Raw genomic sequence first — 1,116,975 nt, 5'->3', positions numbered from 1 at the left:
CACACATGCTAGTCAAGCACTCTACCTCTGAGCTGCATTACCAGCCTTAGATTATTGTGATTATTTTTGTTCTCTGTCAACAACAAATGTACTTATGGAATCTGTTGTATATATCTTAAAAGAAGTCTACTTGACACTTATTCTAAGGTACAATACTTTCACTTTTTAGACATTTAAGATAGGTTTAAGAATGATCATTTTATGTTTATAAAATATCAAGTAATTTAAATTAAAAAATTTTATTAAAATAATTTTATTGTAAATTTTTTGCAAACTCTTTTTCAACTTTTTATTATGATGAAATGCATATAATATTTACCATTTATTTTTTAAATATACAGTTTTATGATGTTAAATACATTCATAATTATTATACATACATCACCACCACCCATCTCCAGAATTCTTTTCATCTTATAAAATGGAATTCTATATTCAGTAAACAACTCTCCATTCTGTTCCCCTAGTCCCTAGCAATCACCATTCTACTCTCTATCTCTAAGAACCAGTCTAAGTAAAATCACAGTATTTATCTTTCACTTTCTGCCTTAATTTACTTAGCGTGTTGTAGCTTGGGTCAGAATTCCCTTCCTTTATAGAGTTGAATAATATTCCCATTATATACCACATTTTGCTTATCCGTTCATCACTCAATAGACATTGGATTGCTTCTGTTTCAGTTATTATGAATAAGGTGCTGTGAACATTAATAAATGAATGTTTCTGAAGCCCTGTTGAGTCATTCTTACAAGTTAATTGAACCCAAGGAGGGAGTTATAAGAACAATAATTTATAGCAGGTTGCTCAATAGCACAGATTATGATGTGTGCTTGTGATTGACATCTGGAATGAGGGGCAATCATGTGTGACTGAGCCATCAACCTAGGGGATCTGACTCCATCTCAGGTAGATAGTTGCAAATTTGAGTTCAATTATCAGTCACCCTGTTGGTGTCTGCTGCAGAATTGATTGCTTGCTTGATGCGTGGAGAGAAATTTCCACATATCTTGGTGAACAGATGTGAAGTATTCTGTGTTCTATTGAGTTATGAGCAAAAACTACATTTTTTGATCTTATACTGGTATAGTCTCCTTAGCAGTTACATATCTATTCAGATTTTCTTTTTTATCATGGTTTAATCTGCATAGGTTTTATTTCTCTTCCTAGACATAATCCACTAAATCCACTTCCTCTAGGTTATCCAATTTGTTGACATACAGTTATTAATAATACCCCCTTATGATTCTTTTTATTTCTGTAAAAACAATACTAATGTTCCAATTTTCATTTCTCACTTAGTAATTTGAGTGTTATTTTTATTTTGTGTTCATCATGTTTGAGTTTTCTCAATTTTGTTGATCTTCAAAGAATCAACTGTGGTTTTCTCTATCATTTTTCTTTTCTCTATTTGTTGATCTGTATTCTAATCTTTATTATTTCCTTTTATTGTTAGCTTTGAATAGTTTGTTTCAGTTTCTTAATTTGCAAAGCAAGTTGTTGAATTAAGATCTTTCTTGTTTTTTCATGTAAGCATTTATACATATAAATTTCCTTATAAAGGTTTGTTTTCACTGTATCCCAAGAGTTTTATAATGTATTTTCCTTTTCACTTGTCCTTAAGTTTTTCTAATTTCCTTTGTGATTTCTTGGAGTCTTTGATTTTTTAAGAGCATATTTAATTTCCAAGTATTTGTAAATTTTCCCATTTTAATTCTGTTCTTGATTTCTAACTTCATGCTGTTGTTGTTGGAGAAGGTATTTTGTCCTACCTTATCTTTTAAAGTCCATTGACAATTTGTGTCCTAATATATGATTTTACCTAAAAAACTATTCCATGTGCACTTGAAAAGAGAGTGTATTCTGGTGTTGCTGGATGGAGTGTTATGTACCTGCCTTTTAGATCAGTTTGTAATGCTAAGTCTCCATTGCCTTATGCCATGAAGTTGTACTATCTATTATGGAGAGTTGGGGTATTAAAGTCTCCAACTCTTATTGTAGAACTGTTTCTCCCTTCAATTCTGTTATTTTTTGCTTTATTTGCTAATCTTTTTTGGTGTGTAAATGTTTGTCACTGTCATATCTTGTTATATTTAACTTTTAATATATAATGTACTTCTTTGTCTTTTAAGCATATTTGGCTAAAGTCCATCTTGTCTAGTATTAGTAGAGCCACCTTGCTCTCTTTTGGTTTCCATGAAAGACTTTTTTCTCTTTTCATTTTTATTCTTTAGGTATGCACTGTTCAAAGGCAGAGACTCTGAAAAAAAAACATATATTGTTAAGTGATTTATCATTATGCAAATGTTATAGAGTATACTTATATACTTATGTAAATTAAGATTGCTATGTCATCATCGCTCATATCAGCTTATGAGATCACTGTCACACATGTGATTCATCACTCACCAAAATATTGTTATCACATGCTTGACTGCATTTGTGTTTTGTATCTAAAATGGGTCTCTGGTAGACAACATATAGGTGGATTGTTGTTGTTGTTGTTTTTTAATCCGTTCTGTCAATCTTTGTCTTTAGATTGCAGAGCTTAATTTCATTTAAATTTAAAATAATTAGGAATAGTTTCTGACTGTTTACTATTTGTTTTCTATATTGCCTTATATATTTTTGGGTGGGAGGGTTGTACTGGGAATTGAAGACCAAAGTGGTTTACCACTGAGCTACATCCTTGGTTTTTTAATTTATTTTTTATTCTGAGACAGAGATTGATTACATCACTGAGACTGGCCTCAAACTTGGGTCCTCCTACCTCAGCCTCTCAAATGGCTGACATTACAAGGTATGTGCCACCATTCCCAGCTGCCTCAGAGATCTGTTGTCTTTCACTTTCAGCAGTACTGTCTTTGTGTTTATTTGACTTCTTGTAGTGAAACATTTAAATCCCTATCACATTCTTTTTTGTATATATTCAATCATTAATTTCTTTGTGGCTATAATGAGGATTACATTTACCATTCTAAAATTATAACACTATCATTTATAAGAGCTTAACTTCAATACCCTATACTTTACAACTTCAAAACTTGGTTCCCACATTATTTTGTTGTTGATGTCACAAAATTACATTTTTATCCATGGTATGACCAAAATATCCAAAAAAAAATGTAAAAAAGGAAAAGTCAGAAGGTTGTTTTAAAATTGTTGATATCACAAAATTACACTTTAATACAAGACATGACCAAAATATCTACAAAAAGAAAAAGTTGGAAACTTATTTTAAAATTGATGATGATGGTCTCCTGTCATAATTCCAAATGACTAAATGAAGCTCACTAGTAATTCCTGCTTGAAGAGCCTCGCATGTTGGCGCTTGCTTATAACCCCAGCAACTGGACTGAGGCAAGAGGATGGCAAGTTGGAGGCCAGCCTCAGCAACTCAGCAAGACCCTGTATCAAAATAAAAATAGAAAGGACTGGGGAGGTAGCTTAGTTATAATGTGACCCTGAGACAATCTCCAGCACCCCCTTCCCCCCAACAAAAAACAGAAGAAGAAAAACGGAATTTCTGCTTGGAAACTAATACATGGATTCTGTCTGTTTTGACTTTAAAAATACAATAGTATTTGAAAATAGCAGAGAATATTTCACTGATATCTCACACATAGATTATATTCAGTTTAGATTTAAAAGTTCCAAAAACTAGATAAATTCATGCATAAATTACAGTGTATTATACTAATAAATTGCCCAGAATTTCTGCAATTCACTGGTTTTGCTGAAAAAAATTCATGGCAGCAAGTGTTAATATTTTAATTCTATAATAACTAAAAGAAAATAATTCTTATATTAAATTACCTTTCAAATACAGGCTGTAATTATTAGCTATGTGAAGTTCCCCCCTAGTTCCAATGCTTTTTGGGAAATTAATGGCCTCAGTGTGAGGGATCTAGTGGGGGAAAAACAAATATATTAGAATGACTATGCTTGCCAAGTATTTTGAATTTTTGCAAAAATGTATTTGTTTAAAGAAATTACTTAGCTGAGCAAGTGGTATCCAGGAGGTGTTGAAAATGTGTATATGACTTCCTGAAAATTAAGTAGCATGGCAGAAACTATAAATCTCAATAATACCTGTGTACCCCATACATTTCTCAGCCTTCTTTGCAGTTATGTTAGTTATATGACTAGGTTCTGGTGAGGGGAATATGGACAAATGTATGCAATCCTCACTGATTGGCTGAAGAAATTCCCACAGAGGCCCTAAATACTATATATCTCAGCTCTAAGTCAGGAAAAATAACCATGCATTTTAGTCCAAGAGAGAGAATTTAATATCAGGACACTAATTACACAGATGTATAATCTTTGAAGCTGAGGAAGCAAAAAGTGAATTTAGTTATTAAATGATAATTGTAGGAAATAACTATTACTCCTAGGGCCAGGTATATTAGAGAGTTTACTAAATGGCCTCTAAAACCCTTACCTCCAGGTATTCACGTCCTGTGCAATACCCTACTGTTTAGTATGGACTAGACCTAATGAAGCTTCTAGTGATTAAAACCAAGAAGATATAATTAGATGTCAGTTTCCATATTATGATATTAAAAAACCTGTGGCTTCTCTTGTGGCACGTTCTCTTTCATTCTCTATTGGATTACTCAGCCTGGGGAAAGTTGGTTGTGTTAAGAAGCAGTCTGGTATGAAGAAATGGTCACATCAAAAGGAACTAAAGACTACTAACAAGCATATGAGAAAACTTGGAAGCTAATTTCTCTTTCCTCCTGTCAGGACTTCAGATTACACCACAGTCCCCATCAACAGTTTGTATGCAACCTCACAAAAGACTTAAGTCAGAGGCACTCAGCTGACTGACACTCAGAAACTGAAATAATAAATTTGACTTTAAGGTATCAAGTTTGGGGTCATTTGGTTTGCAGCAATAATAGCAAATGTGCTAGGGAAACAAAAAGGAAAAAATGGGTTACAAAACCAAGGAACTCAAATAATAACCATATATAATTTGATCAGCCTTTTGAGAAAGGGCTATATGTTATAGTTATTCATAAAGGTGCCATGGACTTTCTCTCAATTATAGGTAATATGTACAAACTTACGAACATACCAGAACAACTTGAGAAAAGTGTATTACTCATGAAGGGACACCTGGGGCAGAAAGAACAGGAGTAAGCAGGCCTTTACTGACTTGAGTGAGGTATAGGGAGTTGACTAGGCCCTCAGAGTGGCTAGGGAGTGGAACTGAGGGACAGTTCCTAAGCATGGGTTGGGAGTTTGCAAAATTTGAATTTTCTAATGATTTGGAGGGAGGAGGCATACATGCACTCTCTTTTTCTTTTGGTGTGTGTGTGTGTGTGTGTGTGTGTGTGTGTATGCAGGCATGGTAGGAATTGAACCCAGGGGAGTCTTACCACCAAGCTACAAACCCAGTCCTTTTCATTTATTTGTTTTGAGACAGGGTCTTGCTAAATTGCTGAATGTCTTGGCTAAATTGCTGAAGCTGGCCTCAAACTTGAGATTTTCCTACGTCAGTCTCCCAAGTCATTAGGATTTCAGGCATGTGCCTTTGCATCCAGTCACACATGGGATATCTTATCAACATAATCAGATGTGTAGCCAAATGGGAAGGAAGAAGCGAAGCTAAAAAGAAGACAGACGTCACATCAAAAACTGAAGCCAAACTCTTCTTCTACTTGTAACTCAGGAGCTCAGAGGAGAAAAACAAAAGACAAATGAATATCTAACTGTTGCTGCTCAAACTGTACTGACAGGAAAATGGAAGTCCTCTGTGTCTTCCAACTGCTGAGATACCTTTAGTGATACCTATTATCAGAAATTAACAAGTTTCTCAGAAATGCTCTCCTGTCCTACAGATGTTCACCTAGCATTACAAAAGACATTATGGAAGGGTAGATTTGAAACAGTCAATGAACATATAACAAGCATATCCCTTGCCTTTGTTATTTAAGCACCTGTACATATATCTATTCATATTATGAACTTCTATAGCAATAGTCTCTTACTTGTGTATTTATTCAAGCAACAACAACAATAAAAAGAAAAAATACTCTCACATTGCTAGTTAGGATCTGGAATGTTTCCCATAGACCTTTATGTTAAAGGCTTAGTCCCCAGCTTGACCTCAGTAGAAAGTGGTGAAACTTTAAGAGGTGGGGCCATCAGGAAATATTTAGGTCACTGGGAGCACATCTTCAAAGAGAATTGTGGGATTCCAGTCTCTGTCTCCATATCTTTTTTTCTTTTACTTTCCCATCATGAGGTCTGGCTCTCTCCCATGTTCTGCCATGATGTGCTGCCATGGGCTCAAAGCAATAGAGTCAACCAATCATAGACTGAAACCTCTTTTTAGTCTCAACTCCCTTATCTAAACCATAACAAGGATAGAAGGGAAACACTATGAGTAAAGTTTCGAAGGTCATTGTTTCTATTACTAGTCAAAAGAAAATTTTTAAATTTTTTTTTAGTTGTAGTAGGACACAATACCTTTATTTTATTTATTTTTTTAATGTGGTGCTGAGGATCAAACCCAGCGCCTCTCACATGCTAGGCAAGCTCTCTACTGCTGAGCCCCAATCCCAGCCCCCAAAAGAAAATTGATTATAATTTCTTCCATTGTCTATTGTATGTTTTTTGATCTCAGTCATTGCTTCTGCTGGTCAGTTATTGAAGATGATTTAAATCTTTATTCCTGAAGGACCTGATGACTCAGTCATTCTATCTTGTTTGGGCTTCTGTAGTTATCCATTAATTTTTAATATTAAATATTTACATGTTAAAGGTAACCCAGAGAATCCACTGATTTCCAAACATAGTCCTCAACATGCTTATAGTATAGCAATAACCTAATTTCTCCCTGATAACCAAGATCTCTTCAACCAATAAACTATCTACTTCCCTGACAGTTAATTTATGAAACATTAACAAAAAGCTCAAAATGGTCGGGTGGCAATCTCAAATTCCAATTCAAAGGGATAGCAATTTTGTCACCTGGTGAGAACTTGCCCTGGTTCCTTGGGAACTGAGATCACTAAATCAGCAGAGTCCAAAGTTTCAGTGATGGACAAGAAACTTTTTAAAATGGACAATTAGATGTAATAGTAACAGAAACCACTCATGTTTCTGTCATTTGATTCTCACAGTCATAAATTCTGGCTTTGGGAAAAACAGCATGCTATGTGTTCAAAACGTACTTTAAGCTATAAAAGAACATCCCAGTCACTGACATATGTTGGAAGACCAGCGAATGCCCTTCTGCCACACTTCTTTTGCTGTTAAAGTGTTGGATGATTTAGCTATTCTGGGTCTCTTATTTTTCCAGATGAATTTCATGATTGCTTTTTCTATCTCTATTGAGGAATGTCATTGGAATTTTTATCAAAATTGCATTGAATCTGTATAGTGCTTTTGGAAGTATGGTCCTTTTGATAATATTAATTCTTCCTATCTAAGAGAAAAGCAGATCTTTCTGTCTTCTAAGGTCTTCTTTGATTTGTTTCTTTAGGGTTCTGTAATTTTCATTATATAAATCTTTCACCTCTTTTGTTGATTCCCAAGTGTTTAAGCAGGTAGCATCACTATACCAGACCTTCAACTGTACTACATAGCAATAGTAACAAAAACATCATGGTATTGGCACCAAAACAGACTGGCAAAACAATGGTACACAATAGAGGACACAGAGACTAACCCACAAAACTACAATTATATTAGACAAAGGTGCCAAGAACATACATCGGAGAAAAGATAGCCTCTTCAACAAATGGTGCTGGAAAAACTGGAAATGCATATGCCACAAAATGAAATTAAACCCCTGTCTCTCACCATGCACAAAACTCAACTAAAAGTGGATCAAGGACTTAGGACTATAACCAGAGACCCTGCGTCTAGTAGAAGAAAAAGTAGGCCCTAATCTCCGTCATGTGGGATTAGGCCCCAACTTCCTTGATAAGACACCTGTTGCACAAGAATTAGAATCAATAAATGGAATGGACTCAAACTAAAAAATTTCTTCTCAGCAAAAGAAACAATCTGTGAGGTGAATAGAGAGCTTACATCTTGGGAGCAAATCTTTACCCCTCACACATCAGAGCACTAATCACTAGGGTATATAAAGAACTCAAAAAGCTAGACACCAAAAAAACAAATAACCCAATCAATAAATGGGCCAAGGACCTAAAGAGACACTTCTCAAAAGATGATATACAAACACATGAAAAAATGTTCATCATCACTAGCAATTAGAGAAATGCAAATCAAAACCACTCTAAGATTTCATCTCACTGCAGTCACAATGGCAGTAATTATGCATACAAATAACAATAAGTGTTGGCGAGGATGTGGGGGAAAAGGTACATTCATACACTGCTGGTGGGACTGCAAATTGGTGCAGCCAATATGGAAAGCAGTATGGAGATTTCTTGGAAAATTGAGAATGGAACCACCATTTGACCCAGCTATCCCTCTCTTTGGTCTATACCCAAAAGACTTAAAAACAGCATACTATAGGGACACAGCTACATCAATATTTATAGCAGCATAATTCACAATAGCTAAATTGTAGAACCAACCTAGATGCCCTTCAGTAGATGAATGGATAAAGAAAATGTGGTATATATACATAATGGAATATTATTCTGCAATAAGAAAGAATAAAATCATGGCATTTACAGGTAAATGGATGGAGTTAGAGAAGATAATACTAAGCGAAGTTAGCCAATCCCAAAAAAACAAATGCCAAATGTTTTCTTTGATATAAGGAGGCTGATTCATAGTGGAGTAGGGAGAGGGAGCATGGGAGGAACAGATGAACTCTAGACAGGGCAAAGGGGTGGGAGAGGAAGGGAGGGAGCATGGGATTATAAATGATGGTTGAATGTGATGATCATTACTATCCAAAGTACATGTATGAAGACACAAATTGGTGTGAATATACTATGTATACAACCAGAGGTATGAAAAATTGTGCTCTATATATGTAATAATAATTGTAATGCATTCTGCTGTTATATATAAATTATAAATAAATAGATAGATAGATAGATAGATAGATAGGTAAATAAAAAATAAATAAAGTGTTGAATGAGACTTCAAATGGCAAAGTGAAGTTTTGAATAGGAGCATCAGTGGTGGTGTTGGACAAAACATTGTTGGCAGGTAAAGCAAATCCAAATCTAGAATAAATATGCATTCCTGTGAGATCAAATCTGATGCTCCTTCATCGACAAGCCTCTAAGTGAAGAAGCTCTCTGTCCATGAGTTCTTAGCAGAGAGGCACTAGGACAGCTGCTGAATCTACAAGATTTGCTTTGGACTCTGTGTTTGGGGAATAAACATTTACTGCAATAAGCCATGGAGATTTGGGGTTGTTTGTGTTAGTAGTTTCTTCAACTATTCTGTTGAATCCAAGCAAGAAATTTTTCTTCAACAAGAAAATTTTAAAGATCTATAAAAAAAATCTTACTTAACAATCATGCATAACTATTTTCCTTTAACATATCATATTTAAAAATGCATATTTCTATATATGATATACTAATTGAACTATCTTGATTTATTTATCTTTTGTTTTTTTTATTTTATTCTTTTATTTTTTATTTATCTTGATTTATAAATTATTTTCTATGTCTGAAATAATGAGGATGAATTTCAAATTTTCTTACTACCATTATTGCCAGTAACACTTATATATTTAAATTTTTTAACAGTTAAAGTGTTTCTCCTTTTCTGTCTAAAATTCATGTTTTATTTTTTAAATTAGAAAACTATAAGTGAAATCAAGATTTTATTTATTCAAAAAATTAAGACAAGTGTTCTTGCCTCCAATTTCTCCTTTTATGCATAGTATAATTTTCTTCTTTCCATGTCATTTTCTCATCTTCCTAAGTTGTTTATTTACAAAAAGGATGAATGTATGATTGCCAGTTTTCTTATTCATCATGTTATGAAATCTTTAAAATATGATAACATTTCAAAAATGCATTTTTTACAAGAATTACAGATAGATGACTAGATATAAGGTGGAAAAATACTTAAAATTTATTTTCCCTCTGCATTAATATACCAAATCAACCAGAAAAAACATATTAAGTAGTATGTGAAGCCAAGCCCTATTTTGGATGGATGGCTTAACGTGAGTATCCATAAGGAGTTTTTCATACTAAAATGTGTCTCGAATCACAATAGCAAAACATTCCTAATTATGATTTAAATTCCATTGAGACATAGAAATAAGACAGCTGTCTAATGATTAAGAAAAAAGATTACTACTTGTGTTTGCTTGCCATCATTATAACAAAATACCTGAGAAAATCAATTTAGAGAAGAAAAGATTGATCTTGGCTCAAGGTTTCAAAGCTTTCAGACATGGTTAGTTGGTTTCATTGATTCTGGGCACATGGTAAGGCAAAACTTCATGAGATAAAGGAGGAAGAAAAAGAGAGAGAGAGATAAGAATATACCCTTCAAGGGCATGTGCCAATGACCTACTCCTGACACTGGGCCACACCTCCTAAAGTTTTCATGCCTCTCAGTAGTGCCACAACCTGGGGACTAAATCTTTAAGATATTGGCCCTTTGGAGATATTTCAGATCTTGTCTCTTATATTATTAGGGTATAGAATGGTTTCAATGACAAGAAGTCTAATACAAAGACAAAATAACTCTTATCAGACATTAAATAAATTTTCTTCTTTCTTCATTTAGTATATATATTTGAGGTTTTCTCAACTTGTCACCTTTAGGATTTTCTCTAAGATTTCACCTATTGATATAACTTTCTTTTTTTTTTTTTTGATATAACTTTCATCTGTTCCATCCTAGCATTACATTCTGTGCAATGGACATCTGTTAACATTTATTTTCCTCTGCCATGCCTTCTCGCCTTTAGGGAAATGGTCTTCCACATTTCATATCAATCTGATCATATTATCACCAGAGGAGTTCCCAGAGAAGTGATCTCCACTCAGGATAGGTGGAGTATGCCATGGTGGAAAAGAAATTCAGCATGTGTCAGTCAGAGACATAGACAAATTTATTTAAGAAAACAGATAATTAAGATATTTAAGAAAGACAGGTGTCTTTTGGAGTCCAGTAAAAAATATACATTCAAGGGGAAAATTCAGTTTATATCAAGGGAGAGAGATGTCTTTTGGGATAAAATGGGAAATACACATTCAAGGGAGAATGCTAGTTATCTTGAAAGTGAGAAGTTTTTGAGGTAAAACAAGTAATACACAAAGGCGAATGTGGACCACCTCCAGAGGACAGACAGTGACTCCTTGGTGTGGGGTGTTACTATTCATAGAGGGACAGCTGACTAGAGGAGGAGTCAGAGTAGAGTTACACAATTTGACACCAACTTTTCCAAGACCTAGCACATTGCCTTCATGTTACATTTTTCAGGCGAGGGGCAAGGTTGCAGGTCAAGGTCATAGGCTAAGAACATGGGTTGGGTTGTTCACCAATGGTTGCTTTGCCTTTCAAAGGTTCATATACCATGAACATTTCCTGCATTCCAAAGAATCATGGGAGCTTTTCTTTGGAGATTCAGTCTAACTTTTTCTGTATCTCCAATTCCTATCTCAAGACCATCTAAAAAAGGGTTTTACTTCTAGTACCATTCTTAGGGCAGAGAGTTTCAAGTATCTGTAAAGCTGTACAAGTTCTAGACCCAGAAAGCTGACTGCCAGCTTTCTCATTTTATGGAGCGATTTCTGTGGAGAACTGTTGGTCCATCTTTTGTCACTCTGATTAAAATACCTGACAAGAATGACTTAAAGGAGGAAATATTTATTTTGACTCAAGGTTTCAGAGGTTCAGTCCATAATCAGCCAGCTCCATTGCTCTGGGCCCAAGGTAAGGCAGACTACCATTGTGAAAGGGCCTAGTGGAGGGAAGCTAATCAACTCCTGACACCCAGGAGGCAGAGAGAGAGAGAGAGAGAGAGAGAGAGAGAGAGAGAGAGAGAGAGGCCGGGAAGATTCCCAAGGGCACACCCACAGTGACCCACTTTTCCAGCCATTTCACATCCATCTTCAGTTACCACCCAGTATAGTAGATCCTTCAAATTATCAATTCATCAAATGTATTAATCTACTGATTAGGTTACAGCTCTCATTTTGCCTCTAAACATACCTGCATTGACAAAGGGGTTTTTCAGGGAGACCTCATATCCAAATCATTATAGGAGCTGAGTCATGGCATAGTGTTCTGATGACATTTTATTAGCCCTCATTGGGCCCACTATCTTAACCTCCTACACAGGTGAGTCATATGTGTCCTATTTTTCTTAAGCTAAAAAAAAATGAGAAATTCAGAAGAATCTCTCTTGCAACCAAGTCTTAAAATTAAAACCTTCAGTTGTCTCTGACTACTTATGTCACCATGTCTTTTAAATTATATCTTAGAATATTTTAAAGTAAAATGGAGGCAAACCAAAAATCAATGTAGCAATCAACAAAAGAAAAAGTTTTTCACAGCATTGTCAAAAAAAAAAGAAGGAAAGAAAGAAAAGAAACCTAGATGAAGAAGTACTTTCATTAGTTCCAGAATATGAAAAGGTGGGGTCAAATCATTGTTAGGTATAAGAGACCAATGTTGAGTATATTCACTACTACTGGGCTCTCATCACTTCTAGGCCCTCAGCTCTGATTCTAATTCAGTGCCACATAGTTTAGTCTATAGCCTTTCTCTCTGTCCATCCACTCTAGCATGCCTATCTGGTTTGGGTGCAACATTCCCAGCCTATTTCCTCTTAGCCCTCTACCCTGTTGACTATGGCTCTACCAACCCCTTAGATGAAATTAAAAGGCCAAATAGGACTGGATTGGGGAGGAGTTGTCCTTGTTATGGAGAAAAGTCTGGGAGGGCTTCACAGTGGATTCTCTTTCTTTCTCATTAGCAATTCCATGTGGAATCTTCCTCAGATTCGTCCTGCACCATGCTGGTGCTGATGGTGTTACAGAGTCCTAGACCAGAGGCCTATTTTGGAGGATACAATAAATCTGGTCTGGCTACTCATCCCAAAAACCAAACAGGAAAGGAACATTCATCAGTTTAACCAGCATAACTACACGGGAAGACAAGGGGACCCATGCCTTTAGCCTTGACATTGAGGGGCTAAAAATGAGGTTTGGTAGAAAGAGGACTAAATAAGGGCAGGGGTGGTGGTGGGGTGGGGTGGGGTCTGCATAGTCAGAAGGATTGAACAGCTGTCAAAGCAGGTGGTTTAGGTCAGGGGTGGACTGGTGGATCTTTATCTTAGATTTTGTTGGGTGGGTGCTGGTCAGGATAAGAAAGTTCCTCTTGCCTAGACTATAGTTTTGACTCTTATCACAGGATATTTATCAGGTCTCTTATCACTGGAATTCCATAGATTACAGAGGAAAATGACTCAAAAAAAAGTCAGAAAGGCAAGATAGAGTCAAAATGGAGTTAGGTCAATCACTGGGTCCTCCTTCTTAAGTCCTTGTTACAATGGGTTTCCTGAGTAAGAGACCTAAGAATGTGTGCGGCTTCTCCTATAACAGCAACTCTTGGAAGCTCTTCATTCTCATTCCAGTATGCACTAAAGCCTACAACAATTCATCAGAAATATTGTTTAGTTCTGGGGGTGTAGCTTGGTGGTAGAGTACTTCCCTAGTATGTGCAAGGCCTTGAGTTAGAACCTCAAAACCACAAAAGAAGGAAAGAGAGGAAAGAAAGAAGGAAGAAAGAGAGAAAGGAAAGAAAGAAGGAAGAAAGAAAGGGTATACCCCCCTCCCCACACACACACACACATTCTGGCTCCTGCTCCAGGGAAAATGATGATAGTTGTATTATCTCTCAGAATATACTTCACTGAATGGATTACAGTGTGGTCATTTGCCCTGTTTCTTCTTCCAGTTTCTCAGATGGGTCTAAACTCCCAAATCACTTTTTTTTATTTGCTATTGGTGTTTGTTTCTTCCTAATTAAAAAAAAATCCTAAAATTAAAGATATGATTATAAAACTAATGCTTTTTTATTGAAGGTATTTTAAAATACATAAACAAAAAGAAAAATCAAAACCAGCTACAAATCTGATATGGGCATAAAACAATAGACACATTTTTATGTCTGCCCTTTCAGAAGTTTTTCAAAATATTAGTTCACTTACCAATGTCATGGGAGAAGGTGTGTCTCTGGAGAAATGTCTGAATAATTCTGGAGAGAAGGGGGAATAGGACTAGCAGGATCCTTGGTTTATGTGACAGAAAAGAATTTCTACATTCAGGCCATTCAGAGGCATAAATGGAGTTTTATTTAGGAAAACAGATACACATTCAAGGAAGAATGAGAACAATTCAAGAGAGATGCCTTTTGGGGAAAAGCAGGGAATACACATTTAAGAGAGAATACAGGCCATCTCCAAAGTGCGAGATGCGATTTGGGGATTTCTGGCTTTTCTTTTAAAAGAAACTTAGTGAGTAGTGGAAATGGGAACTGTGTAGGAATAATATCAATCTGATAATATCAAGATGGTTTATGGCAGTCTGCTCAGCATCAAAATAATTTCCTCATTATATTATATCTCACTTTACCTAAACTATTTATTGGGGGTTAAATCTACAGTGCATAGGTAGATTTAGAGATTTACCAGGAATCAGGAGTAATAGGCATGGGAATGAGACTGGTTTGCAGTGACATACCTGGAAAAACTTACAGAACTTCTGAATTTAAATTTTATTTGCTCATCCTTTCTACCAATTTCTATTTCTTCTATCCTTCCTCATAGAGTATAGAGTGATGCTTCCAGCTTTCCATTGGCCTGGGAAAATGCAAAAAAAGTCTACTTGGAGCAGATGCTTATGACCCCTGCCCATTCAGTTGCACGTATTGGTCCTACAGGCTGAGCCTGAGAGCATTACCCTGAGATCTTGGGCATGGTGCTCTCTGAAACTATGTGTTGGAAACTATGTCAAGAGGGCAACAGCACAGGGCAGATATGCTTCATTATGAGAAGGACAATGTTTGTAGAACCAGTTTAAGTGTAGCAATGGGGACAATGGCAAACATGCTATGGAGTCTCTTAGGTGAATGGTCACACTTTCCATTTCTTTTTCTTTCTGGATCCTTTGGAGAGTACATGAAGGGAGGGAAGCTTTAAAGGAGCTCCTAAACTTTGTGATAATGCATGAGTACTGGAACCCTCAGCAACTAATTAAAATGAAAAGTTTTGCTGTCAGTTGTTCTAAGATTAAATGGGCCACATTTCTGGCTGGATGCTTTTCTGTTTTTGATATTTGTAAAGGCTTCTAAAAAGTAAATCCATGCCTAGATTAATAAAAGAAAACTTTTATAATAAATTATTGAAAAAGCTTAAAAATTATAAATAGTGGAGAAGATCTCATAGCCTAGAATTTCAGTTTTTGTTTCTATACTTAGGGCAAAGAGAAGTGATAAAAGGGGAGGACACAGACACAAATATGCTTATGAGTTACTTCACTGGTCAACTCCCAAAGGGGACCTTTATGAGATAGTGTACGGCATACCTCATACTTGATGGATGAGGAAGCTGCAGTATTTTTCATCAACACCTGTCTGTGATTAGTTGAAAGCTACTTCTGTGGGAGGTCACTCCCTGGTCCTTCTAGACTACTGTATGCATAGGTTAAGAACATGCCTGTGGAACTTGGGATGAAGCTCAGTGATATAATACTTGCCTAGCATGTCCAAGTCCCTAGGTTCAACCCCTAGCACTGCAAAACATGTCTATAACTAGAGAAAACCAGATATTGCAAGAACTTGATGCAAGAATCATCAAGGTAAAATGAAAAGCTGAATATCTGCAGAGGAGATATAACTGGGGAACCAATAGCATCTGCTGAACATGAGATATACAGTTTTCCAGCCCAAGTTCTACTACACAGGTCTGAATGGGAGGTTGGACATTGGCTTATTTATAAATAAAGTGCTTCCATTTGGTTTTGTTACTTTGTTTATAAGTGTCTTGCTTGGAAAGGCTTATTGCCAGCTCTGTGCCTGGATAAAGACTGTTTTCAAGTACATGGGTAGACAGCAAGATTTCCCCAGATAATTGCCTTAATAAGGAGAACTTCACTCTGAAAGTGAAAGTTTTTAGTTTAATTTGTTCCTGGGCAGCATGTCCTTGTTCCCTCTTTCAATCCTAAACATCTCTGAGTCTGTTGTAGAGGTCTTGAATTACCTCAGGTTGCTGTATGCATTTCTCTTAGGACCCAACATTGTAACTGGTTGTCCATCATTCACAATTTTCCCTTTCGGAGAGCCTATTTTCTGGCTTTATCTTGGAGGCCAAAGTTCAGCTGCTTTAATTAAATTAAATTAACTATGTAGTGTGTCAGGTAATGATCAGTTATATAAGAAAATAAAGCAGGGTAAGAAGGAATGTTAGTCTCACTAATTCAGAAACCCAACACACTCATGTATGGCCAACATCAACATTTTCCTCATGGTTCCACTTGTTTCTGAAAGCCAATCTCAACAGGAGCTAAGATTTCTGGTCCTCATTGCCAGGTTCTGTTTCAGAAATGCCTGCCAACAGAAAGAGGAAGATGGGAAAAAGGAAAAAAGGCACCACTTTGGTGTTCTCCCCCGGAACCCTGAATTATTTAGATTGCAAGTCAGGCTACTATAGCAAAAGGCCTAAGAAGCTTCAACAAGATAGAAGTTTATTCCTTACCCATGTAAGTAGGCAGTCTTTGTTATGCAATCACCTCTGTCATGTTCAATTTATGGCTTGGTTGTCTACATATTACTTAGGGAAGATACTGCAATGATGGATTCTTATTTGGAGGAGGCAATAGCCCCTTACTAGGCAGGTTTGCCCCAGTCAGTTCTATTTAGCCCCCTTAGTCCCTCATACACATATGCAGGACAGACAAAGAAGGCACATTGCCAACAGTTACATAAGTGGGCACATGCTCGCAAGCAAATAAGCTTTATGAATACATAAGCCAAATTAGGGTGTTCATGACCATGGCTACAGGCTAAAAGTACAGCCCACAGGAAGCCTTGGTAAGGGAGCTGAACTATAGTAATTTGGGCCTGCCCAACCATCCATCCCTTTAAATTCCTTGCCATCCACCCATTTGAAGTCTTCAACAATGATCACTCAGTAAGGAAGGCAGAGCCTTGCATGCACAGCCATAACAACAATATAAGCTGCAACAACATACAACCAAAAGACAAATCCCATCACCTAAGATTACTAAAAACCATTGCCAGTTTCACTCCATATTGAGGTGGGCAATAAAATTCTTTTGTAGCCATGTACAATTATCCAAGGACATAGTTTGGCTTTACTATGATAGTCCTGCAGCAGAACTCACAAGCACTTCAGTACATATCCAGCAGGCAGAGGTGTTTGCTACTCTGGTGTAGGTGTGTGTCCAGTCCCAATGGTATGAGTGAGGACAGACCTATGAACCAAAGAATTGAGAAATTACAGCACTACAATAGGTAAATCACATCTGTTCAGGAGAATACATGCCAGTTTTTAGTCCTAGGAAAGTACAGTAGTCCTGGATGGTGATACCAAATTTGTACAGCTTGGTTTTGTACTTCAACAGGTGTGGTGTGCACCAACACTGGGCTTACTCATTCTTGGTCAAAGGGAAATAACAAATGCTCTGTAAAATCTGTGTCCCATCTGCAGGAGCCCAGCCTTGGACTCACATGTACTCAGGGGGGCCATTCATTAATCACCCATGTGTCACAAGGAAATCAATTCTAAACATATTCCCCCATGGGGATAATGGAGCTACTCAAAATTCAGGGGCCTTTACTGTTTAGGGCCATATCCAATCCATAATTTGCCCCCAATTCAGTGCAGTAGAAGCAGGTAAAAGGACATCCCCTTACCTCCCAAACCCAGATTTAAGTATAACATTCTCTGTCGTCACCTGAACCTGTACTGGTGCTGTTGTATGTTACAATAAAGCCTCCACAGGAGCTGGTCCCCCTTGTCAAGGACACTCATTCAGAGCCCTGGAAAATGCCCAACCTTCCATAGAAGGTGAGTTGACTGCAGTCCCAAGTCCTTGCTTAAGCAGGCCATTATTTATCTGTACCATGACTGCACCCTGTGGGTGGTATGGGATGTGCAGCTTCCATTAAATCTGTAACTGAGCTGCCTATTGCTGCATGTCTTGACTGTGAAATGGGTACCTTGATCACTTTAAATTGCAATGGGCTGGCCATACCAGGCCATCAACTCCATTAGGACATGAATCATAGTACACCAATTCCCTTGACAACCTGGCTAGGCAAACAATAAGCCTTTAGCCATATTCACTGCCATCAAAGCAAACATGGTCCCTTCTGACCTTGGTAAAGGGCCAATGTAGTCAACCTGCCATCCTGTCAAGGGGAAGCACCCATGAATCCATTACCTGGCCATCTGTGGCTCCAAGGTGTCAGGGGTACGGATACTTCTGAGTGCAAACCACACGTGCCTGGCAGGGCTCTACCAGGGCATGCTACATTAATGAGAGACTTCATTTTTTGACTACGTTTCACATAGTTTTTTCATCCGTATGTCATAGAGAGCAGTGCAGTTAAGCCACCAGGTCAGTGGGAGGCATCTGCTCTAACCACAGCACCTTCGCCAAAGCATCTGGTTCTTCATTTCTGAGGATAGTCAGGGGGCATGGCCAGTAACATGTCCCAAAATCACCTGTTCCTGGTGGCTTAGCTCCCAGAGCTCTTGTCACAGAATTTCCCCCCAATACACTGGACAACTCTTGTACATATCACTATGGAGAATATTTGCTATCACTATTTAGCTTAGCTTACTGGCTATTTTGTCTTATATTGGTATCAAACCAGACAGTGCCTATCTCAGATGCCATACCCACCACCATCAACACAGGCTGGAGTCACTAGTGTAATGAGCACTGTACAGTAAAGATGCCTTACCTCCAAAGTTTTGGCTTGTTTCTTGTTCATCTATATAGGTAACAGGCCCTAGCACCTCCTGAAGTCTCTTGGCCCTGCTGGCACGCAGTGCACTTGGGCTCTCTTGGCCCCTGTTGGCTCCTAGTACATTTGGGCTCTTTCTTGGTACCTGAAGACTCTTACCACACTTGATCTCTCTTGGCCCCTGCTAACTGTTAGCACATCTAAGTCATAGATTTTCAGGATAAATAACATGTCGTACATGGGATGTTTTGTCTCTGTTGGTTCTCGACACCCCTAAATACCACAGGCATAGCAACAAAGTGGTCAGGGACTCTCTTGGTCTCTGTCCAAATTATTTTCCCAAGTCCACCAACTCTACTTGACAAGTGGAATGTGGTGAGCTTGGTTACCTGGTCCAGCCCTGCCAGGGCTGTCCACCAAAGCCATCAGTTGCTGCTATTTCATTTTGTGCATTATGACTGGGCAGGTTTGCTGGTGTTAATCTTTCTCCTCTTCTTTGAACTCCATCAGCATGATAGGGGAGGCTGAGGAGTGTTTTCAAGGTATAGAGATCCAGTGACTGTACCCTGAATTTCAAGTCCTCTTACTTATCTTGCAACTCTCTCATCTTGGTAGCTTCTCATACATCTGCATCCGTTTCTGCTCTCAGAACTATAAGGAGCACCCTTTCCATGGCCCCAGCAGCTGAGTGTGCAATTCCTCAGATCCTTTCTCCATCTGGTTTGCACCACCACGGCAATCTTTGTCCTTGGCCACAGGCTGGCACCTGGGATCTGCCACTGTGTTCCCAGTCCACCCCAGCAGGTCTATTCTGTTCATAGTCTTCTCTATGCTCATGAGAATGCATCCATTTTATCCCAACTCTCCACAGGAGTCCATGCTAATAGGACTATTGAAACAAATGCACTACATGCTGCTTGGTGGTCACAGGTCTCCCCTGTCAGCTGGGGTTGAGGCACCTCTCACCCACTTGAGATCCTGTTGACTATGCCAATTGTCAGAATAGAGGCTCAGACCCTAGAAAACAGATTCAGGATCCTGGCAGGTGAATGAAGATGCGAGGTGAAATTGGGATAGTATATATTCTTTATTCAGAGGTGGCAATAGCCCCTAGCCAGCCCCAGTTTATTTATGACTTTGAGTACATACCCTGAATCAGGGTGTTCATGACCTTGGCTATATACAAAAAATGTAGCTTGCAAGAAGCCTCAGTGAGACAGCCTAACTACAGTCATTTGGGGCCTGCCCAACAAGAACTTATGCCCCACTTTAAGTTTTAAATTCAATGCTCATAATAGTTCATGGTCCTTGTGGGGTTTTGTTTGTTTGTTTGTTTGTTTTATTTAACCCAGGAACACCTTACCACTGAGCTATATCCCCACCCCTTTTTGTTTTGAGACAGGATCTTGCTAAGTTGCTGAGGGCCTTGCTATGTGGCCAAGACTGGCCTTGAACTTGGAATCCCCCTGTCTCAGCCTCCTAAATTGTTGGGATTATGGGTGTACAGAACTATGCCTGGATAGTTTTTTGTTTTGTTTTGTTTTGTTTTACATTAGCCAAAGTCTTGTGATGTGGCTACCCTTAATTATAATTCAGAGACTGTAATTTTTATTACTGGAATACATGTGGCTACTTTTCACTATATTACATTTAAAAATAAAATGGATAGAAACAGACAACTAGAAATCAGTTATAGATGTCAACAGAGCCAGAGGCTTTACCACTGAATTATTTGAAATAATTGTTTAAGACCTGGAGTGTAAAGTACAGGAATGTGTAAAATATGTACAATGGCAGGTAGGCCACTATGTTCCTTATGTTATCTCTTTATATCTGTGGTGGACATTAGGAGAAATAATACATAAAAATATCTTGATGATTTCAAAAGTGGCAATCTTCCATATTGTAGCTCTTTGAAATTTAGGAAATTTCTACTAACAATCATACATGTCCACATATTTGCAGGAGGCTTTGCATATAATCATGGATACCAAAAAGAATAATTTCTTTTTGCTTTCTTTCTGTCTTTCAAATCTTGAGCAAGTTTGCCTTGTTAGAATATAATCACTTCAGAAAGTGATTAAAAGGGAATTTGGGAAATATTGTTTGTGGTGTTTCTAGCTCTAGCAATGGGAGAAAGAGAATAGAGAAGAGGTGCAAATGTTTGTTGACTAAGAAATAAAAAAAAAGAAAGCAAATAAAAAACGATAACTAGCACATTGCCAATGAACAAAGGGATTTAGGAAAAGGAAGAAAAGTGCCTACAACATCAAATAATATAGAGGTAAAATATGAACTAGAAGGTGGTCACTAAAATTATGAACTAGAAGGGTTACTGGAAATAATATTTCCCCAAATTATTATATTTAAAAATTACATATGGACTCTTATTTCAATGCTAACATGAAAATGAGAAATGCAAAAGCAGAGGTCACTCTTTCAAGATAAGGATAGAAATAAGTATAAAAAGAGAAAGAAAAGGAGTGGGAAGAAAAAGGAAGACATGATGAAGGATCAAGATAAGAAATTTTAAGACGATAGAGACTCATTCATGTTTCAGGCATAGAGGAAATATAAGCAGGAATAGAAAACCTGATGTTATCAGTGAAAGGACACAATTAGTGTAGCAAATTGTAGGAGAAAATGCATATATGTAATAATCAGCTTACAAGCAGCAGGATAACCTGGAAGAGTAGGAATGTCAAATCCTTAGAGAATTAGAAGCTTGGAGGAAAGAGATGAACATGAGAGAAATTGTAGATAACCTTGAAGCTCTGGAAAGGAAATAGTATTTAAGGAATTTACATACAAATGTATGTTTTACTCAATGAAAATAAGATCAAAATTATCTGCTTATCAAATTATCACAGAACAAAATGAATGATTCCTAGCACTGGTAAGGGTATTTTATTTTTATTATTTTTATTTTTTTAATAATTTTTTTATTGTTGGTTGTTCAAAACATTACATAGTTCTTGATATATTATATTTCACACTTTGATTCAAGTGGGTTATGAACTCCCATTTTTACCCCATATACAGATTGCAGAATCACATCAGTTACACATCCATTGATTTACATATTGCCATACTAGTGTCTGTTGTGTTCTGCTGCCTTTCCTATCCTCTACTATCCCCCCTCCCCTCCCTTCCCCTCCCCTCTTCTCTCTCTACCCCCTCTACTGTCATTCATTTCTCCCCCTTGTATTATTTTTCCCTTTCCCCTCACTTCCTCTTGTATGTACTTTTGTATAACCCTGAGGGTCTCCTTCCATTTCCATGCAATTTCCTTTCTCTCTCCCTTTCCCTCCCACCTCTCATCCCTATTTAATGTTAATCTTCTCCTGCTCTTCGACCCTACTCTGTTCTTAGTTACTCTCCTTATATCAAAGAAGACATTTGGCATTTGTTTTTTAGGGATTGGCTAGCTTCACTTAGCAAAATCTGCTCTAATGCCATCCATTTCCCTGCAAATTCTATGATTTTGTCATTTTTTAATGCAGAGTAATACTCCATTGTGTATAAATGCCACATTTTTTTTTTATCCATTTGTCTATTGAAGGGCATCTGGGTTGGTTCCACAGTCTTGCTATTGTGAATTGTGCTGCTATGAACATCGATGTAGCAGTGTCCCTGTAGCATGCTCTTTTTAGGTCTTTAGGGAATAGACCGAGAAGGGGAATAGCTGGGTCAAATGGTGGCTCCATTCCCAGCTTTCCAAGAAATCTCCATACTGCTTTCCAAATTGGCTGCGCCAATTTGCAGTCCACCAGCAATGTACAAGTGTACCCTTTTCCCCACATCCTCTCCAGCACTTGTTGTTGTTTGACTTCATAATGGCTGTCAATCTTACTGGAGTGAGATGGTATCTTAGGGTGGTTTTGATTTGCATTTCTCTGACTGCTAGAGATGGTGAGCATTTTTTTCATGTACTTGTTGATTGACTGTATGTCCTCCTCTGAGAAGTGTCTGTTCAGGTCCTTGGCCCATTTGTTGATTGGGTTGTTTGTTATCTTATTGTCTAATTTTTTGAGTTCTTTGTATACTCTGGATATTAGGGCTCTATCTGAAGTGTGAGGAGTAAAAATTTGTTCCCAGGATGTAGGCTCCCTATTTACCTCTCTTATTGTTTCTTTTGCTGAGAAAAAACTTTTTAGTTTGAGTAAGTCCCATTTGTTGATTCTAGTTATTAACTTTTGTGCTATGGGTGTCCTATTGAGGAATTTGGAGCCCGACCCCACCGTATGTAGATCGTAACCAACTTTTTCTTCTATCAGACGGCGTGTCTCTGATTTGATATCAAGCTCCTTGATCCATTTTGAATTCACTTTTGTGCATGGCGAGAGAAAGGGATTCAGTTTCATTTTGTTGCATATGGATTTCCAGTTTTCCCAGCACCATTTGTTGAAGATGCTATCCTTCCTCCACTGCATGCTTTTAGCCCGGTAAGGGTACTTTAAAAACTGGAATCTTAACATACTATTGTTGGGAATATACATTATTTATTTATTTTTTCTGATAATAATACAGCAATTTGGATCAAGAATCTTATGTAACTTCTCTACAACTGGGCCTCTCTCAGTCTCTACTCTTGCTCTGAACCTACACTGAAGGTATTTGTAGCATAATCTTGCTAAGCCCAAACCCAAGGAATCTAATTACAAAAGCATTGGATGAATCCATAAGTAACAAAGTAAGTACTAATGAGGATTTGAGAATCACAGTTTAAAAACTTCCTAAAAATTTTCTGGTTTGGAGAAGGCATGAGGAGATCCTATACGAATCTTTTAATGCTCTTTGGTTTTGTTACATATCTTATGAATATATAAATATGAATGAAAGGAAAGTCTGAGTGGTCATATACTGTTTATTTATACTTCCTCATAAAATTCTTGAAGACTTTAGCTCTACCAACTTCAAAATATAATCATCAGCCTAGGTCACAGTCTTCTGTCTAGGTTAGTAGGCAGGTTTTCCAGACCATTATGATTTCTGGAAATACCTGGATGACATACATTGTAGATACAGGAACTGGTCTGAGAATTTCTCCATGACTACCAGACCATCTATAGCTCCACTCATAGGACAAATGTGGGTAAGGGAGACTTAAAACAACAACAACAAACATCATTAATAACATTGAATGTTTTGTGCTCATTAAGAACTATTCTAACACTTTACATGTGTTAGTTCACTTATTTTTAAAAATAGCCCCATATTTATTAATATCATCTGTACTTTACAGATGACAAAAACTGATCCACAGAGAAATTAATTAACTTACCCAAAGCTATGCTCTTAGGAAACACTGGAGAATGCTTTAAAAGAAAAGGGAAATTTTATTATAGAAATTAAAACACACAAAAGAAAGTGTATATTGAAGCCCTACATATCATTTACTCTACTTCAAAGACTGTCAAATTCCCACTGCTTTGTTTTATGCATGTCCTTCTACCATTAGCTTTTTCCTTTCTTTCCTTCACTTCTTTACCCTTTCTTTTCCTTTTTCCTTTTTTTTTATCTTTTTCCTTTATGCTTTCCCTCCCTCCCTTCTTTTTCCTTGTCTAGGTATTTCAAAGACAATCTCAAGAATTACATTCTTTCCCAGTTGGAATTCAGCACAGATCATTTGTCACTGGTGCATTCACCTTTTATGAGCTGTGAGCATTGGCTAACTTAGCTCCATCCTCCTTTAAAGAATTGCCATTGGCAAAATGGGAGTTGCTTCCTTTAGGAGTCTGTGTCTTTCATTAACATCCACCTACCCACCAATATGGGAGAAAGTCCTTGAAAGACCTAATGACTGCCTGGCAAATAAATTAAAAACTTTCTCCAGAACTTCCTTGGGCATCAGATGGAAGCTAGTTCTCATCCAGGAGCACATTTTTACTTCGCCATTTCCCAGTGGTTTATCTTGCTCTCTTCCAAGTACTTACTCAATAAAGATTTGGACGCAGATCTTTGCTCCAGGCTCTGCTTCTAACATGAGCTATGACAATTAGTGAAAACAGTTGTCCTGAGACGCAGATGCTGTGTCTGATTTTCTGCAACTGGAGTGCTCACAGCTGAATAGCAAAGGGAACCCCATCGGGGATGGGAGATTAAGTATTTTTATAGTAATGTTATTGTTAATACTTTCACCTGTGATAAACTGGGATGATAGAATGAGATGTACCAGCTGGTATACTATCTCAGGAATTTTAGAAGTATGGGATAAATAACTTGCCTGGACACTAGAATTGGATGGCTATTATGGAGTGCCATTTATGTATTGAAGAGAGAGAACGTGACAGACTGAAATCTATTAATCAACAACTGAAAACTAATTACAGGAGTCTCAGTGTTTTCTTGGTGGCTTTTAAAGAAACCACTCATAGGCAGCCAGAGGATGGACAAAACTGAAAATTAAACCTAAGGCTTAATTTTAAGAACTTCAGAGAAGGCTGATTCATGTCTTATGTGGATTTCCTACATCAAATTCAGGATTTTGACAAAGAAGTAGGACCCTGATAGTTGTCATCTAGATAGATGCAGTAGAAATATTTGAATGACCCAAATTTCCTTGAGCTCTCTTGGTTGCCTAAGTGCTTAGTGCTTATTGCATGATAGAGATTTTGGTATGCTTAAAGGTTGTACAGAGGTGTAAAATGAGACCTAATTGCATCTACTGTGCCAGCTGTAGTATCATCCTACAGAAGATTAAAAGAGTTCCTAACTTACATAATTTCCAATCCCATAAGGAGAGGAGGATCAGGTACAACAGGCATTCATTGAATGGACAACAATCTATATTGGTGGTCAGTGTTATGGTGATTCTCCTCTCTGTCTTGTGTTTCTCCTGTTCTCAATACAAATTTGGATAATGTGGGCATATCACAATACAATAAATTGGTTCATTCGATTTATTGCATAATGTAATTTGTACTTGATAAGGAAGAAATGGTAAGTACTTCAGATGCCTTGCTAAGACATGCACTCTCAACAGATGAGAGATAAGCCCTATAATGTTTCAGGGACCAGATACTTCATTGAAGTTTTTAGCATAGTATGGGGTGGGCTAGGGAATCTGTTCCAAAATAAAGAATAAGCTATCATATGGCTTACCAATAAGAAAGAAATGCAAAGCTTTATCAATTCATTTGAGCTTTAGAAGTTAACATATTCTTTACCTATACTATTTCACCCACATGGTTAGTTGGATGCTGGGAAGGCTATTAACTTTGAGTGTAAACTCAGAGAAAGAAAGAGCTTATAGCATGTCTTAGCTATGGTATAAGAATAGATCTACTTGGACCAGCATACCCAAAAGTATTAGAGAAAGACATTCTTTGTAAACTGTGTCAGACATAAAAAGAAGGGTCAAAGTGTAGACTTCTGGAGCTGGCAGTTTATTTGCTCTTAGTTCAAGATTCGTGTATTTGCCTGCCCTCCAGTAATGGATCTGAGCCCTTTAAATATCATCTTTTGGAAGTCAGCACTGAAGTGCTATCAGTTGAAAGCATTGGTGAGACACTGCAAAGACCAAATGTGCTCCTGTTTCCATGCCTGTTGGGTTTCCATGCACTCCTGTAGTGCACCTAGCTTCCCCTGTGCTACTGTAGTATGTGAGGCTTTCTCTAGCTCCAAGTTCTTGTAGCACGTTGCTTCGTCAGTACCCAGCTTCTTCTGGGAACATTGGTTATCATCACTCAGTGGCCAACAGCTTCCCTAGTTCCCTTGTTTAGAGGGTTTGTAATGAATTACCTCCAAAAAAGACACCTTTCCATTCTGTGTATTTAGTAACTAAGTCCTCTGACTTTGACTCCTGTGTCTCATGTTGGCTGCCAGCATTTAAAAATCTTTTTTGGGCTAACTTGTTAACTTGTAAAGAAGAAAAAAATGTCACAACCTCATTACTTCCTGGCATAAGGCATAGATCTCATCTCTGGGTGGAAAGTGAGAGTTCCCTGGGTGCTTGATCTCAACCCTAGTGATAATTAAGGATGCTTCTTCTATATATTTGTCATTCTTAAAGTATTATAACAAATTACTTATTAATAGCCAATCTCTTGTTACTCTAATCCCCTATGTTGTTAATTCTTTATATTAAACATTTTTATTCAAATTATTCTATTATTTTTCTTTTGATAGATACAAATTAGCAAATAAAAGTAGTACACCATTCAAAAAATAGCTCCTAGCATATTAATTGTAATCAGCTTTTCATCACTGTGACCAGAAGACCTGACAAGAACAATTTTAGAGAAAGAAAATTTTATTTGGGACTCATGGTTTCAGAGACCTCTGCTTCTAGACAGTTGACTCTATTGCTCTAACCTAAGGTGTGGTAGAACATCATGGTGGAAGAGTGTGATGAAAGAAAGCAGCTCAGAACGTGGCAGCAGAAAGCAGAAAGCTCTGCTTAACAAGGACAAAATGTATAGCTGAAAGGCAGGCCCCCAGGGACCCACCTCCTCTAGTCACTTAAGGTTACCATCTAGTTAATCCCTATCAGGAAACTAATGCACTGATTAGGTTAAGACTCATATAACCCAATCATTTCATCTCTAAACTTTCTTGCTTTATCCTGCACATGAGTTTTGAGGGACACCAAGTATCTATCTAAACCATAAAATTACTGAACTCAGAAACTGAACTTCTGACCTGAGAATACCAATGGCCATGTAGTAAAAATTGTCTATCCTAAGCTGTGTCAGATCCATCAAGTCATAAAATTGGACATGTCCAGTAGTGTTCAAATATGTCCAGAGAGCATAACTAAATTATAAGAAAGATGGATTAGTCCTTCATCTCAATGCAACTGTTACATTGACAATTCTCCTCTGGCTTCTTGGGAAGGGATTCTTCATTACCAGCTGAAGGAAGAAGAAAATTTGAACTTGATCCAAGCTTGGATTGGCTTGATATACAGTTTAAAGGGAAAATGAACTGCTGTTTTTACTACATTCCCTGTTTAGCCATTGCCCTCATGGACACTGGTGAGAAAAATCCTCCCAGTGAGCAAAGCATTAGAAAGTTCATCTGGTCATATGCTTTGTGTAGAGAAAATAAATGGGTCTACGTTAAGCCTCCTCATGGACTCTCATGCGGTGGTAAGTGGTCCAGCTATTAGGTCAGAAATCTAGAAGAGGTTAAGATTGGAAAGTTGGGACCCAGTAGGTCTCGGAGAGATGCATGTGTTTAAACCTAAGGGAGGGAGCACTCAGTGTACGAATATTTGTATTGCACACTAGCAGGTGCATTTATATGCCATTTCTCATTAAAGCCCACCAGATCATTGATACCGTAGAATCTCTAACATTTTGAATGCACTGATTTTGTAAGCATGTTATTAATAAATAAACTCCTCTACACCAACATTTTTGCAAAAACTATGTATGACATTTGCAATAATCTGGCAGTAAATGCAGGCTTCATTAGATTCAGCTTTGTTTTTTCTCTTTTTTGTAGAAATAATGAACCAAAGGAAGTATATGATATGTGCCTTCTATTGCACTCAACAGGAAGAAAATAGTATGATTGTCACATTTTATTTAGGTTAAGACTGATTGAGTATTATCATCCACCCATTAAATATTTTTTCATCAATCTTTCATGTAATAGTTTTAGCATTTATCATTTCATTATGTGTTATAAAGTGATAATGTTCCAGTTTTAATATTCTTCCTGAATTTTCTATTCATCATGTCTATAAAGAAGAAATGTCATCATTTCTTTGAGTATTCTGACATATAGTGTGAACAAGAAAAGCAAAACAAATATTTGCTTTTTTATTATTGTAGTAATGAGTTCCTATCTTAGCAACTATCAAAGCTGACCATTTTTTAAAATCATATATATAACTGTATATATATATATATATATATATATATATATATCTTGATCTATGACAGTTGTTATTTATTATTTATTAATTTATTTATTACTTTGTTCCATGTTTGGAAAATGTACTGTTAGAAACAAGCAAATCATAAATTTGTGAATTATTTTACTAAATTATTTAAATCTATTGCTTTGAAAAAATTTGTTTTCTAATGATATAATTATTTATTTGCTTTATTCAGTTATAGGTATGTACATATATAACATGTGAGAGTTTTAAAATAACAATATGAATATACCAAATACCTACACAATGACAGTAACGCCAGTACTAACAACAGTACCACTGAATTTCAGCCTTTTGTTTTTTTTGAATTTGTTTCCCTTAGGATCCAAGTACATAGAGTTAAAATATTGTGTTTTAAAATTATTTGAAATAACTGTTGTACTGGCAGTTATAACAACTGAATATATACTGAAATTAATTTATTTCAACTCATTTTAATTTTTGTCATGATTTGTTCTGATATCTTATTGTTGAAAACTATGTATGGCATTTACATGATTCCGAAATTAAAAACAGCTTCCACCCCTGGGCTATCTTGGTGGTTCTCTCCTTTGTTATAAAGAAAAATTTGTATTTTTTTCCTCATTCTGGATCTTCCATTCTTTTGGATTTAAACCCAGATAGTTGAATCTATGATCTTAACAAAATGTTACACTGAAACCTTCCTTAAGAATTACCAAACCTTTTTTTTTTTAATTGAGGAAGGGTGTAGTTGAAAATTACATGTATTTATAGTTATATCTTTAAGATATAAACTTAGAACATATTTCAAGGCTCTCCACAAGTCCCACCCCACCTCCATCCCTGCACCCTCCAAATTCAAAGCCACCAGGCAACAGCTAAAAGCCTCTTTTAGGGATTTTTTGTGTTCCAAAAGCTTATAGCCTTAACCGAGATGCCTGCTTTATAGTTTCATAGCACTCAAGCTTTGCAGAAATTCTTTTGAAGTTTGCATTTATAAGCTTTGTGTACTAGCCTCTGTAAATTTCCATGTGACCTGCCTGAACTTCTTGGAGACAGAGTATGAACAAACATTACAAGCTTTTTGTGAAAAAGAATGTAGGTTCCATATAAAAGGTTTCCCCTAAATCCTATTATATCCCTCTAACCATTCCTGTTCATCCTCACCATGTTTCACTACCCCTGGTTCTATCCTCTTTCTCCCCTTTCCCACTTTTTTTTCCTACTTCTCCCAGGGTCTCTAACTCTAGGTTTCTCTAAAAGTCCCCTAAATTCACATGGCCTACTCTGCATAATAAAAGCCTGAGAACTGGTGGGATAGCTTTAGATAACAAAAGCACCACAGCCAGGGTTTTTAGCCACAGTCTGACCAACTTTTGTTATTTATAAATGCTGGTGGGGAGTCCTTAGTTTATTGGTTACACTTCAAGTTTTTCATGACCTTTGACCTAAAAACTCCTCTCTGGGGAATCCAGCCTAATGGAATAATTCAAACTGATAGGATGAATTATGCTAAAAACCATACATTGGAATAATAATCATAAAAGTTTATTATTACCCAAGGGTCTAACAATAGGAAGCTGGTTAAATGATGGTACATATTTATATTACACCATTAGGAATTAGTTACATTATGCCATAAAGATGGCATAGCATCTGAAATATTTTAAGATATGCTGTTAAGTGATTAAGTATTTAAAAAAACTGAAAATAACAAAAGCATTAATAGTGTTAACAATGGCAATCTATGTATTTTTCTACTTTTTACAAATAAGAATATATTACTTTTAACAATACACAGGCACACATACACTAACCAAAGGAATGTGACATTGAGCTAGATGCTCAAGGTCTCTGTGACTGTAAAGAGATTGAATGGAAGGACATAATCTACAGCAGAAAAAAAATGAGGCTTGTGGAGTGTTACGGTTTGAAGATGTAAGCTTCAGAGAATAAAAGGCAGACAAACTCAAGATCTGGACCCGATAATGAGAGAATTCAGCTTACACCTTGACACCTCCTGGCCCTGTGGTAGCTGGAACATAAAAGAAAACAGAGCACAAACTGGAGAAAGTGGCAGTGAAATTAGAGTTTTCGATGGAAAATCAAATTTACATTAATGTTGCTCTAAAATTTTATTCATCCAAGAATTTTGCCATTTCTACTTTCTGCATATATTATTGTTTCCTGTTGTTTTTTTTAATTAGGCTTTACCATCTTCTTCTCTTTGTTTTCTTCAAAACACTTCTTTCAAGTTTAACCTATATGACAATATGTGTGCAAACATGACTGTGATGCTTAAAATATTACTATAAAAATTTAATACTTATCAATAAATACCCTGAAATCATCTTTGAGAAACATTATTTTAAACAAGAACAAAGAGAAATTTTCTATGAAGGGATTGAATATGCAGGGGGGATAATCTATTTCACAGTGGAATAAGGCCCCAGAGAGAAAAGAAGAAAGGGTTTAGAGGATGGTCAACATCAAGAAGATGGAAGATAGCTTGGAATAGATGAAGTAAACTGTCAAATGAGAGAAAATGCCAGAAGAGTCTGCACTTCAGGTAGATAAGAAGCACAAATTCAATTAGATCATCTCTAAGCATTCAACTTTGCTTATCTTGAACACTCATAGGTCTGATATAGGGATCTGGGACCCTGCAGAAATTAAGTCCTTAGAGCACATTGGGAAATGACTTTGTGGCCCAATTGTATGTTGAGTCCAGGAGGTAACTGAGCCCTAAGTGAGGTAAAATTCCACCCTGGTTCAGAAGGCACAGACTCCTTCAAATTTTCTCCTTAGAGATCAGCAAAACTCTCCATTATTTCATAACATAGCTAGTGTCAATTTTTACTTGTCTTCAAAAAACATGCAGCTAATTTTGAAAGGGAGAGAAGAAGAAGGTCATAACTACCTCCATGATTCACCAAAGGTGGTGAAGGTTTTTGGATTTCTCTATCCTGAGGTGCTATTTTACACAGGTACATGAAAGATAGGAGGAAGGAGGAGGAAGAAAATGAAGAAAACTCTCTATATTAGGTAAAAATGGTTTCTAAAATCATTAATAAGATTTTTAGATCCCCTATCATAAGGGAACAAGCAATTTAATTGGCATACCCCCATAGTCCCTCAGCTTGAAAGGATTAAAAAACATCATGAATGTTGATAACTCACTGAAAAAAAAAAAAGAGGAATGTGAAATTGTCTCTGTCTAAAGCTCTCAATAAATATTTTCAGGAATGCCAGTACTGTTCAAATCACTTCCATACCTGTCAGGGTACCAATTTGTTCTTTACTATAACTTCAACATGAATTTCTCAGTGTGAGTGACTCAAATATTCTCATGTCTCTGGTCATCACCACTTGGGCTCCTTCTAATATAGATTTTTCTCTCTTAAATGGCTCACATTTATCCCTGAATATTGCACTGAGTCCCTGTGTGCTTTGGGCTCAGGACACAGTCATTCTCCTCTGATTGGTAAATTGGCCCAAGCCACTGTATTGTAACTGGGCCACATAATTTCTTGACTTTTCTCAAGGCTGTGAAATTTTTATCACCCATCTGCATCTCAATGTCTTGGAAAGGGTGAGTCAGCCTATCCTCACTTTAACAGGCTTTGGAACATTACTACTTTTCTCTTATTTTTAACACCCTCTCCTTTGACTTTCCTCCTGCAAGGCTCAGGACTAATTCCTGGAACACTTGTTTTCCATTCGTTCAATCGTTAGGTCGACTAACAAATAATTATTTATTGAACCTCTTTTTTTTCTCTGAGTCAATTTGTCTTTTAGGCACTGAACAGACACCAGTCAACAAGATAGACAAGTTCCTTGCTTTGATGGTTCTTACATTTCTTTAAGCAAATAAATAATAAACAAAAGATACTAGGACCTGTAAATTGTTAATAAAGCAGCTATTATAATAATCTCATTGCCTTTTTATCTATTTGATTTTAATTTAAAAGTTAGTAATAATTTTTAGATATAGATGGACACCATACTTTTATTTTATTCATTTATTTTTATGTGGTGCTGAGGATCCAACCAAGTGACTCACATGTGCGAGGCAAACTCTCTACCACTGAATCACAACCCCAGCCCCAAATACTCATCTTAATATGTATGAGAGACTGAAATAGGTGAGAATAGACGTGTCCCTCCACTTTGACCATGTTGGGACTGGGCTTTTCTTCTTCATGTTTCTATTTATGGCCAAACAGGCCCTTTTCTTGGCAATGGAGGTCTACTTCCCCAAAAAGTTATTCTGAAGACAATGTTTTCAAGATCTTTCTTTTTTAGCTCTCTGTGTTGTGACATTATCCACAGGTCCTAGTATTTCCACTGCTGACCCATACAATATATTTATAAATTTAATTTGCACAGTTCTGTTAATGTTATTTGGCCCTCCTGTCTGAGGCCGAGCTTCTCCCCTCTCTGCAGCTCCTCTTTTTGGTTCTGGTTTAAAATTTCTTCTTTTGAATGGAGATCCATTGAGATGCTTTTCCTGACCAGCACCTTTTGAAAGCATATTCTTAAACCAGAAAGGAGTATTATGGCCCAATTATTGTTATAGTGTCTCCATTTTCCACTGAAGCAATTATATCCTTATTGAATATTTATCTCTGTGAAGAATATCTGTTATCTGCATCAAATAATTTTAAGGTACATACTAAGCAGCACTGGTTATTGTGCTAGACCGACTAGGTTCAAATTTCATTTCTACCATTTACCAAATGTATAAATTTGGATGGAAAAAAAAAACAAGGTGATTTTTCAACCTTACTTCCCTCACCTATAAAATGAGATATACAAGCCCTGAGAAATAATGAGCTTTCTTCCTGTTCCCATTCCAAGTAGAGAAGAATTCCTGGGTAAGATGAAAGAGAAGTAAATGAGTTGAGAATAGGCAGGAGAATAGACATGCCCTGCTTTCTGGGCAAAAACCCACAAGAGAGTATTCATGTTGTATGTCTGAGCATTTGTGCCCCTGACTTTACATAGGTAGTAAACTTCACCCATAGTAACAAAGACAAGTGCATACTATCCGGGACCCTTGGCAAGGCAGAGAAACAGGAGGGTATGATTTGACCTGAGAAGTCAAGTAGATAGCATTGAGACCTTGTGGCGACATCTGGATGAATACTGTCCTGAATATTTGATTGAAGATGACTTTGGCTTTCCTCACACCCTTCTTGCTTTAACCAACACTTGAGTATCCATTCTTTGAAAGGAAGACTGCCTCATTTTGGGTTTAGGATTTGTCACTTACTGGTTCTGTGATCTTAGGCAAGTGATGGATTCCTTTTGTGCCTCATTTAAAATAGGAATACAGCCAGGCGTAGTGTGGCACACACCTGTAATCCCAGTGGCTCTGGAAGCGGAGGCAGGAGGATCCAAGGAAGTTCAAAATCAGCCTCAGCAATTTAGTGATCTGCTAAGTGACTCAGTGAGACCCCGTCTCCAAATAAAATACAAAATAGGGCTGGGGATGTGGTTCAGAGGTTGAGTGCCCCCTGGAAATCAACCTCCTCTACTCCCACCCCCCATAGGAATACAAATGTTTCTCAATTTACAATGGGGTCATGTCCTGATAAATTCTGTGTTAGCTGATGGTGCATTTAATACATCTAACCTATGGAACATCGTAGCTCAGCTTAGCCTACCTTAAATATGCTCAAAGGACTTAACATTAATTAGCCTGTAGGCAAAATCATCTGACATAAATCCTATTTTATAATAAAGTGTTGGATATCTTAAAATTTATTGAACATAGAGTACTATATCAGTTAGTTACCCTGTGACTGCATAGCTGGTATTGGTTTTTTTTTTTTTTGCTGCTGCTGCCCAGGCTCTCAAGAGAGCATCATAGCACATATTGATATCGGGAAAAGTTCAAAATACAAATATTTGAGGTATAATTTCTACTGAATGCATATCATTTTTGTACCACTATGAAGCTGAAAATTCATAAGCCAAATGATGGTATGTCAAGAACCATCTGTTATCATATTCCCTACTTCAAATAGTGGCTATGTGGCTTAAAAGTTAATATACCTGAAGTGCTTAGATGTGGCTGGAATAAAATAAACAACACATACATGTTAAGTACTGTGTTGGGGGCTCCTGAGGTCATTCTCAGGACTCAAAGGAGTTGTTCCTCTTACCGTTATAATTTATTAAGTAAAAGGCAAGAGATAAAAATCATCAAAGGGAAATGTTCATAGAGTGAAATCTGGGAGAAACTAAGGGCAATCTTCGACAGATCCTCTCCCAGGAGAGTAGGGTGAGAATTATTCTCTTAGAAATAATATATTGCCTTACATATCAAATGCTGCAAACTTGGGGAACTCTCCAGAACCTCAGTATCCACTGTTGGGATCAGACATGTAGGCATTCAGTGACTGTGACTCACCTCAGATACTGCAACTCCAATAACCCAGATCGAACATATGTTTTTACCATAAGCTACATTTTTATCATAAACTATCCAAACAATTAATGTCTTGGCCAGTGTCAGATATATTCATTCATATATATACATGAAATCATATATGTCAACTTGTTGCTGAAAGCTTGGTTCTTATGATACCGCCGGTTATCAGCGATGAATTCAGTTTCCTCAAATGTTGAAGTTTGAACATTAGAGAAGTGGCCAAGGCAAGCATAGAAAGCAGGTTTTATTTAAAAAAATAGTAAAACAGACTTCTTCCAGGAAGGAGAAGGCGGTTATAGCTTGGTATCCCAAGAAGTGAGAGCATCCTGCCCCTTTTATATATTTTAGACTTTCTTTGTTCTCCTGCCCTCTTGCCTCTTATCTCTCTCCTTCCTGCTTATGTGACTAGGCCCAGAAGGTGCCAGTGGAATGGCCAAAAGATGTGAAGCAGATGGGCTGGAAGGGTCAAGGTGCAGTGATCAGTGCAGGAAGAGAGCAGCAGCCCAGGAGGCATTAATTAGCAGCTCCCTGTCTGTTCAGGGGGTGCCTTATTAACAACCTTCTGGGAGGGGCAATAAAGGCATGTAATCTTGGTAATCAAAGGGCTCTGGAGGCATTAACATTCCCAGTTTCAAACTTCCTAGACCCAAATCAGCCTCCATTTTTTGCATCTGAGCCAATTACCTATATACACTGACTGCCTGGCTTTAATTTTTGCTTCACTTGTTCCTGATGACAGTCCAATAATAAGGACATGGTTTTTGAGAAAAATGAAAAAGAAGGTATTGCTTTGCTAGCAAAGGAGAAACGCAGGGGATTCCTGTCCCAAAGGCTGTGATTCTGTCCATCAGCTGGAACAGGGGGCTTTTAAAGAGGTGACTCAAAGGCTACATACATTCCATGTGTGTTCTCTGTTGGAGTTGTAATTCACTTGTTAATTTGGGGGAGAGGCATTTCTGAGATCTTCTCGTACATCCCCTAAATCTGGATTACTTTGTTCCTATGGTGGGTGTATACACAGGGATAGATAGCTTTGCTTAGGATGGGGAAGAAAAGTAATCCTGTTTCTCCTGAGATTAGGGAGGGGGAGAGTTTAGGGAGGAACAGAGAGAAAGGAGAAGAAAGAAACACGTCCATTTTAAAAATAAGTAGCAGTGGCAGAGCAGCAAGGGTTATATTCAAAACATAAAGTGGACCTCTGTTACACACAAGAAAACGAAGAGGAATCTCTCAAGGGGTCAGAGCTCATCTATCAGGAGTTGACCAGGGGTCAGTCCTGGAGATGTTTTTGGGTTAAGAACATTGCAGAGCTACAAATTTCATTCATGCATCCGATTTCCTGCTCAGTTATTGTTATTAATATCATTATTGTTGCCACAGTGCTAGCTGGGACTTAGTCTATACCTCGAGGAAAGGGGAAGTCTCCAAGTAGTTATTATAAAATTCTTGTCACTCAAGTGGCAGAAATTATAAAACATATATACAATTAGAAAAAAAAATACTTACAGGTTGATGAATAATTAACTGCTATATAAAGTATCATAGTTTTTTAAATGTGAGCTGTTACAAAAACCATTATTAATGATATTCAGAACACATTACTCTGCTTTTTAAAAACATCTAAGATACAGAATCTTCAGGAAAACTTCCAGTAACAGTGTTTATATATTACAAATTACTCCATCTCATACTGGGAAAAGGGACAAGAGAATTTTCCTTTGTGGATGCTCAGCTTTCTCTGGCCTGAGGGTTTTTGGGCATAATATTTCATCTCTTTCAGTTCTTTCTTTACCTTATTCTGTTAGAATGGTAGATTGTTCCTTGAATTTCAGATCTTGGCTTTAGGGAAAATTTCCTTGACTATCCTCATCATAATCCTCTCTTCCTCTATCCTGTGTGATACCATTTATCATCATTTGTACTTGTATACTTATTTGATTGTCATCCCTCTTCCAACAGAGTTAAGATCCATGAGGCCAGAGAGTCCATTCTTTTTCTCCTCTCTCAATACTCAGTGCTTAGCACAGTACCAGGTAAGATACTCAATAACTCTGTTCATATTTATAAAATAGGATAGAAGGAGTAGTTCCAGGCCATTGCATTAATGTGAATTTGTATATCTGTCCACTTTTTAAAATCATAGAAAAGAAAGACTAGTTTAGCAAATTCACCTACTCTACATTATCAATACATTCAAGAGAGAAGTAACAGAAAACAAAATAGGATGACAGTTGGAGTTTAGAAATTCTGTTAAACTGCAATTGAACAGATATAAAAGGTAGAGTTTTCCTACATAAAATACAGCAATTCAATTGCCAATGATGTAGGAGCAATGCCTGAATTTGAAATACAATAAATAAAGTCTTAAGGTTATTATGTTGCTTGAAAGTGTAATATATTTGTATAAGGAGGAATTTTCAAGCTAGCATAATTTTACTATCAACTGGGATATCTATTAGAATGTTTAAATTAACAATTTTCATCAAGGTATTACATATTAAGTAAGGATTAAAGAAAAAATTAGTCTATGGATAGAAAATTAGGTAAATTATTGGTGTTTTTTCCTCTATAGCTCTTAGATTTGTTTATTTTATTTTATTGTAGTTATAGATGGACAAAATGCTTTTATTTTATTTGATTATTTTTATGTGGTGCTGAGGATTGAACCCAGAGCCTCACACATGCAAGGCAAGCACTCTGCCACTGAGTTACAGTTGCAGCCCTCATTGTTTATTTTTTTAGCAAATATTGGTGAAAACTATTAGTGGTATATTAATTTGTACTTAAAATTTCTTTTTTTTTATTTTATTTTATTTTTTTTATTGTTGGTTGTTCAAAACATTACATAGTTCTTGATATATCATCTTTCACACTTTGCTTCAAGTGGGTTATGAACTCCCATTTTTAGCCCATATACAGATTGCAGAATCACATCAATTACACATCCATTGATTTACATATTGCCATACTAGTGACTGTCATGTTCTGCTACCTTTCCTATCCTCTACTATCCCCCCTCCCCTCCCCTCCCCACCCCTCTTCTCTCTCTACCCCCTCTATTGACCTTCATTTCTCCCCCTTGTATTATTTTTCCCTTTCCCCTCATTTCCTCTTGTATGTTCTTTTGTATAACCCTGAGGGTCTCCTTCCATTTCCATGCAATTTCCCTTTTCTCTACCTTTCCCTCCCACCTCTCATCCCTGTTTAATGTTAATCTTCTTCTCATGCTCTTCGTCCCTACTCTGTTCTTAGTTACTCTCCTTATATCAAAGGAGACATTTGGCATTTGCTTTTTAGGGATTGGCTAGCTTCACTTAGCATAATCTGCTCTAGTGCCATCCATTTCCCTGCAAATTCTATGATTTTGTCATTTTTTAATGCAGAGTAATACTCCATTGTGTATAAATGCCACATTTTTTTAATCCATTCGTCTATTGAAGGGCATCTGGGTTGGTTCCAAAGTCTTGCTATTGTGAATTGAGCTGCTATGAACATCGATGTAGCAGTGTCCCTGTAGCATGCTCTTTTTAGGTCTTTAGGGAATAGACCGAGAAGGGGAATAGCTGGGTCAAATGGTGGCTCCATTCCCAGCTTTCCAAGAAATCTCCATACTGCTTTCCAAATTGGCTGCACCAATTTGCAGTCCCACCAGCAATGTACAAGTGTACCCTTTTCCCCACATCCTCGCCAGCACTTGTTGTTGTTTGACTTCATAATGGCTGCCAATCTTACTGGAGTGAGATGGTATCTTAGGGTGGTTTTGATTTGCATTTCTCTGACTGCTAGAGATGGTGAGCATTTTTTCATGTACTTGTTGATTGATTGTATGTCCTCCTCTGAGAAGTGTCATCTCAAAATCCTAGAAAAAGAAGAGCAAAACAACAGCAAAAGAAGTAGAAGGCAAGAAATAATTAAAATCAGAGCTGAAATTAATGAAATCGAAACAAAAGAAACAATTGAAAAAATTGACAAAACTAAAAGTTGGTTCTTTGAAAAAATAAACAAAATGGACAGACCCTTAGCCATGCTAGCGAAGAGAAGAAGAGAGAGAACTCAAATTACTAGCATACGGGATGAAAAAGGCAATATCACAACAGACACTTCAGAAATACAGAAGATAATCAAAAATTATTTTGAATCCTTATACTCCAATAAATTAGAAGATAGTGAAGGCATCGATAAATTTCTGAAGTCATATGATCTGCCCAGATTGAGTCAGGAGGATATAGACAACCTAAACAGACCAATATCAATTGAGGAAATAGAAGAAACCATCAAAAGACTACCAACTAAGAAAAGCCCAGGACCGGATGGGTATACAGCAGAATTTTACAAAACCTTTAAAGAGGAACTAATACCAATACTTTTCAAGCTCCTTCAGGAAATAGAAAAAGAGGGAGAACTTCCAAATTCATTCTACGAGGCCAACATCACCCTGATACCTAAACCAGACAAAGACACTTCAAAGAAAGAAAACTACAGACCAATATCTCTAATGAACCTAGATGCAAAAATCCTCAATAAAATTCTGGTGAATCAGATACAAAAACATATCAAAAAAATTGTGCACCATGATCAAGTAGGATTCATCCCTGGGATGCAAGGCTGGTTCAATATACGGAAATCAATAAATGTTATTCACCACATCAATAGACTTAAAAATAAGAACCATATGATCATCTCGATAGATGCGGAAAAAGCATTCGACAAAGTACAGCATCCCTTTATGTTCAAAACTCTAGAAAAACTAGGGATAACAGGAACATACCTCAATATTGTAAAAGCAATCTATGCTAAGCCTCAGGCTAGCATCATTCTGAATGGAGAAAAACTGAAGGCATTCCCTCTAAAATCTGGAACAAGACAGGGATGCCCTCTCTCACCACTTCTGTTCAACATAGTTCTCGAAACACTGGCCACAGCAATTAGACAGACGAAAGAAATTAAAGGCATAAAAATAGGAAAAGAAGAACTTAAATTATCACTATTTGCAGATGATATGATTCTATACCTAGCAGACCCAAAAGGCTCTACAAAGAAACTATTAGAGCTAATAAATGAATTCAGCAAAGTGGCAGGATATAAAATCAACACGCATAAATCAAAGGCATTCCTGTATATCAGCGACAAATCCTCTGAAATGGAAATGAGGACAACCACTCCATTCACAATATCCTCAAAAAAAAATAAAATACTTGGGAATAAACCTAACAAAAGAGGTGAAAGACTTATACAATGAAAACTACAGAACCCTAAAGAGAGAAATAGAAGAAGATCTTAGAAGATGGAAAAATATACCCTGTTCATGGATAGGCAGAACTAACATCATCAAAATGGCGATATTACCAAAAGTTCCCTATAGGTTTAATGCAATGCCAATCAAAATCCCAAAGGCATTTCTTGTAGAAATAGAGAAAGCAATCATGAAATTCATATGGAAAAACAAAAGACCCAGAATAGCAAAAACAATGCTAAGCAGGAAGTGTGAATCAGGCGGTATAGCGATACCAGACTTCAAACTATACTACAGAGCAATAGTAACAAAAACAGCATGGTACTGGTACCAAAACAGGCGGGTGGACCAATGGTACAGAATAGAGGACACAGAAACCAATCCACAAAACTACAACTACCTTATATTTGATAAAGGGGCTAAAAGCATGCAATGGAGGAAGGATAGCATCTTCAACAAATGGTGCTGGGAAAACTGGAAATCCATATGCAACAAAATGAAACTGAATCCCTTTCTCTCGCCATGCACAAAAGTGAATTCAAAATGGATCAAGGAGCTTGATATCAAATCAGAGACACGCCGTCTGATAGAAGAAAAAGTTGGCTACGATCTACATACTGTGGGGTCGGGCTCCAAATTCCTCAATCGGACACCCATAGCACAAAAGTTAATAACTAGAATCAACAAATGGGACTTACTCAAACTAAAAAGTTTTTTCTCAGCTAAAGAAACAATAAGAGAGGTAAATAGAGAACCTACATCCTGGGAACAAATCTTTACTCCTCACACTTCAGACAGAGCCCTAATATCCAGAGTATACAAAGAACTCAAAAAATTAGACAATAAGATAACTAACAACCCAATCAACAAATGGGCCAAGGACCTGTACTTAAAATTTCTATTTATTCTTTCTTTGATATGTTAAATTACTGCTTGTGATATAATCATGATATAAAGCACAAGACATTACCAGGAGTTCCTGTGATTTTTAGATAATAAGAAAGAAACTTTTCAATTGAAATGTATTTACAGTGAGGCCTTTTTTCATTCTCTGTTCTCTTTATGAGAACAAAGCACTGAATAGCAATTGCAGCCCCAGGTCACATCAGCAACACCTACCTTAGATTGGAGCTCTGTAGTCACAATCCTGGGAAAATAAGAAAGAAGCAATCTGAGCTTATCTTTAGAAGTCAAGGATAAATACATCTTTTGCATAACAATTTTATTTTACTTGAAAATTGTAACATTAAAACTCTGAAATGATTTTTTAATGGGAAAAAATATGATGTGTTAGATCTCAATTTAAGAGAATCAAAGAATGTATTTAGGGGAAAAACATGTTAACTAAGCAACCAAGGCACATTAATATAAACAACACTAAAATGTTTAAAGGTAAATATAGTTTTTATCTAAATTCAATAAACTGAGGTTTATTGTACCTACCAAAGGAGGGAAAGAAAACTTGATAAGATTTTAAAGAAGAGTGTAAAGGAATCATTCTTTTGTAGATGAATACTTCTATATTTGTTGTGTTTTTGTAATTGTTAAAAACCATTTCTTTGTTTTTTAAAGGGTTATAGCTATTGCATAAAACTCCACTTAAGAGTAAAATTATTGATCAATCAAACAATTTTAGGACCAAGAGATTTAAGAAAGAGAGAGTCAAAATGTGAATGTTAAAAATGTGAAAATAACCCAAGTGTTCAATAGACTAAAAAGCCAAGGAAGATATTACTTTATTCCTTTTGGGTATATCCAAACATAGCACACAATGCAAATTTATCTATATAGTATTCTCTCACTAAAAATTTTGTGAAAAATTAGTGTCTTTGCCTGAAATCATGGTTGAAATATCACTTTGTGGAGAAATTCATTTATTTTTTGTGTGTGTGTGTGTGTTGAAAAATGTGATATTGAAAAAAAGACATTATCTAAAAAGTGGTATGAATTTTCAAAGATCTTGATGAAAGTGGTCAACTGCACAGCCACTATGTATGTCTAAGTTTGCAATTTAATACTAGTCTCTTTTATAAATTTCTATCTGGAGAAAAAATACAGACCTTGTCTTTTTTATCCCCATGATTCTGGGGATCAAACCAAGGGCAGTAGGAAGAGAGGCACTTTCTGAAGCTACTGCCAGGATTAAGGATGCACCTCTGCTCAGATTCTTTACTTCTAGAAATATAAACATACATGCTCCAAATCTGACTGTTGAACAAAATTCTGCAAAGAAAAAACTCAACAGTCAAAAAAGGGAAGCCAGATTTGATACCAGCTATTTTTTATGTCCTCATTCCATGTGACAATAGACTCAGTCACATCTCTTGGTATTGAAACATGATTTCAGTAGACATACCCTACATTAATTTTCTGTTTATATTAGATTTCTACATAATATTTACTCGTATAGAAAAGCAATTTTTTCCTAGACATAGTAGGATATTGGGAATTTGTACTTACAATGCTTTTTCATTTGAGTTATCTACTTGCAAGTTATTTGACTTCTCTATGCCTAATTTTTCTTATCTGTAAAATGGAGATGATAATATGTATTTTGTTCATATAAGGGATCAAGTGAACAAATGCATCAAACTTTTAAATTTGTTCCTGGTGTGGATAATGATTTTCACAAACTGTCCATCATTAAGCAAAAATTTTATTTGATTTACTTATTCTTAACAAAACTTACTGTTTTTATTACTTATTGGACAATTAACTGCTTAAATTAAATTGAGCTTGGCTTCTACTAAGAGTGTGGTGGTTATTAATAACCAAGGGATGAGGACAAGAGATCAACATTTTGTAGACTGTTGCAAATATCCTTGTAGGATATACCTTAGGCATTCAGGAGAAAAGGCAAATGGGTACTGAAGAGTCTTTACAGCTTTAAAATGAGAGTCTTTTACAAGTTAATCTCTCTTTTTCCCTTTGGCCCTCATTATAGATTATTTGTAAAAATGTAAGATAGCATTGGTCAGCCAGGGATCTCCAGTGGGCCTTCCCTAAGTACGACTGACTCATCTACAAATTACGCTTGTGGTTTTCAACTCTATTATATCCTTTGGCTACCCACTTAGCAATATTTTGTAATAGTGTCCTTATCACATGAAAATTAAAGTCACATTTAATATAATCTATCTACACAATAATTAAAATCAATCAATATATTTTAAGCAAATTTAAAGGAGGGTTAAAATAATTTGATAAGACATAGTATGGACTTCAATATGTAAATGTTCTATCACTATAGTTACTAGAACACATAATAAAGTGGACAAATGTTGTGCCTGTGTATGCAATCATTATGAATGCATTAACTGTAAATGTGAACTGATGAAAAATGGTAAAATGCCAAGCCAAATGGTGCAAGTAGTATTGATACTGAAAATTTCATCAAAGGTGAACACTCTCGGAAAATGTCTCAATTTACAGTCATTGCTTTCAGGAAAAATTCAGTGTATGTTAAACCTTCCAATAAATATACATTTTAAACATGTGAAATCAAGTTAGGTTTCAGGTGCAAATTGTTCTAAAGATATTTTTTCATCCACAGAAATATGTGGTAGGACATGTTAGATAATTCTTGGTAGCATCTAACAGACTGACTAACTGTATACCGGTGACACCTAATATTGGTGACAAACAATACTACTTTCTCTGCTCTCCTCCCACTCATCTTCAAAACAGCTCCTAAAACACAGTACTGACCTCATGGAAAATGATTTCAAACATTAGGGAAATCATAATCTGATAGGCAAGATATCCTATAGAAAGAAAGAAAGTATTTATAAACTATACACCTGAAAAGAGATTAATATACAAAATATATAAGTAACTCCAAAACCAAAAGAGCAAAAACCCAAATAAACCAATTGAAAAAGTGGGCAATAGATCTAAATAGACGTTTCTCAAAAGGAGACACATGAAAGGCCAGCATATATATGAAAAAAATGTTCAACATCACTAAACATTAGATCAAAGCCACCATTAAATACCATCTCACCCCAGGAAAAATGGTTATTTTCAAAAAGAAAATAACAAGTGACTTGGAGGCTATGGAGTAAAAGAACCCACATACACTGTTGGTAGAAATGCAAACTATTATGAAAAACAGTATGGATTTAGTTTTTAAAAAATTAAAAACTAACTAACATATAGCCCAGCTATTTCACCATGGATATATAGCCAAAGAAAATGAATTTAGTATGTTGTGTGGAAGAACATTTGGCACCTTCTTCTCTTAACTTTACATCTTTTTAAATTAAAATATATTGATACTAATAAAAAATATATTGATACATAAAACAAAAATTCTTGTATGTATTTGTGCAGCCTTTTGAAATACACAGTACATTATCTGTACTCTATTCTCAATAACCAAGAAATGGACACAACTGTAGGGTCCATCAACTGATGAATAGTTAAAAAAAATGTGGTGCATATACACATGGTATGTTACTTCACCATTAGAAAAGATGAAATCCTGTCATTTGCAACCAATGAATGGAATTGGCTATCACTATGTTAATAAAATAAACCAGGTACAGAAAGACAAGAAACACATGATATCACTCAAGATGTGGAATCTGAAAAGCTGATTTCAGAAAGTGAGAGTTGAGCAAAAAGCTAGAAGAAAGGATTTTTAATATTTTCATCATAAAAAATAATGTTTGAGGGGATAGATATGTTTAGACGAATTTAAATATTATTGATGTACCAAAACATATAACACTGCATAAATACATACAAGAATTTTAGTTTTATGTAAGTTATCAATATATTTTAATTTAAAAAGATGTACAATTAAGAGAAGAAAGTGCCAGATGTTCTTCACACAAGAACAACATGGGGACTAATGGATCTCTACTTGTCATTTTTCCTCACTGTGAAGAAAAAACTATGAAACACATCACATGACACCTAGAGGTCACTTTGAAGAAGTGATAGAAATGGGAATAAATATCTTAGAAACTATTTTTTTAACCTAAAGAACCAATTATATTGTTTAAATTATTACATAGGCTAAAGTTACTATGTTGGACTTATTTTTACCTATTTGATTTACAATATTCCAAACGGCTTTTCTCTTCCCAAGGAGTAGTTAGGGTAGTTTGAAATGTCTCAGGGAATAACACCAAGGCTAGTTATGATATTGAGACTTCTTCTGACCAGAGGAAAAGCAATCTTCATGGAGTAGTGTGATGTCTTGAGAGATGTGCTTAGACATGAGGATGTGGAGCCAAGGAAACCTGGCTCTCAAGAAGAAATATGAGAGCATACTAGCTGATGGGCACTAAGAGGTAGAGAAAGATACTTTGATTTTGAATATGGAACAAAAAATGTATTGATATATTAAGAAGAAAAGGTCATCAGAGAGAAAATGGTTGATATAATGGAGAATAGGAATGATAATTAAAGGATGCAAGCATTCCTTGGAAATATCCCAGTTGGATAAACTGAGAGTCATGGTGAAGAAATTTTACTTAAACCACAAGAAGGAGTAGCCATGGGGATCAAATCAAAATATCCAGGATTTTGAAATGAAATAAAAGAGAAATCTTGGGAATTTCTGCCTTTTATCTAAAATATTTAATCATTGAATTTTAATTATATTTTAAATAGATCTTCCAGGCATCTATTAACTTAGTTTTAACTAATTCTTCATAGTTGAATTGATTAAACTTTTAAATATAACACACATATACAAAATTGAATAAACAAAAAAGCACATCTCAATCAAGTTTTATAAATCAACAAACCCAGGTAACTACCAATCAACCCAGTAATAGAATATTACCAGCACCCCAGAGATGCTCTTTTGACTTCTCCCAACCACAACCTCCCCCAAAGGTAAGCACTAATCTGGCTTTATACCACACATTCGTTTTGCATGTTTCTGAACTTTGTAAAACTTAAGGACTCCTAAAGTGCATACATTTTTCTGATTTCCATAAAACATATTTTTGAGATTTGTTTTGTGTGGCTATAATTTTTTCATTGGCTGCATATTATGTTGTTGTATGTGTATATACCCAATGTATTTATTCATTTTACCCTTGATTTGAATTTGGTAGTTTTTAGTTTGGGATGTTAAGAATAGTGCCATTGTGAACATTTTTGCTCTTATTTTTTGTTTTGCACATCTGTACATTTCTGTTGGGTACAACACTTAAGACTAGAAATATAGGGTAAATTGGTTTTTTTTTAACTGCCAAAATTTGTTGGGCCATTTTACTAGCACAGAGAAACAGTGACATCTGGTGCATAAAATAATGAATTTCAGGTCTTATTGTATATTTTAAAAATTTAAAGCAATCCATTCTTAAAGCAAATCTGAGGTGTTACAAGAATCTAAATGTAGAGCAAGTTTACAGCTCCTATCTTTATGGCTAAAATTAAAGTTTGTTCCCTTTAGAAATGAAGGAATGGTACAATTCTTGAAATAACAATATGGATTCAAGTAATTAAACAAGATCAATATTAACAAAAAATGCCATTTTGATGTGTAGTAATGATACTAACTTTAAATGCAAATCACTAGCTTTAAAGTTGCCAATAGTGAAAGACTTTAAGAATTTGCAAACTACAAAATTTGTTTTCTACACTAAACTTATGAAACCAAATGGAATCTGAAAAAAAAATAAAATACAAATGTACACAACCAGAATGTTTATAAGGTAAAAATAAAGTAAAACAAATTCACATGCTGGAGATTTTTTATAATTCAACTAAGGGAGTTCTTTTTGACTTTTACTTCTCTGCTGATGTGTCTAGACTTTTGAAAAATATACTATTATATAATTAAGAAACATGTACGTGTGTGCATCCTACTTTGCCATGTTTGTACGTGATCTTCGCTGTCAAAACATGGGTGGATGGGTTAGGTTAAGTATGTCCTTTGAGACATTATCAAAATTCATGCCTACAGGTCTAGAAGAATAGCACAATGTTCTTCTTTTACATTATGAAGCTCCCAAATCAAGGTCTGTCACATTCAATAACTGTTCGAACATTCAATCCACAAATGGTAATTGAACGTTTAATCTGCCACGCTTATTAGCTAGTGAAATTCTGGATAAAGTCCCCTTTTTCCTTTGTCCTCTCTTATCTTCTTCCCTTGCTTAGCTCTTTCTCTCCTTTGTCTCCCTTTAATATGGAATTAAACTGAGTACAGTTAAATGCTGACAAAATACTTGATCACAGATGTTGAAGACACATGAGAGAACTGGAGGGGTTGAGGGAGCAGAAACAGAAGAAAAGCAAAGGAGGGATCCATTGACTTTATTAAGGTTTGGATATATGTTGTCCCCTAAAAGCTCATGTGTGAAGCAATGCAAGAACATTCATAGGTGAAATGATCACATTATGAGAGTTGTAACCTAATCAGTGGATCAATCCACTGATATGAATTAGCTGAAGGCAGGTAGGCTTATGGTTGGAAAAGGTAGGCCACTGAGAGCATGAATCTGAAGTATATATTTTGTCACGGATGAGCACAGCTTTATGCATCCTGTTGATATGCCCTGGGCTGCTTTCCTCTTCTACATCCTTCCTCCATGATGTGCTGCCTTATCTCCAGAGCAGAACAAGGAGTTGGCCAACTATAGATTGAAACCTCTGAATTGTGAGACCCAAATAAACATTTACTCCTCTAAGTTGTTCTTGTCAGTTCTTTTGGACACAATTATTAAAAAAAAAACTGATTAAAACAACCCCTTTCTAATTGTGTCAGGAAAAAAGGAAGAAAGAACAAGGGAGTATAAAAATGAAAGTAGAATGAAGGGAAATTGGGGAAGATTTGGTTAATGTCTTTTATGAGATCATGTTCTGAAAGTGACATTGGAAATGGTATCTGGGTAATGTGAAGAAAGTTTGTGGTAGGAATTATTGATAATTAGAGAAAGTGGATACAACAAGAAGAAATATAGATTTTCAGTGCTCTGAGGATGATTATGGAAATATTTTATGCAGCTATGTGGCCCTGGAGATGAGGTGCTTTAAAGAGAGATTGCAGATAGACTTTTGTTTAGAATACTGATGATTGGCAATTAGGAGAAGACAAGATTATGGTAGCAATGAAGCAGAAGACCTGGGAAAATGAGAAAAGTTAAGGTTAGAGGGGAATGAGGAATGTAAGACTTCAAAGTCTTACATCTTGCAATGATGTAAGGCAGAAGGAGAGTGGTAAAAATGAAGTGAACGTGAATGTAATTGAAAGTGAGGCATTCAGTAAAATCAGAGGCAAATACATAAGATGAGCATTGAGAGATAATCAGAATAATTTCAAAATCTAAGTAAGACCAAATTATTTTACAAACTCTTTAATAAATGAAAGACTATGATCAGAATGTTAATAGATGAGAGTAGTAGTGGTGAGAACCAAAAGTAAATGGTTGAAAGACAATAATAATATTCAAAAGGAAAATAATTGATTAATGAAACTATAAAATATTGTCTGACTTTCACATTAATAAAATAACTAAATTGAAAAAAATGAGAAACTATTTGTCTATGAAATTAGCAGAGATATAAAAAATATTTGTCAAAGTGGTAATGATGCATATACTTTAATAGTGATCAAATATTTTTATCATTTTCTTTTCTCCTTGAGATGGGGTTTCACTAGGTTTCTCAGGCTGGCTTCAAATTCCTGGACTCATGGTGTCCCCCTATCTCAGTCACCCAACTAGCTGGAACTATAAGCCTGGCTCATCTCTTCCTACTTCTCTATGCAGTGGTATGGTATCAAGAATCCACCACTGAGGTACACCTTCAGTCTCTCAAGCATTTTTTAAGACAATTTAATAACATTTTGAGTTGTATTATAATAGAACTTAGAAGTGAAATTTGATAAACAATTCTAAAGTTATTTTTGAGGAGTAACCACAACAGGAAAATACATACTGTAAAGTATGGTAAAGGCTATTGGTAAAAATCTATTAAAATTGTAGGGGATTAGAGGTGTAGCTCAATGGTAAAATATATGCTTAGCATGTGGGATGCCCTGGCATCAATCCCCAGCATAAAACAGATTGTATGTTTAAACCTTTTGACAGAGGAGTTCTACTTCTGGAACTCTAATCTACAATATCCATAGAAAAAATACAAAAGGTATATTTATAAGACTATTTATCATAACATCATAATAGTAAAATCCTGCAAGTGACTGGTCCTGAGGAAAACTGTGTAACGAAACACTATGCAAACACTTAAAAGAATGATATGTGATATGTAACATTGATGCAAAAGTTCCATAAGGCATATTGCAGCTTAAAAAAATAGTAATTCTGATGTATTAGTGAAAGAGTATTAGATTCACTCTCTGATAATAGCAATTATTAAGTCTTGGGGGAAATGTTAAAAACAGCATTTGTGGAAAGCAACCCAAATCAGACAGAAAATGGAGGCAACCTTGTGCAGATTGCAAAATCTGTATGGCTCTTTCTCTGAATTCTTAAAATTTTAGGTGTATGGGTGTACAGTCTATATCTGTTAACTCCCTGATTGTTGAGCTCTTTTTGGGTTTGTGGTCCTTGCCAAAATCTAGGAATAAGTTCCAATTGGAAAGCCAAGGCAATAAGATTTACCTTCTTTGACTTTTTGCATTTTGTTTTGTTTTCTTTATGGCTGAGTCCTGTGCTGCTTATTGTCCACTGTTTGGAAACAGTTGTTTTCTGTAAATTTTACATTTTCTTTGATAGCAAGAGGTAATTCTAGACCATCTTATTCCCTCATGGATATCACTGGAAATCTCACCTGAAATTCTAGATCCAGCAAAAATAATTTTTGAAAATGAAAGGAAAATAATATGTCTTCAGAAAAATGAAAGCCAAGAGAATTTGTTGCCAGAAGAATATGCCTTTGTAAAGAAATGCTAAAGAAATGTCTTCAGACTGAGAAAATTGATACCAAATGATAATTCAGATATACTGGAAGGAAGGGAGAATACTGGAAATATTACATACATGGACAAATATATTATCTTTTTTTTTCTTAAAACAAAAGTAAAAAGAATATATCATGAATTCTGTAATGTCTACAAATATAATATGTGATGGTCCAATAGAGTATAGAAAAAGAAATTGAATTTTACTCCAGTTTTTAAAATTATTATTTTAAGATAGGATCTTGCTGGGTGCTCAGGCTGACCTGAACTCCTGGGTTCAAGTGATACTCCTGCCTCCTCCTCTTGAGTAGCAAGGACTACAGGTGAATCCCACTGTGCTTGATTCATAGAGTTTTATATTATTCAACAAGTGGCATGCTAATTTAAGAAGACTTTGAATAATTCAGGGTGCATATTATAACCCACAGAGGAAACATGTTAAAAATCTCCCCCAACCTGCATTAACTGAACAGGCAGTAGAGGAGATAGCATGGGATATTAAACATTTTATTAACCCAAAGGGAGATAGAAGAACAAGAATAAAGGAACTAAAAGCAAATAGATATCAAAAAGCATTATGGTAGATTAAATTTTTGTTATATCAATGATTAAAATTCAAAGTTTATCAGACTGTGCAAACCTCAACTATTTGCCTTCTGCAAAAGATCCACTGTAAGGATATAATGACAAAGACTGATTGAACATTAAAAGATGGAAAAGATGCACCAGGCAAACACTAAGCAAATGAAAGCCGGTATGTTCTGTCAATGTCAGACAAAACTGACTTCAAGACCAGAGCATCACCAGACATAAAGAGGGTCATTTCATAATTGCAAAAGGGTCAATTCATCAAGAAGACACTGAAATCCTAATGTGAATATACTTAATAACCATACTTTAAACTACATGAAGCAAAAGGTACAGAATTTAAAGGAAAAATAGATAAATCCACAAAGTTGGAGCTTTAAATATTTCTGAGTAGTTGATAAAACAAGTAGTCAAAATATCAGTACACATTACCATAGACAATTTAAACAACACTATCAATCAAATTGATATAATTTACATTTACCCAATTCCATATCCAACAACTGTAGAATTCCTTGTAAGAGTACATGAGACATGTATGAAGATATATCACAGGGTGAATCATGAAACAAAATGTCAACAAATTTCAAAGCTCTGATGTCATATTCTCTGTCTACAAACAAATTAAACTAGAAATTGAAAAGCAGCAGAACAAACTGTACAGTATGATCCTGTGTAGGTTAAATGATATTAATCCAGCAAATCAACCACTATTCACTGAACATTTTTAACTCCCCAAATTCATTTAGTGGAAGCTCTAATCTCCAAGAATCAGGAATGGGGCCTTTGGGAGGTGAGTAAGTCATGAGGGCAGAGCCTCATAAATTAACATCTTTATTAAAGATGCCCAAGAGAGAGTCTCACTGCTCCCATCAGGCAAAGATCTCCATCTAGGAACAAGGAAGAGGGCTCTATCCAGAAACCAAATCTTCTGGTCCCTTGATATTGAACTTCTCAGTTTCCCAGAACTGAGAATCATATTTTCTGTTTATTATAAGCCAGTTAATATATGGTATTTTGTTGTTGAAGTCTGAATAGACTAAGACACCACATTTTGCAGATACACTTGTTTCTCAATATCTGTAGGGGATTGGTTCCAGGGCCAACTCCCAAGGATCCCCAAATCTTTGCATGCTCAAATCCCTTATATAGAATTGGTATACTATTTGCATATAGCCTCTGCACATTCTCCCATATGTTTTAAATCATCTCTACATTATAATACCTAAAACAATATACTGCTGTGTAAATAACTAAACTATATTGTTTAGGAAAAATTTATAAGAAAATTTTGTACATTTTTAGTACAGATGCATTTTTTAAAAATATTTTCAATCTGCAGTTTGCTGAATCCACAGATGTGAAATCTTCAGATATGGAAGATTTCCTGTATCCAAAAACATTTGTACCTACATAGAAAAAGAGCTGGAAGATTATAAATCAAAGATTACTTCTTAACAGTCAAATGGGCATGGAAAAGGGTGCTAAAGAGAGACTTTCATGTTTTATATGTATGCAATTATTGTTCACTTATTTTTATTCAAACACTACTTATGTGTTTAGGGTAAATAAAATAAACCTTATAGAATAGATTTGTGAAGTGTCATGAAAATTTTTAAGTGAAAGAGTCATAAAGAAGGACTTGCCCTTGCCCCTATCAAAAAAATTTTAAGAATATATTGTTTTTTTAGATGTTGATGGACTTTTATTTTATTCATTTATTTATATGCGGTGTTGAGAATTGAACCCAGTGCCTCACATATGGTAGGTAAGTGGTCTACCACTGTGCTACAACCTCAGCCCAACCTTGATTTCTCTTAAAAAATAAAAATCTTACATTTTTGAAGTAATATTAAAATAAATGAAATTTTAGATATATAAGTAGAAGCCTTAAGTTGTATAAAAAATTCTTGAAAATTATGGGATCTCTAACCTGGAACGTGTTATGGAGAAGACAAACTATCAGTCTTGGATGGTATTAAGAGGTTTTAAGAGAATGTGTAAATCTGGTAGTCTCTAGAGTTTTCTCCAGATCTATAGTATGTATCCCCAATGTAGTAGGTGAAATATAGCTTCATATATGAATGTTTGTTCTTACAGGTTCATGGAATTTTACTGCATTGCTATTACTTTACATGTGTGCCATAACATTGCAAATGTAGAACAAAATCTGTAATCAGATGACCTATTCAACTTTTATAAGAAATTCATCTAAATTGAGCTGAAATGGGTAGCAGAAAATTAGTATTTAATGTATTATAGCTGATGTATATTGGTTAGAAGCAGAGCCCTATGATCATAGTTAAATTTTCCAAACAGAGATAACTAATGAAATGTGTGTGTGGGGAGGGGGGCACCTTTAGACATAAAAGGTTTTTCCTTTACCCAGGAATGATAATGACAACACTACTGCTCTTTTACAGTCTCCCTGGGAGTTTTTCTCACCAAGGCAGTTACAGAAGAATGAAAGCTTCATGATTTGGGAAGGCTGAATTTTTATGCCTGGAGCTGTACCATTAGGTAGCACTGTTAAGGCACAGCTCACTCCTAAGGGAATCTTTTCCTGCTTCGTAGCAACCCTGTTTATTCTGCTTACAGCTGCTCTGCTCTCCTGTACTCCATGCAGACCAACCTCATTAAAACTGGGTATTAGTGGTTTCAATGGAAAGTGCAGCATTATTGGGTTAACCATTTATTTTTTACTTATTTAAAAAAGAAAATATACTTCTGACTTCTAGAAAAAGGAGTTTATCTGGATATCTCTATGAATGAACTGTCATAAAACAGTACTGATAGGATTTTCACAGAATGAATGTTTAAAATGTATAAATGTGGTGCTTACTTCCTGGAGGCCATAATGTGAAAAGTCCATTGTACAAACTACATTCTCATTTACCTGTATTCCAACAACATCAGGACCCAAAAAGGGCCTAACGAATATGATGATTCTGCACTCTATTCAATTTTCAAGTATGTACTTTTCCCCCCCCTCTTTTCTTTTTTAGTTATTCAGGATCCCAAATATAAAATACCATATTGACTTTCTTCAGTGAAATGTCAAAGGGAATTTCATTTAATGGAATGCTAGTTCTTTTCCTTTATGGTTTGGTAAGGCAATTGCACCTGATCTTTTTCTGCCCCAAATCTGAGCTTTTTATGGAAGCCCAGGCTCATAGATACTAAAAATATGTATGCATCTCTTATTATCATGAAAATGATTTCTTAGTTACATATATATTCTAGATGCTTTTTAAATTAATGGGATAGTTCAAACATGTCCCATAAATCCACATTAGCACCAAACTACTTTTGTTGAGTCAACCAGCTGTTGGACAAACTCACAAGGGGATCTGAATGGTATAAGCCACGCCATGATTCTCTCTTGAGTAAATAGAGAGAGATAGAAGAAAATTTCCCTTCTTTAGTAGAATAGTTACGAAGTATTGACTAATCTTATTGTGTAAATCCTGTAGACAGTTTTCCCTACAGAGTTTCACAAATTTCCAGATGGAAAGATGAGTATCCTTGTTGAAATAGTACTAGTCTTCCTCATCTAGGAAGGAAAACAAAATAGGAGATATGGATCTTTTCTAACACTGGACCAAAGTCTGGAAAATGCAAGCTTTTGCACAGGAAAAATACAGGTATAAATAAGTTTTCCAGATACCTTTGAGACTGACAAACTGCTGGAGTGATATGTGCTAATACCTTTCTACACATAGTGTGGTCCTTGATACTAGCAAAAATTACATATCTGTGAGCTTAACAAAAATGCTCAATTCACCCCATCCCATATGTACTGAATTAGAACAGGTGACTCACATGCACATAAAAATTTGAGAGGTCTACAGATGCAGACACAGCTGCATCTCCCTTCAAATGTGATATTATCACCATTAAGGTAGATTAACAGCTGGACCCAAATCCCTCTGAGAAAATAAAATTCTTAGTAATGGTGGCTCTTCACCAAATACTGCTAGGGGAAACTGAGAATGTTAGTGTGTGTATGATATTGAGAAACATGATGTTTGAGCTAAAAATGTTAGTAGATAACTTTGAAACTAGATATGAATGACAACAATGTAATAGAAAATTGTGAGGTAAAAAATGATCAGTTTTAAAAGACTTGAACTAGTATACTCAAAGATTATGGGGAAGAAATGTCTTAAAACAAAAGAAAAAAACACAAAGAAATGGAAATAATGAGAAGAAATCATAAAATATAATAAATTCAGGAATGTGAACTTTCAAATAATGTGGACTCTTGAGGAAGAGAAAGAAATTGAAGGAGACAGGGAAATAATTTCACAAGCAAGAGATGAAAATGTTATATTCTAAAGATAAATTATACTCCATACATTGAAAGGGCTTAGGAAATTCCACCCAGGCCAGAGAACAAAAGATAGATCATACATAGTATTATAAATTCCTCAACTCTAAGAATAAAGAGAACATTTTCTAAACTACAGATGGAAAGAAAAAAATTGTTTACCAAGTAAAATAAATCAGATTGATACTAATCTACTCATTAGCAGGCATCTGGTAGACCTATTGATACAGCCATGCGAAAGCACAGGATTGAAATTCAGCATAGATGTATTCTGACACCTTGTGTGAAGACAATGACTCAAAGAGGACACCATCTGTTATAGTTTGGATCTGGAATGTCCTGCAAAGTCTTATGTATTGACTTATTCTGCAGTGCAGCAATTTTCAGAGGTAAAGGAATTGATTGGATCACGAGGGCTCTGATGTCATTGATGGATTAATACATTGAAGGATTTATTATTCTCTGAATGTATTATTAAGAGATGGTGGACACTGTAGAAGTTGGATCCTAGTAGGAGAATGTAGGTTCTTGGAGGCATGGTCTCAGTTTCTATATATTGTCTCTAGCCCATTCCTCTTTGTGTTTCTCAGCTGCTATGAGGTTACTTTCCTCTGCCATAATCCTTTCAGCCATGATGTTCTGCCTCACTGCAGGCCTAGAAACAACACAGCCAGTCGACCATAGACTGACCTCTAAAAACCTCTTATCTCAGTTGTTTTTCTCAAGTATTTTGTCACTGTGATGAAAAGCTGACTAGCACACTATCTAAACAAGAATAATCAGAAGAAAACCTCTGTGGTAAAGGACAATAAAGAAGAAATAGCTGTGAGTCCATGGATGGATAAAAAGATGGACGAATGCATAGATAAGATAGATTTTTCTCTATATCGAATGCATATTTCTAGGAAAACTTCATAACTGTCTGAGAATGAAGGCATCAAACCATTTCAGTAATATCTGGAAGTAGTCAGTGAGGGATATGTATTGAGAAGTAAAAGCATTCTAAATTCTCTTGTTATTGATATGGAAGAAGGAAGCACTTGGGGAATATGGCATCTCTTTGAGGGGAATAATTTTTATCTTGTTTTCATATTTTTAGGCAGACATACTGATAGTATGATTGTTTTAAATAATACAGTGCTGGTAATCAATGAATATAAAAAAGTGAAACAAAAATTTAAATAAGCAAAAAATATTAAAGAAAAAATTAATGTAAAAACTAGATAGCATAAGCATAAAGACAAATAATTAGAAAAAATAGTAAAGTACGCAGGAAATAAAGTAAGTAAAAAGGATAAAATTAATTATAGTTATTACCTAAATATGATGTGCTAAATTTTTAAATTTTAAGATAGAAATGGCATTAAAAAAACCCAGAAATTTCTATTAAACAACACAACTCTAGTTATATACTGTTTATCACTTACTGTGGTAAATAAAGATAAAAAGTGATTTAAAAAAGTGATAGTTTGAGAGATATAAAGTATTTTAAAAAGCAAGAGTTGCCATAATGTTAGTCAATTTAGACTTTAATGTTAAAAGCAATAAGACAGGAAACATAATATAGTGACTGAATATAAGTGACTAATATTCAGTAAGCTCTATTCAGCAAACAATGTAGCCACAAATATATGACGCAAAAATATTAAAATGTAATAAAGTCCAAGAAAAGTAAAATTAGAATAAAAATTTTAATATACATTTTATAGAAATCAAAAGTTTCTATAACGACAAAAATTTAAGTGGATAAGTACAAACTTGATCAGGTAGGTATGTATATGTATAATCTTTAAATTCTGTAAAGGAAAATATGTTATTTCATTAGAGAACATTATAAAAATAGATTTCTCCCTGACCACAAAGGAAACTTTAGTACAGTTTTTAGAGTTTTTTTTTTTACTGTATATTCTACAATATAATTATAAAACCATAGAATCAGAAATAAATTAAGTTTATCATGAAGCTCTGATTGCTTAGAATTAAGGAATACACTTCTAAGTAATACTTAATTTAAGGAGAAAAATATTTAATCACAATCCAGAAATAAAGTTTTCAAAATCTATTGTACACTGCAAAGATGCTAAACAGGAATGTATTTAGACTTAAATGACATTGTGGTTAAAACTACAAATATCTGGGGATATGGCTTAGTTGCAGAGTATTTACTTAACATGAGTGAGGCTTTGAGTTTAATCCCAGCAACACACACACACACACACACACACACACAAAGATATAAAGAAGGACACAATATTCCTTTGAAGCATTTTCAAAAATAAGTACAAAAACAACAGAAAATAAGAGAAAGAGTAGATAAAGCTAATGATTAAAATTAATGAAATTGAAAAAATTAATTAAATAGAAAACCAATGACAATTTTAGACAGTATAATTAACTACAAAAGTTTACTCTAAAAATGTCCAATAGAACAAACTTTCTAGAAACTTGATGAATACAATCCTGTTGGATATACTTAATGGTACTAAAAGAGATTAAATTATATGAATTTGGCAGAAGAATTTTGAGATGATATATATTGTATACTCTTGCCCGCATCCTGAGCAGGTGACGGAAATGGGGTTCCCCTCAGTGGATTGGAATGGGGACATCAAAGGCAGGGATAATGTTTCAAGGGTGGAGACTTGCTTCATGGTGTCTTGCAGTCAGCAGGTCACACCCATCTCAGGTGCTGTGTGGACAACAACAGAGCAGGAAAGAGATTCACATAGTCCCTGGGCAATTAACCAGAGGAAATGTCCACTGGCCATTCCCATATACCAGCTGTCTCTATCCACAATGCTTCCATGTGTGGTGACTCACATGCATCCCATGGACGGCTTGTGACAGTATACCTTGAAGAATTTTTTAAAACCAAGAAGAGAAACCTATAAACATGTTGAAGGAAAAAAAAATCCATGTTTAACTATATAATTTTGAGGCAAATTTCCTAGAAAAAATAAGCCACAAATAATGTTGGTGAGCAAACTATGTAGAGTAAAATATGTGGAACAAAAATATAGAAAAATCAAAGAATTCCTATAGATTAATAATAAGAAAACAATGATTTCAGTAAAAAATAGGAATACTAGAGTATATCTAAATGACTGTTAAAATCAAACATTTGCTGAACATTTCAGCCATAAAAAAAGAATGAATGACTTTATGACTTTTGCCTGTAAATGGATGGATTTGGAGACTATCATGTTACTAGAAATAAGTCAATCCCCCCAAAACCAAAGGTCAAATGTTCTCTCTGATATGTGGATGCTAACTCACAACAAGGGTGGGGGCAGGGAATAGAAGTTCACTGGATTAGACAAAGGGGAATGAAGGGAAGGGAGGAAGGATAGGAATAGAAAAGATAGTAGAATGAATTGGACATAACTCTCCCAGATTCATATATGAATCTCCACATCACATACAACCACAAGAATGGGATCTGAATTAGAATAAGATATATTCCATGTATGTATAATATGTTAAAATGTACTCAATTATCATGTATATCTAAAAAGAACAAGAAAAAGAATGAAAATGCAAAGAAAAAAAAACCAATGATCTATATCATTGTTTAACACAAATTGGTAAACTTCAAAAGTGCTTTTAACCCCTAAAATTGTTGTACATGAGAGGCAAAAGCAATATTCATTGCCATTGGAAAAAGGGTTTTGGTCTTTTGGGAAACCAAAGTAGAAATAGATTTTAAATAAAAAACGTGATCTAACATTTTTTTTCTCTTGGAAATTTATACTATGAACATTTGTTTTTAACACTATATATACACTATATATTATTATAGCATATTTCTTAATTTAAAAAAATGGGAACAAGTAAATGTCCCTAATAGGAAAAACTTCAAATTTTAACAGAAAATATTTAATTATAGAAAGTTTCAAGCACAAATTAAAGTAGATAGCTTAGTACAATGAACCCATCCATTACATTAATATTATCAACATTTTTTCTGATCTAATTTATGTATCAACCTTTGACTTTTTGCCTCTGACACAGTTCAAAAACATACCCTATCATTGATAGCATTCCATTTGTAAATATTTTAGATAAGGATCTTTGAAATGTGCCAATTTCATCATCATAGAAAAATCATCAGTAATGTTTAATACCTATAAATATTTGGTGTCCATATTTTATGTTTGATCCAAAAATGCGCTTTTTACAGTTGATTTATTGAATCAGAATACAAACAAGATCTCTACATTGTATTTTGTTGGTATATTTCTCAAATCTCTTAGTCTATAATGGTCTCTTTTCTCCCTTTTTTTCTGCCATATATTGTTTAATAAATTTGGTCATTCCAGATTTAGCTGTTATATACTGTGATTTTATTTAGCATTCTTTTTGGTACATCATGTTTTTACTACATACTGGTAAAATATTGGATACTAAGTGTCTACTAAATTTTAGGTAAAATATATAGTTAAAATGTTTAATGAGTGGTACTAAATTCTTCATTACACCTGTAAGCATATAATGTCATGTTATTCCACTTTTCACAGTTAGCTTTGATTAATGGGTTCAGGTGTTGTCTGATTACTTGTATATTGATCACCCAAAGGGTTTAACATCTACTGAAGATCATTGCCTAGATTTATTATCTTATTAGGGTCTTAGGCTGGAATACATTTTTATACATCTATACCATTAAGTAATATTCTATAGATATTATAATAGCAATAACTAATGTTTTATAGAGCTTACTTTGAGTAAGATACTATTCTAGGTACTCTGTATATATTAATATATTGTGCCTAATAACAATCCAATGAATTAAGTACTATTAGTATCACCACTTTATAGATAAATACTTAAGATTCAGAATGGCGTGTCTGAAGTTATAGCTACTAAGTATTGAGTTGGAACTCAAAAGATAAGTGAGATCTTTACCAATTGGAAAAATAAAGACAAGAGTTGTATGTAAGATGGTTGTGCTTTTAAATAATAAGCACTGGTAAATTGACGTGTGCACTTGTATGAAAAGGATAGGTACCACATTATGAATTGATTATACATGGTCGGGGAAGGAGATGCAATATTGGAGATGTATAAAAACAAATTGGGGGATTAAAGAGAGAACCAAGTCACTCTTTGAAAGTCAGTGTTTAAAAATTTCAAGATAAAATATCATACATGATATGAGTTACTTTGTATAAAATTATAGCTATATACACATACATATGTATACACACAAACTTACAGATATATGTGTATGGGTTTATGTTCACAGTAAAATGCATGAATGTATGGTCACTGAATAGTTTTTACCTCAGGCTAATGGGATTTTACATGATGTTTGATTTCTTTGCTTTTTAATGTACTACTCAACTGTTTTATAGTGATCATGTATTAATGTAACAGAAAATATGATTAATCTGTTTTCATTGTGGAAAAACATTAAAAAATGTTAGGATGAAAATTACCTTCTTAACTACTAATATATCAGTTTTATAAAGGAGAATTTATTATAATAAATAATTAACAGAGAATTTGGACTAGTAGTAGAACTTCAGTAATTAATATTATTTGTCAAGATCTATCTAGATTCATGAAAGCACTGAATTATAGAATGAAAAAAAGAAATATCCTTTTAATAGCTCCAAGCTATTTGAGTTATAAAATAAAGCATCAGTCCAAGTAGAGTAATTACATTTACTCACTGTACTATATAATTTATCAAAAGAGAATAAGACTTTGTGCTGGTGTTTCTCAAAAGGGAGATTTTGCAACCTCCCTGAGATCAAAACAGCAGAACAAATTTCCACAAAGAACTTATGTTAACTAAAGTTTAAGAATCACTGTATTTTTGCATTTTTAAAGATTGCCTAGCACATCTAAATAATTTAATTATTGAAGCCATAGAAATCCAACTTGGAGAGATATATGGCTGATTTGCATCGTTGTTTAAAAACTTTTTATTTTTATTTCATGGTTTTAATTAGATTTTAGCTTCATTAGTCCAAAAGACTGAACTTTCATAGTTATGAACATATCTGGATCTGAAGAAGTTTCTATAAATATTAAGGGCTAATATAGTTCTGGGCACCATTTAAGGACATTGAGTGCATTATCTCTAAAATTTAAGTGATATAATTTTAAGGTAGTTATTTTTACCTTCATTTAACAGAAGAGAAAATGGAGATTCATAGAAGTGAAATAACAATGTTGGGAAGTGATTTACATTCTTCTGTCTTTCATCCCTTAAGGGCCCTTAGATTCTACCTTTCCACAGAAAAAATGTTCCTGAAGCACTTTCTCTATGTCCTCATCTACACTGGACAATACTGTTTAATAACCCTTATGAATTTTATAAATTAAAATGATGTCTGGCTTACTTTAGCTTGTAATCTAATTGTCATAATCTTGCTACCATGTGTATATGCATGCTAAGCACATGAGCATGAGTATGTATGTATGTATATGTACCTATATATACGTTCCATAAGTTCTTTTATGCCACAATTGGGAGATTACATAAATAAAATTACACATTATGTATTTTTCCCTAGATCTGTGTCTGATTTATTGTTGGCTCTCCAAGCAAAGTGATTGCTTGCTCCCTGGTTTTCTCTTTAGTTTGGTTTCACTTCTTTTCTTGATCCAGAATCTAATTCTGCCTGCCCTTAGGCCTAATGATATTGGGCCATCTGGGTACTGAAGCTACTCAAGTGAGCCTAGATTGTGGAGTTTTATGGACTGCCACCCCTAGCTAGGGTGTATAGTGTTACTCTTCTACACACCAGGATATCAGAGCTATATATCCAACGCTGGTCATACGGGGTTATGACACATCCAAAGCTCTTGTCAGTTTGTGTACTTAAAGTAAAACTTTAGGAAAAAAGAAAGGATGGGAGTCTTATGCCTTTTCTCTTTTGGAAATGTTATATCTTCTGTCTTTTAAAAATTGATGATTGGCAACCTCAAAAATTTAGGGTCTGAAATTTCCCTGGTGTGCAGAGAAGTAGAAAAATAACAATTATTGTCTTGGGAGCAAGACAGGCCTTGATTTGTATTTGGGTTTTATCATTCACTAGCTATGAATACAACTATTATGTCTTTTTTTTAATCTACAGAATGGGGGGACATAGTTATTCCTATAAAATAGATTTACTGAAGGATTAAATAAATAATGCATATAATGTACAAAGCATGAGTCCTAGAATTTATTAAGATATTAATTCACATTTGCAGTTATTATTCAAGTCAAGATTATCATTCCAGGATTCTCATTGCTCCTATTGTATTTAAATCTTTGTATTTTCTCCTAATTTCTAGAACATAACTTTAAAAACTGTGCCATTAATTTTATGTTAGAAGGCAGACATTTATATTCTTTCATTGTTCTATGCTTTTAAAATAAAGGGTTAGAAGGAGTTCCACCTGAAAAGTGGGAATATTTCCAGATCTTCTTTTAGATACGACAAGTACCTATAACTGGATTAAGATGAACAAATAATAAATCATGCACACACATGCACACACATACATAAACACATACATGAAGAAAGATTCTTGATAAACCCACAAAGAAGAAAGAACTGGAAAATCATTTGAATGTATCCCTGAAGTACTCTGCACCGTGATTATTAGTGCTTTTCCAGGTCTATATTGGACTTTTTGTTCACAACTATTCTTTTTGTTTACAACTGTCTTTGTTATTAGCATTTCAAAATATTAATGATATTATTATTATTAAGTGATATTGTTAACAGTGCAGTATCTGTACACTTATTGATTATAGGCTTTATTATTGCATTAATCAATAGACATAAATATACCATTGGTAAAAAATTTTGGAAATATAAAATATACAATGAAGAAAATAAATATCACTATATTTTAACTACTGAAAGACAATAGAACGAATATTAATATTTAAAACATTCACATGCCAGATACCATCTCTTGGGAAATTATATGCTAGGCACTGGAAAACAATACAGATACTTCATAGCATATCTTGGTAAAATTTCCAAGTTAATATATGCAGATAAACTTTAATATCTATTCAGCATGAGTGCAACTTACTTAACCATTCTTACCTTGTAAGAGATGAAGTCTGTTTCCACAGCCTTTTTGTTTATTAAAAAAATTCTCATTAGTTAAGAATGCAATATCTATGAGGTCAGAAACTTTTTCTATTCTATAATCCCAACTTCAAATAACATATTTGAAACTTAGTAAGAAAAAAATATTTACTTACATTGTTGTTTGTTGAATGAAGAAGTATTCTTATACTGCGTATCTTTAAATGAAACTCCATGTGCATTTCTGATTATTTCTCTAAGTTTTTCTAAAGGCAGAATTTATTGGTCAAATGGTAACAGCTCCATATCCATTCCTCACTGTACGCATTTTCCACTTTTTTAAACTCACTTAAATTTTTTTATATGACAACATAAAAGTATTCATGAACATGGTAAAATGCATGTAACAATACATTGCTATCTACCCGAGTGTAAACTATTTTCTTAGAGTTTCTTATTTATGCATGAAATTTTAAAAACTTCCATACATTATTTATATAAATTTTTAAAGCAAAATAATATTTAAAAATGAGAAGTAAAACACATACAAGGAAGTAAGAGAATTAAAGAGCTAGAGTACCAGTTCAGGGAGAGCAGGACCCAGCTAAGAGAAATCAAAAGAGAAAATATGGAATTCATAAAATGCTATTTATAAGATGCCATACACAAAGTTCCCAGTATAAAGACACTTAGCATCCCTACTATGACTTTAAGACCATTTGTTCCAGTCTTCACTCAACAATCTTTCCTCCTTCAACATTTTGCTGTATTTAGTGAAATTCTGTATTAGTGCACAGGGGTATATTTTAGCTCCCTGCCTTTTATTAATTTTATTAATATATGATTTCTTTGTCTTTCACCCTTTTTATCCTCATCTCTGCTGCCCTCTAAGAAATGTCTTTCTTCTCTTACTTTCTTTCAGCTTCTCTCCACCTTATCTGGAGACAAATAAGCAGAATTGCGAACGTTATTCTTTAGGATTTGGTTACCCAAGTGGCATCATTTTCTCCCAACTTTACTGCAGGAAAACATTTCAAATAACTTGCAAACTTTCACTCATTCCAAGGATATCTGCTCAGATCATACTTTCCCATTATTTATTCTTCTTATCTCTCTTTACCTAAAAATTGCTTTACCTGGTTCCTAAAAGACATATTCTAAGCAGAAGTCAGGATTCAAGAACAGAGAATATAATACAGCTGAAGATCTCCAAATTTGTGACTAACTACAATTCTGAACTCTTGTCTCAAGGGGCAAGCTCAAACATTCCACTGCTCCCTCCCTGTTCATTAGGCATTCCCCAGGTTCAAAATCGCAAACCAAATTGTAGGCATTATTTCTCTGGCCCCTAGCTTCTTTTTCCACCATTCTTATCTTGATTCATTACACTCCTGTTTCACTCACACTCCTTCTGTTACTAGAAGACATCAACCTTCAAACACAGGTCCTGTGCACTACCTTTTCTCTTTGACTTGAAGACTCTTCCCTTAAATCTGTACCTGGATGGCTCCTTCAAATCCTCAAAATTTTGGCTCAAACATCATGTCCTTAAAGGGCCTTCCGTGATTAAACTACCCAAAGCAGCCCCCTTCTCCATTTTGCTCTGATTACTCTGCTGTATTTTATTATCAGTAATTCACCTTTTTGATTTTTACCTTATTTTTTTTTCTGTCCCTATTCACTATATACATGCTCCATGAGAGGAAGGACATTATCTGTCTTCTTCCCCATCTATATTTAGGCAAAAGGAAATTATTTTTTGGTACATGATAGCTGCACAGTAAAAACTTTCTTTTTAACAAATGACTAGATGACACCATTTTTCATTAAGTCCAACACTTTTTTCCTATCATTGTTTTTGGTGCCAAATATCCAAGGAAATAGTTAGCTTGAGTTTAAAGGCCATGCTGTACAAGCAGTATGTGTCTTTAATCTTTAGACTCTTATCCAGGGTGATAAAATGTGGCACTGAGGATTTGACACCCACAGAGAAAAAAATAGGTTCGTATATTTTGTTCTCTCTAACTCATGGCATATGCTTGAGAGGAATGGTAGACTAAACTGATTCCATTATTTAAGCTGTTTTTCTATCTCTTAAGCATGAATGTATGAATTAGAATATATTGTACTTACGAATGTGTACTTCCTCCCACAAAATTTCGATAAGTTTATCTTTTGGGAAGGAATTTATTAGAAAGCTAACAGACATGATTTCAAGCCACCATGTTCTAGACATTCTGGTTCCTCCTTCCAAAGATAGTCTCTAATATTTTCAACTTAGGAAAGAGAGAATCATGACTTATTTGGGCCTCAGGTTCCTTTGGAACCATATGGTTTAAAGGTAGTAACTTTGAAAACTACTGCACATGAATTGATGTCTCTGGGAGAGATCCCCTTGGAACCACCTCAGCTAAGCCATAACTTTGCATCTATTAATTTACAGAGATGCCAGAATTGACAATTTGATATAACTTCTCTAGTCTCTACTATTCCGATTATCACCCCAGCTATAAGGTCTTTTGTTTATTTTTATTTATTATATGCAAGAGCATTGTTATTGAAAAGCTTTTTACTTTTCATACTGAAATTATTTGCATACAGAATTATATTCAGAAGTTAACACTTTTCATGAAAATATGAGCAGAAATATATGAAAAATCAATGCTCAGAATGCTGGATATAATGATGGTACATCCAGTACAAGTTATAGCAGAGGCATGAGTATACCCGAGTGGTGCCCTACTGGATCCACTGGGGCCATTAGTGTTTTTTTTTTTAAATGCATATGAAATTAATTTAATAAATAAATCTCTATACAAAAATGAATACACCTATAGTACGCTTATATGAAGAAAGAAGTAACAAAAAAAAACACTAAAGTGTTGTTAAAAGTGATACAAGTAAATAATTCACAAAATTCCAAAAAATGAGATAAAGCTACTCATGCCTGATTTTTCTCATTTGGTTGTCAGAGTTGAAATATGAATTTAAGAGGTTTAGAATGTTTTCTTTAAAAAAGTAATATATTGGGGCTGTGGTTGTAGCTTAGTGGTAGAGCACTTACCTGGCATATGTGAGGCACTGGGTTAGACCCTCAGCACCACATAAAAATAAATAAATAAAATAAAGGCATTGGATTCATCTACAACTAAAAAAAATGTATAAAAAGCAATATATTAAACTTACACACAGGAAAATTAGCAATACAGAACAGAAAGACAATTTGCAAAATATTTTTTAAAAAACATTATTATTTATGGACACTCATAATCCAAAAATAGTGTAGACCTTAAGAAACTGTCTTAAACAGCTTATACTCACACTCCTGTATTTGTTAGCTTGGTGATACTATGACCAAAATACCTGAAAAGAACAACTTAGAGAAGGAAAATTTATTTTGGCTCATGGCTTTAAAGACTCAGTCCATTATTCACTGATTCCATTGCTCTGGGTCTTGATAGGCAGAACATCACAGCTGAAGGGCATGACAGCAGGTCGCTACTCCATTCACAGTGGCCAGGAAGCAGAATGAGAAAGGGGAAGAGGCCCAGAGGAAGTTGCAACCTTCTAGGAAAACGACCTACCTCCTCTAGTTATGTCGCACTTATGTACAATTACCAACCAGTTATTCCATTCCAACTAGGATAAACAAATTGGGTTACATCTTTCATAATTAAACCATTTTTCCTCTGAGTATTTCTGCATTAACACAGGAACGTTTGGGGGACAACTTATATGAGACCATAACAACACCCAACACCCAACCATTTTTGTCAGTGACAATATAATATAGTTAAGTAGTCTTTCCATTCTCTAAAGTAAGCTTGACTTTGGAGCACAATTAAATTTTAGGTAGATTTTTAAACATGAGAGGAACATGTAAGAAAACAATTTCATCTGTCCAGTTAGTACTAAGAGAACACAAAGTTATCGATAATTAGATAGCTCTTTATGCTACGCCCAGCAATTATTCAGAAGCCTTTTTTTTTGCTGCTGGTTTCAGGACAAGTTCTTTAACAAATTCTTACTTATTTATTTTTAATCCTGAGGTACAGTTCAGTAGATTCAGCTATATTCTCAAACCAAAATGACATAATTCCAATTAAAACTTGCTCATAGCAAGTATAGGTCTATAAATTTTAGTGTCTATCATAGGACTGATGTCCTCATGAAGGAGCTTCTAGCTGCTTCAGATCTTAATGTCATAGTTTGATATACAACATTGCCATTACTAACTAGAACACCTGAAGACTCTACCTGAGGAGACTCTTCTTTCACTTTCAATAAGGTAACATAGCCTCAGAATATGAACTTGAACAATGTTTAACTTTGGATTCTTTCTACAAGCATCAGGCTTTTAATTTTGTTTGTTTGTTGGGAGTTACTGGGGATTGAACTCAGGGGCACTTGACCACTGAACCACATCCCCAGCCCTATTTTGTATTTTATTTAGAGACAGGGTCTCACTGAGTTGCTTAGTACCTTGATAAATTGCTGAATCTGGCTTTGAACTTGCCATCATCCTGCCTCAGACTCCCAAGCTATTGGGATTACAGACATGCACCACTTTGCCTGGCCAGTTCTATTGTTTTTAATAACAAAGATTCTTCTGTATTATGATCCTCTTCTAAAACAATACTGGATGACTACAGCATGATCAAAGGAAGACTTTTCCACAGGAATAGATTGCTGTTCCTCTAATCTTTTTTTTTTCAATTTGATACAAATAATTTCTTGATGATATTGCATCAAACTAACATTGTTCATATATAAAAATTATAATAAACATTCGTCTAACTTAGTATTATTCACCAATATTCCATTTGGTCGAGGAAGAATGTTCAATTTTCTTTTGAGTTCTTGAATGTAGAGCAAGATTGCCATATAATTCCTTAATACAGTGGATTGCGCACCTATACCACTGTTTTGCCAACTCCATTGTTGTTCTTATTACTTTGAAGTGGGTGTGAATGGGCCTTGGTTAAAATCCTCTGGGTGGTAAATTGCGCTAAGCAGCCCTTAGTTCTATCGAGTTCTATACATTCTATGAAACCTAATTGTAATTTCCATTTTTTAAGTTTTTGACTATGGAGTGAAGTGATTTTAGATTTTGGGGATCTAGACAGATAAAGTGCATTATTTTTTTTTCCAGGAACTAAATCTCAAGACCTCTTCTCTGATCTTGCTGGATATTCTACTTGTTATGTTTGTGTGAAGATCAAGGAGTACTTTAGAATAAACATAAGCATTTTTACCCTTAGAATTTTTGTACCATAGATAAGATTCTCCTTAGGAAGATCTTTGTATTGTTTTGTAAACTGACTTGACACTCACAGCTAGTTCTGTGTTCTTCTGTTGAAGAGAAATAATTTCACAAAATATTAACATCTAATAATACCGTTCTGTGACCATAATAAGTCAAAACAAAAATAACACTCTTCTGAAATTGCCTGAACACAGATAAAACATGAACATTTTCAAGTCATAAAATGCCAAATAGCTCACTCTTTCAGCCAATATGACTGACTACTGTGTATATGTTTTCCAAAAACACTTTAGCCTGATTGTATTCTTCTGTCCTTATGAGTAAGAATTATTAAGGCACCCAATTATAGAATTATTCCAGTTTTCTGACAGTACCCAATTTGAAGCAAGGCCCTATTTTCCCAAAATATTTAAATCACAGCCAAAATCCTTTAATAAGTTCTTCTGACACCATCTTATTGTGATACCCAGGATTTATCATGATGTGTCTTCTCTCTTGAAGCAACAAGGAATAAATCCAACTTGTTCAATTGTACAACAACTGGGTTGTACAACAACTTCCTTTAACTGGGAGGCATTTACAGTTCATCCTACCTATGACAACTGGTAAAATCTCATCTAAACCCAGGTAAACCCTGTATAATGAGAAACTGTGCAACTCCTCTCTGGGTTACTTGACATAGCAGTATATATCATACAATTATGCAGAAAGCTGCAGTTGACAAGATCTGCTGTTGAAAATACTATTTCCTCCTCAAAACGACCACATGTCTAAGGGCAGGGACACTCAAATTGTAATGTGCATGTGAATCACCTGGACATCTTGTTAAGAAAATGCAGTTTTCTGTTTAGTAGGTCTGAGTGAGATCTGAGATTCTGCTTTTCTAACAAGCTCCCAGGGGATGTTGAGAATTTAGAAGCAAGTTATTAAAGTACTCACAGGCTACAGATTTGAGTCTTTATTTCCCTCTTTTCCTCATTTAAGGAGCTCAGATGACCACCAGCCAGGTAAGATGTGGGATTTATCCTGAAACTACAAATTTCTCCTATTCTTCCTCTCTTGAGCCACGGGGTGAAAAAAAACAGACAACTTTGCATTAAATTTAGCAGTGTATACATGTCCATGTTTGTTATGGTTTAGATATAAGGTGTCTCAAAAAGCTCATTGTGAGACAATGCAAGAAGGTTCAATGGCTAAATTATTGGGTTATGAGAGTCTTAAACCAATTATTGAATCAACCATCTGATGGGATTAACTGAGTGGTAGATGAAGAAAGGAAGGGTGTAGCTGGAGGAGGTGGGTTGCTGGGGATGTGCCTTTGGGGTATATATTTTATACTTAGTGAGTGGAGTCTCCCTCTGCTGTTTAATCATCATGTCAGCTGCTTCCTTCCACCACACTCCTCCACACTCTTCCCTTCAGCCCCAAGGAATGGAGTTTGCTGTCGATGGATTGAGACCTCTGAAACTGTGATTCCCCCAAATAAACTTTTCTTCCTCTAATATTGTGTTTTTCAGGCCTTTTGGGTGTGGAGGAAGATATGAGGTATTGAACTCAGGAGCACTCAACCACTGAGCCACATCCCTAGTCCTATTTTATATTTTATTTAGTGACAGGGTCTCACTGAGTTGCTTAGTGCCTCACAATTGCTGAGGCTGGATTTGAACTTGTGATCCTCCTGCCTCAGCCTCCCGAGCTATTGGGATTATAGGTATGTGCCACTGTGTCCAGCCTATTTGTCAGATCTTTTTGTCATAGCAGCAAGAAAGCTAACTAAAAGAATGATCTTAATCTTTAGGCACATCCAAGTACAAAGTGTTTGAGATGCATTTGTTATCAGATTTATTATGGTTTTTGGATGACCCCTTCCCAGATCAAACACTGAGACAAAGATTTGAGAGTGAGTACATAATATAGGGAAATTCTTAGACAGCTCAGACTGCTATAATAAAAATACTGCAGTCTGGTTTATTTATAAATATTAGAAATTTATTTATCATAGTACTGAAGGCTAGAAGTCCAAGATCCAATTGCCAGAATGGTAGGCTTCTGGTGAATATCCTTTGCCAGGTTGCAAATTTTAACTGCTTGGTGCATCTTTACATGGAGGAGTGCAGAGCCAAGCAACATCTCTTGTGACGATTATACAGACACTAATCTTCATTGCAAAAGCTCTATTCTTGTGACCTCAATTTATCCTAATTACCTCCCAGAGGCCCTACTTTTTAATGCCATAAGATTGGGGATTAGGGTTTCAACATCCATATTTTGTCGGAAACACAAACATTTATCCATAAAAAAATAGTGATGTGGCGAAGGCAAGGAATTCAGTAGAGGGTAAATTATTAAGCAAGTTATGAATGGGTGCTGAGAGCCATAGCCAAGTAGGAATGACGCATGGCATTTTTGGTTGAAAGATGATGCCAGCAAGCCATTGAGATGATATGATTATGTTAAGATCTGCATTCAATTGGATATTAGACCCCTGCTGTCCGTCTCGGCCTGCTACTTTGGAGCTCTAGCGGGACTCCTGGAGAGTACCCATTGGTTGGGGAAGTGCGCTAGGAGGGATTTCCGGAGGAGGGATTTTCCTGTTGGTGTAGTGTGGCCCGGGAGAACGCCGTGTGTGTGGTTCGGCATATTTCCCGGGAGCGTGTGTGGCATTGGTGGGAGTTTCAGAAATAAAGTTTGTTCCTGCTTGAGTGGCTCGTGATTTTGTGCCCAGCCAGACTACGGCATTTGGTGGCGTGTACGGGGGACGCCTGAAGCTCGGAGGTAAGTAAAATTGCTCACCTCTGAGGGAAGGTGAGAGAATGGGTGACCATTTAAAAAAACAATGTGTTCTTGTTTTGATTTATTTTGTTTTTGTTTCAAGCTGCCTATCCCTAGAACTTTCTCAGGCAAACTGGGAAAAATGGTTGGCTCAAGGTTTGAAGTTGTTAGGACCTGAGGAAGAGAAAATTGATACAACGATTTTTTGTTCCATTTTTGTTTCATTCTGTTTCGGTTTTGTTTTATGTTATCTTATTGGGTTGTGTTATCTTTATAGTAGATTAGAAATTAGTAAAAAACAAACCGAAAGAGTGTTAAGTAAATTGTTAGAGGTCCAGACTATGGTAGAAAACATGTTAGATCAAGCAAAAGAAAAGGTCTCTCGAGCTAGTTAGATAGAGGAAGAAAATTTAAAGGAAGAAAGCTTAGAGGAGAAACAGCTATCAGGGGGAAGCTATAACAGGAGGCTGCTACTAACTCCGTTCTATCACCAGAGGGTGTAATTCAACCAACAGCTCCATCTATAGAGACAGCTGAGTGGCCCTCAACCCCTGTCGTTGATAGATGGAATCCTGAGGCAGGACCTCAAAGATTAGCATGCCCTGTACTTGAGCAGGCAGGAGGGCAACGAATTCACTGTGCTTTAGATTTCAAAACAGTGAAGCAATTAAAGGAGGCTGTAACAACCTATGGTCCACAAGCACCCTTCACTGTAAGCATGGTCGAATCCATTACCAACTTGGACATGACGCCAGCAGATTGGGCTAACATGTGTAAATCTGTGCTAAATGGAGGACGGTATTTGTTATGGAAGGTTGCCAATGAGGAATTTTGCACAGAGACAGCTAGGCAAAATACAGCAGCTGGTTACCCTCAAAGAAATCTAGATATGTTGTTAGAAAAAGGACCTTATGAGGGTCAACGACAACAAATTGAATATGATCCTGCTATATATGCACAAATTGCTGCAGACGCAGTTAGGGCATGGAAGACTTTACAAGGATATGGAGATTTACAAGGTCAATTATCTAAGGTAATACAGAGAGCTAATGAACCTTACTCTGAACTTGTAGATAGGCTTATTCAAACAGCTGCCAGAATTTGGGGGGATACAGAACAAGCAATGCCATTAATAAAACAACTGGCTTATGACCAAGCAAATCTTTACTGAAGAGAGGTCATTAGACCATGGAGACATGAATATTTAAACACATATATTAAATTATGTAGAGACATTAATGAACAAGGGCAAGTCTTGGCAGCTGCAGTACAACAGGCTTTAGATGCCAGGCCAAAAACATGCTACAATTGTGAACAAACAGGACATTTTAAAAGGAGTTGCCCCATAGGAGGAGGGTTTAACAAAGCTAGGTATCAAAGGAATAGAATACCGGGTATTTGCCCATGATGCCATAGAGGGAGACACTGGGCTAATGAATGCCGTTCTCAAACCACCATAGAAGGTACTCCCTTATCAAAAACCGGACAAGGACCAAGTGTTTACCCACGATATCGTGGAGAAAGGCATCAGGCTGCATTGCCAAAAAACGGACTGGGGGGCCCAATGCTCAGGGGCCCACAACCACAAATATACGGGGCAATGGAGGAACCCAGCAACACCATCAGGGTAGTACCCAGGACACATTATCCATTAAATTCCTCATCAGACAAACTAGAGGGAGCACAGGGTTGGACATCTGGAGTACTAACTCCAGAGATGGGAGTTCAAATCATTCCCACAGGAGTAAAAGGACCTCTTCCCCAAGGAACAGTAGGCTTATTATTGGGATGCAGTTCTTCTACACTAAAAGGACTTATGATAAGTCCTGGGGTAATTGATCCCGATTATGAAGGTGAAATAAAAATTATAGCTAGTTCTCCAAGAGGTATATCAGTAATTTCACCAGGAGACAGAATAGCACAGTTATTAATAATACCAGCCTGCATGATAAATTTTCTAGTCGTACTGTAGAAAGAGGTTCCAAGGGATTAGGCTCCACAGGTGTAGATTGGGCTATGCTGTCTTTAAATTTAGATTGTCGCCCCATGCTAAAACTAAATATTCAAGGACATGACTTTAATGGGCTACTGGACACAGGTGCTGACCTTAGCATCATATCTTGTCAAGAATGGCCAAAACATTGGCCATTACAACAAGCCACTCAAACGCTTCGAGGCCTAGGAGTGGCAACTAATCCCCATAGAAGTGCAATGGTATTAGATTGGAAGGATCCTGAAGGATGTGAAGGAACTATACAGCCCTATGTATTGCCTTTTCTCACATCATAAATTTCTATTTTATTTTTTGAGCTCATACAGACCTAGGTTAATGTTTTTCTGATCAGTTTTATTTTTTGACTGTGGAGTTTTTAAACATTGCAATGGAGATTTCACCTGTGTAAAGCTACAAGGCCTTTACTATTGTCTTGTGTTGTACATTTGTGTGCACACTTGTGTTTTGTGTTGTATGTCTGTGTGTGCGTATGTCCATATATCATATATGAGAAGCGCTCATGAAAAATTGGATCCGAATTTTTTTTATTCATGTGATTTTAATGGTTTAATTTAAATTGGGTAAACAGCTGTTGAGGATTGTTTTAATATGTGTACAAATAAGGAGGTTAACAGATCTGTTTGTTTACTTTCACCTTTCCTTTTCATTATATTTAATAATTCTGTTCAGAATAATGTAAATTGTTCAGAATAATGTAAATTGTTTGGAATGTTACATAATTTTTTTTTAGCCATCATTGTCAGAATTCCTACCTTCATCCCAGTGCCAGAGAAGACAAAGATAAAACCAAACTACAGCTTCTTTGATAGCTATCACAGTAAACTGTATAAACTGATGCATCAATGAACAATAACTCAACAAGTAATTCTCAATCAAGGAGTCGATTTATTTTGGGAGGAAATGGATATATTGATAGATTCCTCCGCTTTGAACTGCTTGCAGAACTTGCCTGGACTATGTATCACTTGTATGCATTGTGAACTATCTGTTGGTGCAGCGATTTGTGGTTGTGCTGACATATCTTTGCTGATGGTGTCACCAGTGATACAATTTTTCCAAAGGAGCTGTCAATTGGCTTGGTGTTGTGGCATTTCTGTATCCTCCTCCCTTCTACTAGTGATGGTCTAAATTTGGAGGCCAACAGAGGTGAGGCAAAGAACCTCACCCCCCCACTGGCACCAAGGCCAAATTTGGGGGCCAACAGAGGTGAGGCAAAGAACCTCACCCCCCCAGTGGTGCATAGGCCTATCCACAAGTATGGCTGTATGCTGGACCAGTACTCAGTGACGGGTATGATTCAATTGCAGTGGTACCAACCTAAGACAGGAGGCTGACGCCTAGAGGTCAGATCATCCGATGACGGGTAAGCACCATATGTTGTATTGGACAACCTAACAGGCACGGTCCCTAAGCCACATTGTTGCTTAATTAAACAGAAGGGGGGAGATGCTGAGAGACATAGCCAAGTAGGAATGACGCATGGCATTTTTGGTTGAAAGGTGACGCCAGCAAGCCATTGAGATGATATGATTATGTTAAGATCTGCATTCAGTTGGATATTAGACCTTTGCTGTCCGCCTCGGCCTGCTACTTTGGAGCTCTAGCGGGACTCCTGGAGAGTTTCCATTGGTTGGGGAAATGTGGTAGGAGGGATTTCCGGAGGAGGGATTTTCCGGTTGGTGTAGTGTGGCCCAGGAGAACGCCGCGTGTCTGGTTCGGCATATTTTTCCCGGGAGCGTGTGTGGCATTGGCGGGAGTTTCAGAAATAATGTTTGTTCCTGCTTGAGTGGCTTGTGATTTTGTGCCCAGCCAGACTGCGGCAACTGCAATTTAATCCCTTTGGGGAAGTCTGGAAGTCTGTATAAACAATGCCTTAGAATTTTCTCAAGAGACGGAGACTTGCTTCATTGGTGGAGACCCGCTTTGTGGAGCATGAATGCTATCACTTTGTGTGTGTGTGTCTTAAACAACAGGAATTTATTTGTTACAATTCTAGAGGTTGAGAGTCCAAGATGAAGGAGTTGTTGGTTGTGTATCTCCTGAGGCTTCTCTCTGTGGCTTACAAATGGCCATCTTCTCACTGTGTCCTCATATGGCCTTTTGCCTATGCATGTGCATCCCTGTTATCTCTCACTCTTCTTACCAGAACACAAATCCTGTCCTTGTGATATTATTTGGCCTAACTACCTCTTTGGAGGCCCGGTCTTCAAATGTTGTCACATCGAGACTTATGGTTTCAACATAGGGAATTCCTATTCTTTTTATCTAGCCTTGCTTAGCAGATCTATCCTGCCATAAAGCCAGGAAAAAAGAAAATCTCCAGTAGGCAGTTGAACTTTTTTTATAGTGAGTAGCCTTTAGCTTAGAGGTGAACACTGAAAAGATATGAGTGGGGCATGAACAGTGATGGCTACTTGAATAGCACATATCTTTACTGATACACAGGTATGAAGCAATTCATCTATTTCCTCAAGAAACAGTGGAATTTTTTGATGGACAGAAGAATATCCTTGAAGCTAGCTCCTGTCACAACCAACATTTTCCACAAAGGCTTGGTAGGTGGACTTCCTGAAAGACTCTAACGTATCACCTCAAATGGACAAAAATTTGCCACTCAGACAAAAGCCCTCTTCTCTTTACCCTCATCAGCTATAATTGCTATTTGGTAAAAACCATTCTGCAAGTTTATCAAGGTGAACTCTACATATTCTTTCTAAGCACCATATTGATCACTTTTAGTTCAGGAATTAGCAGTATGATAATTCACACTCTCAATTCTTTCCAGACTTCTTTTTCACTACCACAATTGGAGAAGCATATGGGCTATGATTCAGTAATGATCCTATTAACCAACAGTTCTTCAAAATGATCCCTTAAGTCATTAATCTCCCACAAAGCAATCCTCCTACATTGTTCTGGAAATGCCCTTGAGTCATTTAACATGATGGTGTGCAGCTCCCCTTGGGCACATCTCAGAAACCAGGCATACGGGAATTGACCAGTTTTCACCTCCACCTCTCCTTCTACTCACATGCTAAAGAGACCACAAAGTGCAAGGAGGCCAACCTTGTTCAAGGGTATTTCAAGGACAAAGAACAGGAGGAGGGAATGAGGGATCCTTGTATTTTCTTGTCTCCATATTTTATTAGTTGTACACTACATGTGTTTCATGTAGCTTAGTGCTTGATGCTGGCCTTGCTGTGATGGAAGCTGTAGAGAGAGCTCTCCTGCAAGGGATCCACTATGATCAAACCCTGATGCAGGATAAATTACATATCTGCTTACTACTTATTTTTTTTTACAATATCTTTAGGGTGTTGCAATATCACAATACTGCTCCTGGTGAAACTGTCTCTTTTTGCCCAAACTTAATCTAGGGGGACTAGATGTTAATTCTAGAATCGCTTAAACAAATATTTATTCAGTTTCACGTAGTATGCTCTTTCTTCCCACCTAATTTCTGGGATGTATGTAGTTCCTGAAGGCAGAGGCAACAGTCTGAATTAAGCCTATCCTCAGGAGGGGTGGGGCACTTAGTTCCCTGTTGAACTCATAGGTGATTGTGTTACCTGCCCCCTGGAGCCTTGATACTGAGAAGATGGAGCCTGGTTGTTACAGCTCATATCAACTTCATTGAAATTTTCTTATATGTCTAGCAAGAAGAAAAATTCAGAGGAACTTGTTGGGCCTTCTTTCTTTTTTTCTTTTCTTTTCTTTTTTTTTTTTTTTGGTAGAGATGAGGGAAAGAAGGGAAATTGGTTTTTTTTGGGGAAAGAAAAGACTGCCTGGTGACTCACTTCCTTAAGCTTCTTTGCCTTTTACTTGATTCCAGGAAACAGGTCAATACCCATAGAACTGCCCACCACCAATGTCTGTACTAGGAAAAAACTACGACTTCAGTTTTGCTCTTGGTCCCACAAACTTCTTAAGTTGCTGCTTTTTCCTTCACCTTTGGAGTAAAATTCTTAATTAGTGAGGAATCCAGGGAAAGTGGTCATTGCCACATCTCATGTACTCTAACACTTCTGAAGTTTAAGTTCCTTAAAGAGTGCCTATTTTTCCTGCTCTAAATGGGGCTGATTGTTTAACTTTTTTCTTTTTCTGTTGACTTTTACAACATCTTTTCCAGCATGAATGTTGAACTCCCTTTTTCCTCCCTAGAGATATTGTCATGAATTAAACTTTCAGATTCCTACCAGTCTTATAGTAATTTTTATTTAGTTGGTTGACCTTGTTTTAATCAGCTATAGTCCTAGAGTTTTCAAAAGGTGGCCCCAGTCATCCGTAACACATCTTATGTGGAGACTGAATTCTAACAAGTTCTTGTGCCTCTTTGTGGCAGTTGTCTGCTGTGACAGTGAGGATTCTTCTTTCTGCTGCTTGTGCTACTGTGGCTTCTCAACACCCTGCATACTAGGTTGTCACCTCCTGCTCTAAATGGTCTTTTCTATTTGTATATTTTCCCTCTTTCCATGTAGCTGTTCATATAGAAAAAGTGATGACTCAAATGATTTTTTTTTTCAAACATTAGCCAACCATATTTCTGTTTTCAACCTGAAACCTCCATTCAGTTTTCTGGAAAATTCTGTTTTCCGACATTTAGCCTGCAAATAGAGTTGGTACTATCAAAAGCACAGCTATGCTTGCTTAGCCATGTAGCTGGCTCACACTCTTCCCTTTACTTAGGGTGCCTAACTCATCTGTACCAATTAAGGTCCATTGTTGTATCTTCAAGAACATCCATATTTCCAACATTTTCATCACATTTTTCTTTTTTCCTTGAAATATAGTCTGATTCAACCCCTCCCCCAATTTTACATTGGTAGCAGGAATATTAACAAACATGTAATATAATTTGACTTTTATAGGTGAGGATACTGAGGCCTACAAAAATTGTGGACTTAGGAAAATGGTAAATAGCTAAGTAGTGGCAGCACTAGGATTTAAATCCAATATACCAGAGTTTGTTGAATGTTCTTTCCTCAAAGAGAGAAGAAGCCTATAGAATATAAGGACCTGACCTTTTGTCAATATGTGATACATGACATTTTGCTGCTTTCTTTTCAAAGTTTTCTTTTGTTTTTGTTGTTTGCAAATATTCGTTATATTGTAAGCACTTCATAGGCAGAGGAAGTGTATCATTTGTCTCTATATTTTCTTTATTATTAAGCACAGTGCACTACACTTGGAAACAGCTGGTGCTCACTAAGTGTGTACCCAGTAAACAGTGCATGAGCAAATGAGTGAATGCTCGTTTGCTATATGTTATAAGGCAATACAGTTTAATTGGAAGAAGTAATGGGTGGTTTGGAATGCCAGTTGTTTTGCACCATGTTACCTAAACAGCTGGTTAATTTAAAAGTACGTAATATGAGTCAAACCAATGTTCTGCCACCACATAGACAAAAACTGGCTCATTAACTGGATTGTTCACTTTCCAGGCTATGGCTGTGAGATCATGTAGACAGAAATTCATAGTGTTTTATCTTCTTCCCAGATAAAGCAACGTTTAATTGGGCGATCTTGACCAAGCAAATTAAAATCCCCCTGGGTCTTCTCCTCTCCATCTGCTAAAAAGTGTAGTCAAGTCTGTCTACTTATTGCCTCACAAAGAAATTGTCATGCCAATATTTTTATTAAAGAGAATTTTATGGAGAGAAATAAAAGTCCAAGTGGCCTAATTCCTATCTTCTTTCTAGGAAGATTTTGTAAATGAATGGTTTTATTGTTCCTCAATGCATCTTGTGTTAGAGTTATGGCAGTTTGTAAGATGTGAAAATCCTCAACATCATCTTAATTTTCACAATCTCATTCTTTATTTACCAAGTAACATGATTGCAAAAAGTACAAATAAGACACTTGTTGGATATTCTATGATTCCTTAGTCTCTATGGCTCCTTGGGTTGTCTCTCTCTCTCTCTCTCTCTCTCTCTCTCTCACACACACACACACACACACACACACACACTGAGCAAAAGAGCAAGAACAAAATATTTACTTTTGAATATCTTCAAGTTCTTTAGTTGTTGAAGTTTTGTTCAACAAATAAAATGGAAAGAAAAAAACATAAATATGTTATGTTAAAATAACAAAATTTATTCTGGTGTATTTTCCAAAAAGAGAAAGTTTTAAATCTGAGTTTGATCAACATCTTATCTTAAAAAGATATTCTATTATTACTATTATTATTATTATTATTTGTACTAGGAATTGAACCTAGGGACACTTAACCACTGAGCCATATCCTCAGCCCTTTTTATATATATTTTTTTAGAGACAGGGACTCGCTAACTTGCTTAGCGCCTCACTAAATTGCTTACAACCTTGCTAAGTGGATGAGGCTGGCTTTGAACTCATAATCCTCCTGCCTCAGCTTTCTAAGTCACTGGGATTACAGGTGTACACCACTGTCCCCAGCAGAATATTCATTCTTGAGATACATTTATCCTTTTTCTTTGTAGCTCATATTAAATCTGTTGAGACTTAATCTTCTCAAGCTTTTTCTGCCTCACTTTTCTCCCTCCCTCAAATCATTGTATACATACCATGGAACTTGTCTCCAAAAATCACTTCTTTGGTCAAATCCTTATTAGGCATCTTCAATCTCTTATTGTAGTAGGGGTTCGAAAACCAGGGCAAGTGGGCCATATCCAATCTTGTATTTGTTTTCATAAGTGAATTGATAGGAACAAAGACATATTTATTCATTTACTTATTGTCTAGGGTTGTGTTTGTGCTACAAAGGTAGAATGGAGTAGTTTCTATAGAGATCACATGCCTAAAAAAGCCTAAACTCATTACTTTCTTGTTATTCACAGAAAATATGAAAAATGTTAAGTAGCCTCTGGACTTCAGAATAAAATAAAAAAAAATCTGCACCCTTGGTATTTATGGTCTTTCATAAATGGTATTAGGCTATAGTAGATGAGCAATACAAAATAAGCTAGATGAAAATTTAACCTAGAAAAATAACTCCACACCAGGCATGGTGGTGCATGCCTGTAATCCCAGCAGCTCAGGAGGCTGAGATAGGAGGATCACGAGTTCAAACCCAGCCTCAGGAATGGTGAGGCTCTAAGCAACTCAGTGAGACCTGTCACTAAATATAATAAAAAATAGGGCTGAAGATGTGGCTCAGTGGTTGATTGCCCCTGAGTTCAATCCTTGGTACCAAAACAACAACAAAAACTCTGCTAACAATTCCTAGTAGTCTCTCAGCTCTAACAATGTCCTGTCCTATTAGGAAAACAGCCAAGTGTCAGGCTACACAGCCTCTGCTGTCAAACATATCTAGTGTTAGTCTTCTTTTCTGAATATTGTTTTCCTCCTTTATAAAATTATTTCACAGGGTTTTAAAATAAAGTTATGACTTTAATTATACAGTTAGAATCTGAAATATAACAGTTCATGCGTAAGAAATGCTATTGCCTCGTTTCCTGATCAGTCTAGGAGGTGGGGCAGCCTGAAAATCATGGTGTGTTCACCTATTTAGATTGCCATATCAACATATCCCAGACTAGGTGGCTTAAATAAGAATAGTTCTGGGTTGGGGTTGTGGCTCAGTGGTAGAGTGTTTGCTTTGCATGTGTGAGGCACTGGGTTCTATTCTCAATACCACATATAAATAAATAAAGGTTCATTGATAACTTATAAAAGTATTTAAAAATATAAGAGTAGTTCTGGAGGTAGAGGAGTCCAAGATCAAGTTCCTGGCCACTTGGGTTCTTGTTAGGGCTTTCTTCCTGGCTTCCTGGACAACTGCCTCTGACAGTCCTTATATAGTGGAGAAAGACAGAAAGAAAGCAGGCTCCAAGGTGCTTTATATATTCACATACTTGTCCTATTGGGTCAAGGCTACAGCTTAATGACCTCACTTAACCTCAACTTTCTTCTGATAGACTCTGTATCCAAATCTAGTCATTTGGGGTAGGACTTAGAGTACCAGCATATGTATTTAGGGGAACACAATTCAGTCCATAGTACATGGTGTTCAGAGAGTGGTGATTTATGATTTGGTTTGCACTTGTCAAATTGGCCATTATTTCTCCATCAGAGTGGGCTGCATCTTGAAATAAATTGAGTGTTTGATTTTTAAACTTCAAACTCAAATCATCTTATTCACATAGTATGACATTTATATGTATTGTTAAGCCAAAAAAGCATAATACAGAGGTACATATATAGAATGATTGCATTTTTGGTAAAAACACACAAAAACTGAATTGATGTGTATATTCCCATAACTTCACTAAAACTATTGCTAGATGATAGAATAATGCCATTAAGTCTCTTTTCATTTCTCACTTATGATACAATAAATATGAAATGCATCTAAAATAAATATATAGATAATACATAAAACAGACTTAAAACACAAACACACATATTCTATCAGTGTCCATAACTTTTTATTTGTTTATTTATTTATTTAACCTTTAATTAGATGAGAGATACATAACATAAAATTAACCATTTTAAGGTATACATTTCAGTGACATTTAGTACATTCCGATATTGTACAATTGATTCAACCTAGTTTCTGTCCATAAATTTTAATGACAACATTATCACATTATAACTTACCTTTTATAAAATTCTTTCATCTAAAATACACATTTAAAAGATTTGTATAATTATACAGGTATGCAACCTTTACCACAATCAAATTGTAGAACATTTCTATTATTCCAATATGATTCTTTGTGTCTGATTAGATTTAACCTCTATTTAACCTCTCACTTCTACCCCAGATAACCACAACTTTCTCTTTCCTTAGATTTGCCATTTCTAGCAATTTCACATCTATGAATTCCTACAATAATCTTTTGCTTCTGGGTTCTTTTACCTTGCATAATATTTTTGATGTTCATCCATGTTGTAGCATTTCATTTCTATTCATTCTGAGAATATTCCATTGTGTTATGAATATACCATATTCTGTCCATCTACTCATTTATGGACACTTGGGTGGTTTCTACATTTTGCACATTGTGAATAATTCTACTCTGAATATTCACATGCAAGCCTGTAGAGAAATGTGTTTTCATTTCTCTAGAGTTGTGTGATGGTTAATTTTAGGTTTCTACTTGAATTAGGGAATACATCCTTGGATTAAGGAATGCCCAGAAATCTGGAAAATCATCACTTTGGGTATGTCTGTGAGTGCATTTCCAAGGAAGTTAACACGTGAATCTAAGTGAATTTAAATAGAGAAGACATACCCACAGTGAAAGTTGGCATTATTCAATAAGGAGAGAACGAATACTGACGGTGAATTGGTCTCTTTCCCTGCAAGCTAAAATACACTTGTCTCATGCATTAGCATTAGAATTCCATTCTTGCTGGCTTTTGGACTCTAGGAGTGACATCAGTGGCCCTCTCCCTGGGTTTCCAGGCTTTTGGCCTTCAACAGTTACACCAACGACTTCTCTCATCCTCAGGTCTTCAGACTTGGACTGAGCTACACTACTTACATCCCAGGGTCTCCAGCCTGTGGATGAGCTATTATGAAGGATGGTATAATATTGTTAATTTGATACATGATTTTTCCTCATTATTGTGTTGTAATTAACCCTTCTCAGATGCTGATAATCATATGAGCCAATTCCCTAAAAAAATTCCCCCTATTTTACACACACACACACACACACATACACCTTATTAATTTGTCTTTCCTGAGAGCCCTGAGTACTACAAGTGGGATTTTAGAAATGAAACTACTGGGTTGTGTGGTAAACTTATGTATAACTTTTTATGAAACTGCAACATTGTTTTCTTCATAATTTGGTTTTTGATTTACACAAACATGTAACAAAAACAACTACTTTTTGATTTTCATAAATTGTATAACGTAGGGCAAATTTCTTATGTTCTCTACTTTGTTCCTTCATCTATAAAAGGAGATACCAATAAAAGTTATTTCAAAGAGTTATTGTAGGTATTGAAGGTATTATATGTAAGACACTTACTACTGTGAGGTATATATACACTCACACACACACACACACACACACACATACTATGTATATATCCATTCATCCCAAGTAAGCGTTAGTCATTTTTATAGAGTGTGTTCAAATGATTGGATCACACATCAAATCTCTCGCATGGACATTTTATAAAGCATAATATTTAATTTAATGCTTTTTTCCCAGTGAAACTATAATTTTTATTCTCTTCCTGGATTTTTAGGATTTCCCCCCCAAGGTTTTCTAACCCATAGCCAACCTTATTTATTTAGTTTGTCCCAAAGCATTCAACTTAGTTTTTATGGAAATTAGTCTTCACAGAGACACAAACTCATTCATTTTGCACCTGTATGCCATGTTCATCCTTCTCTAATTCATGCAGTTTGGTCATGAGTAAGTTTTTTTTTTAATTTTAAAATTTTTTATTCTAATTTGCTATATATGACAGAAGAATGCTTTACAATTCAAATTACACATATAAAGCACATTTTTTTACATCTCTGATTGTATACAAAGTATATTCACAATATTTGTGTCTTCATACATGTACTTAGGGTAGTTATATCCACCTCATTCCACCTTTTATTTTCTTTTTACCCCCATGGACCATCCCTTTTCCTACCACCCCTTTGCCCTATCTAGAGTTCATCTAATCCTCCCATGCTCCCAGCTCCAACTCCATTATGAATCATCCTCTTTATATCAGAGAAAACATTTGGCATTTGTTTTTTTGGGATTGACTGACTTCACTTTGCATTATCTTCTCCAACACCATCCATTTACCTTCAAATGCCATGATTTTATTCTCTTTTATTGCTGAGTAATATTCCATTTTCTTTATCCATTCATCTACTGAAGGGCATCTAGGTTGGTTCCAGAGCTTAGCAATTATGAATTGTGCTGCTATAAACATTGATGTGCCTATGTCCATGTAGTATGCTGTTTTTAATTCCTTTGGATATAGACTGAGGAGTGGGATAGCTGGGACAAATGGTGGTTCCATTCCTAAGGAATCTCCATACTACTTTCCATATTGGCTGCACCAATTTGCCGTTCCACCAGCAATGTATGAGTGTGCCCTTTCCCCCACATCCTCATCAACACTTATTATTGTATGCATTCTTTCTTTTAATATTTTTTTTTTTTGTTGTAGTTGGACACAATACCTTTATTTTACTTATTCATTTTTATGTGGTACTGAGGATTGAACCCAGGGCCTCACATATGCTGGGCGACTGCTCTACAGCTGAGTCACAATGCCAGCCCACTTTTGTGTTTTCTTAATAGCTGCCATTCTGACTAGAGTGAGATGAAATCTTAGAGTAGTTTTGATTTGTATTTCTCTAATTGCTAGAAATGTTGAACATGTTTTCATATATTTGTTGATTGATTGTATATCATCTTCTGAGAGGTATATTGATTGGGCTATTTGTTTGTTTGTTTTTTTTTTTTTTGGTGTTTAGCTTTTTGAATTCTTTATATACCCTAGAGATTAGTGCTCTATCTGATGTGCAAGTGGTAAAAATTTGCTCCCAAGATGTAGGCTCTCTATTCACTTTACTGATTCTTTTGCTGAGAAGAAGATTTTTAGTTTGAATCCATCCCATTTATTGATTCTTGATTTTAATTCTTGCACTATAGGAGTCTTATTAAGGAAGTTGGTGCCTAATCCGACATGATGAAGATTTGGGCCTACTTCTACAATGAAAACAATAGAACGCTAAAGAAATTAAAGAAGTCCTTAGATAGAAAGATCTTCCTTGTTCTTGGATAGGCTAAATTAATATTGTCAAAAATGACCATACTACCAAAAGCATTATACAGATTTAATGCAATGCCAATCAAAAATCCAATGGCATTCCTCAAAGAAATAGAAAAAGCAGTCATTAAATTCTTGGAAAAAATAAGAGACATAGAATAGCTAAAGCAATCCTTATCAAGAAGAGGAAGAAGCTGGTAAACCAGATCTTAAACTGGTTAACCAGACCTTAAACTATACTACAGAGCAATAGTAACAAAACCAGCATGGTATTGGCACCAAAATAGACTGGTAGACCAATGGTACAGAATAGAGGATACAGAGACTAACCCACATAATTACAGTTATCTTATATTAGACAAAGGTGCCAAACACATACATTGGAGAAAAGATAGCCTCTTTAACAAATGGCACTGGGAATAATGTGCTTAGTAAGTTTTACAAAGCAAACTAAAATTTCTGGTAAATCTGATATTTGGTAGAGTAGTGTCTGGAGGAATTTCTACTCTAAAAGTTAAGGAAGAGGAAATGACAAACATGCTTTACTCCTCTTGCAAAATTGAAATAGAATTTACCATATTCCTTTTGTCAAATACAAACAGCCATGAAACAATATTTGCCATAATTTTTATTGCATAGGAAAATAAAATATTAAGATTAATTAATTAATACAAATAAGTCAAGAAAAGTGACTCTAAATTATAAAATTAAATGTTGATCTTTTCTTTTTTTTTTTTTTTTTTTTTTTTTGGCACCAGGCATTGAACCCAGGGGCTCTAAACCACTGAGCCACATACACAGCCTGTTTTTATCTGTTTATTTTGAGATAGGATCTCCTTAAGTTGCTGAGGCTGGCTTTGAATTTGTGATCCTCCCGTCTCAGCCTGCATAGTGGCTGGGATTACAAGTGTGTACCACATGTCTGGCTAATATTTTCTCAATGTCTCTGTAATTTTCTCTATTTAAATGTTTATAACACAGGAAGTTACAGATTTGATAAATAGACAAACTAAAGAAAAACACCTGGTTTCAACACTGACATGTGAAGAGTTTGGAGGTTCCCACTCCTGTCCTTGAAACAAATATAACAAAACCTCCCCAAAGTGGTAAATCAACAACTTTTCTTAAACCTTTTAGAGAACTGAGATAATTAGAGAAAATTTAATTTCAGAAATCTGTAAACAAATCCAGAGTCTGCTTACCTTGAGGAGAAGGAAGCAGAAGAATAAATTGGTTGGAATGTTTAAATGATAGTTTAATGGGTTGCTTCAGGCTGAGTGATCACACAACTTAATCTGCACTGGAATATCGACAGTAACCTTTCTCGTAATCATCAAAGCTGGAAACAACCAAGTTACTAATGGACAAATATATTGTGGTGCATCATCATAATAAAATATTATCCAGCAATGAAAATAAATGAGCAACACAAAACAAGCAAACAGAAAAATAGGGGGATTTCATGAAAATAGAAAGGAGATTAGCCGAATGGAGGAAGGGGACCAGGAGTAGGGTGGAGCAGAGGTAAAGGGAGAACAAAATTGACCAAATTATATTGTTATATTGTGTGCATGTACAAATATGTAACAATGAATTCCACTATTGTACATAATTATAATGAAATAATTTAAAAAGAAATGTATTGAAATAACTGAGTTATGAAGCCATAAATATATCAATAAATATTAATTATGCATATTACTAAATTAAAGAATCTTATTTCAAAAAGCTATGGACTGGATAACTCCAATAATTTTTTTAAGGAAAGACAATGCTATAGCAACAGAAAAATATCAGTGTTCTTAGGGGCTTGACGGGGGGAATCCCAGAAGTCACTTTCAGTATGGTGAAACTATTTGGTATGACAAGTTAACAGTAGAAATATAAATTTGCCCAAATGCATAGAACTTAAGAGCATAAAAAATGAACCTTAATTTATATAAATTTAATTTTAAAATATTAGGAGGTTGGTAGATTCCAGGAACAATCACCCAGTATAACAAGAAAGTTTGACTTTATTACAAATGTGTCTAATAATCTCACTAAATAGGATGGGAAAAACGTGCTGACCTAAGTACTTTGGAAATAAGCCAGTCTGTAAGACCAACAGCAAATAGAAGAGCACAGAAGCACTGTATTCTAGTTGGTCAAGTCATTTCCCTTGAGGGTATGGGTTAGTAATTGTGAAACTGCTACGCTTATATACCAGAATTAAACAATTAAGTAGTGAAATGCTGTTCAATGGGAGTGAGATTTCTTACTGTTATAAAAGAAATGTACAGTTAAGGAAAGAGAGCAGGCTGGAATAATCCTTGTGGTTAGTAATGGACTACAGACATCATATGAACCTATATTTAGTTAAAACATGGACAGTTACATGTAAAATATTTAGAGATATGTATATTTATATATGAATGTATACATATAAATAGTCAGTGTATGTACATACATTTCCTTGTTCTGTCAACCAAGAAAATCTGGAGGCAACGACATAACTAGTAATCAGATAAAGATATTGATTTATAATAAGGGTCTCACAAAAGCATCCAGTGTGCCTGGAAATATGGTTTATTCTAGCACTATATGGGGAAGGAAATATATAAGATTACCATTAAGAATCTATAGTACCAGAAAGAAAAGAAGTGTTAAGAATGAAAAACAAAAACTCATAATTAGCAAAGTTTGCCAATGAAATACAGAAACCAACTGAACAATCTGAACATCAAAAATAAGTATAGTGGTATTGGTTTATAACCCAATGTACAAAATAAATATATATATAAGCCCATACCAAAATAAAAAAATTTAAAAATAAATAGAAAATTTGGATTAAAAGAATAAATTACAAAGCCTAAGATACAGTTAGTTGGAAAAATCCATAATATTCTCTGGTATTCCTGTGGATTAATTGATTATCTTCTTTGACCTTCCCAGGACACCAAGGAGAGAATGAAGTTGTTACAAGATTCCCACTATACATAAGGTTAGCTCTTTTAAAAAATAAGATACAAGAGACACTCTTTATTGTGCCTGGAAATATGGTTTATTCTAGCACTAGATGGGGAAGTAAATATATAAGATATATAAGATAAAATACACTATCAAATGTATATTTACATAAACTTAAAACATATTGTGTTTTACAATATAAGCATTAATAAATGTCATTGACTCTATGCTCAGCAATATTTTTAAGCCAGGTGCAGTGGCACAAGCCTATAATGCAAGCAGCTCAGGAGGCTGAGGCAGGAGGATCTAAATTCAAATCTAACCTCAGCAATTTAATGAGGCATTAAGCAATTCAGTGAGACCCTGACTCTAAATAAAATATTTTAAAAAAGGGCTGGGGATGTGACTCAGTGGTTAAGTGCCCCTGAGTTTAATCTCTGGTACCAAAAAAAAAAAAAGTATAAAAAGCTTTAATGACATCTTTCAATATAGACTAAATAATAAGAAGTATTTAATTATTTTTTGGCACACGTACATGATAATGTTTACAAGTACTATCAAATGTATGTTTACATAAACTTAAAATCATCATTTATTTTTGAAAGAGATTCTCAAAGTCAAGATTCTTAAAATCGTAAGTGACAGAAAACTGGCAAAAATTAAGAAGTTTAAATATGACTTCAAATTTTATTTTTACAATTCTGACTATTTCATGATAATTTTTAAAAATTGACTTCTTAAAAATACAGATATCTAATTTTAGAACTGAGGTACACATACATTCAGATCTGAGGTTCTGGTATTAAGCCTTCATTTTAATATTATCACATTCCTATTCTAGTTATAAACCTCTATCTTCAGTTGCTCACACAGCTTCAAATGTAAGCCAGGGAGTTCCAGATTTATGTAGGATAGGTATTTATGTATTAAAATTCATGTGTTTTTATCAACTTGCAGCATGACTCTGAATTTTGTTTTCCCCCAAGATTGGTTTGACTTTCTACCCAGTAGAGTTGTAGAAGCAAGCTGTAAAATGACGTTGGAAGTGATCAATTGGCACCCTACAGTGCTCACTTCCACAGGAAGATCTCAGAACAGCAGTGGGGCGGCTTACACAACATTAGGTCTAAATAGAAAACCAATCTATATTCATCCCCATTGAGGATCGAAACAGGAAGGGCTAATTTGTTCCAAGTGGGGAAGAAACACTACAGACTCCCTGCTCTAGGCTGTGGGTTCTTATCACTTGGCTCATCATGGGGCTTTCACAGAAGCTGACCTGAAATTCTTTTGGAATGGGACTGCAAATACAGATATTTGTGGTAGTGCCCTGAGTAACTCTTCCTATCAGTTACATTTAAATTGAATTATGTTTAAATAATCACTTGAGTATTATTTGTGTCAAAGAAGTGCTGTTTAATTTGCAACACTTTCATTTCCTGTAACATTCTATCCAAAATTGGAGGCTGTATCTAAGGAGGTGATTGGCAAGTTGACTAAGGCTCCTGTTCTTTGTGTTAAAAGACTAAGACCTACATGCTCTTCACTATGTAATTTAGTTGTCTATGATTTTGATGATTGTCTTAGATCCAATCATTTTGTCAGGTATCAAATAAACTCTAGTAAAACTGAATATTACCCTCTTGGTGTTTGTCGGTGGGGTATTATTTAATTTAAGATAGCTATAGCAATTCCCTTTTCAAAGCTTCAGCAGATACTTTAACTGGGAAATAAATTTTTCAAAGTATGTCCTTCCCTTCATCAAATTTATGTTATTGTGTAATTTATTTCCATGGGAATACATTTCTTCTAATATAATTGTGCTTTTTAAAGTGCATTATCACTTGGGGACATCTTTTCTCAGCTATTACCTGGGAATCCGAAGACAACAAGATAAAAATACTAGCTTTATTTGTAAAGTGCTTACATAAACCTAAATATTTATATTTATACAAGGTCCTTTTATATTTTATTAATGAGCAATAATAAACATTACAGTACATTAGAGTTGTATAGGGAGATTTGGAACATTGTACTTCTGTGACTTAAGTATGCAATAGGCAAAATAGAATGACCAATATAAAAAGCATTTATTTAACTAAGGTGAGAGGAAAATGATAACAATATAACTTTTACTGGGGAAAACATGACTCTAATGGGGGGATTCAATTTAACTGAAATTATTAACATATTCCAGGCAGGTATACATCTCTTCTTGTGCTTTCTATCTTTAGTTGTCTGCTGGTTTCTTCTCCTATAAACATTAAGTCATTCTGGTTCAAAAAACAACTTCTTCTGAAACTTTCCCATTTTTCCTAATACATTGTAACCCTCCTTCCATTTTCACATAGTGAAAAAACAACTTACCTAACATTTGTTTCAATCCTTTGCAACCTGTCATTTGCAAGTGTTTTTGAATCATTTTATGTTATCTTTACATGGTCAGATAGATCTCCTTAAATTGTCATTAACTCTGCTCTGCATACATACTCCAACCCCTTCCCACATGCAATGTCTGTCTCCTCTTTCTTGGTTTCCTAGATAACACTCTACTTTTTTTGTTCCTACTGAAGGTTTTTTTAGTGTAAATGCCTTTTGATCTATTTTTTTCAATGCCTTCTCTGTTTCCTGACCCTCAAATATTGGTTTGTTCCCTTCAGCCTTTTCAATATGTGCTTGTACCAAGTGATCTCATCCATTACGGAGGCTGCTGCTTCCATTAATGTGCTGATGAATCTAAAATCTAAATGGATCAGACAAAGAAAAGTTGGACTACTACAAGAAGAAAAAGTGGACATTTTGGGTAATAAAAGTGGAAAGATAATTTCATACAGATTATGAAGGAACACTCAATATACCTGATTACAAAGTAGATTTATAGGCTCTAGCTATTAAAGAAGAAAATTAACCCAAGGTGCTGAATTCAGAGAATGAAGAAGATAATGGAATTACTTAGAGTAAGATTAAACAGTCATAGTATGTAAGAGCTCTCAGACGCTCCCCCTCCTTGTCTGGATGGATCAGGAATTATTGCCCTAGAGTTTTTAGGTAGCGTGTACTCAATACCAGAAAATATCATATTATGAAATTTTCTTGCCATGGAGCTTGTGAGGTAGGGGAGGAATTAATGAAAGATAGCACCAGAGTTTGAGAATAATTCATAAAATATGTTATTGTCACATATCAAAATGGCAAGATGTTAAGAGTAAGCAGATAAAATCTGGAGGCAAAAGTTCCAGGACTTCATCATTAATTTACCAGGAAGTTTATACTGAAATTAAAGCCTGAAAAGATGGAGTCAGAAACAGTTTTTGTGGATTGCAGCAGAATGTAAGGTGTGAAAGGCAGCTCAGGGACATACCCAGGGCTGCATGAATGAGACATATAATACAGACCTTGTGTTAGAATTCAGATTTCTGTCTTCTGGGTCATCGTACCAGGCAGCCTCCAAAAATGAGGAGGGATTAGAGAAATTTAAGAAAATCCTGTCTATTTGAAAACCACTTTAGTAATGCTTTGCTCCAACTAAGTAAACATTGTTTATTAAACAAAGTGCCATAATTCCCAAGGAAAATGGTAAGTTTTGAAGAGTGCCTGACAAATGTCTCATTACTCCTTCTAATGTTTTGCTCCCTGGAGACTGTTCAGTATTGTTGGCTGCAGGTACAATTCGCTCTTTTCAAAATTCTCTGAATTTAGAGTTGAGCTACTCAGAAAATCATTCATCACACATAAATGAACAGTTTGGTTGTTATTTTCAAAGCATCGAAAATTTTGGATAACAAGCTTTCTTTGAAGAACATAAGGTCCTTTCTTTATAGGGATCACCAGCTTAAAAGGTGACTAAGCCTCTGTTTTAGACAACTCATGGCCCGTTCTCATTTGAAACATCAAATAGATTTTTTTTCAGTAGGATTATATTTTTCATATTTTTCTTTCTTATTTAGTTTGATTCTCAGTAACTTAGAAACATTTAAAATTGCTGAAGATGATCCAATTTAATTAAAAATAAAACATAGAGGCTAGGGTTGTAGCTCTGTGGCAGAGTGCTTGCCTAGCAGGTGTGAGGCACTGGGTTCGATTCTTAGCACCACATAAAAATAAATAAATAAATTTCGTGTCCATCTACAACTAAAAAAAATTTTAAAAATAGACTTTTTAAAAAAATACTTTTTAGTTGTAGATGAACACATTACTTTTGCTTATTTTTGTTTATTTTTATGTGGTACTGAGTGTTAAGCCGAGTGCCTTACATGTGTTAGGCAAGTGCTCTACCACTGAGCTACAACCCCAGCCCTGAGACATATATATTTGAAATGAGATTTTGTAATAACAGGAATTAGAAATGCACTATTCATACATAGTCCATGAATATGCTGGCTGCTTTCCTTTGGAGCTTTAAGGGAATAGGCCACACTTATTTGCTTTCAATATTTGTTGTTTCTTTTCATTTTATTTATTATGCTACCTGAAATTTATATAATTAAAATATTTGGGCTCAGAAAAGAAACACTGCAATGAAATTGCAAACATTTCTGGGAATATTAAAGGGCTTATAGGTATTTATGTGTTACTATAAATTAATTTAACAAGATTGCTTCTCCTCCAAAATCATCAGGCTCTTGATAACATGAATGTTATTGGAGAGAGAAAACCAAAGAATTTGAAAATATAGAACACTTGGGTAGTTGTGGACTAGGTCTAGGTGGGCCACATGATAGTACAGGGAAAGATGCTGAAGACAGATTTGATTTATTTTAAAAAGAAAAGTTTTTGAAAATAAAAACGTGCCTTTGCCTTCTTTGCACACACACACACACACACAGAAATTATATAGTTGTTCCCCCTCAATCATGGTTTTAGTTCCTTTGGTTTAAGTTACCTGTGGTCAACAACCACAGTCTGAAAATATTAAATGGAAAATTAAGTGAATCTTAAACTATGCATCATTCTGAAATAGCAGGAGTGAATACCAGGTTTTTTGCAAGGCTGTGACTCCTTTTTCCAGTCTATTTATGCTGAATTCACTGCAAAATCACTAATTCTTCAATAGACCTCTCAGTCATCTGAACTGCTGTCAAGTTATTGCTATTTCTGTGCTGAAGTAATCCTTATTTTACTTAGTGGCCCAAAGTATCAGAGTAGTAAGTGCTGCCGGCAAAGAAATATTGTACAGATAATCTATGAAGTGTTTATTTTAAGTGAAAAGGTGAAAGTTTGTCACTAACTTCAGATAGTACCAAACATATAGTTATATATATTTGGTATATTTATATTTGGATATATATGCATTTGGTACCAGCTGGAGTTTCAGGTGTCCACTAGGGATCTAGTTTTTATGAAGTGGCCTAGACCACCATTCTGAGTTACAGATTATGGACAAAAAAAAAAATGACCATTGTAGGATAATGGGATTATACATTTTAGATTGGACAATATAAGTAAAAGGAGAGTTCTCTAGATAATGTTTTATATGCTAACATTATTTTTAGAATTTCACAACTAAGATGATTCTCTCTCTTGAAGAACTGGAGATTTTCCTTTATTCAGGTTATAAGAATTTTATAACTCTTGTTCTGGCCTCCAGCAAATTTAAAGTTGAGGCCTCTTTATGGTTAAGAAACCTGGCCCTTTTGTTGGCTTTTATTTCTATTCCCTTCTTTTTATTTCTTTGATTTTTTAATTTCTCTATAGGCTATCTGATTATAAGCTGCCTTAACTTTAGAAAAATATGGTAACTAAGAAGGAATAAGAAACAGAGTGGTTTTGTGAATTATGTGCCAGGTTTTATACATGCAATGTCTCAATTATTCCTCCTGGTAGCCTGATGACATAGGCCTTAAAATCCCACTTTTATAAATAATGAAGCTGGCTGGGCCCAAAGCTATCTGAAGTGACCGTCAGATTTGTCCATATATAACTAGTTAGTGAAATGGAGTAATATTCTGCTGATTTCTTATCAGGACAGAGCTTTAGTTTTTTCCTTTGTTTGCATTAGAAAAAAATCCCTTGTATCTCTGTATTTTTTTGATTGGCTCTTAGATTAAGGGTACTATTTTTTTTTCAGGTATTACCAAGTCTAATTCCTCCTAAAGCAAACCTTCAAAAACTCAAGCAGTTCAGAATTTTCCCCCTCTCCCTGCAGAGGTCTGAGGTGGACATCAGGGATCTTGCGCTTGTTTTTTTTTTTTTTTTTTTGAGTGGGGATGGGTATCAAGGATTGAACTCAGGCAGGGGCACTTGACAGCCTCCGCCATTGCTAAGGCTGGCTTTGAGCTCGGGATCCCCCTGTCTCAGCCTCTGGAGCCACTGGATTACAGGTGTATGCCACCGGGCCCAGCAATCTTGCCCCTTTTGTTCTGTTTCTCTGGAGTTTTCCTTTCTCTTTCTCCACTTACTTTGCCGTTGGCCTGACTAGAGTCGGAGGAGGCTGGAGAGGGATGGGAGTAGGAGGGAAAAGCAATATCTCCCTTGCAGTAGTCTCCAGCAATCCATCTGCCAGCATCCTCTGTAATGGCAAGCTTCCAACTGCTGACTAATACTCGGGGTTCTCTTTCTGGCTGACTTCTTTAAATTTCACTTCCTGCACTGTGAGACTCATTTTCAGCTTCTTCCTATGGGATGCATTTTTGGCTGGGGTCCATTGATATATATTCAACCCTAAGTTCTAAGGAATCCATTTGGCACGAGGGAGTTCAGACACCCTTGTTCTGTCAAACAAGGATGTAGTTATGTGCAGTCTGCAACCTTTGATGTCCTCTCGAATTGCCTTGCCATTTAAGTCTGTTCAATCATCCCCCCACCTTCATCAGTCTCCAGGTAAGTGGCAGGGACTCTCTCCATACTTGTATATGCCGGAGAATCATGTCAGTTTCTTCCAACTAGTCACCTAGGGAGTGAGATGCTATTGTACCCTTTTAGACATGCATAATACTTACACTGCTCCTCCTTGCATTCCTCTCACTTATCTTGAGGTATGGGGGGCATATCTGAAGAAGGCTGGTAACCCTGACTTGATGAACCAGTCTTATTTTATATAGTTAGGCTATTAGGGTCAGATTCTGGAAAAAAATTTCTGCCTTAACTTAGTCCCACAAGTATGTGTCCAACATCTGTCTTCAGAATGTAGGAGAACCTATCAGCTCTTTTTCTCAATCTTGAGGTTTCAACTGAAATTTAGAGACAATAGGACAAGCCCCATTTAACACAGTTAAATTGTTTTTAAGAGTTCAGAGTCTTTTCAGTATAACATACTCTGCCCCAAATTTACCTTAGGTGTATCTACCCACATGCTTCACACGTCCTCCACTGATTTAAATGTTCAATATGACAATAAACATATGTTAATATACAACGTCAACACACTTTATACTGTAAATTTCTCTTTTATCTTTTATTTGTCTTTTAAGAACATGAGCTATATTTTCTGATACAAATGTCATACTAAATTGTAGTTATAGTATGAAAACATAAATATCTGCCAAACTCGATAATATTTCTAAGGAAATAGCAAGCAAGCACTAATGACTTTGCCACTTGTTTCTGTTTCCTACATGGCCACTAGTTGAATAGTTGAAAACATTTTGCAAAGAACAATTAATTGGAAAGAAGGTACAGGTCTTATTTTTAGCCTTAGTACTGCATTTGTCTGAACTTGGCAAATATGTTAACCTTTGTTTCACTCAATATTCCTATAATTAAGGATTCTTACTAAGTAATCTTTACAGCCACAAAAGGTTAACCATGCACATAATGCTTAGATGAAGCACCGAAACCCTTCTAAATAAAATCAGAGCCATTGAAGGTACTTATTAGAAAATAACCCTTGACTGATAATATGGCTGGACAAGCCATTATCCAGGATGGGTTCCTTTGATTTCAGTAAAGCAAGGTGCTAATCTAAGCAGTTAGTTCTTTAGAGCTTCTGGAGACTAAAGGAGATGCAGATCAAAAAATAAACACATTTACTTATGTGTAGTCTGAACACTTTGTTAAACCACCACTACAGTGTATATTATGAATTTACAAATTAATCAATATGAAATATTCTGAGCAAATGTTCATAAATAATAAACTAATATTTGTCTATAAGTATTCCCAGAATACAGAGGTACAGTCATTGGTTTCAGGATGAAACCCCATAGCATGCCACACTAGAACCTCTGTGACCTGACCTTGGGTGCCTGGCCCTGACTCAAATCTATCTTTTGACCACACTACATGGAGATACTTGTTCTTGCTCAGAAACACCATAACATTTTAAGTCTCCATAGCTGTCTATTTTTCTAGTTACAATCTTCAGGGTAATAAATTTTATCAGCACTTAGAGTGGTCTTGGAAGTTGACAGAGCCTAGGTGGTCCTTGCTCAATGGGCTTACTCATAGGGACATATTCAGTTGATGATTGGAATGGGAATTTTCTAAGTCTTGCTAACTTACATGTTAGTTGCCTGAACTTGAAAGACTCGACAACTCATATTTAGCACAGTTGGAGCTCTTTGAACATCGTTCCTTTTATGGTCTCTTGACATGGTCTCTCATGCATAGCGGCTTCAGCAAAGTCAGAGTTCTAATATGGAGGCCCAGGACTTCAAAAATGCATGTCTCAATACAACAGGGGAGTCAGGAGGACACTATCACCTTTTATGGCTGGCTTTGAAAGGCATGCAGTGTCACTTCTGCTGCATTCTATTCATTAGGGAGTAACTCAGGAACACCTAGGTTCAAGAGGAGGGGAATTAGATTCCATCTGTTGATGAGTGGGATGTCAAAAAATGTGTGGGTGTTTTCCAGTCATTGTGTGGACAGCAAACACCTGTTATCTTTGAGATGCAGCTCAATAGTTATTTCTACTGTTTAGTTTCTGGACCATGTTCATGTTTTATCTCACCCTTTTTAAATTGGATCATTTGCTTCATTGTATCTCTACCCTTCCTGTACCTGATTCTATTATTACAAGTATGATATCTTTGTTGTTGTATTTATTTAAGTTTGGCCTATTAAAATGTGAATATCACTGGGGCAGCAAATATTTCTATATTCTCTTCTTTAGCCCTGTGCTAGCAAAAAAATGTTCTGTTGTATAACTAGTGAATTGAATAAGATATTAAATAATAAATGAGAATATACAAGAAGCTTATATATACACCATATAATTATTTGTTACAAAACAGATTTATTTTTTAAAATGATGCCAAAGCATTTCTGTCAATGCTAAGAACATTTTCCTTTGGCCATTATGGACAAACTTAATACTTTACATGTGTATGTTGAGCAAGAGGGGACTGGACATCCTTTAGTTTTTTTGTTCTTGCCAGAAATATGGTCACTTAAAAACGAAGTGTCATATGTCTAAATTATGAACTTCTGCTCCTAGTTTTGAAGTACTGAAAAAAATGAGAGGATAATGTAGAATATATTCATTTTCTTAGTCTCAGAACTTTAGTATACTTTAATCTTGTTCTCCTCCAGTTCTGTTGTGAGAGCTGTCATAAGTCTATGAAACTCCAGTAAAATAATGGAAGAAGGAACTTTTCCAAAATGAGTTTAAGAATTAATAGATTTGCAAAATGTAATGGTTAACTTCCTGGCAATTGTGTAATGAATGATAAGCAAAAATTAAGCAATGTACTTCTATTTGCTTTAGATTTATATGTTTGTCTTTTGGATATATACTGGCCAGTGAAATTGACAGCATTAATTTTTGACATCTTCGTTTCATCTCCATTATAAAAGCTAGTTAAAAAAGATGTTGTAACTCTCACCCAAATTAATGGAAGCAAGACTACTTATATTTAATTTGCCCAGGAGTCAGATTTTTACCTCCTATGCATTGCTATTATCAATATTAGCACTTTTCATGTTGAGAAATTTGAAGGGTTGAATAGTTTACTGGCATATTTTGGTAACTCAAGATCTAACCACAATTGCTAACCACAATTGCATGGGGAGTGGGTGATTATTCTTTAATAGTAGAAGACTAGTAGGGGTCACATTTGGCTCAGAGTCATGGCTAGTGTTTTCATTAAATATTTCCCTGTAGTCATTACTCACTGCACGTTTTAGCAAGGCAGTTGATGAGGAAGGACGACAGAAACAGGGACATTGCCATCAACAAGCAGAGCACGCAAAGGCTCAAGAGTGTAATTTGGTTCGACTAGTACTTGGAGACACTTACTGTCACATTATGCCACCCTACAACTAGAAAGAGTTTAGAGGAGAAAAACTATTGTTTAGGGAAAATATGTGGTTGTCTGATGGCACACACTTCAAATTCTGTTCAAATAAAACCTAAGACAACTGAGAGGTTCCAGAATTCTATTGTGCCTTAAATGAAATTCAGGACATTGAATTCTTTGACTGCATAATGTTTCTTTGGGTGCTGTATGTAATAGTGTCCTTCACATGAGTCAAGTGGTGGGAAGTAAGGGACACTACCGCATCACTGTACCCAAAGTCTTAACACAAGGGGAAGGGGAGGGAATTTCTATTACTGATTTCTCATGCCTTTAAATATTGTATGAAGATTCAGGGGAATGGTATTGGCCAAATTATATTGTTATATTGGGTGCATGTGTGAATACAGAACAACAAAGCCCAACATTATATACAACTATAATGCACCAATTAAAAAGGTGGAAACAATATTGTATGAAGAAAACTTCTGCACTTGATTTCTTCCCTTGCTGTTTTAGTTTATATTATTTTTTTGTTTTTCTCTTCACTCAGATTCATTTTTAGATTTTTAATCCTACATCCTCACCTCATTACCTTTGGTGTATTCATAAAGTGATCAACAAAACCCCAATCCCAAAAACCCAGGTCCTTGTGGTGTGTGGTATCAGGACATGTAGATGACATGAGATTTTCCTGTTTTACCGTGTCTATCAGCCATGCTTCTCTCCTCAGGCTTCTCCAAAACAAAAATGCACTCCAATAATACAGTGAACATGCGTGGCAGGTACCTCTCAGATGCTTGAGACCCTGATTCCAGCCACACTCTGGCTTTTAAGTTCTTTCTGTAGAGAGATCCTTCAGTTGCTAATGGTTGCATTGCTTCCCTTGAAACATCTGCTTCTATAAAAGCCTTCCAGTCTGGAGATGTAGCTCAGTGGTGGAGTGCTTGCTTAGCACATGCAAGGCCCTGAGTTCGACCCCCAGCACTGCCAAAGCAATAGCCACATCAACAACACTTTCTACTTCTTCACAGAAATACTTGTAGTGAATGAGAGAAATTATAAAGTCTAAGTATTTTTAATTTGTAAATAACCTATTTAAATTATGACAAATGGGCTGGGGTTGTAGCTCTGTGGTAGAGCTCTTCCCTGGCATCACCACATAAAAATAAATAAAATAAAGGTTTTGTGTCCATCTACAACTAAAAAAAAAAATATGACAAAAATGTATAGTCAGAATTCTGTTAGTCCCCTAACAGGTTGGGGGCAAAAAATATCAAAAGGGAATAAAAGTATGGATAAAAACATTTCTATATAATAATAAGGTCAATACTAAATAATTTAAGAGAGCTTTAGGAACTTACCAGGGCAGGGAGGATTTTCTTTTTTCCTTCATGCTTATACTGGTTTTTCAATCTGCATGTTGAGTTATAGTGATGAATGTTTATGTATGATTCTGGTGGTAGGGTAGGATTTTTCTATCTTATTAGAAGGGAAAAATATGAAACAAGGCAAAAGGTTCACTTCAAAAGATGGGTCAGGATTTTGAAATTGACAGATAACAAACATACGCCTGTCCCTTTACCATATCTGCAGCTGTCCACTGCAGTTATCTTTCCCATTGATTGCTTATTTTTAATTTGACTTCTGCCTTTCAGATGATTATAATGGCTCTCTTTTAGTTTCTCTGTATTGACCATCTAGTCTCAGTGCTGAATCACATTGAACCCCATGCCTCAACAATATAGTTTTAGTTGGAAAAAGAAGTGACTAAATATGATGAAATGCATAGGTACTTCAGAAGACATTTGCATACACACCAAGTATAATAAGAAAACAGGGTGTGGTCAGTTCTATTTGTTGGGAGAAGATGGGAATGTCTTCAAGATGAATTGAGAGCTCATCCAAAAAGTCTAAATGGTGCCACTAGTTAGACGAGAGAGAGAGAGAGAGAGAGAGAGAGAGAGAGAGAGAGAGAGAGAGAGAGAAGAGAAGAGGAGAGAGAGAGAGAGAGAGAGAGAAAATCAGACATCAAAGAGAGAACTATTTAGTCAATCTCCAGGATATTGATGATATTTGGAACACCTTCTTTTAGGTGAAGCAAGAGGAAATAAGACTGGTGTACATGAACATATGTAAGGTATAGAGAATAAAGGAGAAGTGATGAGTGGCCTTAACTGATGGTCTCTGTTCTTTCAAGGAGATTGGAGGCAAGGGTTGATGACAAATCATAAAAGGTGGCTCTTGGACAAGGAGTCAAGGTGGGTTTATATGTGCTACTGAGAAAATGACCAAAATGTACCAAAGTGTGTTTTATGGTTTGGATGTGAGGTGTCCCCCAAAAGCTCATATTTTCTTTGTACCAAAAGAAAAAGACAATGCAAGGTTTGGAAGAGAAATGATTGGGTTAAATGATTGAATAATCACCTGACTGGATTAATTGAATGGTAACTGAAGGTAGGTGTGGTGTGGCTGGAGGAGGTGGGCATTGGGTGGCATAGCTTTAGGGTATATATTTGTATCTGGCAAGTGGAGCTCTCTCTCCTGCTTACTGATCATCATGTGAGCTGCTTCTCTCCACCACACTCTTCCACCAAAACGTCCTGCCTCACCTTGAGCTTGGAGGAAAGGAGCCTTCTATGTATGCTCTGAGACCTCTGAAACCATGAGTCCCCAAATAGACTTTTCCCTCTCTGGCTGGTGGGTCTTTTAGTCACAGTGGCAAAAAAATCTGACTAAAACAGTGTTTCATGTTTTCTTAAACACAGAAACAAAAAGCACTCTGTTTTCTTTGTTACCATAGAAGTAATGAGAGAAGATTGCTATTAAAAAAAAAAAGAAGGAGCACTGAACTGAGAATTTGGGGAGTTGGCTTCTGTCTAGAGTTTGCCCTTGTCCAGCTGGCATGTGAGACAAGCCAATTTAACAGGTTTTGCCTCTCAGAAAGGAAGAATTGAACTAAATGACCTCCAAACATCCTTCCTCATACAATCTAACTTTAACTGTTTTTATTTTGATAAAGGCAAATAAAAAATGTAATGTTTAAGCCACAGTATTTTGTACATTCATACCTTGCTGCGGACACCTGGGAGCAAGAGACTGAAACTATAGCTTTGGGTTTGGGATAGAATTTTTTTTTTATTTATTTAAAAGCTATTCATGGCATTCCTACTTTGAGTCAAACAGTGTGCTAGGTGTTGTGTGAATAGAAAGATGTATTAGATAGGTTTGGGCCCTCAAGGGAGCTCACAAAGAACGGAAAGAGTGGAATATACATCTTTCAAATGTTGAAACTATAAAACCAAAGACATGAAAAGACAATAAACATTCCAGGACTGAGCATAACGACATAGATAGTGTTCGTTCCCAGGCTGTTTGTTAATTGCAAGAGACATTTGCTGTTAATTGGCCAGGACATTTTCCAGTTCAGTTCATGTGATGTGCTGCTAGTTCCCTCTTGTCTACTAAATCTGTTGCCACCATAGCCTGGAGAGATTCTAAAAGTACTGTAGAAGACTGCAGAAATGTTACCTCCCTGCAGAGGGAATTGGTTTGGGCATGAACCCATGAGCAATTGAATGTCATTCAGCTTAGGTTGTGTGTTATCCTTGAGCTAACTAAACTCTGCCATCAGATCTGGGGTTGTTGTTTGAGATCTGGGGTTTGGAGATGTTAGGAGTCATATTCTATTAAATTTGGTATTAATGCCTCCTTAGCATATCTAAAACCAAATGAACCTCAAGAGCCAAACTTTTCTTCCTTTTCACCTGCCTTTTCTTCTTTCTTCTGTTCTTTCCTCTTTCTCTTTATTCCGTCTTGTTTACCCATCTAGTTTATAAATATTATTTCAATTTTACTGGACCCTATAGTAAATGATAAGATACAAAAGTAAAAAGCATGTTGTTTCTTTTCTCATAGAGTGGATAGTGATGGGAAGAATACACAAAAAATCAGTAATAATATGCCATAATAACTATTTATGGATTTTGTGTAATAAAGAGTCAGAGGAATGACTCATCTGGAGAGGAGGGAGGGAAGGGGTAATTGTCAGGGAAACAGGGAAAGCATTCCGTATTAGGTCTTGATACATAGTTGTGTGTGTGTGTGTGTGTGTGTGCATGCATACATGTATACTCAAATTTATCTCTGGGGAGAAGTTACTACTTGTTCAGAAGTCCTGAAGCAAGAAAGTACTACACATGGGATAGTCTGACAGAGGGCTGAGCATTTCATCTCTGCTCCAAATGGTGGAAGAGAAGTCATGCCTCAACCCTATTTCTGCTACTCACTTACCAAACTAAAATGTATCCCTGCTTCTTTCCTTTCCTACCACATCTTTCTTCTTCAAATGACAGTTTCATCAAGGAACAATTCCTCAACACATACATCCATAGGTATCAGTGCTTGTCTTAATCTATTTGTACTTAATCTATTTCCTTTGTACCAAAAGAAAAAAAGAAAAGACACAGTTTTGTAGAAAAAGTGACTATGAGATTTTAACCTTTTTTCCTAGTTAGGTTCCTGATGATAGCAGGACAATGCCATTAGGGGAAGTTCCAGTGGTGTGAAGAGACTGTGGTATACAAAGGAGAGTGCAAGGTATGAGATTGGAAATGCAGATGGAGTTAGAATTTGCAGGAATTAATATGCAATTCTAAAGAGAAGACCGACACATTTAGATCTATATTTTATGATGAATATGATTTCTCATATTTTATAGTGAGTAGTAACAAATTTAGTCTTACCCCCCCAAAAGACATTGCTCTCAGCCTCTGAGAGGTAATTCATATCAAATATGATAGGAGTATCTTTGCTTTGGGGAATGTGGGCTGGCTTACCATATCTTAAGGTGGGACCAGGATATTGGATACTCAGAGTGGGGGTTAGCATTGGCAGAAAGAGCAAATATGTGCTTAGTATGAGGGCTTTGTTTCATGTGAGATCAGTCAACCTAGAGGCTGAGATCAAACAAATGGGCAATCAACCTATCAATCAAAGAATGCCTGTAAAATGGAGCCTGTTTTAGCTTTTCATCACTGTGACCAAAATTCCTGGCAAGAACAATTTAGAAGAAGGAAAGCTTATTTGGGACTCATGGTTTCAGAGGTCTCAATCCACAGATGGCCAACTCCATTGCCCTGGGCCTGAGGTGAGGCAGGACATTATGGAAGAATGTGGTGGAAAAAAAGGAGCTTAGTTTATGCTCTCACAATCCTATCTCTTTACCTGTAAACATTCCTGCATTAACACAAGAGCTTTTAAGGTGGCCACCCCATGTCAATGCATAAGAAAGCCTCAGTGAAAATTCTGCATTCTGAAGCTTGAGTGCATTTCTATGGTTGGTATGGCTGCACACATATCATCATACATTGATGTCAGGAGAGTAATGCATCCCGACTCCATGGGAAGATAACAACGGAAACTCACATTTGGAACACTCCTGAACTCTGCCCTATGCACGTCTTCCTTTGGCAGATGTTAATCTGTATCCTTTCCCTGATATCCTTTCCCTGATAAGTCATAACAATTAGTATAATAGGTTTCAGAGAGTTTTATAGCCCTTTTAGTGAATTATTGAAGCTGAATATGGTTTTGGGAATGCCCCCCCCAACTTGCAGTTGGTGTGTGAAAATTGAGCATAGGCTCGGGGGCTGTGCCCTCTAATTTTGTAGTCAGCTGAAACTTCTTGTACATAATTATAGGTAGAGACTTTGGAGTCAGACAGATCTGGGTATAAGTGATAACTCGGTTCCTTTGCAACCTGTGTTACCTCTCAAAGCTGTACTTCCTTTATCAGTAGCAGATGTCTTTCATGCTCTGTGTCACTCTCTGTGGCTTATCTTAGATTTAACTGTGGCAGTGGTGAATAGTTCCTTGTTGAGCTTAGACTCACCTGCCCTGGCAGTGGTTCCCTTAAGTGTGTGCTGTGTCTTTTCACTTTCTGTTCCTGGGCTGTTTAATCCATGAAAAACAGCTCCTTAACACTGAGGATGCAGCTATAGATAAATGTCCCAAATGCTCATATTTTGGATAACTGTTTCTTTAAGGCACAGTGTGGATTTCTCAGATGTTCCAGCCCCTGTTGCCTATGGCAGAAAGCATGATATTGGTATTGACTTTTTCTCCCCATCCCTTTATTTCTGCCTCTTCCCTAAGCTTTTCCTCACTCTTTAGTTGAGAATCTAAACTAAGACACCATCATATGCCTACCATGAGGTTTATATTTACTTAAAAGAGATCAATTTATTGCTCAGTATATAGAAGCTGCTGTTAGAAAAGACATGGATCTTTATAGAGATGGTGAGAACAGGATTCATTTGAGAGAAATGGGAGATTCATCTGAGGGTTTTAGGAAACTGGATGGGCATGACAGATGTTTATGTGTGCTAAGGAAGAGAGAGAGATGTGAGGTGACTTCGATTTCTGACTGCCATTCTTTGAGAGTTTATGAGAGAAACATGGTGAAATGAGCTAAATTTAGTAGTTGACATATGAAGCTTGATGTTTTAGTTAGCTCTCTTGCTGCTATGACCAAAAGACCTGACGAGAACAATCAGAGGAGGAATCGTTTACTTGGGGGCTCACATTTTTAGAGTTCTCAGTCAATTGACGGCCAACTTCATTGCTCTGTGCCCAAGATATGGCAGAATATCCTGGTGGAAGAGTGTGATGGAGGAAAGCAACTCAAGACATGGGATCTGGAAAGAGAGAGAAAGAAGAGTGAGAGCAAGAATGAATATGAGAGAGAGAGAGAGAGAGCTCTGACCACCAGGAACAAATATCTCCTTCAAAGGTATGCCCCCCCTCCAGTAACTTGCCTCCTCCAGCTTCACCCTACCTGTTCCAGTTATCAGCCAGTTAATCCCTATTAGGGATTATTGTACTGATTAGGTTAAAGTTCTTATAACCCAATCATTTTACCTCTAAACTTTTTTTTTCATTTTTAAAATTTTTAATTTGCTAGTACCTCTAAACTTTTTTACATTGTCTTACACATGAAGTTTTGGGGGATATCTCATATTTAAACATTTAACACTTGATATTCTTGTGGGAAAGCTAGTGTGATTGTCCTTTATGATTCCCTTTTCATATCTAGTAGCCAAAGTGACAGGCAGTCTAAAAAATATGCTGCCACTGCTCCTCAGTAACCCTCAACATCATCAGACAGATGCACCAGAAGCAGAGGTTGGAAAGCACACTTGTGGTCCAGACCCACAATTCTATTTTTTCTGTTTTCGACTGAGTAGTATTTCCCCACATTTTGAAATATTTATTTTTTTTTTGGTTTATTTTTAATCATCTGTTAAGAAACTTTATATAAAGATCAAGATTGACAGTGTTCCTTAATAGAAAATCAGCTGATCTGACACCACTGAGTTGCACTTCTGAAAGGCAGCATTCTGATGGTTCTGAGAGGCTTAGCATCTTTATTAGCACAGGGCAAGTCCTCTTCCATCTACCACAGACCACACAATTTTCCCTACATTAAGGGCAATTGCTGCTCAGCAGGAAGGTGAGCACATCCTTTATTTTTGATATATGTTTGTCTCCTGTGGGTATTTGGGATTGAAATCTCTGTAGAATAAGGTAGTGGAAACTGAGGAAAATTCTGGACAAGCATTATATTTTAATTTGAAAGAGCTTTGAAGGAGGATCTAAGGAAGAAGCCTATACTGGGTTGAATAATGTTCTGTCAAATCCATGTTCAGCTGGAACCTATACATGTAACCTCATTTGGAAACAAGAGCTTGGCAGATATCAAGTGAAGTTAAAATCATGTTGGAATAGGTTGACCCTAAATCCTTTATGACTTAAGTCTGAATAGGAAGAGGGAAATTTGGACACAGACACACAGATACACATAGAGAATCCCATGTGATGATGAAGGTTGAGATTGGAATGAGGTATATGTAAGGAAAGGAATGCTACCAACTACCAGGATTGAGGAAGTGTAGAGGAAGGGTCCCTCACTAAAGCTATCATAGAGCATGACTCTGCCAATGACTTGATTTTGGGCTTCTAGCCTTTGCAATTGTGAGAGACATATTTCTGTTGTTTGTTTGTTTATTTATTACCAGGTATTGAACCCAGGGGCATTTAACCATTGAGCCACATCTCCAACCCTTTTTTATATTTTATTATGAGACAGGGTTTTGCTAAGTTGCTAAGGCTGGCTTTAAACTCACAATCCTCCCACCTCGGCCTCCTAAACTTCTGGGATTACATGTTTGTGCCACAGTGCTCAGTGTATATCTTTTGTTTTAAGTCACCCACTTTGTGGTCCTTTGTTATGGCAGCTAATAAGGATAAGCCAGAGAAGATTGGGGATGGACAGGAAAGCCTGTTGTCTTGGGAAACAAAGGAAAATAACATTATGATCCAGGGCTAAAATATGGTCAAATAAAATGAGGACTGAAACTGTTGAAAGTGACAAGTAAAATTTTAGTAAAGACAGTGGAAGGAGAGGAGCCAAATCACTTTCCAGGGAGTGGTGGGAGTAGAAACCAGATGGAAGTGGGCAGAGGAAAGAATGCAAAATTTAGAGGTGGTGACAGTGAGTGGATTCAAGAGGTGTCTCTAGGGAAGGTCTGAGAATGAAAGGGCAATGGTGTCATATGGGACTCCTAAAGATTATTTTTTAAAAGAGGGAAATATTTACACATGTCTGTACTGACTAATTGGTGGGAATATCTACTCATTTACTCCGCATTCTTCTTCATCCACTCCATCAGAAGCTGATGAATGTGAAGTAAATTGACGGTATCTCTTGCTCCCTGACTTATAGTTGGGTTTGGTCAGTGGGAAGTACCAGCAGAAGATGAACTATTGTCAAAAAGTTAGGTCAGGGTATTCATTGTCTAACTTTCATCTGGGTTCATGGGCTGGGAGTAGTTAATTTCTCAACAGTTTCGTTTTTGTCTGATGGCATTCTCTCACAACAGTGGTTCTCTTTCTGGGTTCAGATAATTGCTCTCCAGGTTTAAGAGTGGGCACCTGAGAGCATCATTTTCTGCTGCTTGTTAGTGTCTTTTTATTATCTTCAAATCTTTTATTAAATCTCTCCATTAAATGTTCTCTAGTGACTCCATTTGAACATGTCACCTATTGCGAAGAAGTCCATGAAAAAAGGTGGCTGATATAGGATTGAGACAATAATTGATATAGGAAGATAGATCCTGACTTGCTGAGAAAACATGAATTTTAAAATCAGTTTCTACCTACAGATGGCCCTTCACACTGGCACCAGAGTGATATCTTTAATAACATGAGTCAGATCATATCATTTCTCTGTTACTCCAACCTCTCCAGGGACAGCCATGCAAGTCAGAGTGAAATCTGTATCTTCTCCAGTGGCTGGCATGGCCTATATTATGTGACCTTTAACTCTCTGATCTGATTTCCTTCTATTCTCTGCCTTCGTCACTACAGTAACCTCTTTGCTTTCCCCCTTACTCTCTTAGCTGGCTTCCTTGCTACCCCAGGAGCAGACAAGCATACTCCCCCTTCATATCATTTACATATACTCTTCTATGCCTGGTATGCTCTCCACGGATATTAAAGTGGATAATGTCCTAACTTCATTCAAAATCTCTGCCCATTGTCACCTTTAGAGACAACTGCAGTGACTACTCTTTAAAATATCATCTTCCTGCCCCTATTATTATCACCATTCCTGTTCAGCTTTATTTTTTCTCTGTAGTTATCTCTCCACTAATACTTATCCTTGAATTTAGTCTCCATGACAGATGGTTCTTGGTACATTTTGGTTTTTGCTCTATACCTAAAGACTACAGTTAGTGTTGGGTATATAATAGATGACCAATAATATTTTTGCATAAATACTTGGATAAATGACTTTTAATAGTAATTCCATCATCCACTGAGATAGACACTCATATATTTATAAAGTCAAATTTGTTATCTCACCCTCTCTCTCATCTCTAGAGTCCAGATAAACCTTTATAGTATAAACAAATCCCCAGACTTTATTATTCTCAAGATGAGTATTGTCCTATTTTACTGTAAAATATCAATTTCGGGACATTGTGAAGTACAGGGTCTGTTTTAGTCAGTTTTGTGTTGCTGTGACCAAAAGACCTGACAAGAACAGCTTAGAGGAGGAAGAAATATTTATTTTGTCTCACAGTTTCAGAGGTTCAGTCTGGTCAGATGACTCCATAGCTCTGGGCTCAAGGTGAGACAGAACAGCATGGTGGAAGGGCATGGTGGAGAACAGATGCTCATTTAACAACGCCACAAAGTGAAGTGGGTTGGGGGAAGAGATCAAGATCCACTTTCCAGAAACAAAGTATAAACACCAAAGCCATGTCCGCAATGACTTACTTCCTCCAGCCAAATCCTACCTGCCTACTGTTACCATCCAGTTAATTCATTCAAATGAATTAATCCACTGACTATATTAAATCTCCCATAATCTAATCATTTCATTTCTGAACTTTCTTGCATTATTTCACACATGAGCTTTTGGGGGACTCTTCATATCCAAACCATAAGAGAGGCCATGAAAATGCCTCTCTGAGATTTCCAACCAGAGAGAACATAATTCATATGTGGTCCCAGCTGCTGCACTTGGAATTCAACACAACACTTATGACAATACAATATTTTCCAGATACTCTCCCAGCATATAACTGAGTGCAGTAGGAATACCAAGGCAATACTAATTTCTGGAGAACATGGGACTCATTTGATGGGCAACTTTGGTTTGAATACTTCCCATCAATATTATTGAACATTTTTATAAGTGTTCCTATTCTAATATTCTCCAGTTCTACTTTAATTTCTTTCCTGTCTCTTTTATAAGAGCCATATTTTCATTGAAGTCCCTTGTCCTTCCAAATTTCCTCAATTTTCTCCTTTCTTTCCCTCACAGACTCTCCTCCTTATAAACATTTTTAGATATTTCCTTCTGTGTTGGTGTCTATTTCTTGCAGGACTTGTACTTATCCATAAAAAGATACTTCTCCCCAAGAACCAAGATATGTAGTGTCTCTAGTTCAGGCCTCTGCTTTCTTAGGAAGCAGTTTGACCATAAATCCAAAAGGATTCAGAAATTCACTCTCCAAACAATTACTTCTTCACATTTTTTTTAGCTAGTGCCATTATTCTATTTTTTGATCCTCCTCCATACTATTTATATTTCCCTTTCTTCTAGTGTAGTTCTTTTTGCTGCCAGAGAAAACAAAGACCTCCACCATACATATAAGATATGATACTTGGCCTGAATGCTTCCTCGTTTGAAAGCTAGGCAGCAAATTATCAATAGGGCATGGTGAGTTAAATACACAGGACACAAACTTATTCAATGTGTGTATATGTGTGTGTGTGTGTGTGTGCATAGGCTCATGTGTGTTTATGTGTGTATTTGTTGACATTCTAGAAATGGAAGCAAAGCAGAGAAATTTGATTTAAATGGCATGACAAGTCCTTGATCTCTAGTCCATGATCTGCTATCAGACAACATATGACTCTTGATTATTTCCAAAACTCCAATTTGGATTTTATCTTTCTTTCTCCTGCACTTTGGGTTCCGAACTTCTTCTTATCTTCTTTGGAGGTCTCACTTCCAAGTTTTCCCTCCCTACAACATACTACATCTGCTGCCTTTCAAATGGGTTCCTCCCTGAAGTATATATTCATGCTTATTTGCATCACAATTAACCAAACAAAACTCAGGAGACCATTCCTTCTCTATCAACTTTGCAAGAATGCTATGGGCATGGAGATTGATTGCAAATTCCATGCAAGTAGGAATTATGTCTGATTTAATTTGTGCTATATCCCTAGTCCTTTGCCTGGTGTCTGAAACATGACAGAAAATGAATGAGTGAATGAATGAATAAATGAATATATAAATAAATAAATAGTTTAGTGGATAAATAAAATAACACATGTGATTTTTTGAAAGTCAGTACACATTTTAAAAGTGATGTGAAATAAGGGTGTATGTCATAATTAAATTTTATGTTTTATAGTAAGCACATACATACAATGTAGTTAAGGTTGCATCTTGGTGGGGGGGGGATTGCTGAGTCACATAGGGTCTTCTTTTTTGTTTTTTAAGGCTATGTATTAAAGTGCCTGTTGTATACACACCAACATTTTTATTGAATAATCCAAACTTCACTCAAGCAAAATGAGTTCAACAAAAGGTGCAAAATATCCAAGGAATCCCCAAAATATAGAAAATAATTAAAAGTAAACATAAAAATTCAGCAAGCATAGCACTTGATATTCAAGCAATTCTATATACATCAATAACTCTAGAAGTATGTTTTATTTTATGACCCAGAGAATGCACATGAGGAGGTCATTAAGTCATCAAAAGCAAATTGAATTGGCAGTAGCACATTTTAGCAAAATTTTAATCAAGATATTAAAATATAATCTGGATCTTAATGAGAAAAATATTTAGCAACATGGGAAAAATCTGCTTTTCTAAGGAATATAAATATTTTATTTAGAAGAAAAAGAAGTATTTTTTATGATGAAAAAAATATAATGGGAATACTTAAATTACTGCTATCATACTTTAGTATATTTCATGTACCTTAAATATGTATTTTACAAGGACTTACACATAGAAACCACTTAAATATATTTGTTATATTCTTACACTGTATATGATAAGTATATATATATTTTTACACACACATATATAAAATAAAGTACAGTATAAGGACTGTCAGTAAAATATATTGGTTGAATGTTTTTTAGCCATATAATATGTATTATGCAAATTTTTAATCCATTTACCTACATTATTAAAAGTTCTTATTGACCACACATGGTTCCAGTGATGAACCGTGATTAGTTTAAGCTGTGATCTTTGTTCTGATATCAACAGAGATACCATATCTGCATCCCTAGAGAAGTAATGGCTGTTTTCTCTGGATACTGACCTAGGTGACCTGATGCTCTTTCATTCAACTTTCACTGAAAGGTGTCAGGAAGGACAAGAGAGAACAAGACTATTATATTATTAGAGAACTATACCTGTCCCTCGGTTAGTTCAAAAGGACATTGTAAGAATTAATGAGATGATATCATTGAAATACTTTTAAATACTGAAAAAATTCTAACTATGTAAATGGTTATAACTTTAAAATGATCACCAAAGGTATACTTTGGGAGTTTGATTGTATTCCATTCAAAAATTATTAAGTCAATAAATTAGCTTTATAATGTCATTTTTTTACTAAATTCAAAGGGTAGATCCTTGAGCTAATTTACCTTTTGTGAGAGAGACCTTTTTACAAGACAGGGTTCTTCCAGTTGCAAGTCTGAAAACCCAGCCCAAAGAAGTTTAACTATTCAAGGGATTTGATTGGGTCAAAGAACAGAAAAACTTTGGGTGGTTTCGCTTCAGGCATGGTAGATGTAATGTCTCAAAGAATAGGATGCAGGAATGATTACTCTCTCCTCTCAGTTCTTTTTCCCCCTCAGGTTATGGGAATTATCAGGTAAACTGAAAAAAACTAGAAAATAGTAGCTTCAGAGATTTTTCAACCCATGAGGTAAGGAAAAAGAGCTTATATCTACCAACATTTTTATAAAAGTTCCCAGCCTATGATTGGCTCCAAATGGCAGTATAGTCCCACCATAGTCAGTGAAATGTGGTCTGTTAGCTAGGAGTGGGTCACTGGTGTTTCTTAAGTGAGGAGGTGGTTTCAGTATTATATGTTTCTATTAGAGTGTTCCTATAAGGTGTTCCCCCAAAAGCTCATGTGTGAGACAATGCAAGAATGGTCTGAGGTTAAATAGTTAGATTGTGAGAGCTGTAACATCATCAGTGGATTAATCAGTGGATCCACTGATACAGATTAACAGGGTGGTAACCATAAGCAGGTAAGGCGTTGCTGGAGGAGGTAGGTGACTGGCGGAATTCCTTTGGGGTATATATTTTGTCCCTGGTGAGTGGAGCTCCATCTCTCTGCTTCTTAATTTCCTTTTTCTGACCTTCTGTCCTCTTCCACGCCCTTCTGCCGTGATGCTTTGCTATCACTTTGGGCCCAGAGAAATGAAGTCGGCCATCTATAGACTGAGACCTCTGAAATTGCGAGCTCCAAATAAACTTTTCCTCCTCTAAGTTGTATTTGTCAGATATTTTGATCACAGCAACAAAAAAGATGACTAAAATAGTTGCATACATTGAGTAGGAAAGGACTGACTTCCCAAAACAGGATCTGGTGCTTCTATCAAGGGCCAAGGCTAAAAAGCAAAATCTGCAAGGGGCCACATTCCCTTTATACCTGTGAGTAACTAGAGTTCTGGATGCCAGAAAGAAGTCTGTCCTCAAACCCAGTTTTATTTTCAAGTTTCTTAGAGATTCATAAACTATGTAGCGGTTTGTATAAATGTTCTACTACTATAAATTACCTCCTGGGTTTAGCAAAACTACCTGTCAAAACCTTATTGACTCTGCATTTCAGAGGCTCATTGCCACCTTTTCCCTCAATGAGAGCACAACTGTACACTTGTTATAATCAGGCTATCTGGGACCTGTAATCGAACACTTAATGAATACCTAAGGTAAATCGTATGGCCCTGTCACGTTTGAACACATTAATTAAGAAACTGGGAGATTTTGGAGAGTGAGTGACATTTTGGAGCACCAATAGTAGGGGAAAATCAGGAGACCGATCAACCTGATTTTGTCTGTGGAAGAGACTCTCCACAAATAAATAATTTAAAGGGGGGATTTAGAGCCTCAGGGGGAAAAATTAAAGATCTTATTGAATTGTAGGAGAAAGTAACAAGGGCAAAGAAAGTCATATTACAGCAGATGTACTTTTTGGTGGGTCATTTGAATTTAGCTGGCGGGGTAACCCCAGCAGGAGGGGTATTTTCACATCGTTTAGCAGAGGCCACAGCAGGGATGAAGAGTTCTAATCACTTTATTAGAATAGTGAAGTCATTAAAGGAAGCTTGGGCATGTGGGAACTATTTATAGAAATATTCAATGAAATGCTCGTGTGGCCACGAGAAATAATAGAAAGTGGATGTTGCTCATAAACACATTAAAGGAAAAAAATTGATTTATTTTGACTGAATAAACGAAATCAAGGGATTCTTTTGGTGAGGAAAAGAATTTTTCTGAGAATCAGACCTTAGGTTGTCAGCTTTAGCACACAATCCCAGACCATCAACTCTAATTAAGTCCTTTTTTTTTTCCATTTTGGTAAGTGTGGTTAAAATATTAATCTACTTTATAGAGTTGATTAAAGCATATAAACTTGGATTCAGTTCTTTAAAATTAGAGGAGTTTTGATCTACTTGTGGCTTTGCTATTCCTATTAATGATTTCTTAATTAAATTTTTAACCTGGTCACAACAGATCTTGGTGATTCTGAATCCAACTCTGATATGTAAAATATGGTTTATGACAACACAAGCTTCCAGTCTCATTCATATGCATGATTCTGGGAGATCAAAACATATATAGAAGTGACTGTCTTCATGTAACACTAATTATCATAAGGCAGAGCTGTTTTTGTGCAAATTGGGTGTGTGTTAGTTTTCTATTTCTGCATAACAAATCATTGTAAATTTAACATCTTAAAATAAGATTTAGATGTATTAACTCATAGTTTTATGAAAAGGGAACCAGGGTTGGGTTCTTTACTTATAGCTCTGTAAATCAAATCAGGCTCTTGGGTACCTGCATTCTTATTAGGCTTCCACATTCCATTGATATGATTACCCTAATTCAGTGGTTGCGGTTACAGGACTGCTGTCCCTGTTTCTTAGCTGACTGCTTGCTAAAGGCTGCTCTCTACTTCTTAGGACTGCTGTATACCTTGAACCTTAGTCTCTTTCACATTCAAATCCAGGAATGGAAAGTTTTAACAAATCTCTCTAAAGCTTTTTCTTTGACTTTCTGTGTTGTAAGAGAGCCGACTTCCATTTAGGAGCTCACCTGATTAGGTAAGTCTTACCTAGGATAATCTCTGTTTCTTAAATTCTGTTCTCCTATATCATATACCCTAATCGTGGGAATAAAATGCATCATATTCATAATTTTAGGGTTATACTGGCTCTGTATAACAGGGAGGTCATCTTAGAGTTCTGTCTAGGACATGAATTCCTTGAATTTAAATGTGGATGGCCAAATATACACAATGGTCTACATTTCAAGCAAAGAAATAATTTTTCAACACATTTCAACTTGTTGCTATTTTTATTCGTCATTGGTCACCTGACCTCTACAACTGTGAAAATTGCCAAACTATGATAATTATATCACTAGGCAGTGGATCTCAAACTTAAGTATGCATGAATGTCCCAGGGAAATTTTTGTTTGTAGATTGCTGAAATCCTAGCTCAACAGGTCCCAGGAAAAGCAAAGGAATGTACATCTTAGCAGTAATTCTGACATACGCAATCAACTATATACAGGTTCAGAAATGTCATTGCTCCGGAATCATTATACTGATTCTGGCAGTCTTATGTGGATGCATAAGTTACTCAGAGGATTATATTCATGGTGCCATTATTAAAATGAAAATTAGGATTTATGAAAATATTTAAGAACTAAAACTGAGATCCACTAGGTCTAGTCCTTGAAAATGGCAAATTGTTTACTGTAAACATTGAGTGTTCCATTGACTTAATGCAAACTTTGGACATGAAAGACATAACAGGGATAAAAGACAAATATTACAGAAGAATTATTTTTCTCAAGGAGTTTAAGGTATGCTGCTCCAAGTGTTATCATTAAAAATGTCCTCTTTTACATCTGTGCTGCATTTTGTGAGATTTACATTAGTCATCCTTCACAGAGAGGAGTTCTGTGAATACTTATTGCACTTTGTGTTTATTCATACATAATGACCATGAATCAAAACATGGAAGAGGGATTTGCCCTCTATAGCATGCTGAAATATACCTTGTAGTTTGGGATCATCAGATGCAAGTCTAAACCCAGAATCAAAGGCTTGATTTGTGAAGAGAAGTGAGAAAAAAAAAATGAAAACATGCTAGTATCTTAAAGGACACATGTAAAAACAATGCTTTTTACAGACAACATTTTAAAAATTATTCTGAATACAGGATAGTTTGAAATTGTTAACATTCTCATCACCTCACTTAATTCATATTTTATTTTGGGGCCTTCATTTCATCACTAGATTAAAATTGATTTGTCTTTGGAAAGTATTCAACACTTAATAAAGAAATTTCCACCAAGTCATTTGCAATCAGACATGCAACAAATTCCCTCATAATCACTGTTCTAAAAAACAATGCAGTAGATACAAGTTCAGATATTCTTTGTAGAAACTGCAACTCATATTATCTGTTTATTGCTTTACCTGGTAAAATGCAAGTACATATTTTCAGTTGCCATCAGTAGCAATAATTTTGGTAATAAAAGAATATAAACATTCAACTTCACTTTTACTTACCCCTTCAAGTAAACCACTATAATATCAATTTGTCACATTTTCATGCCTAATTCTCCTGTTAGATAAAAATCTTGTTTTTTTTTTATAAAAGCAGAGTTAAATTTGATATCTAAACATTTTATATGGTATTATAGTATTATTTCCAAAGTTAATACAAAATATATATAATGATAATATGAGAGTGATGAAAGCAAGTGATTTCTAGAATTTACTAATTTGGCCAGTCTAGTTGAAAGTGTAATGTAATATATGTAACTGTGTGTGGGTCTACATTTCATGTGAGTTCTTTTATTGGAAGTAAATTTCTTTTTTTTTTTTTCAAAACAATCTATCTCCTTCAAAGTCATACCTCAATAAATTAAAATATTTTTTAATTTATTTATAAATATTTAATTATTTATAAATAAATATTTAATATTTAATTTATTTATAAATATTTCCTCCTTAACTTTACTTTAGATCTTTCAACAGTTTCTCCTTTAAGCATGTTCCACTTTCTTTTTTTTATTGGTTGTTCAAAACATTACAAAGCTCTTGACATATCATATTTCATACATTTGATTCAAGTGGGTTATGAACTCCCATTTTTACCCCGTATACAGATTGCAGAATCACATCGGTTACACATCCACGTTTTTACATATTGCCATACTAGTGACTGTTGTATTCTGCTATCTTTCCTATCCTCTACTATCCCTCCTCCCCTCCCCTCCCATATTCTCTCTCTACCCCATCTACTGTAATTCATTTCTCTCCCTTGATTTTTTTTTCCCTTTCCCCTCACATTCCTAGATTCTCTTCCCTTTTCTAACTGGGTTTAAATTCTCTAGGATCTCAGATTTTACTCAGCTCTTGAATGGTAAGCATGGTTTAAAAAAAATGGCTAGGCATGGTGGTACACACCTATAAATCCCAGTATTCCTAGTGATTAGGGAGACTGAAGCAGGAGGATTTCAAGTTTGAGGCCAGCCTTGGCAACTTAGTGAGATTTTTGTCTCACAATGAAGAATAAAAAGTGCTGGGGTATGGCTCAGTGGTAAAACACCCCTGGATCTCTAGTACTACCCCCCCAACACCCATGAACAAATCATATCTTTGGTTGGTATGAATGTTTCCTCAAAATCCATGTGTTGAGCTTAACATTCTTGTTGTGGCATTGAAAAGTGGGGTTCTGGTGGAGAGATTGTCATGAGGGCTACATGCTCAGGAAATGGATTTGTACCTTGTAGAAGGGCAAGAGAGACATAGCTGAGACCCTTTTGGCTCTTGCACTCTTCCACTATGTGATGACAACATGTACCTTTCTCCCTTTTCTTCCTTCTGTTACGTGAGGACACTCAGATGACAGTATCTATGAGGGTTAGGCCTTTACCCAAGCTGCTGGCATCTTGATTTGGACTTTCTAATTTCTAACTGTGAAAATATAAATTTTCATTCTTTTCAAAATACCCACAAATTACCGTATTCCATTATGGCACCACAGACAGATGAAGATGAACTTCATCCCCTTTCTTATGACCCTTGTCACCTGAAGACTTGGCTATAATCTTCCTCCAGGTTTAATGTGGAAAATCTAAGTGCTCTTCCAAAACCTTCCTCTTCCATAAACTTTTCTCCATGTCTATTTTTATAGTATATCCTGCATGTCTAACAGAAAGAAGACTTGATCATATTAATGCTTGACTTTGACCCAGATTCCAAATGACCACATCTCCACTGAGAACTATTTATCACCACCTCCCTTGGTGGTGACAAGTTTTACTAAAACCATTTTCTCCTCTTTTAAACACCCTTAAGCCTCCTGTAGTTATTTTCTTTAACAAAGAGTCAAGCTATGTTGACACTGCCAGCTACTTAGGCTACCACCAAATTTTCTTTCTCTTTATTTTTCCTTTCCCCTCTCCCTTTCTTTCTCTCTCTCTCATTTCCTTCTTCCCTCCCTCTGTTCCCTTCCCTTCCTTTCCATTCTTTTCCTCCTTCCTTCCTTCCTTTGAATCCAGAGGTATTTTAACATTGAGCTAAATCCCCAGCCCTTTTGAATTTTTTTTTTTAATTTTATCTTAAGACAGATTCTCAGTAAGTCTCTTGGGACCTTGTTGAGTTGCTGAATCTGACCTCAAACTTGTGATCCTTCTGCCTCAGCCTTCTGAGCCATTGGGATTACAGGTGTGTGCCACCATGCCCAGCCTACAAAGTTTTCTTAAAAGAGTAATCTATATGAACTACCTCCACTTCTGATCTTTAAATCAGAGTCCTTTGTATTCTGGGTATTCCTCTCATAAACTTTCTATTTCGTTCTGAAATATTACTTTTTCCAGTTTTCCCTTCTGTCTAATCATTGTTCATTCTGATCTTAATAACCCTATTTCTTAGGAAGCTTTCTCTTGCATACATTTAGATGGTATTCCAGCATTTTGTCTCTTTTGGATACTATTTTGCCGCAGTCTGGCTGGGCACAATCAGGAGCCACTTGTCAAAAGAAACTAACTTTATTTTTAGAACCACACATGCCAAACAAAACAGCCTCTCAGGAAAAACCCTCAGAGCCTCAACTGCCACCACCGGCTTTCCACAAGCCTCTCTCTCCCACACAAGCTTCTCTCCACCTCCCACAATCCTCCTGCTCTTGAGGCCGATTGGCTGGGTCACGTGGGCGGAGCCAAAAAAGTCCCCCAATGAGCAGCTCCGTGGTCTGAAAGGGCAGGGAAACAGCCCAATGAGCATCACCGCAGAGGAGCCAATCAGCTAGATGTTGCTGGGGCCGAGGAGCCAATCAGCTAGATGTTGCTGGGGCTGCTATGAGACAATCATCAGCCGGCAGCTGGAAGTTTGCTGGCAGCTGGAAGTTTGCTGGGGCCCCTTCGGCTGTGGCTCTCAACATCTCCCCCTCTCTGTTTAAACAACAAGCATGTGGCTTAGGGACCGTGCCTGCCTTAGGTTGTCCAATAGTACATATGGTCCTTAGGTTGGTACCATTGCAATTGGATCTTACCCGTCACTGACTACCGGTCCAGTATACAGCCACACCTGTGGAGAGGTCTTTGTACCAGCGGCGGGGTGAGGTTCTTTGCCTCACCTCTGTTGGCCCCCAAATTTTAGCTGGACGATCATGACAAGCAGAAGGGAGGAAGATACACCAAGCCAATTGACGGCTCCTTTTGGAAAAATTGTACCACCAATGACATCATCAGCAAAAATACCCCAACACTACCACAAGTCGCTGCACCAACAGATAGTTCACAATGCATACAGGTGAGTTCACAATGTGTCCAGGCAAGTTCTGCAAGCAGTTCAGTGCTGGCTATTGCAGAAGCTGTAGATTGGTTTTATCTTTGACTTCACCAGCACTGGGATGAAGATAGGAATTCTGGCAATAATGGCTAAAGAAAAAATTATGTAACATTACAGAAGGCACTAAAAGAAAACAATTTTCTTAACAATTTACATTGTCTTCACTGGCACTGGGATGAAGATAGGAATTCTGGCAATAATGGCTAAAGAAAAAATTATGTAACATTACAGAAGGCACTAAAAGAACACAATTTTCTTAACAATTTACATTGTCTTCAAGAGAATTATTAAATATAATGAAAAGGAAAGGTGAAAGTAAACAAACAGATCTGTTAACCTTCTTTTTTGTTTACATATTAAAACAATCGTCAACAGTTGTTTACCCAATTTAAATTAAACCATATAAATCACGTGAAAAAAATATATATATTTTTGGATCCATTTTTTCATGAGCGCTCATCATATATGATATATGGACATACGTACATTCAAACATATAACACAAAACACAAGTGTGCACACATATAATACATACAACACATAACATTATAGTAAAGGCCTTATAATTTTTTACAGGTGAAATCTCCATTGCAATGTTTAAAAACTCTATAGTCAAAAAGTAGAACTGATCAGCAAAACATTAACCTAGGTCTGTATGAGCTCAAAAAACGAAATAGAATGTGGGAAAGGGCAATAATAAAATAGATATTGAAAAAAGCATCCTGGTTCTATCGCAGATGTAAGGATAGCCAAACTGGAGTTTTGGATATCAGTTGTTATGGATTTGAGCCAAATCATCTTCTTTTTGGTCTGTAAAAATCGCTTTAGTTAATCTTTCTGGAATCCAAATCGGCTGCTGTTCTCCCTGTGGAAACACATAAACAGACCCCAGACTCCAGACAATCACTGGGTCAGGACCTTGGTTAATCTCTCTGGAATCCAAATCGGCTGCTGTTCTCCCTGTGGAAACACACAAACAGACCCCCGACTCCAGACAATTACTGGGTCAGGAACTTTCCATTGTCCTGTTAGAATATCCTTCCAAAGTACCTTGGGCTTATGCACATTTTTTGGACACATATGCCTTTCCGCAGCACTAAGTCCTGATGAATCCAAATTTAAAAAGTTTAGAGTAAAAAGGGTTATTTTAAGTTTATCTTTGGGGAATATATACCCCTTCCCAATTCCTTCTTTTTGCTTTAATAAGTACATTTTAATAGTTTGATGAGCTCTTTCAACTATGCCTTGTCCCTGTGGATTGTATGGGATTCCTGTTATATGAGTAATGCCAAATGTTGAGCAAAATTGTTTAAAAGAGGTAGAAGTATAACCAGGGGCATTATCTGTTTTTAACTGTTTTGGAACACCCACAGTGGCAAAATTTTGTAAGCAATGAGCTATAGCATCTTTAGTTTTTTCTCCGGCATGAAGGGAGCCCATCAAAAATCCAGAAGAAGTATCAACTGTAACATGCAAATATTTTAATTTTCCAAATTCTGGCAAGTGTGTGACGTCCATCTGCCAAATATGGTTAGGTATCAATCCTCTAGGATTGACTCCAAGATTAACTTGTGGTAAAAAGGTCACACAATTTTGACATTGTTTTATTATTTGTCTAGCTTGTTCCTTAGTTATTTTAAAACGCTTTTGTAAAGTATTAGCATTGACGTGGAACTTTTTATGAAAATTTATAGCTTCTTCTATTGTGGAGAAAATATGTATGTCATGTGTAGTTTTATCTGCTAAATCATTGCCCAAACTAAGGGCTCCAGGCAATCCTGTATGTGCCCTGATATGTCCTATAAAGAATGGATCTTTTCTGTCCCAGATTAGACTTTGTATAGTGGAAAGCAAAGAGAAAACAGTAGAAGAAGGGGAAATCCTACCAGCATCTTCAAGAGATACCATAGCATTAACTACATACTGACTATCAGAAAATAAATTAAATACAGAATCTTTAAACATCACAAAAGCTTGTAAAACTGCATTAAGCTCTACCTTTTGAGCTGATTGTTTGGGTACTAAAAATGTAAAAGTTTGATCAGGGGTAACTACTGCTGCTGTACCATTATTTGACCCATCAGTGAATATATTTGGAGCATTCATGATAGGTGTTTTTCTTGTCATTTTTGGAAAAATTACAGGATGCAATGACCAAAAAGACAATAAAGGATTAGATGGTAAGTGGTTATCAAATGAAACATTAGATTTGCACATGATTATTGCCCAAGTATTTAACTCATTAGCTAACTCATCAATTTGATTCATAGTATATGGAGTAATAATTTTATTGGGAGAAATTCCAAACACTCCCTTTGCTGCTTTTATTCCTTTGAGTATTAATTGTCCTACAGCCTCAGGATACCTAGTAAGAATAGTGTTAGGAGAATAAGATAAATGTATCCATAATAATGGACCTTCTTGCCAAAATACTCCTGTAGGAATATTTTTTGTTGGTAGTACAATAAATAATAAAGGCAAACTTATATCAATTCTATCCAAATGCATATTTTCCATATATGTTTCAATGATTTTTAATGCCTTTCTTGCTTCAGGCGTTAACATTCGGGGTGAATTTGGATCTGATGGACCTTTTAGGATATCAAATAAAGGTCCCAACTCTCCTGTTGGTATACCTAAATAAGGCCTTATCCAATTTATGTCTCCTAATAACTTTTGAAAGTTATTAAGTGATTTGAGTTGATCTACTCTTATTTGAATTTTTGGTGGACGGACCATGGTTGAGGATAATAGAACTCCAATATAATTAATTGGAAAATTTAATTGTACTTTATCTATTGCTATCTCTAGATTATAATTTTTTAATAAGTTTGTAAGTGTGGCATAACATTCTAGCAATGTGTTTTTATCTTTGTGTGCTAATAATACATCATCCATATAGTGAAATATTTGTAGTTCAGGATTTTGATTTCTAAGTGGCTGGATTACTTTGTTAACATAAATTTGACACATAGTTGGGCTGTTAGCCATCCCTTGAGGGAGTACTTTCCATTCATATCTCTGATCAGGACCTTCATGATTCAGTGTAGGGATAGTAAATGCAAAACGTGGACTATCCTCAGGATGAATTGGAATTGAAAAAAAAACAATCTTTAATATCTATAACTAAAACATACCAGGTTTTTGGCAAAGCAGACAACTGAGGAATCCCTGATTGAGCAGGTCCCATAATAACCATCTCATTATTAACGGCTCTTAAATCTTGCAATAATCTCCATTTACCAGATTTCTTTTTTATGACAAAAATGGGAGTATTATGGGGAGATACAGAAGGTTGTATATGTCCTTCCGCTAATTGTTGTTTGACCAGGTCATGGGCTGCTTGTATCTTTTCTTTAGTCAGGGGCCACTGAGGAACCCATACTGGTCTTTCTGATTTCCAAGTAATTTTTATTGTCTCAGTGGCCCTTTCTGAAAATCCAACCCATGTCTTTCTGTTCCTTGATCTATTTGTATTGGTGCTGCTATACCTTGTTCTTGTTTTTCTAATCTTTTTCCTTTCCTAAAACCTTGTCTAGTCATAATAGTGGGTGCATTTTGGTTGATGTTATTTGTTAATGTCAAACCTAATTGATCTAGGACATCTCGTCCCCATAAATTTACGGGAAGATGATCCAATACATATGGCTGTATAGTTCCTTCACATCCTTCAGGATCCTTCCAATCTAATACCATTGCACTTCTATGGGGATTAGTCGCCACTCCTAGGCCTCTAAGTGTTTGAGTGGCTTGTTGTAATGGCCAATGTTTTGGCCATTCTTGACGAGAGATGATGCTAAGGTCTGCACCTGTATCCAGTAGTCCATTAAATTCATGTCCTTGAATATTTAGTTTTAGCATGGGGCGAGAATCTAAATTTAAAGAAAGCATAGCCCAATCTACACCTGTGGAGCCTAATCCCTTGGAACCTCTTTCTACAGTAAGACTGGAAAATTTATCATGTAGGCTGGGTATTATTAGTAACTGTGCTATTCTATCTCCTGGTGAAATTACTGATATACCCTTTGGAGAACTGGCTATAATTTTTGTTTCACCTTCATAATTGGGATCAATTACCCCAGGACTTATCATAAGTCCTTTTAGAGTAGAAGAGCTGCGTCCCAATAATAAGCCTACTGTTCCTTTGGGAAGAGGTCCTTTCACCCCTGTGGGAATGATTTGAACTCCCATCTCTGGAGTTAGTACTGCTCTGGCGGAGGCGCAGATGTCCAACCCTGCGCTCCCTCTGGTTTGTCTGATGAGGGATCTGATGGACAATGTGTCCTGGGCACTACCCTGATGGGGTTGCTGGGTTCCTCCAGTGCTCCGTATATTTGTGGTTTTGGGCCCCGGAGCATTGGGCCCCCCTTTCCATTTTTTGGCAATGGAGCCCGATGCCTTTCTCCACGATATCGTGGATAAACACCTGGTCCTTGTTCGTTTTTTGATAATGGAGTACCCTCTATGGTGGTTTGAGAACGGCATTCATTAGCCCAATGTCTCCCTCTACGGCATCGTGGGCAAATACCCGGTATTCTACTCCTTTGATACCTAGTTTTGTTAAACCCTCCTCCAATGGGGCAATTCCTTTTAAAATGTCCTGTTTGTTCACAATTGTAGCATGTTCTTGGCCTGGCATCTAAAGCCTGTTTTACTGCAGCTGCCACAATTTGCCCTTGTTCATTAATGTCTCTGGCATCTAAAGCCTGTTTTACTGCAGCTGCCACGACTTGCTCTTGTTCATTAATGTCTCTACATAATTTAATATATGTGTTTAAATCTTCATGTTTCCATGGTTTAATGATATCTCTGCACCAACGATTCGCTTGCTCATAAGCCAGGTGTTTTAGTAATGGCATTGCTTGTTCTGTATTCCCAAAAACTCTGGTAGCTGTTTGAATAAGCCTATCTACAAATTCAGCATAAGGTTCATTAGCTCCTTGTATTACCTTAGATAATTGACCTTGTAAACCTCCATGTCCTTGTAAAGTCTTCCATGCCTTAATTGCATCTGCAGCAATTTGTGCGTATACGCCAGGATCATATGCAATTTGTTGCTGCTGATCCTCATAAGGTCCCTTTCCTAACAACATATCTAGATTTCTCTGAGGATAACCAGCTGCTGCATTTCGCCTAGCTGTCTCCTTGCAAAATTCCTCATTGGCAACCTTCCATAACAGGTATTGTCCTCCATTTAGCACAGCTTTACACATATTAGCCCAATCTGCTGGCGTCATGTTCAAGTTGTTAATGGATTCGACCATGCTTACAGTGAAGGGTGCTTGAGGACCATAGGTTGTTACAGCCTCTTTTAGCTGCTTCACTGTTTTGAAATTTAAAACTTGGTAAAATCGCTGCCCTCCTGCCTCAAATACAGGGCATGTTAATATTTGAGATCTTGTCTCAGGATCCCAACTATCAACTGCGGGGGTTGGGGACCTCCCAGCATATGGAGGTGGCCTTGTTAGTTGGACACTTACGTCCTCTGGTGATAGAAAGGTGTTAGTAGCAGTCTCCTGTTGTAACTTTCCCTCTGATGGCTTTTTCTGTTTTACACTTTCTTTCTCTGTCTGACTAGCTTGAGAGGCCTTCTCTTTTACTTGAATCATTATGTCTTCTCCTTCCTCTACCATTGTCTGAACTGAAGGCTTTGGACTAAGCAAACAAGATATGAACGTCCACAATGGCAATGTGCCAACTGGCAGAGTCCCTGGGCTTTTCTTTTCTATTCTTTTTAAATCTTCACCATGATGGTTCCATTGTGATATATTTAACAACTCCTCCTTAAAAAGCCATGGGCTACATTTTTGTATTGTATCAACGTATGCCCTGATTGTTCTTGATTTTACTGAGATGCCTCCTTCCTCTAACAATTTACTTAACACTCTTTCAGTTTGTTTTTTACTAATTTCTGATCCCGTATTTCTACTATAATACAACCCAACAAGATAACGCCTAACAAAACTGAAACTGAGTGAAACAAAATTGGAACAACACAAAATCATTATAATAGCCTCCTGAAATGTCCATCCGTCCTTTCTCCCTATCTGTTCCTCAGACGTGAGCGGTTTTTCTTCCATCTTACACATCTCCAGGGACAGGCAACTTAAAACAAAAGTGAAACAAAATAACAAAAGAAGAATCTTAAAATGGCTACCCATCCTCTCGCCCTGCCCTCAGGGGCGAGCAGTTCACTTACCCTCAGTCGCTCCCCGTGCGAGCCACCAAATGCCTCAGTCTGGCTGGGCACAATCAGGAGCCACTTGTCAAAAGAAACTAACTTTATTTTTAGAACCACACACGCCAAACAAAACAGCCTCTCAGGAAAAACCCTCAGAGCCTCAACTGCCACCACCGGCTTTCCACAAGCCTCTCTCTCCCACACAAGCTTCTCTCCACCTCCCACAATCCTCCTGCTCTTGAGGCCGATTGGCTGGGTCACGTGGGCGGAGCCAAAAAAGTCCCCCAATGAGCAGCTCCGTGGTCTGAAAGGGCAGGGAAACAGCCCAATGAGCATCACCGCAGAGGAGCCAATCAGCTAGATGTTGCTGGGGCTGAGGAGCCAATCAGCTAGATGTTGCTGGGGCCGCTGTGAGCCAATCATCAGCTGGCAGCTGGAAGTTTGCTGGCAGCTGGAAGTTTGCTGGGGCCCCTTCGGCTGTGGCTCTCAACACTATTTTCCCATCACTATTCTAATTTAGTTTTCTGTGTGTCACTTTAGAATGTATACTTATAAATACCAAAGCTCTGCTTTTCTCTTTGAGTGTTGCTCCTTCTTCTATTCTCTTTCTTAGTTATTTTATATATAACAACTTGGCATATCACCTCCTAATTAGACTTCTCGAAGCCTTATTGCTCTCTTGAATTTCAAAATCACGGTTTAAATTGTCATTGAAATTTCGACAAGGATATTGTACCTCAATCAAAAAGTTCACTGTCCAGAATTGCCACTATTATCACATGGCCCCATCTCTTCTTCAGTGTGCTCCTTCTTCCTGTAATTACTTATCTTTATGTTCATCATGCTTGCCTCTGGGAAAAAGTCAACATATGCCGAATGAATAAGTTGCCCTCTCTCTGCCAATGGCTTTTCTATTTTGCCTGTGACTTAAATTTAAGGCCATATATATTTTTAATTTGTCCTCTTTTTAACCATCAATTTGAAGATAGAACCTGCCAATTCAATCTCTTGCACTGTCAGAGATTTGTGCTTCCCCCTACAATTGCCAGAATATAATTCATAAGAGGGCAGGAAAGTTAGAATATTTTGTTTATTAATCTAGCATAAATAGCTAGAATGAATAGCACATGGAACATTATCAGGGCTCAAAAACTATTGTTGAATTTAATGAAATATTTTTTCTTTGTATTGACTATTGCAGTTGACTTCTAACTGGACTCCCTGCATCTTATCATTCCTCTAACGCATCCTGCAAGCCACTGCTACTTACATGTTACTACTCTTCTGCTTTTGTATAAAACTTCTCCCCTCCCTGAGGAATATGGTACACTTCAGTCTGCCTCATGGCAAATATTGACAGACTTCTGGTTCTTAGTCAACATATATATAAGCCTCAGAAGCATGAAATATATTTGTCTTCTCCACCTCAAATTATTTCAACCCTGTGGATACAGATGCATATGTATCTGTGATACATCAAATATCATTTTATTGTTCTCTATACTAATCTTCCAGAAATGAGAAATGCTTGGATATGTTTTAAGTTGGTGAAAGTACACAAAATATACAGACACTGAGGGATATCTGTATATTTTAATCTGCCCATTATATTTGTAAAAAAAATTCCCCTTAACTTCATAAAGTTGCTTCAACAGCTTATATAAGATTTTTCATAATCCTTTGATTCCATGAAAACAAACTATTCCCTCAAGACAGTGCCCCATTTCTTTTGTATGGGAGATTGCAGGATGGATCAAGAAGCTCATTTTTAGTCAAATTACAAATTATTAACTCAATATATTCAGAAGATAATATTCCATAAATGATTTTGGTAGACATTTAATAGGATTGGGTTTTTATGAATATCTCTTGTGGGAAAAAGAAATTATTTTCTGTATTTGAGTTGCTAGTCAATTTATATTACACTATATCAGAATAGTGAGACTTTACTTTTTATTTTACTCTTTGAATGGTACCTGAATATACTATTATTATAAAAAATTATCTTTTGATGGCTTTTATAACTGTGGGATGCATATGGGTATTGCTTTATGGTCCAATACTGTGTTCTGAAAGTAACACATATATGAAATGTACACCAGGATTTAAAGTCTTGTTAGTGTTTACTTCTATTCTGTTTCCTTCTCATGGAATATACTTCTGTTGTTAACAAATAAAATATGTTTCTTAAAATTATTTCCCAAATTTTAATTAAACATGTATGATTTTTTGGAATCACATACTCTATAAAACAACCCAGAGATAATTTCCTTTCCATGTTAAGATTTCATCTTTTTTTTTTTTTGTAATCAATAGTTTGAGCTGTCATCTTGACAATTTTTATTTGTTCTTTTTATATAGATGTGACAGTAGAGTGTATTTTTAATTTTTTTTATTTGTAGATGGACACAATATCTTTATTTTTATTTATTTATTTTTATGTGGTGCTGAGGATCAAACCCAGGCCTCACATGTGCGAGGCAAGCACTCAGCCACTGAACTGCAACCCCAGCCCAGCAGAGTGTATTTTGATGTATTATATATATATACATGTAGTATAACTTATTCTAATTAGAATCTCATTCCTGTGGTTGTACATGATGGTGGAGTTACACTGGTCGTGTATTCACATAAGAACATAGGAAAGTTATGTCTGATTAATTCTACTGTCTTTCCTATTTCCATCCCTTCTCCTTTCCCTTTATTCCTGTTGGTCTAACCCACAGAACTTCTATCTTTCCCTCTCGCCTCCCTTGTTATGCGATAGCATCTGCATATCAGAGAGAAAATTTGCTTTCCTTGATGAGAAGGGTATGTTATATATCCATGGATTCTATTGTTTGGGCCATAAGTATTACACAGTATTATTGTATTTTGGTCTATTTCATTAGGGAAATGAGAAGGGTTTGTTATATATACATGGATGCTCTATTGTTCTGTCTAGAACTAACCAGCAAAGAGAAAAAAGAAAAAAAAATCTTGATAAAAAATTAAAGGATTGTTTGCATTGGAGTTCAAAAGATTCTCAGCTTTCCTTCTCAGCCATGTTACATAGTGTGGCCTGAAGTGTGATATCTGCTCCACCCTCAGGGTGGGGTCCAGGGAGTGTGAAAGTAAATCCTATAGGTGGAATTCCTGGAGGTAGGGTTTAAGCTTAGCTAAGCTCCAGGTTCTTTATTGAATGGTGATTGTTCTAAAGATTTTAAATCAGCATACCTCCAGGGCCCAGCACTTACCAGTCCACACTGGGAGGCTGCACCCCAGGGATCTCCCCTGGGTTTCACTCATGCAGTGAAGGAGCTAATCCTTAGTCCCCTCCATCATCCATGAATGCGGCTTTTCCTGATCTCTTAGGTTCAGTTTCCAAACTTAGTCACGCCCACCCCTGCTCTTTCTATCACTCTTTCTAATTCCTGGCCAGCGGCTAGCATGTCTCTCCCAGCTGGTTCTGCTAGTCATCAGACTGCAGGGGAGCTGGGAGTCAGGTGGGTTTCCATGACCTAAACCCCTCTCTCTGTTTGATTTTCTCCTGGTCACTTAGGCACTGTCTATGTCACATGGTGTGTATATTAGCAGGCTTGTATTTGGGGCCTTGTTTGGGGTTGCCAGGAATCAGTTCCCCCAGCTGCTGCCCCCATGCCACAGTTGAAGAATGGCTCCTTCCTCTGTCCTCCATGGGCAGCCAGGAGAGATGTGGCTTCTTTCCTACACTAGGCTATGGTGCCGCATGCCTTTCAGGTTAGTCTGGCAGTGTCTTTGTCCTCTGATCATTCTGTACATGGACACGTCTTAGGCCTCCTAAATACATAGGCTCCTCTTATTCCTTTATTCCTCCATTTTGCTTGTGAGGGAACCACTTTTACTGGCTCCACTAGCGGCAGTGATGGTGCAGAGATTTCTTCCTTATTTTATTACAACCAACCTCCTGCATCCCCAGTCTGCTTTGAATGAATGTCCAGTATAAATTCCCAGTAAATTTTTTTTCCACCCACTTTTTTTTTCACCCACTTTGATGAGAAGCTACCTATCTGCTTTCTTGTTTACATGCCATGAAGCTGGCAGAAAGATGACCTCCTCTATTCCACCACTTTGAAACTCGTTGGTCACTTTGACATTAGGATTGGTCTTTAACAGAAAGCTTGGATTGGAAATATTATTGAAAAATAAATTTGTCCCCCATCTCATCTGACATCAGCAACCATATCCTGTGTTAAAGAGGATGAAGCAATTTGAATGCTTTAACTTTGGCTTGACAGATTGAGTAATAGCAACGATGAGTTATCTAACCCTAGTTAAAAAGAAATATTAATAAAATTATAAGTAAAAAGTAAAAAACAAGAATTTTTCCAAATTAAGTACTAATTAAATGAATGATTTTCTGAAAAAGCAAAAACTGAAGTTTGAATTAAGTACAATTAAAAATATAGTTAGAACAATATGTGAAGATGTAAAATATTATAAAACAATCATTTCTAGTATATGACTATATTGAGATGACTTAGTAATTCATTGAATATCAAAAAGTATGATATTCATTCTATGTAATATGTTAGGTGGTAAATAATAAAAGATAAAATGATCCAAATTGACTTTTGAAACTTGAAATCCCTGACACAGAGTAACACAAACTCTACATCAATATCATTTAAAAATATGTGTATATAAATCATAAACACAATTTTAGCACTTCAAATTTTGCTGTACATTGAAAAATATCACCTAGCAAGATAAACTAGGATTTATTCCAGGAAATTCCAGATGACTTAAGCTTAGGAAACCTATTAAAATAATTTGTCACTTCAAACTTTTAAGGGAGAAAAACTGATTTTCATCTCAACAGAGTCCAAGAAAGTTATTTCCTGAAAATGTCTCTAAGAAAACTCACAAAGAAAAATACTTATATAACATTATAAACAATATCTGCTTTGGCTAACAATTCATGTCCTACTTAAATGGTGAAAAATTTAGAAAACTGCCTTTAAAAATCATGAACAAGACGAGGATGGCTTTTGTTTGTCATTTATAAAGGAAAAGACAGCCTAGATGCCTGTCTTCTGATCTCTTCCAATCATGGGTTGCTGATATACTTGGCTGCTGCCTATCCTTTGTTTCCACACATGAAATACCATAGTCACCCAGACACATTTTCTGGTATGCTGTTGCTTCAACTATGCTAGCACAGTGGGAACACGTGTGGATTGCTGCCTCTATTAATAGGAAAAGCATCAAGCAGGCAGGATTCAATGTTATTAAACCACCTACATTAGATAAAGAAGAGAGGATAGATACACAGTGGGCAAGGAAAGAAAAGGAACTAAAATATTAGTGACCCCTCCCTACTCATTTCTATTAGTTTAACCTATGAGTTAGTTGGAGTACTCTCAGTTCTACTATGGGAAGAAGTTAACCATGAAATCTTAGATACTTAAAATGACAAGTTTATTTCTCTCTGATGCTACATGGTCTGTGAGGACTAATGTGGAGTACTACTTCTCCTAGTTTCATAAGGAGTTGACTGATGGTGGCAGCATCATCTTTACCTACATCATCTGGTACCCATAATCTCTTCAGATTTCTTGGCCAGAGAAGACAAAGGCTAGAGAATCATTATCAGTTTTCCATTGTCTCAGTCAAGAAGTAATGTGTGACAGCTTCAATCATATTTCATTAAATGGAAACTGTCATAGGATCATTTAGAACAGCAAGTGGATATTTGTTGAGAACAGATGTCTATCACAGATCAAAACTGGCCTTCCTCATTGGTCCTCAAACTCTAGCCAGTATATGAATGAGATCACACTGACCAGGATGGAAAAAATAAATCAGAAAAAATGAAGTGATTATTACTTCAATGATTTCTTGTTTTTAAAATCTGTGACCTCCTAAGTGTTACCAATGAATTGATTTGAAATGTTCATATCAGATAAACTCAATAATTATGTGGGCTGTTTTGGTTATTTTTGTTGTTGTTGCTGTGATGAAAGGATCCAAGTAGAGGAGGAAAGATTTATTTTGGGACTCTCTGTTTCGAGGTCTCAATCCATAGAAAGCAGGCTCCATTCTTCAGGATCAAGGTGAGGCAGGATATCATGGCAGGCAGAGGGAAGCAGCTTGCATAATGATCAGCAAGGAGAGAGAGAGAGAGAGAGAGAGAGAGAGAGAGAGAGAGAGAGAGAGAGAAACTCCATTCTCCCCATATGAAACATATACCCCAAAGTCATACCACCAATAACCCACCTCCTCCAGGAATATCCCACCTGCCTGCAGTTACCACTCAGTTAATCCTATCAGAAATTCATTCGATGATTAGTTTAAGGCTTTCAGAACCTAATCATTTCCCCTCTGAACCCTTTCCCTTTGTCTTGCACCTGAGCTTTTGGGGGACACCACATCTAAATCATAACACACATTATAACCAATATTTTCTGCTTGTAGATAAGCTATATAAGATGTCAACATAACCTGGAATGATCTCAGACCTAGAAAGAAGAACACAGTGTAATGATTTTAATTTAAAGTACTAGTAACAGTCTTACAACAACCCTTACTATTCACATTCATTTTCTATAGTTGCATAAAAATTATCACAAATAGTATCTTAATACAAATTTATTATTTTACTTTCCATGGGTTAATAATGCAAGTGTGGCTTAACTTGGTCTTCTGATCAGGGTCTCTCCAAGATCACATCAGGTTCTCAATTAGAAACTTCTTTCAGCAACCAACAATCATGCTCTGGGCCTTGCCCAAAGGCCTCTCCTCTCACCAAAAGGCAATTCACTTACTCTTTCAATCTATTTTATTTTAAGGGCCTCCCCTGATTATGCCTGGACCCCTGAGGATAATCTCTCTTTTGGTTATTGTTAATTAATTACGAGTCTTAAACACTGGAGTGATATCACATTCACTGGTTCTTGCCTCACTCCAGGGAAGGTGACTATACAGAGAGTGCCCATGAAGGGTGGGAATCTTTGGTGTCAGATTGGAGTTCTCATCAGTATACTGTTAATGTTTATTGAGTCCATATTTTGTGTCAGGCATTATGATAAGCATTTTACATGTTCTATTTTATCATTTTTTTTTGCAAAACTGTATAAAGTAGGTGTTAATATTTTTATTTCTATAGATGAAAAATTGAATATTCCAAAGAAGCTTTCTCAATGTATCAAAAGCTGCAATCACGGAGCTAGAATTTGAACTTAGGTTTGAAAGCCCCAAAGTTAAATGGCTTCACCTCTACACTACATAGTTTTTCCTTTTGTTGTCATCTACTTAATAAAATAACTGTTGGGTATACCATGACTACTGCCCTGGACATTGCTCACCTTGGTGTTTGGTGCTTTGTTTTCTCTTCGAATATCGTTTATGACCACATCTTCTTCTAATGACATATTACTTGAGATTTTTAAGGCCATGTGCTGCTGGCCTTAAAGTCACGCTGTTTCCTTGATAGAGTTTTTGTCACTGCTGTTCTGGACCATCAATTTTTAATGTCATTAGGTAACTTCCTGAAAGCCCATATATTTCATCATGTCCCAGGCATTCCCTGTAGAATTTGGTGAGGACATGAAGAAAAATTTGGGGACTGGAGAATCTCTTAAACATTTCCAATTTCTTTTTACATGAGATAGATATACAGGCATAATCCTCTGAGTGAGAACTGTGTCTTCTTAAATAGTTATTTTTAATTCAAGGATATGGAAATACTAGTTTTACAATTTATCTTCTTTGGGAATGTGTTAGAGTTTACTTGTGGTAACCTTGGAAGAAATGGTTCAAAAAGCTTGGAGTCATGTGGAATTTTTATCTTGAAGCCTTCCTTTTTTCTCCGTATTGATTTGCCTGCTCCCGGATATAATCAATCATTACTTCTCTGATGTGGTATTCAGAGTGATGATTCTCAGGGAGAAGGGGAGCACCTGCTTCAACCCAGGGTACATTTTTCAAAGTGCATAATCCTTTCTTCGTTAGACATCCTAAGAAGAATTTTCCTCTGTTTATGTTTCATTTGGTACCCTTGAATCAGTGCTGTTGTGAGTTACAGTACTAACTCGATAGTATCTTTTCAGTGTATTGATGTTGAAAAAATGACAATAATTAGTCTGAAAATTATGATCTGTGTTGGAATCTGTGACTCAACTTTTGAGTGGAGAATGCTCTTGCATAGATTAATGGCTCATAATGCTGTTACTTTTATTTTGGGACCGGTTATGTTTTTGAAAGTCTGTGAGTGTGCCGCTAAGATATTCTTAAGTAAAAAGTAACTTGGACTTTGGAAAACAGAAGGCTGGTAAAAAAGTCTTAGAGCTGAAAATGTCCAATTTTGGAGGCTCTGGAGGAGCATCTTAGCTATAGCAGCTGAGAGAAAAATATAGACTCCGAGATTCTCCAAGTAACAGAATATAAATGACATGAGGAGAATGATTGCTTCTATTTTAAATATACATGTGAAGGTCAGGCATGGTGGTATACACCTATAATCCCAGCAGCTAGAGAGGATGCTGCAGGAGGATTGCAAGTTCAAAGCCAGCCTCAACAACTTAGCTGAGCCCTAAGCAACTTAGGGAGACCCTGTATCAGAATAAAAAAATAATAATAAAAGGTTTGGAATGTGGCTCAGTGGTTCAGTGCACTGGGGTTCAATCTCTGGTACTAAAAATAAGCAAACCAAACAAACAAATATCACAAAATAAAACCATTAAATGGAGTGGTTTAGATGATTTGAACATTAGATGGAGTTTGAAGCTTTTAATTATACAGTATGGAGTAAATCTTGGATGTTATATTATTTGATTTGAGTTATTACATTGGTGCAGGACAAGATGGAGAGAAAACACTTACTCTCTTTGGAGCCAGACTCCATGGGTTCCCACTTCCTCATTTACTGGATGAGAAAACTGAAGCAAGTTCCTTAACCTCTGTGTTTTCTAATCTACAAAATGTGAGTAATAGTAGCATCTACTTAATAGGGTTATATAAGGTTCAAATGGATTAATGTCAGTCAAAGTACTCACATAGTGCCTGACGTAGTAATTAATCAATGTTAGCTATAAACACAGCCACTGGAGGAGTAAGACAAGAAAGCCAGTCATATTTAGTGAATTAGGAATAGTGCAGGGGTGAATGATAGTCTTAGTGTATAAGGTAAGGTGAAGTCACTGGAAATACTTCACTGAGTACTGAGCAATGTCAAATCAAACAACATTTATAAAAGACTTTAGGCTAGAAGAAAAAAAAATGGAAATGCTTTTCACTTAGGAGAAGTTTTCATGAATAATCCTTGAGAAACAAAAATAAAATAATATAAGCTCACAATTAGGCTAATATGAGGGAAAAAAAAACATGATTAGAATTGGGAATCACAAGTTCTAATATCTAAGAGGGGTGTAGTGTTTCTATTCTCTTCACCACTTCAGAGCCCAGAAAGACTGGGAGAGGAACTAAGATAGGAATCAATGCAAAATGCAGCGCTCAGTCACATCAAGTTCGGTCACTGGCTGGGCTTAATTTTCTGAGTGACATATATAGAATACAAGTACAACTGAATGTATGCCAGATATTTTATGAAACAAGCTGAGAAAGAAATAAACAAATTAATGTTTCAAGCCTGAGAATGAATTAAATGGGTTCATTTGATCATTCTCTTAGACCTTTCTTAGGCCATATCTTAAATCTTTGCACAACTCTCTTTAATTTCTTTCACTAGGATTTGTGGCATGTGGCAGGATGAGTCTAGAGAGTCTGAGAACTTATGTAGGAGCTTGGGTGCTTTCACAGGGAAGAGTAGCAAGTGTCACACTTGTCTGACTTTCTCCTAAATTTTGTGTATAAAGCATGGATGCATGTACCTGGTGTAATTTTCTACATCAGAAGAGACTTGATAGAGAATGGAATCTGAAATACCAGGTCAAAATAAAGGGTATGTGTGTATTTGGATCATAACATATATACTACAAATGCAGGGGTAGTTAATGATCTGTGGTTTTAGTCTTTTAGACCCAGGTGTCTTCATTTTGTATCACAAATACTATTGCCTCTATTAACATCATTCTAAAATTTCTCCCCAATGCAATAAGTATAGAGATAATATAGATTGCCTCTTCATACCCCATTCCAAGTATCTTCTTTTTTGTTGTTGTTTTAATTAGTTATACATGACATTAGAATGTATTTTGACACATACATAAATGGAGTGTAATTTCTCATTCATACCAGTTGTGTAGTCATAAATGTGCATAGGGTAATAATGTCTGTTTCATTCTAAAATCCTTCCTACCCCCAAACCCTTCCTTTCCCTTCACTCCCCTCTACCTAATCTAAAAGTAACTCTATTCTTCCTTAGCTCCTGAATTAGCATCCACATATCAGAGGAAAACATTTGGCTTTTGGTTTTTTGGGATTGGCTTATTTTGCTTAGCATGATATTCTCCAGCTCTATCCATTTACAGGCAAACGTTATAATCTCATTATTCTTTAAGGCTAAGTAATATTCCTTTGGGTATATATACCATATTTTCTTTATCTATTCTTCTGATCTTTTGATACAGATGTTGGAAAGCCAAATGCCCTTTGCAGAGTAACTCAGTGTCTTGAAGGTAAAAGTCCTTAGGAGGGCTTCCTTTCAGAATGAATAGCGAAATTTCATCAGGAGAAATATTTTCATCACAACCCCTCTTCAGGCTTTCCCCTTCTGGAAACACAGACATAATTCCTGAAGTGGGAGTAGCCGTCTTGAAATTGACACAGTCAATGCAACTGGGTTAGGCAGCTTTTCATAGTGGTGACAAAATACTTGAAAAAAAAAAATCTACAGGAGGAAACATTTTTTTTGGCTCATAGTATTAGCAATTGCAGCCTTTGGTCAGCTGACTCCATTCATTCCAGGGCTATAGCAAGGCAGTGTATCATGGTTGCTTACCCCATGGCAGCCAGGGAGCAGAGGAAGAGAGAGGGAGAAAGGGGCTGGAAACAAAATATATAATTTTACGGCACATACCCAGTGTCCTCCTGCCTCCAATTAGGCCCCACCTCCTAATTTTCACCAACTTCTAATAATGCCATCAAATTATAGATCCATCAATGGGTGAACTCATTCATGAGACTGATCTCATGATTCAGTCACTTCACAAGAGCCCCACCTCTGAGCTCTGCTGCATTGGGGACCATACCTTCCACACATGAACTTCCGGGGGCTATTGCCGATCCAAATCATGATAACTTAACAAATATAAAACAACCGAGAAGGATAACACACCAGCTTCCAGCCAGAACCATGGTCCTCCCAATCTCTTTAGGTAACATTTTAATGAATTATAACAGATACAGAGAGGTGTACCTAATATATGGTCACATCCATGGCTCATATTCATGTATAATTGAATAAGAATAGTCAGTGGTCAGCAATCAGAAAGGATAGACCCCAACTGAAATCTTATTCAAATGCAAAGGCCCACACCAGGAAGCCATAGTGACCTCAGGAGGAAGAGATAAGGCTGGACAGGTAGGGAGATGGGCCCCTGGGTAAATTCCTGGACAACAAAGCACAAAACATCACCTGCGAATATTTGCTAAGAAACTTATAAAAAGGCTATTCTTAAATTAGGACCTATGTGACTGGGGTCCATATCTCTCCAAAGAAAGAAAAATGACTGATTGATATTTGATTGGACTATAAGCTGTAATGAATACCTGGTGGATGCTGAATGCCTTACCCAGGATTGGGCTAAGGGCTGACTTTCTTAAACCTAAAGATTTATATAAAACCCTAGACAATTGCCACTCCTTGGTATCCCTTTCTTGGGACCCCCCCACCCCCTCTTTGGGAACTCTGCTTTCTATTACTCTAAGAAATCCTGTTACTTTGCCTCACCCTTGTTTCTATGGGTTTTATTCTTAAAATTCATGAAACAAAGTATCCAACCCCACACTCTGTGCTTTAGTAGCCTCGGTGCCATTTTCAATGTCACCATAGATAGATTTAGCTTCATGCTCTTCCCAGAACTGTATAAGCCCCATACGCTTATATAGTTTCTTATAAATGGGTTTTTCTGCTGTCTGACCTTCTCCTGCCTGGTAAGAGTTCTCTCTCTTCTTGCTTAAATAAATACTGTTTCTTAAGATTAGTCTCCCCTTCTGTTATTGTCCACAGATTTTGTTCTTCAGATTTTGTGAGACAAGGGCCCAGAAGGAAATTGGCAAAGTGGGGAATCTAGTCTCATCTCAAAACTCCAGTTTCGTAACCACCACCAGAATCAAGAAGAGAGCACAGTTAGCATAAAGAAGCTTGCCCATGCCTGTCATCACCCACTCCTCAAAGGCAATCACCATCCTGGCTTATATAGCATTGGATAGTTTTGCTTATTTTATAACTTTTTATGAGGAAAATCACATTGTAACCCTCTTTTCATCTGGCTGCTTTCACTTAATATACTGTAACTATGGTTCATTTTTCCCCATTGTTATATGGCATTCCAGTATAAGAATATCTCACAATTTACTTATTCTACTCTTTATATACAATCTCAACCTTCGATTTATTTTTTACAATCACAAATAGAGCTGCTACGGACATCCTTAGGTGAACTTATGCACCTCTTTGTGTTGAGAGTATTCCTTAAAAAAGTCTCACTCAGAATATATATTCCAGATGGATTCAAGAGTTAAAAGTTAAAATTAAACTATACAAATGTAGGAGAAATTGCTGAGTTGAGGGACGTTTTGAAGTTAAACATTCTTGTGTGGAAGTCTTTTCTCTTCTGCTCTTGGTAACACAGAGGAAGTCGATGCTGTGTTGCCTTGGCAACCTTGCAAATGTTCACGTAGACCACTGGGGTAAAGACTTGAACCAGTGTGAACTTGAATCTTGGCATCATACCATGTGATTCTTCCAGGGTGGGAGAGAATGAGAGGCTTGTTAGGAACTTTTGTGAGGCCATCTCCCACTTGCCTGTCTCCTGGGAGGCTGTGAAGAGACAGTTTCTCACCACTTCCCATCTCAAGTTTGATGAAGTATGACCTTTCCTCTCTCTCCCTCAGGGTGTTGATACAGACACACCCACTTAACTTTCTAAAGCTGCCTCCTTATCCATGCACTTTTGTTGACTCACACTGTAGTCACCCTTTCCTTTTTTGTTTTCTTATCATACTTTTTGCAGAGCCAGGGAGTTAGCACCTTTGGCTATGTTTCCCTTCACCATCAATGCAAACAATAACAAACTCCAAATCTAACAATGATTCATCCTATCTTTACTGACTGAGCCAACCAAGTCTTGGACTTGGCCCTTGCTTTGGCCTCATTTGGTATTTTGTGCAAGTCTGAACATGGCATTTTCTAATCCCACAGGCTGCCTTAGATGCCCACCACCTTGAGCCGACATAATATCCTAGGGACACCGGACTTTTAACAATTAACATATAACCCATCTACACCTGCACTGTTCAATGTAATAGCCATTCACCTGATGTGGCTATTGAGCACTTGAGATGTTGCTAATGTGAATTAGAATAGTACTGCCTGCAAAATATATGATGGATTTCAAATTTTTAGGATAATAAAAGTATAAAATATTTTATGAATTCTTTAAAAATATCAATTTTTGTTTAAATTTGGATCTATTAGTTTAAATAAGATATATTACTAAAATGAGTTTCACCTGTTTCTCTAGTTTTTATTGAGGAATAAAAATTGTTTATAATTAAGGTATAAATTTAACAACTTGATATACAAATATATTGTGAAATAATCACCACTATCATGCTAATTAATGTATCCATAATGTCAGATAGTTACAAAGTGTTTTTTTTTTTGTGTGTGTATGTGACGAGAACACTTAAGATCTACCCACTTTGTAAATTTGAAGGACACAAAAAGTATCGTTAATATGCTCATATTTTGCACATTACATTTCCAGAACTTATTCATCTTGTATAAATGAAAGCTCTTACTCATTATTCATTGATCACAATTTCCCCAGTTCTTCCACGGCCCAGGTTCTGGTAACCAACATTCTACTTTCTGCTTCTATGAGTTTTTTTTTTTTTTTTAAACAAAAAGTTACAAATGAGATCATCCAGTATTTGTCTTTCTGCATCTGGTTTATTTCACTTAGCATAATATCCTCCAAGTTCGTTCATGTTGCAAATGGTGGAATTTCATTCTTTTGTAAGGCTGAATAGCATCCATATGTCTCACATTTTTATCTATCCATTCATCTATCAATGTACAATTAGGTTATTTTCATATTCTTGCTACCATGAATAATGTAAAATGAACATGGGGGTACAGAACTTATCAATTTCCTAGATTCTTTTTGCTATGTACCCAGTACTAAGATTATTGTATAATGAGAGTTTTATTTTTAATTTTATTAGAATCCACCCTAGTGTTTTCCATAATAGCTATACCAATTTCCATTTCCACCTCGATGTAAAGTGTTTTCCTTCACTCCCCATAGGTACCTTCACTTAATTTTTATTTTCTGATAGCCATTGCACTAGGTGTGAGGTTTTTTCCTTTCTGGGTGGATTTGATTTGCATTTAACTGAAGAGTAGTAATGTTGAACCCCTTTTCACATACCAGTTTGCTATTTGTGTGTCAAAAAAAGGTCATCTCAAAACAGAAAAAAACATTTAATAATGTTCAACATCAATTCAATTAATTCTGAATAAAACATCCAGAACTCATTTAATCTTATGAAACTGAAACTCAATACATATTAAGCAAAAACTCCAGATGACCCTTTTCCCTGGCAACCACCATTTTATTTTCTGTCTCTATGATTTTTGAGGTTTAGGACAGAGATAGAGACATCCACTTCTTAACTCCCCCCCCCACACATGAGTGATCCCATGTTTCAAGGCATAGATAACACTTCATTATAAACGTAAATTTCCCACCACATCACTGAGTGGCTAACATGCTATACATTAGGTTTTGATTTATTTGAAACTGCTATATTCCATTTTTTCTTCAATGTTGATAATAGATTTTAGTCATATTAATAATGTTCTATAGAGAAGCCACACAGTTGAACAAAGCCTCTGCTCTTAATAAAGCACAGGACTGGCTTCAGTTCTCAGAATATTCTGTTGTTGTTCAGTTTCCCTCAGTGAAATAGAAGTCTAGAAGATTTTATGGAAGAGGTTCAGAACAGACAGTGAGCCAAAGGAAAAACAAAAGAAGGAAGTCTAGGAAAAAAAATATATCAATTGCTTATTGCATACTACTCAACCTCCAACAATAAATGCATATTTAAAGTAATAAACTAATTTTTAATATTATTTTTTAATTTTTAATTTGATTCAAACAGGTGTTCAAGATAATTTGCATCAACCTATTTTAAAAGATTTTTCATCTAATATTTATATGCTAAAATCATAGTAAATTTATTAATATGAAATTTATTAATATCTAATTTTGTAATAGGGTTCTGTAGAGAATCAAAGGCAATATGTATGTATGTGTACATATGTCTATATATGTATGTTTTTGTATATATGTGTGCATATATAATACATATTATATGTATTATTATATATTATAATCGTTATTATATATGTATACATAAGTGTGTGTGTGCATGTGTGCGTGTGTGTGTGTGTGTGTGTATATATATATATATATATATATATATATAGAGAGAGAGAGAGAGAGAGAGGGGATTTACGCTGAGGAATTGGCTCAATATGTAATGGAGACTTAGAAGTACCACAATACAACTCTCTGCAAGCTGGAGACCCGGTAAAGCGAGTGGCACAGTTCAGTATGACATCATAGGTATGAGAATTAGTGGGGTCAATGGTGTAAGTCAGTCCAGGAGCAAGAGAAAACCAGTGTTTGAGATCAGGCAGACAGTCACAAGGGTTAAATTCTCCCTCCCTATGCCCTTTGTTTGATTCAGACCCTCAACAGATTAGATAAGGCCCTCCCACTTTGGAGGACATGATCTGCTTTAATAAGATATCAATTCAATTACAGATCTCATCTGGCAATGACCACAGACACGTCTAGAAATGATGTGCAAATATCTGGATACTCCATGGTCTAGTCAAATCAACACATACAATCAATCATCAAAATTTTGTACTAGAAAGGCCTTTGTGTGTACCTATACACACTATGCCTTTTATTTAATTTTTACACGCCTAATTTGGCAAGTCTTTATTCCTACTAATCACAAATAGTGATGTGTAGCTATTTACAACAAAATTCAGCTTGTGTTTAATTTGGATAAAATTAATACATGATGCTTTTAATGATAATTCCAGTTGATACTCTTTCTTGAAAAATGACTAGAATAACCCCACCTCTAATAATGTAACAGAAGCGTACATGGAAACCAATGATTCTACATAGTACCAAGAACACGGATATATGTACTCTGTCTTTATGCCCTCCTTTTTACAATTTTTTGGCATTTATAGTTTAGAAAATGCTTTCACATATGTATTTTGCTTGATTAGTCTTCAATTTCATATTATTCTTCTCAGGAATCAGAGATTCAGAAAAATTAAGAAACTTCATCAACATCACTCACTTTAAGATTATGGCAAGGAACTGGTTGAATTCTGGACACCCAAAAACATATTTTACATATGACTTGTTAGGGATGTATCTGTTCAATATGTATTTTATAAAATATCTTAGCATTTAGAAGAATAGCTAAAGTGTCCTATATTTCCTTGGAACAAGTCAACCAATCCTTAATGACAATGGACTGTACCCTGGCATAAAGAAACTTTATTGTTAAAACTAAGATAATTGACACTTCAATTTTCTCAAATCCATAAGCTTACACAAAGTAATATTAGTAAGTCTTAGGGAAGATTATAGAGTCTACTTGCAGTATCATCCTGAATTGGCATAGGACTAACAGTATTTTAAGACTGCTTGCTAAATATCTCCAGATTATCAGCACATATATGCTAGATTCTGTTAGAACATAGATATCCTAAATCACTATTCTCTTAAGCAGTAATTTCCATCCTTACTTCACCAAGATCCCTTTCATAATTAATTCCTCCGCTAATGATTCAAATGTTTTCTCTTCCAAGCAAAACTTTTTTATAACAGTTTACTATGGCTTTCAATTGGGGAAAAATGGACTTTTCATTAACAATATTTTTTCAAATATATATATATATATTCAAATATATATAATAAGTATATATTTGAAATATATAATAAATATATAAATATATAAATAATAAATATATATAATAAGTATATATAAATATATATATATATATATATATATATATATATATATATATATATATTCAAATATATAAGTTAGGGACTGCTGTGACAACTACTTGGGTGTTTATGTTCCAAGAATTCTGGGCTTTTTCTTTTTTATTATTTATTTATTCTTTCAAGATATACATGACAGTAGGGTATATTTTGACATATTATTCCTACATAAAATAGGTCTAACTTATTCCAGTTATTATTCCCATTATTCCCATTATATGATGTGAAGTTACATTGTATGTGAATTCATACATCAGGATAGGAAAGATTTGTCTGAGTCATTCTACTATTTTTTCTATTCCCATCCCCTCTTCCATTCCCCTTTGTCAAGTTCAATGAACTTCTAATCTTTCCCTCCCTTGTTGTGGGTTAACATTCACATATCAGAGAGAACATTCTGCCTTGCTTTTTTTAGGATTGGCTTATTTCACTGAGCATTATATTTTCCAGGTCCATCCATTTATCAGCAAATGCCATAATTTCATTCTTTCTTATTGCTGAGTAAAATTCCATTGTGTATATCTACCACATTTCTTTATCCATTCATTTGTTGTAGGGCACCTAGTTTGGTTCCATAGCTTGGCAATTGTGAACTGAGCTGATATATATATATATATTGAAGTGGCTGAATCACTGTAGTATGCTGATTTTAAGTCTTCTGAGAGATGGATTTATGGCCAGCCCCCATAGCCATACTCAGATTAGCCATCACCTCTGTAGTGAGATTAGAGTGTTATCTCTAAATCTTTTTCTGATTGAGAATACCCCTTACTCAAATAATCCTATATTGTCACCATTAGCTTGGGTGAATTTAGTTTAGGCTCCATAAAGGTCTTTTTTTTTTTTTTTTTTTTCAGTCCAGAGCTTGATCTGAGTAAAAGGACACTGAGCAAACAACACTGGGAGTTAGGGATGGAGTTCCTGGGCATGGAGTTGAGGAAAATCAGAGGAAGTTGATTAAATGAGAGAGATTAGGATGTAACAAGTATTAGGCTAAGGAGGCTGAGAGAAGCTTAAAAATGACCTGGAAATGCTGCCTGAGTTAGATTCCTGAGAGGTGATGGAAGGCAGTGACTCTATGATAACTGGTGTTGCTGTTGGTTGTGACCCATGCTAGCACAGACCATATCTCCTTGCATTTCATTTTATTAACCTCCCACAAAAGCTACAAATGCAGCAGTCTCTAGAAAACATTATTTCTCCTCTTCTGCTTTTGTCTTTTCATATTTATCATTTGGTGTGATGTAGGTGGAATAAGAATTTCCTGATACCTTGGGCTCAAGTTTAGGAGTGTTAAGAGTTTCGGAAATTGTATTGAACTGAGTTTGTGGATGATTATTAGCATAAGTTAACTCCTTAAATTAAATGAATTATATGGATATTCAAATGGGATTCATTTTAGATTGTGTTATGATATGAGCACTACTTTTGGCCTCAGGAATAAAAGAATAAAAATGTAATAACCTGTTTTCTAGCTTCGTAGTCAGGTATTTAACCCTTTTGCTCTCTGAGCTTTAGTTTGGGCTCCACATGATCCTGGACTGGAGAATGCTCAAGAAGTTCTCCAATGGTGTCATCTTGATTTCAGGTAGTGTTCTTGGTAATTCAATTGAGGGACCTTATAGAAGTTGAGCTCAAGGAACTGATTAGGAAAGGCAAAGATATGTTATTATGAGAACACATAAAGCTGACAAAAAGATTTACAATATAATTGTGCTTAAATCAAAAGTTTCACTTGGAAATATTAACTGAAATTGGCCTCATCTACAATTATCCAGATGCTGGAAAATTTGCTTCAAGTATGACACCTTTAATGAAGAAATAAAATAGTGTGCAAATTGTTTGCATATAAAGGTTCCATATATACATATATATATGTATTTACATATAGAACATTTTTTAACAGTGTTGAAGATTATGGTCTACCTCCTGTTTTAGATTGGTCAGAACATAGCTAGCAAGTCAGATGTAAGTCATAGTCTCTTGAGACATTGTTCTACTTAAAATTAAAATATAATTTATAGATTTAAATTGTTATTTTTTAACTTTACTCTTAAGACCATAATGAAAATTGACAACAAGTCACATAGAGTAAAGATTTTTAAAAGTTGTAAAAACATGCATTCAAAAGGTACAAAGAAAAATGTATAGCTTAGTGAATCATTGTGAGTGTAAACAAGAGCATAGCAACCTCTCAGTTCAAGGAAGAGAATCCTGTCAGCACCTAAACCCCTGGGACCCCTTCCCAGTGACAGCTCTGCCTGTCTCTTGCAAGGGGATTTTAAGCCAGTTTCTAGGGATTGCACTTTGTTTTATTTTATGAATGTAACACCAAAACATGTACTCCTAAACAATAGGATTTAGTACGGTTTGCTTAAGAAGACAATGTACTTTTAGCCAGGAAAGATTTAGCATATGTAGAAGCCAGGGTCATTCCCACTCAGTATAGATTAAGCACAGTCAATACCATCCACTGACAGTATAAGACATAGGTGTGTTCCCAAGAAGCTTGGCCATTTCTCTATTAACGAGGAGTTACTCTATTTTAAAATAAGCGTTTTCTTCCATTTTTAAGTCATTTTCATCTTTAGTCCTCTGTTTCATCTCCCTGTCCCTTTAAAAACATCACATATGTCATAATAATAAAGCATTTTCTTTTTTAAAGTCCTGGTCTATTTCTATACAATCATGGGTGTAGGGTGTTCCAACTATGACTTAGATTAAACGAATCACTGCCATTTGTCACACATAGAAGTGTGATTGGCAGAAGCAGCAAGTATCGATCAGTTCAATCTTGCTGATGTGTATAAAGACTGTTGAGCTGTTTGAAAGAAAGTTGTGGCTTGGACAGCTCTAAGAAACATTCTTCTGTCTCCTGTGTAGACCAGTCTATTGATCTCATAAACCTTATAGATGTACTTCAAATTGTTTTACTTGTACAAACCAATCTTAGAAGAGTTTAGCCCTTTAAAAAGCAGCTGCCAGGCATAGAGAGGCTAAGAGTTCAATGCCTCAGAGTATTTGGGGCTAGAAGAAAAAAATGAAGTTATTTTTCTTCAGATCAAAAAAGACTAAAAGGGACAAAGAATCCAACACATTAATAAATGAGACATGACCCTTTCCACTGATCCCAGATATTAAAGTTGCTTTTCTAAAGTAAGAGTTTTATTTTTCAAGAGAGACAGGGTCATGTGAGAAAGAAAAGGAACAGAAAATGAAAGGTGATGTTACATCAGAGTAGTTATAATTAATAAGTGCTATTGGAAACATCGTGAGAAATGTCAGGAAGGCAAAAAACACAATTTTAAGTGGCTATTGTAACTAAAATGCTGTTTCAAAAGAAAATACTTTTAAATGTAAATTTTTATGTTTCTCTTATCAGATTAGTCACAATTAGACTAAACAGCAGATGTACACTGAATGATTTCAGGCACACTAGATTAATCTCTTAGTTTAATCATATAAAAAACTAAGCTTCTCTGTGGGTAATGTCTCGTATTTTGGGAATGTTATGCAACATCATGTTAAAAGAATTTTAATGGAAGACTTAAAATATATAAAAAAATAGAGTGATATAATTGCTTCATGTTTTCATTACCCAGTTTTAACAATGATCAACTTAGGACCAATGGTACCTTACCTGGACACCATGCCATTTCATTAGTAAATAACATTTTAGAATATATCTTTAAATACTGGGGTGTTTATGGCCATTTTAATAATTGTCCCTGAGGTTTTATGTTTGGAAAATCACTTCTCTCATAATAATTACTTTTTATCCCCCTTCAAAGTGGTCTTCAAACATTCATATGGGTGAGAATTGCCAGAGAAGCAACTGAAGTAATATTTAAACACACATGCTCAAAATTTTTATATTGTTGATCTATGGAACACACTTTTAGAAATTAGAGCTATAGAAATTCTTACTAGAGTTTCAGAGGCATTCAGTGAAGTTAGGAAATTGTTTCACATGAAGACCAATTTTTAAGTTTTTCTCCATGTCCATAGTAAATATTTAGAACTCATCAATATAAGTTGTTTTGTTATCTCCCTTTATGCTCATTGTACATATGTTTTTTGTTTAATAATTTTAAACTTGACATAAGTGAAATCTAGGTATTAATTCTAATATAAATTGAGAATTTATCACCTCTATTTGAAGTGCTTGTGTTTAAAGCAGTTGTTGCCAATCCTGTCTATCATAGTTACTATGAGAATTACTACATGTATATTTAATATCATAAAATACACATCTGAAGTGCTCTTTGAGAAGAAACATTAGGGTTTCCTTAAAAAAATCAATAAATACAAAAAGGCATTCCTCTTATCTGAAAGTAGAAAATAATTTTTCCAGTAAAGAAATGTTGGGAGTCTCTGGTTCCTTTTCCTGATCTGGCTGGCAGAGAGAGTGGTGCAAGAGCCATGCTAACCAATGGCCAGAATTCTTGGGAATTGACGGATGTTTGTGAGGGAGAGATGGAGCACATTGTAAATGAGAGATTATCACTTGAGAGACTCAAAAGCTTTCCTTTTCAAGAAAGTATAAAAAGACCTTGAAAAACATTCTAAACAAGCATTCTTAAAAGCAATTGGGTTCTCTATTGGCAAAAAGAGAAATTCGACCAGAAGAGGTAGATATAATCATCACTCAAGAGCACCTTTCGTACCCATACATGACCTTAAGGTTCTACCTTCCTCCTATCTGCCCACATAGTGATTCTTACCAAAGATCTACACTTTTCCCCAACATTGCAATAGAGTGTATTCAATCTCTTGTTCTTCACTTTCTCTTTTCTGATCTCAGATCAGATACAAATAAATTCTTTTTCCATGTCTTCATCTGAGGACATAGTTTTAAGATCTTGGGAATATGATTTTGCAAATCCCCTCTCCAGCCTGAACTACTGAGTACATAGGCAAATAAGGGCTAAAGAAGTAGCTGGATCTCCTGTCCTAAGAAATCCAGGTTGACTCAAACTAATTACCCACACCGTTTCCCAGGTACACAGGAAGATGGATTTCTACCTGCAATATTTAATCCTCTAGGAGGTATTCCAAATATCAGAAGGATAGGGACTTTTACTACTAGTGTGCTAGGAAAAACATGTTGCAAAAAGCACCACTTTGTGTGTGACATGGGGTGGAGTTCCATTTGGCATCATTCAGTGGGAATTCTGGATCCTGGAAGAGTGTACTTATGAATGATGTCATAAATATGCCTGGCCTACAAGAAGAAAAATGGAGTTATTAAGAGATACTAATTTTTATTAGATCACATTCCTCTACTTTTAGCAAGAAAGGATGTAAGATGTTACAGGACATCCAAAAGTATATCTTAGACCTTGGGCCTGGTGCTGCTTCATGTGATTCTTGTATAATTGAAAGTACATTTGGGGTCTTGCTAGTTATACAAGTCAGCTGGAGATTATTAGAGAATATGAAAACTATACACCACATTGAGAGTTGAAGGAAAGCATTCAGAATGTAACTCACAATTCCCAGGGAATGAAATATTACAGGTGTAGGAATATAGGGAACTATATTCAATTCCATAATATTGAGGTGGATGGGCCAGGAATGTGCCACTAAGTGAGAAACCAGAGCAAAGCCTGTCCAAGGAAGGGGGCATGACCCTATCCTTGGAAAGACCCACAGAGCACTCCTAGGCACATCCCCACCCTGCTGAGTTGTTTATCTACAAATAACAGGAGAGATCTGCTGCCCAGGTGTCCCTGACTCAGTCAGGCTAGGTGAGGACCCATAGCAACCCCCTAGCAACCACCAATCAGCGTGAAACAGGGAAAATACCTGGGATGCCAGAGGACCCTCCCAGTAGTTTATGGTGGTTGATAACATGTTGGGAAACCATGTAGTTCAGTAGGTACTCCCCTCGTGGCTTAAACCAATCAGTTCAAACGAATTCCCCTCTTGTACTAACCAACCATCCTTACCCAACTTGTTCCTGCCAGTGAATGTGCTAATCATGTTTTATGATTTTCCCGCGGTGTGTGATGATTTGCTAAGAGATGCTATGATGTATGTGAAGTCCCTGCCTTCCCCAAAGAGTGTATAAAACTGCTGCAAAACCTGGGCTCGGGGCCTCTCAGCGTCACTAGTTACTGTGTGTGCGCAGAGGACCAAGCTAGCTCGCTATAAACACCTCTTTGCTGCTTACATCGATCTTGGTCTCTGGAGGTCTTTTGGGGGCCCCGAATTTGAGCATAACAGTAATATAAGGTAATGTATACATGAGTATTGTGTGACCTTTGGGTCCTGTCAAGTGACAGCACTAGATACTTTGACCATCACCACATCTTGAAAGTAGTCGTCCACTCCTCAGCTTCCTTGATAGCAGGAAAGCCCTAGAAAACCGGTTTTCTTTCTTTCTTTCTTTTTTTAATATTTATTTTTTAGTTTTAGGTGGACACAACATCTTTATTTTATTCTTATGCGGTGCTGAGAATCGAATCCATTGCCTCAAGCATGCTAGATGAGCGCGCTACCACTTGAGCCATATCCCCAGCTCCAGAAAACTGGTTTTCTAACTAAAGATTCTGATTCAATGCATCAGAAATCTACAGAACCTCTGAGGACAAGATCTTTGCAAGTAAAGGAATACTGGGGGTTGTCCTCACATTGTATAACTGATGAGAGAAGAGCTTATCTTTCTGGTGTTTGTATTTTAATTTAACTATTGCTTGTTGAACAAAAACACCAGGCTCTTTGGGAGTATATCTTTTGGTGATGCTTCTTTGTGCCCCAAAGCTTACTTTATTTATCTTAATGTTTAAAAAGATTTTTAACTGATACTCAAAAGCATAAAATTGTACCTATTAACAGGATACCATTAAATGTTTTGATACATCGATACATTGGGTAATATCTAAGTCAGGTTAGATGTATCTACTTCTTCAAACATTTATGATTTCTCTGTGATTAAAAAAAATTTCAAAATTCTTTCCTCTAGCTTTTTGCAATGCACAGTTCACTATTGTTGTGTATTTACCAAATTGTTCAACAGCTCACCAGAGTCTCCTGTCAAGCTATAACTTTGTCCCCATTGATCAACCCCTAACCCATACTCTTCTTAGTCTCTGGTACCATCATTCTATTCTCAACTTTGGTGAGCTCCATGTTTTAGATTTTACAGATGAGTGATATAGTATTTTTCTTCCTTGCCTGAATTATTTCACTTCACACAATGATCATCAATTCCATTCAGGTTGCTACAAATGACAATATTTCATTCTTTTTATGGAATTCCTGAAAGGAACGTGAGGAAGCTTGAGACAGGAGAGCAAGAAATGAAAAACGGAGACAAGGCAGAGATACACATGACAGTTTATTTGTCAGAGCTGACAAATAAAGGCACATCCCTCCATAGTGGAGAGAGGTAACGCAGGCTTGGGGTTCCAGACTTTTATGGAGGAGGGTCAGGGATTAGAGCTGGGTGGGTCCTAATGTGGGCCATTCAGGGTGGGGTTGGTATGCCCTTGAGTGGGAAGAATGTAAGTGGTTAAGTTTGGGGCTGGTATGAGGGAGTAGTGAGTCTTTCTCCCAGAAAGTCCATGGGGTGGGAAAACCTTAAAATGGCAGCTGTCACTTAAGATGGCCACCCAGATGATAAGCAATGGCCTTACAATTCCATTGTATATATGTACCATATTTTCTTTATGCATTCATCAGTTGATAGTGTGCCCCAAACTTTTATCCACATACTGTCATCACTTTTGGTCTCTGAGAGGAAGTAAACTCTTAATTAAGAACAAGCACTCATGTCCTGATTGCTTATATGGAAGTATTATTCACTATGGAAGAGAGCTGTGTGATCTCTGTCTGAGAGCCCTTCCTTGCTGAAAGAGTATCTGGAGATTTGGCACAGGTTTAGCAAGAGACATGATTGTGAACTTGAATGGGCAGAATTTTTAGGCAATGCTGGTGACATGTGTTAGAAGTGACACCAGTATGTTCCAGTGTGCATAGCTGCATCCCTATAAAGACTAGTGTGATCATATGTAGTAGCCAGAGATTGCTGTGGACTACTGAGTAATTTGAGCACAGGGCAAGTGACAGCACTACATAGTTGACGTAATCATTTCATATGATTTAGAGGGATAATCAACAAGTTTAATAGGACTAAGGTTTGGGCCATGGTGCTGCTGTATATTGCCAAATCTTGGGGCTAGTGAAACTGGGATCCTAGTTTTTCTTCTCTACTCCATTATTCCAGTCTTCTTGTTCCTGGATTACTCACCAGAATTGCATGGCCTCATTGGTCATTGTTCTTCCCTTCTGTCAGAGATGGTAAATGGTATTAGTGGCCATCTTATCATAGATTGTCAGAAGTTGTAGCTCAGTTCTGAGCTATCTTGGAGGCCATGTGGTTCAAACAGCTTTGCTTTAAGGTGAAGGACAGATCCTGACCCACACCAGACGTTGTGCACGTGGGGACTAAATATTACATTAGGCCACTGGCAGTTTGGTGGAACTTTAATACATCAGCTACAGATGATTATCCTAAATATGATTTGAAGGAAATGGAAGATCGCCAGGTCCATGGTGATTCAGTAAAACAGCATCAGAAACTTCAATGCCCCTGGCAGGATAAAGATGCTGAGTTCTAAAGTGAAAGCATGGACCCACAGCTGTGGTTAGATTAAAGGGTCCTGGCTGGCAGCATTAGGTGGACTTTAATAGCTGCCATATTCAGGTTTTATAGCAAATCTCAGTTGCTGCTCGGGATGAAAAACTTCCCTCACTTGAGAATGTTCCTACAGGGTATTCTTGTGTGTGGGCCTGAGATAACTTCCTGAAGATTCCTCAATAGAGGGACATAAAATAACTGTTTTGTCTCCAATCCTGGGTGAAAATTGATACATCATTTAGTGTTTGTTCATATCCATCCCCACCCTTCTCCTCCTCTACTCTATATCTTTAATAAGAGTTGCCCCTGCTGGTTTCCATTTGGTTCAACCAATGGAGGGAATTGCCAGGAGATTGTAAGCCAGAGAAGTCAAGAAGTAAAAGGTTTCTTCCCCTCTAGTTCTCTGACTTGGGAGAGATTTATGGTAGTAGCTGTGCCTTTTTTTTTTTTTTTTCTGTACTGGCTCTTCCCATGGTGGTCTGAATTTCTGTTAGCCTTCTCTACCTGGGTCTTAGATTTAAGTAATTCAATCTTCATTTTTTTCTTCAACCTTATAACCCTAGAGGTGCTCATAGCTTTCTGATAATGTTAACATAAGGATTCCTACATCACTCCTTTTGGTTTTGCAACTCTTTTAACACTTTTTTTTTTTTAAACTAGTGACTGTATTTATGGTCCCTTTTGAACTACCTGAAGGGGGCTGTATTTTCCTTATTAGACCTCACTTCCTTGGGCTGTAGACCTTCCTAATATTCCAGGAGCCAGAATTGGATGAGGAAATGTATAGAGATGTAGCTACAATACAGGGGTAAAGACAGAGTAGCACCATCTGATTTGTGGAGAGATCAGGAAAAGATTCTTGGTGAAGTGGAACACTGAGGGAGAAAGATGTTTCTTATGGAGTACTCCCTTGAGAGCTGTTAGGTTAAGGACATGCATATGCCCTACCACACAAACCTTGTTTTGGTGTTTCAGTTTTGAGTAGGCATACTTGAGAAATTCTCAGGTAGCTAACTTTCCTCCAACTGACTAAATAGCAGAACTTGTCTCTGGGTTGCTTTCCTTAAGAATAACTGTACTCACCATTCCCCCTGACATCCAGAGTGAGACCTGGAACTCAGTAACACAGAAAAGTTATCTGGGGGGATGTCTAACTTTAAAGAAAAAGCTGCTATTCTAAGGTCAGCTTTCTATTTCATCCAGATGGTTTGCCTTCTGGAGATGGCAAGGCCCATATGCAGATTCTGACCCACTTGCTAATAAAGGGAATGTGTTGTGCCAGGGCCTAAAAAAACTTGGATTCAGGTTCACAAATGCAATTACTGAGGTAAAACATAGTCATAAACGTCATTAAGCTAATAAAATTTTCCTTTTTTTTTCTGAACACAGTGAAGCATTACTTAAAAGGTAAATGTAATTAGCATTGCCCATTAATACAACGGAAGAGTATTTATCAAATTAATTATTGATCAGATGTGACAATCACTAGATTCTATCAAGAATACTTAACATAGACTTAACTAATGTTCATTTTTATTTGGTGCTATTTAGTTAGTGTTCCAGTACAATCATTAAGCAGTCATTTAAAAACTACTTTAGTCAAGTTCATTACATTACACTCCATTCTTCAAATATGAGTTAAGATTACATTTTCATTAATTAAGTGCATGTATATGTTTGTCAAGAATCAATGATGCCATAATAATGTTCTTTAAAAATTAAAATTATATAAATATCCAGATTTTCTACCGATAGAAAGTTGACTTTTCACACTGAGATATGAGAGAAAAAGGAAAGAAGAAACTGAACTTAAGCACTCTGAACTTAGATTTTCTCTCTAACGTTTTGCAGAGAAGATATAAATTGTTAAGATATAAATTTAAAGACCAATCAAACAAAAAGCCACTCCATTTCTTTGTAGTGTGTTTCATTTTATGTGTTTTTAAACTTAACCAAGGTGTATGTACTCGCAATGGCAGAATCCTTCCAGATTGCTTGCACAATTCCACTCAGGCAAACTGGGTCAGGGAAGAAGGCATGATTGAAATAACAAATAATTCTAGTCCTCTTTTAATTCTCTCACCACTCTATCTACTTGTCTCTAACCTATCATTTAAGAACAACTCAAATCCCATTTCCTTTATACACATTTTCTTTTTTGGAAACTGTCTGCCTCTTCTACCCTCTGGTTTTACTGTTTACAGGGTGGAAAATTACATTACAGGGTGGAAAATTTGTTCCAATTTTTTTCCCTTTGCACAACCTACCATTTTTTTTCCTTTACACATGATGTTTACACTGAAGAAAATTCAGGAGATCAATATATGCATGTTAGAAAAAACTCAAATTATACCAAGAAGTGTAGTTAAGATGATGAATCTTTTTATTGTTTTTTTTTTTTTCCTCTAGGGCATTCCCTCCCAGATGCAACTACCTTAATTTGACAGTTCTTAACATGCACTCTTTGATGCCTTTGTGCCATTGTTTTCTCTTAATTCTTACATTTTCTACCTATCTCCCAAGACTTAAAAGTAGCATGCTCTGTAAGCTCCTCCTTGCTGTCCTTCATCAGCCTTCACTCCATTAGTATGCTGCTTATTCTTTACCTGTGTACTTCATTATAGTGCTATGTGCTTTTCTTGAGAGAAAGAGCCTATTTTATTCATCTTTGTATCTTTCCTATTATATACTTAAGCTTAATAGAATATATATATATATATATATATATATATATATATATATATATATATAATATGGTATATTCCTCATCTATGCAGATTTGTCACAGCCAAACTGTCAACATCTTTGAGGCAGGGGCTAAAATAGTTTGGTTTTGTTGTCCAATAAAAATGGCGATAATTCAAATATTGTAACCATATCTTTCTGTAGTACTGTTATGATATGAATCTCTCTCCAAATTTGTGTGTTGAGATTTAATCCCCACTGGGGTGGTATTAAGAGCAGGGTTTTATTTTATATCAAGAAGCCCTTTCTTCTCAAATAGGTCAGTAATTTATAAGAGTGTTTGAGAGAGTGGACTGCCTCTCTTCTGCCATGTGAAGTTATAGCATTTATTTCTCTTTTGATCTTTCCATGACTTCTGCCATTTGAGAACATCTATATGGTATCATCTGTAAAGATTGAGACCCTCACTAGACAATAAGCCTGCTGGTAGCTATGTCTTGGATTTACCAGCCTCTGGAACTATAAAACAGAAATTTCTGTTGTTTATAAATTACCCAGTCTAATCCATTGTATTATAGCAGTATAAATAGGCTAAGACAAGTGTTCTGTTTTGATTCAGAGCATTTTCATTTATAGAAATGCCTCTGAATTTCACAAAATCCTATATTAGGAGCTCCATTGGTTTGGAGAGGGAAAATACATGGGCTTTGGATTCAGATAGACCTGAATTTGAAGTCTTTCTCATCTATCTGCAGTTTATAAGATTTTGGGACGCTTCTTTGACCTTTTCAATTCTTAATTTTCTCATATTAAAGACAGAACCTTAAATTTTTGGAAGGGATGTATAATCTATACATGTAAATATATGTGATATATAGTAGATATTTAATAAAAGTGAAGGCATCCACCTCATCACCTCCTCTAGAAAACAGAAGCTTAGATAGACTTGATGATTGTTCAAGGCCATGTGACTGGCAAAGGGTTATAAATGGTGGCAAAGCCAGCACTGAAATCTAGAATCTATCAATATATACATGCCTGTCCCTATGTGCCTAAAGTCTGGGCTGGAGTTGAAAAACCTGCTATCATCTTACTATATGCATATTGCAAAGCCTATGATACCACTGTAGGCTACTGACTCCTAGCAGGATAAGGAACAGGTTTAGAGAAGTCGAATGACTTGACAAAGATAAATCCATGATCTAGAAGCCATGTATCTGTCATTCTCCATACTCATTCTTGGCCTGTATGTGACTGAGATTTCGTGGTTTAGTCTGCATTGACCCTTTGAGGAATAAACAGAGCAGCAAAAATAGGATCAGCAGCACTAGGCCTGCCTGACTCCAGAGTATGATAGACACCCTGGTACTGTTGTGGTGTGAAATGATAAATATAATCAATAAGAGTAAGTTATAGGTTACAAATTAGTAAAAAAATATAGATTATAGACATAAGATTTTGATAAGTGAGATAAGGCAATTATAAGGCAAAAACTGTCATAGGAAGGCCTAGGACTCCTGTTTTGTTGCCACCTATAAAAAATTGTTGCAGGACCCATTTCTAAGAAAACAAAATGAAAGCTGTTTTCTGCTAAATTAATATATATATATATATATATATATACATATATATATATATATATAGTCTTCTGTACTTTGTACCCCCAAAATGTACTCATCCAGGATATGGTGGTCTTGATGACCCAAGACTTTGAAGAAGATTCTCGTCCCCACTAACTACCTGCTCAAACCCAGGATACAGTTGTCTAACACCTGCTCAAACCCGAGATGTGGTTGTCTGAGTTGCTCTGCTAACTGCAGAGTTAGCTTCCATGATTGGTTTGCTTGCATTACGTTAAGGAAAGTCCCTGAGCTGTGGTTTTCATCCTTAAATTTCTAAGACACAGGCCAGGAAATTGCTGTTCTCCCACAGAGCTTCAGTCTCTACAGGTAGGTGACAACCCCTGGCCAGGTAAATAAAGCTCTCTTTTGTTTGAATTCGGACTTAGTGTGTTTTCTGAGGCAGCTCCATATAACAGGACGTATTAGCAAGCCAGTCTCAGAGACTGTGCTGATAGTGTGACAAGGAGGGAGAGAAGAAAGAAAAGAAAGACAGCCAAGACTCATGGACAAGGCCATGCAGGAAACAGTGAAATGAGTGATCATAGTAGGGAACCATGTGTGGGGAAGTCAATATGGTGGCTGTGGAAGATAAAAAACAGAAGCAAGACCAGTGAATGATCTATGTGAACAAGGCAGGATGGCCTTTGGGAGACTCAGCCCAGTCAGACCCTCCCTACAGAACCAAATGATGGCTTTTTCTTTAATGAAGAAGAAAATAAGAGATAACACTAGAGCAGAAACTTCTGCTCACCTGCTATTTGTGAGGAAATGTCACACCCAAGCCATCACTGAGTAAGGACATGTAGATCGTAAAATAGTCAGTAACTTATTAGACTGTACCATTTTATCTGTTTCCCATGAGAGAATGTCTAGTTAACACAAATTGGCTAAAATAATACATCCAATATTTGAAACTATTATCCGTGAAGTAGGATCAGACAGAAACAGATATTGAGCTGAATGTTCTACACTCACTTGACTTATTCTTTCTATTTTTAATTGTGCTGCCTCTCCCTTCCTCATTAAGATTTGTACACATTTAAACAAAGTCAAATCAAGTTGAAAGAAGAGGCAATATGGCACATGTATATCAAGCAAGAAGTCTGTTTTGTGAAAAAAAAATAGGCCCTCACATAATTCAGTCACTGTTCTCCAGCATAAGGAGCTTGAAATCCCTTTAGTTGACTGGCTATTTATGATCATAGGAAGGTGATCAGAGAGGGTGAAAGAAACGGGAAACTTACAGGGGCTTAGAGCTCTTACAATGTCAAGGAATGTTTGTAGGAGGATGTTGGGGAAGTAAAATTAAAGGCAACTGAATTGAACTGGATATGCAAATGCTAATTCACAATAAGGGAGATGGGGTACAGAAGAATATAGGTACTTTGGATTAGACAGGGAGGAGTGAAAGGATCGGAGGAGATATGGGGGAAGGAATGAATGTAATAATGTAGAATGAATCGGACATTATTATACAATGTGGATATATGATTACATGACCTGTGTAACTATAACATATATAAACAGAAGGATGAGCAGTTACACACCACTTATATATGATGTCAAAATGCATTCTGCTGTCATGTATAACTAATTAGAACAAATAAAAAATATTAAAGGCAACTTCTGAAGTTTATATCAGAGAGTCTCATGTTGTAATGTGAGTAAGAATCACCTAAGGATATTGTGAACATGCAAATTCTAATTTAGTAGGTTCATGGGACTTCTCTAGGACCTCCATCTATGATGAGCTGTAGTTGTGCTGAGGCTATTTGTCCATGGACCATACATTCAGTAGCAGGATATTAGACCATGTTGACTATTTTAGGATTGCTGAACCCTGACAGCCCCTAAATAACTGTGAATATTTGTGTTTGGAAAAAAAGGCAAGGCCACAACAAACATGTACAAAATAATAGCATTCTTATCTCAACTAATGATGCTGGAGTGCCAAGGCTGGGTCAAAAGCAAACCCCAGGACAAGCTTGATTTGTCTTGAAATCAACCTCAGAACTTGTTTTAATCCATATGAAAAAATACATTGTCTCTTATGGCTCTAAGAACTAAATCCAAGGTAGATGATTGATTTGCAAATAGTAATGATGGACAGGTCTCCTAACCTGATTTATCTGGGTGTTCATTCAGTTATTTTTCTCTTGTTCTGATCAGTTCATTCATTATTTAATAGCACCCAAGTATAGCCCAAGAGACCCTTCCATAGTGGTATGTAATTTTTAAGCTCTGTGCTTTCAAAGTCTTGTCAGATGGATATTGGGGTAAATATTGAAATCTCAAAGTTCTTTACAAGAGAACTTCTGGAGAAGGTTTGCAATGGTATCGTTGGTTAACAAGATTGGACTAATGTGGCTCCAACATAAAAAAGATTATTATAAGATGTGAGAAATACATCCAATTGAACTCAATTTATGGGAATAATTCTATTATTCCTTTTAATAATAATAAAATGTCCATTTTTCTCCTATCTCATGTCAATTTGAATTATGGAAAGATTGAACTATTTTGTATGGCATATTCCATTTATTTTCTTTTAATAAATGATCCCCAAATATTAGGGTTTAGGAATTTGACCAAGCACCTGGGTACACTTTAGTGAAAAATTCTGCACATTGCATACCTTATATACAAACAGAGATATGAAAAATTGTGGTATATATGTGTATTAAGAATTGTAATGCAAAAAAAGCACATGTATAATGACATAAATTGACTGAACATACTTTATACACAGAGATACGAAAAGTTGTGCTCTATATGTGTAATAAGGATTGTAACGCATTCCACTATTATAGTGTGTTAAAAATAATAAAATCAATCAAAAACATATTATATATAATGATTTAAAACTTAGATTGAAATAATCATCAATGCAATGCAAATAGTTTTATGATGGTATGGTTAGCCTTTGCTAATGCTTTGTATTGTCTTCCTCAAAAGATTGCTGTGAAGATCAAATAAGATAGTGTCTTTGAAAGTGATCTATAAAGTTTAGATGGTATTTATGTCTTGTCTTCCCCTCTACCAATTTATTTTACAGGGACACCAAATTAATCTCCTTTTTCAAATAATTTTATTTTGTATTTTATAATTTAATTGATATACAAAAGCATAAATTGTACATATTAATGAGGTACCATGTAATGTTCAATACATGTATACATTGTATAACATTTAAATCAGATTAAAAAAAATTATCACCAAAATATTTATCATTTCTTTGTGCTGAAAACTTTTAAAAGTCCTTCTTCAAGTTTTTTTTAAATGCCAGATTAATTTTAAACCATCACTTTGATTATATTATTTCCCAGCTCAAATACCTTCAATGTTCATTCCAGCATCCTTTTGGATGAATTGGGTTTGGATTCCCATGGCATTTAAGAAACATCACACAACCTCTTTAATCTCTCCCCAGCCAGTTTTCTATTCTAATCACAAGGCTACTGTGTTCCATTCTAATTTTCCTGAGTTTATGAACCAAAATTTCAGTTGTTTCCTGAATATCTCTATCTGGTTGTTCTTTAGGGATTCTAATACTGAGCATACCCCAAATCAGGAACATAAGCTTTATTTATATGTTTAATATTATCCATTTAATTGTCCAATCCAGCAAATGAGAATTTTGTTTGTCTCTACCTTGCTCAGAATTCACTTTTAATTGGGAATGCGGAGTTTTTCTTTACCTGCATTTCTTCCTTAACTCACCTTCAATCTTTATCTACATCAATTAATTCTGTCAGATAATTATCAGGCCTAATATTGAGTGGATTTTTTCTTTGAAAAGATATTTATAGAGCACCTGTTATAGCTGGCTGCTGCACCTGTTCCTTGTTGCTGCTGTAACGTATTACCATGAACTTGTTGCTTTAATGTAGCTCATTTATTACCTTGCATTTCTGGAGTTCAGAAGTCAAAATGAAGCTCACTGGGCTAAAATCAAGGTGTTGGCAGAGCTCTGTTCCTTCTGGAGGCTCTAGGTAGGGATCCATTCCCTATTCCCTGTATTTTACAGCTTCTAGAGGCTGCCCACATTCCTTGGCTTTTATACTTTTTGACCCATCAAAGCTAGCAATCACATCATTTCAAATTCTGCTTCTATTGTTGCATGTTCTATGACTATCCTGCCTCTCTCGTTCACTTATAATAAGTCTTCTGATTACATTTATGGCTCATCAGGATAATCCAGGATATTCTCCTTTTCACTGTTAATTTACTCATATATGCATCTTAGATAAAGTATGCACCAGTTCTGAGGTTAGGATGTGGGCATCTTTGGCAGAGGCTGGGAGAGTAGTTTTAGCATTATTCTGCCCATCACAGCTGTAACTTTCTATGCGTATTGACAAAAAGTCAATATGATGATATGATTCCTGTTCTCAAAGAAATCAGACAAAGCAGCCAAATGAGCAGGAAGCTGCACTATACCATAGTCACTGTTGAAGTCTACATGAAAATCTCTGGGGATCAGGAAAGTCTTTGAGAAGAAGTGAAATTCAAGATATATGATTACAATTCTACTCGAGTCTCTCTTGCTATGTTTTGGAGACGAGAAAAATGGCACCGAATTAAATTGGTGCCATCATCCAGGCTCTAATAGTATCAATCAATCTGATCAGTTTTATAATGGTGAGCAGGCTGCCTTAATATAAATGTTAATGTAAAAATTAATATAAACATTACTTTTATAAAAATTTATATAATATTTACTTTACTCCAAAGACATAATGATATGTTTGTATATATTTTGTTCGTCTGCATATTCTTTGTGTATATATTATATACTATTCAACAGATACATGAGTCACAGAACAACATATATGTGCATGGCATTTTTATGGGCAAAAGAAAATAGAGAAACTAGGTAGAAGTTTTTCCCTCTGAGAACTCAAAGTGTAGGAGGAGTACAAGTCTTGGGCATAAATATTCACAAAAATGTGAAGCAAAAAGAGATGGCTGTCATTAGAGACATACAGATTGTGCGCTGTGTGCATATGGGGCTGGAAGAGAGTGTTTTCAGCTTAGAAGAAGTAGGAACACTTCACAAGTAATGTCTTGTTTGAGCTATAGTCTCTAAGGATGGGTTATTGGGCTTTGGTCACGTTGGTGATGAGAGAGAAAAAACATTAAAAGGGCACACATCTCCATAGTGCTCCTGGGTAGAGGAAAAAAAAGTTCCTGCTAGACATCTTTGAGTCTTTGAAAAAGTAGTAGAAGAGATGTGAATTTTAATTACAATTTCATCTATACCAAACAGAATTATTCACATGCTTCTATTATTCCCATCAACTCTTCAGAAGGCTTTCTGCTGCAGTGCTATAAGGGAAATATGTAGAAATAAATCACATACTTCCTTGTTAGAGTGGGAAAGATGAAGAAATTCACAAGGGGAAAAAGTACTATGATAGCATTTTTCTACAGAAAATGCAGAAAAGTTCATAGCTTTGAGAAATTATTTCACAATAATTCACTCAGTACATAATAAGCACCAACTCTGCAAAGCACTGTGATAGATGATATGGGGAAAATGAAGGTTTTAAAACATAGTCTCTATTTTGAATTCATCTAATATGGGGGAAGAAAAGCAATTGAGTGCACACTAGAAAGCAGTTATTATTCACATTACTTGATGAAGGTGTAGAACAGTGGAAATTCAGAGCAGTTCTAGAGGAGATGCTCACGCAAGTGACAATACCCAAATCTTGCCTGCAAGACTAAGCTGGACTGGGATACATCTAGATGTGTCCATTGGGTTGGTAAGTGGGTAAATTTGTAGGGATGAAATTCAGGCAAAAAAAGCAGCTTAAGAGAAATAATGGAAATAGGAAAATCAAGACATTTTCTGGGAACATATATACCAATTTTTTTCCAAATATGAATTTACCAGTAGCCATAGAAAGTAAAACAGCACACAAGATACTTTTTGACTTAAAGGAACTTGCAGTCTTAAAGTGGGTACAAAGAAACTGACAATCAAAGTGTGATTTATGTTGTGGCAGAGACAAAACAGAGGGCCAGATTTTGCCTATCCTAGGAGTCACTAAGAGCAGAGAGGCTCTTCGGAGAAGATGCCATTTGAGCTGAGTCTTTGAGGGATCACATTGAGTTAGCCAAGCAAAGAAAGGGAAGATGGATGAGACTGTGTAAAGATCCAGAACAGAGACCAAGAGTATAATTCATTTGAGGAACTGCAGAAAAGTTTCTTTGTGGTTGCAGACTAGGCTGTGTAGGTACAGACTAAAGAAAATTATGGATATAAACAGCAGCTGGGTCACACAGGATTTTTGGAAACTAGGTAGGAGGCAGGTTTAAAATCTGGCCACAGTGGTTGAGGCATTGAACTATGAAATGGCACTGGGGACTAATAACAAGAACAATACAGATGAGATAGATATGGGACACGTGGGATAGAGATTTTCCCTAGGTTGAGTCTAATTGGGAGGGATTTTATCACAAGAGGTCTGCATAAATTTAATACTACAGAGAACTGTGTTAAAAACTCTCAGGAGTAAAGCCATGGGTACCAGTTCAGAAAGGCTAGAAGGTACATTCAAGGAGAATGGAAAAATAAGTTTGCAAATAGGAAAAATGAAACTGGGAGTGGGACATAGAATGCAGAAGTGAGGGAGGAACTTGGGAAATCCTGGGTTTGAAATTAAGTTCTCTTCCTGCACAGAGGCTATTATAGACAAGATGACAAAAGATTGCATTTGTAATCAAGTCACCTTAGCTAGGTAAATTAACTTGATCAGTTTTTAATTTAATATACAGAAATATGATGAGTTTATTTGGCCAAGATCTTTAAGAGTGAATCCCAATAAGGAAAAAAAAATCTCACAGACCTCAAGTTACCTCTCCATATTAGAGTAATGTTGGTCTCCATTGCAACATGAGAAGGTTATATTCCCTGGCATGTGAGCATAGTTACCTCCATGTTAAAGATGTACCAATCTGTAGTTTTTGGTAAGAAGAATTTTCTGATTTACTACAGGAAAAGAAAATGTAGTGTAATTCAGGATTTTAACTGTGAAAAATTCACAAGAAAATTGACAAAACTGACTCCTAGTGAATATTATCTTGATGACTGTTTCTTTCTTCCAGAACCTTTTTTCTGCAGATGATTGCTGCAGGTTCCTCTTTAGCTTCTAGGTCCTCAATCTTTTCCTAGGGCTTTATACCCCTGAAACAAACATATGTGCTTATTATTCAAGGAACTTTGTGGTTGTTAGAGGAAAGAAATATTTTTAGTTTTCTCTCCTTAACACATCTTTTCATGTCAACTGTAAAGATTAGTTCTCTCCTTCTTTTATCCTTCATCTAATTCCACCCAAGTTTCTTATGGAAAACTGCACACATTGCTAAGTTCTTTTGTCTTGTCTCCAAAACTAGTCTTTGTGTAGAAGGGAAAACTGATTTAGTTGTAAGATATATGAACTTTTGTTAAGTATATTTTGACCACTAAGTAAAAGCTGTCTCTATATAGTCTGCCCACACAGAGTCCAATTAACCTTCTATCACCTTTTAAAACATGCATTTTCATAACACATCCATCTTTGCTAAAAGCCTTCATAGAAATCTAGACGAAAATAATTTCTGTTTGTTATTCTTCAACTTTAATGCAAAAACTAGTTTCTTTTTATAGCAATTCAAAGGATCTGGAAAGCTTAGAATAAGAAGATGGAGAAATAAGTCATGTATCAGAGTATGAGCCCCAAGAATCAACACCAAAAAATGATAACCCGAGAGCTACAGATACAGTAGAGGTCTTAGGCAATGGAGAAGAAGTTAGGTAGCTACTTTAGTGAGATCTTTCTTAACAACAGATCAGTGAACTAATTATTCCACTGCTCCAATCTGGGAAGAAACCAAGATCACTAAGTAGATTATCTTTAAAATGCCAAGATATCTACTCTTGTCTTAAGGATACCACACTTGGTGAAAATCCTTGGCAATCCCATAGCAGCACCTGACAGGCACTTGGCTGAGGTCTGGAGTCCAGGGGCATGTGGACGTGTACATTTGTTGTTGCTCTTCTATGACTCCAACCTAAATCAAAAGACCCCCTTATCATAGTACCTTTAATTCTATTTTTTTTTTCTGATTACAGAGCTCTGTGAACTTTTTATTGTAGAATTGAGTAACCTCACAGAGGTAAAAGAAACACTTAGAAGATTTCTTTAGAATAATTAAAATAGTGGTTATTAGATCTTGGGAAGAGTATGAGGGAGGGCAGACAAAAGAAAAGGTGGTTAATAGGGGCAGTGGTGAAGTTGGACATAAGGAATAATTTCTGTTTGCTAACATAGTAGGATAGCTATGATTGATAACTGTTAATCCTATATTTTATAATAGCTAGCAAAGAGGGATTTCGAATTTTCTCAATAGAAAGAAATGATAAATATTTAAAGTGATGGATATACTAATTCCCATGATCATAACATATTGTATACATACATTGAAATGTAATACTGTACCACATAAATATGTACAATTATTGTGTGTAAATTAAAAATAAAAAAACCCTATAACACAGTCTGAAGATGTGAGTATACTTTATAATTCAGATCTATGAGAATACTGATATGCAGTCAGAGGCCATCCCTTACTGGTTGAATAATTTTCAAACTTCTTGGGATAGTTTGGAACTGGATGTTACATACTAGGAGGGCAGGTAGATTTCAGTTATAGACATGGAATAAGACAGACGGAGGTAGTAAGAATCCTCAGGTTGTTTGGCTAGCATCATGTTCTTCTGTAGTCTCGTAGAATTCAGCAGCTGAAAATAAAAGGCTAAGCTTTACAATAAAACAATCCATTTTATTCTTGTCTGAATTTTAAGATGTTGAATTATTGGGGAAGAAAATAAACCTAAATCCTCCATCCTTACCTGCTCTATCATTATAAATTGTAAATGGATTAAATATTTTCCCATAAACACTGAGGCCATCAGTACAGAAGAAAATATAAGAAAAAAATATTTGGAATGGAGGAAGTCTTTGTAAGCAAGAAACATACCCCAGAAAACATAATGGAAACACTGATACATTTAAATAATAGAGGGCAAGCATTTCTGTCTAGCACAAAATAACAAAATTCAAAGAAAAGGTGATCAAAATTATCTACAACACATATGTCAAAATGTACTGATTTTATTTGTCTATAGAGAGCTTTTATAATTCCATAAGAAGAGATTAAAAAAACAAATAGAAAATATATACAAAGTAAAGGAATACATTAAATATAAAAAAGAAATACAATGGCTTATAAGCATAAGAAAAGATGCTTTACCTCAATTTAAAAATGCAAATTAATACAATAATGACATTCCATTTATATTAAAATGGAAAAGATAAAAAATTGAAAATCACATTTTTGGCTATAGGGTAGGCAAACAGGTTCTCTAATACACTTGGTGGGAATGTTAATTTGCATAACGTCTTTGAAAATCAATCAGGAAAAAGTTATAAAAATGAAAACACCCTTTGATTCAATCTGTATTTGTAAGAGTACTAAAGAATATCACAAGTATATTTTCATTCATGTGCACAAATACGTATCTGAGGCTTATATTTGATTCCCTACAGTACTTTTTGGTTTTCTCTGTATTAACAATTACCATTTTGTTTGTTATTTAGCTTCCTACATCTTTTTCAAATTGAGCAAGAAAATTCTAGAATCCATACAAATATATATATTTTTTTCCACATGTTGAAATACATGGGATTTCCTATCAGGTTCTCCTTTGTTCTAGAGAAATGTTCTCCGGGTTCTCCAGGTTCATAGCCGTTCTCATACCTCCTGGTCAGTGGCCTGATTTCCTTCTGATTTCTTCCTGGATCCATGCCTTCTTGGATGATGGATACACTGGACTCAAATTTTGTTTTGATATGAAACTCCAGGTTGGTCATAATTTCCCCTAAAACTATGAAGGGGTTTATTTAGTGTCTTCTAGCTTTCAGAGCTGCTGTTGAGAAACACTCGTGTCTCTCTTTGGAAGCTTCGGGAACTTTTCTTATTTTCTGATGTCCTGACATGGCTTCCATATAGGTGCATTTTCTGCCTATTCTCTGAACAATTGGCAGCCCTTTCAATGAACAGAGTTATTATTTTTTTTAGTCTGAAACATTTTCATATATATATATATATATATATATATATAATTACATTCTATTTATTTTATTGTGAAATATAACAAGTACAAAAAAAGTTATGAAATAAATGTTTGGTTTAATACATCATTGTACTCTAGAGAAAAACACCCACATTAAGAAATAAAACTTTGCAAGCCACCCTCAAAAGTCCTCCACATGTACCATTTTAATCACGACTTCTTTCCTCCCCCATAAATAAACACAATTTTGGGGCTTGCTAGCTGGCCTTACTTTTCTTTATAGTTTTATCATTCAATGGTTCTTCCTGAAGCAGGAAGTTTTCAAAAGTTCTTAAGTTTCTTTTAATCTAAACTTTTACCATCATTTTTTTCTTGCAATTAATTTATTAAAGAAAACAAGAAATTGGTAAAATCCTTAATAGTCTGATTGTTGCTGATTTCATCTTCATGGTCTATTTTAACCTGCTCTTTTGACCCATGTATTATTCAGTCTCCAGTATATTTCCTGACAATGAAATCTAGAGACTTTATTGAATAAAGGTTTGTTTTGGTGTGTAGGACTTTTCAGAGGTGGTCGTATCTACTTCCTTCTCAGAGTCACACAACTACTGATTGTTTCTATTTTTGTGATGTTTCCAGCCATTGACACTTAATAGCTACACCTACTGATTCACTAGGAGTGACAGGAGGGTGAAAATCGAACACAATGATCGCTTCTTCCATTAGCTGAAATACTTCCAAAGGAATTAAAGTTGACCTATTATTGTGTTTCATGCATAACAATGTTTATACCAGTGTAGTTCACAATAGTCAAGCTACGAAACCAACTTAGGTGTTTGTCACAGATAAATGGTAAAGAAAATATGGTGTATATATGCAATGGAACTTTACTCAATTATAAAAAAAGAATAAAATTATGTCGTTTTCAGGAAAATGGATGGAACTGGAGAACATCATGCTAAGTTAGGTAAGCCAGATGTAGGAAGTCAAGGGTCATATTTTCTCTCATTTGTGGAAGCTAGAGAGAAGAAAGGAAAGAACGGGACGTCTTGAAAATAAAATATAATGGAGTAGTAGAAGAAAATTGGGAGAGGGAAGAAGGGAGAGAAAGGGGAGGTATAAGGAGTGAAACAGACCAAATTATACTGTGTTTATGAATAAATCACAATGAATCCCACTACTGTGTACCATTATAATGTACCAATAAAATTAATAATAAAAAAGCTAAAATACTTCTCAAAGAATAAATTCTCATGGACTGTTTGGCTGCTTAGCTGTACCAATCATAGAGGAATGACAGGATAAATACTTCAATCTTTTTCAGTTTTAAAAACAATGAATTGTATTTCAGTTATCTTCCATAAGAAACAGATGAGTTTTTTCTTTAGTCATTATTAACTTGAGAATTTAAATTTAATCTTTTTTAATCAATTGAAATTATTCTTATTGTTGTACAAACTTTCCTGTCTTTATATAGTGGAATCTTCTTCAAGCTGTTTCCTGAATTCTTTAGATACATCCCTAAAATCTTTGACAAGATGTTCCAGGTTTGTTTTGTTAAGTTTGTTCCCCAGACTCACAAACACTTATCTCCATCTTTCTCTGTCCCTCTCTCTCTCTCTAGCTCTGTCTTTCTCTGTATGGGTTTGTGTCCGTGGTGTGTGCATTTTAAAATGGGGAATGTTATTCTAAGACTACAATCTGGGTCCTAGATATGCTCATTGCCACTGGCTTGGTCATTGTTTGTATAACATTTTAGAGTTTCCACTTTAAAATCCAAACCACACTTATACAGAACACTTAGAGTATTTAGTGTATTTTTCCTAAGATAAGCTCTCAAAGACACTAGGAATTGTAGAATTACACATCACTGTATTCCTCATTTGCTATATTCCATTGTTGCAGAGAAACCAGTCTCTGAGTAATGACAGCACTATTACGTCCACAAATATGACTATTAAAAGTAACTACAATTTTGCTTGTGATTTTCCTGTCGTCTTCCTATTTCTTTTGGTAGTACATGTCCATGTTGCCAAAGCCTATAGCTATGGTATATTGTACTCTCTATCTTAGTCTTAATCTTTAAGTAAGTGTGTCTTCGGTCCCCATCATTAATGCTCATGTCAGTGTCACCTTTCAGTTTGTCTGATGGTCTTTTCCTGGTAAATTTTCCAGGAAGCACTCTTGGGAACAATATTAATTTGCCTGTGGTCTTCCTACTTAGAGAAAAGGTAGTATATAGCTGGATATAAAAATCACTGGATATAGCTGGATATGAAAAATCTTTCTTTGAGTATTTTATGTATGCTACTTTATTTCCCTAGATTTGGAAGTCTGTTATATAATCTAACTATGTTATAAAATATCTCCATTCTTCGGAGATTTGGTCTTTTGCTATGGTGTGACTGTTCAAAGGCTTATTTCTTTGATATTTAATTGGGATATTATTGGGATATGTCTTGGGTTGGTCCTTTCTGGTGAGTGTCCTCAGATCCTCAGTATAGCCTTTCAAAGTGTAGAATCATTACTTTGTGCAAAGCTTTTTGAATTACAGTTTTTATTGTATTTGTTCTATCCTCTCATTTAGGTTCACTTTTTTTGGATTCCACACACATATATTAAATTTTCTTTGTCTCTCTGGTCAGTTATGCTTGAGTTCTTCCTTTCTTCCTCTCTCTCTCCCTTCAATCCTTCTTCTCTCCTTCTTTCCCTTCTTCCCTTCCTTCCTTCCTTTTTTTGACATTTGGACTTTTTCTTTGTTTCATCTTCTATTTCTATTTAGTTATTTTCTATGCCTTGCATTTCTTTCAATTTAATCTCCCTTCTTGAAATTTTATATATATATTTATATACACACACATATATATGTATATATAATTCTTTCTTGAGTTCTATTAAACATCACTTAATCACTTAACTTTTCCAATTGTAATTTATGTTTTTATTTCATAGGTTGTATTATATTCTTGACATTCTTTATTTTATGTAATTTTTATCTTTCCCAAACTTAAAACTTCTCAGCTGCTATCTTCTCTTCAATTCCTTTCATTCTAATGGGTTTCCATATTTTTAGTCCTCTTATAGGATTTGGGAGAGGAGAAAAGCAAAAAATGTTTTAATCTGCAATACTTTACCAGCTTAATTTTTCTTGTGGATTTGTATTTCCTTGCTGATTTACAGAAGTTCTCCATTTTAACTCATTAATATAGTCTTTCATTGCTGATGGGTGCTGCAATCATTCAGTGTTTGTAGATGCTTGTTGTCATTTTAAAAAATCTTATTACCTTATATATTGATATTTTAACTTTTTAGTTTTTCCCTTTATTTTATCTCATTTAACTCCGTCACTACTTCAAGAACATGACAGTGTTTCCCTCTGTGTTCTAAAATAGCTGAAATTTGTTTTTCAAGTTTATATTTTTATTGGGGTTAAATTTTGTATGTATTATGACATAGGGCTACTTTTCCCCATGTGGATAGATATTTTTAGCTAGCGTCTATCCTCTTTTCTTGATTTGTAATGCCACTCTAGCATATAATAAGTTTCCCCTTCTTCATAAGTTTGCTTATGCTTCACTATCATTCTCTATTTCTCTCTATCAATATTGAATTGATTCACACTGTTTTAATAGCAATAGATTTACAGTTACCCTTGAAGCATGGTTGAAAAAGTAGTTGCTCCATATTATTTTCATTCAAATGGTCTTGGTTATTCTTGATCTGTAGCTATCTCAGGTCTATAAACAAATTTTGTTGAAACTTTGATTAGAATGGCCTTGAATTTAAGGATAAATTTGAAATTTTGTTGTTGTTATTGTTCCAGGGATCAAACTCAGGGTCAATCAACCACTGAGCCACATCTCCAGTCATTTTTATATTTTATTTAGAGACAGGGTCTTGCTAAGTTGCTGAGGCTGGTTTGGACTTATGATCCTCTTGCCTCAACCTCCTGAGTCACTAGGATTATAGGTATGTGCCACTTCACCTGGAATATTTGAGACCTTTAAATTTACTTCTGTTTTCTCCATAAGGCTGACACATGTGTTCTCACATAGAACATTTCCAGATACATTAAAGTGAACATATCATAAATGCCCCCTACATACATACACAGACAATGCATATTTGTATGTATTTGCATATGAATAGGATACTTGTAGAAATATCTATAAAAGTTGGTAACAGTCAATGTCTCTAAGGAATTAAGACTAAAAGATTAGGATCTCAAGTGTGAGAGATGTTTATTTTTTACTATAAAATATTTTATATTTTTTTCTTTTTTTATCCTCCCCCACCCTTTCTCTCTCTTTACCTATCTCTATATCTTTATTTTTTTTTCTTTCTTTTCTGTCCTGAGAGTCAAACCCAGGGCCTGGCATATACTAAACAAGCTTTCTACCAGTAAGCTATAGCTCTAGGACATGCTTTTGGTATTAAATAATGCAATTTGAAGACTACACTTGGCTGGCCTAAATGAACATCTTCAGTGTGACAGATGATTGCTGTGAGAATTCTTTTTCTGTGATGTCTTCTGTCATATAATATAAGGCATTGGTGACACAGAGATGCCCAAATAGAAAATCTGAAGTAATTATGCCAATTTTTTTTACTAAAGATGACTATGGTGGCACTCGAATATTTTAAATGGAAATAAAAGGATCCTGCAAGTGTTCTGATAGTATCTCTTGTAAAATGTTTGTAGACAAAGGAAGATAAATCAGTCAGCTGCTAGTGGTATGAGAAAAGAGACTACATTCTATTCACTCTTCCATCACCAAGGGGTAGTTCATCATATAAGGTAATAATAATAAGTAGTTTTTAAAGACCAAATAGTGAATTAGCATATCAAAAGTGGTCATTTTGACAGTGGTGTGTAGTGGTTTTTTGTGGGGTGTGACATAGAACCTGGGAACTAGGAAGTGCTCAGTAAATGTTAGCTCTTGCTCTTCTCAGTCTTACAGATACCGCCTCCATTATTATTTCTCTAGAGCTTCATCTTCAACCTGATTCTGTGTGGTATTTTTTGATAATTATGTGGGTAAAGACAAAAGTTATTTATCAACCATGAGATTTCATTTCTCTAAGGTTAAAAAAAGACTTTAATTGGCTGGAATGATATTCTGAATCCAATGAAATATTATTTCATAACATTTAATATCTATATATGAGGAAAATGCAAATTATAATTTGCTTGGCAACACATGTAGAAAATTTAAGAGTTTTAGTAAGGAATACAATTCAATCTTAATTAGAAGAATGCTGTGTCCACTAAAAAAGCCAATACTATCATAAGTTATGTTAAAATAATATTTTATAATAAGGAATTTGATAATGATACTCCATTAGTCAAAGGTCAGCTATACTTAAGGGTTTATTGTGGTCAATCCTGATGTACTTCCTAAGAAACTTTGGCTTAAAAGCATTTTTGAGGAACAGTGATTGAAATGGAGAACACACTCAACTATTTATATCGAAATTGGGAATATTTTGCCTTGGGCAGAAAATGACTTATGGAAGACACGACAAGAGTCCTCAAATATTTAAAAGTAAGTCAGGTGATGGAGATTTTATAACTATCAAAAGAAAAAGATAGATCATCATTAAGAAGAATTTCCAAAACATCTAAAATATAGCCAGATGTTTCAGAATTCCAGAACTGTGGTGGTTCATAACCACAAACTGGGACTGTGGCAGAGCTTAAGGAACCAGTTAACGATCTGGGTGAGATGAATTTTCAGCTGGACATTTCATATTCTGTGATTGATTTTGTGGTAGTATAGCATAACTTCAGATATGGCCATATTTATTGCTGGGATATATCACTACCACCTGTCCTGATAGATGGGCTTGATCAGAAAATTCAACTAACACTGCTTTGAACCCCCAAATATCATTTTTTATGTGTAATTTTGAGACATATAAGATGAAATAGGACATTATGCAATGATTTGCTACAATGGAGAGCACAGAAAAGGATCTGAATCAGTTCAAGTTTTTGAAATTATTCCCATAGTTATATATATCAGTGGGTAAGCCATAGCGGTGGTCCATGCGTCAACATCCACCACACTGTCTGACACATGGTAGCACCAGTGACGAAGGAATGAGTGATTAATTCCTCTCATTGCTTGATTCATGTAGCTTCTAATCTGCCCAAAAACAGAGGAAGCATTCCCAAGGCACCAGTTAGATCGCCTTTTAAGACTTGCCTCACAAATTCCACACATTTGAAAAAGAAGAAGATATAAATAGTAATGAGACAGTTCATGGAAATAGAAGCTGTAGTAACTGTTGGGAGGATCCCCTATGGTGCACAGGAAGGCAGCTCTGGGAGTGAAGTTGAGTATTTTCAGGGGAGATAGAAATGTTTTAAAGAGATATTCAAAGCGACTCGCTAGAAATGTGGTAGTAGGAAGTACTTCAAATTATAGCACTTCACTGGAAAATTCTGCTGTTACATAACATTTATAGAATATATTTGGGACTTTTTTTGAACTCAGAAATAACATTCTGCAAACTGTAAGAAAATGTAAAAATGCAGTGAAAAATGTATTCATATCTAATGACACCAAATTCTACAAAACATCAAAACTCTCTATTATAGAAAGTGAACTCTCAGAATATGTTTTTGAATCATTTAATTTATTTTGTACCGATGGCCATATGCAGCAGAGATCTGCAAAACAGCGTCACTTCTTTTCTTTAGCAATTGGGAAGCGTTGATGTTTAAGCCATGTATGGGAAAATTTCATGATGTCCTACTTGTTTTCTGGGTTACACAGATAAAAGGTGGCCATATATAAAATGGTTTTCTCTCCTAAGGTCATAATTGATTGGATAGTACAAGATTAGAAATACGTTACTCCAGGTTTTCATTTTCTTTATTTCTAGGGACAAAATTTGACTGAGACTTGGATCAAGGATTAAGTTTAGTGCATTTTCTTACATGTTAGTAATCTTGTTCTCTATGGACAGTAAATTTATGCTTTAAAGGGATTTATTTAAATCCTTTGTTTTCCTTTTTATAAACACATCTCTATTTATTGAACCACTCCAAGGGAAAACTGACTTCAAACTGGGAAGTTTCTCTTGGCTCCCCATTGCCTCCTTCCTTCCTCCTGCTCTCCCTTTTTGCTCTTCTCTTCTGACAAGTTCTGTCCAAATTTCCAAACACAATTCTCCATGTCCTTTCCCTGAATCCACCAAGAGATAAACAGAACATAAGCCTGTAATTGTTTCCATCAAATTAGAACCATCGTCACACATATGGGGGATATCAAGAAGTTGTAAGGGAACATTGATCTTACAAATGTTTTAGGGCATGCCAAGCAGAAGAAATTATTTCTGAATTTAAAAATAGCCAACACAACTTGGAAAATATGATAATATTTATTCATGATAATAAATGCATTTTAATGAAAGCCATGGATGTCCAAACACAAACTGAACCATGACAACCCAATGGCCCTTTTTTTTTTACAAAAACCATGATATATGACGCATTAATTTGCTAATTGATATGAATGCGGAGAAAGAATGAATCAAAAACACTAAAACTTTTTAAACACTTCATCTAATATAGATATCAGCTCTGAAAATGGCATTCAAAAATGGTCCCCTTATTTGAACTTCAGCTGCTGAGTTTTCGTTATTGTGTCTTACAAATCTCTTTAAAGCTTTGTTATCATTTGTTTCAACACAACACTGCTTGTACTTTGGCTTGGCTTTCCATGGAATACTGAATCCTGTCATATTATTACAAATTTAGGAAGATATACAATGTTATTTGTAAATATATGGATCTAAAAGGGCCATCATAAATATCCTATGAACCATGTAGTATATAGATATATGTATGATATAGTACATAATGGATGGCCAGAAAAATTATATATGTATCTTATTTATGTTTGTTCCTAATACCTTCAGACTTCTAAATTAAATTCAATATTTGGAAATATTTAAAAGTTTGTTAGAGATTGAAGTTTCTGTTCTTAAGTACCATCAAATCAGATGCCTAAAGATTTGGAAAATCTTTCAAAAAAAAAAAGTTTCAAAAAAAAATAATGACTTCATTCTTTCCAAAGAGGCATTTGTACCCATTTGATATCCTACAAAACTCAAATTAATTGCACAATTTCCAAATAATATTTTCTTATTAGCAATTGTAAACCTATTCATTTAAGTTGTTTTTTTAAATCAAATTAATCAAAATCTGTAAATTAAAAAAGTTAAGTTTTATAAATAAAATTCCAAAAGGAAAAGGCACTTAGGCTCTGCACATGGTTATTTCAGTTTATATTCTCCATAACCCTAATCACATTAATTAGGGAATTAATTTCTGGCCTGTATACAATAAATACAGCAAAGTGGCAGATTAAAACCAAATCGCAATGCTTATGGAAAAGAATAAAGTCGGTCACCTGAAGTTTCTAAGGAACTTTGGAGACTGCAATGGAAATCTGAAGTGTATATTGGTATATTGTCAATATCAAGTGCAGGAAATGTATAAGGCTGTTGCAGACATTCTGTTACTTTTTTGACAAAAAAGCTAAAACGATTGCTGTAACAGTAAAGCTTGGCAAGATAATTAAATGAATGATAACAAAAATCTCAGCAGGGAAGTGCCCATGAATTGAATTTATTTGGGAGCATGTTTTCACAAGTATAACCAAATTATCTAATTTTCACTCACATTAAAAAGTGATAGTCTGTAACAACTAATTACTGGAAATGAAGGAAAAGGCCAGTACTTTGAATCAACACCACAGAAAGAAATAAAATTACTAACATCAAAGGATTTCTATGATGTTTCACAACTTCCTAAAAACTCCACTCATATTGTCCTGTGAAAGTATTTCAGTGAAACTCGCCAAGGAAAAGAATCCCAGTAATTTCTATGTAGTAGTGTCTTTAAAGCTGGAACATATTTACTACATTTCTTCTATCCTTTCTTGACAATAATATGCATTTGAATATGAATATACCAACAGGTGAAATAACTGTCATCATCTAACATTTTTTACATACAGCCATTAAAATTTGGCATTTCATTTCTGTAAGAAAATTATTGCCATCTTGTTTTCCTGCTTAGTAAACATGGTTGATATATATATGTATATATATATATATATATATATATATATATATATATATATATATATATATATATATAAATGTTGCTCTTTTCAGGTTATACAGATCAAGAAGTCTGAAATAAAGAATTTTTTGGTCAACTTTTAAATTCTATTGAGAAATGAAATTATCCACACTCACTTCATTTGAGTTGAAAAGATGTCTCCAAATTGGGTATTTGTAACATTTTAGCAAATTATTCTCCAATTTGCATAAAATTAATGATGAAATTTATTAAATACCTGTAGTAGTAAATCAGATTTTGTTCATAGTCAACACATTTAATAAAAATTGAAAACTATGAAATCTGTCATTTTAACATTTTTACCCTCATACTCTAAAACAACCTTATTCTAATAAACGTTTGGCAAAAAAATTATAGAAAAACAAAACAATAAAATAAAGTTCATTTTGGCTTAATGTTTATACAAAGTCTAAGCAGCCTTGCTTAGGTTACAATTTAATATGAATCAAGAAAATCTGAATTAATAAATAATGCCAAAATATTCTTTTATTTTTAGTACTTACTTTTTTCCATAAAGGAGGCTATTATCTAAATAAATACATTTTAAGCATATTGATTAAAATTTATTAAGAGTATTCAAATTAGTTCTTGCATTTAAAAATTTATGTTGCAGCTTTGAAAACAGTTCTTAATGTTCTGCTTAATGTGGGATATGGTTTCTCATCCAGAAAACTAGAGGCTGTGATTATAAAACTAACAACTAACACTCATTCACAATGACTTTACCAATTGACTTGAGAAGAGCAATAAAACCTGGCTGCTCTGCCTTCTGCAAAGTTGATGCTACTTAAATTTTAGAGAAATAAACAGGGTAATGCTTTTTTCCCCCAATTTTAACATGAAGTAGATGTCAGATATGTTACAGATAGGCAGGTTTACAGATAAGGGTACAATAGGGAGAAATTTGGCCATCAGTAAAACATAATAGAATGTTTGGTTTTGCCAGGTGGAAGTAATGCCTATGAAGGTATTCATATATTGTCTTACTCTGCTGTCATTTCTAGTTCTGTTTTTATCTTTTGTTTACTCAATATAGTAAAACACAGTCTTCTGATTAAACAATATTTCAGATGCTAAGCAATTCCTTTTATTGGTTTACATTGGCAGTTCACAGTCTAAAAGCATAACCACATCAGGCAAAGACTGAATGTAGACCACTCTGGATTTTGAAGACTCTGGATTTTTTGGCTTCTAACAGAGATTTTTATTTGAAATTATGGAGCCATATCTGCATTTTACTGAAGGTTCATAATTGGGAGGAGAAATTGTAATCAAAGAAATCCCTTGAAATAAACTTTTATCTTTTAGTATAATTTAATGTCTTGCACAGCAATTGTAAGTTCTCTTACAAGGGTAACTTTCTATCTGCTACTTTATGACAACTTAATTACCCTTATATTATCAACTTAAATATTCTTTCTTTTTTTTTTTTTTTTTGGTGCTGGGGATTGAACCCAGGGCCTTGTGCATGCAAGGCAAAGCACTCTACCGACTGAGTTAGAGTCATATATTTCATGAATTTTTGCACATTTCTTTCCAAAAGACCTTCTCCCTGATGATCAGAATTGTAACCTGTGTTTCTAACGGAAAACAATTGGCACTTTATTTCTAAAACACCTTCACAAAAGGGGTATTTAAAAATACAAAGCTAATATTTTTCAAGAGTTTCTGGAGCTTATAAATCCATAATGTTAAAGTTTCAATCTTCGACAAGAATTGACTTTAAACACATGGTCATGTTTTTCTGTAGAAGTTACCTATGTGTCTTCAAAAACCCGACTGGTCTAGAAAAATGACCCTTTGAGACAGTCATGTTTCTCTTGTTTTTGTTTTGTAAAAAAAGACAAAACAGCAATAAACATTTTAGCTCTTTAATGAGCAAAGATCATGTCTCTTAGCATTTGACTAATAGTCATTATCCAGATTATCTTTATTTCACGCAATGACCAGTGACATGGCCAAGATGTACAAAGTTGTTTCCATCAAGTAGTATACAATTTTTTTCTTTTGTATAATAAGCTTTCATTCTTGAAAAAGAGTAACTGAAAAGAAAGGTTTCTGTTACTGCAGTTAGTTTGTCAGAGAAAGTTCTTTGCATTATCTTACAAACTATCAAAATTGCTAGTCATCTGAAAAAATGTAAAAAAAAATCACATAACTTTAGTCTAATAGAAATATAGTACAGGTAAGAGAGAAAGTATTTATCAGGATGTGCTCTTTAAGTCCATCTCATTGTTTTAATATAAATGTACATCGGATTACATATACAAACATTTGGAAAGGTCAGTGATATACTGATATTACTGGTAAACAAGGGGATGAAGAGTTTCCTGTGATCTTAGAGTATTCATTTAAAATCACACACATGTGTAAGACTAAAATCCTCCAGGTGTTGACTCTCCTAGGTTCTTTATCTATGTCACACTCTACTGAGATTGCGTGAGTAAATTCCAGTGAATGAACCTCAGTGAGAAAGATAAGTGATGTGAAGAGGGACATAACTTTATATTGAATTATTATTGGTAAACATTTTGCCATGCAACATGAGTAAATCAATTAACTGAGAACTGTCATCAGAGTGGTAATATTGGGGCATCTTCATATCATAAAAGACTGTTTCAAACAACTCTTTGGACACACTTCACCTTACCAAAAGGAACAAAATACAGAATAACAAAAAAAAACACAGCAAATTATAGAGCCAGTAACACATGTCCAATTAGGGTTATATTTCTATAAATTATTTAGATGGGAATGAAAAGAACATTAAAAACACAGGAAATTTTTTTTTTCTGGGATTCATATCAGCGAGTATTCACCACTATACCTATATTTCTTCGAATACCTTTATTAGCTAATTCCTTCTATTATTGAAGCTACTGTGAATTATTTTACTGTAATTACTTTTGCCCCTTAAAATCTTCTTTAGGTTCTGCCAATTGATGGAGGAAGCTTCTATTAAAAACTCCAATGGGATGAGAAGAATTTTAATTACGGCTTAATCAGCAGCACAGCCACCAAGCATATAAATTATCATGCACATCGTGCTAAAAATATCCAGTTTCCTTTATCCCCACAACTTTATACTGACAGCACTTATGTGATAATGTTGTACCTGCCAGTCTTTAAACTCCTTTGTTTTACTGGCAAATTTCAGCATGAGCCTCCGCTAAGGCCATTAACAGCATTGGTGCTTTGTGTACTTATCCAAATATGTAAATATGGTCTACACAATAAAACAGCTCCAAATAAAAACTGGTGAAAATTATCTGACATTCCATTGGTGTGTCCCTTGTGCATATTCATAGTTGTTTTTAAATTTTTTTTATATTTCGGACATAGTTCTTTTCTGTTTGGTGTTCCACATGCCTAATTCCATTATGCAACTTAAATCTTCAAAAAATTAATTCTTGAATGTGAATGAAAAAGTATCATTCAGAACAATTGCTTCAAGCAATTGAAATTTGTTTTTAGAGTTGATTTGTGTATATATATATATACATAAACAATTCATTTTTTTCAAAACCCCCAAAGTTCTTGATATGTATATTCACATAATATTCCTCCTTATTTAAATAGTGAGAGTCTTGTAGGTTGAAAGCCAAGGAATCTTCAGTAATTTTGTTTTACTGCAATCCATCAAAAAAAAATAGTTTGTTTCTCTTATCTGGCTATACCCTGGTTGTTGAATGTGAATGGGGGTGGGGATGGGGATGGGGCAGAGTATTGTTCTGTCCTCCAGTAAATGTATTGAATGTGTGTAAGGGTTGAATCCCTGGTATAGTGTTGGGAATCATTGTAATGGTGTTGGGTGTCATTAAGGGAACATCATCAGGTGACCTTCTCATAGCTAGTGTGTAATCTGGGGGGCAGGCGGTCCGAAGAACCACCTCATGTGGATGGATGGACTCACATTCATGATCCAAATCAGTGTGCTTCATTTGGAGGGACATGATTTCCTCTTCTTGTGCATGGGTCAGATCGTTGGTGGTAGTACGCTGAGGGCTACACCTCCTGTGGACATCGTGTCTCCTCTTATCCTTTTTGTAGTACAGGGCTGCAAAGGCCAAGATGTTCAGAAACAACAGTGATGCTCCGACTGCAATAGTGACGCTCAGCTCTGTTGAGTAGTCCCTTTGATCCACTGAAAATGGACTTGGCTGTTGTTTGGGATCATCCTGCTTGGCAGTGGGAAAGGCTGATGTGACAGGTACAGAATTTTTTCTCGTGGGTCTGAGAGTGATGTCAGTTGATGGCACTTTAGTTGTTGTCGAGGTATACTGAGAAATGTCATTGAGATTATGCAGATGAGGTACCAGCTCCAACCAGAGGTTCACCTTATTGGCCCTGTAATGCTCTTTAACTCGTGGTTTTAATCCAATATGGAGATAAAGTTGGTCTTTCTGGGAATATCTGGTCCATGCTACTTCTTCAAAGCGGTTGGGTTTGGTATGGATGAATTTTGTGTCTTGAGGGACTGGTTGATTGGGGTCACTAAGAAAGAAAAAAGAATTTATGAGAACAAGATTGTTTTGTCCATAGTCAAAATATCACTAGTTTAATGTCAAGTGAAGAGGTAACACAACAAGGCTTTAGATTATGTTTTAACATTAACTTGGGTCAATTTAGAAATTTAAATCTCATATAAGAGGCAGATTACTAGATGGTTGAAAATACAAAATAATAGGTCTCACATTCTTGCCCTCTGTGTCCACTAGAAACAGGCTGCTATCTATTCCAAGATTTATCTATCTATCTATTTTTGGTACCAGGGATTGAACCCAGGGGCACTCAACCACTGAGCCATATCTCAGCCTCTTTTTTTTTTTTAAATTTTGTGACAGGGTCTTGCTAAGTTGTTGAGGCTGGCTTTAAATTTGCAATCCTCCTGCCTTGGTCTTCAGAGCCAGCTGGGATTGCAGGTATGTTCCTCCACATTCAGCTATTCCAAGATTTTTTAAAAATTATTTAAATATTTATATACATATGAGTTATCTTATAGGAAATCTATATAGAAATGGCATGGAAAAATAGAAAGGAAGGACTTGAGGTTTGGGACTGGAAGATAAATATTTGAGTCATGGTGCTGCTACATATCAGAAATACTACGAATATCTATAAGAGACTCTCAGAACCTCAGGACCCTTCTGTGTAAAATAGGATTAATAGTATCTGACTTTGTCTCAGACGGTTGTTAGAAAGATTAAATAGCACACAGTATTATGAACTGGAAAAACTATGAAATAATATTTTGTACTACTAAATAGCAACAAAAATAAGTTCTGTGTAATACAAAAAAACAAAAACATAAACGATTTTTCAGCAATGTAATAGAGACATAAGCCTTTCTCAATAAACTTTTAAAAAACAAGACTAAAATAGTAATGACTTTTTGAAACATTATAATATAGAATTAATTTTTTAACAAAAAGAAATTGCTATATTGCTGCTATCAACTTGTTAAATTATTTGGGCACAAAATATGTATTGTTTTTAAAAATATTTAAAGGGATATTTTCTACTAAAATTCTAGTAAACGTCACTCCTTAAGTACATACCCAGTTTTAGCAAAGTTTGTCCAGTATGTCATTACGACAGCACTCAGCATCACATCATTTTTGGAGAAATTACAAGGAAATAACTCTGTGGGACCAATCATGGGGATTCCCAATACATAGGGAACCTCATCTCCATGGGCTGCATCAGCCCAAGCTGGAACCTGATCTGTTTGGCAATGATGGTAAAAGGCGTAGAAGTATGTAGGTGAACCAAAGTTTGAGTGAAGATCTGCTGTGGCTACAGCTGGTGCCACCCACTGATGGTCAGTAAATAATGCCAAAAGTGTCTTCCTTCTGGTTTCAGGGTTATGCCGATCAGCCCAGTCAGTGTACATGAATTTAATGGTTTCTCTCAAAACATCTTTGCCTTCAGGATAGCCGTATAAATTATCAACAAAATTGGAAACTGCAAAGTCAAAGTCACTAGCTGATATACCATCATCACTATCTACTATATTTTCAACAAATTTTAACCCTTCCCCTTGGTTAACTCCTAACATTATGTCATAGTTGAGAAACTCTCCTTGCTCCATCAATATCTGGGGGTCATCTGGTATGACATCACCATCGATCACAGGTCCAAAGGCTATGTGGTATCTGGCAGGCTGAATATCTTGATCAACAAGTTCTTTGTAAGGCTTCTTCTGGAGGCATTCCACTAACTCTACTGTATCTGAAACATTGCAACCAACTTTTGTGGCCAACATTCTAGCATATTTTGCAGGTTGGAAACTAACAGCCCAGCTGGAAAGGGCTGTTCCACTTTGAGCTATTGCTCGTTGAAAAAGTCCTACGGGAAAATCAACAAAGAGTTTCAGGTAACCTTTGAAGAACATTGTGGCAAAAAAAAATAATAATAACATCTGATCTCTGAGACATGTATATAAAAACCCAGATACATATCAAGAAACAGAGAGAGACATTTGGCCTAATAGAGAAGGTACATAAAGTCATCCCCAGGGTATAATGAATCAGAGATGTAAGTCAGTCTTGGGCTTTAAGTGACACCTGTTATAGGGATTATAGTTCTAAAGTTTTGCAGTCTCAAAGAGGCAGTAAGCAAAGAGAAGAGGATAAGTTGTAAATACTACAGGAAAAAAGCCCCAAATATTATCTTCTAGGAGCATGTAAACACAGTCAACACCAACCAGAGGGGGCCAATCCTCTCTCTTTTGACTCACCATCAGACTGTATTGTTTATTTGGGATATTTTCTCCAAATTGATTTTATCTGTCTTCTCTCAAAATAACTCTGTGTGTTGATTACACTAGCTTTATTTTGAAAAAGACGTGTAGTCTCATAAAACTACTGGCGTTGGGAATTTGTTAATACCCTGGGGATGGCCTTAAAGTCACACAAAACAAAGTATCACTTTTGACATACTCATTCCAGATCTTCATGTCAGACATTGTAAGCTGAATATTTTCTTTCAGAGAAGACATAACATTTGAAGTGTCTTCACTAAGTTAAAGAAAAAATCATGAGCATAAAAATCCAGTTGGGGTGGGTGATTTAACATCTTCCATTGTTGAATGTACCTTGCATTAATCTATCAGAAAACGTGAAACATACATGGTCCACTGCTTTTTACTTAATTGTGTTTAAGAATTGTAAATTATGGCCCCATAGGTAGCTTGATAAGAGCTGCATGTCATTCAAATTTACAAATACATTTACCCTAATCTACTTAATAGGGTACTTTATAATGACATTCTTGTTTTAAACTATAATTTGTCTATTTTCTTTTAAATTTTTACATTTATTATCAATTCCAGATGCAGCTTTGTAGTTCAGTTATTTAACAATATGCTTAATTATTCATACATGTTAATGAGAAAATAACTCCTTTTACAGTAACTTCTTTTACAACTGCTAAATTAGAAGTAAAGTTTTTTCCAAACATCCATATATATTAAAAATGTCTATAATGTGTTCCTAGATAGTTCTAAACATTTTTAAAAAAGTTAAACAATTTTACTTTCTGACTCTTTGGAAACATATTTTTACTTTGATAAAACAAGGTGTACTAGAATAAACAATACAAATACCAAAAATTTTAAAGACGTATAAGCTGCTGTCAAAATTTGCTTGAAGAAATACTTTATGAATTAAAAATTTTTACAATTAATATAAACCTAGTGACTTTGATGATATACTTTGAATTTCCAGGACTCAGTGATGTTAACTAACTATGCCCCAAAAAGATGTAGTGAAAAATGTACATCATGTTAAATATTGCCTGAAATACCCCAGTTAGAAGGTCTTGGGAAAGACCATTTATTTTATCACTATTAACAGTGCTTGTTGAATGTACTGGAGATGTAGCTCACTCCTGGGGTCACAGCCTGCACACTGCTGCAGCCCTTTATGGAGTTTACAGACTTTGAAGCCAGTGATTACATTGGAGGCAGAATCTTTTGGATTATTTCAAGAGATTTGAGCCTGTCTTGGTCAAGTCTGACAGCACATCCTGGAGATGGGTTTAAAAACAAACCTATCTCTGTCTCTGGCCAGAGCTTCCCTTGAATGGTATGATGAAAGGTTATATTTTCTACTATTTGCAGAACCATTTGCCAGTGTTCTCCTCACTGCCAATTGTTGAATAGCGATGTTGATTGATAAACTAACTTTTTTTTTTATCCAATGCTAGTTTGATAAGCTAAAACTAGCTTTGGTACCCATTTTTGTTAAAATGAGCCCAAGAAGTCTATTCCAGTGATATCAGTAATGTATGCTAACTTGCCCAAATATTGGCACAAATAAGGTGCTATCGCTAGAACAATCTAATCTTTTTAATTAAAAATCCAAAATCTGTTATTTTAAAATAAGCCATTTCATTTCAAAGCAAAATCTCTATGCATTTGAAAGTATTCTCAGCTATATAATTTTGTCATCTCAAATCAGAATCTTACTAATATAAATGAGATGCAATATAAAATATGTTAATAAATTAAATAAAGCAAAATTCTCTCTATACACTCAATGATTGGTTTTTCTTTTAGAATTCCACCTTAATGTATCTTTGATAACTAAAACAAATATTCTATGCATGATGCTCAACCATAAAAGTTTCACAAAATAAGATGCTTCATAAATTTTGCTTGATAATATATACTTAGGTTTTCCATATATATAAAATGAGAATTAAGAAACATAAAATAAAAAATGGGCTGTGTTGATGCATATTCTCTATTTTCCTATTATACATAAATAATGGAGAAAAATATTTACTTTCCAGACTTCTTCAACAAATCTTTTCTGTTCTTTATTGGTCTTTCAAGTTTTAAATTAATTATGTGGGTAGAATGGGTTCCTTATCACATGGTAAAATGGAGCTCATAAAGAACAACATGAAGAGCCTTGAACAGGCACTTTGGAAAAAGGATGTCAAAGCTAAAATGTAAACAAAAATATTCCATAGTTTTAAGCAGCTTTAGTGCTCCAAGCTCCTTTGCCAAGCTTTAGGGGAAAAACACTTTTGGAGTTGAAAATAGAAAAAGTCACAAAATCAAATGTATTTTATTTTTTAACCAAAAACTCAACTAGTGACCTTGATGCTTTGACAATTTTGGATCATGCATGCAAAATAATCAAATATCCATTCTCTTCTCAGACAACAAGTGAAATCTTATGATTCCAGACAAACTAGTTTATGACTGCTCCATTAGTTTCAAACTACTAAAGGGCTTAAAATGTCTATTGTCTTGAAAATAGATTATATACAATCCCTGTGCTAAATAAAAAAAAAAAAATCTTATTTGATTTTGATTACTGAATAAACAAAGAGGACAAAACTGCTAATGTCTTTGCCTGATTTTCCCCCAAATCATCCTTTGAAGAAAAGAAAATAACTACAATACCAGCTAATCTGAAGTGTGCTTGAAAGGGCATCCTTACCAAGCTCCACAAGAGACAAAGAAGAGTTTGACAAAAATTTAAACATGCATAGAAAGCTGAAGAAACATAGTTTTAAACAGTTATTGAATTCAACCTCACACTCAGTTTGAACAGAGAAGTATATACAAAGTATCACATATTACTGATGGTGGTGGCATGCAGACACCAAAATTGTCAAAATTTGCAACCTGCATAATACCTTTGGTTGAATTGCTCCAACGGTTACCTTCAGAATAATGGGATAAAGTCAGCAGATTGACACATGAACCCCCAGCGCCTGATCCAAAAACAGTGATTCTCAAGGGGTCACCACCAAAGAATCCAATATTCTCACTAGTCCATCTTAAAGCCTGTATGAGATCAAGAAGTCCATAGTTTCCTTTTGCGGCCTGATCCCCTGTACTCAAGAAACCTGGAAAATAGAAATTGAAATACACCTTAGAACACTTGTTTAGTTGACATAAACTCAACAGACATCACATTTATTTATTTATTTATTTATTTTTTAATTTTTTTTATTGGTTGTTCAAAACATTATAAAGCTCTTGACATATCATATTTCATACATTAGATTCAAGTTGGTTATGAACTCCCAATTTTACCCCAAATACAGATTGCAGAATCACATCGGTTACACATCCACATTTTTGCATAATGCCCTATTAGTAACTGTTGTATTCTGCTACCTTTCCTATCCTCTACCATCCCCCCTCCCTCCCCTCCCATCTTCTCTCTCTACCCCATCCACTGTAATTCATATCTCTCCTTGTTTATTTTCCCATTCCCCTCACAACCTCTTATATGTAATTTTGTATAACAATGAGGGTCTCCCTCCATTACCATGCAATTTCCCTTTTCTCTCCCTTTCCATCCCACCTCATGTATCTGTTTAATGTTAATCTTTTCTTCCTGCTCTTCCTCCCTGCTCTGTTCTTAGTTGCTCTCATTATATCAAAGAAGACATTTGGTATTTGTTTTTTAGGGATTGGCTAGCTTCACTAAGCATAATCTGCTCTAGTGCCATCCATTTCCCGGCAAATTCTATGATTTTGTCATTTTTTAGTGCTGCGTAATACTCCATGGTGTATAAATGCCACATTTTTTTATCCATTCATCTATTGAAGGGCATCTGGGTTGGTTCCACAGTCTAGCAATTGTGAATTGTGCTGCTATGAACATTGATGTAGCAGTATCCCTGTAGTACGCTCTTTTAAGGTCTTCAGGGAAAAGTCCAAGAGGGCAATAGCTGGGTCAAATGGTGGTTCCATTCCCAGCTTTCCCAGGAATCTCCATACTGCTTTCCAAATTGGCCGCACCAGTTTGCAGTCCCACCAGCAATGTACAAGAGTACCCTTTTCCCCACATCCTCTCCAGCACTTGTTGTTGTTTGACTTCATAATGGCTGCCAATCTTACTGGAGTGAGATGGTATCTTAGGGTGGTTTTGATTTGCATTTCTCTGACTGCTAGAGATGGTGAGCATTTTTTCATGTACTTGTTGATTGATTGTATGTCCTCCTCTGAGAAGTGTCTGTTCAGGTCTTTGGCCCATTTGTTGATTGGGTTATTTGTTTTCTTATTGTTTAATGTTTTGAGTTCTTTGTATACTCTGGATATTAGGGCTCTATCTGAAGTGTGAGGAGTAAAAATTTGTTCCCATGATGTAGGCTCCCTATTTACCTCTTTTATTGTTTCTCTTTCTGAGAGAAAACTTTTCAGTTTAAGTAAGTCCCATTTGTTGATTTTTGTTATCAACTTTTGTGCTATGGGTGTCCTATTAAGGAATTTGGAGCCCGACCCTACAATATGTAGATCGGAGCCAACTTTTTCTTCTATCAGACGCAGAGTCTCTGATTTGATATCTAGCTCCTTGATCCAATTTGAGTTAACTTTTGTGCATGGCGAGAGGAGGGGATTCAGTTTCATTTTGTTGCATATGGATTTCCAGTTTTCCCAGCACCATCACATTTAAATGCAAATGAAGCCTGCATTCATCAATGTGAACATAGACCAAGGTTTTTAGTAAAAATTATTTCCCACCAGAAAAAATAATTTATCTTAGGAAGAATAGTAGTGATGAAAACCTGAAACATGATGTTTATCTTCCTCAAAGGCTTCCCAAGTTATCCAGGTAACAGGTCAACAGGTTAGATAAAGGAAATAAAAGCATTTCCAGAAGAACACAATGGAAAAATTCCAAAGTCAAGTTGTCTGATGGAGACATTTGGGAAGTACTATGAGAATATGTGAAAATTAACTGCATGAAACACCATGTCAGTCCTCAAGTTGCTTATGGTTTCTCCGGGACAGAATTTAAAATATGTGTAGCAGAAAGTAAGTATGGCTGTAGAGAAAAGACATTTTCCAAGCCCTGTGGGAGAAGTTTTAGAAATTCTGTTAAATTATATACAATTCTTTGCATGCATCCATTTGAACATTTTTTTAAAATCAATTTTGGCCCATGATTAAGAAAGAATCATTGTGGTAGAGATAATTTGAGACCATAATTTGGAATACCTTTAAACACCAAGCTGAGGATTGTTGCTCAATTAGCTAACAGTGTAAATAACTAAAGTTTTTGAGAAGTTCAGATTCAGATCATTTCTGGGTTGTTCAAAGCTCTAGTTTAAAGCTAAGATGATAATGAGGAGGAACATAGATTGAAGAATACAAAGAATAAAGATTGGGGAAAGATTAAACAGATCTGAACTGACAAGGGCGATAGAGATTGAGAAAGGAAATGAATACAAAAAATTGTGGCAGTTAAGAGCTGAGTTATTTGGGAGGTTGTGGAGGAGGAGTCAAAGATATTACTTTAGTACCACTTTAGCCATATTCATTTTTTGTGCAAAATGAATTTTTGGTAATGTATTACAACTTGTAAAACATACATTTGTTCTCTATCATAATACTGCAATTTTAATAAATCAGAAAAGTAGAATGTGGTTCATACAATATTACATTTTATGGACTATTCATATCATATAGAAAATATATAGGGTCATATTACATGTAAATTGATTAATAATACTCAGGAATATAATTTCAAATCTCAACAAGTTTATAGAACTAATTTAAAATTACTTCTATCTGATATTGTAAATACAGTAGAAACTACATAATGATTCAATGTTTAAATAAAAACTAATGGTTTTCAATTTAAAATATACTTCATTTTATAAAATAAGTGATGCAATAACTGTATTTCTGAAAGTCAGACTATGACATTAGTACCTATCAGTTGAATAAGTAAATTCATAACCAAAATGAATGTGTGGATGAGAAATTCTTTAGGATTATTTTGCAGGGGGGGGGGAAGATCAGTCCTCCCAAATAACTTTAATAAGGGTAAAGAATTGAAAGTGGTTAGCCCTTTTCCTACAAGATCAAAAAAATGTAAAAAACATAAATTCTATCTCTAGTTCACTCTATGAGCACATGTGCACATATGTGTATGTGGTCCTGGAAATATTAATTATTGTTAAGTTTGAGGATAACATTTTCCAAATATATTTTGAATAAACATTTCTTCCTGCTCATGCCCATTACCTGTATTTTAATTTGCATAATAATTTAAGGAAATGTTCATGATTTCTTCTTACATTGAAGCATTGTCAAATACTCAATTATGGCATAATAAAATTCAGAACTAAAGCATAGCAGGGATTCCTTTATCTTTCCTAGCTATTACATGAACTTTGGTATAAGACAAAATCATTTCATTCCTAAAGAATTCAGTTATGAATGTTTTAATCTATAAAGATAGACTGATGGCATAAACCTGGAAAACAATATTATAGAAAGATTACTAATAATTAGTTAAAAGGACTCTGAAAGAATAAAGGATGGATATATATATACATATATATATGCATATATATATATATATATATATATATATATATGTATATATATATATATATATGTATATATATATATCTATAGAGAGAGAGAGAGAGAAGAGAAGAGAACAAGACAGTACTACAGGTAGTTTATTACCTATAAATTCTGTATCACAACATTCAGTTAAAAATTTGATTCCTGAATATAGCTTAAGCCACTCAAGCATAAAAAGAGGATTTGAATTTAATTCCTCTCAAAATAATATTGAATAACATTATTTATTTTCAAATGAGTCTTTACATCCATACAAAAAAACTTACTACTAAGGGAAATTGCGTGGAAATGGAAGGAGACCCTCAGGGTTATACAAAATTACATACAAGAGGACGTGAGGGGAAAGGGAAAAATAATACAAGGGGGAGAAATGAATGACAGTAGAGGGGGTAGAGAGAGAAGAGGGGAGGGGAGGGGAGGGGAGGGGGGATAGTAGAGGATAGGAAAGGCAGCAGAATACAACAGACACTAGTATGGCAACATGTAAATCAATGGATGTGTAACTGATATGATTCTGCAATCTGTATACGGGGTAAAAATGGGAGTTCATAACCCACTTGAATCAAAGTGTGAAATATGATATGTCAAGAACTATGTAATGTTTTGAACAACCAACAATAAAAAATTAAAAAAAAAAACTTACTACTAAAATAACCATTATTCAATGTATAGCATGTAGAGAAGCACAGTAAATTCTACCATTAAGTAACTGTATGCGTCCCCCCCGCCCCGCCCCCATATAATTTTACTTTTGGTTGTACCATTTTCACCACTCAGGTGGATTGGCCAACTAATTTTATATTTATATAACAATAGTTTTAAAATATATCAAGTCTCTGAAGAAAAACTTCTGCTTTATACATAATTAAAAGAATGTTGTAGCATCTTCCAGGAAAAGTTTTAAACACACCAATTTGATTCCCAAATTATACTATTAAATTAAAGTATGGAAGTTGATGGAGTAAGTCCTCTGATAAAAGTTATGTCTTAGTTATGTCTTAGAAATGTCCAGGATTACTCCTCAAGCTCCGTTTTTGATCTTCAATACTGAATTACCCTCACTCTTAATTCTATTTCATAGGTATACAGAAGTATCCTTCTATTTATTCATTCATCTGTCATCTGTCTAGTCTATATGAAGCCAAATGATCATTACAGTGCATATAGAGAACAACTTTAGGTTTTATATTATGGAGAAGTAATAGTTACTGTCATTATTAAGTCCAGTCAACGAATCAGATCATCTCTTCAGACCTGGAAGAGCCATACATGCTTCCATGAATTCCTTGATTCTTATGCTGCATTCAAATACATCCTGTGGCTCAGCTAGGCCCACGATATGAGGAAAGTTAAATAAGTTACTGCTTCAAAGGAGACACAGTTTGCTAATTACCCAAGAGATGTACATTATTTATATCTTGCTATCCAGTGAAGTATTCATCCAATTTTTAATTGACTTAGTTGCTACATTCTTAACAGCAGAATAATTTCAGATCACTCTATTTGGAAATTTATACTGAATTATTCAACTACATTCCAACCATGAGGAACCCAATTTTGTAAAACCTGAAAGTGCCATTTACCTTCATGATCATTTGGAGAAGAAAGATTTTTCCTTAATGTCATTTAAACAAGTCATAACAGAAAGTCACAAACTTTATCTGGCCTTCATTTGTAAGCTTCTAGACTGTGTGATTAATTTTGTTACACATTCATAATAATATGGCATATTATTATTTTCATAAGATAGAACAATAGTGACTACAAAAAAAGAATAAGCTTTTCCTTTTTCAGGAAGAAGCAGCAGAATGTTCCAGGGAAAATCAACTATTTAATTTACTTGACTTTCGGCTACAAAATAGTTAAAAACATTAGTACTCTCAAATTGATGGTTAACCTAAAAATTCATTATTGCCATTTTACTGAGAACTACTTCACTATTTCATGAATCCACTACAATCATTATTCAACTATTTGTTCAAATAAAATTTATTTAATATCATACTTCCTGCCTAAAAATTAGTTCTATTGAAAAACACTTCCAATTGTTGTTCCTACATGGAACAACTAATTCCACTGATCTGAGTAAATCTACTGAGAAAGCTGAGTTTTAAATCATAGTTTACCTGATCTGGCAACTATGATTGCTTTTCCATAGTTAAGGAGAAACCAGAAAATTGAGCATAGCTCCACAGGTCTTTGGAATGGAAAACTCAGATCAGGCCTAAAATAAATTGGGCAAGGGAAAAATAAATAAAAGCAGAAAATTACTGTGACAGAGATATTGGCTTGGCCTACTGATATATACTGAACTCACTTGAGTCTCTGGTAAGCAGGTCCTAAGGAATAGTGGAGAAGCTAAGTTTGGTTGTCAGGCAGTAGCCTTGAAGCTTATTCATTGATCCAATCAGTACTTAGGTTTCTAACAACACAACAATGTACAATCTATTCCAAATGTTAAAACAGAAAAATTGGGTGAGTCTTACTAAAAAAAAATGACAAAAAGTACCTCAGGAGGAACCTTGGACCAGGAAAAACAGACCGCTTACATGTCATAAATTTTTTTAAAAAAATATTCTTTTAGTTGTCAATGGACCTTTATTTTATTTATTTTTATATGTGGTTCTGAGAATCAAACCCAGTATCTCACACATGCTAGGCAAGCGCTTTATCACTGAGCCACCACCCCAGACCACTGCTTACATTTTAGACAACATATAGAATGGCAGAGATTTAAGATGTCAGTTATTCTATACAGTAGATGTGTGTTTTGCTTTTGGGGGGGTGTGGGGTGGGGACCATCTTCAAATATCTACTGTATAATGGTTCATTTCTGGAAATATTAAATGTTATATAATAACCTTAGAGTCTGTATTGTGTATCAGACTATAAAGAAGTAGAAGGAAATTGCTAGTGTTTATTCATGCTATTGCCTGGTTATAGATGATGTGATTGACTCTTTGAATCAAAATGATAAGACCTTCAAATAGAGACCATTAAGGAATCAGCCTTGCAGACATGACTCTTTGAATGACAGTGAGGCATACTTCCAGGGGCCTGAATATATGAATTGAAAAAAGAACTAAGTATAGATTTTCCCTTATAAATATAACTGGATTTTAAACTGTAGAATTAAATTCTCAAGTGATTCCAATTAAAAATCCAACTGGAAATCCCATGTTCTAACTCTTGCTATCTGCTCAGTTGCCAGGTCTAATCAGTTTCCCTGCACTCTTGTCTATTTCTGTTTTAAATCACATACCCCTGACTTATTCTAGGTCTTTTCTTTCAAAACCCATGAAATCTTTCTAATTAGTCATTTGACCTCAAGAATGCCAACAAACAAGCCTATCTTTTTATGCTCACCACACTCACTTTTGAAAAAATATTCTATTCTAGTAGAGGGATGCAGCTCTATGAAAATCTTCATGGGAAGTCATGATTAAATAATTTAAATTTATTTCTCTTTGAGGCAATACTGTTCAAAACCTGTTTTAAAAGTCACCAACCTGGGCATAGATGGCTAAATGGTGCCAACAATAGTGCCAAGACTCCACCATGAGGAAAAGTAATCTCACTAACATATGATTTGAGGAAAAAATGGATATATACATGGTAAAAGAATGAGTTTGGACCCTTACTTTCCATTATATATATAAAAAAACCCAAAATGGATTAAAGGCCTAAATGTAAGACCTGAAATAACTAAACTTTTAGAATAATTCAGAGAAGACTTCAGGTTATTGAATTTGGTGATGATTTTGGGGGGGGGGTTTATACCAATGCTCAGGCAACAAAATAAAAAATAAGCAGATTGACTCCATCAAACTTAAAAACTCTGCATATCACAGGAAAGAATCAAAAGACTGAAAAATCAATCCATGGAATGAAGGGAAAAAACTGTTAAGTCACATAACTGATAAGGTATTAATATTATAACTAAATAAATAAAAAGAAAAGATTCTACAAATAAACTAATTTAAAAACATACTAAAAATTAAATAGACTTTTTTTAGTTAATTTATTTCTTCTAATTTGTTATGCGTGACAGCAGGATGGATTTCAATTCACACAAATGGAGCACAATTTTTCATTTCTCTGGTTGTACACAAAGTGGAGTCATTCATGTCTTCATACAAGTACCTGCAGTAAAGATTTCTCCAAATAAAATATAGAAATAGTCAATAAGTGCATGAAAAGATGTTCAACGTCACTAATATTAAAAAAAGTAAATCAAAACCACTATGAGATAGCACCACACACTCATCAAGATAGTCATAACCAAATGAGAACAAGACAATAAGCTTTTGGCAAGGATGCAGAGCATTTGGAATCTTATGTTGGTAGAAATGTAAAACAGCATATCTATTATAGAAAAGAGTATAGAGTTTCCTCAAAAAATTTAAAAATGGAATTACCATATGCTCTAGCAATGGCCTCAGGATATATATTCAGAAGAATTCAAAGGAGGATCATGTTGCAAACCCATGATGATCACTGTGCTATTCACAATAACCCAGAGGTAGAAATGACCCAATGTCCACAGATATGAACTGATAAAGAAAATGTAGATAATGAAAATGTGCATATTATAGGATATCATGCAGCCTTAAGGATATCTTGTCACATGGTACAATGTGGATAAAACTCAGAGATATTATGCTAAGTGAAATAAGCTGGTCACCAAAGGGTGGATATTGTTTAATTCTATTGATATAAAATATCTAAAGTGGTCAAAATCATAGCAACAAAAAATACAAGTGTGATGACTGATGACAAAGGAAATGGAAGGATAATTTAGTAATAATGGGTATAGTTAAATGGTGTAAGATTAAAAAGTATTAGAGACCTTTTGTAAAACAATGTAAAAATAATTAATAATAATGAACTTAGTACTTCGTGAATTAGACTATATTTAAAAGGGTTAGGATGATAAATTTAATTTGTAACTATAAAAATCACATTCCCCCAATGGGAAAAGTCGGGGTCCTTTTAGAAAACAAAAACACCCATGGTACTGCTTAATTACCCATCATCTACAACTTGCTTCCTGCTTATTGTGTTCCCTTGAAAGCAAGTATCTAATTTTTTTCTTAGAAAGCAATGAAAGACAAAATTAAAATAATTTCCTTTTTGTATGAATCTGTTGGGGAAAGAAACTCGTTTGGAAATAGGACTGATATCATTGTCTTATAACATGTGGTATTTCCAAAATTCAGTATTTTGTTGACTTTATTTCTTCATTATTTTTTTGTGAGAGATAATTTGCTCTCTAATGACTCATCTTTGGGAAGAACAAACTGAGTTACTGGCCAAGGCTTCTGATTACTGACAGCTGGACATGGAGGCATATGCTGTGGAAAAAGAGAGGAACTGCTAACAGATGTAAGGACAGAAAACACCTGTAGATTTTTGTTGTTATTTTCAGTCCACAAATTCTCAAGTGTCACCCTTTTCAAGATAAGGTCAGATTGATCTGTCTCAATCAACATTTTGTGACTCCTTCATCCAAAAAGATTGAAAATTGATTTCAACCAGATTTCTTTTGAATATAGATGGTGACATAGAGAAAAAAAATCATGATTTACTTAGCTCTTAATCATGTACCTTATTTTCCTTTCAAAAATGGCAGAAGATACTGGGGGCAAAAATAACTCATAACCACAGTTCCCACCACTATTGCCCCTATTCTCAACCGCAATTTAAGGTTGTCAATGTTTCATACTCTTGGTCTATATGCCAACAGAAGCTCATCCAAAGTTTACTGAGTTAGATTATAATGCACTTCTTGTCTATTTGAACCTGAATAACAACCCCAGTACAAAATATGGTGAAATTCCTGTGTATTTTGAACTATTTAGCTGGCAAAGAAGTGAAAGGAAAATTTATATTCTAAAAGGGCTATCAAGTAAAAATATATTGTTTATTTCGGACTGTTTTGATTATATAAGGATGTGTTCAGGGATTTAAATGCAGAATTTACTTCAAAGCATGTCATTGAGGGACACAATGGCTGCCATGGAAGAATGGTCTTTAGGAATTAGGTATCTAAAGACTGTGCTTTGTGGCTTCAGAAACAATAAGGACGATGTGAATTTTGTAAATCTCTGTCTAATATTTACTTTTTGTTCCTATTGTAATATGTGTGTGTGTGGTTGTAATGTGCATTTATATATTTTTTATATTCTCTATTTTTTTTCTGGATTAATAACTTTACTCATTAAACTTGTCCCCAAATGGCCATTTTATGTGTGTTTGCTGAGTGAAGGAAGCCATTAATATAATTCTCTGTCACCACATGGAGATAAATGTTTACACACTACAAATGAAAGACGTCTCTATGTCTTTCTTTGTTGGCAACAGTAAAGTAGGAATTTAGGAAACAACTGTCTCTGTAGCTAGTCCTTAGGGGAAAGAACTCTAAGACAAAAAAAATGGGTGGTAACTGTCCTAAAGGGAGAAAATCAGCACAGTCCTGGGTGGGGACTGTCTAAGAAGAGGACAGACACAGGGACCTGTTGGCTAGCTCAGAATTTTGGCCTAAGTACATAGAGGGTGACAGACATTTTAAATTTCCCCACTAGTCAGTATTGTGAAAAGAATAGTTTAGGACAACTTCAGTGGGTAAGAGCAAGTTGGTCAGTCCCTCTGAGCCTTGATTTCCTAATAAAAATATTAATAACACTACCTGCCCTACAGAATCATCATTATTAAAAGAGAAGATGATTGTTGCATGCAAGAGGGTTTAAAATATATATATGAAAGGAATACTTTGGCTCTAATCAACTAATATTTTACTCATGACCCCTTATTTCTTTTAAATAAAATAAACTATTCTTATTGATAATAAATCTAACATTCAAAAGAAGAAAAAGAAAATACATTTTTAAAGGTTTACAAAGTTAAACACTTGTAACCTAGACAACAGAGTTAAATTTATCATGGAGGTTTTAAAATTGTTGTGCAGAGAATAGCAAAGAAGGCATTTCAAAACACACAGGTTGCTCCTTAGGTAGTAAAGGTATTGGTTATAATGTAAACAAATTTAAGCTATCCTATTTAGAGTAGGAAACATATTTGTATTCACTGTGGGTAGCTCCTTAGAATTCAAATCAAACGAGATGAATTGGCATGTATTGCAAAGATAACAATTTTGCAAGCCAAGATACTCTGATGATGGTGAAGTATAAAGCCTCATGTCTTCATTTGCTGATAAATCATTATGTTAAAAATAGCTAACAAAATTACTAACACTTGTTCATAACACATTTTGGGGTTGTAAGAGAAAAAAAGAGTAGGAAAGACAAGAGAGAGAGAGAGAGAGAGAGAGAGAGAGAGAGAGAGAGAGAGAATTTTAGTAATCTGACCATTATAAAATGGGCTAAAATGGGCAGCAATAGTCAATTGCACTTAACTGAGGCCTAAGTGGGTAGGAAGGGTGCTGTGTTCTTCAGTCTCACACTAGCTGACCCTTGACAAAGACACAAAAAATTAAAAAAGGAAGCATAGGAGTTAAGTTCTAAGTAATGACTAGGGATGTCAGACAATTCAGCAGATTTCATATGAATATTGACAATATCAGATGATTTATGTATTTATTTGTAACGTCTGAGGAATTTTTGAGATGATAAAAGTTACCTTAAGGTTTAACATGTAAAATCTGGTATTCATAAAATGCTGCTTTTATTCCATCTTTCTCTATTAAAAGCTAATCTGACTTTGTGACTTTAAAGCTTTTTATTTTTGAGTACTTTCAATATGACAGAAATATTTCAAAAATAGTACAAAGAACTACCATATATATACTTCAACTGGATCTCCCACTAATAACATTTTATTATCCTACTTTCTTTTTTCCTTTCTTCTATCCTTCCTTCCTTCCTTTCTTTCTTTCTCTTTCTCTCTTACATCAAATCTGAAATCACATATTAAATTTAGTTTTCTATTTGTATTCATTAACTTTTACGTTTGTTGGTCTGTATTCATTTCTTGATTTTGACACTTTCTTAAGAAATACAGGTTAGCTATTGCATAGGCTGTCCCTTAATTAGTGTTTGATATTTCTTCATGATTATATTCAAATTATAAAATTCTTGGTAAATGGCCAGAGAAATAATGTTGTGTTATCTCAATCAATCAGGACATGAGGAACATAATGTTGATGTCTCCATTGACCATTTGGTTAGGGTGGTAATTTGCCAGGTTTCTCCACTATAAAATTATAATTTTTTTCCCTTTGCAGGGGATAAGTAAGTATAAAGTAGACAGATATATGGAGACTATGTGAACATCCTGATTTCCATCACTTTCACATACCTATTTTAATGTCTATTGATGATTATTATCTGAAACAGCTATTAATTTTCTCCTTTCCCCAATTTGTGTTCACCCACTCATTCATTCATTTGTATGACTATGGACTCATACATTTGTATTTTATTCTAGAAGTTTTAATATTTATTGTCATTCTACATTCTGATTCTTAAACTTTCCCCTGCATGACCACAGAGAGCCCCTTAAAAGTCTTTGCAAAGAAAAGTAGCCTGATGAATTCCACCACTTCCTTGCTGTCTTTTGCAGTCTTCTCTGCAGAGTCCTCTAATTTCTTGGCTGATTAAAGGTTCAACTTCTACTCAGTTCCTAAGGTTCATTTTAAGTGTTATTGTTAGGAGGACTTGAAATGCAGTTATTCCACCTTTTAAACATCTACTTTAGACTGGAGAGTCTTTTGTGTAGGGACTGAATTGCAACTTTTTTTTAACCCTAACCCCAGATTAGCACAGTGATACACATATAGTAAGTGTACAGTAAGTGCTTGTGGATTTAAAGGTGACCATTTTGAAGCACTTTGGATTCCAGAAAAAATTTAAAAACATGTATAACAAGAGATAATTAATTAATAATTTCATTTTATGCACAGCCTAAATATGTATATAATTCGACTATCCTGTATTTACAAATATCAGAAAAATATAACATGATTCCTGGTGTTATATAGACATAATCACTAAGGTAAAACTAAATATCTACAAGATAAACTGAACAAAGGAGTGAGATGCTTATTTTCATCTAATACAACTGTCCATGGTTACAGTTACCATATAGTTAGTTGCAAAGGTGAAAACCAAGAACGTTGTGAGAAATTCTACTATAAATAATATGAAAACTCATATAGAAAGAGAGAGACTGTCATATTAGAATATTAAAAATTAAAATGCAAACAAAATAATATTAAACTACTTCCCATAATCAGATGTGATAAAACTTAAACGCTAATTCAAGTTTTCACTTCCCCAAAATTTAAATGACAAATAATTTTTAAAAATAACATTTCCTAAGAAATTTCAGTTAGTATTTCTTAAAAGACAAGCTTATGAACCCTCTATTTGGGCCATATGTTGTGCATTTAGGGCAGCTGCTTAGGGGACAAAAGGGCACCGGAAGTGGGACCCAAAATATCCTGAGGCAAACCACTAATTCTAGAGGCCAATGTTAATAGCACCAGCAACTAGCCTCAGGGACTCTCATTTACTAGTGCTGAAGGGATAGATGACAGCTCTGAATTAACTCTAAACAATTAATCTACCTAATATTGAAAACTTGGATAAATTTTGGATTCTACTCAAGTTTAAGTAACACGGTGATAGTGGCTCCTGCAATCCATTGGAAGCCTTGGCTGAAGCACAGAATCTATTGCTGTGTTAACCAGTGAAGGCTCACAAGGAGAAAATTATTCATGTGAATTGGCCTTCAGTTAGAGAAATTTTTCAGAAGTTTTCCTAGCCCTGCAATTCCTACTGTAGCTATTATGGATCTTCAGCTCAGAGGGTCATGGAATGCTATTCAATAGCGAAGGAAATATTGAAACAAGTAGAAGGTCAATTTAGAAGAAGCAGTGATCTGAATCTCCCCCAGGGTGCCCTCACATTAAGTTCAGATTTGTAATTGAAAATAAATCTTTCATGTCCGGGTGACAAGTCTGAGGTCCTGTCCCGGGTGCAGTTTTCACTAAGCATTATATTTTCCAGCTTGAAGTCACTGTCCTTTTCAGCTGATTTGACCTGTAATGCCACAGTTGGATGTTGGCTGCCAAGTGATTAGCTATTCAAGAAAAAAGTGAAACTAATCTCTGTATTAATATACATGAGGTGAAATGAGAAGGAATCTGAGACTTGAAGGCACAGAGACTGATGTTACAAGCTGTGCATCGAGGCATACTCCCCCAGATCCAATAGCAGAATCAAACCCCAGAGAAGAAGGGTGACATTTGGCAGAGGTGGTGCAAGAGACAGCTGCTGTGGGTTGAAGTGACAGTTTGATTTTCTGGCACTTTAATGTAAAGAGTTGGTCTTTTTTGCAGAATAAAAAGAGCATTCCGTTATTATGCCACTTATCAAAAAAAAAAGTACAAGTGCAGAATTCATTTCATTTTTTTTTTTTCCTCTTACACTGAGGATTGCAGGGGAGCTATGTTGAAGAGAAGATAGGATTTTTAATTTGTGAATGTTAAAAAGCACTTCCATATCATTTTATACCTACTTAGAAACCTAACCTATTTTCCTTCTATTAGAAATATCCCTTCTTTCCCTGAGAGAATCGATAATAATGAATATCAATTAATATAATGAATTTGAAAGAATATCTTAATAACACATGGTTCATTATGTCAACATTCGTTACATACCTACCTTTTGCCAGTTAGTGATAAACAAAATCTAATTAAGACATGTCTGCTGTTCTCCAGGAAGTTTGGTTTTATTCCAGTTTTTCTTTAATTTATATTCGTTAGCCATCCTGTGATCTCATCGCGGAAAGAGTGTGTAAAAAAGCTTTTTTGGACCTTATCTAATGAATCAAAGTTTCTAGACAAATCCCAGAACCCCTGGGCTGGAATTTGCATTGTTAATAAATTCCCAGGTGATTTCTATGTATGCTAAAACTTGAGAACACTGATGTCTTAAAGAATGAAAGGAATTCCTACAAAAAATATTAGGGCTGGAAGGACTTAAGTACCCAGTGTGATATATAACATTACAACGGGAGTAAACAGAGGATCAGAGAAGGAATACAATATACCTGATGTCACACAGCTGGTTAGGATCCCAGTTTTCTTTTAGTCCAGTTCTTAGAAAGGGAAAGAAATAGGTTTTGGATTTCATTACTCAAAAAACTCACTGCCCTGTATATGTTCAGTATCATGTTTGCTTTACTAATTAACTGTTTCTGTGTAATGGTGTTTTCTTACAGGAACAGGCTGGCCAAAGTTTATTTGAAACTATCTGCTCTGTTAACCTTGCCTGCAGCCACTTTTTATCCACCTTTAACTTTTCTGGAAAAACAGACATACTTTTCTCTGAGTAAAAGTCACAACAAGAAATTAATGTACATGGCCTATTCTATACACCTTTATTAGTTTTTCTTACAGTTTAAAATGCTGATCTTATCTACAAATTATTCTTATATTTCTAAAGGAAACAAAAAAACTGGTTTTGAAAATGTGGGCCAATAAAATCCTTAATCTTGCCTTTAAGGTTCTATTTACCTTGAGAAAAATTCCTTTATAAACTAATTTTATTATTCTCTCAGCTAGGAAATTCTTTCCAGAGCTGAAATATCTATGCAGCTTAAGCCAGTTTCCTTTTCTTCTGTGCAGGGAGAAGATGGAACACATCTGGCAGTTTCCTCTGGCAGGATATTTAAGGCAAATACTTTCCTACTCTTCGGGAAAACTAATCCAATTTTTTTTTTGTGTGTGTGTCTGAATTGTAGGGAACTAACTATGTTCTAACACTTATATAAATGTATAAATAAATAATGTAGATGGATATTTGTTGATCAGAGCCAAGTGCAGCAGTTTAATTTGCTATTTATTTAGATACCGCTAATTATAACAAAGACAATGTAACCAATTCTACAGAAAATAATGTCCTTTTTAGGTTTTTTTCCACCTGTTGTCTGTGTCAAAAGAAATATCATGCAGTATCCTAATTGTTTTTTCCTAAGGAAAAAAGCCTACTGGCATATCGCAATTGACAAACTTTGCAAAGCTGCCCTAGGGTAGCCCATGGTTGAGGAGAGTGTCAGGCTTGAGGAAGGAGGCCTACAGCAGGTGTCTATTTAAATTGCATAAAGTAGCCTTATGCATTAGTGTAGTTCACTGAGATGGTCACTACAAACCCTGGCCAAGTGCTCAGATTTAGATTTGCATGTAAATAGGTTTAGTTGGTTTTTTTCCCTCCTTGGATGTTGGAGGAATGCCAACCCACCGTTTCTTGCAAAGAAAAACTATTCATGATATATTATAAATTGCTAACCAGTCCAATATTAAATAGTCAGGATTTGAAAAGTTCTCATTTCTCATTAACTGTTTCTGTGAATATTTTTAGGGTTTATAAATGTGGCAGTTTCCTATATTTATACACTTTTTTAAAAAAATTCAGCAGATTGGTATTGCTGTGATTCAAGATGGATACTACCAAAGCACATGATAAAAGTTGGTCAGTACCAGGTATAGGAGCAAACATTACCATCAAAGCAAACTTTTATTTTCTGTTAGGCCTCCTCAATAGTAAGTATGGTGATACTTTACTCAAAAAAAAAAAAAAAAAACCCACAAAAAAACCAAAAACCTTTTCTTATTAAAAACAGCATGTCATGTCAGATTCTGCCCAAAGAAACCTTACTCAGAGGAATAAGGAAGGCTCGAAGGATAGAAAGGGTAATCAGTATTTGATTACCTATATATCCTAGGTCACAGCTGCTTCTTCTCCTGAGCTGGGCCATAGTTCTTCTTGAATTATTAATGATCAGAAGTAGAGAATGTTAACTTCTCAAACTTGGCTCCAAGGCCCAGCTCCAAGTCTGCTTCACTAAAGTAACCTCTCTCCCTCTTTCATCCTCTGCTTCTTTGATTCAGGCAGGTTTTTTGTTTCTTTCTTTTCCAGACCTCAGAGTCTATCTCTAGGCATCCAGTGATGCCAGTATCCTTCTGCTTTATTTCCTTTGCCATTTTAAATTTTCTCTACATCAGATTCTCACTCCTTAAATGATACATTTTTTTCCTTTATAACTCTTTATAACCACCCCCGAAAACCACTCTTTAATTCAAATCAAATAAATAGAATTCAGGCAAAAACCAAATTTAATGGACACGCAGTCATGTTTTACATGGAGGTCCCATAAAATTACATTACCTAGTGGCATTGTGGCTGCCAAGTTTGTTGTGAGTAGACATGATGATGTCAAATCACCTAATGAACATTTCCTCATAGTTCAGTAATATATACATATAAAAAACACAAAATATAGATGAATTATTTAATTTTATTAATGTCTGCTTTTTTACAGCAACTAATAATAATGATGATTTGTCCTGTGTGATATACTAAGAAACTTATTCTGTGCTAGGCACTGGGCTAAGTATTTTGCACACCATGTTTCCTTGAATCTATATAATAGCTTGATTAGTAGATAAGAGTTTGAGGTCAGGTTTTTTTGTGAATTAATCACAGGGTGAGACCAAAGGGCTTTGTCCTGAAAATTTTCATATTTTAATAATGAATATGACTTTATGTATGATCTTTTTTAGCAACAAAATATTCCTCCACTGTAACAACCTAAAGGGTGACTTTTCCTATGCTTCTAAACTCATCTCTTCTGTCTCTTCTGAACACTTAAGGTTTTTCTTCCTTAACAAATCTTCCAGCCTCCAACCTTCTATTCCTTGATAATATAATCTTCTCCTTTCCAGAGGTCACACGCTGGAACAAATGCGTGACCCATTTGTGACAATGAAACACAGCAGCCTCCTTCTTTCAACACAAAGGCACAATCAGAGAAGAGAAAAATAACTAAGTAAAAAAAAAGGGAGTGAAAGAAAACTCCCCTAGTTTTAAACATAACTCAATAGAAAATTTGTCTTTCATCAAAAGTATTTTCAGGCTAATGACTTGTGGTTTCTTGAGTCTTCATTTAAGTGGAATAGGACTCACTTTTCATAAAGTGGGTAAGTGGATAAAGGACTCATTCAATTCTACATTAATTTTAAAGGGAATAGGAAGTAGCTTCAGTTGATATGAGTACTCATCTCAAAGAAAGCCAGCTGTCACTTAGAGCTCCCAGGGACAGAACTGCCTAGTCTTATTTCAAGAAAGGGCCATGGTCCCTAGTCATGCAACTTAGAGACAGTGTCATTGGATCTTTGCCCTGAACACTCTATTCTTCATCTCTTCTATGAAGCACTATAGAGTTCTAAGGGGGTGGAAAAAGTCTTAATTATATTCAGAACATATGCTACCATTCAGTTCAAAAGAAAATTCATTGACAGCATGTGACAGACATTATAAAATGCACCATGTTTCTAATTCAACATGTGAACGAGAGCTATCATACTATGGTGAAAATAAAGGAATAAATGCAATTCTCAACTTCTTACTAAACAATAAATGAAGCAGCAACAGAATAAAAAAGATAGAGAGATGTATACCCTATAATAGGTATTTCTAGGAGATATAAGTTAGTGAGGACATCATTTGATTCAAAATCTAAGGTTGTACCATTGGGATGCAGAAAAGCAGCCATGAATCCAATTGTTTCATCATCTTCAGGAATCCTTACAGATATCATCTCAGACTTTTTATCATTACAAGTCTCTTGGACCTGGAGAATCCATAGAGAAGCAGGGGTTGAGAAGGTGACAAGATGGAAATAAGAGAAAAAAACTATAATATGAAGATTGTATATTGGATTATAGTGCCCGGTTTTGGTGTTATTCTCCCACAGTATCATTCAACATACACTCTTTATGCTTCTTTATAATATGTCCCTATAACATTATTTACCATGCCTTAACAATGGAAAATGCTCAACAAATGTTTATGGAATTGGAGATAATGCATATTTATTGAGGGTATTCTTTGCAAACAATTATCCATGGGCATGACTTTGCTTCTTATTGGACTGTAAGCAGCGGAGGAGATGGAGGAGAATGGGAAACTTCATCTTTGCATCCCCTTCAGCCTCTAGCACACAGGAAGCTACCTACACAAATTTATAGAATAAAAGAATTCATGAAATGAAAGTACAGATTTTGGCTCTCAGTTGTCCCCTCCACAGGTCCTCTTATGTGATCTAGCTCCACTGGCAAATCTGAAGGCAGACCAGAATTCTGTTTCCAAAGCTGATTTGATTGTGCCGTGATCCACATCAAGCACTAACATAGCCAATATGAATGAATTAGTCATGCCCAGACTGCCTATTTCTTGAGTATGGACAGAGGCTAAAGTCATGTCTTACAGAATACTATTTTTTCCCAAGAATCTGTAATTAACATACATTATGTATCTGCAAATTTTCCAGGCAGATCTGCAGATACTCTCAGTCCTTATTCCAATGAGGTCAGACATCTGGACAAAGCAGAGCAGCAGCCTGCATTGTGAAGCCTGAAAATGTCTATCTTGCACAGCCAGGGTGGTTTCCAGCTGAGATGGCAGCTCCTGACTTCCTGAGATAGCTATAATGGGCAGTTGGCTTAGGCTGTCTATCTCATCTCTGAGCTGGGCTGCTTGATTAGTGAATGATGAATGCAAGGTCCTCTAGCTGACAGCTGCCAACTACTGAGGGGCTATAGATAACTGTAAGTAAAGTGAAAAGATGGGAGAGACTTCTTGGCTGCACTGATGATATCATTTAGATGAGAAGTCTGCATAAGAGGTAGACTTGTGAAAGAGTAGGAATAAGAGAGACTGTCACAGTGTCCGCCATAAGGGTTTTGCGGGATAGAATCTTAGCAAAAAAAAAAAAAATAGAGATGGGTTTTTCTCTCAGAGACATCCTGATAGGCCTCGTACCAGATAAGGATGGAGAAGCCACGTTAAAAGGAAGCTCCCTGAGTGGTAAGCCTGTTGATGTCAAGGACTATTATTATAGTTTGTAGGGGTGTATGTGTATCACCAAGACATGACACATGGCAGTCATTTAATATCTGTACAGTGTCTTCAACTGAAAGTGGACACAATTCTGTTGAGGCTAGAGAGTAACCTTTGAGGTTGGCCTCCAAATAATGCCCATAAAAATGATGAAGATTCAAAAATTGTATAGATATTATTAAGAGGCACATGCAATCTTCCCTAATGGATGATCGAGTCACTGTAAGAGAATGCTTAAGGGGCTGGGGATGTGGCTCAAGCGGTAGCGCGCTTGCCTGGCGTGCGTGTGGCCCGGGTTCGATCCTCAGCACCACATACAAACAAAGATGTTGTGTCCGCGGAAAACTAAAAAAATAAATAAATATTAAAATTCTCTCTCTCTCTCTCTCTCTCTCTCTTAAAAAAAAAGAGAATGCTTAAGAGGTATCAGCCTTCACATTTGTAAATGTTTCAATTATAAAGTTTCTTGTGTTATTCATTTTTAAGAATTATTCTGTTCTACATAGAGACAGACTCACAGATATAGTCATGTGATCCTTGACAAAGGTGCTGAAAACATGTTGGAGAAGACAGACTTTTTATCAAGTGGTGCTGGTGAAACTGGTTAATGATATATAGAAGAATGAAAGTAGATCCTTATATCTCACCCTGCAGAAAAATCAACTAAAAATGGATCAATTACCTAGGAATTAGACCAGAATTTCTGCAAGTCCTAGAAGAAAATATAGGTTCAGCCCGCTAACATATAGGCACAGGCCATGATTTCCTCAAGAGGATTCCTAAAGCTCAAGAAAAAATATCAAACATTAATAATATGGCATCAAATTGAAAAGCTTCTGTTCAGCAAAGCAAACATTTAAGAATGCAAAGAGAGACACTGGGTACAATGACACATGCCTGTAATCCTAGAGACTTGAGAGGCTGAGACAGGAGGATTGTGAGTTCAAAACCAGTCTTGGCAACTTAGCAAGGCCCTAAGCAACTTAGTGAGACCCTGTCTTAAAATAAAAAACTAAAAAAAAGCTGCGAATGTGTTTCATTGATGAAGCACCTCTGGATTCAATTCTCAAGTACCCAGAAAAAAAAAAAAAGAATGTGAATAGACAACTTACAGAATGAGAGAAAGTTTTTGGTAGCAACTCTTCTGATGAAGTATTATACCCAGAATATTTATAGACCTAAAAAAAACTTACTGACAAAAACAGTTAACCCAACTAATAAATGAGAAAATGAACTAAAAAGAAACTTCTCAAAGGAAGAAACAAAAATGACCAGCAAAAATATGAAAAATGTTCCATGTCTTTAGCAACTAAGGAAATGCAAATCAAAGCTACATTGATTTCATATCATTCCAGTTAGAATGGCAGTCATCAAGAACACAAACAATAATAAATGCTGGGGAGGATGGGGGAGAAAGGAACACTTTAACTCTGTTGGTGAGATTGTAAATTAGTACCACCACTATGGAAATCAGTATGAAGAAATGGAACCACCATAGGACCCAGCTATACTACTCTTTGGCATTCATCCTACAGAATTAAAATCATCACACTATAGTGATGCATACATACCCATGTTTATAGCAGTACAATTGATAGTAACCAAATTATGGAAACAGCCTAAGTATCTGTCAATGGATGAATGGTTTAAGGAAATGTGGTATATATGTGAAATGGAGTTTCACTCAACCATAATATAATGAAATAATGTCATTTGAAGGAAAATAAATGAAACCTGAGAGCATTATGTTAAGTAAAATAAGCCAAACTTGGAAAGTTAATAATCATACTTTTTTTTCCCCCATGTGAGGAAGCTAGAGAGGAAAAAGGAAAAGAAAAGTGGGTCGTAGTAATCTCAAAAAAACTGAAGGGAGATCATTAGAGTTAAGGAAAGGTACTGGGAGACAGAAAAAGGGAGGAATGGTGGAAATACTGGGGAATGATATTAATCAAATCATACTATAATATCATGTGTATGCATAAATATGTAAAATAATTCCACTATTATGTGTAATTATAATGCACCAATAAAATGCAGAAAAATTCCCAATTCTGTTGCCTACCTAGCCCATGAAATAACAAAGTTAGTATCTATAGGCAGTTAGTGTAGAATAGTTCAATTTACTAGTTACTTTCCTACCATGGACTAGCTATTCTCCCTGGGTCCTGCTGATTCAGTCATCAGTGTGGCCACCTTATTAGTGGCCATTTTTGGTTCAAATCTCATACACTATAATCCAACGCACAAACTTTATAGTTCTTTATTATACAGTATGTCTTTACAATAATAAATGCTCAACAAATGTTTGCTGATTTGCTGACATTACATATTTATTAAGAGTAATCTTTTAAAATAAGTATCCCTGTGTGTTACTTATTAGACATTAAGCATTTGGAGAGATTGAGGGAAGAGAAAAAAATCAAATATGATTTTTTGCATCTTCTGCAAAGCATTTTTCTCCATTACAAGCCATTTAACTATGCATCTATTGGTGAATTTGTTTCCTCTAGGATCCAGAAAATTATCCTATTAAAAATGGAAGTAGGAAAGTTATGTCATGTATTACTTAAAAAAAAGGAACAAGGTTCACCCAGTGAACATTTGCTAAAGCAGATTAGCCTTGCCTATTTCTTCCACAAAATCTTGCATGTGTGCATAAATATGGATTTGCCATGAAAAAGAGCTGGATTTAAAGATAAGATCATATAATGAACAATCAGTATGATGAAAATTAGTGATTTCAATTTCATGAAACTTGACATAGGCAAAGTGAGAGCATGGTGGGAATCTTGCCATTTCTATTACTTTTAGATCTTTCTTCCCTGTTCTAGCTTCAGCAGTGGTACAGTGATATTCAAGACCAACAGTACCATTCTTGTTCCCAGAGTATTTGTTTTGAGACTAGCCAAATAATCTGATAAACAAAATTATGCTAAATTATTACTTGATGGACAAGATCAGGCAATGTGTTTTCCTAGGGCTTGCCATACAATAGAAATTTGGTAAATATATGTCAAATTGAATTGAAAATGTACACAATTATGTCAAGACTAGAGAGTCACCTTTGATAGTCTCTACATAAAGCCAGTTAAGTTCCATATGAAGTTCTAAGCTTCCATAATAGGTAAAATTATCACCTAAGAGACATTTTGAACTGAGTATAGGTCTTTAGAATGTGAAAAGTAATTGAGCAGAACATTTGAATCAAAACAGGAATTATTCAATATGTTAAAATAGAGCACTTAGAAAATCTACTTTTAGAAAATACCAAGAGTTATATAGAAACATATATAAATATCTTGATATCAAGAAAGTTGATTCGTAATATGGAGAATTGGGAAGCAATTTCATCAGCACTTTGTAGTTTTTGTAGAGATAATTTTACCTGCATCTGTTCAGTTTCTGTGTGATTATACACCTGGTTTATTATCTTCATGAGTTTTAATTCTAAGTAACAACTACTAAACCAAGAATATTTTCCCAAATGATACTCATTAGGAGCAAACAAAACAAGATATTTTAAGCATTACCTATTAATATTCAACAGTCATTGGCAATATGCTCTTTCAACAATTTTTAAAATTGATAGGATGGAATGTATAGTGTTGAATTTCTCATGTTGCCCTTCCCTCAATCCAGATTGAAAACCTAAGTTTTATATATTAAAAAATAGCAGGTCTTTAGAAGAATTAGTTTAAAGAATAATAGTGGTGGTTGCCTTTTGAATTAAAAATCACAGAGACTCTAAATGCCACTTTGAAAAAAATGAATGCTATTAATCTGTACTTCCCAAATGGAATCTGGGGAGATTAAGCTACTGCTGGCTGCACATCTGTTAACAGAGAACAGCTGCATACGATGGGTATAGATTAAAATAGAAATAGATTGTGTAGATGCTCCTTTGGCTCCAGCACATCCTTATAAAACACCTAGTCACACAGAGTCTCCCTCTAATTTTCTAGCAACAATTTAAATAAATACAAGATGTCAGACAATAGTCCCAGTTCAGGGAAAAAAAGGGCTTCAATTCTACCCAAGTTAATTGAAGCTAGACTCATTCCTGCGACATCTATGGCAATTTCACATTGGTGCACTTCAATTAAGGAATAATAAGAGTGCAAAGTAATTTATACTCATAGATTAGATGTCGTCTGTGAAAAATTACCGATTAACTCGAAGGCAGCCTCTGGAGTGCTCACTGAGCATTCTAATGGGGGTCTCTCTGTCACCTCTTGTCCTAATATCTGGTAAGAAACTAGCAACACTCTAAATTTGCCTTTTAAAAGACTCAATATGCCTATTTTACACACCCATGACTCCTCCTTATAAAAATCCCCCCAACCATGACTGTTTTGTAGTAATAATCAATTTTACTCTCTGTTTTTGTATTATTTACCTACATTTTTTCTTATTTCATTTATTTTTGTTGTGCTTGCCATTAAAGGGCATTTTCTTTGATAAAGTAACAATACACAGCATTTTTTGGAAAATATTGTTACTCAAATGTTCTGTATTTTATTTCCACCTCTGTGAGCATGCATGATTTTCAACAATGAGAAAATGTAGTTTTTTTTGTATAATGAGACAAGATTCTTAATTACTGTTTTCCCCAAACTAAAATTTTAAGCCTTAGTAGCTGACAAGCATCACATGAAAAATTTTGTGCATGATATTTGACCTTTTTAAACTCCCACAAATTAAGCAGGAGGATTATTACTTGATCATCTGTTCTCAAATCGTTAGTTTTTTTTCTTTAGGTGTCTAGAAGACATGGCTAAGAAACATTGAATTAAAAAATAACTAAAATAGCTCAATTGGAGTTATTTTCCTTTTCCTTTCTCTAGTTATTAGCTGAAGAAAAAACAAATGGAACCATTAAGAAACCCACATTTATCTTATTAGGAGAGAAAATGGTCTACTTTCAGTTATGAGCTATTTATTCCTAGAGATGAAAGACCATATCAAAACACAAGCAAAATAAGTTTGCCCTTTCCCCTTTCTTTATGATGGTGAATATGTCAGAGACCTAAAAAGCTTGGAAGATCCAAATTCTATTGTGAGTTCTGCCATGTTGTAATAGTGTGAGTTTGGAGTGAGCTCAGAGAATTATATGAAACAGTGCTCTTGTAAAACAGGGCAGAATTTCAATAGGTTGTTGTATGAACTAAATTTTAACAAGTGTTGACCATGACTTCTCAGGATGGATGGCATTTTTTTAGGGTCCTATGAAAATAAGGTGCTGGAAGAACTTCTAAAATGTTTTCTCACTCTGTAATAAGTGTGATCTTTCTCTTTAAGGAATTGCATTGAACCATGTGTAAGTTCACAGGGACAAGTCCTCAGCTGCCATTGTTAGGAGATCTGCTATGGAAAGTGTGCTTGCAGACCAGGAAGGCCACCATACTATCGAGGTTATCTCATGGGACCACCTTAGCGTGTGCATATGTAGTTCATCCTTAACTGAAACGTCATTATGCGGCATATGACAATGTATTGTAATTGGCCTAAACCTGCACTATGACCAACCTTATATGACTTTCAGAGACTGTATTAGGAAAGTATAAAAAGAAGTTAGGATGGGAAAAAAATTGCAGAGGGTAATTTTTAAAGAGCTTGAAAGAAAGAAAGAAAGAAAGAAGGAAAGAAAGAAAGAAAGAAAGAAAGAAAGGAAGAAAAAAACAAGAGTAGGATCCTAGTGAAATGTACGTTAGGTAAAATCTTCTGAGCTTACAGTCTTTAAAATATGGTTTGGTTTGGTTGAGAAGCCTGGCTTTGTGGTAGCAGCTTATTTATATGCTGACACTGTTTATCTGAACCTGTCATTGCTATAGTGACTAAGTCTCCAGCCTGCCCTCCCACGAGCCTGAAAAGCCATGTTAAGTCATTCTATGAGCCCTGGATCTGGGAAGAAAGACATGTTTGAAAGGAGTAATTTAAATATGATCTTCTTCCTTGAAGCAAAGGGTTATCAAAGCAACGTGAAAAGGCATACATTATAAATGTCTGTAAGTGAACATACTGGGGCTCAGTTCTGCTTGTATTCTCTATTCAGCTTCACAAGGCTTGTGATTAAAAACAGTATCCGACAAAATAACTGCAGCGTACCCTCTCTTATCTTTCCGCAAATAATGAAAAGAATGTGTCAAAAACAAAAACTTGAAGTGGCAAAGGAAATCAAAGCTTGGAGTTAAGCTTTGACAAAAATTTTGGAGGAGGACTTAGAGTTGATCATAAAGTAGATCATGCTGGATTTCATTCATTTAACATCTATACATCATTTTTGGTATACTAAGCAGTCTGAGCAATTCACAAATATTGCTCCATCTAATCAATACATCGGTATCATCATCTCCTACTTGGAATTGCACAGGTAGGCAGTAGAACTGAACTTGAACATGGAACTTCCACGCTCAAAACCATCATGCTGTTCTCCTAAGGTGAAGGAGGTTAAGGACTACTTCCTGAAACGAAGAGGCTGCACCCTGTTGGCCCATGTCCATATCAACAAGGAGTGTGTGGGTTTACTGCCTATCTCCTGGAAAGATGCAAGATGCAAGAGCAGGAAGACCAATTTGATTTTTTTTTTCTTTTACATGTGCTATGTACCAGGAAAATGTTCATTTCTCTCTCTCTCTCTCTCTCTCTCTCTCTCTCTCTCTCTCTCTCTCTCTCTCTCTCTTTGTATTGGTAGATGAGCATGCCTGATGGTGGCTAGAGAACTGTTTCCAAGATGCCAGATTCTGAAGTCCTAGGTTAGCACCTGCTTAGGCATTCACTTCTCTATGGTGTGACAGCTACTTTAAATTTTTTTTTTTACTAAGCCTGTTATTGTTTACTGTAAAAGTATTGAACTGTATAAAATTCGAAAACTAAAAAACAAAAATAAAAAAGAAAACAAAAATGCAAAGTAGATAAAAAATTACTTATTTCATTTTAAACAGAAAATAGTGATGCAGATTATGAAATAAGAATTAAAATAGTATCATGATCAAATTTCCTAGCAATTTAAGTGATTACAATGAAACTTTATTCACCTCTGCTTTTCTAGGAAGTAAATAAATGAGAAAAATATCATGTAGTGTGCCAATCTATGTACAACTCTTGAAACTAAGTTCTATCACTATTAGCAGGTAATAGATGAGGAAAACATTTCTTATTTTGAGTGGCTGTCAAATAAGTTAAGAGAGGCCATATCAGTGGTAAAGTAGAAGATGTGGCACAAAGAACACATCTGTAAATGGCTGAAAGTAGAAGGAAAAGAGAAGCAGCTGATGAAAATAATAGAGTTCTGTGTTTTCCCAGGATCTCAGAATTTCCTCCAAGTCTCAGAATTTCCCCCAGCAAGAAATGGTCCCCTACGTTCTGAAATCAGGGTCAAAGAATGAAAAGAGTTACAAATTTTCTCCTGTATGCACTATGCTAAGGTCTTTACTTCTGTTTCAAGATAAAATTCAGGGATGTTGTATATTCTGAGCTTTTGAGTATTTCAGAATAATGATGCTACTGTATATAATGTCTGTGATCATGTTTTCTCCTGAAGCTCTGTGTTGCTTAGTTGTATTCTGGAAAAACATTGGAGGCTGTGGCCATTGATAGGGAGAGTGTGCATTACTTATTCTTTGCAATTCAAAACCATTTTCAGGATTTGTCTAAATGTGGATATTGCTTTTCAGTTCTTGTTCATTATAAGGAGAAATTTTTGAATTTGGATACTCGGGCCATTTTTTTTCAACTCCAGAAAAATTCTTCCATATTACATTGTATTACGTTTCTACAATGTTCCTGTCCAAGAAAACTCTGCTGTATCAGATCTTCATATTTTTAATGTAATACCTATCACTTTCTCCATCCTCATTTTGACTCTGTTTTCTTCTTTTGGTCCCTAAGTTTTGGGTGAGCTTCCAGAGTCTGATGACCAAATAAAGAGTTTAGTTCCATACTGGACTGATTCTCCTCTTTAGTTGCCACAGTCATTATGGATTTAAAATCTGTAAATTAATTCTCTTTTTAAAAAATATTTTTTAGTTGTTGATAGACCTTTATTTTATTTGATTATTTATATGTGGTGCTAGGAATTGAACGTATGAGGCAAGTGCTCTACCACTGAGCTACAACCCCAAACCCTGTAAATTAATTCTCTTGCTATACTTCCTTACCAGGCCTACCTATTAAAAAAATATCAACCTGATGTCTTATTATGTAAATATGTTTTCTAAAAGTTGATTTATACCTCTGTTTCAGAAGTAATATATTGTACATTCTATGGAGTGTGTCAGTTTCTGAAATTTTATTCTGGGTTCTCTGTTATTTTCAGAAGTCTGATTTTCTCTTAGTGAAATTATTATCCTTTTCCCTTGTTTGATGATATTTTTAAATAGGAAATTATTATTTTCATTTTAGTATTTTATTTTTTCTTCTTTCCTTTGAATACATATCCAAACCTGGAGTTTTTCAAATTGTGAGGCTGACTTTATTCTCTGTTCTACTTGGTTAACTTTTTAACCAGCCAAGCCACTTACTTAGACCTAATACTATATTGCTGAATCACTCTCCCTAATTCTATGCTTAGTATCTAAAACTTTGATGAATATCTATCCTTCTGATGTACTAAAACATGTAAAGAGGTAATATTTTGTTTGTTTTATTAAATATTCTTTTAATTGATCTAAATTAATTTTTAAAAATTCAAATGAATCAAAGCAAAAATCAGCAACAATAATAAAAAAGAGTTTATTGGGTCATTGAATAAAATAGCTTAAAGATCATCATCAGGCATGGCTGGATCCAAGTGTTTAACACCTACTGTAGTACCCTCTCTTGCATAAGCTCTAGATTAAAGAGGCTCAGAGATATCAGTACAGTACAAACATGCTGGATATATGCATGCATGTTCTTAGAATTAGGCGGAATAGCATTCTGCCATTTAGCTGTAAGTATAAAGAGTGGCTCCTACCACTCGTAGTCAATGATCAAAGTTAATAGATGATAAAGACAATGTGGTACATACACACAATGGAGTATTACTCATCCAAAAAAGAAGAATAACTATGACATTTGACAGCAAATGGGTGTATCTGGAGACTATCATGCTAAGTGAAGTAAGTAAGTCCTCCAAAACCAAAGATCACATGTCTTTGATATGTGGAATCTAATCCACAATAAGGGGGAAGTAGGTGTAGTGGAAGAATAGAAGTGCAATAGATTAGACAATGGGGAATGTATGCAAAAAAGGGTGATAAGTAAAGGAAAGATGGTGGAATGAATCTGATGTAGTTTTCCCATGTACATATATGAAAACAACACAGAGAATCCTACCACCATGCAAATCCATAATAATGGGACTCTAGAATAAAAATCTATGTTTGTGTCATTGTATCAAAATAAATTCTGCTGTCATGTACAACTAAAAAAGAACCAATAAATTTCTAAAATATTTTTAAAAATTAAAAAAAATAAAATTTTGACCAAGGTTGAAAAAAAAAAAGGTATTCCACCAACCCTATTAAGTAGAAGTAGAAGTCAGTGTAGAATAACCTTTCACTAGAGTAAAAACAACTAAAAGAGAGAGAGAGAGAGAGAGAGAGAGAGAGAGAAAAGAATATATATATATATATATATATATATATATATATATATATATTTTTTTTTTTTTTTTTCCTTAGTGTTGATTCATCATTAAGTCTGCTGGAATGCATAGATAGATAGATAGAGAATACAACAGACAGTGAGTTCTTATCTCTAAAAACTATTTATTAGAGGGATGGGCAATACTATTTTGAATCCTCTGTAGATTTCAAAAATAGACAGTATATGGATTTGAATTTGAAGTAATAAGATAAATTAAACCTTGGGGCTGGGGATGTGGCTCAAGTGGTAGCGTGCTCGCCTGGCATGCGTGTGGCCCGGGTTCGATCCTCAGCACCACATACAGACAAAGATGTTGTGTCCTCCAAATACTAAGAAATAAATATTAAAATTCTCTCTCTCTCTCTCCCTCTTTCTCACTCTTTCTTTAAAAAAAAAATTAAACCCTGAAGTGAGAACAGAAAATTGAATGTATAGAAGGGAAAAAAATTAAAAACTCCCATGAGAAAAAGTGAACATGGAGATCAAAGGTAGAGCATGAGTATATGTCTGTTTAACAGAGTGAGGGATACACAATCTGAAAGAAGACAGTATTGGGGTAGCAGTGGAAGAGATGAGTAGCAAGAGCACATCAGCAAGGCAAGCAGACAAGCACATGGGTGACACTTAACCTGAGTTAGAAAACAAAACAAGCAGTCAGGCATAGAGGTAAAAGAGATCTCCTATTTCAGTGGTTATTATGAAAAGATACAATATGTAGACACCTAATAGAACACAATATGTAAAGCACAAGAATAACTAATACATCTTACTCTCAACTATACTTGTAAAAATATTGTCTCAAAGGAATAAAGCAAAAACTTCTTTGCAATATGAAATATCTGGAAACATTAGCAAAGGTGCCACAGATTTTTTTCAGGGCAGGATATCAACTTATGATCTATAAGTTTCATATTAGCCAAGTGTTTATGCACATATGAAAATAAAAGAATGATAATGTCAGAAATGCTTGGCTTAGACAATAGTGTACAGCTTGCAAATTTTATTTGAAGATGCATTCCAGCGGACTTAATGATGAATCAACACTAAGAATTTAGGGATAGGAAAATTGTGTCCTTAAAGAGTTGATATGATGCCAAATTATTAAACATAATTGACAGTCTAAGTAATTATAGTTTTGGATAGACAAATGAATAAAACCTAAAGCACTGTATTGAGATACAGTATTTAAGCCACACAAAAAAAACTAATGCAAATTTTCTGGTGTAAATATTTAGATTATATTAAGAAAGCCTTTAAATTGGGAAGACAGAGAATAAAGGTGAAGATAAAGTTTGAAATTACTTACGTTGAATTAGGAAAGCAAAAAAAAAAATCTCATTTTTTAATTTCACCAATGAATTAACTATAAGAAAACAATAATTTCTAATTACTTAAAATCAATTCATTATAAGTTCCATATGTTTCATGTTTCATTCACATCTCAATTACTATGAACAGTAAATATTAGTAGATGAATGAATTAGTGAGCTTACATGAGAGAAGAACAATATATGTGTGTTTGTTTCTGTGCTCATGCATGAGTGTGTGTGTGTGTATGTGTGTGTGTTTATTTTTATCAGTTTGGAAGCAGTTGTACTAATTAGGAAGCTAAAAGTGAACCCATAGAATTCATGTAATAAAAGGAAATAAAGATAACTGCCAATCAGGAAAAAGAAAAAGAAAATTAAAACTAAAGCAAGGTCAAAGAGAATAGTGATGATAACAAATGTAAATGGTATAAAATCTACTCTTAAAAGATGAAGAATTTCTGGCTAGTTAAGAAACAAAGTTCATTATCAATATTTATTCAAATATGAATACATGCTGCTTGAAAACAACACATTAAAATATGTGAAAATCACTGGGTGAAGTTTAACAAGTACAAATGCTCCTCAACTTGCAGTAGGGCTATGTCCCAATAAACCCATTATGAATTGAAAATGTAATAAATTGAAAATGCATTTAACACATTTGCTGAACATCATAGTTTAGCCAAAGTGTACACTACAGATTACTGTTCACCCTTGTGAATGCATGCAGCTCACTACCTCTCACCTATCATCACAAGAGAATGTTGTACTTATATTGTTAGCCTGGAAAACACCAAAGTTCAAAATATGAAATACAGTTTTTGCTGAATGTATATTATTTTCAGACTGTTGCAATGTTGAAAAATTATACAATGAGTACTATCCATAAATACAAACTACTAGCAAATATTAAAGATAGCACTAAATCTATTTATTTATTTATTTATTTTATGTCTTTTGAGACAGGGTCTCACTCTGTTGCCCTGGCTGGTCTTGAATGGCTGGGCTTAAGCCCTGCTTCTGCATCAGCCTCTCAAAGAGCTTGGCCTATAGGTGGCATCACCACCTCCAGGAAAGTATTAAATCTATACAAGTAAAAGTAAAGAAAAAGCTTCCTAAACAATTTAAATGAGTATTTTTCTCCTAAAGAGTGGCATCTATATGGATCAGAGTTGCTATCTACAATAAAAACAGTTGTCATGAATTTTTCCATGACAAAGAGAAAAATATTGAAATATACAGGACAAAACTCTTAGAAACATAACACTTTTTAAAAAATAATGAATAAAAAACAGAAACTTCTTCAGGAACATAGTTGTTTTAAAAAACTTTACCGTAACATTTTTAGCATTTGACAGACTATGTAGGAAAATACAGATTGGCATACAGAAATTGGATTATATGATTTTTATTATATCCTGTTTAAATTATAGATTAAATTAATATGTCTGTATTGAACTACATGTATTCTATGGAGAACACTAGTTCTTTTCAAGTGCCTATGTCATTTTTATCAAAATTGATTGATTCCCAAAAGCATATTTGTAACATTCAACCAATCATTAATTTATTAATATTTATTGAGGATTCACTATGAGTCAACACTCTTCCAAGTATTGGGGATATAGAATGAACAAAAGAGATCAACTCCCTATTTTCTTGGAATTTGAATTTTGGGTGAGGAAGAAATAGAATTTCATAAGCAAGCTAGTAAAATACTATATGTCAGATGGTAGAAAGTTCTGTAGAAATAAATAAAATAGTGTTAGGATACTTGCTGATGATTTGGGAAGAAGTTCTCTTGTGAGGGGAGCTTTTTACAAATCTTCTTGGAAGTTAGGCTATTCTTAGTTCAGATTTTAAAAAAGGCACTGTTCTATTTTGAATTAAACTTTTTACAATTTTACACAAGCTATATATCTATAACACAGACAGTAAGTTAACCAACTCATACTTTTAATAGGAAAGCATTAACTATAAATCCTATTTGTAACCATACAGAATGTAAGTAGATAAAAATAATATCAAGCTTATTAAGGAGGATTTTCTATTTTTCATTAGACCATGTTTTACATTTTCTGGGCCTCAGGTATATAAACTTATGATGCATCTGACCAGGATAGGAGAACCACTGGGTGATAACGTATTAAACAAGATTCGTTAAACCACTAAGCTAGAGTTGAATTATCTCACAGAGACATGGAGAAGTACCTGGGGTGTGCACAACTCACTGTGTGAGGAAGTATACACTCTGTTTCCTTTTCCTTACACTAGCTCCACTGAAATTAATTATTATGATCATCCTTAGGACTATCGTGGCAACCAAGAGAAAAGTTCAGGGACAGACAGGTGGAGAATGGGAACATACCAAAGAAAGACAGGAGTAGACAAGTCTCATTTAACTCCCATTTCATTGGGTTAAATGTTGCTGTAGAATGTGGGTTTATATGAAACTTTAAACTGTGGAGCATATAAAATCTGAACCTTAGCATATCTGTTGTGAGGCTGAGAGGAAGCAGGTCAAGTATCTGCATGTTGAATTTGTGTTGTGTTAACATTACACCACACCAGCCATCAGTAGAATGGGGAGATCAGTGAGATCTTTTTTATGAAGCCTAGAAAGATGGGATAGGAACACATGCACAAAAGGGGGAAAATGTAATGGGAAATTACCCAAAAAATCAATATATAAGGTAACGTTGGGTAAGAACTTTTTAATATGATATATTTAAAAATTAAGGTTATAACTCTACAATTTTGTTTTACATTAATGTGATTCTAAAAGCATAACTGAATGATTTAGTATAGAATGACTAAGTTCCTTATTCTTTTATTCATATGGAACTTAAAATAGGTTACTGAAAGGAACTATAGAAAATTAAAGTTTAAATGCTTATATAAAGAATAAAAGGAAAAAGAAACTACAAGTCAACATGTCAAAGGCACCAAAAATAAGATAGAAATTAGCATGTAATAAATGTTGAATTTCCATTATTACTAAAGAATTAAGTGGTTTGGAATATTTGATGACTACTCATCAGAGATTTCATCCACTGAGGTGAATTAAATGCTGTCTTCAGTGCACTACCCCTTCTGAAAATCTCACATGTGTAAATCATTCCTTTGGCACAAGAAGATGCTCATTTAAATGCCCAAATATCACTATCCTATAAGGTTAAGAAATGTGAAACTTCATGGTTATATAAAACCAAGACTTAGAGAGGCAAATCAATGCCTGCAATTAACCACCAAGAAGGTACCCTTGCAGAGTGGAGTTGCTGTGAGAAATGAGGCAACTGTGAAGCCTGCCAGCCCCAGCCAGGCCGACTTGATCTGGGAGCAGCATCCTGGGCTGGGGTTCAGGGCTGACAGCAAGGCGTGAGAACCTGAGAGTTCAGATATCATGAGCCTGGAGATACCTGAATTTGAGGCAGCTACCGAAAAAAGAAGGAGGAAATACCAGTCCACCAGCTTTATTGCCCCTCCAATACCAGTCCTGTTGCCAATCTGTAATTTTGACCCCAGACACAATGCCTTAGAAAACTGGAGGGGAGCCAGGGGTACTTAAATGTCCCTTTACTTCCACCATCAGCATTTCATGATCTGGAAGTAGTCTTCTGTATTTTAGCATCCTAAGGTCCTAATTTCCTCCATTCCCACTTGGACACACATGCTCAGTAACAATTGGAAAGACTTCAATAAATACCAAACCCAAATTAAATCAAACTTACCTAAGTATACATTTTGGTGCACTCTGGTGCAAATAAGATCCAGTATTCACAGGTCAACAATGAACAGAGCAGTATTGTTTCCTCCAGGAAGCAAAATATAGTATGAAATGTGTAAAGATAGAGGGTGTGGAAAATAGAGAGATGGAGTGATGAACTGAGAAAGGCTAGAGAAGGCTTCCTAGAGGAAGCAATGCAACTGATTTTTACAGGCTAAAATTTAAAAAAATGTAATAAAAACAAAAGCCAGCATTTCTCTCTAAGATATATTTGTAGGATATGGGGGATTATATTTCCACCAAACCAGGATCATTTTTTGTGAAAGGAAGTATTAACAATTATGTCTAGGCAGTAGGTGTAAACCAAGAGTCTCCAGGTAAACTAGTTTCACAAAAATGGTGGTAGATTGACAGAGAGGTAATTTGGAAATAAAAAGGAGAGAGACATCTCAGAATGCCCAAGATACAGGTGACCAACTCTTAAAAACTGCCTACTGAATACGAACTTAACCTATATATTTTTTTAAGTAGAGGGAATATGTGCATAATTTCCCAGTTATGTCTGGAATGTTTAAAGCTATTCAATATTTCAAAGCTTTGGAACATACTGGGACAAGGAACATTTCATTGAGGTGGTTTCTCAATAGCATTGTACTTCTTACAGCCTCTAGTTTGCTCCTCCTTTGGCCATCTCCAACTCTCTCCAGGTCCTCTCAGACAGACATAAGGGACAGAGATAAAGCAACAGGACATTCCATTCACCCAGCTGTGATGTGATGGAGAAGGCAGGGACTTTGACAAAGCACTCCTTAAACTTTCAACAGTAAGTACCTCAAAACTGCCAGATGTGCTTTTGGGTGTTTCTGTCACATAGCAAATTGACAATCAAGCAAAATGAGAGAATATCAGAAGGCATTCTACAACAAGGGATATGATTTCCCTTTGTGAATTATTAGGAAACTTCCAGCCATGTGGATGAGGGATGAAATGAATTTCTATAAACCAATCATATGCTAATATTTAAGAATAGTTTGCTGTTTTATAATTTCTTATGTAATCATATTTCCATAGTTTAAAAAATTTATACGATTATAATAGCAATACATGCCATTTTTTAAGAATCAGAAAAATAAAAAATGTAAAAATGAAAATAATCATCACCCATGGTTTCTTTACCCAGTTATCCATGATTGAATAATATGTGATTCTTTTATGTTTATTATGCATATTTGTACAACTTTCATTTGGGTTTTTCACTTAAAATTTCATCATAAACAACTCTCCACATTATTGAAGTCATTTCACAATACAATATAAAGGATAATGCTTATAAATGTACTATATTAATTATTTTTCTTTCTTGAATATTAGGCTGATACATTTTCACTAAGATAAATAATGCAATAAATATTTTTTCTAATATTCTAATGTTTTTGGATTTTTAGGAGCAAAAACACTGGGAAATGTATTCAAGTTATTACATGTCATTAAACTTAAGAAAGATAAATCACTTTCACATCAATAGTTCTAAATGTTGGATCTTTTTTATTATATTAGTCTTAGAACTGGGTATTATACTTTTTATAATCATCTTTGATCATTTCATGGGGGATAGTGGCATTTCTTGTCATCTTAATTTGTATTGCTTCAATTTCTTACATCCTGAATTTTTTCACGTTGTCTATGAATATGCTTAAGCTTTCCTGACTGAAATTTTCCCAGGAAAGTATTTATCTCAATTCTCATTCATCCTATAAAGTTGAATGTGTACTTTTCTGGTTGTGTACTTCCTCTCCAAGTGCAGGGCCTCACAGGCACCTAGGAAGATGCTGTGTGCATGGGGAGTGCTCAGTACCTATTTGTATGAGAACCTGGGCTGTACCTCAGTACCTTGCCATGCACAGACATGTGATGCTGCACTTATAGGAAAATTTTCCTACAAAAATGTCTCTGAAGACCATAGTGATTTGGAAAAAAAATGTTTTTGATGAGAAGAAATATAAGGATTTCTCTGACCATTTAATTTATGAATTTGGAATGAGCATATTTTGAAGATGTAGTTCAGTGGTGGAGTGTTTGTCTAGCAGGTACACAGCCCTGGGCTTGATCTTTAGACACACACACACACACACACACACACACACACAGGATTTCAGGCTCAAGTGTATTCTGCTCAGACAGAAGTGGAGAGACCCCATTCATAGTCAATGAGCAACAACAACAATAACAGGCTTATGTAAAACAGGCCTAAGAAATGGCAATTCCCTTCCTACCAAAAGAAATCCTTTCAAAAGCAGCATCACATAATCATGATTACAATATGATGGAAATTTACTGTACACTCTTGCTTTCTTCTTATTGAAAACCTCTTTGATTTAATTCAACAAAATTCCAATCACATTTTAAAGAGATTTAAAGAATCTCTTTAAAGAAAATCCTACACATACATTTATCTGCCACTTCTTTTTCTTTTTATTTCTTTGTATTTACTATTCATTAGCAGAAGAACTTTACCTTTGACAAAGACAGGAGGGGAAAAAAGTATATAATACTTCAAACCAAGCAAACAAAACAAACATGTTGCTTTTATTAATTGGAGAATGGCATAATTTGATATTGGTACTAGTTGTAGTGTTTTTAAAATCACAGTTTGAGAAGGCCACATGGGGAATGTGTACTATAAGCCAGGTTTGAGATATATATATCTCATCCCTAATTTTAGATGAGGAAAACAAGATTCACAAATTGTAGAAAACTTGTCCAGCATCACTCAACTCCAAATGACATAGAGAAAATCAATATTTCCTTGTTTCTACTTCTATCTGGCACCAAAGACCATGTTTGTTCTATTTCACTTTCTGCATACAGGATTCTGTTTTAAATCCTTTAGAATTTGTAACTCTTTTAATTTTTTGAATATTTCTCTGACTACTACTATTTAACAGTAGAAAAATTAAAACACAGAGAGGCAGAAGTTTTCCTTGGGTCACACAGCTAGCAAGCAACAGAACTGGGAATCTCAGAATCAAATTCAGACAGTCTGAGGCCAGTATCTGTACCTTGAACCATCGTTTACCTCTTTACATTTTAAAAATAGATAGAATTGCTCATCTAACCTTCACTGTGACTATGATACCATAGTCTAATTTCTACAAGTTAGCGCTCTTCAGGAACTTATCAATGTCTACTTTATAATCAATATAATGCAACAGTCTACTTACCTGTTGCATCTTTGTATTATTTCTTGGTTTCTAAAGAAAGCTGGGAGACTGAAAACACTATATTATAATCACATCACTAGATTTGTATAAAAATGCTTATTGGGGGGCAGGGCATACTGTAAAGAAGACTTATGAAAACAAAGGGTGTATTTCCTATCATTTAAAATAAAACTTTCTTTCATCTGATGTGGATAAATGGTAAATGGAATTTTATTTTCAGGAGCTTATTAGCATGGAACTAAAATGACAACTTTTTAGTCATCTAGTGCCAAATATCATCTATGTCATTTCTAAAAGATATCTTATGCCACCCCCGCCTTGTATGTGCAGTGGAGAAAATACACTGATGTTTGTAGCTTCAGTTTCTTATTCCCAACCACTTGGTAGATGCCCTGCAAACATACCTTTGGGGATGGAGGGAAATGATTTATGCTAACAGAGATGTGATTGAACTCATAATTGAGCCAAATTTCTGTTACATGTAACTGTGTGCATTTGATTTGCAAAATTGTTTCTTCTTCCTTTATGGGAAGATACACTGATGATGTATCATTTTAATTTCTTTCATGAGCACTCACTGGAAAAAAGTAACAAATGACAAGGTTGTTTATTTGTCACAGTAGTGCTCCTCCAAAATCAAAGGAACAAAAGGTAATCTTAATTTCATGAATCAATTATCTTAATAAATACCTCCAAAATTAACTGGAGAATTCCCTTTTGAAGATCTAATTGAGAAATGATTTTAATGTCGAGAAGTAGAGAGAGAAAAGCATACTAATTCTGAACTAAAACATGATTTTTCAACACTGTCAAATATACAAATTTTCCTAAGTGGGGACAATATATAATATATATGTGTGTGTGTATCACTTAAGCATATATGATGAACAAAACTGTCAGATTTGATTCTGTTATTTTTCTCATACAATGGCCCATTTTAGAGAAAATTCACCAGATTATTAATTTTATTCATTTGGTATATTTTATAAGTAAAATAACTATTAGATTATGCTACATTAACTTTTTTCTTCATCTTTTTACTTGAAATGTACTTTCACTCAAATTAATTAAGTAATGCTATTTAAAAAATATTTTTGAAAGATTATCCAAAATCTAGGTCCAAAATACTTGGCCCATTTCCACCAGTCATTTAGTAATCTTTAGAATTTTTTCTTCTTTTTTTTTGGTCACAGTTTTCTCCTCTGTGAAATAAAGGTGCTGAACAAGATGTATTCTGCAGCTCAATTTTTCTCTTACAAAAATTAAATTCAGATAAAAATATGACTTTCTTGATAAGTTATAAAATAATTGGAAACAAAATTAAAGTAACTATATTAAGTGGCACGGCTATTGTTTGTCAAAACAAAAATTAAGATTAAGGAAGTGAAGAGAGTTTTGTTTGAATCCCTGTTGTAATTCTTATGAGTGGTGTGACCTTTGACACTTGTGCTTCCCTGATTCCCCATTGGGGACAGGAAGATGGGAGTAAAACCCTTAAATATTTTTCCCCTCATGTGTAGCAAAGTGGTAATTCCCTTGTGTTGTGGTTTTTTGGTTCTTTCAATTCCACAGGCAATTGGATTAATGTAATGAATGTGTAAATTGCCTTAAGTGTTCAATTAGCTAATTGTACAGGTAAAATGATATGGCTTTGTGCTTTCCATGTAGCATCTACGTGGAACTGGCAGACAAGTAAAATGATTGCTTTCTTATTGCAAAGTCCATGCAGTCAATCCTTATGACTCTGAGTGAATCACCTATTATAAACCTTATTAAGGCTTAGAATTATTTTTAATATTAGGATCACTAAAAGTCAAGAATCCCGTGTCTACTTGCTTTGTTTCTTGTTTATGAGCAATAAATAACCAGCTCTTTAAATACAGCTTCACTAAACACGTACCCATCTGCAGCTGGGGCAAATGAAAGAAGTCTTCACCTCCAATAATTCCCTAAACTGCCAATTTGGATAGTATGGCCATAATCCAGGCTGCTTAAGAAACAGGGGGAATATCCACAAAGGAACATTTCAGCAAGGCATTATTTTTCTGTTTAGTGTTGTTTTAAATTTTAGTGGATGGTATATAGCTCTTTTTAATTAAGTAACAGACATATAGCACCTGGTTCTTATGTCGTATGGTACTTAAAGAGTAGAGGAAGTAACACTAAAATTCAATGCATCATGAGTCTTGTAAAAGCTGAGCTCAACAAAAACTAGCCTAAAAGCATCTTATATATTGTCCTTAATAGCACCCCAATGCTTCAGCAATGTGGAAAGCCACATATTGACTAGAACTTAAAAAAAGAAAAGAAAAAAAAGAAATCCAGACAACTTTGGAGAAGATCCTTCTTAAGTGATAACCTGCTCATTCCTTCATAACAAGCTAAACCATGTTTTCACTATGTGAGACAAAGAGGGTCAGGAAACATTTAGAGAACCAAAAGGGAGTAGTTAGTGTTCTAATCATCCTCCTAAGAATTCTTATGTACTTTTAGAAACCGTGTATTTTCTTGGAACCCACAATTTCTTTGGCTATGCTTATAAAAAGCTTCTATACTCTTTTCATAAGTGAGCCATCTTCAGGCTTCTGTCTCTTAGTCATCTCCTTAAACAGATTTTTGAAGATTCAAGTTATCACTGACTCTTGGTCTCCATTGGTAAGTTTCAAAGTAGGCTTATCTGGAAAACATCATATTTAGGACAAAAGAGAAAACTATGGAAATGTGCAATCATGTCCACACAACCTCTGATACAATCAGATCCTCCTCCTCTTTTAATATATCTTGTATTAGAATTTCTGCTCTAGAAATCTTTTCTTTGACTTATTTTATATACGTTTTTCCTGTAGAGTTTAACTGTAATGATGCAAAATGAAAACAAAATTCACCAAATACTCAAAGATGTGAAGGCTTTTAATTATAAACCTTGATTTTCCAACATTTCTGACATACAAAAGTAATCTAAAAAGTACAGGAGTAAACCAAGAGCACAAGGCACATTACATGACATGGAGCCCAGGCTGACTGTTGTAATTTTCTCTTTTCCTTGTTTACCATAGAAAAACAAGTGCTTTTAGGGATAAGATTGTTTTCATAGGATTCCTAGAAGGGTTTAGTGGAATCTGGAAAACTTTAATATTTGAGGCATGTTTTTATCTGCAGAAAGTGGTCATATTTTTCATTAGTATCTCAAAGAAGATTAAAGACTCCTTTCTTGGAATTATTTGAGAATTTTGTACTGTGACTGTTCAGGCTTCCAGGCATACCTTCCCAATACAACTATATAATTGTTGAGATGCTTAAGATTGCTGTCTTTTTCTCTTTTAGGGGAGAGAAGAAGAGCAGGAGAGATAAGGGAAGAGCCCATGTTGAGCCCAATATAAGAGAATGGATAAAAGTAAACACCAGAAGTTTGGATTTTTCTTTTAACTCAACCCTTGATAAGCTTCAGAATTTGGACCCATTTGTTGACCCCTCCTGGTCTCAGATTTCCTATTTTTTGGGGGGGAAGGAAGTACTGCGGATTGAACTCAGAGGCACTTGACAACTGAGCCACATCCCTAGCCCTATTTTGTATTTTATTTAGAGACAGGGTCTCACTGAGTTGCATAGTACCTTGCTTTTTCTGAGGTTGGCTTTGAACTCCTCCTGCCTCAGCCTTCTGAGCCGCTGGGGATTATAGGCATGTGCCACTGCACCTGGCCAGATTTCCTATTTCTTAACTGAGTTTGTTGGACTATATCAGTATTGATTTCTCGAAATCCTGGGGGATCTGGAAAATTATTTCAGTGACCCTTATACTACAAACTCTCATTTAGCTTCATGTATCTCTTCATGTACCTCCTAAAGGTCGATGTAGTAGGTGGCCGGTGAATGTACAGATTCACTTATTCAAGCGACCTTTGAGTTTTCTTAGGTGGTTCTTTTGGGTGTGCATGCTATTCATTTCTTCAGATGTTAAAATTGCTCAAACCTCCATGAGAACATTTTCCCCGTGGCATGGTAATTATTATACAATTTTATTTCCACTAGTAGATTGTAGGTAATTTAGGAGAAGTATTATTTCTTGGCCATCTCTAGAGCCCAGGAAGTAATTCTGACATGGAATGAGAACAATAAGTTAACTTGGGTGATAAAAAATAATAGATGTATCAATATTGAAGAAGGATTAATATTCATGATACAAATAAGAGGCACAAAGAATGGTCTAGGCTGTTGTGTTATAATAGTACATGAAGTGGGATGGAGAGATGAGGTGAAACTTGAAAGTCATTAGGACTTTGTGGCCATCTTTTTGGGAAATACAGGAGATTGGAGTGCAAAGTAATTTCCAGATTTTTGTATTGGAGTCTCACCAACCAGGGGAGAAAACACAGAAGAAAGAGCAATTCGGCAGGTAATGATGATTTGTTAGATTTTGGTTATGCTATGCCGCCCTTTTGCGCCTCTGGGCATACTTGGTAATTTGAGATTCAAAAGTACACTCACTTCTTTGGGCAGCAGCCAGAAAAGTTTAGAAAGACATTTCTTAAAGACATCCACATAAGATATTCAAGTGCAGTTGTCAACAAAGTGCTTGTTCTGGATCTAGGTTACACATTTAGAAAGTCAGAAAAAGACATCTAGCTGCAAACACTGATTTGAAAGTAGCCAGTGGGCAGGAGTTAGCTGAAAGCAGGTGAGTGGGAGAGATTAGCTAAAGGAAAAATGAGGAGGAAAGAAACCCAAGAGAGTTCTGATATCATGGAGCAAACAGAGGAAAAAATTATAGGAAAAGAGAATGGGAAAGTGTTCTGAAAGCTAATGGAGAAGACCAAGCTTGTCAGGAACTTAATGCTATGTGATACTGTGCTTGGTTTAGTGCCAAGAAAATCACACTGATTTGAGGTTTCCCTGCGGAATTCATCATCAAGGACCAAAACACCATTGACTAGATTAACAATAAACATAAAAAGTAGAATTGGCACACTAATTTGGCACACAGGGAGGGTATGCTAGATAGAGCACATATTTAGGCAAAGACGCTAAAGGCACCAGAAGTGGCAGGTGCTTCAGGAGATAAGACAATGAAAATTGTCAGCTCTCCAGTGATCACTGTGAGAACCCAGTTAGGAGAAGGTAAAATCTCCTCAGTGATTTACAAAACAGAAGTTTACCATCCCTGAAAGAGTTGAGATCGGCTATTGCACTCTGGTGCCCCAAAACACGTTAAGATTCGAGAGAAAGAAGAGGAAGCATGATAACGGAGTGTGAAAATGTTAAAAAAAATTATCAGTGGCACACTTTTAAAAGTACAATCTCTAAATAGTAAAAATATACAGAAAAAAGCTGTAGTCTCAGATAGACACTTTTTGCTGAACTTATTTCAGAAACCCTATGCTGTGAAATCGATACTATCAACAAGTGGGATGGTCTAATCAACACCTGGGAAGAAGGGCAAAAGAAACTAACCAGTGGCATGCAGGAGGGAGATGAGATTGACATGTGTTTTATGAACCAGGAAAAGTGAAAGAGAATTACTTGCTCAGAGAAAGGAAGACATTCTTACCCAGTTATTTGACCAGATATACTGACTTGAGTTGAATCTAATGAGTTCATGTGCCAATGCAAAATAGACCCAAACCTAACCTTAGAATCTCTTGTTCTCAAAAAATGATTAACTGAGAGAGAACTATGTGGATTGTGAACTAGTAAGTTATTTGATTATCAAACAAGATAATACATGTGTTCACTATATGAAAGAATGTGTTCATAAATTTGGGATGGGAATAAAACTCCACTTTCTAAACTTTCATTTCCATCTACCATGTCTCTATATAAAGGAATAATTCTTAACTCTGTAAAACTATTGTTCATTAAAGTATTTTGCAAAATAAACTATAAGAAATGATTATAAAGTCTGCTTTTATTATAACTATGTGCAAGTATCAAGTGAAATGAATGCTTGTTGCATAAGTTAATGTGCCATAAAATCAAGCCAAGTGTACCTGTATATAATACACATATGCGATCACCCACGAATGGAAAGCCTTATGATTTAAACTATGTGCATACTTATGTCATATTTTGAGATAAATACTGAGAGTTTGGGTATATACTTTAATTCTCCCATGGGAGTGGGTAAAATATTGCCCCATGCCATTCATGTTCACAAAGAACCGCAGAGTGCAGACTTGTTGGAAACAGGATCTTGGCAGATATAATTAGTTAAGTTAGGACTAGGGCATATTGGATTAGAATGGGCCCTAAGTTCAATGACAGGTTGTTAAAATGAGCAAACTTCAGACACAGAGAGGGGAGATGTTCATTTGACAATGGAGGCAGAGATAGGAATGAGGAACACCAAATGTCACTGGAAGCTGCTGGAAGCTAAAATGAAGCAAGAAAGAATTCTCCCCTAGAAACTTATAAAGGTACAGGCCCTGCCCACAGCTCGTTTTTGTGTAACTATGAAAACTTTCAAAAAATACATAATTTTGAGCCATACAATTTGTAGCAATATATCACAGCAGCCCTAGAAATGAATACACCCACCTTGCTAAGGGAAAACAAAAAACAAAAAACAACATTTATGCATGTCTAGGTACGTACTGCTCGTCCAGCTTTAAGGCTTATTCATGACATCAAGAAGTTGAGTGTCCCAAGGTCATTTGGTAAGACTGCGCTTTTGTTGTAACTGGAACCCAAGACCAATACCTGTTTGGGTCTTTGCTATAGTCACTGTCTCCTACTGCTGGAGGCTTTATGAGAATAATTCTATAGGAAAATGACTCCTGTAAATTCTGCCTCCTGTCAGTGGGAGCTGGCAAAGTGCTCGTGCTGATGGCTTTCTTGATTAGAATGCAGGGCAAACAGCCCTACACTCTCGCTTATAAAACAAGCCAAAGTGTCTCCTGCTTCCCCACCTCATCATTTTCAAATGGTACTTATCTTTCAAGCCACAAAACAGTGCTGGTGCCAAGGCCATAAAAAGTATTATATGGTTCTGCCTGCCATCTTTTCAAGGTGGGCTGGCAAAGCAGAGGACCACAGACAGAAAAATGGAGTAATAAAGTTTAAATAGTAGGTAATAATATTAATCTGCTGTGCTGCAGTGCCGATTAAGAGATTGAACCAACTCCCTGCAGTTCTAATTGGATTTTCCTGTGTTTTCTACAACCCTTAGGGCTCTCTCCTGATAAATCCTATTTTTGCTTGCCATTTATTCTCCATGAATGACTCTACGTAATGGACTTATCTGTAAAAACGCACAAATACTTGTGTTGTCATAGAATTCTCTTTGTGGTTCTCTTTTGCAGATTGCTGGCACATTACTTTCTAAAAGGCAAGTAATTAATACACTTGAATCACTGGGATAATTGCTGTCTAAATATTTCATATATATAATAAGATATAAGTCCATAACTCAGGCACTGGGAAAACACAACCATTTCTAAAGTGATGCCCTAAAATTATTATCATATTAGAACTAGGAAAATGGATCTATACATTGTGGTAATAAAATATAAAATAAAAGTGAACTACAGCTTTATATATTGACATGTCATGTGTACTTCTCAAATCTTTAAAGTCATTTGCACAGGGTAAATTCGCTATTTTTTTGAAGTAATACTATCACTGTCTTAATTTGTCTTTGAGAATACTTTGTCAGGATATTACTTACATAAGGATCTAATTATTGGTTATGATTCCAATAACAATATTGTTAGTTCTAGTTTTAGAACATTAATTATATACTCCTAGGTCCAGATAAAAATGCTTGAAATAGGGTCCCAATACATGTACTTCTGTGTTAGAACCAAAAATCTTACTCATCTGAGCTGCTCAATTTGTCTGATTTTATCATGAAACTCGTGAAACATCTATTTTCCTTGGCTATGCTTTTAGTTTTGATTTAGTCTAGTACTTTCCCTCAAACTAAAGAAAGTAGGTTTTCTCACCAGAATCTTCTTTCACAATCCCAAACTCAGCCAGGTGTTCAAATTTTCTACTTCAGATTCTCAGGGGGAGGTTTCTGTCTCCCGTTTGTGATGTTTTGCTCTTCAGACTTTGGGGGCACAGTAGTTCTGATTGCAATGGATTTTATATCACCTCCCTGCTTGGTCTCTTTCTGCTACAATATATATTGTATTTTCTTCCTTCTTCTGATTTCCCAAATTCTTATATCTGTATGGCACCTGGCATCATCAACTCTTCTGTACTATTGTTGACATTTGGGAAAACAGAACTACAGTCAGACATCCTGCTTATTTTCTGATGATGTATCTTGCTTCTATTTCCTGTTTCACTTGAATCAAACATTCTCTGACTCTTCCTGGTCTTTGCTTCCAGCTCTAAATAGTAATTTCTAACCATCTAATCAATGAATAGTTATTGAGCATCGGCTTTGTGCCAAAGATACAAGAGCTAAGACACACCATCCCTGTGTTTAAGGAATTGATGGTCTATCCATGGATTTGTCTATTGGTTGTACTCTTATTACGCACCCGGCTGTTTACATTGAACTCTTACAGAGATTGTTCTCCAAGCTGGGTAGGCTTGGTAATCATCTAGGGTATATGCTAAAATATCAAGAGTTCTGGGTCCCTTTCCAGATTTATTAAATCAGTATGTTCAGGGATGGGGTCTAGGATCTGGCTTCAGTTAGAATGCCTGTAGCTGTGTGGACAGATGCTCCAAGGACCAGGCCTCGAGAAATACTCTATAAGAGCTATTCTATTGAGTAGATTTAAAAAAAAATCCCTGTTTACATACCAAGGTATGAAAGACTGGAAAGATATGTAACTTTCCCATCCAAACTCAAAGTGGCCCGAAAATCTTTTCAGAGAACCTCATACCATATTATCTGTGTCTTTCACAGGCCCCTGGCTCCTATTCCAGGGTGGACTCTCAGACAACCCGTTCTGAGTATGGACTAGCTGGTGGTCTGAACAGCAGTTGCCAATATTTTAGAAAATAGGGAATCATTGTTTGGATATCTTGAGAAATTGCCTGAAATATATTCAGATATTCTGTATCTTTTTTTAAAGAAGGAAAGATGGTAATGAACAAATATGGTGGAGAATGATCTAGGTCAGAATGAATCACCAGCTGAACATAAACCAGGATTGCTCTGTCAGAACTGGAGAATCATTCCATTCTCGATAAATGGCAATAGCAGCCCGGAGGCAATCCTCCCACTTCAGGGAACTCATGAAATGATCTCAAACAATAGAAAATGGGCTACTGTCAGCTGGATCATTGAGCAGAGTGGGAAACTTGGGGAATGTCAAGAACTAAGAAAGTAAAATTCAAATGAAGCTCACAAGGGGGAAAAAGCTTGAGAAATGTGGGTTACTTATCTGATATAAAGCTCAACAAGAAGGCCTCAATTTAGCTATTCCGATGCATTTCCCTGCAGAGTAGTCTGATTCAGAAGGGATGCTTTGACTCTCACCCAAGATTTTTCCAAAGATGAGGATGTCTCATCTTAAAGGATTTTGCAGCATGAAACTTGCAATACCATTATGAGATGAGGTTCTCAAGGACATGAGTTGTTTATTGAAAAAGCAACTCTCTGCATGAGATGAAAAAAATATATATACATTTGTGGTGGAAAAGTTTGATTAGACCAAGAAAAACATATGACTGAGTGAAATAAGGCAGCATTGTGCTCAAACTTCTGATTACCTTCTTCCTAATCCTTAACCTCCCTCAAGTGAAGATGCTGCTGCAATACAACCAAAAAAAAAAAAAAAAAAAAAAAAAAAACTCCTACTGGGAACATTTTTATTCTCTGCCTTAAATCCTCTCTATTAAAATTTTACCTTATTACTCTTGGGGAGGTAAGGGTAATCAATGAATGACATTAGTCATAGTTTTCTTAGTAAGCTATAATCCCCGGTGGCAGATTCTATTACTATGAATACTCTCTTTTTAACCTTGCTTGATTATTTAAAGGGGACTTAAGTGGTATGGATTCCACTTGTCTAAAGCATTAATTTTTCCAATGAAAAACCTGGTATAAGCCATAAAAGAGCTGTGAGAAAGCCAAAGACAATTTTCCAAGGAAATTATTCATTGACTTAATTTACTTTAAATTGCAAAACTCTGTTTCAAAAGTTCATTTATTTTCTGGCCCAGGCAAACTTAGGAAGTAGGTGAAGTTTGTCTTCCTCACGCCCCCCCGCCCCACGCCCGCCCCTGCCAACCCAAAGCTTTTGCTGGCATATTCTTTGGGTGCGCTTCCAAATGCCTGGCGTATGTATGAGGACCTCTGGTTGGCCAGCAGTTGCCCCTCCAGACACCTCCCTGGAGCCTGCCATACCGCCTTCATTCTGAGCTCCTTCACTTTGTCTTTCTTCCTATCTCATCCTGCTCACTTCACAAAAGCTTAGTTCCTTTATGTATCACTTTTCAGGGTTTTCTTTCTGCTAGGTGAAATCTTGCTAATTTGATAGAGTAGCTCATGTATTAATAAAAACTTGCTAATGTTTGAATTGTAGTCCCCCAAAAGATGCATTGAAGTTCTCATCTCTATGCTATGGATTGAATGTGTCCCTTCAAATTCATATGTGATCTCACAATGCAGCGGTGCTAGGAGTGGGACTGAGGCAGGGAGTGGTCTTGAGGATGGAGCATTCATGAATGGAATCAGAGACCTTGTCAAAGGGATCTCATAGAGCTCTGGGTTTCTCTTTCTGTCATGTGAGGATACAATAAGTCAGCAGTCTGCAATGCAGAAGAGGGCCCTCAGCACAACCTGACCCTGCTGGTACTCTGATCTCAGAATTCCAGTCCAGAAATGTGAGAAACACATTTTGGATGTCTGGGAGCCACTCAGTGTTGTCAGAGCAGACTGAACTAAGACAGCCCACTACCTTGGAGTATGCTTTAATTTAGAAATAAGGTCCTTGCAGATGCAAGTTTGTTAACATTAGATCAGATTGGATTAGTCTGGATCCTAAATTAAACATGACTTGGTCCTTATAAAAATAGAAGAAACACAGATACGCAGGAGGAGAAATATCATGGGACACTGAAAGCAGAAGCTGGTGTTATGCCACTACAAATTGAGGAACACCCGAGGCTACCAGAAGATGTAGAAGGGACCAAAAAATCATTGTCTAGAAAAGACTTTGGAAGGAACATGACCTGATAACATCTTGGACGTGTAACCTTCAGAACTATGAGAGGAAAAAGTTTTGTAGTCTGAAGCAATGAAATTTAGGGTACTTTGGTATGGCAGCCCAAGGAAACTAATACAGAGACTAGCTTGTTATTTCTGAATATCTTGCATGGGTCTATTATAATAAACTTTTTGGTATACAACGACATAGCAGAAGCAATACCACTAATGACATGACTCAGATACCTGACAGGTCAATGAGAAAGGTATTTTGAGATGGAAAAGGATATGTGACATCCATCAAGTTCATGACAGAATGTGATTTTAGGGTTCTCAGAGCTGACCCAGTATTACAACCTGACATCCAAACTGTCCTGGTTCAATTTTTAAATAATGCAGATACAGAAACAGACATGGCCAAGAAGACAATGGTTGGCTAAAAGTCTTGAATATCTGGTAGACACTTTAGTTAGGCTCCTCATACAGTCTTCTCCATGTCAGGAAGAGGTCCTTCTATCTATCATAAGGCCAGTGAAACTGGAAGATGAAAGAACTGCTTTGTTGTTGTTATTGTTGTTTGCTCTTGAGTTCTTCGATATCTGTATAGTTTACAAAATATAGTATGTGTTTAACAATTATTTTAAAAAATGACTAGAATAATGATTGGTTTATAGAGTCTGAACAGGCTTATCTTTGTGATAGGGAGTTACTATATGTTATTTCATGGGTGCTATGCCGAGGACTCTCTATGCTCCTCTTTAGACCACTTTCACTGGTTCTATGAAAACTTATTGTATCTTAGATGGAAATCCATTTGCTGATGACATGGGACACAGAAGGCGATGCTAAGTCATCACTAGGAGGAGTCCACATTTTCCCCTCAGCTCAGCAAAATAAGCAGATACTCAAATCTGGAAAGAACATGTTTTAACAGAAATTATTAAAGGACAGACAGAGTAATGCAACTGAAAGTAGATTGGAAATCCAGTGAAATTGGACTTCTAGTTTCTACTACCCCAAACTTCCCTATTGGGGTTGTTGTAAATCTCCTATGGACTGCATTCTTTCTACTGGAAAAAAAAAAAAAAATATATATATATATATATATATATATATATATATATATATATATATATATATATTTCATACTGGGGGTTGAACTCAGGGGCACTCAAACACTGAGTCACCTCCCCAGAACCCTTCTCCTTTTTTTTGTATTTTATTTAGAGACAGGTTCTGAGTTGCTTGGTGCCAAGTTTTTGCAGAGGCTGGCTTTGAACTAGCAATCCTCCTGCCTCAGCTTCCCAAGCCACTGGGTGTTAAGGAGATTTGATATTTAAGAAGGAGCAGGCATAAAGCCATTTGCCTATGTGGGTGAGGAGGTTTAGCAGGGTGAAAGGAATGAGGGAGAAAGTTTGTCATGCTGGAAAAACATAAAAGTACCATTTTATTTGGAGTCAGTGATGAGTGTACAAACCTTTCCTTCTACTGTCCTCGAGTATGTTCCTTGGCAATGCACTGCTCTTGTGTTAGATTCCCATGGTCTTCTGTGACCTACATTTTCTGTGGTATTTTACCAACGCCTTCATTTTAATTAGCTGCTTTTTTTATATGTCTCCAAATGCTATTATGAATCACTGAAGCTCAAGACCATCTATCACAGTTACAAGGCACATAAAAGATGACAATCATCACTCAAATATCTTCACTCTGCCTGAAACAAAATTTTCTCAGTACAAAACTTTCCCTCCTGCTGGATTAGCTAAGATTTATACTCATAATATGCAAATAGTCTCCAAAGTTTCAGATAAAGGGAAACAGTATCTCAACTCACTAATAAACAGAAGACACAATTTTCAACAGGTATTTCTGTTTGAGAATTATACATGGGCTACAAAAGTCACATTTTGGTTAGGGAGACAGCTAATGATACCATGTGTGCTTAAATATTTCTCCAAAATTTCTCAATGTCTTGAGCACAAAAGAAGTCTATATAATATTTAAATATAAATATCATTTATGTCTTACGTTAAAATGAAAATGTTACAAAATAAGAAAATGTAAATCATATTATATTACACAATCATTAAATTTTTGAACTGGAAGAATTAAATCATAGTTTGCACTTAGAATATCCTCCAAAGACTCATGTGTTAAAGGCTTGGTTTCCAGCTATTAGTGATATTCAGAGATGCTGAAGCTTTAGGAGGTGGGGACTTATTGAATGAAGTAGGTCACCAGGCACATATCTCTGAAGGGGATATTTTGTGTTTGACCCGTACCTTTCTCTCTCTCTTTTATCTTTCTCCCTCTCTCTCCATCTTGGTTGGTCACCATGAAGTAAGCAGTTTTGTTTCCCTATAACATCCCTGCCATGATGTTCTGACTTATCGCAAGCCCACCACAAATGTGATCATGACAACTGACAAAAACCTGTGAAATCATAAACCAAAATAAATATTTTCTTCTTTAAGTTGATTTTCTCTGGTATTTTGTCCCAGTCTTGACTTTGATTTGAGCTTTCTTTCAATTTCATGAATTCTAATTGTTAAATAATTAAAAAGTATGGCAGAAACTCTTCATTGTCAAAGAATATTCATGGATATCATTCTGAGTAGCAATAATACATTCAACCAAAAAAAGATTACATTTCCTAAAGTTTAGATAATAAAATACAAATTTAAGTGTTTGGTGAAATTTTCAAAAAAAAAAAAAATCACATTGATCAATAAGATGGCCTTGAAGAAGAAACCCAGGCTAGGATTATAGAATCCTTGGTCATCCTACTGACCATTCATGATTTTTTTTTTAACTTGAGAAACTAAAATCACCAATTTTAAAAGACACTTTTATTTTGGGTTTTCTGTAATATGTAGAGCCAATGTTAATCCTAACTGTATACAACTTATTGTTATTTTTTAAGAAATAGAAAAACAAAACAAAAACCCAGAAGGTTTATATTTGCTAGCTGGAAAACCAGAAAAGGCACCAAAGGGACTTGTAAATAAGGGCACATTATTAAGGGTACAGGCATTGTTTAAGAAGGACCACCTAAAGGAGAATGCTTGTAAATATGTAAAGTGCTTATTAACACTTTTAATAAGGAACACTGTTATTGCATGGACAATGAAAGCTAAGAAATCACCAGTAATTATTTCTATAAACTTATTTCATAACAACTTACTAAGCATATCAGAAAAAGCTAATTACTACATAATTCAGAAGCTCATCACATGTCAATGATAATAATTCTAAAGACACAATGAAAAGAGTGTAAATGTTTAATTCCTGAGAATACAATGGTAATTATTTTATTTCATTTCTGATAATCTGGATTCTGATCTGTGTTGATAGAAAGAAATTGTGAATATTCTAAAATTTACAAAATCATAGCTAACAAATTTAGGAGACACAAACAAAAATAAACTTTAGAGTCAAAATCTTTTGAGTAACATTGTTTTAAGTGATTTCTTGATAAAGAGCTAAAAACATCTTTTCATATATGTGATCTCTTTAATTCTTTGGAGAAAAAAAAATGCCCTTAAGAAAACTGATTGAAAATTAAATATGATAAAACTGCATCACAAAACAGTACCTTATTCCTAATCTTAAATCCAAGGGAGACAAACTATGAAATCATCATCCACAAATGTTGATAGTTTTAAAAATGTGTTATAAATTGAAAATAATTCATAATTTTAATTCAGCAATCCTACCTTTGGCATGTATTCTGAAATGTTAAGGAAAAAATATCTATAACTTGGAAATAAATATAGATCTTGTCAATGTCATTGTTCTGAAGGGTTCTTCCACAGATTAACAAAGTGTCTTGGGGGTCGGGGCTGTAGCTCAGTGGTAGAGGGCTTGCCTAGTATGCACCAGGCCATGGGTTTAGTCCACCAGCACTGAAAAAAAAATGTGTATAAAACAATGCACAACGGGGGCCATGACATTAAGATCTTATCAAGTAGATTTCAGTCTGGTAGAAAATAACAACCCCAAAGGTTACACTTTTATGTACATAGAGGAGATTAAACAGCTTTGTCTCTTAATATTAACAAAATTATTTCTTTACTAATTGGCTATATGAATTTCTATGCTCACATACTCCTTTGAACCAATCTTCACAGTTCCTTTATTAATAAATTGAAATAAAATCTTTGATATGTGTGGATCTTAAACTTACATGAAAGTTCTACTTCTAGCATTCAGAAAATTATCTTTTAACAAAAGAATGGATATGAGCTAATGTTTCATCAGAATTTATTAATGCCAAAAATTTCCCACAACTCAAATGGTACCATATATTACAACATGTAAACACTGTTTCTTTTGGGAGAGGAAGATGTATGCAATTTTGTTGTTGTTGTTGTTTCTTATTCTTGTGGTAGGCAAAGTAAAGGCCCCCAGTGAAGTCCATATCTGAACCTCCAGAATTTGAGAACATGTTCCTTTATATAATAAAGGGGAATTAAGATTGAAGATAGAATTGATAGCTAGTTAGCTGACTTTCAAATAATCATTATCCTGGTTTATCCAAATTGGTCCAATGTAACCACAAGGGTCCTTGAATGTCAAAGAGGAAGACAGAGAAGGTCAGAATGATGTGACATGATGTGAGGTGAAAAGAACCTGATAGTGTTGGTGCCTTTGGAGATGGAGGAAGGAGACATCAGGCAAGGAGATGGGCAGCTAGAAGATAAGGAAGGTTAAAAAAATAGACTCCTCTACAGCCTCAAAGAGGGAATATAGCCCTGCTGACTTCTTATTTTAGACTAGTGAGAACTGTGCTAGAGAGTTCAGGCTTGCACAATTGTAAAAAAAAAAAATAGCTTTGTATTGTTTTAAAATGGAATAATTGTGATAGCTTGTTATAGCAGCTATAGAAAACTAACAAACTTCTCCATAATTTTAAAATTGCCACTTGCTATAAGGCTAGTAGAAGAGCGCAGTTTAGATCCCTGAGCACTGAGCAGATGAGGGAGGGTGGGGAGAGGGAAAGCACTAGAAAGACATTGCATCTGTCTGTTTTGCCGGTTATTAACAGAGAGACTGCAGATCTCATTTTCTTTGGGCCTCCAGCTTTTTGCAGCTTCTAAATTCTGTGACATTTCAAGGTCTTAGTGATGTTCTTCTATACATTGACCTGAAGCATGTATAATGCATAAGCTTTAAAGATTATAATAAGAAAGAAATAGAGCAATAGTGCCATCATGGAAAATATGCAGTGGGCACCTGCCCGTCACGGCTGACACCAGTTACATCCACTAATGCTCTCTACAATAGACTTTGAAGGCATGTCAATTCATCCCACAAATATTTGTTGTATACCTACTGTGTGCTGGGCACATATCCATGAGCTAGAGATAAAACAGGAAACAATATAAAGAAGGGTGTTGATCCCTTATGTCATTTGCAGTGGGGAGAAAGAAATATACAGGAAATAAATAAGAAAATAATGTGATGAATTCAGACAGTGATTCATGATATGATACATTATTTTTAAATAAGGGGATGTGAGAGATGAAAACTGAGGGTAGAGTATGGAGACATGATTGGAGGATATAGCTGATGTGAATTTTACGGAATGGTATTTGAACTCAGATATAAATGTTAATGGGGAACCTACCATAAATGATCTGTATAGAGAATATCTCAGGAAAATGCAAAAGAAAGTCTTTAATACAGGAGTAATCTTGGTGTGTCTAGGAGGAAGGAAAATGCCAGGGTGCCCAAGACATGGTGATGAGGATGAAGGTGAAATGAGACAAAGGTAGAATGGCAGATATGAAGCCAGAAGTAGACAGGTGGGTAGGTGAGGGCCAGATCTAGAGAATGGAGGAATTGAAATGTTAATTCTTTCAGAGCCCTTCCTCAACCCTTATCAAGACAACCTGGCTGCCTCCAACCTGTTGCTAAGGTAACCTGTCCCTAGGATTGTCCCCCCTTCAGGGAGTTGTTAATTACACCCCCTTCCTGCCCCTGCCCATCACTCCTCCCTGGCCCCTTCAGCCCACCTGTTTCCTACCTTTTGCTATCCCACATTTCCTGGACTTAGAATCACATATGCAGGAAGGAGAAAGATAAGGAGAAGAGAGCAGGAGAACAAAGGAAGCCTAGAACATATAAAAAGGCCAAACACCCTCACTTCTTGGAATACCAGGTTGCCAGCTGTGGCCCCCTTCTCCCTCCTGGGAGAGGTCTGTGTGACTTACCCCTTTTTAAATAAATACTGATTTATATGCTTGCCTCAGTGTGCTTCTCTAATGCTATACTTCAACATGTGAGGGGGCAGAACTCGTCACCGGTAGCCAGCGGTATCAGATAGACACCCAAATAGGCACTGGATAGTTATTAGTGTGGCCAACATTGTTCTTTCTCCAAAGTGACAATATATGTCTGATCAAATAAACACATTGTTCATCTGACTTAACTAGTTTATTAGGCATTTATGTGCAGGAATTTCCTTGCCAGTGTGTGGTGAAGAAACTAGCTGAAAATATGTGATGAATAATTATTTTTATGCTAAAATGTACTGAAAAACCACAAACTCTGAGATGCTCTCCCAAACACTGATGTGAAGCATGTATAATGAATAGCACTAAAGATTACAATAGGAAATACAGTAATGGTGCAGTCAGAAGGAAAGATGGAGGGAGGATTTAACAAGTCATCAAAACAAAAGGAGCTGTTCCTAATTGCTACCTGCCTGTATCACTAGGATTAGACACCATGTTATTCTCTGCTGCTGGATATTGGAGACCCTCAAAAACAGAAAAAGAAAGATGAATATTCACTACTTTTGGGTCTGCTGATGATTTCCTTTGGGTGTTTGCTGATTGAATTGAGGATGTAAGCACTGTGCTTAATTTCAGGGCTCTCTTGGTTGATAAATTATCATTCTCCTTGTCCCCTGTAATGGCACTATCTTGCAATAATAGTATACTTTTGAATGGTATACGGATAGACTGTCAGATAGATAAATGCAAGCTACTTAAGGTCAGCGATGTGGCAGCAATATTAGAGATGGTTTGGGGAACTTTCAGTGAAAACCTACACTATATATGATACTAGACTTAGCTCTCTAAGGTAATGCTGATCAGATTTAAATTGGGTGTTTGAAACAAAGGTCATGTTAGTGACATTAGTGATGAATCATCTACCTACAAATACCATTTCTATGACCAACTCTTCTTGTCTGAATAAACTCCTGTTAAGCTGAGATAACAAATCATATCTTGTCCACCCTGGCTCTTAGCTTCACGTATTTGGTCCAACTTTGCTAAAGGAAATAAAATTTAACCTGATACAATGCAACCATCCTTCCTCTCCTCCCACAGACTATGTAAAATGAGAATGTAAAGTCAGACGTCTCCTTTCCTTTGGGTGACCATGCAGGAAGCATAGAATTGGAAATGAATAATATTTTCATGATCTAGAAATAATGGGGAGCAGATGCCCATTTTACATCACTCATTCATGTCATTAAAAGGCATTCATAAGAAGTCTCTGTTAAAACAAATGGATTTGTCTTTTGCTAAAGCTTTGTTTTACAATGTGTTAAGGGCTTTGAAAAAATATAGGCAGTATTCAAAGAAAGCAAAGCAAATACATGCAGTGTTTTCATTATTTACTAATTAAAATTTGGCAAGCAGTTCTAGTTTGCATATATTTGAATTAAGAGAAATGCATTTGTATATCTCTAATAAGAATGTTAATTCAACTTTTTACTAAAGGCCTAGAATGTGCAAATTTCTATGCTTGGTGCCATGAGGGGTTCAAAGAGGAATTAGAAATTGTAGTCTGGTGAGGCAGCATGATATACAAGCAAAAAAATATTAGTAACTATGTAAGGATACAAGCAACTGTCTTTGGGGACAATTATCTCTGACTGTCTTATTTGAAGAATATGATAAGAAAAGTGTTCTGGAGTAATAAATATCCTCAGAGTGGGAATTTTTCATAGCCTCTGACATCCATACGTAGGAGCCATCCATATGTATGCATTTGGACTGACATAAAATCTATTCACCTCACACAATCGTTTTGGCAAGATGATATGAATTAATTTCTTTATAAAAAAACACTTTATTTCTAATTGAGTTAAGAACAGCTTTGCATTCTTTGTGTATCCTAGCACTGATATATTCAACAGATAGATATGGTCTGAGTGTCTACTGTATGCTTCATCCTTTGTCTGTGACTTAAGAACCTGCAAGAGTCTCATCCTGCATGAGAACTGAATGTTGCAAGAGAAAACATAATAGGGTACAATGACCAAGTGTTCTGTTGCTACTTCTTAGCACTTTTTGTTTCCAAACCTAGCCTTCAGCCTTGTGGATGAGCTACACAAAACAATGTAGAGTTGTCATATATCCCATCTCTCTCTGTATATAGTCTAACCACCAGCACACTAGGCCTAAGCATCCAGATATTTCTTATTACTGTTCTCTCCACTCTTCTTAGAATCCAATTAGTTTTTCAAAGGTGCAAAATGTAAGCACTATTCAGTTGTAAAAATCTCAATACTGTGGAAGAAAAGCAGAGAGCAAACCTTCAATATCCTTTCCCTCCTCCCACGGAAAGCTCCACTGGCACTCTTTGGGGTTGGTGGGATGTTTTGCCTGTGGTGGGTCTTTGCCCAACGTGTGTGTGTGTAACCTTGAGACTAGAGCAGATTCTGGAGAAAGGAAGGATAAAGCAAGTATGCAGGACATTATACTTCAAATTTTTAACTCCAAACAGGCTATCTCAGACAATCTAGGAGGCTCATGCTGATTGAGACTTGATTTTTTGCCAGCCCCTTTCTGTGGTGTTGCTAGGTACACAAAGGCACACCCCTGTCTCAGAGAGGTTATCAGTTTGACAATGACAGGAACATATGGTGTGGCTTGGGTTCTGATGCTCTTTACCCCACTCTGCACAGTTCTTCTCACTGCCAGTTCTGAAGGGAAGCACAGCAAGCTGTTCTCAACAGAGCACTTGTCAATCATTCTTTGAGCAGGAGCTGAAAGGAAAGCCTGCTGAGACCCTAGGGGCGGAGTGTGGACCACAGGCAGTCCTCCATGTGGGGGTGAGATCCTCAGTAGGCAGCCGTCATGGACCTCTTGAGCAAGTGAAGGATTGAGGGGAAGCCTGTGAGGGAAGGCTTTTCTTTCTGGAAAGAGGGAAAGGTGCTGGAGCTAAAATGATTCATAGTTTTACCTCCTTGGCCCCAGTGGCTGGAAACTAACATGAATCCCAACCCAGCACCTGATTTTTCTCCTGTTACTGCAAACCCAAGGAGACAAAATGAAGAAAAGAATACATCTTCTCAGGGCTTTAAAGATCCCTGCTCAGGAGATTTTCTATGGTTATTCTGAGAATGCATAGGCAGCTTTATTTGAAATCAGATCACGTGCACTTATTTTTGGTTTGAAACAAATATCATCATATCTGCAAAGTTTTGCTTAATTCATTTGGACTTTAACAGTTGAGGTATTTTTTTTTCAGTTGCTTGCTTTGTGTTTGTGTTCCAGGCCGACCAAATTAACTATCAAATTTTCATATCAGATGCATCTATATTGATTAGGATATTTAGTGAAAATAATAATGGCCACTGCTTTGGGTACCAGATATCAGGCACCAAATGGAAGCACTTGACATGTAGCTATTTCAGAAATCCTCTCAAAGATCCTCTAAGATTGACCTTAGACGATCTGGGATACATTCTTAAAAACAGAGTCTTTCTTTGTACTACAGTGTGGAAACATTAAAATTAAAGCAGCATGCATTCTCTAATCAGAACTTAAATGCCACTGTATTTCCTTTCAAAAATGCAAACAACTTTGTTATCTTTCTCAGTAGTTTCTATATAGATGCAAAAAAAAAAATGGTCTCATAGATTAGGAAGCAAGACATAGTTAGAGGTAGTTTAGTCCACTTTCTTGCTGCCATGAAGCTTATGAATTTATAAAACCTATATCAATGCTGTTAAAAAATTCAAAAGCACCACACATATACAGATATTATAATTACAAAAACATATAAAAGTCCAGAAGTGTTGAAAACTTTAAAAACAACTACCACATTAAGCATAAAAATATTCTTTTCGGTATGTACATATATTTTGATTTTTAAATGTTAATAGAAATTAAAATTTTCTTTTTGTATTAAATTTGAGAGTTGTAGAGATTTATTATGAAAGAAGTAGTAGTGAGTAATGGAATTCTAAACATATCCATTTTCTTTTTGAAAATTATGATGTTTTAAATATTTAGCTTTAACCTCAGGCTAATTGTATTCTGAAAAGGGAATATGACAGAATCAATGTTACATCTTCAAGTGCTTCGTTTTGAATATCTTAGCTTTCTTAAGAGGGAAATTTTGGTGGATTCCTAAGGGTAGAATTACCACAATTATATTTTCATGTCACTTGAGATATTTGTTAAGCATGTAATTTTTAAATTTTTTTTCAGTCAGATTGAAATTAATAAATGTGCCACAATAGTTTGCTAACTACATTGTGTTAAGTACTATTACATAATTTCTGGATGAAAAGACTTCATAACCTCATGACCATGTGACTAGTTTTCTATTTCTGCCAACTCATTGCTGGCTATCACATTTAAAGCCTTTTTTAATAAACCCCTGCAGACTAGGATACGATATCCGAAAATGAGTAATCCAAAAGGATTTACAGGTGGCATCTCTAAAAAAAATGTTTGAAGTTTAGTTAATATGCATTTTAATGTTTTACCTGCCTAGAAATTCAAAAGCTGGAAAATTGTGCTAGGTGATACAATAAGCTGTCTTAGAGGTGAAAGAGAATACATATTGACAGCCAAACTTTTCATCTGTGAAGCTTTTCTAGGGTGTTAGTCATGGAAACACTACAATCTTCTATAATTTACCATGCATAGATACAAATCCTGATAATCAGATTATAGTTCTGCTTCTTCATGAGCTTATTCGGTCTCAGGACTTTCACTCCAAACTTCATTATTTTTTTTAAAAATCCTATGTTTAGTGAAGCAAATACCAACATAATCTGGCACGCTCCACTGAGAACACATAGGACTTCAGTAACTATCCGCGGATGAGTTTATTTTATGCTCTAATCCAGTGACTGATCGGCTGGCACATTCAATAAAAAGTTCTTTACATCAGTGGAAACACAATTAATCCATGCTTTTGCTTAATTAAATTTTAAGTTACATTTTTTTTTTTTGTTAAGCAAAGAAAATTTCTTTTTTGGGAAACAAGTCTAGAGTATTGCAGAATATTAAAATATATTTTGATTCATTGTTTATAAAGGACAATAAACCTACTCTGGTGTCAGAGGCTATTAAATTATGACTTGAGGAATTATAGTCTAATTTTTACAAAAATTATAAAAACAAGACAAAATACCCCATTTCTCTAAAGGAAAAATTAGATACTTAGAGAAATAACCCATAGTTCCTTAATAATCACCATAGAATCATGATTAAATTTTACTTATGTACATACAAATTTGTTATCTCTTATGTTCAATCCAAAGATACAAACGTATTTTTGGTAAGAATTCCTTTCTAAGAATGTTAATATTAATGCTTTCAGCAAAGTCTCTAGAATCGTAATTTTAAAACAATGAATTCAATAGAAATTCTATATTATATGAATCAAATTATAATATATAGGCAGGAAATCTGTTTTGTGTCTGGGTTGCTATGGAAATCTATTTTTTGTTCATAGAGAATGATTGGATTAAGTCTCTAATAATAAGATAGCCATAGCTATATCATTCAAATCTGGAAGTTCTATAGACATATGCCTTATAAAAAAATCTGCCTGTTTTAAAAGAATCCTACTATTACAATTCCACAACTCCTGTGGAATACTCATGTAGTACAGAATTCTGTGTTGAAGATGCTGGAGGAACAGTAATGGGAAGATGTTCTCTGGTTTTTCATCTATTTTCTTCATGTATTTGTGTACCTGTATATATCAGATCTATATCTTCCTACTGCAGCTCAAGCAGCATGGCTGATGATGGAATAGCAGTGCCCTGGGCAAAAGAAGAAAGTACTGAGACAGAACAACTTTGGACAGCATGTTTTCTATGGTTTCGCTTTCTCCTAAAATACTTCTGCCTGGAGCTGTCCATGAACAAATGTACCACCAGCCAATCTGGAAGGGTGAATGCCTGTATTTCAAAGAAGCAAAGATTACACTTTCCCCAGTCTCAGCTACCCCAAGGTGGACCTTCCAATAAGAATTTTAAATATCTTTCAGTGAAGTAATTCCTTAGTAGCAATTGGAATAGTAACCTTTACCAGACTATACAGGCACAGAAAATTACTCTTCTTGTGTTGGTCATTGAAGCATTAGGGAATTTCTGCTAGTGTCAGAGATGTGAAATGGGGAGTAGACCTGGCCAAGAACTTTCATAATCATAGAAGAGATCTTAAGTGCATGCTTCAGTAAGCAAGGACATCACAGAGACATTCTGATCAGGCACCTTTTAGTGACATGTTCAACTCTCTCAAGAAAAAAAAATTGTAAAGGCATATTTCCTTTTATAGAAAATAGTCCAGAATTCTCATGGAAAAATAAGGCAATTTACTGGACCAACATTTTTCACTGTTCACTGAGGGTTAGCCTCCTGCCCTCCATCAGCTGTGCACAGCTCCCTGACTTCTGTAAGGAAGAGAGAGTCAACCTTTATTCTACTGCTGCTGATATATATTCTTGAATAACAGATTCTTGCATGAGTCATGCCTAGGTTCTCCTTCATTTTTTTTTCCCACAGTAGCACCAGAAATCTTTACTTGTGTTTCGGTTGCCATGGAAAAGTGAGCATTCTGAAAAGCAGGCTTGATTGTGAGTTGAAGCAAAATCTAATAGCAGGGGAGGGAGAGAACCCAGGTTGAACACATGCACACACCACAGCTAATATTGCAGAAAAACAGCAACTTAACAAGAGAAAGAAACACAATTATTTTCAATCTTTGACCTTTTGGGTAAAATACTCTGAGTTTCAAGACTATTTTTTCTGGCCTTTAAAAAAATTTTTTTTTAAAAGTAGAAAAACACCCTCATGCTTAGGAATAAAGTAGATGCACTATTTTTACCACCTGGTGTGTGGCTGGCAGATACAAAGGCGTTTGAGCACCAAACAGCAGATAATTGGATCTTATCTACACTAGGAACTGGCTACATCATTAGCAGACTTTTCATTTGGAAATAGACATGGCTATTTCAAAGAGGCAGAGAACAAGAATGACATACCAACCCTTGTGTGGTTAACTTAGTCAAGCAACAGGAATTACATTTGGATCTAGGTCATTTTATCCTAAATACCTTGAGTACCATCAGTGCTCTGTACAGAAAATGTAATCCCAGGGACAGAAATAAGAGGTAGAGAGACACAGAGACAGAACAAAACATATGTGTCAAGAGGATATGATAGAACAAAGAAGAGGATTGAGAGTACAACAGGAGAAGGGAAGAAAGATGGGAAATGAAATGGAAACAGAGGGAAGCAGAAGAAACGAGAGTCGTCAAAGACTGCCAGAGAGAGAAAATGAATGCAGAGAAATTTGAGCAAATACAGAAATCACAAGGGGAAAAAAATCTGCCTTCAATTAGCTGGTTAGACCTTATCCATTGCAATCCATGGATCTCCAGGCTGTAATTTTCAATTCTTATCCGTGGGGTGAGAAAGCAGTAAGTGACCTGTCATTTCTGAGTTGAGGTGATTTGGAGCAGTTAAGAGAAGACAGAGCTGGTAGGTGGGAGACCTGGAGTCAATCCCAGCAGTACCTCTCAGTAAATGAGGCTTTAGATGAGGCCAAGAACAAATCAGGCCTGATTTCCACCCCGGGATATGCACACTTGTAGATCCTGAGGACATTACTTCTCTAGGTTAAGAGAAAAAGGTTAGCTGTACTTTCTACTTGATATGATTGGACTATTTGTGCCTGATGGCCAAAGAGAATACACAGTGATGGGAGAACTACGTGGTCTGGTTAGGGTCAAAGAAGATGAAGTTGCTCAATTCAGTGGCTGACAGGGAGGTTGGAGTGAGACTTTAGTCTCAGGTAAAAGTGTTTTTATATAAAAAGAAAGATGTTGTTAATATTGTTGCATTGAGAGCCTTATTAGTTGAACTTAATCTTTCTCTGCTTAACATACAGCATCTTCTCTGAAGTATATTCTATGGAAGCATTCTCCACTTTATACTCTAGGTACCAGTTTTTGATGGTCAGGCCACATCTTGTCCAAAAGCATCTATACAAAATCTATTTTTAATAAGAATGCAGTTTATATTTGGTGTAAAATAAGAAAAAAACAATGAAGGAAGTTTGTTTTTAGGTCAAGATGTGGCAATTTTAACTTTAGCTGTGCACTAGTGTTTGAACAAATTGACTGAGGTCTTCGTATTTAAGTCTCAAAAATTGAGTAGCCAGTATCTGAATCATTAACAGCTATTAATTACTCATTGTGTACTCTGTGCTAGGAATCTTTGAGTAGTTACTCTTCCTCCTTGCATTAGCTCCAAGTAGCTGTCATCTCTCATTTTACTGATGAAGAAATAGGATTAAGTAATTTGTCTCAAGTAACAAGGACAGAGGCATAGGGTTCAAATTCAATTCATGCATTAGTATTACACGTAAGGTCAGATCAGGAGCTGTAAAAATCTTTCCTGGAAATCTAGTCTTCAGAGAGAGTTCTGCATGTAGAGATACCTAGTAAAGTATATTGTCAAGAAAAAATGCCAGACTGACTTTACTATAACTATGGACAAATCCTTATGGTCCTATCATGTTTATTTCTTTCTTTGCAAATGCTACTCTATAAAAGTATCACTTATTTTTTATCTATTGGATATATTTTCATATAAGTTGCTTTGAGATGTTGGAAAAACTTCTAGAACTGTGCGTGGCACATCAAAGGCACCTAACGAATGCCATTTGAACTTGAATTTCTATGGAAGTAAAACGGTTGAATTTGTAGCACCATGATGATAATTTAGAGAGAGTTGCTTTCCATGAATTTCTCAGACCATGTGTTGGACATCTCTTCTACCTTGGACCTAACTGCAAGGCATACCTTTTCTAATCTTTATCTGCCTAATGAAGTGATCATCTGGAAATGGACTTCCAAAACTTTTGAGCTCTGGAACAGCCCTCCATCCTGTCTAGGCTTGGTCCCTTCTTTAAGTTAGTTCACATCTTCTAGAACTTGAAAACAGTGCTTTTAAAAAAAGATAACCTTGGGCTATAATCTCAACTCTATAGTTAGTAGCTTTTTGACTTTGGAGAATTTCACCTCTCTGGGCTGTATTTTCCAATTTTATAAAATGAAGCTTCATATAAAGTGAAGACACTCTACTGAGTGTATAATTCACAGTACATGCTCAAAAACATTAACTATTTTATTTTTTTCTCTGTTATATTTCTTACTAACCTAAATGTATAACAATGTGGAATGAATACATTATATATCATCATCTGTTTAATGGATTTATGTTTTTGAAGACTAATTATGTGCAGAAATAATGATCAATTAAGTAACAAATGTACATACAGGAGTATCTCAACTTTTACTTTAGTGTCTGTTTATATAACTGTATGTATAACTATTTTTAAAAAGGAAAAGAAAAGAAAAAACTCAGGATGGCAATACCAGATAGTTTGGGATTATAAGTGACTACGTTTTTTTTTTCTTTCTTTTTTTGTATTTTTCAAATTCTCTATAGTAAATGTGATATTTTTTACAATCAGAAAAAAAAATTGACTTTAAAACAGTTTTAACCACAGATTGTTTTACTCCACTAACAAACACACATACTCTCTCTCTCTCTCTCTCTCTCTCTCGATGCTAGCAATTTTTCTGGAATTTGCAACTATGGATGTTTGTGGGATTTTGACTTCCCATAATCTATTTGTAGTTCCTAACAATGATCTCTAGTGCATTTAGGAAACCTATATTGTCCTTACTCAGCACAGACTGGCACAATTGTATTCTAGCCACCCTTCTCTCCTAGCCAAGAGATTGTGGTTGTTATCCAAATCAGGCTAATTGGGTTCTGCATTTTTAGAATTTAAATCTTGAATGCAGCTACAAAAAGATTGAAAATGTTTGGAATCTATTCATCTTCGTATGAGTACTGTGCACTCTGCCCTGATATAAACTGTACATATAGTTCTGCTTTCCTCCTTCGCCAGACGGCTTGGTTCCTGTAAGTTTCCAAGTTTGGTTCTTTACCCTGTGTGTGATTCTGTGACTTTCCACTTCAGTCCCAATGCATTTCCTTTTGTTTAAGGAAGTCTGATTTCTCATGCCTTCTCAATAGATTCAGCACCTAGATATTTCTCTAATCCCCCACTAAGTTCAAGTCGAAATTCAGAGAGAATATGGCTTGAGGAATAGATAGTCTTACCGACAGATTCATCTCCAAACATCTGCCAGTTCTTTTATTGATATATTGTTCTGTTTCTTCCATATTGTCTCTCTGAATATTGATATAATATAGCCTTAATTATTCAGATGTCTACTTCCTGGATCATTTAAACTTAAGTTTCCCCAAGGCAATGATAAAATTGATGTTAAGAATGATGTCTAAAATATCAAAGATATTTTTAAAAGATTACATCTTCCAAAAGAGAGAGATTATAAGGTTGAGTGATGTTCTATTTTGAGCATCACTTTTCAACAATTATTATATGCAAAGTAAAGGGAATTAATCTGAAAGTCAAGAATTTTGTGTTTGGGTCTAGCTGTGTTTATGAATAAAAGACATGACCTTGAGAAGTACACTGAAACTTTCTACACGTAATTTCCTTTATTTTTAAAGTGAGGAGGTTATATTTTTTTCACCAAAATTTCCTTGGGGTTTAAAAGTTAATGTTATAACTATATCTATGTACTGCTTTTTAAAGAAACATAACCTTTTCTCTCTGTGTCTCTTTTAATTGGTTTTTGTGTATTTAAAATGCATTTATCAAAATTTAATTCTTCTTCCACAAATAGCCTCATTATTTTGTACATCTGGGTTTGCTTTACCTCATGCTAATCTAAATATCTTGCCTTAACTGGAAATATTAAAGAATATCCATGTAGAGTATATAGATAAAAGAATAATGGAGAGTGTTTCTCCAGTTTTGATTAAGATGTTGGGCTTTTAGTAATTTGGAAAATGTTGTGAAGAGTGAATTTTATCAGCACTTTGTGTTTCCTTACTTAGTACATAAGTAACAGGAGTAAAAAAGAATCATAATCAAGTGAACAAAAATTTCATTTAGGTGGTACATGCCTGTAATCCCAGCAGTTCGGGATGCTGAGGTAGGAGGATAGTGAGTTCAAAGCCAGCCTCAGCAAAAGCAAGGTGCTAAGCAACTCAGTGAGATCCTGTCTCTAAATAAAATGCAAAATAAGCTGGGGATGTGGCTCAGTGGTCAAGTGCTCCTGAGTTCAATCGCCAGTACCAAAAAACAAAACAAAACAAAAAAACTCCATTTAACCATCATCAACTGGCATGGGTTGCAATAATTATGTAAATGAAAATAAACAACAGGAAAAAATAAAATGTATTCTAACCTCTGGAATGACTACTGATTTTAAATTAATTTTTAATGTAAATTTAATAGAACAAATGAAGAGTGTAATGATATTATGAAACAATACCAGAGAAGAATTTTCAACACATGATTTCTGAACCACAGCTTTAAAATAGTAATCTTATGGACATAACACAGTGGTATTACATTTAGGAATGAAAAATGGATAATCTTTTGGGTTTTATCTTTATAAAAAGTTATTCATTCTGTCTTCCCATATAGTCATCTCTACTATTTTTCCCATGGTAAGATGGAATAACTTTAGCCACAGCTTATTTCCTACTTAACAACAATTTTTTTTTTATCCCTTAGGAAAACATTAGGAAGAGGCACAAGACTGGAACCAGTGGAGTGGCCAAGAATCTCTTGCTCATGGAGTTAAGAAAACTCTTTTTGCTCTTATGTTTTTGCTACTGCCTAAAACCTCACAGTTCAAAACTTACTTCTTTGGTTTAAGGTAATATATCTCTTACTTGATTGCAGATACTCCTGGAAGGAGTATCATGGGAAGACCAGTGGTCCCTTTCCCAACTGTAGCATGGAGGATTTTAAGTCAAAGAATTTTGAGGGGGAAAGTATGTAGGAAAGTTACTCCAAGAAATCTGAAAAGCAGAGGTAGGCCTTGAAAAGGAAAAATGAAAGGGAAGCAATCACAGACAAAATTATACTGTTTAATTGTATGATAATGATTAATTCTTGGACAAAGCCTGAAATGTACCCAACTTTTTTCAATTATTATATATCATCTTATTTGCTCCTTTGTACTAACTGCTGTATGTCACCTTAAAAATACTTATATGTATATATTATATTAATATGCGCTAAATGAAATAATATATATGAAATAAATATATTTTATATTTATTTAATGATATAAATATATTATTTATTTAGTATTATAATAATAAATATATGTCTATAAATGATACAATCTAATAGTAAAAATTCATATTACTTATTATATATTTATTATTTTAAATATAAATTTATAAATAAATATATGCTTACTATATAAAAATCATATAAATACATATGCCCTATATTGTTTCTTTGTACTGTTACATGTCACCTTAAAAATGTTTATATATAAATTTGGATATGGCTGTGTCACAACATAAAATGACTGATTTATCAGTAGATCTCTCCTTTTGTCATCTTGTCATCAACTCTTCATTTCTCCCTAGTCTGTAACCCTTTTACTTATTTCATCTCTCAATTTATCTTTCACCAGAGATGTGAGTCACTGATGGCATGAGGATTAGGAATTGTGCTGTATGTAATAGACTGAAATTGAACCCCTATAGCTTACCCTGCACAAAACTCAACTCTAAGTGGATCAAAGACCTTATACATTAGACCAGAGACTCAGAACTTACTAGAAGAAAAAGGAAGCCCAAATCTCCATCCTATTAGCTTGGGAACCAACTTCCTCCACAAGACTCCTGAAGCGTAACAAGTAAAATCAAGAATCAATAAATGGGATGGTATCAAACTGAAAAGCTTCTTCACAGCAAATGAAACAATCAGGAATGTGTACAGAGATCCTGAAGATTATGAGAAAATCTTCACTATCAGTACCTCAAATAGAGGCATTAATTTCCAGGATATACAAAGAACTCAAAAAACTTACACCAGAAAAATAAATAACCAATAAATAAATGGTCAAAGGAACTGAACAAACACTTCACAGAAGAAGAAATAAGAATGGTTAAAAAATATATGAAAAAATGTTCAACATCTCCAGCAATAAGAGAAATGCAAATTAAAATTACACTGAGATTCTATCCCACTCCAGTCAGAATGGCATTTATAAAGAAAACAAGTAACAATAAATGTTGGTGAAGATATGGGGAGAAAGGTACGCTCATACATTGTTGGTGGGTCTGAAATGGTGCAAACCTCTGTGGAATGCAGTATGGAGATTCCTTAGAAAATTTGAAATAGAACCACCATTTTACCCAGTTATCTCACTCCTTGTTGTATTCCCAAAGGACTTAAAAATAGCATACTTACAGTGACGAAGTCACATACATGTTTATAGCAGCTCAACTCACAATAGCCAAGTTATGGTAACAACCTAGCTGTCCTTCAATGGATGAATGGATAAAGAAAATGTGGCATATATACACAATAGTGTATTATTCAGCCGTAAAGAAGAATGAAATTATGGCATTTGCTGGTAAATGGATGAAGCTGGAATAATCATGCTAAGTGAAATAAAGCCAATATCCAAAAATCAAAGACCTATTATTAACTCAGATTTATGGATGTTAACCCCAAACAAGGGAGGTTAGAGAGAATAATAATAGAAATCCCATTGGACTAGACAATGGGAGATAAAGGGAAGGGAGGGTGAAAGAGAGTAGGAAAGACAGTAGAATTAATGACATAACTTTCCTAACCTTGTATTTGTATACAGGACCAGGGTAACTCCATATCACGTACAACCACAAGAGTGGGAGCCTAAATAGAATAAGTTATACCTTACATATGTGCAATATGTCAAAATACATTCTACTGTCATGTATAACTAAAAATTAAAAAAAAATGAAAAAAAGAATTAGGGATTATGGATGGATACCTGTTTTTAACTATCTGGTAAATGAAAAAACTGAGACTTAAATATTTCTACCATGCTTTCAAAATTACCCTGTTATCAAAATAACCTATGTTACACAGTTGGTGATAAATAGGGGATGTTCGACATATGTGTTTCAAATGTAAGAAATAATAACTGTGTATATTGTGTGTGTTTCATCAAATAGATTGAATTCAACACTTACTGAATATATATTAAGCGGTAGGAATTTTCTTGGGTACTGTGAATACAAAGACAGAAAAAAATCAAATAAAACTTTAAGTAGCTTAGAGTGGTCAACGATTAGTTACACATCAATGAGGTAAGTGCTGTAATAGTGACATGTGTAAAATAAATCCAATTCTACGTGGTCTTGGTAGAAGAATTGTTATTGGACAGAGGGAAATAGTGCACATTTTTAGCAGAAGTTAGCAATACCCAAGAGCTGGAGAAGGGGAAATGCAAGTCAGTGTGGGGAATGGCGAAGAGTTCTATGTGCACAGAGTGAAAGGTCCCTGGGGATGAAGAGAGAGTGAGAAAATGAATGAAAGAAGGAAGGTCATAGCTCAAGCTCACCATTGATAAATAAAAAATGTTTATCCATGAAATTCTTCATGGAAAGTACACTGGGGACACATGCCACCACATAAGCATCCCTATGAGCTTTTAGGCCTGGGGAGAAGACAAAACAAAACACACAACTAAGCAACAGTGAATCATGGCAGGAACTACATGTCTGTGTTCTACGTGTACATTACTGGGAACTTTGTTCAATCCCCAGAGCAGACAATCAATAAATGGATACTGAACGCATACATACAGAAGTATCTTTGCTTTGTTAACTTGTTAGGAACAATTTTTTTTACATGAGTTTTTACATCTGCACATTATCACTGACTTCTATAAACAAATCAATCTTCTCTTTAATTTCATCTTACATGGAACATCAAAACCACTAGTTGAAAAGGTAATGTTCATTCCAAGAAATGATTAGATATTAGGCAGGTTAAAATCCTGGTTGCTTGATTGAATTTACTTTTCACAGACAAAATCTAGAATAAACCAGTTTTATGTTTAACATTTGTTGAGATAAAATTTAGCTAATGTTTTTCAAAAATCCTAGTATGGTATATATCTCATGATTTTTTTTCAAAACAAATCAGTGGTTTTTAACCTAACACTATCAGAAAAAAAATATATCTGTTTTAGGTATCCTACAACTTATATTGAAATTTCAGGGAGTTTGGCCTAATCAATTAATGAAAGTGTTATTTTTATCAGCTTTGAATTAGTCACAGTAATAGTTGCTCATTTGTTTTTATACACCTCAGTCCAACAGCCTAGACCAGAAGTTTTAATGGACCTCATTTACAGGATAGAATGAGGAATCTACTTGAAATAATTTCACAGATAGGTATAATGCTGAAACACTCAGATTATTTTATTTGAAATTAAATCTTTGAAACAAGCAAATAAAAACAACGGACCCAAATCTGAAAGTATATGTTCAAGCCCCAAAGTTTAGGATACAGTGCATGAGTATTCTCAATGATCCCACTTCATGATGCCTTGTTACAATGGTAATTTTTCAAAGCAGACAACACATGTCAGAACTTCCTTCATAGCTTGAACAAGGTGGCCTGTTCAAACAAGTATAAGAACATGATCAAAGGACATGTGATTTGTAGTTTCATTTTTGGCAAGACACCTACTTTTCACAGAATGACAGGTCATGGAGTTGCAAGCCAGCCTCACTCTTTGATCTCTGTCAAGAGAAAAACTAGGGAGCAAAAATAGCTTTGCTCATTTATCATTTGCTTATTAGCTGTATAATCTGACTAACAGCTTAAAAGCAAACGTGGTTGTGCCACTCCACTACGTACTAATAAACAACTACTTTCTGCACTTTGATTACTTTTTTCACATGTATAACAGAACACTGGTTGTGACATTAACTGCTACGTTCTAACAGCAGGTGCAATTCTGGTAGCATATTTTTATATGTTAGGGATATTACTATACAAGTCTCCTAATTTGCATAAGAAAATCTCTTTATAATAAACTTGTGAAGAGCAGAAAGTGGATTTCTAAGAAAGGCTGGAGCCATGAGTGAGTCCAACAAGCTTGGGAATTGGATTTGTTTTACAATGACTGCCATTCATTCCCTATGAAAAGGCTTCTACTAACTGGAACAAATGTAATCTATGCAGGGCGTGGAAAATAAGAGTTACATACACTTTCCTGCATACATATTGCTGTAAATTGAAGGAGCAGAGAACAGAATACAATCTCAAGTACTAGAAATCACTGCCTCTAATGAAACCCTTCATATTTTCTCTAGGAAAGATACATTTTTTTAAAAGGATATCGGAAGTTTTTGGCTACATGAAGTAAAGGATCAAATATGACATTTATTGTTCAATCTAGGTGGCGATTAGTTTGTTTGGAAACAAAAGAAGGATTCTAGAAGTATGTGGTTAATATTATTAAAGGAATGCGAACTTAAGATGGTCACTTTTTTAGTCAATATCATACAGATGTAAACCACCACTCTGCTTCTACGTGACCATAAATAAATTTACTCTTAAATGTGTATGCATGCATAAATGAATATATTATTTCAATAAAGTGTTTTTTCATTTAAATTCAGTTTTTTTAAAGATCTCCTTAAGTTGTCTGTGATGCCCTTGAATTTGCAATCCTCCTGCCTTAGCCTCCTGAGTAGCTGAAATTACAAGCATGCACCACCATACCTGGCTAAAGGATTGATATTATCTTGATTTAAAAATTTTGGGCAATTTATATGAAAAAATTAAATTATCATGAAAATACAAATCAAAAACACAGTGAGATATCACCTTAGTTCAGCAAGAATAGCTATTGTCAAAATAACAAAAGATAATAAATACTAGCAAGAGTGTGGAGAAAACACAGCCATTTCACATTGTTGGTGGGATTATAAATTAGTATGGTCATTAAAGAAGAGAGTATGGGAAGGTAGAGGGAACTGTGACCACGCACAGAGCAGGCCCAGCGGCCTGCTGAGGGGCAGAGCCACCCCCCACCCCCCGCCTGCCAGGTGACCACCGACAGAAAAGGCCCAGTGGCCCGCGGTGGGACAGAGCTTCCAATCACTCCTGAAAGGTAGGCGGGCCTGCGACCCACCGGCAGAAGAGGAGCAGCGTCCTGCTGAGAGGCTGAGCCGCCCCCTCCCCCTGCGCCGGCAAAGTAGAGGGAACTGTGACCACGCACAGAGCAGGCCCAGCGGCCTGCTGAGGGGCAGAGCCGCCCCCCACCCCCCGCGCCTCCCAGGTAGGTGGAACGGTGACCACCGACAGAAAAGGCCCAGTGGCCCGCGGCGGGACAGAGCTTCCAATCACTCCTGCAAGGTAGGCGGGCCTGTGACCCACCGGCAGAAGAGGAGCAGCGGCCTGCTGAGAGGCTGAGCCGCCCCCTCCCCCTGTGCCGGCAAAGTAGAGGGAACTGTGTCCATGCACGGAGCAGGCCCAGAGGCCTGCTGAGGAGCAGAGCCGCCCCACACTCCCCGCGCCTGCCAGGTAGGGGAACTGTGACCACCGACAGAAAAGGCCCATTGGCCCGCGGCAGGACAGAGCTTCCAATCACTCCTGCAAGGTAGGCGGGCCTGCAACCCACCGGCAGAAGAGGAGCAGCGACCTGCTGAGAGGCAGAGCCGCCCCCTCCCCCCAGCGCCTGCAAGGTAGACGGAACTGCGACCACCATCAGAACAGGCCAGACCTGCAACCAAGAGACAGAACAGGACCAGTGGCCTGAGGAAGGGTAGAGCCGCCCCCCCCCGCGCCTGTAAGGTAGGCGCACCTGCGACCCATTGGCAGTACAGCCCCAGAGGCCTGCAGAGGGGCAGTGCCGCTGCCTGCGCCTGCAAAGTAGACAGAACTGTGACCACCGACAGAACAAGCCTAGCGGCCCGCAGAGGGACAGAGCCGCCGCCCGCGCCTGCGAGGGAGACTTTGCAACTATACAAGACCAATATAAATATATAGGGGGAAAATTCAATAGCACAACAGTTTCACCAAGTAGAAAGGAACGCGAACAGTATGAAGAGACAAGGAAAGAAAGGACCACAAGCATTGCAGGTCAACTCAACATTAGAAGAGGTAATAGCTGCAGCAGATGGAATGTCAGATAAAGAATTCAGGATATACATGCTTCAGATGATCTGGAGTCTCAAGGAAGACATCAGACAGCAAAATCAGACAATGAAAGATCACTTCAACAATGAATTACATAAACAAATCCAAGAAGCAAAAGATCAACTATACAGGGAAATAGAGGTTATAAAAAACAAACAAACAGAAATCCTAGAAATGCAGGAAGCAATAAGCCAACTTAAAAACTCAATTGAGAATACTACCAGCAGAGTAGAACACTTAGAAGACAGAACATCAGACAATGAAGATAAAGTATTTCAACTTGAAAAGAACATAGACAGCTCAGCAAGACTGTTAAGAAACCATGAGCAGAACATCCAAGAAATATGGGATAACATCAAGAGACCAAATTTAAGAGTCATTGGGATACAGGAAGGGACAGAGTTTCAAACCAAAGGAATGAGCAATCTATTCAATGAAATAATACGAGAAAACTTCCCAGACTTGAAGAATGAGACAGAACCCCAAATCCTAGAAGCCTACAGGACGCCGAATGTGCAAAATCATAAGAGACCCACACCTAGACACATTATAATGAAGATGCCCAACATACAGAATAAGGAGAGAATTTTAAAAGCTACAAGAGAAAGGAAGCAGATCACATTTAGGGGTAAGCCAATCAGGATAACAGCTGATCTTTCAACACAGACTCTGAAAGCTAGAAGATCCTGGAATAACATATTTCAAACACTGAAAGAAAATGGGTTCCAACCAAGAATTGTGTTTCCAGCGAAATTAAGCTTCAGGATGGAAGATGAAATTAAAACCTTCCACGATAAACAAAAGTTAAAAGAATTTGCAGCTAGAAAACCAGCTCTTCAAAACATCCTTGGCAAAACATTACAGGAAGAGGAAATGGAAAATAACAATGAAAACCAACAGTGGGAGGTAGGACACTAAAGGGGGGAAAATAATCAAAGAGGAAAACAAACCATGTTTAGTAACATAAATAAACAAATATGGCTGGAAGAACAACCCATATCTCAATAATAACCCTAAATGTTAATGGCTTAAACTCACCAATCAAGAGACACAGGCTAGTAGAATGGATCACAAAACAAGACCCAACAATATGCTGCCTACAGGAGACGCATTTGATAGGAAAAGACATACATAGGCTGAAGGTGAAAGGTTGGGAAAAATCATATCACTCATATGGACTTCGGAAACAAGCAGGAGTGTCCATACTCATATCAAATAAAATAGATTTCAAGCCAAAGTTAATCAAAAGGGATAAAGAGGGACACTACATACTGCTCAAGGGAACCATACACCAACAAGACATAACAATCATAAATATATATGCCCCAAACAATGGTGCAGCTATGTTCATCAAACAAACTCTTCTCAAGTTCAAGAGTCTAATAGACCACCATACAATAATCATGGGAGACTTCAACACACCTCTATCACCACTGGACAGATCTTCCAAACAAAAGTTGAATAAGGAAACTATAGAACTCAATAACACAATTAATAACCTAGACTTAATTGACATATATAGAATATACCACCCAACATCAAGCAATTACACTTTTTTCTCAGCAGCACATGGATCCTTCTCAAAAATAGATCATATATTATGTCACAGGGAAACTCTTAGACAATATAAAGGAGTAGAGATAATACCATGCATCCTATCTGATCATAATGGAATGGAACTGAAAATCAATGATAAAAGAAGGAAGGGAAAAGAATACATCACTTGGAGAATGAACAATAGGTTACTGAATGATCAATGGGTTATAGAAGACATCAAGGAAGAAATTAAAAAATTCTTAGAGATTAATGAAAACACAGACACAACATATCGGAATCTATGGGACACATTGAAAGCAGTTCTAAGAGGAAAATTCATTGCTTGGAGTTCATTCCTTAAAAAAAGACAAAACCAACAAATAAATGATCTCATACTTCATCTCAAAATCCTAGAAAAAGAAGAGCAAAACAACAGCAAAAGAAGTAGAAGGCAAGAAATAATTAAAATCAGAGCTGAAATTAATGAAATCGAAACAAAAGAAACAATTGAAAAAATTGACAAAACTAAAAGTTGGTTCTTTGAAAAAATAAACAAAATCGACAGACCCTTAGCCATGCTAGCGAAGAGAAGAAGAGAGAGAACTCAAATTACTAACATACGGGATGAAAGAGGCAATATCACAACAGACACTTCAGAAATACAGAAGATAATCAAAAATTATTTTGAATCCTTATACTCCAATAAATTAGAAGATAGTGAAGGCATAGATAAATTTCTTAAGTCATATGATCTGCCCAGATTGAGTCAGGAGGATATAGACAACCTAAACAGACCAATATCAATTGAGGAAATAGAAGAAACCATCAAAACACTACCAACTAAGAAAAGCCCAGGACCGGATGGGTATACAGCAGAGTTTTACAAAACCTTTAAAGAGGAACTAATACCAATACTTTTCAAGCTACTTCGGGAAATAGAAAAAGAGGGAGAACTTCCAAATTCATTCTACGAGGCCAACATCACCCTGATACCTAAACCAGACAAAGACACTTCAAAGAAAGAAAACTACAGACCAATATCTCTAATGAACCTAGATGCAAAAATCCTCAATAAAATTCTGGCCACTCGGATACAAAAACTTATCAAAAAAATTGTGCACCATGATCAAGTAGGATTCATCCCTGGGATGCAAGGCTGGTTCAATATACGGAAATCAATAAATGTTATTCACCACATCAATAGACTTAAAAATAAGAATCATATGATCATCTCGATAGATGCGGAAAAAGCATTCGACAAAGTACAGCATCCCTTTATGTTCAAAACTCTAGAAAAACTAGGGATAACAGGAACGTACCTCAATATTGTAAAAGCAATCTATGCTAAGCCTCAGGCTAGCATCATTCTGAATGGAGAAAAATTGAAGGCATTCCCTCTAAAATCTGGAACAAGACAGGGATGCCCTCTCTCACCACTTCTGTTCAACATAGTTCTCGAAACACTGGCCAGAGCAATTAGACAGACGAAAGAAATTAAAGGCATCAAAATAGGAAAAGAAGAACTTAAATTATCACTATTTGCAGATGACATGATTCTATACCTAGCAGACCCAAAAGGGTCTACAAAGAAACTATTAGAGCTAATAAATGAATTCAGCAAAGTGGCAGGATATAAAATCAACACGCATAAATCAAAGGCATTCCTGTATATCAGCGACAAATCCTCTGAAATGGAAATGAGGACAACCACTCCATTCACAATATCTTCAAAAAAAATAAAATACTTGGGAATCAACCTAACAAAAGAGGTGAAAGACTTATACAATGAAAACTACAGAACCCTAAAGAGAGAAATAGAAGAAGATCTTAGAAGATGGAAAAATATACCCTGTTCATGGATAGGCAGAACTAACATCATCAAAATGGCGATATTACCAAAAGTTCTCTACAGGTTTAATGCAATGCCAATCAAAATCCCAACAGCATTTCTTGTAGAAATAGAGAAAGCAATCATGAAATTCGTATGGAAAAACAAAAGACCCAGAATAGCAAAAACAATGCTAAGCAGGAAGTGTGAATCAGGTGGTATAGCGATACCAGACTTCAAACTATACTACAGAGCAATAGTAACAAAAACAGCATGGTACTGGTACCAAAACAGGCGGGTGGACCAATGGTACAGAATAGAGGACACAGAAACCAATCCACAAAACTACAACTATCTTATATTTGATAAAGGGGCTAAAAGCATGCAATGGAGGAAGGATAGCATCTTCAACAAATGGTGCTGGGAAAACTGGAAATCCATATGCAACAAAATGAAACTGAATCCCTTTCTCTCGCCATGCACAAAAGTGAATTCAAAATGGATCAAGGAGCTTGATATCAAATCAGAGACATGCCGTCTGATAGAAGAAAAAGTTGGCTACGATCTACATACTGTGGGGTCGGGCTCCAAATTCCTCAATAGGACACCCATAGCACAAAAGTTAATAACTAGAATCAACAAATGGGACTTACTCAAACTAAAAAGTTTTTTCTCAGCAAAAGATACAATAAGAGAGGTAAATAGGGAGCCTACATCCTGGGAACAAATCTTTACTCCTCACACTTCAGACAGAGCCCTAATATCCAGAGTATACAAAGAACTCCAAAAATTAGACAATAAGAGAACAAACAACCCAATCAACAAATGGGCCAAGGACCTGAACAGACACTTCTCAGAGGAGGACATACAATCAATCAACAAGTACATGAAAAAATGCTCACCATCTCTAGCTGTCAGAGAAATGCAAATCAAAACCACCCTAAGATACCATCTCACTCCAGTTAGATTGGCAGCCATTATGAAGTCAAACAACAACAAGTGCTGGCGAGGATGTGGGGAAAAGGGTACACTTGTACATTGCTGGTGGGACTGCAAATTGGTGCAGCCAATTTGGAAAGCAGTATGGAGATTTCTTGGAAAGCTGGGAATGGAGCCACCATTTGACCCAGCTATTCCCCTTCTCGGTCTATTCCCTAAAGACCTAAAAAGAGCATGCTACAGGGACACTGCTACATCGATGTTCATAGCAGCACAATTCACAATAGCTAGACTGTGGAACCAACCTAGATGCCCTTCAATGGATGAATGGATAAAAAAAATGTGGCATTTATACACAATGGAGTATTACTCTGCATTAAAAAATGACAAAATCATAGAATTTACAGGGAAATGGATGGCATTAGAGCAGATTATGCTAAGTGAAGCTAGCCAATCCCTAAAAAACAAATGCCAAATGTCTTCTTTGATATAAGGAGAGTAACTAAGAACAGAGTAGGGTCGAAGAGCATGAGAAGAAGATTAACATTAAACAGGGATGAGAGGTGGGAGGGAAAGGGAGAGAGAAGGGAAAATGCATGGAAATGGAAGGAGACCCTCAGAGTTATACAAAAGTACATACAAGAGGAAGTGAGGGGAAGGGGAAAAATAATATAAGGGGGACAAACGAATGTCAGTAGAGGGAGCAGAGAGAGAAGAGGGGAGGGGAGGGGAGGGGAGGGGGGATAGTAGAGGATAGGAAAGGCAGCAGAACACAACAGACACTAGTATGGCAATATGTAAATCAATGGATGTGTAACTGATGTGATTCTGCAATCTGTATATGGGGTAAAAATGGGAGCTCATAACCCACTTGAATCAAATTGTGAAATATGATATATCAAGAACTATGTAATGTTTTGAACAGCCAACAATAAAAAATTAAAAAAAAAAAAAGAAGAGAGTATGGAGTTTACAAAACAACAACAACAACAAACAAAACACAGAACTACATGTGTTGCAGCAATCCCACTACTCCTGGTTATAGATTGAAAGGAAGTGAAATTAGTATTCTGAAGAGACATCTGCAGTCCTATGTTTATTGTAGTATTATTCACAGTTAGCGAAAAAATGAAAAGAACTCAAATTCCCATCAACTAAAGAACGAATAAAGAAACATGGTGCATATACACAATGCAATACCATTCAGCTACCAAAAAGGATGAAATCCTGTCATTTTCAACAACTTGGATGGAACTGAAGGGCATTATGTTAAGTGAAATTAGCTAGACACAGAAAAACTAATGTTGCATGATCTCACTCATCTCTAGTCTATAAAAAAAGACCTCAAAGAAGTTGACTATAGAATGGTAGGTAACTGACTGGAGACAGTAGAAAGGTAGCAGAGTGGGAAGGTCGATCAATAGATAAACAGTTAGAGTTAGTAGGAGTACAAAGACCTGGTGTGTGATTGCACAGTAGGGTGACTATAAAGCAAAGTGTACTGTACATTCAAAAAGAGCTAAGAGAAAGATTTTGTATGTTTTTTAAAATCATAAAGAAATGATAAACATTTAAGGAAATACGTACATTTACCCTGATTTCAATACTACACAATGTATACTTGTATCAAACATTGCAAGGTATCCCAAAATATGTACAATTTCTATGTGTCAATAATTTTTTTTTAACAAATTAAATTTTAAGCTAATTCTGTAGCTACATCTCAAAGAACAAACATTTAAGTCTTGGAATAGCTTAAATAGGTGCCTGTATTCATCTTTTTTTTTTCCCCTTAAACTAAAATGAGCCATTGGTCACCTTTTGTAAAACTGGAAGTTTCACAATGGGATAATTAGCAAATGTACATACTTTGCTTTTTAAATCATTCAAGACATGGTATGTGCATTATGCACTTGCTATGTTCTTTTTTAAAAAATATGGAACACATAGTACATTTGAATCACAAGTCTAAAATTCTTATTCACTTTGCTGCTTAAATCCACTCAATAATGTAGGGAATATGCTTTCTAAGTTACATAATAATTCACTTTTATAAACTGAGCTGTAGCACAGTGCTCAAGTATTATACCTTTTTCCACCCTTAAGTCCCAAGTGGCATTATGTTCTCATTTATTGAATGCCCCTGATATTCAAGCCACCTAGCTATAAATTGGCTTCCCTCCCAGTCTAATAACTTGGAGACTTTTTGTAAAACAATTGTAATATTAAAATTCAGACAAGTGACCCAAAAATGGCCCTAGAGGGCGGGCCTGCAATTTCCTGATTTACACTTTCCTTATTCCCTCATTTGTTAAGTTTCGCAACATCAATTTTTATACTGTTGCTGTTTTATCCTGGCCAAATGGTAGTTGAATTTTAATGAACTGTCTTCCTTTGACAAATGAGTTATTGTTTGATATATTACATTAGGGATATAGAGAATAAACTACTTATGGATACCAGATATTTGGATAAAATACATTTACATAATAGTAGACTATTAGTGTAATGAGTTTTATTAGTTATAAAAAATACCATCCACATCAGAGTTTGGAACATGTTGAAGAATGATGGACACAGACATAATTCAAATCCCAGTACCTTAAATGAAATGGCAAGTATGTTTACATTATATAGCTTATATACTTTTTTTTACCCTTTTAATAGTGCTAGGGAAATTTTCACTTTCATGAAATAGATTTGAAAGATGGGATAACTTTCTCTGATTATTAACAATTACTCAAATAACGTGGTAGCTTATTTCATTATCAGTGAATTGAAATAGGTGTTGATGAGTAATTTACTATGTTGAAAACACTAGAGCTCCCCTTCCCTCATAATTCTTCCATCTTCTAGGAAAAGGCAGTATGATTTTTTTCTCCTGTCAGAGTGTAGGGCTTAGTTGAGAGTACTCTTTGCTCTTTGTCTTCCATTCAGACTTGATTTCAAAATAATTTACCTAGACGTTGTTATAGGAAAGGAAAATATTTAAAGCAAACTCCCACATATTCAGACACTAAATCGCCCAAATGTTCCAATATCCACACTGTAAGAATATTATTATATGCTAATTATGTGCATGATGATGAAGCACTTCAAGAATCTGAAGTGCCTCTTTAATCATTGTGCAAAGAGGAAATTATATTTGGTACGACTTTCATGTTAAGTGTATGTATATTATTTCAATCTAGCTACAGTAGAAACTTAACATACTCCAAATATAATAATTTTCTCCTAAGAAGAATATCTAATTACCATTGGTGTAAGGTGATGATTAAGAATCTTGCTGGCTCTTTGAAGTGAACTCAAGTCCAAAGTCTATTAGGCAGTCTACTAGCTTTGTATTAATGGGCAAAGGAGCCAAGATTCTGTAAGCCTCACTTTTCCCATCTAGATAATGAAACCTACAAATTTGTATTGTTGTTTTGAGAATAAATGTTGAAATTGCAGAATATTCAATCTCTGGAACAAAGAATGAGTTCATAAATCATATTCATTGCTAATTTGGACCGAGGAGGGAGGTTAGCATGGTGGTCAAGAGCATGGACTGCAGGGTCAGACAGACATGGGTCCAATTTTGCTCTTGTTATTTTTCTGCTGTGACATTCTTTGTAAGATTTCTAAGTCTGAGTCTCTTCCAGTGTAGCGGGGATCAGGCAATAATAGTCCTCATTTCATAGAATTGCTGTGAGGATTAAATAAGTCAACATGCATAGAGTACTTACAGTAGTCGCTATGTTCCAACTCATGATTTCACTATCACTGTTATTGATTTCACTATTATTCGCTATTGTTTTATATCTTTTCAGCTCTCTAAGTATTCTGAGTAAAATATTTTTTATTTAACACAAACATAAATGTACCATATTATATAATCATACAAAATACAAAACTAAAGGCTGAAGAAATATCCAAAATAACTTTAGAAAAATATAAAGTGTTTTCCAAATATATGATGATGTTATCATGTTGTTTTTTTACTAAAATAATTCAGCAGATGTTACTTTCATCTTCTTCAAAATTTTATTTCCTTGATAAATATTAATATTAGGTACTAACATTATGGAAATCAAATAGCTAATTCAAAATTATTGTATGAGTCTTAATTTTACTGTTAGATAATCACCAGAAAATAGTCACATAACATGTTGATTGACTGACTGATTGATTCAAAAAATATGTACAGTATTCTTCCTCTTATCCACAGTTTTGCTTTCCTGAGTTTCATTTCCTTGGTCTGAAAATAGTAAAATTTCAGATTTAAAAATGTCTTAAGCTTTAAATTGTGCCATTCTGAGCAGTCTGATGAAATCTCAGATCATTCTGCTTCATTCTAACCAGGTCATGTATCACCCTTTTCCCTAATGTATCCACACCATATGTGCTTCCACATTTTGTGACCCTCTCAGTTATCAAGCTGATGGTTGTGGTACCACAGTGTTTGTATCCAAGTATCCCTTAATTTACTGAGTGATGCTTGATATCTTGGCTATACCAAACTGAGCCCATAAAGGGCTTCCTTCCCTTTCTCTTTTAAGAAAAGGATACAGATATTGACTTAATAATGAAAGAAAAAAAATTATACACTGCAATTGCTAGATCTATGGTAAGAACAATTCTTCTGTGAGATGGCCAAGAAAGAAAAAGAAATTTATGCTAGTTTTGCTGTTGCACTTCAAACTGCAAACATTGTGGCCTAGTACATGGCAAGTGCTTAGATAAAATGGAAAAAGACATTAAATTTGTAAATAAAAGTTATGAATAGAAAATATGTTTCTATTGATGGCAATAGGTTGCATCAGAAAGCTAAGATCTATAAGAAAATTTAAGCAAGGGATCCCCTAAAACTAGTGACACCAAACAGTTCACTACAAGGAATAGTTCTACAAGTTCAGGAAAAGGTTGGGACTGAAAAATCTAAAACTTCCTGTAGAGGCTGCATCTGCTATTAGAAAAACTGTTGCCTATTTCCAGCAGAGTTGTAGAAGTAGATTAAGGAGAAAGAACCCTATAAGTGCAAGTCTTCAACTGCAATGAAATCAGTTTGTGTGCAGGTGTATAGAGATGTACATATTGTGGGGGAAAAGAGCATAGATATAGGTTTCAGTGCTATCTGTAGTTTCAGGCATCCCATATAGGTCCTGGAACATATTCCCTACAGATAAGGGGGGTACCAATGTATTACTGTATGTTAAGAGCTGCATTTAGTATAGAGGAGACAGAGTTAACTAAAACCCATTCTGGTGTCCAAGAGTCCACCATCCCAGAAAACCCACAATATTACTATGAAGAATGAAAAACACTGTGGTAGAAGTTAGAGAAAGGGAGTGATTATCCCAGAAACCCATCAAGTGAAGCTAAGACTAAGAATAGCTAATGCCGTCGCTGACTTCAAGCTCTCCATTTAGAGATTTCACCATAAACTCTCCAGGTCTTTTCAAGACTCTGCTGGATCTGGTTGATCCTCTACTATGGTTGTTAAATTTCCTAAGCAGCTCTGGGCTTACAATCCTCAATCTTGATTTGAGTAAGTAAATGTGTCTGTAGGATGGGATTTAGATGGTCTTCTCATTGGCCTGCACTTTGGCTCCCATATAAGAATAAAATAGTCAACCATTAAGCCTGCTGCAGGAGAATTTCATGAAGAAATTAACCTAATTTGGGATACTCAGGATTTGTATTCCCATAGGTAGCCCCAAGAACATTCCCTGTAGCCTTCCCTTTCATCCTTTGACATGACCCTTTAGAGACTTTAAAATCTTTACATCATCCCTTCTCAAGATATCTAGCATTATTGCTATGTACATTTTAGGCACTTCATATTTACATATCACACTTATTAAGAAAATAAATATTTTTCAGTCTTCTGTCTTTTGAATTATTGTAGTTAATGTCCTTGTCTTCATACCTTGCAGTATTTAAATATTTAATTCCTGCCAATCTTTTTTTCTCAGATAGAATCCCACTCATCTATAGAGCAAAAGCACTCTCTCTCTGAACTCTGAAAGCAGTTTGCTTTGTACCAAGCATTGGCTAAGGGTTTTATAGTGTGCCAGGGATAGAACAATGTTAATGTTTGAACATGCTTGGCCTCTCTTTCTCCACCAGGAGGTTTTGCTTTTTTCAGATTATAGTTCAATAATCAAGCTACAAAAAAAAATTATTCTTGCAAGTGTAAAGCTCAAAGAGGCTAATATATCTTGTTTAATGTCAATAACTCCTAATATGGGAACCAAGAAATAAATTCAAGACTGTTCTAAACCATTATATAATACTTAGCAATTGGTGTTTTGTAACTATTTTGTTTTTGTTTTTGTTTTCTGTGTGTGTGTGTTTATGTATGCACATGTGTGCACATGTGCACATATTTGTGTTATCTTCTAGGACAGACCTGTTATTTGAAGTCAGGTTCACCAATGATTAATCTCCCTCGAGTATGTAACACATATACAGTTAATGCTCAATAAATACCTTTGGAATGATCAGGGGAAGGAAAAAAAATGATAAAAATTGTAGCCAAACTTGGCATTTCTCAAAGGAAAGGTAAAACAATCCCTTTTGATTTAATAGGTTAAAAAAAAAAGAAAGAAAAATCTATGCTCTCAAAAGCAACATCGGCTGACAAACAGAAACCAGACTCTGTAACAGCTCAAAAATGATTAATTGGATATGCTAGTCAACATGGTAGGTCTGAAGCAGGAGCATTAGGCAAAGCTCCTGCAATTTGTCCTGATTAGTCTATGGTGACATTTTTATACTTGCATACTGTTAACCACCTACCATGAGAAAGTAAAGAAAATTCCATTCCACTATTTAAAGGTGATGGAAATATTAAAAGAAAACTGTAAAAGAGCCAAAGAAGCTGAAACTAAATTTAAATACTAAAAGCAATGTGACGTATAGAATGGTGGGAAGGAGGTAAAGAACATAAGACGATTGCAATTTTATTTTAGGAAAAAGCTATTTCAAATAACACAGGTTTCTCAAATATAAGGCAGAAACACACACATAAAATGCTGCAGAATGCTTTATTGTTCATAGTCTCTGAGGGTCTTTGCAGGAGCTGTCTTTCTTTTCTGAAAATCAACTGTGTTAGTTTCATTAAAATAGATTATTTCTGGTTTTACTATTAATTTCATTTTTTCCAATATTATTGAGTGCCTATTCTGTCCTAGGCTTATGCTGGGAGGGACCACAGATCCAGTGGAAATAGATTTTCCTGTTCTCTCGGAGGTTACAGTCTAGTATGTGAAAACTTAAATATGATTAAAACATTATAAAATACTCTGGAAATGTAGTATAAAATATCAATGTATAAAGAATAGAGAACCTCAGCATTTCCACAGGTCTCTTTGGACTAATTCTATTCTAGGCCACCAGTGGCAATATTTTTTAAAAAAATCTACATTCATGCCACACTATTTTCCCTTCTCATATTTCATTGTTTAAGTGTCATTAAAATTTATTATTTTCATGCATCTGGTCTTTATTTTCATTACCTTGCCAAATACCCAATGTGAAAAAAATTGTAGATTAATAACAAAAACTGAAAAAAAAAATACCCGATGTGACCCACTCAGACTTGGCCACTTATTAATTCAACAAAACCTTATTCAATTCACATTATGTTTGACTCTGTTAAGATATATAGATGGCATTACACAATTCTCACCCTCAAGAAGGTGAGCACCTAGAACAACACTAATATGATAACCATTACCTAAATACAGTAACAAAAATTTTAATTTAAATATATCATAATTAAATATAAGGAAAAAAGGAGTTAATATAACATTAGTTATATTTCAGGCATTCACTAGAAAGATGTAGCCAGAAGCTCTTTTATTGGACAACGCAGATACATCATTTCCATTATCAAAGAAAGTTCTACCAGACAGTACCAGTTTGGAATATGTGTAGGACAAATGGTAGGACAAGTTGGTGAGCTGAAGATTATGTGTAATTATGATGTATAATTATGGCATAAAGATGATTATTCATAGATGTAAAGTGCAATGGAAGTTGGAAATAGGGAAAGGCTTCTCAGAAGCAGTAACATTTGTCTCTCAAAGGATGAAATCAAGTGAGCTCATGGAGGCTTATAATAGCATGACATGCTCAGAGACCCATACACAGGAGCCTTTGAACACACTTGTGTATATTGTGCCCATCACAATTCTAAAGGGTCCTGTTAAAGGTTTGGATATTCATTGTCCCCACCAAAAGCATATGAGTCAGACCATTCAGGAATGTTCAGAGGTGAAATGTTTATGAGAGAAGTAACCTAATCCATTTGAATTAATCCATTTGATGATTAGTAATTTGAATGGATTACTGGGTGGTGACTAGACAGGTGGGTATAGTTGGAGGAAGTAGATCATTGAGGACATTTCCTTAGGATTTATGTTTTTTACCTTGCTTTTCTCGCTCACTCTGCTTCTTGGCTACCAAGAGTTGAGCAGATTTTTCTCTGCCATACCCTCCTGCCATAATGTTCTGCCTCACCTAAAGCAATGGAGGCAGCCTACCATCCACCAAGATTTTGAAAGCCTGAGCTCCAAATAAACTTCTCCTCCTCTAAATTGTTATTTTTAGGTATTTTAGTCACAGTGATGAAAAGCTGATTAACACAGCTCCCATCTCTACCTTGAGTATTATCACAGGGAACTGGCCTTGTGCCACTCACATTCCTGCCCCTTGATCTACGGTCATGCTTTTCCTTGAAAATCCAAAGAGCTTTACAACTTCTCCTATCTGTTAACACTGACTTCACTTGGTGTCTAGTTCCTTCCGATGTCTTTTTGGTCTTTATCCTCCCAATCTGTAAGACTGTACCAAAATTGTGGAACTCCTCTACTCAGGCCTTATAGAAATTGCATTTGGATGTGCATGTCAGAGCTGATACACAGGTTTCCATAGTTCCTCACTGATGCTCACGTTAGTATTGTCTCTTGACTATACTTCAATGCTCAAGAAGGTACACAGAGTCCATGTCCTGCTTCTTTTATTTTCCTCAGAGCAGTGCTGAACATCTACGCAAATGTTCTGGAAATTTCAGTCGATTGATTGATACGGTGCTTACTATAGCCCATTTTTATTCAACACCAGTACACATTCAGCCTACACCCTTGTAGGCACTCTAAAGTAGTGAGGATAAAAAGATGAAAAAAAAAGATAATATAGAAAAGGTATTGCTATTCTGAGGTGAAGTTAGATTATATATATTTAATTGCTATAGATTTGAAAGAATCCTGAAGTTAATCTTTATGTAATGTGATAGTATATTTTACATTATGTATGATTATATATTGATATTTCTATTTCTACATACATTAATATTTGACTTAGTGGTTTTGTTTGCAATGAGATACACTAATTTTTAATCACACTGATTTTTAATCATTTCTAAGTTACTTTTATATTAATGATGTGAGATTTCTGAGTAATAATAATTCTAAAAATCTCATTTACTCAGTGCAGATGACAGGTAGTCATCTGTTTATCATTCTGCCAAATATTTTGACTTTTCTATTTTTCTATCAAGCAATGATATAGAGAAGATTCTAAAGACCTCCTTCTCTTCTACCAATATGTTCATGTAGGTGGCTTTCTCATAAGTTATGAGGTAGCTCTATTTATATTCAGGATCATCTTTGAATTGTTCCCTGACATTCAGGGTTGATCTTTGCTTTCAACTGAAAAATAATAATTCACAAATGTTGTCTGTAAGCACAGTCATGCCATCTGTAAATAGGAGGAATATGAACTGCTCTCACCAAGAGACCTTCCCTCATTTCAGTTCAATCCAGTATCTGAGACATAACTTCTGGTACCAAGGCCCACAGTGAAGCAGCATGACAAGGAGTATTCACACACTTTTCTTGTTCTTTCTGGGAACAAGCTATTTGGTAAAAAATTTTGGGGGCAGTTCAAATGATGAATGTGTATGCTCAGGGGAGAAGTGACTTAACATTTAAGTAGTAAATACTCAGCTTCCCTCATTGCAATGTTTCTTAGTGTTTTCCTCCTCTATCTGCTCTTTCCTCCTCTTTCTCCCTAGCATTTGTATCTGCAGTGCATTGAAATTCCATCATAATATGCATTGGTTTGTTTATTATTGCTGTCATAAATTATTTTTGAGCCAGGAAAGACGTTTGTAATAGCTAGTTAGGATTTATTTATTCATTCTATAACCTGCAGCTATTGAAGCATCTTCTATATTTTGAGCGTAGTCTTATGGGTAGAAGATGCAAACAAGAGTGAGATTCTGATCCTTCCAAAATAGAGGCTCATGTGGGAGTGGTGGAAGAATACAGAAGAATTCAGTTTTTGTGCTACAGAACTCTTAGCCCTGTCAGTCTGGGGCAAGCCTTAGGGAGGAGGGGACATTTGAGTTTCCGCTGAAGGATGGGTATAGTTTGCCCAACAGACTATGGGCACAGGGCATCCCAAGAAAAGGCCGCAGCCTGTGAAAAGCAGAGGGAAGCAAGAGTGTAGTGAAGTCACACTGATGCAGGTTACACATGGTGGAGCTGATGGCAGGTACAACTGGAGAACTGGCAAAGGCAGGTTTGGGAAGGGCCTTCAAGTTTGGAGCTCCAATGACAAATAATGGAAAGAATTACAATAACTTTAAGCCAAAGAATGGCAAAGTCAGAATTTTGGAGAGAATCATCCAAAGGTACTTTAGAGGATAAACAGAAAGGGTTTGGTAAAGAGAGCGACAGTGTGAGATTGTCCCAGAAAGAATCAGGAAGGCTTTATAGAAGAGGTGGGAAATGAGATATGTTTTAAAAGTTGACATGCAAAGTACATGAATAAAGGCAAAAAAAAAGAATAGCATTACCTTAGATTAGATAGAGGGAAGTGAAAGGAGGGGAAGGCAGGGGACAAGGGGATAAGAAAGATAATAGAATGAAACAGACATTAATATTTTATGTATATATGTGACTGTATGACCAATATGATTCTACAATATGTAAACTCAGAAAAATGAGAAATTACATCCCATCTATGTAGGATATATCAAAGCATATAAGTGCATTCTACTGTCATGTATAACTAACTAAAACAAATAAAAAAATTTTTTAAAAAGTTGATATGGAAGTAGGCCTGAGCTTGGGTGTCCTCAGTGCACATATATCTTTCAACCTCAATATTTTCCTCATATCACCTCCTTCCTCCATGAAGCCTGCCTGCTCTTAGAATCTTTACTGGCAGGACAATTCAAGATACTTAGTAGGTTTTAATAGCTTTCTACTCAAATTGAGGTCCATAGACCAGCAGCAAATACAACACCTGGGAATTTGTTGAAAATATAAAATCTCAGACTTTGCCCCAAACCTACTAAATCAGTATTTTACTGAGATCTCCAGTTGATTTGTATACACAATGTACTTTTAGCAGCACTATTTCACAAGTCTCCATGCCCACATTATAATGTCTTAGAGGTAATTCCCACGCTCTGATTCTCCTGACTCCCTCAGAGAACAAAATAGAGTCAAGAGCATATTGTAGGTAGGCAGGCAGCAGGTACTTGCTAGTTGATTTATTTTCAAAATAAAGAATGTTACTTTAAGAAATTTAGCTATTTCAACTTAATAGACATTCATTACAACTGGGAGACTGGTTAAGAGGTTACTGCAATATTGTCTTGGTGAAAAATGAAGTTCTGCATTAAAGCAATGATCATGGAGATGAAAAAGCAGTAGAAATGGAATTTTAAAAAAATTACAAAAAAAGAGTGGTAGGGTCCACTAATTGAGGATCTGAAAAGGGAAGGATATGAGAGATAAGTACAGGTACATGGCTAAGGCACACAATCACCTGCTGACTTTATTGGCCAATGAAATATTGGCTGATATTCCAACTTTATTCAGAGACCTACCTCTTTACATCTTTCTTTTTCTCCCAGCTAATAGATATTAATTAATCAAGACCTTCTATAGGGCAGGCTCTGTTCCAGGTGTTCTAATATTATAGTGTTTGTCCTCAGGAGCATATAAAGTAGGACATAGAAACAAGCTAACAACTGAAATAATTGGAAGTACCTGTATGATAAAGGTGATAGCAGTGGGTCCTGGACCCTGAAGAGAAGTCCTGGGTCTAGGTTGGAGGTGTTGGCATGAGGCAATACTTTTCAAATGAGGGACTCCACAATCTACTCTTGAAGCTTAATAGGCCAGGTGCATGCGGGTATGTTTTATGGATAGAAAGGCAGGGTGGGAGTTCACTTCTGGGCACAAAGGACATAGCATACAGAACAACTGGATGTGTGATCACACATGATTTATTTTGTGAATTTCTGTTCTATGCGGCAGCAATATTCAGAGCCAGGAGGAAATGTGCTGTATTGGAAATATACAAGTAAATAATATCATAGAGTACCATTGATCTCGTTGGTTATTGCATATCAAGGTACACAGGAATTCATGTCTCCCCATGGAAAACATGACAATATTTTAACCTTTATTCTCTGTCTACAATGATGTAAATCAAATTTAAATATGATTTTTTATACACACTCCAAATACTTGTTTCAATTCTACTGGTTTTCAATACCTCCGTCTTTTCCCTCCAAAGAAGCCAAACACTCTTCTTTCTCCCTTTTCTATAGTTCCACAGTTTTTGTACCTCCTTGTTCAGGGATTGCCCTTTCCTTTTATAGAGCTTGAGTCTGTGACTTGATTGCAATCTCCAGGAAGTTAAGAATTTTATCTTTATCTTTATAAACATCTCAATTGACCATGCTTGGCACAGATTAAACACAATAGATTTATGATCTCCAACAAATTAAATTGATTTTTAAATTATTGAACCAAGTAGATAACTGATAGTGAGTTATTCTTTTTAAAAACATGAACTCAAAAGTAAGTTGTTTTCCTAGACTTTCTTCATATGGATAAATCATTAGTAACTCAGAACTAGATTTAAGGAGGAAAAGACTAGCACCCCTTGCCCCTCGTTAAAGTCATTTGTACCCTGTAAAATACTTCTGGACTCCACATCTGCTTTTGGTATAATTATGTGACATTTCTCTGTAAACAGCTCAAAAATAAAATTGCACTTGTTTATTCGCTTTGTTAGCTAAATGCAATCATTCAGCTAGATCAGCCTCACACTAAATTGGACAATACACTGTAGCCTACAGGAAAGAGAAAGAAAGTGATGAAGCTACGAACCTTCCCTAAATTACTGGCAGTTTCTTTTTGAGAGGGAGCCATTGCCAGCTATATCAGTGTCCTTGAGGTTTTACTCTCATCTCCCTAATGTATGCTAAAAGGCACTCTGGCTTTTGCATTGTGTCTATTTTTTTTTTTTTTTCATCTGCAACTCTTCTGTGGCTCTTCTGCCTCCATACTAAATTGAAAGAAAGGGCCATGTTCTTTTCATATAGAAATGGCAGCAGGGAGCATAAATAGAAAAAAAATAGGTGGTCTCCCTGAATCAGTTTGGGATTCCATTGCTAAAATTCTGTCCATGTTTTGGAAACAATGTGTTTTATAATCCAGGGCACCATCAAAATTAACTATGGAGACAAATCACTATGAGGGCTCAGAGGGAAGAGGGCACAGGTTAAAATAATGTGAGGAAGAGTAGATTTGTGAACATTGCTTCTTAGAGATGGATTTCAAATTAAAACTCTCTTCTAAAATTATTAAGGAACTTGTGAAAAAGGTGAGATCGCGATTGGATAAGAGTCTGGGATAATCATCTCCAGAACTGTTCAAATTCTCTATAGTTAAAAATACCCCTTTGTTTAAAACAGTGTGTGTTCTCTTATTTGGCAAAAGATTACTCATTGTCCTCCGTATTCTTTATACATTAGAGCAATTCATAAGCATCTACAAAATAAATATTTTAAGGTTAAAATGCATGTATATCATACTACACTTTCTTCTTGTCACTAACACACAAACAACATTAAGAGAGTTGCAATTTCAGTCAGTGAGAATACAACAATCTACTTGATATTTGACCTTAGCTATGCATACATCAGAAACTGTCTGAATACTGTTTTTCATTATTCAATTGCAATGCTACAATATGTTTTCTCTCCCAAGAGAAAACATATTGTACCCAAGGACTCCCACTTTATCAAATTCATGGTCAGTTTTACCTATCCATGATTTTTTTTTGTGTGTGTGATTCTTCTGTTTCTAAATACTCCTACAGGTGCATGTGGACCTTAGAGGGTTTTTCCTACATAATCAAGAATTCAATTTAATCTTATCTAAGTTTTAACTTGTTAGTTTAAAATTGTATTCTATTGTGAGGCAAATGATTCATTTTAAAATAAATATGGCATTTCTTACATCATAATCCTGGCTCAGCAATTGTTGAATAGTTAAGGAATCTAATGACAAGTAGTGGTTTATCACTATGATTGTCCTAATTCCACTGGCAATAATAATCTACTGCCTTATAATATAATCTGAAAAAAAGATGAAGTGATATTAAAATAAGTTGAAATCACTTATTTAACTTTAGAGTCTTCCCAGAGCTACCACAGAATGATTTTATAACCTTGGGAAAGTCACTGAATCTCTATATGCTTCTGATCTCATCCCTTTAAAGTAAAGATAATAAATTCACCTTATTATCTATTTCATGATGAAGGTGTGAAGACTAATAATTATAAAAAGCACATCAGGCTTTCTGGAAGCTACATTCATGAAATGACATGCTATATGTTTGTAAATATAGAGACCAAGGCTTTAGACTGTTTCTTGAATCAACAAAATACATAGGGCAAGAAAATCATACTTCAATATTCATTTTTCTAAGGTCTTCCTGTGTCCCTGGTATCCCTGCATTATCATTCCATGTGAAAGACCTGAGGAAGTTTGTATATGGTTGCACTTAGCATTCAGCCATGGCTCCCCCTTGCCAGGCAGTGAAATACTCATCTTCTACTTGAAACGCTGGATTTACTGCTCCTAATGGGAGATTTGCATTTGTTCTGAGATTACAAATAACAATGATGCCAAAGCAATTACTCTTAACCTCAATTTGTAGCTCTTGCTTGCAGCAGCGCACTTTCATCTGTTCCATTTATTTTCATTCTCATTTTGGCCTGGAGGTATTTCTAAATCAATCAATCACCGTAGATGTTGGAACAGGTCTATTGAATAACACCTAGGCTGACTACACACACTGTGTGGAGGATACAGAAAATTATAACCATAATTCAAGCAGAAAAAGAAAGCATACAGCTGGGGTCAGTTATCTGAATAAATCAAGGGAAAAGCTTTTGCCTTGGATTAGCTGGAGTTTGCTCTCCTTTCCATTCGTTTTTGCATGTATGGAGATATCATTTTATGTTGCAAACATAAAATAAATAATTCACTGTCTACTTCATAAATACATTGTGAACATACCCTATAATATGTTTGAAGGCCTGCTCTCAGCCACCATAATTAAAGGGGATCATGAGTTATAATATTCATTAATCTTCATTCTGAATTTCCTATTGCACTTTATCTTTTTTTAAGTTCCTGTTTTATAGATGAAAAACAAAAAAAGTACTGAAGCAAGGAAAGATGAAAGAATTTGCTCAAATTCATACAGATAGCAGCAGAGTTAAGTGTCCATCTTAGGCTTGTCCCTGGAACCCGTGACCACATCCCTGCTTCAACTTCCCACAAGCAGGATTGCAGTCTGGGTCACACTCACAACATGGATAAAGACCAATTCCAATATGAAGAACAAATGAAAAGTTGATTAGTTATGACTATGCTCTTTCTTCCATTGTCAAATTTCTCACTGTCTTTTTTTTAATATTCATTTTTTTAGTTTTAGGTGGACCAATATCTTTATTTTACATTTATGTGGTGTTGATGATCGAACCAAGTGCCTCATGCATGCTAGGCGAACATTCTACCACTGAGCCAAATCCCAGCCCCTCACACTGTTCTTAAGGAGAATATAACACAGTGAAAGAAGATGAGTAAATGATTTGATTTTGACCAAGATCGTGTATAACTGAGAATAAAAATCTTGTATTTTTCTTTATACCAAAACCTGTTAATAAAGGATGAATCCCTAAGTTGGCGTCCAAATTACTATTTCTCTTCATAAAACTGAAGAGAACATCATTGAATACATTTAATTAATATTCTTCCTTGCAGAGGATACTGGCTTATAATTAGCTATCTCTTTATATTTATAACATATGATATATATTTAATTAATTCCAATAACAAATTATAAACAAAGCAATCGGGAACATATCATTAATCAATATAATCATTACTTCTAATCAGCATACTAAAGTTTTTCAGTAAATAAAATAATTTTGTACTCTACTTTGTTATGTTTCAAAGTAGTTTCTTAAAACTGATAAAATACATACTCAATATAAGAAATTGGGGGAAATAATAATGTAGAAATAAAGGAGAAATCACTTAAAATGCCCTCAGTTGGAAAAAAATAAAGGGTTGGCATATTTCTTTACAAATCTTTATACAAATATTTTAATGAGAAAGTGCTTATTGCTGCAGCATAATGTCTGTATACTCAAAGGCCATGGAATGGTTTCCAGCTTACGAGGTAGTATGCAGATAGTTAAGTAGTGTTAGTATGTTTCTTCTAAAACATTAATTCTGTCTTTTTAAAGCAATCTTGTTTAAGATTAAACGTTTATCTTGTCAGATTGGAAAAGATCCTGCTCAGAATCTAACCAGATAGCTCTTTGACATTATCCATAGAATTTACCACTGCACCATTCTGAGTGTACCTGGATTAACTCCAAATGTTATGAAAGTTGAGACCGCCCCTTTCCTTTTTCCTTATAGTTGAGGCAATTCAGACACATTCTGAAGAACTCTCTTTTCTATCCCTATGTAATGCATTCTAGTTATGCCTGAAAAATCAAGCCAGATAATACCAACTGTGCTAAGTATCTGTGTGGTTGCACACACACAGGTTTAAAGATATATGCTTTTAATTTTTAGGTCCACATCAGATGGTTTTACTGGCCTCTGTTCTGCTCCCTTTTGATAGCAGTCTATATCACAAATTATTCACTGTTCTTTCAGTGATCTTCAGTGAAACAAACAGAACAATTTTCTATCCATCTAAAAAAGTGCAGAGTACTAAGCAATAAGGGTTCCCTTCTTCCCAGAGAGGGTATCTTCTCAGTAGAGGAAGAGAGTATCACATCTGATGCCCTGAAGGGAAGCCGTTTACTGTAAATGCAAAATCCTGATGTTTCAAAGTACATTAGTGTTGGAACTTTTAAAAGTACTACAATGATTTATTTTATTTATATCTATATATGATTAGAGTTAACCAAAGACTGTAAAGATTTAAACATTGTTTGAAGATCTTTATGGTAAAAATCCTAAGTGTTCATACAAGTGAAAGAATTGAGGAGAGTCTTGTTTGAATACTTCCTATTTTAATTTAATTAAATATATGGAAGGAAGCCCCCAGATAGGCATCTTTAACGTATTTTAAAATAAAGGGCATTTTAAATTAAAACAATAAAATTATTGGGTCCAATTTCCCAGTATAACTTGTAAATCACATAGTACAGTGTCCAACAAACTTGATTTCAAGACCAGAAACTGGACCTGAAAATAGAACTCACAGATGTCTATTAAGTACAAAAGTCCTTCTATTAATGCATGTTTTGAGCTGCTTGTGCATGTGTACAGAGATATAATGTGGAAAGCATGTGCTTAGTACGGTGAATGGGAAGGTCAAATCTAATATTTGTGCTATAGGTGGTAAAAAAGAAATATCTCAAGGACACCCAATAAAAATCATGCCAGTGGTGAGCATGGCAGTGTTGTTGAGAAGGCATTGTGATATCTTTAGCTGAAAATACAACATCAGTGTAGTTCTTGACTATATTTAAGTGAGACACATAAAGATATATATATATATATATATATATATATATATATATATATATCATGAGATGTGCATGCATGTTTGTGTGTGTGTGTGTGTGTATACATACACACACTTTGGGCAAGTCTCTTAACTTAGAATAAGATTTTTTGTCTCATTTCCCTCATTCCAAAATAAATTTGCAGGACCTCACATACTTCAAGAATACTTTTAAATAATTAACTGTTGTACTATTTTATAAACGTTAAAACTCTCTGCATGTGTGAGCTCGAAAGAGCTAACAGATATTATAGGATTCTGGGAGTAAAATTTTAATGCTAATTTTTGAAGCAATACCCTTGCCACTAAAGTAGAAGGTGGATATTTTAAAAGTCAGGAGAACTTCATAAGAGAATTTGACATGATGGAGAAAATCTTGGGGAAAACTCTTGGCACCCAAATAGCTAAAGTTTTGAGTTTAAATCCTATCTAAGGGTTACATTAGAATTTGGAGCTTAGCACGTGAATAGGGAGGTGATTATTATATTAAGCAGAGTGATCAATAAGCTGGCTGAGAAATACAAATTTGGAAGGAGGAATTAAAAGGGTTGAATTCCTGTCACCCAAGCTAACAGAGGAATCACTGAGCTTTTTAAGGCTGCAAAACTTGAAGTGAGAAGTGGGAAATTGGTGACAAAGAAAGGATTCTGGGACTGGTAAAGATGTTCATTGATGTAACTAAATATTTCCCATTCTCAGTGTATGAAATACCTGAAGATTTGAAATTGCAAAGGTAGATATGATTTGTAGGGCTGGTATTGTGTGCACTCAGTAAAAATGCTTATGAACTCATTTTACCTAGTTTTATTAGCAGCTTCAGAAAGAAATTAAAGACCCTAATATTTATTTTCCAACATTAAAGATCTCTTTAGACATTAAATTACTTATTAGAAAAGGGTAGAAACTAGTTTACAAGCTCATATTCTAGATAGGGTTTCTCTTTGCCAACATCATAAAATATGCCACTATTTATTTTTAACAAGTAAATGTTCCCTTTTAAAAATAATGTAGAGGGGGTATATTCAGGATAGAAGTAATAACAGGCTTTTCCCTAAAATTCACTTTGTTTATGATGCTATTTAATTTAAGATAAAGAATAGCACTGTAGCCAGCCAATTTTTAAATTTATTTAATTTATTCAAAGCTCAAGTTTTCCATACAGCTCTCTAATGATAACCTATTAAATTCTTGATTTTTAAGTTATTTTGAATAGAATTGGATTAAATATTTATTTAGTGTGTGCAACAATATCTGACATTTCTCTCAAAAATATGATATCTCTATGTATTTCAAATTGATTTTAAAGAAACAAAAAGGCAAACTTGGAGGTTTAATTATTTATTTGTCCACATATTCTTTCAATGAAGTTGTTAAAATTTTGCTGAACATTAAATGTGGATAATAGAACCCTTAGTAAATGCAAAATTTCCTAGATGTGAATGCAAACTTTCATTTCATATTTTACATGTGTAAACATATAAGTGTGTACATTCAGGTTCAGTGATAATTCTATTATCCAACAAGGATACATAATGTAGAAGATATAATGTAGCATGTGGCTAGTTAAATATTTGGATTAATAAAGCAATAGCATGCATTATTAGAGAACCAGAATGCACATATTATAAAACCTATTCTGATACTATTTGAATCTTTTCTTTGATTCAGAAGATTTAGGAAGCTGCAGAATATTGTGGTCACTGTTAGGCACATCAGCTAATATCATACTTCTAAAATGAAAGGAGAATTCTATCTTGTAAACGAAAAACATTTTTGTGGCTGGAATTCAAGACTTCTGAAATACATAGCGAGTTTCCTTACTCATCCATACCCTTTCAAATCATTTTTTTCTTTCATTAGAACTAAAACAATTTATGAAAAAGTCCTGTTTTAAGCACTTTTTTTCCTGTCAGCTTGTGGGCTGATGATGTAATACAATAATCCATCATGGATCCAGGGTTCCTGCTGATGGATTACAGCAGGAAACATCCACGTGCTGCTGTGCTCTGTAATGCACCATTACTGGCACATGAAAGCAAAGCAGCTTTGAAAGAACTAAAAGTTCCAGGAAAACCTCAGTTTGGATTTTTTTAAAAGAAATTATCAAAGAACGGGGTTGATGAGAAATGCTAAGGGACTCCCTGAACAGAATTTAACACTGTCACTGATGAGAAAATAACAAGTTTTCTATGTTCTGATTCACATGCAAATTTACTTTATATGGTAGAGGAACTACATGAGTTTCATGAGTGAGATTGAGTTGAGAAATATCCATGGACGGTAAATGATGATCTCATGAGAGGAGAAAATTTTTAAAAAAGGTAACTTCCTAATCGGCACAAGAATGTTGGTACTTGACATAGCTGTATCTGGTGGATAGCAGTACCTTGTAGTTTGTAATAATCTTAATATAGGTAACACTTATTAATGAGAACTCTCTCAATGCCATCTATTGTCCAATTTAAGAAGAAGATTCAGGAAACTTGTGAACACATAGCTGACAAATAGTGGAGGAAAGATGTGATGATAAGTCTCCAGGCTTTAAATCCAGCATGGTAAAGTACACAAAAGAGCAGATTCAAATCAATCTTCTTCTCAGGATGGAGTGTCATAAAAAAGTGATAATCCATATACCTAATCCTGCTTAACAGAGAACAACTGGAGATCAACTGAATCAGAGATCAACTGAATTAAAAGTGATCTCTTTCTTTCTGTTCTCTTGACTTCATTTAATAAGATGCCTCTTCCTTGAGCCACAGGCTACCATAAACTCACTCCAGGTGAAGCCATGGAAAGCTTGAATATTTTCAAGATGACAGAACTGTTATGAGAAAGTTTTAAGGTTGTCTCACCTCTTGCTGCAGATCCATGATCAGGAACCACAGCCATTCTCTAATGGAGGGCTACATAACAGTTTCTTCAGAAAACAATGAAGTTGAATTTAGAAGAAATAATACAACTCTTAATTAAATTTAAGAAATCAATTACACTATACAGAATTAAATAAAATGCAGTTGCTAGAAGTAGATTTTAGAAAGCAGAAGAAAATAATGGCTATATTGATCATTTTCTTTTTTTTTTTTTGTTGCTACAGATAATTTTAATTTGGAGAACACCAACTTGTCAAAGTGTTCTCCTAAACTTTACATTTAACTAACTTTAACTTTTAAAGTACAGCTTAGAATACAGAGTGTATGGTAATAATAATCACAGGTCTGGGTGGATTAACAAAAATCAAAGCATAGTCTTAACTCTTTTATACATCTAGGAGACAGTATTAATGATCAGAAAGTTGCTTAGTCAAAGCAAACAGATATGACAGGTCTTCAAATGACAGTGTGGCCCTTCTATGTCAGATACAATGTATAAAAAAGAGAGCACTATTGGTTATCTTGCCAGTAAACTTATATAAACTTTCATTTTATAAACTTTTACATAACACAAGGCTTAGACAGATAATAGTTCTCAGATGCATATACATAACTTTTAGGTACAAAACTTTCTTAAATCCCTGATATACATTAGACTTTTCCACAATTTTATTTTTTCAAAGTCATCATAGTACCAGAATTGTAGTAGTACCTAATTGTAATCTTTTGAGCATATTTCAAAAACTTTGTCATTTGCCTTTTTCTATATTCCAGTAATAACCCTGCTTAGCTACTTTTTCTGACTGGGAGTTCTGTTTTTGTAGGCAAAAGAGAGGTAAGTAGCACTTTATGTTACTCCTGCAGAGAAACCTAAGACTGGTCAAAGTACATAAAAGTAATCACTTGGGAACATGATCCACTTTGCTCCCTCCAGAATCAGGTTCTCACCCTGGGAATATAGGCTGTCATTTTTAATATTGTCAGCACTAGGGCAAGGTAGAATAAAGTAAAATGCCATAGAGCTTTCCTAAAGTATTAATCTTTTTCTTCTTCTGTCTCTAACCATTTTTCTAGGTTCTAACAAGGTTATTTCTTTCAGTCTATATTACATCTATATGGAAGTATAGGTCTTTGGACATAGCTACTATATCATTCTGCTGATGACACTAAATAAAACCTGCAAGTTTATTTTATTTTATTTTTTTTATGTTTCACATGCATATATTTTATTTTATTTTATTATTTTTTTAATTTTTTATTGTTGGTTGTTCAAAACATTACATAGTTCTTGACATATCATATTCCACACTTTGATTCAAGTGGGTTATGAACTCCCACCTTCACCCCATACACAGATTGCAGAATCACATCAGTTACACATCCATTGATTTACATATTGCCATACTAGTGTCTGTTGTGCTCCGCTGCCTTTCCCATCCTCCACCATCCCCCCTCCCCTGATCATTTTCTTAATGAATGAAAAACTGTGAAGTACCTCTTCTACAAGTTAGGCAAATAGCAACTTTGTGAGAGATTTTAGAACCACAAAAGCCAATTTCGAGACCTAGATTATGAGTTTGTGGTGCATGCTTCATTTTGACAGACTAAGGAATGGAAACACAGTTGAAAAACATCTCATATTTATAACGGACAGGAAATTGACTAAATAGAGCCTACAGATTAAGTTTAAACCTAAGAGAGTCCAGCAGTTATTTCTATGATACAGCTATGTTTATATTTCTTAAAAAGTCATAGCTAGGACATAGAATACAGGACTCTGAGAGGCCAAATCAATCTTTAGTTTAGAAATTAAATTGTCCAAAAGTAGTATGGGCCACTTTTTATATGACTACTGAAGGATCAACTGTCATTTTCTGTTGAACTGAATGCTGAGTATTCCCATACTGGTTGGAGACTTGCATGAACCACCAGACCCCTCTCAAATCCAGGGTTCCTGCTTTTGTGGTGGAAAGTAGGAACTCTGAGGTTCACAAAATGAAAATCTTGAGGCATAATGAAACAAATTTCATATAAGCCCATATAAAATACACATATTTATTGAGTACAAAGTAGGTAATCAAATATTTTGTTCTCTTGATTCCTTTCAGAAGCTCCATAGAGATACTCCTTCTGTCTAGGTGGAGCCAAAATGGAGTAATCTTTTTCTTGAGGAATTGTTGTCATTCTGAAATGTGAATTCTGATAATAAGTGATGGTTTTCAGGTGAATTGTTTTGTTGCTATTGAATTTTGTTGCTATTGTGCTGGTTAGGAAGTTACCTTTTAAAAACTTTCTCCTCTCATGAGATCATCAATTTATGATCCATTAACCTGAATATTATTCATAGAGTTTTCCATCACAAATTTAGAGCTGATTTCACAGTATTTTACTTAACTGCATAGAAAAAGAAAATTAAAGAAAGCACTAATCACCATTATCAAGTTGCTTGAAATTTTTTTTTGAGGGGTTACAGGGATTTAACTAAGGAGCACTTGACCACTGAGCCAAATCCCCAGCCCTATTTTATATTTTATTTAGAAACAGTATCTCACTGAGTTGCTTAGCGCCTTGATTTTTGCTGAGATGGGCTTTGAACTCAGGATCCTCCTGTCTCAGCCTCTAGAGCCACTGGGATTATAGGTGTGCACCACCATGCCAGGCACAAGTTGCTTGAAATTTGTTCAACATTTTCAGTATGAATATGGAAGTATATAAGACATATTACAAATTAATCTAGCTAAATGTCAGTTTTTAAATATTTCATGTATAATATATATTTTATATATAATATTTCTTATTTTAACATTTCATTCATATGTATTATGTATGAACTATATTCGTATCACCTAGATTATATTCCATATAAAATGTTACAAAATTGACATTGAGTTAAGTGCATTGCTAAGGGCACCCTCGTTTTAAATGTAGTCACTTTGACCCATGGAATTATAGATAGCACTAAAAAGAGTTTTTCCTAATAATTGATGAAAAACCAAAGATGTTAAAGTTCAGAGGCAATAAAACAATAATATCTTAGACAGGACTTTAATCTTTACAAGGTAAAATTCTCATTTAATGGGTAGACTGACTAAAAAGAGAAATAGATCCCAGTCAATAGCACAATTGGAGTAAAAATATGCTGAGCTGGGATGCTGTGTTTATACAGTGTTCTGAGAAAAATAATCTGGTAACATTGTATAGGAAGATTGAACAGTGGCAGAAGAAATTAAACTGCAGTAGTCATGCTACAATGCTAACATGATGTGATGAAGTTTGGCTCTCAACTTGTGGCCATATTAACAGGAATAAATGAAATTATAAAAAGCAATTGGATGCATTTGCCCAGGAACAAGGTGGCCAGGACAAGGAAAAAAAAAATGAAGGTCACTCTAATATTGAATGTGGCTAAGAGAATAGAACACTACCATGGAAAACGGTAAGGAAATAACAGGAAGGGCACAAAAAACTGTTTCAGGTGAAAACAAACAAGAAACCAAACAAACAATAAGAGCAGCTCTAAAACTTACTATTTGCCAAACACTGTTTTATGTTTATTAACATACTTAATCTTCACCAAAATCTTGTGTGGTAAATGTTTAGGTTGCCATAATTTAGAGAAGTTAGAAACACAGGTGTTGTTTTTGAATTTGACATTTACTGTTCAAAAAAACCTATGTGAGTTTTTCAGATGCCACTGTAAAAGGTTTCTGTAATATTGATCTGCAAGTAGGCGATGGGAGTAAACAGGTAAAGGCAAAAGCAAATGTTCACACACAAGGTTTTGGCCCTTGCCCTCTTCTCCAAAATACTGCACAGAAGTGTGAGGTTAATATGAGGAAATGAGATGGCAGCAACTCAAGAAATCTCTTGTGGAAAGAGAAATGCTAAGTGAGAAAGATGTTCTACAAGCTCTCATTATATTGCAAATAAGGAATTCCTTGTCAGAGGATGCCAAACAATTTTAATAGAAACAATGTGAGAATAACTGATACTGTGGTTATGTAAAATTATTTTTTTGCTCCTGTTTTTTGTTTGGGTTTTGGAAGGAGAGGAACACTGACATATTTAAGGAGAAGGGATCATCAGCATCTATAGTTATCCAACTTTCCCACAAACTGCTCAGAAAAACAGAAAATGCAAACATGACAAAATATTAACATTTGAAAAACCTAGGTCAAGTTTTTGTATAATTTATAAGTTCTCTGCCAGTGTTAAACTATTTAATGACACAAATTAAAAGAGAAAAAACATTAATGAATTCTGTTTGGTGTGTGTATGTGTGCACGTGCGCGTGCATTGGGTTCATGCTAGATAAAAAGGAAGAGAATCCATGCTAAAATTCAGGAAACAAACTGAACATAATGCTTTGCATGAAAAAGAAAATCCCATAAGGAATCGATTTATCTTGCCCACTCCAATATTCTTGAAATGGTGTTGCTGTGCCTAAAATATTGCATCTAAGACAGTGAAATCAATTCCCTGTAGAGGCTGTCAGAGAGGTCTTGTTAAATGCCTACCGAAGGTTAAGCATAATCAGAATAGTCAGAGAGCAGTGGCTAGTGGATCATTGCTGAAAGGCTCATTGGAATTTCAAAGACTAAGGATAACAGGTGATAACTTACTTTGATGACTCTAGTACAAATAAACTGTGGGATTGGAGCAGCGGCCTAACTTGATTAACACATCAACCTCATAGCCTAGGGAGCTTGTCTCTTGCTGCCTCTCTAAATTCTTTTCTCTCCTGCGTGAACTTCTCTTTATAAATATTTCTTCATCTTTCCACCTATTTTAGAAAATCTCTGCCTTTCATAACCTTTTTTTCTTTCCCATCTCCTAGCTTTTCACTAGCCCTTGTTATCCTATCTCGTGTTACTGACTGTATAATCAGAATACATGGTGCTTGATAAAATCGAGATGTTGCATTTAGTAGACACAATGCAAGCCTTATGATACCATATTTAAAGATAAAGTCTTAAAATATCCCTCTCAACTAAAAACAGTCATTGCCTTTCCCTTGAACTTGTCTCTTTCTTGATTTTTTTTTTTAGTTGAATTGACACTCAGCAATTTAGAAATGGACCAAAATTTAACCTTAGTCACCTAGGTATAGATACCAAGGGTGAAAATTTTCACAAATATCTATTTCTTGGATTTCAGAGTACCATTGAGTCAGACAACTGAAGATAAAGAAGAAGTCATTTTACTTCTCTAGTAACTCCAGGGAGCTAGAGAAGATATTTTACAACAGATACATCCCTCTCCAGTGCATGCTAGATGTGCAGCAGCCTGGCTATTCCTGAGTTGACCCAGTTGTTATTCAGTAAAAACATTCTTCTCTACCTTGCAGAAAGGAAATTTTTATTTCTCTTCACATATACTTTTAAGACTTCAGAAACATAATTTTAGAAAGGGAGACTAAAGAAGATGAGGCCTCCAAAAGTTTTGAAGAGCCATTACCCATGGCCTGGATAAACACAGATAGGCTTGAAGACTGAAGGCAGGAGGCCCACAAGGTGGATTTCAGGAGCCGGGTAAACTGATAGGTACACTTACTCTCCATTGTCTGACTGTGGTTCTTTCAAACTTCTGTACATATGTTCATCCCTGCCTCCTCTCAGCACCCTAACCCTTTGCAAACACACCTGTACCATCACAAAAAAAAAAAAAAACACAAAAAAACCCCAGTATTCTAAGTAAGTATGTCTCAAACATTAAAGTACACACAGTCACTTGGGGACACTTTGAAAAAAATGCAAATTCTGATTCAGTGGATTTGGGGCAGGGTCTGAGATTCTGCTTTTATAACAAACACCCAGGTACTTTTCTATAGACCATACTTTGAGTAGCAAGGCTCTATACCACAATGACTTTTTGGTGGATTTCAATAAGATTCCATTGCATGCAGTTTCTAATATTGATATGATTATAAATGCTATCACTCCTTCTTACCAGATTTATAAACTTTTGGAAAGTTGGTTTCTACTTGTATTTTATCCTCACATAACATACATTAGAGTTCCCAGATACAAAGGGTGGCATTCAAGGATACCACATTCAGTTAAATTCTATTTTAAACTGTATTATTTTACATAATCTTTAGATAAAAATTTTCTTTTTTAATATAAGAGAAACTCATATGTGAAAATTTTATTTAGTTATCACCACAAAATAGAAGCAGAATCAGATTATCATTGATCTGTGAAGAAAAAACATACTTCACAAGATAAATAAACAGAAACGTTTTGCAATTCTTCTGTCCATTCTTATTGCCATTTAATTTATACAGATCTTCTTTCCCCTTTCTAGGATCCTCCAGTAACCCCAGAAAAGAGGGGACCAGTGAGGGGGACAATGCACTTTGTACTTAAAGGCAAAGAAGCAATTGAAGGAAGAAGTTTGACAATCTTAGATTTTAAGGCTAAAAAAAATAGTGAACAAAAATTGGTAGAAGTGAGTAATAGTGTTCTAAGGGGGAAAAAGAAAAGAAATGATCTAAGAACACGTCTTGCAGACATTTATGGTATTTTTTTTTCTATAACCTTTTCTTCCTTCCCAGCTCCCATTCTGGTTTCAGTCTCCTTGTAGAACACTTTCCTTGATTCTCCCCCTTGCTTGGAGACGAGGTGGCTGGAAATTATAATCAGGGCAATCTAATTCTAAAAGGGAAGAGGTCTGAGTTTCAAGTAAAAATTTCCAAGTTTACTCAGAGTCCAGAGATTTGCAATTACTTCATTCAAACTCTCTTTTACAACAAATACCTAACTTGATTGTTGTGTGCTACCAATGTTACTAGGCATTGGTTTCCATTCAGCTTTTTATGATGAAGGGGAGTTTATGTCAGCTATTGTTTGTGGGAAAATTCCAAGCATATTTTACAAAGTGAGTATCTGGATTGTCTAAATCTATGGATGACAGAAAAGAGAGTGTTATTTAGGAAAAAAAAAAACCTTCATCAATCAAGTAATATGAATTGAAATATTGCTGATAAGCAAAAGTGTATGCATTATATAAAAATATACTATACTGTTTTATCTTCTTTAATATGTTAATACACAGCAAGGTGAAACAAAGGCTTTTAAGGTACTAATTATGCTGGTCCACTTGCCTATGTTTTTAGTTAAATAGTCATGCTGATAAAGGAATCCTTGAATATAAATGATGTAAAATTGTTGTTCACACACTTTGGTCAAATTAGCTTTGTGGTAAATCCTGTATTTTCTCTGAACACAGCCACATATCTTCACGTCTATCACTTACCGAGTGCTTTTGAAATTTGTGGGTTAATGTAATGTAGAATGAAAGTACAGAACACCTGCATTTATGTAAGGAGTGTATACAGAATATATATGGTCTTAAACTATGTTTATGTTACTGGGCGCAGTGGCACACATGTGTAATCCCAGTAGCTTGCGGGGAGGGAGGGCTGAGGTGGGAGGATCATAGTTTAAAGCCAGCTTTAGCAACTTGGTTCGGCCCTAAGCAACTCAGTGAAACCCTGTCTCTAAATAAAATATAAAAAAGGGCTGTGATGTGGCTCAGTGGTTAAGCACCCCTGGGTTCAATCTCTAGTACCCCTCTATACATATATTTATGATATACATATATATGTGTGTGACTCAAATACAACTATATATAGTTTAACTTTTAAAATCACATGACTTAAAATTATTTAGAGATATTTCTATTTACCAGTGCATGTGGTGCTGTAGTATGGAAATCAAATTTGTGTAATTAATTTGGGTTGCTAGTTTTGTAATGACATTTGTTTTTAAATTTTGACGTTAACTGTAAATGTTGTGTGAAAATCTGGCTTAGTGAACAATGATACCCATCTTTTCAAATTTGCATATTATATAATTTATCTTTTAATTATAAAGACCTTATAAAGTGATATAACCCTTTATTCCTACTATTTTAAACTAGTATCTTTCTTAAAACAATATCCTTTGATATACTAAATATTAAATCTTATTCCCAAACCCATAATACAATTTTACAGGAAAACTGCACTCTCCTCATTGACAAAATGACTAATTATATAAAGATGGTGAGTGAAAGTGGTTTTGAAATATTCCATTCAATTTCATCATCTTATGTTTATTTATAAAATTAGGAACATTAAACAAACAAAACAACACAAAGCCAAACATTAGGTTGAAAAGAATACACAGGCAATAGGGATGAGCATATTTCTGGAAGCCTAGCTCACCCTGACTGAAATATCTATCCCATAGACAGCTTTTCTAGAAAAATAAGGGGAAAGTGTTAGTTTAGAAACATTTATTATAGTATTAAAGCAGCCAATCGGCTCAAATGGTATTCCTAAAGTCACTATCCAGCAAATGACATGCTTCATCTACCTTTTTGCCATGCAGGCTTTTGAGCAGAAAAGAAATGCAGTAGATGCTATTTATTGAAAACAAAACCCAAAAATAAACAACAAAAAAATTATCCAAGTCTTCTACCAAGGCTTTTTATGCCTTGACTAGTTAAAACTAGTAAACGATCTCTTCACAACTCATGTATAAAGCTACCTAAAACACCAAACATGTGCCTCAAATTTGAGCTCCTGCCAGTGTATGTTACCTTGGAAAGGTATTTTAAAGTATTAAAACTATATTATAAATGAAGATAGAAATACTTGTTCAGAAAAAAAAAATAAAAGCATTACTTTCTTTCCTTCCTATAAGACTTATAAAAGAAATATCACTAAGATCTCCTTTGCTCTCTAAAGACACTGAAAAAACTTTGTTTATATTAAAAAAAAAATGTGAACTCACGCTCCGGACTTGCCACCCTAATTTCCTTATTCATTTTGATACCTCTTTATTCACTTTGCATGCTCTTGCTTATTTTCATTGCAATTTGTGCTATATAGTACTTCTATAATATAAAGCAGCTCCAGCCAGGGAGCTGTTTCTTTGTCTGAAAATAAGAACTAAATGAAAAAAAAAAAAAAAAACCCATTACACCCTGAGTAGCTATGTTATTTGACATATCATTGAAACCTGAAAAACATACCGGTATGATTTTCTTATATTGTCTAATGAAAAGTTTGCAAGCATATTTTCACTATATAGTGTTCACAAATGCTTCATTGTCCCCTGACAAATGGTCTGTAGCAAATCTCTAAAATCTTCTCTCACAGTACTACAGCTTAAAAGATTCATACCATCAAACACTGCACCTCAAAGGCTAATGTCTACTCTCCAAATTTCAAATACTGTAGCCTAATAAAAATTTAAAGAGTCCGAGTGCCTCTCTGGGGAGGAGCTGTCAAGCATCTCTTGAAAGAAAGAAACATAAACAGCCTCTATCTAGAGTACCAATGTCTAGTCTTTGAGAAAAGACACAGTAAGGGCAAGCATTTCTAATAGAAAAAATTCAAGTGATGTTATTTGATGTTAAAATGATAGGCTTTTGATCTCTCAATAACTATGTATCAAAAACATTCCAAATATCTCAGATTTATTTATGGAGGAAAAACTAAAATCATATATATGTGTGTATACATATGTACATACATACCCATATGATTAGTTACATGCAACCAAACATATACATACATATACATATAATCTACTTTTGGGATACTGCAGATTTTTTCTCCTGAATTGTTTTCATAATCAATTTTCTGTGCAAAGTCTGATTTATCCTGTTTATAGCTGTGTGCGTTAAGTCATGACTGCCCCGGAGACAAAACATAGTTCATTTTAGTTCAGCAGCTTTTCATGTTTTGCTCTCCTCTCAGCACATTTCATCAGTGATCCTTCATTTACAGTTTCTGGTTCAGTAAAATTCCTTGTAGTAATATTCCTTCATAAAGGTTTGATCTGAAAAATCCTGTGTAGAGAGGACCAAACCACTCACTTTATGTCACCTAAGGAAAAGTTTGAGGACACAGCTCCTTAGACTAAATTGGAAAGATCATCACTTTCTTCCACAGAAATGCAATTTATTATTTTTCTATTACAGCATCTTAAAGTACATTTATACTATCACTCTAAATAATAAAATTTATTTAAAATAAGTTTAGTATTGCTTTTCATAAAACAAAGCATATAATATCTCCTTTTGTGATCCACTTTCTGCCCAAATGCCTTCTGCACTCATTTGCTCTGAGAAGGAAAAAATGCTCATCTCAAAGAAGAATGAGTTCTAGACTCCCTCCTGATCCTCTAATAGCCTAATATAATTCAGGGAAGATGAGTTACCTTCAAATTCTTGCCATGGGCCATTAGCCATATATGGAAATGAATTACAGTACATTTTGTTTACATTTGATTCACTTTTTTGAATGCCAAAGACAATAGAATACACAAATAGAGAAAAATATGATCACTTTGAATTGGCCAATGCTTGAAAAATACAACTGCTTTAAGGGAAAAAAAATGGTAAATTCAATTAAATCATTCACATTTGTATATTTACCAGTATTCAGTGGTTAAATTCATACATATCCATAGGTTCTTACACAAATTCTTTTGATGACTTGAATGTGTCCCAACATGATAAGCTATTATAATCCTGTACTGCTTTTTTTAAAAAAATTATATTAATTTTTATTAATTGAAATTAAAAATATGACTTATTACTAAAACCATTTCAATTTATCTTAAAAACTTTTAGAACTAAAATATAACATTAAAAAAACATGAAAAATCTGCTGTTGTTTTATTGTTTTATTCTGCAATGATGTGACACCTATAAATCAGTGTAAATTGAAGACAGTCATAAACATTTCTAAGATGTTTCAAATTTAAAAATTATGAATAAATCAAGGGTAGCTATAAATGCGATTATTAAGTTATAAAGTTGATGTTAGAGAGCAAGAAAATAGTTATGAAGACCTCTAGGCAGACTCTGCTATTTTCTGTATTGTTTGCTCTACATGCAAATACTACATATATATCTATACCTACAGATATTTTAAATGTGTGTTAGAAAAAAAGAGTAACAACATGTCTATCTTCACATGTTTTATTTTCAGGTTAAGGGGACTTGAGTTTAACATTGTCCTTGAAAGGTTACCTTGCTTTCATTAGGTACAGCCATCACACTGATCATAGTTCTGTAACATGTAATTGTTGCAATGTGTCAAGATTGCAAATTGCGGTAAAATATCAAAAGGTTGAGAAAGAGATTAAAAGGCAACATTCCTTAGTTAAGCTTCTTCAAGGAAGGACCATTTATTTAATCAAGACTTGAAGATACACAAGTCAGTCCATAGAGGAGCCTGGCTCTTTGTGTGGAAGACCTGAGCTGGTATTTTAAGGCTTCCTGAAACATCATGATAGAGATGAGAGGCAGGAGGGGAAGCTGGAAATGTAGGCAAGGGCTAGAGTGCACAGAATTTAGCAGAGAATGAAAAGGAATATGCAATTTGTTTTAAATGGGTGCAAAGCCATGCTATGGTTTGGATGTGAGGTGTCCCCGAAAAGCTCACGTGTGAGACAACGCAGGACGGTTTAGAGGAGAAATGATTGGGTTATAAGAGTCTTAACCCAATCAGTGAATTAATCCCCTGATAGGGATTAACTGAATGGTAACTGAAGTGGTAGAGTGTGGCTGGAAGAAGTGGGAATTTCGGGTGTGGCTTGGGGGTGTATGCTTGTATCTGGCAAGTGGAGTTTTTTCTCTCTCTGCTTCCTGATCACAATGTAAGCTGGTTCCCTCTGCCATACTCTTCCTCCTTGATGTTCTGCCTCACCTCAAGCCCCAAGGAATGGAGTTGGCAGTCTAGGTATTGAGACCTCTGAAACTGTGAGCCCTGTAATAAACTTTTCCTCCCTTAAAATTGTTCTGGTTGGGTCTTTAAGTCATAGTGGCAAAAAAGCTGACTAAGACAGACCACTGGAGGCTTTTAAGCAGTGAAATTAGATGATTTTTAAAAAAATTTTAAAATGATCATACTGGATTCTAAGCAGATGATAGGCAGCACACAGAAGCAGGTGATTTAGGATTGTCATATTAAGGTTTTGGTTATCTTAGTCAGAGATGATAATAAGGTTTCCCTATAATAAGATACTACTCACCAGAGGCTTGATAATACTATGTGTTGGCTTAAATAACATGTCATTAAACATTAATATAGTTGATGAGCAAAGTATTGCTCATCTTTAAATATTTTATGATTTCATTGAACTTGAGAATATCTGCTTTTCCTCATGAAGGATCCTAAATATGTCAAATTTCATTCCGATGATATTTATGCATATAGATGATTAGACAGTTGTAAATATGTACATATTATATCCATTTAAAAACCTGTGTGAAGAGTATATATCACCTGTTGGATAATATTAGATAAAAATTTTTCTTCAAATATCTTAGCCTCAGTTACGTAATTTTTATTTCTCATCATTATATTTTGAAATTCAGGAGAAGACAAAAATCATACTTGTTCTGATTAAGTACTTTTGAATGTTTATTTGTGATTGAAGCCATTTAATATGGTTCAGACATTAGAACTGATACACACAGGTGTTGCATGCCTATGTTCTTTCCTTAATAGCCATTTCTTTTCTATTCCTATAATGAAGTACAAAAATGCTATATGAATGCTCATCACATACATTTTTTCTCAGTTAATTTTAATACACAAATGGTTCAGGTAGCACATTTGCTCTAAATCATTCAACCCTTAATGCAGAAACCTTTGTAAAATCAGTTTGGCTTGTTTTAGTCAGCTTGTTTGTGAGGTTTTGAAATAAATCTTTTGTCCATTTGTAATGTGGGCATCACTTAAAAAGCAGAAAAGGAACTCTGCTCCAAAGACTTTAGGAATATCTGTCTCTCTTTTTAATACACAAATGGTTCAGGTAGCACATTTGCTGTAAATCATTCAACCCTTAATGCAGAAACCTTTGCAAAATCAGGTTGCATGAAGGAAATCCATCAATAAAACACAGTAATCTGAATGAATCTGTACCAAGCTGTGCATGTTTCCTGAAGGCTCTGTAAAGGTTGACAAAGAACAAATATTTTAGAGGCTCATGGAGGCTTAATTTGTCTGTGATAAGTTCTTACGTGTAATTTATTTGGAAACATAAATATTGTCTAACATCGGGGCCTAAGGACAACTCAACATTCCAGAGAAGTACAAACCCATACTATAGCAGAGTTTTCAGTGAGGTTTTAAAAATTGGGCATATGGCCAGTATGTTCAGTACAATAGCAATTATTTCAAATGCCCACAGAGGCAATCAGGAGGTAATGATGAAAAAGAGTATAATTGAAGAATATAATGAATATAGATTGATTGATTGATGGATGAATAGCAACCTTTCTGTTAATGAACATCTTTTCCTATGTTATAATATGAAAGCAACTTTTTAAAGCTTGCACAAGTGAGAGTAAGTGAGTTAGTTTCTTTTATATAATTAAGTATTCCAAAGTGAAGATTATTTTTGTTACTTTTTATGCGTAAAGGACTATCTTTTTCAATATGATATTGAAGCACTTCTTTGTTGGGTATACATATTTAGAAGGGAAAGAGAAAATTTTAGCAGTAGAGATGTTTCTGGACTTGAGGGAAAAAGCCTATGACCCTGGGAATTCAAAGATAGAGGAGATTGTCTACAGTGGGAAATTTTTATTGGAGACCACTGCCTACCAGATTGAGTCCTGCTATTTGAAAATGACTGTTAGATGGCACATCTATTGTACTACAATGTCCAGAGTGCTGGACAATTTATTTTTGTCTTAAATTTTTTTATTGGAAATAAATTCATCTTTGATTATTTACTTTTCCATGGTGATATATTCTCCTATATTAGATCTTTCTATTTTTTTCCTTTCCTATACTTTCTGATCCAAATAAACCTAGTGATATGTCATCTCTCCTAATATATACTCCCTGAATCTCTGCTAGACCTTGGTCATGTCCTTTAAGTGCAACAGTGATCAGATCAGAGAGTTCAGTATTCATGTGTTTATCATATTGTGTTATGTTGTGTGACTTTGCTAGTTCTGGTTCACTTACAGCCCTAGCTCCTAACATACCCTGGAAACAGAATTGGCTCTAGAATGAATAGTGGTTCTCATCTAGGGGCAATTTAATTTATAGGATATTATTTGTCAATGTCTAGTGACATTTTCTGTTGTTATAGCACTGAGGGTATAGAGGTCAGCAATGCTGCTAAATACCCTACAGTCCTCAACACAGCCCTCTACAAAAAAAATTAATTTGTCACAAAATGTCCATAGTGCTGTGATTGAGAAACCCTGCAAGAGAGGCATAGGCATTTGTTTTGCAATCAATTTTGTGGAAACATATTAATCTCAACATTTAAAAAAAAACCATTGAACATATTAACAATGTCTACTATGTAGACTTATTTGTAATATTTTAAATTTTCCAGTCCATGTATGGTCCAAGTTACTAGCTGTGCTCCTTCTACAATTATAAGTAAATTGTGAGTGTTTTGCTAATTTCTATTACTCTAATAAGACAGGAACAAATAATGTTTTAAGAAAGGCAACAAAATGGTACAGATTATCAATCAATAAGTGTTTATGTTGGTCCATGCACTGAATATCCATGTCTTGTGTTCATTTCCAGGAAAACATGAATTTATAGGTCACCCCTGAAAAAAATGCAAATACCTGTGTAATTCAATGCATTTTTCCTTTTTTGGCCTATATATAGAAAGACTCTCAAATGTAGCTTCCAACCATGGTGTTATGCTTATCTAGATTTCTCCTGGTATCCAATTTTGTTTTCTTTATCCTTTTAGTGATCACATCATTTTCATGCAGTGATGATAGATTTGAAGACCATAAAAATTAAGAACTTAAATGTCCTTACATTCAAGAATGCTTAAAAATCAATGTGCAAGTTGAAAAGCATAGTAAAAAAGAAAAAAAAAAGAAAAAGCATAGTAATAACTACTGAAGAAAGCAGAAATGTTCCCCAAAATAAGGACAAAATATAGAAGTCACTCGTCTTTGGAGAGTACAGGAGTATGAAGGCTTTAGGATAACATTGGTTACTGAAATAGAGGTTCTTATTAGATGAAGTTTGGAGAAAAAGATATTTCAAAGGAATAACATGAGAGAAGGTATAGACACTGTTGATAGCTTACTCAATAATTCTGGCTAGGTCAGGACTTTGTGATCCAATTCTGGCCAATGGAACCTTGGGGAACTTTGGCAAAGTGTTAATGCTGCTCTGAAAGATTTTCTTCTTTATTAAATGTAAAGGTACGAAAGCAAGATGGGGTAACGACTTAAGCACTATTTACCTGATAAGAGCTTGTTCATCATGTCATAAATTTATGACATTAACTTGATTTGGTAGGCTTGCAGAAGGTCTATAATAGCAGAATATAATTGTGGAAATGTGTAGTATAAATAATAAATGCTTCACCTTACCCTTCTATCACTAATATTTACACGTGGGCTAGGCATAAAGTATTAGATAAATATTTGATGAATAAAATGAAAGAATGAAATCACAAAAATAGTTATCATGGAGGCTTCAAGAATTCTTAATGGCTTATTACTATCTTTGACCCCCTTCTTCATAATACTATTTAGAGTTATAGCAAATAAAACTTTGTAAAATATATGTAAACGTGCATGTGACATATGTTCCAATCAGATCCATATATTTTAGTGGGAGGGCATGATGAAGTCCCAGTAAATTCAGTTATGATGCTTGAGTATTAATTACATGTTACTCAAAATGGATTTAAAGGAAGATAGGCAAGAGAGTTGGAAGAAGAGAGAAAAGGTAAACATAGTCATAGGATCATGCCCATTTGGCTTTATTTCTAAATTAGCAGAGGAAAATATGTTACATTCTTATGTTTATTCATGTACCCATAAGTAACAGAGAAGGACAAACCATTCCACTTGTACAGCTAATTTTAAGTCTTTTGCAAGATTTTCAAGAACATATTGTGTCTGCTTTTGAATGTAATATAAACTACTAAAACTGAACAGAGAATTGACACATTCATAAGAGACACATATTTCAAAGGTCCTTCTTTTGTTTTTAACCAGAAAAATGGTGCAACATCTACCAATGAGAAAACACCTATACTCCTAATTAAATTGGAGAATAGCTAATGTTTGTCACGGACCAAATTAAAAATTCATTGTTCAGTTTAGTAGCTTGAAACTGTTATGTCACATTCTTCATTGAATGACATACATTCTTTTGTAGAAGCATTCTTTTGCTAAATGCACACCAGAATGTTGATAATTGGGGCATGCAAATTTGTTCTGCAACTAAGAACAAGAGGAGGATTTAGAAGCTATTTAAATGTGGTGGTACATTTATGTTTAAAGTACAATCATATTCATGTCATTATCATGTATTATTCATATCCATTGTTTAAAGTGGAGGTCTTTCCAAATATATTAAGAAACTCTTATTCACAATAATCTAATGAATTCTCACGCCCTCTATTCCTCTGGTTTCAGCAAGCATGAATCTTCAGGCTAAATTACATCACAGGTTCTTTCCTTGCACCCCATGGGCCAGATCCAGCCAGCAATGTGTTTTGTTTGGCTCACACAGTGTTTAATTTTTAAAAATTATTTGCCAGAATCTAAAAATAGGAGCTATAACACAAAAAAAAATTTCAGATTTTCACTTCTTTTGAAAAATAAAAACCAGAAGTACTGGCAACAATGAGCCTACACTTCTGTGTGGCAATAATTTGCTGTAGTTGGGTAGACCTGTAGATGGGGCTCATGTTCTCTGATTTCATGCCCCACACAATGACTTGTCTTCCCTTGGTCTAAAGAGAGCTTCTGGGACCTGACACAGTAGTTTTTTATTTCTCCCTATGGGGGTTCATAGGAGGAATTAGAGATTGAACCAAGGTCCTCATGATGCTAGGCAATTGCTGCTACATGCTTGTAATCTCAGCTACTTGGAAGGCTGAGGCAGGAGGATGACATAGTAATTTAGGGAAACCCTGGCTCAAACTAAAACCGGCTTTGGAGGCAGGGGCACAGTTCAGTGGCTGAGCATACCTGAGTGCAATCCTGCTCATGCAAAAATTAAAAAATAGAGAGCAAGAAAGAGAAAGAGAACAGAGGACTTCTGACACTTGGGAAGATTTATGAATGTTATACAGGGCATCCTTACAAACCCAATTCAATTTGATGCTCTAGACTTTAACTATTGTTGGCATTAAGGGAAAAAAATATCAGGAGAATGCTATTTCTATAATGGAGTAAATACAGAGGTGGTCTTACCTTTTGGGAGTTCACTGAGTATCTATGTACATAAACGATCTTGAAGAAAAGGGTTTTCAGTTCTTCTTGAAAAGGTGTTTTTCACTCTTGTTAATGCATGGTTTTCATGAATTAAAATTTCTTTTTTCCCCACAAATCTGTTTTATGCAAATATCTCATAATATTTGAAGGAAATTATATATACTATATTAAGGATTATTTTGAAAAGGTCTACTTTGCAATTCAGATGTGTTAGATATTTTGTAGCAAATTTTATTTAAATGATTTTAAAATGTTCAAAAGTATTTGATTTGATTTAAAATTAAAAGTAACACTTTTTTGATAGCTAACATTTATTGAACTGTTACTATTGATAACAAAACTGCCAATTATTTTTATACAGTAGCTCCTCCCTCACTTATTCATAATGTATAAGGGCCTCAGTGGATTCCTGAAACCACAGATAGTACTGAACTCAATATACACTATGTCTTTTGCTATACATAAATACCCGTTATTATAGCTTTTTCTGTAATGTATCTGAATTGCTAGCATCACCATTATTGTGCTTTGTAGCTATTATTAATTAAAGTAAGGTTGATGTGAACACAAGCATCAAGATATTGAGCCAATGAATCTGAAAATCAAGACAATTATTAAGTCACTAATGCACAGGTAACGTCTACATGAGGATATGCGAGACTAAGGAACAACTTATGTCCCAAACAGGACAGAGTCAGTTTTAGTTTTCATACAATAAGTTTTACCCAGGTATATGCATATTTTAGTGGTAAATGTTAGTATGTATACATGTGCGAGCATGCACAGGTGTGTACACACACACTAGTAGTGATACATTTTTCTTATTATGAAATTTGGTCAAAAAAGTTTAAAATTACTGCACTTCGATAGCCTCCTATTACAGTTTGTAGTAGTTGCTGGACACAGGGGTGCACGCTTATAATCCCAGTGGCTTGGGAGACTAAGGCAGGAGAATTGCAAGTTTAAAGCCAGTCTCAGCAATTTAGTGAGACCCTGTCTCTAAATAAATAAATAAATAAATAAATAAAAGGGCTGGGTGAGTGGTTAAGTTTCTCTAGTATCAACACCCCCCCCCAAACAACAACAACAAAAATTTGTAGTATTTAATGAAATTCTGTTAATATTTTAAGTAGAAATGAAGTTTAGATTTAAGCATCTTTTAAAAGTATACCCCTGTTCTTTTAGCATTATAGTACAACAAATACTAATAAATCAAGAATGAACTTATAAAAATATATTTATAAATCAAGAATAATGGTATTATCTTAGATTCTTATGGAAAATCTAGTCTTATAAAAAGCACAATTGTATTGGAATACAGTTAAATGTGTTACAAAATGCAAGTAGCAATGTCAAAGACAAGATAGATGACTCATTTAAGAAAAACAAAATGCAATGTATGTTTCTTCAATGCCAGTTTGTTTAATTATTTTGTCTAATTATTTTATCTTAAACAATTTATTTCTTTCTATAGATATAAAGTAAACACACTAATTAATCAGGCGACATTGCTTTATTCATCTTTGTAGATGTTGTTTAATCAGTAATTAATTTGGGCCATGAAGAATTTGTTAACAAATCCTAAAGAGGAAAATCAACACATTGGAGGCTGAAATAACTGACTTGAGTTGCACTTAGATGTATCCCTGCAGTTGGACCAACAGGCATATAGTGGTGTGGGGCTTTAGAATCTCCATCAGCATCTTACCTGTCAAGCCTAAATGAATGAAGAATATTACATTTTATTGTAATAAAAGTCTGCTCTACTGGGTGCAACTTGGCCAGCCTATCCCATAATCTGGAGCTGCTGCTCAGGCTCCACTAATTTGGAGACCACTTGCAACCGAGATCATGAAAGGTGACACCTTGAGAGAGATCAATCGTATCCTATCTTAGAATAAGAATTATGAAGTTATAGCCAGACATCAATCATAGCACCTTTGCATTCTGTCACTTTCTTCCCTTGGAGTTCATAACATGAATGGAATTTTTGTAATAAAATTTTCTCAGTGGCTATCAGTGGCTTTAGTTGTTTGCCTATATTTTGTAGCCTACAGCAGTTTGTGAATTTTTTACTGAATAGTATTTATGTAATATTGTATGATATAAATAATTATAACTCAAAATAAATGTGCATATATATCTAAGATATCAATAATTAGATGAAATGCAAAAAGTTGTATGCTTCTCCCTATCACTGTTTCAAGTATCTCATAAAGCACTATCTGATTTAACCCTTACTTAACTTTTAGATTTTTTTCTTCTTTCTTAAACACACAAAGCTCTTCCCACCTGAGGGCCTTAGCATGGATTCCTTTGTGTGAAATGTTCTACTTCCAAATGCTCACATTTCTATGGTGAAACAGTATCTCTAAGTTAAAAAAAAAAAAAAAAAAAACAGAACTGGATTTGGAAAATTTGAACTGATGTACCTTATAACTCAGAATCTCCACACCTAGGTACACACCCATAGAGAACCACCTGCACCTTTGTCTCAGGATAAAGGTATGAGTAAAAGATGACCAAAACTGTGTTAGCAATAATAGTAAGCAAACAGAAAAACAACGTGGAAACAACCAAATGTCGATGGAGAGCAAATTGGATAAACATACTGTAATGGATTCACACAGTAAAATATTATATATAAGATTGAAAGTAGATGAACATATATCATCATGCACTAACATAACAAATTGTAGAAACAAATTGTACACCTAATGAAGCCACTTACAAAAAACAGGTAAAATATTCAGTACATGAAATGTGCAAAACTGAACTACATTTTTAGATATAGATATGTGGTAAAATCATTAGGAAATTAAGAAAATGATGAACACAAAATTAAAAATGGTGGCACCTTCTGAATGTGAAAATGGGTACAGGAATTTGGATCAGAAAGGCACATGTAGATTTCAAACATTTTTTTCCCCTTAAACTAGATTTGAAGAGTCTGTGTTTTAGGTTTATATGTGTGGTATATACATGCCATTTACATACAATATACACAGTAGTATTTAATACTATTATTTTCATTTAATATTTAATTTACAATTTAGCGTAGAGCTTCAGCTCTTTTGCAGACCATCCTACTTTATTTTCACATAGCTTATCATTATCTGAAGTTACCTTATTAATCTACTGCTGACCTGTTTAGTTTTCATCTCTCTGTATCTCTCCACCAGACTGTAGGCTCCACAAAATCTGGCACCTGATCTTCTTGGTTCAGTGCTCAGTATAGGAGAGTGTCTAGCCATTAGTGGGGATGTAATGTACTCATTTACTGACTTAATGAATCACCAGCATTGTTTATTACAAATATAATTCCACAGTGGTGCAGGGGAGTCATTTTTGAATATGTATGCACTTTTTATAAAGGACTTAGATTTGAGTTGGATTTGTTTAACATGCTATGTCTTAAGGGAATCCAGCCATTTTCTTATCAAATGTAGTCTCCTGTACATAAACCCATTGCCTTTTCTAGCATACATGACCACTGACTTGTGTGATTTTATTTCTTCACAGGAGGCATTTTGAATTTCGTTATTTAAATGAATTCCAATGTGACAAGATGAAAGATTAGGAAACACTTGAGCAACCCTCCTCTCATCTATCCTATCACTGGATAGGAAAATTACTCATAAATTTCCTGAAGGATATAATCCTATTCCTGTTAACTGCTTGAAAAATAATTTGCTTGTATTAAAGAATGTCTTTTTCTTGTTAATTTCTTAATGAAAAACAGTGCAAAAAATATAACTTAAACAGCATGAGAAAAGCCTGAAGTACTTAATCTGATGTGAAACCAGATAAATGTTAAGTGAATTGTAGCAACAATTATAAAATAAGCTAAGAAGCCATTAAACAACATTGAACATACATACTATTTTAGAAATTTGCCTTTACACAAATCATATTAGTTGACTTCTAATTGTTTTAGAAATAATAAATAATAATGTTTTAATGTACAGATTAAAAATAATTTCCTAACATCCTTCCAGAAATTGAACCATTATCTAATACATATGCATATTAATAATAAATGTTTATTTTTATTTCTAACCACAGAGCTATAAGAAAATAATTCAACTTTTGAATGACTATTTAGGAAAAAAAACAAGTTAATTTGAATAATATCTTCCTCCCCAACTCCCCTCAAAATTTAGTATTTGTAAAAGATCACTAATTTGTTTTTTTTTCCATATTTTTTGCATTTTAGTTGCACATAATGCTGGGATTTGTTGTTATGCATTTATACATGCATAACATAATAATATAATTTGGCCAATATTACTTTTCAGTGTATCTCCTTCACTAATTTTATAAAATAATAACTTTGCAAGATAGGAAACTGAAGGAGATGTCAATCAAGAACAATCCAATAACTATAATGTCCCACATATATAAAAATGCACTTTTGTAAAAACCTATGGAATATACAATATCAAGAGAGGACCCTATGTAGAGTATGGACTTTGGGTATGATGTGTCAATGCCGCTTCATTGATTTTAAGAAATGTACTAGTGTGGTTCAGGATGTTATCGTGGGGTAGTTATGCCGCTGTGGGGTTAGGAGATATATAAAATGCTGTACTTTCAGCTCAGTTATATTGTGAACTTCTCTAAAAAAGTATCCTATTTTTAAAAAGTATCTGTTAGGTTGATATTGGCTAAGCAACATACATAGATGTAATAGTATATAGATTCTAATTTTTCTGCTAAAGATTTTGTAATTGGGTTTCAAAGTATGTTTGGCCTGCATATTCTTAGCTACAATTATAAAATGACCAGAGAATTAATTTCAAATAATTTTTTTAAAAATTTACTTTATGGAATTAATTAATAAACCCAGATGATTTAATTTGATTTTTACTTTCAGCACCTTTCCCTTCTTTTATTGCCATTCTGTGAACAGTGAAAAATGAGAAAATAATTATTGATAAGTGAAGTGCTGTGTTCAGTATCTTATACAAGATCTAGAATTAAACAGCTACGCAGAATGAACTCAAGCTAAGAGTATTATAGGAATTAATAATAATAGTGAATGTGGAATAAATTATAATAAAATAATTCAATTAAGTCTTAAGAGGATAAAAGCTACTTTATTAACTATAATTTGCATAAATTTGGCAACTCCAATTGAGCTACCAAGGGGCTCTATGTTTTAGGATTAAATCTCAGTACAAAATTTCAAGTAATGTTAGTAGTATACAGTAGCTGAATTGCTAAAAATTCAGCCAATACAACAAGACCAAACTTGTTATCTGTTAAACTACTTATTTACACTAATGTGAAGTTTTACATTTTAAGCATCACATTAGATATTGGAGAACCTGAAACTACCCAATACTTGCCATGTTGTTTATAGGCTAAGAGGAGGCATGGCTAGAGAATACTACCAATTCTAATCTTGAGTTTAATGTATCAGCAGTGAAACTGGAGTGATCAATTTATTCTTTACTGATGGTGTAAAACAGTAAAGTGATAGTTGACCAAATGTTACCAGATAGATGGATTTCAGAACAGTTTGAATGCCATACGTGCAAGTAATGTGTGTGTGTGTGTGTGTGTGTATTTTTCTTTCTAGAAATCAAGAACTAGAAGAGATGGTATTGCCCCTTAGGCTCTGGTAAGGTTTGGATATGTGGTGTCCCCCAAAGCTCCTGTATTAGGAATGTTGAGAGGTGAAATGACTGGATTGTGAGAATCCATCTTGATTTGAATGGATAGGCTTGGTTTTGATTGTAGGCAGGTTGGACATGGATTGAGGAGGTGGACCACTGGGGCCATGTCTAGAAAGGGTAAATCTTCTGTGTGCTCACCACTTCAATCCTGCCATGAACTGAGCAGCTTTCCTCTGCTGGGCCTTTCCCCCAAGATGTGCTGCCTCACCTTTAGACCAGAGCAACGGAGTTAACCACCTATGGGCTGAGACCTCTAAAATAGTAACCCACAAATAAACTGTCCTTTTCTCTTAGTTATTCTTTTTTTAATTTTTTAAATTTATGTATGTCAGCGGAATGCATTAAAATTCTTATTACACATATAAAGCACAATTTTTCATATCTCTGGTTGTATACACAGTATATTCACACCAATTTGTGTCTTCATACCTGTACTTTGGATAATGATTATCATCACATTCCACCATCATTGATAATCCCATGCCTCATCCCTTCCCCTCCAACCCCACTGCCCTATCTAGAGTTCATCTATTCCTACCATGCTCCTGCTCCCTATCCCACTATGAATCGGCCTGCTTATATCAAAGAAAACATTCAGCATTTGGTTTTTTGAGATTGGCTAACTTCACTTAGCATTATCTTCTCTAACTCCATCCATTTACCTGCAAATACCAAAAGCTGACAAAAACAGGATTAATAAGACCAAAAGTAGTGATTTTACTTTTCAGTATTTAAGTTTCCCCACATGAAAAATAGTTGAAATAATAGCAACACATAGGCTTCTTTTGGCCAAAGTAATGCCAAAAGTTAATATGGCTATGTTGATTAGTTATTCATATTTGTAATCTTTTGGTATCCTTGGGTATTAAATGACAGTATTTCTATACCACATAATGATAATCCCTTAAAGTAAGACTTTTTAAAGTTGTTTGATATTCATTACCTTATTTGAGAATTCTAACAATTCAGCAAATACAACGAGATATATCTTAGTATTCCTATAGAAAAGGTGAAAAAAAATTGGATTTAGAGAATTAACATGGTTTCTCCAGGGACACATGACCAATAGGAAATGTGAAGGTTAAAACCTAGGTATATGACTCATAAACCAATCCCCTTTCATTTACAATGATGTTGAGTTTGAATTTTAAATAGCCTTAGGAAACTGTATAGAGGTTATAATAAATAATTATGAATTCTTATGTTTTTACTTGCTTCCATGTTTCATTTTATATTGGATTAAAACACATATAAACATATTCCAGGAAATATTATTCTAGGAAATATAATTTATGGCAATATTTTCTTTTTTTTTATTTTTTTAATATTTATTTTTTAGTTTTCGGCGGACACAACATCTTTGTTGGTATGTGGTGCTGAGGATCGAACCCAGGCCGCACGCATGCCAGACGAGCGCGCCACCGCTTGAGCCACATCCCCAGCCCCATGGCAATATTTTCTTGTGTTCAATCTAGCACATGCCCTGTGAAACAAAATTAATAAATGCTCAACACAAAACAAGATTCTATAGGCAAATTAGTTTGGGAAATCTGGCACATAATCACCTTTAGAACAGGAAAATTACTGATAAGTTTTGCAGAAAAATTATGTGTTCACCGCCTTTCTCACATATTCTTTGTATAGTGTTCAACATAAACTAAAGTGATTTCATCATCAGCCCTATTGTTATAGAATGAACTAGTATATAATTAACCTTGGAATAGTTTGTTAGAGTTACTTTAAAATAAATGTAATAAAATATAAATTATTATAGTTTTCTTTAACATTACATTTTCCGGTTCAAGTATCCACTGTTCTAATTTTGGTGACTAAATCATCATCATTTTAAGTACCCAGAGTATAAGGACTTGACTTTACATATCCTCTTATCTCCTACTAACTAATAATTTTGGAGCAATAGAAGGAAACATTATGATTACAACTACTCAGATATTTATTGAGTAGCTATGAGGAAATGCTATTTTGTTAAGGGTAAAAATAATTTATAACCAATTTGTAACAATTTTCCAAGAATGAGGAAATAAATGATGAAGAAGAAAGATTAAAGCTCAGGCTGTGAAGTCATTCTTCTTTCAAAGGAGTTTACAAATGCATACCACTCTTTGACAAGGAATAAAAAAAAAGCCAACAGTCACATTTCCCTGCCATCTTTCCACTGGAACACTGGAAAATTGGTTCCACCTTTGACAAGACAAATCATGATCTCTCTCTCTCTTTCTCTAACACACACACACACACACACACACACACACACACACACTTTTTAAGTAAGATAAAAGCATAGAATAACATGGTATGGAGGGCCATGCAATGAAGGGGGATCCTTTCCTGATAAACAGTGTGTGGATCTTCCAACATTAAACACAGTCTCTTAACAGCTTTTGTGGGTTGTTATGACTAAACAAACCCCATGGAAACAGAGACCATTTCCCTCGCCATGTAGTACCTAGAACTTGACTGACAGCTGATATATGGAACATTTTCTGAATGAAAAGATGAGTGAGTATATACCTGATTCTCTGTTTTTAAGTATAATTTGATTAGCTTTCCCACTGGGCCAGAAATTTAAGAGTACTTTCACTTTAAAACGTGTACAGTTTTATTCTTATAGTTTGATTTCATTGAATAAATTTGAAGAAAAATAACCTCCAACCAAGAGTTGAAAAGCAATGACTTAACTGCATACCTGCTTAAATCCTAGGGCATTGAGGTACACAGGATAGTTACAGGAATAGATCACCACAAGCTATGCTAGTTATTAGTGTTGGCTGGGGCCAAAGTGGATGATAGGTGATATTACAATTCAGAGCAATGCCCCTCTTCAGCAGTAACTGGCTGTAGTGATGGATAGCTAAGGAGCCCATAGGGGTTAGCCTGGCACAGGATCCCAAGTCATAGTCCTAAAGTCTCAAGCAAACTGCTGTCAGCAGAACTTCCCAGAGCAGGCATGCTTTCAAAAAGAAGAAAGTTCACTTACCCTAATCAACAAAATTGATTCCCCTGAACCTAATGAAAAATGTCAGGGAAAACATGTCTTGTCCCTGTCTCTAGTAAAATTCTTGATAATTAGATGTTCTATTATAGACATGCTTTTCTTAAAAATATATAATTGGATAATTTTCATTGGCAAAATGATGTTGCTCTGCTGACTGCAATTTGTCAAGTTTTCCCTATTATCTTATATGGCTTTGAGGCCTCATAATACAATGACCTATGTTCAAATTTGATAATATAGAGACATATCAGTTTAGGGTTAGTGTCCATGACAACAAGTTTTAGTATTTATTTAGAATTGATTATTTTCTATGATATTGAAAGCAGAAGTAACCAACACCAATAATATGACATGTGGCTATGCATCTTTAATTTTTCTGTTCTGAATATTAATGTGAACATCTCACCAATATATCAGATTATATATTTTTGGAGCTTACAGACATCTGCTGTATCCTTTGAGCTGCAGATTGTTCAGTTATTGAGGACTGTTCCAATCTTGCAGTTTTAAAATAATTTCCAGATGAAGCAAAGATCAAAGCCCTCCACATGTGTGCATAGTTTTAAACATACTAGAATAGAAACTAAACCATGTTTGGAGACAAAATGGAAGAAATGTGCAGAATTTCGAAATTTAAAAACAGTTCTCATGCACATGATAGTTGGTTTTCATTTTAGTATATTAAAGATTAATTTCCAATGATACATTAACAATTTCTGTTTCTTTATTTCGCCAGATTCTACATAGGCCTGGAATTTAATAATGGAAGCTTTCCAAGTAGATACTCCTTTTAAAAAAATGAGTATTACTCAGTCAAGATCTTGATCCGGAAACTTTGTGCTACACACTTAACTGCAGTGTAGATAAACTTCAATGTTTTTTAATAAAGCTAAATCAAGAGACCACAGCGAGGGAGGCAGCACTGGAGTTGTGTAGTCCCTGGTGTTCTTTTAGGCCATACATCAAACCTAGTTAGTATGTATATTCTGTGTCATGAAAATCTGGGGATGATAGAACATACTTTTAAAAGTCAAAACTGTTAGAACTTTAGGTCCATTTACTAAGACTAGAGTGAAAAATGAAGCTTGCTATTTCAAAGATTTATTTGTGTTATTAATAGGCATCATTAAAATGTTCTGTAGGTTCAAGAACTATTTGCTTGAACTCACATATTTCCCAGCCAACTACCACCCTCTATGCATCTTTAACACTGTTTACCTTGAAGCACAGGTTACACCATCATGTGATCTACTTGTCATTAGGATGTAACTAAAAATGACTCAATTGTATGCTCTTGCTAACTACTCACAATTTTGTCAAAAAAAATACAAAGAAACGTTTTACCTTATCCATTTCCTTAGTATTTTCAGACATTTACCTAATAAACTACTTAAAATAAAGGTTCTGAGAAATATCTTTGTGAAATTGCCTTAAAAGTGGTTAACTTAAGAAACCAAGTGTCTGATTAAGATGCATTGGAAATCCTAAGAAACAATAATGTTCCATGTGGGATGATCAGAATGATTGGTATTATAATAAAGACATTAGGGAAATGGTTTTAATAATCTCAGAACTTGAGCGTAACATTAAATTGCCTTTTTTTCTATATAGGAGGTAGCTACAATTGTTTCTGAAAAGAAAGTCTACATATCAGACAGGGCACCAGCGCCTGCAGGAGCACAGTAGAGAGAGACTCAGCCCTGGCTTCCTCTCACACACCATTCTGAGAATCTGCTTTATACCCCAAAAGGCAGGATTCGATGCTGGCCTCTGCTTTCACTGTGTGCCCTGCTGTAGTTCCACTGGTCAGGGAGTGTTCTACCATGTATGATGAGTTCATCTAGTCTTCACTCCCATGGTGACTTAAGACAGATTTCTCAGAATTACCAGGGCCATCCAGTTTCAACTCATTTCCTTGGAAGCTGCAAGTTCCTTTGGGGCCATGGGGAATTATCAGGATGAAACAACTTTCTCACATGCCTCTATTTATTTGATATCATCTTGGACACTCATAACAGAGCTGATTCTTAGCTTCTGGGTACAAATCAGGAAGGGGACAATGTATCTCATTCAGCTTCAGAAAGAAAAAGAGATTTTCTATTCTTAAATCCTTAAATAAAATTTAAACTATAAAGCTTGCTAAAATGATTTATTTAGTTTTTAGGTAAATGACTTCATACACATAATAATCAAAAAAGATGTTGCTTTTCCATTTCTCTTTCAGTTTCACCCTTAGATTTTACAAAAGCACTGCTGGATTTTAAGTCACTTTTTCCCCATGATATAGTCTCTCTTTAGTGTTTTGTAAACTGGCTCTTTCACATCCACCATTTTCTAAAATGATCCATTTGATTCTTTTCTTGCTCTGTTGACTTAGTCACCCTCCTATTTCTGTCCTTTAATCACAACTATTCCTTTTTGCTCTTATGGCCACAATAAAATAAAATTTGTTCTCTTCCTTTACCTTCCAGATTGAAACTGTGGAGGAGGAATGCCTTGCCTAAGAACTTATTAACATCATATGATCTTCTTAGCAGTGGGTTCAAAGCTTTGTCTAGGTATTGGAATGATTAAGAGGATTTAATGCTAATTCTTAAAAAGTCTCAAATAAAAAGTGTTTGTGTGTCTGCCTATTTGTGTGTGTATGTGTGTGTGTTTGTGTATGTGTGTGTGTGTGCTTTCTGGAGGTCCAGTGGGAAAAGGCATATCATGGTTTTATATGATAGGAAGGAATACAGTAGTCTGTCCATATCTGTGGAGGATTGATACAAGGACACCCATGGATACCAAAAATCTGTGAAAGGTTAAGTCCCTAACATAAAATAAAGTAGTGTTGGCCTATAAATTATGAACATCCTTCTGTATACTTTAAATCATTTCTAAATTACTTGTGATATGTAACACCATGTAAATATTATATAAAAAGACAAATAATTGCTATTCTCTATTATTTATGGGGTAATGACAAGGAAAAAATATGTATCTATTTAGTACATATGCCATTTCTTTTCTGAGTGTTTTCAATTTGCAGTTGAATAAATACATGAATAGAATCCATGGACAAAGGAAGGCAGATAGCTTTGCTAACTAAGAAGGTAGTATTATGGTTTGGATCTGGAATGTCCCCCCCAAAGCTGATGTACTTAAAGCCTTGGTCCTCAATTGCAGCATTGACCAGATGTGGGGCTTTGGGGGAATTAATTGGATCATGAGTGTTCTGACCTCTTCAGTGAATTAATCCATTGATAACCAAATGGACAACTGAGAGGTGGGACCAGTTGAAGGAAGTGGGTCACTGGAAGCTTTCCCTCAAAGGGTTTATGTTGTCCCTGGCCCCCTCCTCTCTTTCTCTGTGCTTTCTTGATGCCATGAGCGGAGCAGCTTTCCTCTTTCATGCCCTTCTGCCATGATGTTCTGCCTCACCTCAGGCCCAAAGCAATACAGCCAGCCAACAATGGACTGAAATCTCTGAAATCCTGAACCAAAATAAATCTTTCCTCCTCTAAATTATTCTCATCATATATTTTGGTCAAGCCATGAAAAGTTGACTAACACAGGTAGTTAGAAAAAGATTCTGCTTATGGAATTTTGAACAACCTACCTGTGTTATATAATGTATTGCTGTATTTTGGAAGTATGTTTGTTTACTATTACAACCATAGGAATAATTAAGATCTTTCACTCACAATCAAGAGAAAACTTTCAAGGAATGTAGACTGGGAGATCTCATCCACCATAAACTGAGTGGTGGCTCAAGTTCCAAAGCCTCTTCCCTCATCTTCCATCTCCTTGGAATCATACTATCAATTATCTTTCCTCCAAACCATATTTGGGTTTGATTTAAAGGGCAGAAGACCTCCCAGGACTGACTTGCAGATAATCCAGACATTAATTAACACTAAATTTCTTAGATTCGGGAGTTGTACTCTTGGGAAAGAAAAGGAAGAAGAGACTAAAGGGGTGGAGTTGGAAGTTTAGACATCAAAGTTTAAAGTTTAAAGTTTAAAGAGAAATTTTTCCAAGAGAAGTTTTACCTGAAGACAAGAAACAGATTATCTGGAGCCTTTTATGGAGGAATGAATAACCTGTGAAGATTCAAATTTCTTTGTACATTTTTTTTGGTTTTATAGTTCTCTCTTTTCTGTATATAATTAATATTACAAACCAAGTAAGTGCTCAGGAAATTGCAATTAATACAAAAGTGCTTGTAGTTTTAATGTGAAAAAGAAAGTGGGACTGACCTGACATGGATAAGAATCAGCTACTATGGAGAAATGATCAAGGCTGAATTAATTTGCTGGCAGTATGTGAGGAGCCTGAGGTGATCATGAGAATCCGTGACACCCAAGAATTCACAGCAACCTAGAAGAAGGTGCTGGACTTTCCACAAATCATGGAAAAAGGATTGAGCCTAATTTATCTGTGGCCAAAGGACAGAGTGACCCTAGAAGGTCTTTGGGTTACACTTAGCAAACGTTGCCTATGGTACTGTCAACCTACATGCCCTTTAAGCAATCTCATTCACTCTCTTGGCAAAGCAGTTTTATACCTTGGACATATTCAATCATTTGTTAGATTGAATTTCCTTGTTGAGATCACATATGATAATCTCATTACTGGATAAAGAACAGAATCATTTTGCTGACACCCGAGGCACTGACTGAGTCTACCCCGAACACTGTTAAGCTCACTGTGACTTGTAGAGTACCTTGAACTCTGGGAAGTGCTTAGTAAATGTTTATTGATGATTAATCCAAAAGGTTCCAGAAGCTTTACAGGAGGTTATAAACAGACTGGGGGAAAAAAATCCATAAATCCCTCAAGACAGAGCCAGACTTACAAGAGTATTCAAACTGTTTTCTCTGAAGCAGTTTTAAAAGAAAAGAATACAAAAGGGAAAATTCTCAATATTCTACCTTTATGACAGGAGTTTGCTAAATGCAGTCAGAATGCTAAGTATTCATGTGAAGGGTTGGATTTTTTTTTTTTTTTTTGGTGTAACCTTCTTGCCTCTCCATTTTTATTGTGAATAATTACAAACAACAGAAAGATGGAAGAATAGTAAAATGGGAAATCTTATTCCTAATATTTAAATGCAAAAATTATTAATATGTATCATTTCTCTCTCTCCCTTCATCTCTCTCTTTCAGTCTCTCCCTCTTTCTTTTCATCTCTTATTTTGAAATATATTTAAAAGTTAATTTCTTACATGTCTTTCTCCTAAGCAATTCAGTACTTCTCTCCTAAGAATAAACAAATTTCCTATGGCTTACCATAATTTAATTATCATAGCTAAAAATTAATAATTCTCAGGACTGGGGATATAGTTCAGTGGTAGAGCGATTCCCTGGTGGTGGGGGACCCTGGGTTCAATCTTTAGCAGCAAATCCCCCCTCAAAAAAGAAAACAACCAATTCTTTAATATTATATTCATATAGTTTCGGTTATTTCTAAAATGTCTTCCTTAGCTATTTTTTCAGACCAAAAAAAAAAAAAAAAAAGAAAAAGAAAACCTTCTAAATTATGTTCATTTCATAAATGTAGAGCAGTCCCTCATCATTGATTCTTCTTGCCTTGACTTTTCTTTTTTAGGGGTGATTGCTATGGATCAAACACAGAGCCTCATACACTCTAGGTGAGCACTCTACCACTGATTTACACTTCACCTCTTACCTTAATTTTGTGAAGAGATTAGGCAAGTTGTTTTGTAGAATGGTGCATAATCTGGATTTCTCTGATTGTTCCCTGCTGGAATTTGTGAACCTGTTATTTGGTTCTCCATATTTCCTATGAACTGGACATTTGCTCTAAAGGCTTGATTAGATGGAAGTTAAAGTGTCTTGGCAAAAAGACTCCACATGTGATACTTTGTATTTCCCATCATATCAACTCAGATGGCACTTAATGTCAGGTTGTTCCACCATTTGTGAAGTGAAATTTGATCTCTTGATTAAGGTGTTCTCACTGACTTTCCCCACAGTAAGGTAACTTTTCCCATTTCTCATTTATAAATAATTTATAGTATAATATTTGAAACCTTGCAATTACTCTGTTTCTCCAAAAACTTTCACAGGAGGGTTTTAGCATTCTTTAGTAACTATTACTAAATCAATTATTTCATATGTGGTTATTCTGCATTTCTCATTACTACTATAAATACAAGTTAAATGATATTCCAAAGGAAGTACAAAGAGGAGGTCAAACCATTCATATAAATGTTTCGGTCATGAACTTATTTTGAATCCTCCAGGTAAGAATTAAAATAAGCAGTGGACAGGATATGTTGAAAAGATAGTGGAAGTTCCATGGAACAAATATATGAAAAATAGTTCAAAGATTTAGCAACATTTTAAAGAGGATAATCTAATACATGTGGTAGTCTCCATCAATGGTTGGTACTGATATTAAGAGACTCTAACTATTTGTACCACAAATCATGAGTGGTAAAAGACACCTCATACCAATAAATAGCTAATATTAGCAATTAGAGTTGTGCATAAGAGATGTGGGACTAGTATAAACAGCATCAGTGAAGTTTGAATAAAAGAAGTATCTTATAAAAGGTAAAGTCAATTAGAGAGACCTATGATTATCTCTAAGAAGGAATCCCTTCATTTCTCCAGTGCAGATCATGTCCACTCTTTAACAGAAATTAAATGAGCCAAAGGGATGGGAGTTCCTTGAGTCCTTAAAAGGCATGGCTTATTGAAAATTATAGATTTGTGAATTCAGGTTACCCAAGTGGTTTGTCAGCCTGCACATTCACAAGCTTATTTTCCAGTTCTTTGATTTCAGATGGAAATATAGCTCCCCCCCCCTTTTTTTTGCAATATAAAAGTTAAATACACGAATAGCAAAAGCATGCAGAATTATAGAGAAACTTAATGATCATCCCTAATTACATCTTCAAGATATAATCTTTTAATATTTTATTGTATATTATTCAAGATGGTTTTCTATGCATATATTTATATTTTACAAAAATATACTCATAGTGTCACATTGTTTTTAAACCTGCTTTTTATCTAACATATATTATGAAAATCGTTCCGTCAATAATACAGTTCTATACTATCACTGTGACGGTGTCCATGCATATGTTACTATATATTATCTAATCTGACTAATTTTATTTTGCCTGAATCTAGTTTTTAAAACACTTTCTCATCCTATCTTATTTCTTTAGAGTCTATAAACTTACCAGTAAGGTAGCTATAACATCATCCTCCATGTGTAGCTTTCTTGGAACTGCTTTAAGCTTTAATAATCAGAAACAGGTGAGTCCTATTCATCACCAGGCTGCTAGGTGGGATGTTACAGTGAAAGTGTGAGAGCAAATTCTTTCATGAGGGTTGATTAGCAAGCAAACACATTTTCCTTTGTCTTCTTGTAAATTCAAGGGAGCCCATACCCTCTGTCCTCAGAAACTCTGGAAAATACTTTGAGTGAAAATTCCTTTTCTGTTCCATCCTGGGCAGATACAATAAAGCAAGACCTGCCAATGTTTGATCTGGGTCAGACAACAAAGAGCTGCATGTAATGTGGTGACACTGCCAAATGGGCATCCAGACCATGAGCAAGCACTGTTCTGCAGGTATCAAGCTGTCAGGATGTTTGCATTCTCATGCCTTGTTTAAGAAGGAATAATGTTGTCAATGTAACTTGCTAGTCATTGACAACTTTCAATCACTTGCCATTTCCACATAGACTTCCACATAGACTTCTAATGTCTCTTGTGTTAACTGATAAACCCTCTAAAAATGTAGTTTCCCAAATGTGTTTGTATCCAACTGTACACATGCACAGTACACAGTTTAATTCAGAATTTTTAAAAAATAAATTATTTTCAGGTAATTAATCAAATCTCATTATTTATTGTTATTGCTATTTATGTTATCACTATTATCCCATTGCTATTATTCCTATTTTCCAAATGAGAAAACTGAAGCTCAGAAACCTTAATTGGCTTTCTCCAAGTCATTCAACTAATATGAGAGACACTTTCTGGCTATATAAATCAGAACTCAGTTCTCGGCTTCTTGTAATGAACAATAAATTGGGAAATCTCATAGATTATGTAGCTTTCATATTGCTAATAGAAAGAACCTAGAGAACCAAGACAAGGGTGTGAGAAATAATTTGTATAAATTCTTTTGGTTGCTGCAATAGATGATATGCTTGCTATTAATGGATTGAGAAAAGCAGAAATATCCCGATGGCTGATTATCTCCTACGTTAACTCTCACACAAAGAGTTAAAGAGCATGATGATATTTGAATGCCTCCTGGTGACCTAGTTAAATACAGAGATAAAGCTGAACAAATGGATAATTAAAATATCCATTGCATTATTTTTTTTCTTCTTAGGAAAGGGGTATAATGAATATGAGTCACATAAGGATCTTTCACAAAAATGTTTGTGCCCCTGTGACAATTTATTAAAATACTGTCTCAGTGAGTACTTGGCAGAAACTCTATGCCAGACATTACAAAAACAATTCCAGCAAATAGTTTAGAATAGATATTTTCTGCTATTGACTGAAGAGTGATCTGCATGCTCTTAACTTTCAGCATAAAAATCAAATTTCTAAGCTGCTTTGTATCCTCTTGTTGCATTTTTCCTCATCTTATGCTCTATTTTTCTGCTATCATGAGTGACTTAAACTCTCCTAATGAATAGTCCCATCTTCCTGCTTTTGTTTCTGTTGCCTGCTCCGCCTATCACATCTTCCCCATGTTCTCTCCTAGCCATCATATTCCAGTACTACTTTTGTCTTTGTATGTCCCATATACCATGTTGTCTGATATATCATAAGTCCTCAAGACTTGATGGAATATAAAGACATAAATGCATTTATTCATTTTTAGCTAAGATATTATACCTGGCTCATTTAGATTTACCAGAGTTTAGAGCTTTCAGAAAAGGAAAAATTTTATTTTGGAAATTTGAAAAAGGTTTAGAGGCATGCAGGTGGTTCTGCAACACAGTGATTTGATGTCAGTATGGTACTATTTGCCCTCTGCCCTGTTGTTCAGTCTCTTTTCTGGTGTGGGCTGTAGTGCCATTCTGCACACTAGCGACAGGCTCCTACAAATGCTGGTGACTACAGGAGAGATGGGTATTCAGTGACCAGCAGAGTCCTATCAGTAGCAAATCTAAAGGCATTGTTTACTTGAAAATTACACATGAACTTTCAATGACCAATGTGTTAGAGCAGACAATGAAAAATTATACTCAATCTCCATTGAAACCCACCTTACATTTCAGGATCTTATTTTATAAAGCACATTAACTATTTCATGTTTGCATGCCTTTTAAAAGTTATTACTAAATGCAAATTTCCTTTCATATACACAATAATATGGATTTAACTCCCAGTCTTAAGCATAAAGATAAAGCTACATCATTTCATTGTTTGGGGCATCCCATTCAGCAATCTAGCTGAAATCTGGCCAGAGAAAACTTGAAAGAGTGAAAGTCTTCAAAGCATCTACTAAGCCTGTCTTAACCTAAGTGTCATATATACCTTGACTGCTAAATTCACCATTAATGTTCTTGGGGGAAATTCTCAGCTTTTTTAATAAGTAAATGCAGATTGTGATCATGGGTATTTTCAGCCCTACATTACACTTTTTATTAGATGCCATGGAATGAATGAATGAATGAATGTGTGTGTGTGTGTGTGTGTGTGTACTCAATGAGTAGAAGGAGCAGCAGATGACATATTTAAGCACATTTGTTCATCTCTTTTATATCAACTGCCTGAGACTCTTTATTCTTTAAATTCTGAACAACAACAACAAATGTTTGAGCCAAAAAAACTTATGTCTTAAAGGTAGAGGATACCAAAATTTCCCCAAAAGAGTCTTCTGAAACCAAATAAGAGCTCAGTAAGGAGTGGCAAGACAACCACATTTATATGAACCTTATCTGCTTATATTAGTTCTCTCATCTCCAGATTACACAAGGAGCTTACCATATATGCTTGGGCATGTTTTAATTGAACATTATTATTCCTTAAATTGTCCAGGTAATAACTATAGTCTCAAAAAGATATTTTGCTATTCACAGGATGAGGACACATTCTGAAATCTCTCTCTCTCTCTCTCTCTCTCTCTCTCTCTCTCTCTCTCTCTCTCTTTCTCTCTCTCTCTCTCTCCTTCCCTTTGTTTCCCATTTCTATTTTGATTTCCTGGGCCTGCTGTCTTTGGCAGGCAGACACATTTTCCAGATGAGGCATTGAGGAAAGCAGCAATCAGGACATGCTTTATGATGGTCGCTTCAGGTTGCTTTATGCAGCACCATATCTAAAGAACCCAGCTTTCCTGAATGTCCAGGCAGGTGGCTCTTTTGTGAAACCCACTGAAATAGCTTGTCCCAAAATGGACAAGGTACAAGCTACCAACTGAGCAGGTAAAACCACTGCACTCTGGGTTCTCTAAGGTCAGTCAGTTTGACTAAATGTACAAAGATGAGAACTACATGATTTGGGGGCTGCTTTAAAAATGGGTCAATAAATAATCACCATTCAATCAGAATAGCAGTGAAGAAACCGGATGTATTCAAAGGCAGTAAAATAGAGGTGAAAGCTACTTTCTTTCCCTTTAACTGAGCTGTTGTAAGGATCAAATGAAAATCCAAATGAAAATGCTAAATGTAATTCCTGTCTATTCTACACATTATCATTTCAATTACTATTTTACTATTTTTCTTGACTTCAGTCAGAGAGGAACTGGAAGTCAATTTTGAGTTATCACCATTTATAAAATTATTAGAAATGAACTCCCTTTTAGAAACTGAACACAGAATGGGTGGAAAAGCACTTTATTTCAGGCCAAATTTTGTCTATACATCTGTTTGTTTAAAACAAACTTTTCATTTCAGTGGATTAGGTACCGAAATTAAAAATTTAGCATGTATTCATACTATTTGCATTTTTTTAATATTTCTTTTTCCTTTTTGAAATATCAAGAAATTTAGCAGCAATAGTATCCCTGTTACATTAATTAATTTGCTCATTCATTCAACAGATCTGAGAGATAGGCACTTTTCTATGCATTGAGAAGATGACAGAATGAAATCTAGCCAAATCCAGCTAGAATTGACTGGGATGTTTCCCTGCATGAGTTTTGTGCTCTAGTTTTATCATAACCCCCACTACCTTTGTATTATATGTTGACTAGCAGACTCACTGCACTTGTTGACTTTAGCTGCTGTATCTTTATAAACACTGATGTTGAAGATGTGTGGAATATATACTTGTATTTTTCACATATTTATCAAGTTCTCAAATATGACTTAAACGGATCCAGTTTAAGTGGAGGAAAAAAATTGCTGGCTATTATTATCCTCAGCTTTACCGAGTACCTGCTTTGAGCACTTTATTTTAGGGGGCAGTGTTAGAACTGAGCTTTAAAAGAGTGGAATCCATATAGTCATACACATGGCTGGGTCTGAACTTCCTCGGCTGTTTGAGAATGTTGAAGAGATAAGTTCATAAGGAAAATGGGATGAGAGAGGAAGTACTACTGCTTCAGAGCCCTCCCTTAATGCAAAAGGTCCCGATGCTGTTGTTTCTAAGTCCAAAGACTTAACTATCAGATGTACATAAATCCTCACAATATAACAGAAGGATAATATAAAATCAAATGATTTCAACATTTATTAAAATTATTAAATAAAAGAAAGTGCTTATATGATTGAATCATACATTTCTTACTCTACTCGTAAGGTTTTCAAAATGGGGAAGGAGATGATTTAGAAGCTTTTAAATGCCTGCATTATTTGAGCTTACCAAATTTCTAAATACTTGGGTAGAGTGAACCATTTAGATAAGATTTCTCATACAGTTTTTCCAGATATTAAGCTTGATGAGTCATGATAGTAAAAAAAAAAAACATATTTATTAAAACTTGGCTTCAGTCTAGAAAACATTTTTAGCTTCTTCCTGTGACAAACATAACCTCTGAAATCATTTTGTTTCCATGACATATTTGGAAAGAATGATAAGATATGCCCTATTGTGCATGTACATAATATATATATATATATATATATATATATATAAATGGGTCAATAAATAATCACCATATTCAAAAATGGGTCAATAAATAATCACTATTCAATCAGAATATATATTGTATATAATATAGATGTAAATATATATTATATATATTTATATAATATACATATATATATTACAAATTGAGCTTAGAGCAGCAGTTAAAAAGTTAGAATGCCATACTAGTGCATGACATTTTGTAATTTTGAATAGAAAGCTTCTAATGTCTTTGGAGGCCAAGAAATCTCCTCTTCATCAACACCAAATTTATTTATTTTATGTTTTTAAGTACTGTGTAAATACCATGTGCCTGGTGGTAGATTAGGTCCAATGAAAATGGGAGCTTAGAGAAATCACAGATCTTGTCCTCAAGGAGCTCGTGATTTTCAGGGGTCTAGTTTTCTAATGTGGTATTTGCACAGGTTTAAGTAAAGGCAGAATATCTCATTCTCTATTCTCTTCTCAGTCCCAGGGTAAGTTAAGTTTTCATTATTGGCAGTGGATTGATTCCCAAACTATATTAGCAAGTATGATGTGGACAATTAACTGAGGAAGAATGTATTAGTGTCCTAAGAATGAAATCTCACAAATATTTATTTAATCTTAGTCTCTGAAATACAATGAACTGAAAGGGACCCACAGAAATAATAAAGTCCACATCCATTTAACACTTGGCTCAACATCTGTACCTGTCACTCTACTAGACACTTCTTGGACATTATAATTTTTTAACTATGACCCAAGTCTGTCAGGTTGCAAAGTCTATTTTGTCTCCTTTACACTGTGCTCTGGTGCTTGCTCTTTGGGGAACTCATAAATCTCATGGGAGAGACAAGGCTACCACAAACAGAGCAATAAGAGAATAAACTAAACGTAGTTTTGTGGCCTTGGATTTTAAGGCCCAAACAAGCAGCAATGACGAGGACAATAACAACAAAACAACACAGAACCAGCTCAGGAAAACGAGAGGTGGTATGGGTTTAAGTGGCAGTGTACAAAGTGCAGGGTTCTACCTCTCCAGGTTGATACCTGCATTTGAGTTCAGATTTTCCCATGACAAATTCTTAATATGTGGCCTGGATCTCTTATGCTCGGTTTCTTTACCTACGACAGGACACTAATACCTACAACACTGTAAGAATTAAAGATAGATGAAAAACATATTGTATAGTATCTGCCCAAAATAGACCCTCTGAGTTTTTTTTTTTTTTTTTTTCTAAATTAAAGGGTATCTTCTTCCTCACGTTATTTGACCTCATCATAGTTTTTGACAAGATTACCGGTAACTCATCTTTTGAAATGCCATCATTCCTTGTGGCCTGGCATTTCCCAATCTTAAAAGTTTTGTTCCCATCTTATTAGATACATTGTAGAATTTTTTCCACATCTCAGTATTAAGCCTTACTCGATTCCTTTATTATATTAACATATATTTATAAAATCATATTATATAAAATCATATTATACATAATCATTATTTCTATACATATTCATGTAATCTTATGTATAACCACGATACATATATGTATATTCTGAAAACTCACTAGGAGATGTTGCAGACTATGTCTCTTTTGAGTTACAAACTTCAACATGCACCTTCCCATCCAACCTCACCTGATCATCTCACCAGCATGCTAGGGGAATACAGGCACACTGTAAATCTTTGTATAACACCCTTTCCCCTGCTCAGCTCTCTTCATCTCTACTCCATTCTATCTTAGAAGATCAAGGATGATCCTCTTGTTGTTCAGGCTTCACATATAGGTGTGATCTTTGATCTTTCCCCATGTGCATGCCAATAAATCACCAAGTCTTTTCACAACTTCTTCTTATTGTTGTTTTAAATCAAACCTCAAATTTTTGTTCTCTCTCTTTGTACCCCAGGACAAGTGAACCTTGCCTGTACACTAAACTATTAAATAAATTTTACCTAGTCTTGCTACATTTGAGTCATCCTATAGACAGTCATGAAAAGTTCTTTTAATATTGAAAATCTACTTGTTTTAATGGTGTTCCAGTGTTCTTAGAATAAACATACAAATCTCAACCTTTGTCTACAACCTACATTATAATCTGGCACCTGAATTTTTCTTCAACTTTATCTCATGTAATTGTGTACTCACATACAATATTTTCCAGATATAGATCCTTGGTTACTTTTTGTTTTGGGTACCAGGGATTGAACTCAGTTGCACTTAACCACTGGGCTTCATCCCCAGCTCGTGTTTATGTTTTATTTTGAGACAGGGTCTTGTTAAATTGCTGAGACTGGCTTTGAATTTGTGATCCTCCTGCCTCAACTTCATGAGCCACTGGTATTACAGGCATCTGCCACCACATATGGCCTTTGTTATTCTATTACATTCTTGAAATGCCCCCATCCTATTCCTGAATCAAGTTCTTTGCACCAGCTGGACCTTCTACCTCTGCCTGATCAATTCTCAAACTTTAAGTGGACAGTAAATTTTTTCAGAGAAACGTGAATTTCTCCATTTTAGCACTTAGCAACTCAGAATAAGAATATATATATACACAAAATATGTAATATATTTATTCAATTTCCATCTCCCCATGAAGACTATGACTCTGGTGGTTTCACTTACTGTTGCCAGTATGTTCCCATGTAGTACAGTGGAATGTACAAAATAGGTGCCCAAGAAATATATTTGCATGGATAAATATTCAATATTCCATTGATTAATGCTTATATAGGAATTTTAAGTAGAGCAATAACAATGACTATAATAGTGACAATGTATATTATTAGTTGGCTTGGTCTCTCAAAACAAATACCATACACTGGGAAACTTCAACAACAGAAATTTGTTTTATCACAGTTATGAAGTGGAAAGTTTAAGATTGTGGTGCTAAATAGTTTGGTTTCTGGTGGGGTCTCTTTTCCCTGGTTTGCAGTTAGCCACATTACTCTTGTGTCCTCACTGTTCTCTCTCTCTCTCTCTCTCTCTCTCTCTCTCTCTCTCTCTCTCTCTCTCACACACACACACACACACACACACACACACACATACAGAGAGAGAGAGAGAGAGAGAGAGAGAGAGAGAGAGAGACTCTTTGTTCCTCTTTTTATGAGACTGGGTTCCTATTAGATTAAGAGCCCACTCTTACCTCCTCACTCAACCTTGTTTACTGCTTTAAGACCCTGAGTCTAGATATAATAATACTGGCTTTAGGTCTTCTACATAGATTTTTTTTGGGGGGGGACAAGGGATCAATTCAGTCCATAGCACAATGTCTTATAAAAGAGATATATAAATAAGACTTGAAGGGAACAAAAGTTTTAATAGCAACTGAGGAGGCAACGGAAGTACATATGGTGTGTGAGCAGAATGCTTTAAAAGCCGAGCAGAAGCATTGATTAGTGCAGGAGGCCTTAGGATATAACAGTAGATTCTTCAGCTTTGAACCATGACCAATACAAGTTCATGGGAAGATAGCAAGGGCTGCTATGGATCGAATGGATTAGATGGGCTATAGCCATGACGCATGAGGCATAGAAGCAAGAATTTCTGTATAGTAGTGGGAATAGATGGATGGGTTCATTCCTGGAGAGTTCCATGGAAAGAACAAACAAGCTGACTTTTGGGATAAAAAGATGTATTTACGTCTCCATGAAGCAACAGAGTCACAAGAGCACTCTAAGAATGGTAAGGCTGTGAAAGAAATTTTTTAAACCAAGGGACAGACACCCAGACAAGATTGTAAACAAAGTAATACAAAATAATAAATAAGATGGCCACTTAACAACAAACTCAGCATAGGTCACTTCCCATGCAGAAATCTTTGGGTTTTTCACTAGCCGAGTGAGATCTTAATTGTCTATCTCCTTAATTTACTAGAAACAAATACCCAAATTCCACCTATGTAGGTGGCCATTTTTTTTTCTTGTCATTGGTTTTCATCAAAACCTGACTGCAAATGACTCTCTGTTCTTTGATTTGGGATTCACAGTTATAAATCCTGATGAATTGGAGTCTACACTAGAGAACCTCTTGTTAGGTGAATTTATCTTAAATTAAGAATCCATAGTTGCATTTGCCTTCTACTTAAATGCACAGCTGGTAACATCTGGCATCCCTAATCTAGATGGTTCCAAATCATACTTAACTACCAGTGGATATTTAAATATATGCTTATTAACCTAAGCAGCTTTATTGGATTGGGGGCACAGTTCAGCGTCAGAGCACTTGCCTAGCATGTGTGTGAGGCCCTGGGTTCAATTCTCAGCAATGGAAAAACTTATAAAAAGCTTTCTTATCTCATCTAAAGGAGGGGAAGCTTTATTTATTGGTTTGTCTGTTTTTAAATAGTGTGCTGCTGAAACAAATTATCTTTAATTGTCTTTGCAAATCTCTCACTACCAAATATCCTGGGGAAGGTAGGAATAGCAAACCTAGCTATAAAATAAACCAAACCTCTCTCTTCTCTCTGTCATTTAAAAACTATATAAAAAACCAAGCATGGGAGCGATTTTCCATGTGAGACAGAAGCCAGTGCAAATGATCTTTGCTTTGGGAGGTCTAGCTCTAGGTTTTGGCTTAAACACAGTGTCATTGTGAAATCTGAAGGGCAAATTTGCCACATGATGATCATGGGGATGTCGTAAATTGCCTTCTTTCCTTCTCCCTGAAGAGGTTATTATAGAACGAGAATTATTTTGAAAATGTCATCAGAGAGGTGGAAAAAAATAATCTCCCCCTCTAGGTAGAAGATAATAAAAGACTAAGGGATCCTGGTGGATTTTCAGCTAACAAAGGGCATAACCTATCTTTCAGTTAAAGCGAGAAAGGATATGGCAAGGCTACATTTCCTTTGAATGACCCTGCTATTTTTATCTTATCATTATTAAGCCTTTCCTTCGTATTCAGCCTCTTACAGAACATGCAGAAATCCAGTCTTTAAGATGGGTTAAAACTGTAAGTGAACAAAAGAAAAATCTCTCAAGGAGGTTACCATCTAAAAAGAGGACAACAATTAGATGCAGGTAGTATTGAAAAAACTTATGGTGTTTTTATGGTTGTTGAAAAGGGACAGAATGACTGGACTTGGGAAACATGTTTACTTGTTTTTCCTTTCATCTATTTCCTTAATTCTACAGCACACTTCAAGGCGGTGTGATCGAGAGACAGTCCACAGGTGAAGGGATTTCAAAGCAGAGAGATGAGCAAATTTTCCATATATATGAAGTAGAGTAAAAGAATAGATGGAGGAGAGTGTGGGTGTAAATTAGAGGCAGAAATTTCTGCTTGATTTAAGGGAAAAAATGACATGTTCAAGAAGGATGAGTTTAGCTTCTCATATTTACATGCTCATGAAGGCTCAGCTTGGCGCAGTAAAGACTCCAGAAACAGATGTTCTGTAGGGGATTCTAATTATGATTTAGTCCCCATAAAATCCTGTGTTCTTTAAATGATAGGTGCTTTAATATGTGGGCATTGAGTTCTCATTGTGTGAGATACAAGAGGTATAGGAATTTGAAAGTAAAATCTAGTTGTTTATATTTGATGAAGAATGGTGGTGAGGACTGGATTTGAACATCCAGAAGTGAATCTATTCAGAGCAAATTTTATTCCCATAGCTAGGAAGCAAAATTAAAAAAAAAAAAAATCCAGGTGTGGCGGTGCACAGGTACAACACCTATAACCCCAGCTACTTGTGAGCCTGAAGCAGGAGGATCATAAGTTCAAAGACAGCCTCAGCAACTTAGGAAGGCCTAAGACCCTGTTTCAAAAAAAGAAAAGGTCTTGAGATGTAGCTCAGTAGTAAAGTGTCCCTAAGTTTGATCTCCAGTACCAACAATAATAATAATGATATTAATAAAATTAATTAGTTATTTTTCTTTCCCTGTGCTGGAAGCCTACCTTAGAATTAATTTCTACAGATACTTAAAACTCAAGCCTCAATTGCTGATTGCATTAGCTAATTTCATAGACTTGCCAGCTTGTCTAGAATACAAATGTGGCCCAATGTGGCAGTGTCGCCCCGTGCTCTGCACACCACTTTCACACAAAGCACAGGTCACTATCATGGGTGGAAACGTGTCTGGTCAGTGATCTCAAAGTAAAATGCTCCTGTAGACAATAGCGCTCTCAAGCACATTCATTTCATTTAGGACCTGTGGACAGAGAGGAGGTCAAGTAGAGTTGAAAAGGTCAAGTGGCTCTCAGACAGAACTAGCTGCTTTTGTTCTTTCAAATGCTGTCACCAGTCACTGCTCCAAAGTAGCAGAAATAATGAGCATATGGGCTCTCCCTGAACTCTTGATGTTTTACCAACTGTAGGGCACATGCACAGCTACCCAGTTGACTCTAAAGGTATTATTCAACTTACACTTGAATTTCCCAAGCTCTAAGGTAATTCCCAGTGCATAAGTTACAAGAATTTGAAAGCTGCAGACTATTAGGTTACTGAAGTGAATGGCTACCAGAACAAGGCTTACTGCTCTGCAGATTCAAATACTGAGAGTCACATAGTGGCTGCTGGGCCTCATTTTACCAGTAACAGGGAACACAGATAACAGTGGAGGAAAGTGAAGCCCCTATTCAGGGTCGGGTAGCTATGAATTCCAGTCTTGATTTTAATTATTTACAGTATAATATCTTGGCCATGAAAATCTATTTGAAACTTAAAACTTTACCTTTGGGGGTCTTAAATTTCCTTTGTCAATCTAATCTCCATAGTACTGAGGGAGAGAAAGAGATAGGAAAGAGAGAAAATGTAACTAAAATGTAACTTAAAACTCAAACATGACCATACCTTGCTTTAAAATCAATTGTTTCTCAGTGCTAAGTGATAACATTCAAATTCCTTAGAAAAGCAGAGTGAGTCATTGGCAATTATTTTTTTACAGTGTCAAATTAATAAACAAATAAAAGGGAGTATCAGGTAAGTGGAACTAATAAGATGACAGTCTTTTTTCAATATTTGCTATGTGCTTAATGCCAAGTTAATTATTTCACATCATTATCTCATTTAACCCTTATCACAACTTCACAATTATTTCTAATGATATTTAGCTCTAATGTATTATGATATTTGGACTTTAGATGTCAATGTTTATTATTTTTAATACTCATGGCTATTTGGTTAATGTATCTAAACTTCTGTAAACTGCGAATAGTAGTATTTCCTGAGACATCGTTATTGCTATAAAAAGGGCTTAGCATTTATTTAAGGCAGCTTTTTCACTTCTGTGACTAAAAGACTTGAATAATGTTAGAGGTGGAAAAGCTTGTGTGGGGGCTCATGATTTCAGAGGTCTCAGTCTATAGACAGTTAGCTCCATTCCTTTGGGCTTAAGGTAAGGCTGAACATCATGGCAGAAGAGTGTGGTGGACAGAAGCAGCTGTGAATTTGACACTAAGAAGGAGAGAGAGAGAGAGAGAGAGAGAGAGAGAGAGAGAGAGAGAGAGAGAGAGAGAGAGAGAGAGCACTCCACTCAACAAGGACAAAAGTAAACCCAAAGACACACCCGCAGGGACCCACCTCCACTAGTCATACCCTACCTGCCTATAGTTACCACTCAGTTAATCCCTATCAGAGGATTAATTCATTGATTGGTTAAGGCTCTCATAAGACAATAATTTTACCTCTGAATGTTCTTCCATCATTTCACACATGAGATTTTGGGGGACACCTATCTGAACCACAACAGCATTCCTATTAACAAATGCTAGGTAAGACAAGGACAGTTTCTTTACTACAGGAACTTTCTGACCTTTGATATAAGTCAGGGCAACATGAACATCCAAAAGGAAGTAAGATAGAACTAGGTAATTGGGCAAAGGAATTCCTTTTGGTTCAACACCTCTTGAAATAGATATACTAGCATTTCACAGAACACAGACTAGGAGTTCTGATCTAGATAAATCCTAGAGTGGTGAGTCCTCAGAAAATATTCCAGAGTACTTTCTAGCCAAGAGGGCTTGCGGCTCCCCAGGGCTTGGTGTCTAAGTCAGTCCTGAGTAAATCTGTAGTTTTCTAAATCTAGGATGACCCTTGTTCTGAAGCTATTTTAGAGCTCCTAAAGCACGTGGCACAGAGCAGAGGGCGCTGAGTGTAAGTCCACAGGATAATTAGGTATGTGATGGAGTTTTCGAAGGTTTATGTGAAGTTAGAACATTAAGACTATTTTAATGGGTTTGCACAAAATTTTAAGACAAGGAGGATTTAAAAATAAATCATAGTAAATCCAAGCTATGGAGTACTTTCAAGTGGTTAAATAGAGTGAGAAAAACTTATATGTACTGTAGGAGAAGTTGTCTATGGCATATTATTAAATGAAAAAAAATATTTTGTTGAGAATGCATTGAAGATTCCATTTATAATGTTAAGAAACATGTACATTTAGAAACACATTGAAATACATGTACAAAACTCTCAACGGTGACTTACATTTAAAAAGTGAATTGTGAGACGATGACTGGTGGGTTGGGGAGAACGTTCAGCTTTTATGTCAATAACAGTATTTTTTGAGATTTCAATAATGATACATGTTACATTTGCAAGGCAGTCATTTGTTGCTTAATGATGGGAAGAAATTCTGAGAATTGCATTGTTGGGTGATTTCATCCTTGTGTGAACATCATAGAGTATACTTAACACAAAATCTATAGGGCATAGGTCAGCCCCACACTGGATTGTCAGTGGCCTCTTGATGCAATTGAGAGATGGAGTAAACATGAATTGTATAAGTCTGGTGTTGGCATAACACAGCACCTGATTTTACAATAAACATTTTTATGAGCAGAGGAAATACACTCTAAAAAGAGTAACTTAGTAAATATATAAACCAATAGCACAGTTGTTTATTATCATTATCAAGTAGTATTGCTGGGCAAAATTGTGTATGCTATATTTTTATACAACCAGCACTACACAGTGTGTTTCACCACAAACATGTGAATGATGCATAGTATGAAGACATTACTATGGCTATGCCACAACTAGGCCATAGGAATCTTTAATCTGTACTGTAATCTTACAAAATCATCATCGTATATATGGGCCATTATTGATAAACATCAATATGCAGCACATGACAAATTTTATTTTAATTGAAGAAGACTTATTCTAAACTTGTATGAAAAACATAATCCCATGATTTGTCCCTATCCTCTGCCATAGAGTTGTAATGTCAATTACTATTGTTTAAAAAAAATTACAGTAGGACTGGGGTTATGGCTCAGTGGTAGAGTGCTTGCCTAGCACAGGTGAAACACTGCGTTCCACCCTCAGCACCACATAAAAATAAATAAACGAAAGGTATTGTGTCCATCTACAATTAAAAAAAATTACAGTGAAGAATATTGAAAGTATATGTATTCTTTCTGATATGTGGATGCTAACACATAAAGGGGGAGGAAAAATACAAGTTTATTAGATTAGACAAAAAGGAAGGAAGGAAAGGGAGGGAAATGGGAGTAGAAAAGACAGTAGAATGAATCAGATAGAACTTTCCTATGTTCATATACGAATACACAACCAGTAAAATTCCACATCATATACAACCACAAAAATGGGATCTTAATTAGAATAAGTTATACTCCATGTATGTAGAATATATCAAGATTCACTCTACTGTCATGAATGTCTAAAAAGAACAAATAAAACAAAATTTAAAAAGAAAGCACATATGGCCATTTACTAAATCATCTGGAGAATGACAGACAACGATCACATTCAGCTACTTAACCTGGACAAGTAAGTGATGAAAATAGGAAGAACTATACTATTGCTTTTAGTGGGAAATATAAAGTTACCAACCTCCTACTTTGCATCCTGCTTGTACACAACATCTTTTCCCCAAATTCTCCCAAATGCTTAGATTTTCTTATGTCTCTTGGATCATGTAGTTAGGCAAGTGCTAGAAATCTCTTCCTACTCCTCAACTTACCATGTGTGTAATTATTGAGCATCTAAGAATCCTTCAAGAATAACTTCAGTATTTTATTTCTGTGAAACATTTCCTCACTAGATCCTCCTTCTCTACTACAAATGAATGAATGATGTCTTTACAAATTAAACCTTATTAGCAATTGTTGTAACTTTAGCTCCTGTCACTAATTTTGTACTCTTCAAAACACATTATCATTATCTTCTTTTTTACCCCCCTAGTTGCCAGAGTTTGAGTAGAACATGGTTCCTAGTTAATGCCTGACTAGCATATAGAAAATAGATGATTAGGGGCCAGGTGCAGTGGCACACACCTTGAATTCTGGAGGCTGAGGCAGAAGAATTCCAAGTTTAAAGCCAACCTCAGCAACTTAACAAGACCCTAAGTGACTTAGCAAGACCCTGTCTCTAAATAAATAATAAAATGGACTGGAGATGTGGCTCAGTGATTAAGCACCCCTGGGTTGAATCCACCAGCTGGAAAACTCTGAAACCCATAAAAAGATGTGATTGATTTAACCAAATGTTTCACAAGGAAAAAAAAATCTGAGCAGTAGTAAATGGTAACAGCTCATTTTCTGAATTTTAAAATAAAAATAAAAGAAGGGAAATGAGCAATTTTAAAAGTAGATGAAAAATTAACTAAAATAAGTATTAATGACATGACCTTAATTAAGAGAGAGAGAGAGAGAGAGAGAGAGAGAGAGAGAGAGAGAGAGAAACTCTATGAAGCAAATTTATTCCCTGCTTATGGAATCTCTTTGTTCTCTTTGAAGCCAGATTAGTTCAGATCCTGAAATAGAGTATTAGATTTGAGGGTCTGTTAAGATTATATGTTAAATAAAGGACATTAGTAATGGGCAATACAGAAAAAATCTACAAAAATGAAAGTATTAGAGTTTCCTTCTAATCTTTGGTTAAATCAATCACATCTTTTTATGGGTTTCAGAGTTTCCCAGCTGGTGGGCAGCCGAAAAGCGTCGAGTTGCAAAGAGGTTGCAGGTGTATTAGCTACTGACCTCTTGTGACCCTCGTGGCCATTCCTCACCAGCCATAAGCAGGCTGGCTCATTTATCCCAGTGATTTTCTTTGTGTGCTACAATATAAAGACCTTGAGAAACACTGATCTACTGTTATTTGAAATTTTCATTCTTTCACATGAACCAGCTTTTGGATAGCTGCCTATTACAGATGGTAATGTCATGGAAGGGAATGGCAGCAAAACAAAATAGGATAAAAAATTTTAAATGATTTATTATTTAAAATTCAAAATTAACTACACCATATGATTTGCATTCTTAGTTTGCTTGTCCATGAAATAGATAAAACGATCCTGCCAAACCTCCTTTCATACAATTGTTACAAAAAAATAAAATAATGGATGTGAAAGTCCTTTGAACCTGTCAATGCCAGCATCTACTTCCCCACATGAACCAGAAATCATTTTACATACATCATTCTCTTAATTCTTCTAAGAAATAAAACAACAGAATAAGTGAAAGTCATTTTAGAACTGAAATAAAATTTAACTTGTATTTGGTCCATATGCCTTCTGTATCAATTGTCATTATCTTAGAATATTTGCATTCTATGCTAGTACCAAGTTAATAATAAAATTGAAAAATCAGCATTCAGGGTTCTTCTGTCTAAGTGTAGAATTTCCAGATGCTATCTGGCCTGTTTCAAAAAGCTTGCATATCACAATTTATAGTGGAGTATATGGAAGTGTCATCCTTAAATATAAGATGAACAATTTTGATGATGGCAGTGGTGGTGGTGTTGGCCAGAAAGATGGTGGTAAAAAAAAAAATGTCATATGTTTGACTAAACTTGCTACTTTTAAAGCCTTTCTATTACCTAGTGCACCACCTTTTAAAGTATATGATATGAGTTCCATGGAGCTTATCTAAGTTTGGGAACTGAATGCTTAATAGTTTTCTTTACATAATGAACTTCCTGGAAGTTTAATATTCCCTGAGGGTTTGATTGTGAAGTTTTAGGAGGTAGGTGGCATGGGCACAATTCCCTATGGGACATTTTACTCTCTCACCCCAAATCACCAAGAGGAATAACTGCTTAATGGAATATACTTTAGGTTGCTCCACTTTAATGTATAGACACACACACAACCTTAGCATTGGAAGTGACCACAGGGACTTTTCATCTATTTCAGCATACTTCCTAAGAATATAGGACATTGAAATGATGCCTTTGAGCCTACCTAGCAAATTAGTGGTAAAAGAAAAATTATAGTCCAAAGTTCTTAATTCTAGGGCACTGTCTTTTTCATCACAACATCTAAGATGGATGAATATCTTCAGGTCTCCTTTATCTCTACCCAATCCTTAAGAAAGCCTGCCACCCTTTTCCTTGTCATCTCGTCCTAGACTGACTTGTACTTTTCACTCCCTAGATCAGAGATCCCAAGGTTATGTCCATGACTCCAAGTCCAAAGACCTCTCCATGAATCACTTATCTTTATACAGATTCTGAAATATGGTTTGATATATCTGTTTAGCAGAGAAGGAAAATAATATACAGAGGTAAAATCTGTATAATGTCTTGTAGCAGTTAGTGACATGAGCATCCAGGGAGTGAGCCTATGTGGTGCCTGATAACCAACCCTAATTTCCTGTAGTTTTCTCATTCAATCTTCTCGACAAAAGTAGACACAGGTGATTAGATCACTTTCCAAGTTCACAGAGCTAGCAAGCAGCCATACAGAACTTGTACCTAAATCTCACTTCAATACACTGTTCCACTTATAATTCTCTACTGACTTTGATTTTTTAGTTTGCAGTAAAAAAATTAAAATTTGATGTTCTAAAGAGGATACAATCACAGGACCATTTTAGATGCAATGTAGTCAACAGTCCTTTGCTAACCAGGCATCATGGAAATTGCTTTCAAGACCTGGAAACCTAGGTTTTAATACAACTGCTACTCTTTATTGGCTACATAATCTTAAACCAGTCAACTCTGGGTCTTGGTTTATTTATTGTTTATAGGTGAATAATAATGCCTACTATTCTATGGAACGGTTCTGAGATTAAGGAACTTGAAGAGTCAGAGATTCTTGAGATTTGGAAGACCATGACCTTTTTGAGAAGAGATCTAGAAATCTTGCTAGGAATCATCAATCTGGGGTTAAATAAACATCAGGGAGGAAGATGCATTTTTCTGGGTATATCTGTGAGGTAGATAACTTTAAAAGCACCTTATGGATAATGTTCAGATTCATGTGAACTGTGTAGCATTACATAAAATATGACACACAATACTAGAGGTATGTGAGTAAAATATTACTTGGCAAATTTGTAATTTAAGAGGAAAAAGATTTCAGAAGAAAGAAAGCATTTTAATTTTTGTTATTGTTTTGACAGATTAATTATTTTTCTGACTTGGTCTAGCTAAAATTTAAAGCCTCATTGAGTGGGAAGCATCAGATAAACAGATATGAAGCATCCACTTTACAGTATTTAATGTACTCCTCAGAGTTTTGGAATTGTTTATATGCCATTGTAAAACTAGGGATTATGCATAATGAGAGAAGAGATCATTTTTACAACTTCAATCATATTACTGAGGGCTTTCAGTTGATATTCATAGATTGGTGTTTTAATGAATTACATAAAGTCTCCCTTTTAATGTCTATAACACGTTTGTTACTGCAAGCTGTGGTTCTAGGAATTTATATGTCTAAATACTTCTAATACTCTAAAAGCCACATGGGTAAAGACAGCCAAGAAATACAAGTGGGTTGGATCACGTGGAGTAAAAAATAAAGGGTGTAACATACACGCACAACATTGAAAAGTAAACTCAGGACTTCAGCCTAAATAAATATAATGCAAAAATATTCTTCTATTATACTAGAGTAGTTTCACCTAACATATCCTGGACATTGATAAGCTAATCTTCATGCCATTTGATATAAAAATAGAGGAAAGATAAAGTCAGAGAAGAGAGCTTCTAGTAGAAAAAAAAGTTATCTTTCTTAGAGTGGCCCCAAACTGCTGCTATATTATTGTTAAGTTTTTGTCTTTGCTAATGTTATAAATCCTGATTTGCAGATATTTCTAGTATGACTATAAAAAGGGCTTATATAAAACTTTCAGATCTTGGCCTTTAAGATTATAGTTGACTCAGGGCTAATCATGATATAAAATGAATATTTTACATATTAATATTTTCTTATTATATTACACATATGTATATATGTTATATATATTATACTATATAATTATAATAATATAATTACCACATTATTCTAAATATAAGGCACTATCCTAAGACTTATACAAGGATACTTCTGCTAAATCTATACAGCAAGTCTATCACATAAGTACAATTTGCATCCACATTTAGAAAAATTGAGACTCAGAGAAGTTAAGTGAATATTCCAAAGTCACATGGCTAATAAGTAGCAAAGCCAGAATACAATCCCAGGAAGATTGACTCTTGGCTTCAGTTGTTTGACTACATAGAAATTAAGCTCATTAGTTTTTACTACCAGATTTGAAAAAACCCAGAGCCTCTCCAGTAGTTGCAATAATTGTTGCAGAATCCTCAGGATAGAAGGGGATTTAAATTCATTTTAGCTGAGGGATATGAGAATGATAAGAAAATTGTAGTTCTACAAATTTTAAATCACTTTTTACTGACACTTTCCCCTAAGTACCACAGTAGAATATATTTGAATTGAATAGTGAATAATATGTTTCATAAAATTTTGTCTCATTTTGGAAGCAAAGCATATTTTCCTTTTTGCATTTGCTTTCAGCTCATCATTTTCCCCCAGAAATATCTGGAACTCCAAATCACTGTATGTTATTGTTTGATTCTTTAAAAATCAATTTTTTATTTGTTCTAATTAGTTAAATATGACAAGAGAATGCACTTTGACACACCAGACATAAATGGAGTATAACTTCTCATTCTGGTTGTGCATGATGTAAAGTTTCACAGGTCTAAGTTAATGATTTCCAATTCATTCTACTATTCTTCCTACCCGCATACCTCCTCCCCACCCTTCACTGTCCTCTGCCTAATCCAAGAAAACTCTATTATTCCCTGGTCTTCCCCACTTAGTGTGAATTAGCATTCACATATCACAGAAAACATTAGGCCTTTGGTTTTTTGGGATTGGCTTATTTCGCTTAGCATGCTATTCTCCAGTTCCATCCATTTACTGGCAAATGCAATAATTGCATTCTTCTTTAAGGCTGAGTAATATTCCATTATGCATATATACCACATTTTCTTTATCCGTTTATCTATTGAAGGACACCTGGGTTGGTTCTATAGTTTAGCTATTATGAGCTGAGCAGCTTTAAACATTATAGCAGCTATCCCACTCCTCAGTTTATACCCAAAGGATTTAAAATCAGCATACTACTGTGACACAACCACATCAATGTTTATAGCATTTCAATTCCCAATAGCTAAACTATGAAAATGAAATTTACCATTTTAATCTATTGGCATGTGAAAATATATCTTTTGGAGATCACATGTTATTAATAAACACTCACAGGAGTGATTCTTCAAAATAAAGAAAGCTGCCAAAATGATACAAAATATAAAGAATAAGATTAAAATCTAGCATGAAGGTAAGACTTTTATTTTAAGAATTCTCCCCTTCCCTTATGAACCTCTTATATAGGAGAATATTAGTTTTCTTAAAAATTGAAACATAAAAATTATAGAGGATACTATGTACATGTGGGTATATGTATTTATGTACATAAAACATTATAATATATACATATGTGCTTCCGTTTAGCATAAAGGTTTGTTTTTAGGTCAAGCCGTTTGAGAATCAATTAAAGTCTAAATCCAAACTCGTTATTTCATTCAAGAATTCAAGACTAATCAATACCTGGCCTACCATAAAAAAATAAATCATATTTGCATTTCATTCTAACATCTTTTAAAATATGATATTATTGGCTTATAAAGAAGGAGTTTGAAATCAATTTATTCTGGTTTTCTGTTTGAATCCATCATTTTAACAGAGAAGCAGAAGTAATGAGTGACATTTTAAAATGACTTTTCAATACAACTGAAGATATAAAGTACATTCTGCGTCCAACCTGAGCAGTTAATCTGTGTCGTGGATCTATTGAACAGTGAGCAGAATAGAGTGGTATTAGCAAATATCTCTGAAATGGCACCGAGTCAGAAAAAGAGAAAGAAATTGCAGGGATCAGTTCAGAATAATAACAATAATAATAGTGACTTCTCTCACATTTACTTTAATGATTGTATCCATGATGTTCAAACTCTATCTTGTGAATTTGTTCTTATATTCATAACAATGCTCTGAAACATAGGGAAGGTTTTTATTTTCAATTTACAGGTGTGATCATGGAGAAAGAATAAATGTTCATCTATCCATCATTCTATCAATAAATCAACATATCTATTCCAAATCCAAGTGACTCCATGTTTCCACTGGATGTTTTGACTTTGTGCAATTCTGTGTGCAAGCTACTCATCCATCCAGGCTCAGTTCTTACACTTCATACTCACCAAACTTCCTAAGCTACTACAGATTTTCCAGAATTCTTGATCCAGTGCCAATTAAATATGTAATAATTTGACAATTATTTGGATGTCACTTTAAGACATTTCTTGAGTCCTTGTGTTAATTAATCCTCTGAAGCACAGGGAAGGGTTTTGGTTTTTTAAAAAATTATCTTTCTGTCATATGTATTGGCTTTTTGCTCACATCATCATCTTGCCAGCTAGGTCCTTCCCTGAGAACAGAGGGATTTGTGATTCCAGGGCTAGGTCCACTGGTACATCCAACAGTGTGATTAGGTTGGTCTAACAAAGTTTAATTAGACCTAATATGCATAGAATTGATCTCTTTTCCATGATATACTCTCCTTATAGTTCATGCATAGTTCTTATTTACTTAGTCCTCATTTATTTGGTTGTCTCTAATAATGTAATAGAATTTAAGTACCCTTCATTCAGTCCATAAGGCAGAACTTTACTAATAACTTGTATCTATTATTTAATTCCTTTCCTTCCCCCATCAAATACAATTACCATTCTGCATCCTTTATGTTCATTATTTTCTTGTTTTCCTTTTTCTGGAGTTTTATTGCAAATATATATGTATTCATTAAACTAGGTTTTGTAAATTTAAACTTCACAAAAAAAATAATAGGGCAATGTTAGTCTCTTCTACTTTTCCATTTAGTATTTGTTCGCTTAATATATTGTGAAGTGACATCTGGATTTTGCATATTCTTGAAGTTTCATTTGCTTTGGTCACACCGGACTTAAAAGCTTGTGAAATAATTGCCAAGATTTAAAAATTGGGAGCAGACATTTCATTAAAAAGTCTAAAGTTCAGGTTTAGGTTAAATATGGTAAGTTCTGGAGATACTCGGTCCTCATTCTTACATGAAATGGATCAGCAGTAAGAAGCAATTGTGGCTTTTCCTGGAGACTGTGCTTTCTGTCCACACCACTTTCTATAGCCCCATTCCCAATCTACTTAGCTAGCTTCCCTGTCAAACTATGGAACAGGATTCCTCCGGTCTTAAACTGTTTGTTTAGTTAGCAAAATGCACAATTTAGTAGTTAAAGAAATTACAGAGCCACAACTCTTTAAATACCTTTTTAAAATTAAAATGATAATTGAAAAACAGGTGATCCATGAGAACACAGTTACTGCTGCTTATTGCTAAAGGGTGCTCAAGCATGTATAAGAAGGACTGACAGTAAGTATTTCTCAACACTTGCCTTGGGTGTTCTGAATGTGACCTTTAAAAAGCTGCAGTAACTATTTACCAAAAGACATAGATGAATTGTTCTCTTGAATAACATATTTCTTATCTAGTGCTTTAAATTTGTTTATTCCATCCACATTTTACCTTGGGTACTTTTTAGATAAAAAGAAAATACTCCAAGACTTTGTGTTTATACATGCAAAATATATGGAAAAATCAAGGCATTTATTCAGATGATTTGGGAAAAGAGTCATTATTTTGGGAAAATAATTTCTTAGTCAAGATTAAAAATCTTGACAGTCTAGGTCAAGCAAAGATTCTCTCTTATTATTATTGTTTTGCTAATATATTTGAATATCTTTTAGTATCTATTAAAGTCAGTCCTCTGTATCTATGCACTCTGCATGTATAAATTCAACCAACCACAGATCAAAAATATTCAGAAAAAAACTGTGCCTATACTGAACATAGACAATTTTTTTCTGGTCATTATTTTCTAAATAATACAATATAACAACTATTTGCATGGTATTTATATTGTATTAGGTATTACAGTAATCTAGCATTTAGCCTATGCACAGTAAGGTGTGCATAGGTTATATACAAATATTGCACTATTTTGAATAATTAATTTGATCATCTGAGAATTTTAGAATTCTCAGAATTTTAGAATACAGTTTGCTCAAATTCATCTACCATGTATGCTAAGGGATGACTGCATATTCTAGGTCTTGTTCTTGGTGTTAGTTTCATAACAGCTAAATCTTTTGATAGTGTTTGCCGCATTCTGGGCACAAAATCACGAGCCACTCAAGCAAGAACAAACTTTATTTCTGAACTCCACCAGCACACTCCACACACACTCCCGGGAAAAATGCCGAATGCCAAGCCACCAGGCGGCTCCTCCCGGGACACAGTACACCAACAGGAAATCCCTCCTCCGGAATTCCCTCCTTCCGCACTTTCCCAACCAATGGGAACTCTCTGGGAGTCCTGCAAAAAGTAGTAGGCCTAGGCAGACAGCAGGGGTCTAATCTCCAATTGAATGCACATCTTAACATAATCATTATCATCTCAATGGCTTGCTGGGGTCACCTTTCAACCAAAAATGCCATGCGTCATTCCTACTTGGCTATGGCTCTCAGCAAGTGTTAATTATTTATTCAAAGTATTTAACCCAAAGAGGGAAAAATTCTTGTAGAGTCTGTTTGTAAGGAATAAAAACATTTTATTCCTGAATATCACCTTTACTAAGCTTTTATGCTTTTTTTTTTTTTTGGACATGAGACCCTAGCAACAACAGTAACAATATCTTATCTTCCCTGGAGAAAACAAAAGGAAATAAATATCTACTTAAAGCAGATAGAAATAAACCCAGATATAGCAACCAAACAATGCTCTGATGAGTTCATTGGAAGGTAGGGATGTGGAAAAGCAAGCACAAACCTACAGGGAAATGTCGCAGAGTACCCAGTGGGATAGAGAATTAAACAACTACAAATCAGGGAAATGCTCACTGAGAAGTCACCCAAGTGAACATCTGTAGTTTCAAGGTTTAACAAGTCTGAGGAAGTATGTGCTGGCAGAATGTTCACTTCTAAAAATGACAAATCAAGTGTGTACAACTCTGAAAACCAAAAACTGTAGAACATTCCACAGAATTCAACAAAGACAGTATTTTGGGTTTTTGCAGTTCTTTAAAATGTCTTTAATTCACAAAAGGGCCTTTTTCAATGGACCAAGCAAGATATGGTTTAGGAACTTGTGGATAGCTTTCTGGTATCATTTCAGATATGAATAATAGAACATCAACATACACTGACTCCAAATTTCAATTTCAAAGGATTTGTTCCTTGAGAGTAACACTAAATGTAATGCTAGAAAGAATCTTAGAATATCTTAGAAAGAAGCTTAGAATATCCTCACAGCTATGCGTATCATAAATATTCCTGTGAGATGTAGCATATTGCTGTCTAATATTTTTTTCTATCCTGAATAAAAATTCCAGTAAAACAAAGTAACGATAAAATATTTTTTTTTGTTAATTTATTTATCGAGTCCTAAGTTTAGATACAGAGAAAAATTTTATTAAAAGAAAAGAAAGAGAATTGTTTGGCAATATAGGTCAAATAAGATGATTATAAACATTATGTGATTTAATAAAAGGTGTTTGTTCAAACAAGAGGAGGAGAACCTCATAAGTTAATTATCGAGAATAAAAATAGAGAAGCAACTCCAAAAAACCATAATGGACATTTGGCAGTATGTAGTAATATGTTTGCAAAGGTAACTGAGTCCAAACTAGAAAGTGGTACACAAGAAAAATAATGCATGGTAAAGAGGAGGATATGTACTTCTTTGAAATAAGCACAGAGGAAATGTATTTCTTTGAAACTTAGAATAAGGGAAATTTATTATTTTGAAGAATTTCCTATGAAAATTAAATCATCACACAATATAATAATCTTAATTTAAAATTATTAGAAGGCACTTATTTGTAGTTTACATTGTTATTTTTTTATTTCTCTTTTCATATAAACCTGTCAAATCTTTAAGCTTAAGTATTTCAGATAAACTTTAAATCTGCCATAAAGTTTACCTGAAATACTTAGCATATAGGAAGAGTGTTTTTAAAGAACATTTTACTGTACATATCTCTAATGCTTATATTTACAAAAGTTCATAAATTTACTCAATATTGAAGACATTGCTTACATTATAGTATGCAAGAATTATAGGATTTGAAAAGTGAAAAGAGGGAAGACCAGCAGAACACCTACAGGCTTCAAGCCACAGAAATGCTATGATGGTAACCAAGCCTCCTTGATCCAAGGAGTCTTTTACTCAGGCTCTTCAGAACTCTCTTCTCCACTATTAAAGTCAGTCCTCTGTATCTATGCACTCTGCATGTATAAATTCAACACACTAGGTGTGCCTCTGTCAAGACCTACATTGCCTAGTTTTAGCCAGAACCACATAAAGACAGTAAAGAGAGAAATCACCTAGCTCCTGATGTTTTTTCTTAACTAACTTCTATCTACTGACCCCCACCGTGTTCCCTGGCTACAAAATCCCCACTCATCAAATGCTGTATTCAAAACTGAGCCCAGTTCTATACTAATGTCTCTTATTCTTTTTTTATTGCTGAGTAGTATTCCATTGTGTATAAATGCCACATTTTTTTATCCATTCATCCACTGAAGGACATCTAGGTTGGCTCCACAGTTTAGCTATTGTGAATTGTGCTGCTATAAATATTGATATGGCTGTGTCCCTGTAGTATGCTGTTTTTAGATCCTTTGGATATAGTCCAAGAAGAGGAATAGCTGGGTCTCAGCAAAAGAAATAATCTGTGAGTTGAACAGGGAGCCTACATTCTGGGAACAAAGTTTTACCCCTCAAATATCAGATAGAGCTCTAATCTCTAGGGTATATAAAGAGCTCAACAAGATAAGCACCCCAAAAAAATCCAATCAATAAATGGGCCAAGGACCTGAACACACACTTCTCAGAGAGGATATACAATCAATCAACAAATATAGGAAAAAATGCTCACCATCTCTAGCAATCAGAAAAATGCAAATTAAAACTACTCTAAGATACCATCTCACTCCAGTAAGAATGGCAGCCATTATGAAGTCAGACAACAACAAGTGCTGGCGAGGATCTGGGGGAAAAAGGTACACTCATACACTGCTGGTGGGACTGCAAATTGATGCAGCCAATTTGGAAAGCAGTATGGAGATTCCTTGGAAATCTGGGAATGGAACCACCAGTTCAGCTTTTTCTAACAGTGACACCATTGTCATCCTATGTTTTCATACAACCCAGGCGTGGAGGTGAAAAAGTACACAACCCAAAAATGTCAGTAAGTGAGGATAAAGAAAGTCCCCCCAAATGCCTACTTCCCCTCCTTCAGTCAAAGGACCATAAAGGTGGCAGTGTAGCAAGAAACAGAAACCTAAGTTTCACATTGTATTCAAAAATTAATTTGACCTCTCTGGCAAACTTAAATATAAAGTGTAAAACTGTAAGACATTTAGAAAAAATTCACGATAAAATCTTCAGTATAAAGGGCTAGACAAAATGGTCCTAGATATGATAACCAAAGCATGATCCATCAAACAATAAAATGAATAAAGTAAATTTTATTAAAATTTTAAAATTTTCATCTGTGAAAGATGCAGTAAAGAGGACAAAAAGGCAAGGTAAAGACTGAGAGAAAATACTTGTAAGCCAAATATCTGATGAAAGACTGGCATTTGGAATATACATATATAAATTCAGAAATTCAATGGTTAAAATAAGCAAATAAATCAACTAGAAAATGGCCAAAAGATGTGAAAAAATGTTTCACTGAAGAGGATGTATAGATGGCAAATAAGCATATGAAAAGATGTTCTTGGACATTGAAAAATGAAAATTAAAACAAGAAGATATCACTATCCCCACCAGAATGACTGTAATAAAAGAGTTAAAATAGCAAATGCTGTCAAAAATGCAGAGAAATCAGATTGCTCTTACCTTGCTCATGGGAATTCAAAATGGCACAGCCACAGCTAGAAACAATATGACTTTATCTAAAAAAACTAAACATTTTTTATCTAAAAAACTAAACATGTGGGCTGGGGTTGTGGCTCAGCGGTACAGCACTTGCCTAGCACGTGCGAGGCCCTGTGTTTGATCCTCAGCACCATATAAAAAAAAAGACATTGTGTCCATCTACAAATAAAAAATTAAAAAAAAAAAAAAACTAAAAGTGTTATGGTCACCTAACTTAGGAATTGCATTCCTTAACATTCCCCCCCCCAAAAAAATGAAGGCTCACGTTCACTAAAAAGCATGCACATAAATGTTACAGCAACTGAATTTATGATAGCCAAATTCGGTAAGTCTCAAGATGTCTTTCAGTGGGTAAAACTATGGTACATCACACTGTGGAATGCTATTCATATTATAAGGAAAAACTAGTGGTTAAACACAATCACTAGGATGAATCTTCAGACAGTGAATGCCAATCCAAAGCTTATCATGTGATTCCACTTATATAATATTTCAAAATGACAAAATGAAAATAGATTAATTATGGGCAAAGTTGGGGAGGAGAAGGTGAAGTGAGGCTATGTGGCTACAGAGGGATGGCCTGGGGGATCCTGTCGTGATAGAACTGTTCTTAACCATGGTTATATCTGTATCAACACCCTGCTATGATTCTGTACTACAGTTCCTCAATGTGTTAGCACTGGGAAAAACTATGTAAAGTCGGCATGGAATTTATGATCATTAATTTCATGTGGCAATGTGCCTGCAGTAAGGGATGGATGAACAGTTAGCTAATAAAACACTATTTCTAAGAGCTTCTGTGTGGGCACTTCTGGAAGAAATCAGCATTTGAATCAGCAAACTGCATAAGAAAGATCTGTCTTCACCAACATATGCAGGCATTGTCTCATCCATTGAGGGAGGGCCCGAACAAAACAAACTGTAGAGAAAGGGAAAATCTCTTTCTTTCCATGCCTGGAACATTCAATTTCTCATTGGAACTCCTGGCTGCTGGGCTTTCAGAGTATAGCTGCATTACACCACTGGTTCTTCTGATTCTCCAGCGTGCAGAATTTCTTTTCTCCATGATCATGTGAACTAACTTTCATAATAAATCTTCTCTTATCTATCTCTGTGTCTGTCTGTCTGTCTATCCATCTATCTCTATTGCTATCTATCCATGCTGTTGGTCCTGTTTCTCAGTCAGGGAGAACCATGACTGATATAGGATTCTCTGTATTATTTCTTACAACTGCATGTGTACCTACACGTATATCTAAAATCATCTCAAAATAGAATGTTTAATTAAAAATATGACATACAGAAATTCATGGCCTTTAATGGTTTTGAATAAGTAAAATATAGTATAGGAATTCTCAAAATTATCATGAAGACAAGAGAATATTTTGTTGTGAAACCTGAATATAGAAGGTTAGAAGGTTTTTATATTTACTTTAAATCCTGAAACATTGAGAGAAAAAAGATCATAAGGAAAATCTCCAGGTTTCTTTTGTAATGGAAAGTATAACTCCTCCTGAGTTTATAAGAAAATATTATACATAGGGCATAATGTCAGGTACTTAGAGGGGAAAAAATCCTCTATGAAAGGACTCTCTAACTTCAGGAAGTTAACAATGAAGTTTATAAACTTTACTCAAGCTCTGAATTCCAACATAAATTGAAATCCTTCCTGCATGATTCTAGTTGAGACTTTGATCAAGAGATTTAACCTTTTTGAACTGTATTTTACTCATCTGTGAAAGGCGGCTTATGGATGGATCCTACCAAGGAGGGAATGAAATGTTTTTGTTCAAAGATATTAATGCTGGGTCAGGTACAGTATGGGTTCCAATCAATGGTAGTTGCCAAATTATTTTCAGGGATTGAAGCTTACTGGGCAAAGACTGTTCCCACATCCTCTTGAGCAATAGTGTACCCATATGACTTAACAAATTTTATGACCATAGGATATTATCACCATTCATACAATGACTCTAAAACCAACATTGTGATAATATATATTTTCATGTGTTCTTAAATGTCTTGCATATTAGTGTTATCTATTAGGTGATTGGAATGCATTAGGTAAAAATTTAAAAAGTGAACATTCTAGAAGAATCAGAGAGAGAGTTGTATATGTTCAAGTAATAAAATAATCCCTAAATATGGTGAAGATACTTGCCCAGAAGAAACTGTTTTGGTGTCACCGATTAAATTAACAGTCAGACCTTTGAGCCAATTTGTAAAGCTAGAAACTCGGTTTCAGTTCCTCCCCTTTTTCTCATCTGCCTCTTTGTCTCTCTTTTTCCTTAGCTCTACCCTACTTGCCAAACTATATTTTCACCTACTTTTATGCAATATCTTACTCAACTCTGTTGACTCAGTCTTTTCCACTCTTGCAGCCACTTATAATTGAGAACACATATTATGCTGCTCATCCTTTCCTCCATTTACCACTAGCCATATCCTGAAAATTCACTTCAAGCCATGTAACGACTTGATTGGAGAAAACCTGGGTCATTATTCTAATTGACACCAGAATAATGGCTAAACTCCCTGGCAGGGCACTCCATAATATTTATGATCTGACCCTAATTTTATGCAGTTCATCTGACTGAAACCAATGACATTGCCGAAAGAAACTGCTGAACTTCACCCTGCTGACTTGCATCCCTCCATGATCCTGAGCACCTCTCCACTTCTTCCTCACTTACCAAAATTCCTCTCATCTGAAAGATTGTACTCCAATGCCATATCTTTCCATAATCCCCTTTTATTGCTGACTTAGCATAAAAACAGCAAAAAATCCCTTAACTCTTTATGTAAACTAACACAATTCATCCAATGTGTGTTTGGGGCTGGGTGTGGGTTGTGGCACATACCTTTAGTTTCAGCTACTCAGAAAGGTGAGATGGGAATATTACTAGAGCTCTGGAGTTATAGACCAGCCTAAGCAAAATAGCAAGACACTGTTTCAAGGGGGGAAAAGAACATTAAAAAAAAAACCTAACGAAGCAATTATATGTTTACTATAATTATATCTATCTTATTTAGATTATATTTATTGTTATGGGTCTAACTTGTAGTATATGTCCAGTTTCTCCAAAAGTATCAAAAAATACAGACATAATCTATGCTTAATAGCTTATTTCCTGTATACTGTTAAACATATGCAGAACACTCAGTTCTAAACATTTAATAGATATTTGTAAAGTAGATAACTAGTGAAAGCACATATCTACACTGGTGTTTGAATATACCCCAGTGCCATATATCTAATAAGCACTCAATAAAAGCTATTTGAGCAAAATGGCTTTGAGTGAAATATTATTGTAACATTTTTAGAGCTCACAGTTCAATTCAAGTGACAAATTGACCTGTGAGCTTTAAAGCATTACTATAATATTTTTGAAACTCAAATAACCAAGCCACAGAATATAAATAGAAGGACAAATAACCAAATAACTGTAGAAGAAATGAGGAAATAATCAGGGCTTCCTGAAAAATGATTTGTCATCAGGAGGAAGAAATGTAAAACTTCTATAAAAGACTGGAAGAGATCTGGCGGGGGAAATATTGGGGACAATACTGATCAAATTGTTATTACATATTTAGGAGTATGCCACAATGAGACTACCATTCTGTATAATTAACATGCACCAATCAGAAAAAGGTTGGAAATGGAAAATTATCTTAAATATATGAAAGTAAGCAAAAGATAAAGTGAAATCATCCCTTTATGTAATGAGAAGAATGTTTTTATTTTTCTGTAATAAACTAGTAAATGTTATCAGTAACCTGTATGTAGAGACAGGAAACTAATAAGCACCAGTTATGTAAGGTATGTAATGTTAGGTATTATGGAGAAAAAAGAAATAAAACAAAAAGAATAGATCTTATGTATAGAAATATAACAATTTAATTTATGGCTATGCCACAGCATAAAACTACATTTGAGAATACTGGTGGTGAGAAATTCAGGTCTGATTCTTATAGCTAATAACAGTTTTATGTTTTATACAGCAGCTCACCATACCAGTAACAGACTGCAACATAACAAACACCTCTTATTCAAAGGCATATTTTTATATAATGCCATTGTGTTATGTTATTTAGCTATACCATAATAGCATATTTAATAAATGTCCATTCACCAGACCATTAAATTACCAGTAAAAAAACCCATTCTCCCATCACTGTGTTTAAAATAAACTCTGCCCCAGTTCTGAAAATTCAGATGGGAAGAGTTTCCAGCTAAGTAAGACTATCATTCCTATAGAGAAATTTTAATTTGAGGAAAAGTGGATATCTGAATAAGCAAGAATGAGCCTTTATCTATAAAATTAACTACTTTGAAAAAATTTAAAAGGATTTTTGAAATGCAAACAGCAATTATTCCTTTTTAGAATATTCCCTCTTTCCAGTCCAAAAATTTTTGAGGAAATTGCTTTTTATCTCTAATCAGTTTTATGCTTAATCAAAACCTTTCTTGAAACATTTCAAGAATGTGACACACCAGGAACTTCTATGCAGAAAAATGAAATGTTACTCACTATGACTAACTTCTAATGCAAATAAACCCAAATGTCAAAACAATGCAGAAGTTATAAGTACCACTGCAAGCTGAGGAAAAGATTTACAGTTCTTCCCAGTCCCCCATTTATTTTATAGCTGCCATATGAGATTTTATTTCTGGATGAAAGCTGCATTGATAAAGAGGTTTAATTGTCTGTCAGTATGCCTTATGGTGAAGTTGCTTCATTTACTTCAAGTCTGAATCTCATTACCAGTTCAAATCTCCAGGCTCCCCTCCATCTTAAGGCGGTGCTTAATTAGTGTAGCCCTGGTGATGAAAGTGCATGCCGCCTGCTTTCTCTTCCCAGTCCCCTGACGAATCTAATAGACTATTGATTTTCCATCCTCAAATAGATCAGGCACCACTCAATCATGATATTAGCTGTCCATTAACTTGAATTCCCCACTTTCATGAGCTGTCAACACCATCAGGACCATCCAATCAACCATTCAACAGTCAGGTAGCACCTGCAATTGAAGATCTCTTTGAAAACCATGCCTACAATTCTGTTCTTTGTTACTTTATTTTTTTTTTTCTCCGGAAGGGCTTCTATTCCATCATCATTTTTTTCTTATTTAGCATTTGAATAAAGCTTTCATTTCCTAACAACTATACTTGGAAAGAGGTGTTTGCGTTTGAAAGGTTGATTGTGTTATCTGCAGACAAGCCATAATTTTACTCAAAACTAATTCTACCCCTTTTCCACATCTGTAATATTTTGAAAATAATCTGACACTATAAACACTTAGAACTTGTCAAAGCAAATAGATCCTTCTAATTTTAGGGGGAAAAGATCTTTATTAATTTCAACTGTAGTTTTAAGAAATGATTGTTATATTAAGAAGCAAAGAGAAAAAAATATTGAATATCTCACAGCCCCTACCAGGTGTGTGCGTGTACACACACACACACACACACACACCACAAATGTGCAACAGTTTAAACCAAGTGGGAAGGAAATAAAAGTCTGCTGTGATTTTTTTTCAATTGAATGTCAACTCAAGATGCACACTCAGCAACAACTTCATTGACAGAAAGAATGGCAACCAAAAAGACCTGCTGAGTGTGGGAAGTATGAACTTTGATGCATAATTTTAGAAAACCAACATATCACAGTGCAATGAAAATGTGGCAATCGTGCTTTCTGGCCTTTTCTTCCCACACCCTTGTACATGATGAAGCCCTATGCAGATGCAATTTTCTTTGTGGAAACAAGGAAAATGCCTCCACTTTTTCCTTTACTCTGTATTTATTAGGACACTTAGAGCATACAGCATGGCACATTTTGGAAGCACTTTTCTTCCCTTCCACACAGGAAATAGATCTTCACTCTCTTAGTCACTCACTCAGTCTCTTTTCTAATTATACATCCATTTGAAAGGTATTTATGACAGATCTATAATGTGGCAACTACTACTGTGCCAGAACCCAAGGAAAAACAGATAAAAGGCAAAGACAAGACTTTGGGATCTGGAGTATCAAGGAAGAAATTAGACAGCAAAATCAGACAATGAAAGATCACTTTGACAAGGAATTACACAAACAAATCCAGGAAGCAAAGGATCAACTATACAGGGAGATAGAGGTTATAAAAAACAAACAAACAGAAATCCTAGAAATGCAGGAAGCAATAAACCAACTTAAAAACTCAATTGAGAGTACTACCAGCAGAGTAGAACACTTAGAAGATAGAACATCAGACAATGAAGACAAAGTATTTCAACTTGAAAAGAACATAGACAGCTCAGCAAGACTGTTAAGAAACCATGAGCAGAACATCCAAGAAATATGGGATAACATTAAGAGACCAAAATTAAGAGTCATTGGGATACAGGAAGGTACAGAGCTCCAAACCAAAGGAATGAGCAGTCTATTCAATGAAATAATACGAGAAAACTTCCCAGACTTGAAGAATGAGACAGAATCCCAAATCCTAGAAGCCTACAGGACACCGAATGTGCAAAATTATAAGAGATCCACACCTAGACACATTATAATGAAGATGCCCAACATACAGAATAAGGAGAGAATTTTAAAAGCTACAAGAGAAAGGAAGCAGATTACATTTAGGGGCAAGCCAATCAGGATAACAGCTGATCTTTCAACACAGACTCTGAAAGCTAGAAGATCCTGGAATAACATATTTCAAACACTGAAAGAAAATGGGTTCCAACCAAGAATTGTGTATCCAGCGAAATTAAGCTTCAGGATGGAAGATGAAATTAAAACCTTCCAGGACAAACAAAAGTTAAAAGAATATGCAGCTAGAAAACCATCTCTTCAAAACATCCTCAGCAAAACATTACAGGAAGAGGAAATGGAAAATAACAATGAAAACCAACAGTGGGAGGTAGGACAGTAAAGGGGGGGGAATAATCAAAGAGGAAAACAAACCATGTTTAGTAACATAAATAAACAAATATGGCTGGAACAACAACCCATATCTCAATAATAACCCTAAATGTTAATGGCATAAACTCACCAATTAAGAGACACAGGCTAGTAGAATGGATCTCAAAACAAGACCCAACAATATGCTGCCTACAGGAGACGCATTTGATAGGAAAAGACATACATAGGCTGAAGGTGAATGGTTGGGAAAAATCATATCACTCATATGGACTTCGGAAAAAAGCAGGAGTGTCCATACTCATATCAAATAAAATAGATTTCAAGCCAAAGTTAATCAAAAGGGATAAAGAGGGACACTACATACTGCTTAAGGGAACCATACACCAACAAGACATAACAATCATAAATATATATGCCCCAAACAATGGTGCAGCTATGTTCATCAAACAAACTCTTCTCAAGTTCAAGAGTCTAATAGACCACCATACAATAATCATGGGAGACTTCAACACACCTCTCTCGCCACTGGACAGATCTTCCAAACAAAAGTTGAATAAGGAAACTATAGAACTCAATAACACAATTAATAACCTAGACTTAATTGACATATATAGAATATACCACCCAACATCAAGCAGTTACACTTTTTTCTCAGCAGCACATGGATCCTTCTCAAAAATAGATCATATATTATGTCACAGGGCAACGCTTAGACAATATAAAGGAGTAGAGATAATACCATGCATCCTATCTGATCATAATGGAATGAAACTGAAAATCAACGATAAAAGAAGGAAGGAAAAAGCATACATCACTTGGAGAATGAACAATAGGTTACTGAATGATCAATGGGTTATAGAAGACATCAAGGAGGAAATTAAAAAATTCTTAGAGATTAATGAAAACACAGACACAACATATCGGAATCTGTGGGACACATTGAAAGCAGTTCTAAGAGGAAAATTCATTGCTTGGAGTTCATTCCTTAAAAAAAGAAAAAACCAACAAATAAATGATCTCATGCTTCATCTCAAAATCCTAGAAAAAGAAGAGCAAAACAACAGCAAAAGAAGTAGAAGGCAAGAAATAATTAAAATCAGAGCTGAAATTAATGAAATCGAAACAAAAGAAACAATTGAAAAAATTGACAAAACTAAAAGTTGGTTCTTTGAAAAAATAAACAAAATCGACAGACCCTTAGCCATGCTAGCGAAGAGAAGAAGAGAGAGAACTCAAATTACCAGCATACGGGATGAAAAAGGCAATATCACAACAGACACTTCAGAAATACAGAAGATAATCAAAAATTATTTTGAATCCTTATACTCCAATAAATTAGAAGATAGTGAAGGCATCGATAAATTTCTGAAGTCATATGATCTGCCCAGATTGAGTCAGGAGGATATAGACAACCTAAACAGACCAATATCAATTGAGGAAATAGAAGAAACCATCAAAAGACTACCAACTAAGAAAAGCCCAGGACCGGATGGGTATACAGCAGAATTTTACAAAACCTTTAAAGAGGAACTAATACCAATACTTTTCAAGCTACTTCAGGAAATAGAAAAAGAGGGAGAACTTCCAAATTCATTCTACGAGGCCAACATCACCCTGATACCTAAACCAGACAAAGACACTTCAAAGAAAGAAAACTTCAGACCAATATCTCTAATGAACCTAGATGCAAAAATCCTCAATAAAATTCTGGCGAATCGGATACAGAAACATATCAAGAAAATTGTGCACCATGATCAAGTAGGATTCATCCCTGGGATGCAAGGCTGGTTCAATATACGGAAATCAATAAATGTTATTCACCACATCAATAGACTTAAAAATAAGAACCATATGATCATCTCGATAGATGCGGAAAAAGCATTCGACAAAGTACAGCATCCCTTTATGTTCAAAACTCTAGAAAAACTAGGGATAACAGGAACATACCTCAATATTGTAAAAGCAATCTATGCTAAGCCTCAGGCTAGCATCATTCTGAATGGAGAAAAATTGAAGGCATTCCCTCTAAAATCTGGAACAAGACAGGGATGCCCTCTCTCACCACTTCTGTTCAACATAGTTCTCGAAACACTGGCCACAGCAATTAGACAGACAAAAGAAATTAAAGGCATAAAAATAGGAAAAGAAGAACTTAAATTATCACTATTTGCAGATGATATGACTCTATACCTAGCAGACCCAAAAGGGTCTACAAAGAAACTATTAGAGCTAATAAATGAATTCAGCAAAGTGGCAGGATATAAAATCAACACACATAAATCAAAGGCATTCCTGTATATCAGCGACAAATCCTCTGAAATGGAAATGAGGACAACTACTCCATTCACAATATCTTCAAAAAAAATAAAATACTTGGGAATCAACCTAACAAAAGAGGTGAAAGACTTATACAATGAAAACTACAGAACCCTAAAGAGAGAAATAGAAGAAGATCTTAGAAGATGGAAAAATATACCCTGTTCATGGATAGGCAGAACTAACATCATCAAAATGGCGATATTACCAAAAGTTCTCTATAGGTTTAATGCAATGCCAATCAAAATCCCAAAGGCATTTCTTGTAGAAATAGAGAAAGCAATCATGAAATTCATATGGAAAAATAAAAGACCTAGAATAGCAAAAACAATGCTAAGCAGGAAGTGTGAATCAGGCAGTATATCGATACCAGACTTCAAACTATACTACAGAGCAATAGTAACAAAAACAGCATGGTACTGGTACCAAAACAGGCGGGTGGACCAATGGTACAGAATAGAGGACACAGAAACCAATCCACAAAACTACAACTATCTTATATTTGATAAAGGGGCTAAAAGCATGCAATGGAGGAAGGATAGCATCTTCAACAAATGGTGCTGGGCAAACTGGAAATCCATATGCAACAAAATGAAACTGAATCCCTTTCTCTCGCCATGCACAAAAGTTAATTCAAAATGGATCAAGGAGCTTGATATCAAATCAGAGACACGCCGTCTGATAGAAGAAAAAGTTGGCTACGATCTACATACTGTGGGGTCGGGCTCCAAATTCCTCAATAGGACACCCATAGCACAAAAGTTAATAACTAGAATCAACAAATGGGACTTACTCAAACTAAAAAGTTTTTTCTCAGCTAAAGAAACAATAAGAGAGGTAAATAGAGAGCCTACATCCTGGGAACAAATCTTTACTCCTCACACTTCAGATAGAGCCCTAATATCCAGAGTATACAAAGAACTCCAAAAATTAGACAATAAGATAACTAACAACCCAATCAACAAATGGGCCAAGGACCTGAACAGACACTTCTCAGAGGAGGACATACAATCAATCAACAAGTACATGAAAAAATGCTCACCATCTCTAGCAGTCAGAGAAATGCAAATCAAAACCACCCTAAGATACCATCTCACTCCAGTAAGATTGGCAGCCATTATGAAGTCAAACAACAACAAGTGCTGGCGAGGATGTGGGGAAAAGGGTACACTTTTACATTGCTGGGACTGCAAATTGGTGCAGCCAATTTGGAAAGCAGTATGGAGATTTCTTGGAAAGCTGGGAATGGAGCCACCATTTGACCCAGCTATTCCCCTTCTTGGTCTATTCCCTAAAGACCTAAAAAGAGCATGCTACAGGGACACTGCTACATCGATGTTCATAGCAGCTCAATTCACAATAGCAAGACTTTGGAACCAACCCAGATGCCCTTCAATAGACGAATGGATTAAAAAAATGTGGCATTTATACACAATGGAGTATTACTCTGCATTAAAAAATGACAAAATCATAGAATTTACAGGGAAATGGATGGCACTAGAGCAGATTATGCTAAGTGAAGCTAGCCAATCCCTAAAAAGCAAATGCCAAATGTCTCCTTTGATATAAGGAGAGTAACTAAGAACAGAGTAGGGACGAAGAGCATGAGAAGAAGATTAACATTAAACAGAGATGAGAGGTGGGAGGGAAAGGTAGAGAAAAGGGAAATTGCATGGAAATGGAAGGAGACCCTCAGGGTTATACAAAAGAACATACAAGAGGAAATGAGGGGAAAGGGAAAAATAATACAAGGGGGAGAAATGAAGGTCAATAGAGGGGGTAGAGAGAGAAGAGGGGTGGGGAGGGGAGGGGAGGGGGGATAGTAGAGGATAGGAAAGGTAGCAGAACATGACAGTCACTAGTATGGCAATATGTAAATCAATGGATGTGTAATTGATGTGATTCTGCAAGCTGTATATGGGCTAAAAATGGGAGTTCATAACCCACTTGAAGCAAAGTGTGAAAGATGATATATCAAGAACTATGTAATGTTTTGAACAACCAACAATAAAAAAAATAAAATAAAATAAAAAAAATAAAATTAAATTAAAAAAAAAAAAAAAAAAAAAAGAAGTAAACAGGCCAAGAAGGAGGTAACACAGTTACAACACAGTGGGGTCATTTAGTTAAAGAAGTTATAATTTATTTATTGAGAGTTGGTAAAATGATTAATTGGAAGGCCATTAGTTTGAGGTGGCTTCTGCACTTTGCATCCTGAAACCCAAATTAGAATAAATGGTAACAGAGAATCTCAGCTGAACCAATCAGAAATCACAAACTAACTTCTAAACTTGGGACTTTACCAATCAGAAACTATCAATGAACATCAGTAGGAACTTTCAGGCTACCGTTTCACATAAATCACAAATATATGCTTGATCTTGTTTCTTCGAATACCTTGTTAACAGTTTTTCTCTGGTGCCCTTATGATGGAGCCCAAACTGATTTGGCACTGCACAATTCATGAACCACTACCTGATCAAGTAAACTCTTTAAAATTTTAATGTGCCTATCTTTTAATAGAGCCTGCAATCTACTAGGCACTGAGTCATGTACTTTAGGTGCATGACTGAATTTAAAATCACAAACAACCAGAGGTTAGATATCATTGTCCCAATTTTATAGATGAGGAAATTGAGCCAAAATATCCATTAACTACCTATGTGCACATCACATAGTTGAAAGAAGGTAAAAGTTGGTTTTGAAACCAGACCTGGCCAACTTCCAAACAGCTGTATTCTTGGCCTCTTAGTTGTTGCACAAAGGAATATGGAAATTTTGAGATAGAATTTGGGGATACAGAAAAAGATAGACTTAATCTCAAAAGAGAAGTGACCATGAGCCTTTGGAATGAAGGAAATGGCCATGGTCCTTTGAAATACAAAACAAATATTCCTGAGTCAATCTTCCATGTTCTTAGCCCATGCCCTTATCTGCAAAAAAAAGCAACGTAAGGGTAACACCCAAGCTCAGAAGAAACTGGTGCCATATTGTGTAACTCTGCCCTGGCCCCATCTCTAATCCAGGACCTATCAAATGTCTCTCTATAAATATTAACATTCCCACACCAAGGGGTGGCTATCTCTCCCTCTGGAGATGACCCACATTCTCCTTGGAATGTGTATTCCTTGCTTTACCCCCAAAGCTTCTTACCCTTAAGATGGCCTATTTTTGTCCTTGAATATGTATTTTTTACTTCACTCAAAATGCATCTTTCCCCTAAGATGGCCGGTATTCTCCCTTGAATGGGTATCTGCTTTCTTAAATAAATCTGTCTGTATTTTGGCACATTCTAAAAATCATATACACTGAGGACCCTGCTTGTTCTGAGTCGGGTCCCCATTTCTGGGAACTCCACCAATGATGCCTCAAGAGATATAATATATATGTCATGTGTTACCGAAACAAGGTCAGTATGGTACATAAAGAAGGAAATGGAATAGAGAGAAATTAGATGTAAGTCATTTATTTATTTTTTTAAGGCGGTGCTAAGGATTGAACTCAGTACGTCACACATGCTAGGCAAGTGTTCTGCCATTGAGCTACAGCCCTAGCCCAATTAGACATAAATCAGAATTGTCCCTTGTAAAACAGGAAACTTAATCACTAACTAGAAAGGGCCCCTTCCTTGCAACTTAATGGAGATTTTTAAAAGTAGGATGCAGAAGGTGACTTATTAACTGAATTTGAGAAGTTTGAAAGAAAGAAGCAAAATGACTTTTTAGACACAGCCTGGGTAAAAGCCTAATGGCATGGGAGAAGATGTCCCCAAGTGATGGGGAGACAGGGAAGAAATCAGATTGTAAGTCAGGTAGTAAAGGCTAGATCTCCAAGAGCCTTATGGGCCAGACTGAGAAGGTTCAACTTTATTGAAAAGCTGTGGGAAAGAAAGCCACTGCAGGACTTTAAGCCAAGAAAGACAAGACTAAAATACAATAAATGGAATTAGGAAAAAAACATTAATGATGGACATTATAGAATATGTGAAGTTAAAATGAAGACTTTAATCATTAGAATTTGGTGGTTCTTGGAAAACTAAAGCCATGTTAAAAGATTCCTTAGTTGTCTAGAGTCTCTGGCATCACGGAAATGGAAGCAAAAATAACAGCATGAGATTACATTGTGGGTTTTCATTTCTAGTAAAACACTTAAAACCTAAAGATTTTCTTCACATTTTTTTTTGCTTAGGAACACAAACCCCATATTCAATAATGCAAATCCTAAACAAACTAAATTATACCTTCCATGCAATTTCCACAGAAAAGTCTAGGAGCCAACAAGGGTCACAGGAAATGTTCCAAGGCAAATCTTTAAACTTGATTTATCAACACTGACAGTTACTACTGCAAATCCATGACTCAGTGGAATTTCATCCCATCCCTAAACCCATTGCCCAAGAGAGAGAATTAACTTCACAGATATTTTCACAGCTTACCTCTCTTTGAGATACATGAATTAGAAAACAGTAAGTTCTTTTCACAAGGTCCTGTGTTTTGCACTAACACATATTTTTTGGTTCTGCAATTAGTAAAACCTTCCATTTTAATTTCTTTCTTTTTCCCCCTCTCCTTCCTTCCTTCCTTCCTTCCTTCCTTCCTTCCTTCCTTCCTTCCTTCTTTTTTCCCCTCAGAGATGGGCTATGTTGCCCAGATTGGTCTTGAACTCGTATATCAAGTGATCTTTCCACCTTAGCCACCCAAGTTGGTAGGAGTAGTAGTGGGCCGCCATGCCCAGCTTCCATTCATTTCGTTACCATGTTGTATTAAATGGCTAGAATGATGACACATATGAGCTAAGATAATCACTGGCTATCTATCATCTATCACTAAAAAAAAGTTTTAATCACTTTCTTTAACTATTTACAGATTATGGAATTCTATTCTTTAATGCTCAGAACTACAGGAAAAGACTTCATTAAGATCTAATAATACTATCGCACATTTAAATAGAATCTGTGCAAGGGAAACCTCTAAGCACATTCTCAGGTAAAACCAGACCATTTTAAACAGTGCAATGACAAAATTGACCACCTTCTTCCTCCCATATCTGAAAACTGAGAGATCATAATCAAACCTAAAAAGTTAGCATGTGCCACAGTGTGACCTATATCATGGCCTGGTATGTGTAGCAGGAAATAACAATTGCAACTGAAAAGCCGTCGTAAGTATAAGTTATAAATTATTTAAGAATACTTACATGTGAAATATCATATTCAGACCTCACTACATACTTATAAGATTTGGATCAGGTATTTAACATCTTCAATTTATAAATAAAGAAAGCTGGTTCCATGGCAGAGCTCGAACAAAATCTCTTTCATAGCTTCTATTCTTTTTCCTCATATACTCACTTTTTGATTTATACATTTGGCTTTAAAAACTCCCTTTAGTTTTAATAGAAATGTCCAGTTTTAACAAAGTAATTTATCTTTAATATGAGCTCAGCATTTCATAGCAAGGCACTCACCTTAGTTGACATCTTCATTTTGTGGCATTTTCATTCATTCATGAAATCTTATTAAGTTAACAAATCTAAATTTCCCAAAAATGCATAACCAGGCTCCTAAGTGATGATTTTTCCAATGGCTTCTTTATTTCTCCCTTTTTATCTTTAGTTAAAACATTAGTTCTTTTATACTTAGTTCTTCAAACTGGAAGCGATTCTACCTATAAGTAGTCCAATAGACTGCACTGTTGTACTCTTGCTTCTTTGATTGATTAGCAGACGAGTAGCATTTGTGGGATATGGTTTGAAATGCAGCGGCTCTGGCCTAACACTGGACTGATTAAATGGAACTGGAATTTTAACAAGATCCTCAGGTAAGAATTTAGTTGCACTTGAAAATCTAAGAAGTAATGTACCTTTGAACAACAACAACAAAAACAAACAAACAAATAAAGTTAAGGATGCAGACCTACACATAGTTTGAAAATCGAGGTATAAATTTTGTCTTCTCCAAAACTTACTAATAGCCTGCTGTTGAACAAAAGCTTAAGCACAGCATAGATGATTAACTTGTTTTAGGTGTTATGTGGACTATATATGATGAAAATGTGGGAGAATCATTGAGAGTTCACATTTTGCTTTCATATATACTTTACTAGATTAACTGCTCACAGAAGGATGATTAGCACCACACCACATTTTAAGAAGTTATAACACTTGAAACTCATCACAATGCCAACAGGAGGTGGCAATGAAATTATTACAGTACTACACTAATACAACAGTTAATTTTATGCCATTATAATTTAATACCACATTTTGTGTTTGTTTATGTTTTTTTCCTCATGTGCATGGTATCATGTGTAGTCTATAAGTATGTATTAAGTTTCGATAAATTTTAACTTTTTGTAATATATTTGTGTATTGTAATAGTGCTAAATCACAAAATAGACTATTCATTTCACATATCTTAAATATTTTTCTCATAACACGTTTTTAAATGTTTTGATATTTGGGGGCCACAGATTCATCTAAAAGTTTTTACAAATTGTCTAGAATCTCAAACAAACTAAAAGCTACATAAATGTGGAACCCTGTAGCTCAAACCCATGTTGTCCAAGGATCAACTGCATTATTCTATACTCCATTTAGTGAATCACTCCTGAATAAGACTGCAAACAGTTGAAACTTCTCAGACATCTGATGTTTACCTAGTTTCTTAACTGTCTACCACACATAAAAAAAGCATTTGTGGCACCATATTTCCTCATTTCGGTTAAAAAATTTCTCTACTGCCCCTGGTTTTATCTTCAGTAAACAATTTGCCAGGTGGATATGCAGGCAAATGAACATGGACATATGGATATTATACAAAGAAATTTTGATCATGTACATAATTACTTTAAATTTCTTTCTTTTATTTTAGGAGCCAACTTTACAAATTTGCAAAAATTATGAATTACAAGATGTGAAATACAGATAATCAACTATAAGTACACAGCCATAAATGAAGGAAAACTATTTGGGAAAGCAAATAAAACTCTCAATGGAAACAGGCTAATCTTATTAAGAGCTTTACTGCAAGTAGCAACAAATTAGCAACATTATGAAGGCGATTTGTATGTAAATTTCCTTTTTACTTTCCCTGTAAATGTGTTTTCTTTGGTCCAGCATTTATGGGAAATGCTTTGATTTTATCAGATGAATATTAATACCACCTCAGTGACATGCTGCAGAGAAGGTACCTAGCAGGAGAGAGTGATAAAGCAGTTAATCCAGATACATGCTTAGAGCCACATTAGTTAAAAGGTGGGCACTTATGCAGGAAACTGCACCACTCACTCACTGACAATGAATCACAGCTGTATTAGAAGGAATTGGTGTGGAGTGATAATGAGCGGGTGTCCTTGTCACTAATTGGAGGCAATGCCACACCCCTGACCACTTCTGTCAGGACTTACTCTCTCTCAAACTGCAGGAGCTATTCAGTAACTCTTAATTTTATAACCGCTTTCTTTGTAAACTCAGGGCAGAGATTTTTTTCTTTATATACTATGTCTTTATTCCAAGCTAGATACACTGACTCCAAAACACTATATAATTGTGTCCTATATTAATAGCAATTGAAATAATTTTGGATTAAAAGACTATTAAAAAGGTTTAGTAGGTAAACAGCTGAATTATCTGCTGTTCACACAGACTTGATAAAAGTGACTCCGTGACATTTTTTCTAATACTTAAAAACAATTCTTCAAAGATCAGGAACCAAATAATCTTAAAGGCTTCTTTTTTGACCAAGAATATCTCAATAGACAATCTCCACTGATCAAATACATTGAACAACTGCCAGTTTTTCAGTTTGCTGTTTGATGGGTAGATAGTTCGAAGTTATTCACATTCATTCACTAATTTTTGTCTTAAGGAATAAATATGAATGATATCTAAAAGTGATTTGAGTTCTAAGCAGAGCTACATTGAAGTTTTGAATAGTTACAAAAGTGAAATGATTAAGTATTTAAAATTCCTTGCCATGAATGGAAATTTCCCATCTGCTTATTAAGAAAACATTCAGAAAATTGGATAATTATAATCATTTATATGTAGCTACCATCTTTTCCACAGTGGCATTCATAGCCATTGTCTCAGTAACCTTCAAATCATTTTAGGGTAGATAAATAGAAACCCTCAACTATTCTGCGGTGGTAAAAAAGCTACAGTTATTGGTTAAAAAAATCATACACATATGATCTCCTCCACTGCCACACACAAGCAGATATATACTTACTTATTTATTTTTTGAACTTTTACTTCAAGGTGTTAATTCCAGAAGTTTATTATCTTGTCTTGTGAGGTCAGTTATGAAAATCTTTTATAATTTCTACAAATTCAATTACATCTTTAAAAATATCTAACAAATATTCTACAATAAGAAAAGCAATAATCAAAGTACCCACTACTGCTACATATTTTATAAGGTTTCTGACAAATAATCATGCCTAGCAAACCCTAAATAACATAAAAGAAACCAGGTAGTTTTCAATGGCTATAAATTATAATTTGTTATTTTAAAAACAAGTTTTCTAGAAATCTCACCTCAACCAATTTTCATCCTTCATAATCTGGGCATTAATTTGGAGTTTTCCACATTTAAAACTTAAGTTATTTTCAAACTAAAATTTCTACCTATTTTTATCTATTATTGTAGAGGTATATTCATAATCTCTTACCATTATCTCTGTGGCATCTAGAAAACCAGTTAGGATACTCCTAATCAAGCCATTGTGTTTTAGTTCATTTTAAAATTCACATGCTTATTGCGAGAATAAAGAAGTCTGAGATATTAAACTATTTTGTTGAAATTAATACCTATTTATTAATCATTGTGAATTAATTTATCAGATGATCTGACTCTCACCTGGCCATCTGGGTTATAAAAAAAGTAAATAAGTTGGGCTCAGTGGTGCATGCCTGTAATCCCAGTGGCTCAGGAGGCTGAGGCAGGAGTATCTTGGGTTCAAAGCTAGACTCAGCAAAAGTGAGGCAGTAAGCAACTCAGACCCTGTCTCTAAATAAAATACAAAACAGGGCTGAGGTTGTGGTTCAGTGGTAGAGTGCCCCTGAGTTCAATCCTTACTGCCCCACAAAATAAACAAACAAACAAATAAATAAACAAATAAATCTGGGTAAATGAATGTGAAGTGTGATGGTAGGAAGCATCACAAACCAACTTTCTTTCTTTCTTTCTTTCTTTCTTTCTTTCTTTCTTTCTTTCTTTCTTTCTTTCTTTCTTTCTCTTTCTCTTTCTCTCTTTCTTTCCTTTCTTTCTTTTTTTCATGCAGTGCTGGCAACCCAAATCTGGGCCTCCTGCATGCTTGGTAAAGGCTCTATCACTGAGTTCCACGGGAAGCCTGAGAATGACCTTTCTGGACAGTGGTTCTCAGAGACAAAATGGAATAAGTGTGGGGACATGTGTCTTTCTGCTGTCTCACAAATACATGAGGTCATCCTTTACCAGATGCATAAGGAACTTGTGCCGCCTTGTTCCCCGAAACATTTATTTACATACTTATTTATCAAGACTGCTGTTTGTTGGCATATTCTCAGTTTGTTCACTCATAAAAATAACATTTCTATATTACCATAAAATTGAGAGCTTCCTATTAGCCACAGGCTGTGTTAGACTCTAAGCATATGCTGATAATAGATAGTACATAGTCTCTGCCTTTAAGGAATCTGTACTTCATCCCGGACAAACAGCAGCTCCAGGACCATGTGAGAAGCATTATGACAGTGTAAGCATTATGAGACACAGGATGAGAAAAGAGAGGCAGCTGATCCTGCCTGGGGGAAATAGAGTTCATAAAACCTAATGGGGTGAGGGTCAAGAGAAGGGCCCTGTGTTGGTTGAGTAAGATCTCCCTTCTTACCTACAAACTCTTTACCACTTCTCAGCAAAGCAAAAAAGGATATGAAACCAAGAGTTCCTAACTGTCTGATGGTTCCTTAATGTTCCAGTTCGGTTATCCTATAAATCTTGTCCACATAGAAGCAGAGAGGCAGCACTTAACTGTAACATGTAGCTGATGACAAGATGCTGTGTACTGGTTGAAAGAATTTGTCAATATCATGAAGGGAAAAGGTTGTTTTGTTTTTTTTTAATTGCTTCACATTTGTTTTTTGAAATGAATGATTTTCACATAACAGAAACTTACTATAAATGTTATTCATCTAAAGAAATACTCATTTTTTATAATCAGCTTTCATGTTGATTTTGAAAATTCATATTTAAATTTTTATAAGTAATGATAATTAATAATAATAATTAGTCTCTTGACATATTCTTCTCTTTGAATTTACGTTTTATTTCCAAAATGTCTACTGAAATGCTTTATTGACACATATAGTGACTCTCACTTTAGGGAACCTAAAAGAGTATATTAATGATAGTGGCTGAGAAAAGAAATGAGACCCAAGTTTCAAACAAGTCACCTATTCTCTATTAGCTTTCTGTGGCCGTATTCTAGACCACTTTTACACTGCATGCATCTCTGATAATAGTAATAAATCCACACTAGGAAGTCTATATAGGTTACTTTATTTCTAAATATAATATGGTTCTCTATTATAGAGATCTGTGTGAATCCTGTGAATCTTTAAAAAGAAAGCTAGTTTAGCCAGGCGTGGTGGTGCACACCTATGATCCCAGTGGTTTAGGAGGCTGAGCCAGGAGGATAGTGAGTTCAAAGCCAGCCTCAGCAAAAGAGGGGCACTAAGCAAATCAGTGAGACCCTGTCTCTAAATAAAATACAAAATAGGGCTACAGATGTGGCTCTGTGGTTGTGCTCCTGAGTTCAATCCCTGGTACCTCCCCCCACCCACCCCCCAAAGAAGAAAGCTACTCTGGGCTAGAGACTGACTTCAGTAGTCTCCTGACTCCTGTTCCCTATTCCTCTGTTGATTTCTAAGGGAAAGGATCCTTTCTAATCCTTGGGCATGAAACATTAGAAGGGGTGGATTTCATCTTTTCTCTTTGAGATGGAAATAATAGAATGAATTCTAAGCTTCCTCCTGAGTCCAGAATGTGTGGCCAGCTCTGCACAAAGATCTTTAAATATAATAGAAGTTTACTTTGGTAAAATTTCCAAAGAACAGCACATTTGTGTATTTACAAATTACTTTGATTTAATACATTGAGTAGCTCAGAAAAACAGCATTCCCTAGTTGTATGATTTGGTCTTCTGTGATCTCCTTTCTGGCTGCTCTGACCTTACATCATTGTGCAGGTAATGAACTCTGTCATAACACCTGTGATACTTTCTGTGACCCTCATGATAAGCAGCACATAGATAGATATGTCATCCATTCAAGTTCCTCAAAATAGAAATCCAATGCTAACTGCAGAAAAATTACTTGATCTTTAATGTCTATGTCTTCCTAGGAAAATTCACAATAAGAATAAAGTCACTGTGGCCCTCATTTTCCTTAAAACCATGCGACAAATTTTCCTCAAAACAAAATCCTTTCATAATCCAAGAATTCAATAAGTCTTGTAAAATATTTACATACTTTCTAATCTGTTGCTTGCAAAAAAAGGTGTTGGGCCTTCATAAGGTAAATTAATGCTCTATTATATGACATTGCCATGATTATATTGTTAAACACATTTTAGAAAGTCTTATACTATTACAATATGTAGGCTGCACTTATTTGCACTTTTTAAAATTAGCCCATGTTCTGTGGAGGACCCTTCAGGGGCTATCAACAGAGGGCAGACAAATTTGTGGGGTCCCCAATTCTTTCCCCATAACAGAAAATAATGTATTCTGCAAATCCCAGGCAGGAAGGGTGTTCTAGTCCTAAATCCTTCCCTTTTCTCTTCCATAAACTTGTTTGTGTGTTTGTATACATAGGCACCCACACAGGTGCAGTGTATATGCCACAATGGTTTAATCACATTACTTCCATTTTTACCTATCTTATATATTGTTTCCATTTAAAATGTTACATGAAAACTGTCCTACTATTAAAACATTTAACTATTCAGTCATTATATTTGTATGTGAGGCTTATTTATTATTTAAAAAATAAGTAAAAATCATCTTATTTTTTAATTTATATCCATATACACACACACCACTTTTCAAAGACTACAAGAAAGTAGCTTCCTTATCATGTGTGCAAAATCTGATTTAGCATACTTCATTCCAATTGCTAGTGACTTTCTGGAAAGGCAATCCACAAGATGTGTGAGGACTACCCTTAATTTAATTTTTATAGGCTACCTATCTGTTACTAAAATTAGATTTTTTCTTCCTAAAGTAAATCCAATTCCATTCCCATGTAATTTTTTACAGAGCACTTTTATAACTTTTATTTTTAAAACTTCTTCAACAGGTTCAAAATCTATTTTTCAGGCCTTGATAAGCAACTCTTAAAATTATTTTATGTCAGTTGAGATGACAGTGAAGACAAAGTCATGCAAGGAGTGCTGAGGCAGGAAAGGGTATTCTGGTTCTAAATTTCCCACTTTTCCCTATAACCCCCCCCCCCAAAAAAAAAAAAAGTGCCCTGAGCATTTATGAAGGCTGATTCCGGAAGAATTCTTTGGCCTTTCTAGGGCAGAAAGGAATGACCAAGTGCTACGGGTAAATTTCTCCTCAGCTTAATCCCTGTGCCTTTTTGTACTCTGATCAGGTCTATTTCAAAAGTAGGGACTACTGCTGTTCAAGTAATAAAGCTGCTGAAATAAAAAATATATATAGTTATAATATTTGTGACCAACTTACCACAGTTATCCTTTTCTGGATGAAGATACATGCTCAACTCACTTGACTCCCCTGTCCCTTCTTTTTTTTTTTAATATTTGTTTAGATGTTGACGGACCTTTATTTTATCCATTTATTTATATGCAGTGCTGAGAATTGAACCCAGTGCCTCACGCATGCTAGGCAAGGTGCTCTACCACTGAGTCATGACCCCAGCCACCGCCCCCCCGCCATCTTTTTTAAATGGAGCAAGCAATGCCAAGTAAGGAAGCAATTTGTTTTTCCTAGAAACACAGGAGGAGAGTATTTATCAGTGTTTAATAGGGTATAACAAGGGAGTCCTAAAGAATAAATAATAATAGATACTATTGTTTTTTTTTTTTTCTGGAGGGGGATACTAAGGATTGAGCTCAGGGGCACTCAACCACCTAGCCACATCCTCAGCCCTATTTTGTATTTTATTAGAGACAGGGCTGGCTTTGAACTCGTGATCCTCCTGTCGTAGCCTCCTGAGCTTCTGTGATTACAGGCATGTACCATCACGCCCAGCTAGGTAGATACTATTGTTTATACCTTCAAGTTTTGAGAGACAGAAGAATCAAAGGTTTTGATTCTACAAGAACTTGTAGGTTTTGTAATGATAATATTTGAATGATTACCAAAATGCAACTAATTTATAAGACAAAGGGTTTGAAGATTTTTCAGAAAACAAAGTTGTAAAAATGTCATCATTATTACAAATTATAATTCAGTTCCACAAAGACTTAGAGAAACTACTGAATCTTAGGATAAGTCAATAAGCACTTAGCAGTAATTGACCACGTGTCTGTCAAGGTAAGAACTGTGATAACTAAATGAATCTCTTCCCTTAAGATTTTTATAATATATGGAATATGGTTATGTAAATAAGAATGAACAAAAACTCTGACTCTATGGATACTAGTGAGGAGTTAATATAGCTTTGCAGGTAAGAGATCATTTTAAAATAAGAATGAATAAAACAGATTTTCAGAGGAAGAAATCTGATGTAGAAGGTAAAGAAGATGAAGGACTTAAATATGATTCCCAAGATTATACTTAGACTAGGAAGTGGATGGAGTCATTGGAAGAAACAGGCAGTACGTAAGTATTAACAGGCTGGGTGAAGAGTACAGGGAGGAGAGAAGCAATAATGAGCATGTGTTAGTCAGCTTTGCATTGCTGTGACCAAAAATATCAGATAAGAACAACTTCAAGGTGGAAGCATTTATTTGGAGCTCATGGTTTCAGAGGTCTCAGTCCCCAGATAGCTGATTCCATGGCTCTAGGATGATGAGACAGAAGATCACAGCAGAAGGGCATGGTGGAGTGAAGCTACTCAGCTCATGTGAGGGGGGAGCACAGAGAAGAAAAACTCCTGGGCATGCCCCCAGTGGCCCATCTCCAGTCATGCTGCACCTGCCCATACTTACCACCCAGTCAGACCATTCAAACTAGGATGGAGTGATTAGGTTGCAGTACACACAACCCAATCTTTTTACTGTTTACAGAAAATTCCTGCATTAACACAGGAACTTTGGGGTATATCTCAAATCCAAACACAGCATAAGGCAGGCTGAGCTTAGAATGTTGCAAAAGATCCACAGGAAGATGTTCAGCCAGCATTTAAAATCACCCAATGCAATTTTCTGAAATAGCTGGTCCTTTTTTCTTTTTTTTTTCTCTTTTTAGTGGGGCCAAGGAATGCTCAGCAGGAGAAAACTGTATTTTAAAAGGACCCATTCTTACCCTTTCTTACAGTTGATCATCCATTTACTTAATGCGTATTTATTGAATTCCTTCTGGGTACTAGTCCTACACTTTTAGAACCAAGGAGATGGATAAAACACATATAGTAATTTTCTCTTATGATTTAGATATGAGGTGTCCCCCAGAGGTTCAGATGTGAGACAATGCAAACATTTTCAGAGATGGAACAATCAGATCATAAATAGTACAACTTAATCAGTGGATTAATCCACTGATATGGATTAACTGGGCAGGGAGGATGTGGTTGGAGGAGGTGGGTCACTAGGGATGTGCTTTTGCGATTTATATTTTGTCCCTGGTGAGTGGATCTAGCTCTATCGTGGCTGCCGTGTCCTCTGCTGCTTTTTTCCACCGTGTTCTTCCATGGTAATGTCCTGCCTCACCTCAAGCTGTTGGCTGTCCCTGGATTAAACCTTTGAAACCATGAGTCAAAATAAACTTTTCCTCCTCTAATTGTTCTTGTCAGGATTTCTGGTCACAGCGATTCAAAAGCTGACTAAAATACCTTCTCTCGGGGAGTTTAATTAACTGGAGAAAGCAAACAGCAAATAAGTAGAGAAACAAATATATAATTACAAAATGAGACAAAGGCTGTGAGGGGAAAGGAAAGAATAAAATGGATGGGATTTTTCTAAAACTTGGTAGTCAGATATTCTCTTGAGTGAAGTCACATTAATCTGCGGCCCCCAAAATGAGAGAGAACTAGACACTCAAAGGTTATTTATTTATTTTTGGTACTGGGGATTGAACCCAGGGGTGCTTAACCACTGAACCACATCCCCAACCATATATATATATATATATATATATATATATTTTTTTTTTTTTTTTTTTTTTTTTTTTAAGAGACAGGGGCTCACTAAGCTGTTTAAGGCCTCACCAAGTTGCTGAGGTTGGCTTTAAACTCACTATCCTCCTGTCTCTGCCTCCTGAGCTGCTGGGATTACAGGTGTGTGCCACCGTACCTGGCCTCAAAGTTATTTTTAGCAAAAAAAAAAAATAGCATCTTTGAAGATCGTGAAGCCCAGAAGAACTTGTCTATTAAAGAGCACTTGATGTGAGATGAAATTGGGAGATATGTTAAGTCTGCAAGTCTGTATCAGTAACCTCTGTCTAAATGGATATGTCAAATATTTGTCAATTAAGAAATCAGTTTTGTCCAGTGACCAGAAAGAGGAGGGAGGTTTACTAATAACACGGGACTTCTTGAAAAGGTTTCAGATTTCCATCCAAGACATTGATCCTCCTACCCTTTTAAAGACTTTTAGTAAAATGAATAAGATTTTTAGTAAAATGAATTAAAAGAAGGTTTCATTGAAGAAACTGCAGAAGCAATCCTTCATCAGACAGTAGGGAAAGTAGTATCAAATAGAAACTTCTCTTGAGACTGAAAAGGGTTAAGCTGTTTGTTCAGAAATATTACCTAACAAGAAATAGATATTAATTAGATTTATTATTTATAATGCAAATGCAAAATTTCAAGTTTGCTGTTCAAGTGACAAAGTAAAACTGACAATAGTAATTTCTCCAGTGATGTTACCAATTGACATATGTAGCACATTTTAAAATTCATGAAGAGCTCTTTACACATCTGTTTTTTTCTTATAATAATCTAGTGAAATAGATATGATAAATATTGTTTTTCTTTTATCAAAGAAGAAATTGAGGCTCAGAGAGAAGGAAATTGACTACTGCATTATACTCATAGATGGATAAAGCTCAGACAGTCCTAAAATCCCACATTTATTCCATGAAATTTTCAAGGAGAATCTTCCTTCAGTGGTTTGTTGCAGATTAATAAACTATAACCTTCAAATATGAGTTCAATCAAAATGAAACCAACGGATACCTATTAAATTTTGATGGCAAGTGGTGATAATAGACCCATTTCACATATGGGAAAACTAGTAACATGACCTTAGAGGACTTGAGCCACAACCATACAAACATCCATCAAGCATCTTTGACACTTCCAAAGGCTATGTGGGGCCCTACTGAAGAATGCATTATTCTGAAAATATGTATGTTGACTGCTTGCATTTATTTAGCCATTACTGAATTCTTTAAAATATAAATTTATTTCAGGTAGATATCTCAAGTTTTTCTTTTCCTTCACTGCTGAAAAATTGTGTAGGATGGTAACTTCAACTTGTAGCTACAGGTCTCTCAAAGTGGTAATGAGTCTTTAAAATATAAATGTTCAAACATGTTAGAAAAAAAATTGGAAACTAGTTTAACTTATGCTTCTACACAATGCTATTTTGAGGTTAAAACTTATAAATTACCCTTAAAAAAATCAAATGAATGGGCCAACGACCTGAAAAGACACTTCTCAGATGATGATGTACAATCAATCAACAAATACATGAAAAAATGTTCATCATCACTAGCAATTATAGAAATGCAAATCAAAACTACTCTAAGATTTCATCTCACTCCAGTCAGAATGGCAGCTATTATGCATACAAACAACAATAAGTGTTGGCGAGAATGTGGGGGAAAAGGCACACTCATACACTGCTAGTGGGACTGCAAATTAGTGCAGTCAATATGGAAAACAGTATGGAGATTCCTTGGAAAATTGGGAATGAAACCACCATTTGACCCAGCTATCCCTCTCCTTGGTCTATACCCAAAGGACATAAAAACAGTATACTACAGGGACACAGCCATATCAATGTTTACAGCAGCACAATTCACAATAGCTAAACTGGAACCAACCTAGTGCCCTTCAATAGATGAATGGATAAAAAATATGTGGCATATATACACAATGGAATATTACTCAGTAATAAAATAGAATAAAATCATGGCATTTGCAGGTAATGGATGACGTTGGAGAAGATAATGCTAAATGAAGTTAGCCAATCCCAAAAAACCAAATGCCAAATGTTTTCTTTGATATAAGGAGTCTGATTCATAGTGGGATAGGGAGCGGAAGTATGGGAGGAATAGACAAACTCTAGATAGGGCAGAGGGGTTGAAGGGGAATGGAGGGGGCATGGGGTTATTAATGATGGTGGAATATGATGATCATTATTATCCAAAGTACAGGTATGGAGACACGAATTGGTGTAAACATACTATGTATAAACCAGAGAAATGAAAAATTGTGCTCTATATGTGTAATGAGAATTGTAATGCATTCTGCTGTCATATATAAATAAAAAATTAAATGATACACCAATACTTTGTAAAGTAATTAAATGTTTAAGAAAATATATAAAACCACCTTTTAACTGCTAGCTTTAGGTTCGGGGCAACTACTTCTTTGAATATAGTCTATACCATACAGAATACTAAAGTATATATTTTTAATTTCTTGGATAATGTTCAGATTCATAGATTCATATACCAAAGACACATTTTCTCAAATTAATTTCAGTGGAAAACAGAATTTCCTTCCTTTAATTATAAAGTCTTAATACAAAATTTTAAATTTCCTTCATTACATACATGAAAATCAATAGAAGAAAGATCATTGGGGAGAAAAATGAAAATTTATAAAAACTTTAGAATGGGTATATGTGGTGGTGAGAAGCAAAGAGACTCAATCTTTATGTACATCACAGATACTGAATATTAACTAAATTTGCTGGCTAAAAGGATTATCTGAATATTAAATGTACACCAACTCGCAGAAAATTTATAGTAGGAGTGTGAACAATTTAATTATAAGGTCAAACTTTGGAAAGAGGCAATCACACTATCAAACACATACCTTAAATAAATGTTTCCCATGGCCTCATTTATACCAAATAAGTTAATGTGCAGCATTAACCTATTGCTTGGCATTAGCATTATTGATGAGTTTGTGTGTAACCAGTATTAATCAATTGGCTTCAGAGAGACAAACTACTGTTTTAATTTGTTTTCTTGAATTCATGGAGATTTGCTTTTACTGCATTCCTTTAACTCATATCTCACGGACTTTGGAAGGCATTGCAGTTGCTTAGCTGCAAGCCATGTGCCTCTAAAATACCTACATCTTCCAATAGAATATGTGTGATCTTATTAAGGAAAGCACTGTTCGGAAAACATGTATATTTATTGTTTGCACTTATTTGGCCATAACTGGATTCTTGTATCTGGTTAAATTTACTTCAGAGAGATATCTCAGTTCTTCCTTTCCCTTCTCTCCTGCTAAATTGTGTTTGCAGAAAATAAGGCTACATGTTGGCACACTGCCTTTCTGGCTAATGCAAATAAATGGAAGATTGTATTCCTTTAGATCCCTAAAGTGCCAGGCAAGGTTAAAGCTTCTGTCTCATAAGAAAACTAAGCTTTTTAAAGCCCTCCCAGAGTTTGATTTATTCTTTTCGTTCACCATTGTTAGGTGTGCCCCATGGGATGAGCTAACTCAGGGGAATAACAATGAGCCCAGGGTCTGCTCTCTTCCATCATCCTGCCATGGATTCAGTTCATCTTGATAATGGCTTAGAAAATTTAAAGACTTGATGGATTAAAGATTTGAGGGAAGAGAGAGAGAGAGAGAATACATTTGAAGTTAGAATCTATAGTTTACATTTGAATTGGCAATTGTCCATAATTTTTGAATAACCATTAAGATGAATGTTCCTATTCTCTTTAGGGACATCAGGAATTAACTAACCATATATCTTCATATGGTGACCAGTATTGTCATGCATCAAAGTGCTTATGCAGCAACAGATGAGCATTAGAGATCTACTTTCCCCTCTGGAATGAAAAATAAATAAATAAAGAAGTGTTATGAATAATGTCACTCTATGGTTTGTCTTAAAAATGTGAAATAATAATCTGTCATTGGTATCACTTTTATTTTGTTTTTCTGAATTACTAAACGACAACTTATTGTGAAAAGAGTTTTAATAGGAAGAAAACACAGCTCCTGGAGAGTACATGGATAAATGAAATCTACTGATGGCCTTTCACTTTCTGTAAATTTTCTCTTATTACAGAAAATTTTAGTTCAAATGAAAACAAATCTCATCTTTCTGTACCTATGGTACCTGCTCTCTATTTTTTGTGTGTCTTTAAAATTACTGTCTTCTTTTGCCATCAACATGGGTATCGTCCTCCACATTTCTCCCCTGCTACTAGCTCTAAAGAGTTCCTATTTCTAGTGACTTCACAGAACAACTCCACTTTATTTATTAGAAACCTGAGGAATATTTTACACAAGATATATTGCTTTTATTTCTATTTTCATACAAGTTTATATTCTATGCAACTTTATTTTTAACTATAATCTAGAGGCATTTGCCCTACTATATGTTGATAGATATATGAGACATGATCAGAGATTTTTTTTTAAATTTATCTACTCCACTAAGGTAGCATAGTGCTCTTAAAATAGATTCAAATGATTTGTTTACTCTTTATTTTGGGTCTTGATAAAAAGGTTTATAACAGTAAACAAATGATCAAAGCCTACATGGCAGAAAGAAGCAGAGGAACTGTTAATTAGTAACTTATGAATTATCTTTTAAAAATATTCATAAATTTTACTGTAATTAGACTTTGCAGTTTTATAGTATCCTAAAGACAAAAACATCCTCAAAACAAATAAAATGTTTTACTTTCATAAAAAATGTCAGGGGCTGGGGTTGTGGCTCAGCAGTAGAGCACTCACCTAGCAGGGCGAAGCTCTGGGTTAGATCCTCAGCACCACATAAAAATAAATAAATAATTAAAGATATTGCATCCAACTACAACTAAAAAATAAATATTAAAAACAGTCAGTTCCAGAAGTATGTATTTTGGTCCCCACCAAAAAAAAAAATGAATGATTCATCAAATTGTGTTAAAGAATGATTCCTCTGGATTAAAAGTCATTGTAACCACAGCAGGATCTCTTGGTTAGTTTAAAGAAGAAAGCACTAGGAAAGATCAAACAATTGTCTCTGGATTTGTTTTAGATCTAGCATGACCCCTGGGTTGATATTATACTATACAAGTTAAAGAAAATATTTGTGCCATGGGTAAAGTTCAAAGGCAAGCTTATTAATTTGAGTTTTTTCTTTTAACCAATTGAAAAGTATCTTATCAGTTGAATACGATCATAAATTAAAGCAATTTTGAAAAATCTACAAAGGAGCATATATTCTATGATTCTTAAATAAACACAGAAACCAACTGGTGTTTAAATGAGAAAGCTATAAAAACAAATATTTCTTTTAAAATGTTTAATGAGAGATGACCAACGTCGAAATTCCCAATCATCCATTTTCCAGATTGATGATAGAGCACCTCAAATTTCATTTTGCCTTCAGAATCCAGGTTAATTTCCTTCAGGCAATGGGTCATCTCAGATCAATCATTGGTCTGGGCAGGTCAGCCGAGCTGTCTGGAAGAGAGAAATTCTCCCCCATAGCTTTAGCACCGTACTTCCTCAGGCTACAGTGGCTGATGGTCTAGCAATGCATCAGTGTCACAGTGCTATTTACAGTCGTGAAAAAGCCAGTGGGGGTGGCAAATGCTTTTGAAGGCTAAGCTTTATTTCTCTAACTTTAGAGTAAATAGGAATCACTGGGATGATCCAGAATAAGGTCCAAGGTTGGCATTTCTAAAGAGCTCCCTTATGATACTTATGTTGTTGGTCTAAGGACCACATTTTGAGTAGCAGGAGACTTTCTGAAAGATTGCTACAATATGCTGAAAAACAGTCTTTGATCTCCATGTATCATGCACAAATACCATCAGTTCTTTTGGATTTTTGATCCTTATATACCCTGTATTCAACCTGAGTTCTGCTGGTGTGATTACAGAGAATTCTTTTTCACTTTGGTTCTTGAATAACCAACCAGCTCTCTCACTCTATACAAATTGCTCCAAGTGTTTTTTTTTTTTTCCTTTGAGATATTTTAGTGGCCTTTTAAGAGCAATTTCTTAATCTCTGTATCTTTCTTTTTTCTATTTAAAATCCTAACACAAAATAACATAAAAATAGGGCATTTTGCTGGTTCACACACTAACCAAGTGATTGTACATGGGAATATGTGTTCTTTGTTAGAACAGGTGGAATTGCTAACTTTAACAATTTGTTCTGTCTTATATGCAAGAAATTTTTTTCTTCTTCATTCCTCACATCACCTTGCATCAGGTGGAACTCTATGTTGTGAGACAAATGGTATCAGATTATTTATTGAACTGCTTTTTTTGGCTGTGAAAGAGATAATGGGTTAAAAAAAAGTAACAATATTTAGTGAATACATCAACACAAAAACCTACTTCTGCTGCATATTATTTTGAAAAAAAAAAACTTTCAGTCAATGTATACGGTCTCCAAGGAAAATACTTTGCCTACTGAATGCATTTCTAAATTCTCCATAGAAATTCTGGATGCCTTTAAGGGAATTACTTCTTGAGCTTAATTGTATTAAATGGATCTGCAGTGCACTCCATGTGAATACGCTGCAGAGCTCTCTTCAATGAGTTATTGGTGGCCTTACCCTTCATAATAAGAATAAAAGTGCTGTTGAAAGGTCTTCTGGATTAATGTATATTAACAACATTTTTATTTTATTTTATTTTATTTTTTTTATGTAAGCCCCCTTACCTCAAGGGGTCATAAACACAAAGGGTGAAAAATGTTTTCAGATAGCTGGGAACGTTTGTTTGCCAACAAAATCATATGTTCCTTTACACTTACAGAAGTCTAAATGTAAATATTTTCATACCATCTTTTATTTCCAGACAAGTCTGCTGTTTCCTGCTTTTATTTCCAAACAAGTCTGCTGTTTCCTGAACTCTGAGCTGCATGTCCTCAAACCTGAGGCAGAGACCACAATTTCCTAATATTCTGCCCTACTTCTAGTTGAAAGAAGAAAAGCAGTCATAAAGAGCAGGCTGGAGGAAGAAACACATACTGAAAATGGCTAAATAAGTTTCTAGGGAAAATATTTTAAGCAAATGGCACCCAAGACAGGTTATATGTTTATTTATGGGAAAAACTTCCACATCTTCCATTATGCTTTGAAGCGAATGAATGCTGATCATGTTCCTGTCCCTGGAACTATATGCATTTAAATTAAAAATATAGAAAGTACAGTATACACCGAGGTGGGATCTATTGACTCTGTCAGTAATAGCAGCATTTTCATTTTTCCTTTTGTAATAGAAGTCATTGTGTGTGTTCAGGATGGATTCTTGGTCTTTATTAATCTCAGCAGTGAGAGCATTTGGGATTTTAAAAGCTATTGATTTTTTTAAAGAGGCCATAGTGTTTTTCTATGACATCCTCAACTTCTATTTCAAAGCTGTCATAAAATGGGTACTCTGTGCAGAGGAGACCAACATTGGGTGATGCATGCAAAGATTTGAATACTTTACTATCTTTAAAAAATAAAAAAAATGATTAATAATTTTTTTCTTCATATTATTCTCTCCCCTTTCTTTTGACAATTTGATAACAATTTTATAACACAATTGTGGCAATAAATGTTGCAAAATAGAATCTTGCCATGTGTCCTCTATTTGCATTCATTCTCAAGGCCTCCTAAGTAATCTATTTTTGCTTCTAGTCACTCTTTTATTTTCACTTGTGTCTGAATCTTACTGCCTTTTCTCCTCAAGTATCTGAAACTTTGCTGGCCTCTGGAATGAGATGCATATTATTCTGTAAATTAACCATTCCATGAAGTTATCATTTGTCAATACATAATGAATCCTGAAAGAAAAAATTATAAAACTATTTAAAAATTATAAAAATTATATTTTATAATATAATTTTATATGATGCATTGGTATTTGATGGAAAAACACAATGTATGAAGGCAAAATATAGATCTTGGAGCAAAACCTAGTAAAACATGGCTTGCTTTGCCCTCCCCAGCAAACTCATAATGCAGGAATACAAAGCAAAAGATAACAATGGACAGTCCTTTCTAAAAATAGACAGCCTATTTTCTTACTTCTCCTGATATGTCACTTGGGACTGGGAGAATCCATACATGACTTCAATTCTTATTAATAACTAATTATTCAAGTGAGAAAAGCATGTGGGATTAGATCATTTTAAAAGGCCAGTATAAAAACATGGTTAAATGTGAACAAACTAAAACCAGTTTTCCTGTGGCCACAGGTGTACCTCTGGCATGGCCTTTTGTATGACTTTTAACAGCCAGGACGTACAGTTATGAAAAAACACAGAGAATGTATGAAAGGGGTAAAACCCAAGTTTGGGCTTGGATTTAAGGGTGAAAGTGTGGGACAGAGTTGATAGTAAAAGTTGTCTAAAACTTGATAAGTAAGTATGGATATATTTTCATGTTATCTTTGTGGCTTAATACTTTTTAAAATTTACTGTTTTGTGAAGCAGAATTTATATGCATTGGCAGCTTTGTAATTTTGTAGTTAAGTACTCTAGAAAATTGCATCAGCTTGTTTGTAATAGGCTAGATATGAAGTAAGATGACTATAAGGAAATGAGCGTTTCAGAGAACCTCCCCTATTTTTGTTAAAAACATAATAATGTTTTGTCTCTGAAAAGATAATAATGTTCTTTAGAAACATTTTATACCACACCTTCAGATTAATTGGATGCTAAAGAGACTGAATCTTGTCTTTGGAGACTGAAAATAAAATGACATTACAAAACATAAGCTTGAATTATTTATTTATTTTTGGCACCAAAGATTAAACCCAGAGACACTTAAGCACTGAGCGACATCACAGCCCTATTTACTTTTTATTTTGAGACAGGGACCTGCTAAATTATTTAGGATTTTGCTAAGTTGCTGAAACTGTCCTTGAACTTGCGATCTTCTTGCTTTAGCCTTCTGAGTTGGTGGAATTACAGGTGTGTGAACCAGCAACCAGCACAAACTTGATTTTATAAAGATTTTGCTATAACCCTTTAACTTATAAAAAGAACAAAATGTATTCCAATATATTAAGATTGCATTATTCAACTATGTATTTTGAATATATGAATGCTGAATATTTCCAAAGGTTTTGGGACTATTTTAGGAGAGCTAGGAGAAAGAAAAATTCCATAAATTTTACCACAAAGGTACAAAAACCATTGAAAACTTTTATTGAGATTTCTTTTCTATTTGCTTTATTGAATTATATAGTTATTTAAAGAATCTTTTGAAATTGTATTTTTATGAACTTTAACATTAACATTTTCATATTTCTGCCAATGTTTTTTATTCTAACATTTCAAGGGTCATAATGAATATTTTTACACATAAGATTTTTCTTTTAAGACTTCATATGAAGTTATTAACAATTGAATTAATGTCTCAAGATGAGACAAAAATAATCAAAATACTTTGTTTGGCAAACACTAAAAAAATTGTACATAATCATACATACATATACATGCTTCATCAAATATTTGGGAAGAAAGAGCATTGGTGGTTGTGGTAAGAAATAGACAAGATAGATATTTGATACATTTGTTATGTATAATTGGTCAGAAAAGAATAATTTTTACATATATGTATATGTTTTTATACTATTTGACTTTTTGAAAAATCATGGTGATTAATGATTTTATCCAAAAATGTTCTCATTTTATCAAAAATTAATTGACACCTATGTTCTTATATGAATACACAACCAGTGTAACTCCATATCATGTACAACCACAAGAATGAGAAGTTGTACTCTGTGTATGTATATCAAAATACATTCTACTGTCATATATAATTAAAAAGAGCAAATTTTAAAAATGTAAAAATAAAAGTAGGAAAAAAAGAACCAATTGGCAATCATTATTAAAATGAAAATTTGAATCCTATTTTAAACTTTCTTGAATATGGTAGGCAATCAATAAAGTTAATAAATTCATTTTTAAAAGTTGAATATAGAGTTGTGTGCATTTTCATATATATTTGCTGCAAACTAAGATATTTTACTTTCTAAGATGTTTAATGAATTTGCTGCAAACTAAGATATTTTACTTTCTAAGATGTTTAATGATAGTTAAAATAAGAATTTTACGAATTACATTTTTAACTCAAGGAAGAAAAACGTGTCCTCTTTCCTTTCTTTCTCAGGCTGCAATTTCCCAGTCTGTAATTCTCTGCCATGAATGAAAAAATACAAAGAAACTTCCCTTAAGAATGCTTAAGATACAATGAACACAATACAAGGTAGAATGTAGACTTTGCCTTACAGAGAAGACCTACATGTGATGAAAATTCTTAGCATGAGTTTTTGAGCACTAGGCCAGAAGGAAATTTGAATACAACTCATAGAATAAAAGTGAAATCACTCATATGGCCTAGATTTCCCAAGAAATGAATTTAATTTACACTCAACTTATAAAGATACAACTCCATGAAAATAAATTCATAAATGAGTGGTAAAGGAAAGTTAATTCGGTGAAAGCAATTGAAAATCTAATATATGGTCCTTTTCTAAATTTGAATAGGATTTTTTTGACTGCTTTCCTCTAAGGAACATATTTCCCCCAACATTTTATCTGAAAAATTTCAAATATGCAACAGAGTATAGAGAATACTATACATGTTCATATATCAATTATACTAAATATTTTATTATACTGCTTTATCATATCTATCTACCCACAAGGAGCAGATTTTAAGAAATAAATTTTACATTTCTATAATTGTAACTTATGTGAATTTGAATCTCATTGTATAATTGTTATATATTTTAAACATAGTGTTTGTTTTTCTTTCAATGATTGTTACTAACATAGGGAGGATTCTTAAATGCTTTGTAATTGAGGAAATACAAGCTCATGTTTGAAAAAAAGATAAATTAGCATATTTTACATTGTTTAAATATTTGAGTTCACTTTAGCAAGATATAAAGGCTGAAGTTCATCAGTCCAATATAACAATGAATCATGATTGAATTATGAAAGAGCAGACTTCTGTAGCATATAAAAGAGTGGGACAAAGATTATAGAAAGAATTGGGAGCAGTAAATATCAGAACAGCATTTTCTCAAGGAAGTTTTTAGCAGGTTAACATCACTGTATCCTAATTTAGACCATAATAATCCCTCTTGTCTTGCCTTTTGAATACTGATCAACAAAACTATAATCTGTCCCTTATTTTATTCATCTATGTTCATTTGTATTTTGAATTTTTAGAGGAAAAGAAAATAAGAATATAATTTGCACATTGAGTCTCTATTGATTCCTCCCACCTCGTTTTAAGTTTGTGATATCTTTCCAAGAGAGTAGAAAAGTGTTATGTTAAAAAAATAAAAAAAAATGTAATACCTGGAAAAAGTTCTATGTGAAGAAAAAAAAAATTCCTGGCCATCTACCTATTAATGAATCTCTTCTTTAAGAACTACTATTAAATGAATTGACTGTAATTGTAATGTAAGTGCCTGAACAATATTAGAAAAATATATGAGAAAGTCAGAAAAAAACTTTTTAAAAATGATGTGGAATTTTTGTATTGGCACTTAATTATCTGAAAATTTTAAGGAATCAGCTATTTTATGCAATTATTTCTTCCCACAGTCCTTCCTACACAGAAGTACTAAATTAAAAAAAAAATCTATCTAAAGTGTGTGAAAAAATGTTCTTGCTTTATGAAATGGTGAACTCTAATTATAACAATGATAAAAATTTAGCAGAAGCATCACCTTTTTATATTCACTCTACTGTAAAATACAAAATGATACTTTGCTCTCAGGGGCTATTTGTCCCTCTACAGACTGAAAGGGTCTTGGTTCATTGTTGTTGTGTTTTTTTTTTTTTTTTCATAGTGTACATCTGGTGTGTGTTCCCACTGTCCACCTTTCATCTCCATCTTCTCTCCTGTGTCATAGAGACTACTTCTAATGACTACCTTCTTTTCATCTGATCTTGAGTTTTTATGTATAGAAGGGTAAATGTCCTCAAATTAGGAGGATATGAGCAGTGGGTCCAAAATAAAAACCAATCATTTGAGAGAGTTCAAGAGTATTAAAAGAATGAATTACATAAGCATCATTATATGAATTTTTGACATCTCTGTTTTACATATTCAGACTTAAGATTCATATATTTGGGGCTGGGGCTGGGGCTCAGTGGCAGAACACTTGCCTTGCACATGTGAGGGACTGGGTTTGATCCTCAGCATCACATACAAATAAGTAAAAAAATAAAGGTCCATTGACAACTAAAAAATATTTTTTTAAAAATTCATATATTTGACCAGGTACTAAGTAGTTTAGGATGTTCACTAAGTGTTGTGTTTTGGATATAAAATCTCCTTCAAAGACTCATGTGTTGAAGACTTGCTCCACAATGCTGCAGTTTTTAGAGGTGGACCTTTGGGGAAGTAATTAAATCCCAAGGGCTCTGACCTCATCAGTGGACTAATTCCACTGACGGTTAGCTGAATGGACTACTGGGAGTGGGTAAAGACCATGTGAGACATGGAAGGAGGAAGCAAGTCACTGAGGACATGCCCTTGGGGATTACATGCTGTTCCTCCCCTTCTTCCTCCCTCCCCCCTTTTTCTCCATTTGTCTCTCTATATGCACACATCTCCAATGTTGCTGCCTGCTCCCTGGCTGCCATGAGCTGAGCAGCTTTTCTCTGTATACCCTTCCTCCATGGTGTTCTGCCTCACCTCAGGTCCAAACACTGAAGATAACTGCAACCATAGACCAAACCTCTGAAACCTTGAGTCAAAATAAACCTTTCCTCTCCTAAGTGGTTTTTCTAAGATAATCCTCACAGTAAGGAAACACTAACTACAAAGTAAGTAACTCTAATATATTAGGCATTAACTCTGTTTTATAAATTAAATTCTAGGCATTCCAGGACAACTATGGGTTTTTAAAGACTACAGAATGTTAGGTTGCCCTCAATTTGTTATGTGTTTTGAAATATAATTTAGTATAGTAACTACTATGTATCACCAACTTACTAGACACCACTATAGTTCCTTTGTATATGTCAACAACTATTCTTCATAATAATCTTAACTCATAAGTTGAAATCTAGCTATGTCCATTTTACAGATGATGAAATGGAAGTACAGAAAGTAGAGACAACTTGCTGAAGGGAAATCACCATAAGTCCAACAGTTTGGGTACGGTACCTACAGTGCTTGATCACTTTGCTATACCAAACAACTTCATATTAACATGATCATCTATGTATGTTATTTTCTAATACATGTATATTATATATATAAATATATATATCATATGTTACTTGTTAGATGTTAACATCTAATATATAAGAATATAATCAGTTCAGTAAAGAATAATAATGAAACCAAATATTTTGTATAAATTAATACACACCAATAAAAATTAATATTGTAAATGAATTGAAAAAATGTACAGAAATTCAACCTCAGACATGAAATGCATACATATTTTTAATATTTTGTTACATTTTTTTTGTTTCAAACAGTTATAGATTTTTTAAAACCTTCAATCATATTTGATACATATTGTACATTCTTTTATTCTATTTACTATTATTATATCTTACACTCTTTGCCGTTATATTACCTAGTTCTTTTAATCATTATTTTTAATGGATAAATAACATGCCAATACCTTTTTTCACTCAAAATGGTTTTGTGTGAAAACAAAAGTCACAGAAAAATTATTGATAAAGCTAGCATTAATAAGCTTGAAAAATGTCTACCATATTTCTTTGAATTATTGCTTTATTTTCTAATGAAATTTCACTTGCCTAATGATCTAAATAAGGTCTTAGATAAAATATTTGTGTGATGGTCAGGTAGTTATATCACAAAAGGAATTGCTAGATGTGTTGCCATACACTTGTAATCCCAGCTATTTGGAGTCTGAGGCAGGAAGATCACAAGTCTGAAGCCAGCCTGGGCAACTGAATGAAACATTGTCTCAAAATTTTAAAAAAGGGCTGGAAACTTATTCATTGGTACAGTGTCCCTGGATTCAATGCCTTATTGCCCAATGCTGAAAAAATAAAAAACACTACTGGGAATACACACTGGTATATATATATATATATATATATATATATATATATATATATATATATATATATATATGAATGCTAGCTTCATGAAAGACTCTTCAAATAGAAGGCCCTATTAAAGTTGCTTGATATTTTCTCTTTAAATAAAGAAATTGGTACAAAAGACAAAAGTATAATTTGAAAATTGAAATAAATTTCTTAGATCTTCATTTTAATGCACATCACCCAGCAAGAAATAATAATACTGTAACCATTGCACATATTTCAGTGTAAATACCTCCTCTCAGAACCCTCCACTACTGTCTTGTATGGATAACTGGATAGTAGAAGTGTCCTCATTTTGATTAAATAATTCAAGGTGAATGGTAATTCCTGAATGTGATGTCCTCTAATATCCATATGTTTCAAACCTAATCAACAACATGGTGGTAGCAGGAGATGGCACCTTTGGAATATGACTGGATCTTGAGGGTGGAACCTTTATAAATGGAATTCTTGCTCTTAGGATAAGGGTCTCAGAGAGCTCCCTTGTCTTATGAACTCTTGTATTTCCTCACTGAGCAAGCTGTGCAGACTCAGGTAACTGTTGTGACATAACAAAATAGGTGTTTTCAAACTTTCTTTCAAGAAATGATTTGCAACCCATGGTGATGATTCTATTGCAACATGAACACTAAGAATTAACTAGCAAAATGATCTGTTTTATCTATGTGGATATTCTTTAACCCTCATTAAACAGCAGCTCCTTTTTTATATTAAAAAATATAATAAAGGCATCAGTGTGATATTTTTTAAAACATTATATCTCAGAAGTTTTGGCAATATTTAGATTTATTCCCTTTATAGACAAAAGACTATATGGCATATAGATAAATATTAACTGATGGTTTTGTTACTTCCTCCTGAACCCCCATTGGATCAACTTCAGGAAACAGTGTTATAATTCATTAGAGGAGAAGATCACATCTGTGAGATTTCCTCTGCTTTGTTTTCATTTCCTCTAGAGACCAATTTATATATATATTTTGAGCTTCACAGTTGCATGCATTCTTGTCTGATTATTGTTAACAAAAAAGTTGAGCAATGAAGATAAATCTAAATATATATATATTTACTTTTTCCTGTTGTCCGAATATTTTCTGAGCATCATTTGCTACTATCTATGCAATTAGTTTTACATTACCTACTCTATTATCACAACCTTAGAAAGTAAACTGCTTTCTTTAAATGAGACAAGTTTCACTTAAAAACCAAGTTAGTGGAGCTATTTCGCAGATTTCAGTGTTTTAGTGGTGCATTAAACTCCTGTAAAATTAGTCAGGGTATCTAGGTTGAGGCATTTGGATCTTAATGGAGCTTCAGTTTCTAAGTAGTGTGTGGCTTCATTTCCTCCCACAGCGTATTCTCTATAATCTCATTTTTTAGGGTAGGAATTGCTATTTTTTTCTTAGAAAAAATATATTTTTCTCTGTGATTTGTCACTTCCTGTGTCCTTCAGAATATCGATTTAGCAGCAAAATATGCAGCTATTTGAATTAAATTTTCTTAAGGAAAAACAGTTTGATAATTCTCATTATTTAAATAATTTAGCACTTATAGCTGTAGATAATTCTATATGTTATTTTTTCTTTAAGTCATACTATAATTTAAATATGGGAATCTCCTAGCAGTTCAGTGATTTGTTCCTGAATCTGTTTCACTGTCAAAAGAAGGAGAATAATCTCTTTCATGTTGAGAGCCACAGCCAAAGGGGCCCCAGCAAACTTCCAGCTGCCAGCAACCAGCTGCTGGCTGATGATTGGCTCACAGCGGCCCCAGCAACATCTAGCTGATTGGCTCCTCGGCCCCAGCAACATCTAGCTGATTGGCTCCTCTGTGGTGATGCTCATTGGGCTGTTTCCCTGCCCTTTCAGACCACGGAGCTGCTCATTGGGGGACTTTTTTGGCTCCGCCCACGTGACCCAGCCAATCGGCCTCAAGAGCAGGAGGATTGTGGGAGGTGGAGAGAAGCTTGGGTGGGAGAGAGAGGCTTGTGGAAAGCCGGTGGTGGCAGTTGAGGCTCTGAGGGTTTTTCCTGAGAGGCTGTTTTGTTTTGTGTGTGTGGTTCTAAAAATAAAGTTAGTTTCTTTTGACAAGTGGCTCCTGATTGTGCCCAGCCAGACTGCGGCATTTGGTGGCCCGTACGGGGAATATATACCCCTTCCCAATTCCTTCTTTTTGCTTTAATAAGTACATTTTAATAGTTTGATGAGCTCTTTCAACTATGCCTTGTCCCTGTGGATTGTATGGGATTCCTGTTATATGAGTAATGCCAAATGTTGAGCAAAATTGTTTAAAAGAGGTAGAAGTATAACCAGGGGCATTATCTGTTTTTAACTGTTTTGGAACACCCACAGTGGCAAAATTTTGTAAGCAATGAGCTATAACATCTTTAGTTTTTTCTCTGGCATGAAGGGAGCCCATCAAAAATCCAGAAGAAGTATCAACTGTAACATGCAAATATTTTAATTTTCCAAATTCTGGCAAGTGTGTGATGTCCATCTGCCAAATATGGTTAGGTATCAATCCTCTAGGATTGACTCCAAGATTAACTTGTGGTAAAAAGGTCACACAATTTTGACATTGTTTTATTATTTGTCTAGCTTGTTCCTTAGTTATTTTAAAACGCTTTTGTAAAGTATTAGCATTGACATGGAACTTTTTGCCAGCACTTTCATGACACAGTAGGATGGTGGAAACTTAATCTGAACATGGTATTTAGAAATGAGAATTTTTGAGAGGTGATCAAAAGTAGATAAGGTCATCATATTGAAGACCCATGATGGAATACTGGTGGCTCTATAAGAAGGGACAGACCAATAGACAGACACACACAAACTCCCTGTCTCTTGCTATGTGATGTTCTACAGCACCTCAGGACTCTGATAAATCATCAGCCCCTTGGCATTAGATCACAAACATAGCCAAAATGAATTGCTTTTCTTTGTAACTTTCCCAGTCTATGGCATCATTGTATTATTAGCAACAGAAAATGGACTAACAGCTGTACATACCTGGAGCTACCTTGGATTAAAAAAAATTAGTTATTTAGGCACCATTGTGAGTGATTTCAAAGGCCCCCAAACAATCTCACCCAGATGTGGGTAATTTTTAAAGGCAATGGGGAATAGAGATGGAATACATTAACTTTCTCTTGCATCTAAAATATGCAGTCATCTGGAAAAGAGGAAATTCTGTCAAGAAATATTTTTGATGCTCATGCTTGGTTTTTGTTTGTTTATTTTTTAATGTGTGTCATGTTGTTTTGTTTTGTTTTGGTTTGGTTTGGTTTAAAATATCCTGTGCTATTTGCCAGATTTCTTCCTGGTATTTTCTCAGAGGGTAAAGTAATACTTCGAGTCAAGAAAGGCTGTCTTTCTCATCGAAATGGAACTTAGAGGTCCTTCCTTACAAGATAGAAGCTTCCCTTATAGGACAGGATTTTCACTGCTATTAATGAGAGCTGTCAAAGGTATATTGGCACACATTGAGTCTATTCCATGGCACCACTTAGAATTTTGAAAGAGAGATGGTCAGATGCATTTCTCAATTTTTTTAATCAAAGGGATAAATAATACTCATGTCCATGGCATCATTTTTGATTACCTGCAATAAATGAAATATTAAATATATCAATCATATCTAGTCTTTCCTAAACATGTAAGAATTTCACATATAAGAAAATAAGAGATCAGAGACTTTTAAAAAGTTATTATGATTATACCAATTAATAGAGCCTGGAATAGGAGTTGAACTTTGAATTTTGATTTGCACGATTTCAACAACTTTGCTTTTTTTTTCTGCTACAGTGTCTTTCTTTTTCTATTTCTAGAAACTTCACCTTACAAAACTCACATATGAGCAGGATACAAGAAAAAAAAAAGGAATTTTAGAGTTCTAGTATGGGCATCAGCAAACCATGGAGACCCTACTAAATGCAGTAGTAAGTGAAAAATAAATGACAAGCCCTCCTAGCAGTTCAGTGATTTGTTCCTGAATCTGTTTCACTGTCAAAAGAAGGTTTAGGTTTTTATGGTGCCTGAAGTTTATACAATTTGTAGCACCCTTTGAGAACAAGTATGAAAATCCAAACACTAAATTTGGTAGGGAACATTTATTTAGAATAGGGAAACAAAACACAACAAATATTAAAATTTTGGAAAGTCAAATGCCTTAATTTTAAAAACTCCTTATGCATTTTACCAGAAATCCTTATGCACTCATGAACCTGCTTGCCCGTCTCAAACTGTAACACTATGTACCTTACACTAACTCATTGCACTTATATTGTTCAGAGGGAGCTATGCAAATAAAAGGCTCTGAATATTGAGTTTCTTTTGTCATTATATGTACATTGTGCTTCAGCGTGGATGATCAAAATGTACTTCAGTAATATTGCAAGTTATTCCCACTAATAAATGTTTGGGCTGTCACCCTTACATCCACAACCACTGATAGTTTACAGAATACATGTGTATACAGATACATGTGAACCTAAACACACACAAACACACACACACACACACACACACACATACATATATAAACACTTTATAGTCCCAGAGTAGAGTGGCACTATTATTGACTCTTTCTGGAAGGTTCAGGAAGGTTTTCATAAAAAGATGAAAATTTAATTGGGTTGTAAAAAGTACATAGGAGTTTGTTAGTCAAAGAGAATACTTAAAATTATTTCCAGATGAGCACAGTGGAACACTATCTGGGCCTTCTCTGATCCATAATGAATCTCCAGAATCTGGTGTACAAGGGGACCTACTACGAGTGTTCAGAAAACCTCACTGAGGATTGAATAAAGTGATGGGAAGTAGGCTAAAACTTTATTTCTACATGCCTACAAAGCAGCTAAACCAACAAGTGAAACTTGGTCTAATGGTTAAAGATCAAATCCTAAACACATTTTAAGGTCTAAAATTAAGTGATTGCCAGTATAACTTCAAAAAAAAGAACAAAATTCATTTGAAAATATATTATTTTTTCAAATTAAAAAACACTTTAGAATTACTTGTCAAATTTTAGACACAAAATATCACATAAATTTGATTATTAATTAATAAATAAAAACTATGATCAGTGAGTTGGCAATTGTAAATTAATTGATGATAAGTGTGGACAGACATATGTAAAATGATCTACTGGTGCTTAGTTTAATTAATAAGTCAGATATTTTTGCACCCACAATTATTCTTCATACAATAATATCTAATGTACACTTTTAGTATTAAATTAGTTTTTTATGCACAATTTGAACTGATATAGTTAATTAAAGCAGTGAAATTAAACCATTACTAGCTTATTTTCAGTTCCACTGAAATTCATAGCTAAATACTATTATCCACAAGAATCAATAATTAACAAATGGATTGTTTTTATGCCTTCTTTTTCTTTCTAGCTCTATTAATAAAGAAAATATCTTAAAGTAAAATTTATTTTCCCTAAGACATTCTTTAACACAGAAATGCCTACAAGGCTTAATGTTAAAAACCAAAGAATGAGTCATCTTAATTTGCAGAAATAGCTGTTCTTAGGTGACTCCATTCTGCCCTCAACGAGAATGTGCAATTCCTAGGCAAGTCATACTGTCAGAGTTTGAACACCTGAAGTAAATTTTGATTCATTTTGTGACATTTTCAATCACTTCTGGCATGTACTTTAAAGTATCACTTAATCACACTTATTTCTAATCTAGGAGCTTCACTTATCATTTAAATTGATTCTCAATTTATTGATCAAGTTTCAAAATCAATCAATATTGTATGACTTGAAATTATTATCTTCATAACTTCTGATTGTCACAAATTTTACCAGATCCTGAGATTCACAAATGTATTTCTTTTCAATTATTAGTGGGATTCTTTCAATTTATTTTTAGAAGGATTAGGAATTAATTTGAACTACTGTAGGAATATCCTTTAAATTCCATCCAAATCTGACTTGCAAATTCATTAGATTTTCTACTTCTTTATCAATAGCTTCCAAAGCTCATGCAAGGGTCTATCAGTATCACTCTAACAGAGATCTGGCGAAGTAAAACTTGCTATGGTTCCATAGTGCTATTCATAAATATACATGGTTCAAGTGGGATAATCTTGGGAAAGCCAACAATGGTAGATTGAAAATTTATTCAGAATTAATTGAATGAATTACTTTCATACACCCACATTCATATTGTGGGATATACAACCCAAAGATAGTCCCTGCCTCAGGTGCGACTGTGGACAGCATATATCCAGACAAAGCTATGCTTAGACCTTGTAATTTTAAGGTTGAACTTCCTGAACTGATATGACTCTTAATTATGGAGCATCATGTAATAACTACATTTCCACTAGTGAGTCCTCAATGGGAAGCCCATAAGCTTACATTAGTGCTTGTCATATAATTGTTGCTTATTCTCCATGTCAACTTCGCTGACTTCCCTTATATCCTTTAAGGAAGAAAATTAGTATAAATTGCTGAAGTAACAGTCATGTCTGATTGTAAATATTATGACTTGTATTTATTCCAGATTTTCAATGTTTTCAACAAGAAAATAAATAATACTCTAGAAATTGAATACTTTTTTCACCTCTTATTTTTAACTATGAAGAACAGTTTTGAATTAGATATTTCCTTTTTATGTTTGTTTCAACTAAAACAAATAACATTTCAGTTAGTATGAAATTATATTCACAAATAGCACCTAAACCTCAGACGCTTAACCATAAGCATTAGCACACCAAGATCTTTCCCAATAGGAACTGGGTAATAATTGTGATTTATAAAACCTGTTTGATTTGATTTTTTAGGTATTTCAACAGAGCCAGTCTTAGGGAGAAGCATCTGTGAGAGTTATCATTTATACCCCCAGTCCTCCATATGGACTTAGATCTTTTATTTTGAGATGCTCCTTCTACATTGGATACAAACAAGCTTATGTTGTAAACTTTCTCAGAATAATCCTGTTCCTAATCATTCCACTACCTTCAACAAAATTTCCTTTTTTTTTTTCTTTTTGATGCTGAGGATTGACCCCAGAGTTGCTGGGGTGAGCTCTGCCTCTGAGCTACCTCCCCGGTCCTCTGCATTCAATTTGAGTGACACCCTTTCCATTTATAATTTTGTCCTGCTTTCTGGTAGTTTATCTGATAAGTCAACTGTTTTTATGTTACTTGAAAAAAATAGTCAATTTTTTACCTCATTTCTAGCAGTACTTACATTTAGGTCAAATTATTCTTGATAGTTTAAAAATATTCATTATTTTTTAACTGAAAAGAATGCTTTATTTTTCTGCTGTGGATCTTGTGTTTTAAAAGATTTTGACTAGCATTTTATTTATTTATTTATAGAACCAAAAGCTATTGAGGTGGGTACTCTAATAACCAGACATGTGACTCAGGTAAGTTTGCCTTCCATCAATTACATCTTAGAAGCATAGGCAGTGTCAACAACAGTTAATCTAAGCCTCTGATTAGCATGAAATTAGGGTTGTGATACTTTCAACCAAATGTGAAGAAATAAATGAGAGTTTTCACTATGATATCCAAAATAATCTTTCAGGTTTCACTGTGACATACAGATTTTAGAATGAGGAGAATTGAAAGAGAGAATCAGTAATGTAATCTAAGGAAGTGGTTTCAAGGTTTAGAATTCTTGCCCAGTGGAGGAAATAATTGTAGGTAAATCTCATCAGCTCTATGTGCAAAAGTAATGCTTTTAAGTTTTTGTATTGAAACTATTTAGATATTCTAAATGGCCCCCTTGAAAAATTTTAAAATTCTATTTTAAAAGATACTGAAATATATGTAATATAAACTTCCAGATAATATTAATAAAATATAATACTGAAATATGCAAAAGCATATAAACTTTAAGGTTGAATGGAATGTTATTTGATATTAAAGAATTGTCCTCTGTTCCCCTAACATAAATTGATTCTATTTTTTTTTTATTTAAAAACAAAAAACAAAAGATTAGATAAAAAATTTCCAGGTTCAATTTTAAAAATATGATTCTGGAACTCATTAAGTGTGTAATTTTACTTTTATTGATGGGGTTATTCTCTTAAGATGATTAGATGGTTAAGCTACATAGTCTATGTTAATAACCATCCAAACATGATCTAAGAAGTTATTAGCTAATGAAGCCAGTTGATACTTTTGTGCAATTCTATTCAATTCCAAAAAGGCATGTTTACTCAGACTTTCCCTTATTCATAGTGAATAGGATACTCTTTATATTGAGTGCAATAATATTATCTTAATGTCTTCAAGGGAGTCGTTTATGTTCCAAACCCTCTTCATGAGTATGAACATACTAATACTGGTAATAATTCTCAGCCATTCCTGTAATGGCTCACATTCCGTTAGCTTTCTCTAGCTACTCCACCATTAATTAATCTTGAGCTCCATGGTCATTTCCTCCTGAGGGTCTGTACGGCCAATCCTTGATCCTTTATCATTTGCTAACATGGCCAACACTTCTGTTGTATCCACATTGTCTTCTTGGTCTATTCCTACCTGGAACTAAGAATTTTGTGGGAAACAATTAACGCTTTATAGATCCACCCAGCCTCAGTTTCATGTTGACCAATTTCAACTTAGATCTCACCATTGTACAACTATCCTCTATTTTGCCATCTGTGCCCTTGATGTGACCTCTACTTTCTTAGTTTTATTAACATAAATTGTTACCTCCTAACTCCTGTGTCTACAATTTTCAATCTTCTTTTGGATGTTGTACTCAGTTCCACAACAATCTCATAACAAACTATTCATCCTCAGGCCCAAGTTAGTTCTCTCTCCTATTTCTCTGGTCCCTATCTTAAAAAACCATCATTCAGCTCAGTCAAGATGAAAGCCTCCTCTTTTTCCTTTTTCCCAAGGATAGTCTCTCTTTGGGTTTGAGAATCCTCAGATCATTCTTTTTAAGTTAGGTGATTTTTAGGTGAAGCAATAAATTATCATTTGTAGAAAGAAAAAATAAGAAACTCGGTGACAATGTGAGGATAAATGCAATACTGTGAATGATTTCTTTTTTTAACTGGAGATTGAACCCAGGGCTTCCTGCATGATAAGGAAGTACTCTACCACTGATCATATCACCAGCTTTTTATTTTTTAGAAACAGTGTCCTAAGTTACCCAGGCTGGCCTTGAACTTTCTCAATCCTCCTGCCTTAGCTTCCCAAGTAGCTGGGATTGCAAGTGTGCACCATTGTGACCAACTTCAACATATTTTTCTTACTTTAGAATTATTTTTCAAGGATTCTCTTTTCTGCAAAACAATTATGCTATCATGTACTTCTTCTCTCCTTTTATTCATTCTGCACAGTGCACATGAACTGTCTTTGAATCTCCACTTGTATAAATTTCCTTTCTTGAAAGCATCTCAAAGCCAGTTCCTTCAGAAGGCTTTCCTGATCTTGAAACTAGATCTTACCTGTATATAAGCTGCTAGGAAGCAAAAATTATCAGTTCATGCTTGAAAATATTTTACATAGTTTCTCATTGTAAACATGCTTACAAATTAGCTGACTAAAATAAGAATATCTCTTACCTGCTTGCCAGATTGATATTTCCAAATATTTAACTGGCACCTTCATGGGTAGGATAACGTATTCTTGCCATGAATTCCACACAACAATACTAAATTTTTATCTCCTCTCCATAATCAATTTTATTTCCCCACTTCCTATGTCCTTTAATGTTCCACCAACATTTCTCTACCTTCCAGGCTTAAGCATGTAGTTGACGTAAAAATATTCTTAACAAATGACAAAATAACAAAAGTCTGGAATCTTTTTAAGTTCACTGTTATTTTTGCATGTGGTCACCAATGAATTCAGACATTTTCCTTATACACAATTCTGTTGTTGTTGTTTTTAAATTGTATCTTAGATTTGCCCTTTACTCTTAATGAGTATTCCCAACTCCCTAGTAATATATCAGTTTTTATTTTTAGCCAGTCCTGACATTCTAATAAAAATAGTTTTAAAATTAATGTTGTAATATTTAATACATAAACTTTTATATTAAAATGTCAGGGATTGTATAGTATATGTTAGAAATTATCTGGCAAATAATAATGAACTACAAAGCATAGTTGCAGGCTTTTATCTCCAATGGGATAGAAAAATCTTAGGTAGGAATCAATCTAGGTTCATTCCAGTTTACTTTTTTGTAGCCTTGGTTTTCTCCTAGAGATGCAGAAAAACATCAGACTTCTGACATTGCTTCTAAGTACATTCCAAGCATCCTTCTATGCTCATTTAGTCAATTTATTCCTACAGCATCATAAGAATAACAGCAAAAACTAAATTTATTTGCTTGCTAATTACTCCATGCCAAATGCTACACCAAATATTGTAAACTAGCTGTCTCATTTATTGCCTGCCATCACTCTTTAGGGTGTTGTATTATTTCCATTTTACAGGTGAGGACACTGTGCTAGCAATGCTTATCATTCACCACAGGTCACACACGTAGTAAGTTTTAGAGCTGGAAATCAAAACCTGTCTTTTCTTACTCTAAGGACTATGTTAGCAACCACTTTACTGTACAGATTTCCAGAAATGACATCAAGTTTGAGGATCAATTGCTTTTCTGGCATTTTTCTGACATCTTGAGATTTTTTTTTTTCTTGTTTAGTCTTCTCTTGACCTCCAGGCCAAAAGCTGTCTAGACAGTTGAACAGTCCATGACCTCTACACTGTCCCCTATGTGTTCTGGCTTCATACCTCCCTGCCCTGCCATCCATAACCAATTGGTTCTGTTTCTTCTCCTTCCAAGTTTAAAGTGTTTACTGGATCTGAAAAAAAATGTTTATGGCATATATTTTACTTTTACCATACAAAGGTGGGTAATCTATGACATATATGTACCTTACAGGTGTTTTAGCCTCTTCTTCTTTATGTACCACAGTTATGTGAATGAGAATCTCATTGATTAATGTTTAAAATTTTCTCCCAGAGAATGTACTTCCTTTTCCTTTCCACCATGATCATCTCTGGTCAATGCAAAAGCCTTCTAACTGGTCTCCCTAGTGTATTCTCTTTCCATCTAATCTGGATTGTGAACAGTTATCAGAGTTACATTTCCAAAGTGTCACTCTGATTATATTATACCCAGATTCACAAACAACAGAACTAAAAGATTCAATTATGTGACCTAGAATTCAAGACATTTAAGTCCTTCCTATGCATTTAACCTCACTTCACCATGAGATTCTGTAACAAAAAATGTATTACTTATTCTATGGCTTTTACAAAACCATGCTTATTCTGGCTTCTAAACTATGGGCTCCTCCTTTCACTTCCAGGAACATTAAACCCCATTATTTATACTTGCACATGCTTCTGTCTTCTAACATGACTCCTTTCTTTGAAAGTCTGATATCCTCTTTGATTCCACCGTACATTTTAGTACAGATTTACATACTACTATGTATAACAGTAACTTTTCTCCTGCCAACTTATTTCTCTCCCCAGGCATAAATATTAAATAATGTTTAGAACCATCCCACCTCAGCCCCACACAAATTAATGTGGAATATATTCTTGCTATTCAATTCCTGGTTTGAATTTTTACATTTAAGATTAAAAATCTACTTTTAATCCATCTATTATCTAGAAGAATATGATGTTAAAAGTTTGAAAATGAAACAGAATGTGATTAAGATTGATTGAAGTAAAATTATGGCTCAGATCATTGCTATATCAAATATAAATTCTTTTCCAAGCACATTGATGTTTTCTAAATCCATAATATTTGAAAACAAATTTTAAAAGCCTGCAAATAAAGTCAGCCTAAGGTGAATATTTCTGTTGAGCAAATACTTTTTTTTTTCTAAATCTGAATATAAAATTGGACTTTACTGGTTCAAGTCAACTACATATGTGGTTTAGGAAGGAGCAGTGTAGAGATCAGAAAATATCTAGCATGTTGGGCTCATGGTGGCAGACTGAAAGGGAGCAGAACTGACTGGAAGATTTCCAATAAGTGCCTATGTATTTCATATAGCATTTGCATTTTATATAATATTTTGCTGTGCTATATAACTTTTTTTTTTTTTAAGATGGAGGTGCTTAGAGTGCTTAGACAGAGCAGGCAGCTACTTGCAAATTGAACTTAGAGCTGTTCTAAGAGGCTACTATACTCACTAACAGTTTCTCTCTTAGCTATATTCACAGCTCCTGAAATGCTAATCTCAGTTAGTTAAAGCAAAAAAAGCCCAGTTAAAATGCAAAGGAACCTTTTTTGCTAGCAGGAATGACACAAGGAGAAAAACCTACTCAAACCTCACCTATTTTTCAGTTCTGCCTCAGGTCAGCCTGCTAAGAGGAAATTTATATAGCAGCAAATTAAAGAACCAAGGTCTGCTATTCCTAGAACAAATACTACAACACTTTGGTGTTCTGATTCCCAAAACAATTCTCTGTATTTTAATACTCCATGTTTTACTTTCTTTAATATTTATTTCCTTCTGAGTTTTCCTCCAAATGCCCCAAACTATTTTCTTAAAATACATGGATTTGATTATCTTATTTTCAAAAGTGGGTCTATGTTTAGTTATCTGGAGGTCCCTAGCACAAGGTTTAGCAGATAACTTAAACTAAGAAAGAGAGCTGGTCTGCACAGATTCATAGCAACTTTGCCAAATGAGATTCCTCCTGTAGAACATTGTGTGCCTATCAAAGAGAAGACCTGGGAACAATTATTTCCACAGAAATCTATTCAGATCTGCCTACCTTAACAGCAATTAAAACTTCATCTAACTCAGTAATGTCACTGAGAAGAAAGACTCTGACTTTCCATGCAGATTTCAAAGCTACCTTCTCTAAACAAATGACATTGTTAATTTATTCTCTACTTTAAAACAGAATAAAATCAATTCTAGATATTGAATTTGCAATTATCGATCTATCATTTCTAAATTTCCATTGAAGAAAAATACTACAGTTCAGATGACCTTTACAATCAGTAATAATACAATCCTAAGACTTATTCTAGCTTTGCTGAGTTCCCGTTTGTATTATGATTAGTTTAATGGAGGTTAGGAGATAGAAAAGTAGGTTTATGACACTGGGTGTAACTCAGGGGTAGAGTGTGTGCTTAGCACATGCAAGATCTTGGGTCCCATCCCCAGCATAGGGAGAAAGGGAAAGAAAGGAGAGAGAAAAGAAATAGGAAAAAGACGGATTTAACAAATCAGTCTCTCAGAAACAACAACAACAAAATTTGATGATTTTTATCTTTTACCATTGTCTCTGTGTTTTTTTTTATTTTTTTAATCTAAATAGTTACTTAAGGCAATTTTTCTCTATGAAACAATGAAATAGTGGAAATATTTAATAAGTAAAGAACTAAGAAATCCAGGAAAGCAAAAAAAGATTTGAGAGCTTAAGTGTGTCAAATGTTTCCTTGTGTTTTTTTTCTTGTTTGTTTTCATTTTTAATCGCCAAGAACATCAGTCTGAGAAAAACCTGTAAAAATCTGTGTATTCAAGTGAGAATATTTGAAGAACTTACTTGCTATCAAATCTCTTTTCTACCAAACAACACAACAATCATTTTGACCAGATGGTTTCATATTCCATGTATAGGTTAGAATTTCCTACACAAATAAGTCATTTCGATTTAAAGTCCTATAGAAACACACCTTGACCCTAGCAAGGACTCATTTAAGTTGAACATTTATAAAAGAAAACATATCACAGAGACATGATTTTATTCTAAGTCATGTAATGCATTGTTGTCAACAAGATACTGGTTTCCTTCTCTACATTGGACCAACCAGAAAGCTAAAAACAACCCAAATTATGCGTACATGCACACCCTTCATAGAGCTGTGTTCTAGAATCCATCCAAAAACTGCATTCAGATGGAACAGATATGTAAGTCAAAGTGAAATCTAAATAGAAACCATTTTTTAAAAATAATTCATAGCTAATCTTGCAATATGTTGATAGTTTACTTAAAAATCTTTGCAATTAACTGACTGGACTCACATACCTTGTCTTTACGTAACTTTAATTTTTATATTGAAACAGATCATTTTAAAATCATTTTTTAAGAAACAGTTTATAACCCACTTGAATCAAAGTGTGGAATATGATATGTCAAGAAATTTGTAATGTTTTGAACAACCCACAATAAAAAATTATAAAAAAAAAGAAACAGTTTATATAATTTTTGAGTTACTTTAGTTACCTGATCATTTGTTCTAAATGAGATAAACAAAAAGAAAAGATGATGGATAAAAACTGCCTCTGCAAATTCACATTAGTGATATTATGAATAATTAGCCTACAAACTATTTGTATAATGGTGAAGTTGGCAATATGTCTATGGCAATGACCCTTTTAAGATCTCAAACATCTCATTAAGGTATCAAGTCATCCAAATTTGTCTTAAAAAAAAACCTTGTCATAGACCCAACTTCATTAGTAATGCTGTGCAATGAATTATCCCAAACTGCAAGGCTTTAAACAATAATGTTTATTATCTTGCAGTTTCTATGGGAAACAAATGTTGGTACTGGTTTAGGGTCTCTGATAAGACTTCAGTCAAGGTGTAGGTCAGGAGTCAGTCATCTTAAGGGTGCAACTATAGAGATCTACTTCCAGGCTCACTTATTTGGTTGTTCCTGGTGGGTTGTAGTACCACAATCTTCAATTCTCACAGGCTTTTGGTCAGAGACTATTGTTAGTTTCTTATTTCAAGAGCTTCTCCTCAAGGAAGGTCATAACATGTCAACTGGGTTCCTCAGCCCAAGTAAGTTAGAACAATCAGAGAGAATAGGGGTAAGGCAGAAGTCACATTCATTTATAACCTACCCTTGGAAGTGACATCAAATCTCTTACACCATATTCTGTCCACTAGCAGCAAGTTAGCAGGGCTTGTCCACATATAAGGAGAAGGGATTACATAAGAACATGGGTACCACATGTGCAGACCATTGGGAGCCATTTTAGGAGTAGCCTTCCACTCTTATTCTTATCATTCCTGTTTTATAACTAAAATTTATTTAATCATTGGTACTTCAGGATTAACTATTCATTTATTCAATCCATTTATTAAAAATTTCAAAACTATGGAAAAGTTGAATGATGAAAGTAATTAATGCCTACAAACTCATTTCCTAAATCATACACATATAAACACACACAAATATACATATTCACATATATATCCTATCATATATGTACATATATATAATGTCATATATCCCATATAGTTAATGTATCATATAGTTACTGTATTTAGCATTAATGTAATTAATAGGGATTATAATTAAACTCATTTGAAACAAAAGCATAGAGGAAGTAAGTAATATGTCCAGGATTATATCTCTAGTAACTAGTGGAGTCTAGATTTAAATTCAAGCTGTGAATTGACCATTATGCTATCATACAATTATGAAAACTATATGAACTGAATTAACAATTATATGAATGATAACGACTCAGAATCATTTCCCTTTTTAAATGTCTATTTTCTCATCTGTCAAGTTCCTATTTTTTAATTAATTCATTCAAAAATATTTTACCTACTAAATTGCAACACTATATGAGGTGCTAGGAATAATTAGGTATAACTGTTGTCTTCATGAAGCTTCCAATATGTATTTTTTAAGCTATTCCCTTTTCTTTCCTTTTTATCCTTAAAATATTTCCAGTTGTTGCTACTTTAGAATCTGCTATTATTTTTATTCCCAGAGCTTTTATTATTAAACTTTTCATAACTATAGAAAAGTTGAAACACTAATGCAATAAACGCCAATAAATATTTTTTTCTAAATTAACCAACTGCTAAAAATTTACTATAACCTCTTTTCCTCTTAATCTCTTTCTCTGTGTCTTCATTTATGTTTTTCTCTCTCACACACATAAACACTATGTTTTCACTGTTTGATAAATTTCACTACTTCTTATAGAATATGAGCACCTCACAATATAGTTTTATTTATTTTCCCATCTTTATGTTAATGTTGTCATTAACATAAGGAAAAATTACCCATAATATAATTATTATTTTAAGCAGATAATAGTCCTACAAAAATTCAAATGAAGTTATTATTCCTTCTATTTATCTCAAAGTTTACCATTTCTAGTTCTTTTCCTTCCTTTATACAAATCAGGATTTCCATATTATATACTTTAGCTTTGAATATTTCTTTTAGCATTTCTTATAGTATAAGTCTACCAGAGATAAACATTGTTAGCTGTTATTTATTTTTTAAAAATAGATTTCTTTAATCATTAAATGTGAGATTTTCTCTGGAAATAAAATTCTGAGTTCAAATTTTCCTGCCTTCAACATTTTTAAGATGCATTCCATTGTTGTCTATATTTCATCAGTGCTCATGAGGAATCAGTGTTTTTCATATTATTACTCCCACATACATAATAATATTTTATTTCACCCAACTCCTTTCAGGATTTTCTCTTTAATGTTGGGATTCAGCAGTCTTAATAGGATCTGTCTGCATGTGGTTCTGGTTTTCTTTGCATTTATTGTATTCTATTCTCTGAACATATTCAAACATGTTAACAATATATTCTGAAGCAATTAAAAATGTCAATTATTACTTCGAAAACAATTTTTTTTTAATTTTTTATTGTTGGTTGTTCAAAACATTACAAATTTCTTGACATATCATATTCCACATTTTGATTCAAGTGGGTTATGAACTCCCACCTTCACCCCATACACAGATTGCAGAATCACATCAGTTACACATCCATTGATTTACATATTGCCATACTAGTGCTTCGAAAACAATTTGCCTTATTCTTTTTCCATACTCTTTTTGGGACTTAAAGTCCATGTAATATAGATTACTAGATGTAGCCTCTCAATTTACTGAGACTCTTCATTTTTTGATTCAAGCTATTCTCTATGTTCTTTAAATTAAGTATTTTTTGTTCTTTAAATAAAGTGTCCAAATATTTTCTTCTATAATCTCTAACTTCTTCTAAACTTCTGAATTGAATTTTTAAATGTCAGAGGTCATAATTTTTATGTTTAAAATGTTTATTCTTTTAAAATATTTTTATTCTTCTGCTGAAATTTCTCTCTACATTTATTCATTATGACTACCTTTTGTTTGAAATCCTAAGCATATAAATATAACAGCTAACCCAAAGTCATTTTAAAACTAATTTTAAGCTATAAATAACAAAAATTTGTTCCTGTTAATTGCCATTTTATCAATTTTCTGTCATATTTACCTGTTTTTTCAATGTTCAGAAAATTTTTAATTTTTACACTAAACATTAGGGACAATGTTACTGAGATTCTAGATTATTTTTTAATATGCATAATTTTGAATTTCACTTTTTTCCATGCACAATATCTACTGAAAATGATGGGAATACCCTTATATTGAGCTGTTTCTCATTTCATGGTTGTACAGCACTCTATTATGAGAGTGTATTATAGTTTATGCATATTTTGTTTCCTAGGAAATTAACTATACTTTTAAATCTGTTTTATAATCACTTTAGAGAGCTTGTCCAAGAGGTGTTATGATTTTTAGTTTCTTCTATGTCAATGGATATATTCTATCCATTTTATTTTTACTTCTTTTCTCCCTTCCTTCCTTCCTTCCTTCCTTTTTTCCTTCCTTACTTTTCTTTCTTTCCTCTTCTTCCTCTTCCTCCTTCTCCTTCTTCTTATTCATCATAGAGATGGGTCTGTCCAATTGATGTTTCAATTATGAACATTTTTTTTCATTATTTATACTCTTTTCCATTTTTTGGTTAATTAAAACCAGTCTCTTTATTCATTATTTATTTTCTGTCCTTTTTGCTTAATTTATATTTCTATCTCTTCCTTTATGGAGTAAGATATTAATTAATTTACATTATTTTAAATTTATGGTTGTAAACATTAAACCTTCTGAATTTTTTGAGCAATACTTTATTTGTATTACATAGGTTTGAATATGTGGTGTTTAGCATTCATTTTTGGAGTTTTTGAAATTAGGATTTGCATTTTCTCTTTTCCTCAGAAATTGTTGTGATATGCTATTATACAGTAGGGTGACTACTGCTAATGGTAATGTGCCATATATTTCAAAAAGCTAGTGAAAAGAATTTCAACATAAATCAATGATACATGTTTGAGGAGATAGATGTTTATCTGATTTAAATATTATAAAATGTATACATGTGTTAAAACATTACATGTACTTCATAAATATGTACAATTGTATGGTTTTATGAAATCAGTTAAAATAAATTTGGAAGAACTGTTTAATAGAGTTTTAATATTGCTATGTAGAAAAGTCTTTTTAAAAAAATTAATTTCCAGTATTCCTGAGTATTCATAAGAAAATATTAATATTGAAACTTTATGGATAATACTGAGATTTTTAAAAATCTGATGAATGTTAAATTTTCATGAGTGTTCTAAAACCACTTGAGAATAATGTATAAGTTTTATATCATGGTGTAAATTTTGATATATATATATTCCTAATATCTGTATTATGAACCATGTTGTTTAGTTCTTTTATATCTCATTTTGTCCTATCTTATGATGAGATTGGTTTATTAAAGTCTACTTTCATTTTGCTATGCAATTTTAAATTCTCAACACTATGGAATTAAAATGAAACACTTATGTCTTTCAGAGAAGCTGGCAGGCTCAAATGCTAAAAAATTTTGTGGTAAGATCAAACTTATGTACTTTTGTTAATGCATTCTGCACCATCTTGAAATCCTTACTCTGATACTAAACTTCCTTGCCACACCCTTTCTGTCATTCCTTCCTATTCCATGGGTTGATTTTCCTTGCCCAGCAAGCATGCAAATCATTTCTATAAAAAAAATAGGGTGCTGCCCACTTAAAATAGAACTATATATAGGTATCTTTGTATCTTAAATTATATCCCTTATTACTTTAATGGTTGGTAATATGAAACAATCTTTTGAATAAAATTATCATTAGTCTCTAATTTTCTCTCACTTCTAAACCAAATATTCTTACAAAGTCAATTTTCCTTTTTTCAAAAAGAACTTTTAATCAGTTTGGAACAGCAGATCTGAGCCAAGTTGAAATTCTTAATAATAGTCTTAGTTTTAAAAGACATATCTTAATGACTTTATCTTTGGCTGAAGTTCTTTCTTACCTTTCTAGGTACCTATCCTGAAAGCCCATGTGTGAGTTCAGGGAACACATTAAACTAGTCTTATAAAATAACTAGTCTTCCAGTTTATTTCCAAGTAAAATTCAGGGTTGACTTAAGTCAACAGATGGTTTGGGGCTTGTTTAAAGAAGAAATTATCTCACTCCATATGTAAGCTTGTAAGACATGCAGTCAACTATTGCACTTTTACATATACTCTCTTCATCCCATTTTAAGAATCTCCACCCAGGGATTATTCAATGGTGATCAAGTACTTTTAGAATTTCTCCCTTTTTATAAAGTAGCCAAGCCTTTGTTAACTTACCTTGTTGATTCATTCTAAATAAATTGGCTTGAAGCTACTCTTTTGATGTTATTTTTATCTCAATGTGTTTTAATGAATTCTGTTTATAGCTATTTTAAGCATTTTAATCAGCTATTCTTGCCAGTCTGGACCCTTGAAGCTAACAACAGTCCTGTATATCCTTTACAGAATTAAAGTAATCACTTATGCAAAGTTCTTTTGAGACAGTTATTTCATATGGTGGTTCGACAGTATTTCTTATAGCAACAACAAAGAAAGCCTATATGCTTTATCCATCTGGTTTTGTTCTTCTTTTGGCTGGCCTGTCTACAGTGCATTTACCAATTCCACTGGCTTTCCTCAGTGTGTAATGACTTTCCTTGTACTCTGTTAAAAATATATCCCCACAAATCAAGAAGAAGCAGATTCAGACTAAGTGGCTGAGAAGATTTACATTCTGTTGCTAACCCAGTTATTACTCTGCTGAAAACCCCATAGCATCAATATAATGAATCCCTCAACTTCTGCAGCGAGCACAGTTTTTCTTCCCAACCTCATTGGCTCCCAACTTTCTGCTTGACCTTTTACAATCTGTGTGCAGCAGAACTTCATTACAACCTTTTAATGATACACAAATGGCACACAACACCAAGGTCACAGAAGATCCCAGTGAAAACTTTTCAAACACCATCAGAATAGTTATGAAGACCTCATTTAAGAAGCAGAATAACCTTTTGGAGAAATTATATATCTTAAGATTCTGTATGTTCCCAAGGACCAATAACACAAAATATTGACAATGTGGTAAGTTGAATAACTACCCTCAACAAACCTTTCTAAAGAGGAAAAGAACCTGATTTTCCAAGCTATAAATGGCTAAGATATTCTAAATGGCTCCTTTGGTGTCCCATCTCAGGGCTAAAAGGATAATAGCTTTCAGAGTACAACCCAGACAGGTTTCATTATATAACTCACAACACTGATGTAAGCTCAAGAAGCCAACACTTTATATATATTTTTTTCTTATCAGCTTGAGCCAGCAAAAAGCACCTCAAAATCCCATTGTAACATAAGTTGAGAATGTGAAAAGCACAAAATTACAGCATGGCTCTTAACATGATTGATTGACTGGAAATGGAGGGATCTTGAAGGTGTAGGAGTAAGAGAGTTGAATTGTAGGGCAGGATGGGATGTGACAAGAGAATGGGAAGGAGAATTTGATTCCGATCAGCAATCTCCTTCAAGTAAACGAATATTTTCTTGGGGAGGGAAAGAGTGAAAGGAAAAAGTTTAGTTCCATTTGCTTTAAATACTGCTCAAGGAGAATAAAGGGGGAAACACAACTTCATTCTTCTTTTGGCTGTTTTTAAACCAGTTCCTGAGTTGTTTCCCATTTTCTCTTTCCCTGTCCTCTTCTTCTTTCCCTGTTTTATTTTTTTTTTCAAATTAACTTGAAAAGTCTATTATGCAGAGGTGAGGTTATGTAATATGTTAAAGCACGAGGTGGACTGGCATGTTCAGTGTCATGTTCACTGGGAAAAGAGGAAACATTCCCATTTACTTCTCCCACACCCAATTTTCATCCACTCAACACAAGTTTTTTAAAATAATTATTTTAAAATATTTATTATAGACTATTCAGTAAGCACCACATGGAACAATCACAAATTTAAAAATATACCTGAATTGAAGACCTTTAGAGGAGCCTTTTTCCTACCATGATGACTGGCCTCAATGTCCTTGGCAAAGCTGTCATTTCTATGTGTACCCTTCTTCCAACCCACAGATTCACCAGTATTTTTTAGAAGGTAAATATAAAAATCCAGAAGCTACCGAAATTACTTTCATACCAAAAAGGGTCTTAGACCTTAGATGCAGTGCATATAATGGAATAAGAATGTCAGTTATGCAGCCATATACAGCCAGTTTCAAATTTCCAGTTCAGAAATTTCTAGCCATGTAAATTCAACACAATTACTTAAACTCCCTAGATCTCAGTTACTTCCTGTCAACTTATAACAGCATCTAACTTGTGCAGTTATTTGAAGAATTAGATATCATATAGAACTTTTTGCATAGAGCTTATCACTTAATGGATTCTCCATAAATTATAATTATGATCATCATCAAGCATATAGCTTCATTTAAATATTATGAGTAGGTTTGGAGGTCCATTTCCACCAAGAAAAATTTCAATGACAATGAAAAATGTCTATCAGCTTAAAGAGCAAGTGTAGTTTTTCTAAAGTTTTTATAGGAAAGGCCATTGGGTTTGGTTAAGCTCACTACTTGATAGGGAATAAAATTGGGAGGAGCTGACACATTTCATATCCCATTCACAATTTTTTTTTTTGCACCAGGGATTGAACCCAGGGGTACTTAACACTGAGCCGCATCTCTAGCTCTTCTTATTTTTTATTTTGAAATAGATTATAACTAAGTTTCCTAGGGCCTCATTAAGTTTTGAATTTGCCACCCTCCTACCTTAGCCTCCTGTGTTGCTAGAGTTACAGGTATGCACTACCATCCCCTCCAGCCCATTCACAAATTTGACTACAGAAGTCCCAACCCTCTGCCCCAGCCCTTCATTTATGGCAATTTCACTATTTAGCTGTTTAAAGTCATTGAAACTGAAGCCACTGTTGAGTGGAGTTCTAATTCACTATCCTTCCCATGCGAAATTACCTTTGAGGCGGTGATAACCCACAGTTTTATTTCATAGTCTAAGCCAATGCTGGAAACAGAGTGATCTGTTTACTAGATTAACTAGCTAGGCTAGTTCAGAGAGAAATACTAGATTGCACCATTTACCCTGTCAGGCTTTCTGCCATAGGCTCCAAAGCCTTAGCAGTATGATGGCTGGCAGCTTTGGTAGCGAGCACAGATGGAGAGTAATTGAGGTGCCCAGTTAGCACCAGGCACATTGTGGAAGCTCAGAGAAGTATTAAATAGCAATGGGAAACTGTTCATATTCTGTCTACATACAGCTGTTATACACATTTGTGAATATATTTGTAGAACAGATTACTCACATTTCATCCTCAAGCCTGCAGGGTTGAATGTAAAAGAACTGGCATTTGTTTTAAGAGTTCTCAATATCTTGTTCAAAGAAAGGCTGAAACTTTGGCAATCAAAATTATCTACAGACAAAGGACTACTGATAAATTTATTGCTTTATATATTAATGCCTAGAAATTTGCCTCTTTAAAAAATCTCAAAAAAAATGGCCTGGATTACTATAAGGAATGTGGGTTGTTTTTTTTTCATAATTATTAAGTACAAAGCTCATTTCTACAGCAAAACTATCCTTGCATGTTCAGGAAGAGGTCAGTCAGCTAGAATTAACGATAATAAATTTAACAATATTTTTATAAATTTTCTAAGTATGCACAGTTGATTTATGATGAAATTTCCTTAAGTAGTTTTAAGTTAGTATTAAATTTATTTATGTACAAATTCTTTAATTAATATATGAGTACCTGTGTATCTTGTTTCAGGCATTTTGAGAAGCACTGGGAAATGGCAAGAAAGAAGCAAGATGAAATATAAGAATCTCTCTATTTATGTTGTAACATAGCACTCCTCATGCTCTTTTCCAAAATCTGTAAAAGTGAGATTCATTTGCAATGAAATGGGAAGTGTGTCCAATTCATGCATTTTTATCTAATTTAACTGAAGCAGGTACTCTCTAGTATAAATGCTTTACTTTGCCATAAAATCTCATTACAGAATGTGTCAAAACAATATAAAAGCAAATGGAGTTAAAGAAGTTAAGTTTTCATAATTCTAAAAAGTCAACTGTGAAAATAAAAACTGCCTCTCTGGCTAATTCCCCATGCACAGACTGCTTATACATGAATAAAGATAAAAGGCTCTAAACTCACTCAATTGACAAAGGAAGCATAAAAAAAAAAAAAACAATACTGGTAAATATATTCTTACCTGCCTTGTTACCACTTGTCATCTGTACTGTTATTTCATTTCTAAAGTCACTTCTCTGCAAATGCAAAGAAATCATCTTAGCTACAACTGTGTCTTCCTTCAAAATCATAACCAGTGCCCTGGAAGAATACCAGTCTTAGTCTTCTACTCTCCCTTCAATATCTTGCTTCACAAGGACTCCCCTTCAACATCTGAAACTATTTTTCTTCAACTGTAAATTTCTTTTCAACTATAAAAGAGGTAGAAGGACTTGGCAAATTAAATTAAATTATATACCGCCCACAAGCAGAACTACTTTTGAAATCATACTCAGGAAACTCGCCAACTTGAACTCCCTTGAATCAACATGATTTCTGCTCTATAGGAGAAGGTCATCCTTTCAAACTGAGCATTGGGAAAGATGTAAAGTGGGGGACTGAGGGGAAAGGAGACAGGACACCATTTAGCAAGTCACACTGAGTAAAATAAACTCTGGAGAAACGCCAGGTGATCTGGATGGCAGACTGTCCTTCATCAACTCTCACACCCACTATCGCAGTATCAAAGTTTCTTTCAGCCAAAGCTGGCTCCTGAGCCACAAAAATACATATGCAAGTTTAAATGACTTTGTAGAGGGGATTCCTTAAATCTAGTTGCAAAGTAACTCATTTTTCTTTTTCTTTTTTCCTTCTTTTTTTGTTTTCTTCTTCTCCTCCCCCTCTCCCTTCTCTTTCTCTCTCTTTAATTCCTTTAAAGTTACTCATTTCTATGTCCTATGCCTTACTGGAAATTTTTGTTTATGTAGCAAATTATACTTTCATCTTTCTACCTGGGCACCTAAGACCTAGGCCTGTATTGATAATAGAGCATCTCTCTGATGCCAAATTCAGGCTCATAAACATTTCCACAAGTGCTTCTTGCACTAAGCATTTCAGTTCACACATATCTAATTACCCAGAAGTTTCTCCCACCCCTACCAAAAACAGTACCCTGTTGGATCAACGCCTCTAAATTTTGTTGTGATAAAAATTCTTAAGTTATGACTTACTTCTCTTCTCCTCTAATTACAATTTAAGGCCAATTTAAAACCAATTAAGATCTTGGTTTTTTTTTTTTTTCCCTCAGTCTGCCATTAATAGGTTCTAAATTACAAGAATATAAGAAGCTTTGGAACATCAATCTACAGTCACAATACTTTCAGTAGAGTTGTCATGAAATTACAGAAGGATAACGAAATGATTAGATGTAATTAGGCGGGAGGAAAATAAGACTCAACTCAAAATGTCAATCAGCAAGTAATTAATCATAGTGTAGAAAAATAAAATATATATATGACTTAAAGTCATATTAAAAACTGTATTCCCTAAAGGAATGAAAACACTGAAGATGAATTAGAAGCTCTTTATTAATAACTTGATTGAGTTCATGTTTACCATAATAAATGACAAGTCTTTTCAATTTTTTAAAATTGCCTGTAAGGAGAATGGTTTTCTTAAGTTTAAATATATTGCTTGAGATTACTGTCAAATGACATATAGCAATCTAAAGTTTTAATAAATGGCTGATTACAGAAAAACACAACCAGAAATGGTGATTTATCTTTAGTAGTAAATATAAAAATCCTAATATGTGCATTGTTATTAGAGAACTTCAGTGAGAACTTTGAATTTTCCTTTGTGCTTAAAATAAAACCAGCTCCAATGAAAAAGTCAAAGTTTACTCACCTTTTAAGGAAATTATGACCCTGAGCTAATGGGAAAAAAATATGTCTGTCATAATTACATGAGAATGATAACATTTTTTATATTATGTATAAATCAATAAAAAGGATAGTTAATTATTTCCAGGAGAAAATAAATACTAACAGAGAAACTCTTCAAGTCTAACTCCCCCCCCCCCACAATTCCAAATACTCTGCTTTCACATCCCTAGATTCTGAATTTGGGAATGGGAGGAGAAAATAGCATTCTGTTCTTAGTTAAAAGGCACAGAATCAAACATGCAATGTGGGGGAGGGGAAGCCAGGAGGGATCACCCAATACAGTCATTACATCACTACATGACAGCTAAAATGCATTTTGGTATAAAATAAATTTTACAATATCATGGTTAAGAGTTTGATTTCTGGTGATAGACCTGTGCTCAAATTATTTTTGGGCAAGCTACTTAAGCCCTCTATGCTTTCGATTCTTCATCTTTAAAAAGTGGATTATAAAAGTATCTGCCCTGTGAAGGTGTGAGGATTAAATTGTATAGGTAACACATGTAAAGCCCTGAAAACAATACTTGTCACAGATTCTGCTTTACAAATATTTTACCTTTTGTTGGAAAATACAATTTTTATTTAGATTTTGCTGGGACAGAGACAATTGGTTATAACCTACTTCTAAAAGTATCAAATATGACAAATTCAAAGTAAAATTTTGTTGGATAGACATATCTGATATTAAAAATGTTGTGAGTCTATTCATAATAAGATTGAGGAATAAGAAGTATGAAAACAATGATTGACAACACTTATTGAGTGCTTACAATGTCTCAAGCATTGCTTTGTTTTGCACATACTGTCATTTAATTCTCACCAAAAGCCCTCTGATAGGTTCCATGGTCACTCCTCTGTTTATTCCACCAGGTGTTTGAAGATGGGGATTGTGTTTCAGAAGCAGGACTGAATTTGGTTATAGCTTAGGAGCTGTGGACTGAACCCATGAATGTATCCTCCTAAGTTCCCTCAAACCAGAATTAGGATCTCCCTGTTCTGTATTGCCACAGCCATTTACATGTCCTTTAGTTCATTTTCTGGTTCATTTATTCCATTCATTTATTATTTATTCACTTATTATTTAATGTAAGTAATTAGACTTGAAATGTCAATAGTAGCCCACAGGCACATTTAAGTGCTGGAGAGAAAAGACAAGCTTTGCCTTTAGGGAGTCTATATTCAGAAAAGTGACCCCACGTGCTCAGATCCAGATATGCAGAGGATATGCATGGTAATGAAGCTTCAAATTAGTCTCAGAAGGCTTTCTGGAGGAGGTGACTCTTGTCCTGTATCTCAGTACATAAGAAGGAGATCAATCCAAGGAAGAAGCCAGGTTGATTTTAGGAAGGAGAATTCACAGGGGACATGGCAGAGGGAACCCTGTTTACAAACTGCCAAGTAATTTAAGGGAATGTTATTTTAAAGTGTGATCCAGTAACTTGAAGGCAGCTACTCCATAAGAGGTAAGTCTGGAAGTCGGGAATAAGGTTCAGAAACTTTTGTAGAAATTGACATGGATGTGACTTCAAAGCCTCAGTAGACTCACCATTGCCTTGAGTCTGGTCTGGACCAGTTCTTGAATTGTGATGAGATATGAATAGTGCTAGGCATGACCATTCAGTGGGACTATGTGTGCGTTCACAGTGGATTGGCAAGAAAACGAACAAAAGCACTGGTCCTTCAGCACAGTTTGAGAAGTACTAGTTTAGAAGTCGCGAAACACAGGAAGGGGAATGACAAGAAGCTGAGAGAAGAAAGGGAGGGTCAGATCATGGAGGATTATGGGGGCCAGCAGAACTCAATTCTTCCTCTTGAGACTATGACGGTTTTATTTTAGACACCAGTGCATCCCTCACAACTTTCCAGGTCTTTACTACCACATAATTTGTGAGGAAAATCACGTGTGTGTGTGTGTGTGTGTGTGTGTGTGTGTGTGTGATTTGCTCTAAACAGGAGTCTAAATTTGGCTCCATGTAGCAAATGAGACTTTCTAGAGGCATTAGTGCAATCACATTGCTACTTGAAAAAGTGTTTCAGTGAGTTAGGTTTTCACCAAATATGTTCATTTTTCATTTTGTGTAGTTACTCCATCCTCCCACCTAGGTACCAGGAATGCCTCTGAGCCTTAGATCAAGCCCCTTCTCTCTAGTTGCTCATTCCTCAGGCAGTGGAAACACTTGAAGGCTGCATACCTACAGTTCACAATAAATCTATATCTTTGAACAAATCCTCTTTTTACAAACACCTGGCAAGTTGCTTTAATGTCCCTAAGAGTGCCAGTCATTTTTTCAAGACAATTTAAATTTTAGGAATTTGTTCAAATTCATACTAGATGAGGAAAAAATATTCAAGAAACTTGGCATAAATATATTCCCTGTATTGAAAATTTCAGAATTTTCAGTGATAGCAGAGGAAGCCAAATGTCTACAGCCATCAATTATAGGCAATGCTGTGAATAGAGAGTATAGACTGGTTGGTTCTAAGGAGAAAGGAGAAAGAAAAGGAAAAAGTCAAAGACCGAAAGGGCAATCACTGCTACAGGTTACACCTAAAGGTCCATGAAAGTAGAGCATCACATTTCCCTTCTGCTTTTTTCCCAAAGACCTATAATGACACTACTGAAGCAATGACTTCAAGAGTATAAAAAGGATTATTTGGAATGGATTTAGACTAATAGAGATCCAATAAAACAAACTGAAAAAAAGTGTGGTCAATAAAATAGTCTATCATCGAAAACTGTATATATACATATGCATATTTATAGTCAATTGACTATAAAGTTAATAAAACTTCATGTTCAGGGCCACTACAAATATAGATTTAAAACTATAATAATTATGATATTTTTCTTTTGCCTTATTGTTTACAGCATCCTTTAACCTTCAACACCCTATTTAATTATCTTTCCAGTCCAGAGACCTGATTCTAGTAGGGAGATTAACACCCATTTTCTGGATTAGCACACTGAGGTTCAGGAATACTAGGGGATTGGCACTAAATCACATGATATTAATTCAAACGTGAAAGGCTCATTTTTTTCTTTTACTTAATTTTTAAAAATTACTTTCTTATTTTATTCTCTGGGGACTTTCTTCAACAATATACTATCACCCTAAAAGGAACAGGCTTTGATACAATGTAGTAACTCTAGAAATCCTATGCATATGCTTTGGGGGTAGTTTGAGCATAAGCACAGTGTACAAATAATCTCATTCCATTATAGCCCTCACTGGATAAGATAGCAATTAGTTAGCTATAAAATATTTACTACCACGTTTATTTCGTTAGAAGCATTTTTTGATAGAAATAACATGGTTACTCCTTCTACAAAGCAGTTGGCACTGTGAAGTAATAATCTCTACTGATTAAGCCAAACTAAGAATCCTCTTACAAGTCTATTGATTGTTGTCAAATTTGCAGGACTGGAAATCAGACAGATTCCTGCTATTAATGTCAGTGACACAATAATACTGTACATTCTAATAGAAGCATCTAATCGCCTCACCTTTGTCCTGTTAAAGACTAATAAGATGAGACTTTAAATAAATGATACACTAAAATATTAGCCTCCAGATTCCTATCACATAAATTTGGTTCGTTCCATTTGATTTTTATTGCCACATTTAAACACACCTGTATATCACCCTGCTTAATGCATTAAAATATATGGTATGTTCGGAAATAGGACTATTCACTGAAACATTCAAGTTAAAAAGTGAGCAGTTCATAATAAACTCTGCCTCATGGTTTTTTAAAGTGTTGATGTTTATTATTGCAATTCATGCACTCTCAAGTATATTCCTTGCTTACTTAAAAAAGAAAAACTCAATTGTCTTGTTAACTCTTCAAGGAAGTCTCCAGAGAAAATAATTAATATTCTCATGAAGTAGAATATATCCAAAGGGCCTGGAATCATCTCAGAGTGTATCTTACACATCCATGACTTGAGTATCGGGTCCTACCCAATACATGCCCTGGCCTTCCCCTCAGATGGAAATGACAGCCTCATTTTGCATTTCCCACCTGGCTCATTCAATAAACTGGTTCATGGAGGAAAAAGCCCAGCAACATCTTAGTAGGAGTGTGGGCTACAAGTAAATCAGGAAATTAACATTTTCCCTAAGAATCACTTGGAGTTTGTGAGCCTGGAGCTAAGTGTTAAAACAGATTATGCTACATGAATTACTAATTTCTCTATAGAGCTGAGGGGAGGGCCCTTTACTGGGGATTGTAAAGGGGTAGAGAACCCAACTGCCTAGAGCTATTACTGTCAAGCATGTAAATCTTCCTTTCTTTTTCATTGTATTGCATTATATCTTTATTCAGAGAAAGAGAGAATTAGAGCAAAAGCACATGAGCCCCATCTGCCTGCCAGGAATATCCTTCTGCTTCTGGGTAGGTGGGGCAAGAATATTAATGGCATAAAACATAATTCCACTATCTTTTTTGAGACTATCACACAAGCAAATGTCATCTGCTCTCATTTTATTAGTTTGATCCCATTAGTTCTCCCCATATCCCTGAGTACCATAAGTAACCTCTGCCTTCAGTTTATGTGACATGCCTTTCTTTATAGGCTTTTCGGTTCCATTCATGTCCTTCAATCCCTGAAGCATCCTCCAGGCATCCATGTAGAGTTGATTGCCATACATAAGGGTAAGAGAAAGTCAGGGCCATCCCAAATTGATTCTAAGAAACCTGCCTTGCAGTTAGTTCAGACTGCTACAGCAAAAGCCAATGTATGGAAAGCAAGTGAAAGCTCTCCTCGAGTCTACTTGAGGGTCTCTTCACAAATCAGCAGGACAACCACGGTGGGCTGCACACTGGGACGGGAGACCAGCAGAAACTTGGGAGACAGACTCTTTGCCTTCATGAGTACCAATGACTTTATCTGAAAAAATATTTTTTAGGTGCAAAATAAGAATTCCTAGTGAATTATATCTGGAACTCCATTGCATCCAAAAATAAAAGCAGAGCTGGTATAGTAGGACCAGTATGAGGGATCTGGAGACTCTCCTGCTTGATCTCTTAGAAGCACTAGCAAGGACATCCTTTAATGTTCACTGAATGCAGGATCTCAAAGTTAGTCAAGCCTTCTTCCAATCCAGCTGCTCAGCCCCAGGCTCTCCTCTCTCTGTGGCCAGACAACAGACACAAGGGACACTTCTTGCCCCCAGAGAAATACCCTAGTTCTTATTTTACCATTAGGGCTTCACTCCTACAATTCTAGGATGTTGTTTAGCATTCATGACTTACTTTAACCTTAAAGGTATAATTGGCTGACTGGAGAAAAAGCATTAAAGATATTCTGGGTGGAGAGAAGGCAAGTGGCTAGGGTGTCTTGTATGAGGTTGAGGAAAGGCCCAAAGAGCAGTCTAATTAACTTCTCATCTTAATCCAAATCAGACTTCTTGCCTGCACCAGGTTACAGCATAGGTTGTCAAACTGCAACAGTATATTTTATGCTAAGTAATGCACTCTTTTCTAACAGTTCCATACACCTAATCCATGAGAAATGCTAGATTAATCTGGTCTGTAATTCTGGACTGAAAAAAGATAGAAAATAGTTTTCATAGGCCACATTTTGCTGTTAGAGTTCTTTCTTTCCAAGGTATAGGTATCAACTGAAAACTTCATCCTGATGTGGCTTTTAGAGTCATGTAATGTGTCTATTCCTGAAGTCAATCCCATAGTAGCCTAGAACAAGGTCCCTTCGTTGGAACCCTTGACACTTGACTTTGATCACTTGAACTCTGCAATTCTAATGACATCATTACTTTCTTCTTTCTAACAACTATCAATTTGTTACTCACACAGCTTTAAACATTTTTCTCTGCCTATTTTTATTTATTTACTTATTTTTTAAAATTTTGCATAGTTTTATGGGGTACCATGTGATGTTTCCACACAGGTATATACTGTGTAGTATTTAAATCAGGTTAAACATATAGCTCAAGCTTCTATCATTTCTCTATGCCAAAAATATTCAAAATACTTTATTCTAGCTTTTTGAAAATATACTACTTGTCATTATCTATAACCACCCTGCTGTGCAGTAGTACAACAGTACTTCTTACTCATATCTATAACTTAGTATCCTTTGATCAACCTGTCCCCATACCTTCCTCCACCACCCCCACTATCCCAGCCTCTGGACTTGTCTTTGAAATGATGTTATTCTATAATGCAACTGCATATGCATTGGTTACTTTTGATTTAAAATTCAAAATGTATACCTACATATGTACCTGTTTTCATCTCTTTTCATAAGTGCAACAAGTTGCCTTTAAATTTAAGGCAAAATTTTTGTTAATAATATTTTAATAATGAATAGTGAAATTCAAATACTCACTAATTCTCTTCTTTAACATAATAACACAGTTTTATCTGTTTTAAGTCTGAAATGCATTGTCTTCTTCTATTTCTCTTTCACTCTGTATTCTTCTATCAATGTCGTTAACCCTTCACATTAAACACCATATTGATTATCTAGCTTCTTTCCCTCTCAATACTCTTTAAACAATTCTCTCGTGATGGCTAAGCACATTCATCATTCTGTATTCCTCTTTTATACATAATGAATGATCATATTTACATAGTGTCCAGTTACAGAGAATTAAAGCACTTTAGATTACTTTGGGGAAATATGCATAATCAATTCTGACACAGCATCTCTGAAACGGGTAGAAGCAAAACACCATAATCCATTTTACTAAGTAATAAAGATGGCGCTGGACATAGAGAGTTAGACTTAGGACAACACTGTCATTTACCAGTAGTGACAAACTGACATTCTGTGGCTGGCCAAATTTGCTAGCCCTGTTTATCTTCCTTTTTCCATTTCCTCTGTGGCTTCCCCTATTCTGGCCACCCACACTGTCAGTATGACTAGACTTCCTAATGAGAACTCCCATTCCAGACTCTCTCTGTGCTCTCCCTTTGTCCTATCCATTAAATTAGAGGTATCTTGCTTAAGAGCTTCTTTGGTCATGCCACTCACTGGCTCAGAAACCCCCAACAGCTTTCTATCATCCAACATATTAAATACATCTTTTCTCAAAATCCAAGGATCTCAACCTTTTTCAAAAATACCAATACTTATTGCCTGATGTGTACTCTAGATGTCCTGCAGTGACCAGCTCTCCTTGAAAGTCCTTCTTCTATTCTTTGCCCCTGCTGTTTCTGATACTCCAACACACTTGCCTCACCTCTCTGATTTAATCCTATTTCTTTGTTGATAATTTCAAATTTTTCTACTTCTACGAACACCTTTCATTTGCTAGCCAAATATAACCTATGTTTTTCAAAGATAGAGAAATTTTTGTTTATCTTTTGGCATTTATGATAGCCTGGCTCATCCTCTAGCTATTTTTTTGCTTATGTTATTACTTTTATAAAATAAAAAAATACTTCTAAGAGCAATAATGTAACTTAATGTCTTTCAGAAATCTTCTGCTGTACCTAGCATCTATAGTTACAAACTTCATGAATATTCTTTATATGTTTAATTTGAATGTACTAATTGTATTTTATCATACTTATTATTGTGTCTTATCCTCATATACCATTTCATAATACAATTCATGAAAGCATTTTTCATTAAATCTTTAAATTCTTTTTTTTTTTTTATACAAGGGCACTAAGTGACTTCCCCATCCCTTTTCTAAATTTTATTCAGAGACAGAGTCTTCCTGAGTTGTTCAGACCCTTGCTAAGTTGCTGAGATTGGCTTAGAACTCCTGATCATCCTGCCTCAGCCACTTGAATTTTTGGGATTACAGGTGTGTGCCACCATGCCCAAATTAAATTCTTGATTTCTGTTTTCTTCTATCACCAATCCTTTTCATCTCTTGGCCCTTAATTCTTGCAATTCTTGTAGGTTGGCTCTTGCCTTTTGCCTTTATAGTCCCTCCAGGATAATTTCCTTTTTTCTCATGCTAATTCATTATGCATGATACTGACCTGCACTTTTTTTTTCAGCTCCCATCAATCTCTATTGTCTTTTCCCCAACTGTCTCCTTAAAGTTTCTTTGAGGATGTCAACTTATCTGTAAGCAAACTCAACTCCAAATTCCTCCAAACCTCCTTTCTCTCATTGCAAATGATTCCACCTCTCACTGGCATTTAAACTGTAAATTCCTCCTCTAGTTTATCCAGTCATTCTTTTTTTCATTGTGCAAATGATGAAGCTTAAATCTTAGAAAGGGCAAGGGACAGGTCCAAAATTACATATCAGAACTGATCTCCAGATCAAGTTAACAGTTAGTCGGCAATCTATCTGGACAGTTGTCATAAAAACAATCCTGTGAAATTTACTATGTTTACAGCAGTGCAGTGTTGATGATGTTCACTCCCATACAAAGCTTCTCTTCAGGATAGAAAGCATTTCTCTCCTTGTTAAATAATAAAACAGAAGAATTTCTCTTGTGAAATTGCCTCATTTAAGCTTAAAAATGACTACCTTAATCAGATCTCCTTTTTATTGCCTTCTAGAAAACTCAAACCTAAGATTTCTTTGTACTTATAGCAACTGTCCCTTTCTTTTGGCTTTAAATGACATTTTCTTACAACTTTTTCATTTTCTTTCTTTCATTTTTTTTTTCTTTTGGTACTAGGGATGAACCTAGAGGTGCTTAAACACCGAGCCATATCCCTAGCCCCACCTTTATGAAAATTTGGCACAGGATCTCGCTAAGTTGCTTAGGGTCTTGCTAGATTGCTGAAGCTGGCTTTGAACTTGCCATCCTCCTGCCTCAGCCTCCTGAGTCAGAGGGATTACAGGCATGTACCACACATCCCATCATTTTTTTTTCTTCATATAAATTTCATCAATTACCTTTGTCTCTTATAAAACTCGTTAATTCTCTCTTCCCCACCTTTGGACTAACTCAAAAATTGGGGGATAATAAATAAAGATAAAAACACTTCACAAAACACATAAAACACTGATAGGAAGAGGAATCAATAACAAAATCTCAGATTCCTAATATAACACCATGTATTTTCTAGCTGTTTTTAAAAGGTACTGATTTATTTTGTGTTCACTTGATATGAATCATAACATATACCTGTGTGTGGGTTGTGCATGTGCATTTAAGATGTACTCATTTGTCTCATCTCTTATCAGATTATAAAAATCACCAAGGACAGGAATTCTCTTAAAGTGTTTCTGTAATTTTATCAGGCAAATACATTGTGCATATGGTAGCAACTTAAATGGATTTGGATGATTCTAAATCTATCCCTAAACCCTGAGTCACATCTCAATTCTCAGTCCTCATCTCTCTTGTATACAGAATTGTCTATCTGACCTTGGCTAAAACTATAATTCCTTTCTTGATAGAATAGATATGTAATCTCAGGGTTTACTGTAAAATGAAGTTCTGTTAATGGATTCTTGTCTTCTCACTAACTTGGGGAAAATGAGAAAATGTGCACCTCATAAAAATATAATGCAGTCTGTATTTTAAATTATGGAAGAAAGATGCTATTACAGTGAATATTAATATTTAGATTTTTAGCAATGTTATTTTGTGCTTAAGTAAGTTAAGTATATGAAATATAGTAACTGAAGTTGGAGAAAATTACAAGAATCTCTGATATAATGAACATCTTTTATTCTCTTTTAAATACTGACTTGAAATTACAAATATTTAAAACTTTAAAACTCTCACCTATTCATCCTTGATAACTTCACTTAACAATTTTAATTTTGTATTCAAAGTAGATTTATTTTTTTCACTTTTTAATTCTAATTTATTATTACAACAGCAGAATGCATTATAATTCATATTGCACATATAGAGCACAATTTTTTACATCTCTGGTTGTATTCAAGTGTATTCACACCATTCGTGTCTTCATTCATGTACTTAGGGTAATGATATCCATCTCATTCCACCATCTTTTTTATCCCCATGCCCTCTCCCTTCCCCTCCCTCCCCTCTGCCCTATCTAGAATTCATCTAATCCTTCTATACTCCCCCCTTCAAAACCCCACTATGAATCAGCCTCCTTATGTCAAAGAAAATATTTGGCATTTGGTTTTTTGGGATTGGTTAACTTCACTTAGCATTATCTTCTCAAACTCAATCCATTTACCTGCAAATGCCATGATTTTATCCTCTTTTATTGCTGAGTAATACTCCATTGTGTATATATGCCACATTTTTTTATCCATTAATCCACTGAAGGGCATCTAGGTTGGCTCCACAGTTTAGCTATTGTGAATTGTGCTGCTATAAACATTGATGTGACTGTGTCCCTGTAGTCTGCTGTTTTTAAGACCTTTTCAGTATAGATCAAGAAGTGGGATAACTGGGTTAAATGGTGGTTCCATTTCCAGCTTTCCAAGGAATCTCCATATTGCTTTTCATATTGGCTGCACCAGTTTGCAGTCTCACCAGCAATGTATGAATGTGCCATTTTCTCTACATCTTTGCCAAACTTTTTGTTGTTTGTGTTCTTAATAGCTGCCATTCTGACTGGAGTGAGATGAAATCTTAGAGTAGTTTTGATTTGTACTTCTCTAATTGCTAGAGATATTGAACATGTTTTCATATATTTGTTGATTGATTGTATATCATCTTCTGAGAGGTGTCTGTTCAGCTCCTTGGCCCATTTATTGATTGAGCTATTTGTTTTTTGTTGTTGTTGTTGTTTGAGTTTTAGCTTTTTGAGTTCTTTATGTACCCTAGAGTTTAGTGCTTTATCTGATGTGCGAGTGGTAAAAATTTGCTCCCAAGATGTAAGCTCTCTATTCACCTCACTGATTGTTCCTTTTGCTGAGAAGAAGCTTTTTAGTTTGAATCAATTCCATTTATTGATTCTTGATTCTAATTCTTGTGCTATAGGTATCTTATTAAGGAAGTTGGGGACTAATCTGACATGATGGAGATTTGGGTTTACTTTTTCTTCCAATAAGTGTGGTGTCTCTGGTTTAATTCTTAGGTCCTTGATCCACTTTGAGTTGAGTTTTGTGCATGGTGAGACCTAGGGGTTTAATTTCATTTTGTTACATATGGATTTCCAATTTTCCCAGCACCACTTGTTGAAGAGGCTAACTTTTCTCCAATGTATGTTTTTGGCACCTTTGTCTAATATAAGATAACTGTAATTATGTGGGTTAGTCTCTGTGTCCTCTATTGTGTACCATTGGTCTACCAGTCTATTTTGGTGCCAATACCATGCTGTTTTTGTTAGTATTGCTCTGAAGCTTACCAACCAAGAAAAGCCCAGGACCAGATGGATACACAGCTGAGTTCTGCAGGACCTATAAAGAAGAGCTAATATCTATACTCTATTATTTTGTGAAATAGAAAAAGAGGGAGTACTTCCAATCTCATTATATGAGCCCAATATCACCCCAATTCCTAAACCAGGGAAAGACACATCAAAGAGAGAAAACTTCAGACCAATATTGCTAATGAACATAGATGCAGAAATTCTCAGTAAAATTCTGACAAATCGAATACAAAACATCTCAAAAAGATAGTGTACCACAATCAAGTGGGGTTCATCCCAGTAAAGCAGGATTGGTTCAACATATGGAAATCAAAAATACATAATTCATCACATCAATAGACTTAAAGAATCATATGATCATCTCAATAGATGCATAAAAAAACATTCAACAAAAGATAACATCCATTCATGTATAAAATACTAAAAAAACTAGGGATAACAGGAACATATGTCAGCATTGCAAAAGCTGTCTATGCTAAGCCCCAGGCCAACATCATTTTAAATGGAGAAAAATTGAAACGATTCCCTCTAAAAACTGGAACAAGACAGGGATGCCTTCTTTTACCACTTCTACTTAACATAATTCTTGAAACACTGGCCAGAGCAATTAGACAGACAAAAGTAATTAAATGGATAAAGATAGGAAAAAAACCCCTCAAATTAGCACTATTTGCTGACCATATGATTCTATACCTACAAGACCCAAGAAATTCCACCGGAAAACTTATAGAACTAGTAAATGAATTCAGCAAAGTAGTAGGATACAAAATCAACGCCCATAGATTGAAGGCATTTTGTGTATCAGTGACAAGTCCTCTGAAAGGGAAACAAGGAAAACAATCCTATTTACAATAGCCTCAAAAAAAAAAAAAGAAACTTGGGAATCAACCTAACAAAACAGGTGAAAGACCTACATAAAATTACAAACTACAGAATGTTAAAGAAAGAAATTAAAGAAGACCGTAGAAGATAAAAATATCTCCCTTATTCTTGGATAGGCCAAATTAATATTGTCAAAATGACCATACTACCAAAAGCACTATACAGATTTAATGCACTTCCAATCAAAAGCCCATGGCATTCCTCATAGAAATAGAAAAAGTAGTCATGAAATTCATCTGGAAAAATAAGAGACCCAGAATAGCTAAAGCAATCCTTAGTAAGAAGAGTGAAGCAGGTGGCATCACTATACCAAAGTAGATTTATTTTTAATACTTCAAAACTTTAAAAAGAATTTCTCTCAACTGTATTATATCACTCTTATAGATCTTCATTATTGCCTGTAAATTTGTTGTATGAATGATACTGTGGTAAATAAAACCAAGGAATGAGAAAGCAATTTTGTTTTTAGTAGTAGCATCTACCCACTGACATTTTACAAAAATACATATATTCATTTATACATTATTTTACTTAAACCTCACCTTAATTTTATGAAGTACGTACTATGGGTGTACAGAGCCCTATTATCAAATAGAGATATGTATTTATGTTTCCTGTGGCAGAAAATATATATATATATATTTGCCTTGAAGTTGTTATCTTTATACTGTGTAAGCACAGAAATGCATGTATTCCTTGAACCTAGCAACTTGGGCTTCGACACAGAGATAGGAGGTAGCTAGAGTCCAACAAATGTCACACGGAGAGGGACTGTGCTTGTAAAATGAGAAGTAAATCTTGGAAATTCTTCATAGTCCCATTTCTCATGCAGTAATACAGAAAGTTGTAGGATGGGAAAATCAACAAATAAAAAAATACAATAAATTTTTAAAGTCTGTTTGCTACCATTAGAGGCATCAGTGCTAGTTTTTAATAAAGCCAGGGAAATAGGTTATTCTGCCAATGTTCAGTTTTCCATTATTATTTTTAGAACAAAACCCTGTATTCAAGTCCATTGAGGAAATACTATTGTCATCTTTTTGAATATACAGGCAATTTCAAGTTACTGCTAAATTACATTTAAGAAAATATAGTACGGAGTCTCAATTTTTCACATGCTTTTGCAAAATAGTAGGCACAATTCTCCTTACTAATACACTGGCAATAAATCTCACACATACTGAGATAACACCTCTTTCTTTAGGTCATTTTTGAAACACAAGCATATAATAACCAAATGTTTTCCAAACAAATAGGCATGCAGTTTTCACCCTAGCAGTACTCTAAATCATAATACCTTTCTTCAGACTTCTTGAAACTCAGATAATCTGATTTGAGATCAGAACTCTCGTAGAAATTATTTCAGAGGACTGAAAGCCTGCTTTGTTTCAACTGATAAGGAAAACGAATTTTAAAAGCTCAGCTTTCCATACTTATTCTCAGCTACACTATTTTTAATCACATTTGCAAGCAGATTTATTCAAATACTGTCAGTAAATTATAAAGGATAAAAACATAAGTCATTAAAGATAGTGAGTTACCATTTAAAGAAATACAGACTTGCAATTCTCCTTTTCTCAAGGTAGTAGGTAAGTCCCGATATGCCTGTTTTCTACATAGAGAAAGCAATTTTAACTAATGTTCCAGTCACTTTCTACCAGGTAAAACATCTGGCTCATTGATTTTCATTACAGGTCAACATAGTACACTGGCTGAGAGCAGTTTCCAGATTCAGAGAGACTTAAGGTCAAGTTCTGTTTTTGTCACTTTTGAGCTGTGTGACCTTGGCACATTATTTTGCCACTCTGAGCTCATTTTCTTATTTCTAGTGGGCATCATAAAAGTGGTTACTTGATAGAGTTGTTTTGAAAAGGGAAGGAAATAATCTATGCTGAGACACTCAGCACAGTGACTAGTAATTTTTGGAAATTTGTAGCACTATTTGTCATCAGTCACAAATTGTAAAATAATGCAAATAACCTTTTTCAATCAAATGGGAATCTGGACTTCTGTTGCTTGGTTCAAAAACATTGAAATCTTAATGATTTCCATTGAGTCTTTAAAAAGAGCCAAAGCAACTCAATAGAAAAAGAAAAGTATTTTAAACAAAGGGTAGAAGAATAATCACATACATATATGGGAAACAATCTTAACAACTATTTCATGCCATAGGCGAAAATTCATTTGAACATTGGGCCCACTTTAAAAAATCAAAACTCTAAAATCATGGTATTTGCAGGTAATTGGATGGTGTTGGAGAAGATAATGCTAAGTGAAGTTAGCCAATCCCGCAAAAAACAAATGCTGAATATTTTCTCCGAAATAAGGGGTGTGACTCATAGTGGGGTAGGGAGGGAGAGCTTGGGAGGATTAGATTAATTCTAGATATGGAAGAGGGGTGGGAGGGAAAAGGAGGGGGAAGGGAATTAGCAAGGATGGTGGAACGTGAGGGTCATCATTATATAAAGTACATGTATGAAGACTTGAATTGGGTGTCAACATACCTTATATAAAGAGATGAAAAAAATAAAAACACTGCATCTTCTAGAGAACAACACAGGAGGCTATCTGCATGATTTGGTGATAGATTTAAAAGTTTCTTAGACAAATCACAGAAAGAAATAATTATGAAAAATAAATAAATTAATTAAAGTACATTAAAACTTCTTCTCATTAACAGATGCCATTAATAAAATAAATAGCAAAGATACCATTAATAAGCTTGATCCTCAAAGAAAAAAAATCATTGAGAGCCAATGAAAAGGCTTCAGGAATACAAATATTCCAATACTCAATTTTAAAATACTCTAAAAAGAACTGATGTGAATGTGGGAGTCTTTAGTCCCAGCTACTCAGGAGGCCAAGTTGGGAGGATTACTTGAGTCCAAGGGTTCAAGACCAGCCTGGGACATAGAGTGAGACCTCCATCTCCAAAAAACACAAAACAAACAAAATTTAAAACGATCAAAATATTTGAACTAACCTTTCAAGGAAATAACATACAAATGGCCCCAAAGCACATGAAAAATACTGAAAATCATTAGTTATTTGGGAAAAGAAAGTTAAAACCATGAAAAATGCCATTACGAGCACCACCAGAATGACTAACATTTTAAGATGAACCATCTCAAATTTTGGTAAAAATGTAGAATATTGCAGCTCATATATATTGTTTGTAGAAATGAAAAATATTAATAGACTCATTATTAAGAAATACCTTCTAGAAATTCCTATCTTTGCACATGATCAAATATATATTCACAAAAGTATCGTACAATAATGTTTATAACAGTCGTATTCATAATGCCTCATGCTATATATGGCCTAAGCATCAATTATTAACAGAATAATAGAAATACCAAAATATAATAACAAAATACAATACTACTCAACAACCAAAAGAAAAAAATACTAACATATCCCAAACGTGGCTAGATCTCAAAATAATTACGTTGAGTAGAAGAAGCCTTACAGGAAAACATGCACATTGCTTGATTTCATTTGTAAGATCTTATGAACAGGCAAAATTAGACTTCATATTATGAAAAAAAAATATTACAGCAGTAGTTTCCTCTTGGGGGATGGGCAGGTAAGGGCTGTGAAAGAATTTGATGGTGATGACAGTGTAATGTATCTAGAGAGCAACAGGTGTGTTTGCATTTTTCAAAACTCAGGAGATAAACACTTAATATCTGTGCCTTTCATTGTAAACATACATATATGCGTATGTATATATATTTTATATCAAAAGAAAATGCACAGTTGGCAAATATTGAATTCTCTCTAATGATATGCATGCTGAAGTATTTGGGGAGACATGTACTCGTATATGCAATTTACTTTGAACTACATTAAAAAACAAGATGAATGGGTGAGTGGATAGATGGATGATATGTAGCAAAACAAGTATAATAAAATGTTGATGATACAATTTTGGCAGTACATATATGAACATTCACTGAAAAATCACTTCAACTTTATTGGTATTTGAAATTTTTCATTAAATGTGTTGAAATGTTGGAACTCTCTGGAAAAAGAAAACTATAATTCCTACCTAAAGGTTTTTTTTTTTTTTTTCCTTCTGAAGTGAAATGAGACTCTGAGGTCTCAGATACTTGTTGTGCAAATAGTTCATGTCCCCGACCTGTGGATTGCCTATTATTTTCTTGGTGGTATCTTTTGATGAACAAGTTTTTAATTGCAATGCATTTGTTAATTTCTTTCTTTCATAATGAATGAAAAAAATGTGTCCTACACAAAGTTGTTCTTTACTGAGTGTCAGTTCTTTTATCCTTTGCCTCACCTACAATCAGAAGCCCCACGAAGGCTCTAGAATCATCTATATGTACCACCTAACATTCACTTCTCATGCCTCCTGTAAATAGTTGCAAAATATTTCCTTGCTCAGAGTTCCTTCTTAAAGATGTCCTTGACCTCTCTTAGAAATAGACTTCTCTCTCCCTCACCCCTCACACACACTGAGCAAATCAGATGTAGGCTCATGGTGGACATTTCTCCCTCCTTATCCCCCAGCCTTTTTCCTGAAGAGAAGGAGTAGGCAAAAAGAAAGACAACAGAAGCACTTATCATCTTGGATGTCAAACTAGAGATTATTATGAAAGTGGGGAGCAAGCATCAAATGCCACCAAAATTTAAGGAGAATTTGATTGGAGGAGAATGCCTTTGAATTGTGAGAATTTGAAATATTGACCTCAGAAAGATAATTTTCAGGAAAGCAGCTGGGACATCAGAGGGTTGCCCTCATTTCTATTTCAGGCTTATCAGTAGCTCAACTTGGACAAGCTTTTCAGCTACCTTTGCTGCAACATGAAGGTCCTACTTATTTTACTTTAGTTTCTCACATTCTTAGGCAGAAAATTGTTACCTCTTGGCATTTCTTATCTTCCTAAGCACAGGCAGTCACAGGCTTACAAAGGCACCATGAACACAAATGACTGTGAACACACCATCCACCCCACCTTGCTGCCAGAACCTGCACTGGCTCTGGAAGCCACTCAATTGCTGTTTTCACTTTGCAGGTGTATGTATTTTGTCCTTTGCAAGGAGTGAGCTCCAATAGCTTCACTAACTTACTAAGTCTTATCTTCCTTACCCAATGCCTTTGAAATGCTTCATTCTCAATGGGGAAAAAAAAAATCACCGAGAGCCAATGAAAAGGCTTTAGAAATAAAAAATTTACCTAGGGATCTTGGACAGCTCTTTCCAGAGATCACTTTTTAAAAATTTTTTTTTAGGTAAAAATTTATGTTCTGGGTCTGAACAATAAAAATGTATGAAACATCTGGTACCTGGGACCCGGATGCCTTGTTCCTAAAAAAAAAAAAAAAAAAAAAACAAATCTCTCTTGTTTTTAATGCCTGGGGAGTCTCCTGCTATAGGCAACAACTTCAATTGGATTTAGAGCTAGCTAAGTGAATTACTTCTACCTTCAATGAGTAATTTTTGATGCTGAAGTCTATAGTGGGTCCTGGGGAACTTATCAAAGAAAAATTCCACATGTTCTTTTCCTCAAGAGTTATGTATATGAAGCAATTAAGGAACAATTCAAACTACAGAATAGCCAAGCAGGAAGGAAAGTGAGTAAGAGGGGTGGAGCACATTTCCTTAGTTCTTCAAGTTTTCTAGAAAAAGAGAAGGAAAACTGCTTTTAAAAATGTGTGGGGTTTATATAAGGCCAGCTGGACACTCATAAAATGAACCAATATGACATTTAGACTGCTGTAGACTCAGAGCACAATTTTTTTTTCACCCGAAGTAAAAATTTAACTGTTTGAAGTAGCTCTTTTTACTTATTTGGGAGGAAGGTGTTACCTTAGGTTAATCAATGATGAACTCAATGTGTAAACTTAGAGGAAAGATTCCATAAGATGTAGTACATAGAGGAATATTCTTAAGGCTCCTTGTGGAAGAAAAATGTGAAAAGTTTGTCATTACACTTAAGGATGTACTTGGATGATGCAAAGACCACTCCTAGGATAAATTAGCAAAGAGACTTACTTCTGTGAATCTTTTTTGCAAAGGTGTTTCTGGTACAGTTCATGACCCATGTCACAAGGAGGAAGGATATAGTTATATGCCTTGTCAGAATAGTAAATCAATTGAGAACTGAGTAAGAGATGGAACGTCTGACATCTAAATGATTCAGCCAGGTACACTGAGTTAGAAATGCTGTCCACTGGCTACACAGCAAATAGACATGGCATTAAAAATTTCAGTTTCCACCCAAACCTGACAATTCGGTGGGATCCTGATGTTCCCTGATGTGCTCATAGAAACCAAAGGAGATTTACAAAGTTAAAAGCAAAACCCAGATAAGAATTATGTTGTTCAGATGCTCACTGACTGCCACATTCTCCCTCTTTATTACCTTATTTTAGTTAATATTCTTCAGGCAGCTTCATGCCTCATAACATTCTGTGAATAAGAAACATAATTTTCCATATTTGCAAATATATTTGTGTCATAAAATTCATTCAATATATTTTTATCATTACTGGAGGCATTAACATCAGGCTCCATCTCTGCCCTCACTTTTTGCATCAACATTTTCTTCTTCAACCTATTCAAATCACAGAACTCACGACACACTCCTTCAATAAATCTGTTTCACCACACTGTCAATGGTATTTTTTATTGTTGACAGCTCTCTCCAACTAATATGCTCAAAGTCACTGCACTAACCTCCGTCTGAGACTATTAAGTTACTGTTTTCATATGCTTAACTCAGAGGAGGCAAAGGGAGAGCATGCAAACTTTGCATTAATGATGTTTATTCTTAAAATTAATTTTCCTGTCTTAATACATAACAAAATCCAGCCCATTCTTAGCTATTGGTCTTAGCTGATAGCTAAATAGATGTGCTTCTTATTTCCTCACCTGTGCTTATTTGCAAATAATACTCTCTGGGCTGGCACTCTCTAAATGGGCTGGTTCCTTGTTGCTCTGTGATGTTAAGACTTTTTGCTGTGAGGGATATTACATTGCCTGGCTTTCATCAATATTGTGATCTCTGTTGTCAAAAGACGATTTCCTTGAGATTAGTCATGCTGGTACAGAGCAGACCCCTTGACAGTAAGTAAGGTGATACACTTATTTCTCAATGGAGCATTTGAAGAAAACACTAATGAGAATTAGTTTTGAAACAACAAGCAGAGGTGAACAAAAATATGCCTGTGCAGAAGAAGTTATAATTTAAGGCCTCTTTACACAAATACTTGGCATCATCAGATAAAATTTTGGGGGGTTTTACTCTCTGATTTTGCTTCCTTGGATTCCTTGCTCTTATACTTTAAACTTTCTCATGCATAATGTAGGTTAGGATTATATTATTGTACTTTATTTGTATAAAAGTTCCAGCTGAAAAGTGAGGTAATAAGGCTTATATAAGAGAACCAGTGGCTCTGGAGGCTGAGGCAGGAGGATCCAGAGTTCAAAGCCAGCTTCAGCAGCACAAAGGTGCTAAGCAAATCAGTAAGACTCTGTCTCTATATAAAATACAAAAAAAAAAAAGGTTGGGAATGTGGCTCAGTGGTCAAGTACCCGCCCCTGAGTTCAATCCCCAGTACAAAAAAAAAAAAAAAAAGGAGATATCTGGGGACCTTGTTTATCATTTCAAGTCAGTGGTTTAGTCTGCATAAAAGTCACCCAGGGAATTTGTTAGAATACAATAATAGAATATAATAAGTATTGTATGAGAGTATGTCACATACAACTACTATGTATAAAATAAAAATTCAAAAGCCAGGAAGTATGGAAAAGACCTGTGGCATTCATCTCCACTTTTTCTTTTTTCTTTTTGTTTTTATTGTGCTTTAAAGTTTGATCTTGGTTTTACTTTCTAAAGTCCTCAGTTGATTGGCAAATTTTAAAAACAATAGTAATAGTTATAGCATTCATGTTTAGGTTTCTTATACAAATTAGTAAATTGCTGTGTAATTTTAAAAAACAACAATTATTTTGCAAAGACATAAAAAAGTGCCATTTTTCACCCCAGACCAAATAGCATGTTTTCCACTTTGTGAATGGAGAGTATATACAACTTTTGGTCCAGAAGGTCATGTAGCGAGGAATGAGGCCAGTAGCCTTAAACACTGATGTACAGGGCAGTGACAATTGGATGTATATTTGCTAACATGTGGATTTCTCAGGCAGTGACACCGGCAAGACCATCAGCCCGTTTTATTATTAAATGGAAGTGCAGATCACTGGCAACAAGACCCTGGATTCCAGCCAGCCCAGCAGCACTGAAGCCATGCTCCCTCCAGCTCTGCTCTGCAGGATGAGATGTTTGTGGTTGATAAATGGTAGCAGGACACCAAGACAGGAGCTGCATTTAGTGGAACAAACCTAAACTTGGCAGGCAGATGAAATGTGTTAAGCATATACCAAACACAACATCAAATCATGTAGAAAACTGTGAGACACTGGGAAGTAGCAGAAATTGCCACCAGGATTATGTATGACAGAGACCACAAGGCATCAGTATCCCACAAGACAAGATGGTTAGAGACCACACATAACAGCATGCTGGTATAAAAGATTCTGCTGACCACAAGTCCTGCTGTGTATCTTGCTTACCTGGGAACAGCAACTGTACTAGCACTTGAGTAGACTCATGAAAATAATCAATGTAATACAAAAACAAATGACATAATGGGGTATCGAGTTCCTTTTTACAGTTTTCAAATGCTGATTTTTCTCTTTGTTGCTTCAAATGTAATTTATTTAACAAAAGGAGAACAATGCAGAGGTCATTTTTCACATTTTATTAATTCTCTTATATTCAGACATAGAGTAAATGCCACCTACCAACTGTATTTTCATGAGGACTAAATGAAGTAATATTAAAAAAAAAATTCTGTCATGGTATTAGACACACAGCTAATGCTTCATATGCAATATCCCTCTTAACTCCTGATAATCTCCTTTGTTCTTAAGTTAGATTCCTCTGAAATTAAAAGAGTGCTCCATTTTTTTTTATTAGGGTTAGCATGGTGTATCTTTATCCCTTAACTTGTAACCTATCTGAATCTTTATATTTAAAAAGGATTTCTTACAGACACATGTATTTGCATCTTGCGTATTTTAATCCACTCTCTCGATTTGTCTGTTAATAGTCTGTTTAGACCATTCATCATGTGCTTCTTGATTGATATCTGCCTAGTTTGTAACTCTTCTGTATTCGCTGCATTTGTTCTTTGTTCCTCACCCAGTGGCCCCTTTCCTTCTCTTGTTTCAAATAAAAGACTGGAGTCCATTTTGTCTCCTCTTGTAGTTTATCAATTCTATTTCTTTAAAGAAAAGTAGTGGTTGCACCAGAGTTTACAGTATACACAATTAACTAATTGGAGTCTCCTTTGAAATTTTGTTAACCACTTCATATGTAAATAAGTGACCTACGACAGAGTATTCCCAATTCCTCCTTCTCACTCTTTGGGACAAACTGTCATTCAGTCTACTTAGCAGTATGCTATAATCACTCAAGACATTGTTACTATTATTGCTATAAACCTCCATCCTTTAGATACACTAGAAATAGGAAAATCAAACTGTTTTGACTTTATGTTTTTTCTACTCTGGTGCTCTTTTGTTTTTTATGTAGAATCAAGATTCTGACATGTATCAATTTCTTTTTGCCTGCAAAACTTCTTTTATTATTGCTTATAGAAAAGATCCACTAAAATATACCTCCATTTTAGTTTTTCCGAGAAAGTCTTTAATTCTTTTGCCATTGAATAACAATTTTTCAGATATAAAATTCTAAATTAGTAGAGTGTTTTTCTCTTTATTTTGGCACTTTGAATATTACACTTTACTTCTTGCTTTGCATGATTTCTAGTGAGAAGATGCCCGTAGTTCCTGTCCTTCTTCCTAAATATGCCAGGCATTTTCTCTTCTTACTTTCAAGATTTTCTCTTTGTTTCTGGTTGTCTACAGAATGAAAATAATATTCCTAGTTGTTTTATTTACTTATTTATTTGACATTGGTCCTGCTTGGTCTTCACTGGATTCCCCAGATATTTAGTTTGGTGTCTGTAACTAAGTTTTTAAAGTTTTATTTTATTTTTAATTTACAAATAATTATTGTGTATATTCATGAACTACACTGTGGAGTTTCAACATATGTATGCATTGTGAAATGAGCAAATCAGGGCACTTAGCATATACATGACCTCAATATTTATCATTTCTTTGTGATAAGAATATTTCCAATCCTTTTATAGCTATTCTAAAATACACAACACATTATTAGTAAGTATAGTCCCCATGCTGTTCAATAGAATAAAGGAACTTATTCCTCTTATCTAATTGAAACTTTGTACCTGTTGATAATTGCCTCTCTTTTCCCCATCTATGCCTTCCTCAGCCTCAGGTAACCAGCACTTTGTACCTTCTTCTTCTAGGAGGACCATTTTTAAATACCATACCTACAGTCAAATACTGTATAGTGTTACTTTAAGTATTTGATTGTCTGGATCTGGATTCATGTAGTCACAGTGAAGAAATTTTCTAGTTTTTTTTTTCTTTTTTTAAGGCAAAATAGTATTCCACTGTGTATATGTGTGTGTAAATATACATACATTTGCATATACATGGAGTTTTTAAACCCATTCATGCATTGATGGACATTCAGATTGTTTCCACTTCTTGGCTATTATGAATAAAGTTGCAATGGACATGAGAGTACAGATACCTCTGCAATGCACTGATTTCAATTCCTTTGGGAATATACTCAGAAGTAGAATTGCTGGGTCATATGATAATTCTATTTTTAGTTTTTAAAGAAACTTCTATATTCCTTTTCCAAAATGGTTGTAATAATAGATAATACCAGCAAATCCAGATAAGGACTTCTTTTTCTCTATATGCTCACCAAAACTTAACTATGATTCCCCCTTCTTTGGTACTGGAAATTGAACCCAAGGACAGTTAACCACTGAGCCACATCCCCAGTCCTTTTTATATTTTATTTAAAGACAGGGTCTCACTGGGTTGCTTAGGGACTCACTAAGTTGCTGAGCCTGGCTTTGAACTCTCAATACTCTTCCCTCAGCCTCCCCAGCCTCTGGGATTCCAGGCATGTGCCACTGTATCTGGTATCTATCATCTTTTTTAAAAAAATAACTTTATTTTGCTTGTTTATTCTTTCTTTCATTTCTTTTTTCTTTTTTTTTTTTAATGTGGTACTGAGGATCAATCCCAGGGGCCTCACACATGCTAGGCAAGCACTCAACCACTGAGCCAAAACCCCAGCCCCACCTCTCATCTTTTTGATAACAGCCAATCTAACAAGTGTGTGATGATATTTTATTTTGGTTTTAGTTTGCATTTCTCTGATGACTGGAGACATTGATCACTTTTTATTGTATCTGTTGGCCATGCATACATCTTCTTTGGGGAAATGTCAAAGTCATTTGCACATTTAAAAAAAATAATTCTTGCATGCTATTGAGTAGTTTGAGTCTGTCATATATTTTGAATATTAGCCACTTAGCCAGTGTATGACTTGCAAATATTTTCTCCCAATCTATGAATTGTCTTTTCATTCTCATTTCCTTTGCAGTACAAAAGCCTTTTCCTGTAATATTGTCACATTTGTCTATTTTTGCTTTGTTTGTCCTTTAATGATGTTATCCAGAAGACTACTTCCTAGATCTATGTTGTGAAACTTTTCCACTAAGGTTTTTCTAGTAGTTTTATAGTTTTAGGTCTATGTTTAAGTCTTTAATCCATTTTAAGTTGATTTTGTGTACAAGGGGTGAAGTAAGTATTCATTTTTATGCTTTTCTATATGGATATCCAGTTTTCCTAGCACCATTTATTGAAGAGACTGTCCTTTCCCAATTGTGTGTTCTTGGCATCTTCATTGACAATCAGTTGACAACAGGCATGTGATTTTATTGCTGGGTTCTATTCTGTTCCATTGGATGATGTAACTGTTTCCATGCCTGTATCCTGCTGCTTTGATTACTATCACTTTGTAAAATATTTTGAAATTTGATACAATCATGCCTCTAGCTTTGTTCTTTTGGATGGAGATCACTTTGGATACTTGGGTCTTTGTGGGTACATACAAATTTTAGGATCATTTTTTTTCTATTTCTGTGAGGAATGAAATTGGAATTTTTGGTAGGCATTTGCATTGATTCTGTTGTCACTAATTGTGTGAAGTTCTTCATCATATTACTTCAACAATGTCTTCTCTTTCTTCTTCTTCTGGTAAGTAGTTACAAATATGTTACAACTTCCAAAACTGTTCCTAAATTTTTTGGATGTTCTGTTCTGCTATCTAAATTCTTTTTCTTTTTGCATTTCAGGTTTAGAAGTCTGTGGTCACCTCTTTCCAAGCCCATTGATTCCTTCCTCAGCCATGTCAAGTCTAATGAACCCATCAAGGACAGTCATCATTTGTCATACAGCATTTTTAATTTCCATCATTTTATTTTTGATGACAATTTCCATTTCATTTCCTGTTTTTGCATGTTGTCTAATTTTTCCACTAGAGCAATTAACATATTAATCATGATTACTTTAAGTTTCTAATCTGATAATTTCAATGTGTATCATATATAAATCTTGTTCTCATGCTTGCTTTCTCTTTTCAAACTCTCTTCTTTTGCCTTTAGGGCTTCATACATTTGATTTTTTTTTAAGTCAGTTATGTTTTATCAGATAGTACGAACTCAGTAACTAGGTCTTTAATAAAAGGATTTATAAAAGTTTGGTCTTTATTTAGGTATGTTTAATGTGCATGTTTTATTTGATATTTTTTTTTTGTAGTAATAGTGGCAGGGACTTCAGATTCCTCTATCCTTTTGTCTCCACTCCTAATTTGGGTTTCCCTAGGCAATCCTCAGGGAGTGTCTGTGTGGTGCCTCTCTTAGACACTCAAGGAGTGTCTGTGTGGAGCCCTATTGGTGAGGTGGTGCATGAGGAAGCTGAATAATCTATAATGAAATGAGGAAGTCTCAGTTTTTGGGTGAGCCTGGATCTCAACACTGTGACCATCACTAGTGATTCTCCAGTGACACAGATTTTATCTTTTGTCCCCTAGTTCCTTCCCTGGGTACAGTATGTCCAATCTATTCCTTGACCCCTCTTGACTCTGTCCTTACCCTTCGTCCATGAAATGGGAAGAGGAGACTTGCTCCAAGTAGAATTAATGCCTTTCCTCCACTGGAATAAGGCTCTGACAAAGTCATTTCTGACAAAGTAGTTTATTTGGAAAATTGGTCTTTTTTATGGAAGACTCTTGTGTTCTTAGAAGATTTTTTCTTCCTTTCAGTCTGCTAGAGTCACAAGGGCATTTTCTTTAAAACAGTGAGATCTTGACAGGGTTACTGGAGGTAAAGTCCACAAAAGTATGGAGCTCTCCCTACACCTCATTCTCATGAGTTTATCCCTCTTGCAAGGCTCCATACTCAGCTTCTGGCAATTCTTTAAAATTACATCTAAGTGTTCCTGCCACTGGGATTTTGCATTTCTGACAAGTTCCAAGGTGATGTCAATGCTGCAACTCAGGGATCACATGTTGTATAAGATTCTACATTCAGACACTTCTCAGAATATGATATACAATCAATCAACAAATATATGAAAATATGTTCATCATCGCTAGAAATTAGAGAGATACAAATCAAAACTACTCTAAGATTTCACCTCACTCCGGTTAGAATGGCAGCTATTATGAAAATAAACAACAATAAGTGTTAGTGAGGATGAGGGGAAAAAGGTACACTCATACACTGCTGGTGGGACTGCAAACTGGTGCAGCCAATATGGAAAACAATATGGAGATTCCTTGGAAAGCTGGAAATGGAGCCACCATTTGACACAGCTATCCCTCTCCTTGGTCTATACCCAAAGGACTTAAAAACAGCATAGTACAGGGACATAGCCACATCAATGTTTATAGCAGCACAATTCACAATAGCTAAACTGTGGAACCAATGTAGATGTCCTTCAATAGATGAATGGATAAAGAAAATGTGGCATACATACACAAAAGAATAGTATTCAGCAATAAAAGAGAATAAAATCATGGCATTTGTAGGTAAATGGATAGAGTTAGAGAATATAATGCTAAGTGAAGTTAGCCAATCCCCAAAAAACAAATGCCAAATGTTTTCTCTGATATAAGGAGGCTGATTGATAGTGAGACAGGGAGAGGGAACATGAGAGGAATAGATGAATTCTATGTAGGGCAGAGGAGTAGGAGGGGAAGGGAGGGAGCATGGGGTTAGAAATGATTGTGGAAGGTGATGGACATTATTATCCAAAGTACATGTATGAAGACATGAATTGGTGTGAATATGTTTTGCATACAACCAGAGATATGAAAACTTGTGCTCTATATGTGTAATAAGAATTGTAATTCATTCTGCTGTCATATATAAATTTTAAAAAATTATAAAAAGAATTCTAGATTAACATTATAACACTAATTACACCTTCAATCCCCTAAAGAACCTTGAGAAAGTCGATGCCTAGGCCATTCCCAGATTTTCTGATTTATTTCATCCAGAATGTTGTCAGTACTTTCTATTTTAACTATTTTTTCATATTTGTACATCTTTTAAAAAATATAACTTAGTTGTAGATGATACAATATATCTATTTTATTTATTTATTTTTATGTGGTGCCAAGGATCAAACCCAGCTTCCCACATGTGCTAGGCAATTGCTCTACCACTGAGCCACAACCCCAGCCCTATTGTAACTCATTCTTTAAAAAAAAAATACCGCTTTAGTTGTAGATGGTATATATTTATTTTTATTTGTTTTTATGTGGTGCTGAGGATTGAACCCAGTTCCTCAAAAGTGCCAAGCAAGCCCTCTACCACTAAGCCTCAACCCCAGCCCTGTAACTCATTCTTGAAGACACTGTAGTACATAACTGAAATCCCAGCAGCTCAGGAGGCAGAGGACAGAGGACCACCATCAAAGCCAGATTCAGCAAAAGCAAGGCGCTAAGCAACTCAGTGAGACCCTGTCTCTAAATAATATACAAAATAGGGCTGGGGATGTGGCTCAGTGGTGGAGTACCTGAGTTTAATCTCTGGTACACCCCCCTACCCCAAAAGACCCCATATGATATTGCCATCTCAGATTTCCCTCCCCATTAAATTGGACATTCCCTTTGTCTCTCCATTGTGGATTCTGTAATTGGATCTGGGTGTTCACATTTCTTGATTTACCTCCTTGTTTTGGTGGAACATGACCTGCTCTAGTAGTTTCTTATGAGAGTTATGAAAGGTTACATTCAAATTACATTTTTGAGGGTTTATGTGCAAACCACACACACACACAGATCAGGAAATTACAAAACTAGGCATCTCCAGAAGTGAGGATCAACTAGGAACTAAAGAGGGAAATATTAGTTAAAACTCTCTCTCATTCTCTCTCTCTCTCTCTCTCTCTCTCTCTCTCTCTCTCTATATATATATATATATATATATATATATATATATATATATTATCATAATATTATTATAAGTATGTGATTTGGAGTAAGATACACCTAACATGGAAATTCATATATATATATATATATATATAGAGAGAGAGAGAGAGAGAGACAGAGAGAGAGAGAGAGAGAGAGAGAGAGAGAATTACTCCTATATTCTGCCTTTTTAACTAATGAGTACTATGCCTGGTTATAAAACTCTAGATGGAAGTACATTGTTTCTTAGAATTTTTTTAACTTTGAATTTTGTTTTTAAATTTTTGGTGATGCTGGGAAAAATGTAATAACCCTTTGTTCTTTATTTCCATTATTGTCTGCTTTTCTTTTTCCTGGAAGTTTTTAGAAGTTTCTGATTGTCTCCCCATATTCTAAAACTTTATGATGTAGGCTTTGATGATTTTATGGAAGGTAAGAGGCACTAGATGGTTCTCTTTGATCTGCAGTCTCATGTTCTTAAACTCTGGCAAATTTTCTATAAGTCATTTGAATTTTATTCCCCTTTGTTTCCTCAATTCTTTATTTCTAGAACTACCATTGTTATTCTACTTCCTGAGAGACTGCCTTGACTTATACTCTATTGAATTTTTCATTTGTTGATTTTTAATTTTTCCAAGTAGTTTTATTCTGTGAATATTCTTTTCAATATCATAGTGCTTTAATTCTGGACGCATTATATCCTCTTGACATCCCTGAAGATATCAATAATAGTTTTGTGTAGCTTTCTCATGAAAAATTTTCTTTAATTTTCCTCTTCTCTATTTGTTGGTGCTTTTATCATAAAAGCCTACCTCAAATATCTATTGACCCTTGGCTTTCTAACAGTTACCAACAGAAACTAAAATTTGTTAGAAAGCTCAATGGATGAGGCTTGTCAACTGTGGGCTTCCTTTTAGGATGGATCATTTCAATAAAGAACCTCACCCTGGTATTTTTAATGCCTTTTTTTTCTGCTTAGATTCTTCCAAAGCACGATTGTCCATCCATATTTGAGAGAATCAACTTGACTTCCAGTGTTGGGTCTGGCAAGAAAAGGAATGTCCAAGGTTTAACATTTTCATGTCTGAGCTTCTCCTTAAACTCTATCATGAAACCAGCTTTATACCGGGATCTGAGGAGCCGTATGTTCAAGTACTTCAGACATATAGAAAGGCTTCTGAAACAATTCTGAAGAGTTTTAACTAATATTTCCCTCTTTAGTTCCTAGTTGATCCTCACTTCTGGAGATGCCTAGTTTTGTAATTTCCTGATTCTCTGGGAGATTCTGCAATGTAAATTTTGTTGCTCTTTGTCTGAGGTTCAGTTTCCTTGGTACCGTTTTATCAATTATAATTTGTCCATCTGTTTTTCAGCTCCCAGTATTCAACAGAATATTTTTCCTCTACCACCCTGAAACCACTTGTGGATTAAGCATTATTTTTAATATCCCTTTACTGTTATTTTAATGAAATTTCAGGAGGGAAAATAGATGAATACATATGTTCAAACTGTCACCTTTAATCAGAAGCCAATTCCTTGGGATCAAGTATCATAATATTATTATAAGTATGTGATTTGGAGTCAGATACACCTAACATGGAAATTCAACTTGTACACAATTACCCAAATGCTTCTGAGCAAGGTACTGAGTCCTAAGGTTCTCTTCTTCAGGACTTAACAGGCGTACCTAACTTAAAAGAGTGGTTATAAGATTCAGTGGTATAATACACATTTTTTCCAGTGTCATAAGTATCTCATTAATGATAACAGCCAACATCTATTATGGTTTTGTTGTGAGCTATGCACTGATCTATGATTTTTGTGCAAATTAACTTATGAATATGATACTTGAGTATCAATGTACAGCATCAAATTCTCTCATCTTCAATTTCATAATCTGAAAAGCTATAAATATTAAACTTTTACAAACTCATTTGACAGTAAAACTTGAGCCAATCTGAATGCATTTGTGGGCAAAACTTGACCTGAACTGAAAGGAGCCTGTATCCCTCTAGTGTCTATATTCACATTTTGTGGCAGAAATAATAATGTGTCTTTGTTACATTAGTGCTATCTAATCCCCTTAGAAGTATTTCTTATGTACTAAGTTTATTTCTAATGACTGTAAAATTTGGAATTTCAAAACACATCTGGCTCCAAAGGGATTGTGGACCTGAGTATGTGTTTATAACCTTCCCCCTGAGCCCCAGCTGTTAGCCTTTTGTTTGGGTGATGACAGACCCAGAAATGAAAGAGTTAGCTATGTTAGGAAGAAAAACTAAGCATTTAAAATCTAGGGAAGAGAGTGTGACAAAGAAGGATGTAAAAGAGTCAAAGAAGATGAATTTTGGAGAGGATTTGCCAGAATGTTAAAACTTTGGGCAAATAGCTGAATAAAGAACATTTTTAGGATTCCTTCTCGGTGTTATACATACTATCTAAAACTTCAGTATGAGCTTATATTTCTCTAAAAGCTTGAAGATACATTGCTGTTTTTAGGTTGTTCTTACTTTTTAAAAATGGAACTGAACCTAACTTAGCCAAGCTTTGTTTGGCTTACACTCTAGCCGAGTTCTTCTTGAACACCTAGGACAATCAATCTCTCATATGCAATTACTGCCTAATAAATCTCTTTGAAATGAATTACAATAATCCTTATAGCATGAAAATATTCTGTAAATATTTAGTATAAAAGCATCATTAAATGTAGAAAGAGATAAGATTAGGAACAGAAACCCTTGCAACTTTGCTTCAAGTTCTGCCTTTGTTGTTAGCAAGTTGTATAATAGTTGTTTCCCTATTAGAGACCTGTGTGAACCATTCCTGGCTGTTCAGGGCATGAGATCATCATCATTCTCAAACCCTACTCAACTTTTATTTGCTTTCCCCTTTTGTTCCTGACTACCTCTTTCATCAACCCCAGACCCACCTCTACCCTGTGGTGTTTAGTGTGTGTCTTCAGTTAGCCTTCTTCCATTACATTTGTAAAATATGTAGTAATGTTGAATGTTTAACTGCTTTTATTTATATAAATGATGTTTTCACTATATACATTTTAGTTGTTTTTTAACCTATAATTTTTAAGATTTTCCTTGTGATTATATGTATATGTTTGCTATTATTTGTTTATATATAACCATCTACACGATTTTTTGAAATCTTTTAATCATCCAGAACCATTTGTTACTATCAAAAACATTCAAGGTACAATAACATAGTCTTTGGCATTTTGGCACAAAAACAAACCCATGTCTGAAAAAAAAATAATTTCAATTTCTAACAAAAAGGGTTTGACATTTAAAGTGGTCCCCTTTCCCTTCTGTGTTATAAGACATTATTTCCCACGAAACACAAACTACTGTTCTTCTTTGTGACTTTTTGACTATATCAGTTTTTCAGAGCTAAGTTCCACCATGTAGCCAATGCCTTAAAGTCATATCTCTGCATCTCAGCAGTGATATCCTTTTCTCCAGAATGACTATTCCAGTTTACATTAGCATCAAGGGAACCCAAGTGTTTCGAGTTTCCCAGACTATAGCAGTCCTGATGAATACTGACCTTTCTAACTTTTGCCAGTGTGATGACATAAAATGCCAGGGCGCTGCTTTAATTTACATTCTTCATAAAAACTAAAGAGTTTAAATATCTTTTACATTCATTTTGACTTCCCTCTCTGCATCTTTCAATTCATACTTCATCCATGTTCTCTTGGAGTCCCTGACATGATTGTTGTTGATGTGAATACCTCCTTTGTATATGCTATACCATAGTCTCCTTTAGCAATTCTATATTCTGAATATATCTCCTGTTAAGCTGTCATCTTTCTGTTACCTTTGTGTATAGCAATCTTCAATGAACAGAATTTTTTTTTCATTTTATGTTTTGTCATTTTCTATTGTAATTTTGAGTGAAGATCAGGTCATGTTTTTGTAATCATAGACTAAAAAAAAATTACAGACGAGATATTTAGCCATTCTCAGCCCTAGTGACCTCATTTGGGAATTTCATGTTTGCTCTAGATGCTTATTAATCAGTTATTTAAAGCTGAATTTCTAGAATATTCTATATAACTTTATGATTAGTCAGAACTGAGAAATACAGATAAATGAAATAATATAAGCTTAGCACCTCCATTACTGATCTGTCATATTTGTATGCTAAAACCAGTTATTACTATTAGAAATAGCTAGGCAGAGCTAGAGAAAGAACAGCCTGTGCTCATGAAAAATGATGGGTATGATTTAGAGGTGGACATTTAATTTTTATTTGCTTAGCTTGTACAATTAAATGCTGATAAAATTGAATGTGTTTTTTTTTTAATTTTAAAAATTCAAAGTAAAAGATGCCACAAAACCCAAATGGCATCACTATAGAGCCAACTATTTAATGATAGCTAGATTGCCAGTGGTGATTTTATATTATCAATAAGCAGATGAAAGAATTCAAGGAGTCATTCGTGTTCATGAGAGATTCATTCATAGTGCTTCTTTGGTGAGCAATCTTACTTTTTCTCAGCCAATTCAAATGTTTCCAATAGAAGACTTCAGAGTCTTCCATGACTAAGAATAATGACCGTTTTTTATTTTATTTTTATTTTTTGCCACAAATACACTAGGTGAATTCTATGGAGGCCTACATACAAATGACTGTCTTAAGTAGGAGAAAATTTATTCCTGTTCGATACATAAACTGTAACTCTATTAATTGTTATACATGGACCTTAAACCTAAAGAATTCCCAATCCTCACTTCTTTTCATTCCTTAAAATGCAATTTATCACAACAAACAGATAACCTATTCTCTTTAAGAGAAATAGTATTCCTATGTCCTCATATTTATTCATTTGGCATGCTAAAACTTACTCAAATTCTTAGTTATCTTCTCTTGACCAATATAATCTCCTTTACTAATTTTCTAATTCATTATTGGCAGGAATCATGAGATCTTTATATTTCTACTCCCCACAATACACTACGATCAAAAAATTTGCTAACTTATGGATGATCTATGCTGAACTGTGGCGGTTTAACTATGGCCTCATCCACGTTGTTTTTGTAGTGACCCTGAGAACACCAGGGAGCCATGAACTGGAAATAGTGAATGAATCCCTGTGTTGCTGTTTGGATTCCTGCAATGGAAATGAGCCCTCTCTTCTCTATACAGGCATCCACATGTACCTACTTGCATCCTGTGATGTTACAAGTGTGGATTATTTCCTAAGCTTCCGCATGTGAGGAAAGGTGTACAAGGAGAGGGGAGATGCTCTGAACAAAAACCCTCCTGAGGTGTCATTGGCAGTCAGCTCTTCCCATTTTCCGGATCAGCCTGCCCTTCCCATAAAATCCACAGCTGCTGACTGCAGGCCCTGTCACTGTTACCACTTCTGCCTCTTCATCACACAGTCAGCATGACTTTTTTTGCTCAATCAAACTTACCCCAACTCAGATTGTTCCATTGGAGTGGTCTGGCTGCTGCTGCTGCGATTTCCCAGCTATTAACATAGGCATTACAGCGCTCTAACCACTCAAAGAGTGCAGCAACACAGCCATCCTGGACCGCAGCCACTTCAGGGAGATCTCAGACAGATGGCTGTTTGCAGAGGGCAGAGAATTTAACAGCAGTGCCTCTCCACACTGCGATGATGGATTTCCACCTCAAAGGGAGGAATGGGCATTAATCCCCTTGAGACTTCCCGATATTCATTCTGTGCCTTTCTACCCACATCCCATTGCTCACCCTTGCAAATAGCAAGCAGATGCCAGCATGTTTTGGAAGCCTGAGAAGAGGGAACTCCAATGAGTTACCAACAAGAATCATATATCCTGGGGAAGAAGCTGGTCTCCAGGTGGACTCCCAGCTCTTGCAGACACTAAGTTGTGATTATAGAATCATAAAACTTTGCTGAGATCTCAGTGTTTTATTTATTTTTTTCCTTTTATCTGCAAAATGGAGAATATAATGTTTAACTCAAAAAGTTTTAGAGAGAAATAAGTGTGTGGGGGGTCAGATGTAGAGAACAGAGGATATCACCCCTCCCCCGCTCTTGATACATGCATAAGAAATGTGAACAGCAACAGGGAGCAGAGTGCTGTGGTGCACTCCTGTAATCCCAGTGGCTGGGGAGGCTGACACAGGAGGACTGAAAGTTCAAGGTCAGCCTCAGTACCTTAGCAAGGGTCTAAGCAATTTAAGGAGATCCTGTCTCAAACACAATCAGTATTTACTCCCTTTTTTCCAGCTTCACTCTTTTTATTTCTAATGACATACATTCCCCATATATCTATTAATCTATTATATTGACCTCAATTAAATTACAAACCTTCCTTAATTCAGGTTCAAGTAACATAAAATTTACTGGTTTTTTTTTTCCCCCAGTGGGGACTGGGGAAGTGGCTCAGTGGTTAAGTGTGCCTGGGTTCAAAGTTTAATTCTCTAGTATCCAAAAAAAAAAAAAAGAAAGCAACAGGAATCTCCCTGGTGGCAATGATAAATTACCTTCCTTTTCTTCTATTTCTTTTTGCTTTTTCCTTTTAAGGACTCCATCTTCCACTAATTTATGTATGCTCCTGACTTTATTTATCTATTTTTATATCAGGTAGAAAGAATTTCCTCTAAGTAAAATCTCATTTAACATATAACATGGAGAGAAAAGTTCCCAAACCCTAAGTATATAGAATAATAAACATTAGCAAAGTAAATAAATTGGTATAACCAACACCTATATCTAGAAGAGACATTGTCAGCACCTCCAGAAGCCCCTTTGTGTCCCTTTCAAGGGCCCATAAGGTTTTGAAGGACAATAGTGAACCAGAATGTACAAATTAAAAGGATCTTGGAAAACTTTGTCCAAAGGACAAAAAATACATTCTATATCAAACAAATATTTTTCTGGAAGAGAAGATCTAGAGCCACAATTTCCATAAGTCAGTGTCTGAGTCTACCTTGGTAATTGTTGGTAACTGTTTCAACAACCAGCCCCAGGATATCCACTTCAGAGATTTCTTTCCTGACTTCCCTGAGTCAATATTTCTGGCTGCATTTGAAAGATGACACTCTCCTTCATATTCCACATGCTGGTCCATGAACAGTGTCTTGGAAATGCAAACTTTATCTGTTGAGAGGTAAGATAACTTACCACAATCCAATACTATTGGTCTTATGGCACTCATCAGACAAGGATATTGGAATTACGCTGTCATATAGCTCAGAAAAAAATAAAACATCTCTAAACATCAGGATTTATTTTGAAAGGATAAAAGAAACTGAAGTTAAAATGTAAAGGACCAGGTATTGTAAAGTTTCTAAACTGCACTCAGAACCTGAAATTCCTGTGGCAGTTAAGACAATTCCCGGAACTGCCCATTAGATATGTGTGGAAATTCCCCCTGACCACTTAGTCTCTTAACAACCTGGACTCTGTGCAGCTTGGCATGTAGACACCTCAGGGCCCAAACCAATCAGTTTGAATGTATCCCCCTCCTTAGGACTGACCTATCACTCTCGCCTGACCTGTTCCCGCCAATGAATGTGCTAATCATGTTTGAGAGTTGTTGTTTGATTTTCCCGCGCCTCATGATGATTTGCTCTGATGTATGCAAAGCCCCCGCCCTCCCCAAAAAGTGTACTTAAGCACTGCTTAGCCCCTGCTAGGGGCTCTTGGCCGCTCTCCCTTCTTGAGTGAGCACGGAGCCCCAGCGTGCTGGATCTTCAATAAACCCCCTTTTGCTGTTGCACGAGTCAGTCTCTTGGTGGTCTCTTCCTCCGTCGTTTGCCGGTCCCTTACAATTTGTGTAGATAATCTTAAGATATCTATGATGTATATACTCAGATGTGTCAGAGCAGCCCCAATTATTCAGTTCAATTTGAGGTATAGTCAATGAAAATGACTGAAAAATTTAAATTTAACTATTACTACAGTGCACGCATAATTATCAGTGTACTGTCTGGTTACTTCAGATGGTGTTTTGATGCTCTAAAATTAGTATATCAATTGATTGTATGCAAATACAGGTTAAAGGGCTTCAAAAACTGCAATATTGCTTTAATAATCATACTTACTAATTTTCCCTGTCAATAGTTTCCCTTTAAAAGAATGAAGATATATAAATGTATAATAAATTTTCTGACTTTTTATAAATTGCATATTACGGGATTGGGTATATAGCTCAGTTGGTAGAGTGTTTGCCTCGCTTGCACAAGGCCCTGGGTTCAATCCCCAGCACCACTAAATAAGTATATAAATAAATAAATAAATAAATAAATAAATTTATGTTACGTGAACCCGAATTAAGGAAGGTTTATAATTTAATTAACTTCAATATAATAGATTAATATGTATATGGGGAAATAAAAGGAGGTAAGATGTAAAATGGAAATAAGCACTGATTATATTTTAATGAAAGATTCTCTGGATATTTTCTCATACAAGTACATGACGATGTGTGAAAATCATGCAGAACCCTCATCTCCTTTCTGAATTTGAAGTTTTTGTAAAGCTAAGAGTTCAAACATCTCTTTCCACCTTGCAATTCTGGGATTTTCTAGTGTGTATACCACATAACAACAAGTAAAGTAAATTTCTATTCAGTTACAGAGCAAACTCTGTGTAAAGCAAACTAAATAAAGAAGCTGCTTTATTCCAGTTGAGGAGAGACCAGGGCTGTCCACCAACTGGCAGGGAGTGTCTAACATTAAAAGGAGATTTATTCTAGATGGAAAGCAACTAAGCATGCTTCAAGAACTTGATAGATAGTGCAGCATGAGAAATTTGGGATGGCAGCCCAGATCTACACCAACTGCAGGCCACTGGCAGAACACCAGGCCTGGAGAGGGGAGAAGCAGCCACACTGAGTTTGCCACCTGAGCCAGGTGGAGATTCTCACTCCTGCATGTCACTGCAGGCTTGACTATTGAACAAAAAGTTCAATGACCCTTCAAGGGAGCTTGACATGGCTTTTCCAGAAACTCTTTTGTGTGGATGCTTTGGTTCCTTAATTACAGAAACCCAACTCTAACTCTCTCAGGCAAAAATAAACAAACAAACAAAAGGTGTATTATTTCATATCATGAAAATCAAGAGAAGATAGATAACTAAAACTTTTAGAAGTCTCTCTTCACCTTTCTTTCTCTCCTCTTTTTATCTTCACACAACTTTCCTCTCAGTTCTGTTTTATCCAAAAGGCTAGAAGCATGGTGGCCTGCAGCTCTTGGATATTCATCTCTGCATCTATATCTCATTACAGAGAAGAATTACCTTTCTTCTCTTAGTTTCTGTTACCTTACTGGGCTGCAGATGTAGGCCAGTAGTAAGAGCACCTGCCTAGAATCCTAGCATGTTCAAGACCCATGTCCAATCCTCAGAAGAAGAAGAAGATGAAGAAGAAGAAGAAGAAGAAGAAGAAGAAGAAGAAGAAGAAGAAGAAGAAGAAGAAGAAGAAAAGACATTCTATTACATTGCTTCCAGGATTGTTGGATTTTTTTAGAAAAGTAAGATGAAATATATATATATATATATATATATATATATATATATATATATATATATATATACATACATATATATATTTGGAAGGCCAGTCCAGAATTTCTATCTTCTTGGTTTCTCCAGAAGAGATACTAAACAAACAAACAAACAAACAACAAGAAAAACCCAGGCCACATTTCTTATACTAACCCAATTTTATTATGTATGAAAAGCAATATTTTGAACTAAGAAAAAAATTTATAACGTGAGAATTAAGGATAACTCTTTAAATTGAGTATAGTTAGCCTTATGGAAACTTTATTACATTGCTCTTATGTTTTCCATTTTACTGGACACATTATCACTGACCAACATAGTCTTTGTAAATCTGGGTTCAAAGGTACCAATATTTATCTTGCAGTGCTAATAAATTGCTGTCTCCACACAGCCTTGGTTTTAGTTTCTCATCTTTACCACCAGCCACCCTACTCAATCCATTAGTTTACTATAGACTAAGGCAAGGAATTAAAGAGTTAGAATTGATATTCTCAGTCGCAAAAACCATTGGATTGAAGCAATGAAGCCCCTTATTCCCTTTCTAGGCTAGGTAAACTTAAACTCTGTCCTCTCTTTGAATCTGCTACACAATATAAAAATGCAGACCACACCCCTAAATCTTTCCTTTCAGCACCCTTTAGACGGCATACAATTACACTTGGATTCCAAATATTCACATAAGAATACACACTAATTTTCAGGTATTGTTTTCTAATTGCATTTTGCCCATCCCTTTTGTATGTTCATAAACATAATGAGATCATTAAACTGGAAGTTTTTTCTCCACCATTAAAAAGCACAATACAAAGTGCTATACTGAATTATATTCAGTCATTCAAAAACAAGCCAAGCTATCAAATTAGCATTTGCATTAGTGAATGACTCAGATATAATATAAAATTAATCCTTTACAAATTTATACAGGCTTCCTCAAACTGTTACTGTAATAGATTTCCTTATGAAAGCACATTTAATTACATCTTTTAGGGAAAGTAGTACATCAAGACCTAGACATCAAGGTTTAAAAAATTAGGTAAAATTACATTTCTAATGAGAAAAAAAATTAAAAAGCAAAAAGTAAAACAATACTAAAATTAGGTATATAAATTCTAATCTTCACAAAGAACTGATACAGAGCCCCATCAATCACTTGGTGACATTTTTGGCAGGAAAAACATTTGTCCTTCCAAGGCAATGCAGTTTTTGCTCATTCAAAACTCAATCTAAAATTTCTCTCTTTGACAAAGAATCAGATCATATTCATTTCACTTCCTCAAGCATTTATTACAGAGAGAATCAATTAACAGTAAAGTTAATTGCAAACTATAAAATTGCTAATTGAGACAAATTACACATGATGGCATTGTAATTTGGGTAAATGACAGGTTCCGATGGATGTGTGGCCTACAAACTTATGTTATCAAAGATTCATCTTTTTAAAAATATTTAAAGAGAAATGTGCATTAAAGTACAAAAGGAGCAGAATCTACTATAATATATAATAGTGCAAAATTCAGTAATAGGAAGTCTCCAACCTAGAGGTTTTATTACTTTAAGTTCCAGAAGCAGGTCATCAAACACTGTTGAACTCATCTTGTAATCTTGTGACATAGACTGGACCCTGAGGGTCACATCACAGTGAGAGTTAAGATATGCTGTTAAATGGTTTCTAGCATGCTTGCTATTTATGAATTATTGCTCTAGTTATGGTCAATCATTTGTTTTAGTACATATCTATGTAAGCTGTTTAAACCAAATGCTCAAGAAAATACTTTCTCATTGTGAAAAATAATCTGAACTCCCATTCTCCTCAGTAGCAAGGCTATATATTCTTTGTAGAAAACTTAAATGAATATGAAGAAAAGCAAAAGTCTTAAATAATATTATCATTGCCCTTTAAGATGTTGGTGCCTTTCTGTCTACCTTTCTCTAGCTATTGTTGCATATTTGAAAATTTTACTTGGTAATAAATATCATATCATAGCCTACACATAATTCTGTTCTTTAACTATACAATATAGTAATATTATTAGGAATGCATTTCCTTGCCTAAATTCAATAATATATATTTTTATTACATCCTTATATTTGATGGTATTGACTACATGATTTAATTAACACTACATGTGTGACATTTAGAAATTGCTATTTTTCTACAACAGTGTATATTGATCATTATCTTATTAGCTAATATTTGTTTACATTCAAGACTATTTCTCGTGTTTTCTTTGTTATACTCCAAAATATACATATATGTTTATATTGGTTGTATTCTTTTTTAAAAAACATATGGCATTAATGTTAAACTCATACATACCCTTGTGAACACACACACACACACATATACAAACACACCCACACAGAGTCATTGTAGTGATGTTAAGTTATACGTAGAACTATTTGGCTACTTTTATCAAAAGTAACACCCAATCCCGGTCTTTCTGGTGTGAAAATGGAATTGTAGAGAAAAGCAGCAAAACTGATGAGCCTTACCTGACTGTATCAATGACCTGAAAGGAGAACCCTGGGATGCAATTTCCATTTAATTTTAAGAATGTTTCTAGATGTATCTATGGAATCTCATTGCTTAAGAAGCTATGTAGAACCTTCTCAACAAATTCATTCTAAAATAACCACTATCTCTGCTAATCCCTAGGATTCCACTAAAAATCCCTATAATTCTACACAGCAAGAAGGCAGTAGTCTGCAAGACAGAAAGAGCCTCACCAGAACCTAACCATGCTAGCACCCTTATCTCTAACTTCCAGCCTTAAGAACTATAAGAAATAAATTTCAATTATTTTTTTGTTTTCTTTTCTTCTTTTTTTTACATTTGAATTAGATGGGATATAATTTCTCACTTTTCTGAGTGTACAGTTTGCAGAATCACATTGGTCATGCAGTCACGTATATACACACAGGAATAATAATGTCTATTTATTATTACCAACTAGTCAGTGGTATTTTGTTATGGCAGCCCAACCTAAGAAAAGTAGATAACAAATTAATAATAGATTCTTTAAAAATACATTATGGTGTTTCCTAACTGATTAAAGGAATGCCGTATGTATTTTATCATAAATAAGAATAAATATAGCAAAATGCAGCTTATAAAGACAAAACCACCATTTGAGGCAGAGAGTAAGTAAAATTATACTGCTGTCTATATGAGCATCCACCAGATCCATGCACTGGGGGAGATTTTCTCAGCTGTTCCGTTTACTTGCCAGCCCTACCCCTATTGCCCATTTCCACTTTCATTGTCCCTCAGAAGGACTTGGAAATGACTTCTCTTTCCACACCCCTTCCTGAAGAGTAATGATCACTATTTATCAAGCCCATACTCAGGGCCAAGGATTGTGCCAAGTGCTTTCAATGGCATCTCACTCAATTGCTATAACAACCTTGAAAGGTAGGTTATTACCTTCCTCTTATAGAGAAGCAAAGAGAGCATGGAAGAGATTGAATGACTTGCTCTGGAACACAACACTTGTTAGCTAAGACTTAAAGTCCTTCTGTGTTTGGTGCCAAAACTTCTTTCTTTTATGACACATTATTAGAAATTCAAGGAAAGGGATGAACATGATCTCATTTCCTTGGAAACCAGCAGTTCAATGAGTGAGATACATGTAAAGAATGCAGTGTAATCAAATAGGAAGGTATTAATAAATTTTGTGTGGCAAAAGGCATTTAATAGAAGAATGTGGTAAGTGTACTTAGTAAAGGTTACTAATTGCTGAGTGTGGTGGTTTACGTATGCAATGCCAGTGACTCAGGAGGCTGAGGTGGGAGGATTGCAAATTCAAAACCAGCCTCAGCAATTTAGCCAGATCTCGTCAAAAAAAGTGGATAAATATTTTAAGTAGAGCCTTGAAGATGTAGAAGATTGACAGATGTTGACAGATGACAGAAAGTAGAGAACACAAGCAAGCAATTGTCAGACGTGGTCAAAGCTTAATCAAAATATGGGAGAATCTGAAAAATCAGAGTGAAACAATGAAATTTAAATAGTGTTTTAAGAAGTCTGTTGTTTATTATGTAAGAGGCAAGGGATAAATTTATGTTTACTTATTAACAAATAACCATATAGTTTACCTATTCAATGTATTTGGAAACTACTTGTTTGTTTTTTCTTTACTTATTACATTGGGCTTGGGTTGTTTCTAACTTTAAAAACCTTTATTAACTGTTTTGTTAATGTGTGAACATTTGCAAAATCTTGGATAAAGTTTTAATTCACTTAAAACCCATGGCAGTACCAACCATACTTTATACTATTAATAGGATCTGCAGAAAATACTAGATTCCAGATGAGACTAGAAAAACACTGATTTTTTTTTTCTGATGTCTTCTTTGGCTTAAAATGTATTTAAGGTATCACATCTGCTTAGATTTTGTCCATTGAAGTTCCAGTCAATCACCAATAAATTTAAAAAATGACTAGATGACTTACTGGTTAATTTGAAGTTGACATCATTGTATTGAATTTGATCCTATAGAAGATAGGTTCTCACAGACATTGACTCATTGACTCTGAGTTACTGAAATACTATTATTTTAGCATAAAAAAGTTATTCTAAGCTTTATATTTTATGATTTCAGCAAATTGTTAGGACATTGGCTTTAAATGCATTTTGTGTCATTATTTTAAGGGAAGAAACAATTGTTTGCAAATCACACAAAATTCTAATGCTTTATAATGAAATATTAACAGGGCAAGAACTGTTAGAATAAGGACTTTACTTAAGAACACTCAAAATTGCAATTATCATCCCAATTAAAATACCCTTTGCCAAGAATTCACTCAAAGAGGCACTGCTTTGTACAAAATCTGAAGGCGCCATTTGAAAGACCTCACTTCCATGCACATCACAGTTTAAAGTGATTCATATTAGGAAGCATATTAGCTTCTCACATTTTTGCCAAAGCTTCTTTTTGTGTTTAAAGATCACAATTTTGGAGGGAACTGTGACCACGCACAGAGCAGGCCCAGCGGCCTGCTGAGGGGCAGAGCCACCCCCCATCCCCCGCCCCTGCCAGGTGACCACCGACAGAAAAGGCCCAGTGGCCCGCGGTGGGACAGAGCTTCCTATCACTCCTGCAAGGTGGGCGGGCCTGCGACCCACCTGCAGAAGAGGAGCAGTGACCTGCTGAGAGGCAGAGCCGCCCCCTCCCCCTGCGCCGGCAAAGTAGAGGGAACTGTGACCACGCACAGAGCAGGCCCAGCGGCCTGCTGAGGGGCAGAGCCGCCCCCCACCCCCCGCGCCTGCCAGGTAGGGGAACTGTGACCACGGACAGAAAAGGCCCAGTGGCCCGCGGCGGGACAGAGCTTCCAATCACTCCTGCAAGGTAGGCGGGCCTGCGATCCACCTGCTAAAGAGGAGCAGCAACCTGCTGAGAGGCAGAGCCGCCCCCTCCCCCTGCGCCGGCAAAGTAGAGGGAACTGTGACCACGCACAGAGCAGGCCCAGCGGCCTGCTGAGTGGCAGAGCCGCCCCCACCCCCCGCGCCTGCCAGGTAGGGGAACTGTGACCAAGGACAGAAAAGGCCCAGCGGCCCTCGGCGGGACAGAGCTTCCAATCACTCCTGCAAGGTAGGCGGGCCTGCGACCCACCGGCAGAGGAGGAGCAGCGACCTGCTGAGAGGCAGAGTCGCCCCCTCCCCCTGCGCCGGCAAAGTAGAGGGAACTGTGACCACGCACAGAGCAGGCCCAGCGGCCTGCTGAGGGGCAGAGCCACCCCCCATCCCCCGCCCCTGCCAGGTGACCACCGACAGAAAAGGCCCAGTGGCCCGCGGTGGGACAGAGCTTCCAATCACTCCTGCAAGGTGGGCGGGCCTGCGACCCACCTGCAGAAGAGGAGCAGCGACCTGCTGAGAGGCAGAGCCGCCCCCTCCCCCTGCGCCGGCAAAGTAGAGGGAACTGTGACCACGCACAGAGCAGGCCCAGCGGCCTGCTGAGGGGCAGAGCCGCCCCCCAGCCCCCGCGCCTGCCAGGTAGGGGAACTGTGACCACGGACAGAAAAGGCCCAGCGGCCCGCGGCGGGACAGAGCTTCCAATCACTCCTGCAAGGTAGGTGGGCCTGCGACCCACCTGCAGAAGAGGAGCAGCGGCTGGCTGAGAGGCAGAGCCGCCCCCTCCCCCTGCACCGGCAAGGTAGAGGGAACTGTGACCACGCACAGAGCAGGCCCAGGGGCCTGCTGGGGGGCAGAGCCGCCCCCCACCCCCCGCGCCTGCCAGGTAGGTGGAACTGTGACCACCATCAGAACAGGCCAGACCTGCAACCGAGAGACAGAACAGGCCCAGTGGCCTGAGGAAGGGTAGAGCCGCCCCCCCCCCCGCACCTGCAAGGTAGGTGGACCTGCGACCCACTGGCAGTACAGCCCCAGAGGCCTGCAGAGGGGCAGTGCCGCTGCCTGCACCTGCAAAGTAGACAGAACTGTGACCACCCACAGAACAAGCCTAGCGGCCCGCAGAGGGACAGAACCGCCGCCCGCGCCTGCGAGGGAGACTTTGCAACTATACAAGACCAATATAAATATATAGGGGGAAAATTCAATAGCACAACAGTTTCACTAAGTAGAAAGGAACGCGAACAGTATGAAGAGACAAGGAAAGAAAGGACCACAAGCAATGCAGGTCAACTCAACGTTAGAAGAGGTAATAGCTGCAGCAGATGGAATGTCAGATAAAGAATTCAGGATATACATGCTTCAGATGATCTGGAGTCTCAAGGAAGACATCAGACAGCAAAATCAGACAATGAAAGATCACTTCAACAATGAATTACATAAACAAATCCAAGAAGCAAAAGATCAACTACACAGGGAAATAGAGGTTATAAAAAACAAACAAACAGAAATCCTAGAAATGCAGGAAGCAATAAGCCAACTTAAAAACTCAATTGAGAATACTACCAGCAGAGTAGAACACTTAGAAGACAGAACATCAGACAATGAAGATAAAGTATTTCAACTTGAAAAGAACATAGACAGCTCAGCAAGACTGTTAAGAAACCATGAGCAGAACATCCAAGAAATATGGGATAACATCAAGAGACCAAATTTAAGAGTCATTGGGATACAGGAAGGGACAGAGTTTCAAACCAAAGGATTGAGCAATCTATTCAATGAAATAATACGAGAAAACTTCCCAGACTTGAAGAATGAGACAGAACCCCAAATCCTAGAAGCCTACAGGACGCCGAATGTGCAAAATCATAAGAGACCCACACCTAGACACATTATAATGAAGATGCCCAACATACAGAATAAGGAGAGAATTTTAAAAGCTACAAGAGAAAGGAAGCAGATCACATTTAGGGGTAAGCCAATCAGGATAACAGCTGATCTTTCAACACAGACTCTGAAAGCTAGAAGATCCTGGAATAACATATTTCAAACACTGAAAGAAAATGGGTTCCAACCAAGAATTGTGTTTCCAGCGAAATTAAGCTTCAGGATGGAAGATGAAATTAAAACCTTCCACGATAAACAAAAGTTAAAAGAATTTGCAGCTAGAAAACCATCTCTTCAAAACATCCTTGGCAAAACATTACAGGAAGAGGAAATGGAAAATAACAATGAAAACCAACAGTGGGAGGTAGGACACTAAAGGGGGGAAAATAATCAAAGAGGAAAACAAACCATGTTTAGTAACATAAATAAACAAATATGGCTGGAAGAACAACCCATATCTCAATAATAACCCTAAATGTTAATGGCTTAAACTCACCAATCAAGAGACACAGGCTAGTAGAATGGGTCACAAAACAAGACCCAACAATATGCTGCCTACAGGAGACGCATTTGATAGGAAAAGACATACATAGGCTGAAGGTGAAAGGTTGGGAAAAATCATATCACTCATATGGACTTCGGAAACAAGCAGGAGTATCCATACTCATATCAAATAAAATAGATTTCAAGCCAAAGTTAATCAAAAGGGATAAAGAGGGATACTACATACTGCTCAAGGGAACCATACACCAACAAGACATAACAATCATAAATATATATGCCCCAAACAATGGTGCAGCTATGTTCATCAAACAAACTCTACTCAAGTTCAAGAGTCTAATAGACCACCATACAATAATCATGGGAGACTTCAACACACCTCTATCACCACTGGACAGATCTTCCAAACAAAAGTTGAATAAGGAAACTATAGAACTCAATAACACAATTAATAACCTAGACTTAATTGACATATATAGAGTATACCACCCAACATCAAGCAGTTACACTTTTTTCTCAGCAGCACATGGATCCTTCTCAAAAATAGATCATATATTATGTCACAGGGAAACTCTTAGACAATACAAAGGAGTAGAGATAATACCATGCATCCTATCTGATCATAATGGAATGGAACTGAAAATCAACGATAAAAGAAGGAAGGGAAAAGAATACATCACTTGGAGAATGAACAATAGGTTACTGAATGATCAATGGGTTATAGAAGACATCAAGGAGGAAATTAAAAAATTCTTAGAGATTAATGAAAACACTGACACAACATATCGGAATCTATGGGACACATTGAAAGCAGTTCTAAGAGGAAAATTCATTGCTTGGAGTTCATTCCTTAAAAAAGAAAAAACCAAGAAATAAATGATCTCATACTTCATCTCAAAATCCTAGAAAAAGAAGAGCAAAGCAACAGCAAAAGAAGTAGAAGGCAAGAAATAATTAAAATCAGAGCTGAAATTAATGAAATCGAAACAAAAGAAACAATTGAAAAAATTGACAAAACTAAAAGTTGGTTCTTTGAAAAAATAAACAAAATCGACAGACCCTTAGCCATGCTAGCGAAGAGAAGAAGAGAGAAAACTCAAATTACTAACATACGGGATGAAAGAGGCAATATCACAACAGACACTTCAGAAATACAGAAGATAATCAAAAACTATTTTGAATCCTTATACTCCAATAAATTAGAAGATAGTGAAGGCATAGATAAATTTCTTAAGTCATATGATCTGCCCAGATTGAGTCAGGAGGATATAGACAACCTAAACAGACCAATATCAATTGAGGAAATAGAAGAAACCATCAAAAGACTACCAACTAAGAAAAGCCCAGGACCAGATGGGTATACAGCAGAGTTTTACAAAACCTTTAAAGAAGAACTAATACCAATACTTTTCAAGCTACTTCGGGAAATAGAAAAAGAGGGAGAACTTCCAAATTCATTCTACGAGGCCAACATCACCCTGATACCTAAACCAGACAAAGACACTTCAAAGAAAGAAAACTACAGACCAATATCTCTAATGAACCTAGATGCAAAAATCCTCAATAAAATTCTGGCCACTCGGATACAAAAACTTATCAAAAAAAATGTGCACCATGATCAAGTAGGATTCATCCCAGGGATGCAAGGATGGTTCAATATACGGAAATCAATAAATGTTATTCACCACATCAATAGACTTAAAAATAAGAATCATATGATCATCTCGATAGATGCGGAAAAAGCATTTGACAAAGTACAGCATCCCTTTATGTTCAAAACTCTAGAAAAACTAGGGATAACAGGAACATACCTCAATATTGTAAAAGCAATCTATGCTAAGCCTCAGGCTAGCATCATTCTGAATGGAGAAAAATTGAAGGCATTCCCTCTAAAATCTGGAACAAGACAGGGATGCCCTCTCTCTCCACTTCTGTTCAACATAGTTCTCGAAACACTGGCCAGAGCAATTAGACAGACAAAAGAAATTAAAGGCATCAAAATAGGAAAAGAAGAACTTAAATTATCACTATTTGCAGATGACATGATTCTATACCTAGCAGACCCAAAAGGGTCTACAAAGAAACTATTAGAGCTAATAAATGAATTCAGCAAAGTGGCAGGATATAAAATCAACACGCATAAATCAAAGGCATTCCTGTATATCAGTGACAAATCCTCTGAAATGGAAATGAGGACAACCACTCCATTCACAATATCTTCCAAAAAAATAAAATACTTGGGAATCAACCTAACAAAAGAGGTGAAAGACTTATACAATGAAAACTACAGAACCCTAAAGAGAGAAATAGAAGAAGATCTTAGAAGATGGAAAAATATACCCTGTTCATGGATAGGCAGAACTAACATCATCAAAATGGCGATATTACCAAAAGTTCTCTATAGGTTTAATGCAATGCCAATCAAAATCCCAACGGCATTTCTTGTAGAAATAGAGAAAGCAATCATGAAATTCATATGGAAAAACAAAAAACCCAGAATAGCAAAAACAATGCTAAGCAGGAAGGGTGAATCAGGCGGTATAGCGATACCAGACTTCAAACTATACTACAGAGCAATAGTAACAAAAACAGCATGGTACTGGTACCAAAACAGGCGGGTGGACCAATGGTACAGAATAGAGGACACAGAAACCAATCCACAAAACTACAACTACCTTATATTTGATAAAGGGGCTAAAAGCATGCAATGGAGGAAGGATAGCATCTTCAACAAATGGTGCTGGGAAAACTGGAAATCCATATGCAACAAAATGAAACTGAATCCCTTTCTCTCGCCATGCACAAAAGTTAATTCAAAATGGATCAAGGAGCTTGATATCAAATCAGAGACACGCCGTCTGATAGAAGAAAAAGTTGGCTACGATCTACATACTGTGGGGTCGGGCTCCAAATTCCTCAATAGGACACCCATAGCACAAAAGTTAATAACTAGAATCAACAAATGGGACTTACTCAAACTAAAAAGTTTTTTCTCAGCAAAAGATACAATAAGAGAGGTAAATAGAGAGCCTACATCCTGGGAACAAATCTTTACTCCTCACACTTCAGATAGAGCCCTAATATCCAGAGTATACAAAGAACTCAAAAAATTAGACAATAAGAGAACAAACAACCCAATCAACAAATGGGCCAAGGACCTGAACAGACACTTCTCAGAGGAGGACATACAGTCAATCAACAAGTACATGAAAAAATGCTCACCATCTCTAGCAGTCAGAGAAATGCAAATCAAAACCACCCTAAGATACCATCTCACTCCAGTTAGATTGGCAGCCATTATGAAGTCAAACAACAACAAGTGCTGGCGAGGATGTGGGGAAAAGGGTACACTTGTACATTGCTGGTGGGACTGCAAATTGGTGCAGCCAATTTGGAAAGCAGTATGGAGATTTCTTGGAAAGCTGGGAATGGAGCCACCATTTGACCCAGCTATTCCCCTTCTCGGTCTATTCCCTAAAGACCTAAAAAGAGCATGCTACAGGGACACTGCTACATCTATGTTCATAGCAGCACAATTCACAATAGCTAGACTGTGGAACCAACCTAGATGCCCTTCAATGGATGAATGGATAAAAAAAATGTGGCATTTATACACAATGGAGTATTACTCTGCATTAAAAAATGACAAAATCATAGAATTTACAGGGAAATGGATGGCATTAGAGCAGATTATGCTAAGTGAAGCTAGCCAATCCCTAAAAAACAAATGCCAAATGTCTTCTTTGATATAAGGAGAGTAACTAAGAACAGAGTAGGGTCGAAAAGCAGGAGAAGAAGATTAACATTAAACAGGGATGAGAGGTGGGAGGGAAAGGGAGAGAGAAGGGAAAATGCATGGAAATGGAAGGAGACCCTCAGAGTTATACAAAAGTACATACAAGAGGAAGTGAGGGGAAGGGGAAAAATAATATAAGGGGGACAAACGAATGTCAGTAGAGGGAGCAGAGAGAGAAGAGGGGAGGGGAGGGGAGGGGAGGGGAGGGGAGGGGAGGGGGGATAGTAGAGGATAGGAAAGGCAGCAGAACACAACAGACACTAGTATGGCAATATGTAAATCAATGGATGTGTAACTGATGTGATTCTGCAATCTGTATATGGGGTAAAAATGGGAGCTCATAACCCACTTGAATCAAATTGTGAAATATGATATATCAAGAACTATGTAATGTTTTGAACAGCCAACAATAAAAAATTAAAAAAAATAAAAAAATAAAAAAAAAAAAAAAAGATCACAATTTTGATGCTTTTATTGTTCATGCATACATATCAATACAGCACCTGCTTTCCTTCTTTACTATCTGATACACTTTCTGTGCTCTAAGTTTTGTATTCTGCTTTGATGACTTAACATCAGATCAAAAAATCCTCAAAAGAATGAAAAGCCCTTGGTTAACCCACATCCAAATCTAGCAGCTATACTACATCCCTGGAAACTGGCATCTATAATCTAAACATTTTACCGAAATATATGGATTATGGCAAAGAGAATTCAGTGTTCCTTGAAGCTAGATCAGTAAAACGGTACAGACCATCTAAGACTCCTATCATCTTAGAACCTGACTATAACCAAAATTTGATGCTAAATTGCATTGAATATATGATGGTGAAGATAGAGGACAAATCCTCAAGTAGTTGATTCCAATCAGGAAGCTGAGGCAAAGGCTGCAGGACGAACTAGTAGAACTCCTCCACTGGAAGAGAAATCTTAAAGAGGACATGGACTGGGCAGTAGGTAACCCTGAACATGAGATCCTGGTGTGGTGGCTCATGCCTGTAATCCCAGTGACTTGGGAGACTGAGGCAGGAAGATCTCAAGTTGGAGACCAGCCTCAGCAACTTAGAGAGGCTCTAGGACTTAAGGAACTATGTCTCAAAAAATAAAAAATGCTGGGGATGGGGCTCAGCAGTTAAGTAACCCTGGATTCAATCCCTGGCAGGAACCAAAAATTAAAAGAGCAAATGAGATAAAAATCAAAGGGAAATCAATAAGGGCAAGGGATCTGGGGTAGGAGGAGGTGAGAGAGGGGGTAAGTGCTGGAGAGTGATATTGGCCAAATTTTATTTTTATATTGTGTACTTCTGTGAACATGTAACAGCAAATCTCATCATATGTACAACTATGATGCACCTATAAAAATGTGGAAAGAGGAAAACAAAGAATGAGAGAGGATGCATTGTCATATTCTTCCAATTGTCCTGTCAAATGCTTAGGGTAAAGGCATCTGCCCTGTGATTGAGAAGTGGAATTTCCTGTGAAGCCAGAAAGATTTTTCCACATTTATACTAAAACTTTTTTAAAAATTTTAAAATTGATTTAAGAGACAGAAACAAAACACTAGAAAAATGGACCTCATTAAAAAAGAGTTGGATATAAACTATTTTCCTCTGTTCTGGGCAGGAGGACAGTGTGGACTTGGCATTTCCAAAGGCTGGAGTTTAAATACACTGGTGGGTGGGGGAGAGGACCATTTGGGACCGGCCAGGGCAGGGCTATGTCAAGCACAACTTCAGCAACCTGGACTCTTGTCATGGTGGCATGAAGAGGGCAAGAGAGGGAAAGAACTTGAGCAGACAGATTCTTTGAGCTGGCTTTAGACTGCTCCTTGGAAACTCTGACAAGTCCTGAAGGAAGCTTCCGGAGACGCTTTGGTTCCACATCTATCAAAATTTGGTATTTAAAAGAAATGTCATCTAATTTTATAGTCATAGACTGGAAATGTCTGGGAATAGTGAGCACCTACTCCATGCAGTAAAATTGCATTTTGTTTTCTTATATAATAGAATATAAGTCCTGAGAGAAAGGATCTTTTTTTCTAGATTTTGTTCACTGATTCAATCTGTGTCTAAACCAGTGTCCAGTACAATATAAGCCTTAATGAATATTGTTAATGACATGATATTTTATTACACCTTACAATAACCCTCATAGTAGATATTATGCCCTATTTACAAATTCGGAAATAAAACTTTGAGGAAGTGAAAAACCAGCCTCTACCTCAGAGCAAAGCCTGTCCAAGGAAGGGGGTGTGACCCTTGTCCTTGGAAAGACTCACAGAGCACTCCTAGGCACATACCCACCCTGTTGAGTTGTTTATCTACAAATAACAGGAGAGATCTGCTGCACCAGGTGTCCCTGAGTCATTCAGGCTAGGTGAGGACCCACAGCAACCCCCTAGCAGCCACCAATCAGCATGAAACAGGGAAATACCTGGGAATGCCAGACGACCCTCCCAGTAGTTTATGGTGGTTGATAACGTGTTGGGAAACCATGTAGTTCAGCACCAACACCCCTCTTGGCTTAAACCAATCAGTTCAATTGAATCCCCCTCTTGTAGTAACCAATCACCCCTACCCAACTTGTTCCCGCCAGTGAATGTGCTAATCATGTTTTAGAGTTGTTATTTGATTTTCCCGCAGTGTGTGATGATTTGCTAAGAGATGCTATGATGTATGTGGGGGTCCCTGCCTTCTCCAAAGAATGTATAAAACTGCTGCAAACCCTGGGCTCGGGGCCTCTCAGCATCACCAGTTGCTGTGTGCGCGCGGAGGACGGAGCTAGCTCGCAACACCTCTTTTCTGTTTACATGGATCTTTGTCTCTGGTGGTCTTTTGGGGGTCCTAATGGAAGGTTTAACTCTAAAGCTTATTTAGATTTTGTGTATATACTCACTGCTCTGAATTGAAACCGCGAATATAGGTACTTTTTTTTTCCTCTTAGTAGTACCCAGAAATGAAAATAAATGGACCACATTCACTAATGTGAAATTGGAACCATTTTCTCTCCAGTCTGTTAAAACACGAAGGGACATTAAACAATACAGAGAAGCAAGATGACCGAAAGGAGGGGAAAAAGAAAAAGCTAACAAACACTAAAGCCAATTTATTGTTCCAATAAATGTCAGGGCAGTAATTGTGTGGGATGTAGATTAATAGTGAAAAGAATAGATTTGTGTCATTCTTAAAATATAAATATGAATGCTTTTGACCACAGAGTTAATAAAAGTATGTTGTCCACAGTGACTGGTAATTGATGTGAAACACTTACCTTTACTTTATCCTGCAAATGGCAGGAACAAAGCTTGCACTGAGGGGGCTGTTCACACGTAAATTGTGTTTAATGGTTTCCTGTTAATGTGTTCTATTTCTACAATGAAAGTCTTGCCAAATTATAGGAGAGATGCTCTTAACTCCTTTACTGCTATCAAATTGAGCAGTAATTGAATCAGGCAAGAAGTCCCTTTTTGACCTTGAAGCCTGAAATTTAGATTTTTACCTTTCCATCCCATCATCAAAGTTGAGAGAGACACAGTATTAAGTTTTTAGCCTTTTGCATTTTATATGGTAACCTAATGGCACTAAATAAAATGCTTTCGAATGTAAAGTGCAATGAATCATCAAGAAACTCACCAGTTTTCCTGCAGAAACAAGAAATTTTGATGGAGTCTAGCTTAAATTCACTAATTCAAGCTTTCTATTCAGCATCTTGCCTGCTATATAACATTAAACAAAGGAGCAATTCAGACATTATGTAAAACCCATCACAAGAAGAACTGTGATTATGGGCAGAATATATATAACATTAAATCAGGAAAAAAATGTGCTGTATAGAATAGACAACATTCTGCATAGGTGCCATGACACAATTTTTTTTTTTGTATTCCTGAGGCATTTCAACAATACTTAATGAAAAGAGCATTATGCCATTGTATTATTATGTAGTACATTTAAAAATCAAATTAACAGTCTTTGGCCAAAAAGGTGTTAATATCTGGGGTCAACATGTTGAAAAGGCTGACCTTTTACATAACTGAAATGATTTTCAGGTGAACGTGATTTACATGCAATTGGCAAATTACAAGCTACATTAGACAAATCTATCCTTATTTTAAGGGAGCAAATGGCTAATTGCATTTATGCTCATTTGAACTTCAGAGACTGAATTGGCCTGAAGCATTACAGCTTGTCTTCAGAGGTATTATGTTTTGATTAAAATATTTTTTGAAGTCCTGATTTTCAGCCTTCCTTAAAACTGCCATTCCACATTCCCTAGAATACCCATTAAAATGCTGATACTGATTTAGCAGGGAAATAGTTCCCTATTGACTTACAAGTGTCCAATTTTTACTATATAGAGATTAAGGTCCTTGTGATCCCAGCTATTCTATTCATGCACTGTTATCCAGTCTGACCCCTTCCCTGTGCATGGCCACAATTCTCTGAGTGTGCTCAAGTCATAAATGCTCTCTGCCTACTAAACTCCTTCCTACTCATTCTTGACACCCTGCAGACAGCCATTACCCTTTCCATGAAGTCTTCCCTTGTTCCCCTTCTGCTGTCTTCTGGAATCTATCTCAACTGCTTACTTTTTCTTTTTCTGCTATGAAGCTTAAATGATAAATATCTTATTTTCTTCTTTATGTTTAACATAGACATATAGAAAGTCTACTTCCACTCAACTGCCAATTAGATAATCTGGTCCTTGAGGGAATATACCACCATGTATACTACTCAGTGATGAAGAGCTGGGTTCAGAAGTCAAATGGACCAGGATTCATGTCCCACATCCATTAGTTTCTGGTTGACTGTGACAGTTATGTAGCCTCTCTAAGCCTTTTCTGCTCTACTGTGAAATAATGGTGTCAATCTATTTGGTATTTCGTAAAGAAGAAAGAATGAATCTTGTAATGATTATGATGTCTGATATATATGTGTATATGGAAACACTGAATAGCTATTAGATATTTTTATTAAAAATTGTTATGAACTGAGTGCTTATATACTCACCGCCCCCATTTATATGTCTAAACCCTTCCCCCTAAAGTGATGGAATTTTGAAGTTGGGATCTTTGGTAGTTAATTAGGATTAGATGAGGTCATGGGGGACCTCATGAATGTAGTTGGTCCTCCTAAGAATCCCAAGAGAAAGCTTGCTTCCTCTTTCTGTCGGGTGATCACACTGCTATCTATTGACCAGGAGGCAGTCCCTCACTAGACACCAGATCAAAAGATCAGGTGATCTTGGACTCCCAGCCTTCAGAACTGTGAGAAGTATGTGTTGATTAAGTCAGACTATGGATGGCACTTTTTTACAACAGTCTGAGCTGACTAGGGCAATAGTTATTTATTTCATAGTCAAACAAAGAATACCAAATAGGGGAGATGCTCAATACTGTTAAATGAATGATCAAAGAAATAAATAAAATGAAACCTATAAAAAAGAAAGAAAGAAAGAAAGAAAAGGCTCTAATTTGAAAGGATTTTTCACTACTTTCTATAAGCACCATCACCACGTCTGAGGTTGTAAAAAGACACAAAGTTTCACGAAGATGTCTGCTCCTTATTGTGTAGCTGACTATCTGGGGAGTTGTGTTCTTCATCCTCCTGCCCTGTACTGGAGCACAACCTGCTCTGCAGAATGAAGATGAGTATTTGAACACACTAAGGGCACGTTCTCCTCCTCCAGCCGTGGCTTGTCTGTACAAGTAAAAGTGAATACTTGCCCGAGGAGCCAAGAAATCTTGCTATGGGTTCAGGGCAAGGGCATAGGTGAAGAGCAAGTAGAAGAGAATGTGGATAGGAAATGGTGGAATGGGAAGCAGTGCAAATGTAGAAATTTTCTCTACCTGCCTTAATTTTCACGTATTTTCCTCAAAATTAAGATGTATTTTGATTTGGAGCCACTTTATATGGTAGGAGCACAGTTCCCATCCCAGGGACATCAGGCTAGGCTTTGTGATGTGCAGATTTGAACAGTAGTGACATATGCCATATCTGAGCAGAGCTTCAGGAGATAGTGTGCAGTCCTATCATTGATTTTTTTCCTCTACCTGATGTTTGCACGACAGGGATAAAGAAGAAATGGCACAGAAGCCCAGCTAAACCACAGCCTGTATTGTTGTTGCTAGGATGGAGGTTTGGGAGGTTATTGCCACAGCACAAGCCAGCAAAAGCTAATACAAAACTCTTTTGAGAGTTTTTCTTGGGGCAACTAAATCCTCCTACAATACCCCAGAGCAGCTTCCCTTAAATCCCACTCATGCCCCACCCTGCAAACACACAGGAACAGACAAGTCTGAACCAGCAAAATCAATGGACTCACCCTGGAGAACTCAACAGTTAACAATTGATACACATCTAACCTCATTCTTTGTGTGAGACTTCGTAAGTTAACATGTGTGGGTAGGTGCATGTGCGTGGGTGTGTGCATGCTTGTGAATTATGTATAATTCCAACTTCATCTCATGATATGCAGTGTGAGAAGACACGGCTACCACTTTCTAGGGTTTCCCATGTTGAGGCAATTATACACATGAAACTCAAAGGTATTCCTCACTTCTGTACTTTGAGCATGCTTTGTCCCATGTAGGATGGGAAGCATTGAGAATGATACATGCATGACTTACTAGATATGTTTCTTGATATCAAAAAGTCCACTGCCTTGTTGAGGTGGTAAATATGCATGTGATCAGCTACCATCTAGTATTCACTGTAGAAACTAGTATTGCCACAGGGAAAGTGAAATAAAGTGTGATGGGAGTCAAGAAAGCTCCAGGGAATGTGCCATGATGAAGTGTTTTCGAGAAGACTGTTGTTGATGGATGGGAAAAGAGTCTCAGCATTTGAGAATGAGGAAATGGCATGATGAAATCAGAGAATGGGCAAAAAAAGACAGCGGATTTGATTGCTCCAGAGGATTTCGTCTTGGGCCTGCAGATGGCTGCCTTCTCTTTTTGAGTTCACATGGTCTTTCTTCTCTGTGCAGTCAATCCTGGTCTCCCCTTATAGGATTTGAGTCACATCACATTAGGGCATAGCCCAACAACCTCATTTTAACTTAATTACTCCTTTAAAGGCTCTCACTTTCTATGGTCACATTTGAGACACTGATGATTAGGAATTTTAATTTCATGTAGAGTTCAGTCCAGAACAAGGTGTGTAGATAGAACAAAATAAAGGCTGGTTGGCTACTGGGAAGAACTGAAAATCTGTGATCAGATGTGGAGCAAACAATTAAAACTGTGGTTTAGAAAGATCATGCTTGAGTATTGGGTGTATAAGGTTAGGAGAGAGAGTGATACATATTTTCTAATGCAGGGGCTGATGACCTGATTAAAGAATGTTACAATGGGAATTGAGAGAAGGGGGTATATATGGAAGAATATGTGAGACACAATGAATAAGTCTTGGGTGGGGGACAGGTAAGCAATAAGATAAATGTACAACCGACTTTACTTTTGTGACTGGATGACCACGTCTTGATGACCACCAAAAGATGATACTTTTGAAACAGAATTATGGAAAATAAAAAGAGTCTAGAGAGGTATAAGGAGGACATAGAATGATTCATGAAATTGGAGGAGGAGGCTTTTACAGTTAGTAATGGGAGCTTTATAAATGTTTATGAAGCAGAGAGATTAAAAACTCTGAGAAGGATCTTTAGCTTTGAGGCTGGGGGATCTAGATGCATGGAAGAGTGTTTTCCTAACATGCATAAGGCCCTGGGTTCAAACTCTAGCACTGAAAACAAAAACTGACAATAATAACAAAACACATTAAATTTGGCAGCCAGAGGAATGGGGTATTGGTAACCTTATCAAACAGTTCAGAGGAGATTCGGGGAAGGGTTTGGAAGGAGTAAGGTAAAGGCAGAAGTTGGCAGTAGGACTGCACAGGTCAAAGGAATATATAAGGTCTTAAGTATAGTAGAATATATAATAATAAAGCTAATTTTGTTTAGCTTTTGATTATCTATATTTTAATCTTTTTTTGGGAGGGGGTGGTACCAGGGATTGAACTCAGGAAGAGTTGATTACTAAGCCACATCCCCAGCCCTATTTTGTATTTTATTCAGAGACAGGGTCTCTGTGAGTTGCTTAGTGCCTCACTTTTGCTGAGGCTAGCTTTGAATTCCCGGTCCTCCTGCCTCAGCCTCCAGAGCTGCTGGGATTACAGATGTGCACCCCCATGCCCAGTTTATTTATATTTTATAATACCTTATGAATAGAGGCTGTCATAATCCCCAATACACACAGAAATAGAAAATGAAAAACACAATGGAGATGATTTTTTTCATCTATTACATATCTAGTAAATCAAAAACCTAAGTTTAACTCCAGGTACTTCACTTAAGAATGCACATATTTAACTACTATTTTTTTGTATCTTAATATGAGCAAAACAAACAAACAAAACACAACAGAAATTGATTTAAGCTGTCAAGAGAAGCCTGAGCAATTGCATGCATAAGCACCAGATGATCAGGTGTATGGAGATTGAGGGACTGTGTACTATGAAGTCAGCACAAATATGGCAGAGGGCTTGCACTGAGGGCTCCTCCTAAGAGGTTGCACAGAAGGAAGTTGATGGAAAAAATAAAGATTACTTATTTGAACTTAGCTGAAGGAGGTACTTCCTAAGTGGAAGAGTCATCAACTATAATTCATCAGTACATTCATTCAATGATTATTTATTGAACACTTACTACATGCCAAGCACTTACATTGGAACCTGGAGATGTGATAGGAAACAATACAGACAAGGTCTTAGAACTTATGGATTATCCAATTAGTAACACTGAAAAGGATCATCAGGAATTTAATAAATAGTAGAATTAGCTATTTGATATCAGAGGTCATAGATTATAATGAACTGTCTTTATAATTAATGGAATATACAATTCAAGGAATGTCAATACACCCAAGATGTCCCAGTTTTTCCAACAATGTAACAAAGATCAAATGATAACAGACTGTTACATCTTTGGATAAAAGGCAGCTGAGGGAGGCAAAGCAATATTAATAAATGAAGATAGCATATTAAACTATATAATAATAAGACAGCTTCATTTTATTTTCATTAAGGAAATATTAATTATTAGATTTGACCCAGGAAGACTTGTTATTTTAAATACATTGAATAATCTTTAGAAGCTTTTATCATTTTCTTCACAAGTAATAAATATATAATTTATAAAATCCTAAGTTAATTAAATTAAAAAAATTATGGTGAAATTATATTATGATTGAGATTTTAACATGAACATAATTTAAGAAATTGTTATGGCTGCCATAGTAACCATACCTGGCCACCCTTCATGGTTTTGCTACAACCATTTAATCTGTTTAAACAATAGATGCTGATATGTGGACAGAGTTGTTCTCTGAACACATTAGAGTGTTTCTGTGTATTTCAGTCTTGATTGTCTGAATCTATTTTAAAAGTTAAGTGGAAATATTGTTTTTCCTATCGCTTACCAAGTTAGTATCTTTACATTCAGAAAATAGCAAACTGAACCAAAGAAGCCCACACAAATTCAATTAAAGCCTTTTTGTAAACTCATCTGATTTTGTCCATTATAGTTAGCATACTGGTAAGTCAAGACAGAGAATATTTTTACTTCAGCAGAGTAGTCTTTTTGACATTTTGGTATATTATTTAAATAAGGATTAAAGGGTATATGAAATTTGAAGATATAGCTAGGTGCAGTGGCACAACTTTGTAATCCAGCAACTGGGAGGTTGAGGCAGAAAAATTACAAGTTGAAGGCCAGTCTCAGTAGTTTAGCAAGACCCTTTCTCCAAATAAAAGAGTAAAAAGGACTGAAGATGAAGCTTAATGTAAGAGTGCCACTGGGCTCAGTCCCCTGTATCAGGAAAAAAAAAATTAAGTGACACAAAACCTGAAAGGAGAGCAGTCTCGAGATGCAAATTTATCTTGATAGATACTAACAAGCTAGTCTAAATCTAAGCATCCCATAACATGGTAACCATGCTTCCCTTTTTTTTTTTTTAATAAAGCCATTTGTACAACTCTAGCTTGGTAGAAAAAAACTTTCTTAGTAAGAATTCATAGAAAAGCAATCAGAAAATTTTGCTTAAGGAAAAGTTATTTTGTTAATGCTCCAAATAATGTTAACAGAAATGTAGTAACAACAAAGCTAACAAGAATCTTTAGGCTATACAAGTCAAGTACATGTTCCAGATAATTAGAAGTGATCTTTGCTTGAGGATCTGCTAATTGATGCAATTTCAAGGATCATAGTTTAAGAGGCACTGATAAGCAAGATCCCAAAGACAAAGAGGAAGCAACTGCAGAATTAGATGTGAATTATTTTATGTCATTAAGAAAATCTATTCTAGAACTAAGATTCTATGACTGCATGCAAAATGTGAACTACTCTAAAGTATGCTTATATCAGAAAAATCCCATTGAGTACACCACATGTAATCTTTGATTTCTATCCTTCCACTACTTTGTTTTGAAATTATTACTATTTTGATAAGTTCAATTGCAAAACAATACAAGTTCTTATCATATTAACTCAGGGGAAGGCACACAATCAATTTGGCTTTGCAGATAAAACAGATAAATGTTTTACTCCACAGGGTCTAACTTTTAACCCCAGTTTTTGGAAAGAAGAGTGAATTCTATTTTTATATTAAAATATATGTAAAGAGGTATGTTAGAATTTTAAAATAGTCTTTCTAAATTCTTATAGGAGAACATATTTACTAGATTAAAAAAAAATCTTTTAAAACTGTTCCCAGGCTGAGCATAATTTAGAATAAAAATAAATGGTTTGCACAAATCATATGGCTTAAATGTACACCTACCTACTAAAATCTGGACTTCATAATTCACAGCAGCGCTTCTCAAATTTTAATATGTGTAATACACCTGCAGATCTGGAGTGGGCCTCAAATTAAGCACTGCTCAAAAGCTCCCAGATGACACTGATGCTGTTCATCCATGGACCACTCACTAAGTAGCAAAAATTTGAAGAACTCTACTTCCCTGATGCTATCAAAGATTTGAAAGCAATGCCCACTAAATAAACCAGGAAAAAATAAAGAAAGTTACTTTTAAAAATGAAGAAGAAACATGGCAGTATTCACCTCCATGGAATTCCTTAGCACTTCTTACACTATTCTTCTTCTGAATAATGTGACATGAAGGTCTTCTTCTTTCCACCTGCCCACCGGAAAGTGTGAGGTGCTTTCTCTGCACAAGGGCTCATGACCTTGTCTCTCATTTGCTCAACACCACTCTGCCACAGTAGGACTCTCAGGTCAAATCATGCACTTTCTTACCTCAAAATCAACACATTACTTAATTTGCATTGATTTCATGAAGACTTTTCTTCCCATATCCTCACAGCAAGATCTTTCTTTCTTTTACTTCTACTGAATTCTCTATCTTTTATATGGTTTCATCCCCTGCTTTTTTTCACAGACCTTTAAGGTCTTTAATTTCCTATAACTTAAGCATTGGTAATCTGTGTATAAATGAATTATTCAGAAGCTTTTACCTTATTCTACTGCACAATTTTAACGTGTAAAATAATTTCTACTTACCTTGAATGGCAAGCTGCCAGCAACCTGACCTAAACAGAGCCATGAATGAGAAAAACTGGTGCAGCTCTGATTAGCATTGCTTGACTATATTCCTCCATCTCTCCCTCAAACTTCTTTCCAGTGGAAGGTATACAGTGGCTTCCTCACCAGGCAGAGAAACTCACTGTGAACTTCAGAATTGGTCTGTTTGCAAAGAATAAAAACTTAAAGTCCAATTCCATAATTTCTTCCATTTATTAGTAATTTCAGCGGGGCCCATGGTTCTCAAATTGTAGTACCATTAAAATCATTTGGGAACTGTTAAAAATTATTGATTCCTGGAAGTGTCCAAAAATACTGATCTCAGTAATTAATGACTACTGATCATTAAGTAAAAATGATTCACTCAGCATTAAAAATATTGATTCTAAGACACTCTTCCACAGAAGTCTCATTCTATTGGATATTGCCTGAATGTTGGTATTTTAAAAAATTCTGTCTAGGTAAATCTATTTTCTTAATTGAACCCACTTTCCTCTAAAACTCCCTCACTTTTATTTCTATGACATCTTTTTACTCACAACACAATATTTCTTCTACGTCAGAATTTCTCAAGTGTGAATCTATGGACATTTAGAACTGGATAGTTTTTTTTTTTTTGCTATTGAGGTTTTCCCATACATTATAAGATGTTTGGCATCTATGATCTTGACATTACATTACCCATTTTGACATCATCTGTCTCTAGACTTGCTAGAAATCACATTGAAAACCACTGCTGTCCATCATTATCACTGCATTTCCACTGTCACCAGCACGATCATCATATTCACCACTGTTTTTTATATGGCAGAATCCAGAAAATGGTTGTACACAGATTGTCTACTTCATTTGACCCTCAAAATACAGTTATGAAGTAAATACATAGTTTAGTGAGGAGAAAACCAAACCTCAGAGATGTGAAAATGATAGAAAAATTGCAACCGGTGAATATGGAATACAAACCTATAGTGATCTGCCTCTGATTCTGGGGACTATGTGTTTAACCCCTACAACACACTTTACTTTGTAGATTCTTAGTTTATGTCTGTTTAAGATTATTAGCCATCTAGAAACTTATCACATTATGACTAATCTATTATTCCTACACATAGTAGGTACTAAATTAATATTTGTCAAATGAAATGGTATTTAATAATGAGTGTTAGGTTTTTATTGCAGAGAACTATATTTTCCTTTGTAAACACATATTACATTCTGAATAAAGACAAACCTTTCTAAAATCTGGATTTTTAACTTATTAACTTACCAGTACAAATCATTTTATCATGACCTTTAAGGATAAAACAGAATATTTTAGCCTGGAAGTTCAAAACCCATTTTAATTTTATTCCCATCTGCTCTTCCATCTATGTTCCACTGGAATGTTTTTCAAAAGTTTTGTGTGTGTGTGTGTGTGTGTGTTGGTGAATACTCTATATAATTAAATCTTGCATTTAAGTTCGACAAGCAAAGTAAATTGAACTATGTGTGTGTTAAGAATAGGTGGGGGGCAGGTAGTATGTGTTAAACTGGAGTACCATAACCTAGAGGATATATAGATGGTACCTGGCTGGGTTCCCAGGATATCCTGGGGTTCAGAAGAGGCCAAGGGAAGCACTGTGATCAGTCATCCTCTTATTCAGCATAATATAATCCTGGCCCACTGCTGAGCACACCTGACGTGTCTGCATGTGCCCGTGTTGCCACAGTAGGACTCTCGGGTCAAATCATACTCTTTCTTTCTTACCTCCCATATGCATTAAAATCAACACATTATTTAATTTGCATTGATTTCATGAAGCCTTCTCTTCCCATATCATCACAGCAAGATCTTTCTTTCTTTTACATCTTTGCCCTGTGTAGGACCATCACACTGAGTGCTCACCATATTTTATAATATACAGGATGAACAGACAATTTCTTAATTAATGCAGTAGGGTCTACATTAGTAGGTCCAATTAACTTTGATTTAACCAGCTCCACTGATTCATCAAGGCTCTCTGTTAAAGCTTTCCAATGCCTATGAAATTTGGGAGTGGGTGGGATTGTCTCTGATTCAACATTCATTTTTGGTTTGACCACTGGAGGCTTCTGCTTGCCAAAATTGTTCCTGTTGAATTTGTTCACATACATTAAATTATTTAGTTCTCACCAAGATAATAATGAACATGAATGGAATCATTGTAGTGAAAAGCAAGCTGAATGTTATAGGAAAAATCAAAGTTGCCATAAATTAGCTATGGAGCTATAACAATTAAAAATAGGAAAAATCATTGGTGAGTAATTTTCTTTAAGATTTCACTCCACAGTAAAGAAATGGAAGCTGGAAATCTGTAGTCAGGATATTACAGAGAACAAAAAAAAAAGGAAGAAAGAAAGGAAATACCATCAGTAAGCCAGGTCCCAAATAAGGCCCTTGCTCTTACACCCAGAAATCTGTACAATAATGCACATTTACATGTTTAGGGATAAGGAAATGTTTAAAGTATCCACACAACTCTTGATTATGATTTTTTTACCTTAATGGGATTTTTAAGATCTAGTCATATCAGAAAGAAAATTTTCCATTATATCTTCAAATTAATAAGTCAAGAAATTCAGGCAATTATTACATTGTTTAAAACAAATCTTTAATATTCCTTTGGAAATGTTGTACTTTGAGAAGCTTTGACCTGTGTACTTACTAGCAACACATTTTCATTCTTCAAGGGTGGAATCCATTCTTTGGAATCAGTTAAATGTCAATTGAAGCTACTTCTGTGAATAAAATAGTTATCATGCTGAGTAATACCAACTCTGGGAAAAAATGAGGTATTGCTAGAAAGAAAATATATCTCTTTGTCTTATAAATTGGCTCTGAAGGCAAATGAAGGGTTCTCAAAATGTTGTAAGAATTTTAGAAAAATAAAGTGGTGGTAGGAGAATAAAGGTATCCATCAGCTATAACTCTTGAAAAAAATTAAACTATTTTTTTTAATCAGCGATTTTATTTTCATTTTTCAAATATATTCTATGAAACTTCCACCATTTGTGCCATCTCATTCTCAGTAAGTTTTCCATTATTACAAGACATACAATTAAAATTATGTTTCTGGCTTTATACAACATCGACTCAGAAGGTTCAAAGGTAAAACCACGTCCTAGAGTTCCTCTAATGTTATTTATGATCCAGTACTCAATGAAATTCAGTTCTAGAATTTCTAAAATCTTGCTTCATAGAAGTTAGGGGAAAATGTCATCTAAAAGCTTTCTTGAAAACTCCTTGAAAACCCTTTTGGGACAGATTGTTCTTTGTTCTGGGAAAACCACCAAATGGACTTCTGTCGTGAAACATCACCCTTTTCAGAAATGGCTATGACTAGTCAATTGTAGATCTACCAAGTTCAACTGCCATCAGGGAACAGGAAGTTTATTTTATGGGTAACTCGGAGTTGCATTTCATTTCTGGAGACAATACATTTATAGAGCAAGTTTATAAGCATTGTGTGTACATAAAGATTATTGCTGGCCCTTACAGAAATAAGTGTAAGTCGGTGCTGTTATGGTTTAGATGTGGGGTGTTCCACCAAAGCTCATGTATGAGACAGTGCAAGAAGTTTAGAGGTGAAATTATTGGGTTATGAGAGCCTTAACCCAATCAGTGACTCAATCCCATGATGGGTATTAACTGCGTGGTAACTGAAGGCAGGTAGGGTATGGCTGTATAATGTGGGTGCCCAGGTGTATGCTTTTGGGGTTTGTATTTGTCCTTGATGAGCAGTGCTTTCTCTCTGTTTCCTGGTGATTATGTCCTGACCTGCTTTCCTCCACCACACTCCTCCACCATGATGTTCTGCCTCACCTGGAAACAAAGGAATGCAACCAGCTGTCTATAGACTGAGATCTCTGAAACCATTAGCCCCCACATAAACTTTTCCTCCTCTAAAATTGTTCTTGTCAGGTTTTTTAGTCACAGCAGCAGTAAAAGCAGACTAAACCAGCTGCTGAGTCACATTCCTGCAATCCCAGAAACTCAGGAGGCTGAGACAGGAAGGAGGATCGCAAGTTCAATATCAGCCTCAGCAAATTTGCGTGGCCCTAAACAACTTAGCAAGATCCTATCTCAAAATAATGAAAAGAGCTACAGATAGAGCTCAGTGGTAAAGTGTCTCTGAGTTCAATACCTAGTAGTGAACACAAAACAAACAAACAACAACAACAATAACAAAACCAAGATCCTATTTCCCACTACTGCCAAGAGTTTACAAGCTGAAATTCAAAAGGAGTTGTTTAAATATAGGAGTCTATAATTAATAGACTACTATGGATAATAATACTTTCAGATCCAAGTGATAATAATATTCAGCCTGCAGTTGAGAGTGCATTTAAATGAATGATGTGCCCTTCATCCTTGTCCAGATCCAGAAAACACCCCAATATCTCAGAGGTTGGTAACTTTGAGAAATTGGAATCAGTATGACAATTGGTTCTCCTTTCCTCCCTCTTTCTCTCTCTCTCCCTCCCTCCATCTCTCTCCTGCATTTCTTCTTTCTTTTGCCCGTTCTGAGAATTGAGCCTAAGAGCACTCTACCACAGAGCCATACCCCAGGTCCTCCATATTTTATTGTTTACTTTGAGACAGGTTCTCGAAAAGTTGCCTAGGCTGACCTTTGACTACTGCCTTTGCCTCCTGAGTAGTTGAGAAATCAGTCGTGCGCCATCACACCTGGTTTACCATTAGATCTCAAGGAGACCAGGACAGGCATGACAGGCAGTGACTCCCTATTAAGAATAAAAAACTGAAAGTACACTTAATTCTCAACACATGTCAACATTCCAGGTACTTGGTGAAACAACTGGACTATAGGTAACTAAGTTACTAGGAGGCAAGAAAGAGGTAACGGTGTCATAATTTGGAGTTTTTTGTTTGTTTGTAGCTTTCTTTTTCTTTGCCTCCACATTTTTTTAATTGCTGATTTCTAGCTGTACATAACGGTGGGATTTATTGTCACATATTCATACACGCACACAAGATAACAATATAATTTGGCCAGTATTCCTCCCCAGCACCTCCCCTCTCCCTCTCCTCCTCCAACTCACTGATCCCTTTCCTCCATTCTACTGATTTCCCTTTGCTTTTCATGGAATCACATCCCATCTTTCTTTTCCTTTTAGCTTCCTAACTTCCACAGATGAGAGAAAGCATGTGACTCCTAACCTTCTGAGCTTGGCTTATTTTGCTTAATGTATTCTCCCAAATTCCATCCATTTTCCTGCAAACGGCATACCTTCATTCTTCTTTATGGCTGGATAAAATTCCATGGTATATATATACCACATTTTCTTTATCCATTCATCTGTTGTTGGACACCAAGGTTGGTTCCATAGTTTGGCTATTGTAACTTGTGCTGCTTTAAACATGGGTGTATATATATATATATATATATATATATATATATATATATATATATCGCTATCACCATAGTATGCTGAATTTAATTCTTCAGGGTAAATACCAAAGAGTGAATAATTTGGTTTTTATGAAAGTTTTTTATTTGATACATATAATTAAACCAACCCTGATAATGAAGTTATATTGTCCTATTTCTTTTTTATGTATTTCAACTACTTAAATATACTGAAAGAGTAAATGGAATTAATGTCTCAGAGACAGGTTGTCCTTGGGTAAAAAGCCTGCCTGTCATTCTTACAGCCCATGAAGTCAGCCCATGAAGCTTGACTACACCCAAATCCTTGATTAATCTCAAGTGTGGCACAGTCCACAGAGAAATTTGTACTGATGTCATTAAATTACCCACAGGAATAGTAGTTGTCAGTGTATTGACAATGACTGAGACCTTTGGTCAAATCCTAGCTCAGTGGGCAACAATATTAAACCAACTGCAGTTCACAATTCTAGCCCTGGATTTGCTGAAACTAGGAGCCTGGTTGTAGCATTTTAGTTTATTAAACTTAAAATGTCTCCTAAATTAAGTGATTAGATTAAATCAGAGTTTTCAAAAAGTGGGTTGTTTTAAACTTCAGTGTAGTGGTGCTTTGAGAAGTAGCTCTGCTGTAAAGGCTTCAAACACAATCTGGAGCCTCGGGTGACTTATTTGAACTTCCTGCCTTACTTTCCTCAACTGAAAAATTAGGGATGATGAAATTTTCATCTTCATAGGATGAATATTAACACATATAATGCTTAAAGTTAGGAAGAGTAAGAGCTCACACTACTAGTCTAGAATTCATTTGATAAGAGCTCTAATTAAAGTCAGATGAGGGGCCTGAGCCCTGGAAATTTCCACTAAGACCCTTGGCACCATACATAAGTTTGCATTTTATTTCCATTTTAAAATATGACAGTGTACATTTACACCAGTTCTTACACCGATACTCTACACTTCTTGGACATTCAATAAATATTTGCTGATTTGTTTTAAATAAATTAAAGTCAGTGTTATGGCTGAAAGCAAAACATTAAAGAGTCTACCATTAATAGGGGCATTTTAATATATTTGATGAATTCACTGGAACCTGTTCCTAATTCCATTCTCAATCATGGCAGAAGGTCCTTGCTGGCCATTTTATACAAGGACATGCCATTCAGACACATTTGATTGGACAAGGATGGGTTGGATCTATTTCAGCTCATTTTTCTTTTTAGAAATTTGGAATTGGGATTCACAGAGATTCATTCATTCCCCCTAGGAAAGATGAATTCTTTGGTTAAAAAAAATCCACAGAAGAAAGCACATAAAGAACTGAGAGACAAATATAAATAGAAACTTTTACTGGAAGTCAATATTTTTTGCATAAGATGATTTTTGAAGGTTTGGTGCCAGACTCCCTTAGCTTTCATCCCTCTCCTTATGTTTCCTCTTTGCAAGGGTAAAGTTTCAAATGTTTCCTCTGGAAAGCTGTTAATGTTGGTCTAGCCTTCTGCTTTGTATTATTGTAATTATTTGACATTTGTGAAGTGCTCATGGTGTTCCAAAAATTGTTCACAATTTTTAAAACAAAAATATCATTCCCCTTCAGGCAAAGCACATGTCCCTAATTTTAACCTAATGCCAAGAAATTAGATGTTGGTAGAGAGAAATAAAGGATTAATGCAGTCACTCATTTTGCCTGGATCTTCGCTAAACAAACTGTTTCACTGTAAAAAGAGGCATGAATCTCATGTGAGCTTCAAATTTTGCCATGAGATGTGAGCTGCAGAACTAAATTTTAATGGATTTTTAAAAGAGAGCTAATGGATTACTAATTAGTCTTTTGTTTTTTTGGCTTTTTACAAAGTTAAAATGAAAATTTTCACACAAAAGATAATCTCACTAAGAGATATCTACCAATAGTCTTTTTATTTCTCAATTTTAAATGAAATATAAAATCCATTTTTTTTTCTAATTTATTATATTTTTTTCCATGAAAGTTAAATATTCAAAATCCTCTATGGCAATCCACTGATATTGACTGATTTGAAATAACTATCTATAGTGGCAAGAGACAAAAATGTGTTTGCCTAAAATTGTTTTCCTCATGATGATATATGTGTATCTGCATAAATATATACATACCTACATACATGTGTTTCTGTGTGTATCTGTGTATTTTACTCTGAGATTACTGAATAGAAAAGCTATACTACTCTTAGTTGCCCCCTGAACTCCTTCTATTTTCAGTTTTGAAAAAAGCAAAAGTATCCAAAAGAAAAGTAAAATGTCTGGGACCTGCAACTCCATCTACTGACCAAAAGTTACCATAACATTCTTCTTAACATTTGCCCTAACCACTATTAGCTCTATTTATGTCATGCTATGATAGCCTGTACTTTCTCTGCAACAAGGAGAATAATCTTATGTCAAAATTCGTTATGCAAAAACAGTACAGATCGAATCCTTTAGTACATACAAGGTGTATATTTTATAAAACTTAAGTAGAACATGAATTAACTAAATTGATAAATTGTCTTGGTCACATAAAGTAATGCATGAAGCATTGCTACCAGGACATATTTAATATATTTTATAAATATATAAGATTACTGAGTACAAAATTCCAACTGTAGATAGGTCACTCATTATGAGAGTATTAAACTGTGTCCCAATAACATAAAAAATAATGAAAATGCCTACAAGGTACCCCTCTAATATTTATTTACATATTTAACAAGAAACAGGAGGATAATAAATGATAATGAAGAATCATTTATCCCCCAGGGATTGAATAGCCTCTTGTCCTATTATGCCATACAATCATTAATTTTAATTGCTTCAGATTTGTAACCCACATGGATAAAATTAAGATCCATTTCAACAGGAGGAGGAAAAAAAAACTAGTATTGTAGTAAACAAAATTTTCTTCCAGGCTACTTTTCAATAAATACACAAAATAGTATTGTAACATTTGGCATAATGGTGTATAATAATATTTAGTTTCATACAATGAATAGAACTATAGACTATATGTGTGCTTTTAATATTGTTTTGTCATTTCTGTGTTTATAAAAATATTATAAAGTACCTTGATAGTGTGTTAAAACTACTTATTTAATGTTCAGCATAAGAAGTCACTACAATATCTATTTTTGGATAAATTCAACATAATATTTAGAAAAGATAACTATTTTACTTACAAAAGTAATTCTTATGTGGGATTTTTTTTTATGGCAATCTATTCTTGAATCACTCAAAAAAAAAAAAAAAAGAGCCACTGGTGCATTTGTTGAATCAGAAATTTCTAAGCCCTGGGGGTGGGGATGGTGTCCACATCTTAAGGCATGGTGGACCAAAAATGCTTTCTGCCCTCATTTCCTTTATGCCACTGCCTTAAGGTCCCATGTGGAGCTACAAGGCCTAAATCATCATTGTAGAAAACCTCTTTTCATTTGAATCTTACATATTGTTGAATCATGAATCAACTTAAGGGTCATTCAATGAAGTAGAATAGAATGTAATTTAAAGGATCTGAGTTCATAGAAAATATGTAAAAATTATTTATTACACTGTGAATTTACACATTTGTTCCTATGTATGAGTGTATATGTATGGATGTGCACATATGCTTTCAAGATAACAATAAATTTATTTTTTTACTACAAGCTGTAAGCAAAAGGGAGAAAAAAAAAGTTCGAAAGTCACTATTCTAGTGAAAGCAGCTGCTGAGGCTGTCCTTACAGACAGGGGAAAATCTCTTAGGCAGATGTGACAATAGTGTTTCTCAAAGCAGGGGTTTCAGACCACCTGTGTTGAAATCACCTGATCCTGGGTGTTACTCAAAACCTACTGATCCAGCATCATCAAATAGTGAGAATCTTCATGCAAAATCAGTTCTCCATGTAAATCTTCTATGTCCTGAAGTGTTAGGGCCACCGTTCTAGACAACATCTCTACACTCTGAGAAGAAGCGTCCAGGGCCATCAGTAAGATTGAGAAAGAAGTATTGTTTGTTCTATTTTATACCTCTTATAGATCTATACTATCCTATAGAAAATCACTAGTTTTTGATTAATTAAAATTTAATAAAACTAATAAGTTCCCCAGTTACACTCATCACATATGAAGTATTAAATAAGCATGTGGCTAATAACATTGTATTCAACAGAGCAAATATAGAACATTTTTATTGCACAAAAGTCTTGATGGGACAGACCTATTCTGGAAGTTTTCAATGAATTATCCATAAAACTTACACTTTGTTTTAAAAATAAGTGCCTTCATATTAAGTATAGTGTATTCAGCCACATACAAAGGATAAAGGTAATATATGCAGCATATTTTTATTAAATTTAAAAGCATTTCCTATTAGTTTATAAAAATTGTTAATGCTTTTTAATGTTTCAAAAATGAATATGTCAGGAGAAGGGAAGGATAGATAGGTGGAACACAGATTTTTATGACAGTGAAGCTACTTTATACGATGCTCTTAGGCTGCATACATGTCATTATACCTTTTCCCAATTTATAGAGTGTGCAACACCAAGAGTAAACCCTCAGGTAAATTATGGACTTTGGATAATAATGATGTGTCAATGCAGATGCATCAACTGAAACAAATATACCACTCTGGTGGGAGATATCTAACAGGATTTGTGGGGGTAGAAGGCTATGGAAAATATTTGTACTTTTTGAAAAATCTATTTATAAATCTTAAAATCCACTGAAAAATCAATATATGCTTAGAAAAAGTATTGTTAAAAAACTGAAACACAAACCAAAAATCAAAGTAGTTTTATATTGTAATATTCCGTTTTTTAAAAAAGTAAAAATATATTTTATTAAGATAAGGCATTTATGAATATTCATAACTGCACATGTACATTTCATACTAAAACAGCTGTGTGTTGTTTACTAACTTTCCCTCTAAATTATAATGACACTATCTTAAGAAGACACATACTGCTAGAACTGCTATTACAATGTGTAATAATCATGTTGCCAATAGAGTGAACAACTTTTAGGATACTAGCTTTATCAAATAATACTTGAAATAGATTGATGCCCTCTGAAAAATAAAATTTTAAGGAGTTAGAACTGAAGTTGTTATGCAAGTTATATGCAAATATGCATTCTTATTTGTAAAAAAAATTTCAAATCAGCTGTAGTCTTCAGTTAGGTTTATGTCAGAACAAAATGTTTGTTTTTGTAAAGGTACTGTTGACCTATTCCTTTTTAAAAATGTTTTAAATTGAGAAAGGGAGAGTAAAGAAAACAGTCAACAAGTCCAGATGAGAGAGAGAAAGCTAATGTAAGCAGTACATGGGGAGAATTGTGAGGTTGCTTAGCACCCTAAGCACTTGCAAATAAACTTCCATTTGCCTAAGAATATAAATGTATAATTACCTCATGGGGTGTGTTGTGACAGTCAGCATTGACAATCCATTTATCAGTCATTCCCACTTCTTGCTTGCTAAGAGAAAATTATCCTCTATCCCTATCCAGGGCAAGGTGATCAGCTGCTGAGGATTAAAAATGACTGCTTTAAGTCAGCTGTGCCAATCCTGTTCTTCTATGCCAGTAATCTGTCTAGAGGTGAGCTGGTGATCATGTCTACTCAAAGAAATGTAAACTGGGAGGAAGATCTGGGCAAGGTTGGGTGCAGGAGTGCTTCTGGTGAGAGAATCCTTTCTCCCTTCCCTCCCTTCTTGATTTGTATTCTGTTCTGTGAGGATGAATCCTGTGATCCAAAGCCCAAACAACAGAATGAGGGGAAAAAGAAGGGTGGGGGAGAAAGTCTCCCAAGACAGAACTGAGCTTGCTGCACCGGACCTGAGGTTGTCAACTCTCACACTTCTTGTTAAATGTTCTTATAGTTTAAGTCACTGTAAATGGAATTTCTGTTCCTCTTGGCTGAACACATTTTAACTATTATAGTAGATAAGATCAGAAATATGTAAAGTTATCTTAAAATTACTGATGAAACCTACATTGAACTCTATTCGACTCAGTGCATCAACATAATTTAAACAACAGCAACAAAAGAATGTGTCAATCCCCAAAAAGGAGGCTGTGCAGACTTGCAAGTATCAAAAAAGAAACATCACTTAGAAAAATAAACCCTGACTTGCCCATTCAAAGGTTGCCTGTTGGAGAGGGAATTTTAGCAACAGACTTGAAGTGTTATGATCCTCTTGTCAAAGTTATCTCTACAGTAGATGAGAGTTTTTCAAGCTCCCTTAGCTGAAGATCATTTGTAAAGAAAAAGTGTCTCCATTCTTTTTTTGTATAAATATGTGATTTCCCATGTAGATCTGCCCAAAGGGTAAGGTACAGAGAAATCATATTGATGCTGCTGCATCAGTCGATGGGACAGCTATGTTTCTCTTTCTAAAACAAATGCCTTATATCTCCAGTATTTTGGGGTGTAGTTAATGAGCAACAACCTGTGAGAGATGTGAGAGAAACTGTGCCAAAGCCTGGTAAATTCAGCAAATTAAGTGCCACCCCGTGAAGATCTGCCCATCTGCTGGCTAGTCTCTCTCCTGCCTTATCTTTCCTTCAACATTCCAAGGGAGAAAAACAAAAGTGGATTGGGTAACAGAGATGGAGATAAAGAGAGCAAGGTTGAGGGGTCATTAAATAACATCACAGGGGTAGTAATTAGGGATGACAGGCCTAAGGTATTCAGGAGAGAGCAGTGGTGCTCTGCTAAGAGGAGAAGTAAAAGAGGTAATGTTTCATTGGAAAATTACAGTAGACTCAGTTCAACTGAAGAATCTACTAGATAAAAATTAGTCAGGCATACATAAAATTTTAAAGCAGATCTGATGGTGCATGGAATTCATGAAAATTGGGCAGGAAACAAAAAAGAGAAGGTTAACTTTTGCCTAGACGGCTCTACATCCAGGAACCATTATTACTAATTGGGATAAATATTAGTACTTCTCAGAAGTCATAACAGGTATCCTTATGCTAAGAAGACAAGACCCTTCCAGCCTGGTTCTTCCAGTTAAGATCTGATAAAACTCCTCTTTTTCTTCATTCATTGAGCGGTTGGCTAAAAATAGCAGCTATGAGAAGCCCTAAGAAAACACAGATTATGATAAAGAATTGGTGGTAGTAGGGAAATGATAGAAGAGAGAAAGGAAAACTTTGCATCTTCATCTGCTTTATGAAAATGAAAACATACATGGAACCTGTACTCACACAGAAAAAGAGCATTTTAACTGGAACTGCCTGTGTCGTAACTCTTAACCCACAGAGAGAAGGAAAATGGATGACGTTAGGTCCCAGCCCCCTGACTAGGGCCTTCAGACTAGACAGATTATATTTTATGGTCTTGTTCCTGTGTGCTCCAGTGTTCATGCTCCTAGATCTATTATATATTTTGAAATAAAATAAGAAATGTACTTGAAGTAGCCAAAGTTACAATTCAAAAGTGAGCACATTCAATGATCGAGAATCTTTTTACTTTCGCTGGTAGGAAAAGAGAGATATTTCCCCAAATGCATCTTCCCTGTTGCTCAAGTCACAAGACTAGAATAGAAATTACTTCCTTTACTAAAATGAAAATGTACTTTAAGATATTGGCATTGCTTAGGAAAGGCATCTGGAATATTTGACACTAAAGCCATATTAAAGGTGGCAATTTCATTAATTCTCAGTGCAAGTGAGAAGTAGGAAGTAAGAATTTCCTTCTTGAAAAAACAAAATGAACTAGTTACTTGTTAAGTCCAACTGAATTACAGTATGTATGTTCTCAATACTATAATAAATAGCTAAGGGGCAGAACTGGGTCAGCACATTACCCTGTGCATAACTTCAGGAGGATAAGGTGCTACACAACTGTTTTATTGCTGAAAACGAAGTAAAATATGGTATTGTACATGATAATACTACTTTACTAACATGAGCTGGGTTATCAGGTATAAAGGAACCATAAACAGCAAAAAAAAAAAAAAAAAGAAAAGAAAAAAAAATGCAGCAATTTTCACAAAGTTTTGGATTTAACCACTAATATTTTTCATATTGTAATTATTTCCATATTTTTTATCAACCCACATATATTAAGAATAGTGCTAAATAGAAGTTAAATATGGGTACTGAATTCCTTTACTAACCACAGTATAAAACGGTGATTTAATTTTCCCTGTTGTTGCCATTCTCACAGTTGATTCTCTCTGATTTGGGTTTCTTGATTCAATAACATGGCCAAAGTGAATTTGAAGTAACATCTGAACTAATTAGTGACAAAAGCAATTTGACTTTTCCCTTTGTTACAAGAGACATTTTAAAGTTCTGGCCTCTTGGTATTGGGCTGAAGAGGTATAAACTGCATTAGGCCAATCCTCAAAGAACAGAGATAATGGTAGCAGTAATTTCCGGGAAGATTTACTGCAATTTCCTATATTACCTGCTTCTAACATCCACTTTAAAAATCTAGACAGTTTTGACCAAAATGTTGCTTGGTCAACCATATAGGGCTACATAAAGTGAGTTTCAAAGTGATTTCATTGCCTTTTATCTTTCCAAATATTTGTAATTTCTTCCTATCTTTGCTTATTATGGTTGAAGTAAAATACACTAGAAGAGTAAAAGAAGGTTCACCAAAATATCATTAAAGGATCTACTCTAAGACTTGAGCTAAACTAGTTATTCTAGAACAGAAGAAGCAAAGATGGTATTATAAGGAAAATTGCTCCTTGACCTGCTCTGCTCCAAGATCCACTCAGACATCTGCTGGTCTGGAAGGAGAAATTTGTCTGTCAATCATTTTGTTGTCTGTATAGGACCCAGAGACCTGATTTTAGCATTTAGGACCTGTATTAGGTTGCTAGAGGTGATGAAACAAAGCATCACAAACTGGGTCACCTAAGGAACAGAAGTATATCGTGTCACTTTTGTGAAAATCAAGATGTGGGTCAGTAAAGTTGGCTACTTTGAAGAGAAAGTGTCCATTGTAGGTCTCACTCCTTGATTTGTTGGTAGAAGTTTTCTCCCTCGGTTGCTTTCCATCATCTTCCTTCTGTGTATGTCTAAATTTCCCCTTTTTTATGAGAACTCGATCAGGGGTCCACCCTACTCCACTGTGACCTCATCTCAAGTAATTACATCTACAATGACCTCATTTCTGAATAAGGTCATGTTTTGAGGTATTTCCATCCTGGGGGTACAGAAGTCATCCCCTAACAGACCCAAAATAGTTTCTTTTTCAAAGTCACATTCTTACCAGATTTATGACTTCAGGGCTACATGAACTTCTTGAATAGAATCATTGAAATCATCTCAAGTATGGCCATATTGTGTCAGTGATAGTCAGATGGAAGTTTCTTAAACTCCTTGGTTTGGTTTTGTAATAAATGTTTTGCATAGACATAAACAAAAGGCTCTTTGTAACTCTAGCAACCTGGCCCAAGAAGGGGTTCCTCCTCCCAGGATAAAAGTCCTCTTGACCTGAATCCCTTAATCTTGGTGTAATTTCTGAGATTTAGGATTAGTTGAGATAGAGTGGGGGGTCTGATCTAAATAGAATGGCTCCAAGCCCTGTGGATGCTGACAGTATTTTCAGTATGAAGGTCATTAAGATTCAAACATTCAAACATTAAGATTCAGTTCTTTCTTACTGAAGAAAACTCCAAGGGGTGGGGTGGGGGGGGTGTGCAGAGCTTCTAGGATAAATGGTAAGCATCCTTGAAATGTGGCACCAGATAATTTTGGACACTAAAACCAAAAGATAACTTTGGGATAATCCATTCCAACATTTTTCACACTGAATTTTGTGAAATAGTAGTTCACGGTTGTTGCAGGATAAAAAGAATACTGTGGTCAGATAAATTTGATGAATGCTGAATAAAATAAATGTAAAGTGATTTATTTCCCAAAGGATTTTCAGGATTTAGAAAATGCAAATGTGTATTGTAAATCCCCAAGAGAATGATACAGTAATTTGAATTTCCTGCGTTTTTTGTTAATGTAAGCTTCTGAGACTTCTTACATTGTTGTTTGTAAGCCGAAATTTAGGTCTCAATGAATTAGCATTTTATAGAACCTTACATGTGAAGTACTAATTTAGTTTCATTTTCTTGTTTTTAGATACATAGAAATTTAGTCCCTGAGAGGCAGAATATCTTGGCAAAGTCCTTGAAATTTCTAATCTTTGGTTGTTTGGTCAAACAAAGACACATGATAAGCTGGCTGAACCAGAGTCTTAAGCCAAGATCTTCATTCCAGTTCAGGGAACCTTCACATTGCCGCAGAGGTTCTCCATGCACTAGAGTACTCTGGAAGGTTTCTGTTAGATTTTACTTGCCTCTGAGAAGTCCTGCTTATCCAGAAGAGCAGAAATTACCTGAACCATCACTTTGTTGTGGTTTTAATTGAGAAACATACACTAGTCCTGAGACATCCTCTAGCACAATGGTGTCAAGTTTAAAGGTATGGAACAGTCACTTGAATTTTTGATAAAACATTCAGTTACTTATTCCATAAGGATTTACTGGAGCATCTTCTATAAATATAGCAATGAATAAGACAGAAAAAAATGTCATTCTGCTAACAGAGTTTCCATTTTATAAAAAGAGACACTAAATGTTAAACATAAATGCTATCTGATAGAGCTTGATACTTGGATGAACATGACACTTATTAACAAGGTAGAAATGTCATGGTAAGGATGGAGGTTGTTAAGGTTTGGATGTGATTTGTACTCCTCAAAAGCTCATGATTCAATGTAGCACTGTTTAGAGGTGAAATGATTAGATGATGAGAGCTATAACCTACTCATTGGATTAATCCATTTGATGAATCAATAACTTGAAAGGATTATACTTCCAGGTAGTAACTGTGGGAAGGTGGGACATGATTGTAGGAATAGGTTACTTGGGCATGTCCCAGGGATTATATTTTCTTTCTGGCTCCTCTCTCTCTCTCTCTCTCTCTCTCTCTCTCTCTCTCTCTCTCTCTCTCTCTCTCTTTCTCTCATTTGATAACCACTTACCATCTAATCCTTTATTGTCTTTTTGGTCATTGCATCCTGTAATTTTTCCAAAAATGACAAGAAAAACACCTATCATGAATGCTCCAAATATATTCACTGATGGGTCAAATAATGGTACAGCAGCAATAGTTACACCTGATCAAACTTTTACATTTTTAGTACCTAAACAATCAGCTCAAAAGGTAGAGCTTAATGCAGTATTACAAGCTTTTGTGATGTTTAAAGATTCTGTATTTAATTTATTTTCCAATAGTCAGTATATATTTAATGCTATAGTATCCCTTGAAGATGCTGGTAGGATTTCCCCTTCCTCTACTGTTTTCTCTTTGCTTTCCACTATACAAAGTCTAATCTGGGACAGAAAAGATCCATTCTTTATAGCTCTTATCAGGGCACATACAGGATTGCCTGGAGCCCTTAGTTTGGGCAATGATTTAGCAGATAAAACTACACATGACATACATATTTTCTCTACACTAGAAGAAGCTACAAATTTTCATAAAAAGTTCCACGTCAATGCTAATACTTTACAAAAGCATTTTAAAATAACTAAGGAACAAGCTAGACAAATAATAAAACAATGTCAAAATTGTGTGACCTTTTTATCACAAGTTAATCTTGGAGTCAATCCTAGAGGACTGATACCTAACCATATTTGGCAGATGGACGTCACACACTTGCCAGAATTTGGAAAATTAAAATATTTGCATGTTACAGTTGATACTTCTTCCAGATTTTTGATGGGCTCCCTTCATGCCGGAGAAAAATCTAAAGATATTATAGCTCATTGCTTACAAAATTTTGCCACTGTGGGTGTTCCAAAACAGTTAAAAACAGATAATAGTCCTGGTTATGCTTCTACCTCTTTTAATCAATTTTGCTCATCATTTGGCATTACTCATATAACAGGAATCCCATACAATCCACAGGGACAAGGTAGTCGAAAGAGCTCATCAAACTATTAAAAGGTACTTATTAAAGCAAAAAGAGGGAATTGGGAAGGGGTATATATTCCTCAAAGATAAACTTAAAATAACACTTTTTACTCTAAACTTTTTAAATTTGGATTCATCAGGGCTCAGTGCTGCGGAAAGGCATATGTGTCCAAAAAATGTACATAAACCCAAGGTAATTTGGAAGGATATTCTAACAGGACAATGGAAAGGTCCTGACCCAGTAATTGTCTGGAGTGGGGAGTCTGTTTTTGTGTTTCCACAGGGAGAACAGCAGCCGATTTGGATTCCAGAGAGATTAACTAAGGTCCTGACCCAATGATTGTCTGGAGACGGGGGTCTGTTTGTGTGTTTCCACAGGGAGAACAGCAGCCCATTTGGATTCCAGAGAGATTAACTAAAGCGATATCTATAGACCAAAAAGAAGATGATTTGGCTCAAATCCATAACAGCTGATATCCAGAACTCCAGTTTGGCTATCTTTACATCTGTGACAGAACCAGGATGCTTTTTTCAATACCTATTTTATTATTGCCCTTTCCCACATCATGAAGTTCTATTTTGTTTTTTGAGCTCATACAGACCTAGGTTAATGTTTTGCTGATCAGTTCTATTTTTTGACTATAGAGTTTTTAAACATTGCAATGGAGATTTCACCTGTAAAAAGTTATAAGGCCTTTACTATTATGTTATGTGTTGTATGTATTATATTATGTGTGCACACTTGTGTTTTGTGTTGTATGTTTGTATGTACGTATGTCCATATATCATATATGATGAGCACTCATGAAAAAATGGATTCAAGTTTTTTTTTTATTTACATGATTTAAATGGTTTAATTTAAATTGGGTAAACAGCTGTTGAGGATTGTCTTAATATGTGAAGAAAAAAGGAGGTTAACAGATCTGTTTGTTTACTTTCACCTTTCCTTTTCATTATATTTAAAAATTCTGTTCAAGATAATGTAAATTGTTCAGAAAATTGTTTTCTTTTAGTGCCTTCTGGAATGTTACATAATTTTTTCTTTAGCCATTATTGCCAGAATTCCTATCTTCATCCTAGTGCTGGTGAAGACAAAGATAAAACCAATCTACAGATTCTGTAATAGCTATCACTGAACTGCTTGCAGAACTTGCCTGGACTATGCATCACTTGTATGCATTGTGAACTATCTGTTGGTGCAGCGACTTGTGGTAGTGTTGGGGTATTTTTGCTGATAGTGTCATCGGTGGTACAATTTTTCCAAAAGGAGCCATCAATTAGCTTGGTGTATCCTCCTCCCTTCTGCTTGTGATGGTAATTCAGCTAAAATTTGGGGGCCAACAGAGGTGAGGCAAAGAACCTCATCCCCCGCTGGTACAAAGACCTATCCACAGGTGTGGCTGTATGCTGGACCGGTAGTCAATGACGGGTAAGATCCAATTGCAATGGTACCAACCTAAGACAGGAGTCTGAGGCCTTGAGGTCAGCTCATCCCATGACGGGTAAGGATCATATGTAGTATTGGACAACCTAAGGCAGGCAAGATCCCTAAGCCACATGCTTGTTGTTTAAACAGAGAGGGGGAGATGTTGAGAACCACAGCTGAAGGGGCACCAGCAAACTTCCAGCTGCCAGCTGATGATTGGCTCACAGTGGCCCCAGAAAACTTCTAGCTGCCAGCTGATTGGCTCCTTTGCGGTGATGCCCATTGGGCTGTTTCCCCGCCCTTTCAGACCACAGAGCTGCTTACTGGGGGACTTTTTTGGCTCCGCCCACGTGACCCAGCCAATTGGCTTCAAAAGCAGGAGGAGTGGGGGTGTTGAGAGGCTTGTGGGAAGCTGGTGGTGGCAGTTGGGCTCTGAGGGAATTCCTGAAGATCTCCTGTGGTATGGCCTGTGTGTTCTAAAAATAAAGTTCGTTTCTGCTTGATAAGTGGCTCCTGAATTGTGCCCAGCCAGACTGCAGCATTCTCTCTCTTTCTCTCTCTTTGATTCCCCACTGCCAGAAGCTGAACAGCTTTCTCCACTACAGCATTCTGCTGCAATGTTCTGCCTCCCTTCCAGTCCAGAGCAATGTAGTCTGTTGACCATGGATTGAACCTCTGAAACTTGAGCCCAAAGTAAAATTTTCCTCTTCTAAATTGTTCTTGTTAGGTATTTTTGTCACAATTTCACAAAACATTGATTAACATAGGGGTTTACTTTAGCTTAGGGAGTCTGCTTCATGGAGGTGACAGTTGAACTGAGACATGAATGAGAGGGAACCATTCCTGAGAAATTTAGACAATGGATGAACCAGGCATAGAGAGAGTTACATGTAGTTCTATAGTAGAGATATACTTGGCATGAGTCAGAGATTAAAAGAAGCAAGAGCAAAAGGACAAAGGGGTAGGTAGAAACATGGGCACTGAAGTCAAGTTCCTGATAAACTTAGGAATCTGATTTTTAAGCAAATATTCAGGGCTTTCTGATCTAGGAATTCCATGGAAAACACAGTAATTTTGCACTAAACTTTTGGGTATACACTGAATTCAAAACCAAAATCTAGAAGTGTTTCCTGAGAGAGTGGGACCAGTAGTCACTAATCACAGATCATATATAAAGGGCAAGTTTGGAACAACTCAACAAATAATTTGAAGATGTATGCTGGAGTCATGTATACAAATAGTAACCTACTAGTCCTCCTCTAGCACATAATTTAATATCTCATGTTGCCTAGTAATACTAATTGAGAGTGAACCCTGACATTCCCAAGTAAGACTAAGTAATGTGCTGTCCTTGAAATATAAACTGAAATGAAAGAAAATTAACAATTCTTATAAGAAATGTGCTAAGGATCTTATCCAAAATAACAAAAACAGAACTATTAATAATGCATATTTTAAAATTTCATTATTATGTATTTAATGCTTTTCTTTAAAGAAAAAGAATTAGGGTAACATACAACAACAATGCTTTTCTGGGGGAAAATGTGGAGTCCCAATAATCTCTCCATCATCCTAACTCAATATGTAGATGACTATCTACATTCTGCTCATTTGTCTAATGACCAATACCTTTGGTATGATGGGGGCCCGGGTATAGAGTTGCACCATGGTTGCAAAGCAGCCAAGAAAAGTTTGTTGGCACCTAGGAAATGTAACACATGACCCTGAATGTGGACCTTATATCTTTTAAAGTAAACTACAATAAAAACTTCAAACAGAGAGTTCAAAAAGTTACTTAAATGTCAGTGACTCTGTCTCTGAAACTCACAGCAAAAATAGAGATGAAAACCAGCTCTCCCTCACCATTATGACAGGTAGCAGTTTGACTCAGAAATTGATACAGGGTAGGTCTGGCTGTGACCATCAATCAATTCATTCACTGCTTTTCATCCTTAAATTTTCTTATTCTGTAAAATGATCAATAGTCCTTCACCTTATAGAGTTAACTGCCTTTATTCTAAATTTACAATGTCCATTTCATCCTCTGGCTCCTTATCTGTGGACTTTTTGTTTCTGTGGACCAAGTATTTAATCATACATGGTAGAGTTAGGACAGATTAGTGGAGCTTCATTTTTTTTTCTTTCTAAAATTATTTTCATCATCTTATTTTTTTTCTTCATCAAGGAAAATAAGCATATGTGGAATAAATAAATGTTAAAATGTAAATACTCCAGTTTCTTACATTTTCTTTATTATTTTATATAAACCTCCTTGACATATTTCTTTGACTCCTCAGGAACCAGGGTGGATTGCTAGTAGTTAGAAACCTAGATTCTAGCCTTAGTTATTTCAGCTAGTGACCATATAGAAAGTCATTTGATGCCTTGGAATATTAATTTTCTCAACTTCTTTAAAATTAAGACACTAACTTCTATTCTGTATTCCTTATGTATTCAAACTGAATATAAAAACAGATTTTTTTTTTCAAATGTGAGAGTGAAGGTATTTCAAAAATTATAAATATAATATAAAAATGTCAGCTATTATAATTATTTCACTAGAAGTGGGAAGAAAGGAGCATGGCAGTTGATCACTATATTATGACACTCGTATGTATATGACAAGTCAGGCAACATTTTTTAATCCAAAAGAAAATGAATGCATGAATGCTCATGAGATGCTTTTTAAATTGTAAAGTACTATGTCAATATGTATGTTATTGTTAGAATATGGTTATATATGAGAAAATATACTTGGCACCATGATTAATATAAAGAGGTATCCAATGAAAAGAGCAAACACGGTTATGTAGATGTAAGTAAATTACACACACACACACACACACACACACATATATATATGACAACCCCAACAAAATTAAAATAAGCAGCACATCAAAACATGTCTTTGCACAGCAATATTGCAAACAGAAGTCGGATTCAGTCAACATCATGGAACATCAGCTATAATCACTGCACGAAATGAGATCCTGGCTTTAATAAAATAGAGAAATAGTAGGAATTATGTGGCATGTCAGTGATATCTGTAAAAAATGTCCTCAACTCTCCACTACTTTGAGCTAAAACAATTTAATATAGGTATATGAGGTTTTACTATTCTATATTTTATTCCTGCTAAGAAACCATCTAAAACACTATTAACTCAAAGAATTTGTGAATTTACAAGAGGATGATACAAATAAAATAAAAACATAAAATAAAATCAACAATCTCAACTTGACTGATTATCTAAATCAGCAAGTACTGAACTTTGTTCAGCTCAGTGCATAAGTACTTTACATTCAATGCTCACACTACTGTCATTCTATTGTTATTCTTATCTCCACAGGTTTAAATCACCAACAGGACAATTAGAAAGGCAGAGCTGGACTTCATCAAATCAAGTTACCTGTGACTAACGCTCATAGTCCTGGCCACTAATATATTCTAAAGTACAGGGTTAGATAGAGATTCAATTTGACTTTATTTAATAAAATTTATTATGTAGAGTTGTATATAAAAGAAACAACTAAAATGATTGGGGAAGTCTGGATTGAAAAAAAATATGGATCAAATTATAATAAATTGATTTCTCTGAAAAATAACTTAAATTGATAAGATATAACTGATGTTCTTGAAAATAGGTAGGACAATAATAGTATTCAAATTTTTCAAGATCATGAACTCTAATTTAAAATAACTCCCATCCCAAACTGTTATGGTTAGGATATGAGCTGGCCCCCAAAAGTTCTTGTTAATGAAGGAATATTCAGAGGACAAATGTTTCAATGATGAGAGTTGTAACCTAATCAATCCATCCTAGTTTGAATGGGCTGACTGGATGGTAACTCTAGGCAGATGGGGTATGACTGGAGAAGGGAGGTCACTGTGGGCATGTCTTGGAAGGGTGCATCTATCTGCCCCGCAGTAGCTTCTCTTTCTGTGCTTCCTGGCCCTGGCATGAGCTAAGCAGCTTTCCTCCAATGGGTCCTTTCCCCCATGATGTGCTACCTTACCTCAAGCCCAGAGCAATAGAGTCAGCCATCTATGGACTAAGACCTCTGAAATTGTGAGCCCCAAATAAACTTGCTCTCCTCTTAAGTTGTTCTTATCAGTTATTTTGGTCACAGCAATACAAAAGCTGATTAAAACACCTCAAATTTAAACAGAAGTGCCAATTTACGTATATCAAATTAAGAAAAAAATTTTATAATTGATGCTGGTAAAAACAAGTGTGAAGCACAGTTATTATAGCATTTTATGACATTTTGGGGGGAAAACATATCAACATTCATGTGAATATCTTTATCTTGTGATCTAGTAATCTCAGGCATAAGTATATATCTAAAGAAAATAATCCAACAAAAAGAAAAACTATAGTACCAAAGATGTTTATTTAGCTATTGTAATTAGGAAAAACATAAAAAAGAAATAAACTAAATTCCAAACAAAACGGGAATGACTGAGTAAATTATAAAGAATCAACACAATGGCTGCTCAGCTCATGCTGGGGCCATTTATTTATCATGCAATCATTACGCATTATAAATAAAAAGACTGCACAGTGACATGTAATAATTTCATGATATAACGAAAGAAAAATGTTTTATTTATACTATAATTAAATAATAGAAAATGAACGAAGTCTAAAGTACACAAAGAAACTTGAAGAACATATTTTAGTATGGTTGTTTATACTTAAACTTTATATTCTTATATTTAGTGTTATAGGATAGGTTTTCAGGTTCATTGTCCAGTGTTTTTTATTTGTCCAAGAGGTATAACTGCCAGGCACAACCCACTTTATTTGTAGTGAGTACAAGAGGTCTGGACAAGAGGCAACATCATACAACTTTAAAACCTTAAATTCTTTAGCCAACATGCCTCAACCCAGCAGATGGAATATAAGTAAATTCCTGCTGTTGATACTTTCTGGGAACTACAGATCTCCTCAGAGGTGCAGATAGAGAAGTCATTAAGGTGACAAATAGAAAATCTAAATTCAACTCATTAAATTATTGAGTATTCTTATATTTAAAACATTTTGGTAGACTCAAATAGAAGGAAGTTCTAGGGGCTCATAATCTAGACTCCTCTAGACTGAGATATAAGCATTCAATAACAGGATAATATGGTGACAAGACTAGAATAATAGAAAGGATCATAATTGTATAGTATCACAATAGTGTGTCGCACCTGTAACCTTGAAAAGACTTTCAGTTCTCTGGTAATCATGGTAACTTATCCATGTGAACCAGGTTTAGCATGTTCTAAATAACCTTCAGGATAATTGGTACTCAATGAGACTAATCACATCTGTTGTTAGGCTTATTGGTTCTTTGAACTGGCAATTTTTAATTTCTTACCCATCAACCTTATCTTATCCTTATACCTCTTCTAGTTACCCTAGATTCTGTCAGCCATTATCTTAATATACTCCCATGTTTAATAATCCTCTAACCTTATTATAGCTTTCGCCCATCTCACAGTGACCTGAATTAAATCCCTTTCCATTTCTTAATATCTATTATTTTATATGCCTTTAATTTCTCTATCTCTTGGATTATTATTATCTTCATTTAGCATGCTCACACATTTCTCAACAGAGACACCTTTCTGTACCTACTTTCTCCTTTAGCTATTGCTTTCTTTCTTTCTTTCTCTTCATAATCAATTCTTCTGGAACAGTTACATACATTCACAATCTACCTTTCTCACTTCCTGTTTCCCCACTTACTCCTTAATCTACTCCAATCTGACTTAATCCCCACCCTTCCCTGCGCCTTTTTTTCTGTAGTGCAGTGAAACAATTTCTAAAAAGACCATCAGTGTCTTTTATTGCTAATTAAAATGTATTTTACCTGACAATTTGATCATTTTTATTTACTTGATTCTTGGGAGTATATGATAAGTTGGCAATCTCCTTTTTCTTGAAATCTCTTTCCCTTGGCTTCAATGACATCACATTCTTTTTTTTTTCTTCTTTCTGACTCTTACATGTTGATTTTCTTGTTTGCACCTAATTCTTTAAACCTGGAGTGTTTCAGTGCTAGGTTCTAGACCATCTTTGCTTTATTTATTTGCCCATTAAGGGAAGTCCATGAACTATCACAACTTTGACACTTTCTTCAATTTTAACTGCCTCTGTACCATGTGTACTCAGATGCATCACCTGTCTTTCCAACTCAACATACTTCTAACTAAACTGAAAGTTTCCTTCCAAAATTGCTGTACCTTTGTATTATTCATCTTAGTGAACAGTATGAGATATAATAAGTTTCACAGGCTGGAGTCTGGGATCCATCTTTTATATCTCCTTATTTCTTATTTCCCTACCCAATCAACCACAAGCAGAGCATGGAAATATATGGTCCTTAGTGGTATTGTTTGATCATATTTCCATGATGCCAGACTAATGCTGGATATTACAATTACCAGAGGCAATAAATATTATTTATTTATGACTTGTAAAACATAAGAGTCATGATCTGTTCTCACTTGCCAAGTCTTTCATAAAGGTTGACACTACTGATATTTTTTTCTACCTTGGACTTCAAGACAATTTTTTCTTGGTTTTTCTCTTCATTATATTCTATTCACATGCTCATCCTCCTTCAAGCCACAAAATTTTTGACATTCCTCTAAACTTGTTCCTTCATCCTCTCTCCATTTTTCACTTGATATTTTCTCCTTGGGTGATCTCATTCATGCTCACAGATTCAATTATCATCTAGTCACAACTGATTCATACAGTTATATCTCTAGGCCATAACACTCTCCTGAGTTCCAAATTTGTGTAACCAACTGCCTACAGTACATCTCCTCCTGGGTATCTTAAAGATGTCTCAAACCCAACGTGGATAAAATTGAATGCATTCTTTTCTTTCCTTCGCTCCTTCAGAATCTAGACTCTGTCTATTGTTCCTTATCTCAGTCGGTATCCAGGTGCATGATACAAATTGTTGAAGCCATCCTTGACTTATAGTAGCTATCTTCCATCTTCTAATACAAAAATTTTAAATGCTTGCTTAATAGCTTAGTGGCCTATTTCTTTTGTAGTTAAGGAACTCTTTAATATGTTCTACATGATTCTGTATGATCCAACTTATATTCACCTTGTCAACTCAGATAAAACTCTCTTCCAACCATTTACTCTAATTACACTGTTACACTTGTCTTCCATCCATCACATGTATGATCCCTCCTATCACGGATTCTTTGCATATGTACCTTGCTCTCCATTCTGCTTCCATATGAGGCATGCTTCCTTCCCTTATTTGCTTAATTACCATCTGGTTGTGCTTCATATTTCAACTGAAATATTTATTTTTCTCAGATAATCCTTTCCTGACCTACTTGGCAATGTCAAATTGTTCTATACCAGGTTCATTAAGCAAATATCTTTCTATTGTATTTGCCACAGTTATAATTCTCTCTCTCTCTCTCTCTCTCTCTCTCTCTCTCTCTCTCTCTGTGTGTGTGTGTGTGTGTGTGTCCCTTCCACTCTGTTAGTCTGTAAACTTAATAAAGGAAGTACTTTGACCACATTTTTTCACCATGGCATCTGTCGTACCTGCCATACTGCCTGTACATGGTAGGTATTCAATACACACTTGTTAAATGAAAGAAAATCTGAGGAAGAAGTGAATGAGTAAATTCCTTAGCCTTAGCAGCTCTATTTGAACAGAGTTTAATACACTTTTCTACACTGAGTAAATAATATGTACACTGAATAAGTTGGCAAGTTTTTAAAATATCAAATTATTAGGAGATTGGAAAATATCTATGAGGAAAGATGAAAAAGAATGGTTGAAGTTTCCACGTGAAAATTACAGTTAGTAAACATGAGAGGACATATATTCCTTAAAAATGGATGTCAGGGAAAGAATTACTGGCTTGTGGGATCATTTTTTCAAGATAACCTGGAAAAATAAATGGATATGCTGGGTATGGTGGTGCGCACCTGTAATCCCAGCAAAGCTCAGGAGGCTGAGGCAGGAGGATCGTAAGTTCAAAGGCAGTCTCCGCAACATAGCAAGGCCCTAAGTAACTCAACAAGATCTTTTCTTTAAATAAAATATTTTAAAAAGGACTAGGGATGTGGCTCAGTGATTAAATACCCTTAGGTAAAATCTCTAGCATGAAAAAAAAATGGCTATGAAGAAAATTAGAAAATTCATCTCATAGTAAGATATATTTTATTCATGGGAGAAAAGCAATAAGATGATTACTACAATAGTTATTTGTACTAGAAAAAAATGCTGACTGAGAACCAGTCCCAGCTCTACTATCACCTCACAGCTTGATTTGTTCAATTACTAAAATATGCCAAACATATTTGAATCATCAGTGCATTGTCTGTAATAACTCTAAAATTCTGATTCTGTTACTTCAGAAGAGTTTTACATGCAATTAGACTATTAGCTACCCAAAGGAATGGACCGTATCTTACTCATGGCTATATTCCTCAGGGTCTAGCATGGACTTTTGTATTAAGGTAGACTGTGGTGTTAAGCCTGTTAAATTGTTGATTTTATAACAAACCATTAAGAATATCCTAGGTTAATAAATCAATTATAAAAGTGTATGTAGGAATTTTGACCGTGGAAATATATAGGGAAGCGTTCCTTTGGTGAACAAACTCCCAGGGGGGTAACAGGCACTCTTATTTTCCATGCTTGGAAAGCTAGGCAGTTTCTCCTAGAAGCTAGTAAGACAACTATACAGGTGCAAGATGTTGCTCTGGTAATGTCCTTCATGAAGAGGCTCTATGCTAGAGTCTTATCAGCCTGGACCTTGATTTCAGACATTCAGCTCCTAGGAATAAAGGAATACTAAACAATAATGTAGTCATGGCACTAATGACTGAATGTAACCTTCTGATAGAAATAAACATGGCCACTTGGATGAGCAGCCATCTTTCCTGCCTCTGCAACTTGTCTCTGTGACTCTTTTGATTTTCCTTAAAAGTATATGTAAAATTTTGTGCGTAGTTTGGATGTTTATTTTTCTGTGAGCGAGAAAGAGCAATAGCTTTTGCAATGTAGTTTGAATGAGAGAACAAAAGCTACAATGGTGGAATTTTGGAGTATTGATATTATCCTCATAACTCTTGTTGCACTCAATGCATGTCATTCAGTTGGAATTGGCCTGATGTACCACCACCTAACACACTGCGAATAGTGAATCAGTAGTCAGCTAATAAATACGTATTATAGATCCCCAAATATGGTACCAGATGTTGAGGGTACAGTATTAGTAACTGTATTTAGAAAAAGCAGTGAACAATACATATAATTGCCCTTAAGAGATTCAGTTTCTAATAGAGAAGATAGTGAAAAACTCACAAACATGAGAAAATCAATCTAATAATGACATGAACATAAAAATTCAACAAGAAAGTGGTAGAGAGTAATGACTGGGACAAAACAGTACCTAGGCCAGGAAGGAGTCGGTAGAGTGGTCAGGCAAGTTCCAGTGAAAAGTACACTAAATGAGGTATCAAAAGTTATTTTTGGCCAGCCACAGTGGCACACTCCTGTAATCCCAAATGTCTCAGGCTAAGGCAGGAGGAATATTTTTAGTTCAAAGACAGCGTAAGCAAAAGCAAGGCACTAAGCAACTCAATGAGATCCTGTCTCTAAATAAAATACAAAAAGGGCTGGGGATGTGGCTCAGTGGTTGAGTGCCCCTGGGTTCAATCCCTGGTACCAAAAAAAAAAAAAAGTTATTATCTCAAGACAATAGCTCACATAAACTGTGCAATCTTGCATACATCACTTACCCTGTCTGAATCACCATTCTCTCATCTTTTATAAGAGATACTATACTCACTTTTTATATATCAAAGAACTATTGTAAGTGTTAGTGTTAAGGCATTCACCTTCCTTGAAAACTGAAATCTTGTTTTGTAATCGGTGTTATCTCTTGGTGTCCACAGCACCAAACTGTCAACTTCTTCTGATGCAATTTTCCTTGCCTTGTTCTCTCCTTCCCACAGCTCCCTCCTCCAGCCAACTAGGCTTCACCGATGGGGGTGGGGGTGGGCGGGGAGTGGCAGACAGGAGTGGAGGGGGAAAGAGGGAGAGATTTGGAAGAGATGTCCAGTATTGTACCTCATATACCAAATCTCCAGATAAACTCATTCACTACTTTGACTGAAGCCCCAAATTGGTGAGATGTAAGCTGGCATATATTTAGCCCAAGTCATCTGGGAAGAAACAGTGAATGGCTATAAAGACTGCTAAAGGTGCAAATGTAACCACTTTCAAGAAGTAGTTAAAATCCATTTCCATGATGTTGGCACCACTTCAAACACCAGTCCTGGAATCCCCAGTAAGTCAATGTTCTTTCTTTTCCTAAGGAAATGTGACCTTGGATCAACAATTTTGAACAGATTGAACTTAATAATTATTATTCAGGGTGGCATGTGAAAATAAGGTTATTGGCATCAAAATAAGAGTTGAAAGCATAATATTTATGATTCATGATCTATGACTTTACTTCTAGTTTCATCCATTTAGGAAATAAGACAATGAGACTATAAAATAAAATATATACTCAATTATAAAGATAATGCACTTGGTAGCTGGGCACACACCTGTAATCCCAGCGACTCAGGAGGCTGAGACAGGAGAATTGCAAGTTCAATGCCAGCTTCAGCAAAAGTGAGGTGCTAAGCAACTAGGGCTGAGGATTGAGGATGTGGCTCAGTTGTTGAGTATCCCTGAGTTCAATCTCAGCACACACACACAAAAAAATTCTACCTTTAAATATATATTTCATCTGTATCTTTCTAAAAAAGCTTTTCTACCTCTCTCACTAATCACTAAATTTTAAAAATAATGTGTTCTAGTTTTCCACCAGATTATAATGTCAAAGTCCAGGGTTTGTGACTGTTCTCTCTCTCCTTAACTGTTTTATTTAGAGTCTTGTGCATAGTAAAAGTGCCTAGTCAGTGGTTGTCAGATGATGAGTAAATCAAAGTTCAAGAGCTCATTTAAGTTAAAATGAATGTGTTATAAAAGAATACCAACATACAGTGAAGAGTCCTTAAGCAATGTTGAAAAATATACATGATAATTCCTGATTTTCACAATTCAATGAGTACTCCATGATATCAAAATTTGGGGGGCATGAAGTAAATCTTTCATCAAATACCCTACTAAAACTTTACAATATCACCTTTCAGCCTCTCTTAATCCTAATCGAACATTCAGACTTTTATTAACTCTAATTGCTCTTTGATCAGAATTTTGATTATTTACCCTGAGGCTACATTGCAGATTTCAAGTTGTTCTGCACAGTTGTAATTACCATATGTTTTCATTAGTCTAATTCTGTTAGCTGACTGTTTACTGAGTGGTCTTAGTGTCAATCAATTATCCTGCTAGCCCATGCATCACAGCAATTAGAATAGGGTTTAGTTCTCAAGGTGTAGTCATTAGAGTATTTTATTACAAATTTCCAGCCTATTAGAGGGTAACCAGAAGAAGATAAATAGGAGATTTTCAAATTCAGTTTTACACTAATACTACACATAGAACTGGTGGGAATTCATCTATGTGGTTAATATTATTATCAAAGAATTTGAGCCCTAGAAAATATTATTGAACAACTGGAAAAATGAAGTCATGTAGATCTAAGTAAATTTAAAAAAAAATAACCAATGCAAACTGACATTTCTTTCAAATGTACTGGAAACCAAGATTTAGGTAATACAGAAATTCTCTTTTACAAGACCATTATATTTGATATGGTTTCCTAGCAATGTTATTCAAACTTCTTTGAAGCATTTAAAATGCTTTTAAAAACACTTTTAAAAACATAATCTTATTACTCAAAATCAGTTATATATTTATTCAAAATTCTTTCGATTTGACTAATTCTATAGGTATTGTTCTGCATATAATATTTTTCTCCTTCCTTCATCTCTTCTTCCTTTCTTCCATTCCTTTCATCAAACACCTCTGACCATGTGTCTTACACACCTGAAGACAGTGTGAAAAAAGAAAAAGATTGCAAGACTCCTGGTGAACAGTATGTGGCAAGGGCATCAATGATTCCTAGTCGCTAAGGGGCAATTGTCACAAAGCACAGTACATCAGAGTAGTCAGAAATACCATTTCTTTTATGTTTACTTAGCTTTTTAGCTCATTCTCCATAAATATAACAATAAATGACAGTTGCTGAGTACACTCATTAAGCCAGAGACCACTCTACAAATTTCAGGTGCATTGACTGATATAGACTTTACAATAGTACAGTGTGTTGATGGCTGCTATCAGTTATCTTCCTTTTAAAGATGAAGAAACAGAGAGTCAAGTAATTTGCAAATAGAATTATTAAATGTTATCTGTAATTTAAAATACAGAATGTATCGAACTCTAGATAGGGCAGAGGGGTGGGAAGAGAAGGAAGGGGGCATGGGGTTATAAATGATGGTGGAATGTGATGGACATCATTATCCAAAGTACATGTATGAAGACATGAATTGGTATGAACATACTTTATATACAACCAGAGATATAAAAAATTGTGCTGCATATGTGTAATAAGAATTATAATGCATCCCACTGTCATTTATTTTTTAAAAATCAATTAAAATTGTAAAAAAATAAATAAAAAAGAAAAGAAAATGCATTTAAGTTAACCTCTAAATAATGACAAAATATATTTTAATTTGCTGGAGAGTTATCGGGGAGCCATCCACGGGCTGTGTGTGGACTGTATCGGCTTTGCAGCCTAGTGAATAGAAACATCTGGTGTTTGGGAAGTTCCTGTGGGAGTGCCACAGAGTGAGATTGCCCAAATACATGTGAATTTCTATTCCACTCTGCCTGGTCCCACTTAGCATTGGAGATGGATGACCTACTACAACCACCAGCCACACAGAATCTCAGAGTTGGGTGGGACTTGCCAAGATGTCAATCAACCTGTTGACTGCAGGACACCATGAAGCAAGACTCCACCCCTGAGACCTAATCCCTGCCTTTGATGTATCCCCTTCAATAAACCACTGGAGCCATTTTACAGTTGTCAAGCTCCAGCTCATGTGTGGGATGAACCTATCAGGTGCTCCATCCTTCAAAACTAAAAAAAACAAAACAAAACAAAACAAAAAACCCCAGAATGTATACTTTTAAACCATTCAACTCTTAGAATGGATTTTAAATTCTTTAGGGTGAATAAGAATCACCAGAACTTCTTTAAACAGACTGTTGGGCTCTATGCCTGAGTTTCTGAGTCATTAGGTCTGGTTGGGACCTGTGAATGTCCTAACAAGTTCCCAGAATGTTCAGAGGGACCTGTGAATTTCTAACAAGTTCCCAGAAGATGTTAATGCTGCTAATCCAGAGACCATACTTTGAGAACTGCTAGAGTCTACTCCAAACCTCTACCAGTCTCTTTAACCTTCCAACTTACCCAGCACTCTTAACTCTCCAAAGGGAAGCTCGTCAATTTCCAGAGAAAATAGATAACAGCATGTCAAATTTCTCTCAATTTATTTCTGTTTTTCCACCTCCCCCCTCCAACTAAATCTTGTCATTATATTCTCTTATTCTTATATTTTCTCTCTTACAATTGTTAAAGTTTGCAGTTCCAGGTTAGTATTCTTGAAGGTAGAGTCTACCCACTCACATTCCTTTGGGTTCTTCTTCAACCATATGTACCAGTGTGCTGAATAATCTTCCTTGTGCTATCTAATTTTTTTAATATTTATTTTTTAGTTTTAGGTGGACATAATATATTTATTTCATTTTTATGTGATGCTGAGAATTGAACCCAGGACCTCAGGTGTGCTAGGTAAGCACTCTACCACTGAGCCACAACCCCAGACAGACCCCTTCTGCTATATAATTAAAATACAACCTAATAATTTTGTGTTCTCCTGCTATTTTTATTTATTCAGTGTGTGTGTGTATGTGTGTGTGTGTGTGTGTGTGTCTATGAAAGGGTTCTTCTCCTATGCCACCATTTCTGTAGTATTCAAGAAATATCATGACTTTTCTTCTTGTTTGTGGATAATAAAAAAAAATCACTTTAAATGACATATTTAAAATATCACTGAATGTTATGGTTTAAATATGAGGTGTCCCCCCAAAATTAAGTCATGAGACAATGCAAGAATATTCAGAGGTGAAATGACCAGATTAACCTAATCAGTGTATTAATCCACTAATGTGAGTTAACAGTGTGGTTAAATATGGCTAGAGGAAGTAGGACATTGGGGGGAGTGTATGGGATGGAGCCCTGGTGAGTGGAGCTCTCTCTCTCTGTCTCTCTGCTTCCCATTCTCCTGAGCTGCCTTTCTCTGCCATGATCTTCTGCCTCACCTCTGACCAAGAACTATGGAGTTGGTGACCTTCTGAGACCATGAGCAAAAAAAAAAAAAAAAAAAAAAAAATCCTTTTCTTCCTTTTAGTTGTTCTTGTCAGGTCTTTTGGTTATAGTGACTAAAAGCTGATGAAAACACCAAATCATACACTAGTCATAAATAGTAATCAATACTCAAGACTTTTTAAGCTGAAACTTCTACTGCTGAAGGCAGGCAGATCTCCTCCAGACTACCACATCAGGGAGGGGAATGTTGTCATCTTACTTTCTTGTGCTCTCCTTTCCCATTAGGAAAGGGAAGACAGAATATTGTTAATTGATTAATTTTGTCTTAAGATGCTTCATACTCTGTAGTTCTGTAATGTTTCTAACACTGACTCTTTCTAGGGACTTCTATGGGTTCTTCAGACATTCCTCAGTTAGATACCTTGCACTGAAGCTTTCATGATGTGACCAAGAAATTGCTTCCGTCTGACCTCTGATTTCGTGGGAGGGTACTCCACACAGACATCTTTATCTGTTTATTATTGTCCCAGGCAGTCCAGTTGGGCAAGAGTGAGAAGGACAGCAAGTCAATTCTCAGCTGTAGTCCACCATATCTTATTCAGAGGTAATTCTCCCACATCCTTGGTCCTGGCAAATTCCGGGAAGGCACTTTCTTTTTAGATATGCACAGGAAGTACTCACTTTAAAAAAATTGAGCGTGTTTCAAGTGGTACTTAAAAATATTATTAGAGTAACATGAAGTTTCAACACCTGTAAGTTAAACACACCAGTCTTCCATGCCCTCTGACTGTAGGACACCCACATCATGATCCCAAAGAAGCCCAAGAATTTGAAATTGACTTTTCCATCATCTTAAGGGTCTGTTGCCTCATTTTAGAATTTCATATGTAGCATTCTCAGAACCCGAGTGGAAATTTGCAAATAAAATTTGTCACAAATTATTCATTATTTCTCTGGGTGCTTATTCTTCTTAGCTCTTTACTTGTGCTGTGACAATTTTCTCAAATGAAAAGTAAAAAACCATACATCCTTAACCTCTCCTCTCAGCAACATCCTTTTCAACTTCTTCCTCTTTTCAGCCAAATTTCTTCAGTCTTTCTCCATTTCTTGCTGCCTCAATCACAATCCACTGAAATTTGATTTTACCCCTTTCCATCTCTGAAAGTTGTCCATGACTTCCTACTTCCCTGTTCAAAATCTATGGGTATTTCCCAGCCTCATCAAAACAGTGTGCTCATTGGCAATCAGAATTATAAAGAATTCCCTTGCTGGAAATCATTTCTCTCCTTGGGCTTTTGTGGCACCACTTTCTCTTAATTTCCTCTCCTTTTGGCTCCCTGTCTTTCATTTAGGGGTTTCATTCTTTTCTAGTCTATTCCTCAAATATTAGCGAGCATACCCATCCATGTTCTCTTCTGAGACAGTTTCATCATTCACATGCACATTCACCATTCAACACACCAGCAGGGATGACTCACAGACTGATCTGGGCTCGGTGGCATCTCTACTTGCCCTTTCCAACTCAGCACATTTGAAACACCAAACTCCCAAACCCACTCTTCTCCCTAATATTCCCACTCAATTCTCCAGTAGCATGCTACTCATCCATTACCGACAGTGTTCAGCCTCTAATTCCATTTTTTTTAAGAAGTAGAAGTAGCACCCAGCACAGCAACAACAACTTCCATTTATTGCCTAGTAACAATGTACCAGGCAGGTACTTTGTAGATAAGGACACTTAGGTTTAGAGGTTAAATAACTTGCTCAACTCACATAACTCTTGGTTGGCAAGCCCAAGATTTAAACCCAGGTCTAGGCAGGTCCTCTTAGCTACTATGCTATGTGATGTTCTCCTAATAGCTCTGGAAACTACCCCACCATAAATCCTCAAGCTCTAATTCACATCTTATCACTTTGGATAAAATCCAACTTTCTTTCCTTTGTTAGCAAAGCCCTTCATTATCTGGCTCCTGAATCCCTTCCTACTTAATCTCCTCTTACCTACCCATAAAACATCTGGACAGTAGCCACACTGAACCTCTAGTATTTGAAATCCACTCTCTTTAAGTGCAATTCCTTCTAGCTAGAATCCTTTCCACCTGACTAACAACTAAATAGCCTTCAGGACTCAGGCCCATGAGGTGACTTTCCTTTGTTCTCACAAAGTACCCTAGACATTTTCCTTTATAGCACTTACCAGAAAATACAATGAGTCTTTACCAATATTTACTTGTCTTACCTTCCACTAAATAAGAGGCTCTTTAGTCTTTAGCAACAGGACTGTGCTTATTATATGGAAGGTGCTCAATAGACTACAGTCTGTGTTTTTATGGAACTTTATTAGGAAAATACCAACCTTAATGGTTTGTACTATTTTAAATATTAAAATATATGAAACAAAGAGACTGTCAGAAACACAACACTTGATAGCATCTATTTTAATGCATCAGCATAATAGCATACAGTTCACTTAAAATATTATAGTAATGTAGTAAAAATAGGCAATTAAAAGGTTTTTATTTTATGGTTAGATTTCTTTAAGCCCAAATATAAAAATCCTCTCCATATCTATTGAAGCAGAACTCTGAGATTTCAAATAAATAAGTGGGCAATTACTTGGAATGAGTCACAAGTTTTTTTGGTAGCAATTTTGATTCTGCCCACAGTTAACCTTCTGTGAAAAAGAGGTGAGGATACAAATCAAGTTACCAAATTTTCTTAACAAGTGTTAATTCTGCTACAGGCTTATCTCACATTGAAAGAATATGGATTGCTATTGAATCAACAGCACAGAATATTGACACTGCAGACACTCATCAGAGAATCCAGCCCCAAACTGAACTAATAGTAAAAACAAAGCTCAGCTCACTTCAGTCAATTTTGAGAGGCTGCTCAAGGAGCAGGCTAATCTTGCTTATAATCCTAGCAGTTTTGTTTTTGTTAAGTAAAATTGTCATTGACCCATTTTTTCATAACTAGCAAAATTTTCTGTTAAATACAAGTATTTGAGGAATATGGGTATAGAAATAACTGTTACCATAGATTTATCCTGCATTCAACTTGTTAAAAGAAATTTGGCTTAATTGTTTCTGAAAAGCAAGACCCCAGTACTTGTATGGAATGTAAAGTGGTAATTCAAAATTAAGTCATTATTTAACAAATTCATTTTCTATAGGGTAAAAAGGTGTTCATTATTGTAACTAAACCATATTGGGTATTGTGGAATTGAAAAATGTCAGCATAGATTTTATATAATAGTCCAAAATTTAACAACTGAAATGCTAATTTTAATTTTACACTTCGTTATAAATTAGAGAAAAGCAAACACCAGTGTGAATCCTTAAGGAACCAAGGTAATTTTGAAAGTCCCAGCAAAGTTCTGACTGTTTTGTATATTACTGGGACACCTGTCATTTACTATCAAAGCTAACAAAGCCCTGTGTTCAGGCTGCTTCATGGGAGAAACAGGAACTTGAAAATGTCATAAGCAACTTTGCTGGTTAGGGAAAACATGGTGCTGGGGATGAATTTTATGTCAAATTTCTCAATAAGAAAAGTTAAATGTTGAAAGAAAAGGGAAGGAGGAAGAAAAAAAATTCCAGGTGTTCACCTGACCTCTTTCTTTGTTTTCTGGCACCTATGAAGGTATTCATGGCACTGAAAAGTTAATAGATAGGACCAGGTAGAGGGAAATGGGGTGAAGTGCTTCTAAGAAGGACTGAGAATAATAGCAGATCTTGAAAGCAAGAAGCAAGGACAACAAGAACATGCTGAAGGACACAGAAAGTAAACAAACATTACTGAGGAAATGAATTTTGTAATAATATGAAAACTTAAAGATCGAGGACACAGGGCAGTTTGGGGAAACATAACAGTGCAAAAAGGGACCTGTAAGGATGCCAAGTAGAGATTTTGACAAGAATTCTCATTCTTTAGCAGAAATACTTTTGTGTTTACATCATTACAATAAAGACCTATCTACATCTATTTTAAAAACAAAGCATGCCTTTATGCCTCTCTACAGAATCACTTATTAGGGTTCAGGCATGGGTCCTGAGGTTTGCATGGCATGGTCACTAGCAGGGAGCCACACAAGTTCTGATTGCTGTGCACCAGCACGGTCTGTTTGCTGTATCACTGTCCAGCAGTAAGAAGTTACGCCACATTGCTTAAAGGCCTTGGAGTGCTTCCTTTGCCTACTGTGCTCACAATCACTCCATTTCAGCTAGACTATCAGCTGCTTCGCCACCCTGCTGTTATCCATCTTCCGCACATGTCCAGCCCAGTAAATATGAATTTCAGGGAGCTTGACTTGCATGCTGATGTCCCAGGATCCTGCTGTTGTTGACCTTGTCTTGCCATTAGCTACTAAGTATGACTTGCAAGCAAAGTTGATGAAACTGTTCCAGAAACTCTGTGAGGGTTTCTCTTTATTTATTTGTTTATTTATTTATTTGAGATGTTAGTCTTCATCTACTAAAGAAAACTGAGGCTTGTATCATTGAGAGCTTTCTCTTTGAACAAATCCAAATGCTGGGTTCATCTCATAGGCTGCATGCGTACTTTCAATGGGGGTGTTCACCAAGGTCTACTATCAAGATTGCAATGCATTACAGGGACACTATCATAAGGCAAGATTTTTCTCTACTTTTATATAATGTGCTGTTTGACTTTGGTCTTCTTAAATCTATCAGATTACTCAGGCCGATATTGCTGAGTGAGCAAGTATCACAACTTATAAAGCCTACTTATCTGTAAGTCTGCCTGAGATAGATGGAATTGGAGTACAAAAGGTTTTGTGTACTGTCAGCGACTAGCTGAACACTTCAACATCCTTAAATTGGCATGTGCAGTTTTACATGTTCCTTTATGCAATGTACAAACTTGGTACTCACATAATTTGTGTGCTTTCTTAGTTCTTTTTTCAATTATATTTATGTCCTTTGATAGAATAGTATTATCTGTCTCTGATGCCAGCCCCTTTGAGACTGACCTTCTACTTCACAACAGCATTTCAAATCAAAACAGAAGACAATCTGTCCTGGCATCTTTAGATTAGCCACATGTCATGGATATTTTGGATTTAGGAAAATATGCTATCACCTGCAAGAGGAATGTACTGACATGAGCTTTGAAAGGCAGAGCTGTGGGCTTTTGACGAGATCAGATGTTAGGCATGAGAAAGAAGTTTTTTTCCCCAAAAGGTCACTGACTCTTTTTTTTACTGAGATGGACAAGGTATCAAATAATTATGAATATATTTATCTTGAGTATCCACTGATAAAAATTAAAATCTGTCCTTCTCACAAAGAAGACAAGGTATATGTTAATAAGCTGTACAAACTTGAGGCATTCCCAAGATATGAATAAACCTAACTAAAAGATCAGTATTATGCATAATGGCATCCCTCCCATGCAGACAAATATATATATATATATATATATATATATATATATATATATATATACTTTTAAATTGCTTTTCACAATGTCATTATTAATATAATTTATATGTAACAACAAAATATGTTGTTTTTCCTGTAGTTGTTTACTTCAACAGTTCCTTTAATCCAATAAATGTACCTTTACTTCAGAGGAAGTTAGACATTTATATTTAAAACAACAACAACAATAATCTTTGAGATAGTAATAGCTATACACACATACACACACACACACAAAAAAAATCAAAACAAAAACCAAGAATAAAACAACCCAGCTTTTTGTTGTAAAAACTATGGAAAACATAGATTCAACCAAGTTAAAAGGGTACTGTACTCTAGGTATGTTAGGCCTTTAACTCTGCATTATAAATTTTTAAGCAGGAATGGAGGGATTCTATAATAAAAGCATGGTACCATTTGAGCAGAGACTGTTAAATTCAAAGACCATCTATGAATAACTCAGGAAACAATTTGGCAATTTGGGAAACAATGGCTGAAGGTATAATCCAGGAAGCCCTGATAACCACCCTTTGCTTGTCCCACAAGCTATTCATGACTGTTTATATTCTCTCTCAGAATGGCCTTGAAGAGCTCATATCTGAACACCTAAGCAAAATCCAAAATCTCCTTAAAGATCCTGGTCCATGTGGTTTCCAACTCCAGCTTCATTTACTACTTGAAAATGTTTATTTTTGATACTAGTTTTTCTAAGTAAATTTGCATACAATTATAAAATATATGATGTTATCTGGATTCAGAAACATAAAAATAAAAGATGATCATGTAAAATCAAACTGCCATGTATTTATCCTGATGGGTTTTTTATATTCACTTAGGAAGAGCCATCAGTAAGAACTAAAAGTGAGATACAGATATCAGGAGTAGTGTAAGTTTCAAAAACAAAATGAATCAATTTTCAAGCTTCAATCTTATATAAGGTAACATCAATATTTAGGGTGCTGTCAGGAAGTGCTTTGACATTCTATTACCAAAAAGCATATAAAAGACCAAAAAGCACAGCGGTCTTTCCTCTGCCCCTAAGTAGCTTCCTGGCGCTAGATAAGTCCTCATCTTCCTAAATGTACTAAAATGTAACAGGCTCAGTTTGCAGAAGCTAACCCCAGGGCCTCTACTATCACTGACATTCTATAATTTTTCCACAGTAATGACATGAACCTTAGACCTTTATGTTGTAGCTTATTATTCAGGAGTCAATGAAACAGAAGCAGCTTCTTGTTAAAATTTGGGCTGATATTTGGCAAATATTTGTCAAACTAGAAAAAGTAATCTGCTGTGGGAGAATAAATTGTAAAATGATTGTTCTCTCTATTCAAAATAACTAGAAAAAGAAGCCCCCCCTGGGGAGTAGTAACAGGAAGCATCCTCTCTACAAGCTGACCTGGCTAGGCAAGCAAGCCTCAGGCTGGATCTCAGCATCCAGTCTCCCCTCCCCTCCCAAGGCCATAATATCATCTTGGCAGAAATCTTGGAATACGCTGTTAAGATTTGTGCACTGGACTTCAAGACCCCATTCCTAATCATCCATCTACCTATGTCTCCAACTTTTTTCTCTCCTTAGGTAAATGTGTTTAAAACTCTCTAAAAGAACTCCCCTCTTGATTTCTAGAACTGACTTCTTAATGTCTACACACACTGGCTTCCATAGTTTCCATCTACTTCCTCATCTACCTAGCTCCCATTCACTCCTGGATGAACCAGAGCACTGAGTTTGACCACATTGACCACTAGGAACAGATGTCTCTAACTAATAAGCCCATTAGAAACTTTCAAGCTTCATCTTACTTGACACCAGAGATTAACCTTTAGGACTGTTCTTTAGGTCATAACGTCTTCATTCTGTTATTTCTGGTGATAACATCCTATCCCAATTCTCCTATTTCCAACTATGATTGAGATATCAGTGTTCCTCAAATTTTATCTTTTGACTTCTACATTTACAATGTGATCCCTAAATTTCCAGGGCAGCATATACTAGAAATCTACCACATATGTTAAAAATAAAGCATGTGACATGGAATTGATTATTTTTGATTTTCTTCTGTGTTTTACTGTACCTTTCCAAATCATTTAAGGCACACATGTACTACTAAAACAATTTAAAAACCTAGAGTAAGTGTTACTTACAAGATTTTATAAGCTCTTTAATTAATTCCCTTTTCTAACTGCCTCTTTTACCCAATTGCTCAACCCCTTGGCTCCTGTCCTTTCCTTAGTTAAAATCATCTTTCCCCCCCACACACTTCAGCTGCTTTAACTATAGAATTGAAATGATAATTCTCTCATATAGTTTGCGGCATGAATCAGATGAGATAATGCATTTAAAAGGCCTGGAACCACAGCAGGAGTATAATAAATGGTGGAATATTATTATTGTTGAAATTATTATTTTTATTACTCGTAGGATTATGAGGTTTCATAAATTGCAACTTGACCATAACTACCGCTAACTTTATTTGCAATAGTAATAGCAGCTTAGGACTGAACTTGATCTGATTTGCTAAATTAGCATTTTTTCAACTACTACATAGCAGTGAAAGAAAAGGTTATAGACTAACTCAATGTAAGAGATTCCAGTTTAATTTAGAATTGCAGACAGACATGGTATACTGAGCATCAGCTTTCAAAATTTTAATTAGAAATCACCCTCAGGCTACTCTGCATCAAAAAGATAACTTTGCACTTACTGAGTCAAATCCAAGAATATATTGTTAGTTAGTAGAACTCTCACCTTTATATTAACAGAGAATTTTCTAGTTTATTACATAGCAAATTCCATATTCTTTCAGAATTTCATTCTTTGGCTCTTGACATCTTCCATTTGAAAGAATAAATGACTATTTGGGAAGTATCTGAGTCATTGTAACTTTTTTTTTCTCAGGCTCAAGTAGTAAAGTATTCGTGTTGAAACCTTCAACTAAAATGTGACAGTCCATGGTATAGCTTTTACCAAGCACGCGTTCAAAGCTACTAAGCCCATCCTGAAAAAGTGTATGACCTAATACATTCTATTATGAAAGAGAGTAAAATTCTCTCTTCGTGGGGTTTCCAACTTAAGGCAGTGCTTGACAAAGAGCATCTTATTTGGCCTTTCCCTGTGATGACTTCTAAAGTGCTTCTGAAAGTACAGAAAAAATAATAATAATCTTCACCTGACACCCAGCCTGAAACCTACATACAAATTGCCTGACTATGGATAGAAATTCTGCCAATATTTGATGGAGGGTGGTAAACAAACAAATATATATATTTACACACACACACACACACATATATATACACACACATATACATATATATGTGTATATATATACACACACATACATACACATGCACACACACACACACACTTCAAAATTCACTGTTATAAACTCACTGTCATATGCTTGATTTTTAAGATTCAAATTCATTTATTAAACTTTCTCCCAACTAAAAATTGTTCATAAATTGAGAATAAAGATTTGAGGCTTTTAAAAACATACTTACAGATTTTTCTATCTCTCTTAACTTTGTACTCAGAGCACAGTAAGTAATTAAGAAGCAGGTAGAAAGAATAGCTTGAGGAAGTCTTCCGTGGGTGACAGAACAGGTGGGAGTCACTTTGGGGTCTCAAAATAGCAGAGTACTCAGTAGAAACCGCCTTATTACACTTTAAGTTAGAAATGGGTGATGAAGCTTCTCTAACTTAGGGTGGCTTTTATGAAGTTATCTTCTCAACTCTTTGGTATCAAAGGAGACAAGAATTATCAGAAGCCTGAATCCTCAGAACTTCCATTCAGGTGAGGGTCTGATCTTCCCCATCAGCATGTGGGCACCATCCCGATTGCTGATGTACTCTTGAGTCTTCTGTCTTGTTATATGATTTTTCTTAAAACTTACAGAGAATTGTATCTACTAAATACTTAACATCTACATCTAATGTACTTTCCTGCTACAATCTTAAGTAGTTTATAAAAGTGAACTAGTTGCATATGCATATATTCCAAATAACACACATGACTTGTCTATTTTATAATATTTTTGAAAAGTAGTCTCTATGCATAAACAATATTTTATAGTATTCTTAAATCAGCTCTAGTTTGGAAGAGGAATCAAATTATTTGCTGTGATTTGTAAAAATAGAAATCAATTCAACAAGTCGCCTACACCCAAACTCTGCTAAATATCTTTACTGTGTGTTGTTCTTATTTTTGCAGGTTCTTCTTCAAGTGTTTCTACCACATTATCTTTCTACCTTTATACACAGCCAACAGGTCTAAAGGGGTAAAAATATGAGAATGAGTGGGGAAGGAAGTTAAGAGATTGGCAAATGAATAGGTAGATATACCCACATACATATATGTCCATATGAACATACATATATATATATATATATATACATACATATATATATATATATATATATATATATATATATATATATATATATATATACTATATATCTGAGGAAAGTAAAGTATACTTAGGAAATTGCAAAGAAACACAAAAATGAAAAATAGGTTATCAAAATGGTTCACAAAATTAAATCCAAATGCTATCCCTTAAATATAAATAGATTCAAGATTAGAAATTTTTTAAAAAATAAGAATATGTTTTTCATATTTGATATAATTACAGGGACCACAATAGTAGAAATTTAGGTAGTATATTAGACATTGATGTTGCATTATTGACAATGTGTACAATATATATTAAAGGTTGATGAAACAAAGTTCAAAAATGAATATTTAAATGTACAAAGAGGAAACTTTTAGAAGTTTTGTGGCAGACAGAAATGTTAAAATAATGGGAAAAAAAAAATTTGCCTCTCTATTTTAGCTTACATATGAAATAGGTAAAGATACCAAAAATCTGAAAAATAAAAAGAATACACATGTTATGTAGTTCTCTTCACATAGTTTAAAATTAAATGATTGTTCAGTATGTACATTTCAAAATTCCATGCAAAAAAATTTAAACTCTCTGTGTAAAAACTCACTAAAGAACATCAATAAATCTAAATTTCCAATACTAGAGAGGCCATTAACTACCTTCTCTGGATTCAATACTCTAAAAATCAAAATTAGTAGCAAAATTGGAACCAAATTCCCTGAATTAAAAAAAAAAAAAAAGAACTCTTCAAAGTAATGTTCGGGCAATGGAAAAATAAAAATTCCAATTGGATGTCAGTAGAAAAATTAGAGTGAGAATATTACATATAAAAATTGGGGGACAGGGTCAACAGATGAATCAGAAATTAAAATTTTATCTACAAATGTTTTTATTATTAGGCAACAAAAGCAAAGGGAATGGCTAATCAAATCAAGAAAGGAAATAAAATAAAAACAAACAAGGAAGGCTGGAGGAGAGCCTTTGCAGCAAAAAGTTAATTTTCAAGCAGGAAAAGTCCACAGAAGCTACTCGAGAAGGCAGTCAAACAAATTTCTGCCTTTTACAATACAGAGAGGACAAACAAAAAGAAAACTCAAGAGCACTCTATTAAGAATGAAAAAGAAAATACAAATTCTGAGAAAAATTTGAGACTGTTATATTCAAGTCTGTGTCCTATGATATACAAAACTCATTGTAAGGATGATTTTCTAAAAATATATGGTAGAACAAAACTGACAAAACGTAGGGAGTTTTAGAATATGTAATTACAGAAGAAACTAGAAAAGTAGGCAAAAATATATAGGATAAGAGAGGTTTAAAAGCCCTTTCTTTCAAGCTTTTAGGAAACCACTATCTTCCTGACATATGAATTAGGCAGAAATATAACAATGTGAGAAATTCTGAAAATTATTTTTTGAATCCAACATAAGTATGATATGAAAAAAAATTTTAAAGGAAAATTTCAATGTTAATGGGTGTTTTTTGCACTGATGTAAACAGCCTAAGTAGAATAGTAGCATTTAATTTATTGCAAAGTTGATCAAGGAGAGTTTATTTCAAAAATGAAAGAAGATATTCACTCATTAAAATTAATATTCAATATTCATATAATTCCTCAAGTCATTAGATTAAAAAAACTACATTGTTCATAGATACAAAAAATTTTCCAAGTTTCCCATAAAAAAGAAAAAAAAAATTTTCTTGTTCATGTATCATTGTCAGTCCAGGGCTAATAGGGTGACTTCAGTCATGGGGGAACAAGATGCATTTTTTGTTACTCTGATTTCCTTCTGATTGGACAAAGATGGATCCCACCACATCCATACCCTGGTAACAGGATGGGGCAGAAAGAACATGGGAGGATAGTTCCTTCTCCTAAGAGCTCAATTGGAAAGAGGCATAAAACACTTCTATTTATGTCCAAGTGGACTAGAGTTATGCACATGCCCTGTTTAAAAATTACTCAGCTGTTTAAAAATGATTTTCTAAGTCTAAATAATATATATATTTTAGCCTTTATTTTGACAAAAAAAATTCCAGATTATTCAAGAAGGCAAGAAGAGATATATATTTAGAAAAAAAAAAAATATATATATATATATATATATATTATGCTTTTGCTCTGCCTATTTTTTTCTCTCATCAGTTAGAGTTAAATACTGATATGTTATTTTAATGTTTTAAAAATATGCACTGAACTATAGTTATCTAAAATATAATAAGATGTGATATTGTTATCTGCATTATGATATACAGAGTCTGAGAATCTGTTTGGGAGAGAAAATATTCATTTTGCCTTAATGTAGGCAATGATTAATCAGTGTTGATTTACCCTAAACAAGTTATCCATACAAATAAATATTACATTTTTTCTTCAGAAATAAATACACTTTTAATACTAAGATATTTAAAACTTGCCTTAAATACAATTTAATTCTCATTAAATCATTTTAGCCTCCAAAGAGTTCTTTTGTCTGCAATTTTATAACATAGATCATAGTTCTGTAGCTATATCTATAATTTTTTGTTATTGATAGCTATTCACAAAGATGCCTAAAGTCACCATTTTATGATACTCACCATATTATTAACTCATTAAAAAAATATCCAGCTCTGCAGGAAACAGTGAGTTCTCTGATGAAAAGAGAATCTACCATATGGTCCCATCAGTGGGGAAAAATGAATTTTTGCATCCCTATAGAAATCTGTGTGATCTTTCCTATGAAGGATTTTATGAATCTTCTTTAGGAATCATAGGCAGCAGGATTAAATTTAATGTTATTTATCAATAAGTTTTAATCGTGAACAATATCATCCTTTGTTCTATTAAGAAAGCTTACCCTGACAAGTCTTTAAATAGAATTGTCATAAATATAAGCCATGAGTGTAAGTGAATTCATTATGTCATATGTATTCAAATGCAGGATCCAGACCACCATGTGGGAGTTAGTGATTCACAAAAATACAATTTAATTGTGAATATATAAAATACTTTTTAAAGGGAAGTAATAGCACAAATAATATTTAAAATTTATTTTCAAAGTGAATTACAACTGGCTTATTAAAGAAGAGAAAAAAAGAGGAGAGAAGTAATGGAAAGAAGAAGAAAGATGTTGATAATAAAGACTGCCAGTTTAAAACATGATAATTTTCTTTATTCAGTTTACAAGCTGGATTTCTTTTACTTTCTTTGATTGTGTAATATTATAAATATGAAAAGTAGATTCTTATTTTAATTTACCACATTTTTTTGTGTAACCTTAAATAAGTCACTTTGCATCTCTCTGCTTAATTGCTTGTTTTATTTGACAACCATATGATACAAGGAAGGGTTTGGATCTCAACTCATCAAATTTGGATGTTTTTATTTTAATATCATTTAAGATTTATATAAACTTAAAAAAATTATTTGATGTAGTTTTGTGTTAAAAAAATAATGTATTGAGCTAGCAAATATAACCTTAATTTTATTTGTAGTTAATAGTTGGAAACATATTGTGAGTTCTCCTTCATATAATAAAATATATTTATTCTTGAATACTTTCAATCGTATCTAATTGTATTAATAATATATAATATATTCAAACTGAACTATTTTAGGTAAACAATGAATTAAAATGATATCAGAAATTTCCATAATACTTTCTCTCATAATTAGATCATATCTAGGCAGTTATAAAAGGAATAATTTTAGAATCATTTCTGATATATTCATATGTTAGTAATATTAGTAATATTATTATTTTTCAACTATTTTTACCTACAGTTTAAGTCAAGCAGTCATTCTCCATTTTCCTGTTTATATCCCATATTCTAACCTATCAGTCAAAATTGTGATTATGCCTAGACATGATGTCACACCTATCTATAGTATTATTTGATTGGCAAGGAAGCTGGTTATACATGAAACTGACATCATATCTTGCACAATAAAGCACTTTTCTGACAGTGTACTTGCCATGAACTATTTGTGTAAAAACCAATTTGAAACTCCTGTGTTTATAGAATTTTCTCAAAGCCATAATAATCTGCATTTCCTAAGAGAAGAAAAAATATAGCATCTCTTTTCAGACACATTTATTATATTCTCCTTGATGCACATTTGGGGAAGTTTGCTGATTTCCACTCACAATTCTGTATTATTTTTTTGCTTTCTAATTAACAACAGTATACTTTATGACAGGGGTCAAGAAACTATGGCTCACAGGTCCAATTCAGTTCATTGCCTATTTCTGTGTAAGCTGTATAGTTTTTATATTTGAAGTGGTAGAAACTGAAAGACATATCATATTTTATGATGTGATAATTAATATGAAAATAAAATTTTGATGTCCATTATTGAGTTTGAGGGGAACACAGCAATTTGCCCACATTTGTCTATGGCTGCTTATGTGCTACAATGACAGAGTCAAATAGTTGCAGTCCAGGTCAAGTGCTTCATAGAGCCTAAAACATTTTCTACTATGCCCTTTACTAAAATGTTTGTGGATCGATTTTCTATGATCTATCAATGGATAAGGGAGATTTCACAGATCCTGCAAATACCTATTATCATTTCCAGATTCACTGCATGAGTCTCACATTTATGAGTCAGTCCACTACTTTTGTAGGGGTGTACATATGATTATTGACTATCTAAGATAATCCAAACAAAAACATGGAAATATACGAAGAAGGAGAATTTGGAAAGTACAACCTTTGTTTCAGTTTGTCCTCTGTGTCTGAACTCTACCTTAGTGACCATATGAGTAATGATCCAACCTAAATAATCAGGGATTGTTTCTCTTATGGTTTCAGAAATAGGTTATGGGACGAAGAAAAAACCAAATCAAGGAATGACATTTGGAATATCTGGCAGATATGAGGACATGCTGATCACACTCTGCCTCACAGTTTATTTTGGAAGTTAAAAATAAAACTCTTCTTGCAAAGCAAATTTCCTGTACGTTTTAAATGCAGGTTTCACAATGACAATGGTTACACGTCTGTGCACTCCAATGATAATGATAATAACAATAATAACATTTTACATTTCTCTCAAGATTTACAGTTTAGAAAGATCTTCTTAGTGGTGACTACTGAGGTAGATGATTAATAAAGAATGCTTCACTTAGCACAGAGTTGCATTAGAGGATACATCCATATACATGAACCAGTACTGCCTGTGGGTCAGACTTGATTCTCGTTTCTGAGGAACCTCACTGAAGGTTAAGGAATACAGCAAAATTTTTCAATAATTGTACATGTTTATTTTATTCTTACTGATTAACTACAGTCATATATTGATAATAATATTTTACATTTTTATTTTAAATTTTAAAAATTGTTTTCCTATACAAACTTTGTGATTATGATTATATAATGCCTTGCAGGTACATCATTTATTAGTAAAAAGCTACAAGTTCATCACCTTGCCATTTTGCTTTAACATGCAGCTTCAAGTTATTTTTGCTGGCCATACCTGAAGCGACCTTAATTTTTTTTTCTCTAAATTGGAATAATTTTGATAGTAAATGGAGGACAATTGGCTATTACAACAGGAAGACAGGTATAAATTAAAATAGTCCCTAGTAACCTAGGAATGTTTTCCATTAACTTTGACATACAGCATACAGTCTACCTTAGTTTAGTGCCTGTTTGAATAACAAGCAATTCTAAATATTAGCAAAGTTTAATCTCTTAGTACTTCAGGAATTGAATTTTTTTTCTTTTTAGGGAAGTCCTTTCTGCAAAACAATTGGTAATACATATATTTGTTTTCACCAAGTTTATCTTTGGGTAAAACAACTTAAGTGGTGACAATAAGGTTTGACAATCATTAGATAAAAAAGTCTAGTAGAATAATCTGAATTATAAACATGAATCATTTTCTCTGCTAGTTTCTTATATATTTAAATGCAATTGATTGTCTTTTATTAGTAACTTTTAAATAAATATTTTGAAGCCACTCTGAATTGTATTAAATAGCAGAGTAGATAATTAATCATTAAAAGATATAAGGTTAAAATTTTAAATATTTTTAAAAATAGTATTAAGATTTTAAAAAAAGGAAAGAAATAAAGACTGATGGTTTATTCTGATGTAATAAACATGGGTTCTCTGAATTGGATACCAACTGATCAACTGATTTCTGAAAAGGACATCTTGGACCTTTTACTTTTCCAGTTTCTTGCTTGTGGATAAAATAACCACAGTAAACTGTATTAAACAGGCCTCTTTGGTTGCAAGAGGTATAAATTCAACTCAAGCAATCCTAAGCCAAAATAAGGCTATTAATTAGGTGATGTAACAGAAAAGTTCAGACTAGCACTAGATTAAGACAGGATTTAACAATCGAGAGATGCCACATCACATCTTCCCTGCTCCATCCCTTGGGTCCATTATGAGGCAGGATCTCTCTCCGCTGGAGGGCAATATGACTGCCACCAGCTCCAGGTTCCCATCTTAGTGACTCAGTGGAAAGAGTCAGACCAAAGTCTGGGACCTGGTCTCATTAAATTTCGATTCAGTGACTGTGCCCATTGTTGAAGGATGGAATTAACTGATTAGATAGGCCTGTACCACCTGCTCTGGTATGGACCTCTAAAAAGGTGTTTGCCTGAAGTACATGGATTGTTGAAGTAGATAAATGATATTTATTCCTCCCTCATACCTCAAAAAATATATATACACAATGGAATATTATTCGCATTAAAAGAGAATAAAGTCATGGTATTTGCAGGTAAATGAATGGAGTTCGAGAATATAATGCTAAGTAAAGTTAGCCAATCCCCCCAAAAACTAAATACCGAATGTTTTCTCTGATTTAAGGATGCTGATTCATAATGTGGTTGGGGGTGGGGCATGGGAGTATTAGATGAACTCTAGATAGGGTAAAGGGAAGGGAGAGGAAGGAGGGGATGAGTGTAGGGAAGATGGTGGAATGAGATGAACATCATTACCCTAATTAACATGTATGAAGACACGAATGGTATGACTCTACTTTGTGTACAATACAACCAGAGATATGAAAAATTGTGCTCTATATGTGTAATATAAATTTTAATGCATTCTGCTATCATATATAACACATTAAAATAAAAAATAAATTAATTAAAAACAGTATAAGGACAAAAAGATGAGGAAAACAATGCCAGGTGGAGTGTTTGAGGTCCACCACAGTATTCCCTTGTTCACAGACATAAAGAATTTCTATTGCACTGTACGTGAAGAATTACACAGACTTTATACTGAAATGTGCATGGAAGAATTAAATTGAGGAGCTTAACATTGAGGAGCTTAACATTAAATCATCATGAAATTATGAAATTATGTGAATACACAAGGCATGCATTAAAATTTACAAAAATGCAGTGAAATACACACCCACACATATGTATATATACATATATATGTTGTTTTTACTGTTTGGAGGGCACCAAGATAAATGATAAAAAATACAAAGATATAATTGATACTTGCTTTTTATAGAGACTACATATAGTAGAAAGAAAAAAGGTTGGTCATGTTATGGCTTCAGGATAATTAATATAGTAATTAAATTTTAGTCACAGTCTAAATTTATCAGAGAATATACATGTATGGGATTTATTTTGATAAGCTGTGAGACTACCACATAATTTTCGAGCTAAAACTTTCATTTCACTTTTCCAGTTAGATCAAAGCATAGTTCAATTTGAATACAAATTTTATATATACACACACACACATATATTTATAAGCGCGCACACACACACATATATGGACCTTTGAAAAATAAGGTTGAACATTAATATATTTATTTAAGTCTCATTTACATAGAAATGTATGTAATATAATTAAATTTTCAGCATATCCTTAAGTGTTCCAATATCAGATTTTTTGTAAGCATAAAATTATATTTTATATTTCCAATAATTTTATATTTATATCAGCAAATGAGCACATAATTTTAACATGAGAAAAACAAACTTAGCTAAATGAAAGTTTTACATCCTGAGACATTTCCAAAGCATTTTCTAATGGTTCCATTTGTTTGAGTTTAGAAGTTTATAAATAACTCTATTAACTATTCTTTGAAGTATTCATAAATGATAAAGAAAACAACAATTTTATAAAATTCTTCCATTTCCTTTAGCTACAGAAAGATCCTTGTCTCAATATAAAGGTGTTATGGTTCCTACATTTGTTTAAGCAACAGTAACCATACAACTATTACTATCTTTCAGTTGTTCACACTTAATAATTCAGTTGAAGCATTTTCCATGTATATAAACAGAAATCATGCCAGAAGCAGATGGTTAAATATCCATCAAAATCAGAAGACAAAATTTATTAGCAGTCACACAGGTAATTGACTCAGCAATGCAGACATAATGATTTCCTCCTGTGATTCTTTAATGTCTGGCAACACTGGTAAACCCACTGTAGTAAAGTCCTATAAATCCTACTTTTATTTAATTTTCATTTTAGGATTATTGCAATGTCATGCTTCACTTTCTGATATAATATTATGCAGATTTTTTAACTATTTTTACACTGAATGTTTATGGGACAACTTCATTTTTTTAAAACTTGGTTTTACTAACTGGATATTATTTAACAATTCATCATATTCCGTCTGAAGGTAGTAAAGATGAGTTCTCAAAAGAACAATCCAGATGCCTCCTTTACCCAAGAGTCTATAAATTGACATTTATAGCATTGGCTATTAGGGAAATTTTTCTGAACGTATAAATAAACAGAAGTAGAACTTGCAAATGCCTCAAGTCATACAGGAAGATAAATCTTTCCAATTATGTCTTATTGACTGTTTTTCTCTTTTCTCCCCTGTAGATTAAGAAGTTTTATATTGCTTAAACGAATTACTTCTGCTAGGAGAGAAAAAAGACTGAAGGCTGTATCACACATAAAGCCCTTTTACTGGCAGCCAATTATTGAAATAACTGAAGAACGTTTTAACAAAAGTTATATATGATTATTTTCAACTGTAATAGAAGACATCTAAAAACACACTGTCCTTACATAAAGCGAGTTGTATGTCTGGAAAGAATGTACTAGGTGCTGTTTTTCAAAATGCTTGATTACCTAATTATTTAGTGAGCAGCTTTTTTTAATGAATAAATATTTTACATAGGGTGGCCATGGTTAAAAACAGGAGAAGATCCGGGTTTGGTGGTGCACGCTTTTAATTTTAATGACTCAGGAGGACTTAGCCATACCCTCTGCAATTTAGTGAGACTCTGTCTCAACACAAAAACTGTAAGGCTGGGGATGTAGCTCAGTGGGAAAGTACCCCTGAGTTCAATCCCCAGTACCAAAAAACCAACCCCACCCCCCATAAAAAAGAAAAACAACAAAAAAAAGTTTTTTAAAAACTTACCAAATTTTATCTTCTAATTAAAAAATATTTTAAAATACATTTTTATGAATTCCTCCAAAGCATTTTACTTCAACTAGTGTCTTTCTGGATACCACTGAATCATAGTCAACTAAAACTTCTAGTCACAGGATCATTTTAAAACTTTAAGTATAATTCGGATGAAAAACATAAATACTTAATGTTTGTAAGAACAGGTAGATATCAAAGTTTTAGAACCCTACACCCTTTTCCTTCCCATTTTTTCAGGGGCCATCTTTCTCCTAAAATTTCTATCTCCAAATGTTACTAACAATTAATTCCCAATCCTGTTCTTTCTTCTGAGTTACAGGCAAACAGAACTACTTGTAGTCTAGTCATCTCCATTTTTTTTCTGCAGAGATCTCAAAGTCAAATCCTGACACATCAGCAGAGCCCACACTGGAAAATCTGCCGTTGTTGTAAATTTTAAATCAGCAGCCAATAATTTAGTTATGTGCCTGTGTTCTGGGCTCTGCATTATGTGCTTGACATTCCTTATCTCAAGTAAATGCTTTTATTTTATAAAGAAAGCAATTAGATGTGGAGAATGTAAGTGACATTCCTGGTGTCAGTTCTTAGAGGCAGACCTGATGTGTGAGGATGGTTGTTCTGATATTGAATGAGTGCTCATAGCCACTACAGTAAGCTGTCTTCCATGTCTCACAGAGATGCATATGCTGATATGAACTTTAGAAAGATGTCACCCATCTCCACTTTAAACCCAATATTAGGCCACTGGAAGCAAATGAACTTCATTATTTCACCTTTCAGTTGTTTGATCTCTCACAGTAGCAAAGACTATAGTTGAATGAAATAAAGACATAGATCGTTATTTGACTAACAGATGGACACTTCTATTACTTCAATTCTCTACATATTTGAATAATTCTTTATTTTATTTAACTTGTTTATTCCAAATTTAGCAATGGGTATTAAAGGGGTATTGACACTTGTTATTTCAATAATGGATATGTTATTTACAAATCTATTTTAAATATCCATTCTTCTCAGAATTTCATCTTAGTCTAAAATAATGCTAAATTGCCATTCACAATATTTAATGTATGTATTGCATATTCAAGGAATTTGATGTTAAAGATTTGAAGATATTTTGATAAAATTACTTTTCATCTGTAACATTAGTCTACCCAATCTTTTGACTGGACAATAATTACAGAATAAACCTTAAAGTTTGATTATCTAACAGGCATTTTGCTAAGAGCTTTATACATAGCTCCCTAGTACAGTAAAATTATTAGTATATAGAGAGTGCTTAAGGAAAGTGCTTGGCACACAGTAAGCAATACCAAAGTCTTATGCTATTATTATTGTTTTTAGTATTATTATATGCAGGACTATATTAATTCTACCAACTGTTAGATTTATCCTGAAAACCCTTTCCAAAAGTGGAAAGAGAGTGTCCACTCTTGACCACATTACATAGATAAGATAATTTTGAGGCCAAATGAGTTTGTGAAACGTTGTGGAGCACCAAGTCATCCATATCCAGAGATCCCTCATTAAAACACAACATTGAGATGCTATGTAGGTGGAGTTTTCCTGCTTAAATGAAAAAAAAAATCATTAAACATACAATGGAGCATTTTATTTCACTAATTAAAAATACAGGCTATAGAAATAATACATATAAAATACCATATTTCTGTGATAAAAACAATCTATTCTATACGTAGATACATACATATACCCACACAACCATTCACAAATCCTTAGATAAAGCCCCAAAGCAAAGTACTAAAATATTAGTTATGCTGTATAGTTTATTAAAAGACAATTTCTATTTTTTTCATATTTAATGTGTTATTTCCATTGTTAGAAAGAAGAAAGATAAGCTTTTTAAAAAAATCTAATTTAACAAAAGGAAAAGCATTAAGTGGGATTTTTCTATTTTGTTAAGGTGGGTCTGTGTGGAAGAGGTCAATGGCAACTATAAGAAGAGGAGTAGATGAGACAGTCCCATAAATAAGTGCTCAGCATCAGTTCATGGCACAAGGCAAAATCATATTCTATTTGACTCAAAGCTGTGTGTTAAGACCCGCCCTGACAGCCTGGAGATGCTTCCGTTAAGAAGCTCAGACTACTTTCACACGGAGATTGTAACTCATCCTTGTCCTTTCCTCACAAATGTAATATATAGAATGGAAGATTGACAGCTTGTTAAAAGCTAATTAGGAAGAATAGGAAAGAAGCAAGCCTTGTGCGACCAAGTGGGTGCATTTCCCTCCTTCAATTATTCAGAAGACTAGACCTCTTGTAAATGCAAGTGGGGAAAAAAGTATATTTTATATACTGAATACATAATGTTAATATCTGTTAAGAGTAGAAATTCTGGATTCAGAAAAATAATGTATGTGTAAAGTAAACAACTTTTCGTTGGCGTTGAAAATATGTGCATATTTCTTACAGGGGAAAATGGCATTCCAGCTCATTAAATTATGTCAAGAATCATAGCTAAAACTCAACACAGACTGTCACCAAGCATCACACAAATAATACAGCATGGGTTGGCAGCTGAATACTACAGACTGTGCAAATAATGACAAGGAAAGCCTTTATTCCCAAACCACTTAGTGCAGATTCCAACCAGCTCTGTGCACTCCAGAGGCACGAGCATTATGCACAGGAAAATTAGGTTTACACCCACATCAAAAAATGCATTTGTTAGAATCGAAGTGTAGGAGGAGACATTGAGAGCTGCACAGATGCAACCAATGACACCAGAGAGCACAGTTGCAAGTTCCTGCTCCCACCCGACCCAGCAAAGGGAGACCAGATGTGAGGGAAAATATGCATATTTCTCAGAATTTCCAAAAGACTCCTGAAATCAAGCAGATGAGCATAGATTAGAGCCTTCTATCAGACTGTGTTATTGACTTTCAAATCAGGTCAAATGAAGCCCAGATTGGATGAAAGCAATCCAATCAAATTTCCATTTAAGTCCAGGTAAAGGGGGCTTAAGGGCCTAAATTATTCAGAAAGTAGCCTCCCTCTCATTTTTCTCTTTACCATCAAAGTTTGTCAAATATAAAGTTATCCAAAGAATTCTAGCCAGACAGAATACAATTTTTTTTGATTAAAACTCTTCTCTTTATTGTAGAGCTATTTATACAAATAATTAGTACTAAATGCCAAATCTGGACAGCCATTATGATTTGGCATGATCATTATCTTCAAGAAACTAAGTAGGATGAATGAAGATACAAAAAAGAGCATTGTATTATCATGGAGCATCATATTAGATTAGAAAACAATGGAAAGGAGAAAAGGTGTAATCAAAGATGATGTATCCTTCTGGGGGAGCCTCACTTTCTAGCTGAATCTAAACTGATGCTAAGAACAGTCCTTGGGACAGTGGGAGCATCCTCCTTTCTATCTCAAATCACCTCCCCCTTCCCTCTTTGCCTTGCCAGTCTGACTCCACCTTTTTCATTGACAATCCTAATTCAGAAGAGAAATAACTGGTTGCATTGTACCACAATCCACTTTTCCAGAATCAAAGAGAAGCTGTATGTCCCAAAATCTCTCTGCAGTGCCAACTTAGAGCCTCAGGTAAATGAACCAGTGAAGGTTCCCATTGACTTGGTGTTGACAGTATAAATAAAGCTGCAGAGAAGTTCAACTTTTGTCCTTTTTAATATGGTATTTTTCCTCCACATGTTTCATTTAAAATGAATCCATATGATTCATTTTAAATGAGCTCAGTTTGGAAATATAAAATAAAGTATGAAAACATATTATATAACAGGGGCTGGGGTTGTAGCTCAGTGGTAGACTGCTTACCTAGCACATGTGAGCCTTGGTTTCAATCCTCAGTACCGCATAAAGATAAATAAATAAAATAAAGGAATTGTATTCATCTACAACTACAAAAAAAATTTTAAAAGAAAATGTTATATTACAAAGACATTTCTAAGAATGGTACAATGCTTTTCTCCTAGAAGCATTTTAATTCTACTTGCACAGGAACCAAAAAGTTTCGTTAATTTGTACTGGACATTTAGAATGAGGCTTTATTATGGAAAGTAATAGTATGCTTCTGTTCTTTATTTTGCATTTTGCTTTCTCTAATATTGGCTGGCACATTTGTATATGTCTGTCAAATATTCGCTCATTATCTGCATTTCTTGTCACTTCTCTTGGAAAATACAAGCAAACATATTTATTACTAATGATGTTAGGAAGAGATTGATTTTCCTCTGTTTTACTATTTAGTGAATAATTCTTTAGCAGCTGCAAAACATTAAATGTTAAGTAGAAATACAACGTTGCTTCCTGAAGTGGTTTTGGAATAAAAAAAAATGTCACTCTTCACACTTGGGAAGCTTTGTTGGGCTCTCTCAATGCTGTTCTCACTGTTATAAGCAATAATACTAGGAGATGTGAAAACTCAGATGGCAGGGAAGGGAATTTGCCTGTAAAACACAACAGCATAAACCCCCCAAAGCTAAGAAGTTAAAGGCCTCCAAAACCTTTAGTCACTAGTTCATTATCAAATCTTGGAGTTCCTTAATAAAAATAAATGGTACTAAATGTCACACAATTCAGGGGTGAGCAGTCTCCCTTCCACACAGTGGAAACAGTGCACATGTAATTGATGATGAGTGGATTTTCAGTGGAAAAGAAGTGAAGTTATTCTACTCTAAGGCTTTCCTGAGCTAGTTTGTTTTCCAGATGAGAGTGGCAGGTATTGCACTGAAGCCTAAGAAACTGTCTGATTCTGAAATCCAAAGAAGTGTAAATAAACTGTATTTCAAATTGAATTAGTATATGAAAATTCAGTTTTGCCATAGACTCACAGGTCTGAATTTTTTATATTTTCCTTAATGTCATGAATATTATTTTAATGGGAAATTAAGTCAATCCTACTAGGTAATATTTGAAGTTGTTATAAACTATTTAAAAAAGGAAAATAAGTACAACTTTGCTCCCATAGGTAAAAGAAACTTGCATATTTCTTTTTATTGCAATTTTCTTTTAAAGAATGAAAACCTTTTTCCTTTCAATGCAAAAGAAAACCTTAAAATTAAACTTTGATCTATAAATATAAAGTTCATGCTACACTTTTAGTAGTTGTGGTGCTACTCTGAGATCAGAAGATACTGGATCTATGGTAAAATCTGAATCATATTAGAATTATCTGAACTAGCCTAAGGCATCATCTCATCCTCATCCTAACAAGGGCTACTAGCCGAGTCTCCACTGAATGATACACTAATAGTTTATGTGTCGTTTTTTTTTTTTTTTCCTGTTTCAAGCCAACACCATCAGAGTATGGCTCTATTTCTGAAGTTACTTTTATGAGTTAATTAAGCAGATGTTACTCTAAAGTTGACTGACCATAGAACTTGGCTCCAAAACACTAGAGCAATCATTATAAGCTGCTCAAAATACAGGCATTGATTTACTAATTGTGTGTGTGTGTGTGTGTGTGTGTATGTATGTGTTAGAGAGAGAGAGAGAGATAGAAATCATAATCCTTCATGCTTTCCTGGAAAAACATTTAAAACCCAAGAAAACACTTGTGAGTTGATAGGCTGGGAGCATGAAGTTCTTAAAGTGTGGCAGTGCAGACCTCTCCTTTGGGCATTGGTGTTCTAAATGGGAAATCAGCATCCCACAGCCTCTGCGGATGGCTGTTATTCCTAAATAGGATGCTTTTATGATGGATAATGCACATGCATCCATGATTAATTAGACACTCATGATGGCTTCTAGTAAATAGTGAAATGGCCAAAATTGGAGAGGCCAAAGTCCAAATAATTCATCAATGTATACTAGTTCCTTAATAATCTTAAATAATTAGAGATGAATACTGAGTTCTAATTTAAGCTTGTTTTCCTTGGGGAAAGGAGAGAAAGAAAGAAAAGAAAAGAAAGGGAAGGGAAGGGAAGGGAGAGAGGAAGGAAAACTGTCAAGGGCACACACACCATTCAGATATTTTTAAAACTTCTATCTATCTTTAATTTATAGATCTTTCTATCTTTCTATTTATCCATCTATCATCTATCTTTCTATCCATCTCCATCCACTTAAACAAGCCCTCCCAAGTTTTTTGGCTTTTGTTTATTTGAACATGCACATAATACATTTTGATGTGTTTAATGTAGTGAATGGAAGTGAAAGTCATATCCAGTCAACCTTTTAAGCCAATTGTTTTGTTTTAGGCTTCAAACCATTAGGGGGTCCAATAGGATGATCCAAGCTGTCACTCTAAAACATTTAGAGATGCCTAATTCTAATTAAGCATTTCAACTCTGATGCCTGACTTCAGTGAGACAAAGGGTGCCATCAATTTGATAAGACTCTGCTAAGCAGGGTTTTAAATTAATTCATAATTTCTTTTATGTTTGTCATGTGTTGTGAAAATGAACTGCCATTCAATTTTTCAGAAGCCATGCACAAGCAGGATATTTAATTTTAGGCAATGTTCTGAAAGGACTGAGTAGTTTGGGGAGCAAATTATGACTTCATACTGTTATATTCAGATTATTGGAGCAGCAAGCAACTATTTGGCATGCAGGTATTGACATTCACACTTAAAGTCCATACACACTTACACACTTAAAGGAAATAAGGTTAGAGTCATGAAGTTTTAGAAACAGTGTATATAAGTGGTTTCTACTAAGCAATTTATAGTCAGTATTCACATGATGCAGTATAAGTTTTTTTATTGTCATTTATTTATAATAATAAGTAGCTGATTTGTTTCAAAAATCCTGATTGACAAATGCACAGAGAAATACAACCCTCTTAAAGCACTTTTGAGAACTCTGTCAGTATCAGATATAACATGGGCAGAAATTATCAGGCAACTTTATAAAACCAGGAAATAACAGGATACTATTATTGGAAGATATCAAGAAATTTTATGTGAGATATTCTCTTTACCCCTATGTGCAAGTGTTCTCAGGTGGTCAGTCTTGCGCTCTCTCTCTCTCTCTCTCTCTCTCTCTCTCTCTCTCTCTCTTTCATTGGGACCTTCATTTTGGAATTTATTTGGGTCTTCATTGCAAAGTGAAGCACATCAAATCTATAGTTTTTATAAACATTAAAGGTTCAAGACATAACTCAGGAGGGACCCAATCATTTTGATTGAATTAATAGATTCCATTTATTATTGATATGGGGACTAAATATAATATATACTATAGACTAGGAATCTGCAAGATATAACTATCAGTATGAAATTTCTAAAGGTGAGTTTTAAATCACTCATGTTTTTATTGTCTGTTCCTAGTATGGTGCCATAAACATAAATTTCAATGTATTTCAGCTGAATACAAACAATATGATTTTTGTTTAAGACCAGATAATCACTTTTGAATTGAAGATGTGCTGAACCATTTTTTTTAAATCCTAAGCTAAATATCATCCAACTTCTTTTAGGTGATAGAAATGGACTTTTGTTTGAATACTTTAGGCATTAGCAAATTGTGGTAGAGAGTACTCAACCTAGTAAATTTCCAAAGATGTCAAAGGCCTGCATCATGATTATCTGGGCAAAAAATTGAATCATCTATTAAAAGAAATTTTGAATTTTTTTTCATTTTTACCATCATTATAGTGCAACAAGGATAGTGAATATAAAAATCAAATGTTAAAAACATTTTTCTGCCAGCTGGAAACCCTTATGTCTGTTTTGACAATCCTATCACACATATACAGACTGCCACAAAGGGAAAATCTTCCAGTTTCCTCTTAGGAAGATCATTATGAGTCTTTTTTATTGATTGCTTCCTGTGGTATGTATAATCCTCCTTGTGGTTTTGTGCAATCCAGGGAACCTGTTGTGTGTAAACAACCACAGGTGATTAGCGATCAATGAATGATTTTAACCTACGAGATAAATGCAACAGGACACAGACCTTCATGTAAAGGGCTGTTTAGCTTTCATTCCCTACAGATTTAACTTGATTCTTTTCAGCTGAAGGGAGAAGAACATGAAAAATCAATGCTGTTAGTTGAGTCCAAAGCTGTTGAGCTTTGCCGACAAGTACTCTGTTAGACGAACATTTCCAATTGAAATTTTAAGTTTATTTTGTGAACAGTAGTTTTTCTTCTAGGTGCACATTTTGCATTTGGGGTTATACTTTCACAAAATATTCTGCTCACAATACATTTAAAAAAGACCATTTTGCTGAACTCACACCATGAGTCTCTAAAGAAAAATGAAATAAGGCACTGAGAAGATACATAGGCAAAGTTATTTAATTGTCAAGAATAAATAGATGGTAGTTGCATGAAGAACAAATAAAAACATCCTATTATTTTTGTGAACATAAAATTAGAATCACATAACCTTAGAGCTGAAGGGATCCTGGAGTTCACCTATTACTAGAGTTTCCAGTAGGTTTACAGATCGTCAGAATTACTTGAATGTCTTTTTAAATATGAGTATTTCTGGGTTTTTCCTCCAAATATACTAAGTAAGATGACTGGAGGCCTGTACGTAGCTTTCTAAGTCTTTTTTCCTCCATGCTGGGGATCAAACGAAGGGCCTTGCATATGCTGGGCACCAGCTCTACCGCTGAGCTCTATCTGCAGTCTTGATGATCTACACTTTCAAAAGGTCCATAGTTAGATATGCATTAAGAAGAAAAAGCTACATACACAAAAGTATCATATGTAAATGTACAAAAATAACATATTTGAAGTTTATACAACATATATATGTACATACAAACATAAAAATATATATTAATTACTTATTTGATATATACATTGTAGACTGGAATAATATGCCCAGAATGTCTTCCTCTGTGCCTCTTGTTATTTTGTACATAATAGCAGTATTATCAATGTGGGCTAGATTATATTGCAGTAATAAAGAATCTCAAGATCTCATGCTTAATACAACAAAAATGTATCTTTTGGTCATTATCATGTCCAAAACAGATCACCAAAAGGCTTCTAGTCATTCTAGTCACTCAGCTTGAGGCTGTGATGTTCCATGGCAAACATGCTTCTGGGTTTGGCATTGACTGTGATATGGGAAAGGGTAATGCTAAATCATTTGGGACTTAAGGTTTCTGTTAGGGTCTGACCCTTTGCTCATGTTGAATCAGCTAAAACAAGTCAAATGGCCACACCTAACTTCAAGGGAATGGGAAGGACATTGTACTCTGGGCCTAGAAAGAACATTGGAATTTTTGTGAACAAACCATTGATGACTATGACCACACTCAGAATATAATGCAATATTATTTTTTTCTGTTTTCCAAATGTGAAATTGAACTTCTTGAAGACAATCATCTTCTTTTAACCATCTTTTGTCCGCAATGTTTGACAATTAATAAGATGCTCAAGAAATATTTAACTTGATCTTTCTATGTTTAATTGTGTGAGATTAACCCTTGAAGAATTTTTTTTGACATTAGAAAAACTATATTACACATCTACAAATATCAGTTTAAATTTTGAAATGCTAACAGAGGTTCTCAGATTAACTTTGTAAAATGTAAACACTAACATATATCCTCTTACATATTTGACCAAAGCAACTTCTTTGAATTTTCTGATAGCAGACATTTGTCTCTACTAACCTATCTTAGGACAGTCACATTCTTATAATATTGCAATGTCTTACAGAGATATAAAGCAGATGCTACAGATGATATAAAATCATTTATCAAGTGATTAGTAGCCATTAGTGATTCTTCTCTAATAATTCCTTACTAAGGGATATGTCAAGGATAAGTCACAGATTATTTGTTTCTTCCTGCATGCTAGACATTATCATTAATTAAAACATCATTACAAAATTCAGGTATTTATTTCTTAGAGGTAGTAAATCACTTGAAATATAAAGAAAGACTTGATCAAATTACATCTATTGTTTGTAGTGTCATCATTTTCTGGACTTAACAATAAATCATGTCACTGCCAAATATAATGAAGTTTATTGATTTTCTTTCCAAGACATAATTTTTGTTTCATTTGTACATATCTGAACACCTCTCATTGATGGGTGGTGAGGTATTTCATGAATTCAGTAATCTGGGGTCTAGCTGGTAATTAAACAAAAATTTCGCTTAAACAGCTGACATAGTCGCAAAGCCCATCCTCTAAATCTTATACACTCTTAACCAGCAGGTCATGCCCCTTTTCTGAGCCAATACATCCTAATTCTGGTTGCATTTCTAACAATCTTTTTGTCTGGTTGTTCACCAAATGGCCTGGGAACTCTGGGATGAATTCAGAGAAAACAGATGGAAATGAGAGAAAGTTATTTTCCACAATATGAATTTTAATATGACAAATTAATTCATAAAAGTCTCATTGTTTCTGTATCTATGTGTTCACATGAATTTTATTTTACATGATACTACTCTGGTTAGGAAAAAGACCTATTTTATTTCCTGTTATATTGCTTAGCAAAGGAAATAAGTATCTTAATCCAGGATAATCACAATAAAACTGGAATCACTTCAAAGTCCTCCAAGTTGTTAATATACTCATGGTCCCAAAGGATGATGAATGCTGAAGCATAGCTACCGATATTAGAGTGAAAACTCAGGCTAGAAATCTCCCTTTGTAGGCTGTAATGTTATAACAGTGTGGTACAATAAAATAAGGCATATACCTTGAAGACCTAAAAAATGATGGAATCAATATAGTAATTGATGAAAGCTTACAGAAGTTATTTCATTTTAAAGGTCTTTTCTTCAATCTTGTATTACTCTTTCAGCTGAGAATTTCAATTTAGAAACTTGTGAAAATGCTGCAGTAAACTGCAATAATCATGCCCAAGGGTTGCCATCTGCCATTGTAATACTGGTCATTCACACAGATTCACTATGGTATCATACTACTTAGATATCATAAACTTTACAATGCTAGTATGAATGAGAAAAATAATTTTTATCGTGTTTATTAACTTAAAAGTCCTAAGCTGATGGCCTAGGGGGATAAAAAAAAAACAAATGCAGATCAAATATGCTGTTAATCAACATGTAATAAATGGTACCTATGAGGAAGTGTAAGGCATCATAAAAAATGGTGCCCTTAAGGAGAAGAATGATATAGAGACTGGACTTACAAACTACAAAACCAAAATAAGTGTCTAAAATATATAAAAAGAATACAAAAACATTTATTTGGGGGCTATTTTGTGAGAGCTGTTATATAGAATTCTAGATCTGATTTAGCCTTAAGATATCAGAGTCCACCCAGAATTTTAGTTGACACAGAAGAGAAAGATGAAAATGCTGTAATTATTATGAGATAGTGTAGTATGTTCAGAACTTCACTCATCATATTTGTACTTTACAATAAGCCTGTGAGTTTGGTGTAATCCCACTCAGTGAATAAAACAGATCTTACGCCAGGCATGTACAGAGTCAAAGTTCATATCATTTTGATTATAACATATGATGTGAAGAAGAACAACATTTAAAAAAAATTAGATTTCTGGAAACTTCTTTCCACAGAGGCCATGTTTATAAACTTTACACTCAAGAAAATGTTTCTTAGCTTGGTACGATAGCGTACCTGTAATCCCAGTGGCTTGGAAGGCAGAGGCAGGAAGATTGTGAGTTCAAAGCCAGCCTCAGTAAAAGCAAAGCGCTAAGCAATGACTTGAGACACTGTTTCTAAATAAAATACAAAAAATATGGCTGGGGATGTGGCTCAGTGGTTGAGTGCCCCAGAGTTCAATCCTTTGTATCAAAAAAAGAAAAAAAAAAGAAAATGTTTCTTGTGGTTATGTCTTTAGTCATCATGGTGGTTGAAGTCACCAATTTTTCTGATTTAAAGAGAGTGCCATGCCTTGAGAAAGGACTGAAAATTTCAAATAAAAAGAGGTTCACATTTTGGATAAAAGTGAAATGGAAACTTGTCAGTTGAAGATAATTTTGGAAGACATGGAGGCATTGTTTGAGACCAGAGTTTGGTAAATTTTACTGTAAAAGTCCAGATACTGAATGCTTTAAGTTTTATGGACCATAAACAAACTACTCAGTGGTGCCATTATAGCACAAAAGTAGCCACAGGCAATAAGAAAGGAACAAGGATATGCTCCAATGAAAGTTTGTTATGGACACTGAAATGTGGGTTTCACATAAGTTTTGCATGGCTTTGTATTTTCTTACTTTGATCTTTATTTTACCATTTGAAATAATTTTTAAAAAAATTTTAGTTTGGAAACTATACAAAAATGGACAACATGTTGCATTTGGCCTGTGGGTGATAGTTTGTTGACCCCTATATTTGAAGCTCGTGCTTCTAGAAATTCCCATACCAGTATGAAGGTGACAATAATAAATGTTCAAAAACTAATGACAGGAAAAGAGCAAACTATCTAAGGGGTTAATATTATGTAACAAAATGACACGTAAGATCATGAAGAAAGGAGTTAATATAAAAATTCAAAGGTCTTTATGAAGTAAATGACAACTTTGTCTATTTAATTATCTGTCTGAGAAGTTTTTGCAGCTACTTCCATTTTCTCCATGAGACCTTATCCTTGAAAATATGCTTAAGAATTTTTAACTTGTTCAAAACAGCTTTTGCTGGAGGCTTTATACTATCCATGGGGACTGTATGTCTTTGGAGTCTAAAAATCCCTATTAGGTATCAACTTCCTAATGGTATGATACAATATTTTCTCTTAGTTTACAAATACTAATATTTGAGCACTGATTACTTAAAATATAATTTATTTCACTAATCATTGGTTAAATAGTGTTAAAAACATATACAGACAAAATGGAACAAAAACTTAGAATTATCTAAATTTGTCTGCTTACAATATAATTTCTGGTTTTGCTTGATTGTCTTTCTCTGACTCAATTTAATTGTGTGTGAGGTGTGTGTGTGTGTGTGTGTGTGTGTGTGTTCAGGTGTGTATGTAGACTCCATATTTTGGGGACAAATGGGATCAGTTGCTTTGACTGGAAGTTGGCTAATTTTGTGTAGGAGTGGCATTATTGGATTTTTCATTTCTCCTGGGTTCTAATAAAACTATCATCTCTTGACCTTCAGGGCAGGGGAAAAATCCATATTTTTATTCTGCACTACACAAAGGAAAAGTTTTAGACTGGACTTTAACTATTGAATCTTGTTCTAAGATTTTAAACTAAGAATTATATTCACTAGGTTATAGTTAAATCTCATCTCTGATATTTTTTTGGTGTATGACCTTAGGCAAGTCTCTTAGTCTCTATAATCCCCACATAGTTAATTATAAATTAGCTGAATTGAACAATATCAGGAAACGCTTTGCTTTCTAGAGAACTAGTTAGGATCTGATGCAAAATGATGAGGGTCTGAGCCAAGGGAGTGGAAATAAAAAGAAAAAAGTTTCATAGCTTCCAGAAAAGAAAGGGAATTAGCACATAAATTAAAAGCAAAGACAAATCTGAAAAAAAAGAGTTTTTCTTGTGAATAATGGAGTTGCTTAGGGTACGTGTTATAATCCGTAAGCCTCCTTTTCGTCGTAGTATGAGGGACATAACAAGGTCTAAGGCATCTGTGATTTTGGTGGCAAGTTAACAAAAAAAAAAAACTGTCTGAAATTAGTCTGTTCTCTTTTTTATCACCCAAGACACACAGCCCTCTGGTCATTTTTCTAACTCTTCTTCCTATTGCAGTCTCGACTCCCCATCTGTAGTCATCTAATTCCCTGAGTTATTGGTGGAAATGTTTGTTTTCTCCCCACAATGAGGCTTCTAAAATAGCTACTTCTCTATTTCTCCAGCCATTCACTGAACTTCTGATCTTCACTTGAGGTGCCACTGTTACCAAAGATGTTGATATCTGGTTCATGGTCCCTACTGATCCAAGAATCATTTCTCTGGATGACTCCCTTATTCCTCTGGATGTACAATGTGTTTGCCTTGTTATCTTGTTCACCAATGACTCCGACTTTCTCATTTGAGCACTCAGTGACATCCATGGGTAATGTTCATACTTCACTGTGGATTCTCCTTCATCCTACAATACCCTGAGCTTCCCTGATGCCTGTTCCTCTTAAAGTTTTGTTGTTTAGGACTTCCTATGGTTCTCTGAGCATCTGTCCAAAAAAATCCCACCCTCTCCCCCCAACCCCTACCAGCTTTATTGCTTAAATCAATCCCTCTCAATTTCAGGTGACTTATACCAAAAGAACCTTAATAGGTAATCTCATACTTGCACCTGAGCTAAGCTGTGACACAGCAGCAACCTGAGGCAGCCACAGTCTTGGTAAGTCACATCTACCTGATTTGTTACATATACTCGTCTGTCATTTCCCGGTCCCCAGACACTCACCCAGCTAGCAAGGCTTCAAGAATGCTGAACTCTTAGATACTCTGTAACCTCTTTGAAATTTGGTGAAACCATAACTGTAGTCAAAATAACAAAGAAACCCCATTTTAGTAACTCTGTCAGTTTAGCAAATAAATTCCTCCAATCCCTGCCCCCCAAATACATACCTCTTTACAGAACCTCATCTGGTAACATACTCCATCTCCTCAGGCACCACAAGTCACATGCCTTCTCAATGGTTCTGTTGAACAATAGCACCAGAACAAATTTCTTTCTTTATATTCTACTCCCAGATTTAATTTGGAGATAAATCTTGACAAATCCCATGTTTTGGCTTTGTTTTTGTTTTTGTTTTCGTTTTAAATATATACCTCTCTTTTCTCTCACAGACATATTTCCTAGTTGAAGAGTTATTCCCTTTCCAATGACACACAACTCGTTCTCAAGCATGTTTTAACTGATCATAACATAGCAGAATATTTTTCTTATACATATAGAATATAGTGATAACTAACAAGAATGACATGGAAATAGGAATTATACTTTGTTTCTTATGAAATTAAATTATAATTATGAATTATACTTTATTTCTTTTTTTTCAACTTAAAAAAAATGCCTAAAGACTAACCTATGGCGTAGTGACAAATCCTTTTAAAATTGTTATCACTTTTAACTTAATAACAGTTGGAATGGGTCAACGCATCACCAATAACTAGATAAAAGCAACCAAATAATTCATCTAATATTCATCTATGTGTGCACAGGCACTATTAGACATAAACACATTTAGAAGGGGGGGCAGCAAAAACAGACAAAATAAAACCCTCTTCTTTCAGTAACGGAAACACAATCCTTCCATTAGGTGAGCTTCACCCTGAATCTTTTCTGTCACACCTCTCTTCCAAACTAGGAACAGAAGATTTTGGCTGGTTCTCCAAAGACAATTTAGAATCTTAGTACTTCTCACCACCCTAGTCTTACCTCCTCTTTCCAACCCAGTATCTTCTTTCATTTGATTTATTATAAAACAGTCTTTTAACTAGTCACCTAACTCATTAACATGGGAGCCAAAATGATCCTGTTAAAATATGGTTCAAAACTTGTTACATTTTGTCTCAATAATTTCTAGTGATTTCCTTCTTTCTATTCATACAGAATGAAAGGATAACATTTTTCAATGATCCAAGGTCCCTATGACTTCTGGCCTCCTATTCTCTGACCCCTTGTATATCTACTCCCATCTTACTCTAATCACTCATTAATCTTCCTTGAATGTCTAGGGCAAGTCTTGTAACGGCCTTTGCACTTGCTGATTCCTCAGACTGGAATGTGATTTTTCTAGATATCAACAGGATTTGGTTCCTCACTTCCTTCAAAGTCAGTCTTTAAATGACTTTTCTTATTGGGGTCTTCCATGACCAATCTATTTTGAAAGTACTGTATCCTTACCTCCACTACCCTTCTCTGACACCTTTCATACTCCTTGTGCCACTTCCATGTTTTATTTTATTCCAATCACTTTTAACCTAACATTTCATCTTTAATATAGGTATTATGTTAATTTTCTTGTTGAATTCCTCTAAATGAAACAGAGTTTCCTTTAGGTTGGAACAGTTTTTTTTTTTTTTTCTTGATTTATCCTGAGCCTCTAGAATGATGCTTGGAATATCCAAAGTCCTCACTTATTGATTAAGAGTAAAGGAAAAGAAAAGTTCCAGTGAAACTAAGCTAACTTAGAGGTATAAGGCTCTGTAAATATGCTGAAATGAATATTAGGAAATTATAGCAATGAATAGTTTCATGGTTCTTTTATAGTTTGCAGACTATTTTGACATTCCCTCTGTCTGTCTTTGTCTCTGACTCAGTCTCCTTAAGAGGAATATATGTGTCAGGGGACAGCATTCTTCTAACTGAATAGGTAGGAGTCTATATCCAGAGACCTTAGTGACTTCCTAGAGTCTGCACAGATTTGAAGGAGCAGACCACCTTGAGCTCTCATGTGCTATCTCCAGGAGACCATGGTTCCCCACCTCTTCCAAGGCAATACTCTACAGACCTTCAAATCACCTCCAAATTCATTTGATGAAAGTATGTCTAAAAACACTATCATCTCTTGTATTACAAAGGCTAGACTTCAGAGACACAAGGATAAATATGACAGTTGAGTTGACTCTGTTTGTTTAATTAATATTTTAGGGTATCAAAGGCATGTTCTAAACTTTATCTTCCCTTCTTAGATGATCTCATTCTATCCTGCTTCCTTAGCTGAGGTGAAATAGCTTTTCACCTGCTTGTATTACATTACCTTAAGTACTTAAATTTCATTTTCAATGAAACCCTGCTTAATGAATATTTATGAGTATGTCCCTGCAGTGTTCATTCAATGTGTAGACTTTCCTTCACAGCAGGCTGCAGTTTTACATTTTGCTTTTTATTGCTAAAATGTTAGCCATACAAATTGATGTCACTTAGGAAATATGAAAATAACAGTTCCTCCTCTAGTTTGAGCATTTTTCAACAGAGTCACCAGAACTGATGGTACTGAAAAATAATAAACAATAATAATTAAAATAATTGGACCCCACCTGGAATAATATGCAATTTACATTTTTGATAAATGGCATTAAAGTATAGCTCTCCCAGTAGGTACAAGGTTTCTAGCTAAAACATTCATCATTTCTCAAAGCATCAAGTACAGATGCTAAAATGAATCTTCTCTTCTCACTGTAAGTGATACTCACTATTTCTTTGGCCCTCGGCATCACCTGGTGGAGTTCCAAGGAGGAAGTTAGTTGAGAAAGATTATTGGATAGATATGTGTTTTAATAAAAATGTTTGTTTCTCTCAGAAAACATTTGGGAAATTTTAAGTTGCTCTATTTTCTTCTATTTTATTTTATTTTATTATAAATGACAGTGATCATCTGTAAAAAGTTCCATTGTAACTATGGAATAAAACACACAGACACACACACACATAATATTTATCTACTCAGCAAAAGGTAACTCCAAGTAAAACTCTCAGTGGGTGGCCTGACTCCTGATCCTGTGTGGGCAAATCTGACAACCTACCATAGTCTTTGAATTCCTTTATGGTGATCATACTACTTAGCTGGTAATTTGCAAAAAAGAAAGAATGTGAAAGAATGCAAAATGAATGACATCACCAAATGGTGCTCATATTCCCCCCCCCCCCAAGACAAGGAGATAGTTGTTCATCTTGCAACTGTTACAAACTTTTCTTCCTTCTAAAGCCTTCATGAGCCATTGAATTACGCAAGTAGCACTTTGCTCCTTTCAAGTCAGGGAAAAGTCAGAACTTCATGTAACTTCTGTGCATGAAACATGTATTAAATGGGACGTGTCTAATTTGTCAAATTGATACAAAACCTTTGGATTAGATTTCTAGAATCTATTTTGCCAGAAAATTTGGAAGTTTTAAAATACAGAATTCTATAAAATTAAGATTGGTAATAATTGACCATCTATTTTTAAATATCAGTTCTCTCAAAAGTTAACTATGTGACATCTATTGTTAGATTACCTCTAAATGTGATTTTGTTAATGAAAGAGTGAGAAATCCAATCAAATGTGAAGTTGAAAATCAAGGTCAAATTTCTTTTATTTAAATCTGTGAGATTTAATTCAATTAAACTCAAATTAAGTGCTTTTATGTGTCATGTACTATGTGACACAGTCCCTGCCCTTAGGAATTATAGATCTTAATTATCCCAATAAATCTGTGAGGCAGGTGTTATTATTTTAACAGAGAAGATGATTGAGGTTCAAAAAGTTCAAGTGGGTTTTCCATAATCACTGAGGACATTGTCCCACTCCGCTGGGGCTCACATCACTCTTTACAAGGCAAAATGGAAAGTTCCTGAAGTTTGACCAGCTTACTTAAGAAGCAATGGGATGATCCCAAAGAACAAAAGATGAGGAGGTTCTGTCATAGTGTGTGAATCTGGTAAATCATTTAAGCTTTTTGTGTCTGGTTTCCTTATATAAGAGAATAGGAATATTAGCTAATTTAACTTGTAACTCAGGGTAGATACATTTTGTATTGAACTTGTTTAGCATCATAATAATAACTTCTTCTTGGTCATGGTAATGAAAGTTAAAAATGGGGACTGGGGTTGTAGCTCAGTGGTAAGGTGCTTGCCCAGCATGAGTGAGACTCTGGGTTGAATTCTCAGCACTGTATATAAATAAGTAAAATAAAAATCCACTGACAACTAAAAAAATATTTAAAAATAATTTAAAATGAAAGCCTATCTACACTCACTATATTTCAGAAAACTCCAGGTAACCCTGAATGTTGGAATCTCAGCTATTTAAGAAGGGGTTTACAATTCCTATATAAAAAGCACTGTACTGGATACCACCAAGTCTTCAGGGAAATTGTAAGGCTCTTGTCCTTCTTATTACTGCACAAATGGTACACAGATCTCAACTTGGTAACTACTCTCTGATTCAGAATGAAGAAGGGCTTTGACATTTTTTGACTTACTAGAGTGCATATATGTTAATATACATGACATGTGTTTACCCATGTACAGGTGCTATGATTGACAGTGGGAGGCCAAGGTCCCTACTGTTTATTCCAATCCTAAAATGAGACTGTCCTTGAAAAAATACACAAATGCTAACAGTTACAAAGGAGATCATTTAACTTCATGTCCCTCCTATTCTTCTTCTTTATTCCTTAGAAAGAGCCACAAGTAATACAGTGACTGAAGAGAGATATACAAAGAAGAACAGAAGAAATGATTAATTGTATCCCTATTCCACCTACTCTCTGATAAGTTTCTGAGCCTAGGTAGGGTATGGGTTGGGAGAGGTAAGTATTTACACTATATAAGAGATTTCAGCTTTGACATCAGACTGTATCAAGCTTTTAAATAGTAATAAATAAGACAATTCACTAATTTACAAAGTGTCTAGAAAAACCATGAGGAATTTTTCAGAATATAAACATTAGGCATCTCCCAATGGAGAGAACAAAATTGATTTCCCTGAGCTGTTTGAAAAGGAAACCAAAATGAAAGACTCAATTGGCTTTTTGCTTACACCTTATTAGATCACCCCAACCAATAGTGCAGTAGTATTATTATGATAGATGATAAAGGATTGCCCTTGATTTTGCTAGCAATGGGTCAAGATTTATATTAACAACAGGACCAGTAAGGCATCTTGCCCTTTTCTCACCAACCCCCAAAACAGTATCTTAAAATTTCTAGCATGGAGATATTCCTTGACTTCCTGTAGCATGTAACCACATATATACAAAGAATGTAAAAGAATTTAGAAGACACAATATATGATAGTTATTGATAGTAAATACCTTGTGACAACAAGGAAAGGAGATTGACTGTGTACTAGTTCAGGGAGGAAGATGTTTTAAGGTGAACAGAATCGGGACCAGTGGTATAAAATGGTAGATGAATGGATGAACAAAGCAGGCAGATTTGTTTGAAGCAGATTATTCTCAGGAGTTAGTGAAAAATACGACTGGGATCAGACCTTACAAATCCCAGCAAACTAAAGTGAACTGGACTCTTTATGAAAAGCTGCAAATTATGTTTTAAGTTTTTGGCTAGAAAAGAAAAATGATTAATTAAAACTCATCATCTTAAAAAAAACTTACAGTATAGTTGAAATTCAACTAATAAAATTCAATTATCTTTTCCAGAATGTAAAGATAAAGTAGTAGAAGGGTAGTCTTTTCTGACACACTGAGGTGTTTCTCGACAGTAACATGAAAAGAGAAAAAAATACCATTTAAAATTGTGAAATCATCTTTTTTTATTGTATCTTTAGACATGAAGATCTAGAACTATTTCATCATCACATAGAATATTTTTAGATGAAACTAGATTATAGTAAAATCTGAGGATTTCTAGTACATTATGGTTCTAATGAAAATGATAACACTAAAAATAAGAATGAGTGGTAACTTAACATGTTTTGAATAATTTTTAAAAATTTTTGCATCCTAATTGGAGGGGAAGAAATATGAATCATGGCACAGATGTTAATTTAAAAAGAAAAAAACTGTGATGTTATATTTCTTAATCTGGTGCAAATGTATTATTATTATCTATACATATATCATATTTCATACTTTTATATCTATGGATATTTTAAGTGATTTTCTTTTTGTTGGGTACTAAGGATTTAACCTATGGGTGGGGGAACTTTATCTCTGAGCTACACTTCAGGCCCCTTTTATTTTTGTTATTTTGAGACAGGTCTCCCAAAGCTCCTTCCCTACCCTGCCTTGGCTCTGGCAATAGTCCTTTCCTTCATATCATTTGTTCTACATCCAGAAATCCCCAAAGAGGACAGGGCAGAATACCTCCAGCTCTGGACTTAGCAGCACACAGCTAAGTAGTTCTATGGGGTAGGTGGCTGGAGAAAACTTCTGGGCAATAGAAGTTGTTGCTGCTCTAGGTCAAGTCCAGTGGGATGACTTTTTCATTGTTCCTCATTGTGAAATAAAAAGCAGCTGGAACCAATAGTTCATCTCCTTGTAACTCCTGTAATGGTCAGGTTTGGCAGCCAGGGAGTTCTTACACTTTGAATATTTTTTTAATGAACTATTTTTATGTCAAAACACTGTGAGTCCAAAACTGTCATCAAAATGCCAACATCTCAAAAGACCTTCAAGGTTTATTTGCATTATCCAGGTACAACTTTCTAAAATGCCACTTTTTAATTAAGTATTTAAAGTGGATTACATTAGTAACAACTACAAAAGGGAATTTTCTAGTATACTAAAGAGTGTTTTAATTAATATCCCTGTATTTTTCTTTCCCCACCTCTACTTCCACTAAAAAAAAAAAAAAAAGTTTAGTCCACGGTATATTTCTATGTATGTGTGGTTTTATTTATGTCTTACATTTTTAGGCAAAACATGAAGTTGCTAAATAGAAAAACAAAACAAAAACAAAAAATCTTCAAAATCCTAATATCTAGAGTAATTCTGGATAAGAATACAAATAAATTATTATGAAATGCATGAAGTAACTGTATTTCAATCTCAAAATAATCACATAATCTTAGAAACAGATGATTCCCTGAAATTTCCCTCATCATGGATTTTCAAACATTTTTACCCATATGTCATTCAAAAGAATACTTTAAAAACTATGTAGTTTTGGACTTTTAATATCTCATAAATTTAACACTTGAAAAATATAATTCTCAATATACCGTAAATATTGTCATTGAAATAATTTTCTTAACTCTTGGTGTTTGTACCTAATTGATTCTAAAGGCCATATTACTTGATCTTTGCCATTCTAAATTACAAAAACAATGCTTCAAAGATTTTGCATAACTAAATTATAAAGCATCATATCTCTTTCTCCTTCACCTTTTATTTTACCTGTCCTACAGCATTGTAATGAATTATTTTTAAATTTGAAAGTTTCTGTTAATAATCTCCTTATAATTTTCTGTAACAAAAATATGTATATAATAGAAATTTAAATTTAGAAGTTTCCTAGGATTATGAGAATCTAAGTGTTATTATATCTCTTCCAGGTTTTTAGTATAATTGCTATTGATATTCTATTTTTCAATTTTTTTTTAGTTGTAGTTGGGCACAATGCCCTTATTTCATTTATTTTTATGTGGTGCTGAAGATTGAACCCAGTGCCTCACACATTCGAGATGAGCACTCCACCATTGAGCCACAACCTCAGACCCTACTATTGATATTCTTTTGATCAAAACAAATAAATATATTTAATAATTACTAACATAAAAGTAAAAAAAAACATGTATTAGGAAGTAATTTGTTAGTGAGATTGATGTCCTTTGATGTTCTAATCAGTTTTTGTATTCATGGTTGGCTCTTTAAATCACTATAAGATAGTATGAAACGAATTTTATTCTTACTTTTATTTTTTATCATTGTCAGTGTTCAGAAAACTGACTCACATAAATAAGTAAATGAGAAAGGAAAGAGTTTTGTTCAGAAATGTCATTCGATTCTTTGAACTCCCTCAAAGTTATATGCCAAAAATCACAGAGATCTATGATAAAAATACTGTTAATAATCTCTCAGCTGACATCTCAATTTACATTGCTTTCAATTTTGTTGAAAAGAAAGAACTAGTTCTTAAATGACTTGTAAAAGAGTTTTTGACTCAGCTGTTCTTAGTTTGCAAAATAACCACCAACATTCTATACTTCTATACTTTCTCTTTGTTTAGTGCTGAGAATTTTTTGTTTCAATCTATTTGTCAGATATATACTAAAGGTTTCATGAAACATGAGAGGCAGATTGTATCATGCATTACTCAGAAAACTTTAAAATTATTTCCTTAAGATAGCTTTATCTTGGAAGATGTTTAAACCACAAGGATCAGCAAACTTTAGGAAATGAGAGATGTATGCCTTCCTTTATGAAGTCCCCTTTTAGAAGGGAGCAGTGCGTGAGACGTTTTCGAGCAGATTCATCTCAGAGCGGAATATGTATGATCATTCAGAATGTGGATGGGGCTTTCCTTAGAAGTGCTGATTTGGAAACCTTTGGAAATTCCTTTTGAAATATCAGAAGTTTGCAGTTTAGTTTGAAGAATGTGACTGAAAGCCAAAATGATCCTCTACTAACATTAATCTCTACTTCTTTCTCACAGACCTTAACAACCATGGTGCTGAACTGACAATTTGTTCCACTTCCCAAACTCCTATTTCCCCCTTACTTGTAAGATTCAAAATTAATTTTTTTTTAATATAGCCAAACAAGGTTTTAAAATATTGAATTAGATCATCTATCTCAACTTTGTGCTTTTTAGTTAAGACTGTTGAAAAAAATAAGAAGTGATATGAAATCGCAATCACAATAATAGCAGTTCTATAACATTACTTTGTGCCTGTCATGGTTAGAAAAGCTTTTCCTATATTAATTATTTAAATCTCAGAACAATTTTATGAGGCTGGCAGTGTTACTCTTCCCATTTTACAAATGAGGAAACAAAGAACTAAAAAGATTAATCAATTTTCTCTAGAAATTTAATTCTAAAAAATCTACTATGACTGTTCACTTTTCAATATCCCATAAAAAATATTCCTCTTAGTTAGTAAACTTACTTTCCAGAGAGGATACATAGAATTAGAAAAAGGCAAAGTAAATAGTTATTTCCAATAAAGACCTTCAAGCTTCTTTCTTACAATTACATTTACCAAAATCTGTCTTTTCCTCTATTCTGAGAAGAACAGCAATTCTTGAAGTATGAAATGTATACAGTTAATATAAATACACCAACTTAGAAAAATTTAGCCAAAGCCCACTTTGGATGACATTTAAGTGATTTATAAAAATATTTATTTGAAAATATCATTGCAACAATAATATGCAATAAATGCACTTTTTCCCAAGAAAACTTCTTATATTTAGAATGTGAAAAAAAAATTGTGAGTAAATGAATTTTTTAAAAAAATTTGAGCTATATTTCTTAATTATATGGAAAAAATTGTTGTGTAATAATTAGCCAAAGGCCCTAAATCATGAAGTGATTGGGTTTTTATTTGTTTTTTCCTTTTTTTGTTTTTCTCCCTTTTTAAATTTCTATATATTTTATTGGTGCATTACAGTTATACACAATGATGGGATTTGTTGTTACACATTTATACTTGCACACAATATAATTTGATCAATATCACTCCTCAGTACTTTACCCTTCCTTCCCTTCATGTTTACTGTGGATGAGGTGGTATTTATAATTCAATCTTTCTATGATTTTTTTATTGAAATACATTTTCTGTTAATATTCATGTGAAAATTATAATTAGTTGAGATTGTAAAAGTGTTATGATTTCATAGTTGTTAAATGGTCAAAGAATATATGCAGATCCTTAGCATTTATACATCATTATTAAATAGTACTAAATAAGTTAGTACTTTATAAGGAAAAATATAATGAATGTTATTGCTTATGTAATTATGATGTGAAATCTTTATAAATCACTATAGCACTAAAAATAATTATTTTAAAATTGTAATATTAGCTTGCACATACCCAAATTCTACTTTCTTTTACTTATCCTATCACATTGAACAGCTATAAAAATCTGTAGAATATGGTTTATGTTTATTGCTCAGAATTTTTTAGCTTTGGTCATTTTTCATGTCATTATGGGTTAATGTTCATAAACAGGACCAACCATAATTACAATAATTACATTAAAATTTATATCACCATGACAAGGTATATTATATGAAATTAATATGAATGAGCCTTTTAAAAAACAGATTTTTAAATGTATTAATATTTTGTCAAAGTAAATCATATTGTATTTCCTTGAATTAATAAGCCCATAGTTTTTCTTAAAAGAATAAGAAATCAGAAGAAGACTGATAGATTCACAAAATCAAATTTTAAAATGTTTGAAAGTTCAAGATATTACACATATAATTTTATTCAACGATTATGAAAATATACATTTATATAATTTTAAAATTAAGATATCACTTATGCTAGTAGCACACAGAAGTTTTAAGACCAAATGCCTATGGTGACCAGGAAGATAACAGGTGTGAAGAGAACTAGGTACAGAGTATGGGGAAAAAAATCGTTCATTTTCAGTCTAAAAGAGTCAGGTATTAATCAGGTACAAGTTATCATTGCCAGAGTTTCACATTGCTAGAAGAAATACATAAGTATATACTATTTGGGGGATAGAGTCTTCTGGTTCTTCAATATTGGCAATTAACTCCATCACATTTTAGGGTACCATGTTAGCATACCTCCAAGATGGCCACCATCAATTCTTTAAGCTTTGTAAACACATACCACTCTTTCATGTAGAGTGAGCACAAGTGACATTGCTTGAGCAGCAGACAATGTCTTTTAACAGAGCCACAGCCATCTTGAAGGGCATATTACCTGTGCAGTTACAAAAGACCCCATACTTAGAAGGTCCCCACTTGGTTTAATGTTCTGTTCTCACTATATTGAATTTTTTAATAATTGTGGAATGAGGACCCTAAGTTTTTATCTTGCACTGGTTCTCACAAATTACAAAATTGGAGTTGAAGAGGACAAGTCATTCTGTTTATTCATTTTTATCGAGAAGTCTGGATTACTCTGCTGGAAGCATGGCTTCTTAGAGGAACACTGTCTTTAAACATCATGAGTAAACATGCCTTTTTTTTTTTTTATAAACTAAGTAAATTCCTCAGGTGATCTGAACTAGAGATACCTACCATATTACAGAAAATTTATGATACCTAAGAAAGGACCAATTTATTGAGCCCAATCAGCATAACACCAGGAAGCTAAAAAATGAATTGGTATTTTAAGGCTGTACATTTTGGGCTGGTTTGTCATGCAGCCGTTGATAAGCAGAACAAGCAGTATGTTGGCTATACAAACTGAGCTATGACTCTTAACTTTATGACACTGCTTCACTGGCCTCTGGCACATATCCATTAGCCCACTGACCACCAAGTTGATCTGCTACCTAGAAATTTTCATCAAAATATATTTCTATTTGGATATTTTAAATGGTCCATTAGCTTTATTGTATTGTTTAAAGAATGTTTCAGAAAATAAAATTTATTTTCTCATATGGAGCTATATAATATTAGACTAAAGCACTGGGATATGATTTACATTATTTTAAAAGTGCTATAACTTGACAATAACTTCATATATATTTGATTATCAGATGTTGACAATTCAGTTTCTTTCCTTTTTTTGTTTTTTGTAAGATAGACACTTAAATTGAAATATTTGCCTCATTATTGAGTTGCTCCATACAGTTTTCACAAACATATGTCTATCAAGTCATCAATCTTCTCCTGAGTTCCCAGTTCCTAAAAAAAATATCTAATTTTGCTACATTCTTTCATGAAATAATTTCTTCAAATCATTTGACCATATATCTTAAATTATTTATTTGGAGGTTTTATGGAAACAAGTGATTAAATAATGCTCTTCAAATCTTTTGTAGTAAACATGCAACTAGAGGTACATTCCCTGAACTAATCCTGCATTTTTTTTCTCTACTGTGATTGACAAATAATATTTGTCTTCTCCTTTCTATTTGAAGTTCAAGGATATTTATTCATAAAAAAGATCAAAAATAGAAAAACACACATATTTAATTCTTTATATAACTTGTTATTCCAAGTCATAAAATTTTTTATTATTATTTCTTTCTAAATATTTCTAGTCATATTATCCTAGATCAATGTGACTATTTCAACTAAAACATTATATTGTAAGTGATAAATTTAGCGAAGAGTTAAGGAAAGCTACAATCTCCACCAAAAGACCCCAGGTAAGATGTAGGAATGTGTGTCACTGCCCTGACTGCTAAGGTCCTGAGTTTGGTTCTGCTGTAGCCATTAGTATAATGTATTCTGAATGGCACAGAGAAAAATGTTCTGCTTAGAAATTGAGTAGCGGATAAGAAAAAGGCTTTCTCTATGGTTCTGTGTCAATTAATCAAATGATTCACATAATCCCAAGTACTACAATTAGCAGTGATCAACACCACTTAATTCTTTCTAATGTCAATTTCAGATACTTATATTGTTAGAATTTTATATACAAAAGAAGGGACATCATGGTGGGAGAACACACTAGCTGCCGGGAGCGATCAGCTTTCTTTCTAGTTTTGACACTTCTTTACAGTATGATTTGGGACAGGTCACAGCATTCATGCATACTTTAATTGCTTTCTTCAATGAGAATAATGCAATCCTGTTGGGAAAATATCTTGATAATCTCTTAAGTAAAGTGAAAATTCATGTTCATAAATTCAATTAAATTTCAGTTAAGAATTGACTATTTTCCATCATTTAAATAAATGAGATTTGATCCCAGTCAAACAAAAGAAATGAAGCCTTCAGACAGATGCAAGAAAACTATTTTGAACGTCTCTAAATGCATTCTTGGTATCATGTGAGACTGAACATGGAGAAAATGAATGACTACAACTGAACAACGAATTACTAAAGTCAACTGCATTATTCTATACTTGCATTAAACATCAAATTGAAACGAAATCTATTGCTGTGAACTCTGTGTGAATTCCAAGCTGCCTTAGAGGATTTTTAGATTTTAGTCGTTTAGATTCTTGAAACTTGAAGGCAACCTTAAAAAGGAATTTAGAAAAGTAAGTCAACAAAAGATCTTGAAATTGAAGCACATCTGCTGAATTCTAACTCACTTTAATATTGTGTTCCTTGAATTTAGAATTCAATATTTGAAACTGTAAGTTTCTAATTTTAAACATGTTTATATATTTGTCAGCCAGTTATAAGGTACCGAATCAATGATTTTCAGTTTTTTCCTCTCTCCTATCTCTCAATCAATGAAAACAAGTTAAAACCAGAAAAGCTCTGATTGGCAGAGGCTGGGTGCCTGGAACATGTATGTCTTTTGTAACCTATTCTTCTTTTTTTTATCATGAGGCTCTGCAAAGTAAATCTGTACAAGTTTAGAAGCTAGAGGTTGGGCTGCATGTTGACAAACTTTTTAAAAAGTATGATGAGCTAATGTTTCCAACTTTGTGTTTCAGAAGGTGCTCAACAAATAAGATGGGTGCATACACAATCTCACTAATTTGAGGATGACTAAAGATGAAAATAGTCAGTTAAGGTAGCATCTGCCTCTAAGTCAAGGAACACTGCACTTGTGACATTTGGGTAACCTTTGTGCAAGACGGTGACTTCTATATATATATATTTTGTATGATAAGATACAAGATTTAGCCCAAATCTGAAGGGAATAAAAGGTTAGAGTGCTCAGCTTTAACTTAAAATAATCATATTTTTCATTATTACATGAGAACTCTCACTGGTGAGATAACATTTGCATTTCTACCCTCTTTCTAACACACTTGCTTTAAGAATTTATGAATCTTTCAATCCAAAGTTTCATTCCTTTGATATAATTATTTGGGAAATATTGGCAGACTAGGTTTCTGCATATGCAAGGTAGAAAACTTGATAACCAAAACTGATAACCCAATCATCCTTTATTTGATTTCTATTTTGCCCTGCTGTCCCTAAAAGTATTTGTGTCTTTTCTCTCCTTTCAAACTGGAGATCAATATTAGAATTTCTAGATTTACAAGATACAAAGATTCCTCCTCTTTTTTTTTTCAATGTTTAATTCCTGCCCTGGGTAGATGTAACCTACTGTCCTACTAAAATTTAAAAGTAATAAATAGCAGCTCATTATTCTCTTTTGATTAAATTAAATACAAAGCTTATCATCATCCATGTATATTTTAATATTGATTGCATATCTTCTAAGATTTATGCAAATTTAAGAAAAATATATTATACATTAAGAAAAAAGTTTTCTCCATATCAAAACCATGAACATTTATTTTCTAGCTGTGTATTTACTAGACTATTCTTCCTATTTGCATATATTTTTCTTTTTGAGTTCAGTAGAAGATAAAATCAGAGAGACAGTACCTAAGCAATTAGTCACACAAAGTACAGAAGTCTTTATAGATTTTATTTAGATTTTAGGAATCCTTTTAAATTGTACTAGTTGGGACAACACATTGAGTTTTAGATAGAGCAGGATGTAGTTAACAGTGTGGACTTTGGAGTTGTTCAGGTTTATTCAAGTTTCTTGATTCTAACATAAACTGCTTAACTTTGGACAATCTGTTTTAGGAGTCCTGTTTCCTCTTCTGTGAAATGTATATAAAGCAACTTACTTAAAAAAAATGGGTGTGGTTTAGATAATTTAATAAAATCATGTAAAATATCTTGCACAAATTCTATTACATGGTACAAATCTAATAAAAACTTTCAGCTGCTATATCCCCTTTGCAACATGCTTATAAAGTAAAATATAAAAAATAAATTTTAATCTTTCCCTTAATGTGTTTTATGGCTTCAAGGGGAGAACTTTTTCTTTCAAATTCTCTGCAGTAGACAGAAAATGGACTCCTAATGATGTCTATGTTTTAGTCCCCAGAATCATGAGTATATTATATAACATGTAAGAATGGATTTTGGAGATGGAGGTTAAAGATCTTGAGATGGGGAGATCATCCTGAGTTTCCAACAGAATGACAAAAGTCCTTATAAGAAAAAGAAGGAAGCTTGTGAAGGAGAGTGAGAGAAGGAGATTGATGACTAAAGCAAAGTTTAGAGGGAGAAAATGAGATTTTAAATGCTGGGATTCTGGTGTATTGAAAAGTAGCAGAAAGAGCCATGAGCCAAGGAATGCAGGTAGACTTCAGAAGATGGACAGGGCAAGACACTGGATTCTCCACTAGAGCCTGCATAAGGAATGCAACCCTACAGACTCCTTGCCTTAAAGACATCCAGAACTTAAAAATAATGTTTATATGGTCTAAAGTCATTAAATGTTTGGTAAACTGTTACAGCAATAGTGGGGAACTGCTATAATCAGTGAAGACAAGAAATGGATCAGGAGATGTAACCATTCTGTTTTAGAATCCTGGCACTTGATACCCCTTGGAGATGTGTCCCAAGCCACAGAGAGCTGTGATAGCTAGGCCATATCACATTGCAACATGTTACAAAGCACTAAACAAATACAATTAAGAATCCAAACAAAATATTTTTAAAATACTATTTTTGGAGACATTAATAAGTAGTAATTGTTTCATTTATATTAATAAATTATTCACAAAATTGGCTGAACACTTAATAGAAGTCAATGTGACAGTTATTTTATATGCATTATCTATTTAATTCATGAAACAACATTAGAGGTGTATGCTCTTAATGTAACTTTACAGATGAAGAACTAAAGTTTTAAGTTTAACTTGCAAACAGACAAACTGTAAAGTAAGAGTTTGAATGAAAATCTTCTGATTAAAACCACATGCCAGTGTGGCCCTGGTGGCACAGGCCTGTAATCCCACCTCAGCAACTGAGTGAGGCCCTAAGCAACTCAGTGAGACGCTGTCTCTAATAATAATTATATATATACTTGTTGTTGGTGTTCAAGAACTGGAAATGTGGCTCAGTGGTTAAGCAACCCTGGATTCAATCCTTAGTACCAACAAACAAAAACAAGAAAACCGCATGCTGTTCACCAAAGATAAAGTAAGATAAAAGAACACACACACACACACACACACACACACACAAACACAGAAAGGAAGAGAGAAACAGATGGATGTTACCTAATAAGAATTTCAGCGTGCCACTCTGATTTCTGAGGTGTGTCCTATCTTAGACATAAGGCTTCTTAATCAGGTGAAAGCAATAAGGTCCTCTGACCATTGCTCCAGAATTTCTGCCTTACATTTGGTCTTCACATCTTCCAAAATAGGGAGCAATTGATCTAACTGCAGCTAGAGTACTTAGATCTGTCCATTTTAGCTCAGGGCTTACAAAAGCCTAGATTTTAAAGGGCATATTTACTTTTTTGCTTTACAGAAAAATCTGCTTCTGGAATTCAACATACTTGAGTCTTGCTATTTTATTAACAAGTGGCATATTAGTATCTATATGAAAACTTGAGGTAAAATTAAACTAATATTTAATGAATTTTGATTTTGTGCCTGGTGTTATGCAAGATACCATCACATATCACATTATATATCATATATATTGTATTGTATTATATATGTATTATATATGTATATATACACATATACATGTATTAAATATACATATATACCTATTATATATGTATACATATATATTCACAAATATTCTCATTTTACAAAAAAAAAGCAACTAAGGTTTACAAATTTTTCTACAATTACCATGATTGTAATGCCAGGTGTGACTGATTCTAATGGTCATGATGAGTAGAAATCCAGAGAAATGTAAAATACTCCAAGAGATTATGGTTTATTTGGAATCTTCTTTTGTGACAAAATTCCTGAACTTCCTTCTTATTCTCACTTGATTAAATAGTATGGCAAAATTCAGCTTATTCAACATCAGCACTATGTGGTTGAAGGGAGGGACACTAAAACTGATACAAAACAAGTCTGCTTTCCTTCTTTCTGCATCTTTTGACAGTTTGGTCCATTTTTGGGAAAACATTGAGAAAACTTCATTTGCTCTTATATTCTGAAAAAATTATGCTGATGAAAGTATTTAAGATTTCTTCTTAGCATTCACTATGAGCCAGTCTGTCCTCAACCTCACAATCCTAGGATATGTTGTAGATTCTAAAACATTCATTCAATAGTTAATTCAAGTCTACTTAATTCAAGCTCTTGGATGAAAAGGTGGCTTCATTTCCACTTTTGACACTTTTTGTGTAATCTTCACTACAATATAAATCTCTTCAAGCTTTACAATAAATAAAAATATCATTTGAAGAGCCATGAATTTCCCAAATCCTGACATTTACCAAGAATTTTTTCATATACCCAATTATTTGATATCAAATATTACAATTCAACTATTGCTATTAGATACGTCTCCTATATATTTTTAAGCTAGAGCTTATTACTTTTGTGATTCCAGTGTCTCTCAACTTACATTGATAAGCAAAATGAATGAGGGAATGAATGAATGAATAACATATTTACTGCATGCTACATATGTGTTTTAACAATTGTGTTTTGAGCTGCATACTGCATTAGAGGTCACTTGTTGACCTCAGAAACAGTGGGGTGTCTGAAAGGCAACCTGACTCAGACCTTTCAATATCTTATTATCACAGTAAGAAATAATAATCACTCTTTTACTCTGTGCTCCATGCTAATACTGTGCTAGTTTATACAATGTGCTTATCTAATCTTTTTCTCAGAAGAAACCTAAGATGAAGTGAAAGTGAATCATTACCTGAATTTTACAGATATTAAAAACTGCTCATGATGACTCATTTGGCAAGAGATGGGGCCTCCTTGATGCTTCCTATTAAAGCCCATGATCTAAAGCCTGCTGCTTCCACTCATAATCTTGATTCAGCTGAAAAAGATGTTATAACCCATAAAGAAATCAGAAAAAAGGTAAAAAAGTCTAGTGTAGGCTTCAGATCTGAGTATTAAGCTTAAAAAGAAAGGAAGAAAGAAACTGCATAGGCTTTGAAAACAAGAGAAAATGAAAACATAAAAAAACACTATGGTTCCTGGAAAAAATATATATATACATATACATATATATATATATATATATATATGTGTGTGTGTGTGTGTATATATATATATATATATATATATATATATATATATATATATATTAAAAGACTAATCAAAATCCAAATGACTGAATAGGAAGTCGCGGATGGCAAGAAGGTTGTATGACCTGAACTTCTAAATAGTTGTTTAGAAACAAAACTCCTGGTTGCCATAGCTATTTCCAGCACATTTAATACAATTCACAACGGTATCAATGTGGCTTCACAGATGAATTTGGCCTTCTTTACTTGGTTACTCTTAATAAATTGTATCACCAATGGTGAAAATTATTCTGGAAGCTCCCTGATTAGTTGTAAGTTAAAGAATTCTTAGAAGGAGGGTACTTCTTCTTTTTTTCTCTCTCTCTTTGCATGCTCTTGAAAAATGTTGAAAAACTCAACTGGATAGTATTAAAGAGGAATACATTTTCTGCCTACAGATATAGACTCCAGTCTACTGATCTGTCAAGAGTAAACAATGTTTTTAATATCAATTTGTTTTATCCTGACATCCCTGTAGACAGTTGTGTTTGAAAATGAATGAATTAATTATGTCTTCCATATGCAAAGATACTAGATTACTCATGAGCTATAAATCATAAAATTTGAGTTTTTTCCAATAGGAAATCAATTCCCACTGATTTGTTCACATGCTCTTACAAAATAACCCTTGAGATTAGAAGAATGCATTCTAAACCTGGCAGGCTGGGGTTATATTTACAATCCACAATTGTGGCCTGCATTCAGATTAGTCCCATGAAATTTGTGCCTGTGATCTTGGCACTGCTAATATGGTGCCCAAACCATCTAATCTAATGTGCAAAGGTAAAACCCAAAACAAAAATGAAAAAAATAAAATAAAGTATCCTTTAGTAATTTTAAGGATTATTTTAAGAGGCACAAAGATTTTATATCATTCAAAATAAAATCGGATGCCAAATTCAAATACCAGCTCACTATCTAATGAATACCACTACACAAAGTATGACACTCATTTTAACTTAAAGTCTGAACAAATAAAATTGAAAAATTTATTGATTTATGGAAGAGTGATCTCTATAGCTGACCTAGCATTAGTGTGAAGAGCTTATATTAGAGGACTCAAATCGTTATTCCATTCAACCTGGTGATTTTGTGTTATTGATTTATGTTTGCTTTAGTTTCTCCCTGTCTGACTCTATACTTGCACTTTTCCATAACAACCCCACCATCACCCCACACAAAAACACCCTTGCACACTCCCTAGAATTTCTCTACTTTATGCTTTTTTTTTTTTTTTAGGAGTATGCAGGAACAAGTCTCCTCTCTATACAGTTTCTCCTTTCCCTTTTCCCTATTCAAGTAGTCTCCATGCTTCATTGCCTTTGGGGAAGTCTTACAGGAACCACAAATCAGGCAGAGTCTGACAGTCTTGCTGGCTTTTGTTTCCCCAAAGCATAAACCCTTTCAAGAAGAAGCAAAGGGAGTGTCAGAGGTTGAGATGGAGTAGAGGATTCCTTCAGATTCAAAAATGATTTCCCCAAGGATTTAGGAGAAGGGAGATGTCTATGGTTAAAACATCAATGGGAACTTAGCCACATGCTATAAAGCAATGAGAACTCAGAGAGAGAGAGAGTTCTTGAGGTGCCTAGGGAGGCAGAACCACAGTCCAAAGATAGCTCATGCATCATAAAGAAACATAAAGCCACCAAATTTTACCAGAGTACCTTGACTTGTTAATAAATCAAACAACGGCAGCCATACTCGACTGGAGGTTGAATACCATTCATTTATTTTGAATATACCATGTAAATCTCCTGTAGTGTTGCGTGATTCGGGATTAGGGAAAGGACCCTGAAAGTGAATGAGACAGAATTACCACTGACACCATCAGGATGGAGTTTCAGTCTGTATTTGAATCTTTCAGAATATATTTTTCTGCTTTAAAATGGCAACAATAAAATATATTGGATTTCTAAGTAAAATTGAGGATTGTCTCATAGTTGGAAGTGGAGAAGTTGAAATAAGAATAGCATAATAAAGGATCAAGCATTTTTCTTTGACTTTTACTGAGTTCTTCTGCTGGACATAACTTTTTGCATGAAGTGAAATGTGGCCTGTCTTCGCCAGAGTAGACAATAGTGCCTGGATGCTGGCCAGCATACCCCAGTTTTGAGAGAGGAAAGTGTGTCAGCATTCAGTGGAGACCTACCCAGCTGCCTGCCTCTATCAATACCTTCTTATCTGTCTTCCTCATTCCATCCTGAGCTGTCAGCGCTAACCCTGGCACTCAATGAACTGCCAACTGCCACTTAAAAAAGGCTCAGCTAGAAAATCATGTGTCTTTCAGTTCCTGTCGTCATTAGTTTCAGATTATTGAACTTTTTGTCCTATGGAAAAGACTTGAGTTGGACTTAAAGCTATTCTTCCCGTATGCCAGAGGCTCAAAGGTCTTAAGCTTTAATTTGAACAAAAATGCATTCTCAATGCTACTCATATCTTTTAATCAACCTTGAAAATTGCTTTCACTCCTAGTTTTTTTTTTTTTTTGTATGTTTGTTTGTTTGTTTCTCTTAACTCTCTTTGGTGCACAAACAGGAATTATTTCAAACATGGATTCTTTCTTATGGATTCTTTTCTGTTTCTCACTTGAGGCAACACTACTCAGAGAACATAAAGGAAATGCACAAAAGTGTTAGCAGAAATACATTGGAGTTACTGCTACCTCTCCCATGTGCTTTGGGTGAATGGGTATTCTTAAAAGAAAGAGGAAGAAGAGTTCAAGGGCTCAATCTAGTAGCTGTTTGTTGGTGGAGGCCATTGAAGGTGCTCCCCTTGCCACTTCAACCTCCACACTCTTTTTTCCATTATATATTTTGATGGAAAAGACAGCAGTGTGTCACACAGGAGATGTTCTATATTGATGGGGTAATCACTTGTAATCATACTAGCTGTATTATTTTCATTGAGCAAATCTCCTTCTTTAGACATGCATATTTTATACAGTGATTGTGTATTATAAAGTCTACCATTTTACTTCTATTCTTTGTAACTGTTTATTTTTTATACCATAAAAATTCCCCCATAAGGCATTTTTTCCCGGGGGTGTACTGGGGGTTAAACTCAACCACTGAGTCACATCCCAGCCCTATTTTGTATGTTATTTAGAAACAGGGTCTTACTGAGTTGCTTAGTACCTTGCTGTTGCTAAGGCCAGCTTTGAACTCATGATCCTCCTGTCTCAGCCTCACTAGCTGCTGGGATTATAGGCATGCACCACTGTACCCAGATCATAAGGCAGTTATTAAATCAAAAATATTAAATGATTATATCATATTTAATTCTGTCAATACATCTAATTTATAAGCATAAAATTTATTAACTCATATTTCTAGTTCTAAGTTTTTTGTCTTATAGATGATGCAGTATTGAGAAGTACTACATATTGAAAGCTTGCTTAGATACACAGGGCAGATTCCAGATGCTTAGCACACATGATTTATAAGGCTCCCAATCACCTCACCGGTTGGGTGGATACTCTCAAGTCTGCTTTACAAATTAGGAAACTTGAGGCTCATAGAAGTAAAATATTTCCCCAAAGGCATTCACTCAGCAAGTGGCAGAACCAGGATTTGAAATTCATATCCATCTGACTCCAAATCTCATTCTTTCTCTTCTATGTCATAAAACTATTTCTTTGGTGAAATTTCCCCCAAGATAAAATCCCGAGAGTGGAATTGTTGAATCAAAGAGTGTGACTATCTCTATGGCCCTGTTACTTACCCATCAATGAAAATAACAGTGAAAAGGAGACAAGAAAAATTATGTGCAAACCTATTGTCTACCTTCCCTAAAGATCTCCTCTTTCAGATCAGAAGGGAGCACTGCCAGCCATTTTTTTTATATTTGAAAAAATTATAGGCAGGGAGATTTAGTTACTGGCTCATATTTCTTGCAACTACATTTCTCATGATCTTATGAAAAACACTAGGAAAAAAAAGGAGTACAAAATTTAGCACATTGTAAATAAAATATTATTATGATAAAAGATTCAAATATTTGTTCACAACTCTACTGGCATAGATGGAATTCTTAGTAAATAGAGGAACACATATTTAATCCGTGAATAAATAAGGGGCCTTTGTGTAACAAAAATTGGAGGGATCTCTTTAGCCAGAATAAAAATAAACGTCAAGGAGACAAAGGGATGCTTTCATGGTTTGAGATACACTATTATTATTATGCCTTTTCAACAAGTATCAATGCTCTCTCTTCCTTTTCACTGGGAACAGCGGAACCTTTGCTGAACTGACAGTCAGTTAGAGCCAGTCAACAGAAACTGCTCTGGGTCACATGGCACCAAGAACTGTTGTTGCCATCGCAACTGCACTATGATAAATTAGCCTGTCTCTGCTAAGTGTTTGGTTTGCCTACATGCCCTAGAAGGTGCGTTTTGATATTCTCCTTGACAGTTTGGAGCTAATCTCTGATTCAGCCTTTCCACAGGCTTGCTAACATTTACATATATTGAAGGAGAGAAAAAGGAAATTAATATTTTTGACTCATTAGATAGATGCGTCAGTGTTTCTGAATGATTATCATAGTTAAGGAGTATTTTTGCATTCTCATGAGGTTTGATCATTGTTTTAGAAACCATTATATGCAAGGTTAATATGGATTTATTTCACCTTTTAGATACTTACATATTGCTGTCACTTAATAATTGAGATAAACTACTAGATTTAGCAAAGGTAGGGGGAAAATGTGAGCTATAAAAGCACTGGAGCTTGTAATAGCTTAAATAATTATTTCTCAAAAATTAGTACATTTTTATTGTTGGGGGGATTACTTTCTTAATAGATTCTGTGTGCATATTATGATAGTTTGTTTTCTTTTTAAAGGTACAGTGAGTTTAGGAGTTGTCTAATGAGTAACTTGTATTTAAATTGAATAAGATTCATATATACTGGTTTGCAAAGTCACCAATAAAGCATATTGTGATTTTAGGCAAGCTACATAAAGTAAATGAATGATTGATATGGAGCAGTTATGTAAAGTGATTTCAGTTTGCAAGATGTTTTTACATGAATTTTTTTCTTTTTTAATCTTCAATATCCCCTGATGTTGCTATCATACCCATTCTACAGATGTTTTCTAAAGATAAGAAAATTGCCAAAATAACCATGAACTTAAAATAGCCTGATCTAATTGGGTAGAGAGAAGTGATGGGAGGGGAGGGAAAGGGAGGGGTGAAAGGAAGAACAGCAGAATAAATGGACATTATTATTGCTGTGTGTATATACGTGACTGCATGACCAATATGATTCTGCAATCTGTACACTCAGAAAAACGAAAAATTATATCCCATATGATTCAAATGTATGATATGTCAAGATCATTGTACTGTCATGTGTAACTAATTGAAACAAATTTTTAAAAATTTTAAAAAAATAGCCTGATCTAAAAATTAAGTCTCTTACTCCAAATAGACTTGTTTTTATGTTATATCATTACCAAAATTTCTATTTCTCTTTTCCCTAGCAAGCACATTAGTATTTACTCAAATATATACATATATATGCTGAGAATATTACATATTAGTTATACAATTCATAATTTATAGGCTTAAGAGGTTCAGTGGAATATATATGTCTTAAAGTTGCATGTAAACCTGCATCTACTAGAATCTTACTAAAAGGATACTGTCATATTTGGATCTCAGATATGTCCCTCAAATCTTGTGTTCAAATCTTGGTTGCCAGCCTCAGGTGCTACTGAGAGGTAGTAGCAGCTTAAGGAGGTGGGCCTGGGAAGGAAGTTAGGTCAGGGGCATGTCCTTGAAGGAGATATTGGGACCCTGGACCCTGCTTCTCTCTTTCAATTCCTGCTGGCCATGAGGTAAATAGGTTTCCTCCAACATGTGGTTTGCACCATGATGTACTGTCTCGCCACAGACCCAAAGTGACAGGGCCAAGTAACCAAGTACTGAAACCTCTGAAACCAGGAGCCAAAACTAATCCTTCCTCCTTTTGAATTGTCTCAAGCACTTTGCCTCAGCAGTGAAAAGCTGATTCATACAGATACCAAAAAGTACAAGTTATATTAAGAAATTATCTACTTGATTATTCCCATTTTATCTTGTGTGGGATATGAAAAGAAGAAAGAATGAGGGAATAACTTTAGAGCAGAACAAAATGGTAGAAATTCAAAAGTTCAAATATCAGACTTAGAATGATCATATAGATTACTGGAATTGGCAATGAAGACTTATAACTAGATTGTTATAAGAACAGATTGCATTTTCTTCTCCCCTGATCCTCACCTGGGCTCCTTCCTAGTCTCATGCTACCAAAGGTATAGTCAATAGATAAGCAACTCAACCAGCATGCCCAAAGAGCTTGTTAAAAGATCAGAATCTGAAGTCCCATTTAGCTCTACTGAAGGAGAATCTAAATTTTAGCAAAATCCTGGGTGATTCATGTGTACCCTAGTACTTAAGAAGTGATTCATCCATTAGAACTTCTGCCAAACTTCAGGGAGGAGTAGAAAGAAATGGAACATCATAACCTAATAGTTTCCAGTACCTGACATCAAGGTTGCAAGAACTTTAAGTTCTACTACTTGGAGACCTAGTTTAAAATATTTCTCCCATTGACCTAACATTCTTTGCAATGAGATATTTTGGGAGGACAGAGAGTGGATTCCTGAGGAATCCATGTTAAATGTCAATACTGGCCAATGAGACAATAACCAGCAACCATTAGCACTGTGGTTGCATAGTAATGGAGACTGAATGAGTAGTTTTGATTTGAGATTGTGAGGTCTAGGATGACAGGGATGATACTTGACACAGAAAACACACACACACACACACACACACACACCCCATTTTGAATTGAATTTTGTTCAGGGAAACTCCTAAAACATAAGATGCTTCTGTTTGGGAAAGTCCTATGATGAAGGATAATTTCCAATATATCAATTTATCAATAGGTAAAAGATGAACAACACCCACTTGCTTATTGTCAAGACCAGCATTAAATCAAAGTTTGATTTGCTTTCCCTCTTTAGGTGCCAAACACCATTATCCGGGGATTTTCTTTATCTTAAAGGAACCTCACCTCTTCCAATCTTCTACTTACCTTGGATCATTCAATAAAACTTTCCTGACTTTAAGACGAGCTAATATAATGAATTGCATATGGTGTACAGTCCCTAAAAGTGAATAATATTAACCTTGAGAGATGATGTTCTAATACAAAAGTGTGACAGTAATGGAAAAGTGATGATTTTTTCCCATCCCAATGTAGAAAGAGATATTTGGAGATATTTTACACAAATGGTAATTCTTAAGGCACTGTGTGCAAGCTACTTGAGTCTGGCACTGCATTTTACTATTTAGAGGAAGTAGTAAAGGGAAAAAATTCCTTAGCCTGCCAATAGTTCTCACTAAAGTGTTTGTATAGACATTAAAATTATGTTAACACAATTTAAAATGAAAGAAAAATAATTATTGCATAATCCTACTATCTCAACAAGTCAAATCATTTTAATTTTTCTATATTTCCTTCTAGTTGTTTACAAGCAGTATCTATTTTTTAATATAATTTCCATAATATCATCAATACTAATTGCCCCTGACTTAGGTCCCCTAGAGTCACAGATATCTGTAACCAGTAGTTTGCATTCAGCCTGGGAAGAGCTAACTCTAAATTAGATGTTAGTTAGTTTTAGAGCTAACTCTACACTAGATGAGCTTCAAAACCAGCCTGGGAAGGTGCTGTTATATTGTGGGTCTGAGATGATGTGGACAGAAATTATTGCCCATTAAATATATAGACTGTTTAAATGTCATGTATAATAAATTACTCTGAACTCTTCTCATGTAGCATTTTTTAAAATTACTTGTTTAATTTACCACAAATTTATTTTTTTATTTGTTGATTTTAGATATACATGACAATAGATGCATTTTGACATATTATGCATATAGGAATCATAACTTATTCTAATTTGGATCCCATTCTTACCATAAGCAAATTTATGAGGATTGGAAATGAAAAGATTTTGTGTAGCTTTTTAAAAAATATTATAAAAATTATTTTCAAAATGCATTTTTTAAAAATCCATTCCTAAGAGTTTGGGTAGAGGGGAGAATAAATTGCAAAAACTTCCCTGGCGGTTCTAATGCACAATTCTCAATTGAAAACCACTAGACGAGTGTTTTGTTTTCATTGCAGTCAAATCAGCGTGGATATTATCATTTGAATATTTTTTTCCTAATTTGGTACATAGAAATGATCTGTTATGCTTTCCTTATTTTTAGGATTTTAACTAAAATGCAGTTATCAATATTCCCATAGAAGTCGTCATGTTTTCTATCTTTAGTATTTCAACCTATAGCTAGGTGAAAGAAAAAAATCAAAGCAACTCTAAGTTACACCTTCTCTAAGATACTTCTTTGATAGCCACTCTCAACTCTCTGCATGGAATAAGAGAAAAAGACTCAGCTTGAAGACAGAAATATGGGGAAATGGGAAAGCAGGGGTGCTTGTCCTTGACTGTAAAGAAATTATCTGCTGAGTCCTGGACTCTGTAAATACCATCAATGTACCCTTCTCCAACCTGAAGTAGCTGTCCATATTTTAAATGGTGCCTCACAGTAGGAGAGTATCAACCTGACATAACATCTCAATCTCAATAACAAGCAGTTGCTAGGCAAAAACTAACACTAAAATTCCGTTCAAAAAGGGCTATGAGATATGATGGTCATTGCATGTCTGTATAATGGAGCAGAGCTTTGGGCTCCTTGGGTTTTGAATCCTTCCTGCCTGTTCTGGACCAGAGACAATGATATGTAGATATTTCATGCCACCAATTCTTCTTTAGATTTTTATGCTGAGTAGAGCCAGAAGATTGGAAAGACCTTCAACTTTTCCTAGAAGGGAACAATGCCAAAAGCTGTAGGAGAAGATAATTTTCAATTTACTTAGTATTCGAACTTTTCAAATAACTTTCCAAGCAGTCATTAATTAATCAAAGAGAATCGTAGAAAGATGAAAACTCCTAATATTTAATAAGAAGAAAAAGTAAAGAAATACTATGTTATGGAAAAAGACTTTTTGAAACCTGATGAATCAGCCACTGATTGCTTCTATGATGGAAATGATGGAAATATATATGATGGAAAATATAGTTATAATTTATCATAAATCTGTTTACAAAAAAGTGATAGGTTGACCAGACAATTGGCAGTACAGTAATACTACAGAATTTTTTAAGGGCAAGAGTAATATCACCTTTATATCTCTATAGACAATCACAAAGTAGGTACACAGTAATGATTGTAAGACATTGAATTTTATCAACTATTAAGTTGTCATAAATTGGTTTATCAGATCTTTACCAAGTCCAAAGTGGCAGAGATCGGATTTCAGTGGAGGAAGCTATTTGGTCAATGAATTAGATTGGGAAGTGAATCAATGATTTAAGTGGTAATTTAAAAAAACAATGTTATTTGTGCACAGAGCATATGGCTCAGGAGCCAGACCAAGTTGGATTCAAGTTCTGACTGTGCTACTAGCCTAGCTGTGTGGTGTGAGACACATTACTTAAACTCCCTCTTTTCAGTTTCTTAGTCTGTAAAGCAATTAGTAATAACAACAGAAATATTAGACCGGAAATTAAACTCAGTAGCACTCAACCACTGGGCCCCATCTGCAGCCCTATTTTGTATTTAGAGACAAACTCTCACTGAGTTGCTTAGCACCTCTCTTTTGCTGAGGCTGGCTTTGAACTTACCATCCTCCTGCCTCAGCCTCCCAAGCCACTGGGATTACAGGTATGTGCCACCGCACCTACTTAAGACTCCTTTCCCCTTGAAAATAATGAGTCCCAGTTCCTCAGGTACCTCAGTTTCCTCAATTAGAAAAGAGCCATATTTGGGCCAGGACCATAGTGTCAGCTCTCCAATCGAGGGTCTTTTAAGTCTACACTCTATTTGCATAGCAGAGCTTAATTTCCTTAGTAGACCAGAGGGATTCATTCTCCCTGATCAAGTTCAAAGGACCACCCACAAGCTTATAAAACAAATTTTCATATCTATAGGACTAAAAACCTCAGAATCTACAAATTCTACCATGTCAGTAACATCCATTTTGCTTCAAGGAAAGGTTATGCCCTGAGACTTCCTTTGCGATCACAGAAGCGAAGCTATTAGAAAAAGCTGCTGGATCCATGTCTTCTGTTATTTTTACCAAACATTTCTGGGCTTGTTTGAAATGCCCCAAGTGATGTATTTCTTATCACATCCATCGTCACTGGCAGATCTTGTAATATAACTCACTGCTAGAGTCCAACAGGCCGATGTATGCCCAAGGGAGGGCCACATGAACAGTCTGTCTTCCTTGCTCTTAAAGATTTAGCATAGGGCTAGATCAGGAATGGGAAATGTCAGGAACACATGCCTGTATAAACCTCCCAGGTCTATGGAACAGATCCCTGATGGACTGAGATTCTGTCTTACTGAACCAGCAAGGAGTTTCAGAATTTTCCTTAACATTGCTCTAAGCAAGCAGTACAAATTGAGGTTGGAGGTTAATATGAAATCTTTGATTTTCTATGCTCTACAGTCTTTTCAACAATTAAGCTGAAGTTGCAAATTCAAACTGTGCAAAATAATAATAAAGAAATGACCAAGATTCTTGCAGTGGTGTTCATCTGTACAAAAATTTTAGAAGTTGGAAGCTGAAGTAATAAACTTCAGGCAGGCCTGAGGCCTCATTCTGCCACGAGGATGGGCCACGTGGGAAAGTGAACTCAGCAGACACATAGAGATGCTGAAATTGTCACCAGTTATTTGCATCAGGCAGGTTGTCAGGACTTGATTGTCTGGAGAAGACACAGGGCTCAAAACTCCAGAAAACTACAAAGAGAAGCTTTTCCAAAGTTCTGAGAGGATCCTCACCTCCAGAGGATGGTATCTTTAGGAGGAAAAGCCAGGACAGCAAGGCCCCCTCCCTGGAGGCCCTACAGCATCTGGGGCTGTGTGAGTCAATGTGTATCGCAGTGAGTTTATCCTGCACCTATATGAAAGGAACTCTCTTGTTCTGCATCCATTGACATTTTGTTCAGATCTCATCATTGCTTTGTTGACTAAAAAGAGAGCCACAATGCAAACACATTTTTGTACAGTCAGAGCTGATCCAAGGCATCCTCTCACAGAAGGGAAAATGGAACAGATGAAGAAATAAAAAGGTACATCCACAGCCTCCTCCAACTGCCATATTGAAGATGAAGACATTCCGTGGGGGTAGATATCATGTATGTGAGTTGGTACACTTAATACTAGGTGGGAAAAAAGGCTTCATTCTAACATATATACAAAAGTATAGTCAGTTTAGAAAAAAAAATGTGAGGAAAAAAATGAAAGAAGTGAATGTTAAAAGGAGAGAAGGAGAGAAAGAGATTCTAACCTCTTGACAGTACAGTCTCATTCTTTTTGTGTTTCCAGGGCTACCATGATGTCTTAAATGTAATTATCCTAAGAATAAGTGTTTGTTGGCCCTGAAACTGGAAAGAGATAGAGATAAAAGGACACGGAATGAAATTAGAAAGGGAGATTTTTGTGTCATCCCTCTTTTATGTTAAAAAGGCCATGCAATAATGAAATTATGTGTGCGGCCCAAAGAAACCTACAGAAACCCAAAGTTTCAGATGTATTTTCAAAAAAATTAAAGTAATTGGCAGCCTAAAGTCACATAAGTTGGATAAATTATAATGTTCTTAAAAGTTTAAATTGTGCAATGTTAGACAGAAGTCCTTCATATTTTTCTAGAAGAGTAAATCTCTACATCAAAAGTAAAGTTTGTAGCTACTTGGAAATAAAAAATAAATTAAAAAAAAAGATTTTTAGTCTTCAGAGTCTATGCTGGGGAAAAAAGACTACAAGTATTTTAAAGCCAACTTCTAGAGGGCACATCAGGATTTGAAAGGATGTAATAAAAGATCCCCTAACAGCTCCCTGATATATATGACAGTATTTCAAGGAATTTGGCTGAGACTGACATCAACTCTCATTTGAGACTTTAAAATAGAAGACAAACTGTCCCAGGTTTCAGCAATCACTTCATTGTTAAGAGGCTCTTGATTGCTCCTGGCCTGCAGGTACACTTCCCTACCTTCTCATGTGTATCTTATACCTGGTATTCAGTCACCTTGATGAGGTAGGCTGACCACACCAATTCTTATGGCTTACTTTTTAACCACCTCCTCCTAACCTGCATCTGCCACCTATCCCCTCTAGTAAGCAAATAAGTACATGCAATAGTAGAGACCTTTATTTGTTAACTAATTTAAAGAAACATGTTTATATTTTACATAAACACTGTATATACATAATATATATACATATATATATATATATGTGTATGTATATATATATATATACATATATGTGTGTGTGTGTATATATATATATATATATATATATATATATATATATATATATATATATATATATATATATATATATGGCAAAGGTCTAATCATTTTCACCATGCAAAAATTCTTTAACATAAACACATGACCAGAAGTAAAGCATCATCATCTGTCCATCCCAATATTAACCTTAATGATCCATTTCTTTCCTAACTCAGTCAGTAGCCCAGTCTAGTCTGTTTTTTGTTCAATGTATTCTCTTCTCCCTATTCTAATTTCTTTTTCTCAGATCCAAACATCCCAAATTGCTGCAGATCTGACCTGATAAGGCCCTGGTACTCCTGAATGTCCATCAGTGGTATCATTCCCCAATAAACTCCCAATAAAGTACTGTCCTTCCTGGCCTGCCTACTGTTTACACTATAAGTCACTTCTCCATACTAAACTTTTCTAGACCTTCACATATGCTACTCATGTTACACAGAAAGTCCTGATACCCTAAAGCTAAGGTGAAAAATCCTAGGATGCTTAGATTATTTTTTATAGCACCAATCACACAGTATTCTATTTGTGTTTACCCTTGAGAGTTCTTTAATCTGAGTACTGAGTCTTACTCATGGTCCAGTCATAAAAGGAGCAGTACCTGGCACATAGTCATAAAACACAACTTTACTAAAAGGATATTCTTGATACCATCTTTAGACTTGATGTGGTGGATTCAGAGAAAAGTTGTTGTTTAGTTTTCTATAATTTCAATCATGTTCTCATTTCACACAGATACAAGCCCAAATGTACCATTCCATGCCTACTCTATGGTTACCTCCAAGTAATGAAAAAAAATAAGATTACATAGTCTGTTGAAAGAAAATATGATTTAATATTAAAATATAATTAACAGAGTCTTACCAACTTAAAACTGGGTTGAGCAGTCACTGGTTACTCAAAGTTCATTGTAACAATAAACATAATTTCAAATTATCCTATATTGTGGAGGAAAAAATTCTATATAAGAATAATCACTATGAAATGTTGCTCTATGAAATTAAATCAAGATGTAAATTTGGGTTATTTTATCTTTCTTTATTCTCATACAGTCTCTTAAAATCATATTTCCAGTTCCAAAGTCAGCAATTTCTGTGTCAGTTCTGAAATCCTCACCAGTAGAAGAGGGGGGGGGGGACATGTGGGCCAGGCCTGTGTGTTCCTGTGGGGAGGCCAAGACCACAGAGGCCGGGATCCCAAAGTAGACTAAGTTCTCTTTCATGGGTCCTATTCAAGAGGAGCAGAAAAAAAACTATGGGATTTTGACAAGTTAAAGAAAAAGCATCCAACCTAAAAGAAGGCAAGAATACGGGATATGGCACAGTAAGGGAAATTAGGTTTCTTAAAACATGGATGAGAACTGATTAGTTTCATCAAATCACAGTCTGTCAAGGGCTATCTGCATAAGGAACCAAATTTTGGATGCCAGACAAAGTACAAACTTGTCATAATAAAATTCACATCAGAAGATCTGATCATTAGTTTTTATACCAGCTTGCCATTAAAAATGACTTAAATATAAAAGCTGTATTTTAGACAAGCAAAATGTATCTGAAGTCCCAATATATACTGTGTAATGTTGTGAGACAAATGGCTTCAGCTCTGACACAGCAACTGCAGTACGTCCTTTCAATTCAAATTTCTTGAAGGGCAGTGCAGTGATTCTCAGAGTAAATCAATAAAATTCCACAGCATTTTAGGGCCTATTCTTGAAAAAGAAATTAAGCCCTCTGTGTAAATTCAGAGCGTTTCCCAATAAAGTTTCCAAAATGAAACGATCAAATCAGAATGACTTGGGTACTGTGGAGAGACATACAAACCATTTCATACTTCAGCTTTGCAAAATAGAATCTTTTAGCACATTGCAGGGAATCTTAGAGATGAGGATCACAGATACCTAAGTTTTACATCCAGAATATGCAAATTCTCAGTAAGTAAAATAAGAAATATTCTTTAGGGGACAGATAACAAATGGAATAAACTCCAAAATGAGATTGCAAACAGATTTAGGCATAATTTTACATTATTCAAATCTAATACACAATAGACAGAAATGCCAAGACACTGAAAGAAAACATATGCTTTGTTTTTAAAAAAAAAATCACACAACCAACCAAAGAAAAGTACTAGCTTAATAATATTGTGTTTCTATTTCTATTTTTCGCTGGCTTTGGAAACTGATCTATGTATTGAATGTTCTTTTTCCTACCTCTGCCCTAGTGAGCCATACATAACAGACATGTATCCCAAAGTGTAATCCATGTAAACTCCTAAAACTTTCTTGGTGAAATACTGGGGAAGATATTTTCCTGGGAGATGAGGAAAAATAAAATTATATTCTCAATTTTGATAAGTCAAATAACATTAACTGAACATTATTTAAGTTAGAACATGAAAAATTTGTGAGAACATTCTTAGGTGCTTTTCCTGAACTCTACATCAATCTTCTTGAAGAATAATTTAGAAAGATATGAGTTTAGAGTTAGAAGACTTGGTTATGAAGCCTGACTGTTAATCATGACTTTTGTGACTTTGAAAAAATCATTTTATAATGATATCTCTGCATGTTTTAGTCAGTTTTTTGCTGCTGTGACTGAAATACTCAACTAGCACAATTGTAGAGAAGAAAAAGTTCATATGAGGGTTCAGGGTTTCAAAGGTCTTAGTCCATAGAAGGCCGGCTCCATTCTTCCAGGATCTAGGTAAGGCTGAACATCATGTTGGAAGAGGGTGGCAAAGGGAAGCAGCTCACATCATGGTAATCAGAAAGCAGAGAGATAGTCCACTCTCCAAATAAAAAAATAATTAATTAATTAAAAAATATATATATGCGTATGTCCATATATATACATATGTATACATATACATATACACATATATATTTAATTTATTTATTTATTTTGGATATATATATATATATATATATATATATATATATATATATATATCCAAAGCCATGTCCCAATTACCACCTCCTCCAGCCACACCCTACTACTTCATATACCACTCAGTTAATCCCTATTATCAGGGGACTCTTACACCCCAATCATCTCTCCTCTGAACCTTCTTGCACTATCTCACATGTGAACTTTTGGGGGGACACCTCACATCCAAACCTTAACACTGCTGTAATATTGGGAAGATATCACATATCATTCACCAAGGCTCCTATCAGGTTAAAATGCTAAACAATTGATAAGTGAGTCTAATTCTTTCTTTTAGTTTACTGATTTTTATTTTACTTATAAACTAGGATTACTCTATTGGTTAAAATGAATGTTGCCCTATTCCAGTATCAATAGCTATCTCCCTGGACTTGTTTATCTTCCTCTGAAACTCTGAAGACCTCAAGGTAGCTTGGGATTTAGACAGATAATTCTAAGTAAGTCCTATCTTTTAAAATTTGGATGTTAGATTCCTTCTCTCTCTATCCTCATATTTATGAAAACCTAAACAGGATGGAAATGAATATAGAATTATTTTAAACCACATTTAGTAACATAAGAAAAGCAATAAAAAACGGATTTATGAGGAAAATCCGTAAGTTTCTCCAAATCCATGTTTTTCTGTTTGCGCACCCTGAATCTAGAGATAATTATTTTCTTTCCCTCAGTTTAATTACCTGCATTTGTACCTAAGCAGGGTAAATGGCATGAGATCATATTCATATCTTTGTTATAGCATATGCATTCAGAGCTATGGTCAGGCCCCGTGGAGGTCCAGATAATTCCATTTGTCTGAAGCTCTTGGTTTTGGAAAATGAAGTAATGCCAAAACATTCAGAGTTCACATTTTAGAAGTATGCATTTGACAAATTAATGTTAGCACTCAAAAACAGAATAGGATGTAATTATGAAGTCTCTGTCCTGAGCAATATCTTTGTTAACCTCTTTTTAACAGTTCCAAAGCTTGACCCTTTTGTCCTTTGTGTTCTGGTGAGAAAAGAACATGAGGAGCGGAAGATTCAGGAGCCTTCGGCTGGGGCCGATTGAGAGGAAAAGGGAAAAGCTGAACACATAATCTGTTAGGAACTCAGCTGATTGCATATGCCCTATTTCTTTCCTTGTTTACATGTCTCGTAATTACCTTTGCAGCTCTTTGATATCCTTAAGAAAATAGTTGATCTTGAATTTGAATCAAGTCAAAGGAATGCAATAAGAATATCAAATAAAAGAAAAGCAGGCTGCTTAGTCAATGAGTCAGCAAACTTTTTTTCTATAAAGAAACAGACAGTAAATATTTTAGACTTTGCAGGCTATATAATATCTGTTGCAATTATTCAAGTCTGCCATTGTGGCCTGAAAGCAGCTGTAGATGACAAATGAAGGAAGGGATGAGAATGTGTTTCAATAAAACTTTATTGAAATCTGAATTTTCTATAATTTCATACATCACAAGATATGGTTCTTTTGATTTTTCTCAACCATTTAAAATATAAAAATCAATACTAACAGAGGAAGTATATAAGTCAGGTGGTAGGTCAGATTTGTTCTACTGGCAATAGTTTTTCAAGGCCTGGTTTTAGCTAGCTAGTCTAGTTTATCTAGATGCTGGGGGGTGGGGGAGTGGCCAAGGTTTACCTATGTTCCTAACTGAAAGTTTTACTAAAGACACATCTTAGACTTATTCAAAGTGCTCCTTAAGAACATTAAATTTAGTCTATTAATGAGAGTCACTCTGAAATAGATTTTAACAATTAGTCTGAAAAAACTTTCAATGTGTTAATTTGAATTGTAAAAATCATCAAGGCAATACTCTGATTTTTATATCAAGTTCAGCAATATTTCTTTTACCTGAGAATTTCCTTTAGCTCATCAAACATATATACCCCTAAGCCCCGAAAGTTTTCTGTTTCTTCTAAGCCAATAGAAGACACAGTTTGATGGAGGTGAGAATGGAGCACAGGAAGAAAATTAGGAGGAATCGAATCCACCTTTTTTCCTATGCTATTTTGATAAAAGATTCAAAGATGTATGAGTTTACTATTCTCTTTCTAAACTGGATTACTTTAATACAACATTTTCCAAAAAATTTATTGTTCCTATAACCAAACTGAATCAAACTTGATTTTTATTGCTACTATTGTTTTTAATGTCTCCTTAAAGATATCTAAATGGCCCATAGGACAATTCCATTTTTGCCTTAAAGTTTAGTTTGTTTAAAGTCATCGGGACAACTTTAATTTGATATAGTTTATGAGTTCTCTTTGAGAATGTGTTGATTCTGTGGCTGACAGTCCATTTTATTACAGTGACTGTTTGTGATTACTGCCTTGTCAAAGTAGTATGCAACCCTACTACTAAAAAGGAATTCATAGTTCATAGTGACAGTTTTACTACAGAAATGGGTAAGTCCCTAGTTAACTATAAAGCAAGCATGCGCATGTGTGTGCACATGCACATGCACACGCACACACACACACAAACACACAATAACAAAAACAACAAGTCTGTTTGTTTCTCCAGAGCTCACAGCTAACTACATTGTTATGGAAGGTGTAGCTATACTAATATGTCATAAAATGCTTATACCAAGCTCTGGGGAGAAAAGTTGTAATTTGCAGCATATGCTGGTTTCCGTGGTGTGAATAATATCACCATGGCCCATTTCTAGCTACCAGTGTGACATCAGAATGCAAAATGGGAAGAGAAGCCCACTTTTGGTTCTTTGAAGCTGGCATGTGCTGGCTTCAGCATCTCTCTGACTGGTACTATAGAGAGAAGCAGTAGTGATTTTTCTTTTGATATCTAATAGAGAAACTGCAAAAAAACAAACAAAAAAACCACCAAACTCCTTTCTATGTATACTTTCTTTAGTATTGTATATTTCTACAATAAAATAAAATTTTCTAAATGAAAAACATTGAATTCAAAGTACGTCTTTAAGAGAACATAAAAATAAAGATCTTTTTTTTTTTTTTTTTTTTTTTTTTCTTTTATCTAACTGAAAGTTTATATCATTTGACCGGCATCTCCCCATAGCCCCTTGAGTTTCTTAACCTGCTGATGGAAAGTCATGTTTGAGATCCTGCCTGCCTATCAGCTGGTCTTCTGGTCTTTTGGCGCAGGGATTAGGTGGGGTAGGTGGCGTACAGATGGGATATCAGTGGATCTCAAAACTAATGCCCTGCCCTTTCTATCTCTTACAGGAACAAGCCTCAAATGTTTATGCCATCTTTTTTTTTTTTTTTTTTATTTTTTTAATTTTTTATTTTTGGCTGTTCAAAACATTACATAGTTCTTGATATATCATATTTCACAATTTGATTCAAGTGGGTTATGAGCTCCCATTTTTACCCCATATACAGATTGCAGAATCACATCAGTTACACATCCATTGATTTACATATTGCCATACTAGTGTCTGTTGTATTCTGCTGCCTTTCCTATCCTCTACTATCCCCCCTCCCCTCCCCTCCCCTCCCCTCCCCTCCCCTCCCCTCCCCTCCCCTCCCCTCTTCTCTCTCTGCTCCCTCTACTGACATTCGTTTGTCCCCCTTATATTATTTTTCCCCTTCCCCTCACTTCCTCTTGTATGTACTTTTGTATAACTCTGAGGGTCTCCTTCCATTTCCATGCATTTTCCTTTCTCTCTCCCTTTCCCTCCCACCTCTCATCCCTGTTTAATGTTAATCTTCTTCTCCTGCTCTTCAACCCTACTCTGTTCTTAGTTACTCTCCTTATATCAAAGAAGACATTTGGCATTTGTTTTTTAGGGATTGGCTAGCTTCACTTAGCATAATCTGCTCTAATGCCATCCATTTCCCTGTAAATTCTATGATTTTGTCATTTTTTAATGCAGAGTAATACTCCATTGTGTATAAATGCCACATTTTTTTTATCCATTCATCCATTGAAGGGCATCTAGGTTGGTTCCACAGTCTAGCTATTGTGAATTGTGCTGCTATGAACATAGATGTAGCAGTGTCCCTGTAGCATGCTCTTTTTAGGTCTTTAGGGAATAGACCAAGAAGGGGAATAGCTGGGTCAAATGGTGGCTCCATTCCCAGCTTTCCAAGAAATCTCCATACTGCTTTCCAAATTGGCTGCACCAATTTGCAGTCCCACCAGCAATGTACAAGTGTACCCTTTTCCCCACATCCTCGCCAGCACTTGTTGTTGTTTGACTTCATAATGGCTGCCAATCTAACTGGAGTGAGATGGTATCTTAGGGTGGTTTTGATTTGCATTTCTCTGACTGCTAGAGATGGTGAGCATTTTTTCATGTACTTGTTGATTGATTGTATGTCCTCCTCTGAGAAGTGTCTGTTCAGGTCCTTGGCCCATTTGTTGATTGGGTTGTTTGTTCTCTTATTGTCTAATTTTTGGAGTTCTTTGTATACTCTGGATATTAGGGCTCTATCTGAAGTGTGAGGAGTAAAGATTTGTTCCCAGGATGTAGGCTCTCTATTTACCTCTCTTATTGTTTCTTTTGCTGAGAAAAAACTTTTTAGTTTGAGTAAGTCCCATTTGTTGATTCTAGTTATTAACTTTTGTGCTATGGGTGTCCTATTGAGGAATTTGGAGCCCGACCCCACAGTATGTAGATCGTAGCCAACTTTTTCTTCTATCAGACGGCGTGTCTCTGATTTGATATCAAGCTCCTTGATCCATTTTGAATTAACTTTTGTGCATGGCGAGAGAAAGGGATTCAGTTTCATTTTGTTGCATATGGATTTCCAGTTTTCCCAGCACCATTTGTTGAAGATGCTATCCTTCCTCCATTGCATGCTTTTAGCCCCTTTATCAAATATAAGGTAGTTGTAGTTTTGTGGATTGGTTTCTGTGTCCTCTATTCTGTACCATTGGTCCACCCGCCTGTTTTGGTACCAGTACCATGCTGTTTTTGTTACTATTGCTCTGTAGTATAGTTTGAAGTCTGGTATCGCTATACCGCCTGATTCACCCTTCCTGCTTAGCATTGTTTTTGCTATTCTGGGTCTTTTGTTTTTCCATATGAATTTCATGATTGCTTTCTCTATTTCTACAAGAAATGCCGTTGGGATTTTGATTGGCATTGCATTAAACCTGTAGAGAACTTTTGGTAATATCGCCATTTTGATGATGTTAGTTCTGCCTATCCATGAACAGGGTATATTTTTCCATCTTCTAAGATCTTCTTCTATTTCTCTCTTTAGGGTTCTGTAGTTTTCATTGTATAAGTCTTTCACCTCTTTTGTTAGGTTGATTCCCAAGTATTTTATTTTTTTTGAAGATATTGTGAATGGAGTGGTTGTCCTCATTTCCATTTCAGAGGATTTGTCGCTGATATACAGGAATGCCTTTGATTTATGCGTGTTGATTTTATATCCTGCCACTTTGCTGAATTCATTTATTAGCTCTAATAGTTTCTTTGTAGACCCTTTTGGGTCTGCTAGGTATAGAATCATGTCATCTGCAAATAGTGATAATTTAAGTTCTTCTTTTCCTATTTTGATGCCTTTAATTTCTTTCGTCTGTCTAATTGCTCTGGCCAGTGTTTCGAGAACTATGTTGAACAGAAGTGGAGAGAGAGGGCATCCCTGTCTTGTTCCAGATTTTAGAGGGAATGCCTTCAATTTTTCTCCATTCAGAATGATGCTAGCCTGAGGCTTAGCATAGATTGCTTTTACAATATTGAGGTATGTTCCTGTTATCCCTAGTTTTTCTAGAGTTTTGAACATAAAGGGATGCTGTACTTTGTCAAATGCTTTTTCCGCATCTATCGAGATGATCATATGATTCTTATTTTTAAGTCTATTGATGTGGTGAATAACATTTATTGATTTCCGTATATTGAACCAGCCTTGCATCCCAGGGATGAATCCTACTTGATCATGGTGCACAATTTTTTTGATAAGTTTTTGTATCCGAGTGGCCAGAATTTTATTGAGGATTTTTGCATCTAGGTTCATTAGAGATATTGGTCTGTAGTTTTCTTTCTTTGAAGTGTCTTTGTCTGGTTTAGGTATCAGGGTGATGTTGGCCTCGTAGAATGAATTTGGAAGTTCTCCCTCTTTTTCTATTTCCCGAAGTAGCTTGAAAAGTATTGGTATTAGTTCCTCTTTAAAGGTTTTGTAAAACTCTGCTGTATACCCATCTGGTCCTGGGCTTTTCTTAGTTGGTAGTCTTTTGATGGTTTCTTCTATTTCCTCAATTGATATTGGTCTGTTTAGGTTGTCTATATCCTCCTGACTCAATCTGGGCAGATCATATGACTTAAGAAATTTATCTATGCCTTCACTATCTTCTAATTTATTGGAGTATAAGGATTCAAAATAATTTTTGATTATCTTCTGTATTTCTGAAGTGTCTGTTGTGATATTGCCTCTTTCATCCCATATGTTAGTAATTTGAGTTCTCTCTCTTCTTCTCTTCGCTAGCATGGCTAAGGGTCTGTCGATTTTGTTTATTTTTTCAAAGAACCAACTTTTAGTTTTGTCAATTTTTTCAATTGTTTCTTTTGTTTCGATTTCATTAATTTCAGCTCTGATTTTAATTATTTCTTGCCTTCTACTTCTTTTGCTGTTGTTTTGCTCTTCTTTTTCTAGGATTTTGAGATGAAGTATGAGATCATTTATTTGTTGGTTTTTTCTTTTTTTAAGGAATGAACTCCAAGCAATGAATTTTCCTCTTAGAACTGCTTTCAATGTGTCCCATAGATTCCGATATGTTGTGTCTGTGTTTTCATTAATCTCTAAGAATTTTTTAATTTCTTCCTTGATGTCTTCTATAACCCATTGATCATTCAGTAACCTATTGTTCATTCTCCAAGTGATGTATTCTTTTCCCTTCCTTCTTTTATCGTTGATTTTCAGTTCCATTCCATTATGATCAGATAGGATGCATGGTATTATCTCTACTCCTTTATATTGTCTAAGAGTTTCCCTGTGACATAATATATGATCTATTTTTGAGAAGGATCCATGTGCTGCTGAGAAAAAAGTGTAACTGCTTGATGTTGGGTGGTATACTCTATATATGTCAATTAAGTCTAGGTTATTAATTGTGTTATTGAGTTCTATAGTTTCCTTATTCAACTTTTGTTTGGAAGATCTGTCCAGTGGTGATAGAGGTGTGTTGAAGTCTCCCATGATTATTGTATGGTGGTCTATTAGACTCTTGAACTTGAGAAGAGTTTGTTTGATGAACATAGCTGCACCATTGTTTGGGGCATATATATTTATGATTGTTATGTCTTGTTGGTGTATGGTTCCCTTGAGCAGTATGTAGTATCCCTCTTTATCCCTTTTGATTAACTTTGGCTTGAAATCTATTTTATTTGATATGAGTATGGATACTCCTGCTTGTTTCCGAAGTCCGTATGAGTGATATGATTTTTCCCAACCTTTCACCTTCAGCCTATGTATGTCTTTTCCTATCAAATGCGTCTCCTGTAGGCAGCATATTGTTGGGTCTTGTTTTGTGACCCATTCTACTAGCCTGTGTCTCTTGATTGGTGAGTTTAAGCCATTAACATTTAGGGTTATTATTGAGATATGGGTTGTTCTTCCAGCCATATTTGTTTATTTATGTTACTAAACATGGTTTGTTTTCCTCTTTGATTATTTTCCCCCCTTTAGTGTCCTACCTCCCACTGTTGGTTTTCATTGTTATTTTCCATTTCCTCTTCCTGTAATGTTTTGCCAAGGATGTTTTGAAGAGATGGTTTTCTAGCTGCAAATTCTTTTAACTTTTGTTTATCGTGGAAGGTTTTAATTTCATCTTCCATCCTGAAGCTTAATTTCGCTGGAAACACAATTCTTGGTTGGAACCCATTTTCTTTCAGTGTTTGAAATATGTTATTCCAGGATCTTCTAGCTTTCAGAGTCTGTGTTGAAAGATCAGCTGTTATCCTGATTGGCTTACCCCTAAATGTGATCTGCTTCCTTTCTCTTGTAGCTTTTAAAATTCTCTCCTTATTCTGTATGTTGGGCATCTTCATTATAATGTGTTTAGGTGTGGGTCTCTTATGATTTTGCACATTCGGCGTCCTGTAGGCTTCTAGGATTTGGGGTTCTGTCTCATTCTTCAAGTCTGGGAAGTTTTCTCGTATTATTTCATTGAATAGATTGCTCATTCCTTTGGTTTGAAACTCTGTCCCTTCCTGTATCCCAATGACTCTTAAATTTGGTCTCTTGATGTTATCCCATATTTCTTGGATGTTCTGCTCATGGTTTCTTAACAGTCTTGCTGAGCTGTCTATGTTCTTTTCAAGTTGAAATACTTTATCTTCATTGTCTGATGTTCTGTCTTCTAAGTGTTCTACTCTGCTGGTAGTATTCTCAATTGAGTTTTTAAGTTGGCTTATTGCTTCCTGCATTTCTAGGATTTCTGTTTGTTTGTTTTTTATAACCTCTATTTCCCTGTGTAGTTGATCTTTTGCTTCTTGGATTTGTTTATGTAATTCATTGTTGAAGTGATCTTTCATTGTCTGATTTTGCTGTCTGATGTCTTCCTTGAGACTCCAGATCATCTGAAGCATGTATATCCTGAATTCTTTATCTGACATTCCATCTGCTGCAGCTATTACCTCTTCTAATGTTGAGTTGACCTGCATTGCTTGTGGTCCTTTCTTTCCTTGTCTCTTCATACTGTTTGCGTTCCTTTCTACTTAGTGAAACTGTTGTGTTATTGAATTTTCCCCCTATATATTTATATTGGTCTTGTATAGTTGCAAAGTCTCCCTCGCAGGCGCGGGCGGCGGCTCTGTCCCACTGCGGGCCGCTAGGCTTGTTCTGTGGGTGGTCACAGTTCTGTGTACTTTGCAGGTGCAGGCAGCGGCACTGCCCCTCTGCAGGCCTCTGGGGCTGTACTGCCAGTGGGTCGCAGGTCCGCCTACCTTGCAGGTGCGGGGGGGAGGGGGGGCGGCTCTACCCTTCCTCAGGCCACTGGGCCTGTTCTGTCTCTCGGTTGCAGGTCTGGCCTGTTCTGATGGTGGTCACAGTTCCACCTACCTGGCAGGCGCGGGGGGTGGGGGGCGGCTCTGCCCCCCAGCAGGCCCCTGGGCCTGCTCTGTGCGTGGTCACAGTTCCCTCTACCTTGCCGGTGCAGGGGGAGGGGGCGGCTCTGCCTCCCAGGAGGCCGCTGCTCCTCTTCTGCCAGTGGGTCGCAGGCCCGCCTACCTTGCAGGAGTGATTGGAAGCTCTGTCCTGCCGCGGGCCACTCGGCCTTTTCTGTCGGTGGTCACAGTTCCACCTACCTGGCAGGCGCGGGGGGTGGGGGGTGGCTCTGCCCCTCAGCAGGCCGCTGGGCCTGCTCTGTGCATGGTCACAGTTCCCTCTACCTTGCCGGTGCAGGGGGAGGGGGCGGCTCTGCCTCTCAGCAGGCCGCTGCTCCTCTTCTGCCAGTGGGTCGCAGGCCCGCCTACCTTGCAGGAGTGATTGGAAGCTCTGTCCCGCCGCGGGCCACTGGGCCTTTTCTGTCGGTGGTCACCTGGCAGGGGCGGGGGGTGGTGGTTGGCTCTGCCCCTCAGCAGGCCGCTGGGCCTGCTCTGTGCGTGGTCACAGTTCCTTCTACCTTGCAGGTGCAGGGGGAGGGGGCGGCTCTGCCTCTCAGCAGGTCGCTGCTCCTCTTCTGCAGGTGGGTCGCAGGCCCGCCTACCTTGCAGGAGTGATTGGAAGCTCTGTCCCGCCGCGGGCCACTGGGCCTTTTCTGTCCGTGGTCACAGTTCCCCTACCTGGCAGGCGCGAGGGGTGGGGGGCGGCTCTGCCCCTCAGCAGGCCGCTGGGCCTGCTCTGTGCGTGGTCACAGTTCCCTCTACCTTGCCGGTGCAGGGGGAGGGGGCGGCTCTGCCTCTCAGCAGGTCGCTGCTCCTCTTCTGCCGGTGGGTCGCAGGCCCGCCTACCTTGCAGGAGTGATTGGAAGCTCTGTCCCACCGCGGGCCACTGGGCCTTTTCTGTCGGTGGTCACCTGGCAGGGGCGGGGGATGGGGGGTGGCTCTGCCCCTCAGCAGGCCGCTGGGCCTGCTCTGTGCGTGGTCACAGTTCCCTCTACTTTGCCGGCGCAGGGGGAGGGGGCGACTCTGCCTCTCAGCAGGTCGCTGCTCCTCCTCTGCCGGTGGGTCGCAGGCCCGCTTACCTTGCAGGAGTGATTGGAAGCTCTGTCCCGCCGAGGGCCGCTGGGCCTTTTCTGTCCGTGGTCACAGTTCCCCTACCTGGCAGGCGGGGGGGGTGGGGGGCGGCTCTGCCCCTCAGCAGGCCGCTGGGCCTGCTCTGTGCGTGGTCACAGTTCCCTCTACTTTGCCGGCGCAGGGGGAGGGGGCGGCTCTGCCTCTCAGCAGGTCGCTGCTCCTCTCAAAAATAAAGATCTTGACACTAGCAAAATTTGGTATTGTTATATGTAGAGGGGGGACATCTAGAAGGCAATGATCATTTATAAATGTTGGTGAAAGCTCATTTTTAAGGCATTACCTTTTATTAGATGTTTTTCTATCAAATCATGGCAATTCAAGTACAACTGTGAAATGCATTTCTTTTATATGTGGCTTTAGAATTCTCTTTTTATTTTTTCCAATATTAACTTTTACAGTACACCGTGGCTTTTATGAATGCAAATCGGATTGATTGCAATGATTCATGTAGTCCAAAGGGGGCAAGAACACCATGCTATTCTATTAATATCGATTTGTAACATGAGTGGTAGATGTTCATGGCAAGGAGAAAAGAAATCTATGGGCTCACTTGTAGAACTATGTCCCTAAAGCTTACCCAGTTCAGTGAACAGAACTTTCCTATTGTATTTATTGTTTATTTTGCCTTCAGTAGTTACAGAAATAATGCTTTACTTGTTCTGCATTCAAATGAAAGCATCAGTATATTACTTTACCTATCCTGGACATAATGAAATCAACTGTAAATTGTCACTGGATTAGAGATGTAAACTCTAAAAGTAAAATTGCTTATATGAGGTTAAGCCATACCCGACTGAGAGTACACTTAGAAGTTCGACACTCATCACCCTTCAGTGGTCCTATTTAGATCTGAATTTCTGGTTCAAGAAAGCTGTGGAGGGCATCAGGCCAGGTTGTTTGTTTAATAGAAGATTTGCAGGAGCTGAAAAGTGTAGTGGCAATATGGCCAAGTATCCTTCAAGGGAAGATACCAAATTTCAATAATTCACTTGAATGTGATGACTATTTAGAAAGCATAGGTGCTTTATGATTTCATCACCCAAGCATCGAAGTGTTATTTAGGCGATCATCTTTACCTAGAGTGCCCTAAAAGGAAAGAAGTAAAACTGAAGCTCAGAGAATATTCCTCTGAGGCAGAAGAGTCACATCCACTTAGGAGTGGAAATGCCTGTGGAAACCAGAGAAGTAAAGACCAGGGGGTTTCAAGAAGGAAGTAGCTAAATGCAGAAGAGAAATAAGATAAATAATTATGGATCAAAGAACACTGCTTCTGATGATGAAGATCTTTAGAAACACTGAAAACATACTCGGTAAGAAATACGAATAATTAATGGTGAAGTGGTGATGGGGTAGATTTAGTAGTAGCTTTGGGAACCAAGGCAGTCTTGGATAGATAGTTAGCAGCAAAGTTCAAGGAATGTGGCAAGGAAGGGAGTTTGAATGTGAGTGAAAGTCACCTTGAGAGTAAAGGTGTTCAGCTGAGGAAGATGAGTGGCTGGGAAAAGGAAAGACAGTGGAGCTAATTAAGAAGGTGATGTTGAAGGAGCTGGAAATTTCAGGGATGGATGGCACTTTATAGCAGGACTTGCTAATGTGAATAAAAACAGCAACAGATATTGGAATAGAAGTAAAAATTTAAAAAGTAGAGGTAATGTTATGGAATATAGACTGATAGTAAATATAGTGACTTTTTCCCAGATTTTTATATTATATAAGATCAAACTAATAGGTGTCAAATAATGTCCTGAATTTCTATGGAAGTGAAATAACTTCCCAGGGAATTAACTCACCCAAGCAACTCCAAAACCTCTTGCTAAAGATGCAAGTCTATTTCTAGTTTTTTTCAGAAACTGCAGAAGAGCATGCTTAGAAGAATCAATCTGAAAGAAGATATCTACTTTCCAGAAACAGAGATACTTTCATTCCATATATCAGGGGCCTCCCTGCTCCCAAAAGCACCAGCCAGACAGTAATGTTTTGCTTCTACATATGGTAGGCAGAATAATTCTTCCTAAAAACGACCATATCCTATCCACAAAACATGTGAATATGCTGCCTTGCAGATGTGGTCTCTGGAAGAGTCCAGTATAATCACAGGAGTCCTTAAAAGGCTATGTTCAGAGACATGTGAGAGGAAAGAGGAAGCAATTCAAAGTGAATGTGGGAAGCTTCTAGAAGCTGGGAACAGCCCTACATCCTACCACTGCAAGAAATGGAATTTGACTAAACCCCCCCCCCAAATAAGGAAATAGATTTGTCTGTCATCTAGAGCCTGAAATATGGAATGCAGTCTTGGTGACACCTTGTTTTTACCCCAGAGATACCTGGGTCAGATTTTGTAACCCTTGAAGTCTAAGATTACACATTTGTGTCATTTTAAGTTGCCAAATTTGTGATAATTAATATGGAACAATAGAAAACTCATACATTTTTTGATCTGAAATATCCATGAGAATTGTCTTTTTGGTAAATGTCAAAGAATCCTATTAATCAATTTATATAATCTTACATGAGGGTGAATGACTTTTCCTGGATGATTGGAAATGTTGCCAAGTACCAATGGAACCTCTTTGGGTCCTATAAACTTATGTCTGGAGGTGAATTATGCTTAGCAATTAGCACAAGTGCTTTCCTCTTGTATCTTGAAAAGTTTCTGTGCCCCATTGGTTCCACCAAGGCATCCACTCGGGTTTCTGATTGGTAGTATGCTAGATGTTGACCTCTAGTAGGACTAAGCTAGCTATGTAATGATAATAACTCCATTGCAACATATTGTGATAAATGCTATAAAGAAGTTGGTAGAAATTCTAGGATGGCATCAAACAGAAAGCAAGCAGCATACCCTAAGTGATGTGAGGGAAAAGGAGGTGGAGGTGTTTCCTGGAATTAGAATTGGTGAAAAGGAAATTAAAAGTTGGACACACAGTTGTTTCAGGCAGAAGTAACAGCACAAATAAAGTATGCAGAGGTGAAAATATTTTGGCTTCTTCTCACTCACATCCTGGATGAATGGGAATAAGGGATGTAAATGGCAGGAGGCCAAAGATATTGTTATACAATATTCAGGGTTTATATCATGTAAGACTTTCCATGACTTAAAAAGGAGTTTGGGATTTATAAACAATAGGCCAGCTCCAGCAGAATTTTAAGCAGAAGAAAACAAAATTGTAGTTATTCTTCTGGGGCAGCATGAAGGACAGATGGAGGTGGGTTAAGAAGAAAGTAAAGAAACAGGTCAGGAGCCCATACAATAATAATTATGCAAAAATTAATTAGGGCCTAAGGCAAAATGTTAGGCATTAGGTGAAGATATGAAAGTATTTAGTTAGAAGGTGCTGAATTGGATGACCTTTTAGGTGAAGGATGGTTGAGGAAAAAGTCAAGGATCATCATTAACCCTCATGGTCATCCCCACAATTAATTTCTGCTGGGTCATAATACAAGTGCCCTGCTGTGTTAACTACTTCACTTGGATTTTATCAGGTGACCTGTACAATGATATCATGACAAAAGGTTGATTGTTATTTTCATTTTATTAATGAAAAAAACCACAACTGAAACTTAGAAAAGTAACTTGAAGTCACACTGTTCATAAGGGAGCTGCAATCCAGACCCTGCCAATTGACCTCAGGACCCTCTTACTTCAGAAGCTGTACACCTAACCACTATAGCATCACTTCTCAGAGGCTCACACCCAGGTTTCTGGCTTGGGTTGAGTAGGTGGGTGAGACACTTCTGGTGAAAAAAAAAAAAGAGAGAGATAAATAGTCAGAGGTTGGGAATATATTCAATTGTGGCATTTGGGTTTGAAGAGCTTATCTCTGAGTTATCTAGGTACAGAGCCAAAGGGCTCCTGGTTTTTTTAAGCCTGGTTTCTCCGAATAATATAGATAAGAAACACCTGTTTCTTGTCTGATTCTTACACTGGGTCAAAAGTTAATGTAACTAGCAAGTATACAAGAAGACAGGGCAGTAGATGCATAGCTGTACTGCAGATTAATTTCAGGGATTAACAAAAGGGGAAAAAAAAAGATGCTTCCCCAAATATCCAAGGTAGTACAATATCGCCACCTACTGTAATGCTGCCAAAGACAATACATCTTCTGAGTCAGCTTAAAACCTAATAGTGGCTTCTGGTAACACCTCATGGGCATTCCTTACTTTTCACCTCCACCTGCCATAGTCGGCTTCTCACCTTTCTCTGCCTTGTGGCTTCTGAAGCACGATGGGATACACAGCTGGGCTGGAGCCCCACCAGCACCCAGCAATTAGATCTGTTATTCTTTTTTTCTTAACTGTCACTGCCTGTTTGCTTTGTCTTCTTCTGGTTCTCCATATGGAGCTCACACTTCTTGCCTATAGGAAGTTATACATTGTTTCAGACTCAGTTTACTCATCTGTCACCTGGAACTACTGATGTCTACCTAATAGTGCAATTCTAAAAAGAAAAACTATGTATATGAAACATACATAGGAAAATCTTAATAAGGTTTTGTTCCTTCTAATCCATTTAGAAAAGATAGCATATCTAATAAGAAATTGCATAATTTCATTTCTAATAAGCAATGAAAACAGAGAGGCAAGATTTATCGGAGAAAATGACATAGAGACATGTAAGCAATGTATATTCACAAGCTCCAACAGGATAAAAAAGGAACTTAAAGTAAGGGAATGACAAAACTTCATTTAAATATGTGATGACAGAAAACATATTTAAAAGAAGTAAATACTGATAAAGATGGATGATTTCTCTGAAGACGGAGCTTCCATGACAAATAAAACCATTTCATTTATGTGCTTAAACAGAAGAGGGCTTCAGATGATAGCTACTTTCCTGTGACTTCCAGAACCATAATTGCTCTGACCTTGGCTGTAGATGTGCATTCTGCCATTTAGTGCACTTTCTTGGATATTCATTCATCAAGTATTTATTACTCACTGCAAGGTGTGAGGCAGTGTGCTAGAAGCAATTTTGTCTTTTCTGCATGATGGGCATTGTTGTGACTTGATTAGGACAGAGCTGGAGGGTTTATTTAGGGATGGTATAATTAGATTTCATTTGAGCCCAGAATGTGAGAAAGCCCCAACCTTCTAAATTTGAATATGTTGGATTTGAGAAGAGTCCCAAGCTGGATCCCTCAGTGTGGCCACTCATATCTAACTGTCCTGTTTAGTTTTGGGGTTGTGCTAGAGAGGTTGGCACATGGCCCTGGACATTGGCCAGGAGTAAATCAATTGCACCGTTCAAGGTTTGCAGATGTCTAGCCTAAAGAAAAATAAGTTGGGGGATAATAAAGAAAAAGATAAAGGTTAAATGAGGCATATGGAGGAGAGAAGTGTCCTGGGCAAAGGTCATAACACATATGAAAAAGAGGAACTATTTTAGTATTGCACTGTGATGCATACTCAGAAGGGATTTGATAAATTCTTTGCAGTTTAAATATCAAAAAATAATTGATTATGAAGACAGCTTAAAACTTCAACAAAGCACCATATTAAACTAAATAGACTCTAAGGAGATATTGCTATCAGCCCACAATGCTCCTAGCTGTGTATTTGCTGTTTTCGATTATATGGACAATTGCACGTGATGAACAGTTTAAAAAATGAGCAGCTCGTAATGTCACTGTTGTGTCTAGAGTTCATGGTGCTTTGCTGACATTACCTGTTAACCTTTCTAACCTCTTTATGTCGTATGGAACACACACTTATCGGTCTTGTATTATCCTGTTTCTTCCCAGAACCAAGTGTGGGTGTAGAAATGTCTTGGTTGGATGAGGGCTACTTTTCGGCAAAGCATAAACACAGGAAGGTCACATTCCTTGATCTCCATTGTTCTCTTCTCTAGTCCATACATTATTTCCTCTAACATAAACACTCGATGGTGAAGGATTCAATATTTAATTTCCTTCTAGCTTTCTCCCAAGATCACTTAATTGAACTCTCATTACAGGTGCAACCAATTCTTTTTCAATTTGTAGCTGAAAATTGCCATAGCACACAGATTCCAGCCATATTTTAATGAAGTCTTTTATTAGAGCAGTGGCTCCTACTGCCACGTGTGAAGGAGCTCAGATTTTCCATTAGAGGCCACACTTTGGATGGGTTTATAACTTGGAAGTAAACCTTTTCATCAGGTTGAAGTAGGGCAAAAAAGGTTTTAGCCTTAAGAGTACTTTGTTATTTCATAATAATAAATCAATTTTCCTTCAAGATCAGAGTGCAATAACAATTTTCTTCCAATGCTATCTCCTTGTATTTCTCCTGGTTTATATAAATGACCGCATTTCACACATTTATATCTCCAGAAAGCGTTCAGTTGGGGTCAGCGAAAAGGGTTCAAGAGTGAGGCAGTTGAACATTTTGTGCATGATGCTAATGCAATATCCATAAAGGCCAGTTAGGTTTTGCACTGAGGAGAATCTCTGTATCAAAGGCACAGACTGTGTCTCCCATCTGAGCAGGCTTTTCACAAATGCATGCTGCTGGTCATCTAGGGACTAGAGGATTGTGTGGGGGTGGTTCTAAACAAACCTCTCATCATAAACTGAAAAACAACTAAGGGGCTCGGTTTCAGGAATGAGAATCAGTATTATGGTCTAAATACATGAAAGTCCTCTATGTAAATAGCAATACTTTCATTTTTATAAGGGAACTTCCTCTTAAAGTCCAGGTCAAGGCATTTAGAATTTTAAAGGGAACTGTATTTGATTTCAGGTTCTTACTTCTATACTCTTTCCAGCTAAGTGGTATATCTTAAAATGATTACTGGGTCACCAGAAAGTGCTGCAAAGCCTAAACCCACTCATGTAATTTTGCCTAATTAAACACACCCATACGTACACACACACACTTATACAAACAGTACAGTTCTTTATTCTTGGTGAAATTTCTACTGATTTCTAATTTTTTTTTTACTTTCTTTCCTACATCTATAAGCTTGAACAATTTCAATGTTTTCTTTTTTATCTGAGTCATTCAGAATTGGAGTTGGTGGTGGTGCTTTTTAAAGTATAAATTTATGCACCATATCTCTTTTGAAGGATGCGTATTTTATTGAATGCATCTGAATTAAACAGCTTCTCAACCAGTACAAGTAGTCCCTATTACTGTTGTTGGCAGCCCAACAACTATCACGGTCGTTGCCAGACCTTATGTTTGCTGTGTTCTTTTATTTCTTTTCATGTATCACTTTCTTTCAGTCTCAACCATCATAGGTGCCTTCTTTAACATAAATTGGATGGGATTTTAAAACATCATTTTAAAAAAAAACAACCAAAAAAAAAAAAGCCTTTTTTACTTCTTGACAACCCAGAGAAATGGATTCTTCTAAAAGAAAACAGATTGCTTTAAAAACGACATGTCACAACTAAATGGTCATGCTACTGAGCTTTATAATAAAAGGTATGAACCCCTTGGAATTTCTACACTGACCTCCATTTTGCTCTCTTTGTCACAGTCCCTATAAAGGTACCTGGCTAGAGACTACAGTTAGGCAGAAAGGCCAGAGGAGAAAGATGGCTGCAAAGATGAGCAGTTTGCCTCCCCCTCCAGTCTCCCCCGCCCAATAACCATCTTGTCATACTGCCTACAAGCAAAGCTTCTTTTGCTTATATGCCGCTCTGAAAATTATGCTTATTATTGCCATGATCTCAAAAAGGAAAATTATTATTATTATTCATTCCCATGGCCTACTTTCACACTGAACAATTATGACTTCAGATGAGAAATAACAGTTTCATGTCAAAATGCTCATACATTTATGGAAATACATAGCTGTCATTCTGCACAAAATTAGAAGCCTTCAATTTTCATTTCAAAATCATTCTGCATGCAAATAGTGAATACAAACAAAAAACTTGTAGAGCTGGTTTGAAATGTAGCTTTCTACCCTAATAACAGAAAGTTTCCAACCAAAGCAGTTAATTAACAACTAAATCAAGATAACTCTGTCTTTGTGCATATTATGTAAGTAGTGTGCTGCCAATAGGTCATATTCAGATTACAAAGAAGTTAACAAAATGAGGACCTCTGAACCTTGATTTTAATTGGGATATTGTGAGGCTGAAATTCTACTAAATTCTTAATGCTTTCTTCAGCAGTTGAAAAAATCATGTAGATACATAAATGTAAGGAGAAGAAAACATGCCTCACAATAAGCTTTCCCTGATCTATCATTTTAGAAAAAATTTCTAGGTATTCAAATATTTATATATATAAAATGCCCTACTATAATCTAGAACATTATGTATTCAAAAGATTAACATATATTAAAATGAACACAACATAAAAAGATGTTCACTGCTACTCAGTTTAATATGTTTTAGAAGCACTTCAATATCTTATCGTGCTTTAAGTTATTTATTATTAAATTAATTATCTATTGACTGAAAAGTTCAGATAGGCCTATAATTGAGAGTCCTGGGAATAGAATAAAGAGATTATTGTGATTCACAAAGATTTTACTGCTTCCTGAACGTGTGTGAATCTCGTACACCAACATGTCCTACTGTCTTTTGCAATAAGCTTTTCCTGTTGGTAATAAATATTTTTAAGGGATGAAATGCAATTAGAAGATCAGTTAAAAGTCATTTAGAAATCTCTAACTACAGTGCATAAATCATTTCCTTGAAGAGGATTCATTTTAATTAAGATGGTAGTGGTAGAATTATTTCCTTTTATGTTATTTTTGTTGTCAAATATTCGGAGTGAAAATTTTATAAATACAAATTGATAAATCCAAAAAACCAGTTTTTAAAAACATGATAAAGCTTTGGAAAGACTCATTCCGAGCTGTTTATTTTTAGAAAACAAATATGTTTCAAGTTAGTTTATTTAAAAATGATTGCATTTTAAAATCAACTATGGAAAATTAGAATTAAAAGTATCCTAAATAGCAGCATAATATACTGGATAAAGACGGGAACATGAGTCAAGAGACTAGACTTGAGGTTTTTCTTAGAACAATGTGCCTCTAATTAGTTGTGGCCATTCATCAAATCACTGAAAACATTTTCAAAATTTTAGTGGGTTAGAGAGTGGGATTCAGATAATATTTTCCAAGACCACTTCCAATTCTAAAATTGAAAACAGTTCTATTTAGACAAACTGTATGAAACAGTCTTGGTATTTTATGACTACTGAAAAATGGTAAGTTCATATTTCAACTGGACTTTGTCTTCACCATCAATTGTTAGCTACCATGGTAAATGAAGTCAAGGAAAAAAATAAGAAAGGAAGTATAAATTCTGAATTCTGAACTATTTGGGTTTCCAGAACCACTGTGGTCCAAGAAACAGAGCTAGAATGATTCCCAATATGCAATGGTCATCATTACCCTAAGTACATGTATGAAGACACAAAGGATGTGACTCTACTTTGTGTACAACCAGAGATATTAAAAATTGTGCTGTATATGTGTGATATGAATTTAAATGCATTCTTTTGTATACATAACAAATCAAAATTTTAAAAGAATTTTTAAAATAAACAAAAAAAATCCCAGTAAAGTAAAATGGGACCTCAGTTGAATGTATTGAAAGCTGTTTTATGATAAGGTTTATCTAAAATTGAAATGTGGAATTAAGATCAGTGAAAAAAATTTTTAAAAAGCCTTTTTATTGTAAACAAGTGGTCAGTTTCTGAGAATCTAAAAGATCAATACCTTCATTCTTTAATGGTGTCTATGAGATTTTAAAAAACAACATTTAAGGATTACAAGGTCAAATGAGAAATGCATTTTGTCTCAAATGAGGTGAATAAGCTATTCCTTAAAACAGTTAATGACAATGATGAACATTGACTGTTCAAATTTTGATTTATGTTATGAAAGCTGAATATTTCAAGACATGACATAGAAGTGCAGAGATATTCTGCCCCTGACAAATTGTGAAATCGAATCAGATGAGAGCCATCTATTTTTCCTCCAACTCTTCTACATCTACTCTGTTTCATTGTACCAGAGGAGTCATAATATGGAGTGATTGTAAAGGCAAAAGGTTAGTCCATGGTTATTTCTATCAGCTTCTATGGTCTCTGGTCAAGCACGTATTATATCTCCTATGGATCAGCAGGCTACCTTTTCTCTAGGAATGCCTGAGTTGAAATAACAGGGCAATATTTATAAAACTTAAGTATTTGTCAATTATTTTGATTTTTCCACTCATCCATATTTTTTTATTTTATTGGTAAGTTGCATTATTTGAATTATTTTTTGCTCTTAAAACATTGTCACTTATATACAATGGAAATGCTCAGTTTATCAATTATGAACTCTAGAAATCCAAAGAATCAGAGAGAAATTTACACTTGGCTCTTGTTGCATATGCTTTGTCTTCATAAGAAGAGAAAAATAATAACTAATAACATTAGTGAAACCGTTGATTAAGAATGTAGAATGCACATTAGATTATTTCTGTCTAAAGAGGAAAACTTCAATCATTTTTATCTTATATACCTTAACTAGTTTTTAAACTTAAAAAGTAATGATCTTATGATAGTAATCTGATGATGGGGAAAACAAGAAAATTATTCCCAGTCTCTCCTTTATAATGCAAATCATATAGTAATTTTGAAGTTTTTATTTTGTTTACTTTTACGTAACTGTGGTCATATTGGCTTCCACTGTACATACTCATACATGATTTTCATTTAACCATATACAGGAAACACGATATTACATGGTCCTAGCAACCATTATTTATAGTGGTTGAATAATAGTCTCTGTGACTGTACCATAAATTATCTCAGTATTTCTTGACCTATGAGCCTCTTGGCGATGTAAAATATGTGTTTTAAATAACAATCTAAATGAACAGCTCTATAATGTAATTTTCTACATATTTTGATTCACCTATTAATAGCTTTCTTTGTAAAGGAAATATTGGCCCAAATAATGTTATCATGCTTATATATATATATATATATATATATATATATATATATATATATATTTCTAATAACTTTCTAAATGTTTTTACCATTCAAAATGCAACTAATAATAATTGTTATAATAGTTGTTATCATAGTTGTTATAATAGTTGTTATCATTTAAACAGTATAAATTCCAGATTGGAAATACATCTTCAATGTCATTTTAATTTACATTTCTTTAAATTAAAGAGGGGTTAAATGCTTTTTATAGATCTATTTCTACTCATAGTTTTTCATAATAATCACATCATGTCTTTGTCCATTTATCTCCTAGGTGTTTTTAAACATAGTTATACAGTATTTATGAATGCTTTAGGTAATAAAAATTTGTACAATTTTTCATTGCTTAAAATGATGTCAAGTTTTAAAATTTGTCTTCCCTGTAATTTATGTTTTCCTTATGTTTTCTCTGTTTCTTGTTTTGATGTTTGGTAGTTTAAAAATATTCAAGCGTCTAAATATTTAGTGAGTTGATAATTACAACATCAGAAATTTTATTTCCTTTAGATACTTATGACCTAGCCACTTATTGAATAATGTTCTTTCCATTAATGATTTATAATTTTTATTTATCATATAATGTATTAATATATAGGATTTGTATATGTAGCAAGATCTATTTCTAGCATAATTACATGGTACTTACTATTTAAAGTATTTTAGTTATATACAATATCTTAGAGTCTTTTGCTTCTTTTACTGTTCTAATGTGGCAGTGACAGTAAATGACTTGAGGCAATTCTTTTCATGTTTCAATATCTGCTCTATCTAGCACAGGTATTCTGTGTTTAATTTATATGAGGTGGTCAAATGAGCTAGGCAGATATATAGTATGTATGAAAAAATAGCTGGGTATTTCATATGGTGAATGTTCTGACATGTGAAGAATTACTATAAAATACATCAAATGATAAAATGAAGGATGGGGCAAAGTGTACAACATAATTTCACAGAATAAAATAATATTTGCTGATTCCTCAGCAAAGAGGCTCAGGATCCTTGGAGATAATGACATTTTAGCTAACTCTTAACATATTGTCTGCTGTTGTCTGGATGTGTCCTCAAAAATTCATGTCTTTTTTTTGTTTGTTTGGGTAGGGTTTTTTTGTTTGGTTGGTTAGCATAGAAAGCAAGTTTTATTTAAAGGATAGAACAGAGATAGACTTCTCCTTAGAGAAGGTCCTCCAGAGCTGAGTGTCCTCCTATGTTAAAATGTAACTGGCAAAGTGATGGTATTAAAAGGTAGGGACTTTAGAAGGTGATTAACTTATGGGAGTGGAGACTTTATGGATGTGTTAAGTACCTCATAAAATGCCTGGAAAGGGCAGGTCCCTTTTTCTGTCCCCTGCCAATGGGGACACAGCTGTGTTCCCTCCAGAGGATGCAGCAACAAGGTACCAACATGCAAGGCAGGAGCAGCCCTCACCAAAAGCTGAAATTTTGATTGGACTTACTAGCTTCCAGAATTGAAAGAAAAAAAATTCTATTGTTCAAAAATTGCCAAATCTGTGGAATTTGTTATTGCAGTACAAATGGATGAAGGCGTTGGTAGATTATAGATACTCATCTGATTTTAACCCATCTGAGATAAAAAAAAAATAAATATATAGACATAGATATAGAGCTTAGGGTCCTAAGTAAAAAAAAAAAAAAAAAAAACTTCCCTTTACTTTCCTTCTATACCATATACATGGGTATAAATTTTCAACCCCTCTCTACACATGTAGATCCTTATTAAGTAACCTGAATCAGAATTTCCCATCAATCACTGACAACAGTGTGTTAGTGGATACTACAGAAAATGTTATATTTATTCTTCTTTCTTAAAAATTGCTATGAACAGATGTAGGACACATTATGAATATAAAACCACCTCAATTCTTACTGTGCCTCATTAGAAGAAGCACATAAAGATAAAACTTTAAGACTAAGGCAGGATGTTTGAGCATGTCCAAAAATGGAAATCAGGCTCTGGGAAATAAAGTTGGAAATTGCAGTTGATCCCTTCCATCTGATTTTTCTGCCTTACTTAAAAAGAACATTAAACATCTATTCATAGTTTTATCTTTCCAAGAGAATTCCTGTCATTTATAGGGCAAAATACTCCTTCCAAAGACAATATAAGTTAGTAAAGCATTGTAAACCAAAGTTTGGGATTAACATTCTAAAGGGAAAGAAACACCTAAGATGATTTAGTTGCTAATGATTCCTTTGATTTAAATTTTTTTTTAAAAAAAGAAATATCAGCAAAAAATCTTTAGTTTTGTCTATTCTAAATGCAAAGGGTAAAATATATATTCAAAGAGGAAGATAATTTATTAGAATTGGACACTACTATTCAAAAAAAGAGTAAAAACACTGAAACAATTTTTTATGTGGAAGTGTCAATGTGTTTGGTATCCATTATAGAGTTTTTATCTTTAAGGATCATATAATTTAAAAAGTTTTTTCCTTTAACCAAAGCTAATGAAAGATTTTGAAAATACTATGATCTTGAATATCAATAATAACAATTACTAATCAATAATATATATAGTAGAGGCATTTAAATCAGAAAGTAGTAATGACACAATGCATACATATTTTAAAATAGATTGTATATCATAAATACAATTTATCAATTACAAATAAGTAGATAAAAATGACAATATTGATAAAATTGTTAGAAAATGCCTACTTTGCCTCTTATATATTCTCCATTGTATAGTCAATCATACAATTTACAAAGAGCTAAATGTTGCTTTAGTTGTACTTCATCTGATTAAAAACATTTGTGATTCGGTTTGTTGGTTCTTTATCTAAATTTGTTATTTTTAAAAATGTTGATCTATTTTCCTGAGGAATGAAAGCTCAGGGGTGGAGTGCTTGCCTGGCACATAGGAGACACTGGGTTCAATAGCCAGCTCCAAAAGAAAATCAATTTAAATGAAATTATGCTTCTCATCATTGCCAAGTGGCTCCTTTTGAAGCAACTGCCCCCACAGATGACAACTATAAATTCTGGAAAATACAAAACTCTGAAGACACTATATAATTGCCCCAAACAGGTAAATTCTAGAGGACAGCACATATGATTGTAGAATATAACAGAATCTACAGTCTCTACAATGTATTATTCATGATGTCTAGGATATAATCAGAACTATATTTTTAAAACTAGGAAAACAAGGTCAATATTGAATAGGAAAAAAAATGGTTTGAAGGTGACCCAGATGCTGAAGTTGGCAGACAAAGATCTTCCAAACCTGTTATAACTGTGCTCAAGGGTGTAAAGGGACTGTATGCCTGGTGTTAATGCAATGATGTTATATGTCTTCAGAGTTTTGTGTTTGAGAAAAAAGAAACTGTGGTAAATATGAAGTTTTTAGAACTGAAACATTTAATATCTGAAATAATATTTCAGTGGGTAAAGTTAACAGCAGGAAGTAGACGGCAGAAGACTCAATGAACTTGAAGGTAAATGGACAACAATTGTTTAGACTGAAGAAAAGAGAGAAAGAACTTTGAAGAATAGTTCTCCAGGGCTCTCTAAAGCATTTTTAAATTTTTTTTATAGTTGTAGATGGACACAAAACCTTTATTTTATTTATTTAGTTATATGTAGTGCTGAGGATCAAACCCAGTGCCTCACACATGCCAAGTGAGTGATCTACACTGAGCTACAACACCAGCCTTCTCTAAAGCATTTCTGATGGGACTGACTGACCATTGCCACAATTTATGTGAGCAACAACGTGATGAGTTAAAAGTTGCAACCATCCATGTAACTAATGACTTCGCAATTCCATTTCCAGGAATTTATCCTAAGGAGGAAAATGAGACTCTTGAGGGCAAGGGCTGACTCTTTTGTTCTGTGCTAGATTCCAAGCTCTTAGAGCAGTATATGGCACACAGTATACTGCATAAATATACATATAGATTCATATATACCTATAGATTCACATATATTCATATATGTGAATGAATAAAGGATGAAAAGATGCATGAAAGTATAAATGGAAAAGAATACAAAAATGCATATATGAAGATCTTCATAATAGCAGTTTCTAAGAAAAAACCCCAGTTTGTCCAAACACAGAAACCTTTTCATTTGGTCTAATTTATTCATAGAATTACATGTTATTCATAATAAAATGATCCAGATGAGTATTTATAGTAATGGAAAGATATTCATCATGGAATGTTTCATGAAAAAGCCTGTTGCACAATGATAGTACATGTCATGTACTTTAATAAAGCGCTATGATTAAAGTCTTTTTAAAACATTAAAATAGAGCAAATAATGATGCAGAAGACAGAATCCTTTCTATGTAACCTCACCTTATCTTTTATTCTAAACTCTCACTCATTTGATCCAGAATTATTTTAAAAAATCTAACACATTCTGAAAGGACATACATTTGTGAACATTCAGGATATCCCAAAAGATATGCTTCACACTCCCCCAAAAATTCTTAAGGTATTAAATAAATTCTTAAGGTATTTATTTACATTGTTGAAACTTCTTTCCTTATTGGTAAAGCTGTTATTCTGGAGACTTTTAAACAGTGGTTAGGAATACTCATTCTAGAGCTAAAATCCCATATTAATGTCTCAGATCTAACGGATATTGTAATCTTGGAAAAAATCTATCCACTCTTTGCCTCAGTTTTTTCCCCCTCTATAACATGGTGATACTTTAGCAACTACAAGAAAACACTGTAAAGGTTATGTGTAAATATTACATATTTACAATATATGGAAAGCATTTAAAATAGTGCCTGGCACATATTGCTATTTAAATGTCAGCTGTTAACTTACAATCAGATATGTACATTTTATTATAACAGCTCTTACTTTTTACCTTTCTGTGTTAATATAATTTAAGACTTAGAAGTGCTGCAAAAATAATTGGGAGAGTTCAAATATTCTTCCCCAGGTTACCTTTATCAACTTACATAACTACAGGCCATTAATCAAAACTAAGAAATTAACCTTGTACAACACTGCTTGTACAACACCTTGTATAACACTTAACCTTGTACAACACTGATTGTACAACACCTTGTACAACACTTCAACTCAAGTGTAGAACTCATTCAAATTTCCGAAGATTCCCCTGCCCCATGTATATTTTATTCTAAGATTCAATGCAGGACCCTGCTTTGCATTTAGTTACCAGATATCCTTAGACTCCTTCAGTCTCTGAGAGTTTCTGAATCTTCCCTTGTCTTTTACGACCAAATAACTTTTTTTTTTCAGTTCTGAATATTGAAAGCAGTATACTATTACTGAGCTACATTCTCAGGCCTTTTTATTTTTTCATTTTAAGGCAAGATCTTACTAAATTACAGAAGCTGGCCTGAAATTTGCAATCCTCCTGCCTCAGCTTCCTTGTATTATAGGCATGTACCACCACTGGCAGCTATGATCTTGTAATTTTGGAATAGTAATAGTTATATCATAGTCTGTCCTGCACTTTGACTCCGTCAAAGTGTTGGTTGATTTTACTTATTACATCCAACTTGATGGCTTAGTCAAATGTAATGTGTGACAGGATTCAACACTAATTTTATTTGACTCTCAGTAATTATGCAGTTGTGGAGGGGATACTTTGAGTCTATGCAAATGTCTTATGTGTATTTATAATTTTACTCACCAATTTTAGCACCCATCAGTAGATCTTGACTAAAGTGTTTTAATGGTGATTCTTATTTCCTTCCTTCTGTTTTATATATTGCAATTATTCTGTAAGGAAGAGCTGTCACTTCCATCCCATTTATATATTTAATCATTTATGTATTTGTGTCAGTATGTATTTACAGATATTGTTTTTAATATGGGAGATAACCTAAAATTTATTTATGTATTTTATGTATTTAATTTTGCTAAGTATATTATGTTCTTACAACTTTGGCCAGTGAAAACTCTCTCATGTTAGCTCCTATACTTTTTTGATATACCCCACTTTAAAAAATGTGTTTATTTTCTATCAACAAGAGACTCCCCAGATTTATTATATATTTTTCTGCTCCAGTCCCATAATCATATAACAACTATTAAAAATCACACTACTGGGGCTGCAGTAGTAGCTCAGTAGTAGAGCACTTGCCTTTCCTGGTTGATGCACTGGGTTCTATCCTTAGCACCACATAAAAATAAATAAAATAAAATAAAGATATTGTGTCCATCTACAACTAAAAATATTTTTTTTAAAAAATCATACTATTTTTAACAGTGTTCCATGTTTCTCTCATAGTAATATAAACCAAAAATATCCCTTTAAAAACATCTAGTTTTTTATAAAATTCTTGTCTCTTCATTAACTATTTTGAACTGCAAGGCGTTACTTCACTTTGATAAATGTAAGCAAACAAACCCCTGAACATTGTTTGAATTAATTATAAGTAATTAATTCCAGCTAAATTTTTTAAAACAAAATTAAGCACACCCTAATGTTTGGAACTATGGTTATATAAACATTCACTGGTTAAGGTACCAAGGGGTAAAAGCATTTTGTTAAAACTAATTGACCTGTTCTGACTCACAACCACTACAAATGCACTGTCAAAATTGCCACTTCCACAGCTGTCATAACCTACTGTTCAAAAATTATACATCTTGTTTCCTCTAGAAACCCCTACCAACTTGACATTTCTTAATATGTTCCTACCTTCCAGGGGAATCAATTTGATTTTTTCAGTTCTTTATCACTGTTGCTATACTTAGAATCCTATCACATTCATCAATCACTAGCTTCAGTTTTAAATTTTCTCAAGGATTTTTCTTGAGAGGCTTCTAAAGTATGTGTTAAGCTTTTAAAACTCTTATCTACCCCAGCCGGATCCACATTAAACTCTTTGTAGTCATCTCTTAAGTTCTTTCTGGATAGTTAGATTTCATTTGCTAAGTCGTATCTGAGGTTTTGCTATGAAAATAAATATGTGTCATTAGACTTGATAAAATATTTAATTGAAGTGTTAAACTCTTACTAGAACTTTAGTGAAGAAGCTTCCCAAAGACTTTATCCTGTGAATTCTATTTAAAAAAAATAATAAAGCATGCCTTCATTAGGAATGTTATTGACGAAATGTTTAAAATCATAATACTTTCTCATTTAAAAAAAATAGTGGTGGCTTTTTGTTTAAACCTATTTAGCATAAGTAGAAAGTCTTGGTACATTAATTTGCAGTTCCAAGTACAATGCTCAGTATGTTTATTTTTACTGTCATATTATTGCCTTACGTTTGCATTGCATTTCACAACTTACATTTAATGGCCTTTTGCATGTATTATTACATCTGATGCTTGAAATAAGTCTTTTTAGAAAGCAGAACAGATATTTCTATTACACTCTAAGTGAATAGAGTAAAGAGTGAGGGGAAATTCAGTGGCCAATGGCAATGGTAAGACTTGAGTACAGATCTTATGAATTGAGCGTTCAGATGCAGATTCTGCTTGGCAACTGTGGTTCTGAGGGCAGTGAGAGGAAACTGGAAATCATTGTCAGGTGCAGAGCTGACAATTCCCATGGCTTCATCAATTTCTAGGCTGACCCAGAGACACACAACTTCTGTGCTGACAGTGGTCAGAAACCTTATATGCTGTTCTTTGCAATGGTCATGTCTAGATGGCAAAATCTGACAGGAGGTAAAGAGGATTGTGAGAACTCTTTTGTTCTGCTACAGGAATAACAAAAGGGATGTGTTTTACAGCCTAGATACCACTTTCCTTTAAAATCTAAGAAGTCTAAAGACTTTCTAGAGTTACTACACTTGACTAGTTGCATTGCCAAGAGTGCACACCTTCCCCTGAGCGCCTAAAATTCCAATAGTTTTAAAGGGCAACTGTCTTAGGGCTCAGACTAGCTTTTTTTCCATCTTTAATCACAGATTAAAGATAGTTCTTCTCACAGTCCTGCAAATACAAACCAGTCATGAAGGAGAATGATCAAAAGATGGGATAACCTGTGAAAACTGATTACTCAAAATGCACATCCTATTTAGTGGTCTGAAATTCTAAGCATTTTATAACAAGAAAATATGTTATTGTTACTGCTCTAAGGAATTCTTAATTTCACTCTGTGAACTTCAGTGAGGAGAGAAATTGCATGTTAATCCACAGTAACCTCTCACTGAAAATGTGCATTTCCTTTGATTTTGAAGGCAGAAAATTAATAAATTAAGCGACAATAGTATTAGCAGCACTTGTGCTTTTCATCAATAGAAATCACAGATATTTTCACCTTATATTACTATCATTATAGATGTCCCAAAATATTATTTATGCTCATCACTAGTTTGACATTAGACCTACTTGCTAGATAATATTAGTCACTGTGTTAATAAGTATGACCTTATAATCTTAAGCCTTACATGTAAAAATATTTTGATAATTATATTTCCATAAAATTGATTCTTTTGTAATTTATGTATTTTTATGATGTATTTAAAACATCATTATGAGAAGAGATACATAGGATTAAACAGTCAACCCAAAAGGTCTGAAGCACAAAATACATTTAGAATTCTGATAAATGATGCTCACCTTCAGGGTGAGGGTAAAAAGTCTCTTGAATTCCCCAAATCATAAGACAGTCATTGAAATAGTCCTTAATGGCTGCCACAACAAACTACCATAGTCTGGGTGTCTTAAGCAAAAAAAAAAAAAAAAAAAAAAATATATATATATATATATATATATATATATATATATATGTATATATATATATGTGTGTGTGTGTGTATATATATATATATATATATATATATATATATATATGTGTAATATTTTTTAAATTTTTTTCTTCTTACATTTCAGGAGACTGGGAAGTCCAGGATTAAAGTATCAGCTGGTAGGGTTTCTTCTAATTTTCTCTCCTTGGCTTATAGGTGGCTACCTTTTCTTGTCCCCATATCAGCACCTCTTTGATGAGTTGTCTGTGTCCTAATTTCCTCTTCCTATAAGAGTACTATTCCTATTGGATTAGAGCCTACTCATAAAACCTCTCTTTACTTTAATTGCCTCTTTTTTTATTGGCATATATTAATTATAGAGCAGTGGATTTCACTGTGGCTTCACATACTTGTGTATCACATAAATAGCATAATTTTATCAGTTTCCTTCCAATTTCTCTCCCCTCCTTCTTCCTGCTCATCTGCTTCTTCTTCCTCAGTGCTCTGCCTTCTACTCACATGTCATCCCTTTTTATCTTTTTCTCTCCCTCTAGCCTCCACATATGAGACAAAATTTATGACACTTGTTTTTCTGAGTCTGGCTCATTTTGCTCAACATGATGCTCTCCAGTTCCATCCATTTTCCTGCAAATTGCATAATTTCATTCTTCTTTATGGCTGCATAAAAAGTCCATTGTGTATGTATGCCATATTTTCTTTTTCCATTCATTGGTTGATGGACACCTAGACATAATTAGGCCATAGTGAACTGAGCTGCAATAAATATGGGTATGCATGTATTTCTAAAGTATCCTGACTTTAGTTCATTTGAATAAAGATTGAAGAGTGGTATATCTATATCATATGGTACTTCCATTTTTAGTTTTTTGAGAAACCTACACACTAATTTCCATAGTGTTTATACAAATTTATACATATCCACCCAGTGTATAAGAGTTAAATTTGCTAGGTGCAGTGGCTCACACCTGTAATCCCAGTGGCTCCTGAGACTGAGGCAGAAGGATTGCAACTTCAAAGCCTGCCTCAGCAATGGTGAGGCACTAAGCAACTCAGTGAAACTCTGTCTCTAAAAAAATACTAAATTTGGCTGGGGATGTGGTTCAGTGGTTGAATGGCCCTAAGTTCAATAGTTGTTCCACCACCCCCCCCCCCCGCAAAAAAAAGGAGTTGCATTTTCCCTACTTAACAATATTTATAATTATTTGTATTCTTGCTGATTGCCATTCTGACTGGAGTGAGATGGAATCTCAATGTAGTTTTAATCTGCATTTCCCTGATGGTCAAAGATGTTGAACATTTGTTTTCATGTATTTATTGGCTATTTCTACTTCTTCTTTTGAAAAGTGTTTCCTTCATTTGTGCATTTATTGAGTGGGTTATTTGGGAGGTCAGGTTTCTTTTCTTTTCTTTTTTTTTTAGTTCTTTATATATTCTGGATATTAATTCTCTGTCAGAAGAGTAGCTGGCCAAGATCTCCCATTCTGTTGATACTTTCTTCACTCTTTTAATTGTTTCTTTTGCTATACAGAAACTTTTAAGTTTGATGCTACTCCATTTATTCATTCTTGGTTTTGTTTATAGGATTTTATTCAGAAAGACATTGTCTATGTGTTATATGTTATATGTTTAAGTATTTTCCTTTCTTTCTTCTAGAAGTTGCAAAGTTTCTAGTTTTATACCTAGGTCTTTTTCCATTTTGAAGTGATTTTTGTGAGGGAGTTAGATCAATTCCATTCTTTTACATATGGGCATCAGTTTTCCTAGCACCATTTGTTAAAAGAGACTATCATTTCTCCAATGTATATTTTCAGCACCTTTGTTGAGGATCAGATGACTGTAACTGTGTATATCTTTCCCTGTGTCTTCTACTGTATTCCACTAATCTACATGTATGTTTTTATGCTATTACCATGAGGAGTTTGTGATATGGCTCAGTAATATAATTTGAAATCAGGTATTGGGATGCCTCCAGCATTGCTCTCTACCCACCAGGATTGTTTTGGGGGGATTGTTTTGTTCTTTGATATGAATTGAAGGATTTTTTTCCTAGTTCTGCAAATAATGTCATTGGGATTTATATAGGAATTGAATTTAATCTATAGATCATTTTAATCTGATCATTTTAGCAATATTAATTCTGCCCCTCCATGAACATGGGATGTCTTTCCATCTTCTAGTGTCTTCTTCAATGTTTTATAATTTTCACTGTAGAGATCTTTCAATGCTTTGGTTAGATTTATTTCTTTGGTTAGATTATTTCTATGCATTGTTATAGTTGTCATCAAAGCTATTGTGAATGGAATTATTTTCCTGATTTTCTTCTCATTGGGTTCATTACTGGTGCATAGAAAAGCTATTGATTTTTGGTATGTTGATTTGAATATTGTTTCTTTGGCGAGTTTGATTATTAGATCTGTAAGTCCTAGTGAAGCCTTTAGGGTCTTCTAAATATGGGATCATATTATTTTCAAATACGGATAATTTGAACTCTTCCTTTCCTAGTAGTTTCCCTTTTATTTATTTTTTCTTCCCTAATTGCTCTGGCTAAAATTTCAAGTACTATTTTGAATAAGAGTGGTGAAAGTGGACATCCTTGTCTTTTTCCTGATTTTAGAGCAAATACTTACATTTATTCAGTGTGATATTGGCTTTGGGATTGCCATATGTTGTCTCTATTATGTTGAGGTAAGTTCCTTCTTACCCTAGTTTCTTTGAAGTTTTTATCATGGAGTTGTATTGAATTTGATGGAAAGTTTTTTTCTGCATTTACTGAGATGATTATGTGATTTTTGTCTTTTATTTCTATTTATGTGGTGTATTACATTTATTGATTTGCAGATGTTAAACCATTCTTGTATTCCTGGGATGAATCAACTTATCCAGGTGTTTTTATTGTCTTTTAAATTTGATTTGCAAGTATCTTATTAAGGACATTTTCATCTATATTCTTCAAGGATATTGGATTATGAGTTTCTTTCCTTGATGTGTCCTTACCTAGTTTTGGTATCAGAGTGATACTGGTTTTGTAGAATGAGTTTCTTTTTCATAGAATAATTTCAAGAACATTGGTGCTAGTTCTTTTTCCAAGATTTGGAAAAAATACATCTGTGAATCCATCTGGTCCTAGGCTTTTCTTTTGTTATTGTTCTGAGGGATTTTATTACTGTCCAATCTAATTGTCTGTTTTCTATTTCATCTTGGTTTAATTTTAGCATCTCATCTGTATCTTAAATACATCTTCTTCCATATTTTTGGAATATGAGTTTTCAAAATGATTTCTAGTGTTTTTCTGGATTTCAGAATTGTCTGTTGTAATATTTCCATTTGTAGCTCTAATTTTATTAGTCTTATTCTATGATTTTTCTGTGTTCTAATCTACTCTTTCAAGAACATCAATTCTATTGGATTAGAACCCACTCATAGAGACTCTTTTTAACTCAATTACTTCCCTAAAAGTTCTATTTCTAAATGCATCACAATAAGAGGTATGGGGGGTTAGGACTTCAACAGATGAAGTATTCAGGGAAACAATTCAACCAATATAGTCACTGTTCAAAGTCTGTCATCCAAAGAGACAAGCTGTATAGCTAAAAGAAGAAACTACCATGTCCAAAACCAGGTGATGGCAATTAATAGGCCAAGTTTTTCTTAATGGCAAGGCCATTCTAACTTGAGGAAAAGACTATTCCAAAGATAGTTATAAAATATGTAAACCTAGAAGAATTAATAAAAAAATTGCATTGAAATACAATAAAATTTTTAAATAATTTATTTTTCATATAAAGAGAAATCAATCTAGACTTACAAGTAATTTTGCCTGTTAAATAGTATATATTTAAAATTTTGAATTAGAGTTTTTCTTTATATTGACCAAAATAACTGTAAAATAATAATCTTCATAGCTTCAAATCATGATAGTTTAAAATCCATAATGTATGCATCCCTGCATTTAGCAAGTGGTGATTGTGTTCCTTCATATGGCAGCTGTTGTTGACTTCCGTGCTAGGGACATTTCACAGTAATGACAGTGTGTATAACATCATGCCATTAAGCTCTAGGATCCTTTCACTTTCTCACCTACTTTTTCTACATTCCCTCTGTCTCCCTTATGTGATAAAGGAAAACAAAAACAAAAACCAAAAAACAAATAAACAATAAAAAATAATGCTATCAAAGCAGGGGAAGTGAGGAGGCTATAGATATTATAAAAATTAAATTCTTTTCTGCAGAAAAATACTTATTGAGGTTAAAAGCTTTAAAAGGCACTTCAAAACTTTACATTTAGATAAGCCAAATAGAAACTGAAAACGAAAATCCTTGAATCAAGTGGCAGGGCCTCAGTGGTGGTGGTGGTGGGAGCTATCATTCTGATAGCCCAGAAACCACTTAAGCTCACTCCTCACTCTGAAGAATCCTATGAAGTAGGGCCTCTGTTTAGCCTAAGGGGTCAAGGCACTTTGGAGGGCATGTGTGTACAGACCACATGCACACTCATGCATCCCAGTTTAGAGATTTTTCTATAGTAAAAATAGCAAATAAACAAATTTCCTTCAGAATAATAAAAATCTTGGTTTTGTTAAGATATTATTGGATGAGTCCAGTGATCATCTAAGTATAATCCTAATGCCTGAAGAGATAAAGGAAGAGGGCAGTTAAGTCATTTATAATTCTAGATTTTTTTTCTTTGCTTTAATTTTGAGAGTACTGCAGTCTGAATCACATTCACTCAATCACTACCCTGCGCTGGAGACACTAGAAACCCTCCCATTGCCCACATGCTCCATTTAGACTAAATAGCTATCCAGTCAGTCAGTCAGTCAAATCTAATTTTTTCTTTTGCCCATTTAGCTCAAACAGTCCATCCACAGACCAGGGGCCTCCCTTGTCCACTCTGCCCACTTCCAGTTCCCCAAAGGGAAGCAAATTCCATTGCCCTTGGCCAGGTGAGGTACACTGTCCTGTTATTCTCTACCAAATTTCATCACAGGTAGCACTATCTCACCTCCTGCCTCATGGCCAATCAGTTTTTGTTTATTGATTTATTCCAACCAGTCTTTGTTTATTCAAGTTCTCAACCAAAGGTTCTGTTCAATAATTTATATTTCATGAATTCTACTTAACTGCCAAATGTGTTGGAAAATGAAAGGTCCTATGGATAATAAATATTTCATATTTTTTGAATGTCACCCAAGTTTTTTTTTTAAATTTTTATATCCTAAACAATGTTTAAAAGGTCCTGACTGAATCAAGACAATGTCTGAATATCTCTTTGGTTACCTGAAGCACCAAGACAGCTCCTATGACCTACATCTACCCATCCAGTAGATGAAGAGTACCAAAAGCAAGAACTCATAGAATCTACCCAGTTGTGAGTTTATTTTTGTAATTTTCAAACTGTTCCAGGCATGGTTCTATTTCAGGATCTTAAGAACTATTTCTAGGTTTCTGGGATCACATATACATTTAGCTACTAGTAGAGCTATACTCTAGAGGGCTAAAACCAGTGATCTATCCCTAACTTGGTTTTAATTGAATCTGAGACATTTCAATTCAAGGAACATTTACTAAGATCCTCTTGTTTGCTGGACATTTTGCTGAGTCCTAGGGAAACAAAGATCCAGAAGATCTTTCTGCCTTTGGTGGCTTCTCCATGGAAAATTCTCACAGAGTAAACATTTATTTTCACATTCTTACTCATCACTGAGGGTTAATTCAAGAGACAAGGAGATTGTTTTTGTCCCTTTTGAAAAACCTGTGCTTTCAACTATATTCAGCTTGATGCATTCTTAAATTCTGAACCAGAAAAATCTCTAATCCTGGTTACTCCTCTTGGTGGACAATCAAAACAAAATGCAAATAACTCTATTTTTCTTTCTTTCTTTCTTCTTTTTTTCCCCTGGAACTATCACAAAGCTCTAAGTTAAATTTAATGATAAATTTATGATCTAGTTGTTTTTAAATTCCCCAAGCTGTCCCAACTAAGCAAGTATCTGTTTCTTCAACAAATAGTTATTAAACACCAGCTAGGGAACATGCATTTTATTAGGTTTTTGTAAAAATGCAGTCTTAAATTTCACAAAATTTATGGGTTTTGGTTTTGAAAACAGAATCAAATACACACAAATTAATTTATTTTAAAACTAGGATTTAAAATAACAAAAATTAATGGCCCCAAATTGTTGTGCAACTTAATAACAGGTCTTAACAGATAAATGCTAAACGTTATATTAAGTAGTAAGGTTATTTAATACCAAACCAAGAACTTCTCCTAAACCCCAGGAGATCTTTTTTGCATATATTTTCTGATAATCCAGCAGACTTCACACATGGAAATGCATTTGTACTGGTCAGCATTTATTCTCTTGCAGCCTCTAGATCTATTGCTGCACATCACAGCTAGCAGCCTCTAGATCTATTGCTGCACATCACAGCTAGCAATGAAATCAGCCGTGTCTAGAATAAAAGACTTTCTTTCAAATGTGTGCTCAATTTATCTGAATCAGATGCTTCTGCCTGCTAGAATTCTTGTACAGTCTGAAATTGTAATTTGTCCTCTATTGAACATCCAATGCAAACAGCAACAAAGCACCAAAGACAATGAATTAGAGCCTCATTTTTTGATGTGTGTGTATGTATGCATATGTGTATATATATATATATATATATATATATATATATATATATATATATATATATATAAATTCTAGTAAAAAAATGAGAGGTAGAAGAGGAAGGACACACTCCCTTTTATTCTAAAAGGTTTCCATTACCTTTGAGGCTTTCTTTCTTCATTTCCAGGAACCTACATTTCCATTGATGTGGTCAGGTTAGGTTACTGACCAGCAGCAGATGTAACTTTATACAGATATTTTTTTAAAAAAATATTTATTTTTTAGTATTTTTAGATGGACATAATAACTTTTTTATTTTTATATGATACTGATGATTGTACCCAGTGCCTCATGCATGTCAGGCGAGCCTGCTATCATTTGAGCCACATCCCCAACCCAGACAAATTTATCTATTTCATATCATATTTTTTAAAAATAGAAAAGGTATCTGCTTAAGAGTAGATTTGGGATATTCATTTTAAGAGAACTTTAAAAATGCATTTTCTATCATAATAAAGGATAGTAATTTATTTACATGTGGTAACAAAACCAAACAAACTTTCTATAGGCCTTTACTAAGCCTACTTACATTAATGATTACACTAAAGATTATTTATAATCTTCATGATACTTGTGGTTATTTTTACTAATATTTTATAAGTAGAACTTGTAAAGACATCTATTGATTTCTATATTAATAAAAAGTTTATTTTTTATCAAATATAAGCAATTACTAATTGAAAGGAATTATTTTTGTTTCATTCTAAATTGGATTAACAGTTTCAATAGCAGTGCAGGGTTCTACATTTAAACTACAAAGTTCAGATTTAATGCTATTCACTATTTACCCACACTTAAAAAAATATAATAGCATAGCTGAATAATATCCTCTGCAGTTGGAATTAACTTTCTCTGATCTATTGCTATGTTCCTTAAAAATTTCAAATATCACTCAGTAAAAATATATGCAAAATATGAAAAATGGCATTTAAGTTGAGAAGAGACAGAGTCTTATGCTCTTTAAGAATCTACTGATAGCTTTTGCCTTTCAGTCTCACTCTGAATGCTTCCAAGGTTTCTTTTTTCTTTCTGCCATTGCTATCTCCTCTCTCTCTCCCCCACCCTTCTCTTTCTCTCCCCACCCTCCTCCTCACCCTCTCTCCTTTCTCTTTTTCTTACTTTCTCTGTCCCCTTTCTCTTCCTTTCCTTTCAAACACATCATATAAACATTATCAGTTTAGGTTCACCTAGAGATCTGAGACACCAGCCTTAGACCATTTGAGGGGCTTGTTGAAAGGCAAATGTGCATCTCCCTAGATCCAGTGAATCAGGTTGTTGGTGATAGGGCCCTAGTAAGTCCACATTTTACCATACCACTTTGCCTAGTGAGGCTTGAGAGCCATTAGTCTAGATTTCCTTTATGAAGAATTTTTAAGCAACTAGATTTTGCCAGATTTCTGGTTGAATACCTCCTTTCACCATAACTACATTTTTTAATCTCACCAAAGGAGTGGAAACTGTGATTATAAGGGACAGAAGGTATTGGTGTGCCTCTTTATTCACAAATGAGTGAACACTGGTTAGTGTAACTGTACTTTGTGATTTATTGAATTCTAATTTTTGAAAACAACAATCCACATAAACTCTATGTTATGCCATATATATCTTTGGATAGCTAAAAACCAGTATTTTTTTAGCTTCCCAATTATATTGACATAATTGTTAACTAAGCATATACAGATAAAATAAGATATTACTGTTTTAAATATCTTTCCTTAGCTTATTGGTTACTTACTCCCCATAAATTCTTATATACATCTTCTCTAGTCTCTGTACTCACTCACTTAATTTAAGTCTCCTCTACCCAGTATTTGGTCAAGAGGATTCACTAAGTGCTGGAAAGCACAGGACTTCCCAACTATTGCACTTCTACTATATACCAATCACTGATGTGAACAGAAAAACATAGACAAGAATCAGATACTATTTGCTAACATAAGAGGGAAATATTAGAAAGTTACAGGCTTGACTGGGCCCAGTGGTGCATGTATGTAATCCCAGCGACCATGAAGGCTAAGGTAGGAGGATCACAAGTTCAAAGTAAGGCTCAGTAACTTAGCAAGGCCCTGTGCAACTTAGTAGGACCCTGTCTCAAAATTTTAAAAAGGGCTGGGGATGTGGCTCAGTGGTTAAGTGCCTCTGGGTTTAATCCCTGGTACCTTCACCCACCTCAAGTTACAGGTTTGCAACACACATTAAAATGCTAAAATATATAGAATATCTGGAACTTTGTCCATGTGGGGATTAAGGTTTAGTAGAATGAGTAATTTTTTTTTAATGGCAATGAGTCACATGAGAACATTCTCTGGGGCTCAAGTTGGTGTAGCTAAAACTAGTTCAACTCCTCACAGCAACAAAGGAATCAGTACCCTTCCTCACTTTGGAAAAAAAATGTATTTATATATTTATTCTTAGTAAATAAATTTGAAACTTCTCAATCTATCACATCACATATCTTTTAGTCTCTTCAGGTGATTTTTCTAGGAGTCAAATGTACCTATGTAATTATAACTGAAAAAGTAATCAAAGTGTGCTTCCTACCACCATCACATATTAATTACAAACCACCTTTGTTTAATGTTTATTGGTTATCAAAATTGTGTAGTAATTAATATTAACTAATATTTTAACTTACAAGCTATAAAATTAGAGAATGTAGCGTGGTTGTAGTTTTTGTTAAAAACTCATATATTTTAATTAACTTTTGGGAAAAATATTCTTAGTATTTAGATTTGAAGAAGAATTATTCATAAAGTAAATTACCATGAAATTCAAATTACCTATTAAAAATAGGCAAGTTAGAACCATCTAATAAGTGACACAAAATGGCAGTGCTGTTAACCTTGTATAGTAACCTTGTACAAAGAAGTCTAAGTTACCAAATACAGAAAAATGCACATTTTGCTTCCTCTAATATAGCTAGTTTACTAGACATATGAAATCAAACTCTAGACTATGACTTTCCCTACTTTCTGATTAATATAGGGAATGTATTAATTGCCAGGTTGAAACTAAATTTAGGAGAGACAACTGACTGATTATTGTACTAGAGTTTGATGTCATCTCTGTAAATTTTGGTTAGGAGAACTTTGAATTTTAAATTTAGACAGTGTTTCTAGAAATCTGTTTTGAATTGGAGAAATAATTTATTGGTAGATTGCTTGCCAAGGCCCTGGGTTTAATCCCCAGCACTGAAAAAATAAAACAGAAATCAGTCTTAGGAATGCCTAATTGATCAGGAAAATGATCCCTAATATACAGCTTAGATCTTCCTAGTAGTGCAGTGTTATGGTTTAGATACGTTTTCCCCAGAAGCTCATGTCTGAGAGGATGCGAGAAAGTTTAGCAGTGAAATGACTGGGTTATGAGATTAACTCAATCAGTGAATAAGACCCCTGATGAGGATTAACTGAGTGGTAACTGAAGGAAGGCAGGGTGTGGTTGGAGGATTTGCATCATTGGGGGATGGCTGGTCTTTGGGGTTTATATTTCATCATGGTCAGGAGAGCTCTATCTGCTTCTCCGTGGCCATGTCCTGACCTGTTTCTGTCTGCCACACAATTTTGCCATGATGTTCTGCCTCATCTGGAGGCCTCAGGAATGGAGATGGCTATCTACGGAATGAAACCTCTGAAACTGTGAGTCCCCATAATAAGCTCTTTCTCCTCTAATTGTTCTTGTCAGGTCTTTTGGTCACAGCGGTGAAAAAGTGGACTAAAACATGCAGACACATTGCGCTTTTGGAAGGTAGCACTGGGTCATTTATGGCTGATTTTAAGCCATAAATGTTTAAAATTTACAGACTGAAATTTAATGTTCTGAACAGTTTCATATTTTAATTTTTATCTGTACTTTGTTTTGACTCTTCTCTCCACATAAATATATTAGAAATATCATAATCTTTATGGAATAATTTAAATATTATTATGTTTTACTATGGGAGGATGACCATCCCCAAAACACTACCACCATATAAATCCCCACTGCCAACCCAAAGGACATATTCTTAAACCAGGAAACATGCTTTGTTGAAAATGTAGTCTCTTCATTGGTGGTATGTGATAGACATAACATCTTCCTTGAGATTCCTTTTTTGTCTAAAACCAACAAATTGATGGAATGCTGCTGAGGTTTCAAATTTGATATTGATCAAAACTTATTTGAGGATATAAAATCAACTGTATATAAGTCAATTGTCAAAAATTGAATTTCTAAAATAGTTTTACTTGAAATAGATTATAGCAGACACATGGTCAATTTTTCAACAAACATTATTATTCTTCCTTTCTTTCTTTAATTCATTCATTCATTCATTCATTCACAGAGAAAATGCACTAGTTCCTCTCAGGTAAATGATATCGGAAAAAACTTACTAGCTATCTAATTACTGTCACTCCTGCTTTCAAATGCCTGCCCCCAACAATCAGAAATTCTCAAGGTAATGAGCTGTCCTTATTACCTGCTTGTGAGGCATTCTACAAAGATATTTTTGCAACTACATACTCCCAAACTACGAGAATAATCTTAAGAAAGAACAGGTACCAAGCAAGGCAAAGAAGCAGATGTGGCCACAGGTATTTTAGTTTCTTTTGAGGGGGTTCTGGCAACTGTGCAGGCCTACTTCTACTGAATTAGAGTCCCTTAAAGAGGGAGCCTGCTGACCCTTCTTCTCAGACTCTGGACCCGTCTGCCTAACAACAGAAGACAGCTCTTACATGTCCTTTTCAGGGAAAATTGTGAAGTAAGCATCTTTTCTTTCTCAGTTGTTTGCCATATATTTTCCCCAAAGAGCATTTTCTCTTCCAGTGTCAAGTTTATATCCGTCAAAGCCTTCTTTCCTGTCATTCATTTTGAAGCAGAATAATGTCTAATAACCACTTCCAAGGAGTATCTGCATTTTTAAATACCAAAGCTCTGTCATGAAGATTCGTGCAAAAGTCTTTGGGGTAAGCCACATGGATGTAAACCCCAACTTCCCAGCTGTGTTCCCTTGATCAAATTTCTTCATCCTTCTCTACTGAATGTTTGTATCTATAATATTGTAACTATAGTAGTACTGTTATGCTAAATACATAGTATTGTTATGTACTGAGGAATAAATTATTTGGTGTATATAAAGCACTTAAAATTGTTCTTGGTGCATAATTGTACCCAACACATTTTGGCTGTTATTACCTAGGCATAAAAACTAAGTACAATGTCCTGTGATGGGACATTTTGAAGGTGAGGAAGTTCTGTCCTTAAAGGCACAGAAATGACCATACCTACTTGAATACAGAATGCACCATTCTGTTGAGAATTGGGAGATTAAAGAGCTGAAATTGACTTAAAAATTAGAGAGTTTTGTTTTTAATGGAAATAAACATAAGAGTAAACATGAAGTTTTAACACACTGAGATGATATTTACTTCTCACCAAATCTCTAAACTAAAACTGAAGATGTCAACTAATATGGAGTAACATTCATTTTTGACAAATACAAAGCTGGACCCACAACCTTGCCTTAAAATTAGTATCAATTCACCATACCATTCATTTGAAAGTCTAATCAGAAATAATTTAAATAAAGTTTTATTAAATATCATCCATATATACTTTCTGTTATATTCCCAGGAGAAGCTGATGGAAAGCATCACATATACAATCAAAACAATGTTTTCTCCTCTCAAAATGGCCACTCAAACTCTCATTCTCTTTCGTTTCCATGCCCTCTCAACCCAAATTTTGAGAGTTCCTCTATAAATTAGAGCTATGTGCTTTAATAGTTTCATCATGAGTAAAGAGATGTACATGCCAGGGTGAGGTGACTCCTACCATCAGGGCTGATTAGAAATGTTTACACCCTGCATGTGGGTTTCAGTTGCATATATAAGCAGAACCCAAATCTATATCAGTGTTTCACAGCATGACAACAAAATTAATGGCAAAATAATTATATATTAATGTAAGTAGACAAAATAAGAGTGTTTTGGGAAGGCAAATGTGCAAAGATTTGACACTTAAAATTCCAAAAAAAAAAAAACCTTATTTTTTTAATATGTCAAGTACTCTGAAAATTCAAAAGTTAAATGATTCAAATTACGAATTCCTGCTTCATGTAATAGTTTTGGTAAAAATTGCCTATGATAAATAAAGATTTTGCTTAAGGGAAAAAATTTGTCATCCCCGATGTAAATAGATTAAAGACAATGGAAGATCAGATTCTAATTAAAAATGTGACAGTAAATGATAATCTACTAAGCAAATTGCCAATACGTACATCCATTAACTGTCACATTCATGAACCAGGACAAATTTATAATATGTTACTTATATTTCATTTCTAAAATGGAGACAAGAGGTTATTTTTCCTGTCATATTATGCTTATGAAACTAAGGGTTTATTATCATATTTCATGAACACTACTCTGAATTCTTGCATTTAAACAAGCCATTCAACCTCTATTATTTGGTTGACAACTTTATTTATAATAAAAGCAAAAATGTTTAAATTTTTACTTTTTGATCACATATGTTCTGTCTGAAACACGTCATTATTCTTCCAATTTACCTCTCATCACCAGTCATCTAAGTATCGGAAGCTGCTTTGTCAAATCATACTTTGTGTCTCTAAAGGAGGATTCCTTCCTCTTGAACAGGAAATGAAGGCCATTGTCAGCTGTCCAAGCTCTCTTTTGCCTGAAAACTTCCAGACCTCACCTTCCAGGCTTCTTTATCATGGTCGCCATCATTTTGTCAAATGCCAATCCTACTAGTATCATGATTGATTTACTTGACCCACATCAGGACAGGGAACCAACTTAAGAATCTAATGTAGATTAGACCTTTTTTTTAAAAAAAAAAAAGTATTAGAATTCTGCGACCTAAACATAAGCACAGATTTCTGTTGCTGTTTTACTGATACAAGGAATGATAATGAAGATGCTTTAGAAAATGTATTACCCATTTTGGAGAAAACAGCTTAACTATGAACCATAAAGTAAAGCAAGTACATGTCCTGGAGAAAATATAAGAGTCACAGATGAGGATCATCTTTTAATCTTAAATCAAAACAATCTGGAGTCAACTTTTTTTAAAAAACAAATAGTAGTTTAATTTAAAAATGGAATATTTATAAGTGATTTTAAAACTACAGGTAGGAAAATAATATAAGAAAGTAAATTATTAGCTATCACTCACATTGCTGTCGGTGAATTATTTTCTATTTATTTATTGAAAGTGATTCATTATTTCTGGTTCATGTAGAATATTTAACAAAACAATAGCTTTAATACATAGCATACCTATTGTATTTTAAGCAGTTTACTTACATTCATTAATTCATGAAGAAATATGAATGACTTTTATGCATGTAAAGGCTATCCCATACTGGATATAACAATTAGACAGTTAGCAAGACAGAAAGAATTCCTGCACCCACAGAGTGGACCACTTGAACAATGGTAATTCAGAGTAAATAGATCAAATTCAATATCATGCCATCTAAGTGATCTAGGATTATAACTTTTTTTACTATTAAAATTTTATTATATAATTATTCTAGTAGTAGTAAAAAATTTATATAAACAATTTGAATGAAAACAAAATAAATCACTAAGTAGTACTTAGTTATTAGTTTGGTGTGTCTTTTTGTATATTTTCCATGTATCGAATTAATACAGACATATGCACACTTAGTGTTTGTACAGACCTGGAATATATAATAGATAATATTTTACATATATATATATATATATACACACACACACACATGCACACACACACATATATGTAGCTTCTATTTTACTTATGCATTATAGTATATTTGCATATCAATATATAATACATGTAGTTAATTATCTGAACCATACTCCTTAGCCAGATTATAGAACAGCTTTTGAATTACTGTAAATCATGCCCATGATGAAATATTTTCAACCACATAGATAAGCATACAAACTTAAAAGTTCAGAAAAACACATACATATCCCACCAACATCTTCAAAATTTTCTACTTGTACTTTCTCTGTTAGTAACCATTTTCATCATCATTATTATTTATTAACTGTGATCATCACTATAAATCAAAGTATATATCCACAAATATTCCAGTTACTGCAACTGCTATCTCCTAATACCATCTGTTAGCTTACCAGTATGAACAGTGAAGAATTTTGGAGAGTAAACATTCTTCCTCCATCTCCAAAATCTAGATTCAGTTATCTCTTGAGTTTTTCCACCATGTTTTTAAATTTCTAATTGTTGACATAAGGACTTTAAGTTTTATACTTTCATCCACTTTTCTTGATTTTACTAAAATAACATATTGAAAGACAAGGGGAAATTACACACCTGGCTTTCTTTCAAACTCTCATCTCTTTTTCACCATCCAATTTTAGTTAGTCTATGCTTTGTAATTATTGCTGTTTTATGTTGTCAAATTTTAAAGCATGAGTTTAAATTCTGAGATGAATGTATTCTCTGACTTTATATTAAGCTAATTTAGAAAACCTAAAATGGATAAACAGAATTTAGAGTATTGATCATGTACTATGATTGAGAAGAAAATATAAACCTATATTATAAAAAATGTGTTCACTCAAAATGTCTAATACTCCTTGGATGTTGATTTATGTTTATGTTGATTAGTATAGACATGTGCCATGGATTATTCTGATGGTCTTATTAGCATGTATCCCACAGGACTATTCTGTGAATGTTCTCTCTGACTGAGGTAAATACAAAACAAGTCATGTCAACAGGCAACCTACTACCAAATGTTTTTATATGTTTTTATATAGGTAGCAGACAGGCTAATAGAGTCAGATACTATGCTTTAAAAGCAAGGTTATAATGAACTAAAATTATTCGTATTTCATTCCTCAAGAGAGCAGTTCTCTATAAGAGAATACAGGGTTGAGCCCAGATTCCCCTGCCTTTTGAATTCTTTAATAAATCAACCTGATTGCATTGTTCATTGTTCATAATGGCAGTTTCTTTGTTCTATTAAGTATATTTTATCTAATCTTCTGATCACACTCATTTTTTTCTATTATATTATTTACATCTATATATTTCTGTATTAATTTTAGAAAGTATTTTTTACTCCCTAGAATAAAGTAGGTAATCATTTAATAAATACAATGGTCATTAAAGGAAAATTTAACAAATATGAAATAATCAATAGCCTATGGACTACAATTAGAAAAATCAATATAATTAGAAATTTTAAAAGTAGCCCAAAATTTTCAGAAATTAGGAACTCCAAAACACAATTTTAAGTAATATATGGGTCAAAGAAGATCTTTTATGGAAATTTCTAAATATCTAGAACTGAGCAGTAATTAAACACTACATATAAGAATGTTCAGAACACTTATCAAACAGCATTTTGGGGAAGATGGATAATATTAAATATTTAATTAAAAAATAGAAATTAAAACAATAAGGGCTGTAGTAGAAAACTAAAATATAACAAATTAATCTTAATAAGGAGGAAAAAAATAAAAATAGGATGACTATTAAAAAATAAAATAGGATTAATAACATTAAGCTGATTTTTGGTGAGTTTTATAAAATAAGTGAATTTTTGACAGCATTATCAAGAAAATAAGAAACAAGACACAATATTTTTTAATCTGGAATAAAAAGGAATATAAGAATATTATAAATATATTATAATATTATAAATATTATAAATAAATTTTTCACAGTATTCAAATACTGTGAAAAATTTTTACACAAATTTTAAAATTTAGGTAAAAGAGACCAGGTGTGGTTTTTAAAATTTATAGAAATTCTTAAACAAAAATTTTGAATTTGTAAAAGAAGAAACTACACCTAAATATCCTGTTAAACTCCTTTACTATACAAATGAGAAAACTGAGACTGAAATTGAAAAATTCAGTTTTCCAAGTAGGTAAATTAAATATTTGTGTGTTTTAATTAACTGATTTTATTTACTATATCAATGTATTCACACAATACTATCAAAATATCCCTTTAGGGAAATAATGACCATTAAAAACATTCTTCTAAAATCCTACAGGCTGGGCAGCTTGCTGAATACACTTGGTGTCACCTGCTTCTGAAACAAATACTGACAAAACACATCACACGCCTTTGGTAGATCATAGTTACCTTTGCCTGAGACAGAAAAAAAAAAGAAAAAAAAAACCCACAAAGACACAAATGCAAATTTGTTAGAATACAAACAAGAAGACAGTAATTTTTTAAAAAATTTTAACTAGGTTATAAGCTTTTTGAGACTATGACATAATTTTCATAGTATTGGTTATTAGGAAAATGCTTGAAATACTTCATTATTTTACTGTGAGCCTGAACAAAAATACTAAATTTTCTAAATTGGAGAAACTTCCTTTCTTTTCTGTCTTTCTGACCTTTTGATTTTTCTTTCCCCAAAGAATTTAAAACTTTTTTTTTATTTCTATGCAAAATAAGGCAAAAAGAAGAAGAAGAAGAAGAAGAAGAAGAAGAAGAACAACAACAGTGAAACCAAACCATATTGAAGTCGAGTATTCAGTATATGTATTTCAATCAGGATAAAAGTGTAATTAATTTATATTGATTTTGTTCAGTCCAAAACCCCATAAAGTTTTATTTTAGATAAAAACTGTACAGACATTTTCAAACTAAGACATGATCTATCATTTCAATTAACCACTGACATTATTGGGGTGGTTTCTATGATTTTGAAGACATGAATAAATGATTTGAAGATCATTTTCAGACTTAGGATAAGTATTTTGCAGGGATGTCATAATAATGAAAAATACAGAGCTACCTATGTGAAATACCCATGCAATTTAGAACTAATGATGAGTAAGGGATATCAAATAAAATTTCATCTGGTCTCAGTACTTAAGAGTTTTAAAACTGACCTTCCAAATGAGATGAAACCAAACAATGTGTGAGTTAGGAATTATCTTGGGAACCCTCCATACAGATTTCTTTTGATGTTAAAGTTGTATGTTTACAATGGGATAGTCAATGGTAGAAACTGTGACCCATTTTAATAGACAACTGCACTAAAAAGAGAGTTTGGAAATCTGAAGCCTATCCAAATGGCAGTGCTTCCCCAAATAAATCAAATTTTAGCATTTTACCCAGGCCCTACATAGGCTTGATTACTAGGTTATAATTCTAAAACAGAAGGTAACTGTTTTTTCAGACCTTGAAAAAGGTGTCTGAAATTAAACATCCCAGAGCAGGAAATGACAAATCATCTTACCCTTCTGTTTTGTCTGATGTATGGATGTAGGAAAAATGTATGACTCAGTCCAAGGCAGAGAAATCTGACAGAGCTCATTTTTCTTCACTCATGCATCTTTTAAAATCCAGCAAAATATTGCCCTCTGAGAATTCAAAATGTAAAAGAAGAGGATGGAAACCTCTTTCCAGACTCACTGTGCATGTGAAGATGGTAACAAAGAAGTAATGGCAAAATGAGGGCATTTGAAATAGCAAAGTTGAATACAGATGAGCGTGTGTGCGCGCTTAACAAACAAATGTTTTTACATAGGATAGTACTAAGATTTAAACAGATTTTTTTTTTCATTTTCTTTTAGGTATCAGCATTTGGTCATGGATGATGTAGTAATTTAAAAAGTGCTTGACATATAGAATAAATGTATTCTGTAATTTTAGTAAAGTAAATAAATGACAATATCCTTAATATACTCAATATAGCCCGATAAATGGAATCTATTTCAGCATCCACAGTCTTTAACTCCTTTTTTCCTTTTAACAAGGTGGAAACACAATTGTGTGTGTGTGTGTGTGTGTGTGTGTGTTGTACTTACAGAGCAAGCATTAAAGCTTGCTTAATATTGTTACTGCCAATTCAAAAGTGTTTATTTTGTATCCACTACATAAGAAACAGAAATGGAAGATACAGAAACACAATGAAAATTGGAAGCTGACTTGAGTTTTGATAAAGGAAAGATAAAATCTCAACGGTAGACATGAGAGGGAGTTTTAGGTTGACAACACTGGGTACAAAGCATGAAGTGGGAGATGTTCAGGACATAAAGGAAACATGAAGTAGTTTAGAATTAAAATTTATCACAAAAGTAAGAGTTTCAAATCAGATGTCAGGTTATCAGTGGGTTTAAATCAGAATAGCATAACATCTGTGCCCAAATAATGAGCTCTTAGCTTCCTTCCATCAGCTTGACATAAGGACAAACTACCCTAGGTCCCACCAAATTCAGTCTGTTATGGTTCGGATGTGAGGTGTCCCCCAAAAGCTCACATGTGAGCCAACGCAAGAGGGTTCAAAGAGGGAAAATGATTGGGTTGTGAGCGCCTTAACCCAATCAGTGAATTAATCACAGGATGGGATTAATTGAGTTGTAATTGAGGCAGGTAGGGTATGGCTGGAGGAGGTAGGGCGTTTGGGGCGTAGCTTTGGGATATATATTTGTGTCTGACAAAGTGGAGATCTTTCTGCTTCCTGATGATCATGTGAGATGCTTTCCTCCACCAAATTTTTCCTTCATGATATTCGTCCTCTCCTTGAGCCCTGAAGAATGGAGTCTGCTGTCTATGGATTGAGACCTCTGAAACTGTGAGCCCCTAAATAAATGTTTCGTCCCCTAAATTTTTTTTAGTCAGATCTTTTAGTTGCAGAGGTGCAAAATGTGACTAAAACAAAGTCTTTGTCAGCAATTCCTTCAAATTTCTAGGTGAAATTCTTCTTGTGCACAAGAGTGAGTCCTAAGTCATCCCTCCCCCCTCCCCTGCCAGTCATTTTATGGTAATGGCCACTGAAAATGCTAAAGGTGCCTTCCAGCATCTGAAATGCCCAGTGTTCCAGGAGTCAAGACACTGTTGGATTCTGAATGGACGAATGGTGAATCTATCCCCTTCAATTTGTACTTCCCTGTTAATCTGAACTGAAATGTTTAGTCCTATAATGAGTCTCACAAAACCTGTTATAGAATCCACTTCTGGTTTTAAGATGATAATTTGGATCCCATCCCATTCATCACATTCTCTAGTCATTTACTACTTCTTAAACCTTTCTGTAAAAAACAACTCAGATTTTCTTTAGACTCCCTAACCTATAGTCACCATGCATGTGAATTTATGCAAATGACTCCCAGGAAGAATCATCAGTCTCAGTTTTCCCAGATTCAGTTTTGAGTTCTAGCTTGGACCAAATTGTCACAAGTGTAACATGTATTATGACTATTGTTCTTTCAGAACAGTAGCTTCTGGTTAGGAAGGAAGTTACTTATGAAAGAAATATATATATATATATATATATATATATATATATATATATATATATATGTTTTCCAACCTCAGACAAATGTAGCTAGTAAATATGAAACTCTGAAGTCAGATAGTTTTTACCTGAGGGAAATCTGCTTTATATTCCTGTTTCAACTATGTTTTTAAATTTGTGACTTGCTGATAGATATTAAATTTCTTCAGAGCTCTGTTATACCTAGTTGCAAAGTAGAAGTAATACCACTTGTACCACAGTTGTTTTAAAGATTAAATAAGATAACCTTAGCAAAGTTCACAGGTCCATAGTTAATGCAAAGTAAAAGAGCTATTGCTATTGTATTAGTGATATTACGACTACTGCAAGACTTGAATATTGTACCAATGACACTCCTTAGAGATGAAGTTTCTACAACATTCAGAAAGTGGCTTTTGCATCTATCCACACTAAAAAAAGAAGCTGTACATTTGACAAAATACCCCAAAAGGAATCCCGCATGGTCCTGATACACAGCTGAGTAACTTGGAATGCTGTTGTCAGAAGATTCAGAAATAGATTCTTTGTTTCTAGCTCTTAGAGAGAAAATGAGACTTGGTAAAGCAGATCTATGGAGAGGGAAGATTTCACAGTGCCACTCTGCCATCAAAAAATAACTAATGTGATGGGGAAACCAGATATTAAATGGTTATTTAAAAGGATAGCAGTGATGTTGAAGACTATGATACCCATGTGCAACCTGGCCACCATTAACACTTTAAATTATAGAAGGCGTGGTACATTGATCATAGAGGTAAATTGTTATATTGTCTTATCATTACTGAGGACCATTGGAAATATTCTGAATTATTTAGAATTTTATATGAAAATTAGTTATAGACTGCTCTAGATGCGAATCACATATGTTGAATAATAGAGTTATTTTTAGAAGTGTTAGTATGGGTGACACTCATTGAACAGTTGTGGTCACCCTTTCTACTTTGTTGATGCCATATCACTTGGTTTATGATACTTAGAAAAGATTCCAAAATGTGGCACATCTTGCAAGATTATAAGAATATATTATGTTGCCATAGAGGCATCTAAAATTAGTGTTTCAAATATGTAGGACTTGGTGCAATGTAACTATTTTTTGCCAAGTACATCTTCTTAAAGCAATCCAGAGCACTTTATCATTTGGCTTCTACATAATTTACCAAAATGGACATTTGTAACAGATTATTAGGAATATAATTATTTCTAAAAATTTTAAATATCTTATGAATGTTTTAAACTTATAATTTTAACATATTTAGACCTACATGATTTAATGACAGAACATAAATATTCAGAGAAAACAACATGAACAAAGGAAATGTTTTCACATTCATTGTACTATAATTATCCTTCAAAAGATTCCCTTTTAGTCAGTAATTTGGAATCAAATCCAATAGAACTAAACTTTAAAGTATAAGTTCTTAATATCACCACTCCTAAGAACACCAAAATAAATTGTTAATGATAATGTTCTTAAAAGAACTCATCTACATTTTGGCAAACACTTGAATTGTATGAAAAAATTCAAAATGACTGTGTGACATTTTCTTTTATTCCTTTCTTCCAACAGTGAAAAATGTGGAATGGTGCAAGAATATATAAAAGACCAAAAGTAATGCACTTTGGCCTATCAAAAATATTTTTTAATGAATTTGAACAAAACATTTACTGTCTTTGTTTTTATTTTTGATGTAAAAAGAAAGCTTGGTAGATCCTAGAGCTTTGTGTTGAGCTTTTCTCCCCCTACCTGTAACTAGGCATGTAATTTAACTTTGCTGGACCTCATCCCACAAAATGCTATGCCTTTGCCATTTATCTCTATATTTCAGTGTTTTACGTCCTCTAGACTTTGGTTCGGGTATATACCCCCCTGATCTTCCATAGTATTTTATTAGCTGGTAATTTCAAACTTTACCATGCAACTTTCTTCTTTGGTTGCCATTCTGACCAAAAAAGGAACAAATGTAAACAATGATTTTTAAAAAGTTAAACATGTTATTCTTTATATGGTAAATAAGGGAGAGATCAACCATCTTCCTTGGTCATACTGTAAGTGGGTATTATGCAGGACACAGTTGTAGAAAGCTAAGAATAGATTCAACATAACCAACTGTCATTTGTTTATAATTTTCATATATGTGTCAAAAGAAATGGTTTTCCTGGGAAAAGCCAAAAAGAAGTTGGGTTTATATTAGAATTCTTGAATTTTTTTCCTTTTTGTATAATGAGTGGAGGAGTGGTTATAGGCTATTTAATTTAGGTAGCAAATATAATGATTACTTCAATTAAAATGAGTTCCTAAGTAGCTATCATTTTAAAAAGCTGTACTGAGCTTCTCTGCAAAGGAAAATGGGTATTTGAATTATTGGTAAGGACTTTTCCTTTTTTTCCCCATATTAAAGGTACACTGTACTTAAAAAAAACTAACATAAAATTCTATACTATAAAACTAATAAAATGGATCAGCTACTTTAATTTTATATTTCTTCAATGTTTAATGTTGGTATATTATAATTAACATTCTAAAATATATTAAAGATATAATATTTTTATATATAATCAGTAAAAACATTGGGGAGAATATATCAGTTGCATGAGGCAGGACAGATCACCATAAAAATATATGCATTTTGATACAAAGTTTGTAAAATGATTATCAAAGAAATTTTAATTAAAACTCAAAGAAAATACTGCTGACCATGTGTTCCTGTCACTATAGAATTTCTTACTTTGATATTTCAGTCATGACATTTTCAAAGGCAGAAGCAGGAAATATAATGCTTATACATAAACATTTTTAAGTAATACAAATTTTTAATTGTGTTTGTTCATAAAAAGACATATTTTAGTACAAAATCAAACTAATTAGTAAAAATGCACTTATTAAATGCACATGGAAAAGTTGAGTTTCATTGAATTCATTTGTGAAATTTAACCACTATTCATGCAACTGTATAAATACACAATTTTCCCACAATCATCCAACATTTTGGGCACTTTGTGGTATATTTGTTATACTTAATTTTATTATTTTTACATAGGACATTGTGTTTTACATGCAGAAGTACTTTACTTAAGAAGGTTACTGATTGGGGGTTGGTTGGAGAAATAAAATCTATTATTTAAAAGTATTATTTACTTTGCTTGAAACAAAGTTCATCCTGTTTTCTGCCTCCAGATGCACTGAAGCTTTTCTAAAAAAAAGTTCCTACAAGGTTTGAGGGTACAGCTCAGTGGTGGAATACTTGCCTAGCATGGGTGAGGTCCTGGGTTCAATCCCCAGTAGCACACACAAATTAATAAGATAAATAACAATTTTAAAAATGGGAAATTTCATACATATTTAAACTTCATTCTTTTCTTTTACTCCCATAAACATCAGAAATGGGAACACCATGAGTGTATGAGAGAGAAATATTTTTCTGTTCTCTACAGTTTGCTACGTTCCAACCTTATAAAAGTATAATTCGTTAAACTTTCTGTGTTGACACCAGGATGCTGCCAACCTATACCTAAAGTCAAAGCCATCTGAATTGACTAATGAAGCAGGTTATAAATGATCATGTCTTGTCTCAAAGACAGAATAGATCGCAAAGTGAAGGACAGATGGGTATAAATGTGCAGAGGATTCCATGCAGTTCTCTTTAAATCTGTGATCAACAATTGTATTTAACTGGCAATGTAATAGGCAGATTGGAAGAACACGTATAAAACCACTTGAAAGTACCTAGAAACATCTTGTTGCTCCATCATTATCAACATGATGAGATAAAAGCATGACTTTTTCAAAGTAAAATGATACTGGTTTTCTTTTTATTAAAATCCCTTCATCTTTTGTTTGTTTGTTTGTACTTGAAATTGAACCCAGGGGCACTTAACCGCTCAGCAAAATCCCCAGTACTTTTTAGTTTTTGAGACAGAGACTAGCTAAGTTTCTGAGGCTGGCTTTGAACCTGCTATCTTCCCATCTCAGCCTCCCCAATTGCTGCAATTACAGGCAAGAGATACCATGCGGGACAGTTAGATCATTTTTAATTATTTCAAGAATATAAAAGACTTTTATAAGTTTAAGCAAAAAATTAAGGCCAATGGAATTCCATGAAAAGTAAAGAAAAATTTCTCTTTGTAACGAGTATCATGTCAAGACCAAATGGGGTTTACCTTAGAACTATGTAATAGTAAAGGTTTAGAAATTTTATATAATTCACCTCAAGAAGCAGACTTATTCTGAAGCTTATAACAGTTTAGAGTGAGTCCTTTTAATATTTCCATGTCCTTGCAGAGAATTTTATATTGTCTATTCTAAATAACTACTTTTAGTCTTAGTTTTGTATTAAAAATTCTTTTCTCAAATTGCCTAAGTATTAGGCCCCATATATACTGGAAACACTCTTATTTGCACCAATAATAGGTGAAAAGAAAAAAAGTCATGTGATATCAAAATTGCATTTGGTAAAATATGAAATCTATTTTAATAGGCTTTTAGAAATGTATTGATAGTTCTTCAACATTTTAGCAAAGTGCATTATGACTGATCAAAAGACAGCAATCAAAAGATAACTATTAAATATGTTCTTATTCTTAGTGAGTCAAGACCATCCCCTCCCACACACTCATCACTTTTTTTCTTCATCTTTTTTTCCTAGATATTTTCATAAGTTTGCTTCTTGGACAAATATTAGAGCATGTATTTGAGATAGTATTCCTCAAGCATTCCATGAAAACAGATAAAATAGAAGATTGCTCTCTCCCTTATTTAAATTCTAAGCCATTGCTACTACATACAATTTTAAATAGATTCTCAGATATCTACTGAACATCTTCTAGGTATCTGGCATTTTTAAGGGGAAAGTGATATTAATATCAGCAAAACACATCTTAGTCGGGTCCTCAGACAGTTAATTGTAAAACTTAATTGTAAAACTTTGATTCTTTAAGGTGATTCTTTAAGATGATTCTTTAAGTTGGTTGTTTATGAACTACTTCAGAAAAGTGACCATTTGTAAAATATAATTTGAAAAATAGTCTCAAATGTGCCTGTAACCAAAAGTATAAAACCACCCAAGGCATAATTATAACCCAAATTTATATGACCTAGATAAATGTGTCCACTGAAATATATATACATCAAAGCCTTGAAAATAAGATAGTACTTGCTCTTGGAGATGAATGGCTTAACATTTTAAAAATTATTTATCTTTATGAAATTAAGTTATGCATTCACTACAAAAGATAATCCTATTAAGAATTTTCAGAGCTTGGATTTGAATAACTGCTCTAAAATCTGTTCAGAAAAAAATGTGAAAAATAGGAAAAATAATGAAGAAAAAAAGAAATTAGTTTGTGTGGAAGTAATCTTGAACCCTAGGAAATAAAACATAATATAAAACTAAATTTAAATTTTCCCTGATGAAAGTAACATAGATTAAAATAAGTGGAAAAGCAAAGAGATCCAAGAAAAAGATCCAAATAAATATAAATGTTTTAAATTTAATGTGTACTTCATTCAAGCATTTCAAATCAGTAAAAATTTTTGTTTCAACAAGAAGAGTAGAGATAACTGACTGTTGATTTAGTAGGGATGCTTCAACTGATCCATATAGAGTAAAAAATCAAATACCATTCCACCCCAAAAATGTACAAAGTCAAATGTGCACAAAATGCTGTTTGATGTAATATATTACATGTATTAAGACAGGATTATACCTTGTAAGAAGGTCCACCACTGTATTTCTAAAGGTTGCCTAAGAGTGGTGAGACTTCTTGACTTTTTATAATCTTTACTATAATCTTTTTCTTCGTTATGTAAATTTTCTATAGCAAGCATTTCATTTATATAAAGAATATGTAGATATGTATTAGATGTAATTAAAGCAAATACGTCATAGAGAAAACATCTCAGAAAATATATTTTGCTTTAGTACATACAACTCTTATCACATTTGAGTTCAAATGTGCTTTGTGGCTTCAATTCATGAGTCATACTTTTGAAAGAACACATTTGTCTCTTAAATGGCTAGATTTTCACAGTCATGGTATCAGAGAATTGTATCACAGTAGAGGAACATGAAATCATCTTCTCTATCATAACTTTATATACGAAGAAAAAGCCTCAGATAGCTCAAATGAATTACCTGAATTCACACTAGAGGCTAAAGCTAGAAACAGGGTGCCGGTGCAGGTGCTAGCCGGTGCCATTGAATTCATCATACCACTTTGTTTTCTTCCCCACTTTGCACCAATGCCCTAGAATCCTTGCCTAGGACAAATAATTAGCATAGGCTTAAGTGGTGTTTTAAAGCAGCAAGGAACTCATACCTAAATGACACTTAGTTACCAATTCTATAAAAACACTTGGCATTTTCCATATCATAGACTTTGTATAGTAAGACAGAATGGGGTTGATGTATAGCTCAATGGTATAGCATTTGCCTGGTATGCATGAGGCCCTGGGTTCAAACCCTAGCACCTCAAAAAATAATTTAATAAAATTAAGCTAATAATTCAATTAATTAATTTAAGTAGAGTGTATTTACAAATAAGCATCTAGTAACATTTGACAACTATTTGTAGGTTGTTCAACTACATTCATATGGAGGTACCACTGTTACTCTGCCAGCTATTGCTTTGCCTAATTTGTCTTATATTTTACATGAATGACTGACATACACAGAGACCTGGTTTATTGAAGAGTCAACTTAAGATTGAGTTTGTCAAACCTTTTATTCCTCAATGCCCTGAAGCTCAGTAGAGTCTGAAAAGTGACTAATCAACATGAATTAAAATGAAATGCAAATCTATGTGGTACTGCATATAGAGTAGGAATGTAATTCAAAGTAATGATGACTATCAACTGGAAGGGAAAGAAATAATTGCTTTCTCCCTGCAAAATAATTTCTTTCTTCTTTATATGTAGTTACTGCAAAACTTACACAATATAGATTGAGAATCCCTTATCAGAAATACTCAGGATTAGAAGTGTTTTGTATTTGGGATTTTTTCCAGATTTGGAAATATTTACATATATATAGTGACATATTTTTGGAGATGGGGACCAAGTCTAAAGATGAACTTCATTTGCTTGATACACACCTTATACTCATACCCCCAAAGTAATTTTATATAATACTTTTACTGCTCCTGCATTTTAACTGTAACCTGAACATGAAGTCAAGTATGGAATTTTTCACTGGAGTATTGTACTGGTATTCCAAAAGTTTCGGATTTTGTAATTGCATTTCAGATCTTAAATTTTTGAATTAAGGATATTCAGTATATACATTTTAAAAATTATATTTAGTTCAAAAAAATAGTGATGAGCTTATATTAACATTAGACATCCACATTGTGTATAACATTGTATGTTCTGCATCTCTGATGGTTAATGAAGTCTTCGACTGATTTCACATTCATATGCAATACTCCACCCCAACTCCCCTTATGCCAAGAAAATTGCTCTGCAATTCTTTATGAGTTTTGTTTAAAAAAAAAATCTATTTCAGGTGATTATAGTTCATTTCTAGTGTTTATAGATACTATTTAATTTTATAACAGATAGAAAATAAAATAGTTCACATCTCATTAAAACTCAATAGGAGGTAAATCAATTCACATAAAGATTAAATGAAAAATTAGCTGAAGAAAAATCAACAAAGCATTGCAAATTGGAAGGTGACTGTTCATACTTCAGTAAATGCAGGCCAATATTCTAAAAGGCCTATTGCTTGTTTTAAATGTTCCCTTTCTTAGCAGTTCAGGAGAAAATGGCATTACATCCCTGTTGTTTTTAATACAACAATGAAGTTGTAAGACATTTTGGCCATTACAAAGATGATATTGTCAGTAGAAAGAAAAAGCAATATAGTTTTGATCATGACCTTATGAGATAAATGATATGAAGACCTCTGAATGTTAAAATTAATTTGGGCACTGGGGTGAAGACCCGAGGAATGGGGAAGGTGGTGATCTCAGTATGTGGAATATGTGATTGGGACTGATCCCGGCCCTGCCCTAGGTTACAAACTTGGGAGAGTAATTCCACATTGTTGTCAGAGACTATGATACTTCTCTTGTAGATATGGAAAGGGGATTTGAGATATTAATAGCCAATATTGATTTCATGCTTAGAGAGTGCCAAGAACTTTTCTAGGATCTTTACCCTTATCAGTTCATTAAATTACTATACTACATTAGCTACTATAATAATCACTATTTTACAGAAAAGGGAAAAAGTTTAAGTGACATGCTGCAGGATTCACAGCTAGTGTCTGGAGAATGTTTAATCTGAACCCAAGTAATATTGCTTCAGAAATCATGTGCTGCCATCAAGAAAATAGCAAGCAGAGAGTGAATGCTCAGTAGAGGAAAAAACTAATATACTCATTTATTATTAACTCCTTCATATGAGCTTCTGGAGAACAGAAATGCCTCATTCATTGAATAACTTTTATTCATCCATGTGACATTATATGCACTGAGCCTGTTTCAAATTCTCAATGAGTTTTGTCAAATTACAAAAATAAATAGGAACAAATGTAAGCTCTTCTACCATCTTCTCATTGGTGGAATGAAAGACAACAGCAATTATTCTTAAATGGAATAACTGCTATGGTTAATTTTTTTTGTTATTTTAAAATATGTGCCCTTGCAGCCAAGTCTGTATTTTAAAGAAATATATGGGGGAAAAAAAAAAAGGTAAAGTGAAGGTAGATGAATTTTGTAATATAATGAACTCCACAATATATATTTTTTATCTTTTGATAATAAAAACAACAGTGAGCCCTTTTTATTTCTTATTGGAATAAACCACATCTCTGAGGCTAAAATTTTTAATATAGCCGATACCAGACATTGTTGGAACTATTTATTTAAAAAATTGAGGACTTGATCAAAATGTCTGTTTCTCTTTGTATTTAATTTGCATTTGGTAAGTAATATTAAAAAAAAACTATCATCTTTAAGATGTGAGAAAAATGCATTGTGAGATCTAAATAGTGTATAAACAGACTTTCTGGGGGGGGGCGAACGGGATAAGAGAGAGCAAACAAAGCTATTCATCAGCTGTCATCTCAGAATGCAGTCCCCAGATCTTTTAAACACCTTTTCATTGCACTATTTCTTTAAAGCAAGAGCATATTTAACTATCTTTGGCAAGTTCATCATTTCAAACAGTGGTTCCTTCAAACATTTAATCAGATAAAAGAATACATGTAAAAGAGGCACCTTTAATATACTTTTTAAGGCAACCACATTGGAATATTAACATCATGGGCAATTTAGCATTTTATTTCCTTGTGCATTCATAAAACAGTAGGAAAGAAAATGGTATTAACTAGGAGAAGCTTAAAATTTTTTGACTATTTATACTTGAGGGAAATATTTATGAGAGTGGTTCCTGGATTCACTTAGAGTGCTTATCTCCTCTTCACCTGGCTATTAAAGGGAAAGCTTCCATTTAATTTAATAACACAGAGGGCAGAATATTATATTGCTGTGGGTCCAGTGGTACACATGGAAGACAGGGCTGACACATTGGTATGAGCACTGTGAGCCCATATAATTCAGTTCACCCTTAAGAAAATGATTTGTTTTTTCAGGTTTCAAGTTCCTCCCCAGTAAGGTAAGAGAGACCATCATCAGTCTCTCCCCAGCAGGATGATGTATGGTTTACTTCAAGACATTTGTGGAAATGGAGGTGGGGAGGATAGATGGTACTCAGCAAAATCAGATTCCTTCCTCTCTCCAGGTCAGTGTCCTGGTGGAAGAGTCAAGAGAATTAAGAGACTTCCAACTTACTTTGGTGAGATCATAATCATTGTCCCATCTTCCCTGATCCAGTCAGTAATCCCATCTTTGCTCTTAACTTCCATTCTGTACCACTGGGGTTTTGTTCCTCAGACACAGCCCTGAAATTCCAGGGCCAGCACTATACACAAAGCAGTGGGCCTTGGGGCATCTCTTATCTGCTGAGTACATCATTGTAGGCCCAAGAATATCATAGTCAGGAGAGTTTTTTCTGTCCAATATGAAGGCATCACTTCATAATAGCAGTCTAAGTTTTAAGTGGAGAATTTGGAAGAGATGGTTTATTCATTTGTATATACTAGTGTTTTCAAATCATCTTCTGTTTTAATAAATATATTTATGCCAAGGAAATGAAAAAACAAAACACATCTCCTGCTCATCAAGAAAATTACCCTCCAAGGGAAGCAGTAAATAGATGGTAAACAGACAACAGACGGCTATATGACATGAAGAAATGTTTAATTAAAGAAAAAAAACAAAACATTGTCCTTTATAACCTACAAACTAAGTAAGTATTACTCAAAAGTACAACAGGCAAGAGAACTGGATTCAAATCTTATTTCACTAATACCCCAAATCGGTTTTTCACCTATAAAGCGAAAGAGTTGGATTAGAAAATTTCTTTTGAAGTCCCTATCAACTCTAACATTTTATGTTTCCTGTTAAGTTGCTCCTGGAATAATTCATCTATATGTCTATCATCTATCAATATTACTGAATGCTAAAGAAATATTTGAAAAGATTGAATCATTCCTATGCACTTACAGATTCTTCTCACTGCATTAAGATATTCCAGGGTGTTTTTTCAGTTTGTTTTATTTTTTCCTTTTTTTTTTTCCAGAGGATCACTAACCCAGATTTTCTATAGTAGAAAGTGGATGGCATTTTCTCTACTGCCTTAGCACACACAAGGCATATATAGGTGGTCCGGAAAAGCAGGCCCTATTATATACTGATATCATAATGAAACTGTAGGATTGGATCACTGAGGCAGATTCATTGCACACATTATGGGAGTACATACAAAATGTATTTGTTCCACATAAGTAGCCTTATAACCATGCTAATAATTTAGAATTTGTTCAACAACATCAGCAGGAATAGTGGACACATGAAATAACAAAATAAAGAGTGAGATACTATATTATAAAAATCACCAGTGGTTTCTTTTTTGTTTGTTTGTTTTTCAGTACTAAGAATTGAAATCTGGAGAGAAATCCATCATCATTCTATTCTACACTCCCAATTCTTTCCTTTTTTTTTTTTTTTTTTTGTTAACTTTGAGACTGCATTCTACTAAGTTGCCCAGAGTGGCTTTGAACTTTCAATCCTCTTGCCTCAGTTTCCCTAGTAGCTGGGATTATAAATCTGTGCTACTATGCCCAGCTGAAAACCACTAATCATTATGATAATTGATACTCTTTTCCATCTAATTCCAGAGTGTTTCCACAAAACCTGTTTCCTTCCTAGAGATACCATGTTAAACTGCCTGGTACTTTCCTAGTACAAATAACTTCCAAGGATCACAAAATAACATCTTAAATCAGATGTTGGAAACTTCTCTGCATTTTAGCTGCTGGTTATTTTAAACTATGAGACTGACCTCCTTGAATTCAGAGACTCTGTCTTTTCTCTCTTTTACAGAGGCTAAATGGTAGAGGCTCAATAAAATTTGTCACATGGATGAGAAAGTTGATAAATGATCATGCAAAAACAAAGTTCAGAACTCTGCTTACTCTATTAAAGGCACTTCTACAAGGAAATAATCAAAACATTATTCGTTGTTTCTTCCTTACAACAAATCAAAAAGTCTAAATGTAAAAAAAGGTGCAGCCAGTTGAAAAAAATATATTTTTATTGGAGTTTGAGGAAAAGGTACTCTGATTCTAAGCTTACGAACTTCAGCTTCTTACTTATTTTGTCACTTACACAACCCCTTAGCAAACTTTTGTTTGTTTGTTTTTTTATTATTCTCATTTTAATATCACTTTAAAATACAAATACTCCCACCCATATATGAACAAACCTACACACATCACATAAACAAAAGTAAAACAAGTCAATACCTTTCCCTGGCTTTGTTTTCCCTCAAAATAACACCTTACTCCACTACCAAACTGCTTGAAAGAACAACCTATAAGGGCTGGGTTTCTTCCATTAAATATATATGTCTTGATCTTTGTCATTTGAGCTTTGTCCCTATCATTCTATAAAAACTATTTTCCAATATCTCCCATGAGCTGGGAGCAGTGGCCCATGGCCTGGAATTCCAGCAGCTCAGCCGGCCAAGCAAGGAGGATCCACATTCAAAGTCAGCCTCAGCAATTTAACAAGGTCTTAAGCAACAGTGAGACCTGTCTTGAAATTAAAAAAAAAAAAAAAAAAAATGGAAAGGGCTTTGTATGTAGCTCATGGTAGAAGAGCACCCCTGGTTCAATCTCCAGTACCAAAAAACCAAGAACTCCCCGCCCCGCCCCCTCCCACACACACAGTGTCACCTATGACTTTCCAAAACACCAACATTTTACCATTGCCTCCTTGTGGACTCACCTTCCTCTTCTTCATCATATTTTATCCTTCGGTTCTCTTGTGCTGTTTTTTAATCACTTTTCAGCTGCTTCTTTGTTATGGTGATCTATATTCTTTGCTATGATTACTCTATTCCATAGCTTTCTGAAAGTTTCTCCCTTTAATATAGTATGTTCTCTTTTTAAATATTTCTTTCTTAGCAATTTCATTTGCCCCCCACTTCAGCTATGCCCTCTGCAGCTGATACCATCTAAATATACATCTTCAACCAAAAGCTCCTACCAGAACTTCATTGCAGGGTTTCCCATTGCTATTGCTCTGGATATTTCCACCTCACTATTTCATTACAAATTTAAATCAGCAAACACAAATATGGCTGGACACATTGTCTGTCTCCCTGAACAACCTCTTCCTGTAACATATTCTGTGAAGGCCAAGACATACAAGATTAATTATTAATGTCTAAGCATACTAAATTAAATACCAGTCCAATGTGATAATTTCATGATAGTCTGCAAAACTACTTGATATAAATTATTATTTCTAATTTAGACTTTTCCCCCCAAATATGGATGATTTAATAAGACTTTGACATCTTCCTCTTGAATGAGACCATATTTTCTGTTAGTTTTGAATCTAACACATGAAGCAGATGGAATTGAGACTTTGACCATTAAAGTGTAACAATGGCACCTGGGATCATATACAGATTCCATTGTAAATTTCTTGGATATGTTGATGCTGCAATTTATAAATAGCACAGTGGATAGGGTGGAACCTGTGGCTCAGATTGTCTCAGAGTGTTTAGAGTCTAAAACCTGTTACCTTCTAGTTGTGGGAATATATCAATTTACTTACATCTTTCTGTTCCTCTGTGGCTTTACCAGTTAAGTAGGGAAAATCACAGGAGGGTTGTTAACTCTATTTATAATGCCATGTTTCTTGATGTGAGGTAGCAATTCTGCCTGTCCTTTTGAATTTTCTACCCCTTGACTGTCCCTGATTGGGTGCTTTAAGCATGATCTAAGTGGCCTTTCCATTAAGGCTTAAAGTGCACACTAGTTTTTAAAACACTTCAGAAGAGGTTTAGGTTCTCATCTTGCTAGGACTTGGCCTTGTTAATCATTGGAGAAAACTCATCTGTTAAGAGTATGATAATTTTGTATGTGCATAAGCATCATAAATGCTCTCTAAATTAACTTGAAATTAAAATCAGTGGGAAAAATGACAGAAAGGGTAATGACTATTTTGAGGATGGTCTTACATAAGTTTAATGGATTAAGAAAAGGATGATGGATTTTTTTTCCCTTGTTTACATTAACCAAAGATGAAGTAACCTGTGGTGTCAAACCCAATCTGTAAAAAAATAAAAATAAAAATAAAAAGTCATCAAATTTGAGCAATTAAAGAGAGTATTAGTTTTTTCTTTAAAATTTAGAAATTTGTTTTTTCATGATATAAAGACAAGGGAAATGTCTTTATGAATAAAAAAAATAATTTATACATTCTATCATCTTGAATGCAATGAATATATATACAGAAGAAAAATATAGTTTGGCACAAGTAAGACTTTTTTTCTGTGAAGCATCAGTCAAAACTAGATGGCTTGCTCATCATACTTTCATTCCCACTCTCAGGATTCCAAACATAGAGACAATTTCACTCTATGAGTATAGAATCCATTGCCTCAGCAATCATAAGACCCTTTCTTTCTTTCTCTCTTTCTCTCTCTCTTTCTTTCTTTCTTTCTTTCTTTAATTTCTAAGCAATTCAGAAGTTCTTGGAAATATTCTGAAACTCTCCCAAAATCATTACCTGTTTTTCTTGACAAGATCCATAGGGAAAAAAAGCAGTCATCCATTCTTTCATTCTACAAATATTTCCTGAAAGGCTATTGTGTGACACACAGGGACTTAGAGGCTGGGAACCAACACTGAATCAGGCAGATAAATCCCCTGTTCATATTAAGTATATATTCTAGAGGTTTAGGTTTAGAACTTGAGACTAAGTTTGGTAAGCAGAATTTATTGCATTAAAGAAAGAATGTATATTTTCAATGGTCTACAAAATTATCTAGTGAATTTTTTACTTTTTAAATCAGTAACTAAGCAAATCTCTGTATAGAGCCTAAATGTTAACTTTCAACATAAATTATTTCAGTGACCCTGCAGCTGGTGAAACAAAAAGCAATACAAATATGATACATTTAATTTATTCAAAATTGGGGGATCATTGTTTTACAAGGCTATCCACTTGGCTAAATTTGATGTTAAAACAGGTAAATATAAAAATTGGTTTTTATATACTACATTATTAAACCATTTCTTTCAATACTCCCTTTTCAAAATAGCAATTTGACCAGATCACATAGTTCAGTGTTCACACTAAGCAAAATGCCTGTGTTAATCGGAACCTGTATAAAGAAACAAACCTTGAATTAGGAATCAAAAATGTTTGCTCTAGACTCAATTCTGCCATAACTTACTTTCACTTACATATGAAGAAGTGTTTCCTATTCCATAAAATCAAAGTTAAAATTAGTTAAATTTCCTCCAATTATAGGTGTGTCATTTGTAAAATTTAAAATATAAAAAGTCGAAGGGTTGAGGATGTTACTCAGTAACAGAGCAATTGCCTAGCCTACACAAGTCCCCAGATTCAACCCCCAGCACTGCAAAATAAACAAACAAATAAATATACAAGTTGATTTAGTGACTTCTGAAACTACCTAAAACTTTCAGAGCAGTAGCACCTATGGTCTTGAATTGCATATAACCTCCACCCTTTCTCATCTCCCTCCCACTATTCAAACACTAAAGTCACCTGCAACATTTTGGCCGGGCTGCTTATCCTTTCATATTTCCATATTTCACTGCAGTTTAAAATTAATTTAGACAAATATTTCAGTATTCTGGGAAAACACTTTGCAATATTAAGACTTAATTAGCATTCAAAGTATGGATATCCATGAAGAACATCTTATATAGTGGAGTTGGAATTTGTATATTAGGCATGTCACTGAGTTTGTTTCTCCATGCTGAGACTCAGTAACTGGAGTCTACCTCAGAGATACACCAATTCATATGTACTGTGCATTAACAAATATCATTATGGAAGAGGAGGTTGAGTTTTCAAAATTTTTAATAGTAGATATTCTTCAGAATTTCAAATTGTCTCACAAAGAGCAAAAATTTAGCAATATTTACTGCCCAAAGCAAATTTTCCTTTATTTCTTAATTACTATTATGAAGTCATTTAAATATAGATAAACACTCTTTTAAATGAATAGAACTGTTACCTTAATTTTATGTGAATTAAGAACTCTAGAAACATCTTTTTGTCTTTATAAAATTAAGTAATTGTGGTCTGAGCCAGCAAGGTGATGAATTAAAAATGAAAATGGTACGCTCTTAATTTTTTCTTTCTGATCTTTTTTTTTTATGTTTAGTTTGGGAAAAAAGAGGAAAATTGTTTCTTCAACATACCATTTAAGAAGTATTCAACCCATTGTGTAAATATGTAAAAGGGATTCAAAAGTTCCAAAAAAGATATTAACACCTATTTTGTAAATATATTTTAAATGATTTTCATAACACACATTATATTGTTTTTCAAAACACACATTATATTGTTTTTCAAAAATGAATATCATGTTACCCAGGAGATTGATCTGGAACCTTTAGGTGAATTTAGCAAGTAATTATAAATTCAGGTTCCCTTTTCCCATGTCAGTATTATCATTTGTTTGATGGCCTTAGAAAAAGACAAATCAGGAATGCTCATTTTAGTTTGAAAGTATGTAGAATCCCACCAGTGGGACTGTCCCACACTTTCTGACCATAGGGAAATTATGACACATAGATAGGGGTGAGAGTCTGAAATTTTTCTTTTTCAGCAATCGGAAGTGGAGTTTCACAAGTCTAAGAAGTTCTTTCACAAAACCTAATGCTACTTGTAGTATAAAACGAATAGAGTCAATTAAATTTATGTTGCCTGGACAGAGTTGTTAAAGAAAATTCCATAAAACCATAATTTATTTTCCCCAGTTTATCTTATTCCATTGGTGAGAATATATTATCAGGATTTTAGACACTTTTTTTTAAAGTAAAGTTACAAAATTCTCTGACTTGCAATGTAGAGTAAGGTCCATAAATCAATAATTATTGTTATCATTACCTTGTGATTATTACTGTTGTAGTATTACTGGTAATAACAATGTGAATTTCTTAATATGAATTATACTTCAAAATTCTAATTTATGTTTCATAATAATGTTCTAAGACTGGGGTCATTATAAAATTGTCATAATGGTTCAGATTTGATATATTAAGCATCATGAAGTTGGGCTGTACCTAAACTCTATTGTGTTTTTAATATCCCTGATAGTCAGGATGACAGATTTATGTTATAGATTTATCACGACCATTTGAAGTTACACTTTTTGTGTGTGTGTGGTACTAGGGATTGAACCCAGGGAGTTGTGCATGCAAGGCAAGCACTCTACCAACTGAGCTATATCCCCAGCCCTGAAGATACACCTTTATCCTGAGTAGGATGTCTGGTTGCAAGTTCTACCTAGCATGCAATGGAGAATCCTTACCAATATCACTGCGTCAGACATTCCACACACAAAATAGAACTTATAGTACTTATAGTACCAACTTCTAAGTGATTTTATGAACATCAAATGAAATAAGAACTGTGAAAATAATTCATAATGTTATTATGATATATATTTGTTGTAATGTAATTAAATTTCTTGATTTATGTTGATTCTGTTATTCATTTCTCACTGTCAAGATTCAACCGATATCTACCTATCTTTGCCTCCAAGAAAGAAACATCTAGTGTTCATAGATTCATTAATTTTATGCAATATTAAAAATTTTGATTTTCATATATCAGTTGTGTCCAAATGTTATTTTGAATCTTCTTAGAGATAGATTAAAGCATTGAAGAAAAGAGTGTATATGCATGTGTGTGTGTGGGGGGGTGATTATATATGTGTGTAGTACTGAATATATTGTATGACATCATATGTAATATATGTAAATACGTATATTATCCAATGTAATGTTTATTAAAATGAGTATCTCTTTGACTTAGATTATTATCAATGAAATGTGTTCTCATGGAAAGCACTGAGACCTTAAATTTTGTTGCAATTTAAATTATCACATCAGGAAATTTTAGCAAGGAAAATGTTATTCACTATCAATTTCAAGGTGAAACAATCTATTATTGAAAAAATTCACCTCTTTTTTCCTTGTCTATGCACTATCAATACTTCCTATTTCTTGTATGACATAAACATGTGGAGGTGCAGAAAACATTTTCAAACAAAGTTTAAAGCAAAGTAGTAAGTTTCTGGTAAAATATTTATAATGCTCAGTCAACTAAAAAAATCACTTCAGGTGAAATTATGACTGTATGAAGAGACAAGCATAGTAGGGAAAATCCCACATATGGTTATAAAATGTTTCCTCCTGTGATCCATTCAGCATGATTATTAGTGATCAGAAAATTCAGGTGAGCATCCCCTGCCAGAATTCAGCAGCCTATATAGGTTCACTATAGAGAGAGCAATGGATTTTATTCAGGTTTGTTGCTGGTGTGATGGACAGCATACAGATAGGCCTTTTGCTAGGAGAAGTTTACGGAATTTTTCCCTTGCTACATCTTCTATTCGCCCCACCCTTGATAATTAGGAGTGATCAAATAGATAATTTTATAAATTGAGTTTAGCACAGTAAGAGAGGGCAAGAGCCTTAAATTCATGTAGTCCTAGGTTGTATCATTAGCAATGCCTCCTACTAACCCTAGAGAAATGTGAGTTTCTTAACTTTTCTGATGTTCAATTTCCTCACTTATTTGGTTGCCTGTGGTGTAAGAATTAAATGAGATTATATGTGTAACAATGGTTGCATAGTGTTTGGAAATGACAGTGCTCTCTCTTCATTGATATCATTATTATTAGAGAATTTAGAAGATTTTGCTAGAGATTTGTAAATGTGGGAACTACCAAAGAGGTTTTTTTTTTCCTGAATAAATGGAAAACCAGTTATGTTTTCTAGCAAATAACTCAACATTACAAAAGATCATTAAGTAAATATTTAATGGAAACCAAGGAAAAATATGGCAAAATTTTAGAACTATTTGAATTTATTCTAAAATGCATTAAAAAAATATGGGAAAGGCCAGAATTTTCCAACAAATAAAGAGCAATAAGGCCAGGGCCTAGGCATGCCTACCATCAAACTATATCATAAAATTACATTAATTAAATAAATTTGTAATGGGCATATGAATGCACATTGAATCTAAAGGAAGGAAAACTATCCAGAATACCATGTGTGTGAATATAATACATAGCTAGATTATAAAATATTAAGATTTTAAATTAGTGGGAAATAGATGAATCAATCAATAAATGATATTGGGCTTACCATTTGAAGGAAGCCTAGTGTTGAGAGAAAAGGCTTAAATATTATTTTCCATAAAACAAAGTAAACGTATTTCCTGTATACAAAAATAAATCCTAGAAAAATTACAAGTTTAGTTTAAAAATAAACCACAAATGAATGAGATTATTTTAAAAAACAATTTTAGAGTTTAAAAGACCGAATCATCTTGTTTTTTAAAAGCAAAATGTAGAATTTTAAAGTCACAAAAGGAGGAAAAATGTAGTTGACTACATAAATATTTTAAATTATTATTTCTTATGGTTTAGATGTGGTGTCCCCAAAAGCTCACCTGTGAGACAATACAAAAAGATTTGGAGGAGGAATGATTGGGTTATTGCCTTAACATAATCAGTGGATTAATCCCTGATGGAATTAACCTTGTGGCTACTGGAGGCAGATAGGGTGTAGCTGGAGGATGGGGGCGTGGCTATGGGGTATATATTTTGTACCTGGAGAGTGGAATCTCTCCTCTCTCTGCTTCCTCATCATCATGTGAGTTGCTTTCTTCCACTACAGTCTTCCGCCATGATGTTCTGCCTCACCTTAAGCCCTGAGGAATAGTGTCTGTTGTCTGTGGATTGAAATCTCTGAAACTATGAGCTCCCAGATAAACTTTTCCTCCCCTAAAATTATTCTGGTCAGATCTTTTCAGTCAAAGGAGTGAAAAAGCTGACTAAAACATTAAATAAGAAAATATGCCATAAAAATTAAGTCAGAGTATAAACTATGAATACTTACAGCACGTGTAGATAAAGAAACTATAAGCAAATTTATTTAGTATAAATATTTTTTTAAAATTTTAAATAGAATCTAAAAATATTTAAAAACTGACAAAAGCAGTCTATGGGGACCAAAAATCTTAAATCTATAAAGACATACATATTTACCATAATTAAAGAAATGGAAATTGAGGTTTTTCTTTTTTTAATCAAGCAAAAGAATTTCAAAATATACATTAGATGTGTTTGGGGAGTCAGGTACACTCATGTAGTGTGAGTGTGTAAGTTGATTTAATCTCTTTGTAATGCACTTGACCAATAGATATGAAAATTTTAAATGTATATATCCAATAATATAGTGATCCCATTTCTAAAAGTTATTCCTAGATACAGAAGTTTGTCTAAATATAACATACATGAAAGTTTTTTAATTCACTGTATTGTAATAATGTAAAATTACCTAAATGGTTACCACCTATAAGCACAGAAGAAATGGAATGGCTCTATTTTTATTGACCAGGAAAGAAAGATCTCCATTATGCCTTGATTGAGAAAAAATAACTAGGTCTACCTGTACAAGAATTTTCTGGATACAAACAAATACTAATTTTTTTTTTTTTTTTTTTTTTTGCCTCTTGAGAGAAGAACTGTGAATGTGGAGTGAACAAGAGAACTCACTTTTTTCTCATTTTTTTATGGGATTGGAAACACTGGGAATTGACCCCAGGGTTCTTTATCACTGAAATACATCACCAGTCATTAAAAAAAAAATTGGGAGGGTGTACAGGATCTCTCTAACTTGCTGAGGCTGGCCTCTAACTCATGATCCTCCTGCTTAAGTCTCCGCAATTGATGAGATTACAGGTGTGCAATACCACATCAGCTCCTTATAGTTTTTTTCCTAAAGTTTATTCACTTATTTATTTTATTATCACATGAATAGCTTTTTAAATAAAAATTAATAACATTTTAATATGGATGAAAATAACTTTTTATTCTTTCCTAAATTAACAAAATTTAACAACTAAGGCAATATTAGCTTTAATAAGTCATGGTTATCTTTTACATCTTGAGTAGTTTTCTTGCTCTTTCAAGGGAGGTACTTCATACATGACTTTTTGTTTTTAATGTTTATTTTTAAACATGTCTATCAAACATCAATCTCAATTGAGATTTTTATGCCTTTTGCAGAAGTAAAAATTTAAAACGGCATAACTCAGAATAGCATGATATAAAGAATAAAAATTTATATTATGTATTAGAGAACTGAAGAGGAATAATGAAGAAAATATGCAAAAAATATTAAATTGAATAGTTATTGTAATGAAAGTTTTTGACTGCTAATTCTATATTAGATATATGTTGGAAGAAACATGAGAATTTTACTGACTTGACTGAGAAATTACTTTTTTTTTTTTTTTTTTTTTGGTACCAGGGATTGAACCCAGGGGTCACTTAGCCACTGAGCCACATTCTCAGCCTTATTTACTTTTTTTTAATTTTGAGACAGGATCTTGCTAAGTTACTTAGGACCTCTCTAAGTTGCTGAGGAGAAATCACTTTCTTTTAAGAAGCAAGTAGAATATAGACTGGGTTGCATGAAGCATACTAATAATTAACTATGGGCTGGCTACTCACTTTCTAATGTGAATAAGAAAAGCTACACAGAGAAAAAAAACCTAAATATTTCTCTCCAGATTTTGTATAAATCACCATCATATTATAAAGAATGATGTAAAATCATTTCTAGATCAAGGACTCACAAGTTAAAAGTTTCCCAAAATTATGAGTGTACTTTAAAATGATATAAAGTGGGCTAGACAGCTGAACACTGCATGGGCCTGTCATAAATATGAAAAAAAAGGAAAACAAAACCCTTCTATTTCTATACAATAATTAAAAAGAACAGTTTGTGGTACTTTGTACAAATTACAACACTTTGTTTTATTTGCCATTTTATCAAGATGTGTATAGTAGTTCAGAAATGACAACCATTCAACAATACACAGGTAGCATCTGAGCCCCAGCAGGAGCAGGTCATGGTCTAGAGTTTGGGTCTGCCCCTATAGCCACTCTGTGCTCTGAGCATGCAAAATGCATTTCACCACTTCATTGTCTTGTAACATAGTCCTAATACAAAATGTGCAGGTCAAAACACGTATTTCTTTACTTTTTCCCTCTTATTTCTTCTTCAATTTTATAGATAAAAAATTAGGTTGATAAAAAAATGTTAAATGTATTGTTGTATAGTTAATACAATACTAGACATATTTTTTTTCCAGAATACTCAGGGGAATTACAAAATGTTAGTTTTAAAGGAGGCATTAAATAGAAAATTATAACTCTTTATGAAGTTCAAAACCATATGCCTGCTTCTTACTGGAGGTGAGAGGTCAGGCATTTATTCATTGATGGTAATATCTGTTAGTCTCCTTCAGAGTCCTTAACTTCAAGCCTTATGTGGAATTTAGAATAAATAAAGATATTGGTGGGGAATAGAAGGTAAATATTAGCTAGTTACTCCCACTTATCTCTAAATGTCTCCAAAGTGTTTGCTGTACTAACATTTATATTCAATACATGCTTATGACAGTTAATGTATAATTTGCATCACATTCATAATGTACATAACAATATTGAATAACAATTGCATAGATTATTTTGAGTCCTAGAAAATTATATTTTATTATTTCCTAAATTGCAAATAGAGCTTTCCACAATATAGTTTTAAATAGTTGTGTTTCATTCATTATACGGATTCAGTTTCCTCAATATTTCCTACCTATATGGTATCATCATATTTTAAAAAATAATAAAGCAACCATGTGTTCTAAATAAATGCATAATGCCAATCTATTTTGTTGGAAAGGACATAGAAATGAGAGTCATATATTTTCTCGAGGCTCATTTCATAAATAACTTGCCTGTTGTGCACTGCAGTTGATGCTGTAGGCATATCAAACCACTAACCTATTGTTTATTATAGATCCATTTTGTCATTTTGATGGTACAGATTCTAGTATGGCAATCTTCTTTCCTCTCTCTGCTTCACTGGCTACATGACTTCCCTTGGCTAAGACCATATCGGAACATACACTTGAATGTCATAAGTTATGACAGCCTGGGAGCTGAATGAGAATCCTATTAACTGATCTATGAAATTAGAGAATTATAAATCTTGGTGAATCCAGGTTGGGCTGTGTATATATAGCTTAGTGTATTAAATACCTATCTTTAACATGCTCAAATAAGTCCAAGTAAACATCATTTAAACACATTGAAACAGATTGATAAATTGATTGAACATAAAGCCCTTTCTTTAAAAAAAACACACACTGTTCCCCTGATAATTCTATAACTTGCTGAAAATAATCTGGTAATATTATTGTCACTCAGTGGGGCATCCTGGAATCAATTAACTATTTACTGTAGGTAATGAGGAAACATAATAGATAATTTTGAAACATTACAGACTTGACTATGCTCAAGGCCAAATAGTAAAAGGGGCTGAATGTTAACCGCTAGACAACACTAGGGCAAAAGAATAAACAAAAATCCGAATGAAAGAAACTTGAGAAAACTAATCAATATTAATCTTACCAAAGAATAGGTGTTGTTCAAAGGGTACAAATTTTCAATAGAGTAAAAATACTCTATTGTTTACTAGAAGTTTGATAAAAGAGCAGATTTTAAGTTTTCTCACCACACACACACACAAATAGTAATTGTAGTTAGTAATGCACACTTTAGGTTGACTATGGTAATTAATATACATTATATATGCATATCAAAAATCATGCTGTGTGCTATACAATGTATACTTTTTTATCAATTAAATATTTTTAAAAAACGATAATTCACATCTGAAACTGATACATGTTTAAATTAGGGAATTCTCTCTAGCTTGACTACTTCCCTAAACTCCAAAAAATGAATCCAATTACCAAGTAAAAATCTCTTCTTTGATATCTCACAGGCATTTCAAATTTCATGTGTCCAAAACTGAGCTGCTATTTTGCCGCCACGAAGTCATTCCTTCTGTTACGGTCTCCTTCTCAGCACACGGAAGCTCCCTCTTGCTGTGACTAAGAGCATCCATCCTTGATTGATTTCATTCACCCTTTCAATTTCTGTAAACTCTGCCTTCAAAACATCCAGCATCCCACCACTTTTCACTGCCTCCACACTCCCCGCCCTCATTCAAGGCCCTGCGGTATTCTGCCTAGACTATTTCAGTTGCCTCCATTCTAGACTCTTGCTCCCTTTAACACAAAAGTCCAAGAGAGTACTGTTTGGAAGCAATTCAAGACATGGCATTATATGTTCAGAATCTTCAGTGCCTCTCCATATTAGTCAGAAAAAAAATGTCAAAATTCTTTGCAGTGTCAACTCTACATCACCTACCCTCATTCTCCATAGTGTAACTGACTTCAGGCCAAGGTGCAGGCTCTCACATACACTAGTCACTCTCTTGCTCAATTCCTTTGCTTTCCCCTCTGCCTAAATCACTCTTCCTCCAGATACAGAAATGGGCTGGTCTTTCAACAGACTTTTCTTTCTACCCTGTGCTATTCCATTTTCAAATTTCCTGTCCACCCTCCATGACTTATCTTTTCCTTGGAATCTGTCACTTTAAAACATAATTTACAATTTACCTACTTTTAATTGCCTTTCTCTTCTTATTAAGATAAGAAGTACAACAGGTAAGAATTTTTAATCTTCTATTCATTGCAGTGTCTCCAGTACCTAGAACAGTACCTACCTTGATAAGGTATTCTGTGAGTATTTGCTGGATGAATGCTGAAGAACTCTTACTACCTAGGACAGTTCCCACTCATTTGCTTTATCACTGAGAAGGGACCCCTGTTTCTGAACACATACCTTAAGATCTCCTAAATTCACAAGGGACTACAAAAATATCCGAGTTATAATGAATATTAGTGCATTTGAAAAACCAGATCTGCAATGTTAAAATTAATAAATATCTAAATAAGTGCCTACATGACTCTCTATGTGTGTATGTGTGTTTGTGTTTAATAAGTAATTTCAAATCCAAGGAGTAAAATAAATCATTCTCGCAAACTCAAGATCATAAAAATTATAAAACATCCTTGGATTTTCTTTTTGCTAAGCAAACAAAATATTAATTTGATATGATGGTTAATTTTATTTGTCAACTTAACTGGGCTATGTGATACCCAGATAGCTGGTGAAGAAATATTTCTGATTAAGCCTGCGATTTGTTTTTTCAGAAAAGATTAGTATTTGCATCACTGGAATGAAGAAAGAAGATCTGCTTTCCCCACTGTAGGCAGATATCATCCAACTTGCTGTGGGTGTAAACGGGAAAAACCATGCAAAGCAAGTCTGCTTGAACTGGGTTATCCATCTTCTCTCAATCTTGGGCATCAACACATGGAACTCTTAGCCCTCAGACTCAGGCTGAATTACATCACCATCTCTCCTGGTTCTTCACCTCACAGATGACTGATGGTACAACTTCTCAGCCTCCATGATCATGGGAGTCAATCCTCACAGAATCTCACAGACACACACACACACACACACACACACACATACACACAAAACAAAACAAAATTTTTAAGATTTTTGTCCCTTTCTTTTCCATGCTTTCAAATCTGTGGTGAGTTAAATATATGTTTACCATTACCTTTTTCTTATTTTCAGCTCTGATAATAACATGCTGCTTACCATTTTCTCCATGTCCTGACCTTGGACACTTTGGGCTCGCTGACTCATACTCATTCTTTATAATCCAGCACAGGAATCCTCTCCCCCAGGCAATTTTCCTCACTGCTCCTCTGCCCTGCCTGACTCTCAGATAATAGCTCCAGTTTGTTGACCTTAAATACACTGTGTTTATTTGGGTCTCTTCACTAGAAGAGTCAGCCTACAGACTTCACATAATCTGGATTTCTCTTTCTCTCCAACTTCACCCACTGGCTTCCTTTCTGTGGTCTAACTACTTACAATATAAGAACCAGGGCCCATTCTTCTCTCTTCTCCAAGAACGCTTTGTCTCCTTATCAGATCTTGAAATGACTGACTCCTTAGGTAGTAACATGATGGCCTTGATGCTGGACCATTTTATCTGACCACCTAATCTAAAACAGATTTTATGTCTTTGTATCTGGGCATCATAGTATTTTATTCACAGTGATTATCATTCTTTGATGTCATTCTGTTTCCTTTGTTTCCTACACATTTCCCCCATTCCCATATGGAATACTGTCACCACAAATCAGAAACATCTTTCCTGTTTATTGGGCCCTAAGTGTATATTACAAGATCTGGCACCTAATGAGTGATAAATAAATATTTGTTCAAAAAATAGGAGAATGAATGTACCTATTTTATGTATGCGTTTACATGGTTCTTAACACTTCAGAGTGGAAGGACTGTGTCTCACTGATCTTTGTATCCCAAATGTCAAGAATGGATAAATTAAATACTCAGTAATTATTTTTTGAATAAATGAGTATCCATGAATCATCAGGAATAGCCTCAGCAGAAGCCCTTATTTTCAAAACACTGCAAACTAACATTTCCAAAAACAACATTTAGTTAGAATGTCCAGATGAAACTCTGAGAAATGAGACACAGCAAATGTAAGTATTTTGTGGATGATCAAATGACAAAGGCATCATGGCTGAGATGGCAATGCTCATGTCATAGTCTGTGTGCTTCCCTATGTGCCCAGCCCTCTTGCAGTTAGCTGGAACTGTCCCTCACTCTAGCCAAAGCTCTAGGTTACTTTGGGATGCAATGAAAAGGCAAAGTGCCATCCTGTGGTTGCTATTCCTCTGCGCTAGGAAGTGAGGAGGCCAGGTATTGAGAAGGCAGAGACATGGGATCAAGAGTAAGGCCCTGACCCAGAGAACTGGCACATGAAGGACAGTTGAACAGGAGAGTATTTTGTATTTTCAAAACAATTGGAGTGCACAAGAAATAGTTGTATTTTTTGGTCATATTTAGCTACTAACATTCTGAGTTTATTATTCCTACAGCAGAACTTAGTCTGTCCTAACAGAGAGATTCATTCCCTTTAAACACATGCTTGAAGCCAATGAACTTCTTGTTTTAAAAACACTACATATGTATTGATCTATATGCTGCTACTATAACAACACCCTTGAGGTCAGCTAATTTTATAGAGAAAAGAAGTTTACTAAGTTTATAGTTTCTCAAGATTCAAGGATATAGAGCTAGCTATCACCTCAGCTCTGGAGTGAATGTAAAGCCAGGAACATGTACAGGAGGAAATGATCATACTGCCAGACATGAATCCGGAGATCAATTTAAGGTTCAGGCTCAGGTTTGTATAACAGCTTTCTTTCATGAGAATAAATTCAATAAATTCAATCCCATGAGAACTAGCCCAATCTCTTACAAAGGCAGCACCCCTAGGAGGACCAATAAACCTCCCATCATCTTCACATTGCCATGTTACAGACCAAGCCTCCCACATTTGAACCCATAGGGCACAAACCACATCAACACTCCAGCAAAATTTATATTCAGATTGTAAATCGCATTAATTTGTCAGTTTCTTTATGTTTGTGTTTGTGTGTGTGTGTGTGTGTGTGTGTGTAAATATGGCTCATTGGTCGGGTGTCAAGAAAATTAGGAGATATTTCAATCTGAGCTGTGACTCAAAAAGAACTCTACTTTACTCTACGTCACACCAACTTTAAAAACCAAAACCAAAGTCTAGGATTAGGCTCCCTTAGTTATCTAGAAAGAACATATTTTATAGCAAAAGATTGCTACTATTTTATCTGGGAGTATGAGACTACAAATAAAAATGAGGATATGGTATTGGGTGTGCCTGTAATCCCAGCAAAAATGGAGGCTGAGGAAGGAGGATAGCAGGTTAAAGGCCAGCCTCACCAATTTAGCGAACCATGTCTCAAAATTAAAAAAAATAAAAATAAAAATAAAAAGGTTGGAGATGAAGCTCACTGGTAACCTGTCCTTGGGTTCAATCCCCAGTACTGGGGGGAAGTGGGGGAGTAATATGGTGATTTCAATTACATCATTTCACAGAACTAATCCTCTTAGATCTACTTCTCATTAGTGGGAAATAGCATGTCAATCACCATATAAATAAAGTCCACGTTAAACAGAGATGAGCATCCAACTAATTTGGCAGGGAATTTCTTGAGCTTTGAAGAACATGGTGTAAGTATCAATTATTTGTCACAATAGAAGGTCTTACATGTTAGAAAAAAATGAAATAAAAGGGAAAAACCTTAAATAATAATACATTTTACTAATATTAGCTAATCTCTACGTCAAATCTGAGCAAAGGTTATAAAAGTCACAGTGAAAGTTGAAATAGAATAAAATGGCATATTCTTTCTTTTCTTTTTTTCTTTTTTTGGATGCAATACTGGCGATTGAGCCCAGGGATACTCTATCACTGAGCTACATCCTGGATCCTTTGTATTTTTTGAGACAGGGTCTCTCTAAATTGCCAAGAAACTTGAAATCCTGGTCCCTCAGCCAGGAGTAGCTGGGATTACAGGCATGCACCACCCCACCATCTGCTAGAAAGGCATAGTTTTCTTATGTTTTTATCCCATGAACTATAAAAGGGACACACACACACACACCTATATCTTTTCATTTGCTCAGTATTGTCCTTTAAGAATAAATGATCAAACTTTAAATTTATTTTTAAAAATAAATAAGTGTAATCATGCTCTCAGCATTTTAAAACATCTCTTAAAATGTACTTTGGAAAAAAAGAATTCTCAATAGTCTGAAATGTATAAAAGTACAATTTTAATTCTTATGAACTGAATGAAAAATGAAGAATATATTTTATATGGAGATCTTAATTTCTCCACTCTTTTACTTGTTCTTTGGTTGGCAGTTTTCTGTATTCTTCTCTTGGGCATGATTGAGTCTAAGTGGCTATTTGGGCCCACTTTAAGACTTCCAGATTGTTGGATAGGGTTTTTATGCTCACAGAGTTGAAAGAACCACATAAGAGTTGAATCTGCTCTAACAAAATCATGGAATTCATTTGTTAGTCAGTGAAAAATATTTTCAGAGATGTATTAGACATATTAAAATGGCTACCAACTATCAATAAAAAGAAAATTTTCAGACTGTAATCTTAGTACACAATGTCAGCCATCCATAGTATTGACAGAGTCTTTACCCCAGGATGACATACCATGATCCTTAGGGATGGGGCAAGGAAATGACAAAATCTACATTTATTCTCTCTTTTTTTAAAAAAAATATTTTAGTTATAGATGAACACAATATCTTCGTTATTGTTTATTTAATTTTATGTGGTGCTGAGGATCAAACTGGGTGCCTCACAGGTGAGAGGCAAGCGCTCTGCCACTGAGTCACAACCCCAGCCCTATTTATTCTCTTTTTATAAGAGAATAAAGAAACACAGCTTTTTAAACACACAGGGTGAAACTTTAAACTTCCCTGGGTATTTAAATCAAACATGTCATTTAATCAGGCACTTTAATATACACCTGTCATATATGGTGCTGGAGGTCTCCCAAGTAGGCAGGACTTGACTCAGCAGCCTGTACTGCCTGCTTGGCTTTCATTGTTCTAAGGCATACTTAAGATTACATGAGCCTAGTTAAGTGGATTTAGTGCCTATGTTAGCTAATTTTAATAAAACTAGCATTCACATGGGGGCAAGTAGCTTCAAAGGATCCTTGCAAATAAACCACAGATTGAAGATTTTATAAGTACCAATGAGTCATATAAAAATGGCAAAGCTGACATTTTTTTCTCTTTGCTTTTAAAAATGAGCTTGTGGCCCACAATATTACAAAGTAGAAACCATGACAATTTAATCTTATTTGACAAGAATTCAGCCCTCAGAATTATCAAGAAGACTATTATATAGATTTAAATACACTACGATTAACAATGAACTGCTTTTTAAATGTGTTACTGCACTTCTGTGTCTGTGAGAATTGTCCTTTTCAGCTGTAACAACCATTAAAACCAAACATTAAACTGCTCCTAAGTCGTCCAAACCTCTGGATGACAAAATGAAAAATGAATATCTTAAAAACAATGGAGATTTTTTCTGAGCACATATATTTTAAAAAGAGGATTTGTTTTAAAAGTTATACTATAAAGCAGAATTACTATTTTAAAATACTAATTCCATCTTTAAATTTGTATCTTCCATGTATTATATATATTATATATATTATATTATTATATGAATGGTATGGTATATTATTACCTTGGTAAATGTATATAATTTACAAATGCTTCTGTGAATTAAGTGTTCTTGCTTCAAATATTTCTACTAACCGATGGGGAGGTAATCTAACATTTAATTTTAACAGTCTAGAACTCTGTGCTATTCAATGTGGTAGCTACTAGGCACAGGTTACTACTGAGCACTTAAAAGGTGGCTCATATTACTGAGGAACTGCAGTTATAAATTTTATTTCATTTTAGTTTATTTAAATTTTAAAAATAAAGCAGTGCAAATAATGTTTCCTGTTATACACAACTGTACTGTTTGATAGAGTGATATTTTACTTCAGCTGTGGAAACTTAGCATCTGAATTGAGATGTTCTCTAAGTATAGACCATACTTCAAACTATAAAAATGCAAATTATCGTATTAGTAAATTTATGTTGATTCGATTTAGAAATATTCTGGATATATGAGCTTGAATGGGATAAATATTTAAAGTTAATTTTATCTACTTCCTTTGCTTTTCTTTAATGTGACTATTATATAATTTAAAATTATATATGTGGATTGCAGTTTATTTCTATGAGCTAATACTGGTCCAGAGGCAGCAGGTGATGGATAGAAATATAGGAAAGGCAGCAGAATACAACAGACACTAGTATGGCAATATGTAAATCAATGGATGTGTAACTGATGTGATTCTGCAATCTGTATATGGGGTAAAAATGGGAGCTCATAACCCACTTGAATCAAATTGTGAAATATGATATATCAAGAACTATGTAATGTTTTGAACAGCCAACAATAAAAAATTAAAAAAAAAAAAGAAATATTTACAAGAATATTTAAAAGAAGAGACTCATTAAAAGATTCAAGACTAGACTAATAGACCAGTTTTCAACTTAAAAGGTGTACATGTGCAAATTTTAATATAAAAATATTTTTAATTCAGATTCATTGAACTCAACTAGGAATTTCTGTGGTTATCTACTGTACAACATTTGAGTTACACACAATTAATTAATTATTTGGGCAATAAGTTTCAGTTATCTAATTTTAATTTTATTTCTAAAAAATAGATTTTTTACCACTATATGAAGGCTGGAACAAAAGCAAAAGATAGGAAAATGATGATATTTTAAAGATATCTTTTAAATAATATTTTAATAGCTCTTTTAAAGAGAATAATAGGAAAATTTTGGGTTTCTTGATCATATGATACTAGTGTTTTTAAAATATCCAAATAAATTATCCTTTTCTTTTAAGGATAGCTGACAAATCAAGCTAACTACAGAACTACTTTTCTTTTTAATCAAATTCACTGACTCATTCCTCCACACTAATGGGGCAGAAAAGTGAAATAGTCAGTAGTTTTCTCATACGAAACAATATCAGTTAGAAAATTCATCTTTGGAATGCACACATATGGAGAAATGACCTCTATGTAATACTTTTTATAAATCTCTGTCTTAGGTCTCTTGGCCATTGGTTTCTCTGGCAACGCCATCTGGATGCTGACACTGGGAACAGGTAGAGAAAAGGTAACTCATGGGGTAAATGGTTCTGACGAACAGAGCACATTAGAGTCTGGGTCATGAATAAGCTTGAACTACAGGGTTGGAACTATTTCTATCTTAAAGCATTTATATCATAGAATTCTGTTTTTCTAATTGTCCCTTAAAATATGAAGTCTTACATGAGAAACTTCTTTTGAATGCTTACGGCTTAGAATACCTTTGATTTCTCAGAAAAGCTGCTCTATTTCACATCCCTTCTGATGTTAATAAAAATAAATAAACCCTGATAGAGTTTCTGCTGCAAGTCTGCATGCATCAGCTCTAGAAATGTTGAGACTTTTTATTCTCCTTCTCTTCTACCTTCCTTAGCCTTGATTCATTACGTACATGACCATAATTTTATTGTATGTCCTCCCACAAAACTGTCACAAATACTCTCTGGAAAAAGGATAGGCAAAAGTAGGTAAATGAATTACTTATTTAATTACTGCTATAAATATAGAATTATATAGACTGTGGTGAAATATTACTTAAGAGATATGTGGATTTTATTCTAACAGTGCAGATTAGCCTAGAATCAGATAAAAGCATTGGATGCCTGATCTGTGGTCCTTCTAAACATGTTCTTTCAGAAAATAAATCCATCATTGCCGGGTGTGGTGGTGCACACCTGTAATCCCAGAAGCTTGGAAGCCTGAGGCAGGAGGATCAGTAGTTCAATGTCAGCTTTAGCAGGAGCGAGGCATGCAGCAACTCAGTGAGACCCTGTCTTTAAATAAAATACAAAAAATAGGGCTGGGGATGTGGCTCCTTAGTTAAGTGCCCCTGAGTTCAATTTTCAATACCAAGAAAGAAAGTAAAAAAAAAGAAAAGAAATCCATCATGAGCCTCAGACTGTAAACTGTTTTAGTAAATATGACACAGATTGTCTAGAACAAAAGGGCCCAAAACACAATCTGAAAAACAAATTTCTTGTGACATGAAGCAGATACAATTGTGGTATATTTCAAGGGAAAACACTATCAATTGAAACAATCTATTTTTTTTACTCAAATTTAATAATGCATCTTTCTTAAATCTTATTTTCATGCAAAGTAAAAAAAACTTCAGTATTTTAGCATAATTAAATAATATAAAATCACTACATATCTTTTTTCTCAGAAAAAAAAAATGTTGCTCCTGATTATGGTATTATTACCACAAAGAATTCTTTTAATAATTTCTATTTGAGTGTGTCACATATTTGCCAAGATAACTGACTTCTCTAGGAAATACACCTTTTCTTTTCTTTCCAGAGCTCAAATGAAAGAAGCCAGCAAATATTTTAACACAAATTAATACTCTCTTGGATATGTCTCATCTCAGTGACATGCCTTGGCTCTTTAGAAAGCTTTTGAGAAGGTGACTTTACCAATATGTAAGTCAGTTGGAAAATATTACTTGTTTCAGGTTCAGGAAATTTTTCTAAAAATAGCAATTCATTTTACAGTCCTCACTGTATATGGTTCCATTAAAAGACATGGAACAGAGAGGTGGCAGAGAGGGCAATCAAGAGTTAAAGATCTCTTGTACCAAACTCAGTCTATTTGTGACAGAAGTTGAGCACCTGTAATTCAATTCAAGAGTGATGAGGTATCAGAAGGAAAAGTTAAAGAAACTACAAAAAGGATTTTCTTTTTCCTCTTGTCATTATAAAAGAGCAACCTTAACTTGAGTCTGAAAATCCTTTAGGTACCAGAGTCTATTATATATATTGTTCCACTACAAAAGACACTTCTCTAAAGGACTTGGGAAGATTTTTACTACTTCTAATGGAACAAATGGGGGGTACCATTAACAAGGTTTTATCTCATTTATGTGAGACCTGAAGTGAGGACTTTGTATACAGATGCCTAGTTCAGTTACCTACCAACATTTTCCACCACCTCTTTTCTCTGTAACCCTAGACATACTTAATCCTGAGAAGAGGACACAGTGCATTCATTTACATGTTGATTGATGACTTTTGTGTACAGAGTACCCTGCCAGTCTTAAAGAAATTGGATAACTAGATAAGGCCCAGTATTTATACTCTGGTTTAGGTGGCAAGACATTGGCCATATTCAGCAGTTAATATATATGCCAATATCTGGAATTGGCTTCATGCATGCCAAAGTGAACACTAGGCTGAAAGAGAGAGAACAGAGGAGTCAGCTGACCCCAGGATTGAAGGTAGGGTGATATTGGGGCTATAATGATTCAGATGGATATATGTGGCAAAAGTAAATAGTTGGAAATGAGCCTGGTAGGTGATAAAAAGTCTAGCCTGGAAGAGACTTCACAGAAACCAATAGGTCTTATGGTTCAGGTCTTAAGTGTCCCCTACAGGGTTGCATGCCAGCTGGTGCCAGGATGTGGCAGAATCTTTGGGAGTTGGGGCCAGCAGATGAATGTTAGCTCACTAGGGGCATGCCCTAGGAGGGGATATTGAATTCTGACCCTTATGCTCCTCTCTCTTTGCTTTCCAGTCACCATGAGATGAACAATTGTTTCACTAAGCAGTCCCTGACATAACATTCTGCCTTGCCATATACCCAAACAATAGGGTCAAGCAATTATGGGCTACAACTTCTGAGACTAGTAGCCAAACAAAACCTTCTTCCTTTTAAGTTGATTTTCTCAGGTATTTTGTCACAGAGACAGAAACCTGACTAACAAAGAAGTGAAAGGTCGCTAAGAAAAGGAACAACGCTTTGAAAAGACATGGAATGGCAGGAAAGATCTAAAAAGGAGCCCAGATTCAGTAAGAACCATTTAGTAATGGGGAACAGAGGAAAAGGTAAAGAAAATCCATGCTCTTGTGAATTTTTAAAGTAGATTTCTGGTTGTGATGTGAGATGGAATGGCTTGTGAGTAAATCTGTAGGATCGGGGCTCAGCTAGAAGCCCATCTGGTTTCCTAAAGTGAGGAGGTAGGAGCAATGGGAATACAGAGAAGGAGACTGATAAAAGGTATTTTTTTTTTAAACTGAACAGTACTAATTTAACCTAAAAAGACAAAAACAAAGGAGCAATAGATAAATGTTTACTCAGTAAGTACTTCAAAGAAAGTCTTCAGAAAGGGAAAGAGAAAGAATAAACAAGTTGTGAGGGCAGATGAAATTGCAGTCTATTTTTAAGGCAAATCAGCCACAGTGGGTGGAACCCCAAGGATCATAGTACTAGGTAAGGGCAAGGTGGGGAGTCCTACTGTTTCTCTTGTTGAGGAAGCATCACAGGACAGAAAAAGCTATTCAAATTCAGAAGAAAAGGGGCAGGGGAGCAAGATCTATGCTGTCATTTTCTCATTTTTTGGAATAGAGGGGAAAATTGACCTTGCTTGAGAAAAAGACCCATATCTTCATTTAAGGAAAAAATAATAATATGTGTAATTGATTACTTTTCATGGCTTTTTCTTAGAACCAAAAGATGAGAAGGAAGAGAATCTTTATGCGGTCTATAAAGACGGAAAATGACTCTCCTATTTTCTTGGTCTATGGATTCAGTATCTAGGTAAGGGCTAATGATCTCAAACCTTCTCCCTCTGTATTTCCCATTTCTTTTTTTTTTTTTTTAATTTTTTTTAGTGGCCAATGGATCTTTATTTTATTTATTTATTTTTATGTGGTGCTGAGGATTGAACCCAGTGCTTCACACATGCTGGGCAAGTGCTCTACAGCTGAGCCACAACCCCAGCCCCAGTATTTCCCATTTCAAAAACCACATTTGCAGGCTGGGGTTGTGGTTCAGTGGTATAGCACTTGTCTGGCATGTGCGAGGCATTGGGTTCAATTCTCAGCACCACATATTAAAAACTAAACAAAATAAACGTCTATCAACAACTAAAAAAATATATATTAAAAAAACACATATGCTCATTTCATTTACAGAAAGCATTTTGTATTTTTTTTTTTTTTGCAGGTGATCTCTCTATTTGAAATTTTGCATTTTTTACCTCAGCTGCTTGTTTAACAATTTATCCAGTTTCTAATTATCTTACCACTTTTTAAATTGTTTTGAAATATTTTATCCATATTTGAATATTTAACTTTGCAAATGCACAGGTAAAAATGCTCCCCAAAACTCCATCAGCATGAGAAGCACAAAAGAGGCCTTTCCTTAAATTCTCGGTCTATACTTAACCTCTACCAACATTTATAGAGGTGAGATTTTGTCTTAGCATTCCATTCTTTAGGAAATACAACTTAACAAAATTTGTATTAATGTTTAATGTTTTTCCTCACTGTGAATTGTAGAGATGGATTGAGTCTGATTTTTTTCAACATTGTGAACACCAACTACTTGAATCTTATAGCAGGCACTTACTTAACAAATGCTTGCGGAATTAATGACTGACACATTAATGAATGAAATAAAGGATAACTTCTTCAAAAATGAAGTTCAGTATCTTTTTGTATTTGGTTTTCTAGGTTGCAATACTTTGTGTACCTTGAAACAGGTCTTCAGTTCTGACCCCAGAAGGATGCCTTCACTAGGAATGAGGAAAATTTATTTCATGTTGTATAACTTTATTCAAAATAACTGATATTAAAACTCAAGAAAGTCATAAACAATAGTCTCCCAACTGAATTTGCAAAAAGACTATTTAAGATAATTAATAAAAATGCATCTTTTTTAGGACAACTCAGAGAGCTTAAATGAGGCTATTTTAATAACAAAGAAACATTATAATGTTAAGAAGATATCATAGTAGAGATTCTTGCATTATAATCTCTTATATCATGCCAGCCTATGGAATAATATGAATCCCATTGATCTATAGTTATTCAAGGCAGAAATTTAAATGAACTTTCCATGAAGCTGTTTTGATTAATTCCATTCTCAAAAAAAAAAAAAAAAAAAACCGGAGTGAAAATTATAAAGATCTCTGTTCGTCTGTGTCAATGACAGATTCCCACACTCACCTGAGCCAGCCAAGATTCTATGAGCAAAATTCTGCCTCAGATACTGATGAAAAACCATCTCAATTTAAGGTCTAGGCTTTTTGTTTCTTTAACAGAATATCTACTTTGATTAAGGTCTAGGCTTACCTGAAATTAAAAAAAAAAAAAAAAAAGAATCTTGCATTAATCTGCTCAATGTCCTATAATTATTTCCCATTGTTCTTAGAGATACTAAATCTTTAGCAAAGTGCCACACAGGCTACTATTTTTGTCTTCAATCTTAGTTAAGAGTGCCCATGCTTTTCTCACAGTATTCCAACTGGGTTTGCACAGGTCCTTAACAAGCCAGGACTCCTCTTTCCTCTGGCTTTCTTCAGTACTCCCTTTTTTGCCTCCCCCTCCTCTCTGTGATCACATTGGATCAACATCTGTTGATTCTCCAGATCCAGTTTAAATTCATTCCACAAATATTTTCCGAGCAAATACCACGTGCCAGGGACTGTAGGAGTCTTTAGAGAGTTAGACAATAATAAAACAAACAATACTAATATAAACAAGAACAATCAGGGATGATAGATATAGCACAGAATTTTAAAAGGAAGATAACTTGTGTGACATTTGGGCTCTTTTTAGATTGAACATAAATTGCCTCTGAGTAGATGATATCCAAACCACAATCAGAAAAACAAGGAACTGGCCCTATGAAGATCCAGGGTGGAAAGAACAGCACATATAAAATACCTAAAATGGAATGAGTTTGGGACATACAAAGAGTGAAAGAATTGTGCTGGAACAGAGAAAAACATGTGAGATGAAGTGAGAGATCCCAGCCAGGACTTGTTCGTGCTGGGTTTTGCCAGACAAGGCAGGAAGGAAGTTTAATTTTATTTTAAGTGAATAATGGGAAGCCAATGGAGGATGTTAAGCAAAGAAGTGAGCTGGTGTAGTTCATGCTTTTAAAAGATAATCTGATTTTGCAATGTGGAGAATGAATTACAGGTAGACAGCAAAAATGAAAGAGGGAGACAATGTAGGAAGTTCAGGGAGATGTGGCCGAGTTTGGTAACGGAGGAAATAGAAAGAAGGACAGATCCAGGATTGTGTTAGAATAATTCAGTAAGAACATCTGATGGACTATGTATCGAACATGGAGAGCTGAATCAGAAAATATCAAGTTTTGCTGGATGGTCCATATAGATGGCAAGGCAAAGCCACCCACATAGCGCTGTGCTGAAGAGAAGGTTCACTTAATATTACTTGATTTGAATGACTGACTAAGATACTTAGCTTCTCTGCTTTTTTTTTTTTTTTTGCATTTATAAAATCTGAAAAGTTGCAACCTTACCTCATATGGCTTCTGTGAGAATTTAATATTGTTGTTCATGAAAACTGCTTAAAACAAGTTTTGGAATATAATAAGTCCCTGATGAATGTGGCTATTATTATTATTGCTGTTGTTGCAATTATTATTATAACCTGTTATTATAACACAAATGTGGAAGGCAATGAAATAAGGGAGCCTGAGGAATTCAGCACGTTCCAGCCACATTAAGATTGAGATATTCATTAGCCATCCACCTGGGGGTGGGAGGCAGAAGCACAGAAAAGGCTGGTGTTCTGAGGAATGGTCAGTCCTGAAGATGCAGTTTTTTTCAGGCATAGATGTAGAAAATCACTTCTACAGAGAAAGACTGAGAGAGATTAGAACAGAGAAGCGGCTATGGAATTGGTAATCTCGAAGTCCTGAGGATTCTCAACAAGGATTTTCTCAGTGGAGTCTAAGAAATGGAAACCCGAATGTCACCTCCCCAGGAAACCTTTTTTGAGATTCTGGAATAGACTAGCTCCTTTTTCATTGAACTTGTCTTTTCTCTAGAATTCATATTGGTAATCTCAAAGGGAGCTGGGAGTTGACTTTTCACTAAACTGTTATCTATGTGCCTTCTCTAATTGCTAGTAAGATAGCAGGCACCATGTCTATCTTGTTTTTCATAATAATCACAATAATTAATAAAATGTCTAGGCATATGATTACTCAATTTATAATGAACAAATATAGGTAAAACACATTTTTTTCTTCTTTTAACTAATATCAACATTAACTAATGTACTTACTTTCAGGTTATTTCTAAATTTTCAGAATAACTAAATAGTTGGCTGTGTTCCAAGCCTCCTAATATCATTTTGGAAGGAGTAGATGGAAGAAAAATAATGAAGAGATGGTTTACTTTGCACAGCATCATTACCTATCTAAAGTTCTTTTTTTTTTTTTTTTATTCCCACAATACAAACAGTATCTACACTCAGGGAGCTCATTTTAACACTCAATCTAAAGTTGATTACCATCTAATCATTGACAAAAAAAAAAAAAAAAAAACCCAGTTGAGACAACTGTTAGAAAGAAATCCATGAACCAAATTAATGTCCATTTTTCTAAATTGGTTTTGGCCTTATCTTAATAAAAGTGAAATCACCAAAAATCTTAGCTCTATTGCATTGGTTAGCTATTTGCTGAAATGACAGTATGAAAATTGTAAGCATTTATTATTATTATGTTTGTGAGTTTTACGGAGTGTTGCTATGAATAATCACACACTGAAGACATTTTTGCATCTTCTAATAACATGAAGACTACCAGACAATCCCTTTATTGTTCCTGGTTCCAAATAAAAACAATAAAACTCATGGGATACATTTGTCTGTATAGTGAGGGTAAACATTTGTTTTTTGATTCTTATGTATGTTTCTTCATATGATATTGATAATTATGATATTCAATTTAGTCTCCCTTTTACTGTGGTCCTTGAAAACTCCAACCTTACATGTTCATGGCCTAAGTCTCTGGGTCTTTTTCTATTTTTTATATATTACTATTCAAATATGATTTTTGAAACTAAATTATTTGTGTATGCATGTGTCACAAATTATTTCCACTTTCTCAAGATAGAAGGAGTATAAATAAATTAAAGAGAGGATGTCCTTCAGTCTTCCCTCTTGTCTCAGGGATAAACCACTCTTTGTGGTCTTGTTCAACTGCTACCAATTCCAGTAACCCATATTAACTCCAAGGACAAGCTAAAACCTTCTCCTTTTATGCCCCATGATCACACTGGGACACACTGTAGGATATAATCATCATATAAAATCCAATATTTGATTGTATACTACTCTTAAATATAAGGTCAAATTTGAGTGTTTTTGTTATTTTTTATAGGTTTTGATTTTTTTTATTTTATAATAAGACAGAAACAAAAATAATGCAAATAAGAATAAAAATTATTAAAATGTTATACTGCTTGAGGAAATAATATGCTTTGCTTTTTAAATCATGAGCAATATACAGATTTTACAAACCTTGCTCCTAGGCTGTTAGGATTAAAATATGAATTTCAGTCATGGCATCCCCATTAAGCTATTTGGTACATTCTATTTTTCTTTCCATTTTTTTGTTGTTCTGATTCCTTTTCTTATATGCAAAGTGAATTTATAATATAAAGGAATTAATAAACATATTAGAAACATATCAGAATACAATTACTACATTCTACTGATGGTTTATTTCTCTCTCAATTAAATCAAAAGCTGTTTAAAAATAAGGATAGTGTTGTCCTTGCCTTTTATTTCTCATGCAAAATATAATTTTTGAAACAAGTGTTATTTGGTGACAGATAACACCAAAGTTATAGTTATTTCTGTCATTTGTCTGATAAAACTTGTAGCATTAATACAACCTAGTTATAAGAATCAACAAATTTCATTAACTAAGTCTAAAAGAATAAAAATAAATTTAGGAGTTTATTAAAACTGATAGGCAGTAAAGATAACAGATTATTATTTTAAATGATTTAGCCTTACATGACATTATAAAGTAAACTAAATGAAATTTGTCAAATACAAGTAGATGGGATACGGCTTCAATTTTTTTTAATGGGTGGGTGGTGTGGATACTGTTTTATTCATTAAAATATTTGATTAGATCTTTTTTAAAGAATTTGCAAGACTTCCACATATATATATATATATATATATATATATATATATATATATATATATATCAGTAGCTTTGAAATATTTAAAGGCATATTTTCTATAATAAATAACATGGGCTAGAATTACAAATTGTATACTTGCCTCCAAAATATCCATATCAGGACAAAAGTGACTCACTACATTTCCACCAGATAAAGAATCTTATGTTTGCCCAAGTTAGATCCTTAGAGTGATGTTAAAATTTTTCTAAATTACTCTAAAATAACTTATAAATTTATTCTAAATATAGAGAGGTACTCAAAATACTTTTTAATACTAAATTACTTAATGCATTTTTTCATTTTTTTAAAACTTAAAAATACATTATCATTTAAGTAGTTTCTATTTTCAAAAAAGTTTGGTGCATAGTATCTCATCCAAACAGTAAATGATTCATTTAATACTCTTTTTCAATTTTGATCTGATCCAAAGGACCCTGGTGGAGGATCCAACACTGTACTCATTTATAATCATAAATCATAAATTATAGTTATAATTGAGTTATAATCAAATTATTTGATATTGATTCTTTTCCTCTTTAAGAACACATAATTAAAGCATTTCTCCCTAAATTACCAAAATGATAATCTTTATTAATCATACAGTAGAATATTAAAAAGTATGTACTAACAATTATTCTAAATACATTTTAAAGGACTATGTAATGATAGATTAATTACCAGATAGTAAAGAAAGCAAATATGGAAAGAGTTTATACAAAACTGGCTAAAGACCAAAAAAATGTATATAGAAAGTAGCGGAAAAAAAAAATCAAAACTCAGTGTATGAAACACGGCCAGCCAGAACTCAAACAAGACTTAGGGTAAAGTGGAGAAGTGAGGATGGAGCAGAGTCCTCCCTTGCCTTTCCTTTTTTGTCAATCTTATGATCAATTCTTATCACCTTTTGAGGAGGAGAAAACATACATAACACAATAATAGTCACACTGTACATCACTGTTCTAAACAAAATCATCAAAGGTGGAGGACATCAAAGAGTTTTTTTTTTTTCTTTCCTGTTCTTCCTACTTTGTAATGAACAAAAATTTCTTTTTAAACATGAAATGCTTTAAACTGGAGTCTTGACCACCAGATAGTGGTATGAATTTTATTTCTGAAACATTATTATATCTCTACTTATCACCAAAAAAGTAAAGAAAAACAAGAAAGCAAAATGTGCAAGACTTTCCCCCCTAGGATGGCAAATTCAAAGCAAGACTAATTACAGTATCTGTTCCAGACATACTGACATGTTGCCAGTTGCCTTCGAGCAATAGTCTTACAATTAGTTTGTTTGTAGGTTGGATCCCCCAAATTTGTTTTCTTCACAACAAAACAACCAAATCAAAACACAGTTCAGGATTTTCTCTAATGTGGGTTCAAATCTCATTTTCTGTGTAATTTACCCAAGTGCAAACTAGACAGCAATATTTTTGGAACCCACGCCGAATAAACCTTGGCTTACCTTGTTAGTGCTAGAGAAAAATAGTCATAAAAACAACCTCATAACTCTACAGTGCTCATTGCTGTGGTCCTGGGAAATGAGCTGTTGATGTGTTTTAGAGAGCCACTCATGCAAAGGGTGCTGAAACAAATGTTCTGATAATTTCTTTTTCATGAATTAATCCACTTACGTGTGCTTTCACAACACCCAACACATATTTTTGGAAGAAAGTAACCAGAAGCCATATAGAATTAATGTCTTAAGTTCTACCTCAAAGTGTTTTACTAACAAAGTTTTGTACTTTGTCATGTTGAAAGGTCAATAAAGGACAATTTTGGCTGAGTATTATGTGTGTTTAGGAGGAAAAAAAAGAATTCAATATGGGTAAAACCAAGAATTCAGTAGAGTCAGAACTAGTATTTAACACTGAGAAAATCACCCCTCATCAACACTTACAATGTTTACCATTATACAAAGAACTCTTCAAGTTCTTCATCTGTTCTGCAATCCAACCATTCAGTGTGGCACATAAAGATAGATAATGGGCATGAAGGAAGGGCTCAAATTGGATCAATGTCCAGTCCTCACTACTTTTGAACACAGAAAAAGAAGAAAAGAAAGAAAAAGAGGGGACTGGGGGGGGGTCAGAGAAATAGCAAGGTATAGGGAGGGAAGAAAGGAAAGAAAGAAAGGGGGGAAAGGAAGGAAAGAAGGAAGGAGGGAGGGTGGGAAGGAAGGAAGGAAGGAAGGAAGGAAGGGAGGGTGGGTGGGTAAGTGGATAAAGAAGTAAAGCTTCAATCAACAAAACAACAAAGTTCATTTTTGCAAATTGCATTTTATGTTGGTACAACCAATGAAAGAAAAGGGCAACATAATGTGTGGCCAAAGAGCTTAAAATAAATACATATATGACTGGCTGAACATCCAAGTCCTTGAAAACACTGTTACCACTATTGGTATTTAATTTTAAATTCTTCCTCTGCAAACTAGTCACTGCTCAGGATTTTCAACCTGAACCATTCAGAAATATACGAGTATAATAACCAATGAAAATAACTCAATCATAAACAATATCATAAATTAAGTTAAAGTATTGAAGATAAGTGAAGACCCTTACATAAAGTGTTCTATAGGAAACAAACAAGACTTAGATATTTAAGAAAACTAGAAACTCTTCTGTATCTTGTAATATGCAGGGTTTTCATCAATGAGAAGACACTCATCCCTGCCTATTGAAATTATAAAACTACTGAATTGATGCAGAACTAGACACTCGAACCATGAATACTTGAGCAAAGCTACAGAAATATTTCAAGCCTACTTTGATACAATGTATCTATGATATCACTCACCACTCTTTAAATTTCTAAATAGCAAACTAGAAAAAGATTAAGACCTCACCTTTACCCAAGACATATGAACTTGATTTACAGAAAATTAATGTATTTTATATTCTGTGATTAGCATAAATGTGAAATTATGATTTCACAGAAGTTAGAATAATAATAGCTTCTACCAAAGAGGAAAAAACTTTTTTTTCTCAATACGGTTGGAATATACAACATCAAATAATCATAAAAGAGAAGGTATTCCAAAATATTTTTTAAATATTTTAGAATAAAGAAAGTGTGATATATTTTTATTTGTCCAAAAAAAATTGATAGATTATACCTCTTGAATCTATATATCTGTAACTTTTGAGAACAATTAATATTAAAAAAATAAAAACTTTTGAGGTCAAATTATGCTTTTTAAGCAAATTCTGTTAATGAAAATATCATAGATATAGACATTTACTAAATGACACAGCAATTTTACTCTGAACACTATAATAAAATTGGAGCAAATAACATTAAATTGAAAGGTTAGCACATTAGTTTTTTTTTTTTTAAGTTTATTACATAAAATAACATGCCTACCTCAGACTACCTGGAAAGACATTTTATAAATAATATTTCTCTATACTTTTCTTCAAAACTGAGGATCTGTATGTTGTATTTATTTTGTAGTTCCTTGGGGAACAGTATGCATTATTAAACTGAACTATGTCATTTTATGAAATCAATGTATGTTTTTCTAAATAATCCAATCAAAAAACATTGAGAACATATTTCTAATTATTATGGGACCAAAAAAAAAAGCCTGCACAACAATAGCAAACAATCATTTCTCAAAGCCAGTCCAAACACATAATCAAGGAGAGAATATAAAATTGATTCTAAGGTCACCGCAAACTTCCAGCAATTTTATAGCATTGTAAAAAAGAAAAGTAGAAGAAGGAAAAATTCACCCAGGGACCAACTTTTTTTCCTAAGGCCTTGCCATTGTTACCTTTCACAGTCCTATAAAGCCAAACCAGGCAGTACATTCTCCAACAATGTGAGTGATTTCATTACCTTTTAGGTTCACATTTAAAAATCTTCCATAGCTATTCTTTGTCACATAGCTTGTGAACATTTATAGAACTCATTAGAACTATAAAAAATATTGGTTCATAAAGATCAACAAACATAGAAGGAGTGAAACAAAGCCAAGCAAAACAAAATAAGTCAATAATAAATCAAAAACCATCGCATACTTCATGTATTAAATGTGAAAACAAAAAAGAAATTTCTTACCAAGCACCCCAAGCCGATAGTTGACAGTGATGACGATCACATTGCCATAGCTCGCCAGCACACTCCCATCGTATAAATTTCCAGTACCTTCCATGTATGAGCCACCATGGATATACACCATCACTGGCTTGGGACCTCCACTGTCCCGTATATCTGAAAAACAAATGGTTGGCAATTGTTCTTACCCTCAAAAAAACACAAATAACGAAGCACAGAGTACATTTTTTATTTTAGGGGCAGAAGGCATGATTTTAATATAGGTCTTTAAATTGCTGGTTTTTTAAAAGTGTTTCTTAAGCAGCTCATGTTAAGAACCATGGAGCAAGAGAGCAATTGTTTTCTATCTGAAATTTAGTTTACAAATTATAAACTAAATTAAAAACTTGAACAAATTGAAAGTGGTATGAATTTTAATGCATTTTAATTGATTCTGGAAGTGACAGTAAAACCCAAAGAAATAACCAATTGATAATGGCTCTTGGGCTACTTTTTTAAAACTGATCTCATATGGAATTTATGAACCATAAGCTAAGGATGATGGTATCATTATTACTGTGAATAAACAATTTTTTTTCATTTTTTATTTACTGTAGACCTTTGTATCAAATGCAGTATGATTACATTAAGTCATTTATGCTTCCATTTGTGGACATTATTATAGTATTATACTATTCATTGCAAGAAGTTTCATTTTACTCTTTGCATAGTATTAAACAAACGTTTTGGCAGTGAAGTCATATGCATCTGAGCTTCTGTCACTGTTGTATTTAGGGGGAATGCCATTTAAACGATTTTTTTTTTTTTTTTAGGAAGTTCTGACCATTCACTCATTCCACCTAACCTGAACCTTTGGGAGAACAGAACAATAAAATGATAATTTTCGTCTCTTTCTGTAGCTAACATACTCTTCTTATCCCTACTTTGGTGCTCAATTTTAATCATGTAACCTTGAAATAGGAGAAAGCTAAATTTGAGTGTAAAGTGACAAAATTTATGGTGAGCTTAAAGTGATTTCTATAACTTTGAATTTTGTCCAAGAATGTTTACTTTTCTAAAATGCATTTCTCACAATTGTGTAATTCTCAATAAGGTTATACGAATAACATATAAGGGAAATGTAAGAGAATTTTAATTAATATTATACATGCACTAATTTCTATAGGAAAAAGCTAACATATTACGGTTTTATTATGTAGATTAAAATGTGATTTTGAATATATATATATATATATATATATATATATATAAACAAAACATTATTATTACATAGTAGCCCATGAGGTCTAATATCCAAAATTAAAATTATATCAAGTATATTATCTCTATTTTTATATCAATATTAAGGGTATCATTTAAGATTATGGTTTTGTTCCTTTGCTTCTAAAAAAAAGTTTTAATCAAATTAAATTCTCCTACAACTTCACATTTGAGGCACTAGTTTTCAGAATGAACTAACATGATACAAATTCATTGAAAGAACTGGTGATTATTTAGAGATTGGCTTACATTTCTTGTGAAAAATAATGACTAATTTGAATCCTTCCATTTTTCTACCATAATAGTAAAATGATTTCTATAAATGAAAAGTCACTTAGGAGCAGAATTTTAGCTCAACTTGTTTGTCCAGATTTTCAAGTTGGGGAAATGTCTCATGGCAGAACTTAGAGACTTAATTTTTTAAAAAGACTATTTTAAATTGACTTAAAATCAGTGGGAAAATTTACCTTCCCACTCCTTTCCCCAAAGATGCACTTGAGAAGAATGTTTTGTTTTTAAGTAGTGAAAGGAAGATATTTTGATATCAAAATCATCTTCTAGATACAACTACATTTAAGAGGGAAAACCTGGATTTATTTTCTCTAGGAATCCTTGGGAGAGAAAATGGTATTCATTCCTATGTAAAGAATTGGGGGCTTGTGTTGTGGAGAAATTAGATTTACACCAAGGACATAATCCTTTTGAAATTGCTAAACTACAAACCTTAAATGCCTACTTTATACATACAGTTTTAGCTTCTTATTTTTCTACAGTGGTTGGCACTGAAGAAGCAATAATAAATTATTAAACTGAAATCATTAACTGACTGTTCACAGCAGACGTTGTACTCTGCTAATTGTATGCTTGGAGGTAGCACAGAGGGAGGCTGTTTCAGAATTCTTCTTTAATTAAAATTACATAGAATTACAAAGCACCAACTGTGAACAGTAATGAAATCTTGGTAGAACCATCCAGTTCACCTGGAAAACAATACAGAGAAGACCTGCCACATTTTATACCTAATAACTGAATGAAGTGGACATTGTTAGGAAGCATTGAAAACATGACAAAAGATTTTAGAAGCTATTTTAAGAAGGATCTCTTTATTTTTACTTAAAAATTAGACTTGAAAGGATTACAGATAGCTTGGATTAATTTTAATTTTCAACTTGTCTTTTCAAACTTTTCAAAGATTTCAGCCTTGCCCAATAATTTATATAGAGAGTAGTTCTTTTCTAGAAAGTTCTATAAAATTCTAATGCTGGGTTCTGAAAAATACTTCTTTATGCTTGAAGTAACTTTGAAGTTAATACTTTAAGGAATATTAATTACTAAAACAAATAAAAGTCTTAGACATTAGAATCTTTAATAGTGCTAATAAAATTTGGGGAAACATCAGAATTCTGAAAGAGCTTCTCATACAAAATAATTGTAATTCTTTAATAGTGTTTTATCAGAATGATCCATCTCAGACTTTACTTCTTTGCATAATTGATTTTTTTATGTTAATAGAAAATGTAAACAGTCCAAATTATAACTATTTTCTTTAAAAAAAACTAGATTATTTATAAATGAAATCGATATATCAGATAGCATACCATTGAATATTTTAATAATATTTCAAGTAATTTCTAATATTTAATATTTGTAATATTTTATCATATTTTTAATAATCAAATTTCAGGGGTACATTTTTCTTCAGTGGGAGTATATTCAATGGACTTAAGTAATTTGTATTGAACTTATTAGAGCCAAATCATCCTTGCAGACCATGTCTCTTGTGTAACTCCTTTAAATGAGGTGCAACATGTGAGCTATATATTGTACTTAAGATCCCTTATTTGCCTAAACAGTTGCTACTAAAATCATCAGAACATTCTCAGAGATCTTCAAACACTAGCTCAGTTTCAGTACATTATAAATGTTCATCAAGCATTTTCTGTTTTTGCAATTTTTAAAAAGCTTGCTAACTACATATGGCTTTGAAAGGAGTGAAATGTTATTGGAAAAATACTACCTGAATAATTATTTTCTTCTAAATTTTTAATAAAGTAATTTAATTTTTCAAATTAATAAAATAACAAACTTGGAATCTGAGTATATATCATGATTTTAAACTTAGGAACTATTTCATCTTTCCATAAATCAAAATTTTATATCACTTTAATAAGCATCAATAGATCTAGGAGTGTTTAGTGGGAATTTATTTGTGCCTGACAAACAGGATTTGGGATCACAGATCCCTGTAATGATTCTAGTAAATAATTATTAGTCACATAACTCCTTAAATATGTTTACTGGTTTCCTTCTTCTTAAAGGACTCACAAAGTGGTTAATTGACCATATTTTAGAGTTTGGAGAATTTAATGGTCTTAAACTTTTGAAGCATTGCCTCAGCTAAATCTTTCTCCAACATATAAAGGGACATTTCACAACATTTTGTGCTTTCTACTCATTTTTATGGAATTTGATTATAATTCAGAACTGCCAAAATAATAACAGTTGGTTGAATTTGTGCTTGTTAACCTGGATATAACACAAAGTACATTTTCAGTTTTAAAAGTATACAAAAATCTATGAAGCAAGTTTAAGAAAGCTCTCAATAGAATATAAAATTGCATTTGGATATTGAAATGTTAATATTAAGATATTCTTAGCATGATTAACATACTTTTAAAGTCTCCCAAATTCCTAAATGAATTGGAGGAAATCTGGGATGTTGCTTTTAACTATTTTTATTACTTCAGTTCTTTGTAAACTATGGAAATTGCCTATAAAATATACAGCTCTTTTGGTTATTATAAACCATACGTGAAAAATGATACAATTGTGCTTGGTTTAGAGACATCGAAAGGGCATTGGCTCACGAGATTAGAGTAAGAGCAGTCCACTGAGAAGTCTTCTGAGAGTATCAGTGACCCAGGGGCAAATTGTGGACATAAGAGGTTAGTCTCAGAATGCAGTGGCTGATACTGTACCTTGAAATCAGGTAAAACTATTAAGGTGTCACAGGTATGGCAAAATAATGGGGGAATTTTTTATAAATGAACAGAAAACCTGACTTCTGAGTGAAGTAAGCAAATAATTCATCAAGTAGTTTCTATTCTTTTATGTCCACTGTTATTGATTCAACGTTTGAAACAACTAAGTCTGAAAACTAGACTCAGTTTTTAGTCCTACCCACATCTACAAAGTGATTCTAAAAGACATTGAATAGAAGATACTCAGAACTTTCCACAATATCTGTTCCTGTAGGATATTAGAATTCATCTTTATTCTCTACAAAACAAGTATTCAGTAAAACACAGAGGAATAGACTGAACTAGAACTGGCAGCTTTGACATTCTACACTTTTGAACATTTAAGAAAATTTATGGATTGATAACTCTTGTGATGAGTGGCTTAGTACATAACTTCAATACTACCTGCCAATTCAAATAAGAGTTTAGGTTATTTTTAATGGCCAATTTAAAAATGTTAGATGGGCTTCACAATAGATCTATAAAGTAGATTCACATCTATAGGACTTAACTTACTATGGTTGCCCCTAGGTATCTATTTTTAACATGTAAATGCATTACTTGGTGCTGTTTCACCAAAAGAAAAAACGAATCATATTAAATTAGCAACCAAAATATTTTTTAAATAGGGAGGTGATGTATATTATCTTTGTGACTACATTGGAAAGTTATGGACTTTGCAAAGATACACACTAAGAAGTGCTTTATACTCACTTTATTATTTAGATAACAAATGAATAGGTTTTAGAATTTTCAGAGAGCTCAACAAATTCAAAATCTATAAGTGGAGACAGTCTTCATTAGAGCAGGGAGAACAGTAACCTTGCTCTACAAAGTCAAAAAATGTTCTGAATGTTTAAATATATCACATTTCTAACAGTATTTTTTTAAATCACAATTTGTATTTTGATCTTATCTTTATTTTAGCCATTTAGCGTTCATAATGATAACTTTTGAGCACGAATAATGATTTATTTAAAATATCAATGACAGCTTTGTGTTTAATCTTTAATTTGCTTCTTGGGTTCATGGTAAATGAATTTTTATTAAATATCATAAATTTCATAACCAAAATAATTCTTAAGGTTATAAAATATTAATAATCAAATGTCATTTTAAGCTTTCAATAATTCACTTCCATAGTTTAATTTCCTACTGTAAAGGGGTTTGTTAAATATGTTAACAATTGATATTGAAAATGAAAAGAGCGCAAATTGTTTAGTAAAGAGTGAGTCACTGGTGAATTCCTTGTAACTTGGTCACCCCTTATTGCTGTAGATTATTTTATTTTGGAAAATCTATCTTATTGTATTAATAATATCTTTTTGAGATTTCAGTTTTAGGCTTCAGGGAATTACTTTTAATCTTGGATTACATTAGTTCCCTCTATTACAGTTATATCTAGGATAGCATTTAAAAAAGAAAAAAAATAAAACAATGAAACCAAAACGAGCTGAAAGAATCAATAAGCTTTTCTAGACACTAAAAATCAGGTACAGGTAGAGTGGAATGAGAAATTTCAGATCAGTCTTTTGAGTACTTGGGTTAAAAACGTAAATCAGAACTGTATGTCTTAAGAAAGCAGGAAGGAGAAAACAATTCTGATATTAACAAAGCAGGAAATATCTTATTGCTCATAGTTGGCAATTCTTTCAAAATCTGAATAATCTGATTTATTTGCTAATCTACAAAGTATGTCCTTTTGAAATTAACAATCATCCATTTCATCTTTTTTAAATAATATAAACTTCACTAAAAATATTACTATAAGCTCATGGGACTTCAGGGGCTCTACAGTGATTAGGAATTAACCCAAGGGTTGTGTTGTCTTTTCTTACCTACAAAATTTTATTATTTATATTATATATCAGCAAATCAACAGCCAGTGGTATTCTAAAATGAAAACATATTGCTCAAGAAACACTTTATATCAGCTTTTAACTTTTCTTTTTATTTAGTGTAGGGTTCTTTTTAAACAATGTCAAATGTAAAAAAATGAAACACATTTTGATATTGGCTAAAATAGTTACATAGATTAGAAAACATGCAAAATGGGCACAGAGAGACTACAAGGGAAAGATTGTTAGTTCAAAGAATGTGGACGCATTTGTCAAAACGTGGGATGAAACATATCAAAAGTCAGTTCAAGAAAATAATAATTAAAAAAGCCCCTCTTTTTAAAACATTTTAATGGTTGGCATCAAAATGTAAAACTTAACATTCATTTTTTGAAAAAAATTAAAAATGCATATTTATATGTAACAACAAGCAAGAAGACAAAACACATCAAAAACGGGAATTCAAAACAACTTTTCAAAAAAAGACAAGAAGTAAAAAAATAGAAAGGGGTGGAAAAAGTGATTGAGTCCCTTGTCATGCAAATAGATTTGTTGAAAAAAAATACCTTCATCTTCAGCACCGTCATTATCACCTAAATCATCTGTCTGTTTCTTTGTAAGGGGACCTAGGATTGAGAATGGAGAAATGGAGGGAAAAAAAAAAGACAATTCAAGAATAAACAAGACTGAGGGCAAAAAGTTAAATGTAAGTACTAAAACTCTCAAGGATATTTCAAAAAGAGCGGGGAAGTGGTTACATCATAGTTGATTATCTATTTTGTTTGAGAAAAAAAAAATCCCTTTCCCCAAAATATCTTATAAAAGATTGGTTTGTGAACATATTCAGCATAAAAAATACATTATGATTTGAAAGTCATAAGTCATAAACCACAGAAATGATCTTTAAAAAAATACCCAGTGAATACAAAAAAGTAAACAGTTTTATTAGCTGAAAGAACTCAATTTATTCAGTGTCTTTTCTAATTTAAATTGGTGACAAAAACAAAGAAAGTAAGTCAAGTTCATTCTTTAATTTGGGACAATATAATAACATTAGGGAAAATAGAGATATGAACATTTTAATTTGTTCTTTTTTAGTTTTTTTTTTCCCTTTTTTAAAATAAGAGCATTATCACTTGGGTTACATACACTTTAAATTCATACATTTTAGCTGTGACTTTTTAAAATTACTTCTCAATAACAAATATTTCCCCATAGGTTTTCATTTAAATGTATGCTGTGGATTTAAGACATTTGTCACCTGCACAAATGCATCAATGGATAATCTCATCACAAAAGGTCCCATTGATAGGAGCTGGTGTTTAGCTATTAAGGTAGTTACAAAGTCAGGGCTTATATTTCATAATCACTTTAGTCATATAATGGAATTATGCCCTCTTGCAATTTCATGCCCAGAATGGTTATTTATAATAGGATCATGTTTTAGAAGAATAATTATATTAAAACACTGTGAATGTTTAATAAATGTTTTATTATACTTAACAATGCTAATTTGCTAGAATAAAAGAACACACCAAAGGGGAAGTCAAAGGCCAGATGAAAGTAATTTTAAGTGTCACATAATTGACATACTCAGCACACAAAAAAGCAAGTGAAGCCCCACATTCTCTTTTTTATTTCCACAACCATTTAATCTGTATGACATTTCATAATTCTCATGCAAAAGCAATCACTATGAACACAGGACACTCAAGTTAAAAGACAGCCAACCACGTAGCAATAAGCAAGAAAATTTTGTCATGCATAAAATAAGTCATAGAAAAAGGAGGAGAAAAGGACTGAAAGTGATGATTTCAATAACATAAATAGTAAAGAAGCAGGCTTTAAATCTAAGCACACTTCTGAGGGAAGGACTGTTAAACATTTTGAGAAAGACTTCTAAGTCTTTTTTAGAGATTACTTTGCATTATATTTGTAATTCAAAACTAAACCTTCTATAACAACTCTAAAAGAATAAAAACACCATCCAAGAAACAAGGGGGGGAAAAGAGATATAATTATGTTTCATCAGCTCAGAGACAGCCTTGAAAAATATCAGTGACTAGCAAAGATCAAAAGATTGGAAAAACAGAAATTGATGATATAATTGAAGGGACCATGGTACAGTCAATTGTAATATCATGGTTTCATCATTGCAAATAGAGACATGGGAACTGTACACAAAAAAATTAAGCAATATACTTTTATAATCACACCTTCAAGCAATCATTCCATTGAGAAAACCTAGATGAAAATAATAGTTTATGTTAATTGGCATTCATTTGCAAGCTCATAGATAGCTGCATTTCTTTAATATGACTCCTCTTAAATATAAAAAGCACACTTATCTCATGTTCATGTAACAACAATGCTACACCTGCTAAAAGTATAAATTTTACATTTAAATTTAAAAATTGCTAAATCAGAATACTATATTTAAAATATTTCAAATTTTAAAACACTTGAATATTAATGATAGATAATTGTATTCGATTATATTATAAGCTTTTAACTTTTCTGCAACTACCTATTTCCTAGGCTACTGTTAATTATGTTCTTTTGTTGTTGCTGTTGTTATTGCTGCTGTTTGTTTGTTTTGATAAGTAATAGAAATTTAGCACAGTGATATTTATTGTAGCCAAAACCATCATCTATATTCTAATTTCAGTTAAACTGTTTAACTGCTTAGTTCTTGGCTCTTTAAGAAACTAGAAATCTGACCCCCCTCCCCCAATTGTTTTTTTTTCTGAATCATCAGTTCACTAATATTTGGGGACAAAACCAATCACAATTAAATAACTCTTCATTTTTCAGGTGGAAGTATATTTCTTCCTCACCTAGGCTATCCAAAGCAATTTACATGGTTTCCAGTAGAAATCATGTAGGTTCTACAGCCACCATGCCAGTGGATTTACATACTTTACATGCTTACAGAATTGTCAGCTCTTAGGCCTATGTGAGAAATAAGAGAATTTCTGTTAAACATAATCTTCCACTTTGCATGTGAACATAATTCTCAGTTGCTCTTTGGCTCTGGGTGGGTTTAAGTTAAGAAGTCATGGGAAAGGAATGGTGTTAACAAAGAATTTTTTTATGGATGAAATAGTTGATTGACCTAGCTTTTTGCTATTTTTAGTTTTTATACCCATCCCTACTCAGGAAATGGTGCCTCTTAACTGATGTGGGGGAAAAAAACAGACACAAATATAGATTCAACATAATAAACATATGGAAGCATCATTAACCTAGAGGAGAATTAAGTTGAATTCGCCCAACTAAAGAATTTCATATATTGATGCTAAGTAAACCTTTAGAATGAAATGGTATTGTTACCATAGTATGCATTCCAGCAGTATTTTAGTGATTCGCTGGATTTTCTTAACCTCAAGAGTTTTTTTTTACACATCTGATTTTTTCAGGTTCCCTGGGAAGAAGAGGATTGATAACAGATTTTGGCAAAAGTGATTATAAAAAGAAAGAAAACAGATTTCCTTTATCTTCATGCCCAAAGGCACTCAGAATAAATATCTAAGAGGGTTTAGGGTTATGAATTGAGAAACTCAATCTTGGTTCATGTGAGGACGCCTGAATGGAGTTAATTCGTGCTTGTGAATTACAGTGACAGATCGTACCTGATCTCCAGACTCCCTATTGCCATGCTGCAAACAGAACAGCCCATCACCTTAGCTTTGCTCCCTTGGTACATCAGCAACTATAGCTCATTTTCCATTTATTCTAAAGTGTTAAAGTACTTAATGATGTTAAAACATTTTTTGTAGTAATTTAAATACAAAGAAAATATCATAAAAATCAGTTGGCATGAATTTTCTTTCAAAAATTAGATAATGACATTTTAGGGATCACATGTCCCTGTAAGTTAAGCAACATGATTTTCCCAAGGGCAAAACATTTATCCTTTGAACAGGTATAGCAGTCATTAACAACATTCCAACCACAGCTTAGGTTTCTTTTAAACAACAAATAGTGCGTTTTCAATACCAGCAGTTTGAAATGGCTATCTTCAAGCATCAAAATATAAAACAAATGAGACCACTAAACCCTGAGTGTAGAAGTGATTTATTTTACCTTGAAACCCGATTGGGTCCTCTCCTCCCTGAGGAACACACACATAACTCTCATTAGAGTTAATAGGAAAGTAGACCTCAAGTCATTTTGAAAGGGAGTGAGAGTAATTACTATATTTTATATCTCCTATAGGCAATAAATAGATTCAGTGGTAAAACAACAGGACTAAGCAAGGTAAAGGGAACTCCTGACCATGAACTTCAAACTCCTTTCATTCCAAAATAGTTCCTTTGTCATTAACATAAGCCATAATTCAAAGTATTGGCCTTTACAAAGAGCGTGTGATCCATTCTTAGGTTTCAGAATCTGACCAGGGTGCCTTTTATTTTTTTTAAAAGAGGAATAAAAATATCAGCATTTCTCTCTAGTTAACTGGAGAATAATTATAAGCTCTGAAATAATTACTATCCACCCATATTAATGCTGCTTTTCATCATTCTCTTTGATGAAGGGCTAATATACTTTAGGTCTTAAATACATTAGAACTGATTATAAATTCCTTCATTATGGGTTCAATTCAGCAGAAATTATCCCTACTTTGTGTCCCATGTATCTGCAAAAGGCAAGTAGGTTGAGGATATTATTAGCTCTTGACTTAGAAAGCTGGCCATGAGAAATGTGCTTCTATCAAGGGAAAAAAAACTCTGATATTTTTAGGATTATTTAGAGCTCCAGGTTCCAGAAGGTCCCAGCATGATATATGGGAAGCCCTAGCTAATGACCTTGTTCTCCTCTTGCTCCACCCTCTCGACCTCCAAGCCTTTAAGGTAAACTGACAATAAAGAATTCCTCAGGCCATTTCCACAGAATGAGGGGATTTAAAGATATTGCCAAGGTTGTTCTGGAGCAATTGAAGACAGGCTAAATATTTTGAGGGATGTATTCCCCTGAGACAAAAGTTAGTTTACCAAGTTTGTATCAAGGATAAAAATCTATGCTTGTTCCATATGAAGAACAAAGTCAGAATTCAATGCATTTAAAGTAATAACAATTTTCTTCCCAAATGACAAACATTAAAATTTAATGACTTTATAAATATATATATCATAATGGTTGGTATTATTACAAACCTATTGAGTTTTACCCATTGAAATTTAGTTGATTTTATAAAACTAGAATGAATACACACCTCTTAAAAAAAGGAATGAAAGTGACTAATTTAGAATATTAACAATTTGGTGTTTCTGTATTTGTTTAATAAAAAGTTATTACATTTCTTAAGCAATTAACTCTATGCTCAGATGTAAAGAAATTGTAATAATGTTCTTTCTGGAAAACCTCATTTAAAGAAAGATAATTCTTTGAGCAATATCATAAATTTGAATTACACTAAAATAAAAATATAATGCAAACCATTGTGATGAGACACTGGAAGTAAACTTTGGAATAGTTGATCTTTTCAAGAGAATTCCTATCAGTGGTGGTACCCTGCTTGCAGAGTATCCAGGCATTGTTTGGGTGAGCTTCCTGTTAAGACTGAGGGCTCATGTGTATACATGCTTTGGAAGGGACCACTCTCAAGGGTCTGAAAGCAGCAGGTGTGCTCCATGTTTATCTTTGTATTGAAAGAAAACACCTACATGAACATCAGACATCCATTCCCTTAAGACAGTTCTTCAGAGGCAGAGCCTACCTTACACTACGACTTTGGGGAGAAGGGAAATCTGTTGTTCAAAGTCAGGAAAGGGAGAAAGAAATTTTCTCTTGTCTAGGTTATGGAGAAGAGTTCATTTATATTTATAAGAGAAACACATTTTTCTTCATAAAATTACCTTGATTACAACACTTTGAAGTCAAAAGCCATCCTGTCTAAAATAAAAGTGATAGGATCTGGAAGGGAAAAAAAATTTCAAGTAGATAAAAAGCAAATAAAATAGGTTAACCCCTAATCTAAGCATCAACAGATTTACATAAACTCATTATTTTTTAACACTATATTTGTTTGATTTTTTAAATGAAGATGCAGTATTTCTACCACATGAAGAATATCGGTATAATGTTCCCTTCTCATCTGAAGGAATGCTGACCTATACTGTATTATCCAGAGATGCACTTAGATCAGGCATATGGTAAGGACAGAGGTGTCATAAGATGTCCAGAGCTATCTTATTGAGGAGGGGATTGGAAGGGCATTGACAGTCTGTCCTCCTTCACATGGTTTCAGTTTTCAGTCATCCATCCTTTCAACGAGTATACATGATGCTAGGTGCTCAGAATTTGTGGCAAGCCAACAGACAAGACAGCTGCCCTCGCAAAAATTGGATCTTGCTGGAGAAACATTAAACAAATAATCACACACAGAAGCATGTAATTACAAATGTGAAAATGTCAAGAAAGAAAAGTCTTGGTGCAGTGAGAAGTCATACAACGTGACCCCGGGTAGGCCTAGCAGGTCTTTAGCCAGTAGGTGCAATGCAACCTGTGGCTGAAGGAGTCCATCATAAGCAGGCCAAGAGGCTGGGATAGGTAGTGTGGGAAAAGATTTCAGCCAGAAAAATTAGAATGTGGAAAGGCCCTAAAATGATAAGAAGCCTGAAGGTTAAGAGTAGCTGGCATAAGGGGCTAGAACAGAGTACTGGGAGATGAGGATGGACAGCTAGACAGGCATCGGTTGTAGAAGACAGTGCCTCCAGCCTGAAGATTTTTGTCTTAATCCTGAAAGCAATGGGAAGCCATTTGCAGAGTTTAAGCACATACTGATAAACTCTGACCTAGCTAAATCTTAAGCAGAAAAGTCAGAAAGAGGCAAAGTCACTCTGAGAATTATGGCAGGAAATATTTTATACAGAGGCTTACATTATGTTCTCATCAGATAAGAACAGGTTTATTGGAATGAAATCAGATGATGGGAAAGGAACCTAGGAGGAGTCTTATTCCACTTCTGTTTGCAAATAAAATATTACTGAAAAGCAAAACCCAAGACTTGAGCACTTCTGAAATTTTGCAGTTTAAAAGTTTCTGTTAAACATGTGTTTAAATTCACTTGCTTGAGAATTAATTCATCCTCAGGATTCTCACAGTCATACAATAATAAACTGTTCCACAGCTATTTCTATTTAGATCTGTGTCTCCAGATTCTCAATACTCAGGAAAGTTTGTCATCGCCACCTTCAAAGCCAGTTTTACCTCCTGACATAGGGTCTTTTTGGAACCCTTCCCTCTGTCTCCAAACCCAAAATATAGAAATAATCTTTAGCTCTTCCTTCTTTCTCCCTCTGGTTTCTGCTGGATTACATCCAATTTCTAAGAGAAGTCCCATTCCTGTCACTCTCTCAATATTATCTGCTGTTAGCCTCATCTGGGTTCACCATCACCACATACCAGAATGAGTTTAGTAGCCCCTTGATTGCTCTCACCATTGCTCAGACTCTCACCTGTCTCCTAATCCCCATTTTGTATATCACAGTCTTTAGAAGTTGCACTTAACCACAGCGGCAGACCTCAAGAGAAAATTATTAATCATTACACATTAACATCAGCTAAAATGTACACACATTCAATTCCTTCTAAGACTAAAATTAAAATGGCAAGCATTTTAAAGGAATAGGAACTTGCAAGTATGAAGTCTTGCTTAGGCATGATGAATCTTGTGAGTTTCAAAATAGCTCTAAGGAGACAGATGAATACTAAATATGGTTTAACACTGGATTTGACGTTTTGGAAAACCATGAACGAAGCTCAGATATTTTATATCCCAAATGGAAACAAATCATTTAAAATATTTTTAATGAGATGGACATTATTACTCTAAGTACATGTATGAAGACATGAATGGTATGAATATATTTTGTATACAGAGATATGAAAAATTGTGCTCGATATGTGTAACATGAATTGTAATGCATTCTGCTGTCATATATAACAAGTTAGAACAAAAAAAAAATTTTAAAAATATTTTTAAATGCAGTGAGGACTGGTATTCCTTAAACATGACTTTTGTTGATTCACTACTCTTTAAAATTTTTTACTGTCTCTTTATTCCTGTTGTTCTAGAGTAAATGTCTCAGCCTGACCACACAGCTGCCCTTCCTTGGGCAATCTTACATGGTGAGACTGTGTCCCCTGAGATGACATCCTGAGGGTTTCTGGTCTCTAAACATCTGGTTTCTTCCACCAAACATCTCCATCCACAATGAAGCAGTTTCACTCTTTGTGTTCTGAGTATTTCACCATGGAATGATTCTCTCTTATAACGCAGGTGAAAATTCTGTTGGCTACACAATTTTGTTTTCTCTCTTTCTGCCACGCTCTCACCGGATACAATAAATGTTAAGCATAGACAACCTACTAGAGAAACTTTTGTGAATCCATTGATGATATGACCAAATTCATAGGATGTTAGTGTCACCTACAGATTGACTATTGAGTCCTGCCACATTTCACTGGTGAGGAAACAGAAGTGGAATGTTGAACTGATTTTGCCCGAGACTCACAAGCTAGTTAAAAGCAGACCTAGCTAGATTTCGGCTTTTCTACAATAAGGCACATAGCAGTAAAAGAAAAAGAAAAGGAAGAATTGGGTATAAGGATATCTGATGTAATGTGGCCCTAAACAAAACATAAAACAACACTCTACATAATTGCATTAGAACTATAAAGTCTTTAGTACTCCTCTAAGCAACATTTTATTTAGATGTGATTAAGGTTAAATTTTAAGTAAAAAGAACTATCTGTTGCAGCACTTTTAAAAGGGAAAAACAAAACAAAACAAAAATTAGAAGATGAATTTGGAAGGACAAAGATCCTGGGATTCAAAGAAAGTAACTAACACCAGTTAGGAGCGATAATTTCTTAGTAGTGCATATTATTAAACTGAATGGTGTTTGGAATAAAACTTGAAAAAATCAAATACATTACCTGATTTAAAAGAAGAACAAGAATAGCTAGGGCTAATACAGAGCTACATGGGCCAATTAAATAGTAAAGTGCTCTGGACAGTTTATCAGGTTATAAATAATTACTGCCCAGAATGTCCAGAGTTCCTAAGCAACTAAACTCAGTGAGACTCTGTCTTTAAATAAAATACAACCACTGTGGCTCAGTGGTTGAGACATCCCAAATTCAATCCCTGGTACTAAAGAAAAAATGAAGTAAAGAGTTAGTATTGGGCATAGCAGGTGGTTCCCAGCACCCAGTCATACTGACAAAGACTGGTGTTCTTTCTAACTAGAGAATTTATGTTTTTAATATAAACATAAATTTATTCCGAAAGAAATGCCCAAACCTAAGTCTAAGGCTCTAGAATATGTTTCCTAAAATACATATTAATACTACTTAATATTTTGCCCGAGTTGTCATGGGTTTATACTCAGATATACATAGTTGTGGATATTGGGGTCTTTGACATACTGGTTGTGTAAACTTGGACATGATTTTTAATTTCACAGAGTATCAAAGGATAGTGCTGTCCCTCCTAAAGACATAACTATATTATTTAATCCTATCGACATAAAAAAGTTCAGTTAAATTTTTGTTTTATCCTTTATCTCTCTTCTGTCCATTGTTTCAAACAAAAACTATAACACACAAACAATCACATTCACTCATACATCTATCAGGATAATATGTGTTGAAAAAAAAGAAATTTAGAATCGCATTGTCCCCATTCAGACACCTTCTAGCTACTAGCTTTGGTGGTTTTCTTACCATATTTTTCATAGGTTTTTTTTTTAATGTAAAGTAGGATTATTCCCACACAACAAAATTCTCATAAGGATGCAAGATCTTGAATGTCAAACACCTAATATCTGCCTGATCTATAGAATACAATGACAGTAATGATATCTATCACTAAATTGCGAATTCCTTAATACACACAAACATTTATTATATAAGTAAATAAACTTCCTACTGATTTTATATATTTGATTCAGTCCTCCATTGTTCAGTTCACAGAAGTACTTAGTTTGAGTTGAATACCTCAGTATTCTTTTCAAATTATCTATCACTAAAATGTACTGGCAAAAAAAAAAAAAAAGAATTCACCTTGAAAAGTATTGAAATTTATCTTCTACAAAGTATTCATGGAAGGAAATAGTATGCAAGCTTCATGAATTCTCCTGAGCACAAAGCATCCTATAAGTCATGCAGCAGTAGTTAATTTTAACATCAACAATACTTTCTACTGATGACTTCAAAAGAGATTCTATTAAGGTACTTTTTCACTCAGGAACATTTTTCCTATTACGCACACATGGTTCCATTTTTGGGGGGGAGTATTGTACTGGGGATTCAACTCAGGGACACTCAATCATTGAGCCAAATCCCCAGACTTATTCTGTATTTTATTTAGAGACAGGATTTCACTGAGTTGTTTAGTGCCCCGCCATTGCTGAGGCTGGCTTTGAACTCTCAATCCTTCTGCCTCAGCCTCCCTAGCCTCTGGGATTACAGGTATATGCTGCTGTACCTGGCAATTCCATTTTTTTTGACAATAGCAATCTTGCAGAAAAAAAACCTATGTAAATGAGTAATGAATTAATTTTATAGATCTACCACATGATAAATTTCCATATACTTTTAATCATCAGGCTAAGCCAAGAAATATAGCATAGAGATTAAAACTATAAATTCTAATATCTTCTGGTTTCAAATCCTCCTCTGTGATCTTAATTTTTCTATGTCTCCGATTTTTTTAAAAAATCAAGATATTAATAATGATACCTTCCTACTAAATCAGAAGAAATACATTAGACAATATACAAAATTGTTTAGAAGCATCTTGGTACAACATGAATAGTCAAGCAAAGTGTTGGCTTTCTCAGGAGGTAGGTGGTAACATCTCCATCTTATGATTAGGGAAGAGAAATTAATGAATATGATTCAATGCTAACTACACAAATTGGATAATCTCATCAAACTTTTATGGTTATTCCAAATGGAGGAGCCCAGAAAGAATCAAGTGCTTAGAAAGATGACAAATTTGTCTAATATCTCCAATATAATAAAATGGGGGAGTTGGAATGTACATTTAGCTCTGTATCGTTCTGGAATGATTTATCTGCACAAATACACACACACACACACACATACACACACACAATTAAAACAGTCCTGCTTCTTTATCTGCCTGTTAATAACACAGGTTTTGGAATCAGAAATCTTGATTTTTGCATCCTGGCTATGCCAGTCTACTTGTTGTTAGACTTTTGACAAGTTACCTAACCATGGCTCTCAATTTATCCATCAGTAAAGTTGGACTAGAAATAACTTCTTCCAATTTGTTTATAAGATAAAAGGCATTGGTGTTTGTGCAACTATTTGAACAGAATTTGGTATACATATTAAAAACACAAATACTTGGAATTATTATTATACTATGGCAAGGGGAAACTAAAAAACAGATTTGTTAACATTAAAACAATTGCAGGAGATAAAATAAATATTTCATGGTGTCTTCAAAACAGTGAAGTTTCCAACTGCATTTAGTAAAAACTTGGCTGGTCAGTTTACTATTTAATATCTAGTTGTTATAAATTTAGAATTCTTTTTTTTTCCACAAAATATCATATCTGAGTATAATATTAAAAACCAGAAAATGTAAAAGCAAAAAGTCATAGGAATACATTATTTTCATTGGGACAATATTTATTAGAGAGAGAGTTGAGAGGTTTGGGATAAACTACGATTTCTAATATTTTACCCGGTTAAGATGCAAAATAATTTTGCAGAAAAAAAATTATATTTTGGAAGAAATCATGCTTACAAATAATTTGAATATTAAAATATTTTAGCAATCCTATCACTAATTAACTTTGATATTAATCAGTCAGATTTTTATAATGTGAGATAATATACAAAATGTATTTATGTTCATCAGCCCTGCAAGAAACAGCCACCTGAGTATAGTCCCACCCACAATGCACCTTTGCTTTGTTCAGCTTAAAAACACGCCAGTAGGAAACACGGCCACTAAAAGCTTACCTTCTGTCCTGTGTATGAATTGTGCTTGGGAAACCCATGAGCAAAATTAAGGTATTTGATCTTCAAAATATAAACGTGCCATCTTAAAAGAGGCTTATCTCTCAAGTATTTAATGGTTGCTGGATTACAAGAATCAATATGGGATAAGAAGCCCCATGCTTTATTGATTTCTCTTGCCTTACATTTCCATTCTTCCCTTTAAGCTATTAAAATGTCTCAAATCAAGCTACTTTTTATAAGAGAGACCAGAATAATAATATTTATCAAAGATAACATATTTAATACGAATATTTAGCTACAGGCAGCTAAGATTGCCTTTGAAGAAAAATATCTCTACCAATATAAATGCTTTTTCATTTACTCTCCTATATTTCAAAAATGAAAACATATTTTAAAAATATGAAAATCACATTTGATTTTGGGACAAATTTCACATTTAGATAAAACAGTCATGTCCTGAATATCACAGATTTTTAATTTTAATATAGACCACAAGACACAGATGTATTAAAATTTAAAAGCAATAAAAATATGCAATAGACTTTAGGCAAGAGATGTGTTTCAGAAATTTGCATATGAATCAATGTTTGTTAATTTTAAATACACTAAGAGAACTTACAATGTTGAGCACCCTGTGGTGAGTTATTTGGATGAATAAATCCCTTTTTGAAGGAAAAGTTATCAGTATCCAAAGTTACCATCCCTATGCATATTCCTTCTGAATATGAGTGTCTAGTAGTAAAACTCACCTTTTCTGAATCATATTAAGAAATAATATCTAATGTTTTTTGCATATAACTAGCTAGAATTTGTTCATACAATATTACATTATAAAAGTGTTTGATTTATAATTATGAATACTATTTACCTACAGATGCATGTTTGCATATGTGTCATAGGCATCTACACATATAATACCTGGGTTCACTTTATCATTCAGCCTAAGATAATTTTTCACTGAGAATGAAAGATCTTCCACATTATTTTGTTGAAATGAAATAGAAATTTTTCTATAGACAGCTTAATAATCCTGGGCCTTCTTTGACAAGCAGCAGGGCAGTAAGAAAATTCATAAGAGAATAGAATCTCAGAAAGAAAATTGGTTCAGTATTAAGAATATATATGTATTTTTTTAAAGAAGTGAGCTGATGAGTTGGGGCTGTAGCTCATTGATAGAGCGCCTGCCTTGCACATGTGATGCACTGGGTTTGATCTGCAGCACCACATAAAAATAAATAAACAAAGATATTTTAAAAAGAAGGAGGAGGAGGAGGAGGAGGAGGAGGAGGAGGAGGAGGAGGAGGAGGAGGAGGCGGCGGCTAAATGTAACTCAGTAGTGAGCCTAGACAGTAGTGCTGGCCTAGCATGTTTGAGACTCTGGGTTACATCTACAGTACTTTCTAGACCTCCACAAAAGAAGAAGAACGAAAACTGAAAAGATATTCAGGACAATTTCAAAGTACAAAATTCACAGCTGGAATACATTTCTCAACTACCCTTCCTCTGTATTTCAACATGCTTTTCAAAATGAATCCCTGTACAAAAATCAATAACATTCTGTGCTTCCAGACAGGGCTTTTCCAACACTATCCAGACAGTGCTTTTCCAACACAAATGTGCCTCCCCAAATCTTGGAAATTATTAAAAATGGCAATCCCTAAGTTCCTTTCCCCCTGAGACTGGTCAGGGCACATCCTTGAATTCAGCAATTAAACAATGAATGAGGTCTATGAACCATATTTTAAGAAGAACTTGGAATCCAGACTCTTCTCCTGTGTTTAGGATACTGATCCTTTCCTAATTTTAATTCTTATTGGAGAGAAAAATGAAGAGCTGCACATGAGTATATGAAATTGTTCACATTGTATACTTGCTTAGCTAGGACATACAACAGAAGTGTTTGTGTGACTGCAAGTTCAACACAATGTTGTCCTTTCCTTGATATAATGCCTAGAAAAAACAGCATGGCCTTCTCCCAAGTAAAACTTTGTTTTATGTGAATACTTTATACAGATGATAATTAGATAGACAGACATACACACACACACACACACACACACACATATATATATATATATATATATCATGTGTGCAAAGCCATTTGTATTAGTCTAAAATGTATTTAATACTGAAACTATTCTAGGTTCTTCAAGTTCCACCTGTTATCAAGAATATCCACCTTACTATCTTATATAATGATATATCAGACTTTCATGAGACAGGCTGAAAAAAGGAAAAATAATTTTTAGGTAAACCAATGAACCCAACCAGAAGAAATTCAGAATTTGATTTTAGTAAAATTAAGAAATCTGAAGAAGATGTGAAAATTGTCAAAAATGTCCAAGAGGAATAAATGTCAGAGTGAGAGAAATTTGCACCCCAGAACATGATGAAATTAAAAAAAAAAGTAGAACAATACAGTAAGATTGCAGCACCATGATCCAAGTTAGTGGCATCCTCTGTGGCCTGGGAAACAAGGAATTCCAGCTCCCTGCCTAGTGCTGAAGCCAGGGAAACATGGCAGCTTTTGAACTATTATTACAGCAAGAACTAGCATCTTACTCTTCTTGTCTTCAAGCTATGAGCATCTATGTCTCTCTTTGTGTGTGGGGATGTCTATCTGCCACTGTGTATGTATTCTCTTTTGTGTGAGCTCCTGTGAGTTTTCTGTCCAGTTAAGCATAGATTTCACTCTTCCTTTGCAGAAGTACAAGCAACTCACTTTGTTTTGTGTGTAAATGTCTCTGAATGTGTGAGCCTCTCTATCCAATTATATCTAGCAGCTGTTTATTTGTGTGCCCTGTTCTGTTTCTTGTCCCTTTCTGATGAAAGGTACGATGACCCCCACCCCCAATCTGTTGCATATAGTTATGTATCACTCTTTTATAAATTTTTCCTTTTCATTTATGAATGTCTTTAATGGTCTGTGTCTCATTCTCCCTATAGTATTTTGTAAAATTTCTCTCTCCCTGATCATTTCATTAGATTAGAGTCGCCACACCAGATGCCTTGGGGTTTATTTTTGAGTTTTCTCTCTCTCCCGCTTCTGGGTGTGGTCTGTGTGTCTCTTTTTGCCAGTTTATAGGAGCATCACAGGATGAGTATCTCAGTGTGCCTGCTTCCCTGGATGTCTCTGGTGGAAGCATGCTGTGGGAGAAGAGGCTGACAGGAGAAGTTCCCATAATATATACCTTCTCTCTGATCCAGTCTGTAAGTAAAACCACTCAAGGAAATTACCTAGATCCTTAGAGCTTACAGACAGATACAGCTGCTGTATCTTAATATTCATCCTTCTTACCTTGCTTGATACTCAAGTTTTATACTTAGATTGTCTATTCCAGGTTCTAAAAATCTCTAAGCCTTATTTTCCTGAATATGAATGGGGATAAAAGCACCTTATTATAGTATTTTTGTGAAAACTATAGATGTAAAGTTTCTAGTACATTACCTAGCACTTAGTACTCTGTACATTCTATTACTCTTATCAGTGCATATTTTCTGGGCTACAATTTTGTTGAAAAGCTAAATCACTTTAAGAAACCCTGTTATGTACTCAAGCATTTTTAAAGAGAGACTGTTTTATAAAATGCTTGTACCTTTAAACGCTACAACTAGAAAAACACTATTATGTGGACTTCTCAAAGAAATTGCATATTTTGGATGAAAAATACATTAGAACATATGTTTTCATGCATCCAATTGCCTATGGAACTAATCCAGTTATTCTAAATTATTCATAATCTTAGATCAATTAAAAATAGCTCAGAATCCAGATCCTCAGAAGATTGATGCCAGAACATGGCATGACTGTGTGACCAACCTGGGCATTATAGTGATGAAAAAAATGTTCAACATCTCTAGAAATTAGAGAAACGCAAATCAAAACTACACTGAGATTTCATCTCACTACAGTCAGAATGGCAATTATCAAGAATACAAGCAACCATAAATGTTGGTGAGGATGTGGGGAAAAAGGTATACTTATACATTGTTGCGGGGACTGCAAATTGGTGCAACCACTTTGGAAAGCAGTATAAAGATTTCTTAGATAACTTGGAATGGAACCACCTTTTGACCCAATTATCCCACTCCTCAGTTTATGCTCACACGACTTAAAATCAGCATACTATAGTAACGCAACCACACCAATGTTTATAGCTGCTCAATTCACAATAGCTAAGCTATGGAACAACAGATGAATGGATAAAGAAAATGTGGGATATATACACAATGGAATATTCCTTAGCCTTAAAGAAGAAATTATGGCATTTGCCAGTTAAATGGATGGAGCTGGATGGAGCTGGGATGGAGTTTATTTCACTTACACTAAGTGAAATAAGCCCATCCCAAAGAACCAAAGGCCTAATGTTTTCTCTGATATGCAGATAATAATTCACATTGGGGGGTAGTAGCTAGGGAAGAATAGGGATTCTTTGGATTAGACAGAGGGGAGCAAAGGGAGAGGAAGGGGATGGGAGTAGAAAGGATAGTAGAATGATTAGGACATTATTACCCTATGTACATATATGATTACATGACCGGTGTAACTCTACATCATGTATAACCAGAAGACTGATAAGTTATGCTCCATTTATCTATGATCTGTCAAAATGCATTCTACTGTTATGCATGTCTAATTAGAATAAAAAATTTAAAAAAAAAGAAATCAAGGAGAAAAGAGACTCCTCATATCAAAGAAGAAGATGGAAGAAAAGGAGGTGGAGGAGGAGGAGGAGGAGGAGGAGGAGGAGGAGGAGGAGGAGGAGGAGGAGGAGGGAGGAAAAAGCTCAGAATTATACAACACAAAATAACCTGCTCCTTCTCATTTGAAACACTGAAGTCAGAGAGACTGAGAGTCTCAGTGATGTGTTCTAAGTTTCTTAAGTTATAGGCAACAGTAGCAAATATAATACAAAACTATCAGGCCCCTCATGATTACAGGGTGTATTGTTTCCAAAGAATGTGTTTCTCGCACTGTGGATTTAAAAATGTTCTTTCATGTAATGATGTCTTTTGAATATGAAATTCATTCATGAAATTGAAAAGTCTAGCAGGGCATGATGGTACATGCCTGAAATCCCAGAAAGTAGGGAGACTGAGGCAGGAAGATCACAAGTTCAAAGAAAGCCACAGCAACTTAGCAAGGCCCTAAGCAACTTAGCAAGACTGTCTTAAAATATAGAAAAACAAACAAACAGCTGGGAATATGGATATGGTTCAGTTCCTTGGTACTGGGGGAAAATATAAAGAAGAAAAGAAAAATACAAATAACAAATATCAAGGTACAACAAAAAAATCATGTCTCTACCTCATTCATATTTAGCTCCCTGTTCCTATCTTTCATCCCCAAAGTTATAGCTTACTTTTTAAATTTTGTGTATTGTTTCTTGTTCTCTTTGTCAAAGGAGGAAATCACTTTTATTGACTTGAACAATGTTTATATATATATATACATTCTTATTCCTTTCCTTTTTATATACAAAAATAGCATTCAACATTCACTGCTTTGCAAAATTTTGCTGTTTTAAACTCAATAATATCTGGGAGATCTTTTTGCATTAATATACAAAAATATTCATTCTTTTTTATATAGTTATATAGTGATTTCATATTTCATTAAAAAATTTAATTAGCTTTACACACTTAAACCAAAGTGAAACATGGTAATAAGATATAAATCCATGGTTTGAAAAAATTACCATCCCAATTTTAATTCACAAATGGCAAGAACAGTGCAAAGAACAGAGGCAAAAGCAAGCTTTGAGCACACAATAAAAGCTGTATGGACACACCTGTTCCCTTTCCTGTTCTCCTAGGGGCTGCCTGAGGCATTGAATGAGTAGATAAAATATCTGCAGTCATTTTATTGTTTACTCCCAGGAGCAAAAGTCCATAAAATGCAAATATTTATAAAATAAGAGCTGTTACTGAGGAATTGAAGTTTATTTTGAAATATGCTGTACTCCAAAGTACTATATTAAGTTATCAGTTTTCAGGACACGGATGTGTGCAAGCACTCATAGGTGTGCATGCACACACACTACACACACACACACACATTCTTTCAACAAAATTTTTATAGGTTTATAGCAAAATAAAGTATCTTGCTGCGATTTTTTTGTTTTGCTTTGTTTTTTACTATAATTGTATTACCCACTGCCCTTACTAAATTCCAATTAATGTGTTCATCTATGTTGTTCCCAGGAATTGATATTTGATTGTTCATGAACATGTTAGGAATATCATTAGGTATTGTACATACTTCTTACTTCACTTTTCCAGACCCTATGTTCTTCAAATTGCCATAACAACAAAATTAGGTTCCAGGTCCAACATGTCTTATTACTTCCAATCCACAATATGCATTATGTAATAAATAAGTAAATTTTTCTTAAAAGAAGAGTGATTTGGTGGGACCCACAGGGCCAGGTGTAATAAAAGTAACTAAAGGAGTAAGACGAGACAAATGTGTGTACTCTGTCTTGCCTATTACCCAAATTTCCACTTTCTATAAAGATCAAATAAAGTAAACCTAATAAAATGAAATTATCTTAACTTCCTTTTCTATGATTAAGGCATATGACATTGAACAGGTTTGGGCTAATAGCATATGACTCTACCAACAGTAAGAGTGTTTAATATAGTTTCATGTTTAAGAAAAATATTTTCATCTTTTTAAAAATACTACAACATATATTGTTTCACTGGATTATTCTGAGCACTTTCAAAGTCAGGGGTTGAGGTGCTATTTAAAAAAACATATCTTAACAATTACTGAGACATAGGTTATTAGCTCCTAACATCCAAAGTCATATCAGTGTTGGTGGCAACCCTATTGCTCACGTCTTGATCTAATACTTCTCAAAGAGAACTAAGCTATCCTCAGGTTCTAAAATCAACAACTGTCTTTGATCACAAGGCATCTAGTAAGTCAATAAAGATGGATATGATAAAAGCTAAATGCAAACTAAAATAGTTATCAAAGTTAGCCCATAGCAGGAAACCAATTCTATCTTTTGTGTTTATTAAAATGAATTAGGTGGACTTATGTATTTTGACATTAAATATTATAAATCACAGCAAAGAGAAAAAGATAAATTTCAGAACAATATGGAAAATATCCTATTTGTATAGAGAAAGAACTGAGCATACCATGGTAAATATACACAGACATTTTTGGAGAAATAGTCAATAAACTATTATAAATTATTTTCTGTAGGGAATGAATATAGTATATGGTATGGGAAAATGGGTTGAAATTTTACTTTCTTTCTTATACCTTTTTATAAACCATGAAATATATTATCTTTATCACTTAAAATATATGATCAGAACTTTTGTTTTTTAAAGAGAGAGTGTGAGAGAGAGAGAGAGAGAGAGAGAGAGAGAGAGAGAGAATTTTTTAATATTTATTATTTTTTAGTTCTCGGCGGACACAACATCTTTGTACATGATGCTGAGGATCAAACCCGGGCAGCACGCATGCCAGGAGAGCGCGCTACAGCTTGAGCCACATCCCCAGCCCATGATCAGAACTTTTATGTTGCTGTTAACTATGGGAAAAATCATCTAAATATGCAGGCAGACACTTAAATATCTGCTTCGCTTCTGTCAATTCTTGTCCTGTGACACTTTGACTTTGTTTGTGCTCAAATCTCTATTGACTTTTAGAAAAATACACTTAACTTCTCCAATTAATTACAATACTCTACTGAGATAAATGTATTAGAGTTTTGTCTTATCAATGAAATGGCCACTAAGAATAGCAATTTGGTAGGATTGATGAAATGCAAGCCATTGCCCTTGTCAACATTGCCTGTGGCACTAAGGGTACAAATGGACAATTCAGAATTGTGTGTTTTTATGAAACATTCTGTGAAATTTACCAGCTATTAGCCCTTGTCATAGCAATTATTTTAGCTGTTGAACTATTGAGTCCTCTTTGAGATCCACATTTTGGATATAGTGGTAACATTTCTAACCCATTTATGGCCGCACTATGCCAATGCATGTGCAGGTAAGCCTGTGTTTATCATCACACAGGGAGAAACATGTATGAGTCATCATTAAATATATGAACCAAGTGACAGCAGTGGCAACTGTAGATTAATACAACCTTTAACACACAGTATTATGTAGGCAAGTGAGAAGCACTGCAGCGTGAACTAAGGACAAAGTGTCAACCTTAAGTTTAAATATGGACTTTGCAAAGAACAAATTACATATTCCATGGACAGCTGTCTAGAAAATGTATCGTTTTTTATGCATGTGATTTTGAAATTCTATTCATGTTTTTTAATTCTTGACTCACAGACCTTGTAAGTCAGTACTTTTTGGCAAAAAAAAAGAACTGACAGAACTGGAAAAAATGTATAAAAGAAGTTGTAAAATGAAGAGTCCACTTATGACCATTTTAAAAAATCTTATAAAAATTGTAGTTGATGTGGGGAAACCAGCAGAACATCTTTCATTATTTTAGACCATATTCTGCTTCTCATCTGTACTGTCTGTTACTCAGTGCATAGGACCTATACAGTCAGATTTGCAGTTGACAACTCTTTTCAATATCTACTTATCTGACACACCATGTTCTATTTTCTCATTTATTGTAATATCAAGATTTATCCTATGCTATAAAGCAGTAGTTCAAACCACATTAATGGACCCAATCACACTTCTTTCAGTTGGGTAGAGGCTTGTCCAGTTTGTTCAATAAATTTTGAACATCCCATAAAAAAAGACCACAGCAAATTCATCCTTATTCCTGAAGTCAGTGCCCATGATTTGATTTGATACATTGTAGAAGTCAACAAATATATCTCCAGATATCTAACTTGAATCTAAAAGTAATCCTCCATCTAAACCCGGCAGTGGTGAACATCTGTGGTGCACATCTGTAATCCCAGCAGTTCAGGAGTCTGAGGCAGGAGACATGAAAGTTCAAAGCCAGCCGCAGGAAAAGCGAGGTGCTAAGCAACTCAGTGAGATCCTGTCTCTAAATAAAATACAAAACAGGACTGGGGATGTGGCTCAGTGGCTGAGTGCCACTGAGTTCAATCCCTGATACTTCCCCCAAAAATGTAATCCCCCATCTAAAGCATGCCCTCTGAAGAATGAACCAAATCTCTTCTCCCTATACGTTTATGTAGTTACAGTTACCATCCAATGTAATCATACTTGATATCCAAAATATTGATCCTGAAGCATGTAAGACATCTAATGTAAGGGAGAAAATAAAATGAAACAAAAAAGCTGTCTGTGTTGAATACAGTAAATTCACTAAGAAAAATTAAGGATTTTTTTTTTCTTAGAAAGATTACAAAAAAACTGTTAAGATGTCAGGAATGGTGGCACACACTTGTACCCTCAGCCACTCTGAAGGCTGAGGCGTGAAGATCACAAGTTCAAAGCCAGACTTAGCAATTTAGCAAGCCTAGGCAATTTAGTGAGACCCTGTCTCAAAATAAAAAATAAGAAATAAAATGGCTGTGGATGTGACTCAGTGGTAAAATGCCCCTGGGTTCTATCACTGGTACCAAAAAAAAAAAGTAAAAATAAAATGATTTTTAAACTAATATGTAACCAACCATAAAATTCAGTCTCAAAGTTGTTGTTCTACTCTTTTTACAACCCAACCATTTATTTAACCACAGATTTTAATATAGAATATATCAAGTACAATGAACTCTTATTTAAGGAGTATTCTATTTTCAAAGTAATTAATACTTTTTATTTAGAGTGATTATATTTTAATTAATAAAACGTTAAATGTGATACTACCCCACTCAGTTAAATTTTTATTATAAAAGGTATATATTATATATGAAAATTAAATTGAATTATTATGTATCTATTTTTATTCCATAAGAAAATTTTTACCAATATGAATTATTAGCTAAATTGTCAGCATACACAGTCTTCTTTTTCTTTTTGGGGGGGTACTGTGGATTAAATTCAGGGGTACTGAACCACTAAGCCACATCTGCAGTCCTATTTTGTGTTTTATTTAGAGACAGGGTCTCATGAGTTGCTTAGTGCCTCACTTTTGCTAAGGCTGAATTTGAACTCTCAATCCTCCTCTCTCAACCTCCCGAGCTGCTGGGATTACAGGTGTGCATCACCACACCCAACTAAGCATCCAAAATCTTTGATTACCTCAATTAGTTACCCATATTATTCTTTGTATAATTTTAAATTCTACTTTTGAAGACCTGAAGTGATTTAAGTTACTTATTGGAGGAAAAAAAAACACCCGGTTTTTGCCATCCATTTTTGGAGCATTAACATTATTATTAAGAAAGAAGTGAGTGACTAAAAGACAAAATTCACTCAATAACTGCATATATTTTTTTTCATAAGAAGCACAAGGAATAAATATTTCTTTGTTCAGCAATCTCAAGGTAAAAGAAAGGAAACATGTTAATAGAGAATAATAGCAACAATTCATTAAGAGCAATTAGCTATATATTTCATATGTTCGTAGGGAAAAGATGGCAAGCCTGTTGGCTTTCCTCTGCCCTTACCTTCTACTAGCAAGAGTCATCTCTAACAAGATAGAAACTTTGGCTCACATGAAATATCCAATTCTGTTTCCCAGAACCACTGCCTAATAAAGTCTTCTGGAACTTTCCAGGAGTCTATGATTTTCCATTTTTCTTATTTCTAAACAATGGTAAGGATACTAAGGCATTTTTTTACATATTTGTGGGGTACAATGTGATGTTTTAATATAGGTATGCATTGTGCAATCTTCAAATAAGGGAAAACGTATCTCCTCAATGTTTATCCCTAATTTTCAGTAAAGCATTCAAAGTCTTTTCTTCTAGTGCATTATCACTATCTACAGCCACTCTTCCATGCAACAGAACATATTTCTTTTATCTAACTGTTATTTGATATCTATTGATCAACCTTCCCCCATCCCTCTCTCCACTCTACTCTGTCCAGCCTTTAGTAATCAATATTCTACCCTTAACTCCTATGGCATCCACTTTTCCGGATTACACATGAGTGAGATCATAGGGTATTTGCATTTCTGTGTGACTTGCTTATTTCACTTAATAAAATGATTTCTAGTTCCACCCTTGTCATAAATAAGAATTCATCCATTTTTTGTTGCTGAGTAGTATTCCATTTGTATGTATACCGCATATTCTTTATCCATTCATCAACTGATGGATATTTATATTTTCTTTTGATCAATTTGTTGTTTAAATTCAAAGATAAGAGGTATCTAAAACTGGAAAATATTATAGTGGATTCATATGAATAAGATAACTCATATATGCAAATAAAACTGTATAATCATAGACAATGAATAAAAGTGATTTTAAAAACAAATTAAAAAGGATAATAAAGAGATTAAGTGCTATTTTAAAATACACTTTAACCCTACTTCAAATATCAGGAAATGGCCGTTCAGGTGCCAAAGATAAACTTTAACACTTCTGTTGGAAAGTTAATTTGATTAATGCTTCACAGGATTATTGCACTTAAGGAATATGCTGAAACAGAGATGTACCACACTTAACCTTGGAGAGCAAGGAGAGTTTAATGCACTAATCATTCTAATTACTAGTCTCAAACTCTTCATAGGATCCATATCTATTTGAATCCATTTGTTTTCATTTGTATATTGTTTATGTTTAGCTTAAGGGCTCCCTAAAAAGAGTTGTTACAGATTACATTCAATTAGAGGTAGTAAAACATTAAAATTTCTATGCGGTTTTTTTCGTTTGCCATCCAAATGTTTTCAAGAAGTTGCACTTATTTAGAATTGTACTCAAAACCCCACAAAAACTAGCAGGGCCTTTCACCAGGATGTTTTTGTAAAGAAGTGAAATGAAGTTCAGGAGTGATACAGGTTGAATGGACAAGCTAATATTGTTGATAGAAAGTGAATATAATGCACTGTAAGAACTTCAGCAGAAATCTGAAATAGGTAAGGGTTAATGTTTTCATACCTGAGTAATAAACATTTATGATTGTCCCCTTTAACTTCTTTGCTGAGTACTCCTATCAAGTGTTTGCTGTGTCTTTTTCTGTGTCCCTTGCTTTATTTCGTAACTATGTAATTTTTCTTTTGACCTATGCTAACAAAATGTGTCACTCTAGTATTTTGTGGTTGTTCTTTTGGTATTTTATTTTTGCACTCTGCATTACCATAAAAGGAGAATTCAAACACAAAGACAGCTGGAAATAACGTATTCTAGTAATAGAAGTGAGTGCAGAGAACCCACAAGATATCTATTTGGGGTATGATCATAGGAGTGGTTGTGGAATCCTTTTAAATGCTCCTGCCCTCCTCTTGGCCAGACAAACAGTAGAAGTCCCTCTCTCTCTCTAAAGAACTTTGAATATAGGAGTTTGTGATCAAAAGATAGGATCAGTAGGTGGCCAAAAGTTTGGAGGCAGATTAACTAGTACCATAGACAAAGTATTGGCTATTACAGCACCTTGCCTGGTGGAATACCCTTTTATTCCCTCACTTACATTTAACATGAGAAATGTTGTCCATCTTTTCTGCCTTTTATGAGCCACCAACAATTCTTGCCTTGGTTCTCTTGGGAACATTGTAACTCGAGTGACCTTGTATCAAGGTTTGCCTGCGATAACTTTTGTTTACAATGATTAAGTCACTGTTCTGCTTAAAACCTTCTCATCTCTTCCCTTTCTTCCAGTGAAATAAAAATACTTAACCATGGCCCACATGATCTTCTCTTCGAATGAGTCCAACACTTTGTGCCTTCCTTGCTGTTCTCAGGCTATGCTGTCTTTCTGTTTCTTAGACATGCAAACGTATTCCAAATTTATCACTTCACATGTGCCCCTCTCCTTGACTAGAATGTTCTTTTCCCTGTTCCTCACAAGACTAGTTTCCTGTTATAATCCCACTGAAATTCCAGCCCTTTAGAGAAGCTTTCTTTTCCCCATCTACCTAATATCATACCTCAGTCACTATTACATTACCATGTTTCCTTTCTGTCCCAGCACTTACCAACTTGTGAAATCATTGTTTATCTATTTTTAAGTAATGAAAGTATCAACTCAAAATTTATCACATGCATTATATTCATTGAAAACATTGCAAACAGATCAGATCAAATCAGGAATGACAAAAGTATCTTCTTTCAACATATTAATATGAAATTTTTCTGTCTTGGACAAGGCCAAGAACAAAACAAATATAAGGTAAGCTAATGAGTCACCCACGTAAAACTTTCAAAGAAGATGACCAAAGGACTGTTTGGTGACACTAACCCAATACTAACCCTAAGGGAATAAAAGATTTATGGAAGAAGGTATTTTGAGGGGGACTGCTTCCAGGGAAGCTGTGAATAAGTTGAAGCTGTGAATAAGTCCTCTTCTCTGCACAGAGGAGGGGAGAAGGATGCTTAGTTTCACTTCCAGTCCAGTATGAGTTGCTCCAAGGAGTCGACATGGACAGCTGATATGTATGCCTAGCAGTTCCCTGAGCACAGTGACAAAAAGGTAAAAAGGTACTGACAAGTGCTGAGGGACTTGGGTCATGATAGGACAGCCATGCAGGACCTCGCACTGGGATAATAACTGCATGGAGGAACAATGTTGAATATTTCTGGGGGGATGGATATGGAAGTCTGGGGAGGGATGCTGACCTGCAGTCCTTTGAAAAGAACATCCACCCAAAGGAGCTTCTGCCAGAGTAAGAATATTTTTCTAAAAAGAGTCTGAGAAGATGTCTTGGATGCAAAAGTGAGGAAAATTATACCTTGCTTGCTGCAGGAGACCAAGCTGCATTTGCAGGAGCCAGGGAGCCCAGGAAGAACAAAAGAACAAGGCAAGTAGGGAAGGATGATCAGAGACACTACAGAGCAGGACTGGGAAGGGAAAAGGCCCATTCTCTGGTGCAGGCTTCTTCCTAAACTCTAGTCAATGGAGGGAGGACAGAAGCTTAACTTTGAATAAAGTGTGGGGTTTTCATCACGAAAGTAGAGTGTGCATATTGGGATTTTGTTATTGTTATTTTTATCTAGGGGTGACCTGTCAATGGTCTTATCCAAAGGGCCACAGATGGGCTAAGAGGCACAGACAGGAAGAACATTTCATTTATGATTGCAGTGTAATGAATCATCTCTATCCCTGATTTTATTCCATACTGGGGGATTTTATGCCACATACACAAATGTACACATATATATGCAGGAGCCACCTGCCCTGCCCTACCACCTCCCAAGAAATAAAAGAAAAAAGAAGATTCATATATTAATTAAAAAAAAGACATACTTTCAATATCTGCAAAAACTACGAAAATTTTACAGAGGACTCAAAGAAACACAATGTCATGCTATATAAATGATGTGAAGAGGTTTGACACAGAAAAAACAGAAACTTTAAAATGAAACAAAACAAGCAATTAGAAAACATGATGAAGAAAAAGGTCCTTTCAAAATAGTAACTGAAACTATAAGCTATGCTTAATTCTATTAAAAATTTAAAATGCATTATAAATAAACTATTAACTTACTGAATAGTACAAAAACATAGAAAAATAAAAATTGCAGGGTGGTATGTATCAAATATGTTTTAAAATATTCATAAAATGGTGTTGCAATGACTGCAAATGTATGGAAAATGATGGCAGATGTATTGATCATAGCAGTTGTTTCTGGGAACAGAAAGACATAGGGTAAGAGTCAAGAGTGACTCCAATTTTAAGATGCAAACACTTATAATCATAATAGAATCATATTGTTTTTGTACTTGTAACCTTGAAAAAGCAAGATAAAATAAGGAGCTTCTATATTTGAGAATGTACTGGATTTTTAAGAAATAAATTAAACATATAAGAAAATTTGATTTTGTATAAATTGGAGAAATATAATAATTATAATTTTGCTTCATTAGTTTTTTTCATACTCCATTTTAAACTTAATACCTTCTTAAATTTCATTACTCAATATGAGAAATGTGAACAAATTTGATTTTTGCTTCATTAAAATGAAGTGTTTTTTCAAGTCAAAAAAACCTACACTATTTAAGGTGAGAATAAATTAGAACTTTGATTAAAATATGCATAAGGGAAAATGGAAATAATCCAATAACCTTTAAAGTCTCTTCATTTCTCTCTTTAAATAATTTTAAAAATGTATTTTTGTGACTAATAAAAATGTTCTATCGATAGTGCTTCCTTTTTGGTAGATAGAAATGGTCAAAGGAATTACAGAATTTTTTAACATAAGGTTTTATTTATGTTTTTTGGTTATATTCAAGATTGAAAAAAAGACTTCAAGTTAATTATATTAAAGCTAGAAAGATCAGCTATTTCAATGATATATATGCATTCATATATATATATATTTTTTAGTTAAATTTTAATTTGTTTCCCAGATGCTTCTCAAAAAACTTTTATACTAAAACACAGCATCTACTAAAATGTTTGTATAATATATATATATTATATTTATATAATATATATATATATATATATATATAAAGTTTTTAATTAAAAGCCAATATAAACATATTAACCAACAAGTCTAATGCCAATACCATATTTTAATAATGTGGAATTCTTGCAAAATAAGCCTTAAAAATCTTTGAAGAGTCCTGATAAAGGACTCAATATCTTTGAAAAAAACCTGAACAGATAAATGAATAAACCTCTAGTTTTCTGTATTTACTAGCTCTTATTTCAAAAATACAGTGGTTTATAGAACCCGCCCCACCTGCACATTTCATGTTATTATTCTGTTGAGTATTTACTCAAAGAGCATTTATTAACACCCCAACTAAAAATAAATAAATTTGTCATTGTTCCTCAGTCAAGAAAATTGCTTCCTTTACATGTTTTCTCAAACATGATATTCCTCACTATGAGCAGATACCATAATCATCACATCTGCATTTAACTTTATAGATTTGGCTAAAATGGTAGCATAAGATTGTAAAATTAAGACAAGTCACAAAAATAAGGGAGTTTCTCCATTTTTATTCAGTTTCATTTGATTTCAGAAATAATTTTGTCAAGAGCCTACTATACACAATAATTGTGCTCATCATTCCACAAATGTTCGCAGATCTCATCATATAAAGGGAAAACAGACATGGGGACAATGTTAAAATCAGGTTGTTTGAAATCAATGATTTAAAAGTGAAAAAAAAAATAAAATACAATGGAAAGGAAGAGATGGGGAAAATGAGATTTCTCTTTGAGGTCTCAGTGATAGATTGTTTGTAGAAATGCATCTGAGATGAATCTTTAAAAATCTTAGGGATTTTGAGAGGTGAAAGAGTACTGCAAGTCAAGGAAAGGACTTCTACTTTATAAGCTGAATGAACTCTGGGTCAGCTGTAAAAGGCTATGATATTGACAATATTTTGCTGATTCACAAACTGTACGTGAAGGTTGAGGAGCTCTTCATGGAAAAATAACACAAATGACAGCATTTTTATTTTATTGAGCATTGATTCCATGTTAATTGCATCACATGTAGTACTCTATTCAATACCCTTGAAAGCCTTTCATGGGAAGAACATCATCATTCCATTTCCCGGATAATAAAACTAAGAATTAGAAAAGTCAATTAATTTGTATCAAGTAGTTTTTCTTACAAGCAGAGGATCAGAGCTGCAAATCAAATAGATTTCACGCTAAATCCCATTCTCTTTGTCATTATATAGTATTCTCTTTCAGAGAACTTAAGTCTATGAAGACCAGCACTGGACTCTAATTTTAGATATATCGTAGTAAATATTGATTTAATACTCTGCCAAAAAAAAGTACACTGTCAAGGTTATACAAATACAGTAATTTAAATATCCATATATAACTAATAGTTCACAAAAGCTTTTAAAACTTTAAATTTAGAAAATATAAAGGATAGAAGTTAGGGCAGATCATATGGATCCTATTCTTTGAATCCATCACCATTAATTATCTGTGCAGGTAACATTGGGGAAATAAATTCACCTATTTTGCTCAAGTTCTGTCAATATTTTCCATGTGTATTTATTATTATGTTATAATTTCTTCTTAGACTGTGAACTCCTTGAGGAGTAGCATGCTTACTAATTTTTGTCTCAGCACCAGGCATTTTCCTGGCCTGCTAATCCACCGACAGGAAGAATAAGCAAAAGATATTTCTGTACTAGAATGTGTCATTTTCCAGAGCTCCTGAAAGAGAACATAATTTCTAAGCTTTGCTTTATCTTTGAAATACCTTAGGCACCTCATTAATTTCTTTGAGTTAGATTCTGTAAGTAGAAAATATAAATAGGAAAGTCCCCAGACATTTTCTAGTGTCCTGGAAGGAAAATGTTATCTTTTTGATATTTCCAATGGGGTAGGTGAGGCAAGAGAAGAGTGTACCAGAAGCTAACAGACTCTAAACTCTCTTATAGGTAGCTTAAGTAAATAATAACCAGTAAGACCCTCCCTGTGCATTGGCATATGAACAAAGAAAGCTGTCCAGTAGTTGAACTTAACCTTAAACTCTTCTGTTTTCAATTAGCACCTGTTTCCAGCTGAAATCCAACTCCAATTCTTCCCTCTTTTATGTCATGCACTGGATGAATTGTCGTAAGTACAGTATTTTAAAGATATGAACCCACCTTTCCAAGAGGTCATCCCATAGAAAGTCAAACAGCTGCACACACAGTGTGCATTATTTCAAACACACACATGATTTTCAGGGGATCCCGTGCTGAAAAAGTTCAACAGAGATTCCTAAAGTTAATGGTGGGTTATGAGAAAGCCTGTGACTGGCAGGAAACATACAACTCTAGTTTGTATGTTTGGGGAACTACTGGGAGATGATGTGTGCATTTATTTGATAGTTAAGTCGATTACAGTCACTTGAGCTGGTAGTAAACACTCAAACCATGGTGGAAGATGAGGAATGGGATGCACTGTAAATGACATTAATTAGCTTGGTCTTTCTCCTGTGGGAACCAATTGCCCAGTGAAGGATCACTGGCAGGGGAGTGTCATAGTAAATTTGATTTTCTGATAGTTGTAGAGAAGATGGACATAAGCAGGGGGAGGCTCATTATTAATATCTCTAGATTGTACCTCCCAATTTGGACTTTCTGGGTCCTAGATTTCATAGAAGTGGAAGCTCATCTAGGTCAATTAAGTGTTGGTTTTGATTTGGGTCCTGTAATAATTTACTTCTAATATTAGACACACCCAGCTTATTTCTAGTTGACTAGTATATGTGTTTTATAGGTAAAAGAATAAAAAATAATTACAAAATACAACTTGATAGAAAGATTATATATTTACATTTCATACAAGATCTTAGGAGGAAATAATGAAAAGATAACCTGGAGGAAATATTTACCATACATAATGTAAGCTAACATTCTGTGTGTTTGAATATTTTTGAAAGCAGTACACTTGGGATGAATATCCCAAGATCCTGAGAAGCAAATCTGTGCAGGATTATTTACTATGGTATTCACTGATTCATTAATTACTTACTTGTTTTATGAATTGTCTCAGCATTATTTTCTCAGCTCTTATTGTACCATCTCAGGCAAATGATAACTAATCAGTGAATCTATTATTAATTAGAAAAAGACTTTGCAAAGATAGTCTCTATCTTCACATAGTAGGAATTGCTCTTTTTCAACATTAAAACCAGCCTCTCTAGTTTTGTTTGATTAAACTCAAGTATTAGAAAAAAAATCACATATATTTCATATATATAAATTATATATTATGTGTGTATGTATACATATGATACATATATGGGTATGTATATGTATGTGTATATATACATATACATAAATTTCCTAATTTCCAGGTCCTAAGTATTTAATGAGCACATATGAGTTTGAGAGGTAATTTTAGGTAGGAAAAATACATGAATCAATGTCAGGAATTTGTTTCTAAATAATTATGGTACTTAGGTAATATTGAAATGAACTGAGATTTAAATAAAATTAATTGTTATATTAAATTATAATTTAAAAATTAAATTTTAAATTATAAATATTGAATATTCCAAGGTAGAAAATAAATTAATTATGGATGAATTGCATTAAAATATGAAGGTTCTTTTCATTGTTGAATTTTAATAAATAACTTGATTTGTCTAGCTTCCAGGTCTTAAAATTATCCTCTATTTTGAAGAAAATTTTAAAGTATATTAAATGAGAATAACAATTAATGTGTGTCTTATTAAGATTTCTCCAAATGGAGTCATTATTGTTTACTCTATATTTACTTCTTACTCAGTAAATAATGAATTTCTATCTATAAAACAAATTGTATGATTTAGTGAATTAAGTGAATAATTTAAACTCAATAGTAGATTTCTCTGGGAGAATTCTTAAAGAGTCAGAGTATCTTAAACTGTCTGGATAATTCTCCAGTATTGCTTTTCCCCCTATTTCTTTCTGTTGAAAATGCTTGTTCCTGTTAAAAGAATGTTTTTGTACTTCCAATATTTGAGCCATCATTCCCTACCCAAAAGAAAAAAAAAAATTGTGCTAAGTATAAGCCAACTATCAATTTATGCAGTCCATCATTTATTTACCATATATCAGACACCAGTTATGTATTAAGTGTTTGTTAGATTCTCCTAATTTAAAGAAGAAACAAGTGTAATTTGATCATAAAACATAAGTATTGCCTTTAGACCTAAAGTATTGTTTTAAGTACCACTTGCACATTTGTGATTCAGTGTTTATTAGAAGACAAATATTCATTATTGAAGGTAAATATGCCAGTCCCTTCTTTTGTATTCTAGGTTATTAACTTATTTCCACATTATAATTATACATTAAACATTTACAGCTACTTATAGTTGACATTTTAGAATATACTATCAAGAAAAACTATAATTACTATTTATTTTATCATTACTAATCTAGAGAATGACACATCAGTGAAGAAGATAATTTTGAGGAAAAATGCAGCAGCTAATTCTTAATCAAATTTTCAAAATCACTTATCTAGATAAAAATTTTATAAAAATTATTTTTCATATTAACACATGAATTATTTAATGATACTGTCTATATAAGATAATATTCATAATGTAAGTTTTAGTATAAATCTAGCCTTGATTTATAATGTTATTATTATATTATGAAATGGAAAATGTTAATTATTATTTACATATTCAAAATGATTTTTCTTTCATTTCAATCAACATCCGTTGAGGGCTGTTTTCCTAAGTTTGTAACTTTTTAAAATTTTAGTCAATATTATCCTGACTCCTAAAATAATTCAGCACAGGCCATTGTTCTTGCAACTGCATGACTTAACCTCTTTTCTTAACCCAAGTAAAGTGGAGAAATACTAACACCATAAGGCTATTTGTAGGATAAAACATAGTGTATGTAGGATATCAAGTGTGCACCTCATACATAGTCAGTGTTCAGAAGGCAGAAGCAGAATTATTACTACTGCTACCAATAGAACTGCTACTTCTAAAAATAATAAGGAAGAAGGAAAATAAGGAAGAATAAGAAAATAAGGAGAAAAAGCATGAGGAAAAGATGGCAAAAAAAGATGATTCTATGCATCTTTGTATGTATACTTATCTATGGGACAATATGTATATACTAATTTAAAAAGTAGAAATTATTTCTCCTCCACCAAGTCTTAAATATGCCATCATAACAGTGAGCATCCTGTTTCCAAAGACCATATGAGATGTGGGAGATGGTAGGGGATGAGGGGAAGAGGTGGTGAATACCAGAAAGGGGTGATGGAAGTTCCCTGAACCACATCAGTATGTATCAGAATAAAATAAATGGAAAGAAAATGAAAGGAATTTAACTTGATGTTTTCAATGCATAATGTAATATTAGAACTCCATATGGAACTAATGGCCATTCCAAAGATCCAGGTATGGAAGTTAATGGAAGTTAACTTGATTACATTTAAAGATGCTGATTGAGCCAGGTGCAGTAGCACACACCTGTAATCCTAGCAGCTCAGGAGGCTGAGGTAGGAGGATAGCAAGTTTGAAGCCAGCCTCAGCAATTAAGCAAGGCCTTAAGCAGCACACTGAGACCCTGTCTCTAAATAAATACAACAAAGGGCTGGAGATGTGGGGCTCAGTGGTTAAGTGCCCCTGGGTTCAATCCACTGTGCCAAAAAATAAAAAGGAAAAGGAAAAAAAAATAAGTGCAGATTTATTTGGTCAATGAGATACAGAGGTCGAAAAGCATATAAAATTCTCTAGGAGAAAATGTGCTACTCTTCCCGTGACACTACCTGGATCTTTTAGGTTCTAAAGAAAGGAGAGGAGTGTAAGAGGCAAGAGTTCAGTCTTGGAAGAGGAGAAGGAATTTCAGTTCCTCTTTTTCTTTCTGGCTCTACTAGTGAATTTTTTCTTTGTTTCTTTGCATATAATTTTACTGATTTCCAAAGAGCATATCATTTGTTTCTCTCAACCTGCTTAGGTGACATTAGACAAAAAGGTCTTGCCTATTTGGTCAATTACCTTTACTCTCAAGCCAATGGTTTTTTTTTTTTTTTTTTTTTTTTTTTGCATTTTAGACTCTGATGACACGTAGTTCTCTAGACCTTTCTTTACTAAGTTAAACTTTCCCAACTGCCCAAGCTTTGTTGTTTCTTTGAATTTTTCCTAATCCTCAAGAACCAGAAGGAATTCTATACACCAGAAGTAATTCTATCCCTGTATAAACAACCTCCCACACACAAATGTATGTGTGCTCACACCCACATGTGCAATTGCTGGCACCTTCCTTCACTTACCCATTTTCACTGCCTAATGATGGACTTAAAAATATCTTTTCCTAATGAATAAGACATAGAACTTATTTGTGGAGAAATATCAGATGGCATCCATGTAGTATGGTAAAAATAATACCAATGTCTGATGGGTTGACTGACATAAAGCAATAAAAATTATTCTAAGAAAACTGAACTAAGACGTTTGCTAATAAATGTGTCTTTTGATCATCTGGAGAACTCTATATAACTGTTTGCAGAAAATTCTGTTGTAAGGTTAAAAAAAAAAAGACAAAGAAATCCTCTCATTCAACTCCCTACCTAATGATTGAATACTTTCAACAGTACTTGTACCAAGCAGTTCTCCAGATAATGCTAACCGTTTCAGATGGTGCTGTGGACAGTAAAAGTTTTGGGGTAACCCAATCTATTATTGGTGTATGCAACTAAGAGCACTTTCTGCTAAGATGAACTGGAATAAATTTCTCAGTCTTTATGACCGACTTATGGAACCACAGGAACAAATGTACCTCTTCTACCCCACAGACCTTCAGATAAGTAAAGGCGGCCAGTCTGCTCCCTCCTGGTTCTGCTCTTGTTTGTATAATCAGAAGATGAGCCTCAAAGGAGGCAGAAACTCAGACTCCTAGTCACACTGCCTAGTCCATGGCCCTCTATGGCATATGTAAAACCCAAGATAGGTCTGATCAGATATACCTCCATATCAGATAAGATCATGTTAATGTTCTTGGTGACCACATCCCTGTCTTAACCCATTCAAAAGGACTCTTTCTACTGCAGTTCAATCTCTTATATCATGAGCTGATGTTAAATACTTCTGGGCTGGGGATGTGGCTCAAGCGGTAGCGCACTTGCCTGGCATGCATGGGGCGCTGGGTTTGATCCTCAGCACCACATAAAAATAAAAAATAAAGATGTTGGGTCCACAGAAAACTCTATCTCTCTCTCTTCTCTTAAAAACAAAACAAAACAAAACAAAAAAAAACACCTCTCCATGGTGAATGGAAGGGTTTTGTTATTTGTGTAAAGGTCATCTGTGACGATATAGAATCCCCCCAGCCACTTCAAAGATTGATCATGACCAATGAAAATAAGTTTTAAAACCAGTGGAGGAATAGTATTTTTTAGATTTTTAAATGCAATATCTTAGGTATTTGTTAGCATATTAAACACAGTGAAGATTTTCTTATAAACAGTTGGATACAAATAGTCACTTACCTCATGGGAAACAGTGGATTCACTTTATGTTTAAAACAATAAATGAGTTGTTGGACTGTTTCTGTGTTTAGCATTTCTGATGTTGCTTTCCTGCTTTAAAAAGGCTTCATCTTCCTTTTTTATACTCTTCTTTCCTCCCTTTTATCTCTTTCTTCCATTTTTTGTGTTCCTCATTCAATTTTTTTCTTCCTCATATGTCCCCTTTTTCTTATCTCCTGAGGCAGTAAAGAGAAGAGGCCACAGGAAGCTGAAGACAGGAGACAGTTCTAGCCTCAGTTAATGGATGCCAAGCTTTGTTAACTATGCCATGTATGCAAATTAAATGAGGAACTTCATAGTATCTGATAAAAGTTTCATAGGTCTAAAAAAATTCACAATAAATAAAAAATAAAACAAAAAATCATAAATGTCTTATTAAACTAAAATTATATTTGTATAACAAAAGCAAACTCATGAATTTCCATTAAGTTTTCCTTTTTTTTTTTTCCACAAGGAAAAGGCATATAAGTCTTTTTTTCCCCATCCTCTGCATATTGCCTGGCACATAACAGATATGTGAATAAATATTTGCTGAATGATGAAATAAATTCAATCAAATAGAAGGATATGCATTTATAAATTCTAGGGAAACAGAGTCAAAAAAAGGACAGGGACTTTCTGTATGTCACGTGCTGAGGTAACATTTCTCAAACAATCAACAATTAGTCGTCTCTGTTCTTGCAGTATATGAAGTATGGGCAAATTTTCTGACTTAGTAAGTACTAAACAGATTGGGGGAAAGAATGAAGTCAGAGTTCTCCCAAACCTTGTTCATTTCTTCAGTTATTTAAATTTAATTATTCATTGCAGTGGGAGTAAGGCTGATGTCCAGAGAAACATGAGATCATGTGCCTCCTGATTGTCAAAACTGTCTCTGTGTGTTTATGTGTGTGTGTGTATGCACGCACATGTGTGCAGAGACAAATGTACACATTCTTATGAATTGGAGAATTCCATCAGAGTTATTAAAATGGATGCCCAAGAGCGTCATAAAATTAGTGTTTGGTGTTTTGTTTTAATGAGTTCAACCTTTCCTCTTCTTTTCTTGCTGTGCTTCCTTATATGCTCCAACCCCCACACCAAACTTCATCCTAATCTTGGCAGAATCAGATTCAATGAAGACGCAGTCACTTTCAACGTCTAAGTTAACTCTCTTGCAGAGAGCTAAGCACTTAAAGAGATGCATTAACTTTCAGGCCGCTTGGGTACTATTCAGAGTAATGGTTTATAACAGTTAATAATGTATAACATAACTAGAGAATGCCTGAGGCAGGCTCATTGTGTAGTAAACATAATAAAACAGTTTCTTTTTAGTATCAATTGGAAGTACATTATTTCCCCCTACCATTAAAGACATAGTAAATGAAGGAAAAGATCATATCATTTGCATATTTATACAGCTATCATATTTCATCTCATCGAAATTTTAATCACTCCAATGCTTTGTTGTCCACTTCTTTTTATTTATAATATTTTAAAGGACAAATATTTGTTTGTAACCAATATGATAGGTTTCATTTTTAGCAAACATCTGTTAGAGTAACTGCCATTTCTTCCACTAAAAAACAAGAACCTCATCATCAGAGAAGGTTAGTTAGACCCAGAGTGTTAGCTTATCAGAGAATAGTTTTCTTTAGAGCTTATCATCAACACTGTCCTGCTATTAGTTTCCCTTCTTGCCAGAACAGTTACTTCTCTGCCTCTCTCCTCTATGCCTAACCTGCCTTTGGCTTCTTCTTATCCTGGAGGAAATAAAATCATCAGCTAGAACAAGAATAATGCTTCAGTGCTATTGCATAGTACTAAAATTACTAATAAGCTATAAGATCCAGACCCTGCAAACTCCTATAATGCTCCAGCTTTTTATCTTGGATTATTTCTTTTCCTTAAACCCTAAAAACTAGACACTTTGGTAACTCATTGTATGAACTGAACTGAAGATTTGATAGTCGACTGATGATCCTTGACTTATTTTCATTATGTTGGCCATGTCACTGATCACTGATTTTGTTTCTGGTAACCAATCTACTTTATCTATCACAACTGAGAAAATAAATTCTCTTAAATCAGAGAATAAAAGTAAGAAGGATAAGGAAAAAAAAAACATTTAATGCATCCAATGGTGGTAGTCAAGAACTTGTATCATTTTCCAATTTTTTTTTTATGGTATTGAGGATTGAATCAGGGTCTCATATGCATACTATACAAGAACTCTGCCACTGAACTACATCCTCCACCCCTTATTTTGCAAATTTTCAGAGTCACCAAGTTAGGAAAAAAAAATGTTTCTATTGGAAAACCAGGACATTAAAGAGGAAGTTGATTCAAACATTAATAGAAGGTTCTCTATCTCCGAAATTTAATGAGAAACATCAGTATGTGTTTCCCATTAAGCTAAATAAGCTAAAGGTAGCTATGTTCTATAATTCATGCCAAACTCTGCATCCTTACAATCCCTCAGCTTTTGCCCCAATTCAACTACACTTTTGATTGACATTTGATTGTTGACACTGGCTCCCTGACACTTTACCCCCTGACCATCTGTCATATCCTCAAAATGCAGCTTATCTGACCCACATTTCTTCCTACTCGGGGAACATGCCAACCTCCAGGGAGACAGCTTCTTTCTTTCTTCAATAGTAGAGAAAATAATGGGTCACTCCAGCAGGCATTGAGCTCTCTACTGGAATAAACAAGTTAGGATTCTATTTTTTTTTTAAGCATAAGAACTGTGTCTCAGTATGCTTTGTCATTACATGCTAATTTGAGTATTAAAAGTTATTGCATACTAGTTTATCTTCAGCTCGTATGCTGACTATAGAAGAGAAAAAGGACAAGACTGAGTCAGCGCTCAACATTTTTTAGCATACTACTCCAAACAGATCGAAATGAAGCAGAATTTCCTTTTATTTTACCCAGAGGCTACCACAAACAGTTCCTCTACTAATAGTTATAGGTCCAGAGTTAAAACTACATGATTTTAGGTAGTGCTAGGTAAACATCTGTTAATTGCTCTATTTTGCTGACCTGACTATCATGATTTGTATGCTATCAACACATCGATGAATTAGAAATTTTAGTTCCAGTGAGTGTCTTCTGTGTTATTATGTTACAGCAAAATCGGCATCTCAGAAGCTATAAAGAAGAACAGAAATAATAACAAGCTGTCCTTTATAGGATTATCTCTGGTTGCGTTTAATATCAGTTTCTTGGATCTTGTAGGTCTGTGAACTCATCTAGGTCATTTATGACTTTAATAAGAAGAGACACTAAATAAAACTAAATTTAACTGAACTACTGGCCAAGTGTTCATGATGTACAATGAACTGTATGTATAAGGGGCTAATCTAAATTTATGCATGAATGATTAAATCACTATGATATTATGTAAATACAATTTCTTGTTTTCACTTCATTCATTACAGCAAGAAATTCTGAAGTAAAACAAGAATAAAACTTGCCACATCTTGTACAGAATCAGCCTCACTTTTGATTTCTAAAATTATATTAAACTACTAGGGTTTTTGCAATTTTTATACAATTATTAGTATATTCATTCAAAAACTTACTTTATTCATTCATTCAGTAACTAAGCAAGAAACTTCTAAACTGCTTCAGGATTTTCTTCATCTATTTTTATCTTTACAACCTCCACAGTTTGTATGTAAATATATATATATATATATATATATATATATATACACATACATATACATATATATATACATACATATACATATATCGATATAAATAATTATAATTCTAAGTCAGAAGTAGTTGTTGGCTTAAAAAAAAATAAAAATAAGGCACTTTGGGATCCCAGAGCAAGAAGACAGGACTTCGAACCAGTGAGAGGGAATTTATATAAATGCAAAAATTTAAAGCCACTGACCAATAAGTATAGCTTAGAAATAGATCATAATTTATTATGGAGTGAAATGGATCACTATGGAGGTTTTCCAGTTCATTTCAAAAGGATAGTCTAAGTTAGTAAATGGATTTTACAACTGACTATCCTATGAAAGAAAATGTATCAAATCCCTGTCTCACCCAATTCCAGTTGACTAAAACAATAAAAACCTAAAAGACAATGGGGAGATTGTATCTACAGTCTAGATATTTTAAAGTCTTGTATAAACAATACAGAAAGTGTAGGGACCATTAAGAATGAAAAGTATACATATACTACATAAAATTTTAAATTTGTATAAGGAAAATATAACTTAAGCAATCAATATTATGCAAATTAGACTGGGAAACAAAAATTTCATAATAAAAAGTGCTATTATAAATCATATGCCAAAAAAAAATGAAAACTGATAAAAAGACTGACATTCCAAAAGAAAAATGAGCCAAACAATTTGAACAGACAATTTGTAGAGCAAATCAAGTATTAATAGATATGTGGAAGTGAGGAAAATAGGGAGTGAGGAAAAAAAACATGAAAGTAATTGTGAGACAGAGCTTCTTCTCCCAATAGATGGGTATATGGTCAGAAGCATGTGATACAACATATCCCCTGTCATAAGGTACTTTCAAACGTGAAGTAAAGAACCTATCACAAACTTTTGGGAAAGCAATGTGAAAAGATATGATGACACTAAAAACACACATTGTGATTCCACTCCCATAGAAGTAAATCACTACTGCACACTGGAAAGAAAAACTGGAAGTTTCTCAAAGGGGAAATTGTTAGATGGATTATGTTTTATCTTGTCTGAGAAATATTATGAAGTTATTAAAAATGAGTTAAATATCTATCAGCTGAAATGGAGGGATTTCTGTAATTAGCTTTTAAGTTTTAAAAAAGCAAAATGCATAGGCATATAGATGAAATATTCTCATTTTTTAAATCATAGAGACTTAAAATTGTGTTTCTGTGTATATAATTACATAAACTAAAAGAATGAGGAAAAACACATGTTAGCAAGTTAAATTTGAGATCCTTGGTGTACATGAAAACAAAGGTAGTGGGAAAAGAAAGAAAATATGGAAGGTAAAAGGAAAATAACTATATGCATGAAACGAACATTATGCAAGTCCTAAGAGCAAAACAGAATTCATCAATAAAGGCAGTGCAGTTTGTGGACATCCCTATAACAACATGCTCCTGGCATGTGTTCCACAGAGAAGGTCTGCAGCTCTACCAGAAGGAATCCCTTAGTTACACTGATTGAAGATTATCACCAGGTCCCTAGGAAGGAAGACCTGAGGGCTGATGTCAGAAGCTACACAGCTTTCATTTACTGAGCTGCAGATAACTGAACATAGTCACTATTTAGTCATCTATTTTATTTAAACATAAAAATAGAAATGATTTTAAAGAATTAATACAAATATAAAAGGAGAGGGCATATTTTTGTTATGTACAGTTGATCTATTTTGATTGACATATAAGGATACATTAGAGAGAGCATAAAGGCATTTCTGGAAAGATTCATTTGGCATTTACTTCTGGAAAAGATGCCTGGCTAAACAGCTTTGGCTTCCTCCTCTAGACTATGAAGTCCTGTGAATGCTCTATTGGTGTGAAAGCTACAAGATCAGATTGATCAGGATTAGAGAGCTAAGAGTAAGAAAATGAAATATTTTAACTTCGAATACAATAATATTTTATCCTTACTGACAGAAACTTTTAGCAAAATAATTTTATTTTCAAAATACATGCAATTAGAGATACTAATATAATAAATTATTTTGGGGCGATGGTACCAGGGATTGAACTCAGGGGCACTCAACTACTGAGTCACATTCCTAGCCCTGTTTTGTATTTACTTAGAGACAGGGTCTCACTGAGTTGCTTAGCACCTCACTGTTGCTGAGGCTGACTTTGAACTCACAATCCTCCTGCCTCAGCCTCCCAAACCACTGGGATTACAAGAATTTGTCACCTCTTCCGGCAATAAATTCTTGTGTGCCCATTTTCTTGCTGTTGCCATAACAAAATACAGAGTGAGTAGCTTTTTCAGCACTGATTTATTTCTCACAGAGGAGGCTGGGAGGTCCAGGACTAAGATGCAGGCTGTTTCAGTTTCTCATAAGGACTCTTCCCTTCTTTCAGACATCCAACTTCTTACTGTACACTCATTGCTAATTACATGTACAGAGAGGGGGGAGGAAAAAAGGAATTCTCTCTTCATTTCTTCCTCTACTTTCTCTTCTCATAAAGTTACTGTTAGTGTCAGAAAGGTAACCCAGCTTTAAAATCTCATATGAGCTCCTAAAAGCTCTTTATCTGAATATGACCACTTTGGGGGTTAGGACTTAAAAATATAAATTTGAGGAGAAAGAAACAATTCAGTTGATAGCATTCATCTACCAAGTTCAATAAGTATCAAGATTTGGCCACTCTTATATCATGCATTCTATGTCTTCATTTGCTATAAAGTACTTTAAAACAAGTCTTAAATCACATCATGTTGTGTGTGTGTGTGTGTGTGAAAGAAAGAATTTTGAAATAAATTGGCTTTTATTTACAGATATGTAGCTGTTTTTACACCTAAAAAAAAACTAACAATATTTCCTTGATATAATCTAATGACCAGAGCATTTTCAATCTTCTCTTACTATTTATAAAATGTCCTTTTTTTTTTCTGTTTTGTTTGAATCAGAACATGAACAACTGTCTGCATACTGTCTTTGATTGTTATGCATCTTAAGTTTTTTTTTAAGATAACCCCTTTCTTCCATCCACCTTTTTTTATCATTAGCTTAATTAAGAAACTGAATTAGATTTTTTTTGTACAATGACCTGTATTTTAAATGAATATGTTTTCTTATTGCAGTGTCCTTTAATTTATTTCTCTGTCACCTGTATTTTTTGTAAACTGTTAATTAACTCTAAATATTTGAATATATCTAGGTACTTTTTATGTTTTTCAAGATTATTTCATAAGTGTCTGTATTTCTCTTTGCCACGTTTCAGAGTTAATATGTTGCCTGCTTTTAGTGATTCTAAGGTTGAACATGGGTCAAAATGGTGACCTTGGATTTCCCATTAACTTTTTCATGTAAAGGTCTCATTCATTGCTGGTTGGCGACTTCATTAGGTATGGCAAAAATACTAATTCTTCCTACTTATGTCATCTTCCATAATTTATATACAGAATTATTTTTTTAAGAATTTCTTTTCTCATCAACTATAGATGCTTAATTCTTTTCTTCGAATTGACAATTTTTATACGAGTCAGTGTCCTATTTACCACCAACATGTTGATATTTGTTGGTCTGCTGCTGTTCTTTGCTTTCTCTTTTGTTAGTGTCATTTTGAACTTTTTGCTTTTTACTTATTTGAAGTGCTTGGATCAACTAGAGTCAATTTTCTTTTTAACAAACCCAAAGCATTGGCTATTGTAACTGCTTTCGTGTAAATTTCTTCATTATTATTATTAATTATTATTATTACTGTAAGTTTTTCATGTATGTATCTGTATTTCTCTGTTTCTCCCTTTTTATCTGTTAGTGTTTGACATTTTCTTTGCTTTCTGACACAATAAATATTCCTGACTCATTTTGTGCATATCTTGACTCAGATTTGCAATTAGCCATTTTTCTAAGAAACATTTTCCTATTAATGATAAAGGATATTTAGAGACTACAATTTCTATGCTCATTGGTTCTGCTATGAATGATTTCTAGGCCCTTTTTCAATATATTTTATAAGTGTGCACACACACACACACACACAATTCATATCTCCAAATACATACTCAATACTTCATTATGAAGTTTTGTTTTCGTTGAAAAGGTCTATGTTTTGAAACTTGCATATTCTTTTTTATACCAAATATTTGGTTTATATCAACATTAGTTTATGAATCCATAACATTTTTCTTTTTGGTTAAAATTATATTCCATGAAAAATGAACCCCAATATCATTTATAATAATGATATAATAATAAAAATTTTAAAAATTAAATTTAAATTTAAATCATATGTATATGATCAGAAAAAGGTAAACTCATATCTATGTTCATAATTCTATTTTAACATTAAAAATTAATACTTCTTTGATTTTTATACTTTTACCACTTTTCTATTAGAATAGATTTCTTATATCCATGAATAGGAAAATAAGTGCCTATTTGTTTTATCTCAATAGATGTAATAGCTATCTATGTGAATATGACTGTACAAAAATCTAACAGCATTAATGCAAGTAATACTAACAACAAGATTACTGAATGGAATTTAAGATTTTTTGTAGCTCTATTTGTAAAGATATTTTGGGGTAAAAGAAGTCTAATTAAAAAGTATATCACCTATAACACAAAATGCCTTTGTTATTAACATAACATTTTATTGGTAGATAGAATCGATCTTGCAGTTCAATCAATATGTATCATCATCAGTTTAGGAGGCAGCATTTAATTAAAGAATACATCAATAGAAATCTGCTGGGAAAGCTGTTGATGTACTTAAATTTGCTGAACACCTAACAGACATGTATTTGCTGGACATAGGCAGCTATGCCTTCAATAGCAGTCCTCAAGAGAGCCTGAGGAAAGCATAATATAGCCATTTTACAAAACTCTTGGCATCTTGGTTTCGATCTTTCCTCATTAGTTATTAATTATCAGTCTTTTCCTTTCATTTGCCCACTCATGGTGGGGCAATATCTCTACACTGAAAGAAAGAACCCCAACCTTGCCACTCAGGTTTACCCTAACCACAGTACTTGCGTTGAACATCTGCACGCTTCTGCTCCTCCTTCAAAGCAGCCCTCATTTCAGTGCACTTTCACATTCTCACAGGCCTTCCTTAAAAATTGGTCTCAAAGTACCTTCAACATGTCAAATATCAAATCAAATGTGAAGTTATTTTAAATTTTATTTCTTGTCTTTAAAATACATAGACTTGGCACACAGTGATGCCTCAGTAGGTTTTGCACAAAAGAATTCATGTTTTAGCACTAGCTCTTTCTTCAAATTAGTTAATAAGAAAGACCATATTATAACCTAATACAGTAAGGATTTTTATCAAAAAATCAATACATATATTGTGTTGCAAATCACTCAACTCCTGCAATACAAAACATTTTAATTTTTAAGGTTTTTTTCAGGCAAATATTATCTAAGAAATTTTTAATAGGTTTCCTTTCTATTTTACGTAATAATCATCTGAAGCAAGCAAGCAAGCACTTCCTTGACATGATAGTCCCCTTCTGAAACAGATTTTAAGCCCTACCTTTCACCTGTAGATGGCATTTCATAGAAAATCCTGTGATAAGTGATTCAAGGTGACACTGAAATTAATGCATATATTATATAAAATATAATGAATGGAGTGTTGGCATAATAAAGCATTAAGAAAATACTGACTTTCTCTTCATAGTCATGTATGATAAAAAAGCAAGGAATAAGGAGAAAGGAAAAATATTAGTGTAAGATGCAGGGGTTTAAGAACATTCAGCATGATCTTTAGCTAAGACTTGGATTATATATTTGAATATTTGTTTCCCTGCATTTGTTGGATTTGTAAACAAACTACCACTCATTTTTTTCACAAATGTATTCATTCACCAAATATTTATTGAGTGCTTACTATGTGCTAAGAATTATTGTAAGCCCAGGAAATACTGTGCATTGAATAGCCAAAAATTCCTACCCTGATAGAAACTCTAATGGGGAAACTCATAATAAACCAAGTCAATAAGTGAACTCTAGGGTATTTTAGATGGTGATGAGTCCTCTGAGGGAGGACTGAGATGGGATGCAGAAAGGAGGAGAGATTGTTTGAGAAAATGGGCATTGCAAATTCTCACAGCTAATTAGAGAAAGGCTTTACAAATAGGAAGACATTTTAGGGGACACTGAAGACATTGAAAGACTGAAGGAAGAGTTTGCTTTGCTGAAAGAACATTTCATTTTGTTTGAGGAAGAATGAGGAACTGAGAGTGGCTGAAACACTATGAAATAACAGAGAAAGCAGGTGACTCAGGCGTAACAGGGCCTGGACTTGGTGAGTTCTTCTAGGTCACTGTGTAGACTCTGGCTCTTGTTCCAAGTAGAAAAGGAGCAATTAGAGAGTTTTATGGCAAGAGATAATATGATCTCTGTTTGATCATAACTATGACATGTTTATCTGGCTCCTGAATTGAGAATAGCTCTAGAGATACAAAGAGAAAAACAGAGTAAAACAGTTTCTTTTCTCCAGGTAAAGAGGATCCTGTTTTGCTACAGAAAGTATATATTAGGAAGAGATTAGGTCTCGGATACATTGCTTTTTAATTAAAAAAAAAAATTTCCTAAGTAATTAAATTTACTTCAAATAGTACATTAAAACATAAAACTATACATATTAATGGGATAATTTGATATTTTTATATAATATATACATCTATGTATATATACATCTATGATATAACGTATACAATCTAGTAAAATGTATCTTCTCCAAATATTTATTATTTCTTTATGGTAAGAACTTTTCAAATCTTTTATTTTAAAGATATCATCAACACAATTTTTAGATATATTAGATTCAAGTTATAAAAGAAAGATGAGAATCAAGGGTGTTCTCAAGGTTTTTGGCCTACACCCTGGAAGTTTGGTGTTCCTCTTAACGGAGAGAGGAAAGATCTTGAAGGAAGAGCGGTTTGCACATGTTGAATTTGAGATGACTATTGGACACCTGAGGAGCAGTGGAGAGTGTGCTGCAAAACATTCAAATCAGAATTGAAGGAGAGCCCTGGAGGGGAAAGATAAATTTAGTGATCATAAACTCATAGATCATATTTAAAGGTAAGAGTCTGGATGAAACAAATAACGCAGTAAGCATAGCTTTAAAAGAGAAGAAATTTAGAGACTGAGACGAAGGGTTTTCATTGTCCTGTTATTGTCCTTATTCATTGTCCTCTTCTTGGCACATTAGAGCCTCACTGGAGCCTGGTCTTAACAATCCATTAGAGAGAGGAAGTAGATGGTATGAAAAGGAGGCATGTGTGTTATGTTCTGGAATAATTTCCATGAGTTTGCAAACGGGAAGGGTGTTTACAAGTCAAGGGTTTTCTCTTCTGGGATGGGAATAGGTGGTAGAGAAAGAGAGAAGACTGGAAATTCCCTTTTAACTGCTTCAATGTTTTCAATGAAATCAGAAGCAAAATAATCAGAAGTGAATGTAAAGGTGAAGATTTGGTTAGACAGGACTGGATTAGATTGGATTAGATAAACTAGGGAAGGAGAATGAATAGGGGAACTACTCAGCAATAAAAGAGAATAAAATCATGGCATTTGCAGGTATATGGATGGCGTTGGAGAAGATAATGCTAAGTGAAGTCAGCCAATCCCCAAAATACAAATGTTAAATATTTTCTCTGATATAAGGAGGCTGACTCATAGTGGGGTAGGTAGGGAAGGCATGACAGGAATAGATGAATTCTAGATAGGGAAGAGGGGTGGGAGGGAAAGGAAGGGGGTAGGGGATTAGCAAGGATGGTGGAATGTGATAGATGTCATTATCCAAAGTACGTGTATTTAGACATGAATTGGTATGAACATACTTTATATACTGAGGTATGGAAAAAAATTGTTCTATATGTGTAATAAGAATTATGATGCATTCTGCTGTCACATATTTTCTTTTTCTTTACCTATTTTTTTTTCTTTAATGGTCAGTTTAAGTGTTTCAAATTGCACTAAGGATTTGAAGACACACAGTTTATCTTCTTTTTTTTTTAATTTTTTATTGTGGGTTGTTCAAAACATTACAAATTTCTTGACATATCATATTCCACACTTTGATTCAAGTGGGTTATGAACTCCCACCTTCACCCCATACACAGATTGCAGAATCACATCAGTTACACATCCATTGATTTACATATTGCCATACTAGTGTCTATTGTGCTCCGCTGCCTTTCCCATGCTCCACCCTCCCCCCTCCCCACCTCTCCCCTCCCCTCCCCTCCTCTCTCTCTACCCCCTCCACTGTATAACCCTGAGAGTCTCCTTCCATTACCATGCAATTTCCCTTCTCTCTCCCTTTCCCTCCCACCTCTCATCCCTGTTAAATGTTAATCTTCTTCTCCTGCTCTTCGTCCCTACTCTGATCTTAGTTACTCTCCTTATATCAAAGAAGACATTTGGCATTTGTTTTTTAGGGATTGGCTAGCTTCACTTAGCATAATCTGCTCTAATGCCATCCATTTCCCTGTAAATTCTATGATTTTGTCATTTTTTAATGCAGAATAATACTCCATTGTGTATAAATGCCACATTTTTTTTAACCATTCGTCTATTGAAGGGCATCTAGGTTGGTTCCACAGTCTTGCTATTGTGAATTGTGCTGCTATGAACATCGATGTAGCAGTGTCCCTGTAGCTTGCTCTTTTTAGGTCTTTAGGGAATAGACCAAGAAGGGGAATGCTGGGTCAAATGGTGGCTCCATTCCCAGCTTTCCAAGAAATCTCCATACTGCTTTCCAAATTGGCTGCACCAATCTGCAGTCCCACCAGCAATGTACAAGTGTACCCTTTTCCCCACATCCTCGCCAGCACTTGTTGTTGTTTGACTTCCTAATGGCTGCCAATCTTACTGGAGTGAGATGGTATCTTAGGGTGGTTTTGATTTGCATTTCTCTGACAGCTACAGATGCTGAGCATTTTTTCATGTACTTGTTGATTGACTGTATGTCCTCCTCTGAGAAGTGTCTGTTCAGGTCCTTGGCCCATTTGTTGATTGGGTTGTTTGTTCTCTTATTGTCTAATTTTTTGAGTTCTTTGTATACTCTGGATATTAGGGCTCTATCTGAAGTGTGAGGAGTAAAGATTTGTTCCCAGGGTGTAGGCTCCCTATTTACCTCTCTTATTGTTTCTTTTGCTGAGAAAAAACTTTTTAGTTTGAGTAAGTCCCATTTGGTGATTCTAGTTATTAACTTTTGTGCTATGGGTGTCCTATTGAGGAATTTGGAGCCCGACCCCACCGACTATAGATCGTAGCCAACTTTTTCTTCTATCAGACGGCTTGTCTCTGATTTCATATCAAGCTCCTTGATCCATTTTGAATTCACTTTTGTGCATGGCGAGAGAAAGGGATTCAGTTTCATTTTGTTGCATATGGATTTCCAGTTTTCCCAGCACCATTTGTTGAAGATGCTATCCTTCCTCCATTGCATGCTTTTAGCCCCTTTATCAAATATAAGATAGTTGTAGTTTTGTGGATTGGTTTCTGTGTCCTCTATTCTGTACCATTGGTCCACCCGCCTGTTTTGGTACCAGTACCATGCTGTTTTTGTTACTATTGCTCTGTAGTATGGTTTGAAGTCTGGTATCGCTATACAGCCTGATTCACACTTCCTGCTTAGCATTGTTTTTGCTATTCTGGGTCTTTTATTTTTCCATATGAATTTCATGATTGCTTTCTCTATTTCTACAAGAAATGCCGTTGGGATTTTGATTGGCATTGCATTAAACCTATAGAGAACTTTTGGTAATATCGCCATTTTGATGATGTTAGTTCTGCCTATCCATGAACAGGGTATATTTTTCCATCTTCTAAGATCTTCTTCTATTTCTCTCTTTAGGGTTCTGTAGTTTTCATTGTATAAGTCTTTCACCTCTTTTGTTAGGTTGATTCCCAAGTATTTTATTTTTTTGAAGATATTTTGAATGGAGTGATTGTCCTCATTTCCATTTCAGAGTATTTGTCGCTGATATACAGGAATGCCTTTGATTCATGCGTGTTGATTTTATATCCTGCCACTTTGCTGAATTCATTTATTAGCTCTAATAGTTTCTTTGTAGAGCCTTTTGGGTCTGCTAGGTATAGAATCATATCATCTGCAAATAGTGATAATTTAAGTTCTTCTTTTCCTATTTTTATGCCTTTAATTTCTTTCATCTGTCTAATTGCTCTGGCCAGTGTTTCGAGAACTATGTTGAACAGAAGTGGAGAGAGAGGGCATCCCTGTCTTGTTCCAGATTTTAGAGGGAATGCCTTCAGTTTTTCTCCATTCAGAATGATGCTAGCCTGAGGCTTAGCATAGATTGCTTTTACAATATTGAGGTATGTTCCTGTTATCCCTAGTTTTTCTAGAGTTTTGAACATAAAGGGATGCTGTACTTTGTCGAATGCTTTTTCCGCATCTATCGAGATGATCATATGGTTCTTATTTTTAAGTCTATTGATGTGGTGAATAACATTTATTGATTTCCGTATATTGAACCAGCCTTGCATCCCAGGGATGAATCCTACTTGATCATGGTGTACAATTTTTTTGATATGTTTTTGTATCCGATTCGCCAGAATTTTGTTGAGGATTTTTGCATCTAGGTTCATTAGAGATATTGGTCTGTAGTTTTCTTTCTTTGAACTGTCTTTGTCTGGTTTAGGTATCAGGGTGATGGTGGCCTCATAGAATGAATTTGGAAGTTCTCCCTCTTTTTCTATTTCCTGAAGTAGCTTGAAAAGTATTGGTATTAGTTCTTCTTTAAAGGTTTTGTAAAATTCTGCTGTATACCCATCCGGTCCTGGGCTTTTCTTAGTTGGTAGTCTTTTTATGGTTTCTTCTATTTCCTCAATTGATATTGGTCTGTTTAGGTTTTCTATATCCTCCTGACTCAATCTGGGCAGATCATATGACTTAAGAAATTTATGGATGCCTTCACTATCTTTTAATTTATTGGAGTATAAGGATTCAAAATAGTTTTTGATTATCTTCTGTATTTCTGAAGTGTCTGTTGTGATATTGCCTTTTTCATCCCGTATGCTAGTAATTTGAGTTCTCTCTCTTCTTCTCTTCGCTAGCATCGCTAAGGGTCTGTCGATTTTGTTTATTTTTTCAAAGAACCAACTTTTAGTTTTGTCAATTTTTTCAATTGTTTCTTTTGTTTCGATTTCATTAATTTCAGCTCTGATTTTAATTATTTCTTGCCTTCTACTTCATTTGCTGTTGTTTTGCTCTTCTTTTTCTAGGATTTTGAGATGAAGTATGAGATCATTTATTTGTTGGTTTTTTCTTTTTTTAAGGAATGAACTCCAAGCAATGAATTTTCCTCTTAGAACTGCTTTCAATGTGTCCCATAGATTCCGATATGTTGTGTCTGTGTTTTCATTTATCTCTAAGAATTTTTTAATTTCCTCCTTGATGTCTTCTATAACCCATTGATCATTCAGTAACCTATTGTTCATTCTCCAAGTGATGTATGCTTTTTCCTTCCTTCTTTTATCGTTGATTTTCAGTTTCATTCCATTATGATCAGATAAGATGCATGGTATTATCTCTACTCCTTTATATTGTCTAAGAGTTGCCCTGTGACATAATATATGATCTATTTTTGAGAAGGATCCATGTGCTGCTGAGAAAAAAAGTGTAACTGCTTGATGTTGGGTGGTATACTCTATATATGTCAATTAGGTCTAGGTTATTAATTGTGTTATTGAGTTCTGTAGTTTCCTTATTCAACTTTTGTTTGGAAGATCTGTCCAGTGGCGAGAGAGGTGTGTTGAAGTCTCCCATGATTATGGTATGGTGGTCTATTAGACTCTTGAACTTGAGAAGAGTTTGTTTGACGAACATAGCTGCACCATTGTTTGGGGCATAAATATTTATGATTGTTATGTCTTGTTGGTGTATGGTTCCCTTAAGCAGTATGTAGTGTCCCTCTTTATCCCTTTTGATTAACTTTGGCTTGAAATCTATTTTATTTGATATGAGTATGGACACTCCTGCTTGTTTCCGAAGTCCATATGAGTGATATGATTTTTCCCAACCTTTCACCTTCAGCCTATGTATGTCTTTTCCTATCAAATGCGTCTCCTGTAGGCAGCATATTGTTGGGTCTTGTTTTGTGATCCATTCTACTAGCCTGTGTCTCTTAATTGGTGAGTTTAAGCCATTAACATTTAGGGTTATTATTGAGATATGGGTTGTTCTTCCAGCCATATTTGTTTATTTCTGTTACTAAACATGGTTTGTTTTCCTCTTTGATTATTTTCCCCCCCTTTACTGTCCTACCTCCCACTGTTGGTTTTCATTGTTATTTTCCATTTCCTCTTCCTGTAATGCTTTGGCGAGGATGTTTTGAAGAGATGGTTTTCTAGCTGCGAATTCTTTAAACTTTTGTTTATCGTGGAAGGTTTTAATTTCATCTTCCATCCTGAAGCTTAATTTCGCTGGATACACAATTCTTGGTTGGAACCCATTTTCTTTCAGTGTTTGAAATATGTTATTCCAGGATCTTCTAGCTTTCAGAGTCTGTGTTGAAAGATCAGCTGTTTTCCTGATTGGCTTACCCCTAAATGTAATCTGCTTCCTTTCTCTTGTAGCTTTTAAAATTCTCTCCTTATTCTGTATGTTGGGCATCTTCATTATAATGTGTCTAGGTGTGGATCTCTTATGATTTTGCACATTCGGCATCCTGTAGGCTTCTAGGATTTGGGATTCTGTCTCATTCTTCAAGTCTGGGAAGTTTTCTTGTATTATTTCATTGAATAGACTGCTCATTCCTTTGGTTTGGAGCTCTGTACCTTCCTGTATCCCAATGACTCTTAAGTTTGGTCTCTTAATGTTATCCCATATTTCTTGGATGTTCTGCTCATGGTTTCTTAACAGTCTTGCTGAGCTGTCTATGTTCTTTTCCAGTTGAAATACTTTGTCTTCATTGTCTGATGTTCTATCTTCTAAGTGTTCTACTCTGCTGTTAGTATTCTCCATTGAGTTTTTAAGTTGGTTTATTGCTTCCTGCATTTCTACGATTTCTGTTTGTTTGTTTTTTATAACCTCTATCTCCCTGTATAGTTGATCCTTTGCTTCCTGGATTTGTTTGCGTAATTCATTGTCGAAGTGATCTTTCATTGTCTGATTTTGCTGTTTAATGTCTTCCTTGATACTCCAGATCATCTGAAGCATGTATATCCTGAATTCTTTATCTGACATTCCATCTGCTGCAGCTGTTACCTCTTCTAAAGTTGCGTTGACCTGCATTGCTTGTGGTCCTTTCTTTCCTTGTCTTTTCATACTGCTTGCGTATCTTTCCTGCAGGCGCGGGCGGCGGCTCTGCTCTCTCCTTATTCCAATTGGGGTGTCGTTGCTACCACGCTGGCAGGTCACTGGGCCTGTTCTGGGTGCTGTCGGCGGCTCTGTTCTGCCCCTACTCCAATTGGGGCGACGAGTGTACCACGCCAGCAGGCCACCGGGCCTGATCCGCCGGTCGGTTGCAGGTTTGCCTACCCTGCAGGCGCGGGCGGCGGCTCTACTCTGCCCCTACTCCAAATGGGGTGACGTGTCTGTCGTACCGGCAGGCCACTGGGCCTGTCCCGCTGGTCAGTCGCAGATCTGCCCACCTTTCGGGCACGGGTGGAGGCTCTGCTCTGCCCCTACTCCAATTGGGGTGTCGTGACTACCCCACCTGCAGGACGCTGGGCCTGTTCCTGGCACGGGCGGCGACTCTGCTCTGCCTCTACTCCAATTAGGGTGGTGTGTGTACCACGCCGGCAGGCTCCTGGGCCTGATCCGCTGGTCTGTCGCAGGTCTGCCTACCTGTAGGCGCGGGCGGTGGATCTGCCCTGCCCCTCCTACCACGCCTGCGGACCCCTGGGCCTGATCTGCAGGTTGGTCACAGGTCTGCTCACCCTGCGGGCACGGATGGCGGTTCCGCTCCGCCCCCACTCCAATTGGGGTCACGTGGCCACCATACCAGCAGGGCCTGATCCGGGCGTGGGAGAAGGATCTGCTCTGCCCCTACTCCAGTTGGGGTGACGTGTGTACCACACTGGCAGGCCACTGGGCCTGACCCGCCAGGCTGTCACAGGTCTGTTTACCTTGCAAGCGCGAACGGCGGCTCTGCCCTGCCCCTCCTACCACGCCCATGTACCACTGGGTCGCGGGTCTGCCCACCTTGCGGGTGCGGGTGGCGGCTCCGTTCCACCCCGTCTCCAATTGGGGTCACGCGGTCCCCACACTGGTGAGCCGCTGGGCCTGCTCCGGGCGCTGGCGGCGGCCCGGCTCCTCCCCTCTGGCTCGATGACAAATTGAGGAGACTCGGGTGTCTGTGCCTCACCCCCCCTACCAGGAGACCAACTGTTTCTGTCGCCGCTGGTATTGATGAAGTTCTCTCCTCCGCCGCTTTCTGATGACATCAGATCTCTGCCATGTTGGTATCCTATGCGAATGGCAGCATTTCGTTCCCCTTGCCGGGCAACCAAAGCAACGGGTGAGTCCTGACCGGCCCTCAGCAGGACCCGGACCGAGAAGCAGTTTCTGCGGGCTCCTAGCCCCGGGCCAGGGAAGTTCCGGGAGCCGGAACTCGGCCGCTCCGTGCTCGGTGTAAGCTCCTATAAGAGTGGGCTCCAAGAAGCCCCGCTGTCACATATTTAAAAAATAAAACCAATAAAAAAAATTCAAACTGGAAAAAAAAAGAATAGGGAAACTCTAACAGAACCATTGGGCAATCTGAGAGCCACTTGAAGTTGATAGTAGATTTAGAGTGGTGGCAGTTCAATGTGACTTGACTTCTCCTCCCATACTTAACGTAATGAGTAGAAAGCAGAGAATCAAGGTCTAGGAAGAGAGAGGCACCAAGGAATTAAGTATAAACACAGGTAAGAGATAACGAAGATCAATGTTAAGCTATCTAAACAGAGCAAAGAAATATTAATGGTATGAGAAATAGGGAAATGTTAGTTGGGTAAAAAAACATAATTCTGGAAACAACTTACACTCATGAATGAAAGATTTAATATGAAAATAGTACACATGGTCCATAAAGCATTTATCAGAACTGTCGGGAAAAGAGATCACAATTTTGCCACTTTCACAATTCTGCCACTTTCCTGAGAATACTCTTCTCCCACTATACTAAGCCACTATACATTAAAGACAGCATTTTAACAATCATTGGTCTTGAAGTAGAACAAGATTGGAATTATAGATCCATGATTTCTTGGCTGCATTAATTTGTTGAAACTATTAAATCCCTTAATCCTTAGCTTGCTATCTATAAAACCGGGAGAGTAAACTTAATTTGAAGGGTGGTTGTAGGAATTGCATCAAATTACATGTATATATCATATATATACGATAATATATGTAAAGCTATTAGCCTAGTGCCTATGATACTGCTTTGTAGCTATTATTATATTCTATTCCCCAAGCCTCTTAAACTCACACATCCATGACTTTGCTTCTATTGTGTGTCTTAAGGATAAGCTCATCCTTTCTTGTATACAACAAAGTTGTTAATTTGGTTTTTTTAGGTTGTTGAGGCCTTGGCTGGAAATCTTCATCTTATTCATTGTCCTGTTCTTGGCACATTGGAGCCTCATTCGTAGAAGTAACTTAAGTCATACCTGAGTGAATTAGAGATATGGATGCAACATATGTGCATTTGGAGAAAAGTGATAAGAATACTCATGCTTTTGATTTTCCAAAAACATATATCAAATAAAGGTGGACTGAAGTAAAATTACTTTCTTATAGTCTAGAAAATTAATATCTGTGTTAGAGATTAAATCATTAAGTTATGACCACCATCCATCTACTTTTATGATTTTCTGTGACAAGAAATAGGTAGAAATAAAAAAATATGTAGGCCATTGAAATTGGACCATGAAACTGGATCATTTCAAAAAAGCAATGGTCTGCCCTTGCACAAATATTACTTTAAGTAGTCTTATTATAGATATGTCCCTCCTCTGGTGACACTAGAGTCATATTCTTTAATATGAAGCTATACTTCTATAGTTTGTGAGCAGAATCTACCATTTCAAGGAACATATTTGTCACAGGGTTGAACACCTGGCCTTCCAATTGTTTTTTGTAACAAGTTCTTCTGCAACTATTATGATTAATGTGATTGTGGCCCCAACTGCCACAGTTAGCACTTCTAAAGCACTATTCCTTTTGCCAGCAATTGAGTGCTGATGAAATGTTCTAATGATCCCAGGGTCAAGAACATTACAAAGAACTTTTTTGGCTTTAGATTTTCTTCCACACATCATAACACTGTTGGAGTTAAAACCTCAGTGTAAACCACAGGAAGACTAGCATTTGCATAAAAGGATTATGCACCATCTAAAAAATTAACTACAGGGAAGTTGATTTATCTGCCTTCCTATCAAAAGAAAACTCTGCTAACCACTATTTCTGCAGTGTACAACAATAATTAGTGTGCATAATGATTCCTCTGAGGCACAGAAGTGCATTCTGAATTCTCAATAGGTATAAAATTATTTTAGTACATATCCACTACTACTATACCAAACTGTGTTCTATATGTTAGAAAATTAGCAAATCCCATTCAATCTGTAAGCTAATGTTTGTAAAATATTCTGAAGTGCAAAACATACTATTCTGACTATGCCAAGGAAAAATTTTCTATCTTAATTCAGTAATCTCCAATTTGTAGAGACGATGAAACTAGTGACATATTCAGACCAACAATTTCAATATAAGGTAGCACAAGATTATGGCTTAAGGTATGAGAAAACCTTAATAATTTATCATTAATATAGAGCAAATGTAAGTCATATTGCCTGAATAACATGAAATAAGTTTCAGTAAAAACCCTAAAAGATGAGCAAGGCTACCAGGGAAAGATGGAAAGAATAGGTCTGCCTGTATGAAAAAGATAAGGGGCTGAGGAAGATTACTTTGATATAGGGAAAATCAAGGCAGAACAGATTCTGCATTCTTGAAAAAGGCTATAATGAGATGTCAGAATCAACTCAGTCTAGGTCTCCAGATTTCCAGATGGACAAATTTCCAGGACAGAGGAAAACCACAGAAGTAGGAAATGGGAGACAGACTTCATTACAATTTTACTTTTAGTTGAGAAATATTTATCTTCACCTGAGAATGAATAAATGAAAACGTACACAGAATGTTCCAGGAACATTTCCGCCACTCAGGGAACTTAATTCAGCTTGTGAAGGTTTTATTGTAACATGGCCAACTGGCTACAAAGGGAATTATTCTCAGATTACTAGGTAATGGAAGAACAATTCATTCTGTTTTTAGTTAATGTGTAATGGTCATCACTGAAGAGTGACAATGATCCTTAATGGGTTTCAATAATCTTTATTTGAATGAGAAATGTATAATGTACATGTTAATATCATTGAATTTCCTGGGAGGGGTGGATAGAAACACAAGTTAAGTGAATAAGAATCTCTTGTATTGTCTCAAAATGGAAGACTGAACTTTCATTTTGGAGGAGGATCTTTCTAGTTAATTAAATCAATAGTTAAGGTTTGATTAACTGACATTTAAGTTTTTGTTTACATTGCTTAAAATTTTCAGCAAAGTGCAAATTACCATGTCATGTAATTAAATATAAAATGGGTAATATTACAATTAGAAGAGAAAACTTGAGATAATTCAGCTAGGACAATCTTCTCATTTTACAAGTGAGGAAATCAATGCCCAAAAAGGAAAAAAACAAAAACAAACAAAAAAAAAAAAGACTACTCATGGTGGGCCAATAGGACTCTTAACATCTGCACAGTAGTTCTTTGATTATAAGGAAATATGATTCTGTAAATCTAGCAGTTTATAAGTTATTTTGTTATTTTCCACCATAACCTTGTGCCAAGTTTTCTTTCTAAATTATAGCAAAATAGTGCTTATATTTAAAGAAGAAAAACAAGGAATTAGTGAGATAAACGGTTTTGAAGACAGGTTGTATGTTTAATCCAATTATAGAGTTCTACACCTCATATTTTTACCTTCACTTTTTAGTCTTTGAATAACTAGTGCAAATTAGGTTTTAATAAAATAGAGACCACGTAAAGTTTTTCTTTTTCTGCTATAGCATTTTCTGTTTCCTAGAGAAAGAAATCAAAAAGAAGAATGTTGATGAATAAATACTAGGAAACAAAAGGAAAGAAAGTATATAAGAATTTGACCAGGAAAAGAAGGTCACAGATCCAGATCCAATTAGGTATCTAAACACATTATGCAACTGTAGGTATTAATCCATGAACCACAACCTTCCAGTGTGCAGATATTTGCTTATATATGATGGCATCAAGCACATGGTAGATGCCACATATATGCAAATAGACATAAACATGCATTTAAACACATCTGCTTTTTTGCATTCACAGTGAACTCAGTCATGCCATATGCATATCACGATTTCACATGTTTTGCAATCACAAGACTACTAAACAAACCTGGATTCTTTACACCCAGGGGCAGGGCCAAAAGGTAGACATCTTATTAGTTCAACCCATCTCTCATTGCTACACTAAATACTTTTCCAAATAAATAAGTGATCTTACTCCAATCCTAGGCCTGATCTATAAATGCAGCTTTCAGATAAGTTACTCAGATAAATATCTTCCACATTGACAGACAATTAGATGTCTATGCAGCTGGATAAACTAGATGAAGATCAAAAAGCACCAGGTCATGGTGAAGAAGTTTTCACCCCTTAATGGGCCATCTTACAAAGAAAGGTGATTTTTTTTTTAATATTACATCTGAATTTTGAGAAAATGTATACTTAGTGACCATGAAGATATGAGGAGGTAAACAGTGTTTATAAAGGTGAAAAGTCAGGTCAGCTTCTTGCCACATGTATTGGACAACCTGGGGGATCCTCCTCTCCTGCTACATTTCCTCCAGAAGTCATCTTTATGAGTCCAAGATTATCCTGCAATGCTAGTAGGTGCCATTTCTCCACTATGACTTCCTCTGTCCCTGTAGAGTCAAGTGTAATGTTCTGCCCATAGAAATAGGGCATTTGATGGGAAGAATGAATCTAAACCATAGTCTGTTTTCTCTTGAGATTTTCTGTTACCTGCATCCTTGCAGATGGAATGTTTCTTATTCTTACAACAAAAGTAGAACCATGTAGTCTTTTCCACATCAATACCATATTAACACATGACGTGCTTTTTAAACTCTCAAATATACATTTTCAGAAGAAAGAAGGTTTATTCTATAACTTCATATCATACTCCAATATTTGTACATATCCTAAGAATAGGCTCTAAATAAATCAGACAGGAATGGCTTTGGAGTAAAGACTGCTTTGTTTGTGTTGGGGTACTCAGTCAGCAGGCAACATGTACATACATACATGTGTTAATGGGTGAATGAGTACAAAAAAGATTTGGAAGAGAGTGTGAGTGAATGTGCCCTTGAGAATAAAGCAGGACTCTCATTTGCTATTCATCAGTGAAAGGACAAGCCATTCTAAGAGCCATTGATTTATCCAGACATTTACGAAATAGTTACTGAAGGCCTTAATATATATGTGTGTACTAGTGATGATGTATTGAACAACAACAAAAAGAAACATTATCTCTGTTTCATGGGGACTCTGATAAAAAGACAGATCTTGAGTATATAATTGCATAAATAACTAAATTGCTATATCTGAGATTATAAAGGGCATGTCAATATTCTATAAGAGCATATGACGAATGAAACTTAATTGAGAGTGAATGGTCAGGAAAGTTTACTAGAAGGGTTTTAAGATTAAGACCTGAAGCATGAGTCAGAACTAATGAGTATTGAGAAAACAGCATGTAGAAGTCATGATATGAAATGGAATGGGGCAAAGATTATATGGCTAGAGCCCTACAAGTAGGGATAATGGATTGGGAGATGAATCAGAATTGCTAGGAGGTAAAGGCCAACCCTAAAAGGCCAGGTAGATTCTAATTGGGGATTTTAAACTTATTTTGAGGATAATAAGAGAAAAGAAAAGGTTGTAATGAGGATCCTTATAACATGAGATCAATTATTAATAGATGATTATAATCATTCCTATATAACCATTTCTTTCATTGGCTAGGAATCAAGAAAACAGGAGGAGAGAGAAAATCTTTGTGAACTTCTTCATAATCCACTCTCTAGTGTAATTCCTGGCTTAGGGAAGGCAGTCAGTGAATACCAAGCTGATATTGAGCAAGTGTCTTGCTTGCAACCCACATATGCACTCTTGGATAAGTGACTATAAAATTGTAAGCCTCAGTTTCCCCATTATGAAGTGAATATGTCTGATTTATTGTTACTTAGAGATCTTTTTTGAAGTAATAATCTGTGATATAAATTAGCTTTATTCAAAGACAAATAAAGACTACAAATCCATTCTGATTGGAACTAGGTCGCTGGGTCTCCAATAGTCGTATCACATTATGTCCAAACATCTAGTCTAATGCTTGGAGATTCCCCTAAATACCAGCAATATGATCTATGGCAAGTCATATCATCTCATGTATAAAACAAGAGGTGTGGATTGAGCTATTGAAATTCTTCTCAGTTCTCAAATAGTACATCTTATTCACCTCCCTATTTTTATCACTGAGGCAACTCAGGGAGTTTTAAGTTTAAGCTTATGTCTATTTAAAATAAATAAATGCAAAAATAAGTAACTATTTCTTATAAAAGTTTTAGGTATATTTATGCAGAAAATAAGATGATTGACTAATTAAACTAAGAAATTGCTACATGCTGATCCAAGTAAGCAAAAATTATGTGGAAGCTCCTTTTAAAAAATGAAGTCTACTAACATATTTGGGTACATACTTGGAGATAAGAAAGGGAAAATAACGTTCATCACTGGACAGGGAAAGCTGTTATCTGCACCTCATTTCTCTTTTTTTACTTCATTCAAGGTGTAATAAGGATATTAGTCACAAGTAAGGCATCTTTAAGCTTAGGAAATGTGGTTGAGAGCTGACTTATCAATCACTAAGTTCTAGCAACATTTCACGGTAGCTGATGAGAATGACTGCCATTGTGCTTGTTTGCCATGGTCTGCCCCATATATAGGGCTCATATGCCCTGGTTAGAAATGAGCCATAAGCATGTGCATCACTGAGCCTACTGTAACTCCTAGTTTCAATTTAGCATGAGCAACGACAGGTAGCCTGTTAACAATGCTGGGAACATCTGGAGTTGGCGATGTGGACAAAGAGTGATTGATGTGAGTCTGCTGAAGGATAGAGAGATTTTTAATTGGTACATTAGTAGAGGATGGAGATATATCAGACCTATCCCAGTACAGCAATGAAGAAGCCAAAAGATGAATAACAGCCTCTGCAGCATGACTGCCAATGAGTGGATTCCATAACACACCAAATGCTTAGGAAAAGGTAGAGGAGCGGAGGAGATGGGATACACACAAAAAATTCAATGACATACATAATTTGGGGTGACTTTTACTTCTCTGAAAAAACACTGAGAAGAGACTTACAGTTTATGCAATCATGCTTTATGATGGTGACGATAGTGACAATTATGATGATGTTCACTATAATGGCTGTTCACTCTCCTCTTTGCTTAGTCATTTCCTGCTTAATCTCTCTGACCTCAGCACAGTTGTCACCTTTTCAGAGAAGCTCTTGTGACAGAGCTGAAAGCTTGCTAATATTTGCTCTCATGTGGCCCTCCCACCTACAAGACCTTTTCCAGTGAGAGTATGCCCTGGTTTGTGTGACTATTTCTTTACTGTAGCTTTCCCCATCTGGCTATCCACGTCTGGTAATAAGGTAGGAATCTCCTTTTGCTTATCAATCACTGTCCTCCTAAATCTCAGCAGTGTCTGGGACTCAATAAATGTATATTTAAAGGAAGGAGCCGAAAAGGAAGGGAGGAACAGAATCACTTTGTGCACACTGGCCATATAGCAGCCATTTTCCTGATGTGTTACACATTTCTCATGATAACCCTTCAGGGTGAGTCCTGTTTCCATTTTTTTTCAGTCTCAGAGAATGAAGCCAATGGTCTTAGGTTCCCTAACTAACATGGATGGAGTGCAGGTATAAACCTTGATTGGTTTGGCTCCAAATCCATGCATTTTTCTACCATCCCTTACTATATCACATTGCCTCTTTATAGAACAGAAGCTTAACTGAATTCCTAGTTTTTAAATTAAAAAAAAAAAATAATGATGTGCAGTATTCAGACATCTGACAGTTGACAACTCCCTCATCTGACATGTTTTACTATATGAAACACTTAACTTATGATAAATGAAATCTGAGTATCTATCTGTGAACACTGGATTCTGTAGCAGTTAAAGCATCTGTGTAGCTGGAGCTAACCCTGAGGGAGAGGCAGAGAGCTCTGGGGCCCAGAGTCACAGTCAGTTTGTCAGATCTTGAATAGTTCTATTCCCTTCCTATTCAATTGCCCAAAGAGAGGCCAACAGTTTGCTTCTTCTGTTATTTTATTCTTGTTTATTCCAGCAAATAGAAAACATTTTTCCCTTAGACACAGAAAACAAAATGTTAGCAATATCAATTTTTTTAAAAAAATGAAGGGTAAATTTAAAAAATAAATATATAAAATAAAGATCCTGTTTTTTCTTCTCAAATTCCAGGTAAAGGAGGCAAAAATGTGAATAAACGCTATGATCCGTTTGCTAGTACAAAGCACTGACACAGAAGAAATATGAATAATAAGTAACAGCTGTTAGAAGAAGGAAATGTAATATGATGGAATAAATGGTGTATCTGTCCCCTGAGCTGGTGAGTACTCAGTCACTAGGAAATCCTTCTCACAGAGAACATAATTTAGTCGACACTCCAGGACAAGCTACGCCGGATTCTATGGATGACACCATTCATTAGATATTCACACGTTTTTAAATATTAAACCATTATCAATTATTAATGATAAAAATAAGCTAATTTTAGAATGTATAGCTCAACTCTTGTCATCTATTACTAAGTGTGAGTTTATCATGTCTTTAAGAGCAGAAGACATCTATCTGAAGGAATAGCTTAACAGCCAACCCACAAGTTGTGGTGGTCACAGCACATTGAGAGAACCAATAAATCACCTTCACTGTCATCCCATAACAAAGCAGTTGTGTTAAGACATGTATCTAGACAGCCAAACTTTATATCAAAATTTAGGACAGGGAAATGTGTTCAAATGCAAAAAAAATGAAAATAATTTTATAGGTATCAGATAAACACCTCCTACAAGACTAGAGAAATAATTTATTCAAAATAACACAAAACAAATTTATGTTCTGCTTTTTTTATGTTACAGATGACCAGATTCCTAAAAACACAAATAAATTGAGAAAACCAAGAGTGAATTTCATGGCAAAAATTCAGAACTTTTGTTGTCTTACCAAAGAAACTAGCACAAATCAAGTAAAGGAGAAATATATTCCTGAACTCCCAGGGTGAATTTGTTCTATCAGTACATCATATAAAGATTAAATCTTCATTTTCTTATATGGCAAATCATGTGTTATAAAGGAAAATACAAGGTTTAGCAATACTTGCATAATATGACTGGTTGAGTCCTTAAAGAAATATTTTAACCTTTTTTACAATGTTTCTACACCTGTAAAATGGGAATATACCAGCTATCAAAAAAAAAAATCATCGTTGCCAGGCGCAGTGGCACACATGTGTAATCCCAGCAGCTCAGGAGGTTGAGGCAGGAGAATCTCGAATTCAAAGCCAGACTCAGCAAAAGCCAGGTGCCAAGCAACTCAGTGAGACCCTGTATCTAAATAAAATAGAAAATAAAGCTGGGGATGTGACTCAGTGGTCGAGTGTTCTTGAGTTCAATCCCTGGTACTAAAAAAAAAAAAAAAAAAAAAAAAAAAAAAAATCATTGTTAAGTAAAATGTGCATATAAAGTGTGTAGCATGTAATAAGAACTTCAAAAGCATTATTTCAGTTTGTTCCATTAAGGAATACAAACAATTTTGGGAAAAAAAAGGTGTTGATTAAATTTAATCAATTGACACAAAATGATAAACTATCATCAGCCATGATATTGAAATGGAATTTGTTCTTCTAATCACACTCCTCACTCTTCTGCCTCAATGTCTTTGAAGACTGCATGAGTCTAGTTTGAAAATAAAACAATTAGTAGCCTCACCACAGGAAAATAGGTATGCTATATATTCCTAAGAAGATCTAATATAGTTATCTTTAGAGAGAAGGAAGTAGAATACACTATCAGTAAAGGGGAGAGTAGAATGGAAAAAAAAAATCTTATTTACGGGATACAGAACATCCAAGAATGATTTGACATTCTTGTTACTTGGTTGCTCTAAAAATTGAAGTGAGACCACTCCTGCTTTCTCACTAGAGGGCCTAGAGGGAGGGGGATTCCAGCTTCTACCCAGAAAGTGTGAGTTAGCAGGGTACAAATTTCCTTAGTTTTCTCAGTCTTTACAAGTTTGGCCTTTCTTTACTGTATCAAGACTATGTTTCCATAAGTCAGAGAACTGATGTAAAAGGACACAGTAAATAGGATGCTAATGAGTCTACTTAGAACATCAGTGTGTCTCTTTTCTTGGGCATACAGTAGGTAAGTAAAAAATATTTGCTGGTCATAGATCAATAATCGCATCTTCTCTGTGAAGGCACTGAGCTGGAACTTATTTATACACTAACTCAAGAAATTGCTATTGATTGCATGACATGTGTCAGATACTATGCTAGACAAACTTCTGTTTAGTTATTCTCATAGATAATTGCATACCTATGTGCCGGATTTTTGGAAATCAAAGAGCTAGCTTGCTTTTGCATGTTAATATCACATTATGTGTTTACTAAGGTCAAAAGTGGTTTTTCTGTAGGTCTTGAAATTATCCCAGAAGATGATCTGACTCCTTCTTGACTTTGATCTCATCTACTTTCATTTGGTTTTTCTTTGTCAGTACTCATACCTATCTTTTCTATCTTATGGAAAGCTTTTCCAGTTTGGGTGAATATTATTATTTATTTATTTATTCTTTAATTTATTCTTTAATTTCCTCCTTCAATTCTAAAATCTGTCATTATCCAAGAATTAAATGTACAGGTTCTGTCTTACCTGAACTATGGTGTGAGCAAAACCAAGCACATTTTCATTTCAGATGTCATTGTTTGTCACTATAGCTTTTATTTTCTATATTCTCCATTTTATAAACCTGTTTTTATCTCCTATACCCTTGAAATTTTATTTCTTTTTTTCTATAATTCATTTTCTCTCCCCCCCCCCACAAACTATTTCTTTGGAAAAGGGGATGGAGAGAGGGTTGAAGAGAACTTTGTCCAGGATACAGGTTTCATGTTGGCACATCCTGACTTTTATTTACTCTGTCCTCTAAGGTGTCATATGCAAAAGAAGATCCATCCTCGAAATGTAAAATTCATATAAGGAGGTGCTGAAAGTGGGAATCTAGTGTTATAGAAAAAAATATATATATATGTAATTTTTCTATTACCTCTAATGTATAATTAAACCTAAGTAGTACAAAAACCACTAAGTTCCTTCCAACTACCTAGTTCAGTGCACAGCACTTTCAATAGTTTGGCTTCTATGGGAGCCTTCAGGAATAAGTACTATATGTTAATTTACTAGCTTTCATATCACAGTGAGTCGGACCCATCTAGAGGGATAAACTGCTTTTGAATCACAACAGTCTTCTCAGACTGCATTCCCAAAAGCCAAACCAGGTTTTTTTTGTTTTGTTTTGTTTTTGTTTTTTCTTTTCTTTTCTTTTTCTCTTTTTAATAAAGGACAATAAACTAGAGAAAATTGTGTGCATGTGCAAACATGTAATAACAAATCCCATCAGTATGTACAACTATAATGCACCAATAAAAAATATGGAAAAATAAACTAGAGAAAGTGGGAAAGTAGTTATGATTATTTTATCCCCAATATATTTTAAACCCTCTGTTAGGGAGTACATCACTGGTGCATCAGTCTGCTGCATTGTCTGCATTCTTCCTATCTGGAGGGAAAGAATTCCACCCAGAATTTGGGGATTTCTACAAGCATTATCTAGTCAAGCAAAGCTGAGATGTATCCATTACCTTTGTTTTGTTAATAAAGTTTATTATTTGAGGCTGATGATCTGAAATCCAAGCCACTAGGAAGAACATTAGTTTTCTAAGAAGTAAGGCATAAAAATATTTTGACCAGACATTCATGTTTTGTCATTTTCCAAGCACAGTCATTTTTTCCCCTCCGCCTTTTCCATGATGTGACATTTAATTATGGATTCCCTAGAAACCTTTCCCTGAGGTCTTTTACATCAGAAGTACCTTTTTCCAGGAGGACTCCAATGGCGTTTTTCATCATGACAGCTGCTCCCTGTGGCTCAACTTGCTATTAAATCCTGAATTAATATAAGCAACCCCCTTCCATTGACACGATAAACAATGTTTCCTTTTGTTTTCTAGAAAAGTATCTACTAGGCTGGTTGTCATACTCTGTATCTTTAAGAGACTGTAGCCTTTTTTTTTTGGGGGGGGGTTAAATCTGTATAGACACACCATTTCCATTTAATAGATTTCACAATCTGGATTGCAACACTTATTCAATGAAAACATTAGGGAGCTTCTGCTGCTGCCTACCCAAGTAAAGGCTAAATGCTGTCTTCTTAGGCCCCTACAATATTGTTTCCTTTGTTGAACTACCAGCTGAATATATGATTAATTCCCTTCAAACATCCTCTCTTCAGCCAAACTGAACTACTTGATGCTCCATTAAGTATAACCTATGCTTTCCTTCCTGCTTTGGATGCTTTTGTTCATAAAGTTATTCCCATCTTGAGTGTTTCAACCTATGTCCTCTTTTCCAACACAAGCCTGATAAAATCCTAAGCAACCTCAAAGTCTACATACACTTTTTGAACAGCCTCCTCCATGATATTTTTTTTCCATTCCAATGCACAAAATCTCCTTCTCCTGTGAACCTGCAAGGGGTTCATCTTACATCTTACATTATACATCTTACATCATGTATCTGAAGCTCCCATATAGTGTTCAGTGTCTTCACAGTGAGTGGTTCTGCCCCTTCCAGTAAAATATGAGTTACATCAAGGCAGAAGTTTGTTGTTATCACCCTTGAATTTTATGTATAACCTACAAAATGACATTTCTTGACAAATATAATTTTGTGGATAAACATATATAGAGAAATCTATACTTATGTCATATCTTTATCTAGCTCCATGTATTTTACCTTCAGTGGAAGCAGAGACATCTTTCTAGAACATGCAGTTTCAGATTTTCAAATGCTTTATTCTGGTTACAATCTGGTGCTTTTAATTGACATAATTTTCATATTTTATATTTCTCTTTAGCCAGGCAACTAATATACAGGGGGTATATTCATCCATAAATATTGTGGATGAAAATAAGGCAAAGATAGATGCATAGCTTGTTTTTTAAGTGATCTATATTTTGGTCTGTTTTTTTACAAATGTTGTGCACTGTAAGGATGCTCCCAAACAAATCAAGCAACATAAAAATTATCACTTGCTATGACCAACTAAGATTTTTTTCCATGAATACAAGGCTACTTTTACATTCAATTAATGTAATATATCATATTAATAGCATAAAGGATAATTTTAACACATGATGACTTTGGTAATTCTAGAAAAAGCCAAAAAACTCTTCACAATAAAAACACTCACGCTCAACACATTAACAAAAAGCCAGTAAAGGTCATCTATGAAAAACCCACATCTAAAATCACCATTTTAATAGTATAATACCCGAACACTTTCCTCAAAAGATCAGAAACAAGCAAGGATATCTATTCTTGATAAATATATACAATAATAGATTGGAGGATTTTGCCATATAGGAATGTAGGAAATATAATGAAATAAAAAGATTCTCATATTAGAAAGAAAGAAGTAAAACTATCTACTTGCAGATTATATATCTTTAAGACCTTTTAAGGAGTTTATACAAAACAATATTAGAACTTATAAATGAGTCCAGCAATTTTACAAGCTACAAGATCAAAACAAAACAAAACAAAAAACATAAACAGAAGATAGAAAGACCTCCCATGTTCATGAATAGGCAGAATTAATATTGATAAATGACCAAGAGCAATCTATAGATTCAGTGCAATTCCCATCAATACCAATGATATTCTTCACAAAATTAGAAAAAAAAATTCCTAAAATTTATATGAAAGAATAAAAGACCTAGAGCAACCAGAGAAATTCTAAGAAAAAAAAAAAAAGAATCCTAGAGACATCACAAAAACAAATTGTATTTCTATTGCAGTGAATAATCAGAAAATGAATTTAAGAAAATGATTCTGTTTTTGATAGCAAAAAATAATTATAAGCCAGCCACGGTGGCACACACCTGTAACCCCAGTTACTAGGGAGGCTGAGGCAGGAGGATTGGGAGTTCAAAGCCAGCCTCAACAATTTAGGGAAGCTCTAAGCAACTCAGTGAGACCCTCTCTCTAAATAAAATTTTAAAAAGTTCTGGGATGTGGTTAAGTGGTCCAGTGCCCCTGAGTCCCATCTCCGGAACTAGAAAAAAAAAAAAAAAAAACATAAAATATATTGGGATAAAACTTATGCTCGAAAACCATTATTCTAAGAAATTAAAGACTAAAATAAAAAGAAAGCCATCCCATGTTTTCCATTCATAGTTCAGAATACTTAATAATGTCTAAGATAGCAGTACTTTTTAAAGTGATATACAGATTCAAAATGTTCCTTATTAAAATTAGAGCTTTCTTCTTTCACAAATTAACAAACTGACCATAAAGTCCATATGAAAATTTAAGAGATATAAAGCAGCTAAAGCAATTTTGGAAACAATGTTGGAGGCCCAAATTATATTAGTGTTTTCCTAGTGCTGGGGGCAAAGTTGGAAAGAAAAGGGTAATGACTACTAATAGATTCAGGGTTTCTTTTGAAGACAAGAAAAGTATTCTAAAGTGATTGTATGTTGGTCATACAACTCTAAATATACCCCAAACCCTTGAGTAATAAACGTTTTTGCATGTGTATGGTGCTAGGGATTAAACCAGGCTGCCTTGCATGTAAGGCTAATACACTAACACTAAGCTATACCCCAGACTCCAATTCATGCACATTAAATATAGATGAAATGTGTGCTAAATGAATTATATCTCAATAAAGCTGTTATATTTTAAGTAAGGATATTGTATATTAGCACCATAAATAACACTGGAAATTGCCCTGTTTTTTTCTTTTCTTGTTTCTTTTTTCTTTTTTTTTGAGAGAGAGAGAATTTTTTAATAATTATTTTTTAGTTTTCGGTAGACACAACATCTTTGTTTGTATGTGGTGCTGAGGATCGAACCCGGGCCGCACGCATGCCAGGCGAACGCGCTACCGCTTGAGCCACATCCCCAGCCCCTGCCCTGTTTTCTTGTGTAGAAATTCAGCTGACACAGGCCACTATTTCTTTAAGTAATGGAACCTAAATTCCAAACCAACTATCAGTACATTTTGGCTTTTTCATCTACCACCTGTTTTACTAATTCAAATAGGTTCTGTTTAGCGATATGGCTATAACTACAAAGATTCTTTGTAAATATAACAGCCATTTTAGAGTAGGCAAAATGAAATCATAAACAGGTTCTCTGATTTATTGCTTGTTGTGAAATTTTCAGATTAGCTTTTAAATTTACTATTTTACCACTATTGCTCATTATTAAACAGGAGAGTTATACAAAATTTTATAGCTTTCATTTATCAATAATAAGATTTCTAGGCCAATACTAAGATATATAAATATTACATATCTCTCTCTCTCTCTCTCTCTCTATATATATATATATATATATATATATATATATAGATAGATAGATATATAGATATATATAAAATCTATCTGTCCATTTATGTATCTTTCCTTCCTTATTTTATACTCATAATCCCACTACAAATGAATTACACTGAAGTTTAAAGGTCGTTACATAGTTTAATGGTTTACTAGCATCTTTAAATACTTTGTTCTTGAATTTCCAAGTGAAAATTCAACATTGTAACTGCAATGGCTCTCCTATCATATTGCAATCCTCCCCAGCACCCAAACCTCCCTCTAAGAAAGGGAGAACTGCAGGAGAGGTAGCAAAGGAACCCTTTTTGTTCAAAAGTGAAAACAAAAGGCAAAAGAGTCAGTCCCATCTTATCACTGTATTTACATTACTTCCTGTGTCTGCACTTGCTCTTCATGCGTTAGACATTGGTTCTGCACACCTGGCTGTAAATCATGCTCCTGGACTTTATAGTTCCCAGAACATTACACACAAAGTATACATGAAGACTCTATATGCTGTTCCCAAGTTCAGTGATCATGTTTGCAGGGCTGGTGAAAGGAAGTAAGGGGCAGGAAAAATTTCTTCTTCCTTCAAGCACAGAAATCAGTGAGCAATTTCAAGTCTGTGGAAGCCGTGAAGAAAGAAGGAAAGGCAAAGAGAATTGGAGGTTGGTAGAAACCATTCTCAGGTTCATACCTTTCATTAAGTAACCCATATGAAGCTGAAAATGAATCAAGCTAAATTCACTTTTACTCTAATTCAATAACAATTCTGTTATCTCTAACTTAGGATATCTACTTCCTTCATTCTATGTCTTTATTCCAAATTTCAAGTCTTCCAACTTTTCTGTGCTTCCATCTGCTTCATGATTGCTTGAGAGATAAGTTTCTAAGAGCTACTCCAAAACCAAAATCATCCTAAAGAAGAGCTTGTGGATACAAAGATAAAATATATATTTTTGTAACATATTTGAATGACTCATAACACAGGAAAGAATTTCAAAATGCCACCTGTAATTGGAAAAAATAATATTTATATGCTGAAGGTATTTTTAAAAAATCATGTGGACGTCACCATTCCCCTGTGCAATATGAGTCAACTTTGGCCTTGAGAGTGACAAGCCTAACTGAATTGCCAATCTTTAATGTTATTTCAACCCTAAGGCAGAAAATTATTATACATTCTCCTGTGAAAAAAGAATAACAGAAATAGCAAAAGCAAATTTCATCCCCAAAGGGACTCTGCTCCTCTCAAAACTGTATGCAGATTTGAGACAGAAGCATTAGTCTGGTGTGCAAGGAACTAACCATCTGACAGCAAGCTTTGTATGCTGCAGAAGATCAAAAATTACATATATTTCATGAACTGGTAAGAAATTTTAGTCTTTCTTATAAACTAGCAAAAGATGACTTTTTCCTAATCCTTTGAGTTTGATTTGCAGCACTCTGGAATGTGAAATGGAACTGCTTCATTAGTATTTTACATTCTTCTGTAGTTCTGCAATAAATTTAAGTGTCCAAAGATATACTGAGAAGGGAGAAACTTGTTTCACCAGTTCTGATGTGCAAGACCCAGAGGGAGAAAGAAAATAAGCTTCCATGTATAAAAACAATAAAATATTTACTCATTGTACCCAAGACTGTAAGAACTTTTGGATTTTAGTTGTTATTTTTTTCCAACAGCAGTTGAGTTTGAACAAATTATTTTCACTTTTTATATCTTATGCCCACACAATCACTAGTACCTAGAAACTGGAATATGGATATGCAAACCAATGGAGCTCACTAAGCAAATGAACTTCATTACCTTTGTCAGAGCCCTAGCAGATACTTATTTGCATAGCCTAATTGACACATATTGAATTGTTAAGTTTTAAAGGGAAAAGGAAAATCTTTGTAGAAAGGCTTAGAATATAGGTCAGTGGCAGAGTGCTTACCTAGCTTGCATGTTGCCTTAGGTTGATTTTCAGCATTACCAAAAAAAAAAAAAAAAAAAAAGCCACAAAGTCACCTGTGCTGGTACATGTCTATAATCCTAGTGGCTCAGGAGACTGAGGCAGGAGGATCACAAGTTCAAAACCAGCCTCAGTAAATTAGTAAGGCCTTACCCTAGGCATCTTAGCAAGACCCTGTCTCAAAATAAAAAATGGAAAAAGGCTAGGGATGTGGATCAGTTGTTAAGCACCCCTGGGTTCAATCCTTAGTATCAAAGGGGGGGGGGGAATCACAAAATCCACAATTTTGTAGAGAAGGATGTGATGCCATGCTAATCACACAATGCGGACTTGCACATAAACCTAGAAAAGGCCCACTATTTCATTCCTTTACTCTGCCATTATGGATAGCAATTGGCCTGATCACTTTGAATCAGAATTCACAAAGAAACTATTACAATAATTGGTTGAAGACATTAACATTATTAGGGAAAATTCCTACTAAGAAAAAAAAAAAACAGGAGAAAAGGGACTATTTTTAGGGGGGAAAGGTGATTTACTCTGATTACTTATAATATAAAGTGAATTAACTGTCCAGATAATTTACTTATCTGGTATAATTCACAATGGACTGAGAATACAGTGCACCTATTACTTTAGGGATATAAAGTGGTTGATCGTTCAAACTAAAATGTCAGAAACCTGACTTTCCAAATAAATTAGATTCTAGGACCTTAACATTGCAATAATCCTAAAGCTATCAATATTACAAAATCAAATGTTATTTAATAAAACAACCAATAAAGGAATTTTCTAAAACAAAGAAATGTTATAAGCTGCTTTCTGATTACTTCTGTAGGAATAGTAGACCTACATAGTAGACATACAATGATTTCTTAGATTGAATGTTTAGTAATTACAATAGTGGTTATTTGATATGTTCATGGAAAGAAATAACACTAGACAACCAGAAGTAATGTGTCTTTTGTTATTTAGATTTTTATGCTCATATACTGGAGTTAGTACATATAAATGAAAAATGCACCATTTACCCAAAAGCAAATGTTTCTTTTGTAGTTGTTGTTTTGTTTTCTTGTTGAATTTGATGCATTGGGCAAACCCTTTTTTAGTAGTATTCAGAACTTAAGTGTCATCCCTCCTACTGTGACAAATGCCAAAGGCCATAACTTTGTTACCTTTGGGACTCCATCTATTTTGAAGACTTAGGAAAGTGAGTCACTATGAGGAGATCTGCATGCTATAGACCACAGGCAAAAGAAACCCAGGCATAGAAGAGTGAAAAGTGGAGCATAAACATACACCAGGATTTCAAGGTAAAGCTTGAGAAGCTCCTTGAATCTCACCCAGGTGAGAAAATATTGCACATGCAGACAACATGCCTGAAACTCCTCCTGGATACCTGACTGCAGAAATGAGGCACTCCCACTCCCACCAACCAGGTGCTCTGCTTTGGAGAAAAGATTTTATCCTTCTTCCCCCAGGGCACAGTTGCCAAAAGCTACTCTAGAATAGGGAAGGACGATTAGAGAAAGGGGGAAGAATAGAAAGAGAGAAAGGAGTTCAGTTATGAATTTCAGTGATAATTCAGAAGCCCTAAATAATATTTTCCCTTCTAGAATGTAATGACCTGTATGGGATAAAAGAAAATAGGAACAACCATTCCTGAAGATTTTGCAAGATTAAAAAAAAAAAAAAAAACTCTGCTAAGTGCACTTAAAACTCAAGCACCACCTGCTGGTTCAAACTGGATCTTCCCACTCACTGCCCAATTCCAATTCTATTTGCATTCAAATCAGCCAAGAGGACAATTCATTTTTCCTTAGGAATAAAGCTAGAGTTCTACTGATTTTTAAAACCAGATAATTTAAACCTTTGCTAAAATTTATATCTAGCTTTGTATTTTCATCTAGTATTTAAAGGGAAACCCACTGATGGTGACACATTAACAATAGACTATTACTGGAACTGACGGCTAACTTGTTAATGAGAGAGATATAATAACCTATAAACATAATGTTGAAATTTCTATGTATTTCTGTGGTTCAACATCAAAACTCTCATAATTGCTGTTACAAACATTTCTGCTAATTTTTCTACTAATATGATATTTCTACAATAACAGATAAAATTTTCAAAACCTTAATACAAATAAACTGTGATGTGTTTTTAACAGAGACCAAATAAAAATCCATCAATAAAAGATATTATCAGATGAAGCAGCTTATAAAAAAATGACTCACTGTGATTTAGCAAGTTACCATTTCCAGTACTTCAACAACAAATATTATATTCTTTGAGAATGTGTCTTAGAATTAGGTCACTGAATCAATTTTGCATTTGTTTTAAGAAACAGTCACTTTTTGCCTCTCAGAGAAAACTAGCCTCAACTACAATAAAAATAACTATTTTTCATATAACTACTCAAATATACAGCTGGTTATTTCATTAATCAAAATGCACCTCCCCAAGTGTCTCTGTTAAATTTCCCCAATTTATTAAAAGCCACTATGTGCAGCAGTTACAGACATGGCCTCAAAGCTTAACTGGTAGCAGCATCTTAGGGCTACATTAACGGTGTATCCTAGGCAACCAAGTCATGGCTAAAGCACCACAGTGTTTGTTTAAAACGTGATGTGGAAAGCAATCAGAGGAGCTTCAATTCCAGGGAAATTCCTTTTCAATGTAAGCCTGAAATTAGAGTGGTGCTATTTTCGCCATTGTAATTAAGAATGTGTCACCATATTCATTATTTTCAAGGGTTTGTAACTGAGCTGTAAAAAATTAGTCATAGTAATTAAAAGATGGAAAACATCTAGTTATGTTAAGATGTCCTACTGGGGCACTTAGGGTCCTAGTAAAGGGGTTTAAGTAATTTAAGTGACAGATAATATTTTATCTTAACTAACTTAAAATACTATCCTAACCACTGATAAATTGCAGGTGTGTGTAATATTAAATTTAAACAAGCATTTATTCTGTCCTTTTCACCATATGATATATATCAGCTATTCAAAAATTACACTCATCATTCTTTTATGATTCTTAGTTAATTCTCACTGACTTTAATGTTTTCATTAACCTCTTGGCAAGGAGTGGTATGTTCTTTTCAAAGAATTCTCAATTTTGATTTTTTTTTATTACTTCAAGTAGGCAGTCGTGATGCAGGAACCTAAATTCTTTTTATTTTGCATGTCTCCCCTCTATACGTCCTGGTAAAGTACAGCTCCCGGTTTTGCTTTTGATGTATGATTTTTTAAAAAAAGTATTTTTTACATTTCCTTAAATAAGTAAAGAAAGTATTTGATTATTTTTTAAAAAGAAAAATAAGTGCGGAGTAAGGGAGAAAGGGTAACTAACTTCTACAAAGAACCTGTTGAAACATCCACACAAGGTTCTACACCAGTTCTACAGGATAGGTAGTACTGTTCTTATTTCCCCATGACTAAACTCATTATCCTAATAGGACCCAGGATCCAAAGTCTATGCATTGTTCATACCATTTGTGCATCTCTAAAATAAAAATTTTATACTGGACATAGTTTATATCATGTTTAAAGATTTTTTTAAAAAATATTAGAAACAAAACTTTTCATTCTCCAGATTTCATTGTCATATTTAATTAATGAATGTTTAAAACTCCTCAGAATCCAGGGATATAATTAAGGTAACAATGGGAAAAAAAAACTATTTCATTTTTAAAAAATCTAGTAATAATATAATCTAAATTATGCATAAAATAGTACTGAATTTTTTCAGAGGAAAAAAATATTCATCTGATTCTCCCTGTGGATGATATTGAAATTAAAACTGTCACAGGTTTTATGGAAAAATTACTCTGCAGAGTGGTTCCAAGAGGAAGAATAACTCCTTAGTGATGAACATGGAATCTCTCAAGGCACATATGATGGCTTCTTTGAAGCCTTTCACAAATTCATACGTTTGTTTTTTCTTTGCATTTTCAAACTTACAAAATATTATTTGCCCAATTATCTTCAGAGAAAATATATCAGAGATTTTATTATTGCATTCTGATTCCAAAATTTATATTCTTATAAGATCTGCACACTTAATTTTATATTTTTAAATGCCCTTCTAATAAATAACTATGCTTTGTTTTCACATACTTGGGGAAACTGTTGAGTAGACCTCTTTGCTTTTTTATCCATTTGCAGAATGTTGGTGGGGAATACTGGAATAAACAATATTTCTATCTCAAATGGAGAAGGCAAGGAAAAAAAAAAATGAAAGCATTCAATAGTCACTGTCCAATACAGTAACCACTAGCCACAGTAACCACTAGCTGCTCAACACCTGAAATGGATGTAAAATCCTCATGGTATTTCAATGCTTGGTGCGAGAAAAGGAATGCAAATCCCATTCATAATTTTAAAATTATTTCTTGTTGAATTGATAATATTTAGGAAATACTGGTTAAAATAAAATATACATTGACTACTTACTTCAACAATTTATCTTTACTCTTTTTTTTAGTATGACTACTAGAAATTTAAAATTATGTGTGGCTCAAAATTTATAGTTTATATTCTATTATTTGAATAGCACTGTGTTAAACCATGAGGCATGGTAGTTTAGATCTGGAATCACTGATGTTATCTAAAAGATATTTTCTATAACAATTTTGTTTTGCTGTTTCAACTTATATCATAACTGAAAAAGTTATCTCTTATGATTACATAAACTTAAACATACACTCAGTTTTTACACTCTCCTATTCAATGTTGTTTTCAATTTCTAGAACAGTGTCTGGGCAATACAAACAAAGTAAATAACTGTTGACTTATTTTGAATTAATGCATTTCCCAGCACTACACACAATGGAGGGAAAGAAAAAGAAGAGACTCTGTTTCACTAATCCTATTCAAAAATTCTAAATCCCATAGATAAGATATTTGGGGGGAAAAAAGGACATGCAAATGAAAGATGGAATTTTTGAGTCATTTAAAATAATATTGAAGTTAGCAGTAAATAAAATTTTTCTATGATCAGAATATAAAACCACCCATTTGGGTTCAGTAGCATATACACTTATATTGTGGGTTATCTAGAAATATAATAATGTATTTACCTTTAAGGTAAACTGGCTATGGAAGGCATTTTTAATGTCCCTATTCCATGTTGGCAATATTTCTTGTAAAAATGTGTTCACTTACCAATGTCCATCTTTTATGAACACCAGAAACTCCAAGGTACAGATTTGTATCCCATCAAAGAATAATAATGAGAACAGCTTAAATATTTTTCATGTTGCTTCACAATGCCTTCAAATTTATTGGGAGTGTCTCTATTTAAGCCACCCACACAACTTATGTCTTTGGTTAAAATCATTTTAGAGATTATAAAATTCTTTAGAAACCAAAGCTTGGAGAATTAGGGAAGATAAATACAAAATGAAACTCTTGTAACCCCTTAAAACTCAGAGACCCACTAGAAATTCCAGAAGTCATGAACACAGGAATAAGACCTTAAGATCCCTTGATCCATTGCTGAATATGAAGCAACAAAAAAATGTGTGTTTTTCAGAGAATTTTTTTAAAAGCTTAAGATACCTCTCTTGGGAGGCTCTTAGCAGCTGAAGGAGTGACCAAACATAACTTGCTTGATAGTTCTTGAGTCCGAATGCTATTTTAAGAATCCTGGTTCTACTGATTACTAACATTATGACCTCAGGCAAAAATCTAGAAAATCCCAGGTGTGGTGGCACATGCCTATAATCCCAGTGGCTAGGGAGGCTGAGGCAGGAGGATCAGGATTTCAAAGCCGGTTTCAGCAAAAAATGAGGCACTAAGTAATTCAGTAAGACCCCATCTCTAAATAAAATACAAAATAGGGCTGGGGAAAAAAAAATTCTTGACAGCCTCAGTTTTTTATTTACCAAGTATATAACAATAATATATATTTACCAAGTATATAACAATAGTCTCTACAACATAGGTTTCCATAAACTCATTTGAATACAACCAACACTCATGATAGTGTCTAGCAATAATGACAATTTATATTTCTTTCTGCAGTAATATATTACCACCAACTTAGTGGCTTAAAACTCGAGACATCTGTTCTCTCACTGTTCTGGTGGCTTGACACCTGAAACTCATCTTACTTTACTAGTTAAATCTACAAGGACTTGATCCCTAAAAAAGTTCATATTTTGAGGTTCTGAGTTATTAGGAATGTGGAAAGGAGCACTATTCAACCCACAACAGATACTTGATTAATTTTAAAGCTCACATGGCTTTAAGCAAAATAAGAGAATACTCAAAAATTAATGGAATGTAAGAGATAGTCACCTCTGCTATGTATTGTCTTCTCTCTCACACACACACACATACACATGTACGTGCTTGCATACAAAGTCTATTTAGATGTGTAGTGTAAGCATATTGCTCATCCACATTCCAAAATTTCCCTCTACTGAAGTCTGTTTTTTGTTTTTCTTAGGATTTACATAGTTTTGTCCTATCTTACCTGTTTGCAACCAACATCTTGTCACTAAGTGTAGTCATTTTTTCCTTAATAGACATCTCTCGCATCCATTTCTCCATTTTACTTGTATTTAATTCTATTCAACCTTAGAGGTTCACACTAACATGAATGTAATCACCTTCAAAACAACATTTGCCTCAAAATTTTTCAGTCATAGGGCAAATCATCATCACTTTTTTCCCCATAGAATCACATAATCGTTTAACCATCAGTGACTCTCCATTTTTTAAACTCGAAGTTCCTCAAACCAGCTGGAAAGACATTTATGATCTGGTGCCATTCACCTACCCAATTATATTTCCTTCTACAACCCAGCGGGAAACCTCATCTCCAGTAAATCTGAATTCATTGTGTCCATCAGGCTCTTTCACTTCTTCTTGTTTACAAGAAGAAGAAATTACAGAGATTCTTTCTCAGAAACATCAAAAAATGAACGGAATAATTCTGGCTTCATTTCAAAATGTACTTTAAACCAAAGTTCAGAGGTATAAAGGATTTGTAAATGGACTGGAATATCTTTCTTGAATGAAGAACAAATAGAGAAGATAGACACTTATATAGGAGCCCACAGCCCATGCCAGGTGTTGATGCTTTTGTGGAAATAAAGACGATAAAATGGGTTGAGCTAGGCCTAGCATGAAAGATTAGGAATCAACTGTTTCCAAAGTGAATTTCAAATGAAAGAAAAATATCCACTTGGAAATACCTAGTAGATATTAAAAATCTAGCCCAGGCTGTGTCGATAACATTTCTAGGAGATCAATGAAGGCCCTGGAAGGACATAAAACTAATGCTAGATAGGTCAGTACCAGGCAAAAAATGGAAGATATTGGCAAGCCTCTATTATTTTTAGAGTGGTATTGGAAGATGTGTATGATAAATGTTTTTCTACTTTTTTAATAACTGCAAACTAGATATTGGTCTTCAATGAAAAATATGTTTCTCCCCTGGGGAAGTCAGCTCTGAATACTACAAAAGATTTTTGGAGATGGTCAATTAAGTTTACCAATTTCCAATTGACTGTCCCATGAAATACATGAGGTGCCCAGATTTGGTATCTCCTAATCAGTCTGTTTTCCCCTGATGATTCACTATTGCTCTTTCCAAAGAGGGCTATGGGGGCTTTTGGTGGTTGAGGAAACATCCAGATCAAGCAAATCCCCAATTCTGTTCTCAGCTGAGGAATACTGTCTTCAGTTAAAAGTTTTTATATTTTTCTGTTGCCCCCCCCCCACCTTTTTTTTGTAAAGAGAACTCCCTTGGTAAAATCACTAGAAAATTTTAGATTTTTTTTTATTTTTTTAAGTAAGGAAATAGAAAGTGAGTTGCCTCTGAAGCAAGGAACATAACTTTTATTATCCCTATTCCCTCTTACTGACTGTTATTAATTTTAAACTTGTGTTGCATTTTTCAGGTAATAAAAAAAGCAATAAAGTAGTCCTTTAGTACAAACTATACAACACTTGTGATTTGTTTTAAAAATCAAACATACTTCATAAAGGAAGGTAAAACTATCTATGGCTCCCAAGATGAACAAAACTAGTTATAAACCAAATGGAGAAAAATATGCTTAAATATGCTTTATTCATTCAATGAGTATTTGAGAGCTTGCCGGTAAAAAGGTGAAGGCCACAAGCCATTCATAACACTGCTGCTTTCTCCCAGACAGCCAATGCAGACTCAGAAGACCAGAGAATAATCATCATAATAGAGATTTTCATCTCATAGTTTTATGCCATTTTATCATTTTATAGCACATAATTCAATTTTCTTTTTCTTTTCTTTTCTTTTTTTTTTGGTACTTGGGATTGAACCCGGGGCACTTAACCATGAGAGACATCCCCAGCCTTTTTTTTTTTTTTGTATTTTATTTAGAGACAGGGTCTTGCTGAGTTTAGAGCCTCACTAAGTTGAAGAAGAAGAGAAACAGGAGGATACACCGAAAGTTACCTCCAATAAATCAGAACTTTTAAAAAATATAATCCTTTTCCCTTCAGCATGGATATAACAAATGTGTTGCTTCTAATCAATAGAGTCTGACAAAAAATGATTTTACTTCCTTGATAAAGTTATGTTAAATGACAAAGGTGGGGGGTTGCCATCCCTTGATTATGTCATATTATACGACACACTGGAGCTTGAGAGATTCTTCTGCTGCCTTTGAAGAAGTGGCCATGCTACAAGCTGTCTATGGAAAGGTCTCTGCCTAGTGTCCCCAACCAATAGCCAGCAAGCAAGTGTGACCTCAGCCCTACACCTATAAGAAGGAATGCAGCCAACATCTTGGGGCCTTTAAAGTAGATCTTTCCCCACTCAGGACTCTGGTAAGAGAACAACCCCAGCCAACACCTGAATTGTTGCCTGGTGGGATTGCTAAGGAGAAAACTCAGTTAACAGTTTAAACTGTACCAGGATCTCTGATCCAGAGAAGTTGACATAATAAATCCATGTTTTAAGTTACTGAGTTTATGGTGATAAAATATCAAAAATTAATTTAGCACCTATTTCTTTTTTTTGAAAGCTATGATCTGAGCCTTCTAAAGGTAAGAGTGATAAAAATAAATCAAGGAATATTTGGAGAGAGGGAACCTTTCAATAACAAAAACTATCATTTTTGAGTCCTTCGTCTATGCTAGGCATTGTCGAAGGTCTTTGCACATAGGACATCAAACAACATAGTCCTTGGGACACAGTTCTCCTCTGTTCCCGGTCCACTCTAGCTTTGTGTTTTTCAATCTGAGGAATATGTAGTCACACTGGTTTTTGAACAAGGAGAGGTTGATGAGACAAGAAAAACAAAATGTATCGCACATATAAGATGAAGTTACATGAGCCAATACATTTATCCCAGTGTTTGTTTGTGATATGGTGAAATAAAATGTAACTTTAGGTGTGACTGCAAAGCACTTCTGTAGGTGATGCCATCCTCTGTCATAGTATTAAATATCAATACTATAATGCAGTCATTTTAAATCAACTTTATATCTTCAGACTACATCTTTTGTGAACTTCAGACTCATTTTCTAACTGCCCAACCCACTTCTCCATTTTACTGTGTAATAGGTAATTCAAAGGTACCATGTCCAAAAGTAGTCTCCTGACCTTAGTGGATTCCAATCTATTCCTCTACAGTCTTCCTCATCTCAAGCCCTAAACCTAGAAGTCATTCTCTAATACTCCACATTAAATATCAGAACTAATAGAAAAAAGAAATCCTATCAATTCTATCTTCAAAATTGATTAGAATCTGACCATGACATACCACCATTAACCTACCATTTCTGAACCAAAGTACAATCATAAATCGAAATCATCATTAAGATAAATACGGCCAGCTCTCTCTACCTTTGCTCATTCTTTTCATGGCAACAAGAGCAATTCCTTAAATAAATCATCATGCCTTTTCCCAAGACCCTCTTCTGACTAATTCATCCCTACCCCATATATAATTTATATGTGTGTGTGTGTGTGTGTGTATTTGAATGGCCATCTGTCCAACAGTAAATAGAAGATACTATTTTATATTCACTGTTGGACAGATGGCCATTGTCAGTTGGTAGTCATTTTATGTGACAAACTTGGTCATAGCTGCTTATGGTGTCATCAGTACATTTGCAGCATAGGCACTGTTGGTTTTTTGTTTAGCACTGTAAGGGACTGGCTCAGGGTCTCACACATGCTATGCTAATTCTCTACCACTGAGCTATACCCCAACACTTTTTAAAATTTTATTTTGAAACAGGGTCTCCGGAAGTTGCCCAGGCTGGCCTTGAACTTGTGATCCTCCTGTCTCAGACTTCCAAGGAGCTGGGATTACAGGTGTGTACCATCATAACCAGCTGGGATGACACATCGTGTATTTAAGGTCTTCAAGTTAACACTATGACTCAACACTGAAATGAGAACTTACTGTGTATGTCAAAAGAAACAGATGTAGGCTCGCAGGGCATGTTAAAGAACTTTTTGTCTAAGTAAAACAAAATGAGTTATTTAAGTAAATACAAAATTCTGTGTGATTACAATGTACTGAACTGGACTAGGGGCATAGCTCAGTGGTAGAGCCTTTACCTGGCAAGCACAAGACCCTGGGTTCTAATCCCTGGATTTGTCAAAAAAAAAAAAAATGGAATTGTGCCATCATTTACATGGCAACTTTTTCTTAGTTATACATGGAATAAGAGTGAAGCTCACAATCTGAAGTGTTTTCAATTTGACAGTACATAGTGAAAGGCAGCCCAGACAATGTTCTACCAGGTCTGTATATGCTCTTACTTTCCTGATTTACTTTTTAATTTATCTCTGAAAATTCTCCTCTTCACTCTCACAGCTCTAGACACAAGGCCCTCCTTGCAGTTAGTTAAAAATATCACAAACTTGCTTTTGACTCTGCTGTTCCATCTACCTGAGATGTTCCCACTTACCTCCCATTCTAACTTCATGACCTCCTCACCTCATTCAGATCACTATTCAAACAGCATATCATCAAGGAGGCTGTCCCTCACATGCTATATAAAATATTCTTTCCCTTTTCAAATTAATTTTTCTGTGTGCTTTATATTTTCCTATTCTTCTATTTATTGTCTGTCTTTCTTTCATTGAAATTATAGGTGGCTAGCACTGGTCTGTACTCTCAACCATGCAGGAGGCTAAGACAAGAGGAACACGTATTCTAGGCCAGCCTGGGCAATTTAGCAAGACCATATCTCAAAACTAAAATAAGTAAAATATATATATATATATATATATATATATATATATATATATATTTTTTTTTTTTTTTTTTTTTTAACAATGGAGATGTAGCTCAGTGGTAGAGCATTTGCCTACCATGCACTAGCTCTTGGATTCAAATCCCAGAATTGCAAAAGAAAAAAAAAAAGAAGAAGAAAAAAAAAAGAAAGAAAAAAGAATGTATCTTCACAATTTTATGATAGCTATTAATATTATCATTGGTAATGATATAATTATTTTAATTACACAAGTGAAAAACAAAAGTGAAGAGTTAGGAAGCTATTTGATCAGAGTCACCAGGTCATATATGTGACAGGCCCTGGATCTGTGACTGCAGTGCCTGCACAATGAACCTTTCTTTGGAATTGTCTCCTAGGTAGGAGTGCAGATTTGAGGTCACTAAGAAAATAAAGAAAGAAAAGCTGTGTAGGTTAATGGCTTTCACAAGCCTATTGAAGAACTTGTTTCTAAGACAGAAAAGGCTATCAACCTGCTGTGCCGATATCAACTTTGGAGCTCTTTTACAATCAATTCTGTTATTTAACTAACTCCTCAGAGGTGTCATTGTTGAGGATATTTCTCCATTCTAGGGCATTTACAGTTTGGTAGAAGACTCTTGAAATAGACAAAGACACTAAAATTCTATTAAATAGGTACCTTGTCTCCTTTGGGGTCCCTCTTTTACCCAGCAGATATCACAATGCCCATCATATCACACCAGTTTCCTACTCAGCACTAACGTATACCTGCTTGGTATTTTGGTATTTTATCCTAGCAAAATGGTGGTCACTTACTCAGTTCATTAAAATGATTAGATGACTGTGAATGGCAAAGAGGAATCCATGTTTTAGTTCATGTAATATACTGCAAAGATGATTAAAAACAAAATAAAACCTCATAATTTTCTTAGCATTAAAAAACATTTTCCTGCTTTAAAATTCCCTGGTATGTTCCAGCTTTCTGTAATAATCTCCACAAATAATTACCTAAAATTTCTATAGTATATTTTGCCTTTGAAAAATTCATTGCTTATTATAAAATGCAAAAAGACAATTTATAAATATAGTAAGAGCAGTTCCTGGTACAGAGTGAACACTTTGAACACATTATTGTTATTATTATCATTACTAATGTTATGATTGTTATAAATTATTACATGTTGAACTGCAGAGACTGGTGACCCAAACAGAAATTTGAAAGCAAAATGTAAAGAAGGGATCATATGCAATTAAAACAATAAAGTTACTTTTGTAATGTCATTAATTTTTTTATTGGCACAATTTGAATTTTAATGAATGCTTTCATTGTTATAAAATTTCAAACACATTTTTCTTTAAAAATGTGTTAAAGAGAGCCTTTTCCAAGGCATCAGAAAAAAAAAAAAAACACTCAGGCTGGCCTACCTATCCTTTTGGATAAAAGAAATCAACAAATGATACTAAATCTGTGCTGAACTTTTGATTTGACACAAAGCTACATGGGTTAGGGCAGTGAACACTAAGCTCATTTTTTTACCTGGTGACTTGGAACCATGATGTAAAACGCTCATGTTTAAAGTACGTTTCCCCTAAATAACTTGTAAAAATGTTAATCATTTCATTGTTGAGTGTTATAGCTTCTTTCAAAAGAAAATTAATTCTTTTTTTTTTTTTTTTGTACCACAGATTGAATCCAGGGTCACTTAACTACGGAGCCATATCCCCAGCCTATTTTTATTTCTTTCTTTATTTTGAAGGAGGGTCTCCCTAAGTTGCTTAGGAAGTTGCTGAGATTGGTTTTGAATTTGCAATCCTCCTGCTTCAGTCTCTGGAGCCACTGGGATTTCAGGCAGGCACCACCATGCCCAACTCACAAGTCAAATAAGGAAGACTAGAATCTTTGCCAGGCATGGTGGCGTATACTTTTAATCCCAGGGGCTCCGGAGGCTGAGGCAGGAGGATCGGATCGCAAGTTCAAAGCCAGCCTCAGAAAAAAAGTGAGGTGCTAAGCAACTCAGTGAGACCCTATCTCTAAATATAATACAAACTGGAGTTGGGAATGTGGCTTAGTGGTTCAGTGGCCCTGAGTTCAATCCTCTGTACTCCAAAAAAACAAGGCTAGAATCCTGCTTCATTTGAGCATCCAGAAAAACAGTATTTAAAGAATGAAGGGATAAAGCCTTCACTCATGCTGCTGCCTCTGCTGAAAATGCTCTACATGTGCTTTGCCTGCCTGGTGGGCTACCTGTCATTCATTCTTCATGACTGTGAATAAAATCATTTCTCCAGGCACCCCAAGGCTGGAGTGGGATCCCTGGTCCATCTCTGCATACCTTTCACTTCTCATCACAACTATACTTAGATAGTATTTAAAATTAATTTAAAAAGATACATTCTCAGAATTGTAAAAAACTACCAGAGAACAGTTATCAAGTCTACAGTATCTTCAGATTTACCACAATGACTGCTATAGGCATTCAATATTATCATTTTATTTATTGGTACATTCAACTCTCAATTACCCTTGCTAGAAGAGAGATTCAAATGGAAAATATAAAAGTCTAAAATATATTTGTCTATAAAAACAAATAAAACACTTAGCATTATTATGTTTTCCTTAGTGGAATTACCTTTCTAATAATGTATGGTGTAATGAAAGATTTCTTTTTAGAACTTAATTAAAATTAAAACATCATCCACTCCTACCCTCTCATTTAATTTATTTTGTCTTTTCTAAGCAAATAATCTGTGATTTACTAAAAGCCTGCTCTGTTTAGTATGTAGGAAAACTATTGAAAAGCCTTGATAAGTACTCTAGAATTCTAAGTTTCTATTTATTAAACTTTGTTCTAACATCCATTTTTAATACAGGAAGAAAAACAGGTAACCTAAAGAGAAAACGAACCATTTGTAAATGAGTTATTATAAACACTTTTTAACATGAAAATTTATTGAAAATGTGGGTTTTTCAGCTTCAGCACTTATGAATATCATTTGAGAGTTCATTTAAAAATAAAGGTTTCTGGTTACTACATTCAAGAATTTCTGAGTTAGGTTTGGACTGATTCAGAAATTGGCACTCGTTAAAAGCATCAGAAAATCTACAATCATAGACTGAAGACACCCTCTCCTTGATCATAGAAAGATAAATATATATATATATATATATATATATATATATATATATAGTATATATATTTGTGTGTGTATGTGTATACATATATATGTTAGTTGCTCAAAACATTACAATGATCTTGACGTATCATATATGTACACACATACACATACACACACACAAACATTTCAACGCCTTCAGGATTCCTCATTAATTTATGACCCTAGCATAGTCTCAGTATTTTCTAAAGGAAGTTCAAACAGTAATCATATGAGGTTACTTGTGGGAAACTGAGGAGATGTCAACTATGAGCTTTCCCATATCTTTTAAACAGTGCTGATAAATTCATCATCCAATATGAGGACATCTACCACAAGGCTCTGGTTGAGATGTAAATTGGCCCAGAAGCAGTTACACTATAAGCCGTTAATGTGATTTATTCATTCCTTAACATGAATTAATTTTTGTAACTAAATGATGTTTCAGGAACTGAGGAGACAGGTCAGTTTTGTGAGGTCAATGTGAAGAGGAAGGTCAGGAGTTCAGGACAGGCAATAAAACTTTGTTTTCAAGTGACATGGTACCAATGCCCACTTGTAATGCAGGAGGAAAAATAAATGACCTTGGGATCACCTTAATAAAGATGAAAATGAAACTTCTTATTTTCAAACAAGCTATTACAGACATAAAAAATGTAAAACTTTAAAACATCAAAAAAATTTAAAACTTAAAAATTGGGTCTTCAACTTTAGCATGCATCAGTACCATTCGAGAGAGTTTATTTAAAAATAAAGATTTATGTTTACCACACACAAGAAAGCCAATGGCAATCAGGAAACTAGACTATGTATATGTGTCAACTAAGGTGATTAAGTCTAGTAAAAACTAAAAGAAAGAAAACCAGAGATAAAAGAAAATTTTGTTATTTCTTAGCTACTTAGAGGAAATCTTACTAAAACTAACTTGTTCATCCTTCTATTCATTTATATTCATAGAATCAACAAAATACTAATGAGTGCAAAGAAACTACCTGAAATAACACTTTGCTCTGAGGTTAAAAAAAATAGTCAATAGGGCTGAAAGACACAAATGGTCTCTATCCTCATGAAGTTTCCACACCAGCCTCTTCTATCTTGGAGACCACAAAAATGACAGTATGAAAAACAGACCTCATTGCATAAGTTACCTTCAACTCTGGTTCATCAGTAGAACAAATTGCATTTAATGGCTCAAGGAAAGTTTGTCACTTTTAGTTCAGCAATCAACAGACCAACACGTAATTGTATAACAACAGTAAAGTTTCAGGCATTTTTGTAAACATTTTTGGTGATTATTTCAAAATGTATCTTAAATTCTTTTGTTAGGACTTATTTTAGGAAAAAATTGCATCACACAGAGTCATACATTCAATGGAAATCTATAGGTAAACCAGGCATCCATCGTCTGTCTGATCAAGGTACCCATTTCTTAGTTCTGTCCTATGACACTTGAGAAACATAAACTGTTGCATTTTCTATTCAAAGATTTTCATAACTGAAAGTAACTTTTAGAAGTTTATTCTGTTTCTGTTTCCCTTCTAAGCTACATATACAATTGTGGTTGAAGCATTATTTTACAAATTGAGACCAATTCATAGGTTATGAAGCCAGTTTACTAGTTGGTGACCAGCATTTCTTTTCTTTTTTTTTATTAGTTGCTCAAAACATTACAATGATCTTGACATATCATATATCATACATTTGATTCAAATGGGGTATGAATTCTTATTTTTCCCATGTGTACAGATTGCAGGATCACATTGGTTATATAGCCACGTTTATACATACTGCCATTTTAATCAAATAGTACAGAATAGAAATTAAATTTTATTGGCTATACTAAATTTCTTATCATGTTGTAAAACTTTTGTTCATTTTTGATCCTATAAATACAGGTCAAATATTTTACTATGTGCCTTAGCCTAAATCATTTAGAAGTCTTGTATCAAAACCGATTTTCTACCTCTCATGCACTCCTAATATTTACTGGCTTGATATGTATGCTTCTTTTGTAGAAATGGAAGCAAATAACCACCAAATCATGTGTTTCTCTTAAAGAGATTTAAACAGCTTTAAAAAATTAAAATTATTTAACTTTATACTTTTTCATAAAAATTCAGTCATGTTAAAGTCTGGCAGAAGATGAACATGATTTTAGAACAAATCACATCAAATTCAATTAAAGACCAAAGTTCAATCTCAAAGTCCAGTGACTAAGGATTGCCCTGGGATCTTCATACCCCATTGTCTGGTAGAAGTTTCCTTTGCTAGATGTTTTCTTAATCAACTTATGACAATGCAGTGCAAGGAAGGACTTAGAAATAGTTAAAAGCCATCTGCTAAAGCAAGAGTCACTTTTAAAAAGTAACTTGTCATGGTTGTTGGAAAGGAAATCAAATACTAGGAATGAATTCAGTGCTAGAATCAAAGCTGCAGTTTCATCGATTAATGTGTCAGGATAATCCATTTGAGGCAGCACCTGCCCCCCCCCCCACTCCCACCCTCAGAGCCCTCAATGTATTCTGGTTGCTATGACATCTTCATAAAGATACATGGCAATTATTCACCTTGGAACAGTAGGTAATAAATGAGTATAGAAAGGGGAAAATCCTAATTAAAAGGCCAACTTATCAAATAATAATCTAAGCCACATTATACTTCAGCCTGATTGCAGCGTTCGCTCTTGGACTTACGGATACATTTGGCTCCCAGCAACACTAAAGCTCATTATAATCATCATTAAAATAACACTTTTCTCAAGCCAGCAGGAGTTGGGTGTCTTGCTGAAGCTGTGCGTTCAGTCCCAGGAAGAAGGAGTATCAGGCAGTGCATCAACTGACCCCTTGGGATAAACCTGAATGGGCTCTGATGAGCTCCAACGGGGTGCAATCGAAGGTCTTCTTGACGGGAAGACCCTGCTGCCTCTTGCTTCCTGTATATTAGCAGTACTTAAGCTGCTGTAAAAGACAGACTGGAGTTTAAATGAGTCACATTCTTACAGATCATAGGTACATGATGCTCATATGTAAGCCTCACATAAATGATCATATATATGAGGTGTTTCAAATTGAGGTGTAGATGTGATGTCTTTATTTTATACATAGGTTCATAATATTAATAAGCATTCATATATTCAAGTAAAAATAAATACATACACAAAATCTGTGACTCATCTTTCCAGGAAATAAAAGACTTTAGTTAAATGCAGAGATTAGAAATATTTATAGTGATTAATTTTTTAAAATACCTTCTGTAAAAGTGCAAATTCTCTGTGTCTATTATCTCTTACATAGAGACAGTTATGATAGGAAATCAATAAAGTGGTAGACTTAATCAATTTTGTTTTGTGAAATCATTCCAAGATTTTTATCTTAATCATGGAATTGTTTTCTGTATATTTCTGGCCATTGTAAACATGTTTATTTATTATGCATTTTAAAAATATTCTGAATAATTTATCATACAACTCTCTATTATTTAAATGCCTTCTGTTTTGCAAGAGCTCAAGTACATTACTCAAAATCTAAATAAAGAAATAAACTTTTTAAAGAGGCTGAAATTCTGTTTTCCTAGTGTCATGATATTAAAAAAAAAAAAAAAAAGGACAAGGATTTGACTTAAATTATCAACCTAAACTGTATGGGGAATAGTTATATATTCCTGACTAAAAAACTTTCTATCCGAAGTCAAAGGGTGCTATTTATTTAAGTAATTTAATTTTTCTCATAAAGTAATATCAGGAAGCCTGATAAGAACTTCAACACACTGTCCAAGGAGCAGAAAATGAGCAGAAAACTAGAGTCAAGTTTTCTTATAATAAAAGGAACACAAAACCTTCCCCTGATGTACAGAAATAGCTCATCTAGTCCCCTTTTGCAAACTTTATTCTGTAATAGCACAAAACAAGACCCCCAAACTTTAAAACTTTTCATTGAGATGAATCACACAAACAAAAAATTAAAAAATAAACAAAAACGATAAAAAAACATTCATTACTTTTGAAGCACAGAGAACAGATGTAGTATATTTATTTTGCTTACTATTCTCTGGGTTTTGAAGATACAGACTTCACAATAAATTTCAAGTGGAACTATTAATTCCACATGATAATTGTGGAATTGAGCATGAAAGATGCTTATATATAGGCCATCGAACATGAGAATTGTAAGTTGTTATTGAACCCAAACAAATCACTAGGTTCAGATTTGTACAAAGGAAGTCAACTGAAAATGTGTGAAGTAATATGTAAATGAAGGCCTCAGCCTGAACCCTAGTTTAGAGAAGTGAGGATCCATCAAGTCTTCTCCATTCTGCCTGTTTTAGTCAGCTTTTTTTGCCTCTGCGATGATAGGACCCAACCAGAACAATTGTAGAGGAGGAAAGGTTTATTTGGGGGCTTATGGTTTCAGAGATTTCAATCCATAGATGGAAGGCTCCATTCCTCTGGGCTCAAGGTGAAGCAGGACATGATGGCAGAAGAGTGTGGCGGATGAAAGCAGCTCACAGGATGATCAAAAAGCAGAGAGAAGGACTCCACTCTCCAGATACCAAATATATACCCCATAGCCACACCCCCAACAAGCCACTTCCTCCAACCACACCCCACCTGCTTCCAGTTACCACTCAGTTAATCCCATAGGGATTAATTCACTGCTTAGGTTAAGGCTATAAGCCAATGATTTCTCCTCCAGACCTTCTTGCATTGTCTCACATGTAAGCTTTTGGGGGACACCACACATTCAAACCATAATACTGCCTGAACAGAGTGTATCCACTTCTCTCAACTTCAATTGCCACGTCCTGTTTGGGGAGCTACAACCACTTCCTGAGTGGATTTCAGAAATGCCTCTGGAGGGTTTGCTTAACAAGAAACTTTGCCTCCCTCCCTCCCTCTGCTCTCCCAGCCCTATCAAAGGGAAGAGAAATCTTAAAGCCTTGATATTATCATGTAACTATTCTGAGGAATCCCTGGCAGCTTAAGCTCCTAACACAAAGTGAAAAGCCTCCTAATCTTCCCTTGCTCACTCATCCCTGCATAGTCTACCAATTTCCCCACTTTCCTCAGATTTTTCTCCAGCAATTCTGAATGAGTACTAACTATTAATGTTGGAAATTAAATTTGAGCACCAAGGCATCTGGCACTAAAGTCTATCCTCTTAAACCACTTTTTTTTTTTTAAGTATAACAAAGAATTTGAAAATGAGTGAGTGAAAGTTTGTATCCCTAGTGCTATCAACACTTGCATTTCCACTTCCAAGATTTCCATTGAGCCAGCAACGGAACATGAAAAATGAGTATGTAAAAAGATATTGTTAAAACCAATCATTGCAACCAATTTAATGTTATAATTTGAACCTAAGAAAGTTAAAATCTTCAAAAGACATTATTTTCTGATAATGTAATCTCTAGTTACCAATGTATTTTCATGACTTTTTGTATCCAAACATTTATTCTCCCCTCTGCTTAGTCTGGTTTTCCCCTCCTTTTTCATGTCTGGATCCTTGAGCCATCTTGAACTTTTTTAGAAGAAAAAGCTATGCAAAGCATAATTCTTTAGGAATAAAGTTATATGTGAAATCAAGTATCACATAAGTGTTTTATAATATCTGATATGTGTATATGTAATGCACTTTGTAGAAAGTAAAATAAAGAATATGATCATGCACATAATAGCTACTGCTAGCAAATAACATTTGTTGAGTACAGATGGCTATGAACCTCTATTCTAAACACCTTGCATATATTAAACTACTTAATTCCCACAATGACCCTGCATATCATTAATCCTACCTTAAAGATGAAAAATACAGAAAGGTCAAATAATTGTCTAAAACCAGTCATATCATACAGATCACAGAATTATTGTAATTTTAAAAATGGAAATTGCTTATAATTCATTACAAAAGCAAAGTATTTTCATGTTTCTGAGATGAAGTCACCCAAGGAGCTAAAGGGAAAAAGCAAAGTATCCTCAGGTGCAGCGGTGCATGATTACAATTCCAGAGACTTGGAAGGCTGAGGCAGGAGCATCACAATTTCAAAGCCAGCCTCAGCAACTTAGCTATGTCCTAAGCAACGTGGTAAGATCCTGTCTCTAAGTAAAAACAGAAAAGGGGCTGGCTGGCTGGCTGGCTGGGGAAGTAACTCAGACGTTAAGCACCCTTGGGTTCAAGCAAAGTATGTGTAGGCTAAGTCCCAACTCCCAACTTTGAAAAAATAAAGCTAACATTTAGTGCCATTCTTCTCCTTCCCTTAATGCTTATTCTTTGGCACTTTGCTATTCAGAGCACTAATTATGGACTAGGTATTATTTGTCTGAGCACTTCCAGTATATTAATTTTAATGACAAAAGAAACCTATTACAATTTATCAAGCCACATGTCTTTGCAATGTGTAAATCAAATAATGCAAATATCTCAATGAGTTAAAAAAAACTGACGAATTATTTATTTTCATATATTTTTGCTTATTTTGGACCTAAGTCTACTCTTTATTCTGATACCATACTATCTCAGAGTGCCCAATGATACTGTGAGAATTATTTCTTTGAAAATTTAATTTTGGTTTCTATCTGTTTTAGTACAAAGAAGGATGTTTTGATGTCTGCCTAAAATTACAAAAACGTGACTTTGTTTAAGGGATATTTAGTTCATTTGAAAGCAGTTTCTTTAATTTTTATATGAGTATGGTCTTTGGAATGTCTATTTGCCTCTTTGTCTTTAGGTATATTATTCTCTGACGTAGCTGCCTTTGTGTCTGTCTCTCTCATTAGTTTATTGTGCTCTTTTATACTAATTTGCACCCTTATCAGCCTGCTTTAAAATTTAAAAATTAAATTTGTATTTAATAGGTTGTATATTCCTCATCTTAACTTTGAAAACACAAAGTTTAATACATTAAGTTTTATGGGGAAAAAAACAATTAGTTCATTTATTTATTTATAAGGCTGTCATTTAGACCTTCCTTGTAGGATGGTGGTATCCAAAAACTAATATCTTTTTTTTTTTTTTTTTTTTTGGTCCTGGTTCTTTTTACCATTGAGCTACCTTCCAGCCCTTTTTTCATAACTTACTTTGAGAAAAGGTCTGGCTAAGCTGTGTAGGGCCACACTAAGTTGCTGAGGCCAGCCCTGAACTTATGATCCATCTGCCTCAGTCTCTCAAACCTACTATTTATGGAGCACTAATACTGGAGTAGACATCATTTTGTTTGAGCACTTCCCGTGTACTAATTCATTTTAAACTAATGAGACACCCCTCAGAATTAAAATCTGTTATCCTCATTTTTCAGTAAGACATCTAAGGTTCAAAAAAGGTAAAATAACTCGTTTAAGGTCAGACAGGCAGTAGATGGTAGAGTCAGAATTTGAGTCCAAGCAGCCTTGACTAGGTCCCAAATCTCATATGTCCATAAAGTTAGAGGTCAAGAATCTTAAGCATAACTAACTGTACTAATCAGAGCTAGGAGGAAGCAGCTGGTTCAGGCTTTGAAATTAAACAGAAACAGCTTTGAAATCCTCTTGTACTATTTTCTATCTTTGTGCTCTTTCTGCATCTTTTCTTCTCTAAGTTCCAGTTTCCCCATCTGGAAATCAAAATAGAACAGTTATCTCACCAAGTTAATGTAAGAATTATAGGAACTAATTAAATTCGTAACAACAACAAAAAATCTAAAAAACACTTGACACGGTAGTTAACACACATGACATGCACCATAAATTATGATTAAGCAGTCACAGAAGTGTATTCTTGTATTTCCTGCTCGGTCTTCAGTTCACTTTTTAAAGCTTCCTGAAAGCAGGAACAAAATAACACACCATGGCTCTTAACAAATGTCAGATTCAAAAGTAAAATGACCTGTGCTGCTCTGTGCCCTCAGTTTTCTTTTGCTCACTCTGACCCACTCAGCAATTAGCCTTGGTCTCTGTGCCATTTCAGACTTTGAACAAGTTGTGCCCGTGTTTCAGGGCAATGTAAAGGGCCTGTTGCTCAGTTTGTTGAGAGGCATCCAGACAGTCTTGTTGCCAGTCAGGTGCTGGTCTCTAACCCTACTCCGATGGTAGCCTGCTGTTAATTCATGGTGATTCATCATCTGCTGGGTAGGCCAATTCCAGTAACAAACAGAAGCAGTCAGTATACTTGTCTGCCTCCCTAAGGTAAGAGACGGTAATGATGGAGAGACCCACCTGCAAACACAGAAGTTCCTTGAGCATGCTTATTCCCTTTAACTCCTTGGGTGACCTCATCTCAGAAACATGAAAATAATGAGCCTTGCTGCTTTCATGCATTAGCAAAGGAAACAGAGATGCAGTAAGTGTTGGCTTTCACAGTTAATCTTTGGTGTTTCCCTGGGGACTTCTTTTCTTTGTACTCTGTTTCCACTTAAGATATTGCTCTACTCCTCTCTAACACGGAAAGCAAATTCCATACTAATTTTTCTCCCACTGTTCCCAGAACAGAACAAGTTCACACTCTTGGTTCTTAGCCTAAGGCATCTAAACTGAAATATCTGTAAAAATATCCTGAATCATTTAAATTCAAAAAAGATGGCCCAAATGAACTTAACAAAACTATGTGCCCATCATGAAATACATACTGTTATTCTTCCTGAGAATTTTTGAATCTTGATTTTATGACTTCCCATTTACAAAACTTAAAGTGTAGAAATTTTGGGACTTCCTGCCTGGATAGATAAATATTAAATAATAAATGAATAAACATAATACATAATAAACAAGGATCTGAGTTCTGGAATCACAAACTGACGGGTGTACAGATCTTGTTTCTCAGAGTCTTTAATTTGGCTGGCACAGTACTTTAAAATAGATTTAATAGAATGCCTTTAAAAAGAGCATGCATTCTGATGTCACATCAGGAACTACAAGTCTTTATTTTCTTATAGACCACCTGATTTATTTTTATGGTATTTGGCTGGTTCTTAATATGCCTGAAGTATACTAAGCCTAACTTTGATAGCTCCAAAAGTATGTGTTGACTACAAAATGGCAAGTAAAAAGTGACTTCATTCTTTAAAAATCCACAGTTAATGAAAAATTTATAGATGCAATTAAAAATTTAATTATTAAGATTTTATTAATTTAACAAAACCCCTGCTATCAGAGACATTACACTTATGTGCTATAGGGCATTCAATAGATGAATCAAGTATTCATATACTAAATTTTAGATAATTAAATTACCTTTAATCAATATGACTCAATTTTAGTACATAACAATTGAAAAATAATTTGGAAACATTGCATTTAAGATGTAATCGTTGAAAATTTAAGGTTGTGATATATAGTTGAGAAATACATGAATCCTGGGAAATCTATGTTAAAAATGTTTGTATTAATGTGAGTTTGAATATAGCTAACAGTAGAAAATTAAATGAAATACTTTATGTGGCAGCATTAGTAAGGTTCTAGTGTCTGTTGAGATACATAGAAGTCAAGAATAACAAATTGGGTAACTTGTTGGGCCTTTTCTATTTTATATTGTCTAATATCTTCTACTGTGTCTTTGGTATGTTCATTTTAATTATCTTAGAGTTTCAGATGTTATGTACATACTTATTCATTAAATACTTGAAAACTCTGTAAGTAGCAGGTCAACTGGATCTCATACTTAATTAAAGATCTATTCATCATCAGTTTGGCATGGCATTTTTAAAAAGCTAATGTTAGATGAACAATATACTTAAATCATAAATATGTGGGTATTGTATTAGGTATTTATACCTCTAATGCTATCTTTCAGCCTTACTTTAAAAAATATTGCACAAATACTGAAAAATACAAAGTTCAAAAAGTATATGCACACATGTATATAATGTATAGGATTAGTTGTTCGTTCTGTTCGCTAAGTATTCTAGTTCTGTCTCCTCCTGGAACACAAGGATCATCATGACTAATTTTTGTTAATGAGTTACAGATACAAGAAATAAGTGTGCCTTCTGGGATGAGCACATAGCAAATAATACAAGGTTTACCAAAGTTCTCCTTTCTTTCTTTACTACAACTTGTAAGAACAAAAGAGTGACCAATTGCTCCATCAGCCCAAATCCCAGAGTTAGAATGGTCATGATGCCAAACAAAGCCCTGCACTAATTCCTGATAGACATAGTGCAAATAAGAAATAAAACTCTGTATTTTAAATTACCAAATTGGTGTGATTGCTACCATAGCCAAACATAGACTTGCCTGATCAGTGCATACACCACACTCATGGCCGTAGCTATGCTTATGTATAAATTATTTGCCATGGTTTGTGTCTTTATGAACAGAACCTGTATATAAGTTATTTCTCAATCACTCAAAGCCCAACAATATATTAAAAAGGAAGCAATAGCAAAACAACAGAAATCTTATTATTGAGAACCTTATTTTTAAAATAAAACTAATATACTAAATAATGCATTGATCAAATATAAAGCTTTGCTTTTCCTTGAAGAATATGTTTAAGATCAAGGTATTAGACTTATTAGCACCATTTAAATATTTGTGACATTAATTATGGAATCTCTGAAATATATGCAAGTGCTTAAAGTATGATACTGAACCATCTCTACACCTAGGCAAGGTGTCTCCTGTACTTTAGAAAGTTTCACTATTGCTCTCTGCCTTTCTCCTCAGAGTCTGCAGGACCAAATGTCCATCTGCAGTTTACAGTACCATTCGAGTCAATTCTCCAGGTAACCAAGACTCTGATGTTTCTTGTGCTATAGTTCCTGAGCCCAATCCAGGGCCCGTACAGGCCTCTTTTCAGGTCTTTCTTGCATATCTAGACCAGAAGATTGGCCAAAACACACCCATTTAAGGTGGTTTTGACTGGGCTTGGAGGTATGTTCACTAGAGGTGGAGCAAAAGTTCCATTGTGCCACAGCGCTCAGCTGAGGGTTGAAGGAAAATTGATCAGGCATCAGGTGAGAGTCTGTTCTTCAACCAAGGCCTGATGTCGTAATGTAAGGGTCAAAGGATTCTAAATTCAAACCTGGGGTACTAGATCATTTTGGAAGCATATTTATCAAGGCAGGGGGGGCACAACATATTTAATAGTTTGTTAGCACATTTTATAATTTTTATATATTTGCCCATGCCCCACAAAATGTTAAAGGCTGGACTACATATGATTAGTACTCTTGGCCTCAGTATGAAACTGTGATGATCAAAATACAATTTCTTATATAATTGCTAATATAAATTCACTCTGACTGTAAGGAATTTTACCTGTCACTGTTAATTAAAACTGTGCTTTGTCACCTGTGATGATCCATTTACTACAGTAAAGTAGTTCATTTCTGAACCAATAACAAATTACAAAATGTAATTGCGAAGGCTGTTTTATTTCTAAGGATAGGTGGCAAAATCACCTTAATATTCCACAATGGTGAGGTAATTTTTGAGCATTACCATATCCCTATCTCACAGTCCATTGGGTTTAGTATTGGCAGCAGGCAAGCTGTAATTTTTCAGTTTCTTAATTAGATTTAGCCATTAATTTAACTATTCTATCACATAGAATAGAGAGTATAACCCTATTTGAGAGCTGATTTTTCTTTCTGCCTTTACTAAACAATCTCTGAAGGACGCATATGGTCACAATATTTGCATCTGGAATTTGGTTATCTATCCAGTTACTTAAGATTCATATATCATTGGATACACTTTAAGGGAGGAGAAATCAGTCTTCTTATTTACTTTCCACCAACATAAAAATTTAAAAATCATAGTTGTAATAATAATTTGTATTTGCAGAAAAATTTACATATCAAGCATTATCTTGTTAATTCTTCATTACTACTTTGTGAAGTAAGGTATTTTCTTCATTTCATAGGTGAATTAAACTGGGGTTTACAGAAAATGAAGAATATCCTCAAAGTCACACAGTAATTTAGTGGCAAATTCCTTGACTCAAAAGATTCCCAGGATCTTTTCTAGAATAATTTCTTAAAAAATTACTCATTTTGTAGCAAACCACAATGGAAATTCACATGTATACAACACTGACTTAGTACCTTCCCCAAATCAACAAATATCGCCAAATTACCAGATAGCCTTGGATAAAAGATAGGTAAGACACAGTTATTGCAAGCAAAGGACTTCCCTATGAATAATAGAGCTGAGATAGGGCTAAGCTAAATTAAACAAGAGAATAGGATGTGTCAGAGAAGTACACACCTTAGAAGGTCTAAGGGAGGAGGTAAGATTTCCTACAGGAGCAATTATAAACAGATTTATCTCAGGAGGGAGAGTGGACTCTGAGCTCAACTTCCTAGAATGAAAAAAGGTAAATATGGAGAAATCAAAGCTTTTAATGGATGAAACAGTCTAAGCTAAAGTTTATTAATGGTAAAAAGACAAAAAGGTGTGTGACTTTGTCTATGTCTACATATATGTCTATAACTACGTCAATAACCATATGTCTGTGTCTACTTCTACGTTATTTCTATATAAATTTATCAATTGACATCTGTAAGTAGATATTTATAGCTATTCACTTGATAAATATGATGGCCACAAAGATGACCAACCTAATAATAAAAGGCAGAATATTTAAAAAAAAACATAAATCACAGAGTAAACTTAAAAATACGTGGTTAAGAGCAATGGTACTGTAGAATATGGAAAGCATTCTTTTCTCACATTAGTTGATGTGAGTGTAAGGTAACATTGTCATCCTAAAATACCTCTGACCCAGAAAATCTACTCCCAAGAACCTACACTAGTGAAAACATTGAATGACTATGTAAAGACACATGATTTTTTATGGGAGTGTTGATAACAGAGTAACACGAAAACAGTTCAAATCTTAATCATATGAAATTGTTTAAATAAATTACAGTAGATCTATTTTTAAAAAGTGGTAGATATAGCCAGGGGTGGTGGTGCAAGCCTGTAATCCTAGCAGCTCTGCAGGCTGAGGCAGGAGATTGCAAGTTAAAAGCCAGCCTCAGCAAAAGCAAGTACTAAGCAACTCAATGAGTCTCTAAATAAAATACAAAATAGGGCTGGGGATATAGTTCAGTGGTTAAGTGCTCCTGAGTTCAATCTCTGGTACCAAAAAAAAAAAAAAAAAAGTGATAGATCTAGATGTATGTGTTGATAAGACCTTTTTATATGATAAAGTAAATAGAGGAAATGATAGAACAGTAAATGCAATATGCATATACTTAGTAAATATACTTACCTATGCATAAAAAGTATGCAAAGTAATGTACCAAATCATAAGCTATTTTATCTATGAAAATAGAACTATGAGGAACTTTTGTTACATGTAACACTAAAATTTTTAAAGTTATTGCAAGGAGCATGCAAATTGTTTCTATTTTAATATGGAAACTTTAATTGTTCAAAGTTTAATTATTGTCTGTTGTTAACTTATAACATAGTTTTCTCAAACCCTGCTGAATTTAAGATGTAAATTATTTAAATAATCCCAAATTATTTTCCCCTTGGTTATATTTGATCTTCTGAAGACTTACAGAAACAGCATTTCTACAACTGAATTTCATAAGTCCTAGACAAACCTTGAATACAAAAGAAGTGTTTTTGGTTTTGTTTGGTGTGTGTGGCACTCAAATGCTCAAACCATCATGAACAGTTTTAAAAGATCATGCTATGAAAGGAAAGTACTGTCACACATTACAGGAAAAAATATAGGATCAGTAGGCCAGGCTTCCTCCATGATAGAATGAGTGTTCCATTTATTTTCATTACCAGAAAGAGTCAAATTATTTAAAATAAAACTCTCTACCTGCTAAGATTTTTCCTGGGTTTTCTATTTTCTTCATCTCTTTTCCATTAAAGGGAATATTCCCTCAATTAATTTTTCAACAATGTTTTATTTGGCCAAATTCTTACATAACTATAAACCCCTCTTGGATATCAAAATCTCAGTATGTTGCAAATCAACATTTTTGCCCATTTGTAAATGATTGCCCAAAATGGACTCTACCAGGTAATACAAAGGTATTTTATGTTTTTCTGTGCTCCCCCGATCTAGGGGAAGAATTTAGACAAAACAAGAAAAATAAATCCAGAAAACAAACATCTCAGAACCACAGCTTCCTATGAAAACACTTTCACAATGATCTATTTCTGTATATCAAAAATGATATACTCCTCACCAGTGTTTCACCATGGATCCCACAACATCATATGACATTTTTCAAGCTTAGTTTCAAGTGTGCCGCTAGTTGTAGGTCATAAATTCTCCAGCTTCTATTATTTCAGTTTAAAAAAATGTTTCCAAAAGATATTAGTTGAAAAAAATACTGATTTGTACATATATAGGTCTAAGGTTGTCAGTGCCTTTTTGGGGTGGATAATGTCTGACACTGTAAATTTGAATGAAGATGGTGTGACAATTAGAATCGCAAAACGCCTGTGCAAAGTCATTTTCCACTAACGAAAATTGTCAAGATTGAAAGTACCCTGTTTCATGGCAGCAGTTGCCTCCGCATAGAGTAACTTGTACACATGATGATGCAGAAAGGATAAAGCAGGATTGAGTTCAAGTCAAATGCAACAATAAATACCCAGAGTTTTCTGTAACTTGATGACAGAATGCTGGAAATGTGACTACCAATCCGTTGCAATATTTGGCAAATAACTCCAAGGTAACCTGATGTTCATAAGCTCTTCTAATACAGAAGTAACAATAATTCTCCATCAGCATTAAATTACTAACAAAAATCTCATTGAGCCCTTCTGTGTCACGAAAATGGTAAGCAGAAAAAAATAGCCAAAAAGATTCAGCCAATATTTCCAGTATAACATGCTTGAAACTTTCAACATTTAAGACAACAGGTCTTACCAGTTGAGTCTCAGACCTATTGTATAAACTGAAATCTTTCAGAATTGTTGATTTTTTTTTACAACTGAATGAGTACTTTTGAAATTGTTCTTCTCTTTATCTTATTGGGCAACAAGTTAATTTCCAACTGACTGTGCAAGGCAAATAAATTATTCTGATTGAACAAATCCATACACACTAAAAGATTATAGTTTGACCATCAACTCTGACCATACTTTTAAACAAAGAAAGCACTCTGTCACTTCATAGAATGGTTACAGAAGTCTATTCTATATTTAAGATCATAATTATTTGGGGACAATGTCAGACATCAGGACAGACTGCCATGTGCCATTCTTACATAACAACATGTTCATCTCCCTAGTTTATGCCTCCCAAACCGAGTGTTTGCATTGGCTAACAATTACCCTGTGTACTTGCAAGTAACTGAAGCATCTGCATCTGCTCCTGCAGGTAAAAAATAAAAGCAAGCAATAACACAATATGTGTGTGATTTAAGGAACAGTTCTGCCACCGCCTCTAATTGCTCTCAGGATCTGAATTGGCAAAACCATAAGACATTCAACAAAAGGCTCTATGCAGGTAGGCCTATAAAACCTAATTATTTCTCACAAAGCAGACCATTCCATTTAAAATAAAAGAAAGCTATGAGCAATAAAGACCATGCCATTAACAATTAGTCTTCTGCACACATGATTAGACTCAGAGAGATAAAGAAGCCTCTAAATTTAATGACGAATCCCATATTTCTGGCGGGGTTCAATATTCTGTGCTAATTATACTGAAAGACCTTGTGCTACTTAAAAGTACTTAGACTGCAAAGTATGACACTATCTCCACGGATTCAGTGTTAACACTTAACATTTAACTTTGAAATTAAAATACACTTGAAGGTAGGAGTTCGGGAGTAATTTTTAAATTTTTAAAAATATTTTTCTGCCTTCCTAAAACTATTTTTAGAAGTTGGTTTAAGCTTTTGTCAATTATAATATTTACCAATACATATGTATTTCAGCATTTGCAGAACTTAAAAAAAAACACACCCTAGTAAGTTAGAGAATCTTATTTTAAGGAGGAATTTAAATGAATCAAAAATCACAACCAGTAAATAGAACTAGTATTGAAAGAAGACATTCAGACCAGAGAATATTATCAGTTGATTTACCAATTTAAATATATATATATATGCATTTAAAACTAATGATGTTAAAGAGGGCAGAATGGACCCATCAGAATCCAGGAAACAAACATTAATGTAAAATTTTTTTTATTAAATTGAACCGGCATGCCTCTTGTAAGCAGAAAAGATTTGTTCTCTCACATGGCCTTGTACTAATTTGATTCTATAAAGGGTACTTTCCTACTTGCATGCAAATGTAACTTCAGTTAATATAAATGGAAGTTATCTGCACACCACAGCTGTGCAAAAGACCAAAGTAGAAGTTATTGGTAGTGCTTAATGTTGTAAGTTATTTTAAAAAATCTCAAGTAACATAATACCAAAAAATTCTGATTTATAAACTACACAGAGGAAACACTATCTTCACCATTAGACAGGGATGGCTAGGGAAGATCTCATTTTCTGTTGGACTGTATTTAATTTGTAAATGTATATAGTCTTTGTGAAATAAAGGAAAATTCTATTGGCATTCAAGACATGGTCCTCAAAAAGAAAACCATTTTAATTTTATTTCTGAAGATGTGCAATAGAAAGACAAGTAAAAACAATTTTAAAGCCACAGGGAAGCTGAGGAATTTTTTTTTTTCCTTTCTCTCTCTCCTAACTGCACAATAGTTAGTGTCTCCATAGAAACTGATGGCATTGCAGTGAAGTGTTATCAACAAACCTGGGCTTTTAAAATATACACAAGTATGTTTCCAAAGACATGGAAAAACACATGTAGACATCCTTCTCCAATTAAAAGGAGATAATTACATCTATGCAAAATAAGAATAACGGCTCAAAGTCGTATCATGATCTCTTAGTGACATTAACAGTTTAGATCAACATTTTATTCAAAGACTATATAGATTAAGAGAAAAGTTCCATTTATATGATGATTGAAGACGCCTTTGCAGAATTTTGCCTATGCAAGTATTTTATTAATTATAATTATATTTATTTATGCTTATCTTCCCCAATGGGTTCACTGCTGATTGCCTCCTCTGGCTGGAACTTCTCAGGACATGCAAAATTATTATGCTAAAGTGGTCCTACCCCACCCTTATCCCCTTTTCCTCTCGCACATTTTGACCCCTACTCCTTATATGAGCATTAGAAAACACTTCTACAGCACTGACTTTTTGCATGCAAGTGTTTTCATACCATGAATCTGAGGCAGTCTAGTTGAAATTAAATATTAGTCATCTGAGTTTAGACTCAGCTCTATTACTAGCTAGCTGTGCTAATATGAGCAAGTCATTTATTGCCTCTGGCTCTATTTACTGATGTGCATCAGACTTGTATCACCAAGGTGTATTCTAACTCTGCGTTAGAAAAGGACTAAGCTATATGTGGATCATTGCATTCTAATTTAGACCTGACAGTCCTGTTATCTAAAACAAAAGTGAGACCAAGTGTGCATTTGTTTCAAATTAATAAATGAATATTAGTTAATGGTTTAAAATTACAGAAATGTATTCTCTCACAGTTCTGAAGGCTAGAAGTCCAAAATAAATTTCATGAAGTAAAAAGTGTTTTCAGGGCTACATTCTTTTGGGAGGTTCTAGGGGAATCAGTCTCTTACCCTTTTCAACTTCTTTAGGCTGCTTGTACTCTCTCCTTGGATTGTGGCTTCATTTCTCTAACTTCTGCTTCCATCAATATTCTTCCTTCTCTGACTCTGCCCCTCTCTGCCCCTCTTTTATAAGAAGGCTTGTGATTACATTAGGACCTCCCAGATAATACAAGATGATCTTCATATCTCTAGACAATTATATCTACAAAGTTCCTTTTGTTATATAGGACAATATGCTTATTGATTCCATGAATTAGAGCATATGTTTGAGGGGTTTTTTTTGTTTTGTTTTATTTTGTTTTTGATGGGAACATTACCTACATGCTTCAGAGAAACTTTAAAGTTTAATGGGATTTTTCTGATATTTCAGAGAAATCTACAGTTTAAAATATCCATTAAGCACTCACAAATACATTCATTAGCATTCTACTCTGGCTTCTACATAATTGGTTTGTGCTGCCATGTATCAGTTATAGCTTCTGGAGAAAAATCTTTCACATGCAAAGAATAAATGTGACAGAAATTAGATTCAAATAATAGACACCAAAAACACAAATGCTGGCTTTTGCCTAAAGAGGATACATTGGAGAAGAGAAACTAAGCATTTAATTATGTGAAAATGCTATGCAAACTCTATGAAAATGTAACAGAAGCTCTGTATTGAACACAAAAATCATTATGAAAACAAACCAATATCATTCAGCTTTCTTCATACAGTCTTAATGATGGTAGAATTTGTTTGCACCTATTGAATACAAGGCACATTGTAGTAATACAGAGATCTGTATATCTTTTCTCACCTTGAGAAAGTCAATAAGCAAAGTTCACATAGATGACAAGCCTGTTTTCTGTAAGATTTAATTTAAGTGAATTAATCTGACTCTCTTGATTGCTTTCAAAATTATCCCATATTTTTCCAAGAAATGAAATGTTATAAAAAGTAAGAAAATATAGCATATCTGCATATAATGATTAACATGAATGCATTCACAAGATTTTTTTGTAGATATACAATTAACAATAATATTTTTACTATATTTCCCAGGAGGATGTGGTTTTTGTCATTTGGGGAATAAATTTCATTTTGCTGATTTACTCCATTGCCCATATCTTACCCAGTTATTTCCCAAAAGATGAATAACTAACTATACAGGGTCTTGTCCTTCTGATGGGAAGAATGTAAATTTGCTCAGTCTGGTAGGTAAATTAGCTCTTTTTAGCCGCAAAGGTCCACTTAATAAATTATGCTCCAGTGCACTGTGTAAAATTATGCTTTTTCTTTTTCTTTTCCCATCTTCCTCTTATCTCCCAGTGGGGGACAATTTTTTCCCCACTGGTTGGAAAGGAAAGCTGATTTACTTGTGAGGTAATGTGAGGCATAGAAATGTGAGGCATTTCTATTAACCAGTCTTAAAAAAAAAAAAAAAAATTACCTGCTACCATTTCTATGCCTTTCTATGTCCTTCTCTCCAAACTTTAGAATGCAAATCAATCACTGTCATATTACAATATTTATATTTTCAAGAGTAGGAACCAAGAAGTTCAGGCCATCAAGACTGAACAGTAACTTGGTGCTAGGACAGGGACTCAGATCAACGACTTTAAAAATTTCCCTTTTGTTGCTTCATTCAGTGAGACAGGAAGCTTACACTTGTATTCACTGCAAGGGCAACATATTTCAAATAATCCATAAGAAAGCAGGACAGTTTTTACTGCTGCCCTGAAAAAATGAGGCCATCTGGCTGCCCTCATGACACATTTGGAAAAGAATATCAGGGTGGAAATTTAGGTCAAACCAAACCAAGAGAGAAGAGTTTGACAAGAGTAAGGCTAACATATTTAATGTCAAATTGATTTTGGATTTGCCCTAAAATTTATGGATGCATGCTTTTAAGATATATCAGTGAGATTTAATTTGGATTCTTTTATTGTATGTTCATGCTTGGGAAATCATCATGAAATTTGGGCTTTGAAATGGAAAAATAGATAAGGTAGATGGAATATAGAACAGAATTAAGATGGAGATTATACCTACTCTAAAAATTGTTCTCTTTTTTTCTTAGAAGAGTAAAGAAAAATGCTCAAATTCAGAAAAGTGAAAAACAAATAAAAATGTTACAAAACAATAACTACTAAAATATCACATATAAATAGTTATTCATAAACAAATTGTCATAGATTTTTAAATGAGTTATACTATATATGTGTGTGTGTGTGTATGTGTGTGTGTCCTTCTTAGAGTAATTTTATGTTTTAATAAATGAAATATTTCATACTTTCAAGGTCATATCCTATTTTTAGAAGGCAAATGAAACATCCACATTCCTATCATTTTTTTATTACAACTGTAAATGAAAGTTGACCGATTAGACAAGTGCATATAAAACAAAAAAAAAAATTTTTTAAATAGGTTACAATTTACAGTAGTGATGTCATTTGTGGATTTTACAAATCATGTAAGAGTAATTCAAATAAAAGAAAGTTTAAGTTTAGATTAATCTCCTTCAACTAATTAATCAGAAATATTGTGACAAAATATTCACCAAACTAAGCATACATAGGATAAAAAGTAATTCTACAATTCTAGTGAAAATATATTTGTTAGCCTTGTAAAATTAATTCACGTAGGACTGTTATTTAAGACTGGATTAAATAGATGCTTGCTTTAGTTTTCTTATTTTTACACTATAAAACAATGAATAGATGTTCCTAAATTTGGCTTAGGTTTTTGTGTACTGTCAAGTTGATTAGTCTTATGAGAACTTGTTTTAACATGATTTAAAGGTGAGAAAGGGACCTAGTTTTTTGATCTTCAGTAATTAAACAAATCTTCCTTCCTACTAGCACAAGATGCAGTGTTTCTCCTCATTGCATCATTGATATTCTCCCAACTCCAAGGAGATAATTAATACCAAGAGAGAACAAAATTAAGGATTTTTTAAACGAATTATTCATTAATCTGGGAAAGCTTGTTTTGTGTATGTGTAGACAACAGAAACAGAATTTCAGATTTTTTCCATAAAATATGAAAAAAAACTAGAAAATTTTTTGATGTGGTGATTTTTGGCAGAGATATGTTCTATGGGGCACAATATAGAACAAGACATATACCGGAGAACTGAACAAATGTGGTAACCAATAGATTTAATAATTTTAAAGCACTTTACAAATAGTTGATGAACCTTTATGAATCAAAAAGTGATAAGATTATTCTCCTATTAGAAGTTGCATAAACCCATCAGCTAAGCAGCACCTATATGATGGAGTGGTTTGAAAGGCCCCCTATCTCCATTAATAGAAGAATCAGCATTTGAAAGAATACCTGAACAGACAGTGTTTTGCTTCTAGTTGCATAAGGGAAAAAAATTTTCCATTTGATAATTTAATATGGCAATATGATGGCTTTCTTTCCTTGATTTCCATCTTTTGGGGGAAAAATAGCAACAGCATTATCATCAAGTAGCATTTATTGTCTAATATTTGCAGAATAGAACATAAAGCTCCACAAATCAGCCATCTTCTGCAAAAAAGCAGTGGTTCTTCATAGGATTTATGAGTCTAGTAAACTGAAACATGGGAAAACAGACCATTTTTTAGCTATCTTGGAAATGAAGCACAAAGAAAGAGATTTTTACTTGTTACGCTTTGTTTATAATGCTTTTAGGTCACTGGTTACAATTCAATACACGGGAGCATACATTTGCAAAAAAATGAAGTACCTTTAAAAGGTAAATAATCTGCCCTCAAATCATAGAAAGGGTCTTATCTATATAGAAGAAGAATCAGAATAAAATTACTACTAGATTCAAACTGTGACTTTGTCTTTCTCCCCTCCTCTCTGAAAAACATGTAGACATTAGTATCTGGCTTTCTTATTCTTATTAAAACATTCTGTAAAATCAGATGACAAAAGATGATAGTGGCCACCAATTCATTTATCATAACCTCTGTCTTCATTAACTTCTATTGAATCACAATACCAAACACTTAGCATGCATTATGTATTTAAACTTTACAAAAGATCTTATAAGGTAAGCATTTTCATTTTCTCCATTTACTTTTTAAACAGATACAGAAACTGAGACTTGGAAAGATAAAATAACTTGCTTAAGAATACATAGTATATATGGACAGATAAACAAAACAAAACAAAAAATAAGATTGAGTCCTACTCTGAGGCCTGCTTTTAAACCTGTGCATCTAACACAGAGCCATGTCAACATTCATCAAGTTTTCCTTAAGGTATCTATGCATTTTTCCTGCAATTAGACTCTATACCTATATGTTATGGAATAGCACAACATAAATACTTGAGGGAAGTGTTTAACATTCCCCAGGATCAAAACATATGCAATATTACTTCTGCTCTTTTTTTAAAATAATATGAGAAGAGTAACATTAATATTAATAGTCAATAACAATTATTACTTTGAGGCTTCCTAGATAAGCCATAAAGATAAAGAATGGATAATAGAATAGAATATCCATTCTCTAGAAAAACATAATTTTTCCAAATAAAAATCTTAATAGAATTCGGCAATATACCTCTGTGAAGCATACTAGTCTGTCAGATGTTCATTCCAGAATGCCTGCAGAACATCTTATAGGAAAATATAGAAGACTCTTATGTAATCATGGAAGTATGGCTAGTTTTCAGAAATTTGTAGTTTCTTTTATATGTAGGGCAACATATCTATGTGTTGAAACTCATAAGAAACAAAGAACCAAGCCTAACAGAAGTCCTTTCAATTGCCAATGAACCAAATTCTTCATAGATAAATAAAAAGGAGAAGGAAGGTGAAGTCAAGGTGGAAAAGAAAGAAAGAAAGAGAAATGTATAACAATAAACAGGGTTGTTCTCCCAGCACTGTCTTCTGGAAAATTCCAGAAATGTCACTCCACTCTGTCTTCACAGAAAGTTACCATGTGAATCTCCACCTTAGTTCAGGATGGCTCCATTCTTGGGCCACAGATGATTGGTTTGACAGTGGATGGGTCACCTGAATCAACAGAACCACTTACAGTTCTTTACCAAGGTTTGAAGAAAGTGTCTTGGGGGGCCATACTATACAATGTGAAATTTGAGAACCCGAGATAGCCATTTTCTACTGTGCCACTGGGAGAAGCCAGAGTGCTCAGGTAAGCATGGAAGTAAAGATACCAAGACAAGCAAAAATGAAATATTGAGAGAATGGTGTCACCATTGAAATCTAGTAGTAGTTATTTCTGATAGTCAGTTGCTCCTATCTCAAACCACAGTTACATCTTTTTTTTTTCTGAATTGTATAATCTAATACATTTCCAGTTTTTAAAAAATATTTATTTTTTAGTTATAGGTGGACACAATGTCTTTATTTTACATTTATGTGGTGCTGAGGATCGAACCCAGTGCCTCATGCATGCTAGGCAAGCGCGCTACCTCTGAGCCACAATCCCAGCCCCACATTTCCAGTTTTTAGTCAACTTATTTGGGACTTTGTTTCCTCATGGGCACCATAATGAATCACAAATAAATGACTAACACATATTGGGCATGTCACCATGCTAGACACTGTGCCAGGCCCTATACAAACTTCATCCCTGATGCTCATAGACATCCTATGGCATAGACATTACTCTCCATATTTTACAGGTAGAAAAACTGAATGAAAGAGAGATTCAATTGCCTGAGGTTTTATTGCAAAAAAAGTGATGAGGACAAGGTTGAGTTGTCCTTACAAATAGGCTTCTTATGCTATTAGTTTGGAGAAAATCTATGGACTACAAAAAATATGAGATTAAAAGTCAAAATAAATACAAATAACAACTTTTAGAGTTAGCATGCCAGTGTGAAGGGCATTGTAATAAGTTCAAAAGATCGAAATATGAGACTCAGTTTTGCAACTAAAACTCTGCAATGACTCAGACTAATAAATGGATGGTAAACAAGCCTAGGACTGAATGTATCCCTGTGGGTGTATTGTTCTATAGTAGGATTTTATGGATCAGGCTGGGTAACTAAACACCATCTCCTACATAAAAATGTATTTTTTAAAAAATTTCCATGCTATTGACTAACAAGTGTAAATTAGAACACAACTCCTTTGAAACTTGGGGACTGATATGATTCAGTTTTATAGACTGTTTAAAATTACAGAATGACATCTTCAAAGTACATCTAGGTACTGGAGGTAGATAATCTTTTATTTTCTCGGAAAAAGTAATTCTTCTTGCAATGAAATATTTATTGGCAACTTTATTCAAGCCTAAAATGTAATTTTTGAAAAAATGGACTAATTAAAAATTCAACTAGAAATTCTTGACTGTAAGTCCCAAAATATCTACCTAAGTCTCTGGAAAAAGGCTCAAATACGAAACCTAAAATTTCAATACCATTACTGAAAAATTGAGGCCAAATTGAGTTAATCTTTGAATTTTTTAGTGGAATCTGACAAATATGGAAATTTTCAACATGTCAATTATTTATCTACACTTTAACGAAGAGCTAGCAGTGCATCATATTTCTATTCTCCCCCTTTTAAATTTGTTTCCCTGCTAATATTATTTGCAGGAATTAGCTGTGTACATGCTGAATGTGTTTGTATCATAGTAAATAAAAGCAAGGTGAAATTTCACATTTGAAAAAAGTCTTCCACTGAGGAACATTGTATAGCTAGGCTGTGAATCCTAGGTTAAGGATCTTACTTTCAAATTTACAATCAAAACTAGAGTCTGTCAAGCAGGTTATGTTTAATGCTGCCTATGCAAAAATGACAAGTTTTCACTCTGGATAATGCAGGCTCTGTGCAAAAGCATAGGTCTCACCATAAATCTGAAAGACAACTATAACCTTGTTCAGTGTTGCTAACCATTTTTTTTCCTATAGCAGAAGGCAAAATGATGAGAAAATAAATCCTATTGATTCAATTCATAGCTCAATTTATTTGAAGCCCATAATGATATACACATAATTATATCTTAGGAATGGATCAGAGAGACATTAAATGAAACCTTGCCATTGTTCACACGATTTCAGCACCCCATTTGACCCCTATATGCCTGAAATGTCTTCCGTTAGTTTAGTAGCTCCCACATAATGTAATGTTTTATTTGGTGACTATTCTTGTCTTATCTTGTCCTAAGCACTCCACAATGGATCATTGACTTCAACGTAGAAAAGAAGAAATATAATTGACAATAGGTCTTTTTAAATTCAGAGCACAGAGAGAAAAAGACCTATAGATCCATAACAACCTCAACTAGCAACAAGCAATAATCTGTCACACAAAGTCACTAATAGCCTCACAACTTTCTGTTGACACTCTGGAGTTCAGTTTTTGTGCCAAGTATTATTTTCTTCTTATTATTTCCCCATATATCCCTTTCATTTCAATCTATCATTATCAGTGTATTGTCCTTAAAGAATGTTCTTTTATACTTTCTCTACAAATTTTATTCTACGGTATGAATTAAACTAATATCTCCATAAAAATTAATGGTTTTTAAAAATCATTTTAATCTTTTTTAAATGATTAGTTTTTCTAATCCACTAACTCCAATGTTTGTTAAAAATATTTGCTCTGAATACCCCAGAGATCCAAAATAAACACAAGAGAAACCAATATTCTTGCTACGTTTAATAAATTCACCTTTATTTTTCATTTTTTACCGACATGTTTCCCTTTGGTTCATTATTATGTGTATTATCTTTGCCCCAAATATTACTTATTTATTTATGATTGTGTCCCACAGATAATATTAGAGAGAAAAACCTTTTAATTCATGTAATTAAATTGGGAATAAAGGCTAATATAAATTAAAGTTCTAATACAACATGCACATAGCCAGGTTGTAAATGTGATGTGCAGTAAAGGAAATTCTCTTCAATGGACATAATAACTTTAATTTACAAATGTCATCAATACTTTAAGGAACTTCTTCTGTGAGGTATTTATGTTTTGTATCTGAGGTATCTCCCCAAAACACCTGTTTTAATAAAGGAATATTCAAAAGTGAAATGACTGGATTATGAATGATATGATCTAATGGGTCCATCCTAGTTTAAATGGTCATGTGGGGGCATAGCTGAAGGACTTAAGTCCCTAGGGGCATGCCTGGGTTTATTTTCCCTGTGGTCCCTTCTTCTCTCTCTCTTTCTCTGCTTCCAGGCTGACAGGAGGTGATCAGTGCTCCTCCATCATTTCCTTTCACCATGATGTTCTGCCCTTTCACCACAATGTTTTGCATCAAATTGGGACCACAGCAATGGCCACTGCCAATCATGGATTAAGTCTCTAAAACCATGAACCCAAATAAACTTTTCCTCCTCTGAGTTTTGCTTATCAGCTGTTTTAGTGCCAACAATAAAAACTGACTAACAAGGTTTGAAGGTATTCATGAAGTTTGAGTTTCTTTTTGCATGCTCCATTAGTCTCCAAATTTTCCACTCTCATATTATATATTTATGCTACTTGCTTACCCATGAGGAACTTGTCATAACAACATTTGTTTTCCATAATTAGTAGGTAAATTTCATTTCAATTTCTACTCAAATTTCATGATAAAACCAAATTCGCACTTTACAAAAGTATCAAGGAATAATTTCTACAGATGATTCTCCAGTCATCCAAAATATTGCTTCTAGTATCCAGAGATCCCCAGCATTTTATCTCATTCTGCTTTGAAACATCAAAATCACTTGTTCTAACATTTTTCCACAAAAGTACCATACAAAGTCCTTTAGTCAGCTTCTTAAAATTGTTTTTTATTCTCAACCTCAATGTAAAATTGAGGAAATCACAGATCAACTCTCTTTAAAAAAAAAAAAGGCCACAAATTTGAACCATGCAAAACAGCAAGGATACCTTGACTGAACGGTCTCACTAGTAGAGAAGATATTTGTGTAATCTGCTGTTTGTGAGATCAGGAACACACTTTTGACTGATGCAGTACCTTTTAATAGGAAAGTGACCTATCCTTATTTCCATCAGTGTTCTTTCCAATTCATTTAACCCCGTTCACAGAAATATTCTGAGGATTATAGGTAACACAGCTAAAGACTCATAAGTATCTTGGAAAAAAAAGTCAGCTTTTAAGTATAAGGCATTATCATTTTATTTCATATTAAATTCAAGAATTTCATCTTTGCCTTCAGGGTTCTGTAGTTTTCTCAGCACTTCCAAATCTCAGCTATCAAACACATTCTGAAATACTCAATATAAACGTTAAAGTGGCATGTTACCAAGGATTTTCAACACCCACTGCAGATGTTTGATAAGTCCAATCTTACCTCTGAGCTGCAGAGAAATGTAGTTGAAAAAGTCATATTTTGCATTTATATTGTATTTTATATTTTAAAAGACATACTTGATCACTCACTTTATTTCATAGTAATCACATGGCATTTGGGAGCTGTGGAGATAATTATCAGTTAATCGTCATGTCACAAATGTGAAATCATTGATTTTTTTTTAATTGAGTAGAAATGGACTTCTGCCATGCAAAGAGAAGTGATAACTGCTAAAGAAAGGTTTACAGCTTACTCCTTTTATAGCTGAAGAGACAGGGACTATATAAGTAAGTGATGTCATGATGTCTTACTAGATTAATAGTAAAATAATTTCCTTCTTTAAATAATAATGGCATAACATAATGCTGATTTTAAATGAAAATTTGAAATAACTAACAACTAAATGAAAAAGACTCATAATTACATATTTTGATATAAGGAGTAAATTGATTTAATTTTCTGATTATTGCTACCTGAAAAGTTAATCTACTATTACTCTACTAAGTCTACAGTATTCAAGATGTTATGTATAACTGAGGGCAGCACAATTATTTTTTTAATTTTTACAAACAGATATGTTATGCTTGAGGGTCCTGTCTTTCATGTGACTGAAGTCCTTCCACAAATGGCAATTTTTAAAAACTTTTTATCTCCACCCATAAACAAACAACTGTCTTTCAAAAATATTATTAGTGAAAGCATTTCAGTTGTAAGAAATACTTCTCCTTGTTGTTTAGTTTTGTTTTGTTTTTGAAGCAAAATCAACATCATTCAGAACCAGGCACTTGAACAAGTTAGACAACACCACTGGGGATGACAAATGTGACGAAAACCATGAGTGCTGACGTCTTCGAAGATCCCCAAACAAGCTAGATGGAGTTTAAAAGATCATAGCATACAACAACTGGCTGCAAATACATCATATTCCATGTGGCATAAATAACAAGACAACATTATTTAAAAATATAAAGAGTTAATTTGAAAATATAAGGAAAAGAACTAAAAAGGTACTCATTTTGTAGTTTTAGGCAATAAAAACAGGATGTGGAAAGGGAGAGAGAAACAGCAAGATGGCAAGCTCAGGCACTGACTGGAATCATCAGAAAAGCATCAGAGATGGAGAAACATGAAGTAAGACTCAAAGAAATGGGCTAAAGAGGGGTTGGAAGGAAAGGAAAAGAAATCTCCCAGATGGGAAAACAGCATGAGCAAAGGACAGGAGGAGGACTATTATTCCCTAAATGTTTTTTCAAGTTCCCCTTCTTAGAAGCTAACAATGGATCCCAATTATCCCTCAAATAATTAAGACTCCTAATCACTGGCTTCAAAGCTTCCACTCCCTCACCCCCTAGACTCCCCAGCTACCACTTCAGTCAGTCATGCCAACTTAATGTACTCCACACAGAACTTGAATTCATCCTTCTACAACTTCTGCAATTTTTACAGCTTCTCCTAAGGCGCTTTCCCTGAGGCACCACAACCTGTTCAGCCTTTACTTCAAAAATAGCTTAAACTCAAATCTTTCTGCCTTTGGCTCCCTTCACTAACCACAGTAGGATCTTATTTCCCCATGTACAAAGCATAATTAGTCAGGAATCCATGTTTCTTGTGGCTTTTAATCATTTTTTTTAATCTATGCTTTCTTATGCTTTTATTCTCACATGCCTTCAATGCTTCTGTAAACAAAAGCAGAAACTATATTATTCATTGACTAGGTCAGATTATGGGGTCCTTGAACCATTTATGTTCTATGAGTTTATATAGAATATAGAATCCTAAACTTTTGTTATATGCTTTATTTGTTTATTTACCAAATATTTGTTGATAACAGTAAGCAAAGTATATATGTGTGTATTATATCTTATATAGAATCCATATTATATATAATATATATACTAATCTATATATTATATACATTATTTTCAACTCAGTTGGAAACCAAACAGGCATTCCAGTGGTATGTGAAAAATGCCACATAAAGTAGTTTAAAATCCTAATATCAGTTTATTTCTGACTGTGATCATTGGGGTTGGATTTATAAATAAGAATATGTTTAAGCATGAAAAAAATTATGCCTAGAAGAGAGAGATGACATTTCAGGAATGAGAAAAAAAGCACAAAGGTACGAAAGATGTAATTCATGGGGTGGTGAGCATCCCAGTTTGGTTAGCACAGGGTTATAGAATATTACTTAATATAAGAAACCCTAACCTGGATCCATGGCAGAACCATTATTTTATTTCATTTTTTAAAAGTATAATCTACAAAATGGGTTCACTCAGTAAGAATTCTGGAGCCCTGCATTTATTTCTGATGGCTAGTAATTAAATGATTAATACTCATAAAGTTATATATAAACCAAAGACCAGAACCACCCAATTCCTTCAAACTTCCCAGTATTTGCAACCTTGGTATCCTGTGTTCTTCTTTCACGACACTAGTGTCATTTATTCTATTCATACATACTTAGGATCATTCTCTACAAGTAGAATGTGGGCTCCGTGCAGGTTAAGGATCATGTCTATCCTCTCTACTATTGTTCCTTAATGTCTACTTTACTGAGGGATATGTTTTGAAAATTATTAAAGTGCTTCTCTAGTTTACATTTTCAAGAAAAAGATTTTTATTGTAGTTCACCCAAGGTACTCAACTGAATGGAGCCAAATAGAGTGGGAGGATTAGAGTTTGTTACAGACAGAATGCAAAAAGGAAAATATCAAGACAAAATTCAGCTTTTGATAGTCACAATTTGATTTTGCAGCACATATAAGCCTTGCAAACCAGACCACTAACATGAGAAATATTGACAAAATTCTTTTTGACTCTTCTGAAATTCAGGCTAATGAGGGTCAGATTTGGAAGTACAAATTGGGAAGAGCTGTGGGTCAAATGCCATTCATCTATTTCTGACCCACAGGATACTGGAAAAGGAAAGGAAAGGAAAGCTGAATGGCCATTCTGGAGTGGGGGGTGGAACCTGACTTTTACAGATTTTCCCAAGAGATGGGGTAGAATCAGGGAAGTAGAAGTAAGCTTAGAAGCAGACTGGGACTGACTCCCCCATGGCTCCAGTCTACACACTTCTGGAGGAAGCCTCCTTACTGGATAACCCACACTGTCTTGTGCTTTTAAATCAATTTCAATCTCACACTCCCAGAAGCAGAGGGAGTTGGAGAGGTGACTGGGTTTGGTTTTTCCATGCTACAAGTATAATGGCATACAGAAAGGAAGTTACATTGAGAACCTGAGGCCTGCTTGTGATGCCAACCACAGGGTCATCAAGAGGTACTTTAGAAGTGGCTGATTGTGATTCAGGACAGAACTGGGGTCTTACTTTCATGGAACCAAATGGAACCAAGGCAGCCAGTCAGAGCAGATCAGGATCAAATCAGAGCAGAGCATAAATCATTTTAGCTGCAGATGTCAGTCATAAATAATCACCCCCAAGTTACCCCCAAATGGAAGGTCCAGGAACCAAAAGTGACAGTTGGATGCTGAAACAAAGAAACTCAACTTTTTGCTGCAGTCTCATAGGTATCCCCATTCTCAAATATTCCCCAACACCATTTTAGGGAGAAATAGGTCAATAAGAGCAGGATATTTCAGAAATTAGCAATTTCATGCATGAGATTTTGAAGAATAACTTTGATGAATGGAAGGGCTGTGTATTTTGTAGTATTTTACCTAAACTTGAATACTGATCGGACACTTAGCTTTTTTACATATTCTGTTAGAGTTAGACCATGTGAATTTCCCATGATATTTTTAATAACTTAGTGTCTAGCATAGGTTTAAAGTTTGATAAACGGTTTTATTTTAATGACTGAGAGAATTAAAGAGCTGTCTAACCCACCATGATTCTTTGATTCCTCTGTAATGTTCTGATTAAAAGGAAATGTGAATGGCCTGCTAGTCATTCTCTACTGACCAGCCACACAAAACTGAAAGGAATTTCAAAGTCCTAAGAAAACAGCATTGTTTTCTGAGGCTAAAACTCAAAGCCTACTGAATCATTAACTTTCTCTAAACCTACTTAAATTTATTATTCCAGGAGAACAGATTAAATAAAAGGATTCCATTTTTTCTCAGGAGACATTAACAAATCCTGTGTCAGTATTTAAGGAAATATCCATAATAGCACTGATAACATTCATAATTGGCTTTGCAGTTTACAAAACATATTCATATACACTGTGCCATGGGACTCACAAGTAGGAAAAACATGTCATATCACTGAATATTTTTTTAAAAAATGGGCTTTGACAATTCAAGTCACAAGTCCAGTAGTCTCTCTCAGATTTAGCCTAGTCTAGGTCTATAATTCAACTGGATGCACATATTTCTCTACATACTCATATTATCAGGCATATTGAATATTAGTGTGTTTTCTTGTCATCATTGTATATGATATTAGAGCTTTGTTAGGTAACTAATTTTTCTAAAAATTTAATCAAGATTTTAAAATATTGGACACTAGATTACAGCAGCAATTCTCACCTCCAGAGGCTTAGCCTTTAAGAATGCTATTTAATTAAATTAACTTATTTACATGCATTTTTATATGGGAGACTCCTTCATTGATTGTTGGGTATTAATAACTAATTAAAACAATTTAAATTTTTTTAAAAAAAGAATTATTCTATATCTCATGTATCTTTCAAATACATTTATGGAGACATAGATATATCTCCCTATATAGATATACATATGTCATACATACTTATGCATGCATACATATGTGTGGGTATGTGATAAAACTGTTTAAAATTATTTGAGCCTGTGGCCCAACTCTTCTTTGCACATAACTATTTAAACACTATATTTTGGTCATTGTTTAATGTAAGTATGAATTATTCCCAAATTCAACTGTTTTATAAATCCAAGGAAGTTTTTGTTTTGTTTTCCAGAATTTGAAATATCAAGAGTCAGTCACCATTTAAGAAAATCAGCTGACCAACAGAAGAACTACTCTTGGTGTTTGAGCCTGAACAAACTACATTTATATCAGTTTGATTGTTAGTCATTTTTCTCAGTGATTCTATGAATAGAAATAAGTATCTGAGTACTTCATCATGTATCTGCTAGTGAAGCCATATTCATGCATTTACATAATAAAGAATATACTTTTTAAATTACTTTTAAAAATCACATGTGTGGGTAGAGAATATCTTCTATTAACTTCTATTTTAGAAAAAGTGCATTACAAAAGATTTTATACAAAAGAGTTATTGGGTCTATTATATTGAGAACCACTGTTCCAGGGGAATCAATCCATCATGGTTCTACAAACATAAGATTAAGTCCAAAATCTGAAGAAAATAGCCTAATCATGGATTTTCCTCAGAGATTTTTTTTTTTTTTTTACAAACTCACAAGAACCCAGCAGATCCTAACATAACTCTGGAGTAATATTAAGATAAAGGTGAAACCGGAGAAATTTTAAATATCCTTGTCCTAGTGCTCACACTTTTTACCTACAATTATCATGCCCCCCCATTATATAGCCACTGTACCACATAATTCAGATGTAACAGGGGTTCTCCAGAGCCTATTTACGTACAGGATGTAGGAGTGGGGGTTACCAATCTTCTCTATATAGCTAAGAGAAGCATGGATAAGCAACAACATACCTATAATTAGAAGATGGAGATATCTGCATCATGATGAAAACAAAAAATAAGCATCCTTAGAAATCCCCAAAGAGTGCTGTGTGATTAAATTCCCAATAATCTTTCATTTCCCTAACTTACATCCTATTAGATTCAGGCCCCAGATTCCCAAACTTTGAAATAATTCTGATTTAAAGATAAGTGCAATAAAATAAAAATAAAACTTCATTTTTTTTAAATGAGAAAAAGAAAGAGAGAAAATAAAAGATATTTTCCTCTATGTGGTGTTATTTTATTTAGGATTTGTGGGTTATTTTATTTTTTGCCAAATATGTGTTTGCTTCCTCACTTTAGTGCAATATTAAGAGAACTCTAAATTTAGCAACTCAAAATTTTTCCATTTCCACATTTGTCTTAATATTACTCCAGAGTTATGTTATGAAAAATCAACTGTGTACAGTGACCAAAAGAACAAGCGCTGGTCTTGGGTTTTAACTCTATGTATTTCCTCATAAAATGGCTTTAAGTTTGGAAACCCACTCATCATTAGGAGGCAGTTTGTCCTCTAGGAATGAGCATATTCTGTGGTCATTAGACTCTGCCTAGCATTTCTTTCTCCTCATCACTCTCACTTTGGGAGTTCAGGTTTTGATCTTCTCAACCACATGAGAAAAGTGTTAATTTTATTTTAATACGACAACATTTAGGGAAGAAGAATAGTAAATGACCTGTGTGTGCTCACATAACCCTCCCAACTTACCATTTTGACACAGCAAATTCCCAGTCTCTGCTTCCAAGTCAATAAGGGCACACACTCTTGGAACATTAAGGCTGATTTACTAAATTCCCTGGAGTTAAGTCTTTACCTGACATAGTTATCACCCTGACCAATCAACTTAGAATCTGCCATCTTGAATCACTCACTTCAAGCTTATCTCTTATACCTGAAACTTAACAGTTCTTTTTTTCTTCAGGTTTCATGACTCCCTGGCAGTATTTGCTCTATTCAGGAGTTAAGGAGGAACAGTGTAACAAATAACTTATGGCCTCAAAAATCTCCCAGCAATTTTGTTTGGGTAGGAATCTTGTGAGCATTTTTGTGTTTAGGACACTGAAAATTCTTGATTCACTTACAATATTTAGCTTTTAATTTTCATAAGATATTAGTAACCTCAACCCACATAGCTCATAAAACCTGGGGACATGTCTTAATCACACATAAAAAATTATTCAAATATTTTCTCTTCATGTTCACATGGCTCTTAATGATTTTTGTCTTATAACTAGCAATTACCAATAAACTTCATTTTGTGTCTATTGTAATACTGGGAACAACTTATTTAAATTGATTTTCAACTGAAGCCGCAACTTGATATCCTGTGATTATCTTTAATGTAACATAAACCATACATTATTAAATGAGTTTCTATTATTAAAGAGAAAGACAGTTAGATGGTCTAATAATGAGGGCTAACCTCATGGTAAGACTCATCTTCTGCTATGTGGGGGCAGAGAGGATTAAGATGGCACAAATTAAATTCTATCAGTATGAAATAATATATTATCTATAACATAAAAGAACTTTATTAAAAACAATAATTTCTGACTTATAAAATGTAGGACAAGGATTATTTACCTTTAAAGGCTTTTGGAATAACATTCTTTTATTCCTTTGTTAAGCTTCAAAATAGTTTAGTTATAATTTTAATTGGTGGGGCCCCGAAAATATCAAATTGAGATGAATATATGGTTAATTAAAATAAGGTACAGCTTTCAAACTTCAACCATGGTGCATTTTATGTAAATTCTCAAAATGTAATTTTAAAATCCACAACAAAGCAAACAGTAAACTGATTTAGTGACTGACACTTCCAATATGCTCTAAATTAGACATCACATGAACTCAAGGATCTAGTGGGACCACTCTAACACATTTTAAAAATTGAGTTCTTTGGACATCACAAGGATATCTTCCTTTGGTCGAGTTCTTCAAAGCCAAAATGTGTAGAAAGCTAATGGCTTGTGAGTAAATTAAAGCAATAAACATCTTTTGCATCTATTAGTCACATACACTTCAGACTTCTACTATTTTGAAGACATGAAAAGCATACTATATAAGTTCTGACTTTTAACTACATTCATTTTTGTCTAATATGCTTCATCTATTTCCTAAGCTCAAAGTAAAAAGGCACGGTAAGGGAGTATATAAAAAATATTTCTGAAAAGTTGCATCCTTTAAAAATCACATTGTTTCTTGATTATACTGGAAACAAAACATTCTAATAAGATGACATTATGTGTCTGCAAAAGCAAAGAATTCTTTTGAAAAGTCAATGACCATTCTAAATTATTTTGTTTCAACAAGTTTAAATTTCAAAACACTCAGTAAAGTAAGGTATACTTTTAATAAACATAGTCAATAATACTATCTGATATTTGCATATCCCAATTAAGAATTTTTAAAAAATTAACTTTGGAATTAGCTGGATCTGAATTAAAACTTACGTCTTAATATCCTTACCTCTGTATCTTCATTTGAAAAATTGTGATAATATGTATCTCTTAGAGTTTGAAAGCACATGCACAGTGCAGCATATACTACTTGAACACCTTTCCCAATGTTACAGCTCATCTTATGCCTTCGTGTACATTATGTTATTTGATTGCATCAATTCAACAAAGGGAGCACTTGAGGTTTAATTGTGTGGGTGAGATCTGAGGTTAAGTAAGAGTAAATGATTTGCCCATGCCAAGTAATTAAGTTGTAATTAAATAAAGCTTTCTGATTATTATGAAAATAAGGAATGAGAGAAAGAGGATAGGTAAAGCGTGTTGTGAATTATTACCTCTAAGGTATCAAATCCAGTCTTTTCTATAATTTACACATCCCAGCAACAGGTACTGTTCTGTCACTTGGAGATCCCCCAATTTGGAGTCAATTCCACATCTCCAATAGTGACAGGCTATGGAGAGCTTAGTGGGATCTGGAGAAATTTCAACTCTATTTCCCAGAAAGATAAGACCAGCACTCACTAAACGTGATGATTTCAATACACAGTGCAGGAGGCAGTATTCAAACATGAGGGCCAGGGGAGGGGTGAGGGAAGGAGGACTTGAAATATACAGGAAAAAGAGTTTCTTCCCCTGAGAACACAGGGGATAAAAATGAAAGAAAAGAGAATCAAATTAAATCTCTGTATTTTAAAAGGAGCAAAAATAGCTACTTATACATCATTTATAAATACATGCCAGCTGCATATTAATACTAAATGGAAGGAAGCAACATTTAAATTTATTTTTGTAAAACTAACCACAAAATTCATGCTGTATACACCATGCCCCATAATAAAAAGCACAGCTTTAATCTCTGTCAACTATTGCAAGAACAGCAACTTATAAAGGATGACAATTTAATAAAAAATCTCTAAATATTCTTTCATGCTGGAGTAAACTTCTTAAATTACAATAGCTTTGGTGGTTTTCTTCAACTAAAGAGATATCTAAATTTGATATAAACCTCAGATTTCAACATGTTTGACTTTCTAGTATTAATTCATTGATACCTTAGGCAGTTCTGTTGTGTATCTTGGGCAGAAAATTTTGTGAAAAATTTCAACATAATATTAATAATAGCAATAGTGATATTTTTTAATCCATATATCAACCACTGTGTGAAGAATGTGTGTGTGGGTGTGTATATTTACACCTACTTCTTTCAATAACTTAAATCTCAGAATCCTTTACAAACACTGCATTCAAGTGTTTTAAAAATAAGGAAGTTGACTAGGGTAGTTAAATGGTGTCTCAGATCACCATAATACATACAATAACAAACACTAATTCCTCACTTACAAGCACAATACTTAGGGTATCACATGCATACACACTCAATTTGAAAGTATTGCTGTGAGTTTGAGTTATTATCTGTCAACAGTCTCATTCTCAGAGGAGAAATCTGATCTAACTTTAATAACTTGCCCCAGTCATACACCTAAGTAGTTGCTTGCAGCCTGAGTCTACAGCCCAAGCACTTAATCAGAGCACTAAAATGTTCCTTATTCAAGAGTCCCCCTCACACACATTGCCAGAAACAAGGTGCAGGTTTTACCCTGAGAGGTAGGGACTGCAGAGAAGCAACAGATGCTCTCCTTGTACACATCAGCCATGGAGTTGGAGAGGCCAAGTTCACATTCATCATGCAGGCTCCAGAGGACCGACTGTCACAAAAATACCTACTTACAATTACTGATAACAGCTTGAGCTGCAGAAATATATTATTTAGAATGACAGCAAGGAAGCATCAGTGCAAATTCATCCTTGCCTTTAGAAAAGTGAGAACAGCTAAGAGTCAATTATTATCCATCAAAACATCAATCTCCTTATATTCCTCTTTCATATCCAAACACTGACCATGAAGTCATTTTGTTACCTTAGCTTAGAGCAAACATTTCATACTTCCATTTCCTTATAATATCAAAAAATAGTGTTCAGCACATAAAACAACTACTGCTTATCTCAGCTCACAGGACAGAAAATTTTGCATATATTTTGAAAGTAAACTGAACATAATATACAAAGTCTATAGCTAATTCTGTAAGCACACATTGGGAGTCCAATGAATTTTGAATAAAATCATATAGCTAAAATTCCTACTGCTAAACATTATCTTCTTGAAAAAAATATACTTTTAATATAAAGCAAATGGATAATCTTTAAAATTAATTTTTCTTTTTTAAAATGTAGCCTGAAGAAAAAAGAAATTCTAACAGTTTCCCATGACTCAAATTGCAAGTCCAAGTCTTCAAGGAGTTTAAGTTGGAACTAGAAAGTATGCATTTGCTTTATTTTTCTTTAATCTGATACGTGTGTGTGTGTATTGAGTATTCCGCTTTCAGAATATACATATATATATATATATATATATATATATATGTATATTATATATATAATATACATATATATATATATAACATATTACCTATTACACTATACTACAGTATACACTAAATACTATATAGATCTATGCATATATAGTATATGGCATATATAGTTTCAGGTAAAATGTCAAAGAATTTATGGACCAAAAACTTTAAAAAATAAATTATTTTAGTCAGATATCAAGGCTTCTTCAGTTTCCATGCATGTCTTCTAGTGATGGAGGTGTGACTTGATTGTCAACCAATATGCTCTCCTCCAATTACTTGCCATTAGCACATTTCAAAAGGTGTGCTGCAATTTCATCACTGTCATTAAATGGTGTTACTTGAGCAAACACAAGGATTGTGACTTTAATCCATATTGTTGCTAGACATTCAAAGAATGGAAATTAGAGGGGATTTTTTTTTTAATTTCAAAAATTTACCATCTTCAACAAAACAAAAAAACATTGTTCTAAAAACGATTACTATGTTTAAAATTAATCTTAAGATTGCAATATTATCTTTTAATCTGTTGTTACTTCAGGACTTTCTAGAACTGCAAGAGTAGTGATTTATATTAAATATATATTTCTGATCATCCCTAAGATGATATCTCCTTTTTCCCATTGACACTGTTACCAATAAACAAATTACTTCATCTAAAAAGACAGAATACATAAATAAAATTCCTAAGGAAACTGAAGTATATTAATATAAATTAGCAAAAATTCAGCATCTTTTATAGAATTCTTCATAAATTCTAACTAAAGCATCTTCCACCCATTGTCTACACCACTACCTCCAACATAACAAACCAACAGCAAAAGCTCAAGCAGGCAGGGGGTGTAACACACAGGTAGTGTGTGTGCTTTTCGTGAATGAAGCCCTGGTTCAGTCCCTATCATCACACACACAAAATGACCTCCCTAAAAAAACAAAGAAATAAAAGCCAAAACAAATCTTCAAGACCTCACTTTTTCTACAGGATAAAGTCTTTCTACCCTCCTTTTCCGTTCACCGAAGCTCGAAATATTTTGTAGGACATTCCCTGATTTCTTCTCCCAATCATAATAATTTCCTTAGCAGCTACTTTTCAAGGAATTCCTACCATAAAGTATGCCTTATAACTGAGATGAAGAGCTGGTTTTCTATGTTTCACTCATGCATGGCTAATATGTAGTCATGGTACACAGACAGTTGGGTTTTCATGGCATAACAATTATTAAAATCTGGAGAATACCCCAAGCATTTTCCTGGTTTCTGGCTTCAACTTAAAGAATATAATGAATTTATGCTTAGATAAGTCTTCCCTCCTTAGGATCAACCCAATTTAACATACTACCCCCTACTTTTCTGCTCCTTCCTTTAATTTTTTTTTCTTTCTCTGACTTCCAGTTCATTCTATATTCATAGAAACAATTAGTTTTTGTTTTACAGTCTCCCTCTCCAACCAAATTCATGTAATAATATTAAGGAAATGCAATTCATAGAGATAACATAATCCATTTCCTAACTTCTCAGTTTTATAAAAATTCTCCTCTCCTATAATAACTTTTATCCCCAAATCATTTCAGCTATCCAATAATATAACTCTAAACTGTGGAATATCATATGACTCAGAAATAATTCTTCTTACATAATCTTTACACTAGTTTCAGTTCCTTCATTCCTTTATCTTTTTTTTGAAATCTCAGAGCCTCTAATTTTGTGTTCTGTGTATTTTTACTAATTTATAAATTTTTCCCTATTCTCATCTTTTCCTTTGCATTATTTTATATCATCATCATCATCATCATTATTTGCAGTGGTAGGAATTGAATTCTGAGTCAGGTACTTGTGAGACAAATGCTCTACCACTGAGCTGTAACACTCACCCATGTCTACATCTTTTTTAACTCACCTAGTAAGCCACATTTTCCTCTCATTATAAATGATAGATCATTTCTAAAATCTACTTGAATATATATATATATATATATATATATATATATATATATATATATATATATATTTGCATCTGGGATTTATAACAGTAGAATAGAAGTCCTCCTACTGACAAACTGATTCTAATCAGTAGTTTCCAGAGTATTCTCAATCCCAACAACATACATAAACCAAACTCGTTTAATTCCCACCTAAACCCTGGGAATTAAGTGAGTTTGGTTTATGTATGTTGGTTTTATTATGTATGTTTGGTTTATGAATATTCTTACTCCGTTATCTCTATTAATGGAAACATCCAGTTACTACAGACTCTTTAGCTCCATATGTTATAAAACAACAAGATCTCCTAAATATCTCTAAAAATTCCCCTCTCTTTTCAATTCCTACCATCACTGCCTTGGTCGAAGCCCCTCTATTTCTCAAGTAGTGGCCCCTGTTCATTATTTTGCTTTCAGCTATTCTCAAATCTATTATCTATGTTATCAATAGGACCATTTTGATATTTATCTTGACCACATCACTCTTCTAATAAAAAAAATTAGCTCATGAGTAGTTTCTTTACCAGGAAAATAAAGTTTAATACCTTGGCTAGTCTACAAATTCCTTTAAAAATCTGACTCCAGTGTACCTTTCTAAACCTGGCCTTTAGCTACTTCTTTAACTTCTTTATAGTCACTATAGCAACAACGAACTATTTGTAGTACTCTTGCAACTCCTGTGACACAAGTCCTTCCATTTAGAATGAACCCTAGCTTCTGTCCTACTACTCCTTCCACATATAGGTCAGGCATCAGGTCCTTTATGAAGCCTGCCCTAGTTTCCCTACAGCTTCAAAATAACCAGCCAAAGTTAAGCTCTCCCTTCTTTGTACAACCAAGGGCCTTTTCTTTTCTCTCTGCCACTGTTTATGCTCACCCTCGATGTGTTAATCATTTCTTCTATATCCCCATCACCAGTCTCCATTTCTTAAAATAAAGGAGTCAGTTCATGTTATTTCCAGTCCACAACAAGTCTGATACACAGCAAGCATGCAGTACATGTTTTCTGAATGACTACATCAGAAACCCTGTGAGAATAACTGCCCTTGTCTCCTTAAAGACCTGTGGGCGCTAAGGTTGACAGGATGGATCATATTTCAATTCGTAACCCTTTTGACACCTGATACCATAAGTGCTTCTATTAAGAGCAAGATAAAAACAAACTGAGGCAGCCAATTTGGAAAGCAGTATGGAGATTTCTTGGAAAGCTGGGAATGGAGCCACCATTTGACCCAGCTATTCCCCTTCTCGGTCTATTCCCTAAAGACCTAAAAAGAGCATGCTACAGGGACACTGCTACATCGATGTTCATAGCAGCACAATTCACAATAGCTAGACTGTGGAACCAACCTAGATGCCCTTCAATGGATGAATGGATAAAAAAAATGTGGCATTTATACACAATGGAGTATTACTCTGCATTAAAAAATGACAAAATCATAGAATTTACAGGGAAATGGATGGCATTAGAGCAGATTATGCTAAGTGAAGCTAGCCAATCCCTAAAAAACAAATGCCAAATGTCTTCTTTGATATAAGGAGAGTAACTAAGAACAGAGTAGGGTCGAAGAGCATGAGAAGAAGATTAACATTAAACAGGGATGAGAGGTGGGAGGGAAAGGGAGAGAGAAGGGAAAATGCATGGAAATGGAAGGAGACCCTCAGAGTTATACAAAAGTACATACAAGAGGAAGTGAGGGGAAGGGGAAAAATAATATAAGGGGGACAAACGAATGTCAGTAGAGGGAGCAGAGAGAGAAGAGGGGAGGGGAGGGGAGGGGAGGGGAGGGGGGATAGTAGAGGATAGGAAAGGCAGCAGAATACAACAGACACTAGTATGGCAATATGTAAATCAATGGATGTGTAACTGATGTGATTCTGCAATCTGTATATGGGGTAAAAATGGGAGCTCATAACCCACTTGAATCAAATTGTGAAATATGATATATCAAGAACTATGTAATGTTTTGAACAGCCAACAATAAAAAATTAAAAAAAAAAAAAAAAACAAACTGAGGAAATTAAACATATACTCTTCCCCCCACAGACCCAGACAGACAGAAAGAAAATTGCACCTGTAACTGTAGATAACAGAAAATTAAATTATATGATACTAAGTCTTTTTTATCCAACTGAAAATAGTTACTTGGTGTCTCAGAATAAGTAGGACTCTGATGTCAGCTCTCAAATATAATCCCATTTCCTGTATTTTATTTTTATACTCAATGTTTTCAAGGTTTAATTTCTATGACTATCAAATGTGAATATAAATACAGAATACTGGGAGGATTGTTCTGAAAATTTTATGAGTCTATAACACACAATGCCCAATTCACTGTGCTTATTCAGTCTAGTTCTTTCTTCACAGAGAGCTAAATATCTACCTATGTTTAAAATAATTCAATGCAAATTTTGAATGCATGAACTTCATAGATCAATTATAAAGTTTTCAAATTTACATAGTGATCTTAGAAAAACACAATTGCTTCCTATCTGTAAAGAAAGTATCCTCATCTTAAAAATTGCTAAAGAATTAAAATGAGGGATGGGATTATAGCTCAGTGTTAGAGTACTTGCCTAGCATGTATGAGGCACTGGGTTTGATATTCAGCAGCACATATAAATAAATGAATAAAATAAAGTCCACCAACAACTGAAAAAAAATTTTTAAAAGAATTAAAAATCAATTTCTGTTTTCACCAATGTATAGATGGCTTGAAGATTTTAAGTAACAATTTATTATTAAATTTAGGCAAATAAAACCCAAGCAGACAAAATAAGTATAAATGAGATGCATCGAGTCACATGCAAAAATAGCCTATGTTGTATTTCTTGACTAGCCTGTATATTGGAAAGACATTCCAGCATCCAGCTCCAAGTAGGTCTCCAAAGGTATAACACTACATATAATTGGCTTCCAGTTAGTCTTCCTAGGTGTGACTTTTGGTCTCCAGATCACTTTTCCGGCCAGATGGTAGCCAGCTCTTACTCTATAGCTGCCAGAATCTATTTACAGCTTGTTCAGCAAAGCTCTTGTCTTAGGACTACACAGATAATCTTCTCCAGGTCTCAAGTCCTTTGCTTCTTTCATTTACTTTAGTGGGAATGGAGAGGAGTCCTTCACTTCTGACTTTGTTGTCCTCCCCTGGAAGTTTCATGTGCCTGAAAACTTTTCCACACCACAATATCAAATACCCACTTCCCACAAGTCCCTTTAAAATTAACTCAACAAACATTATTTAAGCATCTAATATTTGCATGGTATTAGGCTGGACATTGATGACTGGCATAACAGAATAGTGGTCAAAGGAAGAAAAGAGACACCAATAAACAACAACAAAAAAATGTTGCATAATTCTAGGACTGAATGTCTACTCAGGAGAGAAACATGTGGACAAAACATGTTTGGAGGAAAACATGAGAGTTGTGTGGTTTGGAGTATGTTGAGCTACGCAACAAAAGTTTAGGCATGTGTAAGACTAAAGAAAATATTTACTCAATATTTGAAGTATGTATTGACTACAAGTTCAAAATTTTAAAAATTGTATTTGAAATGTATATATCATCCCATTTGTGAACTTACATGAAAAGCACATCAAAAGTACACAAAACTGGCTATTCATTTACCATATTCCCTTTATCAATCACACAAAGCTTCGTATTATCTGGAAAATGCAGCATGTATGTTCTGTATATTTTTCTTATCTTTTTTCTTTTTGGTGCATTGTAGTTATACACATGCATATTCATAAGTGCATATAACTTAGTTTTCTCCATATCAATCCATAGTACTGTCTCCTTCACTCCCCTCCCCTTGTCTCCTTCCTCTACTGTATTGGTCTTCCTTCTTTATTCATTTATTTATTTTAACTGGTGCATTGTAGTTATGTATAAAATTGGAATGTACTCATACATGCACATGGCATAAGTCGATCAACTTTATTCCTCAGTTTATTCCCCTTTGCCTTCCCTTTTCCCTTTAGTTCTTTGTTTCTATTTTACTGTTCTCCCTACTATTTTTATGAAATCCCTCTTTTATTATTCCTTGTTTCTTTCTATCCTGGCCCTGTAGGAACACATTCAACCCTTGACTTTCTGAGTCTGCCTTATTTTGCTCAGCATGCTGTTCTCCAGTTCCATCTATTTGCCAACAAATGACATAATTTCATTCTTCTTTATGTCTCAGTAGCACTACCTTGTGTATCTATACCACATTTTCTTCACTCATTTGTCTATTGATAGACACCTAGGCTGGTTCCATAACTTGGCTCTTAGGGATTGTGCTTCTTATAAACATTGACATGCATGTATCTTTATAGTGTGCTGATTTCCCTTACATCTTCACCATCAATCACTGATATTTGTTTCTTGATAATTGTCATTCTGACTGGGGTGAGAGGTACTCTCGGTGCAGTTTTGATTTGCTTCTCTCTGATTGCTAAGGATGTTGAACTTTTTTTCCTGTTTTTTTTTTTGTTACTTATATTTCTTCTTTTAAGAAATGTGCTCTTAGAACTTTTACTTACGTATTGTGTGGGTTATTAGTTTTATATTTTAGCCATTACTGGGAGCTGCATGGCCACTGTCATGTACTAGCTAAAATTCTTCATGTAGACTATGTACTGATCCAAAGCATAGCAGGACACCACTGGTCCCACTGCCAGAGCTTATTTCTTCTTTTACATCTGGACCCATTAACCTCAACTCATATTGATTCTACAATCTCTCGAGGACATCACCACCTCAGCTCTTGGGATGTTAAGAAAGCAGGGAAGATTAACAGGCCCCATTTCACTGAAGCTTTCCCTTTCCAGGTTCCTTTTGCTATGAATAATTATTAATTATTACTATTGAACATTTTATTTTGATGTATTTTCATATTCAAAGCAGTTCTATGGTATATTTCAGAGATCCTTTGCATTATTTACTCAGTTTCCCCAAAGAGCAAAATCTTGCAAAACTCTAGCACAATATCATAACCAGGATATGAGCAAAAATACGATCCCCTGACATTATTCAAGTTACTCCAGTTTTACTTGCACCATCACTTGAGGTAACTGTGCTAACAGTTCCCTAATGAATATCCCTTGTGCTGCTCTAACTGCATCCACTGCTCCTTTCCCCACCTCCCACACTCACCCATATCCCTAGCAACCATTAATCTATCTTCCATTTCTCCATTTTGTCATTTCAAGAATGCTACATAGCCAGGTGTGGTGGCTCATGCCTATAATATAGGTATTGAGGAGGCTGAAGCAGGAAGATTGAAAGGTCAAGCTTAACCAGGTCAACTTAGTGAGACTCTGTATCAAAATAAAAAACAAAATGGAATGGGGAATTATCTCAGTAGTAAAGTGCCCCTGCGTTCAATCCCCAGTATTGGGTGAAAAAAAAAAAAATCGGGGTGAGTAATATTATTTAATGGAATCACACAGAGTGTAATCTTTTGGGATTGGCTTTTCATTTAGCATCAATCCCTTGAGATTATCCAAGTTGTTGCTTGTCTCAATAATTCATCCCTTTTTAATTGCTAAATAGTGTATCATGGTACCATCACCATATCTTCTACTATACTGCATTTAAAAGTGACAGAATAGAAGAAATTATAGGTTTTGGTATCAGGCAAACTCAGGTTCAACCCCAAGCTATGAGATCTTGGGCAAGTAATTGAATCTGCTTTTTCACAGGTACATAAATCTTAATTTTTTTCACCATTAAATTTGATATTTACAAAATACCTATCATGATTTCTGGCATTTGTAAATGATAACTAAGTCAGCATCATCAGCCATTAAACATCATAATGTATTAAAACTATTAGGCAGAGTTACATTGACCTTACTTACAGCCATGTTTTCCTTATTTACCTATGGTTTGATATTCAGATGAATTCTTTTATGTAAAACTTTGAGGGTTGTTCTGGTTTGCTTGTTTGTTCTAGTAAATTGCTCTGTTTACATCTATTGCTTGGAAATTCTAGATGCATTAAAATGATTAGTTCTGGAGATTGAGCTATGCTCAACTAAAAGACATATATGCAATGAAATGAATTGCCTAGAATTCTGGTTCTTAAAAATATATTGGAGTTTTAAGAATCAACTACTTTGGAGGATTTTCTGGAAGATCAAAGAGAAAAAAATATTTTATTAACACTCATCAATGTTCAGATAAATGTATTAAGAAAAATCCACATAGGTTTATCCTTCCAAATAGTGTACATCTAAACACTTAACAGGATTTCTTCCCTTTTGTTGTATGTCTGTTCCTACATATAGAACTTTATATTCTTAAAAATTAACAACTATTATGAATAATCAATATATTTCATAAATTTAAAGTATATAGCTATTAATAATATGCCTTGTCAGCATGGGAATAATAAATCTATCAGGCTACTTGATATAATTTGAGTTATAAACAAAGAAATATAGCTATCCAGTATAATCTGATCATTCAAAAATGTGAAAAATAATTTAAAATTTTATGTGATTAAAAATAGTTTTTGATCCCTATTACTCAAATTACAGATTCCTGGGGTCCAGAAAACAGCCTTGAATGCAGAATGTTCTCCAAGTTTGTAATCCTATGTCTTGTCCCAACTGAGCTGCTCTAAATTTTCTCACCTCAGCTTGAAAAAATAGATTTAGGAAACGTCTTTCCACTACAAGTTTTGAAATCTACTATAATGATAAATACATTTAAATCCTTAATATACTAGTATCCTAATTAACTTCTCAATATTGGTTTCTTATACAGAAAGAGTCATCTATTCATTTCTGAAAGAATAGTCAGTATTTCTCTAACAAATTTTCCTACAGCTTGTGTTCAAATTTGATCATGACACTTTTTTTTTCCTACACTGCTTTATTCCTTCAGGACTTCCAAGTTACAGCGTAGTGATTAAGGGCCCAGACACTGAACTTCTCAAGTTTGTCTCAAATCTTAGCTTTTTCCTTGGGTGAGTTATTTAAACTCCCTAAGCCTCAGTTCCCTTATCCATAAAGTTAGAAGATTAATGTCAATTCATAGGGTTCAATACACAATAAGGGCTCAATAATTTTTTAAAAATAATTTTTAGTTTTAGGTGGACACAATACCTTTATTTTATTTTTTATTTTTATCTGGTGCTGAGGATCAACTCACATGCTAGGTGAGTGCTCTACCACTGAACCACAACCCCAGCCCTCAATAATTATTCTTAATAGGATGACTAATAATGCATATATGAAATAATTGAATTTTAGACAAGATCATTCTGCTACTATTCTTAATATTTTCTTTCAACTTTTATAGAAATCTGAGGGAAAAAAACTTACGGTTTTGTGTATTTTCCATCCAGCTTTTATTACTTCATAAAATAAAACAGTTTCATTCCCTTAACATGGATCTCAAGACACTAATGATAATTAGATGACCACATGTAATTAAAAAATAAAACATGGCTTTTAAAAGTAGTCAGATAAAGATTTCATTCTGGTGTTAATGTAGTTAGTTGTATAACACTAACAGGATGCCCTCTCTGTGGTCCAGTATCCTCATGTGCAAAATAGGATAATAATACTGAGCTCACAGGGTTATTTTAAGAATTAAATTAAATGATGTAGGTAAGATATGTGGGGCCATGCTCAACACCCCCATTTATCCCTGCAAAATTTACATTTTAATATAAATGCAAAAATTGTGGACAGCAGAAGAGACTTTGACAGACCAGATCAGTAAAAACAGTAATTCAGGCTGTTTTATAATGCCTCATCTCTTAATGTATACCCTAATGCTCTGATATTACCTTCAGAATAAATGTGTAGGGTTTTGCCATAGCAGATAAGCAGTGGCTTCCTATCGTGGATGATATGCTCATATCACTATATATTAGGAATTGTATCAGGATTAACCAGTACTGGTACCCAGTTATTGCTAAGGTAATGACTTAACATGAATCATGCTCAAAGTATTTTAGTGTTTTACTATTTTACCCAAGAGTGCATTTCATAGCATCAAGGAAATGCCATCCTGATCATGTATAGTTATCACATTATCCATGAAGGGGAAAAAATGGTGGTGATAACGTAAATTGCTGAATTACCCATATAACTTCCTGAAGTTGTCCATTTAGTGCTTTAAAAAAAAACTCAATCTTTATCACAAACTAGCACAAACCATTATAGTTTTAAAAAAATACAACTCAGTCATTCTAAATCCCTTTACTCTAAGAGATCAATTGTCTATTGACAAGGCTTAAACTAGCAAAAATCTACAGTGGTTCCCTAAAGATCTGCCTGATAAAATGTTCCCTAAATTATGAGTAATACATAATCACTGAGCTGTTATAAAGTGACAATGACCTCTAGTTTTCAGCAAGGGAAATAAAATAATACAATTGAAAGAGATACACTGTAACAGGCACTTCACCTCAAGGATAAAGCTATAAAATATAATAAATATGGTAATGAGGTAAACACTAACAAGCCTTGATTGAGGCAACAAAGCTGAAATGATAAAGAAGTGTTAAGGTGGTAAGAAGAGGACAGAGAGAGAGAGAGAGAGAGAGAGAGAGAGAGAGAGAGAGAAAAGACTATGTGTTCTTAAATATGTCAGTATTCTCTTAGGCAATTCACAGACCTCTTCAATGTAATTCTTATGTCAACTCTGTCCTAAAGGTGTTACCAATGTCTACATTGTACCCATGAGGCAATGAGGCTCTCAGAGGTTTAATAACTTATGCAAAGCCAGGGAGAATTCAGCAAGAACTTTACCTTCACCTGTCCACAGATTTCTACATCATTAGGTGTCAGAATAGATCCTATTGTTTACACTGACCTTACACAGAGCTCTGAAATATTAAGACTAGTCTTCATCTGCTAGGATACCTACCTTCTGCTATCTCATAAGTATACATTGATAACACGAGAAAAAAAATCTTATTCTCTTTGAAAGGAAGATAGCACAGAAATATCAAGTATTACTCTGTGGTAGCTTTAAAAATCAGTATAGCTTCATGACTATAGATAAACTATAACTTTTGTGCTGAACTCTGATGGATACAAATCCCTGTTCTGCTAACCACTATGAACTGCAGTGGAGCACCGACCTTTAGAACATCCAAATTCTAGTTCCAGTTTCTCTCTCTCTCTCTCTCTCTCTCTCTCTCTCTCCCCTTTATTTTTCATTTATTTATCTTTATGTGGTGCTGAGGATCAAACCCAGGAGAGCACTCTACCGCTGAGCCACAACCCCAGCCCCTAGTTCCATGGTTTCTTTTAGCCTGTGTTTGCCCTTGGGTCAGAAGCTTACGTAACAGAGTTTCAGTTTCCTCACCTATTCCATGAGGTTTCCTTTCTACTTTATCTGGAGTTGGAGAAAAAGGATAGAGTATATATGGAAGTGTTGGCAAATTGAACAAAGCGCTGAACATAAAGTAGTAGGAGTGTCGTCACTCGTACAGCGAGGATGGAGTTACTTCATGTCTCTCTTCCATTGTGGTTAACCACAGTAAAGTGAGATGACACAACTCCCTCATCATTTCCCTAAAGGTTGCAAACTACTCTCTCATATTACTAAGAATTATGCCAGGGAATTAAAACCATAATTGCCCAAATATTTGAATGGCCACATATGTATTTAAAAATAAATAGTATGTAGAATGCAAAGAGTACCAGTAATATATCATTTCTCAATCTATAGCAATTAAAAGTCAACAGTTTTATAAAAATACAATTAAAGAATCTACCATGATACTTCATGAAGTTTTCTGATTTCCATGTCATTCTTAGGTATAGTCACTTATTTGATTACTTTTAAGGTACACTTTGAGTACTGTATTTTCTTTTGTATATCTCAATTTTCAATACAATTGACACTTTAATTTTAGTCCTTATTTTAATGGTAAGAACTTCTGACATTTTAAATCTCAACACTGATGATTAACATCTTTGCTTAATGCCAGAAGCTAAAAGCTGATAGGCCCCTGCATATAGTGACACCTCTCAGGAGCCACACACTCCAGCGCTTACTAATTTTCCAACTCAGTACCTGGAGATGACATTTTGATAAATTTGCAAAGGACTTTGTGAACTATTTATTAGTTTAATATATGAAAAAGTACACCTTCAGTAATGACATTTTGTTCCCAAAATAACTTCATACACTTTGCCCATTTTTTTATTTTTAAAAAGAACTACTTAGAGAATTTTGAAAAACCATCAGTAACTCCTAATTAACAAATGGGTCATTTCTATTTTTCTTTTTCATCATGCTCAAAAGTACTGAATTTTTTAACTCAAAATTATTTTTTCAGCAAATACAGGTAGGAAAATAACCATAAAGCTTCATAATTATTGTGTAACTCACACAAAATTAATAATTGTGTACATCAGTTTTTCATCCTTACTCTAAGTTAAAATATGACTAATGCAGGTTAAAGTTAAATTTCAGCTCAAGCAATGGGCCAATGGTTAAAATGAAAATGGAATGGATGCAGTAATATAGTTCCATGCTCTGCCCACTGTTCATGTCACATTTGAGATGTGATATGAATAATCATACCAAGGTACCAAGCACTCCTTAAGCTCGTTCTATGTGCACAGAATTATAATAGTTTTCAAACTGCATAGAAATAAAGATCAAGGACTCAGAGACTTCAATTTTAATAAATCAGCTGATATTTGAGATTTACTTATTTTCTTCTTATTTATAAGAAAAATTAATTTAAAGACAATTTTGGAGGAAAAAAGTTCATAATCATACCACCATAACAAACAGATACTTTTTTAGTATATTAAATTTTACATGAGGCATATACAGGTATATTCCTTACATAGTGTTAATTATGCTGTAAACAAGATTTTGCATTTTGCTTTTGTCACTTAATAGTTTGAAATTGCCTTATCCAAGAATGAATGCATCCAATAAACAGAAGTTATGTACAGTCACACTTGCCCAGGATTTGAATGGTGAGCTATGTTTTTAATTAGCACCAATGGGCAGAGTTAGCTAGTTCTATTACAAAACTTATGACTAAATGTAGTTAAGAGTTCTTATCTGTAATTGTGAATTAGCACAGTGCTGGGAACACCCAGAGAGGATCATTTAACACTGAAGCTACAAAATACAAACATATGGGTTGAAAATTTTGAACCCCAAAGTTTGCATGTTAAAACTCTAATTCCAAGCACTTATGAATGTGAGCTAATTTGCAAATAGGGTTACTGCAAATGTAATTAATTAAATTAAAGTGAGGACATATTGGAGTAGTTTGGGCTCCTCAGTCAATATGATAGGAATATTCTTATTTAAAAGAAAGAGCCCCTGGGCGCAGTGGCCCACACAAGCAATCCCAACGACTCTGAAGGCTGAGGCAGGAGGATTGCAATTTCAAAGCCATCCTCAGCAATGTAGAGGCACTAAGCAACTCAGTGAGATCCTGTCTCTAATAAAATACAAAACAGGGCTAGGGATGTGGCTCAGTGGTTGAGTGCCCCTGATTTCAATCCCTGGTATTAATTAATTAATTAATTAATAAAAAAAGAGCCATGTTTAGAGACAGTCATGCACACAGGGATGATACTATGTGAAAATTGGAATCTCCTGCCTCACTGAAGTATGTATCAGAAGATAGAAGAAAGACCTGGAACAGATCCAGAGGGAGTGTGGTCCTGACAACACTTTGATTTCAGACTTTGTGGCCTCCATAACTGTGAGGCAATAGATTTTCATTGTTAAGCCACCTAATTTGTGGTACTTTGTTACAGCATCCCTGAGAAACTAATAAAAACAATAAGGTTTAACAAGATTGTACCATATTACCCTCTGAACGCCCAACCAACAGAACACCTTTCTAAGAATACTCACTGCCTCTTAGGTGCCTTCAGGTCATTCCTCAAATTGGTACCACATTGTTCTTTCTCAAATTAAGAATGTAATCATATTGCTCTCTTGCTTGAAACCAATAATGACTTCAAAATGTCTATAGGGAAAAATTGAATGTTGTATGCAAACATTAACAATGATAGCCTTAATATTTATGATACTCTACCAAGGACTATGTTTGAGGGTTTGCCACATCTATTATACCTCTTAGAATCCCTTTGAACTATGTATTAGTATTCTTACAGTAAGATAAAATCTCTAAGACTTAATGAGGAAATGAATTATCTAGAGGAATAGCACTAAAAGAATGGCCCAGCTATGATTTCAACCAGGGCTATCTTTCTTATGGACACACATAACTAACCACCTTATGAAAGCTACAAAGTGCCTTCTTGATACAGTTTTTTTTAGTGTATACTTCTATGTTGTTTCTTCACTTTACACCAACATACCCCATTTCTTTTTGTCTCAAAATGCACCCATTTTGAATTTTAATTATTAATTTAATTTTATTCTAGAAGATTTTAATTAAGGTGGACATTTCCCTGCTCATTACTTCTCCTTATACCCTTTCTCTTTTCTTCTGTCTTAAAAAGCCCAGTCAAAATGAACACTTCCTTTTAATATTTAAGATCTGACCATTGCCTTTCCTTCTGTGAAGTCTTGTTATATATTCCCTAAGGAAAATTAGATTACTACCGAGTTTTTGAATCCATGATAATATGGAAAGACACCAATTATTGCATTTAGACAATCACTTTAATTCATAAGTCTATTTCTCCTACTAGACTGTAAGCTTCTTCAGGAAATCACGTTTTGCTTACTATGGATGATAAAGATTTGTAGATTACATGAATGAATGAATGAATGAATGAATGGGATATGACAGAGTTTTATGTATTCCCATGTTTTTGCTATTTCAGCCAAGCTACAACATTTTTATTAAGACGTAAATCCTTATTTTTTTTACTTCCTCTCCTCTAAAGCCAGAGAAGGGAGCTTTTCTTGGCTCTACAGTAGCTGCTCAATAGATGTGTTGAATAAATAAATGTTGAATAATAAGCATATGTCCTTGAATTTATGAAATATTGTCCTATAGATTGAATAAAATATATGTATCAACACTGATAAATCTAAAAGACATAATGTTAATTTAGACCGGTAAACAAACAAGTAAAAAATGTATACCTACAATATGATGTGGTTTAGGTAAAAAATTTAAATGCATATTTTATAGTATTTGCAATTACATACATATGCATGCATATAATTAAAAATGCATGAGAAAGACAAATAGCAACTTTTTAGAGAAGGGAATTTGCGTCTGTTATGCTCTTTTTAAAAATCAGAAGCAAAGTAAGAAATCTAAAGTTAACAAACCAAATATTATCATCTATTTTACCAGAGTGAATAGTTCATATATATCTTGAATTTTTTCCTGCATGTTCCTACTTTTAGAAATATTCTATAATTAAAAAACAAATCACTAAAAAGTTTGGAATATCAATACAAAGGGAAAGAGGGGAATAGAAAATTCACTATTAGACAGACATCACAGTAATGACATGATAGCTGAGAAGATTCAAATCAAGGATGCTAAATGGAAGAAGCAAGAGATAAGAATAAATAGGATATTTGCATAGTCTCAAAGTATCACCTCCAAGATACTTATTAATCACATAGGGAAATAAAAGAACTTTATAGTGGAAATCCACCATTGCCAACTTCACCATGTGTTCAAGGTCAACATCACCAGTAAGACAGGGAGAGCACCCAACCTTAGATACTAGCCCTATGAAGGATGTAATGTGGTTTCTCTCATACTCTTACCAAAAATGTATAACAATATTTAAATCATAAAAAATCAGACAAACCCAAACTGAGGACTTTCTATATATAGAAATGTATATATAGATACATTCTTCAAAATTATCAGTCATGAAGACAAGGAAAGATTGAGGAATTGTCTCAGGTTAGAAGAGACTTAGGAAAAACATTAACCAAGATAGGAAATTACACAGAATTTCCATACAGAAAAGACATTACAGGAAAAAAAAAAAAACTGCCCAAATTTGATAAAGATTTGCAGTAAAGATGAGCAGTATATCGATATAATTTTTTGGTGTTAATAATGAAACTATAGCTATGCTAGATGTTAACATCAGAGGAAGCTTCGTGGTAAATGTTGATGTTATCTGTATTACTTTTGTCAAATTTCTGTAAGTAGAAAATTAGTTTTAAAACATTAAAAAGAGAAGTATGCATGCCTGTTTATCCTACAATTTTTCCTATAGAAACGTATCCTAAATAATCAGGAAAGTCCTTAAAGCCATATTGTAAGTGTGTGTATGTGTGTATTTGTTAAGATAAGGTTTTGAAATTTGAAATGATAATAACCTAAAGATATAATGTTATGGTTTAGATATGAGGTGTTCCCCCAAAAGTTTATGTATGATACAATTCAAAAAAGTTTAGAGGTGAAATGATTGTGTTCTGAGAGCCTTAAAGTAATCAGTGCATTAATTCCTGGTTAGGGATTAATTGGGTGGTCACTGTAGGTAGGTAGGATGTGGCTGGAGGATGTGGGTCATTGGGGGTGTGCCTTTTGGGTTTATATATTTGTCAGTGATGAGGGGACTCTCTCTGCTTCCTGGTGCCATGTCCTGAGCTGATTTCCTATGCCACACTCTTCTGCCATGATATTCTGCCTTACTTCAGAGCCCAAGAAATGGAGTCAGCCATCTATGAACTAAGACCTCTGAAATCAGGAGCCCCTAAATAAACTTTTCCTCCTTTAGTTGTTCTTGTCAGGTCTTTTGGTCATAGCAGAAAAAAAAAAAGCTAACTAAAACATGCAACAAATAAATTACATTGCATCAACACAAAGCTACATACAGCCATGAAAACTATGATATCCCTTTAGATTTATTGAGATAAATGAGGGTTTGCAGTCTGTCATGTTAAAAAAGTAAAATTAAATACATGTACAGCACAATGTAATTATTTTACATACGTGTATATTTTTCCACTTTCTGTATGTTAAATCTAAGTGTTAATATTTCTGTATGTATGTAATGGAATTGATCTTGAATCATATAAAATATTAATATTTTGCTTTTTATGAGAGGATAATGAATATTGTTTGCAAATCTGTATTTTCAGTAGTTCTAATCCTGCAATTATCAATAATGTTGCTTTCAGATTTCAAGATATCTTAGTGTTGGGTGCCATGAAAAACAAATTAATAAATGAAGCTTCTCATCTTTATTATCATTTTAGTTAGCATTCACTCAAATAATTTTCTTAAATTTGTCACCGTAGTAGAGAGGTCACCTTCAGGACAGCAGTGAATCTATGACACATCTAAAAAGAACTGGGTTCATTTTCAAAGAAAGAGAACATCATCAAGATAGTCAGTTCCTTTTAGGGAATGACTGATCTGTTAATCATATCTCTGTGCAGGAGAAAAGATCTTTAAACTCTGACATCCCTTGATTAAAACAGAAGTGTATTGTTCCCAACAACATGGTTTTCCTTCAAAAACAATAAATTTCTTTAACACCAATATATTAGGTATGCTGCTTTCAACTCCCTTTGTCTTATAGCTTTTACCTCTTCTCAAATAAAATTCATTTAATATGACATGCACATGGGGGAAATGTGTCTGAGAATATGGTTTAGTCAAGAATTATATCAATCCTATCAGAGGATCCTTAGGCTTGTGTTTACCCATGTCAATCAAATAACATTGTCCGAGTTGGAAATAGCATATGATGGTACTAGTACAACTCTTCACAATATTATTTATCAGAATCTCACATTTATATGCATATGTGTGTGTATATATATATATATATATATATATATATATATACACAGACACACATACATATATATATATATATATACTACACACTATGATATTACTAAAATCTCAAAGTTTATGAATGTGTGCATTATATATGTTTGTGTGTACATGTGTCTATATTAAATATAAAAATGATATTACCTATTAAGAACTCAAATCTAAGAGACAGTTAAAAGATGATTTAAAGCTAGAGTTCCCATTTCAGGTATGATGCTTTTTCTGACTACACAACAATTTGCATCTTCAATCACATACTATAGTATGATAGAGTATGAATTTGTCCATTAGCCACCTACAGGAATACGAAGTTGAATAGCTGGCTCTGCTATTCAGATGTTCAGGAGAAGAGGTCAGGCAATATAAACAATATGTATTAGACAGTACTTCATTATAGCAGCAGTGAAGGTGAGGCACTAATGCTACTTACGAATCCAACAAGCATGAATAATTATAACAATCCTCATATTGTAGAAACAGTCTGCCAAATGGAGTTAGCCACTGCTATTTTAGATCTTTCAATAACAGTTTTTCCCTTTCCCCCTGTACTTTAGGAAAGGTACACAACCACATAGATAAAATGTAAATATTTTCCTCTGATACATATACATAGATATAAATCTTTATGTGTGTGTGTGTGTGTGTGTGTATATATATATATATATATATATATATATATATATATATATACATATATAAAATCTTTTAATTTTCTTATGTTATCCTAGACATCTATTTCTGAACACATAACCAAAGAAATTTTTGGTACTGTCATTCAAATAGACAGAAGTTAGACACTGTTTACACATTTGAAGTCTGTCAATTATATAAACCTTGTCACTTCAGCAGAAATATAACTATGCATTTATATAACATCAGTCTTCAGAATATCTAAATGATTTGACAGGTATGCTGTTCTACCACCTTTGTTTGACAAATGGAGGAAGATATAGTTCTTTTATGTTTTCAATATCAGCATGTATGTAACGAATATTTATAGTAATCATCAACCCTATGCCAGTCATTAATATGGAATACTGATGAGCACAGGAAAATGCCAAATCATTGTCTTTGACATTGATGAACTCATCTAGTTGTGGAGATTCAAAGTGGTCTGGGAAGTGTTCAAATGAAAACATAGAAACCAACAACAAATAATGTAAAAAGTATGATTTCAAAGGAAAATCATTAAACTTTGGAGACTTTCACATCTGGATTGGGACTCAGAACTTCTACTCACTGGTTGGATGGGCTTTACCTGTCTTTGGCTTAACATTCTCATCTAAAATATACACATAACTCAGTTCCCTACTTAGTGGCTCTGAGGATTCCATGAGGACATGTGTGAAGGCATCAAAGGAGCACTTTCTACATAGTGGCTACTCAGTGGAAACTTCCTTTCTCTGTGCTTTAGGTTCACAGCAGAGGGAAGTTTTCATCCTGTCCAATGTTGATTTTTAAATACTTTTAATTGTTCCTTTACCCAAGTTGTCCATTTCTTAGTCATAAAGAAGATGCTCCGTCATATTTATTCTAGGAGAATCTTCATGCACAATTAAGTGATTCTGTATTTCTAAAAATTAGACACTGATTTGATTTCGGTGTTCATTTGCACAAAGAACCAACTTAGTACAAAGACAAGAGATACTGAATGTAGCCTGTTCCACATAAATGTAGTGGGCTTTCAGAGAACCACTGAAGATTTTCAAAAGTCCATTTTAGGTCCAACCAGGAGAATAGCCCTTAAAAATGTACTGATAACGATTTTAAGTATGAGTTTTGCTTTTGCAAAAGAGTGTGATCTTTATTATTCAGAAAATACCATTCTTTTAGCTAAGATATATGCATAATTCAATAGGGATCCAGTCCAATTGTTTCATTTTGTGGAGAAGTACATTTTTTAACAATTCATATTGTTTTGGCACAGAAATAAATTACAGTGCTGAAAGGCCCAGAATAAATATAATGATAGCATACCTCATGCTGAATACTCCTCCATCTTCCCAACAGTTTGCTGAAGGAGAAAAACACCTAAGAAGTACTCCATGGTTCTTTCAAACAATGTACTCCTACTCATCAGGCAGGATTCCTTTGGGAAAAAGACTGCTCATAATGGAAAAATAATCATATATTCATGGTTTTAACTGATGATTTCCAAGGAGCTTGGCTTTCAGAAATCAATGAATTCTCTGCTCTATTCTTGACCATTTTCTGTAAGTTACTAAAGATACTGGACATGTTAGAGCAGAAAAGATGGAATGTTTAGACATGGGGCATGTTGAAAATTGTTCCCACCTTAGCTACAAATACACTTCTAGTCATCGTTCAACTGTGGCTTTTTTTTTTTTTTTTTTTTTTTTTTTTATTGTGTTTTATTTTTTTTTATTTTTTTTTTTTAATTTTTTTTTATTGGTTGTTCAAAACATTATAAAGCTCTTCACATATCATATTTCATACATTAGATTCAAGTTGGTTATGAACTCCCAATTTTACCCCAAATACAGATTGCAGAATCACATCGGTTACACATCCACATTTTTACATAATGCCCTATTAGTAACTGTTGTATTCTGCTACCTTTCCTATCCTCTACCATCCCCCCTCCCTCCCCTCCCATCTTCTCTCTCTACCCCATCCACTGTAATTCATATCTCTCCTTGTTTATTTTCCCATTCCCCTCACAACCTCTTATATGTAATTTTGTATAACAATGAGGGTCTCCCTCCATTACCATGCAATTTCCCTTTTCTCTCCCTTTCCATCCCACCTCATGTATCTGTTTAATGTTAATCTTTTCTTCCTGCTCTTCCTCCCTGCTCTGTTCTTAGTTGCTCTCCTTATATCAAAGAAGACATTTGGTATTTGTTTTTTAGGGATTGGCTAGCTTCACTAAGCATAATCTGCTCTAGTGCCATCCATTTCCCTGCAAATTCTATGATTTTGTCATTTTTTAGTGCTGCGTAATACTCCATGGTGTATAAATGCCACATTTTTTTTATCCATTCATCTATTGAAGGGCATCTGGGTTGGTTCCACAGTCTAGCAATTGTGAATTGTGCTGCTATGAACATCGATGTAGCAGTATCCCTGTAGTACGCTCTTTTAAGGTCTTCAGGGAAAAGTCCAAGAAGGGCAATAGCTGGGTCAAATGGTGGTTCCATTCCCAGCTTTCCCAGGAGTCTCCATACTGTTTTCCAGATTGGCCGCACCAGTTTGCAGTCCCACCAGCAATGTACAAGAGTACCCTTTTCCCCACATCCTCTCCAGCACTTGTTGTTGTTTGACTTCATAATGGCTGCCAATCTTACTGGAGTGAGATGGTATCTTAGGGTGGTTTTGATTTGCATTTCTCTGACTGCTAGAGATGGTGAGCATTTTTTCATGTACTTGTTGATTGATTGTATGTCCTCCTCTGAGAAGTGTCTGTTCAGGTCTTTGGCCCATTTGTTGATTGGGTTATTTGTTTTCTTATTGTTTAATTTTTTGAGTTCTTTGTATACTCTGGATATTAGGGCTCTATCTGAAGTGTGAGGAGTAAAAATTTGTTCCCATGATGTAGGCTCCCTATTTACCTCTTTTATTGTTTCTCTTGCTGAGAGAAAACTTTTCAGTTTAAGTAAGTCCCATTTGTTGATTTTTGTTATCAACTTTTGTGCTATGGGTGTCCTATTAAGGAATTTGGAGCCCGACCCTACAATATGTAGATCGGAGCCAACTTTTTCTTCTATCAGACGCAGAGTCTCTGATTTGATATCTAGCTCCTTGATCCACTTTGAGTTAACTTTTGTGCATGGCGAGAGGAGGGGATTCAGTTTCATTTTGTTGCATATGGATTTCCAGTTTTCCCAGCACCATTTGTTGAAGATGCTATCCTCCCTCCATTGCATGCTTTTAGCTCCTTTATCAAATATAAGATAGTTGTAGCTTTGTGGATTAGTCTCTGTGTCCTCTATTCTGTACCATTGGTCCACCCTCCTGTTTTGGTACCAGTACCATGCTGTTTTTGTTACTATTGCTCTGTAATATAGTTTTAAGTCTGGTATCGCTATACCGCCTGATTCACACTTCCTGCTTAGAATTGCTTTTGCTATTCTGGGTCTTTTATTTTTCCATATGAATTTCATGATTGCTTTATCCATTTCTACAAGAAATGCCGTTGGGATTTTGATTGGCATTGCATTAAACCTATAGAGAACTTTTGGTAATATCGCCATTTTGATGATGTTAGTTCTGCCTATCCATGAACAGGGTATATTTTTCCATCTTCTAAGATCTTCTTCTACTTCTCTTTTTAGGGTTTTGTAGTTTTCATTATATAAATCTTTCACCTCTCTTGTTAGGTTGATTCCCAAGTATTTTATTTTTTTTGAGGATATTGTGAATGGAGTGTTTTTCCTCATTTCCGTTTCAGAAGTTTTGTCGCTGATATACAGAAATGCCTTTGATTTATGCGTGTTGATTTTATATCCTGCCACTTTGCTGAATTCATTTATTAGTTCTAGTAGTTTTTTTGTAGACCCTTTTGGGTCTTCTAGGTATAGAATCATGTCATCTGCAAATAGTGATAATTTAAGTTCTTCCTTTCCTATTTTTATGCCTTTAATTTCTTTCGTCTGTCTAATTGCTCTGGCCAGTGTTTCGAGAACTATATTGAATAGAAGTGGTGATAGAGGGCATCCCTGTCTTGTTCCAGATTTTAGGGGGAATGCCTTCAATTTTTCTCCATTGAGAATGATGCTAGCCTGAGGCTTAGCGTAGATAGCTTTTACAATGTCGAGGTAAGTTCCTGTTATCCCTAGTTTTTCTAATGTTTTGAACATAAAGGGATGCTGTACTTTGTCGAATGCTTTTTCTGCGTCTATTGAGATGATCATATGGTTCTTATTTTTAAGTCTATTGATGTGGTGAATAACATTTATTGATTTCCGTATATTGAACCATCCTTGCATCCCAGGGATGAATCCAACTTGATCATGGTGCACAATTTTTTTGATGTGCCTTTGTATCCGGTTCGCCAGAATTTTATTGAGGATTTTTGCATCTATGTTCATCAGAGATATTGGTCTGTAGTTTTCTTTCTTTGAGGTGTCTTTGTCTGGTTTCGGAATCAGGGTGATGTTGGCCTCATAGAATGAATTTGGCAGAGCTCCTTCTTTTTCTATTTCCTGAAATAACTTGAAAAGTATTGGTATTAATTCTTCCTTAAAGGTTTTGTAAAACTCCGCTGTATACCCATCCGGTCCTGGGCTTTTCTTGGTTGGAAGTCTTTTGATTGCTTCTTCTATTTCATCTATTGTTATTGGTCTGTTTAAGTTGTGAGTATCCTCCTGACTCAGTCTGGGCAAATCATATGACTTAAGGAATTTATCAATGTCTTCACTATCTTCTATTTTATTGGAATATAGGTTTTCAAAATAATTTCTAATTGTCTTCTGTATTTCTGTAGTGTCTGTTGTGATATTGCCTTTTTCATCCCGTATGTTAGTGATTTGAGTTCTCTCTCTTCTTCTCTTCGTTAGCATGGCTAAGGGTCTGTCGATCTTATTTATTTTTTCAAAGAACCAACTTTTAGTTTTGTTAATTTTTTCAATAGTTTCTTTTGTTTCAATTTCATTGATTTCCGCTCTGATTTTAATTATTTCTTGCCTTCTGCTACATTTGCTGTTGTTTTGCTCTTCCTTTTCTAGGGCTTTGAGATGAAGTGTGAGCTCATTTATTTGTTGGTTTTTCCTTTTTTTGAGGAATGACCTCCAAGCGATGAATTTCCCTCTTAAAACTGCTTTCATTGTGTCCCATAGATTCCGATATGTTGTGTCTGTATTTTCATTTATCTCTAAGAATTTTTTGATTTCTTCCTTTATGTCTTCTGTAACCCATTGATCATTCAGTAACATATTGTTCATTTTCCATGTGATGTAGGATTTTTCCTTCCTTCTTTTATCATTGATTTCCAGTTTCATTCCATTATGATCAGATAAAATGCATGGTATTATCTCCACCCCTGTATGGCTTTTTTTCTGATTCATTTGTGGGTGGTTTAAATATCTTTAGGAGCTTCTCTTATTCGGCATGATACTTTACAGTATCTTTCCAATGCTATTTGTTATTTTGGCACCATCTTCTATATATGCAAGTACTTTCTGTTTTATAGCATATGAAATTGGTTTTTTGCACATATTTTTAAATGGCAAAAAAAGAAAAGTTTGTAAAAAGTTGTTTTTTGTCCTATGTTTTCCTTGTTTCAACAGAAGCATTTCTCAATATTTCTTTTCTGCTGCAAAATCTTTTAAAAGTTCAACAACTTCATACAAAGAAAACTTTGACTCATAGATTTTTAAACAAATCAGTTAACAAATTTCATACTTCATTAAAATTTTCAGTAACATAATCATTGTCACGTGTCAAACAGCTTCAAGTCATAAGCACTTAATGTTCTATTTTAAGTCTTACAACAATGAAAGGAAGATATAATTAAGCATCTATTCAGATGAGAGAATTAAGACTCAAAGAAGAAAAATAAGTTTTCCAAGGTCATAGAACTATCACATGGTAGAATCACAATATGAACCCATGAATACCTACCCCACAGCACAGTCCATGCTCCTACTATGTATCCCATTGACTTCCAAACACTTCTCAATAGAAATTTTAAAAGATTATTTACTACTATCTAATGCTTTACAATCCTTAATAAAGTGAATGTTATCTTTTGTCTAGAGTGTGCTTTATAATATTCAGCACAAAAATAAGTCTCCCTGAGTACTCTAAAGTATATATTTAGTTTAGAGATTGTTTCTCTTATTCTCTGTATAGAGATGTACTCTTGACATTTTGGGCAAAATAATTCTTTGTTGAGCATACAGGACTTCCCAGTGAATTTCAGGATGAAAAACAGTATTTCTGGTTTCAACCTATTAAATTCCAATAGTATCCTCTAATTTTTGACAATAAAAAAATGTTCTGACATTGCCAAATGTCTATAGTTGAGAACCATGAATTTAGTTAAAGAAAATTAATAAAATCAAATACTAATCTCTAAAAAAGATTACAATTCTCCATGAAAAACCAAACATCTGTTATTTTATAAGGAATGAATCAGGATAGGATGGGATAAAAAAATGGGTATTGAAAATAGATAAGTTCTGAATCAACCCTGAGTTGCACAGGATTGATTATTATTCCAATAATTTTAATGTATATTATAAAATTAAACTTAATTCAATGAGCAGGTCTTAGGATATCATGACTGAAAGACACCTTAACTTATACTACCTTTGTATTGCATATGTAAAGAAACTAACATAAAGTAACTTGGTCAAGGATGAAAATTTTAAAGAAAAATAGCAAAGTACCAGAATTATGCCTCAAATTAAATTATCTGAGTCTCAGTTAACTATTCCTTTCTCTTATCAACTTCAGGATTCAATAAATAACTCCACAAGGGCCTATTTGACAATGGAATGAATAGTTAAAATTTTTCTTGTTTTTCTTTGTAAAATTTTCTTTCTTATGAGTTCACCTGAGCTGAAAGTCTTCATAATCCAGGGTTAAAGGGAAGGAGACTTTTAAACCATGCAATGAAGAGTAAAATAATTAAGCATATTTACCATGTGCAAACACTTGCATGAATTTTGTCATATGAGTTCTGACAAGCAATTCCTTCAACGATCAACCCCTAGAAAATTAATTAATAAAAAATTGCTATCCTCTGATTAGTCAAAATCCCAAGTGCTACTGCATGTCCTGCTTCATGTTCTGATTTGCTGTGTTCCCAAGCACACATCACAAATAGATCACTGTTTATATTAAATATATTGGTAAAGTTCTCCAATGAAATGGTATTCTAATGAATTTAAGTGGCAAAAAAATGCTAGATTTTGTTATTTGTTTAATGATTCTAGATCATTTATAGTCATGAATTCTAGTTGCATTAAGAGATAGCTTAAAACAGGTAACAATAGCCTTTCTCTAAACATAACAACAACTTATATCTGATGAACAGTTTTAGCAACACCCATACCAATTATTTAATAAAAGGAGAGATTAGTTTTTTCAAGTGGTGAAAGAAGGTTCAATTTTCTACTCTTCTACACCCAGGCTAACCACTCTGTGGTGTACACAAACACATACCTTACCACTTAGTTTGGAAGGTTTCTTCACTTACCAATGGGAAGCTGGAATTCAAAGTCAGATAGATGTAGAGTCAAACCTACAATTCCCCACCTATGAACCACACAAATCGAGGCAGAGTACTTATAGTCTCTGAACTCAATTTCCCATCTGGAAAATGTAGATAATACCATTCACCTTTTATTAGGACCCAATGTAGTAACTCTTTAATAGACATGAAGTATTATAATTATCATAGCATCACAAATAAATTTCTTCTCTGGGATTCCTAGATTAATTCTAAAATCTTCCCAACTCACTCACGACTCTACTTTGAATTATACTGACCCTATTCATCATTATTTCTTTAATTAGCTCATGTCCCTTCATTTCTACTGCTCTCATTCTAAGTGAAAGACATGAACATTCTCAAGTGGACTTGAGAACACTCAACTGGACACTTCTCACTCATATTTGCTTTCCAGTCCTTTCATATAGTTATCTTATGAGTGACCTTACACTCTCTTGGTTTATAAATAAGGAAACTAGATGAGTTTGTTAACTTGAGGCCACACAAAGAGGACCAGAATTGAGTCTGAATTTGAACTAACCCTCTCAGCACACAAAAGTATTCCAAGTTTAAAATGAAGAGGATAATCTGGGAATCACTCAGATAAAATACGACCAGCATTTTCTCATCAAAGGAACTTTAGGTGGAGAATATCATGTGTTTCAGTCCTCACTCCATATTTCAATTAGTAGTTTTAACAGTGTCATAGCTAAGAAATAATACATCAAAGAAGTTTTTGTCTAATGTAATTGTTTGGTTTTTACCTTCAGGTTATAAAGTTGAATTGGTATATAAAACATATTCTAAAGATCACTCAAAATGACATACTCATATTAATTGACTATAATTCTTTTGATCTTCAATCATCCAAGGAATTTAAGTTTCAATAACTTTTGAGAGGTTATAACAATGCAAATACATTCAGGAACTTATAACACATTTGAAAGTTGAGGGACATGAGTTTCAATGCACATAACCAAAAAATGTGTTCAATGGACTCTTTAGTATTTTTTTTTAACTTTGGAAGAAAAATAAAGGAATGATTGGTCCACTGTGGTAGTCTGTCTGTCTTTGATAACCATATTCCCATGCCTAGCAGCAATGATAACTGAAACAAGTGTGCCTTGGATGTCAATTGACTTTAATGAGTGATTCACTGCACAATGGAAGCTACTTTGCATTCACTTTAGATGCTTTCACTGTATAGAAAAGATAAAACTCTATTTCACTTGAGGCTGACATAGTGGAACATAATTTACCTGCCTCTGCTGTCTCTATGTCATGGAGGTGTCTACAAAATGGCAAGAATGACTACTCATTTTAGTAGAACAGGTGCCACGTTTCCTCTTATTCTGTCTTTAGAAGAGGAGACCTAGCCAAACCAAAAGAGTACAGGAGGCAGAAGCCTGCTTATCTATCAACTGAGAACAACTAAATGAATTCAAAACAAAACCCGTATTTTTTTTGGGGGGGGGCAGCAAACTAAGCTATCAAGATGAATATTGGGAAAGAAGTCTATATTGATATGAAATTTTGACAAAATGTACAGCCACAAACTTGTAATTCCTAGTTAAAGACAAACATAAGCACATACATGAAAAAAAGCAGTGAAGAAACCACACTCGAAAATGACACACAAAGAAGCCCCGAGAGTCACAAATAAGTAACAATAAGACACACATCAAAATCTGAGGCTAGCAATGCTCTAACATCTTGAAATCAGGATCAGGGCATCAAGACGTCCCTTTTATATAATAAACCCAATATGTTAGCTGGCAAAGGAGACCCTGTGGCCCAAGGCTATTTTTTAAACTGCTGCTCTGGAAGTTTCTAAGTGTTAAATGGTTCTGGTCATACTTACTTTCTTTTTAAATGACTCCCATATGGTTAATATTCCTGACATAACCTAGTGTACACTAGGTAGACGGTTATGTCATACACTGATTATCATTTCAGCTGTCACAAAGAGTTGACAATTCAGTAAAACAGGAATCAACAATAGAAAAGTGTTAGAGATCACCATTTGCTTATTAGAAAAAAACTACAATAGAAGTGAATTTTCTTTAATCTGCTTTTTTTTTAAATAGCTTACCTCATCACCATTAAACACAAGAATGAATGTATCTGAATTTGATGCTCTCTTGAGCTCTAAAATTCTTCCACATTTGTGCTTTATTTTCACTGGATATTCAGTTGTTACTTGCACTGGCTATTGCTTACAATGATGTTAATGGTAAATTAAGAGTCTTGGTTTAAAATATAAAATTAGAGTCAATGGAAGTTAAATGAGATGACCCAAATGAGATAAACCTTGCCTTCAAGTTCCTGGAATTACATTTCTCTATTGGAGAAGTAAGAATTGCAATAATTGTGTGCTTGTCTTCCTAGAAGCATCAAATAAGGCTATCTGGTAGATTCCTCTCTTTGAATATCATATTCTATGGAATAATTTTACCTCCATTCTGAGGATGGAGCTCCATTTATGTGTGCATATAAGCCATATAGATAAATCAAATGGTATAAGAATAAATTATATTGTACATTACACACTACAAAAACAAATGATATTTTGGTTCAGCAGATTGTTTGGGACCTCTGCTTAGAGACTCTTAGAGACTACCATTCTATAGCAGAGCAAACAGCCCCATGACTATACAATGGGAAACAGGGTGCTTGAGGAAGACTGGGGACATTAACAAAGTCTTCATACAGAAGCACCTTTTAACTTTGAACCATAGCAAAGGAGTAAAAGGACTTTGAAACCATCTTCATCCTGATTGTTTTGCCAGCTCTGCAAGAGCATGTACCACCAAGGGTGGGCACATTAGAACTCCTCTGAAAGAACAAGATGGTTCAATGCTATTTCCAAATGAAGGTTAAAGTAATCATGATGTTTCAGTAGAAAAATGGGAAGTAGAATTACATTACTATGTAACAAATTCAGATTATCATTTTTATATATCATTCTCCTGGATTCCACTATAAAGCACAGATTGCTCTTCTTATTTCTCATCAACTTCTGTCTACCTCCAAGCAATTTCTCTCTCCTGTAAGACAATTAATAAAGTTATATCCCATAGAGAGTCAATGAAACAGTAATTTAGGTTACTATAATTTCCCAATCACATACCTCATAGTAATAAACCTGTGGAAAATGAGAAGTTTGGCCCTGTATCTACAAAAGCCCAACAGTCTCCTGATTGTTAATGGTTGTATCATGTTTTATCGTGGACTTATGGTATAAATATATATAGCCATAGCATCTACTCATAATATATACTGTTACCATGTCTATTAAATTTCTCTTAAATATGCAAGCTATGCCATTTTTCATCTCTCAATTATCTACGTTTTTTGACAGGATTGCTGAATCCTAAATTTTTCATGAGTCCCTTTACTGGATTTTGTTCAACCTCTCTCTGCATTTACAAACATAAGGTTATCATTTTTCACAGTATAATCAGACATATATCTATAGTTACATTTATCAACTCATATAGAAAAGCAATGTTGCAAGAAATTTTGGGGAAGACCATTTTTAACAAAGATTATTATCCGGTGCTTTTCAAAATTAATATCCATTGCTCATGACTCCCTCTTTCAGGAATCCTTGGTTTATTTACTTGTTTATAGTTACTGAGAAGACACTGAATCTGGGGCTTTGAACAATGAATAGGATGACTCTGATTTTTTTAAGTTTAATGTAAAATGTATGCCCCTTATTTTAAAATATCCTAAAACAGGAGTGTCAATCAAGTTTCCAACCAATTATTTTAAAGAGAAAGCACTTACATTTTAGAAGAATAATTTCAAAACATAAACTTTGGATTAGTAGACCTGCTTACTGCTCAATACTAAAATGACAGCAAAGAAATTTTTGAAAAGGTACAAATCTTACAATAACAAAAGAAGGGAGTGGTGGACATGCAAAAGGGCAAGAAACTCCTTAACTAAGAGAATCAATTCCTAGGTTGGCTGTAGAGTAGGTAAAAAATCAACTCAATTTGCACTGTAGAATTCCAAATGCCTCAAGAATGAGCAGCATAAATAGCTGGAAGAGTGATGAAGTAAAGTCTAGAGACAGCAGGCATGCCTGAAGATCTATTTAAGAAGTGGAAGGATCCCCAGATTTCCTCAACTCCTATGCCATAATACAGCCTTATTAGAGTTAGATTATGAAACTATGTGTTTTCATTAATTATGAAAACTGAGTCTTGTGTTTTTATTTTGTGGTATTCAAAACATGTTTGCATTTATTGTCTGATGTAATCCTCACAATTCTCTCTGGTAGTTAAAACAAAATGATTCTCTTTTAAGTGAGAGAGAAACCAAGGTGAAATTATTTACTTATTAATTATGACGCCTTGAATATTAGCATACAAAGTCTTCAAACTTCAAATTCTTTGTAGCTTAGATTGCCCCTTGATCCCTTCCCATTGGTCTTCTTTCCTAAGAAAGTGATTTGCCAACTTTGATATTCATAGCAATCCTTTGAGGAGCTAGACTAAAATAATTCAGTCCCAAAGATTCTGTGAGTAATACTGAGTCCAACACTTTCACAAATTATTCACGTTTCTGAGGCAGGTGGTGATTATCTTTAAAAAGACTTCATTAACCATTTTAATTGTTCCCAGAGTGGAAGGCAACATACCTGGATCACATTAGCCAGTTTCCCCCAAAACAAACATAAAATAACCAAAAACCAAAGACCTGCTCACACTTTCACTTAATGATATTAGCAAAATATATCTTAAACCTTTATCAAGTGGTTTGGGATATGATAAGCATCTTTGCATCTTTTGCAGAAGCTCAGTAGAAGATATTGTTCCTGTACAGGTAGAAATCACAAAATAAACACTTTTCAGAAACCAGGACAATGAAAAGAAAATACTCATCAGTTCTACTTAACTTGTATTATTTCTGTTTAAAATCAGTACTCATATTTATCTTGGCTCTGAGGAAGCTCAAAACTAAATTTATCATTACCAAAATTTTAGGATTATATATTTTTCCACTGAGAACCTCAGCCTCTGTATAGTTTTGAGGTATTTTTTATTTTAATTGTCTTGTTACACATGAAATTTAAAAAGCTGTGTTAAAATCATTTGTGAAGTAGAAAGGGAATAAATTATAAATAAATTGCCCTAGAGAAATGTGAAGTATACAAATTGATGCAAGAAAATTTTCATTATGAAGAAAGGACAGGGAACTAGAAATTTGAAGTGGCAAGATTTTTTTTTCAAAACATAATTCTTTCAGGCACAGTTGGTAAGTACACCTGTCATATATGCTTCCAAAAATGTAGCTCAAAATTATAACACACTGAGAGAAAAACAAATCTCAGGAATACAAAATTCATTTGTTATAACCAGTTTTGCTTACACTTTCTGAAAATAGCCATCTGTGATAAAATGTGTACATAACAGAATGACTTGCTGCAATACAGAAAGGTCCATATATATTTAGATTCTAGAACTTTTAAAGGCTTGAAAACTTTTCAGAAGCACCTTTCAGACTTGCTACAGAGATGCAAGTGTAAGTGAACAAGATGTAAAGAAACAGCAGCTGCTTAAATAAATTATGCTACAGTTCTGTTGGTCCTATTTTTCTTTCTTTCTTTTCTTCCTAAAATACTTGTTTAGCTCTTTTGCCCTTTATGGGGTCCACTTCTGCCTTTTAGTTTTATTTGCATGATGCTTATTATATGCAATTAATTTTCTGTGTGCTTTGTAAGGACTCACTTGTTTACTATTCAAGCAAACAGTAGGGTAGGTAAAATTTCCCAGCATTACATAGATACCATGGAATAGCTGAGACATGAACCATGAACCATGAAGTCTGGTTTCAGTATCTGATCACTGCAATCTCTACTGACTTTGCAATATAAATACACAGATATAGTTGAAAAAAGCAATGGGGAAAATTTCAAGTGGATAAAAATGAACAGTGCTGTCCATTAATTTCTTATCTCTTAGGCAAATTGGTCCTTCCTATCTATATTAGCCATTTTAAACAAAATGCCTGAACAATCTTCTTGCATTTATTGGACATCTATATATGCTAATCTTATTTCAGAAGGAAAGGGAAAGGACTTTAAGATGTATACATAGCTCCTCAATCCTGAGATATTTCATTGATTTGTTAACAGCTTTTGGGCAAGAGGAAGAACACTATATCAAGCATATCTGTCAATCATAAGACACATCCATCCAGGCACAAGGGCCCATGCCTGTAAGTCCCAGTTGCTGGGGAGGCTGAGGCAGGAGGATCTCAAGTTCAAAGCTAGCTTCAGCATAAAGCAAGGTGCTAAGCAATTCAGTGAGACACTCTCTCTAAATAAAATACTAAAGAGGGCTGGGGATGTGGCTCAGTGATGAGTGACCCTGAGTTCAATCACTGGTAACCCCACCACCACCACAAAAAAGGAAGCATCCAATTGGTGAAATATTAGAATATTAATAAGATAAAACTCAGAACCAAGAAAATAATGTAATATCAGAAACTTCACTCCTTTTTATAGCTTTCTCCTTCAATTTTGTTATAACAAGGACCTAATGTGTTGATAACTTTTTAACTCCCTTGAATATTTATTTGAATTAAACAAAATAAAAGTAATACATTGTTTTTGTCAGAAATCATTCATTCTACTGAGACAAGTCTAATGCAATGCCATTCAGGATAAATTTTTCAAAAGATGTTACTAGTATTGTTAACATGTCTAAGGTAAAATATTTATTTAAATAGATTATACAGCAATCCTTTCTTTTTTTTAAATAGAAAAGGTTAGGTAAATAAAAAATATAAAAAGTCCCAAGTGGAATGGAACAAGGGAGAAAGTTTAAAACATCACTCCAGTTTTGATTCTAAGGTAATTTCTTAAGCTTAAAATGAAAATAAAATTTAGTAATCATTTGATTTTCCTTTTCATAAGTCTACAATTTGAGTAGGGCTTGGTGGGGAGGACTCATCTCTACTCCATGCATGTAATATCAGCTGGGTAACTTCTTTAAAGCAAGAGGATCCATTCAGAATACTCTCTCATATGACTGACTGGTTGGTAACGGTTGTTGACTGAGTCAGAGTTATTGACCAGTAGCTTTGGTTTATATTAATGTGGCTTATCTGTGAAGCTGATTGGATATCCTCAGAGCATGAGTCTGGTTCCCAAAAGGTCCCAAGAGTCCTGAAAGTATCTGTTAGAATTGTTCCTGACATAGCTTGTAAGTCCCAGAATACTACCTCTGCTGAATTCCAACAGACAAATAAGTGTCTAAAACCAGTACAGATTCAAAGAAGAGGAAATTAGGCTGTGTCTTGATGCATGGAGACTTTGCAGCTATCTTTAATTTATACATAATATCAACATATAATCTGAATATGACGTTTATAAAATGTTTTCATTTTCTTGAGCTAAAAAAACGGCTGCTAAATTTAATATATGAAAATAAACATTCAAGAATAGCTATAAAATTACTAGTCAAGAATAACAATGGGGACACCAGTTCTGCCAGATATAAAAACACACTCTATAACCTCTCTCTGTAAACCCAGATGAAGCTTTTTCAACGGAACAACATAGAAGATCAGAAATGTTTTCAAGAATATACAAGAACTTAGCATCTGTTAAAAAATAGTATTTCAAATCATTTTGGAAAAGAATCAAATTGACACTTTTTCTAAAATTTCTCACCACAATAAATTTCAAATGAAATAGTAATTCAAGTGAAGAAAAAAAATATTCACCACATACACACTGGTAGTATAGATGGGAGACTCCTTTATAAACTGAATGTGGGGGAAGCTTTTTAAATTATAACCAAATATCCAAAAGTGTTGATAAGTTCAACAACAACAACAACATCAAATAGAATTTAAAAATTCATGTTCTATAGTAAACCACAGGCAAATAGAAAAAGCAAATGATTATCTAGATTAACATTATTTGCAATTTGTCACAGAATATTACTCTTTCTCTCTAATACAGAAGTAGATCTTAAAAATCAAGACTACAGGGAAAGAGAGGCAGAGATGGAACATGTAGATATTGCTGGAGGAAGTGTGAAATGTACAGACCACAGAAGTGAAATTTTCTACAAAGTTAATTCCCTTTCTAGAAAATTTCCCAGAAGCTAAACCTCCAAAAAAGCTGTGAAAATTGATTTATTCCACCATTGTTTGCAATGGAGGAAATAATAAAAACTATTAATAGAATGCCATCCATAGGAAATTAATTTGCATAAAGAATGATATAAAATCATTATAAAACTGAGAAATAGATGAGGAATATATCCATGAACCCTGGGTTACATCCAAAGTAACACTTCAACTTATATATTACTAAGTTAAAGAAGTCTTAAGGGTAGATCTTACACAGTATATCACATTTTGTGTAAAAGAGAGGAAAATAAAAAATGAAGCTAGGTGTTATGGCTCATGCCTGTAATCCAATTGACCCAGATGGTGAGGCAGGAGGATCGAAAGTTGGAGGCCAATTTGGGAAAGTTAACGAGAGTCTGTCTCAAAATATAAAATAAAAAAGGCCAGGGGATGTAGCTCAGTAGTAGAGAACCCTGAGTTCAACCTCCAGAACTGCAAAACAATAAATAAGTAAATAAAAAGTATGTGTATACACACACACACACACACACACACATACATTGTTTCTTTTTGCAAAAAGAAATAAACAAAATGATTTCCTATGCAGTAAAGTGGGAATGGAGAGTGAAGAAAATGATTATGGGAGAAAGGTTTGAGTACATATTTTCATATAGTTTTATTTTGAGGAGCATGGTATCATGTTACATGTTAAAAAATTAAATAAAACTGGATCAAAAGAGGCAAGCCATAAAAGTCAATACATATATAAACCAATGTGCCCTCCTCAACACCAAATTTATAACATTACCATACAAAGAAAAAATAATTATTGGAGCAAATTGAACATAGTTTTTAATTGAATGCCTTTAGAGTGCTTTGAAAATATACATCACAGAACCAAAAATGCTACAAGAAATCTTTAACTATACTTCTTTGTTTCTAAAAATAAATGTATAATACAACTATCTTCCTAAAGTGCTCACTCCCTCCCTCAGTTGTGAGAACAATGAGCACATGGTTTTCTCTCTTTAGGAATAGATTTCAATAGAAGAAAAGGAAAGTAAATATATGGCATATGAAGAGTTAAAAAAGAATCCTATGGTATTTTATTTTAATTTGAAGTAAAATGAGCTCAGCATTTTTAAACTGCTTTTGTGAGCTATAATTGACATACAGTAAAGTGGTTGTACTAAAATGCATAATTTGATAAGTTTTGACATATGCATATGTGTGTGTATGTATACATAAAGAGAGACATTTAACTGTCACTAAAATCAAGATTGTGTCAATATCTGTCACTACCAACAGTTTTCTGATATTCTTTGTAATCTCTCTCCCCTCTCCTCTCCAGTGCCTTTCCCCCAAAATACTCATGTTCTTTCTGTGACTATGGATTAATTTGTATTATCTAAATATTTATACAACTCTAAATCATTTATATAAATGGGATTATTCAGTACATACTTCTTTTGTGATGGAGAGAGTCTGACTTCTTTCATTCAACATCAATACTTTGAGATTCATCATATGCATATTATTGCTTGTATTATTGAGAGTTTATTCCTTTTTATTACTGAGTGTTATTCCATTTTATGCTTATTCCACAACTGCTTTATCTGCTCATCTGTTGATGAATATTTAAGTGGTTTCAAATTTTTAGCTCATGAAAATAAATATTCTATAAACATTCATATACAAATATTTACTATACACATGCATTCCTTTCTCTTGATTAAATATCAATGAGTGGGATAGATTGTATAATGGGATGGAGTATATATTGTAAAAAATATAACTCAAACCTTTCTCCCATAATTAAATATAAGAATATGTCCAAATATGTCAAAAAGATTAGTGTACAATATTTTAGATTTCTCTATATTCTCTACTGATTTGTTATGCCTAGTCATTTTAACTTATATATTCTAATATATGTGAAGTAGTTCTTCATTTCTGTTTTAATTTGCATTTTCTCAATGTGTAATAATACTGAGATTTCTTTATGTGCCTAATTCTGATCCCTTATTTGTTTTGATCAAGTGTGTGTTCAAACATTTCAAACCAATTTTTATTTGTATTTTGTTTTTCTAGTTACGTATTTTGAGATTTTTGCTACTTATTCTGAATGTATATTGCTCATAGAAATATGATTTTCAAATATTTTCTCTCACTTTGTGGCATGTTTGTTCACTCTCTCAAATGTCCTTTGATGGAAAAATATTAAATATTTGGTGAATCCAATATATCAGTCGTTTTCTTGAAATCAGATAATGTCAGTTTTCTTTTGAAACTGTTTTGGGAATTCTTGGTTCTTTATAGTTTCACATACACTTGAGACCCAGCTAGTCAATTTCTTTAAAAAAATGTTTTTAGTTGAGTCTTTGAAAAAATATACAAGATTGATAAAAACTTAGCGAAACTAACTAAAAGAGAGAGAAGACTCAAACTAATAGAAGCAAAAAAAAAAAAAAGAAAGAAAGAAAGAAAGAAAGGAAAAAGAAAGAAGAATTTATAACAAAAGATACCACTGAAATGGATAAATAGTGGATATTTTGAAAATTTATATTCCAATAAATTGGAAACTCCAGAAGAAATAAATATACTTCTAAATATATATGAACTACCAAAATTGATCCAAGAGGATATAAAAAACCTAAACAGACCAATAACAAGCAATGAGAATAAAGCAGTAATAAAAACCTTTCAACAGAGGAAAGCCCCTGAAACCAGATTAATTCATAAATGAATTCTACCAGAACTTTAAATAACTGTTGTCAGTGCTCTTCAAATTATTTCACTAAATTCAAAGAAAAGGTACACTTCTCAACTTATTCTCTGAAATCAATATTACCCCGATACCAAATTGAGAAAATCACCCAAGGAAAAAAAGAAACACAGATCCTTGATAAACATAGATGCAAAATCCCTAATAAGATATTAGCACGTCAAATTCAATAACACATTAAAAAGATTATACACCATTACCAAATTGGTTTCATTCCAGGGATGAAGGAATGGTTGAATATACATATGCAAATCAATAAATGTAATAAACCACATAAGTAGAATCAAGGAAAAATGAAATGATAATTTCAATAGATGCACACACAAAAAAAGAAACTTTGACAAAATTCAACATCTTCTGGTAATGGAAGGAGACCCTCAGGGTTATACAGTGGAGGGGGTAGAGAGAGAGGAGGGGAGGGGAGGGGAGAGGTGGGGAGGGGGGAGGGTGGAGGATGGGAAAGGCAGCGGAGCACAACAGACACTAGTATGGCAATATGTAAATCAATGGATGTGTAACTGATGTGATTCTGCAATCTGTGTATGGGGTGAAGGTGGGAGTTCATAACCCACTTGAATCAAAGTGTGGAATATGATATGTCAAGAAATTTGTAATGTTTTGAACAACCCACAATAAAAATTAAAAAAAAATTCAACATCTTCATAATAAAAATCATGAAGAAACAGTGAGAGGAAATAATCTCACCATCAGAAATGCTATATGTGACAAACTCAAAGTCAACACAATACTGAATGTGGAAACTGAAATCACTTCCACTAAACTCAGGGACCAGACAAGAAAGTCCCCTCTCACCACTTTCATTCATTATATTACTTGAAACTTTAGCCAGTGTAATTAGGCAAGAGAAGGAAAAGGATGCAAATAGGAAAGGATGAAGTCAAATATCTTTGTTTGAAGATGACACGAATCTATACTTAGAAGGCCCTAAAAGCTTTACCAAAAAATTCTAGAACTGATAAACAAATCCAGCAAAGTACAAGGATACAAAATCAACACAGAGAAATCATTAGATTTTCCTATATATCAATAATAAAATCTTCTGAGAAGAAAATCAATAAAACAATTCCATTCACAATAACACAAAAATAAATTTAGGAATAACTCTAACCAAAGAGGTGTTTGACCTCTACAATGAAAAATACAGAACACTGAAATAGGAAATCAAAGAGTTCCCATGCTCATAGATGGGCAGAATTAATGTTGTTAAAATTACTATCCTAACAAAAAATGATCTACAGATTCATTGCAATTCCCATCAAAATACCAATGATATTCTTCTCAGATCTAGAAAAATAAGTGTCCAAAAATTCACATGAAAATCTAAGCAAGAAGAGTAAAGCTGAATAAAAAATAAAAGTCACAATAGCTGACTTCAAATCACACTAAAGAACCACAGTAACAAAAATAAATAGCTTGGTACTTACATAAAAATAGACATGTAGATCAATGGAACAGAATAGAAAACTTAAGTAAAATCTGTTTTCTATTTTCTTAGTTTCAAGAATGGAAGGTGATATTTTTGAGAACATTCTTCTTTTCTAATATAGAGTTTTATCATTATAAGTTTTATCCTATATTCTCCTGTAGGGGCAGCTCATAAATTCTGACATATTGCATTTTCATTTTCATTCAACTTAAAAATATTTTTGAAAGTCCATTCTGATTTGTTTTTGACCAAGGTGCCAGATCTGATGTTATTTCGTTTTTAAACATTTGAGGATTAGAAATATTCTGTTGTTGATTCTTAATTCTGTTCCATTAAGATCAAAAAACATACCTTTAAAATATATTAAGATTTATTTTATTACCCACAAAATGGTCTTTTGTAGCAAATGTTCTATATATTCTTGACAAAATGGGCAAACTGCTTATATTAGGTGGACGGTTCTACAAATATAAATTAGGTCAAGTGGGTTATTAGGAATGTTCAAATCTTCTACATTCTTTATTTTTATGTCTACTGGGTCTATCAATTATTGAAACTTAAGTATATAATTTCTCACTATAATTTTGTATTTATTTCTTCTTAACGTTTGATCAGGTTTTGATTCATGTATTTTGAAGTACTATTTTTGCAGCACTATTATTAGAGGCATAAGGATTTAAGCTTGCTATATCTTTATGAATTAACTTCTTTAGTATTATGAAATCGGTTTGACAGGAAACTTCCTTACATAATCAAAGCAATATTATTATTCTGAAATTAATATAACACATAATTGGTACAAATTTAGCCATTGCGGATTTCTTTTCACTATTGTTAGTATGGCACATATTTTCCCATCCTTTTATTTTTAACCTATTTGGTGTCTTTACAGTAAAACATGATTCTTTTAGGGGAAAAAAAAGTTTAATTATCCTTTTTTTCTCCAATCTAATAAAGCATATCTTTTAAATTGGATATTTTAGAACTTTTTCCTTTAATGTGATGTTAACGTGGTCAGATTTACTCTACCTTATTATGCATTTTCAATTTGACCCATCTTTCTACATTCCATTTTTCCTCTTTTTTTGGTCTGCCTTTGGATTACTTGAACACTTTTTAAATTCAATTTTATTTCTTTTGTTGTCTATTAGGTACAGCTTTCACTTTGGTTTTTTCAGTCATTGATTTCAGGGTTATATTATATACCTTTCACTTATCACAGTCTACCTCCCAGTTATATTGTACAACTTTCTATGTAGTAAAAAACACAAGCATTTCTTCCCTCTGGAATTTTTGTTTTTATCATACATTTTATCTCTCTATATATATCATTCATATATATATATATATATATATATATATATATATATATATATATATACACATATATACACACACACACACACACACATATATACTCTCTAATGTTTTATATAAGTCCTTTATTTCTTTTCAAGATACATAAATAACTAGAAATCTCATAATAAAATTTATGTTATATTTCTACTACCTTAAGGACTTCCTTTATCATTTCTTATATAGCCTTCTTACCTGCAATTAATTCTTTCAGATGCAAAAGGTCTTAAAATTACTACAGTTTTTAAAATGTATTTTATTGAATAGAAATAATTTCAGGCTGATAATATTTTAATAAATACTTTGAAATACATTGCTCACTGTTTTCTTTTTTTACATTTTTTCTGATGAACATTCTATGGTCATTATTATTATTTTTGGTATGTCAAGTGTCTTTTTTGTCTTTGATGCTTTTAATACTTTTTCATTACTACTACTTGTGAGCACTTTGATTATTCTATGCTTTTGTGACATTTCTTTATGTTTCTTGTGATTAGGGCTAATTTAGCTTTTTGGATCTATAGTTTTATCATTTTAATCACATTTAGAAAATTTTCAACAATTGTTTCGTCAAATGTCTTTTCTGTAACTCCTCTCTTCTCTTCTTTGGAAAATCCAATTATGTATATATTATGCTTTGGGGAATTTTCTCACAGAGAACCAATTCTCTGTTCATTTTTCTAAATTCCCTTTTATCTCAGTTTTGCTTTAAATAGTTTCACTTGCTGTCTTCAACTTCCTATCTTTTCCTCTGCAATGCTAATATTTCATAATCACATTCAATGTATTTCATTTACATATTGTAGTTTTCATGTTTAGAAGTTAGTTTCAGTTTCTTTCTTTCTCTTTTTTCTTTCTTTTGTATCTTTCAGACTGTAATTTTGTAAAATATTTCAAACACGGTTTAACAAACCTGTTTTCATATCCTTGTATGTTAATTCTAACATTTTTGTCATTTCTTTCTTTTCTTTTTTTTTTTTTTGTTTATTTCTATGTGGTGCTGAAAATTGAACCCAGTGCCTCACACATGCTAGGCAAGAACTCTACCACTGAGCCACAACCACAGCCCTCTTTGTCATTTCTTGTTCAATGTCTTTTGACTTATTTATTATGTTCCTCACTAAGGATCACAAATACATACTTTATCTTTGCATCCTTGACAACCTTTGATTGGATGCCTAACATTTGGAATTTTATTTTATGGGATAATGTATCATTTGCCTTCCTAAACATATTCCTGAGCTATTTATGGATCTACATTAAGTTACAGGAAAGCAAGTTTGATCTTTGGGGTCTTGCTTTCAAAAGGATTAGGTAAATACAAAACAGTTATTAGTCTAGGGCTAATTAGTTCTCACTCCTGAGGTAAAAGCTTCCTGAGAACTCTAATCTCCACCACATGAACTATGATTTTACCAGTTTAGTTAGTCAAACATGCAGTTTTAGTCCTGTGTATGCATCATACACTGTGCACTTTCTAAATAAGTCTTTCCCTGGCCTCTGATCATTTTCTCATATTCATGTTTTACTCATTATTCTGAATACTCATTATCCTGAGGAAAGCTTGGCGCTTCTCTCTCTGTGCAGCCTCTTACCTCTGTATCTTACAGCCACCTTGATATTCTACTGCACTCCATCTGCCCACCTACGGGGCAGCTAGAGTCCATCTGAGTTACTTTTCTGTATTCTGTGTTCTAGAAACCTTCTTGAAGGTTATAGGATTCACTCTGTTTTTTCTTTCTCAGGATTGTTTTCCTTTGTCTTCAGCCCGACAGCCACAGTCTTGAAACCCATTGTTTCATACACTTCGTTTATGTACGTTAGTTTAGTTTTGTCCTTTGGTTATTTCAGTCAGGAGGGAGAGCTAGTCTCTACTATTCTATTTTGGTCAGTAGAAAAAGTAAAGTCAAAATGTTTTTTTTTTTTTAAGTATATGGACATGTATGAAGATGTGAATTTGGTGTCAACATATTATATATACAAACAGAGATTTGATAAATTGTGGTATAAAGGTGTATTAAGAATTGTAATGCAAAAAAAATTAGGAATGTAATGCACTCCACTATTGTCATATATGTAAGAAATAATAATTTTTAAAAAGTATATGGACAACCCACTGAAAGTATTGAGATGAGAGATTGTCAAATATTTTTTTTAAGTTCTCTAAAGGGTTATAGTTAGCATATATTTTTGGCCTTGTGGGCCATATGGTCTCTGTGGCAACTGTGGACACTGCCACTATAGTGTGAAAATAGCAATAGATAACATGTAAACAACAAAGCATAACTGTTCCAACAAAACATTTTATATAAAACCAGGAAGCAGACTGGATCTAGCCTCTGAGCCCTGGTTTACCTATTTCTGATTCAAATCAGTGTCACCCTTATAGCAAGGATTAAACCTAGCATGAACATCTTGCTTTCAAAATACCATATTTAATTAAAATAAATGAGGATTTCTTCAAAAATGTCTTAGTTGGGTTCTGAAGCAAGAAAATGGAACCATTTTTTTCTGGTACCAAAAGACAAGATGTACTCAGATATTTACGCAATTGAAAAGGCCCACAGGATCTGAATAAAGGAGATTCCAGTGGCCAATTTTAGAAATTAAAGTATAAGAAAGAATAATGATTAAAATTTACTACAACAAATTGAATGGCTTTAAAAAGCATCAAGGTGATGAGAAAATGAGAATTTTTCATATACTAATGTAATGATTTATTCACTCAAGGATTACCAAGGATGCTAGGAAAAAATATTCAAACTATCTTAGAATACCTCAAAAACCTCAAAACATTACTCCACAATGTACTTACTAATAAAGAGAAAAATATACTTGTTCACTGGTTATATATGAGTGACAATGCCTTAACCAAGTGTTTAAATACATAGTGTCATCAGTAACAGGAATGGTGATGTTATTTGCCTCCTGATAAAATTAAACAGCATCACATAGGAAATATTCTTATGTGTTTCACCCTGACCTAACTAAAGATGAACCAAATAGTAAATACCGAATGTCAGTTATTTTGAACCACACTTGGAGAAACCATTGAAAGATGTCTGTGTTACAAAATAATTTCTTGAATATCAAGAAATTAGAAAATGGAACAATTAGGTAAAGATATATAAATGCAGTACTTGTGATTTATGAATTAGTTCCTGGTAAAAAAAATGGAAAGATTAAAGTTATAAAAAACTATTGGGGTCAATTGCACAAATATAAGCATGGACCATATATTAAATTATCTTATTGAGTTAATATAATTTTCTTAGATATAATACTCAACTTATTATTCTTAAGATAGGAATTGAAACATTTTGTTGTGAAGTGTTCAGATACCTACAAGTTAGTTTCAAATAATTCAAAACTATATTAGTAAATAAATATTATATATTAAAATATATTGGATAAAATTATTTATATGTAACTAGTAATAAGTGATGAATTCCAGTTAAAAATATAAATGTTTGAAAATGCCCCAAATTAGTTTTTTGTTGAATTGTAAATCTCATAAAATATAAAGTTTCTCTCCTTATTTAAACATAGACTTCCAGTGACTAGCTGTAGACTCTATGTCATGATTCGACTGTTTCATTGAATAATTTTCCTGGAAACTCTTTTGGAAATAAGTTGTAATTTATCCTTTATATATAACATACTTGTTATATTATACAATATTTGCATCACTATATACTCCTTGAAAAATGACACCTTAAGCATCATACAGATAGATTTTTAAAGTTTTTTTTTTTTTTTTCCCAAGAATGAATTAGAAGCCAGGTGTGGTGGCATGCACCTGAATACCAGCAACTTTGGAGATGAAAGTAGGAGGATCCTAAGTTCCAGGCCAGCCTCTGAAACTCAGCAACTTGGTGAGACTCTGTCTCAAAAGTTAAAAAAGAAAAATTTAAAAAGAAAAAAAAAAAGACTATGGATGAAGTGCAGTGGTAAAGCACTCCTGTATTAATCCTTAGTATCAATAAAAAGAGAGAGAGGAAAAAATAAATGAAAGAATGAGTAGATGAATGAATACTGAGTTTAGATCATTACTAAAAGCCAAACATGGAAGGAGGAAATGAGAAAAAGAAGGCAAGGAGCCAGTTGCATAGTGAACTTTATAAAATATCTGTGGCTTCCTGAAGGCAAACCTTTTTTTATATCCCGAGCCTGGGCTTCCAGTTGTGGACTCACTCAGCTGTGTTTTCTGGCATCTACCTAGACCTTTCTCTAGAAAACTCAAAACTCTGAATTCAATAACTCAAGAGAATCATTGTTAGGTCAAAGCCATTGCTAAGTCCCTTTTAAGGTCTGATGACCTTAAAAGTTGTCTAACTGCACTTCTGCAGTTAGAACCCCAGGACAATTCTTCCTGTCTAGCTATGTGCTGAAAACCTCTCCATTCTATATGAATAGAAGCCAGTCTCATCCCACCTGCTTCCACAAGACAGAGAACTGACAGGCCACCCAGCAGGTGTGGTAGGCTCAGTTTTCCCAGCTGCCAGTGATGTCTCAACCATTTGCATGCTTGGTATGTTGCCTATAGCCACACTTTCTGTACTCTTTACTTCATTTCTTAACCCAAATTAGTCACCTGCCTGGTTGAGCTTCCAGAGTGAGAGGCCCCAAACTGCCTCATGATGTTACTACTTAGCATCATTTCCCTAGGATGTGAAACCAGAGCCAGAAAGATAAACAAGCCAGGATAGTGTTTATTGATGACATATTTCACACTTATTGATCAGATACTTTATACATGTCCCATTCATATTTAGAGCGAGGAAGCAAATATGCATGGTGGAATAAAATTCCAACAGTTGGAGCATCTTATACCAGAGAATCAAGCTTAACGATAGTACTTTTCCCTTCAGTATTTTTGTTTGGTGCAAAACACTGGCTAGAAAAAAGTCAGGCATCACAATCCTTTTAAAGTCATGTTAAAGTCCCCACTTTATTTTTCTATTTTCATATGCAAGTCTACTTTATTCAACAAAAATTAAATACTGTAATACTATAATACGTGAAGGATTCATCTTTAATAGCTATGTGTGTGTATGTGTATATATGTGTGTGTGTATATAACTTTTATATATGTATATCATATATATATATATATATATATATATGACTTTTTAAAAGTTTTATTGGTATAAAACCTAGAGCTACGATTAAACTTTCCCTTTAATTCTCACTTCTCTGAGTTCTTTTTTTTAACTAAAGTGTTATTTTATTATAAAATACATCATTTTACACAGTAAGATAATAAATGCTTATTATTTCCAAATATAATGAACACCCACACACCTATCCCACAATCTAAGAAAGAAAATTTAACATTTTGAAGCTCCCTCTGTATCTTTCTCTAATCAATAGTATCATTATACTTTTCTCAATTTATGTAACATTTAAACGATACGAGGCAATATCCTCCTATGCTACCTACTTATAGGCTATTACCTTGGAATTAATAAATGCCTCTAATTGGTACATAAAAATTAATGAAAATAATTTCTCCCTCCTAAGTAATTCTGGATATTTCTCAAAGTGCTTTTATGGAGAAAAGTATTGTGTAGCTATGAGACTATAAGTCATATTTTTTTAACAATTGATATTTCTATAAGGAGAACTCCCCTCAGGGAGATTCCAACTCTTATAAAATAATTTGTTACATGAAAGGGACCTTAGAGTTTGAGGGTGGGGGGTACTGGAATTGAACTCAGGGGCACTAGACCATGGAGCCACATCCCTAGTCCTATTTTGTATTTTATTTAGAGACAGGGTCTCACTGAGTTGCTTAGTGCCTCTCCATTGCTGAGGATGACTTTGAACTTTCGATTCTTCTGCCTCAGCCTCTAGAGCTGCTGTAGGTGTGCGTGCCACCGCGCCCTGCAAAAGTCAAAACTTTTTACATTTCTTAATCACATGGCTCATGAATCCTTTAGCAGAGGGATATCATCATTTTAATAAGTAAATAAATAAATAAATAAATATCAGGGATTGAGAGACCTAGCCTTGCATACTTAGTGGGCAATGGGAAACAACTGTTAAAAAATAAAAACAAAATATTTATACACATATTATCTTAACTTTGATTTTTAAATTCTCCATTTATGCTTCTTTTAATAATGCCAACACACCTGCAACTTTATTGTCTTTTTAATTTTATAATGATTTTTGAATAATAACCTTTTCCCATTAAAGAATAAAATCAACATCTGTCTATTGAAGTTGACTGAACCATCAAACTCATTTTACACCCACTTCACTTCACAGCTACAATTATATTTTCTCAGCTTGGAACATCAAAACAGAGGCATAGCTAAGCTTTTTCACCTTTGTGGCAACATTAAAGAAATATTCTAACAAATGTGTGCTCCCATCTATTCAGAGGAAAAAATATATATAAAGAACTGTTACTGACAAATGAAGTGGTAAAATTCAGAGATTTTTCGTGGTGGAAAAAAAATCATATCTCAAGTTTTAGATCTCTGAGGGATTTGGGGAAATCAAATGTCTTTGTTTATATCTACCAATAAAAAATAAAACCTACCAATATACCTAGCAGCATATATCTTCAATTGAAATGAGTAGTTTACCATCAAAGTTTCAGAACATTTTACCTCTAAGTTTTGAAAGGTAAAAAATGAAATAGCATCTCTGATGATTGTTCTTAACTTGGGTCCAGAGGACCAAATCCAAACAACAAATACAGAGCATCATACATACCTGTTTATGTTTATATCATATATGACCTATGGCATGTTATGGTGAATCAGGCACAAAGGGAAACATTCTTAAGAGTTCTGCATAATAGTGTAGGTTGACCATGACCCATATAATTCCCCTTGGTCTTCTCATCCACAACTCCTTTTTTATTTTAAAACATCTTGGAAGCTTCCTTTAGCTCAACTTTTACCTAACAATTATCTATGCTACATCTCATGACATCACACTATCTCAATATCCTAACTAGAAAATAATGCCCCAGAATGCAGTTACTGGTCATACAAACCAAATTCTTATTATATTAGGGGATGTAAATAAACATGTTATTTGTCTATTTTCAGGAATGATTACTTTCATCATTTTATGATAACTAAAAGAGACAAACACATACATATGAAGGAATAGTGATAAAAATAATTTTTACATGATTCCTGCCTACTATAGGTCATTGGATTTGACTACTTTTCAGGTGAAAATAATAGATATGGTCTATTATTTTCTTTATGTATTATAACAGCACAACAGATGCAAAAGCAAGGGAAAAGTAAAGTTATTCTCAGTATCTCAAACTGTGCACATTTCCAAAGATATGTTATGATAAACTAGCACCAGATAAAGTTGCCTAATCACTATGTGTATAATATGATAAGAAATCTCAGCAGTTCTCTCATTATTTTCCTTGACCTTCAGAATTTAAAAAACAGGTGAGTCCCTACAGAAAAAGAATGTTCCGTATCACCCTGTACTTGCTATTCAGTCAAGGTAACAATTTTCTTATAAATTTATCACAACTCAAATAATTTTATTCCCTACTAAACTAACATAAGGTAATGAAATAAAATTCCCACAGTTTAATTTATTTCAATCTGCACTTTGAATAAAAAAGGCAACAGCTAAGAACATATTTATTTGGGGGGGGGGTACCTGGGATTGAATTCAGGGGCACTAGACCACTGAATCACATCCCCAGACCTATTTTTTTTTATTTTATTTAGAGACAGGGTCTCACTGAGTTGCTTAGCACCTTGCTTTTTGTTGAAGCTGGCTTTGAACTCAGTATCCTCCTGCCTCAGCCTCCCCAGATGCTGAGGTTACAGGTGTGCACCAGGCCCATATTTACTTAGTTTAAGCACTATAAGATGATGTCCCAACCACAAGAATGGGATCTTAATTAAAATAAGTTACACTCCTTGTATGTATAATATGTCAAAATGCATTCTACTGTCATGTATATCTAGAAAGAACAACAACAAAAAGATGTCCCATTTTCTTGACCTTTTTTTTTACTACAACTGATCTTCATCCTAGTTCATTATATTTCTGATTTTATTTGATATTATCCTCTTGTAATATGTATTAATGGTCCCAATCACGTATAAATCCAAGAGAAATGTGAAAGACATTGTGTATTACTGAGGGCAACTCTTCTATCCATCCTTAAAGCTGTAACAAGTTAACATTAAATGCCATAGATCTAAGAATAGAACCACTTCCCAGCTAGTCCCAAGAGTAGGCAAAATGTTCAAAACAATCATATGTTGAAATTCTAGACCACAAAACCAGGGCTGTCCGCTTGGGAATTTGTGGTTACAATATAACATACCAAAGAATGCCCCAGTTTGAAGAGCAAAATAAACACTACACTAAGAGTGGAACAAGGAGGTGTTCTGGCTAATAAAAGTGACAAATAAGATCATGAAGTAGAATTTTTAAAAATAATAACATGAAAGGAAGGAAAGAAGAGAGAAACAGGTATGCCACCAACAAACTGTGACCCAAGGGAAAATACCCGACTTCTGAATCTGTCTCTTAACCTCTACAATAGCTTTAATCTCCTCAAATGAATGGAACTAGTTACACAGTGGAAAAGGCAGTTTGTAGAAGTGATATTTTTCCTTTTCTCTTTTGGTACTGGTGGAAAAACTCAAAGGATATGACCAAGATTAGGGTTCTGCACAGGAATGCAATGGTAGGGAAGAAGGAATCACAGACCATTTAAATGTGGCATTTTCCCCTTTCACAAACTAATTACATTCTACCAGGCAACACATTGGTACATAGCAGTATTCTGTTATCTTTTCACTTATTAATAGAGACACAGAAACTAGAGGAAGCAATGTACCAAATTAAAATCATTTCAAAGCTGCAAATAAAATAACTGCCACCCCCAATGGCACAGTATATACTATAGCTCTCAGCCATGGAATTGCAAATCTTGAGCCAGTATAATGTTCTCAATCCCTATCTTCTTCCATACCTATGTATTAGCATACTTGTAGTAAAAGAATTCAATAGAATTATGAGTCTCATTTTACTGAACATAAAACTCACTCCCTTAAAAGACTTTTCATCCAATTAACTTAAGTCTTCATAGACATATTCTCTAACCATTTTGAGGAGGAAATAATGATATTTCAAGCTTTTCATTGATATAAAATTTATCCTTTTAATTAATAATAGTAATGAGAAAATGACAATAGAGGCGAATTGTTTCCAAGTAGAGGAAGCACCCAAAGGAAGAGAATTCAAATTTTAGGGAATTCTTCAAATGGCCCGGTGAGCATTTATTTCCAAAAATATGACTTCTGAAATAGTTTTTTTTTTTTAATTTTCTTCAGAAAAAGTCATATATATCCCTATTAGAAATAAAGTTCAAACACTACGGTAATTGTGGTTGTTTTTCTTTTTTGACAGAGAAAATATGAGTTCAGTTCAAACCATAGAGGTAAAAATGTTTGTTGTTTTTTTTTTCAAAAATAGATGGTGGACTCGGCTATTGCTATTATATTACATCTCATATCTATTTAAGAACAAATCAGAACCAATACAGCAAATAGGAGCCTCTTTTTCCTTGTCTGCAGTTTAATTCCAGAAATAACTTTTCATACTGAAATAATCTAATATCTCTCAGCCACATGTATATGAAGCAGAGGTGATGATGTCTCTCTCACAATAGATTGTAGGCAGTGGAGGGTGTGTGTGTAAGAAGCCAATGGCAGATGGGCTCATACAGTAACCGGTAGATATTTTTATTATACTTCATGTTATAGAAGACTATTAGAGTTTTTATACAAGTTAAGTGTTCCTAGACCTATAAAAGAAAAGCAGCATTTTATTATTAACAACTTTGTTTTTTAGTGTGTTGCATTTTAGAAGAGATCCAAAATTAAATTAACCTGCCCACCTGCCATAAATGCAACATTTCTGCATTGTTTAGCAGAGCATTCTCCTCTTGCCCTTTACAAATCTGCTTGGAAGTTCTGTCACTTCAAGGACAACTCCTTTGGCTGTGCTTGCTCCACCTCTGGACATCAGTGCTTCCTCTCTCCCACCCTGGTCCACCTCTCTCCCTCTCAGATCTAGATGACGAAAAAAAACAGTAGTTCTTCCCATTTCCAGTTCTTCCTAAACGCTGATGACAGAACAATCTTCCTATAGCATAATTATCATTGACAATAGTAAATCAAATGAATAATACATGTAATAAATAAAATAACAATACACACTTTACAATACATTTGAAGGTGGAATTGATTAGATCATTCCTCCTACTACATGCACATTAAAATTAGTTAAAAATATATGCATGAATGATGTGGGAAGAGGTATATAATTCATTATTAATTGAAAAGAAAGAGATTTCTTAATAAAGTCTGAAATATCACTCCATTTTGTAAGAAAAACCAAATTATATGCTTATAGATATAAGTATCCAAAATATTTATGTAAAATATATTATAGGGGACAAAGTAATGTATATAAATAAAAATCGTCATGAATTTGTTCATAGTGATCACATATTTGGGATGAGATTGGAAGAGCATGAGGAAGGAGATTTTATTTACTTATTTATTCTATGGGAGATACAATGGGCATGTCATTTAATTTTCATTTTTGTTTTGTTGTCATCTGTATTTTATACATACTATCAAAATTATCTTGTGAGTTCGAAGTCAAAAGTGATTTTTCACTTATTTTATCCAAGAGTGCATTGTTTGCTTATTTAAAGAAAGAAAATGTGTTTCCTTAAAAATTAGAAAAAATTAACAGCCCATAATATTTTTAATTAAAATGTGGATTTAGGCAAGGTTATCTTTATTGGAAGATACAGCCTTGAGTAGATTGTTTTTATTCTAGTAGGGAATTACTTATGCAAGTTGTCACTTATCACACCATCTCAGAATTCTATTAAAATGGGCAACAGAACAATGCCTTGCAGTGATGTAAGTATAAGCTAATATAAGTGGATTATATGTAAGAGATTTAACAAGCTATGGGATCAGAAAGGGTTATAGAAAAAGAAATCCAGCCCAATAGATTCTCTTTTTCTATAAATACTGTAGTGCTAAATGAGAATTAGAAGAAGATATCACAAAGTTTAGTTTTTTGCTAGTCCTAGAAGTCTAATATTGTTCACCTGATAGACTTCACCAGAAATTATTTTCTCAGAGATGCTTTATTTCAGAGAAGCTCAATGAACCTGGGCTACTTGGGGAAGCAGCAAAAATACTCTGTCACTGGAGGTATCCATGCATGATTATTTTTTAATGTTTTCATAAACAGTTTAAATTAGGACCTCCAAGGTTCTCTCTACATTCCCACATAGAGAGTCACAAAATTCCTTGTTTTAGGAATTTACAAATCCTTCATTTCCTTTGAAAACAGCTGTAAAGACTCAGCTTGTTACTTAATGATATGAAGGGCAGGTTTATGTGGCTAAGAGCTTGCAATAAAGGAAAGTGCCCTAATAAGGGGAGCATTAGAAACACTTTGGAGAGAGGAAGTGACTTCAGCATACAGCACACATGAGCATGGGGTCAGATAAAGCCAGAAATGCTGGCAGAGGCTAAGATTTTACATGAAGAGCCATTGAAAATCACACAAGGATTTTACCTGGCTATGAGTTATGGAAATTAGGGGAAATTATCACCATCGTGATGTGAACCCATCTGGTGATAGTGTTAGGTACAGACTGAAAGGGGGCCAGCATATGGGGTCATTCAGACTGACTCAGGTCAGTCCTTGGCTTACAACCTTTCAAAAGCTCCTTATCTCAAACAGAATCAAAGCTCAAGTTCTTACAGCCCCACAAGGCTTTCTATGCCCATCACCCATTTCTTAGACTTTTAGTTGCCATTAACCTCATTTACAAGAAAAATATTTTCTGGTTTCAAGTCAAAATTATTTTGAGGTCAAATTGAAGCCAGAATTAGACAGGCAGTCAGTATAGATAGGTAAATCGAGTCAGGTTGATTCAAGGAGGCCACTTTTGATAGAGTTGGAGACCATCCCCAGAGGGATTGAAATGTTAATTCCTTCAGAGCCCTTCCTCCACCCTTATCAAGAATGACATTTCCCCAGCTCGAACCTGTTGCTAAGGTAATCTGTCCCGGGAATTTCCCCTCCCTACTGTGAGCTATAAGGTTGTTAATGTGTCCTTGGCTGCTCCATCCTGCCCTTCCCCCTTCAGCCCACCTGTTTCCCACCTTTTGGCCAGCCCATGGTGCATTCCTGGGCTTAGTCACTACACAAAAAGGGGAAAGATAAGGAGAAGAGGATAGGAAAACAAAGGAAGCCTAGGACATAAAAAGGGGAGAACATCTAGCTTCTGGGGATAGAAACCAGCTATGGCCCCCTTCTCCCTCCGGGGAGAAGTCTATGTTACCCCTTTTTAAATAAACCCTGCTTTATATGCTTGCCTTGGCGTGCTTCTCTAATGTTCAAAATACAAGCATTTGGCCAATGAAATAGCTTTCTCAAAGCAATTATATTCATGGTTGCCCTTAGAGAGCACATATCCTTTAGAAGATCCACCCCCAAAAAAAAAAAAATTCCCAAGAAGAATGACTTATCTAAAATCCTGTGTTTCTAGTGAATCCATATTTTTGAAATACAGATGTCTGATTGTTTTCCTGGACTTTTAACCTTATATAGGCAAGACTGGAGGTGGGGTCCAGTAGCTGCAAGAAATGAAAGAAATCCGGCCTGTTTGAAGTTTGCAGGTGATGCTGCTATTTGAGCTCCCAGCTGGTATTCAAATATCTAAGGATTTACTGACTCCTCTGAACTGTCCCTCTCTGTAGAGCATAAAAAGGCAGTGCTGAAAGTAAAAGTCATTTTTCTCCTGCTGCATTTAGGCCATTCTTTAAGTGTGTACCTATGGGCCATAAACACAAGCATCCCTTCAGATAAAATGTGACTTTAGGCATTTTTCTATGAGAGTTGGACACACCAAAATTTTTGAAAGGGAAGCAAGATAAAAATTTTCACTCTATCCCTAGAGATCTCAGAGATACTTTTTCCAGACTCAGGGGAAAAAAAAATGAAGCAGAATGAAGGGAAGCCCCATGTTGCAAGAAAGATACAGAACACAATTCAAGACCTCTAAGTTGATATATAGAGCATACCAAACCCTTTTCCACTGATGCTGCCTTAGGCAAATGGATGTTTTCTCTCTCTGTGTTGCTTTCTCTCTGTCTATATCTCCATCTCTCTAAGAGTGCAAGAAACTTCATTCCCTACAATCTAGAATGCTCAAAATAGACACTGAGATATGTCTGAAAACAAACTTCTGTGTGGTCAGCAAATCATGAAGACTGAAGTTTGCCGCCCAGCACCACTGGATTTCAACTATGGCAGCAATTTTATTATAAAGACCCTCTTCTAAAAGTTTATAATCCAGCTGTAAAAACTCTGCTTCAGAGTCAAGTTTTGGAGGTTTACGAAAGAAAAAAATATTAAAGTTCATTATAAAACAAAGAACGGTCTTAAAATTTGTCTTCAAAATTTAATTTTGTGCCACCACTAATTTTGATAATCAATACAAGAATAATAGTGACTAGAAATATATCAGATGGAAACCCATCTTCACCAATTCTGAATACATCTTGGAAAATAATTTTAAGCAAACGACCATGTCCTTCAGGGTAGATTTGACATAGGTAGGCTTCATTTACTCTTGTTCTGATTAGAGGTAATTATGAATATCTATACTTACTGAGTTATCAAATGATTTTATACTTCAAAACTCTGGGGCAGAAATCTATATTCATGGAAAACAAAGACAGATGTGAAGTAACCTTTTTTCTTAGATAAATACAAGTATTCGCTCAAACACTTGTTATCTTCTGTGGCCAACATACACACACACACACACACACACACACACATAGAGTGCCTTTTTTTTTCTGTTCAATTTTAAAGGGGAAAGTTAAGTCCCAAAATAAACTGGAAAAGGAAAAAAGAAATGTTAAACCTTACTTTTTAAAAATCTATGCTTAGAAAGAATGTAAATAATTTCATAAACATTTCCTAAGAATCTATATTGTACGCATTGTGACAATCTTGCCCCTGCTTGTTTAGCAAAATGCTCCTCACTTGGTGTTCATTATTGTAATTGGTGGTTATAAAGATAATGATTTGAATCAAAAATTTGACTGAAAATAACCATTTTAGATAGATATGTTTCTCCATTTAAATGAAAACTACCTACCCAGAGAACAACCCAAAAAGGTTGGCTTGTCACCTCAAACCTTCAATCCCTGGAAAGACAAGTTCATTTCTGACTTATATCTTGAGACTTTCTGTGAAGACACATGTGAACAAACTTTCTCCAAACCACATTGCTTATCTCCTTCACTTTCTCATTGCAATTCTGAAGTCTCATCTCTTTCAAGAGTGTCTCCCTCCCCTAAATCCCATAACTCATATTTGCATTCAATGCTAATTGCATAATAAAGCCAAAAGGTTTATGGCACTTGAAAGGAAATTTAAGCAAGACAGAAGGGATACTGTTCTGTATTAAGGAAACATGTTAAGGAAGGAACTTTTTAAAAAATATTGGTACCTAGTAACAGATGTCCTTGCAGACATAATAAATAGGCCTCACAAAGCACTGCATTCCTCTTTGTGGAAGAGAAGAAATTTTGAAGGATGATATTATTAAATAAGAATGATGTTAAAAATGGATTACTGAAAAAAGTGAATCTAATTTTAAAAGGTCAGTAAGATTTGCCTGAAAGGGAAATACTGAACTACTTGATCTTAAAGGAAATGAAGAATATTAACATCCACATATATTTTTAAATAGATATTAAATTTCTCTTTCTACTACTATTCTTCTTCTTCTTCTTCTTCTTCTTCAATTCTTAGGTTATACACAGCTTTATAATGAAATGTCCTTTGGTTTCTGTCTTCTTAATTCTGCTGTAGCAAACTTCACTTTTAAATCAAAGAAAATCATGGAAGAATGTGACTATTCATTTAGGGATTATAGAACTTAATGTTCATTATTTATCTAAAAATACAGTCATTTATATAGGGGTATTTTGATATGGATCTTTAAATGTCCCTCAAAATACTCATATGTTGAAGACTTGGTCCTCAGTCAATGGTGCTTTTGGGAGATGGTAGAACTTTTAGGACATGGGACCTAATAGAAGGAAGTGAGTCACTGGGGACATGCTAGATATTGGGACACTGGCAGATATTGAGGACCACAATATCCTCACTCCCTCTCTGCTTTCTGGTTGCTATGAGATGAGAAATTTTCTTCTCACACAGTCTTCCACCATGATATTGTACCTAGCCATGGGACCAAAACCAGGTGATCATGGACAAAACTTCTGAAACAATGAATGAAAATAAACGAGTCCTTCTTTTAAGTTGTTTTACTGAGGTATTTTGTCACAGCAATGGACAACTAACTAACATTCGGTGGAGAGAATAATTTAGTACCTTGAAATTCTTCCTCATACTTTGGAAGGCACACCAGACATTTAACTGTTTCTCTGAAAATACTTTTTTCTGTGTTTTATAGACTTGGAAATAACTTCCAAAATAGCTTAGCTTCCCAATTATACTTGACTGGTTCTGCCTCTGTTTACTATCCCAGACACATCTTATAAGGAACTAATAAACAGTTTATTCTGAAAATGTACGCTTTTTTCTCTTCTCCTTTGTCTTCAAAATAGGAAATCCTTCTCAAATAACTTTCAGCATTTTTCAATTCTCCTGAATTTTTGGTAGGTTTATTTTTGTAAAAAACTTTTCTATATGGGTTATAAAAAGGATTTATTGAATTTTGAAGACTTTTTCAACTGAAGTTATATGCCTGATAGAGCCTAGAATGGACATTGATTTCTTTAGTGTTTTAACACAGTCAAGTATCTCTCTTTTTCAAAATAAGCAACGAAGAAATACACATTTATAACAAGAATATTAAACAAGATGCTGAGGAGCTGGAGATAAAGGGATTAGTTATGCATACATGATTCAAAGGAAGTTGTCTAACAGAAACTTTATGTACAACTTGCCAAAAGCCCTTTATCTAGGATTCCTAAGTATCAAATAAGTTTCACTGGATATTATATAACCTATTGTCAAATGCTTTCCCTTTAAAACTAAATAATTTTTTTTCTTTTTAAAATGATAATTAAATATAAGTCTCCAAATCAAGAATGTCTCTTTAATTTGAAATGTATTTGTTAATTAATAAAGTTAACTGTTGATCATTTTGCTATTCTTAAATTCTGATTTTTAGGAAGCTATAAATAGTGTTTGCCAACTTAATGAATATTGAATCAAATCCAACCTGGGAACGTGGTCCATGTACAAAACAATCAGATCCTTCTATCTAGAAGAGTTGATAACAATTAAAAAAAAAAAAAAGTAATGTGCCCAGAGAAATGGTGCATGCTTGTAATCCCAGCAACTCTGGAGGCTGAGGCATGAGGGTCCCAAGTTTGAGGCCAGCCTCAAGAATTGAGTGAGACCCTGTCTCAAAATTTTAAAAAATACAATTAAAAAAAAGAGTTGGTATATAACTCAGTAGCAGAGTAGAGTGCCTTTAAATTCCATCCCTACTACCAAAAAGAAAAACTAGCAATATATTATAAAATTCAGATATTTCTCTTCAACATTGTGATTAAAATGAAGAATGAAGAAAAAGAGAAGGACTATAGGTATCCTTAAATTACTTATATAGTAACAAGTTATTTGTATAATGCTCTATAATGTAGAAAGTGCTTTGATGTCATTGAAATAAATAATTAAAATATTACATTCAGCTAATTAGGGTAAAATTTAAAAGTTACCTCAGACTTTAAAAAAGCGATTTTCCTAAAAATTTCAGGATATAATTTAGAGTATCTCTTAAGATTTTTTCCCACTTTTATCAGTAGCCAACACTTACTTACATTGATTCAATACACATTTAAAACTCTAATTTGTAGAATCCTCCAACTTCTCTCTTTTATGTGCATATTAATACTGACTTCCTATATTTAGCCAATATATGGCTTTGCACAACTTGAATGCTTAATGACTACAGTTAAAAGGCAAAACCTAGGGCATTTTCACATGTATAATAAACAGAAAACACCAGTAACAAAGAATAAGAGAGATGGGGATTTTTGTTATCCTCCCTCCCCTAGCTCACCCTAAGGTTAATGTCAAGTGACAGTCTCATGCCTCCAAACAAGAACAGAAAATAGTCTCTACTAAGAAGAGCATGTTACAGAGCAAGGTCATCCCAGAGGTGAAGAATTCAAGCCCTCTCAGATGACCACAGGGCATCTTGAAGCATGCTTACCAGGGCAGGCCTGGTAACACTATTTTTCAGTGCTTAACTCTCAGCTATGCAAATGACAAATGAGGAGAGAAATATCTGCCAGGAAGAGAAGCAAATATTCACACCAAAGTGAAAGTTGCAAAAGAGAGAAGTTCAATAGACAAATATTAGTGTCAGGCACAATGTCAACATAAACCTTACGGGAAGACAGTCAGACAATGCATACAGATTTCCAAGAATGCTTTTGCTGTACAGACAACATGTTAAAAATGAAAATTCACCTGGATGAAATAGGCAGTCAGCTGCTTGAATAACTTAAAGTATGAGTCTTGTAAGAAAAAGTATGAAAGATAAATAGGCGCCTCCCAAAAGATTAGAAAAAAACTAAAGCTGAGATTTGGAAAATCAGAACAGTGGCTTTAAAAGTAAGACATTTCCCACCAAGGGCTGGAATTAACTCATTTGCTACAAACAAAAGAATGTGCAACCAGTAGAGATGATGTAAGCAACAAGTAGAAATTTGGCTCTAGGCCTAATATGCTGGAAAACTGCAAATTTCAAATGTTTCCATATAATATATTCAACTTAAAACTATAACAGATTCATCAAACATTAAAAATAGGACTACCATATGACCCAGCAATCCCACTTATGAAAAAAATAGCATATCTATATATACATACAAAGGAAGTGAAATCATTTTTTTTTTTACAGGCATTGCTGACCTTTCATTCACAATGGCCAAGGCAGGGAGTCAGACTGCATCGGGTGATGGTTAAATGGGTAAGGAAAATATGCTCAACATCCACACAAGTGCTTGCATGCACACACACACACACACACACACACACTGAAATATTAAAAGGAAGGAAATACCATCATTTGCAAATACATGGATGAACCTGGGAAATGTTGTGCTAACAGAAGCTGAGCACAGAGAGACAGGCACTTCATGATTATACTTATATGTGGTATTTTAAAAAGTCAAATGAATAAAAGCAAAAAATAGGATGCTATTTGCCAGGGGCTGATGCATAGGGAGATAGGCATATGTTGTTCAAAGGGTACAAATTTTCAGTTACACAGAATGAATAAGTTCTGGAGGTCTAATGGACAACATAGTAACTATAGCTCATATTATTATCAATGAATATTGCTACAAGTGGAGATCTTAAATATTCTCAACACACACAAAAAAAGGTGATTATGTAAGATGGTGAGTGTGTTTATTATCTTGATTGTGGTAATCATTTCACAATGCATACATTCAGGAAACCATTATCTTGTGTGTGTGTGTGTGTGTGTGTGTGTGTATAATTTATTTGCCAATTATACCTCAATAAACCTCAAAAAAAAAAAATGATCACAAAGCCAATGTCAGATCAGAGTAAAGACAAGACTAGAAGGCAGGGCGACATTGCTTCTGATAACAAGAGTTTACTCATGAGCAGCCTTATGAAAACATCTCTGTTTCCCAGTCAGTGACTTTCAAGAGATCCCAAGGGAAATATACCATTCTCTCTTGCTGGGATAGTTTTCTCATTTTTGACAACAGCTTGTTTGCAAAAAAAATGAAGAATAGATTATAAATCATCAGCAACAGTTATAATGGTCAATTTAAATTCCCTAAAAACAAAAGCCATGACAAATTTGTAAGTATAAAAACAACTCATAAAAATAGTCCCCAAATGGTGAAATCATTTTTCATTTTCTAGAATGGTTGAAGTATGTGGCCCACAGTTATATACCCCTTGCAAAAAAAAAAAAAAATTGGTAAACACTATTCCAGAAACAAAAAAGAATCATAATAATTCTTTGCCACATTCTCTCTCTGAAAGAATATTAGCAAGAATATCCTAAATGAAATAGCTTTTGATGAAATAGACTATTTTAAAGGATTTTTGTTTTAATTTTGAAATACTGAGAATAAAATTTCAGCAAAAATATCTTTGAAAAGCCAGTGAAAATACATTTTATATTGTCCTATTCTTAAAATAGGTTTTTTTAAAACCATACTTGACAAGCTGTGTTTTAACTAGTACCTTTCTTGTGGTAATTTCTAGCTGCTATCTTTTAGATAAAAACTAAATAAATAAAAATATAAAGACTAGGTTTTTATTCATATCTGAAAACCCTAGATTATTTTAACTTTTTCTTTGTGTTACTCATATTTGTATCTAGTAACACTGCTCACAGTGGCAGCAATTAATCATGGGTAGCAATTAAAATATTTATTTTTACTAATAAAAATTCATCTCTTAGTCACCTTAGCCATGTTTTAAGAGCTTAAAATCTTATGTAGCTAGAGTTCTCATATTGGGTCAGAGCAGATATCTCTGACTACAGAAGGTTCTTTTGGATTACACTGACCTGCAGGTTTTAAACAGAGATGTGACATTATATATTTGAATGTATTGAGAATTTCTAGTAGATATTCAGTTGTCAAGGCTAGATCTCTGGTGGGAAGAAAAATCACTCACAATAAATTTCAAAGATATTTCTATCACCCTTTATATTATAATAAAGTGCACAGCCTTAACAGTGAGTTTATTTCAATTCGTGCTGAGCTCTTCAAACCAGAAATATGGTAAAAGACAAATTGATTCACATATATAAGCTTCCTGAAAACCTCTTTTATTACATTAAACATCCTATGATTTTCTAGCAGATTCAGGTGAATAGGTCCAAGTTGAATTCTTTAATAAGCTTACCATTTTATTATTTAATAATTCCTCTCAATGTTCCTTGAATGTAGTATTTAATCCACAAATAGTTCATAATAAGTATTTAATAAACAGTTAATGATTTGTACCTTGAAACAGATATGCTTTTTGTTTGTTTGTTTTCTCAAAGAAATAAAGGAAGACCCGAACTTTCTCAAGCACATACCAGACCCATTTGGAAATTACTTAGGAAAAGATGCAAAGGCCCACCTAATTGAACATGTCTCTATGTTTCACTAAAATTGGCAAGCAAGTCCAACTTTGTTATCTCAAGTGCAATAAGAGCAGATGTGTCTGGCATGTATGTTGGAGGAGGTTAACATTCTGATCTGTATGATCATAAAACACATAGACATATAACAGTGCTCCTTTACTTCATTCCTAAAGCCCCTATTGAGGACATTTCCCTTCAGTTGTCTAAGACCATTCCTCCTCTTCTTCACCATTTTAGTTTCTATGCCCACAATTTTTGCAAAATTAAAGAGTGCCACTTCTAACAGTGGTATCCCCAATCCCTTGAGGACTCAAAAGTCTACCTGCTAAACACTATGTCAACATAGTAAAGCAAATCCAGACACAGCAGGTTCCTTCCTAACAGAATTAGAGAAATCGCAAGTTAAGAATTTTTGACTCACCCATTTCTCTACATCTGTTGGACCAAATGAAACATGGATGAAACCTCTGACAATTCATGTAAAGTTCAAGTAGACTCCCATCTCCTCACAAACCTTTTATACACTCTCTGGAAGCCTTCCAGAAAAAAATATATAAATATAAATAAATAAATAAATAAATATATATATATATATATATATATATATATATATAGAGAGAGAGAGAGAGAGAGAGAGAGAGAGAGAGAATAGAGAAAACATAAAAGAGAATTATACATCTTACCATCTTCCAATTGAAAAAAAAAAAAAGATAATCATGAATGAAAAGTGAGTCTGGCAAATACTGTCCTTGGTTGTCTAAAACTCTACTAGAATTAAGTACATTAATTGAAATAGTTTCTGCTTGTTCTTTCTGCATGTGGTTGCTGTCTTACATTCATGTTTTTTAACCACTACACAGTATAGCTAGATGATTTAAATTATTCTTGGACAGTTAAAACTAAGATATAGCAAGATTATACCATAGATAATTTATTTAAATTGGTGCTCTACGTCTTCTTAAATATAAAGAAGAAAATGTCTCCTTAATTCATTGTAGGGCAAAGAAGCAGACATCTGCAAATGTTTAGCATCTTAGGAAAGGAGAAAACAGCAACAGTAGCATGACAAGAAAACATTAAAGCTGGCATTTAAACTGTTACAAGAAATGAAACAAGCTCATGCTACATTAAATCTATGCATGAAGTCTCTAAACCCATCCTCCTCACTAGAATTCTGGGCAGTTCTATGAAATAGGCAGAGAAAAATGCAGATTGATACTAACCCTGTTACTATTTCAATTCCCTTTGTTCCTTTAAAGAACATCAAAATGTGAAATCTGCCATTGTTCTGGAGTTTAGGTAGCTGAAACTGTCAATTCACATAAGTGAAAACGGGTCTAGAGGGTAACACGACTTGCTCAAAGATGCACAGCAACTCAACAACAGAACTAGAGCAGGTAGTCATGAATCCATAGCTCTTTCCATAACTGTTCTGTAGGCTGAAGCCCAGAAGTCCTCGCCCCTTTCTGAGGGAACACCATCCGAACTGAGTGTAGGTTCTTCTTTTTTTGCATTAAAAAGCTAATAATGCTTTTCTATTGCCAACCCTTTGGAGCCTTTGAAATAGGTATTCAATAAGACTGCAAGAAATTTTAAATATTTATAAGATTTTTTAAATTACTGATCAACTTCTTGTAAGATGACACAATTGCAAAAGCCTAACATTTTTTTCCAAGCCCCAGCCTCTTGCAACATCAATCTATGTAAAGACAACTGCCAAATTAATCTTCCTAAAACAGTTTTAATCATGTCACTCTCTTATGCACAAACATCTGGTAGTTCCCCTTTGCCTACCAAATTAAATGTAAAATCCTCACCCTGGCATTCAAAGCCCTTTACAATGTATCCCAATCAATCTTTCCGTACTGGTACTCATTATCTACTTCCCAGCCCAACTCCAGCCGTGTAGTAGCCACAGTCCTCATTCTCCCTCACCTCCATGCTTTTATTCACCTATTCTATTCTGTTGTTTGTTACACACTATCATTCCTTCTATATCTACCTGTCAAATGTCTATATCATTCACTATCACCTTTAGTTCTAGCATTTTATGAGTGATCATTGTAACCTTACCCAAAACACATTCACAAATTGGATATCACCTCTCATTCCTTTTAACTCTCCAAGAATGTATTTGTTCTTCTTTCATGAAAATTACCAGAGTGCCTTATAGTTGTATCAAATATGTACTTTCCTAACATACTTCAGACTGAGCTACCTTGGTGTTAGGGTCTGTAAACAAGTCAAGATGGCGCCTGGCATTTTGCCAGAGGGAGTGGTTTGTGAAGTAACGCCAGCGAGCCATTAAGTGTGGAGATTCCTTATTGGTTGACTGCTGTATCTAGTTTATGTTAATTAAGATAAGCTGTGTGTAATGTATATATACCCCTCCTGTCCTACAATAAATGGCTCCCACTCCTGCTGTATCAATCTATACAAGTTCCTCGTCATCCCCTGGTTAGTTTGCTGCAGCCGGACTGCAGCACCTTGGGACACAGTCAGTGATCTCTATTGCTGCTGGAATCCAATTGCACACCAGAGAGTTTTAAAGACAGAGCACACAAGAATGACTTGACTTTCACTAAGGTGAACTTTCAATAAGGTGTATGTGGAAGTCCTCTTAGAGTCAGGCCACCAACATGGACATGTTTTCATGTTTTCATCAGTTTTTGCATCACTGTGACCAAAAGACCTGACAAGAACAATTTAGAGAAGGAAAAGATTATTTTGGCTCACTGTTTCAGAGCTTCAATCCATGGCCAGCTAACTCCATAGCTCTTTTAGCCTAAAGTGAGGCAGAGTATCACGGTGGAGGGATATGCAGAGGAAAACAGCTCAGGATGCGACAATCAGAAAGCAAAAAGAGAGCTCTGCTCAACAGGGACAAAATATATGCCCCAAAGCACATCCCCAGGAAACCCCTTCCTCTGTCTACACCTTACCCGCCTACAGTGGCCACCCAGTTAATCCATATTGACAGATTAATCCACTTATTAGGTGATTGCTCTCATAATCTAGTCATTTCATCTCTGAAAATTCTTGCATTGTCTTACACAAGGGGAACACTTCATATCTAAACCATAACATGGTACAAAATGGACTGAGGAAGAAAAAACATCATATGTTGCTACATAATAGTGATGGAATAGAAAGAGGATACTGGTGATTATCATTTCAGGAATACTCTCAGCCCAGTTTTGCATTCAGACAGGATTCCCTGGGACTCAACACTCCCTTGGGGTATGGAATGCATTTAGAAGCTCTGTTAACTCTTTCTACATAATTAGTGCACTGAAGAAGTCAATTGCTCAATGATCTGGAAGGCAGTGTGCACCCTCCCTAAGGCCAGCATCTGTTTGGGGGCAGGAAATATGGCAACTTGATGTGTTTACTAATTGGGTCAGTTAGTAACTTTGGTTTCTTTCCTCTTTTACAGAAATGCCAAGACAATAAATGATTTTCCTTGTTGAATCATATTATGAAAATGTATTGATATCTTTCCACAATTTGTGCTTCAATGATAATTCTTGACAATGCTAAATGTCTTTTAAGAGGTCACTGTCCCTTTAGATTGTATAGAGTAAAATAAAATCACTTCTCCAATGCAGCCCCAGCATATCTGCCCGATTACCTGAAAAATGTGAACTTAAATTCATTTTCCTAAAAATCTATAAATGGGTTTGATCCCCCCCCCTCCTTTTTTTTTCCCCCTGAAATAGTTCTATTCTTCCAGCAGGTCAGCATCAAAAAGCAATTTGGGTGTTGTATTATCCTTTGCTCTTTCCAGATATTCCTGCCATTGCTTTAGAAAATTTTCTACTTCATGTCCCACATTCTGTGTTTTCAGTCTTTCTCTGAGGTTTCTGTGGTTTTAATGATCTCAGTGTATGAGTCTCAAGAAGAAGCCTCCCCAGTCCCATCTGTACTTCTCACAGCAAGGCATGTGGCTTCCTTGCTTTTGAGTTCTTTGGGTCCTTTCTGCTTCCATGCAAATAAACCCAGCACCTGATGGGAGCAGTTAAAGAGCCAGAAAAACAGGCTGGGTCTGTGCAATTGTCCTTGTGTGTGTTCCTCAATCCGGCTTGTCACTGAGAATTATGCTCTTACAGCCATGGCAGAGGGGGGCCTTTTAAGAGAGAAGTATTACGTCTCCTATTCATTCTGCTTTTGCAAATCTAGAGCTACGCACAGCTCAGAAATGACAGTAAAACGAAATCTCAGTGCAGAAGATACATCACCTCTTTTTCTTTTCCTTGGTGAAAAAGCTGTGTAGGGTTTTTCACAGCATTTCGTCTCAGTGGTGAGGTTAATATTTTATTTGTGTCCACATCAAAAGTAGACTTTCTTTTTCTGGGATCATCATGTTAGGTTGGTAAATTCATTCACATAATCAATTTTGCTGAAAATTTCATATACTCATCTAAACCTGGAATAGATTTGGAAATATGATTTATGAACAGCATCGTCTTCCTCCCAGCCACACTGGCTCCAATCTGTTGTCGACCTTGCCACTGCCTCTTCCCTCGCCACCTACTCCCTTAGACAGCCAATTTCCAGTTCTGCTTTAAAATGTGTCTCAAATCTATCATCTTTTCTTTGCGACTGTCAGTCACTTTTCATACAACTAGAGGACCATGACTTCTCAGCCAGGCTCCTTTCCTATAATCTATTCTCCACCCTTCCCACTTCCTGGCTGCTCTGTGCTGAAACCATTCTTCTTTTTATCCCCTTGCACCAAAATCATGAATGCATACTTTGACAGTAAAATTCCTCATCTTTTAATTTCGAAGGCTTTGAATAATTCCATATTTTCTGTGACCTAACCAACTGGACACTTGTCTCCAGAACTTTCTAACTGCAATGCCTTCCTTTTGCAGGACAAAGGTCCTACATCTCTGATTGTTGAATGTCTACCCGTCCTTCAAAGTTAATCCAAAATATTATTTCTTTAAGAAAACTCCCTGATGTGCCCCTAACCTATTGAGTAACTGAATTTGTATGGAGATTTATAGCGATTCTTCCACCCGGATATCTTTCCTGGTCTTATAGTACACATATTTGACTATTTATTTATTTATTTATTTTTAAACAGCTTTTTTTTTTTTTTTTTTTTTGAGAGAGAGAGAGAGAGAGAGAGAGAATTTATTTATTTATTTTTTGGAGGACACAACATCTTTGTCTGTATGTGGTGCTGAGGATCGAACCTGGGCCGCACGCATGCCAGGTGAGGGCACTACCGATTGAGCCACATCTCCAGCCCATTGACTATTTATAACCTGCCTTTAAATTAGATTTTAAGTACCTGAGTGCAGTACTTGCATGTCTATGTGTCACTAACCTGTACAGCCTGGATTTGTAGCAAGAAGCCTGCCACATGGTAAATGTTAAAAAAAAAAATGCATGTTGAATTCAATCAATATATATTCTATGAGTTACTCGTGTTCTGAAAAATTATGCTTATTTGTCTAGTCATTAATACAAATCTACATAAATTATGTACCTGTCTGTTCCTCTTAGCAATCTTCATTTGGCTAACCGATTTTGCTTTCTTTCCCGTTGACAGTTTGCAGTTTGCTGCCTATGTGTTTCTTTCTCTTCATTTTCTAGCGTGTCCAGTCAAGGGTAGGTAGAGTCACAATTCCTTCCTCCATCTTGTTTCCACCTTTCACTGGTGTGCCTCTGTCCTATTCTGACATACCTCTCTCTCAAGTTCTTTTTTTTTTTTAATTACTCAGTAAAATAAATCCATACATATGATAGTATTTTTAGGCATTTATCTTATAGCCAGCTTATGGGTTATTTAAAAATTCTTTAGTATTCCAATCTGCCCTTTGGTTTGCTTTCTGGGGTCATCTCTCTTTTTTTCTCCTCTGCTTTTGAGACCTCTGCTTTTCTCCAGTTTAATTTTCTCTTACCCCAACTCAGTCACTGTGCTATCCTTCCTGCTCTAGTGAAGCCAGGTCACAGAGGCACATGAAAGGAAGTAAGAGCAGCAGGTCAAAAGGATAGTAACAGGCAGTGAGACATCTTGGAGGCCTCTGAGGTTACATCCCTTCCTCAGGCCTCTCCAGCAACCAATCAGTCCCCAGCCCTACCATGCTTCCAAGAAACATCTCATTTTTCATTTTTTCCTTTGCATCTCACAACTACTTCCCTAGTGAAGCCCTCATTACATGCCCAAGGTCGGCTTGTAACTAGTCTCTACAGAGGTTCATTCTCCTTGGATTCTTTGCACTGAATCAGAGAAAACATTCTACAGTATGCATCTGATCACATCAAGCTGTACTTAAGTCCTTCAGTGACCTACCTGTGCTTAGGGAAAAATGCCACATCCTCACATGCCAAGATCTGGATGCTGCCCGGAGCACCAGACTCATCTCTCACTGTACCTCTGATCACGTCCTACTCTCTTCCTAGTGGAGCTCTCTTCCGATCCTCCCAGGCATCCTCTTCCTCAGTGGATGGGCCACTTCCCCTTGCCTCACAGTCCATTCCAATCATGATTACCGGGACGACCTTTTCTCATCAGTTCCCATCCAAGACAACTGGCCATTCTCTCTCTTGGGCAACAAAACAAACTTCACTAATGCTTGTTACACTCAGTGGCTAAGAGCACAGTCAATGGAGCTGGCAGCCTGGCTTTGCATCGAGGTTCTGTCACTTCCTAGCCGTGGAAACTTAACCTACCAGTGCCTCACATCTCTTTTCCATAAGGAGGTGATCCTCATTGTCACTATTTCATAGGTGTCTGGTGAGAATTAAATAATACATAAAACCTTTAAAACTGTGGGACTTATTAGATACAGTTTGATCATAGAATGAGCAAATGCATTTTAAACAAGAAGAATGAGAGGAGAACAGATTTTGTTTGTTTGTTTGTTTCCTCCAAGTTACAATCTGTCTGTTTTTTATTGTTCCTCCTTAGATATCAAGGGAACCATAATGGTCATAGTGTTTTAGCTGAAAGTTTCAATGTAATGATTCAACAGGCACAGGGTAGGGTTTCCATTCCACCACCTCTCAGAATTACATGAGCATGTACCATTGTGCAACAGGAGAAACTGCCCACAAAACCAGGAAGCAGGTTTGGCTACATAATTTGAAGGGCCCATTGTAAAATAAATATGCATAGGACCCTTTGTTCAAAACTGATTAATAGTTTCAAGGTGATGACAGTATACTGTTTAACCAAGTATGGAGCCATTCCAAGCTCAGGTATTGGTTTGCCTGCACGGCTCACTGGGCCATGAAGCCAGCTCTGCCAGAATTCTAACACCCTATTCTCTATCAGTTCCACATGTATTCTGAGACACTTATCTAGTTTATTTTATTGACAGATTTATCTCTTGCACCTATTATCAGGTGGTTTGAAGTCAATGATGTTCTCATCACAACTCTCCAACTGTAAGTGTCCAGAATTTGGTCTCTATTTATAAGAAAATCCACTAGTCTATCCATTTATCTCAGAGATCCAAGCAGCCCACTATCTGCTGTGCCCCAAATCAACATTTTCTAGGCACTAACCATGTTTTAAAACTCTCCCTTTGTGCTATGCATGCAATAAAGTCTCAATCTCTGGTTTGCTCTATTTTATAAAGTAATTTGTGGCTTTCCCTAGAAAATCTTGTAGTTAATATCTAATAAAAGAATATCAGGACAACATAACACTCACACATCGACAAGTCAAAGATGGACTGAAAGAATGATCAGGAATGAGATCTCCAGCCCAGATCATTAGAGGGGCTATAACATGGCATATAGAAAGCCCCTTCAATCAATCCACCTAGCACAGTATTCAGACTCTGCCTTTTCCACAATCTCAAAGAGAATGCCTCAGATGAAATAGTGGAGAGAAGTCCCATAACAGTGGTAGATGGTAGAACAATGAGAAAGTAAAGAAAATAATTAGAAGAGAAGATATATTTGTCAGGAGAGGGAAACTGGTATAGAGTAAGAGGAAAAGGAAATTAAAATAGAAGGTTGGAAAGGAAAATGAAGCTTCTGACCTGGAAAAGGAAATTCATTCTTAGTGCTTCTATTACACAAATGCATTGTTGGCATCCTGTATTAAAATATAAATTCAGCATGGAGGCAATAAGGCTGGCAGTAACACGCACAGGCAGAGAGCCAAGAGCCTCGGCTGTTGGCAGCCACTTGGCCTCAAGGGCCCCTGCGACAGCGTCCAGGTTATATCTGTCAGACATCGAGCCATTGAACACTGTTATTTCTTAGTTAAGGACTCTGATGTTGGATTTGGAATTTTCTTCATTTTGGGGGCACTCTGCCATAAACAAATGGTGACTGCATAGCTGAAAGAAACAGCGTTGACTCTGTGTGGTGAGGAATGATAGCAGGTGCTGTGTTACTCAAATAAATGCAGGTTGTGGAAGATGAAGGCTCTTTCCAACAAAGTGCATTGCTTCTTAAGGCTGTTTGGGTTTTCAATGAATATTTGTTGAATCCCTTGTGAGTGCTGGCAATTTATCGCTGAACAAGAGAAATGTTCTTGGGTAGACAGAGAGTAAACATCTAAGCAAATAAGTGAACATGATGATTTTATAGAAAGGTAAAAATATGATGAAGGAAATGTGAAAAACTAACAGAAGGAAGAGGGTGCAGTTGCCTTCATAGGGTGGTCAGACAAGGCTATTTTCACAAGAAAGTACTTTGCCAAGACTATAAGCCAGACATGAAAAGAGGTAGGTATTGTACATTAAAGATGAATGGTAAGTGCAAAAGTTCTGGGGTAGGAAAGAGTTTGGGTTATTCCAGTAATCAAAATCAAAAGATTAGCAAAGATGGGATGTAGAGGGAAGAGGAAAAAAAAAAAAAAAATATATATATATATATATATATATATATATATATATATATGGAAGGGGAGCACAAAGATGGGACAGGAGTCATCATGTAGAGTCTTGTAAGGTCTGGTAAGTTTTATATCTATTCTAACAGCAACAGGGAATCCTTAAAGGAATTAAGAAAAGGATGATATGATTGATTTTGTTATAATGGCCATGGCAACAAATAGGAAAAGCTGTAGGTTAGAGTAAGGAAATGGATAAAAAAGAAAGGATGTACCAAGGGGGAAGACAGTATCTGCAGGTGTCCTGAGTGACAGGATAAGCAATGCCTTTGCCATCTCTCTGAGATGTTCCCTCACGAATGTCCTATAGAGCTTCCTAAGGAGTAACAGCCCCATTTGTTTAATGTCTATCTCTTTAGCAACCTCAGTTATTCAGAACATAACACTTAAAATGTTACCTCTGAGTAAAGTCTATAGACTTAAGCTATCATGGGATATTCACCATGGAGACTCTCATGTTGAGCCTATTGCAGTGTTGACTTTTATCAAGTGTGTATGTGACATTTTCTAACTCATGGCAGATCAGATCTGCATCTCAGAAGTGGGCAAGTAGTGTTTCTAATGCTGGATAAAGTTAGAGTGGTAAGAGGAAGCAACTGATATCTGGAGAGAAAGAAGTGTATTGGGGGGAGATTTACACATATACATGCCTATACTCAAGCAAAACTTGTGCTCAAAAATATTTCAAACTGGAGTTACTCAGGAAAATGGTCACACAGCATCTTCTAGCCTTGAAGGCATGGAGACACCAGAGTATTCATCCATCAGTGCTCATGTTGGGGACAACCTTCTATATTAAAGACATTTCTAAATCAAAGACTCCTATGACGCCCCTCCACCCTGCCCTGCCTCCCTTCCTCGGGGCTCTTACACATTGATTTTTGCTTTTTGTGTGTGTGTGTGTCTCCTCCAGGAGTTAGTGAGCTCTCCTGAGGTTAGCTCTTGAAAGCTTTTTTTTTTCATCTCAGTATCTTTGGGGTCTGCCCAGGGCTTTGCACAAAAGGAGAGAAGAACCCTGAGTGGTAGCTGTTAATTTACCTCTGGAAGCAACAGCCTGTAATCAGTAATTCAGCAGCTTCTGCATCAGTAGCCAAAGCATTTCTGAGCTTTAAAGAAATTTATGCAGGTATGGTATAGGCTTTTCTAAAAAAAAAAACCAAAAACCAAAAAACAAAAAACCAGATGGATACAAAGTTTTAAACCACTGCTTCTTGGCAGAGCAACTAAGGTGGGCTCAGGCAACAAGACTGATATAATTATAGTTTTGGTTATGCCTGATGTGTTTTATTCTGATGTGCATATTTCGTGCTCCATACACATTTAAAGATTTAATTAAATGCTTTATTATAGAGAACACAGTGCCAAATATCAGCATCATTACCATTTTTTTTTTTTAAACAGGAGCAGCCATTCTTTGGCTTTGAGGTTTTAATACATATTAAGCTCACCTTTACTTGGTAATTGTGACAGGGACCTCAACCCAAACATCTTGTTTCTTGTTACTGGCAGGGTGTCATGGAGCTGTATCCTCCCTGAGGACAAAGGACATGGCTGCCCAGCTGAGCCTCTAGTGAACAGGCAGGGTGCTCTGCCTGCAGGAATCTCTCTGGCTGAGAGAAAGAGGGGGAAACACTAGGCTATGAAAGCTGAGGTAGTGCTGTCAGAACACAAGGCAGAGCAAAGCACAAGTGACACCAAAAAGAACAACAATCTATGAAGAAAGAAAAATCATGCTTGTGATTGTTCAAGATTCTACTTAATGACAACCTGAGGCCCCGGTAGGTAAACATTCCACAGGGTTTCATGTTTTCCTCTGAGAACACTCTCTGCTAAACTGTACAGGCAGCCAAAGGTCTTCATAAATGACAAACTGGGGAAAATTATATACATAATATGATTATATAGATAATCACATTTTATATATATATATATATATATATATATATATATATATATATATATATATATATATATATATCTATATATATCATCCCTACTCTTTCAGAGTCACTTGTAATACAAAACATTGAATGTGATCATTATAGAATAAAATTTATCCTCAGAATCCAAATTTATTTATATTTTAATTTTCACTGAAACAAAGTTAATTCCCTACTTAAAGAAAAAAAAAAAAAGTAAAGCAACAGAATCCCCTTTGCCCTACTTTTCAAAAAAGGAGAAAAGGAATCCTTCTATTATAAGTGGAGCCTCCATCTATATGTACACAGAGGAGCTGAATTGTCCAGGTGGTGCCCGGTACATGGGAATCTGGGCCATGTGATGATGGGGAGGCCAGTAAGTTAAGAGAGGCACTCACAGTCTGCTTGGCTGCCTAGTTTAGAGTAGCCCACACGCTTTAGAATCTGCTTGGATTGCAAATTAGCGTGTCACAGAAAGATACCAATTCTTCTTGATGGAAGTGTTGAGAGAAGCCTGACTGCTCACTGGAGGAATGATGGTGAGCTGAGGTGGGAACTTAGGAGCAAAGGACATCAGGGCTAGCTATGGGCATTACTGTTCACAGATATGCCCCACAAGGACATAGCTGCTCCGGGGAGGTCTAGAGTCCAAATTACAAAGCATACATATGTTGTTCTTATAATTCCCCAGTGTTCCCTCTTCCTTTCCCTGGAGCAACTTACTACTGCAATTTGGCGGAGTTACACTTTTGTCCCAGTGTCACCCCTTTGCTTTTCATACTTATGACCCTATTCCCTCCGCTTCCTTTTACTTCCTGTTTTAGTGAGATTCTTCAGCACTGTGACCAAAACGCCCCAAAAGAACAATTTTAGAGGAGGAACAGTTCTTTGGCACTCAGGGATTCAGTCCACAGAGGGCTACACGATTGCTCTGAGCCTGAGGTGAGACAGAACATCAGGCAGGGCAGGAGGATGTGGAGGAGGAAAGCTCCTCAGGAAACAGAGAGAGCTCCAGTCTCCTGGGACAAAATATGAAAACCCTAGATGCACCTCTGCAGTCACATCCTACCTGCCCACAGTTAGTACCATATCAATGGATTATCCACTGATAAGGTTAAGGCTTTCATAACTCAATCATTTCACCTCTGAAAATCCTCTCACTGTTTGACACATGCAATTTGGGGGGAACTGGGTATCTAAACCGTAACACTTCCCACTTGGATGAACTGGGACAGAAGGTTCTAAAGAAGGAGTCCAGAAGGTTCTGGGGAGAATGGAACAGGAACTCTATTGTGAGAAGAAAAAATAAAATAAATGGAAGATGTCTGGGGCATCCTTCCAAGACTAGGAGAGGCTATTTCATTTCCCTTTGGGGGTAACTATTCAGATGACCTTTGCCTCAAAGTAAAGGGAGGAAGAGTAAAGTGGAGTGTAGACAACTACAGACATAGTTGCCTCATTAGATTTTCTACTTTTGAAAATTGTAATTACTGTTACAATGACTCCAGATCCTTTTCTATTTAGATTATTTTTTGTCATTGTTTAAATCTGATTTTTGCAACATTTTATATGCTTTAATGAAAATTATTCATCATATTTCTCTAATGATCTTGTTACCTAGATACTGAATGAATAGGATTACAGTAAAGAAACAAGTAGCTCTTAGATTAAAAATCATTTTAAAAAGAACTTTGTCAAAATTACCTAATTTTGATAAATGAAACAGAATTGAAAATTAATGCTACATCAGTTTTACATGGATAAGATCTTAATTTTGACTGAAAACAACTTTGCATGTAAGCAACCATCTGGATAAAATGTTTAAAATTCAAAAAATGTAAAAAAAAATGTGAATCATTTTGTCTACACAGATTCAATTCTTGAGTATTTAAAAATATATTGGACTAATCTTATCTTGATGGAAAAGTACTTAGAAAGAAATTTTTAAAATCTTGGAGAGCAGAGAGAATCCACGTTTGTCAGAAGGAACATTGTGGTGAAGATGGATATCACACAAAATTTGATTTTGATTTGAACAGGAGCCTCAGCACACCAAACTTGGACAAGCTATCAAATCTTAATAAGCAATAATGTTTTAACCTTTAAAAATAGGCACAATGATTGCACAATTTTGAGATAGTTATGGAGCTACAGTAAAAAGCCAAAGTGTCCTTGGTGTCTTAAGAATTTAAGCCCATTTTGATCCTCAGAACATGAAAATTCTGCTCTGTGTTCATGTTCTTGAATGTTTCCTCTGCTGTGAAGAAGATTTTTAGTTTGATAACATCCTGTTTATTCTTTGTTTTCCCTAAATTTGTGTGTTCTAGTCCATACAAATATTTTAGAATGTGCCCTTATTTGGAAATAGTGTTGTGATGTAATTAGTCAAGAGGAGGCATTACAGAGTCAAGATGAATTGGGTTCTAATTCAATATACCTGGTGTCTTCATTTTTTAAAAGGCGGGAGAGCAATAATTTGAACACAGACCTATGAATGCCACATGAAGAGATAAAAGGAGAAAAGGAAACCAGAATTAGACAGGCAGTCAGTATAGATAGATAAATCGAGTCAGGTGATTCAAGGAGGCCAATTTTGAGTGAGTCTGGCAAGTTGGAGACTGTCCCCTGAGGGACTGAAGTGTTAATTCCTTCTGAGCCCTTCCTCCACCCTTATCCAGAACATGCCCCAGCTCCAACCTGTTGCTAAGGTAATCTGTCTCAGGAGTTGCCCCTCCCTGCAGGGAGCTGTAAAGTTGTTAATTAATGCATCCTGGGCTACACTATCCTGCCCTTCCCCCTTAGCCCACCTGTTTCTCACCTTTTGGCCATCCCAATGAGCATTCTGGGCCTAGTCACCTATGCAGGAGGGAGAAAGATAAGCAGAAGAAGGAGAACAAAGGAAACCTAGAACATATAAAAAGTGCAGAACATCTGCTTCTTGGGATATCAGGATACCAGCTATGGCCCCCTTCTCCCTCCTGGGAGAAGTCTGTGTTACCCCTTTTTAAATAAATCCTGCTTATATCGGAGAAAACATTTGGCATTTGTTTTTTGGGGATTGGCTAACTTCACTTAGCATTATCTTCTCTAACTCCATCCATTTACCTGCAAATGCCATGATTTTATTCTCTTTTATTGCTGAGTAATATTCCATTGTGTACATATGCCACATTTTTTTATCCATTCATCTACTGAAGGACATCTAGGTTGATTGGGGTAGGAAGGGGGAGCATGGAAGGAATAGAGGAACTCTAGATAGCGTAGAGGGGTGGGAAGGAGAGGGAGGGGCAGGGGGTTAGCAATAATGGTAGAATGTGATGGTCATCATTATCCACAGTACATGTATGAAGACATGAATTGGTGTGAATATACTTTGTATAAAACCAGAGATATGAAAAATTGTGCTCTATATGTGTAATATAAATTGTAATGCATTCTGATGTCATTTAGTTTTAAAAAAATCAATAAAAAATAATAAACCCTGCATTATATGCTTGTCTTGGCATGCTTCTCTAATGTTCAAACTTCAACATGTGAGGAAGCAGAACTTGTCACCGATAACCGGTGGTATCAAAGATAGCCATCTGTGAGTCAAGAAGGGAGACCTAAAATTATTTTTCTCCATATCCATTAGAAGGTAATGCAGATTGTAACTTCCAAAATTGTAAAGCAAAAAAATTCTGTTAAGCTATGCAGGTTATGGACTTTGTAATGGCAACCCAGCCAACCAACCCAGTGACAAATTAATATAGATGTTTTACAAATGCAATTAGGGTGAATTCTTACTGAATTTGGGTAGTACCTAAATCTAATGATTAACATCCTTATAAGAAGACCATGTGAAAATGCAAGACACAGGGACACACACAGAGAAGAAAGACATGTGACTATAGAAGCAGAAATTGGAATGGTGCAATTATAAGTGAACAGACACCAAGTTCTGCTGTCAATCATCAGAGGCTGGAAGAGGCAGGGAGATGATCCATCAGAGCCTCCAGAATGCTCCTTTACAGATATCTCAGCTAAATAACTGGGAGAGAATAAGTCTGTTGTTTTATGCCACACAGTTAGTTACGGCGACCCTGGGCAACTAATGCAGGAAGTCTTCCATTATGTATCCTGTTCACTTATGAAGGGCTATGTGAAGATGAGCCTGGCCCAGGAAGACAAGCACCATAGGAGCTCAGTCATACTACATGGTACCTAACAAAGCTGAGCTTAAGAAGTAAAGAGTAGAATGGTGGTTACAAGAGGATGCGGGACAAGGGAGAGATGAGGAGAGGTGGAAAAATGGGCACTAAGTTATAGTTAGGGGCAAGAGGTTCTGGTGTGTTATTATTGAACAGAACTGTGACTACATATAAACAATTATGTATTAAATATTTCAAAAAGCTAGAAGAAAGTAATATGAATGTTTTAACCATAAAGAAATGATAGTGTTTGTGGAAACAGATAAGTATAACCTGATTTAAATACTGCATCATAATGTACATATCCATCAAAACACTGCATTACTCCATGTGCAATTTTATCTCTTTATGTATCAGTTAAAAACAAATCAGCTTAGGAACCGACTTCCTCAATAAGACTCTAAAGCACAAGAAGTAAAATAAAGAATCAATAAATGGGATGGTATCAAACTAAAAAGCTTTTTCACAAAAAAGGAAACAATCAAGAACATGAACAGAGAGCTTACAGAATGGGAGAAAATCTTTATCACCAGCACTTCAGACAGAGGAAGAAACACAAATGGTGAAATAAAAGTCCAGCATCTCCAGCAATTAGAGAAATGTGAATCAAAACTCTATTCTGATAGTCCATCTCACCCCAGCCAGAACGGCAAGTACCAAGAATATAAGCAACAGTAAATGCTGGTGAGGTTGTGGGGGAAAAGTTTCACTTATACATTGCTGGTGGGACTGCAAATGGGTGCAAGCACTCTGGAAAGCAGTATGGACAGTCCTCAGAAAACTTGAAAGGAAACATCATTTGACCCAGTTATCCACTCCTCTGTCTACACCTAAAGGACTTAAAATCAGAATACTACAGTGACGCAGCTACTTCAATGTTTATAGCAGCTCAATTCACAATAGCCGAGCTATTGAACCAACCTAGGTGCCCTACAACAGATGAATGGATAAAGAAAAAAAAATATATATATATATACACACACACAAACACACAATGGTATATTATTCAGCCATAAAGAAGGATGAAATTATGACATTTTCCAGTAAATGGATGGAACTGGAGAATATCATGTTAAGTGAAATAAGCGAGTCCCCCAAAATCCAAAGACAAAATGTTCTTTCTGATATGTAGATGCTAACGCACAACAAGGTAGGGGAAGATTAGAAGTTCATCAAACTAGACAAAGGGGAATGAAGGGAAGGTGGGGGGATGGGAACCGAAAAGACAATAGAATGAATTGAACATATCTTTCCTATCCACATATATGAATACACCACCAGTATAACTCCTCATCATGTACAACCACAATAATAGGATCCTAAGTGGAACAAGTTTTACTTATTCTATGTACGTGTAGTATTTCAAAATATACTCTACTGTCATATAATTTTTTAAATAAATATAAAAAACAACAAAAAATTAATTAAACAAAAAATAAGATTTATTGTTAGAAATCATGCTTCCACATCTAATCCAGAATTTAAGAATGTCCTAATCCAGAAAGAGTTTGTGTGGTTGTTATCAGCAGAGTTTTTGAAGTTAGTCATGTCCAAAACTACTTCATAATATACCACCATCAGGGAAAAAAGTAAAATGTATCCATAGGAGAAATTTATAAAAGTCCATAAAATTATCAGTAAACTTTTTTTTAGTAAGTACCATAGAAGTCAGTTAAAGCTAAGACTGAATCATAATTATTAAGCTTATAATATTCTCTATGAAGACAATATGTAAGGGAACAATATTGCACAAGATATAAGAAAGACTAGTTTCTACAAAGGATTTATTTTGTAATATAACTCTTTTTTCTGGTGGCCTAAGTCTTAAATGTTTTCAATGTCAACCCTAGTTTCTATAAGAAGAAAGTATCTATTTCTGGAAAAATTGAGTTGGACACCTATAATGTTCTTTTAATCATCTGATTCAAGAAACTCTCTCTGCCTGTCAATAAACAATGGAACAATTGATGTTGTTCTTGTAAAACTTTACAACCCTTTAGATCTACTTCCTTTCAGAGTTCCAACTTAAGTTGTGCAATGTGCAGAAAACTAAACCAAATCCATCCATAGCTACTTCAAATTCAAATTTGAAGTCAAATCTTTGGTTTCCCATTCATCTTCAAACCCCAAGTGAACCAGATTTTACAACTGTTTCAGTATGGGGTGATTTTTCTACTAACAAGTTGGCCACTGATTTCTATTTTATCTGCAATCCCAAATAAACAGGATTGGGGTTGTTTCTGTTGTTCTGTTTTTGTTTTATTTTAATTCCTCCATTATAAAGTAATCCCCTAAAAATATATGTGTAGTTAGTTGGCCAAAACTTTATGAATATCTGAGCAAGATATTTAACTTCTTTGGTCCTCCATCTCTCCATCTATAAAGTGAGGATAAGAATCTCACAGGATTGTTATGATTTTAAATAAATTAATATGGCCAAATGCCTAGAATATAGTAAGAGCTCACCAATGTTAATGAATTCTAGCACCTTTCCCCTTAATATTATATATTAAAGAATAACAAAAGAAACAGATAAGAATAGAATCACACTACCACTTCTATCCATGTATTCATATACTGTGCCTAGCAACATGTTAATGTAAAGTATGTGCCCGTGTTCTTTTTAATCCCAAACCCCAATTTTGTACTGAATCCCATCTTTCTCATATATACAAGGATATTTTTCCAGAAGTTCTGCCATCTTTATCCTGTATTTTATTTTTTTATTCTATATTTTAATTTTTTCCTACTCCACACAAATATTTCTTAACTTCGTCCATCTTAACCTACAGAAATGAAAACAAACTTTGTTGTCTTCCTCCCTCATTTTTTCCTGCTCTCTTGTAGAACAAAACTCCTTAAACTAATTATTTCTGTGCAGCGGCTCCAAAGTGTCTTCCATGCTCTCTTAGGCCTACTCCAGTGTGTAAGACCCACATCACTCCCCAGTTCAATTGCATAAAGTGGATCACCACATCTGCTCTGATTCATTTTCTTCACTTCACTTCCAGGCCAACAAAGATCTAGGTCTACTTCCTGCTACAGTTTGAATCTTAAATGTGCCTCAAAGGACTCTATGCTAAAGGATGAGTTGCCGACTGGTAGGAGGTGTTGGTGGAAGAAAGTCAGATGATTGGTGTATGCCACTAAAGGGAATACTGGGTCCCAGCTCCTTCCCTTCTTTCATTTCCAAGATACCATAAGGTGAACATGATGCACTCCTTTATAACTGGCCCAAACTGGGCCAAACATGGCTGAAACCTCTGAAAATATGCATATATTCATATATATATATATGTGTGTGTGTGTGTGTGTGCGCGTGCGCATACACACACACACGTACACACATTTATTCCCATTCAACCTCATGACTTTAAAATCTTTATCTTCGACCGAGCACAGAGCGGCCGAGTTCCGGCTCCCGGAACTTCCCTGGACCGGGGCTAGGAGCCCGCGGAAACTGTGTCTCGGTCCGGGTCCTGCTGAGGGCAGGTCAGGACTCACCCATTGCTTGGGTTGCCAGGCAAGGGGAACGAAATGCTGCCATTCGCATAGGATACCAAAATGGCAGAGATCTGATGTCAGCAGAAAGCGGTGGAGGAGAGATCTTCATCAATACCAGCGGTGACATAAGCAGTTGGTCTCCTGGTAAGGGGGGTGAGGCTCAGTCACCCGAGTCTCCTCAATTTGTCCTCGAGCCAGAGGGAAGGAGCCTGGCCGCCGCCAGCCCCCGGAGCAGGCCCAGCGGCTCGCCAGCGTGGTGACCGCGTGACCCCAATTGGAGAGGGGGCGGAGCGGAGCCGCCACCCACACCCGCCAGGTGGGCAGACCCACGACCCAGTAGTACATGGGCGTGGTAGGAGGGGCAGGGCAGAGCCGCCCTTCGCGCTTGCAAGGTAAACAGACCTGTGACAGCCTGGCGGGTCAGGCCCAGTGGCCTGCCAGTGTGGTACACACGTCACCCCAACTCGAGTAGGGGCAGAGCAGATCCTTATCCCACGCCCGGATCAGGCCCTGCCGGTGTGGTGGTCACGTGACCCCAATTGGAGTGGGGGTGGAGCGGAACCGCCACCCGTGCCCCCAGGGTGAGCAGACCAGTGATCAACCTGCAGATCAGGCCCAGGGGTCCGCAGGCGTGGTAGGAGGGGCAGGGCAGATCCGCCGCCCGCGCCTTCAAGGTAGGCAGACCTACAACAGACCGGCGGATCAGACCCAGGAGCCTACCGGCGTGGTACAAACACCACCCTAATTGGAGTAGTGACAGAGCAGAGTCGCCTCCCTTGCCAGGAACAGACCCAGCATCCTGCAGGCGGGGTAGTCACGACACCCCAATTGGAGTAGGGGCAAAGCAGAGCCTCCACCCGTGCCCGAAAGGTGGGCAGATCTGCGACAGACCAGCGGGACAGGCCCAGTGGCCTGCTGGTACGACAGACACGTCACCCCAATTGGAGTAGGGGCAGAACAGAGCCGCCACCAGCTCCCAGAACAGGCCCAGTGACCTGCCGGCGTGGTAGCCACGACACCCCAATTGGAATAAGGAGAGAGCAGAGCCGCCGCCCGCACCTGCAGGAAAGATACGCAAGCAGTATGAAAAGACAAGGAAAGAAAGGACCACAAGCAATGCAGGTCAACGCAACTTTAGAAGAGGTAACAGCTGCAGCAGATGGAATGTCAGATAAAGAATTCAGGATATACATGCTTCAGATGATCTGGAGTATCAAGGAAGACATTAAACAGCAAAATCAGACAATGAAAGATCACTTCGACAACGAATTACGCAAACAAATCCAGGAAGCAAAGGATCAACTATACAGGGAGATAGAGGTTATAAAAAACAAGCAATCAGAAATCCTAGAAATGCAGGAAGCAATAAACCAACTTAAAAACTCAATGGAGAATACTACCAACAGAGTAGAACACTTAGAAGATAGAACATCAGACAATGAAGACAAAGTATTTCAACTGGAAAAGAACATAGACAGCTCAGCAAGACTGTTAAGAAACCATGAGCAGAACATCCAAGAAATATGGGATAACATTAAGAGACCAAACTTAAGAGTCATTGGGATACAGGAAGGTACAGAGCTCCAAACCAAAGGAATGAGCTGTCTATTCAATGAAATAATACAAGAAAACTTCCCAGACTTGAAGAATGAGACAGAATCCCAAATCCTAGAAGCCTACAGGACGCCGAATGTGCAAAATCATAAGAGATCCACACCTAGACACATTATAATGAAGATGCCCAACATACAGAATAAGGAGAGAATTTTAAAAGCTACAAGAGAAAGGAAGCAGATCACATTTAGGGGCAAGCCAATCAGGATAACAGCTGATCTTTCAACACAGACTCTGAAAGCTAGAAGATCCTGGAATAACATATTTCAAACACTGAAAGATAATGGGTTCCAACCAAGAATTGTGTATCCAGCGAAATTAAGCTTCAGGATGGAGAATGAAATTAAAACCTTCCACGATAAACAAAAGTTTAAAGAATTCGCAGCTAGAAAACCATCTCTTCAAAACATCCTAGCCAAAGTATTACAGGAAGAGGAAATGGAAAATAACAATGAAAACCAACAGTGGGAGGTAGGACAGTAAAGGGGGGGGGAAACAATCAAAGAGGAAAACAAACAATGTTTAGTAACAGAAATAAACAAATATGGCTGGAAGAACAACCCATATCTCAATAATAACCCTAAATGTTAATGGCTTAAACTCACCAATTAAGAGACACAGGCTAGTAGAATGGATCACAAAACAAGACCCAACAATATGCTGCCTACAGGAGACGCATTTGATAGGAAAAGACATACATAGGCTGAAGGTGAAAGGTTGGGAAAAATCATATCACTCATATGGACTTCGGAAACAAGCAGGCGTGTCCATACTCATATCAAATAAAATAGATTTCAAGCCAAAGTTAATCAAAAGAGATAAAGAGGGACACTACATACTGCTTAAGGGAACCATACACCAACAAGACATAACAATCATAAATATTTATGCCCCAAACAATGGTGCAGCTATGTTCGTCAAACAAACTCTTCTCAAGTTCAAGAGTCTAATAGACCACCATACAATAATCATGGGAGACTTCAACACACCTCTCTCGCCACTGGACAGATCTTCCAAACAAAAGTTGAATAAGGAAACTATAGAACTCAATAACACTATTAATAACCTAGACCTAATTGACATATATAGAGTATACCACCCAACATCAAGCAGTTACACTTTTTTCTCAGCAGCACATGGATCCTTCTCAAAAATAGATCATATATTATGTCACAGGGCAACTCTTAGACAATATAAAGGAGTAGAGATATTACCATGCATCTTATCTGATCATAATGGAATGAAACTGAAAATCAACGATAAAAGAAGGAAGGAAAAAGCATACATCAATTGGAGAATGAACAATAGGTTATTGAATGATCAATGGGTTATAGAAGACATCAAGGAGGAAATTAAAAAATTCTTAGAGATAAATGAAAACACAGACACAACATATCGGAATCTATGGGACACATTGAAAGCAGTTCTAAGAGGAAAATTCATTGCTTGGAGTTCATTCCTTAAAAAAAGAAAAAACCAACAAATAAATGATCTCATACTTCATCTCAAAATCCTTGAAAAAGAAGAGCAAAACAACAGCAAAAGAAGTAGAAGGCAGGAAATAATTAAAATCAGAGCTGAAATTAATGAAATCGAAACAAAAGAAACAATTGAAAAAATTGACAAAACTAAAAGTTGGTTCTTTGAAAAAATAAACAAAATCAACAGACCCTTAGCGATGCTAGTGAAGAGAAGAAGACAGAGAACTCAAATTACTAGCATACGGGATGAAAAAGGCAATATCACAACAGACACTTCAGAAATACAGAAGATAATCAAAAACTATTTTGAATCCTTATACTCCAATAAATTAGAAGATAGTGAAGGCATAGATAAATTTCTTAAGTCATATGATCTGCCCAGATTGAGTCAGGAGGATATAGAAAACCTAAACAGACCAATATCAATTGAGGAGATAGAAGAAACCATAAAAAGACTACCAACTAAGAAAAGCCCAGGTCCCGATGGGTATACAGCAGAATTTTACAAAACCTTTAAAGAAGAACTAATACCAATACTTTTCAAGCTACTTCAGGAAATAGAAAAGGAGGGAGAACTTCCAAATTCATTCTATGAGGCCAACATCACCCTGATACCTAAACCAGACAAAGACACTTCAAAGAAAGAAAACTACAGACCAATATCTCTAATGAACCTAGATGCAAAAATCCTCAATAAAATTCTGGCGAATCGGATACAAAAACATATAAAAAAAATTGTACACCATGATCAAGTAGGATTCATCCCTGGGATGCAAGGCTGGTTCAATATACGGAAATCAATAAATGTTATTCACCACATCAATAGACTTAAAAACAAGAACCATATGATCATCTCGATAGATGCGGAAAAAGCATTTGACAAAGTACAGCATCCCTTTATGTTCAAAACTCTAGAAAAACTAGGGATAACAGGAACATACCTCAATATTGTAAAAGCAATCTATGCTAAGCCTCAGGCTAGCATTATTCTGAATGGAGAAAAACTGAAGGCATTCCCTCTAAAATCTGGAACAAGACAGGGAGGCCCTCTCTCTCCACTTCTCTTCAACATAGTTCTCGAAACACTGGCCAGAGCAATTAGACAGACGAAAGAAATTAAAGGCATAAAAATAGGAAAAGAAGAAATTAAATTATCACTATTTGCAGATGATATGATTCTATATCTAGCAGACCCAAAAGGCTCTACAAAGAAACTATTAGAGCTAATAAATGAATTCAGCAAAGTGGCAGGATTTAAAATCAACACGCATAAATCAAAGGCATTCCTGTATATCAGCGACAAATCCTCTGAAATGGAAATGAGGACAACCACTCCATTCAAAATATCTTCAAAAAAAATAAAATACTTGGGAATCAACCTAACAAAAGAGGTGAAAGACTTATACAATGAAAACTACAGAACCCTAAAGAGAGAAATAGAAGAAGATCTTAGAAGATGGAAAAATATACCCTGTTCATGGATAGGCAGAACTAACATCATCAAAATGGCGATATTACCAAAAGTTCTCTATAGGTTTAATGCAATGCCAATCAAAATCCCAATGGCATTTCTTGTAGAAATAGAGAAAGCAATCATGAAATTCATATGGAAAAATAAAAGACCCAGAATAGCAAAAACAATGCTAAGCAAGAAGTGTGAATCAGGCGGTATAGCGATACCAGACTTCAAACTATACTACAGAGCAATAGTAACAAAAACAGCATGGTACTGGTACCAAAACAGGCGTGTGGACCAATGGTACAGAATAGAGGACACAGAAACCAATCCACAAAACTACAACTATCTTATATTTGATAAAGGGGCTAAAAGCATGCAATGGAGGAAGGATAGCATCTTCAACAAATGGTGCTGGGAAAACTGGAAATCCATATGCAACAAAATGAAACTGAATCCCTTTCTCTCGCCATGCACAAAAGTGAATTCAAAATGGATCAAGGAACTTGATATCAAATCAGAGACGCGCCGTCTGATAGAAGAAAAAGTTGGCTACGATCTACAGTCGGTGGGGTCGGGCTCCAAATTCCTCAATAGGACACCCATAGCACAAAAGTTAATAACTAGAATCAACAAATGGGACTTACTCAAACTAAGAAGTTTTTTCTCAGCAAAAGAAACAATAAGAGAGGTAAATAGGGAGCCTACATCCTGGGAACAAATCTTTACTCCTCACACTTCAGATAGAGCCCTAATATCCAGAGTATACAAAGAACTCAAAAAATTAGACAATAAGAGAACAAACAACCCAATCAACAAATGGGCCAAGGACCTGAACAGACACTTCACAGAGGAGGACATACAGTCAATCAACAAGTACATGAAAAAATGCTCAACATCTCTAGCTGTCAGAGAAATGCAAATCAAAACCACCCTAAGATACCATCTCACTCCAGTAAGATTGGCAGCCATTAGGAAGTCAAACAACAACAAGTGCTGGCGAGGATGTGGGGAAAAGGGTACACTTGTACATTGCTGGTGGGACTGCAGATTGGTGCAGCCAATTTGGAAAGCAGTATGGAGATTTCTTGGAAAGCTGGGAATGGAGCCACCATTTGACCCAGCTATTCCCCTTCTTGGTCTATTCCCTAAAGACCTAAAAAGAGCATGCTACAGGGACACTGCTACATCGATGTTCATAGCAGCACAGTTCACAATAGCAAGACTGTGGAACCAACCTAGATGCCCTTCAATAGACGAATGGATAAAAAAAATGTGGCATTTATACACAATGGAGTATTACTCTGCATTAAAAAATGACAAAATCATAGAATTTACAGGGAAATGGATGGCATTAGAGCAGATTATGCTAAGTGAAGCTAGCCAATCCCTAAAAAACAAATGCCAAATGTCTTCTTTGATATAAGGAAAGTAACTAAGAACAGAGTAGGGACGAAGAACAGGAGAAGAAGATTAACATTTAACAGGGATGAGAGGTGGGAGGGAAAGGGAGAGAGAAGGTAAATTGCATGGTAATGGAAGGAGACCCTCAGGGTTATACAGTGGAGGGGGTAGAGAGAGAGGAGGGGAGGGGAGGGGAGAGGTGGGGAGGGGGGAGGGTGGATGATGGGAAAGGCAGCGGAGCACAACAGACACTAGTATGGCAATTTGTAAATCAATGGATGTGTAACTGATATGAATCTGCAATCTGTGTATGGGGTGAAGGTGGGAGTTCATAACCCACTAGAATCAAAGTGTGGAATATGATATGTCAAGAAATTTGTAATGTTTTGAACAACCCACAATAAAAAATTAAAAAAAAAAAATAAAAAAAAAAATAAAAAGGCAAATCGCGCAAATCGCAAAAAAAAAAAAAAAAAAATTCTTCACTGCAAGTGTGCCCACACATTGCTGGAAGCTACAGAAATCTCATCGGGCTCCAAGAACCACTGCATGTGATTAGCGAGTACTTCCATTTCCAGCTTTCTTCTTCCAAATTGGAGTGTGAGGGAGCTTGGGCAAGGCCTGGGACCAATGGACAGGGAATGGGAGCGAGATTGCCTTGCTGGGCTTTCTATCCACCCACTGTACTCCACCACCCTAATGAACCCCTGGGTGAACCAGAAAGCTTTGAAAAATGGCAATCAGCTCCAAATGGGAGGTCTGGTGCTCTGAAGACAAAGAAACTTTAAATCTAAACTAGTAACCCTATAAAACCAGCTAAAGATTTGGAGGAGTAATAAACATCTCTCTGCTAAAAAAAAAAAAAAAAAAAAAAAAAAAAAATCTTTATCTTCTCTATCACAGCTACTTCCAAATTCATATCTCTGCCTAGACCTTTCCTGAACTTGGTAGCACAAAGTTGCTTCAGGACACTGGTTTCTTGATATATTCACTGGAGTATCTGAATATCATCTCAAATTTAACATGTCCAAAACTAAACTTACCACCTTTCCACTGAACTAGTTCATAAATCATTTTATATTCCTTTTCCATCCTAATTGATGGTAAGTGTATTCTTCCACTTATTAAAAAAAAAAAATCTAGAATTCTTTCAGAGCCTGCATCAAGTTGATCAAGAAATATGATATTCAAAATATGTGGAGAATTTACGACTTTCATCATCATACCCTGGTTTGGGCCTGGACCATGATCAGATCTTGCTGGAATACAACCCCCTTCTCCCGTTTTCCCCATTTCTCCATGTTCTCCCATGACCTACTATCAATACACTGGCCAGTCTCTTTTTAAATCGGAACATTCTGAATCTTGTTCTCTTTCTCTCCCCATCCCTTTTCCAGATATGATAGACTCCTAATTGTTCTTTAAATGTGCAAGACAGAATGACACACTAATAGCCTTCCACTAGTTCTCAGTTTTGCTCTGTCCCCAGATATCTACCTCATTTCCTTCATTTCGTTCCTCCAAAAAGGACTACCCTGACCACATTAATTAAAATTACATTCACCCTCCACATAGGCATTCTCTTTCCTCCATACTCTGTTATTCTTACCCTTATTGCACCTTTTCAATTTAGTTGTTTATTGTGTTTATTGTTTATAATCTGTCTTTACACACTAGGCTATAAGCTTCAGGAAGACAGGGATTTTTTTTTCCTCTTTTGTTCAGTGATTTATCTCTTAGGCCTAGAGTAATAATTAGTACAGAGTAAGCACCCAATAAATATTTGTTAAATGAATAAATAAATTAGTTAGAAATGTATGAGCCAGAAAGAAGAGGATTCTGGAATATAACCCCCTTTAAAAAGCCTGAACACCTTGACAGTGATATTAGTCATTTTTACACACATTAATTAGGGAAAAATAAGTCCCTGTGTTAAACAAACAACCAAATAACTCCTAAATTTGTGGGAAATATCCTGAGCAAATTCAGTGTCACCTCAAGTAAAGATGGTTAAGAGGTTAAAATAATCCTGAAAATCAAGAACAAAATGCTTAAGAAGTGCTGAATTACACCACAGCATCTATAAACATTCCAAGTTTCTGAATAATAAAAATTGGGGTAAATGAAAGAGTGGGTTAAAGTCTCATGACTATGGAAATGAGAAGTCTATATTCATTTCAGAAGATATATGCAAATAATAGTCAAAGTGCTGCAGGAATACAAGGCTGCACAACTCTGAAGTATCCAGGAGCCAATCAATTTGTTTTTGATTCTCTGGGTCCCCTGTTCCTCTTTCTAATGTTTACTGCCAAGTATTTGACCACCTTGCTGTTTGTCAGCAACTCTCACAAGACTCTCACAAGTAACCTGGAGAAACAAAGGGAAACTTAGACAGCTAAAGCTACTCCTTGGTAGCAGCCCAAAAGGACTATTTGGGGATTTTAGTCCAGAGAGTAATAAAAATATATGTACATTAAAAGCATTCACTAAAATGGGTACCATTCATGCTTTTGGAAATCAGTTACTCAGCGTGGCTTGGCCCAATTCAATTAAGGTGAATTGTCTGTTTAAAATACTGTCAACTGACAGAATAAAAAGAACTCTTGATGTGTTTGAATGTGCAAAGGAAGAAAGAAGAGTGAAGAGATCCATGCTTCTGCAACAGGATTATCTACAGGAGTAAATTTAACATAATGGAACCTTTTCTAACATGGGCAAGAATTAGAAGAATATACCTCTACCTTTAATAGCAGTAGAAACTGGGTGGAAATAACTGCTTCTCAGAACCTATTTACTTATTGGTAAAATGCATACTAATATACTTTTCTCACGAAGTTGTTGTAATGCTTAAATGGACAAATTATGCAAAACACCTAGAATATAAAGGCAAATATCTTCCCCTTCCAAATTTGAGTTTCTATAATACTATCCGCCTGTTTGTGCAAGTGTTGATAGTCATCTTATTCTAAAAATTCATTCTACTTTTCAATTTTGCAAGGATAAAACCCTGAAGAAATATCGAGAGGGTAATTAACATATGGCTAAAACTATCATGGGAAATATAAAAAGATAGATTAAAATGTGCAACTGGGACCTGTTTTAGAATGAGAAGCAATCTATGGATAAAACTGTTTCTTTTCTTCAAATGCACAGGAAAATATTATAAAAACTCTATTTAAAAATTATAATATGGTATCTTGAATGAAGGAGAATATTTTCTTCCTTTTGTATAAATCAGAGTGCAGAAAATGCATGGCTCTTTGAAAAATTACTTGAATGTAAGTTCCATGGAAAGAGGATTCTTTTTGTTTGTCTCATTCATTGCTGACTCTCCTGAATACTACAAGGGTTATAATTGGCAATTAGGAAGTAGTTCTGAATGAATTCAGATGCACACACTATAGTGTACTTGGCACAGGAATAGGGGTCCATCTGCCTCTTGCAAATGACTGTACATACTTTACAAAAAGAAAGGTAAATAATAACAAGCCAGAATTACTGGCCTCAAGAAAAAGGACAACACAACTACTCTCACAGTTCCTGAACCACCATTTATAAACTTCTGGAATTCTGCTGAGGAACTAATAATCCATATATGGTATTTATTAGCATATGCATAAATGGATATGAAATGACTAATAATTTCTTGAAACAGGAAAATAATGATTTCTGGAAGTGACCAAAATAGACACTCTATAGTAGAGAAGAAAGAATAAAGATTTGGGCAGAAAAACTTTCTGCTACTCTAAAGCCAACTCTGAAGTTGGTTATTATGTATTTTAAAAATGCTATTTGTATGGAAAAAACATATTTAAATTCTTTGCTTTTCATATTTGGATAATATACAAAGAGCAAATAAGTGACCAGAACCTATTTAAAGTAAAAGGATATATTAAATTCTAAGCAAAATAATTAAAAAAAAATGTTCAAGTAATAATATATAAAAACACAATAGTTTTGGACTGTAAACCATAAAGAGTCAAGCAGGCATCTATAGATATTGTCCCCAGTCCAATTATAAATTGGTTCAAAGTCTGCCAAGATAAGTAATATAGCCTACACACCTCTTTGCCAACTGTCTTATAAAGCAGATGGAACCAAAAATCCAAAGAACAGTGAAAAATGAAGTTTTAAGAAATCCTTTTCTCTCTGAAGTTGTATGAGAGGAAAGGTCACTTTCTAACTTACTAGCTTAACTTTTGATGCCATTATCTTTTTCTTGATCATACATATTTTTATGTATTATGCTCTATTTATGCATTCTTCAATTGCATCTTTATTTATGACTTTGTGAATCAACATCTTTGTGATAGGAGGTGAAAGTCACTTAGCTAATTACACATGCCTGATAAGCTGCATAATAATAACTACTGCAGTATTGTACATTAATCGGAGGCATGTAAATTACTGCAGTTATTTTCATTGGGGGAAAAACAAAAGACTTGTTTTTAGTTGTTTAAAACACCCCTGTTGCCTTCATTTCCACCTTCATAAGTGTACTGTGCTTTTAACCCAAATTATAGCATCATGTTTAAAAAATGGAAGTTAAATTCCATTCTACCAGTAGTACCAAAGAAACAAGAGCAAGAACAAAACAAATGTCGATTTAAGGCAAATACTTCTGATCCCAGTTGAGAATTTTGTCATTTGAAGTGTCTTTCACATAATGCAATCCCAGTAAAACAGAACAGTTTAGACCCTCCCTGCCCCACAAGGATACAGTAATGAAATCTGACTTGGTCCAGCCCGGAGTTTAGAAGTGCATAGAGGGAGAGAGAGAATATGCAGCACTAGAATATTAATATGACTTCTGTATGAAGATTGGAAATTCTACAAAGTTATGAATAAGGTCAAAATAACACTTAGGTGATTTACTGTCATAGAAAATCTTCCTCTCCTATGAGTGATTTACGGAATGTTATATAAAAACAGAGTGTGGACCAGCTACATTCAGATGCAAGCTTGCAGCTGTCAGAGTCTACATTTGCTCAATCTGGCTAGAGGATGATTTGAAGGTTGATTTGATTGTAGCTTCTGAATCATGTTCTTCTCTATGTTTTAAATTGTTTAACATAAATATAAAAATGTTAAAGTAATTTGAAGACAGTCAATATTAAATATAAAAATCCCGTTCCCTTTTGGAATTTTAACTGCAAATGAAAAGGCTCTTGGAAAAAATATTACTTAATAATGCCAATTGCCCACAATTATGGTCAATTTACCCTGATGAGGAGAAAGTTCATAGGATGTTAGAAAGGAGCTAAGAATAAACAAATACATAAATAAAACTCTGTACTGAACTGATGCATTTGAGGAGGAACACAGATCTGAATCTCTTTAGAAAGAATTCAGAAGTCAAAACTGATCAGGTAGTGGGGAGCACTGGGTGTGTTCCTTGCAGGCAACACAATACCCTGAGTATCTCCTTCCCCATAAGCAAACTCAAAGCAGAGATTGAATTCTTGCCGATGCTACCAGCACTACAACATAAGGCATCATCAATGAGCTATGCCAATGTTATTTACTCAGCTGGAGCTCTCCTCAACCATCTTCCTATTCCCTGCCGAACTTCATCAAATTCCAAATATCACCTAATCATTCACTTCCCAGCATCAGCAGATCATCCTTACAGAAGAGAGTGTCTCGTTCTTCTTTGGTAAGCTTTTTACCCATTTTTTAATTTTCACTTTTATACATACCTCCTTTTCTACATATTTTCTTGCCGGGTTTTCTGGCACATTCCTTGGATATTCTTTTTACTGAAAAATGAATAGAAGACTAGAAAATAACATGGCGCTCCATCACAGACCGCCGGAACATGCAACACCACTATCTATCTTAATACGCTCCTGCATTTACTGAGTGCGAAAGATCCCCAATTTGTTGAGCCTGCACATGCAATGAGGAAATGTTGATGCATCTTCTCAGAAGTCATTTGGTAGGAAATGGAAATTAGGAGCCCATTTCTACCTAAATATACGTGCTGTGGAGGTAAGAAAATGAGTAGGCACAGGAAAAAAAAATAACAGATATACTGACACACATAAACAGAAAGAGCGGCATGCAAGCATGTAAAATATGTCTACATGCCGACAGGAAAAGCCATGCATACTACCAGTACACATCAAGTAATATTGTTAGAATAGAAATAAAATATATATCTACATATATAAATCTCCCTGTTTTTCCTGCAAAAACTCACCATCCTCAGTTGGGACATATATGTTTAAATAAAGGCAGTCTTCACTCTGGTCTTGTACATACGAAGAAACCACATCCAAGTTATTGGTAAACCACACAGGAAGCATGACTTCTGGCAACCTGCCATCAATGATATTCTGGGGACACACAGGAGCAAACTGAGTGGCATTCCTGACATCTGACCAGGGAGATGGTGGTTCTGGAGGCTGAAAACGATGTTCTCCTGTTGGTGGAGCTGCATACGGAACTCCAAGAAACTGAATAACAGGCCCCAAAATTTCATTATTGAGTTCTTTCTTAATCCCTCTTATCTTGCCAAAGTTGGTTGTCACCAGTGGGTCCACATCATCCAATTTTTGTGAGAGCACATGGGCAGCCTGAATTAAACATCCCAACAAACAGAGAGTCAAGGAGGCGCCCAATCCCCTGTGTACCAAGCATGCCATCACTGCTCTCCAAACGTAATCTGGCCACATGCATCTGGGCCGTGCCATGATCCCACATTAGTTGTCTAGCTGTCTGGTTACAGTGAGGCAAATGTATTTATATCCACTGGAGACGGACTGTATAATGGTATTATATGCCTCCAATTCCTCAAAAGTGAGCTGGTCAGGAAAAGTTCAGAACACTCTTCATGCAGCAAGTATCTCCCATTGATTTCACATGTATTGAGGCAGCATCTTCAATCATCTCTATTTATCAGACCATATCCTATTGACCATTCTGTTTTCCATAGTAGCAACTTGGTGAGGGTGGCCATTGACTGTAGATTTCCCTCTTATAAATCAAATCCAGTTAGCTGCAGGTCTATATCCTAGAGAAAATGAGAATAAATCATTAGTATGAACAAGCTGAAATAGACAGAGTGATAACTAGATGTTGTATAAGCTATAGAAATACATTAATAGTGGCTAGAGTCAGGTAAGTTAAATACTACCATGGGAAAATTATGGTTTGATGTGAGATGACAAGTGAAATAACTGATTATTAGATTATTGAGAGCTTGCCTGCTGACTTTATACACACCGAAATGGAAGCAGGCCTTGTCAAAATATATGGTTTCAGAAGCATTTCACAGTGAAGTATTTTTAAAATACTGAAGGTTAGGTGTGAAATTTCCCCTTTATTGATAATACAATCACTTCAAGTGACTACAAAATTAATCAACAAACATGTTCAAAATTAGAATCCAATAGCAAAAAAAAAAAAATTTTAAAAAGTTGGTAGCATATAAATGGAACATAAACTCCCTAAGAATGATTGTACATATTGAAATAAATACAAGCAAAACAAACTAAATGTGCTTCCCAATCACCATGCTTAGAGAAAAAAAAAAAAAAAACAAAACAAAGGTGATGTCCAAACAGGAAAACAAACGTGAGTTCAGCTATGATTTTAAGGACAGCTACCTCCTAAAGTCAAGTTCATTGCTCTCTTTCAGAAGTCTGCATAAAATATTGATCATTGAGCCTCTACTGTTTATATAGACTCAAGAATTCAGAAGAGAATATATCACTGGACACAATTCAAAGAAGGAAGAAAAAGTTAGCATCATTTCTTTCGGCAGACCAAAGTTTCGCCAGCTATCTATATATATTAGGTAACAATAAATTTGCAATGTGTAAATGAATTTCTGAGTCAAAGTCAATATGTTTTAAATTACAAATTTTGTTCTTACCATTTGCTAGAGATCAAAGGAAGAATATTTTAAAAAGTCTCGTAATTCAAAAGAACAATCATGCTTAATCATGGCATCTTGCATATTAACACTAATCAAACACCTAACACTGTTTACCCAGTTCAACTTAAAATGCATCAGAATAAGCTGTGACATTCCATGAATGCAATTCACAGGATATCATGCAGCTCCGAAAATTTGTCTTTTCTTGTTCAAGCAACCCCTTAGAGTGCTTACTTTGAAAATAACAGTGTTGATTTGTATGAGAGGTGGTTCCATCCTGTCATATTATGGGAAGATTCCTGAAGAACTGCTGGTTTAGCAGTGAGACTACCCTGACTTTGTGTTATTTAAAAGAAGATTGTAATAACTATATAGGGCATCAGGAGATTTGGTTCTGTCCTGGTGTTCCTTTAGCTTTGAACAATCCATCACAGAAGGCATAAGAAGATAAATGTCTTTCTTCGAGTATACTTCAGTCTGTGTCAATTCTCATACTTTGGCTGTGAAAGCACATTACCATACAAAGACAGGCTTAGACCCATCCTTCTTATATCACAGAACAATGGCATTCATGGAAGAGTTAGCTACATAAACCTATTTCCATAAGGAATATACTATGCTTACTCTTGTTCAGGATTGTGGGGGGCCACAGCACAACTGAGTCTTTCCTATTTACCTTTTGGTGTTTAAGAATAACCATCTTAACAAATAAGACAGAGAACCTGCAGTGAAGCCTTGAAAGTCTCCATCAACCATCTTTTATTTAGCCTAATTTCCAAGTACAGTGATTTCCAAAAGTTCTTGACATAATCGGCATCTCATTAATAATAAATACTCATAGTTATTGACAAAGTAACACACCATTTCCAATACTCACAAATCTTGAACTGTGTTAAAAAGAAAGAAGCTCTTGTTTCTCACTGGTATAAGATCTTAACACAAATACAGGCAATTCTCATATTACCAGTAGATTGGCCTATCAAGCCACATGGCATGGATTGGCATGGAATGGTGAATTTTCAAATTGTTGACTCTGGCTTCAGAGGTTACCAAAATATCCTATTTTACATGCATATATATATAGAGAGAACTATAGTATTTGCCCCAAAAGTTTTTCTGGAAATCATTATTTGATTCTAAAGTATTTAAAATTGAATTACAAAAATGGTTATTTATGTATATTCAAAATATAGAGGTTAGTAAATATTCTGATAATATTATAGAAACAGGAAATGTTAAATGATCTACCCTATTCTTCCAAGTCTAATACAAAAATATAGCCTGCTCTGCCTGGCACAGTAGTGCGTGCCTGTAATACCCAAGGATTCAGGAGGCTGAAGCAGGAGGATCACAAGTTCAAGGCCAACCTGAGCAACTTATTAATTTGCCTCAAAATAAAAAATAAAATGGACTGGAATGTAGCTCAATAATATACATACCTGGGTTCAATTACCAGTACTGGGAAGAAAAAGAAAAGGCCTCTTTAAATTACTGAAATATTAAAACATTACATGCCTACATATAAAGACTCTCCAGTTTGCTAACAGTTTCTATTTTTTTTCCTATTTATTGGTGTTTCCTAAGTATATTCCACATTATCAGCTTTCATGGATTCACATTTAGTTTATAACAATCCTATGAAATGGGTTCAACTGTTATCCCCTTTTTACTCATGAGGAACTGAGACTCAAATGTTAAATGCCAAGGTCTCTCAACCAGTCAAGAACAGATCCAGGAGCCAATTACCATCTGATTTAATAGCCATTCTCTTGATCATTTCATGATTTGGTCTCTCAATTTACAATTATCACTTTTAAAAAATTTGATTCCAGATCCTAACCTATTTAAAAATGATTACGAATAATGTTTATTTATGTATATTCAGAATATAGAGTTCAGTGAATTATCAGGTAATATTATAGAAACATGGAATTTTAGATGTTCTACCTTATTCTTAATGGGAGTATCCATTTGATTGTGCTAATTTTTACCTTGTTTTACTCTAGATATAATACAATCATATATGTGATTATACAAGATCATGTTAAAAACAATCTATATAATAATTTGGCTGCTTTTAGTATTTTAAAAAACCCTCAAGACCCAAATTCATGACAACCTAAATATCATTAATATATACTTTTAAATGAAATATGAAATATTTGCAAATTGGAATTCTATTGTCCCTGAAAATAAAGGATTGAGTCCTAAAATATCAGCATAGATAAATTTCAAAATTCTAGAACAAAATGAATGTAAGATTAGATTTAGTAAAATATTATTTAAATAAAGCTTAAGGTGTACAAAATAATACTATTTATTATTCACAGATACATAAATACATAATAATAAGAGAGTTACCATCCCCAGGTAAGTGAGAAAAAGAATGATATTAATTCTTGCAATTAATTAGTTAATTGACATATAAGATGAATAGCTCGTGATGAGGCTTTGAAAGGCCTACAATGAGCTACAGAAATTTTACAAAATCTTAATTTTTGATAGTGTTGGTGATATACACACACACATGTATTGTAATTATTATTTTTTCTATATTTTAAATATTTTTAAATACATTAAAACAATGGGATCAGAAAACTGTGGCTCACCCAGCCAGGCAATTCTCATATTACCAGTAGATTGGCCTATCAAGCCACATAGGACCAGCCTCCCCTGACTTCACAGTGAGCAGAGATACTAGCTCATATGTTCTTCATTATTTCTGCCCTTGAGGTAAAGAATGCATGGTCCTATTAAGATGATAAAATAAATAATAAATAATATTTGAAAGATCATCATAAATTGCAAGGTACTGACTGAATTGCATTAGCTCATTAAAATAGCTAATCCCTCAATTAGTTTGTTCCTTGGTGACCCGGATAAAAAGTAGAGAGAACCATCTGGAACATTAGATAATTGCAGTGAGTAACCACATTCATCCAATCTTTCATTCATTCAATGAAGTATTTATTAGGAGTTTACAATATGCAAGTTTTTGTGCTAAATGTACGGAGAATTTAAAGACCAATACAATTTCTTCATTGCTCCCAGGTAGCTTGTGATATTATAAAGGAATAAGTCCCATGAAATAATGGCCCTAATGCAAGATGGAAAGTGACATGTGTTCAATAAATACATGATGAAGGAGGGAAAGCAAGACCCAGCAGGAAGTCTCTAACTTATAACTTTCTATAGACTCATGTCTTTTAAAAAAATATTATCTACTTATTCTCTACTTTATTTTCAATATTTTTTTATCTGTTTGATTTTTTAATCCAAACTTTCCTTACTGAATTTTCAAGGATTTTGCACGTCTGTGTTTTTATATATTTATATTTATTGTAAAATCTATGGAAAATGCTATATATAGCATAAGCATGGTTAAATCTCAGTTGGTCCGGATTGAACAAGGTTCAACACCAGAGACACCTAAACTTGACGGTGACTCTCAGCCAGTTCTTTGCAATATATAGTTGATCCTTTTTACTCGTAGTGGACATGTTTAAAAAAGTCATCATGAACAATGAATTAGGGAATTATTGCTCCTTGGGAAAGCTACATATATATGTGTCTGTGTATGTGTTTATACTAACATATGTATGTACATATCTCACCCAGATTTTAGGTTATAACCTTAAATGTTTAAATCAACTCATCCCAATAGACTTCATCTTCTTTATTTTATAAAAGAAAAACTAAGGTTCAGAAGTGCTAAGTGCCTGAGGCCACCATACTATCAGGTGTGAGAGTTGGCATTCAAATCCCCTCCAATTGGACCCAGAACATAGCTCCTTGCCCTGCACTGTGCTGCCCCTCTACCATTCCCTCCTCCATTCATGGACCTGAAGGAAGCATGCATAGCATGGCCTTGTTTGACCTCACTGGAAATGGGCTCATAGGGCAAGTCAAAGATTTTGCTGCTTTGTCATTTCTGTGGAATGACAGAGAAAATGGTGTGAGTTTTGATTTTAGTTTTCCAAATAAATTTTATTGCATAGGCAAATTTGCAAATACAGAAATCAGAAATAATGAGGATCAACTATAATAACTAAAGAAAAATAATGTTTTATACCTAAAGGTCTATGAGTTCTTTTGAGGTCAGATGACACTAGCCTACCCTTGTCAATAGGGCTATGTAGCAATAATTGGATTTAGTAATGATAGTTTAACAAATAATTCAATTTAATAATAAATATTTTAGTGGAGAGTCATGGTTTTCAATGGTCAAATCTGGCCATACAATGTGAATGTGCCTATGTGACCAGCACTGAAGATTTTGGTTTCCTATATCAAGATGTTTTGAATGAACCCTGGTAGTGTTTCAAGACCTGGAGACAAAGGATCTCCTGTGGGTCCCAGTAGTGGAAGAACAAAGAAATTTGAGTCTGAAATTTTCTATTTAGTGTATATCCTTTTCTTGCTATTTTTGAACTGCATTCTAAACTGTTTGAGTCCCTTTATCAACTGAGCACTTGGAGTAACATGTAAAACTAGTTCACATATTAAGTACTTAAAAATGGGATGATTAAACACATGAATGTAATTTTTTAAAAAATGTTTGGTATCAAAAGGAGAGATGGGTTCCTCCACCTGCTGGATGAGGAATGAGTCCATGAACTGGAGGAATTTAAGATGAGCTTCAAAGACTGAATATTATGGCGACATGTGCTGGTGTCCCAGTGGACATGTTTTAAAAAGTCATTATGAATACTAAATTAGGGAATTATTACTCCTGGGCAAAGCCATATGATGTGTATGTGCGTGTGTGTGTGTTTATGTGTGTGTGTTTGTGTGTGTGTGTTTGTGTGTGTGTTTATGTGTACTAACATATATATGTACATATCTCATACAGATTTTAGATTATAATCTTAAATGTTTAAAGTAAGGAAATGTTGGGTTCAACAATAAAACCAAAGGGATCCCAAGAAGAGCGCAGATGTAGTTGAAAGAATGTGCAGTGAATACTGTGGTGTTCCCACTCTTTGGAGGCAGCTCACATCCCAATGATTGGTCCCTGGTCCCTATGCAAAGGTCTGGCCTCTCCTCAATGAAAAACAAGGGCCAATCCTGCCCCAACGCTCCCTGTGGGAATGGGCAGAGGTAGAGTTGATGGAAATTCCCTCACTCCCTGCTGCTAGTCCCAATGGCACATCCTAATAAGCTTCTTGAAGACAATCCTTTTTCTCAAACTCCCCCCCCCCTCCCGGGAAACCTGACATATGATAGAAAAGAAAGAAAATGCCTTGTTTGAGGAGGGTGTGATCTAGTTTGGCCAGAACACAGAGTAAATGAGGATGAGCATTGGATGAGGCTAGAAAGGCAGGCTGGAGCCAAATCAAGCAAGCCCTTCATTAAGAGGCTAAAGTGTTTGGATTTTATTCACTGAGTGATGAAAAGCCATTAAATATTTCCAGCAGGGGAAGAATATTATCAAATTTATTCACAGGAAAATTAAACTGGCAGGATTGTAGAAAAGGGATCTCCACAGCAGTGTGTCTCTACTCCACCCCAAGATGATTCCGATGAGATGAGGGAAGAAAATACTTCAACTTCTATTTACCATTCTTTGTTACATAAAATGAAATAAGAAGGAAATTAAGCTTTACTAATACAAGTGTTTGATTGAACATCAGCACGTTCTCATGGTTATGTGATGCAGGGCACTTGAGGTGTCCTTTGCAAGGTAGGTGGTCTGTCCTTGTCATCAGTGGCCCTTAATGGTTGGCATTTCATCCCAGTGTATGGTGGTGTGTTGGAGTTGACACCATTGGACAAACAGAATTATACAATTTTTATAAAGCTGTGATTAGAGTATCCTCACAAAGTGGGCTAGTGGATTGTTTTTCCCCATGAAATCAATGTAAATTAAAGGAAATACTAGTAAGTATTATCACAAGCCAAGATTAAGAAAAGAGTAGAAATAAAACTTTTGCCTACTTTCACTAAAAGCTCTTCCTCACCTACATCCCAAGATTAAGAACAATGAAAATGTAATCAGATGTAATAACAAATTAAGGAAAAAATTGGAAAACATCAAGAAGATAACTTGAAATATGGATTGGTCCATTTCATTAGTGTGAACTGTGTTCCAAGAATCTCTGTGCCTTGAGATGTTAGTCAAAGATGCAATTAGGGCATACAGATTTAAAAGATGTGTAAAAATACTGACTTGAAACGTATTTTTTTTAAAAATTTTCTTATTAATTTTTTATATATGACAGAGGAATACATTACTATTCCTATTACACATATAGAGCACAATTTTTCATGTCTCTGGTTGTATACAAAGTATATTCACACCATTCTTGTCTTCATATACGTACTTTGGATAATGATATCCATCACATTCCACCATCATTTCCAACCTCCCGCACCCTCCCTTCCCCTCCAACCCCTCTGCCCTATCTAGAGTTCATCTATTTCTCTCATGCTCCCCCTCCCTACCCCACTAAGAATCAGTGTCCTTATATCAGAGAAAACATTTGGCATTTGATTTTCTGGGATTGGCTAACTTCACTTAGCATTATCTTCTCCAAAACCATCCATTTACCTGCAAATGCCATGATTTTATTCTCTTTTATTGCTGAGTAATATTCCATTGTGTATATATGGCACATTTTTTTTAATCCATTCATCTACTGAAGGGCATCTAGATTGGCTCCACAGTTTAGCTATTGTGAATTGTGCTGCTATAAACATTGATGTGGCTATGTCCCTGTAATATACTGCTTTTAGGTCCTTTGAGTATAGAATAAGGAGAGGGATATCTGGGTCAAATGGTGGTTCTATTCCCAGTTTTCTAAGGAATTAAACTCCTTGTGGAAATGGGCAGAGGTAGAGTTGATGGAAATTCTCTCACCATGCACAAAACTCAACTCAAAGTGGATCAAGGACCTAGAAATTAAACCAGAGACCTCACATCTAACAGAAGAAAAAGTAGGCCCTAATCTTCATCATGTCACATTACGCCCCAACTTCCTTAATAAGACTCCTATAGCATAAGAATTAAAATCAAGAATCAATAAATGGGAAGGATTCAAACTAAAAAGTTTCTTCTCGGCAAAAGAAACAATCTGTGAGGTGAATAGAGAGACTACATCTTGGGAGCAAAGTTTTACCCTTCACATAACAGATAGAGCACTAATCTCTAGGGTATATAAAGAACTCAAAAAGCTAAACAGGGGCTGGAGTGGTAGTTCAGTGGTAGAGCGCTTATGTCGCAAGTGTGAAGAACTGGGTTTGATCCTCAGCACCAATAAAAATAAATAAAATAAAGATAAAGATAGATAGATAGATAGATAGATAGATAGATATCACCAAAAAAAAACCAAAACAAATAACCCAATCAATAAATGGGCCAAGAACCTGAACAGATACTTCTCAGAAGAGGATATATAATCAATCAACAAATATGTGAAATTTCTTTTTCTTTTTTTTTATTGGTTGTTCAAAACATTACAAAACTCTTGACATATCATATTTCATACATTAGATTCAAGTGGGTTATGAACTCCCATTTGGTGATACAGATACTTATGAAGACCTATATTTGTTGATTTTATATGTTTTAGGATTTATTAACAAAAAATACAGATTGTATGATCACAAAGGTATGAGGACCATACACTTCGTGAATGGATTCTGGGGGTAAAAACAATTTTACTCTCAGGTTCAGTTTGAAGTATCAGCTGTGTGCACCCACAGCTTCCTGAAATGACAATGATGACAACTAATATTAGAAATCACCAATTACTTGCCAAGTCCTGTCCAAAACACTTGACATGCTTCATGTCATTTAGTTTTTTTCAAGAGTTGATAAGGTAAGTATGCTTATTTGAGATGAGGAAAACAAGGCTTTAGGTGCCTAGATAACATTAACAAGTCTGCAAATCCAAGAAAAGCAGATTTCAAAATCAAATCCAGGACCTCCTAACTCCAGAGCACAAGCCCTGAACTGTTTCGGTACAGGATCTTTTGCTTTGCTTCCCATTGAGATCAATTCAATGAAGCCATATGCTCATCCAGGCTGAGGATTTGAGGAGAGTGGAACAGACAGAACATCAACAGGAGGGAATAAAAAAGGCTGCTGATCAGCTTTCTGGGGTTAATTAATAGGCATAATTTGCAGTAGCTCTGAACAGCGTGACATTAAAACTTTTTCCAACAATACTCTATAGCTTGAGGCAGACAGTAAGCGATAGAAACCAGGATTGGGGCAAAGGAATGATGGAATTCCAAGGGGCATCGTTTCCAAGAAAGTTCGAGTGTTGAGTAGATTATCTGATTGTGGAGGCAAGAAAATCCCAAAGGATAAAATAAATGCATATATCCTGCCATAAATATCTTTATCACCAGAAGGAAAAATATCAGTTAGGAATAAGGGTATACTCTCAGATGGGACTATCAAAGTTCAAGACTTTGGTTTTGTAGAAGTTTGAGAGATGCCATGGATAATGTTGTGCCATATGAGCATGTACCTACTGAAAACTGATGAGGTGACAAGTATATTCTTCCACGGTCATCATTTAGTAATAACTGGACCAATGGCAAACACCCAGGGAGCATGTGCTGAGGCTGAATATGAAACTAATTCTATTATCTCATTTAATTTTGTTCTAAATACCATGAAGTAGAGATCATTAGCATCTCCTTGTAACAGATAATTAAATCCAAGACAGAAACACAAAGCTACTGGAACATTCTTCAACAAAAGAAAAGCACAGTTTATGGATGAGGCAATTTCCCACAAATAGAAGGAGATATGGTGGATGAATTATCTTTAGAAAGGCCCTAAAGATAAACCTTGCCTCCTTCTCAGTTTCGCCCAGAGCTGCCTTCCAGGAGAAAGGGTGAGCAAGCCTCAGTAATTTCCCAAAGATATATATATCCCATTCTCAATTTCTCTGCAGAAAACATAAGTGGTTCTATTTGTTCCCTTTCCCCTTGGGCTACTTCTACTCTAAATGTACCTCTCCTGTGATGTAAGAAGAAAAAAAAAACAGAGAAAATCCAAATGTTATGGGGGAAAAGGCAAACTAAAACTTGACAGTAGCAGGAGAAACGAGTTTGTCAACAAAATATTTTAAACTGTAACAAGAACACCCAAAAGTACATTGTAGAGTTCATTCCTGGTAACAAACTCTTTGTGAATAAAGAATATAGGCAAACCAGACACTATTACCCTATGTACCTATAGGCTTACACAACGCGTGTGGTTCAACATCATGTCCAACCAGAGGAATGAAAAGTTATACTCTATTTGTGTATGATGTGTCAAAAGGTATTCTACTATCTTGTATAACTAATTAGAACAACAACAGCAACAACAAAGAATATAAACAGATGGCCCGGGCAGCGCAGGGAGCAGTGCTTAGTGAATGGGGCTCAACTTGCTCACAAGATCCTCATTTGGAGAATACTCTCCCCAACAGTTCTTGCCTGGAAGGACCCCAGATGGCAACCCTCATGGCCTGCCTCAAAGGTCAGTACTTTCCTCCCTGATTTTTCCAGACATAAAAATGCTCCCTTCCCTGAACCCTCCTAGCATCTATAATCATAGTCGTGCCTGAACCCACAGTGCTTTTTATCCCAGCAACTGATAATCTCAGTTTCCACCTGCAGTCTCACAATGGCAGGTATATAGTGCCAGGCATTGGAGAGGCATCGTGAACAAGATAAGGAGTGGTGCTGGTTCTTATGGAGGCTAAAATCCAAAAGGCATGCAAATGTTATGTAAACTACTTGCACACGTAACTGTTTAGTTACAAACGCAGTATTGAGAAAGATAAGACAGGTTGTTCTAAGGGTAGATTTAAGAATCTGGAGTGGGAAAGGTGATCATCTGGAGGAAATGATCTATGAACTGGGTTTTGAAGGATGAGTAGGAGTTGGCAGGTGAAGAACAGGATATCAGACAGAGGCAACCGGACACCCCAATGCTGAGGAGCCTGTGACTTTCCAAAGAGACCTGTGTGACTTGAGAGAAGAAAGGAGCATAGTCCTGAGAAGAAAAAGGAGTTGACAAGTGAAGAATTTGTAGGCCATTTTAGGGCTATAAGATGTCATCCCAAGTATGATGAAAATAAGGATAATCACAAGATAGACATAAGATTAGCCTCACTCTTTGAGAATAGAGACCAGGGTTATTGAATTGTTGGAATTTTAAAAATCATCCACAGAACAAGATATTACATTGTAGGTCCTCAGAAAATATTTCTTGAATGAGTGACCCATTAATTCATTGTACTATTTTCATCAATTAACACAGCCCTCATTTTGTTTATCCATCTGTGATGCCTGATCTCCATGGAGGCATGAGCTTAATTAGACTTGCAGCAAGAGGGGGAAGAGAAGAAGAGGTGGAAAAAAATTGCAGGACAATGAAAATTCCTTGCCATGCAGGGTGTGCACAGAAGACCGGATAGATCTACTGGTGACTGATTCCATTATTATTTGGCCAAAACCAGAATTAAAACATGCCATTAAAGCCTTTCTGACAAAACAAAGGAAAAGAGACCAAAGGGACAACTTTTCCTTCTGTGTTACACAACTGGACACTTCTGCTGTGACCATCCTTACAGCTAATTGCTATGTATTGAGAGTTTCTTGTTTGTCTGGATTATTTGGAGGAGGAGATAGGGGTTGGCGAAAAGCTATTTAACATGACCTATATACAATAAATTTTATTTTCCATTCACTTTGGATCTTCTCTCAGGTAGACTCTCAAATGTCAATTGCTAAGTCTAGAATCTCCTTAGGAATCCTGACTTCCAAATGATTAGGAAGGTGAAGGGGATGAGAGGGGCAAGGATTGATGAGACAGAATGTTTCTTAAAAAGTCATGGGCAACAGATTTAAAGTGTATGTAAAATACCGCAGCACATGTTTTTTAACACCAATTGGCGACCCTGTGCTCCCCCAGAAGAAAATGAATAATCACTCAAGAGTTTGGGAAAGACAGCCAGGTAGAGCTGATTACTTCGCTTGATATTAAATTGATGCTTTTGTCTGAAAGGGGCCACCTTTGGGTCACAAGTCATTGCTTCCAGAAGCAACTTAATTATGCCTGCCAGTACCCTTATAGAAAAACTAGCACAATGTAAGAGCAGTGCCACATTCTCAAATCACCCTTTAAGCTTATTTTGGTTTCTAGTGAGTTGCTGGTGCCTGGGAAGAGTGGAGAATTGCCATTCCTGTTGCCCTGCTTAATTAAAGCTCCTCTTTTTAAAAAAAATCCCTTGTTGCCAGAGAATAGCTACAACTTTGGCAGAGGCAATGCTAAGTTTCTGCGTATGGCTCGGTGCCAGGGTGTGTCAATCTTGACCCCTTGGAGGATGATTAGCAGAGAGAGGGTAGTTAAACCTTTGTTCAGTCCCAGGATTCTGCTGGAATTGGCAAGTACTATAGTGGCTATTGTGTAAGGAGTAACTGTCTACTAGGAGCTGGGCTAAGACCACCAACTCCTTTTACGTGAGGCACCAAACAGCAATAATGGCTTCCTGTCACTCCTGATCTAGCATAGAGCTCACCAGTGGCCAGAAGGGGAAAGGATATTACACTAGCAATCTTCCTCAGATAGCTACCTCTTTTATTTCCCCTTCATGTTACAACTCCATTAGAACAAATAACAGCAGAACTCAGAGCAATGCCCTGTTCATGGGCCATTTGTGTAATACACCATTAATAAATAGAATATTAACAAGAATTTAGCATATGCATGGAATATTAGTAGCTAAATGAACTCGCCACTTAAGCCAAGTTAAATAGTAGAGAGTTTGCAATACTAAATAGTAAAGATGAGAAACATTTTTCTAATCTTAAGATCTTAAGTGATTTAAAATCTTAAAAATTTTGGTGCTATGACTAAAATGTCAAACTTTGTTATGTTGCACAACTTACCTCAAACTGTGTTATATTTTACATCTCATGGTCTTCACCATTCATGTCCTACCTATTTGAAATAAGTTTCGGTAATTTCAAAGTTGCTGGAGATATCACGTTTTCCTCATGTACCTTTCAGTAAATTATAACAACAGAAATAACCCTATTACACTCATAAGTCTTACTTATATAATTTTTTAAGATAAAATATACAAACTAGGCACAAAGATTACTAAAAAGTTTCAGTTATGTAACTTTGGTTAAAATTCAGTATTTAAAATATGATCCTTTCTAATTTTAAAATACTGTACATCACTTCAAACTATCTGTGAATGCAAATAACTATCAATTTTATGCTTTAAAAAAAGCAAAAATGAAGAGACTAAATATTCGTGACATAAGGAGGCTGCATATTTAGTTGATAACTGTTGTGAGTGCTAGGGATAAACACATACAGCTTTGAACAAATCAACACAAAATTCCCATGTCATAGTGGAGGTTATGTAGACTACTACCATAGTAGCAGGTGAGTATTTAATATAGTCTCATCCTCATTCTTGTTATTAAAGATTACAGCTCTCAATAGTAAGAACTTTTGGCATGAGTCTCATGATAACATATGCATTAGAACTACTTGGCACAGTTAAAGAGGTAATGAAACTGGTGACTTTCTTTTTACCCCTAAGAAAAAGGATAGATAACAGTGTCACTTGTGTGTAAAGTTTTGGACAGCTAAGTAATATGGATTTAAATTAAAAATGACAGCTGTACTGACTTGAAACATAATGGTTGCTGAAGTGAGCCTTTTTTTCTTTTAGCACTATGGTTTCCTATTAAATGGCTCAAGTATTATTTTCAGGTGTGACTATTGTGACATATGTTCGTCAATGTCATATGCACTGACATTACTGTTAAGTAACAATAATTACTGTTTTCCTGCTTAATTCTGTCCTGAGTTAGGGGAGGAGGGCAGTGGTTGTCTTGTAGGGAAATCTTACAGTTGTGACAATCACAACTTGGTTTTTTATCAAATCAGTATTTCTTGATTCCCTTGGTGACCCTGTGGAATTTCCAAGCATAGTGAGTATTTCATATGATCATAGGAAATGATTTCATAGGAAATCATTTCACCATGACCACTGTAAAGAAAAGCAACAAGAATTTTCATTTCACTGTAAGACATTGCAATTAACCTTTCCTCCACTTAAAAGTCCAACATGGATTGATTGGGTCAAAAAGGAAAATAGAATCATTACTATTATACATAACTGATAACACATCTGTATAAAGAATAAGTCACTATATCAGTTGAATGTGTTCCAAAAGGCAGCTGTTAGGAACATATGAGACCTTCACCTCACTGGCCAACTTCTTCACTATTTCTAGAAGATTATCTGTTATTTAGATAAAGATGTAAGAAAACCATATTCCTAAGGAAATATTTGCCTAATAGTCTATCTTCTCCACAACTTCTCTCTCCTCAAAAAACTGCTACCACAAAATAAATAAGCAAACAAATAAATAATGTACTTATTTTCTAAATTATGAAAAAATAAATAGAATTATAGTTACAGATAAATTAATAGATATGCAGTTTTCTTATTAAATCACCATCCAAACGGATAGCTATGGACTCCAGTGAGTAGTGCTAATTGTAGGAATATGTCACATTAAAAGCAGAATACAGAAAGAGTTACTGTGTGTCCTGTCAGAAGAGAACTAGTATTATGTACAAAAAGTGTGGCTGGATACAGAATTAAAATTCTAACAAAAATTGCTACACAAATCAGGGAAAAGTAAAAGTGTTCTAAAAAATGTGTGTGTGTGTGTATATGTGTATATATATATATATATATGAAACATTTTTTTTCCTACTTCACAAATCAAATCTAAACTCATCAACTTAAAGCCACGTCCTGAGATGTCAACTGCATCTGCATCAAGGTACATTAGGTCTAGTCTCAGACTGGAACTTTATTTCCTATGATATATCACTGTGGTTTTTGGTTTTACATCTGTAGCACTAACTTAACTTGCATTTGTTCCAAAATGAATTTCATGCTCAACTTGTTTTTCTTAATTAAACTTCCTTTAGCAGTTCCTAATATGTGTATTATTAAAACTCATTAGTCCCATTCACGCTTGCCTGTCATTTTCTGGCTACACATTCATATATTGAAGTGCTTCGTTGCTATATATAGGAAGAAAATTAAATAATAAATATGGGACTAGAACATTTTATGAGTGTCAGGATGAGAGAGTGCCTGCAAGGCCCATAAGGTTTCACACAAAAGAGGCATTACTGCTAAAGCCAACATGCTGACACATCTCTGATCTATAAAGTCTGCAGTAATGGCAGCAGTAAAGCGTTTTGCCATTGACTAGAATTTCTCTTACATGCAACGGAAATAGGCACAGAAGAGATTATATTGACTGTTATAAAAAGAATTCATATAAAAATCTCCCAAAAGTTTACTGTCTAATAATTTCAAATGCCTGGAATGATTTACTAGTTTTCTCTGACTTCAGTTAAGCTTAGAGTTGGCAGTCTTTCTCTTTCACAGAGATGTACTGCTAAATGGGAATGTGGGGTTTCTGTTGTTGCAACTGCTTGTTCATTCCTTTTATTGTTTTGTTTTTTTTTGGGGGGGGGCAAGAAAGCACTAGAAATCAAAGATAATGTACATCATTTTATAGAAACACAGCAATATTTGACATTATCAGCATGAGTTCACTGATAATAGAACCAAAGTAACCAAACAAAACTTGGTAGAATAAAAGAATCATTCCTCTTGGAAACAGTTGGGTATGTTGCTATCCTACAACATGAAGAGACTTGCTACTTCAAGATGCTTTAAATTATCCTTTAAAAAGCAACAAAAAAGATACCCTAGATTCACCATTAGCATTTGTTAATTTAATTTTTTTGAATTTTACAAATTTGAAAGATCAAAAATTCAAATTTTAAATTAATTGAAAAAAATTTTTAATGTCTCCATATATCCAAAGAGATGGAAGATTTGCACTTTGGAATTCCATATATATAAATTTCAACAAATCATTTTCAGTAGAATTCCCGCCCACCCCCAGACAGAATTTCCCTTATCATTTTGATTTCAATTAAGAGCACATGGTAACTTCATTAAAAATCAGTTAATGTAAAAATAACATTCAATGTTGTTGATCGTCTCAACATCATAGAAGGAAACTGTAGTGAATGGGCTAGCTGTTGCTGAACGTGAGGCCACTTAGAACCCATGGAAGGCTTTCCAGAGACAGGTACAGCTGTCAAGTAAAGCTCCAGTGACATAACATCAGTTTTTCTATAGTGATAAGTCTATGAACTGTGTTTGCAATTAGCAGGGCTAATTGGGAGCTTCTGTTCTTTTACCCCAAACTACCGCATTTTGTGTTACTCTGAAGTATAAAATTAAAACAACCCATTGAAGCCACCATGTCCTGTTTAATAATTATAACTAAAAACATGCCTTGGAATAGGATAGAGCAAAATATAATTAATTTTCTAAGTGAGCTCTTCAGGTTTTTCAGTAGTTCTTTAAGTGGTCTCCTCTATTAAATACAGCATTTATCTAACTAACTAGGTAACTTGCTCTTCATTTACAGGCTACAGCTGTTAAAACTTTTGTGGTGGGTTGTTCTATAAATTAACATCCCCACAGTTATTGGCCTTCTAAAGTGAATTTACAAGTTAAAGGTTGACCAAAGTTTTGGATAGGAACTGCTGTAGAAACAGAGAATACAATTCTTCCAACTAGATAACACAAAAGAGTAGGTCAAACTTTCCCTCTTTCAATGGCACCACCAAAACAGAATGTAATGAAGGAGCAGAAACATCAATTGTTTTCCATAGAAAAATATTTTCTGGCTTCTAAAAAGTATGTTCAGTTAAGTCTTCCACTTTAACACTATGGTACATGTAACAATGCTACTTAGTGCTTTCAAAATATGCAAATTAACTTTAAGAGGATCTCCTTTTTCATGTTTCAAATTCTCCATAACTTTTATATTAAAGTTATATTCTTTTTGACTAAAAAAAAAGAAATTCCAGTTCACCTACCACTCACCTTCATTATTTACTTGCTATAATCATTTAATGTTCTTTGCTAGCTGCCTTTGGATTAGCTTAATCTTTGGAAAAAAAGTTAAATGCTATCAGGAATAGAATGTGTCTAGAATGTACCAAAACACAGAACATCCATTCTTCTAGGTTCAGTCTGCACAGGAACCATGTGACTGAGAGCAGAGCAAAAGAGAGGCAAAGCTGGCCTGGAAGATGTCTGCTTGAGACTGACAATTGGGCTTGTAGAAACCATTTCTTGCTATTTCTATAGTCTTTAGAAAATCTTACACAAAGTCTTCAGAAATAAGAAATAGCTAACTTCTCCCCTTTAGAATTCCTGGGAGACAAAAGTTTTATATTTTGCTATTTCATCCTGAAAATGCAAATTCCAGGTGCTTGCTTCAGAATTTGGTTTAAACACACACACACACACACACACACACACACACACACTTCAGGAGGAAAGTTTGGTGAGATTCATCTTTGAAAGCCAGAATGTCTGATATATCTGGAATTCCTGAAATAAGTGCTGGAGGATGAATGTGCTTCAGATGACATTGAAGAGTTGCCTTTTCATGAGTTTACTCATCATGGAGAGACTTCGAGGCTACAATCATAAAGGTGTCTGAATACATTTCATAATCTGTAAACAGAAACCTCTGGAAAAACACTATGTTATTCTTCAAAAGGCTAAAACATACAAAGTATAGAATTTTATGCTTAACAATTATTTATCTTCATTTTATTCCAGTGCATTTGAATTCCTGATGGTTTAAAATTTTCAGAATTGACCTTAAATATATTTTTAAAAAGCCCAAGTATAATAATGATGCTAAAGGGTCAAAGGATATAAAATGGGGGGTTCATTAATCTATTTAACACATCTACATACACTATATATGTCTCTAAAATAAATCAGTTCTTTATATACAATAGTTCTGAAGCTACGTGGACTCCAAAATTGGTGGATGGTAATATGCTTTTTCAGATTTCGAAGCAACTTTTAGTTTCCTAAGTCGATTAATATTCACTCATTTGAGTGATTAGTTTTAATTATAGCTGTTGAAATTGATTTCCTCTGCAAATAAAAACGAGCTTTCCTTGAGAGCTTCAAATTAAGAAAAAAAAATTAAAGAAAAAAAATTCCCTCAATTCAGCTGCAAGAAAATATCCAGAAACGCGCGCGCACCGCTCAGTCGGAAAGAAAAGCCAGTAAGTGGCAAGGCAGGCAGGGCAGGGATGCATCAGAAATGCAGCCGGCTGCCTGGCGCACTCGCCTGCCTGGGCCCTGGGCAGAAAGGCTGCAAAGACCTCTAGGGCTCCTCCAACTCGAAGAAAGTTACCACGGACTGTATTATGGAAAGTCGTGCAAGTGAATTACAAGACGTGTGTGGCCAGTCACCCACTTCTACTGTCTCTATCCAATGCAGTGACCCTGTAACCCTTTAGTGTCTGGTAAAGAGGGGGAGGAAAGAAGGAGTAGGGAGAAAGAAAAGGAGGAAGGACATATCATGAATAGGACCAATCCACCCCCACCCCTGCAAAATGCCCCTGGAAGCCGCGACAGTCACTGAAACCGCAGCCAAAGCGGCAGAGATTTCTACTCTGGTTTTCCCCTCTCCACCCGCAGGTTTTCCAAAGCATCGCCGCCTCCTCTCCCTTAAAGTATCACTGGGAGAAAGCACCGGATCCAGGAGGCATTTCCCAACTGAGAGATTTTTCAATGCAAAGTTGAGAGCTTGGAGGACTGCTTGGCTTCCCCACAGACGCCACCAAACAAGGTTTTCAAGCTCCATCTAGGTAGCTCCCTAGCGATCCCCCGGAGATGCGCGAGGTGGCTTTACATCTCCCCTGCTCGCCCCATTTCACAGGCATCGCGTCCGCATCACCTTCCGCGCGTGGCACACCAACCCAGGCAGCCCCCTCCCAATAAAAGAGCCACAAACTTACCCTCAGCCAGACAAATCCACAGAGGGAGCCCCCTCATCTTCCCCCGGTCCCCTTCCAATAATTCAAGGAGACAGTTTCTACAACACTTCGCCGTCAAATTCAAGCCGAAATGGTCAAAGTATTTACCAGTTTTAGACGCTTTTTTTTTTTTTTTTTTTGGAATCTCGAGCACCCGATAATTCTTGTTTCAGGATTCAAGATGCTTCTTCTTCTTCTTTTTCTTTTTTTCTTTAAGCAGCCGCAACCCCAGTTTTGCGGGCCTCCCCCACCCCTCCTTTTTATTCACCCACGGACACTTCCAAAACGTGTCGATTGATCCTTTTTTCTTTCCAAATGCAACCACGATCCAGAATCCTGGGCACCCAAAGCCACCTCCATGTAAATCCGACCATCAGGCAAGAAATACAAATGATCAAACCAACGTTACTTCTTTCAGCTGCAATCAGATAATCCTACTAATCCAATAGATTTATCTCGATTGGAAATTGACCTCAAAAATGAATTCCCAAAGCCGATGTCCAGTAGAACGATTTCATAGCCCTGTGAGGGTGACCGAAAACACTGTGGTTTCTTTCTTTCTTTTTTAAAAAAATCTTTTTGGATTCTGGGTGCACTGCTCGCAAAAAATGCCGAGGACCCTGGTTTTCCCCTAATATAGGTTTCTACTCCAAATCGGTGCAGAATGAAAAATGGTACAAAGATACCCCTAGTGGCTCTAGGCGATATTGCAGGGATCTTAGTTTTTTCTTTTTCTCACCCCTCTCCTCACCGTTTTATTCCCACCCCCATAGATAACTAGACGCTGTAGTAGTTAAAAAAAATAATAATAATAAAATAAAATAAAAGACTGAACCAAGATTTACATGAATAGCGTGTGACTGCTTGAATAAATCATCTGACCTTTCTCCATTGTTTTATGCTTAAAGATTGAGACTCTTGTGCTTCCATCTCCTCTATATTCAAACATTTCTCCAATGGCATTTAATAGCTAAAATGACACTTTGTGGCAGGTCAGTGATTTCAAAGCAAATATATTTGTTTTCTTAATAACTAAAGTTATCAATAAAGCCTCAGCCTTCCTGAGATAGATTGAATTTAGAAAAATCCTTAACTTTTTTTTAAAGGAATATGATTATGGATATACATTTTTAGATCTTTTCTTATTTTGGGCCTTTGATGTTCATTCAGAAAAGGAGCCAATGACTTTTGTGAGCTTGTGGTCAAAGGACAAGACCTAAATTCCACTCTATAGGTTTTCCTGTTGCTTAACTGAATCCTTTAGAATTCAGTGACCTCAAGATTACCACTAGGATTTTTGACAGGCTTCAAAGAAAAAGAATCAATGCCATGAATTTCAGGACTCTGTTGCTAAGCAGTGTATTACACACTTTCACCAACAGTGCCTACCCTTAAGACTCTAATTCTGTGGGACCAAGAATAGGCCAAGTTTCTGCATTTCTAACAAGCCCTCTGAGCACGCTTTGATTATCAAGGGCCTAGTAAAATAGAAAAGTTCAATTCACTTTCATGCTGATGGGTTCTGTAGCTGCAAAAACTGGAAAGTCTTTCTTAACTGACTAAATAATTAAGCCTTTTAGTGTATGAACTGTTAAAGAGTCATGAGACTTTCCTTTTACCACTGGTTTTTCTATTAATTGGCTATGTGACTTTGAGAAGTCACCTTTTGGCCTATGGTTAATTTATCTATTAAAATTCAAAAGAAATCAACAACTCTGCATGATCCTTGATGGAGGACTCAAAATGGTAAATTAATCTATAATACTAATGTAATCATTATTAAAATCCCTCTACAGCTTTTCATGAAACTTGAAAAGTCAATTCTAAAATGTTTTTGCAATAGCAAATGGTAAAAAATTATCAATATTCTCCCAAGAACAAGGTTCATGGAGTTTCCATATGAACTATTAAGGCTTAATGCAAAATGACAGTAATTAAGGCAATGTAGCTTTGGTTCAGAGAGAGAAATTTGTCCAAAAGAACAGAATAGAAAGCCTAGAAATATACATGCATTATTGGAAACTTGATAAATAACATGTGGCATTATAGAGCAGTGAAGACAGATTAGTTATTCAGAAAACAGACTATGCATGTGAAAAAAATGGTTATAGTAGATTTTAACTTCATGTCACATATATGTATTTAAAGGGCCTAAAGATACAGTGAAAAATTTTATAACTTTATAATTTGGGGTCGATGGGAAGAGAATAGTTTAGTAAACAAGACAGAAAAACCAAATTCATACAGGAAAAATGTTAAATTTGATGTATTAAAATAAAACATATATTAAAAATCAATCTATAGAATGAGAGGAGATATTTACAATGCATATAACTAAAGAAAGATTAGTATCCAAAGTACTTAAAGGTTTCTAATAAATCTATTTAAAAGACAGGACAGGGAAAATGAGCTGAGGAGATGATCAATTGGTTGGCAGAAGAGAATTTTTATTGTCTAATAACCACTTGAAAGGCACTTATTCTCCCTAGTTATTAGAGAAATACAGGGCAAAATGCTGAAATCTCATTTCATAGACATGAAATTGGCAAAATGTTACAAATCTAGCAATACCAGATGTTGATGAGGATGTGAAGAAACCATGGAGAATGTGACAGTTAAAAGTACAAAGTCTTTAGAAAGCAATTTAGAAAGACTTGAAGATTCTCATATCCTAAAATATAGTCTTCCCAGTCCTAGAAATACCCATTGAAAAATTACTTGAAAGAGCAAAGAAATAGAAGTGATCTAAATACCTCTGGATAAACAAGTAGACAAGGAATTCATAAAATATTCACATGTTGAAATAATAGAAGCAGCAGGGAGAAAAATGAAAGCATCACGGCTATTTGAGTTAGTATAGATAAATTTCAAAAATATCATGTGGACAATAAAAGAAGAATGCTGCAGAAAGACGTTTGTGGGATGATACCATGTATATATAAAGTTTGAAAATATGCAGAATAATTATATCAATCAATTTCAATCACATTCCTATACAACAAAAAAGTATCAACATGCATGAGAACTATAAACCTCAAATTCAGGGGAGCGATTGCCCCTGGGAAGGATCGGGGTTTGGATTAATGGAATTGATAAGGTAACCAGGGTTGCTCCTCTTGAATCTACAGAGCTTTATTTCTCAAGGTGAATCCTGAACACATATGACTATACTACTACTATGTAAATTATTTGTATGCCTAAAATATTTCTTTAAGATAAAAGACTTAGATGATTTCTCTGAACCCTTATAGTATTATAAACATTTCTAATTAGAATAAGTAAATGTAGATGTGAAAAAATAGCACTGGAATTCAGAATTTCATAACACATTTTATAGAGAGATTTTAGAAATGAAATGGCAGCATTTTGTATTTCAAGAAGTAAAAATGAATTGCTGCTTATTTATTTCTATAATGAGTATTAGAGTTTCCAGCTTGAAAGCAAAATTCACCACCTAAATGAGAAAAATGTGGCGGAAATAGGAAAAAAAATAACTCTCCACTAGCTCTTTCTTGTATTTTTCCTTTGATCTCATAAATAGTAATAGGGTCTCTGAAACTGTGAAACAGGCCATCGATTGATCATGTTCAGTCTGACCAGTTAACTAGAAACCACCAAAAGCAGAGTAGCCCCAAGCCAAATTACAATACAAAGAAAATTCTTCGAAGAATACTGAAAACACATACAGGCATTCAAATAGGGGGAAATTGTTGATGTGAATTATGAGAACTAGAAATCTCATTTTAAAGTCACTCACTAGATATTATTTTTCATAATCTGTGAAAAATAGAAGATACCAAATATTAGGAAATATGTTTTTTAGAACCCCAACTTAGTGGTACAGTGAGCTATTAATACCATCAACTCACACTAGACTCAGGAAAGACTCCCTAGTTAATTGCCAAACAAAATTTTATCCATTCAGAACAGAATGTCTTGGAAATAATCAGTGCAGTTTTGTATTAAGGAAACAGCAGGTTAACAACTTCATTTCCTTTGATAGAATAGACAAGGAGGAAGAAGTAAACATAATGTTTTGGAAATTTGAAGAGGTTGACATAACCACAACAACCACTTATTGACTACCTCTTACATACTGGACACAGACAAAAACATGTCATGAGTTCCTTAATTTCCATTGATAATTGATTATAAATGTTTGTTGTTACTATTCTGTGTTTATACTTGTGTATCTGTAATATACAGGTATTAGATATTGATAGAGAACTGAAAGTTCATTTTCAGTGTGTTTCAGTTCAAGCTGGCTGAACAGAATAAGATAGTCAAAGAAAGTAGAAGAGTAAAAGAAAGAGAAGAAGGAAGATGGGAGAAGCAGAAGAAAGAAGGTTAAGGATTAAAAAGATGCATCAAATTCTTTGTCTCCCTGGTATATGGCTCATGATACAAATGATTAGTGAATGATGACTTAATAGAATCAAAGAATGGAAACGGTTGGTATATAAAGAAAACAAATCCATCCTCCATATTGGATGGGTTTGCTAATATTCTCAGAAAATGAAATTAACCAAGGAAGCTAAAAATTAACTATGACTAATAGTGGGAAATGAAAAATCAAGATTGGCAAACCTATGCACTGTGGGGAATTTCAAATTGACTATGTCACTAAAATTTTAGCTCTGATAAAACCTCATTTGTTTTTTATACCAAATGGAGAATGATTAATTGATTAATACCAAATGGATAATGTGAATAAATAAACAGCATGATTTTACAGATAAATAGAGAGCAAATGTTTAATTGCTTCTTTTAATACAAAGAAGTTGTTATTAGAAGAGATATTTTGCGGGTTTTTTTTTCAAATAAATGATATAAATGTACTTCATAAAGGACATATATTTATATGAATTAAGTTCTAGCTGGTAGCAAATATTTTAGGATGTTATAAAAGACTGATGCTCAATGTCTGTATAAAATGAAATAAGTTACAAAATTCTGTAAAAAAGATAACTAAAGCAAGTCTGGAGGAAAAAAAAAAAGTGTTCCTTTACCATCTTCAGAACTCCCCAGATATAAATTCATATTAAATCCTCAAGACTTGAATCTAAATGAATGGCAACTGGGAATTATAAAAAGGCATAAAAATAAAAAGTGTTGCAATATTACACAGCCTAACTATTGCAAAGGTGGCTGTTTTGAGGAGGTTCTTTCTACAGGGAAGAATCTGCTCACACAATCCTGCTTAATTAGAAAAGACAACTTAAAGCACTTGACTGATACTGAATATTTCAGGTATGTACTGGAAGAACACACCTGCTTGGATGCTAAATATATCAGATGCATCTTTATATTCCATGGATTGAAGACTGGTAATGGAAACCAAAGAAGTAATGATCAAGACTAGATATTTTAGGATGAGACTGCCATATCTAGAACTGGGACTTCTTCATAGGTTTGAGGTGACAAAACATTTTTAAAGTGACCCTTGTAGGAATGTAAGTCAGAAATCATTCAAGATTTTTCAAAACCAATTACACTCATTTTGACTTGATAAAAACTTTCAGATATTGGTAGAATTATGTTAACAATAATCTATTCTTTTTGAAGGAACTCTTTATATCTATAATTTGTACTTATATTTAATTGATGCAATTATTCAATTATTCTTTACTTTAAAATACATACATTTTAAACCTCAATGACTTCAGCTGGTAATAGCTTATTAACACAACTCAAAACTCATCCTATCGAACATCCATTAGAGTTAATCATAAAATATTAATAGAGTTTAGCTTGTATTTCCAATATTAGCAAAATTTACTGTAAAATTTGACCTAAGTTTGGGAAGGGCTCATGATACTTCATTTTCTGTAGTTTAAACTGGAAAAGGAATTTTTAGTTACATCCCAGTGGCATTGCCACCTCTCAGGGCCATGAGGGGGTTGCTCTTCCTTTTCTTGGTAGAAACTTCTCTAATTACAAAACCAAAAATAAACACTAGCCTGAATTTTCATTATTACTTAATGGTGATTTAATGATTATCTTCTACATAAAATACCTAGTTTTACAATTTTCTAAATTATACAAATCAAACCTTAAAATGACACGTAGAGGAATGGATCCTTCTCTGTGTCTCTGTTTCCTTGTCTCCCAGTTTATCCATTTATCTGTCTACCTATCTATGTATGAATACAGTCTTCACATTTAGTTAATCTTCGATTATGTAAATCAAACCAAGGAATGTCACAAATGTTTTAAAAGGAAAGATTTCCTAAAATCATTGGTATTTGACATTAGTGTTTGCTTTCTGCTTGTATATAAATAAGATTACTTTTGATGAATGAGAAACAATAAAATAATGTAATTAAATAGAATAACAAAATAATGTTATATTTAATGCAGAAGATGTTGATAAACCTTCCAACCATTCTAGAATCCATGCCCTTTATGCTAATCATTCTGGCCTTTCTCTAAAAATTTTCAAAAGCTTCTGTAGACAAAAGCAAACTAATAAGTGGTGTTTTGCTATTAAAAATGACATTCAAACCCTTTATTTCTAAATTGTGCAACTATGGAGAGCAAGAAGGAAACAGTAATTTTTTTTAATAAGTAGTTGCTTAAGTTGATTACTGCAGCACACACCTGTAATCCCAGCTACTTCAGACACTAGGGTAAGAGGATTGGAAGTTAAAGGCCAGTATGAAAACATAGCTAGACCCTATTTCCAAATAAAAAATAAATAGAGTCAGAGATGTTGTTCAGGGGAGAGCACCCCTAAGTTCAATCCCCAGTTCTACAAAAAAGAACGAAAAAAAAAAAAAGAAGGAGAGAAAAGTAGTTTCTTAAGTAGATGAAACAGAGAAAGTAATATCAGGACTGTTAAAAGCAAGATTTCTAAGAAGTCACAAAGTCAGTTGCCTATGACAATAAATAGCTTTTTGTTAACAGAGAATTATCTGTTACATAATGGAATGGAAGTATCATTGCTGGCTTACTTGAGATGTAAAACATACAATTCACATCTTAGTCATTCCTAAATCTGGTGAGGACATAAGAAAACATCTATAACTGTAGTTCATCTTATCAAAGCTCAAACTCATTAAAGCACTAGAGTATATTTGAGTGGTGCTTGTATGGATTTCAAAGATCTCCTTTTGCTAAATAGAGAAGGCAAAGAGTATAAATGACTTAAAAGGTCACATTGAGCTCAGTGGTATTGCTATGAGAAGGCACTGAGTCATGCTACTTCTATATTGCTGCTTTTTTGTTTGGTTGTTGATGTTTAAATCACATTGCTCTTAAAATATCTGATTGCACTCAACTTTAAAAATTTTAATTAATAAGCAAATAAAACCCCTCAACTATAAGTAAACTTTATATGAAAATAAGAATAATGCCCTCCCACAAGATGTCCAGATCCTCATCCCAGAAATTGGTGAATATGTTACTTTACATATAGAAAGAGAATTTTTAGATTGTAGATGTGATTAAGTTAAAAATTTTAAGATGAAGATATTATTCTGGATTATCCAGATGGGGCCAGTGTTAATGACAAATATTTTTAATATAGAAAAGCAGAAGAGTCAGTCAAAATAATAAATGTAACAATAGAGTCAATCAGAAATGAGAGGAGAGAGAGAGAGAAACTTGAAAATACTACATTGTTACCATAGTTGGAGGAAGAGAACACTAGTCAAGAGTCTCCAGAGAAAACAAAGCCCTTGCTGACCCATTTTAGACCTCTGACTTCCTGAAGAGTAAGATAATAAATTTATGTTGTTTTATGCCGCCAAATTTATGGTAATTTATTTTAACAAAAATAAGAAACAAATGTATTTAATTAAAAATATCTAAAATGTGGTGCAAATAACTGGTGCTGCCCATAGAAACATATTGTGAACCACCAGATACAAATTATAATATTTGGATAAACATTTTTTAAAAAATTTAAAAAGGACCAAGTCAAATTAAATTTAACATATTTTATTTAGCCCAATGTCTCAAGAATTTTATTATTTCAACATGTGATAAGTATCAAACATTAATGAAATATTTTGAATTTTTAAATTTAATCTCTTCCAAAGCAAATGCATATATTACTTATATTTCAATTTGGACTAAAACCATTTCAAGAGTTCAGTAGCCACTATAGCTAGTGACAACCAAATTGAATAGCACAGCTTAAATTGCAGGAAACAAGTTATAAAGAAAATTTCACGTATCATTTCATAGATCATTCTAATGTTCTGTCACAGTCTGGATTTAGAATCAGTAAAAGGACGAGTAAACTAAACAGATACTTCTCAAAATAAAAAAAAAATGTGAATAACCAACAAATACATGAAAAAATGATCAACATCTTTAACTATTAAGGAAATGCAAATCAAACTACACTGAGATTTCATCTCACTACAGTTAAAATAGCAATCACCAAGAATACAAATAATAATAAATTCTAGCAACTATGTCAGGGGAAAGAAACCCTTATACAAGGTGGGATTGTAACTTAGTACAATCACTATGGAAATCAGTATGGAAGTTCCTCAAAAAAAGATTACAAATGGAAACACCATATGACCTAGTTATATTACTTCTTGTTATTTATTCAAAAGAATTAAAGTCATCATACTGTAAAAATATGTTCATAGCAGCATAATTCACAATAGCCCAGTACTGGAACCAGCCTTGGTGTCCATCAAGTGATGAGTGGATAAACAAAATATAATTCATGTATATAATGGAGTTTTATTTAGCCATAAAGAAGAAGAAAATTATGTTATTTGAAGGAAAAAATGAATGGAGCTTAAAAGCATCATGTTGAATGAAATAAACTAGACTCATAAAATCAAGTGTTACATGTTTTCTGTCATATATGGAAGCTAGAGAGGAAAAAGGAAAAAAAAAATAAATGGGAGAGAGAATTTCATGAAATATAAAGGAGATTGATATAGTGAAGGAATGGGACCTTGGGAAGAAATAAGGGGAGGGAAAGGGGATGCCCTGGAGAATTAAAATGATTAAATTATGCTATGCACATGTATGACATATAATTATCATGCACCAATACAAAATTTTAAAGAACTATGTAAAATATAGGCCTCTAGGACAGGGGTCAGTAAGTTACAGTTTGAAGGTCAAATTCAGCCTCCAATATTGTAAATAAAATTTATCTGAGCATTAAAAAAGAATAATAAAAGTGTCTAAAGAAATCAGGATTGTTGTATAGGCAATTTTCTGATAACTTGTTACTTGTGAATTGTATTTTAAAAGAAATACCAGAAAAGGAAAAAATGAAAAAGAACATAATAGAAGAGTGTGATTACCTAGTGCCACTGAGTTGGCTGATATTTGTGGAAAAAAAAGCTAACAATAATAGAAAGGCATTTTTCTGGTATTTTCAGAGCAAAATGATAGGCAAGAAGGGGATACGAATAACATTTCTGTAGGCCAACTACATAATGTGAACAAATGACTAAGTGAAGAGAAAAACTGTTAAACCCCAGCTTCCAATTTCTCCATACAGAAGAGTGATGTTCACACTGGAAAAGAATGTGATGGGGAGGAGATGATAATAAAATTTGAAGGTAACTTAGATGAGTTTGAAGAGACCATGAAAATTATTAATGATCCTGGTTTTCAAACAAGATTCTAGAAACAGAAGTTTCCTCACCTCAACATTAACAGAAATTCTAGAATTGATACTCATAGGTATTCGTTCACCAAGTATATGGCAGGGCAGAATAAATTTTTCATTAGAATCACTGGAATGGTAGATCAAAATGTCATTTGCATTGTTTATTCTGACTCAGGGTCTCTATAAAAGCCACTCTTAATTTTCTTGAGGACAACATTGGTATGGGCTGAATGAAGGCATAGCTGAGTAGATCCTTTGAAAGTTGAACAATTCGTCTATTGTATCCAATGAATGTTCTTTGATATTCTCTTTTATTTTTCCTTTTTGAGGATTAAAACTTCTAAAGGAATTTGTTTTATGATTGAGTCTGTCAATTAAGCAAATTAGTTTAATGGTATGAATGAGAAGCTTTGATAGAAGCCTATTTTTATATTATAGACTTTTAAAATAAATTATTTAAACCATCAACTGTTTGGGGAATTAGTATTTTCAATGTCACTATTCATATGGAGTTTTCTTCTAAATTACTTAAATTATAAAATATTAAATTGAATTTTAATTCAATGCTCTCCAATTTAACATCTACCTCCTCTGTGTCCCCTTTTTCAATAAAGAAAGATATCCTCATGATTAGTTTACTCTGTCACACAAATTTTTCTATTTAATTAATCAACTGTTTTATATCGAAAGTACAACCTAATAAAATCCTCAAATTAGTCTAAATTTAAAACAAATCAATCACACTACAACTCAACCTCAACCTTAATTTCAATCACGCACCTTTCAAATGAATTTTATGACATAAGGGTACAATTCTTTCATCTTTTTGACTCCTAATCCTGACACAATCATAAAATCTTTCTCTCTCTGCCTTCTCTCCAGATACATCAAGAACTAGACCAGGAAACAAATATCACAGACAAAAACAATAAAATAAAAAAGAGTAAGAACTCAAACTCCTCCCTCTGTTTTTCATTCACTGTTTTTCTTCTCCTTCACCACTTACATTGTTCTAGTATATAAACTATATTACATATCATTGTGCATAGAATATATTGAACCAAAAGAATGTATTTAGTAGACACATGCAAAATATAATATGAGGATACACGTATTCCCATGTGGCTACTGCAAAGACTAAGAGTTTCACTTATTTTTCTCTCAGCTGACTTGAAAGCATGCAAACAATCATAATATCGAAAATAATGTCAATTTCATTTGTTGACTGCATCCTCTCTGCCAATGTTATGCTCAGCTCTTCTACTTATGTATATCTTTCAACTTTGAAGGTACATATTATTCTTACAAATCTGAAAATGGAAATCCAGTAATATCAAGTGACTTGCTGGTATTAGCAACAGTGTAAACTAAAAAACTGTGCCGGAGTTTGAATTTAAGCCCTCTATAATTGTGAAGGATAGTGAGCTGAGAGCTGAAGAGAATTGAGACTAGAAGAATGACTCAGTGGTCAGGAGTTATAAATGAAATGGACAGTTGGGATGTCCCCCAAAAGGGAGTTCACCTTTTAGTGATGGGCCACACCTCAAGTACTTCTCAAGAGACAAGAACAACTCCAATACTCGGGTTGGCTTTGGTGATCCTGCCTCACATGGGACCAACCCTGCTGAATTCTGAAGAGAAATGAAAAGTGAGCGTGTTATTTGTTATGAGTTTCAGTGATTTCATCCCCAGGTGCACAGCTAAACTGTGTACTGGAGTAAGGGACTAAAAGGACATTAGTGAGCATGTGACTTGGGAGCAGTTAACACAATTTCCTGAAATGAATGCTCAGATGAGAGAAAACACCCAAGCTGCCCAGGCAAGACTCTATGTTCTCAGCAAGAGAGTCAGTTCTCCTGGTTACCCGGGAAAGGACACTGGCTCTATACCATTGAGAGGACCAACAGAGAAAGTCATAGTCTGGTGTAGCAGTGATGTGCCATCAGTACAACATGACAGCAGAAGGGTCAACTCATATTAGTAAAGCAGAGCGCAGAGGACCTTGTAACACGATTCTTCATTTAGGAGTTTCAAGTCATAATGGGAATTTTTGAAGTAGACTCACCTGGTCTATTCCTGAAGGGCTGGGTCATCCTCCTCTGGGGCCTCTCAACTCTCCTCACCTAACTTTCCTCTGACCCATCTCTCACACTGACACCAAAAGAATTGTTTTATAATACAAGTTTGATTAAATTACTTCTGTATTTAATTATTTCCAGACTTGGCTGCCTATTGAAGTCTCTGGGGGAGTGTTAAAAATACCAGTGACTGCCCCACCCCAAGACCCCCCCCCACCCCAACATGCATTAAATCAGAATTTCTGGAGTAAAGGGTAGGGCCCTAACATTTTAAAAAATACTCTCAAATGATTGTTTTGTACATCCAGTGTTAAGCCAAAGTCTCAGAAGTTACATTTAAGACTCCATAAAATGATGACAAAGTCCTTTTTAAAAAATATTTTTTAGTTGTAGACAGACACAATACCTTTATTTTATTTATTTGTTTTTATGGGGTGTTGAGGATTGAAACCAGTGCCTCACACATGCAAGGTAAATGCTCTACCAACTGAGCTAGAACCCCAGCCCAACAACGTTCTTCTTAAATTGAACCTATTAGCATACTAAGATATATACAAGAATAGCTTTCATAAGGTTCTGGGCTAATCTAGTTAATTTCTTAGAAGAGATTATTTCTCAGAGGAAAAATATCTCCTATTGTCTTATGTCCAATAGGGAAATGGCGACAATATTTGTGTTAAAACAGAATTATTTTTCCCTCACCTTTATTCTTTCTCCTTTCCCCTGGGTAAAGAAAGATATATTAGCTCTATTAATCTAACATATGTCTAAGTTTTGCCACTGGGAATGCTCAGTATTAATAAGAGATAGGGTTGTGGGTTTATAAATGCTACATTAAAACACCAACATCAAAAAATAATCACCTAAACCTACTTCTCTTGAACTTAGACACATACTGTGAGCAGAAAGTGTATACTATTACAATCTAATGCTTGCTCGTAGATTGAATGAATAACTTCAAGAAACCTCCCAGGATATCAGGTTACCATCATTGTCAAATAAGTCTAAAATAATCATTAATATTAATCTTTTTTTTTAAAATCTCATCCTGGTAAATCTTGAAGGCTCAGGAGAAAATTGGCCAGTGTAGAAATTTTTATCTCATTTTTAGGTAGGGAAACTTGAATCAAGAAAACCAGTGACATAAGATGTGTTAAATAACCAGATCCTTCATGCCAGGGGCATCTTCCATATGAGATTCTCCATACATAAAAGCACCTTCCAGCACAGGTGGTTGCAGGCATTTATAAATACTTTTGCTGCTCACTAAGCAATTCTACATAATAATTTATTTGACTTTTAGAAAAACAAAAACCTTTTGGGGACAAAAAGGGCAAATAGCATTTATTCCTTTTTTATAATTGAGAAAAATTGATTAAGAGGAACATTGACTTTCTCATGGCCCCTCAGAGGTTTGTCAACTGTAGAAACCAGACCTTAGTATTCCCAATGTTCTTTCTAATAGTAAACCCTGATATTTTCCATAAACTGGCCGGGGCTACACAAAGACCTAAAATAACTTAGTTCTGCAGCTTTCAAAATAGATTTCATGAGGTAAGTTTCTAAAACAAAATCACTCAAATTTGTAAACAGAAAATTTAAGTAAAAACCAGAACTGATAATAGAAGTGAAGCAGACAAAAGACTGAGTCCTGTCAGCTCCTGCATCCTCCAGCCCCTCCAGCCCTGCCAATAACATCTATGGGGGGCTCTTTGGAGCACTTTTTTGAAAACCAGTTTTAGGCTTTACAAAAGAGGAAGTGGAGGTCTCAAAAATCAAGTGACTCGGTGAAGCTCACCCAGTTATAAGATGTCAGATATCTTTTGTGTTTAACAGTTTGGATCATTCTTGGATAAAGGATACAAAATTTCCATTGGATAAAAGAAATAAGTTCAAGAAATCTATTGTACAACATGGCAACTTTGAATATGAACAGGCTTCTCTGAAAAAATACCTATATTTTAAATATTAATCATAATGTTTTGTATGTTTGAAAATGGTGAATAGACTTTACATGTTTTTCACTAATAAATCCTAAGTATGTGAACTAATACATATATTAATTTGCTTGATTTAACTGTTCCACAATGTATATGTACTTCAAAATATCATGTGTATGCCACAAATATATACCTTTTATTTTCCAATTAAAAGTAAAAGTTTTGATCACTCATGAAATGTCTCAAATAATTAATTGTCATTAATTTAATTTAGTTTTAGAGTTTCGATGCTTAATAGGAGGTTGATTTATTAAGAAAGAAATATTTCGCCTCTCCTCTGTAGGTGTTTGCAGGAGGTAAATGCTCAGCAATTTATACTTTCTCTAGAAATTTGATCCAAGGAAATAATCCCAAAGAAGGAAAAAAAAATATATATATATATATATATATATGAAGATCCTCCTTGCAATATTTTATTCTTGGAAAATTAGGAATAACCAAAATATGCAAAATAGTGTAACCATTAGGTAAAACACGGTTGTGGTTATATACTTGATAAGCATTATTTAGAAATTATGTAGTAACATGAAATGTGTTCAATGTATAAAATATGTGAAGGAAGTAGAATTTATAATTATATTTGTGTTATGACAACATCATATAAAGATGTAAACACATGTATTTAAAGATTTTGAAGCACATAAAAATCAAATTATTTTATTTGTTTGACTATGTAGGTCTCTTGTTTATGTTTACTTTAATGAAACTAGTATAACAGACTTTTAAAACATGAAAAAACAACCAAACTTTCTATCTTTCCTGTTAGAGTCTGTAAACAAGTCAAAATAACACCTGGCATTTTGCCAGGGGAATGTTAGAGTTCGTAAACAAGTCTGGATGGTGCCTGGCAAAATGCCAGAGGGAGTGGTTTGAGAAGTAACAAAATCGAGCCATTAAGTGTGGAGATTCCTGATTGGTTGACTGCTGTATCTAGTTTATGTTAATTAGATAAGCTGTGTGGAATGTATAAATACTGCTCCTGTCCTGCAATAAACGGCTCCCTCTCCTGCTGTATCAACTTACACAAGTTGTTCGTCACCCCCCGGTTATTTTGCTGCAGCTGGACTGCGGCACTTTCCAAACTTTCTATCTTTCAACTTTACATAGATAAGGTGTTCTGTGAACTATTTCCAATTAAAGGTAACAGGCATGTATTATTCATATATTTAACCCTGACCTACAATAGAAGTAATTAAATTTCTTGAATTTTTCCTCTCTTTTTATCTCATTCTATATAAGATGACCATCCTTAATGTAACAATAGAAATTTTACCTGTATGCATCTGACTGTTTTCAGAGTTTATACATACACAATTATTTAATTATCTTAAGTACCAAAGTTAAAGTAAATTAGAAGAATGGATGCCATTAAGAGAAATACATTTTACTCATTTTAATAAAGAGCTAAATGAGATTCTATGGGGGCATAGACTGGAATCCATTTCCAATCCTTTCTTCTGTCTTAGTGTTATCTCATGGCATCATTTCATATCAGAATAAGTCATGGTACATTTAGCTGATCAAGCTAAATCTCTTAAGTTTCAAAATAAAATTTTAATTTTTTTATATTTTATTTTTTACCTAATATAAATTTGAAGGCATACTATGGACAAATCAGTATACCAAGTATTAGAGATAAAGAGGTGCCTTAGACACAGTGAACCCTTAAGGGACTTGCAGTCTAGGAGGGGACACCCACACATGGCTGAACAGGACACTGAGCATACAGATAAGGGCATGCTTAACCATTTGTGGGATGGGGGTGAAGAAGGATTTGGGGAAAGTACTGGAGAAAAGAAGCACGGAGATTGAGTGAGAGTTAATAGGCACGAGACAGAGGATATTTTAGAAAGAAAATATTTTTTTTCCAATTTAAGGATTCCACAGAACTTCATTAGTGGTTATTACTAAAGAATCCAATTTTGCTAGCATTATTTAATTCCCTAATCATTTAGTTCTTGATTTGCATAAGGTTGGTCCAATTACACGTGTTTTGATGACCTACTAACCCATATAATTAACCAATTTGTCTGAATACTGTTGAAGTTGAGGTCAAGGAAGGTCAAGAACAATGACTAACAATTAAAGCCTAAAGGATAAACTAGGATCTGAGTTTCAATCTCCATCCTGAAGCTATTTCCCTTTGAAACTATAATGTGGAATATGTGGACCAGTTAACCCATTTACTAACCAATACATGGATGTATATTGTGAAGCTGTCTTTAGACTAATTTGAAATAATAAAGTGCTATTATATAATAGCTACCTGACATCCCATCTCGGTGCATTAATTATAGGCTTACATCTTCCCCTTGTACCTCACTCCTTATAGAATATTCTTTATGTAATTCCCCTACTCCCATCCCCTCTTCTTTCTCTGTGAATAATTCTGTTTTCTAGGATGCTGAAGAGGATAAGAATAGTGAGGGATTAAATCTCCCTTCAAAGTTAATGGAAAAACCGGTTTTAATTCACCAAATTCTAATTTGCCTAAAACAGCTTTAATTGGCATTATTTTCTTTTATTCAAAGGAAATGCTCTTCAACACCTACATCTATAGTCTTTATAAGATTCTCATTGTAACATCTGCTTCATCTTCATTTCAATTAATTCTGCTCAATTTGAAACTGTCAGGCCTGTGAGAACATTTCTTTCTGTCAAGACACCTTGGTGGTAGTTTAAATCAGTTTATGTGGTGACTCGTATAACCAATCATCTGAAGGCTCATATCTGGAACTTCCATTTTCTCTGTGTCTTTCATGCTTATCATGAAATAGCTCTTATGATTTTCTTCTTCCCTAAGCAAACTGATAAACCTCTCTCTCTGGGGAATTGCCTATGTTCTTATGTCATCTTTTAATTTCAACGCTAGACCCATGATAATTGTTAGATAAAGGCATCAGACTATCTGAAAGCACTCTACCTGTTTTCCTGGCTTCAGTGAAGTAGAGCAAGTGGAAATTCAGCTGCCTGTGTCCTGGGATTTAGCAATATTTGGAAAATACCACTTTGCTGCTCAGATCCCAAATCTATCACTTTTGTTCCAATTCAGTCAATCTTCCCCATCCCAGTCCTGTGCAAAATACTCTCATCCCTCACCTGTAAAGCAGCCTCTCCTACTCCATTAGGTCTACGTAGAGCATCTGGAGGTGATGGGGCAAATTCTTGCATAGTAAACTTACTAGGACTAATTTCTAGTGGTCCTCTGCTGCTCCCAACCCCATAATATTTGAAAGGAACACTGTTCAACATTCTCTCCAACTTTGCCCTCCATTCCTGTATCTTTTATGCTTATAATCTTGGGCTCAGTTTTTTGGAAGATATTGGCCTCCTAATTCTTTCTCTCAACACTTGACCCCTATGCTGGATTGAAAACCCCATGAAGAGAGCATCTGTTGCTTATCTCTATGTTCCCAATGTCCAGACAATAGAAATGTGTACTAAATGTTCACTGAATGAAAAAAAATACACTTCCTTAAGAATTCCTGTAAGCTTACTGATCTCTTACTGATCTCTTAATTGGTGATAAACCTGGTATGACATATGAAATAATAAAGTATCATTCAGAATAGTTTAGGTGATTTAGGGTATATGAACAACTTTTAAATCCATGTTGTTTATAAGAACAAAGAATGATTTATCATGATCTAACCTAATCCAACAAAGTATGTGGTCCTCGTGGATACTCAAAAGTTCTGAGTAACAGGGGTTGAACTCTCTTGTGAGGTAACCAACTCTTTGTGAGTTAGGGTCTACAAAAGGGAAAAGAGAATGGAAAATTGTATGTTTGTGCCTTTAGGCAAAATCAAAATATCTGTTGTCATTTTTTCATATGGTTAAAGCAAGTTATATGGAGATATTCAGACTTTAAGGGGGCATGGAAGTGTAATCACTCACATGGCCCCAGTGGAACAAAGATTTGGAACAATTGATGAGAACTAATCATGTTCTATGAAAGTAGTAATGGATTCCAATGTGCTTAAATATCCATTTCTCAGAAAAATCACAATAATTCTACTTAAACACTTTCCTAAACAAGGTATTGAATAGAAATCACCTTTCTTTGATACTGATCCTGTATTTCTGTATTTTACTTTCACTCAGGTCTATAAAAAGGAGGGAGGGAGGGAGGGAGAGGGAGGGGAGAGAGAGAGAGAGAGAGAGAGAGAGAGAGAGAGAGAGAGAGAGAGAGAGAGAGAGAGAGGAAGAAAAGAAGGAATTTAAAAAATCAGTTCCTACAAAGCAAACTTTTTGGAGGTGAAAAACAGTCTAGGTCTGTGTAATAATAACACAGTGGCATCTTCATGGAGCAACAGAGATAAGTGAAGTTGGTGCAGAGAGGGAGAGCAGAGAGACAAGGATGATGCTTAGGCGGATAATAAGAGCCAGATAGAATCAGATCAGGTAGAGCTTTTGTTGCTGTTGTAGGAATTCTATTATCCTGGGGAAAAAGTGTATATCCTTTGGAGAATTTTGAGCTGAATAGTGAGTAAAGTTTATTTTGTAAAAAAACAAAAAAAACATAAGTTTGATTGCTGTGTAGAAAATAGAAACAGAAAGGCCAGTGAGAAGAGCATGGAGATGCTAATGGCTCTAACTGTGGTGAAATGAATGGATATGATGAGGAAGGGATGGGATTCTTAAATATTTCAGACGTTAATTCAAAAAAAGATTTCCTGACTATATAAAAGTGCAAGAAAAAGAGAAAATCCAAGGAGGCCTGTGACCTTGTTGCACCACATTATCATCGTTTTCAAAGATGTGGATAAAATGTGAATCTGACTGAGAACAAGGAGGACAATAGAATCATGAGTCCCAGAAATTCCAAGGGCCCCCAATTACAGAGATGTGTTTCTTTCTTATCGTTACAGCAATAAATTTAACTTTGGCAATTCTCTTTATGGCAGTGACACTTAAAGAATTATTTAGCTTTGGGGAAAAAATTTACCTATACTTAACTTCCCTTACCTTTTCCAACAAATATTTTATTTGTTCTGAGTTTCACATGGAATGGTTTTTCAGGTGGGAGTGGGCTTCTCTGGAAAGCATTATTCATGCTTATCAACAAGCATGCACATTAATAATATTGAGCATCAATCAATGAGTGAGAATCACTGATGGAAGACTAAGTAAGATGACATACATAAATGAGTTTTGTGAACTGCCAAGTACTATGTAAATTTAAGTTATTGTTGTCTTTAGTGGTTGGCTTATTAGAGTCAGGAGAGCATTTTCCTCTACTGAGATGCACATACACACATAGTTGGATCCTTATATTCTTGTCCAGGGTGACCTCCAGTTAAACCCTCTGCATCCCTTAGTATCTTGTGAGACTTCCCTGCCTTTCATTTCTTGAGCATATCTCCCAATAGCTATCCTGTGTCTTGGCTCACATTCTTCTTGCTGATTGAAATATCTTTACCCTTCCCCCACGCTACAAAAGATCTAACTGTCCTGATCTTCCATGGCCCAACTTCTCTAATCCTTTTATCACAGCATTAAAAAAGAAAATCAAACCATTAGAATATTTTCTGCAATGCTTTGGAGCTTTCAGAGGATCAGACCTTGTACAAGTAAATATAGACATTTTATCGCTCCTGTTGGATAGTTAAATTCTTCAGAGATAATACCTTATGTAACCTCTATAGCTAATGTAGCATCTAATTTAATACCTGATGTGGCATACAGGCTCAATAAATTATTTAAAAATGTAATGACTCAGTTGCTCAATATGACAATAAATACATATTTGAGTAATGCTTCCTTTACTTTTGTATAGAAAAGTATTTATTTAATATTCATATTATTCAAGTACTTGGTTTCTAACTTTAATGGATATTATATTATTGTCAGACATATTTAATGCCTGCTATTGTGTTTTCTAAATTGAAGGTGTAAGTCTGGGCTGTTGGTGCACCTCAAGGCTTCTTTGGGGAAGGTATATATAGCTATAGCCATGGTGACCTCCATCCCTGTTTCCCTCTGCAGATAATAAAGCTTTAGGATGGAGCTTTGAGTAAGGACCTGGGGAACTATGAAATTTGGAAACAAAGAGTAGGAAAATTTGAAGGGAAGAGGCAGAATCTAGGAGTCAACATTACTCCACACAAGCCATTGTTATGCGCTGTGCCTTTGACACAGGCTTTGGGATTAAAGGAAATACCTCCTCAAATGCAAGTCCTCTGTTAGTTTGCATACTGCAGCAGAACCCAACAGCCATATCCAAGAGAGTAGCCATTCCCAAACTGAGAGTCTGGAAAGTCACCTGAAGCTTGTGGCAATGATGACTCATTTTGCAGTGGCTGAAATCCATGCCCAAAAAGGGAGCTGCGTTAATTCTTGGGTTGTGGACTAGACTGGAAAAAACTTTGGCTTCTATTTAATATACTAAAACAAACAAACCAAAAGCCCAAAACCAAAACCAAATCTCACTGGTAGATGAGAACTGATAGATTGCTGTATATTTTCTACATATTTGTTTTTCAGCTAAATAGAATACAGCAGCATATGATCATATGTTCTTCACGTATTTTAACCATGTTACCAATGGACATGATGAACAGATGCTGATAGTTTGATATCTTTAAAATAATAATAATAAAAGAATATTCAGTACTGAATAGTCTCAAAGAGAAGGATTTACCAGAAGTAAAAAAAAAATATGTCTATTGCTTTTATGGTGTTTTATGGATTTTAGTGAATCTTGTCTCATTTCACCATTTCTGATTTTTTTTGTCTTTTTGGGGGATACATGCTACTAACTAAACCTTTCTGCAAGTTTTATAAACCTCTGCAATTTTAATGTACTAGAACTTACCCAAACATCTGACCTCAAATATAAATACCTATAAAAAAACAAACAAACTGGCACTTATCCAAATTTGGTGAGAATTTGAAGCTAGAACAATGAAAAAATAAAATCAAAATTCTGATGATTATTTTAAATCTATAGGAATAAATAACAGGATAGCCCCATTCAATTGCACTTTCCTTTTCCCTCCCTCTTTTTCTTCCTCCCTCTTTTCATTCCTCCCACCCCCCTTTTTTTCACCTTCTCCTCTTCTTCCTCCTCCTCTCTCTTGCTTCTATTTTTTTGCTAAATTTCCCATGTTACAATTTGGTATTTCTGTGGCTAGAAAAAAAGTCAAATGTTCAAATTTATTAAACTTTGAATAAACAAAGTTATGTTACCACTGAAATGAAATTATAATCTATATGTTTTTTTATTAATGACCAGAGGTATTCTCTTCATGAAAGAGAATATCTCTTATAATATCTTAAAATCTATTACTATATATATATTTTACTAGCCATAAATATATATCAGTAAGTCTTCTAGCATTCATAAAACATAAATCCTACAGTAAGCTAAAACATTTCTCTATTTCTATATCTAATTCTCTCTCTCTCCATGCAAATATAAATATTATATATTTATATTATATATTTATTATATATTTATATTTATATAATATATATTTATATATTATATATAAATATAATTATATATTCATATTTGCATGGAGAGAGAGAGAGAGAGAGAGAGTGTTTGATTGACAGTATTTATTTGATGGTAGGTCTATGACTTCCAGGTAGGATGTAGAAAAATGCAAAGCACTTTAATTTTTTTTTTTTTCCTTTTTTTAAAAATTTTTATTGTTGGTTGTTCAAAACATTACATAGTTTATGGAAACAGAATGAACACTTTTCCCAAATACACGTGTCAATGGAAAAGTAAAGAGAATTTACTAATCAGCATTTCAGATAATTATTGTTCTACAGCTTATTTTTCAAATTGTGTCTTTTTTTAAATTTTTTATTGTTGGTTGTTCAAAACATTACAAATTTCTTGATATATCATATTTCACACTTTGATTCAAGTGGGTTATAAACTCCCATTTTTACCCCGTATACAGATTGCAGAATCACATCAGTTACACATCCATTGATTTGCATATTGCCATACTAGTGTCTGTTGTATTCTGCTGCCTTTCCTATCCTCTACCATCCCCTCTCCCCTCCCCTCACCTCCCCTCTTCTCTCTCTACCCCCTCTACTGTCCTTCATTTCTCCCCCTTGTATTATTTTCCCCTTTCCCCTCACTTCCTCTTGTATGAAATTTTGTATAACCCTGAGGGTCTCCTTCCATTTCCATGCAATTTCCCTTCTCTCTCCCTTTCCCTCCGACCTCTCATCCCAGTTTAATGTTAATCTTCTTCTCATGCTCTTCGTCCCTACTCTGTTCTTAGTTACTCTCCTTATATCAAAGAAGACATTTGGCATTTGTTTTTTAGGGATTGGCTAGCTTCACTTAGCATAATCTGCTCTAATGCCATCCATTTCCCTGCAAATTCTATGATTTTGTCATTTTTTAATGCAGAGTAATACTCCATTGTGTATAAATGCCACATTTTTTTTATCCATTCGTCTATTGAAGGGCATCTAGGTTGGTTCCACAGTCTTGCTATTGTGAATTGTGCTGCTATGAACAAAGATGTAGCAGTGTCCCTGTAGCCTGCTCTTTTTAGGTCTTTAGGGAATAGACCAAGAAGGGGAATAGCTGGGTCAAATGGTGGTTCCATTCCCAGCTTTCCAAGAAATCTCCATACTGCTTTCCAAATTGGCTGCACCAATTTGCAGTCCCACCAGCAATGTACAAGTGTACCCTTTTCCCCACATCCTCGCCAGCACTTGTTGTTGTTTGACTTCCTAATGGCTGCCAATCTTACTGGAGTGAGATGGTATCTTAGGGTGGTTTTGATTTGCATTTCTCTGACTGCTAGAGATGGTGAGTATTTTTTCATGTACTTGTTGATTGATTGTATGTCCTCCTCTGAGAAGTGTCTGTTCAGGTCCTTGGCCCATTTGTTGATTGGGTTATTTGTTATCTTATTGTCTAATTTTTTTGAGTTCTTTGTATACTCTGGATATTAGGGCTCTATCTGAAGTGTGAGGAGTAAAGATTTGTTCCCAGGATGTAGGCTCCCTATTTACCTCTCTTATTGTTTCTTTTGTTGAGAAAAAAACTTTTTAGTTTGAGTAAGTCCCATTTGGTGATTCTAGTTATTAACTCTTGTGCTATGGGTGTCCTATTGAGGAATTTGGAGCCCGACCCCACAGTATGTAGATCATAGCCAACTTTTTCTTCCATCAGACGCCGTGTCTCTGATTTGATATCAAGCTCCTTGATCCATTTTGAGTTAACTTTTGTGCATGGCGAGAGAAAGGGATTCAGTTTCATTTTGTTGCATATGGATTTCCAGTTTTCCCAGCACCATTTGTTGAAGATGCTATCCTTCCTCCATTGCATGCTTTTAGCCCCTTTATCAAATATAAGATAGTTGTAGTTTTGTGGATTGGTTTCTGTGTCCTCTATTCTGTACCATTGGTCCACCTGCCTGTTTTGGTACCAGTACCATGCTGTTTTTGTTATTATTGCTCTGTAGTATAGTTTGAAGTCTGGTATTGCTATACTGCCTGATTCACACTTCCTGCTTAGCATTGTTTTTGCTATTCTGGGTCTTTTATTTTTCCATATGAATTTCATGATTGCTTTCTTTATTTCTACAAGAAATGCCGTTGGGATTTTGATTGGCATTGCATTAAACCTATAGGGAACTTTTGGTAATATCGCCATTTTGATGATGTTAGTTCTGCCTATCCATGAACAGGGTATATTTTTCCATCTTCTAAGATCTTCTTCTATTTCTCTCTTTAGGGTTCTGTAGTTTTCATTGTATAAGTCTTTCACCTCTTTTGTTAGGTTGATTCCCAAGTATTTTATTTTTTTTGAGGATATTGTGAATGGAGTGGTTGTCCTCATTTCCATTTCAGAGGATTTGTCGCTGATATACAGGAATGCCTTTGATTTATGCGTGTTGATTTTATATCCTGCCACTTTGCTGAATTCATTTATTAGCTCTAATAGTTTCTTTGTAGACCCTTTTGGGTCTGCTAGGTATAGAATCATATCATCTGCAAATAGTGACAATTTAAGTTCTTCTTTTCCTATCTTTATGCCTTTAATTTCTTTCGTCTGTCTAATTGCTCTGGCCAGTGTTTCGAGAACTATGTTGAACAGAAGTGGTGAGAGAGGGCATCCTTGTCTTGTTCCAGATTTTAGAGGGAATGCCTTCAATTTTTCTTCATTCAGAATGATGCTAGCCTAAGGCTTAGCATAGATTGCTTTTACAATATTGAGGTATGTTCCTGTTATCCCTAGTTTTTCTAGAGTTTTGAACATAAAGGGATGCTGTACTTTGTTGAATGCTTTTTCCGCATCTATCGAGATGATCATATGGTTCTTATTTTTAAGTCTATTGATGTGGTGAATAACATTTATTGATTTCCGTATATTGAACCAGCCTTGCATCCCAGGGATGAATCCTACTTGATCATGGTGCACAATTTTTTTGATATGTTTTTGTATCCGATTCGCCAGAATTTTATTGAGGATTTTTGCATCTAGGTTCATTAGAGATATTGGTCTGTAGTTTTCTTTCTTTGAAGTGTCTTTGTCTGGTTTAGGAATCAGGGTGATGTTGGCCTTGTAGAATGAATTTGGAAGTTCTCCCTCTTTTTCTATTTCCTGAAATAGCTTGAAAAGTATTGGTATTAGTTCCTCTTTGAAGGTTTTGTAAAACTCTGCTGTATACCCATCCAGTCCTGGGCTTTTCTTAATTGGTAGTCTTTTGATGGTTTCTTCTATTTCCTCAATTGATATTGGTCTGTTTAGGTTGTCTATATCCTCCTGACTCAATCTGGGCAGATCATATGACTTAAGAAATTTATCGATGCCTTCACTATCTTCTATTTTATTGGAGTATAAGGATTCAAAACAATTTCTGATTATCTTCTGTATTTCTGAAGTGTCTGTTGTGATATTGCCTTTTTCATCCCATATGCTAGTAATTTGAGTTCTCTCTCTTCTTCTCTTCATTAGCATGGCTAAGGGTCTGTTGATTTTATTTATTTTTTCAAAGAACCAACTCTTAGTTTTGTCAATTTTTTTCAATTGTTTCTTTTGTTTCGATTTCATTAATTTCAGCTCTGATTTTCATTATTTCTTGCCTTCTACTTCTTTTGCTGTTGTTTTGCTCTTCTTTTTCTAGGATTTTGAGATGAAGTATGAGATCATTTATTTGTTGGTTTTTTTCTTTTTTTAAGGAATTAACTCCAAGCAATGAATTCTCCTCTTAGAACTGCTTTCAATGTGTCCCATAGATTCCGATATGTTGTGTCTGTGTTTTCATTTATCTCTAAGAATTTTTTAATTTCCTCCTTGATGTCTTCTATAACCCATTGATCATTCAGTAACCTATTGTTCATTCTCCAAGTGATGTATTCTTTTCCCTTCCTTCTTTTATCGTTGATTTTCAGTTCCATTCCATTATGATCAGATAGGATGCATTGTCTTTATATTGTCTAAGAGTTGCCCTGTGACATAATATATGATCTATTTTTGAGAAGGATCCATGTGCTGCTGAGAAAAAAGTGTAACTGCTTGATGTTGGGTGGTATATTCTATATATGTCGATTAAGTCTAGGTTATTAATTGTGTTATTGAGTTCTATAGTTTCCTTATTCAACTTTTGTTTGGAAGATCTGTCCAGTGGTGAGAGAGGTGTGTTGAAGTCTCCCATGATTATTGTATGGTGGTCTATTAGACTCTTGAACTTGAGAAGAGTTTGTTTGATGAACATAGCTGCACCATTGTTTGGGGCATATATATTTATGATTGTTATGTCTTGTTGGTGTATGTTTCCCTTGAGCAGTATGTAGTGTCCCTCTTTATCCCTTTTGATTAACTTTGGCTTGAAATCTATTTTATTTGATATGAGTATGGACACTCCTGCTTGTTTCCGAAGTCCATATGAGTGATATGATTTTTCCCAACCTTTCACCTTCAGCCTATGTATGTCTTTTCCTATCAAATGCGTCTCCTGTAGGCAGCATATTGTTGGGTCATGTTTTGTGATCCATTCTACTAGCCTGTGTCTCTTAATTGGTGAGTTTAAGCCATTAACATTTAGGGTTATTATTGAGATATGGGTTGTTCTTCCAGCCATATTTGTTTATTTATGTTACTAAACATGGTTTGTTTTCCTCTTTGATTATTCCCCCCCCCCTTTACTGTCCTACCTCCCACTGTTGGTTTTCATTGTTATTTTCCATTTCCTCTTCCTGTAACGTTTTGCTGAGGATTTTTTGGAGAGATGGTTTTCTAGCTGCAAATTCTTTTAACTTTTGTTTATCGTGGAAGGTTTTAATTTCATCTTTTATCCTGAAGCTTAATTTCGCTGGATACACAATTCTTGGTTGGAACCCATTTTCTCTCAGTGTTTGAAATATGTTATTCCAGGATCTTTTAGCTTTCAGAGTCTGTGTTGAAAGATCAGCTGTTATCCTGATTGGTTTTACCCCTAAATGTAATCTGCTTCCTTTCTCTTGTAGCTTTTAAAATTCTCTCCTTATTCTGTATGTTGGGCATCTTCATTATAATGTGTCTAGGTGTGGATCTCTTATGATTTTGCACATTCGGCGTCCTGTAGGCTTCTAGGATTTGGGATTCTGTCTCATTCTTCAAGTCTGGGAAGTTTTCTCATATTATTTCATTGAATAGAGTGCTCATTCCTTTGGTTTGGAGTTCTATACCTTCCTGTATCCCAATGACTCTTAAGTTTGGTCTCTTTATGTTATCCCATATTTCTTGGATGTTCTGCTCATGGTTTCTTAACAGTCTTGCTGAGCTGTCTATGTTCTTTTCCAGTTGAAATACTTTGTCTTCATTGTCTGATGTTCTATCTTCTAAGTGTTCTACTCTGCTGGTAGTATTCTCAATTGAGTTTTTAAGTTGGTTTATTGCTTCCTGCATTTCTACGATTTCTGTTTGTTTTTTATAACCTCTATCTCCCTGTATAGTTGATCTTTTGGTTCTTGGATTTGTTTGTGTAATTCATTGTCAAAGTGATCTTTCATTGTCTGATTTTGCTGTCTAATGTCTTCCTTGAGACTCCAGATCATCTGAAGCATGTATATCCTGAATTCTTTATCTGACATTCCATCTGCTGCAGCTATTACCTCTTCTAAAGTTAAGTTGACCTGCATTGCTTGTGGTCCTTTCTTTTCTTGTCTTTTCATACTGCTCACGTTTCTTTCTGTTTGGTGAAACTGTTGTGTTTTTGAAATTTTCCCCCTATACATTTATATTGCTCTTGTATAGTTGAAAAGTCTCCCTTGCAGAGGCGGGCGGCAGCTGTGCTCCTCCTCCAATTGGGGTGATCTGTCTACCACGCCCGCAGACCCTTGGGCCTGTTCTGCCGGTTGGTCGCAGGTCTGCCTACCTTGCAGGCGCAGGCAGCGGCTCTGTTTTGCCCCAACTCCAATTTGGGTGACGTGACTACCACGCCTGCGGGTCGCTGGGCCTGTTCCGGGAGCGGGCGGCGGCTCTGCTCTGCCCCTCTGGCTTGATGACAAAGTGAGAGAGACTCGGGTGTTTGTGACTCACTTTCTTTACCAGGAGACCAACTGTTTCTGTCCCCGCTGGTATTGATGAAGTTCTCTCCTCCGCCGCTTTCTGATGACATCAGATCTCTGCCATGTTGGTATCCCATGCGAATGGCAGCATTTCGTTCCCTTTGCCGGATGAGCAAAGCAATGGGTGAGTCCTGACCGGCCCTCACAAGCCCCGTCTCAATCCTGTTGCCACTGCCTATGAAGGCTCGGTTGGTATTTACCTCCACAGTATTCAGCAGGACCCGGACCGAGAAGCAGTTTCCGCGGGTTCTGTAGCCCTGGGCCAGAGCAGTTCCGGGAGCCGTAGTCTTATATCTTGGTAGCACAACCAAGGAAGGCAAAGTTTCTATAGTTCTCTAACATCACATCTTTATATAAGTTTTTCTGAGCAGGCTGAAGGCATCCCCACTCCTCTTCAGTAAAATCAATGGCTATATCCCATTTCTTGGCTTTCAGGGTTCTCAGCGTTCTCCCTGTGATTTGTTTTCAGCTTCTGCGTAGCACAGAAACCTGGGCTCCGGATCCAGGACAGAAAGCCTGCGCTGCAGCTGCAAAGCGTTTCCCTCAAAGAATGCACCTTCTCAGAGTCACTTGCCCAGCTCAGCTGCGCTGCCCTCGGGAGAGCCAGAGCCACTCTCCCACCCCGCACCCACTTTAATTCTTTAATTGCCATGGTAACAAGAAAAACCCAGACAGATTAAAAGTTCTGATATTCTGTGCAGTTGATAAATCATGGTGGATACTAGTCTTAATTTCCAGAAAAGAGCCAGCACTTAATAGTTGAGTCATAAGTGTAGTATATTCTGTACATTTGGATCAGTGCATAGTCTAGATATAGGCAGAGGATTGGGTCTGCCATAGGCAGAGAAATTTTTCAAGGACAGGACAAATTGACCTAGACAGCATTGCAGGGCAGATAGCTTTTATGTTAATCTGAAAGAGATCCAAATGATATAATATATTGTTTTGGCCATCAATACTTCTTTTACAAATTCTGTCAGAAAAGAAATGGTGGAACAAGGGCTAGAAATGGAGAGAAGCCATGCTGTATTCTAAACACCTTAGTTCCTTGGTCTTTCCTACAGATGGGTCCAAAGATGAATCAAATATGAAACGATAGCCCAATTCCCACCTATAGCACAGTTCCCTTCCAACATGGTAAGATAAAAAAGGTAAAGAGAACATGAATGATAGTTTGCATAACTGACCAATCACAGGTAAATTCAACCTAATTAAATGAGTGCCATAAGTAGAGCAACTCAACACAGCAAGATGCTAAAAGAGCAGCATTCCCTCATCTCAACCAGGCAAAAGAAAGAGTTCACCCTACCTGAAGAAGAACAAATGAAGACACAAACTTCATTTATGCAGTATTCACTTGCCTATTATCCAGCATATGGTAAAAAAATTATGAGAAATATGAAAACATAGAAAATGTGACCATATCCTAAGAAACACATGGTCAGTTGAAACAGATCCACAAATGACCCAGGTATTAAAATAGACACATATCTTTAAATGGTCACCGTAAGTATGTTTTTTAAAATATTAGGAAAAGTAGATTAAATGAATGAAGACATGAAGTATTTCAAAAGAAATAGAACTGGGGATTCAAAACCCAATACTGCCAAACAAACAAGCAACAATAACAATAACAACACACCCTAGGATGTTAGGAAAAGAGAAATAGGAACTCTAAACAATCAAGAAATAAATCTAAAAAACGTTCACTATGCAATGAAGAATCTATATTTGCTTCAGTTTAGATGATTTCTATACAGGTGCATCTATTTCTAAATATATCTATATCTATCTATCTATCTATCTATCTATATATATATATATATATATATATATAGAGAGAGAGAGAGAGAGATCTATATCTATCTATCTATCTATCTATCTATCTATATATAGATTTCTAAACACACACACACACACACACACACACACACCCCTAAATAAAGACATTTTTTTAGGTAAGTAAATGTTGAAAGAATATGATGCCAGTAAATAGAAATTTCAAAAAGTGCCAAAGTGCTTCAGGAAGAACTTATGACAGATGGAAGTCTGGAGCTAAAGTACTCTAAGGGCTAAATGTGAAAGACTTTTTCTCTTGTTTAAAATATCATTGACTACTTAAGGGAAAAATGGAGAACAAAACATTCTGGGGTTAGTAATATAGAAATAAATGACAGCAAAAGGACAAAATCCAAGGGAGGGGTTCTGGTATTACATGCGAAGTAGTAATACATTAACTTAAGGTAGACTGTGATGAATTAAAAATTCATATCATAATTTATATAGCAACTACTAAAAAAGAGGTTCACCTAAAAAGTTAATAAAAGTTATAAAATGCAAGACTAAAGTATATTCAACTACTTCAAAAACTGCAGAAAAACAGGAACAGAATAAAGAAAATTAGATAGGGAAATTAAAAGTAATAAAATAGTATACCATAATCCTATAAATAATTATTTTACATATAAGTGGGCTAAATAACTCAAATACTAGATTATAAAATGAGATAAAGGTGAGATGAATTTTATGCTATGTACAAAATACACACTTCAAATATACAGACAAATAAGTTAAAGACAAGATGGAAACTGTAATCCCATGTGTGTGTGGTCATGATTATATTTGAAAAATAGAGTTTAAGACAAAGTCTTATGAGAGTTAAAAGTAACATTTCATAATAACAAAAAGATAAATAATAATTTATTGAGAGAATTGAAAATGTATATACTAAATAAATGAGCATCAAAATTTATTTCAAAGGAGAATTAAATGTATTCACAGTTATGGTTGGAACACTCATCACTACTTTCTCAATAACTAATAGAACAAGTAGACAAAAAAGTCAATATGTTTCTTCAAAATTCAAACCCGTCATCCTCAAAAATATTCACATACATTTAAACAAAATCTACAGGTACATGTGAAACATTTACCAAGATATACCATATGTTGAGACACAAAACAAGTTTCAACCACCTTAAATTTTAAAATCATATAAAATATTTTCTCTGATCACAATAGAATTAACTTAGAAATTAATCATGATAGAATTAACTTAGAAATCAATACCAAAAATATTTTTTAAAAAAACTCCATGTAATGGGAAGTTAAAAATATCTTCCTAAAAGACACTAATCAAAGAAGAAAAATCATGCAGCAATTTAAAAAATATTTTAACTAAATGATAATAAAAGCAAATAATATCAAAATTTTTTAGATGCAGCTGAAGAAGTGCTTAGAGAGAAACTGATAGCTATAAATCAGTAACCTAGAAGAAAAAGAGCAAGAAAATCAAGGAAATATGTGTAGATATATAGCAAAACAATTTTAAAAAACCAAAAAGTTGCTTTTAAGTAAATATCAATAGCATCAAAAAATACTTAGGAAATTTGGTCAAGAAAAAAAAAAACACACAAATTACCAATATTGTGAATGAAAAGGAAAGAGCAAAAGACAAGCTTTCAGATAATAGGAAGAATATATGCAAGTAATATGAACTTTGTGGGAAAATGTGATAATTTAGATGTAATAAAGTATTTGAAAGACATAGCTTACCAAATGTGTTGGAGAAAACAGAAAATCGAACAATCTCATTGCTTTTTAAATTCTGAAATAGTAACTAACAATCTTTCTAAAACAAACGATAAGCCCAGATGTATTATTTTTGAATTGTCAAATATTTAAGAAATTAATGACAATCATTTAAAAGCTATTTCAGATAGAAAGAGTATTGAATACTTCCCAATTCATCTTATGAACTCTACTTAATACTTCCCAACTCATCTCATGAACTCTTGACTAAGGGGGAAAAACTAAATGTAAATTTATAATACCCTCGAACATCGATACAACATTGCTTACTAAATATTTGCAAATGAATTCAGTTATGTATGAAAAAGACTGAATTGCCAAAGTTTATCCTAGTAAATAAATAATCTTTAATTTTAAAAAGATTTAAATATAGTTCAATGGTTTAAGAATGGAAATCATACAATCTTCTCAATTTATGGAGAAAAAAAATAATTTTATAGAATCACATACCCATTTGTGATTTAAAAATATATCTCAGAAAACCAATGATAACAGAATTTTCTTGATCTGATAAAGGGCTTTCATCCAGGATATATTAAAATTCAATAACATATAAACAGCTCAATAAAAATGGGCAAAAATTTGAACAGATAACTCATTAGAGAAGGCCCATGCATGGTGAATTAGCATGCAAAAATATGTTCAACAGTTTAGACCTTAAAGAAGTGCAAGCAAAAACTACAATGACATTTAATTTCTCACCCTCAAGAAGAGCTAAAATCAAAACACCTAAAAATATCAAATGTAGACAAGAATAGGGAGCAACTGGAACTCTCAACTTTGCTTGAGGGAATACAGCAATGCTCAATTTTTTTCGTTTGAATGAACATAAGTTTGAATGAATATAAGTATTTCTATCTGTAATAGCTTTTAAATGATTGTCATTCATTTCTTAAATAACATTCTGAAAGCTTTTTAGAATTATACATTTACCTTGGGAACCAAAAATTTGACTCCTAGATACTTTTTGTTTGTTTGTTGTGATTTACACAAGAGAAATAAAACATTCATAGCAGATTTATTCATCGAAATAACAACTAGTACTCAATAATCATGGGAATTGGTAAACTGTGGAGGCTATGCATCAATAGAAAGGAACAAATAACTAATATGCTGGACTACCCAGGTTAATCTTTCAGACACAAAGAATCCAAACATAACTCATTTAGACTGAAGTTCAAGAACAGGTAAAACTAATTAAAGTGTGATTAAAGTCAGAAGAATGGTTTTCTGGTTTTAACAAGTGTTAGAGACTAGTGGGGAGAAAGTACAAATATACGTTTTTAAAGATGATAGAAATGTTCCATTTGGGAATGATGGAAATATTCTATAGTAGGGTATTTTTGGTTCCTATGTATGGGATTCCCTCTCCTTGTTACCACCATATCCTGAAAACAGTAGTGACTTAACCTTCATTGTCGATTCAGGCTTAAAATAACCTATATACAGGACTCAGGTAGAAACTTTATACAGGCTTGCTTTTCTTCTAAAGTAATTTTGAATTACCGTTCATTTTTAGCTAAGAAAACTGCCAAACTTCATTAATTTTATTGTTTGGAAGCATTATAAAATTATAATTCTCAGCATAGTTTCAAAAAATAAAGTTGACCTAAGTATTAAGAAATAAATAAAAATCAGTTATTAGTGTCACTATATAGCAACAACTGAACTTATTGCTATTACAAAGGTAATAAAAAACAAATTCCCAAGAATTAAGCAAATTGTAGCTCTTGTAATCCATCTGAATTAACTTATCCCTGTGCTTACTCACTCTTTCAGGTACAAATATCAACTAACATTCCCATGGGGAACAGATAGTCTCCTTTCTTATCTAAAAATCAGTGTTGTCTTGCATATCAGCCAGCAGAGGGCTCAATGAGTGAATTTCCAAGTCTTCACAGAAGTTAAGAGCACCCTCTGCTAGTGGGTTTTGTTAAACATGTAATTTGCCTCTTAAATCTGCACAGGCTGTGTAGCTGATTATTCTTATTAGTTGTTAAACTTAACCACTACTTATGTTCATTCAAACAGTTCTCTTTTCATTTGTCACACATATCCAATTATTCACAGGCATTTTTTAGTGCCTGAGTGGACAAATCCTAGAATTTTAGAGTTGAAAGCAACCTGAGGCCATTTCTCTGAGATCTTTTAGTTCAAACCTCTTATTTCTGAATCTCTTTCAACATCACCACTGACTGATAACTGGACAACCTCTGCTTGTGGAAGAGAGATAAATAGATATCATCTATAAGGACAGCATTATATTTATGCACAGTTCAATTATTTGGCATCAAAGTCTCTTTTCCAGTAAATTCTATTCATATATCCCAATAATTCTCTTTGGTCCTACATGAAGTAATTAAAATTTCTCTTTAGATGGACACTCCTTTATGTATTTAGATTCTAGACATTTCTTTGGATCTTGGTGTCAGGCTTAGTAAACGTAACTTATTTTTCACTTATATTACAGACAATTCTCTTTTTATTCAGAGTTGTGTCTAGTACTAGTATACTGTAGTGATCTCATTGCTTTGGAATTTAAATTTGCAAGGCTAACAATCCAAGTATTTACAATTTGGAGGCATAAGGAGCTTCAAAGTTAGGAACAGATTTATGATCTAACACAAAGCCTCTCAAACTTTATTGAGCATTGAATTACCTGGGAATCATTCAAAAGCAGTGTCTGACAATGGTTCTGAGGCAGGACTGCCTGGGAATATGCATTTTAACAAGATTTCATATTACTGGTGCATGGATCACATTTTTATTTGCCTGTTCAAGGAGAATCTTATACAGATTTAATAGACTTTCAAAAATACACTGTTTTTTCACACTATTGCATTTTATGTAAACATAAAACTAAGGTAAAACATTAACATTTCCATTCAGGTATAAACAGCCATTTAAAGCAGTTTTTAGGAAAATTAGAAGATATCCTATTAGTCATTCACATATAACAATTTTTATCTGATGTATAGATGTTTTAAATTCCCCAAGTTATCTTGGCTTATTTACATATCAATAATTGATCAAAACTTGTGCTATAATTGAAGACTCATAACTACTTCTGATCTGATACCCATTAATCGAGAGTTTGATTTTCATAGGTTGACTGTCTCTCCTCACTGGTGGCCAGCTCTCACAACTGCCACCAAAAGGACTTCTTTATATTTCCATGAGAGTGAAATGAATTTCTTCTCCCAGGGATTGGACACACCTTGCAGAAAGTTTCCCATGTGTCACTGCATGCATTTTCCACGGTGAGTCAATTTCAATATGAACAAAGTAATTTTCTCAAAGGAAAGGATCATCCATTTTTTATAGTTGTCATATCATGGCTTGTTTACAGAGAATATTCTCTACCTCTGTTCTATGTGGCATTGGTTTTAGTTTTCTACTACTGACTAATAGGTGCCCAGGAGCTAGATGCAGAACTTCTAATAACAAACAAAAAAAATATCCGCCACTATACCTGATGCAAAGCACTGTATTGTTCACACTTACAGAATGCTGAAAGAATAATTATGATCAGTGTCCTTATATGGATGAAGAAACAGAAGTTAAGTGATGGGATGTAGCTCAGCTGGGGGCCATGTGAGTAGTAAATGTCAGGTTGGGGTTTGAAGCCAGGTGACTTTGGTACCAAAGTCACAATGCAATCCTGCCTGCTTTTAAGGAGAGGTTCATATTAATACTTTAAAGGTTTTCTTTTGAAGGAAGAAACTATAATAATCTTTAAAATTGAGGATTCCATCATACTAGATCCAGAGTATATGTAAAAGACAAAATTATATTTTTAAATGTGGAGTATCCCCAGGGCATTAATATAAGCCTTCATAGGATCAGAGATCATTAAAAAGAATTTATGTCAAACACAATACTTTTAAAAACACAAAACAATTACTCCAGCATTTAAGCTATTTAAAGCTCACATATTAACTAAGCAGCAAAGAGTATACAAACAATTTAATGAATCCCTAATACAGATGTTAGCAGACCTAACAGCTTCTGCATTTAGCTTAAGTTAGCACTGAGCTGGCTTAGCTTAGTGGTTTGTTTTCCAAAATACGATGATAAATTTCAATCCCTTCCTATTTATGGCTTACTTTCCAGGGGAAATACTAAAAATTACACTAATCACTAATATTTCTCTAATTTCTGTAGAAAAATAGGCTCATCTTCTTTCCACAATTCCAGCCCAGCTTGATCTGACTTCTCTAGTATTAAAGTATAACTGAGGGTGAAGATGTGATTTTAAAAACCTTAATAACCTTTTCAGATATAGTATTATAAGAAAGGAAGAAATCTAATTAGATCTATAAAAATGGTTGAAATGAAAAAAAGATAAGATATGATATGTGTATAATTTTGGAACAATGTATCATTTGAAATGATGTCAAAGAATTTAAATGAAAAATGATTTCTTCTTTATATGGCATAGTCAAAGTAAATAAATTTTAGTATATATTTTAATGAGTCAGAATCTCTAGATGTCTAAGATGTTTCATGGTAGTGTCCTAATAAATTTGATTGTTAATTCTATTGTTATTGATTTATATAGATATAGATATAGATCAATCCCATATCTAATCGAGGGTCGAAGAGATTATTATGGCTGACTTTTGCTATAAATATCTGAATGTATTTATTAAAAACAAAATATTTCCATCTTAATTGTCTAATTTGTACTCATGTTTCACTTGGAAAAAATCTATAAGATTACTAAAGAAAACATAAAACCTGCAATACCATACAGGAGAGGCAGCACAGAAAAGTTCAACTGGGTCACTGAAAGTCATAGCTTGACTGAACCAACAATAGGATTCATGACATCTTTCTGGCTTCCAGAGTCTAACTCAAGTGGCATAGATCCTCATAAGCTCCTTATCACCTTATGTATTTTGAAAACTGTCATCTACTAGTGACCCCTGGAACTCATCATTGAAGTAGAAGATAAGGTTAGGTCACCAATAATGGCTTACTGGGAAAGGTGAGCTTTTAGGAAAGACTTAGTGACTGACTTCTACAATGAAGTAAGCAATGTTGGTTGACTTGTAGGCAGAGGAAATCCAAAATAGTTAATGTAGGATTGGTTTGTCCTTCAAATCCTAAGGGTTAATATTGCCAGCTAGCTAAGTTTGTTTAAAAAATATACAATATATGTAATACAAATACTTTGATAACAAGAATTGCATGATTTAGCATGTCTCCTGTAAATGAGTTATCTAATAAAAAAAGGAAATATTGTTTTCATTGAGGGAAAAATTAAATTCTGGTATAAAATGAGAGGTTACTTTCTTTATTGACATGAAAATATGGAACAATAAATATGAAAAAAAACTATGGCAATAAATAAGTATTAAAGTACATATACAAGGTTAGATATATATATAATATACACACGCGCGCACACACACACACATCTATATATACCCACACACACACACACACATACACATATAGTCATTTGATTAAACAAAGTTTGAAATGTTTTCTCCTGATTTTTGTTAAAGCATATTTATTACTTGTAAGTATGTTATAATAACATTGTAGAAAGCAACCTTTCATTTATTTGGAGAATACATAAATATAAATGAAAAGAAAAATCTCAATACTCAGTTTAAAACATAGTTTATCTGAATTTACTCTCTAGTTGTGTAGAAGAAAAATAATTACAGACCATTTCAGTCCATAATGATGGTAAACATATTTGTAGTCTTCACTCACAAAATGTGGTGCCTTTAATGAAGCAGTAATTCAGAATTAGTGATGTTAAAAATCCTCAACATTTAAACGTAACATGGTAATTTTTTTTTTCTGAAATGAAGACAATTTTAGCAGGAAGAACATGATACAGAAATACATATTCACAATTCACAGGAAGTCACAATGGGTCAATGTTTTTCAAACTGTAAAATATAGACCATTCATCAAGCATGAAATAAATGGGATGTGACCAGTTACATTTTTTTTAATGGTATAGTGTAGAATATAGGAGTAGAATATTTTGGAGGGCATTTTACAGAGTGAAATAAGAAGCCTTTGATAAAAATCTCAATTCCCCCACACATACTGTCCCCCCACCCCAACACACACGTGCATTAGTGTGTTTATGTGTACTAGATCTTAATATAAAATACACATATTTTCTCTTGTGGATCATGGTTAAATATATATATATATATATATATATATATATATATATGTATTTATATATATATATATGGTTAAATATATATATATATATATATATATATATATGCTTTAATAATATAATCTCTCTCTCTCTCTCTCTCTGTATATATATATATATGCTTTAATAATACAAATGCCCAGTCTTTATTATCAAATTGAAATCATACACTGTATTTTCCTTCAGAAAATTGTCTTAAAACTTACTGACACATGCCCCGCTCTCCACCCCAACCTTACGGGCAGATCTCATTGCTTCTATAACTACTATGGAGGTGTCAAGTGACACCTAGGTGCTGGGCTCAGGTCAACTTTCTGATTTCCAAGCATTTTCCACTTTAGTTTACTCATGCTTTCTCTTTCACCTCTTTATATTCTATTTGGACTTGGTCAAATGTTCTCAAAGTATCTTGACATATTGACTAGCAATTAATTTTAGAGAGGCTGGATAAAATTACCTCCCCCCCCGTTTCAAAAGTGTTAAGCTAAAAGGTCCCGATTGTTAATGAGGTAGCTGCAAATATCAAATGAGTGGCCAAAGGTATTTATTTTTTGTGCCATTGGTTTGGAAAAAAAAACAAAACAAAACAAAAAAAAAAACGAAACTATCCAAATGAACTTCTTGAGCTTTTGAGTGTTGAACAAAACACAGAAATAAATAAGTAAATAAACTAAAAATTACATAGTGAAAGAAACTGATTGAAGAGAGGGAATGAAACACCATAACACTCCCCCAGGAAAAATGCTTAGGGGGCAAAAAAGAAGTTAAAACCTGCTCAGGCTTTGTTCTGAGAAGCTATTCAAAGGAGACATCTGGTCTCCTTGCCAAGACTTTATTCTGTCCCTCTCTAAGAGAAATCATACTCCTTCCTGCTGACATGGAATTGTAATCAGACCACCTTTATTTTATATAGAGCCTGAGAGAGTACTAACAATTTTTGATTGTTGATAGCCTGGGAAGAATGTAAGCCACTAATCCATTGTCTGTAAGTACTTCATTCTCAAACCAATGCCATAAACAATCTAATTCTTGAAAAGCTGACACATAATACCCAGGATGAAGAGAAGAACTTATGTTTAGTAGCAACCTGAGGAAAAATAAGTACATAAAATCAACAAGGAAGCATCAGTGCGGTTCCTAGGAGATCTGGGACTGTGTATCTGGATATAATATTGGATAAATTGAGAAAATTAGGGCAATCATGGATGAAAAGTTATAACACAGCATTTCTGTACATCACAGAGACCCTTCGCGGAAACCCTGACTCTGCAGTGAGTTCATCTATCAAAGGGATAATGACCCCCAAAACATTCTTCTATAGACAGAATAGAAACTATTTCCTTTTTAAAAGAAAGGCACCTGTGGAACTAATTAGGATGAAGTATCTCTTTCAAAGTATAGGCTATAAGCCTGTTGAGTGAATAAAAAATTTACAAGACTGGTTTAGAATGAGGGAGAACCCAAATGACAGCTGCTAGTGGCCTGTGGTACGAAAGCAAAATTTGGGGAGATTAAGGCTGATATTCATCAAGGTGGTCACGAGAGAAAACAGTAACTATACTCAGGAAAATTTTAAATAATGCAAGTCACTCTACCCCAAATTTAATGAACAAGTGAGTCAAATTGAAGAAGCCTCCATGAAATACATATCGTATTTACAGATTCAGGGAAACATTCTGAAAGGATAGGAAGTTCACTTAAGGAACTAAGCAAGAGGTTTACGGTAGGAGCTTACATTTTTATTTTATATGTTCTAATTTGGTTTGGTACTATTGGCTTTTTAAAACATGTACATGTATTATTTTTCTCATATAAAATAGTATTTATGAGGGAACAGTATTATCATGATTTGAGGAATACAGTATATTTAATTATTTTTTTTTCATTCAAGATATAGATTTGTGAAAACTGTTGAACTTTATGTGTGTAAATAAAAGCATGTGTGAAGGAATAATATAGGGCATTTTTATCATTTCACTATCAGTTGAATGCATGGATTTAATAGTGTAACTCAACTGCCAAAGCTTATCATACTTATGCATAACAGAGAGAAGAAATATAGTGGAGTCTTAGAAATATACCTAGAAAGAATCAGGGACCATAAACATCTACTGGGATAGAATTTGTATGCAATTTTTATTGTTACTTATGTGATAAAGCCTCAAATTTTATTTAAAGTTAATCCATTTACCAATCTACCTTAATCTATATGCTCCCCTGACAGCGCTTCAAAGAAAGTCAATGCTCACATATTTCCTTAGAGTTTTAAGTCTTCTAAAATGCACATTTTGCTTTATCTCTGCTTTTACACTACCTCTGAGGCTTCACTTCATTTTGGACAATAAAAAATTTGTGGAGTCAAAAAGTGACCAAATCTAATAGGTAAGTTATATGTTTTTATTATATATTGGCCTGTAAGGACCATTTTAAATTTTTGGTGACTTACATCCTCCCTCTAGCAACACTTTTTCAAAGCTTCTGTGATACTATTCCTTCCTGTTCCTTCTCCTAATTTTAGGGCTTTCTGAGTCCTCCATCTCTTCTGGACCCTTTCCCTCCTCATCCTACAGTCTCTTTCTGGATTATGGCTGTATCTCCATTTACATACTGAAATTTTCCAAATCTAGGGCAAATCTTTTTTAAAGTGTATTTTCTTACCACCTTTAACATATTTATGTTTGGATGTACTATGGATACTTCAAACTTAATATGTCTCAAAAAATGTCTCAAGGGATTTCTTTAAAGCCAGTCATTTCCTGGTATTCCTTTCTTCAGGGAATGGAGCTGACTGCCATTGTTGCCCAAGCTAGAACTATGGTATTTCATGAGTCTATTTCCTCATTTATCACATCCAATCAATTACCAGAATGTATCAATATTATGGCATCTGTTTTAATGTCTCTTTAATATCTCATCACCACTTCCCTCTTATACAAATAAATGCAATCAATCTCCCTATATTTTCATACTTATCTATGAACCATTCTCCCCATAGCCAGAGCAATTCATTCTCTCTCTCTCTCTCTCTCTCTCTCTCTCTCTCTCTCTCTCTCACACACACACACACACACACACACACACAAATGCAAATGCAATCAAGGTACTTTCCTGCTTAAAATTTAATAATGGCTCCCTCCCTATTACTTTTGTGATAAAGGCAATGTGTTTATTATGACATGGTATACTGTTCCATCTTACCACCTTATTCTATGCTCATCCCCAATTCAAATCAATATTCTAGTCCCTCAGAACATCATTCCATTAATCAATTACACCCTCTTCCTATCCATGCTTCAGAATCCTCCCTAGGAGTAGTCTCTAAAACACACACTTTTGACCTCTTAAATGCTCAATTTGTATATGTCATTTATATTTCAACTAAGATATTATCCTCTGACCTCCATGCCTCTATACAAATCTTGGTTTACTGTCACTCATTTATGTTCCCATAACAAATAATATTTTGTTGCATTTATCTCATATTACAATAATCTCTTAACTTATCTCAAAGATTCATGAGGGCAAGGGTTTCATCTATTTTCTCTACCATTTTATTTCTAATGTAGTGATAGCACAGATTTGGAATTCAGTCAACATTTTTAATTGTGTATATAAATGAAAAAAATCATCATCAGTCCTATGGAAAATTTATTCTCAGAAATCTAGAGATCTTTGGCTACTCTTATATTAATTTAACTTATAGCATCTGATTCTATTCAATCTCTTTTAGTCATGTTTCAGAACACAATATTAGAATACGCTTGTTCTCTTCTGATAAACTTTCCACTCAGGGGACATTGTGGGAGTCATCACAAATCTTCAAGACAATTACTCAAGAACTGTTTTACCCCAATAGATATGCACATAAGTATACACTAGGGGGTTATGTACTGCTTTGAAAAGGCAGAGTAGTTCTGGGAATGAATCATTATCTTGAAAACGCTCAAAGTTCTTACTAAGTTGTGCTGGGGAAGCCCCACATCCAAGTGACAGATTTCATTAGCAGTACATCCGTTTTTGCTATCTTTGTGGAACATTGTTAAGTGCTATGCTAATAGACAAAAGTAGAAAATCAGAACATATGTTATGAAATTAGCTGGAAGCTATAAAAGCAACATTTTTTTGGAAGAGGAGTTTTGGTTCAAAGACATAGTTTTCTGAAATTTTAGTATGCAATACAAATATCAAATAATGTGGTCCTAAAATTGAGCAGAATTAAGCTTGGTTATATGCTCATCTGAGTTGCATAAAATCAGGATAACAAGAAATCTAGACAAAATACTATAAGTAAATATTTAGCTTTGTTCAGCACCTCCTATTAGGCAACTTACTTTGAACTAAGAGTTGTAAGATGTAACCTGGACATACTGGGGTAAGAAATTGAGAGGAAATACACAGAACTCTATAGAGATAAATCACTACAGTTATAACTATTTAGATGAAAGGATGTGTTCTGTAGTTATTGAAAACTGAGAGAGTAACAAATAGGTGATTTTTAATCACTTTTAGACCTATAGAAACACTGTCTTTAAATATAAAGGACAATTGAAGATGACTGTTTATAAATGGTACAAGAGAGAGAAGATAAAATGGGATGGTAAAAGGGGGATTAAATGCAAGGCTCTAAATGGAAGTCATAATCCAGCAAAATCCTTTAGTAACACACCACAGATACAAATACCAGGTTGAAACAAACAAAACAAAGCAAAAATCAGAAGGTTCTTCTCTCTTCCCTAAGTATAAAAAGGACTGGTTTCCTGTCTGTTCACCGTGAATAGAAACATAAGGATTAATTCTGAGCACTTCTAGGAAAATGATTAATGGATATTCAAAGAAAAAGAGAGCAATGGGTATATGTGATATGAGTCAGGCGAGGTAAAATTAAGGTAGAAAAGTAAACTGCAAAAGAGATTTTCAAAAATTAGAAAATAACATTTGGGAAAATAAAAGGCCCAGAATAGCCAAAGCAATCCTTATTGAGAAAAGCAAAGCAGGTGGCATCACAATACCAGATGTTAAAATATTGTACAGAGCTATAGTAACAAAACAGCATGGTATTGGCACCCAAACAGGCATTAAGACCAGTGGAACAGAAGACACGGAGATAAATCCACATAAATATAATCATCTCATACTAGAAAAAGCCACCAAATACATACATTGGGGGAAAATATAGTTCCTTCAACAAATGGTGCTGAGAAAACTGGAAATGCATGTGTAGTAGAATGATATTTAATCCCTATCTCTCACTTTGCAACAAACTCAACTCAAAGTGGATCAGAGACCTAGGCATTAGACCAAAAACCCTGCACCTACTAGAAGAAAATGTAGACCAAACTCTCCATCATGTTGGCTTAGGAACCAACTTTCTTAACAAGACTCCTAAAGCACAAGAAGTAAAATAAAAATGAATAAATGGGATTCTATCAAAATAAAAAGCTTCTTTATAGCAAAGGAAACAATGAAAAGCATGAAGAGAGAGCCTACAGAATGAGAGAAAATCTTTGTCACCCACAGCTCAGGTAAGATGTTAATTTCCAGGATATACAAGAACTCAAAATGCTTAACACATACACACACACACACATACACACACATACAAAATGAGCAAAGAAACTAAACAGACCCTTCTCAAAAGAAGAAATAAGAATGGTCAACAAATATATGAAAAAATATTGAACATCTCTAGCAATTAGAGAAAAGCAAATTAAAACTACATTGAGATTTCAGCTCACTTCAACAAGAATGGCAATTATCAAGAATACAAGTAACAATAAAATGTTAGTGAGAATGTGGGAAAAAGGGTATACTAATCCATTGCTGGTGGAACTGCAAATTAGTGAGACCACTATGGAAAGCAATATGGAGATTTCTCAAAAAAAAAAAAAAAAGGACAGGATTAGAACCACCATTTGACCCAGTTATTTCACTCCGTGATACCTACCAAAGGTGTTAAATCAGCATAATTCAGTGACACAGCCACATCAATCTTTATAGCAGCTCAATTCACAATAACTAAGCTATGTAACCAAACTAGATGCTCATAAACAGATGAATGGATGAACAAATTGTAAATATAATGTATGTATATACAAATGTATTTATAATACATTTCATCATATACATATGATGAAATGTTTCTCAGCCATAAGTAAGAATGACTTTATGACATTCACCAGTAAATGAATGGATCTGAAGACTATCATTCTAAGTGAAATAAGCCAATCTCTAAAAAAGAAAAGTTGAATATCTACTCTGATATGTGGATTCTAACCCACAACAAGAAAGAGCACAGGAGGGGAAGATTAGAAGTTCAATGGACTAAACAATGACAATAAAGGGAATTGGTGGGGGATAGAAATAGAAAAGACAGTGAGATTAATTGGACATAACTTTCCTATGTACATATGTGAATATACCACAATGAATCTCAACATCATATACATCCATCTACAACACTGGGTTCCTAATTAGACAATATATATTCCGTGCTTGTAAAAATACATCAAAATAAATTCTACTGTCATGTATATAACTAAAAAGAATAAATAAAAAAAAATTAAAAATACACTTCCATAGTAAAATGTCAAGACACTGAAGTTTATGAGATTAAGTAAAAAAAATTACAGAATAGAATGAGACTTTTTAAGATTCTCCTTAGTGTATTTAAAGAAGTTCTAGGAAGAGTCTCCATGCATAAAATAAGAAGAGGATTCAATGAAAACTGAGTAATAAGAGATCAAGATAGGGCTCTTAGAAAAGGGAAATCAAATTTTGAAAATAAAATTTCAATAGAATCAATAAAAATCAAACTTAAGAAAATATTCCCTGAAAAGAACAAATATAATAAAAAGATGAAAGAAATTAAAGAATTAATTCGAAGGGTCAAATAAAGAAGACTGATAACTAAATAATGATAGTCCAAGAATGATAGATTAAGGGGGAAAATTAAGGGAAAAATTATCAAAGTAATATTCGAAGATAATTTCCCTGAGTGAGGAACAGAGTTTTTTGGTTAAATGGTCCTTCAAGTGTGCAACAAAAAGAATGAAAATAAAAATCCATGTTTAGATGCACCTTTGTGACAATTAAGAACATGAAGTTCAAGGTTGAGATCACAAACTCCTTTAAAGGGAAATAAATAATTCACCAATGAAGGCACAAAAATGAAGCTCTAGACTCTAGAAACAGTGCATGCATGAAAAGAAATGGAGCAAAACTTTCAAAGTATGGGACTATATTTTTAAAAATATTTCTGTGTAAAATAAAACTATCAACTGAGTATCAGGGAAGAATAAAGTCGATTTTAGATAGACAAAGAATCACAAAGTTTATAACTTCTGCCTCCTTTCCCAGGAAATTAGTCTCCCTACCCACTTACAATTAAGCTCTATCCATGGGCCCTCAATTGATACTTTTGTCATTTCAAGAAGGGTAGCTGAACCTCCACTTCAGGTTTCAAGAAGCACAGACAATATGACTGACTCCCCATCTTGTAGAATGCCCCCTCTCCCCACCTCCTTTGCTCTATTTAAGCTTTAACAGCCTTAAATTGACCTTCATATTTATAGAGATTATTTCCAAAATTTCAAACATTTTTAATAGTATGATTACGATGATGATATAAATATAGTTTGTTAGTTTGTTCAAACCTTGAGTCATATATGAGGATTATATATTATTCCCTATAAATACAATATCTCCTATGCTTCTACAAGGAAAATACTTCTTAACCCATTATGTCCCATCATCCTATGTATAGGATACTCATAAAAGCTTAAGTTAAGGAACAAAATATTCCACTTATGGTCATTTTGAAAGAAATATTATGTTTTTAGAGTTCTGTTCTTTTGAGAAAGATAAACGTGAAAGATCAAAGTTTTTGAATATATAAATTTTTTATACATAGGATAAAGATGTTAAGAATATGTAAGCTCTAGTTTGTGTTTTCTAACCTATTTTAATGTATCTAGTAAATTTAATTGAAAACTTTATAGGATTGAAAATTGGAAATAATGGGTTTGTCAATTTGGAGTGAATTCGTTTTTTTCTTTCTATCAAATTCTTTATCATATTTTCAGTTTTGTTCAAATTGTAAATCATTCTTTAAATATTCTAGATTTCCTACTTTTTTTTCCTAGTTTTCACTTCAAACCCTTGTTCTCCTACTGCTCCCTAAGTCGACATTATAGTTATCATAGTGGAATGGCTTGAAATCGTGCTGATGTGCTTTCCTTTCTTGGCATAGTCTCTTTTTCCCCATGAGTACATCTTCAATTAACTTCCTATGAAAGGAAGAGAATAAATAAAGGTTCAAGGTTAGGGTCAGAGAGCAGAGGGGAGATTGAGATTATAAATGAACTAAACCCTTACCTTCACACCAGGAAGTAAATATGTAACCTAAAGATCATTTAAAAAGGTGTCAATTTATTTAATACATCAAAACAACCAAAACCAGAAATAGAATAGTTGTCATTACAGGACACAGCCCAGGAGAGGGAAGGAGTTTGGCACTCAAAACACTTGCTTTTCAATGTAACTTGCAACCTTTAATGCTGTTCACCAAATATTCCCAGTTTGTTTGTTTGTTTGTTTTTTCCCTCAAGAACATGACAGGATTGCACTTCCTGGCTTGGCCCTGTTTAAAATTGCATGGGTTTATGGAACCAGTCATTCTCAGTGTCTTGTGACAGTAGCATATATCACCTCCAGGCAGGGATCAAGAGCCAGTGCAGGATTCACCACCCTCTCTCTCTGAATAATAAGTTGTTGCTTCTGGCCCCTTTTATAACCACAAAAGAGGCACAAGAGCTATTGGACTTCTTTGTATTTTGGAGACAACATATTTCTCATTTGGGTGTATTGCTCTGGCTCACAGCCAAGTCACTCAAAGAGCTGCTGGTTTTGAGTAGGGCCTAGCATAAAAGAAGGATCTGCAGCAGGCCCAGGCTGCTGTGCAGGTTCCTTTGCCACTTGAACCATAGGAAGAGCAGACCCAAGGGTGCTTTAAGTGGCAGTGACAGCTAAGGATGCCATTAGGAAACTTTAGCTGGCTAAGTGAAATATAGCAACAGGTTCTTAGGATTTTGTAACAAAATTCTGTCTTCCCTTCAGGAAATTATCGTCTTTTTGAGAAATCAGTCTTGACTTCCTACTGGGCCTTAGCAGAAACTGAACACTTAACCAAGGATCACCAAGTTACCCTGAAACCTGGGCTGCCTATTGGCTCTGATTCTCCAGAGAACACTGATTCATAAATGATGAAAAGGCAGCTATCTATCCTTGAACAATGCTATGTGATAATGAAAACCATAAGGATTAAGCAAGAATTAATTTTTTTGCTATACTATTTTATGTAGTGTTGGTCCTCAAACTCAGTGAATATCGAGTAGGGATGATAAATTTGCATTTTAATCAATGTAAGATATTTTCACAGGGGTAGTCCTTAGACACATATGTAAATGCTGCCTTAATATTTTACTATTTGTACATCAATATTTGAAATATTATTTATTTTCCCCTGAACATCAGTAAATAAAGGGGATGAAAATGGAAGCTGGGAAAAAGTCAAAGAAAAATCAAAGTCAAAATTAAAATATAAGTAAATCATCATTTCAGTGAAGATTCACTATCTCCAAGAGTTCACTGTGAGGGGGAAGTACTGGGGAGTGATCCTTTCCAAATTACATAGTTATATTGTGTGCATGTATGAATACTAAACAACAAATCCCATCATTACATACAACTGTAGTGCACAATGTAGAAGAGAAAAAAATAAAAATGCAACTGATTTTCAAAAAATAAAGTATATAGAAGATGGGGCAGAGGATAGAGCTCAGTGGTACAGCACTTGCCTAGCATGCACAAAGCCCTGGGTTTGTTTGATCCCTAGTGACCCTCTGTAAAGTACATGGGAAGATATACATCTATTATATATATATATATATATATATATATATATATATATATATATATATATGTGTGTGTGTGTGTTTATGCATATATATGTATATTCATATATGTTCTAGGGACTGAAATGGAGCAAATTATGTTCAATACATGTATGATTATGTTAAAATGAACCCCACTATTATGTATAACTATAATGAACTATTCAAAACATTTTTTAAAAGAGAAGTCACTGTGATTAGGATAGAGAAAGAACCTGAGAGTTGTGTCTGGTCACTTCTCAAAAGAACCCAGTAGATGATAAGACACCAGCTAGATGAACTGTCAGCTTACCATCTCCTCAGACATCAGGAGGGGCAAGTAGGACTCGGGAAAAGGGGATTCACCAAGCCAGTTGGTTTTCTAAGGCTGCACCCCAACTCACAGAGCTCCATCCAGGAGAGTCATTTGTATTCTCCAACATGATGGAGGACTGTTCCCTGATCTACTTAGCCACAATGCCTTGCTCTGTAAAAGTTCTGAGACCTAGGCTCCTCGTTTATCACATCACTCTGCAAATCCATTAATCAATCTCAGATCCTAAGAGCTGATCTAATGACACTGGATGTATTCTCAGTTCTTTCAAAACTACCTATGCAAGCCTGCGGCTCTGTTTAAATTGTATGTCCTATTTCAAAGTAAAACATGCCATATCCATTTGACCATATTTTCCCTATTCATTTTAACAACGGAAAACCAAAGCCTTGCAATAGGTACTGAATAAACAATATTAAAATTTGAGGGTATTAAAATATATGAAATCATTAATAAAACAGGTCTTGTCCATCATCATCAAAATTAAGTCAACATACGTGGTGGCAACTGTTAACACTGTCTTGTCCATCTCACCCAAGTGTACATGACTCATAAATTGGGAAGAGTAGATACAACTCTTCTTACATTTTTATTCTCTTCATTTTATATATTACTGAGTCTCAAAGCAGTCTCTTCCTGCCACTTGACACCTGATGTCTGAATGTAGTAGGGAATATGATGCATATTTGGCTAAGAGACAGCATGCATACGGTTTAATAAGTGAGTTGTTTTGCTGCTCTGTCACAAAGCAAAACATATCAAGTATCCATGGAAAAATAATGTTGTATTTAACGTAGGATGTTTTTCACCACTTCAAGCAGTATCCTTGTACATTAACCATTTTTCCTTGAGTAAGCAGTCTTTTCTATATTGAGAACACTGAATTTCATAACTGATTGTGTTTCCACTTTAAAGATCAGCATCAAATTTGCAGTCTTTTCCCACTCACTGTATGGGGTCTCTGATTGATATTTTTGTGAACTAACCATGTCCAATGTTATCTGTCTTTTTCTACAATTATTTTCCTTAACGCCAACTTTGTCATCTATCTATTACAGCTCTGATAAAATGTGTGTATTTTTGAAAAACCCTTTAAAACATAGCTAAGCTGAAAAGGAATAAGAAGTAATAAAGAGAGAAAGAGAAACCTACAAGAAAATATATCCACAGTACAGATCAGCCATGCACTGTGGAGGAAGTTCAAGGCCATGGTACTGCAGCTTATAGGTCAGATACAAGCAGGCCATCCCAGCCTGCACTGTAGATGGGGAGCGAGATTAACCTCTGTAAATTATTACTGCCTTGTTCCCTTTATTTCTTCTGACTATACATGAGTTGGCCACTAATTAAAGTAATGATGGTTAATAAAATTATTTATGGATCAACTAGAAGCATGAATCAGGGCACTATGTTGAATGCTGCAGTGGGGGGAAAGTTCCACAAGAGTTGAGCAGAGTGGAGACAGAAATGTGGGCAGTGAATTTTTAGATAAAGGCCAACTGGGGTTGAATTCTGCATCTATCCATTTCTTATTGGTGTGACCTTGGGTACTTAGATCTTAGTTTCAATTTCCCTTATTTACAAATAGGAATAACTTAGGACTTCTTTGTGTTCTTTAGAGATTTAAATTGAGGTAATTAGAGAATTTAGTACAGAATATATCTTTCACCCATGTTAATTGCTTTTGTGATTGTTCTTGTCTTAAAGAATTTAAAATTTGTCCAGCAAAAGTGGCACATGCCTATAATCCAGTGGCTAAGGAGACTGAGGCAGGAAGGATTGTGAGTTCAAAGCCAGCCTTAGCAACTTAGCTAGGCCCTAAGTAATTTAGTGAAACACTTGTCCCTAAATAAAGTATTTTTAAAAAAGGACTAAGGATGTGGCTCAGTGGTTAAGTGCCTTTGAGTTCAATACCTGATATAAAAAAAAAAAGTCAAGTATACAAGATCACAGTTCAAGGGCATATGTAATAAATACCATAAAAGGGTCATAAGCAAAGTGTTACGGGGAAAGAGGAAGGACACAAGACAAATGACCAAAGCCTGAAACCCAGCTGTGGGGCCAGTTCAAACAAAACCTCTAGTGACTTAAAAGTAGGGCTACCAATGAGTCTGAGAACTCAAAGTAAAGACATATCAGGACTCAGGGTGGAGGAACATACTGGGACAGCCAGTAAAATCTGAAGGTAAAATGAAAAAGCTATCAAGATGAACAAGTAATGAGAATACTTCTTCTGCAAAGGAATCCATCTGTGAAAAGTAATATGCTCTGTATGTTGCCATCAATTAGGATATGAAACTACTTTATAGCTCTTTCATAATAGCTAGCATTTACTGTGGAATTGATATATGGCAGAAGTCTGTTAGATACACAACAGTCCTATAAGGTAAAGATTATCTCCATTTCCCAGAGTAGGAGAAAAGGCTTACCCAAGCTTGACTACTTAACAAATAGTCACATGGAGATGCTTCCTAGCTAACAAAGTTCATGCTCCAAAGCTTTGTAGCTAAGAGATCGATGACATTCTACACTTATCTAAAAAACTGTACCTTTAAGATATTATTTTTGATGATCTTGTAACAAATCTGGTTTTATCATTTTCATAGTGAGGGCCACATACACAGGGATATCACAACCATTCTCTGAGCAAACCACAGAAGAACTTGAATAAACAGGGTTACAGATTGTACGTTCTGGATGAAACAGGCAACTCTGATACCACTAGTTTCTCAGAGAAAAGATAGCTGCCACCATGCTCACGGGGCAGTAAATTACTCAATATTTCTGTGTTTTTCTAGTGATTCCAACTCAGGACAATATTAACCACTCTGTTAAATTGGAAACACATTGCTGAAGCATTCTGAAGTATACCAAGTGTTCAATTTGGGGGAAAACAATCTATAGGCAAAGAGGATAAGTGATAACCTTCCAATGTTTGCTTTTTAAAGTTTTCTAATCAAATTTAATTGAACAATAAAGTTTTGTGTGGCTTGTTCACTAATGACTAAGCTCTAAGAAGAGACTCAACATAATTTGAAGTAGTTCTAAATATTAAATCTAACAGTTATCATTATGTCATAAAATAATAATAATAGTATGATTGCCAAAATAGCATTTCGAAGTAGCCAACTGTAGGAAAAGACAAAGGAGACCATTTTGCATTGGGTTATAATCAATGAAGAACAGTATCAGAAAGAACTTTACAAAGATCGTATGGTGACTAGGGCCATTTGCCGAATGGCTTTGGTTCTCCATCTTCTGGATAGTTAATAGTTCTCTACTTCCTGATTCTCTTGCTTCTGTGCTAGACTCTGTGATGAGTTTTAGCCAAAGAACCAGGAATAGAGATGTAAAGTAAGTCACCTCCAGAGCTGAGCATTTCATGATTAGTACAAGTGCCATTCCCCTCCCCAGGTCTCTTTCTCAGTGTCCCACTGCCTGGCAGACTTTGAGATAGTGGTTGCTCCATCAACCTGAGATCTGGAGCAAGGGGATAAAGTGCAGAACTTTAATTCAACCTGCAATATAGAGTACCAGGGAAAGTTAAAACTTTGTAGCTATAAATCTCTAACATTTTGTGGTTATGACTATACAGTAACCTATAACAGAAAATATGGTGGGAGCCATATAATCCTAAATTTACTAGTATATACATTTGAAAATGCCAAAGAAACAGGTGAAATTAAATGCTAGTTATATTTCAAGTGCTCAGGAGCCTCACCTGGCTAGCAACTACTGTGTCAGAACAGACATTGCTTATGGTGAGCAGACAATATATAGTATTTATCATTGAAATTTCCTCAATAACTACACATACACATAGAAATAAAAAATGGCTTAGATGTAAGAGGGCCATTTTTATTTGCTTTAAAATAGCAGGGGGTTATCAAAATAGACAAGACCTCTATACAGTGAGAAAACATGAAACAAGGAAAGCATAGGGGTGTAAATATATTTCTAATCAATCTTCACTTTTCCAGTCTCAGAAAACAGAAGTGTAGAGGACTTTGAAATAGCCACAGCTAGGCCTCAAGAAAACAAACAGCATAATTTTGTAAAGACTTAAAGAATATATCTGAAAGAGATAGCAGCAAATATCTTCTTTTCCTTAAGTCTTGGACTGAGAAAAAAATATAAGAAACGAAGAGACTGTTTTCAATCCATCTAAACTAATCCAGAGCAAAAGAGAGAACAGTATAAAATTTTCAGGATTTTAACAAGAAATAATTATTGGTGACATTTGGAAGTACAATTGTGGTGAATTCATGAGTTAAGGGACCAAATTAAAGAAATTTCAAAGGAAATCTAGTGAGAAGGAAATTGGAGCAATGAGTGAAAGGAAAGAGTAAGGGTGAGAGCAGAAAGGCACATCTATAAAATAGAACTCCACTTTAGCTGAAGAGCCCAGGGAAACTTAATGAGAGAAAACAGCCATTTGTGGGTCTGTGTAAAGCTAATAATGAAATGCAGGGTTTTACAAGGAGATGAGTGACATGAGGGCAAAAAGCAGCAGAGGACTTAAACAAGGATCAAATGCCCTGTCTGGAGGCTTAAAGGAATAAAATGTGAGGTAGAGATTTGGATTGGCTGCCAATCAAAGGTAAAATCTTTGATCTGTTGAGAATTACATGTTTAAATAATTGGTTACCTTGACATAGAATGAAAGGAAGCATGGGATTTATAGGTAGTTGGAAATTTAGGTGGAATAAAGAAAATGAGAACTTGACTGACTAATAATAATTTTTTTATAGAATTGTGTGTATATATATTCATGAAGGTAAAATGAATAAAATTGCAAGAAATAAAAATGAATCAAAATCAAGTCCATCATATGTACTAGACATAGATTTTAAATGAAAAAAAAATAGAAATGAAATTTTATTTCCTTAAAACTTAGTATCATAAAGGTTTGTTGTGCTTTTAAGCAACTGAGAGAATAAGTACTAAATGAACTTTTGGAAAAGTTTCTGCAGTGTCTACAACAGCACCGTGTTATTTTGTTCATGCATGCTATTTCTAAGTGTGTATCAAACTCAAAAGTTCTTGAAAAATCACCATCTCTAAGACCCTCACCTGTACACATTCTAACCTGTGTTCCCACATAAATCTTGGCATCAATATCTGGGAAAATAAAAATATCAATTAAAGAGTGTAGGTGAAATAAAACAATTCTCTAGATTTATGTAACTAAATGCAAAGTTTCTGGGACATATGTTAGATTCAAGATAAACAAGTATCTTAATACATTTTTTTTCTAATAGAGAAATAATTTATGTTTAAAGTAAAGAAGAGTTTAGGTCAAAGAATACCCAAAAATAACAGCAAAGATTTTTGGAAGAAAAAAATGTTTTAAATGGATCAAAAAAGGGATAGAACTTTAAGGTCATGTCAACTAAAGCAAAGAACCCAAGATAAAAAAAAAAAAAAAAAAAAAAAAAAACTTGTAGAGACCAAAATTTTATAAAAGAGCATCAATCAGTAAACATAATTTCAACTGAAACCAAATAACTTTTAAAAAATTCTGAACTAAGCAACTGATAAAGTGATGAAGAATAAAAATTATCTACAAAATAATATTTAGACTCTATTTTCATAATCAAAGCAAAAGAGCTTAGCATAATTCAGATTTATAAGTAGAAGGATGAGAAATTAAAAATCATCAGATTAACACCTTAAATGACAATTAACTCAGTGATATTTTTTCTACTGACAGAAGGCTAACAATAGCAGTTCTCAATTTTAAAAATGATGAATTAAATAAAGATGATGGAAATTTTTAATTCATTCACATGGCTAAATACCTGGATGTAATCCAATTAAGTTCGCCTCAGAAAATTACTCTCAAACATTTTGTCTGTGTGAGGGTAATATCAACTACTTTCCAGTGGAAAATATTTCTCTCCCACATGATTTCAATTTCTTTTCCATTACCACCACCCTGCCCCAACACACACACTCATTTCCTTTAATATTCAGAATGTCAAAACATTAAACTCATCCCCTCATTCAAGATCCAGTGTTGATGAGTAGGGCTAGTTTCAAATGAGAAGAAGGCTCCAGGCACAGATGCGGAGAAGATAGCATAGTTTTGGAGTCAAAGAGTTCTGGGCTTCAATTATTCCAGCAATGATGTCCAGTAGCAAGTGGGTTAACCTTTGTGATACTTACTTTCTTAATTCACCAAATGACTATCATATTCATCTACCTCACAGTTATAGTGAGAATTAGATAAAATAACGTTGTTAAGCACTTTGTCCACCTTGGCACATAGAACATGGTCAATAAGGTAATTTCACTAAGATCTTATTCAAAATTCTGCTCTGCCATTAGAAGCTCAGGGACTCAGTTCCTGAAGCCATAGTATCTACTTCATAGCATTAGAAGATTAAATAAGTTAAAATATGTGAAGTGGTTAGAATAGTATTAAGCAAATAATTAATGTTACAAAAATAGAATCATCATTATTATTACTAGACTTAGAATCTCTAACCAATCTTAGAGGTTATGAAAATAACAGTCTTAATGAACAAAAATTCAAATGTTCTATGGAATTGGGTACAACTACAGGGATCAGAAAAAGGATCCAGAATTTATGACTTGAAATATTAGTAAAAAAGAAGAGAACAGATCCATGAACACAGTGCTAATTCCAGACTTCACGTCTTCTTTTAGAATCTCTGCCTCATGTGGGAATTCAATGCTAGTAGTTGTGTGTTGGTTACAAGAAGAATGGGCCCTCACAGATGTGGTTTGCAAGGATGACAGGACAGTCCCCCCATGGAGATCACACACACTTCTCCATGTGAGCTCTAGCCTCACAAGAGCCCCACGGTGGCATGTACTGTGCTGTCACCGTCTGTGCTCTCACAGGGCAACACTCAGGTTCGTTGTAGCAGGGCTGGTTTTTCAGTTCTCTGACTCTATTCCAGAACCAAGCAGACAGGGGTTCTAATCCCGGGTCTGTCATTCACTAGCTTTGTGACCTGGGCAAATTACACAGTATGTGTGGCCCTTCGCTTAGGATTTGCCTGTCTCTCAGGTGTGACATTTAGATGTATCTTATGTACAATATCTGGGACACATCAGTAGGTAGTTATTAATTGTTACCCACACAGCCTTCTTATCTGAATTCTCCCTCATGTCTCACAACATCTGAACACTTTTATTTTCAAATCCTGTCTATATAATGAATTTATTTTCCTCCCTCAGAGTTAAGTGCCTGTCATGTCTTAGAGCCTTCGTTAGCCTCTTGCACACACTGACTTTCATCATGGCTATTTATACCTCCTCCCTCTGGTTCCATCTCTCCATTTCTGCTTTCAGACTAGAGAAGGATATCAACCAAGGTGGCTATATATATGAAATGAGTCCTAAGAGTTTTTTTCATCCTTTATATTGGATTATCCTAGTTATAACATCATATTTGCAGTTTAAATTGACTCTTCTTCCTATGTCTGTGTTGCCTAAAATCATCTCTATAAATTTTTTCTGTCTCCTAGAAAACTCCGCCCATATGCTCTTCTTCATTTTTAGACATATACCCAGGGTAGATCTTACATCAGTCTTTCTGTCTTCGGCACATCATCATGACTCTAGGATGTCCTAGATACCAATGTCTGTGTTGAATTTCTCTCCCTCAACATCCTTTGAAAATTCAAACTTAGTCTTCCAAAGCAGATCAAGTCACTACCTACAAGGTCTGCTCCCACTTCCTGAATATCTCATATTATCCTGGTCCCTGAATTTACATAGTCCAATCAGCATAAAAGCATTGGTTGGCCACACTGTGTTATGATTTGTTAAATGTTTTTCTAACCCATTCTGCTATGTGTTATTTGAAGGTAGAAATCATGCCCTTTCTATACTCTCAACCTCATCATTCACTGTAGCACTTGGTGAGTTTTAAAAATATTTAGTGACTAAAGATAATCACTCTTTGTACTTCAGCAAGTGACCAATGTTATTAATAATAAACTCCCATATTTGCTTGTTCTCATCCCAATATAATTCTACATTCACTATTATCACATCCATCTGTAAAACCAGAATTCAGCAGCATAATAAAGACCAAGTATCTTCCCCTGAATTGCACGGGAAGCTAAATATAAACAAATTTATCCTCACAATTTACCACAATAATAGATCAAAAGTGAAACATCCTGTGAATATTTTTATCTAAATTGAAAATATCATAGGATTACTATTAAGCACTAAGATGCAAAAAATGTTTTAAATAAGTAAAAATCCATTATTGATAGTAATTAGAATTCTTAGGAAGGGACAGAAAATTAGTTCATTTAAATGATGATGTATATTTACTTGAAACCAGAGACTCATAGCGTACAAAATGAGCTTACAATAGATACAACCACACTTTGGTCAGAAACAGGAAAGTATTGCCCTGCCCACACTTACACATTATTGTTTTTGTCATTGGTAGAAAGGTACTGTCCTACACAATTGAAGAAAAGAAGTAAAAATTGGAAAGGACGTGGTGATGAGATAATCAATGCCTGAGCATACTATTATTTGCAGAAATCAATAACTTCCATACGTGAATATAATAAACCATTTATACTGTCGTAAAAGACAAACATTTAAATAGCAGTAAAATTTTAAATATCTAAAAATAAATTAATATGAGTTCTACATGATAAGGAAATTTTATAGCCTGTAGGAAAAAGAATACTGAAACAAACAGAAACCATTTTCTTGGATAGGAAAATACAAAATCATTTTTATTATTGTTATTTTAGTAAAAATAACCAGAAGAATATTTTAAGCTATAAAGGCTATCTTAAAGATCACATAAAGTGAGAAACAAGGTTAATTCCTCAAAAATAAAAAGTAATGAAGGAGCTCTAGCTCTATCAAGCTATCACAATATATTATAAGACTACCATAATTGAAAGATAGTTGTCTTGGAGAAGTATGGAGAATAGAATAAAATACTTATAAATAAATAACAATATGGAAAGTTAGCAAATGATTAATAGCATATATAATTAGAATGACATTTCAAGGTAGTGAAGAAAATACTAACTATACAATGGATGGCATTGGGATTATCTGGGTAACTAGCTAAAAAATAATTCTTCAATATAACTTCACACCTTATAAAAAATTACTTTCCCCTAAACTAAGGATTTAAGTGCAAATAAATAAAATTACCCAAAGAAAACTGTGACTAATGTTCAAAACAAAATTTAAAATGAAGACTGTTTTGAATTACACAAAACTTAGAAACAATTACATAAGATGAAAAATCTATCTATATAAAATTAAGAGATTTTTCAAAGGGGGAAAGCTTCACGAGCAAATTAAAAAAATAGAAGTTAAGTTAGAAAAATTATTTCAATTCATGTAGCATTATACATACACTAATACACAAACATATACATGATTACATATGTTCTTTTATGATATATAACTTATAAACTATGTTTATAAGTGGAAATACACATAGCCATACCAATATATTACAATAATGTAACTATATACATATATATAAAATGTACGTGCATATACATATAGATATGTATGTGTGTGTGTATACATATATGTATACACACACACACATATATACAACTAGGAAATAAATCATTCCAAAACCCATAACCCACTAGGAAAATAATGAGTAAAGCATATGGATTGTTTATCAAAAAGAAAAAAAATGTCAACAACATATGGCTCTTAAGATAAAAGAAAGAAAACATATTTCACTTATATTAGCAGAAATTCAAATTAAAATAAAAGCTAGATTTTTTTTTGGACTATCACTTTGGCAAAAAATAGGTTCTTGGTAACATTCCACATTGGTGTCATTGCCTAGAAAGATAAATGAAGACCTTGGTGGGTGTGTAACTAATACAGCTTCTAGGAAGTCATCTCAATAAGGTCTTTCAAGAATAAAAATTTACTTCTACCTACCTGCTATATCTAACTTTAAATATTTATTTTAATACATGTGTAAAGGATGCTTGTGTAAGAATATACATAGTAGTGCTGTTTTTTATTGCAAAAGATTGAGCATGGTCCAATTGTTGATCAGTATAGAGCAAATTAAATAAAATATGTAACATCCATATATGAGAACTACACAAAGATTTTAAAGAACCAGACAATGCTGTATTATGAATGCATAGAAGGTTGATATAAACTTTTTTTTTTTGGTGGTGGTTTTGGGGATTGAACCCAGGACCTTGTGCATGTGAGGCAAGAACTCTACCAACTGAGCTATATTTCCAGCCCCCATACAAGGTAGATATAAGATAGATAACTGAAAAAATAAAGTACAAAATAGTAAAGTGTACATTATGCTTCTGACTATATAAAATATTTTAAACAATCACATAAATATATAAACATATAGATATTTAGAGATACATGTTCAGGATGGATGCAGTGGCTTACACCTCTAATCCCAGTGACCAGAGAGACTGAGACAAGAGGACTACAAGTTTGAGGCCAGCCTCAGCAATTTAGAGAGACCCTCAGCAACTTAGTGAGATTCTGTCCAATATTAAAAATAAACAGAACTGGTGATATACTCAGTGGTAAAGTGCCCCTGAGCTCAATCCTCAATAGAAAGAAAGCAAGAAAGAAAGGAGAGAGGGAGGGAAGGAGGAAGATGTGCTGAAGGGCACAGTGGCTGACACCTGTAATCTCAGGTACCGGGGATGCTGAGGTAGGAGGACTACAATTTTGAGGCCAGCCTCAGCAACTTAAGAAAGACTCCATTTCAAAAATGAAATTGGAAATTGGGGCTGGAATGTGGTTCAGAAATTCAGAGAAACATGTGCTGTAGGTGGGAAGATTAAAAGAAAACTGATCATAGTTACAGTGCCAAAGATGAAGACACAAGGAGATTAACTCTTCAGCGCATACCCTATTGTACTTTTCAATTTATGTCTTATGTACACATTAGCTCAAAAAAAAAACACTATTAAATTTAAAATAAAAGTAAGACATACTCCTTCTTTCAACACTTTTCTTCCCAACTTTATTTTAAGAAGCACCTTATGGCTACTTCTCTTCCCTTCCTGCCTAGTATCTCCAAATGTAGCCTTTCCTCTCTCCATTCAAATATCAGAAATCCCTATTTGGATTAATGCAAAAATGCAAAGAAAAGCAACAAACAAAATCCCTCTATTCTTATAGCTTTCAGTCTGTTCTCTTGATGATTTTCATTCCCCGATTAAGAAATATTTTTAAGTACCTATTTCATGTATTGTATTGTGTTAGATTCCAGGAACACAGTATTGAATAGGGCCAAGGACTGTGGTCTTATGGAGTTTGTGTTCTAAGGAAGGAGACAAATAATCAGGCAGAACGTACATGACAATGGGAGAGCTTAGATAAGAGGCACCTTACCTATAAGTTGAATGTCAGTGAAGTGATTGCCATAGAAAGCAACTTTTAAGATAGATAAGAAAGATGAATAGCAAAGAATGAGTTGTGACATTGTGTTCCTTTCAAGGTAAAAAGTGTGGATGCATATGTAGACAGGAAAGAGAACCCATTGTTCCTTTTTGAGAAAGCAGTTTGAGGTCACTGAAACTTCAACAAGGACTTCTAAGAAGTTGGATAAAAGATGAATATTTGAAAACAGACTGGAAAGAGGAAGACTAATCAGAAAATAATGGTAGCAATTCCAAACAAAGAAGATAATGATAGGTATTTTATTTTATTTTCTAAAATATTTATTTAGTTGTAGATGAACACACAGTATCTTTATTTATTTTTATGTGGTGCTGAGGATTGAACCCAGTGCTTCACATATGTGAGGCAAGTGCTTGACCATGTAGTTACAGCCCCAGCCCATGAGAGGTATTTTATTTTATTTTATTTTATTTTAATTGGTTGTTCAAAACATTACAAAGCTCATGACATATCATCTTTCATACATTTGATTCAAGTGAGTTATGAACTCCCATTTTTACCCCAAATACAAATCGCAGAATCACATCAGTTACACATTCACAATTTTTACATAATGCCATATTAGTGACTGTTGTATTCTGCTGCCTTTCCTATCCCCTACTATCCCCCCTCCCCTCCCCTCCCATCTTCCCTCCATGAGAGGTATTTTAAAAGATGGAAAATTCAGATAGGTTCAAAAGATTCTGAGGAGACTGAATAAATGAGATTAGTAATTAATTAGATTCTAGAGGAAAGAAATAAGAAATTGAGAATTATTCCTAATTTCTTTGCTATAAATTTGTTTGCTATTTATATTGGTGCCATCCCTCACTGAGATAAAGAAAGTCAAAGTTTTGAGTTAAAGAGATAATCTTTGAAATTTCCATTCTGTATATTGAGTTTGGGGTATCTGAGAGATATCCCAGTAGAACTGTCCAATAAGTACTCAATATATGGGTCTGATGTTCATGATTATCAATCTAAGCTGCAGGTACAGATGGGATTCATAGCTATAAAAGTTAAAATTAAAGCCTTGAAGGTGAATATAATTGCTCCAGGTAAGTGCAAAGAGGAAAAGGGAAGAAGCTTTAATGAAAAACATCATAAAGGAAATGGCAAATAATGAGGTAAGACAGAATAAAATATCTGAAACAGAAAAGAGTGAGAAGAAAAATTAGAGAATAGGAAAACAGAGTGTCTCTGAAGACAAAAGAAGAGAATATTTCAATAAGGGAGTAGTCTATATATCCTAAGCATAGTTGAGGGATGAATAATGTAAGGACAAAATTAGTTCATTGCATTTCCAATGATGAGCAATGTGAAATGATGTTGTATTTGGAGTGAGGATGGTAAGAAGTATAGAACAGAGTGAGAGAAAAGTAAAATGTTTTCTAAGGATGGATAAACTTCCATAGTAAGTGGTCTTTCTTTGTACATTCTTTTTACTCTAGATCTCTGTAACTTTTCCATTCTAACTTTTGCATTGCTTTCTTATCAGGACCTCCTCACAAAGCCCATAGTAGGAAAGATAGTCTGAACAAGTAATTAAAAAAAACAAGATGCATACTCTTCTCTTAGAGCAACATAAGGTATCATCAGTTCATTAACAGAAAGTAACAGAATGCATTATGAGAGCAAATGAAATTGATTACTGAGGATGATTACATTGATAAATCTATTGATTGTCAAGTGATAGATCCAATACTTAAAAATATATGAATAGGGTAGTAAGATAGACATAGAAAAATAGATAGATAGATAGATAGATAGAAATAGATAGGAATGTAAATAGAATGAGGCTCTGAATCCTTAACATATTCCATGAAGTTGAAAAGGCTAATGAATTTGTATGTCACATTAACACCGTGGTCTTGGAGCCAGGTTTTAACTCAGTTTTTCCTTGGTTCAAAAACCATGCTCTTGTGCTAATAATCTACTTTCTAAATTCTGTTGGTGCCAGAACAATAAGAAGAGGCATGCTTTATGGAAAGTGCTGTGTAAGCACAGTATAGAAGTACACACACAAAACTGAATAGGGAGGCAGAGTTCCAGACTGTGAGGTTGAATAGTCTGGAATTTTGTTCTAGGCAGTGTGGAATCTCTAAGGGATATAAGGGGGAACAAAGAGGGATAGATATAAGGAGGATTTCATTATAAAAAGACAATTCTAGTCTAAGTCAGTGATGGAAGTGTTTCTGCAAGTGAAAAGAACAATTGGAAGGTGCCTTCCACAGTCTGAATGAGAGTTCAAGTGGGTGTATCCATTCACTTTCTTTTGCTAACAGCAACACAGTAAAAGTCACAAATGAAAAGTCCACTGCTAACATCAAAATCCATGGCAAAAACCTGAAGACTTTTCTGTTAAAATCAAGAAAAAGACAAACATAAATATCAGAACCAATCCATGGGATTTAGTAAAATTAGAGGATAAAAAACTAACACAAAAAAATTAATTGCCTTTCTAAATACTAAGAACTAATTGTCTCACAAGGTACTTCCAGAAGTTCTATCAGGTCTCATGGTGAATATCAAAGAAAATGAGCAGAAAGTGGGAAATGTAATCATTTTAAAATATACCAGAACATCATGTTCTTCTTAACAAGACCTGCCTGCAGGAGAAACTATTTTACCAGAGACCAACCTACCTGGGGGGAGGAAAATGTCCAACTCTAGCCAGCTCTAGTCTTCCATGTAGAGGAAGGGAAATACAAAACACCTGTTCCCTCTGGTAATCCTGTTCCACTCAAGAGCAGAAAATATCTGAGAAGCACATGCAAAATTCACAGTCCAGAGGTATAGGCTCACCAAAAGGCTAAGACCTAAACATAGAATTACAGAGCGATTTCCCTACCACTGAATTACAAAAGATATATTTATGTAAGTTATTTTTATCCCATATATCATGTCCAGCTTCCAGTGAAAAATTACAGGGCAAACTGAAAGGCAAAAGATATAGTTGGAAGAGACTGACCAAACATCAGCATAAGAGTCAAATATATCCGAAATGTTAGAATTACTGCACCAGAATTTTTTTTAAATGGTGATAAATTTGCTAAAGTATTTAGTGGAAAAATCAGACAACATGAATGAACAGTTCAAATCATAAACAGTTCAAATTATAAACAGATAAATAAAAATTCCAAGAAAGAATAAATAAGATATTAAACAGACCCAAAAAACTGCAATAAATGTGAAGAATGCCTTTAATTCGCACAGCTGAGTAAAAATTCAGAGTTTAAAGATGACAGTAACAGTAGAAACTTCCAAAATCAACAAGGAAAACAACAACAACAACAACAAAAAATGGGTGCATGCGTGTGTATGTGTGTGTGTGCGCACACACACACACACACACACACACACTACCCAATGATGCAGGATAGAGCTCAGGCCCCAGCCAGAGCAGATCCACTCTGGAGCCCAGGCCCAGGCCCTAGGACCACCCCCGCAACCTGTTCAAGATTTCAAGCCCAGGTTAGCTGCAGGTTGGCCAGGCTGACCAGCAGACCCACATAGGATCTAGGCCTCAGCCCAAGACCATCTCAGCGGCCCTGAGGGGAGCCCAGGCCCAGGTAAGCCCAGATTAGCATGGCTGACCAGACCCACATAAAAGCTGAAGTCAAGGTTAGGCCCAGCACCAATTCCTGGGCCCACCTGGGAACCCAGGCCTAAACCCACCTTCATCTTGGGACACTGTAGCCATTGCCACAGCCCTCCAACGCAGTAGCTTCCACCTTGCAACAACATACAGGGCCTACAAGCAACTACATCTCGGAACAGGGAGCCCAAAGCCATTGTAAGGCCCACCCTTTCAGCCCCATCTCTGAAAGTGGTTGCATTCATCTTGGGACAACCCCATGGCTATCTCGAGTTACCTCCACTATTGCCACCACCACATTTAGTTGCAGTAGCATCCATCATGGGACAGTGGCAGGGTCTGGAAGCCCAAAACCAAGGTGAGGTACAGATAATCTGAATGGACACTATAAGATTATAGTGTAGAAACTGTAATAACTCAGATCCACACTGCAAGAAAGACACATAGACAACATGAAAAAACAAGGAAAGAAAGTGCCCCAAACAAACCAGGATATACTATAATAATAGAACCCATGGATGGCACAGTTGATGAAATGTCAGAAAAGTAGTTCAGAATATACATAATCAAAATGATTGGTGAATTAAAGAAAAAACCTAAATGAGCAAATACAGGCAAAAATTGATCATCCAATAAAGAGATAAGGGAGCAAATTCAGGTAACAAAAGATTACTTCAAGAAAGAGACAGAGAATCTGAAAAGAAATCTTTTAAATGAAGGAAATAATAAGCTAAATATAAAACCTGATATATTTTTATTTGGAAGACATAATATCAGATAATAAAGACAAAGTATACAATCTTGAAAATAAAGTTGACTACACAATGAAGATGGTAAGAAACCATAAGCAAAACATCCAAGAATTATGGATAGCATCAAAAGACCAAATCTAAGACTTATTGGGATAGAGAGAGAAAGGCACAGAGATTCAAACCAAAGGAATGCCTAATCTCTTCAGTGAAATAGTACCAGAAAATTTCCCAAACATGAAGAATTAATTGGAAAATTCAAATACAAGAGGTTTACAGGACAGCAAATGTACAAAATTACAACAGATCTACACCAAGGTGCATTATAATGAACACACCTAGCATACAGAATTAGTATAGAATCTTAAAGACTGCAAGAGAGTGGAATCAGATCACATATAGGGGGAAACCAATTCTTATCTCAGCAGATTTTTCAACCCAGACCCTCAAAGCCAGGAGATCCTGGAACAATATATACCAAGCTGTGAAAGAAAACAGATATCAACCAAGAATCTTATATCCAACAAAATTAAGCTTCAGAATTGATTATGAAATAAAAACCTTTTATGATAAACAAAAATTAAAAGAATTTACAGTGAGAAAGCCTGCACTACAGAACATCCTCAGCAAAATATTCCCCATGAAGAAGAAATGAAAAACAACAATGAACATCAGTAGAGGGAGGGACAACACTACAGGAAAGCCCAATCAAAGAGAACAAGTCAAGTTAAAAAAAAAACAAAAATAAACCAAAATGTCCAGGAATAAAATCATCTTTCAATAATAACCCTGAATGTGAATAGCCTAAGCTCATCAATTAAAGGACATACACTGACAGATTAGATTAAAAAAAAAAGACTCAATAATATGTTGCCTTCAAGAGACTCATCCCACAGTCTGAAAGTGAAAGGGTAGGAAAAAAGGTACCACTCACATGGACCACATAAACAAACAGGGGTTTCCAACCTCATATCAGATAAAGTGGACGTCAAACCAAAGCTAGTGAAAAGGGATGAAGAAGGACATTTCATACTGCTTAAGGAATTCATACATCAAGAAGACATAACAATCATAAATATCTATGCTGCAAACAACAGGGCATCTATGTATGTCAAACAAACCCTTATCAAATAAAAAAACCGAATAGACCACAACACAACAATGCTGGGTGACTTTAATACACCTCTTTCACCATTGAATAGATCTTCCAGACAAAAACTAAACAAAAAAACTATAGAACTCAACAATATAATCAATAATTTGGACTTAACAGACCTATATAGAATTCATCAATGAGCAAATACACTTTCTTCTCAAGAGCACATGGATCCTTCTCCAAAATAGACCATATGTATGACACAAAGCAAGTCTAAGGAAATATAAAAAAAATAGAGTTACTACTATGCATTCTATCTGACGATAATGGAATGAAATTAGAAATCAATGAGAAAATTAAGAGAAGCTACTCCAATACCTGGAGACTAAACAATATACAATTTAATGACACATGCATAACCAAGACATCAAGGAGGAGACAAAAAAAATTATTAGAGGTAAATGAGAACTCCAAACAGCTTATCAAAATCTCTTGGACACTATAAAGTCAGTGTTAAGAGGAAATTTTATTGCATGGAGTTGTTTCATTAAAAGAAGAAAAAATCAAAAAATAAACAACCTGATATTATAGCTCAACGCTCTAGAAAAAGAACAAACCAACACCAAAAGTAGTAGAAGACAGGAAATAATTAAAATCAGGGCAGAAATCAATGAAATTGAAACTAAAGAAACATTTCAAAAAATTGACAAAACAAAAAGCTGGTCCTTGGAAAAAAATAAATAAAATTGACAACCGCTTAGCCACCCTAATGAAAAGAAGGAGGGAGAAAACTCCTCAAATTACTAAAGTTTGTGATGAAAAAGGAAACACTACAATAGATGCTATTGAAATACAGAAGAAAATTAGAGCTTATTTTGAAAATTTATACTCCAGTAAAATAGAAAACCTCAAAGATACTGTCAAATTTCTAGAGGCATATGACCAACCCAAACTGAGTCAAGAAGACATACACAATTAAAACAGATCAATTTCAAGCAAAGAAATAGAAGATGCCATCAAAAGCCTACCAATCTAGAAAAACCTGGGACCAGATGGATTCACAGCTGAATTCTACAAGACCCACAAAGAAGAAAATCAATACTCCTCAAATTAGACGATGAAATATAAAAGGAAGGAACCCTTCCAAATTCATTCTACAAAGCTGAAATCATCCTGATACCAAAACCAGTCAAAGACACTTCAAGGAAAGAAAATTTCAGACCAATATCCCTGAAGAACATTGACACAAAAATTCTCAAAAAAATTCTGGAAAATTGCATACAAAAACATATTTAGGGGCTGGGGCTGTAGCTCAGCGGTAAAGCACTTACCTTGCACCTGTGAGGCACTGGGTTCAATCCTCAGCACCACATAAAAATAAATAAATAAAGATATTGTACCAATTAAAATTAAAAAAAGTTAAAAAAAAACATATTTAAAAAATAGTGCATCATGATCAAGTGGGGTTCATTCCAGGGATGCAAGGTTGGTTCAATATATGGAAATCAATAAATATAATTCATCACATCAATAGACTTAAAGAATCATATGATCATCTCAATAGATGCAGAAAAAATATTCAACAAAATACAGTACCCTTTCATGTTCAAAACACTAGAAAAAGTTGGGATAGTAGGAACATATCTCAACATTGTAAAAGCTATCTATGCTAAACCCAGGACCAACATCATTCTAAATGGTAAAAAGTTGGAAGCATTTCCTCTAAAACCTGGAAAAAGACAGGGATGCTGTATTTCACCACTTCTATTCAACATAGTCCTTGAAACTCTAGCCAGAGAAATTAGTCAGATAAAAGAAATTAAAGGGATACAAATAGGAAAAGAAAAACTCAAACTATCATTATTTGCTGATGATAAATGATTCTATACTTAGAGAATCCAAAACCCTCCACCAGAAGACTTCTAGAATTAATTAATGAATTCAGCAAAGTAGCAGGATATAAAATCAATACTCATAAATCAAATACATTTCTATATATCAGTGATGAATCCTCTGAAAGAAAATTAGGAAAACTACCCCATTCACAATAGCCTTAAAAATAAAATAAAATACATAAGAATCAACTTAACAAGTGGTGAAAGAATGCTACAATGAAAACTACAGAACACTAAACAAAGAAATTGAAGAAGACCTTAGAAGATGGAAAGATCTCCCATGCTCTTGAATAGGCAAAATTAACATTGTCAAAATGACCATACTACCCAAAGCCCTATAAAGATTCAATGCAATTTCAATTAAAATCCCTTCATCATTCCTTTTTAGAAATAGAAAAGGCAATCATGAAACTCATTTGGAAAATTAGGAGACCCAGAATAGCCAAGTAATCCTTAGCAAGAAGAATGAAGCAGGAGGCATCACAACACCAGACCTTAAACTATACTACAAAGTTATAATAACAAAAAATGGCATGGTATTGGTACCAACAGACATGTAGACTAATGGTACAGAATAGAAGACATAGAGACAAAACCACATAAATTCAGTTATCTCATACTAGACAAAAGTGCCAAAAACATACGTTGGAAAAAAATAGTCTCTTCAAAATATGGTAGCAGGGAGAACTGGAATCCCATATGCAGCAAAATGAAAATAAACCCCCATCTCTCATCATGCATAAAACTCAACTCAAAGTGGATCAAGGACCTAGGAATTAGACCAGAGACTCTGCCCCTAATAGAGAAAAAGGTAGGCCCAAATCTTAATCATGTTGGTTCAGGCCTTGACTTCCTTAACAAGACTCCTAAAGAATAAGAAATAAAATCAATAATTAATAAAGGAGGGTTGAAATTTTGGCTCAGTGGTAGAGTGCTTGCCTAGTACTTTGAAGCACTGGGTTTGATTCTCAGCACTGCATGTAAATAAATAAATAAAATAAAGGTCCATCAACAACTAATAAAAATATTTAAAGAAAGAATTATAAATGGGATAGACTCAAACTAAGAAGCTTCTTCTCAGCAAAAGAAACAATCAATGAGGTGAAGAGAGAGCCTGCATTTAGGAAACAATTTTTTGCCACATGCATGTCAGATAGAGCACTAATCTCCAGGATATATAAAGAACTCAAAACACTTAACACCAAAAAAAAAAAAAAACCCAGAAAAAATTAAAAACAAAAACCCATTCAATAAATGAACTAAGGAGAAGTGACACTTCTCAGAAGAAGATATATATTTGATCAAAAATATATAAAAAATGTTCAATACCTCTAGTAATTAGAGAAATGCAAATCAAAATTACTGTAAGTTTCATCTCATGCCAGTCAGAATGGCAGTTATCAAGAATATAGACAACAATAAATGTTGGTGAGGATGTGGGGGTGGGGGAAGGCACACTCATACATTACTGGTGGGATTGCAAACTGGTGCAAGCACTCTAGAAAGCAGTATGGAGATTCCTTACAAAACTTGGAATGGAACCACCATGTAGATATCCCACTTCTTGGTCTATACCCAAAGGACTTAAAATCAGCATACTATAGTAATGCATCCATATCAATGTTTATAGCAGCTCAATTCACAATAGCTATACTGTGGAAGCAACATAGAAGCCCAAGAATAGATGAATGGATAAATAAACTGTGGTATGTATACACAATGGAATATTACTCAGCATTAAAAGAGAATAAAATTATAGCATTTGCAGGTAAAAATGGATGGAGTTGGAAAGCATCATGCTAAGCGAAGTAAGCCAATTCCAAAAAACCAAAGGCTAAATGTTCTCTCTGATTAGTGAATGCTGATCCATAATGGGTGGGGGAGCATGAGGAAAATGGAGAAACTTTGATGGGGCAAAATGGGGGGAGGGTGGGGAGGAGGTGTGAGGGCACGAAAGATGGTGGAATGTGATGTACATCATTACCCTAAGTACATGTATGACTAAACATATGGTGCAGGGCTATATCGTGTACAATCAGAAATGAAAAGTTATGCTGCAATTATATACAATTAGTCAAAATGCATTCTGCTGTCATATATAATTAAGATTAATTAACTAATCAGTTAATTAAAAATGCAGGATAATTTAAATGGATCTACAATGTATGTAATAAGCACACCAGAAAGAAAATAAAGAATGGAAAAAAAGAGGGCGTGAGGAAAAGAAGAAAAGAGATGAAGAGGGAGTGAAGGAAGGAAGAAGGGAAGCAAGACTTAAATCTTTAATGACTGAAAATTTTCATAAATTAATGTCAGATACCAATCCACAAATCCAAGAAACTCAGACAACAGCAAATAGTTTGGCATTTCATGTTCAAATTTCATAAAATCAAATGAAAATGTGAAATGAAATGAAAATGAAAATATTTGAAAAATGCCAGGGAGAAAACAGACCCTAGCTTTAGAGGAGTAAAGATAAGGTTTATAGTAATAAGAATTACTTCTTCTTTCAAGTTAGGGAAGAAAGGAGTAAAATATTTAAAGTAGAGAGAGGGACAGAGAGAGGGAAAAAGAGAGAAAGAGGGGGCAGGGAAGCTACCAAAGTGAAAGTTCATACATGGAGAACTATTCTTCAAAAGGGAAGGAGGAAGGTTATTTGGGGGTTTTGTTTGTTTGGGCTACTTTTTTTGTGGGTTAAGGTTTTTTTTTTTATGTTTGGAATTTTAATCCCTTTTCAGAAGAGTAGCTGGCAAAGATTTTCTACCATTCTATAGGCTATCTTTCCAAACTCTTGATTATTTCCTTTGATGTGAAAGTTTTTAATTTATTGCCAGCTCACTTATTGATTCTCAGTTTTATTTCTTGAACTTTAGGAGTCTTACTAAGGAATTGGTGCCTGTGCCAATGTTTTAGAGTGTTTCCTCTGTGGTTTTTTTCTTGGCAGTTGCAATGTTTCCGGTCCAATTCCTAGATCTTTGATCCACTTTGAATTGATTTTTGTGCAGAGTAAGATATAAGGATCTAGTTTCATTCTTGTGTGTATGGATATTCAGTTTTCCCAACAACATTTGTTTAAAAAGCTGGCTTTTCTGCAATGTATGTTTTTGGCACCTTTGTGAAGGATGAGATGACTGTATCTATGCAGCTTTGTCTCTGTGTCTTCTGCTCCATTTTTCTTCATGCTGGTGCCATGCTGTTTTTATCACTATAGCTCTGTAGTATAATTTAAGATCAGGTATTGTGATGCCTCCAGCATTGCTCAGGATTTCTTTGGCTTATCTGGTTATTTTATCCTTCCATGTGAACTTTAGAAGTGTTTTTGTTTTTTTGTATTTTTTGCTTGAAGTATGTCATTGCTGTTTTGATTTGGATTACATTAAATATGTAGATTATTTTTAGTAATATGGCCATTTTGATGCTAATTCGGCCTATCTAAGAACAAGGGCAGCCTTTCCCTCTCCTAAGGTATCATTCAATTGCTTTCTTTAATTTTTACTTTAGAGGTCTTTCAATCCTTGGTTGGATTTATTGCCAGGTATATTTTTAGGCTATTGTAAATGGAATTGTTTTTCTGATTTCTTTCTCAGTAGATTATTGGAATATAGAAAAACCATTGATCTTTATATGTTTACTGGTATATAAGCCCTACAAATAGCCAACAATATATGAAAAAAAGGTTCAACATCCTTAATAATTAGAGAAATAAAAATCAAAATTACACTGAGATTTTCATTGTACTCCATTTAGAATGGCAATCAAGGATACAAATAATAATAAATGTTCACATGAATGTGGAGAAAAAGGGAAACTCATTGTGGATGGGACTGCAAACCTATTCTAACCACTTTGGAGAGAAGTATGAAGATCCTGCAAAAGGCTAAGAATGGAACCACCATATGCCCCCAGCTATCCCACTCCTTGGTATTTATCCAAAAGAACTAAACATAGAAGATTATAGTGATATATGCATACCAATGTTTTTAGCACCACCGTTCACAATAGCCAAATTATAGAACCTTGTGAATGGATGAAGAAATGAATGGAAGAAGAAAATGTGGTACATAGTCACAATGGATTTTTTTTGTCAGCCATAAAGAAGCATAAAATTATGTATTGCTGGTAAATGGATGAAACTGGAGAACATCATGCTAAGCGAAATACACCAAATCCAGAAAGTCAAAAGTACGTTTTCTCTCATACGTGAAAGCAAGAAAGAACAAAAGAAAAAGGATAAAAAAGTGGATTGCACAAAATTAGAAGGGAGATCAATAGAGTAGAGGAATGGGATGAAGGAAATGAAAAGGGAAGGGCATGGGGAACTACTGAGGAACAAATTCCACCAAATTATACTATGCCTATGTATGAATATACCATACTGAATCTCAATCTTATGTATACAATTATGATGCAGTAGTTAAAGTAATAATAATACTACAAGGGAGATCACTTTAGAAGAGCAAGTAGATCTAGAAACAGGGGAGGGGAGGAAAAGGAAAGGCACTGTGGAATGAGATTGATCTAATTGTTATGTGCATACATGAATATGGCATAGTGACTCAAACAATTATGTTAAAGTATAATGTACCAATAAAATAAATAAATCAAAGAAAATAATAAATCTAGACAAAAAGAACTTACTCTTTTCACAAAATGGATCACATACTAAATTATAAGATGAAAAATTATAAAACTACCAGAAGATAGCAGAGAAGAAAATATAGATATCCTTGATTATAGTGATATCCTTTAGGCACAACATTATAAAGGAAACAACTGATAATATATGCTTCATTAAAATTAAAAATACATGCTCTGAGAGAGAATATAAAGAGAATAAATGCCATAGAGAGAAAATAATTGAAAAAGATACAGTTTGTAAAGGACTGTCATTCAAATATACAATCAACTCTTAACATTTAAAATAATAAAAGAATCAACCCAATTAAAAGAATAAGCCAAATATCTTAAGAGACTTTACCAAAGAAGAAATACAGATGACAAGAAAGCATATGAAAAAGTGTTCAAGATCATATGCATTTAGGAAATTGCATATTAAGATGCCACTCTATATCTATTAACATAATCCAAATCCAAAACACTGACATAAAAAAATGGTGAGGGTGTGGAACAATAGTAATTCTTATTCATTGCTGATGGGAATACAAAATGGTACAGTCACTTTGGAATAAAGTTTTGCAGTTACCTACCAAACTAAATATACTCTTACTGCAAGATCCTTGGTATTTACCCAAAGGATGTGAAAATTTATGTCCACATAAAAAATCTGCACATGGGTATTTATAGCAGCTTTATTCATAATTGTCAAAACTTGGGAGCAACCAAGATGTCCTTCAGTAGGTGAATGGATAAATAAACTGTGGTACATCCACAATGGAATATTTATTCAGCACTAAAAAGAAATGAGCTATCAAGCCATAAAAATACATGGAGGAAACTTAAATGCATATTACTAAGTGAAAGAAGTCAATTTGAAAAGGCTTCACACTGTTTGGTTCCAAATATATGACATTCTGGAAAAAGCAAAACCACAGAAATGGAAAAAAGATCAGAAGTTACCAGGGTTTCGGAGGGAGGTGCACAAGGAATAGGTGAAGCCCTGAGGAATTTTAAGGCTGTAAAACTACTCTGTATGATATTATAACAGTGGAATACACTTATTCAAACCCAGATTGTACCACACTAAGTATTAACTGTAATGGATTTGGGAGGATAATGGTGTGTCAACATAGGTTCACAGGTTGTAGCAAATGTACCACTGTAGTTCAGGATGCCTGTTGACAGTTGGGAAGCTTGTGGGGATATTTGGATATATGGAAACCCATTTACTTCCTCCTTAATTTTACTGTGAAGCTCAGACTGTTCTAGAAGATAAATTTTATTTATTAATAAAAAAGAAATGAAGAAAAGCAAAATGATTTATCATTTGTATGTTTTGACATTCTATTTAGTGGGAACAATGGTTTTAATGATTAACTGAACTTTTCCTCTTCAATAAACAATGATATGTCTTGATATTGTATGTTTCCATGAGTCTCTGTTATTTACTAGTGGAGTAATCATGAAATTATTGATATTATCTTAGCTGCATTAGAATCTTAAGCTTTCACCTTCTTTCCAAAACATGTACAAAAGTATATTTAATCTGTGCTAGCATGGGTTTCTGGATTTAAAATAACTTAGTATGACTAAAATCAAAGGTTTAATCCTAAAATTTTGTAATAATCTATCAATACCAAGTGTTAACAATAAAATTATTGTGCTTCACCCTGGGTTATTTCCACATTAATTTGCAGACAGGACCCACAGCACACAGCCAGTATGTGATTTGTGAAAGGGAAAACTCTGTGCTCTCTCTAGGGCTCATCTCCTGCCAGCCTAGTGAACAAGATGAGTTTCTTTTTATAACGACAAGGCACAGAGATAATTTATCAACTGGAGAGCACAAACAATCCTTTATTCAGCAGAATGACAAAAGGTTATTTAGCTTCTGGCATCTACTATCGTTCTTGCAAGAACCAGGCCCAAGAGCCAATATGATAATTAATAAATTTCCAACATCTGGGCAATCAAACAATTTTTTATGAATGTTAAACAAAGCCAGCGGCAAATGAAATCCTCCTCTTCTCATATTTATCTATCTAAGTCCTCCACTGGATAGGCGAATTCATCCATGCTCTGGCTATGAAAAGGGGATAGTGATGACATACTAGGAAGATATTACCCAATTTGGGAAGTCCATATTACTAAGTGTCATTTAATCATATGGACAGTGATGACATCACCCTCTGAAGCTAATGGAGACTAACGGTTGCCAAGAGTATTAAGCTAAGTGACAGGTGATTGATATCAATCATCACACAGAATAAAGGACCCAAATTTAAATGAAGACTTAGAATCTCATTTTCTCTAATTGTTCACCAACAATGTATTTCTGTTTAAAAAAAAAAAGAAAGCAGGAAAATAATTATGTAGTTATGGTTTGCATAGATTGAGAAAGGTGACTGATAAAACAATGTATGTATTTCCCTCAAAATTTATGTGTTCATGTGTTGAATGTTTGTGTCTCCTTCCACCCAAATTAATATGTTGAAATTCATCCTCAGGGTGATAGTATTTGGAGGTGAGGTCTTTGGAAAGTGATTCGGTCCTGAAAGTACAGCCCTCATAAAAGGATACCACCCTTATAAAAAAGACCCCAGAGAGCTGCCTTGCCCTTCTATCATGTGAACTTACAGGGAGACAGTGTCCACCTATAAACCAGGAAGTAGCCTTCAACAGACATCAAATCCGCTGGTACAATCCGGCTCCTACAATGGTAAGCAATAAATTTGTATTGTTTATAAGCCATCCAGTCTGTTTTAGACTGTTTGCTTCTGTGAACAAAGGACTTGAGAGCAACTGTCAAGGAGGAAACATTTATTTGGGGGCTCACAGTTTCAGAGGTCTCAGTGCATAGATAGCCTTCTCTGTTGCTCTGGGCTGGAGGTGAGGCAGGCAGAACATCTTGGTGAAGAGTGTGACAGAGGAAAGCAGCTTGGAACACAGCACCAGGAAGCAGAGAGAGAGCTCTGCTCAACAAGGTCAAAATATAAAGGGCAAAGGCACACCCCAGGGACCTACCCCCAAGCCAGCCACATCCCACCTGCTTACAGTTACCACTCAGTTAATTCCTATCAGGGGATTAATTCACTGTTTGGGTTAAGGTTCTTGTAACTTAATCATCTCACTTTTAAATTTTCTTGCATTGTCTTGCACATGAGCTTTTGGGGGATACCTCATACCTAAGCAAGAACAGAGTCTAAAGTAGTGCTTTTTTGTTTGTTTGGGGGTTTGCTTTTGTTGTTGTTTGTTATTGTTGGTAGTAGGAACTGAACCCAGGGGCAGATTATCACTAAATTACATCCACAGTCCCTTTTCCTTGTAATTGGTTCCTTTTAGTCATACTCAATAGCAGAGTTAATTTTGATATAATTATACAAACATAGAATATACCTCATTCTAGTTAGGATCACATTCTTACGGATGTACATGATGGTGGGATTCACTGTGTTGTTTTCATATATGTATATGGGAAAATTACGTCAGACTCATTCCATTGCCCTTCCTGTTCCTATCCCCCCTTCCCTTCCTTCCATTCCCCATTGTCTAATCTACTGAACTTCTATTCTTCCCCATGACCCCCACCCCTCCTTATTATAGGTTACTTCCACATACCAGATAAAACATGGGTCTCTGGTCTTTTTTTTGTGAGACAGGGTTGCTGAGGTTGGCTTCGAACTTGTTATCTCCTGCCTCAGTCTCCCAAATTGTAGGGATTACAGTCATGCAACACAATTCCTGACTACTGTAGTGTTTTTTTTTTTCTTTTTATAACAGCCTGAATTGACTAGGACAGTTACTTATAATTTCTAACTGCCTTCATAAATTGGGAAACATCATATTTTAGAATCAAACATAACAAGTCCTTCAGTTCAAGCCTTTACCCCTTCCTTAGATTTCCTAACACAAAATAGGATATGATTATGACTATGGGTGAGTGAATTGGAAAATAAATGCTACTAGAATTTTAAGGAAAATAAATGTCATCTAAAGTATTAAAGATATTTTATGAGTTATTATAAATTGCACAATTCGTAAGTCCTAGAGCATATATTGCAATTTATGAAAGAATCAATAGATGCAAATTGAAAACAACATATTCTGAAATAAAATGTGGTTGTATTTAATTGAATTAAAATAGATTTTTCAAAGAGAAAATGGCTTGACTGTAGGAGGTTTTCCTTTTTTGTTTAACTAATATGTCTGGCTATGAGAAATACCCCTTTCCCCCATTTTGATTGGTATCCACCATTAAATCTCTACACAGTCGTTATGTTTTTGGATGATATTTTTAGAAATCATTGGTCTTGAAGAGCATATATAATAAATTTGAAGTTATTTGACAGAATCAGAAAATTCAACAGTGGCGATATTTTCCAAATGAAGAAAGTGTACTCCAGGGGACTTGTAGATGATACATAGGAATGCAGGAAGGAGGGGAAAAAAATTGCAAAAAAGAAAAAAAAGACAATTATCTTTTACTTGCTAATCTCACATTTTTATACCACTTGAGTTTTATTTTATGTAATTGTAAAGTACCTTAGTATGATGATAAAATATATGTTATAATAAGAGTATATTTAGATGTGTACCTTTTTACATGTTTTACTTTGGGGAGTGTGTGATCAAAAGAGTTTGGAGAACAGTGTTTTAGAGTGCTGAGGCTAAGTTATGTGCACTATGGAATTAAAATCTGAGTGTATGATAAAAATTCATAGTGAATTATAATAATAATTCGTTTGATTCTTCTTTCAACACACTCACATAGATTGAATCATCTGAAGTGAGCAGTATTTGATCATTTGTGTTAATTTGTTCCTAGACAAACAGACATCTGTGTCATTCAGTATGAATATTTGCCAAGTACCTTTTATGTTCAAGAATCCTGATACCTGTTAACAGTCTGGATCTGGAATGTCTCTAAAGGTCCTTGTGTTCAACCCCAGAGGTGGGGCCTTTGGGAAATGATTGGATGATGAGGCATTAATCTCATCAATGGGTCAATCTGTGGAGGGATTCATAGCTGAATGGACTATTGGAAGGTGTAGAAACTATAGGAGGTGAAACAGAACTGGGGTGAGTGGGTCCTTCAGTGTGTGTCTTGGAGACTTTATCTTGTCCCCAGCCCCTTTCTCCCTCTCTTGTTGCTTTCCAGCCAAAATGAAGTGAAAGGCTTTCTCTGCCACAGCCTTCTGCCATGATGTACTGCCTCACAAGGCCCAGAAACTATGGAGCTGTCCAAGCATTGACTGAAACCTCTAAAAGCACGAGCCAAAATATACGTCTAAGTCGATTTTTGTCAGGTATTTTGTCACAGGGATGAAAAGTTGACTAACACAATGTTTGTTGCTAAGAACACAATGAAAACCTTCCCCCAAAAGGAAAGTGATGTTTATACAATTTGAACAGAAACAACTTGTTAAACTTTCATGATATTGAAGAGAAAAATATGTTGAAGAATGGCAATTTCTTATATTTTGTTACTTTCTTTTGTATATTGGGCTTATCATTCTATGAATATGCGACTTATCATTCTGTGAATAATTTTCTAGTACTGAAGAAAACACATACTTCACTTAAACTCAATGATCAGAAATATAAAAATGGGGCCCTTACTGAAGTTCCACCATCACACGCTTTGGTAACTGAGCTAATAGAGATGAGGGAGCTTTACACAGATACTATGAGATATAAGTGAATTAAAATCTCTTCTGTTTTCTAAACATGGTCTCTAATAAGCCTAAAACGTTTCTGAAGTTTTCACAAAAAAGTTTCTATAATATAAACAAGTGTCTTATCCTAAGCCATTTATTATCTGCTGCATTATTCTAAAAAAAAGGAAAAAAAACTTTTAGATTCAGTTAATAAGTTTTATCCAAAATGGCATTGTGACAAAAATAGGCAATCGTAGACTACCTGTGTCTAGAAATGTGAAATTCATGTTTCTATTGAATAGCAAGATTGCCTCAAAGTCATACACAACCTTTGGGAGTGAAAACTATGTGTATTTGAAATAATTTATTCAATTTAAATCAGAAATGTTCATGATTTAGAAGAACCCTTCAGCTAACAACAGCTTTCCTGTGGTCCCATTTGACTGCATACTGCTCCCCAAAGAAAAGTAATTGTGACACAGATGCTTCTTTTGTATTTTACATCAGTAACACTTTCTAGATCTAAAATCTGTAATGATGATAATCCATATTATGCCTAGGCTATTATGAATCCTGGGTCTTGAAACCCAGAGTCCTTCCTTTTCCCCAAGGATCTACTCAGGAAACACACACATGATCTTTACATTGTGTTTAGCTCCACCCCTCTACATATGTGTCACACCTCACATTTCCTTTTGCTGTGTACAGATCAGTTGCCTGTCTCCTGCCTGACTAGGTTAGGAGCTTGTTCAGGCTCATTCCTCATTCATTTTTGTCCCTCCACAGAACCTAAAGAGCACTTTTTTGTTGTCCAATGAAATGGTGAAAAGTGAGTGAAGAAATAAACAACCTACAATAAATGATGATTAAAAAAACAAAAACAATAAAAACTCCCAAATAGAGGTACACAGGTAAGTCCCAGGAGAGAATTATGATGAAATAACACCACAGACATTACACCAGCAATTCTGGAAGATATTTAAGTATATTTTACATTTTGATTCTATAAGTGAAGAATTTACCTTGCTGAACTGTTCCATATGCAAATACCTATTGAATCTATTCCTCTGAATGACAACCCTGCTCTGTGGACGGAGCACACCCATGTGCTCATCTCCTTTCACATCATGGGTCATTTGAACATTGAAATTAGATATTTCCCACAGTTCACAAGCAGATGTATTCTCCTAAGATTCACTTGGTGAGAAACACATCAATACAATCAATTCATATGACTAGAGAAAATATATTATTATACAATGTCTTAAAAATTCTAAACATGTACTACATAAACCTTTCACACAAAGTACAATTTCTGAAGTTCTCAAAATTTCCTAACATATGAAAAAATCCATAAATATATAGAAGTACTATTTATAATTTAAATACATTTTTGTTAGCAAAAATTTGAAGAAATAAAAGCAAATTCATAAAAACAGAAACTGGATATGGCAAACATATCAAATGGGATAAAAATGGATTTAAAAAAATCCTTCTTCAATATATTCAATGCTGAAAATATTAAGATATGTTATATGTATTTGTAACAACATGTTTTAGCTTAGCCAGAGCTGAATAGTTCATGCTAGAATTCTATTTGATGCCTTATTTGGGGCTGAGGTGTTAACTTTATAAGAGACTATTTGATGACCTTTCTGTGTTAAATATGGACCCTATGAGAAAGAAAGTTGAACCTATTCCAGAAGTAACATCTTTCTGATGCACTTGGGATGCTGAACATATGAAGTGAGAATGTCAGAAGGAATCGAGACTGTCAAGGAAAATTTTTGTGTTAGGTATTAGAGGAGACACCTGCTAGAAATATGTTGGTTCAGCTGGAGCAACAGAGCCAGGGTATCAGAATGAGCAGTCAGGCCAAGCACAGAATTTAGGCTGGGCTTGACCCCACTAGGAACCAACCTGCCTTCCTCAACCATATCCAATAGCTATCAGCCCTGAAGAAAAAAGATGGATATAATTAGAGACCTGTATTCTTATGGGAAGAAACTGAAGGGCTGTGAACCTTTCTCTTAAGAAAGAGAAAAAGATGCACTAATAAAACATTTAAAATTTTAAAAAAAAGAACTCAGGATTATATGATTCAGAGGAGCAGACAAATGTCTCAGCATTCAGAAATGTACCAGCACTCAGAAAAGAAGAAAGAAAGCAGAAGTATTAAAATCCAGAGGAGAGGAACTATAGGTCAACAGAAACTTCCATGAAAAAAAAAAGGCCAGGTGTCTCTTCCCCAACCCTCTGTCTCCTGGCATTCCTGATTATATGACCATGTGTAACCTAGAGAACCTAGACATCATTGAAGGTTACTCAAAAGTGTCCCTGGATTACATACACATTTTTTGGTAGCTCCTGTCCTGTAAAACAATACCAAGCACAAAAGAAAAAGTCTCTGAACAACGTAAAATTACCCAAGACACAGAGGATCTATGAGAAAAAAAAAAAAAAAAACTATGCATCATAATTCATTGGTTCATTTCCCTGATGGCTAGTCATATTGACAATTATTTTCATATACTTTCATATGTTTTATTGATGAAATTAATTCTAAATGCAATATGCCATTTTTTTGTTTTTCTAAACAATGTGTATATATGTACACAGATCTGCATTCTAAAAATGATTTAATTGTGATCATAAGTATTGTATCCTGTTAGTTACCTCTTAGTCACCTTTCCTGACATGGGTTAGAGTACAAAAAAGAAAGCAAATATTGGTATTGAACAGGGCATTGTATATGTGGGAAAGACATTGTATAAGACAAAAGAATTGTTAATGATTACACTAAAAATTATGAACCAAAATTACAAAGAGAGGAAGGAAAAGCCAAGGTAAAAATAAAGAAAGAGATACAAGCTAGAAATACTCTTTCAGCAGTGATATGCAAGCAACTAAAATTGGACAGGAAAACACTAAAGTAGATATTTCACATAGGAAAAAACACCAAACGTTAGGTTGCCCGGAAGAAGGAGTTTTACAACATGCTAATTCTTCTACTCCACTTACTAGGGACCTGATGGGCACTTCTCAATGTTCATTGACTATTTAATTTGATTAATAAGTTAGTATGAAGTAACATTAACATCCTCTTTTTGTACTTGAGTAAACTGAGCTGTGGCTTAATGATCATAAAACTACATGCTGAGCCAGGTGCAGACCTGTAATCCCAGAGACTCAGAAGACTGAGGCAGGAGGATTGCAAGTTCAAAGCCAGCCTCAGCAATTTAGTGAGGCCCTAAGCAACTTAGCAAGAGCCTGTCTCAAAATAAAAAATAAAAAGGGCTGGGAGCACCAGGGTAGTGGCTCAGCAATAGAGCGTTTGCCGAGCATGTGCGAAGCTCTGGGTTAGATCCTCAGCACCACATAAAAAAACAAACAAATAAAATAAAGGTGTTGTGTCCAACTACAACTAAAAAATAAATACATAACAAAAAGGGCTGAGGATGTAGCTCAGTGATCAATGTCTCTGGATTCTAGTACCAAAAAAAAATTAAATAAGTAAACAAAAAAGCAAAAAAACCCCCCAAAAAACAAAAAAAACAAACAAAAATGTTGAGCAAAAGAGCCATAAATTAAACCCAGATGTGTTTCTTCAAAGACAATGCCCCACTGAATACCAACATTTATTCTCCTTTTTTGTACTCTAACAAATTTCAGGAAAGGTGGACCATAACAATGCCATGATCATAATAAAATCATTTTTATAATACAGATGTGTATACACATACACACATTGCTTAGAAAAGGTATTATTGCATTTAAAATTATTTTCATCAATAAAACATGAAAGTATATGAAAAATAGTCAATATGAAGTATAAATTCAAACCACAATGAGATATCTTCTCACTCCAGTTATAATGGCTATCATCAAAAAAAGCAAAATACAACAAATGTTGGGGAGGATTCAGGGAAAAGGGAACTCACACATTATTGGTGGAAATATAAATTAGTACAGCTGCTGTGAAGAACAGTATGAAATTTCCACAAAATAACTAAAAGAAGACCTTCCTTATGATCCATTTTAGGTATATTTCCAAAGGAGATTAAACCAGCGTATCAGAGAGAGACCTATACCCCGATGTTAACTGCAGGATTATTCACAATAATCATGATATAGAATCAACCTAAGTGCCCTTAGTGGATGACTGGATAAAGAAAACGTGGTATATATTCACCATGGAATTTTATTCAGCCATAACAAAGAATGATACACTGTCATTTGTGGCAGAAATGTATAGAACTGAAGGATATTATGTTAAGTGACATAAGCCAGCCACAGAAATACAATATCATATATTCTCTTTCATATATGGAAGATAAAATGTTTGATCTAAAAGTGGAAGAGAGGCCGGCAAAGTAGAGGGAACTGTGACCACGCACAGAGCAGGCCCAGCGGCCTGCTGAGGGGCAGAGCCGCCCCCACCCCCCGCGCCTGCCAGCTAGGGGAACTGTGACCACGGACAGAAAAGGCCCAGTGGCCCGCGGCGGGACAGAGCTTCCAATCACTCCTGCAAGGTAGGCGGGCCTGCGACCCACCGGCAGAGGAGGAGCAGCGACCTGCTGAGAGGCAGAGTCGCCCCCTCCCCCTGCGCCGGCAAAGTAGAGGGAACTGTGACCACGCACAGAGCAGGCCCAGCGGCCTGCTGAGGGGCAGAGCCACCCCCCATCCCCCGCCCCTGCCAGGTGACCACCGACAGAAAAGGCCCAGTGGCCCGCGGTGGGACAGAGCTTCCAATCACTCCTGCAAGGTAGGCGGGCCTGCGACCCACCTGCAGAAGAGGAGCAGCGGCCTGCTGAGAGGCAGAGCCGTCCCCTCCCCCTGCACCGGCAAGGTAGAGGGAACTGTGACCACGCACAGAGCAGGCCCAGCGGCCTGCTGAGGGGCAGAGCCGCCCCCCACCCCTCGCGCCTGCCAGGTAGGGGAACTGTGACCATGGACAGAGCAGGCCCAGCGGCCTGCTGAGGGGCAGAGCCACCCCCCACCCCACGCCCCTGCCAGGTGACCACCGACAGAAAAGGCCCAGTGGCCCGCGGTGGGACAGAGCTTCCAATCACTCCTGCAAGGTAGGCGGGCCTGCGACCCACCGGCAGAAGAGGAGCAGCGACCTGCTGAGAGGCAGAGACGCCCCCTCCCCCTGCACCGGCAAGGTAGAGGGAACTGTGACCACGCACAGAGCAGGCCCAGCGGCCTGCTGAGGGGCAGAGCCGCCCCCCACCACTCGCGCCTGCCAGGTAGGGGAACTGTGACCACGGACAGAAAAGGCCCAGTGGCCCGCGGCGGGACAGAGCTTCCAATCACTCCTGCAAGGTAGGCGGGCCTGCGACCCACCTGCAGAAGAGGAGCAGCGACCTGCTGAGAGGCAGAGCCGCCCCCTCCCCCTGCACCTGCAAGGTAGAAGGAACTGTGACCACGCACAGAGCAGGCCCAGCGGCCTGCTGAGGGGCAGAGCCACCCACCACCCCCCGCCCCTGCCAGGTGACCACCGACAGAAGAGGCCCAGTGGCCCGCGGCGGGACAGAGCTTCCAATCACTCCTGCAAGGTAGGCGGGCCTGCGACCCACTGGCAGAAGAGGAGCAGCGGCCTGCTGAGAGGCAGAGCCGCCCCCTCCCCCTGCACCGGCAAGGTAGAGGGAACTGTGACCACGCACAGAGCAGGCCCAGCGGCCTGCTGAGGGGCAGAGCCACCCCCCACCCCACGCGCCTGCCAGGTAGGTGGAACTGTGACCACCGACAGAAAAGGCCGAGTGGCCCGCGGCAGGACAGAGCTTCCAATCACTCCTGCAAGGTAGGCGGGCCTGCGACCCACTGGCAGAAGAGGAGCAGCGGCCTGCTGGGAGGCAGAGCCGCCCCCTCCCCCTGCACCGGCAAGGTAGAGGGAACTGTGACCACGCACAGAGCAGGCCCAGGGGCCTGCTGGGGGGCAGAGCCGCCCCCCACCCCCCGCGCCTGCCAGGTAGGTGGAACTGTGACCACCATCAGAACAGGCCAGACCTGCAACCGAGAGACAGAACAGGCCCAGTGGCCTGAGGAAGGGTAGAGCCGCCCCCCCCCCCCGCACCTGCAAGGTAGGCGGACCTGCGACCCACTGGCAGTACAGCCCCAGAGGCCTGCAGAGGGGCAGTGCCGCTGCCTGCACCTGCAAAGTAGACAGAACTGTGACCACCCACAGAACAAGCCTAGCGGCCCGCAGAGGGACAGAGCCGCCGCCCGCGCCTGCGAGGGAGACTTTGCAACTATACAAGACCAATATAAATATATAGGGGGAAAATTCAATAACACAACAGTTTCACTAAGTAGAAAGGAACGCAAACAGTATGAAGAGACAAGGAAAGAAAGGACCACAAGCAATGCAGGTCAACTCAACATTAGAAGAGGTAATAGCTGCAGCAGATGGAATGTCAGATAAAGAATTCAGGATATACATGCTTCAGATGATCTGGAGTCTCAAGGAAGACATCAGACAGCAAAATCAGACAATGAAAGATCACTTCAACAATGAATTACATAAACAAATCCAAGAAGCAAAAGATCAACTACACAGGGAAATAGAGGTTATAAAAAACAAACAAACAGAAATCCTAGAAATGCAGGAAGCAATAAGCCAACTTAAAAACTCAATTGAGAATACTACCAGCAGAGTAGAACACTTAGAAGACAGAACATCAGACAATGAAGATAAAGTATTTCAACTTGAAAAGAACATAGACAGCTCAGCAAGACTGTTAAGAAACCATGAGCAGAACATCCAAGAAATATGGGATAACATCAAGAGACCAAATTTAAGAGTCATTGGGATACAGGAAGGGACAGAGTTTCAAACCAAAGGATTGAGCAATCTATTCAATGAAATAATACGAGAAAACTTCCCAGACTTGAAGAATGAGACAGAACCCCAAATCCTAGAAGCCTACAGGACGCCGAATGTGCAAAATCATAAGAGACCCACACCTAGACACATTATAATGAAGATGCCCAACATACAGAATAAGGAGAGAATTTTAAAAGCTACAAGAGAAAGGAAGCAGATCACATTTAGGGGTAAGCCAATCAGGATAACAGCTGATCTTTCAACACAGACTCTGAAAGCTAGAAGATCCTGGAATAACATATTTCAAACACTGAAAGAAAATGGGTTCCAACCAAGAATTGTGTTTCCAGCGAAATTAAGCTTCAGGATGGAAGATGAAATTAAAACCTTCCACGATAAACAAAAGTTAAAAGAATTTGCAGCTAGAAAACCATCTCTTCAAAACATCCTTGGCAAAACATTACAGGAAGAGGAAATGGAAAATAACAATGAAAACCAACAGTGGGAGGTAGGACACTAAAGGGGGGAAAATAATCAAAGAGGAAAACAAACCATGTTTAGTAACATAAATAAACAAATATGGCTGGAAGAACAACCCATATCTCAATAATAACCCTAAATGTTAATGGCTTAAACTCACCAATCAAGAGACACAGGCTAGTAGAATGGGTCACAAAACAAGACCCAACAATATGCTGCCTACAGGAGACGCATTTGATAGGAAAAGACATACATAGGCTGAAGGTGAAAGGTTGGGAAAAATCATATCACTCATATGGACTTCGGAAACAAGCAGGAGTATCCATACTCATATCAAATAAAATAGATTTCAAGCCAAAGTTAATCAAAAGGGATAAAGAGGGATACTACATACTGCTCAAGGGAACCATACACCAACAAGACATAACAATCATAAATATATATGCCCCAAACAATGGTGCAGCTATGTTCATCAAACAAACTCTTCTCAAGTTCAAGAGTCTAATAGACCACCATACAATAATCATGGGAGACTTCAACACACCTCTATCACCACTGGACAGATCTTCCAAACAAAAGTTGAATAAGGAAACTATAGAACTCAATAACACAATTAATAACCTAGACTTAATTGACATATATAGAGTATACCACCCAACATCAAGCAGTTACACTTTTTTCTCAGCAGCACATGGATCCTTCTCAAAAATAGATCATATATTATGTCACAGGGAAACTCTTAGACAATATAAAGGAGTAGAGATAATACCATGCATCCTATCTGACCATAATGGAATGGAACTGAAAATCACACGATAAAAGAAGGAAGGAAAAAGAATACATCACTTGGAGAATGAACAATAGGTTACTGAATGATCAATGGGTTATAGAAGACATCAAGGAAGAAATTAAAAAATTCTTAGAGATTAATGAAAACACAGACACAACATATCGGAATCTATGGGACACATTGAAAGCAGTTCTAAGAGGAAAATTCATTGCTTGGAGTTCATTCCTTAAAAAAAGAAAAAACCAACAAATAAATGATCTCATGCTTCATCTCAAAATCCTAGAAAAAGAAGAGCAAAACAACAGCAAAAGAAGTAGAAGGCAAGAAATAATTAAAATCAGAGCTGAAATTAATGAAATCGAAACAAAAGAAACAATTGAAAAAATTGACAAAACTAAAAGTTGGTTCTTTGAAAAAATAAACAAAATCGACAGACCCTTAGCGATGCTAGCGAAGAGAAGAAGAGAGAGAACTCAAATTACTAACATACGGGATGAAAGAGGCAATATCACAACAGACACTTCAGAAATACAGAAGATAATCAAAAATTATTTTGAATCCTTATACTCCAATAAATTAGAAGATAGTGAAGGCATAGATAAATTTCTTAAGTCATATGATCTGCCCAGATTGAGTCAGGAGGATATAGACAACCTAAACAGACCAATATCAATTGAGGAAATAGAAGAAACCATCAAAAGACTACCAACTAAGAAAAGCCCAGGACCAGATGGGTATACAGCAGAGTTTTACAAAACCTTTAAAGAGGAACTAATACCAATACTTTTCAAGCTACTTCGGGAAATAGAAAAAGAGGGAGAACTTCCAAATTCATTCTACGAGGCCAACATCACCCTGATACCTAAACCAGACAAAGACACTTCAAAGAAAGAAAACTACAGACCAATATCTCTAATGAACCTAGATGCAAAAATCCTCAATAAAATTCTGGCCACTCGGATACAAAAACTTATCAAAAAAATTGTGCACCATGATCAAGTAGGATTCATCCCTGGGATGCAAGGCTGGTTCAATATACGGAAATCAATAAATGTTATTCACCACATCAATAGACTTAAAAATAAGAATCATATGATCATCTCGATAGATGCGGAAAAAGCATTTGACAAAGTACAGCATCCCTTTATGTTCAAAACTCTAGAAAAACTAGGGATAACAGGAACATACCTCAATATTGTAAAAGCAATCTATGCTAAGCCTCAGGCTAGCATCATTCTGAATGGAGAAAAATTGAAGGCATTCCCTCTAAAATCTGGAACAAGACAGGGATGCCCTCTCTCTCCACTTCTGTTCAACATAGTTCTCGAAACACTGGCCAGAGCAATTAGACAGACGAAAGAAATTAAAGGCATCAAAATAGGAAAAGAAGAACTTAAATTATCACTATTTGCAGATGACATGATTCTATACCTAGCAGACCCAAAAGGGTCTACAAAGAAACTATTAGAGCTAATAAATGAATTCAGCAAAGTGGCAGGATATAAAATCAACACGCATAAATCAAAGGCATTCCTGTATATCAGCGACAAATCCTCTGAAATGGAAATGAGGACAACCACTCCATTCACAATATCTTCAAAAAAAATAAAATACTTGGGAATCAACCTAACAAAAGAGGTGAAAGACTTATACAATGAAAACTACAGAACCCTAAAGAGAGAAATAGAAGAAGATCTTAGAAGATGGAAAAATATACCCTGTTCATGGATAGGCAGAACTAACATCATCAAAATGGCGATATTACCAAAAGTTCTCTATAGGTTCAATGCAATGCCAATCAAAATCCCAACGGCATTTCTTGTAGAAATAGAGAAAGCAATCATGAAATTCATATGGAAAAACAAAAGACCCAGAATAGCAAAAACAATGCTAAGCAGGAAGGGTGAATCAGGCGGTATAGCGATACCAGACTTCAAACTATACTACAGAGCAATAGTAACAAAAACAGCATGGTACTGGTACCAAAACAGGCGGGTGGACCAATGGTACAGAATAGAGGACACAGAAACCAATCCACAAAACTACAACTACCTTATATTTGATAAAGGGGCTAAAAGCATGCAATGGAGAAAGGATAGCATCTTCAACAAATGGTGCTGGGAAAACTGGAAATCCATATGCAACAAAATGAAACTGAATCCCTTTATCTCGCCATGCACAAAAGTAAATTCAAAATGGATCAAGGAGCTTGATATCAAATCAGAGACACGCCGTCTGATAGAAGAAAAAGTTGGCTACGATCTACATACTGTGGGGTCGGGCTCCAAATTCCTCAATAGGACACCCATAGCACAAAAGTTAATAACTAGAATCAACAAATGGGACTTACTCAAACTAAAAAGTTTTTTCTCAGCAAAAGAAACAATAAGAGAGGTAAATAGAGAGCCTACATCCTGGGAACAAATCTTTACTCCTCACACTTCAGATAGAGCCCTAATATCCAGAGTATACAAAGAACTCAAAAAATTAGACAATAAGAGAACAAACAACCCAATCGACAAATGGGCCAAGGACCTGAACAGACACTTCTCAGAGGAGGACATACAATCAATCAACAAGTACATGAAAAAATGCTCACCATCTCTAGCTGTCAGAGAAATGCAAATCAAAACCACCCTAAGATACCATCTCACTCCAGTTAGATTGGCAGCCATTATGAAGTCAAACAACAACAAGTGCTGGCGAGGATGTGGGGAAAAGGGTACACTTGTACATTGCTGGTGGGACTGCAAATTGGTGCAGCCAATTTGGAAAGCAGTATGGAGATTTCTTGGAAAGCTGGGAATGGAGCCACCATTTGACCCAGCTATTCCCCTTCTCGGTCTATTCCCTAAAGACCTAAAAAGAGCATGCTACAGGGACACTGCTACATCTATGTTCATAGCAGCACAATTCACAATAGCTAGACTGTGGAACCAACCTAGATGCCCTTCAATGGATGAATGGATAAAAAAAATGTGGCATTTATACACAATGGAGTATTACTCTGCATTAAAAAATGACAAAATCATAGAATTTACAGGGAAATGGATGGCATTAGAGCAGATTATGCTAAGTGAAGCTAGCCAATCCCTAAAAAACAAATGCCAAATGTCTTCTTTGATATAAGGAGAGTAACTAAGAACAGAGTAGGGTCGAAGAGCAGGAGAAGAAGATTAACATTAAACAGGGATGAGAGGTGGGAGGGAAAGGGAGAGAGAAGGGAAAATGCATGGAAATGGAAGGAGACCCTCAGAGTTATACAAAAGTACATACAAGAGGAAGTGAGGGGAAGGGGAAAAATAATATAAGGGGGACAAACGAATGTCAGTAGAGGGAGCAGAGAGAGAAGAGGGGAGGGGAGGGGAGGGGAGGGGAGGGGAGGGGAGGGGGGATAGTAGAGGATAGGAAAGGCAGCAGAATACAACAGACACTAGTATGGCAATATGTAAATCAATGGATGTGTAACTGATGTGATTCTGCAATCTGTATATGGGGTAAAAATGGGAGCTCATAACCCACTTGAATCAAATTGTGAAATATGATATATCAAGAACTATGTAATGTTTTGAACAGCCAACAATAAAAAATTAAAAAAAAAAAAATAAAAAAAAAAAAAAAATAAAAGTGGAAGAGAATACATTAGTAATTACTAGAGTCTAGAAAGGGTAAAAGAGATGGAGGTAAGGAAAGATTGGATATGTATATGAAAACATAAGAAAAATAAATAGAAAAATAAATTCTAATGTTCTCCAGTTCCATAATGAGATTACAGTTCATAATAACCTATAATATTCTGTGAAGAATTAAGATTATGAATTTAAAGATTCCAAACATAAATGATAAAGACATATCAATGGTAGGTACCCTGATCTGATTGGCACATATTGTACACATGCTCTGAAATATCATAATATGTCCTGTAATTATGAACAATTATTATAAGCTAATTAAAAAGAAAAAAATCAGGCTAATTCAAATTGAAAAAAATAAATAAAATTTAATCATTTACATAAATAAAAACTACCTAAAAATTTCACTAAATTAATGGTCCGTGGCTAACTTGCTTAAGATCAAGTGTATGATGGAAATACTGAAGAATCATAATCATTTCAATAGCAATCAAAGAATTTTCAAATGTACCACATCTTATCAGCAGTTAGCAATGACCACAAAAAAGGAAAAAAACTTTGGTTCAAACAACAAAAATCCAGTTAAGAAGAGAAGGCTAATTGTGATCCTATTTTTTCATTTTAATTGGATGGATTCGATTGTCCCTTACCAACTGTGAAAGGCTCCTCTACCAACTCTTCAACTCCCAGTGTGACAAAATGATAAGGGTGCTTCTTGGATCCTCCTTCCATTTAGAAGCATAGATTTGTGTGGCCCAGAATAGAGTGATCCTGAGGTTAATTCTTTCTCATCATCAACAAACATGTATTTATTCCCTACAATGGAACTGAAAATTTTATCTAAAAGAATTACTTCCCTGCAGAAAAGTGTAAAGCAGCAAGTGTTCAGGACCTCAGCTCTACTGGAAAATCTGTTTCAGCCTGAAGTGAGAAGAGTTTGGTACAAAGCTGGACAGGGATGAAAAAGAATACTGCTCATTAAAGCAAGAAGCCCACAAAATCATTTGGAAAACCAAGGTTTGTAGTTTGAATGTAGGACTTGTAATATCCTTTTTTATCTTGACTTTCCTTTTTAAAACGAAAGCCTCCTCCTTAAAGAATTTTTCTGAATGAAAAAAAAAAAACAAAACAACGAATAACACAACTGAAACCAAAAGTAGCATAATTCAGTGTTCTTTACCATTTTTGTGATATAGGACTCCTTAGCAATCTGGCGAAACCAAAACCATTTTCCCAGAACAGTGTTTTAAAACTCATTAAAAATAAACGAGGGAATAAAGAATTCCAAAGAAACCCAGTCATACTAATGTTATCAATAGTTTAAATAAATTGATTTTGCAATGTGGTAATTATGTGCCTATCAGCACATTAAGTGACAAAGCATACAGTTGGTCACATGGTAACCATAATATCAAGTAGAGGTAATCTGAAAATGATCTTAGAAATGCTTGAAACCAGTGTAAAATGATACGAAAATGCTTGTGGTTTCCACAAGTTATATAATCAGAAGTGTAGCCAGTACTAGGGGAATATGTTGACTACATTCATAACTAAAAGAACTGCTACCCCTCAGCAAAAATGAATAATTTGCTTGTGAAATCTTGGGAGTAAAACATTGGAATAATATAATGACAAAATTGGTTCAATGGAATTTTGCAGAAAGGTTTATTCAATTTTACTTTGTTAAAATCTGAAATATGTGGGTTCTGAAAGGGAAATAATTCCTAGATATACAATGGTAACCATCAGCTTTAGTATGTTGCAAAAGATAACAAACAACATTTTGATAATATAAGCTGGTCAGTATTTAATGAAACATTATTTAAACAAACACATTGTCATTATTTTTATTATACTCACTGATTTATTCATAAACATTTATTAAGATCCTACTATATGCCTCTGTTTTAAGAAATACCAAGTCTCAGTTATCTTAAGGTTGTTACTTGTAACTTTGGTCATTAAATACAAATAGGTGAACCTTCTATCATGGGAGGAACTACCAGTTGTTATGCAGCTGTGAACAGCATAAATACAGTTCTTTACTTCATTAAGCATACATTATAGCAGGTGGGAAAGACTTTAATTATTTAAGTTATTTAATAACTACAAAATTCAACAACAGAGATGAGCAGACTACCAATGGAACTTTACAAGACTATCCTGAATGGTCAAAGAAGGGTTCTGAGGATGTGATGTCATCATTGATACAAAAGGCAGATGACAGAGGATACAATAGGCATAGAGAATGTTCAAGATTGAAGGAATGGGAACATGTATAAGTTCTGGGATGAAAAGGAGAATGAATTTCAAGAAACTTTAGGGAATAATGGTATACAATAAAGGCAAAGGAAATAACAGAGATTAAATTCAACAGGGCATTCTAGATTATATTAAACACTTGATTGCTATTTTAAAAATTATAGGAAGCCAGTGTTGACTTTGAATTATGGTAGCAACATGATGAGCCTATGCCCTGAAAATTTCACTTTGGCTGCCATATGATGGCTAGTTTAGGTGCAAGGAGCTCCATTATCTATCACCAATGCACCAAACCAAGCAAGAGATGGAAGTGAATTGAATTCATATTATGACAGTGGAAAAGAGGGAATAGGAAAATTCATCAATTCATAAAGTAAAAGTGATAATTAGATATGGAGGATATAAAAGAGCTGGGGATTCAGTTTGATTCTCTGTTTCTTGACTCAAGCAATGGTTAAGGGAATGTCATTTACTGAGAAAGAAAACAGAAGTTCAGTTGTGATGGAGTATGAGTGTGTGAGGGAAAGGGAACAGCAACTTTGCTCAGTTATCAGCTTGTTAAACTTGAGGTGTCTGAGACATCCAGCTGGAGATGTCAAGTAGTTCTTGGATCTCTGGGGATGTTGTTTAGAATTGATGTTATTTAGAATGGAGGCCCTTGACTGGAAGTATCTATTTAGGAGTTATCAGTCTTGAGGAACTCTGACACAAAATAACCAGATTTAAAAGGACTTGCCTGCAGGGAATCTTAAAAAAAAAAAAAAAAAAAAAAGAAGTGAAAGTGGTAGGAAGAAAAGATAAAGCAAAGAGGAAGTGGTCAATGGAGGTCAGATGCTGCTGAGAGATCAGCAATGAAGAGAACGGAAAAATGATATTTGCTGACATCAAACTCTGAGAAAATCCATTTTGGTGCAGAGTTCATGTGAAGCCAAAATAGATACAAGATGGGAAAATAGAATCTGGAAAGATTGGGTGTAAACAGGTCTTTCTTAACGCTGGGCTATGAATGGCCATAGATTAGTGAGAACAAGAGTTCTCATAATATCAAAACATATGAACCATAGATATGTAGTTTGCAATTCTAGTTTCCTTCTTTGGGGACTAGCTTTTGCATTACTGATGTTGATGAACAGTTAAGTTTGAAGTAAAGTTGAGGTAAGAGAAATCAAAACATTATGTCTGAAAATGCTAAAGTAAATATGTGAACTATTAGTTTAAGGATCTGAAAATATATTCCACACATCTCTTCATAAATTCACCTAATGCTTTATAGTCATGATGAATATAATGTATAAATAATCAAGTGTGTGGATTATACTAGATAAGTAGAAACACTCCCTCCCGTAGTCTACAGGTGAAAATTGGAAAATAAAATAAAAAGATGCACCCATGGTTGTAATTCAATGAAACAGAAGCAAAGTTAGGAGCTGCACAAACCCTTGATGGTTGCCAAGATCTTCTGAAAAAAAGGAATTACTCGTAACTAAATTTGATTGCTTCTTATCATCAAGATTAATTGGCAGTTCATGACACATATGTGCCATCACAAACCTCCTAATTACCAGGTTTCTGATGTAGCTGTTTTCCTATTTCACTGCCAATAAGTCATGTGTTTTATTTCTTCTTTTCCATGAGCAAAGGAGACAAAGAGCTTTTAATGGAAGATAATGAGAGAAGGAGAAAGAATACCACACAAGGTTTTCTTCTTCTAAATATGCATTCAGAATTTCTCATGAAAGATTTTAGAAAGTGAAAATTAAGTATCAGATTTCCAGTGCTGTACTATATACCATCTTTGGAAATGGCATTGAGTCTTCCAGGATAATTAGAAACCGGTAAACTAACAAATTAATAAACTACCCCCAGGTGGCCTCAAAAAGATAATATGGTTCCTATAAAGTGACAAGCCTCCCTGGGGAGAACTATAGGCTGGCACAAGGAATGTCTGGTTTTATAAGAGCTTAGTAGGCCAAATTTATCAACAATCTTAAAATCTAAGTGAAAACAAATGGTTTAAATAAAAAATTAAAATATTTTACAAATGATTTTAGATAAAATATATTTATAGAAATCTTTCTCATGGACATCTTCATTTTTATAAATTATCAGATGACAAGAATAAGCCTTTGCACATTATCTCATGCTGTTCAGTATTTGGCTGGAAGCCCAGAAGAGGGTCATGCCTTTATAATGATGGAAAATGCAACTATAAAACTTCTAAGGGGTTTAAAAAGTGCTGCTGAGCACTGAGAAAACAAGGTTCCCACACGGTTTTGCACACAGTAGGCACTCAGCAAATATTTGCTAATGGATTTGTTCTATTGGTTATCATGTTGCTTAATTCTCATGTATTTACTTAGTAGTTTTTAACAGTGTCTGTTTCATTGCATATGGCACTTAACTGTTGTGAAGTCTCAGGTTAACCATTCAATGTCTTTAGTGTCAGCTTCCTCATGTGTAAAATAAAGTTATGTTTATATGCATTACATGAGAGCTATCGGGAGCAAAGAAGATACTATGCAGAAGACTATAAGTTGCAAAGATCTATAAAATTATATATAATTCATAACTACCATGTTTTTCATATATAATTAAGACTTAGCTTATATAATTACAACAAACGACAATTCAAATATCAGTAGGCACCAAGACTTGGAAATGCATTTTAGCTCATGCTTCTGGCTGGATCATTGCTTTCTCTAAATATTTTAACATGGAACACTGTTGTGAAGTTCATGTAGGAACTACTAAATACTGCTAGGGAGAGAGTGTCAATTATAATTTGGTGATGTGTGTCATTTGCTATTTTTCTTTCTCAGTTCTTCTATACTTAATACATTTATGTTAAAACGAATTATAAATGCCACTCCCAAAGTTGACTAATTTCATAGAAGATAAAACCTCCATAAACTACTAAATATAAAGAATAAAATTAAGTAATTGGCAAACCCTACAGCACCACCCCCACACAAACATGAATTTGAAACATGTGCATATGAAGAATAGAAAACTAAAATTCCTTTTGTGACAAAAAGCCTGTGGCAATATCAAAGCAGTAGTTCCTATTCTCTGCAAGCATTTATTAAATACATAGCCTGACATGGTGCAAAACTCAAATCAACTTAATTTGTGTCATCTAAGAGTTCACACACGAATAAAGATATCACATTTCATTGAAATTACTCCTTTAGACCTGCACATTTATTTGTATACTTTCGAAATTTGGGGACACAAGATCCTCTCTTCCTAAGTCTCTAGGAAAATTGCCAAGAGCTAGAATTTAATGTTCATGGCCAAAAAAAAAAAATTTCATAATCACGTCTGAACACTGAAAAATAGAATATCCACTCTTGATAATAGAGTTTGATTGCTGTCAAAATGAACTACTTACCACTTGAAGTGTCTAAACTTGCAAAAAAATATTTGGGGAAAAATTTTCTACAGTGTAAGTTAAGATATGAAGTTGTAAGTGTCTAGCAACCTCAAAGTCTAGGTCATAACAAGCATTATTAAATCAAGCATGAGTGAGACAATAACATGTTAGGATCTGCCATGGGCTTGAAAACTGTAATGGAACTCACTGTTTGATTATTATAGTATAATGCTGTACTAAGTTATGTGGGTGCCCTGGGTAGGCGTTCCAACAAATATTTCTTAAATGGCTGCTCAGCATTTACTTAATGGTCCATGAAAAACCAAATTTTAAAATAAAAATCTCATATCTATATCTGTTATTTAACTTATAAGTTTTATTACATGCACTAAACATACAAATAAAAATTATAATACATGTGAAATTTTCTGCTGTTTCATGTATCTCCCTGTCTCTCAAAACTGAAACAAATCTGTCATTCAAAATTGCTGTTATAAGTGGCAATATAAATGGTGAATAGTAAACAGAATTTTTGTAGTATGATAAATGAGAATTTCTGAAGAAGTATGGAAAACCTTCTCTAATTTTGAATGTTAGGTTTTATTTTGTTTAGCTGTTGGGTTATTTTTAATATTTGCTAGGTTTTTGCAAAATGACTATTGCTGGAAACTGCAGAAGTCTGAAGATAAACCTTCAGAGGTCATCCAATTGCTCATTTATAATTCCAAAAATCTTGTTGGAAATATTTAAACAAACCTGAAAGATGTCAACTTGGAAAGTACAAATTCATGATTTTCAGGTAACCATAACAAACCAGGAGACATTTCCCTCACTGTCTTCTAGCTGCCAAGAGTTGTATTAGGTGTAGTGGTAAATAGGAAATACCTGGTTCATGCATTCACAGAGCTCCCAGGACAACAAGGAATAGAAGCAATTGGTCAGGTGATATCATTACACACACTCAACGTTGTGACTCAAGAAGTATAAATCCTGGACACTGGGAACTAAACCCACCCTGTATCCTACTCAGATTGAGAAAGGCTTTAGGAGCTGACATTCATCACCCTAAAGTGAAAGTGTAAATTAATAAAAAATTGAGAGAAAGCCAATAGCTAATCATTGCTAAAGCCTTAAAAAAAGTGTTTATTGTCTATCTAGCAACAAGGGATATTTTATTATGAAAATTACCACACATAGTTAGATAATATGTATATATACAATAATAAATACATACAATTATATATGTACATATATACACACACATACATACATACAATAATTGCATCATTGTTTCTGTAGACTATTTTTCTAGTTACCAGAAAGTTTAAAAAGTGCCAAACTTGATAATCATTTTAAAGTAAACATTAAAATTACTTTAGACCGATTAGACCTTGAATGTACATTGATTTTTTTCTAGTGTAAATGTTTTCCTTTCATGACTGAGTTTTAATAGAATATCAATTTGTAAATTGTTGAAGTTCATATCCAAGATTTTTGCAAATGTGAGGACGGATTTAAAGACAAGTTTTGCTGCTTACAAAGCAGCTTGTGGCTGTTATGCTTTGTTTGTTCTTTACAAATTGTCATGAAATAGCTATTTGTCTATATATGTGCAATTTTAATTCTAAGATTTTCATAGAAAGAAGTATTTAAATTATCTAGTGAGCTGATTTATTATGTATCTATGCACATTTAGAAGAGCACATAAATAAGTCTTTCTGAGGAAACAGTAGCAAACAAGTCAGAAAACAAACTCCTTTATCTAGAGAAAATGAAGCACTTGGTACTCTTCTATATGATTACATACCTTACTTGAATAAATAGAGAATCTACCTTTCACCTCTCCAATATCCTAGAATATTCTAGAAGATTTCTACTCAAAATGTAGTTCTTAAACCTACGGTACTAGCATCACTTAGGAGCCCAACATGCAAAAACCAAGACCTACTCAGCTTTCAGAATTAGTCTCCTTTTTAACAGAATCTTCAGATGATCCATATTTATGCTGAAATTTGTGAAGCATTGCTCTAAGAACCTTGAACATTACTGTAGATAAACAATTATCAAGATGTTTACAACTGGGTTGTTTAGCAGGTTCAGATAACTATTAGGAAAAAAATGCATTCAATGACAACACCACCAAATCTAAACATTTCAAATTGCTAATAAAAATCAAAAGGTTAAAGTAAGTAAATTAAAAAGTGTTACAGAACATAGTAAAGATAAGAAAGGGCAAAAATTAAAAATAAAATTAATAATGCAAATTAGGAAAAAATAAAGTGATTATGATCTTAATAGAACAGTTAATAGTATAAAGACAAAAATTTTAAAAAACACTACAAGAAAAAGTAATATAAATTTAATACAAAATAATTTAAAGAATTATGAAATTTTAGCCAGGTGTGGTGGCACACGCCTGTAATCACAGAGGCTCAGGAATCTAAGGCAGTAGGATCTCAATTTCTAAACAAGCCTCAGCAACAGCAAGATGCTAAACAACTCAGTGAGATCCTGTCTCTACATAAAATACAAAATAGGGCTAGGGATGTGGCTCAGTGGTTGAATTCCCCTTAGTTTAATCCCCAGTACTGCCTCCCTCCCCCACAAAAAAGTATAGAATCTTAAAAAGCTAAAGGTTTTAAAAGTAGAGGCTCTAAAGATATCCAGCATCACTAATTCTTAAATTTCAACCTAAGGCAAATCCTGAATATGGAAATCAATAAATAATACATACAATGAGGAAAAAAAAAACCCTGAAATTTGAGGTGTTGCCCGAGAGAGTCAGCAGTTTGAATTCAACTAAATTAATTGTCTGAAAAAAAGCAAAATAATAACATTCTACAGGATGATAATAAAACTCAGACTTTGCAACATAACCCTCAAAATAACCAAGATAAAAATAAAAGATTGTCCAGCATATGAAAGAAATGCAACCAATTCTCAAGAAAGAAAATAAAGGTTAGGGGAGAATTATCAAAATGGGCAAATCAGCAGTTTAATGCATTTATTATAATCATGCACAACGAGGAACAGGAAAACACACTCATAAAAATAAAAAGCAAAGAGTTCTCTGAAAAACAATGTATTAAAAAACAACATATTAAATTAAGAATATTGAAATAAAATAGTTTATTGGAGCTAAGTATGAAGATGGCCAAAAAAGAGTGAATTTTTAAGGCAGAATAACAGTAGGGCAGAAGGGTACCTCAGTGGTAGAGCACAAGGCCCCGGATTCAGTCCCCAGCACACACACACACACACACACAAAAAACAATCAATAAATAACAGAAGCTGTATAGAGAAAAAAAAAATTAAATTAATGGAGCCTGAAGGACCTCAGAGACAATATCTAAAAGTGTATGATATATATCAAATGAGCCCTGAAGACACAGCAGAAAGAGAAAATGGAAGAGAGTATATTAGAATTAATAGGCAAATATTTCACAGTTTTTTGAAAAGTCATAAATTCATATATTAGAAAACAGCAAACTACAAGCAGTATACATACAAATAAAATCATGCTTAGGCATATTATAATCAAACTATTAAAAACACACATGTGTACAAAGATAAAGTCTTAAAAGTAGAGGGAAAAAATGTATAAAATTCAGACCAAAGAAATTCAAGTAACCATTTGGCTCTCCCCAGAAGCTAAAAGGGTCACTAAATAGTGAAAAACAGGTTAATGTTCTGGGGATGAAAAGATTCTGTCAACCCAGAATTCTTCATCAAATGAAAATATTTTTTAAAAGTAAACATGAAAAATAAAAAAATTTGCTATCTAATCCTTAGTAAAGTAAATAATAAATAAAGTTATTGAGGTTAAGATAATTGGGACCCAAGGAAAATTTGGACCTTCAGGAAAAAAATGAAAAACTTTGGAACTGAAAATATCCAGGTAACTATAAAAGACATTTTTCCTTCTACTTTCTCTAAAACACATTTTTAAAATAAAAATACACTTACAGTGTGAGGTAGAGAATATATGCAGATGTAATACACATGACAACTGTAAGTGATGGGGAGAATAGGAGAAATAGACCTATTCAAGTTTTCTATTTTTGTTATGTGTAGTTATAAAATATTAACTCTAAGCAGACTGACATGTTAAGAAGGTTCATATCAGAATGCCTAGAGCAACTACAAACATGCAAATAGAGTCAAAAATAATAAATTAATTAAATAACAGTTCTAAAAATATTTTAAACAATCCAGAAGAATGCCAGAAAGAAAAAAATAAAACAACAAAACAACAACTGGGTGAACAGCCAAATAATAAAACAACATGCACCAATTAAACAATAATAATAATTAATGTTAAATGATAATGTTCTAAGCATTCCAATCAAATGGCAGAGTTTAATTAGAATTTTGAACATATTCAAAAGAGACAGAATTACATGTTATCCACAAGAGATATACTTAAAATGTAAAGGTATGTTTTCAAAGGAAAAGGAAACAAATATATACCATATGAACAATAAAAGGAATTATCTATATAAATATTGGATAAATAGACTTTAAGACAAAGAGTACTCCTTGAATATGTTTGCTAATTAAGACAAATTAATTGTGGCTCAGTGGTAGAGCACTTGACTAACGTGTGAGGCACTGGGATCAATTCTCTGGAGCTTCTGCAGAGAATGTAAGGTTGGCTTAACTAATTGAAACCCAACCAGTGTATAAGTTGTCATATTAGTTAACTATAGTGGCTAAAAAAAACCCAACATGATCTTCTCAATAGATATTTTCAAAAACCATTCCACGGAATTAAATATCCTTTATAAACTCCTAAAAAATGAAATCTCAACAATTAGAAAAATATGGATATTCCCTAAAACTGATAGTCTCTATTGTTTTAAAATAACTCTGTAGCTGAAAATAAGAATAAAAATTGTATGTGTATGAAAACAAAAAACTCATGTTGAGGAAGCCTTTTTAAAAACAAAACAAACAAACAAAAAACCCCAAACAATCTGCTTGATTGTAAAAATCATGAAAGTTTGAGTTTTTCCCCTAAAACTAGTATAAAGCCAATAATGTCTGCTTTCATTATTATCATGCAAGTTTGTCCTGGAAGTACTAGTTAATGCAATAAGGTAAGAAAATTAATATAATGTAAGAAAAGGAAAAATGTAAAAGCATGTTATCCGTGGTCAACATGATCAACTACATAAAAAACCAGAAAGAAGCTATTTAAAAACTAGACTAAAAATCATAAGACTAAAAAATAAATTTTTAGAAAGTCAATGATATATAGTCAGTATGTGTGTATTTATATAGACTAATGACAAACTATATATTAAAATTAAGAGCAATTCCATTTATGAAATTCTAAAAGAGATAAACTTAGTAGATAATAAGGCAAATCTATGTAACACACTGGAAATCATAACAAAACAAATATTTCAGACAAATAAGACCAAAAGAAATGGTACAATATGTCATGTTCATAAATTTAAAAATGCCTATTTTCCCAAATTAATCCATAGATTCTGTGCAATTTGAAATAAATCCCTGAAGCCTTTCCTGTAGAAATCAATTGATTATAAAATTTATGTCTCTATACAAAGGACCTTGAACAGCCAAAACAATATTGAAAAGATACTGGAAGACTTACATTACCTGATTTTAAGATTTAGTATAAAGATAGTTATCAAAAAGGTGTCAAAGAAGCATAAGGATAGACATAGATCAATGAAGCACAAAAGTCACTTCATAGATGGATCCACACATTTATAGTCATTTGATTTTTAACAGAAGTGACAAGGTTATTTGATGGGAGGGAATGGACAATCTTTCCAAGAAATAATGCTGGAATAATATATCTCATGTAGAAAAAACAGAACTATCATAGATCCATCCCTCATAAACAAACATAAAAAATTTAAAATGACACTGAGATCTTAATATGTAAGATGAAAACAAATCCTGTCAAGTAAACAGAGGATAAATTATTTTTTTTATTTTAGATTAGGCAAATCTTTCTAATATTAGATACCAAAAACAGAGACCCCCAAAAGAAACAAGTGATAATTCTACCTCCTCAAAACTAAAACTTTTTGCTCTTTGATTAACACTTTAATGGAAATGAAAATGCAAGTTACATGCAGGAAGGAAATATTTATAAAACATGAATCTGATAAAGAAATTATGCTCAGAATATATGAATAACTTAATTAAAAAAATAAAGAAGCCAGTTTTTCATACAGCCAAAATATTTGGAAAAACACTCTAATGCTTAACATCATTGGTAGTCACAGAAATATAAATTAAAGCCACAGTGTTATCATTAGATATGAACTAGAGTGATTAAAACAGAAAATTAACAATGCCAAATATTAGCAAAGGATATGGAGCATCCCTGAGACTCATATTTGTGATAGAAATGTCAAGTGATAAAAGTGTCACTCTTCTTTTCAAATGAAAGAAGATATGACCCAGTTCCTCTCTCCAAGACCAACAAAAATATATGCTCCCATGCAAAAGATTTGTATATTAATGTTTATAATTGGTCGAATGGGAAACAATACCAATTGGCACCAACAGACACCTATACATATAGATAAAGGAATACTATGCATCCACATGAAATGGAATAAAATATGGACACTCACATCAACAGCAGTGAATCCCAACATCATGTTGAATAAAAGAACTACTCACAAGAGAGTGCAAAGTCCATGATTCCAATGATATGAGAACATTAGTCTTCTATCTTTTTAAAAGGATATATTAGACCTCATAAAATCGAAAAGGTCTACTTATTTAGAAACACTATTAAGAAAATGAATAGGAAAACAATAAACTTAGTCACTACTACAAATATTATGTGCGTCCAGGGGTTGGTATTCAGGATGTACCAGAAGACAACTCAATAAATAAAAAGATAACCAATAAACCAATTGGGAAAACACCTGAGTGGGGGGATGAGGGGGTGTCTTCAGTAAAGAGGATGTGGCTTGTGCAACAAAGATAGGAAAAAACTGCTCAAACTCAACAGGAGCAGAATGGAACACACACACACACACACACACACACAGAAGGAGAGAGAGAGAGAGAAACAGAGAGCAAGAGTGCAAGCTTGTGCTAGAAACACTAAAAACATTATGGAAGCCAGCACAGTGGCACACTCCTGTAATCCCAGCAGCTCAGGAGGCTGAGACAGGAGGCTCGTGAGTTTCAAAGCCAGCCTAGGCTGGGGTGCTAAGCAATTCAGTGAGACCCTGTCTCCAAATAAAATACAATATAGGGCTGGTGATGTGGTTCAGTGGTCAAGAGCCCGTGAGTTCAACCCCCAGTACCCCCAAAACAAACAAACAAACAAACAAACAAAAAACAGGACAGTAGAGCAAATTAAAAGAAAACATAAAGAACCCATTTTTTGATAAGGCAAGATGCTATAATTATTGACTCTGGGAATAGCCATATTTGTGATGGAAATATCAAGTGTTCTAAGGGGTTTATGATCTTTTTTCAACTTTTATAAATCTTTAGAAACCTTCAAAAACTTTTAAAAATCAAAATATAATTGCTGAAGAAATACTACTAACTTTTCTATTAAATCATTACACATGTTGAATTTGTTTAAGTATTTAAATTCTTTTGCTTCGTTGTCTGATTTTTAATCTCAGTTTTCTACTTATTGATTGTGTAAATGTAAGTACAACATTTGCCTCCCATTGCCTCAATTTCCTCATCTGTAATACATGACTAATAAGAGTATTTTTTAATATGGTGGTTGTTAGCACAGAAAGAATTTATACATGTAAAACATACAGAATTTTGCCCCAAATGTGTAAACATTAAACATATTAGCTAGTATAATATTACATATATGTGTGTGTAGTCATGTATATTTACCACTCCAAATATATTTACAATAGACAAGATTATCCAGTAAAGTTGTTGGGTAGCTAGCTAACCACTACTTTACTGATGAACATAAATTGCAGTTTGTTATTAGATACTGAAATAATGCTATTTTATATTCTTTGTACCAGGGAGCATGCAAAAATGAATTTCTCCACAATTTCAGCAAAATATGGCACACATCCAGAAAGCAGAGACTATGGTTCATACCTCATAAACACTCCTGGATTGAATTCTCAGACAAGTAACTCAACAGCTGTGTGACCTGGGGCATGATATTTAATGTTGCTGAACTTCAATTTCTTCATTTATAAAATGAGGTTGACGATACCCCATAGGCATATATTTAGGAATCAATGTAATTCGCTATGTGCAAATTTACCATATACAAAGTATGGAATATAATATGAACTCAATAAGTGAAGCTCTATTTTTTTACAACTCAAGAATTATTTATCAATATAAAATAAGAAGATGTCTCAGGGACCAGGGACAATGATGCACAACTGAAGGATGGGCTCAAAGGTCCAGAACATTGAAAGGACCTAGGGACATGCTCATATTTGCCATATTAGAATGTTGGTACATATTCCAAATTTTAAACCTAGAACAGAATTGTGCCAGCACAATCCCTTTGTGCTATCATACTTTTTAAAGATTCAGTGCACATAATTCAATCAAAGGTTATAGTTTCCTTCCTTAAGATTCTTCCAACCTATTCTACTTTCCTATTGGTTCACTAATACAGTGAACTATTGCATTTGCAATGAATTCTGATTGAAAATCGTCCCTTGCCAATTATATTTCTTATTATGTAATTATGACCAAGTCATGATTATATTCTAATCTCTTTCAGATTAAATTAATTTTAATAGAAACATGAACAACATATATGTACACAAATTTAAACCTGGTCTAGAAAATATTCAAATATACAGGAAATCCTAATATAACAAATACTGCCATTTATAATTTTATTCTCTCTCTCTCTCTCTCTCTCTCTCTCTCTCTCTCTCTCTCTCTCTCTCTCTATCTCTCTCCAGTCAATATTTCTTGATTGACTCATATGAAGTATATACCTATCAAGCAATATTCTGCAATTAATAATTACAATGTCTCTTTTCCTAATCATAAGTGAATTAAGCACCATTTCTAAGAGGGTTAACATTAAATGGTGAGGCTCAGTAAATGACTACATGTGACAGCTTTTCTTTCCACAGAACTGTTATTCTCAGAGACAGGGAGACCTATTACTAATAGTTACACTCACTGACACCTACTATATGACAGGCATTGCAATGGTAGGTACAAACACTTCTCATAATATTTTCTCTTTAAATGCTTATATCAATTTCATGATTTGAATATTGTTATCCCTGTCATTTTATGTGAAAAACTAAGGCTTGAAGATATCACATAAAGATCACAGAGCCAACTCAGAGATATAATTCAAAGCCCATCTGCCTTGCTCCAGATCCTGATCCTTATTTTACCTCCTTCCAGTGAGGAGGAATTGCAGAAATCCAGGGATCATTGAAAGGGGCTAAAGCAATGAAGGTTTAAGGATGGGCCACAGTTCAGTAGCAGATTTAACATGATCTGGTGACTGGTGTCATACAGTGGGATTAATGGCCCAGATAAGGAATTTATGGCAAATCATGATGACTCCTAAAACTGGCTTCAGCAACTGATTCCACAGAGAGCTGAAATAAGACTTATGAAATACAGGTATGGAAGTCCAAAATGTATGGGGGATAGTTTAAACCCAGAAAAATCACAATTCCTAAAGACACTATGAGCATAAATGAAATACAGAATAATATAATTTAAGAGGTAAGCAGGAAAAAAGAAGCCTGAGAGGAAAGAGAACAGGTCAGAAAGGGAATTGGGTATTTAAAAATAAAGCTCAGATTCGATGGAGTTGAAGAGATTTTGTGAAATAAAAGTTAATGAAAAGATTTATCCAGAATGTAATGTAGAGCAATAAAGAAATTGAATTCGAAAAAAAAGTCAGAAGGATCACCTAATAGGAGTCCCAGAGAAGAACAGTGGAGAAATTATGAGGAAAAAAAGTTATTTCAAAGAAGCAATAACAGAAATTTTCTATGATAGATGAAATATATTAATTTTCAGATTAATAACAAGTTATAAATAGAATAAATGAAAACACACTAGATATACCACAACAAAAGTACAGCATATCTCAGAGGGAAAAAATAAAAAAAAAGAAACACCTGAACAAAACGATTACTTCTGAACAATAATTAGACAACAGCAGATTTTTAAACAGCAGTGGAGACCAGAATACAATGGAATATTTATGCAAACTGTTCTGGGAAAAAATGATGGTTACATTTAAAGTCTATATTCAGCTAATACATGATTCAAAACTAAAAGTGGAGTAAAAGTATTTTTAGATAGATAAAAGCAAAAGTGTACCACTGAGAAATTTTCATTGAAAAAAATAATAAACAATACATTGTAGGAAAAGGGAATTCAATTTAAGATGAAGTTATGGAAAATAAGAAACAATGTATATCCACAATAAGGGGGTTCCAATTAGGATTAGATATATTGCATGTCTGTATAATTATATCATAATGGATTCTACTGTTATGTATAGCTGAAAATAATGAAAAAACTAAAAAAGAAACAATATCTAGCAAAGAAATGGGAAAATACATGGATATATCTAAAAATAAAACTAATTAAAGCAAATTAAAAATATTAATAATAAAAAAGAATTTAATGTGTCAAGCAATAAATACACATAGTAGAATTTAAGTTTACTTAAAAACAAGTTGAAACTAAAATTCTAAGACAAATTTATACAAAACAAATAGAAAAAATGGTACATAAAATAGTGAGATGGGTAATGATTCGAATAAATAGCATTCTAAGATTCATATGTTGTTAGAAAAAAGATATTATTAATTAGACATTGTTTTGGTAAGTAGGGACATTAAAAATTTAAGGAAATACCCAAAATAGAAATAAAACATATAACATATAAAGGAAAACAAAGAAAATGTCATCAAACAGAAGGCAGAAAAGAATGGAAAAGCAAAAATATATCATAAATAATTAATTACTCAACAAAGCAACAAAATAAAACAAAAGCTAGTGTTCATGAAGGATATAACAAGATGGAAAAAAATTAATTCAAATGGATTGTTTACCACAATGAGTATACATTAAACCCACCATTCCAGAGACAAACTTTAAAATGCATTAAAATGAGAACTATAAATGGTTTTAAAAAGAAATAAAATGTAACAAGAAGTATTAAAGGAGTGCAAAAAAGAGAAGTTAGGAAAATATTCCAGGAAAACTGTGCAGTTACACTAATTTCAGATAAATTTTTTGTTATATATATTAACATAATAATATATATTATATGGTTAACATATATACATATATGTATGTGTGTGTGAGAGTGTGTGTGTGTGTATATATATATATATTAGATGTAACTCAATAGTAGAGTGCTTGCCTAGTATGCCTGAAACCTGGATTCACCCCCAGTACCACACAAAAAAGAAAAGAGAAAAGAAGGAAAAGAAATATAAGAAGTAAATTAAATAGTGATGAAAATACAATTCACTAAGTACATTTTAACATACTTTGCCTGTATGTTCCCAAGAACACTGTTGCAAAATGCAGAAACTTTTGAGATTAAATAATAAGTAGAAATTGACAAAAGCAAAAATTAAATTTGATCTTTTTAGCAAAGCTATTTTAATATTTTGCAGATGAAACAAATAAAAGCGGGACTAAGATACTAAGACTTGAAAAAAGAAATAATAACTAATGCTTAAGTACAAAACTCTAGCCAGAGAAATTAGGAAATTAATATCATTTCAAATATACAAAGACTATTCACAAGAAATGATCACAAACAAAGTCTGAAAAAATACCAAAGAATTAAATATTATACCAATCACATTTTAGCAAAAATGAAGCCAAATAACAAAAGGGTAATTCCCAGATCCTTATGTCACAGTTTGAAAATTTTTAAATCTACCTTTAAATAACGAATGAGTCAAAGGAGAAACAGCAGAAGAAATAAATAAATACATAGGTCTGAAAAGGCGGTGAGAACACTACATATGGTTTGTGGGATCCATCTACAGCAGTACGTAAGGGAATATTCGTAAGCTTGCATATATATATTTATATATGCAAAACCTTGTTTTTTATATATAAAAAAAGTTAAAAAAGAATTAACTTAATTTCTAAGAAGATAACTAGAGTTCTTTGGGAAAACTATTAATTTGAAGTTACTAGGAAGCCTGAAATTCTATTTGAACAGAAATTAATGAAATGCACATATTACTTACAATAAAAAGGATAAATAAAGCAAAAGTTGACTCTTTGAAAATACACAGAAAAATGCAAACTCCAGAACTGAGTGAACTCTTTTGCTCAGGTTTGCATCTGGAACAGAAGATAGCCAGCCATGACTGTGCGAGGATACAATAATAAAGAACAATTAGAGTGATGCTTTTGCTCCTCTTGTGCCATTGCATTGAGTACAGAATGCCTGCCAGGAGCTGCTGTGACTCAGCACTCCAGTTCAGGTATCTACAGAAGCAAGTCAGGGTAGGACAGAGCCCTTTGCTTGCAGAGGGACAAAAACCAGAAGGGGAACTGAAAGCTTCTTGTAGTCTTTTCTCCTCAGCTTTTGCTCCATATTTCTAGACCAACAATTAAAATCTAAGATTCTGATGTTGGCTGGTTGTGCCTGTGTGTGTGCGTGCACTCCATTAACTCCTTTTTCTAAATGCAATTCAATTCCAAACAAAATTCTAACAGTTTTTCATTGGAATTGAAAAAAATTGACCCTGGAATGCTAATGTAAGAACAAGTAAAAATAAGCACAAATTTGAAGGAGAATTAAAAAATAGGAAAGATATTCCCTGCCGGTGACATGAATTATTAAAATCTACAGGAAAGAATTAAAGTACTAATAAAAGAACAGACAGTAGAACAATACAACAGAAAACAGAACTTAAATCTATGTGTATTTGGTGAATACACAAATTTAGAGAAAAAATTCATTGAGCAGATGAGCTGGAATGTTTGGCTACTTACATTGAAAAAGATAAATATATCCTTAATTTACAATGGACAATAAAGTGATATCCACATAAACTGAAGACTTGTATGTGAAATTCAAACTTTGAAACACTTCAGAAAAAAACTATCTTTTTGATCTTGGAGGAAGAGATGGATTTGATGTAAAATTAATAATATAATAAAATTAATAATAATAATAAATAATATATTAATTTTACACATTAATAGGACTCATTATGCTATTTCTATACATTTATATAGCATGTATTGATCATATCCAAACAACTTCTTCCACTCTCACCCCCACTCCTACCAGCACCTTTCCCAGTACCTACTAATCTCTATTCCACTTTCAGGTCTATCATTTTTATTCTTCTGTAGTTTTCACTCACTTTTGAGGAAGAAAGTGCAATACTTGTCTTTCTGTGTCTGGCTTATTTCACTTAAATCATGTCCCCCAGTTCCATCCATTTTTCTGCAAATGACCTGACTTCATTTTTCTTTCTGGCTGCATAATACTCTACTGTCTTTCTATATCATATTTCCTTTATGTATTTATCTGTTGATGGGCACTTAACTGATTCCATAATTTAGGTATTGTGTTGCAATAAACATGGGCTTGCAGATATCTCTGTTATATGCTGATTTATTTGTCTTTGGAGTTATACCCAGGAGTGGAATAGCCAGGTTTTATGGTAGTTCTACTTTTAGTCTTTTGAAGATCCTTCATACTGTTTTCCAAAGTGGTTGTAAAACGGTATATAAGAGTTCCTTTTTTTTCTACATCCTTGCCAACATTTTTTGTTTTTGATAATACCCATTTTAATTGGGCTAAGATTGTGTTTTACTGTAGTCTTAATTTGAATCTTCCTGATGGCTAATGACCTTAAGTATTTTTTCATATGAATAAATATTGGACATTTGTATTTCTTCATTTCAGAAATATTCATACTGACAATTTCCCCATTTATAAGTTTGATTATATTTTTGTTGAATTTTTGCATTCTCTATATATTCTGGATATTAACCCTTTGTCAGATGAATAGCTGGCAAATACTGTCCTCCTTCACTCTCTTTTTTACTTTGCCATGCAGAAACTCTGTAGTTTGATATAATCCCATTTGTCAATTTTTGTTTTTGATTAAAACAAATTTGTAAGATGTTCAAAATTAAAGCTACAAAATGATCCACAGACTGAATGAACTAATATACAAAGTATACTATCCTTAAAATTTTAATAATCAAAATGTTTATACAAAATATCTTTTAAAAATCAATGAGACATAAATCCTAAAAAAAGACAAGGAGGTAGCAAAAGACACAAAGAAGCCAAGATATTTATGAGGAGATGTTCAAATCCAATGGAATCAAGATTGGTACAAATTTAAATTTGGAGAAGATTGGGAGAAATGCGAACAGTCATGTATTGCTGATTACAATTATTTTTGTAGTTTGTTTTGGCACCTGAGATTTGGCACTCTGCTTAAACACAGAGCCACATCCCCAGCTATTTTTATATTTTATTCAGAGACAGTGTCTGGCTAAGTTGCTTAGGCTGGCTATGAACTCATGATCCTCCGACCACAGACTCCTGAGTCAGTGGGATCGCAGGCATGCACCATTGCACCCAGCTTGCTGATTAAAATTTTAATTGGTACACTTGGGGTAATACTGAAAAAAAATTGAAAATAGGCATATTCCTCAATCTGTTCATTTATATAATTAAAAGAAAGAATGATAGTGGTGTAGAATTGGCATGCAATGGTTTTGTATTTAGGGGTATGGGCCAAGATGGCCTGTCTTATCTTTAGCTCCTGATCTTTGTGCTGGACTAGATGATCTGAAAGGTCCTTCTCTACTCTATGAGTCAGTAACTAATCATATATTAGGATTTTTTTTTCTTCAAGCAGAACAATTTTACAAGGCTTATAGAAAGAAATTTCAAATATACTGGCTGACATGTTAAAAATTTAATATCATTAATCTTTCTTGTAACTGTTTGTAAATTCTATATTTTCCCATTTAAAAATTAAATCTTTGTGCTTAATATATTAGTGCACACCTGTAATCCCAGCTACTCTGAAGGCTGAGGCAGGAGGACTACTTGAGACCAAGACTTCAGAGCTATCCTGGGTAATATAGCAAGACCCTGTCTCTAAAATAAATTTTTTAAAAATTCAATTAAATTTAGTGATTAAATATATTTGTGCATTTTAAAAATAATAAACTATTACCTTTCCATTTGAAATTGTGAGACTGGAGTAATGATGTTAATTGAATTAATTTGGTGAATTTTTCTGTTAATGTAAATTTTCTACATGAGCTGTATCTTCAGCACATGCTGCTTCAACTTTCATGAAATTCTATGACCTTCTATTGTCATAAAAGGTTAGAATGGCAATTTCACATACATAATGGAAAAGCATGTGCCCACATGTAAGTATTAAAAGGATATTCACCAATATATCCTGACATGGAAATTAGTCTCTTTAAAATTATTTTATAATTATGTTTTGGAAGTTTAGAACATGTCATTCAGAGATGCAACATCAGGATCTGTGTAGAGATAATCAATCTATGGCTATTGATGCATGACTAATTTTATTATAAGCAGTTATTGGCAGGTGGGAAGTTTAAAAAAGTGGACATATAAAAGGAAGTGAAATGTTTCTTCTTTAAAATTTATCACCGATTATTAATCTATAACCTTATATTCTGAGACTCTTAGTTCCTACCATTTAAAGATTTCAAACCTGATTTTTTGTCTTTCACTTTCCTTCTAATTCTTAGTAGTCCAATATTCTTCCAAGAAATTATAATTGTAAATAATTAAGGGTACTGTCTGCCTAAAATTTTTTGTGTTCAGCAAATTCATGTTCTTATTAATTTCATGGTCTGCACAATCTATCTCTGACTAGATTGCCCTTCCTACTGTGTATGAGTAGTTTGGGGTCTCTTCCTCACTTCTGTCTGGCCTCCCCATGCAACTATCAAAACCTCAGAAGGACATTCCCTCACCACTGTAGCTAACACAGTCTCCAAAAGAAACATCCAAAAATCCATAGATCAAGCTGGGTGGTTGTGCATACCTGTAATCCCAGCAGCTCAGAAGGCTGAGGCAGGAAGATTGCAAGTTCAAAGCTGGCCTCAGCAAAAGCAAGGTACTAAGCAACTCAGTGAGACCTTGTTTCTAAATAAAATACAAAATAGGGCTGAGTATGGGGCTCAGTGGTTGAGTGCCCCTGAGTTCAATTCCAGGTACCCCTCCCCCCCAAAAAAAATCAATAGATCACATTCAAAATGCCAAGGGATTGAATCAATTTTTAAATTAAAACCCTTATCACAAGTCTTTGAGATATTAGAGAAACATTCCTATAATTCACATAGTGTAATAGAGATGTGGAGAAGCAGGGGATTGAAAGTGGGAATTTAAGAGTATCCAAACCAGAAGAGACAGATAGGTCCATATGGGAAAATAATCTGTGAAAACATCATAGTGCATGATAAATTAGTAATTTCAAAAGTACTTTGGAAAGATGTTGAGCTTCTTCTCACGATTTACATAAATGAGAAATTTGGTTGTATTAAAGCTTAATAATAAAAAAGGTACTATAAAAACACCAGAAATGTATGGAAATTACTACACTCTTAGAGCAAGGAAGATATTTCCATATATGCCAACAAAATAAAAAATAACACATAAAGGACCATTTGATTTCATTATATACAAATGAAACATAATCAAATATCACCATGAGCAAAATCAAAAAAGAAGTAATCCATTAGGGAGCATGAAGAAGAATTTGAAGAATTTGAAGTTCCTTATACGTAAACTAATAAGTAAAAGAATAAAAAATAAAAGATCCTAGCAATTCATAAAGAAAACGAAAATTATAAGCAAATGTAAAAAGTGTTTCATTGTATTAATATGAAAGATATAAAACTTAAGGCACCAACAAAATATAATTTTGCTTCAAAGCTTCTAAGATGAAAATATTCATACTAATTGGTAAATGATGAGATAGGTACTTTCACGCTGTGCTGGTGAGAATGTAAACTGGCATAATGATATTCCCAGAAAGCAACTAAAGAGCGTCTTTCAAAGAGGCTTAAAAACATTCATATGTATATGAATATGGCTTTGTGCATGATAGGCAAGTATTTTATCATCGAGCTAGAGTAGAGGAACAGGCTTAGGGAGAGGAAGAATGACAGGGAAATGGGAAGTAATAGGGACTGAAGTGGAGAAGATTATATTATATGCATTTATGAATGTGTCAAAATGAACCTAGATAAGTGATTAAACCCCACTATATTGTATAACTGCTATGTACTAATAAACACATCAAAAATAGGTATTACATAGTTTTTAAATTTATGTATTTTAATTGAATAATTCAACCTCTAAGTGTTATATGAATTTGTTTTCAAAATTCACAGCAATGATGATCACAGTTACTTAAAATAATAAATTACTGGAATTCACAAAGTATTCAACAATAATAGAAACTATTTAACATATGGTACATTCATATGAAAATACTATATCCCAAACCAAACAATTTGCTGAACAGTGGCATATCTGAAGAATATGTAGAGGATTATGATCTTTATAAACTGTTAAATGAAAGAAGTTAAATATAAAAGTTTATTGAACATGAAAAATTAATACAGTATCTTAAAAAGTTGGCTGGGAGGAAATAGAGCAAAATTAACAATTGTTATCAGTCCCGTAGCATAGTTAATGTGCAATATTTGGTTTCTTCTCAATATTTTTCATGATGATTTATATTAAAAGCCAGAAAAACAACAAATGTTATTCTAAAATAGTAGGTGCTTCACTATACATATTTCATTAGTTGCTTTGAATCATTACCAAATTTATAAGTTCTGGAAAAGTGAAATCCTGTGTATGTAACCTAAAATGGCATACATTTGTAGCATAATCATTGTGTTGTTAGAAGGACAGATTATGGAACCAGACTTCCTTGATTTGAATGTCAACTTTCTGTACATAAATTTCCTCATCTAAAAAAATCAAACTATTACTTCTAGCCTAATAATAACAACAATATCAATCTTAAGGCATGTCTGTGAAGAGTAAATGCATTAATATATTTTAAGTATTTTGAAGTGTGCATGATATATGATGAATGCAATGTAAGGGTTTACATGTGCACACATGTACAGACACATCCTCCTTGTACTCATAAAATACTACTTAATATCTAATCTTATTTTACTTCTTTTGAGATGTACAAATGAACTAAACAGTATAGGTAGTTTCAAAGACTCTGTAATTACTAAATTCAAATACAGCCAAAGAGCTTAGAGACCTAAATAAGTGATTGACTAATTAAGTGGAATAATTAAAAAGCAAGAACTATCACCTAACCAAATTATCCAGAGATTCCTTATTGATAAATTAGAAAATTTACTACATTTACTACCAATTTAATCAGACTAAATCCTGTTGATGTCCTTGAGTGGGTAATTATGTAATGAGATACAGAAAGTAACCACTATAAATCTGTCTTCGTATCTATGCAGATCTCATGAGTAAAATCTTGGACCTATTCCTCTTCTTAGGCTCTCCATTGGTTTATTTAAATCTGAGTGTATGTGTGCAGAGCAAAACCAATATAGCAGATTCATCTTTAATATATTTTAAAACTGGAGAAAGGAATGTCAGCTTTGCTTTATTTCACATTTTATGTTCAATGGAAGTTAGATATTAATTTCAAATGGAAATCCATTCCTCATTTCTTTTCTAAAAAGTAAACCATGCATTTATCTTCTATATCACTTTAATGTTATTCATCTGATTCTGAATCTAAGAATCCATAATGCAAAACCTAGTTTGTGGCCACCACTGAGAATCAGAATGCTTTGCACATTTCATTTGCTCAAATGGAAAAAAAACAAAAAAACAAAAAAAAAAAGGTCAGGGAAGAGGAGTTTCCTAAGCTCATGAGAACAATATCTGGCAGCACTAGAACATAGCCTGATCCCTCTGAACTAAATCTAGTATCTTTTCAACTTGCATATAATAAATGCCCTACAACTTGCCCATGTTTTTTAGATACCCAGGTCAGATTTCTTTCTAGTCTTTTCCAACGACTTTTTCATCACAGTCTGCAAGTTCCCAACAGTATATTAATCCTTTTCTCTTTTTACAACTTCTTCTACTTCACACACTCAGAATAATAATAAAAAGGAAAAATAAAGATGATCATGATTTTACTTACATGATTTTACGTGGGTCTTCTCTCAAATTGCATCAAAGTTTTCTCTTTGAAGGGAACAGATCATCTTCTTTTGTTCTCTCTTTAGTCATCTATTTATTTTGTGGTATTGGGGATTGAACCCAGAGGTGCTCTATCACCTTTATTTTTTTATGCTTTTTTAAAATTTTGAGATAGGATATCACAAAGTTGTCCAGGTTGGCCTTCAATTTGCAATCCTCCTGGCTCTGCCTGTGTTGTTGCTAGGATTACAGGTATGCACTGCCACACCTGACTGTCCCGGAGAGTTTTTACTGTTCTCCTCTCCCTATTCCTTGTCTTGCGAATCTGACAATAAGTTCCCCACTCACATTTTTGTCTTTGATCTGAGATGGGCACGTGGCCAGTAAAAAGGGTAAGCAGAGAACTTCTTTGGATCTATACACCAGCATTTGGAGTTGAAGTCTTTTTGCCCTTGGAGCATCAATGAGAGGAGTAGAATCTGGACCCTCATTGGCCACCAATCTCAAAACACAAATAAAGTTTGGGTGTAGAGTCAAGTGAGGACCATACCTGTGATGTTTTCATCTTCTTAATCTACCTCTATGAATACCAGATCCATCCCAGAGCTGCCTAGTTACATCAATAAACACCCTTGTTTTGTTCATGAAACTTTGGGTTTGCATTCTATAATTTTATCAGTTCCATCATGACCCACTCCCCTCCTCTCTACCTCACTCCTTTATTTCCTTACTTTTTTCATTCTCCCTCATGCCCAAGGCCAGATATGTATCCCCAGGTATTCTGCATCTCATTCTTTCCATCTCCTTAGGAATCAAATTATTCCTTCATTCCCTTCATTTTCTTCAAATAATGCCTTTCCATTGAGTACTTTTATCATTACATGCAAACTCAGCCATTTTGATTTAACAGAAAACAGAGACATCTTCCATGGCCTGCCCTGCCCTATCTACTGCTTTCTCTATTTTCCTATACAAATATTTTTTTAAAATATAGTCTAAACTCATTTCCTCTAGGTCCTCTAATAGTTCCAACCCTAATTACTCCATTGAAATGCTTCATGCAATAGTTAAGTTGACTTACTATTTTCTAAATCCAATTTGCTTTTCCATCTTTGTTTTACTTGGCCTTTCTTCAGCACATGACTCTAAACATGACAAACTCCTTGAAACCTACTTCCTTTGGCTTCCATGTTTTCATTCTCCTTTTGGTTTTTCTCCTTCACTATTCAGCTTCACTATTCAACTCTTAGGAGTTCCCTTTGGCTTATTACTTAAAGTTTATCATTACTTAGGTTTTCATTCTTGACCTCCTCTCACTTGCAATGTCTTCCTTTCCTTACCATATGTAAATAAGACTCATTTACATTTTATTGTTACATTTTAAGTATTTCATTGGCCCCAGTTTATATTGCATCTCTAATCCAGGTCTTACTCAAGAGCTCTTGACTAATGTATTCAACTGACAGCTAATGATTACTCCTCTTACATGTTATAGATAATTCAACTTCAACAAAGCCAACTGTGAATTGGTCACAGTCTTCCCTGATCTATTCCCCTCTTCCTTTATCTTACACAATGTCTCCACCTGCTTTCAATTTCTCCTACAACTTCTCCAATTCACCTAATATCAAGACTCTGCCTTCTTCCTCCATCTCATACCATTTATATTCAAATAAATAAATTTTCTATCCCACCTAACATGCAAAAATATTCTACTAGTAGTCTTTCTGTCATTAATGATGCCACATCCACTCACACTCTATGGAGATGTCAGAATGACCCTTTAAGGTGCAAACATAATTTGTCACTACACTTTACTAATGGATAAAGCATAGACTCCTTAGCTTAGCACACAAAGACCTTTTATCATCAGACCCTTCTCACTTGTTCAGTCTTACTTCCATCATCCATGACATCTATTCATCACACAGTTTCCCTAATGCTCCAGATTTTCCTCAAAGCTTTTACCCATCATGTTCTTTGTGAAACCCATACCTTAGTGTTAATCAGGCTTATGCATACCAAAAATAATTTTAGGATAATTTTTAAAATAAATGAATATTTATAATTATAATTATGCATATGATTATCTTGCCTAATTGTTTTAACTCCCAAAATTACAATATTAAACTTACCCAAACTTTCTTCTACATGCAGGTTAATGAAAGAAACATATTTTTTTACATTTTATTATAGAAATTTTATTTTTCACTAATGCCTCCCTAAACACCCATCTGATCCCTAGCATTAGTATGGCATCTACATGGCAGAGTCTCTGCATGGGTTGCACTTTGCTGGTCAAAGAGAAACAGCAGCTTGCTTCTGAGCTAAATTATATCTCCTGGCCACATGGGGTGTTAATTGTCTTCTTGGCCTCCTTCTCAGGTAATTCTCCAACTTGTCTCACTCTACTCTCAAGTAATCAATATTTATAAGATATTAGAGGCAGAGAACTGCAGTCCTAAAACATAGTACCATGCCCACTCCACTAACTTCTCAGAGAAGAAGATGACTGCCTGCCTTCCTTTCATGACACTAGTGTCACTGAACACCACTTCTCCTAAGGCACAATATCTATTTAGTTAGTGAAGAGACCCAATTAGCTAATTTTCAACACCCTCCAGCCATTTTTTCTTTGCCAACTCTTTCAGAAGCCAACATTAAAATATTTACATTACTTGTAAAAAATTTATAAATCTTATTAAGTGTAATGTGCTCATCAGAGACAACATTCGGCCTTTGTTTTTTTGGGGGGATTGGTTTACTTTGCTTAGTATGATATTCTCCAACTCCATACATTTACCTGCAAATGCTATGATTTTATTCTCTGTTAATATTGAGTAATATTCTATTGTGTATATATATATACCACAGTTTCTTTATCAATTCATCTATTGAAGGGCATCTAGGTTGCTTCCACAGTTTAGCTATTGTGAATTGAGTGCTATAAACATTGATGTAGCTGTGTTACTATAGTGTGCTGATTTTAAGTCCTTTGGGTATAAACGGAGGAGTAAGACAGCTGAGTCAAATGGTGGTTCCTTTCCAAGTTTTCTAAGAAAACTCCATACTGTTTCCAGAGTGATTGCATCAATTTTCAGTCCCACCAGCAATGTATGAGTGTGCCTTTTCCCCCACATCCTCGCCAACACTTATTGTTGTTTGTATTCTTGATAACTACCATTGTGAGTGAAGTAAGATAATATCTTAGAGTAGTTTTGATTTGCAGTTCTCTGATTACTAGAAATGTTGAATATTTTTCCATATATTTGTTGATTGAATGTGTATCTTCTTTTGAGAAGTGTCTGTTCAGCTCCTTAGCCCATTTATTGATTAGGTTGTTTGGTTTTTTGGTGTTAAATTTTTGAATGTTCTCTCTGATAAGTGGATGCTGATCCATAATGGGGGGCATGAGGAAAATGAAGAAACTTTGATTGGGCAAAGAAGAGGGAGGGATGGGGAAGGGACATGGGGGCAGGAAAAATGGTGAAATGAGATGGACATCATTACCCTAGGTACATGTATGACTGCACATATGGTGTGACACTACATCATGTACAACCAGAGAAATGAAAAGTTGTGCTGCAATTGTGTACAATGAATCAAAATGCATTCTGCTGTCATATATACTTAATTAAAATAAATAGATTAATTAATTTTAATAAAATAAAATAAAAGTTGGCAATGTACTGTAGGTCAAAGAATTGGTCTCCCTAATAAACAATGAAAATATTAATATTAAAAAAACGAGCAATGTGCTTAGTCAGAAAAGATAAAGCATACACTTAATAAATAGTAGTAGTAGGTGAAGTTCATTAAGTAAATCTATGGTTCACTAATTTGTCCCACAAATATTTGTGAGATCCTACCATATGCCAGTCATCAATAGGATCTGGGGATTCGAAAGTCGTCAAGATATAGTCCTTGGTCCCAAAAATATTTGTTCTAATAAGAACCAGATTTGTAAGTGGAAATTAACAGAAAATACAAGGTAATTTATGTTTAACAAGCTGACATTAATTTCTTCATTTTGTTGGTGATTTGGAAATTAAACTGAGAATTAATTACACGTTTGAAATGAGAGAGCTGAGTAATCAGATATTAAATAATGAGTATCTCTATGTATAGATAGATATGTCTGTATATTTGTGAGAACAGAATATATATGTCAATATCTAAAAATATATACATAAAATTATATATAATTATCTCATAAAGGCAATTTTATTAATTATACAGAAGGCAAAATTGATTCACTTAAGAAAAATTTAGAGCATCGCATACACGTGACTTGTTATTTATATATATAAATAGCATTGACTACACTAATAAGTCAATGTAATGACATAACTCTAACAACTATTTACTATTTTTCATAGTAATTATAGAGGTAATGAGTTATAAATTAATTACAAAGAAAATAGTGACTTTATTATCTATTCTGTTAGGAAAATTTATTAGCCAAGGTATAATTCTATTTTAGTAAATTTGATGCTATACTTAAGGTAATATAAAAGCTATTTTTAGATTATACATAATTTCAGAATCATATTGGCTTGCTATGCATAACGTTTGCCATTTATGAAGACATATAATAAATAATACTTATATATTTTGCCAAAGGCAACCAAGAAAAACTGTCACAAAAAGCATAGATGGGTTAATCAAATTGCATGTCACAATAACTTCATATAATATTCTGTTTTTTTTTCTATTCTCACAATTAATTTTGAGCATTTCACTTAAGAGCTACATATTTGTGCTTGAGATTATATACTTTATAGGTGTGTTTATATACGTTTATACACATTCAGTGCATATATACATATGTGTACCCACACACACACACTTATAAATAGATTATTAAGGAAAATAAATTGGAGAGTTATATTTCTTAGAATGATGTAACATTTCATAGAATAAGTGATACTTTTCCAATATGTGAATTCCAGATATGATTTAGGTTTATTTTATTTTCAAATATAAGGATGAAAATTTCAGAATCATATTTCGTAAATATTGAAGAACCTACCTCATGCTAGTTTAGGGTGATTTTAAGACTCCCAAATGAAAAAAAAAAACTTCCAAAGGAGAAGATTTTGGGGAAAAAAATAGACAGGGAAAAAGAAGAGAAAAAGGGAGAAGAAAATGATAATTACTCACCATATAAAGTTCACCTGAGGCCTGGCCTGAGATAACAACGTGTTTTACTTCCAGTTTGCCCTGGGTTTGAGGCTAATAGTGGCATTCTTTCTATTGCTACTATAAGACATTTTATAAGGAAACACAACCCTGTGCCAAATTACTGCAGAGACCAATGCTCTTAATTTTCAGAGGCAGGAAATCTGCCACCTCATTAAAGGGAGCGCTGTGTCATTAGCCCACTGGCATCCCAGCAGCACTAGAACACACAGTGGACTTGTCCTCCTGACCAGCAAAAAGACACAGAGAAGCTGGTTCCAGAATATTTCTTTGAGGGCTGAGTAGGGAATACATACTTTAAAATAGATTAGGAATTATTTCCTTATATAAAAACTATTATTTTATTATATAACAAATCTACTCATAATCAGACAGTTGGGGGTGGCAGAATGAAGGGGAAGACTGAGAGGGTTTTCTCAAATAGACGGAGCTATGTCCTACCTGCCAGGCAGTGCCAGAGGTTCAGATTCCTCAAGGAGCAATTACTTCACTAAAATTTAATACTGTCTTTTTCCTTTCTGGAATTTCAGGTTCATATTTGCAGATTAAAGAAGGGAAAGCTGAATTCATTATGAACATCTTTTCCACAAGTTGGTACCCACCAGCATTTCAGTGCCCATTTTTTCCCCACAGTGGGGATTTAATCCCTACTTCAAAATTAATAGCCAGCCATCCACATGGAGAAAATAATATCTTCTTAATACAAGAAAATAATATCTTCTATGATGCTTTATTTCATTGTTCTTGAAAAGGCCAGGCACTCTTGTTGGAACATTGAGATTCTTAACTTATAATAACTATCAAGCCATTGTTTATATTTCTTTTGCTTTGTAATACTTGAATTCATAGGTTTATAAACACAGTATTAACATTTTGTGGGAAACTTAATATGGAGGCTTTAAAAGATTACTGGACTTTTCATAGATATCCGTTGTATGCTTACTAACACTTTATCTATCAAGGATTTTGATTTTACATTATATGAAAAAATCCTTTTACTTGAAAACAAGCTTTATATATAATTGGCAGATTTGATTCCACAGTATACCTCTTTCATGAAATGAATACAAATTTCTGAGAGAGTCTATTTCTGATGGGATGTACAAACCAACACTCTTTAATTATTCATGATTTGAGGTTTATCAAACCAGAGATTCTTAAGGGTTGAGAGGAAAACAACTCCTTATTCTGTTTTGGCCAAACACTAAAAGTTGAACAAAAATCATTTACACAGTATAAACAACAATTCTTCTGATATTTATAACTGAAAAATGATAAGAACAAGATATAGCCACAATAATTAAATTTTCCAAGAACACACTTTACATGTTCCCACTCCACTTGTTTATTAGAAATAAAAAGAAAAATACTAATTTTAGTCAAAAATATTCAATAAGGTACAATTTTAATAAGTATAAGGAGGATGATGATATTAATAAATTGTCTGTTCCAAAGGCACAATGCTGGATAGTGGGAGTTCCTCAATGTTAACTCAAATACAATTTGTTAAGTGAAACTAGTCTCCATTTTCACTCTTTAGTATAATTCCAGCTCCATAAATTTTATTCTTGAAATATCCTTTCTAGACAAGAAACACACACTTCCTGAACGACTCATATTGAAACTTTCTATATAGGGCATGATTTAAGGAAGTAAAATAATGAATTGACTCATGAAGATGTTATGAATAAGGATAAAATAATGCAAAACCAGTTGCCAAAACCAAAAAAATAAAAAAGAAGAAGAAAGAAAGAGACAGGAATCTAGTTTATTTATGGTCAAATCTTCAGAGATACTATCACTAAGCACAATAGGAAGCTAAGCATTTTCAAATTTATCTTACGTTAATGTAACCAACATCCTATCTCTGTGTTTGGAAACTGAGAATACCGTGTACTTTGCTTTGGATATAATTACTTTTTCTTAGGAGAAGGACTGCACGTTCCTCAAATTTTACAACATCTCCACTATTCCTTTACATATTTTACTTCTGATGAGTTTTATATTAACCCCAACACTTCTGCTTTAATAATCAGATTTGAATTTCTAGAAGTCATTACTTTCTTTCTTGAAATGTCAGTACTGCTTACATTTACAAACCTTCCCACTTTAGTAGAGTTCAGGTTCATGATCTCTGAGCAATCATAAACATATTTGAACAGAAATGTTTCTAGTGCACAGGAATATCAAGTACCACAGACGAAAGTTTAGAAACATTAAGCGTGTTTCTTATTAGTGCTGAGGTTCTGAAACACGGAATCAAAAACAAATTCATTGGAGGCATGATGGAAAAAATAAGTGAACATATATAGAGATATTCTGCCTTTAATATGTCTCTAGTATGTCTCTAAGAGCCTTTTTGCCCCCAAAATTTGTATGTTGAAGACCCAGAATTCCCTCATAATGCAACCCTGTTTGGAAATATGGTCAATACAGACATAATTAGTTAAGATGAGGTCAGGCTAGGGTAGTGTGGTTCTCTAGTCCAGTGTGAGGTATGTTCTTATAAACAGGGGAAATTTGGACACAGATAGAACACCATGGCTAAGTCAATAAGCCAAGGAAGGCTGCCAACCATCAGAAGCTGGACTAGAGGTGTGGAACAGATTCTTCCTCACAGCGCTCAGAAACAACCAACCCAACTGATATCTTGATGTCAGACTTCTAGTCTCCAGAACCTTGAGGCAATAAATTGTTTAATCTGCCTAGTTTGTGGACTTTATTATGTCAGCTCTAGCATGTCCATACACCCAAGATAAATTTTGACCATAGAACCTGATTCCATGATATTATTGGCTTATTGTGAATTTTTATTCTAATTAATGTTTCTTTATAGTCTCTCTCCTTCAAATATGTGCAGTCTGCAATACCTTAGTCATTTCCTAGAAATTAAATTGCCTTTATTTTTTTTTTGAGGCTGGCCTAATTCAACATTGGATTTCAAAGTACAATGTCTTTTACTTCAATATATTTCTGATAGGACAAAGTCTTTTCCTTTTTTCTAGAGGTCAACTTATTCATTCAATTTGGTCTTTCTCCTAGGGAAAAAAAAAATTGAATTTTTTTCATTTTTATTTGCTCGTTACATAGCATATAAGTAGTTAGGAACTAAAGACTCCTCAGGGCAGATTTCAACTTGAAGTTGTATCACTTTGTGATGCCTCCCACAATACACTGTAAAGAGGATATTTCCTGTATAGTCAGCAACATTTATTATTCAAGAGTAATTTCTCCTGATGGCTAGGCTGGCAATATGAAGATGAATAAGCAAGATGTTGTTAGGAAGCTATAGCTTGTTATGAGAGGCTGATAAGTAAATATATAAAAATATACTAATTTGGGGGATGTAGCTGGGGTAGAGCATATGATTAGTATGTATAAGGCCCTGTCTTTAATCCTCAGCACCACAAAACAAAAAGCAATATATACACAGTTGTTTGTTCAGTGCAGATACACATGTACTGAGGCCAGCAAAAACCATAGTTAACATGTTATTGAAGAGAAAGGGAAAGAGAAGAAAGAGCAGAAGAAGGCTTAAGACCAAAATGATCAAAGCATGACATATGATATATGGAAAAATACCACAGTGAAACTTATCAATTTGTACAAATATTAAGCTTTATTAATTATAATTCTGAAAGAGCTTAGAAAAAACACATTATGAAGTGCTTGCTATCTTCCAGATTATAAGCACTGATAATTGTTATCTCATTTAATTTTCCTACAGCTTTAAGGGGCGGGTACTGTTTTATTCTCAATTTGTAGATGAACAAATGGGAAACTGTTCCAGTTCATATAACTTACAAGTGGTAGACCCAAGATTAGATCCAAGCCATGCTCTTAGTTTCTATGCAACACATACTATGTGTGTTTGGGGGTCAGGAAAGAGGTAAAGGAGGCAAGAACAAAAATAGTCATGTAGTTGAGCCATGGAAGGATTTGACAAGGAGATACAGAGAGATGGATATATCTGGAGGAAGAAGTATCTAGAAATATGGTGGCTGATGCAGGCAATCAGTTCAATATAGGTGGGTCTGGTAACAGATAAAGGAATAGTGCCCAGAAAGGAAGTGCAAAGGGGAATGAAAACAAGTGGTAAGCATACTGAACACTCTCAAAAGTAATCTGGAGATTACTCTGAAAAAAATAAAGTAGTCCCCATGGAGTGTATAAGACACACAGCCATGTCTGTTTCAAATGAACTATTAAAATGGCCATTGAAGATAGCAAATAAGTTCTAAAGTTGAATCCAAACCACCACAAAGATGTCTGAGGGTCACATTGAAATGGATCAGAAAACAAGTGTACATATATACATAGAATTTTCCACTTAATAATATGTATCCATAGAATGATAATAATTGTGTGTCTCTAAGTAAAATGGCAAATGGAGTAAAAATTTAACAACAGATAAATCTGGACAAAATATATATAGATGTTCTTTGGGCTTTTCTTAAAAGTTTTCATATATTTGAAATTATTGTCATATAAAAATTTTGAAAAGCAAAAAATTCAAATTGGCAGTTGCCAGGGTCTATGGGGGAGAGGGAATGAGGAAAACTGCTTTATGGGTAAGGAGTTTTACTTTAGAATGAAGAAAAAATTTGGAAATAAATAAAGGTACTAGTCATAGAACAGTATGAATGTACTAAATGTTCCTGAATTATTTACTTCATAAAACATTTTGAAGTATATATATATATATATTTTGAGGACTTAATATTAACATTTTGAGAGCTGAGTTCTGCTTCTCAGATATCATTCAAGTGTCAGTACTATTCAGTCATACTAGGAGTATTCTCCTAGCTCTTTAAAGGTGTCTGGTGTAAGTGATACAAGCCAAGGAGCATTTTCAAATGACATAGTTATTAATTGGCCAACTAAATATGCAATGGCCTATGTAATCGGGCAGCTTCCTCAGGAGCCATTAGAGAAGAGCAGGTGATCATGAGTGTAAGTGGGAGTAGGAGAACTAATTGACAACCTGGGAGGCACTGCTGTGTTTGAGTGACCTATTCATGACCACAGGCCTAGCTGAAAATTAAGAGTTGTCCTCTTTGAAGAAAGATTTTCAAAACCCTCTTAAATGTGCATCATCTTATTGTGGTAATAACAAATTATTCAAGAGTACTTTATTATAATGTTGAGTAAAATATATCTAAACCAGTATCAACTAGAAGGAAATAGATGATTAAAACATTAAGACTTTATATGAAATACAAACATACCTTTCTGATGAAGAGCATATATCTAGCAGGAATTGAATCAGAAGTAGCTCTTTCTACCATATCCTAGTCACATACCAATTAAGATAGTTCAATTTCAGAATATAGACTGAGATGTCCCATTATACTCTGGCTTTTAATTCAGTCATAGTGATAACCCTTCGAGCAGACGTTTTAGTTTAGTTTTTTCCAACTATAATATGAAACTAAGTTGATTCGACTCATAACTGTGCTATACTTTCAAAGAAATGAAATGGACAGAATCTTCTTAAATCCTTAGTCAAGGACACTTTGTTTCCTTTTCTTCCAAAAAAAAAAAAAAAAAAAAGGATTCTTGCTAGAGGGCACAAAATACAAGAAAACACTGAATTCAAACATTCAAACATGGCAAACACTATTGCCAGGAAGAAAATCATTCATCAGCTGAGGATGAGGCACATCTGGTATTTTAGGTAGTGGAGTATCAACCTACACTGATTAATAAGCATACATCATTCATTTAGATGTGCACTTAGTAATCATCATCCTTTATCTGATGGCTTTAGTTACCCAAAACATAGTCATGAACCAAGAAGTAAGCAACTAAGTATAGAAGTAATTTTATTAAAATTTTTGAGATTAATTCCTTGAAGAGTTTTGTTTTGTTTTTCAAGCCCTCAGAGAATTAATGTTATATTTTATATTTACTATCCTAGAAGTTTTAAAGAAATTTGAAGAAAATTAGTATAACTGATAGAAGAAAAAAGACACACTAAAGAACAGATGAACACATGAATAAAACTACATACACACACACACACACACACACACACATACACACACACTCAAAGAGCAGGAAACTGACCAAAAATACATTTATTAATGCAGTTATTTATCCTTTGGCTTTACCTCATTTATTGACCTATTAAGTGCCAGATACTATATCAAGTACTGAGAACCTACTTGATGGTGAAGCTGGGGTCTCTGAAGGGATGCTCCAAGCAGACTTCTCATTGATCTATATCAAATGGATCAAAGAAATAAACCTATCTGTGTCAAGCCACAACTTTGACCTATGTAAACATTTACTAAATAGACCCTATGTGCCATGGAGGATTGTAGGTGCTTTCTCTTGCACTATCTCACTCATCTCACTTACATACATATTAACTCTGAATCTTTATGACAGGCAGCATATTGTTTGAAAACAATAGTAAAAATCATCATGTCTACGGACAGTAACAAGAGAGAGATGGGTTCTTGCACATATTTCTAAGAGAAGTATTAACTGTCATAATCTTTCAAAAGACAAGCTTTCAATAATTTGCCCTAAAATTTGATCAACTTCACTAAAAGTCTACAAAAACAATGTGATCTTTTATTCACTAATTCCAGAAATGTCAAGTAGGCAGAGACATATGAGGTAGCTCTTTTCAGCACATGATAGTTACATAAAATGAAAACAATCTCATTACTAATTATATATATATATATATATATATATATATATATAATATATATATGTGTGTGTATATATGCACACACACATATATATATACATATACATACATATATATTCATTTTTTTTTCTTTTATCCATTTGATGAGATATTATGCAGCACTATTAAAACCAGGCATCCCAAATATATTTAATGGTATGAGGAAATGATCACAAATAAATTTATGCTATATATGATAGATAAAAATATTTCAATTTTTAATAAATATACAGGCAGATAGAAGGAAGAAAAGAAGGAAAGGAGGGAGGCAAAGAGAGAATAGAACAAAGAAAAAGATTGAAAGAAAATGAAATAAGTCAACCTATTAACACTGGTTATCGCTAGAAGACAGTGTTAGAAATAAGTTTTCTCCTTTATATGTCTCTGTTTTCAAAATGTTATATAATGATCACACATTATTTTTAAACTCAAAATATATGTTATAAGAATCAAGAATACAGAGAATTTTCTAATCCACTTTTGAAAGGTTTCCATATACACTTGTTAAAATTAAAAAGTGCTACTGTTTAAATCTGTAAGTTTTATTTATTAAGAAAATTCACTTGTGTGAAATGGCTCATTCCCCGCTGATGTTAGATGAGTGAGGTGTTATTGCAGCATTTCTAAAAGTTGTCTACCATCTGCAGATTTATTTTTTAATTGTCTCTGGTTTTTCAAAATCTAAATTTAATATTGTTTTCACATATGAAGATTTAACTATGACTTATGGTGATGAATTTGATAGCTTATATTTCTCCTAGATTTAGTTCTGCCAAAATTATTTCTTTTAAAAAAATCTACTTCCTCATAAAAATTGAAAAATATTTTCTCCATTTACAGATGAATTAAGTAAAGGGTGAGGTATGTTATTAGATCTAGAATACAAAGCAAAGCATGACAGTACCAGCACCCTGGTGGATCTGGCTGACTGCCAAGGATAGCTCATTCTGCACCTCTTTCCCAACTGCATCAGGAGTATCTTATTGGCAGCTAGAAATTGTCTATGGTGCAAATATTTGTACCAAGGAAGCTCTCAAGCATGATATCAAGGTTATTTTTTAATTTTATTTTTCCCATTAATCCAGATTATCAGCACACCACTTCCCTTAACAATATATTTCTTCTAATAGTGTTTAAATAGCCCAGGACCAGCAGCCTGTCAAATATTCAAAAGATATCAGGTCCTACAGTGTACAGATCCTAGTTTAAATTGTTCCCTGGTGATTCACAAGCCCCTACGACAGTACCTGTAAACGATTATTGCTATATATTTATGTTTTTTCTAGATTTGAGAGAAAAGATGAACTTTTAAGTTTCCCATGCATCATCCTGATTTTATCTTTTAACCTTCTCTGGAATATTTTACACAGTTTATAGAATCTTTTTTTTTTCTTAAAACTTCTTTCTTACCAGACCTTAAAGACACCTGCATATTCTAATTGCATGTTCTACTCTATTTTTCCTCACCTTTTTAAAGTGATCCTTGCCTTCATCTCTCTGTCTAACAATAGTACTTATATGAAGTTTAACAGTCATTCCTTTGAGGTCCTTTCTTTGTGATTTCTTCTCAAAAAAAAAAAAAAAGAGTATGGCTTCATCTCTTACCTCTAATCTGAAACATTCACTTCTATAAATTCAGTCTTATTTCCCTAAGCTCAGTCAGAGATTTCTAACGGCCTACTTGACATTTTCATTAAAAAAGTAGCCTTCAGGGCTGGGTTGTGGCTCTGTGCTGAAGCACCTGCCTAGCATGTGTGAGGCACTGGATTTGATTCTCAGTACCATATATAAATAAATAAATAAATTAATTAATTAAATGTTCATCAACAACTAAGAAATTTTTGGGGAAAAAGAAGCCTTCATATCAAATTTGTCTAAAACCAAATGCAAGATTTTTCTTAAAATTCCTTTGCTCAGATAACTCCTATATTTCCTGTTTTAAAAAATATTTTTTTAGTTGTAGATGGACATAATACCTTTATTTTATTTTTATGTGGTGCTGAGGATCAAACCCAGTGCCTCACATGTGCAGGGCTCACCCTCTACCACTGAGCCACAACCCCAGCCCCAGATAACTCCTATATTTTCATAAGATAGGTGGGAGGTTTCTCTGCTGCCATGGTAGGTCATCTGTGTAAGCTCTCTCCTAGCTCAAGATTTACAAGATACTACAAGATGAGTCAGTTGTCCTGCAAACCTCCTTCTACCAAGTGCTCGGGAACAAGTAAAATGAATTATTCATGTAGGTTTTTCCCCAAAGCTTTCATCTCCAATGCTGGCCCTGTCTACAAAAGCCAGCAACCTCTGATGCTGTATCAGTTTCCCAAGAGGTAAGGCCCAGCACCCTACAAGCAAGGCAGCAGGCTAGTCAGCTGAACGAGGTTTAATTATACACAGATAACTTTGAAAATCTTAATTCCTCTGAAGAAATGACTAAGCATATTATCAGGAAATGAAATTATGAAATGTTCTCAGATCAAGATAAACATCTACAGGTGGATTAATATTGAATTAAGCTTAAGTAGAAGTTGAATTAACTGTGTTCATTCTTTGAAACCTATTGATTTACCAAACCCATATTTCACTGTCTGCAATCGGCAATCTGGAGTTGAAAATAATTTTGAAAAAAAAATACTAATGGAAAATAAATGGTTTTAAAGAAAAAAATAGTCATTTAAAATGTAACTTTTATTATTAAGGGACTCTGAAAGCTGGGCTGTCCATATCTATTCAATAATCAGTCTGTTAATTAATTCCTTGCATGTAAAATTGTAGCTGACGCTGTAGGAGATGGTTAGATAAAAATAGTGGTAAATATGAAGAAATATCAGGGACTTGCAGTTAGGCATTAAGACTGATTCTATCAGTTAGTTTCTGGGAAAACTTGACATATTCCTAAATTTCCTCTAAACCCCAGTTTCCATACTGATAAAATTAAAGTGAGAAATCTAATTTATAGCTTATTGTGTAAATAAAATATACACAGCATATCTCTCTATAGCAGACTCTCAGTAAATGATATTTATTATTATTATTTATGAAATTAAATAGAATGTACCAATAGAGTAACAAATGTCCCATACATGTTAATGTCTAAAGCAGTAATTCCCAAACTTTTTGTTTCTATATTTTTTTTACATTTCAGAAATTATTAAGGACTCTGAAGAGTTTTTCTACATTTCAAATATATCTTTGAATATGTAACATAATAGAAATTAAATTTGAACATTTTTATAAATTAAAACATCTTTAAATAACAACTATAAGCCCATTGAATGCTAATATAAACAACATATTTTATATCAAATAATATTTTTTAAAATGAAACATTTTAATGAGAAGAGTTGCATTGTTTTACACTTTTGAAACTGTTTTTATACTGGACTTAATAGAACACAGGTGGATTGCTGTACTTGCTTTCGCATTCCATTGGTTGCAGTATGTCAATCTGTTCAGAGTTGGATGAAAATCTATAATTCCTCATAGATTTGTAGTCAAAAGCTATTAGGATCTTGAAGGGATCCTCAGATCACATTTTGAAAGCTACAGCAGTTAGTCAAGACACTTTCTTGGAAGAAATAAGTCATAAATCAATTCAATGACAATAATGATGATATTGATGATGATAAGAGTAAATGAACAGCAACCATCAGAGAAATTACAAGAGGACATTCTAGGCACTGGTAACCTCTGTACTTAACGTTGGAATGTGAAACTGAATGTTCACTGTATAAAATTTCATGGAAAGACAAGGCCAGTAGGAGTCATAAACCTCTACAGAAGAGAATTAAAAAGAAATAGGGGTAAATTAGGGGTTTCAATTGTGGAGAAAATATGGGATGCGGAAACTTATGAATGCAACTGAGAATAAGTATACTTCAATTTACATTTTACAATGAATACATTTCAAATTGCTTAGAATGAATAATGTTCTTCTATGTTTCTGAACAAGATGCACATTATTAGTGAAAGTTTAGCTTTAATTATTCAAAATGGTTAAGAATACTAATGCTTCAGGGTACTTATGGAGTCACAAACCATTAGCCAACATTCCATTATTCTCCATGGATCTTCAACTGATAGTCTGGGCACAAGTGGTTTCTTTACAGAATGAAGTTTGAGGAAATAAAGTGTCCCAGAGAGATTAGAAGAAGATGGAAATCGTGCCTCTTTTATATAAAACAATTTAGCATGAGCAGAGTTACAAACAATCCTCACTGAAGATGTGAGGGATTAAAAGAAGATAGCTGGAGGAAACCAAGAGAAGACAGACTTTGAATATTGAATAGAATAGCTAGAAAGACCACTGGAGTGAAATCTCAGAAGAAAATAAACCCCTTTTCTTGAATACAAGTGGTAATATCAACTTATCCACTCTTAGAAAACAAGCCTACATAAATACAGTTATCTCATACTAGACAAAGGTCCCAAAAACATACACTGGAGATAAAACAGCCTTTTTAACAAATGGTGCTGGGAAAACTGGAAATCCATATATAGAGAAGAATGAAACTAGATCCCTATCTTTCACTCTGCACAAAGACCTAGGTTCCAAATGGATCAAACACCTAAGATTAGACCAAAAAATTAGACTTCCTTAATAGGACTCCTAAAGCACAAGAAATAAAACCAAAGTCACTAAGTGGGATGCCATCAAATGAAAAAGCATCTACACAGCAAACAATTAAGAGTGTGAAAAGAGAGCCTACAAAATGGGAGACGATTCTTGCCACCTGATCCTCAGGGAATTAAAATCCAGAATATATAAAGAATTCAAAAAACTTTAATGCCAACCCCCCACCAATAATCCATTTAATAAATGGGCAAAAGAACTAAACAGACGCTTCTCAAAAGAAGAAATAAAAATAGCCAACAAATATATGAAAAATGCTCAACATCTCTAGCAGTTGGGAAGTGGAAATCAAAACTACATTAAGAATTCATCTCATTCCAGTCAGATGGCAATTATTAAGAATACAAATAATAATAAGTGTTGATAAAGATGTACGGGGAAACGTACACTCATACATTGTTGGTGGGACTGCAAATTAGTAACCATTCTGGAAAGCAGAATGGAGATTCCTCAAAAAACTAGGACTGCAGCTGCCATATGATCCAGCTATCCCACTCCTCAATATATCCAAAAGATCTAAAATCAGCATACCATAGGAATACAGCCACATCAATGTTTATAGCAGCAAAATTTGCAAAAGCCAAGATACAGTACCAACCTAGGTGCTCTTCAAAAGTTGAATGGATAAAGAAAATGTGGTATATACACACAATGGACTATTATTCAGCCATAAAGAAGAATGAAATCATAGCATTTGCTGGTAAATGGGTAGAACTGGAGATTCTCATGCTAAGTAAAATAAGCCTTGACCCCCCAAATCAAAGGTCAAATCTTTCTCTGATATGCAGAAGATAATTCAAAATAAAGTGTGTGTGTGTGGGAGAGAGAGAGAGAGAGAGAGAGAGAGAGAGAGAGAGAGAGAGAGAGAGAGAGAAGGGGAATAGGGTTAGGGGTATTCCATCAAAATAGAAGAAAGATCAGTGAACTAGATGAAGGAGATTGAGGATGAGGGAGAGTATGGGATAAGGGAAGAGCAGTGGAATGAATCTGACCTAACTTTTCTATGTACATATATGAATAGATCACAGTGAATCTCACCATCATATTTATCCATAAAACACTAGACAATACCACCAAAAAAAAAAAACCTGAAAATAAATAGAAGAAACATCAGTAGAGTCGAAAGAAGGGAACAGGGGACAGGGGAGGGAGAAGGGAAGGAAAAGTGAAGTACTGGGGACTAAATTAGAGCAAGTTACATTCCATGCTTTTATAATTATGTCAAAATAAATCCTGTCATATATAACTATAAAGAACCAGAGGAAGGAAGGAAGGAAGGAAGGAAGGAAGGAAGGAAGGAAGGAAGGAAGGAAGGAAGGAAGGAAGGGCGAGCAATCATTTAAAATGGAAGAAGCTATGAAAATGGTAAATTATAATTGATGAAAAAGAGAGAAGGTGATGGTATTGTGGAGGAGGAGGCAGCTGCATTGATCTGAAAGTGAGGGAGCAAAGTCCATGGAGGAAGTCACCTGGAGGAAGAATTAGCGACTGGGAGACTGACTTTGGGAAGACACAGAACCAGAGGAGAAGGTGGTAAAAGCAGGGAGGAGTTCATCACCTTTAACGAAATGAAGAAGCCAAGGAAATGCATGCAGAAAGAAAGAGGCTCAAATCCAAGAGTTAAAATTTAAGAAACACTTAAAATTCATTAGCAAAAGCAATAAAGGTACCAAGGAAGATGGAAAGTGGTAAAACCTAACAGAGATAATGTGAAGAAAAGAAAGGTATAGAGAACAAAGTGAAAAAGTTAATACAGGTAAGAACAAATAGTGTGTTGGGCAACTTACTTATCTTAATGGAAATGCAAGATCTACTGAGCATGCAATATGTCCAGGATCGTCTTTCCTAGGGTTCACATCATTGTTACTCAAAAACAGAGACACTGGACTATTGCCATCAAACCAACTATTTGCTCTCAGTTTACAGTAAGTACAGTAACAAGAAAAACTTTTATAGTAATTCAATATAATAGTATCACTAAAATAACAAAAAATATATATATTTTTTTATTTTCCATTTAATTTCTTGTGTAATTCATGTTTTGGTATTCTACAAAAGTGTTGGTTTGCTATACATGATCACAGGTAGAAAAGTCTTTCACCATAGATAATCTGAGAAGCACAACTTTACATACCTTATCTGATATATTTTTCACAGCTATGTAGTGAAATAAATGTTATTCTTTTTTTATATATTCATTTTTTAGTTGTAGTTGAACACAATACCTACCTTCCTTTCCTTTCCCTCCCTCCCTCCCTCTCTCTCTCTCTCTCTCTCTTTCTTTCTTTCTTTCTTTCATGTGGTGCTAAGGATCAAACCCAGGGCCTCACACGTGCTAGGCGAGTACTCTACGGCTGAGCCACAACCCAAGCCCCAAATAAATGCTATTGTTATGCCCACTTTACAGATAAAGAACAGAGACCCTAGACTAACTCACACAATTACTAATTAAGACATTGAACCTATGTAAGTGAGGAAAATTTGGAAAAGCACACAAGGAGGAGGCGAGACAGGAGAAAGGGAAGGAGACTATTACAATGTATTTTCAGAAAGGATATGAAGAAAACATCACAGAGGGTGAGAATCTTTCTGGCTTCTTTTGTGGGTTTGATTCAATATTTGTGACCTAAATCAAAAGTTCCTAGGACTACACCAAAACCAAGTTAAGAATTACAATAATCATATTGATATTGACTTGTGAGTTGTTATTGTTCTATTCCTCATCTCTGTACTGAAGGCCTTCTGCATGTGCACTGTGGTACTATGCAGAAAGAAGGGCACTAGGGTCAGGTGTTGTTCAAATTGGGTGAAATTAAGTAAGTTAATAGCCCAAGTCTCAGTTCCTATGTCTATATAATGGTCATAAGACTAGAACTGTCCCCATATGAGCATTAAATGATGTGGCCCATGCAAAACTCAGCACAATGCCAGACTGATGCAAGTTCTCAAAAAATGAAAATAAAAAATAAATGGGATGAGAGAACTAGTGCACTCAGGAGCTTATATCTTCCCAAGAGGATCAGATAACCATATGGTTGGCTAGAGTGTAAATTTCCCTTAGCGCTTACTAAAAGCTCTAACTGAATTTTGTACTTTACCACCCTTTTAATTCAGAGTCAATGATTTCAGCAATGCATAGACAGTTTAGTCTGTTGGATTGATCCCCTTACATCAGGGCTCATACAGGTGTTAATTGCTTGGAGTTGACTGGGAGATGTACCTGACTTGCCTGCAATGGACCTCCGTAGCGCTCAATAATTTCTAGAGTAAACGCCTGTCTTTCCCTCTGACACATGCTTATGTAGTAATACTGTCCAGATGTCTCTGAGGAAACAGTCTAAATCCCTGTCAAACCCACCCCTCCAATATGGTTTCAGAGTGGACAGGATTTTGATTTAGTCCCAGAGAGAGCCCACTAGATAGCTCTTCACACAAGCTTGAGACACTATATTTCATATATATATATATATATATATATATATATATATATATATATATATATATATATTTCATGGTATATCCCTGAAAACCTCTTTTATTGCCATATATACAAATAGCAAATCATAACCAAATTAAAATTTCTTTACTCTTTGTAGGCCTAACTTCTGCCTGTGCCAAGGAAGTAAAAATTCGGGGATAGAGACTATGTCTAACTCTTGGCCAATGGTACAATCGTAAAGAGTCTGATCAATGCTGATCCTAGTATTTCTACTCTCTTTCACTTGAAGGGAGAGAAAAATAAAAAAGAAGAAAACACACCTGCAGTTCTTGGACCCTGAGAGTATTTGGATCCTAACATCCAACACTTCAATGTTTTAATCTTAACAGGTTGAACTACAATAGGGGAAGGGATGCTAGTGTTCAGAAAAGGACAGACAATAACAGTTTCTTCTCATAATTCCAGCTTTCAAAATAATTTTATATATGTATGCTTTTTATTATTATTATTTTTGTACTGGGGATTGAACACAGGGGCACTCAACCACTGAGCCACATCCCCAGCCTTATTTTGTATTTTACTTAGAGACAGTGTCTCACTGAGTTGCTAAGCACCTCACCATTGCTGAGGCTGGCTTTGAAGTCGCAATCCTCCTGACTCAGCCATCAGAGTTGCTGGGATTACAGGTGTGCGCCACTGTGTCTAGCTATGTATACTGCTTGAAGGCTTACAATTTTCTGTAGGCCATGAAATATGTTGCCTCCTTTAATTTAATATGTTTCCTTTACTTCTCTTGGCTTACTTTCAGCCAGTTTAGGAGTATTTCACAAATAACTAGGAATATCTAAAATATACTAGGTCCAAAGGGTAATCACAGCACATAAAAATTCCTGTGTGATTTATAAAAATACATATCACAATTCTGAAATTTCTAATCAGCTCTTATTACTAATGAGGGTAGCCTTCATTAGTAGCTCTCTAAATATGTTAATTAATAAATATTGATTTTTGAAATTATTGTTTAGGGTCTGTGTCTGAGAATTTTCATAGCAAAAATAAAATTCCCACTGCTGACTCTCATCAGCATATGCTATAAAAAACTTGCTTCTCATAACATTTTTGTTTTAAATAAAAGTTCAAAATTCCTAATAACCCTGGATAATAGCTTTATAAATAAGATCCCCTGATTATAATTTCTTTTTAAAAAATAAAAAAGTATCTGACACATTTAAAAAGTTCTATTATAGTGTTTAACTCCAAATTATTGAGCATTTACCTCTCACTGAAATCTATTATAAAGAGTCTCCTGAAATGGGTTTGTGTATACCTTATCATTATAGAATAAAATTATCATAAAACACTTATGGTACTATTTTTATTTTACTTTCTTAAATGCAACCATACATTAATTTCTTTCAGGTTATTTTTAAAAGAAAACTTAATTGTGAGCAAAACAGCCTCTTGTGATTTCCCATGATTTTGTTTTCAACAAGAAATAAAATATTTCATTAATCTAAAAGCCAACTATTTGTTAATCTCTGATTACTATAACAAACTCAAAAACTAGAAAATTAGTGTGCAAGTCTCTGATTAACTGAATAAAAATGCCACAGAGTTTGTGCATTAGTTACAAGACAGTTATTCTTTCAGAGACAGTTATTTACTATGACATTCACGTGCACTTTGCATGAGCACGTGTGTGCGTGCGCGCGCGCGCGCACACACACGCACACACACATGCACACACCTGAAAGGATTTAGGGATTTGTTTAATTCCTAGCAAAGTGGAAACAGAAAATGAGAACTGTTGATGTGGCTAATTGAAAAGACACATTGAAATCTACTTATATGTTCATTAAAGAAATATATTTTAAGTAACTGAGCTGAGCAATGAGCTAAGCATAAAGAATAAACAGTGAAGAAAACAGATATTGCTATAAGATCATGTGGTTTAGTCTGGTGGAGGAGACAGGCCATGAGCTGATTATGAAGAACAAAGCCCCACTTCTTTCCTGATGACAGAGCTTGTTCCCACCATTGAGGCTAATGGTGCTAATCTGTGCTCTCCTAGCCTCCCCTGTGGCTAGAGTGGGTGTGGTGTGTGTGAACAGGTAGAGCATGTGTTCCTGTATTGGCTAATAAAACCTTAGTAACATCTGTGTCTTCTCAAAAGGTTTTTCCTCTTTAAGCAAATGTGAAACAGTGAGAAATAGATGCATCCTACGTGATGCTTAAAACTTCTGCAGCTGCCTGGCCACCATGAGAGGAGAGGATGACAGGGCATTCATATCTCTGAGTTTCTGGATTAAACAACCCTGAAACCTCCAACGTGTAGGCCTCTTACATAGGACAATAAATCTTCATTTTCAATTTTCTCTTTGCTGGACAGTCAGTAACTTCATATGAAAATAACTTCACTTTAATTAAGTGGATTAATAAAGGAGTCGGTGACGATGAGGTGGACCTACAGCATTTAGACTCTGTGGAAGGGAAAGGAGACATTGAGGACTGGGAGAAGTTGCTGGCCTGGGAGTTTGGGGTGGAGGGATGGTGATTTTGTTTCCTTTTTTAAAAGAAACAATTTCAGCACATTTGGATGGTGATTAGAAGGATCTAATACAGAGGAACAGATAAGTTATACAGAGGAGTGTCACCTTTAAGGTAAACTCCTACAAGTAAAAGAAGGGTGGGAGCCACAGGACACTGATGATCACTCCCTCTTTCTTAAAACACTTGGTTCTTTTGATGTTGATGTCATTAACAGTACTGGTTCCCTTCCTAACTCTCTGTCTGGTTCTTCTTCTTTTCCTACTTTCTCTCCTTTTACTAGAATTCCTCATATGGAGGTGGACCCAGGGGCTCCATCATTGATCCTCTACTACTTAACATAGTTTTAAATAACCACCAATATGATGATGACATCCAGATGCATATTCCAGGTCTTACTTCACACCCTAATTGTGGATGGCCTCCTGTATTTATCCACACTGATGTCTCATGGGCATCTCAGAACTCTTGATTCTGCAATTGCCACCCTTCATGTCCTTTCTCCACCCACACTGACACATACACAAAATACACATTTCTTCTATTTCCAGTCCTTCACTTTTAGTAAATGCCAATCTCATCCACCTAGCCACTTAGACCAAAGACTTTCTTATCCTCCCTATTTCTTCTCATATCCTATCAGGAAGGCTTATTGGTTTTAATTCCCACATACCCAGATTGTATCCATTTCTATATATTTCCATACCCTCAACTTTAGTTCACACTATCATTATCTCTCATTAAGACCATGTGACAACTGTCCCTCCCCCTCATCTTGTCTGCCTACAATTTAATCTAAGTAGCATCCAAAGCTATCTTTTATAAATATATATCAGATCAAGTCTGTTCCTTATTTAAACCCTCAAGGACCTTTCTCTTCCATGCAAAACAAAAAGTCCAAACCCCTTAGCCTAAACTACAAGAATCTGGATGATTTGACCCTGCTTATCACTCCAATTACTTCTGCAATTCCCTTTTATTTTATGCAAGCCACAATCATTTTCTCCCTGCTTTGTGAACATAGCCTTTATGAATACCACCCCTAGACTTAGGTGGTACTAACTTGTCACGACCACACACATCAATCTTGCTTCAGGCACTGATACTAGCTGTTCTCTTTTTCTAATACTGTTTCACCTAATGTCAGCTCAAATATAACTGAATGATGACAATGATGATGAAGAAGATGATGATGATGATGATAGATGACGGCCTCATGTCCTCCCCAGTTCATTCTCCACCTTTCTCTGCCTTGCTTTGTGCTTCGGGAGAATATCCCCCAATGACCACAACATCTATATACTGTCCCTGAATTCTTGTTGGATGCCCTGATAGTAATCACTGCTGGGAGAATAAGACGTGGGAAGAGATCGATCAGGATGATACCCATCCCTACTTGCCCAGCTTCTACCTTGCCATTCTTCTGAAAATGGCCAAGTTTCTTAATGACTACAGTTCTTGTCAGGGTATCCAACACAGAGAAGCAGATAAGTGACACAGACGAATCACCTTTCAGGTGAAACTACTGATACTGAAAGACCAAAGATGGTATGTCTAGCTCCACAGGATGCCAAGTGATCTACCAGGTTCTGGTAAATACCCTCAACAAATCACTAACCAAATATTACTGGCAAATTATCTAATCTCCCCAAATATCTGGTACTGCTTTTATAATTTGAAACATATATGCCTTCATTGAAGAGTCATTTCAAGCCTGGGAATTAAGCTGTAATTAGGTTGAGAGCTTTATACATAAAAAATAAAGCATTCTAATACCAAATTTTAAAAGAAGGAAACTATGATGGTTATTCACACAAGCAAGTTTTAAAATGCATTTCTCTTTGCATGCTGCATTGGAGGCAGCTGATCAAAGTGCCAAAGTAAATGTTTCATCTAAGTCAAAGAGCTATTAATATTATGTATGATATATAAATTATATCATATGATATATATATTATATCAATTATCAAGTGTACTTAAATTAACAGTTGTTATGTTTGGATCCACCATGAAAAAGTTACCTTGTCAGGACTGGAGAAAAAGATGGCAGAAGTAGATGTGGAATAAATGCATTCTGGACCTGCATGAAATTGCATCAGTGGCTCATTTAATTCAAGCAGAAGTCTAAGTTTTATCTTCCATTTTATGGATATTAGAGCCTATCCATTTTGATGAGCACTATTACCTTCTCTCCTTCAGTGGTACAGACAGGTAGCCACAGACATCTATCAATTGTTTTATCTAGGCATACAAGATAATATCAAATATGGAATGGATTTTATAATAACCTTAAAAAAGCAGACACTGAACTTTCAGAAAAGATGTGTAAGTCAAAATTTTATGAATAAGACTGTAATTTTAAACTTCTATATTAGTATTATATCCTGTTAATATAACCAACATATTTGAAGAGGTGCTAAGTATATACCATATTTTTCAAACTGAATTTTTGGCAGATTTTTTTTCAAGTTGAAATTATATATAGATATCACCAAAAATAAAAGGGAGCAAAAAGTATGAGCAAATTAATACCAAAGTTTTAATGCCATCTTAAGAAAGTCTGTTCACTAGTCAGTTAAAAAAAGTTATTTGTAGAATGACCTGCTGCCAATGAATAAGTAGGTAAAAATTATCTATTTCAAACTGTATTACCTCCAAAGAGTTTGATTCCTTCTAGTCCTTTACAGCATTACAAGTTTTAGTACTTAATGGTTATAGGTTTAACTTGTGTAATAGTCTTTCTACTGAGAAAATACAATGAAATCTTTCTTCAGAACATAATTCCAGCTTAACATTAATATTTACACTTTTACCTTTGAAGGTAACAAAAATTTATAAATTTCCAGAGAAGTAAATATTGCTGAAAGTTGAGAACTGATTATCCAAAGTCCATATCTGAAGGTAAATTTAAAAGGTCTCTATGAAAAATCAAATATATAATGGTTCTCCAAGGTCAAACACCAAATCAGTACAGACTTGGGCCCTATGATATTGACACTGCAAATATAAATACATGTTGTTTACTCCTTTCTCATTAAATGCTTTCAAAAATAGGAAACAGTTTTTAGAAACATTTTAAGGCAATAGAAATCATAGTGGTAAAGTCCTATAAAACAGCATTGAGGATTTTTTTTTTCAAAAACTAATTTAGTCACAAGAGCTTCAAGTTATCCTTTTATGATACATATCATAAATATATATACACATATATATTTGAAGTGGACATCAAATCATTTAAAATTATATATTTTTTTTCAAAAGAAAAATTAAAAATAAAAATTGGTATTCAATTTTAAATTTTATGTTTCCACTTTACAATATACAATTGTCTCCCATAGAAATATTGGTGATACAAGTGTTTTATTACAGATGGCTTCAGGCCACTCTGATGCTCTCTCTAAACTAGTTGGTTTAATTAATCCTGAAGTTTTCTGGGGGAAAGAGAGAGAAAATATACACCAAATGTGTATTTATGTATGTATGTGTATATGTATGTATATATGTGTGTGTGTGTGTGTATATATATAATATGCTTGTGTATCTTAGTTGATTGACGAAGTCATACTATAATTAATCAGACAGGAGGACAATTTGGAAAGATTTATAACTACTACTAAATGTAGGCTTGCTATTAATACCCTTAAATTCAAGAATTCTGTATTATCTTGTCTCCCATAGTGCTACCACAAAATCTTGCAAAATTTCAATTAATAAAATTAGTCAAATACTTCCAATAGAATTTATAGTTGTTTCTAGTCTGATGTAAAGAATTAATAACTACTGAAAATATATAAGAAAACTAAAATAAATTTTAAATCCTTCAATACAGACATTCCTATTCTATCATTTATGTACTAACAAGGTAAATTTACAAAAATTAACCTTTACCAGTAACTTTCCATGAAAAAATAATACATTTTGAGTATTATAAATTATTTTTTGCTGGGAAACAAGAAAAACATGATCTGCTTTATTCAAAATGGGACTAAACCAAGTTAACCCTAGAATGAAAATAATTACAAGAATTTGATGAGTAAAATAAACATTCAGTACATTTTCGATATGACTATAATAAGTCAATACTTTCCATGCACCCAAAATCTCCTCTGGTTTTTTATAGTAGTAATATTTTCAATAATTAATGATTATGAAATCAAGAAGAAATTGATCCTATAGTCAACATAAGTTACTTCTGGGAGAAAACTAAATAACAGAATTAAGTTCCTAAATGTGTTTAGCATTTTTTTTTCAATTTACAAGGACACTTTCATTCTGCAAATTTAAGTTAATTGATGTTTACACATATTTTTACATAATTTGAGAGCAAGTGTCATGGTTTTGACATTAAAAGGGCTAATAGGCACCTCAACTTTATACAATAAACATTTCTCAATGTTTATTTCAGAATACTAAAATTAGACAAATGCAGAAGGTATCCAGGCATTTGTGATGGATGGCCTCAAGTTTTAAAAGATTTGATGTCCACTTCATATACACTATTTTATAGGTGAATGGCTAGTGCTTTTAACAATAAACCTTTTAACATTATGCTTTTAACAATTTTAACAAAATGCTTTTAACAATAAACCTCAGATTCTCCAAATCTGTAGAACAAGCAAATTTTCCTTTGTGTTCTACATCTAAGGATGCACATCTCATGGGAATAGAATCATAAAACATTTTCTTGATGCCAAGGTAATTCTTTTGTATATTTTCCTAAATATATCTTATTTAATTCCCCCCTTTTTTCCCATGGATTAAATTTTACAAGTTTATAACCATTCCTTGATATATTCTTAAAACTCAACAATGAGCCTCAAATGGTTTAGAAATTCATTCTTCAAGCTTTAAACTAGTGCTTTCTACACAGGTGTTAAAAGAAAATTAAAGAAAGTGATATGTGCTGGGGAGGTAGGAATTATTGCCATGTGCACATAAACTTGGTTGTTTTTTTGATATTCAACAGACTTCAATGAGTGATTTTCTTTCCAAGTATTTTCAGAGCCTTCACTGTGTTAATACAAAATGTTAATATCCAAGAAAAGAACTGCATATGTAACATTTCCAAGAAACTTTTATGAAAGAAATCTTGAAAAAGTATCTCTGATAAGTTGTATTTTCACTGAATAGAACTTGTGAAATACTGAAAAGATACCCAGGTAAGACTGTTTTTGATGAACTTCAGAGAAGAGAATTCAAAAAATGTTCACACTCGTCTTACTGATATATACCACCATTCTATTTTCTTACATTCAAGGAAGATAAAGGAACATCCAGTGCCCATTAACCCCTAAAGCAAATTGTATCTTCATTTTTTTTTCTCTCTACTGAAAGATTCTAATGCCTTTCAGCCTCCTTTGGAAGTTCAATTTTAAATTTGTTAGTCATTTTTAACACTCTCTGAATCATCTACAGTTTGTCTATGACTTTCTTAATAATTTCAAACCTAAATTTAAAAATAAAACTGCACAAAAACAAGTTCATTTTTTTTCTTAATGAATAATAATTATTAATAGATATCAAGATCAGGATTGCATTAATTTTTAAAAATAAGTGTGGTATATTACATACTGCTTAGGTGAGAACAGTATACTAGATTTGTGATACAGCACTAGTAAGTATAGCTCAGAGTTCAGAGAAAACATTGAAGAAAGTTGGCAAGACTCTTTCAATTGGTTCTTTCCTTAATTTCTGTCATTTTTATATATAATAGTAATAGGAAAGACAATATGTATAAGTTTTTCCTTGCCTTATTTAAACTCTATTCCTATCTCAACCAGGAAATTGTATTTTTGCTGTAGAAAATTCACTGAACAAAATACATATGCATCCAGGATATGATTTTCTCCATTGTCATATGAAAAGGGTTTTGATTTGAAACTAAAGCCCAAAGGAAGAAAGAAAACACCATTAAAATGAATTCATCTCAAACTAACCAAATGATCAAAGGTTCACTCTTATTTCCTCAAGAGAAAAATATATTCATGTGCATCTTCTATAAACCCCAAGCAAATAAATCCTTCAGGACTAACCTCCTTCTATATGAAATCTGCAATGTTAAAAACAAAACCCCAAACACCAAACTTCAAAATCTTTAGGAACTTAGATATTTGATAACTCAATTTGAAATTTAAAGGATGAGACTAATTGTTAAATTGTTACTTTTTAGAAAACAGAGTTAACAATACAGGGGATGGCTGCGGTCGTTAAGGGTTAAGTGGTTAAGTGTTTAAGGCTGCTGCAGTAAGTAGTTAAAGGTTAAGGATGATTGATGGCAGGAAAGGCACAGTCAAAGATGCCAGACCAAGAAGCAGCACAGGGTGTTGTGTGGGAAGGGGACGAGGAATGAGGGGTATAGGTGGTAAAAGCAAATATGACACAGGAACAGCAATGTGGGAAACAACATGATAATTTCAGCATGATACTCATCTTATTTACTGTCTGGGTGCAGGACTTAGAGGAAGTTAAACATGGTTAGACAAATGATAGGAAAGCAAGTCCACTAAGCTAAATGAAGAATTAAGTCAGTACAGGGAGAATGAGTTCCAAGCCAAGTGCAGGGAATACAGCTGGGATTAGAAATATCTTTTTTTTTTTTTTTTTTTTTTTTAACCAAGGTTCACTAGCAGGAGGATCAAGAGGCTGCATACAGGAGTGCTGGATAAATTCCAAGTCATACTTTATTGCCACTCCAACACTCTTACTAATGTTCCTGAAAGAGCCTCACCTTCCCTCATTCATCTGAAAAGACTTCAGATCACTGCAGGTGATAGAGCCCTCTCCATAGGAGTAGTGCACATGAAAGCAGTAATTGTTGCCACAAAAGGTGTGGTGGTTTGGGGGATGGTTGCTGATGCCAGGAGCAGAGGAGCTGGCTGTGATAACCAGAAGGCAGGAGCTGAGGAGCACTGGGGAGCACAGTCAAGTTATTTCCAATATAGTTACCATCCAGGCAGATCATGGGGTTTTCACCTTATTCCTATATCCCAAAATAGAATGTGGACTGTCAAACGTGTTCTGCAATGCTTCTTGTTGCTATTACATGGCTTTGTCAGTCATGCAGGAATCAGAACCAATTAAACAAGTTTTAATAAAAATGATTTATAGATCTGGGCAGGGTGAAGGGAAATAAAAAGGAATGTGATGGCACCCAGAGAATACTGACTGAAAGAAGTCTTTACTGGCCTAGGACAAGGAAAAGTATTATGACTGGAGTACAGTTAGAGGTGGAAACATGGACAAGCGATCACCCAGTCAGGGTTGCAGTCATGGAATGATGAAGTCACAGCTGGAAACGATGACTCAGACCAGGAAAGAAAAGGGGAAAAGTAACCCAAACATTCTCTCTTGCCTTCTGTTCTGCTATTGATTTGCATCTGTTGAATGTCATCAAGAAGCCAGCTGTCAAGGGAACTTGGTTAGGAGCAGTTTATAAGACTCAAGTTCAGCCTCCCAGGTCATAGACAAGAGCAACTCATGAATTGGATGGAGTGGTTTCCAATTAAACCATGTCTAGAAACAAACTCTCCTGGCCACAATACAACACGGTGCCATTTTGGCTCCCCTGTAGTATGGGATCCTCAGATTGTAAGAGATGGGTCATGAATGGTAAGAAAGTAAAAATTATTAAAATATGCTGCAGAACTCATATGGGTGCCATGCCATGGGAGCCATTGCCAAAGAATGGGAGCCATTAACCAGAGCAAACAAAATGTGTGCTAAGCAGTCACCTTCTATTTGTAAATCCTCTGAAATAACTTTAATAATAGAAAACACATTATAAATGTAGTAGCTATTCACAGATAATTCTGAAGTTGCTCTTACCTAGAAGAGACATTCTTAAACACTGAATTAGATTTAAAAAAAAAAAACAACTGCAAGACTGGCTTTATAACTCCTTTTAGACTATTTTAGATGTTGTCATTTTATGAAAAACCTCAGAAGTGATAGGAACATTCAAGGAAATATAATGTTTTTCAGTGTTAAATACATTTCTCTATTGATTGAATGATGACAGTGAAAAATTGTTTTGCTTTTAATGTTGGTCCTTTAAAACTAATCTATTAATTTCTTAGCAAAGACTATAATAATCATCTCTGTCTTTTGACTCAGAAATTTCTAGATTCACTTAGGATTTGATAAGTTGATTTAATGATCTTTATACATAATATAGAACAACTGTTGATTTTGTTCTTGCTGTTGCAGGTCAGTTAGTTTGCTTCCAGGTGCAGTCATAAAGAGCATTCAGTTTGGAAAAGGTGATTTATTTGATAACAAAGCCATTATTTCTTCCTTATAAAATCCCTCTCTCATTAAATGCATTGTATAGACTTTTATTACATTTTTCCCTAAAAATGACATTCCCTTTATTGAGCTGCCGATGATAAATATCACAAAACAATGCTTTCATGAACACAAGAGATTTCTATATTTATCCATACTATTAAAAGAGGATCAAACTTTAAAACATAGAAAAATCCTATATTTAAAGTGAAAATAACAGCTTAAAGGGTAAAGGAATATTCAAAATTAAAATCAACTTTTTTATGGCTGATGATGGGCATTACAAGGAAGAATGATGTGTGAAATGGTGACTACATTCAAGCACAGTTAAAGAATTATGCAAGCTGTGACAACTATACTCTATATTTTATGGAGAAAAGTATTAAAATTGTCCAACAACAAAAAAAAAGTCAACAGAACAAAAGAGGTAAGTCATGACTATGGTGGACAGTCAGGAAACAGAATTGCTGTTTTCCATGGGAGCCTTTGTTGCCACTTTTCTAACACTTCAATGGCTGAAAAGAAATCAAACTGGGAGAACTTACTGCCACTCCAGTGAGCCCTGGGGGATTTGTCACAAATTTGGAACCTGAGTGGCCTCAAGTATCACAGTTCTGGTCCTCAGAAGTGACAGAAATCAAAGGGACCAACAGAGAAAGTGGAGCATTAGTTACACAGAACTGAATGCCGACATATTTTCAACAGTGGGGCTAACTCAAGCCACCTTTTCAGTTTTACATTAGACCAAATGACCGAATAATTTCCTCCAAAACAGGCGCTATACTTAGGAGTTTCCAAAACAGCCCATTATTTTGTAGCTATTCACAGATAATTCTGGACTCACACCCTTGCCTAGAAGAAAGGATCTTATATACTGAAAATTGGATAAAAGACTATGAAACAGAGTGGCTTTGCAACTCCTTTTAGACTATTTTTATATGGTATCATTTTACTATAAACGTTCAAAAACTTAAGGCCCATTCAAGGAATATAGCTCTTGATCCCAGACAGCTGAAGAACTTCAAGTCTATTGTGGCAGAAGATCACACATAGTGTGTACAGTTGGCTGTATTCATGATGACTTCTGTTCCTTGAATTCAAATATCCCCAACAGAAAAAAAAAATACTTCTACTGTTTGCACTTTGAACAAAAGTGATTCAGTTGAAACATTTATTTGAACTGTGGCACTCTAAATCAGTGTTATTGAGTTCCATGGATTGCATTCACCCAGAGTTTTGGATCAAAGTGTAAATTCCTAGCCCCCCAACCCTGGTAATTTACATGCATGTTAAATTTTGAAATAAAATAACTCCACTGCTGTAAAGATCTCCTATATTATTTCAGTAACAAGAATATAAATACTGGAATATATATTGCCCTGCTTTAGAAGATTTTATACATTTCCATATTGCTCTACTTTAGAAGATTTTAAGGGAAAAATGAGAACTTAGGAAAGATTTATTTTGTATAATTCAACTGGGAGGTCTAAAAATTGTCTAATATGAATCAGGCATAACAAATAGTTTTAATTTCATAATTCTCTACTCCATCCAACCCCCTCCTTCTGGTTAAGGATTTTGAATTAAATTTGATTCTAAAATTCTATGTAATTGTGTATTTTCTATTTCTAAAGACTAGAAGAAAAACATGTAAGTTTAAAGATCAATCATTATGTTAGCTGATTCTTAATTAATTTTAAAAAATATTCTCACTGTTAATGAATTTCATAATTTTATAAATTTTAATTCTAAACTCTGAATTTTTATGAACTCTTATTTAAATAACTCTTTTCTAACAAATACTAATTACACAATCTAAGCTATAAAGAACTTCTATCAGCTTAGGAAAATTTCACCTAAGCATAAAATGCTAGGGAAACTAATATAGGAAAAACCAGATTAAATATATATGAGAAGGAAGCAAATGATAATTACATGAAGATAAAATTTCATTCCTAAATTGAAAAATGATTAAATCTACATAGATCAGCTCAGGAACTTGGTTAGTTATAAATTAAACACTCAGCATATAAAATTAAAACTTTCCTTTATACTAATAATGAAGAGAAAATAGAAATAAAAATGAAAGAAACATACACAATACAAACAAAAACATAAAATATCTAGGAGTCTAAGAAAGTACAGAAGTATCTATTCTACTGAATGACATAAAAAAAATCTGGCTCTCTCCATTCTCCCTTCTTTTTTCTTCCTGAACAATTAAGTCAAAGTCGTTTAACAAGGCAAAGTGGGCATCCTCACAGGGGAGGATATGGATCCACGGCAACATAGAACAAGAGGTCAGAACCTGAGCAGGGTGAGGAGGGGTTTCACTCAGGGAGGGACCATAGTTTGGGAGTCAGAGGACTTGCAGGATGAAGAGGCCACAGAAAAACAGGGACAGACACAGCCCTTTGGAGACCAAATAACACAAGGAGGGTGTTCCCGCAGCCCAACGGAATCTCAGTGTCCAGATGAGGGTTGGGAGGGCATCTATGTAGAGGAAAGGCCAGTAGCAGCAATGAGAGACTGGTACCATAGAAAAAAAACTAATAAAATAGATAAATATATCTTAATAATAATAGAAGTCAAATTTCATTGACCAATAAAAAATGTTGCAAATACAAAAAGGGAGAAAACTAGAATGAATTGTGTGTTATATAACCAGAATATGAGGTATTAGTGTATGCTCATTATTTTTTTAATAGAAAATATAGAAAAGCAAAGAGATGTCGATATAAATATATACTTCCTGGTTCATTCCAATGAAAAAACCTAAGGGAAGGGACACCCCAAAATTGTAAGGAGGATACTTGGAACTCAGATCTTGATTTTTATATCATTTACCTATAAAAGAAAAAAAGGGACTTCTAGAAAATAACAGGGAAAAATTTTGATGACCTTGAGTTTGACAATGACATTTTAGATACAACAACAAAGGCACAATCCATGAAAGAAATAATTGATAAGCTGGACTTCATTAAAATTAATAACATCTGCTCTGCAAAAGGTACTGTCAAAAGAATGAGAAGACAAACCACAGACTGGAAGAAAATATTTGCAAAGACATATATGATCAAGGATTTATATATAAGATATACAAAGTATTCATAAAAGCTCAGCAATATGAAAAAAAGCAATTATAAAATGGTCCAAAGTCCTTAACAGATGTCTCATCAAAGAAGTTACAAAGATGCAAAAAAAAAAAAACATAGAAAAAGACATTCTGTGACATATATCATTAGCAAAATAAAAATTAAAACAATAATAAGTTACATCTACACAACTAGTAGAATGATCAACATTCAAAATTCTGACAATCAAATGTTGGTGAGAAGATTAGCAAAAGCACCTTTCAATCATAGATGGTGAGAGTATAAACAGGTACAGCCTCTACATGACAGTTTGGCAGTTTCTTCTGAATAAAGAGTTGCTGAGGCTGGCTTTGAACTTGTGATTCTCCTGCCTCAGCCTCCAGAGCCACTGGGATTACAGGTGTGCACCACCACCCAGGCCACACTCATTGATATCAGCCTAAAAATTTTGAAAACATTTACACAGAAACCTGCACATAGTTTTATTTGCAATTTTCAGAACTTAGAAGCCACCAAGATCCTTCAGTAGGCATATGGATTAATAAATTCTAGTATATCCTTCCAGAATATTATCCAGTACTAAAATGATGTGAGCTATCAAAACATGAAAAGACATGGAAGAAATATATATATGTGTTCTACTAAGAGAAATAATCTCATATGAAATGTCCATATTCTATACGATTCCAAATATATGCCATTTTGTAATAGGTAAAGCATTAGAAAAAGTTAAAAAAAAATCAATGGCTATCTGAATTCAGAGGAGAGGGAAGGCTAAATAGGAGGAATTCAAAGGACTTGAGGATAGTGAAATTATTCTGTGTGGTATAGTGAGAGTGGATAGCTGCCATTACACTATAGACCAAAACCACACAATGTACAATATCAGCATTCAACCCCAATGTTGATTATAGAGTTGGATTAGCCAGAATGGCAGCTATTATGAAGACAAACAATAATAAGTGTTGGCGAGGATGTGGGGGAAAAGGTACACTCATACATTGCTGATGAGACTGCAAATTGATGCAGCCAATATGGAAAGCAGTATGGAGATTCCTTGGAAATCTGGGAATGGAACCACCATTTGACCCAGCTATCCCTCTCCTCAGTCTACACCCACAGGACTTAAAAACAGTATACTACAGAGACATAGCCACATCAATGTTTATAGCAGCACAATTCACAATAGCTAAACTGTGGAACCAACCTAGATGCCCTTCAGTAGATGAATGAATAAAAAAAAATGTGCCCCATATATACACAATGGAACATTACTCAGCAATAAAAGAGAATAAAATCAATGCATTTGCAGGTAAATGGATGGAGTTAGAGAAGATAATACTAAGTGAAGTTAGTCAATCCCAAAAAAATAAATGCCAAATGTTTTCTCTGATATAGGGAGGCTGATTCATAGTGGGATAGAGAGTGGGAGCATGGGAGGAATAGACTAACTCTAGATAGGGCCGAGGGATTGGAGAGGAAAGGAGGGAGCATGGGGTTAGCAAAGATGGTGGAATGTGATGGACATCATTATCCAAAGTACATATATGAAGACACGAATGGTGTGAATATACTTTGTATACAACCAGAGATATGAAAAATTGTGCTGTATATGCATAATAAAAATTATAATGCATTCCGATGCCATATGTAAATAAAAAAAAAGATGTGACAGTGTAGGTTCATCTATGGTAACAAATGCATGACTCAGGAGCTTGATAACGGTGGAGGCTATGTTTGTATGAGGACAAGACATGTGTAGAGAATTTCTGTACTTTCTACTCACTTTTGCTGTGAACCCAAAAACTGATCTAAAAATTAAAATATATTTATATATGAAAAATCATGTAACAATAATTACTGAAATGAAAAATACAGATAATGATTTAATAAGATTTGCCCCTAAATATCCCTCACAAATAATATAGTTATATTTAAAATAAATATGTTATATATAATACATACATGTGCTAGATTTTATAAGAAAACCCTATGATTAAAAGCAGATAACTGACTTCATATTTGCCTAAAATACTCTTTTACCTAAGAGAAGCCAAACAAAAAGTCTAGGGAAAGAAAGCAGAGCTCATTTGAGAAATGATTGGGTCCAGGAATCTAAAAGGAAAAACACAAGATGGGCCTGGAAGATTTTGCCTAATCCAGGAAGCAAGAAAGTGCTCCAGGACACAGGGACATGTGTCAGGCACAGGACATGCCCAGAGTGTTCTAACTAGTCAAAGAAAGGTAATCCTATGCATGAAAGAATGACGTTAGTACATAATAAATTTAACACATTAAATAAAATATAATATTATCAACACATGTTGATAAATATTAGCCAATTAATTAATCAAAAGTTAGTTGGGCATGATTTACCTTTAACTCCACTAAAATACTAAAGTTATTAATTACAAAGGGGGAAGGGATACCTTTACAGGTGAGAAGACTGGCAGATACCTCTTTAATCAAGAACCCCCTGACAGAATGCAATGAGACCAGCATGTCATCCCTTCTGTGATATTCTCTGCAGTGATGCATGCTATGAGGCTAATCGCAAAGAAATATCAGACAAAGCCAAAATAAAGGAATACAAAACAATTGCCCTATAAATCTTAAAGTGTCAAAGTGTAAAGTCAAAGAAAGATTGAGGCTCTGTATCAGATCAAACAAGGGTAAAGAGATAGAGCCACTAAACTCAATTTTAAATTGGGTCCTTTTGGTATAAAGGATATTGGTGGAATACTTGGCAAAACCAAATAGGGTCTGAGCATTACATGGAATAATATATCAATGTAAATTTCCTAATTTTGATGGCTATTGTGAATGGGAAGAAGAAAGTTCTTATTTGTGGAAAATGTATACTAATATATTTAAAAGGAAGATGGGCAACTCATTTTCAAACAGTATGGGGAAAATTCTTATTTGTACAACTCTTGTAACTTTTTACATGTTTAAGATTATTTCAGAATTAAAAGTATATAATAAAAGTGACTTCAAAAAGTTGAGAGGTTAACTGAGTAAATTATTTAAACTTTACTTGATTTATTTAATATTGTTAACACATATCCTAAAATCTACCTGAAAAAATAAAACCAGTGGATAATAGCAATAATAAATTAAAAAAAGAAATAATGCAAAAAGCATGTACTATCTGACATTTTAAAAATGCAAGAAATATACAATGAATTAAAGCACTGTAGTATTTTTCACAAATAAACAGATCGGTAAAATTCAATTGAAAGTCTGTAAGATTTAAATGTATATAAGAATTTTGTGCATAATAAAGAACACATTGAAAATTAGTTTGTAAAATTGAGTTCTTCAATACTATTATTAAGATCCTTATACCTTACAACAAAACACATTCTAGATGTAATTTTTTAAATTAAGTATAAACAACTCAACACATGGAACTATCTAAAGAAAACATGAATTAATATGTGTATAGTTTGGTGTAGCAGAACTAAGTTTCATGTCAAAGAAAAAACCATAAAGGAAATACAGATTGAGAAAGACATATAGAAACACAACCCATTAGAAAAAAAAATAGATAAATTCTTTTATGGATAAAAATCATTTGGAAAATAAATATGTCTTAAAATGTTTTAAATTTTTAGTAATGGAGGACCTGCCAGGTTAGGCAGTAAGAAAGAAGATCACATCTATTGGATAACAAAAATAAATAGAGTAGCATCCAGTATTGAAGACAGCACAATAAACCTACAGTAATGGGATCATAGATGGCTACCACCTTTACAGAGAGCACATTAGGAGTATATACTGAAAGTATATATCCCTTACCCAAGAAATTCCCAGACAAGAATTTAGCTTATGCATTGCATAAGCTGTGCTCATTATTAACAGAAAAAACAAACAACAAAAACCAAAACTATTTAAAAAAAATCAAGCAATAAGGAATTAAATTATAGCATACAAAGAATGAACTAATAATTGTCTTCTAATATCTCACATATAAATATGTATACATTTATATATATGTTACATATACACAATCTGTTGTATATATAATATGCATGCACTATATATACATATACATGTGTGTGTGTATTCTTTCAAATACTACCCAGAAAGAAGGAGTTATTTGGGGATAATGGAACTTAAATTTATTCTATCTGCATAATTTTTCCAATTATTATAAAATGGACATGTATATCTTACTAATAAAAGTCACAAAAATTGTGAGTAAAATAATCTAAGAAAAAGGAAGAATAAGGAAGCAGAAAATTTATAAGAAAGTATTAAATAAGACACTAGTATGGCAGTATGTAAAAAAGTGGATGTGTAATCGATGTGAATCTGCAATATGTATATGGGGTAAAAATGGTAGTTCATAATCTGCTTGAATCAAATGTATGAAATATGATATGTCAAGAGCTTTGTAATGTTTTGAACTAATAAAAAAAGAAATAAAACATCTAAAGAATGCACTCAATTTAATTTTTTATATTATGCATCCCTATTACAATTTTCTTTACAGTATCTGTTGTGGAAGTTATATGTAGAAGAAATTTTCTTAAGTTACAAAGGAAGTGGATCACAGATAGAGACTCAAACATCATATCTTTGACATTACAAGTCATTGTTGCGAGCTATTCTTTGTAAGTTATTATATTTTTGTAAAGTGCATAATTTAAAACTAGGCAACTGCATATAATTAGTTATAATATTTAATGAATATTTTTAAGACATTATTTAAAATGATAAGAAATATGAATTACTAATTTGATAAAGAAAATTATTATTTCCATGTAACTAGAAACACATGATTCAGATAATCAAGCAAAACTGAAAAATATTCTTTTCAATATAAATGGATTATTTGAAATTTTGAACTGAAGTCTCACACCCAAAATGTTTAAAAATGTTTTAATTACATAACTTTTAATAATTTATAGTCTTAAAAAAGAAAATAAAACATTTAAAAAACAATTATCAGAAAAGCTCTTTTTAATTCTTTCTACTGCCACAAATTCTCTTAGAATTTTATAGGATGTTTAAATTTAATATCATAAATGACTAACATAAATGAAGTTTGTGAGGCCACAGGTAGTACCGTCACATAGATGATCATGTCAAATGTAATGTTTAACACAAAAAAGGTAGATTATTTTTATAAACAAATAGCATGAGCATTAATTTCAGATAAAGGATTTCCAAGTTCACTGGCTTATATTCTCAAAAAGTTTCAATTTTATAATTGTAAAAGCATCTATTGCTAGTATTGAACACAGAATGAAATTAAAACAGCTAAAATGGGGCTGGGGCTGTAGCTCAGTGGTTGAGCACTTACCTTGTATGCGTGAGGCACTGGGTTTGATCCTCAGCACCACATATAAAAATGAATAAATAAAATAAAGATTAAAAAAACAGCTGAAATATTGAAGTTCAATCTACAGTAACATAATGATTTATTCTATATGATATTCCAAAGATATATTTGTAAAAGACCTCAAAATAAACACTTGGCCTCCCCTATATCTTTATCAAAGTACACTAGACTCTCTTCAACTGCATATTGTAAGGGGATGAAATCTCTGTGGTTGGTCAGTTCCAACATTCATTTGTATTTTTAAAGGATACAATTATTATTTGCAACCATTTATTTTCCTGCCCCTTATTTCCAATCTTGATGCTCACATGCTCCAGAATTATATCCAAGTAAATAATAAAAACATTGTTTTGCATGTAAATTTTTATACGGGTTTCACTAGGCAAAGCCTCAGCACTGTGTGTGTGACAGATGTCAGAGTTTGATCACAGGCAATAGTTTCTGTACTGACCAAAAGAGGGATTCATTTAGGAAATGGGAAAGCAGAAGAATAGTGAGTGAAGAAAAAACACACAGTAAATCGCATGGAGAAGCAGCTCTTCCTCGTGGCCCTGTTTTTCCTTCAGACTTTCAAGGCCATTGAGTTTGGGTTATCATCAAGATATTTTGGAATAATATAAATCCAGTGAGATGCCACACATTCTGTATACATTACTTCATTAAGTCTTCTCATTCTGTGAGGAAGATATTATGTCTCTTTTGCAGATGAAGAAATAAAGTTCAGAGAGTTATAAAGTTATAAAGACTGTGCAGATTATACGGGTCATAATTCGGAGGGATAGAATATAAAACTTTGGGCATCTACCGCTCTTTAAGTGATCTAATCTACTCTTGTGGCTTAGATACCACATGTATGCCAACAACTCCCAAATACATGCCTTGCCCTCTCCCAGGACTCAAAAGTCCTCTAATTGCTCACTGTCCATCTCTACCAGATTCCTAAAAGACCCACTGAAATCCAATATGTCTGGAACTGAATTTTTGATACTCGCCTTTTAAAACCTGCTCCCTCCTTAGCCTTCTCCATCCTAGTCAATAGCAACTTCATCCTTTCATTTTCTTGGGACAAAAACCTTGGGGTCATGTTGGACTCAACGATTTTCTCTGAATCCACTTTCAATACATCAGCAAATCCTGTAGAGCTCTCCTGTCAAAATATTTCCAGACCCCAGACACTTATCACTGTTAGTGTGGTGACACCATAACTATTCTCCCCACCTAGAAAATGGCTTTCCGTACGCTTTATAAAATTACCTTATTTTTTATAATTTTGACTTCTATATTTCAAGATTTAGTTCCTATGAAACTTTTGTTCACTATTTACTATGAAATTGAAAGGGGCTCTCAGGGCCCTATTGTACTTATTTTTATTTATCTACTTAGGTAACAGGGATTGAACCCGGGGCACTGAGCCACATCCCCAGCCCTTTATAAAATGTTTTATTTAGAGACAGAGTCTCCCTGAATTGCTGAGAGCCTTGCTAAATCATTGAGGCAGGCTTTGAACTTGTGTTCCTCTGCCTCAGTCTCCCAAGCCACTGGGATTACAGGTGTGTGCCACTACGCGCAGCTCCTTACAATTCATTATAAATACAGCAGTCAGAGTTACTCCTTTGCACACCGTTGCTCCTGTGATTACAACCTTTCAAAGGCTCATCTAAATCACCATTAACATCAAAATCCTTATGAGAGCCAAAAAGGCCCTTCTTGCCTAGTGGATGTTCCCAGCACCCACTGGGCATTTTCTCACTGTAGTAGTTTGCACTGACTGCTCTCACCACCTGAAAAGTTCTTCCCCAGCTACACATATGGTTTGTACCCTAACCCCTTCAAGAGTTTCCCAACTATCACCTTCTTAATGAGGCTTACCCTCACCATCTTATTTTGAACAAGAATAATACATTCTCTCCCTCACATTCCTCATATTCCTTCTCTACTTTATTATTTCCTCTTTGGCACTTAATCACTTTTATTTTTATAAAGATCGTACAAATTTATTCATTTTGTTTACAATCATCCCTACCATAGAACGTGAGTTCCATGAACATAGAAATTTTTCTATGTTTAGTTCTCCATGTAGTATAAGAATATAAACTCAGTCTACCACCATAGATATTCTTGATTAAATTAATAAATTAACTTTAAATTGCACTCAATTTCCATTATTAGTCCTATTTCCCTGGATCTTTCCTCCCTCTCTTTTTCTTGTTAAGTACAATTTTACCCTTAGTTTAAATACCTCTGAATCAATTACCACAAATTGTAAAAACATCTTGATTATTCAGTTGCAATGCAATCTTCATAAAAATGTGCCCATGACTTAGACAATCTAAATCAAAACATGAAATATGTTCATTCTGAATTTTTATCAGCTGCTTTTGCAGAGAGTCCCATCTCGATGTCTAAATTTTTTATCTACTATTAATCCCAGGGAGTAAGAATACATGACCAGAGGAATAAAGCCGGCAAAGGGAAAATATCAAAGTTTGAAAAAATTGATGAAACTATAATAAGATGAAGGATAAATGCAAACACAAAAACAAACCAGAAAAAAAACTATAAAAGCATATTGACAAAGATGTATGCCTATGGCATGGAAATTAATATTTCAAGATTTGGATCTTGAAAAAATCTCTATGAAAGAATAAGAGATTGGAAAATAAAAGGTATATGCTATCTGGAATATTTAGCATCAAGCTGCTGGTGAAAAGTACTACAAACTTTCTGAGAAGACAAGTCAATATCTGTCCAGGAAAAGTTAAGAAAAAAGGCAATAAACCTTTATTGAGCTAATTCTACATCAACAAATTGGACACCAACTAATGTAAGTGACAGATTAAGGAACTTATGCTCCAACAGGTTAGTTAATTTCTCTGAGATCATGAAATGGCCAGAAACAAGACTGGATTACAGCCCAATTCTACCTGATTCAAAAACCCACATGTGCAATTCAGAGAGAATTACTGTATCTCTGTTATAGGTCAAAGCAAAATATTTTAGAGCCAAATAACAAATAAAACTGGGAGGAAAAAATATCATATTATCCATAGGTCCAGGCAGAGCTATGTCTTTATTTATCTGAATACCCCAGTTGAGGACCTCAGTGACGGGTAAGTTCCTCTTCTTCTATAGAGACTGAATTAAGCTTCCCCTCACTATCAAAATGTCCCTGATCATTACCAGATAGCACTTACTAACCTGATTATGCAAACCTCAGTAGCAGACGTTGAAAAGAAATCGGTTCCAGTAGCACAGCAAAATCTACTGAAGAAGGCATCAGAGTGTCCATCAGTCTTCTAAACATTTACTGAGAACCAGAAAGGCCAAGTTCTCCATGTGTTTGCTACTAGCAATACTGGGCTAAAAGCTACAAGTCCTTCCTTTTGTGAGTTTTAAATGGAGTAGGAAGACAGATGATAATTGATGACAATAGTACAGAGTTATATTGAAAAGTGTAGCCTTGGGCACGGGGGGCAAGGCAGAGAGGGAATCAGGGGAAATAAAATATTCAATACAAGGGCAGTATACAGCATCATCCAGATGAAGAGTTAGCTTGAAGAGCAGCTAAGATCAGGTAGTAGGACCTCAGTCTCTCAGGTAAGGCTCAGGGCTCCGTGCTCTGTTCAAGTCCAACAAATACATGTCTACCAACCACAGAACAATGATAAAATAATAGAGCCTCAAGAACAAAAGAGTCAAATTTCACAAATTGAAATTGTTACATCCCCAGCTCCAGAGCTCTTTAAGTACCTAGTTTATGTCATTGTGCTCTGAGGAAGTGAAGTAAGATCCCGGCTACAGTTATTGCTCCACAGATACCCACTTAGGGAAAAACTGCAGATGCTCGGAACTAGGAGGGACCAACAAAGATAAAAGGAAAGATAAACTTCTACATTCATTATGATTCTAAGAATTTGTCTGCAAATCTTCTAAGTTAAATCTACCAAGCTGAATAATTGGTAAAACATTGTGAGTATTTGGAGTATATAAACAGTACTATAGAGGTTATTTTTTTAAATAATTTTTATTGGTACATTATAATTTTACATCATTATAGGATTCCTTGTGACATTTGTACATGCACATGACACAATTTGGTCGATTTCATTCCCCAGTGCCTCACCTCTCCCTTGTCTACTCCCTTCCCCTGGTCCCCTTCCTCTACTCTATTGGTCTTCCTTTTAATTTCATGAGAATCTCTCCCCAATCCCTGCAGTTTCCCTTTTTGTTCTATAGCTTTTACATGTGAGAGAAAATATAAAACCCTTGACTTTCTGGAGTCTGGCTTATAGTGATATTTGAAAGAATATTTATCTATTTTATTGACAAAGAAGAAAAGGTGAGGCACAGAATAATATAGACAGGCCCAAGTTATAGGGAAGAAAAAAAAATAAAAATGGGACAACAGTAAAGAGAAGGAAAAGAAAGACAAAAAGAAAAAAGAAACACTTCTGCCCTTTTCTTTTGTAAATATCTGTAAATCCCTGGATTTTGCTACCTAATGACTATAACAGAGTTGGGACCATAGAATGGGAAAGGAGTATTCTCAGATTCCTTCGCTGGGACCCAATGTGCCTATTTATTCAGCATGGTATCCACCCATCCTCCTGAGAACTATAAGGCATACACAGAGGAGGCAGAAAGACACAACAATCATAAAACTAATTTAGATGGATGATACATACACAGACAAATGTATTCCAATAATATAACACTAAATTCTAAATCACCAATATCCTCGAGAGAAAAAAAAAAGAATGCATTTCTTATGCATTGTTAACTATAAAATATACAGAGTTCAGTACTTTGGCTTTTCAAACTACAAACTTAGATAAACTGATGTGTTAAAAAAGAAACACAGAGCTTGGGTTTCAAATTCCATTCTGTGACATTCATAGGTTTATTATTTCCAAGATAAATAAACTCAATGGTGTTAACCACAATAATCACACCTAGTAATAGCTAATATATATTTTATTTGCACACTCTTATTTTGTGTTAGGCTCTGCACAAAGTACTTTGTATAGATTCTCCTTTACTCCTTGGAATTCCCCAAAGGCAGAACTGTCCTTACTTCCCTTTATAAATCAGAAGATTGAGGCAGAGAGAGGAACAGTAACTTGATGGCAGCCCCAGAATTCACCCACAGGCCCCTGACTGTAAGGTCTATTATATGAATCCCTCAACACTCTGACTCTAATATATTGCCTTTTACTCTGCTATAGGCAACAGGACTCTATCTTCCTACCGAGCTTTATGATATATAAAATGCATTTTTAGATTTTCACTCATTTGATCCTTATGAAATAGGCAAGAATGTATTATCTGTCCCATTTTATAGGTAAAAACATTGAGACTCAACCAGTTTAAGCAGCCTCTGCCATTTTCTGATTGTGGCAAAGCTGAATTTTATCTACATCAACTTACATTGACATCATCCAACTTCCAGCCCAGTGTTCTACCCATTACATCATGCTCTTTTCTGTCCTTTTTCTAAAACCCAGCAATGTTTATCTTCATACTGATAAACTACTTGTTGGGAACTTTAAAAATAATTACAGGAGGAAAAAAATATAATGCCTGTCAGTTGTCTTAAATTATCACCCCCTCCTACCCCCTGCCATCTCCTTAGATTTAAATAGCAATCCCTATATAATAGAGAGCTGTAAATTTGCTTATTTTGCACTTGATAGAGGAGGTTTTGGCTGAGAGCATTGCTTGAGGGTCCAGAATTAAACCATATACCATTGAGTTACTATAATTATTTGGAGGAATGTTAAATCTAAGTATTTGAAGTCACCCTTTAATCACAATTAGCTTGCAAAACAAATGTGGTTTTCAGGACACTCCAAATGTGCTGAGTTTTCTTGATATACCAAACCCGAGACCAAGGGGTTTTGCTCAGTTTGCAGGCCACCTCAGAGCTTTAGATAAGAAACTAGAACTACATTCCCCAACTTATTGTGTTTGCTTCGGTATATTAGCATGGGGGTTTCAGAAGTGTGTCTCTGATGAAGCTCTTCAGATGTGGCTATGCTGGGGCCTCCCCAGTGCTCTGTCCAGGATCCCTTCCAAGATCAGATTTCTTATCCATTTCCTAACATTTCTCTTTTTAGGCTCCACACCCTGTTCAGCCTTCTCAACACCACTCATCTCTCATGGTACTGCTCCTCCAAATCTGTCTTCAAAGTGAGATGTGGCTGTCCAAATCCTCTTTCCTTGCTCTCCCCCAGAGCCCTTCTTTCATTTTCAAGGGTTTACTGATAAACCCAATAGGGAAACAAAGGGAAGAAGATAAAACTAACCATGAAGCTGTGTCACAATGTAGTTCTAGCTTCTTATCTAAAGCTCTGAGGTAGCCAATTGAATCCCAAAGGTACCAACCAGGTCCTAAAGGAAACATAGCGATAATTCTGTCAAAATTATAAAGAAATATCCATTGTTTTCTATGCTTCATGAGTATTTCTTCTTTTCCAGCTGAATTCAAATATAGTCACTGAATCATTCCTGAGCAGGGGATCAGAACTTCTACTGCCTTTGCCCAGCCTTTTCTACACAATGAAAGGTAATATAGAATAATCTATCTCCCTCTCCACACCTAATTCAAAGTTCAGGCATTCCCCTCTCTTTCCCTTGAGTCTATGACACAGCTACCAGGTTGCTGCCAGACATAGTTTGAGGACAAGTTATGAGGATGATTATTTCAGGTCTTTTTCCTCCCCTAGGCGCCAGCCTTGTTCCCAAATGCTGAACATCTTAAAACAATGTTAAGTATGGAGATGCTCGCTGAGATAATTTGGGAACAACTTCTTTGTGCAAAACTCACAATTTCCCTCCCTTGCTAAATACCTACCACCACCACCACCACCACCACCATCACCGCTGCTGCTTTTCCCTCCATTCTTTTTCCACAAATAGGAGGGCTTTGGAAACCTTCTGCACATGGAGTGGGGAGATGACTGATGTCTTTTGGTTCAGCTCTCCCTAATCCACTCATTGTCCCCACCCAGAAATTTTTAAGACATTTAGAAACCAATGCTTTTGGAGAGAGTGCTAAGCAATGTCTGACAGACTCCTGGCAGCTGGCAAAATTCCTGTGGATCCTTTCCTCAGTGACGGTCCCTTTGCTAGATGGAAAAGCATTTTATTTTGAAAAATTAAAATCTGATTGACAGATGGATAGATAGGTAAAATGATACATGCTTCCTTGTCTCAGAGGCACATTTGTCATCTTAAAGTCCCACAGATAGGACACTCCACTGGAATCACACATCCCCCAATTACCATTCCCAACCATTTTCCTCACAATGGAATGAGATATTAGTAGTTGGTGAGGAAGCAGTGTGGCCAGGATGGGCCCTGCAGGAAGAGAAGGAAAGACTCTTTAAGAAGAAGGTAAGGGAGCCACTACTAGGGTCAAGTGCAGCTAATCTTCCCTTTCACATTCTCCTTTCCATCTGACGCACAAACCACAAATAATCAATCACTTTTTTAAGGAGAATGATAGTACATGGAATGGGACCTAAGAAAGCATTTGTTGCCAGCATTGTATACTGCAAAACTTACTGTAATTAGATTAACAAAGTTTCATTACATAAGCCAACAGAGTCTTTTTATTTTATAGAATTCTTCTTTCTTATGATCCTGTGACAAGGGATGTGTCTGATGCTGTCCAAGCTGGGAGTAGAGGAGTATTAGGAATAAAGCCCTTTTGCTCACAGAATGGCTGTAGCAATTCTGGCTCTCCAATGTCTTTATGATTTGGATTGGATTTAGTCAAAGTAAGAGAAGAGCTAGGAACCTGCCCCCCTCAGAGAATGGATTGATAGAATCACTGTTTTTCCTGAAATATTTTTATAGTAATAAGAGAGTGTTATTCAGGATTGAATTCATTTAGCTATTACTTCAGAAAGAAAGACTAGTGTTAATGAAGATATATGCCTTCTGCTTTTCTTTTCTACTGATTTTCTCTTTCCCCTTCTTAGACTACAAGGCAAACTTACCTGATATCTTTACAGTAACTCTGGTTCTAGTGATTTACAGCAAAATCACCTGTGTAAACATGTGCACGTGTGTGTCTGAGATAGTCTGTGTGTGTGTGTGTGCACGTGTGCACGTTCATGCCTAAGTACATTTGAGCATGTGTTAGGGAGCAGAGAGGAAAAAAGAGAGGGAGGGAGAAAGGGAAAGAGGGAGAGAGATTGAGAAATAATATATTTAAGCACTGGTGTGTGCATGTCAATAGCTATATTCTTCATCTTTATTTTTGGTACCTTCATTTACATCACAAAAACAGTAAAATGGTATATAACATACAAACCTGCTAATAGTATTCTGCAAAGGGACAATGCCGTGATCAGAGAGAATACCTCCTGCTCCAAATACAATTTTATATTTTGAAATATGATTTACTTTCTGGATTACATCCAGGCAATTACCATTTGCAAATATTTCAAGTGGGAGAAATGAAGTGGTTGCTACTAGTTCCATAATTTGGAATTGCTGCTAACAGATTTTACATATCATCTTCTTTCTTCCCTTCTTTTTTAGAAACTTCAATAAAATCTTAATATTTCTGCATTTCCAGGCTTATTGTCAGCTTTGTGGATGTTGAGACAAAACTGTGTAAGTGGCTCCCTCTGGTGCTGCCACTATTATTAGTATTTTTATTCACAAACAGATGAAAACCAGCTAAATAGGGAAGGGTAAGTACAAGTTCTCAGCGCCTGCATTACTAGAACTGTCTCTTGATTACAATGCATGAAATAAGATTAGATGAGTATGCAGTCTTAATTTTTTTAAATTTTTATTTCTCAAGACCTTCCCTGACTTTTTTCCTTTAGTTCTTAGGCATCAAAGTAAATTGCAAATGATAAAGAAAACTCAGGTTTTCTAAACCCTAGCCAAATTCCCCATTCTAGTTGCTGAAAATATTAATGCCTTAAGGGGCCTTGGCCAAACCATCAGTCACCACCTGTTCCTCCACTTTGACCTACCGCCTTCATAGCAGAGATTAAGGCAAAAGTAGGGTTATAAAAAGTCCGCTGCAAGAGACAACTGGAAATTTTAGAACGGCAATGGTAGAAGATTCTGGCAAAACCTCCTTCCATGGCTGTGACCCACAGTGGTCTCTAATTTCCATTTGTTTAATGGAAGTCATTCTACCAACAGCAATGTGTGAAATTTAGGCTCCCAAAGGGAATAATAGAACTCCTAAGTCAGCTGCCACAGTGTCAAGCCACAGGAATCAGTTTAAGGCAGTCTGTCGGCTCTCCCACGTTGGTCTTGTCCTCCTTTCTGCCTGAGAGGCAGCACATCTTCCCTCACATATTTCTCTAAAGCACAGCATATCCTCCACCACCAACCAGAATGTTAATGCAGTATCACTCTGTACACTGAGGAAACCAGTGACCATATGTAGCCTATGCCAGTGGAGCTGTAACTGTGAAGAACAATGGCTCTGAGTCAACAACAGAATTAAACTACTCCCTCTTGTGAAGCTCTTCTGAATATTTTAAGTGTTGCCTTGAAAGTGTGGGATTATGTGCAAGCATAAACATTAGCTTAATGCAATTTTTTGGTACATAATATGCCAGAGTTTAAAAATCAGAATTGAAATGCAGAAAATAACATTGGGATAAATTTAATTTTTTTTCATGTGTGATTAAAACATGATTGAAGAGGCATACTTTATGTATAATTAAAGTTGCTTTGTAATTAAGAGATTTAGGCATGTATAGAAAATGATACAGCTTAGTTTGGAGATTTTACAAAGGCGCCTATTAAACACTCCCTAGCAAGCCTATGACTCAAATGTTTTCACATTCTAATACTGACAGAGTCCTTGAATTTTTTTTGCAGCTGCCAATTTCACCATTCCTAAATGTTTTATCCCTCCTTCCATGTATGAGTGAAATAAAAACAGGCCTATCTTCCCCCCTGAATTAGCTAAAACAGGGTAGAATATGCTATATTTTAACTTCAGAAGCCCCCAGGCAAAAAAACAAAGAAGAAGAAGAAGAATCACCACAATTTTAGCACACTGTTTGACTCACCTTTGCCTTCTCCACAGTGTCTAGCACCACATCTGACCTGATGTATTGATAATAGATAATAATTGGCTCAGGCAGGAGGATCACTTGAGCCCAGGAGCTCAGAGCCAACGTGGCCAACATAGTGAGATCCTGTCTCTTAAATGAGTTAAATGGCTATTAGTAAGTGAGCAGTGTGTTTGTGTACACATGTAGAGTACTATCGTGGCAGTGTGAACACTTTTGAACAATTTTATGTACCAGGCAAAAGTGCTATATTATTTCATTTAATCTCCTAATAGCCCTATGAGGCTGATATTATCAACTTTATTTTGCAGATAGAAAAACTAAATGAAAGAAAGGTGAAGACTACAGAGATCATGCATTTTTATCTCTAACCTAGCAATAATACAACTATTGAGCTAAAGTGTGCAGAATATGTATGTTTTCCTAGGTCTTGTTCATTGTTTTTCAGCCTCTTTCCCATTCTCTAATTCCTCAGTCTTCCACCCTCTCCAGAGATTTCCTCTTGGCCTCCATCTATGTCCCTAAAGCATCCTTCTAGTAAGCATCTGGCACAGACTGAGGCTTGAGCTCACTGGCAGTGGTCTTGGTTTAAAATGATCTTCCTTGCCTTCTCCATCAATATCTGCCTATTTTATTCCATTCTTTTTTAATAAACTGAGTATCATGGGGCAGGAAAGCACTCAGAAAGACTTATACGTCATATGAGTGTTGGTTGCTGACATTTGCGATTGGAAGGCTTTTACAATAGTCTGAAGGTACACAGGAAATTTTTGAATTAGGGTTCTCTTTTTAGGTATAGGAAGAATGCTATGCAAGAAGGGTTATTGATCAACTAGAGGGATCAAGAAACATGGAAATGAGGGTAAAGAAAAAAGAGCATTCATGAGGATAAGCAACAAAGCATACAATGGATAGATATTAGCTTTATTTTGCTGGTGACCAAACTTTTTTTAGTGTCTTTCTCTTTCTCATCTAGAGTATATATTCTATGAGTAACTTTTCCAAGAAAACTGCTCATTTCTTCTCATGCTTTCTCATATAAGGCATTCATCTAGAATTTCCTATTAAATCAGATAGATGGCCAAATATACACACGTTTATAAACATGCATATATGTTACTGTTTTGCAAGTTTGAGTGCAGCAGCAGAAACAAAATATATTGCCATCTTAAAGATGTTCTGTATATCTCTCATAAACAATTCCATTTCCAGTGATTGTTGTTTCTTTATGTTCTTTAGAAACACCACCCCACTCTCTTGCTCTTCTCAGGTTTGTGTGGCAGAGAAAGTGCCACATTAAATGAAGCTGTTCTGTGAAGACTCATGCTTCTTCGGAGTTTTAGGGAAGAATGGAGAGGGAATGGCATTCAAAATTGAATACCTGAACTATTCCCAGGGTATTTCTGACTGGCAGGGTCGTAATGCACCTGTTCAAGAGAAATTATGACCATGTTTATTGAGCTCTGTAGAAAACATGCTCTTGCTCTTCTGGCTGATTCCCTCCCTGTTCCCCAAGTGCTGGTTATTCAAGCCACTGACTCCCAGAATGACCTGCTGTTTTTACAGAAAGTGGATTCGAAGAGAGTTGGGAGGGACTTGTGCAATTTAGTAAACAGAAGAATATATGTTATTTGACACTGTACCTCTTAGGCCTTAAAATATTACAAAATATTTTTTTAAGTGATGATGACTGTGATCACTGAGTATTCAAAGATTAATACTTACTAGAGTTATCTCTTTCTTAAGCTGATAGGACACTTTTATTATATAACCAATATAAAAGGACTGATTGAGGACCGTGTTGAAAAGGAGCATGGGAAATAAAGTATGTTTTTGATGCATAAGTGCTTCTCAAACTTGCCAAGGAGGCAGTGCTCAGGTTAGAAAATCACATCAAGACAGCCTTGTGCTAAGGATGACCTTGTCTGCTGACAATCAAATAATCTCAATTTGATTTTGTATCCAGAAATTATATGACTAGATAATGCTCCAGAAAGTTATATGTTTCATTTTAAATAGTTTGTTTTCCAGTAGAAATTCACTTCGAGGAAAGTTTATTCGAAATAAATATATAATTAATATTTCTAACCTGCAGAGGTCCTAAGACAAAGTACTAAACATAGAATGAGATGATCCTTTTTAATAAGCATCTTTTATTTCTACAATAGGATTTCTGTGTGTGTGTGTGTGTGTGTGTGTGTGTGTGTGTCTGTGTCTGTGTTTACTTCTTTTCGTTTGATTTTGGAACCATGGACTGAACCAGGGATTCTTAACCACTGAGCTACATCTCTAGCCCTTTTTTCTTTTTATTACTTTTTATTTCAAGACAGGGTCTCACTAAGTTGCCTAGAACTTAATCATTTAATCTCCTAATAGCCCTATGAGGCTGATATTATCAACTTTATCTGCAAAAGCAGATAAGTTACTGAAAGTAGCCTTGAATTCACAATCTTCCTGCCTCAGCCTTCCAAGTGACTGGGATTACTGGCGTGTGCCATCACACCTGGCTTTGTGTTTACTTAAAAAAAAAAAAAAAAAATCCAGACTGGCCAATTGCCTCTGCTACATGTCTTTGTCTTCGTTTTCTTTTCTTTTTCTTTTTTTTTTTTTTGCTTTTGTTTAAGCAATATTTTAAAAAATACTTTTTAGTTATACATGGACACAATATCTTTATTTATTTATTTTTGAGGTGCTAAGGATTAAACCCAGGGTCTCAAATGTGCAAGGCAAGCGGTCTACCGCTAAGCCACAACCCCAGCCCTGTTTAAGCAATATTTTGATCCCTCATTTTCATTTATTCATATCCTAATCTCCTTCAAGAAACATCATCTTCACCTACCCTTCCTAAAAATATAACTCCCTTCTTTATCAGTTCTGGGAATTTTATCACTGTACTTCTAATTTTCTACTAAATATATAATGATAGTAATATTTATATATAAATATATTTATTTTATTTATTTATAAATATGTAATGATAGTAATATTATCATAATAGTATGATAATAACGTGTGTATATATGTATATATTTTTTCAAATTGTATATATGTGTGTGTATATATATATACATATATGTGTGTGTATATATATATATATATATATATATATATATATATATATATTGCCACTGCTCTTGAATGATCAGAGAAGAAAGCTGGGCACTTACTAATGAATAACAAGCTCTTCAGATATGTGCCACTTTTTTTTTCTGCTTGTAGCTGCAGCCACTACAGAGAAAACACTGTTACCTCTTATCTACCTGCTTTGCTAAAAACTCAGTTGATGTTGAAGTATGGTTTTTACTATCCCATACATAAAATTAATACATGGAAGCATTACCTAAAGATTAGGATATTTGAATCCAAGCTCCACCATTGTATAAACCTAGCAACTCAGCTTTCTCTGGGTCAGAGGTTCATCACATGTGAGCTAAGGAAGTTGGTGTACACGTGTCCAAAAATATACCACTATAGCCCTTTTAGCTGTTCATCTGGAAAGACCATTGGAAATTCATTGACGTTTTTTAGAAAAGAATTATTCCTTTTTTACAATATGTTTTACACCATTTGAGGTCAAAAATTGTGATTCCCCCCTTTAGTCATAAAAATTGTGATTATAGTCTGAATATAATCTTAGAACCCTATTTAACAGTCTAAAACTGTAAGCCATTAAATAATATTCTCCATCTTAAAAACTAGTATCTTCTATATCTTTCTTATGGACAAAATGACCCAAGTAGAGAATTAAGGTAATTTAATTACTAATTCAATAAAAACCTAATTACTTGCAGCAATATTATATCTGTATCTTATGTTTTTTAATGCATTGATTGTATTAAAAGGGTGCTTTAGGAATACTAGCACACATAAAAAATAAAGGTAAATTTTCCTCATGTTCTGTAAATGAACTCACTTTTTTAGCAAAACAGGTAGGTAAGAAGCAACAGTGTTTTCTCTGTGGTGGCTACAGAAAGAAAGGAAAAGAGGAGAGTGGCACACGTCTGGAGAGCTTGTTATTTATCAAAAAGTAAGTGCCCCGCTTTTTGCCCACTTAAGAGCAGTGGCAATTTTCAAATACAATACAGGGAAGAAACACTGTTGTCTGTGTAACTGCATGGTGAGAACTGTCAAGATACATCCACAAATAGTAGCATCTGACTGAGCCAACCATAGACCTTCTTCCTTTTATTCACATTTTAAAAAACCAGTGGTATGTAGTTGAGTAATGGCAAAACTTTTAAAAAGGGAAATTTCATCATTATCTGCCATTTTCTCTTACTTTTTACTGATGACTGTCTATATAAGCAGAATATTTATATATAGTGATAGTTAATTCCTGTATGAGTTTGCCTTATTCTCCATGGAAAATATATTTTCTTCTTTTCCATGTCCTACATTTACATTATTCTATTTGGTTTTGATTCATTCAGTAGTATTTCAAAGACGGTATGTGTGAGGAGAAGAGTTCCTCAGTCCTATCTCCATTCTTTTCAAACTTCTGTGTTGCTTACAGTTGTTTTCAAGAAAAAGTAAGCTATGTATGGGTAAGCTTCCAAAAATCTAAAATCTTAAAACTCTACAATACACTATAAATATTAATACATATATTTTAAGCTAACTGGCTTAAAATACTATATCTCCTATTATATCTTCATAATATATTAAAATTAACATAATTATATGCAATATATTATCATTATGAACATTCTCTATTACTGACTACCCAAAGCAGATTTAGAGCCAGAAAGCACATTTAATTTTGAATATTTTCAAACTGCATTTTGAATGCTAAAACCAACATCCAGATAGGTGAAAGAAATTATAGGATGTGGCACAGATAGTTACCAGTAGAGTCTGCTTTACAAACGTAAGTCGTCTAATGATTTTTTGTCTAAAGTTTTTGTTTGTTTTCATCTTGCAACTACTTCCCTTTGGGGATCTATGTTTTACATATTAGATAGGAGGGTAAAAAATAATGACAAATTATAGGATAGATTCTATTCATAGTCCTTAAGAATTTTGTAATAATATCTCTTATTCAAATATTTGAAGATTAATTAAATAGTTTGGTTAATTAATTATCATTGATGAATAGGTATGTTTTAAAATTGAGGATACATGCATCACTAAAGTTGCTTTATTTCATTGACTGATATACTTTTGAAAAAACTAATATCTCTGAAATCAGGATGCCTTTTATAATTCTGGATGGCCAAGTAGTCTGGGAAATCTACTTGCTATAAACTATGTCTATGAAAATTGGTTGTACTGACCTTGACATGACCAGACAGTCACTTCTCCCTACACTATAGGATAATTGAAGACAGAAACATAAGTCCTGGGTGTTTAATTAAAATTAATAAAAACATCAGCATCAAGTCTTTCATAAGGTATTAGCTGCTTGGAATGAAATCCTGGGGACAATCATGAAGCCCTCTTTAGAAGTGGGGTATTACCAGCACACAGAGACTACTGTGTAGGAAAATCTGGACATAGGTGACTGAGTCAAAAGTGAGTCAAGAGTTAGATTCTAAATAGGATGAAGTGTTTGTAATCTTCAAACCAATGAATTTTGCTAATAGCATACATTTTATGCATGTACAGAACTGACATATGATAAAATCTACATCTACTTAAGTATAAAATTACTCTTTATAGAAGAATAAAATAAAATAAAAATTCTCAGTGGCAGAAAAGCATTGTTGAGAGATATTTAATTGGGGAGCTTCTACTCTTCTGTGGTACAGGGAAGACAACGCATCCTAATAGTAGTGCCCCTTAGTTTGGATGATATCTGGTACAGTAAATACAGTGAAACATTCTAACTCCTAGGGGAGGCTTAAGCAACTTCCAGTGCCTTAGGTTCATGCTATTAATAACTGCAATTATTTACAACGGATTTGTTGAAGTACCAGGCACTGCACAGGTCTAACTGACAGAAGGTCAGGTAGATGCTTAGAAAACAGTGTCCTCTGATGGCAGTCATTTGATAAGGGAGCACCAAGTAAAATGTGGGTCTATTTAAGACTCAATGTCACTATCTTTCTACTTTTAAACCTACCTTCTATTAAATAAAAAAGGAAAAGCATCTGTTTCTGATCCTAACAGAGATGGAGTGATTAATTATCATCTAGTTCTATTCAGAAACCAGTTCCTTTGGAAGCAAGAAGCCCAACTCAGATGTGTTGTTGTGGTGTAAACAGCTTTAGGCATGGCTTCTGAAAGGAGAGCATTAGCAACAGAATAAAGATGTGCTCTGGGAGAACATTCTCTCTCCCATGCTCAAGGTAAACCAAGGAGACAGCCAATGCCCATCACAAAATTTATTTTGGAGCAAAAAGAAAGATATCAAACCTATTGCTGTTCTAGTTCATGGTTTCTTGTGGCTTTAGTATGAAAATTTATTTATTCCTCTATACTGGAGAAAGAGTTATTAAGATTGAGGTTATTGAAATTTTATGTCTAGAGGGAAGAAGTTGAAAAACAATTGATATCTGATCATAGAACAAAATAACTTCAATGAGTTCAGCTTGTTTATATAGTCTGTCACATAAACCACCTTAGTTTGTCTGCAAACAAACACATGTATGTGACCATCTGTCTGCAAATGACCACAGGATGTCCATCAAATTGACTCAAGGAAATGCCTGAAAGCCCCTGAAACTGTTCATGCCTAATGCACCTTTCCTGCCATAAATTCAGCAGTTTATTACATATAACACCATATAATCTCCAAACATATTCATTTGGGAAAAAGACATTTATTGAGGGATCTAAAATACATGTGTTTGTACTTGTATTTATTATATTCTTCCTCCTTCCAAAAATAATCTTAATCAATTTATGATAAAATACTCTGTAATAATCAAATAATCATAAAACAAATTTAAAGTTTAAAATGTATTTGAATAATGAAACAGAGTAAAAGGAAATGCTTAAGGACTTTTTTTTTTTTAATTAAGCATAAAACTGGCTCTGGGCTTCCATGAAATCTGACTAAAAAATGGAAATAAAGATTTCCTTGTTTCAAATAAAGCCTTAGGAATGTTCAATGAGAAAGTTACTTATTGTTACGTGAGCTAAAAATTAGAGATATGCCCTGGATACTCTAAGTAAACAAGTATGATTAAAAAGAGAGAGGTAATATCAAGTCCTTCTTCATGAGAGCAACTGGCCAACGGATTCAGTCATTTCTCAATCCATTCTCTAATTATGATGATAAGATTATGTAACAAACACAAATGAGGACAAATGATTTGTTTGATAAGTAGGGCATTCTCTAACTTAACTGGGGTTTATATTGTATGATAAAGATATAAGTTGAAAAGGTAGTTTTTTTTTGTTTATACATGTAATATAACAGAATTTAGTGTTTGTAATTCTCCTATCCGGAACACATTTCTACATTTTCAAATTGTCTAGGTAGTATAACAAATCAACAACCAAAACAAATAAACAAACTTGCAACATCACAAAAGCATGCATTCAATGTCAGAAGCATGCAGCATGAAATGAATATAGATTCTGTCCATGGATTCAAAGATCATTTAATTATTTTGTGCATTTGCTTTTAATACAGGCATTTTAATTGTAAAAGATTTGAGAAGGACAGGCAGAATACTTGTGGAACATCCCCAGTAACTGCCCAAGGTTACAACTGTTGTCCCTTGCCTCCCAGTTAACACAGCTCTGATTTCTGTGTATCCACAGGGAAATCAAACCTGTGGGAATGGACCAAGATTGATCATGATCCTAATAATACAACGTACTATCTCTTTTGTCAGTTCTTAGTTAGGAGTGGGATGTGACAGTTTTTGTCCATTAGGCATTAAGAGAAGTCTGTTGATGGTCCCTAGAAAAACTTTTCATCTTGATAAAAAGGTACATTTCCCTGAGAAGAAGACTGTTTTCCTCTTTTTGTGGGGGGAGGTGATGCTTGCTTTGTGGGGATCATTTTGCATATCTGGTTCCAAGATGGGGGTTAAGAGCTTGTAATGAAGCTGATATCCTTGCACTGCTAAGTTAGGCCAACCTGGATCAGCACACCTCCAGAATCCTTGTTTGTGAGACAATAAAAGTCTTACTTGTTAAGGACTTTAATTGGGTACTCCAGTACTTTCAGGTGAAAACTTCCTAACAGATACCATGTTTTGTATTTTTGTGTTCTACACAGAGCTAAGTAAAAACTGGCATTCAGCAAACTTACAGAGAATGAAGATCGAAGGGTTAGAAGAAAAAAAAAATCGATCAAACAAGATGATTGACCATACATAGCAATGTTGATGTATCTTTGTAAGGCACAATTCTTCTCTATAATGGTATCTGATGATTCCTATTATCATTCTGAGCTAACTAATTGAGCAACTCAGGTTAGAGTTGCTATAGTCCTGGCTAGCACATCTATATAAGTAACTTTTATTTGAAGTAATGTCATCACAGGCATGTGAGAACTTTCAAAATACAATCATTAGAAAGGAGTATTAAAGCAATGGTTGTACATTTTTTAACTCCTTTGACATTTTTTTTCACATATTTGACCACTATCTAATTTGTAAGTAAGAATAGCAACCTTTTTTTGTTTTATTCAATAGACCGGAAGAGATGGGATAATGTGTGAAAAGAGAAATGTTAGGAAGACGAAGTTGCCTCCATTCTGCCCATTTATTCTCTAAGTAAAATACCATATGGGGAAAAAAATCACAACATCAACATAGTTATTTCAAGTGAAATTTTATCAAGTGAAAAAAATTATGTCCACCCTCTTTAGTGGCGGTTTACCTTGTCTTTACTTTTTCTACTTTCTGAAGTATTTAGGTGAGTATTACATATTTATTTATTCTATCATGGTGGCAAGCACTACTCGTTTTCAACCCTGAATTTGTTTCCCTTCTTCTTTTGTCATGGATTGTGATTTTGTGCAGGTAGCAATATGCCACACTACAATATGTATCTCCCAACCTCTCAGGTCCCTAGCAGAGGCCAGCTGAAATGGTTCTGGAGGTGATTTGAGAATGGAAGTCTATGGGGAGAATGTCCACCCCACAAAAAAAGATGCAATGCTCAAAAAAGGACTTATTGGATCCCTTCTCCTTTTTTCCTTGGCCTCCTCTCCTTCCTCCTCCATCTTTTTTGAAATCTCATAAAGGCTCCTCTACCACTTGTTAATTAAAAAACCAAACAGCTCCTCATTGTGCTGCAATGCAAATAAAATTAAGTGGGAAACAGGCATATGTAAATATGCAATGGTTCACAACCTGGTAAACTTTTTCCTCTCAAAGACACTTGGTGATGTCTGGAGATATTTGATTGTCCTGATGGGGGTAGGTGGTGGGGTGTACCATTGGCCTTTAGAAAGTAGAGGCCAAAGATGTTACTAAATATCCTATGTATAGGATCCTCTCCTAGAACACACAAAATGACTTAGCCGGCTCCAAATCAAAACAATGTCCAAGTTGAGAAACACTGAGGCATTCAAACACCATGGAAATGACATATAAAATACCATGAGAAAGACAAAGAAAGTACAATATCATTATAGTTATTTCATCAACAATTATTAAGTTTAAAAAAGTATACCCACTCTGTTTTATTCTTCTCTTTGTCATTTTTCTGATGTATATAGTATTTTCTGAAGTATTTACTCTTTTTGTTGTTTTTTATCTCCCCTCCTTCTCTGGAACTAGATAACACACATAGTTTGGAGGCATGGCTGCAATCTTGTGACCATGAGAATAAATTACCAAGATGATGGGGTAAGTTTGATTCCTTGATAAAATGCTTAAGCAATTGTCTTCTCTTGACTTCTTAGTATATGAAATCACACAAATCTTTATTTGCTTAATCCACAGTTAGGTTATCTGTTACTTGGTAGCCAAATATGTTTGTAAATTATATATGTATATTCTCTCTCTCTCTCTCTCTCTCTCTCTCTCTCTCTCTCTCTCTCTCGGTCTACTTCAGACATGGGGATAAATATTTGGAGTGAAATCATCAGTCAAATATGGTTTCTGACCTCTGGCAATATACTGTCCATTAAGGAAACCAACCATTAGAAATGTAAAAGGTGAGCTTCTCTTGGTGTGAATAAGATGTGGTAGGAGCTCAGAGCAAAGATAAAGGAAGGAAGCAGGTGAAGCCAAGACAACCTTAAGGAACTAAAATGTTTTCTTGTCCTGTGGTTGGTGGGTATGTGGGGAAATGGGTCCATGAAGAGAAGATCATATAAGCAAAACATAGAAAACTAAATTTGTGTTAGTACTTGGGAAATAGTAAGAGTCTTGTGAATGGACCAAAGAGAAAATTGGGGAGAAGTGGCAGCTAAGGGATACTTGCATATAAAAATTGTGAAAAGAGTTGAATGTCATGAGGATTGGGGACATTATAATAAATCATAGGCTATTGTGAATAAGAAATCTGCAAGATCAGAAATGTGTTTTAGAAAACAAAATAAGCCTAGTGCATTGGACTGGGATAATTGCATTATTTTATAAATAATTTAAATATAACTAACAAATCATACCTTCCTATTCATAATCTAATAAGAAGGAAACAGGCTTCAAAACTTGACTTCAAACACAAAACTCTTTAAAACATGGCAAAAGTATACTGTTATTCTCTTGCAGTTGCTAATCTTACTGTTAAAGCTAATTGGTTTGCTTCCCAAAACTACAAGTTAGTATTCATTAGGTAATTTGTGAAATAATTCCTTAGTATAATATTAAAGAAAAAAACAACAACTTCTAGAGAGAAACCACTATTCTTTCCCAAATTATGTTAAAATTATTTATTTTAACACACAGAAACCCAAAGAAAGAAATATTGATTGTATCTACATCCATATCATGAACATCCCATTAAAAGTTGTAACATCAAACTTTATGTGGAAATTTTTAAAAGTCTCAGAGATCTTAGATTTGTACCTGTGTTCTCCAATTCTAGCTACTTCATTATTCTATTTTTTTAAAAAAAAATAAATAGAACTTAAACAAACAGCTAATTTAAGGAAAGTTAAAGAAAGTTGTAGATATTGCCACTGGATAACCATGTGAAAATACTGGAATAAAATATATGAGAAATTCTGAGTTGGAAGAGATTTTAGAGAGTCCTGCAGCTGAATACAGGGTCAGCAAGGCCTCTAACACCCTACAAACAGAGCAGAGTTCTCAGAGTACCTTCTGTAAATGTACATTCCAGCTTCAGAACAATTCAACATTTATGTTGGAAAATATGTTATAACTAAATATAAATGGAAATTTTCACAAAATGAAACTCCACTAGGGAATAAAGATTGACAGAATGTACTCTGGGGAGGGAGAGAGACAATGGGAAGCAGGCACTGAAGGAGGGCTTTTCTTAACCCCACACTCCAGGAATAACAGTGGTACAGTCTGCTGAAAGATGACTCCCTCAATTTCTACTTATGCTAAGAGGATTGGGAAGACTAACTGTAGAATAGCAGGCTTACAGAAAACAGTCACTTCTTTTAATCAAACCATGTAATCAGAAGGCCTGAGAAATATTAACTTATACTTTCTCTGTGAATCACTCAATCACTAGGCAGCGGCAGCGCAAGTAGACTTAGATGCATTGTCTGCCAAGGGCACAGTAAACTTAATGTTTTTGTACTTTACATTTAATGTTTTAAATACATGCATGGCCCTTGCCTCTGAACTCATTTCAAAAATCTGGTGTTCTGCTAGGTTACAACAGCTGATAATAATGCCGAGACATTATAGAGGTTTTACACTCAAACATAGATACACATATCTTTTCTCGGTGGGATTTTTATATCTATGATCCTGTCAATAATTGGGCACAAATAATTTTTGAGAAATACATTAAGGCACTATAATTTCATATACAGCATGAGAACTCAATTCAAGCAAAAATAGTCTACTGTAATTTTAGTATAAAAAGAGGGAAAATGAATATATTAACTACCTATACAAATGCAGAGCGACAGTTACAGGGTTAATTATCTAAATCCACATTTCCAAAGTCCTACGTGTGTCACTATGGCTCTGGAAATGGAAAAAGAAATAATACCTTTGTGGAGGCCAACCGTTCATTAGAATAATCACAAATGAATCAAATCTCAGACACATAATTTCCTTCATTTCTATAATACACGAACAAACTCCTCTAGAATAAATTATTCCTGCTTCAAAAGCTCAACTTAAATAATTTTAAATTCACTGCAGGTAGCTTTTCATTTCTACTCACAAGTCATTGTGCTGAAGCGGGCAGGAGTCAGTGGAGAACGATTTAAATGTTTGGACTACCTTCTCTTCCCAGGAGAGTTTTTTTTTTTTTTTTTTTTTTTTTTGCCCAATAATGCATAAGATATTAGTTGCTCATCGCGGGGGATCTAAAGAGTGACATCTTGACTTGTACCACGCAGATCTGAAAACCACTTCTCAGCAAATGTTGTGGGGAAGAAGAGCAACTTTCTTATTCCTGTCAAACTAAGAGGCGGAACCAACCCCAGAACTCGCCGGAGGGCCTGGGGAGAGCAGAAGGCTGAAAGCAGCTCCTCTGCGCTCCGCCAAGGGTTCAGGCAAGGGTTTTCTTCTGGAGGCGGCATTGTTCCTCCATCTGCTCAGCCTCGGTATTTCTCCAGGAAACCCTCCCCGCACTCTCGTAATCTGTTCTTTATTTCTTTGGTACCTCTCGGCCGATTTCCTGGCTCTTGCTGTCTGTGGTCCCAGGGCACAGCTCTAGGGTGAAAAGCTGCAGTGACTGGGGCGCCGCTCTAAGGATTTGGAGACGACTGCACTCGTCCGCCTGGGCTCGGCCAGCGTGCGCGCAGCACACTCGCTTTCTCCCTTCTCTCTGGGTCTCTCCGGCTCCGACGGGCTCTCCCGGCCTCTTATCACCCACTCCGGCTCGCCTTTCCTGCGGTGTCTCCCCACACCAGCTCGGCGCTGGCCTCCTGGGCGCGCTCTCGGCGCAGCCGCGGGGTCCTAGACACACGGACTCCGCGCCCCCCGCTCGCTTGCAGGCCGGGACTAGGGATTGAAGGGTCGACCCTCCGCGGGGAGGTGGAGAGGAACAGCCAGGAGAACTGGGGCAGGTGGGGAGCCGCGGGGCGTGGGGGGGGGGGGAGGGTGGCGAGAGAGTGAACCTAAGAAAAAAGATGCATCTGCTCTGAAAGCGCCAATGAAGAAAGGACGGAGGAGCAGGAGTGGAGAAGGGAGAGAACGCCCACCAGCAGGGGTGGGCAAAACGGGCAATTTACAAACTGCCAGGGCTAAAGAAGCGGAGTGGAGGAGAAAGGAGGTTAGATGAAGACAAGAAAAAAAACAAGGTGAAGATCCCACTTCTCCCCCAAAAGGTCAAGTCTGCAAACGTGCAGCCTAAATGGGGAGTTAAACAAGGACTGGTGATGGTATAAAAGGTGGATTTAAAAAGGAATTAAGTGCCATGTAGGTTCTCCTGCACCAGACTTAGCTTCATCTCTCTCAACTCTGGTGAATTACCCTCCAAGTGAAATGATTTGGCTTTATGCAGAAGCCGAAGCTGAATTACTCCACAGTGGACTCCTCCCGAGGTATTGGTTTGTTTGCTGATTTTTTTTTTTCTTTTAAATGAAAAAGAAGCATTTGGGAGGTTTCATGAACCCAGTACCGAGGAAACCACCCAGTTCATTAAAGTTCATTATTTTTAATTGTCTTTATTTTCGTCAGAGGACAGCGGTGAGGAGTTAGCTCCAAGGGATGTTTAGACAGTTATCTAGGTAGCATTCTTTTTTTAAGGGACAAAATTCATTTTTTTTTTTAACCGCTAAAAAGGGGAATTGCAAAACTCAGTTACTCAGCTGGGGAAAAGAGAGACGCATTTAAACTCAAACGATTACACCTCCAGCACCGCCAACCGTCCCCCCCCCCACACACACACACACACTCCCCCGCTTAACCCAGTGGAATTGGAAAAAGGTTGAGCATACAGAAGAGCGAGAACAGGCAGGGTTGGTGGAAGGTGGGGAAGGCGAGGGAGAGGCAGGGAGTAGGAAGTTCTCGGCAATCTCTGGGATTAAGATAAACGCCTGGGTTCGGTGGATGCAGGAAGCTCCCTTACCTTTCTCTCTAAGCCCCGTTTGCACCTGATCTGCAACCATAAATACTTCGTGGTGCTTAGTGTGCAGCCAAACGATGGCCGAATGTTAAACAATTCTTCACGCTCCCTCCCCTTTTTAGAAACCAGGCTCAAAAGAATGATAATACTGTTCTCGTTATCCATCGGCTCCAAAACATTCCGCTTTGTCGGGAAGAGAGACGAAAACCAGGCTCTTGGGCACGCGTATAAGTATTTATATATTATTCGGTCGTCTATAAACATATATACGTTTTCTGCATGTAAATCCAAAAGAAAAAGCACCACAGATTCCTCTGAAAGCGGAAGGGGACAGGGAAGAGCAAAACTTGGCAAACCAAATGTATCCAAAGACTTCGTACCGGGAGCCACCTGCTTCAATATGTAGAATTCCCGAGATTTAGAGGGAGAAGAAAAAAAAATAAAATGAAATGAAATACCCCAAACACACACTTGAAACTGGAAGACGCCTAAGAAGCGTGGAAATGGAGAGGATGAGAAGATCTCTCGGGGCTACAGATCCGTCAGCTAAGTGAGCAATCGCCTCCAAAAATCATAGGCGGGGAGGTGGCTGCAGATGCGTCCCCTGCTCTGGTCTCCGCCGCCGCCGCCGCCGCCGCCGCTGCTGCTACCTGTAGACACACACACACACACACACACACACGCACACACACACACACACAGCAACCTCCTCTCGCTCTCTCCCTCTCCCCCCTCTTTCCGTGGCGTTGCCGGGTGCAGGAGTCTGAATCAAACTAGACCCTTCCTCCAGACGCGGTCCTGCCCCCTCAAAGCCAAGATTCCCTCCCCTGCCTAAGCCTCCCCTCCGGGTTTATTGCACAGCATCCCCTCCCTTGGGTCGGGTCGGATCTGCTACGGTGGTGGGGGTGGGCATCGGGGGCGCGGGTCTGGCGGTGGCAGACGTGGTGCTGGTGGAGGTCCCTCCCTTAACAAGTTCCGCCCTCCGCCCTACTCCCTCTCTCCTCCCCCCGCAGCCGAACATCCTCCGTCCGCAGCGCCGGTGGCGGCAGGAGGGGTGAAGGGCCCCGGGCGTCACGTGTGACGTTCACCAAACCACTCTGAGGAGCTTGTGAGTGAACTGGCACCGCCGCGGAGCTGGGAGGCCTGGCACACACAGAGTTTTCTCTGTTCTCCGCGTCATTGAGCTCCCCGCCAGGCGCTTTCGTCTTGGTGACCAAGAGCGCAGAGTTGGAGGCAACAGCTTTCCACTGTGTCTCTTAATTCCTCGCCACCTTTGATAGATCTCTTGCCACCAAACTCCCCTGTATTTCCTCTGTTCCCTTGAGCTAGAGTCAGGGTAATCTGAATTGAGGCTTTGGTTGTAGCCCCACTTGATGGGAGTAGTGTAAATGCACCTCCACTGCCTTTGGCCTCTCCCCTCTGGCTGCACCCACACCTGCTGCTGCATAGGTGATTTTTAAAATTCATCACAGTTAATCATTATTGGCTTTTGTAACGGGTGTGACTCAGTATATACCACATTGTTTACACCTACCCACCTCCTACTAGCATCTGTCTGTGAATTTGTTAAATGTGGATTGGGGGACAGGGTCCTGCCAACAAAGCCATTAAATTCACTAAGTGTACTTATAACCAAAAAAAAAAAAAAAAAAAAAGAACCGTCCATGGGCACGAAATGTCTCTGAGAAATCAGTGATTCTTGAACTAGAGAAATATTTGTTTCTTTTTTTAAGAGCTTGATTCCTATTTCTCAATCTCATGGTCAGTATGGTTAGTCTCTAAAATTCAGGAAAAAGGAAGGAGACTCAAAATAACTAATTAATTATTCATTAATTAAGAACAGAAATCTGATTTTTAAACCATATTATATATGACATATTCCTTCCCATAAGAAGGAATTCAGTATCATTTTCCTGACAGTTTTACAATTCAGTTTATTTTGTTATTTTTTTCCTTTCAAAGAAGGTAAACTTTAGGTGATGTGTTGACAAATCCAGTAAATTTCCAGAGGGCCCCCCACCCCAAAGTGAAATTTTGTTGTAAATCGTGTATCAGATACTGGTAACTGATCCAACCTGCTCAGGTTTGTCCAATTCAATAATCTAAAACCATAGAAACTACTGTAGATTGGCCTAGGAATGTTGAAAAACATGCATCTATTCTAATATAAGTAAAAGTATTTAATTGAATCTTTTAACTTCCATAAGACTACACAATTTAGGTAACATGATGTAAGATATGATCATAATAACTGCAGAATCAAGCTTTTATTTAAAAAAGGATGATTAGATAAAGCTGCCCATTGTAATTTACATAATGTAATGTTTTGTATACTCTTGTATCTCAAGCTGATATGGACAGCACTTTCTAACTGCATCTACTGAAATTAATGCTAGAACCCTAAAGATAACTGAACATTTTTCATTTCCAGTATTTGGTATTTATAGTATGAGATTAATTTTAAATAGTTTCCATTATGGGTTTCTTTTTTTTTTTTTTTTTCATTATTCTTTTCATGGGTACACATTATCAGCTGTGCATTATTGCCTCATTTTCATGACTTAGTCTTACAAAAATTGCAAAATTTGAACAAAATAGAATTGTTAATACATATATATAATATATATATTAATATATATATATAATCTCCCATCAAATGAACCATACATTCATTGTCCATTGTTCTCTACTCTCCCTATCAAACTCCTGAAGGAAATGAACCCATTCCTCAACATTTAATTTCAAAAGTAATTAAAAAGCAAGAATTTTACTTTTTCTATTTTTCTTCATTTTTTGGTATGTGATTAAGAGCTGAGACTCTGGTATCAGATTGCCTGAGTTTGAGTCCTAGATAGGCACTTACTTTGTTACTGCTTGGTGCACAGTAATCTCCTTAAACCTCAAATTCCAGCTGTGCAAAATGGAGATAATAATAGTACCTATCTTGCAATGTTGTTGTGAGATTACCCAACATAATGCATGTAAAGCACTTGGCACACATGTAATTCTTCAGTATTTCTATATTTAGTATCTGTGATATATTTTCTCTTTTGATTCAAACACCAATAACAGCAACATGTTGGTTTAGTGTTAAAAACTGATCCTAGCATTTGGTGGCAATACATAGTGTCTATAACTTTTCAGTTGTTAGTGATTTGAGAGTGATTTCCTGGGCCCTTCCTGCATTCTTTTTCTTTTTATAGTTTAATATTTACTAATTAATTTGAACATAGAGGATCATATTAAATATTAATGATGAGATAGAGGGAAAACATTAAACACATAATGAGGTTATGAAGATATCCATACAGTACAAGGAACTGGATTCAATTCTCATTGCAAATCATGTGATGTTCTAGGTTGTGACATTAACCTTGCTCAGTTTACTGCTTTTCACCATGGTAAACGTTGTTTGGAATGAATACAGGAACGCTCTGTAAAGTCAAAAACAAATAAAAACGCTGTGAAATTTGCCCAAACACACCTGCTCATCTGTAGATTTGGATGGAGACTTCAGTATAATGTATGTGAAAATATTAACATTTTCTGAAAATGCTGGCTTAAAAAAGCCTTAGTTTGCAAATCAACATTTTAGATGTCAGTGGTAGGGGGAGATCACAAAAGAATTAGAAAAATCAACTTTATAAATATACACGCCCATAAATATAAAATCAAATTGTTATGATACAAAAATTTCTTATCCTAGGAATAAAAATTAAAATATTGGGAAAGAAGCTGAAGCTTGCTTATAAATATTATATTTTATTTTCAGACTCTTCTATACAATAGTATGTAGACTCCGTGTGCCTTCAGCTGAGAAAGTCATTAAATGGGATGATATTTCCCAAGTAAATATATAAATATATATATATATATATATATATATATATATATATATATATATATATATATAATTAAATAGCATGTTCTCCTAAAATAAAGAAAAGACAACAGTATTACTCATTTTGGGAAAATCTCAAAGACTCACAGCAGGAAATGAGCACCTTTTTTTTTTTCTTTTCCAAAGGGCTTAGGAAGAAAAAAACATAAATAAAATGTTATGTTTAGGTGAAATTTTGCTGCAACTCTCATCATAAATTATATTTTACTTAAAATGGGTTAAATATAAATAATATACTGAGAAAGAGTTTGTAGGGACAATGACAGCTCGTATTTCTACTCTGAAATAAATAAAAGATAAAGCCAAATAATCTGTCAAGTTGTGGCATTGCCAAGTAGACCACCTGCACAGCTTCCTGGCAGTGTTTTACAATTACCTGGACAAAAGATATAGATGTTATCAACACTAACATGACAGAGCGTGACTTCTAGAGTCACTAGCCCAGCAGCATGTACTATCCATTTGGCTATAATTCATGTGGTCACCAACTCTAGTCTATTCAAAAACTATCCCTCCTTCTCATCTAATCCACACAGTATAGCCAAATTCATCTGGTTTTTGTTTGTTTGTTTGTTTTATCCCTGACTGAATCAAACATTTAAAAAATATCCTTTTTGAACCCATATTTTTCTATCATGAGAAATATAAAATTCTTATTCCAAAATCCAAAACCTAGAATGCTTTTAATTACACATATCATTATTTAACTTGTTCTCCTACAACATCTCTTCTTAATCTTTTTTTTCTCCAAGAATAATTCTAGTGATTTCTCTTGGACTACTCATATCATCATCCCTACCTACCTACATCACCTACAAAGTAAATACCTTCTCATAAAATGCCCTCAGCCAGAAATGACCTTCTCTTTTCCTAAGCTGCACTAATTTATACTTCCATAATGTAATTGCAGACTATCATGTGTGCTATCATATTTTTCTATTTCCCTTAACTTGCTAATAAGACCACCTGTTGTCTCACTCATCAACTTTTTACTTCTCATTCCCTCAGCCTAAGTCTCTTTTTCTTTCCTCCTAATAGGTTCAGGGTTCCTTCCCTCATTCACAAAAGTCTCTGCTCACGGGCTCAGGGCTGCGGAGCCCGCGGAGGCTGCTTCTTGGACCCTGCTACTATCAGAGCATACACCAAGCACTAAGCGGCCGAATTCCGGCTCCCGGAACTGAGCCCGCGGGGGCTGCTTCTTGGAGCTTACACTTATAGGAGCTTACACCGAGCACGGAGCGGCCGAGTTCCGGCTCCCGGAACTTCCCTGGACCGGGGCTAGGAGCCCGCGGAAACTGTGTCTCGGTCCGGGTCCTGCTGAGGGCAGGTCAGGACTCACCCATTGCTTAGGTTGCCTGGCAAGGGGAACGAAATGCTGCCATTCGCATAGGATACCAACATGGCAGAGATCTGATGTCAGCAGAAAGCGGTGGAGGAGAGATCTTCATCAATACCAGCGGTGACATAAGCAGTTGGTCTCCTGGTAAGGGGGGTGAGGCTCAGTCACCCGAGTCTCCTCAATTTGTCCTCGAGCCAGAGGGAAGGAGCCGGGCCGCCGCCAGCCCCCGGAGCAGGCCCAGCGGCTCGCCAGCGTGGTGACCGCGTGACCCCAATTGGAGAGGGGGCGGAGCGGAGCCGCCACCCACACCCGCCAGGTGGGCAGACCCACGACCCAGTAGTACATGGGCGTGGTAGGAGGGGCAGGGCAGAGCCGCCCTTCGCGCTTGCAAGGTAAACAGACCTGTGACAGCCTGGCGGGTCAGGTCCAGTGGCCTGCCAGTGTGGTACACACGTCACCCCAACTCGAGTAGGGGCAGAGCAGATCCTTATCCCACGCCCGGATCAGGCCCTGCCGGTGTGGTGGTCACGTGACCCCAATTGGAGTGGGGGTGGAGCGGAACCGCCACCCGTGCCCGCAGGGTGAGCAGACCAGTGATCAACCTGCAGATCAGGCCCAGGGGTCCGCAGGCGTGGTAGGAGGGGCAGGGCAGATCCGCCGCCCGCGCCTTCAAGGTAGGCAGACCTACAACAGACCGGCGGATCAGGCCCAGGAGCCTGCCGGCGGGGTACAAACACCACCCTAATTGGAGTAGTGACAGAGCAGAGTCGCCTCCCTTGCCAGGAACAGACCCAGCATCCTGCAGGCGGGGTAGTCACGACACCCCAATTGGAGTAGGGGCAAAGCAGAGCCTCCACCCGTGCCCGAAAGGTGGGCAGATCTGCGACCGACCAGCGGGACAGGCCCAGTGGCCTGCTGGTACGACAGACACGTCACCCCAATTGGAGTAGGGGCAGAACAGAGCCGCCACCAGCTCCCAGAACAGGCCCAGTGACCTGCCGGCGTGGTAGCCACGACACCCCAATTGGAATAAGGAGAGAGCAGAGCCGCCGCCCGCACCTGCAGGAAAGATACGCAAGCAGTATGAAAAGACAAGGAAAGAAAGGACCACAAGCAATGCAGGTCAACACAACTTTAGAAGAGGTAACAGCTGCAGCAGATGGAATGTCAGATAAAGAATTCAGGATATACATGCTTCAGATGATCTGGAGTATCAAGGAAGACATTAAACAGCAAAATCAGACAATGAAAGATCACTTCGACAACGAATTACGCAAACAAATCCAGGAAGCAAAGGATCAACTATACAGGGAGATAGAGGTTATAAAAAACAAGCAATCAGAAATCCTAGAAATGCAGGAAGCAATAAACCAACTTAAAAACTCAATGGAGAATACTACCAACAGAGTAGAACACTTAGAAGATAGAACATCAGACAATGAAGACAAAGTATTTCAACTGGAAAAGAACATAGACAGCTCAGCAAGACTGTTAAGAAACCATGAGCAGAACATCCAAGAAATATGGGATAACATTAAGAGACCAAACTTAAGAGTCATTGGGATACAGGAAGGTACAGAGCTCCAAACCAAAGGAATGAGCAGTCTATTCAATGAAATAATACAAGAAAACTTCCCAGACTTGAAGAATGAGACAGAATCCCAAATCCTAGAAGCCTACAGGACGCCGAATGTGCAAAATCATAAGAGATCCACACCTAGACACATTATAATGAAGATGCCCAACATACAGAATAAGGAGAGAATTTTAAAAGCTACAAGAGAAAGGAAGCAGATTACATTTAGGGGCAAGCCAATCAGGATAACAGCTGATCTTTCAACACAGACTCTGAAAGCTAGAAGATCCTGGAATAACATATTTCAAACACTGAAAGATAATGGGTTCCAACCAAGAATTGTGTATCCAGCGAAATTAAGCTTCAGGATGGAGAATGAAATTAAAACCTTCCACGATAAACAAAAGTTTAAAGAATTCGCAGCTAGAAAACCATCTCTTCAAAACATCCTAGCCAAAGTATTACAGGAAGAGGAAATGGAAAATAACAATGAAAACCAACAGTGGGAGGTAGGACAGTAAAGGGGGGGGGGAAACAATCAAAGAGGAAAACAAACAATGTTTAGTAACAGAAATAAACAAATATGGCTGGAAGAACAACCCATATCTCAATAATAACCCTAAATGTTAATGGCTTAAACTCACCAATTAAGAGACACAGGCTAGTAGAATGGATCACAAAACAAGACCCAACAATATGCTGCCTACAGGAGACGCATTTGATAGGAAAAGACATACATAGGCTGAAAGTGAAAGGTTGGGAAAAATCATATCACTCATATGGACTTCGGAAACAAGCAGGCGTGTCCATACTCATATCAAATAAAATAGATTTCAAGCCAAAATTAATCAAAAGAGATAAAGAGGGACACTACATACTGCTTAAGGGAACCATACACCAACAAGACATAACAATCATAAATATTTATGCCCCAAACAATGGTGCAGCTATGTTCGTCAAACAAACTCTTCTCAAGTTCAAGAGTCTAATAGACCACCACACCATAATCATGGGAGACTTCAACACACCTCTCTCGCCACTGGACAGATCTTCCAAACAAAAGTTGAATAAGGAAACTATAGAACTCAATAACACTATTAATAACCTAGACCTAATTGACATATATAGAGTATACCACCCAACATCAAGCAGTTACACTTTTTTCTCAGCAGCACATGGATCCTTCTCAAAAATAGATCATATATTATGTCACAGGGCAACTCTTAGACAATATAAAGGAGTAGAGATATTACCATGCATCTTATCTGATCATAATGGAATGAAACTGAAAATCAACGATAAAAGAAGGAAGGAAAAAGCATACATCAATTGGAGAATGAACAATAGGTTACTGAATGATCAATGGGTTATAGAAGACATCAAGGAGGAAATTAAAAAATTCTTAGAGATAAATGAAAACACAGACACAACATATCGGAATCTATGGGACACATTGAAAGCAGTTCTAAGAGGAAAATTCATTGCTTGGAGTTCATTCCTTAAAAGAAGAAAAAACCAACAAATAAATGATCTCATACTTCATCTCAAAATCCTTGAAAAAGAAGAGCAAAACAACAGCAAAAGAAGTAGAAGGCAAGAAATAATTAAAATCAGAGCTGAAATTAATGAAATCGAAACAAAAGAAACAATTGAAAAAATTGACAAAACTAAAAGTTGGTTCTTTGAAAAAATAAACAAAATCGACAGACCCTTAGCGATGCTAGTGAAGAGAAGAAGAGAGAGAACTCAAATTACTAGCATACGGGATGAAAAAGGCAATATCACAACAGACACTTCAGAAATACAGAAGATAATCAAAAACTATTTTGAATCCTTATACTCCAATAAATTAGAAGATAGTGAAGGCATAGATAAATTTCTTAAGTCATATGATCTGCCCAGATTGAGTCAGGAGGATATAGAAAACCTAAACAGACCAATATCAATTGAGGAGATAGAAGAAACCATAAAAAGACTACCAACTAAGAAAAGCCCAGGTCCCGATGGGTATACAGCAGAATTTTACAAAACCTTTAAAGAAGAACTAATACCAATACTTTTCAAGCTACTTCAGGAAATAGAAAAGGAGGGAGAACTTCCAAATTCATTCTATGAGGCCAACATCACCCTGATACCTAAACCAGACAAAGACACTTCAAAGAAAGAAAACTACAGACCAATATCTCTAATGAACCTAGATGCAAAAATCCTCAATAAAATTCTGGCGAATCGGATACAAAAACATATAAAAAAAATTGTACACCATGATCAAGTAGGATTCATCCCTGGGATGCAAGGCTGGTTCAATATACGGAAATCAATAAATGTTATTCACCACATCAATAGACTTAAAAATAAGAACCATATGATCATCTCGATAGATGCGGAAAAAGCATTTGACAAAGTACAGCATCCCTTTATGTTCAAAACTCTAGAAAAACTAGGGATAACAGGAACATACCTCAATATTGTAAAAGCAATCTATGCTAAGCCTCAGGCTAGCATTATTCTGAATGGAGAAAAACTGAAGGCATTCCCTCTAAAATCTGGAACAAGACAGGGATGCCCTCTCTCTCCACTTCTCTTCAACATAGTTCTCGAAACACTGGCCAGAGCAATTAGACAGACGAAAGAAATTAAAGGCATAAAAATAGGAAAAGAAGAAATTAAATTATCACTATTTGCAGATGATATGATTCTATATCTAGCAGACCCAAAAGGCTCTACAAAGAAACTATTAGAGCTAATAAATGAATTCAGCAAAGTGGCAGGATTTAAAATCAACACGCATAAATCAAAGGCATTCCTGTATATCAGCGACAAATCCTCTGAAATGGAAATGAGGACAACCACTCCATTCAAAATATCTTCAAAAAAAATAAAATACTTGGGAATCAACCTAACAAAAGAGGTGAAAGACTTATACAATGAAAACTACAGAACCCTAAAGAGAGAAATAGAAGAAGATCTTAGAAGATGGAAAAATATACCCTGTTCATGGATAGGCAGAACTAACATCATCAAAATGGCGATATTACCAAAAGTTCTCTATAGGTTTAATGCAATGCCAATCAAAATCCCAATGGCATTTCTTGTAGAAATAGAGAAAGCAATCATGAAATTCATATGGAAAAATAAAAGACCCAGAATAGCAAAAACAATGCTAAGCAAGAAGTGTGAATCAGGCGGTATAGCGATACCAGACTTCAAACTATACTACAGAGCAATAGTAACAAAAACAGCATGGTACTGGTACCAAAACAGGCGTGTGGACCAATGGTACAGAATAGAGGACACAGAAACCAATCCACAAAACTACAACTATCTTATATTTGATAAAGGGGCTAAAAGCATGCAATGGAGGAAGGATAGCATCTTCAACAAATGGTGCTGGGAAAACTGGAAATCCATATGCAACAAAATGAAACTGAATCCCTTTCTCTCGCCATGCACAAAAGTGAATTCAAAATGGATCAAGGAACTTGATATCAAATCAGAGACGCGCCGTCTGATAGAAGAAAAAGTTGGCTACGATCTACAGTCGGTGGGGTCGGGCTCCAAATTCCTCAATAGGACACCCATAGCACAAAAGTTAATAACTAGAATCAACAAATGGGACTTACTCAAACTAAGAAGTTTTTTCTCAGCAAAAGAAACAATAAGAGAGGTAAATAGGGAGCCTACATCCTGGGAACAAATCTTTACTCCTCACACTTCAGATAGAGCCCTAATATCCAGAGTATACAAAGAACTCAAAAAATTAGACAATAAGACAACAAACAACCCAATCAACAAATGGGCCAAGGACCTGAACAGACACTTCACAGAGGAGGACATACAGTCAATCAACAAGTACATGAAAAAATGCTCAACATCTCTAGCTGTCAGAGAAATGCAAATCAAAACCACCCTAAGATACCATCTCACTCCAGTAAGATTGGCAGCCATTAGGAAGTCAAACAACAACAAGTGCTGGCGAGGATGTGGGGAAAAGGGTACACTTGTACATTGCTGGTGGGACTGCAGATTGGTGCAGCCAATTTGGAAAGCAGTATGGAGATTTCTTGGAAAGCTGGGAATGGAGCCACCATTTGACCCAGCTATTCCCCTTCTTGGTCTATTCCCTAAAGACCTAAAAAGAGCATGCTACAGGGACACTGCTACATCGATGTTCATAGCAGCACAGTTCACAATAGCAAGACTGTGGAACCAACCTAGATGCCCTTCAATAGACGAATGGATAAAAAAAATGTGGCATTTATACACAATGGAGTATTACTCTGCATTAAAAAATGACAAAATCATAGAATTTACAGGGAAATGGATGGCATTAGAGCAGATTATGCTAAGTGAAGCTAGCCAATCCCTAAAAAACAAATGCCAAATGTCTTCTTTGATATAAGGAAAGTAACTAAGAACAGAGTAGGGACGAAGAACAGGAGAAGAAGATTAACATTTAACAGGGATGAGAGGTGGGAGGGAAAGGGAGAGAGAAGGTAAATTGCACGGTAATGGAAGGAGACCCTCAGGGTTATACAGTGGAGGGGGTAGAGAGAGAGGAGGGGAGGGGAGGGGAGAGGTGGGGAGGGGGGAGGGTGGATGATGGGAAAGGCAGCGGAGCACAACAGACACTAGTATGGCAATTTGTAAATCAATGGATGTGTAACTGATGTGAATCTGCAATCTGTGTATGGGGTGAAGGTGGGAGTTCATAACCCACTAGAATCAAAGTGTGGAATATGATATGTCAAGAAATTTGTAATGTTTTGAACAACCCACAATAAAAAAAAAAAAAAAAGTCTCTGCTCACATGTTACCTTCAAAAAAGTCTCTCTTGACTCTACTATCTAAAATGGCATTTCCCATCCCGTCCATCCTCCTTATCTTCTTACATTTGCCTCAAAGTGCTTATCACAACCTGATTATATTCTTTTATTTGTTTCTTTCCCTATCAGAAGTTTTTGCTATGAAATCAGGAATTTAGTCTGTTTTGTCTACTGCTCCGTGCCAAGAACTTAGAAATGTGCCTAACTAACACACTAATGTGCCTAACACTAATGTGTTCTAAAAATAAATGAATACGTGAATGAATTAATGAATTAATTAAATGGATTTCAATTCCAGAGGCATGATATCACAGACTATCTCTATCTCTAGCCAACAAGTGAGCATAAAGGCATAAAAATTTGCTTGATGTTCTTGAAAGATAATTTTTTAAAATGCATATCTTACTTAAAATACATTAAAGCTATAATTATAGGACATGTGCCCCACTTTTTTGAGATAATGTTTAAAATGAGCATATATTAGCTCCAAATGTGTTCATAAAGAAATGATATCATACTTTCAAAGATACTTTATTCGTTTAAGAGCCAATGATACTTTATTACATAAGACTTAGATTCCACATTTGCTCATTTCCCAGAGATTTACTATTTTAATCCATGAATCAAGGTGATATTCGTAGGTTTTAAATTGTTTTGATAATTATTTAAAAATTGAAATTTATAGAAGCAGTTGTAAAACCTAAAATCACATTTTTAGTGTGTCACTCAAAAGCTGTTAAGGCAGGATTGCTTTTTTTTTGTATATGTGTGATGATAAAGTTCTATCATGTCAATCATATTTAAGTCCTATAAGTTTGTATTTACCTGCAGAATCCAGTTTATTTCTGGGAGAATGTAGTTTAATAAATTAATTCTTACTCATCAATCTTTTGAGTACCTATCTATACTTATTATTACATTATTAATAAAATCAAAAGAACTGTAAGACAAGGTCCCTTCCCAGTTAAAGTGTACAATATCTATAAATAGGGCATATGCTACCCTTATACACAATACCAAAATACTTTCTAGGGAAGAACCCTTTAAGCAGAGGAGTAATACACATAATGTCATGAGCAAAATATGTTCTTAATGACAAGTAGCTCAGTTTCACTGGAGCAAGGAAGGGGATGCACATAGAGGAATGGCAAGAAATGAGCTGGTATGTAAGAAGTGTCAGATAATGAGACAGTTTCTGTGTCAAGCAATGAAGACTGTTACTGGCCTTCAGGCAGGGTCAGAGGAGAACTTTAAGCAAGGAAGTAGTCTCCTCATGTTTGCTAGTTAGAAAAGTCTGTAGCAGGTGTGGGGAGTATTTTGGAGAACAAGATAGGAAACCAAAGGCAGGGAAGCTAATTATGAAATTATTACAATAGTACAAAAAGGAGTGGAGGATATCTAAACTGCAGAGTGACTATGGCAACAAAAAGAAATTCACAGTAGTACTTTCTGCCTTTGCCAGAATGTTTGGTGGTCTTCCATTTCATAGTAAACACACAAGACTGATTTTCAACATCTTCCATCCTCTTTAAAATACAATGGACAGAAACTCACTTATATAAGTAAACACTCAAAAAGGAAAAAAAAAAGTAGTTTATTGTGTTCTCTGAGAAGTTCAAGGTGCAGTTAGTTCTCACCCGAACTGAATTCAGAGGCTTAACTGAAGTCACTTTTTTCTCCTTTCCTTTCTTCACTCCTTAGCTTGTCTCAGTCTTATTTTCAGGAAGACTCACTTCATCATGTGGGACAGGATGCCTGTCAGTATCTCCAGACACACCTGTCAGCGTGATATCCAAAGGGAAAATTACCTTAGAACTGCAGAAAAAAGGTCCTAAATGATCTATCTTGCTTCTATCACACACTCCTTTCGGTGATTGAGGTAGGGTTAATTTCATTCAGCAAGCCCAGGACACATGGTAGACTCCTAGACCAGGAAACAGGCCCCAAGATTCACACATACAGGGTAGGCCAATGTAGGTGTGGTCTGTGGGAATTACCAAAAGAAGAGAGGCAGTCCTAAAATACACACATAGTCATAGTTCACCAACGTTGCTCTTAGTTTTTTCTCTTAATAGCCTATTTCCAGTTCCTTCCATCTACCAAGAGTGGATTCATAGATGCTACAAAACCACAATTCATAGTTTTCTGCCTCTGAGTTATGGTTTGATTTGCTTATACTATTTTGAGTTCCTTCTCTATCCCTGCCTACTGAAATAGAAATTCTAGAAATTAATGCCTTGCCTGTATCAGGTACCTAATGCATGTTCATTGAAGAGAATTATCTAAGTAATGCAGTAGGCATTCAGGGGATGTGATGCACTACCTTAAAAAGTTTCTAATTCGAAAATTAAAGAAAATACAAATAACCTAAGTATAAAACAAACAATACAAGCTAATAAGAAAGGGTAATATGAATTCAGAGAATGAAAGGATAAAGTGCTTATGGAAATTCAGTGCATATTTCTTTTGAAGGCATAGATGATTAAATGAAGGAACTGATGTAAAAAAAGTTGGCAGATAAAGCTTCCTTTAGATTTAGATAATCTAAAAGGAAGAACAAAAAGGTAGTAAAGAAAATTTTTTTTTTATTTAGAGGAGAACTGAGTTTGTTTGAAGAAAAAATATACATAAATTGAGGTATATTAAGTCTGTTAATTAAAAAAGTGTATCGATGTAAGGTTTAGGCCCAGAAAAGATGAGGAGAATAAAATCTAGAAAATAAATGGATCTCCAAGTCAATTTTTTAAGGAAAAAAAATTAAATAGATTTTTTAAAAAGAGCAAGAAAATGCTATAGGAAAATGCTTTTCTTTAACTAACTGGTTTGATATTAAAATTGTAAAGATTTAGTTCAGGGTGGATTTCTCAGTTTGTAATGAATAACTGTATTTTGTTTTAAGTATTCTCAATTATAATTTATGGACTACATTAAAGTAACAAACTACTTCCTCATACAATATCAAGTGCCTATTCCTTAATAATCTACTTCAGTTGAAAGTATAAAAGTGTTCTTCCAGTCATTTATATATAAATAGAGGTGTTAAGTGTCCCTTACAGTATTAAGAAATCAATATAAATATTTAATGCAAAGGAAACAAGAGATGATTTAAGTATCTTGAGATTCAAGCTGGAGATAATTGCTCTTTCTCATTTCTTTCTCATTTTCTATGTTTCGGAGAAATAAGAGTACTATATTTGATACCTAAAATAATAGTTATGATGTTTAAATTCACAAACTGAATTGCAAACCTGAAATAGCAGGTTCATATTTACTCTAGTGCTCTCACAATGGAAAATGTATTAGAATAACTTGATATCTGTGATATAATTATTAAAAGGAGCCCTTTAGACTTCACTTTGAACTCATATTCCCATATTCTAAAATTTCTTTTTAAGTAACAGCCACTTACAGTTAACTAATACATTTTGATCACTATAAGGTACTAGGTATTTGCTCCAATGGGTGCAAGATTGTTACTACTAGAATTATTCCCTAATAGAAATTATCCCTGTTATAAAGATCACCCGTGGGGAGAGAATCAGATAAAAATGTGATGCTTAAGTGGTTAGACATGATAAGCAATGTGCACATGGAGGCCCGTGTCATTATTCTTTGTCATATCTCATTCTCAAACAGGTCAAACGGATCTCCTTCTTCCTGAGATTTGTTAGGGAATTCAAATATGACCCTTTGTATCTCTGTATTTTCCCAATAAAATGCAATGTACAGAGAAAAAGGAAATGTGGGAATAATGTACCCCCAGGAGTTATTTTAAGTATTTATTCCTTCATATAAATATTCATCTTCGACTGAACTGCTTCACTCACACTGATAGCCAGAGTTAACAGTTTCCATGTTTTCACCCTACTTATCTTACTTACTCACCTTATTGGATTCCCTCTGCTTTAACTTCATGGAGCATTCCTTTTCTAAATATTTCCTTCCCTTTATCTTTTCCAACCCAATTCTTGCAGATGGGGATGGGGGAGGAGAGGTCAGTTCCAACTCCCCCCCCCCCATGAACTTTCCTCCCCTTTTCTCCAAAATGAAAGTAACACTTTGTCTTCTAAACTTCTCTGGCACTTTATCTGTACTGTCCTTGTTGCAGACATCATGATTTGATTCAAAGTAATTTTTATGTATGCATTTCTCATCTACCTTATGTGATAAGTATTTGCTTTTTGTGTTTGTTTCTAGATTTCTTGGAACATGGGTAAATGCTTCATAAACATTTCTGAATGAATGCAAAATCAGTATGCAGGAAAAAAAATTAGTTAAGGGGTTATTTCAGGCATTCAGTGATGCTCACATCATTCATGAGGATGGTGTATAGAACAGGATGGTAGCATGGAAAATGGACATAAGTGGAAAGTCATTAAAGTTATTCAGCAGATTGAACTGATGGGAGAGGATGGTGAGAGAGAGGGAACATTGGAAATCATTTCCAGATTTCTTGCTTTAGGGAATGAGCAGGTTATTGTATCACTTACCAAGATAATTTTGAAAAATAGAAGTTTGGGGGAAAAACAATTTTGTTTGGATGCATGAATTTTAAGTGCCTGTGAAAAATCCCAGTAGGAAAAACCCAACTAGACTCTGGGTTGTACAAGGGTAATGTTGATATATATTTGAAAATGATCAGGGAATTCATGGTAATTGAAGTCATAGGGTGAATGGAGAGATCATTAGGAAGAGTGTAGACTGAGAAGAAATAGACTATAGGACCAATAGCATTTCAGTGTTTTAGGTGAAAAAGGAATCTACAGAAATCTAGTAATAGTCAAGCCAAATACAAGTTAAAAGTATAGTGAGAGGGATCAGAATAGGAACTGGTAAGTGTCCAATGGGGACATTGGTGGCCTCAGCAAAAACAGTTTTCGTGGAACATTCAGGGTAGAAGCTAGACTTAAGTAGTTTTAACAGCCAGAGGATTTGGGGTTGTGGCTCAGTGGTAGAGCACTTGCCTAGTATGTGTGAGGTACTGAGTTTGATTCTCAGCACCACATATAAACATGAATAAAATAAAAGTCCATCAATGTCTAAAGATTAAAAATATAGTGACAGTGATTAAGAAAATTTATTAGGAAGTTTGACTCTAAAGAGGAGGGTCAAAATGCATTGGTAGCTGAAAAAAGGAATTGGGTCAGAGCAGATGTTTTGTTTGGGTTTTTGTTTGTTTTTATTTTCATTATTAGAAAGATTCACTTTGAAGTACAGAAAGAACCTAGTGAAAAGGGTCAGGTTGATGATAGTAGAAGTGAAGAAGATTCTTGAGAATTTAGAAAGGTCTGGAAACCAAAGCTAAGAGAAAGGAGACAGGCCTTCTAACATGGAGATAAGTGCAGAGACAGATGAACTTGTTGATTTGTGGGGAACTTGAAAGGACTATTGCTTGATAGTTTTTATTCAATAGCATAAAATTCAAGGTCATCTGTAAATTGTGTATGAGTGCATTAGTGTATTGTAGCAGGCTATCAAAGATTTGAAATGAGCAATCAATATTTAAAACAGCAAATGTATATATAGATATACATATGTAGATATTTCTACATACATGTGTATACATATAATAGTCATTAAAACTAACTCTCTATATAATGTCATTAGTAGCCATTTTAAAAATTCCCTTTGTGTATGTGAGTGAATAGACTTGGCTATCCTTTCATGGATTTAGGTTTAAAAGGGTAAGGTAAAGAACCTGTAGCAAAATGGTTGCAATCAAGATTGCTGGGGTATAGAACATAGTTACAAGGCAAAAATGTAGAAAGCTATATGACTCCTTAGGTCTAGTTCACACACTCTGCCCTAGGAATAAAAATCCAAATACAAATATAGACACATCCCATTTAATTTTGCATATATACCTAAATAATAATAATAATAATAATAATAATAATAATAATAATAATACAATGACAACATTCATCAAGAGCTTTGTTGATATCAAGGCAACATTTCAAGCTTTTTACATGATCTTTACAAATCTCAAGAAATAAATCCTATTGACTTCTATCTGTACTATACAGATGAGGAAACTGAGATACTGAGTCATGAATTACCACTGAATTAATCAGCTTTGCATTTCTGTTACCAAAATAACCTGGGGGGAAAAAAACTTAGAGGGAGAAAAATTTATTTTGGCTCATGGTTTCAGAGGTTCAGTTCATGGCCAGCCAACTCCATGGCTCTGGGCTGGATTTGAGGCCAGACATCTTATCAGAAGGGCATGGAGGAGGAAAGCTGCTGAGATCATGAGAGCCAGGAAACAGAGTTCTGTTTACCAGGGACAAAATATGTATTCAAAAGACATTTCCTTGCAAATTATGCTAAGTGAAGCTAGCCAATCCCTAAAAAGCAAATGCAAAATGTCTTCTTTGATATAAGGAGAGTAACTAAGAACAGAGTAGGGACGAAGAGCAGGAGAAGAAGATTAACATTAAACAGGGATGAGAGGTGGGAGGGAAAGGGAGAGAGAAGGGGAAATTGCATGGAAATGGAAGGAGACCCTCAGGGTTATACAAAAGTACATACAAGAGGAAGTGAGGGGAAAGGGAAAAATAATACAAGGGGGAGAAATGAATGACAGTAGAGGGGGTAGAGAGAGAAGAGGGGAGGGAGGGGAGGGGAGGGGGGATAGTAGAGGATAGGAAAGCAGCAGAACACAACAGACACTAGTATGGCAATATGTAAATCAATGGATGTGTAACTGATGTAATTCTGCAATCTGTATATGGGGTAAAAATGGGAGTTCATAACCCACTTGAATCAAAGTGTGAAATATGATATATCAAGAAATTTGTAATGTTTTGAACAACCAACAATAAAAAATTTAAAAAAAAAGACATTTCCCTGATGACCTACTTCCTCCAGCCATTCAGTTACCACCCATTCGTCCATTCAAATTATTAATCCATCAACTGGATTAATCAACTCATTTGATTATAACTCTTATAACCTAATCATTTTGCCACTGAACATTTTGACATTGTCTCACATGTGAACTTTTGGAGGAAACTTTATATCCAAACATAACAACAACATAACTTGTGATTTTGAGAGCTGGTTTATATTTTTATATACATATACACCCATTATCTTTTCATAAAATTCTATGCATTACTCTTCACCATATTTACTGAATAGAGTTACTCAAGTTGTATTAACTAAACATAAGTGTAAAACTCATTTGGTCTCGATTTCCTGTCACAATGGAAGTATGAGAGTGTGAGTTTAGTGTTTAAATGCTCTTCTCTACCCCAGCTTTTATCAGCAACAAATGTTTTCATTTTAAATGAAATGAAACAGAGTAGTTGTGCTGGTTAATTTTATGTATCAATTTGGGCAAGGAAGTGCTCAGATATTTAGTTCAACATTATTCTGGGTGTGTCTGTGAGGGTATTTATGGAGGAGATGAGCATTTGAATCTATAGACTGAGTAAAGCCTGGGTGGGCATGATTCACTTTAAGCTACTAGAGACCTGTCTGGAACAAAAAGAATTAATAAGAAAGAATTTCCTCTCTCTTCCCACCTGTCTTTGTGCTAGGATGTTGATTTTCTCTTGCTTTAGAACCTGGGCTTGGGTTGAAACTCACACCATCAGTTCTCCAACTGCTTAGGCCTTCACACTTGGCTGCAATACTATAATGGGCTCTATTGGCTCTATCTTCCAACTGCAGATCTTGGAACTTTCAGCCTCCATGATTGTATGAGCCAATTTCTTATAATAAATCTCTCCTATATGATGCTAAGGCATATATAATATATATGAATACAGAATGTGGGTTTGTGTGTGTATGCATGTATGTGTATATATGCATATATATAATAAAACATATAATCTGAAATCAAAGTGATAAGAAAGGCTTAAGCCATAGGCCTACTGGCTTCCAGTTTTGGAAGAACTTAATAGGCCTCAAGGAAGACAATTGCTGCAAATAAAAGAGAATATAAACTTCCCACACATGGTCAAGGAACAGAATAAGGATCTGTTGTAATATCAGAAGTTAGGACTGATAAAAATGGTGACCCATGCTGACGTTGGCTCTGTGGGCAGAGTAAGAGGCCTATATGAAGCCTGGACATGGGCCAGGTCTCTCACTGTTTTGAAAACAAGACATGTAATATCACCACATGTGTGGCATAGAGGTGATGAGACAAGGGGGGAGGCAGGCGAGGTGGATATCAACTGATCAGAAAAGGCTACAAAGTAATATTCCAAAGTATAAATGAAAAACTATTATGGAGAAAATCAATTAGCAAAAATTGCATTCCTAGAGATGAATTCATTTCCAGTGAACTGAAAATAACAGAGCAATCTAAAAATCACTTTAATGTGAACATATTTAATATTGCCAAAGAGATAGAGGAAGAAATGGCACCAGTAATATATAAAAATTAGGAAAAAAACACAACCAGATATAAATCAAGAACAGATAAACATGAAAAATAAGGAATCCTGCAAGGAAGATATAATTATTAAAAATAACTGAAACATTAAAAACTTCAGAGTGCATGAAGTCAAAGAAAATATTGAGGACCTCATCCAAAATGTAGTAGGGAAAGAAAGGTGCTAATTTTTAAATATTAAGAGACATTACAGAGTCTAGTGCTTCTGCCTAAGGTGTAGAAATATGTAAAGAGTGTTACTCCCACATGAATACAAGAGAAAGCTGATAAGCTTCAAAATCATGACTTCTCTTGAACCACACCAGAGAGCTAGGTTTTCATAGCAACTAAATAGCCTGAAATCCAAGAAGAGATGAGCCTCTCCGAGCAAAGACGTGCTTCACCCATGACCAGGCGTGAGTGGAAGAGACGGATGTTAAGTGCACATGAGCAAGTGAGAAGAATTCAACTAAAATATTACTGAATTGCTGAAGCTTGGGCAAGAGAATGTAATCCTTGGGAATCACAGACAAAAGAGGGATCCACACCCAATGACAGTCTGTCCCCTACAGGCTTGCCAATGACAACGGTGCTGATGGCATTGGAGAATAAAGATTCTCTAGGTGGTGCACCCTAGATCTCATGCACCCTAGTTCTCATGGAGCAAAAGTCTCAGCCACTGGGTTAGGGGAAGCAAACTATTACCCCAGAGTATAGCTGAAGATAACTACTGCAGCTGGGAGATGAAAAGAAAGAAAAAATAACCCTCTGTCTTACATTGCAGGTGATGCCAGATACAATTTTGACAGGACATGTGTTTTTTCTAAGTTTTCAGGTTTTGTACCTTTTTTCCATGTAGCTATAATATGCATAAAGCTGAATGACTTCTTTGGTGGCATAGCTTAAATTTGGCTATCAAAAGACTAAACAAATTTTGTCGCATGGTATTGTTCTTACTCTTCAGATAATCACCTTCTTCATTGTTTCTATACAATTGCTTTTACTATTGCTATCTTTTAAATTATTACTAGTTTTTTATATTTATTTTTTGGTTAGACACAATACCTTTATTTTGTTTATTTATTTATTTTATGTGGTGTTGAGGATCAAACCCAGGGCCTCGTGCATGCTAGGCGATCGCTCTACCTCTGAGCCACAACCCCAGCCCCTATTAATAATTTTAATGTCAATGACATGTTGGCTATATACCTCCTTTGTGTCAGCCTGTACACTTATCTAAATTTATCTCCTTAGTATGGAGATAAACATATTCCTCAATATTCCAAAAGTCTGCATTTAGGTATTTAGAGAAAAATGTATTCCCCAACCATTGAAGTCTTGATCATTCTCCAAAGATGTTGATGTGACATTCTACCCTTGTACTACTGACATGACAACAGATACACTTTCCTCCAAACTCTCCCAAAATTTGACTTTGTGCAAAACTTCAGCACAAGTGACTGTTTCCCCAGGGTGTTCTTCATGTTTAGAAGAGGGTAGGAATCTTTGCAGGTTTTTCTTGCTGAAATTGTTATGTTAGCCTCTTTATCCAAATGGGTTATAATATGTAAGTTTCTGGGTTGTTTAGGTGTTAAATTAAGTAACAAGGTAAGAATTCAAGATTGAACCAATGCCATAAAAATCTGTAATTAAAGACTATTTTTGTGAAAGCAATTTCAATGTCCTCAATAGCTTGCTCAGAATGTTAAGTAATTAGGATTATACTCTAGAGGTTAAAAACCTCAAGAGCTAAATCCTGTTATTGTATATGAAAAATTCACTATATAAAAAAAACACCCCCGAAAACCCAAAACAAACAGCAGAATTCAGAAATATGCTTTTTGCCTTCCAATTAATTCAATGTCTTCCTAAGATGGCACCCTCAAAGACTCAGTATCACTGTGTCCCATACCCCATTCTTGGTCCTTGGACAAGATGATATGGTAAGCCAGTTTCTCAGTCTCACTTTCCATACACAACCCTGTGATTTCTTCATTTTTCCTTTTTATTTTCAACTTAAAGATCCTGCTCTGTATGATTTACTAGTTCTATGATGAGCATAATTATCAACATAATTTCAGTCAATGTCTCCTCAAATTTCTCACATCATCCATAACCAAGATTGGGCATAGTTTCCCTCGATAACCTATCAAGCAATGGCTGTTCACACTCCTATACCCTTCACTACAGAGCATGGAAGTTATAAAATTTCTTAGCTCACTATTGCTGCTTTCAGATATATTATATTTACACATAAAAAAGTTGAATACAATTCTTTTCCTCATTTGATACATAACAGCGGGTAGGGTAGCACTCTTCTTTATTGTTGTCACCCATTGACCTGGTCATTCCCCACCTTGTTGAACATTTTGATAAGATAACTCAGGTTTTCCTTTTCCATTTCAACTCATACCATCATCACATGAAACTTCAGCTTTCTCATAAAAGGTCCTCAAGTGTCTTAAAAATGCTTACCATAATTGAAAATTCCAGAATAATGATATATTTTTAAAATTACCAATAAGCTGGTAAAATTCTATAGCATTTTATTGTATTGAGAATCAATTCTGCATATCTATTTAAATATGACAAAATAAATAGCTTTAGTCATCATAGTAAACCGTTCAGCAGTTGAACTTCATTGCATAAAACAGCACATGTGGCAAGAAAGCTTTGTGAAGGTAAGCACCTGCAGGAAACACAGGAAGAAACAAAAGGGCTAGCATTGGATAACAGTTCATGTGGACTACTAAGAGTCACATACAAAACTATCAATGTGCAAATGCATATCAAAAACCACAAATAATTATGTTGTGCATGTGCTTTCCTATGGAGACCCTTTGCCAGGGGGCTGAGCAAACTGTTCCCGGGCCATTTGGATTCTCTTCCTCTTCATCTAGTGCTGCCATCTGCTGACCTCTTCTGCATCCCACACTTACGTACCATATTAGGTCAGGCCCAGGTTATTAATTTTAATGGTAGAGAATTTTCAGACTCCCTGGGTAGAGCTTCCTTACATTTAGATTCCTTGGAGACTTCATTGATGGCATTTCTATAATGTGTAATTCCTCAATTGTCTGCATGATCCTGGGATTTTAGAAGATTTGCTGTCCTTCCAAAGGCTCTGAAAAATGACAGGCTCAACCACTTATTCCCTGGGAATGGCCTTCCTGCTCTGCATGCTCTTTGCTCTGTGCCTTCTGACTCTTTTTGAGCCATTCTAAACTGTGCTTTGCCATAAAAAGGCAGGTTATTAAGCTTTCTGGCAGAAAAATCCATTTCTATTCAGCGAAAGTTTACTGGTGTTTCCAAGTCGAGACCTATCACTAAGGCTGCCTTTCTATGCCAAAGACACGGACTCCAGATTACTTGATGGTGATGCCTGATGTTGCTCCAGCTTCAGTTATCCAGAGTTTTGTGATTAACCATTTGTGTTCACTTCCTGTAGGCTATAGGCAGAAATAACTTATGTAATAAAAAGAAAATACCACAAAGTCTTAGAGTCATGCTTTTCTGGATGCTTTGGAGGAGCAAAATCTGACTTTCTGGCTCATTTGAATTCTGAAAGTGTTCTTTCAACAACTTCATAGTTTAGTAAATCTTTGCTCATAGAAATAATTTACCCTTTCAGTGAGTTTGGGCCCGATCTTCAAGTTTGTTCACAGAGAACCATCAATATGAAGTACAGTCAGGATAACTGTGTTTCATATTATGACCAAGGTACCTCTTCCTCCTATCTATCTTGGTCCCACGAAATCACATATATTGTGGTACTTGTTCCTGATAGTTGGTACAGTTAAAAACCACAATGCCCGTGATGGTCACAGTGTAGCTCTACCTTGGCTGGACATCAACATTATTGGCAAAACTTTAAAAAAAATACAAATGCCTGTACCCCACACTGGACCTGCACTGACTCAGAATCATCACAACTAAAGCTTTTCAAATGCTTCTATAAAGCGCGAGAGTAAATAATTTCTCTATTAGAAATATATATTTCATTAAAAATTAATAGTCAGAGCTACCATTGGTTAAATCCTTGCTAAGTGAAGTACATGTTAACATATCATTTAATCCTTACAATAATTCCATGAGGTTGGCATTATTATTAATCATTTATTATTTTTCAACAGATGGCTTAGAGAGCCTAAAGAAGCTATGCAATAAGAAGGTGTAGAGCTGAGACTGGAACCTGTTCTGTATGACCTGAAGGGTGGCTTGGCTTCTCTGTACTGTCATGCTTGGCCAATGTTTGCCATCAGTTTTTCCTTTTTTTTTTTTTTGTGGTGCTGGGGATTGAACTCAGGACCCTATGTGTGGGAGGCAAGCACTCTACCAACTGAGCTATATCCCCAGACCTTGCCTTCAATTTTTTCAACTACTGTTTCAAATGTGTGTACAGGTCCCCCCCCCAAAAAAAAAAAAATTAACACATTTTTTTTTACATTTCAGCTCTTTATTGTGCCTATGTAATAGTTGATGTAGAATTAATTCTCTGAGGAAGCTAGCTTATATGCTGCTTGTGCACAGATCGTTTTATAAGGAAGGGAGTTAGGCTTCCTAGGATATATAATGCCTAACCTTGTCACAAGAGAAATGGTCTCCACTTGCAAGAGGGTTCTTTCTATGGGTATTACTCTTAATTCAGTGCATCAAATAGGGTGCTCCATATTTGTGCTCCCTTAAGAAGTTTTTCTTTCTTTTTATTATTAGACCTCTATAGTTATGTGCAGTAGATGGATTGATTCTAATAAATCACACATGCATGGAATTCAATTTCAGTTTGCAATCTTCCCACCTTTTCCCTCTTCTTTTTCCTCCCATCCCTCGTCTTCTCCCCCGTTCTCTTTCCTCTACTCTGCAAGACTTCCTTTCACTTGTCTATTTATTTATATTTGATTGGTTCTTTTTACTTATTCATAAAGGTGAAATTCCCCTTAGTATATTTACATATGCACATAACATGCTTTTTAAAGAATTAATTTCGCTCTTCTTTTTCAAGGATTTCGAGATGAAGTATGAGATCATTTATTTGTTGGTTTTTTCTTTTTTTAAGGAATGAACTCCAAGCAATGAATTTTCCTCTTAGAACTGCTTTCAATGTGTCCCATAGATTCTGATATGTTGTGTCTGTGTTTTCATTTATCTCTAAGAATTTTTTAATTTCCTCCTTGATGTCTTCTATAACCCATTGATCATTCAGTAACCTATTGTTCATTCTCCAAGTGATGTATGCTTTTTCCTTCCTTCTTTTATCGTTGATTTTCAGTTTCATTCCATTATGATCAGATAAGATGCATGGTATTATCTCTACTCCTTTATATTGTCTAAGAGTTGCCCTGTGACATAATATATGATCTATTTTTGAGAAGGATCCATGTGCTGCTGAGAAAAAAGTGTAACTGCTTGATGTTGGGTGGTATACTCTATATATGTCAATTAGGTCTAGGTTATTAATAGTGTTATTGAGTTCTATAGTTTCCTTATTCAACTTTTGTTTGGAAGATCTGTCCAGTGGTGAGAGAGGTGTGTTGAAGTCTCCCATGATTATGGTATGGTGGGCTATTGGACTCTTGAACTTGAGAAGAGTTTGTTTGACGAACATAGCTGCACCATTGTTTGGGGCATAAATATTTATGATTGTTATGTCTTGTTGGTGTATGGTTCCCTTAAGCAGTATGTAGTGTCCCTCTTTATCCCTTTTGATTAACTTTGGCTTGAAATCTATTTTATTTGATATGAGTATGGACACTCCTGCTTGTTTCCGAAGTCCATATGAGTGATATGATTTTTCCCAACCTTTCACCTTCAGCCTATGTATGTCTTTTCCTATCAAATGAGTCTCCTGTAGGCAGCATATTGTTGGGTCTTGTTTTGTGATCCATTCTACTAGCCTGTGTCTCTTAATTGGTGAGTTTAAGCCATTAACATTTAGGGTTATTATTGAGATATGGGTTGTTCTTCCAGCCATATTTGTTTATTTCTGTTACTAATAGCGAAGAGAAGAAGAGAGAGAACTCAAATTACTAGCATATGGGATGAAAAAGGCAATATCACAACAGACACTTCAGAAATACAGAAGATAATCAAACACTATTTTGAATCCTTATACGCCAATAAATTAGAAGATAGTGAAGGCAGAGATAAATTTCTTAAGTCATATGATCTGCCCAGATTGAGTCAGGAGGATATAGAAAACCTAAACAGACCAATATCAATTGAGGAAATAGAAGAAACCATCAAAAGACTACCAACTAAGAAAAGCCCAGGACCGGATGGGTATACAGCAGAATTTTACAAAACCTTTAAAGAAGAACTAATACCAATACTTTTCAAGCTACTTCAGGAAATAGAAAAGGAGGGAGAACTTCCAAATTCATTCTATGAGGCCAACATCACCCTGATACCTAAACCAGACAAAGACACTTCAAAGAAAGAAAACTACAGACCAATATCTCTAATGAACCTAGATGCAAAAATCCTCAACAAAATTCTGGCGAATCGGATACAAAAACATATCAAAAAAATTGTACACCATGATCAAGTAGGATTCATCCCTGGGATGCAAGGCTGGTTCAATATACAGAAATCAATAAATGTTATTCACCACATCAATAGACTTAAAAATAAGAACCATATGATCATCTCGATAGATGCGGAAAAAGCATTCGACAAAGTACAGCATCCCTTTATGTTCAAAACTCTAGAAAAACTAGGGATAACAGGAACATACCTCAATATTGTAAAAGCAATCTATGCTAAGCCTCAGGCTAGCATCATTCTGAATGGAGAAAAACTGAAGGCATTCCCTCTAAAATCTGGAACAAGACAGGGATGCCCTCTCTCTCCACTTCTGTTCAACATAGTTCTCGAAACACTGGCCAGAGCAATTAGACAGACGAAAGAAATTAAAGGCATAAAAATAGGAAAAGAAGAACTTAAATTATCACTATTTGCAGATGATATGATTCTATACCTAGCAGACCCAAAAGGCTCTACAAAGAAACTATTAGAGCTAATAAATGAATTCAGCAAAGTGGCAGGATATAAAATCAACACGCATAAATCAAAGGCATTCCTGTATATCAGCGACAAATCCTCTGAAATGGAAGTGAGGACAACCACTGCATTCACAATATCTTCAAAAAAAATAAAATACTTGGGAATCAACCTAACAAAAGAGGTGAAAGACTTATACAATGAAAACTACAGAACCCTAAAGAGAGAAATAGAAGAAGATCTTAGAAGATGGAAAAATATACCCTGTTCATGGATAGGCAGAACTAACATCATCAAAATGGCGATATTACCAAAAGTTCTCTATAGGTTTAATGCAATGCCAATCAAAATCCCAACGGCATTTCTTGTAGAAATAGAGAAAGCAATCATGAAATTCATATGGAAAAATAAAAGACCCAGAATAGCAAAAACAATGCTAAGCAGGAAGTGTGAATCAGGCGGTATAGCGATACCAGACTTCAAACTATACTACAGAGCAATAGTAACAAAAACAGCATGGTACTGATACCAAAACAGGCGGGTGGACCAATGGTACAGAATAGAGGACACAGAAACCAATCCACAAAACTACAACTATCTTATATTTGATAAAGGGGCTAAAAGCATGCAATGGAGGAAGGATAGCATCTTCAACAAATGGTGCTGGGAAAACTGGAAATCCATATGCAACAAAATGAAACTGAATCCCTTTCTCTCGCCATGCACAAAAGTGAATTCAAAATGGATCAAGGAGCTTGATATCAAATCAGAGACACGCCATCTGATAGAAGAAAAAGTTGGCTACGATCTACATTCGGTGGGGTCGGGCTCCAAATTCCTCAATAGGACACCCATAGAACAAAAGTTAATAACTAGAATCAACAAATGGGACTTACTCAAACTAAAAAGTTTTTTCTCAGCAAAAGAAACAATAAGAGAGGTAAATAGGGAGCCTACATCCTGGGAACAAATCTTTACTCCTCACACTTCAGATAGAGCCCTAATATCCAGAGTATACAAAGAACTCAAAAAATTAGAAAATAAGAGAACAAACAACCCAATCAACAAATGGGCCAAGGACCTGAACAGACACTTCTCAGAGGAGGACATACAGTCAATCAACAAGTACATGAAAAAATGCTCAACATCTCTAGCTGTCAGAGAAATGCAAATCAAAACCACCCTAAGATACCATCTCACTCCAGTAAAATTGGCAGCCATTATGAAGTCAAACAACAACAAGTGCTGGCGAGGATGTGGGGAAAAGGGTACACTTGTACATTGCTGGTGGGACTGCAGATTGGTGCAGCCAATTTGGAAAGCAGTATGGAGATTTCTTGGAAAGCTGGGAATGGAGCCACCATTTGACCCAGCTATTCCCCTTCTTGGTCTATTCCCTAAAGACCTAAAAAGAGCATGCTACAGGGACACTGCTACATCGATGTTCATAGCAGCACAGTTCACAATAGCAAGACTGTGGAACCAACCTAGATGCCCTTCAATAGACGAATGGATAAAAAAAATGTGGCATTTATACACAATGGAGTATTACTCTGCATTAAAAAATGACAAAATCATAGAATTTACAGGGAAATGGATGGCATTAGAGCAGATTATGCTAAGTGAAGCTAGCCAATCCCTAAAAACCAAATGCCAAATGTCTTCTTTGATATAAGGAGAGTAACCAAGATCAGAGTAGGGACGAAGAGCAGGAGAAGAAGATTAACATTTAACAGGGATGAGAGGTGGGAGGGAAAGGGAGAGAGAAGGGATATTGCATGGTAATGGAAGGAGACCCTCAGGGTTATACAGTGGAGGGGGTAGAGAGAGAGGAGGGGAGGGGAGGGGAGAGGTGGGGAGGGGGGAGGGTGGATGATGGGAAAGGCAGCGGAGCACAACAGACACTAGTATGGCAATATGTAAATCAATGGATGTGTAACTGATGTGATTCTGCAATCTGTGTATGGGGTGAAGGTGGGAGTTCATAACCCTCTTGAATCAAAGTGTGGAATATGATATGTCAAGAAATTTGTAATGTTTTGAACAACCCACAATAAAAAATAAAAAAAAAGAATTAATTTCGCATTGTTTGCTCTTACCTATCCCTCCACTCTGTCTCTCGATCTCCTCCTTTTTCATTTTCTTCCCTACATCCATATGATATTCTATCCTTTCCTTATTTTACCCTACAGCAAGCTTTTCTCAACATGTCTTATTGAGTTCCCTACAATATTGTAATGATATCATTGGACTATTTACCAGACTCTGAACCTGCCAAGGAAACAATGGTGTCTCTTATTTCCATATACTTCAAACTGACCAACTGAAGGCCGTCAGAACAACATACTGAGAAATAACTCAGTGATACCACTTACACCAACTGGCCACCATGCACATGAGTCCACATGACTTAACTTTGCAATGTCTTGATTCCTTGCAACACACAAATGAAAATATGTTTCTATTCCTCTTGTCAGGAAGTAACGTGCATAGACCATGTGGTGCTGCAACAGGCACATGGTAGGCCCTCTTAAGAGTGGCTATTCTTTTAGCTATTGTACACAGGCGAATAGTCATACTTCTATTTCTTCACTGAGTGCCTACTGTATGTGTCAAGTACCATGCTAAGTTCTAGTGGTATAGCCAGAAACAAGGCTGATTTCATAGAGCTTGGTATGGAACATGGATATAAAAATAATTACACAAAACTTTAATAAATCATATGTGTGGAGGGTATTTTGACACATGAATTGGAGATACACTCATCTAAGATAGGAAGGAGGAAAGAGGAACAGAGCTTGACATTACAGAGGCCTTCTGGTGAAAGCCAAGCTGGTTACTTCTTTTTTCTTGGAGAATTAGAAGGACACATCAGGTCTGAAATAGAAAGGAGAGGAAAAAAATTTAGAGATGATATAATTGTTGCAGGGAATGGAAAGTGATGTCACTATAAAAGCATAATAGAGTTCCTAAGCAGTACTGAAGGATCAGTTTACAATGGACTCGATTTCAGTTTTCAGAAACTACTCTTAACTGTGTTGTTTTCTCAGGCAGGATTCAGAAAACCACAAGAGAAAAAGCCTTTAAATTGGCTCATTCAGGTTTGCAGATTGTCCAGGTAAGTGAGGAAGGGATTCTAGGTATTCACAAAAGGGTGATTAAAATAATGGACCGTAAACCAGGAGCAGTGACTCACACATGTAATCCCAGTAGCTTGGAAGGCCGAGGCAGGAAGATCACGAGTTTAAAGCCAGCCTCAGCAACTTAGCATGGCCCTAAACAACTTGGCCAGATCCTGTCTCTAAATAAAATATAAAATAGAGCTGGGCTCAGCTCAGTGGTTAAGTGCCTTGGGTTCAATCCCAGCACCCCCCTACCCCCTGCTCCCCCCAAAAATGGATTATAAATTCTATACTAGATACAGATGGAATTGGCAACAGATGATGAATGACAGAAAGAATAGAGGGAGAGCTGCTATCTGGAAACCCTGAAGGGGTCAGAAAACTTGGCAGAAGTCTATGAAAAGATAGTAAAAAGTAAAAAGCTATCAGCTTCAGGTTAAGTGAAATAAACCAAACTGAGAAGGAAAAGTATTGCATACTTTTTCTTATACATGGAATCAAAGAAAGAAAGAGAAAGAAGGAAAGAGAGAAAGGAAAGAAAGAAAGGGAAAGAAAAAAAGGGAAAAGATGACATGAAAGTAGAAGGGAAATTTTTAGGGGAGGCGATTGTGGAAGGAATGGGACGGTCAGAGAGGCTGGTAGGGAGGGTGGTTGTATGTATGTATGAAAATGTCAAAATGAAACTCATCCATTTGTACGATCAATGTTCACTAACAATTAAATTAAAAAATAAAAAGAAACTGTCCTCTGAGAGTGGGATCTTTGGATTAGTGACTTTACAAATAGAGAAATTCAAAGAAATTCCGATCAATACTGTGACAGTGTAAACTGGGTAGTTGAAGTGGAGAATGTAACTAGGCACCCTGAAGGTTACAGAGGCTGGAATACTAAGTGGCCAGTTATTAAAGAATGAGAAGGAATTATCACGAGGTTAACTAATTATAGTAATGCAAGTTGGGTGCACTGGTGCACGTTTATAATCCCCCCGTAACTCTGGAGGCTGAGGCAGGAGCATTGCAAGTTTGAGGCAAGCCTCTGCAATTTAATGAGAACCTGTCTCAAAATAAGAAATGTAAAGAGTTGAGGATATAGCTCAGTGGTAGAGTACCCCAGGGTTTAATCCTCCATATTGAAAAAAAAAATAAAAAAAGGAAAAGAATATGCAATGCAAGAGAAGGAAAGTGTGACCTGGCAGGGAAACAGCACATTGGGCGGAATGGAGATGGGGGCAATGGTCTGAAAGCAGCTCATGAGAGCAAGGATGACAGCAACCCCAAATGGACTGAGGGGTTCTATGGTGATCAACATCTTCCAAGCTTGAGTTCTGCAGAGCGTGTATTGTCTTTTGTGGGACAGCCAATTCTCAGCCAGTAAAAGAAAGTTGAGAGAATATTCTGAGAAAAGATTCAGAACATAAAGTAATATTTTAGTCATGGAACCCTATGGCTTCAGAGAAAGGAAGGAATAAAAGAAAAGGCTAAAGAAGGAGTGCACACCTTTGTGTAGCTTTCTGTATGGAAAAAAAAAAGAAGAAAGATACTTAGACTCCAGCCTTTTAATACTACACAGTGAAGTTGTGAATAGCGATTTTGACTTTCACAATTCTACAGGTCAGTCCTTGTACAATTGAGGATAATTCAACCTAACTGAATTCATCTATAGTCCCCACTGTAAACCTAAAGCCAGGGCATAGATCCAGGCATTTCTTACCATATAATATGCCTTTTACATTTCCAAAGAATATTTACTGAGGTACTGTTCTAGGTGATTGTTATGCATTGGTAAACTAAAGAGGCAAAGTATTTGGCTGTCATGGAACAACTGGGTATCTGATGGAGAGAGAAGGCAAAAGAAATGAATAAGTTGCTACACATGAGGAAGAACAATGAGTTCTTATTGCAATGGAAAAAATAGGGAGTATATAGGGGTAGTGGTGTGTGACAAAAAGAATGAGTTAGAACCTTCCATAGGCTCATCACATGAGAACTCAATGAGATGATTATGCTTGCATGAAATTCAGATGAGACAATAGAAATTGCCACATGAATTCATGAAGGAAGAGAATTCTACAGAGATGGAATAGATAGTGCAAAGATTAATAAAGCAGGAGTGTGCACCTGACAATGTTTTAATAATAGCCACAAGCCAATGGGAGTAGAGTGACAAAGAGAAAGATCAGGACTTCTCTAAATGTGCACACAGAGAAACTAGGGATCCTGTTAAAATGCAGAATGGGATTCATAAAATCTGGCATGAAGCCTGAGGTCTGCATTCTGTTCTGCATTTTCACTCCCAGGTGATGAAGATTCTGCAGACCCATGGCCCCTACTTTGAGTAGCAAAGGTTTAGATTATTCTCACTTTTAGAAAGTCAGAGTAGTTAAATCAGGGAAGCATAGTATTATTATAACCTGGTAGTAAGGACTCACTTGAGGTATGTAATCAGAAATTCAACCCAGTGTGGCTCTGCATTTTTATCCAACCACATTCAGCTGTGCAGATGCAGACATGGCATTGTCAAAGAGTTGGACTGTGGTTTGGTAAAACATTTACGATGAAAGTTAAGAGTTCAGTTAAGTCATGTAGGCACTCAAGGAAGTAGTTTCAGGATTAACTATATGTCTCAATATGGATAATGACATGGCTTTCAGGTTCAGGGGGAAGATATAAAGCAACACAAACTTAATATCCCTTCATAGTTAACAGGGAAGTGGTTTTAAGCCCTAGTTATTGATCATGTGCTCTTTCCTTTCATTGGATCCATGGTATATGTAATAGGTGTTTTTAACAGAAGTTGATGGAGCCAGAACACTTGCAAAGCAATCCGCATTGAGGTACCAATGGGAAGTTTAAAGTATTAATGCACAAATGTTGTCAATATTACACACAGGTGTGAACACAGTTTGCACACACACAGATATCCTATACTGTCAGGAAATGGAAAATTGAGGTTTAGGTAGTCTCATCATCATTATCATCATCATCATCATCATCATTGCATAATGAACACTGGTCACCTTGTTTGAGTATCTGCTGTCCACAGTCTTCAATTATTTCATTAACATTTAGTAGCCACTGTGGCTACAGGTAATACCCACAACTGACTCTTTAAGCCTTACTTACCTACCATTGTAAAATTTCCTGCCAACCAAAAACATTCCTCAATACAACTGAATCATAAACAATTGCTCAGAACTCTTCTCCCCTTTACCATAGTTTTCAGTTTTCTTCTATTTCACCTAGCTCTGTAATCCTAGTCCATACTGCCTTCGATCTTTGATGTTGATCTCTGACCCCATGAAGACTGGCCATTTTTCCCACCACTCCATTCACCTCTGCCATCTAGATGTTTTCCACTGTAGACTTTCTAAACTACCTTTCCCCTCCAGGCTTAGTATGCTGTTTTTAATTAGAATTCATTAATGCGATTACTGACCTCTCCTCTCCTCACCTTCATTTCCCCCATGCCAGTAGAGAACCAGATGCTGTTCATTCCCATTGCTCTCCTAATTCTTTCTGACTTTCTACATTTTTTTTCTTTTCATTTTGGTTCCATAACGCACACTGCTCTTTCTTGCATACACAAACTTTCATTTTTTTCTAGACTTTATTCTTTTGTTTCTTCCCCTTGGAGAACCAACCAATTATAACATATGGCTATAAGCTTCGGGTCTTCCATCTGGATTCATTGTTTCTGGAGACCACAGGAAACATGTCTCCATGACACGGTGAAGATGGGCAGAAGTAATACTGTATGTGTGTGTGTGTGTGTCTGTCTGTCTGTCTGTCTGTCCTCCAGTTGTCTTAAGACCTGGACCGAAGCCTGAGGTTCTAGGATGCCTGGCCTCCAGAGAGCCAAGCTTTACTATCATAAGCAAACTGTACACAGAGGTTAATGTTAATAGCTACAATGGGAAATAATGTTAACTCTGCAATTAAGACAAAAACTTCATATACACAAGGAAATGGAAGGGTTCCTTATGGAGTCTAGAAGGGAATGACACTGAGACCTTACAAAAATCCTGAGATGAGAAAAATTAAACATATTTTCATGAATATATGCTGTCTCCTGTATCCCGTGGAAGCATTTTACTACTACCTACATTAGATCAACAGAAAATTTCTCTTGATATGGCTTTAAAACTATGTTGTTGTTGTTGTTTTACATTCTTTTTTTTATTGGTTGTTCAAAACATTACAAAACTCTTGACATATCATATTTCATACATTAGATTCAAGTGGGTTATGAACTCCCATTTTTACCCCAAATACAGATTGCAGAATCACATCGGTTACACATCCACATTTTTACATAATGCCATATTAGTAACTGTTGTATTCTACTACCTTTCCTATCCTCTACTATCCCCCCTCCCCTCCCCTCCCATCTTCTCTCTCTACCCCATCTACTGTAATTCATTTCTCTCCTTGTTTTTTTAAACTCTGTTTAAAAACAATTGTCTCTGTTTTGTTTCTACCTAATTTGTACCTTTATTATTCTGTTTCTTACTCAATGTGTACCTAGAGGGATTAAAAAAAACAGACCTAGGGAAATAAGGTTTCTATCAAAAAATTTAAACTATTACTAACACAGAATTTGGGGAGGCAAGGTCTCTCAGATACAGCCATAGTTCAGTAATAATAATCCAGAAAAAGAAAATTTTTACTTCACCATTTTTTTCCAAGGATAATTTAAGCAATATAGCACAGATGTTATGTCAGTTTTAGAACCAAACTGGCCTCAAGTCCTACATTTTCATTTCTTGAACATTGAATCTTAAGCTGGCTACTTAACCTCTCCATGCCTCATTTCCATACATGTAAAATAAGAATAATATTTTCTGTTTCATAAACTTGTATTGAAAATTAAATGAGTAAGTACAAAACCATAAGCTCTAGAAAAGTGTTTGGAAATATTCCTTGTAATGGGAAAGAAGAATAAAATGGAAAGGCCATATGTACATCTGGATTATGGCAAAAGAACATTTTCAATCATGTATCCATTAGTGTTTGAAAGTAGACCATCTTCCTGGACTGCATTGAGTTTGCCCACTTTCTGGACCTACAAAAAATGACATATGTAATCTGATTCTTGCCATCCAATCTTACAATGCTATTTGCCTGCTGACCCACCCCCAGCTAAAGCTTTTCCATAGGGCTGCTCTATTTGTACTTGAATATTGTGATGGAATATACATTTCTTACAGGTAGGGCCTCTGTCTTTTTTAACATTTATTTTTTAGTTGTATTTGGATGCAATACCTTTATTTTATTTATTTTTACGTGGTGCTGAGGATCGAACCGAGGGTCTCATGCTTGCTAGATGAGCGTTCTACCACTGAGCTACAACCCCAGCCCGTAGTCTCTCTCTTTTTATTTGCAATCCTAATTTGTAGTGTGATGCCTAACTCACAGCAAACACTCTGACAGTTGGTTGAACATAACTAGATAAATGTTGAAGTTTTTATAATGAATATAGACAAAATCCCCAGTTCCACAGTATTCAACCACTTCAGGGCTCATTAGGACAATAAATCTCAGAAGCTAGGTTTGATTTTTTCCTTTTAAATATTTTTTTAAAAAATATAATCATAGATGTTTATAATTTTGTGTTAAAATTGGAAAGATGAAAATAAAATATACATCTCACAATCTAATCCCTTACTTTTTATAATAGCAAAATGGCTTTTACATGTTAATAATCTTCTACTAAAATGAAAATATGGATTTATAAAATAGCATTTTAAAAGTTTTAAGTGAAACAAATGTTGAAGCATCAAGAAGCCTGAAGTAAGCTCTCTTTATTTATTGTTTTCTGTGTATAAATTAGTTTTCAAAAAGGCAGAAAGCACAGGGAGATCGGGCAGGTCATATCTTAACTTGCATACTATGCCACATCATAGCTGTTACGTCTGGTAACTTCTAGCAAAAGTCAAAATCTTCCAGCCCCAGTTCTGTTTCCTAAAGTAGAATTCGGAAACATTATCAAGAATATGGAACCAATTAATCTTCTTTTATGCACCATCTAGTAAAGGACTGAAGCCACCTCTGGTCAGGAATTGAACAGATCCAAGAATCTTAGTGAATGCCAACTTCAAAACAAGCATCTGGAATGGATGTTTGGTAAGACCGAAAGGACCACTCAAGGATCCTGTTCAGAGAGAGATGAATTTCTTGCTTAGGTCTTTCCTTAGTCTATTTTTCCACTGCTGTAACAAGATACCTGAGACTGAGTAATTTATAAAGAACTGGATTTTTTTTTCTCTCATTTATGGAAGCTGAGAAGTTCAAGAGCATCTGATGAGGGTCTTTTTGCTACTTCCTTACATAGCAGAAAGCAGCAGGGCAAACTCACTTTTACAGCAAACCCATTTTTGAAATGACAAACCCCCTCTTGTGATAATAGCATTATCCTTTCCTGAATGTGGAGCTTTCATGATCTAAACATTTTCCATTAGGTCCCACCTCTCACACAGTTGCATTGGGCATTAAATTTTCAGCACATGAACTTGGGGGGCCCCATAGCAAGCTTTGACTAGGTTTTGAGAGAGCTGAAGAAAGCAGTGTAAATGTCCACATAGCACATATTGTGTGCCATTCATTGGAACATGCCCAAGTAATTTCATAAGACACATGTAATGTAGACACATAATTAAGAACCATACCACATAATTAAGAAACATACCATAATTAAGAATGCATCCTCATTTAGTCTACAATGGTTCTAAAGCAGTTTTCCTTGTTGACTACAAAGGACCAAAGACAGAAAGAAAACAAAGTAGTCTATTATATATAGTTACTTGATTTGTATTCTTCTATTCAGTTACTTTACCCCAAACACTTGAAAAAAATGGAAGAAGGTCCAAATTGAAGACACAAATGGAGAAACACTGTATATTTGGGATTCAGGATGTCAGAAATCTTGGGGAAAATAACACAAAAGATCTTTTATTAAAAAGAGAAAGATATAAATACTCAAATTACACATATATATTGATGCCTATTTCTTTTGTTGTTGACTTTTCAGATCAAGCATGTTGAGATTTATTCTAATAATGAATTAGAAGACACAAAGACAAACCCACACAGGCACAGTCATTTGATTGTTAACAAAGTTACCAAAAAACATATATTGGAGAAAACATAGGCTTTTTAACTAAGGGTACTAGGAAAACTAGATATTCCTATAGAGAAGAATGAAACTAGATCCCTATGTCTCATGCTGCATAGAAGTCAACTCAAAACGAGTCAAAGCCCTATGTAAGAGAGCAGAAATTTTGCAACTGCTAGAAGGAAAGGCAGAGAAATACTCCAACTTATAGTAACAGGCAAAATACAGTGGTTAAAAGTATTTATGTGATACAAATGAAGATGTTGTGTCTGCCGATAACTAAAAAAAAAAAGTATTTATGTGAGGCAGTCAGCCCTGGGTTTATATTCTACTTCTTCCACCTAAAAACAGCTTACCATGTGCTCGTGTGCTACCAAACATCTCTATGCTCTAGTTCTTCATCTATAAAATGGTGACCACATAATTGTTGGCCATTTGTACTTCTTATTTTGAAAAGTCTGTTTAAATCATTTGTCCATTTTTAATTCATTTGTCCATTTATTAAATGGGTTTTATGTTTTGTTTTAGTATTGAGTTTTTAAATTCTGTATATATATTTTTATTAATTCTATGTTAATAGTAGCAGAGATTTCTCCCATTCTGTAGGCTCTCTCTTCAGACTGTTAATTGTTTGTTTGTTTTTTCCTGCACAGAAGGTTTTTAATTTGATGCCATTCCATTTATAAATTCTTGGTATTGTTCCCTGATAGATAAGAGTCCTATTCAGGAAGTTGTTGCCTATATGTTGGAGTGGTTCTCCTGTGTTTACTTCTGGCAGTTGCAAAGTCTCTGGTCTTACACCCAGGCCTTTGATCCATTTTGAGCTGATGTTTGTGCAGACATGGGGATCGAGTTTCATTATTCTAACATATGCATTTCCAGTTTTCCTAGCACCGTTAATTAAAAAGCCAGTCTTTTCTCCAATGTATGTTATTGGCACCTTTGTTAAGAATTAGATGACTGTAGCTGGGTGTGGTTTCACACATGCCTGTAATCCCAGTGGCTCCTGAGGCTGAGGCAGGAGGATCAAAAGTTCAAAGATAGTCTCAGCAATTTAGTAGTCCCTAAGCAACTTAGCTAGACCCTGTATCAAAATAAAAAGTAAAAAGGTCTGGGTATGTGGCTCAGTAGTTAAGCACCCTGGGTTCAATCCCCAGTACCATCCCCCTAAAAAAGGGGAAAAAATCAAATGACTTTATCTGTGTGGGTTTATCTCTGTATCTTCTATTCTAATCCATTATCAATATGGAGATTTCTCAAAAAACTAAAAGCGGAACTACCATATGATCCAGCTACACTACTCCTTGGTATTTATCCAAAAGAATTAAAGTCAGCTAACTTTAGAGATATATGCATACCCATTTATCACAGCAAAATTCACAACAACCAAGTTATAAATCAGTCTAGATGCCTGTCAACAGATGAATGCCTAAAGCAAATATGATATATATGTACATATAAGTATATATATATATATATATGTATGTATATATATATATCATATCCATATGTGTGTACACAGATAGATAAAGATATATTTTAGTCAATCATAAATAAGAACAAAATTATATCATTTGCAGGAAAGCTGATGGAATTGGAGAGCATCATGTTAAGTGAAATAAGCCAAACTCAGAAAGACAAGTATATGTTTTTTCTCATATGTAGATACTAGAAGGAAAAAGAAAAAAGAGAGAAAAGGAAAAAGGGATCTCATGAAAGTAAAAAGGGGACCATTAGGGTAGAGGAAGGGGATCAAGGAGATATTGGTCAGTGAAAAATTGATCATATTGTGATGCACATGTAAAAATATGCGACCATGAAATCGCTATTCTGTATAATTGATATGCAATAGTAAACAAAGCACTAAAAAATGCTGATAATACTATACTCATCATATCATTGAAAGCATTAAATGTAAAAATAGGTATTAAACACTGAAGTAAAACACTCATAGCCAGCAGTGGTGGTGCACACCTATAATCCTGGTGACTCAGGAAGCTGAGGAAGCAAGATTGCATATTTAAGACCAGCTGGGGCAACTTAATGAGACCTACTCAAAATAAAAAGGGTTGAGGATCTCACCCAGTTGTAAAGTGCTGCTGGGTTCGACCAGTACTGGAAAAAAATTTAATAAAGCTCAAATAAAGGCATATAGTATTATCATTGTAATTATTAGCTATGCCATTGGCATAAAGAGAGTTAAATCACTAACAACTATTCACTATAGTCTGGTTATAAATTACTAAGTAAGTATGTCTATGGTACATTTTATAAAAGGAACTCAACTTGTAAATTGTGTCGTATGATACCAGGGTCTGCCAGACCTTTAATCTAATTAGCTGGCCTAATGTAGAACAAAACAAAGAAAGGAATATTTAGAGTAGCCTTCATCTTCTTCTCTTTGGAAAATCATGAGGATTTTTCTTCTTCTGCAGCTCAAATTTGGTTTCTTTTCTCATCCATTTATCACAGTTATTTAGTGATTCGCCATTATGAACCTCACAAGGAATTCACTAGACAAACCTATATCCTGCCTGCTCTGCATTTTCACAGCCAATTTTCATACTTTTATCTTAATAGTGTTTTCAGACTGACTTGACTCAATTAAACGGGTTCATACTTGAGAGAAAACACTGGTCTCATTTCTTACAAAATACCCAACTTCAATGTGAGAATTATAAAAGAGTTATTGTATTCTGAGTCGTGTGTACACCTAATTCCTCAATAGGGAATCTATGATTTTTTTCTTCTTGACTCTGAACTAATCCAGTAACAAATTCTGCATTTTGTCAGGGGAAGTGACCACAGCTTGAGCTACACTATTACACACCATTTGTTTTGAGTAATACATAGAAATTAAGTGAGAACTTAGACTGCAAATAAACTCAAGAATTCCAACTTTAGTTTTCTTACTTGCTTATTACATATGATAAGATTATAGGCAATTAATATTTTAATCACCACTATAATTAAATTGATTTAATTATATCAATTATTAAACTGATTTAATTATAAATTAATTATGATTTAATTAATAGTTTAATACTGTTTTCAGCAGAATCTGTTCACAAAGACCTCCTGCACCCAGGCCTGTGGCTCATATTTGACTTGGCTGAGGTTCATTGGTTTAAATGGTCATACTTTTCTTAAAAGAGAAAAAAATTACACCTCGAGCACATAGACATTCAATAAGCAACCTAGTGGACAATAGCATACATTGTTCATAATTGCACTGTAAAATTGTTGAATCATAGTTTTCCACTGACATTACTCATGTAAGTAAATTTATAAGTATTATAAAAAATTAACAAAAATGATTTCATAATTTATCGTCCAACATCTATTAAACCACTTTGTCATAAAATGACTATGTACACAAAAATATTTTTACATGATTTTGCAAAAAGCACTGAGGCCAACACATTTTCAAAATAGAATTATCAATTACCAATAAGAATCTATTTCATTTAATCACCCTATCTGTACATGGATGTTTTAGAGAATCAGCAAGCATGCAGCGACTTGCTAAAGAGAGAAGAAAAATTGGAAAGTGAAAACCTTTGTGTAAATATCTTCATTTTGATGTAGACACGAAAGAAACTATGGTTGCTAAGGGCAAAATACATAAAATTGCACGTGGTTGAATGCATAATAGACCTCAACAATGCCAGCTATTTAAATAACATCTTTGAAAACATATTAAAAAGCAGCAGAAATAAAAAAAAAAGCTGTTTTCCTCCTTTGAACACTACCTACACCACACTTTTCTTGTAAAAACATTAGAAGATGCACTGCCAACTAAAATGAGAGCTTTGTCTCTTCCCTTTCACATATGGGCTCCCAATTGATGTATAAAATATTTTGGGAAACAAAGCGTAAGAGAGTCTAAATTACCAGGTTGATTTTCCTCCGAAAAACAGTTTTCTTCTACTTTGTTTTGTAGTCTGCCAAGCCTATCATCCTTCTGGCAGATACAAGGCAACCTTTTTTTGAATCTGTCTCATGGAGCTGGTTAATGCCTCTAGCAGCCAGTGTTACCTGGCAGTACACATCAGGGACTTTTATTATTGCTATTAATCAATGAGGTGAACTGACATTTGGAATATATATTTAACAGTTCAAGTGACTTTCTCCCTATAATCAAAAGATTTTAAAGATATGTGGAAGATGTTTGAAAAGGACCCCTGTATATTGAAATAGGCAATGATTTTGAAGCAAAATACCCTCCTTGTTTCATTTATTAATTCAAAGGTTGAAATTTTTTTCTCCATGAAGGAACAGTCAATAAAGTATTATTTTGACTTTGAGAGATATACATGGCCTTCGCTACTGTTCTGCTGTGCTCTTTCTTTGTCTGTCTTCTTTCTCCTGGCTCTATCACTGTCTCCCTCTCCCTCTCTCTCTTCTTTCTCTCTCATCCTGTAACTTCTCAGCTCACAGGCTGCACAGAAACAGGTGTCCTTTGCTGATTCTTGATTCACTCCACTCACCAACTGTTTTCAAGCAATGTGCTTATACCATCATAAAACTTGAAATCTGCTAGAGAGATGAATAAAAAAAGCTTCTGTCCAAAAGTATGCTCCAGGCCACGGCACAATATAGTTTTTGTGGTGGGGACACCTGATCCAGTCTTCAAAGGTAAGACAATTGGTGAGAAAATGAT

At 34.9% G+C, this 1,116,975-nt stretch overlaps 1 protein-coding gene across 7 annotated transcripts; it reads right to left on the bottom strand.

Annotated features, from left to right (window-relative positions):
- Positions 1-175,983: 175,983 nt before the first annotated feature.
- On the bottom strand, positions 175,984-1,075,683 carry Nlgn1 (neuroligin 1). Of its 7 annotated transcripts, none has more exons than XM_058586176.1 (8): positions 1,075,057-1,075,683; positions 879,215-880,027; positions 878,712-878,771; positions 667,213-667,272; positions 660,532-660,684; positions 184,222-184,434; positions 180,126-180,915; positions 175,984-179,061 (listed from the first exon to the last, which is right to left on the bottom strand). In XM_058586176.1, exons 2-8 carry the CDS (start codon positions 879,705-879,707, stop codon positions 178,239-178,241), a joined length of 2,592 nt encoding a protein of 863 aa, XP_058442159.1. In that variant the 5' UTR covers positions 879,708-880,027; positions 1,075,057-1,075,683; the 3' UTR covers positions 175,984-178,238. The 7 variants fall into 7 exon arrangements, with proteins under 7 accessions (XP_058442159.1, XP_058442161.1, XP_058442160.1 ...); XM_058586178.1 differs by lacking the exon at positions 1,075,057-1,075,683 and adding an exon at positions 1,073,647-1,073,996; XM_058586177.1 differs by lacking the exon at positions 1,075,057-1,075,683 and adding an exon at positions 1,073,203-1,073,616.
- Between the last annotated feature and the right edge of the window lie 41,292 nt (positions 1,075,684-1,116,975).

This window comes from Marmota monax, unplaced genomic scaffold (genome assembly GCF_021218885.2).
Source record: "Marmota monax isolate L192 unplaced genomic scaffold, Marmota_monax_Labrador192_F-V1.1 WCK01_AAM20220418_F8-fsc00074, whole genome shotgun sequence".
In the NCBI taxonomy this organism is placed as follows: Eukaryota; Metazoa; Chordata; class Mammalia; order Rodentia; family Sciuridae; genus Marmota; species Marmota monax.
The sequence above is the reverse complement of the archived record's forward strand: the minus strand, read 5'-3'. Positions and strand labels throughout refer to the sequence as shown.

Bases quoted from the DNA above. Each gene is read 5' to 3' on its own strand.
- Nlgn1 (XM_058586176.1), bottom strand. From the start codon at position 879,707: ATGGCACGGCCCAGATGCATGTGGCCAGATTACGTTTGGAGAGCAGTG. The intron at 660,685-667,212 runs GTATTTTTTTTC...TTTGTTTTTCAG, and splicing joins TGACGGTGCTGAAGATGAAG to ATATACGGGACAGTGGAGGT. The intron at 184,435-660,531 runs GTAAGAAATTTC...TCTATTTTCCAG, and splicing joins CTATCGGCTTGGGGTGCTTG to GTTTCTTGAGTACAGGGGAT.